This window comes from Aphelocoma coerulescens, chromosome 2 (genome assembly GCF_041296385.1).
Source record: "Aphelocoma coerulescens isolate FSJ_1873_10779 chromosome 2, UR_Acoe_1.0, whole genome shotgun sequence".
NCBI classification, from domain to species: Eukaryota; Metazoa; Chordata; class Aves; order Passeriformes; family Corvidae; genus Aphelocoma; species Aphelocoma coerulescens.
Window position 1 is genome coordinate 8,717,931 of NC_091015.1, and position 1,153,433 is coordinate 9,871,363.

At 39.1% G+C, this 1,153,433-nt stretch overlaps 6 protein-coding genes and 2 long non-coding RNA genes across 21 annotated transcripts; 3 read left to right on the forward strand and 5 right to left on the reverse strand.

The window, feature by feature from the left end:
* The first annotated feature begins 2,628 nt into the window (after nt 1–2,628).
* Nucleotides 2,629–68,575, forward strand: DNAJB6 (DnaJ heat shock protein family (Hsp40) member B6). Of its 3 annotated transcripts, XM_069006414.1 has the most exons (11): nt 2,629–2,749; nt 11,633–11,741; nt 12,467–12,576; nt 15,257–15,316; nt 15,672–15,782; nt 27,658–27,789; nt 28,635–28,779; nt 30,255–30,325; nt 51,790–51,996; nt 63,654–63,679; nt 64,460–68,575. In XM_069006414.1, exons 2-11 carry the CDS (start codon nt 11,677–11,679, stop codon nt 64,502–64,504), a joined length of 972 nt encoding a protein of 323 aa, XP_068862515.1. In that variant the 5' UTR covers nt 2,629–2,749; nt 11,633–11,676; the 3' UTR covers nt 64,505–68,575. The 3 variants fall into 3 exon arrangements, with proteins under 3 accessions (XP_068862515.1, XP_068862514.1, XP_068862513.1); XM_069006413.1 differs by lacking the exons at nt 63,654–63,679; nt 64,460–68,575 and adding an exon at nt 59,828–61,504; XM_069006412.1 differs by lacking the exons at nt 63,654–63,679; nt 64,460–68,575 and having other exon boundaries at nt 51,790–52,153.
* A 9,999-nt stretch (nt 68,576–78,574) lies between these two features.
* LOC138105602 (uncharacterized) lies at nt 78,575–97,048 on the forward strand. The gene is made up of 4 exons (XR_011148555.1): nt 78,575–78,627; nt 87,689–88,024; nt 90,606–90,874; nt 94,422–97,048. It is a non-coding gene; the product is annotated as an uncharacterized lncRNA (long non-coding RNA).
* Nucleotides 97,049–154,548: 57,500 nt separating this feature from the next.
* On the reverse strand, nt 154,549–813,036 carry PTPRN2 (protein tyrosine phosphatase receptor type N2). 3 transcript variants are annotated; one of them, XM_069006415.1, is made up of 24 exons: nt 812,831–813,036; nt 742,741–742,791; nt 647,361–647,474; nt 582,052–582,169; nt 577,053–577,215; nt 563,905–564,379; nt 557,428–557,682; nt 556,045–556,085; nt 554,012–554,385; nt 527,194–527,280; nt 511,501–511,580; nt 503,966–504,007; nt 394,759–394,823; nt 260,798–261,010; nt 240,084–240,278; nt 216,763–216,910; nt 209,216–209,289; nt 201,006–201,083; nt 189,003–189,122; nt 187,669–187,835; nt 181,992–182,045; nt 179,907–179,971; nt 163,855–163,928; nt 154,549–159,238 (listed from the first exon to the last, which is right to left on the reverse strand). In XM_069006415.1, exons 1-24 carry the CDS (start codon nt 812,958–812,960, stop codon nt 159,167–159,169), a joined length of 3,255 nt encoding a protein of 1,084 aa, XP_068862516.1. In that variant the 5' UTR covers nt 812,961–813,036; the 3' UTR covers nt 154,549–159,166. The 3 variants fall into 3 exon arrangements, with proteins under 3 accessions (XP_068862516.1, XP_068862519.1, XP_068862517.1); XM_069006418.1 differs by lacking the exon at nt 812,831–813,036 and adding an exon at nt 747,130–747,268; XM_069006416.1 differs by lacking the exon at nt 503,966–504,007.
* A 15,962-nt stretch (nt 813,037–828,998) lies between these two features.
* NCAPG2 (non-SMC condensin II complex subunit G2) lies at nt 828,999–873,280 on the reverse strand. 3 transcript variants are annotated; one of them, XM_069006420.1, is made up of 28 exons: nt 873,182–873,280; nt 870,072–870,263; nt 868,945–869,059; nt 868,318–868,475; nt 867,451–867,585; nt 862,342–862,436; nt 861,427–861,496; nt 860,658–860,744; nt 858,493–858,588; nt 853,470–853,595; nt 852,407–852,586; nt 851,237–851,389; nt 849,384–849,606; nt 848,002–848,126; nt 847,350–847,523; nt 844,988–845,058; nt 844,564–844,717; nt 844,369–844,392; nt 844,219–844,257; nt 843,617–843,727; nt 843,362–843,505; nt 842,513–842,612; nt 842,048–842,232; nt 841,141–841,284; nt 839,179–839,282; nt 836,104–836,201; nt 835,777–835,879; nt 828,999–831,925 (listed from the first exon to the last, which is right to left on the reverse strand). In XM_069006420.1, the coding sequence occupies exons 1-28, from the start codon at nt 873,254–873,256 to the stop codon at nt 831,874–831,876; spliced, it is 3,333 nt and encodes a 1,110-aa protein (XP_068862521.1). In that variant the 5' UTR covers nt 873,257–873,280; the 3' UTR covers nt 828,999–831,873. The 3 variants fall into 3 exon arrangements, with proteins under 3 accessions (XP_068862521.1, XP_068862520.1, XP_068862522.1); XM_069006419.1 differs by having other exon boundaries at nt 844,219–844,392; XM_069006421.1 differs by lacking the exons at nt 828,999–831,925; nt 835,777–835,879; nt 836,104–836,201 and adding an exon at nt 836,214–836,366 and having other exon boundaries at nt 844,219–844,392.
* An 11,142-nt stretch (nt 873,281–884,422) lies between these two features.
* On the reverse strand, nt 884,423–967,716 carry ESYT2 (extended synaptotagmin 2). Of its 3 annotated transcripts, none has more exons than XM_069006424.1 (23): nt 967,199–967,716; nt 936,503–936,544; nt 935,780–935,914; nt 933,919–933,995; nt 927,776–927,848; nt 926,851–926,940; nt 915,646–915,701; nt 910,717–910,837; nt 909,924–910,100; nt 909,429–909,511; nt 908,137–908,185; nt 907,405–907,494; nt 906,789–906,884; nt 899,308–899,370; nt 897,351–897,425; nt 895,328–895,414; nt 894,432–894,581; nt 893,021–893,409; nt 890,794–890,892; nt 890,130–890,261; nt 888,668–888,773; nt 887,698–887,747; nt 884,423–887,577 (listed from the first exon to the last, which is right to left on the reverse strand). In XM_069006424.1, exons 1-23 carry the CDS (start codon nt 967,550–967,552, stop codon nt 887,532–887,534), a joined length of 2,640 nt encoding a protein of 879 aa, XP_068862525.1. In that variant the 5' UTR covers nt 967,553–967,716; the 3' UTR covers nt 884,423–887,531. The 3 variants fall into 3 exon arrangements, with proteins under 3 accessions (XP_068862525.1, XP_068862524.1, XP_068862526.1); XM_069006423.1 differs by lacking the exon at nt 899,308–899,370 and adding an exon at nt 903,868–903,969; XM_069006425.1 differs by lacking the exon at nt 899,308–899,370.
* A 378-nt stretch (nt 967,717–968,094) lies between these two features.
* On the forward strand, nt 968,095–1,004,702 carry DYNC2I1 (dynein 2 intermediate chain 1). 4 transcript variants are annotated; one of them, XM_069006426.1, is made up of 24 exons: nt 968,098–968,420; nt 978,666–978,719; nt 979,551–979,974; nt 980,489–980,541; nt 981,164–981,490; nt 983,147–983,205; nt 984,454–984,511; nt 986,056–986,133; nt 987,309–987,504; nt 989,139–989,241; nt 992,001–992,130; nt 992,670–992,781; nt 993,158–993,252; nt 993,578–993,704; nt 994,582–994,754; nt 995,315–995,477; nt 996,774–996,887; nt 997,953–998,014; nt 999,984–1,000,035; nt 1,001,250–1,001,310; nt 1,001,563–1,001,659; nt 1,001,911–1,002,042; nt 1,002,341–1,002,564; nt 1,003,116–1,004,702. In XM_069006426.1, the coding sequence occupies exons 1-24, from the start codon at nt 968,367–968,369 to the stop codon at nt 1,003,285–1,003,287; spliced, it is 3,120 nt and encodes a 1,039-aa protein (XP_068862527.1). In that variant the 5' UTR covers nt 968,098–968,366; the 3' UTR covers nt 1,003,288–1,004,702. The 4 variants fall into 4 exon arrangements, with proteins under 4 accessions (XP_068862530.1, XP_068862527.1, XP_068862528.1 ...); XM_069006427.1 differs by lacking the exon at nt 968,098–968,420 and adding an exon at nt 975,976–976,069; XM_069006428.1 differs by lacking the exon at nt 968,098–968,420 and adding an exon at nt 976,990–977,008.
* A 5,281-nt stretch (nt 1,004,703–1,009,983) lies between these two features.
* LOC138106220 (uncharacterized) lies at nt 1,009,984–1,048,248 on the reverse strand. Of its 2 annotated transcripts, none has more exons than XR_011148935.1 (5): nt 1,048,145–1,048,248; nt 1,022,071–1,022,134; nt 1,019,367–1,019,685; nt 1,013,855–1,014,003; nt 1,009,984–1,012,135 (listed from the first exon to the last, which is right to left on the reverse strand). It is a non-coding gene; the product is annotated as an uncharacterized lncRNA (long non-coding RNA). The 2 variants fall into 2 exon arrangements; XR_011148936.1 differs by lacking the exon at nt 1,048,145–1,048,248 and adding an exon at nt 1,048,033–1,048,133.
* A 1,154-nt stretch (nt 1,048,249–1,049,402) lies between these two features.
* On the reverse strand, nt 1,049,403–1,100,893 carry VIPR2 (vasoactive intestinal peptide receptor 2). 2 transcript variants are annotated; one of them, XR_011148937.1, is made up of 14 exons: nt 1,100,641–1,100,893; nt 1,097,645–1,097,747; nt 1,085,865–1,085,972; nt 1,082,074–1,082,171; nt 1,070,761–1,070,858; nt 1,068,879–1,069,020; nt 1,065,955–1,066,105; nt 1,064,982–1,065,042; nt 1,063,182–1,063,251; nt 1,060,068–1,060,159; nt 1,056,771–1,056,900; nt 1,056,643–1,056,684; nt 1,051,153–1,055,024; nt 1,049,403–1,050,719 (listed from the first exon to the last, which is right to left on the reverse strand). XR_011148937.1 is itself a non-coding variant. In XM_069006430.1 (13 exons), the coding sequence occupies exons 1-13, from the start codon at nt 1,100,689–1,100,691 to the stop codon at nt 1,054,851–1,054,853; spliced, it is 1,320 nt and encodes a 439-aa protein (XP_068862531.1). In that variant the 5' UTR covers nt 1,100,692–1,100,893; the 3' UTR covers nt 1,049,403–1,054,850. The 2 variants fall into 2 exon arrangements, 1 of the variants encoding a protein (XP_068862531.1); XM_069006430.1 differs by having other exon boundaries at nt 1,049,403–1,055,024.
* Between the last annotated feature and the right edge of the window lie 52,540 nt (nt 1,100,894–1,153,433).

The following is a 1,153,433-nucleotide window of genomic DNA, read 5'->3' on the forward strand; positions in this document are numbered from 1 at the left end:
TGCCTCAGGTCACATGGGGACCCTGTAACAGAGATCAGAAAATTAAATAACGCGCAATACAAGCAAACTTCTAAAAGTAAATAATTCTTGTTACTGTTCAGTGTTAGAAATAATTGGAGCTATCAAAGGTCGTAAGTTGAAAAAAAAGAGGTGCCCTAATAAATGATATTTGTAATTGGTGGCTCTGCAAACTGCCCATTCTGCAAAGTCTTGGGAAATGTCTTCAAATCTTCTTCAAAGACAAGCATAAACCAATTAAAATATGTTCTGGATTTAAAAAAAATAAAAATCACACAATCTTTTGTTTCCATCTATAACTTTGTTAGGAAACATTTATTTACATTCTCGGTGTTTTGCTGTAGAAAATGCCAAACTGCATCTTGTACAGCTCACCCTGCCCTCAGCTGTGAGCAGGCACTTCACCTTCTCATACCTTCCTTTCTCCAAATGCAGAATTGGTCTCTAAGCCTTCCCAAATACCATTCCTATATCTGAAGGATGCTAAAACAGAGCTATGCTGTCTAGAGTCAGAACAGTGTTAGAAAAGCTACGGGCAAATTAACATGATGATAACAATTGTGTTAAAGAGGCCATGGTCCTGGTTGCATTGATGCAAGCAGTGTTTTGATTCCAACGCTGTAGTTCCACATGCAATCATGCTTCTTTGCTTGCTTGGATAAACAGAAAGTTTTATGGTTGGCATCCATCATACCTTAACTGTAATATAAAATCTGCTCTTTATTAAACTACTAAAGCAAAGAAATTGCCTCATGAAACTTCTGTCTTGTTTACTGCAACTCAGGTTTTGGGACTCTTCATACTTTTTTTCTCCCTGTAATCGGTTATGAAAGGTTGGGGAAAAAACTTTATTTCCACATGAAAAAATGTTTAAAGGATTAAATCAAAATTTTATATGGTCTCCTCCCACACCACACAGTACTGACCTGCCTTTGCACTTGCCAGGCTGTGAATCCTTTGAGGTCTGAACCTCACCCATTAGGAAGAGCCAGTCTAACCTACTAATCCTTTGGGTCTTTTCTTTCAAAGTGGATCAACAACTTGGACTTCACAGCTACTTGCTGATGAGAAACTACTAATGGAGTGAGGTGTCTCTTTGATCTAATTTTGAAGAATTGTTTCTGTGGCCACAACTTAGCATCAATAATCAACAATATTTCTTTTGAACCTTGTGTTTCCCCAAAGCACCAAGCCTATACTTAGGGTTGTCCTACTACTTGTCCTGCTGATTTGTTTTAAGTTTTCCTCTGCGTTATTCCAAGCTGGCTTTTGTCTTTTTGAACTGACCCCACTCCCACACAAACACTTCCTAAATAATGAGTAGCCTTTTAATTGACTTTATTTGGGAAGCACACATTTTAGGTGTGGAAACTCTCTAACTTCACTTTGGTGATCTATAAATTAATGCCTCCACTTTTTAAATAAGGGGCAATAATTTTACAGGAATTTAAAGCATGAATAAAGTCCACATTTTAAAAATAGAATAATAACTTTGCTGGGCTATACTTTGCTCTCAGCCATGACACTCAGAAAACCACATACTCGAATAGAACCCAAAGGATGCTCCAATACATTCACCCAGCGCAGGACTCTGTTCAGGTGCTACATGGAGAGAGAGGAATCTGGCCTCAAAGGAATTGTGTGCCAGAGTTACAATTTTTGAGACTACAATTAAACATGCAAGGGGGGAGAAATTTTGTCATCTCACCTCTAGCAGCCAAACTCATCTATTCAGAGTGTTTTTAAAAATTATTTGTTTTTTCACCTTTTCCTACACCACCACACCCAGGCATCACTTTCTGCATTTCCCCTCACAGAATCCCAGAATGGGTCAGGTTGGAAGGGACCACAGTGGGTCATCTGGTCCAGCCTCCCTGCTCAAGCAGGGTCATCCCAGAGCACACGGCACAGGATTGTGTGCGGATGATTCTGGAATATCTCCAGTGAGGGAGACTCCACAGTGTCTCTGCACAATCTGTTCCAGTGCACGGCCACCTGCACAGTACAGAAGTTCTTCCTCACGTTCAGGTGGAACTTCTGGGCAGCAGTTTCTGCCCATTGCCTCATGTCCCGTTGCTGGGCACGACTGAGCAGAGCCTGGTCCATCCTCTTGGCACCCCCAATTTCCGAGAGTAAAATAAGACACAAAAGGGGAAGAAATTTTGTCATCTCACTTCTAGCAGCCAAACTCACCTATTCAAAGAGTGTTTCTTAATTTTTTTCTTTCCGTTTTTTTTTCTTCTCCTTTCCCCTCAGCTGCACTCCTGGCCATTGCTTCACAGAATCACATCGTCAATCAGGTTGGAAGAAAACCTCTAAGATCACTGAGTCCAACCTCTAGCTGAACACCACCACGTCCACTAGCCATCCTATGATTCTGTGGAGCAGGAAGCGGACGTCACTCAATGGGGATGTGCGGATCCCCGCACACGCGGCGACCCCGCCCCGCCCGGAGCCCCCTCCCCTCACGAGGCCCCGCCCCCTCACGGAGCCCCGCCCCCAGGGAGCCCCGCCCCGCCTCGCCGCAGCGCCACCGGCCGCCGGCAGGGGGCGCTCTCCACTCACACGGGACGCCCGGCGGGGCCGTTCCAGAAACTTCCGGAAGCGGCGGGGCGGAAGTGACGGCGCGCGCTGGCGGCGCTTCCTGTTTGCGGCCGCTGCCGTTTGTCCCGGCGGGAGCCGCGAGAGGGGACGGGCGGGAGCGGCGGCCGCGGAGCGGAGCCACCGGCGGGTGAGTGCGGGGCAGGCGGGCTCGGGGCGGCCGCGGCCGTGCGGGCGGCGGGGGGAGCGGGCGCTTGGCCAGGCCGCCGTGCTCGGCAGCGGCGTCCCTGGTACCGGGGCCTCGCGGCGCGGCCGGCGCAGGCCCCGCAGTGCTGGAACGGCCCCGGGCGCCGTGGGGGCTCTGCCTGGCCTTGGCGGGGCTCGGCAACTCGGGGAGGGAGCGGCTGCCCGGGGCTCTCCCCGGGATTCGGAGCGGGGCAAATCCCGGGATGTTCGATCACAGCTCTCAGTCCCGCCTGTTCGCCGCAAGAGAAAAAAAAAAATCCGGATTTCCATTCCTTGCTCGCAGTGGTTTCAGTTTCCAGAGGGCGAGGGCGAGCCTCGGTTCGTTAAACAGATCTTCTCCTTAAAGCGCTTTTCGTTTCTGGGCACTGCTTTGGTGGCTTGAGAGCCTTATTGTGTCCTCCTTTTTTCCGTTCTCTACAACTCCCTGAAAGAAGGTTGTAATGAGGGGGGGGCGGACTCTTTTGCTGTGCCTACCTTGAAAGGACCGGAGGAAATGGCCTTAAGATGAGACAGGGGAGATTCAGATTAAGTAATATAAAAAATATTTCACATTTAGGACGATCAGGCATTGGAATAGGTCGCCGAGGGAGGCGGTGGAGTCACCATCCTTGGAGGTGTTTAAGAAGCGTCTGGATGTGGCGCTGGGTGTTGTGGTTCAAGGGGCACAGTGGCAGTGTTGAGGGGATGGTTGGGCTGGATGATCTCAGGGGCATTTTTCACCCTTGATGACTCTTAAGCCAAACGCGCTGTTTTTCTCCCCTGATGGAAGCAGTTTTAGTTACGTTCTGCTCGGTGTTTCTTATTCGGGGTAGGGGCAGGCGGGAGGTTTGTTGTGGGCGAGGTCGGCAGAGGTCGGGTGGTTTGAACTCGCTGTTGCCAGGTTCCGAGCTGAGTTGAAAATTGACACTGCCAGGTAAGGAACACTGTTTGTTGTCAGTATTTGCTGCACTTCAGAGGGGGCAGTGGGCTGGGTTTATGACCAGCATTCTTGTTTGCACTAACACTTTACGTTGTGTTGCTCTCAGAGCTCTCCTTGGCTGCTGAAAGCATGTGCTGCAGGCTTAAGCCATGCTAACAAAGGTGTTAGAAATGATTTAAAATAGGAACAAATCTGTTTTAAATTCTGGTAATAATAAACAGCTACTTATTCAGACACAGTAACATGAAAGCTACGTTTATAACAGCGCTAATGTGCACATGGTCCGGCTTGTGACATTGGATAGTCAGTGATCAAATCCAGGAGTTTTTAGGGTATAAAGTGTCAAAAAGTGGTAAGAACAAGGTGTTGACACAAAGGGAACAACTGGAATGAAGCAAGGCTCTGCCTCTCTGGTCCTGCAGCAGAGGTTGCAGTCACTGCTGCCTGCTGACCTTAATTTCTCTTTACTCTTCAGAGATCCTTGTACTCCAGGTAGGGATTTTATGTTCAGCTGGTGATCAAGAGCCTGGTAGTTAAAATACCATTTAGTTTGATGGATTATGTTGTCAAAGAAGATTTGTTTGGACCATTGAGTAAATGTATTTACAGATCTTGTCTCTGTGATTAGTTTTGGGGTGGGTTTTTTTTTTGGTTTGTTTTTTTTTTTTTAAACAACCAACATTTTAACTATAGCACAACACTGATCTAACTTTGTTTACTCTTCTTGGCTCCTGTGCTGACTTCTCAGTGGAAAATAAGAGTGTGTTGGAAATGGAAGTTAAATTAGTGCTAAATTTTCTTAAATAATCTCTACTGGAGGAGAAATTTAAATTGCTGCTTTTACTGGCAGCCCTGTTTAGACTGTAATACTACTAATAATATCTCTATCTGTAAACTGCAGAGTTCCTCTTGTTCTTCATCAGACTTGTCTTTTTAGTAGTTTTGAAAGCTTGTGCTTTCAAACTACAGCGGGTTCTTACCCAGATAGCTTCTCTCTCTGGTGTTTTCTTTGTCCTTCCCAGATTGATGCAGTTTGCTAATTTATTTTGGCTGGGCTTGGGGAGAAGGCATGCAGGGCTTTACTTTAGTGTAACCCCGAAGTTTTAGTTAGAGGGCTAATGTGTTTTGCTTCTGATTTTTTTAAAATAGATAAATACATTTTTTTACCTACTATATTCTTTCTTTCATCCATTAGAAGTTTTGGAATGTATGTGGGGAGAGGGAACAACCTATGTTAAATCATCATCATCATCTTATGTAGGATGTAGGAGTTCCTAACAGTACGTGGACTGTCCTGAGGAAAGAAATACCAGGTTTTTGGTTTGTTTTGCATCTGTGCCGAGCCCATTGGTGCGGTGAGGTCTGTGAGCTGAGCTTGCGTGGGACGAGGGCGGTGATTGCGTTGTACCCCGTCCAGAGGCATCGCAGTTGTGGCCTGGAATCGACTGAAATGTCAGCGCGGGTTGAGCGCCGGGCGCAGCCACCCGTGTGAGCCGGAGCTGCCCTTGTGCCGCCGGCTGTGGAGGAGGTGCAGCTCGGCCGAGCCAGTGCACTGAACTTCCAGACCTCCAGGAGCACATCTACTGCTTGTTAACCGTGGAGTGATGCTTTGAAGGGAATTCATTGCTGTAATTTTCAACTTAGCTGTGTGAGGTTTATGTTAAAGCATTGTGCTCCTTAAGTAGGAAGTGCTCCATTTCTCTAATAGCATTTGTAAAGAACCTCGTCAGCTGTGTCCTGAAAACATTTTCTGTCAACAGCTTTTCCTTTGTCTTATTCAAGCAATGGAAGGATTAGTGAGAAATTACTTAGCTTTGTCAAAACTTGTTGGATCTTGCATATGATGATTGTTTATTTCAAGGTAGATTTGAAATAAAACTGTAGTTGAGGGTATTAGTAGGTTTAAATTGTATTTTCTTTTGAATGTAATACATTTGAATGGATGTTAGATTTTTCTTACTTTAGACTTAATTAAATCATTCTGCTTTATTTATTTAACTGCTAGGGAAGAAGTAATTCATGCATATGTATTTCACTCCTACAGTTACTAGTTGTAGGTTTTATGCTTTCTGTTTGTTCTGAATAAATACAGAAATCCCACTGATATTAGTGAGGACCCAGTCCTTAAGGATCTTAAAGGCCATATAATGAGTCTGAAGCCATTCATAGCTACATTGCAGCCAGTTTTAATAAAAACTTTATATAAAGAAATATTTTTTTCTGTCTTAAAATGTAGTCTGAATCTATGACAGCTTGTCAACACTCTGAAAAAGAACTTGCTCTTTGCTTTAATGAAGCTCTTTTTTTTTTTCCTTTTTTGTTTCCCTTAAATAAAGTTATCATGACTCCAAAAACAGTTCAGGGGAAATGTGTAGAAACTTTAAACTATTTTCTTTTCCCTAAAGCATCATCTGATTGCATGTGATTATTTGCCTGAAAGTTTCTGGCCCTTATCTTTCATTAGAGGCTTTCACTGTTTTTAATTGCTTAATCATACACAGTTCATATATTTTTTAAAATAAGATAGGAATTTTACTTCGTATAAAATAGCCTTTTATGGTTAGTTTTAGGAGAGTGACAGTGTTCCAGATATTTGTGACACAATTCCAAATTTGGACACCTGAGTTGCCATGTTTTGGAAAAATGCTCCTTTGCTTTAAGGAAAGATCATGAATAAGTGTCCCTTTATCAGAGATCAGATGGATAAGCAGGAGAGTCTCAGCCAGGGGAGTCCGGGTGGCCTGTTCACTGATCAGCCTCCTTTCCTGGTTTTTGTTAGCCAGTTTACATTTCTTTCACAGATGAAGATTTTGGATATCTTCTGTTTCCATTTTTGGTTGGTTCCCTCTTTTTTAATGGTTTCTTACTTGTTGCCCTCTACCGGCTTTCCATGTGCCGGGCAGCATTACAGACTAAGTCCTGTAGTTCTTGCCAGAGTTGTGTCTTGCTGCCCTTGGGGAGGAGAGGAGTGGACAGGGTTCTTTGTAGCTTCTTGCCTTAAGGGGTGAGGGTGTCTTTTGCAGGTGTCTCTTGTTTGGCTGTGGTGGAGTTTTGTTGTTTCTGTCTTTTCAACAATGGAACATGAACTGCAAGGTAAAGCAGCCCAGCTGCCTTCTCCCTGTATGGAACTGCATCCCGGTATAATAATAACTGTATCCAAATCCACTCTGCTGTCTGACATACAAGCAGGATGTTTGCTGTAAACATGAGATTAGACTAAGCTTTTTGGAATGCTCATTTTATTAAATTCATCTCCTGGGATGCTGAGGGAGTATTAAAATAATGAGTATAAATTAAGTACATTTTATTAATTTTAATTATATGGTAAATTAACATTTTTTCCATGAAACAATAAATTTCTGGACCCTGTGAAGTTCAACTGGGACAGCTTTTCTAAGCTTAGGTAAGTAGAAGTTAAAAGTATTGGAGTCTTTAATATGTCTTAGTCTGCACTGCACTGTGCATGTTTAAGGAAGAGGAAAAAAATTAATGCTGATGCCTTGTTTGAATGTATTTGTCAGGTTTATTAATCACAAAAAGTTATACAGGTGTTTTTGTACTACTAAGTAACTTTATTTGTTCCGTAGCATTATTACTCTTAGAAAAATTTGCTGGTAAGCTGTGGGAATTTTTGTGTTAGCCCCTGTACAGCTCTAGCACAGTGTATCTTTGTGAGTTCAGTCAAAGTGAACTGGGATTCGGAGCAGGGTGTCTGTTCCTCTGGAGTTGCCAGCAGGATGCAATCCTTTAGATAAGTCCATGGAAGGCAGGCCGGTGCTGGGAGCTGGATGGCTGTGGGACTTGCAGAGGATGTTGATGGCTGCCTGCTTCTGTAAAGTGCATGAATCAGGAGTTTGGAACTCCATCCTGCTCTCCAGGTGACTGCTGTAGTCACTAAGCTCGAGCTATTCTGGCATCTTTCAGGACTCTCCGTGCTGCCCGTTGCTTCATGGCCAGAAATAGATAACTTTTTCTGACTAAGCTGACTGCAAAGGTCGCATGCCCCTTGCTGTCTGAATTCCCTCCTGGCTGCTCTAAGAATTTCTTGTTTGGATACTTTTCTCCCTTCCGCATTTAGTTAGGGGTGCTGTGTTGTCTTCCCTGCTGGTTGTTTGATTACTTGCTTTTGTCTGTCATCTGATCCTGTAAAAGTGTAGAGCTCTCTGCGTATCTGTTTACTGTAATGCTTCTCATGCTCTTTACGTAGCTGAGGACTGTGCTGTAAAGAGAGCTTATGAGCCAGGTTTTGGGATAACTCTGGCCGAGTGCTGGGCTGAGCTGCGCGAGGAGGGCCCAAGCCTGTCACTTGCCTTGAGTCAGTAGTTCAGGGTCACTGCTCTGTAAGCCAGAGCAAAGCTGCCTTCTCCTACGATGATTGAAAAAATCTATAAACTGTGGAAACTTTTGGTTCGCATAAACATCTGCCTGCTTGATTTTCGTGCCCCAAAGGAGTTGGAGTAGCTGATAGCACACTGTAAACATAATGCAGTTCCCAGCACAAGAAACTACAGATTTTCGTGAGCAAACATGAAGGCCATGAAACATCTTCTTTCTGCTGTTTTTTTTTTTTTTTTTTTTTCTGCATATCTCTTCTTCTGAAATTTTGAACATTTTCTGTGGATGAAGACAGGAAAATGTGCTAATTTCCTGGTGGGCTGGCTTCCTCCTGGCTTAAGAAAAAAAACTCTCAAGTGCCTAATTAATGAGCGTGGCTTGTATATTTGGAGACAAACTGACAGATTGGGTGTTTGGAGAAGATTTTTGTCATGTCATTTTGGTTAGGACAGTTAAGTAGTTTCTTGCAGGGAAGTACATGGTTTGCATCTTTGAAACATCTACGCATTTTTACCATGCAGACTCCTACTAGGCTGAAAAGTACTGATTTATTTTTTTAAATTGGCCATCTATTTTCTAAGTCAGTGGTCATACATATTCTGTTTTATTTTAAGCTGATGGTGGCTGTTTCCTTGAGTGCATATTTTAAATAATTCTGTTCTGAAAAGATTGCAGATAGAGGTCTTTTCTAGTTTGTGAGTGTTGGGTTTTTGGGGGGGAGGAGGGTTTTGTGGGCATATGTGGGGTTTTTTTGGTCAGTCTTACTGGCTGTGGAGGGGCTAAATATGAGCTGACGTTTTTTTCTTAAGCTGGACAAAAAAAAAGCTGCAGATGAATTTTCTTCTTGTAAATATTTTTAAAACCTTTTTACATACAAGAAAAAAGTTCCTGTGATAACTAAAATTTCAGCAGTACAGTTTATGCTTTATGATAACTAGCAGATAGACATAACAGTACATCAGAGATGCATTCTTGCTGTCACCTACTTTGACACTTTGATTAGGAGAAGGAGAATATTAACAATTTCATTTTTTTAGAAATCTTCCGGCTTGTTTTAATTCCAGATTCTCTTAGTGGCAGGTAAAAACTGAGCAATAACACTCACACATAAAGAGAGAATATGCAATCCCCAGACATTTCTTTGAAACAAATAATTCTTCTGTCTTAAAGGAGTTGCTTTTTAGGCTCAGAGTCATCTGTTAAAAGGTGGTCTTGTTGCCTCAGCATGGGTTTTTTTGTCCCACCTTCAGGCTTGTGTTATCTAGAATATATTTTGTTTGTATTGAGTCTGAACTTAACAGCTCTACAGCATTGTTTTTAAACAAACAGCAAAGTGTTTAAAGAAATGTGTTGAAATCAATATGACTACCTGTGTGCACAAAGTTCTGTAGGAAAAGATGTGATTTATTTTTTGCATCTAAGTTGCTTTTCCTACATGCTTTTTCTAGTTAGAAGCTCGAGGTTTAAATTTTCCCTCTAAGGTAGGTACCTGAATTGAGAGGAGTGCTGATCTAAGTCTTGTATTTAAGAAAAGGAGAATGTGGAAAGAACACTTAATGATATGTGCTCCTGGCCTGTGGCTTCCTGCCATTTGCTTACTAGTTTTAGGCTGGTATCTGTCAGGAGGGACCCTGAGCTCTAGCCTTTACCTTGATTCATACTAGATTCCCCTCTTCTGATTTCTTTCTGTAAACTTTACATTCCGTATATGCTATTGCTCATAAGGTTGGCTATGGGATCCCATACTGATTTTGCTCCTTACCTCTGTATTCACAGAGCTGTTCTAATTGTTGTGTGGGAAACAGCAAAACTAGACAGGCCAGTTGATAGCAAATATCCTGGGCTATTTTTGGTAACCTGTATGTTTACATGTTGGACCCTGCCATTGGCATATTATTATTGGCATTCTTAATTTTAATGCATGTCCCCCAACTTCCTTTGTCATTGGTCACAGTATTAACTATACCCTCACTGGTTTTTTTGATGTGGAGATTTCTTCAAAGGGCAAAGGGCTATTTACCTGCTACACTTTAATTTTGTGTTTGTGTGACTGTATGGTTAAAGTAGATTGCTAAAACCACCCAAGTTTTAAACACGTGGGATCTCCAATACATTTGCTTCTGTAAGTAGTTTGGAGAGGAGAGGAAGCGTGGCAGGGTATCTCTTAAACTGGTTTTGCCATTTGAGGAAATGTGTATGTAACCACAATCCATAATTAAAGTTAATTAAGCTTTAACCTACAGCAGGAACATATTTTGAAAATGTACCAATTTATTTTAAAAGGAAGGCTTTCTTTAATGTTTATATCTCAGGATGTTGAAAGATACATGTAAAAGTAGTACAATAAATTAATTTCAGACTACTTCACTAGGCTACATTATGCTAAATACTTTCAGCATTTATGTGAAAGAAAAGGAAACTGAGACTGCCTGGGCTAAAACAAAAAACACTGAAAGGCTTAAAGGGGAAAAGGTTATTTCAATGAATTTTTGTTCTTGATGCACGAGATAAGAAAATGTGACTAATACATTGTTGTATTGTTGTGTTCTGAGTGTATTTGGGTAACTTTCCCTGAAACAAGGTGATAACTCTTGGAAAAGGTCACTGTTTCCTTGTTCATAAAACTTGAAACAAGCTAGCAGTGTAAGATGGAAAGGGGATTGGAAGTTTTGCCAGAATAGAGACTTGTTACAGTGGTGGAGAGAAGGCAGCTTTGCATGAAGATTCAAAACATTCTTGAAACTTCTTAGGAAGGTTCTTTCATCATAATGGTCATTTAGTTGGAGTAATGGTCAGTGTAACTGTTCCTTATAATTATTCTCTAATGTTGACAAGAAACTGTCAGTATTTAAATTGCTTTTTTAACTTGTAGGTTTCTCAGGACTCTTGTGGAAACTATAATTTTATACTAAGAAACACTAAGTGCCTGTGCACTGGGTTGGTTACCCTGCAGTTGGAGCATTCTTGCCTGGTTATGTGATTCTCTTCGTAAACATAAAGGAAGCAAATGGTATTCAGTAGCTTTGGCAACATGTGCATTTTTTTGTCAAAGTCTGAATACAAGAAAGGTTGTTGGGCTCAATAGGTGCAGTTCTAGATTTCTAAGACCTGCACATACATTGCTTTTCTGAAGGGAGCATCTCAGTGGAAGTAATGTTCTGAAGAACAGACATGAAAGATGGGTCCCTTTGTTTATGCCCATGTGCTTAAGACATGGCAGGTGTCATAGATAACATTAGGTGAACTTTTTCATTCAGAGTTATTAATATCTACATCAGATGCCCTTCTTAAAATACTGATTAAATTTAGCTTATCAGTCTAATCTGTTTCAGGAACCACTGTTTATCTATGTGTTTGTGTACTGTGTTTCAGTGGGATCAAAGAACATAAAAATCCAAATTAAAGTAATTGTTTGATCTCTTGACCTAAAATAAAGTGGGTTTATTTTTTGTGACTTGAAACATTTGAACTTTCTTCGATCAGGTTTGATACTAGGCAATACCAGGCTTCTACCTGCCTTCTATGAAGTAGCAGTACTGGACAAACGTCATTTACAAGTTGTTGTTGTTGCAGGACTTGAAAGACTCAGCTGTTGTTACTGAGACAACTCCTGAAACATGGTGGATTACTATGAAGTTCTGGGAGTGCAGAAGCATGCCTCAGCAGAGGATATCAAAAAAGCGTGAGTGTCACTCATATATATATATATATATATATAAAATGGATTTTAAGGAATAGATAAAATGACATGGTTTCTGGAGTCACACTCTTGTCCTCCCATGTTCTTTTGCAAATTCCTGCACGTGCTACTTTATCAACCCAAATGTTTGAACTGTGATCTTGGATGACTGCAAAACACATCAACCTAAGTGCAAGCTTAGCTTTGCCTCTCTGAATAAGTAGTTATGAATACTTTGCCTAAAATGTTTCATTTGAGGATAGGAATTGTGTGCAGGTGTAGCTGTCAAAGAAGGCATTGATGTTAGCATGTCACAGTCATTTTATTCTTGGAGCTTTATGAACCTTGAACGTACCAGATCCTTCTTGATGCTTCCCATGATTGGTTGGAGTACCGAATAATTATAGAGCTCTAAGGAAAAGTCCACAGCAGAGATCTTTTGGAATGTTTTGCTTAGGTCTAGCAGATGTTGATCATCAGAAATGCACAGGAATAATTTCAGAGTAAGTAAAGAACACCAAACCTACTTTCTTCTTTAAAGCATATCTGAGTAGGTGGTTCTTTGTGTACCTGCAGAATCTGTTGATACCAGACTAGATGCAAGATACAAAGCACCAGGAATTTCTAAGTATTTCAATCCCTGACAGCTTGTTTGAAACATTGTGTTTATCTGTATAGCATATTCCATTATTTCAGAGTAAAATATCTTTTGTTTTCCTTCCACTCAGGTACCGTAAATTGGCACTAAAATGGCACCCTGATAAAAATCCAGACAATAAAGATGAGGCGGAACAGCAATTTAAGCAAGTAGCCGAAGCCTATGAAGTTTTATCAGATGGTGGGTATTTTAAAAGGGCTCTTGAACTGCCTGTCTCTATTCTGGGTATCAGACTGAAAATGTTGATGTATGATGCTTTGAAGGGATATTGTAATTTTGGTTCACCATCCAACTTGAGTACTTCCTTTTCAAATGAAAGAGAAAGAAGCTTGCGGATCAGACAGAATAAGCAGAAATTTTGAAACAAAAATTTCAGGATCTCCCTAGATGAGTAATCAAACTACTAGAAGTTGAAATTTAGTGTCTGCCAGAAATTTCTGTAGAGACATCTGCAAATACCAAGATTAATTTTATCTTGGCAGGTGAGGCCAGTGTTACTATCAGTATATGGGTATTATTGTGTTTATACTATAAAAGTTAGGCTAGACCAACTCCAAAGTATGCACTGTTGGGCCTACTGCTTCTAGTTTTTGTAACAGTAAGCTAGTCTTGACAAAGCCCAAGCATACTGTAAACCTTGCTGAAAATTTGGATTTCATTTGGGTGAGTTCTGTAAATTCAGTCAACTGTGATACTAAAGATAGTGTTTATTTTGAATTGTTCTGAAAGAGGTTTTTAGCCTGACCCATGTAATGCAGGAATGCAGTTTACAGTTCACCCATGTCTTTTTGCTTGAAGAGTATCATTAACTTCTGCCAGTGTTCTGACAAAAGCAGCCTGAATCATAACAAAGTGATTTAAGCTACTTTGATAGTTTTCCTCTGTAATTGACTGCAGCTGTCTATATGCTATTTCTGAAGTGTCCTTGATTTCACCTGAGACAGTGAGCATGGGAAAGCTATATTTAAAGCACTAGTGGCATCTAGATTACCTCTCAGAGTTCAGCCTGATTTACTGAGCTGCAGTCTTGCAGAGTGTTTCTTTGCTTGGTTTTGATACTTAATTGACAGGGGAGAAACAGAACTTAATTTATCATTAGTTCATTGTATACTTGTCTTTTAGAGTACTTTATCCTTCTTAAGCTAATTTTTTTGAGCAGGATAAAAATAGAATACTGGTCTGGTTTTTATACAGATCTCTAAGTTCTTTGGAAACAGTACACTGCTGGAATTTTAGAACATCTTCTAAAAGTGCTGCCAGTTTTTGGATCTAGACCAAATCCTAAGTTACTGGTGTTTTAACAATCATTTGTGCAGCAGGGATACCAGAATCCTGAGCCCAGAGGTTGAGAGGCAGTCAAATGTTCTGCAAACTTAATGAAATTTTCTGACACCATTACAGGCTTGAATGATGACAGATTTTTGGCAGAAGAATAATTTTGTAAGGGATTACATAAGCAAAGAATACTGAAATTGGGTGATCATTGAACATACTTCCCTGGTGGGAAACCTTGTGGTTTCAAAAATGTAACATTTCTCAAGATGAATTTTCGGCTTACAAAGGTCATCCTTGCTGTTTCCTGCTTGTGACAGTTTATCTGCCTTCCTGCTTTGTTCTTAATTTGATGAGTAGGTTAACCTCCTTTCTTTAAAAACTGCTTTCTAGAAAGGCAGTACAGATAGTGTATCAAGCTTTGGGGATTTGTCTGCTTGTGAACCTATTGCAAGCTCCTATTATTTGAGATGATAACCATTATATAAAATTTTAATTCCTGTTGGTCGGAAGTATTTTAGTTTCCAGCATCTGTTTGAGGTAACTGCGTGTTCTTTCTGTTTAAATTTTAAAAATTTCTTTCACTGAAGAGATTCCAGTGGGAAAATATGATAATATTTAGAGACTAAAATCAAATGCCCTGACTGGATTTTGACTGGTACTTCCACACCAGTGCAAGCAAAGTAAGCTGACTGTCTGCTTCTTTTAGCTCTTCAGGTTTCCTTCCAGTACCAAAGTGCCATCTGATCTTGTGCAGTAATGTAGAGTTCATTTTTCTCCTCTTTCTCATGAATACTGTAAAGCTGGTCTGCAATGCGATTAATAGTCATTCCATGCCTTCTAAAATAATAGAGAGCAAGCAGTTTGAGTCACATCCTTCCATGGCATTTTGTAACATCACTTCAATTCTCCATTATTAAGCTAGAAGAAGTGGTTGTAATTAATTTTAGGGGTTTTGCAGTCACTCATATAAACACTGTTCTTCCGTTCTCACAACTCTCCCACAATGGGCTCGGTCTTATGCAATAAAAGGAAGGAGGCAATGATCAAGGTTTGCAAGTGGGATAGAAGGAAGGGAATGCTTTGAGCACTGAACTGTTCTCCAGAGAGACTGTAGAATCTTCTCTTGGAAATTGATAGCATCAGGGCGTTATTCAGGCAAGATGTGACCAGCTTCATGATTAGACTTGTGTGGAGGAGCAGGTTGAAGTCCAGAGGTCCTTCACAGCCTTAAAGCTTTTCACGGTACCTGTGCAAAGAAGAAAACTGCCATATTCTTCTGCCATTCTCTTCTTAAAGGCAACTTTCCATGTGAAGTTTGTCCTTGCACCAAACTTTTTCTGATACAGCCAGGACCACAGCTTCTATAACTCAATGGTAGTAAGTCTGAAATTTAGTACCTGTTCTTTCTGAATTTAATTTGCTTTGACAATCCTTTTTAAAAATGTTCAACAGTTACATGCCAGAACTTTCTTAAATAAACTAGCTTTGAGAAGATGTTTAACTGAGGATACCAGTTAACTGTTTTTATTTTTCCACAAAACCAACAAACCTGTTTACTGACATGATGTACAACTTCTCCTTGTAGCTAAAAAACGTGACATCTATGACAGATACGGAAAAGAAGGCCTAATAAATGGAGGTGGAGGTATGTTGACAACCAGCAGTTCCCTGCTTTCTCTATTTTCTACAGCTTTCTTTTCAAGACAGCCTTGTCTTGAAATGGAAATGCCTGTACTAAGACCTAAAATTCAGTCTTTTGAAAATTGAGATTACAATTGTTTTACAGTTTTTCTAGTTATTATAAAAGGTATGACTGTTATCTGAAAACAGAGAATTATAAAAAGTAATGAAGTAATGTGTGTACTTAGCTTGAATGATACCTGAAAGAGAAATTTTGGAAATCGTTCATATTTGTAGACTATTGAAGTACCCTATAGGCCTGACTTTCATGTTAGTAAGAATGTGTGAAGGTAACTGAAATGGAACCTTTTTTTTTGTAGGTGGAAATCATCACGATAATCCGTTTGATTTTGGATTTACATTCCGCAACCCAGATGATGTCTTTAGGGAGTTTTTTGGTGGAAGGGATCCGTTTTCATTTGACTTCTTTGGTAAGTGATCCACTGGTTTTAGTTATGTGTATCTAAGGTGTGGCTAAAACTTTATTCTTAAAAAACAAATGTAGCTAATATATTAGAAATAGCTCTGAAAATGAGGCAAACAACTGGTATTTTGTATTATATTTGAAATGTTTGTTTCATATCTGTTTCTTGGTTAATTTTATAGTACAGGACAGATACGGCTTGCCAATTCAGATTTGCTTTGCCAAAGCGTAAAATGATGACTGCAGTGTCACTAAGTTGGAAGGAAGTAATATTCAACAGAAAAAGTGTGTACTGGAATTTCCTCTCGAGAATTTGAGCAGGTTAACTTTGTTGGATTTCTCTCTTTTGATCTGTAAATAAATTCAAAGATAAAACTTTGAGAGCTTCTGAACTAGACAGGTTAACTATAACTGTTAGACCTTAACTCTCAGTTTGAACTTGTGTCATAGCAGGACTGATTTCTGCTGTCGGAATAAGAGCAGTTACGTACATAATCTAGACACTCTCCCAAATTCATGTCATTTGTTTGCTTGGGGTATAGAGCCCCTAAAGACTCAGATGAAATATTTCTTGAGGCCTGGATTCTTCATTTAGGAAGCATTCATTAAAGGAAGCAATATGGGATAAAAGTTGTCAAAGTAATCTTTTTACCCTCATGCTGAAGGTCTTCTGACTTGTGATGTTGCTTGTTCTAGCGAAGGTCTTTTCAGAGGTACTGGAATTCTTACACAATCTCTCTGTGTATGTTCTGCTCAGCAAAATGCTGACCTATAAAGCAGAACAGATCCTGTGTTCAGTATTTACTGTGAGAAAGTTCCATGCTGAAAACTGCAAGAAGTGTACTTGAAAAACAAAGCTTTCTTCCTGTTCAGTATGTAGATATTGATTAATCTCTATAATAATGTATGTAAATGTTTCAATATTTTTAAAAGTAATTTATTATCTTTGGCAGCATTAAGGGATAATTCAAGTCAGATTTTAATTATATCTTTCTCTGGTTTGCTATTTCAGGATCATCAGCTGCTAGATGACTAATGAAGGATTAGAAAAGGGGTTGAAGGGCTAGAGGTTGAATGCAGCAGAATGCTAGTTGATGAATTAGATGAGTATCTAGAAGAAGAATTTGGTAGAAGATAAGCAGGTGAACTTGGACAATTGGATCCAGTGGGAAATAGCTGGAAGTAGGAAAGGGCAGATTGGACAAGGCATCTAGCAAAATCCTGATGAGTGAAATGGGGTCTGAAGTGGGTAGATGCAACTTCTTCATTGCTTGCAGTGGAATAAGGATTTTAAGAAGTACTAGACAAGGGTTTCAGTTTAGATGAGTGATCTCAGAACTGGTTAGGACACATCTGGAGTACTGAGTCCACTTCTGGGCTCCCCAGTAAAAGAAACAGAGCTACTGGATAGAGACCAGTGAAAGGCCACTAAGATAATGACAGGACTGGAGCTTCTCTGACCTGAAGAACAGGTTGAGAGAATTGCTGGAATTGTTCAGAGGAAGCTCAGGGTGAGAGTCTCATCAGGGGATTGGGAAGGGAGTGGCGAGATGAGAGGCAGTGACCACAAATGGAAGCACAGGAGACTCTGGCTGAACCTAAGGTAGCTCAGCTGTACTGTGAGGGTAACAATGTTGGAGCAGGTTGTCCAGAGAGGTTGTGGAATCTCCACGTTTGGAGATAGTCAGAAGGCATCTGGAGTGGTCCTGGAAATCCCACTGTAGCTGATCCTGTTTGAGCAGGGGATTGGACCAGATGAGTTAAACTCAGTTGTTTTGTGATTGAGTGGTAGAAAACCTGGAAAAATCTGAGTAAAATGTTCAGTAGGAAGCTGGTGTGGAGGAGCTGAGAGTGTTAGTTCTTTTGTCTTTTTTCATTTAAAATAAAATCCAAATAGTTGATTCTAAATCAAATATCTCTGTAGTAAATTGCATAGATGAGACATGTTCTAGCTACCAGTGGGACACTGACATAGTCTGTTTGGTTTTGATTGTATTTACTTCATCAGCACTAGCAGAAGCTTTAACTTGCTGTCTCTGAAAATGTCAGTATTCACGATTAACCTTAAAGCCATGAAGTTTAGTTCTGCTGTTAAATAAATGATGAGCTTAAAGAAAGCTGAGGCCTTACCTTTTGGGTTCCTTAGAAAGGAGGCTGTACAGCACAGTGCACAGAGCTATCCAGCTTATCAAGTGGAGGTACCACTGCTGCCAGTGTTGTCATGGCATACTGCAACTGCAGTAGCCCCTCCTGTAGAGGCAGTGATATGTCTTGCCTTGGGGCATCGGTGGACTTAACATTCCTCTGCACTCTCCCCCTGCTTAACACCCAGATTTATTTATTTATTCAAAAGCAGGTTATCTACTTCATGTATTGATCACTCTCCTTGTTGGCTTTAAGGTAAGAGTACTGAGCACTGGCTCTGCTTCTTGCCAAGGTTCTGGCAGTGTCAGCAGTGTTACATGCACTCTGATTAATGAAAACTAATCGTTCCTAAGCTGCCTCTCTACTTTATGTGGATGGTTGCAGTGTCAGTGACCAGAGTCCTAAAACCTTCTATTAAGCTTTGGATTTTGTGCATAAGCTCTTGACATTTTTCTAGTCAGAAGGCTTCAAAGTGAGTACTTTTTTTTTTTTTTTCCCCAAGATGCTTAAGACATTCTCTTACATGGGTAATTGTTACTCCAAACGATTTTTTTGGACAGATTTTTATAAAAAGTATTTGCAGTGGTCTTTGCACATACATGAATGTTTAAGATAGTACAACGTAAAAATGTGTGCTTTGAGCTGAATGTAGTGCATTTTATAATGCCAAAAGCAAGCAGTAGAATTGTGTGTATAGCATGAATATTTGTATTGGTGAACTAGAGCCCTTGTAGATTTTGCTGTGTTGAAACACTAGTGGAACAGTTCTGTCCTGAATAATAAGCTAAATTATCTTCTAAAAATGAGGAGTTTTCAACTTGGTGATGAGTTTTCTGTAGAACTAGTAACTTCTTAAGGAGCTACTCAGGTTATAATTGATATTCTAAGCAACTAAATAAGGACTGAGGTCATGTGCACTGGTGGAATCAAAGATGAAATTGAATAAATACTTTAAAACATTTGTACTTTTTATACAGTTTGAAGTGGCACATAGTGAAGCCCACAGAATGCAGGTGGGACTCTCTATATCCTGATTGTCATTGAGTATGTAAAGAGCAGCATTCATATGCATAATTCCTGTAAATTTATGGATGTGAAGAATTTCTAAAATTGTGCTATGAATCGAGTATGTTCAACGCCACTGAGCTATTGCAGTTACAGAAAGTTTTCTTTATAAACAGAGGCATCTTTATTCATCTGTAGAAAACGACAGAATGTATGAAGACCTCTGTGGTGATTTTTAAATTGCTGAGTCCCCTCAGACTTTTTCAGTGAAAATCTGTAATACTGTTGGAGACAGCTCTGAAAACTTCAAAGTGGAGCAAAGTTAATGTTACGTGCTGCGTGTTGCACTGGAGACAGTCACAGTTTTTTTGCTGGTTTTTTCAGGCAAATCCTTTGTATTAGTAGGGGTACATGAAGGCAAGTGCTTTTAAAAGCTTGATCTGATACTATGACAGATGGTTAATTCTTACTCTTTGAGAGTTGTGGCCTTGCTTTTTGTGACATGGTTACGGCTGAGTGTGTACTCCTGGTGAGCTCTCCTAGGATTAGTTTTTAGCCTCTGACCTACAACTGGGTGGTGATTCTTAACGACAGGAAGAGAAGTTGGTGCTTCCTAGGCAGCACTGCACTTTGCATTGCGAAGCAGTGCCTTGGTATAGCGGTGTCTGGTGATGTGGTGTTCAGTCTGTCCCATACACTTCTGGCTCTCTGACATCTCTCTGTTCTTTGACATTGGAACTCACTGTTTGCTCTTAACGTAGGGATTGGTTTCTCATTTCAGTATACTGAAACTTTTATACTTAAATTATATCCTACTCGATTTATATATAGTGCTTGCCTTGATTTGGTTTATTTGTGTTCCATGTAGTGTTTTTGTTTGTATTTTACTTGTAAACTTTTCAAGGACCTTCTTCTTCTGTACTTTAACAGTTCAACAGGAGGGAAGGATTCCAGTGTTACCACTGGTAGTGGAGGTGTATTGATGAAAGACTGCTGCTTCAGGCTGAGGAACAGCAATTGATGTGTTTTGGTGTAGGCTGGGCTCTGTTTCTGGGCTGTTAAAAGAATTGACTTGTTTTGTTTAGAGGCTTTTCAGATTCTCACTTCAAGAGTGGGTTTTGTGTTGGAAGGTGTTACCAGTGAGGAGTTACTTTGAAAGGTGGAGTTGGTATAACAAGATCCTAGCATTACCCAACAAAAACTCCTTCGGGAGTTGTCCTGGGGCGATGTTACGGAGCCGCTTTATTCCTTACCCGGCCGCTCAGTGCCCGAGGACGCTGTGCCTTTAAGGCGGGCCCGGGGGCGGGGCCGGAGCCAGGGCCCGCGGGGGCCTTGAGCGGCTGGGCCCGGGGGCTCGCGGCTCTGGGCGGGGCTGGGCACGGAGTGCGCCGGCAGCGCTGTGCTGCTTTTTGGTTTCCTTTGTGTTCCAGCTAGCTGCGAAAAGGTTCTGTTGGGTTTGTGGGTTTTTTTCTTGTTCTTTGTTCCCTTTCTTTCCCCTTGCCTCACTGCCTCCCTTCCCTCCTCGCCGGTCCGGGGAGCCGGCGGGGGTGGCCCCGGCTGGCCCAAGCCCACGTGTCTGTTCCCTCTCTGGGAATTTGTTGTATTTTGAGTTGTTTTTTTTTTTATCCTGTTCTACCCTGTTTTGTTCGTGTGTTAATAAACAGTTTGATTTCTTTTTCCCACTTTCATTCCTTGTGACCCATTTGTTTCACTGACTGAGGAAAAGGGGAGGAACACTCATTCCGGAGTGTTTCCTCCTGAAGTTTTGTCTCAAAAACCGAGACTGGAGTTAATTCATTTTTTTGTAGACTTGAAGCTGCATACACACCCTAAACCATCTCAGCTGTCACCCGGTGTATCTATGATGCCTGAGTAGTTTGTGTATGGGCTAGAAAATACAACTCTGCCTAGAGCAGACCAGGATTGTCCAGCAGCAGTGTCTAGAAGCTTGACAGGACATTTCAGGGCATTTCAAACTGTTTTAAGTGCCTGTATGTCTAGTTAAATGAATCCCACAGGGAACCAGGCTTTTCCCTCTGGTAGAATGTGTTACTAATATGACATGAGAAATTGCTCCTGGTGAATGCCCTCTCTAGACTTTGATGTCCAAGAGAAGTCTGTCTGTGGAATAACTTTAAACATTGATTGTAGTCTTGACAGTTTTGCTGTGGTTCCTAAACATTTTAGTTTTCTCAATGTACATTTGGAGATGGTAATATATAAATGACTTAAATGTTTTTCTCAGATTGTCAAGTAGAATTCATGATGTACTTTAATCTAAATTTAATACAAGATAATGCATATTAACCCATGTGCATTCTATGGAGTTTTTCCTTGAGAATTCTGGTTACCTGGTTTATGTGATATTTAAAAAATCTATACTCTTGGAAATAAAAGGTAAAATTAAACTTAACACCTTTATACAGCTAGTTGGATATAAATATTTGGCACAGAGAATGTCAACTAGCTAGTTATGTGGTATGTAGTTTGGTTCCATCAATGGACAGATTTACTTTAGATTGACTACTGTAATATTGATTACATAAAAAGAAGCAGGAGTCTTCTGGAAAAGTACAGTGAGTTGCTTCTAGTATCCAGGCAAAAGAGACTTAACCTGACAAGAAAGAGGAAATTTTATGTGCAGTAATCATTGCAAACTCCACATGATACGTGTTTTAGAATGTTTTTCCTGAATGGGGCAGCTTCATTACTTGTCTCAAGGACAGAAAGTTGTCTTGCTGTGGCAAAAGATTCACATAAGAATCAGATCATGGTTTTAATTCACATGCTATCCCATTTCTGATAATTGATTGTTTAAATGTTTTAATGCAGAATGTATTTGTTAGTAAAATGGGTTATTAAAACTGAAAATGGAGGTGGCTTTCAGTTAAAGCTGTCTTGAGCAGCAGTGTTGTCTTGGTAATTAATCTTTTTGTTGACGTAAATTTGCAGCTTTTGGTGCAATTTATGAAGTGCTCACAGATTTGCATGTGCATTCATTGCTTTGGTATGAAGGTGCAGTTTTATTTCATAATCACCAGTCTTAGATTAGAATTATCCACTGAATGGTCCAAATCTCACTAGGAATTTTTCAGAAATAACTTGATAGGTTCAAAGAGGGATTTTGAAACACAGGAATTGTCTCACCCAGACATCATTATCACATAGGAGTAGGTAGTGCTGTGGCTCCATGGCCAAACTAATACATAGTTTCTTCTGCTGAAAGGGAGGAGGCCTTTCTCCAAATTTTCATGTTTGTCTAATGTCCCATTAGATAGATTGAGAAACTGATAGCACACTAACCAAAGTCTGTCTTGAGAATCCCAAGCCAGTTCAGGTTATTAGCCCCCAAGAAAATGGTTTGATTTGGTTTTCTTGGACAGCTAGCTGATTAAATTGGTCAGAGGACAAATGCTGAACATAACCTAAGGAGAGCAGGTCATACAGAGGTAATGGAAGTTACCTGCATTTTTAAGGTGTGCCTGAACATTTGAGCATTCATTTAATAAATATGAAGTGCTGATTACTGTATTCCAGCATCTCTGTAATTACCATATAGATGGTGTTCAAAGGTGATATTTTAAGTCTTCTTTTCTAGAAAATAATTAATCCCGAGATCTCTGCTATATACCATTAGAAGGACTTCCAAATGCTTCTTCTGCTGGAAATTTATTAAATAAGCGAGGCAAACATCTGTTTGACTCTAATTTATGAAAGTGAGCAATTACAAAGACTGTGCTGAAACATTAGGCAGGTGGAGTAACAGTGCTTGCAACAACATCTTAGTGTCTCTTCTGAGTAAGGGGCATCAACATTGTACTTATTTTGTAAGGAAGAAAGTATTTCCATGCAAAAGTGCTTACAGGTTTCTGTGGCCCATCCAGTTCTGTATGTTTTTTAGTGCCTGAGTGCTCTCCAGCTGTAGCATGAGGTTGTGTTTAGTGCAAATTTGCATCTTTTAAACTTTTTTTTTCAAATAGGAGACAAGATAGAAAACATCTACTCCAAGAATTGTGTTGTATTGTAGGTATCATATCTGTAGCTCTTTGCATGAACGCATTTTTCAGACCTGCATTTGAGACTCTCTTCTGGCAGGATGTATAAAGTCATTACAGGATGCTTTTGATGTAAATAAAGAATGGGGCAGGCAGCCTTTGCAGGCTCGATGCCACTGGGTGTGGCTGTGCCCTTTTGCAGGGGCTGAACAGCATCCTTTATCTGTTCTCCATTACGCTGTGTTGCAGCAAGTGCCACCCTCCAGTGCCACCCTCCAGTGCCACCCTCCAGTGCCACCCTCCAGTGCCACCCTCCTGCATCCATAATACGAGCACTCGGCTCAGGTGTCCTGTTTTGGCAGAGGCAGTAGTGAGGCTCTGGTGGCAGAGAATAAAGGAAAGAAGGGTCACTGGTTGGGGAGGTGGTCCCAGCCAGTGGGGCCTGAGCAGTGATCCTGCTTGGACAGGGTAAATTCCCTTTGCACACTATCCCTAAAAGATTATCGACATCTCTGACTGTGACAGTGCATGGCAGAGCATTTGCTGACAGCTCACCATTTATCTCAACACCTCTGATTTTTGGAGGTGAATGATGGCATTGCTGTGGAACGTGCTCAACATTCAGTCAGCAAAAACATTGTTCTGTGACTGAAAGCATCTTCCTGTGCTGCCTTTGACTCTTGGGCACTTTGGCTGCTGCCTGCCTTGTAACCAGCACAGTTGCTTTTTTGGCCACACGGGAAACTGTAGTAAAGAATTGATGTGGCTGAACTTTCTTTTGTCTGGAGAGATGCTCTTTTCAGCATATCAATTCCTGATCTAGTTCCCCAACCAAAGGCCAGGATACAAGGGTCTTGGTAGAAGTGACTGCCATAGGAAATGTGTCACTTGTAGATTATCATGTATTGTGATTTCAGCTAATGCCTTAGATTGCTATAATGAATTTCATTAATTTAAACTGCGTTACGGTACGCTTCAAATTGTGGGGTTTGCCTCCTTTTCCCCCTTCTCCGTTGTATGGTGCTTTTCTGGCCATTTTTTTTTCAGAAACACCAGTCTTGCCAGTGCTGAATCAGATTGGCTCATGGGTGCAACAGAAAGCAACAACTCGGTGTTCTTTTGGATCAGTGAATTAGTGCAACTTGCTATTTGGTTCCATGATCACAAGGCAGGAAAGGAAAACAATCACATCTTTTAAGTAGTATTCTGCCATGAGCTGAAAGGGAGAAAATCCTGTTTCTGTGTTGCAGCTGGGGACTCCTCAGAGTGAAGAGATCATAGCCTGCCTTATTTTGAACTGCAGGGAGATATTTATTACAGTAGTTGTTGTTATTTGACCTGTTTAGAGGTGAAATTCTTTTCCTGTGACTACAGAAAAGCAAGGTAATATTCCATGGTTTGTAGGGAGCAGGTTTAATGTTTTGCCCAGAGGAAAAAGACAGCTGTTGCTTTTGAATTAGCAAAGATTTTTCTAAAGAAAGTAATTTTTCTTGGAAACATTACCTCTAATGCAATTATTTTCAGACAGGTTTGTTAGTGTACAGTCTTCTGTGTTGCTGGGGGTTTTGTGTTCCAATCTCCACATTGGCTTTTTGGCTTCTTTAACTTCAGTCTTCCTACCTAGTAACAGCAAGAGTCCTGAAGACCTTCATTTTGTCTGGTGTTTTGGTAATGGGCAAAGAACATGAGTTCTTTGCTTAAGCACTTGCCTTTTTCCAAAAAGTTTCATGTCATCTGCTGTTGCTGATAGATAAGTCTGTCTCACTGGCTTTCTTGATGTTTCTCACCTTTTGTTTTTTCTCATCTGCTGTTTTGACAGCACCGCAAATTCTGCATTAGGAGTGTACTGCAACATTTTTCTTGAAACTGAATTTAATACTCTGTCCTCCTATAAGCTTCTGGTAATACCTAGATTATAATATACAGAGTTTTATCTCCAAACAGTATTTACTAATACTCTTAAGTATCACTGGTTTAGCATTTTGGTTATCTGAAGCTTGGAAGTTGTATTCACATTTTTGTATTTTTTTTTCTTTTCTTTTTGCTGCTTAGTTTTCTTAATCTGATATGCTGCTCATATTCAGTAAAAAATGGACTGGAAATACCAAAATGACTATAATAAGAGGAATTATTAAAAAAACCCCCAACACCCTGCATTTTAACAGTTTGGAAAAGGCCTTTGTGAAAAGGTTATTGGGGATAGAAAGGTTCTGCTAAAATAGACTTACAGGGCTGAAATGTTATTATTTTGCTGAGTGGTGCTATTAATCATCCTGATTTAGGGGGTAAGAGCATAAACAGGGTCTGAGTAGCTGTGAGGTTGCTGTATTAATGTGTATTTAGTGGTAGATACAAAAAATTATAGTGCAGCAGCCTACTGCTGCCTTGTCTCAATGTTTTTGGTATTTTTTTTTCTTCTGCCTGCTGTACTTGGCTGTCAAAATATTAAAGGAATAGTTTCTCTGAAAAGTCCTGCCCCTTTTCTGTCTCTGCATAATTCATCTTGCTGAGCATTCTGCAGTGCAGTGTGGAAGAGTGGTTGGTCTGTCTTACTTGAGAGAATTACAGGAAGAGCACTGGAGGGTTGTCCCCAGGGCTGCTGACAGCAATCACCTGACGGTTGAACACGTGCTGATACCAAGTGCTGACCTCTTCCTTTGCTGTGCAGGTTGATAAGGCATGGCAAGTCTTGACTGGATTTTGGTGTGGCAATAATCCACTGAGAAGCTGGGTTGATATCAGGGATCTCTAGGAGAGTCTATGATCTTCCCTTAAATAACTTTGTTTCTGCAGCTGTTGTGCTGGGGAGGAGAGATTGACTTGCAGAACAAGCTGATATGCTGTGGGAGATTAAAAATTCAAAGCTTACATGATAGGTTGTTTTGTTTTTATTCAAACTCCAGGTAACAAGAAAATTTGGATTATAAATAGAAAGCTTAACACTGGGAGTAATATAATATAGATCATTTGTACACGTGAGTGAATGACCTTCATAACTAACCTATGAGTCATTCCTGTGAGAATAAATTGGACTACAAAACAATTAACTGCAGTGGTTGTACTTGCTGGTTGATATGCTAGACTGACAAAACTGGCCTTTTTTTAAATGGACATAGTGCTTGTTTTGGAAATTACAATAATTCCCATATTTCCATGCTCAAGTGTTGGTTAACTTCAATGAAGGTACTAACAGGTCATCTTTATATTGCGCAAAACCTGCTTTACATGGAAAGAAAAGAAGCTGCAAAGCAAAAAGTGTGGGAGATAGAAAAAAATCTTATCACTTGCTTGCCTATTGTATGTAAGATAAAAGTTTGGTCCTGTGTTTACTCACTAACTATGGAGGTTAGGAGAGGGGTAGGGTTATTTTTTAGCAGCTGCCCTCGTTCAGCATAAATACATTGTGACGTTTCACATTTAAGTAATTGCACAAAAACCAGATGGTAGCTTATATCTTTTTATTATCATATTGATTACTTAATGGTGCATAATGCATATTGCATTAACTTGGTGATTTATCATAAATCAGCTTGGATTTTTGTGGAGGTACCAGAGGTGGAACAAATACTGCGTTTCTGACCTCTTTGTCAGCTGTAATTCTGAACAGTCAGGCAGTCACAAGTCTCTCCTTGCTTTATGCCTCTATTGCTGCTATCACCAGGTTCTGCATTTTTCACTAAAAGCTTATTCTGAGCAGTATTTCAGACTGGTACCTTTCAATATTGAGTTTCTGCTTGCAAAACTTGGTAAAATCATTGGTGTACTGTACAACACTCATTCTGGGAGAGTTGTGATTGATGAAGAGAGTAGTTGTAGTTCCTAAACTTTTCTGGTTTTAATGCAGGTATTATGTTTTATGATTACAATTGTTTTCTGTTACTCTTTGTCTCAAGCGAATTAGAAAAAAGCATTTTTCTGGTAATACTGGTAAATAAAGATTGCTTGTGTAGGTGCTGGTGTTGTACTCCATGGCCCATTGTTCCCCCCCCTGCCCCCCCCCCCGCCACCCCTGCTTTCTTTTTGGAAAGAGACTATTGTCTTCCTGGTGGGACTGGAACAACAGCTGTTCTGAATGACACAACAGTGGAACTTGAATTTGAAATAGCATTTTATCCATGACCCCCTTTCTCGGTTTTTGCCCTCTTCCTCCTGCTTGGTACAGACCAAATGCCTCTTTGGGACAGTGTGTAAAGCTCCATACTTCTCTGCTAAATGTGCATCAGAATACATGTTTGGAGTATCTAATGTGGCAAGTGCTAAATTAAACACTTGGAACACTTTAGGATTATGAGTCATCAATCCCTGGCTGCTGTTCTTAGATTTCAATAATTAATACAACCTATCTGGAAGTTACTTTTCAGATCATGGTGATCCACAATAAATCTTGAATAGAAATAAGCTAGAAAGTTCAGGTACCTGTATGCAATATTTTCCATTAGGTTTACTAGTTTATAATGCTAAACAGATAAAATAAGGAAATCAACTACTTTTTATGAATAAAATTAATTTTAATTTTAGGTCCAGCAGCAAGCAGAATTTAGACCAGAAGGAGCATAGGAATTACCTTTGGGGGAGTCTTAGCTCAGTAACCCCAAATATTTCAAAGGAAAAATCTTACCTGTAACAAAAAATGTTTTGTTTTGTTTTTTTTTTTTTTTTACATAAAGAATCCCTAATGATTAAATACAGAATCACTCAATAATATTGACCTCTTAAATGTTGTCTTCTGTTTTGTAGAAGACCCTTTTGAGGACTTCTTCGGGGGCAGGCGGGGTCCAAGGGGAAGCAGAAACAGAGGTGGTGGATCATTTTTCTCTGCCTTTGGTGGATTCCCTGCTTTTGGAAGTGGCTTTTCTCCATTTGACACAGGTAAATACCACAACATTTAAGAATGCTATTTTGGCTCACAAAGGATTGCAGTATAATAAGATGGTTTCTCCATTCAGGAAATTCTGGGACTGTTTGTATTTTTTTTAAAATTGAGCTGCTCTCTGTAAGGTGTAAATGTAAATAAAGCTATAGTTACAGTATTTGGGCTACCTGACAGTTCATATAAAGTGAACAGATCTCTAAGAAGTAGAACTTTGTTTTCTTTATTTTGGTGCTGCAGTTTCTTTGTAGCTTTAGAATTCTTTTGTTCTGTTTGCTTTTAGGAGTGTGATGGCTTTTATTACAGGTCCTGAAAAACATGTGCCTTAACTCCATGGTGCTACCTAATCAGTTTGAGTGCTGATGTGTATCCTGGAGGCTGCTGGGAGTTGCTGGCAGAGTGCTGGGATTCTGGGTATTGGTTGGGATGTTACTGATGGCAGGACTTGTTCTGTCTGCCAGCTCCAGGCATCCCAACATCTGCACTAAAGCTGGTGATCAGATTCATTAGAGTTGCTGGCTTTCCCCTGAGTGCAGAGAATGGATAAAGGTTGAGTTCAGCTGACAGGCTTGAATGCCTTTTCAGGGGAGGAGTTGACAAATGGTTTTTGGGCAGTGTTGTGCATTTGGAACTTGAACTGTGGGTCCATATGTGAGAAATGGATGGGGCTGGAGCCATGGTTTTCTTCTCACGCTGGTGTTCAATGCCATTTAGTCACTGATGCTGTGTGATGCAACCAGCTGAGGGCTTCCTGAAAGTAGGATGTAGTCTGAATGGATGATAAATTTGGATTCCACAGTCATGCAGAATTATATTTTTAGTCAAATGCCTTCTTTTTCAATAGGTTTTGCTTCGTTTGGCTCACTGGGACATGGAGGCCTTACTTCATCGTTCTCCTCTACGTCATTTGGTGGCAGTGGGATGGGAAACTTCAAATCAGTATCAACCTCAACTAAAATAGTTAATGGCAGAAAAATTACTACAAAGAGGTAAGTGATATAAATGTATTTATATGAAACTATATGTAGAGACTTACATACCTATAATTACATGCATATAAATGTACTATATCTTTGTACACATACATATGTGTACATGTATGTACATTTTTTTTACTTTTGTTGTGTTCCTCATACTACTTGGATTTCTTGGAATGCTTAGACACATTTTGAAGTATTTTATTGCGTTCTGTGTCTCTTCTTGGCATTATTGAGTTAATTAGTGCTGTAGCTGAAGTATTTTTAGGCATCAGAACCTCCTGTGTAGTGCTGCACCTCTTATTATGGTCCTTGACTACTGTCTGCCCAGTCAGCTTGAACTTCTGGAAGGAAAGTGCTTGGTGTCTACTGATTGTGAAGCTTTTAACTGGGAATTGGGAAGACTTTTAGTTTTGCAGACATTAGGAAAGAATTTTACCTATCGTCTGCTTAGTGTCCTTTCCTAGGCAGTGTTTGAGTGAAGCCTTTCTAGTAATTTTCTTCTGTCTGTTAAGTGAAATAAGCAACTGAAGCCTGCTTTGGAGAAGAATGTGCCCGTTTGTTGGAAAGTGAATTTTCAAGTCCTGTACACAGTGTACCCTCTCTCCATTTCATACTCATAATCATTGCATTTGGGAAACCCGAGTCTTAGCTATAGAATAACCATGGAATATTATGATCAATATAGGAGTACTGAACAAGTAGTTAAATGTAATTTCAGTACTTAATAAAAAAATATGGAAAAGCAAGGGAGGATGAATTATTTTGTTAACTTGTGTCTCATACCTGTAAATGTAAGGTTCTTCTGTGACCTGTTGTACTGGAGAGCTCCTATCATCTTGACCACTTAAACACAGTCTCTGATGTGGTCAGATTTCAGAAAAACCATGTCACATGCTAGTGTGGTCAGATTTCAGAATAATCTGAAAACTCAAAAGCTCTTTAATCTCTTTTCAGTCAGGGATACTTGAATTTTGTAAACATACATGCTGGTCATAAAGTTGGTGTATAGTAGGTCTACAAATTACTTGCTCTGATCAAATTTAAAGTGGATTAAAGACTGTCTTGTGTGCCTTACATCATGAGAAACTGTGATTGGATCTAAAATATCAAACATTTAACAAACAGGTAGGGACTAAATGCAATGTCAGGATTGTGCAGTTGATCTGTCAAGGCATTTAGGCCTAGATAACAGTGTGTAGTGTGAGCACAACTGTGACAATGTATGAGGTGGCAGCTGTTAACTGTGAACTCTACATCCTGGAGGATTCCAGCTTCCAGAAGGCAATGTTCCTGAGTAAGCAGTGGGGAAATGCAGATGGTTACTGGTGACAGCTCTGGCGCTGGTAAATACCAAAGCTTGCCAAGTACAGTTGCATTAAGCAGGTGGTGCTCCCTTACAGTTCGTTATCTAAGCCGAGGTCTGGTGTGTGTTTAAAACTGCCTGCAAGTGCTCTAAAATGGCTCATGGTGTTTTTATCCTACAGGATTATTGAGAATGGACAAGAGAGAGTAGAAGTTGAAGAAGATGGCCAGTTAAGGTCGCTAACAATAAATGGTAAGGAGCAGCTGCTACGCTTGGATAACAAGTAATTCAACGCACGCATTTAACAGAAATTTTAAGCTATAACAGCCACCATTTGAGGATTGACAGGAACATTTTTTGAAGATTTCAAATGAATTCAACTTTCTGTATATCCGTACTCAATCTTAAGTAGTATAAGTAGCTCACAGAAGCTCATATTTGTCATAGACTTTTGAGTTAATTGTTGGGACCACATCAATTGGACCATTTTTTGTCCTTAAAATTGTTGTAAACTTCTGTATGCACTTTTCTTTTCTTATCTGTGATCAAGGTGAACCATGATCCTTCAGTAGTGCTAGGGCGAGATGTACACTAACACTAGCATGAATCTTGCTTTTTCCAATTTGAAATGTGAGCCAATTAGTAGTTTAAGTCTGCTGTGAAGTTAACAGTTCCAGGATAACCTTTTTAATAATTTCAACTTTTTTTTTTTTTTTTAATGTTTAGTAGTGAACAATGTTAATACATTTCTGGTAATGCATTTCTGGTTTAAATAAATTAAGGATGTTTTCTAGTTGTGCATGAATGCAGACAACTTTAGTAAGTTTTGACAAATGTTTAAATGTGTAATGTAAGCAAAAGATAAACAAAAGTGAAGCCAGTGAGCTGAGTCTTTTGTCATTTGCTAAAAAAAAATTCAAAATGAATAAATGCTGATGTTTGTGGTGCATTCTTTCATGAATGGCATTTGTAACCTTCCTGTGTCTGTGTGTGATTTGGGCAACTTGGGAAAACGGTGCTTTTTTTTTTTTCTCCTTACCATCTTTTTCTTCGATCTTAAGGATGAGGGCCTTTTTTTCTTTGCAGATGTTTTCTTCAAGTGTGACTGAAAACATGATTTTTAATTTCATTTCTAAACTGGTATTTGAAGTACCTATTTTTAAGGAGCATTCAGAGGCTGACTCTCTAACTCCATCTTTTGCCCTAATATGTAATTATTTTAGGTCTAGGCCTGAAGCAACTCTATTTTAAAAAGTTTCCTAAAGTTTTAAATTCTGAGATTGAGATTTGCTTCAAAAAATAATCTGTAATGAATATAAATACACATTTAATAAATTTATTTATTTAAAATTTAATAATTACAAAAAGACTTTCAGAGTTATGAGATTTTTTGGATATTTTGAGAACAAATAATAATTTGCTTTGAAGAGTTGGACAAAATTATTAGGAATTATGATATCTCACTCTTATTTTTAGTCCTCAAGCAAAAATTGAAATATGGATTAATGTCCTTTGCTAAATTAATGGAGTGAAGTAAAGTGTTCATTTTTACTTAAGACCAGATTTTCAAAGTTTAGGGAAAAAGATGAGTTGGTTTTGGTGCGTCACAGAGAAAACATGCAGGTAACTAATGGTGTATGTTAACACCTGCCAGGTTCTGGCTAGTTCCATGCATAAATCATGGATCTGCAGTTTTCATCTGTGCACCAGCTTTGAACATCTGGCCTTCACAAAACTCTTCAGAGTGGCTTAGTGTTTTTAAAAAAAAAAAAAAAAAAAAGCATGGTGTTTTCAACTGATCACCTAATGCCTTCTTGCTGAACACCACCTGCTTTGTACTAACAAATGTGTTGATTATTAAATACATTGAAAAGATATGCTCTTGTTTTTCATGCAGGAAAACCATTTCAACTTAAGCCAAACCAAGCTAACAAACTGCTACAACAGAATTTGTATTTGCAGAAAAGTTAGTATATTGTACTTTTGTCCCTCTACCATTAATGCTAATTTGATAGAACTGAAAAAAATAACATGTAGAAGAAAAAATAAATACATACTTTGGTTTTGGGACTAAAAGAGTTATGTACCTTTTCAAGTTCTTTGCAGAGTTCCTGTCACTTCAGTGTTGTGTTTTTGATGTAGAAGCACAAACTTAGTTTAGAACTAAACAGTGTTTTCTTGTTAATGCTGTTTTTTCCCCTCCCCATGTATGTTACTTCTTGATGCAGATAACTAAACATGAAATTTATTTCAAAATTTGGCTTTGTTGTGATGTCTTGAGTTATTAAAAATGTTAATTTATATTTATAGGATGCACTGTGCTCCTTTAAATTATGTAAATTGTAAAAAGTGCTTTAAAATTGATTAACCAAGTCAAATAAAATTAGGACAATCTGGAGTTGAGTTTGAATGCCTTCCTGTGGATACCCATAGGTTTTATATTAAAATGCCAAACTTCGCCTTCTAGTTTTATTCCAGGTCATCTTCTTCAACATTTCAATTACCTTGCATAGGTTAAGAACACAATTAAGGTGGCAAATCTGTACCCGCATGCTTATCTTCTTACCTAGAAAAGTGTGGTCCTTCTCACAGTGTTACACACAAACAAGTCACTCCAGGGTTCAATAGTGAAATTTTTTAACACTAAATGTGCTCAAGATCCAGTGTTTTGGATAGTCTCTGTTCTGCCTTCAGGTCCCTCAAGCTGCTTGTCAGAGTTGGCCAAAATGCAGCATTAAAATGGCAGTGCTGCACTTCCTTGGTAGAAAGAGAAACTGGCAAAACACAAGGAAGGAGTCAGCAGAAGGCCGAATTTGGCAGTAGATTCCTGCAGGAGTGAGATACCCACACACCAGTGTTTCCGTAGGCTGGTGGTTGAACTGGATATGTGGTCTTGGTCCAGCTGTAAAACACTGTCATCGTTTACTTGACCTAAACCTAATAGTCTCAATCTCTCTCAGTGTGCTCTTTTGAAATAACACCACATCCAACATTTTTTTGGGATGCAACTTCTTGCATCCAGCTTCATTTTTAAAACACAAAATAAATTCACATTCCATGTTACATTCAGAATTTCTTCTGCTGAATTTAGTTATTTTCTCCTGAAAACCTACTTGTTAGGTTGCTTTGAAAAAAAAATTTATGTTGTTCCTTTCTAATATATAATTTCCATAGATGTACATGACCTGTTCACTAGAAGTGATAGATCATCAAGGGCAGCAAGTTTCCTTAAACTTCAATTTTGGCCAAAACAGTACAAAATAGTAACAGAAAAGATTCTTGATAGCAAATGCTAGGCATCAAATGTACACTGGGATGAGGCAGCTTTCAAAACCAGGTGCTGTTGGATTAAAAGTGCTATCTTTTCATACATGAGGGATTAATTCTCAATGTTTAGGGACACCATCCCATTTAAATTAAGCTTCCCCAGTGGTTTGGAAAAACTGAGATGGAGTTTTTGAACCTGCTAAGTCATTTACTCTTTCATGCTCTGCTTCAAAGTTCATTGGTGGATACAAGAACTTTGTAATGCTTTCTCCTGGTGCAACCTCTTTCTGGTCCCTTGTGCATGGCAGTAATTCCAGTGCAGCACACTAACTCTGGTTTCTCTGTAGATTGCATGGCACCCCTTCCACTCAGCTTTACTGAAGGAGTTTGGGATTTTGTGTCAGAATGCTTCACATTGTAAAATGGCTGCACTCCTGCAGTTCTCAGTTCTCACAATACCTTCTCTGCTGAGAATGAGAGGGGTTGGTTTGTGGTGTAGGTGACAAAGCTGCTCTGCAGACATTGTATACGTAGCATTTGTAAAGTGGCTCCTGTATCAGCTTGTGATTAATTGATGAGCTGAGTTAGAATGCTGAAAACAAGATTGTAAAAGATATAAAAACCCATCATCTCTAAGCCCAAGGCTTTTGTGTCTCTTCTCGGTGTTTGTGTTTGGTTATCCTGTTTCCTTGAGTCCTTCAGTGTTTTGGCATTAGGTGTAACTGGAAGTTTGTCTTTTGTATTTAGTTGTGCTGTGTTTCAGACCATCTGTGGGATGGTCCAGTGATAATGGTAGATTTTATTTCTTTAGTTTTGGAAATGTGAGTTCCTGAGTCTGCTTCTGTTCTGTTTGAGAAGTGAGCTTAATATCTCCTTTGCCAGAGTTTAATCTGTGGCTGTAACAGGATAGTGCTTCTGAAGATAGTTGTGTTGCAGAATGAATGCTACAGCTCTTTGAGGCTTGTGGTCAAAGAACCTTCGAAAAGTGCTCAGTACTTAGTATTAGAACACTTGTTAACTTTTTTGTGGAAGTGTTTCTTAGTATTTTTGGAAAATCTGCCTCTTTGGTTGTGATTTTTGGATGTCTTGTATTTAGGCTTATTTTTAAGTCATGGTATTCTCATGGGCTAGTGGCAATATGGACCTCAGTAATCTGCCAGTCAGCAGTAACCAAACTTTGAAACTTTCCTTTTTTTAACTTAAGGAAGCTTGTTTGCACTGTCTGCTCCCTCGGGGCTTGTTTACTTTAGGATTGAATTGTGACCATAGACTTGGTTTGCATAGTACTCAACACAGACAGTTTGGGTTTTCTTGTTATTGTTTGTCTTCAAGAGGTTGTAGGTACAGAACTTATCTTCCACCTGAAATGCTGAAATGGTCCTTATGTTGCCACAGTGCTGGAATGAAGAATGTTTACATTGTTAGTGTTACAAACTGTACCTTTGAATTTATAATTCTAGGGGGTTTCCTACTTCGTTTTGAAAAGAATACCTTGGCTAGAGTTGGTTGTTGAGTGAAATGCACTCCTGAAAGGTTAGAGCTGAAGGTGGTTGGTTTATACTCTGCTATATAGGTCATACATTCACAAAATAATAAACTTCATGATTGAGATGCTGCTGTGAGATTAAAAAAAAAAATGAAAGAATTAAAATCCTGTGATGTTCAGAGCTGTAACCCTGAACCTGTGGAAGTTGACTGCTGATTGAAACTCATTGAAACTTCTCTGAAAACTCTCTTCTGGCAGACTCAGCACTGCATTAGGTGTTATCTCACTTACAACAGCTGGTAGAAAGTTAATCAAAACCCCACATGAGTACTCTATGCTCTTGTCATGCTGCTGTGGCCGAAAGATATGCAGGAGTTTGGAGGAGATAGTACCCAGGCCTGAAAGCTGGGCTGTCCTGGTGTGAGGTAGATTATTGCACTGATAGCCTGGCTGCTAATTACCTTCTGGATACTTTCAGATGATGTCAGCTTCCAATGTCGTGGTGGGGATTAAAGTATGTTTAATTGAGAAGATAAATAAAACATTTTGCCAGGAGGACACTGTTAAATAGAATTGTCTCTTTAGTTCTCTGGCTTCTGCAATAAAGTTAACTTTGCAGCATATTGAGTTAATTTTAAACTCACTAAAAATAGGTAGTTTTTGAACCTGACTTAAAACTGACAGTCAAGAAAATATATTTTTAGAGGCTTCTAGTAATAACTCTTAAAACTTGGCTTTGGCCTATAGCTTATCCTTACCTCTGAATCTCAAATGAGAGCTCTTCTAGCTCTTCTTTTCAATGCAACCAACTTCAAGTGAATTTCATAAAAATAGACAAAATCCTGTAGATGCTAGTTTACCAGCAGTGAAAATAAAGATGAATCCTTTCATACACCTGAATGTTAGAGAGATTAAATAGTAACACCTAGTTTGTAAAAACTCAAGTAGGATGCTGCATGTTGCATTGAGAAGGCTTCAGTTCCTCCTTTTTTTGGCTGTTAAAAGTCAAATTTGAATTTTTCTGTTATTGTTTCTTATTTGTAAATTTATTTGAGTTACGAGAATGGGAGAGGAATCCAGCCTGGGTGACTGATCATAGAATTCATGTTGTGGAACACACATTCCTGATGGCCAGAAAAGAGAATTATTTGGCTGTGTCTGTAATGGAGTTGCTTGGAGGTGTTACTAAACCAGCTGAAAATGCAAAGCAGTAGTTCTGGAATCTTCTGTCTTGGTTGCAGTCACAAGCTTGACTGAATTGTGGTGCAGGAGGGGAGTTTACCTCCCAATAATGAAAAAAGTCATGAGGCTGCAGAGGCTTTGAGACATCTGGTAGAGAAGCTGGGCAGCCTCATCCATCTTTCGGTTTCCCTCCAGAAATACATGTCAAGTCTGTGTTAAATCTTTGTAATGGATATATAGAGTAAGATTAACTTGCTCATTTATCACACATTTGCATAACTGTCACCATAGCCACCTCTGGCAAAGTTTTTTCCTAGACATGAAGTTGGAGGTTGTCTTTTACCCTCTACAGAAATGAAATCTGAATTTGTCATCCTGTTGTGATATTTGTCATACTCTGCAACAGAAGTACCGTGCTTTGCTTTTGTGAAAGAGCATTCTGTAGTATCAGTCTCTGTCATTCTCCTTCCAGCAGGAGCTAGACAGTGGATGTTTAAAAAATTGTTTTGAACTTCTCTGTGAAATTATTTCTGAAGGAAAGTGGAGAAAACTTATATGGCCAAGGCTCAGCCTTTCCTGCAGCTTTTCTTTGCCAGAGTCAGAGGACTAGGCCTTCTGTCTTCAGAGGAGTTTGGCCAGGCTTTCTGCAATAACACTGCCTCTCATCAGAAAGCACTTTGGTGCTTTGACTTAATTGGTCATCTCCTGTTAATCAGTCACTCAGACACCCCTGAGAATTACTCTGCTAATCTCAGTGTATACATTTCTTACTGCTGGGTGCCTATGGAAATACGGTCAGGTCCTTACCACCAAATGTACTGCACTTCAATAATGAAAGGACATTATTCATCTGTTCTACACAAAGTGGGAGCTGGGTGTCCAGGAGAGCAGTAGAGAGCTAGAAATTCACTTAGACCTGTTTTGGGTGTATCTGGTATTGCCTGCAAGCACTAGGAGTAGGGTTCACAAGCATCCTGCCCTCAGATTTTGACTGAGTTCCTGAGTAACTGCAAAAGAGGTGGAAGATTTTCCTCTCGGGGACATTCACCTTGAGAGTTAGGACCACCACTGAAATGTTTCTTTTATTAAACACTTCTAGTGCTACTTCTGTCTTTTCTGGGATTGGATGGTTTAGCCCTGAGAAGAAGAGCAAATCTTAAGGTCCTTGAAGCCAGTAAGGAAGAAGCAGGAAAACAATGCAGCTTGTTTTGTGCTGTTGACATAAATTTCAAGGACTTTTCTCCTCATTTGGCTTTTGCTTTTCTCATCAGGAAAACATGATCACGAGTTATCACAGTGAATGCAGAAGTGGTGGGTGTTTGTCTGTGTCTCCTCCTCACCCTGCCTGTTCCCTGGCTGCCCAGGCTCAGGGCTGCTCTGGAGGCTGTTTCCCTGCCAGCACAAGCAAGGGAGGTGCTTCTACAGCCTGAGGATGGTGTGCCAAATTCCACTTTGATTCTAAAAAATGCGTACACCAGTTTGAAAAAACTGTGCATATCAAAGGTCACCTTGTTTGGAAGAAGAGTATAAATATGTGTATCAGGCTAGACAAATTAAAATGAGAAGATAAACATACATTTTTAACACATGGATGATTAACTGTTGGAAGAAGCTGCCAAGAGCAGTTTCTGTGGCTTTCAGCGTCTTAAAGATTAGCTTTCTGAAAAATACCTCCTAGTGAGAAGGGAGTGTTTGGGCTTTACAGAGAAGTAGTGGAAGCTCTGGGAGCCTGGGGTGTAGAGCGAGATGCACCATAGAGCACAGTGTTCCTTCAGGCCTTCCTCCATGATCTGTATCTTGGCTTCTTCCCTCCTGATGTGTTGACATTAATGCACAGGTCATATTCCCTTACTGTGGTTTTGAGACTGGGGGATACTTTTGTGGTGTGGGGGCTGCTTTGCCTCTCGGGAGGTGCCGAGGAAGCAGGGGAGCTGGGAAGAGAGGAGCCAACACCACATGCATCTGGGGCAGCCTGATGACTATTGCCCTAAAGCATCCAGTTTGGGATGTGTAGGTGCCAAGAGTGGACTTCATGTGGGAGAAGACATTCTGGATCTGTTCAGGTAAGTTGCTTTATTGTAATGAATGAATTGGATGTTAAGTGAGGAGGAACCAGGGCAAGGTTCATGATGACTGTGCCAAGGAATTAGATTTGGAATTTGCATTACAGTGAGCCCTTGTGTATGTCCTGTCTTATCAACTACTGACTGCACACCTTGCGGCAGCCTAATTCCAACTCCTGAGGTGAAGACTAGAAGGTCTCTTGTTAATCAGTGTAATGATACAGCAAAGATTCACATACCAGAGTGAACTGTTCATTTTGTTGAATGTGGACAATGTCTTAATCATCTAAAGTTTTTTATTTTTGGTGTGTGTTAAATCTCATGTGGATAGCAATACACGTATTTTGAATTTTAAGTGACTAAGATGAAAAGAGCTGGCTTTTTGTTAATGGAATCACCCCTTGGTAGTGTACCGAATGCCTAAGACTGCATTATGTCAGATAAATAGTTCTACAGGGAATAGCCAGAGAAGTGTCCTACAGGGCTTAAGTGTGTGGAAAGCTCTCAGGTTTTTTGGGTTTTGTTTATACCCAGAACTGTGTTTGTTAGGTTTATTTTTAAGAGAAACTTGAGGAAAGGCAACTTCCTAGAATTATAACTCAGCAGCATTTGGGTCATACAAGCAACAAACACTGTAACAAAACTGAAATGTAAGCTGTCGTGTGGTAAAATTGTGGTGTCTCTTAGGGTCCTTCCAAATTGTCTGGGAAAGGTATCCTGCTTGAAGAGTGCTGGAACTCCAGAACATTAGTCTTCAATGGTCAAATTAACCATATTTTGAGATCTAAGTATTCAGCCCTGAAAATAGCCTTTGTGCAGTCTCCTTTCTGAGCAAGTAATAAAAACAGTAAGGCCAGTCACCAGTATGGACAGAGCCAGCTGTAGTGACACAAGGAATCTTGTTAATGGAAAAGCAAACAAGTGTACATGCTGTACTGCTCTGCTCTTTTCTGGCCTAAAAGAAGGCTGGGACAGAAATATTTCTGTAGTTTGCAAAGTGTGTAGCCAGTGTACACCTTGTATGTGGCGACTCTTCGTTAGTAAACTGCTTCAAAACTAAGTAGTTTTAAGTGTACCAGAGCTGGAACTTGTCAAAGCAAAACAGTTCTGTCAATTTTATCCATATTTTCTAAGGACCTTCAAAGATTTGAGTTGCATTCTGTGTGGAACCTATTTCAGAGGCGGAAAATGCAGCTTTGTTTGCTGTACAACTCAAGTCCCCTCTTACATCACTGGCAGAGACATTGCCAGGCATCCATAGACAAAACACTGTTTTCTTTTGAGAAGCAGGTGGAAAATGACAAGTAGATGATTGGTTTTACCACTGTTAAGTAAAAAGAAAATGATGTGTACTTTACTATGCATATTCATATTATAGAGATGTTATATATCAATGTCAGTTACTACTATAGAGTATATAAATTGCAGGATCTAATGCAAGGGGGGGTGTGTGTCTAATTTCAAAAGTACTTTTGAAACATTGCTATTGCCCTACTTTTGATCTATATTGAAAGTATTAGCCTGAAAGAATTGGAAGAAGGTCCTTTTGGTTAAAGGCTAAAAGAAAGTAGAGTAATTTGTCCTGAGGCCTTCTCATAGCAGTTTTGTAGCCGTTAATAATTTATTAATAGCTATAACTCTGTCTTGGAAAGTGTCATAGAACAGAAAGTGACTTTTAAGTGGCTTTCTAATGCAGTGACTAATTGAGAAGATGCTTCTTGTAATCACTCCTAAACACAAGAAGTTCAACTCGGGGAAATAAAACATTTTTCTGAGAAGACACAGGTGTTTAAACCTCCCTGCTCTTCTTGATGAACCAAATTGAGAACATAAGATTAATTGATTACTCTTACGTGGTTTCCACTCCTCCCTCTCCTCTAGCACTTGCTCTGAGATCACATGTGTGCTTTGCTCCCGAAATGTTTATAGAAGATGATGACTACATCCCTGGTAACCCTTTTCGTGGAATAAATCACAAAGCCAAGTGCATGCCCCTGCTGCTCTGTTGCAGAGGAGGTGCTTGTTGCCCTGGACAGAATAGTTTCCAATAGTGGAAAGTTCTTTTATGAGAGCTCTTTGCAGGGGGTAGTTTTGCCTTGCGCCTCCCAGCTCCTCCTGACACCAAAATCCAGCCCTTGGTTCAAGCTGGCCTCTAGATTCAGCTTGCTGTTGTGTTTTCTGGGTGTGGTAGCAAAATTACCCAAATTGTCGGTGTCTCTGGTGTTGAGTTTGGGCCTGTAAGTGGCACAGAGCCAAGCTATCAACTTAAGAGTGCAGCTTTCATGTAGGTTAGATGATAGATTGTTAACAGAGGTCAAAGCCTCTTGGGTTTTCAATTTTCATGACAATTCTGGCTAATCTCTCCTTAAAATATAGGTCCTCCAGATTTTCAGTTGAAACGGGGCTACAGGTGGACACTCTGAGGTCCTAGCTGAACTGTCATCAGTGTCTATTTATTGCTGATACAACAGCATGGTTTTATTTATTGATTTATCTTCTCAGTTGAATTCTGTGCTTTGAAGGCTTTTGCAAACAGATTCCATCTCCTGGGAGGTGATTGTTACTGCCCTCTCGGCTCCCATTCTGTTTCCAGTCCACTGTTCAGTCTTGACTAAGCAACTTTCTCCTTAGAAAAGCAGTTCATGGTTCTTTTATTTAGTATTTTTAAATATTACTGTAAAAGGAGATTGTTTCTGTAGAGATACAACAGTTCAAGCAAGGTCAGAATTTTAATTGGAAAGTGATGAAATGTTCTCAAATGTGCAAAGTCTGGGACTATTTCTGTCAGTCACTGACTTGCATGATAACAAATGTAGGTGAACGTCAGCCTTACCTGTTGTGCATCTGTTCCAGGTTTCCTTTCTCTGGCACAGTGCTGGCTGCAGGACAATTCCAACCCTGCAAAGGGAGCAACAATGATTCCCAAGGCTGAGGAGAAATGCTTTTGTGTAAATGAAGTTTGATACCTTCACACTTACTAAAACTCTTGGCAAATGTTTTGGAGAAGATTCTGAGTTTGCTGGTGTTCAAGGAGGAGGTGGAGTAGCTCTGCTGGATGCTGCACTTTGGGCTGCCAGTAGTACAAAACTGTAGTTACAGAGCTCAAACCTCTGCAGTTTTGATGATTTGTTTTTATAGCTTTTTAAAATATTTATACCATAATATGGTGAGTCCACTGACAACTAGTCTCTTAAACATTTGGAAAAGCTTTCACTGCCGTTACAGAATCATAGGAGATGAGGGTACATCCTTATGCTGGCTGATTTTGAGCACAAGCTGATTATGGCAGCTTCAGGTGCTGAGTTGTTCAGTTGTGAAGTTTTGGTGGGTGCAGCCCTCCCCAGGGCACATCCACCTCTCCACAAAGAGCCAGTGGGCATTCCAGTTCTTTCCACCCTTCTGGAATGCAGAGCACTCCAGCTTCTCTGCCTCTTTATGGTAGTTCTTAAATACTGGTCCCCCCTTTTTTGCTTTGGCCCCAGAGATTGTGGTTGGAAATGGTTGTTATTGTCCTTGGTGCTTCATCCCACGGATCTCAAAGGTGAAAGAGGAGAAGGTGGGATGATGCCACTGCAGCAACACAGGATGGGAGCAGCCATCACTCCCAGCGTGGGCAACTCTGGGGTGGCCTTCCTGGGAGATACATGGCCTTCCTGGGTGCACCAAGAGGTACTAATGTCACTATTCAAACTCCTCTCCTCTTTCCAAAACCCACAAAGCTCTCCTGGTAAAATCTTCCCTGCTCCCACTGGATCTCTGCAGAAGGAGTGTATAAACTGACTGATGATACTGTTCCCAGGCACAAAAGAGAATTGTAAGTATTGTTAGTGTTGGATGGTAGTCATGTTCCTGGTTTGGTGTTCAGGGTTTTTTCAATTGAGAAAATGTTCATTTCTGTGCTCTCTTCATTGGCTCTTTGGGTCAGAAGTTCAATTGGAGCAGCATACATGGAACAATTTCTGTCTGTTTAAATACATGCATGTATATGTGTGCAGACATTTGCATTTATGAATACTGTTATTGATAGGATTTGAAAAATTAGTTGTTGCATTTCTAAACTGTGCTGGGTTTTAAGGCACAGATCTTGACTATGGGTGGGAAAGAAAGAACGTTTGGAAACTTGGAGAGTTCTCTGATGGATTGGAGATGCCAAACAACAAAAAGTGGTGCAGCTTGGGAGTTCTGTCTTCTCGAAGGCCAACAGTACAGGTTTCATAATTAAATATAGTATTTAAATTAAATATAGTATTTAGTCAAAATTAGCACTGAATGTCAACTTGAAACACTCTTTTTAAAAGATTCAGGCTTGTCATTTTAGTGTCAAAAACTGAACAGCAGCTAATGGTTTAGTGCTCCTGTCATTTGGAATATGTCAGAAACAGGACTGGGTTTTGTGGTGAAGGTTCACGAAACACTTTGAAACCTACTGAGCCATCAGAAGAGATGTCACTGTGAGCATGTGATGTTTTCAGGGTTATTTAAAAGATGATGGTCTCTGGAGCTCTGTAAATCAGGGATGTGTGCACACACTGGAAGATGGGATTTGCTTGCTATAGTCTTAGTAATAGAGGGATAGATGAATGAGGAATAAATTGCATGTTGGGGGGTATAATTGGAGAGGGCAGGTATCTCTTTTTTCGTAATTAATTTGTGAAACCCTTAATGTCAGAGCCTTAGTGTCATATTTAAGCCTCAGGGTAGAAGGGAGAATATTTTTCAAATAATTAACCTGAAATGATGAGACTGTGCAAACTGAGCATGGACAGTGCAATGTGAAACATGGAGCTTGCACTTACTGTCTCATGTCTGTGAGATTTCAACAGCACTAATAGCCACTTGATGAAAGTATAAACTTAGTGATTTTGTGCTTTTGCCAAATTACTATGGAAGTGTTGACAAAACAGCTGGGGAAGTCATTCATCACATTTTTCTGAAGTCACTCATGAGATTCTTTTCTTTTTAAATTTAACTGCATGGCTTTTTCTTGATGTATCTTTTTTTCTTTTACGGTAATCTGGGTTTGCTGTGCATTAGGGTTTTGAAGACTGGTTTAAAGCTAATAATCAATGGAAAAAATATGTAACACAGCTGTATAATTTGCAAATTAAGGCTTGCTCAGAACTGTTCTGGAGATGCTCTGTGAGGGCCACTAATGGGAATATAAGATGACATCTTGATACTTTAACTCCTCAGTTTTTAAAAGTTATAAAGAGCCATTTGTTGCAAAAGTAGAAGAGCACTTTTCCTCTGCTTTTGCTGTCTGAAGAGCTTTTTAATTAGAAGCCAATTTTGCTTGACCTGGTGGTGGTGACTCCTAGAAGGGCTGAAGGCAAGAGGCAAAGTTTTGTCTTTGAGAGCAGTGACTGGCACTGGGAGGTTCTGGAGAACAACTGTGAGAGGTGTGAAGGTCCATGGGGCTCTGCTCAGGTACAAGAAGAGAGGAAACACTGGTGGGAGGCACCTCATGTCTGGGTATGCCATGGAGGACCTGGCAGGGCTGCATGTAGTTGCACTGTGGAATTTTTATTTCTTTGTTTTCCTCTAGTAGTGAGTATTAAGTTTCATTATAAGGGCTGGTTCCTTTTTTTTTTCTCAGTAGGATTTTGGTTTGCACTTCAAATACAATTTCAAAGTGAAACTTGGGCTGAGAGGCTTCTTCATGGTAGAGATGAAACCCATGGAGATTTCTGTCTGGGGTTGAAATATAGTTGAGATGAAAAACCCCTCTTTGTTTCAGGACAATTTGAGCTGGTAGGGACCTTAAAGTTCAGCCAGTTCCAATGCCCCAGCCACGAGCAGGGACACCTTCAACTAGACTGGGTTGCTTCAAGCCTGGCCTTCAACCTGGCCTTGAACACTTCCAGGGATGGGGCAGCCACAGCTTCTCTGGCCAAACTGTGCCAGGGCCTCACCACCCTCACAGTAAAGATTTCTTCCAAATATTTAATCTAAACCTGCCCCCTTTCAATGTTTTAAAGCCATTCCCCCTTGTCCTATCACAACCTGCCCTTGTAAGTATCAAACCAAATCAAGTAATTTGATGTCGGTGATACATTTTGGGAGGAAGAGGAGCCATTCAAGAGACAGAGATGGGTACAGTGCTCTGAGCTCCATCTCAGCTACATGTTGTGTGAGGTGTGTTGGAGAGAGAAGCCCCAAGAGTAAGAGCCCCTGGTACAGATTGTTGGGGGGGTCTGGTCACTTCAATGTAGAGCTGTGCAATGAGACTTGCAGGAAACTGGGGTAGACCTCTGACATGACCCTGAAAAGTGTAGAAAATATCATCTTTCAAGTAATCTTGATTGCTGTTTAAAAATCAAATCCATTTGGTCAAACTTTGAGCTTGAAATCTTGCTAATTTGTATTTATATATGTCAAGCTGTGAAGCTCATTCCTCATTCTTTGCTTCCTTTTAAAATTCATGCAGAAATGAATAAAAGGCCCCTGCTAGATAAAGTCTTTTAAAAATAAAATTCACTTTGAGCTGCAGCATGCAAATTGGGTCATCTCTCTGCTTGCTGGAAACGTGAGGATTCATGTTACCTCCTGCCATTTGCATTTCCAACATCCCAGATCTTTAAGATGAGAGCAACTGGCATAATCCATATGGATGCCCTGGTGTGCTTTAACAGAAGGAAAATAGCTGCAGAAACCTGGATGTGCTCAGCCTGTGCCTTCTCTCTTGCTTCACATACAATGTAGGACCATTCATTGGACTTTAAGAGGTTCTGATGAGGAAGTTTTGGCAGGGAGGAGGTAACTCCAGGCTCTGCCAGCAGCTCCCTCTCTGTAGGCCAGGCTCCAGAGCTTGATCTGGTCCACCAGGAGTGGCCGTGGCCATTGATCCCTGATAGCTGCCATGGGGAACAGCATGATCACATTTCCCTTCAAAGCAGTGCCATTATGGTTAGTGTGTGTTGAAAACTCACTTTATTTTACCAATTTGTTCCAGACTGGGGGATCTTTGTGGTGAAATGATGCCTTGAGTAGCTTGTAATGTGCTGGGAATGCAGGATTCATGTTGATAAATGCTGGGCTGAATGCAGGATATAATGGGGTTCTTGGGCGTGGATGGGGGTGGTAGGGAAAATCCACCTAAAAAAAATTGAAAATCAAAAATTTGAACTTTCTAAGAGAGCTGCTGCAGGGCAGGGAGGGTGAGCAAACCCAGCATGGGGCTTTCCCTGCTCTGGTCTGCGCTGCAGGGGTACAGCTGGGCAGGAACAGAGTGAGCAGATGAATATGAGGGCAAAAATAAAAGGAGCAAGTCCACTGCCAGCTTTTAGAGCCAGAAGGGCAGAGGGTTGCTCTGTGCATTGAGCATTGAGCCCTGCCCTTTCCTGGACACTGGATGTGCTGCAGCCAGGCCTCTCCAGGGACAGAAATAGCACTGCGAGGAGTGCTCCATCAGTCTGTCCTTTTTCCCAAATCCCACAGCCTTGTTTTTTCCATCGCTTCCCAGGACTTTGCCACCACCTCCCCTGCTGTCTCCTGCCACTTCTGGATCCCCCCCCCCCCCCCCCCCCCGCAGGAAATGCCTGGCTCGCATGGCAGGTGAGATAGCAGTTCTGGCCCTGGCCTGGGAAAGCCCACCCCAAATCCCCTAATTACAAACTTAATACGAGTTTTTGGGTTGAAGCAGGGAGACATAACACACACCGAGTGCAGTGCCATTGCACTGGTGCTGACAGAGCTGAGCTGTCAGAGCCAGTGCAGGATGTGAGATGGGGAGAGGAGGGGGTGGGATATGGGAGCAGGTTTCTCCAGGGCATGGATTGGGAGCTGCTGGCATCTTCAGTTTCTACCCAGCTGGGCACTCCAGGCACCACTTTGGATAAATATTTCCTTGAATTTTGTAGGACAGGAGTCTCAGACAGACACCAGGAAACCCTGAATCACCTTGTGTTCTCCATAACACCAAGTAGATTTGCTCTGGAAAGAATTATTGACAATAATTGGTGAAAGACACTGATCTGTGTGAGCTGACTCAAAACCTCATTGTTTGTCCTGTGCTTTGGCTGATAAACGTCACTGTTGAAATAAACTCCCTTTACAGTTTACAAAAGCCACAGTGCAGATGGGGCAGCTGCTCTGGCATTCCCTGGATAGTTTCTGAGTGATTTCAGGCTCTTTCAGCTTTCAAAACTATGTGCATCTTTTTAATCAGAGGATTTTAAAATGGCTGCTTTTTCTTGTAAGCATCACATCAAATAGAAAGAGAGATTTTTAAGGGCTGTCACTGTCAAACTCAGAGACGTTTTCCAAAGAGGACTTGATGCAAATTTTGGTTTCTATTGAGTCTGACAAACCCAAGAGAACGCAGGCTGAAAGAGGGTTTTGTAACTCCTGCTCTTAAGCGTCACAGTGTTAGTGTTTCCTGGCATTTAGAAACAAGTTTAAGAACAATTAATCAGAAGAACTTGCTCAACATAGCCTCTAGTAATGGTGAGGCACTATTTTCTTGGCTGAGCATGTTGTCTACAGTTTCAGGAGAGGTGAGGGGTGTGTACGTGCACGTGGTTTTGGAAAATACCCTGGGCTGGTTGTTTTATAATGAGCATCCATCATTTCCAACAGGAATTAAAAGAAACTGATGATTTGGCAACTTTCTGGAAACAACTTTTAAGGTGTGGTCCCCCAAATTAGACGACTTCTGTATTTATTAGTAGAGTCACTTGGTCTCCTGATGTTTTCTCTGTGTTATAATACATTAGATATGAAGTTTTCATGACAAGAAACGAAAGATTTAGTTAACCTCTGGGATTTTTTCAGCCCAGGGTAATCTGGGCCTGTAGACAGATCTGTTAGATGAGTTCTCAGATTGAACTGGTTCCTGTAAAGTGTAAGATTTCCCAGCAACTGTTGGACTTTACACTAGGAAGAACTCTGGGAACTTCTGCTAAGGTAAATATTAATACCAGAGGTGCTGTAACAATAGAAAAGTTTATCCATAGAAAAATCTTATCAACAGGTTACAAAGATCATAGTGCAATCAACTCCCGATAAATGTATTTAAATGGGGATTTTTTTTCTTTCACTTTTGATTGCTCCTTGCGCCGCAGTTCAGCTCTCCACAGCAGCAGTGGATGTAGTTGAGTCATCAGAAACTCCAGTGTCCTCCATAGTCACAGGGTAAATTCCAAACCCTTGTAATAAGAGGGGGAAAAAATCAAGAAAAGCTTTTCCCCCCACTTTCTGCACTCTGTGTTGTCAGTGTGCATCAGGGAACACCTTAGGTGAACCTTAGACTGCCAGGTGAAGCAGCAATACGATGCCCTGCTCTGAGTTTACACTGCACCTTAATTTTAGTCTTGAAGCATCAGAAAGACGCTTTGCAGGCCATCCTCCAAGGAAGATTTGAATGGAGGAAGCTTCCTGCAAGCCGTCTTTGAATAACTGGGTGGCAGAAGCTTAGCCCGGAGCTGTGGTGTCATGAGATACAGCCAGATGTCCCTCACCAGGTGCATCTCCCGATGCTGGCTGCGGGACCAGGGGCTCGGTTGTGTTTGTGGCCTCAGGGAAATGTTCCTTTGGACTGAACAAACTGGCGCACCTGCTTTTTATTTCCTAATACAGGGGAAACCCCCGATTCTATGTGTATTTCTATGTGTATTTCTAGGTGTGTAGGAATACAGCAGGCAGCAGTAGGGCTGCCGTGCGGGAAATGAGCTGGTAAATGCAAATCAGCGGCTCCACATCCTCAGGATGTTTACCCTGGTTTGCTCGGCATAGTTCTGTCATTACCGTCTTGCCATTAATTACTGCTGATTCCTGCTAGGATTTCAGTTAAATTCCTGGACATACACGGATATTACTTAAATGTAATACTAAATAATAATGCTAGCCCGTGCAGGACTGCTTTGGTGTGAAGTGCTCCGTGACTTACCTGTCCCAGCTCACCTGGAATGTCTCTGCCGGTGTTTTTATTCCCAGGAGCACGCACAGACTCTTTGGGGTAGCTGGTGGCTCCCCTGAGCCCGCACTTAGTCCAAGTTTGCGAGAGCCGTGTAAAATCGCTGTGTTACCGCCCCAGCCCGGGCTGGCAGCGGCTGCTCCGCCAGCGATACCTCGCGACAGGCAATATTGCCCTCTACTGGTTTGCTACAACTCCAAGGATCCCTATTTCCCACTTCCACGCAGCACCACTTCGCTATGAGAAGTTATTTTCCAGCCCTTCTTGCTTGGAGCAGAAGGCAGCTTTTAGCCCCAATACAGTTTTTTAGGATGCTACAGCTCGTGTTTGATTTTTTTTTTTTTTTCTTCCCTGGAAGCTTCTGTTCATTTCAGAGAACCTGGTGCACCAGAAAACCAAATCTTAATTACTGTTTTTAAATGTTACTAGTAATGCCATAATTTTCAGAACTAACCCTTAGAAACATAACTTCTCCAAACTGGTTCGGCAAGTGAAATAACTGCAAGGTTTTTAATTATTATTTGCATTAGTAGAATAAGATCTTTTGCTTAACACCGTAACCTGGATGCTGATTCCAGCTGCCCTCCGTAATTTCCCCCTTCTCTGCCCCAGCTGGGGTGGCTGCACGATGAGCTGGCTCCAGGCCCCGAGCTGGGTTAAAAATAAGCTGGCAAAAAGAGTTATTTTTAACCCAGGTCAGTCTCTGCTTGGAGTCACAGCACGGCTGCCCAGGCTCTCATGTGGGTGTGCTGGTGTGGAGGCGCAGGGGAGGGCAAGAAGGAGGTGTTGGGGGAACTGAGGTGTGTTTAAAGCCTGAGCACTCCTGGAAGGTGCTTCTTGGGTGGATATTCGTGCTCAAAACTCAGGTATTCCACACCCACCCCCCACCCCCAATACCAGCTGTCCTCCTAAAAGCCATTTCTAGGACAAACATCACAGCTGACAAAGCTCCAGCAGAATTTAAGCACTTTTTAGTGGCGATGTCCTTTGTGGCTGACTCCTCCCAGAGAAAATTCTATTCAAGTTTTCTATTTGCAGTGGTATAGTCTGACTCAAATGTTTCAAATATGTAGAGCAGGAGAGAATGGTTCATGAAAATCACACTTTGGTTTTGCTGTGCCAGGTGTGCTAAAGGTGGATGATCAGAGGAAGATCTGACAGCTCATGCCATGCATAACACTGGAGTCAATTCAGTACTTAAATCACAGCTGACTTGATGTTACACCATTTAACTAATTTGTGGTACCATCCTGCTCTCCCACAACTCCTAAGGGGGAAATGTTTGGACAATTTTTTGGGGTCCATTTGTTGAACTAAAATTTGTCTCTGCTTTGGGGAGATAGAAGAGTGAAAGACTCTGTTGCGTGATCAAGATGGATTTAATCCTTTCAAATACTTAAAGGGAGCTTATAAGAAAGATGGAGACAGACCTTTTAGTAGGTCCTGTAGTGACAGGACAAGGGGTAAGGGTTTTAAACTGAAGGAGGGTTGACTTCAATACAACGATGAAAGGTTGACAGTGAGGGTGGTGAAACACTGGCACAGGTTGCCCAGGGAGTTGGTAGGTGCCTCATCCCTGGAAACATTCAAGGTCAGGTTGGATGGGGCCCTGAGCAACCTGATCTGGTTGAAGATGTCCCTGCTCATTACAGGAGGGTTGGACCAGATGAGCTTTAAAGGTTCCTTCCAGCTGCAGTGTTCTATGATTCCAAAGGCGTGCCCGTTCCCTGAGCCCAGTACTGAGGAGTTGTGTGTGTGTCTGGTTGGGATGTCTCTGTATGCACAAACACACCCAGAGCTTCAAGAATGGCCTCAGCATGTTTTCCATTCCTGCATCTATTTGCAAATATAAATTTCAAACATACATTAAGCAAGACTTCCCACATGAGAAAGAAGTCCATGCACTTTGTGTTTCCATGGGAGAGGAGGGATCTCTTATTTCTGGTGCACTGTAATTTGTTAGGAAGTGAACTCTCTTGACTGGTTATGTGCTTTTTTTTCTTAGTCTTGACACTTTATAGGCTTACCTTCATAGACCTGGTATTATCAGCCTGATACATGCTTCAGTGCTGTTTGTATAGTGTGTAAAATCCTGTAGCCTCTTATGGGTAATGATAGCAATTCTGCATCTGGCATTCCCTGAGCTTTTCCTTGCCCTCCTCTTATAGTTGAAGTGTTGGTGCCCCATGTGAGGGGAAAAAAGCTGTCCTGCCAGCCCTCTCCTACTGCAAGGAGAATCATAAACCCAGGGTTTTACACTGGCATGATGCAGGCAGGCAGAGACTAAATGCAGAAATCCTTGTCTTACCATCACTCGTGTTTTTGTGGCATTTACTTGTGCCTTTGGAAGTGTGGGGGACTCCAGGGTACAAAAGCAGGAGCATTGAGGTGGGGATGGGCATTTAGCCACTTGGGAAGGAGCATCCTCTGCTAACACCCAAGCACAGCCCGTCGGGTGCTCAGGCAAATGATGTGAGGCACATCCTGGAGTCGTCCTCCGCTGCAGGGCCTCGGGTGCTGCACTGCACTGTGAAATTACTTTTTAAACATACCTTGCCTCCTTTTCCTCATGCTCTCAGAAGCATCTCCCCGTGTATGATTACAAGGTAAAGACAACGCAGCCCGTTGTGTTTGGAAGTGGTGGTGTGGGGCACAATCAAAGTGGGGATTCCTGCTCTGTCCTGTGTTGTGTACATGGTGCCTTTTTCATCTTCAAAGCATTTTCCAGCCATGAACTAAGAGCACACGCATTAGCTGAGAGCACACACCCCTCCCTGAGCAGCTGATGCCGGGCACATCCCATGAAAAACTTCCAGAATGTGACACACCACTTTTGATGAAAATAAAATGATGCCATATTTCATCAGCTCTATTAAAAGTACTTAAGTAATTGAACTAATGAAACTTTAAAAAGCCTTTAAGAGATGAATGTGGTACACACCTTTATTCCCACTCTTTTCCCCCTGCCCCCCTATTTTCCCTGTTGAACATCTTTTGCTGACTTTTTGGGATCTGTTTGTTTTTCAGTGTGTGGTTTTGCAGAGTTTTTTGTGTGTTATGGTAGTTGATTTCTCTGCTTTGCAGCACTGGTGCTGTTACAGTTTCTGCAGCAAAGGAAAGGGCCATCTGCAAAACAGCATGAGTGTGACGGGACTACCTCATCTTTCATACCAGTTTTTGCAAACACTGGGTCTTATTTCCATTGTATTCATTGGCCTGTGCTGTGTGTGCCTGCCTTGCCTCTGGACTGTGTTTACCTCTTGCAGTTTCAACACCATTTCTCGTGTTCATGTGATCCATCACACATCTCCACCATCCTTCCAGCTGTGATATCCAACATCCATCCCCTCTGAACTCATGTTGGCTTAATTCTTCTCCCACCAGCCCTGTAGCCAGCTTGGGTATTTATCTCTCCTTTCCCTTTAACTTTCCCTTGAGCAGGACAATCCAGGTGAGGTGGAATGTGATGATATGCTCTGCACAGGACAGAAATCCTGTCCAGGGCCATGTGCTCAGCTCCCTCACCCTGCCTTTTGGGAAAAAGGGTACAGTGGCCCCTGAGTCATCACATCTAGTGGACTTTTTTGGGTGGCTTCAGTGTAGTGACAGGCCACTGCTGGAGCTTTCTGCTCCAGACACTCCCCAATCTGCAGATACACAGGACTGTCCGTGGCCAGCCACAGCCAAGACACTAGTTTTGTGACCCCTAACATCCAGCCCATTTCTGAGGGCTTTTTTTCCTGACTTAATTTATGCATTTTGGGTGCAGCTTACTTTTCTTGCATTTTTTTTTTGCTTTTTGCAGGGCAGGCAGATGAAGAAGCCTTTGCTGAGGAGTGCAGACGGAGAGGACAACACGCGCTGCCTTCCCAGCCGACCAACCTTCGCCTGCTGAAGCCTCACAAGTCTGCCAGCTCCCCCCGCCTTGCCTGCCATTACAGTAGTGATGAGGTGGAAGAACAAGATAGAAGCCGGGTTACGAGCAGCTTCGAGGCCCCTTTTTATTTATCAGGTGTGCACAAGCATGTTGATGAGAAATGTGCAGAGAAGGACCCATCACATAGTCAAAAGCCAAACCCAAAAAGCCAAGCAAAAAGTTGGTGCTGTGTGTTGACTTAATGTTAGTTCCCCAGTAGATAATAAACAGCAGCTTGCTTGACTTCATCCTACTTTAGCTCTGATCTTCCATTTAGCCTAGATTCACTAATGCCCTGGGATATTTAAGGATCCAGGGCAAATACTCTTGTGCTGCTGAAGTGCCTCTGCTCTTTGTTGTTAGAAGTGAAGGCATTTTAGAGGTTAAGTCCTCACAATACTTTGCACATTCATTTACTTAAATTGTGCTTGGTTTCCTTGTCCAAGGAGAAGTTCAGCAAGCTGATGCTATTTCTGGAAGCTGCAATTTTAGGCAACTAAATCCTAATAGGAGGCTGAGACTGTTCAGGCAAATGTGGCAATGTGGCAATTGTTTGGGTTATTTGGGAAGTAATTAGTCCTTTGATATATTTCCAGTCTGTAATTTTTAGCAATGTAGTCCAGAGGCTATCTTGGACAACAAAGTCCTCATAACTACTTGATTTAATTGCAACCTGTGGTCAAAGATCCTCCAGAACTGTGAGGACAAGTTTTTCTGATACATGAAAGATGCCTTTCTACTTGGATGCCCAAACCAGGGACTCTTCTAAGTAGCATGAAATCAGATGAAGTGCTGGCACGTGTGAGCCTATGAGGCTTCTCAGGGTAAACACAGCACATGAAAAATATGCACTGTACCCCAAAACAAGTGCTCATGTATTCCCAGTGCTGTACCAACTTCCACCATGTTTATCAGCCTTTAAACCTAACACTGTCTTTTGTATGGAAGACCTAAAGATATTATGAGGGATGACAGATTGAAAAAATAGAATAATTTAGATTAACGTCTTCCTCATCAGTTGCTGGAAGCTTTGTGTCTTAAAGGTGACCAGTTGATCTTTTCTTTAAAAAAAAAAAGAAAAAAGTTACAGCGATATACAGAATATAACCTCTGAGCTGATGTCCTGAAGCTTCCCATGCAAGAGCTACAGGTTTGGTCTCCTGTGTCTGTGGCTGGCAAAACAAAATCTTGTTCTACCTTTGGAGCATGAGGGTCTCTGCAATCACAATATTTTGCAATGGATTCCAAGGAGCAGCTGAGTTTGACACACACTTTGCAGTTTTTAAGATTACTTAGGACTTTTTGCTGTGAATTTATTTATGCTCCAAGACGCACAAGTTTGTAATTAAAATTAATTTCCAGAAGTATTAGTGCAATCACAAAATGCTCTCTTCTACCAGTAGATTGTGAGTTGCCAAAAAAAGACTCAGGGTGAAAACTTGATTGCAGTAAGACTAAGATTTTACTGTTGCTTTAAATATTTTGCCTACTGTTCCTCTGATGGACAGGGCTGCTGAAGGACTGGTCGAGTCAGTCATAAAAACCTACGTGAGTGTCTTAATCCCTCCCTGGGAAGTTTGTGCACGAGCCCTGGCCAGTAATGCCATTCCCCTTCATGGGTGTTCACCTCTGCTGACTGCCTTGCCCAGCAAGAAGCTTCACCAGCACAGCTCTGTAATTACAGAGACCACTTTACTCGCTTGGCTTCTCATCGATCACTGCCGTGCTTACACGGGCCGGCGTTGGGAGACAATAGCATCATTTCTGCCTTGCTCCAAAGCCCTCTCAATTCACTGGGAAATATTTAAGTTCAATGGCCTCAAACCAGGTGCAGTTCCACCTTGAATCAGACATTTTTGCCACCACCAGTGTGGAGCCCTTGGCAGTGGGACCACACAGCTGTTTTAGATGTTGTCCCAGTTGGACCATCTCAAGCAGACCCTCAGTCATTAATGATTCACCTGCAGTGAGGTGGTTTTCTTTTCCCAGCTCTAAGATTGGGAATGTTTGAATTTTGATTTGTAAGTCCATAGGAAATTTAAATGAAGGAGAAGGGGATAGGTTTCATCTTGACTATGTGCCTCTGGAAGTGGCATCTCTCTAGTGCCAAGAGGAAAGGCTGGCCAACTCCTTTAGACTGGCAATATCCAGAGGTGAGATGAATCCTCTCCTTAGTAGGGATTGCCAATCATCACAGTGGGTATTTAACAAAAAAATGACAGTTCAATTTAATTCTCCATCTTCTGGACACTTTGTGTTGTAGTGGAAATTGCTCTGGAAACTGTTCCTGGTTTCATAATGGACTTTTAGGATAAAAGTTCACCTCTTGTGCTCTGAAATCACTGCATATCTCAAACAGTTCTCTAGCTCCAAAGAAGGAATTTTTGAAATAAGAATTCAGATACTGCAAGTGATGTGCTCCCTGATAGTGTGATACATAACTGACTGGTGGGATCCGAGCTGTGTCAAGGTGGTGTCAATGGCAGCAGAGACCTGGGGATGGCAGTTGTTAATGCCAGAGGTAGTGGTAACTACCCCTTAAAAACTACTGCTTTGGATTTCAGGGGTTTGACCTTTATCCAGCAAGAATGATTGAAATGTTTAATTGTTAAAATAGTTAAAAAATATGATATAAATTTCATTATTTGGAAGATAATATTGCAAGGTTTGCTCTTCCTTTTCAAAGAAATAGCTTGCATTAACCTACAACTTACAACATTAATAATTCCTTTTTTGCTGCATTTTCATCTGCTGCATTTGTGAAGAGGAAACCACTTTAAAAGAACTAGCTTAACTAATCTTGATCCTTTCCTGGCATGGATTCCTCTGCTGGAAAGTTGAGCTGTTTGTACTTCATTTTGTCTTTAATTCAGTCTCTGCTCTTTTTACCAACATGCGGTTTCCTGAATTACACTTTACTAACTAGTAACAGCCATGTGCTTTGTTATTCCAACTAATTACTTTATAACTCCATCACAAACTTTGTTTTGCACATGTAATGGAAAGAGAAAGGAAAGCAAAGCCACTGTTTTTTGTGGAAATTTAATACATGAGGAATGCTGGAGGTGTGAAAATGGAGTTCCCCCTCCCTTTGCTCCACATCCCCTGGCTGTAACTGTGCAAGTGGGATGGGTAAGAGCTGTGCCCTTCTGGGGCAGGGGCTGAGAGGGCTGGCTGGTGGATTTGGAGACTGGCTGGTTGCTCCCAGGCTTAGCCCAGAGCTGCCTTCACGCATGGTGTTTTGGCTGCTGGTATGAAATCATCCCGTTACCCATCAGAGACAGCTGGGTTGTGTGTGGAAGGGCTTCCATGGCTGCACAGCCTTGCAAGCTTTTGCTTGCCATTGGGAGTGAAACCTTGGAAATCTATTCAGTGCTGGTGTGACCCTAATTAACAGCAGGCAAACAGTAGTGTCTGGCTTGGTATATTCTTGTGGCAATTCTAGGCAGAATTGGTAATGAAACCAGCATGGTGAGCAAGCATGAAGGAAGGCCCCTGCAAGTTGCTAAAGCTTTTCAGTCCCCTAAAACATCAAAGTTGGGATTACATCATCGGGTTGGCCAGTGAAACTGGAGAACTCACCCTTTGGATTTAACAGTGTGGATAATTAAATAGTGGAACAGCATACGTAGACGGGGTGGGATGTTTTGTCTAAAGGCTCCCTCTCCATAATGCTCCATGGCACAGGCAGGAGCTGTGGATGAGGAGAGGGAATTAGTAGGTCAGGTTGTGCTATGTGCTGGGCAGTGGCTCAGGCTGAAAGGAGGAGATGTGAAAGTGTAAAGTTGTAATTGCAAATTGAGTCACACATGAAATTATACTGAAGCTGTGATCTGGGGTGAATTTTTACAATGGCATATGTGAGTGTGGTCAGTCTAAAATAACAGAGGGTGGCTGCAACTCAGAAGTGAGCCAGCTGCCTTTGAAATAGCAGTTTCTTGTTTTGACTTGAGAGACTTTCTAAGAGCAGAAAATTAGAAAGAGTACTACAGAACCCAGCTTGAAAGTGCCTCACTGCCCTTTTAAAGCTCTGTGTGGGTGTTGGGGCCATGGCTGCTTCCATGCTTTGAAGGAGGACCACAATCTTAGCAAAAAGTTGGTAGATCTTGGAGAACGTGTTCTCTGAGACTTGAGCAAAAAGTGTGAATCCCTCCCACCAACAACCTCAATGTTTTACTCTGAAAGTAGAAGGAGGCTTCTCCAAGTCTTCACCTTAGCAGATTTTTATAAAAATCATGGCCTTTATTGCTCATTGATGTGGGTCAAGCAGCAGCAATGTCATGTGTTAATTGTCAGCTGTGACTGAACACCTTGTTTCCTTCTGCTAACTCCTACGTTTCTCTGTGCTGGCAGAAGGAAGGTGGAGCAGAGCTGTGGCGGCTCTCTGCATCCTGGTAGAGCAGGCAGATATCAGGCAGGACAGGAAAAAGTAGGATATCAGGAATGTGTTGGAGAGGAGTGTCTTCCCCAGGACACCTGTGCCTTTGGATGGGCCGCCCGATGTGCACACCTCCCTTGCAGTTGCCACCCAAGAATGTGACGAGTTTCACAGTCAGTGACTGAACAAACTCGTGACCTTGGGAGGTGCAGATGGCAGGGAAGTAGAAAGCCAGAAGGAAAGTCAGTCTGGGATATGGCAGAGAAGCTTCCCAGTTTGTTTGGGTCCTTGCTGACTGATGGTTGAAGGAGTTGCACCTAAGTGTTTTTGGAAGTTGTTTTCAGCCTTCAACAACTTTATGAAAGCTGGAGTAGTGTCTGTGCTCCTTATGGCTCTTCTAGAAGTAGAAGAGAAGGGGATGACATGGAAAGAGTGGGTTAGCTGATGCAGTTTGTTTAAGACAAGAATTATCCACGTAGTAAAGCAGGTGTAATTACAAATGGTGTGGATTCTTGCCTCACCCATGTCTGCTCCTGGCAGCTGACAAAAGCAAGAAATACCAAGTTAGGGAGATTTCTATCTGCATTTGAGTGAATCTGTTTTCCAAACGTCACAGCTTGGGGAAGCTCTTGGCACCCTGTTCTCCCTCTGGCCCATGAGGCATTTCTAGAGTTTGGGTGGCTAAAGATTGCTGCTAAGGGTGGAAATTTGAACAGTCCTTCTCCAAGGCCAGTACTGTTTGGCTGAAGCCAGTTCAGCCTGGCACTTACCATGGGAAGTTTCTATGGACACTTTGGGATGCTGGCAACTCACCAGGACACAGGCTCACCGCAGAGTGATCAGTCATGGGGCTGCTGCTTTCTAATTCAGATTTTGTTGTCTCATGACTTTGGGGCTAGTCTTGTAACAAAGGCAGCTAAATATACTTTTAATTAGTGCTGGTTGAAGTATTTGAGTGAAATACCCACTGAAGGGTTAGATCTTTAGTGTGCAATTCTTATTTATGTTAGGAGCTGCTTCACTTGCTTGGATCAGGTTTTTGGCTGTTATCACCCAGCATAGCATCACTGAAGCAACAAACTGGCAAAGTTTGACCTATCCTTTCTTCTTAGGTGGGGGTAGAAAAGGAAATGGCAGACAGTGAAATTATTTATCACAGCAGGCTCAAAACAGAAAAGACCTGGCAGTTTTCTCTTGAGGAATACTCTGTGTTTGTGTGTTATCTCCTACTTTGGGCAATCTCTTTCTGTGTGTCACTGATAACGCTTGAAAGATTTCCACTTTTCAGCCTTATCATTCCAGAGGCTGGTAGGAGACCACGTTGTCAAATGCCTAAATATCTTCATACCACAATATTTTAACATTTGAGTTGTTTCATTTATAAGACAATGAATTATGTGGCATTCACTTGAAGTCATAATTTACATTGACTCACTATTTTTAAGGAACAGTTGCTAGAATTGCTTTCAAGATCTTAAGCATTTGAAGAAAATGGACTATTGCAAAAAAAATTACAATATAAAATAGCACAATCAAATGCTATCATGCCTGGATGTGGAAACCTTTTAGAAATACTGACACTGTTTTGAGAATGAAAAATTAAAAAAATTATGAAGTTAATACCTGGTAGGGTTTAATGATCCTTTCCCACATATCTGTGTTATTGTTTCATAGTTATTACATGAACTAGTTCTGATCAGCTGATATGATCCTGTTTTTCCTTCCATAAGGGAGGAATTCTTTGAATAACACCCTCCAGATGACTGACTCTCAGGACTCAGCACATCCCTTCTGCCTCCATTGACCTCTGTGAGAAAGCAGGGAGATGCTTGAGCCCTTCAGGGATGGGTGCCTTACTCAGTGACTTGAATGCAAAGGGATCCTATTTTTGGTGATGTATAGGTGACCTGGAAGGAAACTTCCTGGATGGAGTTCTCAGTGAGGAGATGTTCATACAGTGACTCCAGGGACAGGTGTATAGCTCAGGGGGTCACAGAGTGCAGGGAAAACCCAGCATCATCTGCAATTCTGCTAAGCACTGCCAGTTTCTCTCTTTCTTAAACAGGAAAATGGTTTCCACTCTAACTTTGTGCAGGCTGATCATTCATGGCAGAGTTTCTAAATAAATATCCTGCCTCTTGACTCAGATGATTGCAAAAGATGATGTCATGCTGTGGATACAGCACAGGAGCTACAGTGATAACCTAGAACAGTTTCCCTTTGCTACAAGGGAGTGTATTTCCTCTAAGCTTTTGATAAAGTCTCAAATGGTTTTAGCTGAAAGACTTGCCTCGTGGTTCTCCCCAAGTAAACTGAAGAACTGCAGCTCTGCTGTGGGCACATCTCTAGCTGTGCTTGGTAGGAGCTCTGGTGAGGAGCAAACTGCAGCCACAGTGTGGCTTTGTACTCCCCCGGCCTCCCATCACTTCCTTTTCCCATCTTAATTTTGCTATTGATACTGAATTGGTGGAGAACCAGGTGCACTGGTGAAACTGCTTCCTTGGGGCTATCCCTGCCTGCCTGCTGACAGAACAGGGGAAAAAAAGAGATTTCCACAGACAGAGCTGTGCCTTTCGAGGGCCATTCCTCTGACTCCCAGCCCTGCCTCTCAGCTGGATTGCAGGGGCTGCTCTGCTCTGTGCTGGCCCTGGTCACTGGACTGTGCTGATTCCCAGTGACAGAGCACCACTGAGCTAAAAGATCCCTCCAGCTGTCTCAAAACATCACAGAATGATTGTCTGAGGGAAATGTTTACTGGCTCTCAGTTTAGATTTATGAGTGCACCTGGGTAGATGTGGTGGTTCACACAGTTCACTGCCCTTGCAAGTCTGCCAGCAAGTTGGATTTTACTGCAAGTTTGGATGGAAAGGAGGGATGCAGAGCAAGAACTGTTTTTCACACATCTCTGTGGGGATAATAAACCATTGGAATGATGATCACATGGCTGGAAGCTTGTGCCTACTGAACCTGTAGCAAATAATTGTTGCTTGAACTCAATGCTTTCATGCACCATTGGGGCTGCAGCCGAATATAACCTGTGGTGCATAGTTAAGCTTGAGCAGGCTGATGACCAGCATATAAAATATATATTGGTAAACACTGAGCACCTTCTTATTTACTCAAGATTCTTGGCATTCCCTAGCCTTAAAATGGAAATGCAAATATCATGGTAACTCTGACTACTGTGAGCAGGAAATGCCAGTACTTAAATTGCTCCTGCTGTATAAGTCTTATTTATTGCTTCAGTTTTGAAAATTATTCCGGTTTTGCATGTGCTCTAATTTTGAAGCTTTTCCTGAATGGCTTTGAAGTATTTTGAAAGTTCTCCAGATCTTTTCAAACTTCAAAGATTGGTAGTATTTTCTTTCTATGTAAGGGATGTAGTAGAATGGGGGATATGTAGAAATGGCAATTAAAAAAAAAAACAACACATTAGAAGCCAGACCTTTTTAATAATAGTCTTTAAACCATTCAGAGAACATGTGCTTTTGCTAGAGAGAAAAGTCCATGAATGTTGTGAAAAGTGTTTTACAAGCCATGTTTCCTCAGGATACAAAGAAGGCAGCAAGAGGAGGAAGCAGAAGCAGAGAGAGGAACTGAAGAAGAAGAAGTCAACCAAAGGGAGTTACTAAAATGGACTTCTCTGCTATGCCAATACCTTTATAATAATGACAACTTCATGTTACCTTTGAGCACAACTCTTTTGTGTATATTTTTTGGTTGTTCACACTGCTACCAAGGAAGTGACTCATGTTTAAAACTGTACTAAAATTGCACTATGTTATTCCTTTTAGTTTCACGGAGTGGCTTTCTTGCCCGTTCAGGTTAGGGAATTCGGACGAGGCTGGTTGTGGTTAGGAGTGTGTTACATTTGAAGATTGGAAAGCGTTACAGAATTTCTTACCTCTTCTTCCCTGGGACTAAAACGACTCCAGTCTAGTGTTTGTTATTTGTCTTGTAGGATATAAAAGGCAAATGCCTGTTTGTTTGATCACTGGCATCAACATCAGGCCTGTTGAAAGAAGAGTCTGTTCACTCATGTCATTGGGAATGGGATGGAGACATGAGCTCTTATAGGGTAATTTATGCAAGATTAATAAGTGACTTTTATGGTTGGGGTTTTTTTTTGTTTTTTTTTTTTTTGTTTTTTTTTTTTTTTTTTTTTTTGTTTTTTTTTTTTTTTTGTTTTTTTTTTTTTTTTCCTTCTTTTTTTCCCAGAGTGGGCAGTTCTGCCCCTGCTATTAAAATGTTCCCTCATATTAAATTGTATCTTGAAGTTACATCCTCTGATTTTAAGAAATGTAGTGTAATGATGGTCTCCTGTTAGCACTCCTACTGATTTCTTTAGGCTTAGTTGACTCCTGATGAATCATTTAGTGAAATCATTCCTTATTTTAAAAGTTTATTTCAGAACCTAGAGACAAATGATCCACATGCTACTTTAAAACTGCTCTTTGTTTCTGCTGAGTAGCTTTTAGATTACAAACATTTTTTCAGCATCGTTTTAGATTTTATCAGCTTGTTTCTGCAAAGAACTTATACCTTTATGTATGAAAGCATTTTGTGTCCATTTTATTGCAGGATTAATTTTTTTTTTTAGCTTGAAAAGATGTCTTAGATTTAAAAGAAATACATATTTTCTGGCAAGATGACTTCCTTGCTTCCCATATTTGTCTCATGTGCATGATACATTGCTTCTCTTAACCTTTTAGTGTGTACAGAGCCCCTCTGTTGCCTTAAGCATCTACCTGCATGTTTCTTGTCAGTGTGTTGTCTCCTTTTTTTAACCTCCAGGTAGGAGTTAGCAGCTTATGGTTTTGTTTTGTTCCTTTTGTCTTCCTCTTCCCAATATGTTGTTGATGTAACAACCTTAAACCTGGCAATATTGAAAGTCCACAGTTCCTGGAGAAACTCACTCATCCTAATGTTTCAAAGATGTAGGAATGCACATAATGGTGTAAGAGAGGAGCTAAACAGAGAAGCCAAGTCTGCATTCTAGCATGGTTTGATATAACAAATTCTGGTGTCTCTGGTATCTGAATGGTTTAGCTTCAACTACCCAATGTAACCCTCTGCAAGCACATAACCATTTATGAACTCTGTTAGGGTCTGTAAATTACGGTTAAGATCAAATAAGGACTGAGTACCGGTTTTCTGTCACTTTAAGTACCACTTTTTTTTTGTGCAGTGTTACTAATATTTAAAAATAAAGAAAATCTGCCTTTATACTTTGTCCTCTTGCACTGTACTGTAGACTGGCATCAGTTGTCTGTGGTTCAGTTCCATTAAAGTTCAGGCTGTACACGCAGCGGGGAGAGTCCTCATTCACACAACACCCACAAGCATTCCAGGTAATTCCTTTTGTTAAATCCATGAGCAAGTCAATACAGTCCCTGTGTCAAATGGCTGATACTGGAAAATGAGGGTTCTTTCTGGCTGGAAACATCACTATGAGGAGAGTATACTTCAAGTAGTGCTTGCACATTTGCCATGCAAGGAATATTCATCTTGGATAACACACGACATTGAACTGCATCCCGGTTAGGTGCTTTCCATACTCTAGGAGGAATGCCCCCCATACATTTGTCAGTTTAAAGCTGTTACTGTTTATTATTTGCTGGGGACTTGGTGCATGCTTTGGAAAAGTAGCAGAGGTGGAGGAGGGGAGAGGTGACATCAGCACAGGGCTGGTCTCCCCAGGGCTGTCCCTGTGCTGTGAGCAGCCTCAAGTAATGGGACAGAGTGGCTCCAGATCAGGAATGTGCCTTGAAGAGTTAGAGCAGACAGGGATTTGGTACATAAATATCTCCTTGACTCAGTCCCTGTGTTAGGCTTGATGGAGGCGGGTAGAGCATTAATTAGGAGAGCTGCAGGCAGGCTCTAAATTAGTGAGGAAAAGCCTGTCTCAACAAAGGCATCCTCATCCCACTGGAAGGGTGCTGCCGTGCTTGCAGGTGGTCTCCTACACCTGGCGCCTTCCACTGGGAGAATCTCCTGGGAAACAGAGTCCCCAGAGGAGGGAACCATGAGCATCATCTCTCCCATAACTACCTAGAATTTGTCTGAGCTTGCCCAGAAATTAAGATATGTGAGCTCATGGCCATTGAGCCTAATTCCTTCTTTCTCAGCCTAATTATTTCTGGATTTTAGCTGAAGGGGAACTGCTTAAGTGTAGCATGGCTGCAGCACTGTGTTTACATGGCTGTGCTGCTTCCAGGACAGCCTGGACCTGGTGCTGTGTGCTGTAGGAGCAAGCACATGGTTCTGTATCCCAGTGCATCCATCTGCCACAGGCGAAGGCTGCCTGATGATGTGGGCACTTAAATATGTGTTGGGGTAGGAAAAAATGCAGGTGGGTGTGAGACACCACAACTGATAACAAATTATGCTGGCCCAAGAGTGGCTGTGAATAAATGTATTGTGAAAGTTGGGAAATGATTCTTGCCCATCCCACAATACTCCTGTGGAAGAGCTGAGAACAGAAACAGAACTAGTTTAAATATGGGGCCTGATGTGATTCATAAAATGTATTGCAAAATGATTCTTTATTGAGCAGATACCTGGGCTCCAAGACCCAAAATGTATCCCATAAGAAAATAAATTTACTAGGGTAGATAACAGTTGAGTAACAGGAAGGATACACTGAAAGGTATCCCTTAAAAAGATACATTGAAAAAACCCCAATTTTAAGATAGAGGGGACGCAATTGCAAACAAACACAATGCTGACAGATGAGTGTTCTGGCTCCTAACCTGGAAGCTGCCACTATGAAAATGGTTTAAATTGGGTTATTTTTCCACACCTTTCAGAGATGTGCATGGTCTGCTCTTCAAACCAAGATTTGGCAAGGCTTTGATCTGAAATAAATGATCTCAGAGTGTGTAGGTGTCACAATGATAAAAAAGTATTTTTCAAGTTTTTGCCCAGTCTCTGCTCCATGCTGGTACCACCTTCATGAGCAGCCTGCAGACCTGTACATCCTGCTCCTAGAGGTAACACAAAGCTCTGTTTTCTTCTGTCAGCTTGGCTGCCTTTACAGAGACTTCCTTTTCCCCAAAATTTCAAATTATCTCATGAGCCTTTGTATATATTTCCTGAAATAACACATGGAATAATGCTTCTTTTGATGAGTCAAATATCTAGAAATTGTGCAGTAATCATTAGGGAAGCACTAAGCTGCCTGTTTTCCCAGCCACATCTGAAATCTGTGACTCATACCCACTTGTTCTTCAGGAATGTTCCCAGCCATGTGCCACCAAACTGGTGCCTATCAAGTGGTGGGATTAGCCTGTTACTATAGCAAATGTCATTGCTTTATTTTACCTGTAAAGAATTCTATTAATTTCCATATTTCCCCTTTTGTTTTGTATGCCAGTTGCACAAGATTCCCTGGATGCACAGGTTAGTCCTTCTTGCATTTCAGATCTTGGCTATCTGTCTTTTGTGCAGTTCTGCTCCTTTATGCCCAAACTGAGTTCACATTTTAGTGCTCTCTCACCTTTCCTTGTCCAGGGAGCACCTTGGTGCCCTGTAACTCACATATTGATTGGCAGGTGGGGGTGGTACATTTGCCCTGATTAGCTATATTTAATTCTTTTCTTTCTAAGTGGGAAGCTGGTCTTAAGAGACTTTTTATCACTCTTTGCAACACTTTTCTCACTGCTACCTGTTGCACCAAAAACTCTAGACAAGGCAATTTTCCTCCCCATTGATGAGAATTAAAGGAGGGCACTTAAAGCCACATACAGATCTCAGTAAATGTTCGTATTTGGAACTATGATTGATTCATCTGCCTTGTGTCAGCACACTTTGTCTCTTCACAAGCTCTTCTAGCCAAAAAGGATTAGGTGGGGTGTTAGGAAGTGTCAGATTTGTTAAGTACCTTGTTGGTGCTCTCTTAGCCACCAGCTGTTAACTCCTGACAGCGGGAGAAGCACTTACAAAGTGGCTGAGCTGATGTGAGATGATATTTCCAAGCATGGGGTAGGTTACCTCACTGCTCTCATCATGACAAGACAAGACTGACCATGTCATTTGGCATATCTTGAACATCAGTCTCAAGTACCCCAGACTTTCCTCCTCCCTCTGTCACTGCAAAACCAGACCAAGAAGTAAGAAGTGAGTGTGAGAGGGAGATGAAAACACTTATGCTGATAATGAGTCTGAATGCTTTGATTTCAGGGAAACGCCTCAATATCTGCCTGGAAGCGATCACGGATTTTCTAGGATGTCTTCAAGGAGGGAATGGGATCTCACTGCACTGGCTGGATGTCTAATTGCATCTCTTCAGTGTCTGTTTCCATTGGCACACACATGCACCTTTCTACTGAAATAGCAGATGTCATTTTTTCCATCCCTTGTTTGGGAAGTGCTCATCCTTTGGTCAATGCAGAGCAGTTTTCTTGTTCTTTAGGCTGCGGGTGGTTGAAATTTAATGAAGTCTTATGTGGCAGGTGTTATTTTTACATTATTTCAAAGTTAGAAATTGCAGCTGGGAAAATTTCTTCTAACTTAAAAAACAAAACTTATTCCCAGACTTTTAAGAAGAAAGCTGAGATGGCAAAATCATGAATCACACCAAAGCTTTTATGCACATACACCCCTTAAATGTCTTAGGGTTAGACCTATAAAATATGTGTTTCTGCTTGATTTTTTGAGTCCAGATGTGTGGCATTTTTGGATGGTTTAATATGTTAAGCTGAGCAGTGCTATTGCATATTGCTATGTCAGACCAGGAGATGCAGGTTTGCAGCCTCTTTAACAGACTGCACACTCAGAGCCAAGGAAGGGAAGGAGCACTAAACAAACACTTCCCACGGTACCTGGAAGGGACATTCACCACAGGTGGTTGACTTGATCTTAGCAGCAGACACAAGCTGCAACCTGCTTTCACAGCTGCGGGATCCGAGGGAGGAGGTACCCGCACTGGAGCCTTCCCTGGGCTGTGAGTCACGCTTTGTACCCATGAAAAGGATTTGTCAGCTGCCTGGCCCACTGTCCTGTCTTTGATAGTGACTAATGGTGGCTGCCTAGGGAAAAGCACACGAACAGGCTAAGCGTGTTATACCTCACCAAAGTGTTTTCCCAGCTGTGGCCCTTTGGGGTCAGAGGCTCCTGGATCCAGAAATGGCCTTTTTGTTACCCAGTATTTTTTTCCCATTGACTTGTTAACCTAGAAACCTGCTCAATACCCATTGTCCTATGACAAGGCATCCCTCATGTGACTGCACTGGGTAATGAGATAGGTGCTGTGTTTTAAAACTCCCTCCTACACCTTTCTTTGGTTTCCTCCCCTCTTCCATCACAGCATTGAAAGAGACACTGCCCACCATGTCCTCACTCACCTTTTCCATGGCATTCATGATTTTACATACCTCACTCATGCCAGAGTTTGATTAACCCTTTTATGGCTCAAGAGGTTCAGCACACTGAGTTGTTCCTCGCAGAAAAACCTTTCCTACCTTTGGTCACCCTCTCAGATTGGGAAAGATGATTAAACAGTGGCTCAGCTCCATAAATTGTGCTGACCACCTGGACAAGCATGAGAAGCATGTTATCAGCTTGCTAACACTCCACTGACAGGAAGAGAAGCGGGCCATGCCTGGGACATGGGAAGGGCAGACCTGGGGCCTGGCTCTGCTGCCCTCAGTCTCACCAGGCTCTCACAGGCTCTGGGGTGCGAACGCATGAGCTCACGGCAGTGATGGTATCTCCAGAGCGTGGTCCCACACACCTTCCCTCCCCCTCAGCCGAAATCACGTCATGGGACATTCCTTTCAGCATTTGGGATGTGCTCCTCCTGACTCAGGCTCAGCTCCTGCCGCCACTCGTTGCTCCTCCAAGCATTCGCTGTCTGTGCCCCTGCTCGGCTGGCAGCACCCAGGCTGGGAGTGTGTGGCCACTGCCCGCTCCCACAGAAAGCTGGCACTGGATGAAAGGTCCCTGCCAGCCAGGGAGATGGGTCCAGTAACCTTGGGAAGGCCCCGTGCTCCTGGTGGGACACATCCCTGCAGGCAACGCCTGGAGATGGGGGCAGTGTCACTCCACGTGTCCCCGATTTCTGCAGCACCGCCCGTGGGAGTGTGACAGCTTTTCCACTGCCGACCCCTTCTCGTTCAATATGCAGAAGGTATTTCCCATCTGTAGCAATCTGGCCTGTGACTTTCCCTATTCCCCTCAGCATCTTTTGTGCAGGGACAGCTGAACGCAAGTGTTCGCTTACTGGGTTTTTGGGTCATCCACGTCATCTGGGAAATCTTAAATGTCTGGGGAAATAGTTATGAGGAAACGTCAGTGATGGGAGGATCCAGAGAGATGGGAGGGTGCAGGACAGCAAACAGTGATTCCTTAAGTGCAAAGGCAAAACCAGCTCATTGATCTGAGCCCCCAAAAGGCTGTGTCAGGACCTGTCAAAGCTCAGAGTGTGTCTGGCTCTGCAGTTCTGGGTCAGATCCAGCTCCACTGTAAATGCGATTTTGCCCAATATGTTCTTGCCCTGAGTGCAGACACAGACTCGGGTGATGGATAACCCCTGCCTCCTGAGCCTCTCCTCCAGCAGACAGCCCTGCTGGGGTGTACAGGGAGGAGGTGTTTGGGTGCATCTGAGCCCCCTTTTTTTCTCAGCAGGATTCAGGTTTGGTGATGGCATTTTCTTTAATCAACAAAATTACTTCCCTTGGAACCACAGATTTTTCTATCATGATTTCTTAGGAAAATATTATTCAGCTCATGTAATGCAAGTCTGAGGTTGCATTATGAGCTGGATGTGATAGAACACGATGGTAATGAGTCACCTCATATCATGTTTTATTGTGATGTGTCAGCTGAGAAAATAGAGAACTATAGGTGTTTCCACCAGCCCAATCATGAAACAACCACTGGTTCATGTGAGATTAGTAAGTTTTTCCTAGGTTAAGTTAGCAGATAGGTTTAGGTCTGTCATTTAACAATGTGTTTTTTTAAGTTCCTAACAATGAGCTGCCTCAGAATGTATTTTCCACCCAGAAAAGTCATTGATCTCTTGCTAGCAAGGGTTAAACTTGCTCAGAAACTCCAGTCATCAGGACGAGACTGTCTCTCTTGGCAGAGGGAAAGGTTCTGAGATGGCCTTTATTTTAGGACTACCTTTTGCTGGCATTGACTAGAAGTGGGTGATGATGCCACCACCTGTTGCTGCTGAGAACTGAGACTATGAAGATATGATTTGGAAAGCCAAGAGGTTACAGAACAGACCAGACAGCACAGGCCTTGTTCTTCTCAGTTTAATCCAGACAGTGACAGCTGCCTGCACACAGGCAGAGGTCTTCAAGGTAGGCTTTGTATTTCTGTCCCTGCTGGCTGTGTTGCTGGTGGTCATTCACAAGGACATTCCTTCAGGACACTGCAGAAGCTTGAGTATGAAATCATGTCTGTGGGATGTGGATGATGGAAGTGGTGGAAACCAATGGGTCTTGGTCCTTCTCCACCACTGGTCCGGTGAGACCTTCAGCCAGGTCCTTTGCTTCCTGCTGAAATGCCCATGGATTTGCCAAGGCTGCACAAGCCTCTCAGCTGGGCAGTCTGGAAGTATCTGGTGGTGGTGGAAAAGTTGTTTTTGTAGAAGTTTAGCCAAATGTTGAGAATAAGGATGTGTATGTTCAGCTCTTCTTCTTGTGCTATTTATTTTGACTACTAGTGGACTCAGGGGAGGGGGTCTGTGTTTCCAGCCCCTCATACAGGGGACAGATTTGCAGTAAGCAGAGGTGCATCCTCTCCCACAGCCCTGTGCCTTCTCCTGACCACAGCTCTTCAGCAGTCCCCATCATTAGCCCTGCATCCTTCTGCAGCAGAGAAAAGTCAATTCAGTGAAATGCTCTGGGTCTTTTGCTGTGTCAATAAACAGAGGCCAGGGCAGGACCTTTCCCTTCATTTTTGTACAATGGTTTGAACTGCCCTTCTCAAAGTGTTGGTCTCACACCATTAACCCCTTGCAGCCCTGGTTTGAGGAGAAGGGGCTGTAAACGCTTCAGAGGAGACATCCAGGGAGGGAAGCTGAATAATGGAAATGTTAACAGACCTTTCATTACACACCCAATAGATCATTACTTAATTTCTTTGCTTTTGTCTCCTGTTTTTATGGTCTTTTTTTTCCTTGATCAATAGCATTCTTCCTACTCAGTGAACAATCTTGATACTGTTTTTATGGCGTGAAAATTACTGTTGCTTTGACTGGCTCCTATTACCAGGTGACACTGCTTGGCAGAAAACAATGAATCTTCCTATTATTTGGAAAATAAATGTGATTTATGGGAGCAGCAATTGATAGTGGTCTGTGTTTTGCCATCAGCATGCTTGCTTTCCTGAAATAAGCCTTTTACCTTTGGAGCATGAAGGCTGTTTGTCTAGAACTGCAGAGCAATTTATTATATATATTTTTTTAACCTCAGCTTTCATTAGGAATTTTTTAAAAGATGTTGATAAGGAAAGCTTCTGTTGTTGTTTTAAGGGTTTGGTGCCTACACAGGAAGCAGTGGTGTAGGTGTGAAGTTAAGCAGGCTGGCAGGGAAGGACGTGTTGTGGGTGCTGGAGATGGTGGAAGGAGGAAGAGAAAGGGTAAAGCTGACCTGAGCACCTGCTCTCGCTTCCCTTCACTCATGGTAAAGTTGATGGTCACCACTGAGGATTTACTATTAAAATCCCACAATATTGGTAACAAAAAAATGGACCAATGTAGCTGCAGGGAAGCAGAACCTCTTCCTCTGAGAGCTGTGCAAGACACTACCCAGAGATGTCTGGGGAGGCCCGTGAGGCTGTTCCTGTTTTTCTTTCATTCTTGCTCTTTTGCAGCAACCTCTGCTGACAACTGCTTGGCCTTGGCTGTCCTGGGCCAGCTCTCCCACAGCCAGAACAGAAGTGGCCCCTCTCCCAGTAATGCCCATGCTGAAAATGTCTTGTGCTTCTTGAAGAACAAACAAATAAAGGTCTCACCTTTTTAGGAACACTTCTTTTTTTGCCTTTCTTAGGGCAAAGGAACTAAGAAATCCCCTGCATTGCTTTGGATTTTTTTAAAAATTAAAAATAGACATGGTGTGGTGGGTTGACCCTGGCTGGATGCCAGGCACCCACAAAAGCCACTCTGTCAATTCCCTCCACAGCTGGACTCGGGAGAGAAAATATAAGGAAGGGTTCATGAGTTGAGATAAGGACAGGGAGAGATCACACACAGATAAGCAGCCAGGCAAAACAGGCTTGACTTGAGGATGTTAATTGATGTTAATTGAATTTACCAATCAGAATCAGAGCAGGATAATGAGAAGTAAACCAAATCTTAAAAACACCTGCCCCCTTCCTCCTTTAACCCACCCCTCTGCCCCTGCTCCTTCTTCCTGGGCTCTCTCTCCCCCTGCCAGCTCTCGGGAGATGGGGAATGGGGGTTACAGTCACTTCATCCACGTTGTTTCTGCTGCTGCTCAGGGAGAGGGGTCCTTCCCCTGCTCCAGCGTGGGGTCCCTCCCATGGGAGGCAGTTTTCCATTAACTGCTCCAATGTGGGTCACTCTTCCATGGGGTCAGTCCTTCAGGCACAGCCTGCACCAGTGGGGGTCCCCCACAGGGTCACAAGTCCTACCAGGAACCTCTCCAGCATGGGCTCCTCTCTGCACAGGTCTGCAGGTCCCTGCCATGAGCCTGCTCCAGCACAGGCTTTCCATGGGTTCCACAGCCTTCTTTTCAGGCATGGGGACCTCCTCCTGGATCTCTACACCCCCATGGAGCTCCATGGGCTGCAGAGGCACAGCTGCCTCACCATGGCTGAAGAGGAACCTCAGCTTCAGCGCCTGGAGCACCTCCTGCCCCTCCTTCTCCACTGACCTTGGTGTCTGCAGAGTTGTTCTTAAATATTCTCACCCTGCTCTCCCCTGACCATTATTGCATCTGCCCAATAACTTCTGTTTCCTCCTAAAATATGTTATCCCAGAGGTATTACTGTCATTCCTGATTGGCCCAGCCCTGGCCAGTGGCATGTCCATCCTGGAACCATCTGGCATTGGCTCTGCTGGACACAGGGGAAGCTTCCAGCAGCTTCTTACAGAAGCCCTCCCTGTAGGGTGGGAATTTTCAGCTCTTAGGAATCAACTGATCAGTCAACAAGTTCTGTCCTACAATGCACTGCATAAGGGGCCACAATTTTTTTGCAAAATTACTGGTAAGAAAGCTCCACATCCAAAGACGTTCATCTGCACATTTGCCCAGGAAAGGCTGAACACTGAACATGTGCCTATTACTGCTGCACAAAGGACCAGTGACACAGGAACCAAATTATTTCCCTGTACAGAACTGAGCTGCTCAGAAAAACAGTTAATCAAGATATTATCATTAAGGTATTTTGACAAAGATGAATGTTCCCTGAGGAAGCAGGTACACCAGACAGGAAGAATTTGACCATTAATTTTAAAAAGTCAGTTTTCTGTCAGGTAAAGTTGTATTTTGAAGCTTTTATTACTCCTTCCTGCCAGGCTGCTTGCTCTGCTTTGGGGCTAATTTCTGGTCAAGCTGAAGTGAATACCTGAAAGTATTTTTCAGAAAGTATTTCACAGAAATAAATATTCAAGCATACACATCAAATGTATATGGACATTAAGCATCTTTTGGGATGTTTTTACATAGTTTTATTAGGCCAAGAGGATGGATACTGTCCTAGCAGCTAAGAAGCAGAAGCAAACTGGAACTGCCTTTATCAGTCTTAAAGCAATGGAATCAGCAGTTTCCTGAATATCTTTGGGCAGAGCCTTTATTTTTCAGGCCTCTGAGTTTATGTTCAGGCAGTGCCAAACACTGGAGTGATCTAAACCTAATTTGGGATTCCTCAGTGGAACTCCTTTGTTTTACGGTCACGAGGAGAATATTATGAAAATGATCTGCTACATTACATGGGACCATATAATTTCACTTGATGCCTGCATTGAAGTTATGATCTCATGGCAAGCCCAGAGTGTACTTCACAGAGAAACACCCATCCACAGCTGGAATACTTACCTCTTTTAAGCATCATCCCATACAGAAGGTTGATGCCATGATGATTTTTTGCCTTTTTTTATAGATACCTTTTATATACCCTTCAATATAGCTTTTATGTATCCCCAGTGCTTTTAGCATGCATACTTGTAATTCCTTAAGTCTGATAATTTAGCTTAGACCCAATGTTCTGCTAAGCCAGGAGACCAAACATCCTGGAGGCCTCGCAGCTGGAGGCCAGAAAGCCCTACACTATCCTGAGAAACCAAGGTCTTCCCTACAACATCCTGTAAACTAAGACAGGCCCATCCAGGGGGGAATTCCTCAGGATGGGGGGCTTAATTTGAGCCTCTAATTGGGGAATCTTTGATAGATATGCTAATTTGCAAGGCCTATGAATGGTATATGTGATCTACTGTGGGTGTGCCTTCCAGGGTGCATTTTGGGGTGCATTTTGGCACATTCCACCTGGATGAAGTGGAGCACCTTGAGGATCCTTACATAAATACCGAGGTAAAACCCCCTTTCCCCTTAACCATGTATGGTTCTTAATTTTAAAACCAGGGAAAGGTACTTCAGTTTACTCAGTTCCTCAAACAGCAGCTTCTTCTACATAGCTGCCTGGCTGGCTGCAGGGTCTTTGCACAGGTAGGAGCATCTCTGGCCAGGACTAAACACAGGGTTTGTCCTGAGTTAGCTAAAATGAATGGGTTTTAGGGGGGAAATGGCATAAATACAGCTGCCAGGGTAGATATAATTACACAGACTTTGATAAATATAATTACACTGTTGTTAAGGGGATTTTGGTGTATTTTATTTCTTCTACTTGCAAGAGCTGGATAAGAGATAGAGAGCTGTCAAAGGGAGTGCACAGTTTTGTTTCCTTATCTGAAATTAGAGCCCCAGGACACAGCTGTATTCTTACACTTTGAAGATTAATTTAAAATAAATACCATGCTTTTTATATCAGACCCTTGCCTTCTGTCTGGGATTTCTGTCACATGGATGCATTTACTGAAGGTGCAGCTTTTCCCATTTTGCTGCCCCTCTTTGGAGGGGGTGCATTTGTGTGTGCTCACCTGCTGCAGGACTCAGCACTGAGTGTTTTAGCACTGCATTTCTAGTGATAAATACCTTTACTGGAATAACAACGTGAACTTAAAGAGGTATTAAACATTAATTATACCAACACAGATTCTGGAATTATTTAAGGCTTCATGTGTGTAACATAAAAGTATTGTTATGTGCAGCATCACTCAGAATCTCACTCTTAAAGGACATTTTATTTTGATCAGAAAACACAGAAGCCAAATAACAGAAGTACCATGTTGCAACCGCAGAATCCAGTCATAATTTGATGACATTATCAGGATGTTTCCTCTATAAAAGATCCCCAAAAGGTCTTCCTATTTAAATTAAACCTTGTGGAGTGCACAATGCTTTTCTGAATGGAGCTAACCATTCCTTAATTTAGTCCTGGCAGCTGCTGTGCTATTTGCACTAATATATGCTCATATTCAGTGAATTAAATCTTGATGCATCCTTCCAAGTGCACTGGGGAAGAAATCCCATCAAGGCACTTTACCCTAAAGCAGCCTTCACCAACTGATTTGTATCGCTCCAAATGTGGAGCACTTTGCTGTGATGAGTGAACTCCAGCACCCACAGTAAACCCCCAAATCCTGGCACCATTTATGAGCCCATAAGGAGCTTTGCTCCACAAAGCTTAACGTACTCCAGTCAGGTTCCTGACTTCATAAATAAAGCAGAGGTCTGCCTTCCCCCTGGGAAGAGGCTGCTGTGTTCCTGACTCTTGTCAAACAGAAACCAATACTGAAACAGCTTTTTGGCATCAGCCAAGTGGTTTCTGCTTTGTAAGCTACTACCTCATCCTCATTTTTGATACAGCTGAATTTCCTAACATATTAGCCTGATTTATCAGCTTTGTAAAAAACCACTTACTATTTCTTTAGAGTCCTTCTGGTTTTCTGCAATACCTGAGCATTTGGAGTTGCTGAACACATAAATCTGGAAGAACCATTTTTTTTTCTGGAGGAATTTGCTCTTACAGACATGAAAATCAAAGTTGGAAATTTGCTTGAGTGAGGGTGGGCTGGAGGCAGAAAGTGGCTTGATGTGTGATGCACGGCCACATTATAGACATAACTTTGTCCTTGAGAAGGTGGGATTAATGGTTAAGAGACTGGAACTCAGATGATTTTCATGCAGTTCCTGACTCTCCTCCTGATTTCTTGAGCCAATCTTAAAATGGTTACCAGTCAGCTTCTCCATTCCCCCTGTATATCTCCTGCACTTCATTCAGTGCATTTATCTCATTAATTTTTCAGACCAGGAAACCAAAAATACTGTTTCACAAGGCAAACAGACAGGGAAACAATGTGGAATAATACAGAATAAACAGCCTTATAGCTTATAAAGATGAAATTAAACCCTACAGAATATTTCTCCTTAGTGCCAACACTGAGACAGCACATTTCTCCCTATCCCTGAAATCTAGACACACCAGAGATGGAGATGGGTGAGGTCTGCTAAGTGCCCTGCTCCACCCTTTCCCTGTGGCTCTCCTTGCATCCCCTCTCATTCTGAGTAATTGTATTTGCACTGCAAGCATTTGTACAATCACATTCATATCCAAGGGATTTCCCAGAGATAAGGGGTTCTATTTCACTTCCATCCACAGCTATCTGCAATATAATGTAATTAGTTTATCCCTTGTTTGTCAGGAGAAAACAAAACTGAGCAGCTGAAATGGTATTTGGAGGAACAGTGCATTCCTGCCCTTTGGCATAATTCAACCTATAACTCTTTGTCCAGCTGTTCCTGGGCCATGATATCCACCACTCTGGGATGTGACACAGAGCAGGGCTATAGGAGGATACCATCTTGATTTATAGGAAAATTTCAGCACATCCATTACAGATAAAGTCATTGAACTCCTTCAGTTATTTATGTTCTGTATTTGTGAGCTGCCCTTTTGTAGGCACACGCATTTTGGGGGCATGGTTAGTGCAAAGGCAAAGTACCCTGTTCTGTTCTGGCTCTCCCTCAGCTCTGCCCCAGCACACTGGATGTGAGTCCCACTGGAGTGGAACCTTGGGACTGTTCTCTCTGAAGGGTCTAAATACATTTTCCTGCTTGTTAGACAAACGTAATGGAACTCTAACTATCCAAGCCAACTAGTGTGGTAAAAAGATGCTGTAAAATCTCAAGGATCCAGAGCAAAAGGAAGAATGTTTAAAAAGACCCTCAAAGCAGCTATCTTTAATGGAATTAGATATCTTAGCTAAATAAATAAGAAGCTATTGCTTGTAAAAAAGAAAACCTCAGTGATTTCTTTTGAGGTAAAATCAGTAGAGCAAAAGAAGGAAAAAAAAAAGGACTGAAAAAAAAATCCCTCACCATAAACCCCAAAGGGACTTGTCAGCTCTACAGCAGAAATTGGAGAGACCACTCAAGCAAGAAGAGGATTAGGCTATCTCCTATCAAAGCACCCAAGGACTGGATTTTTACAGCAACTTGAACAGAAAGTGGTGAAGTTTTGAGTTTGGCTTTTTTAAATTATTTCCAGCTGTGGCAAAGACTGGAAGAAAAAAATAAACACAATATTACCCCTAAAGTGATGTCTTTCCAGCAGGACCAGTGCCTGTGTCTGGAGGGGTTTTCAGCTACTTGTGTCCTTCTAGGTCCATCAACTTTAACCATTTTAGAAGTGCTTTGCTTTCCACAGTGACCAAAGGCAGTGTGAAACATTTATACCTTTGGGTAAATCTCTGAAGACCCATGTCCCACGCTGCTGGGCATGAGAGTGAGCTGGCCTGGCTGTGAGAAGGACAGGACACAGCTTGTGATGAAGGGTTCCGGATGCTGCCTGCTGCAGGAGAGCTGCAGGCAGCCACACCACCACGAATCCTTCCTTCTAATCCTCTCTGACCTGAGCTTCTGATCCCAGACACATCAGCACTCAGCTATTTGAATCTGCTCAGGCTTCCAAAAATACCAGGCATGCCCCGAGCAGACTCCCACTAGCACAGCTCTGCCGGGAGAACGCGTCATGAGCTGGTTTGCTCCGTGCAGGAGCCCCATGCTCGCCCACCATGCACCTCCCTGCCCCACAGACAGTGTCACTGCATTTACAAGTAGCAGAAATGGGGCAAATTATCACTGCAGTGTGAATAAATTATTCCTTATTAAAACTCAACACTTTTTCACTAAGCCCTCAAGTTTTGAGACTGTGCCTTTGCTCACGTGTGTCCTCGAGTCCAAGCACCGAGGGGAGGGCATTGGTTACATTACTGCTGTAGAGTCCTCAGCTCTGGCACAAGTCCCCTCACTGCTCTGGTCCTCTCCTTCTTTACAAGGTGCTTCTGGGTACCATCTCCTTTAGGCTCAGCCCAGCTCCAGCCCTTTCTTCTTCACTTCTGCAGCTTCTCAGGTTGGACTGGTGGCAGCTTCCAGGGACACAGAGAAGTTGGTGCATCCCTTGTCTTACTGTATGGCTTCTGCTGTCATTTGACAGTAACAGTAAACTATGCCAGGGCTGCATAACTGGGCATCTTCACCTGCCCATCTTCAGACCTGTGTGTTCAGTGACTGGTTCTGCACTGTCCCTCTGTGGTTCAGTCCCGCTCCCACCATCTGCTTTGTATCTTTAACCAGTTTTCCCCCAAAGAGACAACCAATAGGGTTTTAATTTGTAGTCTACTTCTGGTCTTTCAACTTGCTCTTCTAAAAGTTATTAATTCCAGGACAAACACAATTTTGTCTCTCTTTTTCAGCCTCAGATTCTGGCGCTGTTGAGGTAATGTGTCTCTGTCTGTCTAGCTTTATACAACTGCCTCCCTTTCTCTTTTTTTTTTTTTTTTAATTTTCTTTGCCACTTTATCAACAACTGGAGAAAAACTCTTATCTCCTTCCTACGGGCAGGGCACAAAGAGATAAAAAAGCAATTCCAAAGCCAAAGCCCAAAGTCTACCCGCCTAGCCTTCAGCCACCAACCTTCCTTGGCTAAATCTGACAGTGTCCTAAGCCTGGGGGCTCACCAGGTTCTTCTTGGAGATTTTCCTAAACACCCCTACATGTTCTGCATTCAGAGACACATAGCCACCAAGTCTGTGCAGCCACCTGTGTTCCTGCTGGGGGCCACCATCGAGGTGCTCTGTGCCCATTCCCACCTTCAGAGCCGGCCCCGAAAAGCCCACGTGCATAAAGGTGGTCTTGATTTATGCTCAGGGGATAAAACCTCCTGCTGGGATGGAGTAGCTGCAAGTTCACCTCCCTCAGCTGCCTGAAGGCTTCACAGCATTATCTGCAGCCCACAAGGCTCTGTAGCTGTAGGGAGGAGAGTAACTTGGCATATCTCAAACATCAATTCCAGGATTTCATAAATGTGGGAAAGCTTGACCTTAGCATCTGCCATCAGTGGAGTCCTCTCCATAGGAGAGCTTCGTATGGAAGTATTTTTTAGCCCCTTCCCCTATTTTGTGACTTTGTGTGGTCAGTTTACCTTACCTTGATGCCATTCCTTAAGGTGTCTGACTTGCAACAGTGCTCTTTTTAGGTACTGGAGTGCTCAAGTTCTGCTTATAAATATAAGTAACTCACATAAGTTAAAATAGGAATTTATTCTGAAGCTATCAATCCAGTTTAAATTCACATCACTTCTTTTTAACCTCAAGACTTCTAAAAACAGTTGCCTCAGTATATGAATGTTATGTTATCGAATAATTTTCAAGGATGCTATTGGTCTTTATAGGGTTGTATCAAGGCACACTGTATCAAAGAATCCATTGCTCATTGCTCAATATGTGATTACAATGGATTCTGTATCTTTACAAGGTTACATGTTTAGCTCCAGGCGTTTTGTTATGACTGGCACTAATGATAACCTTTCAAAATAAGCATATGTGTATTGTTCTATATTGTTAGTAAAGTGACTCTAATCCCTACTCCCCCTAGTTTTCCTGCTTTAAAAATTCTTCTGACTGGGATTTAGAAGTCCAGTACTGCCATCCTTGAATTATTTCAGATTAATAATTTTGATGCCAGGGAAATATTTTGCTGATAACTCCCTCACTCCCTGGAAAACCCATTCATATTTTAAAATCTTAGAAGGAAACCAGGAATTTGCCAGTTCCCAACTGTCATTTGCTCATTATAGCCTACTTTTGGAGCATTGCCAGAAGCTCTCATCAGTCTGCTAGTGATGTATATGTGGCTCTTTCAGCATCACGTATGGCTGGGGACAAGAAATAGGCACACCGAAACAACAGCTGCTGATTTCACTTTGAAAATGCTCTTTGACCTTGACCCCTGCCTGGAAACCACAATATTATTAATTCAAGTCTCATGTTGTGTCTTCTCTTTACTTGTAATCTCTGTAGGTTTTATTACTAAGTACAATTTACAGATTTTACAAACTCGGAATAAAATCGCGCTGTTAGCAGGACACCCCCAATGCCAGTCTGTCTGCCAGGGTTCTCATGGGAGCTAGTTACTCTTTGCACAGCCTCAGAACCTTCCTAGTGACCCAGCACAGGAGCAGAACTAATAGTAGGAAGCCCTAAATTCACTGTTAGTGTAGAATAATCGTATTTAAAACCATTAACCTAAATCCCAACTGAATTCATTTGGCAAAACATGAGTCCTTGGAGTAGCACAGATACCATTTTTTTGTGTGTGATAGCACAGATTCTTGCTTAGGAAGATTTATCTGATATAATGACATAGCTGCATTTAGATTGTGTGAAGCAGTACGTGTCATAAACTGCTTGATCACTCGTTAAACCTGATGAATGAAATAACCCTCCTGGGCTGGAGAGAGATGTTGCTGTTATAGATTATGATACATCATATATCACATCTGGTTGTTATTGTTCTACCCAGGTTATTTTATGTGTAAAAGGGATAGCACCAGCAGGAACAAGTCCTGCTTGTTTTGGAAGAAACAGATGCTCTGCAAACAGGAGACAGAGCAAAAAGCCTGAAAATTGGGAAATCTGCTGGAAATCTTTCTGACAGTCAGAGGAAGTGCTGGAGGACTTGACTATATGGAGAAAGAGCCTGAAAAATATTATTATAGATAAGTTATTATGTTGTGGGTTGTTTCTTTTTCTACAGTAAACCAACTTGTATTCTGATTTTAACTCTTTTCATTCTGAGTGCTTTCCCTTTGGAAATATTGCCACAGGGGCTGCTTATCCCTTACTTGGGTCTCTCAGGTTGGAGTCTGGTACTCAATGATACTGATACGTGTCTTTTCTTCTGTCCCCAGGGTGCACTGGACTGGGGCCCAGATCTGCGTTTCAGTGGCTCTCTAAACTGTCTAAGTCTTGGGGAAAGGTAAATCCTCCTAAAATTGCAGGCCAAGCATTGTTCACTTTGGGTAATCTGTATAAACTCGTATTTTTTTATTTAGTGGTAGTACAATTCCTCCAGTTCTCAGGTTTACAGTTTTGGTTGGCCATGTATCTGTTGGCAGGCAGGGAGCAGCTTCTATCAGCTGGAGCCAATTCCCGACGGAGTCAACAGGTTCTGAGCCAGGCCAGCTGCCCTTGGCTGTGAACTGTAAAATAAATATTTCTCTTAAACATGGAGCATCTTGACTATTCCAAGAATGTCTCAAAAGCCAGTCTAGGCTATGTCAGCTCTCCTTCATATGCAAAGGGGAAAAATCCCTTCAGAACTGAGGCATGGGAAGTATGTAATGCTGAGATGTGTCATTGTCTAAACTCTGGGCAGGGTGGGATATTAGGGAAGGTTTCCAGGGAACCAGAAAAACTTTCACAAACTTACTGGCTGACAACCAAGGCAAATGTCATTCCAGATATGGCAGAGAATTAAGCAGCTCTAGAGCAAAGTAAAAGCACATCCAAAAATAAAGATAATAACACTTATTTTAATGTTAAATGCTAAAAAATCAAATGCTGTAAAAGTCAGTGAGAGCAGGGAAGAGACTTACAATCCCTGGTAGTATTTAAATGAGCAATTTTCTGTGATTATGATTAAAAACAAGTTAAGTCTTTAGATGCATTCAAATGTGTGAATTGTTTCCTGGATTTCAGAGGGACCAGTTTTTAAGTTGCATGCAATGTGCTTTGCTAAGCTGTGGTCAAAATTTCTCTCACCTGGCCAGCGATGGGTCGTGCTCTGATACAAAAACAGTGTCTCTGGCTTAAGGTGTCTGTTCTAAATCTAATAAATACATAAACAAAGCAAGCAAACAAACAAAAGATGCTTTTCAAAGAAGTCCACCTAGGAGTCAAAAATTTCTCACTCAGGGTACATAAAATTTTAGTACTAAACATCATCCCTTACTGATTCTCCTGTTTTACATCCATTTGCTTCTTTCTCATCTCTCTTTCCAAGCCTCTCTGGGGCATCACTGGTTTTGATGCCAGTATTCTCTCAATGCTGACAATGTCTGGATTGCTGGGCTCCTTGGGTGGAAAGCACCCACAAGGAGATGTGTTCATGGAGCTACTGCCTAAGCACCTACAGCAGACAGTGGAGCTCTAGTCAGTGCAATCCAATGACCCTCAGGAATACTGGAGATCATCCTAAAGTACTGACCTGCCTTTGGCCACATGATTCCCCAGAGCTCACGCTGACAGCAACTGTAACAGGGCCCTACACACAGCCACCCTGGCAGATCCTTCAGATTCTGTGTCCTAAGCAGGATCTGGGTCCTACCTTTGCTGTCCAGACTAAAATCCTGGCACATCTTTGTGATTGGTCAGTTGCTTTTTGTTCAGTTTTAAATCTTTCCTCACAATGTTTCTTCCTTTCCACATCCTTTCCGAATCATGGCAGGTGGTAAGGCTGTTCTGCCTGTCACTCAGGCTCCCAGCCTGGCCATTGAGCTGGGATTTGGCTGAGCTGTGATTACTGAAATCTCAGTGATTCTTGATTTCTGACTTCTCTAGCAGCCAACCCTTCCCAGCAATGCCCACAGGTAAAATTCTCCTCCGGGCACCCCATTTTCACACTTGGATCCTTGGAGGTTTCTTTCTGTTACGCTTGAGAAAATCAATCCTACCCTGCTCTTACCTACAGGCTGCAAAAGGTCATTCTCCAGCCTGGATTGCCTCTCACCTTTCTTTTTCCATGCTGACACCTTTCTCTCAGATACTGAACACCAGCCTCTTGCCTTGGCTCTCTGGGCACAGCCTGGCCAGCTCCCAACCTTCTGCCTCAGCTTCCACTGCCTGTCAAGGCGGTTCTCCCTGCCAGGGTGCCATCATTCCTGGTTGACTTTTCCAACAAGAACCTGCACGCTTTCTTCCACAGGCCCTAGGGCTTAGGAGATACATCTTACAAACAGCCACAAAATGACATCACAACCTGCCTTCCAAAATGACATCACAACCTGCTTTCAGAGTTCTTATTTTAGTTCTACTTTGGCATAAGGCTTAAGGAAAAAACCCCAACCTTTGACATAGTACATTATACAAATATTTTATTATACAGAATAATGTAGTTGTTAATGATTTATTTCCTGTATATTTTTTATTTTTGATTATAAGCTCCTTGGGGTAAGAACTGCATTCAGGAGTTTTTTATTAGAGAAAACCTAAGTACAACATTAGGATAAATTAAGGCCACAAAATGACATCACAACCTGCCTTCCAAAATGACATCACAACCTGCCTTCAGAGTTCTTATTTTAGTTCTACTTTGGCATAAGGCTTAAGGAAAAAACCCCAACCTTTGACATAGTACATTATACAAATATTTTATTATACAGAATAATGTAGTTGTTAATGATTTATTTCCCGTATATTTTTTATTTTTGATTATAAGCTCCTTGGGGTAAGAACTGCATTCAGGAGTTTTTTATTAGAGAAAACCTAAGTACAACATTAGGATAAATTAAGGCGGGTAATAGCTTTTTTGTTCAAGAGAAGGACAGGCCTAAATTTCCTGTTAGTTGGATGTTGTGAACTCCCTTAGGAGCTGTGAAAGTTGACATCAGTTTTCCTAATTCATTGGCTTTTTTTCCTAGGGTAACAGGGCATGAGGTTAGCTTTGGGAGATGTGAGAGCACCTTATTTCAGTCTGTCTTATTTCAGTATAAAACCCCAGCTGCTTCTTCAACGCTGCACTTTTTGGAGAAGCCACTGGAGGGAAACCTCCACTACAAAACCAAACCCAGCTGCAACCTGCTCCAGCACTTCCAGCCTCGTCCCTCCTGCTCCCTCTCGGATGGAAGACTCCAAACACGGTTGTTATTTTTCTGGTTGCAGATTGCTTCAGGTTTAAAAATCAAAGAACTAACATGACATAAAGTTATTGGTTTTATAGACACAGGAGGAAAGGAAAGGAAAGGAAAGGAAAGGAAAGGAAAGGAAAGGAAAGGAAAGGAAAGGAAAGGAAAGGAAAGGAAAGGAAAGGAAAGGAAAGGAAAGGAAAGGAAAGGAAAGGAAAGGAAAGGAAAGGAAAGGAAAGGAAAGGAAAGGAAAGGAAAGGAAAGGAAAGGAAAGGAAAGGAAAGGAAAGGAAAGGAAAGGAAAGGAAAGGAAAGGAAAGGAAAGGAAAGGAAAGGAAAGGAAAGGAAAGGAAAGGAAAGGAAAGGAAAGGAAAGGAAAGGAAGAAAAAAAATTGCTCGTGTCACTTTGGATCCGTGTTAAAGCTCACAACTTTAACATTGGGGAAACAATGTTGGAATTCGTGCTCTGGCAAAGCCCGGCTTGCAGGCCACCTGTGCTGACACAAGAAAAGATTCCAAGACTGAGTGGGGAACAGCAGTAGCTCCAGTCTGCAGCCACCAGACATGTTAAGACAACCAAATCCTCTCTGATGGCCAGGCTGTTTGTCCTGCTGCTGAGGGTTTTGTGAGTGATGGCCATAGCAAAGGTGAAATCATCTCATTCTGGATCCCTGCAAGCTGCAGAATTTCCCTTTTCCACACCAGGTCTACTCCTGTTACTGCAATCACAGTTTCTCTAATCTAAATGAAGTAATATTTATGGCTATCCGCTACTTTTCCAGAAAAAAATAATAGTCACCAAGAAAGTGGCAATCTGGGGAAAATATGCCAAATGTGTCTAAAACATATCTCTGTGCTAATATGATTCTATTTTAGTGTGAAACAGAAGGCAGGAAGCATTTATGTTCCTGAGTACCTAAATTTATCTTCAAAAGAATATTTATTAAAGTCACCATAGAAACAGAAATTTAGAAGTATTAGACTTATTCCAGTTGTTGCAATTACTATTTCCTCCACAGCAGGATCTGTTATATAGAAAATAATGAATAGCTCAAGATATGTTATAATCTTATTCTAGAGATTTTTGATCTTTAATGGAAAAAACTCCAACTTTTGTTGCATGAAAAGCTGCCCTTTCACATTCCTACTTTAATTCACTGATCAAAAAGAGAAAAAGCCCTTGAAATATTTACTTGGAAGTAAAGATATAAGGAAGAAGTTTGCATGTGCAGTGCACAATTTTTGGGCAGTATCCAGGAGTGTTTGTCAGATTTAAAAATGCTGTTTTATTTGCTGATTGATAAACAAGGTCCATGACTGACTGTACAAAGTTAACAAAGGATCTGCTCAGCCTGGTGGCCCAGCGGTCACTCTAAATTGTGTCCTCAGTTGTCACAGCTGCTGCTTGCAAAGCCATTTTAAAGATGACCCCATTGCTGGCTTGCAAAGACCATTTTTGTAGCTTGACTTCTTTAACCACAGCATCCCTCGGCTGACCCAGCTGTGAGCTGCAGCCCACGCTCTGGCCATGCCTGGGACGTTCCCTCTGGTTTCCCAAGGGGATTACACACCCCATGTTCCTGCTGGATTGCCTCATGCTGACCACAGCTAAGCCAATGTGCTCCTCTCTGGAACTATTGATAAAGAAGCATACTGCAAATGCCAAACTCTGGAACAGCTGGTTCTGTGTGCTAAAAACCAACTTAAACCATGAAAAATATTAAGTACAAAGCAGTCTCTTCTCCCATCCTTACTTTGTCCAGCCTTTCACACCAGCTCTTCAGTGCAGTGGCTACTCCAGAGTTCCATCATTTCCAGTATGGATGACGCAAATATCCTGTCATAAAAGCTTCACCTTTTCTCACTGGATGTATTTTCTAAAAGCGACAATGTAATCCTGTATGCACAGGTTATATTTATCACAGCTGGCTTAGGCAGCGACAGAATTAATTAGGAAGTGTCTCAAATGTCAGATCATTAAATGAAATTGTAAAAAGGTAAATTGTAGTCTTCAGCAAGCAGAGATCTCAGAAAATGATCCTTGAAACAAATTGCAATTGCTGTAAAATATTCACTTCTTCTTTACAATAGGGACAGTGTATAGGGTTCCACATAAACACTATAACTTTCTAATTTGATGTGAAGGTCAGTATAGAGGTCGTGATGAAGAATTTCTTTTAGTCTCTGAGGAATGACTAAACACCGAACAAATATTTAATTTGCATTTTACATTACTATTGAATAGACTTTTCGTCTTCAAAAAATCCCTATAGAGCTTATTTCAGTTCCTGTCAAAAATTTACAGGATTAAAATGGAAAAAAACCCAAGATATACAACAGCTAACAGTTGATAAATTCTTCCCTTTTTACTATTTGAATAACAAAAAAGGTACTATAATAGTAAAAAATGGGAAAATGCAGCATATTTCTCTCTTTTCATCCTAACATGCAAAATTTTCTAGCCTGAAATCAATATTTAGACTTTGTAGTAGAAATACATTTTAAATGAAAAAACTCTTGTAATACAGTTTTAAAATCATGGATGTGAGGTCTGTTATTTAATGCACTCTTTGATTCCAGGGACTAACAGGAGATTTCTGTACCAGAATGCCAATTCTCACTCACATTGCAAGAGGTAGCAAATTACGACAGAAAACAGCATGGGGGGACAACACATTATTTTCCTCCGTTCTTCCTCTTCTCTCCCCGAGTCAATCTGTTTGGACTGTGTCAGCTGGGGTGTCAGAGCAGCGTGTTATGGAAAGGCATGCTTTGAAGTGGTTTCCATCCATTTGCCAGAGTATTTTGTAGGCCATTTGGGGCACATACAGACCCTGTTCCTTACTGACTTTGCAGGGCTGACACAATGCAGGACATGCCAGGGTCCACATGCAAACACAGGCAGGTGAGCAAGCCCTTCTCCTGCAAGACCTGCATCACAGAGCTGTAGTGAGGGGGAAAATGGCACTGGAATTAAGTACATGCTTTCTTCCCACTGGTTCGAACATTCTGAGGATGTATCAGCTCCAGGGGCAAAGGACATGAGTGGATAGCAGCAGTTGGTTTGTCAGCACTGAGCTGAGATTGTACTATACTAAACACAGCTTCTGTAAACCAGGGGTCTGAAATATGGAAGGATTTATTAAAGGGTCTTGTTTCTTCTTAAGATTACCCCCACATCCCCAGCTTCTGTGTGGGCACCCATCTGCCTGGCCTCATGGTGTTAAAATCTGTGGCTCTTACACCTCCCACACTTATAAGAGGGTCTTGAAATTGGCCACCATCACGGGAACCCTTCACTGGAATTTCAACTCAGTTGTGTGGTTGCAGAGATGGTCTCTACCCCCTCTCCTCTGCAGAACAGTTTGGACAACCTGTTCCTGAACTTAGTGAGCGCTGGGAAAGTGAAGCCACTTAAGTGGAAGGCGTCCAATATTTTTTCCCTATAAAACAGTTATGACAGCAATGTTGCTGAACCCTCCTACAGTTCCAGAAGACTTTGGAAGAAGGGAGTTCTCAGCAGAAAAGTGACCATAGATACCTGTGTTGCTGTCCCAGTCTCCTCTGCACAGTGCTGGAGAGGGGAGCTCTGTCCCATCTGTTTTCCCAGCCCTAAATTCAGTAAGAGAGAGGTGATCGTGGCTTGGAGCACAGATGCGCCTCTCCACATCACTCCCTGGGACTGTGCTGGAGATGGGAAGGGACAAAAGCAGATGGTGACACTTGCAGATAAGAAGCTGGGTAACTCTGAAATTCAGATTTCAACACTGACCTTGTGACTCATCTTTGTTAAACTGTGTCAGCACATGGACCTACTGGAGCAAGTCCAGAAGAGGGTGACGAACGTGATCAGAGGGCTAGAGCACTTTTGCCATGGATACAGGCTGAGAGAGCTGGGGTTGTTCAGTGTGAAGAAAAGAAGGCTCCAGAGAGTCCTTAGAGCACCTTCCAGTACCTTAAGAGGCTACAAGAGAGCTGGAGAGGGACTTCTGACAAGGACATGAAGTGATAGGACAAGGAGGAACAGGTTCAAACCAAGAGAGTAGGTTTAAATTAGCTATTAGGAAGAAATTCTTTACTGTGATGGTGGTGAGGCACTGGCACAGGTTGCCCAGGAAAGTTGTGGATTACCCATCTCTGGAAGTACTCGAGGCTGGGTTGTATGGGGCTCTGAGCAACCTGGTCTGAGTGGAAGATGTCCCTGCCCATGGCAAGGGCTTCAGAACTAGGTGGTGTTTACGGTCCCCTCCAACTCAAACCATTCTATGCTCCTATGATATTGGTACCCACAGACATGTATGGCACTTTCACCTAAGGTGTGGTATGTTCACAACCTGCTGTAACAGAGAAAGTGTTCCCACCTAGAACTTGGCAATTCCCCACTGCACCACCAGACTCACAGTGCCCCAGTGAGACACAGCCAAAATGCTGGTGTCCTTAAAGGAACCCAAAAATGACTGACCATCAGTTTCTAATCCTGTACCAGTCCTGCAGAATTGTTAGCATTCAATCTTCTTTGTGCTCTTACCTGGTATCACATGGACTCCTTCATGTTTGCTCCTCCTATTGAAAGCACAGGCCTTGGTCATCTGTAAGGAGGGCACAGTGAATGTCACACGAGTTAATTGTTGTTTCTTTTTCTTTGTGAATTGTTAAAGCTGCTTCTGAAGGACATAAATGCCTTTTCTCACTGTCTTCACTCCTTTGTCTTCATTTTTGATGCTGAGGGCATTCAAGAAGTACCAGTCATGTTGCATGGGATGTAGGAAGCTTAATGCACAAATCACAGACCTTCTGCTTCATTCATAAAGAAGTAACAGGAGATTTTGTTTTCTCTTAAATTAATCTTTTGATTAACAGGTTGATGCTGGGCATTTTTTTAAAAGGAGACAGCAATAATAATAAAAAGGTCTGTTTGCTTTTTGTTTCATATTATACAAGGATTTGCCTGAAAGAAGTATCAATTATATTTGTATAAGAACATTTCTCCTCACTGGTTTTAGCCCTGTGTGTTGCACTGATTAAGGGGAATTGATCTTTGCTGCCACACAGAAATAGGAAAACAAACATGAGCTCAGTGGTTGTATAAGATGTGCTCGAGGGCCATAATTTGAGCCAAGAGGAACACTTTGTGGCTTAGACCATGCAGACAAGTCTATCAAAGGTACAACGTGTCATATACAGATTTCTGTTTAGTGGACCTTTCTGTCCCAGCCTCCACATTTATCACTGTCTCCCTGACAGGAGCTCTGCCCTGTTATCCTGACTTGTATGTCATTTATCAGTGTTAAGTACAACAAAAGAGTATCTCTTTAAACCCCCTTTACCCTTTCACATGCTTCTACCCTTGAATAATGATATCTGTCTCTGCAGCCACAAATATTCCATTTCATCCTTTCCTTTGTATTACATTAGTTGCTCAAAAAATGATTAAAATGGCATTAGTGCACTTTAAAATGAAAATTATTATATTATTGTTGGAGTCGTGTAGGAGAAGAGATAAAAGCATTTGGGTGCTTTTGCCCCCTTTTTAGGCCTGTCAAGGCAAAAGAATTTGTATATATATGTATACACAAAAAAACCCATCCACAAAATCAAAATTTGCAATGCCACCTCAGCCCAAATGACACAGCCCCCAGCCCAAAGCTGGATTTTCAGCTGTGGGTATAAATAACTGTGTTCAAAGGAAGAAGTGTAAATTATGGCATAAACACAGACATTAAAATAACATTAATGGTCTTTGAACATACTTTCACATATGACTACTGCATTTATTTCATTCAAGAACAAAGAGGAAAGAGGCCTCAGAAATCTTACAAAGGTTACACAAAAAGTATAGTAACACTGAAAACAGTTGCTAGAAGAGATGTTTTGAAGCAACATTTCAGGGCTATGCCTGCTGCCATGTTTTATAACAACAGACTGCCTTTATAGGAAGTTGGTAACATGCTGGGAATCATAAGCTTCACAGAATTTATGTTTAGCTACTGCCTTGCTAGACATTTTATAGAGATGTGTTAGCAACTCTGTATAACAGGGATGGTCCAGGCTTGGGTTATTAATTATAGCTTGGAGATTCAATTTAAAATCAATAAAAACCCAAATGAATTGCCAGTTTGAAACTTTGCTTCTCGTTTTCTCATGTGTACATATGCATAAATCATCCTGTTCTCACACGTCCTTCTCTGTTTTCCAGACCTATTTCCCAGTTCTCTTTCTGAAAGGCAGAAAACACCTCGTCCTTCACATTTTTCCCAGCCTCCACATGCTCCTGAACTGGTTGGATGCATTCCCTGGCACTCCTCATCACTATGCTGATCCTTTCAGACACCACTTACAGGATACTGGGACCTGCAATCTCGGGTACAACAGTGAAGCAGTATCTGCAGAGGGAGAGAGCACTGCATGGCACAGCTACTGCAAAGTGATGGCACGGGAAAGGATGAGAGGATCCCTCTCACTACTCCAGACTTGGATCCTGAGACAGACATAATTTGTGCAACACGTGTCAAAGCTTCTGGGACAAAGACGGGTAAGCTGCTGCATGGTGAAAGTACCTGATGCTGCAGGGATGCCCAGGAAAGGATTATTGGATAAAAACAGGTCACCTGGTCCTGAAGCTGGTACAACACCAGGAATACAAGGATAGATGGAAATGGGGGAGAAATTTGGAAGGTAGGGTGTCTCCAGGAGCTCATGATTTCCAGATCTGGTCGCTGAAAAGGCACTTGGGGCGTTGAGGAGCTGAAGGATAGTTGCTATCCCTGAGCAGATTTGTCTTTTGTATTTGGATCCTTGTTACCATTTGCTTTCAATGTGGTAATTAAGAGCCCGGCCATAAATCCTGCTAATTGCCTTCTCTTGTTTTGCCATTGAGTTTACTTGATCCCCTGCATACCCTGGTCTTAAATACACTTAGCTGAAAATCACTAGATTTCTACTGAGTAGAGAAGGCAGGTTCTGGACAAGGTTTTCAGCTGAGTGCAAAAAAACTCTAATAGGCTTAGAAAAAAGACCATATAATGGTGTTTGCAGCACTTGTGTGATGGCATGGCAGACTCTGTGGAGTCTGCTTCTCATTGACCAGTTGCTATCACAGACTGGAGATCTGGGATCAAGCCTCTCACAGAGGCTGCCAACTGGCACAATACATTTTCCAACTGGCAAGCAAGTCCCAACCCCTGACTGTCCCAGGAGCATCTCTGGAGGGCAGTGAGGCAGTCTGAACCTCCTTCTTCTGGCTGCTCTACAAAGACACCACCAAAAGACCCATCCTGGTGTGACCATCACATGTATGCAATGCTTTGGATGAGCTCCTCTCAGACAAAGCCTTACACAAAGCCACTACAGCAGTAGTTTTCCCAAAATGGGATAAACTGACCTAACAGCCACTTCCCAGTAGAATCAGTGCCTACTCCTTTCCCTTTTCTCCATCTCTGCTCTCTGCTAGACACTCTTGTCATTAACCACGTGGTAGGTATGTGTCTGAATCCCTCTGCAAATGGATGCAGCCCATTCACTCAGAAAAACCCTATTTTTTGTTCCTTGGTTACCAAAAATTGCAGGAGACTGGACAGCAGAAGACCATGAGAAGGGATGAGGAAAATAGAAATGGTGCACAGGAGATAGTGGGAGCCGTGTCTGAGTGTAGGAAAAGGGCAGAAGACTCATGTCTGGTTTTAGGGCAGGAGTGAGCCATTAGACCAGCCCAGTAGATCATGACACTTACCTTGATGCATCCTTAGCTCTCCTAGGAATATCACTCCTGGTACAACTGAAGGCAGACTTCTCACAAGTGCCCTGGGACTGGTGGCTCACAGCTGCCATACAATCAGCTCATGACCTTTCAGTCATTTCCAACGATGAGCTCTCATTTTATGGGAGGTGTTTTTCGGGTGTTCTTTCCAAATGCATCAGTTAATATTTTGCACCTTGAATGAATTTTACCCTGTTTCCATTATTCCAGTCCGAAGCACCATGTAATCCCTCCTGTACCACGTACCAATTCTTCTCTGCTGGGAACATCTCCCAGCTTTGTGCCATCAACACACACCATCACATGCTCCTGACATTTGTGCCAATTTAGACTACATTTTCAACAAACAACAAGCTATTTCACATACCCTGATGGAGCACGGCTTAGCCCCATGTTGTCATTTAGTGCAGAGTTTGATGTTAAAAAACCTCCTGGCAAGATTGTTGTAACTCCCACTGAAATCACAAGGGCTCTTGGCAGGCATGAGACTGTCAGGCCACTGTGCAGAACAGGCTGGAAAGTTTAGGACCTAAGTCTAAGTTGTAAAGAAAATGGTTTGAATCTGCCAGTGTTTTTTTAGCGTAAATTTTCTAGCTTTTTATTGATCAATACAATGGAAAAAAGCCCCCACCCTGTGTTTAAACAAAATTACAGTGAATTGCTCAAAGGCAAAACAAAATTCTCTGCTCAGCTGTTTGGCTCACATTCATCTCCCTTTACTCCTATAGAAGTGACATTTTAATTAACTGTGTCAGGTGGATGTGTAACATCTCTGCTGAAAAGCCTGTATCTGCTCAGCTGTGTGTCATAGTTTCTATACCACTAAGATCTACTAGAGGTCATGCTTTTGTGGCAGGAGTATCCAAATTCTAAACAAATACTTCCTAATACATAATCTGTCTAAGCTTTTCTTCTACTTGCACAAATGTATGGAAACTGGTGATTTACATACACAATTTTTTCTAAAAGCAAGCAAAAAATTTTCTATAGCAGGATCAAAAATCAGTTCTTTGTGGGTAATAAACAGTTTTGCATGGGACTGGCTGGCTAAATGGTAGTGATTTTGTTCCTCGAGTGAGTGCTTTTAGCTATGAATACCTAAGTGTGCAAATGTAAACCGCTGCTTCTGCAAATATATGTGCAGCTCTGAGGTTCACTTTCTGTGAATGTTAATGGACACAGAATTCAATCACATGAATATTCAAAGAAAGTGAACACAAAAGCAGCACAAGGGTGGTTGAAGCAAACAGATGTAAAAATGTAAGCCCAGAATCATGGCTTCCCCCCCCACCCCGTCAGTGTGAGTGCCTTCAACTTTGAGAGCTTTATAGTATTAACCAGATTCTGAATTTTTCAGGTAAATATAATGCAGTACAAGCTGTGACACTTCACAGAGTCTTGTGAGGAACATATCGGTTGTGTCAGGAAGTCTGATTTGGATCTGAAGCTTTCCCAGTCAACTGTCAGCTTAGACCTACATGGGAACGCCGTGGTGCAGGAAATACTTCTGCTGGGATGACAAGGATATGGCCAAAGAAGATGAACACTAGCTTTATGAGAGTCCCTTGTCAACCAGGAATGAGGGAAATGATGTTTGTGAAATTCTGTGAAAGAGAAGGGATGAAGGTGAGCAATATTTTCATTATTTTACAACATAACAGTGTGTGGTGGGGTTTAAATTGCAAGTGTGTGATTTTAACATCAGTGAATGGGAGGAAGAAACAAAGGAGGAATGGAAATCTGTAGGTACACTTATATGTGTACTTGAACATATATTCTCAATCTGTCACCTTTAGATGTGCCCACTTAGCTGCAGCTGTGAGTGGGGACCTCTGAAAGAGTCACAGAAGCAGGAGTGGGCATACAAATAGAGTAAAACTCCAGGTGGCTGGAGTGCTGCATTTTGTAATTCAGGAACTTTCCTGATGCATTTTAATTTTACCCATAAAGAAATCACACATGGACGCAATCTACAGGGAAAGAACACTGGAGGTTATGAACGAAACCAGTTCAAATTAAAAAGAGGCAATTCAGACCTTTGGAAAAGCTAATGGCATTTTCCCAAGCACATCATGAGCGCACAGTCAGCGGGAGCTCACCACACATCAGTAATGTGAGTAAATGGTAACTCCCCTAGGGCAACTAAGGGGAAACTGAGGCATGTAGGGGACTCACTGGAACTCTGATTCTGCAAAGCACTTCAATATAGGTTTCAAACATGGGCCATCCTCACTCATGGCAAATGCTGTTTTCCTGAACTTAGTAACTGTTTGTCTCAAATCCTTCTCCCTAAAAGAGGGATGATGTGATGGCTGTGCACAGAATTATTCTGTGGTTAGAAGTATGCATCAGTTTAGTTCAGTGAGAAAAAAGCTACACATATGGCTGAAGGCCAGAGCAGGACAGGGTCAGAGATGGGCTTGAGACAGAAGTATTGTTGAGAACATCAACTATCACTGGTGTGATGGCAGAAGGAAGTGAAGAAGAGCAAGAATTGAGACTGGAGGTGACAAACAAAATTTAAAAAAAAGTAGGAAGCCTCATGAAGATGCACTATTGAATCTGCATTGCTCTTTCAATGGAAATTAAATGTAGCATGCTTACTGACCATGCAGAGTACACAGGAACCAGCTTGGAGCTTCCTAGATAGCCTTATACTGCATCAGCAGAAGTGAGGGGTACTGTGAAAAAGCTCCTGTCCCCTCATTCACTTGGTAAGATGAGCAAAACATGGCAGGGCAGAAATCAGCACATTTCTTTTCGGTATATTCCCTTTTAATCCTCTTTTTAAAAACTAAGGCAAATCTGTGCAGTGATTCGTGCAAGCTCCATGCTCCGAATCTTCATTTCTTCATGACGCCTTCATTTCTGCCACACAGCAACTTGTTTCTTTAATAGCTATGGAGGAATATGGATTATATTTATTTATTTAGCTAACAGGAAGGGTTTGGGTTATGTAGTCAAGCCAGTAGGTCTTGAAGCCTGTTCTAGCAGCTTAACAGCTAATGACAGACCCTCAATAATCAAATCTAAATGTGTTTTCTGGGAAATTAAATACTACCTTTCATTATACTATCTTATTGGCACTATGTCAGCTGCTATTTTACTGATACTCCTCCAGAAAAATGAGATCTGATAAAAATTTGCATTTCAGTTTACATTATTTATCAGAACTTTAATTTAGATTTCATAAATGTCTCATAATGGTAATAACTGCAACTCTCTGCACAGTTGCATTAAGACCTACCAAAAATTGTAGCACACAGCATCACTTCTTCTCTGTGTGGTTTCAGCATAGAATAACTCCCTCTCTATTCCACCCGGTGTCAGCACCTCCTGCCTCTTCTGGAAATGCCACCAAATGAGTTGGAGATGGTATAAACATGACTGAAATCAATTTACTTAAAAGGACTGTGAACATTGATATATGGGGAGATCCACTGTGGTAACTTATGGAAAATTTTTGGAAAGGCTGGTACTGCCTGAGTGCTTTTCCTTTTTTCTTCAATGAGACGATCTGGTGAAAAAGCAGAATTTGAGTAGGTTTCAACTCCCCTAACTGGAGTAATTTAGGAAGCAGGCACATAGTCTACACCAGCCACGTGGGGTCCCTCTACATTCAGTGAAGAAAAGAGACACCTTCATCCCTCTTATTATGGCCTCTCAGAGCTTATGCTGAGCGCCACTGTGGTTTTGGGCAATCCTTCCTCTGGAAGACCTGATTTTCTTGGCTGGGGTTTGCCAAAAATGCTGCCTTGAAAGAAAAATCTCTTTGAGTGTATTTTTCACAAAATCCTGTGCTCTTTGAAAATTTTCTGATCCTTCACTTTGAACAGTATCCAAACTGAAACAAAACCTAAACAATATCTAGTTGCTAGTTTTCTTTTTCCATATTACAATACTCTCTGCCTTCTCTCCATTTTTATTTTCCTTTGCTTTTCCAATGGAGGGAAAACAGAACAGAAAACACAGAGAGTGTGAGGATGATTAAGCCTATTTAACTACCATGATAAAGGTTTTCTAAACATACAGCCAGGGATCTGCTCAGGACTCTCAGGGTAAGTATGGCTTCACCATAGGATATTCTCTGCAGAGCTGTATGGGATTAAGTGAGCAGGGTTACCTCTTCACTTTCTCTTCAGCCATTAGCCCGCAGCAATCTGCTCTCCACACTCAGGCTACTCAGAGTTGAAGTGACATGAGAGAATTTACAGTAATGGCTCATTTCTGCCAGGTCTGTGCCCTGGTAGCAGATAGTCCCTCCTTCCATCAACCTGGTGGCTCAAAGCAGGCAGGATGCTGCCAGTCAAACAGAGCAGCCTGGTTGATTATTCTGCAAATATTTTGCTTTTTCAAATTTGCTTACACACCAAAATATGGGTTTAGCTGATAAAAGCCAATAGCTCCATCAGAGTCCATTACAATCTATCAGGAAAATACTCAGTAATTTCCAAATTAGTCCATGGACTACAATACATTCAAGTCATCTTCATAATCTGTTTTATAAAAAAGCCTCACCGTAATAAGAATTACCTAAACATGGATTTACTAGACAGATAGCTTGCAATGTAAATGACTTATGTTTGGATAGGTAGAATGCATATCAAAATGCATGCTCAAATGAGAGACCATATTGACTCGCTCTGAGTTGTTATGGTCTATTAGATAAATATTATCTTGGTTCAGGATTGTGGTAGTTTTCTATATGCACAGTTTTCTGATAAGCCATATGGACTCTCAGATAAAATTGTGCCTTCAGATTTCAAAAGTGATATGGCTGAATAGCTGTAATGAATATGAGGAGGCTTCTGTTAACCAATTAATCAGAATGTGTCACTGAATGCCCCCTCCCTGTTTTCTGTTAGGACGTGCTACAATACCCACCCAGCAAACATGCATTGCTCAGTGGTATTTTGGCAAAAAACACATGCCAGGGGCATGGCCACCAGTCCCTGTACAAGAGTGGTGGCTGTATTAGTACCCCTACACTTTTGTGATTCCAGTCATCTTTTGATTATTTTTCACCCTGTTCACACAGCGCACACAGACTTACAATCACTGCTCACCAGTATTAACAGAAAGAACTTTAATGGTGTCAAAGACATGGATTTCCATCATGCATTGCTTTTTCTCACTTAATAATAATGTACTAAACACATTTTTCAATCATCAGTGGCAAAAACTCAGTGGATTTACATTTCATCTGCATGGAATGTGAGCTCCAGGGATGTCTGCAGAACCTGTAAAATGTTCACATGAACTAAACAAGGCTGGGACTCAAAAAACCACTTGCTGAAGCCAAGTCGGAGCTTTGAAGGTGACACATCAAGCAACTTCTCCATCCTTAGTAAACATGGGGGTTTCTCCAGTGCATTTGTACACCACACTGACGCGGAAAATTATGTGGTGAATTCTAGTTTATTTCAAGTGACTGTGTTTCTTAAAGCTAACTTTTTTTCTTTCTGGCTAAACCTTGCAAAAGAGGTCTCTTGCTACCACATAAAAACCTGTGACTTCAAGAGGACAAAAAAGGACATTATTTCTGGATAAATCAAATTTTGTTCACCTTTTCCTCATCATTATGGAGTAAATTTTCTCCTGAAGAGCAACACAAAGATGTTCCTACACAGCATGGTTTAGCATTATGCAGAGATAACTGAGGCACCTTAGGGTACCACAGGCCTTATAAATGACCTCTGAGTGCTTTCCCATAACTGTTCCTCAGAATGGGCAGTGTATCAATGCATAAGTACTTGTAAAAAGTTTCTTTAACAGATGTAAAATGGTCTCCCAGCAGAAAAAGTGCCACATGGCTGTCGTGTAGGATGCTCCCAGATGGCTGCAGAGGGGGTGAGTCTCACTTTGGGAAAGAGATGGTCCAGATACAGGCAAGGCCTCGAGCACCATGATATTATTCCTCACAAATGGGTAAAGCAGCTTTGTTTCAGACCATCGCTTATTTTACCTGCAGACCTTAGAAGCTAAGGCAGCATAGAGCATATTATAAAAGTAATTTTAACAGGTCAGAAATGTAACTTCATTTGGTCGTCTGTACCATGACTTCCTTGTTATCTTAATATTATTTAAAAGCATCTCTGCATTGAATGGTTGACTTCGTTCTCTGAAGCATGCTGCTGAAATGTAAACATCATACAACTTTGATTTCCTGTGAATAGAGAACACATGCTGTTACTGAAAAGAGCATACAAGATTGCCACGCTTTTAGAAATCAAATGTTAATTATGAGTGGGGATTGGAGGACATAATAAGCTTTTGCCCATTCATTGTGGCCAAAGATAATTTCCAAGCCTCTACAAAAATTGTATTTTGCAGGTCTGTTTGGACTCGTATTTTATTAGGAGAGCAGTACTTCCAACCCCTAGTTCTGGCAGAGGAGGCTGTGGCTGCAGGCACTGTCTAATGCTCTTGCTACCTTTGCAAAGAGGACATCAGCATCTTGCCTGTGCTCATGTTCACAGCCATCCTCCATGAAGGAGTGTTAAGATTTTCAGCTTTAAACAGCTCTGCCATGCTGTGATTGTGCTGTTGAAGCTTTTATAGGCCAAGTTACACAACGATGTTTTTCTTTCTGTGTATATTAGTCTGTATGTCAAAATTCCAATGTGAAAACACCATTGTAAGCCTGAAGCATTAAGAGGTGTCAAAAGAAAACCAACTGCAATCAATTGCTTTATCTTCCCAAAAATTTGACCACAGGCAAATGAAGATGTGGCCTGAGTTTCCACTAAAACATACAACTTATTAAACCAAAGTTGCACAGTTTGTAGAAGTTTTGGATTCCCTTTGCTTTTCCAGGCTTTAATAGTTTATGCAGCTTCTTTTAACAATGAAAACAAAAGTGGGAAAGAGCTGAATATTGATAATAATATTTCAAAATTCTCCTAAAAACTACTGTCACTAGAAATGTTCACCTGCAAAACTCTGTGGAACATCCCCCTGTTCCAACATGTAACTCATCTGGGAGGAACTGGAGTGCTGGCAGGAAGTAATGCACAACTGATTCTTGCTGCCACAATGCAGGTTATGACAAGAGCTCTGTTTGCTTTACTTAAATAACTGCTTTGGAAAAAGACTCTGCTTCTGCACCCTGTGTTTCAGTGTACCTTTGGCACTGCCAGACTGTAAAGCCAGCAGACCACTCTGTGGCCAGCCCTTCTGAAGGCAGCCATCCCTTCCATTCTCTAAGGAACGCTGCTCTCAGGAGATTTCCAGCACAGCCCAGGCTCTGTTCAAAAGGCTCAGATAGGCTTGAATAAACATCTGACCTTCTTGAGGAAGAAAACATAAACTTTCCTCCCCCTCCGACCCAAACTGGGATTCTTTTGAGGTTCTTTTCTACTATTTGTCTTTATTTATCAAGCAAAGAAAATATATTTGACCCTACATAAGAGCAGAAGATTTTTACACTTAAAGAAGTTTTCAGCTATAACGGAAACGAGTGAAGAGTTCAAAATTGTGAATAAACAAAAAGTTTGTTGGAAGAAGTTTTAAGGTTTTTTATATTGGGAAGAGTAAAAAGAATAAATAAACCCCCAGGTACGCAGCATATGATGAGCCCCGTCCCCAGCTCAGGGTGAAAACTGTGTTTGTAATTATATTGCAGGTTTTGTGGAAAAAGTGCAAAACTGTGTGGCTCGATCAGCCAGGATTTCATGTTTTTATTTTACTAGAGCATTGCTACTTTCAGTGAATTTTAATGTGTGCCATCAAAACCCAAAAGTAACTTAAGCAGATGTTGTTTTTCTTTTTTATTAAATGCATACCTTTTCACTTGCCTTTTTCACTGAGCACTTCATGTCCTCCTCCAAATTGTTCTAGGTTCAGCCTCCAAGAGAGTAGCGAAGGAAAATCAGGCCATTTAAAAATAAAATAGATTACTTCTGCACAGCTTTCTTTAATCAAAACCATTATAACTGAAGGCTCAGAGCCTTGATTACACCTCTTCAGAGGGCACCCCTTGATTTTTGCACGACATCCCTGATTATTTTATTTACTTATTTATTTATTTATCAGCTTTTACTTTTGGCATTGATTTCTAGGTCACTGAGTTGAGGATTTTTCTTGCTTTAAATGGATTTGCTTGTTTCTCAGTGGCAGGTTATTTTTCTTACAGGGGCTATGAAGTAAACATGCCTCTTTTTCAGAAGACGACAGAAATTCCCGTGATCACATATTCCTGGAGTTCTTTCTCTTTTTCCTTCCCCTAGCCCCTGTGGTGAGCAAGATTGGACCAAGAGTCATTCTTCTCGACCTTTCCCGAGCCCCTGCAGAGCTAAGGGCCAAAAGGTCATTTTCTCAGGTTCTCTCAGGAGGGAGAATCCAAAGGTCATTCCCTCCCTCCCCAGCTTACCCCAAGTGCATCTGAGAGACATTTAAAGCTCCTTTGAAGAGGGAGGGCAGAGACTGAGTCCATGTGCTCATGGACTGCCCCTCAACAGTCACGAGATGTGAACCAGGGCTGCGTGCGAAATGTTTATCATAGAATTCCAGAATTATTTAGGTTGGAAAAGACCTTTACGCCATCAAGTCCAACCATTTGCCCAGCACTGCCAAGTCCACCACTAAACCATGTCCTTAAGTGCCACATCTACATGTCTTGTAAGTACCTACAGGGATGATTCCATCACTTCCCCGGGCAGCCTGTGCCAATGCTTGATAACCCTTTCATTGAAGAAACGTTTTCCTAATATCCGGTCTAAACCTCCCCTGGCACAACTTGATGCCATTTCCTCTTGTCCTACCACTTTTTACTTGGGAGGAGAGACCAAGCCCATCTGGCTACAACCTCTCCTGTTGTAAAGAGTGATAAGGCCCCCCTGAGCCTCCTTTTCTTCAGGCTGAACACTCCCAGGTGCTCCTCATAGGACCTTGATGCTCAAACCTACCCAGGCCTGGCCTTGGGTTCAAACTTTGGCACTGTGAACCTCAGCATGGATGGGCAGAGATTGATCACACGGCTGTGACATGGGCCTGAACATTTCTGCTTCCTTTCCCCCAAATCAGCCTTTTCCTTTTCACAGTCCCCAGAATCCTTCTTGTCTCCCAGATCTGGGTTTCACTAGGAATTAACCAGATGCCACTGGGGAGTTGTGTTAAACAGTTCTGAACATCCTGATGTTCCTGGTTCTTGGGAATGGGGCCACAGGGATCATTTTATGAGTCCCCTTAGAAAACAACCCCCGACAGACTCCCACAGTCTCACCCAGAGCTCCTGCTGCTTCTGCCTGCTGCCCTGTCATCCGTGAACCCTGTGGACCAGTTTTGGATTTCCCAAGGCAGAAGTAAATAGTTAAGGCTAGCTCCTCTACACTTCCTCCTCATCCCTTTCAAGGAAAAAGTCTCTGCATTGCTTCTCTTTGAATGATGAAGTAAAAGCAAGCGATTTCTCATCGTTAAATTCTTTGAGCTGCCTGAGGAAGGAAGGAAGAGAAGAGCAACACTTATTTCACAAGGTCCCCTGCAGAAGGGGGGCACCAAGGGTCACTTCCTCTCAATCTGTCCCCTCCGAAGGAGAGCAGTCAGGCTGTGTCAATGCCACGGTCCCTTTGTGGCGGGTAGGCAGCCGGAGGTCATCCTGTGCCCCAGCCCCGCTCTCGCTGGGATGCACACACGCTGCTGAGCCCCGGCTTTCTCTTGCACACGGGGGGCAGGGGAGATTAGTTCTTTTTTCCTCTCTCTGCTTTGTGTAGAGGGAACTCACAAGTCACTACCTGGGCCCCTCTTGGAAAGAGACAATAGCAAAAGGGCAGTCCCTAGGGGTTTTTCTCTGGGGATTTTCCAGGCTGCTGGGACATAGTAGAATTAGCTGAGCAAAGCTTTAAAATCTAAATAAAAGTGAACTGCTGAAGTACAGATTTCAAGGCACTTGGAGGTTTTGGTGACACTGACAGTGCAGTTGCAAATCCACAGCAAATCCACTGACCTCTCCCTACACATCAACCTGAAATTTCAGGAAAACACTGAGCTTCCATGAAGCACTTTAAGAAAGCAAGGATCATGTGAAATACATGGGAAAATTCCTTTTGAAATATTCTGTGACCAGTTAAAGGAGAACAAATTGCAGTTCCTTCCTTCCTTCCTTCCTTCCTTCCTTCCTTCCTTCCTTCCTTCCTTCCTTCCTTCCTTCCTTCCTTCCTTCCTTCCTTCCTTCCTTCCTTCCTTCCTTCCTTCCTTCCTTCCTTCCTTCCTTCCTTCCTTCCTTCCTTCCTTCCTTCCTTTCCTTCCTCTCCTTCCTCTCCTTCCTCTCCTTCCTCTCCTTCCTCTCCTTCCTCTCCTTCCTCTCCTTCCTCTCCTCCCTTCCCTCCTTTCTCCCTTCCCCTTCCCCTTCCTCAGCAAAGTCAGAATGACATCTCTTAAGGCATTGCAGGCCCTGTGACTGCAGTCTGCACTGAAATAATTCAGGATTTTCCCTCACAGCTCTTGAGATTACACACGGTTTCTATAGGAGAAGTAACACTTAAATGTGAAACAACACAGTTTTTATGGCCTAGGTGAAATATCTCTGTGATGCTCTGAGGCTTGAGCAGTAAATGGTCACAAAATGCTCTGAGATCCCTGTCTAAGTGTGCAATAGTGTTACTCTACAGCATCTCACCACTGTGAAGCTCAGGACTGCTGCTGTCCATCAGTGCATCAGAAAACCTCCCTCGCAAATGAAGATTTTAGCCTTTCCACAGGGAAGTGACAGATTATTCCACACACTGTGTTGCAGTGACACAGGTGGGGGTCCTCTGCCCAGGATTGAGCCCTCCTCCCCACACATGGAGTCATTCAAGGATGTGAGGGGCAACAGGGTCCTCTCTCCTGCACAGACTCACTTGACTCATTCAAGCGTGAGCTCCTATTTCCACCTGTGCCTGTGGATCCATGTCTTTGCCTTGGAGCATTCCACACTTCAAATGGAGCATGTGAGGATTCTTTATTAATTGTGATGGTTTCGTTATTGCCACACAGTGCTGTTTGTTAAGAAGAATACAAAGAATTTCACCCGTTGCAGTATTCTTTCTGCCCGTCCCTCCCCAAATGCAAATGGTCACAGAATATTTCATATTACATATAACTTAAAAAGCAGAGATCTTTTGACTTCTAACAGAAACTTTTATCCACATAAGAGGATAAGAAATTCATTAGCTTAAGTTGTGTGATTGTAACAGCTCATTAGAGAGGACTGTGCCTTTCACAGTGAGTATGCCTCCAGTCCTACATGGGATCTGTCAAAGTTAAGGATAAAGTTATGGGACAACTTCACCATCTTGGAAGGCAATTTCTGATTTTTAAATATGCGGATCACAGAGTTCATTAAATTATTTTAATGAACAGTCACAGGCCTGATGTTAAAATCTTCATTTGTGTTTAATTGCAAGCAAAATATGAAATTGCTAAATTGATCGTTCTTGACAAGAAAAAAAATATGGTCATTAATTATGTTTTCCGACTAATTGTTGTTGGGGTTTTTTTAAGGTAAATTAAATATTTTGATCTCAGGTTTGTCTGCTGCAAAATACTGCTGTGAAAATCCTAACATAGCTTCTCTTCAAACAAGGGGGAAACCGCCACTTCTAAACAGAAAACATAGTAATTAGTCGTACTAATTTGTTGAAAGAAAGGACAGATAAAGAAGAGTTCTCAGCCATTTATCAGATCAAAAAGATAGTGATACAATATTTTTTCATCTGTGGAATCTGAAGGCATGGCCTTGAAAAGGCAGGTAGTTTGCAAAATTTTATAAAATATATGAGGGGAGATTGGAATGTATTTTTCAATCTTCCCCTGGCAGTTTTCATGGCTTTATTCAATTTATGCATCATTTCTTGAAGTTCAATATGGGGCACTGGGTCCCAAAATGTACTTTGAAGCATCCATAGCAAATCTTCTGGTCTTTGCTCTTACTATCTCAGCAACATATGCATCAGAGTGGAATTTGGGATCAGCTTTTAGGTTGAGGGGTGAAATGCTTACTTAGATAACCTACAGTATTCCAGCTTCAAGTGCAATGTTCAGGTTTGGATAAATCATTGCTTTTCATTTTCCCCGAAGATAAAAGATACAGTTTTATACTAGGATTTATAGACTTCTATACTCACATGGACATCAAGTATTTATTTTAAAATGTATGTTAAATACAAATATTTCAAAAGCAAGTATTTCCTTATGCCATTCTGAGAAAAATGATCCTACTTTACAGAACATGATCGCGTGCTTTTAGTGATCAATGAGCTTTTCATTGCTCTTGTTTAAACAAAGCTCAATCCCTTTCCTCCCCCTCAAAGAAGGGAAATTACACATTTTTGTGTGTGTAGCAGTACTACAAAAAGAGTTAACAAAACTCCACAAAAGAAGTGCATGCGATGAGGCTCAACGCTTTCAGCACTTTTTGTTTCCAAGTACAGCTTCTACTACAGCAAATTTTTGGGTTGTTTCTGACACTATTCTGTCACTTGCATTTCTGCTTTGGTCTCCAGCATGTCACCCAAGAGCAACGACTGTGTCCTGTGAGGTAAGACAAGCCATGGGCTTGGAAGGGCAAAGCCACAATGCAATGATTATTGCTGGAGGGTGCAAAGGAGAAAAAAAAAAAAAAATCTGATTTTTAAACTGATTCTTGGAAGTGATATGTCATTTCTAGAGTAGTACCGTGAGCTGTTGAGGAGCATCTGTGGTTCATAAAGACCGAATATAAAATCCCAAATTACACAGCTACTTGCACTTAATAATCTTTGTTAGTTAAAAAAAAAAAAAAAAAAAAAAAAAAAAAAAAAAAAAGGGAGAAATTTACAGAGGTTTTATGCTAGGTGCATACACGGCATTTTTCCGCAGAGAAATCCTCCTCAAGGTGAAGGTGCTTTTAAATTAAAAAAAACCAAAAAACCAAAAAAAAACCAAAAAAAACAATTAAAATAAATAAATAAATAAATAAATAAATAAATAAATAAATAAATAAATAAATAAATAATCCACTTCCTACTGACCAAACCCCTCAAGTTTCTCAGTTTCACACCACACTCACAGCTAAGGGCTGTACGGACACACTTCCCAAACCACTCAACTCCCTCAGAACCCGCCCCGCCGCCCGCCCTCCCTTTGTGTCGCGCCTCCTGATTGGCCGGGCGGCGGCTGGGAGGCGCGCGCGGATTGGCCGGGAGGCGCGCGCTGTTGCCATGGCTCTGTTGCTAGGGGGGCTCTGCCGTCTCCAGGCCCTGCAGGAAACATGTAATGAATTATGGATGCTTGGTTTGCTCAAAGAGGGCCTGATCTGTAATGCAGATGAGCTGCCAGGCCTCTCCCCCCACCCCACCTCCCCCGTCCCCCTTTTCTTCTAGGTTCTTAAAAAAATATAGTAAAAAAAAAAAAAGAAATCGGGGGGGGGGGGGGGGGGGGGGGAGATCAGTTTTAAATCAGAATCTGCCGTTTGCGCGTCCCCCGATGCAGCAGTGGCTCCTCAAGCTGATGGCAATTCTCATGCAAAGGTAGGGCCATAGGTCACTATCTGTTATTTGTTCAGGAAAAGCTTGTAGGATTTTTCACTGAACTCAGTGACCTGCTGGGGTATTACTTTTTTCCCCCCGTCTTTGGTTCGGAGACAAAATAGGATACAAACACCAGAAGTGATATTTTCTAACAGCTGGAGAGGAAATTGTCCCCATGGTGCGTGAGGAATGCAGCAGCCAGGCTGGCTTTTCTTGCCTCCTAAAAGATATCTTTGCCCAGACATGACCCAAGACCTTCCATCAGTGCAGTTGATGTGGCTCAGGCCTCTGGGAACGGTGTCAGAAGCCTTTGGCTGTGGAGATGTTCCTTGCGAGTGCCACAGCTGTAACGTAGCCGCTTCGCTTCTCCGCAAAACTGGATCTTGTTCCCCACCGATCACTCCCCAGCTGGAGCCCCCCCGCTGGAACAATGCTTCTGGTGCTTCATACCTGAATACCCAGGTTGCTACAATTCATTTAATTCCCCTGATCTTCTTCAAATAAGAACTACAGTGGATGTTATGCTACAGAAATTATATTTTCCTATACCTAATGAACAGTGATGTCAGAAGAGACACCTCTCTTTAGCTTATGCGGAGTTTAGTTTTGGTTGGGTTTTTTTTTCATACTAGTGACAAATTATTTCAATCCTTTCTGTGTCGAGCCTCCCTGGACAAAAGTTACTTGAAAAAGTCTCTTAATTCTAGCAAAAATAATGAAGTTGATCCTTGTTTTGAATCAGATGGTGTAATTTTGGCCAGACTCGGCTGAGAGCGGGCATCCTTAGCTGTCCAAATATTGACCTTGGTGGAGGTCTCTTTGTACCTTGAAGGTTCATCACTGATGTGAGGGATGAGATAGACCCACTCCTCCTCAAAGCCCTGTTTTTCAGACCATTACATGCTAAACAATTTACTCAGCAAAGAAATGACTGAGCAATTAGATGAATTTCTACATATTTTGTATTGTGGAATTTATGCCTTTTGCATCTCAAATCCTGACTGGTTCATGGTTTTTCCTCTGGGAGAAGTAAATAGTTGAGTAAGAGCTCTGAGATGAAGACGAAATATATCCGACCCTCCTGTGATTCAGAGTAGAATGATACCTTGTTTCTAGGACTGTTAAACAAAATGTAAATGTAAAAATGTAAAAACCAATGAGCACTTAAAAAAAGAGAAAGTCTGTGAAACACTGCATACAGGAGTAGAAGACACTTGTGGTGAGCTCTGGCCATCAGGCAGTCCCTAAGAGCTTCAGCTGCAATGGTGCTTATGTTTTATTATTTTCTATTATTAAAATGTTTTCTATTGAAGAAAATTGTTAAGGCAGAACTGTATTGTCTATCCCACCCATTTTTGAAAGAGCTTTCATCAAACTCCATAAAAACAAAAAAATCCAGGCTATAGATGTATCATTAGAGACCCCATGATGCTTAAAGCTGAGAAATGTGTGAGATATGTTTAGCTGAAAACTGAGTATTAAAATTTGTACATATGGATGTGTTAAATTTGTTGATTTTTTTTTTTTTTTTGGTGACAGTGGTTCTGTGCAACGTACATTAAAACAAAAGATCTGTTAACAATTTGCACTTGCAGGAAATGTAGGTCGTGTTTTTGTGAAGCAAATACTCGTGGTTTACACTTTTCATTTATTGAACTTCATTTTTGTATACAATACTTTATGTCTAACACACTGGAAGATGGTTATTTCCACATCTATACAAATACATGCTGCATGCACCACGAGATTTGGGATAGCTTAAGTAGTCAGCAGACAGGCAGCAAATGACTTCTTAAGCACTTAAGTGATTTAAACAAATGCATCTTTCTGGTGCTTTAAATGGCCTTAGCATCTCTCCCCTGCTTTCTATTGAGGAATCACAAGAAATTCAAACAGCAGCAGCCAAGCTCTTCCTGTAAGTCTGCTGTCAGGTTGTGAAAAGCTCTTGTAATGATGTCTGCAGCACAGCTTTTGCCTTCAAGCATTGGTCCAAACTTCACCAAAATAGTGCTTGAACCTTCAGGGCAGAGGAACCTCAACTCCAGCAAGCCTTGCATCTCCCCCAGGACATTTTGTAGGCAGCTCCTCACGAGGAACCTTGCTGAGTTCTCCTGATTAAGATTTTATAATTCCCTTTGCTGTGTTTGTGCGCTGAGGGGGCGAAGGAGGGGTTGGAGGCCTTTGGGGTATGGACCTAACAACCTGACTCAAATGCATACAATACATACTGGACAATAGTTCAAGTCTGAGAAGGTCTGGAGTCACCAAAAGGGAGAAAAATGATGCAGGAAGCTTTCACAAAAGAAGCATCTATTAAGGAAAGAGCTGAATGAGGAAAGGGAACATTTCAGTTCATGATGAGCGGGAGGTTGGTGTGTGGCCAGGGCGGAGTAGGAGGGAATCTTCAGAAAGCAGGAGCAGCTAGGAGAAACAAAGGAAAAGTAGTAAATTGTATTTTTTTTCCCCTTCATATCTGTGGCATCTGATTGAAAAAAAAAAATCAATTCTATTTCCACAGAAAATAACAAAGTTACATTCCCCCCCAAATTTTTAATGTTATTGTTTCAGTGGAAGTTTCTTTCTTTTAGAAACAAAGGGCTTCTTTCCATTTACTTAAGAAAAACCTCAAACGTTCTAATGCTCCTTCTTATTAAGGACTGTATAAACAAAAAAGCTTTGCATTTTTAACAATAATAGTTTTAAAATAGTGCTTTAGCACAAACATATTCTTCACAAAGATACTTCTGTAATTTAAAACTTTTTTTGTTGAAGTAATTTCAACGGGTTTATGCTACCAGTAATCTTCATAGAGTTTACATTAATCCACAAACATTGTACAGTGTGATGAAGTTGATGAGAATAAACAAAGGATAAAGTAGAGTATTGCAGCCCAGATAAAGAAACCCTCTGTTTAATGCCAGCTGCTCAGGAAATGTCAAAAGTAAAGTGAGTTTCAGGTCAAGGGCACTGGGAACAGTCTGTTAGCAAACCCTAAGACAGGCAGCTCTTGTTATTAATAAGAACAAGGATATGGTGAGTTCTTTTTAATCTATCCCTGGGCCTCCTTCTGGCTTCCCAGACATGAATTCATCCCATTTGGGCTCACCTCTGTGGGATTGCTGGGAGTTTTTCAAAACATACCCTCTTTGCTCTCTCTAATGTTCCCCATCAGGTTCGCTAAAGGCCAGGATTTCAGTGAAAATCCTGCTCCTAGGAGACATGTGAGCTCACTGCTAGACCTTGAAAGTACACAAAATTGTGGGCAACTGCTCTTTTTTTTCACTTGTCTTGACAGAAAGGATTTTCCTCACCCTTTGTTTTTTTGCCATGTACCTGTGAGTGTACCTTGTTTATCACCACTTAAGGGAGTTTTACCTCTTGATAGAACACTAAGTTGACAGGTGAAACGTCTGAGGAAATAGGACCAAAGTGTGGGCAGGGTAATAACTGGATGAACTTCTCTATTGGTAGCCATTTCATGAAGGATGGGGCACACTTTCATGTGACTAGAAAGCAGATGATCTGGTTTGGGAGAATGAACATGGTATGTGCTGATACTGCTTGACAAAATGTCCCCAGCAAGGTGCTGCAAAACAAGAAGACTGTTGACATCTGGTCTGGAATGAACAGCAAACCACCTTGGCTCTGTAACTTCAGAGCCATAATAGGCACTTTGCTGCAGATGTCCCAAAGATGTGCACCAAAAATACAAGGAATTTTGCAATGATTGTTCAGAATGTTGCATATTTACAGCATGATATGACTCTTTTCTAACTGATGTTGTTTAATCTCTTTGAATTTTCAGGGATCCCTTAAATTCATGTTTAGTTCTTGAATGCTGTGTTTTGAACCAGAGGAAAAATCCTAGTACAAAACTCTGCAATGTATTTTGTAACATGCAAACTGTCAGCATGCTGTGGGATATGACTTGTGCATCTTTATGATGGAGCACTAGGTAAAAACTTCTTCAGTACAAACTCCATAAGCTCAGCCAGGGCATTAGTCAAACTGATGAGGCCTACTCATTTAGAAATTGCCATAATATGCAAATATGTTCTCACATTTTATTGTTTGAATAGTGGATATTGGGAGATATAGATTGGGAAGAAACTGATGAGTGACTCAGATGCTGCTGGTGCCACAAAACTTTACAGTTATTAAAGCCAGACAGTCTTTCAGATTTGGTTCTGTTTGCAGAGTAATTGTCCTGTGAAAAAGAACAGCCAATATGATGCAATGTCATAGGTTAGCAAGCATAGTCCCGGAAGGGATATCCTTGCTAAGGGGTGCTTACAGCTTCCTCTGGGACCTGATAGAACCTATCAGCTGGCCAGTTTGAATATGGACAATTCTTTAAGCCACTTAAAGTTGTGACCGCCTCTGTGATCCACACTTAAGAATAGACAAACTCCCCCCCCAGCTCTCTCTCGTTTCCGGCGCTGGGACAGGTGGCTGCAGGCCCCGTGCGGGGGCCAGTGGGCAAGGCCAGGCCCTGCTTGGGCCAGGCCGGGCCGGGCCACGGCCAGCCTGGAGCCATGGGCCTGTTCCAGCCATGGAACCTCCCCCACTGCCTTGCCATGGGCGGCCAGAGCGGCTCGGAACCACCACCCTCCACTGCGGCTGAGATTCAGCAAAGCGGCACCTCTGTCCGGCAGAGGCCAGTGACCAACTGCGATAAGCCACATTCCAGCTGTAAGGCCGAGGTGAGATTAACTCTTTTATTGCTGTGAAGAGCTGAAAACCTGAGGGAAGAGAGAGAGGAGATGCTTAAAGCTGAAAGTCTGTTGTGAAGCTATGATATATCAGAGTATCCTGTTGTAATTTCATGAAGATATGGGGGGTGGAGTGTTCAACTCATAAGCAATAGGCAGATGCTGCCACAGCTGTAATTTCATGAGAAGTTTGGACAGAGAGAGATGAACCAGATGAACCAGATGAGGACTTTTGCTCCAAAGAGGAAAGGAGAAAAACCTCAATTCCTAGAGATGCTTCCAGAGATAGTCTTAAAGATGAAGATGACCCTTTGCTCCCAGGGAAGGAGAAGGGCCTCTGGTTTTTTTTGTTTCTGAACAGCTCAACCTTAAAATTGTACCCCAGAAAACTTTCAAGAGTGGACCCTCGAAAGCAGTTGCGGGAAAAGCTGCAAGTCGGGGGAAGGGACTCACATCGTAAGCAGAGAGACTCCTCTTCCTAAATGGACTGAACAATATTTGGAAGTGGGTGGCTGTCTCGGTGTGATACTGTTTTCATAGCACAAGCAAAAAGAGACTTCTCTTTCTAAATGGACTGAACAAGGTTATTATGGAAGTGGTAAACAGACTGAACATCTTAAGGGTTGTCTTTACATTGTCAGTGGGAGAAGGGAGGAAGGTGGGGGGAGGAGGAGAGTTCTAAAGGTGGTATAATTTTTTTTTCTTTTCTTCTTTTAGGTCTGTTAATAAACTTCTTTATATTCATTCAAGTTGGTGCCTGCTTTGCATTTCTCCTAATTCTTATCTCACAGAAGATAAACAGTAATGAGTATTTTAGACCAAACCACTACACTAAATTGGTGTTTCCGCCCGGTTACAAACCCAACCCGCGACATGCAATCTACTATGGATCCAAACCTTCCTCTCCACAGTGACAGCATTTATTTCATCATATGTTAGCTATTTAGAGAGGAGATATTTACAGCAGATCTAGTGAGCCCAGGCGTTGGAGATAAACATTATTTGGCACATAATTTGCTTGATCTATTTAGTTCTGTCTTCCTTAGATTGAGACAAGCCCATGTCCTGGAAGTAGGTGTGCTGGGATCACAAGGCCGAAATGAATATTCTGTCACAGTGTGTTTTGGTGACTCAGGCTCTTCAGAAAACTCACTTTCTATCTGCTTCAAAAGATCTCTGTACAGAGCAGCCAGGGGATCAGGCCCAGCCAGTAGGGGTTTATGAAATGCAGGTCTTGATTGAACAAGCTCATCTCCTCCTATGACAAGGTGACCTAAATGGGTGAGGAAAATGCTGTAGATGTTCACCTGGACTGTAGTAAAGCCTTTGACACCATTTCCCACAGCATTCTTCTCCAGAAACTGGCTGCTCGTGGCTGGAACAGGTGCTCTGTTTAGTGGATAAAAACTGGCTGGATGGCTGGGCCCAGAGAGTGGAGGAGAATGGAGTTACATCCAGCTGGTGGCCAGTTACAAGTGTGTTCCCCAGGGCTTAGTAGGAGCCAGTTCTGCTTAATATCTTTATCAGTGATCTGGATGAGGGGATTGAGTGGGCCCTCAGTCAGTTTGCAGATGACATTAACCTGGGTGGGAGTGTTGATCTGCTGGAAGGCAGGAGGGGCTTGCAGAGGGATCTGGTCAGGCTGAACTGATGGGGAAAGGCCAATGGTATGAGGTTCCACAAGGCCGAGTGCTGGGTCCTGCCTTTAGGTCACAACAATCCCAGGCAGTGCTAGAGGCTGGGGACAGAGTGGCTGGAAATTGGCCCTGCGGGAAAGGACCTGGGAATGCTGGTTGACAGCAGCTGCACACTAGCCATGTGTGCCCAGGTGGCCAGGAAGGAAGGCCAATGACATCCTGGCCTGTATCAGCAATAATGTGGCTAGGAGGACCAGGGCAGTGATTGTCCCCCTGTACTGGGCACTGGTGAGGTTGCACTTCTAATCCTGGATTCTGTTTTGCACCCCTTACTACAAGAAAGACACTGATGTGTTGGAGAGTATCCAGAGAAGGGAAACTAAGCTGGTGAAGGGTCAGAAGCACAAATCTTATGAGTAGTGGCTTAGGGAACTGAGGTTTTTTAGCCTGGATAAAAGGAAGGTCAGGGAAGACCTTATCACTCCCTACAACTGCCTGAAAGAAGGGTGTAGCCATGTGGGGGTCAGTCTCTCCTCCCAAGGAATAAGCAACAGGACAAGAGGGCACAGCCTCAACTTGCACCAGGGGAGGATTTGATTGGATGTTAAGAAAAATGTTTTCTCTGCAAGGGTTTTCAAGCACTAGAACAAGCTGCCCAGGGAAGTGGTGGAATCAACATCCCTAGAAGTATTTAGAAGATGTGGAGATGTGGCACTTATGGATTGGTTTAGTGGTGGACTTGGCAGTGCTGGGTTAATGGTTGGGCTCAATGATCTTAAAGGATTTTTCCAGTCTAAAAGATTCTGTGAAACATCTCAGTCCTGCTACTCTTTGCTGTCTGCCACACAATCCTCTTTCACACAAAATGTGTTTGCAAGCCTGGAAAGAGCCTTTTTCTGAATGAGCCAGGAACAGTTACTCCAAAGCAACTGGTTACTGGCCTTCCCTTCCCACTCTTTGTGTAGCAGCTGTTGGTAGGATCACTGCAAGTGCAGCCACAGAATCTGCTTTAACAGCAGCTTGGTAGCTGCTTCAGCTTTCCAAGACAGCTGGCAGCTGAGTTGTGAAGCTGAAGCCAGCCGGCAGTGAGATGTCTAATACATCTCCAGAAATCACTGTGTATTTGCCATGATTACCATAGTGGCACGTCCCACTGTTTTGTCCATGCTCTGTGATCAAATAGAATCAGTCAAGATGTTGCCATTTATCCAAAACTGAGATAAAACAGTGACATAAGAGGAATAACAGTACTTTGGATGAGGATCCCACACGCCATAATTCTACTAGATTACAAATAGCTTGTTATGTATGGCCTGGGAGGAAAAGGTACCATGATGGATAGGCTCCTTCTGGAGGAAGGACTATGATACCAGAATTATGGATGTTTCATAGGGAATAAGTGCCTGTGTTGCAGAGATGTTGATATGGTTGCAGGTTGTGTGAATAAAAGCAGCATAGATAATTGGAGTGTAATAGTTAAAATGTTACTCAGTTTATTTGCAAACAAAAGCTCCAATCTACCTTCAGCAATCCCTGTGTAAGTGGGCTGCTGCACTGTGCATTTGCTTGAGCTTTTCAAGCAGGTCTTGAACTCACAGCTGTTGGCAAAGGTGGCAGGTTTGAATATCCCTGTGCATATATAGGAAATTTGTTGTCATTGGTATCAAAACTCATATTGTGATAAAGGAAAACAGCATTGATCCTTGATTTCTTAAGACTAATTCCTTCTAAGGTAGGAAAGTGCCATAAGATCATCTAGTTTGATCTCAAGTATAATATGGTCTGTTCAATTTTAGTTGATTCACAAATATTTTCAGCATGATGGTTTTAGTTAGGTTAGAGAATTTAAGTCTTCAGGGGTAGCAGTTGCATGCCACAGGCACAACACAGAAAGAACAAGCTATATGCCAAGTATGTGTGAGGCCTCTGTGATGATGGAGAATTTATTAAATGGGACATGCCTAATTGATCACAATTAGTAAAAGTAGTGCTTTCTCCCATCTTTTAACTATTTTTTTTTCCAATTTGATCTGAGAAATTCTTTCCAACCTTTAATCAATATGGTTCTGTGCATTTAAGCCAGACAGATACTACATCCATAGTATCTAGGAACATTTGTCTCTGTCTGGTTAGAAGTCAGATCTAGTTTGTTTGGTGCCTTTTTGTCAGCTATTGCAAGTCTGTAATTTTAAAAAAAAACCCCTAATCCTCAAACAGTCAAATAAATAAAAAATCCCAACTGCAATTGCCCAGTCATCTCCATCTGTCCAGTTGGGCATGAGAGGGAGAGGGGATCCTTCCTGTCCAGCCTTGCTCCGAGGTTGTATTGAAACCACATCTTTTAGGAAGGTAAGTGGTATTGCCTTGCAACCTCCAGCCAGTGGTGAGACCCTCCTTTACTGATAATATTTTAGTGTTTAATTACCCTGTCTGCCAGAAAGTTATATCTTGTTTCAAGGTTGAATTTGTCTAACTTCCAGCTATTCAATCTTGTTCAAGCTTTTGTCAACAAGATTGAAAGCCCTTTATTAGGTATCTTTTCCAGCAGGGAATACCTATATAAACTGATAAGAGTCATTCTATAACTTACCTGACATTCTGCCCCTAAAAATCACTTCCCAGCTCTTGCTTTCCCCACATCTTCCTGCCAGAGATTTCTTTATGTGCTGCATGGTGAGAAACCAATGCTGTATTCTAACAAGAGATGGGGAAAGATGAAATTATCTAAGAAAGAGGAGAGGTTCAAAAGGAATTGCTTGGGAGAGGTGTTTTGATTTCAACTCATTTCTGCAATACTGATAAGCAGTGCCATGTCCTAGACCACACCTTGCATAAACCAGCCAACCTCTGGTGGGGTCGCCTCCTATCAGTGGAGCTGTTGCTCTTTATAGGATGTGAGGATGTAGAAAGTGCTTTACAGAGAAGCATATGGATGTTAAAGAACACTGGCTAAAGCAAGGATAACCTGTAGCATCCTGTGTGGTGCTCTGCAGAGTCATGATGAAATCACAGAAAACCCCAACCACTTAACTTAGCAAGTCATATTAAACACAAAGGAACAGTAACAATTTCACTACCAATTTGCTGTCAAGTAGTCATTTGTCACCCTACCCCTCCAGTTATTAATTTATATAATCAGCACTTACCTTTTACATTATGAAAACATTAAGACAGACCTGCTACTGTAGAACATTTCTATATGAGGACAAATATGTAACGCAGTCCCCGTCCCACCAAACTGTTGATCTGCAATATTAGCTATTTATAGCTGACCAGGTCTAAGCACTTAGTGTAAAAGGAGAGAGGAATCCAAAATAAGAAGGAGAGTACAGCTGTCCCCCAAGGAGGAACCATGATCAGAATTCAACCTTTGCTGGTGGTGTAGTTTTTGTGTGTACCCTACACGGGTAAGGTCTGCAGTGGTGGTTTATTTCAAACACCTTCATTTTTCCTCTCAGGATGAAGCAAATGTTTTAAATTACAGCTATAGCATGGAAGAGAGAATTCTACTGAAGCACAGATATGAGTCATGAAAGTGTTTGTGCCTTATTTTCAGGGTAATCACTAAACACCTGCTAAATTACATTTTAAAAAATTACCCAGTATTTCACAGTGGGTTTTATCCCCTTGTTTATTATTTTCTCTCTTAAGCTCCACTCTCAATCCTTGATCTGTGTGGGAAGATTGTCTCATCCATGCAGAGCTCCCAAAACTCAGCGGAGCTCTGTGTCTACCAATGCTCTGCCTATGTGGGGCTGATTACAGCACAAGGACTGAGGTTTGTGCTGTGGAGACAGACCTCGGGGCCTTTAGGCAGAGTCCTGGCACAGCGTTGGCTGCACCAACACAGCATGAGAGAGGAAATCATTACCCAGAAAAAAAACCATAGTCTTTTTTTGAAAGCTAGTGCAGTAGAAACAAAAAAAATAGAAGTGACTCATCCACGTTGATTCTGTCAAAACTTTACTTTCCCACATGTTGCTGTTTTCTTCTGTTAGCAACTTTAGTGTTGTAAAAGTGTCTCATGGAGGAGAAGAATGTTGTAGATGGGCACTATCCTCCCTGAGACATGGAGCATATACACAGTTAGTGAGCCTCTTGGGAGCGTGGTGGAGGGCACATGCTCAGTTGTCTGTTTTGCTTTTTATGTTTTCTTTAGTTGTTTTTCAGTCTGGCACTGAGTGGGCAGACAAGACTCTTGAACAATCTGTAATTACATAGTGTCACAGTTGATGAGGTTACAAAGGAGTAAATATGTAGTTGGTTTTAGAGAGGATATTTTTAACAATACTCACTCTACATCTAATAGAGTGCATCTGTGTCCTCTGTGGGCACTTTGCCTTAGATAATATAAAAGGAGAGCAATGGGGAAAAGAGCAGCATAATTATATCTGCATAGTCTTCAGCAGAATCAGTTTCTGCAAATACACACTTGACATTTCAACTCTTTCATACCAGTTCTGCTCCTATTGATGCCAGTGGCATCTCTGCCCTTGAATAGGATTGAATTCTGGCAGTTGAATCTCTTATGACAAGAGAGGTGGAAGTTTCCCAGCATGACCTGATTGCCATAGGGAAAGACAAAAGTTTTATTAGGCCATCATGTCAGTAATTCTTGACCTGGGGTTGTGACTGCATCTCGACAACTTTCCCTTCTTTTGGCTCACAAGGAGACCCCAGCAATCCAATAAATTTTTCTGTTGTAACATGGGTCACAGAACAGAATAAAATAGTTCCATCAGCCTGCCTGTGCTGGGTTGTTACCTGCTGTGTTTCCACTTTTGCTAGCCAAATGTTGGCATCTCAGTGATGCAGAGTAGCCTGCTCCGGACAGTATCACATGTCTAAAGTCATGAAATATGAAATCATATTGCATTTATACCACTCTGAGCTGAGGGAAAAAAAGCCTTTTAAAGAGTCAAGGGACCCTTTCACTTTATAATGGCAATGTGGAAAGATTTGTTTAAAAGGCTTTTGGATACTGATGCTTGAGGTTCTTTGGTGAAGCAGTTGCTGGACACACTCCTGGTCATATTTATTAATTATTTATGCTCCAACAGCATCTACTAATGCACATGTCTGGTCCAAACATACAGAGTAATGTTGCTTGAAAGTCCATCATTTCCAGCTTTCAGGGCAGGTGTGGGAACAACAAGATTGACTTCCATGAAAGAGCATTAGCCCACTTCAGCTGTTGCTCTGCTTTTGCAACCTGAGATTGAGACTCAGGCTATTGGGAACATCCTCTGCCTCTCAGGTTCAGCATTCAAGGTTTTGAAAGTATATTGATCTTGAGCAACAACAGACTTCTCTCTGCACGTTATGATGAAATGGCAGAACTCCCCTGTATAGAGGGATATTATTCCCTGGTTTATAGTGCAGGAAAAATAACTGTTAAAAATACCTTTAGGAAAATAAGACAAAATTGAGAAAAGGCAATAGTACACTTAGTTTGCCAAAACCTGGACATAAGTGCAGACCTATTTTCTAGAGTCACTTGCTGGATTTTTGAAGAGATTACTAATAATTTGTTTTTGTTTTCCTAGCCCTACTCTGTCTCTTTCTTCCTTTCAGCATCTGACAATATCACCACCTACGCAATACAGCAGAAATGCTCAAGAAATCAGGGGAGTGGTTGGGTGATCTGCCTCTTGAGCAGCCTGCTGAAAACCATCTTCTGAATGAGAAAATTCAGAAGCAGTGTAGGAAAAATCCATCAGAACTTGCTTGCTTTTTTCTCCTCTTTCCTCTAGCCACAGGAGACCAAAGCAATCTCTATCCCCTGGGCCTGTTGTCCTATGGAGGGATTATCCCTTCCTTCAGCATGAAGGTCTTTTCATCTACCATTTACTCTATTTTCCCTGTCTTGAGGTTTTTCCCTCTCTTATTTAAACAGTGTTGCTCTGTTTTTGGCAGCGAGGAGTGCAGGACACAACAGAGCTAGGCCTGCCTTCACCTGAAAGGCAGAAAAAACCCAGTCCTTTTCCTTCTGGCTTTAGCATACTTTGTGAAATCTCTGCCTAATCCTCACCATTCTCTTTCTCTGCCTCTGCTCCTCCATTGGGCTGCCCACTCAAACACTCCTCTTGCTACTCTTCCCCCTCCTTGTGATGTAAAACCTCAACATCCAAGTAATGAATGCTGTCTCACCTCTTTCTCTTCACTCATATGTCTGCAAGGTGAAAGAACGCCCTCACAATAGAAGGAGGAGATAAGAAATTCCCCATGGAAATATCACAGCTACTTAAAATAATTTGGAGCAAAAATTCCTGCAGGTTTATTGAAAACACCCCCTGCGACACAGAGATTTATTTATCTGCTTTACTGCATTTTGCTTACGTCAAGAGCTGGATTGCTCCTGTACAGCCCCCTCACCAGGCAGATAATTGCTACATATTCTTTTGTACTGCTGCCACCACCTCCACCGTTGGGCGTTTTCCCAAACAATCGCCTGCGCAGCCTCGGAGCAATCCATCTCCCTGCCGACACTGGGATAACAGTGCTTTGGTATTCGGGGTCTCCCAGGAGCAGGTGAGAGTCTTGCCTCTTTTCTTGAAAACCAAATGAAGCAAATGCGGTGCATTTCTCCTTCCTTTTCCAAATAATTAGCAAAGATGTTAAATAAAGCCAGGGTAGCTCTCTGACAGCTCCAGCCTCTCCTCGATGGTATCTCGTTGGCCGTCACTTCCATGCAGACACACTGGCCTGATGTAGTGTCATTTATCATTACCTTTTGTTTACAGCCACTCAGCCAGTTGTCACTCTGTGTGACACTGCCTGTATTCAAGCCAATATGAATTTATTTTTCAAGAAAGACTTTCTGAGAGCAAAGCTTATGCCTCACTAAGGATCCAACCAAACTGCATTGCTGGCAAGACCTTTTCCTTCACCATCATCTATTATATTTCTGATTAAATGATAGTATAACCTGGCCTTTCTCTTTTTGTTATTTCCTGCTCAGGGTTTCTTCCACATGCTGATATTTATCTTTTCAGCAGAATAGTCATTAAATTCTCTTGCTATGCATTTTGGCAATAATGATTTTTATGTGTTTTTTGATTTCCTTCACCTGTCTCCAGCTCCTCAAGATTGGTTTCATTCTCAGCTCCCTGGACTTGGGACTGTCAGACTCCATAGGCTGCAGGCAGCTGGAGACCCCAACAGTGCCAGGACCAACCATGGACCCATGTTTTTCTTAGGAGAAGGATGCCTCTGACAAATGTGACATCAGTGTGTGTGAGGCAGGAGATGAACAGCTTTTTCTGTGTTGCTGTAGCTGCAGCAGTGGGTCTTGATTTTGAGCTTCTTCCTTTTCTTCCCTTCCCCTTTCCCTGGCTGCTCAGTGAAGGTGGGAGGAGAAGAGCTGGATGCAGGGGCAGCATCCCAGGCAGAGCTGGGCCACATCTGTGTATTCTCCCCCTGCCTGCAGTTGTGTGGCAGTGTGCAGGTAGCAGCCTCTTTGCCACGGCCTTGGACAGAGGCAGGAGGATGTACTCACCTGCTGGGTTTCCTGCATTGTTTCCTTCTGGACAAAGGCAAAGCTGGATGGAGACAATGGGGCCTTGTTGGCCATGGTGCCTATTAGAAGCAGGTTCAGCAAAGGAATTTACTACACTGTGGACAAGTAATGACTCTCCCTTTTTACTGTTAATATATTCATTGCCAAAGTAATATTTCATTTCCCAGTACTACTGCAGCTGAAGAACCAAGAACATGTGTATTCCCTTCCCTAATGTCTCTTACCCCAACAGCACATAATATATAGTTGCACAAAAAAAGCTGGAGGACCAAGGACATAGCTTAAACTGCTTCCAGTCTGTCTACAACTTCAAAAACAGGAACCATGTGCTTGGCCCAAATACACAACTGGATGAACTATTTTATGCAAAACTTCTGATGAACCAAGAAGTTTCCGTGATACTAAATATTTACTTGTAAAAAAAAAAATTATCTGTCAACTTTGCTTTCTAATTTCATAGGAAGCATGCTTCTTTGTGATACCGTCAGGGTGGTATATCTGTTTTTTTTTAATTGGAAAGTACATTTTAGCTAGGAATGACATGAAAATTTGTTCAAAAAAAATTGTAAATTCTTAACATCAGATGAAAAATAAATTATTTTGGTACATGAAGCATTTTGTTTTACCTGATACGATGATTTAAAAATATTTTTCTGTTTGCAGATAACTAACAAAGTAGCTTGAAATGAGACAGTCATTTCAACAACATTTTTTCAGAGCCACTAGTGAGATAAAAAATCCATTATCTGTAAAGCTCAGAGTAGAGCGTCTAAGTCATGAAATTTCTATTAAAAGCATCTTGTGATCTTTAGATGGTGGGTGCTGGGCACATATACATAGTATATATTTGTGTATGTGCATTTATACATGCACCTATATGAAAGCATGAGCACATATTTGTAAACAACAAGGACATTGTGCCATAGGGGTTTGCCTTCAGATGCAGTGACTCACTATAGCTCATGGAGAGGCCTGCAGTCAGCATTATTATGGATATTATTTCTTTACAGCTTTGGACCCAGGCCAAGACTTAAGCACACACTTGTATTTCAGTATACCAATACTTGCACTGAGCTTTGCTTGAAAGTTTTCCTTAAGTCTTTCCCAAAAATCTCCCATGAATACACTGGGTGGGATTTTGTTAGTAACCCTTGTAATAGTCCCCTCAAGTCCCTCGTGTTCTGTTTTGAAAACCACCATGATTTAATCCATGTGTGTGCTGGCAGTGTTATATAAGATGCTGAGGGCAGCAGTTACACAGCTCTTGGAGAAGGTATTCTTGCTGCCATCTCTAGCAATGTCAGGATAGGTAAATTCAGTTCCAAGCCTTCTTGTGGTGGGCATGGATCCAGCAAGCTGGCCCTGATCCTTCACCCTGAGGCTGTATCTCAGTTTTGCCTGCCTCCTGAGTCAGTTTGAGCTGCCTTTGCCTTTATCTATACACAGTGTGTTGAGCAAGAGGTGCAGCAGGAGCAGCACAACCTGCTCAGCGATGCTGAACGTGAGCACTCTGTTGGGGCGCAGGTGCCACCTCCTGCTGTAGGTGAAAGGAAAGCCAGGGAAAACAAGCAGCTCAGCCTTTGGCTGCACAAAGCTGCAGATCAGGTCCCCAGTGCCCCGCTCCCTGCTGATGGACAGCAGCGTGTTGTGGAGGCAGTGTAGCATAGCTTGTTTAATGCTGCATTATGGTAATGAATACTGGGAGCCATTAACACGGGAATCTCAGATTTCAAATATAACAAACCACACACTTCAATGTTTTGTAGCAGTGTGTTCTTTGGAGCTGTAAGCAGATGATTTTTTTTAATAAACTTTCAGCCAAAACGAAATTTTCCCAGCTAAGTACCTTTTAAATCAATCTATTCACAAATATATATATTTGTTTTTAATAAAATTTGGTAGTATTTGCCAGAAACATAATGACACTTATTTTTACCCATGGTATGTTCTTTACCTATTAAATGTTATACAACCTTTCTAAAACCAAATTAAGCAAAAACATTAGCATCAATCCATTGAATTCAGCTGCTATTAAAATAAAGTAGATGTTTTCAAACACTAGAATGAATGGAAAAAATATTACCTTGACTGTCAGATTGCATTTCTTTCCCGTTGAAGCTAAGTGGGTTAAATTAAGTGATTAATTAACTATGCATCTGCACAATTAGATGGGCATTTTTATTTTGTTTAACTTATATATTTATTTCCAACTTGGGGAAAAAGGAACTGTAACAAGACAAAGGGAAGGCATTCCCCATAGCACCACTGTAGTGTGGTTTCTACTATCATTTCCATTGTAGTGTTCTTAACTGGGCTTATAGCTCAGGCATAAAAATTTGCTCAACAGTGAAATTTCTTGGAGAAGATTTTGCTAGGTTTTATTATCTGTTGTTTTTAGATTAGAAAAGATGAAACAACATCTATCAACAATAACCACCTTTGCTGCCGGTGTTCTGAGTTTCTCTTTGTCATGAACTGACTTGGTCCAGTCTGGCATTGGGTTGCCATTTCCAAAACCATCTCTGGAGCTGCTGTCTGGACCTTTGCCTATGGTTTGCATGAGGGCAAGGCAGGTGCTGCTTTGCAGCTGAGGAACTACCCAGGTGCCCTAGCCAGTTTGGATCAAAAGCAGCAATATCAATTTCAGTTTCTACAGTTCCACTTCCAAGGTGCATGTGGAGGTTCATCAACGTCCTGCAAACATTCAATGGAAGAAGGGCACCCAAGGCTTCTCCACTCAGAATAAAACTTTCCCTATCCATCCCTTACACTGTTCCCACAAAACTGCATCTGGCTGCAGTGTTGTGCTGGATTTCTCATTGAGTTTCCTCTTGCATAGCAAATCCGGAAGTGCTTTCAGTGTTGCCATTCGCCAAACCTCCTTTCCAAGATGATTTTTATCTTGGTTCTTGCCAGAATCCCAGTCACTGGATGGTGCAAATGCTGTAAATGGACTAATGTAGGCCCAGCCAGCGCTGGGACTGCTGCTTTGAGCTGAGCTTTTGAAAATAATGAGCTGGATTGTCAGAGCTCTTGGTCAGCAAGGCGAGAGAATGAGAACCCTGCTGCTCCCCTGCTCAGTTTGCAACTCCAGCTGCCAGCAGTGGCAACTATTCAAGTGAAATTCCCTCCAGTAAGAAAGGTCTTTGGCAAGATAGAAATGTTGGCATTTTTTTTCCCTCCTCTGTAATTTTTGTGGGTTTTTTGGCATCAGCTGCCTTGTGTCTTCATACAAAAGTTCTTTTCTTTTTCTTTTTTCCTTTATTTTAAGCTGACATTTTGATTCTGCCTTAATTAAACCACTTTGGAAGCAGCATGACTCTGTTTTGAAATGAGTTGCACTGGTATAAGTTTTGTGCAGAGGCATCTCTGTTTAAGACTGACTACATCCCTTCTGACAGTCCTCCCACAGCTAGCCCACCTTGCCTTGCTTCAGGCCTCCATCAGGATGTTTTGGTTTTTTTTACCTGCATGAATCCTACTGCTCCACAAGCATCCTGACCAGATGTCACAGGGCACTTTTCATGCTGAGAGAAAACCGCTTTTGCTCCTTTGCTTTTCTGCTTGCCTGACAGCTCTCTTGCTCCTTTTCCCCCTCCTCCCCTCTTCCATTCAATTACTGACCCAGTGTGGATGTCATGCCCCAGGATTTCTCAAGGCTTTTTTCTCTCCCAGAAAAAGAGCCTGTCCAGTCCTCACTGGACCAGATCTTTGCTGTGACCTCCCAGTGTCTGGGGCAGAGCATGCAGGAGGAAAGCGCTTGTGGGGACAAGGGCCAGCACCCTACTACATCCAAGGAACACTTGTGGCTTTACTGCACTACAAGGTGCTCTCTTGCTGCTCCCTCTACCTAAAGTTTTGCACATGATTTTGCAAAGTTTTAAATAGGTATAAGTAGTGGTCATTAAAAGATCAGTGATTCTTTTTTTGCTGTTGCCCTTCAAACCCACCCTCCTCCTGCCCTGCTCATATGATGCTCCTGCAGCTTTATACTTTTAACTGCTTTGTTTTGTTCAAAGTGTCTAATTTTGCAAGAATTGATTAAATATCACACCTCTTCCTCATGCCCATGTGCTTCATCTTTGTCTGTCTTGCCTCTTCATGGAGCACTGTAGACATTCAAGTATCAATATTTTGCTTACCAAGGTAAAAAAAACCAAACTGGTTCAGAAAAGCCATGAGTGAATGGCCTCTTAGGTTTTTTAACTGTATTTATAGTAGAAGAGATAAATTGCCAAAATTAAATCATGACAACATGACAAAAATCCACGGAGGTAATAAGGCAGAAATTCCCAGACATCATCTCTTGGAACTTCACTTCCAAGACCATGAGCTCATTCCCCACCAGTGCTTCCTGCTTGGAATTCATTTCTCAGTCTGGAAAGTACCTTCATAAGGAATTATTAGTTATTTTTAGTAAAATACTTGGAAATTTTAACAATTCAGATTCAAATCTGTTATTATAAAGTCTAGTTATTTGGAAGTGCACTTTTATGATCAAAAACCATATGGGAGAGGATTTAAAAAAAGAAAATTAGTGCTCAGTTTCAGGGCTGGGCTATGGAATAATAGACAGCCTCTTCATGGGGCTGTGTTGATTTGCTGTTTCCTTCATACCCCAGCAAGGCCTTTCTGACCTCCAGCCTGGTGCTTGAACATTACTGCATTTTCCAGGCTTATACATCCTTTTAAAACAATATCCATTTCTATTTTGCAGCTCAACATTTCAAGAAAGCATCCACTTACAGAAAAGAAATGCGTGGAGGTTAAGAAATAATTACAAATCAACTATTAGAATTACAAATATTTTTACCCTGTGCTGTTGCTTAGTGGATTGAAAATTGAGCCCACTTGGACGAATTAAATGAAATGTGGGAAGAAGACTATTGGGAAGTGATTAGCTGGTCCCTGTGTCCTGGAAGTCTGGTAGGTCACTACTAGGAAATTAATAGCACCCCTAAAGCCAAACAACCAAATACTGGATTCACAGGGTCTCTTCCTAAGACCTGCACAGATACTTTGAAAAAATCCAGCTGTACAATAAATGTGAAAATGCTCTTAAACTGGCATTAAAAATATCACTGTATGTGTTTAATAAAAATCTTCTCTTAGAGGCATTCTCTTAGGGATGGGACAGAACTGCATAAGGAGATGTCAGGCAGAACTAGGTAATTTCTGGAATTCTGGCTCTGTGATCCCTCTCTTGAAAGAGAGACAACAGAAGCAGTTTAATTCTAGGAAAAGAAGCCGAGCAAATGTTTCTCCTTTGAGCAAGCAGAGAAGAGGGAAACTGTGATCATTCCCTGTTCTGCCTGGGCTGCAGGGCAGCTCCAAGCTGTCTCCTGTGCAGGGCAGACAGTTGAATAACAGCCAGCATGGTCCAGTGGGCTGCTCACTGCCCTACCAGCTATGTTGGGTATTTTCAGTAGCAGGATTTTGTCTTGTAATCCACATCACACAGCACCTGACTGGCAGATGTCTGGGTACACAGGGAGGCTGGGAGGAATCAGTAGCTTGGGAGTGCTGGAGTTTTTTTGGACGTGACTATTTTGATCATATTGTCTTTATTCCAAAAGTGAATTTCTAACTACACCCACAGTTCTGGGTGAGTAAAAAGCCAGACCTCGCATAAAAACAATCAATTTTCTAAAGTTGTTGAAATGGCAAGATCTTTAAAAATCTGTCAGTTCATTAACCTATGCCAGCTTGCCCTGAGATAATTTAGTAAATGAGATCTCAGTTTGCTGATAACTGAATGAGTTTTAGAACATTCAAGATTTTATTTTTAAAACTTGTTTTCATTTACAATTGCTTGTAACTGTTTATATCCATTTAATGACTAAAAAAGCACGTCCACAATCTGTCCCTGGCTGAATTCCTCTGAACAGTTCACTCGTTCAGAGCAGTATTGGCTTAGTGCGTTGGTTCAGTGACCAGCGTGATTTTCGAATCAATGTAACACAGGAGAGGGTTTACATTACTGCTGCCACAAAATGTAATCAACTGCCTAGCATACTTGTCTGAAGAATTATTAAAGCATAGAATGCAAAGTGGCAGGAATAGAAGTATAATTCTAGTAAAATCATCAAAGGATGCAATAACCGAGTTAGAAAATGCAGTGACAGATCTAATTAACGAATTTAGTCCAATTCAGTCCAAAAATAATTGTCATTAGAAGTAAAATCACATTTCTGTCTGAAGCGTCTCAGCATGTTTGCCATAGTGATTGCTAAAACTAGAAAGAAACCCACTCTCATTATTTTTTTAATGCAATTATTACACACAAAAATCAGTCATGAAATCGAATATGCCAGTTTAGCAAACGATTCTCAGCTAAGAGCCTTCCCTCTCACACCACAAGGTACAGATTTAGGCTGGGGCTGCTGGCTTACAGCACTTTCTGTTTGTGCTCTTGTTGGAGTCAACATTATTTTTGGACTGAGTCCTTCCTCCCAAAGACCTCTTTGTATTCTGAATTAAAACAACAGACCATTTAATTTTAATATTGACCTAACTGCACATCTGAATCCGTTGGAAGTTGTCTAACAAAACAAAAATACTAATAGGACATGTGCCAACTGCAGTTTAAGTTGGGCTGCTTTTAATACAAGCTGAAGAGCTTTTGTATTAAGCTCTAACAATAGCTAATACAGCTGCTGAGCTGATTACTTAAGCAACTTCTGGATATATTCACACATCAAATTTGAATTCCAAGTATTTTGCATACTGTTTCCACCTATATAATTGTCCGCTGGCCCTTATCATTATTTATTATGCAAAACTGATTTTTTTTTTGAAGCGTGAAGAATGAAGTAATTTAGTATGCAAACAGTTAAAACTCTCATGTGGATTCTGATTTCGTATGTGTTGATAAATTCACTTACGATGACTGACAGTGTGAGATTTTTTGGGGTCATAGCGGTCACTCTTTCCATGACACTGATGAAAATGATAAACTAAATGCCAGAAGTGTCCCTGGCGCATCATAGGATGAAATGTGTAAAATGTCAGTGTCTAGCCTGTGTCTATTAATAACTAAATATGATTGTGTGTAATGAGCAGAGATTTTCATGTTGATTGAAGTATGATTTCTTTTGATCTTCCAGATGTTGCTGCTTAGAAATTCATATTGCTCTTTTGCTGCTAAATGCATAATGACCTTTTAAAACCCTTTAACTGTTAAAACCCCTATTATTTTCAACAACATAGTCAAGTTTCCATCTTTTTTTATGTTGATTGGAAGTTTCTCTCTCTTCCCATCCTCACCTTCCCTTTTTGCTTTCTCTGGTCTCCTCTTCCTCTCTCTTTTTTTACACCCTTCTTTTCCTCTAACACAGTTCTCTAACAAAGTTCCTGACATCACATGGACTCCTGTGCTCAGAGGGGCAGATGGCATAAGAGGGCAGGACCCTGTCGCCACTTGTGTCACATCTACCTCCTAAAAGCTCCAGGCTGTTACCCGGCATTGCTGGAAAATCAGTCCTGAGCAACCATTTCAGGCAAACACCCAGGTCGCCTCACTTCTGAGGTAGAAAAGGAACAAAGGCAGGTGTCAGAAATGAAGAATCATGTAGCTGACGTTGATAGTGGAGTGATCTGCTCTGAAGAAAGGAATTGTGGAGCATTGTAAGCTTTCTGCATGAATAATGCATTTGTGTCGCTCATTTTTGGGCTTAGTCACACCCTGCCTTCCACATTTGGCCCCTTTATGGTTGCACCTGTGCATGAATGGTGACTGCCTGAGAGCCTGCAAGATTAAACAAGTCCCGGAGTAAAGGCAGCAGCAGCAGCAGTGTAAACATCTCTTCATTATTCAGCTTTTGTGCCAATCCCACGTTGGCGGAAGGCTGTCTCTGGCCTGTGTGACTCAGCCATGTAAATGCAGGAGCTGCTTCTGCACCCTGAAGGTGTTTCAAGCTCTTTACTGATTCGGTCAGCAAAGAAAGGAATCTCTACTCCTTGCACTTTTGCCAGTATAAGCTTTAGGATGCTTCAAGAGCTCTGAAGGGGCTTAACAGTGCCCAGGTTTCCTCCTCGTCACTGCACCACTCCAGCACCACTCATACTGAAAGGGCCTTGGGAGACCACCTAGTCCAAACTCCCCTTTCAAGTAGGGCCAGCACTGGCTTGAGACCTATTTCACCCAACCCATTTCAAATGTTTAGAAGGGGTCTGGAAGGAGAGCTGCATCTGGCTTGTTATGTTTGGAATAATATATATTTAATTGGTCAAGGGCCAAATACTCTTTATAGTCATTCCAAGGAAATGCAATGTCTTCAAGCAGGACTCCTGTAAATTAGCATGAGGATGAATCCACTTGAAACAGTTTGACCAATTCACTGTAAAAGGACTGCTCTATCTAGCTACTTCCAAACCCTCTTTTGGGCCCACTGCCATCCAGCTTAGGAGCTGGTTCAGCTCTTATTACCTAGATGCTGGCACAGGGCCATCCATCAGGTGTTTTTGTGCCCTCTGAAATGGGGACATGGCTCATGGATCTATTTAAGCTGTCATGTAACAGCAGGAAAACCACTTCTGCTTGGGCTGTACATAGAGGGAAAGGATAATAAAGACAATAAAGCAAAGTAAAACACCTAGCAAAGGAAATCCCGTTTCACCAAGTTATTTACACCTAGATCTGTACCTGGAAATATTCAACATGGAAAACAAGTTATTCTGGTTTTAATTGCAGATTCTGTGGCAAATATGATGCAAAGAGCCAAACCCAAGAAGAGCCTAGACCCTTGGAGGGCCAGACCGAGTCTTCCATGACAGGTGAAGAGTGTCTGTACTGGATGATTATTTAGTGATTAAAAACGCTGTGTATCGTGTGGCATCTTTGCAATGTCCTTGTGAAAATAGATGCATCTTTTACTGGGGTCCCTGTGGTTTTGTTTGTCCCTAATGCAATAATGACAGTCCTGGGGCCCTATTGCTCTCAGCTACCTCTGGTTCCTGTGCAGTGTACTGTGTCCTTCATTAGATATTCTGGTCCCATCTGGTCTGACAAGCCTTCTTCATCCTCAGAAGAGATTACAAATAATAATGATGACAAAACCCGGAGAATTTTTGCTTTATTTTGAAAATGATTGTTTTGTGTTGCATGGTGCCTCTTCCTGCCTCTCTCCAGGGTCACCTGGTAACAATTTGCTAGACTCCTGCCATCAGATCCATATCGAGCAAGGGCATCTGGCAGCTCATTTGGGATGGGAACTGCTCCGTTTCACCACCTCCGCTGGCCTTCTGTGGGCAGAGGTGAGGTTACTGTGCATGCAGTGGATTCATGACCATTACTCTGATAGAGGCTATTTTAGCATATTGTAGCAGTTTCATTTGTGTGTTGCCAAAATATTAAAAGAAAAGCTGGTGATAATACAGTATCAACCACCAACACTGCATAATTAAGCATGCATTATTTGCAGTTGATGTTTGTCTGTTTAATAGAATTAAGGATAATTAAGAGGGAACAGTGAGAAGATATCTCTGCACAATATAGCAATCTACCAAAGCAAGTGAAACAGGGACAGCAATGTCTCTGAGTAAGATTGTTCACCCATTGTGGTGTTTCCTCCTTTGTTTCTTCAATGGGTCACTTATTATATATTAAAATGATATATTTGTATATGTACATACGTACATACATGGCTTAAGTGAAAAGGTGAGAGATCATGGATAGGGCACATTAAGATTTTATAAGATCTGTTTAAAGGGCACACTCAAATTTTGAGAGAGTAGAAGCATTTGCCATGTAGGGCTAAGATGGACACATCCCAGCTTTCTCTCATCCAGCATCCTTTCCTTTTGTTTACACTGAGATGCCCTGTTACTGTTCCTGTCTGGTCACATTCCCTACTCTCCTCACCCTGAAGCTAACATCTCTGGACTGGCTGGAGTAAGTCCCAAGGTTGTTAAACACTGGTTTGGATACTGGGTTTTGCTACAGGACTGAAAGTGGATGAATGCTTTGTGCCAATCCATACCTTGGTAAGAGCACCTTCTTCTGAGGTCACACCTTTGGGCTAAGCCTCCTCCCTGGCTGTGGTGTTACAGGTATAAATCACCTTTCTGTAGCTGGATAACCCTTTGCTTTAAGGGTCTGTTCCTTTAATCAAAAGCAGTAGGGACAGCAGAGGGAGTGTGGCTAAAGATATATTTACTTGAAACGTCCAGAGCTCTGAATATATCATCAGCATGGGCCAGAATGGCCTGGGGAACATCTGTGCTTCACCTTTGCTCAATGAAGACAAATATGTCTCACTCAGTGCTTTGTTCTTATATAAGTTTCCATATCGCTAGAAATAATTCAATGTATCTTGGTAATTCTGTTAAGGCAGGCTCACCAGTTCCCCCACTTCAGATTCAATAGTAATTGCGTTGATATTACCTGCAGGTATCTTTGTAAGATAATGCCGTTAATGTCACTACTCCAGAAGCTTTATCAACACACTAATTGGTGCAGGAAAGTTGACAGCCTGCCCTTACAAGTGCCTGGCTTTGAGCAACCTGAAATTGAAATGATTATTTGAAATTATTTTCATTTTTGAGGATAGTGCTCTGCAGAGGGACAGCAAGAAGCAGCATTCTTAGATGGCACCCAGGCTTGATAAATGGATAACTAATGCAATCACTATTTTTGTTTGTTCCTGTAGTGAGGGCACACTCAAGGCCTTTGGTGAGGATTAGGGTCTCTGTGCTCAGTACAATGTTACAAACAGCTTGCAATCAAATTTGGATTCATAAATAAGAAAATGAAACTATTCCCTTTCAGAAAAATTGAATTCCTTTCCTAACAGGTTGATAAGCGACCTCAGACAGCGGTGGTTGAAAAGAAGAGACAGCTGCCATGGTGTGCAGCAGAGCTTCCTGGCAAGGATCTTATACCTCTACAAGACTACAGCAAGATGAGTCCCTTCACTAACACAGAGCTTTGGGCAAAAAATGTGCTCCAAGAGAGAAACTTATGCCTCTGTCTTCGTTCTTCCTTGCCTTTGCAGACAGGCAGAGTTGGTGGTTCTCTGTGGCAGCAGTGGCTGGCAGACTGCCTTGCTTGGACAAGGCACGTGGCAAAGCCCTCCCCAGTCCCCAGTCTCTGGTCCCCAGTCCCTGTCTGGCCAGTCTCTATCTGCACAGATGCTGGCAGATACTTTAGGAGACAATGATTACTAATCAGTTTCTTCCTCCTCAGCAACAACTAAGGAAACAAGTCTAGTTCTCCTTCCCAGGCTTGTCCCTTCTCCCTCTCACGTGATCCTGGCCTGTTCCCACTCACAAAATGTTCAGGTAGATAGCCCAGAGACAACTTGGAAAAGCAATCTTCCCCCATACTGGTGTCTCCCAGCTTTTCCGACAGTTTTCCTCTAAATATTTTTTTTGTTTTTGCAGAATTGAATTTTACCTGTAGTAAGGATCAGCCTTGAGCTGACTTGCACTATGAAGCTCTGCTGAGAGCTGATCCTGAATTGCAGATTTTTCCTGGCTTTTGCAGAGTTCTCTGAGGTCTAGACCTCCTGACACTGCACAAAAAGCCCTGATGAGATACCACAAAGGGGTAATGAGCACTACTGCTTGGAGAGGTGGTAGAGGCCCCATCCCTGGAAATGGGGATGTTGATGGGGCTCTGAGCAATCTGATTTAGTGGAAGATATCCCTTCTCATTCCAAGGGGGTTGGACTAGATGAACTTTAAAGGTTCCTTCTAACCCAAACTATTCTATGATTCTATGAATCTGTGAAAGTGGCCTGAATCCAACTGCCCTAGTTTGCATGTATGGTTGAAATTTTAGGAGCCTGGGCAGAAGGAAAAAGATGGATGCAGGTACCTAAATCCTTTTGCCAGTCAATGCAAAGGTATAAGCAATGATAAAGACTTCCAGAGGTTGCTCGTGCCTCCGTTATTTGTGATGTGTGAGAAAAGAAGAGGGGACTCACTGGAAATGTTAGTTGTCTTCATGCCTTTGAAATCTGCTCCATCACCTCCTTCTAAAGGCAGGATTCTAGTACAGGATGGTGCCATTTGTTATGTTATGAACTATGTGGCAGAACTTAGAGCACTGATTTAAGATGGGGAATATCTATCTCTCAGCTTTCCTCTGTTGCAGGAAGAAATTTTCTCCCATTTCCCATGTATCCAGAGTGCCCTGATTTGCTGTATCATGGATGAGAGTAATCACCAACTCTTCTTTTCAAGCCAAGGCATGGTACAGCCAAGCTGTTAAGAGTCACATGGAAGAGACAGCAAGCAGGAGGGAACCATGCATGGTCAGTCATCAGGCACGCACAAGTTTTGCCATGGTTTTCTCCTGGTTTTTATCCAGTCATGCTGAACTCTACCAGCAGATCTGCCCCATCATGGTGCAGCCAAAACAGCAACAGGGAAATGTCTGCACCACCCTGGTGGTATCAGAAGTCCTGGCTCATCTGGAAGAGGGAGGGTGCAGGTGCTTGTTGGTCTATGCTTGGGTTTCTTTAGGATCAGTAGCCCTAACCATGCTGCCTGCAGCAAAGAGTGTGGGCAGAATTCAGGCTAAGCCTGTGTGGATTTAGCTGTCAGCATCCAAATACGAGACTGTTGAAAAGGAGCAGTTTTGACAAACTGGACCAGTGTCTGATATTTGTAAACCAGCGTGTGTCTGTGTTCATATTTATTCACACCATTCTTCAATGTTTCAGTTCCTAGATTGGTGTGAGGATAGTTCCTTGGAAATTAATAACTGTTAGAGCTTTGTGGCTCAGTGAGTTGTTTACTTCCTTACATCATTAATACTATCCTTGTAGGGAGGAGGAGTGTTGAAAATAATAAACACTCTTTCCTTCATTAACATGCTGAAGGCTATGGGAGCAAAGGCAAGACATGACTGCTAGTTACTGTGGGGCCTCAAAATACACAGCTCCCAGAAATAAAAAAGTGCATAATCACACAAGCCCAAGTTTCCACCTTTTTTGGAATATTGACTCTTCTGCTGTCTGTCTATCTGTATCTGTATTGTATATACATCACCTAGAAAACATGCTGGATTTTACATCCTGGGTGTGGGTATTGCTCATTAGAGGAATTCACCCTGAGCACTGGTCCTTGGGAGGGTGCTGGTTCAGTAGGTGGCACTATTTCCTCTGGATTTAGGACCAAATCTGAGTCCCAGCAGGGTTGGTTGCTTCTGTGCAGGACATGAAGCAGCATTTCTGGCCATGGGTGGGGAGGGGGGGGCTGACCTTGGCATCGTAGTCAAAATTAATTTCTGTAATTTCATTCTGATTCTATAAATCTCTTTTGCACATTCAGCTGGGTATTGCATCAGTTTTTTACTTTACAGACTAAAAATTGCTGTCTGGTATTGAATGTGTTGTAGTAACTCTCTTAAACTAGTTATTACTATCTACCCCAGAGATGGCTGCATTCCTACTGTAGAAAAGAAATGTGTCCCTATACATTCCTTCCCTCATAATATTGAATCTTAATTAATTGCTGCTTATAAAGTGCTTTCAGATCCCCAGAGGAAGAAAAAATTGTATGGAAGTGCAAAGTATTGTTAATTGTTATTTTAGCACTTTAAAAGCATGAACCTGGCCCTGAAAACTAGCCACAAAATAATGCACTAATTCCAAATTCTGCATGAGAAAACTTGAGGCCACAAGGGAATTTGAAAGGATCCTAATTAGGCAGAACTCAAAAGGCAGACAAAAACTGGAAGACAAAGGTTAAACAATAGAGGCAAGAATATATTTCATAGGAATCCAAAACACAAGTAGAGAAATGCAGTGATGGACAGATACTCGGTGTGGACCAGAGGCCAGGTCCAGATCCACTCAGGGTGATGCTTGCACATTAGCATACATCACTCTGCTAAATGTGCTGGGCAAACCCCAGCCTGAGGTAGCTCAAGCAACTTCCTTGGAGTGACACCAGGGATTTGCTTGGCCCCTTTTGTTTTGCTGATATCACAAGAGTGGAGACAGGGAATTAGACTGACATTGATAATGGCCTGCCATGCAGTCAGGGCAGAGACTGATCATTTGTGTGCTGTTGGCTCTGCCCTGTAGGGTTTTTGGATTTTGTGGTTCTTCCACCCATTTTATTTTTCTTACTATTTTTAGAAAATTCTGTATAGAAGGAAGAAGTTGTTAAAAATACTAACTTAAAATAAAAAAAGTGAAGAACAGCCTTGGGGCCGGATTTACAAGGACAGCTGAGGATACTAACAGCCATTTTATGCTCTAAGTCCAAATGTAAATTTTTAAACTCTCTCCTCTTCCCTTTAATTAAATTTATTTAAACAGGAAGTGTTTAATTCCCTAAATACAAAAGTTTCCACTGGTCAATTTTGCCAGGTGCCATGGAACTGGGCTTGCACAGAAAGACCTTCACCTGCAATTTGATGACTCTGAGGTACTTGACATCTGTTTCACCGACAAATTTTCTCTCTTTCCCAGAGTAGCAGATCCTGAAGCCATCCTTTCCCTCCATGTCCTTCATCCTCTCACAAAACACAGCCAAACACTCCTTCCTGCTACACACCCAAACCCCAGTTCTTTTGAGAATCCCTGAGACCAAATCCCTGCTTTGTCTGTTTCGGGACAGAAACTCACAGCCAGATCTCCCCTCTATATGGAAACTTCCCGCCAGTGGGGTACTGACTGAGATGGGATGTAGCTGTCTTGGTCAATCCCACAAATTATTCCCAGTGTAATAGAAGCCCTTTCCTTTGCATTTGCAATTCAGTATGCACAGACTAAGGGAGCCAACCCTGCCTCTCCTCTAGTGCATGTAAGGATCCAACCCTCAAGGCTGCAGAATCAACTCTTTATGCCTTCTTGTTCCCTGTGACTTAATGAATATGTATGGCTTTATTGCAGCATGGAATAGCTCAGGTCCCATGAGCACAGCAAGCAGGGAAATGTTTGATTTGTGAGCCTGAGATAGGGAGCAGCAGTAGTTGAAATTCAGGTGCCACAGGGATTTCTGTACAGGAGGAGAGCCACGATATCTATATAATTTAGGTACCAAGGAGGTCTGGAAGATGGCTGGTTTGGAAGTCAGCACATAGAGCAGCAGTTGGACACCTCCAGCACCCCAGAGAATCAAGTTCCAGAGGCTTCAGCACAGTATGCAATACATATTCACATATTTTCATTATTCAAAAAGGTTTTTACCTTGCCTGGAAATTAAGCACGAAGGGCCTAATTCTGGATGCTGCATGGATATAACCCTTGGCAACTATCACTGAAGTTGATCAGCAGAACAGTGTTCCACTTTTGCCTCTTTGAGAATGGGATTTGTTCCATACCTAACCAGAGAGTTGTCATCAGACTGATCCATACACCTGCATAAGAAGGTGTCTCTTGTTTTACCATTGCTGCAGCATTTCTTCTTTAGACATTCACTGCATGTCTAAAGGCTCCACAAATAATAAAGAGCTGCTCTTTCCTTGCTAGTCCTTTACTGATATTACCTGTGCTCAGGATGCAAAAATCAGTGTTCATTTCCCATCCCTGGAAGTGTTTCAGGCCATGTTGGATGAAGATCTGAGCAACCAGGTCTAGTGAAAGATGTCCGAGCCCACAGCAGGGGGTTGGAACTAGATGGTCTTTAAGGTCCCTCCCAAACCAGACCATCCTATGATTCTTGATGACTCTATGATTTTCTTGACATAAGATATGGCATATAAGTGTAGCACCCTTAAGAGAATGCCACAAATATTTTGTGGATAGGTACAACATCTCTCTTTTGGGCTGATCTTTGCTTAGTACATGCACGTTTTTAAGGCTAAATATTCCCAAGAAGAGGTTAAGATCAGAGTCTGTTTTCATTGCTTTCCCCCAGTCAGTCACAGCCCAGGTACTTAGAACAAGGTTTTGTGAGGCAGCTCTGTCTTCATCTCACAGTCTGCAAACATGTTATGCCCTCCCTACAGATCCTGTGGTCTAACTGCTGCCCCTGCAATCACTCTGATCTCTGGACCTTGTAGCAACCAGTCTGTATCACTATAGAGAAAACAACATTAACATACAGGAAGAAAAGCAGAAATGGAAGTTTAGAGTCCTAGCTGAGCCAGTGTGAGGGACATGATGGGCCAGCACTGCCACCAGCAGTGCATGTTTAGGGACAGGGGCTGTACTCCAGAGAAGTGAGCTGTGAGCTTTCCCTCTCTGCCTGTGAAACTTCTGGCTTAGAACAAGTGTCATTCCTCTGTAAGATCCACCCCACAAGCCTTCCAGCACAGCTCCCTAACTAGCAGGCATGCAACAAACTAGACCCAAATGCTTTAATTAGAGCATGCTACCATTACACAAACCACACAACAATCTGGGAGGGGAGTGGGAGAGAGGACCTAAGAAGTGATGCTAACTGTGACAGGAGAAAATGGATTGCTTTCCTTCTGTCTTTCAGCCTAATTATTGTACTGAGAGTCTGTCTTCACTGTGTCTTAGAGCTTTAGGGCTCAGTGCTGAAAGCAGAGTAAGTGCCAGTAGTCAGGGAATGGGGTAGTTGGTACAAAACAACAAAAACATCTTCATGAAGGCAGTGACCTGCAGGACTCTAATTAGCTCTGGTAGCAGCAGGGCCCAGCTGTGATGCTGAACAGAGATCTGAAGCTTGAAGAGACTGGCCAGCCACAAGCAGACTCCATAGCTGTGCCAGAAGAGAAGGGAACAGAGGAAAATTCTGCCACAGCAACATGAAAGAATGCTCAGAAGGTGTCTAGGGCTCCTGTGCCAGCTGGCTGAGTGGCTGCAGAGCCTACGTATAAAGACCACTTTCTGGGAAATGGAAAGACATCTATGTTTAATGTTAGAGCTTGTGACTCATTTTCTCTATTTGCTACCCCAACTGCATAACCAAACAGAGTCTCCAATCTTCCTTCCTATGACCTTCAATCATCTGTTGGAAAGACACGTCACTTGGATGAAATGGAGAGAATTTATTCAGAAATTTCACTAACTGAGACGAAGCAACCTCCGTGCTGCATTTGCCCATCTTTCCTTGAAGCCCAAAGATGATGTGGGTCACAAAAAAGGCAGATTTTTCCATCAGTCTGACCTCACAGTACAGTCTCCATATTTTGTTAAATGCAGGAAGCCAATAACCTTATCCTTGTCATGTTTTCACAGATCTGTGCCTTTTTGCATCATATTCCTCCTGGCAATTCCATGTCTATTTTGTACTTAACCTCATGGTTTTGATTTGCATAGCAGGTTGCCTATTCCTTTGCTTTTGTACATTGCTTTTATTTAAGAAAGAATCCCATCCTAATCCCTTGAATTTACCCATGAGTCTGCCATTAATCCCTCAAAAGAAAAAGGTGCAAAATATACAGAATGTTTCAGAACCCAGAGAAAAGAGTATTCCAAAGAACATCAGTGTTAAATACTGTTGTTTACCCATGCACTCCAAATGCATTAATAGGTTAGAAAATGGAGATGAGTCTAGGTTAAACAGACAGCTTTGTCACTTTGCAGATGACAGGCCTTTAGACTTACATGATAAATAAGACAATTCAAGCATGGCTTTACCACTCAACATACTTCTCTTCATGTTCTTACAAAAGCTTATTCAATTGTGTATTGATGTAAAAGGCACTTTCTGCCTGTGATTATTTATGCAATCAGTAAGAAAAAATTCATGATGAACTAAACTCTGCGGGTCAGCCTCTGATCGTTCTCATTTGAATGTTGGATGAAGAAAAAATGTCACAGGCAGCCAATATCCTGGAAAAGAGAAGATCTGTAGGGTCACTGACAGGAGACTGGCAGTGAGTTGTCACAGTAGACTTTGCTGGTTATTTGCTGTCTTTCTGTGAATCACCTGGTCTTCTGCTCCTCGATCACAGGCTTAGGCTCCCCTGAATGCAAGACAGATGCCTGATTTGTGGGTACCAATAGGAGTCATGTCTAAGATGAATGTTGAACTGCCCAGATCTGTTGAAACTGAGAAACTTCTGGGCACAGCTGAAAATACAACATGAATTGCCTCAGGAACACTGGTGCATGAGGCTGTGATGCCTGCAGATTTTTAGGTGCCCCTTGATTTCATGAAGAAATGGGGAAAAATCAGAGGCTTTATGTCTGGCTGATAGCTAGCAGTGAACAGAGTGCTGGGCTCTCATGAAATCCCATCTGTGCTTTTTGTGTCTGGTTTGGACTCCAGCTGAAAAGGAGAGGAAGAAACTGCAGCAGGTGTAATGGAGGACTACCAAAATGGCATGAGGTTAGGAGCTCATGGCTAACAAGAAGAGGCCAAGGGAGTTGGGTCTGTCCTGCCTTTCTGGAGACAAGGCTAAGGGACAAACTTGTAACTAAAAGGACTTGATGGGCAGCTACAAAGACAAAAGACCCAAACCTTTCTTGGTAGTGCCAGGCACTACAAGAAGGGCTAAGACCACAGCATGAGGTTTGGGGTTTCAGTCTGAGCTTTAAGAAAAGATTTCAGCAGGGGGCACAGCAGTGGAAGAGCTCACCAGAAATGTTCAACTTCCATGTTTTGAAGTTTGCACATCTCAGCTACAAAAAGCCACAGACCTGGTCCCTTGTGGGTGATAGTCCAGGTGAGTAGGATGATGGAGACTAGAGATCTCTAGGTGTCTGTTGCAACCAGCATTTCTGTGATTCTGTGATTCTGTGATTCAGAAGATTTTTAGCGTATTTTGAGTTCCAGGCTTCTCAAATGACACTAAATCAGAGCAGGAGACTAGAACACATAGAAATGAGAGCAAAAGTTTTGCTCTAAAAACCAGTGCACCAGAGAACTGAAAGAACTGTATCCATATGCTATTGTAAGCTGAAGAACTGTGTGTTTGCCATTACATTGAATGGGCTGACTGTGAGTTTCTCATCATAGTGTGAAGAGTTAAGGATAACTTCAGAAGGAGCCTGCTGGAAGGAAACTGTGCTTGCTGGAGTGGTGAAAAGCTGCCTCTCAGCTGACAGCAGAACAAAGTCTTTCTATGCTCTAAAATGATTCTCACAGAGACCGAGGAGCGAGTGTGTGTGTGGGGCCCCATCTATCTCTTGACAGTGGTTGTGCTCTGGATTAAAATGTTGGGGAGAGAGAAGGAAATACCTTGGGGAGAGAAGTCAGCATTAATTTTACTGTTACTGTGTTTAGGAGCAAGTAGTACCGAAGTCTTAGGCTTGCAGACATCCATATGGTGATGGCCCTCAATTTAGTCTGCAACAAAGAACTCTGCTGTCCACACACACACACACACACACACATCTATATCTTTCAAATACCCTCTAGCATCACTCACCACATACCTCCTATGTGATTAACACATTCCTGTTGCGTGGGCAAAAGTAACATTTCCAGTTTTTGCTGTACTCCAAGTCTTTGACCGTCTGGGCTGGCAGCTGCACGGAGAGCACAGAGTGCACTGCCATGTCACCTAATCCCATGTTTCAAACTAAAGAAGGAGATTGCAGCTATGGCAGGCACACAGTGGTGTGCATGGGTATGAAACCTAAAAGAGAAATAAATTTGTAGATCTCTGTGGATCTATTTAAATACAATATTTTATTCCATTCTGTGTAGCTTTTTATACAGTTCTCATCACCATAGCAACAGAGGTCCAGCTCTTCAAATGGTATTTAGGTATCCTTCAGCACCCAAATCTATCAGCTGGGTGCTACTGCAGTCACAAAAAGATTATTAAGCTTCCACATACTCCTGTGTTTATCCAAAGTTCCTGGATACAGATGCTGCCCATAGCTGAGAATATGTTAAGTGTTCCAGCTCAAGCTGAAACAGGACTTAAAGATTCTCAAATGCAGTATTTCCCCACTTCACCATCCAGTACCTTTGAAACCCTGGGAAGGTGGTTAAAGGAGCTGTGGTTCACCCAGTGGACAGCCTAGGGACAAATATGGCCCCATATTCATCTTTACCTCTGCCAGTCTTGCCACCCTGGCAGCCCCCTCCAGCTTGGTGGTTAAAGAACTGATGTGTGACAGGCAGGTTCAAATTTTACTCTGAATCATTTGATGCAGAGAAATGTGACTCCTCTCCCACATCCTACTATAACCCTACTGCCAGCACTCCCTGTTTGAATGAACATGCTCAAGCAAAAAAATTTCCTCTGCAGAACACCTTCCCCTCAGGGGAATGGTTTGAATTTTGCCTCAAATGAAGCAAAACCAGGGAACTGAGCTGGAGTTTCCTGCAGCGCAAGATTAACAATCATCTGTCATGGTTTGGTTCCATTATCTTTTTGTAAGGGGAGATATGTACGCAGGGGAATTTAAAAAATATACATATTTCCGTGCATATAAATTGTGTCCCTCTTTGCATTCTTCTTCTTGGATGAATAGTGTGTGTATACTTAGCAGCATTGTACAGATTTTGCATGCATAAATATTGTTGTGTACATTTTTTATTCCCCCTCTCTAAATAGCTCGGTATATGTTGAATGCAGTGACATTTGTGTTCAGACAGGGTGCAAGGCTGTGCATGGATGTGCCCTGTGTGATGGGGGAAGGGGATCTCCTTGACACAATACTTATTAGTATCATCAATCACTGGAGATGTCATTTCCAAATTCCCTTTCCCTTACCTAATTTGCTAAACCTAATTCTTTATCACACTACAAAACCCAGCATGAGAGATGGAAGTGATAATAAGAGATGGCTTGCTCTACTGTACAGAGGCAACGTCAGCCTGGCATCTTCTAGAGGGATTTCCCATTTTCTCTCTCTTTCCATGTAGGGCGCTCTGTACCTGCTCAACCCAGAGTAACTAGCAGCCCATTGCATCCCTATTTTACTGTGGTTTTATTTACTTCTGGCTCCTCAGTGAGCTCTTTTGTTGCTGGAGTCCCTAAGTCAAGCATTTTGCTTGATTTCTCTGCTGGTGCTTTCTTGGCTTATTTGCTAATGCATCCAGTTCAGGACACCTCCAAAACGCACTTCATTAATCTCAACAACCTAAGGCTATATATTCTTTTTCCAGGTCTAGTACTAAATTAGCAAAAGACCTTTATCAAAAACTTGCCTTATTGAATTTGCCAGTCTTGTCCTATTTGTGCAAATAATTGCATGTCCGTAAAACTTGGAGGGAGGAAAACAGCAAGCCATGTGTGGAATCTAAACTACTGACTCAAAACTCCCATCCCTGACATGGACAGTGCCAGGATCTCATCCTATATGTGCTGTCACTTCGATTCCATATGCAAGTCCTCTTCCTGTCAACGAATTTAACTTACCAGAAATCATTGATTTCCCTGGGTTTGTTCAGAGGATTGTCCTACACACAGAGTCCTAATGGAATTAATGGATCTGCATCCTGCCCACATAGATTATAGCACTGGATTTGGGCTCAATTATTTATGGACGTGACTTTGTTTCACCAGCAGACCTTAAAAATACACAGCATCTTCTCTCAGTTGTTATAAAGAGGATGCCAGAGAAAGAGAACAGAAACATATGAAAACAATAATAATAAGGCAGGTCAGAAGCCTTAGGAAGAGATGACCTTCAAAATTCCATGCACATTAAGGGAAAAAAACCCAAGCAAGCTCTATTCTTCAAAAAACAGTGAAAGTGCCTCCATTGTGTAAAGCTTTTAACATCAGCATAAAGAATCAGTGAAGCCTGACTCTTATATTTGATGAGAAACTAGAAAGACTCAGAATACAAAGTTGTCACCAATTAGCAGCATCTCAGCTAAAACTGTGAATATTTTTAGAAAACTGAAAGGATTCAAGACTTATTTTTAAACAAAGAAGAGGTTTTAATCAGATGAAGAGATGGGTATTATGAGGGATGCTTTACAAAAATCCTTTGGGAATTTGGTTGCTTAGTGCCAGGAGGAATGATACTTAACTAATTTTTTTTCTCTTTTTTTTTTCACTTTGAACATCTGTAATTCCCCCAGTGAGAACACAGTGCCTCGAGCTAAACCATTGGGACTCCCTGTTCAGATGCTGTCATGATGACATCAGTCTTTGTGGGAGCACAGGAAATAACATTGAGGATCAAGGCACACCATACTGAAGATTCACTAAAACCAGAGTGCTTATACAAGTCCAGTAAAACTCACCACATTTGTAAGGACCTACTCAAAAGATGAAAAATCACCAACTCAGGCTGAGAGCAGTCAGGATTTACTAGAAAATTGGGAGAGAATGTTTCTGACACCGAAGTTGAAATAACAGGAGATGTGCAGTGAAGGGTCTACTTTGATACCTGGGTTTGTGGTGCTGCACCTCACTCACCCTGTGTGCCTCCTCAGGCAGTCAGGCACTGAAAGCTTTGTTACTTGAATGCCCCAGGTGCAGCAGCAAGAATTCCAACCATGAACTCTGCTATTTGCCCAGAGGTTCTGAGACCCCCAAAACTGCTTTTCCTTTATAGAGGAGGTACCTGTTTGCTCAGCTTCCTCACTGAAAGCCATGTTCAAACAGCAACAGCTGAAAAAAAAGGCTTAAACAATGGTATTTGAGACTGCAAAGGCTCTACTGAGCAGGGATTGACTACTACACTTACCCAGTGCTCTGTACTCAGTTCTGGGTTAGCTTTTAGGCAGCACTGTAAAATTTATTCTCCAAGGAAAATATAAAATCTTTAAAGGCTAAAAAATGTCAGTATTTCTATGTGAAGTATCTAACATAAGAAGAATCTCTGCTTGCTACAGCCCAGATATTTGTGGTAGATGTGCTCTGATCTGGTGATTTCACACCAAAATGGATCATGCCATTGCCAAATGTCAAGGAAAGGCACCATAAAGCACCTTGTACCCCATTGCATGCCCATAAATGAACCTACCAGATTAAGTCTTCTTTTCTGGAGCTTTAAGTACCTAATGGAAATGCTTCTTCACATAGGGAGGCTACAAGGAATGCAGCAAAACTTTGGCACTGAAACTGCAAGTTGCTTGACAATGGCTGTTTGCCTTCCCAGAGACAGAACTACAACTCCTCCCTAGAGTAAATGCTCCAATATTCTAATTGTCTGAGGAGTATGGGTATTGTTTTAGCCTTTTGTAGAAGATCTAAAGAGAAAAAAATTTAAATAAATTGTAAGTGTGAAATTATATGTGATTAGACACAGATAGTAAACCTCAATCCCTGCATATTCTGTGAAGGCCAAGAGAAATCTTTTTTGTATAAAATCTGCTATGAGAAAACATTTAAAACCATTTCACTAACTAATGTGGCCATATCTGCCAGAGGCAAAGGAGCAAACCCTATACAGATGATGAATTTGAGAGCTAATTATCTTAGCTAGACCATAACAACCAACTGCAAAGATGGACAAACCTCTTACCGCCAGTGGCTGGGTTTCCACTCCTCCAGAGCAGGTGGAATTTAGCAAGGTCTCTGGCTTTTTTTAGTCTGTAGAATATTAAAGAAGATGCCAAATTATTGCAAAGGTACAACTTTCTTGCGTACTTTGAAATTAAAAAATATTATGCTCCATGGCAGAGAAATTTTTGACAGTTAAGTATCTTATTATTCACATTTGGCCTTCATCAATCACTTTAAAAGTCAGGTAAGGCCATTTAACACCGTGTATGGCAAATTTTTCTCAACAAGTCTGAAAGATTTGTTGTATTTGGTTGCCCTGTATTAAGAAAAATACTGCTTTTGTAAATCCATCAAGTAATGTACTGAGGTACCATTCAAACTAGGAAGGTTATGAAGGCAGTTGTCCCAGTCTTCCTGCTCCTGAAAGGGCTGTGTAATAATTTTGGCCCAGGAGCCAGCTGTAGGCTTAGTTAAAATATCAGCACTTTCACCTTGGTGTAAGGTTTAGTGCAACTCATTGTTTTTAATTTGCAGCTTTGAGAAGTGTAACCATCTATGTTTTATAGATTTTTCTTTTCCTATGAGGAAAGTCATCAACTTTGATGTCTGTAACTATTGATTCTCTGCATTAAGGGATTGGTAAAACAGATTAACCACAATAGCATGTTAATTAAGACCATGTTTCAGCTTTCCAAAATTACTCTCTCTTTTGCAAAAGCTGATGAATTGACTGGCATTAGAGACCATCCAGCCCAAAGAGCCAGAAGGTGCAGATCACAGGGGAAATCATGCATATACCCAAGAGAAGGTTTGGAGACAGTGCAATCCCATTTTCACAATGTCCTGTGTGGGTCTGTTGTATCCAAATCTTTAGTGGTGCTAACAGGATACTCTGCATATGCAGAGCCTGTCAGATCTTCAGCCAGGCTGAGACAGGATTTGCCATGCATGAAAATTCCAGGATAAGGAGTCAACAGGACCTTGTCCCACAGAAGGATGTTCTGCCAGACAAACCCAGTCTATCAGCCCAGGAACCTCTTCAGGTTTTCTATATTACCTTCAAGTAATGTAATAATTTGCCTCCTTCCATCATTAACTTTCATGTCTTTTGTGCAGTTAGGCTTTAACCTTTGGAGCAGAGCTTGTGGTGGGTTTATGCCTGGTACAGAGGGTGCAAACCTGAGCTGGGACACCATGGCTGCCCTTGGGTAAATACCAGTTTTCAACTGAAAGGAAAATCCAAATGTCTTTTGTGTTGTGTTCTCCCACCTTGGTGCTCCCAGAGCCCTGCTCTGGAGATTGGACCCTCTGCCTGCCTTTCATCCCAGCTTTGCTCTGCCTTTACCAAGCCCCATTTCTGACTGCATTCTCACCAAATGGTTTTTTCAGAGGCTGCAGACTGCAGGGCCAGCTCAGCTGGCATTAGTGTCAGAGAAGTATCTCTTGGCAGTTTACAAAAGAAAAAAATGGAAAGTTGAGTATCATTTAATGTGAAATGTGCTAGAGTGCCTATGCTGAGCTTCTCTGAGAGGCCTGGGGCTCCAGCTACCTGAAAAAGCTGATAAAAGCTGTTGTCATCCAGTGATTCAGCTTCCCTCTCTACCATGGCTCTGGCACTGCTCTGTGTGGATAACTCAAAACATACAGGAACTTTTTTTCTTGCCTCAGTCTTCATTGGCAACCTCTCTTCCCAAACCTCCCCAGTGGACCATAAGACAGGGACTATGGGAGTAAAGTCCTTGCCACTGTACTAGGACATCAGGCTTGTGACCACCTGTGGAACCTGAATGTACATAAGTCTATGGAATCTGATGAGATGCATCCCAGAGTGCTGAGGGATTTGGGTGATGTAGCAGCCAAGCCACTCTCTGTGATATTTGAAAAGTCATGGCAGTCCGGTGAAGTCCCAGGTGACTGGAAAAAGGGAAATGTTGCACCCATCTTAAAAAAGTGTAGAAAGGAGGACCCTGGGAACTCCCAACATGTCAGCCTCATCTCTGTGCATGGGAAGATCGTGGAACAGATCCTCCTACTTGGGCACATGGGGGACAGGGTGGTGATTTGAGATAACCAGCATGGCTTTGCCAAGGACAAGTCCTGCCTGACCAATCTAGCGGCCTTCTATGATGGGGTGACTCCATCAGTGGACAAGGGAAGGGCTACAGATGTCATTTATCTGGAGTTCCATAAAGCCTTTGATGCAGTTTCCCAAAACATCCTTCTCTCTAACCTGGAGAGATATGCACTTAATGGGTGGATTCTTGGGTGGATGAGGAATTGGTTGGATACTTACAGCCACAGGGTGGTGGTCAACAGCTCAATGTCCAAATAGAGGTCAGTGACAAGTGGTGCCCTCAGGGGTCTGTGCTGGGGCCAGTGTTATTTGATGTCTTCACCAATGACACAGACAGTGAGACTGAGTGCACCCTCAGCATTCTTAAAGGTGACACCAAGCTGAGTGGTGTGCTTGATGTGCCTGAGGGATGGGATCCATCCCAAGGGACCTGAACAACCTTGAGAAGTGGCCCATGGGAACTTGGCGGTATTGAACAAGGGCAAGTGTAAAGTGCTACACCTGTGTCAGGGCACCCCCCAGCATCAATCTGGCCTGGGAGACGACGGGATTGAGATCAGCTCTGCCCAGAAGGGCTTGGGGGTGCTGGTGGATGAAAAACTGGACATGAGACAGCAATGTGCACTTGCAGCCCAGCTGGGCATGGCCAGCAGGTGAAAGAATGTGATTCTGCCCCTATACTCTGTTCTCGTGACACCCCACCTGGAGTGCTGTGTCCAGTTCAGGGGTCCCCAGCACAGGAAAGACATGGACCTGTTGGAGTGAGTCCAGAGGAGGCCACAAAAATGATATGAGGGTTGGAGCACCTCTCCTACAAAGACAGATTGAGAGAGCTGGGGTTGTTTAGCCTGGAGAAGAGAGAGCTTCAGGGAGACCTTGGAGCTCCTTTCAGTACCTAAGAGGGCTTATAAGAAAGATAAGAACTTGAGATGAAGGCCTGCAGTGATAGGACAAAAGGTAATGATTTAAAAAAATGAGGATAGATTTAGACTAGATAAAAAGAAGAATTTTTTGTGGTAAGTGTGGAGAAACACTGGCACAGGTTGCCCAGAGATGTGGTAGATGCCCCATGCCTGGAACCATTAAAGCTCAGGTTGTACAGACTTTCTGATCAACCTGATCTAGTGGAAGTTATCCCTGCTTATTGCACTGGGGATGGGCTTTTGAAGGCTCTTTTCAACCCAGACTGTTCCATGAGTCAATGATTCTGATGCAGGCTGGTACTAAGTGCTGCTATTCATTCAAGTTTCACTTGCATTGAAGTGTTCTGCAAATGCCCAGTGCTCTTCTGAAGTATTTAGTCAGAAAAAATGATGAGAGTTTGCTTTCTATGCAATGATGTGGATTGCTATTTTACCTGATCTGTTCAGGAGCAAGAAAAAATGAATCAATGTCCAAGGGGGTGTCTCTGGTGGTAGATCAGGTTGGTCTGATCCACTGCCAGAAAGAGACAGTACCATGTGGGCTGAGAGTCACCTCCAGCAGCAAAACCCCCTCTCCATTTCTTCACCACCCTTCTTACCTAGTGCAAGGCTATCCAGCAGACTTGTCCCTCTTAACATCATGCAAGCTGGATTGTTTTTTGTCCAAAAAGAAATATTGTAAACACACCTCTTCAAGGTCATGTACCTTGTTGCACTCGGTTAATTTCATTTTCATTTGGTGTGTAAAAAAAAAATGAGGAACATGAACTATACAGCTTTGGAATATTGTTTAAAAATACATCTTTCCTGGGTACATGGGAATATGTTAAATGTGTGTATCTTTTAGAAGAAGCCTCAATTTTATTATTGCTATGATTTCCCACTTTCACCATTTTCTGGAAGGAACAGGGTTATTTCGTTCAGAGATTATTTTACCTGGTTCTATCCATTTTTCTGAACTGAATTCTTCCCCCACCCCCAGAAAGCTTTCTTTTAATAACAGCTGTTATTTCTTTCCAACTAAGAGGAGTCCAATAATCCCCTCCTTGGTTTCCTTCCAGAAATAAAAAAACATTTCAGCTGTCATTCAGGCCTGCCTTTTCATTAATTCTATTTCAATGTATTTTATATGACCGTGTGCCGGCCTTTGCAACAGCAAAGAATCTCAGTGGGACAGAGCAGCTTAATCGATCAGCAATCCTGGTCACCCAGAAAGAGTGTTAATTGGCCTTGGTACTTGAAGCATGTGACACTGCCTGACCTAATCATCAGAACTGGAGAAGTCAATAAATTAGAGGAGAAATGCAGATGGATAAAATAAAGACCCAGCTCTAAACAACACGCTGTGAACATTGTTCCTGAAACCAATAGTACTATATGGAAAAGCCAAGTCAAGCATTTTCTGGATAAGGCCCAGGGCAGCTAAGAGCAAGAATAATTTCATGTTTTCAGAGTTTCACGTTTTAGTCTTCCACCACATACACTCGATATGTTTCAGCAATTTGTCTGAAAGCTCCTAACTGAACCTGTGAAAATTATTCATTCTCCCACTCTAATAATCAGCAGTGTAGCTTGCCTCGCTCCTGTGCTCCCTGGGGATGGACTGAGGCTGGCCAAACCAACATGACCTGGTCAGGGGTTTGGCAGGGACATGCCCAGGCTCACCTCCCTCTGAGAGAGGAGCAGTGTTCCCACAAAATTTGACGTCTGGGTTAAATACTGCAGGTGAGATCTCAGCTTCCTCTGCCGCCATAGGAGCAGGTTTGCTTTGTCACAGGGTCCAGCGTTTAACTACTGATGAGCAAATAATTTCAGGCTGCTAATTTAGACCTGTAATTTAGACCCATGAAGAAGCTGGTGTGAACACCTCCCACAGAGCAGCCAGTGAAGGAGGGTGGGTTGCCCTTGGAGACAGGGCAGTCCACTGTCAGGGCAGCGTCCTGTCAGCTTTATTAAAAGTGCTCCCTTCCCTGTGCTGCAGGCAAAGGACTTCAGTCCCTGGAGCTGGCAGGGGTGATTTTCCAGCTTCCTTTGCAGTGTTGACTGCAAAGGAAGTAGCATCTACAAGCCTAGGCTGTCCCAGTGAGCACTGAAAGGACTGGTCTAGTGACGAGCATGTGGGATGTAGGCAGAAGCTGGTGGGACAGAAGAGTCCAGTGTCCCCAGCCGGACCTCTTATGTGGAATGGCTGTGTAGGGATAAAGCCCTTAACACCCCTTCTGTGGGACTAGGCAGCATCAGGATTGGATGTGGAATAATAAAGGTCTTCATCCTGCCTGCTCCAAAAGCAGTGAGTACTGTAGTGAGACCCAAACCTATCCTTAAATGCTTAGAAAAAAAAGGAAATAAATATAAATGCCCAGTAAATGCATCTGTCAGGCAATGAATTAAGGGGAGGATGGTGTAAAGTGGATCCCTGTGTTGGTTTTGTCTGGGATAGAGTTACTTTTCTTCACAGTTTCTCATATGGGGCCATGTTTTCGATTTGTGCTGAAAACAGCTTTGATAATGTAGAGATGTTTTTGTCATTGCTGAGCAGGGCCGAGCACAGAGCCAAGGCCTTTTCTGCTTCTCATACCACCCTGCCAGCAAAGGGGGCTGGAGGTGCACAAGATATTGGAAGGAAAGACAGTCGGGACAGCTGGCCCCAGCTGGGCCAAGGAGCATCCCACACCATATGGCATCATTCTCAGTATGTAACGTGGGGGGAAGAAGGAGGGAGTGGGGAACATTTGGAGTGATGGTGTTTGTCTTCCCAAGTCACTGCTATGTATGATGGAGCCCTGCTTTCCAGGGAATGGCTGAACACCTGCCTGACCATGGGAAGTGGTAAATTAATTCCTTGATTTGCTTTGCAAATGGTGTGGCTTTTGCTTTACCTGTGAAAATGTCTTCATCTCAACCCATACTTCTCCATCTTTTACCCTTCTATCAGATTTGCATTTTCCTACCAGTTAGAACCACCTTGTGTTGGTAGAGTCCCTGGAGGGGACTGGTGGGAGAGGCACTGCTGCCAGCCAGGTGCAGGGATTCTAGCAGACACAGAATGACTCCAAGGAGAGCCAATATGGTGGTGAAGGGCTTGGACGTCTCCTACATCAAAAATTGTAGATGTCCAACCATGAGTAAGTGAACATGTGCCTGGTAGGAGTACTGTGATGCTATTTTATCCAGCACAAATGTCTGGAGGGACATTTATCCATCTGTTGGCTGTCCACATAGCTGTGCTCTTAGTTGTATTTTTTTTTTTGCTGTTGTTTATTTATGTCTTGATCTGTGAGAGATATCCATGTCTCTAAAACAGCTCCAGAGATAGTTGCACAGGTAAAAACCTGTTGCAAGGTATGGTCCAAAGAGAGAAAACACTGTGTTACTAGAGAAACCAACACAAACTTGCAGTCAAAAGTCACAGGCACAGTCCTATTAGTTGCAACTGGTCAACAGAATGCATTTTCAAAAATGAGCAAAGCTTAGGGAAAAAAAATACCAGAAAGAAGTTAGCAAGGCACTACAAACTCATTTGGTTGCCCTTCAAGTGCCAGAACATGTTCAGAGACAGCAGAGCTTCTGATGTTAAGTCAAATATGAAAGGAAAATAGACTGGATTATAGTAGCCTAGCAGCAGGAAGGAATTTAAGGAATAGGAGCAGTAGAGTCTCCAGACCAGCCAGGTGAAAAGTGCAAACCTGTCTTTTCCCCTCCTGTCCATAGCTCCCATCTTCCCAGAGACATCAAAAATTATCTGTACCACATCCTTTACCTGCTGGCCTTTCAGTGGGGAAGACAGGGTTTTAAAATAACGATAATAAAGCTTTCCATTTGTATTTTAATAAGGAAACATTTATTTTTATCAGATTACCAGGCCTGCCATGATTCACCTCTGAGCCCTTTGCTTGGCTAATGAATTTATGCCCCTCTCTCTAGGGGAAGAAGATCTTGTCATTCACAAAATGATGCCATTATCAGCATATCTCATGCTGAGATGAAGCAGGGAAGGAAATCCCTGCTCAGTTTCCTTGGTGCTGGTCTCTCCTTCCTCCTGTGTTTGGTTCTGTAAGAGGGCAGACCATTGTTTGGCTCCAACACTGTTCTGCTCGAGGGCTGCTCTCTTTTCTCAGAGCCTTTGAGGTCAGGAGAAACCTCAGTGTGCAATGGAAAACCCCACACCTTTGTGCCTTCTCAGACCAGGAGCTGCTTACCCTGTTACAGCACAAAAGCTCCTTCACTGACTCACCTTGGGCACAAAGCGAGTGGAATAGGCTCCCCCACCCTTCACTAAAAGGTTGAATAAGGGTGAATTTTTGGCTGAAACATGGTGAAAAGAAGGCTGGACCGTGGGCCAGGAGGTTATTCTGCATCTCTGGCATGGATAGGGTGCTAACCCATATGGCCACAAAATCCCCCAGATGGCTTTGAACTTTGCTAAAGACAGTTTGCCTTCCACCCCCATCTATTCCTGAGCCACTTCAAACCAGGCCAGGGCAGCTTCTCAGCTCTGGTTCAGGATCCCAGAGCTGCTGCCTACCACCTTCACCCTCATCATCGGTAAGTGTCAAATTTAAGTGTGAAGATGGCTGAAGAGCAAACCTCTGTCACAGCACAAGGGGCAGCCCTAAGAGCTGGAACACCATCTGGTATTGGTTTTAGAGTCTCTAGCTAAAAAAAGAAAAATAAATGTCTTTTTTTTCCCCATGTAACTTCAAAGTGCCAGTTATTCATAATCCTCACACAAATCTGGCCTATGCAGGGGCAATCCTCACTCAGCTCTGTGCTGCTGTCCTCCTGGCAGTGGAGGATTTGTGGGATCTGGGTCTAGCAGCTGCCTGTTGGCAGTGCAGCATTCCCATAGGAGATGCAGTGGCCCTGGTCAGAGCCCTGAACACACTGGGGAATGGCAACTTTCAGGGGAGACCTAAAGCCTGTGGCCGGGGGGAGTCCTTCCACATCTCATGATGCTTTCCTTCTGCAAGGGAGGCTATTTCAATAATGTCCTGCCTGCATCATGCCTAGTCTGTATTTTCCACTGGGAATAGTATTTTTCTGCTCTTAGCCCACAGGTAATTCTGGGCTAAGTAATTTACCACTGTTTCTCTCTCTCTGCTGATTTGGAAGGAGGCTGAAAGGATTATCTGGGACTACCACTTAATTTTAGCTCTTTGGATTAGAGGAAGCAAATCCCACCTTCTACACCTACATTACTTACTGGAGGGTAGGGGAGCAGATGGGATGGGGAGAGGAAAGTGTGTGTGTGTGTGTAAGTGAATACTTATTAGAGGGTTTAGAAAAATATCTGTTAGTGAGCACTGCTGTGCTCTTACCTCTTGTCTCCTGGAAGGTCTAACCTGCCAGTGCATTCCCTGACCCTGGATATAGGCAGGAGAAGTTCATCAAGTTTATCCTGATGCTTCCCTTCCTTCTTGCCCAACCCTCTATATCTCACTGTGCATTAAAGGGAAACTCAGACAAGTAATTAAATTACTTTTCTCTGACTTAAAATACTTAATAATATTAAATGAGCTTTCACAGAAGCTGAAAGTAAAAGCTATAATGGCATTTTCAGCCAGCATTAAATTGTTAATTAATTGACATACATTATAAATAGTGTAACTCATGCAGCGTCAGCCATCTATTCTGAAGAAATATTTAAAATGTGATGGTCTCAGAGACTCACACTGGTCAGATGCAGCTAAACTTGAATATATAGCTACAAGAGTCTGCTTTAGGAGGGTGGACCATCATTTTTTATGTATGGCAGGGCTGCTTGTGTCTGCCATTTACATAAGTCCTGCTTTTACAGGACTGGAAATCACCAAGGAAAATTGAAAAGGTTTTTTTCAAGCCAGAATTCTTCTAAAAAAAGAACTTTTATGGACATTTATGTGGTTCTGTGCATGTTAGATGTGGGGTTAGCAACTTACAGAAAAGCAAGTTAGATGCAGAAAAAGATCTGTGAAGATCTCCCAGGGTAAATACCTACAACTCTGACAAAAAATGTATTATTTTTTTTACTGAGAAGAGATGTTGTGGTGAACCATGGCCAAAGCCAGGGTCAGCCGGATCAAGTGGACCCAAAGGTCCATTGGTTTGATGCTGCCCAAGGCCAAAAGCCCTGAGCATTCAAAAGGCTGTGAAAAATACATAAATCCATGCCTTACCATTGGCCGCAGCCCTCCCCTCCCCTTATTTGTCATATTTGGTTGTATTTTGAAAGAGTTCTCTGTTGTTCAGTTGTTAATTGGTCCCTGTTATTCCTCCCCGCCTATCCCTTCTCCCGTTTGCTGTAATCCCTTCTCCCCGCCTTGGTAACATCCCCTGGCTGATGTTCCATTGGTTACTGTGTGTTTTCCACGCCCAGACCATGGAATTACAAGACTCCCCGCAAGCCACGGGGCTTTGGCTTTCCTCTGTGGATTTTGCTCTCTTATAAGCCCCTTCTGCCCCGAAGAAGTCCCTCCGCCTTTTTCCTGCCCCCTTCTCGCACCTTTGCCACCCGTGGGCAAGGCAAACCCGACCCAAAGCTTTGCCTGCCCTCCTAGGCCGCGATTTGGCTCTGTCCACCCCTGTTCAGAGCAGGCAGAAGATTGCCCGGGGCCCAGGACAGCGTGCTAGCTGGCACGGCATCACGGCAAAGAGCAAGATCATTAGAGACTGGAACTTGCTCAGCAATGAGGTGACAGCTCTGGCAGATCATTACAAAGATGTTCATCCAGTCCATTCCTTGGTGAATGCGACGATATGGGAACCTCTGCTGTAACCTCTCTGCTGCAGAGCAAGCACCCACATCTTTCCTGCAAGGTTTCTATTCTTGTGCCTCAAACCCCCCTGTCAGAGGGGGACCAGCCTACAAAGCACATCCATCTCCATTTGGCCTCTTGGTTGTGGAGGATAAAGGAGGTGTAAGTCGAGCAGGGCAGGAATTTGGCACAATTTAGAATCCAAGCAAGAGACTTGTTCAGCAAACAGACCCATACCAAAATCTTCCAGAACAAAATACCTGGATGTGTATGAGCCAGTAGTGCATTAAGAAGTGTTTTATTCCCAAGTCATCTCATTAGCTCATCATGTTGTTACAGCATCTTTATTCTCCGAACTGCAGAGAAAAGATGAAGAAGGTAATTTAACATAACAAACATAATCTAAGTGTTTCTTCAAAAAGCTCAGCATTTAGTGCTATAACTGTAAGGAAAGCCAAATCCTACCTAACTGCTCAGGAACAAAGTTTGGCTTGGTTGCCTGTTTTGAGGATCTTTCCAATGGAAGTATATGGAATGGGTAGAAGGGTAATTCATTTCAGATTAATCCTAACAGATCCCAGCTTGTAACTCCAGCTTCTATATTACCATATTTAAATAAAATATAATAAAGATGCAGTTTCTTCTTAGAATGAAGAGTAGAACAGGTAAGAAAGTCAATGCTGAAAACTTTCTGTTCTGCAAGGAGAACCTCACTGAGTCAGGTCACTTACCCAGCTCTTTCCACCATGCATGGCTAGACATACCAGATGTTAAATCAATCTCCCTTTTCAAAACGCAATGTATCTTCCTGCTTATGGAAAGCAATTGTTTAAAGAATCAAAAGGTTATTCTGGAAAAAGTGGAAGTTTGCTTTTCCCCTTCAGCCACTTACCAGAGCTCTGGCTTCCTTTCAGCCTTGGCAATGCCTTTATCAGGATCACAAAGCTGTGGGTCCACTTTGGCCTCTGCCCAAGAGCTCAGGTGTAGCATCAGGAACACCTCAAGAACTGCTCGTGCTGATGCTCTCTATTGTAATATCCGCCTTCAGGAACAAACATTTCTAACTTGGACAACACAATGAAACCTGCTGGAAAACAGAGCAGACTTCCTGCATGGAGGAAATGGATGCCACATTTAGAAACAAGTGCTACTGGAACACTGCTGTACACTAGGTTTTATTTTATGTGAACTCATGCTTTTGACCAATTTTCCCCTTTTTGCCCTCTTGTGCTGGAAAGCAGCAGTGCCTCTGGCCCCACACAAAGCTGTCACTGGCTGTGAGGTACACAAAGCCATTTAGTGCTACCCAGCACAAAGGCTGCTCTCCAGCTGTGCTCTGCTGTGGTCATTGCAGCACCTCGTGCCTGGGCTTGGCACACTCTCAGGCAACACTGCTGAAGTCACAGCTCTGCCCCGAATTCAGCTCTGATGGCAAAACGAGGGTTTCCAGAAGCTGCTGCCTCTTTTGGAGTGGTGGGTTATCTGGGAAGCTGCTGTCCTGTGAAATTCCCTCCCATACCTTCAATTTTGGTAGAAGCTACAGAATCCAACTAGTAGACACACAAGGTGGGATTCAGATCACTGAATCTGGGCATTCAATATAATTTGAGGCACTTTAGGAGATTTAAGCCACCAACACAGGGCTGGCAAACAACCACAAGACCTCAGACTCAGCTGTTTGGCAGGAGTGCTGCAGGCTGGGCAGGGGACCCACAGCATCAGCAGTGGCATCAACCCCTCACCAGCAAGCACTGAATCCTGCCCAGAGGGTGGAATTCAGCTCATGGATTAAGAACTTAAATACAAATTCTTCAATGTGTGCTACGTGCCCTGAGTGTGCTCTACAGTAAATGACAACCTTGGTGATGGAACCTAGAGAGGGATTTGCATGCACAAGGCGTCTCCTTTTGAGGAGCTGGTTGACAATCAGCATCAAGGAAATTTTAACGAGGTCTTCAAAAGATATTTTTCACAGAGAGGACCCAGAGGAGTCTGCATCTCTGGAGATATTCAGAACATGCCTGGGAATGACCCTGATCTTTGTGCTCCAAGTGCTGTGTTGAGTGGGGGTTGCACTAGCTGAACTCCACAGCTCCATTTTTAGCCCATCCAGTAGCTCTCCACTGACTCCAAAAGGATATCAAGGCTATTTTATTGTGTCCTACTCTGTAAGCTGCATCCACACTCCTGTGTCTAGATCCTGCATAACTGATGGTGTAAAGAGGAGGGAGAAGCAACAGGGCTTTTGCAGTGGGAAAGTTGTGTCACAAAATCCTGCTGAGAGACTTTGAAGGAATCAGGAAGTTCGATGACGTGCCTGATTTTTTTGTATTTGGCTTTCCTAAAAGCATTTGGCAAAAGCTGTCTCATGAAAGATTCTTACAGAAACTGAGTTGTCATTTCATTAGGGGGAAGCTTTTTGTCGGTTAATGAGTGATTAAAAGTTAAGAAACACTTTTTAAAGAAAGGGACAATTTTTGTAGTGATGGTGATTCCCCAATTAAAAACAATAGGGAAAAGAAGGAGGTGATAGTGAGGTGGCAGAGTGTGAATGACTCATTATTACCTACCATCATAAAAACAAAAGTAGCTGTGAAGTGCCATGGAGAGACCTTGTGATAATGTAGGACTGTGAAGATGGCAGATGAAATCACTGGTAATAAAGTAATGCATATCACAAAATACATATCCTTAACAACAAAGATATAAAGATGACCTGAAGAAAAGGATTCGGTATTGCTGTGAATGAGTGTCTGTGAGCACCACCTCCATGCTCAGGAGAAGGGCAACAAAAGATTAGACATTCCAAAGAAGTGGAAAAAATATAAAATATCTAAAAACATCACTGTGTGACACTGGACCACAGCCTGGGCCCTGTGTACCTCTGAGTAGAAACAGAATTGAACAAGTTAAGGTGAAGGGTAGCAAAGGTGATCAAAGGCACAGTAAGAGGGGAAATGAGTCATCCGTGTGGAAGAGGAGAAACTAAGGAGGAATAGGATAAGGATGTCTGTAAATTCAAGGTCTGTAAAATGAGAAATCACTTCCCTTTTTCTCACAAGTGATCCAAGGCAGTTTTGAGGGAATTGGTTTTCAATATAAAAAGGAAATGCTTTTTTACTTAGCACATAGTTGAATTTTGATGCTCCCTGTTTCAGGGCATGGGGTGAATAGGATGAATCACCTCATGGTGAAGTGGAAGACAAACCAGGTAATTCACACTCTAAAAATGCTCTATTTTCCTCATTGGCTACAAAGGAAGCTTATGACAAGTTGTTAATTTTTAGAAGTCCATTAAAAGCTGCTCAGAGGCTGGTTAGGATGAATCCCACCTGTACTATGTTCTGGAAATGATAGGAGTAACATATTCCTGGATCTTTGAGAAATGTGACCGAAGCTCCTGCAGGAAAAATCTGGTGCAGGGCAGTACATCAGCCATAGAGCCCAAACCTTACTCAAGGCTGACTCTCTTAGACTGGTCATCCACATTGAGTCCTTTGTCTGTATTGTTGATTTACCTGCATGTAGGGGGTTAACTGGTGCACTCTCAAGGGGAGAAATTAATTTTTGACCTAAGAAGAATTTCCCCAAGGACTCAGTTGTTTCAAGCACACAGTTCTTGAAAGGTCCTATGTGTAAGCCAAGACTAAACCCAGCCAACTTGTTCCCCCTCCCTGTGGGTGCACAGTTCTTTGCTCAGCATCCAAAACAGGAATACCAATCCCATCAGCACTTGCTTTTACAGCTGTGTGCACCTGTGCAGTGTGAGGCCAGAGCAGCACTGCCTGCATGAATGAATGATGCACAACTGATGGCTTTGGGTGCACCTAGAAGATTCACAATGCTCCAGTAGTTATACAGTTAAATGCATTTCTCTCTTTGTCCTCCATCTGATGTTTCCAGAGTTTTCAGAAGGCTGTCTTGGAGATGAAAGACCTCCTAAATTACACCAACAGGAAAATAGCTGTAATGGTGCATATATTTTGCTTCCAAGATGAAAGTCACCTTCTTACACTGAGAAAGGCACAGATATTAAAACATGCAACTACATAACCAAGGTTGTTAAAGAATGTAAAGTGTGATTCTTCTGATGGAAAGGAAGGGTGCTGGACCAGGATGGTTTTATATTTCTGTTTACATTTTTCTAGTGATTTCTAGGTAAGTGGCAAACACATTTTAAGTCTTCTTCAAAAACACAAGTGAAATTTTAACACAGGACCATGAAAACTGCCATGCCAGGGCTGTCTAAACCCAAAGACTGCTCTGACAGCTAACAGTAGGTATTTAATGGGAAGATCCAAACCTTCATATAATGGACAGTGCTTATGGGAAAATGACTTCCTATCCCCCAGGAAAAAGACTCTTTTTTGTATTCTGTGCTTGTGTGGTAACCTTATACTTTATTTCTCTTAAACTTATTTAATATAGTGAGAGGTTTCCGTTACCTGTTCAAATATTTCTATGAACTTCTACTATTTTAAAACTATAAATCCTTGGCCCTTTTGTGATGGTCTTATCCACCAGCCTTTCCTTCCCCAAAACATTTTCCTGTCTTTATTTTTCCGGAAAACAGGTACCATTTAATCTGCTTGTTAACTTGTACACTCTGTGACACAGGCTCCAGGTGATTTTTTCCACTTCCTGGCAGTACAAGGAGGGTCCCTGTAACTTAGTAATTCTTTTGCTTGCTTCACTTTTGGCCTGAACACAGGAATCTGTCTCAATCAAAACCCTGTAAGGTGCAATATTTACAGGCCACACTTCTGAGCCTGAGCTGGCTGAAATCTCTTCTCAGAGCAGATTAAATGTGCATATCCAAGCCATCAACAGGGCATTTCTGCCCCTACCTGTGAGCCTCCTGTTCCCACCTTGGGTAAGCAGACCCCACCCCTCCAGCAAGAGACATCGGCACAGCTCCCACCCCCCAAATAAAAGCAAAGCACCAGCTGTTAATGCTGTATTCACAATACCATACTCCACAGACAATGTGACTTTATTCACAAATATGATTTTTACAGAGGTAGAACAAAATACTTTGTATAATTTTTTTTTAAACTATATACATATAAAGAATATAATAGAATGACAAGAAAGAAAAAGTTGTAAACAAAACAATATTATGCCATCAAATACGGTACAAACAGCATGCATGAACAGCTTCAAATGAAATCTTGCTGGTGTAACTTTATTTTTTTTCTCATGTGGTAAATGAAGAGTAGTAAAGAGTCATGCTCGAATTGGATTGAGTATGCCACAGCTCTGCAATTTTGTTTTAATTATTTTTTTTTTCTTTTACAATAAACCAACAGGATCACTTTCTTTTCACTGTGGTGGGGAATGCTTTTGTAATGCCCAATGTAATATTAACAGAAAAATAGAATAATCAAATCTACAAAGTGTACTCTCATTTAAAAAGCAAAACTATAGAAACTGTACAGTTTTAAAAAGCGAATTATCTCAAATGCTTCTTAAGAGAATTTTCTAAAGAAAGAAAAAATATGCAGAATAAAAATGAGGAGAGCTATTGTTCTGTAACAAAGCTAATCAAATACTTGTTTTCTGTTCCAATAAACAGTTTTTTTAATTAATGACTATTCTGGAAATTATGAAGTGGGCCAGGTTTTATTAATGTTCCACTTGACTAATAAAGCATGAACTCCTTACAGGTACTATAGCTGTCATTCCCCTGGGGATGGATGGGGGATTGGTTCTGCATGCATGCTGGAGACAGGGACAAGGTTTAGTCATGGGTGTAGATTCTAAAAATATTTTGAAATGTGTTAAACATTTAGTAGCTTCTATAAAAATAATCTGGCTTGTTTTGCTACTGGATTGAGATTTGGATTTGTGATTTTCTGCTGAAATTCATTCCTGGCCAAGGATTTCCACTGGGCTGGGAGTTACCTGGGCTGCAGCAGGTCCCATGGCAGTGGCTAACAGCAATGGTTATAGCTCACACCTGAAACACCTGAAGCCAACAGCAAACCCCACACTGTTGTTCAGCCGTATGCCTCAGGCTGAACCTCAAGGATCTGGGATTTGGTGAATGGTGCTGTCCTGCCCCTCCATCCCTCTAGTTCCCAGCCCATGTTATGGGAAGGGCAAAGGCTGGAGAGAGCAACTGTGCTTTTACTCCTGTGAACTATCAACTCTGGTGACAACCACCTTTCTGTCCATCCTATCTGGACACACTAACTGCATCAGCAGGGCGTCTGCCCTGGTCCCTGCCCTGCCCAGGGACAGCAGCTGTGTGTGCTGCCTGTGGGAAAACAGGGCTTTCTCTCTCTGATCAGGGAGGAAGGAAACTTTGAGCAGTGGGGTTAAATTTCCCTCCTGCAGGTCACCCCCTAAAATGTCATTTGAAGATTCAACCACACAAACAGAACCTGTACACTCCATTTGTCTTTATCAAGAATGTGAGGATGGTTAATATTAAACACACGCTGTTCGTGGACACGCGTTAGGCACCAGCCCCAGCTTCAATTGCAATGAGTTTACTAAAGATCAGCAGAGAATTGAACAGAGAAGGATGATGGGTCTCATTTGACTTTGAGCTCTCAGGTGATCCTGGTCTTCAGGCAAAAGCTCAACTCAACCTGACAGTGAACATGGGGTGCATCCCGCATCCCGTGCAAATGACCAGGGGTTGGCCTGAATAACATCCTTTGCCAGACCACAAGGATTAAGTTAACTGCAGTGAAAAGAAATACCTGCCCTGCATGGCAAATCCATCTCTGTGGCTTCATCCATGGCTTTGGCATCTTCCTGGGAAATGGATAGTCAGACCCCTCTAGATCGCCCTGGTGCAACGGAAACCTGTGTTTCACTAATTGACCCTGCAGTAAAGTATCACCCCCAGAAACAGGGCTTTATTGAGGGGTGTGAACAGTGTGCTATGCACAGATGAAATATTCTGTGTGGTTGTTTACAGTCAACAGAATAAGCCTTGCACCTCTTTGTGGAAGAACTGTACAAAACATGGCTGAAATAACAGGATTGTCGATGATGGCCAGTGGGGGATACTCTAACTCTCTGAGTAAGACTGCATCTTTCTGTTGTGTAAACTGGTCTACAAGGATGAATAAAACAACACATTCCTGCCCCATTAGCCTTGGGGAAGATTAATGCCCTCTAATCTACGCTAAATAAACTCTGAAGCATGAAGTCCCACACTCAGCTGCTTGTGAATTAATAGGGATCACCCTGAAATTGCTATTATGAAATGCAAATATTTGCAAAAGAACAATTAAAAAATATTCCTGAAGTGCAACGAAAGGCTCGTCAGTCATGTTTGTGGTATGCACAGGGACAGTCAGGAGGCAAACACTAATGAATCCCAGGGCAGAAATCTGTGGTAAAACCCCATTAGCCCATTGGCAGTGGGTGATGGCACAGCATCTCACACTGGGAAATAATTCCACCCATTAATCAGAGGGCTTGGCTTAGGATACCCCAATTTTGATTCTTTGGACAGTTTGTTTGCATACAACTACCTATATTTTCAGAAGGCTGCAGTACGTGGCTCACAGTAAATCTACTTCAAACACTTGCTGATACGGCTCAAACTGATCTCATCTGCCCTGATCTGCAATTTTATGTTAGCTAAAGTAATAAAAGAATCCTGTTAAACCTAAATTATCAAATGAAAAAGGCAATTTTCTCATTTATACTCCATTAGTTTTTTTAGTTATTGCTAGGAAAGCTCTAAAATGCTTAGGCCATAAAATAAACATGTGGCTTAATGTACAGTATGTGTACTTAAGAGGATGATGGCATCTGCAGTAACTGCTCTGCACTGCTATAGTAATGGGATGCACAAATTAAGCAACAGCATATATCAAGTAAAGCATACAAAAATGTATGGCAAAAAGTAACAAGCCTTCTGCTTTTTTTCATTTTGTTTTTTTTTAGTAACTCTTTAATTGCTAAAAAGAAGAAATCACTAATATCCACACCTACAACACAAAATTGCAACATGGTTGATTTTGATTGATGCTCGTCACATCTGTGCCAGCAAAACTCTGTGATACTGTTATTTTTAACATTTCACTGATTAGAAGTTTATAAAAGCTCCCCTTCCCAAATTAAATTCAATTATATATTTTCAAGTGCTGAAATTAAACAATTAGCCTAACATGGTTTCAAGCACACAACACTCATAAGATTTTGGGAAAGAAGCACCCCAGATTTTTAAGTCACAGAGATGTAAGATAGCATATGAAAAAGCATCCAAGTATTCACTTTTGAAAATGAAACTAAGAGCCTAGATCACTTAGGTACCTTCAGTAGTTTTACTCTCAGGCCCTTCATTCAAACATATCAGAGTACTTTCTATCAATAATGTAAATTCCTTTAGAAGAGTACCACAACAAAACCTGTGAATTCACAGAAGCAAGATTGCATATCCAAACCATTTACAGACATATTTTAGCATTACTTTGCAACAGTAGGCATTAGGATTTTGAGAATACATGAATCTCTGAAATTCAACATTTGTGCTGCTATACCCCTTCATGCTCAGTTCAAATAGGTGTCCTTCAGAAAAACGAGTGAGCAGAGCCTCTGCAGAGAGCTGCAACAAATGCCTGGATCAGACAAACTCGATGAGAGTCATAAAATGCAGATTGGAGAGTTCTTCTTCAGCCAGGATTTTACAGAAATACACTTTCCTGGCTAAAAAGGATGGCACAGCAGAGCTTTACAGAGGGAAATGCAAAAATATAAAGAGGAGAATCCCATTTTCTTCCTCAGTAATCCCATAAAACCAACAATCTCTTTCTATAACAGCTCTGGACAGTTACCTGACTGCTGACAGGACCTTTCCCATCACCTGAGGGGAGTCTGTGCTCTCCTCTTCTGTGCTGTCAGTGCCAGGTACATGGTCAGAGTGGTGCTCATTATGCCCTGGCTTCCCATTAATGTGACCAATTTGTTTTCTCCCTAGTTGCAACAACTGTGCAAGCCTGATTTACTTATAGTTCAGATTTTCTTCCTCTCATGGCACAAAGCTGAAAAGTAAACAACAGTTAAGAAAACATTTGCTTGCCAAAGCCTGGCATGAGAAGGTGCAAGCTCTCCTTGCCAGAGCCTGGACCTGTGTTTGCTCACACCCACTGCATTGTTTCATGCTCTAGCTTGGCACTGTATGGGAACAATCACCATCCTCTTCAGGCCCTCAAGCTTATTCAGCCTTTGAGAAGTTACAAAATATAACAGAACACTGTTTTCTGAGACTATATTGACTGCACTAATTACCCACAATATTGTATATTTGCTATTAAGAACATGAATGTGTGCTTTCAAAGTGTGACATTCAGGGCTTCGAGGATGTGGAAGGAATTACATGGATTGTTCTGTCACTTAATCCGAGGCTTTGATGTACTTTTAAAAAATTGTTTAAAACCCCAAAAAACAGAATACACATTTTAACTGTTGAACTTTCACCAGCTAAAGGAGTTTGTAAGAACCCTATCACTATGTGGTTACAACAGAAGATACACAGTTAAGGTCAGGTCACGGTTTCCAAGAACATTCACAGGGACTGAGGATGAGGAAAACGAGGGATGGATTCTGCAGGAACCTTCAGGAGACTGAGCTGCTCACTGGGGAAGGGCCTTGAGTATTGCATTCACTTCCTCTGCAACTGCTGTCAGAGCAAACTCAAACTGCTCCTGCGGAGAGAACAAACACACACCCTGAATAATAAAACAAACCACTTTCCAGAAGCAGCTGAACGTCCTCAAGACATTGTTAAAAATACGAATATGCAGGATGAACTGTACAGTGCCATGGAAAGGAACAAAATGTCCTGGGATTATTGATGTCATATAATGTTTGACAGCGTCTCGAAGCCGGAGTAATTTTAATGGAGAAAAATGTTAGTAGCAGAACCCAAGCTATTGGGACACAATGATGGATTGCTGCTGCATGGTCAGAAGGGCTTGGGAGTAGCTCATCACCAGCCATTTCCTTCTGACACAGAGATGGGAACTCAGTAACATAATTGGAATATGAAGTAAGTGAGATGCTGTAAAGCAGAGACTGGTTTTTCTCAGGACTGTTTCTAGTTGAAAGAATCTAGAATAAATATCTCCTCCCCTGATATCTATTTTATAGAACAATATCTGCTTTTTTGGCTTACCTGTCATTGATCTTTTTAAGCCTCTCCTTTTAATGTCCTTTCCACACCCACAAATTACTCAATTTTGTTAAGACCACTCCTAAATAAGAAATGCTTGGGAAGGCTTTTCTCTTCTATTAATGTACTGTAACCTCAACATCAAAATGCTTAACATGCTTCTGTGCTGGGTTGGCAGAGGTGTGAAGGACACAGCCATGAACAGCTACTTCTTCTAAGTGCAAACCTAACACACTCCTGAACTGTGTAGTCCTACAGAAGGGCAAAGGAGTTTTAAATCCTCAAGGTTAACAGGTGTTATATTTTCCAAGCAAGTAATATTTTTTGTAGTAATTTAGCTTTCTGAAACGTCTGACAGGGTGATTTGGAGTTTGAGACTTTTCAGTGGAAAGTTTTCTCAAAATACAGGTAAATCAAAGACACCAGAACTGTGGAGAAATTTCTGGATTTTCTGGAAGTACTCCAAGAGCCATAAGCCAGCTGGGGTCAAGAGCTGCTGAGGAATCGACTCCTAGGATGCAGGTTTGAGATGCACCCTGCAAAGCATCCCAAGATCACTGCTGGGATACTATCTGTGTCTCCCATTAGAAAATAGGTGGTCTGCACTTCCAGCCCCTCAGTTAGGGCTACCAGGGGCTGTGTGGGATGCTTACAGAATACAGCCACCCCCAAAAGTGATCACTGGGCCAATAGCATTAATTTTCCGCAGTGTTTCACTTTACTGAAGATATCTACAGGAAGGATGAAAGAACAAACTACAGATGTACAACTCATAGTTCAGAAAGGCAGCTGACTCTTAATTCCTGCAATCCAGTGCCAGTCTTCTCTGCCTTGTCTTACACAGTCATCTCCCATGTGGAGATGCTTCAGAGAAGCAGTGATGGGCGCAGTGCCAGAGCAGAAAGAGCAGAACAAAACTCAGAATAATTTCTCAGTGACACTGCCATTCAAGAATTTTGCTGTCTGCTTGGTGCTGTCAAAGTGGCATCCATATACACTTGCTGGACTGCAGCCAACAGCTTTTAATTGATTCACCCTAAAGAGTAGGACTCATCATCAGTAGGCACTGAAAATGGTGTACATGACTGCCTATGGCTCCCTGCATTGTCTAAGGTATCTGCAATTAAAGGAAATCCTGGGAATGCTGGGGGCCATCCAGGAGCATCAGATGTATTTTAACTGGGGCACAATGAGTGTGTGAGAGAAGCTGGAGAGCAGCAGGGTCAGAGAGGGCATATACTGGACATGCTGGGGAGAACCAAACTGGGTGCTTGTACCAGCTCAAAAAGCCTCAGGAAGAGAGTGTCTGCCTCACCCAAGGACTCAGCAACAGGAGGTGTGACCTTAATGACTGAGGCAAAACAATTTACAAAGTGTAATCTGCACAGCCAGAGCTCAAAACTGACTGCAGTAAAGGGGACAGTGGAGCAGACACGAGATGTGTGGGGACATGGCCTGTCAAGGATGGTGCAGCTGAGCTCTTCCCCCTCCATCCTTCTGCATAATACACCCAGGTGAAAGGCAGGGAGTACAGCTTCCATTGATGGGCATCACTACCCTCCCAGGAAAAGCCCTTCCACACCTTCCACACTTCTCCATGAGGACAGCTGCAGTTAGAGACAATTAATGTCAGTAATTTTTAAAGGAGCTCGGTTCGTTGTTTTGTACAGCTACACTGCCATTCACATATTCTATTTGCAGATACAAGACTCTCTGGAGATGAATTTTAACATCCAGCTTTGCCTAGAAAACAGAGCTGGACAGACATTCTGTGGTGTCAGTTCACCTATAATGCAGAGGTGACAAGAATATGCTTAATAAAAAATAGCTATGGCTATGTTTCATTAAGTCTACAGATAAAAATTCCCAGGAAAACAAAGTGAGTCCATGTAGCATATACAACACAGTAAGGAATCTATCTAATGTCATAGATTGTGAGAGGATATAGGAGACAGGAAAAAAAGGAAATATATATTTTTCCCATCACAGAGAATACACTTCCTCCTTCATTACTTTTTCCTCTCACATGTGGCATATCAATTCTATTTTATGATTCCCCTGCAAAAAAAACCAACAAACCCACAAACCCTCAATTATGCTTCTCAGAACTGCAGAATGTCGTTATGATAATTTCATTACAATTTATTATATACAGTGCTTTTGAATTAAAGATCCCTTCCAGAAGACAAAATGCTGCAAACAAATCCTCCCTATGCCTATTGGAAAGGTGGAGCGCTGCCTGCTGGAAACACAATAACATTGCTGAAGGAAGTTGGTGTTTATTTTGCCTAGGGATATCCTGTAATTGGCATTTCTAACCTGACTTTTAATCCATCGTTTTAAATTACTCCAAGAGTCTAATACTCCTCATTTGTATTCAGTTGGGAAAGCACAGGGGTTTGTTTAAATCCATCAGAAAAATTCTCTGGGGATCGTGCATTGCTAGCATGTAACCAGATATTTATAATTTGCAAGACATTAGCTTGAATAAGTGATTTGGGTGGTTTTGAGAAAATGACAATGATGGAAGAAGGAGCAAGAGGAGAGATAAGCAATATCCTGAGAAAATTTTTCATCCTGGATGAAAACACAGGATACATTTGTTTTCTGGAGCTCTTCCAGACAAATGTTTGGAGGGAAAAAACATGTCTTGAGGGAGATTTTCATGGAACTCAGGTAACTATTGCTGAGCTAAGTAGGAGAAATTGTTCACATAACCTCATTCTTTGGTTCTGGAGTGATGTTTTTTCTTCTATTGAAGGCAACAAGCCATAATTCCTCTGCCTTGAGAAGGAAACTGGAACCGGAGCTCTATGTTGCCACAGAGCTGCTACATATTTTGAATGCATTTGCAGAGTAGTCCAGGACTTGCATCTTACCTCAGAGTAAATATATATAACACTGGACACTGTGTGCTATTTGCCTTTTTTCCCAGTCTGAATAATCAAAGCAGAAGAAAGACTTGTGCAATTTTATGTCTTACTTGCAGATAAAGATTAGTTAGTTTTGACTGGCTCATCTTTATTTTTCATGCACTTACTTAATTGGCAAATAATAATTAACGTTCCCCAAGCTGTTCTTCAGCAGTATTTTCCATAGTATTAATGGGAAATAACATGATTGGGAAGAGATTCAGGAAAAGTTATGAACCAATGACTCCTGCAGCACACATTTATTTCACCTTTGCCCCTCAGCAATTTCCACTCCCTAAACACTGCAGAATTTCCTATCAGTTTCAGCCAAGCCAAGATACAGTGCTGTCACATTGCTCTTGTTACTCAGTTTGGGACTATGACTATCATTTGATATTTTATAAGGCCATAAACAGATTTATTTCATCTCCATGGCATGAAAGAGTTTCTTAATTGTCATATTTCCAGCTCTTAATTTGCAGCAAATATCCCAGAATATCATTCCATACATCACTGGAATTGTTAATCATGGAAACTTTAATTTCTAATTTAAGGGACTGCAATTGCACCATCAGCTACTATGTTTAAAAGTTTTGCATTGTGGAAAAATGTCAAAACTATTACAACTTACACAAATTAGAGAGTAAGCATTCATCTCACCAAAGGGTAAAAATATAGTTACCATGTTACATCCATAAAGGACAAGGCATGATGCAAGCTCTTCTGTTCAAAGATACTAAAATTTACTTGATTCCCTGCAAAACTTTATTTCCTTTAACCCCAAACTTTTGAGTTCTTTTTTTTTCCAGAAAAAAATATCAAATGCAGCAGTTATATTCTCTTTAATGAGTGGAAGCTTTAAAAAAAAAAAAAAATTACATGCACTGTTAAGCCCAGATACTCTAAGAAAATAATCCATAGTTCAAGATGAAAGCAAGAACATTCTTTCAAATGCACATTTTCCTTAGCAGGCTATAGATTGTTGTCTTGACTGTCCTTCATATATGGTAATCAAGATAGATGCTGGAGATGTTACAAGAAAGAACAGTAAACACCAAAGAAAGTAACCTAGATAAATCTTCAGCATAAATAAACCTCAGTTGGTAGGGAGCCAAACAGAGTAATCAGCAAGCGACCTGCGTTAAATTAGGTCATACCCTCTCTCTTCTGTCATGAAAATAACTACTGTGAAAGACCTTTAATGTATTTAAAATCCCAGTGGATTTATTGACAGTACCTTTGTCTGGACCATGCCTGGTCTCTGGTCCCTCAAGTGCTCCAGGGTAGCAGCAATATCAATCTCTTTAGCACCTGCAACAAACCACAAATTGGGCTGAGTTCAGAGCACAAGATAATCCATGCTGCATCTGTCAATCTCTTGCTATCAGGTTCCCTTTGGGCTAACAGTCCAATTGAAAATTATTACATCCATCTCTCAGCAGACTTGGCAGGCAGCTGCAATTTTTGTCTTCATATAGAAAAATAAGAGGTTGGGGTGCCTTTTACTAACATTAATTGAAGAGAAGCCAGAGAAAAACAAATTCTTAAAAATGCCTCTGTACCTAAAGCAGAATATGTTTTGTGGAACTTAAGGGTCTGTCATGGCAATGCCACTGAGTGTCCCTTTGTCACTTCTAAGAGTATGCACTGAATTAAGGGCCTGAACCACATAAAGATTAATGCTGTAAAAACAAGATTTAGGTGGCCTTTTGTCATCTGCAGCTGACATCCAGAAAACCTGTCTGTGGCTTCCTAGTTCAGGACCTGTCAGGCCAGCTTCGTGTGTGGTCTCTGTTTCACCTGGCCAGTCTATGGCATTTTCTTTTGGTTCTACTCCAGGTGTCAGGACACGGCTGCCCTGTAGCCATCAGCAGCACCAGGACACGAGAAATAGGCACAGACAGCCTGACTGCTGTGGGACTGGCTCCCTGCCCCATGCACACGGAGGAGCTTTCTTTTAGCACATGAACTATGGACATCAAAGCAAGTCCTTGTCCCTCACCCCTTTCTCATAATCCACAAAGACTAGAGAACTGAAGGGGACAGGGAGATGCTGATTTCCTCCTCAGTTTCCTCCAGTGAAAGATATTTCAAGACCGCCCTCCTCTTTTTCCTTAAGTGCCGAATCTGATGTTTTACGAAGGGATCAAGGGAACATCAGGATTTTGGTCCTTTTGCATGAGCTTCAAGAATTGAAGCCTGGCTGGAAATCCTTTGAGGTGATAAGTTCACCTTCAGAATTTGGCTCTCTTGTATCTGCTCCCTTCTGCATCTTGCAAGAACATCTCATGGTACCAAAGCACCAGGCAGATGGGCAGAGGGTCATCCTAACCCAAGTTTAACTACCCCATCTCTGCTCCACTACACCCTACTGCCCTGGCTGGCTGTTTATTCTCCTAGGGCTGATGTGGGCCCATAGCTTCAGGAGCTTGGAAAGGTGTTGACCTCAGGTCTCTCCTCTTTTGTGCATTCACTTTCATCATTGGATGGTTTATCAAGGGCATGGATTGGCTACAATTCTGGACTCTGCTCTATTTTAAAGGATACTCCATGGTGTGCTCTGAAAAAGATTTGACAACCACTTCCCATTGCCTGGTCCTACGAATTTCCTGTGCCAGTCTGTGCCAATTTGGGACTTCCTTCTGGTGGCATTTAAATATCCCCAAATATTCACAGGGCTCTCAGTGGCCAGCCTGTGGGCCATGCACCTAAAGCATTGCTGCTGCAATGTAACTTGTACACACCTAGAACATATACTAGTTTAGCTCCCAGGACTGAATTTGGAGAATTGGACTCAACACTTACCACTCTTCCTACAACTCTTGTAATTTGAGGGCTTGTCTACCTGTAGTTAGATTCCTATCAATGTAAACATCATGCACCTCATATACCCAACTCAACTTTATAGCTCAGCATCATCTTTTAAAAAATTCAGAAAAGGAATGAACAGTGAATGATTTCATCTGGTTTTCTTGATAAAAGATATGAAATTTTATTTAAAAATAACATCAGCCCTACAAGAATAATTGATTTGGAATATGTTCTTCAAATCAATGAAAATATGTTCTTCAGCTGTATCAGAAATGGAATGAATTAATTCAGTAAATATAACAGTGACAACTTAGAAATGGTGTCTGACAGATAGTTTTGCTAATTACCATGGGTTGGGGCATTGTATGGCTTTTGCTCCCCACCCCTCCCTGGGATTTACAGGGATGAGCTTTGAAAAAAAATAGAAGTTGTTTTTTTTTTTAAATGAAAACCCCCCAAATCTCCTTACAACAGAGCAGAGCAATAAATACTTACGTATGCTGTAAAGTCTGATAACAGTGACAGTAATTATACCTTAGATCTGTTGCAGGTTTTGCAGTGGCAATTCATCAGTATTGGAAAGCATCAGTAAAGGTACCCTCTTCACAAACCCTAACACTGGTATAACACAGTAGCTCTCTTCAGTGTTTAATCTCACACATACATGTGCAATTAGGTGGGATTTTCCTGTTCCACCACAGCTGTGGATGGAAGCAGAGCTACGTGAGTACTGCACATGCTTTACAGGCTCACTCGTAGCCTCATTTGATAACCAGGAAATAAATGTAGCATATTCCAGTAGCATCTTGGTTTAAAGTAAGAGGAATTTTCCTTTCAGAAATTAAGATATGAGAAATATTTAAGACACTGCCATCCATGGACAAAGCTAACCACAGTCCTGAGCTTCCAAGGTGTGTGCTGCAAGGATGAACCCAGAGATCCTCCCACTGCATTGCAGGCTCAAATACCCATGACTGTGAACATGTATGTCCCCCCACCAGTGATGGATGATCTTTATTTGAAAATTCTATTGAAAATTTATTTCTATTGAAATTTATTTGAAAATACTCTAGCCTCAGGACAAAAAGAGAAAAGGTTCACAAAAAGACCTAGTTACACTCTTTAATGGCTAGACAGGCTTCTGAATTTACCTTTGAAAGAGTTAATTCCTCCATTTTTGTGAGGCAGATTGCAGGCATTTACTAGTGAACTGATGTTTGCTTTTTTGACATGACTAATAGTATGAACAACACTTGATTAAAGATCCTAATTTAGCGAAACACCAAAGCATATGCATGCACTGGAACATAAGAACAGTCCTAGTGGGCTAGTATGCTTAATGGGAAGCTTGTTCTGAAGCGTTTTGTCAGTAAAGTCCCTAAAACATCTGTTTTTACTGACTAGTGTCCCCAGCCCATGGGTTGTGATCAGCAGGTCACCCAAAAGCATTTCTGATGTCCTCAGCCATAGGTAATTTGAAGGAAAAGTAGAGCAGATCAAGTCTTGTTGAGATGCCATTGGGTTAGAGACAATCCAAAGCAGAGACGTGGATTGGTTTGCTACACCCTTTTTTCCACCTCTGAATGCTGTGGATACTACAGGGATGGGAAGGACATAAGTGCCTAGAGAGACAGACCAGTGAAACTTAGTGCTGCAAAGACAGGACACTGTTTCAGAAGAAAAACATCTAGGAACAAGAAAATTTACAGGACAAGAGATTAAATCAGTGGCATAGGAAAAAGCCAGCATGACTTGTTCTCTTGCTACATGAGTAAGCCTCTCTTCCTCCTCTGCATCTACATATTCTGCATCTATTCCCTTATTGTAACTAAAATAAATGGGTTTAAATATATATTGGTAGTCCCCTATTAAATCTCATTTTGTGATGAGGGCTTTTTTCTATTCAAGCTTAGGCTACTCTGCTTCTGTATTATGTAAATTCAGCTCACTACCACTGGCATGTGAAATAGGCTGTGGAAAGTTTTCTGGTGACAGACACAGACAAAGAAAGAGTCTTTCAAGGCACAAAGGGAGGTCTGAACCCAATCTGCCTTCACAGGTGAGAGGAGCTCAGTGTTTAAGTGCAGCGTGGACTTTCAACTCTCTTTGGAATTATTTTGTTGAAACCTGACACAAATTCAACACTTTCCTTGCCATGCTGAGCTTTCTCTTTAATCTGGGAGTATGACAGTATGGCATAACATTCTACAGTGCCAAATAACATTCTATTTATGCTTTTGAGCCTTTTCAGGTGGCAAAAAATACAGCATATGCTACATGACGTGGGGAGAGAGGGATATTGCATCTAAGGACATTAAGGTCAAGCCATGCTCTTACTGAGATGGCTGCAAAATATCCACACACAGCTAAGGCATTTTAAATATTGCTTATCTGGAAAGCCCACATACAAGCTAAATTTGATGCAGTGGTTTAGAGCAAAAGCTGGAAGAGCTTGATCCACTGATTCCAAGGATATCCCACTACTGGAAGTGTTTTGCTTAGGCTACTAAACTATTAAGTCCAGTAATAGATGCAGACGTCACTTTATTGTCATACAAAAAATAATCTAGAGGAAGGGTTATAAATACTAGGCTGGAGAGCAAGTGACATTTGGAAAAGAAAACAAAATATGTCAAAAAGGCAATATTTTCTATCTTTTCTTCCCACCAATATATATCTGTCTGCTACTGGTTTCAGAAGCTAAAGAGAGGGATAAAAGAAGAAGCATTTAAACAATAAAGAACTGTCTTTTCACCTTTTGACTGTATTTTACTCTGCAGGGAATAAATTTGGGTTGTGTTTGTGACAGGCTTTTTCACAATGGATTTCATTGCTTGTTTTAAATGAACATAGGAATGTAACTTAGTGTGAGACTGAGCTAATATTGTACCATCAGTATTGTGAGAAATGACTGTGCAATGTGCTATTTTTTTTAAACAGAACATGCATTTGCAGTAATTCACTGTGAGCCAGATACTGCTAGCCTTCCCCTGCCCCTAGCAGCTCAGTGAGTTGGCTGAGTAAATACCTCTGAAAGCACTTCCACACCAGTGCAAGCCAGATTTTAACTTCAGTAATTAACTATCATCTTCCTAAAGGCTTGAAGCATTCACAGTGAGTGCATGGCAACCCACATCAGGAACATTAACTGGATAAACTAAAAGAAAACAAGAGAAGATGCAAGCTGAATGATATTTTGCCCCCAAGGAGAGAAGCGGTTTCTGAAGTTTAGGGTCATATCCTTCGCAACCCTCTCTCTCCCCGCAGGCATGAATGCAGGATGCACGCTGGCACTTAACAGCTGGTGCTCCTGATTAGCAGATCTCAAGGGGTTAAAGTGTTTGCCCTTGGACAGTCGTGTAAGTGGAGTATCCAGCATGTCATAAAAACACGGGTAAATTCCCCCTTTTTCCTGCAATAAATGACGACCCAACCTAATTCTGCTGCAATAGGCTCCAGGAGGTGACCAGCAGCTCACAATATTGAAAATCACCGTGAATTACCTAATGTTAGCTTTATGTCTATAATAATGAAGGCCTCCCTCTCTTCTCATTCTCCTAGACATGGCAGGGGACCTATTTTGCTAAACACAAGACACACGAGAAACACTCCGTGGAGGATGATCCCTTCCACATTGTCGCAGTACTGCTGTCACTGTGATGGCACAGGAATATGACAATGTTTGTCAAGAGGGGTAACTTCTGTAAATGTATCAGCTGGCAAGAAAAAATGAAGGCATATCATTAAGAAGTTTTTTCAGGTTCAGCAAACTACAGAGTTTGTGCATCTGAAAATGTGCTGGGTTGGTTTTTTTTCAGTTATATGAACAATCAGCATTTGTTATATAAATGCACGAGAAGTTTTAGCTTAATTAAGGTAATCTTTGAGATTTTTATGTAATAGGCTTGAACATACACTGAAAGCAAAGTCAAAAGTTCTATTTTATTCAGTACTAATGAAAAGTGCAGTGTAGATTCTGTGAGACTGATAGAATTTTATATTAAAGCTCTGTCTTAAAAGGAATATTTTAGATTCTAGATGCTCTGAATTTTCTGTGTATTTATAAAAATAAAATGATGCTTAAATACTTCATCAAAGCAGTTATTTGTGGGGGGTTTCTTTTTAACCCAAACCGAAGAGTTTTCTTTGTGAATGTTTCACAAATACATTTCGCTCATAAATATTAAATTAAAAAGGAGTTTTCTAGTTGGGAGCAACTTTCAGATCTACTGGCATATATCCTCAAAAAGACATGATTATAACTCTGCAGAATGGCTATAAATTTGTTACATCCTAAAGGATGGCTTAGTCATTAGGGGGCTATGTTTAGATAGATTTCAGTTCTCTTCCAGACTGAGACTTTGACTTCCTGCACTTCAGCTAAATCATTAAATTCACCCTATGTTTCACACCATCATTTATAAAATGAACCATTTTTTTTCCTACCTAATGAGTTGTTATGAAAGCAAGTCCACTAATGATTATAGGGTACTTGGACGCTAGAGAGGTGAAGACCTAGATAGATCCTCTTATTTTTCTTCCAATGCCCTTTGCACCTTTCTCAGCCCTCTTTCTGTTCTCCTTGATCATAAAGTGATCGCAATACTGAATATATGAGGTAGGAGTCATACCGAGCAGTTGTAAAGGGGGGGTTCTTAGCACCTTTACCATTTCTCCTTAAGGAAATGATGATGATCTGTGTGGGAATAAGCATTTATCCCAACAGAAAAAAATGGAGTACTAGGGGAATACAGAAATGACCTGTCAAATGCCTTTCTTTTTGTAGCAGAATGTATTCAGCTTCATTCTAGTCAGATATTACCTGCCTAATGCATCTTTTTTTATTTATTATATTGTATAGATTTGGAATTAGGCCTTGAAGGGCAAAGAGACTTGTTAGCTCAGATTAAAAACTGCCTTGCTAAAATCTTGAAGGAAGAGTCCCTAATACAGTTCTTTATGCTGCTGTTGCTAGAAGCTGAAAAAGATCCAATTAATATTTGCAGGATGCTGCTGATCAGCAGCCTTTAGCCTGGGATCATGCATGGCTCAGTATTCCCAGGCAGCCAGGAGTGCAGTGGAAGATTCATCTGCAATATTGTGAAACAGCAAAAATACACCTGAGAAAGAAAATAAGGGGAAACAACACAGTGCCAGTGAGGACACCGAGCTGTCTCATCACAGTGTGTCTGTGTTTAGGAAGAATACAAGTGTTTGTCATGTTTGGGTGATGGCTGCATGACTCATGTCTAAAACTGATGCGTCATGGTCAAAGCAAACGCGCGTGCAGCGGCTTTTCACTGCCTTTCTTCCCTCCCCATGTGAAGACTGACAAAGAGGCTTTCTTGGCTTTACTACTGGATTTTCTGGCCCTTTTCTGCATTCAGCTTTGCCACAGCAAGGGAATAGACAGTGAACTATAGAGATTAAAGGACAGACAGTAAATAGATCCAGGTCTGTCAGGAGCCTAATACACAAACAAACCCATCTATACTTCTGTCTGTCATAGTGTATAGAGACAGAAGTGGGCTCTCTGGGGAGTTAGGAGGGTAAATCAGTACTCATGGACTATTACACTGTCACAGCCCTGCTGTTTCCAATGTCTAATGTAGCTGGACATAGCACAGATATGCTGTAGATTTGCAAATCTCCTAAAGCCCTACACGCCTCCAGCTTCCCACTGACAGCTTCTAAAGGAAGGCTTGTGTAGCTGCCCCAGCAAGCGTTTGCCCCATTGAGTACTTAATGTCGCAGGAAAACATTTAATCACACCATATGAGGGGCAAACTCAATCTGATTAAAGAGAAAAGGGTCATAACTAGGGGGAGTGTAACACCACTTCTTCACTGACCATTAGTTTTAATGGCAAAATGGTAATATTTACTAACTAGCTTAGTCTCAAAGGCCCAACCTCATCTCATCTACTCCAGCCATCCTTGAAGTTCGAATTGGAGTTAGTCATCTCCTCTCCCAACAGCTAAGAGAGAGAGGGTAAGCTCTGATGGGCAATTCATTTGCCTGAGAATTATCCTCCAGAGGTGTGTATCGTTCTCCTTGATGACTGAGGAAACCCAGACAACTAGGTTAGGTGAGATGCTTAACACTAGATGTTTTATATGTCTAAAGTTAGCTGGAATGAACCTGGGCTGAAAAGAGCTGAGTTTCTGCTCTTCACTTCTGGGCTCACAAATGCTAGAATCTGCTAAATGTTATGGTGTTTGAGGTCTGTGTTTTGTGTCTGTAGCCTTCCCTATTTCTCTCACCTCCACATTTGGTGATTTTGAGGGAAATCACAAAAGAAAGACAACATGGAATCACAGTGAAAAGATAAACCAGCAGTATAGTGTAGTGATGGCCATGGAAGTGAAAAATGTCTCGTATGAGTAACTGGTGTTTGTAAAGAAACAAGAGTATTTTCTTCCTTCAACTTACATTGTCTAAATGTCCACTAAATTACAAACACTTGTTAAGTATCAGAGATAAAAAAGGGAGCTGACCATCAGGTAGAAACTACAAAAATAAAAGCAATTTCCATTTGTAGTTATCCAGATTGCTGCTGCTGGAGTTCTGCTCTTGGGCAGGAGGATCTTTTGATGCTTTTCATGGAAAGAAAAAAGCTTTTAAAAAACCAAAAAAGATTAATGTACTCAGGTTGGCATTTTCATTATAAGCTTATTCAGTCTTTGAGATGAACAAAATCTGTGTGCATGTGTGTGTAGTTAGGGATGGATCCAGCCTACACCTGAGTCAGTGAACTGTCTGTAATTTCAGACAAAATACGTAAGTGCTTCTGTGCACCTAACAACAACCCAAATTAAAATTTCATTACCTTTATTAAAAAGAAAACCAAACAAAACCAACTTCAACAGAAGTACCCAGTGGGCAAAGCAAGCATGTAAGTGGAGAAGGGAGTGCTTCAAGCAATAAAAGTGAAGTAATTAAAATTATTGTGACAGTCATGCACACACAGAGTATACATTACATATATGCATTACATAATGTGTTATTGTTTACACATTTTATATTAATACTTGAAGACTGCATGTAATAAATGTACAAATGTGGTATGGCTTTGTCAGTACACAGTCCAAAGGAAGGTGACACTGAAGATGAAAGACCTAGGCACAGTCTAATATTTTAAAAAATGATACAGGAAAATAATGCTTCTAAGTTTTACACTGATTTTAACAGCCTTGCAGGAATAGAAATTCACTGCCGTGAATGTCAGTTTTTAAGTTAATATCCTTGGTCAATGCAGAAAAAACTGAAGAAACCACTCACTGTAACGGAATGCAAATGGATGCTAATTGGAGGACCAATCCTTCCTCACTTCCACTCTGTGTGAGTATTGTCACATCACATTCTATACACTATAGGAATTGTTTCTCTTTTACAATTAGATTTCCTCCACCCTCCCCAGAAGTTAAAAGTAAAAAGAATATACCTAAATTACTACAGAAGAATTGCTAAAGAAATGGAAGGTAATGAGTTTTATTCCATATGGGGTAAAATATCCCATAATCACCTATTGCCACTCTAGAAAATACCAGTGCATACATCTAAATTCAACTTACACACGCATGTGCAGACACACACGCATACAAAGCACATACAGAGCAAGTATTATGCATGTGCTGTTACTTCCTACTAATAGGTGCTCCTCAGGATCAGCTCCCATAGAGTTTTACACAATTTGCTTCTTTTATTATCTTTTTCAGAAACTCTTGGTAAAATACCTGAAAGGCAGTTATCTCCATGTGATGAATCAAACACGAACAAAGTTAAGATGCTTATTGCAAAAATGACAATTATGAAAACACACCTCAGCTGGCCTTAAAAAAAATCTTGAAGTCCCCTTTGGAAAATACTCATTTTCTTTCCAGGAGACACAGAAGTAGCTTGCCTACATGAATCTATTAAATTGTAAGAACTACATTTTACATTACTTTCATTTTACATTGCATGTAGGTGGTAAAGCTCTCACAAGACAGTACATGGAGTGACCTGAATAAAAGATGCAACTGTTATGGATTCATTCTTTAACAGAGTTTATCCTTAAAAGTGACTAAACTGGCCCAGCTATAGAAACTGTGGAATAACTACACTTCAGCTACCAAACTGTACCCTTTACAGCCAAAAAGACTACCACTGGTCAATTGAACACTTTGCTGCACTTTGCTTAACTACTGAGAAAGAAATGGTTTTACTCTCTGTATATAAACTTCCTTTTGCAAACATGTGCCTAGCTGCTTTCAAACTGGTAGCATAGTACTTCTGTGACCCAGCTTTTTCCCTTTTCCACATCCTAACCTACCCATTGTGTGAAAAAATGCCCCCTGAATTCTTTATCTGCTTGTCTCCTCCTTAGTTTCAGCCAATGACCTCTTGTTTTCAAATTAGTCACTATCTCAAGCTGCTTATTGACATCAATACATTTCTTTCAGGGTCTTCTAGCGCTCTGTGGGGACCCCCCTCGTGCCCCCTCTCCCAAGGAACAGCCCATGTCTGATCAGTCTTTCTTCACAATTCATTTCCCCAAACCCTGGATAATTAGGATTGCTTTCTACCATACTTCCCTACTCCCAATTCACTTCCAATAAAATCCTCAGAATAGCAAACAACTCAAGAAATATGGCTCTTAATCCCTGGCCACTAAATTATATAAAAAAGAAAAAAGATAAAGAAATTATATCAATAACATGTTTGCTTTTTGCTTGAAATCTTTACATGCCATAAAGGAAACCATCTAAAAATGCAGACCAAACAGCATACAGTGGGAAACATCAACCAAGAACAACTTCCCCAAGGTCACTAATCCATTTCAGAACAGAAGCTTGTATAACATGCTATATTTTAATGTTCTTCTTATGAACTATTAATCGATGACTCCATACTGGCAATAACATGTGAAAAGCTTTAAAGTTATCATATGTGTTTTTCAAAGGAAATAAACACTGTTTTAAACAGCTTTTCCTGAATAGTGAGAGTTCTCTGCTCATCTCAGGCTGGACCATGAAAAACTATCCTATACATTCCCTATACACTTCTGCATGTAGCTGGGGGCCCAGCTCTCATTGTGATTAATTATCTGCTGGGAAAGGCTGCAAGAACGAGCACTATTTGCCTAATTGTGTTTCCAGGGTAACTCATTACATAAAAGTTACAATACATAAATGCAGCTCATTTGAAAAACTGGCCTTATAACATACAATATGTTTACATGGGCACGAGGAAATTCCTTTGGAAATTGAAATAGCAGCATTTCAGATTTACATGGTTGGCATTACTGCTATTGAGAACTGAGGCAGTCTTGTGGCTAGCACAGCAGTAAACAAAGCAAACAATATTTTGGCTCTACATTTTTTTTTCTGTGTTCCTAGAGATAATAATATGTCTCACTCAAATCTCAAAGACCAGCCGTGTGATTAATTCAAACTTAGACCCTGAAAAAAACTATACTTTTTAGTCCTGAATTCTTCTGCTGTAAATTTTTCTCCAGAATACTATCTGTTCCTAATCCCACTTTTTGAACCTCTTACCATTAACTACCTCTAAAAAAATAAAGAAAAAAGAAATCTCCCATTTACATTATACATTCTCTCAACCTCTGTATGAAATGTAGTATGTTAAATTTTATTTTCATTGGAGAAGCTGGATCCTAGGCTGAGGAAATATTCCCTCATTCACCAAAAGCATGTCAGAAATAGTCACCTCTAGACTTGTATCAGCACAAACGAACAGTAGAATTTTCTCAGACTTTGCATAAGGACTCAAAAATAAGCAGATTGAATCCATTTTAACACGAATATGGGCAAGCATTTCCTTTCATAAAATCCTTTCAGAGAGGAACTAACCCCACAACTTCATTATGATTGTTAAATCCACACAGCAGATAAGCAAAACCTCAGCAAGGGTTCAGATTAGCCCAAATCATTTGATCACGATGAGTCAGAAGGCGAATTAAGGAATCTTTTGTTTTGCCTTAAAATGTCACGGTATAAACTGCATCTGCTCAGGAGCTGACTCACAAGACCCTCAGACAATAGGGTAGCAGGGGCAAGGAAAGGACTTGGGGAGATAACCTCCGCAGCCAGCCCAGGCCAGAGTGTGTGTGCTCATCAATTATAATCCAAGCTTTTGAATGCAAGAGAATAAACCGTTGGTTCGGCTTTGCTAAATCGAATCTTTTTTTCTGAGTTTTAGAATTTGGAAATCAATACTTTAAAAGGATTTTAAAATTCATATTCACCTTCCCTTTGACTCATCTTGTTTCAGCTAGTTCAAACACAAGAAAATGAATGGTCAGCAAACCCTAAGCAGCTGCTGGCTGGATTAATATCTAAAAATCAAACTATTATCTACACTATCCAAGCCTCTCAGTTCAGAAAAATGAAAGTGGGAAGACTCATAATCTCCCTTTTTTTCTTTCTTTTTTTTTTTTTTTATAAATTTTATTTTTCTTTCTCTTTTTTTTTTTTTTTGTGTGTGTGTGACAGGAACACTCAATAAAAATGTCTTGCAATATATCACACTTTTAGTCACTACAAGAAGCCTGCGGGAAAGACATGAAATGAGAAAATTCTCAACTTTTCTCTACATCGCACAAAAAGAAAAAAACCTGATCAGCTCAGCATTATTGTGAGTTTAGGGTGAGGAAAGAATATCAAGGAAATGAAATCTAAATCATCTTCCCTAGTAGCAAAGGATAAAACTTGTAAATACATCAAGAATGTTGAGATTCTCAGCAGAAGTGAGCCTCAGAAAAACAGCCCCTATCAAAAATCCAGCAAGCATTGCTATCTACAGAAACAATCCATTATAATTTTCTGTATTTATTTAAATAATGAAAATGCACGTGGGCTGAACTAAATCACTTCTCAGCTTCTAACTCAAAACTAAATCTTGTCCTAAACTGGCTGTCATGGAAATGAGAGGTGATTTGGTGACTGTCTTAAAACTGTAACACCCATGTACAAATAGTTATCATAGTTAAATAGGTATGAGAGTTAAAACATGTTAAATTGTATTTAAATAGGTTACTGTAAGGCCAGATTTAACACTGTTTAGTTTTCCTTATTGCTTTGATGGGTATAGGATCAGGGTCTCCACATATCACAGAATCATAGAACACCAGGTTGGAATGGGACCTCAAGGATCAACTGGTCCAAACTTTCTAGGCAACAGCATAGGAAGCTAGGAAGAAAAAAAATTACAGTAATAAACTACACGATAAGTAGCTACATTAATTGTTGGAACAACAAAACAAAAGGATATACTTTGCATTGAAAACTTGCTGCTGACATGACACAGGAATTATAGCACTGGATAGACACTGCTGCCCTCTGACTGTTCCAGTATCTCAGATTATTTAATATGGCTGTTTGGAGTAAGTGCACAGATGCAGTAATTTCATTTACTGCGGGGACACTGAAATTCATTAAGAACCACCCCCAAGAGTAAATCCATCCCAGTGCCCCTGTGAGCTCCTGCACATCTTTCTACCAGCTCAATTCACCCCCCCAAGTACACCATGGGAGCATTTCTGCCCTTGGTACCAACTTTTACTGTCCTGCAAGTGCCCTGAGCCAAGATGCTTTGCTTCTTTAAATTTTCATTCCTTAAAATTCCCTTTATCAAAGGGGTTGGGACCGTCAAACTGATGTGGCAGATGTCAAGCACAAAATCCTCCCCAGCTTGATTTCTTTTCCCCTGCTTTAGGCTTTAGAAACAGGTCCCTTGTTGGTGGTTTTCAGCATCTAAAATAATGTGAAGGTTGGCAACAGCAGGATAGTAGAAGATATGAATTTATAACGTGTTTAATAGACTAAGTGTTACCACTAATTTAATGAGCAGTGGAAGAAATTGTAAATGACAAAGGCATTTACAGTTAACTGTCTAAGAGAATGCAGGGAAGTAAATCGTTACATGAAAAAGGAGCTCCTTTGCCCAACCTACCCTATTAAAGACCCCACTAAAGAGCCAAGGCATTTATTGATTGCTTTCTACTTTCCCACTGCTGAAACTAAGTACTCCTCTATTTACTTTGATTTAAAAATGCATTATTGTCTACTTTCTAATAAACCAGACCATGGAACAAGAAACTCAAATTATTCTAAGTTTATTCTTAAAAGTCCGTGGTGGTTTTTTTTTAGCTGTGGGTTTTTTTCTTTTTTTTTTTTTTTTTTTGAAAGACTGAAGGCCTTAATCCTTAAAGGCCTTTTTGAAAGAAGGGTTCCTCGATGCTGGCCCTGCAGCTGGGCCCAGATTGAAAGTGCACTTACATTTTTATGTTCAGCGCTGAAGGACTCTGAAGTTAGCCCTCGCACTGCACATAAAAGCTTTGGAAAGGGCATTCTTTGCCACTCGTGCAATTCATTCTCTAAGAAAAGGAAATGGAAAGAAAGATTTCATGTCCAGGGCTTCAGGCCTTTGATCATTTGATGAACATTGGATCCTCAACCTGGGCCTCCAGCTTCTCAGGCCAGACAAAGAGGGCCCCGGCCGCACAGGCTGGGCCGCGGCTCCCGCCCGAACAAAACCTTTAGCGGCCGCACAGTGTGACAGCCTGGGAAAGGCCCACCTCAGCAGGGCTGAGATGCCCGCTCTGCCCTTTGATCTTTCATTTAAACTCCAGCCAAAGCACCAGGTCAGGGGATTTCGCGTTGCACACCCCCACGGGCAGAGGGGAGCAGGTCAAGAACAAAATGGGGGTGACCGATCTCCAAAAAGCCCTGTGACGCCTTTCTCTGGCCAGTTTCACATGACTTGTCTGGCATTGTGAAGCTCTAAGCCCACACTTAAAATGGAATTTGACATTACATGGTACAATGGAGTCAATAAATGGCATTCTTCAGTGCTTTTACAACAAAGTCAACCCTCCCTTAAGTGGCTGAAAGCCCCGAGCTAGAAAATACTTCTCATTTACTTCCTTATGCCAATAAATTGCATATACTTTAAATTTAGTTTTCATTATGGCTTCTTACTGCTGATGGCCGAAGTGAGTGAACAAAAACTTAACAAAGGTCTACATTAATTTTATGATGTACCATTGCTTCTATTTTTAAAGTCTAGGTTGTCATGTGGCAAGTAACAAGCATTGGAAATATCTCCATATCCCTTCACAGAGCAAAAACCTATTTTCCAATGAGCATGAAAAACTAATCTCATCCCACTGAAAAATTTATTTTCAGTACAGCGCAAAGGAGAAGGCAAACATACAACTTCTTTTAGCATCAGTGGCAATTTCCACATGATGCTTGCAGGCAGAAAATTCAGTCCATGTTTGATGAGACACATTAACAGAATCTGGAGAGAAAAAAGGAAAAAGCTAAAATCTTCTTTCTAAAGGGACCGGATGCCACCATGTCCCAGAGGACTGGAATATTCAAGATGCAACAGCAGATGACTGCAAAGCATGGAGAGTATTTTTAAACTACACATAAAAATATGTCTATGTTAAAAGAACTTCAACAAAAACTGTAAAGTGATTAGAATTCAATGAACTAAATATTATTTCTCTCTATAAATTAGTATGTCTTTACAACTAATCCTTTTTCATCAAATACATGTGTGTGCATAATGCCAGATGTAGCTTAAGAACTCAGGTTAAGAGTCAATAAAGGCAAATTTCTTTTTGTTTATTTGGTCAGGTTTACATGCCCACTCTCGCCCTCCTTCCTTCTGAAGACAGTATCAGTGTTAAAAATTTGTTTAGTTCTAACAAAGATTATTTTAGGGTATTTCAAGTGCTTCCCACCATGAACAATTTACCAATCAAAAAAAATAAAGGAATGGTCCCACTCTCTAGAGAATCTATAGATTGTTCATTTTAAACAAACAAAAGTTTATGTTTAGTTGACAGGTAATTCCCCACGTCATAAAATTACATATCACAGATGAGACTTCTAAGGAACGGAAAAGTTAAATACATTGTTCAATATCAGATAGTGCCAGAACTGGGAATGGAGACTTATTTTCAGTCCTCTGTTCTGTTCACTACAGTCTTTTTCCTTCTAAGAAACAAATCTGTGCCAGACATGAGGCGCTGTCTGGCACCACCACCTCTACACACTTTGGTGGCAATGGGCAGCTCCAGAAAGGAAAATAATCACATCTGACCATCGTGGTGGGGCAGGTGACAAGGGGAACAGGCAACAGCCATGATGCAGCCCGGGACCCAGGTCCCGTAACCACTACATTACGATTTTGCAGCCCCAAGGCATCTCTTCTGAAAGCTGAAGTAACTATTTTAAATGATAAATTAAAAAATTCAAATACTTCTCAACAGCACAAACACACCTCTCATTCACAAAGCATTTGTGTTAGGTATGAAAATAAACTACAGAACATTCAGGAAAGAGTACCATTTGCCTCTAATTTATTCTCAGATTTTCTGTGAATATTGCTCCCCCACTGTTGTCATGGCAACACAAGCACATCTTTCAGCACCGAGGAAGTAACAAGCCTTTCGATTCTCACCTTTGGCCATTTTATTGAGAACCATGTCAATTAGAATGTAGGTTCCACTTCTTCCTGCACCATCGCTGCCAACAGAAAAGGAAAAAGAAAAAATAAAACCTATCAATGTGCATCTAGACTCAACATGAAGGTACCTGCCCTTACTGTTATAGTGTACACATGGTGGGAGAGGAGAGAATGAGGGGTTAAAGGAGGGTACTGAGAGGAGAGAAAGCTTAAGAGAGAAAGAATAAACACAAGCTGGTCGTGGAAGATTAACTACTACCCTGCATGGATACCAGGGCTTTGTTTTGATTTTTTAAGCCAAGTTTTGTTTATGCAAGAAAAAACAATTTAAACAACAGTGGAAAACCCTAAACCAGGATACCATTTCTGTCCAGAAAGTGTACATACAGTCACCTTACTGTCACTCATATATGAGATTAAGAACTCAAGAGTAACTTTGACTAGAACATTATCCAGAACAGTCAAAAATGCCATAGATTGCATTTGAACACAGTGGTCAGAAGGAATGCAGAGACCTGTTCAAGAATATTTGACTTCTGAGGACTACAACTTTTCTTCACTATACGAGTGGTTTGTTTTTTTTCTGTACCTTTTCCTTTATTTCTTCCCTTGTAGCAATGACCAGAAAAAATATTATCTTGTAAGTCCTAAGAAATAGCTTTAACTTTTGTTTATCAGTAACCGTTCCTCAGAGATGTGAGACCAAGCCTCAGGAGGAGAAAAGCTCCCTAATCTGAATGCAGCTTGTGTCCCTTTCAGAGAGCAACGTGTAATTGCCAGCGTGATGCTCTTTTAGAGCTGCTGTTAGCAAACATAATTAAGACTTTAAGTAAAAGCTTTTTTCTTTCCCTCCCCAAAAGTTTTACAAAGGTGCATGTGTGACCCATTAGACTGGTATGTAGTTTTATTAATTAAACCATTATTTTTATTGATAGCTCAATTTGTGTACAAGAATTAACGAAAGGAAAAATAATATAACAGCACGAAGCACGTTATTGCATTCTGTTTACAGGCAGACTATGAAACAATTTCTGTAGACAGATTTTTTTCTTTCAGTCACTAGATTGCTGTTTAGAGAAAAGGAGCTAGTGGTAATAAGTTTTTTTTTTCTCTGTCTATGAAGGGAACAAAGACACAATCTTATTAGTTAAGCTGAATAATGAGAGACAAGACAGCAATCAGGCTCAATAAAAACAAAAACTGCTGAGCTCATGGTAGATATTTGCATCCATCACAGTAAGGAAAGAGTGAGAAACTTGAAGGCTCTTCATTGTGCATCAAATCAGTTTTTTCTCAGGTTTCCTGAAGGCAATGCAGACAAGCCCCCCCTTGGAGCATTCAGCTCCTTGCATCCTCACTTGGCTGAGCCACACGTGAGAAACATGTCCCCTCCCTCCTCCCTCCCATCCAAAGTGAAGTGCCACATGGCAAACATCCTGCCTCTTAGCAGGGCTGTTTTGCTGTCTTCATTATCTACAAGGATATTTTTGATAAATAAGAACAATATTTTCCTTATAAGTCAGAACCTCCAATGGCAAAACCCAACATTAATGTTATTATGGTAAACTTTTCCATTGAACTGCCTGACTGCTTTTGTGTGCATCTATCACATTGTCAGGCCTAAAAATACTCTTAAAGGATTACTCAATCTCTGGACAGGTTTCCACTCCCTGACATTGCTCTCTTCTTACCATAATCTCTAAAAACAAGCAAAGAAGGAATAAAACATAATTGAGTGCAACTAAAATAAAGCAGACTAAATTGGGAGGGCATGCAAAGAACATCTGTAATTTTGAAGATGTATGAAATTGAAGTGCTACTTATACTAGAAAGTGTGGCCAGACATTGTTAAGTCATGGCTCAACATCTACAAAATCAGTTGAAAGGATAATTTTATTATGAAAACAGATCCTAAGTATTAAATAGCATTAAAACTCAGTTGAATTATACTTAACACTTTTAGTCTACCTCACTGTTCAGTGATTCACGTAAAACTTTAATTTGCCCACTTTGTTTATATCTATGTTAAATTCTTACACATACAGATCTCTCTAAAGCTATTTTAAAAATTGTACTTGCCTGCAATGAACAACTACTGGACAAGAGCGACCCCTGTAGCACTTGTTTACTTTTCTGAAATAAAACAGACACAAAAAATTAATTAAGCATATTATATACACTGTTTCTTTAGCCAACTGTCAAAAATAAGCAATAAGAAAACACAAATATTGCTGTCTTTAAAGAAATACTCAGGTTGATAGTTTCCTAATATAACAAGCTGTTTGGTAGGTAATCTTGCTTAAAGTTTGATTCTGCTTTGCTGCCATAGAAATCCCAGGAAACATTCCATTATTACTGGTGTCTGGGCAAAATAAACGAGCTATTTTCTCAAATGGTTCATGTCTTAGCTCCAAAATGAAGATTATCTTGAGATGCTTTAATTTTGAAACAAACTTTGAGTTCATGAGCTTGCTCAAAGAAATATCAAGGGGAATCAAACTGAATACAAAATTAAAAAGGCTATCCCACTACACTTTGTACAATGTGTGCTGATTTGTAACACCACTTCTTCCCAGAAAGGCAAATGCCAAATCTCCTGAAACGCTTCTTAAAAATTCTAAAATGTAATCTTATCATAGTAAAAATAACTAAACCCATCAGTAAGCTTTGGGTCTACTGCTTTGGTTCAACTGCAAAAGGGTTATATATTTAATATTTACACATTGTTGTCTTCAACAGCTTCCTGGTTAAACATTCTCAGTGGCAAGAGAATATATGTGAAATCAATCAATAAAACTATAGCCACAGAACAGGTCAGCTGATATGTAAACTCAATGAAGGAATTAACTAGTGCTGAAGCAAACCAAAATACTCAGTCTAAGAATAGAGCCCACATAATTGGTTTAAATCTATTTAAATTGCCTCACAAAAACCAAAATCCCAAGCCCTCTCTTTTGCTCTAGGATATATTTTGCATGTCAAGTACGTTACAGGCCAAAAACCCATAAAATATGCACACATATGTTAACAAGGCAAGATGAATAAAGGCTAAAATGGGAAAGCATTGCTTCAAGAAATCAAAACCTTTCATTCAAATTATTTGCTGAGATATTTGAGTTTACTGGAGCTAGAAGGTGTCCTATAAAATCATTTCATAGGGCAGCCTCCAAAGGGTGCCCAGATCCTCTAATAGGCCTCAGCTCAGTGTAAGTGCTACACAGGATCCTGATCACTAAACTGAAGGGAGCTGCTGAAATTTGACAACAGTGGTGTGATGTTATTATGAATTTTAAAGCATAACTAACCTACTGAATCATTTAGTTCTTGGCTGTTCATCTATTCACTAACATCTGTGCTGTGAAAACATGCACATATCTTTAAACACTGCTTACAGTATAGCCTGAAGACGCCTAAACTTCTGACAGGGTGTTGGGATACCTGGAACTCAACCCAAACAGGCTATGGAGGTATTGAAACATGAAACCATGTTTTCACATTCTTCTTTTTGTTACTTATGATTCTAACCAAACTTAAGAACAATATTAAGTTCTTGTAGGAATTCCCTTTAAACATTTGAATTCAGGAACTTTTCACAATTCTTACTCTCTTGCTTACTTATGTAAATCGTACTTGCAGAGACATTCTGTCTCTATTTATATTCCCTAGATGTAAGCAATTAATGCAGTAGAACAATGTTATTATTAAATGAGTGGTAAGCCATTGAGAAGCACATGACTTCAGAAGTTAAATGGACCATTTATATGTCCATAAATACATCTATATGCAGGCAGTACGAAGCAAAACTTCAATGACTTGGGCTGCAGCAGAGTTTTCACATGAATGAACCATTCAATTCTTGATGGTCAGATCTTGAGGATCAGCTCCTTCTATATGATATAAAGCCTGGTATTGTGGTTTTTTTTTTTTTTTGTACTGTATAGTAAATTATATTTGAAATGTCTGTACCAACACCTGATACAGTCAGCCTGCATTCCCCATCTTGCAGCTGGTCACTCTCCCCCCACCCCTATCATGTGCATTAGTAAAGAGTTGTTTTTCCATTTATAGTATTAAATAAAAGCTAATCACAGCAGAGGGGTATTTCCCGTTTCTCTTTCTGCTTGTGTGGTTCCTTTGTTCCTAGTGTGGCACCACTAATATGATATCTGCATGTTGTGACTAGCCATCTACCAAAGACCTAATATAATTTCAATGACAAACTCAATCTAAATCTATCAGACCTCTCAGTAAATCAGACAGTCAGAGACACGTTAGGGAAAGACACCTTATGTTTGTCAGTTTTATTGAAGGCGTTTCAAACATTTTCATTATCACACATTTCAGAAAACACATTAAAACAAAGGATTTCAATCCAGCTGGTTCATAGCTTTGTCTATATATAGCTTATGAAAATATTTAGAAGTGCAGCAACATCTCATTTCATTCTTAGTTCTGGCTAATGAGAGTGAGCTGAAAATTCATCAGTAAGCAAGGTTCTTGAATGTTGAAGAAAATATATATTATATATATATATATACAAATACAGGAAGAATTAACTTAGAAAGAATGATTAGTAATACAAACCAACCCTTGGCTCATTGAGTGAAAAAGAAATCATCATGCAAACCATCAGCAAGCAAAGGTCAGAGGTCGTTAGAGGCTCAGAAAAGGGGTTTCCCACATTGTCCCTGCAGCAGAGTCACAGTTTCCAATGATCACTTTTGTGACTATGCAACTGGGCTCATATTACTAGCTGCAACATCACAAAAATGACACTGGCAACCGCTAATTAGCTGGCAAAATAAGAATTTGTCCATTTTTAAAGTGAGCAGTGTTAGTAAATGCCATTGCACACAGCGAGAAGTGATAGCATAATAGATATATATTTTAAGCAAAGCCCTCACATGTGATACTAATTATCTTTTAGCTTAGCAGTCCCTCTTTAAAGTGTAAATGTGCTCCCTCTGGGCTCAAGAAATATTTAATGACACATATCAGTGCATGACTAACAAGCTAGTCCAGAGCAATAATGATTGGTCTATTGTTCAAAATGAAATTAGGACTCCAGAAGCATTTAAAACTGACCAGTGGTTTCCGTAGTAGCCTCACCTCTCAGGGACTGTCTTTTGCACAGATTTGTAAAGTGTATATAGAATAATCTCTTTTTGGCAATTTATTCCTACATTATGAAAGTATGATAGATTATTCAACAAGGTTTAATGTATCTGCTAGATGCAAAATCATCTAAATCACTGTTTGATACATAGTAAGAGAAATGTAAGCTTTCAGTTTTCGAAGAGACTTGCAAAATTTACTTCAATAAAAATTTTAAGGTCCATATTTCCACAGACTCTGGGCAAGGTAATTTTGGGAATCCAATTTTTCTTGGTGATGAATTATAAAAAATAGAGGGTTGGTTATGTATATGCTTAATTTCATATATGTATGTGAATATATAAATATACACACATATCCATATATATACAAACACACTGAATGCACATAAAAACATAGATAAGATTAAAAGAAATGAGAGCAGCCCCTTCCTAGCACTACCCTACTAAGAGTATGGTAGCACTGTCAGACATTTTTCTGGGGGCTTTATGACTCAGCTGTTGTAATCCAGCAGAGTTTGTACTTTAAATAGAAAGCTTCAGGTGCAAAACATGTATTGTATAAATGAATTCCAAATACATTATTTTAGCAATAGTGCATTAGGTTTTTTGTCATTAAAAGAGAACAAAAAAAAAAAAAAAAAAAGGAAGATCAGATGACCAAGAAAACTGAGATTCATAGACCAGCTATTGTGCATGCCAAAATTCCTTTTCAGGCGGAATTTTACTATGCATTCAGTACTATGAGTTCATTGTACAAAATCTGCACGTAGCAAATGATTACAGTACCCTACACTGGACTGTGAATACATGTGAAATGAACACTCAGAATTCAATTAAATCTTAACAGGTTCATTCCCATACTGGCTTAAAATACAAAGAATGGCAGCTCCACTACTTTTCTCAGCTAGTTATCATTTTTCTTTTTCAAAGTATTGCACAACACTTCTTCAACACGGCTATTTAACCCTTACACAATGTCACTCTAAGAAGCACTTTCTTGGCGATGTGAACTGTGACTTACTGTAGATCTAATCCTGCAGCTCACGCAGGGACCTCAATCCTTACTGAAACTAGTCAGAGGCGAGGTGCTCTGAACTTCAGATGTCCTGGCTGTACAGGCTCATTTATGCTCTAGTTAGAATTGCTAACAGATTTCCCACTAACTTTGAAAAGAGCAAAGCCGGACGCTGCACTGGCTCTGTGCTGCAGCCTCACACAGCTTAATGGAACCGATTCACAATTCTCACTACAGAAATTCACTACAGGCAACTTCCTCAGTACCACAAGCAAAGGGAAATCAACCTACAAAAATCATATTAAAGTTGAACCCAGAGAAGAAAACCTTGAAAATTCAATTACAATTTCAACTCCATCCTATGGCTGCGCTTCCTTGCTCCACTACCACTTTTGTGTTGCGACTCTGTAGTATATCCTTACATCCTCACCTAGCCATAGCTCCAAGTGACTCACAGCAGCTGCACTCCATTACCTGACCTGCACCGTGTGAGATGTCTCTCTGCTTTGAAAAGCCTTGCAATAACGTACAAGAATACTGAGTGGATGAAGGGTGGCATTTAGTCCCAAGTTTTTAAGGGTAAAATTTTGTCAACAGACAACTGTGCAACCAGCTCCTGTTGGCTGTATGCCAGCTTCTCCCCTCGGGTGCAGATGCACAGCTTCGACTGGCATCAGTCAGAGCTCCCAGCACTCCTTGAAAGAAACAAGTTTGGACCTTTTGAGCACTGAGCCCCTTATAATCACTTCGGGGGGTTGTAGATAATATTGTAGAGCAGAGAGAACAACACGCGATCCCACAGGCCGCTGGCGGATTGAGCACCAACTCCCCAAACCTCCTGAAGATTCTTTTCATTAGTCATAAGCGCATCGCTGTGGATTAGCTGGTGCACGCTAACACCTACACGTGATGCACTGGGCACGGTTTGCAATCAAATGAAGATTATTTCGCTCCAGTATTTATCATGCATGGCTTTAATTTTCAAATTAAAATTTAGATAGGCGCAGCAAACATTAGAGAAGGTGGCAAGGACTTTCACAGCTTTTGCCTTTGTATATTTGTATTTTAAAGCCACACTGACTTTCTTTAAAGTTCCAAAGGGTACACTTTGTCAACATTTTCATCTGCTTTCTCAGACTTCCACCTTCCTGCAGCCAAAGGTCTACAGACCTCACTGTTGGATCCTTATGTCCCATGGGAATGATGCTATTGCCATATGACTCCATTGTGATTCTTTTTTTCAAGCATGCTCATTCTTCCTAATTTATTTGTGAGAGTCCTGAAATAAGGATCTTAGGGGAGCCACACAAAAAGCCTGGAAGTTGCAGAATGGATAAATACTTGAAAAACAAAGAAATACAGAAGCACTGAAGATTATACAAAGGGAGGAAAGATGTTGATCTCTAAATGGGAAATGAAGATGTCTTAAACCCAGGCAACATCTCTGTGTGAGGAAACACTAAACATCAACTTGCTGAAGATACTTCTGTTAGTTTAGCATTGTAGCATCACAGGCTGAGGAGCCCCCTTTCAACCCAAAAATCTTCAAAGGAGAAATAAAAGCACTAGTCTAGTTCCTCAGATCCGTATCATTTGAAATGAACTGCCATACTTTGTGCTTTACCTGCGGAAATCCAGAAGTGATCTGGTGGAAGCAGGAACCCTCTGATCGTTCCAGCTGAGGAAGTGGAACTGTGTCACTGTGCGCGTCTCGTTCGTCTGAAGGTTCTTCAGGTAGAAGCTCCTCACGAGGAAATCCTCGCACCAGATGTGCTCAGAGACAAGATTTACCTACACCCACAGGAAGGAACAAATGGAGATCAGCAATTTGGGTTGCAAGTCACGTCTTCAGGATTGCAGGTGTAAGATTTCTGGGATGAAGGAACTGCATGAAAATTTTATTTTTATTAGCAAATTGGCCAGTATGGGGAAAAAAAGAAAAAATTGATTTAGCAATCAGTGTAGCTGTCAGGAAGGGGTTAGCTGCCATTGCTATTGAAAAGATAAGAAAAATCTTGACAACTTTAATGCAAAGTGAAATTTCACTAAATTTAATATTTATAACATTATGTGAATACAAAAGATATTTTGTATTGAAAATGTGTTAGACTGGCAGTTGCTTTCTTTTCATAAATGCCCACAAATGCATCACCCAAGCCACTCTCAGAGGTCTTAAAAATCTGAGTTGAATTCATATGAGAAGTGAAAATTCAGTTTCTTTTGCTATGAAGGAAGATAAGCATTAAAAAATGCAGCTTATTTGCAGAGCTCATCTTTTCAGAAAATGACTTTATTCCCATTTTAGTTTAAATAACAGTATTTCTTCACAATTTCTCCACATTTCTTCATATTTGGCATTGTGGCATTATTTTCTTCCTCTACACAGCTTGACCACTGGAAAAATCTGACAGTCATTGTCAATGTTGAATTGCAACAAAACTCATGATATGATATTTTGGGCTAGAAATGCAAAGCAGAAAATAAAAATATATATTTGTTGTTGTGACTGAGGCAAGAGATAAAAATAGATAGGATTAATTACTACAGCAATATAGAGGCTTTTCTACAAAGATTTACATATGGCTATCCTAAGGCAAAATTCACTAGTACTAAAAATACGATTTTCCTGTAAAATATAAATACAAATACATGCTTTCAGATGTCAACCAGTTGCAAAAACATTCGAAATGCAAAAATTATTGTCCCTTTTAATATTGCAATATTTCACTCATTATTTACCGTATTTTATTCAGTAATAAAATTGCTGCTGTTAAACTGCTGTTAAAGCTGCGCTCCAATTTTTTTGCGAATGTGAAACTACTCGAAGGCACACCAAGTGTATTTCAGAGTCCTCCGCTCGACCTCCAGGTTAGATCACCTCCAACACCATTCTGCCCCACATGGAATCAGCCCCTGCACTTACTGTCACGTTTGCAACCAGATATTTTGTGTAGGTACCTCGTAGATGTGGTAGAGGTTTGACCCTTCGTCTGGCCAATAGTGGTAGCACTGTTTGACTCCGTTTTCCACGAGGGGTGTCAGCATTACAATAACGACACAGCCGTTCTCCCAGACCATCTGCAGACAAAGAAAGACACCGTGGCCACATTGTGACTGCCTAATTACTGCGTGACATGTATAATTACTGCACTCAGACACACAATCAAAATTTATTCCATTCACAGAAAATTTATTTCATTTTCATTAGACACTTTTACTCTGCAGCTGCTTTCAAATCCCTGAATAAACTGGCACCATATTTTGCAGGCGTCCATGAAATATTAAAGAATTTCCTGTGATTTCAGTTCAGGTCATCCACAAAAACTCTCCTTGCTCCTGGTACCGTGTTCAACCGCTTTTCTGTCAAACTTTTAGATCCACTAAAGGAACACTGAATGGTGCTTGCAGAACACCCATCTATTTAAGATTTGATATTTAACACTGAAGCAGCACAGACTTACTAAAGTCACATGTTCTGAAACCTGTTTGTGTTCTCAACCCCACGTCTTTTTTCAGTTTGCCAAGTAGCAAAAGCCATTAAAATGCTGCACTGCTGGAACAATCATAAAAGTTGCATCTGAACAACAATAATGAAGAAAAGGCAGTAAAAATTCAAAGCAAATCTGTTTTTCCAGGAACATTTTGGGTGGAAAAATCATCCCTCCAAATGCACATTTGTAAAAGATTCGTTGCAAATGTGCATTACTTTCTTTTTCCTTCTTTCTTTCCTTCCATTTTTGCTATGTTTTCTTACTTCCTTTCTCCTTTCTTCTTTTTCATTTTCTTTTCCTTTTAATTTTCCTTTCTCTTTCCCTCTTTTCTACTTTATTTTTCTTTCATTATTTATTTTTTTTCTCTCCCCTCCTCCTTTCTTTTTTCTAGTTCTGTTTTCCCCTTTTACTTTCCTTTTTTTTTTTTTCTGGAGGTAGAAGGAAAGTCCAACTTGTGCTGCAGACAGTGCACTCACAGAGCACAGGTACAGCAGGAACAGAGGAAAAGAGAATATCTTCACTGCCAGCATGATCACTTAATAATTTAGACCAGCCACAAAATAGGATACAAGAATCGAGCACATCCTCAACTAAAGGATTTGTGGATGTCTCTCAGAAACAGCAAACAAGCAGAGTTGCTCTGGTCTGGCATATCTCTGTTCCAAACACAGCCCATGGCTGAACAAAAAGGCTCCTATGAATTAATACCAAGCAGCATAATCACTAAAAACTGTTATTATTATGCTGTACATTGATGTTATATTTGCATACAACATTCATTGTCTTTTTGCTAGCATATAAAATTACTAAATGAAGAGCAAACTGCTCTTTTTGTGAAGGGTTATGTTTATTTCACAGAAATATTTATAAGCAACTGTATTGACATGTAAATTTTGTCAACAAAAAAGGCCTTTGTCTAAACTGTGCAAAGATGAGATGATACATTCAATTCAAGGATTATTTTTTTTAATTACATATCAAATAGAAAGGTTTCCCATTCATGGATAATGATGTTGTCTTCTCTTTTAAGAATAGCTTGCATATAGAGAAACAAATAACATTTTTCTTCCCTTTTTTCATTTTGCGACATAATTAAAACAACTTTTAAAACTGGCTTAGAATTATTTAGAGAAATGAATCTAGGGTTTACACAGAATAGGGTTATTTATCATTTTGAAAAGAAGGGGGGTAAAAAAAAATACAGTGGAATTTAAAAAGAATCTTTTTTTTTCTTTTAACCCCTTAAAAAAGGTTTTTAAAATAAAAATGTCTGTAATTTCCTCATCCTCATGTTAAAACCTCACAATGCCACAAAACCATTTAAACATACTTTAAAATTATAGACATTTTACAGACAGATGTATATTTATCGTTTTTATCTTTTTTGTACTGCATTTGTTTCAGGCCACAGCTGGAAACCTTCTTTATATGTAGGGAAGATGATACAGATTTCATTCATTCTAACGTAGTTTCACCTTTTTCAGCCAGCAATCAGACTAAGATAAGAATTCAAAACATGCATCTTACTTTAAAACTAGCCCCACTAAATCAGTACTTTCATCACATAACGATTTAATGTGCCTCTAGAAGGTATAGAAGCTCATTGAAGCCATTACGAAAATGAGGAGAAACACAGTTTTTATGAGTGTAATAAAAATACAATGATCTAGACCATAAACTAATCATCGAGCACTCTGCTTGTGCCACCCAAGTGTAACATTATAAAAGCCCACTCATTTAGAGAGGAATCCTTACAGTTTGGCAACCCTTTTCATTGGTTCAAAGACAGAGCATTTCATTAGAGAGGGGCTGTCTGCATCTCTGAAGATTTCATTAAGCATAAATCCAAATGAAAGTTAATTTAAACAAACAATTTCAAAGTTACTCTAGGGTATAATATTTCTTTTAGGTCATTGCGTGAAAAGTAGAAGTCAAATCTACTAAATCAAGAAGGCAATACAATCTAGTGCCTTCATTCCTGTTACAAGCAAATGTCCCTCAATCTCCTGTGTGTACCATTGAGATGGGATTTTCACTAAGGCTCACAGCCTGTGACTGGAGGACTACAGCATTTTCTTTGTTTCCTTGCTAACTTAAATATTGGAACATCAGGCTGGTATCTGTATTTCATTCTAAATAACACAGAAGCAGGATGAGTCAAAGGCAGTTCGCAGAGTTTTATGCTGTCATCTGTTCACCTCCCCATCTTTAAGCAGTTGATGGGGCTTTCAGAATCTGCATCTCCCAGCACTTCACAGTTGGCTGTGCTCAGTGTCCAGACATGTCCACAAACTAGAAAGTGGCCCCAAGAATGTGTCTTGGTAAAGTAAGAACAGGTAGCCCAGATCTGGTCTGCAAAATTGCAGCACAGCAATTGTGGAGAAGTGCCTGTGGTTACCAAAGAGACTTTTCAGCTGGACTTGGAGGAAAAAGTTCAGTTCCAAATACGAAGTAATTCACATATTTCTGAACTTCGTATGTTTGCACAATGTGATAGAAGAATAAAGAGAACATCAGGTCCTCAGGGCAGAAGCTTTTCTTTTTACGTAGAGCCCAGCAAAATTAAGCCTTAGACTCCAAGTGCCTACATAAACGAAATATATTTTTATATATTCATTATATAATATACACATGTATATATTTGCAATATATAAAACTAAACTTATTTAAATCACTTAGCACAGGCAGGTTCCTGTTTGTAATTTATGGTAATACTGTCAGTAGAAGAAGAAATGTTGAATGGAGTGCTGTGAATGGGAGCGATAAAGCCCGAGTTCTGTACAGGAGCTCACTGCAGAGCCTGCAGAGTATTCTTTGCTGAAAAGGGAGGACACTGCACAATTTTATGTGACATGTCCACCTTCAGCCTGTAGGCCTAGAGAGTAACATGGTAATGATCTTTAATGAGGTTCTGCTATATATATCATTCTAAGAACACTTCTTGGACAAGAAAAACACCATCCTATTCAATTTTCTGCAAATTAAAGGCTGAATCCCACAACCCAAAGATGAGCAGAGCATTCGAGATCCTCAGAATTCCCTGTTGATGAAATCCACCAAGTGTAGAGACCTCATGCTGTGGTTATCCAGCACTGCCAGCCCCATACAAAGGGCTTCCACATTGGGATGAATTATATTTAGTAAGAATTACTTGAAAAGGAGCACAGAATTGGTTTTTCATGTAATGAGAAAAACAAAGTCACAAATAGGAGAATCAGTGTTATAACACTGCCATAAATCTGATAAAACATCACTTTTTGATAGCCTATACTTTAAAATGTCCTTGTTTACTAGCTTGTAAATAAAATGGTTAATATGAACCCCCTTTTTTTTCCCAGACACTTCATCAATTTGAAGCCTCTTTTTATAATAAATGATTCTCCCCAAACTTCTTTCTTCAGTAATTTTTGTCATTTTAATGATGGGGAAATGATAAGATACGAGCTTTGCCCAGACAGTCTTCATTTCATGGAGACTAGTGGAGAAGTTTCTAAAATGCAATGATTTAAAGGTAGAAAATAGATGGGATAATAATTTAAATCCAGTCAGTTTACTAAATATAACATGCTAATCACACCACCTGCTTTCTGGGAGAGACCTCCAGCAAACTACAGAATTTACTTTTTCAGTCTTTTAGGCTTGCCATACAATTGGTATAATTGGTAAATGCAAGGACTTGGAAAAGCAGATGAACCAGCAAACAGAACCCAAATAATTTCTAATGATCAAAACTCAACATGAATAAACACAAGTCCTAAAGAAAAAACAAAGCAAGGTAATAACCCTTGTTGCATCAGATAACATTAATCCCATTACATATTGTGAAAATAATTAACTCAGCTGAGACATCACAAGCTTTTAAAAAAATGGGGATCTTTTAACGGAAGAAAAGAAATTGGGTTAAATTTAGATTTTTGTTATCAACTAGAACTTCACAACGTATGCCAGTCAAAAAGTCATACAAACTGTTTTTGCAAAATATTTGTTTGTAAATGACATAATTTTAATATGAAATGAGTCAAATCTGGCAAGGTCAGAATTGTCATTTGCAAAATCATAACTGTGCCTGACAGTTAAGGAAATCTGTAGGTTGGAAGATGAATGGTCAACAATCTGTACCTAATTTAAAAAGTATCTGACTGCAGATGGAAAAATGTCTTCAGAGAGGACCATATATAAATACACTGTATACATGTATACATGTATAAATACATTGTATTTATATATGGTATTATGTCCCCTGCTGTTGCAGCAACACTTGTTTGGAAGTCAGCGGGAAAGGCAAACTCAAGATGACTGTATGTGTTGCAATAATTTCTGCTTTCCCAGAGAGACATAAAACTGCTCTTATTCTTCTCAGTAGACTCCTAACTCAAGCCTTATTATTAAATAATTTAAATATGAGCTCTGTTTAGAGTTGCACTGCTGACAAAACCACACTAAGGAGCAAAAGTCCACCAAAATCATCAGAAATTAGCTTTTCCTTTAGTATTGAAAATGTGGAAACTAAACAATAAAGGGATACAAATTTTAAGGGACCATTTCTAACTACCTTCTCCAACCAGAACCATAATTAGAAGTGAGCATGGTAAAAGCAGACTCCTTCACTGAACGCTTATGGAATTACTAATGCTATATTTATTTCTCATGGCTTGACAAGTTACTAGAACTCTAGGGGCTACTGTTCTGTGCCTATGTCTCCCTTGCTGTTTTTCCTTTATTAAATTAAAATATGCATATTTTACACATTGAATTGCTTTCTGTTGGTTTTCATCTGCTCTTCTTTCTGAAGGTGAGAACTGATTAGGCATGCAGGAAGTCCCATTCCAGGGAAAGAAAATAAAACTTGGGAATCAAAACTGCTTGAAAGCACTGTGTCTGCACAGAACAAAATGCAGAAGAATAATTTAGTCTGTAAATTAATTTCAGCACTCACAAAACGTGCTGAACTGGGAGCACAGAAACCAGCAATTAGAACTGAGGAGGGTTTGGTACAGTTGTTCCTACTCAGCCCATGGGCTTGGAACACTGATTTTGCTGGAAGACTCATTCAGCTATGGGAACATGGTCTCCTGCTATGTGATTTGCCCTTGGAGACTACTGATGACTAATCCTTTTTACAGAGGAAACAATCAACTGACAGTATTTTGTATTTCTTTTGTTGAATTCCAAAACGGGAAGAGAGAAGCAAGTGTTGCTGATTAGACATGCAAAGATTTATCACGTCCTCAAGACTGCGACTCAGGAATCAGTTCTTAATATGCCGTTGTGATCTGGGAGAAAACCAATAATCAGTTTTTTGGACTGATGCTGATAATTTACTCCTGAACAGGGAGAAAAGTAAAAATAGTTTTAGATCAAGAAAGGCAGGACTGAGGCAGCAATAAAGCAAATGGCGGTTGAACTCCCTGGCTCATATTAGGGCAATGGACTTTACTCTTGGGACACCTTCTGCACTTTACATTTAACAGTCTTGCAATAAAAGTACAAAAATAATCAAGGAAACAGAGATGAGGTTTCCCCAGTCACTATAGTGACAACAATGCAAACCTCCACTCCAGTGTGGTCTCTTTTTGTTTGTCAGCAAGAAATGTGCAGCTCTAACAAGGAGGGTGAAGAGCATTTCCAGTTTCAAGATTATTTCATGCCCTGACAAATAATGGCGGAAAGATGGGGTAAGGAAAAGCAAGGGTTTGATTCAGAACATGTAGGATGATGAAGGTTTTCCTTGCTTCCTAGAGGAGCATCCTAACCACAAAGGGGCAGCACTTGAAGTCTGCCCTCCTGCTCCTGTGTCTGACTCGGTGCTGTTCATGAGTGGTGTCTGCTCAGTTATCCTTGCCAAACTGGAGCCCTTCAGGGACTCAGGCATTGGGGGATCTATTTAGCCTGAGATACAGATCTATCTAGTCAAAATCCATGGAATTTTCTGGTCTAAACTACAAGTATAGACTACATTTAATTTACTCTCATGACTTACTGTTATAGGTGCTCTGTACTTAGCATTTGCAAAATGAGGAAAATCACATTTCTCTACTCTTTCTGTAGAACTTCTATAATGTTCAGATAATGATTAATTATGTTTGTCATGGAGGGAGGACATCACAGGAACACAACAAATGCTTATAAAAATATATATACCACATATGAGTTCATTTTCTAAGGCAACTAAAGCATGGCAGGAAGTGCTTGTTCCCTCCCCCTATTTCACTTAATGTGGTAAAATAAAAAAATGCGAGAATGCACTTCCCTCCAAAAAGAAGGAGGGAAAAGAAGGACAAACGTGGGTAGATTTATGAAAGAAAGACATGATATGGGGTATTTTCCAGAGGGAAAAATTAAGGCTTCCTACAGAAATCTCCATTCGGAGATGACGAACCTTAGCAGACATGCAATTTATAAAACCAGCATAATTAAGAACAATTTTTCAGTGCAAGGACAGTTGGTTCTAAGTATCCTAACTCTTAGAAACAGCTTCTTGCATATTATCATCCCTTGCTTCTTAGAATACTTTGCAAGTTAAGACATGTACTTCATGTCAAATATTTCATGGAATTATAACCCAGCGCATACTGAAAATAATAAAATTTTATGCCTCCAGAATTATTCACAACATGGAACTCCTGCTGCGAAAACTTGTTATAGATCAGAAATGTTCTACATCCTCTTTCTTTTGAATTATGTTCAAAGAGATGTTGAATTTTAATAGCGCTATGTGAAAGAGCTGAGTGAAATCTCACTGAAGCTGCCGGACAAAATCATCACCTTTCATTCAAGATAAATGTAAGAAACAAGCAAACTCTTTCATGAAGCCTGATAACCAAAATTACAGAAGTTATCATCAAAAACAAGAGAAACATGAAGCATATGGACCCATGAGTTTCTCTAGAAACTGATATGCTTAATGCAGAGAGAGAGCATTAATCAAGGCAAGATGATTAATCCCGATAAGCAGCATAAATTTGTAAAAGGAATAAAGGAACCACGAGCACAGCTCAACAAACTAGCATTGTGATCCTGGTAGAAGAAAAGCTGAAAGAGAGGTTGGGGGTAAAACACTGGGTGAATGAGGTCTGGAAAAAAGAAGTTATTGACTGTTATTTGATTCTGTCTTTGTTCCAGGAAATAAAACTCTGTTCTTTCTTTGTAAATAAAATGGAACTCTATCAAAGCAAAACCCTGTCCCAAGGATGAATTTTCTTTCCAGCTGAGAAGAAAACAACACAGAGACCTGACAAATTGTTTAAGCACTCAGGTAAAAAGGGATTAATACCATGTGACGACAGTCATCCAGTTTTTGAGAAAGGGAATCTTGAGGTGGAATTCCCACTGATCAAAAATAGAATCAATGAAGGATGTATTTCTCAGAAATAGTAATTGGTAAAAAGAGATGAAAACAAGACAAGATAAAATTAAAAGGAGACTTAAATCAGCTGGAGGCTTTTCAAAATTAATTAAAGTAGTGGCTGGAAAATTTCCAGAGTGGTCCAAGAGATGACAAGCAGGCAGAGATGAAATCTCTGCTTGAGCCGCCAACACAGAGCATCCAGATAGATTAGGAAGCCCTGTGGAAAAACAGATCAATGAGATGACTGACATCACAACTCCTGCAGGCTAGAAAGTTTTCAAAGAAATAGGTAAGCCAGGAAAGTTGGAACTAACTTGTCACTTGCTGGCTTTGAGAAGCTATGCCAAGAATCTAAGGAGCTGGAGAAGTAAACTGGAGGGACACAGATAACCGTGGAGATCTTTTGCCATTTGAAAAGCCAGTGTGAGACTATTGCCTTTTTTATTATTATTTTTCTTACAACATATACAAATTTGAACACCATTTGCAAATGACCAATATCCAGGCATTTGGACCATCTCCAACCCAAACATTGTGCCTTCAAAAGACAAAAGACAAACTTCCATCAAGCTGGTCTCTCAGGTCAACATGGAAAGCAAATGAACAGAAAGCTGTACAGAAAATTCTGAGGCTAATGGCCAACTCTAGTGGCTCAAGTTAGGTGGTACTGAAGAATGATACCTGCTCGTCTCCATCCTACCCAAAAGACCTAATCTTCCAAGAAGTGGTCTCTAGTGAGATCAATGGAACTGGTGCCTCTTCAGTCCCATAGTGGTACTAGGCTTGGACCTGCTCACCTGAACTAAGAATGCTGAACTATGTGTGCCAGGACCAAGCATCATCAATGTTGTATGAAAAAGCTCTGCCTAGAAAGCAAAGGCACTGAGCTAACTATGATCTTGGTTTGGATCTGGGAAACTTGAATACAGTAAACGGGAATTTGATTGCTGAGTGTCTAACAGTACTTGCACTAAAATACTGGGCACGGGATCAACATAACAGGTTTTAGAGGGGCCTGCCAGTAAAACTAGAAAAAAAAAAAAAGATTACCTAAAACTAAATTATCTGTTTGGTAAAACCTACAAAGTATTGTGACATTCCATAAATCCATTCATAGTGGGCCAGACTGCTTGCTACTGTAGATGTAGTCACTGATTGGTGGGAGAATATAATGAAAGTTAAGAGAAAGCAGGTTTAGAAACTATATCTGGAATGTGAGCATGAAGTGTAGACAGTCAGGACAGATCAGAAGCAGTTTGGATTTCATTGTGGGTATCAGCTGTGCTGTAAATGCCAAGAAAGTTGCCTTACACTTTCAAGTAAAACAAATGCTCTCTAGACAAGAATTTTCTAAAAGTCAGGTTGAAAAGCCTACAGGAGTGGAAGCAATAACAACAGGTTCTTGCTGGGGCAGCTTTTCAGCCAAGACACAACGAAGTGGCTGATGCCCACTGTGCACCTTGGCTCTCGGGAATTTTAGCAGCTAAATCTCTGCAAAAATAAGAAGAAATACATCCAGTAAATATTGCCATGGAAGGTGATGCCAAGCTCCAAGAGTTTCTGTTGGACTTGCTAAAGCATGACATTGTGCATTTAGACAAGGAACAGCAGAATAGTCCCAGATCTTTCTGGAGTCAAGTCACTCTTCTCACTATCAGCTAGAAAACTGCTTCACTGAGCACAAAAGGGGGAAAACAGCAACACAACTCTGCAACAGCTGGCATTAAGTGGAGGAGGGAGAGGGAGGAGAACCACTGAGAAGATGTATCAGGAATGAATAATTGAATCTTTAAACAATCCCTGGTGGCAGCATCACAGAAGCACCATAAACTACAGAAAACCCTATCCAAGTAAATATCAACGGCTTGTGCGCTGACAGGAGTGAAGCTATTTTCCATAGCAAGTTCAGGTTTCCTATTCTTTACATTAAAATAGGCACTATTAGGTGAAAAATTGAAATGAACTTTTCTCCTGCAACTGGACATAAACTGTAATATCTTCAAGCCATGGCTTTTGACTTGTACACTGGATCTCCTTCATGTCAGTGGTTGTGGATGCAGTGTTCAGTGAGGAGCTCATCTCTCTGGGCCTCTTTATTACATCTGGTCGATACCCTGGGCTGTGTAAAAGTCTTGGGGCAGGAACTGGCACATTGAAATGTGATCTGTAGGAAGTCTAAGGTAAGTGGGTATTAGACCAATCTGGCATAGGCAGATTGTTATGTTGAAGTGACAGACATCATCAAAATAAGTGTCAGGAAACACCTTTTCTATGGAACCTAACAGAAGAAATAGTAAAAGAGCATCACATCAGAAATGGACAGAGCCACACCCAAACTGAAGCTGAACCATGGCTACCAAATGGTTTCTGAGGAGATGTTTACAGCAAATCTGGTGGGGAGCTGGAGTGAACTTTCACTGATGGATTACTAGGAAGAGAAACAGCAAAAAGAGCAGAAGGAAAGTGAAGATTCTTCCACACAAAACAGCATGAGGAAAGGAAACAGAGAAAGAGATCTTTTGAGTACGAGGTTGGAATGGAGAAGACTGGATCACAGAACAAAGAAACAACATTTCAGTTGTAGTCTTTGTGACCATGCACGCAGGTTGCCTAACTGGTCAAACTGGTGTGGGGGAAGAACAAAAGATATCCTTCATACTATGCTTGTATGATTAATTCTGATTTCTGCAATGCTTATACAAAGTGGGCTTTTTAAATGCCTCATTTAAAAATGAGAACATACATTTTTCAACATGTAAAGGGGCATTTACAGGTCAAAGTACACAAAATGTAGATATACAAATATGCAAAAATAAACAAAAACCTAGGCCATAGGAATGATAAAATGTCATTAAAGGATAGCTAATAAACTATTTGACTTTCCATGTATAACTTGTGTAACTTAACAAATACATCCTCAGGTGTCATGCCTGTTATAAAGAATCCACGTGCCAAGCAAAAAAGATCAGTCTTCTCAATTCTAGCTAATTACCAAATAGGGAAGACAAAAATCTCAAGTTACTTGCAAATTTAATCCAGACCAAAAGCTCACTTGACTTCAAGCAGAAAGCATTTGCTCTGCCCTTCTAGAAACCAGTCCCAAAATATCTTGGACTGAGCAGTTCAATATCCACACACCCAAAATTCAATGATTTTTTCAAAAATGTCCTGATTTCTCATCAGAAAAAGTAGGAAATCGTGACATAGGGATCAGTTAATACTTTCTAATGATAGGTAAGGTGATGCAGATGAAGAGATTATTTGAACTGATGCAAGCTCTTAAACTACAATGACACTTCTGAAATTGTCACACAGACATTTTCTATCTTCAGAACAAAAACCTCTAAATTCATAATGCAAAACAAAAAATAAAAACATATGTTCATGTTGATAATAAGCCCCAGTTGGCCTCCTCCCCAGGCATCTTCTGTAAACTTTCAGACACACTTCTTTACTTCCAAAGGAGAATCTAACACACATATCCATCACACCATCAGACACATCTACCCTGGCAACATGTGTAGGTCTAAATCTGAGAGCTGCACCAGCACTAAAACACCTGTATGCCATGTAATCTCCAAATTGTGCATCAGTAACTACTCCATTTAGTCCCAATACGGCAAAAAAAAAAAGTCCCCTACTTAAATTCATGAAGCTGGGTCCTGACTGCCTATGGTAGGGAAAAGGTAAGGATTTAAGCATATTGGGGAACTGTGGCATGTGAGGAATAGGTTTCAATGAGAAAATTCATGGCACTCAGTGTTCGGTCCTTTCTGATCTGGAGAGTGACAATGAATTGTGGCTACACTCTTCAGAAGGTCAGGCCCTCTGAAAATCACTGAATCCTTGGCAGTAATTTAATTACAGAGACCTGGCACTAAAATATGAATACTTTGGCCTGAGGTTTTCAGTATAGTTTTCAGATCAGCTATTCCTTAGCAGGGCTTGTCTTATATATAAATCGCTTGAATATCCATGTACTAGATTTTAAAAAGATGTTTGAATTGAAGTTATTCCATCTATAATGAGTCAAGCACAACATATTTTTATACAAATTACATTTCAAGAAGCACAGGAAAACTTGTGACATAAATTCAGTTTTCAAAGAGATGTTTAACTTACCTGCCAGAAGTCAGCAACAGTAGCAGGGAGAGGGCCCTGGGTGGCAATATATGCAGGGTTTCGGGGGTCATGGTCCATCTGGAATAAGGAGGAAGAACAGAGACTGGATTTATTTAAAGGAAATCCCTTGCAATGTTAGAAAGTATGCGAGGGCAGAACAAGGCATTCCTAAAAGACTATCGTGTCCCTCCATCCTCTACTGGCAAGCAAAGTATTTCATTTCTGTTTGTATGCTCAGAGGAGAAGTCTCCCAAAAGACTGATGACATCAGATGAATATCAGCACACATGATGAGCAGAGTCCCATGTCCTCAACATGCAGAGTAAGATCATTTATGGTGGCTGACAAAGGCATTTATTTGAGATCAGTACTCGTGGTTTCATAGCAACCCAGGAGCCATTTGAAACATTTTTCTACACTGAATGTTAAGAATGCTCCACACAGCTAAATATGTTCTCCATTTCCACCATGCCAGTCGAGGGCACATATAACTAAAACACAGCAAAAATGGAGAACAAATTCAGTTTCTGGCTTTTTCTGGTTAGCTGATTTATCTAAATGCATGGATTTGGCCTCAATGGAGGAAGTTCTGCTTAAAGACCTTAATTATTACATTTAATTCAAGGAGCAGAAAATTCACTGAGCAGAAAAAATAAAGAATCTAAGAAACAAAGCCATCAGGAGTAAATAGGATTAGTGTGTTACAATGAATGTTTTCGAACTGATGGGTGGTTTTCTTGGTTCTAAATCTTAGGACCCATTCTGCTGAAAAAGAAGATCTGCTGATAGGATTAAAAAACAAACAAACTCATTCTAACCCTGAACTGGGAAAGACAAAACTTTGAACATAAAGAAAAGAGACCCATTTCAGCTCTGAGATGTGTGGGTGTGACTCAGTGACACTGAAGTCGGTGAGAGTTAACTTATACCCATGTAGCTGAAGGCAGAATTTGTCTCAATACAGAGTTCTGTTCTATAAGTAAAGATCTGAATAAGAATGAATGTGAGTCACATTTGCATTAACAGGCATCTCCTGAATTTATTCATAGCCTATCAAAATTTTCAGTGATGGTACATGTCAGCGTAAAAGAAGGCACCTCATAATTATGTGCAACATAAAAGAGGGAAGAACCATAAAAGAACAGATGTAAGTTATTCTAACAGGACAACAATATGATGAATGTTGCAAAAAGGAAGAGATCACTTTTATATTTCTAATTTTCTGATGTATAATTAAGCTGGACTTAAAATTCTCCATGACAAAACAGCACAGGTAAAAGCCACTTGAATCCATTTAGACTAAAAGCTTGCTTCTGATTCACCACCCATTGCTATAAAAAACCTTGACCAGGATGTCTATAATACCATCATTTTATTCCAAGTTTCATTGGGATGCTTCTCTTATCAGCAAATAAATCTTCCCAACAAGCAATTGCTCACAACGAATTTCAACCTTGCTTTCTTTGTCTTTTGACAAAAGCAATTCTGATAGCAGAACATTTACTGCTGTGGGTATTTTGAGATCAGGGAAAACTAGCTTTATTCAGAAATCAGTATGAACAAAAAAACCCTTAGGAAACATTTCAGAAGGGACAACTTTTTTGTTTGTTTTGGGTTTGTTTTTGTTTTTGTTTTGTTTTGTAAGAATTGAGGCACTGAACTAAGCACAGCTGAAAACAACAGCAAATGTGATCAAGCAAAGTCAAGCTTAAAATGGGGGACTTTTAATTCTCTATTACACTTGAAACGATTTGTTGTTTTTTGTTTTGAATCCCAAAGATCTACAGGATTTAAATTTGCAGTGAAACAGTTTCCTATGCTGGAACTAAAAATTTTAACTTAGATAAACTGATCTACACCAAGGAGGATGTGCTACTCCCTGTGGAAATTGTTGTGGGCTGCATCCACTTGAAAATGAAGTCACTTCTCCAACAGGCATGAGCTTGGCTTGGAGATGTAACCAACAATAAATATATCAAACTTTAGAAAAATAATAATTTACTTCGAACTCTTCTAAAATTAACTTTTTTTTTAATGTAGACATGCCAGAAAACAAAGGCAGAAGAAATCAAGGATGATGCAAATAGTGCTGTCATGGAGGAAATACTTCTCAACATTCAGCTGATAAATCGGGAATAGGCCAATCTTGGCATTTCAGCATTAATCAACCTCTGTCACAAAGGTGCTGTTGGAACGTGGCAAACATTACAATAAGCACAGACTAGTGAAGTATATCAGCAGATTAACAATAATTCAAAAGACAATTACAATTATTACATTCCAAGCACATTGTGTTGAACAAAAAACAATTATGAGCAGAAACTCTTCTTGCTCGGAGCAAATAGAAAATGGCAGAAAATGCTATCACACTATTAAATGATCTTTAACTGAACAAAAATAAGAGCAAAGTTTAAACTAATTAAATGAAATTCCTGGTTTCATCAATTTTGTATTACATGCACTGTTTAAAAGACCATGTATTTCAAGAAAAGTGTGAAAAATCCCTAGTCTGGTCACATTCAATTTAATGTGAGTAGGTGGTGGCAAGGGACAGTTCTTGAATGTTTTTGCTATGTTCTTTTTTATTCTCTCAAGGTCACCAAGAACACCAAGGGCATCTTAATCTATCAAAGTTAACAGAAGTTTGAATAAAGAAATAAAGTCAGTAATGGGCTTTAAACTAACTAATCAAGGATCAAGTAAAAGGCCTTTTTTTTAATGTCAGTAGTCATTATCGTCTTTCAAGGATTTCAGATTTCTCACTTCATGAAAATAAAATAGAAAATGTATTCTCCAGAGAAGAATGGAGAACTCCAGACCCCATACAATCAAGTATTAAAACAAAAATTGATTGTTTGCTAACATTTTACAACAGAACAACCTTTAGAAATCACCCTAATAGTAATTGTTCAAAAAGAACAGGATTTTTCCCTCTATTTCCCCATCAAAGCACCAAGTTCACAAGGCTTACATCAGAATGGGATCGAATAGCCATTGTTGGAAAGAAAAAGCTGCAATTATTACAACTGTTCTGCTGTGGTAGAATTCTCATTTTCTGCTGCAGTACAGCAAAGGCAAGTCTGGTGATAATGTTTCAATCTATTTTTCCATGATTTTATATTAGGGATCAAGGATTACTATAACTGGCCATGCAATTGATTGTGCTGATTTCTGTCACTACCAATATCAAAAGCAAATGAAAAGATAAAGGATGAGCACTGAGATTTCTTGTTGGAAAAGAAAAACGAGAAAAACTTTAATGGCACAACTTGTGTTTTCCTACAGGGCTTTGTAGCATATGTTGACTTACAGTACCTTAGAGTGGGAAAATATATGAAGAACATTATCATAACTGGTTGCATCTTGTTAATATCAGACAAGGATTCCACCTTTGCTTTACTACAGAATAAAAGCTACACTGTTGGTTTTTCCTTCAAAAGTTCTATTATCCAGCTGCCTTATTCTAAGACTTTGCAAGGATTCCCTGAAGAATGCTGAATTTTGTTGAGTTTTTAGATGGAGATTGTGCTGCTGCACGATTTCACTGATAATGCTGACAAAATACAGAAAAATCAATACGTTGTGGGAGCACATCCTTGACAGTGGTACATGTAGATTCTTGTTAAGCAGTCTTGTAAAACTGCAAACTGAAGTAAAAGTGTCAATAGGCATCAATGACCATTTTGAAATGTCATGTAAAGGATAACAGTGATTCATTCTTTCCTTTTACCTTCCCTCTCAGCCTGTCAGATCTTTACTTTCCACTTAGAAAGATGCTGGGTGAGATGTGGTCTCAATCACACCATATTTACCTTCATCTAAATCCTCTGAGTCCATCTGAAATATTCCTGAATCATGAGATCAGAATGAAATCCAGTGTAGAACAAATGTGACAGAAAGGAAGTTGAAATCTGATTAATGCCTTGAAAAATTTGTATGGATGCAAGCTTCTGTGTGGTTTCCAGACTTAATGTGTCTACAACACCAACAAAATCTACTTCCATGTATGTATTTATTACAAAAAGTATAGACAGTCTCTAAAAGAAGAAAAAGTGTATTTGTTTTTGCAAAAGAAAGCATATCCAGAAAATGCAGATGAACTTTGTAATCACATTCATCTAAGCATTAAAATTAAAAAGGTAGACTAGTCCTCATCTTCATGTTTGAATTAAAATTTAAAACAATTTTTTAAATCTTTCCTTTCAAGCCCCTAATGGAATGAAAGAAGCAAATCTGGTTGCCTATGCCATTATGAATTTCAGAGTCTATTCTTGGTGATGAAATTTGTATGCTGTATTTGAACAAACTGTCATGCTAATGACATTCCTCAGTCTGGTGTCTTCAATAATAAGCAAACTGAGTTCTAAAATGTAGTTGATGGGATTTTTTCTCTCTCAGACACCCTATGAGGAAAAACAGAATTTCCCATTTACTTTCATGACCTCTGATTTAAAAGCAAAGATTGCACATTATTTACTACTGGATGATTTTCCTGAAATTTAATGAGGACTAAGTACAAATATGACAGAAGTAATTATCACAGTTTTATTCTGCACAGTCAGAGTCTCCTTGTGCTGTAATTGCAAGCCTTTCATTCAGCTGCCGATACCAGAGTTATTATCATAGTACTTTATGTTATTTCAGAGAGGAGGGAAACAGATTTCTACCTCACTTTTACCGTGCAAATTTATCCTAAGGACTCATTTTGCCTGGCCTCATGCTACAGCAAAATTAAAGACAAATGGGAAGAACTTGGACTAAATCTTTCCTGATTCTCTTCACCCATTCCCAGTTGTAGTGAAGCCATCAATGTAACCCCAGTTTTCACATCATATTGTGAGGTATTGAGGTGTTGAGGGGGGGAAGCATTATTTAAAAGGAAGAAACATGTGGGCAGGTGGCCAGCTCATTGTCTAGCACTGGGATTTTTTTATGGTGTGCTGCTGCACTCATTTAGGCTTCAGTGAAGGTTGAGTGAGCCCCAGCTGGAGACTGGACCACTGACCCAGAAGCTGGAGATACCCAGCGACATGTACCGGACTGGCAGCCTCCCTCTCCAAAGCTCAAATATAATTACTTCATTTTATACCCTTCCTGCACCAGACAGCTCCCACACACAGGGAGGAAAAAGCTTCTTCCAGTCAGTTCATCCCATACTGATCCTGTGCTATCAATGCCCATCTCACAACAGTGCTCACTCCTCACCCAGGCACTGCAAGGAGAAAATGCACCAGGAGCATCACTGTATTGACAGGATAATTACTGAGGTTATTTAAGTTGAAAGAGTCTGAAGGAAAGAAATGGTAGGATTTTTGCAAGAGTGAGTGAAAGCAGTTGTACTGATATTCCACATCTACTGTGTGCTTACAAAGACACTGACTAAATGTGTGCCTGCTACCCGAAAAGATCTCAGGTAAAAAGCAGTAGAAATATCACATATGTCCAACTCTGTATAACCACAGTAAATACTGCAGAATCAAATGCCCAATACAATATTGCAGTAGGCATTTGAAGTGGGGAGAACAGAGACTGGATATCTCTACCACTCCTATATTCTACCTCATTACACAAAAACTACACCAGATAAACAAATATGTTTACACTAATCTGAGGATATTTAATTTGGTTTGAAATTCAACAGTTTGCAGGGAATCTTTCCAGATCATGGGCTTGCAAAGCAGGGATTTCCTCCTATCAACCTCCCACTGCATCACCTTCAGGAAACACTTTGATCTATTGCTTTCAAAATATCAAAATGGAACAAACTCATGTAACTAAATAGAGCATCTCTTTCCTTGGAATAGCAGGTCTACACAAATGTCAGCTGTGGCACTTCTCTCCTCACTGTAGGGTCTCTCTCCTACCATGAAGAAGAGGAACTTGAAGACTTTTCTTGGCAGTTTTTCTTGGCTATGCAAGTTACTGGGCACTTGTCCCAATCTAATGCAACACTTGTGAACCCACTTATTTCTGGGCATAGAAGTATTTCTGTAAGAGATATAAAGACAACCATAAGAATTTTTGCTTCATCAGTGTGACTTGTATTGAACAAAACTCTTGAGTCTGGGAAAACTACAAAAAGAAACACCTTCTAACCCTGCAGAAGGACCCTTATTAAGAGCTGGATGGAAAGGGAAGATTGCAATCCTTTGTAAATAAAAAGAGTTAAAGCTGAGGAAGCAGAGACCCTCTGCTTACATTAGCTGTGGGCATCCTGATAAAGCAAACCTCTTCCCAGTTCTGTCAATGGGATAGCTTAATCCTGTTTCTTCACTTCCAACACTACTTAATCTAATGCTTTTCTCTTCAGTGTAATTAAAGAAACAGTTATATATAATCCAGAACTACAATTGCAACCGATATATACACACATGCAAGATTTTATGCTTTCTCCAGCCAAATTTGTGTACTAAAACTAGTTAAGCTGCATCTACACAGACTTTTGGGCAGGTTGCAGAAGCCCAGTTTTTCAGTAAAAACCCAGCATTTGTACTGCTGTCAACACTGAACCTGGCTTAGCACTGTCTACAGATGCTGTAGTTCCACTTTGATACCATGTCGTTGCCATGTGAATTACAACCGAGCTCTCACAAGAATACAATATCTCACTTCCAGTTATCACCTCCCACTCCTGTCCTTCCCACAAAAACTCTCAGTTTCTACTATCAGATGAAGTCTTGACCAAACATAACTCACCAGCTGGGTCCTGAAGACAAAAACAGAGCACTGAAGCCCTGGAGCTGGACCTCTGGGTATGATTTTACAAGCAGGCTACATATTCCTTGGAACACCAACTTACTGTGATCCCCTGATCCTGGTGCCAGATAGAGCTTGGTCTAGTCAGAGACATACCTAAAAGCAGTCTAAAAACCCTAATCTGTGCCTATCTACCCTTGTCCTCTGAAATGGAAACTGGCAATGCCTCAACATGCAGATGCTTTGGTTTCCCCTCTACCCTAAGCCAAAGACGAAAATATCCCAAAGGTGTTTTTTGGCTTCTGTGTGTTTTTTAACTCCTTGAATAAAGTGCTTTTATGTGTTGAAGGAAATGAAGCTTTTGAACTCTGCTGAAACAAAGATCAGGGAACAGTTTCTATGTAGCTGTGGGGTTTTTTTAAGAAAAAAAAGTATTGTCAACAACATTGGAAGGAAGCAGCCTGTAATTTCATGCTGTTGCAAATTGTCAGCTGCCTTGCCCACACAAAGTCATTTAACTGGGGGAGTGATACTCCCCAGAAAAATGAGCCAGTAATGGCCTATACAGCCCACTGCAGTGAGATCTAATTCTCCATCCTAAGTTCTTTCTCACAGTTGCCCTATAATAACTTTTTAGTGCCTAATTAATGTGAATAAAAACCATGAGTAAAAGTGACTGCAATACCAGCAGTCCCACGGAGGTCAAGGATACAGTGCTTTTTTCCCCCTTCACATGGATATCCTGACACTTCCATTGAGATGCTAGGACAGGGCAATGCTTCAGGCATTACCATACCTATTTGGTGTCTACAGAGACCTTTTCTCCCCATCACCTTTCACGGAGAAGAAAGGATTCACATTCAGCTCACATAGTCATGGGAAATGGCAGCTGGAGTATCTGGACACAAAAAGTGGACTAACCTACTTTGCAGTTGGAATGAATACACAGGGGCTAGGGGATCCTGTTCTTGCTTCCAGAACAACAAGCTCAGAAAAGAAACAGGAGAGCTACAGCACCACCAGACTGTGCATCACTAGGTCAACAGAGGAAGAAAGGTAATGGGAAATGTCACTTCCTAATGCAGAAGAAGCTCAGAAGTCTGTGGAGCTCAGCTCTCCATGCCTACAGAAACCATTCCTCCTACTGTAGCTAGCAGGACAATGCAAAAAAGAACAAACTATTTTTACCTCTTGGAGAAGGAAAAGCTCCACTAAAGTAAAGCACTGAATTTTATAATCTCTAAATTAATATCTAATATAAAGTACAGAAAAACTGACAGTATAACAAGGTAGAATGAGGGTTATCTAGTGACTGTTTCTTAGTACATAAACATCAAGGGTATTACATGCACATATATTTCTCTTCAATTTGAAAGGACAGGCTGAAACACTGGTGTTGTGAGGTGCTCACAACCTGAGATTAGCAGTGAGGTGCCCACAGTGAGCCTATTTTGACAACAAGGAATGACAAGGATCAACTATCTGGAATACTTCTCGTAGGTTACCGTACTTACAATTGGACTGGCATTGATGTAATCTGAATTGTCGTGGCTACTTTCACCTTTCAGGCATATCCTGGAATGGTCATCTGCAAAGGAGAAAATAAGAGAAGAAAGTTTCTATACCAGTATTCTACCCATTTTAAGTTATTATTAAATTAATCTGCTTTTCAAGAGAGGTAAATATCAGAAAGGATATGTCCTTCTGACTCCCAGCCTAGCCATAGGGTTGATTCAGACACAGAATCATAGCCTGACCCAGGAATGAAGCAATGGGACATTCCAGAGGCTCAGTGTCAGAAATTCTGTCTTCATGAGATGCACTGTGATGTGCTGCAACTTCTCAAGGACAAAGGAGAATCTCTTCTGTTTAAGGAGTTTAAGATTTAAACTAGTCAAATCACTAAAACCCCCCAGTAATACAGCAAATATTCATGTGCTTGCAGGGTCATGGAAGAGGGAAGCTGATGGGACTTTTCCACCTGGCTTCTCTATAAAATGAACAACAGGAACATGGAAATGTAGCTGAGAGCTGGACACTAAGTTAATCTGTCCTCGTCAAAGACCAGTGCTGTGTGGTGTTCCACTAGTGACGTGGGGAGACAATATGACTTGGAGATGATCATGGGAGAGAAAAAATGCCAACAATTTCACTTAAAATACAACTGGAGCACACATAGACATCTTACACTGCTGTTACTGTAGCTAGTTCAGACACCAGTAAAGAAAACAGCAGTTCTGGACATAGGAGACATACTCACGTTGTTTGCCCATCATCAAGATTATTTTATCACTTTTTAACTTGTAATTTTACTGGTGCTATCTCAATTATATTTATTGGTACACCACAAAACTCTAGTCTTTTTAAAAATAATTATTTCTACATCAGAACACATACAATGGATGGGTTTTATTTGTCTATACTAAGGCAGTGACAATGCAGATGTCTGCATCTCTTCCAGTCATCCAGACTCAATTTCTATTATGAGAAAAGAAATGTTTTGATGTGATGAATCATTTAATCCTGATTTAGCTGTCGCAAAAAGGCCAAATTGTGCTCAAGAAATGCATTTTCTTTCCACTGACTAAAGAAAGAAAGCCCAGACCACACTCAGATAATTTATGTGAGAGATGTCTTAAGTCCACATACGAATCTCAAACACCTTGTACTTGATATATAACCAGAACAATTTATACTTCTCAGGAAACCTACCCTGCACAGTATATGGTGGAAAGAGGATGGGAGCTGTCCTTTCTGTGACCCTCTACAGCTGAACATGGATACTGATGTTTTGAGGGGATCAAGGATCTTTCCACTCGTTTTTCAAATACAAAATAAGAGTACCTTGTCTACTGGGTTGTGACACCACCCAACACCAGGATTCCAAGTTGGCTGTTAAGTACCAATCATTATTTTAATAATGAGGAATAAAAAATGAATTATCAAACATTGTTAAGTACCACACACAAAGGTAGAAACAGAGAGTTTGGGCTATGCTTTGGTTTATTCAATGGTAATGCCGTGGCAGCTCAATACATGAGCCAGACAAAGGGATGTTTGTAGGAGTGTTGTTTATAGTCACTCAATCTCACCCAACAGTGTTAGCAATCTTCCTCTGGAATAAGATTAATGATGAACAAGTCACATCAAATAACTGAAGAGATATTCTTTACTATTCACATAAAATTACTTTCCCTGCTAATGTTTCAACACAATAGGAGGAGGAAGAAGACAAGAAAGGGAAGATGTTCATGAACATTATTCATTTCCACCTCACTTTGACAACACTGCACTGAAAAATCCAAAACGTAAATATGAACTTTTGACACCTGAGATCTTGGGCTACCCAATATTTTTATAGGAGGCTTTGCAATGAGCATTGTCACAGAGTGCTTGAAGAATTGCAACTCTGAAACCTTCTGGCTTTGCAGAAGGTACACAGGTTACATGCAGTAAATGTGGTCTCTCACATACCTTAAGCTAAGCAAGCACTCAGGATAAGCCCTGTTCATTGAACAGCAGAAGTGTTTGAACTAATCACCAAAGGAAATGTGTGAAATGTTTTCAAATGGATAAAGGAGAAAGAGCAGACAGTGATTCATCAGTATTTAGCAAACAGATGTCAGGGTGACTCTCCAATAAGAATAAAGTGTGAGATCAGTAACTTCAGGATCTTTTATTTTTTAAAAAATAGTGTTTTATCCAGACCCTCTGATTTAGTGTGCCATGTCATTATCTTGCTGTCTTGGAGAGTTTATCAGGGGGTGAGACATGTTAAGGCTTTGGTAGTGAAAAGGTGGTGAGCCTTTGTACTTGCACTTAGAAAAAAGAAGTGTGCAAAAAAGGTTGTACGTGTTTTTCTGCATACATCAGGAGTTTGCACCCATGTGTGCTTCAGTTGCAGCATCAAACATTCATATTGACAATGAACAGATTGAGCTTGTCTATGCCTGTTATCACCTCAAAGCTTCTAGGAACTAGCATAATAGCTCTTCAGAAACAGGCAGGGGAAGAAGAAAAGAAAAAAAAAAACCCAACAGAATACCATGGACACCAGATTGTTATGTTAACAATGAGCAACTATGGGGAAAATGCTGAATGTACAGCATTTTTTTTTTGGCAAACTGCATATTGATTATGTGAGAAGCAGGAAATAAAAGTAAGGAAGGTATGTCAGAAAAGGAAGATACGTAAGATCAATCTAAAAAACAAGAAAGAAAGATGAATGAAGAAATAGGAGAGGAGAGGGGTTGTAATAGGAAAGTGAGAGTAAAGACAAATGCTGTTACTAGCTACTGCAATCTGGCCAAGCTACAGCTCGTCATCATTTTAAGTATCTACAATAGCTGCTGCTGAATGCTGAACTGCTTTGCATTTGCTATTGCTCCAGCCAAGCCAGAGCTGAAAGAAAAGCAAAATGTACAGATGGATACAAGTGGCAGAGCAAGGCTTCCTAAATAGGAAGGTTTATATTAACCTGTAGCTCAGGAGAAACACAGCACAGTGTTGTATTTTATATACACATAAAATATAAATTATAAAATGTAGAGGATAGAGCATAAAGGACATGATATAACCTAACACACAAGAATCTGCAGTATATAAATCTTAATTTACAGACTGAAAAAGCTAAGTTTTGGTGTCTACACATAAATATCTTCATATGAAGTTAATGGAGCTTGATTTAGCCAGCTAAATACGAACATGGACTGTTTGAGAAACTGTAAAGTAGATGAGATGTTGCACAAGGATAACAGAGAGGACACAAGACCCAAAGACTTGTACCCTATTAGACCAGCATCTGAAGCTCACATAGGATACACAGTGGCATCCTAAAGCTATTCATTTCACTGTAAATACGAGTACCAACTTTTGGCCATTGCACAGCTCTCCTCATGTCACTGCACTGACTGGCTTCTCACTGGCTGTATCAGGGGCTTTGACACCCGGCTCACACGGAGGCAGCTACATGGAGACACTTAAACTGAGGCATCCTAATCTACAATTTCACAGATTCATGCCCAGAAAACTTGGTTTCAACACCTCAGTGTAGGTTTCTACTGATATTTGAGTGTCCTGAGAACACTCAGGCTAGCAGGCAGGAGCGTCACAAGCGTCCCACAGAGCTTGTGTTATACCTGCTAGTTCTGCCTAGATACCTTGAGTACTTACAGCATCTCAAACACTGGATTCCTGTGTTTAAATGACTGAGTTGAGCATAAAATATCATTACTATCTGGATTATTTAAACAGTGACCAATACTACAGTAGTATGTCATCTCAATCTTCTACTTCTCTCACAGTGGCACCGCAACTTGATGGAAATATATTATTTTTGTTGTTAGATGGAGATTGAAAGCTTGGCAAAGTAAGACTCACATCTTTCCTCTGTCTTTTGTTTCCTTTTAATCAGATACATCTGAAGGAACAGAACCAACAAACAAGGCTGCAAACAAGGAATATGGGCAAATTTGGGTTGTCCAAATCCAGGCCTCACAGAATAGGGCAAATCTTACAGCAATCAACCTGGCACATTCTGCCTGGATCATAATTCTCTTCCTTCTAGATTTAGACTGATCTGTTTTCTTTTCCCCCCATACAAAGCACTATACAGAACTCCACTGAATTAAGAAAGTGAAGAACTACTGAGGAAAAGTGGAGCAATCTGAAGACAATGAAAAATCATAATCTGCTGATTATTATTATTTTGCCTACAGATGATCTGCAGAAAGTGGAACTTTTCTTTGCTCTGAACTGCTCAAGTTCATTCATTTCAGAGCACAATTTGTACATGCACCCGTAATATGGGTAATGCACACAACCCTCTGCTCAGGTGCTCCCATCTTTGGTGCACAACCCCTGGCTGTGCTCTAAAGGCAAACCAGCCTCAGATCTGGGTGCATGTTTTGCCTGTAAATGCTTTGCTTTCCTTTAGAGGAAAGCCAAAGCACAGAGATAAGCAGGTTGCTTTAATGTATACCATGACCCATGGACATGGCTATGGTGGTCAGTTTTTGATAGATGTTCACTGCAAAAAGTTGTTTGCCAAATGTTTTAAATACCTGTATATATTCATAGTACACATAAATAAAAACATTCAGTATTGCCTCTATTGAGATGGGTTTATTTTTCAGAGATGCAAAAAGAGAAAAAACATTTGGAAAGATTTCTTGAGCTGCTCATGTATTCATACATAAAATAGGCATCACTAAATTATAGCACTAAATATAAACACCATGTGCCCTAAATTATAGCAATCTGCTTGTTGATTGGATGAAAGGATACAGTTTTGTTAGGTCCAGGTAACTTGAATTGTTAGTATTTTTTTTAACTTGTTGAAAGAAGTGTCAAGGTGTTCTGCTATCAAGTATTTTAAAAGCTGTTTGTAAATAGAAAAGTTAGGTGTAAGAGTAGTCTATGATAAAATTGTGATAATAATTAAATCAGTTATATAATCAGTAAAAATAATATTGTATTACTTCAAGACTGGTTCAGAAAGAAAAATGCAATGCAAATACAACATGATATTAAAGCTTCTTTGAAGCCTTTCTAAGATGAAATCTTCTACGTGAATTGGCAACCTTGTTCTACCTTGTCAAGGTGATTATGAATATGAAAGGGGTAAGGAAACACTAATAAGGCATTACTCTGTGAGAATACACTGAAAACAGCATAACAACTTTGTAGAATATCAAAAGCATATCAGGTTTGCTTCTTCATACATTATGAAGCAAATCTATGGCTTTTTTTGCTATAGTTTTAATGCCTAACACAGTTAAAAAAAAAAAAAGTGGGAAAACTGGACTTTCTCCTCTCAGTCTAATCTTAGAGTCTAAAATAACCACTGCCTCATCAAAATTTAATATTGTTTAAACTCTATGCCATATTTTCCACCCATCAACAAAGTAGTAAGTAGTTTAAACATATATAACATGACAGCTGTTTACCAGTGCACAGCAACTTCAGAAAGTGAAGGCAGGTAATTTTGTGCAATTCAGCCAAAAAGGAAAATTCCCAGTGCACTAATATTTGTAATAGAAGTTTCCACATTGAAGAAACAAATCAAATATAGCATTTTATCCTTTTAAATGTACTAGAATACTTTTAGTTAAAACTTCAGATAAATTGCAGTCACTCTATCCATGTCCAAATTCCTTCACAGGCAGCATTGATTCAGTCTAGACCCAGGTATGGGAAAAACAGGCATAAAAACATGGCATGGAAGAAGAAACGGAAGAGAAACAAAGGCTGGCTGATACATCCACATGGTACAGTATGATGAAAAGAGAATCTGTCACCATCCCTGAGGGTATTTAAAAGACATGTACACGAGGTACTCAGGGATGTGGTTTAGTGGTGGCTTGGCAGTGCTGGGTTAATGACTGAACTTGATGATCTTAGAGGTCTTTCCCAACCCAAAGGATTCTGTGACACCCAAGCTAAAAATCTCTGCTCTTTAGCACTGTCAGAGCCATGATACTTCTGGATTCAGAGGTAGAAAAGTCTACTCTGAAGGTTTCTATCTTATAGCTCATTGTATAATGAAGACATTTATAGCTTCATTGTATCATGAAGTTTCTACATAAGTCGAATAACCAGCACCAATTTCTGGCAACATCTGTAGCTCCTATGCTGTCTCTGTGGCAGCAACAAAAACCAGCCTCATTTACGAGCAGGAACTTGAAATATCTTAAGATGGTCTGACTGTAGGTCCATATTGATAGAACACTTTACACAGGAAGATTAACTTGGATCGATGCATATTTGCATGGAAAATTTTCTCTTCCTATCATGTCAGTTAAGTGCTGGCTTTTTCAGGATGCAAAAAGGCACAGAAGGCTTGCACTACTTTAACTTTCATGGTGACTACTTTAGAACTTCTCAACAGGCCTGATCCCAAAACACATAGAAGTCAGCAAACTGCTGTTGTTGCCCCAAAAGGCTTTTGACCAGCACCATATTTACTCAGGAGAATTAATACTGCCAAGTTGCTCTAATCCACTCCTGAGCAGCAAAGTATTGCAGAAACAGCCACTACATAAACAAAAGAGACAAAGCCTGCTGAAGCAAATATGCAAGGACTGATGGGCTCAGTGAAATTATCATGTCCTTCCAAAGAATCTTCACTCTAAATCTGTCTATGACATTTACTTAACATGTTACCTGTCATTTCCCCATTTCTAAAGGAGGAAAAGTACTTGCCCAAGGCTCTCTTAGGGAAAATTAAGGTTTTCAGGGCACTTTAAAAATTAAACCAGCTATATATGTTTGCCAAGCTATCCAGCTGGATTGTGGGCACACTGATTGAGAGAATTTTGGTTGCTGTGGACTGTGCATATATTCTCAGTTTCATTTTTGTTTCATTGGTTGCTTAATGAAATATGTGTCCATACATTACCAATGTAATCTATGAGATATATATATGTCTGCATAGGAAAAGTATGTTACTTTTATTTCAAGCTCAAAAGGTGGCTGCTTACAGGAAAGAGCAGATTCTAGGAATATAAGCATCAGTTCCTTTTTTTAATCATTATTTTTATTTTTCTCTTTTTATCCTAAGCCTTGCAGAGAGAAGCCAGTTTGCAGACTTATCCACTGAAGCCTAAAGGGTCTCCTTCAGTACAGCTGAGTAACTGATAAACAGATCTAGCTCTGTCTAAAGACTGCTGGTATTACTGCTGGATGGACAAGAGACCAACTTGTCTTGGTCAGAAGAAGAGACTTCTATTGAATAGCTACAGATGCTACTCTTGTACAGAAATTATACTCCAGCACTGAATATATGGAATTTTGTGAGACAGCACAGCTGCAGCACCGGTGTTATGGGGCACAGTTACGCATTTTTGTAGCACATAAGCAACTTACAAGGAGATAAACAGGGTCTGATATGACAACAGGACACACACCCACACCCACAGTTGTAGCCACAGCTTTCTAGTACATATGAAAAACACTCCACATTGTTTGCCTGCCGTCTGCAGCTTTCACACCACTGTGCAAAGGATATTGGGGAACGTATCAAGAACTTAAAAGGCCATGATGCAAAGGGAAGTGTACATACAAGGTACTACAGCCAGTGAGCGGTTCTTCTGCACATTCTCCTCCTGCTGTGCAACAGTGCTGTCGTTGGGCTCAGCCTGGTAAGCACACAGAGCTTCCCACTCCTTCTCCAGACGATTCTTGTTTTTCAGGTGATCTTCCATGTAGGACTGGAATTAAAAGGATACTGCATTAAGCATTGACTTAGCTAGGCTGAAAGCTAAGCTAAAAGGATGTTTCTCAAAGCATGGGAATCCTGAGATTTGGGGAGAAAAAAGGCTCAGTTTTAAGGTTAATTTATTTACTTAAGAGAGTTAACTTCAAGCTTATTTGTGCTATAAAAAATGAGAACGATAAAATATACCAGTGCTAACAGAGGAAATGCATGAAACATCCGGTAACTGAGCTTTAGGAGAAAATTATTTCTTCTTCAGTACCTAGAAAACATAAGTCCAAACATCTCTTTCATTAGGCAATGGAAAAGAAACAAAGTTCCATTGACAAAAATTACTACAAACAACTCCTCTCAAAACAAAGGCTTTTACAACTAAAGTTCAAGCACGTATGCACATCACAACAGTGATAAAGATGTTGAAAATAATGTAAAAATTGCCAGACTGAACTGTCACAGCTCAAGGACTGGGTCATCAGAAACTCATCTTGCAGACACACTGGCAAGGAGCGAGCCTTGAACTGAGGAGGTGTTGTTAATTAACATTAGCATACGTTGTTAAAGATTGTACATTACATTCAGTTAACAGTACTAGGAAAAGCATCACCAAAGAAAACTGTCTGTGGCAAGAATGACGGCCCATCAAAGTATACTGGTGCAGGTCTTAAGCTTTTGAAGATCTCCCAAGGCTAGAGATCCAGTCCAGCAGTGGGTCAGGAATTCAGTTCCCTTTTTTTTTTTGAGAAAAGTGAACCAAAACCCTTTTCCTTCACCCCATGGATCAGAAAATAATCCAAGTATGTAAGGAAAAGAAAGCAGAAAAGAGGAAGGGTGGGGAAACCCAGAAATCTTCTCCTCCCTTTAACACAAAATTAGAAAGTGACCACCTGGTACTGTAAGCCTACTTACACAGCCTCATTACCTTGCAGAGCCTGCCATCTTCTCCTACAACAAGCAAGAGAACCATCTCACATTACACCCCTGTCCATATTTGTAAATTAGACTCCATACTGCCTTTACTAGGTAGGTTGAAATTAACATTCTTAAACACATTTAAAAAGGGACAGACTGTCTAGGAGACAGGCTCAGGGCTGGGGTCAATAGCAAAGCTTCTGGCCCAAACATCAATCACAGTGGTTATTGCTGGAACCTTCACTAGTACAGCCCAATCTGTAGCAAACCTCGTCTAGAAAAGGCTCCCAGAAAGGATTCACTGTAAAGTAAAAAAAGCTTAATTGCTTAGAAAACCTTTTCTGTAGACAATCTCTGTGATGTTGAATTGTTCTTCCTGAATGTGCTTTAAAGAAGAAAGGCTCTCATGCCCTCTTAACAGGTTTAACAGAAGGTGTAAAAAGCTTGCAGCTTGTCCTCTGCCAAACAGGAGCTCTGCAAAGCTGTTGTGCCACTGTGCTTCCCACCTGGCTGGCAGGGCAGGATACTGCTCCCTCTTGCAGCTTGAACAGTTTTTTGATGACAAAAGAGCACCTGACACACAGCTTTGTTTGGTGCAGGGCGCCTGTGTCCTTACACAAGGTTTGTAAATCAAACCTGGTACTGAAAAACCAATTCAAGAAGTGACGCTTCCAGAAGGGATGTCTTTAAGGACAAAGAAAGACATTGCATTAGAAGAAAGATTTCTAAAGAAGGTAAAAAATAGTGGAATTGGCCTAGATACAATCAAAACACCTACTGTGTGATTGCTTCTTTTCTACAATGAAGGAAGAAGCACTGCAGTGGACAGAGCTGTGACCTGACGGACACGGAGCTGGGAGAGCGCCGTGGCCCCGCTGTGTGTCAGGGTGTGGGTCAGGTAACATGTTCCCAGCATTAGCTTGCAAGTTAACAGGAGGAAACCATCCTCTAATAGTTTGTTTGTCCTTGTCAAAAGGCTGTTGCTACTAGGGAAAGGAGGGAGGCTAAAGATCCTGTTCTTTTCTCCTAGCAAATCTGTGCCTGGATATGTATACTGAACATCAAAAAAAAAAAAAAAAAAAGATAATCCCTCCAGAGCAGAGACTTGCTGGTACATAAGAATTTTTATGAGGCAAAGCAAAAAAATAGCAAAATCTTCCAATACCACAGAGCCAAGACTGCTGGCTTCAGAGTAGCTGTTTAGCATGCAGCAGAGATCAGGCAGTCAAGGACCAGCCCGTAGCATCTTCCCATTTTAAACCACATTTTTATAATCTGATTCATTTTGACATGCCCATCACCAATGTCCCACAGACTTCAGGGACATTTTATGCAGATATACATATCTGCCAACACTGAATCTCTCCCAAATACTGGTACGTCCACAAAGCTATAGGAAAAGGGCCATGAACATTTGATTCCAAAGGCAGGGCTGAATGTAGTAAGGAGCTTTTTGTTGACTCCAACTTGTCTCTTTGAAGATTTTAAGGATTGTATTTTAAAAATAAATTTAATTTCCTTTCTAAATCATCAAATCTGACACAGTTAAGGTTAAGTTTGGAGTTAAGGTAAATTGACTGCTTTTACTGCACATGAACTTTCGAATAACTCACTGCTTCTCAGAAGCTTTTACTTTCACCTTCATTTTTCAGATAATCTTGAGTGTAAAGATAAATGAATTTTCAAATGAAAACATTGAAATCTTTACTTTAACCAACCATTTTTTGTGTGGTTTCCATTCCTGGATCACATGGATCAGATTCACAGGGCACTTCCTGACAGACCTTGTAGAGGTATTTGACTATTAGAATGCATCCATGGAAGGCTCTCCACAATATGAACGTCTGCTTTACACATATTTTTAAAAGCTACTGAGAAAGAAGCTGCTTTAAAACATTCAGGAGCCAGACAATTCCCTCAGTGTTAAGTAATCTTTCATTTACAGTCCTTCAGAGCCCCTATGCTCATCCCCATTTTGCTAAACAGAAGCTTAGTGATTTTGAAACACTCTCTTGGGAGCTGCTGGATGCATTAAATTGAGTGGAACTTCTGATATTTTAGAGATTGTACGTCTACTCAAATCCACTCCTTAATTAGGATGTTTTGATGAGACATTCTACAGTGTTTGCCTGGTACAAAAGAAATTCATTACCAACATGTCAAACACGCACATGATTGTCCTTGTCCCAGAGCAGCAGGTAAAATAAATAGAGGTTGTCACCACTGTTATTGCAATGCTCCTCAAGCCTGCTGAAAAAAGCAGAGGTCTAGTTTCACCAGTATGTGCATGAGGTAAGTCCTGTAATCCCAAGTATATGCTATTATTTAAACAAACTCCATCTGCTTGCACAGGTCTTCTGATGCACCTTAAATTCCATGAATCCTATTTTCCTTCCACAGGGCCTTGCCTGCAACGACAACTGGTAGCCCAGTTCATGCTTTCTCTTGTTTAGACAGAGGAGATACTCTTGCTACCAAACATGCTGTGGGGATAAGGAGGATGTGCTGACATTATGTGGACAGAGTGGATGTGCTATAAAACCTATTGTTACTGTGAGACACGCAAGTGGTAAGGCAAAAGAGGCGCTTTCAGCCAGAGGATGAAAAGCTGTCCCAGGGACAATGAATGGCCAAAAAAGGTGGTGCCAGTGGCACATATTAAGACAGATTCCATGTGCCTGCACACAGGCACAAAGACAGAGCACAGTAGCCTGGCTTGGCTATGGTAGAACATGGCTTTGTTAGAGCTTCAAATCACTTCGGGTTTGTTGTTGTTGTTTTTTTTTCATTCTTTTTGTTTTTCAGGAGGGGTGTCCAATCCATGCTCTATGACTAAATAAGGTTAAAAATATAACCATTAAATTCTAATTGACTGGTCAATCTCTAAATCATAGAATTATGGAATAATTTATCTTGGAAAAGTCTCTCAGATCATTGAGTCCAACTGGTAACGCAGCACTGCCAAGTCCACCACTAAGCCATGTTCCTCAGTACCAAATGTGTATGTCTTTTAAATAACTCCAGAGATGGTGGTGACTCCATCACTGCCCTGGGCAGCCTGTTGCAGTGCCTGACAGCCCTTTCAGCCAAGAAATTTTCCCTAATATCCAATCTAAACCTCCCCTGGCACAACTTGAGGTCATTCTCTCTTCTTCTATCACTTGTTACTGGAGTGAAGAGACAAAATACTTTCTTCAGAGATAATATGGCTTGCATCTGTCACAATATTTGTTTTAAAAATGCCTATTTTATTAGCTGATGTTCAGTTACCACAATTATTTTTGACAACATACTTCCAATATGGTACTCGAGGAGAAACCCTTTTCGTGACTGAGGATGCGTCTTTCAGTGAAAAGATGTGCAGCTCTCAAATTGACAGACCTTGACAGGTCTAATCAAATTTCAAATGTCAGCTGAAGACACGGATGTGAAATTATCTTAATCCTGGTGAACAGTGACCACTCAAACCCACAGTGTTCACCCAACAGTGTGGGAGCCACTGCTTTCAAACTGCTGCTGCTTTTGCCAGGGAAGCAGAGGGCCAGGCAGTGCTGTCATGCTTCCCTGGGTTCCTCAGAAGGAATGTGCAGAGGAGAGAATTTGTCTTTGCTATCATATAGCAAATTGTGCAGTAAAAGACTACACTTGAAAAAGTTTGCTTTGTATTCTCTCCAATTAATTTAAGCAATGGCTTTTTTCGCTTTTGTTCCTTGCTGACTCATGGGTTGCATCGTTCTGGCCCAGGATGCCCTAGAATTCTTGCTACTCTGTTTGAACTTCTTTGTGTTCTTTAGTACACATTGCATTGACTACATATAAGAGGAACACTTTTCTGCATAAATCCAATTTGCTTTCAACACCACATATGGTTTTGTCCTTCCTTTTTCTGGCTTAATACCTTATCATTAGTGGCTTCACAGTAAATTTCTCTGTTCCCACTCATATTACTCACAGAACTATAGAATTCAGCGACAGAAGAAGCCTATCTGATTACCTGCTTCCAGGCCTTCAAATAATGTCATTTCTTGTACTTCATGAGAATCTTTCTAACATTTGGCTGCTCTGTATCTAAAGCAGAAGCCTAAAGCACAGTTCATTATTACTTCTTGGGACTCTAACTGTTCTGAACTATACACTGTATACCTGGAAATATACAAATATTTTCAATAAGGAATACTAGTTCTCATTTGAGATGGTTTCTTCAGAGATGTCAACAATATTGCTTTTCTATTTCAAACTTAATTTGTTACTCATTTTCACCAAGCCATTTATTTTAACTTTAGTCTGCTTGCTCATAATATTGCTGTTCTATATAATTCCTGCTTGTATATATTCCAGCGTCTTCACAGATCATGAATTAATGGATCTATGCAAATTATAGATATGTCTTCTTGTGACTCTTCAAAGATAATTTATTTGTTGCATATGTTTTCAGGTTTAACATTTTCAGACTTTTGAATTACTCCTCTGTCATCACATCTGTGCAGAACTTTAGACTGTGATAAAAGTCATTGTCACTTGCACTCACTTCCACATCATTATTTAAAAAGTTAAATATAACTGGATCTAAGAGCAATTCCTATACTCTGCCAGACACTCCTAGACATAGCTTTCGATCATTACTTTTTGTATATCACCCTTTTGCTCATTTCAATCCACATAATTATCCTCTAAAAAATTGACATTAATTTTTCAATTAACTATTCATGAGACAGTGTCAAGACTTTATTAAAATCTTTATGTATTACATCTGTTGTTTTCACTTCATCTACTTGGTTTTGTAGTTTTACTTAAATAAAAAGCAATCAGGTTTGTCCAGGCAAGATTTGCTCTTTATAAAATTATGCATGTTCTTACTCATTGTTTAGCTATCCAATGGAAAGGGTGAAAGAGATTAGCAGACACACAAAGGAAAGACTCCAGCCTTCCCCATCCGCTTAAATGATACCCTTACATTTATTTTCCTTTTATGCCCTTGAAAAATCTCTCTCCAGATAATCAGCAGCTCCTTTTTTTAATATGTGCTCCGTTATTTTCTAGGGCTGGAGTCTGGACTTGGGGAATAGCAACAGAAAGGTTCCTTTCTCTTCTATTTTCCTTCTCCCCACTCCTCTTTTATAAAATGATTACTTTATTCTTCTATTTTGGTGCACCCAAACTTGCCCAGACCTGATCAGATAAAGCTCCCTGAGATCAGTGTCACTATTAGAACCTTGAGCCATATTCAGATCCTGCAGAGCATCATAATGTTTTTTCCACATTTTCTAAGCATTTCTCACTTCCCAGCATGGTTTCATAGTAACACGGAAGTTACTTTGGAGTCTTGTTTGCAGAAGATCTGACTTTGTCCCTGAGCTGCCCTGGTGTTCTTGCACAGACAGAAGGCTGGGAGTTCACCACATGTGTTTGCATGAAGAAACTTTCAGTGGTGCTGAAACATGGGAGCAGAGCCAAACTATGCCCATGCTTTCCTGCCTTTCTTCCTAGCAAAGCAAACCTTAAATAAATAGAGGATGCACTATCTCAGCCAATTTCAGTCTTTCCATCGACTAGCATGTTAAGAACACTAGTTTTCTCCAATAGTTAGTTGTTCCATGAAAGCCCCACAGTTGTTTCTGATGTTCTAATCCAACCAACCCACAATAATGCAGAGCCTGTAAATCTTACCAAGAAAGCTCCATCTCTGAAGCATCAATCCATAACTGTCAGAAACACCAGCTTTAGTCTAGAATATCAAGTTTTCAATATTAACTGCAAAGAAATGTGACTTTATTGGGCTAGTTATATTTGTCTTATATAGACATATAAAATGAAAAATTCTGTTGTGGTAGCTCATTGTCAGTATCTCACAGAACTTGTATCTGGAAGAAATCTCAGTGAATTACTATCTGGCTATAAAGTCTCACATGCTTTCAATCCTGGGGAGTGTTCTGCATCCACTGCTTTACTGCAACCAGGATTTCATCACCTGATTAGTCAGTCATTTCAGGCTGAAGGCTCCTTTCTTTTTTCTATCGTGTCCTGTGCCATCTCAGATCTCCTGCTTACAATAACCACAAATGAAAAAAATGTAGGAAATAAAAAAGTGGGAATTTGTATTTTTCTCTTTGTAAAAGACACTGAGAAATTATTTTTCCTCCTCCATGTTTGCAGCCATATTACTACCATGATGTGTTTTGATTTAATATTTCTCATATTCCTCAGAACATGATTACACCAGTGAAAAAAATATTTTTGAGGCTTTTCAGTTATGTACTGAAAAATACCATGGAGCTCTACTTGTAATTTGGCATAAAACACTACTAATATCATACATAATATGGTAGGTGATGAAGGAAAACTAAAAAAAAAAGACAGAGGGAGGCATTTCACTGACAAAGCAACTATTCAGTGTGGTTGAGAATAATATCCCTAGATTGCTTCAAATAGGTTGCATTATTAGGAAATAATTTAACTTCCATGGTGATACCAGCCAAGAATAAAAAATACATTCCATAGTTTCAGTTTCATATTTTTAGATGTAAAGCTCATTGTAAACACCTAAACATGGTCTTAGAGAGCAGTTGTGCTTTCAGCATGCCCTCTAAAATAATGTTAGGTTACTGTTCCTGGTTTGCTAGAGAAGTATCACCTTTGCACAAGGAGTGCAAGGCATTATCTACCAGACTGGACCAGTAAGCAACTTTTGCAAGAAAATTTTTGCTGTAATTCACAAGTATATTAGATGGCCACCTATCTTCTGTTTACCTAAATTAATATAGCCTTGATGCAGTGTATATCACCATCTCTCCCTCTCTTAATGCTCTGATAATAGAGTTTTGTAACCTGTAAAAGGATTACTTCAATCCAATCAGCAGGTGCTGGGATCAGTGTGTGTCACACAAACACTTGCTAATCCCTTGTCTTACAGCTCCCAGCTGCCAAAGGTGTTCAAGGAAATCCCAGTGAAATGGATGGATACAACATGGTGTGGACTGACACAGGTTGTCATCTCTGGAGGAAATCTTGGAAAATACAAGTGATGTTAAGCATTGCTTAAAACGGAATGGTGCAGGCAAGTATACTTTTAAAAAGAAATGCAGCTAAGAAGTTAAACATTAAAAAAATGGAATGCTTAATTATGAAGTATTTACTCTACCTGGCTCTCTAAATATAGCAGAAGATGAAGAAATTCATTCTACAAGGAATCCCTTCTCAAGGAATATCAGCTACTTAATGGTGTCTTCTAGGTCTTAAAATACAACCACCCTCATCTCCTCCTCCTTACCCCCTTTCTTGAAATCTAAATTATGCCTATGAAGTTTCACCCCTGCAATTACTTTGCTTTAAATAAACCTCAACAAAAAAGAGAAGATGATTGCCATAAAAGGAATATAATTTGCTCCCTTACAATCCCTGTATTTCTATAGCACGTTCTTGTCCAACTGTCTGAAAGTGCTCACATTACTTCTGCAGGGGAGGCAAGTATCACTGCTGCTTCACAGATGGGGGATGAAAAGGGCAGAAACACCAAAATGAATTTCCCAGGGTCACAGAATATGCTCCTAAAACACTAATTTTTGCAGGAATATTCTTGACAGATGTTTTTTCCTTATCCCATGATCACGTTTATAGAGATGGGTAAAGGTCAGGCAACATTAATGAATCCATATCTGATAACATTTTTGTAATCACAAGTATACCAAATATTCTGAATGTGATGGAATTAGTACAGGTTTTTGGTTGGGGGTTTTGTTTAGAAGTACATGGTTTAAGTGGCTGGTGAGTAGATGAATTTATGCACATGTTGAATGGTGTTTATATAAATACATGCCAAGGTAAATAATATATATGTAAAAGGTGAATTATCCAGAATCAGTTTCTAAAATTTCTGTACTTCTTATAGTAGATTTCACTACAGAAATCTTAAATAATAAACAGCCTTTAAAAGAAGACTATTCAAAAATTAAGGTCTAAACCTCTTAGCCAAATACTGTTATTTCACAGCACGGGATATGTTGTGACATTTCTTAAAGCCAAAAATAAATCCAAAACAAGGAAAGACTCAGCCCAAACCTCCCCATTAAAGACAGCTCTGCAGTATAGGAACTGGTGCCAAGGAGAGTGTCAGCTGAATTCGTCAGCTGAGACATTTTGGGAAGCATTTCTGGTAGCTTTGCTAAAATGTAAAAGCACAAGCTACACAGTTGAATAAAAACTAGCTGGAAAACTGAACAAAAATATACATATCAAGTCCTTTGACTCTTTTTGATAAATATTGACACCCAACACCATTCTCACAGGAAACTGCTATTTTCTTCTAACACATTAAATCAATTTTTCAGATGATCCTTTCTCACTTCATTTTCTTACTAATGTTTTGAACACCATACCACAATCCAAGACATATCTATGATTCATTTATATGTCTGTTGTATGTCTGAAATGAAAACTTAAAAAATATATTACTGCACACTAATTACCTGGCTGAAAACACAAACCCAAATTTCCTGGCTTCTTCTTCTTGTAGCCCTGCTAACTCAATTAAGCATCTAAATTTGGGTTCTCTGTTGGGTACTGTATTTTCAAATTTAAATTTTAATGAATTAAAGTCTGTTTTTCTTTTCAGAGTGCTTGTATAGTCATCTTCATTTACTGTATATATATATAAATTACCAAGAGATAAATAAAGAATTCTGAAAATGTCATGTTTATAAATAATCTTCTCTTCAAGTGTGGTCAAGTTCTTCAGAGGTAATGAAATCAGTAAAACCCAAGCAACCATGACCAAGTATATCCAAATGATACAGAACATGATGTGATTTATAGATAGTCTGGAAAAATAAGCCTGTGTTAAACACTGGCCATCTTGAGGGCAGAAACGAAAATATTACTTTTACAGACATAATACCCCTACTAGAGCAAAGGGGTAAGTACTTACTTACTGCTACTCTTAAACCTGTGAATAAAAGTGAAAAGGTGCTTCTCCAGGAAAAAAATAATAACTCATAAAGGAAAACCCCTCTGCTTTTCAGTGTGGGTTTGGGGTTTTTTTGGGTAGTGAGACAGGGTAAGATATCAAATTGGTGGAGTTTGTACCTAAACACACAAGAGGTTGTAGAAAATTGAGAACATGCAATATGAAATCCAAGAAGTCTTGCAACTCATGCTATAGCCACAGCAGACTACAGGCAGACTACACATATAAGAACAAGTGATCATATGGTCACCTCTGAGAAAAAGCAGGGAAAGAACAGACTGGATAATCAGCCTTTTCCTTAGCAAACTCCTGTAACAGAGACAGGACACTTCAAACTCCACAAACACCTGCAATGATCAAATCCTTGCTCTCAAGACCATTTTGGAACCATGTCCACTACCTAGGAAGTTCCATGTTTGCACACAGCAAATCACAGAGAAGCAACCCAGTTAGTGAACTGCCAGTTCCATGGATGCAGAGCAAACTCAGTGCAATAGTAAAAACCAAGAGCTTGACTATAAAAGACAGCTCAGAAAGCAGGTTGGATGAAACATTGGTTTTTTGATGGTTAGACTTGATATTGGAGGTCTCTTCCAACCTAAATGATTTTATGATTCTGTGACAGTAAGCCATGAAGAAACTCTTTTTTCATAGAAGCCCTTCCAGGACTTAAAAGAGCCTGTGGGAGAAGACACTTCTGCCCTACCCCTTCCATGTCACACTCACAACCACGTTGAAACAACATGCAGTAGGAGAATAAGCAATGCTGGCTGTGAGAAGGATGCAGCTGGCATCTACCCAGCTCCCAAATCTAGAGGAAGTGTCCCATTTTTCAGGTAACCTTTTATCTATGCACCATGGGATTTTCAACTGAGGCTGGCCTAGCTCAGAGATTCTCAAATATTTTTCTCATGAAAGCATTCAAAAGGGATTGTGAAGTGATGGTAGAAAAGCTTTAGAAGTGCATAAGCTGAAGACATTCTGCCTACTCCTGGGACTCTTGGGTTTCCATGGAAGCCAGCAAAGGATAACACTTTAAAGAAGTTTGAGGAACACTGGTCTAATCCACAGATGAAAATATTTGAAGTGACAGAGGGCAAAATAAGAACAAGGAAAAAACAATGTGAAAGAGGACAGAAGAAGAAGAAGCCAAGAACAGACTGTAGAGGTCAACAAAGAAGTGAAATGATGAAAGAAGACACTATACTGCAAAGGAAGAAAGTCAGAAAAACAAAAACTGGAACACGGCTAAATAAGAAAATGCTATGGGAAGAAGTAAATTTTGGTCATAGATGATAACTCTCAACATTTCCTTGCATGTTGTTTCTTTTCCTTGGAACCCTTTCCTTCAAATGCTGAACAAGGAGGATACATTGAGGGAGTGGCAGTAGTAGCTTTGAGTAGACAGTAGAAGTACAGCTGACTGTTAAACAGAAAGAAAAAGAACCTAAAATTTGGTGCATGTGCATGATTGCTAAGGATTTAGCAGATTGGGCATATATTCTTGAAGAAAACTTTTATCAATTCAGAAGAGACTCAAAAAATGTGTGGAAGGCACCATTTCCATCACAGAGGTTATTTACTATAGACTGCACATCCTCAGTTTGGTTTTCACAAGTTTTTCCAATATGTATTTAATATCTTTCAGTCAGCTCTCCAAATATGGAATATTTTGCTCTTAGATAATGAGGTGAAAACCAAACTCACAGAATGAAATCTCGCAAACCCAAGTCCAGAATTCCTTTATACTTTCATGTCTTAAAAAAGAGTAATGAGTGACAAAAAAGGGCAAAAATATTACCCCTCAATACAATCCTTTTTCTGTTAAAGCCAACATGATGAGTTGTGAGAGCACAGCACTGGGACACCAGTGAATGGGGGTCTACTTCTGGCTCTGTTTCCAACCTTAAGGTTTGTCTTGGTCAAGATGCTTCCCTGTCTGTGCCTGAGTTTCCTGGACTAAAAAGACAGGATGATGATATCAACCTTTAAAAAGAGCTTTGAATCCACTGATCAAAAGTAGTGTATAAGCACTGGCCTATTATTATTTTGGTTACTGAAGTGAGTTGAAAGGATCCTGGTGACTTTAATCAAAATTTCTTTTATCAGGTCCCAGAATCCTACCTGAAGGACAAAGTTTCTCAAAATTCAGTTGTAAGGACACCATATGGTAAGTTGAAGGCTGGTGCATACCTTCAGATACCACAGAGTTTTCCTGACTACAACAGAACTACAAATGACACAAAAGTAATTTCTGGACTGCCAGAAGAAATAGGCACCATTAGTAAATTTACTATAGCAACTAGACACTATCATGATGTTTTTAATCAAACTGGTCTAATGCAAACAAAGACACCAAAAGGTGAAAGGAGGCAATGAGGAATGAAGAAAGCACTTTTCTCAGGCAGGTATTACACACACACAAGCAGCAGAAGGACACCCCTCTGCTGGGAGCCAGCAGTGCCCTGGGCACCTTAGGTTGCTGTGGTTAATAAACCCAATGTTTCCAGGTGCCTTCCCCAGCAGCAGATAAAGCAGTAGATAAATAGCTGCATCAGAAATACTCCTTCATTTAGAAAGCCTTGGGTTTGGGTTCTGCATTAGCTTCATCCTCGAAAAATTCCATCTCTTAAGTCCACCCCAGCCTACCACACTGGCATGGTGACTGTCTCTTATTGTCATGGTCTATATAGTTTGTTATGATTCTTACAGATTAAGAAGAACCCCGATGCCTTTGACCTAACACATAATTATAATACATACAAAACATGATTTATGATGAAAGTGCTTCTCTGGGTATCATTACTGCATGCTATTTACCAACTGCTATGCTTAAGCTGAAGTTCCTTTGGTATTGTCTGATGCAAGAAGTGAATGTACACTCTAGGACACTTCCTGCTACAATAGCACTCCATCTGCATGACTGTTCCAAGGAACATTGTAGGACTACAGATAACAGGTCAGTTCTGTAACCTGCAGTTTTCTGAGTGAGCCCAGTGAAGTTCCATGTGGTCCACACAGGGGTAAAGCTTGGAGTAATCTCATGGTAGAGTAAGTACATGAGGGTTTGTTGTGTTGATGGTACTTCTATACATAGTCCACTCATGCAAATAATGTCTTAAAGCATTTAAATGATCTCTATCTATTCCACTGGTAAAATTTGTCACTGGCAAAGACATTGACATCTTTTCCATTAGCTTTTTTCTGTAATGCGACACAGGCAAATTAAAAAGGTTCTTTAACATACATCTCCTTCAGTACTGATGTGGCTGAGACCACCGCAAATTAAATTTTATAAATTATCACTGCTGTGCTTTTCACCATTTATGTCACTATATATTCACAATTTCCTCATCCCAAGGAGCACAAACAGCCTTGTCAGCTTCATTTGTACACTCCTGTAAGAGATGAAAATTGCAAATATTGCAACGAAAGGTTTTAAAATTTAAAATGCCAAACAGTTTTTCATTAAAGCAGAGAAGTTGTATATATTATATCTCTGCTCCAAAATATTTATCTATACCTATAGAGGACACCATTGCTCTACATGGTATTTGTACACAAGCATGCATGTGGGTATAAAGCACCCACCACTGAACAGTCATGTCAAGGCACATGATCCTAATAAAAATATACAAAACCCGAAAATATACTGATATTTAAAGGAATAAGAAGGCCTAAATAAACATGAAGTAACACTGTGTCATAAAAATATCATCAAGATCTAGGGCCTGATTCTGCGTGGGCTCCCACCTGCTAATCACTTGTCTGCAGACACAGCCGTGGGTGCAATTTCAGCTCTCAGATTTTCCTGCTGTAGCTTTTTTCCCCTTGTTATCTCAATAGACATCTTTACTTTGGTGAGATGGATATTGAACTACCATCCTGCTACACGTTCTAGGAATATGCACACAGCAAGCAGCTCGGCATCAGCTCACACATGAACAGCCTTAGCTCCCATAAAATATTCATTCATTTAAAAAATATTTGCACCCTGCTGTCAAACTTAGACAAATTCATACTGAGCCTCAGAAAATAGCTGTTTTAATGGTAAATGATGTTCCAGAAACCTCTTTCAGGCTAAACACTCTCGTCAAAATTATTTTAATAAGAAAGATTAACAATTTCAACATTAGCTGCTAATCCCCTTTCATTTGAAACTGTGCTGATAAAATTCTTTGCTTGTCATTCAAATAGTAAGTAATAATTATAGATTTGGGGCCTCCATCTCTTGCTTCATTAATAGTAAATTGCATGGAAGTCTGAAGCATAAAGTCAGCTTTGATACATCTCAAAATGCAATTTCCATAGCTTTCCTTAGCTATGTACAATTAATTACAGAGTTAATAAGGGGAATATGTTAATGAAAGGGAAATTATTCACTCAGACCACCTGGTCTTATCAAATTTCTTTAATATGTTTCCTTCTTTCTGTGAATTTGCATGACAGCGAGAACACAAATCATGGTGTGCATTGCTAGTCCTTTAGTGTTTTTATTTGCAACCAGCTAAAGTCCACTTAAATTAAATACAGAAAGAATGAAAGAAGTAGTCAGTAGTACACAACTGACTGCACTTGTTTTCTCGAGTTTAGTACCTTTTTAATTTTAAAATAAAACTGCTTAAACGGCTTTATAATTACTAGACTCTCTTCAATGCTGAAGTACAAATATAATGCAACCAAAGAGGAGACACTGTCATCTTTTATTTTCTTTAAAGAAATGTGCTGCATGTGCACATATTTAATAAAAGATGTACAGAAACGTGCTTCAATTCACTGCACTCTGACAGCTACTAGAACTTAGTTGCTATGTGCAGTAGGGTTTTTGGATGTTCATGGGAATATTCTAGTTGGTACAAACAGCCCAGTCAGGAGGTGGTGAACCTTCACATAAATAATCTTAAAAATAACACAGTTGGGATACATAGTCAGAGAAATATATTTTACAGATGGGTCAAATTCAGAAACCAACCATCTTCAACAAACCTTAATGGATTTACTACTGACCAGACAGAGGACAAAAACATTTTAGGACCTGGACACCAGCCCTCTTAGTCATTCCAGAAAGAAAAAGACCAGAGAATAATTCCTAGAGCAATGGCAGGTCATGCTTGGACGAGGTGATGCTTGTGAGCAGTTTATCACCCCTCCCTTCTATTCTTAGTTCAATGCAAAGGTCCAACACACAGCCAGCAACAAGAGGGAACTCATAATTCTCCCTTGCTATGAATAGGGTTTTCTTGGCCAGCTTGGCAACCTAAAGCAGCATTAGCTCATGAGTTTAGGAAAGAGGATAAGAGAGACATGACAGCATTGAGGGAGAGCTGCCAACTAGAAAAAAGTAAGATATTACTCTGGTCTGAAACAAAAGGACAGTTACATAAAGGAGACAAACTCATAGTAAATTTATGTCTTTTATAAGGACATACTGGGGTAGGGATGTAATATTTCAGGGCAGAATACTTTACCTGGTTTTGACCAAAAAAGTAAAACAGTCCTCTTTCATTGAACAGCAAATACTATGTTATCCACAAGCAAACTTCACAGATTATTTTAATGTTTATCTCCTCATTTAAAAATGTTTCCACAGCTGCATCGTGGGTGCACATGCAAAATTTTATCACCACAGGAGCATTTTGTCTGTGTCCTACACATCAAATTTTCCAAATACCACCCAAATTCTGTTACCTTACTCAGAAGACACTGCCAAATTATGGTCTAATCTCAGAAGGAGTTGCAAAAAGCAAAGTATAAGTTTTTTTAAATCTTGCCCTGAAGATGAGCATAACCAGACTTTTTTGAATCAGCAGTGGGATTGAACTGTCTTCATTACAAATAACCAGACCATGTCCAGTAACTTCTGCTGGCATGGCCCACACAAAGAGAAAGAGCTCTCCAAAATACTGATGGAGATCTCCCAGGCATCCTAAACTGCAACTGGCACAGCAGTGCAAAAACACAGTACCAATATTATGCCTCTTCTTTAGAAGTATCATGAAGCAAGTCCTGGTTTCACCCTGAACTCTTACATGTTTTGAGAATCTCTGGAGCTGTAAGTCCCATTTACCACACGTCATTGGATCTTAGCAGTGCACCATGTCTAGCAACCCATATGAGTCATTTCTTTACCCCACAGTGAGTCAAAACTCACCACCTTCTCATATCTGAACTCTGCCACCAGCTCAGAAATACTCTGTAACACACATAATCATCTTGGGTCTCCTGCCTGAGAAGTCTTCCTGAACCACACTTTCTAGTATCGTTCTCCTTCTAAACAGGCATTTCTATCTGCTAGATCCAAAATATGATTAACTGCTGTATCTCCTACAATGAGTTATCAAGGATTTAATGCATGATATGAGCATGCACAGTGGAACAAGTACAGCAAGAGCACTTCATCATTGAGGATGAATTTGGAGCCAAAAGACAAGATCTCCTGGATGAATGTCCATCTTCACGAGACTCCATGGTTCATCAGACTCTCAGAAGCAGTGGAGTATCCAGTACCATTCCTTGTCTTCAACCTGAAGTATCAAAACTCAGATCTTTTGCATTAAATGACCATCTCTTGCTACTTGCTACAGCTGATACTTGTCTTGCCTTGACATTACCTGGATGTCCTCTAGAAATGCAGGAAAGCTGGGTGAAACTGAAAAAAGTCCAGATAGCCACCAAGATTTGTTTCAGCCAAGAAAATGATCCTTTCTTTTTACTTGGTGCACACAGTTGCATAACCTAGTTTTGTGTCACATATTTCTCCCAATGTAACGCTTTTTAAATTAGTACTCTAGAACACTAAGAGAAATGTTTTCTTCATCTTTCTACTAAAAGCCTTAGGGAATTATGTAAGTTGGCTAAAAGTGTTCAACCAAAGCAGCTTAAACAAAGCTGGAATAAACACAGTCAAATGACAGAGCAAGATGTAGTCACAGAAATTTGGTGAGTTATTTCTAATCATACATACATTAGGGGAAAACAACTGAAAAGGAAGAATTTAGGGAAAAAAAGATTGTGAAATCAATTTCATACCATGTTCAAGAGGAATGTTTTTCTCGATTTAATACTGACTCTGCAAATGTCATTATTTCCTAAGGCCCATTCAACAAAATTAATATAGAAAATGGAGGGCAACTTATTATGAAACAAATAAAAATGGAAGAATTAAAGGGTAACATGTTCATGAATAATTTTTCTGAGTTTTATTGATGAAATCTATGTAGTACATACATCCATTTATTAGATTTGTGACTCTATTAGTAGAGCTGTTTCCATATGCCACAAGATTTTTTTTCACTTGTCTTTGCAGCTTTTCTTTGCTTCTATATGTCAAGTCTCAGCTTTAAACAAACACAGGCAAATGTTTCAAAATAACTTAAACATTTAGGGAGGGAAAAAAAGATGTAAAATGAAAGGATAAACACTATTTCATCAGCAGAAGATCTTTCAGGAGGCAGCCAGCTCTGCTTGTCCCTAAAAGCATGACAACTCAGGGAGAGATGGGTAAAGATTTTCCCATCCACAGTGTTTATGTCTTTTTGGGGTATTGGCTATCCTGTCACTGAGTAACACAATACACGACAGCCCTTTCCCTTGTGACTCCTCCTGTCCAACTGTTCATGATGAAATGGCCTTCAGGGCCAAAGCCTTCTTGGGACTTAATTTGGTGAGACTTCTACAACTATTTATCCTGGCACAGCTGAAAGATAACTTGGGGTTTAGATCCACTTAGCACATGTGTAAGGAGTTTACCCTTTTAGCTAAACTTTGCCACTGACTTGTTTCCCTTCCCATGTGAGGATTTTTTTCTTCATTTTCTCAGTCACAAGCTTTTTTTAAACAGGGTATTTATATTCTTGAGACGCATGAAGAGGTATTAATGCTGGTAGAAGGAGACGGTGGGAAAAGGAAACAATATTAGGAGCCATTTAATAATCAAAAAAATGATTGTGACAAAGACCTTGTTTTCCATACCTGCACTCTTCACCTTTGTCCCTGCCAGCATTAATCACCTCTGCAGCATCTGGGTCCCCAGGCAGTGCACTGCACTCATGCCCTGCGTGCTGCTTCGCTCAGGAAATGTTTAGCATGTACATGGATTAAGGTCAAGGTGGAAAGTACACCTGCTTCTAGCACAGTGCTATCCATCCTTACATGCTGGAGCTTCTCTCTTTATTTAGACAAGTGTGTTTAGATGCCTTTTGCTCCCAATTTTATTGCAGCTTTAATAATAAAATCAAGGAATTTCAGCAAGATGTAGTACAGGATCTAGCAAATACCTTCTCTTGTTGAAATGTGTCTTCAGTCACTCAGTTCTACATTCTTCCATATTCAATTAAAGGAAAATCTATAGCTGCTATCCTATAGAACTAATTTTAAAAGGAGTTCATTTTAAAAAATGAGAGTGAGGGGAAATTGCTTAGAAACCATCAAAAAGTTACTATTCAGAGAGTACAGGATATCAATGTTATCAAAAACCCACAGATTCAATCTTGGAAACTATTCCCTCCTTGTTACCCTTCCCAGTCCTACAGCAATCCTGCCAGTGATTCAGTATCAAAACTAAAGTGGATGCAAAATTCAGCACCTGGGGTTTTCTGGGTTTGGCAGCACCAGGCACCCACCCCATGTCCCCAGCTGAGCTTGTGTCACCTTCTGGGACACAACCTGTCCCAGAACTTTGACAGCAAGTTCTCACATGGGGCCATCCTTTACTCCTCTGTGGTGATCGTCCTTCTGGTTTTACAGGCATATTGCCAGAGACAAGCAGACTTATATCTCCTAGATAAAGATTAAGCAGACTTATATCTCCGAGATAAAAGGCCCTAGATTTCAGGCTCTAGTTCATTTGTTCCCGTCCCCTCATTCAGCCCAGGTGTGAAACTTTCTTCTCCTTCTGAAAAGTACATCATCACAAACAATCACAGATTATTATTATTTCCAATACATAAAGCAGTTTCATACCCTCAGGGAGAAGACTCCTCAGACCACAGCTTATAAAAAATACTGAAAAAGACCTTTGGTAAATTCACACTTTCCGAAATTCTAATTTATGTATAATGCTCCAAATTTTGCACATCTGTCTTTACAAGGAAAATCCTGCAAAACACAGAAAATCACTTCTGCTACTGCAAATTTCCTCTCTTATATGGTATTCAGATAACAACCTCATACTGTTATCATCAGGAGCATACATTCCCTTCTTGAAGTACTGTTCTTGATTTAAAACCTCATAAAAAATTAGAATTATTTTAACCAAAAAAGCATGGTAATACACGAAGCAGATGTAGAATCCAATCCACCTTGGTGCTGAACTTGTGCTACAGTACAAACGAAAGAGACTTCTTCGTGTAAGCTGCAAATATCAACTGGATTGTACAGGCACAAAGGAGGCATCTCAAGAGAAATCCACTCTCTGCCTGATTCTCTGGAGACCTTCATAGCCACCCACTCACTTCATCAACTAGAAGGGGAATTTATGGACTCAAGTCAACACCAATACTTCATTAAGTGCCTAAAATATTGAACCCAAATTAGGGAGCCTAAATCTCTCCTGATCACTTTTAAACCCCTTCTGGTTTTCTTGCTGGACTGCAAACGGAATTGTTGCCCTATATTAGAACTCTTGTAAGCTGAAATATAGATGTACACATGAGAATAAAGTGGGTAGAAATTTAGTTCTAAGTTCCTATCCTTGTTGTGACCTTCTGAAAAATGTTTTCTTGCAAAACCAGTGGTGACTGAAATGAGGGCACACATCCTAAGCTGTTGCTCATGCTGAAGCCAGCCAGTCAGTGCCACAAACATGATGGCATTAAACATGCTCCTCTGATTACACTTTGCAAAGTGCTTGGATTTTTTAGAAAGACAGAAGCAAAATGTGCCATATGCGCCACTCTCCTGTTAGAAATGTGATGAAAACGACAGTGAAAAGGAAAAAAAAAAATCTCTGAATGTTGTTATCGCTGTCCTTCTGGGCCTCCTGAGCCCTCCCTGCTTCCTCCTGCCAACAGCTCAAACCACCTCACAGTGCTGTCAGCAGTGCAGAGGCATCGCCTTTGCTGCACAGGGAAGTGGCAGAAATGCAGGATTTTTCCTTTTGAAGGCTGGTTTCAGTCTAAGTGAGGAGACTGCCCCACAGCCACAGGGCTTGAAAGAGTCCTGGTTTCTCCATACCTCAAGCACTATAAACAATAGGCTAACAAAAAGTGGCAAGCCCTCCAAGAGAACAGTACCTGTAGCCAACCCAAGTTCCAACAAACCCTAAGCTGAGGTGACTTAGATATGACTGCAGGTATGACTGATAGCATTTTCCAGCAAATGAAACAGCTTTACAGAAATATTTCTGGCCAATGGTACCTCTGAATATGATTACATGGAGTCATTCAGCAGTCACACACTTCTAAGCTATTTTCATTAAAGTTTTTTTTCTGTTTATGAATCAAAACTAATTATTTCCTGCTGCCACTTTACACAGTAATCCATTGTTATATTTTCTCTAGGGAGATCCTGGCACCTATGAGCAATAAGGACTGAGGAGCCTTAGCTCAGCTAACTACCCCTTCACTGCAAATGGTAGAACTCAAAAACACATTTACAAACCTGTAAGTGCACTTACCCTGCAAAGCAGGGAGTATTTGCATTCTTACTAGGCCCCTTGCTAATATTTCTCATTGCTTTTTTAGGCACTGAGATATTTTTCAAAGCAAATATGTACAAAATTTAAAAGGCAAAAGGATTGTGGCAGCAGGAAATGAGAAAAACTGAGAAATGTTTTGTGTTGAATGGTATAAAAGTTGTGAAGTGGCCCCTCACTCCCCTCCACTTGTATCTGCAAGGCAAAGGGAGGAAGAGCTCACCTCTGGTGAGCTGCTTCTGTTGCTGAGGTCCAACAAGCCACATCATCCCCAGGAGGAGAGAAATTCAGGTAAATAAGGTATTACAGATATGTGCATTTATTTTTGAGCAGAACATGAACTAGGTCAGCTCTCCAGTTTCATTGTGACCCACAGTGACACAAACCATGAGCATTTGTGATCAAGTCCAATCATCTGCTTCTGTGCTGTAGCTGAGAGATGCTGATCCTTCCATGTAAACCTAAGCCAGCTTCGCCTTCGGCAAATCTTATATTTATGGTTTAACTACTTCCTTAAGTAAACATCCCACTGCCTGCCTGACCCTCCTATTAGGCTTGCCCTGATAGCAAAGCTAAATGCATCCTTTCGATACTAACACATATTTTCTTCCTAATTGTATCATCTGAGTCCATTAAGAACAATTTTTCCCCATCCTGTATGCTGCAGCACATAGGCAGACTCCCCTGAATCACTGATTTTTGTTTGTTCAGGTCAGACTCAACAAATTAACTGTTTTTACTCTCTCTGTGTGGTTTGCACTCTCAAAACACTACAACATTTCTTCACCCTTCTTTGAACCCTTACTATCCAAGATACAACATCTGCTGTTAGATAGTTAACACATGTATGAGTTCATCCAGGGTTAAACAGGACTGACTGAATTATGGACACTGAACACCAAAATAGTGATCTTGACCAACCTGACTATTTTTTAAAGTTTATTTATTGCCATATGAAGACAATTCTTTCCGGCAATTTTGCAGAAATTTGCAGAGCCAGAATAAGTGGTTCCCATATGCAACTTTCTCTCCTTTAAGCATAATTTTGAGACTATTTTTTTATGTTTCCCAATAATGTCACTGAAAACAATTTTGCTCAATTTGAAGTAGTTGAAACTGTTTGCAAATGTTAAATGCATCTTTCCATCTACATGGGAAATTTTGCTCTTATTTCCATATGAATATATTGTCTCAGAACTTTTTGAACCTTGTCTAAGAATTTGTACTTATTTTGAGGTTGGGCAACTGGAGGGAGGTCACCCCCTTCCTCCCCACCTCAAGTATTTTACTTAACTATGAAAGGAAATCAAGTGAATTTTAATTATGGTCAGGCAAAAGTGGAGCAGTCAAAACTGTAACAAATGATTTTGTCATGGGAGCAACCCTTCCAAACTGTACTTGTCTACTAGATATTAACACAATAATCAATTAATTACTTTTGGGAGGGGGATGGCAGAGATGTATTTACTCAGGATGATACACTCTGAGGAAGCATCTGGTTTAAAATCCTGCCCTGCTTTTGCTCAGTTTTATAGCTGACTCCATCAAGGCTGAAGAAGGTCAGTGATCTGGCTGAGGTCAAATTAGGTCTTTGGGTTTTGCCTGCCTTCATTCCTTTCTCCATGATGTGAGGTTGGCTTGTAAGAACTTGAAAAATACCTCAGAAGATAGTACTTTCAAATATAAGTCCAGAAAAAGAAAGAAGTCAAACAATTATGGCCCAAAACTATGACATGATGGAGTCCAATTCCCAAAAGCATGGCAAATGATCAACTGGAAAAGGTGCTTACTTTAGGTAAAAGCAGAAGTCAAATATATAAAGCAAAATAACACAGTTTTTGGTGATATTCTTCACCATCACCTAACTTCTACTCAGCTAATGTCAATGTACTCTAGAAAGACAGTAAATATTTAAAGGATGAAAATAAGGCACAAGAAATGAAGGATTACTCTACAGCTCTCCCAGCAGGACAGAAACAAGCTCCAGCAGTCCCAGCCACTGGACTCTGACTCTTACACCCAAAACCTCTTCATGTGTCCATCTTCTACACTGATACTGGTTTCAAACTGTGCTTGGAAGTAACCCAAGTTTTCCCACATAGACTCCATCAACAGAATATATTTGGATTATTTCAAACAGGAGAAATCCAGCTTGGAAGAAATCCATCCAAGGACCAAAAAAAAAAAATCCAGGCAAGGCTCAAAAGTCAGATTCCTTTCCTTTTCTAAGGCTGACAGAAACAAATTGCTCCATATCACTAGTCTTCTGTTGCCTTCTCTGCTCACATACCTCCACACACTGGAGACACAAGAGAAAAAGCAGTGAGCTGATCAGAAATTTGGCAGCTTTCTTCAGTTGTCCAAGCTGAGGTAAACATAAATTAATAGGACAAGAGGACACCACAGGGCTTATCTTTTTCAAAGCCGGCATGCGTATGTCCAAGATAAAAGAATGTTCCCCAGAGAGGAAAAAAGGTACAATGAAAAACAAATGGAGATAAAAATCCCTTTAGTTTTAATTACACACAGTTAAGATTACCAGTGAAGCTCAGGAATACTTCCTACCTGTGAAAAACATCCTTGTCTTTAAAAGCTCTTTCCAAAAGCTGCACGGGTTCCTAAAATTCTGACGCAATTTCTCATGCCATGAAGACAAAAGTGCCTTACCAGGATCATGTGACCGGTGGAGATGTCCATGTTGGACTGGACTGGCTCCTCACACCAGGACGATGTGCTGCTGCGGGCTGAGGGGCTGGGGATGGGCCCATCGCTGAACTGCGAGGAAACGCTGTTTATTCGGGAAGAGTGCAGGGGCTCCGGGCGATCAGAGGTTTTCACTGCCATGCGCTGGCGGCATAGCTCCTAGAGAGAGAGAGAGAGAGGAGGAACCAACCTACGGTTAAGAGTAATTACAGGAGAGAGTCTACTAAAGACATATGATTTACAGTATGTTTCCAGGCCTGGAAGTGTTTTCCCCCTCACTGCAGTAATTTTTGGGCGGCTGTCTGTTCTGTGAAGCAAAGCTACAAAGAGATGCTCAATGAAATTACTACACGATGACTACCCTAACCTTTCAAAAGTGCAATTATGACTGCATGCACATCTCCATATAGATAACCAAAAATCGTATTTTGAAGCCTGACTCCTCTAACAGATACATTTTTTTTTTCTCCCCCTAATATTGCCCCATGTTCTGCAAAGCCACTTTTGAACCACACAACCTCCTGAAGTTAATGGGGTTGCACGGGAGTAATTGAGAGCACTGCTTGGCCCTGGATATGCAAACTCAGCAAGCTCAAGGCAACTGAATTGATGTGCTCTCCAGTGTAAATCCTAGTTGATAGATGCCTCATTTCTCTTCATTAAAATAGCAAACTCGCAACACTTCCTCCCTGATGTGGGGCAGAGAGGATGAAGAATGACATTAACGAAGAATAAAAGCAGAAATCTGTCATTGTATTGTTTAAGCAGCTTTGGCGAAGAAAGAAAATTCAAGCTATCACACACACTAATGCAAGTCATGTTGAAACACCAAAATAGATAGCACTGGGAATACGTATTTTCAGTTGCTCTCATGCATAGAATTGGTGCAAAAATACAGAATTCTGGTTAGGTAACAGAAAATCCTGCTGGTAAAACCAACTCCTGATAGTATAAAATTCTGATTCTAACAGGATGAGCAGACCCACAGTTACACTGTCGTGTTGCAATGCTTGTAGAATCAGCTGTGGTGGTGAGATCACAGACATTGGGATGAAATTATCGTTTTTTAACATATGACTATTGTCCATGAGAGATACTTGGCTGCCTGTGTCACGCAGCGAGACCAGTGAGTCTATAGGATGTGGCCATATTGCACACGCGGCGCGGGTACACATTTGTCTCAGATTACTCATTCTGCACAGACGAGTACTAAGAGCACAGTCTCTTGCCTCAGGCTAACAAAATAATACAGGCTGAAGAATTCATACCATTGAAATGCCATGGCTTCTGTTTTCTTGTTCATTGATAATTTAGTTGCAGCCCAAGTGCCATCATTAGGATGATCTGAAAACCATTATTTATCAACTGCAATAAAATAATAAAATCTTCTTTTCAGACAGGAGCTAGAAATATAACTTAAGACTATGTTTGGGGCTTTTTTTAACCTTGCAAACTTTAGGACACTGAAGATGGATCCTAATCCATGCAACAGCAAGCATTCAAACAAACTCCCTGAAACCATTATATTGAGTCTCCTCTTGTCACCACATGACAATGATTAAAGGCCCCTCCGAATATTCTTTTCTACCAAAACTTCTGTCTTACTTACCATTAGAGATGCTTATGTGTTTAATACAGAGATGGTGTTTAATACAATGTGTATATATATAGATATAAAATATATATATACGCATGCAAGTACAAATTAAGATACACTGAGATGAAATTCATATCATTTATAAACAGGATCTATTCCACTGTCTATTACAAAAATACAGTCAATAGAAGCTTGGGAAGGAGAGATTACTACTTGTACGTGACGTCAGTTGTTGGAACAACTGTACAGAAGACTGCCCCAAATGAAACTGCTACCTGACTCCATCACTGCATTTTATATTTATTAATTTCTCTATGCCATGAAAGAATTTTTCTAATTTTTACGAAAAACAGGGGTTTTCTACACTTGTAGAAAATGTATTCTGTCACTTGGTACCTTTGTAGCTTCCTACTAACTTTAACATGAAAAACATTAGAAAAAGAAATTAAACTTCAAAAATATGTTGAATTGAGTCACATATATTGGTGTTAGAGAGGTCAGTCAAACTATCAGAATTAAACCCAGGACTTTTTAATAAAGGAAAAAATGTCATTGTATATCTTATTTTTAAATATAGGGACAAAGAAAAAACGTCTTTTTCTCGTTTTCTCTGGAGGATCACACACTTCTTAAGAAAAGATAGCAAAAGTCCACAATGACTATTACTAACCTCAGAATGACCTTGCAGTAGTGTAATTTCAAATCCCTGCTTTTAGCAGATTTTGGGAAAAGTATAGCAGAGCAGAAACATTTTAGACAGAAAAATAAATCTACAGAAAACCAAAAAGCTGCTCAGATGTTTAGATATCAGCCATTCCTAGAGGTAATGGTTTATTGGAATAAGCAAAACTGTAATAAGTAAAGGTATGAAAATAAGAGGTCTATCACATAACTGCTAGAAGGATGTGTCTTCTGGCTAGCATGCCATGTGGCAGTGATATGAATTTATTATATTCTAATAGACATCCTGCCACTTGACTCACCCCAACTCTGTGCTAACAATAGCATTTGTACTCAAACAGGATCTTTGTTTTTAAGTTGATCTGTTCCTGCTGTTCATATCCTGCCTCAAGTCATAATCCCCTGCTTTTACAAGTGGTTGCTGTGGAAAGGATTATAGACCTCTGCTAACAAAAAAGAATTGAGATCAAGTGATCTCTAAGAAATTATTGTACCATTTTTACATGAATTATAATGACAAAAGAAACAATATTATAGACAACCGGTTCTGGAATAGATTAGTCTCTAATCAAAAAAATCTTTTTCGACATGAAGGATTTAATATGTTACTAAGAAATGTTGTTTTAAAATTAATTAACATGTTCATGGTCCTCATGGAAGGTGAAGTTGAGAAACACAACAAATTAAAAAATTTAAATATGTGAAAAAAAAAAATATATACCTGATCTCAAATATTAACATATTTCTTTCCTGACATATATAGAACAAAACAATTATTCCCAGAACTGCTGTAGCTGTCAAATACCTCAAACAAAGCAACCACGTCACTGTATTCTGCTGTAAAAAATGTTTAATGTAAACAGGAAGGTCAAATCATAGCTGAAGCAAAAACACCACTGAATTTCTTGATTGGAGTTTTAAATCTCCATGACAATGGGTTTTCCCCTGCCTGTAAACAGAAGTTTTTTGTTTGAATTTATTTTCAGATTAGTCTGACAGACCTCGACAGCTTCTCCTTCACCCCAGCCAGCCCAGCCTGGGTGAGGAACCTGCCCCACCCCCACACACATCAGCGATCTCAGGACAACTACAGCTTCTGCTTCTCCAAAGCCACCTCTGTGTTAGCCTACCCATTCCAGCTCCCACTTGGGTTTCTAGCCTGGCACTGCAGGGATAACATGGTTAAGACCACCACATATAAAAGCTTTGATGCATGGGGTGTTTTGGGGAGCCATATGGGTTCCTCCAGGACATATGGACAAGGGACATTCAGCTCAAAGCAGGGAAATGCCTAAATGTGATTTGGCCTTGAGATGGTCATCAACATACCCTTCCAACAAGTGCATAGGGAATAGTGGGGTCTCAGGGCGTGGGGTATTTCACACCATCCCTGGGCACTTACTGAGCTTGCATCTCTTCACAAATGCACAAAGCCCTAGATGGCTCAGGCCCTCTTAATACGGTATTTGTTAGCAGTGCACTTCTCTGCATGCTCAGGTATGCTCTGCCTTCCTCTCCAAAATCTTTACTCTCACAAGCACTTTGCAAATCAGCCATTTACTAAACCACAACTAGAATTCAAACTTGACTAAAATGTCAAATCTTCATACTGTGAGAATGACATGAACTGTAACTCTGTATTGTCTCAGCCATTAAAAACATTTTCTAAGAATGAATTCAATTTACTGCTGCATTTCTATATTTAGCAGAGTGGCTGAGGCTATTTCTGCCATGCTGCGACTCAGTAATGTCTAGCCATTGTTTGTGTATACTTCGAGTGCCATTCTTCATTTAAAAACATCATTTACACCTAAAAAAGCAACCATAATGCATACAGTGAAAGATGAAGAAATGATCCTCCTGACCTTCAGGCTATGATCTAATGGATGGGTTGGACATAAACATTTATTTAAAAGGTAATTTGAAGTTTATGACATTATTTCCCATCACATGGGAATTGCTATCATACTGAGGCACTCACTCTGTTTTTTATTTCCCAACATTTATTATCAAACTTATGTGGCGGTCACATGCAGTATATAATGGAGAAGTAATATCACTGTATGACAAAAACTGCCATAACCAAGATAAATATTCTGTAAATAATGTTGAGTTAAATGAGTTCAAAGTACAGGACCATGATCATCTGTAGTGAGCTTCTCATTTGACACACAATTGATAACCTCAAACAAACCATAAACAGTATTCTTGGAAAACCCCCGGACCTCTTCAAAATGAGGTTCTAAAATGTCCCTAATATTTGGTTGTCCACACAGAGACAGAGAGAAGCATGAAGTGCAACTAATTCCTCAGGTACAACAAATAGATTTTCAAATCCATACATTCTACTTGTGAATGAACCACTCTGCAGCATAAATGTAGTTTATCCACATTTAAAGAAGGGCATTAGAGACTTGCTGTACCTCCTAGACAACAACTGGGAGCCAGTCTTAGCACCACGTTTTGTTAGGTGGGTCTCTGAACCTGAAGAGGTGAGAATGTCTCCTCTCAAATAAGGAGGCATCAAGTCTGTTCAGAAATGGAGCCCACAGATACCTGTCCAGGCCTGGTCTGGAGATGTGACTTGCTTACCAGCAGAAATGCTAGTCCACACCACCAGCCAGTGACAGGAGCTGTGTTTTCTGCCACACAGCTCTGTGATGCACAGCAGCCATTGCTGTCACAGGAGGGCAAGATGGCAAAAGATAACTCAGAGAAATTTTTATCTGCCATCTACTGGAAAATCCACCTAAGGAAATTGGAAAATCCATTAAAGCCACACAGTTTACTAAAACTGTTTTGGTTTCAGAGAGATATTGAGGTATATGCCCTGGTAAGGATTAAGAGTATAAGCAACCACAGAACTAAAACTAGATGTAACTGAGGCTTGAATGAGCAATACTGAATCTTTTCCCTTGCTTTATTTGCAAAACCAGAATTTGAGAGCCTCAGGGTGACACAGGACAGGCAGGAGACCCGACTGAAGCACCCCAGTTAAGAGATGGCAAACATTCACCTCAGCTTTGCAGTCACTGAAGGTGAGCCATTCCACCTCAAATCTGCCTCCAGAGGATGCTGCATACTTAATGCAAATTCTCTAAACAATATATTCAGGTATTCCAGGTCCAACCAGTGACCATGGCACATGAATCATGCTCCTCTAGCTGGTACCAGGTGCATGGTAAATGTTCAGTCCAAAGCAAACAAAAATAGCTTCGTATCTACAACGCTGTTCTTCTTCCCCAGCCACTGTCACCTCAGATCTGACTAACAGGAGATCTGGGATCTGAGGGAAATGTCAACTTTTCAGTTTATTTAGAAAAGAAATATAATTTCATTACTGCATATTAATGAAAAAAATATATTTTGTAACTAATCCCAAAATATGCACAAAACCAAAAACTAAGTCCAGGAAATAGGACTAACATTTCCATTATTTAAAAAATTTTTTGTTTAGCAAATGAAAATAGAAATCACTTGAGTTAGTCCAGAAACAAGTGTGGCACAATTATTTTCAGAGTTAGCGAAATACAAGAGAGAATAAACCTTTCCATGGATAATTATTAAGAAAATGCAGAGGCACTAAACAGAGAAATTACTGTTTATTAAAAGTGATAGCTGAGTGTACACCAAGCCCTTCCAACCTGACCTGCCTAATATTCTATCAATCAAGAAACAAATCTGCTTAAGCAGGCATGATCACAAGAACACTGTGTTCATTTTACACGTGAAACAAACATATTTCACAGAAATTTTAAATTAAAAATGCGGACACAATTCTAAGTTATTTAAGACTACACCTTTTTACAAAATGTATAATGAAGATGAAGAATATATGTAATCTCTAAGCTAAGTATAGAGGAATAAGACCTTTAAAATGCCTTTTTTTTTTGCCCCCTCAGCTTTAATACGTTTTATTTAACAGCAGTCTCATTTTCCTTCTCAGGAGGCATTATTCACAGGATGAGTCGAGGTCTGCATGTACAGCCTGGATTTCACTGTTCTGCGATGGATGCAGTCATAAGACAATAAGATTTAAAAAATGAAAAAATAAGGTAATTTTTTTTTTTTAACAAACAAATCTAGGACTATAAACATCATTATTCTCTAACTAAATTTGCTTAGTGTTACTACAGGGTGAAGCTAAAGTCATTTGGCTGCCTTTGTTTTGCTTTTGCATACTTAATATGCTTGCAGGTGTTATAAATTTAACTTATTTACTGTATTTGTAGCTTTGGGGATAATTAAAGCTTTATTAACATTTATTTTTGAGTTATTGAAACATACTTTCAATCTTTAGCTTAATTTTAGCATACTTTTCATCCAGAAATAAAAGAGCTGTTTACATACGTGGAATAATTGTATGTATATTTTCTATCCTTGTCAGAAAAGACAACTACTAATATTGGTGTCCCTTCAGGAAAGGGAAAAATGGATATGTTGGAAAAATGTTTGAGAATAATATTTTGAAAGACACAGCATCAAATGTATCATTGCACATCCATACTCTGGACAATTCATATTTATCTAGACTTGTATGTGATAGATCTTGGGAGGAACAAACAAAAAAAGAAAGAGAAAAAGAAGAAAGTAAAATATAGTTCTTTGATTGTCAATGCAGCCTTCTTCTGTCTAGTTCAGTTCACTATCTGCCCTCTTGTACCACACTCTGTATATCTGAATATAACTCTGAGTCTTGGGCCAGGGGGGGATTGCTTTGGTTGATTTTTAAATGATCTAAAAACCAGGGCTGCTGTTTCTTTTTGAGAGCATCACAGACAAATACAGGCTTGAGAATCATTCCCCTAACAAAACCCCAACGTTGATTGTGGTCTGTGAAATTAAAAATTTCAATTATTTTAGCATTGTGTGTGTTTCCTGGTGATGACTCATGTAATTATGATTCCCCTTTCCTCATGTATACAAAGAAAGTAGAGGCCATGAGGCAAAGAGAACATGCCTAGCTTTATATGGAAAAATTACTTTTACTTCTTTTTTTTTTTTTTTAATTTCTTTGTTTTATTCCCTCTCTAAATTCAAACATTTACCCAGTCTTATTCCACCAAATCAAACAAACAAAAAGCCATCATGGTCTCGTACACACCTCCAGGTGTCCAGCAGACATGAAAATTTCTGGCTTGCACAGAACCAAAGCTGCTGTCTACTCAATACAGCTTGAGAAAATTTTACTTTCATTTTTTCAGTAGCCTCTCATCAATGAGGAAGCAATCTGAATAGTCCACAAGCTCCTGAAGGAGACAGACATCTCTGACATGGCTCACATTGCCAAGGAAGACATGACAGCAGAGGTCTAATGATATTTCTCTGAAATAATGATAATATTGCCCTCCAATCCATGCCGGGAAAGCACAGGTATCTTTAAAGGATAATACTGCTTTCTAGAGGGTCAGTGAAATTTGAAGACCATATTTAGGTTACTCAGCTGGGGAATGTTTTCCTGTACAAAAATACAAAAGACCACTGACTGGAGCTGCATATGACAGTTTAGAGCCTTTCTTTCTAAAAGAGGACTTTTGTGAAAGAAGATGCCTGACTAAACAGGACTGCAGCACCCTGGACTTCACAAATAGGAGGTACACAAAGGAAGGTCGTGATTCTTTAGACTGACTTGAAAGAGTATCTTCCCTGCATGATGACATCATGGTGTCTTCCCTAAGGATTTAAAGAGACTACCTGGATGACTCCAAGGAAATCGGGGTCTGTTTCTAATAGGAAACATCTGCAAACTGTGGACCTGAAGTCACCTGAGATCTACTGGTGTAAAAGCACCCATTTTTTTTTTTCTCAGGGTGTTCCTGACAATGTCTGAGCTTTACTGGCCTTACAGTTCAGACAACTGTAATTCTGGAAGTGGGGGTACATCAGATTGACCTACCTGCCACAAAAAAAAAAGTGGTTTCAACCAATGCTGGTTTCTAAATCGCATTTCCCACATTTCAGCTGTGCCTGCATGTAATGTTTCACAAGTATATGAGTATATGGCAAGTATGAGGCTGGAAGGGAAAGATTTCTTAAAGGAGTAACCAGAGAGATAAAAAATAACATGTAAAACAAACTTCACCTTTTCCATGTTTTGTTCATCTTAACTAACTCAAGTACATGCTCATGAGGGCACAGCTGCTCCTCAATATGAATTTGCACAGAAAATTCACCACTAGCACAGCAAGAGCCACACAGCACAGTATGGGTTACAAATAAACCATAGCAACAATTGAATTAACCTGAAAGGCCATGCAGAACCACGTGTAAATCCATCATGTATTTTGACTTTGTCTAACCTACCCAAAGCCCGACCAGCTTCCAGAACATGCCAGTGCTCTTAAAGATAACTGCCACAAATGTTTCCTTTTTCACTCCCAGCGTTTATAGTTGCTTGGGGCCCAAAGCAGGCAAAAAATGCAGTCCCAAGACAGCTGTAGTTTCTCAGGAAAGCTATACATTAAGGCTGTGTAGTCCACTATTTTATTGCCCTGCAGGACTGAAAATGGGAGATCATTTCTGCTAGAAATAAGAATTCCCAGCAGCCAGCAGGACTCAGCATGCACTTCCAGCCTGAAGAGAAACAAAACAGCCCACTAGTTTATGTCTAAAAATGTTATTTTACCCCATTGCAAAGTTTAGTATTGCTTCTCCCTAAGTCTGTGTAACTGCATTCATGGAAACAGAGTTTCTAAAAGCAGTCAGAGAAATACAAAAAGAAGTCCTAAAAACTTCTAAAATCTCAAATACATTTTTTTTCCATAGAAGGCAGCCATATACCAGAGGTGATGCAAGGATAAAGGAAGTATTTATCGAGGCTGGCCATCGGCAACAAACTTTTTTTATAACATTATCTATCGTGACAGTCAAAATTGCCAGTCATTACCCCATCCTGATTTGAAAACTAAATTCACTGCTTTTCACCCATTATCCACTGGAAAAAAAAAAATTAAATCCCTCTTCAACTCTGCAAGGAAGAACAAATGCAAATGTAGTGAACAAGTGTTAAAAAAGGATCTGTAAAGAACAAAGTTGCTACTAAGTTACAGTATGTTATTATGAGCCAAATCTTTGGTAATACAGAGAAACTCTACTAAACTATGGGAAAAAATAGTATGAGTTTCCTCAAGTCTCTGAGTACGGACATTCTTTGTATCACACACCACAAAAGCCCTCAAGGATTAAAAAATGGTCAATATTTCTACACTTTCACTGTATTGGTGTCATAGGAGATACAGGAAAAAATAACAGGGATTTAATACTTGGTACGGATGGTTAGAGATACAGAGAGACCTCATACTTTGGAGAAGACAGCAACAACAGCAAAAATGCACAATTTCTCTTGGGCTCTCCCGTGTCTTTCTGTACAACCGTGCTCTCAGCTGGATCAGGGCTGTACCCTGACTGTTCCTGGCTAGAAGAGAGCTGCAGCCCTCTCCACTGTCCCTGACCTGCCCCATGGCACCAGTTCCAATAAATCCCCTGCAGCAGCAGCAGCAAGGGGTTAATGCATGTGTTTGCATTCAAAGAAAAGGACTTCCCTGGCCATTACTGAGGTTCCCGCATTTTCTTTTCCCAATTCATACAAGCACAGGGGTCACTACTCTCCCTTGGACCTCTCCACCAGGCACCAGTTTGTCTGCAAGAAGCACGATGGGAACAGCACAAGAGAATACATTCAAGGTAGACACATGCCAAAAATAGGCACACTTTATATTTGGATTATTTTAAGACCTGGGGCATGAAGCTACAGGCATCTTCTAAAACATTATTAGCTGTTTTATCACATAGAATATTTTTTCTCCTGTGCCCCTTTGGTTTTTAAGATTCCTGCTAAAAACTTGTGCCTCAACAACATTCTGCAGAAAGTGTTGCTTGTTGCAGTTGTATTCTGCTGATAGCTTTTCTTCTATTTGGCTTTTATTTTATGTATTTAATATAGCTGAAAATCTTTGCCCTGGTGCTTGGTTGAAGACAGAATAAAAGTTTTACACTTTCTTCAGTTTCTCAATTTATATATATTTTTTTTTCTTTTCTTTACTGCCACTCATTACTGTTTTAGAAGAAATAATCTATCTTTTCAATCTCTCTTCATATGAGTTTTCCATGCCCTTAATCATTCTTGTCACCTTTTCCTTGCTCCCTCTATTTCTGTGCTGTCCCTTTGGCAATGGAGTGACCAGCACTCACAGAAGCCTCCAGCATTGATTTATACCTAATTAACTTCTAAAGCCCCCAAAGAAGCAAACAAAATTCTTAGTTAACAATGCCTGCAGAGCCATTGGGTTGACCCAGACCTCCAAAAAGAAGCTGAAATTTGGAACAGCTTTCTAGGCAATCCTTATGTATGTTTTAACTTCACACCCAAGTGCTTTGCAGCGAGGTTAATTAGGAATTGCAGTTATTTTGTTCTTGGGGGTGACAATACACAGATTTTACATGCTCAAATTCCCATGTTACTACACATATCATTACCACACAGTGTATACAGAGGGAGATGTATGACATAATTCCCCTATATAAGATAAATTTACATGTATATATTGTTTTGCTCCCGAAAATACAGTCAACTCCATCACATTTCTCCTCCTATCTGATGTGAATAGCCAGCCACTGGCACCTTCTGCTGTGAGCCACTGCAGCAAAACCTCTTCCAGCAAATCACACCATTTCACTCCAATTGAGGCATTTTTTTCCCCAGAAAGCCAGAATGAACTCCAGTTGAGAAGCTGAAAAAAGGTAAAATCCAAGTTTCTTTTCCCCGTGCTGTCAGAAAGGCACCAGCATAGTGAATTTTACCTTTTCATCTTTCCCTCATTCTTTTCTCAGTAGTTAGTGGGAAAGATCAGTATGTCTCCAACATGTGAATATTCTCCCCAATACACTTGTGAAGATCAGGGGGATGTTCAGACCAGCAGTAGCAGAAAATGGGTGGTGTTGGTGCTTAGGGCTCTACTGCAGCCCGTTTCAAACCGGGCACCTCTGCTGCTGTCAGTGTGACCAAGGACAAGCCTTCCAACCTGCATGGAGTGCATGGATCCCCAAGACAGGCAACACTTGATGAGGGGAGAAGGAGTGATTTTAATCAGCCAAGGTAAGCATGCAATTCCAATACCAAAAGTGAGTTTGATCAGGATAATGTTGATCTGATCTCACTTTGGAGAGCAAGATCAGCCATTTCTGAGATCTCTTGAGATGCTGCCAGAACATGATTCTGCAAAACAACAACCATCCTATGTAAAAGGATAAAGCTGGAATCATCAAGAAGCCTGCAATTATGTCAGCTAGACAAGAAAACAGAAAAATAAAAACTGCACTGAAATTCAACAGGGTTTTATCAGTATGAAAGATTAAAAATTTAAAAAAACCTATTGCCCTGGTCAAAATCTGTGCTTGTTCAGAAAGCAGTCGTCCCAAACAACCATCAATAAAACATCACTCATTTGTCTTTAGCAAAAAGTACAGAAACTGTCCAACAAAGCTAGAGAAAACCTCATGGATTTTCTACTCTGGATAAACCACTTAAACTAAATTTGATTTTCTGCTATTCAAAAGCTATTCTCTCTCACACTCCAAATTAATTTTGTTTCTTTGAGGGATTTACTTTTAGGAACATTCTTTTACAGTCTCCCTTCTTCAATCTTGCTTTGGTTATTTGCTAAGAATACAAGTGATGAAAACCGTATTTGCATACTGAAAGCTGAGAACCTGAACTGGAATGGGAAGAGCTGCGGGAATGCCCCAGCTGAATTACAGTACAGGGACAGACACTGATGCTATGAGAGCTTAGAACCTGCCACAGCAAAAACCACAGAACCAAGTCAGGTGAGCTCTCTCAGTCCTTTATCATGCCTTGCTGGTGTGCCTTAAATCACTCAGATTGTCTTTTACTGTTCTTTAATTGCTAGAAAGTATTTAGGTCTCCGTTGTGCATGAAACATGAGAAAGAAAATACCTTAGATTGGAGGTCCCCATGCCTGGAGCCAGAGCATTCTCTCTGTTGAGAGAAATGAAATTGGGCCTCTTGTCCAGCCAACACAAATCACATCCTCAATGTCCAACTGGTTGTAGTTCAGCATACAGGCCTTCCATGGCTCTTCCTGGCCTCACGTGTCACACACCCACGAGGCCGTTCAGGACAGCACCTCTCACTTGTGCCTTTAGGAAGATTGGAGCAGCTGAGCAGCATGGCCCCAGGAGAGCTCCAGCCTGCTCTACCCAAACTTGTCTTATAGCTTATACCACAATAAAACAAGCAAAAATATCAGGGTCCCCTCTGAATATTCCACTTGGCAACATCCCTACAAGAGTCACTAGAGGGCTACAGGCAAAGGAAAGTTCAGGATTTAAGACTCACTTCTGTTCACCTGTCCCACAAAGCAGCCAGGTCCGTATGGTCTTGCCAGGGTAAAACCTTGGGTGGCTGTGGTCAGCCTCAAACCCTTCCCAAAGGTGATGCACAAACACACAGTGCAGGAAGGACAAAGACCCTTGGAGGCAAAATCTTGCTGGTTTGGGCAGGACACAGAGCTGTTCCACCTGTACAGCCAAGCACAGCACGGCCTCCCTGCAAGCGCGGAGAAGGAGAAAGGAAGCGACACAGCATTCCCTGTTCCTCTTCCCTTTGACTGCCCACTATGGGAGACTGGTGTGCAGGAGGACAAAAAGCAGTAGAAGAATGCTTTCATATACCTTACAGACTTCAGAGAATAAACTGCAACCTGTTTCTGCTCGCAGGCAACATGGTCCTACAAGAACTGACAAACATCATCTACCACAGTTCTTTATGTACACAAAATTATTTCTACTCCCTGTCAGAGGCCCTGGAATAAGATTCATCCTGGGGGAAAAAAAAAAAAAAAACAAACCAAAAAAACTTTCCAGTTAAAAACTTTAAAAAATGTATTTTTTTTCTTCTAGTGCAGCAGTCTGGAGGAATATGAAAGGATCAGCAAGGCAGATTGCAGTGTTAGCTGCTGAGCACTCAGAGAATATACAATAGAAGAATGTGTCAAATCTGAAACATGATAACAGAGTTGCTGCAAAAGAAAAAGGAAAATCCTAAACAGAAAAAAGGGTAGAAGTGTGTAGGAAAGACAGGCCTGATTATCCTCTACATTACATGGGAAAAAAAAAAGCCACTGAAGACAGTATAGTTATTCCAGAAAGAAATCGGGACACTTGAGATGATGTATGGGCTGGGACTGCAAATCAAATACTCTCCAGCCCATTAGGCAAGGCTGTGGTTATCTTTGGCTTCTTTATAACGTACAGGCACTGGGACATAATCAATTTACCAGGGGGAGAAAATCCATTGTACTTATCCAGAACCAGCCCATGCTCAGCTGGCAAACAGCCTGTGGCACCACAGGGATGGGTGAAAGGAGCTCTGAAGCGGGAGCAGACTGCTCGGGAGCCGGATCCTCGGGAGCAGGAGCCCGGACCTTGGTGGTCCAGGACAGGGAGTTAGGGCAGATAAAGCAACAGGAATTCTCACCCTGTAAAACCAGGTGGCTACAGCCAAATTATTAATAAAACTGCCTGTTGAGTGAATTTATCTCTTTTTCTTTGCCTGTGCTAACTTTGCTAAGAAACTGTGAGAAAGCTGGGTGGCCTGACCTGAAATGGTGCCAGGACCATTTGAACTATTTGATGGTTTAATTTACCAGGCGAGATGCAGCCTCCAAGTCCAGAGTACCTCTAGCACATTTTCTAAGAAATGCCTGTTCGGGTAAGGACTCTGGATTCCCCAGTAATTAAAAATGAGTCACTAACTTAATTTTACCTCCTACTATTTTTACTTAGCATTTTCTTACATCCTAAATACACAGAAATTATACTGCAAGATGCTTGGGGCATGTTTGTCCTTGTTTCACAAGACACCAAGCTCAAACACCGTACTCTTGAAAAACAAACAAAGTTGGCTAAGAGGGGAGGGTCTCTCTTTTCTCTCTGCTGCTTTGCTCTAGTCCTATGCAGAAAAACAGACAACTACTTGAAGAAGATGTTTTTTTAATGAAAATCTAGACCCACATGGCACCTTCTCATCCAAGCACTCCAAGACTTTCAGGTATGCTCATCTTCCTTACACACCTACAAAAAACCTTTTTCTCACCTGCCCACTCTAATATAAAGCGTATTTTACTCCTAAGTGTTGCTGCACTGCCACTGCTGCAGCAACCCAGGATCTTGGCTGTGAAGGTTCAACCTTCTCTGGTAAGGGCTAGTCCATTTCTCCAACACCAAGTAATTCACAGAAGCTGATAGATCATGTAGGTAGGAGAAGGCTGGAGGAGAGCCATCAGTAACAAGCCAAGTAAGTCCCTCTCCCATGCCCTGCATGGTTCCCCCAGGGCTGCCCCTGGGCCAGGCCATGTGTGCTGGAGCAGAGGGCCAGAGGAGGGACAGGAGGTGACAGGAAAGCCCTGCTTCTGGAGACACACACCACAAGCTCAAATAAAGACTTCCAGAAGTGCCCTCTGAAATCTCTGCCATAAAGCTCCAGCACTTAAGATGGGCATTTCTCATTGAACAGTATTTTGAAGTTAATTTAAATGCTGTGTTAGCAAATACACCCCTACTTATTTGCTGACCAAGCAAGTTTGATAAATTTCTGCTGATTTATAAATTCATACAGTATTTTGGAATGCTGTTTTTAACACTGCTACCATTTAACTCAATTTTATGGCTACCACAGGAAGCAAGGTTAGGGAAAAAGAGTCCACTGCCCCACAGGAATTGTGGATAGCTCTAATCAGATAAAAAATTGACTTAAATCCAGATTTGTACACACCCTGTTTTGCCTCATTCTGCTTTGGCCATCCACTGTCTGACTTAAAGGAAGTGTTTAAACATCAGGTAAACTCTTCTTCTAACTCTTCTTGAAACACTCCCCCTTTCTCCTCTCCCAGAATTGCTAGGTGTGACTACTGTGAATTCTGTGTAGTCACACATATTTTGTACACTGTGAAAACTATCTCACCTTAAAGGACAGTGGTTTATATAACAACTGTTTGTAAAAAGTATCTGCAGGTTCCTGAGAATTTATTCTGATACAAAATGCTAATCAAAGAGAGACAAAATTGTTCACATAATACACAGTAAGCAGACTTGAATGGACAACAAAAACTCTTCTAATTCATATACCACTCCGAGTATGCTTTATCACAAACAATTACAGTTTTTTCTGTAGCTTTATATAGTCATGAGATGACCTCTTTTTGCCTCTTTAAGTAAGAACACAGGAAAAGAAAAGATTAAAAATGCGTTATGCCCTTTGTTTTCCCAGAAGAAAACACAAGCAAGCCCTTCACAGCATTCCGCCTTAAGGCAAAATTTTCATCTATCCAAAATCCTTACAAAATGTATTCCTTCTGACATGTTTACTAAATACTCATGTACTGAATAACCTCATCCTCAGTGATATCTTTTGTGCTTAAGTGTAGGAGGGTCCTTGAAAATTAAATTTTATAAAGATAGAAGGTGATACTTTATGGTACGGATTATCCCCAGTTTACCAGCTTTCCTTGGTACTAAGGCTGATGTTAATTGGAATACTACTGAGAACTCGATAAAGAAGAACAGCAAAATTTTCCTTCCCCCACCCCCCCATTTCACCTAGTCCACAAAATTCCATTTCCTAAGGAGTTGATATACAGAATTACTATAAAATTAAAGTCTAATATTATAATAACTAGTTTGCTTTTGAAATTCAGTCTAGAGTGTAAAATATTAAGCCATATTAGAGGTAATGAATTATCTGTATTTAAACACACAAACCATGCCTGATGGTTAAGTAGAGGGTTTGTTTCCATCAGATCCTTTCAGTTGGAGCCTTTTAAAATATTTGCAGCAAAATATTTATTGTAATTGTTGCAAATAGTGTGCTCTTAACATCTCTAATAAAAAATACCAGCAGGATCAAATCTATAAGAGCACAGAGAAGTTCTTAGGGGCTTTGAATCCAGCAGGATCATGTAATTAATACGACTGTATTTGATAAAGGAATATATAATTTATATATAATACAATACATGTAATAATGTAGAATTTAACATATAATTTACAATTATATGCCTGCCAAATCAAGTTATTTGGACAAGTTTTTAAAACAGCTGATGATGTAATCCATCTGCACGTAACCTTGAATACTTCAGGCAGTTTAAGAAGGAACTTCATTGTGAACTATTTGGTCTTTTCCCCCTTGCTTTTTAAAGGGAGTTCTTTTGGCTGAGATGAAGGAAAATTAAAAAGAATGCTATTGACATAAAATATTAAAAGGCAAGCTTGCTGAAGCCAGCTTCAGAGCATTTTAACTTTTGCCTTTTAATTCCATTATGGGCAACGTTTTGCCGACCATTATCAGTGATGCAGAAGACTGTGCTCATAGGAAAGTTCTGCAATGCAAAGTATAAAATATGCTGATGATTTAACATGCCCACCCCAGCGTACCCCACACAGGGGTCAAAAGCCAGAGTTCAGCTGGACTCACAAATATATCACCCTGAATCAAACAGAGCATCCCTAAATAGTAGCAGTCACTAACACACACTCATTACATTAATAAATTGCTCGCTAATGGGAGTGGTGACAAGTAAGATGTGCACTTAGTGGCCCTGTTTGCCACCCGCTCCTGATGCCTGAATGCCCGCTTTTCTCTGGGTTATGTTCTAAAGTCTTCAAAGTGCATGAAGAAAATCTGCTCAGTGTTGTGAAATAAATCAAAGAGTGTCTGCTGAAAATTCCTAAAACGCTTCTGCCCTAATCTCCTGGACCAGAGAGTGGGCTCACAGAATGCTAAACTTGCTTTTCAAAGAAGATCAAAGCAATGCCAGCAACAATTAAAAACAGGGGGTACAGGTGCGCGCATGCGCGGGGGCTCCGCAGAGGCACCAAGAGCCTCCTTTTAGTCATCCCTGAATGCTAACGCTGACTTATCTAATCATTACACGTGTGGTTTGAAAGGACAGAAGATGTGTTTGTGAGGCACACAAAAACTGTCCGCCTTTATGTATAAAATGTAACATTTTATGAGACACATTATTTCCATTAATTTTGAAAAGCTCCTCAGCTACTGTCTAATTAAACGACCCTGTAGTTTTGTTGTTTAGTGCCTCAAAGATAAATGAACTTGCAATTGTGTATCTATCCTTCCTCCTGTTACTTAGTATTTCAGTAGGTTTCCCAGAGCCTACTTCAACACTTCAAGGGCCAGCTGCTTGCCTTACCCAACACCTGAAGAACCAGGTTTGGCAGCTTATCAGGAGCACTGCAGCGATTTAAACTGCCTGCTTCAACTTTTATACAGTACTGGTTGTCCTGCCTAAGACAGGTCCCTTCTTCATGCAGTTACACAAGAAACACTTGTGTTAGTAGCTACGTGTAAGGAGTGCTCGTGCCTGAGGAAGGGTGATGTTGCATGACAAGTGCTACGCCTCCAGTACGGGGGGAGACTTAGCAGCCAACCTGCTATTTCCCTGATAATCTGGCTTGTCTGTTTTCCCCTTCTCAAGCTGGCTTTTCACTGCACAAACCAGAAGGAGAAGAAAAAACCCTTCACCCCCCCCAAAAAACAGCCATGGGAAAAAGCTCTCCAAAGTTCACAGGATGAGTAAGGAAGGAGTAAAACCTTGAATGAACTCTCCTGGCTAAACTGGGTTACGATGAAAAACGCTTCTGCTAAATGCTGAAGATTTAGGTCAGTCTTGTTTATGTGAAGATATAAACCACTGACATTTTGAGAAGCATGTGAATCGAAGTGATATTTCAGTGTTCTCTCTGAATCACATTGGGCCACCAGGCCCTTTTATACTGACCAGTTTCACCCCCTTCAAATAAAAAAAAAAAAAATCTGAATTGTCATGTCTGCTGTAAGCAGCAATACACTGGAGTACTATGCTCTAAAGCCTAGTGGCAGCAGTCCCTGAAATATTTCATATTTTTAAAAAACATCGAGTTAACTGAGTAGCTACTTGGGAAACATATAACAGAAGAGAACCAAGTAGGTACAATTTTGAAAGCTGCCTGCTTCTTTCCTTCCCCCATACTAATACAGGTTACATTATTCTCCTACAAGTATCGGAGAAGATAAGGAAAAAGATAGTGGATGCCTTTCTGAGACCTAATTGATGTTATCCAAAACATGCATCACACCAGATATCCATTACATTTAACACAGCTCTACGTAAAGTGATTCTGACAATGCCAATAGGGCTCAATCCTATTTCTCTTCAAATCCATGTGAATAGTTTATTATATACAGATCCAGAGTCGGTAATTCATTTTGATAAAATGCTACTTAGAAGCATCAAAACTGCCTGAGCATTTTGTCTGCCTATACCAGGGCTTCCTACTGCTGCCATTGAAACAAATGGCAGAATTCCCATGTACTTCCATGGAGGAGAGCCAAGCTCTTAGAAACCTTTGTATTTAAGGAAAAAACATTTTTACTCCCACTCATGACTACAGTTCCCCTGAAAACCCAATGGAAATGTTTGAGAAGTCAGGTGGTTAGGACTGGGCCCAGAGGTCAGGAACAAAGAATATTAATACAGTCTTGCTATTGAAAAACTGAGCAGCAACCTCGAAGCATTGTTGTTTTTAAACAGAAAATGTCATTCTCAGATCTAAATATGAAGATTTAAAAATATATATAAATCTGTGAAGAAAAAAATGAAGCACACATTTCATTTGGTGTCTGGATTACAGATTCTTATTAAACAAACTGAGCTCATTATAAAATCAATATCAACCACGACACTCCCAGGAGAAATGGCAAAAAAGGTCACTCCAAGAAATTCAAACAATTTTCCTGCTGGAAGGGCACGATTTTAATTACAGATACTATTAATTAGAGCTGTCAGTAGGAAGATTGTCCTGTTAATTATCACAAATTCAGTTTCAAGTGTGGTTTTGGAACCTGGAGGGCTTTTTTCTAAAAAAATTAAGAATTCTTATATTCACAATTAATGGGAGAAAAGCCTACCTATTGCTTCTTCACTTTAAATAAGCCAACAGCAAGTTACCTATTAAAATCAAAGAAAAACATTTATGGCCACACTCTCATTGGCCAACAAAACTGATAAACTGCTGTTTTGTTCACACTTTATCCCAGAGAACACTCCATTTTTTTGTCTACTAGAAATGCCCTTGCTCTCACTCTGCCTTGCTTTGGAAGCCATTAAATACAAAGATGTAATTTAATGATTTTTTTAAAAAGTAAACATTACTTTTAAAGTGCAAATCAAAACCATTCCTGAAGATACTGATTGCTACAGAAACATTCTTATTTATTATTCTGTTCTTAATTCTCTCTAGACCCAGCCTGTGGAGATATACTTAATACATTACATCTTTAACATATAAGAGGTTCAGACAGACCCAAACTTTGTCAGGAAATATGAGTTTATTCCCATATGACTCTCAGCTGCCAATTTGAATCTATCTCAGCTCCAGGATACAGAAAGGCCAGAATGCCTGATCCTAAGCAGAACAAGAAAGTAAAATAAAACTTGACAGAAAAGTGCCATTAGCAAGGCCCTATGGGTGCACAACAGACAGGGATACTACAGAGACAATGTTTACACATTCTCAGATTGTTTTTCCTGGTCACACTCCAAATACTTTCAGATAGCAGACCAGGGCTGTGTGGTATATGACCATAACACATGCATTACCACACCAATAGCACACCAAGAAATAAGTGCCATATGATCTAAAACAAACTTCAGGAAGATGTAGTGTCTCTCCACCCAACACTTTTGAAACTGAAAGAGAAAGCTTGAGATTTCTGATTTATTTCAGGGAAGCCGAGTGCAGTCCTCCAGCATTACCGGGTACACATCTGCTATCATTGTTCTCCTAGAACCGGTCCTGGTTTACCTCCCATCTATCAGCATTAGATTTCATTTTATCTGAATAATGGCAGAAGGTGGCAACAGATCGGGTCAAAGGCTCTTTTCATATCAGACCCTGAAGAAGTCGATTACTCAAAAAGAGAGACATCTTCAGATAACCGTGCAATCCATTCCTCATAAATGTTAAAGATTTTTCGTTATTAATAGTGGCAGGGGTGACAGATTATGGATATTAATGTTATTTTTCTGAGAATTTCAATGGCAAGGGCTGCTTTTCTTTTTCTTTCTTTCTTCTTTTTTTTTTTTTTTTTTTTTTAATGTTTCTAATTAGGCACGAATTTACAGCAGCTACCAGAATAGCCAAGATTGATATCCAGTAGTAAAAAGCTGCTACCCGAATCCGCGGGACTATGACTGGAACGGGGGCGGGGGGGGGGGAAGCGTCGGAAACAAATCCACCCCCGCGACTCCCAACGCGAGAAGGGCCCCCCTCGGGGGTCTGCCGGACACCGGGGCGGCCCGGAGGAAGCGAGCTTGGTCCTTACCTGGTAAGCAGCGGGCGCGTCGGAGCCGGCGTCAGCCCCCAGGGCCGAGAGCTTCTCCTTCAGGCGGTGGTGGGCGCGGTGGCGGAGGCAGTAGGCGACCCCCGACGCTGCCAGGACCCCGGCGATGCAGGCGAGGGAGAGGAGGGTGAGGAGAAGGAATTTCGCGGACTCGGCCTCTTCCCCGCGCTGCGCGAGCGGCGGGACGTTGCTTTTCTGCAGGGGAGGAGAGAGAGGCAGCGCCTGAGTTGCGCGGTCGCGGAGCAGCGCGGAGGGGAGATCCCGTCGGGGGGAACACCCGGCGGCGCTAACTTTCGGCCTGGGAAGGGAGGCAAACAGAGGGGCAGGACCGCTGCCATGCCTCGCTCCGTGCCCTCCCCCCCGGCGGCTCGCACTTAACTACCGAGAGGCGGAGGCGGACGCGCTGGATGAGCGCGAGCACCGCGGAGCGCCCCGCGGCTCCGAGCCCCCCTCGCACCGCATCGAGGGCCAAGGGCTGCGAGGGGCGCAGCAAGGGAAAATCCGGTATTGTCTTTTTTTCTTAGTGAAAAATAAAACACAGGGGAAAAAAAAGAAAAAAAAAAAAAAGTAGGTGGCGATCCTTCCTTTTGTCTGTTGTAGAGGGAAGCGGCTTAAAAAACCCCCGATAGTTCCAAACTCCTCCAGATTACTATTATTTTTGCAGCAATAGGACAGAATCCTTCTAGTGCATTTCACTTGTCTCCATGTGCTAAAAAGTTGTACAATAATTTCCCCTCATTAGCTTCATTATAAGCTATATTAGCAACAATTAAAAACGCAACATGAAAATGAAAAGACCAGGCGCGCAAATTGCAGCAAGACTCATTTGGCCTGCATTCCCCCTTTCACAATTACCAGGGAAATGAATTGAAAAGCACGCCCCTGCCTCAGTCCTGGTTGCTACAAGATGAGAACAATTAGCAAACTCCTTTCCACCACCTAATTTCTCGTGGTAACAAAATGGATTTTTCCCCATGAATGCCTAGCCGGCCTATTCATTATCTCTCCTCTATTAGTAATTTTCTGCTCCGTATTCAGCTAGCCAGCTCTTAATTTCCTCCTGTCTTGCAGTGTACACAGTGGCTCTTATGTCAGGCCCGGTCCATTTTTATCTTGTAATCATAAAGGCCACCAAAGCAATTATCGCTGGTCTTGACTGTAAAAGCTTGTCATTAATTAGCCTCCTTGCCTTCAGTGCTGCGGATTAGCCGGGGCTGAGTCTGAGTTAATGGAAATGCAGGTTCAGTCAGACTCCCGGATTTTCTTGCCTGGATGCGCCGCGCGGAGGAGGATCGCCGGTCCGTGCGCCCCGGCGGGGCGGCGGGGGGCGGGCACAGGGCTGGCCGCGGCCACCGGCCATGTGCCGCCCGCCTCCGCGTCCGCGCAGCCACCGCCGCGCCCGCCGCCTCTCCTCCCCTGCACAGCAGCCGGCCACTCCTCCAAATCCCAACAGCCACCAGGAGGAGGGGGCTGCACCCCCACCCCGCCCCGGCCGCGGGGGGCTCCGGGGCCGCCTCCTCGCCACCGCCCCCGCGGCCCCAGCCGGGCACCTGCCCCGGCTGCCCCGGGGGGGGGAGCGCGCCCTCGGCCCGCACCGGGCGGGGGACACCGGGAGGGGCAGCACCGACGGCAGCCGCCGCGGTCTCGCTGCTCCCGCCGCCTCGGTCCCGGGGGGGTAAAGGGCTGCTGCGCTCTGCCATTAGCATCTCCCTGAAAGGCCCCGTCCCCTCGGGGCCAGGGGTCGCAATCTGCATCTCAATAGGCGGCTCCCGCCGAAGTGCCGGCGCCCCCTCCCCGAGCGCTGCGCCCCGGGACGTTAATCCTTCTCGCCGCGGTGTTTGGCCCCCCATCAGCCAGGCAGGGACAAGCCCCCCCGGACTCCCCCGCGGGCCGGCCCCGCTCATGGGGCGGCTCGGGCCGCCTCGGCCCCCGGGTGGGCGCAGGGGCACCGACGGGAGGAAAGAGGTTGGCGGGCACTTTCGGGTACTGGTCCTAAGCCTTACTTCTCTGCTTTCTCTACCACGGTTTTAAACGATTTTCTTTCTCCTGGTGCTGTGTGACAGAGCCGCACCAAGCACCCGGGAAAAGGGCTATGCGAGAGAAACGATGACAATGATGGGAGCAAAGTTCTGTCAAAAGCTCCGAGCAAACATGCAGAAGAAAAAGGGTGGCAGGGCTCTTTCTCCCACTGGAGTTAGAGCGATTTTAGATGTTGTTTCCGACTTTGCCAGGCAGTTTTTCCCGCAAAGCTGGGGCTGCCGTCCCCGGAGTTGGCTGTCCTTGATAAAAGAATTGTTCGACGAGCCCCCCCTACATACTCTCAGCGTACAGCTGCACTCGGGAGCCTGAAACACGGGGAAGAGTTAGAAACCTTCCGTGGGGCGTTCGGCATTGCTTACACCTCGGTAAGCGTCTGCCCTGGGGGAGTCAGCGTAGCCGTGTCCCTTGTGACAGGCTTCGGGTAGGCGAGGGCTTGCACAGCCCCTGCACGTCCGGGGGGAGCGGCGCCCACGCCTGCCCCGACGCCCCGTGCCCTGGGAGGAGATGGAGGCCCCACGGCGGGAGGGCAGAGGCGAAGGGCCAAGGGGCACGGCCTCTCCCCGCTGCCCGGCGGCGCCCACCACGTCGGAACAGCCGAAGGGGAAGGGAGAGGGGCAGAGCCGCAGAGCCGCCGTCCCTTCTCCCACTCCTTTCCTCCCTCCCGCCTCACGGGGAGCAGCTCCAGAGCCACTGCCGTCGGGGCCCGGAAGAGTCCCCTCTCCCCTCCCTGCCTGCGGGGGGCTGGTGCTTCGGGCCACCTCGGCCAGCCCCCAGGCCGCCCCCGGGGAACTCCGCGGGACCAGCGGCTGATGCCCCCTTCGCCGTCCCGCAGGAACCGCCGGGTGCGGCCGATGACAAAGTCCCACGGCCTGGCTCCGGCTCCGGCTCCAGCTCTGGGCCGTGCATCGGCGGCGTCCCCGGGCCCCGGCTGGGGACACCAGGAACCGCAGAGGGTAGCCGGGCCCGGTCCCCCCAGGTCCGTCCCATCAGGACACAGCCCCCACTGTCCCCAAGGCAGTTGGAGAAATCCGCTGCCCTTTCATCCTGCTCGATGCCTGACCAAACATCATATTATGAAACGGGCAAAAATGAATCCGAACTGTTAGTTACCAGCTCCCTCCCTCCTCCCACCTCTCCCCCCAGCCGCCCCCGCTGCCTCTAGCCAGGAGCACAGATTTCCCCACCTCGCCTAACCCCCTGATTCTTCCCTGCAATAAGGCCCCAGCCTGAAACGGAGTCCAGGGTTAATTAGAGGCATCCTGTCAGCCTTGACTTGAAATTGAAAGAAAAGTGTTTAAATATTTATGAATTTGACATTTACAGTCGGATGTCTTTTAAAGCAGAACACCTCTCCCTGTGCTGGTTGGGGCTGCCATGGTGCGTGTGCCACGGTGCGTGTGCCTGGGGTGGAAGGGGAACAATAGCTGTTGCATAACAAGAAAAACAAATTACCTCCCCACCCAAGGCTTAACAAATAAATAGACCACATAAATTACACGCAATTAAATATTAAACTCAGCTACGTGTAACTATGCATTTTTTAAACTTCATATAACAGAATATATTGACATTCCTCTGAGTGATTTTCTCCTTCGAAAAGTGTGGAGTATCACAGGGTCCCAATGAAGGAAAAACAACTAATTTCTAAATGAACGGCTTAGAAAGTGAATCTGAATGAAGAGGCTTTGGAGGTGTTCATCCAGTCTTTACTTGCTTTGAAACAGCCTGACCTAGCTTAAATGCTAGAAGGCAGAGAACAACAGTGCACCTAACACACACACACTGTTTATTTGAAGTACACTGTTTCTATGAGGGTCTATGGATTTTTAAGAGGAAAGAAAAAAATACTTAGGGTCTGATCTCATGTAGGCTTTCCCGGTCCCTCGACAGAACACATTTGATATACACCCAAAAGTGACTCATTAACTAGAGCAGCCATAACACTGGAGTCACAAATCACTGTTCTAATCAAAGAGCAGCGTCCCGTTCCGCGGTGTCATCCCATGATGCAGCAGAACAGTCGACATTTCAAACGAATTCCAGGCAAATGTCAGTAAATATTTAATGTACGCTTTCATGTAAATAAGTTCTCACACCTATGCTGGAAGTGTGGCAGAAAGTCTTTGTAAGAGCACAGGAGCTCCCCATGCAGTGATGTGGAAGCTCACCATCCAGATGCCCCAGCAGAATTACACTTCATTATTTACTTTAGGACACAGGGCATGATTCTGGTCCTTGCAAAACTCTAACTGAAGTTGAGGGTTTGTTTTGCTTCATAAATTTAAAAAGATTTAAAACCCAATTTGCCAGTTACTGCACCTGACCACTCTTCCAGTTAGCAATGGAAAAATCACTACAATTCATTTTTAAACAACTCAACATTATAATTTTTTGCAATTTTTGCATGCTTCGATTTTTACATTTATATAACACAGTTTTGTTTCTCAACAATAATAAAAAAATAAGATTTCTTAGTAAATATGGGCAAAAAGAGGAACTTCAGAACATGATTTGTTTCAAAATATTAGAATGTTAAGAAACTCAAGAGGTGCTATTTTTAATTTGGAATTCACTATAGAATCTAATAAATGAGAGAAGTGAGGCGGAAATAATCATGTATTAATTCTGTGCATTACAAAATCTTTTCAGAAGCTATTATCAGAGCAAGAGGCATTGTGGTTTGGATTCAGGGTGGGAGAAATCCTTTGTGCAACTGAAAGCTATTGTTCCTCTGTGCAGATGAAATTGTACTTGCAAATATGCCATTGAAGAAGGGAAAAAAGTACCTAGGCAGAAAAAAAAGAATTCTACAAGAAAACCATTAGTCTTAAAAATAAACTTCACTAAAATAAGTTTTGGTTCATTGTTTGTTTGTTTTCTAAGGAATATCCTGTGTTAACAGTTGCAGCCACTGACATTAAAAGAAAACATAAAGGATATGCGTATTATTTCCTTATATAGAAAGCATGAAGAAAGGGATGTGTGGGATCTGTGTATGTATCTATACATAGATATATGTATAATGTGTGTGTGTGTATGGGTTCATATATATATACACACATCAGTGTATATCTGCTCATTTATATAAATCTAAACTTACATTCACATCTAGTAATTTCCCTCTCCCAGAGGTTATCTGAGACATAGGTTGATACACTCTGCTGGTTAAGTTTTGATAGGTTACTAGAAAACCAGAGAAATGCTTTACGTCAGGAGGAGCCTGGCTACCGCAATCTGTCCCAGGAAAGCTACAGAGAAGATTTTTTTACCTTTCATAAAGTAAGAAAACAAAGCAGAAGGAAGGGAAAGCAGCATCTCCCTCAGTTTTGCTTGCTGTGTCTCCTCCCCTACTGTGCTCCCAGTCAGGTTAGGCTGGGGCAGCAGGGCCTGGAGATGTTCACCTTTTGTGCATGCAACACTCCTTGTGTTCAGCACTGCACCCCGAAGCTATTTGGTCCAGACTACTTGTTGGTGTTTTAAGGTACAATCTTTAGAGTTACTAAGAGATTTCTGGGGCCACTACCTTCTGACTCCCTGCTCACACCTGCTCCTTCTCTCCCCAGAAAGCTCGCCTGATGCCAGGATCACTTTCAGCAAAATGTCAGTTCATCACCTGAAACGAGGTCAATTTAACGCTTTTACTCGAGAGGATGAAATCGGATGGGAAGGTACTTTTTGCTTCTTTTAGGGGTTGGAAAGATTAGACAAATCGACAAACACAAAAGGCAGATGGATTTCTGGGAACTGCAGCTTATTCAAATCACTGAGAAAGGTCACTGCAAGAGCCACAGATCTATTCATCTGTAGGGGTACAATGATCTTTCCACAACCTTCAACACCACAAAGCACTCTGGATCGTCTCTATACCTTTTAGTAGGATTAATACCATGAACAATGACTGAATACAATCAAGAATTCACTGAGTTCAAAGATCCCTTGATCAATGGCAGATATTTTCTTCTGGCTTCCTAAAGGCAAACAGAAGTGAAGTTTCTGGTTAGAGTTACAAGAAATTAGAGCTATTATTCTGAATCCCACTACAAGGTGATGCTGAAATGCCAGAACATCCAAGCACCCCAAAGAAGTTTGTGGCATGGAAAGAATAAGGCTGTGAAAGAGGAAATTCAATGAGCTTCAAGATTTTCCTGAGGATCTGGGTATGTTTTGAAGTCGGCAATCAGATAAAGAGTAAAGCACAAAAGCCTACAGCATCACTGAGACACTGTAGGGATAACACACAACTCAGGAAACCGGACAGCCACATCCATGCCTGTGGAAGAGGTAGCTGAGTCGGAGACGGAGGAGCGCGGCCCATTCTGTCCGAAGCCGCACAGTGCACCTCTGAGGTGGCAGCAAGAAAAGGAGAGCGCGGAGACGGTGAAGAAACCACGGTGAAGAAACTTCGATTCCCGTCTCTAAGGACTCGGGGGCAGTTAGGGCAAAACAGCAAAGTGGGTGCACCAGGAAGCAGGTTTCCTCCGCAGCCCCAGGCTTTGTTAGCCAGAGTAAAACCGTGAAAGAGAGGGACTCAGCAGGTCTAAGTCACAGAGTGTCAGAGCCCGAGCCAAGGGGACGGTCAGCGATAGCCGAGCTTAATCAAGTATCTTCAGCTAGCAAGAGAAACACGAGCCGCAGCGCCAGCGCTGATCTAATGCTGATGCTGAAGGCACATAATTCAGGGATTAGATAAGGCGCCCTTACAGCCGAGTGCCAGCAAGCGAGCCGGCTCTCGGTAATGCTGGCAAGCGCTGGCGGATCCGTCGGTGGAGCAGCCGCCCCGTCTCGCAGGGAGCCGGGCCGGGCCCCGCGGCCGTCCCCGCCCGGGGATGGGGCTCCGCGGCCGCACGCCCGCACCCGCCGCGGGGTCCCGTCCTCGGCCCCCGAGCCTGGAACACGTCCTCGCCCCGCACCCGCCCGCTGCCCCCTCCGCCCCGCGCCTGTCCGACGGCCCCGCACCAGGGGCATCCCCGGGGCTTTGGCGGCCGCGCGGAGGCGAAGCGATCCCTCCGTCCGCCCGCGCTGCTCCGCGGAGACCCGGCCCGGCCCCGACCGGCGGCGGACGGCGGCAGCGGCTGCCCTCATCCCGGCCGCCCCCGCACCCCACGCCGCGCACAAGGCTCTCCCGAGTCCCGGCCGGGCCGCCTCGAGAGACGCGGAGCTCCCCCCACCCCGTCCACCGCCGCATGTACCTGCTGCCGGCGTACCGGGACGGGCCCCTCTCTGCGAGGGCTCGGCGCACCTCGGCGGGCTCCAGCAATTCTCCTCCGGTGCCAAAACTTCCCCCTCTCCCCCCCCGCCCCTCCTCAGCGCAGACAAAGGCGGCGGCCAGCACAGTCGCCCCTCGCAGTCCGCAGCCGCCTCCCGGCGCGGTGCGGTGGGGGCAGGCGGCGGCCCCGGGCGGCCCGGTGGTCCCCGCGGGGCGCGGGCGGAGGATGCCGGCGCGCCCCGGCGCTGCCCTCCTTATATCGGGCCGCTCGCAGCCCCTGCCGGCTGCCGCACATGGCCCATCCACCGGTTGCTATAGCGATGCCTCCCCTCCACATGTTGCTGGCAGCAATTGGCTAAGGAGGTCTGGGCTGTGCAGAAGCCCTTCGCCGGAGTGCGGCGATGAATGGACACGGGCTGTGTCACTCATTTGGAAAAGCTGTTTGGGGTTTCTGTTGTGGATGTGAGGGTTTCTGTGGTTTTTTTCCTTTTTTTTTTCTTTTGGTTGATTTTTTTACGCGCACCCTCCCCCATCGTTTTTTTATTTTCCTTTTTTTTTTTTTTTTTTTTTTTGGTGTCTCTCTTGCAAGATGGAAGTGGAGGGTAGAACAATGACGGAAAGCCAAAAATAAAATCAAACAAGGACAGCAAGGAAAAGCTATAAATCATTTGCATCACAATATGGCCAAGGAGCTCACAACGCTTCTTCCTGAAAAGACTTTCCTCCTTAAAAAAAAATCCACACATTGCCAAGCAAAGGAGACTCAAACTTTCTCTCCTCTCGTCCTCGTTCTCCAAATGACACACGAAATTAGGAAGGAGGAGTGTGCTCCGACCAGCCCCGGGACAGTAACGAAGTCCAGTTCGATAAATCGCGGCAGGCACTGCTCAGAGCCGGTGCGGGTGAGCGGGGCCGTGCATCCGTAACTCCCAGTCAAAGCCACGCTCCCGCGCAGGTGCCCGGGGCAGCACCGTCCCTTATAATGAAACGGACCCCGCAGCCTTCCCCACCTCCCTCAAATTCCCGCATGCCGCCGACAAACACGCTGCTGGGCACCCCCACAGCATCTGCCCACGAAGTGCCCCGGCTGCGAGAGCGGGACAAGAGCGGGCGGGGAACGGCAGGGGGGCTGCCGGCCGCGGGTGGCAGGACCCTTCGATCCCCCTTCCCCCGCCGATGAAGAGCCCTCCCGCTTCCCTGTCCCCATTGTTTCCCGTTGTCACTGCGTCTGGGGATGGCAGGCAGGGCAGAGCTGGCTCTCCTCTGTCCGTGGAGGCGGGCAGTCCTTTCCCTTTCTCCTTCCTCTCGCCTTTCCCCTTTCCCTTCCCCTTCTCCTCCCAAGCCGTCCCGCCCCCACGCCGCCGCGGCCGCTGTGCCCCGGCCTGCCCCGGCCCGAGCGGCGGCAGCGCCGGCGGGTGCTCCGGGCAGAACTGTCCTGAGCCGGGGCAGCTGCACACACCTCCCCTCGGAATGCGACCCCCAGCCCCGCCCACCCCTTCCCCAGCCGCGGAGCGGCCCCGGCGGTGGGACGGTGCGGAGGAAGCAGTGTGCGGGATGAGATGGGATGGGATGGGATGGGATGGGATGGGATGGGATGGGATGGGATGGGATGGGATGGGATGGACAGGCCAGACCGCCCTCTCCCCACACCCCTGCTATCCCGGCAGCCGTCGGGGGCTCGGCCACTGCCACCTGCCCGGCCCCGGCGGGCTTTGCCTTCCTGGCTGGAACGGGCGGCCCTGGCTCCCCGCGGCTGTCCCGGGGACACCAGAGCAGCGCCGTGTTGCAATTCCTTTTCCCACTTCCCAACCCCCCGACAGCGTTCATCCTTCCAGCGCCCCTCAGCAGCCGGCACCTGGGTAAAGCATTTGCACCTGTGCGGGGAGCCAAGGAAGGGCAAGGGCCGCATGAGCTCCCAGAGCATCCCCGCCCCAGAGCGACACTTCACTTAAACTTGTAGGACAGCACCGAAATGTCATCACCATCCCCTGTACAGGGCCGTTCTGCCGTGTCCAGAAAGTGCAGAGTGGTTGTGCCGTGGGCTCACCCCCACTAACATCTCACCCACACTCGGCTCACCCACCCATTCCAGGGTGAGGAAGATGCTCTTTACATCACCACCGTTTCTGACAAGAAGGTTTCCAGGAAGGAGAGGAACTCCTCACCTGGCTTCTGCTCATGAAAATGCTTAATGTTCCCACAGATTAACACAAATTTGGCTTCTCTAAACATTTCCTCAGCCACGTTTGTAGTGCATGGTCTAAACGTAGTGCTTTGTCAGTCTGTCAGCCTGAGAGGACCCCCTCCGTCTGATATTCTCCTGCCCCCAGAAGAGCCAGAGCATACATAATTTGCTCACTAACCTGCATTGTTTAAGTTGAAAGATAAATGAACCCGCCAGGAGATTTCATTAAAAGGACACGTGTGTTTGCATATTGATCCTTCTAATGAACTGTCTGAAACTGATAAATACTTCCATTAGCTTTGTAGTTTGTATTTCGTATTTAAAAATATATTCATTAACATTTCTTGGGGAAATATTGCATCTTTTCAGAACTGTCAGTTCTGAATGAGTTGAAGATGAATTTGACTGGCCAAGTGTCAAGAGACACCAAAATACTAGTTAAAACACATATTTTTTTTTTAACAGGGAGATTTTGAGAAATTTGTGGTGAAATTTAAAATAATTTTCATGTTTACCTAATTTTCATTACTTTTATCACATTCTAAATAGGACCTTTGAAGCAATGGCAAATACTTGTGAGGGTTATGTCACAGGGAGAAATTATTTAAACATAAATTGTTTAACGTGTTATTCATTAAAAATGTAGAAGGTGTTTAGAGACAGAAGAAATAATTTTCAATTGTTTACTAATTTTGAATTTTAAATCAGTTTTTAAAGTATCTATAGAACTGCTGCTCACATACTTGTGAACTGACTTACTGATAATTTTTCTCATATGATTTAATTAATTTAAAATTGGGAAAACAAAAAAACCGTGACATCAGCAGCACTTCATTAAAAAATTTGTAGAAAGTTTCATGTCTTTTTCTCAGAAAAAAGTTGACATTGAAAGTCTAAATGACTTTGAGACAGTTTCTTTGGGTTTAGCGCATCTAAAAATACCGGTATTTTGAAGATTCACATTAACATTCATCCAAATTCAAGAGCTGTATTTGAACTATGCCTAAACTCAAAATATTCTAAATCTTGCAATTTCAGTGAGAATGATGCTGAAATGTATTTCCATTTTGCACAGAACAAAACTCTTGCCTGAGAACCACCAATGTTCATCAGAACTCCCTAAAAATCTCTTCTTCATAACTGGGCACTGAAAACCACACTGACCATTTCTGACTACAGATCTCTCTGCACTTCTAAGTGTAGCTGCTTCTTTCTGCAAATGCACGTACAATGTACAGAATGAAATAGATTTTCATTCTTTTAAAGCATGTATGATAAAGCTAAAACACCATTTAATCTCATTGGTTGTTTTGTTTATCAGTTACCCTTTGGAGCCTTGCTCATTAAATACAGATCCATATATGTTGTAGAGGATTTTCCACAGATTTTCTGTTCACGTGGATCTTAAAATCAAAGTTGAATTTCCTTCACTCCTATGAACAAAACATCTTTTTCAAATATTAACTTCCTATACCACATGCATTTAAATTACTTTAGGAATACAAGTATTAAGAAAGAGGCAGAACTCCCATGTCTTGAAAGCACCACACCTTTCTTATGAATAAAACCAATGCCTAGGACCATAATTTAAAAGTAGAGTTAGCAGGATTTTAACCACTAGACTCCACTGAGTTTTTATGTCTTATCTTCTCATGCTCATCTGTGAAGATCAACAACAGACACATTCTACTTCCAAGTAAATTCTAGAGCTCTTAGCTTTATTAAGAAAATTATTTCTTTCTGGCTAAGATTTGAATCTAATTAATCTGTCTTGCAGTTTAAAAATGATAACTAAATTCAAGCTGCATACTATTCTTCAGAGACAGCTTAAAATATTAATTAAGTAAAGAGCACATTTTCCATTTATTTTAATTACATTAATACAGTTTCAATAAATAAAATAGTTCTATGCTTCATCAAAACAAACTCAGATGCAAATTTTCCTCTGTTCACATTGGCCCTCTTGACTCTTTATTTTTAAATAAGAAAGAGATGCAGAAATGTTTGGGGGTTCCCATTAGTGAAATGAGGTCCAATAGTCTGAAAAGGTCAGTTCAGTCTTCCAGGAGACTGATGTAGCCCTGTAAAAGTGGCATTCTGATAATGTATTGCTTATAAAGGTAATCAGTGAGATAAAACTGGATGCATTTATAGACATTTTTAAACAAATGAAGATTTTATTTTATTACATTTTCCCAGGTAACTTAGAAAAACCAAAAGCTATTAGATCTCTCTGATCCACTTGCCTGTGATGCTTACTGATCCACAGACAAAATATTACAAGACCAGTGGATGAATTGCATTTTTAATATTCAATTTAATTAAAGCTGACATGTTCTAGATTTGCAGGTGCACCCACTTCTTGAGATAAAGCACAGGACAAGACAGAAGAGTCTTGTTAGTAGCTATGTCAAAAAAGAAAAAGTGTCATTCTACCTAATTCAGTAATAATTCTATCCTTCAAATATTTGAGCAGCAGCATCAGCTGAAGGAAAACTAAATATTGAAGACAAAGTTTCAAAATACCTTAGGAGTCACAGCAGGTGTTTTGAAACATGTCCTTCACACAGAATGTTTTGAGTGTCTTTGTAGGGTCCAATTCTGCCCCCTTCATTCTAGGAAATCAAATATAAATCAACAGAACCAATCTGAATAGCACCTGGAACACAGCAGCAAATGTTTTCAGAGTGAGGCTTTATGTAAACTGGTATTCCACCAAAAAAAAAAAAAATTGCACTACTGAAACTTTAATTCCATTGTGATTAGGTTTATATCCACAGAATAGTAGTAAAATATTAATCTAACTTTTAACATGAGACTAAATACTATTATTATGAAAGCCTGGTTAAGAAGCTTCTATAAAAATGCCAACTTAAAACACGTTTAATGGCAAAACATGATGAGAAATGCATGATTTTACACTGTGATCTTGTTGTAACAAAATGTGGCTATCACTGAAATGCTGGACTCCTTTTATGCATCAGTACTCTATGTGCCAGGAATTCAGAGAACTGTGAGGTACCACAGTGAGGTAACAGTTTTCTCTACTGTAACATCAGCAGATTTGTTTGTTAAAGTGCTATTTTGGAAAGGGTGTTTGTTTCTTCTTTCCTGAGATGAAAACAAACTAGTACAATTTAACTATGAAAAAGTATTTTCAGAATAGTAGCTAGTACTGCAAATCTGAAGGAGATCTGAAATCAAGATGTGTTTTTTCTGCCTTTGACACAGGTATTGTTCTTTCTATCTTATCTCCTAATACTGGTAGCCTCAGGACAAACATAGATTATGTTAGAAAATTGTCCTTCATTATATTGATCGAAATTCACTTCCATCTTACCTCAATCTGTTGTTAGAACATTTTTATTAGCTTTAAATTGTTTGCATTATAAATTTAAATTAATAAAATGCTTTTATAAATAGTTTAAAGTTCTGAAGCAGACGGTTTACAAAGCTCTTGTGTGCTTCATACAGGCCCAGTCAGTTTCTTTTGGCATCAGTCTTCCACTTCTGACTGCAGAGAATGACCATCTCTGTGGAATACTCAGCAATGCCTTTGATGAAGACGGATGGATACAGCATTTAAACTCATACACAAAGTTTTGTGGAAAGTCAGAATTGCAGAGCACTGTCTGGCCAACTGAAGTTCACATACTAGTAGTACTCCACTTTATTTTAGATTTCCAGTTGCTGCTACCATTGCTTTAGTGTCCCTGATAAGAACCTTGCTTTTATGTTGTGACACACAGAAGCAGGGGAAGCCTGAGCAGCGTTAGGAATATCACCAGGAATACTGGTCCTGGAGCTTGGCTTCAATGGATAACTTGGCAAAGATGGAAGACATCCAGTAAAATCCTAAATGTACTTTCACTGTATTTAATAAAGACACCACCTCCACTCACACTCCACTTCCCTATTTTGGAAAGCAATTTACCAGGGTTTTCCTCTTTTTCTCCTCCTGCTGAAGAAATGACAAAATGTCCCTTCTTCATTGGAACCAGGCCCTTAGCCAGTAAAGCAAGTGGGCACTATGTCTGTGGCATTTGTAATATAACTAGAATCCTGAAAATATTAACACTTACCAAAAAGAGAAGGAAGATCCTGACACTTATAGGAAGGAGGATAGAGACTAGGTAACTTTCAGAAAGTCCCTTTCTTCTCTGAGTCATACAAGCATTTGAGAACATTGAAAAATGTTGCCTTTTCTGGCTACAGAGAAAAAGGTGACTGCATCAGTTTAAGCAAACACAAGCTATAAAACCTAGATAAATAATCATGTGTGATATCATGCTAATGATAGTGTGCTAGCATGAATGTATCACAGAGTCATTTTAAAAATATGTGCTTTAAATATGTATCGTCAGATTACATACAAAATCAGAAAGGTTGTTAAAAAAGCACCTATTCTATGTTTTCCACTTAATGTGGCATGCACACACCTTCTCAGCAGATTTTTTCAATTGATTTCAAAACAGAATTCAGATTTAGAATTCCAGTTAAACCAGTAAGACTTTAGAGTCATTGACACAGGTATGTCAATCCTCAGTAGATGTAGGTATGGTCCCTGAGCTTTTACCTGGACTCAGACACTTGGTGCTTGAAGTGATTATCATGAAGTCTCATTCTTTTAAATGGAAGAAGGAGGATGATGCTGATTTATATGAGCAGAAGCTTTCATCCTCAGAAGTGGTCTTACAAGTGACACCAAGAGTTCCATCACTGTATTCCCATAACTTTGCCAGAGTTTCAGAAGGGCAAAGAGTGGAGGGGTCATGTCAGAGCTTGATAAGACATGCACTGACAAGCCTCTCATGAAAAGCTAATTACAGGGGGAAAGCCAGAGTTTCTGAGAAGATGTTCTGTTTATCACTTTTTTTGGTGATCTGCTCAGTCTTTTGAAGGAAAGACCTCGCCTCTTCCCTCCTTTTAATCACTCTGTGTATGATAACTTTGTACAAATTTTTTTTCAATAAATCTTAAATATTTCTCTTAGTTCCATATCAATGTATAAATTGTCAGTAATACATATGATGCAGCCCTTTCAGACATGGAGCTCAGGAAAATTTAGGGGTTTACGTCCAAAACAATGTATAGGATTTAGTTTTCCACAGTGAATTAGACAGTCTCCAACACAGCTGCTTCTAAGTTTTATGTGTTACCTTTCCTTGTGAATTCAAGGAAATTAATGGGGAACAGTACTTATGGAAAATTTTCCTCTGGAAGTCCTTCCAGCCTCCCTCTGGTCCTGGCCTCAGAGGTCCCGGAGGTACCATGGGGATCTCAGGATAGATTTTAAATATACTCAGGGAATACAGGCTTGGTGCCTGGATCAATTGTTTGGTGCATGAAAGTGTAACTCTCCCAGAGGCACCTCAGAGGCCAGGAAATGTGTGCCACAATCAAAGCTTGCATCTTTTCCAACCAGCTAGCCCTGCTTGTAGGAAAAAAGCACACTAGGGTCTGACTTCACAGGTAAAAGGAAACTGTGCCTGAAAGTATTTCACTGGTTTAAAACATACATGTACAGGAAGTTTTAAGAGTTGTAACTGTGATTAATAAAAACATTCTGCTGTTCAGCTCTTCGAGGGAATTGAGAAAATGTTTTTGAGGAAAGGATACATGAAAATATTCTTTAGGGCCTTCATGTTCCTACATCATTAATTCACTGGTCTTAATAGTTTTGTTTCTTTAGCTAGGTAAAGCTATGAGATTGATTATCCTGCCTTCACTAAACCAAACATATGAATGGGCTCTACTGGGGACTACTTGGCTGTAACCCCACTATCTATGTTCCCCAAAATGTGCTTGTGCCTCTCACCCTGCCCCCTTGCCTCCAAAACCCCAAGTCAAGTCCGTGAACCACAGAAAGTTGGGGGCTTAAGTGAGGTGCAACTGCTACCTTGGACTCCTCTTGGTCTGAAAGGGCTCATAATAAATATGATTTCTTTTCTTTTATGTTCAATATTTTAGTTACTCTACTGTTGATCACAATTAAAAATCAAATTAAAAAATATCATCCCCTTAGAAAAGTTACCATAGAAACAACACCAGAGAATTCCCTTTAAAAATGTCAAGATTTCCCCCACATTTAAATAGACTCCCAGGCATTACTCATGCCCCATTAAAAATTGCAACACATCCAGTGAATCATTAGTTTAAAAATAAATCTACAAACATACACTCTTTTAGCATAGAGATGTTTTTGTCTCAGTAAATGTATATCATGACATGACCCAACTTTTGATTTTATCTTGTTCTACCTTACATCCCCAGAGAAAACATGAACACTGTCGCCTCTTGTTCAAACACCTGATTGTGGAAGGAGAGAACAAAAATGAAGAGTGACAAAATACACAGAATGTAAGAAATGCCAGCAAAAGCTACTTGGAAAGAAAGAAGAACTTTGAAAACATATTTACATGGTAGTAGACAAGATGAATGGGAAGAAAATTGTCTGAAATGAGACACAGTGCAGATATTCTCCACACACAGAGGGAATTTTAATGTTGCACCTTAAAGTAAGAAAATTTTAAATTGAGAAATGTCCTAATTTAAAGTAACCCAGGCCATGGTACTGAGCTTTATAATTTAATTTTCATTTCTTTGTACCAATCTGTAGCATAACATTAATCTCACATATGATGCTGCTCCATCCTCCTTCCAAGGCATAGCTGGCAAACTCTGACATATTTTGGCAGAGCAGAAGAAGGTCCTTCTGCATTAGACACTTTGATCATATGGAAGTAGAAGAAAATAAGCTGTAGTCAAAGTGGAAGGTGCTTCACAAGTAATAATAATGTAAATTTAAAGAAAATTCAGAGCTGGTCACAAAGAAAGCTGATAAATAGTTTATTCATAAATTCTTGCATATTTAGAGGAGATAATAATATAAAGGCATTGTGCCTTCCCTTTGCATTACTGGGTCTGCTGTAGATAAACAGCATGGCTGAATGGGACCAGATTAATGATAATAATGACAGCTTTCTCATTTTCTTTGTAGCAGAGCCAACCTGAAAATGAGGAAAAACAACAAAATTGAACTATTTTTTTGTTCTTCAGGCTCTTGTAAAAATGTTTCATTTCTTTCATTTTCTTAATGCAGGGAGTCTTAGAAATTTGCGTCTGAATTTTTAGTAGTAAAAGTCCTCCTATTTTTGCTTAGCCCTATTTCATCCTTTTTTTTCTTACTTCTTTCTCCATTTTCCCCTCCCTTACTAAGAGAGAAAAAAAAAACCATCAGAGAGCAGCTATAAGGAAAACAATAAACCCAGTTAAAAAAAAGCACCAAACAAAATTATTTTTCTTTCTTTCAATATTTAGCTTCTGCTGAGCACTTAGCTTTGTCAAAAATGCTGCAAACGTTTTCCATATTAAAGAGAATTTTCAAATACATTGTTTTACCAGTGTTTTTTGTTGGTTTTTTACACAGAATCACAACATGGGGAAGGTTGGAAGGGACCAATAGAGATCATTTAGTCCAGCCTTCTGCTCAGGCAGGTTATGCTAGAGCATATTACTCAGGATTATGTTCAGACAGCCTTTGAACATCTCCACAGAAGGAGCCTCTACAACCTCTCTGGGCAACCTCTGCCAGTGCTCAGTCACCCTTACAGTAAAGCTGTTCCTCATGCTCAGGTGGAACTTGCCACTACCCACTTGTTAATTTATATAATCATCACTCTCTGATAGTTAAAATATAGTTTTAGGTTTTCTGCTATCAGAATTGGGTTTTGTGTACCCACTTCAACTCTATGATATGGAAAAAGAGAATAAACCCAAGGAATTAACTGAGATTATGTGAAGGTGAGGAGCAGTATTTTATCAGGACAGATGTATGTAGAATACACCATCAGAGAAACATATTCTGGAAGTGATCCCACGCTTTAAATTAACTTAAAGATTTTGATTATAAATTTCCTGCCACTCAGAAAGATAAAAGTAGTATTTTCATCCTAAAACCAGGAAGGGCAGTGCATAGTACAGCTATAACTGACGTATCCTTGGTATCTTGCTTCTGATTTAATTTATCCCTATTTCTAAAATGAAAGAACAGGCTTTAGAAATATTTAGATATCATTTATATATGTAGATAAGATTTTTCACCAGCACCAGTCTCATGAATATTCTGAATACTCAGGTCATATTCTGAATTTTACCCCAAATTGTAGCCTAGCCACACTGATAACAGGCTTTGTTCATTAGGTGTTAGTGAGAGGCAGAAACATGCCAGTACCAGCATGGACTGAAGGGAAAGGTTTAGTTATGAAACACAAGCATATTGTGGCAAGTTTTCAGCTGGAAGTTGATTTGAAATCTTTGGTAATTATGCTTCTATTCAGTGCCACAGAAGGAGTTTCACATAGCAATAGATCTGTTTGTTTCAAAACGCAGTTGTTCAACATTGTCTGGATCAGCAAAACACATTTTTTGGTTTATAGACTCAGTGCCATAACATTCTATGAGAGCTGTACTTTGTATCTGGATATCAAAGGTAGGTGATTAACATGCTGAAGCTGCCCTGGCAGAGAGCTCCCCACTGACCACACACCTGAGCATAGGCTATTTTTATACAAAGTGAGAAATTTGCCAAAGGGAGGTGAGTGTTTCTTCAGTAGCCCTCCTCACCTTGTTTCTTCAGCGGGATGTATTTCATTTCTCTATTGTGAGAATTTCTCTGTGTTTACCTCATCATTCATCTGCCTTTAGAAAGATACGAAATGGGACTAACTCAAAGGCCTAAGCTTCAGCCCTGAAGCCACATATGAGTAACACACCTTGCCCTAAAATCATGACAAAGATCTCTATGCCACCTCTCCTGTCTCCTCTCTGAGAGACAAGTCTCTGGAGCTGTAACAGTTTACACTGGGGAAGGTCTGTCCTCATCTATTTTTATTCACACTTATATGAATCATACTTCCATGCACCACAGCTAGAAATAAAACAGTAGTCCACCTCAATGCTTTAAATTACTTAGGGCTTAATTAAGAAGATGATAGAACAGATATGAAATTTAAGACGCAGTCGAGTGGGTAAATTAATGTAGACACAAATTTATGTGTCCGCTGCCTACCTCACTCTGGTAGTTTCATACAGAACAAATTTCCTCCTCTTTTTTCCCCCTAGACATAACACAGTGTAGCAGCCATGATTGCCATCATACAATTACACAATTTTGAAATTGCAGGGTTTGGAAACATGACTATCATATGGACAACAAAGAAAAATGGTATCTTTCTGCATCAGTTTATCCCATCCATGAATGAGTGTTGGATCTTGGCCCACTCCAGTTGCTTTGTGAAACTGCAGTTTTCAACCAACTGCAGGGCTGGCATAGGCAGATCCTTGAGGATTCTCTTGCACCAGAGAGGCAGAAGAGTGGCTGTGCATTGATTCCTCCCAGCCTCTATGGAAAGGCCACTCTTTTGGGATAGGAATATGACATGAGTACATTAAAACATCAAACTTCTTTACAGATCCCCCTTTTCATGTTAAATGGTCCATCAAAATGGGAAATCTCTCAGGAAAAAGACCTAAGTTCTCCTGTCTTATCCATGAATCCATACCTATGAATCCTGCATACTTTTCATGAGTTTGAGTATTCATTCACATGGAAACAAGAGGTGGGGTAAGGCTGCAAATGACTTCTCATCCCAGCCATTTCATCTGGCACTTTTTTCAATAGGACTCCTTGTTATAATTGGGTTCTTTTGCAAGAGATTTCCCCACTGCACTTGGTTACTTGCAATAAATGCAGATCTGGGCTAAAATACAGCATATTACCCAGTTTCCTTGGTAGGACTTTGGTTCTGCCAAAACATTTACTCCGAAGCCCAGGTTACTTCAGCTGATAGAGCAGTAGAGGGGAGATGATTAGGAACAAACTCTTGACTCTTTGCCCCATCAGACACTTTCTAATAGAATATCAGACCAGTTTCTAATTTCTCTTGGCAGTTCCCATTCTGTTTCACCACTTATATCTTTGAAACAACCTCTTCATACCACTTTAGATTTTAAAAGGCAATTCATCTGGCTAAAGGATAATGAGCAGAAAACCTAACAAATAGATCATCAAGGTCATTATTTATTTTTAACTTGCTATCCTTCTGTGGGTTTCCTACAGAGCCCTGACTTTTGCTTTGTGTTGTGCAAAACAGAATTTAAGGAGAAGACTATGGATCGAAGACTATGAAGGCTCTGTTGCTTTATACCTTATTACAACACTAGATTAAGAGATCCAAAAGTCAGGCTTTAGTCCTGGTTTTGTGTCAGCAACATGTGCTAAGGAAAGGAAGAGAATTTCTCAAGAGTGTATTAACAAAATACAGTTTTGATTGCAATTTGTTAACACATTTATCAAAATGGATGTTAAACAAAATAAACTCCACATTTGGCCAGCGAGCTGGACCTCATTGTAATCAAGAGCTACAAAACAAGAATGTTATAAATTGCTTTCCAGTGGCTAAGAAAGGGAATAAATCCAAAGTGCTTTTTAAGGGAGAAGAAATCAGACAACTGTACCATCTCACAGTTACAGTGTGTGGTTTAGAGCTTCAATTACAAATCACAATTTTCAAGGGTAAACTCCCTGAATGGTGAATACAGGCTGAGCTACTGCACCTCTCAGGTGCATGCTGAGGCAACCTAGACTGCCAGCGCTGGTCCATCAGCTGCTGTGGCTGCACCAGCAGGTTGCTTCTAATTGCAGGGCTGCAGAGCGGTGCTGCAGCTCCTCTCCTGCTGCTCAGAGCTGGGGGGCATTCCTTCCTTCCCACTCCCTCATGGTGTTTCCTTGGGGGAGGGCTCCTTAGGTACTGGAGCTGTGCCCTTTTTCAGGAGAGAGAGAAGGTTGTTAGGAGCAGACATGATGCTGCTTGGAGGGAGGGGAGTCACGACTTCCAGGAACTCGCACACCCGAGATCAACACGGCGCTGAGCAGCAGGGCAGAAGGCAGGGTCTGCATCCTCCAGCCCAATCCTGCTCCCGGCACATCAAGGCACTTAGAGCAGAGAAGCAAAGGATCACCTTGGAGCCATCCTCTGTGCCTCTAAAAACTGCTCTCAGCCCATTCCAGCCCATGCTCAGACCCAGATCTGACTTTTTGTCACATGCTGAGACTCATGCATCGGAAAAGCCTGTAAAGGTGGAGTGGGGAGAGCTCGTGCTGTAGCACACCTCTGAGCTCTCACACAGAGAAGTGGCTGTGCCCAAGTGCTGGAGCCCATCACCACCTCTGAGCACAAACATTGTGTGGCCATCACAGGGCAAACTGGCCGGCCAGGCTCACTTGCAGAGAGACCTGATGTGGATAACACAAACAATTGCAAATGCAGTTAAAAAAGTTGATATTTTCTTATAAATGCACAGATTCAGAGTGCTCTTGGATGCTGAAGACAAGCTCTCCCAAAGGCACTGGGCTGCCCTCACCAGGCACTGTCTGCATGTGACCACTGAAGAAATCAAACACAAATGCTGCAAGACCTTCATAATGTCTTCGTTAGACCTTCTGAGATGTGTATAATGACAGGCAATCATTGAAGGAGAGAGAAGTGAGGGCAGCTGGACTACAGTTTTGGATGTAGGCTCCTAAATCCTGCACTGAATTCAGCCCCAGGTTTCAGGGGCAGCAGCTGCATTATGCATTTTCCCCAGAGTGTCAGCTCTCAAGCTTCTCAGAGCAGGGACATTCATCATCTACTGAACTGCTGGATTATTTATCATTGAGAAAAATCAAGGACTCTTAGTTATACATTAATTTAAAATATTAATAACAATCTATTTGCCAGTAAAACTCTCTAAATGGTTATGAAGTATGTGTGGTGCAAAAGATTTTACTTAGAGGAACACCAAACCATTCCTTAATATCTCTTATGCTGGAGTTCAGCTTTAAACCTTGTGACTAAGATGTGCTATGACTTTAACACCTCTCCAGTGGCTTGCTGCTTCTCTTTATTAAAAAGGATCCCAGCAGAGAATTTTTTTTGCTATAGATCGCTTTCACCCCTCACAGTAGAAAATGTGTGCTCACACTAATTTCTATACAGCAGATTATTATTATTTTTTTGTGATGATCAGATCTGAACAACTTGTCCTGGCAGAATGATTTATGCACCTCATTTCAATAAGAATAGGCCTCCATTTGATTTTAAAGAAAAGGCAGGATATATATTTTTTAAACAACTGAAGTTAAAGAGGATTACAGAGACCCCTGGAAAAATAAAAGATGCAAACATTTTATTTATTTCCTTACATGTGCCTAATAATATCATCAGCACAACAACAACAACAGGTTTATTTTAAAGCCCAGAGGATTTTAACATAGTTGATGTCATAGGCTTTTATTGGTAGGTATAGGCTAAAGCTGCTAGCTGGGGGGATTTAGGGAGACAGGAGGGGAACTGTGCATTTCATGGGCTCATTGGGACACTAGAAGGAGAAACAAGATGCCTGTCTGGGGTCAGGACAAGGCTCCTTCATGGAGAGCCCTGTTCATCCTCTTGCAGCCTGGCTACACAAGGAGAATCACACTGGCATAAAACCATTGCACAGCTGGACCAATAAATCCACTGCTGGGCTGGTATCTGTGCACCTACTCCAGATGAGGGGGACAATCAATACCTTCCTTAACTACAGGGTTTACCAGCCCTTTCTGAGTCCTTCAAGGTGCTCATCCCCTCATTAAAATATTTAATTTCATACATTATCCTCTCCTTTTCAAACTAAAGTATTTTGTTGGCACACAGTGGGTCAGATGGAGATGAAAGGATGAATGGGAAGAGGACAGGCTGATTTCCATCTTCAGATTCAAGCCAGATCTCATCAGTGCAGCATAAAAAGCCCTCCAGAGCTAGCAGCGACAGCAAAGCATTTTGTTCTACAGATTTCCATATGTTTTTGGACCTTGGGAAGGTGAAGTAATAAGTGGGCATTGAGTTTCTAGTTTTCTCCCATGTCTGCCCATGACACTTGGTATAATCTTTCTCAAGTTATTAAATTTATCAGTTCCTCAGTTTTCTTATTTGTAAAATGGACATAGCAAAACTTCAATCCCTCACAAGGCTGTTGTAGAGTTCAATTCATTAAAATTTATAAGATGCATTCAAGTTTTTAGCCAAAAGTTACTGTATAAATGGTGAAGATTGTAACATCTGTTTCCCTATACAGCTGAATACAAACCAGAAGAAGAAAAAAATCACATATACAAGTTTTCTTGTGCTACCATAGCCATTTTCTACATTTTTCTTTGTGGCCCAAGCTGAAAAGTTATAGGTGGGTATTCAAAAGTGGCACATCCTTTTTGAAGAAAGTGTGACTCTCCTTTGGGACCACCAAAAGAGACCTGCCTCTGGACTGTGTGGATTTCTAGCTAACAGAAGTAACATGAACTCACTGAATGTAGGGTCACATCTCCAAGCTTACTGCAAGACTTTGATAGCATACTACTAACAAAAATTTGAAAGTAAGACCAGGCACAGAAAAAATAAAATTAAATTAAGCAAGATGTCCAAGTATTTCCCAAGTATTTTTAACCTGGATGAACAATAAGAAAGAGGGACACAATGCAGCTAATTTAAATATCACAGCTGATAGACAGACGTTGAGATAGATTCCTGTAACAAGTGCCATAAAGCAGGAACAAACAAAGGTGGCTTTGGGAAGTATACCAAAACCGAAACAGCAAGGGACAAAAATGAATTTTTTTTTTGGTGGGGGATGTTTGTTGTGTGTGTGAGGATTCTAACAGATCTTCAGGATGGCTGAATGGTTACTTGTATCATTGCAGTGCCAACACTGCAATTTCATCATCTTCCTCAGATCTTATAATATGTCATGGATATGCAAAGTCAACTCCACCCATAAGATGAAAAATCTAGAGTTTAATGAGATGGCTGCTAAGGGATGGTTAGTTTCATTAAAAAATGACAAAAAAGAACCTTCTGTTTCAATGCAGTCTTGGGGAGAAAGAGAAAACAATAAAGACATAATAATTGCTTGGCAAAGCCCAAACATATGAATATCTGAACAATGAATTTGTTACCTGCAGGCTGGTCAGAGGGATGAACTGCTTGGTCTAGCTAGGAAAGCCTGATATCTAATGACTCTTACATTCCAGTATCCTGACAAAAACCCCAGCCCCAAAACAAAGGAGACATTGGATACAATCAGTAGCAAATTTAAGTTGGGATCAGAACTCTCAGGCTCTATTTCAAGCTCTTGACTTCTCCTGGGAATGAAATTTAACCTCCCAGTGAAAGATTTTTCATAAGCACCCGAGGGATTCAGAAGTGCAACTCTCATTAATTTTTATTAGACTTGTGGAACCCTCACCACTTGAGCACTTTGAAAATCTCCCTCCCTGTGTTTTTTAGTTGACTCCCCTGTTAAATAGGGATAATAATTACAACTGATCAACCTGTTTAAATAATACAGTTTTAATATCACTGTTATTTTCATAGGTTATACTCAGCACTGAAATAAATGCATCATAATAAATAATGCAGAACTTTAACATCTGTTCTGGTTAGTAAATAATTCACAAGTCAATAATTAATTTTCTAGCTGTTCATTTATAATTCATAAATATTTTCCAAATATTCAGAATCTGAAAATTTTTATCTGAACTATTATACCAACTTTTCCTTTTAATTATTACATACTCACAATTTGTGTCATTTAGTTGGGCACTTAATTAGCACAGTATTATGTTCCTCATCCTGACTGAATGAGGGAAATTTGTCAAAGGTTGGAAAGAAAGTCACTGTCAACACCAAATCATGAATATTCACTTAGCATGACTTTTCTGTGCCCACAAAAACTCACAATGCTTTGAGGACTTACCAGCATTTCCATGAACAGAATGATTTATGGAGTCATCTCGGTGCAGTTACCCATGTTAGGTACACTCATGCTATGAGACTTCATCAGCCAACTCTCCTACTTCCCAGTTGTTCCATTAGCCAGTTCTCCAGTTTACTCCCAGTGCTTACCTACTCAACTATTTAATAGCTGCATGATAATTTGGAGCTTGAGAATCAAAATACAGGTGGACTTCTTCTTTTTTTAAACACTAACAGTTTTTACAGAAAAAGTAACCCCCTTTAAAATATTCATTTAATAATTCCCCCAGAGCTTAAATGCCTTTTCTACACTGTCACATTAGGAAATGGGACAAAAGCATCTTTGGCATATCAGACTGTGACTGTTTTAACAAAAAACAAAGGACCCCAAAGCTATTTTTATTCTGCAAAACATGCAGTGCTAAATACTGCAGATAATCATTACCATCAGTGTGCATTTGCAGTGGAGCTCAGCAGCAAAAGACCTGAAAGACTGAGATTATCCAACCTGAGGCACCTTTCCTGGCTGGTTAAACTGGGTAACTAGTTTCTGCAGGCTACTTGGGCTATGGAAAATAATGAGTCTGCCCTGGCTGTGGGCTGAAGTGTTTTGAGGAGACACATCTTGTTCTTTCTCCAGTGGCTCCACACAGGGCCAGAGTAACTCTGCTCTTTAATTGATTCATGGAGGAACTGAGCCCTTAACTGCTGACTGAAGAAGTTCTTGTCATTTCAAAAGCAGGACAAATAAATATTCACTGATTACTTTCCCCTTGAAAGGGATCTCTGCATTCACCAAATGGTCCTGATTAGGCCGCTGAAATATTCTAGAATCAAAATGGATAGTTTTTGTCTGGTTCTCCAGAGGATGGAAACCATGAAACTATTTTACATCTGGATTTAAATGCTTGTTCAGAATAGCTTTCTGCATGCAGCCTGTGCCTGTGTGGGTGCACGGATAAAGGTACGGGGGGTTAAAAATGTGTCTGGAAGACAGGCTCATGGCACAGCCTTCTGCCTGCAGCACCAGTGGCTGCACTTTTTTCACTAATTAGACCTTGATCAGATTAATCATGTATGCAGTCCTACTGAATGCAATGGGACTACTGCTGGGGACAAAAGTAAAAAACAAGTTTAAGTGCTGCAGGTGGTTAGATCATCAATAACCAGAGCCAGAACCTTTCATATAGCAACTCAAGTAGGGAGAAGCTATCTTCTACCCAGCATTTCCATACCTATTACTTCACCAGAACCATTAGGATTGTCATACAGTGAATATCCTTGAAACAGCAAAGTATCATTATAATGGATTTTTTTGTTAAGGGTTCATAGCATCCATAAGCCTATTCACACAGCAATGGGCAGCCACAAAGCTTTGAAGAGTGAGGTTTAGAGAGCAGAAAAGTAGCACAAAGGTAATTCAATAAGATGTTGGTCTCACAAACAGTATCAAAAGACTAACTTTTACATAGATAGTGACATTTACTTTTAAAGCTAAGAAGGTTTTTTCTTATTCATATTATTTTCATTAGGAAGCTACACTTGTTAACGGATTTTTTCCCACTCGAGCACGGATGAATGACACAAAAAGCCATATATTTAAAACATTAATATAATGGCCCAATACCCTGTAAATAAAGCTTTGTTGATTATCCATTTGCTTTAAGTGTCTCCTTTGTTAAACCACCAGTTTTTAGGTCATCTCTGCAGTTTGATCCAAAGTAGCTGTAACAGGTACTAGCCCTTGAACACAAGCATCACTTACAGATGTAGGAAGCAGATGGCAGATGTGTTCATTGTACTCTGCCAGGAGGATCTTTGCAACTTTTAAAAGGGATTTGGTGACACCCAGGATAGGGTTTATGTCACTGTTGCACCAAGAACGGCAAAGAACGACACAAGTCCAGGATTGGGTTCAATGGCCAAAAATGGCTATATTTAATTATATAAATCGGCTTATATAGCTTTGTTTGCAAGAGTGGCAGAACACCATTGGGTGCTTGGCCATCTGCCTCCCAGAGTGATTGGCTGAATGGTGTAACACCCATTTCCAAAATATTTTTCCCAATGTGGGAAACAAAGATGCAAACAGCTTGCACCTGTGGAATAGTTTACAAAACCTCAAACCATTCTCCCAGCTAGTTTGTGTGAGAAAGGAGGCTTTCACAGGCGGCTGCAGAAAGCTAGAAAATCTCTCTGCTAGCTTTTTAGTATCCACAGGTTTACATTGTCATCCATGCTAAAATGAATTTTGAAATAACAAAAATACTCAGGGAGATGCCACTATAAAGGCTGTCAAAGGCACCGCTACAGTTTCCTTCTACCTTATCTTGTTTTAGCCATATGTATACTTGTTTAGCAATGGGCACATATGGATTGGGGGGTGGAGTCTCTCTCCTATGAGCATAGGCTGGGAGAGTTGGGGTTTTTAGCCTGGAGAATAGAAAGCTTTGGGAAGATCTTACTGTGGCCTTTTATTACTTGAAGGGGGCATTTTAAAAAGATGAAAAAAAGGTCTAGTAATAGGAAAGGGGGTAGCAGTTTTAAAATAAAAAGGTTTGGATTTAGACACAATATAAGAAAGAAATTATTTATGATGAGGGTGGTGAGACACTGGAATGGGTTGCCCAGAGAAGCTGTGGATGCCCCATCCCTGGAAGTGCTGCAGGTCAGGTTGGATGGGGCTTTGAGCAACCTGCTCTAGTGGAAGGTGTCCCTCTGTGCCTGCCTATGGCAGGAGGGTTGGAACTAGGTGATTTTAAAGATACCTTCTGACCCAAATCAGCCCGTGAATATATGATTTTATGACGTTGGCCCCTTCTAGCACAACAATAGTTTAATTACGCCATGTACAATGCAACAACTTCAACAGGACAGCTTGAAAGAAAGCATCTGAGAACATGCTGGTGGTTACAACTTCCAGGAAACCAGACATGTCAGTATATTTCTCAAAGCATGGAAAGTGAATCTGGTTGTCCCATGTCCTTGGTGATCTACAGGTCAGAAGATAAGGCATTGTTCATGGACAAGGTCTCCAACTACTATTGTTTTCTTTTTCTTGAAATCTGAACGGTGGATAAAAATCTACAAGTAAAATAAGCTTCAAGGTTTTAATTCCCATCTTGATCTCCTGATTTTCTGTTTTTCCTTAAAGATATGTGACTTAATCCTCTTTGGCTTCCTTAGGCAGTTCCTGGTCAGTTTTAAGGTTCATCTACTGTATCTGCAAACCCTATTCACTGAGTGAGTTACCTGCATGGTGAATTTCTCACATGTAGGCTTGGTTAATAAACTAGTTGTCATTACTGAGAGTTTTTTAACTTATTACACATAGAAGAAAGTTACTTTCAGAAACAGTGCTTATGAATTGTGTCCCCATTATTCTGACCATATTGGTGAGAAATTAAATCTGCATTGTATCTAAAGGAATGCTCTAAGTCACAAAGAGGTAATTTACTCCAGTACCTAAAGTATCAGGAGTTTTGTTGAAAAATTGACAGATCCTGAAAGTAGGCAAACTTTGACAGAGAAGCCTATTTCAGGAAAAAGTATAGGCAGGCTGACTGGGAGTGAAGGAATCCATGACAGTTTGCCCAACCTTTTCCTCTTGTTTCTTAAATAATGTGTGATTTGAAGTGAGAGCAAGTCAACATCTCATTACATGCTGGGCCCTCCTCTCACAAGTCACATCAGCATGCAGATTCCCAAAGTGCTGATTCTCAAAGGTGCAGCAGACTTGTCCAAGCTGTTATGAGCATCAAAATGCAATTTATACAACATGCTATTGGAAATAACTTTTCCCAAAATGTCAAGTTTATCCTAAGCATATTTGAGTACAAGGGTTCCTAATAAATTGTAAGACTAGAGAAGCCTAAGGAAAAGGAAGCTTTGTAAGTCCTTTGTTGCAAAGGGACTAGCTTTTACATTTTTTTTTTTCTGAAGTTACAACATTTTGCCTTTGGATGATTTTCTTGGCAAATACTATGGACCAGTGTCAGAAGGGGAGGAGAAATAGAGCGACTGTACAATATTTTCTATTATATGCATCACACAGTGCCTTTTGGTTCAGTAGACATAAACAGCTTTAAATTTCAAGGCTAATTCAAATTGGATTTTAGAAACACAAAGTCTTAAAATATTTGCACCAAACTAAGGGATTATACTCTTATCTTATCCTTATAAAAGCTTTTGAAAAATATATGGTATCTCAGATTTTAAATTGGGTCTTCAAAACCCTCTTGTCTGTGGCTGTGTCATCTGCTTGGTTGCCTATTGTCAAAAGGTAAAATGTTGTATAGAGAAAAGGATTTGCATAAATTGCTATCACCTGCTGGCCATCCAGGTTAATGAAAGTGGGGGAAAAAAAACAAGGCAGGAAGCCTTTGAGCCTAATCTTTCTTGACTGTTTCTGTGCCAAAACAGATGAGCAAAATATTACCGTGGTGTTCTTCTTAACCCGCATTTACAACCTGGGCCTGGCCTTTCCTATCGCTATCCCTGAAATCTTTATCTCCACCTACTGAAGTCAGTCATCAGAAGGTGGAGGAACCTTTTGATTGCACAGATGCTTTTAGCCTTGTGTTCCCCACAGACACCAGAAAAGATGTAGTACAGAAAACTGCAGGAACAAGCTGTAGAGAAAATTCCCCTTAGTGGCTTGAGCAGAGCATACACAGCAATTGAACAGCCAGAACAGCATGAATGAAAAGCACATTAGAGAAATGCTTGTACTCTTGAATTAATTGAACACTTGGTAAAGATGGGTTAAAAGGGCAACCTATAGCACCCTGCAGCCACCTAAGGGTTAATTAAAGAGGAGGCAAAGTCAAAATTTTGCAGCAGTGGTAGATGACATAGGAGGACAGTGGTTACCAGCTGCAGCCTGGGAGATTAGGATAGCCCAAAAGAGGCTGTGGAACTTCCACCCTTGGTGTTTTCAAGACTTAGGAGGACCAAACACCTGAGAATGTGCTGGCAGTAGCTGCAGTTTGAACTGGAGTTTGGCCTAGACCTTCTCATGTCCCTTCCAATCACCATTTCTGTGACCCCAAATAATGTTAAGTGAAATTTAACATGGTGAATATAACTATTTACAGAAAAGATAATAAAAAGTATAGCAATTGTGAAAGCAGTAGTTTTGTTCTGAGGGAGAAAGAATGGTTCTGACAAATTACCACAGCATAAGGAATTTTACCAGTCATGTCAAATGAATTGGTTTTTATAGAGTCTGTTCTTTCCTGTTTAGACAACTCTCAAGAAACTACCATTTATATTCATGGGGATTTTATATTTACATCAGAAGAGCAGATAACAAAATAATAGACAACACTCACCTACAGGTGAGTTTCATTTCTAAAGAAGTCTCCACACTGCACTCTATTGTCTAACATAGTCTGCCACATATGAATTTTTAAAGGATACTCTTTTTTGGGGGGTGCAGCAGAAGAAAAGGAAAGTTGGCATATTGCTGAGGATTTTTAAACAGCTGGTGAGATTGACCGAAGCATAGCCTGGAAATCTGAGAGAAAAAGTAACTGCACATGTGGCAGGCTATTCTGGTTTATGTGCTATAACAAATACATTACCACATATATTAAAACACATTTAACTAGGAATGATTATAATAGTGAAGGCCTGGATTATGCCCTGTAAGATGATCTATACATGAGAAAGGTGTTTGAGGTACATCCACATTATTGTTCACTGGCAGATCAACTGTGCTGTGCTGGGACTGCTGCTCAGTTTACCTCAGCTCCACCCAGCTCACTGCACAGGCCGTGCAATGCAATACTTGGATTTCTTTCAGGGAAATCTCTGATTGATCTGTAGGGGACTTACACCTGACTATATGAACGAGTACAAAAAGCAGTGCAAGGGATGCCAACAGGAGGTTAATCCTTTCTCAGAAGTTGCTAAGTAACAGTACCTGGAGCTCAGGATCACTCATTACTAGACAGCTCATCCCCAAAGACTTTGACTTGTGTTTTTTTTGGCTGAAAACCACTATTTCTTGGTAGTCTGTTTGGGCAGTATATGTTGAGGGGGGAAAGAGAAAGACCTGAGTTGATTTAGATCAGTGGAGAATCTGACTTATCTCACAATTGTGAAGTCTGAACTAGCATCTCTGTAAAACCTCCCTAGTCATGAGAAAACACAGTGACTTCTGGACTGGTATATGCTAATATACCAAATGTTACTCACTCTGGCTATGACAGCACTATCTTTTTAGAATGCAGAAAAAATCATTAGAAGGCAGGTGAAGTAAATTTGGTTTTGTCAAGCTATCATGTGAGTGCAGTATTCATACAGAATGGAGCACACTTATGTTTTACATATCCTAAGTACATAATTTCTGTTTGCTGGAGGTTCTTTTCTGTCTACCAGGGATTTTTCCTCCACCTTTTTAAAGAAATAATCAATCAAGTCCCCTCCCAGCACACAGGTAAATAAACATGTACCAGCAACTGGATTAAGGTCAAAAACATAACCAATGTTCTGTAAATACTCAAGATTAAAAAAATGTATTTTTATCATTTCTGTTAGAAATCTCTCCAATATTTGAATGCTGTGACATTTGAACAATAATAATCTTTTGGGCTCTCACTGACATGTGCATTTTTGTCAGCAAATACTGTAATACATGGCTTTCAGATTCAAAATAAAGTTTTAGCAAACCTTTACATAAATTAAGAACAAGACCAAAGCCAAAGGATCTACATTTGCTTTACAGCTGCCATTCTAATATTAGTGAGTAATGATGTACGAAATAGAATATTAGCTAAAGCTTATTCAATGTAAACAAAATGGCTATTTCAAAAGCATTTAAAAACAATATAAAAGACATCAATTCACGTCAAACATAATGAACATGCAATTCCTTGTAGTAAAAAACATATTTTACAGGACTTCAGCAGACAGTGTGTGTGTGTAACTGAAATAAAATCAATATAATTTGTTGTATAATTTAGACATAGCTTTATCCTCTTCTATTCAAATTAATATATGGGTTAGCAATTTATATACCAAGTCTCAGTTCTCAGGGATTAAACAGCTGAGATATACTGCAATACTGAGGTTTATGATGTGAAAATGCTGACAGACTTGCATAAAATGGCACTGCTGCTACGTCAGGTTGGAAACCTGATCCACGAACTATTGCTGGTTGGGTGTAAATGCCTGAATCCCCAGCTTCAGTCTAAAGGGTTCACATTTGCCCAGAGGATGTTGCCTAGCCTGTATCACTTTGTTTACAACACTCTTCAAAGTGATATTGTACAGTAAGTGAGCTTCAAATCAGCTACTTGTGGAAATATGCTGTAGTGGATCACCGGCACAAGGCTTGCATGACAGCTGAGCCTGCTTAACACCTTAAAGAAGGGATTAACAGATGTATTTTCTCAAGCACTGTGAGTGAGCCTCTTCCTTCTCCTATCCTTCTGTCTCTGGGTTTGCAGCACTGTGATCCCTGCCCTGCTCTGATACCCCAGTGCCCAGCACACCTGGTTACTGCAACCAGCTTTCCAATTCAAAAGTATCCCAGTGGAAAAGGACATTCTTTCTAAATATATTTTTTTTGCTGTGGCCTTACCCTGAAGCTGAATGCCTAGATTATGCAGAAGCTCACACCTAGACCTCAGGCTAATCCCTCTGGATGAGGGGATGTTGTGGCTTTCACTTGTAAAGCTTTTTGTCAAAGTCATTTTACAGTGCAGCATGTCCCTCTCACTGAGGAGCTCTTCTCATGAGTCCTGGCCATCCTGGGCAGTTATAAAGGAAACCTCAGCCTCACTCACTGCATTTGATCCCCACAGAGATCATTATGTTTTTCTGGTTCCTCAGGACATGGCTAAACAGGGCTCGCGGTGCCTTGTGAGTATAAAGATGCATTTTTCTTTCAAGGCACATCTCTGCTCTGCTTTCTACAATACTTCTCCAAAGTACAAAAAAACTAGCAAAATAAAAATGAAATAGCGGGAAGTAGACCCTGAATGCTGTACTAAGCATGAAATTCCCTGAGGTGCGAGGTAATTGTAGCACCTAGCTGTCATGGTAACAGGCACGACTGCAATTAATACAATTTAAAGTGCACTATATGTGGAAGATGTTAGGTACAACCTCCACGAGCCTGTTTGTTTATAGCTACTGCAACCTTCCTGCTTATCCTTTCTGAAAACTTTCCTGATGCATCTCGGCTGGGCATCAGATTTCCTTCAGGGATTTCAAACCTTTGTGCAAAGCTGTTGCCAGACGCTCATAAACAGAATGATACTTAATAACAGAATGACAGAAAAATTTCTCTGCCCTAAGGAATAACACCAAACACTTGTAATTTGGAGAACTGAGCCTTTGGTTTTCCATAATGTGTGCTCTTGAATACCAGGAACTAATCTAATACTGCGTAAACCTCCTTTCAGCGCTCAGCTCGGCAGCCATCACATCAGCATGGCTCTCTAGCCAATGTCATGCTGCCCTGAACTGCAAAAATCAATGAAGGTTAAAATCACACACATGAAGGCATTGTGTTGATCTGCACTGCCATTAATTTAAACCATTTGGGGAGGCTAAAAAAGCAACCCAATTATTTTCTATTTGCAATTCTAGTGTAGGGCTAATACACAGAGCAATACCTAGTATATAAGGAATGTAAACCTGTCAGTTTGCTGCTAAGTGACCCAGCTTATATAGATGTAATTAGAAAGTTGTTAAACCAGAGTCCCTTTAGCCATGGCTTCAGCTGAACAGCTCTGCTACTAATACTATCCATTAAATTGCATCCATTTATAGCTGGAGCACTCACTTTTAATAGCACTACTCCTAACAATCAACCAGCATATGCTGCTTTAATCATTAATCCTCGCAAGCCATTGACTACTTATAAATACAATATACATTAAAATTAAAAGAACTGTAGTAGCACTACCCTTGCAGGATTTGATTAGGAGGTACTCCTTCTCTTTGAGGTGTGCAGGTGCCAAGGACCAGACCTGATTTCTCCTGGTCAGAGAAGAAGAGGCCAGAGGAGCTACATCGTGTCCCTGGCTGTGGAAGCTCACCTGTGGTGATGGCCCACCTGGGCACAGGACTGTGCTGTGTCACCTGCAAGTGAGCTGCTGAGCACCTTGCCAGCTTGGTGGTACCACTGAGGCCTTTTCATGATGCTTTCACACCTCCTTTAAAGAGTCTGTGACCAAGAGAAGGCAAAGTTTAGCAGAAATCAGACAGGTAAGACATACACCAAGGTCCAGCTGATTTTTTTTCTGGGAGGATTTTTGCCCCATACCCATCCCTTCTGAGAACAGCCCATGAGATCACAGAGGAACCTGATTCCAAGTGTTAGTTAAATATGGGGATTTGTGTCATGTAATCAGATACCAGGTCTCCTCTGGCTAGTCCTTGAGAAAGGTTGAATCATATCAATAGGAAAGATACTCTCATTCCACTGAGCCCTGTGGACATTTCTGAAATCCACACCTCTACACGGGTCTGTACAAGAGTTCATTAGATTCACAGAAAAAAATCTTCAAAATAGGTTCAATGGGAATGCAAATAAAGGCCTGTGGCAAGAAGACAAATTTTCTCTTTTTGAGTTGACCTTTTCTATTTCCATCCATACTGACTGATCTGTATTAGCATGAGAAACAGTATAATTTCAGTTGCAGCACTTTTTGAAATCAGGTATTTTCCGAACTCCCTGCTCTATCAGTGGGAAGGTACATTTACTAGAGATTGAATCTAGAAGCATCCAGGCTTCTGAGGTTGTACTGTGTGAAATAGTTTAATTAGGTAATGGTACATCAGTATTTTTAGGAGAACTTTCATTTATTACATGGAAGTGATCATAAAAGTTGAATGAGTTCTGGAAATAACTTGTTCTTTTCTGAGACTATTCAAAACCTCATCTTTATTTTTAGATTTAAAATCTGTCTTAATTTTAAACTGTATAGATATAGTGTACTTAGAACATATATAATTAGAAAGGAGAAGTCTAGATTGCTCTAGATCAGGAGCAGTAAAATTTTCCTTAAGCCTCATAGTGGCATTGAGTGTGGTTTAGCACTGGAGACAAAATATTTCTTTATCATAAAATGACTTGCTTCTCAAATTCTTCCAGGTATAATCATCTGTCAGCTGGGTCTGCTGGATCTAACCTCAATTCTATAGATATCAAGACTAACAGAAATGGAGGAATTCTCACCCTTTAATAGGCTCTTTGTAGTCTTTTCTCTCCATCTTCTCTCCTGCATAGGGTATGATATTGAACTCTAAGCCCAAAGGTTACATCAATGGACAGTACCCACAGGTCCAAGGCACTGACTGTCCCACACTTCCTGTGCATCTGTGGGACTTCTTTCACTTTGCTGGAGACTGTGGGAATTGTGTTTCTGATCAGGTAGCTTTCTATATGGATTCCATCTGAAAGCTTCCTCATTTTGAACAAGGCATCTTTAAAAGGAGAGCATTCAGCTACTATACCCCAAAAGTATGAAACTCTAAGGGGCAAAAAGAGATCCTGGGCTTCAAGCATTTCTAAGAAAGACCCTGAGTTCCAGCAGGTAAGGCTACCTGGTATTAGACAGTGGAAGATCTTAGAAGTAACAAATCAAAGAAGCTATGCAGTGCTAAAATACTAATAACTGCACCAGAACCATAGGCTTTGCAGCACTAAGAAGTATATGTGCACTTCTCCATCAGAAACATGTGTGTACTGAAAATATTAGTGTGGAAAGGATCAGTACAGACAAACCTCAGCATACTGGAGTAGGCTGTCTTTAACAGTGGAGCGGAACAATCCTTAATCACAGGTGAGCAATCTTAACTCCCCTAATCTTTGAAATAACAGGAAACTACAGCACAGAGCACAATATGGCATGATTTAAGACAAGCTGCATAAAATGCTTGCACTGTTGATTCACCAGTACATGCTCTACATGAGGCACATATCACAAAAGAAAATTTTCCTAGGAGAAAAGTCTCTTTCTCAATTTCTGTTTGTTGAACAGTTATTGTATCAGCACTGAAGATGCTACATTTCCTGCTGAATTAGATGTTTTATGGTTCCTCATTATAGCAGTTGACTAGATATATCTATATGTTTCATAAGTAAAGGCCACAAAGGGCTCTATCCAGAGAGAACTCCTCAGCCTGCATATCACCCCATTATAATCCATATAACAAGGCCTGACCCAGTGTGGCAGCTTGCTGATATACTGCCCTAACAACTATGTATACACATGGTAATACAGTTCTGGCTATTACCAATAAAGTCAGTTATTTGGCCTCTGACATTTATACAAGCCATAAATATCCAGAAATAAGAAAGCTAGATCCTGCTTCCCTACTTCTTGTGATCCTAATGATGCAGGTTTTTTTCAAACTTGTTAACAACCCTGTGTCCAAGAGCTGTTCAGCTCTATGCAGTCATTGTGCACATTTCCATTTGCCTAAATAAATGCAAAACTTTCACTGAAGCTCTTTAACAACGATTTTTCCCTCTGTGCTTTTGACACCTCAGTTATATTCTCTCTAGATTGTAAAATGAAAAATCTTAGATGCTCTGAAAAATAGTCCAGTTGTGATGTTTGCATTGTGATGTGCTTCCCTCTGAGGAATCATTTATAATATAAAGCCAAAGCTGGTAGATCAGACCAAAATTCTTTTTTTATAAACATTGAAGTGAAATAAAAAATAAATGTAAAACAAAAATACATTTTCTTAAATTTTGCAAAGTAGAAACACATGACTTTTTTTAAAAAACCCAAATGTCCTCTGCACCAGGCACACTTGGACATATTCCATTTTACATCAACTTCAGCCACTGCAATTGTCTTCTACCAGGCATCTATGAAAATTTTAAATACTTCCACTCAGCTCCTATATGCACTTAGATGGTTTAATACCTTTACTAAAACATCTTAAGTCACTTGTTTCAGATAAAACCTGTGTAAACAGAGAGAACCCTCATGCTATACTCAAACTGTCCAATCTCAGCAGTCTGATCTCAGCACCAAAACCCACTCAAATGTGCCTGATTTCTGATTTAAGGAGCTGGTGGGACCACACAACTCATCTAACTTTAGACATGGGGTAATGAGTACTTGGAGAACTGTGCCTATTTTAACACTTAAATACAAACCTTGCTGCCCAACCTGATTGCCACAGTTACAAATGTGGGCTTGTAGCTGTAAACCCCACTGACCAGGCCTGAAAAAGACACAGCCCAAAAGTAGAAACTGCACTCCAGATCAATAGGGACTTGACTTAAGCCTGAAGACTGTGTGTAGGGATGGTGACCAACAACCTATAGCCCAGCTGGGGCTGCCCCACCTTTCCAGGTGGCCAGTCACTCTACCAAGTTAGGTAGGGTGCATGTCACCCAAGCACAATCCTAAGACAAACACAAGTATCCATGTGACAATCACCCTAAGAATTGTGTCCTGGTTTGAAACCTGAAAAGGTCTTGACTGCCAGCTTCAGACCTTAATATGTTTTTAGTGCACTGCCAGCATTTTCGTCCAGGCTTTCTCCTATTTTGCTGGTATCTGAACTACTCACCTCACACCACACTCCTGCCTTGCCCTTGTTTGGCTCTTTCATGACTTCTCCATCTCTTCATCTTGTTTGTCAACATTTGTCTTCTTTCACTCTGATTCAGCTGAGTTTAACCAACAGGCAGGACCACCCATGCCCCAGTCAACACAAACTGAATCAGACAACAGCTTGATTTCCACCAAGTTTGAGACTCCTGGCTACTGTAAACATATAATAAAAGAAACTTGTTGAGACTGGGAGACTTCACACTCTGCTCAGTGGCATTTTTTTTTAAATTGAATGTAACATGATGAATTTTGGGAATGGCACATCTGCTCTCCTCCACAATTTCAAGGGGAATGTTGGAGGTGAGTTGAAGGGAGAAAAAAAAATGTATCAAAGGCTATTAAACACAAAGATACCATCTCTGATGCAGGGAGTCCCTGGACCACAAATTACTGGAAGGTGGGGAAATACATCAGCAAAGCGTCACTCGCCCTACTCCATCCTGCTGTTGCTTGCAGTTGGACACACACTTCCATGGTCCAAGAAAGACGTTTTTATGTGCTCAGGTAGCCAGGGGGAAAATTATCATCAATATAATCAACTGCATTTTTTGCTGGAGTGGGGTTGGGGTGTGTGGAGGGGAAGAAATTGGGAGAACGGAAGGTGGGAGTCCTACCATCTGCTTCATAGAACCACTGCTTCAGGTACCCCTGCAATTGCCTAAATGCCAAAGAACTGATCGATGGCACCAGTAGACATCTTCCAGAACAGCACTATCCCTGTTTGGATGTCTCCCCATAAAGTTTAAGGTAGTGCCTTTCCAAATGACCTGCCTCCTAGCCAGACAGAAGATGGTCATGGTGGGAAGAGGGGGTAACCCAAGCACTCTGTCAGAGGGAAGGCAACAGGAGATCTACAGAGCCCACTGAACTAACTGAATGGGGGAGAAAAGGGGACAAATTGGAACACCACTTCCCTCCCGGCCAATAGAATACATGTCTTGGGTCAGAGGCACCACAGACCAAACAGTGTCCCAGGCACAGAGGGAAAGCTGAACTTTTAAGGCCTCTGTTAGCAGAGAAGACCTGAAAGAACTCAGCTGGGCCGTGAGTTTGGATGGCAGATGCCCCAACAGAGAGGAGCCTCCTGACAGAGGTTATATGCAGGGTATATATCCCTACTGTCAGGAGATGTCACTCCTTGAAGGCCCCCTAACCGGGGGTGCAGAGTTAAATAATGTGTGGAAAATTGCTAAAAGGCTAAATAAGATCACTCCATTTCTGAAAAACCTGCTTCTGAACAAAATACAGGGCTGGACTGTGCACTGACAGAGCAGGGGAGCCTGTTTCAGTTTGTCACAAAAAAGGACAGGATCAGCCAGCATTTGAGCTGGGGTAGCACAAACCCTGAGCCCTAATACTGTTGTTTCTGAAAGCAGATGTGTTTCTTTTATGCCCTGAATGTGCTTGCCCCTCATCTCAGACCCCAAGTGCCGAGGAAAGGAGGGTGCCACCAGGCCCAGACATGTGGGCAGGAGGTGCCCGAGGCAGGTGCGGAGACACCACAGCGCAGGCGGCTGACACGTACCATAGCCCAGAGCTGCCTGGGGATAACCTGAGCATCTGGCAAGTCTATCTGCTGCAATGTTCTACACCATTTGTCCAAGATATTCTCTTCTCTCCCTCTGTGTGACTCTGTGCATTGACCTGGTGGACCCCTAGGAAGAGTCCAGCTCCAATGCAATTAGCACAAACATCAGAAAACATCTCCCTGCCACACAACTCCATACAGCCAGGGCACAGCTTGAACATGTTTATTCTGTGCAAAGCTTATGAAGAATTTGCATTAGAAAACAGAGACAAATGGAAATTTTGGCTTTCGCTGCTGTTTTTAAAGGAAGTGCCACCCAAAGAGCTATTTACCTATTATCTAGATTCTGTTGTTGATAGTGCTAGTTTTTCAATATGAATTTTAAAAATTTATTTAAAGCAATATTAGGAAGTGCATTTTACACCATGTAATTATATTAATAAAGAAATTTGTTTGATGTTAAATATTTATTCTTCTCTCCCTGTAATCATACTTCCGATGCTGCATACATTTAAAATGAAAAAATGCAATTTCAAATGTCTTCAACCTAGTTTTATGATTATTTGTCAATCACAATCTATTAAAACCTTTGGGTTCTGAGTGGAGGGTTTGGGTTTTGGTGTTTTTGTTTCTTGGTGTTTTGTTTGGTTTGTTTTTTAATAGTCTGTTTTGCTTTGGTTGGCACATGAAAAAAGTAATTTGGGTTTAGCATGTAGAATTTAACTAAGCTTTATTTATTTTATTGTCAAAAGTAATAATAGGGAGTAATTTAAGTATTTTGAAGATGTGAATTTAGTGGTCATTGAAACATAATCCTATTAAGGTTAATAATGAATTACATCTGAGAAAGACTATGTCCTTTAATGCTAATGTGCTTTGAAAGGTGGATAAACCACTCAATTTAACAGCAAAGACAAATGTGCCGAGGAGCTGTAATTGCACTGGTTTATTTGATGTTGGGAGGGTCTAATTTTGGTTTTTGTTTGTTTGTTTGTTTGTTTGTTTGTTTTTGTGTAGTAGTGACTCCTGGTCATTGAAAACAATGAGGTGCATCAGGCCCAGCATCACCAAGAGAGGGGATTGTCCCGCTCTGCTGTGGGCTGGGGTGGCCTCACCTCCAGTCCTGGGGGCAGCTTTGGCACCTCAATATATGACAGATATAAAGGTGTTCGATACCACCCAAAGGAGAGACATGAAGATGCTGAAGAGTCTAAAGGGGAAGCCATGTGAGGAGTAGCTGAGATGTCTTGGCTTGTTCATCCTGGAGAAGAGGGGACTGAGGGGAGACCTCACTGCAGTCTTCAGCTTCCTCATGAGGAGAAGCAGAAGGGCAGGCACTGATCTATTCTCTGTGATGAACACTAACAGAACCTGAAGGAATGGCCTGAAGTTGTGTCAGGGGAGATTTAGGTCAGATACTGGGTTTTTCACCCAGAGGGTGGTTGGGCTCTGGAACAGGCTCCCCAGGGAAGTGGTCACAGCACCAAGGCTGACAGAGCTCAAGGAGCACACAGTGTGACTCTGGGGTTGTCCTGTGCAGGGCCAGGAGTTGGACTGGATGATCCTTGTTGGTCCTTTCTAACTCAGGAAATTCTGTGACTCTGTGATTTGCATAAAGTCATTCCCAGAGGTTACCAGCTCCCTCAAATAATCACCATCCATGTGCCTTGATTGCAAACCTCACTGGAAGAGTTCCACCACTACCAAAGATTTCCCAGCAGGCCTTGGTCATGGTGTGCACAGAAAGCTTGAAGCAGCCAAGATGGGCTGAAGAGCTAAACAATTCAGAGAATGTAGCAGCCCTAGTTCTAATTTGGCTCAGTAAACTGTGCTCCTAAGCAACCCATGGGGTCTTTCACAGACACCTGCATCCAGGATACCAACTTCAAACTTCACTCAGAGGTGCTGCAGTGCCCCAGAGGAGAGAGATTCCGCTTCTTTGCCAGGAGTGGCAACATTTTTTGTGATGTGCAATAGCTATGAAGTAAAAGGTAGATCACTCTTAAGTGTGATTTGGCTCTTTTAAGAGCAGAAGGAATGCACCCAAGGACTGAAACAGAGTCCACAAAGGAAAGCCCTAAGTTATGGCTCACACTAGCCTGAGGAAGAAGTAATTTCCCTTTGGAGTCTTTCCAGATCCTTGTAGCAGAGACCTGGTGGGACAGCTCTCCATTCCCACTCAGGGAGGACAAACATTACTGGCAGGACACCAGGCAGAAGCTCCTCCTGTGTCCTGCCAATACATTTGTGTCAGTCAGCTAAGTCTTCATCCTGTTTAATTTTTAAGAGCTAAGGAGATCACATTACACAGTGGTACAACCACAAAATCAGTGCTGCTTTGCCCAGCAAATAATGGTACACATTGCTTCTGATTACAATTGGTTCAAGGGGGCAACAAACCTCACAGTATGTGCAGCCTTCAAAGCACCTATTAAAAATACATTTTTATGTTGTAATTGCTTACTAAAAACGATGCATCGATTTCTTTTCCTCACATCTGAGAAGCAATTGCACAGACGTATTCAGAAGAATGCACGTAATATACTTGAAAAACTAAGCATGAAAAATCAGTTTAGATTTCACTGAGTGTGAATTTGGGGAGAAAAATTATCCCTCCACCTTCTCACTACTAATGCAGTAGGGTTTATTTTTGAATGAGGCAATATGAGCTTAAATTAAATGTCAAATATAATTTAACATTAAAGCATGAAGTGGCTGAGCATGTGCGTGTCAAAGCTAGCAGCTCTTCTGAGTGGTTAATTGCTATCTACAAAATAATAACCTATAAAAAGATCTCTCATTTTCAGTAGTGAGGCTTAAATTTACTGTACTGGAATAATTCTAACAAAATAGAGCTTAGAAGCCTTTTTAGTCACCCATGCCACATGAAGACACACAATGACAAATAAAAACATGTGCAATCTGGCTGCCTACTTCTCCAGGAGATGTCTAGACTCCTTTTATAATCAGCAATGAGAAATAGACACTTCTAGGCTGTAGTTCATCTTGTCCTAAACTAGATATCTAAAATAGGCCAGAAGAAACACGTCTGAAAAATGCCCGTTTGTCTCCACTGACTGTAAAGGGAGCCAGAAGTGATTAATTCAGAGGTAGAAAGCTACAAGGCAATGTGTAGTTTTGATTATTTTCTGCCAACATGATCAACTGACCAATTCTGCAATTACATTTTTTTTTTCAGTGACAACTGATAGGTAACTATTATTAGTGTTAGAAAGCGACTATTTTATGCAACGTGGTGCCCACTTTAGAAAGTAGTGAAATCCTTGCCAAAAGAAACTCGCAGTCTAAGACTGTAGCTCTGGGGCAGAACTCCAGAGAGACATTACAACAGCCAAAACAGCTAAAACTGTCCCAAGGGACCTAAGCTTCCATGCAGTTGCTTAATCCTAGCTACACAAATAGGACAGATATAGACGACTTTTTAAATGAATTGCTGGCTACCAGTGGGTAGAGTTCTGTGTGCTGTAGTACAATGGACTGGCTAGAAACCACCACTAAAACCAGCAGAGTTCTACTTGAAGGAAGGGGCAGTTGCAGTAGGGGAGAAAAAACAGAGGGGGGCACATGCGTTTTATATTGGTATACTCCCTTCTCAAGATTAAGTTAGGAACTAAGTTTCCCCTTTTTTTTTTGTTTGTGGTATTCCTAAATATGTAAAACAAATAACACAGAAAATCAGACTCAAATGCACTGGGAACAGCTAGACAAAATTCTGAGGTGTGAAGTTAACAGCAAAGCTGTCACTGACTTCAATTGATTCACAACTTCAATCCTTAAGTGCTTAGAACAACTAAAAATCTAAGATTTTTTCCAGAATATGAAATAACTATATGTCACTGTAATTTCTCTATGCAACTATTTCTGCAAGAAGAAGGAGGAAGAAATTTGAGATAAGGAAAACAAGAAATGATTTTTGTAAAGGCATTATCACTGGGGGCAATGAATATGAAAACAATAAACTATAATTTTCATCATGATTTCTCGTTTGTTTTCAAAGTGTTGTCTCCACCAATACAGAAGTTTTGATATCAAAGTTGACAAGGGTCATGCAAGTTACATGATGGAGAGTGTTGGGAAGTTAAATTAACAGAGGAACCTGAACACTAAATACACCTTAAGTAGCAAGAATTACTATAAAATCATAAAACACTGAGGCTTCTAAATTCTAGACATAATGAGTGAGTAATATGGATGAAAGAAATGGAAGGTAAGCAGGAATCACAGGGGAATGAGTACACAATTCCTGTCCAAGACTTTCTACCAAAACAATGCCTCTAAGTGCTACGGTGCTGCCTTTATATTTTATGATTAATAACTTTGAAACCTAAGCAAGGCCCAAGTCTCACTGAAAATTACTGTGCTGTTTGCTCTCCAGTGTCCAAAGTCAGCACAGACAGCGGGCAGGAGCCCAACACGGGACAAGGCCAAGGCAGCTCGTGCCCTGGTGCCACAGCCACACTCTGCACAGCCACTGCCAAATCTGCAAATCTGCGGGAGGCTTTCACACAGTGGCACGAGCCCTGGGCATGCTGCTGACATCCTCCACCGCTGCCAGCTTGGCCACCGCTCACCCTCCCCATGGGCGGTCGGGTGCCAGCCATGAGCTCCACCTGCCTGCTGGGTCTGGGCTCAGGAGCTGCCACATTGGCAGCGGCGTCTCAGCACGGTCAGGGCAGCCCTGACCCGCCCCACCTGCAGCAGCGGGAGCACAGGCCTTGGTCTGCCAAAGCAACGGGGGCTCTGTGTAGCTGGGGAGGCACAGCAGCCATGGGGGTGAGTCCTCATCCCTGTGATCTCTGGCTGATAAAGACACTGGAGGTCCAGAGCATTATTTCCAGCCCTGGCACACTCTGCTGCCATCCATCCCCTTGACATACCATGAACAAGCACAGAGGGGCTCAGGGTTATTTCATGCTCCCAGCTAAGATCTAAGTTGGTGAAGGGCCTAGAGGGGAAGCCGTATGAAGAGTGGCTGAGAACATCTGGTCTCTTCAGCCTGGAGAAGACTTGTTACAGCGGGGATGCTGTAACACGCCTATATCAAACCAGGAGTCCCGTGGAAAGGAAATATATATGTGGACAGATTCTTGGTAGATGTTTCAGAGATGTTTATTTCTCCAGCTGCATGGCCGGGCTCTGCCGAGGAACTCTCACAGTCTGGACTGAGGGTCCTTGCCCGCGCAAGGGAACACAAACCAACCATGGGGAACGAGGCTGACCAGGGGCAGGGAAACCCCGTGTGTCTGTGCCCTCAGGGCCCCTCTCCCAGGGCTACAGGGCCGGGGGAGGAGACCCCAACATCGACTGAAGGGAGACCTCATTGCAGTTACAACTTCCTTGTAAGGGGAAGAGGAGGGACAAACACTGATCTTTGTGGTGGCCAGTGACAGGGCCTGAGCCTGAAATTGTGTCAGGAGAGGTTTAGGTTGGATATTAGAATAAAGCTCTACACTCAGAGAGTAGCTGGGCTCTGGAACAGGCTCCCCAGGGAAGTGGTCAAAGCACCAAGCCTGACAGAGTACAAGAAGTGTTTGGACAATGCTCTTGGGCATGTGATGTAACTCTTGGGGATGGTCCTGTGGAGGGCCAGGAGTTGGACTCAATGACTCTTGTGGGTCCCTTCTAACTCAGCTTATTCTATACTTTTGCATTCATGATTTCCAGTTTGATGACTGCTAGGAGCTTGCTGATGTGGCTCCTCCTCCACATGTAGCTTGTGTTAAGCTGTTAATAACGTCAGTGCCTTTCCTGCACTGTGACTTCTGCCAACTCTCTTGCTGTATGGGCTCACAAAGGGACATAAGGACTATCTTCCCTGGTAATAGGCACAGGTCCACACCACAGAAAGCATATGTGATAATCATATCTTCCTCATTTCAGAGCTATCCTGTATTTTGATACCTTTTGCCAGCCCAAGACAGGGAGAAAAAAAAGAAAGACTGGCACTTTTCTGGGTAGAAAAAACACCTACTCAGTTTACTGAAAAAGACAGTGTAACATCCAGGGGATGCTTTACTCTGTGGAGTGACTTGCATTGAACTTGCATTTCAAGAACATCCCTGTGCAGTGACTCAATGGTGAGAACAGAAAGTGGGTCAGAAGAAAAGGCCTGTGTGGAAACAATGGTAGTAAAACTCTGGCAGGGCAAATGTTACTTCACCTGGTGTCAGGTCTGCTGTTATTTAACTGTTAGTAATTTGGAACTGGTGCAGTGTGATGTAGAGTAATCACTAATTTATGTCATCTAGTTTCTCCTTTTTAGCTTTGATTCTTAGGCTACTCTACAGACCTGGAGATCTCTACACCTGCTACCTGAAGTCTGGTAAGCTGCTCCCATCAGTGCCATGATGCTTCATCAACATAATTCACCAGCAACTCTGTCTTCTGTATACTTGAGGTCATAATGAATGTTTTAAAATAAGAAGTAATTACTTTGCCCGCAAAAGAAGATCTGAATACTTTACTGGTCATCATATTAAAAACCTACCTGCAGTATTTGTTGCATGGTCTCCTAGTCTTCCGCAAGTTAAACTCCATCATAAATAATTAAGAACTTTGAAACCTCAAGATATGCTGATTTAACAGTAAAGATGTGTTGCAGCAAATGAACTTCAGCAAATTTTGCTGAGGTGGTTTAGATGTTACTGCTCTCAGTTATTTTTTCTGTCTTTCTGCCAAAGTTACTGCCCCTGGACAGAAGGAAAAACTAAAACCTGGGCCCATATCTCAGACAGCCCTTTCAAGCTGCTGAGATATCAGTCTGCAAAGGGACATCCTTGAAGTACAGGTGTCCAGTCTTTTTCTGTTGACCTTGACACAGGGCAGAGTTGAAATAAATATCTCCATCTTAATGACAAAAATATATAACCCCAAAAATATATAAAAAACTACCTCAGTTTTCTCTCCCACTTGTTCTCAATGAATTCAAGTCACAGCCTTGTATCTCTACAACTGTCCTGTCTCTGCCAGCTGCTAATTTTAGCCACGGTACTCCATTATAGGGCAAGATGAAAAGCAAGTTATGAAAGGATGTGAGGCATAGCTTTCCTAAACCCTTTATATTTTTAAGTTCCTCACTCAGCTCCCAAATACCTTTTCTAGTTCTCTCACAATTCTAGCATACAGAATGGAAACACAAAGTGCCAAACAGATGCAGCTATTTGTAAGGAAAAGCCAAAACCTTCTGTCCTCTCTCAGTGATCTCTGACTTTCAGAATCTTGCCTTAACATTCATCAAATATTCCCTTTGTCTGCTGTCATCCCTCTTAAATACATAAAGAGCTCATTCATGAATGTATAAACTTTTGTCAGTCTCTAAAGTAAATGGAGTTTTCTTTTAAAATGCTTTAAATCAAACTCACTCAGTGCATGGTGCTCTGTACTGTTATCCTCCTTTCTTCAGAGACTGTGTCTGCTTTTGATCCTTTATTCCTGACTTCTCCCTAGCACTGATTTCTCTGTCAATTTGGGAGCTGTGCCATGTTAATGTTTAGGCAGAGTATTTTGATGCTTTTCCTGTCTCACTTTTTAAAAAATTCTCTCTTAAAATTGGTGCTGATAAAGGTTAAAGATACTCAAAGATAATGTAATTGAGACTTTTGTTCTCCCCCGCATCAGCACTCCATTATATGAAGAAATAGTCAAGCAAATGTTGAAGGACCAGAGATTCCATCTGAGATGCATCAAGCTCTGCATCTGCACTGGCAACAAACTTTGGTTCATCCCACTATAGTATTAGGGCCCAAACTCACAAAGAACCAAATACCACAGTCCAGGAAAAAGTTCCTTTTCAGGAAGCAGTACTCAATTTCTAAATTTCCTACTTGAACCTATTGCATGCTAAGGGAAATATGATCTTGCCTTGCTAAGCCATTTCTGTCATGCTGTGCAAGGAAACCACCACTTCGGATTCAGGAGGCCATCTCTTCCCAAAAATCATTCAATATTCTTTAGACACTGCTTCATTATTCCTTTCTCTAATGGTTAAATCATCTTTCCTCTTCCAGTGAGAAGACTGGCAACAAAGCAGCAGACACTGAGTCAACTTTAAGACAGAACATAGCTGAAAGAGCAAAGAAATCTTTCTTTGGTGTATGTGTGTATATATATATATACACACACATTAATTTTTGTATAAACTTTAGTATTACGCTCACTTGCAGAGATAGAGATGTCTCTGTTAAGAAGCAATGGAGAACTCTGAGATAGAGTAATTGGAAACATGTCCTTCTGCAGCTCCTATTCACTGCTGGTGTTCAGCAATAAAAAGAGAATTGCAACCATGAATCACAAACACTACTGTGCTGTCTTAATACTGCCTTTCAAGAACTGAAAAGACAAATACCACTTAGTCAAGGAGAAACCCTCATATATCTGATACACCTCCAAACACTCTGTGATTAATCTTTTTTCTTAAAACCAAACAAAACCAAACAAACAGTGATTGAACAAAAAAAATCCCACATCCGACAATCTAGATTTCTAAAGCTTTGATGGAATGAGGCCACTGGTGAGCAACAGGAGAACTTTACATAGGAAAAAAACCCCAAACACTTCAATAAAGCTATCAAAAGAGCTATTCTTTTAGGTAGTTTTGGAGTAAATAAAACAACACTTACTCCTTTAAGTGATTTGTTTGCATTAAATGATTCATTTGCATTTATTTGTCTAATCCCAGAGAGGTTATTGTGTGGCAGCATACTCACACATTCAATTGGGCTATTCTTTAAAGCCAAGTGGTGTGGCTTCTAAAGTGGGAGTGTGGATGCTGGATTGCAGCAGAGTTGGAATCCACTACATGAATTGAAAGAGTTGGCTATTCGGTATTGTCCGTATCACGCTTGCTTGTTGAAAGAACATCAACCTTTCAGCAGTGGGAATTGGGTGGCCTGGGGAGCAGGAGGGATTCCTGAGGCACCGTGTGGCCCTTTGGGAATCCCTGTGAGATGTGCTTGCAAAAGCTCTGGTGGCTGCCTCTATTCTTGCTGTGAATGCATTTTGAACAACTTCCACAAGCCTCTTCAGGATTATGGTCTCATAGTGCTTAACTGGAAGGCAATGAGAGTGTGCACTGCAGATCCTTCCACAATGTCATGAACACCCCTCATGCTTCAAGGTGGGATGGGAAGGTTTTGGTTAGGCTAGCTACCACTGTCATTTTTGCCTTACCACTGTCATGCTCTTGCTGCTTCTCTTGCCTCGTCACCGGCCCACATCTCGATGAGGGAGCTGAACTAAGAGACTATAAAGAATATGAAGTCATCAGATTTTTCTCCATTTAGCATCCTGGACTGGTTCACCATGACTGATCATGGGTTTAATTTAAGAAAGAAAATAGATGCATATAACTGGGATAGGTCAGAAGAAAGTTTTTACAATGGTTTAACTATATTCCTAAACCATACCCTCTGTCTATCTATCTATCTATCTATCTATCTATCTATCTATCTATCTATCTATCTATCTATCTATCCATCCATCTATCTATCTATCCATCCATCCATCCATCCTCCCCAATGTGCCAGGATGTAGGAGCTGTGGTTGAAAAAGACACGTAAGTGCTAATGCAATCTGAATAAATGGTGACATTTAGGCAGGGGCAATGTGGGGGTGAGACAGCCATTACATAATGTAATTGAAGATTTATCCACCAAAGCTTTACACTTGGAGTGGCACAAACTGGATGTCCCAGAAACCAGCAGTTAAACAAACACTGAATTTGTAAACCCATTCAGAATTTGTAAAAAGTATTGTTGTTTTATTACTGTTATTTATCTTGATCGCGTTTGTTCTGCTTAGAAGAAATAAAACACAGGCACTCTTTGCCTTAATTGCTGGGCCTATTCTTTAGTAAACAATGAAAAGTGATTAGAGATGTTTTTTGGCATGCACGGTCCAAAACCACCTAGTGAGAGTTCAAAGAACAAAGCAAATGCTTATTGAAAGAAATTACTCAGCTAACTAAACTTGTATATCTTAGAGTCAGACATTTTTTCGGCATCTTTACCCCATTTATCAATGCACAATTACTGTCACTATTGTGTTGTGTCATTAGGCGTAAGGTTACAAGTGCCAGTCGGAATAAAAAAATTGCAGTAATGTTGGCATAATTTTTCATTATCATCTTCATTAACCACAGCTAGTGGGAGTAAGAGTTTATCCTTGCTGTTGTCATTGTCATGACAACGCTTCCAAAGCTTGTCTGCCGAGAGTTCACCAGATACAAAAAACTGAATGTCCTCATTATTCCACTTCTCACACTCTCACCCATGCCAAGGGTGATCCGAGATGCACAGGGCCCTTGATTTATCCCCTGTGATTTCTCTTGACAGCCTGGTATGGTGTCTCAGCTTAAGGCAATTGGTCCGATTTCACAGTTTAATTACTGCTAATCTGAAGGAGCGTGGCCAATGCTAATGAGCCAGCAGCAATCAAAGCAGTAATGGCTAAACTCATCCTGTTTCATTCTTCTTCTTTTTTTATTAAAACACCCCTGCCCTGAAATAAGCAAGTAATTTCTCCTTCTCTGCACAACTGCAGTGAAAGAACAGATGAGCTTCATGTACAATTTGGTGTTATTTCAGAAGCAGACCATAAGATTCCTTTATATTTTTCACTTAAACCTCTGCTTAATGTTAGTTTCCAAACAGCTTTGAGTCAAGAAAAGAATCAATAATTAGAAAAGACTCATTAGCGGATCACTAGCTCAACTGCAGAACATCCATGCTGGCACACTGGGCCAAATTTTGGATGGAGGTCTCCTTGATTTTTGCAGCTGGGCATCACTGAATTATGCAGAGAATAAAAATACCCACAATGGCACTGCAAAAGAGAACCTAGAATATTCAGAAAGGGCTTTATTGCAACAGGAATTAATTACAAAACTGGGTAACAATCTACCCTGCAAAATGACCCATGCCTTTGGTTAAACCATCCAATAGCAGCAACTTGCACACTCTTCCTTTTCTTGAGCTCCTCTCCTATTGCTGAAATAGATGAAGAAAAGCATGGAAAAAATCTTCAGAACTGATTTTTGTCAATCATGCTAGTCAAATACCTGGAATAACTGTAGGAAAAAAAAAAGAATTGGCTTTATATCTGCTTTTCTGTACATCCATCAGCTGTGTTACAAATTTCTTCAGAAATTTTCTTGTCTTTTTCTCCCTCAGTAGAACCTTGATATAAAATATTTACCAAATTTCACTGTGACAATTTTATTAACATACAAAACCTTTCACTCTTTAATGATTCTCCAAACAGAAAGTAACTAATCAGAAGCAAGAGCCACAACATCAGTGTAAATCCTGGCTACTTCAGCCATCTTCATACAGATATTCCACCTTTACTCTGGTGAGCCACATGTAGACTCTTGCTCTTTGGAATTAGGAAGGAAAGCTGTGTTTTGGTGCTACTGTGTGTGATTTATGATACATTAATAGAAGGTTAGGCAATATTTTGCTTGTTAAATGACATGGGAGGAAGATGTATAGAGAAATCCTCCATAAAGAAAATAGTTTAGAGCAAAATTTGAAGAATATGAACTTCTCGGTTTGTGCTCGTCTCGTGCTTGTCTCAAGCTTATCTGCCATTACTTTAAACTCGGTGTTGCTCAGTTAATCTGAAAGAAAATAGTTTTTTCACAATTTTGTGGCACCTAGGAATACCTGACAAGTGCAAAGAATCACATCTTCCTTGAAGAAAAAGGTGCTTAATAAAACGGTAAATATTAGGACGTATGATTTGCTTTTTACAGCAGCATCATTTAAATGTGTAAAATAGCAGGACAGTGGCCCTTTGTAAGATTAAGTCTATTATAAATAATTTTATCTCATCCCTCCACTAAAAAACTGTTCTATCAGTGATTGTTTCACACTCACAGTGTTTTGTATTCAAAAATACAAAAGTCCAGATTGTAATGCTACAAAGATCTGTTATTTTGCACTATTTTGAAAAGTATTTAACTTATTTTTTCCTTTTTTCTTAAACTCTGTCTCAGTACAAGGAAAATAATGCTATGGGTACTCACAAAATATGGCTATTTCTGTAAGACATATGAAAGAAAGAGAGTGTCACAAGAGGGGAACATCATTCTAATAATATTTTGTACTTCATCATAGCACTGTCAGAAGATGCCAATGGAGACTCTAAGTCATTTTAAAGAACCACTTCATTTACAGGGAAGGAGTTCACTCCTAATTAAGTTGGAAAGCCTCCAGGGCTTTCTCCAGCCTTTGCAATTCTGATTTCCTTGGAGAACTCTTGGTAAATCTAAGAGATCCAGAGATTTCAGTGTGATTAAGACCCTATTGACACAGACATTAAAATGGCACTAGTCAAAGTATGCCATAAACCTCACACACAAAAAAACCAACCTGTCCACAACAGCTCAGGTAAACTGAACTAGAAATCTGTTGGAATGACAATAATACAGCACAACTATGAGGAACAAGTGGTGAAAAAGGAAAGAAGGAAAAAGATCTAGGTTCAAATCACTTGTCCCCCTTAGTACAGCTCCTCGATACTCATCTGCCTTAGATGGCTGAGGAACTGGGAAACCTTGACGTAAAGCAAAAAAAAAATAAAGCAAGGAGTAAGTTTCAAACAGTGTATGAAGGAGTTAAAATTCTTGTATCTTCTCACTTAGAATGGTTCTATATGGCAAGAATTTAATCAGGTGCCACCAAACTGATGTTGTATAGCTACATGAAAGATCTGATGCCCTGTAAATAAAACTGACATTTCCATATAAGAATAAATTCTCTGGTTTGTTTCACTGAGAAACTCCCCAAATCTATCAGTACAACAGGCAGAAGAAATGTGGCGCAATATAATAATAGTAATAATAATAATAATAATAATAATAATAATAATAATAATATACAACTATAAGAGGAGAATCAAATAACCTGATTTCCACTTACACCCCTATTACCTCATTCTGAACTAAACTGATTATTTCTAACATAGCAGTGGACTGTCCATATATATCCACCCTGACACAGAAGGCAAGGAAATATGCATTCTTATTTGTAGTTTGTCCTTTTTTATTGAATATCCTTCAGAAGGTCTAAGTTGATAAGAAGTTGTCAGTCAAGAGTAAGTAGCAAACACAGGGACTTGGGCAAAATTGAGGCCTTGTAAATTTGGGTCAAAGAGAGCAAGCTGCACTGAAAAGAAGTAATTTTATGTCATTCTGAATAATGGAAAGTACCACAGCCATTGAATTATCCTTCTCTTCCCATAAATAGGAATTACTAGCAGAAGTGGAAGGCCTTTTTGTTACAAAAATGATAGAAGCATCAAGTTAGAGATGTCATTAACAAATGTAGGGTATTTTAGTGAAGTGTGGTGTGATGGACCCTCTGACAAAGGAAACACAATGATGAGAAAAGACTTCTAAAAATGATGCAGGGACACATTAGTCACATGGAGGCAATGAAATCCAAAGAACAGACTGTCAAGAAATCTCAGTTGATTTCCTTCCGGATGTCGTGAACTAGGAGGTCAGCCATTTCAGTCAGCCGTGGACTGGCATCCTGGTACTCTCCCTCAAAAGGGAACTGCTCAGACAATAATCTACCATAGAGGCCAGACCCAGAGCTGCTGAGACTACACTTCTTGCACAGTTAGAACTGGCTCAATTTTTAAGTTACAATAAAGCAACTGCCTTCTATTATTCTAAAATAATGTTACTGCTGAGGTTTTTTTTTTTATTGCAAGACAGGAGTGAGACTGCAGTATCAGGTCACTGCTGTGGAAAAGAAGGGATCTGAGGAATCACAAAGAAGAGTCGGGAGAGGCGGCATTTTAAGTGAACACAAAGGAAGAAAACCAAAATGAATAGAGTGATCTTCAAACAGAAACAAACGTCAGAGGCAAAGGAAAATAAAAGAAAGCAAACTTGGTTTGTTTAGCCACCAAGACTAATTCCCCTTCCTGTTAGAAAAGACCTTCATAGATCAAAGTATTAGAGCATTCTGAATTTCACTTTGGCTACCAGTGATATCCTGATTAGATTTGTATTTAAACAGAATTCTCATACATTTCAATTATCAGAATCATTGGAGCCAAATGCTCTTTCAAGTTAGACCTAAATTATCCATTCTCTAACAGAAAGTGAAAAGGCATACAATATTGATACCCAACATTGTTCTGCAGAGCCATATATACTTTTAGCAGTCATGAGCCTAAAGAGAAGCATTCTGTATTCATACAGCTCCCCTGGCAAACTTAACACTTGCCACAGCAAACAAAAGCAAGCTCATTCTTGGTTTTAATTTTTTCAATATCCAAAGGCTAGGCTTTCATCCTAGTCTTTAAAATTTTTCTTCATAATAATTCCTCCTGTGTGCCCAAAATGATAAAAGAAAATAATTAAAAGCTACTACAAAAGGTACCGATTTTCATGTATTTGGGCTAGGCACCTTCTAAAAACAAGTGGCCATGATGGCGTGCCATTTGAGGGGTAAAACCAGATGTACCCCAAACCAGGAGTCTCTTCAAACAGTGATGTGTGATCTAGGGAGTTGCACATTTCCATATTGCTAGCAGTGAACAGGAATCTAAATACCTATTGGTACAGCCCTGAAAGATAAACATATTCACTGCTACCGAGAAACACCTTAATACCACCCAAGCACAACAAAGAGAAATGAAAGGTATCTCTATGACAGGTCTGGGCATCAGTGGGAATTGTACCTGTTAGTTAAATGCACATGGACATATATAAGGTGAGAAAATTCATTATTCACTCAAAACTCATCAAACTATGAATTTTGTAAATACACGCTTTTCTGACTTAACACCTGCATTTTGACTCTAGGATTTTTAAATTACAAAGATTTTTTTGTTTTTTTCACAAGGTAGTTCCATATTGCCTCAACTTTTACTTGCTGCTGTTCAATAGACCCTAGGGGTCATACTGTTACTGTGTCTTGTGCTGTCTGTAAAATCATGAAGAGCATGCAGGATAATAGGGAGAATTCATCAACACAGTTTTTCAGCGCATAATCTTCCAGATTACAGCATCCTCCTACCTTCCAGAATTTTACTGCTCAAAGATGACTCTGAATCATAGTCAGCAAGACAAATTACATCAGTGCTTGATGCCATTGTGGACCTTTGACCGTTCTGTGGCTGCTCCCATCCTCCCTGCTCTGCTGCTGAAAGTAGCCTCTTTGCACTCGTGTTTTCTCACAAATTCCTTCACAGTATCTACACAAGATACTACTTCTATTCCCAGACACTTTCCTTATTATAGCAATTTTCTCTAAAGGATGATGCTGTCTACCTCATCTGCAAGACACAGGAGAAAGCAAAGATGCTTAAAAATGTCACGGTCATCCAGACATATCCTTCACACGTATCTCCTGCTCAATGTCATCTCTAAGTCCCAATTTCTGTGTGGTACTACATGCAGTTACCTGGGACTGAGATCAGCTATTTCCCCATTTCACAAGATGTATCTTTGAAACCCTAATAATAATAATGCACAATAATAAAAATTAAATACCAAAGACTGTTTGCAACTTTTCCCTTATCCTGATGAAATGACAAGTGAAACAAATCTACTATATATATTTCTAACACCACACCACCAACATATCTGAATTATGGTTTTCTCTTGTTTGATAGTTTAAATAATTTTAGAAAAATGTTAGGTGAAATGTTAGGTTCACACCTGCTGTTTCTACTGAATACTTTGTCTGTAAGGTAGGATAACCCTACTCACAATTCACTGTTCTCTTGCACAGAAAAAAATCAGAAATTATAGTGTGAATTTACCGGCCAGGTTCAGGTCTTATTTCAAGTAGGTAAAATGTCTGGGCTGGAAAATTCAGATGTAATTCATATGTACAGTGTCTCCTCTTGGGATTTTATAGGGTGTAAATGTCCATTACCCAGTTCTACCTCACCAGGTGAAATTCTGGAGTCAGAACCTCACTTTGCTTCTCATCAGTGAGAAGGAAAAACATCAAAGGACCTTCCATTGCTAGAGAGAAACAAGGTCATCATCATTATCAGCAGTAACAGCTCTAAATGGATGTACAAAACTTTTGTAGAGTTGGAAATGTGGCACAAACAAGCTCAGATGCAAACTGTTTTGTATTATCCAAAGCCTCTGTGCACAGCATTTTTCCTTTTTAACCCTTCTGTAGCAAACAGCAGCTCTTTAAAAGGATGCCAGCAGTTTCCCTGCCATTTTTGTGGCAATATTTAGTATTCACAGAGGCACATTTCAAGGTGTCAGGAGCTGCAGCTGTCCTTATTTGTGTGGTCCCAAAAATCAGGTTCAAATAGGACTTCTACTTCTTATATGCCCTGGTGAGTCTGTCAGCCTACAGCCCCCAAATTTAGCAGATGGCTGTGTTTAGCCAGTGAGCCACGGGAATGACAAAGAGCAGGAACCCTTTCTCCTTACACCATTCAGAAGGCCCTGAAGCACAATTCTGAGTAGGGGCTCCAGGATATTTATATATATAAAGGGAAAATAATTAAAAAAAAATAATTCTTAATTCTAAACTGTTTAATCACTTCAGTTGAGATGATGAGCTAAGTCAGGCCATTCTACCTGCTCCTACTATTTAGTTGTCTCACATGACAGCCAGTGTCATCCTCTACAATAATCTCTGTAGGACAGAAAGAAAACCAAACACATACCTTCCATTTCAAATTATTTTTAGTAAGCTGTATGAGTCATCTTTGTCAATATAATCCAGAGGATAATGAAAGCCTTCAGAAAAGCTAACTCAGGTTACTCTTTCCATCAGACCATTAAGCATGTCTAGAATTCTTTAAATCATGCTCTGTCATTTGTTTTTTTTTTGCAAATGTTGCTAAGCTTTGTAGCCATGTTCCTCAAATAAGAAGAGATCTGATTTTTCTTACATATGTTACTTGCAATCAGGAAAAATAAAAAATATGCATGAGTTATCTTTAGGCTCCCTGTCTGGTATCTTCATTTGATTCAGTACATAGCAAGAGATGCAACACATATGTTTAGAAATAGCTTAATTGCTACCAAGGACTTATTTTTGTACTATTTTTGCATTATCTTGTATTTGCCTCCTTCCCAGCCATGCTGAAACAACAGCAGTGGATGGTAGCAGGCAGTGTCATAAACATTTTATACTGTACATAGAAAATAATATGTATTAATATCTCTACTTCTCTCCTTTTAAATCTTCTTTAGCAGTAAAAGAGGCAATATCATCCTAGCTGGACATCGAGTAACTCATCAGTGCAATGAAGGCAGTCTGCTTCCCTCTTGTTTAAGATCATCTTCTGACTCAGACATCATCTTATTGGTTTACACTTAACTTACCTCATTATCTTTTCAAGCATAAAAAGATGATACCTTCTTTGCTACTTAAATAGAAACTCTGGACATAACCAAACACTCCCCACAGACAAAAAAAAAAAAATCTCCTGGTTAAGACTTTTTAGTCTGTCTTTGCCTGTGAAGACCACAAAAAAATCCAGACCACACTGTAAGGATATTTCTCATTTCTCCTTTGCCTTAGGCCAAAGGCACCTGGGCTACTGAACAAGTAAATTTTCCCTCACCGATGACCAATTTTAGAGCTGTACCCCTTCGTGGTTGTTACCTGAGCCAGTTTAATTGCTCTTTAGCTGTTGCCTGAGGATATGCCTGTTCCTGCCTCCAGTCCTCTTCCAAGAATCCTCACCTTAACATAAAGAAAGCAAGGGAATGTGATGCACAAAAAAAGACACCAAAACATCTGTCTGGGAAGCCAGAAAGATGGGGAAAGGGAGAACAACTTTGTGTTTCTTCAGGTTTACCAGCAGAGCACACACTGAAGCAGGGTGGGATGGGAATTTCTCCTCTTCAGAATGATATTAAAGCTACTAAAATAATAGTAATACAATTTTCCAGGCTTGAATCTCAGTGGTCCATTCTCATGAAAAAAAAGCATGTAAAATATCCAGAGAACTGAAGAAAGCTGAAAAAAGGATTCTTTTACTAATCTGTCCTCATTTAGCCCAAAGCTGCCAGATGATGTTCCCCAACATAAACTTCTAGCTTCTGTCAGTTAAAAATTTTGTGTTTTCCTGAGCTGGAAATTGTAACCAGACCATTGTATTTAACAACCTTTGCTGCATCTTTCCGTCTTGAATTTGTCCAATCTTTTTTTAAAGCTCTTTAAACATGCAATAGCTAAAATATCCTGCACCAACTAAATCCTCAATTTATTTTGCATTAGGAATTAAAAGTGCTTTCCTGCTGCCTAGCAATTTCATGGTGCCCCTACTTCTTATTCTGTGGTAGCAGGGCATGATCAACTCTTTTCTGCATCCTCTAGATCATTTATAATCTTGTACATCCCTTTACATCTTTGCTCTTCACACCATTATGCACATCATGAGACTCCTTTTTCCACAGGATGAAGAGATTTGGTGCATTCAGTCTCTGCCTGTACAGAAGCTGCTCAATTCCCTTGTTCAGGCTGGCACCTTCTCTGCAGCTCCTCCAGTTCCATCACATCCAGCTGGAGACAGGGTAACAAAAGCTGCACATAGCTTATGAAGCACAGGAACATCACAAGTTAGAGCTGGAAGGTATTTTCTTTTCTGTTCTGTTCCTTTTCTGGTAACTCCTTTTTGTTTGATGAAGTTGCATTTTTACAAGCTTCTGGGCTGAGTGCCAGCATGATGTGAGATGCCTTGATGTTTCTAGTGTTATTCTTCTGAACTCTGACTTCTCAGCAGTCATGTGTCCTGTGGGATAGCTTCCCGGGAAAGAAACGAATTGGCCATGACTGAACTGTCACTGCTACCTGTGTACCAGCCACCTCTGCTATAGATATCATCTCAAAGCAAGTGTTGCTGCTTTGGAAAGGTCCCTGTGGGAGAAGGCAGGTCCACACCATGGCTGAGCAGCTGCATTCGACACCACAGTATTCTAATGTAATTAGAAAACAGCTGGGAAGGAACAGTCAATTGTTTTTTGGCAGTCACGGCCAATTTTGCACCAATGCAAATGATGAATCAAATCCTGCAAGTTTACAATATCTGCTGAGAGCATTATGGCAGAAGCCATGCTAATGATTTTAAATCTTGTTTATGCCATTTTTGGCTGATGGAGTAGTCCCCTGTTCCCTAGAAGCCTCCAGTGGGAAGGAATTCCCATACACTGCACCGTAACACCTATTGGGCAGGGGAGAGGAGAGCCAATCTGTAAGGTATGGAAATCAGGAAGCCACCTTTCAGCCACAGACTAAACATAGTATGTTCTTCCTTTCTGGAGCAAAACCCATGCTGTTGACCCATGCATTACTCAGCCACAGCAAATAAACATAAAATTTTCAAGAGAGAATAACATGAAGTACCCCATTACTACCAGGCTGCTCCTCCCTGACTATCAAGCTCAGTCTACCCACTACATAGTAATGCATCAGAAATATTCATCCAGGAGAACAGTGTTATTCCTTTAAACGTGTTCCTCATGCTAGTTCTTTTAACAAATATCTAGCCCTCTTAAGACTATCAAATATAGCCTGTAAACTATCACCTGCTCCTAAAATGTGTGCAACTTTACTGTCTCAATGATGATGATAATCTCTAGGGCCACATTCTCTTGCTGAGGCCCCCCACATGATCTTTCAAAATTATTGCATGTGTCAGCTGGGATTGAAAATGCTTCATAGGAGGACAACTGCTAAAAAACATATTTTTGTCTTTGTAGCAGTTCCTGTTAACATGAACAAATGGAATCCACTTAGCAATGTTTGCCTAAGTGCAAACTTTGAGATAAAGACGTTAGAAACAATATCTCAAAATGGCCCTTTGCCCTTCTTGTTCTGGCCCAAAAATAGCTGCATATAAGTCTGGAGAAGGCCGTACTTTTGGCCAGATAGTCAATAATTTTTATAGAATTAGCTTGGGACAGAAATTCCATCCAAAAATGGATTCATGTTTAATCTGGTAATCTGATCCCATATGACACTTTAAAGAGTGGGAGGAATTAGTGTTTGCTGCTTAAAGAAATTACCCAGAAAATGACTGCTGAAGACAGACCAAATAGTACCTCATCAGCATTCAGTGTGAAAAAGGCAGACAACACAGGAACAAGAGAAGTTAAAAGGTGAGCCAGCAAAGAAAGCCAAAATTTGTTCCTGCATGGCTGGGAAAGGGATAACAATCAGATGATAAAGGCAATCTCACAAAGTACTGGATATAAATAAAGAGGAATTAGAATATATTGCACAGGAGGGTAGAAGGCAGTTTAAAAGCCAAAGCTAACAATAAGCCAAGCTCCATCCTTAAATGCCCATTCACCTTCTCTGCAGTTCTGAGAAGGTGTTCAGAATGCACAGTTTTGTCTGATAGTTATCCCTAATCATCCTAATAAGTGAAGCAAAGGTCTGGGGCACAAGGATCATAATGACAAACTTGGTTCTGGCACTCCACTGTGCTTCATGTCACAGTTTCAGGACACATTTCTGGGAGGCAAAACAGGCCAATGTGGCTCTTTCTGCCTTCATTTCTCAGTACTGCAGATGTTTGTCTGTGTGACCTTGTGGTGAACTACATTGAGAAACTGAACTTACAACTAATCCTGTTAAAGAAGTACAAGAAAGGACTGAGCATAGTTTTAAAATAGCTGAGGTCAACCAGTTCATCTATAGCCCTGCAAAAAGTGGCAATGGCACAACTGAGGAGCCACCCCTGGAGTGAACAGTTGGAGCTAAATGGAATAAACAGATGGAGTTGAAGAGGAGAAAAGCGGGAACAGCTCACGCTGCCTTTGATGCCAAGAGCGACGTCTGCAGAAACACAGCCTCAGCTCCCAGTTTGTGCTGTCTCTAGAAGTGTGTTAATATCTGCATAAACACAGTAAATATGGCCTTTGTGCTAAAAAAGAATTGTAATGGCCAGAGAGAATAAAAATAGCTGAGGGATGAAATGTGATGAACATCCAAAACACTTCAGATTCAGGCAGGCAGCACAATAATGTCATGATGCCTTTTCTGTTCTTCGTCTATCAGCTAGGGTGACCTGCCCCATGCTGGCAAACCTCCTCTCATGACATCGACCTTTCACTTGGCCCATCCCCAAAAATCCTACGAGATATGAGGAGCCCTTTTTTACTGAAATTATGGAAACTGAAAGGCACCAAAACAACAGCTAGTGAAGTTGCAGCTAAACCAGTGCATGGTTTGTGGCTTGCAAATGTATTTGATGTTTCTATACCTTGACATAGACATGTAGCATAGGTTAAAAACCAAAGAAAAGCTATTTTGACCCTTCATACCACTCTGGAAAAGAAAGCATTTAGCAGAACAAAAAGGCTGTTGTAAAATGAAATAAGATGTGACTGTTCCCACACAGGGATTACACAAAATACACCCCTAAAGAATTATTTTGTTGCTTACTTCTGGGGTAAGAATACAGGATTTATCTGTAAAACCAGCTCAGACCAGGGCAGTGCAGTGGCTAATGAAACCCATGCCAATATATGTCCAAATCCTTTCCTTTGTGTCACCAGTTCAAGCACACCAATTTGTGACAGAGCTACGAAATGAAAAATCACAGCCCAGTGCACAGAGATAATATAGACAATAACTAAGCTTTTGCTGCGTGCTTATGCACACATGCAACACCCAGCATTCAGCCCAGGCAGAGCTTGTCTGGCTCACCAAAGCCAACAGCCCTGAGATAAAGAGTCCAAATTGGGGGCAGAAAAACAAAGTCTCTTAGGTGCAAGCTACAAATACAAAACCCCACAATACTTTTCAACTTTTATCCTGTGGTTCAGAACAGGCACAGGCTCTGGGTTCTGTACCAATGTCCAATGGATATGGTATTACATCCTTACTGGATATAATTCTCTCTTTATATATATTCTCTCTTTCGATAATATTTTATTTATATGTATTTTCTCTCTTTTTATTTTATAAAGTCAATAATTTGCAGAGTAAAACATTTTTTGTTTTGTTTATGTGGCGATTGAGGCAGAGGGAGGACAATACACCTTTTTCTCTAAAAAAATTAAATTCTTGTGAGATTCCCTAACATTAACTATAACTTAAGTGCCCATAGCAACTTAAGTGTGCTCACTTAATCATCTGGGTTTTCACAGTCCACGGCTAGTCTGGGTGCCAGAGCAGCTATCAGCTCTGCACATTTTCAAAACTTCTTTGACGAATGAAAATAACCCCCTGCCACATTTATGAGAACAGTATTTACTCACCAAGGGGGTAAATCAATGCAGGTGTCTGTGCATGTTTGGCCTTGCCTACCCTTTCATACAATTTTCTATCTGTGAGATGAAAAGCTGCAACACACTCTCGGTGTCCCTTTCACTAAGGACTGGACACTTCTGGCAGCTCCCCCAGTCTCATGCCACATCAGACACATTTACATGGTTTTATGGGGATATAGATTGAGACTGGAAAGGTTATGATTTGCTGGACAGAACTGGGCTGGATAGAGCCAGGCTAGAGGCCTTCCCTAATTAAAAGCACCCAGGTTTCACCAGTGACGCCTTCCAGGCTGTACTTGATTTCCCATCTTCCATTTCCCCTTTCCCACCTCTAAAGGTCTTGTTTAACTCTTTGCAGAAAAATAACAAATAGGTGAACTGAGCTGACAAAAAAGCAATTTCCCTACACTCGCCTTCTTTGTGCTCAGTTCAGCCAAGATTTCCTTATTTCACCCATGAGAAAGGCAAAAAACACGTTCCTAAGCCCAGCATTTTATTTGCCTACCAGTCTACCAGAACATGTCACTATCAGAACATCCAGCTCACTAACTGCACAGTGGTCACTTTCCATCAGCTTTTACAATAAAGTGTTGACTGACAGGTCAGAAAGGAAAAATGGCAGATTGAATAAACCAGAGCAACTGTAACCGTAATCCTTTGCTAAACGTATCCCAGAAGTGTCCTTCAGATTCTGGAGTGTGATTAAGATGAGAATGTCAATAAAATATGGTTTTTATTCCAGGATTTGGCTAAAATAAGGATGATAGCCTGCCTTTTTGACTGCAGTATTATTTTTTATGGTCTTTAGATTGTGTCCCTTGTTTGTGTTCTTTCCAGTTCAGGAGTTCAAGTTCCAGTGACTTTCTGCATGTCAGATAGAAATATCACCACTTTGAATCCCTGAAAGGAATCACATTTAGAAATCAAAAGGTTAAACTCTATTATCTGGAAAAACCAAGTTCCCCTTGTATCTCTGCAAGTCGATGGCTTTTATGCAAGTTCAGATTATTACTTAGTATGAAAAGCACAGGCTGGAAATGGGACAGAAGATGTGCAAGATGTGTCATGAAAAAAGTTGGAATTAATGGGTGGGTCTCATCAATCTCATCTTGTATTTGTGATGAAGACAGTGCAAAGTGAATATACACCTTTAATAAGAAAGAGAATGTCAAAAACATGACAGTTATAAAACCAAGGTCAACTGTAGCCTTCAAAGAGTTTTCTTAAGCAGTTGTGATGGATTCCCAAGTTGCTGGAAGTTTTACATAAAACAGCTGAACACTATATTACCACATGTTTCACAGCATAAGAATTCCAAGGCTTTCAGCACATACTTCTGAAGGAGATTATAGAACCCTGGCCTTGTTCTCGGTCCCCATGTTAGTTAAGCCATGAAGGCGTTCCCAAGTCAAACAGGAATACTATATTTTGCCAAGCAATGGCCATAATTTTCTTCTTTTGACTATTTATAAAAAACAGCTTAGTCTAAGCCAAAGCCCACAAAACTCTTGACAACAGTACCACTGACTTTCAGAGAAAACCCATAACGTCCTTTTCATCTTGGAGGCTGTGTAAGCATTCCACACCTTCATACACTGGTGAAGTTTAGCAGCTTTCAGGCTAGTATAGAGCAACTATTTAACAATTTAGAGCAAACCTACACAATTCTTTAAAAGAAAATGCGAAGTCTACTCTAAAACAGCATTTCCAGGGTTATTTTAGGTAGGTACAATGTAATCACTTTCACAGTTTAACAGCATATGTTTTGCCTTCAATCTCTATATAGTCCCTCTGAGAACATAATCTTACATAACTTTTTTTGAAATTATTTTAAAGATAATCCCTGAAAAAGCTTTACCTTGTTCTCCCACAGCTCTCTCAGTGAATCCCAAAGTCCCAAAAATCCATGTAAAGTCTCCAGCCTCCAGGGAATGACACAGCAGTTCGGAATAGGTTTCCCAGAAAAGACAGCACCTTCAGGCTGCTGGCATTAAGCACTGCCTTTTGCTTCAGTTCCTGTAACTTCTTCCCAGTTTCATCTTCCTCCCCAAATCTGCCATCATTATCTCTACACTGCAGCTCATTAGTTGCAGTAGTGGGCAACCTAGCTCTGTATTTTTCTCCTTGCACTGGCTTTCCATTATTCTCTGCCCATCCAAGTATGTCTGTTCATTTCTAGCTCTTCTAAGTAGTTCATTCATGCCAAATCAGAGGACAGATGTTAGACACCAGCGCAGACAGACACACAGGTGCATTTATATGTGGGATTCCTCCCAATCTCCTTTATGAGAAATAATTTTTTCCCAGCATACATTGGGAACAAAGCCAGGAAAGCAAAAATAAAAACAAATATTAATTCTGCAGAATTACCAGAACAGAGTATTTACACTTGTACTGTGGCTCATACTGGCATCAGTTATAAAACAGCACATCCAAGAACTGCAGCATGTGTCATGGTCTTATTTCTAGCCACAAATTCCAAATTTTAGATCTAGTCTGAAAGACAATTTTCGTGGGCAACCCATCTCCTACTTGAAGGAGCACAACTTTTGGTGCAGTCTGTTTTCAGGGGACCTGATCCTTCGCTGCCTTGCCTCGATATCGATATTTTAGCACAAAAGGTATAATGTGCTACACTTCCTGCTGTAGCACTGACTCTGCTCTCCTCTCCTGCTGAGCAGGTGAAAATGAACAAAGAAGCTGCAAGGCTGCAGCAGTATAAATCCTTACACTTGCATTTCCAAATCTTCTCTATCAGAAACATAGCATTTAAAAGTCCTAGCAGAGAAGAGGTTATTTTTAAAGACAGAGAAATTAAAATTTTCTGTCAACACTTCAAAAATTCAAAGGTTCCTGTATATTTTTAATACTATTTTACATTTGATGAAATTCTGAAAATAATAATTACACCTTTGAAAAAACCCAACGCTTTAATAAAGTTTTTTAAATGTTTCCTTTCTTGGAAACATATTTTAGAGTTTTGGCTGAAAGAAGAAAAAAGTATCCCTTCCTAGTTTGACTTCTCACTTGAATGAATTTGATCCTCATTCCAACCACTGTCTCCCCTTTTCTTCTCCCTGAAGCTCCTAAATGAGCTCTGGAGTGATCATGGGAAGGGGTTGCCAGGTAATGGCAGCCAGAGGCAGCAGGGGGGGCTCACACATAGGGTTACTTTGCTGGCCTTGCATATTTTCATCTTCATTTTCACTCTTTACTGATGGTAATGGCAGAAGACAGAATTTCCACAGCAGTATTAAACTTTGGAACCTAAATTTTCTGATAATTTTCCTTGGAATTTCCGTACATGAATGCTTTTGATGATAATTTATATCTATTTCTTGCATCGAGACGTTCATCAGTAAATCTCAAAGCACTTTAGAAAGGAGATCAATGTCATTATCATCATTTTGAAATTAGCTTACCAAGAGATTATTATTTCTGGTACAACGTGATTGCTGTATAAAAGCAGTATGAGTGCAATGGCATTTGCCTTTGTGCCATAATCTTAACACTGCTATCTAAAGATTTCTTCAGCCAAATCAGGATAAGACTGCCTTAGTCTTTTCTGCTATCTCGAAAAAAAACCTCACAAAAACAACAAAGGAAGGATTGAAAGAAGTATGAGTCTTTTGACAAAATGAAGAAATTCAAGTTAACATTACTATATATTTTACTTAAATCCAGACATGTAATTCCAAAAAGACTTGACACACATCAAAAAGAACCACGTTCACTAAAGGAAAGCTTTCCTGCTTGAAGGCTTGCTGAGCCCTGTCCTTCACAGAAAGGACTTCACTGATATGTTGTAGAAACACTGGCCCAATCTTGAATAACTCTGTGCTTTCTCTCTCTAAATAGAGAAAAACCAGAGGCCTTCAGAGAATTTAATGCTGAAATGTCATATAGAAAATTGTTTGCTGTTTGCCATTCTGCTGCAATGCATCCTTGACAAGGCTTAAATGTTACCCTCACAGTGCAATGCAAAACTCAGGCAAGCCCCAAGAACTCCTTGAAGAGAGGGAAGTGCAAAGGAAAACATTACAAATAAGTAACAGAAGCCAAAGGATCTCTGAGCAGTACATTCTTTCATGAACACCCTTAGTACAGCACAGATCTACACTGAATTTTTGCTTTTTTTTTTTTTTTGCAGTAAGTGCATAAGAAAAAACATTACTTAGAGAAAGAGAAACCTATAATGGTTAGTCAGAAATCGTAATTTTTTGCACTGCCAAAAGAAAAAAACGTGGACAAATATGTGTTTTGAAATGAAGATATATGTATTGCAAATAAAAAATGAAAGGTGTGGGGTTTAATAACTTGATTGTTTCTACCATTCAAGCATCAGCCTCAAAACAAAAAGCACACAGAGCAAGAGAAAGTCCTGTAACTTTTTCAATATTCTTCATTAGACTCCACCATTCACAGCCCCCAGAGTGAACTGCATCATCAAATCAATTGCACCAAAGCCTCCTCTGATTTATGAAAGGCCTCACCATGGAGTTTTCATATAGTAGTTATTTAAGTACTGAAAAGTCTTACCTATAGATTCTCAAGTAATTACACACTGAGAAAGCTCATGCAGAGCAGACTTTCAGCAAAGGGAGGCCACTGTAGGAACAAAAGCCATTTTACAGCTGAAATCAGGCATGTATTACAGGTTTGTGTTTTTATAGGGCTGCATTAAGAGCTGAGCCCCAAGACTAGCACAAAATGAGAGCAAAGGGACCTTTCCAGTGATAAATCTGAGGAGATATAAAGGCATTTCCAGGACCATCACTATGATAAAAGCCAGGTACAGGTTTTTCCTTTTCAACTCTCTGTTTCAACAATCATTTGGTGACCTGTGATGGTGCACATACATATGCATATAGTAGGTGCTACAAATATCACCTTTCTACAGTTCAGTTTGGATTTTTATTTTTAATGTTCTCATCACCTTCATTTCTCACCCCCCACCAGCACAGTTAAAAAGAACAGCCATGTTTCTGCCTACAGGAGTAGGATCTGCTTCACTCTTGCTTATGGGATTTGGGCAGTGGACTTCCAGGGGAGGTTCCCAGCCTCCACAGTCATGGACCACTGCGTCCTACTGGTCTGGGTAAAAAGAATGCTCACCCCTTTTCTCTGAAACCTGCTCTTCAAACACAGCAGAAATGGAGCTTTACCCACTCTGAAATATAGTAAAAACAGCAAAAGCAGCATCAGCATCCTCCTCTTCACCAGTGGAAACTATTTTCCCCCTTTCCTTCCCCCTGTCCAAAGTTTCTCTAAAAAATGAATTGGGTAAGTGAATCAGCCCTAACACCTTCAGAGAAAGGAAAAAAGACCATGTTTATATGCTTTATCCCCTTACAAAAAATCTATACACAGTTTATAAGCATTGACATATGTTCATGCTCATTTAGGAGGGTGGGCAAACAGAAATTTGCAGGATCTTTGCACCAAACTCAAACAAACATAACCCCTCTGGTCAGCTTCAATCAGTTCAGATGGCAGCTGTACATTCACTGATATTTTGGAAAAATCACTGCATTTTGTGGCTCCAAATGAAATCTACACCCCCTCAACAGCAACAGCTAAATCGATCTTCTCTGTTTCAGAGTTAGCGGAAAAATAGTTACACATCCTCAAGTTATATAGAAATACATTTTATATCTGTTAAATCTCTACCAAAATGCAAATGCAATTCAATTACAGAAAACTGAGTTATTGCATCTCTGTGATGCACCTCATGGGGGCAACTCATGTGAGCACAGTCACAAGGCATTATGAAGGCACTGGTTTAGTTCTTGCTCTGATGTATTAAGTTACCATTTCACTGATATCCCAGGACCTACAGCTATTTATAAGTGTCCTATTGTTTACAATTTTTTCCAAGTAATTAAATATCACAGACTGTGTCAAAGAGGTATCTTTGGTTAAAATCTGCCAGAACAAAGCCCCTCAGCTGCTGCATCCTAACCATTATCAAACAAAATCTTAACCTAGGCCCCATTTGTTTAGAAAGCACATACTCGTGCATTATGGGGAGATTAGAAAGAAGATGAGATACTCAACAGAAAAAAAAAGCTAAAAGATCTAAAACTGCCTGCACGTGGGCTTAATAAGACATCCTTGAGTTATAGCCTGCTTCAAGGCTAAGAACCAGCATACAGCCAACTTGAGTGCAGTTAGCAGAACACTTTTATTTTAAAATATTTTTTGAACCTAATAAAACAATTTGAATGAGATTTTTTAGTCAAAAGTTAGAGAAAGCCAGAATAAATATTGCTATTCTGAACACAACCCCTTCCTACAAACTGAAAAGGACAGGTATCTTAAAATGGTAAGCCACATGAATTTGTAATGTGCTTATACAGACCACTTTCTTCTCCTGGGTCACCTAGCAGATGCTCTGAAAGCTTATGAACATATTGTCCTTTGGAATCTGAAACCTCATGTAGTCTTAGGATAGAATTTTCAAAAGATTGAATCTAACTCCATTTAGGATCTTTCCCATAAACCCTAATCCTAATTGCTTGATGGGGCTTTTCACTGGATACTGTATCTTTACTATTTTTGAACTATAAAGGCAGCAGAGCCGAGGTTTGGGCTCACCTAATAGAACTCAGAATAAAAATATGGCATCTGGTGACCAAGATTTTGCTCTCAAAAGTGACTGATGTTTCTGATTTGTCATTGATCGATGTGCAATTTTTCTTCCTTTGGGAAATAAGAATGACACAGTATTTCCAACAGGTGTGACTCACTCACTGCTTTCCTTCAGTGAACTTTCAGTGGCAAAATCATCATCTGGTTTGGCACCGGGTATACTGGCTTTCCTACAGCTGCTATTCCTGCAGTGTTAATGACTTGTGCTCATGTTGGATCACACTGAATGGCTGTGCCACGAGGTTCCCTGTGTCTCGAGGGATGCTGTAGCTCTCCAGCAGCACATCTATTACCTGATGTCAGACAGCACTTTCTCCTAGAGCAGCAGCATCCATCAGCTGCCACGAGCTAGGAAAAAAAGCAGCTGTTTCCAAATCTTTTTGATATGATGTGCAATACACTCAAGTGAACATCCCTTCCTCTCCCCTGGGATATATTATAAATATTATGAATTTGTATTATTAATACTGTATGAGTGTTGGAATATTTACTGTAAGTGTGGGGCCTTAACATTTGTACAACTCAAGTGTGTCTAGGGAATCTCTCACTAAGTGCTGATATGCAACTGCTTCTAGATAAGTTTAAATAACACAGGACAAGACTGCACAACAGTTTAAGACAGAAAGTAAAAAAATGTCATATTATCCTACAGGGCTGATGCTGAAAAGTATGCAGCTGTATGACAGGCAGCCGAGGGTGAATTCTGACAGGGTATTAGGCAGCCATTGTAGCAAAAGTGTAGTAAGATCATTAATAAACAAGAGATCAATAGCCTTTTAATTTCTCCACCCGAAATACTGTAAAATGCTCCCAATAACACGAGGTTTTTCAGGAAAGGATGTCAACTACTCACTAATCAAAGCTACTTTCTGCAGCAGTGCTGCGCCTCACAAACCGCCCTTTAAGAAAGTGTTCCTGATTTACTTGCGAATCAAATTGCTCTCACAGTCCAATGTGGGATTGCTGTAATAGGAGAAAGCAACAAGGGAGGACACCTACTGATACATTACTTTTCTATTTTATTAGCAGGAACCGTGTTAAAGCCAATTAAATTTCACAGAACTGAGATCAGTTGTGCTCTTTTGGAGATTCCTGTGAAGGTTTAAAGCTACAATGAAGAGTCTCCCACAGAAACTGTTAATTATAATTGTTCTTAATAAAGAGGGAGCACAAATGCAACCAGAATTTGAAACTAGTGCTGCTGATTTGGCAGGTCTGCTACTGAAGTTTTGTTTGTAAAATCTGTTCTCCAAACTGACTTTAATAGTGCAGTAATATCAATGCTGTTCATCAGAAGCAAGATTATTTTCCAATTTCAGTGCACATAAATGCACAGCATTTTTAGTTAACGAAAAATTTCTGTCAAAATTGGTATTTCATATTTCCAGCTACCAGGATCAGGAAATGGCCATTGAAATGTATTTTTCTCTTTTTGATGCAAAGCACAGACTGTTCTGCTGGACCTTGCATAATCACTTCTTAAACAGATATATTCTCAATTGTTTGTAGTTTAAAGTGTTCAAGAAAACTAACCTAGAAGAGGGAACCTAACTTTCTAAATATATAGTTCATTCTTTTGGAAATGACAACCTTCTTGGTTTTATTTATAATTAAACACCCCCTCTTATGCCAAGTTTCTCCCCTGCCCCCCAAAAAATGAAAAATTGCATTTTTCAATATTTTGAATGACATTGTTGAGAAAATGTGATCAGGTGATGCTCCAGGAAAGAGCAGCCATCCTTGTCAAGCTGCAAGTGTTTCATGGCTGACTCAAAATGATGCTGAGGAGAAGGAAAAGCCAGACTACCCCAATATATTATCACCAAGTTGCCTGCAGTCTCAACAGCTGCAAAATTCTTTCTGACCTCGGCAAGCTCCAGCTTTTCAGCTTTTGGGAGCTGCCACCCACCTTCTCACACATGCCATGTCATCACTTCGAACAAACTCCCCTGTAGTTTCAAAAAATCAGTCTAGAAAACCCTCTCATTAAAAAAATTCTGCAGAAATTTGCATCTACTACCATCAGTGTCTGCCTCTCTTCCCCTGTTTATTTCCCAGTTTGTTCTGATAATTTTTGATCACCAGACATATTTCTGCCCTGTGGCACAAGTTCTATAGCCTTACATTGGAGCCTTTCAACCCAAACCTAACAGCCACATCAGCCTCCTCTTTGGATTTCAGCCACTTAGACCTACCCCACTCTGCTTTGTCTTGGTTTCCCACCTCTTCCCACTGCAGAGGCTTTTTGCTTTCTTCATTTATATTTGTGTGTGTGTGTGTATACATAGAAAATAAATAGAAAATAAATATATAAATCAATATCTTAAATATTCTGATTTTTTTTTCTCATGGAAAAAACATTCATACCATTAGAAGTGTTCAGAACAAGATTCTGATGCAACTCCCTGTTCAAACATGTGAGTGGTGGTGAGTGGGGGTGTAGTTTCCCCTTTCTGCCCTGTCATAATCTTATTTCCCCTACACAAAGGGTTCACACTGTAGTAGTCTGAATGTACCATGTAGTAGTATGAGCTCCCCAGCTGCCACCTTCTGGAAGAACAGGTGCAACAAACTGCTTTAAAATTGGTTTCTATTTATTCATGCATTTGGCACTTTAAAGCTGTGATATATAATTTAATACAAAAATATAAAATCAATACTGATTCAGTTCCAACTATAAAGCAAGTTGAGCACAGATCAATTTTCATAACATGCTTATAATCATTTAAACGCCAACTGATGCCTGATAAAAAAATCAGAGAAGCATTTTGCTGGTTGCTGACTTATGGAAATAGATGAATGCTGTGAGATAAGGTCTCTGCAGTCAGTAAAACAGAGCCTTCACTCTACAGTCGTGTTCCTCCCCAACACTGCTCTGTTATGGTCACTGTACAAGAAGCACTGCATTAGGACTTCGCAAAGAACTATTATATGTCAGCATGTCATGCAGGATCAGCAATTTTCAGTCCCACAAGCTTCCATAGAGCTGTGGACCTGAAGTTACATAATCCCAAAAAGGCTGGACTGGGCGGGCCATACAAGCTTTACTTTTTAGGGCTGCCCAGTGCTATGGCAGTGATAATATGGGTCAGCCTCTGCAAGCACTACCAAGACTTGGTGACTGCAGGCCTTGCACTGCTGAGCATGAATTGGTAAAAAGGAGACAACTGGGCTGCTTTCTGGGCAAAAGGACCCATTTTCATGGGGTTCTCAGTCGGTTCTTGTAAAAAATAATCTGAGCATTAACAGAAATGCATTCCTTTACACTTGAGAAAGCCTTGTGAGATTTAAGTTCAGAGTCAGTTCCAGTGTGGACTAGCTTGTTCTTAAACACATCATCAGCCTCTAACTTGCTGTATCTGCTCCTCCTACAACAGAGTCCTGGGCTTCTGTGACATCCCTGTGCCCTTCTGGGCTGGAGCATCCCTCCAGCTGACCTACGACTTGGAACCAGAATCAAATCCACAAGGCAATATGTGAATGAAGCTGCCAAGAGGTAGCTCATCACCTCTCACTGCAAAAAAAAAAGACTGTTGCACTTCTGAGCTAGGTGGCTTAGACTTAAAATTCACCCTGAAGGTGAATGTGATGGATACTTGGGCAGCCAGAGCCTTGTGAGGAAAGGCTGTTCACCAAGATGAGCAGATACAGAAAAAGGTTCCAATTCTTCAAGACAAAAAAATACTAACCCCAAATGCAGTAACTACTCATCATTATAGTGAAAATTCAGCAATGGTGAGACTAAGATTTTTGGAAAGGGTGACTTTCAGGGCTTTACTGGGTCAACCCAGCCCTGAGACACAGCTCTGGATACATGGGAAAGTCTCTACAGGCTCAGTGTCCCTGCAGCAGGCAGGTCTCCTCTTCCCAAGCATCTCTCCTTCTCCACCCTTGCAGTGTAGACCTCTGTTTGCAGTCCCTGACCTCTGCTTCACCTGCAGCCCCTGACACCTGAGATCTGGTGTCCTGATTTCTGCCAGTGGAAGGGCAAACAGCCTTTTTGGAGAGATCAGAGCCAAGACGAAGACCTCCAGCTTGTCATTCATCACTTTAGTAAAGCATACAACACAACACAGCCTGCAAACAAATAAACCAGCTAATTATACCTTTGTGAGAGTGAGACAAATTTCAGATCCTTTCTTCAGCAGTGTTTCATTTTGAGCTAATATAATACAGGATTAGTTGCCAGAGGAGCTGCTATTCAGTTTTGGGTAAACTTGGATAAGTGACAGCTAACTGAAGTCTACAGCTGCCTCAGACATTATGATATACAATTAATCAGACATCCTGATAAAGAGTCTTCCATTTCAGACCAAACTGACAAGCTCAGATCAGGGAAAGGCAGGCTTTTGCATAAGCAAAGTCTTTGCTGTAAATCAGCATTCCTCTGTGAAGAGGTGTAAGCTGTATGGAATGGAGCAGCCTACGATCCTCTTCTCCCAGTCTTTCCTGAAGCTTTAAGTGCGACTCCCTATACTTTAATTAAAAAATTGGCAAAGCTCCCAATACCGTCAAATCCATGATATTCATCTTTCCCTAGTAAACTGTGTTTTGATTTACTCTGGGGACAGCAACACGATCAACAGTAGCAATCATTTCCCTATTGCATTTTTTTATTTTGATCTTATTTCAGATTAAAAACAGGAACACCTTTTTAAACCAAGAATTTCAATAAAGAGATGTCACTGCTGCAGTGATATCTAAGTGACATGGATGTTTCTTTACATAGAATTGTGTTTACAGACCAAAAATTATTATCTCAGTAACGCATAGCTGTCCTAAAGAGGGAGATCAGCAAATTATTTTGTTAGTGCTGACAATTTACAAGTTCCTCATATTAACACATGAAATTGTGTGGGATTGTGTGAAAGCATTTTTTAGGATCTATTCTGCTTATCTGCAGAATAAAACTCACTTTTATAGATTTCTTGTTATCTAAAAGATGTCAAAGTCCCTCACAACTTAAACTAATATTTGAGCTGGAGAGACAAAGACTAATTCCTCAGTGAAAGTCAGATCAGTTTAACAACACACAACACTAAATAGGAAATCATCTCATACCTGCTTCTGTAAAATGTAATAAACCACTAATGAATGGAAAAAGATGAGTTTGTTAGAGTGCAAGGGAAGGAGTTAAGATAGTCTGTTGAAAATATGAAATAAATTGAGACATCAACGCTAGCAGAATTAAAATATCACCATCATTGATGACTTACCAGAATTTACATCCCCTTCTAAGAGTCATATTTTTCCAGCTTTGATGGAAAATAGATGATACTTCAACCTTTTTTGGGATACATTCTCCCACTGATATTGGGATATCCCAATATGCCTGTAACGAGTCACAGTTGGAAAAAGGGTGGCAGCTCTACAGACCTTTCCAAAGTGAAGATAGCTGGGGGTAGAGAGGGTGAATCAAAGCAAAGCCTGGGCTGGCAGAGGGATATGAGTTATTTTTCTCTTTCAAAGATCAAAATGGGAATTGACCTTTCTTGGGCTTTACAAACAAAGGACAATCGAGGACCTAGATTTGTATCTGAGACCCTGTTCCTCATGGTCTGCAGGATGTGTGTTCCCAGACCCAGAGTTTTCAGTTCAAGTCCTGTTTTTTCCATCCTTTTGGAATAATTTCTGGACTATGTAATTATTTTCTCTGAATTTGAACAGACCTGCAGTCTTTGTTGAGAGTGCATTTAGAATGTGGGGTTTTTTTGAATAGAAGCATCAATTTCCCAGAGGGTGACTATTTGGTACAGCAAGCTAGATAATTCTTGTTAACACCTGCATATTTTAAACATTTTCATCCTGAGATAGTTATTTAGAAATACATTTTGTTCTTTATTGACTTTCCTCTTTTCAATTACATTCAAAAATATTAAAATCGGGGTTTTTTTCAATGTTTCTTGCCCTTTTGCAAAATTAAAGTTTTGGAAAACTAAGAAAAAGCAAGCTCTCAAAACTTTGTTTTAAAAGTATTAAATCCATACCAATGACACCGAGGGCATTTGATTAATGCCATAATCATTCTCAGAATGTCTATGTTTCACTTAAAGTGCACCACACAGAATTTAAACATTTAAATGCAGAGCAAATATTGTCATACAATTTCATTTCCTAAGCATCAGTGTGACATTCTTCACCTCTAAATAATACAAATGAATCCAGGAACAATCTGCTTATAAATAAGCATGAACCTCTGGAAGCCCTGAATGATGAGCTACAACTACAGGCAGTGGATGTGTTTTCACTCACAACACTAGGGGCCTGACCCAGACCTTTGATGAGTATTGTAATTCCCTGTGTACACAAAACAAAACAGAAGAAGAGTTAGTGACTGGAATCAAGTTCTCTGTCATAGATTGTCTTAGGAAATGGCATTTTTCAGTTCCTTCTCTTTTTGGGTGTTCAAGCCATACCTCTCTTTCCTTGTTCCTTTAACTCCCTCTGGAACTGTGTTTCAGAATCAGAAATGTTTTGCTCAGTCTCTTTGAAAAAGAGTTGTCTTCTACAGCTACAAATCCACATTTGACCTTCACACTGCATTTCAGTACAGCGCTGCTTCATTTTTCACACATAATCTGATTTTGTTATACAGCTCAGAATTACTCATAATGAAAAGCTGAACTAATAACAAGGGGCACCATTGATGCCTCTTGTCTCCTCATTAAAGCACAAGACTTTAGTTTGTGATAAATGGAACCATAACTAAATATACATGCATAGGTAACACTAGAGATTTAAGCTTCTTGCTCTTTCTTTTCTTTTTTTTTTTTTTCTTCTTTGTATTCTTATTTTCTGAATAGAAAGTAATCAAGTTGGTTTATTTAGTTTTATTTAGATTGGAAAGAATTCTATTTATCTGTTTGGGTAAGATGTTCCGCTCACAATACAACAGCAGCAGCACATTTTTTAATGCACAGCTCTGCATGAAAATAGAACACAAATCCCCAGCTCTCCACCCACTGTGCAGTGGAATCTGTGGGTGACAAAGTGCAGTCAGAAAAGCACATTTGCAGCCTGTAACAAAACAAATGTTATGATGGACAAGAGAGGAAAAAAGGAAGCGATTTTTAGAGAGGGTTTAAACCATCATTTACCCTAGTGGGAGGATGTGACTGACTTGCCACTTTAGGGCTTTATTGATTAATAAGATTTGAGGATACAGAATAGTAAGAAAAGTTTCCTTCCTTTTTTAAAATAAAAATAACTTCAAAAGATGGTACACAGCTATTCAAAGTTGCTCATATTTACTTTGGGATTGAAATGAAGCCTTTGAGCATCAGGAATCCATTCCACAGGGAATGAATGATGTATTTTGATTTTTAGACTTGCTATTGTACTTTTAACACATCTTTTGGCAACAATTCAAGTTCTTATTAGTTTAAATTGGAATGACTTGCTTATCTGTGGTTGAACAGACCAAAGCCGACGAGCCAGTGTTCCTATATGCTACTGTGGAAAATGGGATGCTTACTGTTTTGAAAACACAAAACAAGGCTCCAGACCTGCAGTTGACTCCAAGTCTGGAGCCAGCGGACATTGCCAAGTCAGTCCCATGATCAGAGGTTACATACTATTTAAAAGCTATGTTTTTTTACTAACCTGAAAAGAAAAAGTAATTGTAAATGTGGTTAAATCGTAAATTATTTTCACATGAAACCCCTGATCTTTTTTGGGTCCAGTCAGTGTACATTTTTGTCTGAGAGAAATCTTGATTGGCAAAACTAAGACCTCAGTCCCTAATAAATAGCTCTAGAAGAAAAAAAAAAAATTAATAGGTATAGAAGAAAAATGTGTAGTTTAATTCTATACCAGTTAAAGAAACAAGTGTTTTCACAAATGGATTTAGGAAAAGCAAATTCTAATGTGACTGCCACTGCCCAGGCTAAGCTAGAGACTTGCCCTGATGGAAAGCTGAAGCCAGAGAAATCTAAGACCAAAAGAGTTTTCATTTCTTCCAGCTATTTTCTGTTTCACTTATTATTTCTTTTATGTCATGTACTAGAAAGGACTCCTTTTTTTCCCACAACACTTTCATTAAAAGAGAAATAAAAAACCCCAACCCAACAACAGTAATTCAAAGCTCAGACAAAAAATAGATGCCAGATATCAAGAATGAAAGAATTTTTTCCTTCTTTCTCTCTTAAAATGTCTTGGTTAAGAGTTTAAAGCCTTTTTTTTTTCCTTATAGGCTAAGACGGAATAAAATGCCATGCCCAAGATTTGAAGCACAATTTTGAAAGTACATGTAGAGTTCTAATTGGCAACAGCAGGAGAAACTACATACCTAAGAAAAATACCACTTTTCTTCAGAGTCGCTAGCCTTTGCAATTTTCATTCTTTAAAGAATGTGGATCAGAATTTAAACTACAATAACTAAGCTGCATTTTCCAGCCATTTAATTTAAAGACACTGACCTAGATCTATTGTTTTCACCAAGGATGCAGCCACATGCAGCTGCATCCTTGTCATGTAGTCACAAGCAGGCCAGCAACAGAGCTGGGAAGTGAATGAAATCCTGTACCCCAAAATAGAGCATGGCACTCATTAGGCAGGACAGCATTCCTGTTTGTAAGCAGACCCTTGTGATGCTTCCAATGTTGCATAAGAAATGGAGGGCAACCAATACATCTAAAAAATTTGAAGACTCTCCCTGCATTGAAATGAAAATGGAAGAAATAACAAAATGCTGTCAAAGAATAACTACTGATGAGCAGAATTTTCTTTGAATTAAACCGAGATGACATAAACCTGTCATGATGGCTGTCTCTCTGCTATAGCATTTCACTTCCAAAACCTGATCACTTTATACAGAAGTTGATATTTTCTCTCTGACATTTACAAGTCCTTCCCCAGCCTCTTATTAAGGGTCTACACTGTTTTTTGAATCATAATACTTACAAGTTCCACAAAAAAAGGGGCATATTCTAAATGTAGGAATCTCTTAAGTGCAGATCTGTGGTACCTATGTTGTTTGCTGCATTATGGACTTTACAAGGGCCATTATTTGTAAAAGCCCCCCTATGGCCAGCATTCAAATTTCAGCTATTGATCAGTATTGAGTCCTTGGGGAAACATAATAAACAGCAGAGTTAAATAGAGGTTTTTAAGAGCCTGGGATTTGGGTTATGCCCTAATTATGAAGTTTGTATTTGTTTCTATGTCTGGCTGTGAAAACAAAGCCCCATGCAGGCTATGCTATTACGATCCCCACCAGCAGCAGAATGGGCAATCTGCACATTTGCTGTGACTTTGTGAGTGTTGCATCACTTCATAAAGATGCCTGTCATTTCTCAAAAGATACAAGAGCATCCTACAAGAAATTTCCACTGCTCTAATTCAGATGTTTTCTCCTCAGGAATGTACTAGAGCCTTATGTATTCCTGTATACAGACAAGCTTTGGGTGACAACATACATTCAAGAATGGTTACTGTTTGCATCCCCAGCTTGGGGGTCAGTGATTCAAAACCATTTATACATTCAAAAAAGAACTGTTTGCATGGTAAATGCTCGTGAGCAGCCCAGTATGAAGGACTGCTCCTAAATATTTTAATAACCTCTCTTATTTGTGGAATTTGTTTTCCTCCTTTGGATATTCTGTCTGTTGTGCTATTAGCTTTCTATTAATACAGTAAGTAAATTGAAGTTGTGCATTAAAGCAACCAAATTTGGATATCTGAATGCTAAAATGACCAGCAGTTTCTGTTTATTTCATAGCTGATTAGAAATCTGCCTTTTGCACCGAAGCAGTATTTACAGGGTATTCATGTAGCAGACATACAGTGTAATCTTCTTTCTCTGCAGCTGACAGCACACAGAGATGTTCAATGTAAAACTCAATGATGTACAAAGAATTTGACTGCTATGAGATAACTGGTCCTTTTCTTAACCCTCTCCTGATGGATTGTGGGAGGCAGACAAAATAGGGATCTGCTACCAGGCTGATAAGTCATTTCTGTTCTCAAATAGGAAAGCAGGGCCATATTAAAGGTGAAACCATTTATAAATATAGTCCTGTGGAGAAGGGGACGGACAAAAGGTTGTGTGTGATGTTTGAGTACCTATTAAAAGAAGCAGGAACACAAAAACTGAGCAGATCAAAATATGCCTGTTTGCACATGCCTATTAATTCTGAGACAAACTTTTGAAGAATACTAGCCAATATATTCCAGCCTTAGTAACAGAATTGGGGTGAGTTCACAGCAAAGCACTTAAATAAATCACTTGATTTTCAGAGGATATTTGAAACTCAAATACGAAATGTAATTGCCTACCTTTAGGCACAGAATAATGAAACTGCTGACAAAATTACTAAGTCACAGCAGCCATGAGTTCAAGGAAGCTCAAAGACTGAAACCAAACATTATTACACAGGTAATAATTTTTTTTTTCTTTTTTCCCCCCCATTTTCTATATGATGTCACATGTGATCCAAACTTTTTATAAATGCATAATATAGCCTTAGGCACAGCAATACCTGACACTCAGTGAATCTGATGGAAAAGTTCACTGTAATTGGCTACTGTCTCTGTCCTTAATCCTTCTTTTGGTGGAGGTTGTCACAATACTATAAATTTTCTTCTTTAGGTAAATTTGCAACACTGGCATGTGTTCATCTCTCCAGGATTTAAGAGCAGTTATGAGATGGTATCTTCCCAGGAGGCTTTATATATGTATTTACACTCATGTGTGTGCACTCAAAAGCACATGTACATCTTCTAATATATTTTACAAGATTTTACCTTGAAATAGTCCTTGCTCTAAAAACATATAATGCTCTGAAAAAGCCCTTGCAATGTTTATTTCAACACTACAAACCAATGACATAACAGGAAATTGATTGTGGGTGCTCTGTTTGGAGACCCACCTCTAGAAATTACTGCCTATTTTTCATTAATCTCTTTTCTACAGTTTTACAGAGGAATGGAGATGCTGAAAGTGCCGTAACAACCACAGAGACTAGGGCAGGCCCTGTTTCTAAGTAAAAACATAATAAAATTGTTTAACAACAAAATATTTTTATAAGAATACTTTTAAAATAGTCATTTGGGTATGTGTTGTGATTCTGCATTTCTCTTATCTTCAGTTAAACAGTTAACCTAGCATGGTTTTTTTTAGTCAAATCTAAGCCAACCTGGCCCCCTGACTCCTTACTGCTCTGTCCAGGATGGTTGCATTAAGAGAGAGACCTTGAAAATATTATTTTTCAATGTAAATCTTATTAAAAAAATGCAGAAACATTGCTCTGTCTTGAATTTTTATAGAAGCCTGTTCTGACAAAACCTTTATATTTTAGATCTAACACTTTTTCTTAGGTGCTCTGATTAAAAAGGACAAACTTCCTCAACACATTTTCTTCTCCACAGGAGCCAGGGTTTGTTTTGGTTTCAAACTTCACTTGAAGCATCAGACATCAAACCTTTGCCCTAGAAATTACAGGCTGCACAGACAGTTTCTGAAGGATGTGCAGGAATTTTATTTGCATGTTTTTTTGTGTTCTAGTACTTTGCCTTTACTACAACCAAAATAAGCACTGTGCAGAGAATGTGCAAGCCTAAATAAAGGGAGCTGGAGTGATTAGGATCTGAGATGATATTTATTGTATATTTAAAGCCATTCAATCTATTAATTAAAATAAATCTGGTGACAGCCACCCCAAATTTTCTTTTTAAATGTTTTAGGTAGTACCTTTCAATTCTGATTTCTGAATTCTTAACATCACCTACATCTGTAAGATAACTTGCATGAGAGTGGGAAGAGACCAAGTTCTTTCTGTGAGTTGGATCACGGGGTAAAAAAATCCATAAAACTCTTCCCTCTGCCTTCTATCAGGAAGGACAGTCCTCATGGACTGACTTCTCTGTCAGAGAGACAAAAAGGCAGATTTGGTTGTTACTTGGTGCCCAAAAGCCAGGTAGGCTCTTAGAAGCAGTAGGTTTGGGAATCAGTCATGTCTTCTGTTGCCCACACTGACTGACACACTACACACGCAGAAGAAATGTTCTAAATATTAAGATTACAGTGACAAGTGCTCAAAAATTAGGCAACACCAAAACCCATCTAGCTCATAAATATGTATTTTGCTCCTTTTGTTAATTACATGATCACAGACCCCTTTTTCACAAAGTCCTCAGCTGGTGCTCTCTGAATGAGCAACTGCTGAATATTTTATCTTTACTATGTAGTTTTTGCACTAAGCCTTGGGGATAAAGTGAGAGAAGGTAACCTACATTACCCATTGTCATGGGTTAGCAAGCATAGTCCTGGAAGCGATGTTCTTGCAAAGAGGTACTTACAGCTTCCTCTATGACCTAACAGAACCTATCAACTGCCTAGTTTGAATATAGACAAGTTTTTAAGCCACTTAGAATTTTGACCGCCTCTGTGGTCCACATTTAAGAATGGACAAACCCCAGGAAGCTCTCTCTCTTGCTTCTGACCGGCGAACAGGTAACTGGGCTGGGTCCGTACAGGGCCCTGCGGGCCCTGCCAGGCCCGGGCCGTGACCTGCTCAGGCCGGGCCCGGGCCGGGACACAGCCACCCTGGAGCCGATGGGCCCTGTTCCACCCTGCTCTGTGCAGACGGCGCGGCCCGGCTCCCCCTCTCCAGTGAGGCCAAAGATTCAGCTGAAGCTGCCCCGCTGCCCAGCAAAGATCATGCGACCAACAGCGATAAGCGACATTCCAGCTGCAAGGCCTGGGTGAGATTAACCCTTTCAGTGCTGTAAGTGCTGCAGACATTAAGTAAAAAAAGAAGAGCTGAAATCCTGAGGGAGGAGAAAGAGGAGATGCTTAAAGCTGAAATTCTGTTGTAAAGCTATGGTGGTGATGGACCATGATATATCAGAGTATCCATTGTAATTTTATGAAGGCATGGGGTGTGGAGCGTTCAAACTGCACTTGTGAGCAAAAGCACCTGTGCTGGAATAAGCAAGTGCTGAAGCAGCTGTAATTTGATGAGAAATTTGAACAGGGAGAGATGGAAGTGATGAAGACTATTGCTCCAAATTGGAAGGAGAAGACCTCAGTTCCAAGAGATGCTCCCAGAGATGGTCCTAGAGATGGTCCTAGAGATGGTCCTAGAGATGATGAGGACTTGTCTCCCAGGAAAAGGGGAGGGCCTCTATTCCTAGAGATGAAGATGCTCCCAGAGATGGGTGAAGAGAACCTTTGTTTCTGAACAGCTCATCCTTAAAATGGTACCCCAGTAGCTCAAGACTGGACTCTCGAAAGCAGTTGTGAGAAAAGCTGTAAGTCAGGGGAAGGGACTCTCACATGCGAGCAGAGAACCAACCCGGGCGGCTGTCTCGTTGTGATACTGAAGCCATGAGAGAATTTCTTGTGGAGATGTCTCCATAGCATGAGCAAGGGAGACTCCTCTCCCTAAGTGAACTGAACAAGGCTATTATGGAAGTGGTAAACAGACTGAAAAATGTCAAGGGTTGTCTTTTTACATTGTCAGTGGAAGAAGGGAGAAAGGTGGGGGGAGGAGGAGTGTTCTGAAGGTGTGGTATGATTTTGGGTTTTTTTCCTTCTTTTAGGTCTGTTAATAAACTTCTTTATATTCTTTCAAGTTTTCTGCCTGCTTTGCTTTCTCCTAATTCTTATCTCACAGAAGGTAAATAGTAATGAGTATTTTGGACTAAACCACTACACTCTAAATGGTGTTTCGCTCGAACTGAACCCACTACACCCATGAAGTCAAAATACTTGAGGAAGTGACTGCTGTGAAGGAACTGAGCATGCTTTTGGTTTGCTCAGCTGTGGTAACTCTTCTGTAACTTACCCAATAAATTGCATTCTTGGACAGTATTAGCCAGTCCCAAAAAGGGTCTCCCAGGATCGATACTAGGCCCCATGCTGTTCAACACCTTCCTAAGGAAACTGGATGACGGGATTGAAAGCACCAGTTTTGCTGGTGACACAAATCCAGGTGGTGAGATGAACACAGCAGAACAGTGACCCACCTTATAGACAGCCCTGGACAGGGCTGGGAGAATGGGTGAGGGAGAACAACATGAATTTAACAAAGACAAGTGCAAAGTCTTGCACTTGGGATGACATAACTGATAAGCCCAGCACAGACAAAGTTCTGGGGCTGGGGAGCAGCCCAAGAAGGGGGCTGGAGATCCTGGTGGATCACACCCCGACCAGGAGTCAGCAGGGCACCTCTGCAGCAACAAAGGCAAAGCAGATCCTGAGCTGCATCCACAGGGCAATACTAACAGAGACAGAACTGTGATCACCCCACTCTGCTCAGTGCTGGATAGGCTGGAGCACAGCCCAGCTGGGGTCTCTACAATTCAAGAAAGACACAGGCAGATTGGAGACAGTCTAAAGGAGGGCCACAAAGGTGATCAAAGGGGTGGAGAACCTGCCCTATGTGGAAAGATTTAAGGAGATAGTTCTTTTGTCCCTGGAGAGGGTGCTCAGGGAGCACCTTGTTACAGTATTCCAGTACTTATGGGGCAGACAGAAAGAGGATGGAGTCTCCCTTCACAAGGGGCCACATGGGGAAGACAAATGGCAATGGGTACAAGTCTCAGGGGAAAGGTTTCATGTCAATATAAGAAAGAATTTTTTTACAATGAGAACAATCATTAACTGAACAACCTCCCCAGGGGCACGGTAGAGTCTCCATCGCTGGAGGTATTTAGCATGTGATTGGTCAGGGGGTCAGATAATCTCATCTAGGTTCCCTTCCCTTTCCCACAGAAGGACAGACCAGATGACCTTTATAGATCTTCCAATCTGGGCTACTCTTATGATTCTGTGATCACCCAAATAGTTTCATTAACCATTAATGAAATTCAGCCTGAAAAATTCTTTGCAGGGAAGAACTTAGGTTAAAGAAGTTAAGGATTGTTTGCTTATAGAAAAACTGTGATGATTATGTTATTTGGCAAGTTTTAAGCATCTGCAATGGTAGACAGTGCTGCCATTTCTCCCTATGCATTAAATTTCTTGAATATTTTGGCTTCATTTATTCCCTAGAATTAAATCCAAGTGGTACAATAAAGAGAGAGACCTATATAGAGGCAGGTAAATTAAATTAATTTGGGGGAAAAGAGTAATTAATGAATCTAGTTTAATCTGAAAACCTTAGACTTTTCAAATGAAAACATATTGCTCTTCAGTGTTCAATGAACACAGAAAGGAATTTTCACTGGGAGAGATAATTGTATAAAAGTAATTCAAAAGCGAAAGATAAAATTGAAACAGCTTCAAACTAGTAAACACAGAATGCCAGTTTTTGAAGACAGACCTGCCTTTATGAATACAAAAGAGTTATCTATATATAATTGAGATTATTACTGCTGAACTAAGCATAAGATATTGATTGTGACAATGCGTCACTGGCCTGGTTAGTTGTGGTGAAATACTACTCCCATTGAAGTTGTTAGAAAGTTACAGGTTTCACTGCAAAGTTACTGAATTTCTAAAGAAAATTTAGGAGTAGGGTAATTCACATGGTGCTCAGGCTTGATTTGCAGAGAAGATGACATTAGTGAGAAAGAAGATAGAGCCCTAAATTGCTTTAACTCTTTTCAGTACTTGATTTGTCACTACATGACACACAAAACAGCACAACTGAGCTGGACACAGTCTTTTTTGCCTGGTGAAAAATTAAGGGGTTTCAAAAATCAAATTGTATTCATTAACTCAAACACAATAATCTGCATTTTGCCCTACAGAAAATTTTAATAAATTATTTGAATCACAGTAAACACTTCATTTAAATAAGGTACAATGTTTCATTGCTGTTTTGGCAATTTTAAAGTTCTCAATTGGACTTATTTTAAAATTTCATATAGAAGTATGCATCTCCAAAGCTTATTTTTTAAAAAAATATTGAATTCAAATAATTCTTTGAAACTGTCTTCCATTAGAATTTTAAAACCATTCTTTAAAACAATTAAAAAGGAAAATGTTTGACTAGTCCCCTAAAGAGTACCACATGTGGTGCATAAACCTAAGTATTAATTCTAGGTTTTTTTACTAAGCTTGTAAAGTGAAATTCTGACTGTTTTATGACTGCATTTATTTTATTTTTTATTAGCATTTGGTTTGGGTAAAACATCCAGAAGTGCCTGGCTGGGACCTCAGCTCACTTCCCAACATGCCAGGCTGCCATGCACTTGTTCTACAGTAAATATCCACATGTGTCCTGCATTCCTGGCAAGCTGGAAGTCACGTCAAGAACACCTGACTGTTCATCACCCCATCAAGAATCTTAGTTACCAGCAGAAGCACTCCTTGCAATAGGATCTGGTGGTTTCCTAATCTGCTATGAGCCTTCCCAGTGCTCAATTCTCAGCTTTCTGGTGATTTTTTCTCAGGGCTTGTCGTAAAATTAAGCTGAACAGATCTTGAAGAATAATTTCTGTTGCTCACATCATTGAAGTGGTACAATCTTCATTCTGCATGTAGCTCTGTTATAGTCCAACTGAAGCACAAGGAAATATATCCAATTTGGGAAAACTATTGAAATGCAGAGAAATTGTTCTCCCAGCATGAATAAACATTAGAAGATTTTAGCTACTCTGAGTTTTCATTAATAAGGGTTAGCAGATTTAGGATGTATTGCACCTCACAATTTTAGACATTGCACTATTTATTGCCACTCTCTTTCTTCTTATTTTTAATTGCAATGCTAGAGTTAAGGTAATGAACAAGAGCATTTTCATCCCAAGGACAATGACAGGGGACTTCCCCTGTGGCTGTGCCCCTGCAGCCTCCAGCTAATCTCCTGCCAGCACCAACCGTCCAGACAATGCCAGCTCCCTCTCACACACAAACATTTCACAACCTGTTGATATTCAACAGAGGAAGTAGAGCAGACCACTTTCATTTGTAGCTGTAAATCAGTGCTGGGGAAGCAATTAGAAGTGCCCTAAAGTCTGATTTAGTTAAGACCACAGGAATACCCAAGAGCCAAAAAAATCAGCTTGATTAGCACAGATCTGTTCCAACAGAGCCCTCCAGCAAGCATGGATTCATCACTGCCTTTAGCAAGAGGACTTGCAAACCCAGTGTGGAGTGTCACATATTGCTTTTGTTTCCAAATAATCCTGTGTGCAAAATCTGAACAGTGCTAGCCCAGCACACACAACCCCCCCCAAAAAACCAACAGAAATAACTTTATACTGTAGCACTGCCACTTTGGATGCAGTCTTAGCTTAATTAATAATCAACCCTTCCACTTTTGAGGGCCACCTCTCAGCGCTGTCACACATTTCCTTCAGCACGCTTGCTTGCTTTTGGAGAAATAGCTGCAAGATTGACAAGTGCATGAAACAAAATTACCCCCCTCAAACCAGAAAGAAGGTGTCCTCTCAAGGTCATGCTCAGACAAATGGCATGAGCTGTGTGCTAAATCTCCAGCAATTTACCTGGGCTCCGGGTAAACAGAATCCTTCAGCATCCTGTGAAGCTCTAATGACAACTCCTCCTCTTTATCCCCCTGCGTCTCCCATATCAAATTCATTGTGAAGTTTCAAGGGGGAAAAGTACTCACAAAGGTTATTCTAAAGCTCAAATCTAAATGCATTTTTAAACACTGCTGAACTCACTGCAGATGCCACACACTAGACAAAGAGCTGCAGAAGGCCCACAATAATGCACTAATTCCATTGCTAGAAGAAAGGCAGAAGACTTCAATCAATCTTGAAATTAACTTCACATTTAAAAATGTAACAGCCTCTGCACTGCGTAGAGTGTCAATTCTTTTATCATGATTACTTGTTATGTGTCAAACCATTTACTCTCACCTCCTATTGTGCTGTGATTGAGTTCATGGCAGCAAACATACTGGCCATAAAAACAATGGAAGCTTGAATGCTGTCTGAAATATTTGTTTCATCGAAGCTGAATAATCAAATGCACATTATGATTTTTTGTCAACAACTTTAATTCAGTTCTGTTTAATTGATTGCCTATGCCTTACCCATTTTTTTCTCCATAAAGGAGGCCTGTAGGACAAACAAGAAGCAAAATTGCTAGCTAAAGCTCATATTTTGTAAATAAAGAAATGGCTGAGAGCATTTTCATGTATTTTTTTCACAAATCCTCCTCTTTTCTTCTAGTATCCCTTTTGTCCATTTAAAGCTTCTTTATCCAACTGGTGGCTTCAAACTTTTTGACCTGGATGCCTAAAACATTTTGGTGAGCTACAAACCTTTTGGAGTTTCAAAGACTTGGATTTCTTATAACATCCACGAACTGACTCCTTTTAGACATATTTGGTGGTCCAAAGTCTGAAAATGTCTGCACTTGCTGGAGCTTACTACTCAGTGAGCATGCAGGATGTGTGGGATTGGCAAATGGCCCCCTCAAAGGGACTTGAGTAAAAATGGAGGCAAAGCTCTGCTGACCTGCTGTGCTAATGAGCACTGATGAGCATGGCAGAGATGATGTCAAAGCCAGAGGGTCACTGTGCTGCCTGGTGACAGAGTTTGTGAACATCTCAGTGCTTCTATCATCCTCTGTAGGACTATCCCAGTCCCACTCTGCACCTCTGTGCATGCAGAAGGTGTAAAACCACATAACAGACAGAGAGGAAAGTTTGTAAGTGCAGTGGCCAAGGAGGCAAAGGCAACATCTTCCAGCACACCCGCCCATGCTGTTGGTCTTCTGATAATTAGTGTTGGCCACAGCAGCAGTAGACATGCAATCCTATGAACTAAAGTTATCTTGGGCTTATTTGTTTGTTCTACTCTTTTAAAACATTTCTTTTTAGGATGTGGAAAGCTCTGAAATTCCTACTGCAACCTTTTCATGAAATCCCTTTACTTGAAGTCTTGTGTGAAAAACATTAAAATTTTGATTTCTCTAACAAATAAAGAAGGGCCATGTCCTGTAGCATACTTTTTATTAAATTCCAGTTTGATAAGAAATGTTTTATTCCTTTGAAGTTAGGTGCAAATCTTACCTTCCCTGTTTGTTGCAAAGACATTTTCACCTAGAAAACGAAAATGATACTTTTGCCTTGTGGTCCCAGTGTGAATATTTGAATACAATCCCACAACTAGATGAAGAAATACACCAAGGTGAATATGTATAGAGGAAAAAACCAAAGAAGAATGGGCTATTTTGGCTGTGGTTAAGAGCAGAAAACAGGGGGCAACACAATGATGGAAGTCCTGCATTGTTATTCACTGTGAATTTTGCAGATCATTTTCTCTGCTTCACAACCTTTAAGTGTTAGTCCACTTTTTAACCTGCTCCATAGATCTGAGAGCACTGCAGATCTGCCCACAACACTACTTTATTAACTGCAGATAATGAGGTATGCAGCACTTCAAATAACAATACATCAGTCAGCAGAACAGGGAGCCAAAATGCCTGGCTTGGTTTGGCTTGCTGTTTACCTTTGCTCCAGCAATTATAATGGCTTGAGGCTGAGGCTGGAAAAATAAGAGAGATGGTATAATTTATCTTCTTTTTTTTCCCCCAAGAAAACCTTTGTAAGAAAGAAAGGTAATGTTATTTTAAAGTTGAATTCACGTTTCTTATTTATCCTTTATGTGAGTACATTTTTGTCCTACAGGCAAAGCCAGCTATGTCAACCACTACCAGACGTAATAGTTTTGGTTCTTCTGCCCACTTTAACCATGGCACAGCACTGGCCATCCAGGCTCAGAAGGGGAAAATTTAGGATGTGACTCCTTCTGAGGTGAAGGCTGGAGTACTATTTCCACTGTGTCCAGATCTACTCCTCATATCTCAGGAGGAAGGGTTTCATCCTCTCTCTCCATCCCTCTGCCATGCCTGTCCCCTGGATCAGCAAAATTAAATTTTTTATTTTTAAAAATCTTTGAAAATTTTTGACTAAATGGTGGCTCCATTTTCTATGTATTAACCTCTGAAAGATAGGTTGGAAGGAACTCGACCATCTAATTTTCCCAGTTAGACAATCAGGCCCCTAACTTGCTCTGAGAGAATAAAAAGTGAGAAATAGTGGGAAGATGAGTTTAAGAATAGAGAACAATTACATCAAACATTTTTCTACTTCAAAAAACTATAATGAAAAAATATTTTTATGTATTTAGTGGTTCATATTTGAAAATAGATATTGAACTAATTTAAAACTGCCCCCACTCGTACTGTCCAAAACTGAAATATTCACACAACAGCCAATCCAAAAATACAGAGCTAATTATATATGGATATTTCTAAGCTCTCAGAAACAATGTAAACGAACAACTGTTCTTCAGATCATGCCATATTCCTGATGAAGACTGAGAATATGCTCAGCAAAAGGAAAACTACAATTACTCCTTTGAGATTTCATTTATTTTTGTGACATTTATGTTTTCTGTCCATCTACATTTATGAATATACTGGACCACACTCAGACATTATGTAAGTGAGAGGATTATTTTAATACATTCACAATTTAGTAACAAGACTCACCTTAAATTGCCTCACTGAAGAAAACAATTTCCCATCTCTAAAAGGGAAAATGAAAAAAAAAACAACACCCCACCCAGCCTATGGGAAATTTTCTCTGGTTTTGTCCACATTTTCTGTCTTACTCACAAACCCCATGATTAGTGAGAAAAGAATCCTCTGTTTTCCTGTGATTTTCCATTCAGAAATCATGGCATAATCTGGATCGTGTTTGTTTTATGAGCACATATTGATGAGTGAAAACGGTTCCAAGACTGGGACCATTTCAGGGGGAAAACTGAGGATAAACTGGAAATGCTCATTACATTATTGGGATTAGTTACAGAACCAGAGAGCTGTTTACCCACAAGTAAGACATGCTGGTATTCCTCCACAGAGGGGCTGGAAAGTGGCAGTGGATCCCTGTAGATCATGTGGGATGCTGGTGTCATCCTCACATGACAGTACCAATGCCTGAGTCACTGCTCCCCTTAATGATTACAGAACAGGTCTTTCAACATCCTGGATGCAAAACCCCACAATTAGAAGGGCAGAACCTCCCTCTTAAGGAAGTTTCAACTCTTGATTCTGCAAATCTATCTCAGAGGTCAGATGTGCACCATGTAGGGCAGGAGTGCTGGGATTCCCTCCTTACTCCTCCTGTTGCAGCCATGTCTTGATATCAGAAACACGTCAGTGAAAGCATTCCCAATGTCAAAACCACACCCGTTACAAAAAAATGTGGTTCAAAAGTAGAAGCCCAGCCTAATGTGCCAACTTGTCAATGCTTCTACAAGTAGCACACTTTATAAGCCAGTCTGAGAGGCCAGAGCATGTCTGAGAGCTGTCTGTTTGGCATAATCTTCATATTAATCTAATACTTACCCAGTGGTCACTAGCTGAGATTGACAGTTTGGTGATAGAGGTGTAGTAGTTTTAGATTCCAAATCAATTTAAATAGCAACCACAGAAAGCCTGTCTGGAAATGACATAAGGAACGGTTTGCAGCATCAAGGTTTGAGGCTAAAAAAAGTTACTTTCTGCCTGTATTGAAATGGAAAAATCCTGTTGTATTGATATGGAAAACTCCTCCTGAGCACCTAAAAGCGGCTAGGGAGTGAACAACTACAGACTGCAAACACCAAAATCAATGGCAAATGAAACATATAAAAGGGTATAAAAAGGTAAAAAGGGACAGTTACATCTGCTTTAGAAGTACACTGAGCTTGGCCTAATTTCCATTGAATTGGCTATTGTGTTTTGAATTCAGACTAGGGAATTGCAACTGTCTTTTTTGGCCTTCCTACCTCTGTTTCAGTTTCACAGCTGGAGCTCAAATCCAGAGAATGACCTCCTGGCTCAAAAGGGTGCTGCAGAGAAGAGAGGAGATAGCCAGACACCTACCTGACACTAGCAATCCTCCCCAGCCATGAACTGGCAAAATAATGTCTCTTTTGAAAAAGAAGGAACGCCATGGAGATTTTGGACTCCAAAGATGTTTTGTGATTAAATATGTGGGAAACTAACTTTGCATGGAGCTTTGTCCCAGTTAACTTCAAGACTATGAGACCTGAAGGCAAGGTATTTCCAAATGTGTGTATAAATTTAAGATTTTAAATAGTTATCTGATTTTTAGTTTCTAGATAGCTGTTATTCTCTTTCACTAATTATTGACATTTACTGAAGTATTTTAAATTAAAACAGGTGAATTTGAAAACTTGCCTAAGCATGTAGCAAAATTTGGACTCACAAACTTATGTCCATAGGAAGGAGTATTCATTGTGAGTTAATAATGATAAAAGGAAGGGCTAAGACCTGCTTTCCTCCTATAAGTGCATTACTGTGCTGTGCTGCATCAAACCAGCTGCTGGTGACATTTCCAATAAGCTGCTGCAAAACTCAAACTAATTATGGAGACAGAGAATACTGACTGAGAAAAATGACAGGTAAGAAAGAAAACACCAAGGTAAACTTCTCACAAAATCTATATTTTGCATCATCAAGACCTTTCTTGAAAAGCTCCATCTCTGCTCTTTATATACATAAAAAATTAGCATATCATTTGTAATGACCTATCAAAACCTATGCTTTGATTACAAGCAGCTGCTTTTGATTACAATCAATGAATCGCTAATTTGTGCTCAACCACAGAACAGTTGGACTCCATCTATTATTCATTCTTGAAGTGGAGATCCTATTTAGAACTGGATTCCGAATTTGACTAGAGCTTTTACCCTCTTGGCTATTAATAATTTTGTTTTCAAGTTAGGTTTCTAAGGTTTCATGACAGCCTCTTTTATTATGATTTAACTCTGGAATAATATGCTCAGCTGTTGCCCAGATCTATACACCTTTCTCCCTGACTGTATGTGTGGAATGGGCTTATTTAAGTCTTCTAACAATCACGGTACTCTTTTGATTTTCAAAATCTCTGGCTTTTATGTCCAGTATAGACTGAGCCATATTCACAAGGGACTGATATGATATTTATAGTCACTGGTTGTACGACATGAGATCTGTAGATCTCTGGATTTTTTTACAACAAACATATATATATGACCATGAAAAGATATACAAATGTAACATGGCTTCTCAATTCAAAATATTTAGCCTGAAGTCTTGGGATATAATCCACCTTTGTAATTATAATTCTGTGCGCATTAGCAACCACATTCTTTAGATAATTCCAAACTTTTCAAGCTCCCAGATGTCATGTTCAATGGCTTTGATTATATTATTGCTAGTTCAAGGGAAGGAACAGTATGTTTTTTTCTTACATTACCAATGAGATTGTTCATAAGAGTGTGTGAATAACTTCTACTGTGGAAAAAAACCCTCTCTGGTGTAAGCTGCTTCCAGAGTAAAACTGTTTTGCTCACAAGTCTGTGTGACTCCATCAACCAACACAAAGTGACACCTCATTTGATAAATGAATGATGATTAGACTCAAAATGAAACTAATGCTCAATGTGTGCTGGTTTTCTATCAACCTCAAAATAAAAATAATACACCATCAAGCAAGTCAATTAATTTATGAGCCCAAAATGTCGAAAAACGCCCTGTCATTCTGTTTGGGTGGTGGGACTGATAGATGGATGCCTGTAATTTAAAAGGATCTATTCTAAAAACTGTTAAACATGTTCAATCTGTACAGAAACACTTCATGAAGCAGCTCATACCTCAGAGCCTGAGTACTGTCCTTAGTCTAAATCTGAAGAAGGCCACTCAGGATTGGGGCTTAGCCTTGAAGAACATCACCAGCACTTGGTGGGGTGATCCCAGTCTTACTTCCCAGTCATGGGTTCTCTTACTCCTCAGACCCTTTATGAAATGTGGCAGAAACTGTGACGTTGAAATGCAACTGAAAAACAGTTCCAAGTACCCCTGGGGTGACTTCCCAAACTGTAAACATGAGGAAAGAAAATATTAATATCTTGCTTGTACTGGGGGAGTACAGAGAACAAAATCAGTTTTTGCAAGAGACTCTGCTTGCAAGACAATATTCTTTCTTAGATTTACTCTTAAATTGCACTCTATTTCTGTGTGTGAGTTACCACCCATGAGAAAAAGCTGAGTGAATGTCATATACCTTTTCAGTTCAAAATGGTGGGCACAATTAGTTGCAAGGGTAAAGTGGCACCCACAAAACCAAAGATGCAATTTAAAAATAACACCTCAAGCTTGACAAACACAGGCTCCCAGGGACCCCAGTGGAGTCCATGTCTCTAATGAGTGCTTCCTGCTCCTCCAGCCTCTGCCCATTGACTTCAGTATGAATCGTGCCTTGTGATTTTTTAAGTAGTCAACAGAATGCTGTAATCTGTTACTCTTACTCATGTTAATAAGCACTTAATCATCTCAACAGGATCTGGATACACATTGGGACTGCTCCTGAGAATAAATTACTTCCCATTGAACATAAGGACTCAGGCCCATTTTTATTTACACATTGTATATGAGATTCACAAAAAGCCAGTGAAAATTCAGCCTGAGGTCTCATTGCAAGAGTTGCTGGGAGCTAAGTGCCTCTGAATAGCTGGCACGTAGCACCAAACAGCTGACAATCAGTCAATCCAGGAGACAAATTTTGCCCTCAGATGTATGTTGCTTCCACTGAAGTCAGCAAGTTACACATACTTCACCAGGGAATTTGATCATAAAATAGCTGCTAAAGCAGACTGGCATTTTAGAGTTCATTTTAAAGTAAGGTGTTCATTAGAAAAGTTGCCATATAACTAAATGTTTAACCACAACCACATAGATTTGAAATGTCAGGGAGGAGTAAGTGTTTGCAAGCCTTTTTACTTCTCAGGGAAAGCTACATAACTCACTAGACCCTTTAAAAACCAACAAACAAACAAAAAAAAAAAGGAAAAGAAATGGCTTCATGCTTAAGAAAAACCTCTGGGAAAGAGAATGACTGAGTGGAGCCACACAGCAATTCAGCTACAATGGCCAGTAGCTTCAAACTACACAAAGCCTGCATAAATGTCATATTTCCATTACTGGCAGACTGAAGTCTTTGCAACAGAGTTGTTTCTATTAAGACTCAACATCACCATATGCTCTAATTACTGTTAAAATGCAGTTTATCATGTCTGAAATCTTTTAATTTACAAACACATCCACAGCCCAGGACACAGGTAGCTACACAGTGGCAGCACACACTGAAAAATGAAGGAGGGAAAAAATCCTCACCGAAGTGACAAACAGAGTTTGGGTGCTCAATGCCCTCTGTGTGGGACAAGACCCTTGGCAAAATCACAGCCTATGCTTTGTAAGATATCCCCTAGAAAGTAAAGCTGAATCTCTGTGGCCCATTGCACAGATCTAGGCTGAGGGAATCAAGTTAATGACATCTTTTTGTTGAAAACAAAATGCTCTTCTAAATGTTTTCTGGTTTAGCTGAATTTTTCTGAATGCAAGTGGAAACCAACCTGAGACCCTGCAAAACTGAACTCAAGGATTATTGAGTGGCTCACTCTGTTTCAAACATATAAAATACAAAAGATTTTATATCTTGGTGTGACTATAAAGCTACCTTCCTATATAGACAAAACCTCAGGTGAGCAAAGTTTTCATTGATGTGAGAGAAGCACTATGAATTATCATTATTTGCTATAGATTATATATATATATACTCAATGCTAGAAAAAATACATATACAACATCTATATACTCAATACTGTGTGTATATATATATATATGTATGTATATATATATATATATATATATATATACATATATACACACACATATACACAATACCAGAAAATTGGTAACCCCATCAGCCAGGATCAAGTGAATAAGTGAATTCACTTGAAACCAGCTTTGTTTCTGCTTTGCAGGGGCACTAAAGACCTCTGGTAGGTTGTGGAGTTCTGCTACCAAAATGTGCTACCAAATGATGTAATACAGAAAACACATTTGCTGGAAGAAATGTATTTCATTATTAGGATTTTGGATTATGGTGAATCATACCCTAAATTTCTAGAAGCCTGGTGTTAGTGAGATGTGGCTGTCTCTTGAAATTTCTTTTTGTTCATTTACAATTCATTTTCTTTAAATGAAAGCCAGACATGGAAATATCTACACACAAGCTCCATATCATCTTTCATTGAAAGTTTATTTTTTTCTCCTAGTTTTCATGAGCATAAGGAAAGAACTTAAAGACAGTGAAGAAATAACAAAATAAAGTAATTAAAAATTCAATAAGTACTAAGTTTTGAGTGCTCCTTTAGAACATGAGTGGGGTGATATTTTAATGCAACTATTAATGAAATAAGTCCTATAAGTAGGATGAATATGATATGCAGCACTGAAAGACAGATATTTTCCAGCAGTAGCAATTATCTTGCATGAGATTTAAAAAACACCAGTGAAACATATGTGACTTGACTTTCACATGAGAGGTAATTGCACCTTCTCTAAAGTTCACTGTGATTCCTGGTGTTCTGGCACTTTCCTCTGAAAATTGACTTCATCAAAGTAACAATATGAAAGACAGAACCTTTTATTTAATAGCTTTCCATTAACTATCATTTTGTCATCTTTGGTAACACGTCTGACCAATCTGCCATGGGAATAAGAAATCGTGAATTGGGAGAGGCTACTGAGAGGAGCAAATAAGTTTTAGAACATACAGGTACCTCCATAAGATATTCCCCAGTCTTCCAAGAAACTTCATCCCTTTGTTTCTCTTATGTTGTTACTTCTATTTAGAGCTTCCTTCTAACACTGCTGAAGATCTAGGGGTAAACCAAGCTGTGTGTATCATCAGATATTTCATAAGAATGAAAAAGAGGACAGGATAAATGCTGTATACAACAAATGGCATAAAAGCACAAAGCAAAATGCCAAAATTTTTAATTCAGAAAACAGAATTATTCCCAGAAAAGCACTTTCCTGAACCTTAATGAACATTAGTCTTTCTGCCATCCTGCAGCCTAGTGCTGGCTGGTTTTCCTGGTGATGTATTTCTGGAGGCTTCTGAAGGAGAGGCAGTGTCATAGAACAACTGTGATACAATTCTGATTTTAAAAAACCTCAAAACTATTGTTCCCTGCTATCCAGCTGGATTAGACTGATTGTGAGTGCGAAGGATATAAATAAAAGGTAAATTTTTAAATACTAAACTTGCAAAGATCTGAAAAGCTGGACAGCAGGTACCATCAAAATGGGCAGACATAACCTCTTCAGGGGTACTGTTCCCAGGAGAGGCATGTTGCTCTTCCTGCTGATTTGCATGTCTGGGAGCACTTTAAAAACCTGATTAAGAGTTCTTGCTAGAACCTGTCAATATTCACTGCCTACTGCCCAGGGAGCAAACTGAGTGTAGCTGCATGGACAAAAAACTGGTTGTAACCTTCAGTCTCCAAAGTTTAAACCTGCAAAGAAACAGTCACAATTTTGTTTCACCTTTGGGGAAGCATAGATCAGAGACTGCCTTTCAAATCCAGCTATGGTAAAAGTTTAATTAAAAGAATGTCAGCGTTTCATATTGCCTTTCCTTTAAAAAATAAGATGCACCAACAAGGAATCTTGAATAAGCTGATAGATTTTTCAAATCAGCTTGTATTCTGATCTTGAACTGGCCTCAGAACCACCTCCCTTTTATGATAATTTTCTTTCACTGAGGGAAAGGAGAAGCATAAGGCATGGATTTTGAGAGAAAAACAAAGAGCAGAGAGTAAAGTTAGGTCTGTGTATTCCACCTGTGATGCCAAAACAAGCTATCAGATTACTGCATAAAGGGAACTAAAGGCATGACCTATAAATTTATTTTTGTTCAACAAAACCACTGTTCTGTTGGTTTTTATTGCAAGAATTAATTAAAATCAATAGCAAGTCAGACTGGCTTCAGATTGTTTGGAAACACTACAGAACAAATGGATTGCATCTCCACCTACTGTTAGTACTCAGCTTGAGAGGGGTGTAACTATGGCATTTTAAAGCACAGGCACAAAAGATGCTCTGGGATACAAGCTGGGCAGGTCATGAGCAAGAAAATAGCAGACTGAAATAATAGAGAAAGTTGAGTTTTGGCTAAACCCCATATTTTATTATTACTGTAAAAGGGTTGCAACTGGGAGCTTTGAGCTTCTTCTGTCTACTGTTTCCTTTCTTGTGTCAAAATCAGGTGCATTCATGCAAAAGAAGCAAACAGCCTTTCCTCTTATTTCCATATATTACTTTGGAGATTTTCTCCTCCTTTGTATCTATGGGAAAGTTTCTTGTGAAGCCAGGGCTCACAGAAGCACCAGGATGCTTTGAAGTGCATAGTTTAAACACACTTCAGAAAAGGTTTTTCAGGAGCAACTTTGTATTTTACATTAATGAAAAACTTTCCTCTGAGATTATGCAGATTTCTCTGCAGATGCTACCTAACAACATGTGGACTACATCTTGCCATCCCTAAATATCCTTTTTATCCCCTTGGGCTAAAGTAGCCCAAGTGAATTTGATAATGTCACTGCAACAACTGCCTCCTAGATACTGGGCTGCCAAGGGCCTTCCCCAACTCTGAATTAGGCATTTTGGGGTAAGAAAAAGGCCAGACCGGAGTGTTCACAGCTACCACCTCAATGGATCTGCCCAGCCTGGCCAGTAGAAGATGGATATGACTTCAGCCTACCTCATTCAGGGCCTTTTAGCTGCACTTAGCTGCATTCAGGGCTCAGACAGCTAAACCCATTCTTCAGATAAGCAAAGGAGGTCTGGTCTTCTCAAAGGACAAGATGATAGTGCCCTTTTTCATCCAGTAGCTCCGTATTTAAAGCATCTGTCCATATGATGTGGGCCGTGCCTTGATCAAACATCTCCCCCACCTCAGGGATCCCTCCTGGCAGAGAGCTGAAGCCACCAGAGCTGGAGAGTCCCACTGAGGCCCCTCGGTCCATTCTGATGGAACTCTTCCCCTTTGCATGGCCCAATTAAACATTCATTGGGCCAGAGAGTAGTGAGCATTCCACTGTAGCTTAGTATCTATTTTAGCCCCCTGGGAGAGAGTCCCATCTCTGCTCACATGGATATTGAAGTATTTTCTATGAAGGACTTACCAAAACAAAGACACCTTCAGGTCAGCACACACCCAATGGGGCCAAGCACATGGGTCATGTGCTGTGATGGGGATGGGAATCTGGGCTTTGCATCCTGGATCTGGGGTGCAGGTGGAATCAGTCTGTATACCCAAGGAATGAGGGTTTTTTTTTTTGATTTACCTGCTGCTCTCACTTGGACCATAGAATCCTGGGGAAGCTTGTCTTTAATTACTGGACCAAGTTTAGAAAATCAATCACTTAGTATCAGGAAAATTCAGGATTATGGTTGTCTAATCAACTCTATCTTGCCCTCTGCATGTATTTTGAAATGGTGTTTTATAAGGACTCCCCTTCACTCAGGGCATAGTGGCCAGTATTTTTTGTGCCTGTATTTGCATTTGGCCATCCGTCTTATTTACCTCACATTACAAAAAGCCCTTTGTGACGACAGATGTCAGCTCTAAGACAGATTAATAATTTTCAACATTTTCATTTCCTCCTTTGGTACTAATTTTCCGAGTATACAAACACTACAAAATTTTAATGAATTTCATATCCTGCCTAGGACAAGAGTGGGTATTATTCCCTCTGTAAAAAGTGGATTTGAAGCACAGAGAGACTTATGTCAAAAGGTATTCATTAATTCTGGGTACAGTTTGAGCCATCTCTGTATGTTTTAGTATTTCATACATTCACATACACTCTTCAGTTCATACATTTGTCGTGTGAGTGCTCACCAAACCCATGGGTCAAGCCCTGCATGGAAGGTCTTGTACATCTAGAAAGTGAGTCAGAATTGGCAAAAGTGGTGTAAGAAAATTGCCTACTGTCATGAAAGACTCTTTGGAAAAATCAAAATAAATTTTGCTTTTTTAACCAAGAGACTATCCTGTCTCATTCACTCTATACTTTCTGACTTATTAACAAATGAGGTGGGGGACTCTTAATCATTTGCTTTACTGCAAAGTCCTGGTTCACTGCCAGACCTGACTCTTTCTGCATATGAATGAAGCATGATTCTGTAATTAAACATGCTAGCTTAATATACATGGAAAAATGAGACAAATTAAGGATGTACAAAAAATTTAAGCCAGGCATTCAATTTTGAGTGCTTAACTTTGCCTCTTTTTTTCAAAGAAAATATTCTTTTCAGAATAAAAAATAATATCCACAAGATTTTGATTCTGAGAAAAAAGTAATCTCCCTTTGTAGTTTGAATGTTTGTGTTCATACCAACACCAATATAGCTTGTCACATGACTTAATATCCATCATCCAGACATATGTCATTTAGGCTACTGGAGTAAACTACAGAATCCAAGAAGCACAGAATCCTTTAGGTTGGAAAATACTTCGAAGATCATTGAGTCCAGCACTGCCAAATCCAATACTAAAACGTGTCCCTGAGTTCCACTTCTACACACCTTTTAAATACCTCCAAGATGGTGACCCCAGCACTTCCCTGAAAGAGAGTCAGTGTATTATCATTGGTTCCACATCTGTCTGCTGATGCAGAGAGTCTCTCAAACAAACACCGGTAACTTCAGAACACACTGTGAAGGAAGGTACTCTATTTAATGTCTTCCAAATTTGAACCCAACTTTCTCCCAGACCCTTGAACCTTCTTGACTGCTGTGTCCTGTGGAACTGCTGGTGCAGCAGGGAGGTTAAGGTCCCCTTTATTAACCAGGTCTATGTTACAGAAACTTCCTTGATTTATTTAGAAAAGATCTCTTCTATTTCTCACCCTGATCATGCAGTGTCTAACAAACTCTCTGGATCATGGTCCACAAGCTCTCAACAAGATTTTTTCCCCACCTGACCAGTGATGGAATACATTCCCTGGTGAATTCAGATGCTAAAATGCCACAAACGTCTTCAGGGCATGTGCAAACCACAGATATACACAGATTTATAACTACTTTGGAGAAGATTTCCTGGATTTCCATAAAAAAGGGCAAAAGATAAGTCCTTGTCACATGGCTTCCCCTTCCCATCAGCATCAAACAAAGGTAAAAGGGATGAATCACTGGGAAAGGTGAAAGAAAACAGCACCATAACTTTTTCACACTGGCTTAGGTTCAGTTTTCAACAGTGTAATTTCAGAAGTGAACGAGTTGTTTTTGTCATATTTTCCTAAGAAAATTCAGCTAGAGGCAGAGACTGTGTTAGATATTTTCAAATTATTAAAGTTTTCAGCTGAAATTTCTAACAAGAAGTGCCAAGAAATGGCACTTAATGGTTGGTAGTGTTGTCCAACCTGCTTCTAGGTATAAGCCATTAGCAAAATAACTAAGAAAGAAATTTCAATATGCTTGTATGTGGCATCTTTTCACCATATCCTGAAAGTTACCATGAATGGAGACAGTCTGTACCTCCATCAAAAGTGCCTTTTATCTTCCAGAGAAAATGCACAGCATACAAATGTATCCTCTGTTCTGCTTCCAAAAGCAGAAGAACTTAAAAAACAGCTTAAAAAAAAAAAAAAAAGGAGAAAAATACTCAATAGAATTGCACAGGCTACAGTTTTGAGTTCATGTGCTGCACTGTTTCAGATTCAAGTGAATTCATTTAGCAAATGCAGTTGTCAATTTTCTGTTAAGCTCTCAGGACTGGTGGGGACAGTCATCTTAAAGGAAGACTAGAGCATGTGTAAACACCAATCTGTACTTCTGTCAGTCCCAAAATTAAAAAGAAAACTTCCTGAATTTTGTGGAGCCTTCATATCGGCCTGGTCTTTAGTATAAATGTGGTAATGGATTTAGGATTTTCATTCAAAATGGGTGCATACCTCGCTTTCTATTTATTGGTTATGCTTTCTGGGTTACGTCTTTTAAATTAAGTCTGTGATTAACTTTGATGTGTCTATCAACACTAGATCATAGGCTTACTTATCCAGTACTGCTGGGAAGCTGAAATATTTTAATGACAATCTAGAAATAAGAAAAAAAATTAGGGAATAAAAATTACTAAGGCTCCAAGAAGGTAACATTACATAAAAGCCTACTTCTGAGATGTCCACGTACAACTCAAACACTCATTCAAAGACAGAGGTCAGCTTTAAACTTTAGTGTTGCTAGGTAGTCTGTCAGCTACTGACTATCATTTATATGATGAAAACAATGTGAATTGAATGACTAATAGTCAAAAAATTTGATCTTTTCTACAATATTACCAGATCACTACAGAATTAGTCAATTATGAAGGTACAACCCAACTGTCACATGACTTACATTTTCAGATCTCATCTGAGCAACAATCTATCACTTTAAATAATTTTTTGTGAGAAATTCAAAGAAGTTGAATGGATCTACTGAAGTGCCCTGAAACATGTATTCCTGATTGACTGGAGCAAAACACAAACTATCTTCACAAAGACTTATTTTAATAATCCCAGGAGTCAGTTTTATCTGGATAGAACTATAAAAGAAAACTAAAAAAGCTAATGATAGTAGGAATACGTATTTTGTACCTCAAAAGTGATGAAAAGATGATTATGTAATTATAATTTAATAGGGGTTTTTTGCTTTGTTTTGAATTTCTACCATATCTTTTAATTTCAGCATTTTTTATCTCCCAATGTGTCAGGGAGGACTTCCTCCTCATGCAGCCTTCTGCTCCAAAGCTGATTCAGAGGTATGTGCTGCAGCCAGGAGACTGCTGGAAATGCAAGTCCTTAAGAAAATTAGCCTTGTTCTTAGGAAAAAAGCTCTGACTTAAAAGAGCCCCTCCCCTGATATTGTAATTGTAATTTCAAATGTGTATGGGATATCTCCTTTTATGTTTTCCACTGATTGTGCTGATAGTGCAAGATAAAGAAGAATGTCGTGTTATTGCAAACAACTATAATTTTGATGTATATAATTCATTTTTAATAAGGACAACTTATTAAAATTTCCCCACATATTTCTCCTTAGAAATGTATTTAAAAGAGCCTGCAATAAACTACATTCTACAAAGCAGGGCTATTTATAGGCAAAAAACCAAAAACCCAAGTATGCTGGTTTCAAAGAAATTGCTTAAGCAGGTGCATACTAAAAAGCTGAGCTTGTTTGTGCACAAAAGCTCAAACAAAGACTTTTACTGGTAATTCAGAAACTTGGTGTGCACGTAGGTGGGCTAAAAAATAGCAAATATATAGTATTTCCATATCAAACAAATTTTGATATCAAAGATTGCTCCTGCAAAATGTAAAAAAGCAACAACTTTCCCTATAAATAGAGATCCTGTCTTCAGGAACAAGTTTTCAGGATTATTTTATTGGAAATGGAGGTAGGGGACAAAGGATCTCAAATTAGATGCCCAGCTGGAGCAGCTTAGTGTGGCATTTTAGTCCTGCCCCTTTGGAAGCTGCCCCTGTGTTCTCCAAATCTGAATCCCTCTGCTTTCCTCTCCAGAGTACACGATGACAACTGTGTTTCTCATGTTCACAGCTTCCACAGAGGATGTAGAATAAGTGCTTTATGCCATGCAATGATGTCATTCCATTCTGACTGATACCATCAATAAACTCTCTTTACTGCTACTTGAACAATTGGGGGTTTAGGTTTGGATGCTGATGCAGACAGAAATCAGGTGTTGCTGTACATCTGCCTTAGGTCCTGCCCATCCACTCCCCTGCTCCTCAGCACTGGTTAGGATTTCATCCTCTGATGAGTGTGAAAAATGGAGGAAATCCATCGAGGAAAAACAGCCTTTTTCAGCAAACCCACACAGCCTGGGCTGGGATGACTTCTTCAGGGGTCTGTTTCTTGCAACAAACAAACATTGCAGCAAAGAGGGTGTATAGTTTGCCCCTTCTCATGATTGAAGAAGTGAGAAATGTCATACTGGCATTCTAATTCTGAGATCCTCATTATAACAACTTTACAATATTCTCCAGGACTGCCTGCTCTCTGTCCCCTAATGCCTGGACTTGGCCCACTGCATGCCATGCCTGTATGCAATTAATGGACAGGAGGTCAGTATGTGATACACAGAGCCAGCCAGAAAAATACATGTTCCTTGGATGCTTCAAAGAAGAGAAATGAGTGAGACATCCATTGTGGCCTTCAGCATCCATTTAAATTGGGATGATATCAAGAACAACAGAATAATAGAAATTTAAGAGTGAATGAAGGATGACTCATATGAGTTAAACTCAACTTTTAAAAAATACATACTTGACATATCTGGCCTGTAGCCTGCTGTGCATTTTTACATTGTGTTTTCAGAAATAAGAGGATTTTTTTAGGTTGATCAGAGGCAGCTGTACTTTTTGAAATGGCTTATACTATATCTGTACTTTACACTACACTAATGGACTTCTCTGATGCAGCAATCCTAATCCATTTGGGTTGCTATGGATGGCTACATTTCTGTAAACTGGAGATAGTTTTGTTCCCAATTTCAACATGGATTTGAATGGACATTACTGATGGGTAAACTGAAATTCTGGAGCTGCAGTTCAGTTTGAAAAGGACCGACGTATTTGTTTATCCAAACTTCCTGGGTTTACACAACATGCAACTGCAAACGACCTCAGGAAGAGAAAAGCCTCTCATGACACTTTCAGCACTTCATGTATTCAGTGAAAACTAAACCCACAGATGCAGGAAGTGCAAGATGATGAAAACACATAGTTCAAATGACTATTTTGTTAAAGTTTTGTTAAAGTTTTTGGCTACACAGGTCTGCCCAAATTGGAATTGTTACTGGTCCATTTATTCATACTTCTATTAAAGTGTGAAGGCTGGAGACTACCAGAAGGTGTACTGACAGTATTTTCATGCTGCTTGGCTGTACTTCTTAGTTTCAAGGGTGTGCTATATCGCTCTGAAACCAACACAACTTCTGAAACTTGCAGCATTCTCTCATTTTTTGCAGCACTAAACACTTTCAGCACAGAACTATTATAACAGAATCATAGAATATTCTGAGTTGGAAGGGAACCACAAGGATCATTGAGTCCAACGCTTAGGCCTGCATAGGACACCCCAAGAGTCCCACCATGTGCCTGAGAGCATTGTCCAAATGCTTCTTGAGCTCTGTCAGCCTTGGTGCTGTGACCACTTCCCTGGGGAGCCTGTTCCAGTGCCCAACCACCCTCTGGGTGAAGAACTTTTTTCTAATATCCAACCTAAACCTCCCCTGACACAACTTCAGGCCATTCCCTCAGTCCTGTCACTGGTCACGACAGAGAAGAGATCAGTGCCTGTCTCTCCTCTTCCCCTCACAAGAATTTGTACCTGCAAATATACATAACACTACAATGACATATAAAATTACAAATAATATAGGACTATATAAATATACAATATTCAATATATGAATACATTATATTTATTGATGGATTTGTTTATTGGGTTTTGGTGTTTTTTCAATTTTTAATTGGAGATGGTCCATGATACCCAGGAACATATCTCCATGCAGTGCTGCAAATTTTTAAGAGGGATCAGCATTTGATTCTATAATACTTGATTTGAACCCTGACATGCTAGAAAAAAAGTAGATCTATTGACTTCTAAACACCTTAATCTACGAATGGAGGCAAGAGCTCTTCTCAGAGAGAAGAGAGAGAAGGCTAGCCTGTAGGCACTGTCTTCATACAGAGAAAGCATGTATATGTCATGGGCTCAGCCTTCAGACAATGACAATTTGGACAGTTGTGGAAAGAAGAAACAGAATTAAAAAAAAAAAAAGGGTTTCTAAACAAGTTTTGAGAAAAAATGTTGAGTGCGTTCTCAAGAGGATCCTTTTTGCCTTGTCACCAATAAAAACTTCATATAAGAGCAAGCCTAAATTATGGCACTTTTTTCCCCTGTGCCTTTCTTCCAAATATTTTTTTTTTCCTTCAAAAACAGCAACCAACTAACTTTTGTCAAAGAGAAAGAACCAGAAATCTCTATGCTGCTAATTCTTGGTTTTCAAGTTAGGTACAACATTTGGTCCTACCTCACTGCCATACACCGTATGCATCACCTTTTATGAATGGCTGAAAGCAGAAGTGTGCAATTCAAAAAAACAAACCAGCCATTAGAAGGAAATATTTATGCTTTGATTATTGAGTTTGACACAGCCTAGAGAGCAGACAGATGTGGCATAAATACACATTCATCTTTTTATGTAATGGAAAATATTTCAAACCATTTATATTGGTTATTAAATATAAAAGATGAGTGTAATAGACAGATTTATGCCTAAAAATACTTCTAAAGAGATCAAAGATAACTACACCCAGTTAGTGAAGTACTGAAGGTACTATCAGTTGTAACTAAGGTTAGATTGCAACCTCTGCACACTTCTACTCTGTTTCTGACCTTGTCAGGCAACAATCAGTACCCTGGAATCTTCTGTTTTCTAACCTGGCAGAGCTGGCTGCTGCCTTCTGTATTATTCAATACAAAGTGGGACCAAATGAAATAAATTTAAAAGATCTCTTAAAAATGAAAACCATGACAGAAAAATAAAGGTTAATCATAGAACTTATTTTTTTTCCTATAATTTATTAAAAAATTGCAGTTTTCACAGAGCTGGAGGTGCCCTTACTTGTTATTACAAAGAACACCTTCAATTTTGCACATTTCTCGGTGCTGACTTGCTGTCCACAGCGTGTTTGTAGAACAGCGTATGGTGCACTCTGGACAATTTTTCCCCCTACTAGAGAACCACAGTACAGCTTTGGCAAGCAAGCCTTTTAAGGATCAACAGGAAAGTTAGCAGTTTATTTTCTGTGTTGGTCCAATTAGAGTTACCCTGCAACTCCCAACGTCTTTCTATTCTCTCATCTGCCATAGCTGTCAGGAATTTGGAAGTGCGTACTCATTTAAATCGATACCAGACTGCCTTAAAACCACTCACACAATATGCTCTAGACTGTATTATTCTCTTCACGAAGGTCTATGAGTCAGTTCCCTGTTTCCTTTACATAAGGGTCTTAATTAAATTCCATTTAGGCATCTTGTCCGATGTTGATTATTAAATGTAATTGGTTTTACACTACAAAGGTGATGCAGAATATGTATATGAATCCCATGCAAATATTTGATAAACCAAGTACACAAATACATACACAGAAAGAAACACATACCAAGATGAACATTTGTCCATGTATGTGCCATATGGAAAGTAAACCCCATTTTTAGCATCTGGTTTTGTATTTCTGTGGTTTGTGCAATATTCTCATCTATAAATCCCCCAAAACACCTACAGGATCTTCACCTAATGTGTATAGGCATTAGCATATTGCCACTGCAGCTGATAGGAGTCTTATTTGCTGAAAGTCAAATGTGTATTGAAAAAGTTGAGACTTCTCAGCATCTGAAGGATGCAAGCTACAAGATAATTGGGATGCAGTCTAACTGGGATTTGGAAATTCAGCTCTATTCAAACTTGTACTCCCACTGATCAATTTTTTTCCCCCGAGTCTTTGAGAACCTTGTGCTTGTGTATCTGATTTATGATGTATGGGAGGCTACTTTTAAAAATGTATTCACAGAGCCAGAGAACTCTGTACAAGAAATTAGACTAATATAATTGAGGACCAGCTGGCAATACATGTTGGGCAAAAAAGGAAGATGTGACAACTTCAGCTAAACCAACAGACAGAATCACTTGATTTGGTCTCTGCACATCTTTAAAATCATGCTCTGTGAACATTGTTATGACAGGGAAAAAACAAGATTTTTTTCCCTGTAAAATTAAATGTCACTCTTGATAGCATAATATCTGAAACATCATCCTTCCAAGTCCATAGCAATACTTTACACAGAAAATTAAACTCTCTCTCTGTTTATTGAGTGGATAATGCTGTCTTCGAATGTGTGAGAACCCCTGCTAGGTGAGAAATTAAAAAAGAAGCACTATAAAGTCTAATGGTATGTATGAAATACAAAAAAGAGAGAAAAAGGTAACTTAATTGGTAATCAGAAGAAATCATAAAACTAATCATGCAATTAATGTCTTTAAAAGCCGGCATATGAGGTGTGTATAATTACCAGAAAACAATGCAGTGATGGTTTCAAGGATTAGTGAATTAATAATTGTTGGGGGGAGGAGGATTTGATCTGCAATTTTAGATGTTAGCTTTAAATCCATGCTTAAACTATTACTTTACTTCATTTACAGGAAATGCCCTCACCTTACACATAGAATTTATCTCTGAAATTAGTATTTTTAAAATATTTCATTGGAAACATTTTCCTTGAGAAAGATGCAGATGTGTTTTCCTTTCCTTGATACAGCTCCCCATCGTCCCCTCTTGTTCATGAAAATTGAGGACTCTTGGCAAGAAGAAGAGTTTGGGCAGCACATACATCAACATGACACAAAGCCTAGGGAAATTCACCAATTGCAGGTGCCAGAATAAATTAAAAAATATCTTGACATATATAAATATTTTAATTTTCTCTTTAAAATGTAAAGTGCTACACCACATATTATCAATTGTCCTTTGTTTTGTACACACATTAAAAATAAATTTGTGTTCTGGTGCTGATTGCTAATTTACTGATGATCTTATATATCAAGATGTTAATTTGTTGATAAAATGAGGTGATAGAAAATTACAAATGATTTAAGACTGCTGTACATCAAAACATAAGCAGTCCTTTGATTTAGTTGCCAACTACAAAGATTTCAAACCATGGTACGTAAACATTGGTCTTTGTTCCTTTTTTTTTTCCTGTCATGTGGTTCGAATGTGTGCATCTGCTGCCAGACGTGATAGCAATGCATGACGGATGGAGGGTGATGAAAGGATTGCTTTTTTTATGAGAACAGAGGCCCAGAATTCAAAAACTTTCAAGGAAGGGCTGAGAGGATGGTCCAGAGAAGAGGATGCTGGCTTAGGACAGAGGATACCAAATGCATTCCTAGGGCCAATAGCCCATCCTTGACTTGACTCCCCACTTGTAACTGAAGGATACATATTACTTCCCTACCTTCACGGACTTTTAGAAAAGTAAATGCCGTCAGGGCTGCCAGGTAGATGGAACTCTGCTATAGCAAGAGCAGAAAGGTGTATAGTGCAGGAAGAAGCTTTAAAAATTGTATGGCTAAAAGGGTAGAAACTTGTAAACTAAAAAAAGGGTGAATCCTTGTAAAATGTGCCAGTGTTAGAAGTGTAAGCCCCTTCTATGAGAAGTTTGGTGGAGGCTGGGTTCCCGCAAGGTCTGTGGTGCGCCAGGACTTGAGCTGCTCATGGGTAGTTCAGGTCTCAGCACAACTCCTCTCTTCCCCTCCAGACAATGCTCTCAGCTGGGGAAAGGAGTAAAGGAAGGAAAAATAACAAGACAGAACAAAGCAAAGAAGATACGGAAATGAGACCGAGAAGATATCGAGTGAATTCTCAAGTCTGTTGCTGCCTTTCCACGTGGGTTATGGACACTCACAGTTAATTTCTACACTTCAGCTGCCAGCTGTAGAAGTGGTTATAATACTTGGCTGCACCTCAGAGGGGTTCCATCACCCCTCCTTTAATGGCTGGGCAGTCATTCTGAGGCAGTGACGGTGCCTTTGAGACAGGCAGAATAAATATCACAGGTGAAAATGGTGTTTGCACATACAGTGTTTGTATGTGAAGGACTGGGGTGAGGCTGGGCAACAAAGGCCACTTCGTATCGAACAGCCACTTACATCTAATGATCTCTGAAGTCCCTAAATCCAGACTGATCCAGCCACTGGTTGATGCAGCCTCATTGTCATGTGTCTACAGGGAGGCATCAGAGGGAATAGGATCATAACTTCTAGGTGTTGAGGCCTCAGGGCTGTCAGCTGCCCCAGAGAGAATCCATATTTTTTTTCAAAATAAGTGTGATTTTTTTTTTTTCAGTGCATTTTCTTCCTTCAGTGAGTTTGGAACAGGCTTTGGTAGAAGCTAGAGGGTCTTATAATGGTTTTGGTATTTCTAGATCACTAATTTTCTATTTTGCTGCTGCTGGAGCTCTGTGACCTGCTGTGTGAGACACTGACTGTCACAGTGAAGTTAGTGGCACAAGGCTGCTGGGATGGCTGGACAGGATCATATTTTGATTTGGCAGAGTAATGACTTCACTAAACCTCACTACTGAGAGCAAACATACGCCTTGTCTGATTTTGCATAGAGCTGGATTTCTGCTGTCCTTTGAAATCACAGTTTGTGTTGTGTAAATAAGATTTATTGTTGCTCTGTCTGCTGGACACAGAGGAGATATTTGGAGACAAAAAAAGACAGTCTAAATCATACAAATCACCATCAGTTTTCTATTTTGCATTCTGCAAGATAAGCCTTGTCTTTTCTATTTTTGCACAAATAATGTAAACACCCATCTATTATAACAGGATCTGATCAGCAACAGAAACTGTTCTTTTCTTAATAGCTGGAGAAAACTTGAGATGTGAATTTCTCAGTCTTTAAAAAAATAGGAGTGGTCCAACCAAGTTAGACCAAAAAGGCACATATTCAACATTCTTCTTGTGGCAGCAGCCACTGGTGGGTGCTCGGAGAAGAGTAAGAACAGCTGGAGAAGCAAGTCAGGACACTTGCACTCAGCACTGGCCATGGGATGATTCTTTCCCAGTCTCCACTCTGTAATATGGTGGCATTTAATTTGGAGGTTTAAGGATCTTGAGCTCTTCTGTGGATACCACCTGATCTGAAACGTGGTTTGACATCCTGTGATGTGAGTGCCTCTATGCCTGCCTCTAAGCAGAGAGGAGAGGAAGGGTATTGCTGAATCTCACACTGTGGAGGCATGCCATTTAAATTGCCCTCCTATACTGAAGTTTTGGAATCTCTTGGCTAGTCAGAACCACCCTAACTCTTTGCAAGCTTAAGATGTTAAGAAGATTTAAAGCAAGTTCTAATGCATTTGTCTTTATTTTGCCTCATAAAATGGCCAGGGAGATCTGAATTTTTTACTGATGGGAATCTGGTTGCTATGCTTTATCAAGGGGAGCTTAAATTCAGTATTTAACCACCAAGCATAATTGTGCATTTCCCTGAGATGAGAAATCAGGGTAAGGAAAGGCTGAACCAACAAAGCAATGGCTCCTGCAGTTCTGCAGTCTGTCTCTTTATCCATATCCTGCAATATGGCACAAAGGTACCCAAGAACTTTGACAGAGTTCTGCTTTGCTCTGACAAACTATAAAGTCAACAAAAATTAACTCCCCCACCTTGATGAATTTCCCTTAACATATATCCATCATCAAGAAAACTCTACTTATAGCACCAGAAGAAAATTTCCCAGTACAAGTCTTTTCTAGGCATCAAAGCCACTGACAACACTAAGAAATTGTCAGATAGATTAATGTTCCTTTTAGTAAAAGTTATTAAAATCTCAAAATTTCTAATTGTATATTTTATAATCAGAAATATTAGCACTTCGTCTTGATGTAACTTAAAAAAAATTCAGACCAGTTTAAGTTAAGTCATTCTTAAAAGCTGAACATGAAAATACATGTTTTGATTAATATGACTAGGTAATGCATGAGTTAGAAAAATAAATTACTGGAATTTCTACCCTAAACCCAAAGTTTACTGTATAAAAAAATTATGCTGTAAAGTTCCAAAAATAAAGCCTCATTTTCAAAACTGCCTGGCATTTTGGATCTCATCTGATGCAAATTCTAGCCTTGAGTATTCACTAGCTTTGAAAATCAAATGACAGTGACACATACTAAACACTGAGCCCTGAAAAGAAATAATTCAAAATTATAAAGTACTTTTGAAACTCTAGTAAGAGGCTGGATAAGAAGTGAAATAAAGTTTTCAGCACAGTGCAAAAGAACTTCTGTGTCTTCTAACTAGAAATATTCAATCATGTCCACAAGACTGCTCTTACCCCCCCCCGTCATGATCTGCTTTAGTATATGCTAATTTCTTTCACCCGAGCTGTTCCTTAAACCCATCTTTCCTGATTATTTTTTTTTTACAAAGCACTTCAGCATTATTTAATCTTACATGACACTCAGACAGTGACTTAATAATTAATATGCCAAGTAAAGCAGGTAAACTAAATCACTTCTTAAATTAAGAAACCAGATCCTTTCTATTAGAGCATAAACATAATTTAAAACATTGGTCTTAATAACTCATGCACTATTAAGGAAAGAGCAGGTGGCTTAGCGTTGCTAATGCTGAATTGATATTACAGAAAAATATGAGAATCTTAGGTTGGTGCATTATGTACTTCAGTTGCTTTCTAGCTGTACCATCAGCATTTAAATCATGAAATTAGATTCCTATTCATGAGAAACACTCTTCTGAATTTTAACATGCGTATTATAATTATTTTTAGAAATTAAGGGATAATGTTTATTCCCGGTGGATACTATTTATTTATTTTATTTTATTATTAAAATAGCATGTTTTTAAACATTAACTACCAAACTGCAGGAAGCAGGGCAGGTATCTCCCTGACAATCAGTAATCAAACATGCTCTTTCCATTAGCAGGATGGGGGAAAACAGAGGCTGAGCTGGAGTCAGTGTACACTGAGTGCCCCAGCATTAGAAGATCAGGAAGGGTCACTGCTGGGACTGCAGGCAGTTTTGTTTAGCTGTTTTGCAATGGCCATTTAAAGTCTTTATTTTGATTTTTTTTTTTTTTTTTTAATGCTCACAGACCTGCACCATAAAGCTCCTGTGCACAGTTTACAGTTGCTCAGCATCCCTTCCAGGCAGAAACAGAGAAGTTTGTCTCCTGCCTGCTCCCCAGACCAGAATTCACCCTTAGTTTCTGCAGAGTAATATCGTACATCCTACACTGAGAGCCAGTAGCTTCTACTCTGATACATTCAAGGAGCTGAAAACAGGGACACACTGTCTCCTGCTGCACTATGTGCCAATTTTGCAGTGGTTTTTTGCACTTTGATGGTGAAGGTGTAGCAATTAAATATATATACTGCAGAGTGAGGCTGAAAGCAGATGCCTAAATGGTGGTACATAGAATCCACTATCACATCTTCATAAATTATGAAGGTAAATTTGTCACAATGGTCACTTACTCATAGAAGTTTCCTGATTACCCCTTGTATATTTTTAACCTTCGGGTATTCATTCATCTTCCCCCTAGTCAAACAAAACCTTTCTTAAAATACTGGTAGTATTTGCATCTAGATCTCTTTTTTCACATTGGGCACATTTAAATGATGGATTTAGTTACACAACAACAGAATGAAAATAGCAGGGAAAATAAATGCCACAGGAGGAAAAATCTTTACACTGTGACCTGCAAAACAAGATTATTCATTTAGGTAAGTGTAGTTTAAAATGCCTTACTGTAAGATCTGCAAAGACCCTGTAAGAAATAAACTCCAGATCTGGATGCAAACTCAGTCATCTTTTATGTCAGCAGAAATGCCAGTTCAGGCCAAAGTTTACTCTTTTAGAATAAAAATAATAAGAAAGAAAAAGTAGAAAGCTCTGCAAGCAGGGCTGTGCCCAATAGGAATCCACTAGTTGATAAGTTAATGGTATAGTCCAGGGCTGTCTTCTGACTCATCATCACCTGTGAGAAGATGAAGCAGTTTTACCACTGTAAGAGTTCCATTAAACACCAATGTTGATACTGAGGGTTGACAGAAATTGTTATGAATTTAACACTAGGATGGAGGCAGAGTTAGTGATCTCACTGATAATTTATCTTGTGACAAGTCCTTTCACAGGGAATACAATTTTCAAAAGGAGACCACAAAGAGTTAATGAGTGCATGTGAAGTGTAGGTGTCAGGGGCAGGTGCTGCCCACACCTGCCAGACAGGCATTTGTGTCAGAGCACACAACACAGACTTAAACCACTTGCTATTTAGCTGGCATTTGTATCTAGGATGGTTCGGGTTTTGGAGGGATTTGGATATATAGGCTCTATTCTTAAAATTATTCACTTAGGTGCTGTAAAACAGGTGTGTAAAAGAAGGGAATGAAACCCGCTGTTACCCAATGCCAATGGATGCAGAAGCTCTCAGTTCAAAGCTTTTGTTGAGTGTGAAATGTGGCAATAAAAGCGGATCAAACATGCAGTAAAATACTCTTCTGGGAGCTAAAAAACCCTTAGTGCAGTCAGTGTTAAATAATACGTTCACATCAAATTGAAAAACAATGTGACCAGTGCCAGAAGAGCCATGCATGTAACATTGTCACTTAACTAACAAGAGAGTGCTCCTCCAGCACACGGCCCAGGGTTGTGTGCACTCTCCTGAGGATGACAGGGAGGCTCCATTCGAAATGTCATTAGCAACTCCAAATCTGCCTGCTAGGATTTGAACACCACTTATTTGAAAAGAATAAACACGGATATCTGAACATAGGAATGAGAGACAGGAGTCTTTGGTGCCAGTTTTGGTCTTATTAGCTTAATTTAACAAATAATTTCTCATATCTTCATGCTGCTGCTTGAAAGCTGCTTTTGATGAAACCAGAAGCAAAACACCTCCCTGTACTTTCAAGCACAGCTCACATCCAACACAGTCAGTTAAAAAGCTAATGAGGCAGGGATGTAGCAACAGCTCTTTTCACTAGACTGATCAACCACTTTACAAATGAACATGGTGCTTCTTTAAGAGAGACCCTAACATGCTGAAATGGTCCTTCAGTCAATCTCCAGCTACATTTGCCCCTCAAAACACAAAGAAAGAGATGAATGATTTAAAGTTGCTGTGGAGATGACTGAGAGAAAGAGCCAGACACATGAAAAATGCTGCTTTTGTGGAGAACGGCAGCTGCCATGGTGTAGCACCACTTTGTGGTCTGGGGTTGCTGTTTAATAAATGATAGCACAAATCCTGCTGCAATCCTTTAGGAAAACTTCTGCAAGACAAAACATCCTGTATACATGCAGCGATAACCACACATTAGAGAATGAAGCATAAATGGATTGTATGGCAAAAGCCATCTGTTGTACCTGCAGTTTATATTTAGTACTGTATGATAAAATATCTCCAAAGCCACATAAATCATTGTGATATTCTAACCCAACCTCTATGATCTCTATTCAGAAATCACAGCAGATGTCTTTAAAATGGCCCTTCCCAACAGTAACAAAATCTGACCCTATTAATGAGATCAAAGCTTAAAATTACTAGATACTAGGCAATTATTGTTCGCTTACAATTAACAAAATTCAACCCTTGCACCCATAAAACACTTAAAATTTTATTAAGCTACAAAAGTATTGGGTTTTAGTTAACACTAAGCTATCAATAGGAATTGGGCTTATGTGATGCAGATACATGCAGTCCATGGAATAGGATTTACAGTAGGAGCATAAAATTTATATAAAACTTGTAATATTTTTTGTCTTTTGTTCCCAGTAGAAATTAATTTATTTTGTACATTTATATCTTTGTGAATTCTCATTGTCCTTATAACCATTAGCAGCAGATTTAAGTCCCACTAAAAGAGACAAACAGAACAAAGCTCTGTCTGCTCTTCCCTGTGCTTGTAAGAATAACTTGCACAGGTCTGTGAGATACCAACTGCAACTTTCTGCAGCTTTAAGAAAGTCCTGAACCTGAATCAAGTTATATGAAACCTGGTCTGTGCTTTTAAGACTGGTGAAGGCTATGTGGTGCATGTTTGAAACTCAGACTAAGGTTGTACTCAAAGAGTCCACACCAACAAAATCCATGGGAGAATCCCTGAAGAGACCATGGCAATGCAATGGGCAGCTACACCACTGCCTTCAAAGGTGACAGCTCTTCTTAGTAGGGCATGGGCAAACAAGGTTGTGCTCTTCCTTTTGGGATATTTGCCAAGTGGTGTTTATGACATGGAATAAGACCAAGAAAGTGAAGCCAAGGGAGTGAGCCACTACAGAAACTTTCTTAGTCTTTCCCTTTTATACAGGAAAAGTTCGGGGTAGTAGAATTTCTACTATCTATGCTTTATCGTCCATCCTAATGATTCCAATATGTTCGTTTGAGACCTAAATCAAAGCAATTCTTCCATTTTTTCCTCAGCATTTTCAGTCAGAACTGTTGTAGGCACATGGTCCTGAGCTCCTTCAGAGCTGGAAGCAGGCACAGAGTGTTGAGCTTTTGATGGGTGTCATGGGTTAGCAAGCATAGTCCCGCAAGTGATGTCCTTGCAAAGGGGTGCTTACAGCTTCCTCTGTGATCTGACAGAACCTATCAGCTGGCCAGTTTGAGTATGGACAATTCTCTAAGCCACTTGAAGTTGTGACCGCCTCTGTGATGCACACTTAAGAACAGAAACTCCGAGGCAGAGCCTCTCTGTCTCGTTTCCGGCGCTGGGACAGGTGGCTGCAGGCCCCGTGCAGGGGCCAGCGGGCCCATCCCAGGCCCTGCTCGGGCCAGACTGGGCCGGGCCACGGCCAGCCTGGAGCCGATGGGCCCTGTTCCACCCGCGGAACCCTCCCCAGCCCTGTTGTGGGCAAACAGAGCAGCCCGGCTCCCCGCCCCCCTCCACTGCAGCCAAGGCCAAGATTCAGCTGAAGCTGCCCCGCTGTCCGGCACAGATCATGTGACCAACAGCGATAAGCGACATTCCAGCTGCAAGGCCGAGGTGAGATTAACCCTTTTAGTGCTGTGAGGAGCTGAAAACATGAGGGAAGAGAAAGAGGAGATGCTTAAAGCTGAAATTCTGTTGTGAAGCTATGATATGTCAGAGTACCCATTGTAATTTCATGAAGGCATGGGGGGGTTGGAGTGTTCAACTTGTACTTGTGAGTAAAAGCAACTGCGCTGAGATAGGCAGATGCTGAAGCAGCTGTAATTTCATGAGAAGTATGAACAGGGAGAGATGGAAGCAATGAGGACTTTTGCTCCAAATGGGAAAGGAGAAAACCTCAGTTCCTAGAGATGCTCCCAGAGATTTCTTAAAGATGAAATACTTCCAGAGATGGGTAAAGAGAACCTTTGTTTCTGAATGGCTCAACCTTAAAATTGTACCCCAAAAAACTTCAAGAGTGGACCCTCGAAAGCAGTTGTGGGAAAAGCTGCAGGTTGGGGGAAGGGACTGACATGCGAGCAGAGAGACTCCTCTTCCTAAATGGACTGAACAAAGTTATTTGGAAGTGGGCAGCTCTCTCGTTGTGACAATGTGTTCATAGCATGGGCGGAGAGACTCCTCTCCCTAAGTGAACTGAACAAGGTTATTATGGAAGTGGTAAACAGACTGAACATCTCAAGGGTTGTCTTTTTACATTGTCACTTGGAGAAGGGAGAAAGGTGGGGGGAGGAGAAGAGTTCTGAAGGTGTGGTATGATTTTTTTTTTCTCTTCTTTTAGGTCTGTTAATAAACGTCTTTATATTCTTTCAAGTTTGGTGCCTGCTTTGCATTTCTCCTAATTCTTATCTCACAGAAGATAAACAGTAATGAGTATTTTGGGCCAAACCACTACACTAAATTGGTGTTTCCGCCCAGTTACAAACCCAACCCGCTACAACGGGGTACCCTTCCTTCTTGGACCAGGGTAAAAGAGCAAAAGTGGCTGCTGTTCTGTTAAGTTCTTTATTTCATAGTCACATAGCTTTCTTGAAGACAGAGTTCCAAGGGGGTTACATGATCAAGCCAAGCAGCAGCAGCAACAGCAGGCAAAACCAGCTTCTTCTATATGTTCTATATGCTCCAATATTTTTTCTTACAGAAGTGTGGATTATATTTGTTAATTGACCAATAAGATTAACAACACACGATTCTATTTTTTCTTTTCTTAACCTATCCTGGTCTAAATCTAACAGTTGTAAGTCTTACACAAGTGTTACATAGGTATTACACAGATTTGCGTATACAGTTTCTATCAGTTCCTATTGTTTATGTGAACACTCTATCTAAAAAATGTGAGCAGTACAGTTCTATCTATATTTTGTCTAAAGTAAAGAATTCTGTGAAAAGGTAACACTGCTGCAGCAATAACTGTGTTTAAGGTCTCTGCTACAGCTTTTTAATAGTTAAGGCACTTAGCATATATTTCTACTAAAAGTTAAAAAATCTATATTTCTATTTCACTTTGGTGTGGCTTCATGTATCTCAGCTTGTCCAAAGGTTTTAATTCAACCCCTGTGATTTGGCTTCCCTCTGGGCCTGAATCCAGAGGAGCTTTCACTCCAACAGCAGAGGAATAAGCTCTGTCACTGACTGTGTCCAGAACATTTCCAGTCAATTCTAAAAGTTTCTCTAAGACCACTGCACAGTCATCCAAAGCCCCTGGTGATACACAGAGGGAAAATAGCTGCAGGGAACTTTAAGTTTGTTTGTCAAGCTAGTTCACACCAGCCAGTCCACAAGGTATAGAGAAAGCCATGAAAATTATGGCATTCCTCACCCTGCACAGGCCTGGTAGGACTGGGAAAGAAGGTTCTATGTGATTATGGGTGATCATCACCCGACAGACATCTGTGGCAGATACATTTATTACATGCAGAGTGTTTGATGCATGGCTTTGAGCATGTGAAGAAAGACAAAGAGAACTCATCATTATATATCATGTGCCAGATGGCAGGAATGCCAGGATCAGGCTGGTTCTCCTAGGGACACACCAAGATCACCACCAGTCAGCAAAAGACTAAGAGCATAGAAAACAAATCCTTGGAAAAGGCATGAGACCAGATTGCACAAACAAGTCAGTAGCATCCAAAGGATGATACTTCTTACAGCTAAGGTAGTAATTCCAGCCTTCTCCTTCTGCCTTCAAAAATTTGTCCTCATTTTCTAATGCTGGCGCTCCAAGTGCCAGTACAGAAAGGAAATCTGTTGGCAACCACCCTGTTTGGAGCAGGAGATGAGACAAATGGATCGAGGGTCCCTTCAGACAATGTTTTCATGACTTTGCTGTTACTTCTCAAGATGCTTCTAGAAGCAAACAGTCTTCGAAATATAACAGCAATATGAGGAAACTTGACCATAAAGCCAGAAACAACCTTACAGTGAGCATGGAAGGGCATTGTAGAGATGGTCATTTGGGCCGCAGGAAGAATAAAGCGCAGCTGACAGCTCACCTCTGTCTCTCTTTGGAGCTACAGACTTCATACAGAACTGAATGCTGCACACCTGAAGGATGGCTGGCTCACCTGGACAGTACAAACATGTGCTTTTCCTGCGAATCTAGAGAGTGCACTCTTCCCAATTTCATAAATACATCATACAGAAGAGAGGGAGGATTTAGAGGATTTTTAGATATTCTATGAAAAACATGCTCAGGGCTAACTGATCTTTGCAAAAAAGAAACCAAAAAAACCTTACTGTAAAAAAAAGGAAAAAAAAAAAAAAAAGAAAATGGCATGGTTTTAGTAGAAAGTTACAAGGTTAAAAAAAAGGGTAAAAAAGTACCCCAAGGAAAAATACCATGTGAAAGGTTGTAACAGAACACTCAAGCACTCTGAAGGCTTGAGCTAAGTGTGTGGCAGTCAACTCACACTTACACCGCGTTGTAAAACTTGAAATAGTGGGTCATGAATGTACCCCGTATGATACTGCTGCATCTGAAAGGTCTTTCCTCTTGCCCAGTCCTAGTATGACATGGGAGATGCAAACAGTCAGCTCATCATGCAATTCGCAGGTAAAATTTAAATAATAAAAAGTCCCAGAAAATTGCACAGATATCTTTTTGACACTTCATAAATTTCCCTTGGTAATGTGCTTAAGTTGTAACAATCATCTGAAAGACATAAAATATGATGGGGAAGGTGGAGGAAAGGAAGCACTTAGTGCTAACTCTATACTGGCGAGATAAGCGCCAGCCATAATCTGACCTGATATTAATTTCTGTATGAGAAGGGGTTTTCAGAAGAAATCAAATGCTAAATACATCTATGTAATTGTAAAGAAAGTAACCTGTGAAGTCATGGGCTATTAACTAATCACTATACTTCAACTAACTGCAGCATACAGTTGCTAGGTAACCCCTGATAAGACAGGTGCATTGGCTGGCTGAGAATTGCTGGAGAAAAGTGATTCCCTCTGCCAGCACCACCACCACCCAAACCATCCCTGAGTCAAACTGATTACAAAGGAGTTTCTGTTTTGACTGATTTTATAGGAGATAAATGGTGACTACATTGTGTTTAGACAGACGAAATCTGCACACTGGTTGATAAAATCTAAAAAAATGCAATCAATGAAGTGCATTTGTTGCTTTTTCAATGGGTTCATTTACCCTTGACATCATAATGCTGCATGCTGCAATCCTGAGTTCTACAGCTGATTTATTTTTATATATTGCACTATATTTCATAAGATGTAAAGAATCAGATGACTGGGAGCTGACTCTGAAAATCAATGAGGAACAGATACCTACTGGCATATATGAGTAGTGCTTCCCTTCTACAATTTTTTAATACTTTTTACTCTCTATTTCACACTATCACATTTATGTGTTTGATATAAACCTGAAATTCAATTCCATCTGAGCATTTTTTTTCCTTTATTTTCGTTCACCAAGTTAATATTAAATAAAAATGAATGCTAAGTCAATTCAGTAAACAGCTTTTGAGGAAATATTATATTGATTCATTCTGAATAGAATAAAAACCAAATCAAGTCTAAACCAGAACAGAGAAGATATCCCCCATATCAGGAACTACATGGAAACTACTGGCAGAAAGGAATAGGTTTAATTTTTTTACCCAACTGCCTAGTATTCAATAATCCATAATCTGTAAACTATTTTAGCAAAAATATTAGCTGATCTCTAACAATGACTTGTAACATTTTCCTTGCCCAGGAAAATCACACACTCTCAATTATTTAAAAGCAATCAAAGGTATTTCACCCTTCTAAATTTCTGAATTTTACAGCATGTGAGAGTTGTCTCCCTCTTCTGGATGATCCAGACAACCTGAGGGAACTACAGCTGCTCAAACACAAGAAGCCCCAGGTTTGGGGTGGGCACAACCAAGAGACAGCTGCTCTCATGTATATGAGCTCATATGGACATTTTCTTCATGGTCAGATCTCCTTATCATTCCCTAGAAGGGGTGAGCAGTAGAATCAAAGAACAAAAATAAAAGATGACAACATTATTATCTTTTTCTTCTGAGTTAGCTTTGAGGTTTGGGAACACACTAGGGGTTTCTACACTACTAGAAGAGAAACACAGTTGTTTGCATACACTTTGAGTGGCATTACTATTTTTGTATCCCCATCACACATCCCCTGTGCTGGCATCAGCCAGGGCTCTTTCCATGGCATACATTGCTCACAGCTTGATACAACAAACTGCCCAACAACTATATTGAGAAACAGCTTGTTTTGTTTTTCTAATTTGAAAACAAAGGCATACTGCAAGCTGCGCTGACTGGGAAGTCATACATCTTTAACTCCAAGTAAAAAGGAATAGAAAAGAAGGAAATATCCTTTAGATACACCAAACGCCTTCCTCGTCCCTTGCAAAGTGCTCTGTCAGCATGGCCGACCCCATACCACTTCTCAACATCAGCCAAAAAAGAATGAACTCTTTATTCTCTTTATGTTCAAAAGTTAATATTAGGGAACTCTCCTGTAAAGAGAGGGTTTAAGGCTACTTGAAAAGACTCTTGATCAGCTATGAAACTAATGGAGACTACAGACTATTCACTGCTTAGGCCAGCAGTTCTCAGAGGGTTGCCCTGGAAGGTAAATCACCCACTGGGCCATCAATGCATGGGCTACATGAAGTGGAGGACAGAATAAAAGAGCTCTTGTATGGACTCCTAGAAGTGCACAAGGGTTGGGAGACCTGCTAGACTTTGACTACCTCACTGCTCAAGCTCAGTGTCTTCACAAGCTCCATGGGCACAGCCTCAGTGCTCTGTCAAAGATGGCCACAAATGGTTGAAGATCAATCAGGAATTCCCAGGACATGCTTTTCAGACTGATATGGAGTTCAGTGAACATTATTTGCACCATTTGCATCTTCAGCCAATACTAAAAACTGTAATATCCTAGTTTACCTAGTTATTTATATGACAGAATCATCTTGACACCTCAGATGTAATGGAGATCCAGCCTATTCAATCTTAGCTCTTAAACTGAATTCCATTTAATTATGCAGCCCCAGATTTTGGCTTTCCCTCTAATCAGTGGTGGGAAATAAAAGGCAATTCCAATCATAGCTGGAGTCTGACTACACTCCTATCACAGATGATTCAGTTAAGTGTCTGTACAACTAAGTTTGGGGTGGATAATGTCAACTACAAATAGACTTTTCTAATCAGTGGGCTCATATCTCACTGGAGGGTAAGGGTGCAGGAAGTCCTGGAAACTGTGAGCCAGTCTTTCAAAGCCCTGGAAAAAGCCAGAGCCAGTCTTATGGACTGAGATCCTGGAAACCACGGATCTGCCACTGCCCACTCCTCCAGTGTCCCATGAAACAAGAGCTCGGGTAAAATTTCTGTAAATGAGCAGGATTTCACCCAAGAAATAACTTGCATGTATCATTTATCTTCTCAGGAAATGATCCAGCAAACCCCTCAGCATCTGCTAATCTGTCAGGTATTTAGCATGAGGGAATGCAGCCCAGTGGTTCCCTGTACCTGCTACATCATGGTAATTAATAATAAGCATATTAGAGACCTGGCATGAAGTGAGGAAGAGAAAGCTGTACATCCTGAATGGGCTGGGTAGGAGTACTGAGTTCAAATCCTGCAAATAAGTCATTTTGCAACAGAGGAATTCTGTGGTTCCCTTTCTCCTGAGCCAGAAAAGCCACAGCTGACACAATTTTTCAGTCTGCTCTCCTGACTTGTGGTCTGATGGCAGATATTTTAGACTATGTTTTAAATTGAAGGCAAGTGCCAATACAATATACTGTTGTGACATACACATATATAATAGAGATAGCTTCCTTCTTCTGTTTCTTTGGGGTTATTTGCATTCTTAATCAGAGACAGAATTTGGCTGAGAATTCGGGAGTCCCCGGGATGAAGCAGAAAATTCAGCAGAAATTTAATTGCTCAAAATGTATCAAGTTGCCATATTTTGTTTATTTCCTGAGATTCAATTACGAAAATTCCCAGTCTGCAACTCCAAATTGCATGACAACTGTTGAACTTACAGGCTCACAAGGATAATCACCCCAGAGCACAACGACACACACATTGCTCCACTGCCATCAATTAATATAAGCTACCAGTAATTAGAAAGAGCAGAATAAACTCCACACCTCCTTTATTCCCTGACTGGTATAATGAGGATGTCATTCTATTGTCTCCTGGGTGGGATCTTTTGGCACCTCTGTTGTTACTGTTTTTTCCTAGACACGTTGGGTACAAATATGGTTTCACTTCACAAAACGTCTCAGTGCCCTCACCAGTCTGTTCATCCTTGTCAAATCAGGATTTCACACATTGTTTTCTGCACATTCCCTAATCTTAGCAAAAGTTTCATTTCCCCAGCCCATTGCCACCGGCTATTAGTCTGGCACAAAACTCAAGCTCAAAATGAAAAAGATAAAACAGAGGAAAGACAGCAGACACAGCCACTATTGCTCTGTTTTGTCTTGTCACACCTTACAATACATGGGTAATAGCACCACTGTGTTATTGGTGAGCCAGAGGGACAACCAGGTGTGTCTTGTCATGCCCTGTTAACATTACTTATTCCTGAAATATTCTGTATCTGCCCATTAGTATTTCCAAAGTTCACCCTGTCAACAGACAGAGGAACATTTTATTGTCTAATGGATAAAAAACATCAATAAAAACATGGTATTAGCCACTGTGGATGTTACTGACCAACAGGGTCACAGACAACACCTGGATCTACTCCAAATTTTGACTGTTGAAACCAAAATAGTAAAGTATTAAAATGGCAATTTAAAATTTCACACTTTTTTTTTTTTTTTTTTTTTTAATATTATGGCATCCTGATATGATCTTATCTATCTGATAGAATTTTAGCATTTTTGCCTACTTGGTAGCAGCAAAGTAAAGAAATTGAACTTGTTTATAAAGAAGACACATTATTTTAATATATTTATTATATGTTTTAAAATGTAATGAAATACAGTCAGTTTGTTAAAAAAAATTATCTGCAGATTCTGGCTTATCTGGGTGAAAAACTCTCTGGTTCAGAAAAGAATGATTTGCCTTTTAGCATTCAAATTTGCATGCCAATATACTTTGCATATAATTTACATAACATACAGTATCACAACCACTTTGCCTCTTATTGTAAAACCCAGGATCAGCTCCTAGCATTTCATAGCTAGGATTATTAAAACATTTTGTTAAGTCAATTCTGAAGATAAGCTTCCATCCTGATGCTTCTGGAATTGCACACTAATGGGCAGGAAAGGTGAGCGTCTGGTTCTGACACTGGACAGGACTTTGGGTCCAGACAAAAATTTTTCACGGACTTGTTTTTAAATCTGGATAATTTCATTTAATATCTTTATAGCTTGTATACTTAATTTTAAAATGAGAAAGGTGATAATTTTTATTCCCTTTCTTTCCTAATCTTGTCTTTTTCAGTGATTATCTTAATCACTCAAAGACACAGCTTTCCTGTCACTTTATGTGTGGGCAGGTACCAGTGAGATCCCAATCCTGTCTAGAAAGCATTACTGTAATGTTCCTGTTAATCAAAACTACTCAGCCTTTTTTCAATTAAATGATTTATGCAAAGAAATATCAATTTGCTGCAGAATGATTTTTTTAATAGAGCCACATAAGTTTTAGGGAAACTTTGAATAGGGGATTTCTTTTCATGTCAAAAGCATGATCTTTTGTTAATGTTCAGTTGACAGAAAGCTTTACCACCATCTATAGTTTAGTGTCAGAACACTCCTATGGGAAACCAAAGTCCAAGCCTTCACCCTTTTGACTCAGAACCAGAATCTTGGTATGAACCAGGAGCAATGTTGAATACCTACCTGTCCCAGGGTCTTATAAGCTATCTGGGATATTAAAATAGCTTTAAAAAGAGAAACAATTACAGGAGACTAATGCTCAGTGTAGCTAATGAGGTTCAGCCCACATAAAAGAGCCTTGCAGAAAATCAGGCTGTCCTTCGTTCTGCATGAGGACCTACGCCTCCCCTCAAGTCTGGGTCTCTGTTGTGCTTCTGTCATGAAAAAATAGGAAGACACTTGATTTCATCCAAATGGGAAAGCAGAAATGCTGCAATGGTTCCTTCCAACCCAAACCATTAAATGATTCTGTGATTCTATGATTGATGCTTCTCTAATCATAATCTCTCTACTTAAGACAAACTCAAATCAGCATTTCAGTAGAAGCTACTAAAACTGATTTGGTCATTTTTCTTACATATCCATCTATTTCAGCCGAAGCTGCTTATTACATATGAAGGATTACCAATTTTCTCCATGAAGAAACAATTATGAATTATGCTAAAATTAACAGTAAAACATATAAGGTGAAGTGAATAAAGAAGAACTTGGTTCAAATGATGCTGCCTAACCTCAGTGCAGGCTGCTGCTTCTCTGCTGCAGAAAATGATGAACTTCAGAGCCAATTTAGTGTCTTGGGAGAAGGCAAAGAGAAAAAAGGCAGCTCTCTAAGAACCACTCTGATCAAATGGGAAAGAGTTAAGAGGGGCCATTAATACTCCTAGGTGTACATCTTGCTGGTGCAGGTAGCACTAGAAGACTGGGCAACTCTTTCTTTTAGGAACAAGTAATGGCATTTCCCAGAAAATATCTAACTACCTTACAATATCTGGCACCTGCACAGCAGACACCTGTACAGCTGAACATCCATCTGCTATATATGCTACATGCATTTCCTTTCTTTTTTTTTAAGCTTGGCAAAGGAGTTGATTAGGAAGATAAAGTCTCTGAAAAACATTTTGGACAAAGATGCCAGCACAGATTGTACCGTTAAAGATACCAGGTCTGCCAATACATGCACACCACACTCTGCAGGCTGCTTATACTCGCCTCACAACAATTTATTGCACAAATTACTGGAATTCTGAAACAAGCCATATTCCTATTTAGTATAGATTTCATAAGGAAAGGATACAATCCCCTCAACAAGCAATATTTGTATTCTAACTATTCTCTTTTCTTGGTCAGTAAGAATATCCTTTCCTTCAGAGTAGGCTCTGCCTATCTTTCTGCTCTCTCCTGCTACAGGCAATTTAGCTGAATGTTGCTGATATATTTTTTGCCCAGTTCCAAATCTAAAAAAAGATGCTTTTTGTATGGCAATTTCTCCAGGAATTAAATAAATTCAGTGAGGCATTTTGAGTTTTAAGAGGACTGAGTCACACATTGCTGGTGTTTGCACAACAATCAGGAGCTGAATGGAACTGTCCAGTGTCCAGTAGCACTCACAGGTCTGTCAGGTAGGTCTCAGGAAACACAAAACCCCTTCCACAAAAGGATGTCCTTCTTTATACACACACACATATATATGTGGGTATGTGTATATATGTATATATATGGGGTTATTTGTAGGATCAGGATCTTATTGATGTGTCTAATTTTTTTAAAAAGGTTATAAAACCCCTGAGAAGTACAATGAAGAGCAAGATACTATGTTCAACTACTGAGTTTAATACTACTACTACTAATAGTAGTAGTATTAGTAGCAATAATAATAGTAATAATAATAATAATAATAGTAAAGTATGTCAAGGCAAACATTTCTTTTAGGACAAACCAGATTTTCATACCAATAAAACTAATAAAAAAAAGTATGAAGAAATGTTTTAAACTGAGTGTTTTAACATGCAAGTATATTAGATGAACAAATTAACTGATACAGAAAACATACTAATCTCACTTTTGGGTAAATTATGATACATTTTATTCACATTGTATGTTTTTTTATATGTTGTCCAGTCAGTAACTGCCTGACTCTCCTGTTCAGTGAACAGCACACAAAATACAAGTTAGCTCTTCAGGTTGTGCATGTGCACGCACAGATACAGAGATACACACACAAAATCCTAAAGCAGCAAACTGCACTGATCTTCTTCCCATTTTTATATCATACATATTTCATTAAGCTTCATGCAGAGTGTCTTCTGATTTATGGTAATTGTCAACAAAAGCAAAAAATGCCGACAATTTTAACCCTGCAGTACAGAGGATTTAACTGGGATAAAATTAAAATGTTTAGGGGGGAGGAAAAACCCTCACAACACCCTAAGCCACTGGGAGCTTGACCCTTGAGATGTTGTCAATTTTTTATTTTATTTTATTGTGTTTGTTGCCTGTAGAAGCAGATGCCAGCAGCAACATCTGATGTACCGGACACCTCCAGTGTTATCCCAGCATGCTCATGGCCTGGAGGACTTGGAGTAAGACTAATTTCCATATCAAACCCAATTTAGATGAAACATCTTGGTTAAAAAAAAAAAAAAAAAAAAAAGCCAGTGCATCAATAGCCCCTTGATTAGATTTTCATCTCCTGAGCAGACAAATATGAATATTTATTACCATGAATGCAGATTTCCCCCTTTCCATTGCTCTGATCTTGAATATTACCCACTGCTAATTTTTATGAAAATTTGGGCAACATAATGTTTTCACATAAACTGACAGTTCTTGAGATAATCCCGTTATTGTTTGGTGGGAAATGACAGTTTCCGCTTATTCATGTGTTAACGAGGGATTAAATATTGTTTTTCATCACCATAATCTAAGATGGAATGGAAATTAAAATTCAAACATTGTGCATTAGCAGAGCTTTGAGGACCAGAATTTGTTTGCATTCACTTAGTAAAGATCTGTAAATTAACAGTTTAACAATCAAGTGAAATCCATATCATAAAACCAGCGCTGACATTTGTAAAATGAAGCCATTACTCTACCTACTAAAGGTAAGGAACCAGAGGGACAAACAGTTTGCAAAATGACATCCCTTTGTGAGAGCAGAGTGCACCGTGAACTGTTGTCAGCCGCGGTGGTCCCTGGGCACTAATGGACTAGGTCACTTTTCTGTGGCACAGAATCACGTCCCTTTTCCTTGTCACAGGTTCTGATACTCACACACTCGATATGCTCAGCCCACATTGAAAAATCCCTCTTTGACAGATCCATAGCACTAAAAGCTGTCACACTGACCCAGGAGCTGTTTCCAGGCACGTGCTGTGCTCACGCCCTCCCCAGGTTTCAGCGTGCAGTACATAGACACATATAACTCTTTACTGGAATGGGTGTTTTGCTGGAGCTGCACTGTATCTACCAGTTCTCTCCTTCTCTACCAGTTATCTCCTCAATCCTTGTGCCTAATGTCCAGCAATGCAAATCAGAGATACCTGTAGGTTCCAAAGTGAACACAGAGACCTACTGGGGACATTCTGCAGCTCAGGAGCCACTTCGTTGTTGTTTCTACAGAAAATTTGAATTAGTAATTCAGCAAAGTATGTTTGCATTCTTATTAAAAAAAACCCCAACTTTTCCCTTTGATACCAGTCAAAGCACACACAGAACTAAAACTATGCTTAAGTCAAAGCAACTCAAACATCTGCCTTCAATAGATCTTAAAAACTACCTCATCAGGATAAATCTGATTAATGCAAAAAAGAAACAAAACTGAGCTCCAACAAACTAATTTATTAGGAGTCCTCATGTTTTAGATTTAGAAACTTGTTAAAATCTTTTAGAAAAAAATATGCTATAATATGTATAAAAGATAAAGCCTTGCATTCTGAAGGATGTTGAAGTGATGGACACTACAGCCATGTCGCCTTTAAGGGTGGAAACTTAGTGATGTACAAGTGCAAAACAGTTCTGAGAAGGATGAATAAGAATGTACTATCAGGCCCTCCCAGAAAGCAAAGATCTTAAGTTTTACTTAAGTACTTTAACCTTAGTACTAAAAAAACTATAATAAATGACACAACAATTCTTTTAACCCACAGCTTAAGTTTTAATTCTATTATTCTTTAATTTAAACATGCCTTTACACCCGTGCTCCAAAGGTGATCACACTGAAACTGTCTGTTATGAATGGTCCCTGGCCTGGATCTTGCTTAGATGGAGAAGCAAACAGCCTGAAGAATCCTAACTGGCACAGGACACAATGTGAGTGACTGACAACAACATAACAGTACAGAAAAATGTGGGACCATGACAGGCTCTGGGCCCTGCTCCTGTTTGTTTTACCACCTCTGATGCAGCTACAGGGTCCCTGGTGCCAAGGATTCCTACAGGAAGATTGGGTGTCTCACAGTTTGAATCTTAGAACCAGACCCTTATTTTCCCACGCTTACAGGCCTGGAGCAGAGGTCCTTACAGGTGTCCTTCCACGTTGACCTGCACAGGAACATTTGCTGCCCAGGGTCTGCTAGAGAGAGGGCTGAGAGACTGGGATCTGTCACTTCTGCCTCCTCTTAAATAGTTAAATGTGTGTTTGAGACTGCTTGAAATCCACGTGTTCCTGCCAGGATCAAGCTCCTATTTGTGGAGATGGAAGAATCTGCCTTCTTTACGATTTCTGACCATATCCATCCCTCAAACTTCAGACAGTTTAAGAGAATTTAATCTTAATCTGCTGCTTTTCCAGCTGACCCATTACACTACTCAAGATTTTGTTTTCCTTTGAGTCATAATAACGTGGCTGCTGCTGGTAGAAGGAGGCTGCTGAATTTCATGAATCAGTAAGATATCTAGTACAAACAATCATGTTCTCCTATTTAAAGATTCTTTATGAATACATTGAGTGCAGGCTGCCAAATCATAGTTAGAGTGGATAATAACACTGATTCTTAAACAGAATTACCCTGCAGTTTGCTCTCTGTAGCCAGTGCTAGTATCTAAATCTCTTTTCTCTGCAGATTTATAACGGTTTGTAAAGGAAACTCTGCTTTAAAAACAATGGCATGACACGGCCTAAACCCAAGATAAATCCTTAAAACAAACACATGCTACTTTATAACCAGCACAGTGTTAAAAAAGACAAAAAGGAACAACACTGGTAAGATGCATAAGTTCCTGAAGCCACAAGGCAAACCGTATCTTGTTTCATTTTACATGATACTGAATAAAAATTGAATTGCTGTAGTTGCCATGGCAACTGCCACATCACTTGGCACTTCTGCTCCTTTAAATCACACTGTGCTACTGTAAAGGAATTCATGAACCAATGTGACACTTGAATACTTGTGCTTTATATACTGTTTCAGGAGGAAAACATAAATCAACATAGACTGATAGTTGTCTCTGAAAATCAGGTTTGCTGTATTTTTCTTTACATTATAATCTCCTCATTTCCTTGTCGTGTTCTTTAAAAATTTGTAAAGAAGATGGAGGGCGTTGTCACAATCAGAGCACAAGAAAAGAAATTACTACTGACACATGATTTCCAAACTGAAGCTGTGACCTGTCATTCAGATGTCAAAATACCTCTGCTATGCAATATTCAAATCAAATACAGGGGATAAACATTGGAACTTTGCCCCTCCACAACCAGAGACGGTGTGATATGTGACAGAAGACAGTCTCAGGAGCATCCAGGCATCTCTTTAACTCTAAACTTAGCTGCAGCTTAAAAGGAATGTCTAACTATATACTTAAAGCTAAGCATATTCTAAATGTTTGTAGATTTGGGGCCGTGACTTATATTGTTTTAGTATGCTGTGTATATAACATGCAGTAACAGAAGATAGTTGACAAAATAATGTGATAAAATGATACACATGTTTCTGCTGCATATTTTTTGTTTTTAAACATTTAACACTTTTATTAACACACTGGATGCAATTTATTTGAAAAGCAGCCCTCTAGTGGGCTATGTACTGTAATGAATAGTTAATAAATAGCATTAACATTATCTCTAAATATTAGCTAAAATGCATTTTTCAAAAGCATACAAGGTCTTAAATAAATGAGCCATAGATCTTCATCGTTGTCTTTGTAGAAATTTAATGTTCTGTTTAGCATTCCTCAAATTTCTTAAAGTGTTACTTCTAAATGCTACTGTGTGGCTAACTTCTGATTAGCATAACTTTACTATTCATGTATACTTACAAACTGTAATAGTGAGATATTATTAACTGTTAGTAAAATTTCACATAAGTAGTATGTTACTGGTAGAATTCTATGTAAAATATAATCTATTAATTTTTAAGAGTTTACAGCTTTAGAATGTGCAATTTGTGTGCGTGGGATAAGGTAAGTCTTTCTTATTAGGCCTTCACCAAGAATATTTCTAGGATTGTACTCCTAATTTTTTTTTTTTTTAATGTTATTGCTCTTATTTCTATATACAGACTTAATGTTTACATGCCTTAAAGCAAAGAACTCCTCTGTGACCTGGTCCATGCCTTGCTCACAACAATGCATGTGGCTCCAAACCCTGCCCCTCCTGGAAATGTTTGACTGCTCATCAACACAGCCACAGTGATCAGCAAAAGCCAACAGCAGGAGCGGTCCGTGGGAACTCCAATCCCAGAGCTCACATAACAGGAAAAAATAAACTTGCTCATCTCTAAGCCATGGGGTTTGTAAGAAAAAGGCTGAAGTCAGGCACTGGGAAAAAGCCCTCCCTGGTGTCCCCTGTCTAAGAACACTTACCCTGTAGTGCAGAGGTGTCTGCCCTCACATGTACCTGTGCCTGGCTTCAGCCTAATTAGTTCTGGTAAAAGAAGGGTGGGTTTCAGTGGAAGTCGAAAAATTTAGCCGTGTCTTGGGCTAAAACTTGAGTATTTGTACATGCACAGCTGCAGTTCCTACACCGTGGTCAATCTCAGATCTATCTTACCTAAATGTTCTTGGGTACAGCATCCCTTCCAATCCTGGTACCCCTGGGCAATACCTGCTCCAGATCAGGAGCATTTGGATTGCCAAGATGTCACTGTAGCAGAGACAGCTGGAGTAGATCCCAGGCTAATTTGGTCTTTACAAGCCAAAAGCCAGCACTTAGCATTTTACCTAATAGTCAAAAATCAGAAAAAAGGTTTACACCTTATTCTTCAACAGCTGAAAATTATTTTTTAAGTTCCGCGCTCCAATTTTTTATGGATTTCCAATCCAATATCATTCTAGGTAAAATCTGGATATATAGACATAAGTGATAAAATTTGGCAACATTAAGGAAGGTAGGAAGATAGAAACTTGATTCCTGCCTCAGAAGCTTGCACTTCACTGGAAAGTCTGTCCTCTAGCTTCACTAGAATTTTTAAATGCAGATTTCTTTATTGTAGTAACATCTCTTTATGCAGCATCAACATAATTCTACACCTATCAAAATATCTATAAATGAGAATATCCTGAAACATGTCAAAATACCACTGCTCTATTTTAGAACATCTAGAGGTATGGTGAAGCATTCATTTTGCATATATTTTGGGTTATTTCCATTTGTTTTAGAAAACTGCTCTAATTTTTGTGTCTGCCATATGAAAGCCATGATTCAAATCTTACAAATGAAGTTACGATTCCAATGATGAGTTTCTTCTCTGCATTCCTACTGGGAAATCGAAAGAGTTAATTTAATACAACTTATTCTGAAGTGAGTGCTGTTTTGTCAGTTCAAGACAGGAACAGTGCCACCCCCTCGGCTTGTTACAGGCCTTATTCATCGATTATTCAAATCACAGACTCATACTCCAAAACCTGATTACACTTTCTTGAGCCACTGGAGAGCCTGACTTGTTATTCTGAAACTGTGGTTGAAAACAAATTTCAGCCAAAAGCTGAATAAACATTTATCCATGTCACAGTAATTCTGGTCACAGTCAAACTCAGTATGGAATTGAACTTAAAAATACTGTGCTCCTATAAGAATTCAAAAGTGCTTATGTGAAGAGATAGAAGTAGTTAACTTCCTAAAGGATGCTGAAGGGATAACTGACATGGTGACCGCTGTGCAGGGCTGTGGCTCATGGTGTCTGCTGAGCTCCCTTGGGCTGGAGAGAAGCTCCTGGGTATGAGTCCAGTTGGAATAATGTTTGTGTGGGACTGGGGCTTTCACCCTTGCTAAATCCTGAACTCAGGAGGAGTCAGGTGGAGCCATGCAGCTGCTAAGGAGGCTTTCCCTCCACCTGAGACAAAATGCTGTCCCCAAGATCTCGCAGGAGTGCTCAGCCATGCAGAGCAACAAGTTCAACTCAAGTAGTGGTTAACATCAAGCTGGGACAGAGGAGAACAGAGTTCTGAGTCCTGTTTAAATGCTTTTTAGCTCTTTAATTTTTTATATGAGTATTGTGGCTTTCATGTTATTATGCAAATAGACATCTAAATAACACAACACATGCATTCATTCCCTCATAGACACTCAGCTATAGGAAGTCCTTGAACACCTGAAGATGACCTCAGGACTTCAGAGAATTATTTCATGTGTAGGAGATCAGAAGAAAATACCTCAAAGCTTCATTGTATCTGAATAAACAAGAAGGTGTGAAACGCTCATGATGGATTTGAGTGGCACAAACATACATGACAATGAGGCCAACAAATCTCGCATGGATACTGTAGAGCAGTTCTACAGCTTTTTTTAGTTTTAGTTTTTTCCAGCTCCTGCTGTAGGTGCTGGAAAACTGCAAATAAAAAAGAAAGATCTTGGCAAATATAATTCCACAGATAGTCAGCACTACAGCAATGCACAGATCCTCAAGATTACAAACTCAGCACTGGTTCTATCTACAGCAGAGTTATTCTGGTTTTCTGGTATAAAAGCCTTCTTGCAAACAAGATAAGTGTCAAAATAATTCTCATTTTAAGAGTGATACACATCATATCAAACTCTTATCTAATTCTCTGGATCATTTTACTGTTGAATAATCTGTTGCAAATGTTAGACACGGAGGTGGATGTACTGTGGAAGTACCAGGAAAGGTCTGTTCTACAATGGCCTGAAAGAAGCTCTGCTTGCCCACAGTCCAGACAGGGCTTTGCACTTTATCATCCAAACCTTCCCATGAAACGTACAGAACTTTTAAGCCAACGCCCTGAAACATGAGCAGCTTCTGAAGTTGCAGCTTAGGAACTCATTTTTAATCCTGCTAAAACAGAGCCTAGGCTATGCTGACACAATGCAGCTAACCTCAGGCCTAGCTGAAAGAATCACAAGCTGTGGAAATCTTTTACGTGACATAAAGATGATGAACTGCATTGCAGCTGTGGTAGACTCCAGACCCATGTTGTTAATGACTACACAGCACATGCTTATGCAGTGACATAAAAGCAATTCATCAGCCCTCCCTGGACTTGACTGAATGGCTCAGTAAGCTTGGTGTGAATTTTATAATCTGTTATTGCTCTTGAAATGTTTTTCTTTAGATAGAGGAAAGAAAGAGAGAGATTGAGGAGCTCTGAGAAGCATTTCTCATCTCCACAGAGGAAGGGACAGATTCCTTCTAGCACACCCAAGGCCTGGAAAGTCACTAATGTCCACACATTCCTTCCTGAGGCACAATTGCTGCTATCATAGATCGACATCTAAAACAGATTCCACTGTCCAGAGCCACATATGAATTATTGCTGAGCTTGGGAAAGTTCCTGCATTTGTTTAAACAGCAGCTCCATTTGCCACTAGCATCTAGGCTATATTTCTCTTGAAGTATTTCAGATATGAAAATTGCCTTGCAAAATCAATCCTTTTTATTTTACAGGCCTGCAAGTGAAGATTATATATCCATTAACTTTGTCATGCATCTCACCTGCTGTCCAAACAAAAAGGCCATTTCTCATTCTCTACTAAAGTTTTTCTAAGTACTTTTGATTTGAGCATCTTGACTTTGATTTACTGTTACCATTACCTAAAATTCCATTCCTAATTCCAGTGTGAAGTAAAAGGAATCCTTATTCAACAAGAAGCTCCTTCATTATCTTTAAATATGCACTTTCTATTATTTCAATAATAATTATTCACCAGGTTGAATAAAACAGCATAGTTAAATTTAACCTGACATAGCCTGAATCTGATACTGTATCAACAGAGAAACAGCTTGGTTACAGCACCCCTCTATTTTATGTGTATGTGAGACCACAGAAATGTATTCATTATGTACACAATCGTATCTGATAAGACTTAGAAAGGGGAATGTACACAGCTGGGAGAATTCACATCCAACAAAATACATAAGCATCTGAATAAATGTTCTTCCATTACCTTACTAGTCCAAACCATGTGGTTCTTTCTCTGCTGATCACCCTCTTTCAGATATAACCTGGAATATATTTAGGCCAAAATGTCTGCTTCCCTTGGGTTAACCAGTTTTTACTTTTTGCCTTTTAATAATACATATTTGGTAGAGTGTAAAGCACAAACTTCTGTCAAAGTCTTCATTAACCCAAGTAGTATCAGTAGTTATTTTATAAAAAGTTATGATAGCCTAAATATATGGAAGGTGACTTTTCCTAAACCAAACACAAGAATCAGACTGGTGAGGTCTCTAGTCTAAGAACTCTTCAATTTTCCCAGCTCTGTTAGCTGGTCTTAGAATCTAGGAAGTCCTTGAGGTTACAGCTCAAGCATATCCTTAGACTACCATGGTTACAGCAACCCTATTGCTACAATGTGGATTAATGATACATTTAGCAGGTGAAAACTTCCTGCATTTCAACTATCCAAAAGGGAATTCTTTCTCCATTGACCACATATAATATAAAACTTAATTTAAGAGTAAGCATCTGAAGTGGGCTTTTATTCTTTAGCTGACTTTGAAGCAGACTGGAATCCATTCAATTACTGGAACTGGACAAAATACATGGAAGCATTTCATCAGCATGGATGAGTCCCACTGGGTAAAATTATACTGAGTCTGGCTGCCATAGCCTGTACCCCAATCCTGGTTCTGTTATTTAACAGAAACCAGGGGCTGCAGAGAGCACAGCCACAAACTTCAGCCTGGCCTGAGGTCACACACATGCCCCAGGATACACTTCCCACTTTCTGAGGTTATGTACCAGTAAGAAACATTCCTAGATAAATCAGTCATGGAGAGATGACGGCTTTCATTTTCTTATGATTTCACCTCTCTTTGTTTCCAAGGCCATGTTTGGCCCTAAGCATCACAGCAGGTCTCAGTGTTACTACCTCTTTGGGACAAAGTCTTTCAACAATATGAATGAAGTTGCACAGTGAACCTCAGAAAATTTGTCAAGTTAATTCTTAGGCATGAACTGATAAAAAAAAAATATAAACCCCAAAAATCAGTAAAGTAAGAAAACAACCTATTCCTTCAGTATATTAGAAGTTAGTAATTCATTATTTTAAATACTGAGAATAATGCAATCATGAGAAAAAGGCATTTTCCTAGCCCTGTGAGCATTCACCACTAGCAAAATTACTTAAATGAAAAGGAAAAAAAGAGATAACTGTGTACACAAAATTAGTACGAGAATTAGCAATCAACTGTAGTTCATACAAGGTTCTTAGCAGATAGCATCATGTTTATTAATAAATGATGAACTGCTTAGTGGAGTTTTTGCTTAGTGATATCACTATAATAACAGACACATGTTTTATTTATGTTTCAAGTTACATCCAAAATAAGCAAGACATTCACTGTCAGATTCTCTCTAATATCTGAAGACTCTTTACCCCAAATTTAAACTTCCACTGATCTAGATGAGAGAGCACTCCATCAAAATCAAGGGGAATAACATGACGACTTCAGTTGCTGTGCTCATCTTTGGAAATTTTTTTCCTGCGATACAACAAAGCAAAAAACTGCATTTCTTAAAGCTGGCTGCACTTTTCTCATAAGGATGGTATTTTTTTTTTTCCTCTGTGGGATACAGTGCTATTTGTGCAGCAGATTGTATTTTGACAGATGCAACTGTATCCTAAAAAGGCCCTTAGCACTATCAGACTGGTAGCTCACAAACCTTCATGAGCTCCAGAATTTCGTAAAAAAATCCCAACAATTAAAATGTTTTTGAGAATGTAAAATGCCTGAAAACCACTTACCTCCCCCACACCAGTCTGCAGAATTTTCAGTCCAGTTGTTTTTTCAAGCTTCTCTTTGTTTATGGCTGTAAGGAAAAATTAAGATTGAGAGAGTTAAAGGAAAGCTGGAAAACATATGATTTTACAGCATTTGCAACCAACCTTCTTTCCTTCATCAATATATTCATGACAGTTCCCACCTATTCCATCTATGGGGTATCTTTCCCTGAGAGCAACTCTGATAGTCATTTTTTCGAATACATATTTATGCTATTAATTGCTCATTATTATGTGAAAAAGAAAGCCAAGCTAATTCTGTTTTACACAGTATTAAACACATTTAACATAGATACACAATTTGTTTGGAAAGTTCTCTTCTGTGGGTACTTCCTTGCATTGAAGAGCAGAGCAGTACTTTACCATTTGAACAGGACTGCCACTGTGTAGGACTTTTCACAACAGAGTCTTATCTCACAGGTAAAATAAATTACACACCAGGGTGTAATGCAATTTTTTTTTTTTAATTTAGTTTTTTCTTATTTATCAGCATCTATATAACTAAAAGCATTAAAACCTGAAATAAAGCAACCCAGCATAAAACAGTTAAATAAAGGTAATAATCACTAAGACTACAATCATACTTGCAACCCAAACATGCCCAGGGCATGAGCTTGAGCACTGTTGTACAATTGCCCATGCTCTTAAACCTATGGTCTGATCTGATTTTGGCCTGTGACTGTTAGAAGCCTCAATGAAACAGTGCTCAACCACGATTATGGGAACAGCACAAGGATGAGATTATTCCTAGCTGGGTGTAAGGGTAATGCCATCCCAAATGGGATGGGAAGACTTTAACCTTCTAGATGCAAACTGTGTCAGTTGGACTCGTGGCCAAAACCCAGACACCTGGCTTGATTTATTTATGAGGAGAAATGAAGCTCTGCATCCTTGTTAACCTCTCCTTCCCTTAGCTGCCTGTTGACTGTGTAATCCAAGTGAATCATCTGGGTTCTCTCTGCTGTCCTTGGAAAGGGATGCACATATAATATGGTGAGTCATCCCACACATCTTACACATATCTGCAGGCAGCTACCTCTTTGATTACGGACAAAATTTGATAGATGCAGCTTCTCAATTTTGGTTGCCTAAAGCAAACATTCCAATCAGAAAGTTCAAGAAGTGCTAGGACATACCACACACTGTAAATTTACATGAAAATACTTAAAGGAATTAACATATTTTTTTCATTTGTGAAAAATACTCTTTAATTGTTGCTATTTGAAACATTCAAAACAGTTGAGACTGCAGCAGACACTTCTCAGAAGTAAGATTATTATGAACTGATATCTTATTTTGTCCAAAGTGCAACACAAATGACTCACATTTATTCCAGAGGTAACATCAGATCATTAGGCTCCATCTCACCTCTTATGGAAAGATTTTTGTGAGAGTTTTTACATGCAAGGACTCAAGAAGTTATACCTCTAGCAATTCTAATACAGAAAAATTTTTCTGACTGCCTTCAGCAAGGGGTGAATATTGCCCTCAATTTAAACGAAGAAGAAAGCTCTGTACAGCTTTTAGACCCAGACACCTTCATTTTTGCATCTCTTTAATATGCCACTGATACAGAGAGGAACATGGAGTCCCAAGCTAAGAATGCTGAAATGCATGTTTTGCTGGATGACAACCTAAAACCTGCATGCCACACTCACATACTTAACACCTGTGCCATGCTTTATACATTCACAAACATATTTATTCCACCCAGAGCCAAAGGGACCATGTGAAGGAGAGTTGATTGAAACGTGAGATTTGAGACCACGCTTTGCAGTGTTGTATATCTTGTGCAGTGAAACTTTTCAAAAGATAGGCCATACTACCACACTGACCACCTCCCACCCAGCAAACACATTAAAAGTAGACTTCTACGAAGTGCAAAAATGTAGATTTATAAAATGAAAAAGTTCCACAGTCTCCTTCAAAGAAACTGAATGGTCCAACAAATGATTCTTTAGCAGCTTAGGATGAAGAAAACTGCACAGCAGCGTAGCTGCAAAATAAATGGCTATAAGTAAACAACAGAGCTCAAATCCCACTGTGTAATTTCTTACCACATGAACAGTTAATAGAAAATATTTGGTCTGCTGAATTGCTGAATTTTATAATTACTATTACTTATTTGACCTCCTTCTCATAGGTTTCCTGCAGACATTAATTATTGAAGCTTTGATATTAAAAAACAACAACAAAAAAGGTTTACTTAATACCCCTGCCTTCCCCCTTGATATTGGCTAAAACAAAAAGGACAGGTCTGACAGCCATGCTAACACAAACCCTGCCAAAATTAGGAGGCATGAAGGCACGAGGTGTTACTGACTAAATCATAACCAGAAAATGGTCAAGCCCAGGCACTGTCAGATTGTGGAGAAAGGCACAGCCGACAGTCTCCAGCGTGCTCACTCCCAGCATGTACAGGAGAGTATTTTAGCTAACCTTGAACTCCACAAGCTGCTCAGGAAGGTCAAGAAATTCTGTCAAAAATGGTGCTGAAGCTGAAGCTGCAACTACATATCAAGCAGCTGCTTCAAGCTGTGGAATGGTGAATACAACCACTTAACCTTTTCTATGCAGAACTATAATGAAGATCTAAAACAATATGACACAGTCAATATAGATAGATGGAAGAAGTGGTGGGAAAATATATTCAGATATTAAGAACATTAAGAACATTAATTCTCTGAAAATTGGCCCCAAATTTTTGAAAGTCTTTTAGTATACTACCTGCTAGCTTTCATTCAAATACAAGTAGACAGAAGCTGATGTTCTGTTGCAAATTTTATGAAAGTGGAAATTGCATGGTATATTGCACATTTCATCAAAGTTGTTTTTTTTTTTTACAGTTTAAAGTCCTCTATTACTAGTGTCTGATGACAAACTCAACAGCAAAGAGGCATAATAAAAACAGCTATTAAAAAAAGAAGGGAAAAATACCCCAACAAAATCCCCCTCAAACCAGTTAGCAACATATAAATCCATTTTTTAATCTTCCATTGAAACAAAAACAGCTTCCAAACACACAAAAAGGGAGGCCTTTAAATTAAATTCACTAGATGAAGGATATGCAAATTACCTGAAGAAGCGGAGCCCTATAATGTTCTCAAAATTCTGCAATAGCCTATTTAATTAGTATTTTAATTTATCAGAATAATTCTTTGCACTTGACAATTTATGCAGTATTCCAGATAATTAAGCACGTAGCTACAGTGGAATAATTTTGCCTACTCTCTGTATACTGGTTATTTTAACCTGAAAGAATATGTGGAAGTCTCTTCTGTCATCTAAATTACAATGGGGACAACTTAATGGCTTTGCTCTATTAGAGAGCATGATGAGAGTGCTACTGACTGTTTAAGGGTAGGGATTGTCACTGCTCAGTCTTCACTAACCTGAGGGAGGTCTGATGTGTTTTCTGAGGGCAAATGTTTATTTCCTTTAGCAAAGTCAACTGTCAGTGGCCCAGGCAGGAACTGGAGTGTGTATGTTTGGCAGGTTTTACCTCAGAGTCCATCAGTTATCAGACGAAGCAAGTTATGGAGGGCTCTGAGCAGACCTTCAGTCTCATTACTGCTCTTCTGGAAGAAGGTTCCCTGCCAAGCACAACTGTACCCTCCAGCTGACTCATGGGAGCACACACTGGCACGAATGAGGCAAAGGGAAAAGGGTTTCAGCAGGAGGCCTCAGTTTGTCTCACAGGCTGCTGCAGGATTCACCTACCCCAAAGAAGAAACCACCCTTAAATATGAAAAGATTTTCTGGGAAGATAGCATCATTCACAAGGAAACCTTGGGTTTTTGCTGTGTATCTGACTTAGAGTGTGTGTTGTATTTAATTAAATGTAGGGAAAAAAGTACTTATAGGCTTATGATTCTCCTGTCCTCTATTACCTGCCCATTTTAGAATGAGCCAATCATGCTCTAGACTTGCTAACTATATTGACTGGACCTCCAGTCAATAAATTGAGGGCAACTAATTCAGATTTACTGTATTCTGTCAGATGAATTCTACAACCACTGTTTTTTTCCCATCAGCTTGTTGCAAAGCTCCTTTCAAAGACCAACATTTAGAATAATTTCATTTATTTTCCTCCCTGAGGAAAGGAAAGAGAAAAGGAGGAAGGGAATTCCAGAAAGATGGTGCTTATTACAGTTTTTACCTTTTTAACAAGTATCTCTAAGACAAGCAGAAGTTACATCTCTACATCAAGTTAAACTTTTCTTTCTCCTCCCCTACAAAGGAACCCCTCAATATTTGGAAAGCTTCTTCATAGCATGGTTTAGAGAGAATACCTTTCTCTTTGGCAGGGCCATGCACTGTGCCATGCATATACACAGCAAGTCAAAGGCACAACATGGAATACTCAAAATACATCAGCTCAGAACAAAAACGACCAACTCAAGTGGCCAGATAAAGTGGGAAGAAGGGTGCCTGCACTAAAGTTTAAAATGCAATTAGTGAGGAACAAGTACAGAAGCTGCAGGCAGAAGGTATTTTGTCCTCCAGTCTTTACAGAGTGATGGCACAAGATAGGTGCTTCATGTGTAATTTCTACATAACTGGCAGCCAGGCTTGGAATGGAAATGGTTGCAGAGAAGTCAAAGCCACATTGCTGTGCTAGCAACAGCCTGCTAAATACTATGTCATATTCAATTTTCAAGTCATTTTTCAAATGATTTTAATTAGATATTGTTTCAATCTCCTGTGCATTAATTTAATTTCAGATATCAACATTTCAGCTTTCAATCTGTTCAGATGCAGTACCTTGCTGCCTGGAGTAATTTAAAATATTGTTTGCATCTCCAGCAATTTTGAGAGCACACATTCTTTACAACTTGCTCTAGCCAATAAAACCAGCAGATGGAAATTCAGACCATGCTCACCACTCCCTGTGCACCTTTGCGTTCTCATAGATTTTGGTATGAGGCAGCTAAACCTCCATGCTCACAATCAAGGAATTTTCCATCTATGTTTGTCTTTAATTCTCTTCAAAAAATATACATGAAATGCCTTTTTCTGGGAAATAGCAACACTGCATGTTCCTGTAAGAGGGAAACTGGGCCATGCTTGAATAACTGTTAAGTGCTGCATATTTTTTAAACTTATTCACTGAAACGATGTCACTTTTTCCACTCTAAACCATCTACCTCTTAGACCCATGCCCAGGTAATATTCAAGGATAGAGCAGCAATGACTTTATAAAGCAGGACCTCAGGTACTTCTGTCTTTGCATATATTAAACAGATTCTGTCTGCATGACTGCTTGCATTGATTTATTTCCACTTATTCAATAAATAACTGCTCAATTTTATGTCTTCCTCTAACTTTCCTTTAAAATGAGCACACTACTATTCTAAAATCTGGCATTTAAATTGTGGTAAAGGAGTTTGGGATATATGAAATGACTTTTTTTTATTTCTCTGGAGCTTTTTTGCTTCATGGTGGGATCTATCTCTACAAACTTTGCTGTCTCAACTAAGAAATCAGTAAAATTCCCTGCCTTGTCAAGAGAAGTAATAGATATCACCAGAGATTTACTTATCCCATCCTGAGGTCAGTATAGTTTATTTATGGCATATATATATATCTATGTAAATAGGCCTGAAAAGACCTGCTGCATCAACCAATCCTATTTTTTTTTCCCACAGGCATTCCCTTGTAAGAAACACACGTACACAAGCTCTAAAATACTTCAGCAGCAAAACATTTCAATAGACAATGCCATGGCTACAGAGAGGGATTTCTGAGGTGTGGTGTGAGGATGATTCTGTTTCTGAAGTATGAACAAACCCAGTTTACATGAATTAGAACTATAGAAATGAAAAACCTTTATTCTAAATAATTATTTTGGCAGAGCTTCAGGAACCCATTATGAAAAATATTCTCTTAAATAATATGAGCACATTGCTGTCCATCAAAAGAAGAGTTTTGAGGAATAGCAAAAATAACCATGCTCTGGATATGTATACTTTGTTGTAAGTTGTATGTATGTATACATGTGTGTATGTACGTGTATATATGTATATATATGTATATATATGTTGTTATATGTTGTTATATGTTGTATATGCTTTAGAAACACAAAATATATTTCAATGAATGCTTAACAGAGCCAATTTTTAACATTATTGACCATTTTAACAGTGACAATTCAATGCTGCACATTACTTGACAGAGTGCAGTGCATGTATGTATAACAACTTGCTTGCATACTTAAAACACTTATCCATTATTTATAGCAAAAGTTGTACCAATTCAGCCAGTGTTAGCAGAAAATGAAAAAAAGAAGTGTCATTCCACTTTTCACATCATAATTTGTTCACATAAATATTCCTTGACAAGTTTCAGCTCTGAACAGAAAATTCAGATGAAACAACCTGCAGGATGTCAAGCTGAAACTGGAGCAGAGCAGTCAGGCAGACCAAGGTGCTGTGACTACCAGTGCAGTGCTTCTCTGCAGAGTTATTTCTGGGATGATTGCTACTGTCTAGATCAACTATTAATTGTCCTTTTTGAAGTTCCCCTTAGCTTAACATTAAAGTTCGCCATCATATGTCCAACCTTAAAGATTTAAAAGTCATGAAGATTCGTGGTCCCAGGGGATGGGTGGGCAAGAAAGACCACCTGGACTTTTCTCAGCTCTTCCCATGCAGGTCACTTTTGGCCTCCTCACCTTCACCACACAGTGAAAAGCAACAGTCCATAAGACAAGCTTAAGGCTACAGCTTCTTTCCTTTTAAACAGACAAGTTTTTGGAATAACAGTATAAAATAGCAGGTTTTCTGCCTTATTTTATTTGTAGTCAAGAATTCAACAGATTGCTTTCATTTTCGTGGGCAGAAAATACTACCAAAAAAAAAAAAATAATAATCAAACAGATAATAGCAGTAACTCAGCTTTTCAAGAGTAGCTAATATTCTAGTTTTGTATCTCCTTTTTCCTTCTATTTCAATAGTCTCTCCCTCCATATAACTCATTTTGATCTCTCAGGATATCCATTGCATTTTCTCATTGTGTTTAATTATTTTTAAATAAGCAGAAAGAACCACCAAAACATGCAGAGGTTGTTACTTATGGTTGTAGCCTTGTAGAAATTCAGAAAACTCTGTTATCTGGAACTTAACTGATCTTCTGTGGTTTCTTTAGAATAGATGATGTGCTACTGGGGCAAGTGAAAGGACTAAACCATCTCCCCAGAAGTCTACAAGATACTTTTTCTAGAGTTTCCATTATTTTTTAACACAAAGAAATGGGAGGACTCAGGAAAAGAAATCCAAGAATAGTTGTTTCACTTTTAAAGAAGCAATCCACTCCTCCCTAGGGTGTCCCTGGAAAGTACACTGACCCTCTTTCATACTATAATACATAATATTCAAAATACCCATATTAGCATCTAATTATTAATCCTTATCTTTGTTAAGCTCTACTTTTTCGGCATTCTCCTCCTTGCCCCATTTTGAGTCTCAGCCTGAAACAGTATGAAACTTGTGAGTTATTCTTCCCCTTATTTAAAATCTGTCAAAATCTTTGGATGGACACTGCAGTGTATTTGCACTGGTTTATGAAAAATTTAACAGACACTACCACTAATTCTCAGCATGCCAAATTTTATTTTTAATAAATACAAATTCAAGAACTGTCATTTTTTTTCCCAGTCATTTCCTCAGTTAATAAAACAGCACCCTGTAGGTTCATTTCTTTAATGATCCAAAACACAACTTCGAGACATGTTATTTGTTATTCATCTACGACTACACTTAATGTCATCCTCGTGGCACAAATGTAACAAGACTGAGTCGCAAAAACATTAGCAATATTTCAACTGACTGGCTCACTAAATCATGAATAGCACAGCTAATGCACAAGGTCACTCACTAACAAAATCTATTTGCTGTGCCTCAGAATAAAATGAAAATATTTATTACCAAGGGTGCAACTAGTAACAAGAGTCACAATAAAGCTTTTAGGTGAGAGTGAATAGGGACAATGTTAACTTGCCCATCATTTCTCACAACAGTTTTTCATAATTCTGCTTTAATGAAAATTCTGAAGGCTACTTGGCTACCTTTAAAAAAATTTCTTGAAAATCAGCAAGAATGGAAGAACCCTTATATTTCAGAAATACAGGTCAAATATTAAGACTATAAACTTTAATCATGTAATAAAAAACCATTATGTTTATCCTTGGATGGGTGAAATGCAAAATAAGGAAGATAAATGCTTGCCTACAGAGATAACTGTGTCCTAAATGCATTTACAGGATCTGAATCTGTGTCTGCAGGTATGCACATTCGATGGGAAGGAGGAGAAGGATGTAACAGGAAAGATCTGAGTGTGTGAAGGATGGCAACTTTGCAGTACTCAAAATATTATGATTATTGCAACCTCACCTACAAACACTTTTCATGGCCAGGATCACTGTGTCAAAGGCACTGTGCAAACCTAAAAGGTGGTTCCTGTGCAAAAGAGCTTATATCTACCAAATGAGTGGAGACAGTAATAGGCTACAGAGGGGTAGAGATAACAAGGAATGGATATAAGGCAAGAGAACAGCAGAATGCCAAAGCTGCATCCATCCACACAACATTCTTTCTCTTATTTTTGGCATGGGAAGTGATGCATTCAACTAAGCCTTATAAATCCTTTAAAAGCTGCAGTACTTTCCCCATTTCACTGTTAGGGACAGAAGAGACTTATTGGCATGGGTTTAAAATAAGGAGAAATGGCAGGAAAGGACACTCTGATCAGCTCTCCCAGAAGTGCTGGAAGCAAAGGCAAAGCTTTCCCTTTCTGTAAATGGTGTGATGGAGAGGTCTCTCCTATGTGGTAGGTTTAACCGAGTGCTCATTGGCACGAGTTTCTGCTGGCACCATCCCTCCTCTAACAATGCTATGGAAACATTTTTTAGGACATCCCTTCAAAGTGTGGAAAAGGCTACCTGGGCTGTGCCACTCAAACGTGGTGACAGTTCCATCTGAGCAGGTTATAAATCTGATTATAAATCTCTCATTGGGCAAAATGCTGTTCTGTGTCCCAGATCTCTGTGTGCTTTGTGTGAGAAACCTACATCCCAAAAGAAAAGTGTTTTGTCATGCTGTGTTTTTAAAAAGAAATCATAAGGAAACTGCAGAAATATTCAAACTAAAGAAGACAGATGAATTGACAAGGAGAGGCTATGGACCAACGCTGTGAATCAGGAGTCTGCCCCACTGGTAAAAGTGTTCACTGTCCATCAAAATGCCAGCTTCACCCTCTTGTGAGTAGCCCCTTATCCTTTGTACTTTCAAAATGTGCATCATTAGCAAAAAATCTGCTATTTAAACTAGATGAGCCTACTTTGTAAACTTTGACTGACATGGTTTAGAGAGTGACCACAGGAGCAGTTCCACCAGCAGCCACACGACAGCAGTAACCTCTCTCAAGGGTATGATAAGGTCTTTCATTGGCACTGATACATTGAAGAGAGGACATTGGCCCACAGCCTTTATAAGGCTGTCACACTTGTATGGATTATGCAATTTAACACATAGGAATCATTACTGCATACAATTTTAGAGAAATGTAAATGAAATGCCTATCTGCTTTATGCATACATGGGCACAGGTCACTATTAGAGTGCCAGCAATTTCAAGTAATTTCTGCGTGCTATTTTCAGAAAAAATTAGCACAACAGTGTCCTTATGGGGTGCAAATCTATAGGAGAGTTAAAGGCTAAGTGAAACATTTTCTGACTTCTGTCTGACTGCTGTGTTTGTCAGGCAGACACTCTCTTACCAAGACAGGCTGTAAAGTACTCCTAAGACTGCAAATAAAGCCATGCTCTCCCCTCCCTGACACTGTGGCCATAGCACAGGTTTGTTTCCACGGTTTCCCCTTCATGAAAATACACGGAATCTAGCCTTAAAAAAAATATTTGCCACTAAAAAAGAAAGGTGGCTATTGCAAGCTCAGTATAGATAATGACTTCCTCAGGAAATAATTTTGTGAGAAAGTGGTTTGCATATTTCCTGACCCTCTTGCTTTTGTAGACTGCTGGATCCGTGACTGATTTCTAAAGGAGAGGATGCAGTTGTGAAGGTCTTTTAAAGTTCCTTTATATATCTATATCACCTATATCTATATTATACACCAGAGCCTTTATAAATACCTACAATAATTTATACATACACACATAACATGCATTTGTCAATATAAGATGCCTGCATATAGTTTATTCCACACTCTACTCTTCAAAAAGGAATACAGAACAGTAGCATAAACATAAATTAAGTATGAGGTATACATCTCCGCCAATCAAGATTAATGTATATTATTATCCCTTGACCCCTTCTTAATGTTCCATTTTACCATGTTTCTAAAATATTTATACCATACAGGGTGTTAAATTATAGCAATTAAGACCATAGTATGGTTTTATTAATATTTCATCAAGAATGTTTCATAATTTGAATTTCCCTGGTGCCCTTCTGTTGCTTTGCTGAACACTGGGGATGAAGGGCATTTCTGTCTTGTTCTTCTTCATCACTGCAGAACTTTACCAGCATTCTGCTTTATTTAGCCAGATGCAGAGTTTTGCAGCTACTGCCTTTTTACCTGGTGACTGACTCATGTAACAGTTTCAGGTTCATCATGGCCAGTTGTGGGTCTCCAACAAAATAAAGACATCAGCAAACCAGAGATGGTCCCAAGAAGAGCCACCAAAGGGACTGGAACATGAATTCAAGGAGTAGCTGAGACTGATGGGTTTGTTCAGCCAGGGGAAGAGAAGTCTAAACGGTAATTTAACTGCTGCTGGCTGCTGCTTGGGCAGGATTATAAAAAAGATGGAGCCAGAATTTGGCAGAGACTCACAGGAAAAGGGCTTGAGGCAAATTGCTAAAAAGGAAATTTTGGTTGGACAGAAGGAAAAAACTATTTTCTTAGTAAGTGATTACTAAGCACTGGGACAGGCTGCTACGAGGGGCTGTAGAATCTATTGACATTTTCACAATTCAAGTGAGCAGGGCCTCAAGAAGACAAATTTCAGATTTGGCACTGCTTTAGACTGTTGGACCCAACGACCTCCAGAGGTCCCTTCTGACTTCAATTTTTCTGTGATTATAAATATAACACCATTAAAGACAATGGTTCTTCACAAGAAACTGTATGGTTTCATCCATCATTTCTGAAGTATTGACAAACCCTTCCTTGAAACAGGTACTACATGTTTTTTATGAGGAAAGGCTGCTGTCCTCAAAAGCACCATCACGTGTCAGATCTGGGATCAGCAAAGCACTTTTATTTCTGGATCAGTTTGTTCTTACACAGCCAAGCACTTTAAGACAGATTCAGCTGATGAATCACAACCCAAAAGCACTGGAGTAAAGAAGAGAAAGTGAAAAATTTGGGAAAACTCAAAACCAACTAACATTTGGGGCATGCAAATCTTCATGGTCATCGCAGCAGACATGAACTAGGTTATGGCAACAAAACTGGAGACATTGCAAGGATTAAAAATTGGAACATTATGTGAATAGTGAAAAAAATAAAAGGAAGGTTGTTTTAGAGAAAAGGAAGGTCTCTTCTTGAAGCAGTGTAATGCCACTGCCTAAACAGCAGGTGGTTAAAGGACACCAATGCGTGTCTGCCAATGTATAAGGCAGACAGAGACCAAAGGAGAGGAGAGAGAGAGATGGACCCATGGAAACAGAGCGGGATCAGGGTAAAGAAAAACCAACTCAGGACTTCAGGTTGTTTGGCTACTTCCTATATTCTACAGTCTGTAACTCATAGGTGGTTTCCTAATGCAGTTTTAGATATCTGAAAATTAGGCATGTAGTTGAAGTTTCTTTTGTTCTTCCCTTACGGCTGATAGAGAGACGCACTTCCAGAGAGCACTTCATCCTCTCTGAGAAAGACATAATTCACATACAAATACAATGTCACCATCCGTTTGATGTGCAACCACAATACCCCAAAAGCAGCTGGGGGTGGAAGCAAAGACTCCAGGAACTGATTTTCATGATATAGAAGTAGGTAGGTAGGAAGGGGGATATCAAATTAATGAGTAGAAAATCAATATGGAAAGAAGGGGAAGTCCCTGCTAACCACAGGCTTAGTCACCCAGACTATAACAAAAATGGTAACATTTTAGAGTGGTGTTTTCCTATGATTCTGAAAGTGCAGTTTCAAATGCAAAAGTAATTTTGGATCTTCACCTAAAAATAAATCAGTATCTTTTCCTCCATTCATATTTTTTTAGAATTTTATACAGTCTAGAATATAACATGGTAGTGAGTAATACTAATATAGAGTGATAAAATTGACCTAGAAAAATTCAAAGTGAGAGAACAGAAGAGAATGAGAGTTAAATATTAGAGTTGTAAAATATTTCATTAATTTTAAAATATCGAGAATGGTTTTTACTAAGTACAGACTACAGCATCTTATTTTTGTTTTCTGAATGATTACTTTTTTGTACTGAAATTATGTTACAAAATACTTTAATATATGAATTGTTTCATTTAGTACTCTCAGCCTGTTTTCAAACTAATTGAATGTTAAAGTTTTTTGTATTTCTACCAGGGATAAAAAAAAAAAGGCAGCATTAAAATAATTTATTAATTATTAAAATAATCAATTTTGATTGATAAGATGTACAAAAAAACTTCCTACCCCATAAAATTTGCTGAACAGACAAAGTTGACAAATTATTGGGAGGAACAAATTCCTCCAGGGCTATCCTGAAAGGATTTGCTTGCTGTGGGAATTCATATAAATGGAGGCCCCAGCAAAAGAGCAGTTCTCTGTATTACATTGTCACATAGAAGGAAGGCTGGATCCTCCTTCGGGTAACATTGTGACAAATATAAAAAATGAGCAATTTCAAGCAATTAGTTGCACCAAAGGTTGAATGAGAAGCTGAATGTCCTGCTACAAGTGGGGCTGGGAAGGAGAAAGGAGGGTTGTTTTTTCAGGTGTAGGATGGGTGAGGAGATGAAGGCAAGATAATTAACAGGTTGCTGAATCTCTTGGTTTTGGTGGCTACCTTAATTAGATGTTCTGTAATTTTATATCTGGATAATTCCTTGGGTCAAGTTAGAAAAGCAAATCCTACAAAAACTCATCTTTAATGGATAAAAACACCAAGGTCCTGTAAATACAGATAAATGCAGGATGGAATTATATGTAAGGTGTATGTGTTTTGTGTGTATGATGTATGGTGCTGCAATAGGACTTGCATATATTTGAATATTCATTAGATCTTCAATATCTTGTGAAACAAAATGCAATAAAGGAAGAAAGAGAAACAGAGATAACAGGGAGAAGATGCATCTCTTTCATTTCCCTAATTTCACAGTGTATAATGATCTACCCATTTATTTGCTTATTTAAAAGTATCAACAAGCTGTTTGGTATTATAAATTACATTAAATAATAAACATTAATAATGCATTATATTCTTGAATCAATTACAATCTTTAAATGAAATCCAAATGTAATAATACTTAAATAATAATTAATATAAAATTAACTTTTAAATATAGCACTGTATTACTTGGTGGGAATTATATTAATAGTTAGACTACTTTAAGGACATAAGCCTATCTAAATCAAATTAAAGGCACTGCTGACAATTCATTAAAAGGAATCAGAATACACCATCTATTTGGTAACTGCAACATATAAATACAATTCCATTATTATATAGATCATACTACAGCATCTACCTCATTCTTTTAAACTGCCACACTATTACATGTGCAATTTTACTCTGTACTTAAAATACACTGTGGTACACTTTAAAATTATTTCAACAGCATTAGTGCTAAAGGAAAACAGCAGTTTTATAAAGCCTTATGCATCGGAAGGGGAAAGCACTCAGAGTATCTAAATATGTTTTCTATGCACAGTTTGAACTCCAGTTGTTCAAAGTGAAGTGTTGCCTTTGGTGTGGAACATGAACTACTTGGGAGAGAAGAGCAGAGTGGCATCAAAGGAGGCCCCACCATCTGATGCCACAGAATGCATGTATTGATTTCATATTTTGAAAAGGCTTCCTTTACCTTGAATACTTAGCAGATCCAATGAAAGTCTGAACTGATCCCAACAAATTTAAATCCTGCTCTAACTCAAATGTAGCTTTTGAGAAGGACATACAAGTTATTCTATTATTAGGCTTGTTATCAGCAAGCGCAGTAGTAATTCAGAGACAAATACATGACACATTGGGCTTTTGGACCAGAGAGATAACAAAACCTCCAAATATTATTGTATTTACAATTGTCACTAGACTGTGAAGAAGAAATTACTTCAAAATATCTTTTATAAGGTAGGCAGAGGTTTCTTCTTTAACATCAAGTTTAAAATACTTAAATAGACTATTTTTCTGACCAGTTAATATTATAAAACATGTTTTCAGCCTCCAACAAGTCACAAAGCAATTAAATTGACTTATGGATTTGACTGGCATTAGCTATTTTTCACACTTGCAGGAATTAATTTTATACACAGTTTAGTTTAAGTATTAATTAATATTGACTTTAAAAAGGACCATGATAATTTTTTCACTTGTAGCAGAATCAAGAGATTCTTGTTATATTCAAGATGCTGATCCCATTTTAAACCTGGGTGCTAGATAAGAGCACATGTGAAGATGCTCCCAGTATGGGAGGGAACATTGCACACATGTGAGACAAATTTTTTTTTGAGAACCAGGGAAAGTGGTTTTATGAAAAGTGAAAACAAAGTAAGTACATAACTATCTTTTACTTCCATTATTAGGTTCTGTTTCAAATTCATTTTAAAATACCTGTTTCTGATGAACACAATTCTTGCCACTGTTCACGTAATCAGCATCTGACCCACAGTCAAGCTCCCTGGCACGGTCTAGAGCACATACTTGAGGGAACCTAAGATGTTGCTAATAAAAGTTGCAGCTGGTACTCTTCTCACAAAAATTACTACTCTAGAGCAAAATCCCTGTTTCTGTCTGGGCTGCCAAGGTGGAACGCTGCATTTGGCATGCTCTGCCCTCCCTGGGCCTGGCAGTGACAAGGGACATCTGGACACATGCCCCAGTCTGTTGAGCTGCCATGGCAATGATAGCCCTTGGCAAAATGAACGAGTAGGAGCCATACATAACATTTCCCATTTTGCAGCTAAAGCTATCAGAGCATGTCTGCCTCAGTCCCATAGCTGAGGCCATCCCTGTGCATCCCTGCATCTAAATACAGCCCAATTAATCTCACTTTATCAAGAATTCCGCTCTGAAAAAAGTGTATTTTCCATACTGAACTTGCATTTTTTCCTGTTTTGCAGTTTTGTTTGAGTACTCATGAACTAGGAACAGTGTTGGTTACTTGGCTGATGATAGCAAAGGTTTCTGAAAAACTTTTTGGTTATAGTCATAGTATAAAACAGTCATAGTATAAAATACATAAATACGAATTCATACAGAATTCTTTTATGTGTTTCCAAGTTGTCTCCAACAGCTTGATCTTATGGCTTTGTCAGACTTAATTTGAAGAACAGTTTTCTGTGCATAACTCTTAGGTCATAATTCAGAAGTTAACCCAGGGCTGAAACTTGGTGTGAGCTTGTAACTGCCTCACTGATTTCACTGCCGTGCTCCATACAGGTGCTGCCAAGAGGGAACCATACCCTGTTGATTTTATAGGGTCACATTTTCATGGGCAGTCGGTTCGACTCCCTCAAAACATAACTGCTATGCCTCAATTTCAGTTAGACATAACAGCCAAATCAAGCTGCTTCTGCTTCGTGATTGGAAAAATATTGCATAATATAGAAACATCCCCTTTGTACACTAATATCTGCATCAGTAAAAGTCTTTGTCTTCCATATAAGACAGGAAAGTTGTGAAAGAGTGAGATAAATGTGATTTGTGTAAGTCACCAAGCAGCCTACTGACAAAACCAGAACCCCTCAGTGTCCTGTCAGCTGGGAAAAAATACAATATTTCTCATAATACTCATAGTTTAATGTGTCCACTCTAGCACAGAACCTGTAATCAAACACTACCAGGGGTGCAGGATAAAAAGAAATAAGTGAAAGTAAAATAAAATTATCGAGCTAAACAAATCAGCTGGGCTAAATACTTTTTCTCTTTTTTACCCTCAGTCTTTTTCCAAAGAAAGGCAAGGAAATTTTGTCTGGGAAAAAGAGAAACCACCTTTGGGAAAACAGCAGCAATCAGTGCACAATAAAATAACAGAAAAACTGAAAGATTCTTTATTATAAATACATCTAACAATTCATTGTACTTGATACTTTGGGCCCATTTAAAAATAAGCTGATAAAGCAACATCATTTCTTAGACTGATAACCAGCTTATTGGATTTCAGGGAGGTCAGAGGCTTCCTTGTTTATTTAGCTGAAGTAGTCTTTTAGCTCTCTGATCTCCTCAGTCTGTCGTTATTATTAGTCTTCCTTGAGTTCTGCTTTTCAAATACCTTGTCTCCAGCTCACTTTGCATTTCCTATTCAGCAATTTAACCCTACAGACAGTTTATAAAACAAGATAAAAATCCATAAATTAGGTGTCCATGGGTGCCTGTGCCCTATATCTTTGTCAAGGATGATCACAATCAAATGCTTGTTTCTCGAGACAGCCTGTCAGCGAGCACAATTACAGGTTTTCAACTTGCCCTGCCATAGCACAAGGCAGGAGACTCATGTAGCAAGGGAAATAGCTTCATATCATTCTTCATCTGTCTCCTTTCTGTCTCATTTCTACTTATTTTATTTACAGATTGTCATTAACCCTTTTTTGAGAAAGTAAGACTTTATTAACTATGTAATATTATTTATTTATATTTCTACATGGGCACAGGTATTTCAGAGACACTGTAAAAACATGGAGGTTTTAACCCAGGGAGTTTGGAAGCTCTGCCATGTCACCACAACAATGTAGGGAGGCCAATGAGAGGCACGGGTCCAAGGTGCCACAGCTAAACTGTGAGCATCACCTGCGGTAGTGTAAACCCTTTGAAACACTGACATCCTCAGGATCCTTTCTTTCTAGAGCTGAAGGGAAAATCCCCACACCATAGTGTAAAGCCAAAATTTTGCCATGGACTTCACTGAAATCGAAACCTACAAAACCTAATTGTGTGGGGGATTTTTTTTTTTTTTTTGTCTTTTTTGTCTTTTTTTCTTTACAGTTGAGGAAGATACGCTAAGGACTGAGAATGTGACTTACAACTATGACTCCTGGCCCTTGGACAGTAGGAATAGTGTCTTCAGAAACATCTTTCCTGTGAGTAGTGGCAATTTCTGGATTAATGCTGTGGACTACTCATTAACTGAAACGAGATGATGAACTTTATTACAAGAAACTCCAAATTGTGCTTTGTTGAGCAAGGAAAGATGACAATGATGTATTAAAAGCCTGTATACTTGCCATGGTTTTGGAACGCCTCAGTTTAGTGCTCCCACTGAAACCGTGCTGCTATTTTCTCGCTCCCCCCTTCCCTTCCCTCTGCCCCCTGCGGAGATACTTACAGCTTTTTACCGGCTAGGCTCGTAGTTCAATGCCTTAGAAAGCCTCGGGCAACCTAGAGAGGTAGCATGGGCAATCTAGCATTTCAGTAGCTCTAAAAGCGGCAAAATGGTAGCTGCAAAGCTGATACCACCAGTAGAAGCAAAGAGGGAGAAATATAGTCTTCAGCTTGCCTAATTCCCACAATTAGAAGCTTTCAAACAGAAACAGAAACACACAGATGTTCGCAGAAGGACTGAAAAGCCAAAGAGGGCGGGCCTCTGTTGGGGTCTCCCCCCCTGCCATGGAGCCCTGGGAGAGGGGCCCTGGGGGGGAGTCACGGGGTTTCCCTGCCCCTGGTCAGCCTCATTCCCCACTGGTTGGTTTGTGTTCCCCGGTGTGGGAAGGACCCTCAGGTCCCGTGACTCGAGGAGTTCCTGAGCAGAGCCCCGGCATGCGGCTGGAGAAATAAAGATCTCTGAAACATCTACCAAGAATCCGTCCACATATATTTCCTTTCCATGGGACTCCTGGTTTGATATATGCTTGTTACAGGCCTCCTCTTGGGCCCTTCTTTTATTCGGAGAAGGGGGAAGGGGAGGACTGGGGGCAGACCTGGGGGGACCGGACAATCACACTGCTAAAGAGTTTGAGTTACATTTGGTTTTGCCCGCGCTTGGAATACAGGAGTTCAGAACACATGGCAGAGGCAAGTGTCTTGGGGACGGGGAAGGGAAGCTTGGAAAAGGCAGCAACAGCCCCCTGCAGTGGGATGGAGAGGAGAATTGGAGGCATAAAAGGTAAAGATCATGGGTTGAGATTAGAACAATTTACTGCAAAGACATAAGGAAAAAAAAAAAACCCCAACCAGTAACAGCAACAATACTAATAACAAAAGTCATGGGGCGGGGGGTGGTGGTGGTGTACATGTGTGTACATACAAAAATTAACCCTGCCCTGGCCAGAACCAGGACAACACCACAGGTCATTATGATGGAGTTGAGTGGCAGGAGAGAAAATTTTTAGATTTCTGAGAGAAAACGGATACATATTCAAAAGGTTCATCCTGAAGTGAGCCTTAGTGAATTGTTATAAGGAAAAACAGGATGATGCTGTACTAGTTTTGTGTCTTTTCCTTTCAAGTTCCTCAAGGAATCATGAAATATTAGGGAATTCTGCCATAGTCTGAGGGCTTCCCTATGCCTCAGAGCCTCCTCCAGGATGTTTCTGTCTATGAGCACTACCAGGAGTACCCATACCACATCATACTTCGCTCCTATCCCTGATGTCTGTCTCATCACCCTCACCCTAATATGGTCCCTGAGGAACACTCACTGGCCAGGCTTGACAGTCTCCCATCAGAGTCACCATGCCAAGAATCTCTAGGTTCATCTGCATATTTAAGACCCCTTAACTTCTCTCTCTGCATGCAGCAAAGAACACAACATTGCAGCATGTCTCCCATCTCCATTTTCTATTTCTTTCCTAAAGGAAGCAGATCTGTTATCTCTAATATGAGCAAGCATCTAGACAGCCAGGCAGTGCACTGACACAGTGGTACATCTCAGCCACAAATTCCAATGCCATCTCCTGGCTGTCACATTTTCTGCTTTTCTAGCAAATATTGCCACTTGCACAAATGTTATTCCACTCTTAACGGGCCTCCAGGCAGATTACAAATATTAATTAGTTCCCTTTGATTCCAACAGTTCAGGCAGTTTTTCACCTTTGTACACCCATTGAGACTGAAACGTCTGAACTTAAATTCACGGATGCTACAGCAGATCACGTCAAAAGTCTTGTTTAGGTCAAAGCAGATAAGAGCCACTCTTTTCTGGCTATCCACAGAGCTTGTCATTTGCTTGCAGAAGGCAATGAGGTTGGTCAGACATGGTTAGCCTGTGATTAATTCATGCTATCTAGTCCCAGTCATCATCCTGTCCATATGCCCAGTAATAGCTTCCAGGAGAACACTCCATAATTTTCTCAGGGATCAAAGTGAAGCTGACCAGCCTCTGTTTTCCTGGAGTGTTCCGTATTGCTTTTTCTGAAGATGTGTGCAACACAGGCTTTTCTGCAGCCTTGAACCCCAGTTTGCACAATTTTCAAAGATAGGGTGGCCTTTCTGTGACATCAGCTACCTTTTCGAGCTTCATTGTATGCATCTGTCTTGACCCATGGACTTTGCTGTGTCAAGATTTCTTAAGAGATCTTTGACTCAACTGCCTTCTATTATTGCAGTTTGCAGTTCCTCTCCTTAAAATCTCTGTCTGCATATAGGCTTGGGAGACCTTTTTTTTTTTTTGCTGCAGGTCACAAAGACAATACTGAGCAGTTCTGCCTATTCTGCATTTGCCTATCTGTACCACCTGCTCCATTCAGAAGTGGGCCCTTGTTTTCCTCCTTTTTTTTTTTCCTGTTAGTTCTAATGCAGCGGTAGAAGCTCTTCTTGTTGGCCTGTCCTATGTGTACACACCCTTTTTGCACTGGAACTCAGTCCTTACTTCCCAAGCCAGTTTCCTGGTACATCTCATTTTCCAGAGTACCAGGACAGACCATTGTTGAGCTTTCTGTCCTTAGATACCTGCCATCTCTCCTGAGCAGTTTTTTCCTTTAGAGTTGCCTCTGACAGGATCTTGCTTACCATTTTCCTGAAAAGCCAAAGCCTGATTGCCTGAATTCTAGGGCCTGGTACATATTTTCCTCATTCCCCTCAAAATCTTGAACTCCCTTATTTCATGGTTACTATTAGCATAAGTTTATTACAATTATATGTGTTGTTGAGTATGAAATGCAGAAACACTATTTTTACTAATTTTATAAGGATTTCCCTTTTTCCTTCTAGATTCAAATTCTGTTTGAACTGGATTCAGGGAATCCTGTCCCTAGGAAGGACCATGAGGCTTAGGCATCACGTTCCCCATGTAACTTATCTACATTGTACAAGGGTACTGGTCTGGGATAGCCTCCTCTTGCCTTAAAAACACCCTGCTCATGAACATATTCCTTAACTCTGACTGCACTCCCTCTTTGATTCAATGTTTTGACTCATTCATTGCAGTAGTCCACACCACATGGTGTCATTTACTGTTTCTGCAGGTTATTTGCCTTTAAATCATACCAGCTGCACAGCTATAAATTAATTAGATGTGAGGCAGGAGAGGATCAAACACAATGCTATCATGACTGGTGGTGTCTACATTTCAGAAAGTCTTTTTTTTTCCTGGTATGGCTTAATCCATCCAGAATTGCTCACTGTTTCACTGCTTCACAGCAATTTCCCTTCTTACCTTTCTAAAGAGCTTTAAGTAAATTTCTGTAGTTCACCAAAGTTGGGGTATCATGGACTTTATTCTCCTTAACTTAAAGTTATCCCTTGTCAGGATTTTAAGATTTTTAAGTTCAGCATCCTCTAAATTAATCCAGGCAAATCACACAAAGAAAGCAAAGGCACCAATATCTGAGGCCTCAGAGCTCTTGTGGTTTTACAGCATTGTATCATCTCACAGCATTTCCAAGTCTTCAAACAAGTATTCAGTCCAACTGAAAAATCACTTGGTTTTCAGGAACCAAAGCTCCAGGGTGTTTCATCTCAACTCTTTAAATCCTTAATCTTAAAGGCTTTAGATTTGGCAACTCCTTCTCTTTTGATGGACCTTATTACTAGAACATGCAGGGTCAGAATCTGAGATGATTTTTTCTCATTTTGAATAACTTTATCTGCTTATTTATTTATTACAACGACTAATTTTTTTTTGGTTCTGAGGACATCAAGGAACTGCAAAAGTGTTACTCCTTTGGTCTTTCATTACTTGAAGCTTGCCAAGAGGTCATTAAAGCATTTCAAATAAATAAATGTATCATTACAGTTATCAGCATGTGACCCTTGATGCTCTAGCAGCTCCTGTAGCCTTTTCATCAGACAGGAATAAATACTGTGAGAACTGTTGTAAAATGAGCTCCTCAAAAAAGACGGGTAAATGACCTTTAAGACAAGCTAAACTTTTTTTTTTTTTTTTTTTTTTTTTAAGAATTAAAACCTGTAAAATAAACAGGTAGGAATTCCAATCTCCAGAATGTAAAGCATTGAGGATGGAAAATATATGGACCTCTCCGTATGGATTAAGCAGGAATTTGTTCCATGTTGATCTTCTGCTTTGCCTTTGCTGTATAGACACCCATCCCCTGCAGAGCTTGCTTCCATCCCACAGTGCTCCTGACTGATGGATCTGTTCCTGACTGGATGAGCCAGAGCGGGAAGAAGCAAAAGGCACAATTTCAAGCTGCAGATGAAGGACCATGATGCTGGTTTGGGAAAGGAGAACCTTTGCTAGTGATCTGAATGATACAAGTAAGTATGAAGAGAAATTATACAAAGAAATCTGTAGAGATTTCTATACAGTCTTGGGGTGGAATTTAGATAAGAAGCATTAAGTTAAAAACCAAAAATTCTAAAAGTGAGATCTATCAGATTGTGAAACAGTCTCCTGCTAAAAGTAGTGAAAGCAGAATGGTTTGAGTTATATCATTCAAATGCTTCACATGGTATCATATTTACACTGTCAACAAGAAAGCATTTCCATTAAAAAAATTGCTGCTATAAATGCATATCAAGCACTCTACATTTGGAAAGGCAAAAGACAATATTCAGTTTTTCACTTGTGCTATGTTTCTTGTTATTATTTTCTTACTGTTGGGAACAGTTTTATTGGTTTTTGGTTGTTTATTTGTTTTGTTTTTGTGCAGGTGGCAAAGAGAATAGGAAAATGCAGAGTGTTTATAATGTGGAGTTTTGGAGGTGGTTTTTTCATCCTTCAGAGAGTAAAGATCAGAAAGAAATTGTCTTCAGCAATTTGAATGTTTTATTTTTCCTGAACAGAAGAACACCTGAAGTGCTGAGGTCTAATTTGGTGCAGAATATGCACTGTTACATTGTCAGGAATATATTTCTCAAGGACCTTTTCTCCTCTTATAGCAGATAGAAGGACACTAATGACAACAGAAATTACACATCTGCCACAGGAAACTGATGGTGGTTCTTACCCTGATGTGGCCATTTTGCTACAATGGTATTTCAGACATTCCGTATCTTTTATTAAGCTCAGGACGTTTCATAAACACAATTTTTACTCACCAAAAATATACACATATGGAAACACAGATATTTAAAATTGTTGCATACCAATGCCTAGACTTTAGTAGCATAACTCCTAAGAGAAAAAATGCATATATGCATATACAAAAACATAATTCATATAAAATTGGACTGAAAATCAACAGGCCCTTCAAAGCACATATCTGTTTGAACAGGGATGTATCATTCCCAGTATGCAGTCCCTGGGCAGCTGAAAGGGCATTGGTGAACCCAAAGTGTCCCAGAGACAAAATCCCAGTGTAGCTCAGTTCCCGTGCCAGCCTGGCTCCCATGGCTGCTCAAGGGCTCCGGCAGAACTTTGGTGGCACCTGGTAGCCCAGATGATTTCTCATAGCAAATTTGGCAGCAGAGATATGTGAGGTGTCTTGTAACAGGCTACATTTGGTAGCTGAACCACTTAACCTGGCACTTTGCCTGGGCTAATTAGTCCTGCAGAGAAGATGGGCAACTCAGTTCATAACACCATAATGTTACAAAGCTGCTTCTTGAACCTGAGCTGGTTCATGAAATGCCACCTTAGGCTTCTGTTCAGGGTGCAGCAACTGTGGGATATTACTTAGTGATGTATCCAAAGTCATCAGCTCACAGATGAGGGGGCAAACGAAATGAGTTAATGGGAACGTACAAAAAGAAGTAAAAAAATAATTTCCTAATGTGTTTAGTCTCTCAAAAATATAATTCTGTTTAAGTAGATATCTCTTGAGAGGACAGCCCTATTTTCAAATCTTAGGGTTATATGAAGGCAAAGTAGTGCAAGAAGTTCTATGAATACATAACATGGTCATGTAAATTATTTATCCCAGAAAATCACTAGAGCTATTTCAAAAATATCCATAGGTTATATATTTTCAGGTACATGACTCTGCCTTAGCACCAGTGCTAGCTTTTCTTGGCTTAAATGCTGCATTTTCCAAATTCACACAGAAAGCTGGCCAGCAAATGTAGAAAAATATTGTAGGAATTGAATAAAAATCAGAAATCTCTTTTAGCTAATTCACTTTCTACCAATGAAATTCAATTGTATTATAAGAAAATAGGCTGAACATAAATGATTTTGAAATCACAGTGAAGTAAATGATGAATACAGAACAGAGAAAATATCACTTTAAAGTTTAAAAACAGCTAATGATGTAAATACTAACTTTAGTTCTAAAATCATAGAAGGGAAGAGGCACTAAAAGTGTACTTCTAGGACATAAATTTAGCTTTATAAAATACAAGCATCCTATGTGATACTGCTGGGAGAGAAACACGGAATTGGAGATAGCTGTAAATGGTAAAGTTGTTCTGCTCTGATCTTATGTAATCTTATCCCAGTAATTCTTTGCTTTCCTTCTGCATTTGCTGTAATAACTATTTTTTCCTTCAAAAAAAGTGCTGGACCTTGTAAGATTCTTTTGTTTAACTTAATGTTTGATTCATAGTCATAGAAAATATCAACTTAGAATGCTGGGTTGCTCAGCAATTTGTAAGAACAAGGTGATTCTCTGCATGACAAAATTATTATTTCTTATTGGTTATTTTAGTATCTGTCCATTATTTTAAAAACCCAAATACTCTGCTAATTTGTCCAGGTTTTTTAGCTGTTGGATGAAACATGTCTTGCACAGATCATCTAACACTTCCTAAATGCTTTCGTGGTTTTACTGCCGCTCCTTCAACTCAAAATGCAACAAATTGCTTGGAACACTATTTAATCTGTTCACAGTCTTTAAATCTTTGCTTCAAAGAATGTTCTTGTATCAAAAGACAAATGCTATGGATCTCTAAAGGCTCCCCCAAAGACAAGGCTTTACACCTCAAACAAGAAGGTCTCATACTTTTCCTTACTAGCACTAGCACGCATGCACTTATGAGTACCAATGTGTTGTGCTTTCCAAACTCAGAAGAAGATGCAAATGCAAAGAAAACTTTGGCATATCAGAGATTAGGGCTTTTTTTGGATCACCTTTGACTCAAACTGACTTTTGCATGAGTTATGTTTGGCACTACTCTGGCTGTGAGCAGAGGAAGTGTGGAGTGGCAGGAGAAACCTCGCAGTGATCAAGGCAAGCACATTTATGTCCTGATTGCCAAGGAGCGGGACATAAAGAGACCCCATGTGAAAACTGGCCCTAACTAATAATTATGGCTGACATCTTAAACTTAGTTGTTTTCTACTGTTTCATTCCTTTCTTAGAGAAAAGATACTGCCACCACTGCCTATTTCTATTGCGTTCAGATCCAATGTCCTGCTGTGCCAAGTTATACAAAGACAAAAAAAAAAAAAAGATCTCTAACTATAAAAGCTGAATCATGGATTCACAATAAATCACAGTTCAAAAGATGGATGTTCAAGCCCACACATTATCATCCATGTAAAGACATATGTAGATCTAGAAGGAAAAGCTCTGAAATATCCTGGATACCTATCAAAAAATGAAACAAACAGAGGTATCTACCTCTCTGTACAGACTACAAGGGTATATAAAGTGACTAACTGTGATTTACATGTCTAACTTTTGATGTGTAGATTAGGGCAGATAAATGCGCTCCATACTGTGAAAGAGAAAAGTGACTTAGAAGAATGGAGCAGAGTACAATCAAATATATGCATCATTATTTTTTATTACTATCTAAGAAGAATTGTAAACACCATCTATATTCATCTGTCCCCAACCTGCCCACTGGTAAGTGATTTATGTTGACACATATTATGAGACAAGATTTGTAAAAGAAGGCAACAACTTTAATTCAATAGATCACATAGTTGGGGTTTTTGCAGTTATAAGAGTGGGCCCAAGAAAAGTATTTTCATCATTAGAACCCTTCCTCCTCTCACCTCCCTAAGGATCAGAAGTATAGGAATATTACCGCACAAAGATGTACGATGGCAGAAAAGTCATTTGAAGAAGAAAATACTGGCTAGCGGGTCAGTTCTAGGAGACCCAAGTCTCAGGTTAGCCAAAGAAAAGAGTTATTATTTTTATAAAAAAATAGAAAATGATAAGATCAGAGCCATTAGAAAATAACAGGTCAGGATAAACACTGATTATACAATGTTGTGAGATGATTTGCATTCTAGCACATGCACGCAGTAAATTAGAGATTGGGGTGCTATCAAACACAAACTCCTAAGAGGAATCATTGCATTTTCTGGTCCTCATCAAGTATTCAATCAGTGCAGAGTTCAAACCAAGCCAAGTCTTAACACAAAAATATATTGTTAGTCCATTACAGAAACGGCTCAAGCGAAGGTTGACCTTCTGGGAGTTGCACCTCCAGTCATCGTGGCAATCTCAGCTGGAATCGGAGTTAACCAGACAAATCATAACATCCACTCTGAATAGTCATGCACCACTTCCCTATCTCTGCAATCCATGGAGCAATCCCTTCTGTATTCCTTCCTGTGGGACATGTGAAAAAAATGCACTTCTGCATGCCCTTGTAACAACCTGCATTTGTTAGAACTGCAGAGTCCAATAAGCTTCAGTGCAGATGAAAAAGCCAATAAAAATACTGATTAAAGTGAAAGAAATGGCTTTGCCAGTAAAGCACACACAAGAACCAGCACTTCAGTCCTTGTGTGCTGATTGCCACATGTCTGAGACTCGTACTTCATCACTGGCTTCTTTACTGTAAAACCATAGGGAAAGGATAAGAGAAAACAGCTGGGACTTTGGTAAGAAATCTAATATGTAAGAAAAATTGGAGCACAAAATCAAAAATAGTGACATCCAGAAAAAACTCTCTGAACCTGCTTTAAAGGGGAAGGTACTGGGTTGTGGGGTTTTTGGCTCCCAGTGTAAACTGAAAAGAAGAAGATGAATTCATTTGTTTTAGAACAGAAAGATGTTCGTGAAAAATGGAGAGACAATAAAAAGGTCCTTCAGCATTTCCTGGAGAAGGAGTGTATTGGGTTTGCATGGCCAGGTGTTGGTAGAGGGGGGCTACCGGGGTGACTTCTTGAGAACCTGCTGGAAGCTTCCTCCATGTCCAACAGAGTCAATCCCAGCTGGCTCCAGGATGGACACACCACAGGCAAATGCTGGGCCAATCAGAAATTGTGGTAATACCACTCTGATAACACATTTAAGAGGGGAAAAAAAATTATTTCTTGCACAGATGTAATTGCAGCCAGAGAAGAGCAGAGTGAGAACATATGAGAGGAACAACTCTGCAGACACCAAGGTCACTGGAGAAGGAGGGGCAGGAGGTGCTCCAGGTACCAGAGCTGGGGTTCCTCTGCAGCCTGTGGTGAAGACCATGGCGAGGCAGCTGTGCCCCTGCAGTCCATGGATGTCCACAGGGATGCAGAGATCCACCTGCAGCCCATGGAGGAGACCATGGAGAGGAGGCCTGTGGAAGGCCTGTGCTGGAGCAGGGTCCTGGCTGGGACCTGCAGACCTGTGGAGAGAGGAGCCCATGCTGGTTTAATGGTAGGACTTGTGACCCTGTGGAGGACCCATGCCAGAGCAGGCAATGCCTGAAGAACTGCACCCCATGGAAGAGTGACCCACGTTGGAGAAGTTCATGGAGAACTGTCTCCTGTGGGAGGGTCCCCACACTGGAGCAGCGGCAGAAACAACGTGTGATGAACTGACTGTAACCCCATTCCCCATCTCCTGAGCGTTCGCAGGGGGAACAGAGAGCCTGGGAACAAGGGAGAGGTGGGGGGAACGTGTTTTTAAGATTTATTTTACTTCTCATTATCCTGCTCTGATTTTGTTAGCAATAAATTCAAGTAATATCCCTAAGCTGAGTCTGTTTTGCCTATGATGGTACATGGTGAGTGACGTCTCCCAGTCCTTATCTCAACCCATGGACCCTTTGTTATACTTTCTCTCCCCTGTCCAGCTGCAGAGGGGAGTGATAGAGTGGCTTTGGTGGGTGCCTGGCAAAGTCAGGAACCTGGAATCGCAGTGACCAGTGACAGTGTGGGAATCACTTACAGGGATCAGAAGCAGCAGTGGTGGCTGTGCTCTGCTGGCTGTTGGTGGCCCATGGGACATCTCCATCACCAACACCTGAATGCCATGTACCCGTTTTTCAGTGACTTGCACTAGTGGTGCTGAGGAACAGCACTTTCTGCACTCTCCAATGAGTTACACAATTTTATGCTTCATCCCCCTACCTCACATCCCAGGGATGACATCCCCTAGAGAACACAAAAGCAGATAAACTTGAAAAAGTTACTCTATGAGGTTTGGAAGAAGAGTTTTTTCCACTAGTGTCAAGTTAAAAGAGGTTCCAGGTGAGAGGAAGCCAGCTGCTGCTGCCAGGATAAAAAGGCAGCTATTTGAACCTAATTTGATATTTTAATTCCAGCAGCCTAAAAAGCTTTCAGTTAACTAAAGGCCAAGTGATTCTCAGCAGAAGAAAATTAAAAAAAAACCTGTACAGAGAGAAGGACACTTTTTAGTCCCTCTAAAGTGAAATGCTGTGAACCATACAATTCCAATTTCAACCTCCCACTTAAGTATTCATGTGGATATCCTTTGCACTGCAGTGGGAGTAAAGGCACTCCCAAAGTCACAGTAATACAGCTCTTTTTCATGGCAATATACTTCAAAGGAATAGGTTTACAGATCTACTTACTGGTGCTTAGGATCGATTTGAAAACGTGTGAAGCATCAAGGCTCATCTGACCTCACAGATTAAACATGATATGTCATTTCTACAATAACTTGCAAAACCTTCCCATGGATACTCTCCTCCCCATAAATCTTGGGGTTAGCTAACCAAAGAGTGAATAGGAACTTCTGTTTCCACGTGTCTCTATAGCCTATTTGATCGTCAGAGGACTCAGTCACTCTGAAAAGTTTTTCACAAAACCATTAAAACAACAGCCAGCAAAGCAAAAGAAGAAGGAAACAAATATGGAAACCTGAACTGTGGAAGCATTGTTTTGTTTTTTCTTTTTTAAATTTTATGCAATCTGATCTATTAAAAATATCTATTTGTGATCCAAGAGAATGAGTTTGGGAAAGATGGATAGAATAGCAAAGAAAGGTTCAGAATTAGATACATTGCAGTGTTATGTTCTACAGTTTATGACATTATTTCTCACAGGTAAGTAGAGGGCAAAAATGTTTACACAATCTTGAATTTAAAATTACTTCAAATATTTACTTTAACAGTATGAAAAGTATTACTCTGTGACTTTAATAGTCCTCTTGAAATATGTTTTTAGGCATATGAAGGAGAAGGAGGACATGGAACAGTCAAGAGGAATTCATCAAAATTAAAGCATGCCTGACCAACCTCACTGCCTCCTACAATAAAATAAATGGATTTATGTATGAGAAAAAATGTGTTTCTCACTTTTAAGTGCAGCATCACCAATAAAGAGAACACACTTAGAAATAATAGGTATCTTCAAATTGTTGGGCATGATTTACCTTCACATTTCAGCATCTGTGAGATACTGTAGCAGGAAGCTCTGCTTCATGGCACCCATGTAGCAATCCAAAACTTTAATATGAGTCACCACTGTGATGCTATTGCACAAAAGTACATTTCATTCTGAAACACAAAATCCTATTTATATTTTTCCTTTCATGAACACTAATATTAAGAAACTCTGATGGTTGGACTGGATGATCTTGAAGGTCTCTTCCAGCGTCGATGATTCCATGATTCTATGATTCTATGAATGTGAGTGGCTCTGCTCTCCACTTAAGTCAGGCCCTCCTTTTCCCTGGGCAGTGCAAAACTTCAGGTGTTACCACATCACTCTCCAAAATGGGATTTTGGATTGTATGAGACATATTAATAAATCATTTATAGCCTTCAAGGATTGTCACTTCATCCTAGACAAGGTATTAGTCATATATACAAGCCATTTGTGTTAGTCACCTCTTGGCTTGGCTATTGTGATTTACCAGCTCTGAAACAGAACATGAACACACGACATTGCTCTTTGAGAATTAGAAAGGTATTCAACCACACATCAGCTTACATGATATTATTTTAAATATAGAGCAATTATGGGATAAAAAGGCAGTAATTGAAGGAATAGAATGGAATCACCAAGAAATGCTGATTGTTTTGCTCTGTAAGAGTGAAGCAAAGCATCCACCATTTAAACACCTTTGTCTTCTGCAGAACAATATGGTGCAGGAGCCTTGACAGAAACACAAGTGTTTAATTTACATAAATGTTAATTTACCCAGTGTAGATAGTATTCTTTTTTAGAGACATACAAGATAAGAAAAATAAAGCAAAACGTTTTTTATTCTACATTTCTCAAAATTCCTCACAATTATTGGGTCACGTGCTGACCTTGTAAAGACTGAAAACTGTGAAGAGTTGCTTTGCTGAAGTACCAAGAGCTACAATATTGTGAAAATTAATTGAATGGAAGGTAAAAAAAAAAGTCTCAAACCATCAGCATGAGAATACATTATTTCTGGTGATACACAAAATAAAATTTAAAGGAACAAATAATTCGGACTTCCTGTCACTATTAATGAAATTTCATTTACCTTTTCTATTTAGCAGCCATCAGTCTTCATATATCAAATTTAATTTTGCACAGTTATACATTATTTTTCAGTTGTATCAAGAAATTAACCTCATGGATTGTAAAGCCAGATGGGACCACTATGAGCATCTAATCTGACCTTATAAACCGAAGAACATTTTTCTTGATTAAGTTCAAGCTGAGTTTGTGTGTGTACGCACACATATACATATATATGCATATTTTTTAAATTGAGTGTCTGCATTTATAACAACTCAAGTTCTAACCTAAACCCAAGTCTGCTTAAACCACTGGATTATGGATTAGACCCTTAAGGCTGACACTACAAAAAAATGAAAATGCGTTTTCCTTTTCTTTTCAGTTATTTGATTGCAAGATTGGAAAGATGGTGCCACTTGCCTTTTAGCATACAGCAAATGTATTTCACTATGAGAAAGAATCAACGTTTCAAAATTAAAATTCATCGTTACCTTTTACTTACAGCACCTGAATAATTGTTAAAAACAACTAATTACCTGCATAGCAGAAAGCACATTTAATTAGCTGCTCATAAACAGAATACATTTCGAAAGCCCTCCAGGGGGATAGGTGCAGAAATTCCATTAACCAAAGTTGTGTGTGAATTTGAGCACTTCGAAAAGATACTCAGGAGACCACTTTTATGCATATTAGTTTTTCTCTTCAAAGTACTTTTCCCTCTTCCATGTATGCATGAATGAGAAGTTCTGTCCACCTACAGGGGTAGGGGGTTTTATGAATGAAGGAACAGTGGAGCTTTTGCCTTTTGTAACTGAGGGAGACAACACCGATGTCAAGGTTTTTTTCTTTTATAGACTCAGGGAAAAGTTACAGAAATTACATCAAGCGAAAATGGGAAATCTATATGCAAGGAATGAGTTTCATTCAGGGAGGGGCAGAGCTGGCAGTCACTGGGTGCCTGGCTTTGCCAGGCAGCTCTGTCATGGAGCATGAGTCATTCAGAATCTTCTCCCCTGTTTTGCTGCAATATTAAGACAATAGGAGGATAGTGGAAAAACACACCACCCCCTCTAGCCCTAACAATATCACGGGCGCTGGGAGACACACACAGACACACACCCCCGCACCGTCTCTCACATGCATTCACTCCATCCAATTTTCTCTTCTCTCCAGCCCAAAACGAAGCTGCAGCCAACTTATTGAAGCAAACAAATGCATGGTCTCTTTCTCTTTTTAAATGGAACAAGTTTTCTGGGTTCCCTCTTGATGAAGTAATGTCAATCCTTGTCTAACTTATTTCTTTACTGCAGAAATTGTCACCTTCAAAATTAATGGTCCTTTTCAGAGAAGAGTGCCTATCGCAAAGCATTTATCTGATAGAGCTGGCAACATTTTTCCCAAGAACCATTCTCCACCAGGAAACATTTTTTCATTGAAATTGAAAGTTTTAAGTGAACATGTTGATTTTTATTGCATTTGACAGAAAAATTTTAATGCTTCAAATAAAAACGGAACACTGAGCTTTCTTACTTGATTTTGTTGTGATGGTACAGTCTTGTTCTATTTCTATTTGCACTTGTTTTAGAACTTAATTTCTAAATAATGTTATATTGTTTCCCATAATTCAGTATTATATCCTAATGTTCTGAGATTGCCAGGCTGAACTGTTTTGACACTGCTGAAATGAAAGTTTTAGTAACAGTTATATAGATATCTCGAAATATGTTTACTTCAAAGTTTCTTCTTGCTTCTTCAGTTGCAGTGGTTTTATTCAGTATTAAAATATTGATATTTCACTGAAGAAGAAATTTATTTTTTGATCAAATGTCTAATAACTATGTAAGTAGGTAAGTGCATGCAGACAGTTTTATACATAGTGGGATTTTCTTCTCCCCGTCGGCTCAGGAAGTTCAGTGTCTTCTGAAATACATACAATACATTGAAAACTTTCTCATTCACGTGTTCAGATATGAATAGCCTGAAGGCTACACATTACAATGAAGGTTACATTACTGGTTTTCTTGCTTAAAGAAGAATTTTGAAGTAAATCTATTTGTACTGGTTGTAGCTAATTGTTTAAATCTATAAATACTATAAATCTATAGTACATTTGTGTGTATATCTCTGTATACGTATTTACACTCACATCAGAGGGGTTTTCATTATACATTTATTTACTTTGGTAAATATTTCCCTCACAGTTTTATACATCATGTAATGACTTGTGAACTGTGATGACTTAGGAAAACTTTAGGCAAATCCCATGTAGAAAGCCTTGCAGTTTGACTTTCCAAATGATATTTCAGAAGCTGATGCCAAATTTCTTCCAGTGTTATTGATCTGCTGGAGCCAAAAGCAGCTGCATCTACAGGATCACGTAGGTCGTTTGTCTCTTGTGATTTCTGCATTAATACACAATTTTATGGTAGTCTTAGACACTGCTTATATTGCAATAACAGTGTCAAATAGCCTAATTATGATGTGATTGATTCCCTGGTCAGAAGAGGTGAAAAGTTGTTGAGTAGGCAAGATGATGAAGGGATGAGACCTCACCATGTGCCTGGAAATACTAAATCCCTCAGCACACTCCTTTTTTATCCTAGGTAGCAAATGGTGATAACATTTGGAGAAAGCAATGCATTTAATGCATGATTTTGCCAAGTTTCAGACACCCGGTGATCATGCTGTGGCCCAGTCTCCCAGCCGGTACAATGTAAACAGAGACAGCTCTCTTGCCTCCTTCATTGCCTTCGAAACATTAAGCTCTGCCCATTTTAAGCCAAACCCTCCCATCCTTCAGAGGAGTGATTTTTTTTTCTGCCTTTATTGTGCCAGTATTCATGCATGTTCCTTATCCTCGGAAATAAAAACTTAGAGAAAAAAAAAAAAAAAAAAGAAAAGAAAAAGAAAAAGAAAAGAAAAGAAAAGAAAAGAAAAGAAAAGAAAAGAAAAGAAAAGAAAAGAAAAGAAAAGAAAAGAAAAGAAAAGAAAAGAAAAGAAAAGAAAAGAAAAGAAAAGAAAAGAAAAGAAAAGAAAAGAAAAGAAAAGAAAAGAAAAGAAAAGAAAAGAAAAGAGAAAAGAAAAGAAAAGAAAAAAGAAAATATGACTCTGGCCATGAATTTAAAAAGTCATCTTTCTAGATAGAGCAGGTGACCAGTCACAGTCTCCAAACTGAGTAGAAATGTAATTTAAAAAGCTTTACTGTTTCTTTTGCACAAAAGACAAAATACTGTAGAACACAGAAAAAAAATTCTTGACATTTTTGAGCATATATAGTAAGGAATAATGAGCTTTGCTTTTGTATTTTTAAAAGTGCTTTGAAATTATGAAAATAATTTCTACTATCTGGTATTTCTTATGACAGCATTAGTCATGATGAAATCATTTAGAGCAAACAAGGAGTTCCTTATGAATACCTTCATGGTATTTCCACCATTTCCACAGTATTTCAGCATTAAGTGACTGTAAAGTATCAGAATTTTTAGCATCAGCTGAGAAACAGTACATCTCACATCTGCATTAAGACACAAGGAAAAAAAAAAAAAAGGTGTTTCATCATTGTAAGAAAGCCTGTGGTAAAACAGCAAGGCTTTTCTTGCCTCAGGCTACAACAGCTACTAGTTTAACTCAATGGTCAAAGCACTCCCTGGAGAAACAAAAAGCCTTAATTCTATTGCTGGCAGTAGCTTTCCCTTTGTTAGTGGCACATGTACAAAATTATTTTTAAAATAACACCACATGTATTAAACACTCCCTCCAAGATGACTTACAAAAACAATGTTCCATATGTGCAAAGGAGATTTTGGCAAGCACAAAATTATATGCAGAAATTACATTTGGGTACGGAAAAGACTCTTTTCACTAACCCAGATAGATATTTAATTTCTATGGGATAAATTGCATGCTACCTATTCACTAACATAATTTTCCCACTGATGATTGACATTTAGATATCAAAGAGGAAAAAAGATAACATAACATCAGATTGCACATCTCGGAGGAGTAAAAGGTATTCATTAGACTAGGTATGCCAGCAAATGGCATGCTAAAATCTTGACAAAAATCATGTCAAAAGTCATGTCAATCTTTTTTTTTTGCTACTTCAAAAGCACATCTGCCTGTGGATGACAATCACTCATTCTGGCACCTGAAATATAACAAATAATATCCACACTCAAAAAGATGAAAGCCGGAATCAATGTGCGATACCTGGCATTGTTGACCAGTATTCAAGGACATGAAAATGCAAATAGAGAGGGCTTGCTATTCCCACAGGAAGGTGTGCAGCTGAGGGGCAGTGTGGAAAGAAGGAAACCATAGCAAAGAAACTCAGGCCTTTACAGGCTGTTTAAATCTCCGGGGGGGGGGGGGGTGATGCACAAACAGGAGCAAAGCCCTGGAGTAGGGGGCAATTGGCACTCCTTCCTCCACAGAGCATCTTTCAACCTGTTCAGAAATTGTGTATCCTGGCTCCAGAAATAACCCCAGCCAGTGCCTGAAGCTGAAAAGAAGATGGTGTCTCTGATGAAACACGATATTTGTGTAAGGGTTAAATCAGAGGGGAAAATGAGGAATAATTTTTTAGACTTTTTACAAGGATGGAAAAAGAAAAATCAGACTTCTCCCAGTGGGAGAAAGCCAGGACCTGCATTGAAAAAATAAAAAGAGAACTGCATTGCAGAGTAACTTTACAAAAATTAGTTTCTCCCACCAGACTGAACTATTCAGAGGAGATGCACTACACATGAGAATGTGTACCCTGCATTTGCATCTAGTTTTGCTTCCCCTGAAAAGAATAATGCTAACAATATAACAATAGCAAAATAAGGGAAGGAGGAAGATTTGCATTATCTGTGTTCATTAACCTATACTATAATGCTTCTCTTAAATATTAAATACCTTTCTGTGATTAGAAATACATGTGGAAGGCTAAAGTAATATATGGCTGATTTTTTAAAGAATATTTCTCTACGAGACAATGAGAAAAGCAACACAGCTCCTTTAATCCTGTAATCTCTCTGGTAGCAATCAGCTTGGGGTACATTTCAGTTTGTTCACTTGTCATCTACATTAAGAGTCCTTCAATGAGCTTTTCTTTTAAAGTAAATACAGAATGACACATTTATAATTAGATCTCCCTGACCATTCCTTTCTAGGTTTGAAGGATATGAGATGTGGACATGTCATGCAGACCCTGCTCCTGATCAGTGTGCTAAGGAGCTTAGACTTTCATTGTTGATTAGTGAATTGTAAAACAACCAACAAAATACACTATGGGTACTGTTGGTTCAGATATTGTAACCTCAGTTATTCCCTGCATTCAGGAACAGTCAGACACTCAAGAAATGTTTTGAACCACACTGAAAAATAAAAGGAGTTCAAACCATTCCTGAATTTCAAGCAAAGATTATTCAGTCATTTAAGAACATAAGCCCCTGTGAACACAGCAGCAAGTAAACCCCCTGTTTCTGTTGAGCCTAAGAGCAATAAATATGTTTTAAGATTATTAGGAATACAGTATAGTGTTAGAGGTAGTGTTTGTAACTCCCCTTGATATTCAAATCATTTCTTAACCTTCATAGCCAATCAAAATGTCCATAACATTATGTCTCACTAAGGGATAAAATGAGATTTTCTTGTTTGTTCCCTCTAGTTCAGATTTGGTTTTAATCATTCATGGCTTTGGTATCTATGAGAAAATTTTTCAACAACTTATTGTATAATTTTCTTTCTAGGAAAGACCTAATGAAGATGAATTTTCATTAGCTTTTCAAAATAAGAACTGTGTTCCAGTATAGGGATCTCTGTTTGCCTGCTTTCTTTCTTAATATATAGGACAAAGAGGTTTTTTTTCACAGCCTTAGAAGAAAAAACAGAGATAATTGCCCCACATATGTCCTGGGTTGTATGTATTCGCTGATTAGAGGAAAATACAAGAATCACTCCTCAGTACTTCAGCTGTACAACCCTAACTTTACTAAAGGAAGACAACTTTGGGGACTTAGTGAATCAGCAATGTTCTTGAGTGTTCTGATTTTTAACATGACTATTCAGCACTACCGTGGACCTCCTGGGGCTCCAACTCTTTCCCTTCAATCATGACTATAATGTTAAAAGAGACAACATTTGCAACTGATCTGATCTCCCTCATTGTACCAGGAAGAAGTTATATAATTTCCCACCTTTTTCTTCACAAAGTAAAGATTTCCATCCCAGTGTTCTACAGTTAGTTAATAAAATCTCCCTTGCCTTTTTTATTTTGTCCTGCTGTGTATAATTAATCATGTTTGTACATTAAGTGAATCACTTTACCAAATCCCCACCCTAGTATCACCTAGCATTTAAACATCAGTGCTGTTTGTAACTCAGACTATTTACTACCTCTTGTTCATCAAACCACTTTTCAAACAATAATACTCTTGCAGATTCTAAGAACCCTAATCCTTCCGTTCTCATAACTATGGCTACTCCAACAGTACTAAATAAAACATGGCCAATGACTGAACTCTAGACTTGAGGCCCTACTTGTATCTCCTCCACACTTGGCCATGGGCCTCCTTCTGGCCACTGCACTACTCTGTGACCATAAGATATAACTGTTTAATATTTTTAGGGTGGGTTTTAAGACATCTGCCAAAAGGACTGTGTTGTAGCTCACCAAAGCTTTAGCTGAAATATCTTAGTTGGCATCAATTCTCTCTCACATTAACTAGACCCTGGAAAGAATGATTACACCATCATAATGTAGTTTATATGTCATCTAATGTTTGGCATTCTGAGAATGCTGCAGTCAAATCACTGGTTACAACACATATTGTCAAACCATTATTAATCTGGCATTATGATGCAAAATTAATTCTCAAGCAATTAAATTTTACCTCAATGAAATATTTTACTTCTAATTCACAAGAAGCAAGAGAAAATTGTACACCTGTCTTGCGTAGTATTGATTTCCTTGGGCATTATAAGTACACAGTTCCTCAGAAGAAAAAGATTTTTTTAGATGTGGATCTAAATATGGATGTGGGAGCTTGATTTCAGGCATTTAGATTTACAGTAAGAAGACTAGAATTCTTACCTGGAAGATTACTAAAGTAAAAAAGTAAGAACCATTGTCAGGAAAGTTGTAAGGGATATAATATGACATGAGAGTGAAAAAAATACAGTCGGGTAAAGGAAAGAGAAGATCAAGAATTATAATTGTGTAATGGAACAAAGAAAGTCTGTAGAGATATTTAAAGAGAAGAGTGAAATGGTCAAATCACAAGCTACAAAAATAAACCTAACAGAAACACTTGGTAAATGGAGTTATGTTGGAGTTATATCTTGAGAGCAGACACAAAGAGAAAATGTTGGAGAGTCAGCAAAACTTATGCACAGCCTATAGATGAAAAAAAGAAGAACAAGGGAAAAGAAAGGAAAATGACTCCCAAGTTGATGGGGAAGATGTTGTTGTCATCAGCAGTATGCCTTAGCTACCTACTTATATCAACTCCCTGGAAGTTACAGGCTATCATCCAAGAGAAGTTCAATACACTTTAACTTTGCTGTTAAGTTTTATCTCCACTCTGGGGTACAATCTGCATAAATTAAATACAATGACTGAGCCAGAAGATTTCCAGCAAATACTGAGGAGTCATTCCATGGGAAAAGTGTATTTAAGAGTTCAAAGGAAATCTAAGACCACACCACTTGTCAGTAGGACACAGTCTGATTACACCAGGCAAGGCTCTGCGTTAGCAAATCTGATAGTTCTTTCCAAAACAAAGCAGCAATCAACATTAAAATACAAGAATCAGAAAACAGAAAATGAAAGAGTTCAGTGAAAATATATGGCATGTAAAAGAAAGCAGCTATTTTCTCTTCACTGTCTTATTACTAGTAAAAACAGTAATAAAGTTCAAAGAACACTGATTTTCTGAATTAATGGAATTACAGATGAGAAAAAAATTGGACTTTATTTTACCTTCATAGTATTTAATATGGGATCAGAACATCTCATACTGTTATAGCTCCATTGGTTTCAATTATTTTAACTTTCTGGCTAACTCTAAATCAGACACCAGAATCAGGACTAATTATCCTCAATGAACACAAGTATTGCAGGGAGCCAGAAAACTCTCAGGATTACTTGTAAGGAAAAAGCTTTCAATCTAGGGAATATTTCATGTGTCTCAGTGAAAGTCACCAAGCAGTCAGTGTAATCTTTGCATGGATTTTTATAACACCATGTACTAGGAAAGAAACCCACCTTAATTGAGCTAATTTAGAAATGTTCTCTCTGATCAATGTATTGATTTAGCTATAATTTGATTCCTAGCCTGGTGATCATCTTTATGTAGCTCTGTAAGTGTATTGTGAATTTGAAATGGACACAAATGTGTAATGAAATCCATTAACTAATAAAACAATGATCAGTCAATTAATGAGAAATGGTGCAGATTTTTAAGATGAATGGCTAGTTTTACACAAACATTGCATAATCTGTTGCTTCAGCATTGTCTTGTTTAATAATGAGAGAATGGTGGCATTGTAAAGGAAATTAATTTTGTATTTACCCCTACTTTTGGAGGAAAATATAGTAGCAGGGGATTCCTGTCAAAGCCAAAAGGAGAGCTGAATTTCCTCTTTTGTACTAAATTCTAAGTACTCACCAAAATGTTCTATTTTTAAATATATATTCTCTCTACAGTGGACCTTTATCAAAAAAGTGTTGTTTTGAAGCACTGATTCTATATTCTGACCCACCCATGATTGCTTACATGCCTGTGAATGTGGTTCAAAATCTTAAAGCATGGTCTTCTTCACGGGACAGTATCTGTATAAGATGTGCCACAGAAATCCTGTTCTTAGAATGAATAAAGTTACTCAACTGATATTTAAAGGATGAAAACTAACGAATACCCTGTGGATGTATTCTGATCTCTTACATCACTGTAATTCAGATCCCTCACAGTCTTTGGAATGAATCCAATTTAAATTAGATTACATTGCTGGCCAAGTGTTCCTGATTTATTTCTGCATGGTGGACAACCAAACAATGTCCTGAGATCACCACGGTGACTGCAGTTCTTTCCTCTCTTGGGAACACCGAACAAAATTTATAAACAACCAGTTTTCTGTGACACACCAGAAGCAGAAGTACTTCCCTTTTTTTTATTTTAATAAACTTCTTAAGTATTGTAACAAACAGTAGAATTTACTATAACTAGACAACTTCAAACTTCCTGCACTGCTTTCCAAAATCTTAGTTCAACTTGAACTGGAGGTAAAGTTAGGTTTTGACCTTAGATTTTAATTCGGCCTCATTTTTGAAACACTTATTATTTCCTTGCTGGCATGTGTTTGCCTATTGTCAGTTAGAATCTCCATGTTTTTCCATTTATAAAGAAAAGTTAAACAATTCAACTAAACCCATAAACTTTTTTTTTTCCTAGGGACCAAAGTGGCAGCTTTCTCATTACATATCAATTTACAGCTCAAAATCAGGAATAGATCAATCCAGACCATCTGCACCTTGCAAGTTTTAGCATATCTCCTTTTCATCACTCTGAGTAAAACAGAGGAAGTTATGCAGAGCATGTGGTCTGCTTTCACAAATAATTTCTATGGAAAACAGCAGTCAGACAGTAATACAGGCCCAAGGTGACCTCATTACTGAAATTTGTTCTAGTTGTCATTAGACATATCACACTGTGTCACTCAAATCGGGAAAGGAATAAGAGATACTGACACGCAGCACCAGTGATTAGAGATGAAAAATACTGTTACACCATAAGAATCCCCTGGTGGAAAAGAAATATGTACAGTGTTTAAGATTCATTCACCCCCCTGATCTGTCACTACTACCTTCATGGCTTTATCCTTTTTCTACTTGTTAGTTCTCCTTCACAAGGGACAACACCTTTTCTTGAAGGACATTTCAGAGGCCAGTGCTCACTGGCTGGAAACCTTGCATAAAATATCGCTGAATTTTCGGTAGTGACGCCCTCATGTTGTGTAAGGGTATTTGCTGCAGTTGCAGGAGGACAACTTAGACAGCTCCTTTTTGTGTTATCCATGCAGACTCTTGTCCCTGCCTAACTGCAGTCATGGCCTCATTCCTCACAGCTGCACGTTAGGGTTAGACCAGGCCAAGTTTGGGCATGATCCTATGTAAGTAGATAAGCTACAGGGAATGACACCAGCGACTCAGAAGATGGTATCTCCCTGGCCAGAAGCCAAGTATGGTTGGCAAAGACCCTACTGCTCCTAAGGAGTTCCTACTTCAAGCTTTCCCACTTGGTAACCAAAGATCTCAGTCAGTGAGGCTTTTGGGCCTTCCTGCCCAAAGGATGCACTTCCACCCTGGATAAATATTCTACTGCTGTGAGTCCCCACAGGGACAACATCCTTTGGGAGTTTCAGGACCTCTTGAAGCACAATAGTTTGGGTAAGATTCGAGCCACATGCTAAAGTTTAGCTGAATTACCTTGACTGAAAAAAGGTCCCAAAAGTCTAGTCCTCACCATCTATGGTTATCAAAGATCTCAAGTGCTTGAAACAGCATCCTAGAATAAGTGAAAAATTATTTGACAGCATTACAAATATTAGGGCCAAATTTCAGTTTGGCTAACTGCATCCTGCTTACCAAAATATTCCCTGTTAAGCAAAAGGAAGGTGATCTGCTTCTCTTTTTGGCCTGGACTTTTGCACAGTTGTTACTGTGCACTTTAATCCTGCAGGTTTCCATATCTTAGAACCATAGCATCAGAGAACAGTTTATTTTACTACAAAAAGATTTGAGGAGTGTGAAGGATGAAAGGTATTACATGAAAACAAGAAATTACTGCTCTTTTTTTTCCTTTACAGTATTGAAGCTGTTTTGCTGCTGAAGATTATTAATTTTTACACTGGCCCAGATGAGGGATGAGGAAGAGGGGATCTTTAAAGAATTTTGTGAACTGATCAAAATGTATGTGTGACCAATCAGAGAAAAAAATCACCTAAATTACTCCAATATAAAGCTCAACTTAAAAAGTTTGATCTTCCATGCCCCAAATATATATATTTTGTATCATGCTTCCCATTTATGTCCTGTTAAATTCTTAATTTCTTTCCCATGCACTTTGCATTTTGTTACAGCTATAGTGAAGAAGAACACTGAGCGTGAGTCATGTATCTCCTTACAGTAATTAAAATACTTATTTCTTCATTCTCTCTTGAAAAAATTTCTTTTTGCCATTCAGACATCTGCCACAGATGCATGTTTTCTTGAAACAAATGGATTTATGGTTAACCCCTTCTCTCTGAATCTAACGTTTTAATCACTGTTTAATCACAACTGTTTAATAACTTAAAACTGAAGTTTTAGTCACTGTCTTCAGAAGGACCACAATTAGATTTTTAGTCAACTATAAAAACAATCTCTCTTAAGTTTGTCATACTGTAGAAGTTTCCCCTTTCACTAAAATTCCTTTCAGTGCTAACAGCACTTACTTCAGAGTGTGAAAATATGTAATTGCATTCAACCACAATGTTGAGAGGTTAATTTTTTTCTCAAGATGTATTCTTTTTACCCATATACTTTTAGATTGTTGCCTACTACATTTATTAGTCTTTTCTGGAATAGTGGGAGTCCGATTCTACTATTAACTTTACCAATGAAAGAAATAGGACATTCTAAAAATGAGAAGTCCAGCCTGTGACAGCTCATCATACATTATAAACCAGCCTCAGCACATCTGTGGGTAAATTGTCTCTTGTGAACTGTTCTACAGCTGTTAGGCTTCATGTTGTTCCCTTATAAACCAGAAATAGGAATTTTTATTACCTCTGGCCATAATTTAAATTACATGAGCCCAACTCCATAATGTAGATTAGTGTACTGCCCTACAGTTCAGCTTCTATTTTGGCACACAACAATGCAGCTCACACATGAACTCTACCATCAGTGGACATGTGATAGGAACGAAAGGATAAACACACACAGTATTAAAAATGCTAGAACAAAACCTTAGGTCTATAAAGAATTATTACTCTACTTGCACTGATTCTCAGAGGTTATATTCTTGGCAGCTTTACATCACCAGAGTGAATGGTTTGAGTACTTCATTCGTACTCGACAAACACTCTAAAGGTCAGGGCTGTCACCCTTTCACTAAACATCACCAAAAATAGCTACATAGCTGTTTCAGGAGCTCTTACTTTATTTATTAAATAAAATTTGCACTATTAGGTTTTTTTCCAGGCCTTACATTGCAAAAAACAAAACCAGGTTTTTTTAATAATTATTAAAAGATAGTATTTTTGAGTAATCTGTCCAAATAAGAAATGTATTCCACCACAATATTTTAAAAAATAAAATTACTTTGCAAATTTAAAATATATCACATCAGGACCAAGAATTTCTTCACTTGTCATAAAAAATATCACACACTCCCCCTCCTCCCTACATATATTTCTTTAACTAGGAAAACAGGTATTTTAACAAATGTAAAGGGGTCACAAAAGAAATAAAAAAATACACACCCCAAAATGCAGAGTTAGAAGAGAAAAAAATTGAAAACCATTTCATTAACTCCAGAAAGAAGCTGAAGCTGTCCCTGACTAGATTTAACCAGAACCCCGTACTTTCCCACTAAGTTGCAAAAAGAAACATTTATTTGGCACATGTATACTTAATGGAAGAAATACATATGTCATAATCTGAATTTTTCCTTAACAAGTCATATTCATTGAATTCTTCTAAGTCTTACACTTTGATATGCCTTAGAGTGAGCTGCAGTTTATAAACTGCCAGGAGCCAAAAGAACGTGAATGTTACTCTAAGCCCGTTCCAGCGACTTGCTTCAGAAAGTCATAAACATTATGGCTAATTAACAACCTAATGGAACACTGAGAATGAAGGTCTTCTCTGTGCACTTCTGGGCTTGCCTTTAATTGGTAAGAAATTTCCCGGGCTATAAACAGAACATGACATCTTAAGCAACACTCAAAATTTACTTCTGGCTTTTCATTTCAAGTAAAAATAATAATTATCATTAACTTTATGATTAATTTTCATAAATCATCATGGCTTGAATAGAGAGTTGCTCAAACCCAAGACTTGGATTAAGGATTTTTGCATGTGACATCTTTAATGTCATTCAGTTTGTCATTGTAGGATACAATGTCTCTAAAAAAGTAATTAATCCTTCATTTTGATTGCAGCACTAAATGCATCAGAGAATCATGATATCATATCAAGGAGCTGTGATGGGTAATATGTGGACTCCTGAGAAGCTCTCAAGAGCTTTCCTGCTTTGCCCCAGACTGAACCCCATAACCTTGAGCTAACAGCTCAGTATCTCTACCTGCAATAGGCATTCCCATCCTTAGTCTCTTGACACCACAAGCTCAAGAAAAGTCGTGGTGGTGGCATCAAGCCTGGATTTGCATAGGGCTCTGGATATTACTGATTTTACTAAACCATTCCTTATGCTCATCCTCACTATGAATAGTGAATTAATTCAAAAACTTAGTCCACGAGAAACATTTCCCACTGTTTTCTAATCTTTCAAGACATGTGGCATACAACAGAAATAAGATGTGATTACTTTTGGGACTGTATAAACAGGAATATTGCTCCAAACAATCAAAGGAATTCTTCCAAGGTTTGAAAATAAAACACTATTTTTCATTTTGGTTTGAGGGTTTTTGTTGGGTTTGTTTGTTTGTTTTTTTCCACACAAAGAGGAACACAACTAGCTATTCCAGATGTGAGCTTCCCCAATAGTTGTTTATTAAGTGTGAGGCCTTGCTCCAGCAATTAAAACCTCTGGGACTGTATGCAAACCAGAACATTTGCATTTGGCCTTGAGCAATATACCTTCTGCATGACAGTGTGCTCCCCACAGTTTTGAATATGCTGACAGACTAAAGTAACCAAACCACCAGAGAGCCAAGGACTAGAACCTGCAATAATCCAACCAGAAGGATTACAGGCTTTATAAATAATAACATGGTAAACTAGCACAAAGTCTTTGGAACAATCAGGCTCTGAGGTGACCATTACTGTAAAGTTGGAAAGGTTTTGCCATGGATACCAGCCAGCCAAAGGTAGAAGATTAAAAACAGTGGAAGACTCACTACTTTGAAGCTGATTTCTGTGATTGACCTTTCAGGGCCAGATTCTGATCTTGAGGGAATAGGCTGGGTGTTATCAACTGCATGGGCTCATGGAGATCTAATGATAACATGCCCCCATGACCTGTCTGGCCAGCTACCATCCCTAGTCTTGTATTTTATAATCTCTTGAAATTAAAAAAACATCTTTAGAAATAATTTAAATACTTTCTAAACAAAGTAGCTTGCATCACCCTGTGCAGAATCATAACAATAGTTTTTGTTTAAATACAAATAAAAATATCCAAAACTTCAAGTCTGTAGTTATTCTAACTTTTATTTATTTACATGTTAGAAAAATTGCTTTATTTTCCTTTCTTTTTTGCAATTTGTGGACCTCAGATGAATAAACTCTATTCCTAGATAAAATTAATTTTATTCCTGCAAAATCAATCAGAACATCATCTTCATCTTTTTACAGCATCTTCAAAATAGGATTTGAGTGGACACAAGTGCTGGGGACTGTGCCAGGGGCTTATTCTCATATCTGTGTAAACTACATCCCTGGTTCTATGCAAACCATTCATTTTCCTCATGATTTACCAAGAATTTTATAGTACATATCCTAAAGTGAAATTAAAAGAAAAACAAATCTTATTAGACCAGAATGAAGCCCTAAAAGAGGTTTGAAGCTATGATCTTTTTTAAAGTTTACAATAAATTTTTGCTAATTTTCTAAGACTTATGTAACTGGATTACAAACAAACAGGTGTCAAAAGCACAGCAGAAATCAAGATCAGTGTGGCTTTAATAAATCAGGATAAACTCTGTTTTAAAAAGCCAGTAAGGTTTTTAAGAGTTACTAGAAAATGTAAAGAAATCCTCTTCGCATGTGAGCTGCAGCTGAAGTAGTCAAATGGAGAAACCTCGGTAAGTTTGAGGGGAAATAAACAATATGGAAACAAGCCATAGCTTCTTTTGCAATCTGACATGCACTAATAGCTAACAAATGAGAAGCTCTTTCAAATGAGCTGGTCCTGCACAGCTGAATTATGATAGGCAAATGGGATAGGAATGAATTAAAGAGCAACGCTCCCTGTCACAATATGCCTTTGCAAAAGCTACTTCCCTTCAGAAGTTATCAGCACCTGCCAAAGCCACAGGGATTACCCTTCCAGGATATAACAGGAGAGGAAATTTTGGCTCCTGACCAAGATGCCTGAAACTGAAAAATGTCCTAACAAGTGAAGTGAGAAAGCTAAGCAAAAATTCTTTAGGAAAGTAATAGATTTATCCCTGCCCAACCCTGACTCCTCATTGACATTTAGCCTCCTCACTAGAGCATTAGAACTGCTCACAGAGGACTAAAGAAAATGGCAAACAAATCTGGGTCTAACAGGCGATGCTTCATTACCCAGCCATGATTCACTGAAAAACAGCAGATGCATAGGGGAAATTTGACCCACCAATACACTCTGTCCCACCAGCAAAAAACTGTTGCTGTATGTGTCCTGTGGCCCAGAAAGCCAAGAGCCAAAGCCTGGAAGGAGACCCTGTTCCACAGGGAGTGCAGGCTTGCAGAGGAATGCTGCTGCAGATTTCACCTGAAACTGCTGCCTTGAGTTGAACAAAATGCACTGACACAGCCTGGGACATGTGTCCAAGGAACATCTCTGATTTGCTGGTCAAGAAATAGAGACCTTGGCTCCCTTTGGCAAGAATAATGGTGGGAATCCCCACCTGGCTGCCCAATTCCATTTACACTCTACATTCCAGCCTCCTGAAGATTGTGAACAACCTTGAAGCTCTTCAGCTCCCTTCAGTGCCCTTCCTAGTGTCCAAATATGGTTATTAACCTAGATAGGGCACTTAGACCCTCTCTCTTTTTACCACCTCTTTTAATTTGCTAACAAATAAATACACACAGCCACAGAAAAATATTCTGAAGTGTGTGATGGCAAAAACCCAGTGAATGAGGGACAGAACGTGCAAGACGAAGGGACAAATGTACACCAAGAGAGAAAGAGAGCCTAAACATACAGGAACTGATGGGTCTGCCCTGTGTATATACACCAAGGTCCTCTCTAGACATGTATATGATGGTAGAGATCTAGTACTTAATGGGGTTTTTTGTGAAAATAAGGCAAACTTCATTTTTACTCTAGTGATTGATTCTCATAAAAGTTAAGTAGCTATCTATGAATAATGTTTATTTTAAGACCTCAGGCACTAGTTGTCTCTACTATAAAGATGAAGATAAAAATTCTGATCATCTAAGCTCAAGGTCAGTATTGTTCATCATAGTAGAAATTCAGTTTTACTATTTCTTTTCAAAGTATTGGAAACAATTACTGAAGCCCCCATTCAAATTCAAGTATTCAAGAGGTGGGAAATGCCAGATTCAAACTGCTGATGGAAGTCAGATTAGACCTCTTGAACATATCTGCTATGAAACCATCTTCTATTATGTGATTACAGACTACTTTTCCATGGCATAGCTGCAGTGCTTTTTGTGTGCACTGTGCATGGTATTCTGAGAAATAGTATTTGGGGAATGAATCAGGTTTATCTAGTGAATGAGGCTTTCATTTCTCTCTGCCTCATTTGTTTCAGGAACTGGAAGGTATATAATGAACCAGCAAGGGACTGCAGAATGAGAAAATAAGATTTAATGGTTAAGGCAGCTGCCACCGAAGGAGTGAATTCCATTTCTGGATCTGCCACAGAGCTCCTATGTGATGTTGGACAAATTACTTCACATTTCCCAGACATGACCATTAATTTGATGTTCCTCATTTTCTGGTGTCTATACAAGGCAACCGAGCTGAGCTATTGAACACTTATAGCTGCAATTGATGTAGATTAAAACTGTATTCACATACACATAAAGATTGATTAAAAATATAGAGACTATGAAAGAAATGTTATTTAGAAATTAGCTGATACATTGTCAACTCTTTGCCACCTGTAGGGATAAAAACCCATGAATGGCCAGGGTATTATGCAGGTAATTTCATTACTGTGTGTGAAGCATTCAGGTATGATAGCTGGGAGAACAATGAAGCAACCAATAATTTTATATTCAGTGCAGGTTTTGAATGATGTGGTGGTAAGTAAAGCCCTGGGGCCACATCCTACATGAAGAGGATGGAAAGAAACACAAACTAACTGCTGATGAAGCAGGGTCATGTGGAAAAAAAAAGGTATTAATTTTTAAAAGTATGTCAGAGTGCCTGCACTCCAAGGGGCCAAGGTCAGTTTCACAAGAGCAACCTTAGGCCTGGTAGCACGTAGTTTCTGCATGGACTTGATTTTGTTCTTTTCATGTATATTTGCAGTTGTGTTGTTGAATATATATTATAGGGTTTATGTGAGAAGAATCCAGGCACCTGCCCCCTCTGCCATTTCTAACCTAGGCTACAGACAAAAGGCAGCTTGCATCTAAATCCACATCTCAAAGAGGTGTGGAAGAAGTGATAAATGTGATAAAGATTAACGTCTTGAATTTGAGAATGAACCTCCAGATTGACATGGCTTGAAATGAATACGCAGGTGGATGTGGTCCCACTGTCTGAAAAGGCTGCACCCAAGCTTGTCCTCAGAAACAGGCCTGACTGCCAAAACAAGATGTTCCTGCAGGGAGAGAACACCCACTTGTTATCTGGACAGGAGCCCATTGTCTCAGCCCTTTCGTTCAGGAAGAGCACTCAGGCTGAGCAGCAATGCCTGAGGCCACCAGTGGACATTCCCTGCTCAGTTCAGGACTCAAGAGGATGCTAAACCTTAGCTGGTCCATGGGAGATGGAGATGGGCTGGGCAGGCTGAGGTGTGCTCTGGAGCTTGGCTTTTACCTCACTGCTTGTCTGAGCTGGGCAACTCTACCACTGTGTCTGCCAGTCTGGGACAGGACATGTGGCCAGGTGAACCTGAGGTGTGACCTGGCTGACTTTTGTACCTGCACTGAGGCTGCCCACCTGTACTTGTACAGATTAAAAACAGGGGGAGAATTGTTCTTTCTAATTAATACAAACAGATTCTGCTGGAGGAAGAAAGGAACTGGAGATACTTTGGCAATTCACTAAAACTTGGAGTTATGATAAGGAAATCACAGTGCAGGGAAGTTCTATCTTGTTACCAACTTCCCTATTATATGAAAGGCATGAAAGAAATGCATATTGTGACGGGGTCATGACTTTGCTTATAAAACCTGCATATTAAGTGGTGGAAGAGATTACTGCCAAATGCCTTGTTTTACTGTTCCCCCTCTCTTGCAGTCTCCTATTTTCTGACACCTGCTATAGCTGACACTCACTTTGCCAAAATATATTACAGGCCACATGGAAGATCATATATCAGCAAATAATGGAATCAAGTTAAAATATAAGTTTCCTATAATGAGCTGAGCTAGCCCATTTCAGCATTACGTTCAGGTGTTACACTGGGAGAGAAGATAGGCTTTAAGGTACATTTTAAATTTGATTGCCTGTGAGAAAGCAAATATGCAACTTCAAAATTTCACAACAACATGCCTGCTTTTTAAAGCTTAAAGCAGTTTCATTCATGAGGTTTATAATTTGTCAAAGTATTTTCACTAGATTTGCATGCAAATTATGAAATACAAAACCAATTCAGTACAGCAAAGAAAATTATTTCAATCACTAAGGGAAATAAAAGTAACTTTTACTTAGAGCATGAGAAGAAAAGAAAGGCAAACAAGAGATTAAAAGTATCATCTCTTGATGAATTCCATTGCTTGGCCTAGAGAAGATTAGCCAGAAGAGTAAAAATATTTAAGAATTTATTCATAAATATTACCAACCCTAAATCCACATTCTGAATAAATTAAATATTTCTAATCTTTCACATCTTCATTCTAAGCTTTCCTGATCAGAGCAGAATAGAAATTATGACCTGGACCTTAGGAAGAAGCAGGGGTGAAATTTCCCCATTCCAGACTCCTGATGGCATAAATTGTCATGGACTCATTGAGGTTATTTCAATTCTGGTAGTTTCCACTGTGGTAAGATTCAGCTACACATTATTTGCCTCTAAAAAGTAGTTTATGAACACTTATTTTGGATCTCACCAAACCAATATATATAAGTTAAAAAAGCAGTGAATAAACATAGCCATGATACTCACAGATTATCAGGAAGACATTACATAAACCAATTCAATATCGAGGTGGGGGGGAAAAGAGTTCAGTGGATCTATATCTGGTCACCTGTATCCAAGCCAATGAAGCCCTTTGGTGTTTATGCCTCGATTAGAACAGCATTTTAATACTGAGGCTGTAGGACAACAAAAGGTGAACAGTGTAACATTCAACTGCAATCCTTCACCCAAGTATGTATCTCAACATACAATGTAAGTATCTCACCAGGTAAGCAATATAAGTATATCACCTCATTGACAGTACGAAGAAAACCCAATTCCCACTTTAGAAGTAGATCTTAGAATCACAGAATATCCTGAGTTGGAGGGGGTCCACAAGGATCATCTAGTCCAACTCCTGGCCCTGCACTCACAGGACACCCCAAAAATGACACGATGTGCCTGAGAGTATTGTCCAAACACTTCTTGAACTCTGTCAGGCTTGGGGCTGTGACCACTTCCCTGGGCAGCCTGTTCAGTGCCCAGCCACCCTCTGGGTGCTTCCAATGCACAAACACCTACATGACAACTCTGAGCACAGCAGAACCTGGTGAGGGAGCTGAACCACAGCTAGGCACCTCCTATCTTAGAGTCCTAGTGAGATATTTTGGAAACAAGTGCTTTCAGATATTCAATAAGATATTTCCTAAAGGAACTACACAGTTAAAATTATTTTGATAAATAAAGACTTACAAGAGCCTTCTCTCTCATTTCTACTTGAGTATCAGGAAATTAGAAGTACATGGGCTATTTTTGCTAATTTGGCTGATCACCTTGCAAGCAATGAATGATCCGTGAACAAGAGGGATAGTTCCTTCAAGGATTCAACTGACAGAATCATATCCAGATAAATAGATTTCTTTGATTTTTGATAATCTTTCATCCAAGAAAGTTTGTCCAAGGATAGAACAAACCAATTCCAAGCTCTTGGACAGAGTATAAATATATTCAGATATAAATTTCTAATACCTGGGGTTTTTTTCTTCCAACAGACCAAAAAGACCCACTTTACTTAATTGAATCCTCTTTCATCTTCGATTACATGTTTGTGACTACAGTCCCCAATAAGCATTATGATTACATTCTGGCATCTGCCATAGGAATACAGAAAACCTCAAGATTTCTTTGCACAATACTGTCAGGATTCTTCCTGATGCACCCAATACAGTAGAAGAAGAATGATGATGATTATGATAATGATGATGATGATGATTTGGCAAACATCTTACAAAACAGAAGAACACAACAAGAAAATTTCAAGAGAATGAGAAAATCAAAAAAAAGTAGAGGGCAATCTGAGAAAACTATACCATTACATATGGCAGTAAATATACAGCAAGAGCAGATTTAATGCAAATGAATAGTTTTGTACGGATCCAACTCAAATACAGTGAAACGAAAAACATTGTCTTCTACCACAAAATGCTTTGGGGACCAAGAGTAGAATTTGATGCAGGAAAGACCCACACCCTGTGCTGAATTTATTCTAAAAAGGAGAGAGCATTTCCATACAACTCCAGAGAGCCACTGGAGTGGTGCACAGGTGTTTATGTGGCACATAAACATGGCATAGCACTGCAGAACCCTGATCCCTGTGCACAACTGCACCATGAGCTGGTTCCAGAGGAACTACTTACTCTTGGGGAGGGAGAAGGGAAAATTATGCTTCCCCCAGAAGTAAGAAGGGCAGAAAAATCTCACATCTACCTCTGACTTTGATTTTACCAACAGTAGGGCAAAGAACATTTGGGAAGCTTCTCTTCCAGTCAACAAGGTAGGAGGTGGTAATTGCAATGAACAAATGTTAACATTCTGGCATATGCACATCAGTCTTAAGAAAGATGTACTGTGCCCCAGTCCTTTAGGCAGCATCGTGTGAAATGATGCAGAGGGACTTGCGGACACAGCAAGCCATCAACCCACCTCAGCAAAGCAGATAATTTTTGTTTTCACCAAAGCAGTTTCTTAAGATATGCTTCCTAGAATAGTGATATCATCTGATAAATGTCTGGAATGACAAATAGAAAGTCCTGATGTGCAAGTGCTCAAGCTCCTTAACACAAACTGTCACATTGTTTTGGATCCACGTGAAGAGAAAACACTGCACTGGAGACATGTGACTTCATTTGATAAAGCCCTGATATTCACCATCTCTCAAAGATACCTCCAAGTCTAGGGTAGGAAAGCCACAAAATTGTTTCAGAAAACAGCTATCATACATTCAGGCTACAACTCATATCTGAAAAACTGGGGATAGGAGCAACCTGCACTACCTACTTTGAAGTCTTGACCAAGCCTCTGGATAACTCTGCTTTCCAGGAGTAGAGTGAGGACATTTTTTGTTGTTTGTTTTTCTGCCCACTTCTTGATTCTCATTTCTAGTTAAGACACAAAAGCTCCTGAATTCAAGGACTATTATCATCCCATATACCTACACCTCTCAGCCCCATCATGCTGCAGCCTTGGACTGCTGGAATACAAAAAGCAGTGTTGTGTATTAAAGTGGAGGGGTAGACAGCATCACGAGGATCTCAATATGCATATAGTCCTACAACACGAGCAAGCACAGTTATTTCATGCATGAATTAAGCCTGCATGGCAATAAGAAAGTTCAGTTCTTCACTGCTTTTAATACTAATGCTGATATTCAGTGAAAAATGACAGCAGTTTTCCTTTTTCATGTGAAGTTTACATAGGAATGTTTAGCAGCAATTCTTAATGTGGTGTATGGTGTGGATCTATTGAAATATTTCTAAATGCTCATTATTGTAAAGTGGAATTGAAGGGAGAATTTTTTATTTACTGTTTTGCAGTAACTTTCATGTACTTTTCCTCATTAGTATTTAACCAAACTGTTTGCAAATAGGGCTATACTTCCCTGAGATGTATTAGGCCAAGCCATTTACCTACAGTTAAAGTGGTAAAATATTAGGAAAAAAATAGCAATTCATACTATGGAACTTTAATATAACTGCAGAATGATTTAATTTGCAATTTATCTTAAATGTGCAGTAACTTCTAGAACTACAAAATTAACACCAAGGTGAGCAGTTTACTTCCCTCTAAGTAGAAACTGAAAATAGATTTCTTCAGGCAAGGAGGTGCTGAAGTGGGCTTGAGTGGTGTAACTTAAAGAAAACCATGAAATGTTGCCCAAAATAACAGATAACTGTCCCTGAAGTCAATGCCTCAGGAAATTCTAATGAAGAGTACATCAATGGAAGTACCATTTTTCATACAAGATATAAAATTATCTGATCATTGTGTAGATATGAATGACCCTGGGTATTTTTTGCTAATACTGGAGACCTTGGCCCCTGAATTTGTGCTGAACCAATTTGATTTAATTGCATTCTGCACACCTAATTCCTCCCGCAAAATTCTAAACTATTCTGGAGGCTAACCTTTTTTTCCTAAATACCTACTACCCTCCACTCTAGGAATTTTTGAAATTCTCTCCCTGTATTTCTGGGTTTGATTTAGTATATTTCCTATATTTTGAGGGGGGAGGGTTCTTTTGAAAAAACAGTTTTACAAAATGTAAGCTTTTAAGAAAAGAACTGTGAGACTATCAAACTAAATACAGAGGAGTCTCGTAACACAATATGTGTGCAAGGATTTTTAATTCAAGAATTTGTTTAAAATTCTTCTTTTGTGTTGGCTGTTACTTAAAAAGCAAACAGTACCATCTGTATAGACCATCTAAACTGAACGGACCCTGAACAGGAACATGAACAGAATGAACCTACAGATAATCCACTGCACCTTTTTATGCCTGAGGATAGCTAAATTATTTCCAGAAAATATGGACAGGCAATTATTACCAGAAAACTTTAATAAACAAAAAATTGAGAAGAATTATTTTAATTTTGCAAGCATTACTTTCCACAGGAGTTTGCTCAGTGGCATAGTTTTCAGCGGTTCCAAATTATAAAGAAACGAGTCATTGGGGCTGGTTCTGAAACCAGCATCTGTTTTCCTACTGCTGTCAAAACCATTTACCTTTATTTAGTGTGAAGTTTGGCTTCTACGTTAGCAGACCCTCCGGTGCAGGGTATCAGTACACGCCTGTGAGAATTGTGTGTGCTGCTCAGCATCTCTGGTGTGCTGCCTGTCCAGTCCCACATATGCTGCTGCTTCCACATATGCTACCAACAGCAGCAAGTAACAACTCAAGAGTGGCAGATGAAGAATAATTGTGTTTAAGGAACGAAGCAAGAGACTGAAGAAAATCAGAACACATCAGGATGTCCTCGAGGAGATACTGGCTTCCCAACCTTACTTTCGTTCCTGCTTGGTCCTCAACAGCTCCATTCCCAGCTACCCTCTTCCAGCATCCTGCCTTTGGGCACTGGCCCCACCAGAACTGGAGACACAATGGGAATCACTGGTATGACTCGACATCCTAATTTGCTCCAAGTGCTCAGCTGCTGCTGCAAGACCAGCCTGTACACTTCTGGAGCTTGTCTCCCCTGCAGGGAAGTCAGGATAACTTGATTTGCTGCTGTCAAGGAAAAGGGTGCCAAGCCAAGAGATCTGCTTCTGCTGAGCCCTTGGCACTGAAATCAAGCCTGTGGTTCTGTCATGCCCTTTTTTTTTGCTTGGATTCATGAGGAACTGCTTCCTCTCCCTGCACAGCTAAACTGTACCATCGTGGGAGGCTTGAACTGTGTTTTTAAACAGGCTCCCTGCTGTTCTGTGTCACGTTCTTTCTTCTTCTCTTTCCACTTCAATTTCATATATATTACATTCTAAAACAGAGGGCAAACTCCAGAAACGAGCATCCTGCACACAATTTTCCAACGTTCATGGCCAATTTGCTGCATTCTGCTGTGAATTTCATGACAAGGAATTCAGAAACTATTAATATTGCATTTGATCCTTCCTCCTTTTTCCCTTGTACCCACTGATGCTTGTGCATTCACAGTATGTGAAACAAAGAGGGGGGATCTTCAAATTCCAAAATCTTCCTACTTACTAATTTTTACATAATTTAAATTGACCCTGACCTCTTGATAATGTGGACTTCAAGAAAAAAAATCACAATCTGAGGATATAACTGATAGCACTAAAATGGAAACACTAAGTAATGTATTTAGTCATGTCCAGGAATTGGTCTAATGAGGAATTCAGGTTTATTTATGTCACATTCCTGTTTTTACTTTTCAATCATTTCGGTAAAGTAAAATGAATGACATGTTAGATTAGCTTCTTGGCTTACCCTAATTATTACCATGTATTTTCTTATAGGGAAGTGTTCTACAAGAAGCACTAATGATAATCATCAAAGGTAGGAAAATGTTACAATTCAAAGGAATCTCTCTGCCATTCTTTGCCAAATGCACACATACCTTTATATATATATGTATATAAAAATCAGAGGCAGTGAAATAAAGAATGTCTTTGATTTTATTTCAAGAAAAATGTCAAATGCAGAGATGCATCCACTATCCTTTCCTAGATATCAAAGCTATTTTCAACAGAAGGGTCTCTGCTCAGCCAAAAATATAGTCTGTTTCCATACTGCAGATGAAGTCTACAAAAGCTGAGAGAAAAGAGGGGGGAAAAAAAATCAGTTTTCATGGCCATGTACCAATTTCTACAGGATGAAAGATGAAAGTATTTTTGGTTGAATCAGTCGGTATCTTTTAATTAGAAGAAGCATTTCCAAAAGTGTCTAGTTGTCACTAGGAGCACAAGTCTTGGTCACTGACTTCAATTTTGCTACAAAAATTATACTATGACTTAGTTACTATCTTTCATAAAAATGGATCGATTTTTCTTTCATAAAAAATGCAAGAAAACCTGACTTTCAAGTCATTTGGCCTTTTATTATAATATATTACAACCCATGCACTGTCTTGATGACATTTACTGTTTCCTATGCAGGATCCCACAGTATGTATGAGTTGTCCGAAGTTCAAAGAGGGCAATCATTAAAATTTGACATTTATGTCAATGTGTGCACAGGGAGTTTACCTTTTCATTAGCTGCATATATATATATTATTTTTTTTCTGGTGGAAAAAGCTGATTATGAAGTCATGAAAGTCTTGGGGTGATTTTGTGTGATCCCAGTTGAGACTAATGGGTAATTCTTTATGATCACAACTGAGATTATTGGGTAAAGGAATTGATTAAAAAGAGGGGGTTTTGTTGCTATTTGCTGAGTTGTCAGGTGGTGTTGAGTCATGCTGTGAGAAGTTCGAGTGCTGAATCTTCTGCTGTCGTATACAGAAATGTCATGTTATATTACACAGCATGCTGAACTAAGTTAAAAAAAATTTCTTTGTACCTTATACAGTAGTTTGGTAAACAAAACCTATCAGCTTCACAAATCTGGTTCCCCATCCAACTGTATCTTATTTTCATGCCTGATAGGCTCAGATTTTTTTAGTGCCGAAGTCCCAACACTTATCTTTCTCCAGATGAACAAACTGATTTGAATACTGTCAGGATATGACTGTTGACAGCTGTGCTGCAATAGGTCTTTCTTTTGGTGCAGAAGTGTTTATTAAACTCCTCCTGATAACAAATTTCATCTGTTGCATCTTTTCCCTGGTTAACCAGGGTACAACAGTCCAGCAAACTTCTGCCTCTCAACTCATCCCAAAATACTTTTTGTAATTGCATTGTGAACTTAGTGATGTGATATCCAGAATCAGCTAACACACTCAGGGGAGTTCTATGCCTGGTCATGGCATGAAGTCAACATGAGGAGGAATGAATGAATTTTGGTGGTGAGTTTTAATTTTAACCAGTTTAGCTGTGTTGCAGAGACCCACCCTGCAGGTGGGTCTTGGCTGGCATACAGCTGTGGTCCCAAACACTTGGGAGAGAAAAGGAGAGACACTCTGAGAAATAAAACTGCCTGTGGTTCATATGTCTGTGGAGGCTGAGGGTAACTCCCCAGGGGCTGTGTGGAGACGTCTTCTGGAAGAAAACATCCTGACCACTTCCCCTCCAAAGCCCAGCTCAAAGGAGACCGAGGACAGATGAGGACAAGGCCATCAACTTTCCACTTATGAAGTCTTCCTGCAGGGTTACAGAAGTAACAGGCAGTGAGACCATCACCCAGCAATAGCAAGACAAAATTTTTGCTTTAGTTCTTATTTGGTCTCACTATGGTCTTGTTGTTCTTTAATCCTGTGATTAAAAGACAGGCTAGACTCTCCAGGCCTTTAGGAGGAGTTTTCCAGAATTATGTCTATACTCAGGGGAGGCAGTGAGCATTAAACTCATGGTACTTTCTCAGCACTGCAAGTGCCACCAGCTATCCCATGTTCCTTTAAAAGCAAGACCACACCATGCAAGAAGTAGCCACACATATGAGGAGTAGGACGTTCAGTGTTCACAATTCCTGTCCAGGAGCCTGCATTTAGTAGCTCTTATTCAGGCTCATTTAAGTCAAATTTGCAATAGAAAAGTGGACCTAAAGATCTTTGCAGACAGCATGAGAATTAAAGCTGTATAAGTGTCTTCTAGATCTCCATTCTGAATTTCTATCTTTATTAATCATTTGGGTGCTTAGTTAAAACAACAACAAAAAAAAAGACTTTTTTTCTCTAGATTTTTATTGACCTAATTCATGTCAGCAATGAGAGGCCCTTGATAAGACTATTTCATTCCACAATAAAATGTCATTAAGGTATCATTAGTGCCAGCACATCACACCCTTATGTGTTTTCCCATCTGTCTCTTTAGAAATATACAATGGAATTTTAGTTATGATATTTACCTAAAGATTTCTATTGCATCAGTAGTTGAAGATATTCTGAATGTTCTTTTATACAGTATTTATACATAATTATTTCAGTAAATATTTTAAAAGCTGCCCAAAACAGGGGAGGAGTTTTTAAAGGTTTGTGATGGCAGGTAAAGGTTTTGCTTTGTTCAGCTTCCCACTGCCCTTTTTACTAACCAAGCCTGCAGCTTCTAATGCGCTGCTGACAGCCACCTTTCAGATTTCTATACATCTTGTAAAGACAATTACTGAATTTACCCAATAAGCCACACTAGGAACATCCTAAGAGGTGTGTGAAAGGCTAACAAGCTGGAAGCCTCTGAGGTGGTGTCAGCGTCTCCCATCCCTTGATGTCAGTGAGCAGATAAAATTGTTACTAGTTCAAGAAGGCACGCACCCATGGTTTCTCCTTTCAGTCATTCCCTTCAACCAAGGCTAGATAGTTAAGGTTTTGTATCTCAGATGTGGTAAGTGGGCTGAAATGCCAGAATTCACTCCTCAGGAACTTCACAAACAAGGGAGTTTGTGTTACAAGGACTGAGCTGTTAACAGTGGGAGAAGCGGTCTCATTTCCAACTCACCTATTTATTATTATAACTATTTTCAATAAAGGGAATGCCATCTTTAGCCCTCTTTGTACCCATAACCTGAGCAAGATGTTGATGAAAAGGTAAGGCTTCTTTAAAGATTATTCCTTCTTGGAACCACCAAGCACGATGCAGCTGTTACTGTCATGTATGGTCTGACAAAGTTCAGCTGTGAGCAGAGATACCCACTCCTTGTTCAGCCCAAAACTGCTCAAGACTGGGGAAAAATTTCACGATTTAACTTCTCAGAGCTCACAGCCTCTTAGCACTGAGTGGAGTCAGCCATTCTCAATCCCCACCAAGCTGAACCATACCTTGGCTGAATGGGATGATTTCAGCTACAGGTAGCACTCGGTGTGAGTCCGAACAGCAGAACTCACCCAGAGCTCCCATTAGTAATCATTACAGCAGTAATAATAAACTCACCCACTTTTATGTTCAGTAAAACCATGTGTGTACCCATTATCACAAAAGAAGTAATGCAGTAATGAAATCACCAGCACTACAAGCCATTAAGAGTTCAGGAGAACACAGCACTACAGTGTAGTAATCTAGGACAGCACGTAGAGATTAAATAGTTGAGTCTAAAAGTATCATTTGCATAGAGGCTGCTACTGAAATTGAGTGTAAACAAAGGTATCGGTCCAGGTATCTGTATAGAAAACAACTTGCACTGTGTAAGTCTGGTTGCAGATGGATGCAGAGCAAAGAGTGCCACCTGCAGAACTGCTGGGAACAGTTACTTCAATGCCTTAGGTCCCCTTTCCATTTGCAGACCATCCATGATGATATTTAGTTAGCACGTCTGGTGAGATTAAATCCAAGCTGCAGTGCTCTCAGAGCCAGTAAATTAACTGAAAAGAGAAGCAATGTAAGAGCAAAGCTGATAAACAAAAGGGATGTTTGAAAAATTTGCTAATACTGCAGCTATAAGAAATTGTCTTGCCAGCTCAGAACAAGCTTCCTTTGAATGTACACTTCCCACGTGTTTGAATCCTAATATGGTTCATTTAAATCTTACACCAAATCCAGAATACACAAGAAAACCTCAGAAATGCTACTGCTGCCATTTTACTTTCACAGGGGTGCCCTCCATGAAAAAAAGCACAGAAGTTAAAATCTGTGCATTTCTTCCTAATTTGCCTCCATTAGTCAAAGTCCAGGAACGTGCTGCTTGCTGGGGTTAACGGGATGGCAGCTTCCTTGGTAACTAGGGGCTAGTTGGCAGTTCAGAAACAGATGGCAGGTTAAACAGTCTCAGCTGGTAGGAGTTCTTGCTTTGGCCTTTTCCACCTCCCTTTAGACTAACACATGACCATATTGTGACAGGAAGATTTTAGGTGGTGGTCAAAAAGTACAACAGACATTCCTTACCCACATGCAAACATTTCCCTATCCAGCCTATAAACTGCTGTGATGCATTTAATGATGATGATACAGTTGACTATAATAATATGGCTGGACTGTGAACTCCAAATTCTATCAAGGAATATGCTCGTTCTGGGAGTGTTAATACTCAGGTATTGAGTAAAAAATGAAAGGAGGCTGCTGTGGTAGTGGAGAGAGAAATTTTTTTTTTTTCCTTTCGCACCTGATATTTGTAAAAAGTTTTTAAACCCTTGGGTTTTGTGTTGTCAGACGGCTCGAATATCCTGACAAATCAGACTATTTGGGGCTGAACCTGGTCAGTCTGCTCAGCTCCTGTGTGTCTGCCAAGGTTTGAGCCAATAACATATTGCAAGAGCCAGTGCAATAATTATACAATCTGATCTCCGCATGCTACCAAAATAAACTCATAGCTAATGATGGCAGTGCTGCCACCATTTAGCAGGCTGAAGAAGTGTGCCATATTTAATGCTTCCTCATGAGATTGCTCTCCTAATCTGACAGAGATTTAAGACACTTAGAAACGTGCAGCTTCTCCTTTCTGCTGTTTTCCAACCGCTCCTGGTCACATTGGGCCTCTCTGCTCTATCCCTCAAATAAACAGAAAAGCTGCTTTCACAGCTCATCTCCAGATATGAAATTACTTTCACGGTGGCTGAGTGCTCTCTGCTATCCAAATTTCTCACAAAAAACATTGCTTTCATTTTCTTGTGCTACTGAGCTGAACAAAGATAAAAGAAGTCAAATAAAGATTATTGATTTATTGTTATCATTTCTCGTCCCTTCTCCTCCTTAGGAGCATCATTGTGTATTTTATACCAACATATGCAGCAGCAGCAGCAATGCCACGAACGAGTCAGCTTTGTGACTCTTTGCAAGCTTGAGTTATCAGCAGCCACCTGTGCCATACGCTGTACTGAGGAATTAGTGATTTGGAAAATTATCCAAGCCATACTATCAAATCAAGGCAAAGATCTCTTGTTTGCAATTACTCCCTCAGAGCTTGCTGCTGCTCCTTCCTGCATTTGATAAAATTCAGATAGTGGAACTACAGCACTGGACCTTTACAGTGACAGTTCATCAGGCTTTATAAGTATATTCTCAAAGCCACAAAAGATGATAGAATTATTACTAGAGGGTAATTATATAGATTTTTTTTCCTCTCAGGTTGAAGGTAGGTTGTATAACTGGGAAGTTACAGTTGAATTCCCATTCCTACCATGCACACAGCCCAAAAGCAAGGAAAGTTTGAAATTCAATGTAGCAGAAGCTAACACCCTCTGCCATGGCGATAACTACATAATAGCAGCTTTCTCACATCTCCTGTAGACATATCATGAGTAAACTTCTCCAGAACCAGAACATGAGCAGACATGAGGCCTTACAGATGCCTTTCCAAAAGAGCTATTAATGTGGATCCATTAAATATTTCCAGGAAGCACAGATAAATTAGACGCAGTTCCCAGGTCAAATTTCTTTTTTTTTTGGTTTTTTTTTCTTTTTAGACACAGAAACTTGAAAAAGTTGAAAGGCATAGCTGATGGGTCAGCATCTAAAATCTGCAATTCAAAACAAATTCCAACCAACCAACCAAAAAAATGCCACAAAATTATCACATAGTACCAAGACTTTCAGAGAGCCCCAACCAGTAAAAGGCACCAGCTGAACTTCATGAATGCAGAATACCTATCAGCATCTTGGAAACAACTGGATGCACTCGTTTTCAGAACAACAAAGTTTACATTACTGTAACTAAGTACACAACTTATCCTGCAGGATGTCTTTTATGACAGATTGGGAATAGAAACAGGCTAACACAGTCCCCCGGTTAGGACAGACACCTCAGGCTGTGGTAAAACATGACCTTTATAGATATCTAGCAGAAAAACATTTAAGAAACAGATATAACATCATGACCTTTTTAGATACATAGCATAAAACATCTAAGTGAAAGTCCTGCCCCTCTTGCCTTCTGCCATCGAAGCCAAGGACACAGCAGGAGTTGCCCAAGGGCCAGTGGTGGCACTGGGAGCTGCAGGTTTTACTGAGTCCTGAGATGACAGTAATGGTGGGACTGATTACACTGAACTTTGCCACCTACGTGCCTGTTATTTTGGCTCTCCCTACAGCTGCTGGAGGGCAGGCAGGCAGCTCCAGAAGTGGGGTTTAAAATAAATATCTCATGCAGAATATAGGAAATCTAAAACATACTTTATGAATTCTTCTTTGGGGGCACTTGCATTGCTTTGACTACAAAGGGGCTACTAATTCCTAATGGGAGTTCACTTGGATGAATGGCACCTCAAGGGATGACACTTATTCACCCTCAGGGGTGACAAGGGATTGCTTATGTGGCTCTAGCACACAAAGATCACATTTTAGTGGAATTAGTGTAGGATACAGGATTTCCTCTATCAAACAGAAGCCAAGGTTTAGCACTATTGCGCTGCACTTTTGCTTCTTAATGGAAAATAATCTTGTAAAACTGGAATTACTTCTCTGACAGACTTTTTTTTTTCCTCACAGGAAAATAAACCAATATAGAAAGCAAAGAGTTTATTTTATTAAGCCTGAGCAATTAAAGAGGTAGCACTGTTAATGACAGTGTTTTGCTGCTCCTACAGTCCTACCACAGGCAATCCTATTCCAGATACAGTCTGTAGGGTATTTTAAGCAAAACAACCATGTTAGTGAACTTTCAAAGAAGAAATTTTGGAAGAATGATAGCCCAAAGGCTAATCAGAACTGGAAAAACAGAAATTAAATAAAATCTCCAGTAAGGAACCAAGTGCATGATGAAGAAATCAGGAAGAAAAGAATAGTTTTGTAATGGCAAGATTTAAGATTTCAGTTAAGTTAGATGCAAGTTAATTAAACTCTGGAACAAAAGTGTAGAGCCCCAATGGAAGTCAAGAACCACAGCCAACACTCTAAAAGAGAAAAATCAGAGAGTCTAAAACTATCTTACAGTGAAAATGAAGTAAGAGATACTCAAAGGACACTGAAATGAGGAGACTGAGAACAATTTGCTGAAGCCTATCACAGGTTAATGAAGCAGTTAAGGAAGAGAAAGGTCCATCTGAGGAGGCAAACGATCCTTTGCCTCAGTGAAACAGGAGACCCTTGCTCTTTTCTACTAATTGAGAATAAATTCTATCAAAAGAGAGGTGCCAGGCACTCTGGAACAAATATAAAGCTTCTGACAAAGCATCTAAAAGTTTTCTGAAGTGTGTATAAAATACACTCTCTTTTCTCTGATGTGTGCAGCACAGTGCAGCTGTATTTAAAATCAGCGCAGCGATACAGAATCACTCTGGGGGATTACTGACCAGTGAATGTAAATGGCAGCTCAAATCAGAAAAACAAAACACTTGGAAGATGATGATAATAAAGGGCCTAATCAGTGTTGGTTTTCTGAAGAAACACTGTATCTTTTCTCAAGACCACAGCTCTATGTGTTATTTTCTAGAAAAGCCATCTTAAATGCCCCCAAACCACCATTTCCATCCCCCTCACATATATTCTAATGTTCTTACCAACAGCTGTTCCACTGTAATTGCTGGAGAACCTCAATTAGAGTACAATAAATGTCTTTAAAAACCATATTATATATTTAATATTAAAAACCCTGTATAGCCCAGCTCCCAATAGTATTTACTATGGAGGAGGCAGCAACAGGGGCACAACAGAAAAAACAAGATCTTCAAGTTTGGTTTAGTGCTGAAGAAAACGTGCCTTAGAGTTACAACCTTAGAAGCCTTGAGATATCTTGAAAAAATGGTGAAGAAAGAAGAAACTTTTGACAACCTGATTTGAATTGCCAAAATAATTTTTTAAGGTCTGTTACAATAGATGAGTATAGGTAAGGAATTAGAAAGTAAAGAGGAAAACGCTGCCCCAGAGAACAAATGACCAGAGGAGAAGAAACCAAGGATATGATTAAATGGTGCATTTTTATCATGGTGAAAGGCTAATGACAGGGCATCCTGTGGTTACTTTCTAGGTCACTGGCTATTTAATAGAATCATTAATAATCCAGGAAGGGATGGTGTGTATGTAGGCAGCAAAACAGGAACACTGTAATTTTTCAGGTTATCAGGACAGAGAGGACTGAGAAGTGAGTTCAGAGTTTTGCCAGAATATAGGTTTGCCTTTTTTTGACTATTTTTTTCTTAAGTTATCACCAGCTAATACAGTATTAAAACTATAGGCCTGCTCCATATAGAACACAGCAGTTTTATCATCCCTTTATTCTTTATAAGCCAGACATTATTTTTATTTTACCAGATAAGCCCACAAGTTACACGTATTTTTGATTTCCTGCTCTTGTTTTTTCTTTTAGAAAATCTCCCAGAGAAGAATGTGGAGTTTAGCAGTAAGACTAGTAAAATATCAAGGAACTCCAGAAATCAAGCTTAATCCAGGAATGTAAATTCATCAATGCTGATCTTAGACTTATTTTTTATATACCAATTCTCCTCATCTGGCCTATCCTTCTCTCAATGGAAGGGAAAGAAAATAGTATATTTTTAAAATTAAGTTTTATTATTTAAAAAAATACAGTAAAAAGCAATAATCTCACCTTTAAATAAACACAAAAATGAAGCTTTTATGCTTAATATCACCTAGAAGTTGATTTTTTAAAGAAATATTCACACAAAATTATTTTTACAATATAAGATTTGAGAGATTCACCATCATTCCATTTCGTGCAAATGCACAGGTACTAAAATACACCTAATTTCTTTGTCCCTCACAGCCCTAAGAAGAGAAAAATTGTCAAGTTCTTGAAATCCACACAGCAGCCGTACCCTGTATACAAGTGTGGAATCATAAGACTGCTTCTTAAGGTCAGTGCAGCTTATGGTAATGAATATGGAAAGGTTACTATTGTTGTCTTTTGTTGATTTCTCCTCAAAAAATGCAAAGAACAAAAAGGTCACTAAGCAATGTTTCTAAGCTACTTTGGAATTTACTAATCTATCACTGAAGAAAATAAAAAAAAAGGGTTAATAAAATATACTCTAGACACAGAAAAGCAGATTAGAAGTGGCATTTAACTGTGAAACCGTCTTTAGACAGAGAAAAAATAACCCCAAAATCAGAAAGGAAAGCTACTTTCAGACTTTGATCACTAAACAAATATTTACAAACTGAATAAAGCTTTCTAAAGTACAAGGCTGGAGCACCATAACACGTCACTGAGGAATACATCTGTGACAGTGGAGCTGACATCTATCGCTGTAATGAGTGCCAGATGCAACAGTTCTACAGAAACTGTACTTGTCCAGACCAGTGACAGAAATTACTGTGATTGAGTTTTGCAGACCAAGCCTATACTGGAAGTGATTGAAAAAGCAAACAGGGTGACAGCACAATGGTGAGAAGAGACCCCAGCATGGTGTACTGAATTACCAATTGTGAGATAGCCAGGGGGGATACAAACCTGCATTTGCAAGCTTGGATAGTGAAGTGTTTGAACTAGGGGAGCTTAGAGATGATAGGAGAAGCCCTGTCAAAGGCAGTCTGGAGTCTGTATTGGCAAAGGGATACAGGAACCAGGACTCTGCAAAGTGTGTCCAAAGGCACTGCTCAGTCTTGGGTCCAGGCTGGGGAAACTTGGATGCAACATAAATTTAAAACTGTGTCTCTTTCCTCTGACATGCTTTGGTCCTAAACAAATTATAAATGGGTTTCAAGTCATTATTTGGTCACCACCAGTGTCTCCCAGAGGAGGGTTTGCAAGTCAAACTCATTGTGGAAACCTCTGGTTGTAACTAGGAGCTGTAGGATCAGGAGATTACCTCTCAATAGACAGAGCTGGGGAGAGAGAACCAGAAATGCACTCTGAGATGTACATCTGAAACAGCATGAATAAAAGGTAAATTTTTTTCTAGGAAAAATTAATAAGAAATTAAAGTTGTTTCTATATGGATATTCCAATACATATGTCAACAGAATACACATCATAGATTCTGAATTATTGCATATATTTGTATTTCTGTGGTTTTCTCATGTTGTGTGGCCCTTTAGCTTGGCAGTAACTTGTCTACAGTGTTTGTGCAGTGTGATGACAGAGTGGAAGAAGCAGCATAATCTTGACATTTTGGCATTACTCTTCATCTATCTTGCCTTTGTGGAGGTTACTATATTATTTAAAATGCCAAATGCTCAGAACAATATAGATAAGCCAAATTCTATGAATTTTAATGGGAATATTTTATACTTTAAATTCAAAATAGGCTTCTTGTTTGAGAGGAGGATCAGCTTTGAAGATAAGTGTGCAAACAGTGACATCGTCACATTGAGCTGTTTGGTAGAGTAAGTTTTGAATGAAGAGGAACATGTAAGAAGTATTTTCATGAAACAGCCCTTTCACTGATAGGGGATAGGTTAATCTATTTTAGAAATTTTAAAGTCACAAAGCAATGGATGTTTCCTATGTAATGGATGGAGCTGCTGGGCTTATGTGATCATTTGTTCATACTTTTATAAAAGTAGAGATTATGGAATTAAGGGACATAATTACACATGTTGCAGAGGAAATAAGCACCACTAATTTATCCATTTTCTATTACAGAGAATGACATCTTTAACAAAAGGAAATTTAAATAGAATTTTAAAACGGTAGGACCATTTTCTCATGCTGAGCATATTCTTTTGTGTGTGTACATATTTAGGCAAAGACTAGAGTCTGAATTTGCTTCTCAAGCAAATTTTATGTTGAAACCACACATGATGTTATGCCCAGATGGAATACAGAGAGAAGAAAAAAATTCAGATTTCATCTGCATTTTCATTTCAGTGTATATGTCAAATGCTTTGCCTTCTTTAAATAAAGGTCAAGAAAACACAAAGATTTTCTTTTTATCTTAAGAGATTCTGTAAAACAAGGAAGATGTGGGTGGAATGATTTGGAAATTAGTTCTTTTTGAAATTCTCTACTGCAGTCAACTGAAGTCCTGAAAAGACAGTTTAATTGCTGTAAAGTTAAGCACACAATTAAGAATGAGATTTTGAAGAATTTTAGCCCTGCATATCATTAAATATTATCCAAAAATATGGGAATTATTTATTTAATACTTCACAAAGCATTGTTTTTGGCAAAATAAAAGGTATTTTAAAAAATTTGGGTAAGTTAATAGAAGACTGACATGTAAGAACACAGCTGAAGGTCAGATACATTCTGAAGACAGATTCTCTTCAGTTTAACTTCTTCATCTCTCTGAAATTACAACAGGGCATCTTATATTTTCCTGAAACAAATATAAGGTTGATACCTGTGGTTGTGGTTACTCCAAGGGTGCTGTAATGATTGGAGCCTTGCACAGAAAGGCACAACACCCGTGCATTAGCTGGACAAAATCAGTACAGCACTCCATAACTGATGATGGTAATGACTCAACAGTGATTCACTACCCCCGTAGTTATCAACGTAGCAAGGAATGAACAAACGATTCCAGTACTCCTGAATGTCACAGTGTCTTTTCACTCAATATGGGTAAAACAAAATTTTTAAAAAATTAAAAAAAAAAATTATTAAAAAAAAAAAAAAAAAAAAAAAGTTATTTTGGGTCTTCTCTGCAAAAAAACCTCCACAGTATATAAAACATAGAAAAAGACCTAATCCTTTTTTACAGATTTTTTTTGTCTCTATAGATAAACTGGATTGAAAGCTTATACAGAAAGGTTAAACAAATGAGATTTCTAGAAATAATTATCACCACCCAAAGTGAATAACAAATCAAACAGATGACTCAGTTTCAATGACAGTGAACATAAACAAAAAAATTGTTCAAATTCTTTCCACACTTTAAAATAGGAGAGGCAATTTCTAGAACAGACAATTCAGGTAGACTAGAAACAGATTTTTTCTTTCCCTTCCCAGGTATTATAGAATTCTATTAAAACCCTCAACTACTGGAAGAGTGAAATCAGTTGTGTCAACAACTACATGCTCAAGAAGAAGAATACATGACAAATTTGACACAAATTCTTCCATTAAAATGTTTCTTTACTTGTACATCAGATATTTAAAAGGCAAGAAAAGGACTTTGAATTTTGAAAAATGGCACTTTTTTTCTTATGAGCCTGAAAACTGAAAATGCTTGGAATGCTTTGTAAAAGTGGTCTTAATAAAATACTTTATATCAAATGAAAGAGTTAATTATGTTTTCATTCTGATTAACTTTATTTATCTTCTATAAGAACACAAGACTGGAACTTTCAGTGCATCTTGATGCAGTTATCCTTATATTTAAAAAATGGTTCAACTGTGGTCTGGTCAATTAACACCAGCAGGAATAGTTACAGTAATAGAGACATGGTACACACATATTCCAGAATCAGATACGAAGGAAAGATTTTTTTACTAAGACATACTATACACTTTTGCAAACTGTAAAAAACACTAGTACTCACATATATCCTTTTTTCATTCAGGGGAAAAAACTCAGCTTTCCATTTCTCCTCCCTTATCTCTTTTAAAGTGCAAATACATTTCCTGTAACCATACTTTTCAAGCAGAAAACAGCCAATGGATTGTTTTTTTAAAAAAGGAGTTTTTCCAGAGCCAACCCTAACTAAAAGAAATGGGATAATTTAGAACTTTGTCCTTCTGCACTGAAGATTTTCAATTGACTTCACTTGCATTGGGATTGGGGCTCTAAAGGAAATGTAGAAATTAGCTTTGAACAGCTTACTAAGTAAGTAGCCCTAACTGCACTCCTTACTGAGATACAAAGCTGATCATTAATAACTTGGTAATTTAGGGGGAAAAATCAGGGTTCTCAAGCACCTTTCAGAAGCAGACTGGAGGACTGCATTCAAGGAATAATGACAGAAATGAAAGAATAAAATTGCTACCGTCTTTCTTCCACTTAAAAAAAATAAAAATCGATTTCTGGATAAGCCCAGGGTCTTGGATATACTTCACACAGCAGAACAGAAAGCACTGTCATTATTTTTTTAAACATATATGAAGATAAATGCCTTAATTGGTGAAAGAGAAGCACATGAAGGTGATTTGAAGATTTTTGGTTCTGTGAACGTAAGTCAGCTCTTGTAAAGAAATTCAGCCAAACTTCAAAGAGATAAAAAACCCCAAACCAGTCTAGCCTTTACTTTATGCATTTTTCTATCTCATCAAGAGAAAAATCAAACTCCTGCACAAAAATACCTGTTTTGTTCCAATAACGTACAGCAGCTCCCTTCCTGAAGCCCTTGCACAAACAAACAGCTCGGAATTGCCTCCACGGCTAAGTTAGCTCACGGCTCTGCTCAACTGGAGCAGCTGCAGCCAACAGCTTAAATCAAATTCATAAAACACAGGGACTGATATTTTCAAAAGAAAATAACAGCTAATATAGATGAAAATAAAAGAAGGCTTGATATTAATCTCCAAGTTATTTAATTTTTAAAGATCAAAGCTTGGAATAGGGAAAGGGTCAAGCCTAGAAATGAAGCATTCTGAGGACAAGGAAATTTGATGCCACACTCAACGACCAAATTTTGGCAAAGAATCGGAGGGGTATGACATGGAGCAATGGAAAGCTCCTTCCTGAAAATGTTTAAAAAGAAATTCTCTGCACTAACTCACTTTGAAGATCTGACGTACACATGACTGCAGCTCAGCTAAAGAAACACCTGATATCCTGTCATGGAGACTGGTTTTATCCCTTTTCCCCATGAAGGCGGTGTTGTAGCCCTGTGGGAGAGGTGCAGCAGGAGACTGGTGTCTGCAGGACCATAGTTTTAGTCTAGTGTTGCTTGGTGAGATTTGCAGATGTCACAACCTCACCACTAGGAAGGTTTGCAGGTCTGTGGTGTTTCCTCTGCGACCTAAGCTCTGGCAGTAATAACAAAAGAACAGAGATCACAATAATGGAGATGTAGCCCCAGTGTGCTAATTATCTTATTTCTTCGTTAGTGAACAGGATCAAAACTTTGAAATCAAAGATTTTAAAGTGAGGAAATCCAACTTCAAACATCCTGGCAGGGAAAATAATTCAGATAGTTCCCTAATTTAACAGCAGTTACCTTTGAGCCTCTTCTATACATTTTCCTCTGCTTCAAGATCTTTCCTTCATTCTTTTTGATGGTTTTCACCATTCAGTCATTGAATGTAGGTGGATGAAGGTAGCTAAATCACTTCTGAATTTTCAATATTTCTTGCCTGTTTTCATCTACTATGTCCCTTAACTTTTCTTTTGATTGTGTCTTAAATCCTCAGGTGTTACTCCGTTGGCTATCTCTACCTTTGGAGCCTCCCTATGCCCCTTGGGAATTCTGGGGTTGTTCTGCAGACCACTCACAGGGAAGGAGGACAAGTATGGCAACAGATTTATCTCTTCTTGTCTTGGCAAATAGCAAAAACCTCGAGGGCTGGCAGTGGCCCGAGGCAGCAGCCAGCCCATCTCCTGCATCTCCAGCTCTCCCACAAGCTCCATGCCAGGCATCCCCCACACCCAGGAGGCAGGAGATTGACAAACCTCACAATGCTCCTCCAGCACCTTCCCGTTTACCTCAAAGCTGAGGATTTTTACTAGGTTAATGCTTAAGTCCTAAAGGTTGAAATTATACCTGGTGGAGGTTGATATGAACAATCTGCACAAGGCTGAGGTGCCATTTGGTCTGTAGGATTTGAAAACAAGCCCACAATCCTTCTCTGTATGACTCTGACAGCTCCTGTATTAATTGGCTATCGTACAGCACCCATGCATGCAGTGCTGGTAATTAAGGCAGAGTCAACACCCCCAGATTTAAAGAAAGATTGCTTGGTTAATTAGGATGCAATTTGTTTTTGTACGCTTCTAGAAATTGCTCCAATAATAAGTTTGTGCATTATTATTAAAAAAATTAAAAACTGTCAGCAAAGCTGCTATAATTAATGTCTCTGACTTAAAGGCATACCTCTTGAATTTTGAGAATTACCTTTTCTAATAGCGGGAGAAAAAATATTGCTTAGGTTTAAAAAACTGAGTTTAAATCTGTTTGTTTATCAAGAAGGTCAATATCACATTTCTCCCTATTCTCCCAGGATAACACATCCTATTAAATTTATCTTTTATAACAGTTTTTTTTAGAATCACTGCTATTTTAAAGTAAACCATTATTAGAGACAGAAAAGTGACAAATTCCCTCAGGCCAGCAATACAATAATTTCCAGCTTAAAGACCTCACCCTAAAAACTTTACATCCTGTATCTGACACACAGTATCTGCTACCAAAGCTATGCATCCAAGCACAGCAAATTGTCATTTTTGGGGCAACACATAGCAGGGAACAACAATAACAAAGGGAAAAAAAAACCCAACCCACCTGACAACAGTATAAGCTACAATAATAAGAGTTTAGGATGTAATCACTTAGCTGCTGTCTCTGACCACAGTGGTAGAATACTACTTTCCAGCTGAGTTTAGGCTCTGAAGGTCATTAGAGATGTGTACCAATAAACATACACTCTGCTATCAGATTAGCAGACAAAACAGTTTCCATGGCAACCCTTGGACCAGAGAGCTCGCCTGCATTCAGCATTCATTTAAAATATTTTTTTTTCCTCCCTCAGTCTCCTTGGAGTCAGTCCTGTGAAACACAAGTGCTTGCAAGCTCTCTAATCTGCGGCTGCCTTTGAAAACCCATCCAATGGGTGTTGAAGCTGAGCCAATTAACAGGACGAGAATTGGGTGAATTGCAGAGAATCTGGCAAGGCTGTGTTTACCAATTAGGGTTTTTTTTATGATGCAAATGTTGCACACCATGCAGCAGGAATAAAAGCCAGCTATGCTGAATATGAAACTGTTAATTGCATTTTTCAGAGACACGGCTACAAGGTGAAACTAATCATACAAATGATAACTGGGTTTTACCACCTACAGTGCTTTGGTATTGCACTTGCACTAATCTGTATTAAAATAGCCCATAAATTTTTACAGCGGAAGAAAAAGCAGGCCTTAGTATACCCTCCTGAATTTTGGGGGACATAAGGAATCAGGGAAATTAGACATAGGAAACAAGGAAAGCAAACAAATTGTTGCTAACTAATATCAAACAGCAACTTTTTAAAAGAAAATATGCATTTGCTACAAAACAAAGAGAAGTATAATCTATTCAGCTCAAATGAAAATCTTCCTGGTAAAAGAGACTGGTAAAGATATCAATAACTAGGAAGGTTTCTGAGGGAGTCAGCCCAAGGGAAAATTAGGGATGAGGATGGAAAATGCTTGAATCAAAAGTCCTAAAGAAAAAATGGATAGAATATATTTATGGAAAGGTTTATTAGATACTTTATAAACAGCAGGAGAGTCCAGTATGTAAGACCCCAGATTGCTGACAGGATTTGCAAATATTCTAGTCTTAATAGGGACTTATGAAGAGGACATCATATCTAACTGGTCCAAGTTTAAATACAATAATTCAGTATAGGAAAGAGCAAATTAATTTTTTCATCTAGGATTCCCCGTAAATTAAGCCTTATTTCTCCAAGGGTAAAACTCACCCCAGTTACGGGAGCCCTCCAAAGTGGAATACTTAGAAAAGTAGTTAAATTAAATCCGTCAATAAAATTTTTGATGGTACAGTAGGATCTGGAAAAAGTGAAATTTGATTTTATCCTCCAGGATTTCTCAGTATGGAAAAATAAACCAAACAGATTTTCTACCATTTTATCCTGCAAATGAGATGCTGAAGTTTTATCATGAGATAAAATTATGAGATGACATTTCTGATATGCACCTGGTGAATATTTAGACAGAAAATCTTGCCATTAATACCACTAAACCACAAACACTGCCACTACCATTATCTTATCCAATTAGAAGTACCTCAAGCATACTTGGCTAATTTTTTCCTGAGACAAATTAAATTAAACAGCAATGAGAAATAAAACAAGGTCCTAATGACATCTGAAATAAGTATGTTCAATTGTTTTCAGGTAAGATAAAAACCACAATAATTTTGGGATTCAGAGTCCCACAATGCTCTAGAAACTTTAATCAGTTTTTCACTGAATCTTTATGAGAAAAATAATTATGATCTTTCCCATTACTTAGATAATTTCTGTGCCAGTCACACAGAGTTAGAAAGAGACACAAAATCTCCTGTCATCAATTAGTTTGTCATAAAACCATCTCTATGATTGTACCTTCATCTCTTAGAAGACAAATCATGCAGCACAGCAAACATTTGGAGTGCACAAATATTTGCTAAACTAATGTATTTTGTGGTCAGTAATCACATGTACATGACACTTAGATAAAGAAGAAAAGCATCAGGCAGAGAGGAGAGGGTTTTCAAATGTTGCATTTGAAGAAGAGGATCAAAGTAAATGCTGCAAAGAATAACCACAACTAGAGTAATACACTAGACAACTTCAATTGAAAGTGGCATGGCTTAAAGTAACAAGATAATAGGGTTGAATAATGCAAATGACCATATCCCATGTGGGTTTGCACTACAAGAGATCCTAAAACCACAGAAAATTAGGAAAAAGGCATTGAAGAGCAGATTCTTGAAGAGATTTTCCTAAAAGAATAGAGAAAATGAGGACAGCTGGGAACCTTGAATGCACAGCAGGATGAGGGGAAAGGGAATGATTTGCTCTGTAATAAGAACTGAGGGAAACAGTGACAATTGTAGAAAGTGCATTAAGAAAACTAGCCAGGAATGAATGGCCCATGTGTTTCTGAACTGCACTGGCAATCAATCATCTGTTTTCCAGCAAAAGACAAAATAGAAATTTGAATCGCAACTGCTGCCAGGGTGTGCTTAGCCCACATCAGTCCAGCATTAAGACAGCAAGAGAAACTCTGTCAGACATGATAAAATGGTTATTAGAAGGGACGAGTTTTCATGAGCTCCAGAAGACAGATGGATCATGTCAGAAATGAACTGCTTCTAAATGACATGCTTCTCTCCATTCTTTTGTGTACTTATTTACCTGAGCTTCCCATATTCATGGGTTGATTCACAGGATGCTAAAGACATCCAATACTACTGGAATATACACATCTGATAGCTGAACATCTGAATCCTCTTCAGAAGTTTCCTCTAACCAGGAATTTACTGCAGGTCTGTTCACTCCCATTGGCCATAACGTTAAATGACACAGATTTGTAAAATCTGTTTTGCAAGAATTTAACAGCTATTTGGATGTGGCCAGAAATCATTTTGATTTCAATCGTTGCAAAGTATAAATTCAAAGACCTTGGATCTTGGGATTAAAGTAAAGGAGAAAAAATTAAGTAATTGAGATAATGATCAAAGGATAACCAAGCACAATTGTTACTGAAGATTATAAAGTGCTGAAAAATCTGACTGATTATGTCTGCAAACAAGCTATCAGATTGCTGGAAATTGTTGGAAGTGTGGAGGCTATTAGGAAAAAAAGACAGCTTTGCAATGAATGAAAAAATTAGGGTCTGCCTTGTATCCCTGAAGTTGTAGATAGATGAGCAACAAATCCTCTGATTCCTGGGAAAGAAACATCACCTTAAAATTACTCCATGAAGAGCAGTTCAGTACCACTGTAGAAGGAAACTCATCATTTTTGAATAAAACTACCTGGCCACAGAAGGCAACTGTGAGGGTTAGAGCACAGAGCAAGTACTGCAAGTGATGGTTTTAGAGTTATAATAAGTGAGATGTAGGACAGTTCCCAAGGCTTAATTGACCAGCTGGGAATACTTTATATGCTCAGGTTAATAAACTCAAGGAAACGATTTAGGACAGAAGATCACAGAGATTAAAACTGGAATCTTTCAAATCGATCTTTTTTTTCAGGCAGGATTTTTGCTAGTTTTCTTTCCTTTCTTTTTTTTTTTTTTAGTTTTGCAAATAGGAAAATTCTGCTTTTGACATTTAAAATCCTGTCTTTTAAAGCTATAATGTAGAAATAAACAGTTGTTACCACATTCAGAACACATGTGCTTAAAAAATATTCTCTTCCCTGAAGACTGTTTGATATTATGAAGACAAGAGAAGACAAGAGATGAGGGAAAGGGTGAGAATGAAACATGAAAATCACTAAAATGGTGACTGGACAATGTTTTTTGACACTCTTGCCTATCCTTGAACATACTTGGCTTATCCACCTGCCTGGGGATGTAATGCTCCTAGTTCTTGCTATGAGCTAGAGGGGCTTTCTACAGAAAGGATCCAAAACCAGTAAATAATTCACTTTAGTGACCTAACTTAGGAAGAGATGTTCATCCTCCTAAAAAAGTCTGAGAAAGGTGTGGCTACAATAACATCTATGACATGGATAAATCAAACAGCAGTAATATTTTCTGTTGCTGGAACTCTGACACTTCTTCATCTTGCTCCAGGTTTGCAATCCCATCATAGTGAAGTAGGTATATACACAACAGGTATGCATTCTGAGTATACTGGAAATCTGATTTTTTATTATTTTCTTCTCAATATTGCTACTTTTAAGATGTGATATCATGGATGACAATCTTTACTGTGTTAACAGGGAACTTCTCCAAGTTGGTATCATACAGAAATGTTTTTTCCCTCCCAGGCACCATGGCGACTGCAGCACTAAAAATAAGCACTGTCTAAAGAGAGATGAATGAAAATCCGAGCGTGGCATCCTGCAAGCCACAGCCAATAAAATCACTGAAATTCGGATTAAAATTATGTGGGAAGAATACTCACTGTCATTTTTCCAACAAGCACTTGATATGCAAGCATCACAGAGCTGGAGCCACAGCAGCATGAGTCAGGAGTATCCTACCTGTCCTTCAACCAACTGGGGCAGTTTCAACAGACTTCTACACACAGTTGACCTAACTGTGCTTGACTTAGTCCGAATGCTTTGGTAGCCCTAGGGGTTGTAGCATCCTAAGGTTACAGGGTTTAGCACAATATAATCACAATAGACCTGATAAGTAAAATACCTAGACACACCACTGACCCAAGGTAAACCCCACTGCCATGCTACATCTGCTTCTCCTGAATTCTGATTGACTTGAAGAAAAATTTGCATTTTCTGAATTACAATATTATGTCCAATATGTGCTAGAGTAATTAATCTGATGAATTACATAACTCCAAACAACTACTGGATATCAAATTGTAAAGAAAAGCTGAAGACTGTATATCTTGAGAGACTTTTTTTTTTAATCAAGAAGTGTTTGGATTTTTAATCTGACCCATGTTATTGTGTGTATGTGTTTACTACTTGTTTCTTTAAAAAGTTTTCACAATCCCAATGTGAAAAGGAACAGTTATTCCTCTGTGGATCACTGGGACTCCAGAGAGAGTAAAATCAAAGTCCAGGATAAGTCTGAATAGTACAATTATCAATAAGAAAGCAGTAAAGTATTTATTAGATTTCCAAAATAATCTTCTATACCAATGTAAAGTAATAGAGGAAAATAAAGCCCTGGTTTATTCTTGCAAGGTTTCCACAAGTAGAGTTTACCACATTCACCCCCAATAGCTAGAATGTCTTTATTTCTCTCAGAAAAAAGAAAAAAAATTCCCTTATGGGTTAAAAGTAAATGAAAAGAAGGGATTCAAGAGCTTCCTTTAGTCTGTGTTCCTAGTCCTGCACTAATATTATGCCTTTCATTCCTCCAAATGATGTGGTTGCCAGGTCAAAATTAAGCTGGTGTGCACATGATACCTGAAGACCATGACATTTATCAAGAGTCTAAGAGGCAAAAAACTTTTCAGAGTGACATTATTTCCCATTCTAGGTATACAAAACTCCATACAAAGTGATGTAGTGCTGACTTGCAGTTTTGGAGTGAGTAGGGGGAGAGGGGCAGCCAGCTCAGACATCCCTGTGAATGTGAAGATTTAGGAGCAAACCAACTCTGAGCAGGAAAGGACAAATCAAGCCCAGCCTGAGGGTCACTACAAGGATCTGCCAGCACATGTGACAAGCCTGGTGATTTGGTTGTGTGAATTCACTGTGAACAAATTAATTCATTGAATTGAGACCATCAGGTGAGATGACAAAGACAAAATAAACCAGGCTTTACAATAGGGAACATAGGTAAACTCAAGTAATTAAGTTGGAAATATATTTTTTCAGGTGTTGGTATTGAAGATTTACATTTGCATTGAAAAGCTTTGAACTAATTTTAGAGTCTATAGATACTTTAATCTATTTTATAATAGATTCAGTTAAAATACATTGTTTAAATATAATTGTAGCTATTGAACCTGCACATAACTTATATAACATCATGTAACACCTTTTAGACTCAGCAAAATGTATGACATACAAATAGGGAATTTTTAGTGTAGATTTCTCTAGTTAGCAATCTGTAATACTAACTATACAAATAAAAAACACAACTTCATTTTAGTCTTCCCAAAGCTACCAATGGAAAGAATGAAAGAATGGAAATGCACAATGTTTAAATAGCAAACTGAAAACAGACATAGAAACTAAGAAGAAAGCCAAAAGGGCTAACAATTCCCTGTGACCATTTTCTTTCCTTTTTTAAATTCTTTTAAAAAATACCTTCTCAAATAACAGCAGAGTGTACAGTCATGATTGCTAGAGTGGTTGCTCAAAAGTTGCAAAAGTATTTTCCAGCAATGGTCATGAGATTTTGAAAGTAAAAACAAGAAAAGATGTACAGTACATTTCATGTATTGATTGACCTTTGTATGTGACAGAAAAGTACCTTCACTTTGTGAGCACAAATTACAAGAAGAAAGTTTAAGGCAACATTTCTACCTTTGTACTCACAGACCTCAATTTTCTTTTCAAGACTATAATAAAGTCCAACCTGCAGTTCTACTACCCTAGTGTAAGCACAAATTGGCTGAAGTTTCATGTTTCCTACAGCTTCCCAGATTTTGGGAAGAAATGCATACTGACAAAAGTGTTATCACCTTCCACATGTTCCACTATATCCCAGCCTGGGTAGAAGTGGGGATCACAGCCCTCCTCAGGGAAATAAGAGCAGAAGAAAATTCTATGTTCCCAGAGCACTGGAGCTGCACATCAGCTGTGGCCAAAGTTGAAAGATGAAACTTGGCCTCTTCAAGACATAGAAGAGGATACTTTCTGAATAGGCAGGGCAGGTTTTTTGAAATCTGGATCACAGAAGACGAGTTGTTCTAATTCACAAATTTGTAGCTGGAACATGAGGTTATATAAAAAACATGTCTTGTAAAAGTAGAGAAATATCACAGGATCAGAGAATCATAGAATGGTTTGTGTTGGAAAGGACCTTAAAGACCATCTAGTTCCATCTCGTGCCATGGGCAGGGAAACCTCCCACTAGTCCCACTAGCCCAAAGCCCCATCCAGCCTGGTCTTGAACACTTCCAAAGGTGGGGCATCCACAATTTCTCTGGCCAGTGTCTCGCCACTTGTAACAGTTGAGTGGTTCTTTAAGGAATCAGGATGTCTTAAAAAGGAGGAAGCAGACCTATTTCACCTTTTACAAAGCTTCTATCCAGGAATATTTTTCCCCCAGTAATATAACTATTGTATTTTGCCAGAGGGAATGTTTTCTGACTCATTCTGTCCCCCATATACATTTTCATCCCTGACTGAAATAAGCATAACCACATATTAGGAAATCCTCATCAATCCCAGAATTTCAGACAGAGCTAATATTTTGATTGCAGCATCTTGTAAGACATGTCACCAGTCATTACATTTTATTTCCCTGTTTTCATTTCTGGTACTGCATACAGTAATTCAAATTTCCTCATATTTCCAGGAATGCAGTCAGGTAAAGGAATGGATCTGTAACTATATCTTTAATGATTGGCTCAAAATCAAATTGTTGATGTAGATATGGATATTTCCTCAATATATTGCAAAAAAAGGGAAGGGGGGAAAAAAAAAGCCAACCAAAACCTGGGATTAAAATAATTCCAGAGATCAAGTCCACTTATTTCTAGAAGGGATGCAGTATGTTGTGAAAAAAACCCCTTCATATAGTGACAGAGGTAAAGACCAGAAAGAAATGCAAATAAATAGAGAAGCATATATTAATTACCAAAGTTAAGCTTTCTGGATTAGTGAAACAGAAACCCCCCTACGGATCCAGAATAAAAATTTCCTTTCAGTTTATTTTCTGTTGTATAGGTTACTTTTCCATTTCAGTGACTTCTGTAACAGAGGCAATTGGTTGTTATTGACCATTTGTATGGGGTTTCATTGGCAGTAGCATTTTGAGGGGAAAAGTGCCTTTCCAAAAGATCCTATGTTGCTTTAAAGCATGTAACAGTTTCAGTATGCCAAATGCACGTCGTGCTGTGAGCCATCACAGCAGTACACAGATATTGATTTAGATAGAGACTAGAGAGCTGGGGAAGATAGAAAGGGCACAGTGTGCTTTCTGATGCGTATGCATTATTTAGCTTTTATAGTTTCATCTGAAGTTAGTGCCTATTTAGATAAAATTATAGAATCGGTATCACTGCATTCAATGCGGGTACATCAGATTACCTCTGAACCAAAGAGATACAGACGATATGGCTTATTTCTCCTTGGAGCTACTACAAAAATGGCTTTTAGTCATGATCCATTTTTTTTTTCAGCTTGAAAAATATACCTGGAAAAAGTACCATGTTGTGACAAACAAAGAAAAATAGCATCTTACCGGCTTGGCTCCCAGAGAGTTACACTAGAGAAATCTATCATGCAAATTCCACTAATACCTATGAATGATTGACTTGAGACAACTAATTGGGAAATTCTCCAATATTGAAACATGCTAATTTTCACAGAGCAAGGAAGACAAAGGCAAAAGAAGAATCAAGGATGATGTATTCCACTAACAAATGTAGAAAAGAATGGAAAGGCCACAAGAGATCACAACACTTACATTAGTAGCTTGGATTAAAGTCCCAGTGTTTTATTTTTACTTCCATACTCTCCTAACATCTCTTAAACTGAAGAGAGAAAAAGATCAGACTCAAATCACCATAAATTTTAATTTTGGGGGGCCAGATCTTGTACTTGAAAATGAAATTACAATAATTTGTGCAACATTTTCCACAGAAATAATCATGAGAAAAAGCTGAGACCCACATGTGCTACTGAGAAATATTTAAAATAGAGTTTGCTGTTCAGAGTTTCATATTTTGCAATTCTTACCAAACTTTTGTACCATAATAGGACCATGTGGAAATGACTGACAAATTCTAAAGTTTCAGAAGACTGCCCTTATCCTTATCTGTTCATTCTGATCCTGACCTACCAGCCATTTCCACAGGAACATCCTTAATTAGCAGTATTAGTATCAAAAGGATTATTGTGTGAATAAGCACTTGCAGACCAAACTGAAACACGCACTGTCTCTGAGAACAAGCTGACAAATAAATATATTCACACGGAAACACTTATTTGACTTAGCAGTGCAGAAACATTGACTTCCAGTCAAACACACACAAGCAGACGATTCTTAAACAGGAACCTCTGAGAGCTGAAACCTTCTAACAACATTGAGCCATTTTCTAATAAACAAATTAAATGTTTCCTATTGTATTTTTCTACCAAAACATTAGATATTTAGTCAATTTAAAAATTAGCTTATGCTTCACTGGACAAGTGAGTTATAATTTTAAGGAAAAATAACCCAACTACACCTGTCACAAGCATCATCAATATATTGCACGTATTTTTAGTACAAGGTTAAAAACCCCAACACACTAATTCAACCAAAAATGTAGGTAATCGCAGGTAGTTTTTTCACTAACAATGATTTATTTGTAAAAATGATAACAATAGGAATTATTACAATTTTCTGAATGCAAAACCCCAATTATATATGGCATAGGGAGCCTAATTTAATCGAAAAATAAAATTTTCCAATTAAAATTAATACTGGCCATTACATTTTGCAATGTAGATGATACCTTAGGAACATGATATGGTTTGAAGTTTTTTCTTTAAAGTTACTATTCTATATTTACTAGAGGTGATTCTGACACAGAAGTGCTCAGACAGAAAGATTACACTTTGCTGTGGAATTACATGCAAAATATGTTGCTATAGTAGCTTATTTTCTATTTTCCATCACTTAATTTAAAAATCCCTTGAAGACTTGGTTAATTCATTAATTGATATCAAGCAAAATTTCAAAATGGCATTTAAAATATGAAATAAGCTGTATTTTTATTATTTAAATGTGGGTTAAATCCAATTTTGTCTAAAAGGATACCACCAAACAAACCTCCTGTGTGCTACACACAAATAACCCCACACCAGATCTTAGCAAAAATTTGTTTGGAAAACATTTCTGATAGCAAGCCAAAGTCCTGAACATAGTGCTCTAAATAAAAACCAAGGAGATGCACAAGTCAGGAGTGGAAGAGCATTTCTTCCCATCTTTAGATCTTGGAGAAACTACTACAAGAGACAGTTCAGCAGCATCATTATTTGGGGCCCAGGTCCTGCTGGTCTTTTCTGCACACTTTTCCTGCTGAAAACATCACAAGGACAGCTGCTTTCACAGGATTTTTCATGGAGTCTCAGGAGATCTTCTTGCTATGTTACCGCAGTACTTTGAATGACAGTCAGACAGCAAAAAACAACAAGAACAAGATCCAAAGAGAGGAAAGAGTGGGGATAGGGATTGTAAAAAGACAGGGAAGTATAAAGAAAGATAAGGAAAAATGGATTATGAAAAGGGAAGAATCAGAAAATATCAGCAAAAAGAGGGAGTTGGGGAACCAGAAAACTAGACAAAAATAGAAATTAAGTGAAAAGTAAAGAAGTTTTTAGGATAATAGAAAGGAAAATAAAGTATCCATCATGAATGCAGCATATAGGAGGGAGGGAGGTAGAGAAGGAAAGGAGGGAGGAAGGGGAGGAAGGGGAGGAAGGGGAGGAAGGGGAGGAAGGGGAGGAAGGGGAGGAAGGGGAGGAAGGAATTCGGAAGGAAGGAAGGAAGGAATTCAGAAGGAATTCGGAAGGAAGGAATTCGGAAGGAAGGGGAGGAAGGGGAGGAAGGGGAGGAAGGAAGGAAGGAAGGAAGGAAGGAAGGAAGGAAGGAAGGAAGGAAGGAAGGAAGGAAGGAAGGAAGGAAGGAAGGAAGGAAGGAAGGAAGGAAGGAAGGAAGGAAGGAAGGAAGGAAGGAAGGAAGGAAGGAAGGAAGGAAGGAAGGAAGGAAGGAAGGAAGGAAGGAAGGAGAGGAAGGAAGGAGAGGAAGGAGAGGAAGGAAGGAAGGAGAGGAAGGAAGGAGAGGAAGGAGAGGAAGGAGAGGAAGGAGAGGAAGGAAGGAAGGAAGGAAGGAAGGAAGGAAGGAAGGAAGGAAGGAAGGAAGGAAGGAAGGAAGGAAGGAAGGAAGGAAGGAAGGAAGGAAGGAAGGAAGGAAGGAAGGAAGGAAGGAAGGAAGGAAGGAAGGAAGGAAGGAAGGAAGGAAGGAAGGAAGGAAGGAAGGAAGGAAGGAAGGAAGGAAGGAAGGAAGGAAGGAGAGGAAGGAAGGAGAGGAAGGAAGGAGAGGAAGGAAGGAAGGAAGGAGAGGAAGGAAGGGCGAGCCTTAACATAGAAGAATTAAAATAGATGGTTTGAGTAAGGCCTGACTGCAACTTGCAGTAAGAGGCAAGAGATGAATACAACCCAGATGCTGTGTAATTAGGAAGACAGAATAGGAAAATTGTGACTAATTGGCATTTACAAAGCAAACCCAACTTAGAATATGTGATATTTTATTTTCCATTAGTAATAGAAACCTGTTGAGTTTGCAGTATCCATTTATAACTTCCCTAAAACCTTGCAGGAGCAGGTAGGACTAAGGAGAGCTTGCCTGACACAAGTCTGACAAACAATGATTGATTTTTCTGTATTCACACATTGTATTTTGGTATGTGTTTCTTCCCTTCTTTGCAATAATGTTGACATCAAGCTAAAAACCACTCTCTACATGCACAAACAAACACAGCTTTTTTGCACAACTGAAAATATTCATATTATATGAATTGTGACTATGGGAGCCTGTTTCTCCAATGAGACTGCATTTGAAATTTGATTCTCTCCTTTCCAGGCATCGGGGATTCTGCTATTTACGTGTGAAGTGACCACAGTGGTGGATATTCAGATAGGAGAGGGAAGAGATGAGTCATGATTTGAAAAGAGGACTTAAAAAGGAATTAAAGGTAGCAGCAATCATTGTGGGCTTTAAGCCTGAACTGAGGGCCAGGGATGTCAAAAGGAATGCTTTCATTAGCTTCAGTGACCTCTGACTCAAGTTCTTTTACATTCTAGAGGGCAGAAAGGATTATGTTTTGGAACGATGCGAGATTGAAATCATACACAGGCATTAAAAATGCCTCTTCTCTGCCTCAAGTGTGGCACAGTAACAATTGTGTGATGGGGGCCTGAAATAAGACTGGCTACTCACACTCATGAGAGCACAGTCGCATTCATATCACTTACCAGAGTCGAAAAACATTATTATGTTTTTTCCTCAAGTTACCTCGCTACCTATTTTCCCTCTTATTTTCATTTTTAGGGATTAAGCACATTAAAAAAACCCCAAAAATGCCTAGTACTGTGATATTTCTATAAAACAATCCCTCCATGTAGACTCTTACAGTTAAGTAATGTTAACTACAAGGCAGTATTTAGACAAATCAGCAAAATGACATTTTCTTCATATTACATTCTTCCTTTTTCTCTCAAAATTGCAGGAGAAGAAATATATGATTTTAATAGATAAAACTTTTAAGTGTCCACAGACAAAAATAGCTTAATAAGATGCAAAATGTTATAGTTCTTCTAGTGCACCTCTCTTCTCTTTCTTCTCATGTCCAAGTCCCCAGAATACATATGAAAAAAATTAGTGACAGCATGAACAAAATAGTATGACTACAAATATGCAGATGTGTAATTTTCACACTTTTTTTTTTCTCATGTAGTTTTCTAGAATTAGCTTTCTAAAGGAAAAAAAGGAGATGCATCATAACTTCTAAATCTCCCTTTTCCATCTTAAAATATTAAAATATTGCTAGTACATGAACTGAGAGGGTTATGTCTATTTTTACTTTAGAGAACATAGATAAAAGGCAGGCAAAGATTTTTTTTTTTCCTGGACTGCTTCACATGCACATACACCCCTTTTCAGTGTTGTTTTAATCTCAACTGGAGGTGACTACTCATTTGTAAAAGAAAAGAGGTTAAGAGGCACTAAATAAAGATGACAGATAGCTTCATAAAATAATTTAAATTACTCTGAAAAGGAACTGGGTAGAAAACAAAGATGACGCTGTTTACAGTAACAATATTTAAAATGTATTAATTAAACCCAAAGCAGAACTACAAAAGGGAGAGGTGCTTTGAAGATGGAAAGCTCTGAATGCCACAGAAAGCTTTGAAGTTTCTCATTTTCCTTTGTTTCTCACTCATAATACATGAGGACACTCTGCAGTAGCTAAGCTTTAACTTTCAAGGGACCTTTTTCTGTTTGTTCCACCATTAATGAGAAAAAAAAAAAGAATCATACCCTGCTCTTGCTATTTGTCTTTAGAATTCATGGCAGAGAGATCCACTGCTGCTGTGAGAGTTTCTGGTTCCTATTGGGGAAGGCTGATTTAATCTGCTGAAGGTTACACTGCCATCAGTTGTGCCAAATCTGTGCCAGGCTTTAGCACAAATTAATCAAAGCAGTCACTTAGCACAACTTCCCTTACACGGTGGAGGCAAAGGCAGCAGAGCCACGCTTTCAAACCTGCTCTTAAAACTGGATCTGAAAGTTTTAGTTTCATATTCTACTGCTTGATTTTCTCTCCGTTCCTCTCCATAATGTTTTCTCTGGGAGCAATTTTAGCAGAAAGTTAGCTCAGTCATAGGAAAAAACTTCTACCGGTACCTTCCTCATGAGTGAGGATATAAAAATCAAGGAAAGAGTTTGAGGAGTTTTTCCACTTCCTGATGGTGTCCCTGGAAGCTTTCCTTAAGTCCGATATTTGAATACATTGAATCAAAAAATTCACACATATCTATAGGTTTCTAGACCTTCCAAGAGGAAAAAATAACTTAATTTCTTGCCCATGATTCCTGCAGCAACAAAGGTGATCTCCCCTCCCCTTCCTTCACCCCACTTTATAGATGTAGGTACAGCAGTTCCACTATGTATATTACATGCATTATCTCCAGAGATAACACGATCACATTGTCATGCAAACATGCAAATCTCCCCTTCTAGTTGCCATGGTTTCAAACTGAAACGCTGGCATCCTTTTATCATGGCCCAGCATAACTTACTGTAAAAAAAAAAGGCAGCAAGGCAGCATCTACAGGCCCAGCCTGCATTACACCAGAGGAATTCAGATAGCTCTAACCCACCTGCTATTTAGAGGACTAAATCCTAGGTATATTTTTTTAAATTCCTCTAGAACTTCTGATGCTGCATCAGTTAATTAAAACATTTTTACATAAACTGGCTCACATTGCCTCTAATTTATAACTAAATGAAAGGAATGAACGTCAGGTTCCCAGCCACAATACAATACCACTGGGAATGTGCAGCCTTCCAGTTTTAGCACTCAGAAAATACAGCATTAATGTGGTCAGAGCAGATTTATGCTAAAAAGGAAATAAAAAAAAAAAGTTTTACAAGTCTATTCATTGATGGCTTTTACAAAGGCTTAGGAATGGAATACCACAGAAGAGGTGAAGTCCAAGGAGGGGCAGCACAAAATTCTGTGTTGCCCTGCTTGAGGTGTTCCTGTAACCCACATGTATGAGCCAGAAACAGCACTCTGAAGTTGACTGCTCTAACTTGTGCCAGCCCTGTAAGAATGGTTGGAGAGATGTGAACACATCTGTCGGAAACAATATGAAGACCTCAAATTTCCTGTATAAAATTAGCCAGCAGCTGCTAAAAGTGTTGTGTCTATTAGCAAAAAAAATGTCCAAAAGAAGAAAGTAACAACTGCCTCATGTCTCACCAACCTGCATTTCACTGCTGAAGAGCTCATTAACTGATTAATTAGATTAATTTATTAATCTAACTTGTGATGCCTTTATGAGAAGGTTAAATTTCCAAAGACGTCTGCAAGAGAATGGAGAGACAGAACCTCCTACACAGGGTGAGTCAGAGCTGCATCTTAACTTAGATGCTCTGAATTGTCCTCTGGGGAATCTTCCCTCAGCTGGAGATCTGTATAAGGTGATTGTGCTTCTAATTTAGCCAGAGGAACTACTTGGCCTGAATTCTGGGGTCATCAACACCTTCCCAAAAGCTCACTAATCCATGTCTTGCCAGGAACCAACATACAAAATCAGCCAACAGAGAACTAAAATATGAAGGCCAGGTCAGACAAGACAAACCTGCTTGTGGTAAACCTCAAGAATGAAACCTGAGAGCCCTGGTTGTCCCCTTCTCAGAATAAGGGAGCCTGGACTTTATCTTCTGAATTAGTGAGCATGGAGGAGCTGTTGTTATTTGCATGGATGTGACTGTGGAGGGATGATGCCTTGTTCCTGCTGTCTGTCCCAGAGCAATGTTTTCTACAGGTATGTGCCTTGAACTCCTAAAGTGTAGGAGTTGCTGTTTGTTTGTATTTCACCCAAGATAAGAAAAAATAATATCAGCCAGGTGGAAGTCAATAAACTCCATGTGTTCTAGATTTAAAAACAGAAAGTAAGCTAAGATTTAAAGTATTTGCTACACAAGAATGCTCACTATCTTCTCTCCCCAAAATTAATATTTATCGTAATTAATTAAACTCTCCTTTACATCCATGTATACTCCACTTCAAGCCTGAATACTAAATATTACTAATAATTATTGCTAGTACACTGATTCATGCAAACACAAGTCATATATCTCTAGAGTTTAGAAAGGTAGTCAGTTTTCATGATGGGAAGTCCCAAGACATGAGCTCTGGCTCTCCAGATTTCATGGAAGTTTCCTGTGTGTTTTGTGACTTCTTTCAGTAAGTTAAAATAGAATGTATCTTCACACCACTTTGAAGCCTCTGTAGCTTATCTGCAGTAGCTTTAAGGTAAACTTTCCACTGCCTGTCGCACCCTCATGTCAGTGCCAAAGAATGTTTGTTGCTGTTGTTTTATTTTGTGATTTTCAGAGAAATGTGGTCTCTTTGTTCACCATTCAGACCACAGAGCATAGTCCAGAAGTGAGTATTCCACCAGTTATTTCATGACAAACAATTTTCTTCCAGTGTAAGAGGGCCTCCAGAGGTCTTTCTACACTTTTAAAATTAGGAAAGATACTAGAAAAAATGCTTTTCCATCCATACTCTCTCATTCATAGCTAGCTGTATGCCTCAAACAAGAATTTTGACACTTTTAAAACAGCCTATAACTAGTGCTAATCTTAACAAAATCTACAACATAACATAATCTGTAGCTCAGAAAGTTATAAATCTATTACAAATATAATTATTATTTTCAAATAAAATTGCATCAATTACTATTCATGGCTGTGAAATCACAGAACCCCGGCTACACCCTGGGGCTTTCTATTACTCCCTTTGACTAGTATCCATTTGGTTTCAGTTGTCATCTCTCTCCTCTGTAAATGCCTTGGTTGACAGTCAGATTAAACCAAACACTTCATGGGGCCCAAAATAAATTCTGATTTATGGAGGCTGGGCATGGTGCATTCAAGAAGCCTCATCATACTTTTAAAGAAGAGTTAATGAAATTTTCACACTCAGGAAACACACATGTAAAACCCATATATCCAAATACTAATTTATTCTACTTTTACTTCAACATATGATACTTTCCCTGGGGAAAGAAAAAAAAAAAAAAAAAAAGGTAGCATATGATTTGTCTTAAGTAGGAAAAGCAGCATAATTTTAATGTCTATTTTTGTATTAAGTCTCCTAAGACAAATGTTCTGCCCCATCTGCCAGCATAAACTGAAAGGCTCCAAAGTCCCTTCCTCTCCATTTCTCACTGATGTTTATCCTCCTATGTGTTCTCTGCACCTACTCTTTCCCTGCAAATTGTGCTGGTCCGATGATTTGGAAATATGTAACTGCCTTGTGGCTACTTTGTTTGAAGTAGCTTTGACATTCTCTGTAACATCTTAGTCTTTGAAATCAATGGACGAAAAAATATCTTAGAGGAGACTTTATTACCATTGTTACTTCATTGATTTCATATAAATTCAAGTAGAAATAAATCTGGACCAAGCATCCAAGACAGCACTATTCTGTTAGGAGCACTTAAGAATGTAGTAATTAGTCTAAATTGTTATTATGATATCAAGCTGCAAATGAAAATGTCCCTTAAATACAGACACCCAAAAGCAGGAAGAATACTGAAAGTCTGCCACCTGGCAAAATAACTGATGTTATAAATAATTTGCTTAAAACCCCATCCCCAGCAATGACTGATCCTAAATACTGAAGGAAGCCTATGCAGAAGCGGGGCCTAGTAGAAATAATTTCCAGAACAGGGCTGCAAAGTAAGTCAGGAAATTTCTGAGCCAGAGGTGATGTTTTGCCTTTTAGCAATTAATGTCTTTTTCTTGCACTAACTTGTGCATCAGGGTTTTTTAATCAACATGAACTTTAGTGCTCATAAAAAACTTTGGCAAGGTCTTTGCTTGATAGTGCACTGTTTGCAAAGCCCCTTCTTTCTGCTTGTAGACAGCTTGGTTGTCAATGAGGACACTGTATATACAATGTTTGAGCTGTTTACTACATAAAACATAACAAAATTGATGGTCCTTAGTTCCTGTTCTGAAGACAGAAGAAATATTGAAACCCTGCACAATGACTCCATGCCAGTCATGATTTCCCAGGCCTCTATCATATCTTTCCATCAGTCATATGACTTTAAGCAGACTCCTATTCTATTAAATCTTCCCTTGCACACCAGATGTTCCATACCTTTGATCTTCCTTGTCATGCCTCCCTATATCTTTTCCCATAATAATATACTTTTTGGAGGGGAGTGGAACAGAACTTCATGCATTTAGGAACTCAGGCACAGCATGGTTTTGTATGATCTTTTCTCTTTTTTCACTCTTTCCTTCCCTAACATTGAATTTGCTTTCATTGCTGCTACTGAGCACTGAACTGCCATTTTCACAGAACTATATATTAAAAGCAGAAATGTCGTTCTCAAGTACTTATAGTTAGCTCACTGTCCATCACCGTATATGCAAAGTTAGGACTGAGTGGTTTTTCACCCCTAAGTATCCTATAAGATTTATAAAAATTGAATTTCATTTGCTAATTTATTGCCCAGTCATTCATATGTCCTTCTTCAATGTTGCACAGTCAGCCCTTTTCCTGAATATCTTGAAAATCTCAACATCCTCTCCAAGTTATTCTGTCCTTTTTACAGATCATTTATGAATCTGTTGAAGAGCACAAACCTCTGTGGAATTCAGCCGGCGACACCTCTGCATTGTGAAAATGGAACATTTATTCTTACCCTCATCTGCCTCTCTTTTTGCTGACTATTTATCCATGTGAAGACCTCCCTATTATCCCAGAGCAACTTAGCAGCTTTGTTGAGAGATATTGCTGGAAGCCTTTGGAATTCTGTAGGAGCCATTATCAATAGTATCTGCCTCCAACACACAATTGTTACTGAATTCAAAGGCCTGAAGCTGGGAGGCAGGACTTTCCTTTTCAAAAGTTGAGCCATTTCTAATGTGCCATACACACCCACATGTACACTGATTTAATATTTGGAATAATTTATACTAATTTATCAAATATTTGGTTTAGTGATTTGTCATTTCTGTCAATCTTCTCTGTGACCTTTTCTACAAGCTATTTTTATATTTACTATGTTCCAGGCTGTAAGGACGAGGCTTTCCCATGACACCTACTGACTCAGCTATTTCATTCTGGAGAGTTTGAATTATTTTGAGCAACTATAATCTGGCAGTGATGATCTATTATTCTTAATTTTGTCTATTTCTTCCATAGATTCAATTTCAGACATTGTCTGATGAGTTTCCCATAAAGAAGAATTCTTTTCTAGAATCCTTGCAGAATATGTAAATAGTGAGTATAGCCTTATCAAAATAGCTTTTTTTTCATTTTTCTTGGAGCTATTTTTCAAAACCTTTGATCCCATGGACTCTGTGAAAGGCTTCCTTTCCCCAATGAGTTTGAAAATGATTTAGTATTGGTTTCTAAGAATTTTCAAGTTGTGTGCTTTATCTTTTTTGCCTACTTTACTACATTTTTTACTTGTCATTACCATCCTTTCTAATTTTTCTCCTGAACATACCTCAGATTTCTTTACATATCTTCAGTTAACTTCCATTTTTATTCTGTTTTACCATGTTGTCTGGATTTTGCCTGCTTGAAGTATTTTTACTACATAGTAAGAATTTTGCTGGAGTTCCTAATATGATGTCTTGAAGTAATCTCCATAGAACTGGAACCGATCTAATATTTTTCACAGCGCCTTTTGTGTATATTTAGCTATATTTTTATATATATATATACTATTTCCACTTAATGGATTTTATTTTTCTGAAATTAAGCACAGGAACAGCAGAATTTTTTTTTTTTTTTTTTGCATTTGCATTTGCATTTGCTGGCATGTTGAATCTGAGTAAACCATGGTTTCTCTTACAGAGCAGTTCATTGAGAGAAACATTATCAATCAAGCCTTTCACCAGTGCTCAGGACCAAGCTGAATTGCTCACAGATTCTCTGCCTACTTCCATCAAACAGTCATTAAAGGGGTCAAAAAACACAGATGTGGCAATTACTCCGGACAGGACAGAGCATTTATAATCTCATTCAGCAAGTCACTGTATTCATTGTAATTCTATCGTATTCCCCCTACTATATTTCTTATTTTATTTCTTGTTTGTATTTTTAATTCTTATTTTTATTCTGTCTCCTAGATTCATTTTCATCCGTAGAACTGGTATTTCAGTCGTAACTCACTGACCAGGCTTTTCATGATCTGCTGCTGATTTGATTATCAGCTTCCTTTAATGTAAAAACTTCAAACTAGAATTCCACAAAACTCAAAAAGGGTTGAACTGTCCTTTGCACATTTGGCATAGTAGAATCTTAGAATAATGGAATTCTTTTAACTAGATTGATGCCTTAGGTTTTAACTTTCATATTTTTCAAATCTGGTACTGCCTGGTGTGTAACTCTGAAGTTTCATGTGGCCTGTTAACTACTGTTCTTTCATGTTGGTTAGACATAACAAAGCTCTCTAGGTTTGCTCTTCAAGGACATCAGGTCCCAAACTAAAGCCAACTAAAGGGGGGGCAAAATTGAGATAATTACATCATTAATTGAGGGTATATTGGAGAATTAACCCTGATATGCAAATGGACCAAACTATAAAGTGTGAAGAACCCGTGACCCAGGGTCCATCTTGGGTGTAGCCTTTTGACTGCCCAGGGTGTACCTTTGAAGGCCCTTCAAATCAACACCTACTTTTATTCTCTTGTTCTTGTCTACCCTCTGTGTTTTAGGTGGCCACCTCAAGGCATTAAGATCACGCTGCTCAGGGCCTCATCCAGCTCGGCCTTGAACACCTCCAGGCAAGGGGCATCCACAACTTCTCTGAGCAACCTGTGCCACTATCTCATCAACCACACAGTAAAGAACTTCTTCCTGATAATCTAATCTAAACCTTCCCTCTCTCAGTTTAAAATCCTTGTCCTATCACTATATGCCTGTATAAAAAGTTCCTGTCCCTCATTTTTATTAGCTCCCTTAAGGTACTGAAAGGCTGCAGTGAAGTGTCCCCAACACCTTCTCTTCTCCAGGCAGAACAACCCCAGCTCTCTCAGCCTGTCTCCCTAGGAGATGTGCTGATCTGATGATGCCAATGATCAGTGCCATTTTATCTAGACACAATCCACCAACAGAAACATTTTAAATACTATTTACAGTTCAGAAAACTATAGCATGACACAGAGATTTTAATAAGATTGCAGTCAGGCAACAAATATGCAGAAGCTGAAGCAGGGGTGTTGAATTTAAAAGAAGCCTGAGCAATTTTGTGCTATTACCATGCTGTGGAAATCTCAGTAAGATCCAAATGGTAAAATATATTTTCCATACATTATACATGCACACACAATGTGCAATTTTCCATAACTTGAGCATCCACACTTTTCAAGGGAAAAAAAATGCACACATGTTCTGGCTTTACCTATGGTGAAGCAGATCCAGACTATTCACCACAATATATTAAATCATGCAGCAAAACCTTCCCCGCACTTTGTGGCATGCAGAGGAAGTGCTTCCTTTCCTGCCACCTAAGAAGGCTGACACACAGCATTCAGGGGCACCACACAGACTCCTGCGAGTAAAGAAATGTAACTATTTACTAGCACTGTTCTCAGATGGTGAGGAATAGGAAATAAAAGCCAATTATTGGGCTATATTAAGCAACTGGGAGAGGTATGTTTTTCATCATCCTATGTTACAGTTTCTGCTTCAGAACTCCTCTCCTCTGTGGACTGCACAGTTCTTTCTAAACTTTATTAAGGCTCAGAAAACTTTCTCTCTATGTTAGGCCTTCTGTTATTTTTCCCACTTAAGATATAGGGAACTTTTCTAAGGTCACACAAATGACACTGGTTAAATTAAAGGTGTTTGTGGCAAACTGATTGAGTTTAATATGTGGAAGACTGTGACGACCACCAAACACTTACTGTCTTCTCACTTTCTCTGTCCTCAGCCAAAAAGCAAAGGGAGCTACTGCAAAGAAAATAATAGTGTCTACAGCAGAATCCACATCAGCTTAACTAGGTAACTTTTGAAATACTTCATCTTAATGATTTCAACCAATTACTTCTTTATTTTATATTTCAAATAGTCTGTTACTTTCCTGACACATGTATTGGTAAAGAGTAAATTAAGGCAACAATCATAAAATTAAAATTATATATGATCAGCACAACATATTAGTGTTATTACCAGCACTGGAGTTCTCCAAACCATTAAAGCATAAATGTACCAACCCTCTTCCTCCTCCTATCTTAGCAGTATACAAGGAAAAGCTCTTCCTAACACCTCTCTAATTATAACTGGGTCATTAATACAAAGGCTGCATATGCATTCACCTGAAATGTATATATATTGAAGTCTGATACAACATGCACATAAACAAATTACTTACAATAATGAATCTAAGACTGAATGTGGGAGAAACTACAAGTACATTCAAATGTTTGGTAGTTAAGACACCCAACAGTAAAGAAAAAGCATTCCATTCTCCAAGAGTGTCTATATATTGTTATGCTACATCATCACTGAGAGGTACAAATCCAGTACACACAATAATCAAATTTCTGAATCCTTTCCTGTTCCACTTTGACAGCCCCAACCACAAGGCCAGTGTCTGACTGTGTCAGGTTGGGCACTTCGGGAGCCGGTGCTGCTCAGCTCCCACATGTGTGGGGCAGGTTTTACAGCAAGGACAGAAAAGATGGTTTCCCTTCCCCTTTTTTCACCTGTAAATGCCCAGTAGTCTGCTCTCCAGAGTCAGCTTCAAGGCTGGGAAACTGTGGTTTCCAATATCCCTGAAGTTTGATATGTGTGGACTCTTGAGGAACTTGCCTCTTGAGGAAGAATCATCACGTTTTCTTCCGTTTATCCTCAGAAAGAGCTCTGTTCCCAGGATTCTCAGTAAACCTAATTTTCAGCTCCATCCAGGTAGCTAAACTCTACGGAGGTAAGAAAAACTGAGATACCCTGTTTATTCATTTTCCCCCACTGGCTAGCACTGGTGGCTTCCAGCTCATTATTTAAAAGTTTTGCATCATTTTCACTGCTTCCCTACTCTTGGACTAAATTCAGATAAAAGGCTTCCTTCTCCTTCCAAGGTAAATTTCTTAATTTGGAGATCCTGTGGCCTTACCTAGGTCTGTAACTGTCTGTTTCTTGTGCAGTCAAATCTAAGTAAAATATTAGAAACTAAGATTATTTTCATCAAAGGCCAGAAATGAGTAGTTGCATCTGTCAAGGAATTGAAGTGTGCTAAACTTATTCATATGTTGTGTTATGCTAGAAATTATGTAAGTATTATGATCCACAAAAGAGAAATTAGAATGAGAAAGAGTCTGATTTGATTACCAAAGAAGAGATCCGGAGGCACATTTTTTAAAAATTTGATAAAGACTATCAGCTTTAAAACTTTAATTACCAGGGAAATTCAGGTACATGAACAGAAGAGGAATGGAAGAGTATTGCAGGCTTATACATGTGGATATGTAGTAGCTGGTTTACACTGGCATAGCTTGCCTTTGCTTGAAAGTGAGCCACTGGCACCCGAAAAAGTCAGAGCTGCTTATAAAAATATATATTAAAAAAAACGGTATTCAAAATGCTTGAGCAAATCCCTAGGGCAGACAGAGCTAAAGTCTAAATGTCAGTGCTCTTTTGGAGACAAGATCAACCTATAACCTTATCAGAACACAAATTATGTCAGTGAACAACATCCAAAACCTGCAGAGGCATTTGAGAGATTTTTGGCATTCTAATTTATGGATTTCAGTTGCTGTTTTCTAACTTTCAGGCTGCTCAGAAATAGACAGTTTTTTTTCTTTAGTTCATTTTTTTTTTAATTGGTTACAAAAGTCCTGGAAATCTATCACTTTTATCCTTGTGCATTTTGATGATGCATAATACTGATTAGGAAGTGTCTCAGCTGGTAATAAGCTCCCTTCATAATTTTTTTTTTTTCAAATGCTGTTTTTATGCAGTTCATACAGGAATCCAATTAGCATATCATTGTGACTGATTAAATATGCCTCATGTAAATTTACATGTCAAAATACATACTGTACTTAAACAAACAGACAAGGATGCCAGTCTTCTGTAAACAGCTTTGCATTCATAAGCTAACTCAGGAACACAAAAGCTTATATTTAAATTCTCAATGACTACCTGAATAGAGTGAAAGGGAGATAGAAAGGTAATGTTACTCATGCATGAAGTGAGAGAATGAATATAGACATTTGTTTCTCTTTGTCTCTGAAGAAAACTATTGACAAGAGATTCCCCATCTGCATATGAGGCTGTCACGTCAGATTAGCTCATCAGGTAATGGAAATTTGGCCTCTGATCCAGAAAAGGTCCCTATGCACTAAGAATCAAGACTGTTTCAAAGAGATTGTATTATCTTAGACAGCAGGATTAAATTAATATGGGAACGACTTCTACTGGAGGAAATTTTTTGTTAAACGTGTTAATGTTTATTATGCAGAGCATCCACTTCTCATAAGTGATCTTTCTTGACATTTATTCATTACTTTTTGACCTTCCCTGCAACTGAAAAACAAACAAGTAAGTGGACCCCCTCCGAAGCATGGAGCCAAGACCTCTAAAGATGCATTCATGCTAGCACAACCTATGAAACAGTGGAAGAAACTACGCTGTTGTCAGATATGATCCCTCAAAAGTGGAAAAATTCTTGGGGTAATTCAATAAGGACTGGACTCACAGGTGGATGTTGTAGCTACTCTCCTTAACCAGCAAAGAGAAGAATTCAGTTTCAATTCTTTTCTCAATGAATAGTTCACTAATTTACATTAAATATATGACAAAAGGAAGAACTTGGAGATGACTCAGATGACTCATCAGACTGCTACAGTGCAGTGTTCCCTTTGCTCTCCTGTGCTTCAGGTCAGTGAATGTTCAATTATTCCATGCAAAGCCTAACAGCTGCTGCAGGAAGGGGTGAAAATCTCCTCCCAGGACTCTACTAGCATTGTGATTAAAGATATAGGCTCAAACCTGCAAAGGCACAGCAAAACAGTCAATTCATATATTCATCCTGACCAAGTGCATTTCTGATAACAGACTGAGGTTTCATCCATAGAAATGACTCAGGAAGAACTGACCATATAGATTTGCACCGTGGTTTGTAGTATAGCCCAGAGGGAATAAACACACCAGGAAGAGTATCAAGTAGTTGTAGAGCAATGGTATGTGTATATGACTAGATATATTCAACAAACAATTCAAGTTGAAGTCCAGTGTTTTTGATGGAAATCAGATGAGGCTACCACTGAGCATGGCAGGAAAAAAGAGGCCACCTTAGCCCTGACTTTAATGATGTCTAACATGTAAATAAAATGTGGTTAATTTGACCCCGCTATCTCCTTCTGATTTCACACAAACCAGAACAGGGAAGAACAAAGCATAGCATGGAGATATTTTCTGCACAGCAATGGTGTGTCTCCTAAGGGCGAGATAATCTATCCAACTGCATGTACTTATTACTTCATCTTATGTGTATTGTAGCACAGAGGGATGAACTACATAAATCACATGAGAGTCTGAAATAAGAAATGTAATTGAGAGGCATTTCAAAATAAATGTAGGAGGTTGAAATAGTGAAATAATAGAAATATCTGGACAATAAAATAATATCTTGATATTGAAATTACAAAAAAGCACAGGTCTCATACAGTACAAAATAATTTATATGTGTCTGTGGTTGTTATTGATTCCATATACTGTTTCTGTTACTTCATTTAATATATATTTTAAAATTAGAACAGATTTCTGCATTTTCCAGTATCTAAAATCAGCAATTTAGAAAGTTTCTTTGACATATTTAATATTGAAATAATTAAATTCTGTTTATTTTTTAACCCAAATGTGCAAAAATGTTTTTAACAATTTTCAATCTACATCACAAGCTTCAGTCTACGCTAATAAGAATCTGAATTGTGAATCTACTAAAACAAGTTGAAAACAGAATTTTTTTATCTCTAACTGCTGTAGAAGGGATAATGTTATAACACTAATAGTAATAAGTGATGTAAAATTTTCAAATACTATGGCAAGAAGAAAACTGTTATTTTAGTAGACTCAAATCAGCTACTTATCCATTTATTTCATCTTTGCTGGAAACCAGGTACAGATGCTTAATAAAAGTACAAACCATTATTACTGGAAAATCACAGGGAAAAAAAATCACCTGAAGAAAACTTTTTGCTTTTTTAACTTCCTAAAATTTAAGGATATTCCTTTATGAAACTTCATCACTATTTAACATCAAGCAACTATCAATGTTTTCATTATTGACAGAAAGCCATAAATGAACTCTTATTGAGATAATTATTTTCATTCTCTCAGCCTTGTTTAAGACTAACTTGCAATCTGAAATGTGTCTCTCACAGTTTGTGCAGAAAAGTCAAGGAACACTAATACACATAATAATCACTTAATAAACATAGCCAGCATTTTTGGTGCTTATAACTGAGAAGCATTAAAGTGCCAGGGCATCAGATTCAGAGGAAGGTATGGGTGGAATTCAGTTCTGAAATTAAGACATCTAAACCTAAATGTCTGCAGAGACATGCTGATATATCAGCTGGTTGCATAAGCTCCCAATGTAGTTAATAAAGGCCAGAAAAATGATGGAATATATCAGTAAATATCCTTAATCAAAACAGATTTTGTTTTTTGTTTATTGAGGGGAAAATTCCACTATTATGTATACATGCTGTGAAAAAGAAGCATAAATAGACCATTTTCTAGAGGGGTTTACTCTTTCACGATAGTGTGCAATTGCACAACATATGGATAAAAGATATGTCATTTCAGTTTATCTAAAATCAAGATTTAGCTTACTGTCTGTAAAAGAGAAATTTAAAAAACCCCACTTCATTGGAGAAAAACATCTTTCACTTGTTAATAAAGCTGTATAAGTTGTGTAAGATTTAACTCAGTGCCATGAGAGTCATACTATGTACTTTTCAGAGAACGTATAAATTTTTCAGCTGGTGACTTTCAGACTCCATTTGCCTGTAATAGGGAGATGATTCACTCACAATTCAACCAACAATGCATGTAATATTGTCTCTATTAAAGCTGAGAAAAAAATCACAAGAAAATACTAAAAAATTGAAAATCACATTGAGTAAAAGCAACAAATATCCCATCTGCTATTTAGTAGCATATGGCTTTTTCCTTATTTTTAAAGGCAATGACATTTAAAGCTGCTAATTAAGATATGTCGAAAATGGGATTCCTTGAAATTTTTATTCACAACACAACTAAAATTTAAATTATTCTTAAAATAATGAAAAAGATTGTTTAATAACAGCAGATATTTTAGGAAGTTGCACAAATAAAAAGGACAAGATGTTGCATACTCGATGAGGCTGATGGCCTAAGTAAGCTGATAGAATTACGTACACTGAAATATTTGTTCTCTTCAAGTAGAACATCACTCTCCCTCACTCTCCAAATTAAATTTTGTTGTGTTTTGGGGTTTTTTTTAAACCAAGCACAAACCAGAAGGTCTCACAGAAGGTCTGCTAACCTCTAAAGGTCTCCCTAATAGAGGCTGATCTAGACACACTCCGCCAACAGGTTTGTAATGATGTAAGAATAGTTTTCCTTGGCAGCCTGCTTTGGACCCAAATTTTCTTCAATATCCAGGAAAGGGGATAGATAAATCAAAGTTTCTCCTAAAACACAATGGGAAGGCCCTGGCATGATGACGAGCAGAGACTTAAGTTACAGTCTAATTAATCCCTGAAGGGATCTCCTTGCCTTTATTGCTATAAAGACTGTCAGGAAATAACAAAGTAAGGATTATTTATCTTTTAAAATCACAAGAGCCTTTTCCAAGAGTCAGGAGCAAGTTGAGAGGAGAATTTTAGAACGTATGCATTTTTGATTTCAAGTTTCACTGTTGTGTTTTGTTCTTGTCAGCAACTTAGACAGAGATTTGCTTATACATATGCACTTTGTGCAGCAAACAGCATTATTTATCCATATCAGATAATATTGTAGAATCAGATGCTCCTAGAAGAACACTCAGAGATGCTCCAGGCCACAATAATGCAAAGCACTTCTGCAGATGTGGAAGGAAAACAGGTTTGGGGAGAAAGGTAAGAATAGTGACAGTTTGTATCAAACCAAGGTAGCTTTAAAAGATATCAATTTAAATATCAGTTGCAACCTACCAGAAAACACCTTTCAAAAAGACCTGCTGTTTCCATACACTGATGTGCAAACTGGTGACATTACGTCCATCACAAACCTCCCTTGCCAAAAAATGGCAGCCTGCTTGGAGAGGAGTCAAAGCCAACAACTGCTGCAGAACTGAAACTGCTACAGTCATTTCTGTAAGAGGGTTATTAAGTGCACTACTTAATTTTTTTAAAGTGAATGGAGTTTGCTCTTAGCAGAAGCTAGATGTGTACTGAAGGAGAATAAACCATTTGAAAATTACTTTTAAAAGCCACCAGCAACAAAATATTGCCCTTTGCCCTTTTCCCCTACCTATTTATTCTGTTGCCTAAACACAGCCGCACATGGCCTTTGAGGTGACCCAAGCATCTACATCAGTATGGGGTGGGAAGAGGTGACTGAGAGCCATGAGAGAACACCACTTCTCTGAAAGAGCTTCTGGCAGCCAAAGACTGAAGCTCAGTGCCCAAACTGCTACCAGACCACGCTGGGTTTAGTGAGGTACAATCTGTCCTTTTTGCATAAAGAGGAGGTGGAAATACCTTGCTCCAAACAATGCTGCCCTTCCTTGGCAGCAGATTTTCATGCCCATATTAATTCTGAAATGTGCTCTAAGGGTGATTGAAAGAGATCTGAGGGATTTACTTTCACTGGAAGATGTTGTTTAGTTTGAAATCTAAGCGAGATTCCTGTTGTAGTTATGGAGAATAACAGGATCCCCAGGGGGATGATATATACTTGACCTGTCTTAGACACCAATCATAAGTGTGATAGACATGTATGAGATAGATGAGATATAGGAGTTCCAGATGAGACAGACACCTCTCATGGGATGAAATGTATTACCCTCTGGAAGCACTTATTACACTGCACTGATTGTAACAGGAGCCAAGGTTGACTGGCTTATACTTAAAGCAGCTAAAACGAAAGACACCTGAGTTAGAGGAGACAAAATCACTCTTACATTTAAATTTGATTACAAAGAATTGAGTTAGCTGACACAATACTGACCATGACTGATTGGGTCCATTCTCAGAAGGACAAGTCCAATTCAACACTGAGCTGCAAGGCAGCCACTGTAATTAGTTGGCACGATGCTAAACACACTTGTTTTTTTCCAAGGCATTCAGTCAACTCATTTTTAACAGGAGCAGAATTTACCAAAGGATGCGGTTGTAGAAATATGGGACAGTTAAGAATGATGCACCTGAGGTATGTATGGAAAAAAAATTACCTTTCTATTCTGAACACTTCAAAATATACAATGGCAATGAAGAGAAAATATTAATTCCCGTTTTAAAATAGGAAATTACGTATGTTCTGATGAACCTATGAATTAGTTTGAAATAAAAATTAGAATTCTGCATTGCTAAACAGAAGTGTATGAATGAAAAAAATCAACACATTCTGCCAAGGTAAACTGACATAATTTGAAAGTGTTTTCTTTAAAATAAAATGTGAAATTAGCCTGTACACTGTCGTAAGTTGTGTGAAGCCATCTTGATTTAAACCACCAAAATTTATGTTGCCATAAGGACAGACAAGGGAGTTTATGCATGTATTGCAACTTTTAAGTTCCAGTACCACTTATACATATGAAGATATTTATGTAAAGTAACAGGCATATAATTATAAAGAGAAACAAGTGACAGCAATAATGCATGAATGGTATTTTATATTTTGCTAAAGATGACTAATGAACTGAATTTCTATGGAAATATAGTGTGCCTGACATTCTCATACCTACCCATTGAGTTCATAATGATTACTGCTATTACAATGAATACAAAATTAATGAATAATAAATTAAATCCTCACACTAAATTGATATTAGGAGGCTCTTTAAGTCATTTTTTGTAACAGTCAAGTCACAATCCATAACCTTCTGAGAATAACAAGTTATGGATTTAATTACAGATAAAAAGAAATATCTTCTATTAAAATGTGGGAAATTATGCCCTAAAAAATTAAAAATGGAGCAGATTTTGGAAAGCAGCAAAGAATGTTCATAAACTAAAAAAATACTAATGAAAAAGGAAATTAGAATGCCATGTTTTTACTTGTAATGTTTTCAAAAGAAACATGCCAGGGTTAGGATAAAAGATGAACTAGCCAAGCAATACTTATGAAAAGTTTGACAGATTTATGACATGTAAATGTAAAGGAACTCTTTCATTTCTGTACACAAAAATCATGTAAGAAGAATTTAGCTAACAATCAAAATAAGTGTCATGTCTAAATTTGGTAATCATCACTCAGAATTCATCAGAAAACTAAAACATTGAAGGGGATTTTTGTGCCTATAATCTTTCCAAAAATCTTCTGGTGAAAAAATAATTGTCATTTCCACAGATATACAGATATACATTTTGAAAGTTTAAAGATCCTTGGAAATAAACCATGGAAGATATTTTAAGGGGGCACGACCTTCCTCTGTGTCCTACCACATTTAGTGTTAGAGGTTCTATATGACAATACTTCATGAATCTGGACATCTTTCAGAATTAAAAATAACTATTTCACCATAAATTTATAAACACTTTGATTTATCAAGATAAATACCAGCCTCTAAAAAGTGATTCTGAAAAAGTCACTGCAGTAGCTTAGGCTCCTTTGCATGCTGCTGGAGACCTGTGACTCTCATCTCCCTTGGCACAAGGGCAGAACCCATCTGTGCATTTTGGAATGTGTTCAAGAACTCTTTTAAGATCTCCACAAATAGAAGATGCACTCAAGTGCATTTCTATCAGGTACAACAGCTCCTGAACAGAATGGTGAAGAACGGAATTTCCTTGTATAACTGAAGTTTCAGACATGAAAGAAAGAATTCAAGAACTATACAGAGAAAGACACAGTACATTTAAAATCTGTAAAAAGTGATTTTGCCCTGGAGTCGGTTTTTATATGAATGGCCATAGCTGGTTCCTTTAGCCACATATCATATCTCCAGCAGTGCTCTGAAGGAGGAGTATGGAAATCAAATACAACTGGTTTCACCTTTTTTTAAAAATACATACACTGACTTCCAGGAATTCTCTCATTAATGCGATAAAGATGTCAAAAGAATGCAGAGTATCTTTAAATATAAAGGGTATAAATGTACTATCTAACCTTAGCACGTATAAGCATCAACACAGACAATCTCTCCCACATAATTGCCTGGGTGAGGGTAGGGCTTGACCAGCAGTAGACTTCATATTCCTGCACAGATCTTCCCCAAACTCAGTTTTACCTCTCATGATACCACTGTTCATGAAACAGTGGTTTCGTGACCATGCGTGAATTGCAAGTGTTTATCCAGAATAGGGACTGGGAGCATGAAGGACGTTCATCAGAGGCACCAATGATAAGCTAATAGCCATTACTAGATGCATACTAAAAGCCACATTGAAGCCTGTTCCTAGGGGTGTCAGAACTTGAAGGTATCCACATGATAGTGAAAACATGCTGTGGACTGTCTGCTGTGTTACTGACGGTTCTGTTGTAATAGTTTCTATTTCTGTTTTTTCTCAGAGAAGAAATCTGAGATGTAAGATTCCATTCTTTTGGAATGAGGAGTCTTAGATGCTTACTGCCTTCTGTCTAAAGCAAAGATTTATTTTACTGTATGGCAATATTCCACTAAGTTTGTTTAAAACTCTTGAGGGCAAGTTATAATTCATTTTTGGTACATACGCCTCTACACATAAATATCTGCCAACTAACATTTATGGTTGTTTGCTGCATAACAGATATCAGTATATAATGGATATCAGTTTAACAGTTTTACAGAAGAAACCAAATTAGAGCTCTTAAACTCTCTGATGCTCCTTACCTACATCTAACACAGCAAGAAACCAATATAATGTGAGAGATGGATGCACTTACTCACACTGGCAAAGAGTATCAGAGAAGTAGAAGCAATATGTACAAAACCACATGATAAATATGCAAACACTACCTCATTACCAGTTTAATAACCAGAGAAGAGAATCAGCTTCCTTGTCCATACTGCCACTCCTGCAAACATCTACCAGTACCTCCTTTTCTAGGCTTACCACATCTCCCAGCTTTCAGCTCTTTTTTGCCCCCACCGCTGATTTCAGATATTCTATGACAGCTTTGCTGCCAGTAGGAAAAGAGCCATGGATAGAATGAGAGGAAAAGGGACCTGACAAAAAAGCAGAGTTGCAGGAGGACTGAGAAAACCATTCCAAATATTTGGATCTATCCATGTTTACAGCAGAAAACTTGAGAGGGGCATCTGACTCTTCACCACGAAGTTAAAAAGATATTAACTTCACATCAAATAAAAATCATTAACATATTTTCTTAAACTGTACAGAAAGTAGAGTATTGGGAGCTGCCAAGTGAAAGACAGCTTACTTCCCTATAATGTCACCTAACTTTGAAAACATTATGTTGCAACATAAAATAACAAGTTCTATGACAGGTGGATTTCTCAGTTTGAAACACATTAAAAAATAATGTTAAAATACTTCTAATTTAATATAAAATAATGTAATAACCTCTCTGACTTCCCAGTTCTCAAGTGGAAATAATTCCTGTTTGAATGCGCAAATCCATTTTACAGCCAAGGGTTGTAACTACACTCAGTGTGGTTGATTTTAGCTGCACATTTCCCATTAATGTTAATGTGAGTTTCCCAGCTATATTGCTGCACATGGATGCAGAATATACCCTCAAGTTGTTAAATGAATTAAGAGAATGAATACATGGTGATTCCCATGAAGACGAAAAATGCCAAGGAGAGAAATGTCAGAAAGAATAATACACGAAATCCATTCAGAGAAGGAAGGGTAAGGAGGGAAAAAAAAAAAGGAAGCATTTTCTGATCTCTTTCCAAAATGAGTTTTGTTCTAGGTTCCCTGCAATGATGTAACAGTTGAAAAAGGCTCAGTCATGAAATTCAGAAGAAAAAAGTAATCTTTCTCTCAATTAAAGTCTATGTTTCAGATTGACATACTGCTCTTTAGTCCTAGATTTAAAGCTTTATCGCTTTTTGCTCTGGATTATATGTAGAGTCAAAAATTATCAGAGGAATGTTTTTGTCAGTGCTGCAGTCCCATGGCTCTTCACTGGTAATAGTTCAACAGTTTTTCTGGCAGAGCTGATCAAGGTTAAAAATTCCTGAGCAAAAAACCAGTATGTTTTGAGTGCTACCAATGAAATCCTAGTCCAGCTCCGACTGCAAGCACTGAAACATTGCAACCTTATCTCGTTAGGTTTAGATCTAAGATTTGGCCATCAAATCCTGACCTCCATTTCCACAGTACACACCAATCAGTCCCAAACCATTACTTTTTGAAGGTCTGCATTCTTTCTCCATGCACAGTAGGAATTTCATGGTCACCAAATACCTATATTAGGTATTTTAGTTCACAAAACAAAATCAGAGGGAATGAACACTGAATTGTGTGTGAAATCACTGCAGACTTGAGGTGCTGTCCGGAGTTTAGGAGCACAGCTGAACACTTTGAGCTCCTCTGAAACATTCTCTGCTTATCTCTTTATATATATATGTATGTGTATATATATATATATGTATGTGTATATATATATATCCACATACACACACTTTCAGTAGCACAAAGAACACCACAACAAGCAAGAAGAATCACTTTTACTTTAGTCTGATAAAAACATGAATATAGCACCATGAAAAGACAACATTATAAAAAGAATGACACATATTATAAAAATCTTCATTCTCTTAATAATTGCATTAATACACTTATTTGTTTTGAGTTTTTTTCTTTCTTATTTTCTCATATCTTGCTAAAGTACTTTAGCAGTTTAAAAACCCTCTGGATTAAACAAATCCATTCACAGAGTAGTGCTGGATGAAGTGATAACTCCCACAAGAAAAACGGGAATATTTTGCATGCATTGAATTTTTATATGTGAATTTCCAGCAATTTTTTAAAATTTCCTGCACCTTTATTAAGTACAATAAGTGCATTCTTTTCTTTTTTCTTTTCTTTTTTTCTTTTCTCTTTTCTTTTACTTTCCTTCTCTTTTCTTCTATTTTTCTTTTCTCTTTTCTTCTCTTTTCTTTTTTTTTTCTCTTTTCTTTTTCTTCTCTTTTATTTTCTTTTTTCTTTTCATTAATATTTTTCAATGTAAATTAAAAGTATTATCATTATTTATCTTTGTGTACATGTGAAGCCAAACAAACACATACATAATGAACATGTATGATGCATTTGTGTGTCTATATATAACACTACATATACAAATATATGCACACAAATATACATTTAGTCTATACCACAGATTTCCCATATTTCTCCAATTTCACATTGGATGCTTACTCCTAAGCACCCATTTAGCTAATTTTGTGAACTATGATAAATGAAATTACTCTGTATTATTAGTTCACTTATGCTCAGTGCAAAACTACAGTGAAAACTGGGTTCCACAACTTCTAATTACAAAACATTAGCTACCTGAGTCTTCTCCAGCTGAGCAGATTAGCATAGATCTTCTCTGCTGACAGCTTTGACCTTCACTCCAGTAAACACTTGTCAAAATGCCAAAAGTAATTACCTGGCTGTTTAGGAAGGAGTAATGGGGTGTAGCTACCTACCTTTTCTTGTTACTGATCTAAAATGTCTATAAAACTTTGCCAAGAGGCACCCTCTGGATTTTGGCATATACATTTTTTTCTCATCTGTCTTTTTTTGTCTTTTTTTTTCAACAGGCTATCAAATATTTGCTATATGATCTCCCGCCAGCCAATCCCATCACAATTCTGGGGGACAGCTTAAATAACCCACTAGATGGATCTTTCAACCAAAACTGTTTTATGACTGCTGTCATCCTGATCTTGTTGCACTGATGCAACCAGGAAAAAATATTAAAAAGCAGCAGAAGCAGCACAGGGGAAAATGAGCATAATTATCCTATGGTGATGGTACTGTCTATCCTCTGAATTAACTTACACATTATGGCTTAATTATTTTTCATAAAAAGCCTTTTCCTGTTCATATTTCAGATTTACAATTAAGAAAACCGAGGTGCAGAGAATTTACAGGCACTACTTGAAAAATCTATGGCTAGATTAAATCATGGGGATATCTTTTGACTTCGGCCAACATAAAGTCATACAATTGCTCTTAATCTGGCAGGTTCAAATTTACGGAAAATATTTTTTAAACATAACAAAGGGATTTAACATTTTCCTGAGGACTAGGTAATACTAGAAAGATTGTAGTATTTGCAGATTATTACAATGGTTATTAATCTCTAAATCCTGCAAACAACTTTTGTCAGACAATGGAAAACACCATCTCCAAATAACAACAAGATCAAACGTGAGCAATCTGACTCAATCTTATCTTGCATGTCAGAATGGATATGTGGAGTTCAGAAAGGTCAGGGGGGAAAAAACCCCTTCTTTGGCTACAGATAGTCCAGAAAACAAACAATTAATGAAAATCAAGTCCCTTACCTTGTAGTCCAAACATTCCCTAACAACTGTGCACAGTATCAGGTAGGAGCAGCAGCTGCTGAAGTAGCCTTCAGTCCACAGGAGAAAGACTGCTTAAAATGAAGGCAATGTTAACACACAGGTCTGAACACTGCTGACAAGTGTGCCCTTGTGAGCACTGCCAGCAAACTTTTCTTATCTTCAAAAACTCTCCCAAAGCTCTCAAATAATTCCTAGTCCCAGTATCAGGAGCTCATTACTTTCCCTCTCAGATACATCCCTGCACGAGCTATCAGCAGCAGAAGGTCATGCAAGTGCCTATTTTCAAGAAGGATGATATGTGAATCCCCTGGACCTCCTAACTAAGCCTTTTCCAGCCAGAAACCCTCCACCTGCCCTTTCATCCAGGGTCACATTTGTGCCTCCTTCCCAAGATCCTGTAAATCGTGTTCCACCAAGAGAACAAATTGCTCCCACGTTCAGGTCAGCTGTCCTTACACACTGTTACCAAAACACCACACTTCTGGAGAAGGGCCTTTTCATGTTATTGCTTTTCTCCAGGTAAAAGGGACAACAGCCTGATTCTAAGATGAGTATATTGATTTTCTGTGTTTTTTTTCTTGTGCTTTAAATAACAACTATGTTTCATAGACCCCTGAAGTAGCACCGCTCTCAGTCACAATTTTTATTCTTTGGCTGATATGAAAGCTATCAGCTAAAATCACAAGACTGCTAATCATCCAATTTCATATATTAAAAATAGATATTTACATCAGATAAAGACTATTTTCCTGTTTGTACTGACTAAAATAGAACACTATCTGTTCTACCTTATCCCTGTTCCACATGGTGCCTAGTGTTTATTTGCATGCACAGTTTAAAATCGTTAGGTTAATCTTGTTGTTCCACATTTTGAGAAGTTATAATCAATCTGTCTAATAGGTGGAAAAAAAAGGTACTGACTGTTCTTTTCCAGGGAAAGATGAGGTTACAATGCTATCTGACCTAAATTAGGGTTTCTTCAATTCCTTTCTTTATGCTTACCTAGAAAGTTACATAATCATCAAAAAATATTACACAGCCAATCTATTCTTGACAAAAAAGCTGCCTGTTATGTACTTGCATTACCAGATTTCTTCTGTTGCATTCCTAAATAATTTGTTTTAATATGCTTAGGATCTGCTGTAAATAGAGATAGTGTCTTAAGTACACTGCACAAAAATGCATAAAACTTTATTAAAGGACTATAACATTTAGAGATGTCTGGAATTGTAATTATGATTGTTGTATATATCATATTGCATATATATTTCAATTTTCCTGGAAAATGTGTTGTTTCTCATAAAAATGCTAAATAGAAGCAATTTTGCTAAATAATATGGCAAAATACAACATTAAGCAATTGTCTTGGGTATGGGGATCTCTGCTTGCTTTGATTTAAGTCAGAAATAAAATTAGTTCTCGAATATTTTAGTATAGGGACTTTTTGATACTATGTCCACAGTGGGAGCCCCAGTACTGCTGCTATACAAAAAATAAAAGTGTTTTGTTTCAGTCACCCATTCTCAGCACCATGGGTTTTAGAGCAGCTATTTGTTGATTTGCACCAGCTGAAAACTGTCCTACACATAAAATGTACGGGTCAGTTTCAAAAATCTGTGCATGGAAATAAGTAGCAAGTTTAAATGGAAAAAGACTTTTCACTTCCATAGCCAAAAAATTTATTGGGAGATATCTTTGGCTTAAAATAAAACCACTTTGCACTCCAACTACCGGGCAGTTTCATCCTGCATTATCAGCTGTGTACGTGTGAAGAAGCTGACTGCAGGAATTTGGTTATTTAATAGTATCACACATGGTAATATTTATCAAAATTTAAATTTTTGTATTTTTACTTTATCTTATATTAATTTTGAATTCTTAAAGAGCTTTGAATATGTTAGGAAAGGACAATGTGAATGAAGGAGACTTATGTAGAAGAAATCAGGATTTGCACCAGAAGATTTTAAGAGATCTATCAATAGAAAAAAAATTTTTTGAGTATGTTACCAAGCAGCAATTACAGGGAGAAGCTTTTCATTGCACTAAATTCTGTACCATCCCAATTTCCACCAATCTCCCTGGATTTACATGCAGGATCTGTGTACGGCAGTCCTATCACCAACAATGTCTCAGTGATTCTGTGGATATTAGCAATGATTTCTCCCCCAAACTTTTAGCCATCTCTGATAAATGTCAGTTTATAATACCGATCTTTTCTCTTTGAACATAGAGGAAATCTAGGCAACTGGTTTTGAATAAATGCCTAACATTTAGACAGCTGCAACTGATTTAGATGAATTCTACCCACACCATTAAAATGCATTTAGGTATATTACCAGAGGGCTCTTTTAAAAATTCAGCTTTAAAATATCTATTAACCTCTAAACCATGATATAAATTACTTAAATAGAAGACTTATTTTTACCAGTCTCCACAGGCCTGCTTACAGATTTCAGAAAAAACACCTAACAGAAATAAATGAGTTTAAGCTTCAATTCTGCCGTTTCTATCGAACCCTTGGTATAACTGTGGTTCAGGTATTAATTGTTGTATTCCAAAATATTCTAATATCTACACTACACCAATGGTGTGTTTCTCTTTATTTTAGTTTAATACCAATCTGATAGTTTTCTATGAATGGGTGTAAATAAGAGACATGAAAATGCAATGACATAAACCATCATTGCTTTAAATTAAAGAATATTAACTACATAATGCTACTTAGCTCTTTTTTGTTTTCCTCCCCAATACTACAAAATTACTAGCTAGCCTTACAATTCCCAATAGTTAAGCAGCTGGATTTAGGGGTTTATGTTGGAATAGATGGCACCACTTTATAAGTTGAACATAAGGAAGTTCTATAATTTTCTGTTAAAACAGAAAGTGGTTTTAAAGATGAGATATATTTTGCTCTAAAATTAGATAATTCACAGTTATTCTTAGAGGAGAGGGGTGTATGTTAAAATGAATTCAATCCTTACTAATTACAGCAATGAATATCTTAATTAGAAGGAAATCCATGGAGAAGAGTCATAACCAAAAGTACTTGTTATTCTTCAGGACTGAGGCGCATTTACTGAATGGTTGCACTCCTCACTTGTTCTATTTTTCAACAGAAGAACAAGGTGGGAAAGAAATGCCATCTTGAAAACTCATTAATCATTGTATCAGACATTTGGTACTGAAAGAGAAAGTTCAGTTTCTGAATAATCTTCAAAACCATAATGACATCCTTTATTCAGCAACAGAAGGATTTGAGGAAAATAATTCAGATAGATTTGATGATACCGTGAAGGAAATCGATCCACTACAGAGGGCTCAGGAGGTGAAAAAGGACAATGTGAACTAAGGAGGCTTGAGTAGGAGAATTCAGCATTTGCACCAAAATACTTAAAGAGAGGTAGGAACAGAAAAAGACCTGTCAAATCTTACTTTTCACAATATAGACCAAAGAATCGTAACCCTACTTAAACCAGTGACATGGCACATGAAATCAGATGAACCTCACAGCCTCCTGGCTACATTGTTCAAAGTTTCTGACAGAGAAGCTGTCAGTTCTCTTCAAAGATGAACTTCAAATTATTCACACACATTCTTTGTTACCCTCTCAGAGAGCAAGATATCTAATCGCATGTTCTGCAAAAATCTAGAGGGAAGGAATTCACCTGAACACTTTCAACTTGTTCTGTTCACTTCATCACAGCTGAATTATGATCTGACAGTGACTGACCAATGAATATGTTCAAAACAACCATCATTGCTCACAGTTGTGGGGTAGGAAAAGGAACGAAGACACTCTGCCAGCATGGACAGGTTGGTACCTGAAGCAAGAGAGTTCATCTTGCTGAGACTTCTCACAAGACCTGCAAAGCATATGCCAAAAGTCAACAAGACAACCAGGGCTGCTTATAATGATTTTGAAAGAACTTTTTAGAGAAAAGGAAGACTTTTTTTGTCCAGAAATAGGAGTTTCTTCCTTTTGAGGACACAGAATGTGTATCTCCTGCACTGACAGTCACCATGAAAAAGAAGGTGGATGTTGTTATTAGCAAAAATTGTCAGATTTCATTACGTCAGCAAGAGAAGCAGTACCAAGAATAATAAACTTCCAGATTACATTTATTTAATTGAAATGTATAATGCAAAGAACTTTTAACAATTAACCAACACTGATTGAAAAAGCATCAAAAGACAGACAATATTTAATCACAAACTGAAATAACCAGAAAGAGAAAATCAGAGTATGGTGAAATCACTTCATTAAATGTTATTTCCCAGATTCTGTTCAAATTCCTCTGTAAAACCAAGGAAATTTAATGTTTTTCAGACATGCGTCAGTAATATCTTTTCTAAATATGCTTTTAACGAAATAAATGTAAAACTAAATAAAACTTCACAGTCTTACTCTTGCAGTTGATGGTTCATTCCTCATTGTACTGTGGCTCCTTCTCCCAGTCTCCCTTCTCTACATTTGCACATTCTTTACATGCAGATATTATATGTAGCTTTATTATATGGAGATCCAAAGTTATATTTTATGAAGATAAATCTGAAGACAGTTCTCTCTCTCTTGTTCTCCTGAGAACCTCCTAGAAAAATTTTCTTGCTAATAATGGATAACAATACTTATTATGTTTCTGTCAGCAATGCTGGTAAGGTCAATACTTAGTGGCAGAGAGAAGAGTGTAGCTCTGCAGCGTTCCTAGAAATGAACAGTGAATTTAAGTTGAGAACCAGATCCTCATCAGTTGACTTTCTGATGATGAGTAAATTATTTTCCCTCTGTCCCTTGTTTTGCCAAATTTCTGATTATGAAATTAAGAGGTGTGCATTTTTACAGAGATATTCCATGAATGTGCTTTTTACTGTACTTCTGTCATGCTGCATACTGGAAAGATAACCCTCTTTGACCAATAAGAGGAGGTCACTGCATGACTAGAATGAATACAAGAAAACAGTCACGTAAATAATTTGCAATATTTTGGACTTACATCTTATTTGCTAAAAGTTGAAGTGTATGCTTCAATTATACCTAAGGGTAATTAAAATAATTGCTGCAAACAGCTCCAAAATGCATTTAAGCATCGCAACTTTAACTGATAAACAACTTTGATATACATTTATAATGCATATTTGTAGCCCTGAATTTAGAAAAAAATCAAAATATGCTGATGTCAGAGCTCCAGCCCCTTTTAGCAGGGCCCAGATTGGATGTGTGTCAAAATCTCGATTTTGCCAAATGCGTTTAAGAAATGGGAGCAATTCACAGATTTCGGCAGTGGTTGCATAAGGCAGGGTCCTCATGAGTATTTTCAAGCTAAAGAAAAACCTGGAACCATTTTTTTAATGTGGGTGTTTTTTTAATGTGGATTGTTTCACTGTCTGACATGGCTAAATTTCATGGTTATCAGAAAATTCTGGATTCCATCATGATAACTATCCAAGGTCACTAAAGGCTTGTAGGGTGTGATGGGAACTAAGAGCCTTTGAAATTAAACCAGTTACCTAGATACCTAATCCCACATATTTAGAAGAGTAAGTTTTGATGCCTGTAAATACAGTTCAGGTCTGCCAAGCAAAAAAAAAGAAACATATTAGAGGAAGAATAAGGCATAAATACTTTCTTCACCAACTGGATGCAGGCTCATGAAGAGTTCAGCCATTTAGTCATCCTAATTAAGAGCAGAACTGTGACATCTAGGACCACTCCAAACCAATAAGACATCAGCTGAAAACACTACAGAGGTAAGTTAACTCTAAGGGGTTTGAAGTATTCTTTTCATCTCAAAAGGACTGTTTAATGCTAAAAGCTAAGGATGATGTTTTGTCTGTTTACAGCTGTCAACTTCAACAAAAATATTCACTTTCAATGTCAAAAAGTTCTATTGCATATTTTTTGCCATGGATATTTCAGCTCAGCTGGGACATGACCAAAATTTGTAATGTTCAATCTCAAAATCTGTAAGATCATAGATTTAATCATTTTCAGTCATTTAAAACTGCTGAGAAATTCTATATGTTTTTAAATCTATTCCAGTAACTCTGAGGCAGTGTCTTTATTCAAACTAGCTTGTTATATTGTATAATAAAGTAAAATTTGACTAAAAATATATTATTTTTGCATTTTTCTGTTTCAGCAGAAGTAATTTTGCAATGGTTTTTTTTTCAGAATTAAATTTCTTGCAGAGAAATGATTTTTAGACAAGTTCATATGACTCAACAACCTACTCTCTAAGTCAGGATAATAGTCCCTTTCATGCACAGAGTGAAAATGTGAGTTTCACCAACAGGGCAACAGAAAAGTAAAAAAAAAGCCCTAACGAACAAAAAGCAAACCCCCAAACCATCGAAACCAATGGATTAGTTAAAAGTTACAGAAAATTAAAAAAAAAAATTGAAAACTTTTCTTGATGTTCTTATATATACATTAAATAAATCAAAATATCTGACTTTCCATACTGGTGGTATCACAAGGCATCTTAGACACAAGAACCTGCACACAAGACCTGTTAATTTCCTAATATCTGCTTAAGCATTACCTTTTGTTGTGCTACCTATCCCCATCACTACCATGCCTACATTATGCATACAGCCCTTTGCTTTTAAGTCTTCCATTTTTGTAACACCTAAAATGTTGCACTTCAGTACAATACAAAAAGAAATGTAAGCATGACTAGCACTAAGAAGTTGCAGCTACATACAAGCAAATATTGTTATTTCAATTCAGCAGTGCTGAGTGTTTGTGCCCAAAACTTCTCTCCCACATCTCTTTTTCATGTGTTCAGTATATATATGACCATTACAGGCACCTGATGTCAAAATTATTTGCTTGGAAACTTCAGAAAAACTTCAGACTTATTATCACTGTCTTTGCATAAATGGTAGGATTCTGGACTACATATAAAGCAACTTCTTTCCTCATTTCTATACCAGATATATTACAATTTTACATAGAGTTATCTTACTGATAATTGTTCTCTGCTAGATTTCTCCTGACCTTTAAACTGAAGAGAAAAGAAATAAACATTTGTTTGCCTAAATGATGTCATGCCAACTGTAATTACTCCTAGAGCAGGTCACCTATGTCTCGAGAAAGTTTATTTCTTCAAAACATTGAGATGAAATTACACTGCAGCATTGAACCTGACTTATTAAACAGAAATAGGCTAGAGGACAGCTACTTGATGAAAGATGTATTCTGTCGTTTGAACGTCAAAGTGTGTGAAGTGGCAAAATGTTGGGTATCCTGCTCTGGTCTCAAAGAACAAATAAAGGTATTGTTAATGTGAGAAAGCAAGCTATTCACAATTTTAAATTACTCTGTTGTCAGCTTCTCCATATAATTATGTATCCCTAGAAACTGAAACAAAAAAAAAAAGCAATCAAAACATTTACACAGAATTGGAACTGTGAATTTCTGGAAAAAAAAAAAAGTTTTATCAGCAAGAAGGTCTCTAAAGGATTTTAGAGAGCTTATTTTGCCTTAAGAAAGGTCATGTGTGCACCAAGAAGAATGAACCTCAAACTCCAAGACAATAGAGGAAACCATTTTTATTATTGTAGTTCCGTATCTCTGGTTTTTAGTGGATATTTTAAGTCATTCACCTCTTTGCATAGTTGCTAAATAATCCCATGTCTTCTCTAACCTGCACATTTTTCGAACCCCACAGAGGAGGATGGAAAACTTTAAATATAGTTCCCTATATTTAAACCTTAAATAGTGCAAGGAAAATATGAAGTGTATCCATTTTGGTTACAGAAATATATGCTACATGAATAATAAGACCAAAGTGCTGCACAGAAACTGTTCCTGTGGCTATCAGTGAGACTTGCACGCACATAACATCTGCACAAATAGATTCCTTTTTGCAAATCTGAATAATTTACATTCCTATAATTATTATGGCATCTGATTACCTCAATTTCCAAATTCTTTTCATTTCTAAGGATGTGACAGACTGTGAAATTCTTCTGTCCATTTGTTCTATTCATTTTCTGTAAACAAGATCTGCTTTCCGAGCTCCTGGAGGGATGTCAAGTTACCTAATAGCAGTACAGCATGGAATTATGCACCTACCTGTGCCTACTTTGGAAGTATGTATTGATTTATTCTCCTGTGGCTTCCCTTGGTAAATAAAGTACCTGGAATGCTTTTCTTCAAGACACTGTTGACTTTAAAAATTTTTAATTACAACTAGAGCCTGAAAAAGCTTCTTATGTAAGTATATATTGCTGTTGATTTTTTAAGGGAATTTATTTTTGGCTTTAGAGATCTGGAAGTAAGAAGTTCGCTTAAAATAAATGAACTGATTAGTGAGTACATTGACAAGCCCTGCAACTTCATGAGTTAGAAAGAAAAAATAAGATACTTTTTACATTTAAAATATTTGACGCACGGGTAGAACTGTGAGCTCTTTTCTTTAGTAAAGGGCAAACACAAGGTTTAATTCTGACAACACTATAGCCACACTGAAATACCACGAGAAGCTTATGTAAAAGTCATAAAAACCTCTTTCTGCAGCCATCAAAACCTGAAACTCTTAACTCACTAAGCAAATGGAAGTTAGAAAATGCCTGGGATATTAATGTACTAATCATTAGATTAAATCACTATATAAAGTATGAATTTAAATTGGTGAATCTGCAGAAATTCATGGAATCATAAAACATTATGGTTGGAAAAGACCTCCATGATCATCAAGTTCAACCTTAATTAAATACCACCATGCCCACTGAACCATATCCCAAAGTGCCACGTCTGCTCGTTTATGAGCACTTCCAGGGATAGTGACTCCCTCACTTCCCTGGGCAGCCTGTTCCAGTACTCAACCACCTTTTCAGTGACATTTTTCCTAATATTCAACCTGAACCTCTTTTAGCACAGCTTGAGGCCATCTCCCCTTGTCCTGTCATTTGTCTTGGAGAAGAGCTCAACCCCCACCTGGCTATAGCCTCCTTTCAGGTGGCTGTAGGGAGTGATAAGATCTCCCCTGAGCTTCCTTTTCTCCAGGATAAACACCCCCAGCTCTCTCAGCCACTCCTCACAGGGTTTCTGTTCCAGATCCTTCACCACTTTGTTGCCCTTTCTCTGGGGTGGCATTATTTTGTCCCCAGAACCTCTTTGTCAGCAGCATTTAAGGAAGTTGAAAACAACTACTTTGATTCCAGTGGTAACAAAAACCATAATGTTATATCTTGAATTTTGCTTAAATAAACGAGTCACAGCATTTTTAGTTTTCAGAGTAGCTTGTCAGGAACAGGCCAAGGTGCATCAGGAACCTCCTGGACTTCTTAACAACGTTTCCACAGTCTTGCTAAATTTCAGTGGATGTCAATTCCATTAATTTCCTCATGTGTAAATTTTTGAACACATGTAAGCCTCATTATCCACAACTGGAAAAACTATAAACTGCATTCTGATTTATTTTAAACCTGCCTTCTGCCAGATTCATCTGTTCTTGCATTGAAAAAGCAATTATACAATCCTGTCCACATTCACTGTGCAACTCTAGAGTTCATACCATACTTGTCTTTTTTATTTTTTTTTCCAAAATAAAGTTTCCTGCCTTTCTGCACCACTTGTTATATAGAAGATATTCCATACTTACAGTCATGCCTTCTGCCTTTCCCTGAATCTTTCCACTTCAACCAGAATTTCCAATCTCTCTGAGGTATGAGAAGCAGTACTATATGTGGTATTTAAACACAGACAATGGATAGATTTATGCAAGAACAAATGATATTGTTCTGTTCTCTACTCCTTTCCAAATAATTCTTAAAACCACTTTCCTTGTTCAACTGATAATGGAGACTGAACTGTCATTTTCATCAAATTACCTATTACTACACTAACAACATTACTACTTAGACCCACAAATTTGTATGCAAAGCTATTTTTTCTCCATATGAAATTTTTTACAGTAATTTACAATGAAATTCATCTGCCATTTTGAGTTCATTCACTCAGCTTTATACATTGCTAAGATCAACTTTCACCTTTAATACTGTGAATAATTCAGTATTAGCAGGATTTCTCACCATCCTGCTCACTCTCTTTTCTAATTCACTTATAAATATGTTGAATGTTACAGTCCCAGCAGAGATCCTTCCACCTTTTTTGCGATCTTACCCTTTTAGAAAACTAGTACTTTATTCCTAATCTCTCTTTCTTGCCTCCTAATCAATTAGTGATTCACTATTTTTCTGTTCCATATTTCACATTCTAAGAAACCATTTGTTTCCTTAGAAACTTCTGGGAAGACCTTGTCAAAAGCCTCTGGCAATCCAGGCAGGCTCTACCAACAGCATCACATTTGTTGATCCTTTCAGAGAGATTCAACAAGTTTACAAGACAGGAGAGGGCACTGTTATAAAAAAGCCATATTAATTTTTCCCAGGAAAAATTAATGAGTCACATAATTCAGTATTTACTGTAATCCCTGAGTTCTGATAGTACATATCTAGGGCTTTTTGACATGATAAACCCTTGCCACTCTTTAACCACCAGTTAACCACACCTTTCTCCAGTGTAAAGGGTCCTGCAAAGGAAAGTTCTGGCATATTAACTACCCCATTTCTTTTTATAGTTAAATTCATCCATGGTAAAGCAAAAAGAGAAGTTAATGGACAGTTTGGAGCTCCCAGTGTTTATTTACATGAACTTTTCTTGTTTCTGTTGTCAAACAATATTGCAATTATTTACTTCTGATTTTTAAAGCCTATCTATTGAGTAATTTGGAAGCAAATCAGTTATCAATCCAGATACCTTGCAGAAATATTTTTTGCAGTCAACAACTCCATAATACAGTTAATAGCCAAGCTCAAAAGGAGCCAATAGAAGTCTTTAGAACAATTGTACTTATTCAGAAGCAGCTTAATTCTAGAAATACAACCTTTACTTCCAAGATTATTAACTTGTCATTGTTGGTGTTTAAACAGTACATCAACAAAGGCATATTTCTACCATTTTTTGTTCCAGAAATTAAGGCTAAGATGTAATAACATTTTTGTTCCCTGAAAAAAAAGTATCAGAACAGTGAAAGTATTACATTCTCTTTTACAAGTGACTAATGTGTTTTTATGAGTTTTTGACAACACTGAAGAGTTTTTCACCATGCTGGAACTTGACTACAAGTCTCTATTTAATTTTCTTGACAAACAAGGAAGTCTCAAACAGTTTTAATGGACTCAAAGATGTTAAACTGCAATTTTACATCCGCCACTCACCTCTCAACTGTCTCTCCCTTTAAATATCAGTCTTCTGGGAGAACAGGATGAGTCTGTGCTGTCTGCATTGGTACTGACTGCTAAACAGACGTGGGTGGGCACAGTTTAGGAAAGGAGGACAAGGACTTACCTGCTTCTTTGGCAACATCTGCAGTTGAAATGTTTTGGAGGTTTGAGTGCACTCGGAAGGTCACAGCTGGTCCCAGCACACTGAAAGAGATTATTAAAAAAATGTAAGATTCATAATCAAGAGACATGGCATAATATTCCTTATCAAAATAGGTTTTTAAAGAGAACCTATTAAGACACCATTTAGCCCTCTTCCTTTTGCTTCATTAGCTACATTTGCATTCATTTTTATACCTCTTGTGGTTTCCTGTGTGTATTTTCTGCCCGTCTGAAAGAATTTCAATGACATTAACTAAACTTCAGAACACTCCTGTAAATACTATTCTTATTATGAAATTGGCAAAATGGAGACACTGAAGTTGTTATTCACTCAAGAACAGCATAGATCATCACTGGAATTCAGCATCCAAAGAAGATTGCATATATTTTCACATTTTATATGCCTAACATCAACACAACGTTAGTTCCTGTTATCACAACTGCAAGTCAGAGGGACAACACTGAAATTCAGAATATTTATCTTGATCATATTCTAAAAGAATATGTGTGGAGAAAAGATTCTGGGCATATCTGATCCAATAGATGGTTTTGACCAGAAAGATACCACAATGTATTTATCACTTAACAACAGAAGTAATCACCTCCTGGAACAATTTTTGAGGGGAAATTATTTGACTCTGTGGGGACCTTTCTGGGTGTAGCCTGATGGTCCTCTATGGCACTAAAATCTGTAAGACATTTACAGAGGAAGGTACTGATTAGCCAGATGTAAAATGGTGATGTACTCAGGGTTTCACAAAAATCATTGTGCAATTTTAAAGAAAAACAAATCTGTATAAGTAATGTTGCATTCATTCTCCATCCATCCCAATAAATATCCTACATGCACATCTGATGAAAGGAAAGAAGAAATTTCCAGTGTGTTGTCCTTAAAACTATACGTCAATACTTATCTACAAAAGACAAAAGAAAAATACACATAACCATATAGTGAATATATTTAAAAAAAAATAAATTCTGGGAAACAAGAGACTATATAAATTATAATGCAAGAATTTACAGAGAAGAGCATAGGGTCTCAAGAAGAACAAAAACTGGCACTATTTTATAAAAGTTTACCTACATATTATGTATTATGCAACTTCCTAAGGTTTTTTTAATTCATATTATCAGTGAAAAGAATTTATACTATGCATATTTATACATATGCTATTTATACATAGCATTTATACTATGAAGAACAACCCTGTTTAAAAGGTGAAGTGCACAGTCTGGAACTGCACATGGAACAGCTTTTGACTTCCTATGGCCATGGCTTAGGAGAGAATCAAATCTGAAAAATTGCTGCATAAAAGAAATAAATTAAAAAATATTTTGTTGCAGGATTTGAAATGAAGTATTAAGTTATTCTTTTAGTAACATGTTCATCTCTTACAATCATAGAATGGAGAGCACTTAATGAAGTGTGCTTAATTGCATCACATATATCCTAGACAAAAAGACCTTTAAATTTTTTCCATTTCAGGCAGAAAAAACCTATTATTAACAGTAAGACTTTGCTTTGAGGTTACAAAGGGAATCAAAGTAAGAATAAGAATAAGAAATATCCTTTCATCTTTTACTAGCAAAGCAGGCACTGCACACATTTTATTCTGGAGTTAACAGCAACTGCCATTAATCAATCATTTTTCTCTAGGTACTCTTAGGGGAAGGGGAGAAAAAGAAAACAGAGATTTTATTGTTAAAGGACACTCTCAAAAGCCTGGTCACTAGCGGTCAAGAAAAACTTTTAATAATGCCAGGCAATTGTAAAACTTTTGTCAACATTGTATTAATATTGAAGATTAAAAAACTCAACAACTGTAAAGCACTTTTTATTTGAGATAACTGCTTTACAAAAACCCAGACTATTCCCCGATTCTGTCACTAACCCTGAGATGACCAACCATAAAATGCACCTGTTTCAGGATACCAAACACTGACTCTAACTAATCTTGCACTGTCCTTCTTTCTGTGTTGCCAGCCTAAGAGAAAGGCTGATTCCTCTCTGGCTGCTCAGATATTTACAGTTCCATTAGCAGTCTGCTTTAAATAAAAGTGGGCATCACCCCAGTATGCAGCTCTTGCACGACCAAGATAGAGGAGAAAGAAAAATCAATTTCAGATATCCCCCAAATCTTCACTGCATAGTCCATTATAGCTGAGAATCTGGAACCAACACAAAATTTCAACCACAAATGTAGCTACGCTTTGGCTCCATCAGCAAAGACAAAAAGTTTCCTCCCCTCCTTTCCTTACCCGAATGTTTTACTTTTATGTCTCAGCCACTCCCCACTTCCTCCCACTTGCCCTGCCCTGCCCCACTCCCTGCAGCCCTGCACTGCCTGGCATCATATAGATTAAAACTGGATCATTTTGGTGACCCAGCCCAGGTAGTGAGAGACAGGGATTTCCAAGGAGTGAAGCCTGTCAGCAACCATCCAACTATTCTCTACTGACTCCACCTGAATAATCCAGGAACATGGGAAGATCTGAGTCATGCCCACACCAGTGTTGCCACAAGTACTGTCATTTCTCCTCACTGCTCAGGGAAAACAAGAACAAAAAACAGGGTGAGGAAAAAAATTCCTTTTGCAAGTGGGATGATACTGGGTTAACACCATCCTTTTGCAGGAAGGAATAAATCTCAGAATCATTTAAAACACCCACTCATTTGTTGCTTTGTGGGATATTGTTTTTCTCTACTGTAGCAATTGAATTCTTGTATGTAAGAAATCACCTGAGCACCACATCAGCATGGTTTCACTAGGAATATTTGCAAAATACAGAAAATAAAGCAGCTTTTGTCACAACTTTTTGCACATTGGCATTCTGTTTATTTAAAAGCAAACAAAAGACCTTGAGATTACTTGGTCAAAATTGCATTTCTGCTTGATGTTTTGGGAACTGACTGCTTCAGGAGCTCATAAAATGAGATTTTTCTCATGGGGGGCGTCTGGCAAAAGCACTCAATAAATAAACATTTCAATAACAAAAGATGCCCTTTAGGGAATTCCTCACTGTTCATTATGTGTTGGATGAGAACATTTAAACAAAGCCAGTAATTATTTGACTGCAAAATATTTTTTAAAGACTTTTTAACAAGAGGTCAACCAGCCTGAGAAAAGGTTCCAAGATGTATAAAATGCACCCCTGATAGTTCCTAACCAGGAACTTCAAGTCGAGTAGATGAGACTGCTTTCTGCTGTCAGACCCTCTGAAGCCTGGCTAACATTAATGGCAATTGTCTTCATATTGCTCTAAACACAGGGGCTCTCTGAAGTGCACACATTTGCTTAGAAGCTGATGAATTGCAAACAAACCATTCCTACAGACAAGGGAGGTGCTGGGGAAGCAGAGGCATCACTCCTGGCTGGCACCTTACCCCAGCCAGCACTTACCCAGCTGGGCAGGGGAAAACACTCAGACATGGGAACCACAATGTCCAGGCTGAAACCTCACCCACATCTGCTGTGACTGAGGTTAAAAATGTTAGTATTTTTTGTCTATCCCTCCCCTGAGCTGCATGCTACTACAATTACCCTCAGGTAAATTTTTAGTCGTTTTTTTCTGACACAAATGAACTTATACTCACTTAAGTAAGAGAAGATTTTGAATTTTAGAAAGCATCCAGACTATACAATGTAATTGCATTTATCACTTTTTTCTTATACTTTTCTACAATGTTTTTTTAATAAAGGTAAGCAGTTCTGGCTTCAAGGCTAATAAATAGTGACTTCTCCCCACACAAAATGTAGTGTCTGTTGCAATGACCTGCTAAATTTATTACTCGAACTTTACCAACTAATTACCCCCCTGTTGGCTGTCACAACTTTTGCCTTTTTTTTTTACTTTCAGTAATACTGCCTTCAGTCATAGTAAGGGGTTTTTTTTAACAAAGACATTCAAAGCATATTGCAAATTGTCACCCTTATGTGCTGTTGTCTTTTATTCTGTTTACTAGAGATGAAATAATTACAGTGTTTATACCAAAATGACTTGAAGGTTGATTGCTGATTTAATAATATCCCCTCCTCTTGGGTTTGTATTTCCCATCTGAAGGTGGGAGGGAACACAACACACACAGAATCAAAGAATATTCTTTGTGTAAAATAGAAGTATTTTCTTTTGTTAATTGTTTTACGACTAAGAGCATTCTTCTTATATTTTCCCTGTCAACAAATGAATGATCTGAATAAACAGAGCTGGAGCATGATCAATATGGCAAGGTCCATATCACTTTCAAGCCGTAGGTTATAATTATATTTATGAATGACAGGATTTAAATCTCCATAAATTATGTACCAAGCTTTGCATGCCTGTTCCTCTCCCTCGTGTGCATGTACTTCAGCATTACAGTATCACACCACATGTTCTCTGTGAGATGCAGTCACAGTCTATCATACCCCCTAGTGGAAAAGGATTTGAGAAACAAGTGCCAACATGGGTCTGTGTACTCTTGAAGATGAGACATAGAGCTGATGCCAGATGGAAATGATTTGAGGTGGCATCTCATTTTTAAGATACAGGCAGAATGCAATTTCTCAAGACTGGAGGAAGATGAAGAGATTAGGATTGGCTATTTCCAACATGAAACATTCTCTTAATGACCCTATTTTATAAAACAGAGCTTGCCTTAATAACACTTAGATTTGAAATTAAAGTCACTACTTGTCTATATGTTCATTTCAAAATCCTTTAATCTCTGGAGGTTAAGAAAAGCAATTAGTAACGCTCCAGAGGACTGTGCAAAGCAAATTTTATAGCAGTGAAGGTAATTGTCTCAGGAAACGTTTGGTGAGCTTGAACTAATGACTTGCAATGTGTACACATTTCTGTGCTTTCTATGTTTAGGAATTTGAAGCTTATGTCCATTGTTTATATTGCACTGAAGCCTCCTTTTCACCTTCTCAATTTTGGAAAAATTGAGATGCTCATGCTGCTGTAAATGTTTTATATATTATATTTAGAGGTATATAAACAGACTTACGTCAAATCTCATTAAATGGGGACAAGCACATACTCTTAGCAGAGGCATTTTTGTACTATGGTATGTTTCTACAACATGATTTACAGAGAAAAGCAAAGGCAGAAAATTGCAGCTGGACACTGACACATAATACACGAATGGATTAAGAAGTGTACCCTGGTTATCCTGTTCTCCTTGCAATACTCAGAGTAGCTGTAAATAAGTTGACCACTTGATTCAAGTTTGACCAACATTTTTGACCAGAACTGTTGACCAGAATTTATTTTGTGAAGCATCATACTGTATTTACATTACACAAGCAGGTACCTGACTGAGCTTCAAAGATTCAGGAGAGCTTGCAAAGGATGTGTTGTGCTGACCTGGTACAAAATAACATCCCTGAACTGTTGAGTAGAGAATTATTGATCATCACTCAGACTTAATACTAAACAGGCACACATCTCTCACTCTTTAATATCTTTACTGTTCAAGGATTTGCTTCACTTTGCACCTGGAGTGCAGAAATATCAATGTGGAGCTGTATGAATTCTCACATTCCTATTGACAGGTATGTACGCACAGCCAGTGATCAATTAAAAACATCTTTTTCTGTTTTAGCAAAATGAGCTTTTCGAGCCCTTCTCAGGAAACTCTCAACATGCTCCTTAAAGTGCAGAATGACGCCCAGTGTTCCAGAACACCCTGCAATACAGCAAATAATATATTATCTATTTATATTTATATCCTTCATATATGCTAAGCATGAACAGTTTGCACCATTCTCTAAAGAAGTGTTCCTGCACTAAATACAGCATGGAGACAGAAAGTTAAAGACTTGCTGCACTGCCATTACACCTGGTGTCTGACAACGACCAGGTAAAGATGGAAAAGCAAAATCCCTGCTAAGGGAAAGACACTTATTGCAGTTCTCACCAGGTAGTGGTTGATTTCCTATCACCACTTGAATTTCATTAGAGAGGTTTTCACCAGGCAGCTGGGAGGTATAGCAGGTAGACCACAAAGATTAGAAAGATTGACAGTTTCAGAGCAATCACATCTTGCAAATGTAACCACATGGAAACAGAACTTTGGTCTGGATTTGATGGTTGCAGCCCAGACTTACTTCTGCAAGTTACATTCTTCATAAATCAGGTAAGGCCTTGGACACCTTGTCGTGCCCTCTTCTCTCCCCCTGACATGATAAGCGCTGAGCAGTGACTGCATGGAGCATCATTCCAGGGGCAGAGAAGAGGCCAGGACAAGGTGTTCAAATAATGAAATGCATTCTGCCTGACACCTACTGCCATTAGAATAATTTCCAGAGTGAAGTCACAGAATAGGGATGACTGCTCCAGAAAGGGATGCTTTCCAATAACAGCGGCCCATGTCTGGTGGGTCTCTGATACCCATACTAGAAGATGGAGTTCTAATTATTTTACATTAATCATTAATTTTGTATTAATCATTTAATCTATATGCATCAAAATTGTGCTAAGTACACTGATCCTAATTTACATTGCAAAAGATGATGAAAGAGTATTTTAAAGATTTTACAACTTGCTTCATCTAAGGTGAAGATTATTTTGCTAAGCCTACAATTTAAATGATTTAAAAAAGAGACAACGCTTAATTTAGAGATTGATGCTACACTCAGTTTGTCCTATTTTTATTCTTCACGAAATGCAACTTTTGATGATTACTCAATATCTATGAATAATTTGCAGAGTTTTAAAATAATTTTTCTATTAATCTGTCACAAGCCATGAAACTTGACATTTTCACCACACTGAGTACATGAAAGTTGCCAGCTTTGCCTGCCATGCAAATAAGGTTCTTAATTACAGTATTTAAAAGAACAAACCATACAAGTGCTGTAATTTCTTATGGTGAAAAATAAGTGTTTGGACTCTGCGAGGGTGGGAAAATGGTCTCAAAAAAGCTTCTTAAATGTACAATGATTTTTCTTTCACTCCCCAAGGATTAAGCGAAAGGATAAAATTTATGTCATAAAAACAGAAACAAAAAAGTATTCTATTTATGTTTCCATTCTCCTTCTTTATACCTTTATATCTACAAACAGCAGACATTTCTAATTTTCACCCAGTAAGCCTTCAATGCATTTTACCAGCTTCAGCCCTACTCACCCTCTGCACACCTGTGCTGTTAATGGAGCTGCTCAAAAGCATGTGTAAAATTTGTCTGCTGGGATCACAGCCACCTTTTGCTCCACTTGCACAAGTGACTTTTAATCCTTAACGAGGAGCATGACTCACATGTTAGGACTGTTACAGAGGTCCAGGTTCAGAATGCTCAGAGCTTTGATAGGATCCATGTAGGACACAAATTTCTTGCATCAGTATTAGGCAGCACAACCAAAGACAAAAAACCCCAAACTTTATTTTAGAAGTTTTTAAGTCTTAGTTCAAAAGGCTACCAAATTCTGAGTGCTACAGCCAGAGGTCTCTGGCTTGTCCTCTTAAGGACCTGTTGGCTTCTCCTTTAGCTCTGAGAACACCAATGAGAAGATTTGTTCTTGAGGCTCCCCTGCCACCTGTGAGGCAGAGATATTTCCTTGGCAAAGGAGGCACTGCACGTGGAACTTACTGGGCTTTTTCAGTTGCACCTACAGATGTGTATTTGCTCTGACTGTCTTTATGGCTCATAAGGAATACAAAGCCTTCCACAGGCAGGTTGTGGCGCAACCTATTGACTTGTTTATGTAATATTTACTGGCTAGGCTGTAAAAAAAAGCAAAATAATTCTTTATCTTTTTCAGCTGGGTCAGCAGGTCTGTAATGCTCATGAAATCCAACCATCCAGGTTACAAAAAGAGAGAAAAAATGTGTGTTTGTACTTCGAGGTGAATCAGGTATCCAAGGGCAGGAGGATCAAGACAGACTTAGACATAAAATAATTTTTATATTTCTTCTAAGGGGTTATTCTTTTAAAGAAATCCCTACATAAAAAACCTTTTTTCATTTCTAATATTAGTAATTCTATTTGTGGATGAAGCTTTAGCTCAAAAGTGAGAATCACAGTTCTCTGTTTCTATTCTCATATCTGTCACCAAGTTCTGTACCATTTTAGGGAAATTAAAGCCAACTGCCTTGGGTTTCAATTTACCCATCTATAGAATGGAAATTATTACCTGTTAATAAGATGTGAAATGTTATATAAATTAAGTGCAATGGCACACACTCAATGACTTACTTGAAAGAAAGGAGTATATCCTGCCTACCCTACAATGTTATAAACTTTGATTTTATTTTAAAAGGAATATGATGGCATTCTCAGTCAGAGAGATGAGAAGGAAAGAAATATGAAGTTAAAAAACACAGATAAACTTCAGAAGTTCACTTATCTGTAAAAACCTTCTCTTCAGCAGGGACCTATGAGTTCATCGAAATGTATCAATAATAGTGGATTCATTCTGCTTTTGATTACAAAGGTGCAAATCTCTGTTTTAATGAGACAAAATGTTGTAATGGAAAGCCAAGCACCATACATATTATTTGTAAGAATCTCCTTAGATTTTTATGGTCTTTCTCTTTTGTCACCTAGAATTCATAAAATGCTTCAGGCCAAAATCCTTCCTGTTACTTTAATGATTTTTATATTTTTCTAGCAGCAAAGTTACAGTGGAGAAGGCAAAATTATCTTGGTTATATGCACATTCATTTAAGAAAGAAACACAAAATGTATTGTACCTCAGGGGGAAAAGCCACAAGACTACTGTAATGCTATGGTTGTGAAATCACTCATTTTTAAGTAAGGAAATGCATAGTTTGAATTTTCACCTTATTTTTTTTTCCTTATCATCATTCCTTTAAAAAGTGATGTATCTTTATATTATAAATTAGTTGTCAAATAAGACAATATGTACCAGAAAACACAATGTAATTTCTTATAAATGCCTGCATGCAATGAGTTATAGCAATACATTTTTCAGATAATTTGTTTCCCAGACTCATTAAACCTGTGGGAGAAGTCAAGTTTGAATAAAAAGGTTCCATTATTTCTGAGTTATGCTTTTGTAACACTTTAAACAAGATTATGTCAAGTAAGCATGGTTATTTGTTTGCTATTTAAAATCAGAGAGCAGATGACAATCACTGCTCAACTTTCTCGAAAGGTGTATCTTTCTATTGAGACTAAGCATGGTACAGTTCAAATTGAAATACAAATCTTGCTTAATTTCTGGACAATAAATGGAATGGAAATAAAAATTGTATCTATTTCTAGTTTATATTACAGCATCTTAAGGAGAGCAGGATGAGCTATAGAACATTCCTGTCAATAAATCTAAATTACACAGAAAACAGAATCCAGAATCTGCCAATCTGGAAAAAAAAACTCTGCAAGAATATTAATCCACAGATGTTCAACATACAACACAAGAAAAGATTAATCACACCAAATCAAGGAGAATGGAATCATGGAGACTCTGCACAATGGAGGGATCTTTTCAAATACAAACCTAACAAGACCCTGTGCTACCTGTCCCACCACTGCTCAGTGGTTAAATAATCCCCCCTCACACTATCCTGCCTCTCAATAATTTCCTGAGTTGTTCACATTTAGAGCATACATACACCACATGTCATAACCCATCAGCATGGTGGTGTGAAAATACCAAGTATTGTTCCAGTGTTTAGGTTCTGGATGACTGAATATGATTAACTGGTTGATTGAATTTTTCAGGTGTTATAAAAATAACATGACAAACAATGAACAAAACCTATAGTGCCTGATTAGGGCACTACAGCCAATGCACATGTTTATAATAGGTGAGGTTGGGAGCTCCACTCACCTGTCTGCCTGCCCAACACTTCCAATTTGAACGTGTTTTAAGCTTCTCCAAACTTTCACTACTTGGCTCAATTTTCAGGTATCTTCCTCAGTTCAAGTTCTTTCCACTGTGATGGTTGGCTGGCTTTTCAAACTGTATTTATTCCAGCCCAACCATTCCAGCTCTTCCTGAGAGCAGGGATAATGATAGGTAATGTTTGGTCGTGTAAGGCTTGTTCTTTGAAAAGGAGGTGCAAAATGTCTCTAACCCCACTACTTGGAAACAAAAGATTTGAAGTATGAAAAGAATGTGCTTGTAACTGTCCTCATGACAAGCCTTCAAAAATTCAAGCTTTTGTTAGAATCACTGTTTACACAAAACTATTAAAAAGGATATACTAAGTATAGGGACATACTACAGTATAATAGGAAAAATCAATATTGAATTACTTCAAATACAGACATGCAGACTTCTTTTTAGAAGCGTTTTTTCAGTAGGATCCTTGAAATCCAAAGATGAATGGTGGTCAAGTAGTAGAGAAGGCCAATATTTTCAGGGGCCTTAATTTCAATTTTATCAGACTTCAGGAAGTATGTTGCAAATGAGAAATGGAATAACAAAGATTTAAAGGTCCTACTGTTACTTTAAATTCTGCTGGAATCAACTTCAGACTCAGTTCATTTGAGGAAAAATAATTTCAGAAATTTATTTATTTATTTATTTTATAGGCCAAACAGCATTGTCTAAATGGAGCTGACTTCAGGGACTGCTGAATGCTCAGGTAATTGAATGCTCAGCAGATTGAAGCCAATGGGATCTCTGCCTCAGTCAGTGAAGTTCTTTTCAGAAAAGGCTGAGTAAGCTATGCAGTGAGACATCACACTGGACACCTTGTAGTGATAAATGCTTTGACACTAATCTTTCCATGCATAACTTTGGATCTGGATAGTCCTAATAAAACCCCATACCTCATATGAGTTAAATATATCAACTCATGTTTGTCAAGCATTTTCATTGTGTAGTGAAGAGCACCATCAGACGAAAAAATCCAAACCAAAACAGAAGGAAATGGGGTTTCTGACCTCAATGCAGAATTTGAATAAAGTGCAGTAAATAAAACCTCAAGTCACACACTGAACAATGAAAAAAAAATTAAACATTGAAGAGCTGCTCATTAACTGAGGATTTCTTTTCTCTTTAAGAAATAAAACAGATGGCTGTAGAAAAAAATATATATGATTCGATATTTCAGAAGTCTATCATAATTAGTGTTATTCAAAAGATTGGTCACCTGAACAGAACAAAACAAAAAAATGGCTTGAGTTCAGTCCAAAGTCAATTTTTTGTTTATTATTATCACCAAAATAAAAGCATTTTCCTTATAAACCAAGCTTAGTTAAATTTAGTCATTACTTTGAATTTATAGTATTGTTTTTTTCAAAATGTCAAATCACATTGCTGTGTTTGCTACAAAATTTGAAAGGTATTTTTCAGCTGAAGCCATCATATAGTTTCCTTGTATACCTTTGGTTAACCTGAATTTTTCATTTTTCATATAATAAACTATTCAAGTAAACACTGAATTCACCTGTAGTCTGGGCAGGGAGCACTGTGAGGTGAAAGCTGAACAAGCAACCTGAATCCTGGGTGTTGGAGCTTTAGACTCCAAAAGATGAGTGATTTGGTCTTTTAACTTAGCTTTGGATGCACAATATAGATGCAATCAACAATTCATGGTAGGGGAATACTGGTTAAATGTCATGGCTTTGCAATCCAGGATGTTATATTAGATAACCAGAATCAGCCTTTTCAACTTAAAAAATCTATTTATATTAGCATTTGAAATTTAGCCTAAGTGTCCTGTTCACTCTCAACATTATATATATAGATTACACAGTTATATAGTGAATTGTTGCACTTCAAAACAACAGCAGCAGATTGAGATTAATGTGATTTTATGGAATGAAAATAGACTGCTCTGCTACAGGTCTTCCACTGAAAAATTATATATGAAAATGGAAATGCTGGTCAAGTTAGCACATCCCCTGAAAGTTCAGTTCTTTGAGTACTGAGTTTAGGTATATTAGAAGGCAAAAATGAGAAAACTGCCATTAAGATAAATGGGTGGAGGAAGCTAAAGCAGAACAAAATGGGGGGAAAAGAGACACCTAGAGTGAAAGATCTTCAATGGCAATTGGGAAAATCGTATCAGTCTAGAGAGAATGTAATATTCAGCTGAAAATCTCACTCTTAACTGGAGGCTGAGAATGGTAGGATATAAGGCCTGAAATACTATGAAATCAGAATAATCTGTTTTCTTTCCATACAAAGGTATTCACTTAGGGTCAAAGCTGAAACTTCCCCCTTACAACGTTGTCAGTAAATACCCCAAATATGAGAACATTAAATAAAAATTCAAAAATTATTTGTATTCTCATCAGAAACCAGGTAAATCATCTATGCTCTCTAATCAATGACTGACTATTAATTCTGAGTCCTTTCCACTATCTTCAAAGTTGAGCTTAGAGATTTTGGTATTTTTGTTATATTTGGATGTTTCTTGATAGTGTGTCATGTTGTGAATAACTCAATTATATGAAGAAGGCCAATATTGCAGATTGAAAAGTCGTATTTTTAAAAAAAATAGATACAAACCCTCCTAAACATTACTACCCATTTGACTTCAGTCCCTGATACCAGTCCAACAATCAATCACCAGGGGCATTGGACACCCATAATTAGATTATAAAATCATAACTATAGTCATTTTACGTCTGCTTGCATAATTACATCAGCATGCTAATATCCTTTTAATGGTCTCTAATGATGTAACAAGAAATAATGGAATTTATTTGACAGCTACATAACCATTAACAAAACATATTAAGCATAACTATTACTTCCATAAAGATTCAGGCTATATCCAAAAGTGACAACTAACATGTTGGATCTTTTTTTCAATGCTGAAATATTTCTAATTATGAATTCCCTAAATCTATTCGCACTCATCTGCTTCACAGGGCGAGCAAAGTTTATGTCAATGCAAACTTGACAACAAATCAGCTGTAGAAATGGACTGAACGCTCTGGAAGCCAAGCCTGGGGATATCCTGTGAACTGAAGCCTATCGGTTAAAGTTGGCAGGATTGTGAACAACAGAAGATAAGATAAGCTGATTACTACCATATCCCAGCTAATCAAGACACAGGGTGTCGGTAGGAATCCATGGCAAAAGCAATTCTTCACTTACCTAACTCCAAAGCACAAGGAGAAAATTAAAATATAGGGAAGAGTGAAAGATATTTGTAGACAAACCTAACTAGAGGCAGTAATTTATTAGTGAAGCAGTCCCTTTAAATATTCCTTTGTTTTTTTTCAGAGAAAAGGACAAAAAACTCATAACTGAGAATTTAAAGAACTTTTCTTAAAAAAACTCACCACTTGTCCTCTCTCCTCAGTTCTTACACTATTCTCCTCAGTTCTTACACTATTCCTATTTGATGTGATGACTTTGTCTATACTCAAATTAACCCCGTGATTCTCATTAACATGTCATTACTCTGAAATCTTTGCCATGATCTAAAAAATCCAAGTCTAAACTGTTACTTTCTAGCCATTTGGAATTCTTGCTGGGGGAAAGGGAGAATTGAGAATTTTAGACCAAGAAAATACTCAGATCAGAGTTAAAGCAGGTTAGTATGAGAAATTCCCACCCCTTTTATAAATCTCTTACTCCAGGCTGACTGATAGTTTTTTTCTACATAACTTCCCCGTTTTTACAAAAAAATGAATCTTTAAGAAAAAGAACACTTTTAGTTGCCAGTGAAATAAAGTAATATAAATCACTCATGATGCCTTAGCCCAAGTAAAAAGCTGATTTCCTGAGAAATATTCTCACACTTTGATATGTCAGTGGTGGCTGTGACATGACATCAGGTTTTTCCTGAAACTCCTCTCCATGAAGCCACTGAGAAGCTAGCCAGAGTACTCCAATTCATACTGTTTTCCACTGATAGTGGAACAATGGCAAGAAAATAACAAATCCAAAAAGTGTTACCTCTTTTCTTGGCAAGGCCATTGTCTAAAGCCTCCACTACTGCTTTATCTACTGGTCAGCTCCACCTTCCTTCAGTACTTCATGGGTTTAACCTGAGTCAAAGCATCTCATTCTCTTGAACAAAGAAAATTTATTACAGATGAATTCTTCACTAATTTGCGATTTAGGATAACCCTTCCCAGATTTATAGATCTATAGGCAAAGACTGATAAAAACATTGTATGGATAGAAATAATGCTCAGTCCTGTTTGGAGTTCCTGTAATTCATAACACACTTTTAAGGTACTGACCATTCAAGTATTTTCATTACAGTCATGTGAATGCATATAATAGATGCAAAATAACCAGCTAATTCTGCACATTAAAAGAAAGGTCCATCATATCTGGCTACACCACTGGAGGGATATTTTTCATTAGAGAATGAATCTACAGCCTATCGACTGCAATGTGTTGTGATTTATCAAATGATAAAAAATAACCAAAAGGCTTTATACTAGCAATTAGAAAGGTAGGTGAAAGTGCTCTTGTACTGTAAATGAATGAAGTTAATGAAGTCAAACCCACTGATTCCAGCAGAGAAATTGTTCCATGGGATTTGTTCTTTAAATGTGCAGTAGACTTTATCTGCTAGTGTTCAAAGTCAAGGATGCAAATTCTCTTTAAAAGAAAGGTAATAGAGTATCATGTATTTTTTTTTCCATTTAAAACTTGGTATTCATAAAAAATGTATTTCATTAAATACAACCAAAAGACATTGATCGAAACAAACAAAATATGGGAATATTTTCCTTCTCAATAACTAAAGCCAATATGCCTGGTACTTTCCAGGTTTCTGAAAGGATTTTCTCACCAGAATTCCATTTCTCCATACATACACAGTAACAGAAGGGGTAGAATTTTTGTTTTACAATCAAGAATAAACACTTCCACTAAAAATGAAACATCATCAGACTATGACTTAAAAGATAGTATTAAACAACGAATTACATTCTGTAAATGAAGATTAAACAGTAGCTGATGGGAGCACAAGTGAGGCTGAGAAAGATGCATTTCAGCAACGCAACTCATGGGCCAAGGCAAGTGGCCCCTAACCTTCTGAAACACAGGAGCTGGATGCTACCCAGATATCAGTTTCTTTCTGTGTGCCCAAGATGTGACTTCTTTCCTCAAAACCCTCCCACATCTAACCCTTCTTTTCAATTACTTTCATATCAAAATACTTCTGTTTCATAAAGAGAGGATGAAGTTTTGTGAAGTAAATGTTTCTTCCAAAATACCTTCAGAAAATCCTTAATCTTTACTGGACAAGGTAGCTCATAACCTCCTAGTTCATGAGATTACATGCAGAGCATTCATCAGTATGAATCATAGGGGGAACACCAGTGCTCAGCATAGCTGAACTCCCTGTGATTTGTTAAATAAGTAACTGACCAAGAAGCATAACCTAGTGTGCCATGTGCCAGACCCAAAGCCAGGCACCCAAATTCTTATCCACTGATGTCATTTTTCCCCCTGTCAATGCTGGGTACAATGACCCTTCAGAAGACTTTACTTACCTATAAACTGTTAAATAAGATTGGTAATATTTGTATAGCACTTGGAACAGATTATTTTTCCCGATGGAAGCAGAAAACAATTTTATTCTTTATAATTTTTTCGAAATAATTTGCTCTTGTGTGTAGGTAATGTTACAAAGATCATCACAATATTCCTTTTTCCCTCTTGCCGACTCTCTTTTTTAATTTTGACATTAAAGAGCAGATATTTCCTTGTAAGACAAACTATTCAAAAATAATGAGACATCCAATAAAATAAAAAAGGGGAAAATCCCATGTACATACTTGACATCATCGAAGACACTCATCTGCAGCTTCAGGAGATCTGCCACTTCCTTTATTAACTCCAAGCCCTTTTCCACACTCAGGGGGCTGTTGAAAGGGAGCAAGAAAACAGAGCTTAAAAAAAATGGAACTCATCAATACTTGAGAGGCTAAAGGTCCCAGAAGAGTTATCACCTTGGCCTCTTTGAGTCTGAAAGCCACCACTAACTGTATTCCTGTCACATAGTGATCGTGATATCAAGGGAATTGGGATCAGGTGCTTCTTCAGGCATGATGAATCACCTGAATTTTCCAGCAATAAGACAAACAATAAGGTGCAAATGGAATTGTTAGGAAGTGTAATGGGCCCATGATGCAGCAACTAGTTCATCTCAGTCCTCAATAAAAAATGTAATAAAGTAAAAGGACAGAAAGAAAGAAAAGGATTGACGAGACAAGGAGGGAAACAAACAATGAAAGTCAAATTGAAGGCTCGGTATCAAATGGACAAGTGAAAAGCATATTTTTAAATTCATTAGATTTTAAAATGAATCTTTGCCCAGTGAAAGGATACAAAATTATTATGGATTTGAAAGTAAACAATGGAGCAAGGCACACAGTCCAGAGGACACTGATTAGATACATAGGATTTAGCTTGGTGTGTGCATACACTGCTGACAGAACCCCCTTTAAATCTTTTTAACCTTTGTCAATGCCACATTTACATTTTTTAATTTAGAAAACAGGTTGCAATCAAGCCTAACACAAGACGACTGCTATCATTTTAAAAAGCACTTATCTAGATGCAAAATTTATATTTGCAAAAATTTCAGGTTATTAGAGTTGGTACAACTCTAAAGATGTATTAAGAACATTCCATCCCTAATATACAGATCATACCTTGCTTAGTTAATAGCATTAAGAAAGTAAAAAGATGCGGAAATTATATAAGTGTCCAGTGAAAACAACAGAGACAACATTCTCAGTCTAAATTGTGATCACAGATTTATTCTCAACATTGTTAAAGCCCCAAAGACCATAAAATTATACCATACAAGTTTATCTAACTTATGCCACAGTAAAGCAGAAACAACTTTGCTGAGATTAACCCAGGGAAAGAAAAGGTTCTGTATTTTTTCCTTCAAGGATTTATAAGTAGGAAAAGAAGGTGTCCAAAAAAAGCATGTAGTATTAGACACAATCTTTTCAACTGAACTAAGGGAAAAAGATTTTTTTCAAAGCTTTTTTTAAAGGTCACTCTGCCTCACAGATAAGTTTTTTAATCTAATTTTACATCTAATTTTACATCATGGTAATCACTGCCACCATTTTATTTATTGTCTGCAATGAACACTGGGGGTTTTGGGTTTTGTTTTAGCTTGGTTCTTTTTTTTTTTTTTTTGCACTGGGTTCTGCATGCGCTGCCCTAAGGGCACCTCTATTTAAATAATGGGATATCTCATGTGGATCTTGGTTAGGATGGAATTGCTCAGCCTCCCTTCATGCTGCTAGCCCAAAATGCTCAAGAGACCTCCTGTCACACAACCAGAGGTAGCCCCTCAAGGCACCAGATAAATATAGAGTTTTTCTAGATGTCTAAGACTGAAATGTTCTTGTGTGAAAGTAACAAAGGAATCTGATTGATTGTGCAAGGAAAAAAACGTACCATAGATTATACATAAAACTGTTATATTTCAAGGACTGACAATGGAGAGCAACGTGATTATTCCCATCACTATGAAAGCAGATTGTCATAGTTACTCTGGGGTTTAGGTGTTAATTAAATCTTTTCTCCCAAAGATGTTGGCTTAAATTTTATAGAAATGATTGGTGTCAGCAAGTGGGCTTTTAATGTAATAGCAAGTTTGATGCAGGCAAAGGCTGCTGTGTACATTGGTGCTGCTTTTTTACCAAGGGAGCCTCACTTGTAAAGCTCAACCTCCTGCTCCTGGCTTACCCCTCTCTACTCCCCTGAAAAAGCGTTCACCAGCTTCAAAAACAAGATATGCTGCAACAAGCCAATGCAGCAGCAGTAAATGGGGGGTGTAATCAGAGCATTTGAATGCTACAAACCAGTAATAAAGCTGGAGGGGAAATGGGAGAGAAAATGGTGCAGGAAGGCCATTGTTTTGCAAGCCTGAGCATCCAAGAGTAGTCTTAGCAACTCTCACACAATATCAAACGCAAACACAGAGGTTCACAAATTCACATACAGTTTGATAGGCTAAGAAATTGTCATTTGTAATAGCACAGGAAAGCTGCAGGATGAGTATCCTTTGGTACCAGTGCTATTACTGATCCCGCAGTCATGTTTGAGGATTCCCATTAGAATTATTACAATCATGGTATTTTCCAATGCAATTTTCCCAACTTCTCAACACTGAGACAATCCAGTACTGTTTATTGCAGTTCTATAACAGCTGTGCTGCAGGAGAGTAGACTATTTAAAACCTTTCTCTAAGAATTCCAGGCCATGATTTTCCACACTCAATTAATGCTTTGCTTTTGTTTAGTGTTTAATTTTGCTCAGTGTTGCATGGTTTGTACAGTGATTGCCTTTAGCTCTGTTTACATGGAGAGAATCACACCATTTCCACCGGCACTGTGCTATGCAAACTGACCTTCCTTGCAACAGCACCCTGCACCCACATCACCTATCTGATTTCAGGCTTTTACAAGGAGAATGCAGAAGACAATCTTTCAAATATCACCTATTCTCCTGCCCGTGGCCCTCCCACTCACCCTCAGTGCAAGCATTCAATACTTGTAGAACAGATGATATTTGTGATCTTTCACATACTATGCTTAGTTTCCAGCCTGCTTGATTCAGTTTCTGTATTAGGGAGTGGGGTTTTTCTCATAAATATGTTTCCTCTGTTGATTGTGAGGGTTCAAGAACTACGGAATTAATTCAATGAGAAGTTTTAGATAAACCAAGAAAGAAAGACAAAAAATAAGTATTCAGATAAGGAACAAATAGTTCAGGAACTTCAGACAGAAGTTGCAACAGTAGAAAGAAGACTCTTTAGACAACCCTGAAAACTGAACTGTTTTATCAAGGCCAAAGACTGGGAGAAAAGTTCTGGACAGGGCTCACACCACTTCATCTGAACTGTCAAGATGGTCATTTCAGTTCCTAGTAGGGGAACTGGGAACTCCTTTGGTGCTGAGCCTTGCTGACACTCTGAGCAGCACAGCACAGAGTGAGTCCCTGGGCTGTGGCCCCTCATATTCCAGTGCCAACACAGGGCCAAGTCATATGCTTTTTTCTTCCAGGAGTCTGTGATAAGGCATTTCAGTACATCAGTAGCAGTGAATCCTTAAAAGAGAAATCACAGTTTACATAGGCCTCAGAGATATAAAACACGATCTGGAAAAAAAAATAACGCAGCAAAAGGCCCTCCCATGGATACTATTTATGTTTTCCAAATTCTCTTGAGGCTGGCTAACCCATTCTATGTCAAAGAAAACTAATGGTTTCTGCAGTGCCTTTAACAGCCCTGCTTGATGGGCACTAGAACAGGTTCCCCAGGGAAGTGGTCACAGCACTCTCGGCAGAGTTCAAGAAGTGTTTGGACAATACATTTGGGCACATGGTGTGATTTTTGGGGTGTTCTGTGCAGGGGCAGGAGATGGACTTCAGTGATCCCTAGTGGTCCCTTCCCACTCAGGATATTCTATGATTCTATGATTTTACCACTACTTTGTTTGATTGCCTTGAAGGTTTCTGATCACCTTTGATCTAGATTTTGGCCTTAGGAAGAGTCAGCTGCTGGACAGCAGAGCACATTTTGCAGATGTTATAGATGTTGCCAGCTGAGATCCTGAGACAGTGCTTACTTTGGGTTTCCTACCTTTGCTCTCATTCCATTTGCTGTAGATTGCTCTTTTGCACCTTCTTTCAAGGTAACTATAATAATAGCAGCTAAAGGAAAATGTGATACATCTCCCTGTTTAAAATAATTCTTTTGAGGTCCTTTTAAGGTTTCCATCTCCAGTTCTCTTGGAAGATGAAAAGAGAATCAGAAAGTACATAAAATTCATGTATAATGAACTTCCTTCCATTGCTTTATCTTCTAATGCCATCTCTATCTGTGAGTGCTACCCTAATTATTATTTTTTTAGTTGACAGATTCAGACCCTACTGAACCAGTAGCAGAACTCTGTCTCACTCAGATGCCAATCTTTATCTCATATTATTGGTAGAATATACTTTGACACATTAATGACAATGAATAAATAAACGGGGAATGAAATATAAGTACTTCCTTTGGGATTTATAAAGATAGATAGATAGATATAGTTTTAAAGTCTGTCAGAGTGTCATCTGCAAAATATTTCACTACTGCTTTCGTTTGATCTCACTTTTCAGGGTATGGCTCTTGCACTGTTATATGTCCTAGAGAATATGGCTTATATCCCTGGTAATAATAGCCAATATTATATGGTAGTACTATATTATCCCTTCTGATGAAATGACTCCCCAGTGCAAGACGCTGATGTCATGATTTAACATCATGGCATAACCATGAAAACTTCTGTATCCAGTTTAATCATGTCAAAAATAAATCATCCAGTTCAGATCTACTTGTTTGACCTAAAATAATCCTGAGCCAATCAGATCCCTATAACTTCATCAGTTTTGTCTAACACACAAAAAATATCCAAAAATCAAAAAAGGCAGGATCTATGCCATAAAGCTGTTTTATTTAGAGGCAAATCTGAAATGAAAGCACAGGAATAAGTATCTCTTAACTTTAATGTGAGCTGTTGAGCACTTCTGAAAATTAGTGCAATCCATTTAAATGCTCAGGAGTGGATTTGGAAGCCCAACTTTACGTAATTCTCAAAGTGTTTCCACAAAGTGTACTGGACATTGAATACAAGAAAATTAGATTGTCTGGTGAAAATAAGATTTTGTATCTTCCAATGTCTAGGTCCCTCCAGTGAGGAAGCTGAAAACAGAAATATTTTAAGGAACAATCCACTTACAGAAGTAATTTAAATAATAGAGCACTGAATGATAATCTTCCTCTGCTACTGGCTATTAAGATTTAACTTTTCAATTTATAAGAAGAATGCAGTGATGAGAAGTCATTTCTAAAATCTGCTCCCAGAAAGTTGGCATAACTTAGAACAATCCCATTAAGTGAATTTCTCCTTAGCTCCTGCTACAAAATACGTAGTAATGCTAGCCATTTTTCTTAATCTGTCTGTACAATCCCACTATCTTCAGTAGTTTTATACACAAGTGAGAGAATATCTGTAGCTGAACAAATTATTAATGAGGAACATAATATGTCTTCATCTGGGAGAGGTCTATGAAGTTACCCTGGTCAAGACATCTTCCTGACCCGTAATTCCACACTCCATCAAATGAAGGCAATAACGCCAACTTTCCTTGTCAGGTGCCTGCTACTGTTATATAAGAGACTGTTATTACTTGACTTGCATCCATTCTGGATCTAAGACAAGAAAGACCAGCACTATTGGCTCTATGTATCACTCCCTACTAAATATAGAGATGTTGTAGTAGCAAATACTATGCAGCCTGAAAATTAACTTCTAGTAAAAACTTTGCTCATTCCCCTATCAAAAATTTTGTTCCGAACTATCTTAGCACAGGGGCTCTGACTGGTTTTAGAGCACATCTTTCTGATTTTAGTGCATATTTGGAGCACCCTGATCCAGGTGAAGTTAACTTCTGTCTCACTGGTGACTTAGGAGTCTTGCTAAAGGCCTGCTGTGGGCAAATAGAGTAGGAGGCCACAGTCATGCACCAGACTTGCTTCATGAATGGCCAGTTAGACCACTTCAACACAAGAGTAGTGCTGAATATTGGATGCTGATCTCCAGACCAGTTCAGCTTCATGCTACAGTCATCTGAACAATATTACAAATGGATTCCACGTTTTCAAGAAATTCCCAGGATAAACTACAAATCTGATGAGTGAGAACAAACATTTTGAATAATGGCCTATTTTTTGACCTGGACCTAATGATTTATGCATTCAAGGCTCAAAGTTTCCCCTTCTGGTTAAAGAACAAAAAGGAAACATGTAAATGAAGGCACAGGGGGAGTTCTGTGGGGAGCGACACTGGCAGCATGGCCAGCTCTGCATGCTGAGCTAAATGGAGCTCAAACTCTAATATGAGCCAGTGGGCAATGTCAAAGGGAACAACAGGAAAAACAGAAGTAAACAATGATGAAAACTATATGTTCTGTATTTCCCAACATGCCTGTCAAAACAATCCCATAAATTGAACCATTTTGGTAGCAAGAAATCTGATGCAGTTATACAGATGGCTTGATTGCTGGTGTTTGCCAAGCCTGCTCTCAGCCCAAGGAGAACAACATGTAGTTCAATGTTATGCTGAGGTTATGTCAGTCTCACAAGCAGTTTCTCTCACTTGCTTTTCCTCCTCCCAATTGCCAAGTGCCTTTGGTAACCCACTTACTGAACTCTGAAATGCTCCCTTAGTGCCATCATTCAAATTATGTATTGTCTTTACCAGACTGTACCTAGTGCCCTTCCAATACTCTGTTTAGCAATTGTAATGCAGCACTATAATGGACATCCAGTCAGCCCTGTCAGATTAGTTCAATTGAATCATTTTCTGCAAAAATGAAGAATAATATACAGTACAGAAATGGGCCTGACATTGGGAATTGCACTCTTTAAACCTAAATGTCAGTCTAATCCCCAGTAAAATCTTAAGTAAGGTAGGGTTCAATCCACCTAAAATTTGCTTAGATCAGAACCCACGCAATGAAGGCCAGTTTGCCCATTTTCAAGAGTGATGAGCACTACAATAAAATTGCAAGGCATTTCTCTGCAGAATGAAAGTTGCCTGAATGCTTAACTACAGTATCCTCCCAGCAGTATCAGTAAGTGTATTTTCTGGGGAGGAAAATACCACTCACACCCAGCCTCTTTTGCTGTCCAAACTCAAGCACAGTGGCATCGCCACTCTGTTTATCTCCCCTGGAGAATGTTCAAAAGTTTAGCTACACTTGAGCTCAGCTTGAATAGTATTTAATACACGTCTAAATCAGAGAATGAAGCAGGGCTTAAACACAGCATCCATAACTTTTGGGGAGGAGACATTATATTCAGACTTATGTTTACTTTAAAACCACTCTAATGCACACACGTTCAAAAAACTAAGTTTGGACCAGCAGTCTTCCTTACTCCTGAGTGCTGCAAGTTAAAAGTCAGGTTCTCTTCTGTGCATTATTTATTTTTCTTTGTTGCTTTTAGGCCTGAAGATGAATCACTGGGCCATCAAGAGGATGATGGGCAGTGTTCTCTCTCATATCTGGTACATAAAGCACTCTTTCAGGATGTGGGAGTTAAAACTGCTCAGACCAACTTCAGTAAGGTCTCTTCCATCTCCTGCTTCACTTTCCAAGCCCCACAGTAATAAGCAGGAGACAGACAGAAGATCCTAGACACAGTGCCTGTCAGAGAGCACTAGACACACTGGATCCCTGAACATCCTACTTGTTTGGCATGTCTCAGTCAAACAGGGAGATGCTTTGCAGCCTGGGCTGTCTTCTGAAGTCTTCAAAGGTCCGTTCTAATCAGTGGAGGAAAGAAGGTGTCTAACCTCCCTGTGGGGGTCACCTGTCTCTCAAGGAGCTCAGTGATGTGAAATGAAGTGGATGATATCCTTGGGAAACCTGTGCAGCATCCAAAATGCCTAAATGAGGCACTCTGGCTTTCACTCTAAATTCTGAAATAACCACATTTCAGCTTTACACCTAAAAATGTGCCTTAAAGGGAAAGGATATTAAACCCATAGGTAACAAGACACATATCCAAAGCTCTTGAAAACAGAACCTGAACAGATGAAACCTGTTGAAGAATTTAATTTCAGTAATCAACTTTTATTAAACAATGGGAGCTACACACAGATTATGCCCTGCAGGCCATAGTGTTGGGTTAGAATTGTAAGATTCTTTTTCATTTGGTTCCCTATCCTACAGATTCACATGTTGGCAAAAAAAAAAGTCTACCACAAGACCTGCCTGGATGGGTTCACCAAAGATCCATGGCTTCTTGTGGTGGTACTTTCAGAGCTAATCTGAGTTTTGATCTGAAAAACATAATTTTGTTGGTCCTGCCTGCCACTATATTTATTCCAAGTGTTTATATTTAAGATTTTTTAACAGTCATTCTCTTTGTGGACACAAATAGAAACTTCTTTTACAGTGAAGATTTTTTTTCAGTATTGATCTGAGAACTGAAATTCATTTTTGTCCTCTAGTCTTTTTAAATACTGAATTTTAAGAAAGATTAATTCCATAGTTTCAAATAATTATTTATGGAAGTTCCACCTGGACATCTCTCAGGAATATCTTTGTTTTGATTGACATCAAATCAGCTTCCTGTCACTAGCAGAGCAACAGTCTATAACAGTATCACTTTCTTAGTATGCAGCACAGTCTCCTTAGTACTGAACATAAAAAGCTAAACCTAAAAAAAGAAAAATCAAAGTTCAGAAATATGAGTCTGGAATACCATATGGAATGCATTAGAGAGTCAAATAAGGAGTCTGTCTTTAGGATGAATAATGTTGAGGATTAGTTTTCTCTGGCTGCTAACACCATTTGGCAGCAGTATGGACATTGACTGGTGCAGGCAAAATCCCTGCTGGCAGGAAGCTGGGAGGAGCAGCCTGGCCAGCTCCAGCCAAGCTGCCATCCTCCCTCCATGCCTGGAAAAGAGCAGGAATGTCTGTCACAGGGTTCAAGCTGAGTGACGAGACTCTGAGGTGTGTGCAGGTGTTTCAGAGCTTCTGTAAAATAACTTAGAGATGTGCTGGGAACTGCCTATTTGCTTATTACTTGCTCTAATGAATACAAAATATTAAATCCAGTAGAGGGGGACTGTTGGAACAGGTGACAGTGGCTACAGCATTTTTAACCATCCACCTTAATGGGGCAGTGTCAGGCTTGGTTTCTTTCCCATCCTATCTCCTCTCTCAGCGCACTGGTTGGCAAGGAGAAGCGGAGGAGCTGGAATGCCAGGACTTGGGCATTGCCTCTCCATGGGCAAGGGGCTGGTGAACACCAGCTATGAGTGCTATGCCTGCTAAAAGCAGTCAAGAGAAAAGGATAAAGAGCAGGAAAGCAATTTCCACTTTCTGCTGCTGGGATCAAGAAGGACTGAGAAGAGCAGTGCTGAAGGAAGCAGATTCCCAGCAGTACATGCTAACCCCAGACCCTGAGTCAGTCCTCAGCAGCAGCCATCAGCACAAGACTGGAAGTTATTTTAGACCTCCTTGGACATTCTACTGTTTGATTTTCTAAAACTAGCACTAAATACAATATAGCCCTTAGATAAGTGCGAAGAAATAAAGTCCAAGATAATTCTGGAAAAATTCTGAGGGAGGGCAAGGGAAGTGGTCAGCTGGGATCTCCCTCTCTAAGGACCACCTAAGGATCCATCTGTCCTGGGAAAAACAATGCTTTGACAAACAAAAAACATTAGTTCTCTTCTTTTTTTTTTTCTTTTTTTTACTTGGACACTGTTGTGTTTATGCTGCTAATAATCAAGAAAGACAGAAGAAATGACATTAAAAGAGTTATTTGGTAACAGTATTCAAAAAATAGTATTTCCTAAATTACCTGAGGGAAAACTTGAAAGATGAAGGGGTGTCTATGAAATTGCCATTATTCAGGCAATTGCCTAAAACCCGGACAAAAAGTACCAAAACACACATATTCTATCCCAGGAGTGCTAGGAACACCTGACCAAATAAATGAGAATATTATACATGAAAAAAACAATCTAACTGATTCATCCTCTGACTCCAGAGGTCATGACTGGCTCTGTGTTTTCCTTACATGAATCTCATGAAACACATGAACCTTGTGTTTAATAATAATAATATCAGCCAAGCGCTTTCCATGTGCCACATGTGCACTATAGCCTAAGCCAAGAACAGACAGACACCAGAAATGAGTTCCTCTTGCCTTATACCCTGCAGCAAGAGTATTCCTTCTGAAATAAAATAAGATTATTGTTATAATTCTACAAACAATTAGTTAATGTGATTATGTATATGCTTAACAATTAGAAAAATCTCTCTTTAAAAAAAAAAAATCTCCTCCTGAACTCTTGAGCTCAGTGATATGCATAAGACTAGTTTGTGTTTTAGGAATGTTGGGAAATTGGCCACTGCCTTCAGGATTTACATGCTTTCTTTTAAATTTTCAGGTCTGAAAATATGTACCACCATATGAAGGGCAGGATTCATGTATACAGATATTGCAAATCTTTTTTTCAAATTTTCCACAGCCTCAGAGCACAGACTACGAGGAGTTCAAAGAATACCATTTCTTTTTTCTTTTCCCCAAAAGTACTATTTTTGTTAATGTCTATTATTCTGTCACACTTATTCTAGCTGAATTTCATCTTCCATTGTACTCCTTAATCCCTCAATGTATTTAAATCCATCTGGAATTTTTCTAAATCCTCCATAGTTCTTCCTAACAGAGACAATTTGCCGATGGGGTACCACTAATCTCTCTACACACTGAGGAGCAGCAGTTCATGATAAATCTTTCTCTCCTATCTCATAACCAGCTCTTAATCCGCAGTGACACCCTGCCCCTTGCTCTGTGACTCACTCTCCTTAAAGTCAGTATGAAGAGCATACCATTTATCTCCTGTTGATTTGAAGGGTAGGAACAACTTGTGGTTTTGCTGTGACAGCAGCTTTTCTCCCAGGAGAGTCTGATGCATCTCAGCAAAAGGTGCTGTGGACCTGGTGCTGCCACAAAGGAGAAGAGAGGGTCCCTGCCACTGCCTCCTGGGAGCCCAGGCTCAGTGGCCCTCATATATAAATAGCCAGGACTTAAAATGCGTAGCTTAAAATAGTAGCTTTATCATCGATACAGTCTCAGAGTCAGTGATCACAGCACTTCTTCATCTCAGAGAAGCTGTAAACAATACTAGGAAAGCTTTTATTTTAAGAATATGGTTTAATTCTTCTGGATTTCTCTATTTTTTTATTTTTAAATTTTTTTTTCTGCTAAGATTAGTAAATATTTTAACAAGAAACATAATGGGAAACTCAGCTACTGATGTATGAAATAGATTGATGTGAAACTCACTGTGCGCAAATTTCAGTAGTAACTGAGGTATGGAAGAGCTGCTGATGGTACTGCAATAAACAGATACAGTTTTACCAAGGTTCCACCAGAGATTTTCACTCCTCTCTTCCCACTGACTCCTGTCTCCTGGGAATTGGCTTTATGGCACTTTTTAGCACAACTACAGCACTGTTCTGTGATGTGAAAAGTCATTTACCAAGCCTGGCTCATGTAGATGCTACTGCCAACATCTGAGACACACACCTCAAAATCCAAAGGAAAGATGCTGCATCTGCCTGAGGAGGGAATAAATGAAGAATTTTTTCATTTACCTCTCCCCCATGCATGGGGTGAGTGCTCCTGCCACCCCAGTAGCACACAGCCTGTCAGAGAAGACACGGCAACACCATTATGTGAATCTGACATTCTCATCAGGTTGGCAACCACCAAAAAAATAGTATAAAACTATTGAATCCAGCCTTCTTCAACTCCTACTCCTCTTTTTCTAGACACAAAGGAAGTCTCAGTCCTCACAAGAACAATACGTATTATCCATACAATGGAGAAGAAACTGAGACATTAGAAGGGTTTGCTGCAGGTCATAGAGGAGGTAAGTGCCATGGCAAGGACTACTGGGAACATTTTTAATACCAAATTTATAGTGTTGCCATTAAATTCTTTCTGAGCCTACCAAGCCTTAAAAAAAAAAAAAAAAAAAAATTTAGACACTGCAATTGTATTTATTTCTCTTGTCTGGAAGTGCCCCTGAGAGTAACTCATCTGATAATCTGTAATGACAGTCCTGGGCACCGATGCTTTAAGTCCATGGTGTTAGAACAGCCTGTCTTGTCTGTCTGAGTCTGAGTCTTTTTTCTATGCTTCAGTGTAGCTTCATGCATCTTGAAGCACACATCTCCAGCAAAGACTTTGCAAAGGACTGTATTTCATGGATTTATTTTGGTTTGAATACAGTCTGTGTCTTACATTAAGTTAAATAATGATTGATTTTGTAAATGGTTCACATTTATCCAGAAATCGTGAGAACAACCAAATAACTTCCAAGCACAGAGCTATTCACTGGATTGTTTGAGAGCTGCCTGACTTCACTGCACTGTTATTGTAATCATTTTAAGGACACTGCAATTTTATTGCATTGGGCTGCACTTTCATTTTTCCATGCTTGTTTCCTCAAAGGCTTTATTAGCCATAAAGCCTTTTTAAGCTTACTTCTGTTTTGACATCTCAGCAAATCCCCACTTTCTGTAATTTTTTCCCTCTTTTCCCACCACCAGTAAGTGTGAATCTAAACCTCTTAATACAGAGATTCAAGTCCAGACCAATTTGTAACACAAATGACACTTGCTAAAAATCAATGGCAGTGGCTGGGCTATGAAGGTCAGAGGAGATAACAGCATCCTGGAAACAGGAGAGTGAGAGAAGTTGAGAAAGATCAACTCTCTGGAGTTATAATCAAAGTGCGACACTGTGCCAGCCTGTGCTTGCATTACTTCAAACATTCAGTACCTCCAGCTGTGTTAATAGTAACAAATTCATACAGATGCTTTGTCGCCTGCAGAAGCACAGAAATAATGGCAATAATCTGTGCCATGATTGTGTTGCCCTCCCTTCTGAGGCTGAAATGGACCCCACCAAAGTACTCCCTAATGCATTTTGAGCTGAATGCTGGAAACAGCTACAGGGTTCACTGTTGCTGCCTGTTCTGAACTTCCCCTCCCCCTCGCAAAGACACGTGCTCCGGCCACGTGCTCCGAGCTCCTTTGTTCGAAGCGCGGGCAAAACCAAATGTAACTCAAACTCTTCAGCAGTGTCTGATTGGCCACTCACCCCAGGTCCTCCCCTTCCCTCTTCTCCGAATAAAGGATAGTCGAGGGGAGGCTCCGCCCTCTCTCAGCTCAGCTATCTTCCTGTGAACATCTGTGGTTGTCTCTCTCTTTCTTAAGGCTTCTAACTGCAGGAAATTGAGCGGGCAGGGAGCTATATTTCTCCCTCTTTGCTTCTGCTGATGGTATTTGCTCTGCAGCTGATACAGGTACCGATTTTAGAGCTATTAAGGTGCTAGATCGCCTGTGCTGCCTCTCTGGGCTGCTCGAGGCTTTCTAAGGCATTGAAATACAAGCGCTAGCCGGTATAAAGCTGAAAAGATACCATCCACATTTGGCGCCCAACGTGCTATCTCTGAACTCCGGTTCTGAGAGACTTTTAGGGTGTCCCGGCAGCTGTGTGTCTGCTGGAGTTAGCTCTGCACGTCGTGCTGTGCCAGCTCTGTGTAGCGAGCTGTTACTTTTGCGTAACAGTGAGCCCAGAGGCTCAGCCTGTACCTCCCCCACACCACGTGGCGAGGGAACGGCTGGAAAGCAGAAGACCCTTCTCGCATGTTTTTTTTCTCCGGACCTGCTTTCCTGTGGTAAAATCCAGATTTCTGGTGAGTATTTCCCTGCTGGTTTAGGGGCTCCTGTCTTAAGCTGGTGCCGGTTCAAACTTTCTCTTTTTTTCTCCTTTTGGGCGAGTTGGGTTGAGGTTTGTGGTGTTGCTTTCATAATGGGATCTGAAGTTTCTGCACACCATAGAGAAATATACCACCAAGTTCAAAGCTACCTTTCCTTAACTGGGCATAAATACCCTAAAAATCTAGTTCAATCTTTTGTAGGATGGCTTTTTCAGTACTTTCCTAATCTTACCTCCGAAGACATAAGGTCTCCTGAATTTTGGGATAAGGTGGGCAGAAAACTTTCCTCTCTTAGGCGTGCAGGAGATGAAACAGTTTCAAAATTCTTTCCTCTCCTGTTACTAAGTTATACTTTGCCTGAGAAAAAGGCAGTACATGAAAAGCCTCTGCAAAATACCCCTGTTAATTCCCTTATACCCTCTTCCAACCCCTTTGTCCCGGACCCCTCTTCCCCTACGCTGGTAAACACAGCTCGAGCAGACTGCTTTTTAGCACAGGAGAGCTATCGTCCTCCTGGCTCACCCGTGTTTCCTCAGCACCCTGCCTCGGACGGGAATCCGGAGCCCGTCCCAGGACCTTCCCAACCCCTTTTCTCCACTCCCTTGTCCCCAGTTTCTAGCCCTCATGTTTCAAGCGCGCGAAAAAACCCCTTCTCCCCTGATCTCTTTGTTCCCAGGGAGAGCCATTGCCATGTGCTCGCAGCCCGGGGAAAAACCCCTCCCCCCAACCCCTTTTCTTCGAGTTTGTTCGTCTCCAATAATGGCGGCCGCGATGTTCCTTCCTCTCCAAACTACACCTCCCACAATCCCTTTCTCCCCCACCCCACAAACCCCTTCTTGTCCCCATCCCCTCCCACTCCCGCGTCACAACCTGACCCCGCCCCTAACCGCGCCCCCACAGTGTCGTGTTTCACCCCTCCCTCTGTTCCCGCCCATGGCTCAAGTACCGCCCCTGCCTCCCACAACCCCGCCCCCAACCCCTCCCCTCCTCCGGCCGTGTCCGCGCCTCCACTCCCCGCCCCTGCGCCTCCACTCCCCGCCCCTGCTTCCTCTTGTCCCGTCCCTGGTTCCCACAATCCTGTAAATACCTCTTTAAATCCGGGAACCCATGGCTACCAGGAAGTAACTCCAACTGCTTCTACTACACTCTCTCCTACTAGCAATGTAGCAAACCCTGACTGGAAACCCTTACCTTGTTCTAATATTAAGGATTTGTGCAAGGCCATTAAGGAGTTTGGAATGCATAGTAATTATTTTAAGAGCCTTTTAAGTGCTACTTTTGCAACTCACTTACTAGTACCTCATGATTTACTAACATTGATGCAAACTCTTCTAACAGCTGGTGATTTTATGATGTGGAAAAAGCAATGGAAAATAATTTTATCTGATTTACTAAAAATTTTGTGGCAAACTCCAGATAATTACCTGGACCTTGAGAATAATTATATCACATTAGACCTTTTATCTGGTGACAATAATATGGCAAATCCTCAAAAACAAGCAATGCTTATCCCTCGTCCAGTTCTTACTGAAATCACACGTGCTGCTGAAAAGGCCTTAACATTATTACCATCTCAAACTCCTAACTCTCTTTATACCGCCATCAAGCAATTGCCAAATGAAAATATTATTCACTTTTATAACCGTTTGTGCGAAGCTGTCTCTTCTCAGGTCCCTAATCCTGACCTCCGACAAGCGCTCCTACTCGAACTTCTCCAAGTGAATACCAATGATGCTTGCAAACAAGTCATCCTCACTCTCCCTCTTCATCCTCCTCCTACTGTTGAATCCATCCTCGAAGTCTGTACAAAGAAGGTGCAGCTGAACACAGCTGCTCCCCTTTTAAAAAAAGTGGGGATGGTTGGGGAAGTTGTGGAGAATGCTATGGGTACAGGAGAAACTCAATCGCGTGGTAACCTTATATGCTATCGTTGTCAGAAAAAGGGACATGTAGCTCGCAATTGCAGAGCCATTATAACTGCTGATAAAAACTCTCCAAAGACTGTTTCCCCAGGTCAACAGCAGGGAAACCAGCAACTCAACGCGTCCTAACAGCTCCGCGTTCAGACAAAAATAGAGCTGCAGACAAAGCAACTTGGACTTCTGGACTAAGGTTTAAGGTAACCTGTGCCGAAACACACCATTTCAACAACAACAAACAGACTGCAATACCTATCTCATTCCAGAATGTGGACCACATGCAAGACTTTACATACCTTTTTGTTATTGGGGACACTCGGGTAACACCTGCTGGGATAGAGGTTACACCCACACTCATGAAAGTGGATCAGAATGGGTGTTCTAACGTAATGGTACAATGTATATATCCGCCGTACTTTATGCAAAAGGGTCAAGTCATTGCACAGGCCATTCCACTGCCCAAATACCTGCCCACAGATGGTCATATCCCAGCCATCTGTTGGACTGAGGTTTTGGGAAATGACAAACCTATAATAGAATGTAAGCTCCGTCACAAATCACAAAAAATCAGTATAATGGGAATGATAGACACAGGTGCTGATGTGACTGTCATTCCATTTGATAAGTGGCCTGAGCAATGGGAATTGCAATCTCAGGGCATCATACAAGGGATTGGAGGTACCCAAATTGCAAAGCAATCCAAATACACCATCCAAATTGAAGGTCCTGAAGGACAAATAGCAACTCTTCGTCCGTATGTCCTGGACACCAAATTCACCCTGTGGGGAAGGGATGCCATGTCTCAGTGGGGAACAAAAATTGATATCAGCCCTAGATATCAAAATTTTCTCTTGCAGGCCACTGAAGCAGAGTGCCATCCACAAAAATTAACTTGGAAAACAGATGAACCCGTGCAAGTTAGACAGTGGTCTTTAAAAAAAGAAAACTTAGAGGCACTCAAAACATTAGTAGCTGAACAATTGGCTAAAGGAAATATAGTTCCAACTAACAGCCCATGGAACACACCCGTGTTTGTAATAAAAAAACCGGGAAAGAACAAATATAGGCTACTCCAAGATCTTAGAGAAGTTAATAAAGTTATTGAAGACATGGGACCCCTTCAACCAGGTATGCCATCACCTTCAATGCTCCCACAACATTGGCATTTAGCTGTTCTTGACATTAAAGATTGCTTTTTTCATATTCCACTCCATCCTGCAGATGCCCCTCGATTTGCATTTTCTGTACCCTCTCTTAATCATGAAACCCCCATGGAACGTTACCATTGGCTTGTGCTTCCCCAAGGTATGAAAAATTCCCCAACTCTCTGCCAAGAGTACATTGCTAAAATTCTATCTCCCATCCGCGCCAAAGCAGAGAAAGCCATCATCCTACATTACATGGATGATGTGCTGGTGTGTGCTCCCAATAATCAGTATCTTGAGCAGACACTTAACATGGTGATTGAGGCCCTAGAGGCCAAGGGCTTTGAATTACAACCTGAAAAAATGCAGAGAACAAGCCCTTGGAAATACCTCGGACTCAAAATCACAGAAACCTCTATCACCCCAACACCCGTCACCATTAATAATAACCCAAAAACATTAGAGGAAGTGCAACAGATCTGTGGGACACTGAAGTATTTAAGGCGCTGGTTAGGACTCACCACAGAGGATGTAGCTCCTATTGCAAACCTAGTAAAAGGGGAAGGCGGTCCAGCATCCCCCAGATCCCTGACAGAAGAGGCAAGGCAGTCTCTCAGAAAGATACAAGAGCTCATTTCCACCAGGCAAGCACACAGGTATCAGCCCTCCCTACCCTTTAAGCTTGTCATTCTAGGGAAGGCACCACGCTTTCACGGCCTCATATTTCAGTGGGACAAAGAGCAGAAGGACCACCTCATCATAATTGAATGGGTTTTCCTTCCACTCCAGCCTCCTAAAACCATCACACAGCCACAAGAATTAATAGCAAAAATTATCATGAAGGGTAGAGCAAGGCTCCACACCCTGGCAGGATGTGACTTTGCATGCATCTACTTACCAGTAACAACAGACACATTAGATCACCTACTCCAAAATAATATAAATTTACAATTTGCATTAGATAGTTACTCAGGCCAAATCTCAAATCATTACCCAAAACATGAAATGTTTAATCTGGCATTCTCTTTCATCCCTCGAGAGATACAAAGCAGAAAACCCCTCGATGCGATTACTGTTTTTACTGATGCATCAGGGAAAAGTAAGAAGTCCGTGGTCACGTGGAGAAATTCAAAGACACAAAAGTGGGAATCTGACATAAAGGTAATCCAAGGATCACCACAAGTAGCTGAATTAGCAGCTGTCATTAGAGCATTTGAGAGGTTCAAAGAACCCTTTAATTTGGTCACAGACTCAGCATATGTAGCTGGAGTAACTGTTAGAGCTGAGCATGCTCTCCTAAAAGAAATCTCAAACAAAAAAATTTATGATTTACTCTCAAAATTAATTTATCTGGTTTCCCACAGAGAGCATCCCTATTTTGTCATGCATGTGAGGTCACATACAAACCTGCCAGGATTTATTGCGGAAGGTAATCGTAGAGCTGATGCTCTGGCTATGCCAGCAGACATAGTTCTATCAGCCGACTTACCAAAGCTCCCCCAAGTTTTCGAACAGGCAAAACTGAGCCATGCTATGTACCATCAAAATATTCCTGCTCTCATCCGCATGTTCCATCTGTCGCGGACGCAGGCAAAAGCAATAGTGGCAACATGTCCCAACTGCCAGAAGCTACAGCTTCCATCACTGGGCATGGGAGTCAATCCCAGAGGCATTAATAGCGGTGAAGTGTGGCAGATGGACGTCACACATTTCCCTGAATTTGGGAGATTAAAATACGTTCATGTTTCTATTGATACCTTCTCTGGTGCTATGTATGCCTCTGCACATGCAGGCGAAAAAGCTAGGGACGTTGAAAAACATCTTGTCCAAGCTTTTGCTGTGCTCGGTATACCTGAGGAGATAAAAACTGATAATGGACCTGCCTACACCTCTCAGGAGTTTAAAAACTTCCGTCAGCAGTGGGGATTTCGACATGTTACAGGTATTCCTCACTCCCCAACCGGACAAGGCATTGTTGAACGTGCCCATCAAACCCTCAAGCGAATGCTGCTACAACAATCAGGGACCACCAAACTCAATTCACCTGTCCTCAGACTCAGCAAAGCACTGTTTACCATAAACTTCCTGAATGGCACCTTTGAGGATTCAAACCCTCCCATCTATCGTCATTTCCAGAACACCGGGAGACAGAAACTGAAGGAGAATCCAGAAGTCCTGATCCGGGACCCAGAGACTCAGAAAATCCAAGGACCATACAAACTTGTAACTTGGGGACGTGGGTATGCCAGTGTATCTACCCCTCAAGGACTGAGATGGATCCCAGGGAAATGGGTAAAGCCTTATGTCACTTCCTCAAAAATTAAGGAGGTTAAAACTGCCTCCTGGAAGAGACGCCGTAAAAGGGATCCTAATTTTGCACCCTCATGTAAACCCTTTGCTGCAGATTTTGATGTTAATCCCTTGAGTTAAGTTGCACTGTTTTGCACTCAGGTTTTGCACTGTACTCTGTAAGTCTTCGTCCTGATACTCCATACCATAGATGTCCTAACTAACCCCCTGAGTTTTGCTGGGGAACTAGTTTAAAGGCATCCTAGGTACTATCGAAGTTGTAGGGACGATAGATTCCAGTTATGTTTTGCACTGTTGTTCTGTTACTGTTCTATGCACTTTAAGTTACTAAGAGTTACAACCCAGCTTTAAAGAAAAAAAAATAGGGAATTGTTGCTGCCTGTTCTGAACTTCCCCTCCCCCTCCCAAAGACACGTGCTCCGGCCACGTGCTCCGAGCTCCTTTGTTCGAAGCGCGGGCAAAACCAAATGTAACTCAAACTCTTCAGCAGTGTCTGATTGGCCACTCACCCCAGGTCCTCCCCTTCCCTCTTCTCCGAATAAAGGATAGTCGAGGGGAGGCTCCGCCCTCTCTCAGCTCAGCTATCTTCCTGTGAACATCTGTGGTTGTCTCTCTCTTTCTTAAGGCTTCTAACTGCAGGAAATTGAGCGGGCAGGGAGCTATATTTCTCCCTCTTTGCTTCTGCTGATGGTATTTGCTCTGCAGCTGATACAGGTACCGATTTTAGAGCTATTAAGGTGCTAGATCGCCTGTGCTGCCTCTCTGGGCTGCTCGAGGCTTTCTAAGGCATTGAAATACAAGCGCTAGCCGGTATAAAGCTGAAAAGATACCATCCACAGTTCACGTCACCTGAATCTCTGATGCAAAAAATGCCTTGAAAATGCAAACCTGTTCTTTCATATCAAAGTACTTCTTCATACAAGTAATTAGAAAATGAGATTGAGGACAAATGATGATGCACATTTTAATGCACTTCTGACTTTTCATTCTTTCCCATCCTTCATATCTTCCATCTTCCTTCAAGGTAGCATAAAGCCCAGACCAATTTATAATGTAAAATGACAAAGAATATCCAACAATACAGTGTTTAAAAAAAGGAGTTGAAGAAACACAAATACTAATTCATAGAGGGACCAGAGCACCTCCCCTGTGAAGACAGACTGAGAAGGTGGGATTGTCCAGCCTGGAGAAGGGAAGGTTGTTTAGGGACCTCAGAGCAGGCTTCTGGAGTCTGAAGGGGGCCTACAGGGAAATCAGAGGGGGGCTCTTCATCAGGAACTGTAGTGACAGGACAAGGGGGAATGGCTTCAAACTGAAAGAGAGTAGGTTTAGGTTAGATGTTAGGAGGAGATTCTTGACTGAGATGCTGGCACGGGTTGCCCAGAGAAGCTCTGTTCAAATTTATTCACTGATTTTCTACTTTTGAAATTACTTAATTCTAATTTTTAGTGGTCAAGTATTTCCATTTTGTACACATAATGTGAGCTAAGAAATTTAAAAAAAAAAAAAAAAGCAGCATGAAAATTAAATGATGGGATTTTTATATCTGAGCTTCCCAGGATTGGGCAGAACAGCACTGATGAAAAAGTACTGTCAGATAATAGACTGCATTATGATTCAGTATGCTGCATTACCAGGAATCCTGATCTTTGGCTTCCTTGCTCTCACTCATTTCAAAAGTTTAAAATTCATTACTGTTTCATAATGACCTGAATGGTAATTACCCGAAAAGCACTGTGATATCCTAGCAGTACTGACCATATGGTATGGTGAGATATTGCAGCATCTCAGGGTTTTAACGACTCCCACTGTTTATAAAAACAAAGCACAGCCCCATGCACATTTTGTGCACATTTGTGTGTTTGGGCACATTTAATGTGCAGTTCTACAGCCTGGAGTCAGCACAGTGACCTGAACCTGCTCAATGAGAGGTTGTGGAGTACCTGCACCAGCTGCTCTTCCAAAGACCTGGCGTGTGAGACCCAAACATAGGATGGCAAAGCAGCACAGAGGCATGGAAAGAGGAATGGGAGTGCCTGGGAATGTCTGGTCTGGGAAACTAGGCCAGTAGCCATTCCTGTTCAGCTATGTGGAGTAAAAGAGATCTGAGGGAGTCCTTGTGGTGCTACTGGGGACTCCAGGCACACTCACAGATTTGCCCATTGCATTAGGACCAGAGTGAATCCTTGCCATTACTGTCATTAGTGCAGCAGATTGGCTGGTCACCAGCTACATCAACTAGAAAATTTTCTCTCTATGTTCCTCTGGAGGAAGAAAATGCAGAGCTGGTCCCAAAAGAAATGAGAGGAAAACATCTGGGAAAGCAAAGCCCTTTGAGGAGGGGAAGATGGACACTGGGAAGGACTCTTCTCTTGTAAAGTGGTATCTACATCAGCAGGTGAGAATCATGTTCTCTCACAATGTATTTCAACAGATTTTGAAAGCACAAAAGCTAAGGGCAGCTGAAGTAGAACAGATTATCATATTATCTCTGCACATATAACAGATAATAAAAATATACAAAGATGAACACTCACATCAAAAATAAAAGGCAGTATTTATTGCTCTCTGTGACAAAGCCACATTAACTACTGCTTTTCTGTTATTTTTTGTGGATGAATAGGAAGCATGAAGTATCATTTTCCTTTGGGAATATATAATATCAAAATTGAGGCAGTGAAGCAGTAATATGGGGGATATGATCTCTGTCATTTTGTAAGTATCACAAGAAAACTGAAGAATTATAGATGGAAAGAAGATTTTATGTATAGAAAACTCTAGGGATCATGAATAATTTTGTGTGAAGAGTTGGCAACAGAAAATTCTAGAATTATGTCTCTCTACAAATTCTGGTGCTGAAACACAAAGACCAAATCGTGCCTACTGGGTAATTTCACAGGAAAGGATTTTCCATGTGTATTATTCAGATAGGGGGTCAAGCTATGTTGTCACAAGCAAAACCTTTGGCTCTAAAATCAATGATGGACATTTACTGAACTTATTTATATAAGGGAAGAGTTATACAAGGGAAGTAAAAAATCAGAGATAAAAATTTTACATTTAACTTCTTTTCTCATGTCAGCAATCCTGTCCTTTGGTCATTTTTACAGACTTCAGTAGCAGCAGATTTTCTGGTTTATGTGTGTTTATAATTTCTCTTAGTTTTTAAAGCTAGTTGTAGAAATTAAGTGAAGAATATGCACAAATCCCTTTCCCTTGATAAAGTGCACTTGTAAGTAGAATAATGATTTCAAAAAGGACAGTGAGATATTCAGAGAAGGTCAAATCAGTGTTTCTTTTTGAATATATGTGTTAAAAGACAAGAACATTCTGTTATTATTTTCTACAAAGAGCTGAAAATCCTCATGGAATATAAATGCTCAGCTTCTAAGAAACACCAAAATCTTCTAGTAACTAAGAATGATAAAACTTTTCAGCCCTGTTCCATTGCTGTAGATATTGTGATTCATTTGTCCTATTTATTTTAAATTTAATTTTTAAATGCAATTAAAATGTTTCCACCTGGTAGGGAAAAAAATAATGAAGATCATAAAAATACAATTCTTTAATGACCTGCCAAGGAAAACAGAAAACTTGAGGAATAAACCAAGACTTCTGCACAACCCAGCTTCAGGGTCCTAACCCAAATGCCATCCCGAGGAAAGTAATCATTATATGCAAAGTAGTATCATTTATCACATTTGTAAAGGTGGAGAAATAATATCAAGCACTTGCAATTAACCCAACCCTTCAGCACATTTAATGGGTCAGACTAATCATATTCCATAGCAATTTTACACTATGAACACAGGATCTGTTTTTTCCCAGCACCTGAGCAGAATAGCAGCTCCCTCCAATGAAAGGCAGAGCCATGCACGGAGCATCCAACTCGGTTAACGTGTTGGGAACAGATTCACAGCCTATACAGTTCTACATAGACAGTCTGGAATTGAGAGCTAACATAGGACAAAACATGAACTATCCAGGAAATGCCTAATACAGCAATGCCAGAAGTTGCCTCACAAGCTAAGAGAGCTGCCATGGGCTGTCTGTTATCTAGTATTTGTAAGAAAAGCTTCAAGCACAAGCCTTCTGAAAAATCACAAAACAGGACAGGTTGCTTTGCATTAGGTGTCCAAGCATGGCTTCAGGCAAGCATGACTTGATTTTGAAGCTTGAAGGACTGTGATAAGCACTGGAAAGAGATGAACTTTCAAACTAGGATTCAAGTAGGATTTTTCTTACTGCATTTAAGTCTATCTACTCAATCTCATATTTGAGAAATTGCATGCCAGCTTGGCTACTTAAACTGCTGAGCAGCAGCTTACATTTAGATTTACTGGAGGTGGTAAGAACTACATATTCTGGAAAGTCAGGCTTTGGGTTTCCTCATGAGACACTCAGGAGACTAAACACTATGTAAATGTTTTGATTGTGGCATCTAGGCCCTCATTTTAGAGAAAATACTGCCAAACAAATGGGAGCATTGGCATGCTTTTAAACACAAAAAAATGTTTCCCAAATGTGAAGAACTAGGATTTCAGAAACTAGAAAGAGTCCGAAGGCAAAACTTCTCCGATTTGAGAGCTCACGATGATGTATCAAAACTGTAACAGAAAGGTATTTTATAACTATGGTAAAAGTAGAATACAAATGAAAATAACATCCTGTAGATTACTTAATAAAAATACGATTACTTTATCATTTCAGAGTTAAAATTAGTGAGAGTTCAAAGCAATTACACTGAGAAAGAAAAAGTCTTATACAAGTACTCCAGTGGTAGAATAGCAATTTTTTGAAAGAGAAGAGAGTAAACAAAGTAAATCACCAATTTGATTGGTTTCTCAGAATAATAAACTGCTGAAGCAGCACAGTGGAGGGTTTGCTGGACAATTTTCTACATTGAAACTGTCAATTCATTCCAAACCTTAGCACTGATGGATAATATGGATTGGTATGGATTGCAATGCTGCAACCATCTGAAAGGTCACTTGACAAACACAGCAGGAGTGACCTACTGTTCTTGCTGTTGACAATCAGACTGCCATTTTGACAAGTCTGTAAAGTATCACAAATCTCTCCTTCAACTATTAGATGGAAATGTTTATCTTTGGTTTGTGGCACAATTAAATGCTGGCATCCTAGATTTCATGGCGTTCACTGCAGCAGTGTTAACACCTCCTTGGATCATACTTGCAAAATCTCAGAAGCTAACAGGGAACTGGTCTCCCCATAAATGTCAGCTATAGCACTGACTAGAATCATAGGATCATAGAATTATTTAGCTTGGAAAAGACTTCTAAGATCATTGAGTCCAACTGTTATCCCAGTACTGCCAAGTCCACCACTAAATCATGTTCCTAAGTGACACACACACACACACACACCTTTTAAATACCTCCAGGGTTGGTGACTTCCCAGGTCATCCTGTTCCAGTGCTTGACAACCCTTTCTGTGAAGTTTGTCCTAATATGCAACTTGAACATGCCCTGGTGCAAGTTGAGACTTTTCCCTCTGCAGAGCCTTCCTGCCCTCCAGAAGACCTACACTCCCTCCTAACTTGGTTTCCACCTGAAAACTGACTTAGGACACACTTGATCCCTCCATCCAGATCATCAATAAAGATATTAAACAGAACTGGCCTCAGTATTGAGCCCTGTGGAATGCACTTGTGACCGCCCAGAGTTACAACCATGGATGTAACTCCATTCCCCACCTCCCTCTGGGCCTGGACATCCAGCCAGTTTTCATCCAGTGAACAGAGCACTAGTCCAAGCCATGAGCAGCCAGACTCTGAGGGAGAATGCTGTAGGAAATGGTGCCAAAGGCTTTACTAAAGTCTGTATAGACACATCCACAGCCTTTCTCTCACCCACTAAGTGGGTCACACTGTCACAGAAGGAGATCAGGTTGGTCAAGCAGGACCTGACCTTCACAAACCCATGCTGGCTGAGCCTGGTCCACTGATTGTCCTGTACATGCAGGATGATGGCACTAAAGATGATCAGCTCCATGACCTTCCCAGGCACCGAGACCAGGCTGACAGGCCTGTAGTTCTCCAGATCCTCCTTTCAATCCTTCTAGTGGATGGGATTACATTTGCTGACCTCCAGCCCCCAGGGACCTCCCTGGTTAGCCAGGACTGCCAGTAAATGATATAAAGTGGTTCTGTGAGCACGTCTGCCAGCTCCCTCAGAACACTTGGATGGATCCCTTCTAGCCACAGAGGATTATGTGTGTCTAAGAGATGTAGCAATTTGCTGACCATTTCCTCTTGGATTATGGGGGCATCATTCTGCTCCCCATTCCCGTCTTCCAGCACAGGGGGCTGGGTACCTGGAGAACAACCAGCCTTACGATTAAAGGCTGAGGCAAAGAAGGCATTTAGTACCTCAGCCTTCTTCTCATCCTTTGCCCTATGTTTTCACCCACATCCAGTAAAAGATGGAACTTCTTTCTCTTTAGCTATCTAAGAGCATCTTGTCCACAGTTATTAAAGTTGTAATAATCCAGTATATAAGAAAAGTACTTGTTGTTTTTCTAGAATTAAAAATGGTAAAGAAGGTAGATTATATTTGTGTATATGGATTCCTCTAGAACCAAGAATCTTTGGAAAAATGATCTTCTTCAGCAAGTTTCATAGAATAATAGACATAATTCAGGGAAAACCCCTCAGTGGGAGACTAGCTAGGAAGAAAACTAGGTAAGATGATACAGTGAAGAATCTCCACGTTGGAGATTCAGAATGTCTTCAATTTCACAGAGCTCTGAGAGTTCTAAGCTTTACAGCATTTATGAGCCAAATAAGTCTGGATAGTCAAAGGAGATGGATGGTGTCATTAAGATACTCTTTGGAATAAATGAGTCCTTCAGACTGATGTGAGTTAAAAGAGCTGGGGGAAGTAGGAAAGTAGTGCTGAGCTGGGGAAAAACTGTCTTCTACTGCTTTACATAGCATTCCTAGGCAGGAACAAAGAGGTGCAGTTAAAGGGTATTCCATCAGTTTCTGGTCTGTTTCTAATATGCAGCCACATGCATCTCAGTGCAACACAGTATAGTAAAAACAAGAATCCTCCACAATCCCATTGCCTTCAATCCCATTAATAAGTTTAAGACAGTCAAAAGAATCAATACATGCTAAATAAATTTCTGTCTCAGTTTCTCTGTGATTCTGGGCAGTGATTTGTAAGCTCATCCTAGAAATTCCCAGTTTCTCACAGAAGAGGAGTCAGGATCGCTAATCAAATATAACATTGTTCTACAGAGGGAAGAAGGATGTAAAAGTGCCTACATGGTTTTAAAATCCCAAATGTTCCTGTAATGAACTTTGTATCATTAAGGGGCTCAAGTTGTCTTTCTGAAGGTATAGTGTTAAATGTCAAATTCATTAGTGGCATGACCAGAAATCATTAGGTCTTTCTTTCTAAACTAGCTGTATATGTGATGTTTGGATTCCTATATGTGTTATTTTCAGATCAAAATGAAACCACAGAGAAAACACTGTGCTTTATTATTGTGTGTCGTTTTTGTGAAAGAATGACTCAGGCATTGATATTTAGACTACTTTCAAGTCAAATATTTAAAGCTCACATCCTAACCATAAGCACACTTACTGACATATCGGAAGGTCACTAGAACATGAGAAGATAGAGAGAGGTCTAAGCAAAAGACCTACAAATTTAATGTCTCTTGCAGGGGAGGAAAGGCAACTGTAAGAAAACTGAACTGTTTGCTTGTATTTTCATCAAAGTACCGAACAGGTTCCAAACAGTTTCAGATGTATTAAAAATCAGGCCTGTGGCATTTTCCTCTTGTACATTCATATTTCATTAGGTGCAATGACTTTATCTTTTCCCCAGTTAAAAATGCCATTCAAATTGGCTGCCGTACTTACTCTTTCACTGTCACAATATAGCCATATTCTTTCTCCTCAGAAGACTTCACTTCAAGTTGTAAGCCTTGTCCTGTGTTTTTCTGAGGCTTTTCATAGGAGTTTCCATCCTGCATTAAAGCATTCTTAATCCAGTAGCTGGTCTGGCTCAGGTCTTTGGAGTCAGATTCACTGTTCTTTGCAGTTGTCAGTTCCCTTGAGAAAGTCTCACTTTTTACATTTTCCACACCAGCATTTGTTTCTTCTGAGGAAGAAGAGTCAGTTTCTTCAGATTTCTTGGTTTCTGTTTTTGTAGATTCTTCAGGAATAAGGTTTTTATGCATATTTTCAGGTAATGCATTCTCATTCAAGAATCTAATTAGTTTTGCAGTGTTCTCCTGTATTAAAAGAATAATATTATTTTTAAAACTAAACACAGGAAGTTATACTCACTAAACCTGGATATAATTTTTCGAACTCTTATTGATATGGAGTCTACTCATACAACTGTTACATAGTCATTTTCTTAATTTCTGTAAGTTGCTAGACTATGTTAAGAACAGGATGTTTATTCAGTAATAATAAAAGAGCATTAAATTATGCCACCATATTTTTCCAATCGTTTCCATGTGTCTGTGTGTTTAAATATTGATGAAAACAAAACTTTGTTATCAGGTAAGTTAATGAAAAGGAGAAAATATATAAATGTCCATCAATACGCCTAAGCTGGGCCTGGAAACTTGCATACCTCTTGGGTCTCAAAGTTATAACACAGGAAAGGAACAGGAAATATGACCAATTCTATTTCCCTTCTTCATCTCTAGAAATGGTGACAAATTGTATGCAAGTGATCCAACAAGCTAAACACATGATCATAGAACACAAAAATCTGTCTAATAAATCAAAACAATAAGCGAATGAGCCAAAGTCCAAACAGGTATCTAGAAAAACTCATTAGCTGGTTTCATTACATAACTTTATTTCAGCCAAGCATTTGGGAGGAAATGATGGCTAATGGGCACTTTGTGCTCCGTGTCACAATAATTTCATTCAAACACCCCCTATTCAAATGGTCACAAAGAAATCTATACATGGGATCCTCTGTAAGTCTATTGTGACTAGAGCACTTCATTCCTTGAAGATTTTTATGTGGGTGTTTAAAGCTCCTGCTGCATTGTCCTTGTGTTTTCCTTGTGTGGTAAAAGGGCTGAAGAGATTTTACTGTGAACACAAGAGGATTTGCCCATCTATGAGTCTCGCAGTATTAGCTTTTGATAGAGTATATAGTAGGAGAAGTTTCACACAGTTTTTAAAAATGTTCCTTTGACATTTTTCTGCTTCATGAAACTGAGAAAAAGAAAGATGAATATACCTCAAAAATGGCTAAATATTGGACAGCAGTCCATAGGATATGATTCAAAGCTCAGGAAGAATATTGTATAAGTAATCTGGATTAAAATGCTAATTTTGATGTTACTAGCTAGGGTACGAAATGTAATGCCTAGAGCTTTTGAAATACCTCTGATGTTCAATGAATTACTGGTAATGAATAAAATTGAATGGCAGATCCCATGCAAGGAGAGAGAATTTTGAAACACAGCTACCCCCCTGACCCACACATGCCTTCAGAGGGAATATGTTTACTCATTCACTTCTGAAAACCAGTGATATTAACTGAGCAAGGGTTCATATGTTCCTCAGAACTAAGAGCCAAAGGACAGGGGAAAAAATAATTTTCAAGAACTCAATCTCAACACTCAGAATTTACTGATTTGAGGAAAATCCTGAATTTGACCGAACTTTGCGAATCTATTACAAATTCTGTCTATTTACAAATTAAAGAAAGGGGGGGAAAGGACTTGGTTTTGCTTTTGAACACCAAAACTCATTTTCGTTAAGTTTTAAATAAGTGCTCATTTAATATTTCAGTATCTATGTGTGGTATTGAATCATAGCCACACAAAACAAGTCTTATATTTCTTAAGTGTGAATTTGACTTTCGCTGCACAGATATTCTGAGACAGAACACTTGTTTTGTTAAAATTCTGGTACTCTACCTCTTTATCAGTTCTCTCACCCGCTTCATGCACCCCATTGTCTGTAGGATAAGAAAAGCACAAATACATAGTTATGAAGGGCAAACATCATATACAAAACAAAGATTTCTCATAGGCTGCTTTTTAGCAGTGGCCTTTTTATGTGATTTAAACATTGAGACATCAAAGTGGAAAGGGCAGAGTAAGGAGCACTGTATAATTTGTTATTGTTATTCTAACCCCACTTTGATAGCAAATTAATGCAAGATCAATAGACAGAGTACTTCAAGAGCCAATCTAATAGTGTTATTTTGCTAATTAAGTGTCAAATCATCATATCAGTTTACCAATATCTGAGAGAAAAACCAGAATAAAATGTCTCTAGCTTGCTGAATGGACATTTACAGTAAAGGAAAAGGAAACATATATTTCCCTCATATGTATTTTGGTGGTAAAAAATCGACATATTTCAATAGATATCATTAACCAAAATCATGTTACAGTTTAACTATAGTGATAATATCCAGTCACATCTTTAACCTCTGTCAAGTAACACTGGCTTTTTGCTTTATGAACTGTTATTCATATTTCTCAGCATGATTCAAGATAAATCCTCAAGCTTGCTCCTTTTAATCTACAACAAAATCTGGCAATCACAATAACCAGAATATCCCTAACTAGTAAGGATTTCAGTATATCATGAAAACAGACAGTTAAAATAATTTTTTATGACTTACAGTATACATTTCTGGTGTACCAGATGTTATAACATTTCTAAAATAGAAAATGGATGAGCAGTAACTTATGTTCCACTGTGGTATCCACTCATCAGTGGCAATTACTGTGGCTCCTGAATCTGCATCATCAGGAAAATGTGTGTGCAGACAGAAACAAATAACCATACCTCTCCTTATTCCCTAATCAGGAAAGGGAACGAGTGGGTTTGTACCTGTACTTGTCACAGATTTTCTTCTGCAAGTAACTGTGGCATGTTAAAGAATGATTTTCTGTAAAACAGAACTTTTTCTCTGCATATTTTGAAATGTATCTTGTAATATAATATTTTCCATTATCATTTTGCTTAAACATCTCATTTTCAAGAATAGTAAATTAGACCACACAGCATAAAGCAATTCTTATTTCAATATAATTGGGTGTGTAGGTTTATCTTGTTTATGAAGCTTGAAGACCAAGTGTTCCCAAACAGAGGTTTTTTTGGTAAATAAAGAACCTGCTGTAAAAAGAAAACAACATTTTTAAAATTCTGCAGCCTTTTAGGAAACACAGAAACTTTCCATCCAATCTTCTTTAAAACTGATTTTTAGACGTCTAGCACTAATGTGAAGCAATAGAGGAAAATCAGGGTAGCTGTCTTTTGCTGTACTTAACTTCTAAAATTAATACCTGGTATATTAACACTGTTTTCCATTAATCCAGTCTGAATATCTGCCCTTCCTTGAGCTTCTCCTTCCTTCATTTGTGCTTCTGTTTTGTCTTCTTTAGTTTTTCCAGCATTTTTTCCTATTTCTTCCTGAATGTCAACGCTTTGAATTGCAGTGGCGATTGTATCAGCAATCTCATCCAATTCTGTTGAGCTGAGATTCTCCACATTCACTTGGTGTTTCTCTAGGTCCTTCAATACATTTTTAATCAGTGTCTCTGGATCACAAAACAACATAAGCACGTGATTTAGCTGCATACGTGAAACACATGTGCTTATACCTTTAATTTTTTCCTAAAAGATAGCTTTCCCTTCATGGAGAACATCTGCTTTTTGAAGGAAGACATACACATTCATGCTGCATTCCTTACAGAAAACACAATATTCTTAATTGATGTTAATGACAAGGTGAATCTGTTCCAGGACAGGGGGATGCATGCCATTATAACTCAGCAAGTTCTCCTAGAGAGAGGGCATGAAATGATCACTTTTTCCTTACAAGAAGAACATTGTTTCTAGTCTAAATTTACTCAAAATACTGAAGACAAGTGTTAAAGTAGCTTAACTTTTTTTTTAGCTGCAAAAGAGTACAAACAGCATTACTGTTTCCTAGAGATCAGTTTGGTGATATGCTTTCACAACATAAGTAGCTATACAGAGTTCTGGAAAAAAATGAGAGTCCGATATTGTGTCTTGCAATCAAAAATCTCCTTGTCACTTAGAAGTGGATATAAATATAGGTCCATTATATACATGGATATGTAAAGGACAAAAGTTCTAAATCGTATTGATTGCTCTTGGAACATATATAATTTGGCAAATATATATTTTTAGATGATACAGATATATATAGCTACATATAAACTAACAGATATAGAACTTGTTTTGGTTTGCCAGCTATGAATGTTTTACCAGTCATATTGAGAAAAAACAACAAAACAAACCAGCAAAATACCTTTGATGTGGCAAAAGTTTTGAACATAAGGAAATTCAAGGGCAATTGATATTAAAGGTGAGTCAGAAGATGAAGCATAACAGCTCCCCATGGAAGGCACTTTTCTGACTGCATATATAGTATCTATACTTCACTATCAGTCTGTAGAACTGTGCAAAACTAAGCCTAATGTCCCTTAGAGTATGAAACACTGAATGTAGTACTTACTGTAGCACACCAAAACCATTTCCAATCATGCCTCTGTTCTGCTTACTCATGTCGATAAGAAATTTAACATACCTATGCATATGCATGCAAGCAAGAAAACTCTTCCACATAGTATTGTGTAGGAAGAGGAAAATAAGGGCTGCTTTTAAATCTCTGTTGAATGTATGAATTTACATATAAGCAGTCTGAAGGCAGGTTCAACCCTTTTTTCTCAATAGCAACACTCTCCATGTAAAGCCCAGTGGTTGGACATGTTCATCATTTGTAAGCCAGACTTTGGGACCATGCTGTCAGCTTTCAGGCTCACATAGAAATCAATCAAAAAGTAGGAAAACAGGGAAAAACAATGTCATAAGAAGGGCTAAAAATAAGGATTTTTTTTTCCTCACAGCAAAGGAGAAAGAAGTGCATAGAGACTAGGAAAGAAATAAAAGTAGTTAACAGATCTGTGATTTTGCAGGGAGACAAGCATCAAGGATTATTTTTCATTGGGAATAAGAGGCCAAGACCTTGGACACATTTGTCATTTTTCAGACCCCTCAGTTTTAACTGAAGAGTTCACCATCAGCACCTCACCATCAGCTTCTCAACACTATCTCAAGGCAAAGACTAACTTCTCCTGACATGACCCATCATTCACCAACTAAACTAATGCCGTTTTCCCTGACCTAATTAGTCCATATAAAGCAAAAGAACTTAAGCAGCTTAAGTAGCAGGTTTACTCCGAGTCAAAGAGGGTGTTGACATATGGGGAAGGTGGTTCTTTGTTGTACTTTCTTTTCCAGGTAAAAAGGAAACATCTTTCCAATAATCCACCATGATGTTACTACAAAATTCTACTAATTTAATTACAAAATTCAGCTAAGCTGGTAAGATGTGAACTTTTGAAATTTACTTTAAAAAAGCATAGTTTTAAGTACACTTAATTGTGACTATCAATACAAAAAAGGTTATATCTGTGATGTTACTTCAAACTGTGACAGCCAACAAAGATTTTGGTACCATACTGGAATAGCAGAGTGCTTTGTGCAGGAAAGCAAGTGTTCAGAAATATGAATCAAAGATGTAAACTCAATCTGTGCCAAACTCTCTGGGCCAAGATACGTGGAGGCAGCAAAATTAATATTGAAGTTTGATGGAAGCTTAGCAACACTTCAGAGAAAACTTTGAAAACTTTCCTTTCATTTTGTTGCACTCATTCCCTGTTACGAATTTAATAATATAGTAAAAACATAGTGACCAAATCCTTTAGTTTAGGAAGGTAATCTACAAGAGCAGATTAATCCAAACTGCAACAAAATTTTTCAATACACTTGATCAACCTGAGTGCAAGCCACTTTTTAAAGAAGCAGAAGAGCTAACTGGGAGATGGCCACTTGGAGAGGATGTTACACATAGCAGCAATGCAGAAAACTAAGCTGTAGGAAAAAAACAGCACTCCTGGATTACCACAGGAGCCTTGTGTCTGCTTAGGCATCATTTCTGTTCTTATCTTCTATAGAACTATCGGACAATATCTTGACAGAAAAGCCTAAATTATTGAAGCAGAGCTAATAAAGTCAGCAATGAAAAGACAGAATATGTGTCAGATCCAAATCAAAACTAAAAACTTTACGAATAAAACATCATTTGAAGACAAATCTTAAAAGAGAATTATATTTCAGGACATATATAATTAAAAGAGTTATATTAATGTAACACTACTAGATTTTTGTTTATTTCATTTCATTCACAGCTAGCTGTCAAGACCAGCTACTGAGCTATTCACAACATGCAGGCAATGTAGCCTTGTCATCTCCCTTCCATTTTTTCCAAAGTCACTTTTCTCTGTACCTATATTTTTAGCCAAGTCTTACCTGTCCAGTCCATCTTCAGACTCATCTTTAATATCCATTGTCAACAAAAAAGCAGTCTTAATCTCAAACAAATGGGAATGGGGGAACAGGGCAAGGAATAACACGAAAAAAGAATGGCCACAGGCCCTATTCCAGATAATACTGACAGGCTCACTGCAGGTTCTTCTGGTTCACTAAAACTTCAGTATTATATAGAGGAGCCTCCTGTTCCTCTAATGGTGGCATTCCTGCCTTGGTCATTGCCACCTGGGCACAGTTCATCAAACAGACTCCTAGATACTGCATTGACATGAGTAAAACTTTGGCATTATATCTACTTTTATTGAACAACTGCAATGTGACTTAAAATGTCAAGGACCAAAGGCAATAACCAAAGCCAGTAAGTATGAGGAACGAAATATTTTTACTACCCTAGGAGGGACAGCCACCAAAGAAACAGTCTGCAATGCAGGTCTACATAAAGAGTCTTGCTAACTTCACGACGCTACTGATACAATATTAATCCTTGTCCATGTAAATATGGATATTTACACTTGTTATGGCACTGGTCCATGTTTGCAATAATTTGTAAATTATTGGATAACGCTGGTAAACAGATAAATACCATTGCATCTGTTTACTGACACCTTTGGGTAATATGATGAATTTATTAAAATCAGAAAATATTGTTGGAGAAGGACCAAAAAGCAGATGGATACTGCAATGGCACAGCACTTAAGCAGCACATGTACTTGAACATGCATTTACCTGTGCACAGCTTTTATAGTCTCCCACTGACTCCCTTCCAAGTAGACTCAGCAATGCTCATTCATGTTTCACAGGGCTTGTACTGCAAACCAGATTCCTCCCTTAGCTCCAGCTATCCAACAGATGAATGCCAACTGCCATTCATAGTTACCCTGGAACCATGATGGCAGTAAAGGCATATATGTCCCAGATGATGTAATTTTTAATATAAGCTCCACCAATAGAATTTCCTAGTAGGTAACAATAGCACCTTATCCAGGGAAAACAGCTTTTTATTGTACAGCATATAAACCATGCCTCATACTCTGCTAGCACAAGAGCCAAAGCCAGCTTGCCTGACAACCACATGGTATGGCAGCAGTAACTTTGCAAGAAGTTCCATAGGGTGGTCTGTCTTCTTCAACCCCATCAGCCTACTGACCACACATTAGCTGTCTCAGCAGCTGAGCACCATATGGAATGGTGAACCCAGCTTTGCAAGAGAGAGGACATATAAAAAATATTTTTGTTCCATAAACATGGAAGTTGGCTATTTTTTAAGACATCTGAATTACTAATTCTGTGACCTTTTCAAAGGAACAGAGAGACATATTCTGTAATATTTAACACACAAAAAAACAGTAGACTAGAACAAACCACATCAAACTGAGCCAAATTCTAAATACAGCTGGTGCAGAGGAGAGATTAACAATTCCAGTATTGCACAGCGACTACAAAGGCAGTACCCACACACATCATGCTACTCCTAGAGGTAACAGCTTCCAAATCTGATAGAAAAATAACTCCACATTTCCCTCTCTTGTATTTCTCCCTCAGGATGCCTTGTTAGAGAATTTAGCTGCCACTGTTTTGCAGCAATTCTCAGCACTAATCTGCTCAGTACCTTCTGGATTGTTCTCCCAGTCCAGTGCTTTTGCCTAATCCTCTGTCAGATGGATCAGAGATCTGAGCACCCCATGCTTTGCAGTTTACAGTTCTGTAGTTTACAGAGTGTGAGACACAAACAACCCACAAGCCTACAATAATCCATAAGCACAAGAGAGACTGGAGAAAGGTTAAAAGCAGAAAGAGGTGGTGTGGTCAGCCTGGGAAATCTGAATCTAAACCACCTTCATTGCAATGGACAGCATTTTAAGCAATAAATATACTGGGGTCTGTCCTCACCACTTTCTTGTGAGATTAGGTGGCTCAAAAATACAATGGAAACCATATTATTTCCCATTCAAACAGTTCATAATGTCTTGTCTATGCAACATTTAAAAGCAAGTGCAATGGCAGAAGTTCCTACAGGGCATATTATGTATGAGAAGTCAAAGTAGTACAACCCAATGAGTTGTGAAACATGTTATTCCCTGTAAGTGTTAAGCATTTTTTTCCCAGTTGGCTCCTACCAGGAAAGGTGAAGTGGAACAGCTGGAGGATAATGAAACCAGCATGTGCCTAGTTTGTTTTGAGTCTAGCAACAAAATTGTCTAACCTGTGCAAGAGACTTACAGTGCCACCTGGATTTGATTTTACATTATAGTTCATTCCTTGAAACCTATTATCTCTGGGCACCATACCAAGAATGCTTTCACTTCTGAGCATCCTTTAGATTGCAAGCATTATCTTTCCTCTGCTGCAACTCTGACATTTCTGTGTGTTTGTGTGTGTTCTGGTTTTGGGGGATTTTTTAAAAAGCCAACAAAACAAATCAAAGAACACTACACTTTATGGATGATAATAACTACAAGAGGGATTCAAAGGAACCCTCTTACATATCACCAAAATCCATTGGGATAGTGGTGACTGCAGTGTAACAGATGTAAGTGCTTGACAATGGTTGAGGATCAACTCTTTAATTTTTCAGGCATTCTGAACCACTGGAATAACATTGATAGTTAGATTAGTTTAAAGAAACAACAAAATGAATCAGAGTTATAAAGTCTACCTGATCCCCAAGACTCATCTTACAAAGCAGTGCTTAAAGTGTATCCCAGCATGGGGATGTTACCCTCCATTTTTATTTAAATATTTGTTGAACTACCATGTACAGAGGAAACTGGGATCCAATCACTGTTAGACAGCATTATCAAAAAAAAAAAAAGAAAATCCAGGAAATGGGTTCTTTGTAACAGAATGTCCAGACAAAATTAGATGCAACCCCACCTTCCTGTCCACCTATCCATGGAACTGAGAGACTCCTCCCTTCTCTGTGTTCCGTGCCAGAATTCATCTCACTTATTAAATTCTGTACTTAACTTTGAATTTTACCCATGGTCCTTGAATTTCTAGTTAAATAAAGAGATGTGGAACAAAACCAAGCATTTCTATATTATCTATATATATAGTGTGGGATGACTGCACAAAACCAGATTTGATAGCAAAGATATACCCATAATTATGCGCTGTTTGTAAAATGCTTTGAAAATATAATAAATTACATAAATGCTATGTCCTACTAAGTGCCATATATTTCTGCACGCATATGGAAGGTGGGCTGAAGAATGTGGGTAGACGTTTGCAGGGAAAGAGTAGCTGGAATGGTGAACATTATTACTGTGTTATGGTAGATATAAATATGCCAATAGTAGGAGATATATAAAATGTCTAATTTTATTTTCTTTTTCTCAAAAATGCTCAGTAAACATGAGGGAAAGTTCAGATAAGAAAAAATAAGTAAATATCAACTTTACCATCCACAATGCTCAGAGGGTCCTTTGGATTATCCTGGGAAGCAGATTTATAACTCAGCATCTCAGGGGTTGCGCTCAGCACTCCAGGCACAGGCCTTGGCTGGAGCAGCTTCTTCACTTTGAAATCTTCTGCTTTTCCTTTGGCAAAAGTTCCATCAAAAGGACTGACTTGTGTAGAATACAATCTCTCAGCATAAGCCTGAGGCCCTTTAGTCCTGCTGTGAGGGCTTTTATCACTGCTCTGTGCCGACAGGTTCTGGGTGATGTAGGAGTGCAGTGCGGCCACCAGGCTCTTTTGGCCGAGCCCCATTCCCGACTCTGGCAAGAGCTGGTCTGGCTGGCGCTGGCTGAGGGTCCTCCCATGGGGATTCTCTGAGAATTCCTGATGGGATTTGGATGCATGGGCCAAAGGAAGCGATCGCTCTTTGGGGTTTTGCCTCATGTAGTACCTCATAGGATCATTGTAGATGTAGCTCTAGAGAGAGCAGAAGGTGGAAAAAAGGAAAGAGATCAGTATTGCTTTGTTATTATTTTTGTGCTGGGATCTGAGGCTTAACCCTTAGTGCTTTACCAACCCAGAAAGCAATAATTGGAACCCATAAAGCAAATGTCGACTGCAAACCTCAAACTGTTAAGCGTGCTTCAAAGAGGCACTACCACTTCTGTGCAAAAACCCAGTTTATTAAATTATTGAAAAGCAAGAGAAAGAGATTAGACAGAGAATAATACAATTCAATGTTAACTATGTATGCACTATTTGTATTTAGTGAGACAAAGAAAATTTGATAAATACACTTTCCCTTTGGTTTTTACTTAACCTTTGAGAATAACTATTCTTCAGATTACTTACCAAAAACTAGCATGTCAAATTAAAAATGTCATCTTTAAAAGAATATCAAGTAAGTAAAACAATTTTTTGCATACATTAAATTCTTTGTTCTATTTTAAATGAAAACATTTTTTTCCACTAAATTAAATCTCTAATCAATATATCATCTGACAGTATGAAAAAAAGTATAAACAACCTTTAAATTTTTTTAAATAAATTATTATTTTATGGAAAAACAACACAGCAAGTTAAACAAGAATGTGGAAAACATGCCAATCAAGCTAAACCCTCATTTTTATTGAAGAAATGCTGGGGAATAAAAAGTGGAAAGGTGGTCTTGCAGTCCAGTTTCCTATTTTCAGTTTCATATCTTCATGGACACACCAGATGGACATTCTTTTTACTATGATTTAATCCTAGAAACATTTTTGCTATGATCACAACCCGAAGGCAGGACTTCTTGGTTTTTTAAGAACCCAGTTCCATCCTCCTTAATAATTTCAAAAATAATTTTCCTTTACTTCTCGCTAAATACAACTTTGAACTGAGAGGTTCACTTATATCCAGAATCATCCCAATTAGACTCTTTGTTTATAATTCTCTCAGGACACTTTGCTGAAGTTGCATCCCATGCTGTATGTGTGGCAGGATGGGTCCTGCTGCTCCAGCTGTGCTTTCTTGGTTAAACTGTCACACAAACTACATACAATGTGGCAAACTTAGGACAGAGACTATTTCAGCTCTCACTGCTATAAATTATAGTGAATCACTGGTGTCCCTGTGCACTGATGACATAATGATTTAGGACAGACAGAGCTGCAAAATACAGAGGGAGTGAAGAGACTCTACACTCCAGAGGAGAGCAATTAGAAGGATTCAGACAGAAAAACCATTATTTATGTATTTGCTAATGTACTTTGTAAAAACAAAATAAGTAAGATTGATAAACTCCTCCAGAGATGAAGAAGTAATTTTAAATTTTATCTAGGCCTTAATTTTTGGAAAATAATTTTGCTGTCCATCTGAATAATTCTATTTCTTCTGATATCAGTCAGTGGATTTTACAATACAAATTGATATACCTTTCTCTCCAAGAGGGTTTTCCTCCCCTTAAGAAACAATTGAAGAGGTTCGTGTCATGGTTCCACATCTTGATTTAAACAGAATTATGCTATAGGCAATTTTATTAGAGACAAAAGGCACTTTGGCCACTTTGGCTTGTGATCTACCAATGCAAGGCTTTGGATTTCTGCAGTTGGTCTTTAACATAGAAATGTGCCTTGTGAAAGCCAAGAAATTGGGCTACAGTAAGGCAGTGTCAAAGAATATAGAGCTAGAGATCAAGCAGCTTTGTGTATGAAATATTTTAGTGTCCCCTGGGAACTGTTTCAAACAGCAGCAATGCAGCTCTGGTTCAGTGCTCCAGCTGCAGGGTAGGCACTGCTCTGATCAGCTCCAAGGGGGAGCCAGTTGTCAAAATGCAAGCTGAACACTGTTTACATGCTTAATAGCAAAGCCTAAATGTGAAAAACTTCCAGCCAAATGCATTTATCTACCTATTTCAACAGGTCTTTGCCTGGGGTAATTAACTCTCTAATGATACTCACACCAGAGTGAGGAGGAACTGCAGAGGATGACACAAAGCAACCCAGGACATCCCAAGCAGCTCACTGAGAATTCACATAAGCTGACATCTGTCTTTCCCACTCCTGTTCTCTCTGCCTTGCTGCCTTCCAGAGGACCTTTTCGGCTCAAGGGAAGGAAGAACAGGGAGCTGTGAAATGGAGAAACATGACAGGGGGAAAAGGACATTCCCCATTCAGCCATGGAAAGACATGAAATTGCTCAATCCAGCTTGGGTAAATGCACCCAAATTTGGATCTATGTCCCATATCCAGCTTTCTCTTTTGCCTCTTAAGCTTTACTAGTAAGTGTTAGAGGGGAAGAAACTGCTGGACACTCTCAAACCATGTGAAAGATTAGGGTCAGGAGATGTGGGCTGGCTTTTGATGAGCTATTTAACAAGTCCAAATAACCTTTAATATTAACAGGCCAGTGACTTTCTGTTCTTGCAGACAATGAGCACATCAACAAAGAAAAGACCACTAACCCACCAAGTGACAGTGCACAAATTGAATATAAGTGTGTGCCAGTCCTGGGCTCAGAGCTGCACCCCTATCAGGAAGGGGCAGCCTCTCAGCAGCTTGACAGGTCACACTTTGGGCAGTTAGGGCTGAAATACTCGAAGTTCTAATTAAAGCAGAGCACTGACAGTTCAGCTGTCTTCACTCAGATAGCAGCCCATCTGATGTAGCTTACTCTGACTTAATTAAAGGGGTCTCACAGCTGTATGGCAATCCTGCACTTGCAGGAGAAAAGAAATCCCCTTCCTTGCTGCCCCCATCTCAAACAAAACACCCAAAGTATATGTGCCACCTGACATATGCAAGGTGAAATCCAAGTAAAATTGCAGCACAGACAAATACATGGTATGGGTGGTATGGGAAAAAAACATCTAATTTTTACAGAAAAATATAGGACAAAAATATCAGTAATATGTAATTTAGAATCCAGTGACAATTTACATCTCAAGTTGTTAATAACAATTGCAGAGCACTTTGATTATCTTATCTGAAGTGGGTTTTGCAAGCTAAATTCCTGAACATGGACATTGCTAGTTTGATTAATGTCAAAGTTAAATGGCATAATCCATGGTTATTGAAAAAAATGTAATTTTCCATGTTGGTGCCTTTGGAGAATTTGAACATTATGAAGAAGCAGAGGGAAACATGGAGCTGGAAATTTTTAAAAGAAAATACATTTCTGGATTGATTACACTGGATTCATATGAAGTACTGCCAGCAGTAGAACAAAAAACTCCAGCCCAAACAAACATTAAGTGAAATGTGAAAAAATAAAGAATGCTCTAGTTACCATATAGATGGTTTACATTGAGTAGGGTTGAAACAAAAGCCTCTGTTACTATCAGGAATATTTCATTTTTTAATCAGTAAAATATTGTTCAATTATCTCATGTCACTGATACAAAGCCTTAGAAAAGCACTCCAAATTGCTAAAACCCTCAGTTTTAAAAAAATCTCATTTCTCCATCTGCACAGGATTTTCCTCTCCTTCACCACCTTTCAAATAAGCTATCGCAGTAATTCGCATATTACAAAAAATCCACACACACTAACCTTTCTGAAGATGGAATTGTTAGGGCAATGTCTTGTATGGTTTAGGTATGTAACTAACTGACATTTTCTGCATGAAAGTTCACAGAAGGGCACATTAAATTACACTCTGCAGACACAGTATGCAAAAGTCTATGGACTAGATGTATTATTAAAAAAAACCCAACAAATTAAAAGAGGGGTGCAGGATTAGATACAACAGAATGCTGTTCAATTTATCCACTAAAGGGTAGAGTGACTTGAATATTTTGCCCAAGTGCAGAAAGAATGGAATCCAATTTATGACAAAATACTTCCTTTCTTGCACATACATTTGCTAAATCTTGAAGGCATATAGAGCTAACAAAAAAAATCCCTTAGAAATGCATAAAGAAATCTTCTACCCTGAATTTCATTTACGTTTTTCTGTTTGATGCATTTGCAGATATTAATCCATGTTTGCTACCACCTAAATTTGGTTGGAGCATGATTCCACCTACAACCCTTAATTTACTGTGCCTATTTGAGATATTGACATTATGGTCTCTGAAATTAAAAAATAAAACCACAACAAACACTGTAAGGCCCATCTTTACACATGGTGGGATAAAATAACATTTTCCAAAGACTCACAGAAATGAAATTACCTCATACCTTAACTCACTGTGCGGAGTGAAAGAAGTTTAGCTTTTGTACCAGACACAGTCTAGATGCTCTGTGACTGACACAGACTTGCCCCATGCAAACTCCCTGCATGGGAGATACATGAACTCATGTGAACCCCCAAAATAAACACCAGCACAAGTGGCACTGCCTGATTGCTAAATCAAAGGGTAGACTGTGAATTTGTATGGCTCAGTTTAAATTGAGAGAAATCCACCCAACAATGAAACCTGTGGGACAAATGGGTGTCATGAAGTGGATGACAGCATGCAATCCCTGGGATGGGACTGAGGAAGCAGCACAGCTCTGTCCTCAGAGCATCACAGGTAAAGTAGCAAGTCCTATAACAAAGAAGCCTTGATTCTTTCAGCTGGTGAGCTGCTGTGCCCACACAGTGCTGTCCTGTCAGGATATCTCAGCAGGCTTCCAGCCAGGTTCAAGCTGAAAGGGGGGAATTCCCTTGACAAGCTCTGTGTGCTGTAGACATGACCTTACACACTCTGCACCAAATTCAGTGTTAGCTTTGTCTGAAAATAACAACTACAGCCAATGAAAGTTTTCAATTTTCTGAGTAATAATGGAGCAAAAGCTTTTTCTATGAGCTGATAATGACCTTTTCACTAACTATAATGATATTACATCATGCACAAACCCTAAGAATTTGGAAGACTAATTCAGAATCCAGAAGATGGTAAAGTGGCCAAACCAGTGCTTCGTGCAATGATGGGATAGCATCAGTCCATGGCCTATCCACAGATTCACAGGCTGAAGGCAACAGGCACCATTTCAGTCATCTCACCTGACCTACTATTTCATTAATAATTTTCTGCAACTATCTTCTATTTTCTTTCTGCAAAATACAGTAGCTTTGAAACCATTTAATAACTAAATCAGAGAAGGTGGCAGAGATTGTTAATCAACATCCTGTAGTTTGCAGTGTCAAAAACTTGATCAAGCAAAAGGAGGCTTCAGAGTCTGCTTTGATCAAAACTTTGATGACTTTGCTCCCTAATCCTTATTGTGAAATCACAGTGCAACAGGACTGTCCAGGCTCTGACTCTACAGCATTCAATAAACTCTACTGCTGTAATTTCAGTTGATTTCAGAGATTTGGCTTCCACTCTTAAGCAAAACAACCCTCAAAAAAGAAAAAAGGAAAAAAAGGAAAAGAGAGGACAAATACACTGGCTTCTTTCATGTATAAGTTACTATTTTAAAAAATCACTTTTATATCTCAAGTGTTCCCAGCCATTCTTGACCTTCTTTGGAATGATCATACCTGCTTGCCTACCCTTCAACTATCTACAACAGACTCTCCCACATGGATAATTTTTATTGTCAGTTGATGTAACTTACTATCTTTAGTTTTCATAACTAACTGCTGTTTTTTCTCTTTGTTTCTGACACATTTCCATTCTATGGGTCAAAACAACATTTCCTTTGGTGCAAAAGGAGTTCTGGGTGGTCCTTCCTCAGCATTCACCGCTCATCATAAACAAAAAAGGTCAGTTTTACACATTGGGATATGTGATAACCTGGCTTTTTTCCACACATAAAGGATAAAACGCATGAAGAAAAATGAAAGGTGGATGACCCCAAATAACCTGATCAATGCCAAGGGGCCCCTGCCCTGGCTCCATCCAGGGCCATCACAGTGAGCCATCAGCCATCATGTCCAGGAGTGCCACCCACCAGATGGTTGATGGGAGAAGCTCTCTGGATCACCCTGCAGACTGAAAAGGGCTCATGTCTGCAGGGGTGTGGGACTCCTTATGGGATGCAGGACTCCTTATGGGTGCCATCTTGTCATTGTCCAAGGCATGCTATGGGATGTTTAGGAAAAAGGAGTAGTAGGGACTGGTAGCATGTGAGCAGACCGACCAATACACTTGTCTGACCATGTCTTGTGTCTGTCCTGTCTACTCAACAAACTCAATTTCTAATGAATCTCCGGGGTGGGAAGCTCTGTTCTGTACCTCGTGTCCTGTGGTGCCTACTGGCAGTACCTGCTCCACTTGGCTGCTGCCTAGACATGGGGACACAAGATTTGGGGCATCTTTACCACTGTCAGAAGCTCCTTGACATTACCAACAGGAACCAAAGAGTGACAGTCAACCTCCAGTGATGGTAGAAATTGTGCAGCAGGGTGATCAGTGCTGATAGATCTACCAGGGTGTATCAGCTTCCCTTGCCTGAGAACATTTTGCTCATATGGCAATAAGTCTGTTACTTGAGGTTTCAGTGAATGATGTTTAAACACATTTTCTGTAGGCATATGCTGGTATATAAAGCTATCTCATTATCTAAAGATGATTTTCATAGAAACATGATGATCTTCATCTGCCAAAAGTTGAGCACATTAGCACCAATCCAATATATTTATAACTCCAACACATGAATCTAGAAAATACTTTTAACCTAAGAAATGCAAGTGAATAGAGATCTGCAGGATTGATGTCCACAACATTGCTTTACAATCCCATTGAAAGCAACCTTCCATTTGCTGGACAACTGCTTGAGGTCAGCTGAGGTCTTTTCCCTCCATTAAAAAAAAAAAAATTGTTATTCCACTGTCCTGAATTGTCTACACCAACACACTCACACAAAGGTAGACAAAGTAAGTTTAAATTTCTATAAGCCCTACTCTCTCATTTGATAAGTATGATGGAAAAATAAAAATGGAATGCACTTTAAAATTTGTATCAGCTCCATCATCTTTTATTTACTGATTGCAGTGAACTGAAGTTCAGGGAGTAAATATTTGGAAGACAAACAGCAAACTTGCAGGAAAAATTACAGAAATTAATTCCAAACACATGGTATTTGGAAAAGAGAGTTGATTTTGAAGGGAAGGATCTGAAAAAGAACCAAATCTTATTATACAGTCAGTATGTGAGATTTTAAAAATATCAATCTATGTTTCATCTGGGAATTACTAGAAATTAATTAACTGCCCTTTTAAATAAGACTCCAGACTTTGACACAGATCATTTATAATAAAATTTCCATGCCACTTGTATCTTCTAATAATTGAAAAAATAATTAATCCTTACAAGACACCTGTGTGATAAGGGAAATGATGGTTTCTATGTTAGATGTTGAAATTCTGTCATTACATCCTGCACAAACTGATGGGTTGTAGGTAAAAGCAGGAGTTAGGTCTAAGACTTGAGCATAATACTAGTATTAAAGGAGTACTAAATGCTCCTTTGCCAAATTATTAGTTCAAAAAATAAATCACAAGTCATGTTAGATCACCAGACTCTGTATTTATGCCACAAACAACATGACTGCAATTTTACCTGGCTTTGTAGCCATGATTCTGTTAGAGCTTTAAATGTGTGGGTACCAGTCCTTCCAGAAAAAATTGCAATCTACAGCAGACTCCTGCAGAATGGCCAAGAGGATGGAAATTACAAGGTCTCATTTTATAGACTTTAATTAGAATAGATGGATCACAACCTGAAAATTCTCCTTTTCCCTCCATTGATCATGGAATCAGTTTAGGCCGACGTGCACCAATACAGACAAATATTTCTGCTCCAGCGCTTATGGGGGTTTGTTTGTTGGGTTTTGGAGCTGTTTTGGTTTGGTTTTGGAGTTTTGGGGTTTTTTGTCTGTTTGTTTGGAGGGGAGGGGTTGTGTTTATGTGTGTTTGTTAGCTTTTTTTAAGGAGGATTTAATGTTTCTATTGTGCTATAAAGAGCTGTGGAGAGGAGAATGATCCAAAAGATGAAATACTTTTCTGGGATTTGAGGCTTAACTTTTAATTTACACTTTACCAAAAAACTATTGCATGAACTCAGAAAATCTGTCTAATCTGTCTATGAAGTAGGGACATTAGTTCTTCCCTACTTTGTAATGGCTTTAGGTAAATGAATACACCAATGCTTGGGAAATGTTCAGATATCACTGCTTAAGTATGCCAATACAGAGTATTGGCAATTCTGTAGCTTCAAGGAGACATTCCTTTATCAATTATTTCAGAAATATTTTTATGAAAGTGTTCAAGCACAGCTGAATTACATTTTTATACATAATGCCTTATATATGAAATATTAAATTTTACATTTATATAAATAGAGTTTAAATGTATACACTGCAGGATGTTTTTTCACTTTTCATCAACATTCTGATGAACTTCATTCAGTCCTGTATTTAAATCAGTGTTAGATAAATAAGGGTGCTGCTTTTTTGAATTAAAGCTCCAGGTTAAAATGTGCAATGACTAAGTAATTTCTTACTAGTTAATCACAGTAATTATTATTTGCAGATAAGCTCAGAGTACATCTTTGAGCACTCATGCACTCAGATTCTCTAAAATAAATAATAATCCTTTTAAGTAACTATCACACACATTAGTTCTTTTGGTGATCAATTACAAAGATTCAAACAATTGATTTTTTAGGCCAGAAAATATATGAATTTTTATTTTATATAATTTACATGAGTTTTTACTTGCAACTTCTCCCCTTTCAGCAGCACTGCACTACTGAGCCACAACTCTCTGGCACTAACCAGTCACTTTATTTGTTTCTTTTCCCCTTCATGATTCTGAAAAGGCCTTTAACTTTATTAGCCAGTTCTTTGATGTAAAGATCCTAGGTTTTTTTCCCCAGAAATCTTTGCTTTGAAATTCATAAGAATACCTAAGACATGGAGATTTCTGTAATTACAATATCTATACAAGTTTCCCATGAAAATGAATGCAACTAAAACACAAAGAAACAGAAACAACAGAAAATTCAGGAAATTCCGTAATGTATCTGACATAATTTTCTCTTTCCCCCAATCTTACCTACAAGGGCCTAAAAGGCACATTAGCCTGGGAAAGACCTCATCAGCAGGTAGGACCCACTCTGTCTGAAGCCCTAAGAGGCCAGGTCAGGAGAAAGGAGAAAAAGTAATTCCATGAATCTTCTGGCCATTAAACCCAAACCACAGAACAGAGACCTCTGCAAGAAGAAATACAGCCACAGCACAAGTGTGATGGCAACTTCCTCATTCCTGCAGCCTGTCCAGCAGGAAGTACACTTGGGTCAGGTTTCAAATAAGCTCTCTTTCTGTGAAGATTAAAAAATTTTCTCAGTCAGATGAAAGCAGCACAATTGAAATCTCTCGTAACTATTCGAATACAGGCATAGAGACCAGCAGCAAAGCCAGCAAGTTCTCCTTTACAGCCTCTGAGCTTAAGCAATACCAGCTACCTGCTATCCATTCAATCCCAACAAAACCCTGAGCCTCAGTTTCTGTAGGAATGTCAACCATGTAGTGGGTTTTTCAGGTGTTTGGGTGTTTTGATATGAGAGGTGTTTGTTCCAGCTGGAGGGGAGAGGGGCAGGGCAATTCACAGATGATTTGAAGCCTCTGCATTTCTTGCCTCTGTAGCTAAGACAGACCAATTCTCATTACAATATGTGCCTGGCTATGTTTTATTTTCCATACTGTCATGGTTTAGCATAGTTTGGGTTTTGTGGTGGCTGATGGAGCCCTTCTTAACGAAAAACCCAAACTATGCTAGACCATGACACATACTACATCCAGGTTTAGTAGAAAGGGATCACAAAGCCTGATAATTCAGCATTTTGTGAATGGTAAAACTTTCATAAAGCCCAAGTGTGTGTGGGGGGGAAGACCAAGAAAACCAAACACAAAATCCCACTAGCTAATGCTTAAGTAACAAATGCCACCAAGTGCCCATTTCCTGAACAACTCTTTTCAGCTGAAGTAAAGTGAAATGTTCTTTACAACTGTAATCCTCGGGAAACAGACCTACCAAACTTCTGATTTGCTGCTATTTATTCCCTGGCAGAGTCATTATCAGCTGGCTAGATTACAGCCTGCAGTAGATACTGCCTAAATACTGAGAAATAATTTTAAGTTTGTGATGAACTTCAAGTGATTCAAAAATCACTCAAAGAAGCTCTTGCAGTAAATGGTAAACATCATAGGAATTTAGGTCAATCACATGATTTAAGTTTACTTAAATTATTTCTGTACTGTTGGATCAAGCCTCAAGCTGACAATTGTTTGAACGGGGGAAATAGGAAAAGAGTTACCTGCTTTAAGTTCTGTGATGTTTTATTTTACAACTTTCTGCATAACTATATGTGTGATGTCTTTACAGTAATTTTGAAGCTCTGTACAGTCTAATTCTGATAATACAAGTGGAAGACTGTAGGGCAACTGAAGACTGAAAGTTTGCAAAATATATTAATGTTAAGATACAAAATAACATTTTCAGAGTATAAGGAATATTTTAAAAACTCTTTGCCTGTTATCTTCCTTTGTTTTACATTTGGCCAGAGACCTCTGATGTTGGGCTTGGAATCTGAATCCACTCAGGAAGTCTGTCAAGAAGCACTAAATTTCTGGAAGATTCACTTGAAGCTACACTTCATGGCACATAAGGTATCAAAGCAACCAGAGTAGTGTTACGTCTCCTATTCCCCAACAGCAGGAATGAAGTGACAGAGGTAAATGTATACTTGAAAGAAAATCATTTTTAAGGAGGACAAAGGCCCAAAAGCTGCAGTTCTAAGTAGGGTAAACTACCTCTGTCTTGTGCTTATTTTTAATCAGAAAAGGACAAAAAAGCTTAAAAGATTAGATCTTGCTACAATTATATAATGTAGGTTTTAAATTTTTCTATATATTAAGTACAAAAATAAGGTACCAATATTTAGTTGAAGCCTGCAATTAAAGTGCATAAGGTAGCCATCTCCAATTTCAAGTGGTACAACCTTATCAAAAGTAGCTCATTAAGTTACTTTATCACCTTCTCTTTTCAAATTGCTAAATTTTATGAGTTTTTTTCTGCTGCTTGGAGCAGCAAAAATCCTGTTTTCTCTCTTGTTTTAATGTTATGTCACTAATAAAACAATGGATCAAGATAAAAGTACCATGTCCCTCTTGCTTTTTCAAGAAGAGCAGTTGCATTTTAGTTTTTAAAATAATTTTCCTTTCCTTTTCTTCATTTTTTAAATTTTAAATTAGAGGTAACACATCTGACTCAATGTCTTTTGTTTTTAAATGCTCCTTAGTAAATAGAAGTGTACAGTTTGCTCCTAAACGTGCTTCATTTCCAGATTTTCTCCTCTTTATCCCACTCCCCCAGGCTTCAGAGTACCCATCTCCATGGCAACACTTGATAAGGTTGGTGGGTGGTGTTATCACAGCAGGCTTCCCCACAGAAGGTCTCAGCCATATGGATTATTTATGAACTTGCATGACAACACCAGACCCACTGAAATACTTCTTGAGCAAGTTTTTCTTGAAAGCCAGTGATTCAAAACAGAGCATCCTCACTGCAGCCAGCACCCATGAGGAGAGAGTAGACGAAAAGCAGCACCAAGGTGGTCCCTGATCCCTCTTCAGAGCTGCCTTGCTGCTGCCTGAAAGCTTCTCTTGGTCCTATGAGGCAAGATGATGAGCACCTAATGACACATGCCATAAATCATAAGTGCTGTATAAATGTCAGTCAGAAGCTGGAAAGTTGTGCTTCTGACAATGACAACCACACTAAATGGTTGCTACAACTGTGCTGTCACCAGGAGTTGCTGCTGCAGATACATGACAGCAGTTTGGTATCTCTGAGTTAGTTCCTGAACTAATCCAGCAGTTTGGTTTTGACACTGTAGTCTCTTCACCTAATTATTTTCCTAAAACTTCAGTCTATTTTTTTGCAAATTTTGCAGTTATACTGTATGCATTGAAATAGCACATACAATGTCTTGTAAAGGACTGCTGTAATAGCAGCCTAGTTCTCTAAAATCAAAGAGTGCACACCTTTTGAGCAAAAGATACAGGAGCATAAGGGCCTGTTGCATGGAACCCTTCCATCCAATAATTTTAATAAATTTATCAAGTTGCATCTTAGAGTGAGACAGATTTTCTCTAGGAAGGGAAAAAAATTATTTAGTTCTCAAATATACATGTTTCTGGTTTTTGACATAGTCAATACTCAAGATTTAATGGTTATGATTTATCTTCCTAGCTATCTGTACATTTATAATGTATAACATATGACCTTTATGATCAATAAGATGTAGGAAATATTGAGGCACCATTTATCAGACCCATTATTAAAATCTGCTTAATTAATTTTACCCTTAGCAGCATAAACACCAGCAAGAGGTCACACGGTAGTTCAGCCAGTGTTTTGGAGAGGAGTGGTTCCGATGCAGTAAGAGGAGTTTCAGATCAGCCAGTGAATATGTTAACACTTTTATCCCACTCTTCCTTCTTCATCACATGCAATCCATCCCTAATTAGGGTAAAATGCTCCAGCTTTGATGAGCTGAAGCATTTACAATGCTGAAGGTGATTAATGTTGAGAAAACTTTGTGCACTTATGATAATCAATTGGAGTAGGCAGTAAAAAACAATGTCTGGTCTTGAGACAGGGGAAATTTCAAAAATTAGAACTCAGAGAAGAAGGAAGGCAAAATCACAAAATGTAGGAACCACATCAAAAATACTACCTTGACAGAAGTTTTGTCATTTGTCTTCCTTGGATACAAATTTTTAGATGCAGACTGGGAGAGAATTCTGAGATATTTAAGGTATTGCTGAAGAGACTTGGCCAAGTTCGCATCATTTTCCACATCATAATTTCTTTCATTATCTGCATTCTGTCCCAAAGTCCTGCATAGCAAAAGCAAGGAAAAGAAAGTTACCAGCCTGTCCAGTGTAAAAGGTGGCCAACTAAAAAGGCACTGAAAGCCACTGTAGTTCAATGCATAAGGGAAAAGTCACTCAAAAGCTTAGAAACCACAAAGGTATAGAAAATTCAATGTTTCAGCAAAAGCAGTCAAAAAAATCTTGCACTATTAACAGTTTATTTCATGAATCAAAGTTAATGATTCTAGAGTAAATCAAATAAAATGCCACATCAAGGCAAAGCCATATTCAGAAGAAAAGAAAATGCTTGTAAAAAGAAAATGCACATGATTAAATTGCACCCCAAAGCAACACGGGACAGTTCTAAGATTTAAAAAACTTTCTGGATGATGATGAGATTCAGTACCAATTTGGCCCTGCACCAATGTAATGAATAGAAGGAAGACTACTGGATATGCAGAAATAATGGAGCAAGTAAACTCCAGCAAAAGGCTTGAAAAGGGAATAATGAGATGGAACAAGGATGTCTTCTGATCTTCTCATGTGCCTGGGATTCACAGAATAGTGGTGTTTCCTGAGTGGTTTAGACAGATTTTGGTGACATTTGCAAAGAAAAGCTGGAAATGTGATTAAACGACGGCAGTGTGGAGGTGTTTATATAGGATTCAGAGTTCTGTGTGCAATGAATCTGAATTATTACCAGCTGTCCTCATGTATCTCAACAACACATAAGTGGTGATGATAATTTAAATGTCAACATTGGTTACTATTTCATTCCTTGTGCAAGAAAAGAGAGAGAAAGTTCCCAGCCCTCTTCCTTCCCTGTGAGTGATGCACTGTTTTGAGGGAAATCACCTTTTGGTGTCACCATTTCCTACTCACATGCCCACACACTTCTCCAGTGAAGAAGAATTCCAGGTGGAAGAGCTTTCCAGCTCAGTGAATGAATTTGACTTTCAACATCTCTGTGGCACTGTACATAAAATTTTATTCTACCAGCCCACGTCTTGGTGCTAATGTAGAGGAATAGCCTGAGAGGGCACCATTATATCATTTTCCAAAGCTAGGGTTTAATTATATTACTTTAATCAAAAAGTAACAGACTTCCTTCCATGCTCACAGTTGTATCAAATGTGTGTCCCTACTAATTTACTACTAATGGCTGTAATTAATAATCTGATTTACTGTAGTGGCATTGCAACCAACAATGCTCACAGGTTTGCTCACTTTGAAATACCAGAAAAATCCTCCACTCCTCCCTAGGGTGAAACAGCAGGGTCACAGCAGGGTCCCATCAGGGACACAAACTCTAGGAAAAAGAAGGGTTACTGCACAGAGCACTGTAGCAAACCTGATATAATTTACCATCAGTCTTCCTTCCTTCTCATGCTGTTTGCATTTTTCTCTTATTCCAGAGCTCTAAATTCTGCCTTCTGATGGAACGTGGACGTGCAGGCAACATTATCCTCCTCCTTTTCGGCTTAAAGCCAGACCAAAACTACTCTGCAGTTTTAGAAAAACCTGGGCACAGTGCTTTCTGCTTCAGTAGAGATGAACTAATCCAAACAGGCTCTCTTCATAGGAAGGATCCCAGTTGCCAACACTCATCTTTCATTCATTGATTAATTCCAACACCTATCTTCTGCTTTCTTAACTAATTTTAAAAGGAAGGGAAAACAAAAAAAACCAGACCGAATTCTGCCCCAAGGATTTCCACTGGAGGTAATGGGAACTGAATGCACAGACAAAAGACAGTATTTAGGTTGGCTTTTCAAACCATTATTTACAATATACAGTCACTGTCACTGGTGGTAGGAGCAAAATCTGGGGTCTAAGAGTTCTCATTTTTCATATGGAGACAGTAATTGCGCTCACATTTACATTCCACTTTAGATGTAATATTTTATGCTATAAACATTTAAACAATTAAAAGGTAAAACTACAAAGCTTTACGTTTCATTTGATGACAACTTTAACAAGATACCATGAATACATGACAAAGATTTTTAAAAAATTTTGTACCTCACCCATATATCACCTTGTTAACTCAGAAATGAAAATGCATTAACTGACCTATTATTGCAACTAAATTAAAATATTTCTTTTAAATTTGACAACGTGATACTGGGAAATGGATGAAAGACAAATATATAAAAGCACTTGGTGAGTAGGAGAAAAGATCATCAGATGAGTTCTTTCTGTACACTTATTTGGAAGTATTTTCAGTTTTAATTTGCTTTGAAAAATGACTTTGCATACAATGAACTCAGGAGGATAATGACAATATCATATATAATTATTTATCTACAGGAATAATTATGTAGTTCCTACAAAATCTAGCATTTCAGAAGCTTTTTTATGGAAATATCTAAATCACTGCACCTCTGCTATTTCTGGAATGTTCACAATTAATAGATACCACACATTTTAAAATAATTTTTTCCCTTTTAAATGCTGAGAGAATCTTATTACTGACTTAATGATAGTCTTATTATAGAAATAATACTATAAGCCATTTCATACATTGAAGTTTGCTGGAAACGTTTGTGGTTTTGCCTAATTGCACCAATGAACACAACTGACATTTATTCCCTCTGTGCAGAACGGACTTTTTTCCTTTATCTTGAATCCTCTTTCAAGAGAGGGTTTTTTGAAATTTAATAAGGACTCAGGAAATACCACGTACACTCCAGTTAGCCAACAAAGAAAGAACTTTCATCTCGAAATCAAACTCCCAATTTCAGCTTTTTTTTTTTTTTTTTGAGATTAAATCCATGTCTTCTGTTTCATCAGATTTCATATGCACTAATTTAGCCTAAGTCAATTTACCTTTCAAGTGTCTGACTCTATTTTCTTGCTCTCACCAGCTCTGTGGGGATTAATGACTCATTAGTATGACTTCATATTGTCTTATTACACACGTTACCCTTAATAAAAGGTCTTCCTGCCATAATGTTTCTTTGATAATTAGATACCTACACTAAGTTGCTTTTTAAATTATTTAATTATTATCTGATAAGATTTTATAAGCACACTGAGCACACTGAGCATATAACACACTTGATCAGAATCTACAAGACACCAGATTTCCTACTGTTCTCTGACCTACAGAACACGTTGCAAATGGACAACCAGAAAAATCAATTAATGCTTTAAACTGTTGGCACATAAGATAATGCTTTCAGAAGCCCAGCTTGGTGACTGCAGAAAATCTATCCACAATAGGAACTGCTTTATGTGAACACATTTGAAATTCTGATGTTCCTGAAGTATCGATATACAAAGTGTTGTGGGTTTTTCCCTAAGAGATAGCTCTAGTTAAAAATGCAAAATATCTCAAACTTGACCACAACAGGAACTCCTAAAAGTGAGCAACTGTTTTCAATCTAAACCTTAAATAATTTCTTATGTCTTCTTTTTTTTTTTTTTTTTTTTTTTTTTTTTTTTTTTTTTTTTTTTTTAATATAAATACAAATCTGGAACACTGCAGAATATGGCCTTGATCTCATGGAAATCTGGCCTATTTTCTCTTACTCTCATGAATAAAAATTTTAGGTACTCTCAAAAAAAAAAAATCCCCAGAAGATCATTTCTGATACCATCTACTGAGAGTAATCCATTCAATAATGACATTTTGTGTATCTAAGCAGTGAAAACATGTTTATGGATTCAACCACATGTTGTTATCACCTTTATGGTAATCTTTAGATCACAATCTTCTTTAGAAGTTAAGTTTCTACCTTACTGCACTTCGGAAATGGTGCTGTGATTTTAGGAAATGCTTTTGAATCAGCAAACGTGAAATACACGGTCAAAGTCTCTGAATTAAATCAAAACAAACTGAGGCAAACACTGCTGAAGATACTGGGCAGTATCAATTACACAGCATTTTATTTCCAGAAAAAAGCAATCTAGGAAAGAAATGGTTCTGCAGTATATGCAAACCACATACTGCAGTACATGAAGATCTGAATTCCAACATTCAATATTTTGCCCATCAAGGCTTGAAGCTCAAATTTATCCCACTATGATTGATGAAAGTTTTTTAACAAAAAGCCCTTTCTTTCAATTTCACTACATTTGAGAATGTACTTAAAATCATGTAAGAGAAATAAAAAATTGCCATTTTTAACTGTTCCTAAAATTTCATTCTGGGGTTTGTGTGGCTGGATTGCACTTAAAAGCCTGTAGGACAGAACAGACCAGGTGAAAGAGTTTCTTTATATGTGTAACTGTATATGAAGATGATATAATTGCAGGTTCTACAACCATATCACTCCACAGAATTACAGATGTGTCTCTTGTAACCAATTACTGCAAAGACACCCCTCAATACCTTTCAAGCCACGTCCCAACATCATTTTCTGTCATGGGAACTTGCACAAATCTCTCCTTCCTGGACAAATTTTGCAAGTACCACTAGGAATCTATGGACTTCAAATCAATTAAAGGTATATTTTGACTTTGAAAATATACTTAGTTGCTCAGAATGTCATGCAATGCTTATTCCAGAATAAAATGTCTCCTGTGGTTGAGCAAGTATAAGATTCCCTTTTTTAGCCAGTCATAGGTAGGGATGGCTGAACTGACACAAGACAGTGCATGAACAGAATCAAAGGCCTGATGTTTTGAATTCTGACACCTTAATTAACAACAGAAAGTGTATTTCTTTAACTTGATGATAAATAGAAGAACAAGGTCCAGGGTTTTAATTCATTCTGTCCCTTGAACACTGGTGGACACCTTCATCATATAGGTGGTGGCTTTTGTGATTTTTAAAATTCTGTTTCTGTGCCAACCTCTTTCTTATCATTTGCAAACCCTTTGAAAAACCAGGCAAAAACACCACAGAAGACTTACCTTCCTGTGTCAGATCCTTCAGATGTGAATACATCAGGATGTCTGCTGTGGATTTTGTGAATGGCTGAGAGCTCCTGACCAATAACATGCTGTGTGTAATCATCTCGCCAGGTAAAACCTGATAAATAATGAAACAAACAAACAAAACCAGAATAAAACAAATTCACTATTTAATAAATTTTAAGTTTGGCAAAAATGTGTCCTATATAAACATTAAAAAAAAAAGAAAAAAGAAAAAAGAAGCCTCATTTGGTTGGAACCCAAGAGTGAACTACAGATCCTTCTCTTCTGTCTGAAATTCTGTTAATGAAATTTTGCTAACAAAACTTCCAATAGAATTAAGACAGTAATTCATGCAAGGACATTTTGAAAGCCTTTGGTCCTAGCAGAATCTTAGCTAGCTGCAAACTACTTTTAATAGATAAAAAAGGGTTATTTTGGACAGCTATGGAAATTATCCCACTAGCTGGTGTCTGTTGAAATGTTGTTTCACTTCTTCCTCATTCACAGCACATTGTCCCCTTTCTGTTTTCCCCATGAAACGCTAAGATTTAGAATACTGAGGAGCTAGTACTGCAGTTTTAGAATAACACACGTGGAGGTCAATGTAAGTTATATTTAAATGTTGTGACAAAGAATTTTTCGACAACAGGGAAGTGGAACTATGTAGGCAAATTACAGTGATTACTTGTTAATATGTGCACTGCCAATCTTATGGTAATTATACTTGAAATAATGATATAATCCCAAACATAATTGTTACCTGATTTGGAGAGTTTTACATGTTATGGTAACACTTCAAATCATTGAACTTGCCCATGCAATTATCTGCAGATATTTAATAACTAAATATCACATAACTCAAGAGATTTTCTGCATTTATGCCATGTGCAGCCAAACACCACAAGTCTCTCCAATTAAATTTGATAAAAGTTACAGATATGGTTATCCTGATAATATCTTCCTGTAAGAAAGCACCTAAATAAAACCTTCTCTAGCACCAGATGAAGCAGTTGGATCTGGTTGTTAGAAGCAGGAAGGGAAGTTGCTAGAACTTGGGAGGGGGATTTTCTGGTTCCGTCCCTATTTCACATACACATTATAAACTTCATCACAATCTGAAGTCAACACAAGGTTTGTTGGTATAGGCAGACTCTTAGGATGCAGATAAAGCACCCTCAGCCTTAGGAGAACTCAGAACTTGGCCACCTCATTACTTGGGTGGGTGCTTTAACCATTGGGCTGTTCAGATTTTTCCACTGTATTGAAGTTATAGGAGAAAGGTTCACAAAGGCTCTCTGGACTTCAGGCGGCTCTCTTGAAAGCTGTTTCTTGCATAGGCAAAGTTACAGCATTTCAGGGAGTGGGTATCCAGAGCCAGCCCTACAGCTGCCAGCTCCAGCTGTAGGCATACCTGAAGCCGCCCTCTGTTCACGTTACAAAGCATTATATACCTTTCTTTGCAGAGTATCTTAATACATAACAACCAATAAGCACCATATACAATGCCTTTACATTTGCCTATAGCCTATCATAACTACTACCATCACCATATTATAGTCATTATTATCCAATCACAAGAGTAAGTAAATTACAAGTTAAGCTTACAATGGAAAATTCTCAGACATCTCTTCTTCTTGCTACATTGACACTTCTTGTTTGCCTGCAATAGCTCTCTTTTTGGTAAAGACATGTTTTCTATTTACTTATGCTTCTCTTGAGACTTATTTACTTGGTGAAAAACATGTCTTTGTTTGTAGTCACATACCTTTGTCCTAATCATAAAAATTTCCTTCCAACTCATCTTCAGCCTTTGCCTTCTCAGTTATTCAGTGATCAGTGTTTCAGCAAAACATCTTTTACTCTATATCAAAACTTGCTTTCATTTCTCTCTCATCCTCAGTTTCTACATTCAGAGATCTTTCTGCCAAGCCTACATATCTGTGAAACTTTCTTACCAAACTTTCATCCTCTCCAACAGAAGTGGAATTATTTATCTGTTTACTAAATTCTAGAATTAGAAAAGAAGTCTAAATAGGACATTTCTCCTTTCTGCCAAAGGAGAAAATTCTGAGCATGCAGAAATAAAAATTACTTTAATATTTATCAAATTTTCATCCTAGGGAGGAGATACTTTTTTAAGTTCAGCGTAAGTTTAGACAGGGCTAGGAAGCATTAAAACTATGCTGTTGTCTGGGATTTAGACAAGATTTAGGGGGGAAAAGAAAAGGCCCCATTTGGGCAAGATTTAGGTAGACTGCATCCCAAACTTTTTTTTTTCATTAGTAAAAATAATAATAATAAAAAATCTGAACAATGTAAGTATGCATGAAGGCTCTAACAAGCAAAAAAAAAGCTTTCTAACATTCCACTTGTGATCCTTCTTTCTCCTCTTCTTAAATAAAAATGTTTATTGAGGAAACACTTCACCTGAAGCCATATTAGATGTTAATGGCTACAGTAAATGACTCCAGACACTTGGGAGGGGGAAAAATACGTGTCTCTATCTAATCTGGTTTTATTCCTGATTCATCCTTTTCAAATGCAAATATCACCTTTTCAAAGATGCCATGTAAGAAGATGTATTCAAATAGTTTCAAAAATCTAAATCTAAGGCTGCTCAGAGAATGTTTTTATGTGAACACATAAAAATGAGTCACCATGCACCTAAGATTACTTTGGTGTAGCTTAATTAAAATGATTTTTAAAACAAAGTTGAGATATATTCCATATTTATTTATTTATATACATGTATGTATGTATATTCAAGTTCTCTGTTGTCTAGCACTACACATTTCTGTTTGTCTTATAATCTCATGAAGGAGAAAAAAAACTAAGATAACTTTCAAGTTCAGGAGAATGTGCAACACAAAAAGTTTGGGTAAAATACATATATATTAAAATCAGCAGCATAGCCTAAAAACTACTAATTTATGAACTATGAGTCCAAAATCACTACAGTTTCACTTTCTACCTCTACGCCAATACCAACCCTACTAAAGGCTGAAGAATACACAATAAATAACAAACTTTGAAGAAAAATACATTGAATTATTCTGAAGAGCTTTTTTTTTCAAATTAAAGCAAGAAGAGTTCATCCATGGTACCTGCATACAGATAAGAAATTAATCTCTATGAATCCTAAGCAATACAGATTTTTGTGCCACTAAAAGCCAGTGTTTTCAGTAAAAGAACATATGAAACCACTGTGATGCCAGTTCTCACTGGTCAAGAGAATGGTATATCTGTTATTATCTTCAATATATCTTTTTTCTCCTGCTGCACTATTTTAACATTTTTTCCTAATGCATTTCATACCAGTAAATGTGCACTATCATCCTTAATGCTGTAAAAAATATAACTATGGCACAAAAAAAGAGTAAGTAGATGAGACAAAACCAGAATACTTGTTATAGAGCTAGAAGGAAACTAGAGTTAAGGGAATATCCCCTCTCAGCTGTACCTCCAGCACTTCTTACTCACATCAGAGTTAGAACAAAACATGGGTGAAAACCACAAATTTTAACTAACTCAAAAACCCCCTTGTCAGTAATTTAATATTGCTGTGTCTTATGCAACCATCTCAGGAACTGCAGAGCGCCTGAAGCTAACCTCACGCCAATCATTTTCCAGCATTGTTTCAGTTTCAAAAAAAATATCTCCCACACACTGAGCTGAATAAAACAGCACATTCAAGAGCCATAATGCCATGCTGACAGCTGCAATCAAAATTAAGGCTGAGAAGGAGCATATGACGCCGTGCGGCGATTTCCTGTTGCCTTTGTCTGTGCCATCCCACCTCGCGCCAGCCCCAGCCTCGCCACCCAATTATTACAATTTGTCTCCAGTGGCTGAGCAGGATCACAGCAGAGCTCTTGTGCACACATTACTTCCATGTCACTAACGGGGAGCGGCGCAGGGGGACTCCCAGCCCCCATTAACCATCCCCCCTGCGGCAGCAAGGCCCAGGCCCTGCGTCTCCCAGCCCCGAATTCCCACAGAGGGACAATGCCAAGGGAAGGGAAGGAGTCTGGCAGACACTGAAATGACGCAGGTACAGTGACAGCAGCAGACACAGAACTGCTCTCAGTTGAAGGTCATTGATAGTAGTGAGACCCCACGAAAAGCAGTCATGGGTAGACGTTTTCCCTACAAAAGTAGCACTTTTCACTGGTGTCAGCCCAATGTTTAATTTTTTTTTTTTTTTTTTTTAAATTTATTTGGACCTCCGTAACCTAAATGCATGTGAAAAGGGAATGCCAGTATAAAGACACTGAAGACAAGACATTAATACCTTTATTAAACTCAACTGGAAGGTCAAATCTAATGGAGGTTTTCCAGATATGACACAGTCTTTCCCTATTATCATCAGATATCTCCCCAGATCTTTTATTTCCACAGCACAGTCCTTTATTATTATTACACACAGCTACAAAAATAATAATAAAATTGTATAGATCCCCATTATATTAAACACTTAGCAATAACTATGCCAACAGAGAGTACTCTTCTAAGAATTATTTTATTAGCTGAAATCAAATCAAAAGCAAGTACTGTAAATCATGAAGAAAGCAGTATCAGAGATTCACAGTGGTAAAGATGTTAGCTTCTGTCTCCAAAATTAAAAATTATTTTCAAATGCAACATAATATTGCACTCAACCTCCTTAATTGGCTTTGCTGCTATAGCAATTACAGAGAATTACTGAAAAATAATCAAAATTCTAATAGGTATTTCCTTCTCTCAGCTGATCAGTTTTTCTAAGCAATGGCATTCTTTTGTGTGGTTTTGAATCTGTTTTCCATCTTAGAGGAACTTGATATCTCTCCAAATATACCTGACCACATCTTTAATGCATGTAAATTATAACAGCAACTTCTGAAAACATTTATCTGCTACTTCTCTGTCTCAACTTAATCTAGTTCTGACTTATTCATACAAATAAATTTCCCTCCCTTTGAAGGCCTAAGCAGGAAAACAACAGCTTTTTAACACTTCAGAAGAGTTCTGGTGTAAATCAGAAGAGCTCAATTTAAGTCCTTTAAAGAAACAACAGTTCTCACTGCCCAAAGATGTGTCTGTACAAATGTTGCTGCTGCTGTTCCCAATCCTTTTCCCAACCAACATGGCTGAGGCTGAACAGGGCTCTGCAGGGAAGTCCAGCAGAACCTTTGTCTGACAGAATGAGCCATGAGACTCTTCCAGCTCTTGTGCCAATCAAAATCTAAAATTATTAGTTCTGCATCAATATATTACCAACAAAATTATTTTTACATACCAAGTTCATTGAAAATGACAGGAGATTATTCTATATTGGCAGAAACCTATATACGAAAACTTGATCCTTCTTTGTCAGGAAAATCCCCTTAATAAAGGCTCAAACCCCTCAAAATTATTCAGAATTAAAGCCAGAACAGGCACTATTTTTGAGTCATGACGTTATTTCTTCTCTTTTTGGTAATGTTATGCATTTTGTCCCTATATGGTGGATTAAAAAATAATTTTTTTCTCTGAGCTACCTTCAACTGCTCTGTCATTTCAGCCAGGAAACTCTCAGCTGCAGAGCTCAGAGACTTTCATCCCCCATGCCATGTGTTGCAAACTGTTAATGCCTACTTTAGCTGTCAGAATGTCTGCAGAATTGGGGATGATTTGCTTTCTTCCCTATTTTCACAACAGACAGGTCAACGTAACGTATAGACATGCTTTTCTGCAGGCTGCCTTTCCACATTCTCCAGAGGAGCTGCACTTGTTCTCATTCCAGACCTCCCTTTTCAGAGCTCAAGGACGTGCCCAACAATGTTCACATATTTCAGCTCCGGCTAAGTCAAAATTGCACCTTTAATGCTGAGGTTGCTGTGTACAGCAAAATTAAGTCTTTCAATTGATATTGCTGTATTTTCTACCTAAGATTGCAGCGAAAAGATAAAATCCTGGTGTTTCTTCTTAAAATAGAACTTCATCCAAAAGCAATTTTGCAATAAAACTTGCAATGAGAAGTCAATGGCAAAAATAGAAATAGAGAAGCTAAACCCACGTCCTAAACCCCAACCTTTTAATTCCCCCCATTTCTTTGTATTGGAATATTTATTTTTAGTGAAAATTTTGACTATGTTTTCTACAAAGTTGGAAGGAAGTCTGCCAAGGCACTTTATATTACACTTTCACAAAAACTTACTTTAATTGAATTTTTTTGTTCTGGTCTAACTTTGTGTTTGCTTTCTAGATGACAAGAAAATCTTGTTCAGAATTTATCTGAAGAAATGACTGGCAGTTATAAGCAGTCATCACCACTCTTGTCCAATCCATTTCAGCCAGAGCTGTGGTCATCCTCTCCTGAAAGTCCTCAGGAGCTTTTTTGTTTCATTCCCCTTTCCAGTGCCGGGTACCAGGTTTGCATTGGTGACTTTGTTGCCTTCTTTTGGCGTTTCTAGTGAGACTTTTCTAATATGAAGAATTTCATTTGCTGCATTCAGCAGCAATTCACTCATACTCACAGGCAAAGAGCTTCTGTTTGAATGAACAGATGAAAGGGCTGCCTAAGGATTACAGCTTCAAATTTTCATATATTGTTTTATTATACATAAAAGTGATAATCACCATAGAATTAAATTACAACCATGATCTGCTTACAGTCCTGATTTTAATTTACTCCAAGTAACTATCCCAGAAGGTAGAGGGAAGGCTTTTCTCTTCAGTTATTTTGAAATTTTTCTATTATTTGAAAAAGCCAAATGAGTGCTTCATTTGCCAAGGAGATTATAAAATGCTCTCACTGAGTCACAGGACTCAGTATGTAATGTTTCCTTACCTTTATTTCAGCTTTTGCAGAGAGCTACAAATAATTGGGTTTCTACAAGAGAAAGTTTCTAAGTGGTACATAATACTGTTCTGCCACTGGAGCTGATAGTAATAAAAGAATAATATGATAATGCAAAATATATCTCCTGACTTTCACACAGAACAGGTTACTTTCCAAAAACTATAGCAGAATGGATACATGATACCCAAATCCTTGAGATGAATCCCATGCTTCACCACGTCACATAAACCTTCCCACAAATTGTTGACCCTCAACCCAAAAGCAGATCACTTCATTCACAGAAATGCTTTTCAGCAAGGGAGGCTGTCTTGCATCATTACAACTTTATATTGATGTTCAGCTTTAATTTAACTCATGGCCAATCCCATCTTCAACTTGATGGAATATCTTTCTACCCTGTCTAGGCTGTGACATATTTATTAAAAAAACAATCAACTCTAATACATGGTGAGTAAAGGTGCACCTCCTATTCCTCCGTTTCCTTCTGACCCTGGACTATGCACAGACATTTGCTCCGTGCTGTCAGCCCAAGGAGTTTTCATGAACATGACGAAATATTCACATGCACTCAAAATAGTGACACTAAAATAAAGATGAGACTACTTTGCTTGTTTCACTGAGCTTTGAACCCAACTGCAGTAGCTGACAATCACGTCAAGATGCATGTAACTATTCCAAATTTAACTCAAAAAGGTCTGATGTTAGTTCCACACTGCAAAACAGCTCTTTAATACATTAATCCTCTGCGATGTCCTTTTAGAATAAGAAGTGATGGTCTCTTGTTTTTTAACAAAATTACTTTCATTCTTCCGTTCCTTTCTCTTTCCTTTTCTATCTTGTTATTCCCTTCCAAGATGTCTTACACCACTCTACACTTTCATTCATTTTTCTCAAACACAGGATCTCTTTAAGTATGCAGAAATTGGTTGTACTGCTAGACTGTACAATGCTAAGAATGGAGATTTTGTCCAAACAGTAGTTAAGAATGCATTTAAAATCAGCAGGTTTTCCTTCTCACTTTATTTTATCCAATTCATTTCATGCTATCAGTAGGATGACAGCTTATTGTCACAAAAAATACAGTTCCTGGGAAAGGACTTTTGAAGTGTCTTCAGTCTGGGAATTAAAACATCACCTGTAACAAGGCAGAATTGGTTGGAAATGTGTGGGAACTTAAATCAGTACAGAAAATTAAGTGGATTTACAGGTTACACTTATTCTGGCAAATTCATCTCAGACCTACATTCTTCATGTATTTTTAAATGCTTATGAGCAGAACTGTTCCTTCAGCTCCACTTAGTGGTTCTCACTCCCATTTTATGTAACTGTCAGACTCTCATTGATGTTTGTGAAAAATTGGCTGTCAGAGCAGAGCTCTCAGCTGCACATGCAAAGCCAATACCCAGGGGTGCCACCCCGGGCTGGACAGTGAGGGCTGCAGCTGCAAGGGCACCTCCACCTTTGGTTCTGAACAAAATTCCCTCTGACCAAAGTACAGACCATGCACCAGCAGCGTGGAGGGAGGGTTACAATAAGCCACAGCAAAGGCTTCTCCAGGACACTCCCAGTCTATTCCATCAGGAAACCCAGTATTCCTGAAACATTTGTCCTAGGAAGGTCTTTAGGTCTGCTACTCACCATTCTCTGTCTTGCATTATGACAAATACAAATTAAAGCAGATTAAAGTGATTTGTTTATCCTAAAGGATTGGAAGAAACTCTATTCACAGTTTGTGCTGAACCCTATCTTCCATTTTCCACTTTTAAGCCACTTCTCTGGGACTGTAAATTCCTCCTGGGAGAGGCCATATATTGCATGTATTTGCAGAGGCTCTTTCTACAGCAATAACAATAACAATAATTGTTATTGTTGCTATTATTATTAATAAAAGCCCAGCAGTTGCAGAAGAGAGGGTTCCCTTAGGAACCTTGTAAGGATCTTGGTGGCGAAAGCTGGGAGTTTTCCAGGGAACTGCATTAGCCAAGTCAGTTTGCCTGAAGCAAAGATGAACAATCTGCAGGTCATGCTGTTTCCCCAAAATCTGATTAGAGCTCCTCAGGTTTCATTTTGAATTCACCCCATGTAGAGAAAATACACACACTGAATTTGTGCAACCCTGAAAGGCATTTTCACACAGAGAAGTATTTGAATTATCTTCTTTTTTATTTTCTTGTGCACATAAATTTTTGGATATTGACCCTCCAACCAACTGCAAGGGAGGATGCAATTACTGTACATTGAATGACAGATAATTTTTTAATTAAAGCCTTTTTAGTCCTTGCATCTCAGGGCTCTGATTTACAGTTCAATTCCAATTAAAAAATCACTGTACCACTTGTAAGCCAAAGTCCAGTGTCTGCCCATGTATTTAGCTGGTGTCTATGGGTAAAAATTATATCATTTGACTTATTTTAGCCAACAATGAAAGGGATTTAGTGAGGGAATCTCTGACTGACATGATTTCCAACATGGTGTTCCTTTTCCCTTCCTTCTTTCATGTAGTTAATACCTCAGTAAGCTTTAATAACATTTCTGGACAATTCAAATAGTGCTGATTCATGGATTCACACCGATGCTTTGACAGCTGCACACACTATTGTTTCTTTACTGCTTTCTGGAGCTGATCTCTCTGAACACTTAAAATATGCCACGACAGACCTGTGACTCAGTTTTAACAAAGTATACCACAGTGGTATGAAAAAGTGGGGTTTTTTTGAACCTCTGAATTAGTTTTTGAAAATTACTATCAATGAATTAAAATATATTCACTAAAAGAGCTGGAACAAGTTCATCAGATATGAACTTAAAGCCTCTAAAATCTGAGTCTTTAGGAGCACAGTTCCTGTTGGCGTCTATTCATAACACATCACTTCATTCAAAAAGCTTCATCATTTTTTTGCTCATAACTCTAAAGGGCAGCTAGGTTTAAATGTAATTTACTGGAAACTCCAACATTAACAAAATGCCTCCAAAAAAGGAAAAATGACATAACACTGAAATAAAACATACAGAGGCAACATAAAATTCCTGTTAGTCCAGGGAGAAATTTTATCTTTGAGTTCTATGCTCAGCTAAAATCCATATATTCTAAAAAAAGCTTCACTAATTTCATGCCACTAAGGTCTAACGCTAATTGCACAGACCTGCTATTCCCAGTGTGGTCACTATGAACTCAGAGAACAAACCATGGCTGGAGGTGTAGCCTGGACCTGCAGGCTGAGCCACAGAGTGGGGAGCACCAGGAGGGGGGACCAGAAGCACCCATGCCTTCTTTTGGATCCGCCCTTTAGCTTGTAATGTGACACCAGCTCCGTGGTTCGTTTCTCTATGTGCATCACAGATACAACAAAACACAATTTCAGGGATTCAAGTTGTACTGCATCTCATGAGGCATTTAAATATTGTAGAACTGGGCTGGCATAAACAAGGAACAGTGGCAAAACGAGAGTTCATCAGGAGCTATTGCAACGTGGCATGAAGTAAGTGGCAGGTACTTGGGTTTTTTCTTAACTTCAGTGTATTTTTAGAATTTAAGGACTAGCAACTAATATCAAGGAATACATTTTCAAAAACACCATTCATTCCAGGAATTTGTCCATCAGCAGCTCTGAATGCCCTACAATGTAGCAAACCTCCTTTAAAGCAAACAGAGGTGAAGCAGCAAGGATGTTAGAGCATTACAAAAACTGGTGGCTTAGCTCTTATGTCTCATTGTTAGTATTGTTACAGAGGATAAGTCTTCTGATCAGTGGCTCCCAGCTTTATGAAATAATGATATATTTCTAGATAATCGACTGCTACCTATTACCATACTTTTGATGTGGTGGAACAGTCACGTGCCTTATTTTCCACATCCTCGGGGTATCCTGGTTAAATGTCACATGCATTTTTCTCCCATGTTAAGAAAACAAAACCTGCATATTAATTCTTTTTAAGGGAGGCATAAAATGCAATAAGAAAGGAACACTGATTATTCTATTCATCTATAAACTACTCCAATAGACTTATAAATAATACTGGTAAATGTAATGTAGCTTTAATTAACAGCAGTGCTCCCTCCATGTTACAACAGTCCTGATAGATGAAACCTTCAACAATCAATCTGATTGCTCTGAGAGAGGTTTAAACTAATTTACAACAAAAGACATAAAGTTAAAAAGCCAGAACATCGCACAATTTTTACAAGTATTTTTTATTTAAATTAAGATCTCTGTGTCACTGACCAGGTTTCTTACTAGAGAAATTTTAAGCAACTCTCTCTGTAAATGTAACAAAGAGCTGAGGTGTCCAAGAGTTCCATACATTCCTCCATGGCTGTTCCAAATATCAGAATAAAATTAGAAAGAACTTCCCTCTTCTAACTCCAAAATGCTTATAGTCCAGTTGTCCAAATCTGTAGCTCAGCAAGGCAATCTACCTACAGAGTGTTTGCTATTCTGGCCCGAAAAGGCACAAATCGAAGAAAGCAAAGAGCAATGAGGGAATTTCACACAGTGTTAGCAGTTTCAAATGGAAAAAAATACTTTATCTAGAGAAACAATCAGTTTATTTTACACTTTAGGATTATTTGTTGAAAGGAGGAAACTAGAATCTAAGATTAATTTGTTTTATTTAGTATGACATAAAAGAGAAACACAGGGTATTGAAAATTCAATGATTTGTTGCTAATTTGCTATTCCTACTTGCCATTTATTTCTATGCCTATATATAAACTGTATTTTTAGATTTTACTTTACATGCATTATATGACACTAAAGAAAATATTTCCTTCTCTCAATTACTTATCAGCCAAATGCCAAAGGTTCAAACATATAAACTGAACATGTCTGTCTTGACAGCCAGATAAGACTGAGCTTTTGTACTTTACATTATATTTAGCACTGAGTCAGGCTTGGTTCATTTTGCTCTATGCAGTACCAATCTATGCCCTTAAATCTATGACATTTTGAGAAGCCAAATATAACCAGTGTTACTCAGAAAGATAATTTTTAATCAACCTGTTTGGTTAAAGTACATTAGAATTGGTCAAGATTTCCAAGATTGCAGAAAATATATTCTTATTCACGTTGATACATCATAAAAAAGACAACTGTCTTTTTCATATCTATTCTGTATTTAGGAAAAAAATCTCTTTAGTTGACTGTGATGTTTATATACTTTGTGGGTGTAATGTTTGGAGGGGGTGGTGTGTGATCCCCATTTTGGCCAAGGCTAAATAAGATCGTCCAACCACACCAGATTTCAACGCTCCAGGCATCACCACTGCGAGGCATGATGTGCTCCTCAGGTGTCCCTGTTCCTAGAGCTCCTCTCCAGGTGTCACACTCAGGTGTCACCCAGGATTCCCCCAGCAGTACCTGGCACAGAAGCAGGGCCATTTATTTCCCATGGCTCTCCTAGAGACTGAGCAGGTTATGCAGGATAAACATGCTCCAAAAAGCCTTTCTCTCCATCACTACTGAAGTTTAGCTGGAAATGTTTCCCAGGACAGGTCTTGTCCTAGTTTCTGTGTAGCCTTGGATGATGTGGGGCTTTGCAGGAAGTGGTTGGATGAAGGGGTGCAAGAAAACACACCTGTATGGGAACTTGTGTAAATATTGCACCAAAAAAGCTAAAATAGACCCTTTCCCACTCTCCCCACATTCTGGCCTTACACTGATAACAGGAATAGGAAGCAGCAAGTGATTTTTTATTATTCCTGTTATCACTCACATTAATGCCATTTCAACAGATCTGGTAGTCCAAACAATGATCATATTGGTTGTAAATCCTGTTTACTTTTACTGTAAGCTCTTCAAACTCCCTTGAAGAATACAAGGCATTTTTCATAAAACAGAAGTCAGGCCCAGGAAAGAATAGCTTCTAGTCAGGTGTTTAGGATTCAGTTATCCCTAGCTAATACCAAACACCAGTTATCCCTCATACCAAACACCCTAATGTATACAGCCTGGATATATCCCTTCTCCTTCTATTCTTTGCATTGTTTTTGTTGGCCAGGGAAAGTTTCCTTGACATAGTTTTGACAATCCCACAATTAATTTGTCTTCATTTCATTGTGTCCTTAATAACACTGTGTAGGCAATAGATTTCAAGTCTTTCCAAGTGGAATGAAGCAGAAGTGCGCTCACATCCCTAATAAATTGTTTATTGAATATTTATTTTTACTTGGATGACATAGTGCTTGTGAATCCGCTGGTGGTAAAGCCCATGCTTACACGCTACAGCACAACATTTATTGAAGCAGCTATTCTTGCCAAATCTATATTGCATTTATAAATCTTCAAAACAAGCCCTGGTAAATGTCACTTCTTAAATGCTTGGCAGAATCAATGACAAGTGACGCTGCCTTTGCCCTTGAAGAATTCGTGTGTTTGGATCAGAGTCCAAATTCTAAAAACCTGTTCAGAAACACGCAACACAAACGCACATGCAGTGCACCAGAGGCACTGAGGAAAGAAAGGAAAAGTTAGTCTAAATGCAAAAGTTCAGTACAAACAGGAAGGCTTATTTATGGCTTTTTAAGACTTTCATTGTAAAGCACATTTACTACTGTAAAGCCCATTACCTTCCTTCAATTTTGCAGTGGTCATTCATACACTACCCAAAAGCAATCAGCTCATTTTGATATGGTTTTACTATCACATTAGGCGCCTTTTGAAATAAGTATAAATATAAAATAAACTAAAAATATGGGCTTATAATAGCTAATTCTCAAAAAAAAGTAGAAATTTTTCTGGCATAACATCAGGCAATACTATGGGCTGCATACTGGTGTTTCCTAAGTATGTATCCTTCATTTTCTGAATGATAATTCTGATTTTTTTTAACTGTATCTCCAACTTCCAAGAGAAACAAAATGCAAAACCTGAGCAATACAAGTAAAAAAATCTTATATGTCCTTTAACTTCTTGCATGCTGCCAGTGAATTGTGGAACAGTCTGCTCAGTGTCAGTGGGATGCCCATCTCCAAAGAGTGGAGCTGCTCTGTTAGCAGCACAGTCCAGATTTGCTGTTGTGCCTGACATGACACAACCCAAATGCTTTTCCAAGGAAAGCACTGCAGCGTTCTCATTTTCCATCTGGTTTTGTAACAGTCAAGATTTAAAAGAGTATGGGTAGTCTAGTCAGGGCTCTGAATTATACAGGAAATAGTATTCTTCAAGAGCATGTCAGCTGGCTTAGGCTAATGACATGTTTCTGTGGCAGAGCTGCAACTATATCATTTTTTTGCCCACGGTGGATTTCTCAGAGTTCGGGAATTTCCCTGAGGAGAAATGCTGTCAGCACAGGGCAAAGAAAGGGACCAGATAAAGAGAATCCATGGAGATCCTGCAGTGAAAAGTCTCTCTCCTTCGGAGGTATAATCCTCACAGCACCTTATACCCTCCAGCCACACAGAGTCTCCCTCCTTTCACAAGAATCTTTTCTTCTGGGGAAAAACTGGATATCTGATTCTCCTGAGTTGACCCACAGCTATCTTCAGGGCACCACCGTCACTAGCCAGAAGGAGCATCTCTTTTCTTTTTAGCAAAACCCACATTTTTTTCACTCCCAAATGGTGCTGAACATGTTAATTAAACAGAAAATAATTGGCAGAGCTTGTCACAGAAATGACACTGCAATGATAGATGAGATCTTGGGGCAATATTAATTGATAAAATACAAAGTGAAATGGAAAAAAAGATTGATTTAAATCAAGACTTTCTGCTTACTGGTAGAAGTCATCATAGTTAAAAAAAAAAAGTCTCCATCTTTTGGTGGCTGTCAGGTTGCTAATTGCCTCAGAATGGAAAACTGGTTTTGAAATGGGAGTAGTTCAATAGGAAACAAAAAACCTACAGCCTAGATGGTGATGATTAGAAAAAATGACTTGTCCAGCACACATCCAGGAAAATGAAGGACAAAATGATTATGAGATACTTTGCTACTTTTTATTTCCAAGTTAAACAAAGCACATTCCCCTCCTTCCCCACTGCCCCCTGTGGGGAAACACAAAAGGTGGAAAGCTCTTAGGAGTGAGAAATAAAAGCAGGTTTCAGAAAATAAGGCAGAAAAAAAGTTAGTATTCAGCTTTGCCTGTGAAAACTAGAAGATACAATTATATAGCAGCAACCATTTAAAACAATGTTTAGAGTTTCTAGGTTTGGCCTAGATAGATTTTGAAGTTGCAAAAAATATGCTTAGCAAGACAGATAAGTTTAAGCCTTTTAATGGAATACTGTGTATCGTTATGTCAAGGCGTAGCAAGCTCGCGTTGTGTTCTACGGTTGTAGCGCGCTGTTGGGGGGTTGTTAAGACAGCTGTCTGTAACTTTTAGAAGCATGCTGATTGGCCAAGAAGCTTTTAAAAATGCTCTGTAAACAGGTTTTTGGATGCCCTTGGAGGTGTGAGCTCTGTACCAACTCTGTCTTGACTCTGTGAGACTGATAATGGAATAAAATAATAAACTGCTCCTGGAACGCCTGTCTAACCTATGACACTCCCCATCCCATTTGTCACCAAAAACGCCGACACCCCCACCAAATAAAAGGATAAATAACTTGTCAGCAATTTTACCCTATTCAGTAACATCCCTGGGGATGGTATGCTGCAGTAGGTATGAAAAGGTTTCTTGGGCTCCATGAGTCTTCAGAAAATGTGATTATTACACTAATGCATTGTTTTATTCTCAATAAAAGATAAAACCACCACTTTTACAATTTAGATTTGTGTTTGATGTCTGAACACAGTGATTTGTAAAGCTTATAAAAAATGCTTAAGCACATACCACGTCTTTGTTTCTAATTCCTGTATGCTTTGTTAAACAGTTGTCTTAATGCAACAACAGCAGGATATTTTGGATCTTAACAGGAGAGATGGATTACATGGCAGCCACTAAACATTGGCAAAAGCATCACACGTTGTACAAAGTTTTCAAATGTGTAATGCTGTTGTGGTGAGCCATGGCTCTTGCCAGGGTGTCCTGGGCCCTGTTGGACAAAAGGTCCAGTGGTTTAATTCTCATGAGGCATAATGCAAAGAGTCTTTCATTTCATTCACTAACCCTGAAGATATCTCAACTGATAAAAAGAAATATTCCAGCTCCCTGTTTGAAAATTACTGAAAGCCAGGTGTCAAGATGCTGGAAAGCTGCCCTTTCATCAACTCTCTTTGGCTATGTGACAGTGAAGTGAGAACCTGTTAGGAGGAGGAAATGATTCTCTGTAAGTTCCTTCCCATTCTGTGGTGTTGACTCCATACAACTGCCTTGACAGCCTTGACTTGGAATAAATTGGGGAAATATTTAATGTTCCCTAAGTGCAATGAATTAAGGGGTTAGAATAAAGCATGAGGGAAGAAACACAACCTGTTCATGGTATGGATTGCAATGAAATCTAAATCTGATACAATTTCCTATTACATAAGAATGTTTATTCATCTCATATTCTTCACTGTGCTCCCTCTATGTCCCTAAAAAATATTTAGGGTTGTGTGACAGCAATGAAGTGTGACAGGTTCCTAATCTGAAAAACGGTATCTTTTACAGAGGCAATCCCACATTTGCCTGCTGCCTGATTTAGAGTTTCCATCTGGGAAGTTGGCAGTCATTCCTTACAGTTCAGGCTACCTCGAAACACAGCACAGAGGCTCTGGGCAAATTGAGTTAGATACTCAGTAAGGGAAGAACAGTTTCTCCCTAAAATCACTTCCATTTTCAGATATTTCAACCAAATGAACAGCAGTTTCATTTCCATTATTCCAAAAACAGAAATGTAGAAAACCACTTGAAAGCTGAAATCAAGCTGAAGTTTGTTGTGTCCTAAATCTCTAGATACAATTTGAAATAGACAGGTTTAGTCCATTCATTTCTCCTCTATCCTTTCTTCATCTAGGAACAGATTTTATTAGGAGAGCTGAAAAAAAGAAAATAAAAAGTCTGTGTAATGAAGAGAAAAAGCCATTATTTCTAGATACATTATTTCATTAGGGGCATTCTCTGAACATCACTATTCTCTGCACTACACAAAAAAAAAAAATGCAACTGCAGTTGCCTTCTCTTCTTCCTCCTTCTGTTACCATGTTGTTAATTCCAACTGCAAAGCCACTGACCCTTGAAATTATTTTCAACTGCCTGGAAAACAGATGTGGCTTTCTCTTACCTTTATGTTTCTAGAATTGGTCCTTCAAAATTTAGTGTGCCCCCTAGAAAATACTAATTCACATAGGTGAATTAATGATTATCAAAACTTGGTTTTAGTTTAAGCCTTAGAGACCTAAAACCCCTAATGATGGAATTCTGAGTTCAGCTTGCATTATTCTTCTCTACAAACATAAAACCAGATTCAGCACATGTAACACTGCTGCAGCTTAAGCACTGCAAGATATACCCTGAACTTTCAAATCCCTTCTTCTTATTTGTACAAGCCAGGCTATGAAAACAGACACCTCTAATGAATTCACTGAGAAATCCTTAGTAGAAGTAGCAACAGCAGACTTAGAGCTATAATATTTAAAGCAACTGCAAAATTGTGCTTTCATCAGGAAAGGAACAAAAGCTTTGTTAGTTTTGAAGCTTACATTTATATTCAGCATAATAATTCAAAGTATCATTGCATGCCACTATTAGGACGCAGAGGTCAAATATGGCAAGTAAAAAAAAAAAATTACATTCACAAGCTATACAAAAGAGAAAATAGGCTCAAATTGTATGAAGTGCAGTGACATTATTTAAATGTCTTTGTTAATCAGGGTCCTGACATAAGAGATGGTGCTGAGAAGAATTTGCTCTTCAGACTCTTCTCAGCATGGGTCAAATCTGCTTAATATTCCAAACGCTGAGTCTAGCTCAACTGCGTTACCCCTTTATGATCTCTCATCTATTTTTTTTTTCTCCTTTGAATTCAAGATGCACTGGTATTTTCAGTTTTCATCACTGCTAAAGGGCAGGCAAGCTATAGTATAAACAGTGAAGTTCCTTTCATGCCTTGTTTATAATGATTTATACATTATATAGCTGTTAGACCTGCAGACATTTTTGTAGAAATTCAGAACACACACAAAAAAAGAAGTTTGGGAATGTTTACATTCAACCTCATGCATATTTTTTTCAGTTTCTCAATGAGGGACAAAGAATAGGACTATCTGCTGATTCACACATAAGAAAATAAGCGTAATCTAGTTTCCATCCTATAGAGCCACAAGAAGGTAAAGCCCATGCACAGCAAAGAACAATGGGGCCCACAGAGCATTTCATGTAGAGATGCTACTGTGTATTTATCTACACCAACATCCCACCTGAAGTACACCCATGAGGGCTATGAAGGACGTTTCAGTTAGTCCATTTCGACTTTTACATGGAAGAACAGAACATAAATAAAAAGACCAAAGTCAAGCAAGTGGTACATCTTAGACAGTAAATTGGTCTCCCCATTCACCAGCACTGTTTATGGAGAGCAAAAAAGGATTCCTTGAAATAAAAGTTATCTCTGGCCCTCCTGTTGGCCCCATACTGGAGAGGATCTGCTCTGCAATCACAGGATCAAGACGTTGTGTTCTTCTATCATTCCTTCTTCCCTCAGCACTCATGTAGCTCCCCCAGCCATCTACAAGCTTTATCCCTGCCAGCTGCTTTCCCATCACCCAGGCTTGCTACCTGAGGGCTCTGGAGGCTTTTTGTGTCCCTGCCAAAATAGTCAATCCATAAAAGACTTTCTCCCATTTCAAACAAGACATACAGGGCACTGAGGGGACATGAAAGAGCAGCTGGCCAGTTTATTTTGATTTATTGGAAACATTATGGGATTGCCCAAAGGCCTTGGTCAGAGTCCAGTTGTGCTCAGAGCTGTTCCAGCCTGTCTGCAGCAGTGCAAAGCAGGAAGATAGATGAGGCTGCTCGAGACAAGATGAGATCCAGCCCACCGAGGACAACTGTTTTCACAGTGGGGATTTAGGAAGGGCATATCACTATAAAGACCAACTGTTGAAGAATTCGACAGCCTGATCTAACTGCAAGATTTGAGAAAGTGCCATGACACAAATCAGACTGTCTGATATGACCCTTTCAGGCGTTCAGATAAATGAACTAAGTTTTCACACTACTGACCAACATTTGTTAAAAGTGAGTTTCCAAAGTTTTCCTGTTCAGAATCGAAACCAATTCACTCCTAACTACTCACTTCCCAAAATGCCATATCCTGTACTTACATTTAATGGTTATTTTTTAAATTGCAGAGAGAGTGGGGAATGCCACTTAATTCAGCTTTGAGACAAGTTTCACCAAACCAGTGGAGGTCACACAGGTCTCCATCCATGATGCAGAATGAGGGTGGCATACTGATCAGGTGGCTAGGGTTCAACAACAGAATATTTTCCATGTTTTCAATAGGTTTAATATATATTTCTTTATTTCTTGTCTGTGGCTCTGATCCCTGCTGTGGACACCAAGCCACAGTGAGAGCTTAGGGGCTATAATCAGAGCTTTGCAAGTTAGGAGACACCAAAGTGTTGGAAAGGCTGAATATGTTTTAATACCTTCTTCCATGACCAACACAGGTGGCAACAGCCAGGTGCTGTGGCTGAGACACTTCTGGGAAGGAGGAGGGTGCCTGACACAGTCTATATACAACATAATATAAATGCACTGGGTTTTCTGAGAGATGAGATAGTTGCACTTCATTTATTTGAAAAGCCCTCAGAAGAACAAAGTAAAATATAAAGAACAGTTCACAAGGAGAAGAGGGAGATAAGAGGAGGAAGGATTTTGAAATAGAAAGAGGGGAAAGAGGTTTAAACATATTTCTTCCTCTCCTTCTTACAATTTTCTTCATGGTGGTTTTACCTTTTTCAGGACCAGCTTCAGATGGGGAGTATTTAAGTCTCAAAAAAGAACTCTTCTCTTCAGAGAACCAGTTTCACTAAATGTAATGTTGACAGGCACTGTACAGCTACGGTGTGTATTTGGGAAGACATAATAAATACGATCTGAAAAGGTCACATCTCACACAGGCACCTTTGACGACTCATGCAGACTCTCAAAATACAGCTCAGAAGTAGATACAGTAACACATTCCTTCCCTCCAGCGTTCACAGTAAGTAGGGTTTCAAAACCACTTAAATTTCCTATTAAAAATCTCAATTCAGGAATATACCCCACTTTGATTTAACACATTCCTAGAAAGGCATTTGTGCTCCTGCATTCCATGCAGCAGTCCAAGTTCAACATGGAATTATTTTTCATAACAAAAAATAAAAACTACAGTTTTCAAAGGAAAAAAACAAATACGCAGCAATACATTCATGACATCTTACTCCTGCTTGCTCACATCCTTCTTCCATTAAATATTTAAGAGATCAATGACACTTCAAATTATAGAAACACAATAGAAGACTGCAATTTTTTAAATAAAAATCATCTGCGACTTGATTTCTCTTCTTTTTTCACAGTTAGCCATTGGGATTGAAGGGGTTAATTTATTCCCTGAGACAGAAAACCTTAGATAAGCTTGCTGGTTATGTAGGCATGTCTGGGTTGCTAGGAGTTTAAACTATCAGCTTGCAAATGGAGCTATTTCAGATCCCAGGTGATCCAAAGAATAGGTCTCCTCCTGCACTAAACGATGCAGGGATTATGTGGAAAAAAAAATAGCATGTGATCCAATAATCAGACACTGCACTGCAATACATAAGCAGAAATATGCTGAATGAATTAAGGCAGTGCAGGACATGCCAGAATTACATTTGTCTACCTTCTGAATGCTTGATTTGGAGTCTTCAGAAGGTTTTTTTGATATTATTTTTCATGTTCACAACTATTTTGTATAACACACACAAAATATGATACCGTACTGGGTAATAATGACACCTCTGGTGTGCAGCTCCTGCTTGTTAATTGTCCTGGTATTTTTCTTATTCAGACATGGATATTCCAGTGGTTAATAATATAATATCTTCTGTATATCAGCTCACTCATGCATATGACCACTTGATTGCCTCACATACACTGTTTAACCTAATTATCATGAACACTGATGTCTCAAGAATTTTCTGTACCTCCAAGATCTGCGCTGTGGCAAACAGGCATGACTCTCTAAGCAATTTCTGAGCTTGGTCACAACACAGTAAACCTGTGCCACTTGGCTAAGCCAGATGCATCCTTGATAAACATTGCTGAACCACTGCCAGCAATGTTCTGTGCCCTGTGATAATTGTTTGGATTAAAGTAGAGGCTAAAACATCTATAGCATAAGAAGAACAGGAGCTTTGAGGAAAAGGGAATTGGTGCTGTGGGTTTTTTCTAATAATTTATACAAGCATGAGAAACACCACAAACTACTTAGTAAGTGAGGGGAAAAAAAAACGTAGGCTTGAGTTTAGCTGACAATGAAAGTAATCAGAACCTGCCACACAGTATATAAAATATGTTCAAACACATGCTTGACTTTAATTTATTGGTGCTAAAGCTCCCCCTGAATTAAACTGGAGTTCAGGGTGCTAAGCACCCCTGTAAATCAGAAGCTTTGTGCACATGTGATTGCAGTCCCGGGCTGCCTGTTCAACAGGAAATCACTTTTATCATCACAGCGACTCGAGGAGAGAAGCCCATGACCAGAATGCTTTTCTTATCTTCTGAATCTGTGACTCTGTGTAAACTATTTCTACAGGAAATAAATCTGTAAAGGTGGCATCAATTATTACAGTTTCAATTAAGGTATTGAATGGCAGGAGATGCCATGCGTAGCAGAAATGACTAATTTGAAAAGGGAATAATGTACATTTTTTAGATAAAGCTGAAGTAATTTTTTTTTTTTTTAAATAATTTACCCAGGATATTTATTCTCTTTTCAACAAAGAAGATGACAGTATCCATGCATGATAAAAATCTTCTCTCTTCCTTTTCTAGACAAAGGTAGAGACACAAGGCTGGTTTTCATATTCAGGCCCATCAGTTATTAGTTTTGCTACATTCCCAGTTCTTGCCAAAAGCCTCAGCTTTCCCTTTTCCTTAAAAGTCAATGTAAAAATCCTTAATGTGGGATTCTGAGCTGAGAAACCACACAGGGGTTGACTGCATATGTGTGCTCGCACGCGTGTTTAGACCACCAGAAATCAATAGCTTGTGCACCATTATGCTAAAACATCTTCATAATGCCCACATGATTGTTGGGTTTTACATGAAGCAAAACAACAAAGTATCTGATTTGGAATGTTCTGGGTTAGTACAAGGGTTTGAGGAAAAAAGCAATGATGGCAAAATTAATTTGCAGAAATTACCCAGGAACTGATCTGGTTTCCACTGAATTCAGCAAAACTACTCCATGTGCTATATGAATTCCATTTAACCCACCTCCCAAAATCATCAGCAAAGTGGTCAAGAATGCAGGGCATTCTCTGCAAATGAGTAGTGGAAGGGGTAGTGCTGCTAATAACACAGTGTCCTACATTTATATAGGGCCTGCCACCCCCAAGGATGCTGGAATATCTAGACCCCCTGCATAAGGAGTAAAAGTCACAAAAACAGGGCTGTCCAATCATCTCCCTAGCACTGACTTTGGTCCAGGACAGCAGACCACTTCTTTCCAAAACCTGCATGAAATTTTCCACTCAGACAAAAAGAGAATCTCTCTGATCTCTCAAGACATGAAAGAGCAGCCTACATTTAACTTCATACAACTCAGATTCCTCTCATGCTGGAATCTTTTCCCTGCCTATATTTCTCTGCTTTAACTTTTCTTTCCCTCCAGTCAACTGTGAACATATATATGAAGATTAGATTTTTGGGAAGCACCTTCAACTCGATTCACTTCAGTTGAATCTTCAAATGCTCAGCCTCTTTGACTATCAGGCCATAAATATGAGAGAAGTAAGTATCTGTACCCTGCAAACTCTCCCCTTCTCTCTTCGTGACAGTGCTGCTCATGGCTCCCCCAGGGACTGATTTATCCACAAGACTGGCATTTTAAATTCAACAATATGCAATTCATTTCACAGTCCTCAAAGATAACAAATACTCAGTTTTAAATTACTGAATCATTCATTTAACTTAGTATGCCTGAAAAATATCATTTTTATGGAAAGTAATAAATTGTAATTGCAAGTAATAAAAATGTAAGTAAAGAGAATGCCTGGACGTGCCACAGAGAAAATACCTCATTCTGTAAGTGAATGTCTTTAATTAATGATGGTTTCTAATTGTAACACATTATTTACAGAATTAACACTTTTTGTATCTCTCTGTTAACCCCAATTTTAAAAGTTATTTCAGCTGTGAATGATGACACTCACTGCTCTGAGTTCAGCCTTCCTAGAAGCAGCAGGAAGCAGTGAGAGGCTCTGGCTGCTCGAGCCCCTCACAGAGCACTTCCAAGTGGGCACATAACCAGCTGTCTGGACTTGTGCAAAGGTTCACGTTCAGACCTTTGACTGTGAGGTGTTGTAGGGACTCCTGAACCCTGCACATTAAGAAATGTGTCTATTAAAGCAGCAGCCAGATTACACCGATGTAATCCAGCTCAGTATCCGGCAAGTGCTGCAGTAACCATTACTGTCCAGTTTGCCTGGATGAGCAGCAGTGTTGGACTCACACTGGAGCACTGGCCTCCTGTGTTGTAAGAACACAGGCACCTTTCCAGGACAATAAGCACCTTTCCAAACTCTCCCAAGTGGTTACATTCAAGGGCCATATCCTGCTCAAGAGACCAGCAAAGCTCCAATAGTAGGGAGTAAGCTGTTCACAGTGGTTGTTGCTGCACTGCTTGTACAAAACAATAAAGTATCAAATTTATCAATGCTGGTGGCTGCTAGTCTGGTATTATGACTTATTACCGTGAGATTCAAAATTAGAGTCTATATCATCTCAAAATTTACTGGTGATGATATTCTGTCAATGTAGAATAATCCTTTGCACTGTTTACTTTCCAAGTTTGGCAATAATGATACTGCCTTATAAAAAAAAAAAAAATAGCATCTTGCCTTTCATTTCTCATGAAATATTATTCCATGATTAAGGCTACTTTTGTTTTTTGTTTATTTTTTGCCTTCTACTTTCCCATTTGAATTTATCTGGATTCAGCTTCCAGCCTACTTCAGCCAAATCTTGTCTTTCTCTACTAGACTATAGAGGTAACCAATATTTTCAACACATTAAGGCCCTTCTGAGCTGCAAACAAATTGGCTCTCTTTCCTTGAGAAGAGCAGAACAGATGGAGCTCTAAATTCCTCACTATAAGCATTCTCTCAAAATTATTTTTCCTGCCTATTTTTTTACCTTCTTTGATTTGTCAACATAATTTAAACAAATGTGAACACAAAACTGAAAAAGATATTCTAGTAGTTGCCTGACTAACACAACATATATAGACAAAAATCACTTCCCTCTCCCTAAATCACTGTTTTAATCTGTGTATCCATGATCCACATTAGCCTTCTCTGCCCCAGCAACCACAAAGCCCCAGTGAGCTGCTTGCCTGGTTTGACACCTTTCTCAACAGAACAGATCCTCCTTGCAACTGCCAGCCTCCATTCTCCTTATTTTATTTTTTTTTTCTTTTTGAATGGCCCAAGTTGGCAATGATTCTAAATTCCCTGGTAGAACTCAATTACTATTCACCATTCCAACAGTCTATTAGTCATCTGGAAGTTTCTTTACTGGCAGCTACAATATGTGTATCTCCGATTTATTGACAAAACTGTGGATGAGAATTGAGCCAGCATCTATCCCTAAAGAATTTCACTAAAACAATCCTACTTAGGTCTCATTATTATTATGGGAGTGGAAAGCATCATTCTATCCAAATAAAGAGAAAAAAAATCTAAAAAATATTTAAAAAATATGCAAGGCCAGTCTTTTCAAGGCATAGCAAATTATATAGAATTGTAAAGGCTGTGTATAAAAATACCATTTATGAATCAAACACTGTCCTTAAAATCAGGCAGTTTTCAGCAAAAATCTTGTGTTTTCCACAATCCAATGTGCATAAGAAGAACGCAAAATAATTCTGTACAACAAAAAAAAAGAAGAATGTATATGTTTATACTCATTTGGACCACAAAGACAAGAATCAACAAAAAATTTCAAATAACTGCAACACAGTATGGTAAGCATAGTAGATGGAAATACAATAATGCTTCCATAATAGTGACATTTTATTCAACATGGGCTCTGTCAAGGATATAAATCCTTTCTGCCTGTCTCCAGAGTCTCCAGGCCCCAAACAGCATAAGATTAACTTTCATAACAGACTTTTTATTTTGAGGAGGGGAAAAAGGCAGAAGAAAAAATGCTGTGTCACTGTGACAGAGGAAGTCTGAAAACAGATATAAGCTCATAACAAGAAAAAAAAAAAATCTGCTATTTTTCAGATTACTAGAACTGCAGAATTCAGGAAAGTACTGAAACATGAAGCCCATTCATTCCTCTGGATGCCGCAAATGCAATTTACAGCAATGCTAAAATATTTCTTGGAGAGAAAAGCTTCTAAGGGGTATTCATGTTACTCTCCTGACTCCTCCTCAGTTCCTCCTCCTTTGCTCTCTGCTAACCTAGAGAGAGGTGGCCTAGGCAGCACATGCCTGGGTGAAATTTGTAATATAATCAGTAAGATGCCACAAAGCTGAATATTTGATGCTGGCTTATTATTCCCTTTGTGCTTCTGCAGGTTGAGTCTCCCTCCCCTCAGCCTGCTCTCTTCCCTCTCTTCCCCCTCCAGAGGCACAAACAATTTTAGCTCAAAAGCTGCATTACCTCTCATTTTATGAAATTTCTGCAAGGAATAACCTTTAACCCATACTTTGCCTCCTCCCCTTCCCTGCCAAAAGCTTTATTCATTCAATCCTTTTTCAACCTCAATTACTTCCCATTTAACAAATGGTTGGTGTAGCAGTGAAGCACTACAGTAAGAACAAAGGTTGGTGCTCCATTGCAATCTCTTCAGGGTAGAATTAAAGGCAAATTCTCTATCAGAGAAAGCCACCTCTCCTCGATTTTTCTGTCACCACATTATTATTATACAGCTTGTCTCTGAAAAGAAGGCTCTCAGGGTGTCATGAACTCTCAGAGAATTTCTAGTCTACAATGCCTTTCAGTAAAAAAGAGAATGCTCCAGAGAGAAAATAACCTTTGTGTAAGGAAAGGTTTGTTCTGCAATATTGTCTGAGCATTGGCTTTACAGGGAAGAAATGAGTCTTTGCATTTGCATTACCAGGATGTAGGAACTGGTCCAAAAGAATATGACTGTGCACAGCCCGAGCTGTGCTGCTCCCTTTCCTCTGTCTGAGGGATGGGGAGGCTTGAACAGGGTTAGGCAGCACATGCAACCCCTCTTCTATTGATAAATGTCCACAGAAGAAGACACACAGCTGAATTGAAAACAGGAATCCTGTTCACTTCAAATAGTATTCTTAAATCACTCAAAAACACCACGTAACTCACATCTCTTTCCTGATCTCATTTGAAGGATAAGGAATGAATATATTCCTAATTCCTTTTCCCTCACTCCTAAATCATTCTCTTACTTTTCCCCTGATTTTAAATACTTTAAATGCAGGCATAAATTCCTGCCTTTTGCAAGCACGTTTGGAGCAGCAGTTTGTCATCAACAGGACAGCAGCATCCTCATGGAGACAAATTAGTGATACTCCAAAAGAGTCCTAAGGTGTCCTGTCTAGAAAAAATAAAGACAGCTTATAGCAAGTATCATTCATACAAATACAAACATACACAGAAACACACACAGGAAAGAACAGAGCACAGACAGAAGTGAGAGATATTCTTAGAAAAGGCAGGAAATCAGGAGACAGATTCCAAGCTGTGTGGATTGTTAAATGCCCTTTGAAATAAAAGGAACTCAGGTAATTAATTTCAGCTAAAGACCTGCCCCTGAGAAATGAAAACCACCTATCAACCTGCTCGGATCCTACTTTCCTGAGTTATTTTAATTATACAAAAATTAAGGGGGGGTTATTATTTTTATTTCTTATAATTTTATATATTCCAGTCGTCATTTAAAATAATTTTGGTTTTCTATTTTGTTTTAAAGTGAAAACTTTTCTTCACCCAAATAAGTACAAGAATGGTGAAAGGTAAAAGGAAAGTGAAATGGTTAATAGAGTAAATGACTTACAGATACAAAGGAAAATGTAAATAACAGGAAAAGAAAATTAAATTTTGTGGTATTCAGATTCAGGTTCAAGCTCAACAAGAAGCATGATCAAAATGTATCCTCCCATGAGAGTTACAGATTACTGAAGACAGTGGCACTTCATATGCTTTTCTTAATACTGTTTACAAATTACATCCTTCTGGGAGTTGTAGGGAAAAAAAAATATACTTTAAAGGCATGCAAGTGGGTTATTAGCAAAAATTAATGGCCACCATTCGCACATATCTGAAAGATTATTTTTTCCCCCTGAAATAAAAATAAACCAAAGAAAAATGGTATCATGCTTGATGTTCTGCAAACATTTTAATAATACATAAGTCTGAGTTAGAAAGAAAAACAACTCAAAACCAAATCAATAAAGTCTGCAAAACTAAAAAATTTCAATTTAGCCTCCAGTTACTCTATGCCAGTGTTTACTGGATGTCGTACAGGCTACTTCACATACCTGCATGCCTAGGATATTCTTAGTGCTGTAAATCCTTTAGATGTATCCCAAATGCTGAGACAACGCTATTTAAATCTCTGGAATAATAAACAATTAAAAAACCCCACTACTGCTGTCATTCAGTGATACTTTAAAAATAGCACAGCTAAGCAGCTGGTGTGTAGTGATTACTGCGCTCACTGTCACCGACTGACTGCAGATTGTGCACACAGCACATCTATGCCAAGATATCCAGTTATTTTTGTTACTCATCTTCTCCCTTCCTACTCATCAACTTTACCTAAATGTGTTTTTCAGCTGTAACATGCTGTGTTTTAAACTGTATTCTCCTTAAGGCAGGGATTATCATGCTAAACTTGGCTGCTACCCCTAGAACGGGTCTTAAGACTGTAAACTAAACTTCCAGTCTATGACACTGGTAATCGCTCCATGGCATCTCTGGAGACAGACTGGCCCTTAAGGGTAAATACAAGCAGTAAAGAGTTAAGCATTTTGGTTTCTGAAGACTTTTTGACAGTCATTAAGTGCTGAAAAAAACAAGGAAACTGGGTTTGGTATGCAGTGAAAGGAGCAACCTGCAGGTCGCAAAATGTTAGGTTAACCATTTGTTAAATCATCATCTATTTGTAAAATTATTTCAAGTTTGAGTGGTATGAAAGATGAAGAGAGACATAAATTAAGTACACTGCAGTTACCTGCAGCATTTCAAATTCATTTCCAGAATATTTTGGGTCTTGTACTCTATGGCTTTTTTTTTATAAATGGTTAGTAGACTTTGCCAGCTCATCATGATAGTACTTCTCCACTATGATGCAGGAGAAATCATAAAAGGCTTTTTAAAAGAAAGAAAAAAGGAAAAAAAAAAAAAAAAGAAAAAGAGAAAAGGTTTTCAAAACCATTGTCAAAATGAGGGTCCAGAAATCAATTTGTAATTATCTGCCAACACAAATCTAAAGGCTTTTCTGTGATAAGGGTGGTAATACATAGGGCTGTAATGTGAATTATTTCAAAGAATAAAAGACTGATTGTCTTCATGACCTATATAGCTTTTAGTGAGCTTTAAAACAAAATTACATTTCATACTTCTCATGAATGGCTTTTTCCCTCCTCTTTCTCCCTTTAAAAATGCAGGGGTTTTGTCCCATCTAGTAGGCTTTCAGCTTTAAATAGGACTTGGTTTCTTCCAATGTTGATATATTTCGTTCCACTGAAAGTGAAGGCTCTGGATTTGCAAAAGAGCGGAAGGTTCCCCTGTACAAAGGCAATCCTTTCAAGTGTTTTTCAAAGCAAATCACAAACCATATGATCATGTTATTTTTACACAGATGCTCAGTGCTAAAAATCTTCTTTCTTTCCTAGAAAACTCTTAGCATAAAAATATGATATAATAAATATCTCACAAGGTGCAAAACCATCAGGAAATAGCTCCTCTTGGGTAAAAAAGGTCAAATGAATACAAGGGAAAAAAATGCACGGTTGAGTATTTGCAACAAATTGAAGAAAAAGACTAAGTGCAACATTTTCAGAGTGTGAGGGCTCTGTTCAGATTGTTGTCCTTAATCACCTCTGCTCCTGCCTGCTGTCAACAGGGTGATTCCAGCTGTAGGACACTCCAAGCCTGGCTTTGGACAAGCAGTACTCAAGGTACAGTGCAGTCCTGTAGATCCTGAGAGATTCTGCATGCAACACCAGTTGCAACCTTCTTATGCAAAGTTGCCTCCACATGGTTTTACTTGTGGCTACTGCCTGCCTGAAAACTGCTTTCCAGGAAGTTTTCATGGTAGTTTCATTGAATCATTATGTTAAGAATATCAAACATCTTATACAATGCATTTCATACAGGGTATATCTCTTTAAATCATTTAATTTTTTGAAAGAGTGTTTGGTTTTGCTCCACTGGCTTATCCAGAGATGCAAAAAAGTCAGTTGTTACTTTAGTGTATTGTTGGCATCACTGAGCCAGCAGTTGTGATGGCTGATGGGCCAGAGAGCCCTGAAATAGCAAAGGCCTGCTGGTGGAAAAACTCAGATGTTTGAAGTATCCTTCTTACCTCTGTAAAGGAAAGGAAAAGCCTCTCCCACAATGCCTTGTGAATGAATTGTAACCTTACACACCCCCAGACCATGGTTTAAAGGAAACTACATCTCCCCTGACCTGGTCCCCTTCTCCGCCCTTTCCCTCTGCTCACTGGTTCCCTTCCCTAGTCCCGCCATTGTACCGCCTCCGTGCCCTCAAATCATTGGCTCTGTAACACTGTAAATCAGATTACGGGCAGCCCATGCCTCTTCATCTCCGGCTGCCCTCTACGGAGGATGGAGTAAACCTCGCCCATGGAATTTGCCCTGCGGAGAGCCCTCTGACTCTTTGTACCTGGTAATATTGAGCTATCTGGCTGAAGTGTGTGTGTAACATCTGCACTTAAACAGCTGTGCAGGGGAGAAGGGAGAAGCTAGCTAGTGGCTGTAAGGCCACACCCCAAGTGAACTCTTGCCCGAGACACTTTAGAGGAAAAGGCAGCGAACTCCCTTCCGCCCTAACACCACCACCTCCTAAGTGGTCGCCCGAACTTGGACTTTCGCAGAAAGTGTCCCTGCAAACGTCCCTTAGGCCTCTGGCCGATAAGGAGTCATGTTTGGTGCTGCTGCTCCCAAAGGAGCAGTTTTAAGTTTTTTTAGATCTGCTTCCAACGGTGGCTGGCACACTTCCAGACCAGGAGGACCAGCCAAACACCAGGGGAGCACTGCAAGTTTTCTTTGACTCTCAAAGCACCAGAGCTGTGTAAGTGCTATTTTGTTTGGGTCCCTTTTTGAACTCTTTTGTTTTACTTTTTCCTCTCAATGTTGGGAAGAGTTTCTGGGGAAGGATGGGTGGGAAACTAGCCCTTCCCCAAAAGGAGGTATATACCCAAGTTATGATTTATCTTAAGGCGGGAAAATTCGCTTTTACTAAGAGAAACCTGAAAAGTTTTGTCCGGTGGCTGTTTGAATTTTTCCCGGGTGTGTCTAAGGCTTCTGTTCATCTCTGGGGTTCTGGGATAAGGTAGGGGAGAAGCTCACCCTTCTCAAAAACTGGAGATACCTCAGTTGCACAGTTTTTCCTTTTCTTAGTTGCTATTTATCAATCAGTTAAAAATTCAGAGACTGAATCAGCAGTGCCCGGGAATCCAGGTCCTTTTGGTGATGGTGCTTCTTTGTTCCTTCCCTCTCCCTGTGTTCCCCCCACCCCTGACCCTCAGGGAACCCCAAAAAGTACAAACCACCACACGGTGCAGGGGAGCCACCAGCCTTCTCATCTTTTTGGGTTCCCCCTAGCCTCTCCTCAGGTCAGAATCGATCACCCCACCTTGGAGAAACCCCTAACCCTCATCCCGACCCCCCAATACCCCACTGTGTCAGCTCTAGGTAGCAGCCAAGATGGTGGTGATACCTTTTCCTGGTCTTAAAATCAAGAGTCAAACACGGTTAGAAGGGAAAAAGGGATTTTACCTTGGTATTTATTTTAAGGATCTTTAGGTGCATTATGTCCAGGTCGAATGCACCCCAATGCACACCACACCCAGCACACCCCCAAAAGATCTGGTATAACATTATAGGTCTTACTAATTAGCATATCTATCAAAAATTCCCCAGTGAGAGGCTCAAATGAGCCCCCCTCCCCAAGGAACCTTGCCCTGGATGGTTCTATCTTAGTCTACAGAATGTGTTCTGGGGAGGACCTTGGGGTTTGGGGCACACTAACCCCTACCTACGAAGTTTCTAAAATGTTTAGTCTCTTAGCTGAACAAACAGGTCCAAGAATGTAGGCAAAAAGCACTAGGAATACAGAAGTTGTAAAAAGGTATAACAGGGGTATAAAAGAAAAGGCATCAGCGGTGGCCGTGTGCTTGCCTCCGCCATGTTGCCTTCCTCTTTGAATTTGCCCGCTCTCCGCTCTCACGGGAACTCCTGGCCCCTCCCTCACCCCGCCCACTGCGTCGCCGCGGGCCTTTGCACTAACAGCTAGGTTCTATTTTGAAAATGTGATTCGTTTCTTTACCAATCTAAATTTCTTAGAACTGCCAAAATTCATCATTACAGATTTTTAGGACAACTGTTCCTAACAAAATAAAAAAAATTCCATTGCCTGTTATTTTTTCTGCTAATCGACCAACTTTTTATAGTAACTACCGGGAAATATTACAGAATCTTCTCTGCTTTGACTTCAGGCAACGACTTCAGACAAGGAATTCTTTCCTTTAACGTAATTTTAATCTTTAGAAAAGGGTTTTCTAATCTGTTATGGTGAGAGCTTGTCATGACTATATCTACTGATTTTTCCTGAGAGGATTTTTTGTAGTATCATTCCTGTTCCATTTTGTAATCTCTTCCTGCTCGTAACACAACACATAACCCCCAACATAACACATTGACCCTGTATGTTCATACACTGCCTTGAATTTTAAGGCCATATTCAGAGGCCCTCCATGAGGCCTTTTAAATAATAAGTAAAAACTACAGTGCCAAGACATCCCTGCCAACTCTTCTGCAATTGGCAGGCACTGCTCATTTAATAACTTTACTTATCACTAGAGAGTAAACCTGTCCCCATAAGCCATATGTCTTTCTCCAACATTTTTTTCACTTGAACTTAAATTCTAAAGGGACAGTAAACAACATAATGTCACACCAACTTGCTGATATATTTTCTAATGCTGCAAGCAAGGTTATCCAGTCTGTTCTCAAGCTCCAAAGACTCCCTATTGGGTCAAAAAGGTGGAAAGAAAGCAAGGAGGAGATTAAAACTGCTTGGTTCCTTATTTCCTACCTTAGTAAATTAATGGTGGGTTAAAAACATAATAAAAGCACAGACTGGACAGTTCATTTCATTGGATGCAAAACTACCTAAGAGACTCTGACAATTTCTCCTTTGTGTTAACAACTCTTCAGGAAATGTTATCTCCTGAACACAAATAGGGACAGCTCCGAGGCTTTTCTAAGCTACACCACAACGAAGAGAAGATGTATATAATCAGCTGGCACAAACATAAGGACAGAGAATTACCTTCAGCACTTTATCCCTCTCCCTGTTGTTCAATCTGACCATGGCATCTGGTCTTTGAACCAGCCAAATGTGGCTGAAGAGACAAGTCCACAAAACTTCTTGAACAAACTTTGGAAAGACAGAAGGAAAACTCACTGCACTGTTAATCAGCTCTTATCTTTTAGGGGAGGGAAATGCAAATGTAACATCATTAAAAAATGAAAACTTTTAATGAAAACAAGAATTACTCATACTGTTCCACAGAGAATAAAAGATCTCTCTTTGGATTCCACTCTAATCTAGTTTCAGGGTAATTGTTAAAATGTTTGAAATACCTTATCTCTCCCTCCTCCCTGTTTATATTCTCGACTTCTTTAACATACAGATTGCTTTTAATTTGGCTGGTTGGGATGTCAGTCCTGTGTTAGGCTCTCATTTAAATTCCAGTTAAATGAGCATTTCTCAAAAAATAACCTTCTGTTCCTTTTTCTTTCCAACACCTTCAGCCCAAAGGCCCATCCCAGTTCTCATGTCAAAGGAAATTTTATTGTCTTCTCCTCATCCCATCTTGCAGGTTCCTTCCCACAGATGTGCAAGGGAGTGAGTGCTGTCCTCAGACCCTGGTTGATCCTCTGCTCATGGTGTGACTCCGTTCAGAAAAGCCATCCGGCTCCAAATCATGGTGTTAGATCCTGGTTTACTTCTCCATTTCCCTGATTCTCAATGACATTTCTGTGCTAAGTAGCTCAGATTTTCTCTTGATAAGGAGTGCTTATCCTGCAGAGTGAATCATATGGCCTTTACGTAATTGCCAAGAACATACACAGTAAACTGCATATACTAAAAGGACTTATCACTATGAAATCTAGTCTGTAGTCTTGCTCACTTCAGTTACTTTCCTGAAGTTGTCACCCCTCTGTTCCTTTGAATAGTCCTGTATTTTTGCATTATTTTTCTGACTGCCTTGAACCAGAGATCAGGGGAAATGAAACTTATGTGTCCCAGCAAGACACCAGTGAAAGTTTCTCAACTTATCAACAATTTCCTCTAAGCAGTCACCCCAGTGCATAGGAGAAACAATAAGGGCAGTGTAAACTATTTGAAAACATTCATTCTTTTCTCTGGCTGTATCTACCTCAGTAGGAAATGATCCCAGTAATAGAGAACAGAAAAATGTGTTAGGTCTGAGAATGTATCTTATAGTTTGGGGTCAAAGCCTTTTTGGCTTTCTTTTCCTTCAACGAGATGCTGGGCAGCATGTGGTAGCTCAGCATGCTTGTCACTAACTTCTCACCTCCAACTCTCCAGCTCACTCAAGATCAGAGCTGAGGAACACTAAAGAAGATTCTGTCACATGGATCATGGAGCAAGACCCAGTATTCATGCCCTCTGCATACAAAAAACTTGGTTACTGGCATTATGTTCAGTTTCTCTTCCCTTTTTGTCAGTCCCTGAAGTATTGATTGGTAAAATGGCTACAAAGAAGTTCATTCAGAAACTAAACGGACAACAGAAGAAAACTGCTGATAATCACAAGAGAAGCTGTAATAATTACCAACATTTGACTGAGACTCAAGTATGTAGCAATACTTGATGAATCTGCTGATTCCAGGGTGATTGTGAAAAGGTAAACTATCCAACCTCTGCTGCACACTGACAGTACAAAGCAATCCACATTAGACACAGGAATTATAAACTCACAGTGATTGAACCCACCATAATCCTAATTTTTTCCACTGAACAATTTAAAAGCAGTGTTTCTCTCCAAGTCCAATTTGAAGGTAAGAAGTTTTATCCTCTTTTTTTTCTTTTTTTTTTTTTTTTTTTAATATTGACCCAAACCCAGTTGTCCCCTCTGTAACTCAGTTTCTTTCAGAAATCCAGCCTGGCTCTCCACTGCACTGAAGTCACTATTAGCACACAGCAACAGCTGAGAGGAGTTACAAGATCAGAGGTCCCTCTGTGCTAAGATGCTTCCCCGAATCCTTAGAAAGGAGCAAATAGAAAACGCCTTTACTCAAAGTGTCCTCTCATTTTCAGCCTTCATCACCTCTCCCTCTGCACTAAAACAGGTGTCTTTACATATGTATCATTGCTGCCATTACCTAATGATTATTTAAAGCTTTACATTCTTTCTCCAGCAATCCTAATAACATGTTTTGACAACTTGAACTCCATGACAATTATCCTTTGGGGAATCAAAAGAACATCCTATTATTAGCTGGGAACATAACCTTGCAAAAAGTACAAAACCAGAATTGTCATCAATGCTGGGGTGTTTTTACAAAGTATCTGACTGAGATCTCAAACAGGGACTAACAGGAGGGACACGGCTGCTCACTGAACAGGTGTTGGTGACCTGCTCAGTGTGTCTGACAGCACCACAGAGTATCTGGGCTTTTGGAACATCACTGTTATGATGCCTACCATGAGTTCTTATATAGTCTTAGATTCAGTCAGTGGGGGAGAAACAATCTCTCATTATGTATTTGTACCATGTTTGACACAAGGGGGTCCCATCTTCATGCTAAAATTAACACTATTTACCTTAGCATCTAAACCACTGACAGAAAAGGGGCTACTGCTTCCTTCATCCTCCACTAAGCATATCTTTTTTTTTTTTTTTGCAAAGTTATGATTCTCTTCTCCATCTCAGTAGAAAAATTGATCAGACCAGTAAGAATCACTGTAAAACAACAGCTTGATTTTTCATTTTTTTTCATTTTAAGTGTCTTAGATTCTGACACAAAACTCTAGAATCACTGTTGCTTCAGTGGGGATTGTGAAGTCTTTTACTGCTGAAAAATATCACCATAAGATCACAGAATCATAGAATGCTTTGGGCTGCAAGGGACTTTAAAGATTATCTAGTTCCAACCCCCTGCTGTAAGCAGGGACACCTTCCACTAGACCAGGTTGCTCAAAGCCCAATCCAACCTGACCTTGGATTCTGCCAGAGATGGGGCTAAAGTGCTAAATTTCAGGGAGATACCTGAAAATTGTCACAGGATAACATTCTTCCTGCTAATCGACAGCTAAGAGGAACCACAGTGGTTCACAGCACCAACATTACTGCTGTCAGATACTGCCACCTAAGAGTAACTCAGATTATGCAAATAAACCCCAGGGACATGACCCACACTCAGGTCACTGAAAATTTAACTGCACTGCATCAAATTTACCAGAAAATCACAAGGGCAATCACCAGATGATCACTGGCCATTACTAGAACATGATCATTCTTTCTAATGACATCCCCAAGCCATACAGGATGTTATCTGTTTTGGTCAATTGCCAGACAAAATAGTTTAACCAATATTAATGCAATTTAGAGTTTAATGCTCCCTCATCCAAATGCTTTCTCTCTCCACTCCAACAATCAACAATCTCTTCTTTCCATCTCATTTGAAGCAGTGATTTTCTGTCACAGAGGTATAACATACCTGGGGTGACTCCTCAGCTCTACTGGAGGATGTTTCAGCTTTAGGTCTGTAGGATGCCTAATGAGACAATTCCATGTACTGAGAAAAAACGTTGGAAAAGCAAAGCACAGAGCTTTATTGTACTGCTCTTGGTTTTGAACAGGTAACAGTGACTACTCAAAAGAAAGCATGATTTGAATGTTGTATTAGCTTGGAAATTTACAGAGACAGAGGTTCTGTTTAGAAAAGATTCTGAAAAATACCTCACAGCAACCTGCTTTCCTACCCTTTCACCTAGGAAGAAAAGCTGTACAAGAAGTCCTGGGAGCTCCAGCCTGGCAGCAGAGAGACAGAAAATCCTGGCAATTCTTCAATCCACAGGAGCTGAAACTCTGAGGACTTCCAAGTAGATGCCGCTTCTCAAGCCTCTGGGAGTTCTAAAATAATGACTTATATACAATTTATTTAGGAATTATCGAAGTTTCGCCCCAAGCATCAATCCATATCCCCCAAGACAATGTCTTTCAGATGTTAGGATTTCTCACAGATTAAAATTTCCAGTATTTGATTAGTTCTACTCTAAATCCATTGTCCTGCAATTTGCTCTGGCTCAATACTGCTACAATGACATTCCTGATTTAATTTATTCCAAGTTAGATAAAAAAATGGCACATTTTTTTCCACATTGCTCAAAATTTAAGGAAACAGACAAACATTAATGGAATTGTAACTTCCTTTCCAATGCATTACACTATAAATGCACAGGTTACTTAAATATGACAGTTGCACAGTCCATTTCAGGGAAAATACTTCCAAAGACAATTTTAAAAAATGACCAATGTAAAGCTTAAATCTCTATCAGACTCTTACATTTCTCTGTATTTCCTCCCTTTCATCCCACAGTCATCAAAAATTTCTCTCATTTTAACAAGTCAGCAGGAAACAGAACCACATACACTCATTTCTCCTAGGTAATAATTTATATTCTGGGTTTTTACCCTATCCCCATCTCACATAATGTCAATTCCCTTTGGAATAATGTTTTCTAGGTTTGGCGTTCTAAGATTACTCCCTTTTTCTTTCTTAAAAAGAATTTCGGTACCCTAATTGGCATTTCAAGAGAAAGCCAAATCCCACCATTCCTTTTATATGCACATTTCGCTCTTTGGAATGGCACTAAAAATGAAAGAACGCAATCTGAAAATAGAAAATAAGCCAAAAAATGATCCATCATGCTATCTTGAAAGCAATTTGGTTTTGGATTTGATCCTGCTAGTAATTCTTTGAAAAAAACTGGCATTGAGCAGTTCTTTCATCTAACAATGCATCATCTTGCAGAAAAGTCTGTGGAATGTTTCAAAGAACTTGTTTAGATATATTTACTTTATTGCCATGCCCATGGGAGAAGAGAGCTTTTTTTCCCTGACACAGATTTCTATAATTCAGTTTAAGGCACAGAGGCTCCCTCCTGCAAAATGACAAGCAGTTTCTGCTGGGAGTTGATGTTTTCTGCTCGGACTGGAGTTATCCTGTGCCTTGCAGAAACAAGGTCTTGCTCAGTCTCAGTCATCTTAATTGCCCATAACTTTTCAGGTGAAGAAATAAATGTCTAGTTCTGAATTATGACTGTAAAATAGTAAAATTATATATGTGTTCATGCAGTTAAAGACATGATTATGACAGCATATGAACATGATATCCATGCTGGCAGTGCCTGATTGAATGAATGTGACGTTTTGCAGTTAATGTGATGTTGTGGTGCTGTGGTCCTTCCCCTCCCCTTCCTTTCCTGCTTAAGTAATAGCCACCAGTGGTGGTCATGCTGGCTGCATCTGGCTTGAGCTGGACTCTGGGAAGACAGAAAAAAACCAAAATAGCTGAAGGCCAAAAATCTTGCCTGACAGCTGAGGGCTAGTTGAGCATGCGCCAGCTGAAATATGTCTGGAATGAGAATATAACTATAAATCAATCACCTTATTCCACAAACAGGGACAGCCCAGGGCCCACTGAGCTCTGCACAGCAGTAGGCTCCATGCCAGGATTTGCCCTTGAGTAGGGACACCTCTGAAGGCTACACATGGAAACTGAGAGAATGCTTATCACATCAGGTACTCAGTAAGTGAATTGGAAATAAGAGTGCTGAGACTTTGAAGTCTTAGCTGGGTGATAAAAGGATTAATGTGCACATAAAATCCTTTAGAATAAACCATTAACCGAGCCTGGGACTAAGTCTTGAACCAGCCACACCTAAACTCCCCTCAGAAAGGAGTTTAGAACACAAGGGGGTTCTTCATAAGCCTCATGACTCAATGGTAGGGTCTTCCTGGCAGTCTTGTCTGACCCTGTCCTCTGTGCAGTAAATAATCAAATGTGCTTTGCCATTGAATGTTGTTAAACCACTACAGCATTTACTATCAAACTTTGTTAAATATCTATCAATAAACATTAAGCTACTTCTCCTACAAGTGAAGTGTGTCACTGCATCCATGACAATGTTCATTTGTTACTCTTTTTGTGAGGCCAATCATTTTTACCACAATATTTTTTTTCCCCTTAAAATGTATTTATAAATAACTGTGGAAAAATAATATATATTGTACAATCATTTATTCGAGACTACTTCCACAAAATTCACTTGTGTCCCTTAAGGCAGATTAGATGAAATACCATTTAGTGGTATTGATGATGGATGCAGTAAACAGCTTTAAGCCTGAGAATATAATCTATGACTCCTAGAGAATGTTAGTGTAGCAAAGAGCTCATTTGCAGCATTTAGACAGAACCAACTATTAGTCTATGTCATGTAAATGGGAGCAAAAAGGTTGTGTTTTGGGATGCAGAACACTCTGAAAAGTAAAAGGGCTGTGGACTCAAATCACAGTATCTCCCTGGTGAGCACTTCCAAACCACCATGGGCAGTGCAAAGGAGTGGATCAATTAGATAGCAATAACACTGTAATCCTTGGAGACCTGGACAGAAGAACACTTACCACTGGCAAAACTTCTTTTGCATCACTCTTAAAAAAACCCAAAACTCATCTTTATCTTTTCCTCTCAGTTTAACTTCTCCTAAGTCTACCAGGCAAAATTCCTGCTTGTGCACAGGGTGATACAAGACTAATTCACCCTTGTTTTCCATTTAAAGGGCATCCATGTGGAAGCACCCAATGATAGCCCAATTATTTATAGCTGGAATGGCAAAAAAAGTTGTTTTAGAGGGCATCTAAACCTTGAATTATCTACTCACTAGAGATGGAAGAGGAGGATTATGTACTTCAACCAAAGCACTGATTCACTAACTTGGAAAACACTGAATTCAACTGTTCATCATTTAGTCCTGGGCTTCGTCATGCACCAGCTTCTCTACCAAACCAGCTGCAAAGATTTAGGGAGGCAGGTTTTTGTAACTTGGACAGTCCATATGGAACTGGATGACAAATTTTAAAGCCTACAAAATTGCTAGTAAATAAAATGCAAATAAAACTCTTGTGTGTAAACTCCCTATCACACTTAACAAAAAAAATTCCTCGGAGAAGTACCAGACAAATTATGCATATGGTGCATTTGAAGACAATGGTCAGGGTTCATTGTATACAGAATAAATTTTATCATAAGAGGTTAGATTCCCATGGTAAATTAGCAATAAACTCAAAATATTTCCTCTGTGAAAAGAGAAGAAAACTTTGGCAGGGCATATCACCCCTCTCCCACCACAGACGGCCAGTGCAGATAGAAGAGAGAACCCAGGCGGGCAAGGCCCAGCGGGTATTGTCTCCTGGTGCCAAAAGGTCTGCTAGCTTAACAGATGTGGGAAGAGATAAACAAATGTAGGTGACCAAAAGGCCTGTTTTTACAGTATAAAAGTACTACAGTTTATCACAGAGGCAGAAGTCTCTTACACACTCCTCTGGAACATGTGAGTAGATTTCTCCCCTTAAGTCCGGACACGGGCTTTTGAGGTCACTTTCCCGGGAACTGAGAATTTTTTGATGTGTAATCCATCAAGACTGGATGGTAAGAAACACTGAATCCTAAGTTATGCTATTTCTTAGGTGTAAATCTAATGGTACCTTTAACTCTGCGTGTATAATATTAGTATTGCCTTTTGTCTTATCCCTGTGTATTAATAGTCTGTTTTAAATCTTACGTCTGTTAGTTTTGTGTCTATTAATAAGTAATTCATTTTATAATAGACCAAATCAGCCATTATTAAAGAACTTGTGATTAAGAGTGGCTCTTGGGGTGCTGGCCACCTCAATACAGCTACTGCCTGCTGCCAGAGGCCTGGGCAAAGGCAAGAGCTGATTTAAACCTACATCATCCATTCATAACAAAAACCAGCAAACTGGATAAGCCTTTCACATTGTAAGGTAGTTTAAAACAGGAAGTCGATACATGTAGGCCTTGTTTAGAAATCTGCTTAAGTGATAATACACAACCCACTCTACTCCTAATGATCGATATGATAAAAATCACTACAAGTAAGCAAAGCTTCAGTAAATAAAATAAACATGGCAAGCACACAGCTGATAACATGAAAAATCTGATAGAAATTTAAGGTAAGGACTTAGCATTTTTAATGCCAAGAGAGTCTAAAATTGACCATAAATAGCATATCTACTCAACAAATGGACTACCACAAAGAGATACTTAAGTTGGCACTGGCAAAGTTATAATGTATACAAAACAAAGCATTGTAGATCTTAGCAGGGCTAATTAACGCAGTGTCTTGGGGTGACTTTATGATATGTATCCCCTATCACCACTCTATGCCCTGACATGACTCCTGTGCCTTTCTGTGTCTTCAGGAGAAGACCACTACACTGACAAGGTTATATTGAATCCCATCCAAGCTATCTTGTTCAGAAGCTAACCAGGATGCAAAGACATAAAAGCACACTCTACTTCTCTAACAAAGACAAAAACATCTTAGAAGTTTTAACTAATTATTTTAACATTACAGTTTCTACCTGGATCCACTCGAAGTGTCTGAGCACGTTGAAAGATGAACCTGGTGACCTGTTAATAAAAGTATTGATATACTCTTCTCTGTGGCAGTAAGGGGAAGGAAAATCAGGGATAAGATGGAGGAGGAGAACAGAGACTTCATTTAGAGTGTTCTCAGCTCATCCCATAAACCTTGCAGCACTACTGCAATCACAGTGAGATTTCATACAGCCCCCTGCTGCTTCTCACCTGGCTCTTCCAAATCTTGTGCAGGTGAGCCTGCCAATTAAACCTAAACAGAGGTTTAATTGAGAAGGGGATCAGGTGCTTTGCAGCTCTCATCATATTTCCCTTTCCTGGTTAAAAGCAGAGTATGGCTCTCTTTTCCCTTTATATACCTCTGTCTCCATTCTGCCAGTACCAGACTTGGGCTTGTTTCTTCTCAAAGAACACAACCTTTGCTAGAAGTGCAAAAGGATTTTGTTATAAAATCAACCAATGAGGCCTTCGGAAGAAGCTTTGTTCATTAACTCCACTAACAATTATAACTTCTTTGTAGAGCTCCATGATTGCCTCTTTGCCTGCAGTAACCATGTTAGTGCCCTCAGTGCCCCATCTAAACCAGCACTTGTATAATGCAGGCATCTCTCCTTAGACAAGTTTTGTTCTCTGTTGGATATATGGTTTCTGTAAGAGAATATGAAAAGACTTTAAAAGCAAAATCCATGTTGGGACTGTTCTGTAATAACCACGGTGATAGTGTTAATTTTATTTCTAAAAATTTTTCTAAAAATTATTCTATGTTTAAAATAAAATTCACAGTTTCATTTAAAAATTTTATAAACATGGCTTCCTCCACAATTTTTCCATACAGGAACTTTTACAGACTTTAGCACAGATAGGTTTCTTTTGGAGCAGCACAATGTTCTTTACCACCTCCCTTTGGCAATGACAGGTCATTCCAAATGCCTGCCCATCCCTGCCTGGATCTGATGCTCTTGACACCAGACACACACATTTTAACAGAATTTCTATAAGGGCTGTGAAAGACAGGGTAACTTGACAGTAAAAAAATGTTACTAAAAATCTTTCACAGTACTTTCTACATGAAAATCTGTTGTGTAGTCACATCAAAGCTATGCATACTGTTATAACTTCAGTAAAAATGAAAAATGAAAGAGCAAAAAAATAGAAAAATCACTTGGGGGGGAAGTTTACAGAAGCCTGGAGGATAATATAACATTTATCTAAGAAAAAAATCACATTCTTTGTTATTGAAGATGTTATTGCACATAATGTAAAATAGTTTTCAGTGAAAATATTTTGAAATAACAAATATGCTATTTGGTTTCACTTTAGATCTATTTTAGTGTTATGAAAATGAAAGGAATAAAGCAATTTCTATGGATAATGTGGGAATGAAAAATAAGCTGTTAGCTGGACCTTCAGAATATTACTAAATCAAACAGTATTAAGCATAAAATAATTTTTATTACTGTTACCAACAACTTTTAGTATGAATACACTGGAAAATCATAGCACGCTTTTTTTTTCAGCTGAGATGAATATGTTGCCCTCTGAGGGCTGGAATACAGTGCCTGTCTGATAGCACAAAACAAACCTGAACAGCTGATAAGGGCAACGATTAAATAAATATAATGGATTTTATACGGGTGTGGGAGGAATTCAGTCAAGAAAATTGTCCAAATTAAGTTTGTGTCAGTCACTGAAATTTATGTGCTGCTTCTTGCAAAAGGTGCCTATCATCTTTAAAATCCAGAGGGGATCAAGGCATTATACTCTGCAGTGGCATCTGTGCCTGAAACAGCACACTCCTCTTTAGAGCTATGCAGGATTATTGGTTTAATGTTAAATAGACTCAGAAAGAAGAAAAAAGATAAAAAGGAACAATAGCAAGACAACTGCTTTGTATATCATCTTCAGTTTATCACTGATGGTTTCCATTCAAGAGTTGACTGAACTCAGATTCAATAATTAACTCTTGCATTTTGACTGGTCTGACCTATTCAGAATTAAATCAAAACTCCAACCCACCAGAACTGTTATATTTCCTTTTCCAAACTGAAAAAAATAATAGCCAGAGCCATTGAATCTCTTCCTATCAGTACAGACAATTCTTAATATTCCATACCATTTGGGGATTTCACCTTTCCCCCCTTCATGAAATCATGACACTTTTTGGTTTTGACATATTGCTCAATACTTAATGAGAATCTCACCAGAAAATAAATCCATAGTTGTTTTCATGACAGCAAATTACATGCCATAGTGTGACATTTAAATGTTGAATTTTAATAGCTTGTCAGCAGAAGTGAAATGCATTTAAAAAAATTAATATGTGAGAGAACAATGTGTCTGTCTATAAAATAATTCTGTTCATAGTAGACATGAATGGTAAATACAGTGTCAAATGTATTCTATTTCTCAAAGAACATCTTCATTTAGTGAGAGAGGAGCTATATGAATAGGCGTTAAATTTGCCTCTCCTGCTGCTGCACTGGATCTCTGATGCAGTGATACAGGTCGGAAAACTCCTACCAATATCCATTTCCAGGAGGTCTCCACGTGCAGAATAATTTTAGCAGAGGCAGTAAATGGTGAACTGGCCAGCTCTGGAGAGAGAGGGGTGTCCCTCTCAGTTGTGACTGCCACACACTTGCTGCCTCTCTTTTTCCTTGGACTGTAAGTGGTGACAACACCGATTTTCAGAGAGTAAATTCAAGAAATGACTGGCCAAAAGTATTCTGATCGCATTTAGTCACACACAAGCATTTCCTCCTTGCTATTTATTTTAAAAATTTCCATCAATAAATTGCTACCAGAAATACTTGTGTTATGGAAAATGTTGATATTTAACTTAAAAATAGCAGTAAGAAGAATTCCATTTTCATCCTGCATTTACAATTATATACATATTGACTCTATTTCTCTGCTCTTGCTTTCATATAAAGTCCTTTAGGATCTCTGGATTATTTAATAATGGTCTATGAAGGAGCTGTGACAGGTGGTATGGCCATCTTCACAGGTTAGTATATACCCTGAAATTAAGGAAAATCTGACAACATTGTGAAAAATCAGGTTCTTGATAGCATGTGAGAATCTGAGAAAACAAAGTTAAATGCTGAAAAATTGAAATTTGTATACATTGGACAAAATAATCTATAGCTATACTTTGCTGGGAACAAATTTAATTATCTTCTTTTAGGGGGAAATAAATGGAAAGCTTCCCTATGCACAACTGTGGACACTGAAAAATGCTGAGGAGCACAGCAAGGCTGTGACTAAAATATTGAAACATCTGAATTCTCCCACCACAATACTCTGAGTAGTGCTGCCCTGCTTATCCAAAACCAAACATGGAACAGGTTTGACACCAGACAATGAGAACGGTTAAAGAAACAGGAAAAAGCTGAAGCCTTAACTCCTTAAGGTTCCTATCCCAGCTCCATGGAAATACCAACTCCCTCCAAGTATTCTGCTACTTTCTCCTGCAGTTCTGTCCCGTTGTCCTTAAGTCACCACAGATCCTACACCAGAATCCACATTTCTTACCTTTATTTACTCTTCTCTTTCTTCTAAAATGTTCTTTCTCTTTCAGGTGCTCCCCTGCATCTTGTGGCTGGTTTCAAAATATCTGTATCACCCAGCCAAATACATCAAGGAAACTCCTCTGTAGAGGGGTATTCACTTGGGAGCTCTCCTTGAGCCAGCCACCAATTTCCACAAAGTTCATAGCTACTGAATGTATTTCAGACCTTGCCTTTCTGTCAAAATTCAAAACTTAATGAATGACTGAGCTGAACAAATTCCATGGGCAGGCAATCGTCATCCTCACAATGCTACGTTGAAAAAACCAAACAGGAAAGTCACATCAGTTAAATAAATAATTGAGAGGAATTCACTGATAGCTGACTCCTGGATGATTCTGGTAGGAGACTAACGTAAGGGATTTGTTCAAGTAAATACAGAGGTATTCAAGGTTCTATCAAACAGGAACAAAAGACTTTTATATACCATAGGAGACACCTGCCCTGCAGCACTGTTTCAGAGCCAGTTACCACAGGAGGGGGAAAATACCCAAATTATAGAATCTACAGAACCCCCAAAGTCTCCTTCACATATCTTGTACTGACTGTCAGAAATGAGATACAGGCTTAGATGAAACAACAAGGAATAGGATTTTCCCCAGCTCCCTGGACAAGCAAAGTACTTGAAAATACAAGCAAAGATTTAGGTGAACCAGTACATTTGTCTGATCAATTTGCAACTTGCATTTTTATTCCATGTACAGAATTCCATGTACAGAAAGTTTTTTTTCCCCTAGCACTTAGAAAGAATCTTTCCCAGAAAGATTCATATGACTTCTAACAGACTGTCAACATTAGAGGCTAAAACCTCACCCACAAAACAATCACTGCAGGGCAAACAGCAAAGCATAGTTCCTTCAATGCCTTGACAGTATATCCCCGCCTAGGGGCCCATCACTTCAACTCCTGTGCCTGTTCCCCTGCCCTTCATACTTTAGAAGAAAGGCTGACGTTTCAGAAACTTGTCTGGCTTTTTATCAAGTATCTCAGCTACTGCAATAATCATATTGTCCCTTTCTCCAAAGCATACCTCACTCGAAGAGATCTTAACTATAACTTCCTTCATACTGCCCAAATTATATGACATTAAGTAAATCCAGATCACCTACAGTAAATCTAAGCCTGTTAATCCAGAAATAAGAGTTGTATTGTTACCAGCATCACCCGAACATGTTTGTTCTTCTGATAGATGTTGACACAGATGCTTTATGATGATAACTTCTTTTTAGTTAGTTTCAAGGTGCATTTTTAAAGGAGACAAGCACAAATCTGTTGCATTCTTTAACTTTTATCTTTGTTATTTGTGGGTAATACACTGAAGTTTTGTACTCAGACTGTATAACTCTGTCTCCCTTCAGGTCTACAGGCATCACTTGCACTGCTGGCATTGATAAGCCAGTTAAAAAAAAAGGTGGCACTAAGATCATATCCATTGCATGGCAGTGAAATTAAATGCCTTTAATCAGTCAAGCTTCTTTAGAACAGATGAAATGAGATTTAAATTAGATTTAGGATTTGCAATTAAAAATATTTTGGTCTGTCAATCAAGCCTCAGCCAATTAGTTAGCAACATATATATTTTATTTCTAGAAAACATATGCAAACGTTTCAAAACTAGGCAAACCAAAACTCTCTGTACTGCCAGTTTTCTAACTGAAAGGGAGACTTTTAAAATCATTCAGAATATTTATACACTGAATTTTCTGAATTTTCAGAAACACTCAGGCTGGAGACCATGTCACACAAGTCACAATGTACACAGATCCCTGGAAAAACCTGGTATTTTAAGAGTACAGCTATTGGGAGGACTATTGAAAGCAACATTGTCTAATTAAGCAGCAGCAATCTGACAGAAATGCCTTCACTATGGCTTCAGCCTCCAACGTTTAGAGAACCTCACGTGGAATGGTAACATAAATACAGGCAGCTCCACAGCAAGGATGAAGGGTTGTCAATACAGTGACATTAGCATGCACTTTTGATCTTCTCCAGCTAAACACTTAGTTTAATAAATTGAAACCATTTTACTGCTCTAAGTGGTAATATCAAGATATCGGATGAAGGGAATCCATAACAGAACGGTAATGAGGCTGCAGTATTGAATTTTCACCATTAAAATCCCCAGATAAGTTCTCAGTTTTCTGGACTTTTGATGGAAGGAAAAATCAGCCAGAAACCCCAGGTATAACCTACTGATTTCCTTTCACCAATCACTTGGAAAGTACAGAAATGATTGAACTGAGAAAAATGCCTTTGTATGTAGCAGACTTGAGGTATCTAATATTTTTGCCTAAAGCTGTATGTTCATGTCTTGACAGAGTGAATTGTTCATGCAAAGACATATCACCCTTTCCTCATCCCTGTAGGGCTTCTGCCACAGCATAATCACTGTCCATGCATGGACCCATGTTGTTCCACAGTTTCCATGTGCTGCACTGATGCTCTTTAGGGTCTGGTTGTTGTCTCTGAAGCTGTAGGTTCTCCAGAATCTGTCTGTACTGAGACTATTCTGTAGTAACCAACACGAAGTGTGCCAGAGGAACTTCTAACACTATGAAAATACTGTAGAGTTTGGTTAAAAGAATTAAAATTCTGTTATTTGTAATGTATTTGTTTGATTTTCCACTCACCTTCTTGAACTCAGAGGTCTTATATTTGATGGCAGGCAGCTTTTTCTATAATTTTCCCACTGTTTTTTCTACATTGTTTTTTAAACAGTCTTTCCTTTACTCTTTCTTTTTGTATTTAACACAGAAAATACTTTTTTTTCATGCAGGAGAAGAAAATACCCTTACTGTAACAATCAATATAATTATCCTGTTATCCTACACTTTGGTATTTACATTCCTCTCCAGAATTAATTCCAGTAACCTTTGTTGCCAAATCAACAGCTCTTACATCAAAGTGAAAGAAAGAGACCTTACTTACTTATTTTAAAATCAGATCTGTGTTGCCTGGTAGTGAAACTGAAGAACAGAGTAGGATCTTCATCACATTTTGGAAGGTGTTTTGACCTGCATGTTATTGCCAATGCTATGAGTGTCAGTGCACAGGTGACAAAAATAGCAGCAATATCTTTTTATTGATACTGTATTCACTTTATCCCCCAATGTTAAATTTACAGCTCTCCCTAGAGAACTGATATCACATTCACATCCCCAGCATTCCAGATGTACAAGGACCCCTCTAGAGCCAATATCAATCACACCATATGTTGGCCTGAAAAGCAGATAGCGCAGACAGGTCACCTTACCCTCTGACCTGGAGAATTAAATTATGAACACAGGCTCCACCTCCTTTGTTTTCAATTGTATGACAGCACAAAAGAGCTTATAAATATTCAGAAATTATCACTTTTACCTACTCTGCTTTCCCCTCACCCACCCCCCCTCCAATTCTTCTGATACTGATTCTTTTAGCAGTACAGAGAGATTTTAGTTCTGTCCCAAAGCTGTATCCTCTAGCTTTTGATCCAACAGCAGTGGCCATCTCCCAGAAAGCACTAGGTCACTTGTAAATGCCTTTTTTAAGTCAATTCTGTTTTATAATGCCCAAGGCAAACAGCTATCAAAGCAGCTTTCTCTACCTCTGTCCCATTATGCTAAAACCAGCTTGGTGAGAATGGAAGGCTTAAACTTCACATAATCTCAGCAAGCATACAGCAAAAAGAGATGAACTCAAAGAACACTAAAGGGTTCAGATCCCCGTGTCACTACTGATTTCCTGTAAAATGTCAGCTAATCACTAAGGTCCGTGACCAAAAACATATTTAAGCATCTTACATAGGTAGGAGACTTGCTACTGAAATCAATGGAAATATAAATATTTACATATCTCTGTGAACCTGACCCTTTAGTCCTTCCATGTCCCATCTGTGAAATGAGGATAACATTAATTCTTTATCTCCCAGAGATAGAGAACACAAATACTGAAAATTAAAAGGTGCTCAGATTTTACTGTAATATAAAAAACTAAACAAACAAACAAACAAAAAAATTAAATGGGGGAAAGCCTTAAAATTGGGGAAGAGGGGGGATGGATATGCTCAATGATCTGTTAGCCTTCAGTGCAAACTTTCTAAATACCAAGGAAAGATTCTAACTTCACTTGTGCTTTTATCTTATTGCTGCTTTTCTGGAATATGCTGCCCTGATTCCCCCGCAGAGGCTGGCAGTATATGATACAGCAGATGCTGAACCTCTTAAGTCTTTGACAGTTAAGGTTTTTTTCATAAATTGTAACATTAAGCCCAAACACTCTGCTTCATGTTTATGCTGCCTCATTTAGATGAACCTGCTTCTTCAACAGGAACACAGAAGAAAAATAGTCAAACTAATTCAGTTCTGCATTATTTGCCTGGCAACATGTTTTTATGAGATCCTGCAACATTTTTGACATCTCTGAGAATAAGGGAGAGAGACCCTTAACACTCCTCCTCAGCACAAACTGTCTCCCATCCACATGTGCCGCTCTGCTGTGGACAGCATCAAATTAATTGATGCCACCTTCTCTATCACTTCTCCCAGCAGAGGGGAGGCAGAGTACACCCCCAGCAAGTTCTGTTCAGATGTGGGCTCTTCAAAATTTCATTGGGAAAAAAATTGATGAAAACACCTTTGAGAAGAGCACCTGTTACCAATTTATGCTTACTACAGGTAGCCAGCTTTATAGAGAGTTAGTGGGCAACCAAAAAAGTGTCTTAAAAAGGCATCTTGTGCAAAACCACACCCCTTAGCAATGACCACAAAGAGAGTACAGGTAAGGATGACACAGTTAGCCCAGATCCTGCTAAACCATTGTGGGATAGCATCTGGAGTACACTGGCCCACTTTTTCTGGCAGGTTCACAACACTGCTTTTCTGCTACTGCAGTGCTTCCAAAAAATTCATCCTAAACATCAGCCTTGTCACTGATTTCATAGGAATGAAAAGAATACAGAAAAAGAAAAACAATCCAATTTCTTTGGTGTGGAAAAAAATACATTTTTTTCCTAGAGTAATGAAAATTCACTACAGAACATTAAAAATGAAGCTCAATACCAGAGACAGCAATGGAAAATGGGGCCAACAGCAGTGTTTCAAGGCAGCCAGAATTTGATACTAATTAACAGCAATGTAAGAAATTAAAGGGTAAATGGACCTATTAGATTATCTACTAAGTATACTGTTCATAAAGAAACAGCTTTTCTAACATTCAAATGATGTATCATATGGCATAGTCAGTCTGAATCCCAAAGCTGTCCATCCTTAGAGGCTGTAGTGTTTCTTAGTGAAAAATAAGCCAAGACACAGATTTCAAGGCAGATGGAATGCAGCTTCCAGGAATTTAGTTTGCAAAAGATTAAGGGGCAAATAATTGGGTCCTTTCCACAGCTGGACCACAGTTAATCTTGGGCTGCCAAAACAGGATTTGGAATGGATCCATGGCAGATTCAGTTTTGCTCTTAACTTTCCTGTACTTTTCCACATCATCATCATTTCAGTGAAATCAGCTCATCTGTTTCCCTGCCCAATCCAGAAGGGGCTGGTGTTTTTCTTTTCCATTAAAAGCACAAACATATGATGTATGAAAAATTCATAATGAGAATCAGTGGTGATACAGCCAAAGGAAGGATCCAGAAGATACAGTGGATATATCCATGTGACATCCCAAGAAGCGATGCTGGGACAGTGGCCCAATGGTCTGTTACTGTGAAAACCTAGAGCAAGTCTCCTATGAAACATGTTCCTACTGTGCAAATCACCCCTTACAAACCTTCAAGAAACCAGTTAGTTTAATTTATTAAGGAAACCAATCTTTACTCCTGATGGGCATAAAAAACCCCCATTAGGATAAAAATACTAGATCCAGGTTTCATTGACGTCATACTGCAGTAATTACAATTAAGGAGAAAGTGTCCTCTGGTGTAGCAGGCGGAGGAGTAGCTCTGCCTGGGCTCTGGCACCAGTGCAATGTTTGTCCTTGGAAATGCAGAACTTTTTCCAGCTGTGACTCTACTTTAGAATAATTCAGGTTCCTTTGAGGGATGCCAAGAGGTTGTTCACAATGAACTTTGGAAGCCCTGGCCAAAAGAGGAAACTATTAATTAGTTTAGTAGTTATTTTAATGAAAAACAGAACAGCCATCCCAAAAATGTGCTGTGTCATTTTCTTGAGAGGACTCAAGAATCACTATGAATAACAAGGATTTTTTGCTTGAGGAAAGACAGTATTCCAAAAAAATGTTACTAATATTCAGAGACTGAATTTCAGAGACTGATTATCATTGCCCTATAAAGCACTTTTAAGGGAACCCTGTGCTGACAAGATATAATTATTGTTCATCTTTCCTCCTATTTCATCACATCATGGCTTCTTTGCTTTAACGGCAGTTTTTAGTTGCTTCTATGCATTACAAGTAGTTTTTCCTTAATAAAATACAAAAAATTGTGAAGTCCTTAAAAAATGTGTTTCAGAAGCGATACAAGGGAAAAGCTTATTCTATACTTGTCTTACACTTCTCCACTCTGTCCCTAAGTATCTGCTACCATTCAGTGTCAGAGGAGGATGTTCAGCTGGATGAATCACCTAAGTGAGCTAACACTGCACTTCATCATTTAACAGCCCAGGACAGTGGGTTTTTACACCTATCCAGACTTGTTAGCTGGCTAAACCAGACAATTGCTTCTGGACCTTTTATTTCAGTCTGCAGAAATACGTTAGCAGACCTAATGGCTTAACGGGGAAGAGCAGAATAAATGTAAACATTTGTTTACATGTTTACATTTGTTTACAAAACCCTAATGGTGTTTTGTTGAAATGGGGTAATGTCAATAAAAGCTTGTGGATATAAATAAGCTGCTAGCAAGACTTTCTCTTGCTTCTTTCCAGTCCCGTGAGATATTTTTCTCTCTCAGAGAAGATATTAGTAGAGTTCTATAAGCTATGAACACCTGCGACATTGCAAACCTTCGTTTATAGTACAGTAGAAAAATATTTTGACAATGGATGTTTTAGGATTTTTAGCCAATCACCCCAAGGGGTGGCTGATCCTTTGACCAATTAGACTATGAAGAAGAAAGTCTATAAAAGAGTTGTAAAATAATTAAATAAATCAATCTTTCTGCACAATTCCTGCCTGCTGGATCTCTCTTCTCCTCCCTACCACTGCGGGATACTGTGATATTAGCTTACTTCAGACAAGGCTCATCTGCAACCAAAAAAAAACCAGCTACGTGATGGGACTGTGCTTTTTGCATCTTCCAGGTATCATCTGACAAAGTCTTTCCCTGACTTGGCCAATACATAAAACCAAGTTGGATTCTGTTCTGAACCCCATAGGGAAGCCAAAGAGAAATGAGTCACTCAAGGAACTCAAAGACTCCCTTTGAAGAACCCTACTGCAGGTCAAGTTCACAATGCTCAACATTAGAAATGCTGGATGTAATGCAGGACAATTGAAGGAAATAGCCAAAGGTTCAAAGACCCTTTGTAACAATGCAAATAGATACAGAGGTTAATGAAAATAATTACTGAGGTTGAGAACGAAATTTTCACAGTTTAAAGCTACAACTTGCAAACTAATTCCTGGCACAAAGAGCCGTGTAACCTCAACTGGTGTTGTGTGAGACCAATCCTGATGGAATGAACACACAAAGCTCACTCACTGTGCTGGCCGAACTACAGTAAAACCCCTGATAAAATGGAGCTTCCCCACGACATACAGCAGCCTGCAAACGTACACGCACCCTGCAGTGATTGACTTTTATTGCCTAACTAACTCAATAAAACAAAGCTGAGCATTCTGCAGCCTGGAAATGAAGGATGTACTGTAATTTGATCTAAAGTTCCTTAAATCTCATATTTATACAAGCTGCAGCAGGCATTTCACGAGTTGTAAAGAATGTAAATATCACTTGTGCAAAAACAGACCATGCTTAATATGAAAACTAAATCTAGAAATACTGAACTTAAATCCATTAATCAGCCCCCTAGCAAAGCAGGTAAGGAGACCGTTGATTATTCTCTATATATCTGTGATTCAACTCCAGATCAGTAATTTTTCTTTCAAAAATAGATGCAGACACCTGATGAATCCTCCACAAATTGAAAGAGCACATGTAAAATGTAAGATTCGTTATTCAGAGTATAGAGTAACACAGCAAGCACCACCAGGAAGGAAATGCTAAGTCCACACTACCATTTATAACAGGGATAATAGCCTCAGGATATTTTTTCTCCATCTCAGAACTGGTGACACTACTCTCAGGGCTCCTGCATTTTGTTTAAATTCTGCTTTGTGGGATTCAAAGTCCTGCAGTGACAAAATCAATACGCATGCTCCACCTGCTGCTTGCTCTTCATTGCACCACTAAAGTTGTAGCATCTATACAGTGAGGGATGTTTTGGAAACTCCTATAAAAGGTTATAAATGCTCTGACCCATATGGAAGGTTTCACTGGGTTTCTGATATCATACCTGATTTTCATATCTGGAATTACCTGTAAAAGCAACTTAACAACTTACCTAAGTACACTGTCACAGGACAGAGTCAGCTAGCCAGACCTTGTAGTAGATACCTTTGGTAAATTATTTATGAAGGAGAAAATTTTGAAAGATAAATTAGTTTTTAAAAAAATCTGTAAAAATTGATAAAATAATACCTGTGCAAAATAAAGAAAAGCCTTGTCCTTAATGCAAACAGTGTCTACACCATTAGTCTTTGGAAGCATAATAGTAAAAATCCATATTGACTTGATAATATTTTGCTTTCCAGGAAAAAACATTGTTACACTTCTTCAAGAAGTTTCATATTAAATGAAGAGCTTGTTGACCTATTGCTCAGCCACCTAGGAAGGAAATGAGAGACTCTTAATTCTGGCCCTTTGATCTCTCAAGCCCTAGGTGGTCATACCATTGCAAAATTTAGGAACAGGCAGTTCACCCAACCCTTCCAATGTCTTAGCACACATCCTCCAGGAGATAAGGACATTTTTTTCAGGCATGTTTTGATTACAGCCTCCTAGACTTGAACTTCTGAGTATTTTTCTTCTATTTTTCTTGACTCCTTGAAAAAGAAAAATTAAAATAAAGAGGAACATCTTAAAATACTCCTACATGACAAAAGTAGAAAATCAATGTCATTTCCTTCTCAGTATCACCCACCCTCAGCTGCATCTTGCTCAGTGAAACAGCAGGGAGGTGAAAGCATCTAAAATGGCAGATTTTATTATAAAAATTGATGCTTTCCATAGCCTTAGCAAAGAATGACTAACATAGAAAAAGAGATACGTGCTGCATTTTTAAATTAATGAAACAGTACAAAATAAAGACATTCCAGACCCACTTTCTTTTTAAGAGGGAAAATACTGCAGTTTGACTATTTCAACACATCTGCTTCTACAGCACTAACATGAAAATTATAAAGATAGAATAGCCTTTTCTCCCCATGAAAAATAATATTGCATACCATGGTCACTAAAATATAAAAGACATGCAAACAGGTATATCTTGTCCCTAGTTCAAAAAAAGTGGTGAAGTACAAAAATAAGTGTTATTACAAGATCACAAGAATGTTCTCAAGGCTAAAAGCAGAAATATCTTCTAGTGGAGATGAGTTCATACCATCAGTTGTCAGGCAAGGACCTGTACCATGATCTGTCCAACTGAAGTGCAAGCCAAAACCAGGATCTATTCTAGCGTAAGTTGAACAAAGAAGTTTATGCCAAAATAACACAGCAGGATTAGAAACTGCCTGAGCCCCTGCTATTCAACAAAGGTCAGAATCTGAGCACTGCTTAGTTTATGCTGCTACATGGATAATTGATGAGTGCCCAGAGGATTTCAGAAAAATAATTAAAATGTTGCAAGATCAAGGGCCAGGGCAAACTGCAGCAAAGTTGATTTTTTTTTTCAGTGATCCTGGCACTGGGAATTTGAAGTTGTTTCTCAGGTTCTGTTCAGTCTGAATAGGACTATTAAAACTGTACCCGGAAGCTACTTATCCTTAGAGTACAGGTGAATTCCTCTAAACACCTCTCCACAGGGCCTGGAACATGGCTGAACTTAAATACTGCATTCAGTGAGACACAAAGGACCAAATTTACGTGACTAAATGAAAGACAGAGGTAATCAGCCAGGGACTCGCCAGTCAATGGACAGAAAAAGAAATATGGTCAGTGAAATCAAGAATATGATTCATTTCATCCTACAGTTGTCTGAATTGACACCTTTTTAGGCACCCTAAAAGCACCTGTTTCTCTACTGTTTATAAAGAGCCCCAGGAGAGAGAGGCTGCAGATGCCTGTCTGTGTGAGCTGAGGCCATCCACACCATGGGAGCTCACAGTTTGGGTTCAGCACCTGCAGAGTCAAGCCAGAGTGGCAAAGTGCTCCAAGAACCATCTTAGAAGTTACTGTCATTAAGAAGGGGATGAGATGTGGCAGGGAAAATGGAATGGGATGTGGTGGGGGAAGTGGGATGGGAAGTGAAGACGTGGAAGATTAACAGTTTTCCAAATTTACAACTCCTTAAGTATTTATATTGAGTCAAGCTGGCCCCCATAGAACAAATGCAAGCCTGCTTTCTACAAAGTTGCTAAGAGCAATTGAAAGAACATCTCCATCCATTTAACATCTGCTGGCATTACCAGAATGTAGATCATCTGCCTACACATTGAGCAAGCTGGCATAAGGGAAAAGATCTACTTCCTTAACTGAAACAGTAGGCTTTGTGCTACAGCTTTCTGCCACGATTAGCTGTTGGCCTAAGAATATGACATGAATGTCATGTCTTCCCAAAGTTTAAACAAAAACAATTAGTCACAGGGAACATGGGATGAGGGGAAAGATTACAGAAGAAAAGTAAAGACCAGGCCAACACAGAGAAGGGCAAAGCTGCACATCTTTTTCAGTCACCATACCTTGGGGAGAAAAATAGAGTGGATTTTACAAACAGTGAACCACGAGCCTTAGAACCAACGTTTGTATGTTGACATATTTTTATATATTAATTTTCACACTGAAGGAATGTCTTTAAGACACCCCAGTATGATGCCAATAATGCTTTACTGTCAATGGTAGGCTGAGTCTTCAAACAGATTTTTTAGCACAATGCAGGAAGGAAATCTGTTGGTTCCTAAAGGAGATGAATGCAGTAGTAAAGATAAAACAATAAAATTATTCAGGAATATTTCAGCAGAACAGGTAAGTGACCAATTTAATCTAAAATCTTATCAAAACATGAAGTGGGATTTCTTATATACTAAGTGCTAAAGTTGAGCACTTAATTAGACTGTCAAATCTGGGAGGACCAGAAGCAGATTAAACTTTGGATACTTACACACAGTGATCAGACACTGCAGTGCAAAGGAAAGATTAGATGATCATAACTAATCTAAATTTTAATTAAAATTTAAAAGCACTTTAAAAACTTTAAAAGGTTTTGCACTGTCCACAAGGGAGGAAAAACTGAGGTATGACAAGATAGGTTCAACTGTATTTTTCTCATTTCTGAATTGAATTTGGTATCCAGTCTTTCTAAGGTTATTCTCAGCTTAAAGAAAATTCTCTCTGTTTAAGTAACTACCACTGAGGGCCACATTCCATTTTTATTTTTTGACTGGTGGAATCACCTCACAGGTTAATAAGATGGGTAGTAAGAAGTTTTCCATGTTGATGAACATTTTAATTTTAAATTTAAATTTAGTGTCTTGATTTCTGAGCATTGACTGCCCTCTGCTCAAGCTTGCAGGCAATGCCAGAACAAAGTTCACTTTGATGGAAGAAAAGGGAAGGATATTGTACCATTGTCTCTCCCACATATATGCAAAAACATGCTAATATTTAGTCTTGCAGTTTTCAATAAAGGGTGGATGATGCCAGAGCCATCATAACCCAAAACACAAGATAATGTATTTTCATTCCTATGTAGGGCTGATTGACTTATTTACTATGATTTCATTAGGTGGAGAGTTTAACCCTCCATCTATTTAGAAATTGTTGGCAATTAATTTCTGACTTCTGTAAAAGTATTTACTATCCATAAAATTTTTTAATGGAGTTTTATGGTGAATGATTTTTAACTTAATGAATTTTTTAATCTCTATTTCTTTTTCTGCTGAGAGCAGCCTGGCCTAAGTCAACACAGAACTGACCTTACCAAATATTTTCAGTGCATGACAATACTCATTACAGTTAGGATATATAGAGAACTTTTTCTGAAATGAGGATAAATATAATCAGTCTATCAGGTTATAAATTTATGGATGATGAGTATCAAATACATTTGAAGACTCTAAATATGACTATTTAAAGAGGAATCATCCAAACTTTTAAAACTTGCCTTTTACACAGCTGATCAAAGGGGAAGCCTGGAATTCTACAGAGAACAGACCTTTTATCACAGAGAGTTGCAAAGAGAAAAGGTATGTGAGTGAACAAAATAACTGACCTTTTGACCATACAGTGTTTTGAATTAGGAGGGGTTTTACACAGTTTTGGAGTATTGGCTGGTATTAAATACTTCCAACATCTTGAATGTGACTATGAGCTGGATGCCTGCTAAAACCTAATAACAATAAAAAAAATGAAAACCTCAATGTTTAACACTATATTAAATGTCACTAACTACAAAACTATCAGAAGTGAACACAGTTCAGTTAGAATTTACCTGGAAAGACTTGAAACTCAGCAGAAATTAGAAAAAGCTGAGCTGGAAGGCTGAAGTCTTTTCATTTCATTACTCTCTGTACTGAAGAAGGGATGAAGGGACAACTAAAGACTCAACACAGCTTTCTAGGAATGTATCAAACAACTAGAGGATGCTCAGGCAGGAATTTTAGCTCTTCAAAAGAGCCACATAAAAATAAAAAGAACAAAAAAGTTAAGTTTCTAAAATATCACAGACTCAGGAGACTTACACTTTTTCTCCAGGTCAGAGGTTTTGCATTGTTGAGTAGCTCACAGGTAAAATAAGCAAAAGAAACTCAATTATCTCACCATGTTAAAGAAATGTGAGAATACAGCACATGAGGACCACCTCACAAAGAGCACCTCAAATTGGAGTAAAAAAAACCCCATAGTTTTAATAGCTATATGCATGATATATGCCAAGTCAAGCAGGAAGAACATTCAATGTCTTCCTAAAAGACTGGAGATACTTTAGCTAAAAAATGCAGTGCAGTTCTGTGCAATTTTTAATTAGAAACCAGACAACTATAGGAATAAAGACTAAACATGGAGGAAAGTCCTTTTTTGCCATTTTAAGACTGGGAGAAGCTGCAAAAGAAAAACTGAGTAGTGGAAAGTGTTGAAGTATACTACAATTTTATTATCATGAACTGCTTCATCCTTCCATGACCATACACATAAGCACAGGCAAAACAACACAGAAGGGGAAGCTTGAAATGTAGTGAGTATGTGCTAATAACCAGCATTAAAAAAGCAAAAGTAGGATTTAAAAAGAGATTTAACATTACTCAGCCTTTTCAGGAACTTGCTGCATTTGTCAGAAGCACTGTGCCACAGCCATGTCATAAAGAATGAAAACACCTTAAGTGGAAAATAAAAAGTCACCAGCATATTTTATATATTGACTTTTTTTTTTTTAAAACTTTTTTTTACAGAGAAGGGAAAAAAGAACTTTTGTGGGAATTCACACTTATTCACAGTTGTTACTAAAACAAAGTAAAGCTACAATCTTATCACGATTTTGTAAGGGACACAATCTACTCACTGAGGTTTTGTATTAATAAATTAAAATCATGAATTTGAGAAATAAGCCTAAAAGTTTCAGAATTTAGAGTACCTATTAAAAAACTGAAAAAATATGTCAAACACTGAGTGTCATTAAGAATTGATGTCTTAAAAGAACATGAGGCCACATAGATAGAGATTAGAACTGTAAAGAAATGCAATGCATATAGAAATAGAAAAGGAAAATATTCCCTAGTAATAAACAAGTCATGAAGAAAGCACTGGTAGTGCAACGATAAAAAAACCAGTCTGATGTTGAATATGTAAATAGACTGTAATTACAGATTAATGGTACAAAATGGCATAATTAGTTTGGATATGCTATATTGTTATTCACACTTTCCAAAAGTGGTGTTACTAGAGAATATAGCAGCTAAGGAAGTAATCTCATGCTTGAATTGAGACTTGCTGACATTCCAAGTGTGGGAACAACTGATAATGAACAGCAATTTGATTGATGCATTTTCAAGTGTGTCTTAAAACCATATTATGCACTTATATCACTTCAAGCCTGGTGTTTGCCCGGCCCAATGGTCCTGTGGAAGGGGTTAATTTTTTAAATTACCTAAGAGGATAAGAATGAAGTTCAGAGCTGCCTGTGACATGATTAACAAGGGAACACATTCATGAACATCCCAAATACAAAGACTTTCAACAGCTAAACTGCTGCTCAATCCAATGCTGAGAACCATCCAGAGGATGCCTGTTGAGCTTGTTCAGGAAAGTCCAGCAGGAAAAAGAAGAGGCATCTGCAGCTTCTTCCACAGAAGGAAGAAACAGAGACAGTCACCAGTTTTCAAAGACCAGAAAGAGAACAAATTGTGAAAGACATGGAAAAGACAAAACATTAATGCAGAAGTTAAAATCCATGAGGTGCCACACATATCGTCAAAATTAAGGAATCAAGGCAGGAATTGATCAGCAGCCTTAGTTATTAGCATTATAGTATAATTAATTTCTAAGTTTCCTTTGGAAGAAGAGCTGTAAAGTTACCTGGACCACAAAGATTTTAATACATCCTGATCCCAGTTGGCAATTGTCACTGCTAGTTGATAGAAACATGACACAAAGGAGACATGCAGATGCTTTCTCCTTTCTATCAAACATATTGATGTGTTATTTTATCAAAAACACAAGTAAAAGCTGTGATTGGACATTCTTTTTAAACAAGAGGAACCTGGTGCTATCAGGATGACATACATGTCTTCCAAGAAAAGAAGGATTCAAATGATGCAAAATCAAAAGGCTTTACACAATGGTGTTGTGGATGCAGATAAAACACTATATATATGAAAAAAATCTGTCCTCTGTACTGTTTAATATCTCTCCCAGGATACATGGAATCTGTTTCACTCCTATAATAATTTTTTTTTTAATTCCAACGCATTCTTCATAAATACTAATTTCCTGAAAAGAACATTTTTCACAAATATATTATATGGCATCTGATGAGTCAATGCCATGTCAGATTATGTCTGGTAAGCGGAGCAGCCATATAAAGAACCAAACAGAAAAAAAATAAAATCTGTGGGTTTTGGTTCTGTGCTGTGTAACACATGGGTGCTCAAAACAGGATCTACTGCTCTATACATAAATCGTTTTGCTTTTTCTGAAACGCGTTATTTTCTGAACTTTCATTTATGTCTTTGAAGACCAAAAAATGTCAGTGGTGTTTCAGCACTTAACAAAGGCAGGAATGTTTTGCAACCTTTTCAGCACGTTTTTGTCCACTGAGCCAAAAAGTTAAGGCAGCATGACATTGATAACAGGAGAAGGTGAGTAGGTCCAGTCCCAGCTGAGTTCCTCTGGTGAAGCTCATCATGGGACTTATGCTTCAATTGTTGGCTTCTGCAGCCATCTAGGAGAAGAATTTGCTCCACAGACAGATGTCTGGAGCAGGCTGATGCCCAGGAAATTAGATGTAAACATACTGCTCTCTGTCAAAAGAGTTTGCCTTCATTTATATCAATATTTCAATTTAAAGAAAAACCTGCATTCTCCTACCTCTTTGGGTTTCAGTTTCCTGTATTCTTCCATAATGATGTGATAATCACCTCACAAATATGTGCAAGAACTGCATTATTCCTTTTAAGTTTATTTCAAAAATGAGCTTATAAAGGCTTACTTTCAATTCTCACCTTTCTTGGAGTAGAAACTTGTACTTTTTCTTGAAAAATAGTCCTGACTGAAAGAGATATTTAGCAACCCTTTCGTAATTTGCAAGCTATATGTGACAAGTCACATTCATTTCAATTTTCAAGTTAACTGATTGTAAATCATTCTAGTTTTTTAAACAAGTTTGCTTTAAGAGTATAAAATTATTTCTAGCAAAGTTATATTAATCACCTTACACTTAGCTGGTTAGAATTAATGTAAGACAGATAATTTTTTCTCCCTGTCAAGAGCTTCTTGGGTTGCAAAGAAAGCAAATAAGAGGGGAAAAGTACTATTTTTTTCAAATAGTCTGTAAATATGTTGCCTATTTCCACAGCCCATTAATCTCTCCAAAATTTCTTGCTGACTTAAGCTACATGAATTTAAAAGCATATCCTACTCTTTTTGGTTCTCTTAATGTTACTGTTGATATCTGAATATCTTAAGCAGGACTTCGTAACTGTGAAATAAACAGCTTTCTTTGAAACTATCTTTTTGAACAAGGTGTTATTGCAAAAATTAAGTACCAGCAAGCATACTGAGGAATTATTTAGAAATTACTCCAGCTCACATAAAAATTATATATAAATATAGCTGATCTGTTTTTCAAACAGTCACACTGCACATTTCCTGCAGTAAAGTGAAAATTTAAGTAATTCAGTTGCATTTTGAGTAAAACAGAAAACAAGCTGAAATACTGATTATTAGTCTAACATACTTTGTTTCTAATACACAGTGTCCTGTCAAGCTGTGCTAGAAACAGTGTCCACAGAGCATACAGCAAACACAAAACCACGACTTCCAGCTCAGGAGAGCCACATGACACCAAGGACACAGCACTGAGAAGGTACAAACACTGCAAAATGCTTCTCTGTGCTTAGACTCTTCTTACTTTTTTTTTCCTAAACATGCAGTGCCCTCTCCCAGAAGCAGAATCCTAAGTCGGATGGGCGTTTGTAGTGACCCTGAGCAAATCCCCTTGTTCTGATGTTGTTAAGGAAGTGTGTCCTTCACCCTCCACCTTTGAGCTCCTCTCAGGGAATGCTCATTGCTGTGGCAGCTGCATGTTCACAGATTTAGTACCACTTTATCATGGTACTATTCTAATCACTGGTGAGAAATCACTCCATGAAACACATGTAAATGCCTCTTGGAGTATGCAAGTAGAAAAATACTACTGTTCTCCTTTATCATTGCTTCTGGTGCTATTTCAAGTACTATTTATGCTTCATGCTTGAGTTATAATGTCCCAGGCTTAGATCTCCTATCTCATTTTCCAGAGCTGTAGTTTACAGGTCAATAATCTATGTGGAACTGTTTCCACAATCTTTTTAAGAGTCTTATTTTAGTGAATACTTTGCCTTTACTTTGCCTGACTATTGTCAGGACAAGAAGAAAACAAAAAATTTTATAATTATTTTAATGCACTTAAGTAAAAAAAAAGTATTTTCTGCATTTTAGCTCAAACCAGGAAATGCACATGTCATTTGTCATTCTTGTATACTCCAAAAAGTATCTTCAAGTAAAAAAAAAGTATTTTCTGCATTTTAGCTCAAACCAGGAAATGCACATGTCATATGTCATTCTTGTGTACTCCAAAAAGTATCTTCTTCTAAGCTGGACAAGAGGATGCAGAAGACCAACCTCAGCGATGAGTATTTCCCTTTCCTTCAGGCACTACTCATTCACCCCTCTATGCTGAATCTTCCTTTACATCCCTTTTCAACTGATTCAGTCCCAGCCATACAGCATCCTTTTGACTGCCCTGTTTATTAGACAATGAGAAATGTTTCAATTCCTCACAAATTATTATAAATTATAATATATAGCACCATCAGCTTCAGAAAGTGATTCGTCATGTTTCAGCAACTGTGAGAAGAGTTTTTCCCATATAGACAGTCCCATTTATAAACACTGGACCTTCAGAAAATCTTCATGAGGGTTTGACTGACTCAAGGACAGAGGGAGTGCAAATGACATGAGCAAGGGTATTTGAATGCTAACAGATTATTTTTTGTAGGGAACTATCTAATATTCCAAGGCATTCATTTCTATCATCCATCTACCAGTAGATAGTGTAGACAAAGATAGACTCAATGTGTAAAGAAGACATAAAAACTGTATCATTATGAAACCTGAATTCAATTTTAGTCAAAGTCCTTTATTAAACAGATTATCATCAGGTGTGTCACTCATCTAAGCCTCTGTTCTATTCTTCCTCATTGTAGTAAACATTTTGAGTTGGCAGAGTCACAAATTCTATTTGCTATTTACTTCACATTGTCCTTTGTTTTATACATCTCACCACACACTCTTCTATTTGGACCATGATTAAAACATAGGCACCACTTACTTACATGCAATCAGCAAATAGGGATGAAAGAGAATGTACCTTTTACAAGGTTTTATACTGGTTTGGTTTTTTTTTAATCCTATGAAAATAAATGTCAACAGACTATTGTCTGGGTTGGGGAGGGAAAGGAGGATCTTATTAATTCTTCAAGAAGATATCAGGAAGGAAACAAAACAGACAAACCAAATCACATTAGGAAAATAAATAAATAAGAACCTAGAAGACCTCTCAAATTAATTGCCCTCAGAATATCTCATCCTTAACTGTATATACATCTAATAAAGCATAGGCATTACTGAAATTTTTACAAATCGTGAGACCTACTATGCAGTCTTTCAAGAGAACATTGTCCTGCTGTTTACAGAAAGAAGATAATAGATGCTGTCCCCTATCCTTTCCAGGGAAGGTGGACACCACCAAGGTGAGCTAGACAGCAGTCTTTTGGAGATGGCAAGAATGGCATATCACATAAATAAAGGAAATAAGACCTCTGAAAAAAATTGAACCCTTTCTGATGGTTGCCTGAAATATTTGTGTGGTCTTGACAATGTTTTTCCTATATTTACTGCAGAAATGGTCATCCCATTTTGCACACCATGTGCAGGAAAACAACATTAACCATGCAAGTGACCACTGCAGCCAGAAAACATGACCCAAGGGCTGGATGTGTTACATCCAATAGCACCAGCAGGCAGCAGTCTTGTCTGAGCAACCTCATGTCAGTAATCCATCAATATCATAGTATTGATTCTACTCCTTCCATATTTCTATCCCCACTAAACAAAATTTGCAGGATACTAAGACTAAAAAGAAAAAAAAAAAGTGATTTTATCACATCAATGATTTGAGCAAGAGCATTCCGGCATTCTGTTTCATAGATATATTTAAGATTCTCTTTACTGGGATACCTACAGGCCACAAAAACAGTTTGCTAAAGTTTTTTATCCGTTCCAATACACACATTTGTGTATGCACCTCTAAATATCACAAGGAAAACAGATAAAAGCAAAAGTCCTTTATTTTCCACCATGGTTTCAATCTGTGTGTTCTTTGTCATTTTCTTGCTAAAAAAAAAGTATGAGACGACCAAATTTCAATGTCCAAGTTTTCTTAAAAGAAGCATACTACAGTTTCCTGCAACAAAAACAGTTAAATCCAAGGAGGTGGGTTGTGGATAAACCCACCTCCTAGGAACATCCTAGGAAGGGTTGGTTTATTGATCAGAGGAGCACTTAGTAGGGGGAGGTCACACCAATTCCATTGAACTAACCAAAATATTGTGGTAAGCAGGGAGATGGAGGCGGGTAAGAATCCTTTGAGATGGCCTGGGGTAACCATCCCCCTCTGCATGTTCCCTTCAGAAGGACATTAGTTTCCTGCAGGTCTCTTGCCTGTGACATCCTCATGGAGAAAGCTTTACATAGGACACCTGACCTATATTCAGGCAATGTAAATGACTGCTGCCTGTCCATGTGTGCATGATCCCTTTAGGTATCAATTTAGGTGACTTAATGTGATGAATGTGTCCCCTCCTGCCTTCCTCACTATATTCAAACAGAGCCCAGATACAAGTTTTTTCACTCATACAATGTTGCCTTGACAACAGAGTATTTTCATAACTTTGCTTGCATTACTTAGCCTCTAGAAAATGACAAGTAAAAGAGCCACAAGTACTATTCACATGTTACTGTTAATCAGCCAGGAGCTACTACAATCAAGTTTTGCTGAGTTTGTCTCACTTGGATGGGCTGCTGGACAGCAAATAAATCCCTGGAAAATTTTTAAATGCTCCAAATGAGTGGTGTCCAAACTAGAAGTCCAGTCTCCAAGTAGAGTCCCAAACTTCTGAGAAACCGATCTTTTCTCATGATTAAACTAGCATCATGCTAATACAATATTACTACTTTGCCATCAAGATTGTGACTGGAAAATATTTAGGTACAAACATCCACACAGATGATGCAAGTGCAAAATTAAACATTCCAGCAATATTCTTGGAACAATTTGGATTACAAATATCTGAGTCCTGTGGCTGTCTACAAGAGATGTTTATTTCATGTATTAGTATCTAAAAGGTTTGTTCACCTTACTGGCTTTCACTTTATCCAAGTTTTGATTTGTTAGTTCAAGTTATGCCATTCAAAAGCTAGAAAATCCTTTCTGGCTTTGGAAAGAGCAGAGAGATTAACATTGGAAAGGTGAACAAAAATTAAAAGAAACAGACCAGCTGCAGCTGGTAATGAAATCAGAGCAGTTTTATTATCTGAATTCATTAGAAAGTTAAGATCTGTTTCCAACTAAATGGAAGTTTTGTGTTTTCTGCCCATGCACCCTAAAACATGCTGTGGTGCAGAAGTACACATGGCAAACTTTTTTCTTTCCTCCTGATTTATTTATGTGACACCAGGATTCATAGATGCTAAAATTTTCTAGTACAGTGTCAGTCACAGGCATATGCTACATAGGGAGGAAGCTCCTCTCCTGGAATTGCTTCCCCAGGTCCTCCTGGCAGATTCAGTGAGTCCAAAGGCTTTTTACTTTTATAAAGTCTGCACCAGCAGGGCTGAAACACAAATATGTTCAAAAATTTCTGGAGGCATCACCTCAGAGAGAGCACAAATAATTGTTACTCCCAGTGCATCTAACCCCACTCTAGAGTTTTGACTGTACCTCTGTGTGAGAGCTGCTCCAGGATGATCCTCAGGTGCTGCAGAACAGGGGCTGAAATGTCATATTTATAGATGTCTATTACTGGCACTCGCTGACATCTCCCAAATATTCCATCTGCAGGAAAGAGAAAAAAGAAAAGGAAAAATACACATTTCGTTTTCTGAGAGGAGGAACAGCATGATGAGATGCGCATTTCCAATGTATCCTAATTACATACTGAAGGAACCTTTTAAAAGACACTTTAAAAAGCTATCAAAGAACCACTGAAGTCATGAGACAGGATATTTTCTATCAAAATAAATAAATGCTGGGAAGAATATTAGTTGGAGGAACATTCTATTGTATGAGCTAGGCATACAGTTTATTTTCTAAAGTATTTTCAACTTCTGCTTCCCAAATCTTTAGATGTAACACTTCTTTACTGACAATTCAGTGAGAGAAAACCTTAATGTTCAATGCCTACTATGCTGCAGATGAAAAGTGAAGCATCCAGAAATATAAATATTAATTTGCAGAAACTATGTGGATTTGCTGAAACATTTTTAATGCAGGAGCTGCGTGTTAGGCATTGGTAAATGAGAACTGAATCCATAATGGCTAGTAAAGGCTCATTTCAAGAAGTACCCTCTAATGAATGCAATAAAAGAAAGCTCCTCACAGAACAATGAGATATTAATGTGGCCTAATTTATTTAGCTCCATTCCATTTGTCTGAAATGACAGACTCTTCTCATCAATGTCTTTTCAAATCACACCTTCTAATTAATTTAGCTTCTTATTAGTCTTTATTTAGAGAATTGTTCATTTTGAGGCAAGCTTCCTGTATATGTGTGGGAGGAACAGGGAGTTCAAACATTCAAATTACCTTTCTCCCTTTCATACAAAAGCCTAATTCAGAGTCTAGGTGCTTCACATGCAATCTGACCATCTGCAATTCTGGGTCTCTGAGAAAGAGAGTGGTTTCATTTATTGTTCAAAATAGTTCTCTTCTATATAGTGATCCAAAGGAAGCAATTTAAATGCAACAAGTTTAATTAGCAAAATATTCTACTGCAATCCTAGTTTTAACACAGTAATTACTTCTGCTCTGATATTACATCTATGCTCCAAAAGGAGAACTACATCAGATGAGCAGAAAATAAGGATAAGCATTAATTTGCAAACGTCCATTACTTTCTGTGCTACTTCACAGAGCTAAAGACTACAAATGGTAACTACTGGCCCAGCTGTTCACTAAACACAAATAATGGCATAAAAGAAAATAAACCAAACCAGGATGCAGAAAAAGGGCATTATTAGTCCTCACTGTTAAACACAAATACCTCATTGAAATTAGCCAACTTTTTCTTTCTTCGCCTTTCCAATCCTCCTGTCACTTAAAACTGCCAAATTAAGTTAATCCAAATTAAAACCCTACATCTGAATCTAATTTTGCTATTGGAAACTAGGTTTAATTTGGAAACTACATAGACAGATATGGTTTGGTTTTTTGACATATAATGTGAAAAGCAGCCTAACAGCAGATTAAAATATTCATCTCTGTTTAAAAACCTGTTGCAGTCGAAAATAAGTATATAAATATCAGTCAACTTGTAAATGGATGGATAACAGGAATAAGGTTTTGATTCAGAAAGGAACAGAAGAACATTTCAGTGTTTAGGAACAAGATTCTTCGAAATGAAACATAACCTGAAACAGTCAGCTCTATTTTGGAATACCACCATTACTGGTTACAAACAATTAGGACAAAATCTATGTTTATATAAACAACTAATATTCCATTACTTTTTTTAGAGATAAAAATCATTCTGATCTTATTTTAGAGTCCAGAAAAGCATACACATTCAGTAAAAATTAACCATTTTTGTATTAAGTATCATTTAAGGATATCTCCATGGATGCAAAAGCTAATTCACTCACAAACTCTAAAAGAGACAAAACCATTTTCCTAAACTCTGAGTTTTCAGAAACCTTTAGCCTACTTCCTTTGAATAGAACAAAACCCATTTAAATTCTAAAATTAACAATTAGCACATGAGCCCGAGCTGCATTATACAATCTATCCAAAAACACTGGGACTGCTTAGGGAGAAACTGCAGGTTACTTTGGCTTTTGTACTTGAAATATGGGCATAATAAGCTTTGGAGAGGCTGTAACCACAAATAGAGCTCGGCTCTGCTAAATGCAGCACGAGGAGAGCGGAGCGAGAGCAGAATGCCCCAAGGAGTGGTTGGCAAATACCAGCTTTAAAATACAGAGGATCTTTGTGTCGGGGATTACTGTTGGACTGGAGTCGTGCAAATAATACATTTCATAGTTCACCTGTTTTTTCTAAAAAGTAGGAATTTTCCCAGATTTTTCTGTTTGATTGGGGCTTTCTTTTTTTTGGTTGGGGTTGATTTGTTTGGTTTTGGATGTATTTTGGCTTTTTAATTTTTTTTTTTTTTTTAAATAAGGTTTCTGTGGCAAGTTATAAGACCTAAAAAATTAAATTGGGGTTGGGCATTCAATTTTCAGGGTGCCTTTTAAAATAAACTTGCTTACAATTACACAGATTTCAGGGGAAGAAAAGGCAAGGGAGAGCCATTTTACCATGAAAAAATTGTCAAAGACACCCCTCTTTTTCTTTCAAGAAACCTAAATGGCAGATGTGGGGTCAGCAATGGCTCAGGTCCAGCACAGAGCTCATTTTTACTTAATTTACAGCTAATATTTAAAATGTCCAGCTTAGTCTGCCATGAACTATCCCAGTTACTGTGGTATTTACAGCAAGTCAGTACATGGTGCATCTTTCTGGACCCTGTCATGCACCCAGTCGGCCTCAAACAGTGAGAGAAATGCCCAAAGCTGGGCATAAAGCAAAAAAGAAAGTGGAAAAACCTCCCCGAATTTTTGGTAAATGTATCAGGGCAGAGGAAGTTCAAAGAATGAGTGATGTTTTAATAACACCATGCTCTGTATGCCTGTATCTGCTGAGAGTGTGTTCATACTGAACTTGCATTAAAGTTGTGTTAGGAGAGGGAACGTAACATGCAAAGGACATCTGCACTTCACACAAGCCCAGAATGAGAGAAGGTTGAGACTGATCAATATGGACAAATGTTTGCTATTAAAGTGTTATCATTTGCTGTCAGCAAAAAGTAGAAATTTCCATAATAATATCTTAAAAGTTATACTTAGAACTGGAAAAATCTGCATTAACAGCAGGCTCATGTTGGCTTTTAGAAAGCTTCTACATTTGTTTTCAGAGAAGAGATTAAAACAGAAGAATTATACACCCATATACCCAAGGAAACAGTGAAGTGCTTCTTTATCCACTTGGCTATTTTGCTGATAGCTTTAATAATTTGAGAATAAACTCAAACATAAACTTCTATAAGCTTTTACTTAAAATCTTAATTTTGACTAATATTTATATATTAAAAAGTTAGATGCTAAGATTAAAAGACACAAATTTACTGTAACTCAGGTGCACAATAAGATCTCAAATAGTGTCAGATGTCTTTTATTAGAGACAATGCCCTGGAGCATGGCATATGTATTTACACTGAATATTTATCAAATTTCTAGTGAAAAAATTACAACTGATAGATTAAACCATGAGCAAGTCAAAACACAAGTCCTGGAAGGCTGACTGTTGAGAGAGGTTTAAAAGAAAATGGAAAACACCCATCATTATTCATTATTATTGCCCATTTGTCATGAATTAGTGCATATTTATGACCTCCATTAACTACTGAGGAAGTACCACATTATATTCATGATTGACATCCAGGTATAGAATTGTGTAAAAGGAGACCACAAAAACCTATAGCTTGAAATAGTTTTGAAGAGTTGATTGTGCCAGTATATTCACTTGGTAAAGGAGACAAGCATCAAGTGCTTAAGAGGTACTAAAAAATCTTTGGAAACTTGTGCTAAGTGACATCCTTCACCTTGAAGGCAACACTATTTGTTGGCAGCTAATTCTAGAAATTCTATTTAGGCAGTGTTTCCTCAAAAAAAAAAAAAAAATCTGTGTATAATAAGCTGTCCTTGGCGAACGAAACATATCCCATCCTGGAATCCCTATGTATGGCTAATCTGGTGACTGAAACTAAGATGTATCCAAGACACGACACAGTTTTAAATAATACCAGCAAAAAAAAAGAATGAGTTCTTGTTGAGTGTCTTTTGCTACTGAGCAAAGGTATGAAGACTGATAAAGATTCTGGAGTTTGTCTGCAGGCAGCTGAAAGCTTGATATATGTAAATTAAAAGATTGTGCTGTGCAGTAATTAATTATTTAGATCTACATGCAGTGAAATTTTCACATGGCGCTGACAAGTGACCTTTGAAAAGGAGCCTTTGAGCAGATGCTTTGAAGCACCTGGGTCTTCTTCTCTTCAAACTTCCTGCAGTAGCCAGAAAGGAAGCAGCTCTCCAGACAGTGTCAGTACTCACATACATGGGCCAACCAGTGCTTCAGCTTCCTTGTACTAATTACCTGACAATTGTTAAAAAATTAAAGTAGAGCTTTGTATAAAACTCTAGTTTTGCCCCATACTGCAGTCATTGTGCTTTGTTCCTCTGTTGTTATGTAAAAAAGAAAGACCACAGACCCAGTGGTGTGTCAAATGGCAAATTCTGCCACCTTGGATTGCATTATTTGTGCTCTTGCACTTAACCAGAGAACCTACTATAATGTTTCTGCAGAGTTTTCAATGGACATCATTCTTCAGCGACTTAACCTTGTGTAAGAAAAGAATCCTTTCTTCTCACTGAATATGGACACCACACTCCTCCCACAGACAGCGGTTTAAGGTGCTATAAAGTCTAGGACAAATAAAAAAGGTCGGTGCTATAACCCACAATTAGAGCCTGAATTGCCTACTGGAGAGATTAAATCCTTTTCCAATGGGAAGCACAATATTTGCATCTCAAAAGTCTCATGATACTGAACTTCAAGGTCACAGATGTTAAATGTTTAGGAAGTATGAAGGAGATTGTTACAGTATTTTACTCTTCTCTCCCTGCTGTTTCCCATAGTATGGAGTGTGTTTTCAAAACCCCTTTTCAAAAATTAAAAAGAAAGATTAAATGTTACTGTTCATTGAAGAGGACGTTAAGTTGTATGCCAGGAGGCTTATTTCAAAAGATACAGTCCACAAATCCACATTCAACATTTACAAGCAAGGTCTTCAGCAAACAAAATGTTTTTAATATTCCATCTATTAAAAAACAATTTGTAATTTATACCTACACTTTTATATTCAATTTGCAAGTAAGGTAGAGATCATACAGATAGAGCAGCAGTGGCTTCTGCAGCATCATTTCTCATATGATGTTTTGAAAATGTGAGTCCAATGCTTCCAACAGCAAATCCTGCAGTGGTTGAGCAGAAAAGCTGCTGTTTGCAATCAGGGGGAGCTGCACTGCAGCCCTGCAGTGCTCTGCAGACAGCAGCCTTCTGAGGAGCAACCTCCCCCTGCTCAACTTTTAAAACCTTTTTGTCATTTTATTTTTCTTATCTCCGTAGTCCTTGGTTGTTTTCCTCAGTGGTCCTCGGTTATGTCCATTTCGGAGCAGTAATAGTGGCATCTAGTGGACAGGGATCAGTCCTGGAGCACAGACTGCTCACCTTCTGAATTTACTGCTTCCAGATCCATTTGGCTTCATCCCAGTACAGAACTATGCAGTTCCAGCCACCCTCAACCCACACTGCCCTTCCCTATCCTAAAGGCTTACAGGCATGGGGAAGATTTTAAGGCAGCTATTTAAAATTAAGAAATACAATTTTAAAATAAAAGGCCACAATATTTGTTTGTAGAAGTAAAGCATTATAAAGACAAGTAAGGAAAGTGCACGTAGACTGTTTAACAAGAGTTTGTGGTGGCATTGTGCTTTTGCTATGCACATTTTGAGGCACAAAACATTATGCAATAGAAGTAAATCCTCAACTTCAAGTAAAACACATAGCATATTTTTGTAGGTTTATTTTGTAAATATAATAGACACTATAAAATGCAGAAAACAATGAAGTAGGACACTCTAAACACGATTGCTTTTATCCAACCAAAAAAAATTGCCATGCAGTGGATGACTAACAGTCCACTAAATTCACTCTTCCTCAGCTACTAACTAAACTGCTTCTTGGAAGGCAAAGGTAACTTTAAAAAATTCTGCTGCAATCCAGATCACCTAACAGTCCTATAAAAGAACTCTAACAAGATTTAATGCCTCTTCTCACCTTTCTGGACACAGATATTTAAGGATAAAGATGGATAGCTGGTCTACTTTAAAAAAAATCCCCAAACCTAAACCCCCTGAATATTTCTGCTGATTGAAAGAATCAATGTAGGGTAGGATGTTAGTGATTATGAAAGTGCTCCTATTAAAAGATAAAAGCTAACATTAAGAGCAGCATTGGTTAGCTGTTGTGCAAATACTGTGATAGGGCTGGGATTTGCAAAGCTCCAAATCATTCTGAGGCATGAATAGTTCCTCTGGGTATTACAGTTCCCTTGTCTCAAGGAGTAATTCTGGGAGCAAGTTCTGGAGGACTCAGTCCTTCCTTTAAAAAAAAAAATATGTATATACAATCTTCAACAGAAGGGAAATATAATTTCAGTAACTATTTCTATGCTAACCTGCTAATTTAAGTGGTGGATTGTACGGTCCTAAAGCATTATGCAAACTTGGAGATTTTTTTTCTACGTTACAACAGAAATATGTAAATTGTAGAGAAAGTAACTAAAAAATCCTCAGTGCAGCAAAAGGAGGGAAGGAAAGGACTGTGAAAAAGTGAGTTACAGGCTAACAAAGCAAGAGGAGAGCAGGCTTGCCGTGAAAGAAGTGCTGCCTGCTTCCAAAAAGCCCCTAAGTTATTCAGCTAAGAGAATGAGAGGTCCAGATTTCAATGCCTACTTTATGTGATTCAGAGCACAGAAATGAAGCTCAGCCTTAACAGGTCATACTTCAGCCTTGCAAACATCGAAATAATGGCCATGCCTTGGGAGGAGAGGGCAGGAGGGACTTAAAGGAAAGGAAAAAGTAGAGATGAAAAGAAAGCAAGTCTTAACATTTTGCTGCTAGAGCTAATGTTCAAATTGAATAATGCTTCAATAACTTGGTACTTCTTAGAGAACCAAACTTGAACTCTCCACAGCTTAGGTAACTACGTGGCATGAAAGTTATGGTTTTGGCTCCATGATGAGGATAATAAAGGATCAGAAAACAGTGACTGAATCAACATCTTCCACATCCGGATAACCACGACAGTCTGTAAGCCACAGGAACCATCTGCCTCTAATTTTGATCAGAGGCAAATCCAGAAAATCTCTGAGAAAAAAGCCCAAGAACTTCTAATTGTAATATGTTGAGAAAGCTTTTCTAAGCAAAACTATGGCTTCAGTATTAGCTGAGGTGCTTCTAAGAAAAAAGAGCTTGCAATCAAAATCCTCTGAGCAGCAACTCCTTTTCTGGTCAATACTGGTAGTAAAGAGAAAAGGGAGGAAAAATTTAAACATATAAATCCTCCTCCAAGAGGATAAATACTTTAAATTCAAATATAAATCAAGTATTAATAGGCTTACAATAAAGCTATCTCTTCCATTAACATGTTTAGCCACTGGACTGCAAGGTTAACATGTAGGTTTATACCATACATTGCTATCTTAGTACTGAGAAATCTAAGCCATCTGCCACCCTCTATTTAGAAAAAGCTTTTTTTTCCTGGAAAAAAGACAGAATATTGTATCAAATTCTGACCACATCATTACCAGAAAGATATGAATAAACTAGAGAAGTTCAGAGAAAAATGAAAGAAAGGAGGCAGTCACACAGAGCCTTAAGCATGGAATTACCTGATTCTTTACAAGAAACACTAAACGTTTAGGCAACCTGGTTGATTAATTATTTATGACATTATTGGGAGAAATGGAGTGAAAAGACAAAAATGAACATTCTGAATCAGAACAAGTTTCAAGCAGGGAGAAACCGTTCTGGAGCTGTTCACTTCCCTCCTGGAAGAGTAATGGATCATGAGTAATGGATCCTATTGCTTGCACTGTTTAAAATTAAGCCAGAACAACAAGGAATGATGAAACATGAACAATTCTTTTTTTTACTCAATATGCATTTATGAACAGAGGTTACTGGAGGGACTAAGAATTTATTTATGGAATCAATGAGATGCAAATATACTAATGCTTATTTATGTACACTAATTTTCCAAGTATCACTGAGATGTACTTCAGTCACTTCAAGGATCCCCATTCATTTTTGGTTGGTGCCAAGAACCACTTTGGTGCTGGCAATGTCTTCACTGTGCGATCAGACTGTAGCTGCTCTTGCATCTGTATTCCCAAGGCAAAGATAACTCTGCAAGGAAACATGTTCAGCAAAATGCATTTCTGCATTAATTTTAATTTTGTATTAAAAACAAAGTAGTGAAAGTTTTAACTTATCCTGTGTAAGTGCCAAGAGCTTATATTTGAGTTAGTTATTATGCGTTTGCAGGAGACAATATTCTCATGAAAACATGACTAATGACCATTCCATTCATATTCACCAGCTACAGTGTCTAATAGAGCAAACTGGGTTTATTTCTGTCCTTTGCAAAACTAGAATATTTCTAGATCTTTGCAGGACAATATTTATTGAGACAGCAGATTGCTTTTGTAATCTGAGTTACTGAATTTATTCCTATATGGAACTGACTTCAGACATGCATGGAATTACAGTAATAAAGATCTCCATCTTGTTCCCTAGCTACTATTAAAAAAAATTACAGAAAATTATGTTATGTGAACCTGAAAATATCAGCAGAAAATTTAAATGCAATTCTTTAGGGAGGGGAGGGGAAAACCTTATAAACATGAATCACTTCAGAGTGCTGCACCCTGTGGCCTGATTAAAACTGTTCAGAGCTATATGAGAAATCTCTACACCTTGCTCAAGTCTGAACTATGCCTACAGAAGTCACAGCACATCAAACTGCTCCTGGCAGTTTGGGCATGGACACTGGAACAGCCAAGAACCTCACTCAAACTTTAATACCAGGATGCCAAGAGTTTCTGCTGAGCAGTTTGAAGAACACGAAAAATCTGAGTTTCAAGCAAACCGTGCTTTGAAATAGCTAAATACGAAGTTACATACCTTGGACCACCTATCAGAAGCTGCAGCCAGAAAAGTTATTTCTGTTACAACTAATTAGAGGTCCTGACACAGCTTTGCCCCCACTGTGTGAGAGGCCTGGAGCACTGCTTGCAGCTTTGCTAATGGCAACAGGTGAAGGGGCAGGAGATGTTACAGTCCTCCTTGCTTGATTCAAACCCCAGTGTTCAGCCTGAGATGATGTGAGGGCAAAAGCACAAAGAAGGTTTGGGGACATATGAACATAACAGCAGTAAGTGGGAACAAGGAGCTGACGTCATTCAGTATGCAGCATTGGTAAGGTCAATATGGGAATACAGAGTTCTGGAGTCCAAATCTAAAGATGAATGATAAATTTTGGAAAGGGTATTGAGAGAAGCAAAGGAGATTATATATGGGCTGGGAAAAGCCCTACAGTGAAGTGCCTTTTCCAGCACAGAAGTCTTCAGCACAGCAGATGATCTTTTGTCTCTCTAAGTAAGCCTGCAGACAGATGGAACGATACAGGAACAGAGATCAGAACAGGGCTGGGAGCAGTTGCAGAAGTATTTATTCTCCTCAATTTTGTGTGCTACTATTCAAAACAACTTTTAAGACCTGCAATATCTGAAATTATTATAAGAATGGATCTGAAAAGCAAGACTTCTTTTGCTTTTGCAATGGGTACAGAGATTCCTCAATATATGTGATATGTACAACCCCAAATTGCTTCCTATTTTACTCCCGGAATACACACAACTCATAAAATTCTTAACATTTGTACATACTTCTAAGTTGTAATGGGCTTTTTAGAATACTGTATACAATTAAAAGCCATTCTTTAACTGGAGTTTGGGGGCTGGATTAAAGCTGCTCACACCCTTAGAATATCCTTCAATTGGAGTGGTTAAGTACAGAAGTTGGATACTCAGCACATATACTTAAAAGAAAATAGAACAAATAAAAATAATTTTGAACAAAATATTCATGCTACAAAAGGATGAAATAACCATTCATCAAAGATGCAAAATAAAAAACTTGAAAGCCAGGACTTCAGAATCAGCAAAATAACCCACTGACATAATATTTTACTAATGAGCATCAAACTGTATCTTTCTAAATGTCTTCCTGATACTACATTGCTTACGAAGTGCCATATTCTTGATTGGAATAACAAAACCACACAGAAAATATTAACTCTGTTAATATTAACAACTTTATTGTTGCTTCCTCCACTCCAGCAGAATGCTCTTCCAGCAGAAGCCATCACTGGTTTTTAGTACGTCTTGACAGATCTAACAGAAAGGCGTTGCAGTCCTATGTGAAGGAAAATGCCTCTACCCAAAATCTACTATTCTGAAGCTTCTGCTGCATTATTGACAATAACCACACAAATTTAAATAATACTGCTGAACTTATGACTCTTATTAGATAGATAACTATTCACCCAGATCTCTGCACACAGATGACTTTGCTTAAGCAGGTCAACTTAGAGTTTCACTCTTTTGCCAGTGCTTTACCATTCCCCACTTATCCAACAACCAGCCCAGCCTACGCTCCTGTTCTGGCCAACAGAGAGGTTTGCAAAGGCACAGCAGATCCAGGGGGGTGGTGTGGGCATCCTCAAGGTCAAAAACATAAACAGAACTGCAGACTCACTAATGAAAGCAAAGGGATAAGCCAATATTTTTTAAATGGGAAAGGAAACAGAAATGCAAATCTTGAGGAGGGAAAAGTCACCAGCTTCTCTCACTGGTCATATTTCAGCACTAATTTTCCAGTCAATAAAAATGCTTCTGTCATGAAATGTAATTTTGATATACTGAAACTAGAAAGATTTCCAAGCCATGTACAGATAGAAGTAAATTTAGATGCATCCAGATGATTTTGTTTAATCTACAATAGCATTTTCTCCCAAAGACATCAACCGAAATAGTACATTTTAATTTTTTAATCTGACTTCTGCATACCTAGTAGCTGCAGTAATTTTACTTATGCTCATGTATCAGCCCATGTATTCCTTCAATGTCACTGAGAACTGGAGCAAGAGACAACTGTTACAAATATTTGCTACTATCTTCAGTATTTATGAATGTGCAGTGTAGCAACAGGACATCCCATTTCTTTCACATCTGGAGCACCTTTCAAATAAAAATGTTCATCCCTAAGTCAAGGAACTACAGTCCATAAAACAACCTGCAAAATTTTAATAAATTCAAGATTTTAACGTCAGCACCCAAGGTGTTTTGCACAAATTTCATTTGCCGCAAAGTTCATATTCTGCCTAAACCACTGACTGCTGTCATACTTGGTGCAACTTGTTATGGGTGGAAAGATAAGCAGCAGGGCAGCAAAAAGAGGAGGTTTATCTCTGGCAGCTAATCTCCTCAATCAACAGCACTCAGCTCTGCTTAACAGCCGTTGCCAAGGAACGGGGACCAGCTTTTCTTATCGGCTTCATAATGTTTCATTGACTATTCAGACTAGAATAGAAAGCTGTGACACTCAGGGTTATAAGCAGCACAAAATGAAAATGGCATATTATGTGGTATGAAGAAGAGAAATCTTTTAGCCCTCACCTTATCTGGACAGTGACTGTTACTCAAAAGAAAAAAAAAATCATCTATCATTTTCTGCTCTGCTTATTTTAATATCACAAAACAAACAGAAAAATATATCTACATAAATAAGATTACTTTTTTAACGCTGTTGGCAGGTCTTCAGCTGAGTGAATTCACTGACATTACTGATACCTCTTATACAGAAAGACAAGGGTTGTGTAGATCCCCTATTACATCACTGAAAAGCAAGTGTTTACTGCTTATTCTAAAGCTACATACAGCTTCAATGCTTTGAGGGACTTCTCACAGGAGCAGGGATGTTCCTCAAACCTTGATAACCATGACCAGAATAAGACAATCCATGCAAAACCAGCAACATTTCTTTAACAGTATCACTGCTCTTCTCTCTTCATCTCTGCACAGATTTTGATTTTCATACTGAATATTGATACTCTTTATGTACTTGAACAGGAATAAAAAGGCCTTTATTGCATCTCTTCTGATTATGAAGTTTTAGTATAATAACCTTTCCTGAGTATCTGGTTACTAAAATTTAAATCTCAGGCCATCCAGAATCATGATGAATTGTAACTGGCATTGTATTTGCATGTTATTATCAGCATATACAGAATTATATCATTATCCACCACAAGAAAAAGTGGTAAATAACTAAAAGAATATGCTTAGACACATTCACTGCATAAGAATGAATCACCTAATAAAATACATCCAAAATTAGAAAATAAATGTGTTTACCTTTTTTCCATCCCAACAAATGACTAACCATCCTCAGGGCTACATATCCAGTGGGCTATGAGCCCTCATATTTATAGATGTCCAGAAACTGAAAGGAATCTCCTGGAACAAATTTTACAGTCATGGAATTCTCTGCTTTTCACACAAAGTTTAGGTATGGACTTAAGACAGATATTCACAAGCATTTGAGGTTGCAAGTATTTCTGAAGGATGTCATGTTACCCAGTCTCTTTCTGTACAAGCTCTAATTCATCCAGTTACTATTAAAGACATGCCTAATTTTCCATTCATTGCAAGCCCCCCAGGGGCTTCTGGGAATATTTTTATGCTTAAAAATAACTATTTACTTAAGCAATTGTCTTTACTGAAGCCTCAGAGTTGCATGGCTCTCTTGCTTTTCCACAGTTTTAGGAAAAAATGCAAAAAATTACAAGCATTTGCAAAATGCTTCTAGGATCATACCACACCCTTCAGGAAATGTTAAAGCTTTGCTGTAACACAGAGTCTGTGGGATGAAGATGTACTGAGGCACAAGCACACTTTTTTTTGGCACTGAAGCTTCCTCTGCAGATGTGATGTCAAAGTACTGACCGTGCTTGGGTTGAAGTGTTTTGTGTGGTTATGGTACAGTGGGATAGGGCTCTTACCTCTTACATTTAGACTGGAATTGATGAATTTATTTCACAAAGGCATAATTGTTGTCCTTTCAGTGACAAATAACTTCTGAAATACCCTCCCAAAGTTCACCACACTCGTACTAGTAAAACCACAGTTTTATCTAGACAATGTCCTTAGATTATCTGGTGCAGGCTTATCAATTTCTCTCCTCCATCTCCTTCCATTTTTTACTATTAATGAGAACAGAAAAATTTCAAGTAAGATACAGTATTCTTTCTATTAACAAATAAAGGCAGTGTTTCTTTTCATACTAAATGGCCTGATTTTTAGAAAAAAATGTTTTTAAATCTGACACATCTTACCAAACCTCATGTATGAAATTGGACAGGTAATTTAGGGGTGTATTTGTGGCACATTTACTCCAAAGATACCACAGAGAAAGAGGCACATGCTGTAGGCGATTTGGCTAAATTAAAATCTAAATCAATAAATTGAACAGATACATACCTTGATATGAATAAAAGCATGAGGCTGAGATGACTGGATTAATCATAACAAAAGAACAAACTCAAAAAATTCCATGGATTCAGCCTTAGCTGAGGTGCTTCTATCAGATTTCATCCAGTTTGGCTTTCCAGCTAATGAACACTAAGAGGAGGTGTTACACCTTTTTCAACTTGCTTCACTACAATAATAAAGAGAAGATTCAAGTACAGAGGTACTGGGTTTTCTTCTATCACTCAAATAAGAAAATTTATAAATTTGAATCTATTGCTTTATCATTAATTTAATATATTTGAAGCTATTATTTTTTTAAATAATTTGATTTTATTTATGTTTAGTTTTGGGTGTGAAAACACCAAAGTATGTTTCCAAATATTTTCCTTTAACTACACTTCCATGAAGATATATAAACTGTAGAAACAAAATGGGCACATCATTAATTTTGGTTCTTCAGACTTTTGCTTCTTGCACTAAGCCAGGGAGTGATTGTCAAGATCTTGGTCATGGAGAGCTTACAAGCTTCACTGGAAGTAAATGATGGTAGAGACTGAAAGGACCAGGATGTGTTTCATCTCTGGCTCAGAAGCAAATGCAGCCTGATAGAAGAGAGGCCTCTTCAGCTATGACCACGCAGTGCCGCACAAAAGCTCTGCAGGTGATTGCAAGATTCAAGTTTCAAGTCCCATCAAGAAGGGGTCCCAATCTTGGGGCCAAGTGCTGTCATGTAAGGATAGATACATCCCAAAGTTGCTTTTTAAAATATTAGTCCCAGAAAAACAACTAATTCTCTAGCTGTTTATAAAGACTATCATACCTCAAAAATCCATTTAAATTTCTTTGAATAATGTGTAATTGTTCCCTTACTCCTGTAGTGACATTCCATTTGAACATTCACATCAGGATCCCTAAGGGCCAGGTCTTAAAAGCTGAGCACAGACACTTAAGGAGAAAAGGAATAAAAAATATCAGATAAGCACAGACATGGAGATCCACAATTTCGTGTGTGCATAAAATCAGTTGTACAGTTTGTGTCACAGGCAAGTAAATACTGCAAATGCAGATACAGGAAGCATTTCCATATACTACCCATGGAATATGGGTGGACCAAAACCAGGGCAGAGGTTACTGCTATTATTTTGACTTCTGTTCAGTAAGGATTCTGTTCCAAAACTGTAATTTTAAAATCCCTGTCATGTTATTTCTGTCCCTTCATGGTTTTGGTATCTGAAGTAGAAAAAAGGGGGAAGGAATTGGCTGACTAGAAACTAATAGTACTAAACAGAGAGCTGAATAAATATTTTGCAAAATAATTTGGAAAAAGTCTTACTTCATCTCGACTGTAAAATATTATACTCAAACCCAACAGTAATTACAGAGATACACAGTTTTCACACAGATTCATCATTAGACATCATTCAAGCAGAAGCATTAGAAGTGCCCTCTTTTTACCCACAGGCAATGCCTTATGCTAAGCTGCTTCCATACATTTAAGGAATTGATTTTAACAGCACTCTGGGTTTGTGTTTCTGTTTTTACTTCTTCTTTTTTTTTTCTTTTTTTTTTTTTTTGTAAGAAGGCTTCAGAATAATTTCTACAAAACCAACATGGATCATCTTTAATTACTGCATTGCAACCATGGCTATTTAAAAACCCAGTCTCAGCAAAGTAGATGACAAACATTAATGAGCAGTAATGCACACATGGTATTGTAAATGAAAGGATAATGAAAGCAATTTATTTGAAAATTAAAATATGATTAAGAATGGCAGTCTGTACTAGGACCCAGATGCCAACGGAAAGCAACCAATGTGCAAGCAGACTGTCATTAATCTGGGAACCATACGAAATTGCTTTCATTTCTTTGACAGTTTTTAATATGAAGTATCTTAACTAATAGGCAGCACATATACACTGGAAGCCACAAGACCTATGGAGATTTTCAGAAGAAATGAAGAACAGTACAGGAAAAGTCTCCAAGAGGACACTCTCCAAGAGAGAAAGAGAGAGGACTACATTTGGAAGCTATTTCCAATTTTAGGAAGGATGAATTACACTTTGCAAAAGTGCCTGTCTACATTGGCTGTGGAGAGCCTGTCAGTTCTTAGCTCACACTCAGCAGAGTGCCTGAAGTGAGGTCAGGTGAACGTGGAGCAGATGTCCAAAGCAGGTGCTCACATCAGCACCTAAATAGGAACAGGACAGGGGTAAGCCCAAAAAGCAGGTGCACTCACTTAGGTAAATGCATGCACAGGAGGTCTAGAAGCAATTTAACCACAATACTTTTCTCCTTCACATGTGTTTAAAAAGCCTTCCTGAGACTATGCATGTATGTTCAGGGTCTAAATTGGTTCCATCTGCACGGTGTGGGATTCTAGTTCAAGTGTCTGTCACTTCAAGGACCTCTGAACTTTTCTCCAAATCAGAGTATAAAATACCTTGAAAACATGAATTATTATTATGTATTAAAGTGAAAATGATCTTTGATTTTTTGAAGTATCTGCTTATCCCAAGTTGACACTGGCACAACAGCAAACCACACTCAGCAGACTGCTATTATGTTGTCACATATACTCACATTTAAGCATTTGAGTTTGAAAATTTAAATTTAAATAACTTCCTCAGAGACAATATGTCAGAGGGGCTTGAGTTCCATGACCAAGTACTGGACTGTATGTCTCCAAGACCTACAAATATATCAGGATGCATGGAAAAAGTCATTCAGAATGGTTTCTTTTTTAAAAAGAAGTCTGATTAAAGACAAGTTGGAGGTGTGCTGAACAAAGCCAAAGGACTGCTCCATCTTGAGGGTACTGAGCCTACTGGTTTCATTCCAGCTGCAGTACGTCAGGTATGAAACATTTATCAGTCCCATTTCAGAAGTTAAACATAGTTGTTTGGAAAGCTGTTCTGGGGAAGATCAAGTTCCTGCTAAGACATATCTTCTGTTACAAAAATCCACTTCATAAATGTATTAACCTGGCCCTAACACAGCACAACCAGCTGCTCAAAACAGATGATTATCCTGCTGTGTTCAGTGTTGCTGCAGCCTCACCTGCAGTGCTGTGTGCAGTTCTGGGCCCCACAATTTAAGAAGGACATGAAGGTCCTTGAATGCATCCAAAGGAGGGCAGCTAAGCTGGTGAAAGGGCTGGGAGGTGTTTCTTATGAGGAGCAGGTAAGGATTTTGGCTTTGTCTGGCTTGGAGTAAAGGAACCTGAGGGATGACCTTGTTGCCCTCTACAGCTTCCTGAGAAATGGAATTGGAAAGGGATGTGCTGCGCTTCTCTCCCTGGGATCTGGTGGTGGGATGCATGGGAATGGTTCAAAACTGTTGCCAGAGAGGTTAGAATGGGCATTAGGAAGCATTTCTTTGCTGAGAGGGTGGCCAAGCACTGGAACAAGCTCCCTAGGGAGGTGGTTGATGCTCCAAGCCTGTCAGTATTCAAGGAGCATTTGGACAATGCCCTTAACAACATGCTTTTACTTGTGATCAGCCCTGAAATGGTCAGAGAGTTGGACTGGATGATCCTTGTAGGTCCCTTCCAACTGAAATATCCTATTCTAAACTCCAAAGCAGAATAGAATACTCTGCTACTATGAACAGGATTTTGTTGTATATCTACTGAAATGCTTGTGCAGAGTTCACAAGATATGTAGACTATGGAAAATCAAGGTAATCAGTCAATAGCTTCTTTTGTCATCCTCTTTCTTGAGTAATATTATATTTTATGTACATAAATCATTTATTCCCCTAAAAAAGACACACCGGAAGAAACCAAATTTCATCAATATGGCTCCCAAGAAATGCTATTTTCCGGTCTGAGGAGAACCTCTTACGCACAGTAAACACAAATCCTCCTATCAGGGAGGAACACTGCAGACATATTCCACCCATTTTTGTCCTGGATATTATGTAATGTATGTATTTATTACAACTGCAGAAGTAAATATTTCATTATCTAAAACAAAACTGGCAAAATTTTAGGGATAAGAGCTGTACCCCAGGTGAGCTGCACTGGTATCTTCTCACCACTAACAGCACAGGAAAGACAAAGAAAACAGTTTTATCTGCAGAACTCCTTGTATAAAAGGCTACTCCCTGACCAGAACAGATTTTCTCCCACACCTCTATTTTTCTTCTTTCTCTACTGTCACATTGCCTTAGATATTACTAAATTTTACAAAGATTCTTAGAATTTTCAGCTTCTAGTTATTTTTTCTGTCAGTCAAGCCAATCACTCATATCTTCTTAAAAACTGCTTCGATCTCTGTTTGAACAATGCCACTTTTGGGTAGGTGACAAGGGCTAATCATCAATGAAAAAATATAAATAGAACCAATGGCTGCTTAAAACTATATTTTAATCCTTAGGAAATCCACTGGGATATTAACAAAAGGTGGTTTTGTCTGCAAAAAGGCATTAACATAGCCATTTATAAAACTAATAGGAAAGCGAGCAGTGCTCCAGTAATAATGAAAGTACACTGCAGAATAACATTATGGAAATAGGATACCAAATTGAAGAATTGACCTTGGGGCCCTGGCTTATCCTGGATGAAGATGACTTGTGAAATGAAAATTTGGCTGTAATTTGCTCTTGCTTTCCCTAGAAGGTTGAAGGCATTTCTATTTCAAATGAATAAAATGACTGTTAATTTCCTAGCATTAAACAGGATATTCTTAAATATAGTTATTTAAGGGTTTTGAAATATATTTTCAAGTCTTATTTGTAGAAAACTTGAATGGGTTTTCTGTGATTTCTACCATAGTCAATTTCTAACAGTTAATTTTTAAATCACTTTAGGGAGAAATGTGTGCTACAGTTGAATCAGTTGGATGCACTGAAGTATCAAGTGTTTATTCCTAACAGAACACATTGGTCTGAGCATTTGATACTATAAGTGAAAATGAAATACAGAACATGAGGATATTCCTTCAAATAATCATATCACTTTCAAATAATGGTAAAAAATTATGATCTGTTATAAAAGAAAACAACATTTAAAAATATAAGCTCGATAGTTTTAACATGAGACTTATTAAATATGGGGCACCCCATTTCAGGGAATGGGCAAATGTCACAATATGGTGGCTGAATTCAGAACTGAAGTAATTCAAGACAAAGCAGAAGTTACAGGAGAATAATAATATATGCAAAGTCAAAAAATTGCATACAGTACTGTTTGTGAAGGTAGCAGGCATATACCAAATACCACCAAGAACCAAAGGAGAAAGACATGCTGCAAGACCCCCAAGTCTTAAAGCGTGCCTTTTACCTCCGTAGTTTTAATTATTGGTACCATTGTAGTCCCTAGCATCCTTAATAATTGTTCAGGGAACATGTTTAAAATAAAAACATACAACAGCAAAAAAAAAAAAAATCTCTATATATTGACACATAACTGTATTTTATATGTGCAAATACATATTTACATATCATATACCCATATGAAATAAAATAACAATCTAAAATACTCTCCCCCAAGGAGTATTTATGGCATTCAGACACAGATACATAAAGTAAGAGCTTGGCAATACCAGGCAGAATGGCAAGCAATACTAAACACAGTGCAGTTCCCAGGGCATACTTTGTATGCTCCATGGAGGACAATTTCAAGAAGGAATCTGAAGGACAGCTTTAAGTCAGCTCATGAATGGTTACAAACAGCATCTGTCAAACATGGTGGGTATGAGGGAGAAAGGGAAAAGGTGCTTTTTTGAAAATGAATACAAAGAAGATAAATCCTGAAGTAACTGGTAAAACAGAAAAAGTAATTAAAACCTGTATTACTTATTTTTAAAAATTAACCTAATACATTCTTAGTCTGTATTCAATATAAGAAAAAATTCTCAAATTACATGTCTAAACACAAAGAAATTTGTAGTATTTTGCCAAATCTCAAATTAAAAAAAAAAAAACCAACATATTTATCAAATTAGCAACCTCTTACAAGATCTTGCTATTCAGTATTATTTGCATTTGTTCACTAAAGTGGAATCAAGCAGAAACAGTGAAAACCTTTCATAAAGCCATGATTTCTAGGACAATATTATTCAGTAGCAGCTTACCAAACTCTCTAAATAAATATATTTTTCCTTGTTTCATTCTGCAGCAGATTAATATTTGATCTACTTCGTTACACCAGAGATAACACAAAATAATGCAATTTATATTTCATGTCCTCATCAAGCCACAGTCCCAGTTTAAGAGAGAGCCCTGCAGCTCCTTTTGCTGGTAAACTAAACCGTGCTACACAACCTTCCTGGGCACTGGCATTTGGCCTGCATCAACAACATACATTAGAAAGGTCTTTGCCATGGTTTTGTCCCAGCTAAAACTCTTCCACAGTAACCATGTGGCTAGTTCATGGGCTACAACATCTCAAGGCACACCTGCAAGAGTCAGTGCACCTCTGGTTGGCTTTGACTGGAGATGGATCACTCTGTGCCGCTCAGATGCAGGGCCAGACAGTGGGTCCCAGTCATTTCTGTAGCCCCTATGGCCACATATTTTTAGGAAGACAGCATAAACAGCAGTGAATATTGATTCTCTCCAGAATGTTTTTATTGAAACATATACGCATCTCACAAGTACCTGATACCATTAACAGAAGTGCAATTTTGTGTAACAGGCAGCATAGCAACTGAGTTTAAAGCCAAGTATAGGACAAGAGAAACAAATTTCCTGTAATATGTGTGCATATAACACATTTCCTCTGATATAAATATACCCAGCTTCACCTTCTCACTGTTTTGTTCAAAGCTCCCTTCTGGAAGTTGGCTCCAGAGCCCAAAGACTTGAAAGAATCCTCTGACTCTGAACCTACTCATGAGTCATTAATACCTCTCTGTTCTCATGCTAACGTTGGCCTTAAATGGACCTTTTATCTCCCTGGTCTTTTATCAGTCACTTACTGACAGATATCAGCTACATCATCCTGTATCACCTGCATTTCAGGTATCATTTCTCAAGGTGTAATGTGCAAGGCTAACTAGGATGGCCTCCTCTAGTTTCCTTATTGATTAGAGACTTCATTTTCTGATCTTATCATCAGCCTTTTTTTCCCATCTTCCAGCTTCAACTGAACTTTCTTCAATACACTTAAAAGAAAATGTCCATATGGGTATTACAGGTGATGTTTTGTTAATGTTACACACATTGCTACTTGTTTCTCTCTTCCTCCATGTCCTGGATAGATGCATTCTAAAATTGTTCACGGTTTTTTATAGTAACACCATGGTAAGGATGAAAATTACATACAAGCCCTTCTCCTCCACCATTTCCAACTGGGAATGCTCTAATTATAGTCAAGTTTTTAGTCCCTGGCTGTATCAACTTTCATTCTGTACTATTCATATGAGTTTATCATTCTACTTCTCACAGCTGCACGTTCTTTTCATTGTAATAGTCTTCTTCTTTTATCAAGAAAGAAGCACTGTTTCCAGCCAGTACTATCTTAATATTTGTCCTGAAGTCAATAGTAAGACTATAAAGAGAAATCTTTCAGAAAATCAATTCTTCAGAAATTCATTTACAAAGCTCAGTCCAAGTACTTCTCTCATTAATACTTCCCATTGACATATTCTATTAAGAAATTGTATTCACTTTACAATTCCCTCAATAGACTTTATACTCTGAAATTTAAATAAAAGTTTCTTATATTTCAACCAATGCTTTACTGACATGCAGTTGATGCCATTGCCTCCACTTCCTGTCTAGAAAGTTAGTTCTCCTTCAAAAATAAAAGAGGACAAAGCAAAGCTTTTCAGGTCATTGGTATGATTCACCTTGGGTAGATTTATACTGTTGCCTTCCCCTTTAGCTCAGATCAGATTCCCCAGCTTGTGTTTGCCTGCCTCAAACGTAAGCACTACTAACTCTCCTCCACCTGTGCTGCTGTGTTTACAACACCTGGTGCCATGGAGATTATACAGCATCAAGTTCCTTAAATTAGTTTTCCTTTAGTTGGAGAGTAAGTTCTGGTTTTGCTAGTGTGTATTCATCTCAGTTAACATCAATCTTACTTTAAAAAAAAAAAAAAAGGCAAAGCATTAATAGAGCCATAATACTGTCTCCTTTGAAAACTTTCATTGGCATGAAAGTAGTTCAGGTGGCAAATCTGTTGCTGTCTTATCACCTGGAATATTAACTGAGATGGGGCAATTTTAGCAACTGCAGCTTTGTGTATCTCCTGTCCACTTACAAGGCCTTGTTTGGAGTAACTACTTCCAGATGAGTATTTTAGTGACATGGGGTCCAAGCAACCTCAGCCATTAGCTACACAAAAGAAAATATATGAAAAAGTATATATATATATTTATTCTGGTAATACATTTCTTGACTAGCATTTAGAGGATTAAACAGGAAAGCACTAAGAAGAATCAGAAGAGGTCTGATATGTTACCAATGGTGTCTTTCAACAGATTTCACACACTAAAAGAAAAGCCTAATGTACAGATGCCCTGAGGAGATTCAGGGCTTCAAACACAGGCTCTTTCTTACTCAATCAGCAAAAACTCTCAGTCTTTTCCAAAATACAGCAACTGAGCTGATGGCAAGAGGAGCTCACAGCTCTGCACACTCACAAGTTGCCATCTCCTTTCCAATACTTGCACACCTACTGGTTTTTTCAAGAGACCACAATAGCAAATGTTACTACAATAGCTAACATGATTTCTGAGCCTCTCCTATATGGCTGCACTTATCAATATGTTAATCATTTCTTTAGAAAACAGATGTAACAATTACAAAACAAGGGTATGCTTGGAGAGAGATACAAATACAGGTATTTCTCATATCAGTTTATATAATTCGCTACCAGATAATGGTATTATGTCGAAAAGTTCTTAAAGAAACACTTCAGTTTTGATTCATGCTACTGCAGAACATGCAAATTCCTAAATAGGATTAAAGTATATGAAGTCGATCTATCATGTTTCACAATAAAGACCAGCAATGTGTTTATGAAGAAATTTTTGCACTGAAATTAGCATGTGGACTTGCAATTGTATTTGTTGAACCTCAAAGTGCTCCCACTTTATTCTAGCAGGAAGAGAACTGTTAAAGATAAAAGAATACATCCATTTTTCACTGGCTTGCAAGTTCAAAGATAACAAACAAATAAAGAAAAAATCCTGCAGTTTGTTAAAAGTCTGAGATATAGAATATTTCATTTCTACTTCAATGTAATAGCATTTTTTTACTAGACTTAAGCTGAAAGTCTAAAACAAAAAAAAAGAAAAACAGAACTGACAAAAATAAATTACAAAAAAAGCTCTCACTCTCTTCAGTGTTCAGAAAAGTGAATTAACATATTTATTGAATTACATTGGCAATGAAGACAGCAATATATTGAAATTCATTGATTTTTTTTTTCTTGACTTAAAAGCAACACAGATGCTTATTACAAAACAGCGGTTCCTCTTCTCATTTTTATCAACCCTTTTTTAACAGCCACTGACATTGACAGTTTCAAGCTTAATTGTACATTCAGCATGTACTGTTAATGACATTAGATAAATGGATCACATCAGAATGCAGTATCGTCAAAAGAGACCACGTGTCAATCTTACAAATTTAAAATCAAACAAGCTACTCTGTAGACCCTGACTCTTCAAGTTGTTTATCAACTGAGTACTAGAGAATATTTTGAATGTCATTATACATCAAAAGATGAAAGATGTGCCTACCACAGCCCATGTTCCATTTATACAATGAAATTTAATTACATGTTATAACTATGCTGCCTTAGAACTATGGTAATTAAAGGGGTACAGTACATTGGTGTTTTATTCATTGTAAGCCCTTATTTTCAGAGGTCTTAACTCAGCCATGCAAATTTACTCCCTTATCAAAGGGAGGAGTCTGTCATAAACACAGCAATGCTTGCTGCAACTATGCTAAATCAGAGATGAAACTTATTCGCAGCATCATTCAGGATGCTGTGAGAATGAGCCTTAAAAATCTTTTTCATTGCAACCTATAAGGCCTCAGAATAATACCTGTTCAAAACACCAGTTTGTGTTGAGATGGAAGTTTTGTTTGTAGACATGTCTAATCAAATCTCTGAGCAAAATATTCTTGGCCTTATGCAAAATGTTTCTGCAAGCCCATTATAAGCACAAGCAGTGAGCTTCCCAACCACTCTGGATGCAAGAAATCTATGTCCTTAAGCAGCAGGATGTTTGGATAAAATTTTCACCTGTATAGGCAGTTGCAAATTACAGTCCTCTGCATCCACATGGGCATCCAAGCAAGACGGGGTGGCTGAGTGGAGGCAGCTTAATTGGCTGGCCGTGCTCCACAGGAGCAGTGGAGACTGCCTTGGAGAGGTGCCGAATTAACACATCTCACAGATTTCCCAGTCCTCATTCACTGCTCTATAAAACCAGCCCTGCCACCACAAGTCTTCCAGACACCCCAGATTATGCTGGCTGCCTTCGTGTATGTGCAGTAGCATGGAATATCTGGACCTATCTTCCGTGGTGTGTGCAGATACACCATGAAATAAGCACTGTATTTCCTTCCCAGACAAACTCCCTGTTTGTGGTCTCATTTCTTGGATTTCCAGTGAAAATGAAAGAAATTCATAATATCAGTTTCCCATAAACTATTCAGGACTCATATTACCTTCATTAGCAAAATCTAATATTTCACCTGTTCCTAATGCAAGGATAATGTGAAACGTGTAGGTGAGAAGTTTTCAGGGAGTCTAATCTCACCAGGTTTATTGCTTCCACTCAAGTTATGTAATGTAAGGTGTGTGGCATTTCTTTGTGTACACTGGTCAAATGCTTCTTTCTCCAAACATACATACAAAATATAGAAGCACAAAGCATCAATAAAAATCCCTTTACCCTCAATCCACTGAAGGAGGCATATGATTTCCAATAAGAAGTCATCCAGTGTAGCAAAATCCTGTGACAACCAACAAAAGGGGCAATTTAAGGATGGAGCATTGCCTTGCTTCTGCAGATCTAAGACTTATTTTAAGCTTTTTTTTGTGTGCGATCAAATCAGCATCAACCCAATTATGCCTAAGGTCTATCTTCTTGCTAGATGGCAGGGTCAGTCACAAATGAGCAGCCTCTTGCAATTTTCCATCAAATCAGCTCTGTAATTTGAGAGCTAATGCAGACATCTCATGAAAACAAATCATCAGAGAGTGTCGGTTCTCCCCCTCCTTCCCAAAATGAAGCGTTCAGAGGGATTTGGGTTTCTCTTTAAAAGCCAATTCTCATCTCTGTGAAAGCCAATGCAATCTATAGTAAACAAAAGTCAGTAGTCATTTTTAGATTTCCATGAATATTTCAAACCTTTGTGCACCTCTTCTCCAAAAGCTTTCTCACTTTGTTCAGTAAAAGACAAATTATCAACTTTAAGCAAAAAATACACCCTAGAAGTAAAGGTATTTTGCAAGAAATAAGACATTTTCATGAAACTGCAAAATGCAAATCTGTTGTCAAAAACTTATTTGCTGAGAGCTCAGCACCATTTAAATAAAAACAGAAAAAAACCTATTTATATTAAGTGCCCTCATAATTCATGAATACCAAAAATCTACAGAAAACCCTGGTTATTTCTAGTGAGGGGAGAAAAAAGCTGGCAATAATGAACTACAGACAAACCCAAACTTGAGCTGTTCCAGTCGCCCAGCCTCTGACTTCTTTCTGACAAACTAAGCCACTGACTCTGTACATCTAAACTGCCAAGGTAAACAGTAGGATGATAAGGAAGAGCCCTAAATTATTCAAAGTGGTTTCTGGGCTTCAAAAGACTCCTTCACTTTGTTCCTTTATATATCTACAGCTATTTAAGTTTGCCTCTGGCTCTGACACAGACTGCATTGTGCCTGTGATGTTGAAAGAGAGGAGTGATTCTGTAAGTTTGGGCAGACACTTCTCTGCTGGAGTGCAGGAAGAACAAGACGGCCGCTTCGGCAGGCTCTGGGATACAAGGACTGTGAGTCTAAAGAAGCCATTCCCTTCTGTCTGCTTTTTTATTTCCAGTTTCTCGCACACTACAGCACTTCTATGTATGCCAGACAGCTCTTGCTATTACCTAAGAATCAAAAAGTAAGGTAGAATCATAGAATTTTTTAGGCTGGAAAAGACCTCTAAGATCATTGAGCCCATCCAGAAACCCAGCACTGCCAAGCCCAAGGCGTGGCCTCACCAGTGCTGAGTACAGGGGGACAATCTCTGTCCTGATCCTGCTGGCCGCACCATTTCTGATGTCATTGGCCTTCCTGGCCACCTGGTCACACCTGGCTCGTGTTCAGCTGCTGTTGACCAGCACCCACAGGTTCCTTTCCACTGGGCCGCTTCCCAGCCGCTCTGTCCCCAGCCTGTAGCACTGCCTGGGGTTGTTGTGATTCAAGTGCAGGACCCGGCATTTCAGTTTGTTGAACTTCATACAATTGTCCTGAGTCCATCAGTCCAGTCTGTCCAGGTCCCTCTGCAGAACCTTCCTGACCTCCAGAAGATAACACATACACTCAACAGAGTATCATTTGCAAACTGACTGAGGGTGTACTCAATCCCCTCATCCAGATCATTGATACTGATAGTAAACAGTCCTGATCCTGGGGAACACACTTGTGACCAGCCACCAGCTGAATGTAACTCCATTCCCCACCACCCTCTGGGCCTGGCCATCCAGACAGTTTTTTACCCAGCAAAGAGTACACCCAGTACAGAGCAGCCAGCTTCTGTAGGTGAATGCTGAGGGAAACAGTCAAAGTCTGGATAGACACATCCACAGCCTTTCCCTCATCCACCAAATGGGTCACACTGTCATAGAAGATCAGGTTGGTCAGGCAGGATCTGCCTTTCACAAACTCATGTGAGCCGCTTGCCCCTTCTCTCAAAGGTCATAAACTCCCTTTTTTTTTTTTTTTTTTTTTTTTTTTTTTTTTTTTTTCCTGAGTTCCAGTAAAAACTCTCTGTTCAGCCAGGCTGGTCTCCCTTACCACCAGATCATCTTATAGCAGGCACGCTGGGATGGCCCACTCCTGCAGCTTTAGGAGTTCCTTCCTGGACCCCTCCACCCTTCAGGACAGTCTTCCAAGGGACACAGTCAACTCCTCTCACAAACAGGACAAAGTGAGCCCTCTGGAAGTCCAAAAGGCAGCCATTCTGCTGACTCCCTCCTTACTTTTCTGAGAATCAAAAACTAATCAATGCTATTAACATGTGCTTTGACTGCTTAATAGCATATAGCCTCAGGGGGCCTGAGGCTTCTAAGGAGGGGAAAAAAAAGCTATCAGAGTCAACATCCTGCCCTAATTCACAGATCTACTGCTGGTAGAGCCCACAAGTGTTATGCTGCTTTTTTGTGCTTCTCTAATGTCAGCAGCCCCATTCTTAACAGCAGAACAATAGGCTGACACTGAGCTTAGGCAGGTTTCTAGCACATTGCCTCTTGGATAAAGATATCTTTTTATTCTTATATCTGCAGAAAAGGAAATATCCTTCTAAGTCCTTGCCAGCTGCCAGCAAAAGGCTCCAGAGCATACAGCCTTTCATACAGACTCCCACTGAAGTCAATGGGATCACTCACATGAATGCAAAGTTGCTAAACCAGGCACTCCAGAGGAATTGAAAAGCCATCTGCTAATTAACTTAAAAATCTATTTTCATGAGATATGTGAATACACTTCATGTGCTTCTCTGTGTGCTCCTCAGATTTAGATCCCAAAATGCAGAAAAGGACCAGGACCTGAAAACTGACAGTCAGGGTGAGGACTGGGACTTCATACCAAGAAAGAAAAATGTTAATGCAGAAGCTCATAAAAACTTTATTTGCCAGCTAACCACTCACAATGCAATGCCACCAGTGTAGTCTAGTTTAATAAGTTTCCAATTTGACCCTAAATTCATTATGTGCACAGTATTGCTGACACAGGGATAGCAAAAATGGAACAGCAGCACTGTGGAGAATTTTGATGCCATTGCCCTTGGAAATATCTTGGAAAATCAGTCATGGCTCAAGGTCAAATCACAAATACAGTCAAGCAGAGGATACGGTGCCTTGCACAGCAACACACACACACTCCCCTCAATTACCACCTACTCCCAATTTCCAGATCTACAAAAAAAAGGCAAGGGGTAAGAAGAAAAAGAAAAAAAACTCCCTCATCCCTCTGGAGGATAAGCATTTTATTTTCTTCCAGTTAGAGCCCTTTAAGTCTGTTTTTCAACAGTGGTCCAGCTCTGTCTCTGCTTCCACTAGCAGTAACATCAGTGAGCTAAGACTTATAAGAAGTGAAGGTTGCTTTCTCAGATAAAAGGGATTTTCTAATGCCTGGCCTTCTGGATGTTTCTTGTGTAGTTGTTTGGCATTCAGAAATACTGTCTGGTTATTTCTGTTCCAGAAATCTTTTATACTTTAGCAAAGCTACTGCCATCCACACACTCACTGGATCCCTGTATGCTCTCCCAATAACACTGCGATATATTCAGAATAAAAATATTTCTCTGCAAGCCTTATAAGCAGGCTTGACCTTTCCAACACATCTGCCACAGTAAAGTTCACATGCAACACCTTAGGTAGGTATTAATGTGATATGATATTGTCTATACAAACATACATTATGTATTGCATAATAGCATAGCTAGAAATACTATGTACCTTTACCACAATGCAGGCTAACACTCAAATGACAGCAGTTTTGGAAATACCAGTTCAGCATCAGCAACTACTGGCTACACATAAAAATCAAAAGCTTTTAAATATCAGTTTCTTGGTGGGTCTGCTAAGCTGGACACTGCAGATATCCACCATCCACAGGAGATTTTGACATAAATAGATGACAGATGTCAGGCCTTCATGTTGTTTATTTTTAAACATAGATTTGAGGTGCTTTTGAAGATTTTAAAGATTCTGAGTCTGTGACTGTAAAAAGTTTAACTAAATATTTATCATTAATTTCTAATAACTTTAAGGCCCACAATGATAGTGAATTCTTTAGTAACATTTTACAACACACATTTTTCTGAGTTTGTGGTGTTACACATAAGTTAGCAACATCCATTTGTGATGGTCCTTCTGTGTGCATCCCAGAATTACTCAGTAGCAGCCAAAAGAGGACAAATCACCCAAGTGAAAATGTAGCTGTGGTGCAATTTCCATCATGACTTTATTCATAGGAAAGAGGGGCAGAAGGACAAAAAAAAGCAGCAGGAGTTGATATAGCATTTACGGCCAGGGCTGTGCCTGTGCCTGCATTAAAAGTCATGTCTCTATTTCTAGTGCCCTGGATTAAAGCAGATACTGTCTGACTTGCCATTTATTTATTCTTACTGGGTTTCAATCTACAGAGTGCAGAAGAAACACAGCACTGGAGGGTTATTTAATGTGGGAGCTGACACAGCTCATAGGGGTAAAAAAAGTTTCCTATTCAGTAACTAAATCAGTAAGAAGTGTGCTGAAAATTACCCCAAACACCCTTCTCTTGGGTATTTCCTTTCCATGTCAGACATCTGACTTTTCTCTTTACACCCTAAATCTTCGAATCAGATTGTGCTGATAAACTCCTGCATTTCTGCAAAGGCCCTTTAAAACCAACAAAGCATCACAGAGATCCCCACTTGCAAGGGCTGACTCAAGGCTTCCAGTGAGGCCCTGACTAATTCCAAATCGGTGAGCAGCAAACCGTAACTAAGGGCTGACAATGAGGAATATTGCTACGTGGGGCAGGAAATGCCAAGGTCCTGCCACAAAATCCATTTATTGTACACCTCTCGCAGCAAGAGCTGCACCTCAGGAAAACACAGACTTTGACCGTATACTGCAAGCCACCAAGTAATTACCATCAAAACAACCTGTGCATTTCATTACACAAATGTGTGAGTTCTCAGCACACAAAGATTTAGAATGAGAAATTATTTGCATTGTCCAAATGACAAAGGTGCAGGACTGAGGCCTTTTGATATTATGTTTGAAATGGGGAGAAATAGTCTCATGAAAATTCAAAGTTCTCACCTAATGAAATGCAGAGTAAATTATTCTTCTCTTGCATGAGAGAAGATGAGGAGAACAAATCTCTAAATATAATAGTCATATATGGGAGCTAGAATACACTCAAGTTATAGGGCAAGGAAATCCAAAATAACAGCAATTACATGCACTACAAAAATATATTTTCAGTTGCTCTGAAAGCACCTTATAGAAAATTTGAGAAGATATGCGCTTTATAGCCTATAATGACAACTGAAAGAAAAATAACATTAATCTAGGAAAAAATCCCAACCCTGCCATTGTCAGAGCCACAATACAACTGTAATTCCAGCAGGTTAGGATGAAGATATAATACAAAGCAAAGTACTAATATTATTTGCTTTTTCTCAGATCCTTTTTTCTTCTCAGTGGCTTATGCCACTATAGTTGCAATATCAGTTATTTTCCAATCTTCTGCAAATGGAGAAGGGGGAAGGGGAAATAAAACATCTCTTATTCGCTCATGTTTGGATTTTCAATATTTTTTCCCCTTGATAGCTTCTCCTTTGAGCAGTAGCAGTGTCAATTCCCCAAGGGCAGAATTCAGGTCTCAGAAATATGTACACAGCATACAAATCTTCCATAATGCTCTTTCTCATAGTTTGTTAAACTCTGAGAAATGTTATCTATGGAAATACATATATGCATTTCATAAGCCCAAAGCCAGGTCCTGATGCCATCTGCATTGAGCTATAACAACCATTTATTCGCTTTATAGAAAATGCTTATAGTTTATACAAATAACTAAGTTTGAATGGCTCCTGCCAAGATGAATACAACATCTGTCAACACACAGACCTCTGTGCAGTCCCCAGAAACTGTCTTCCAAGTCCACACGGCAGTGTGCATAGGCTGCAACTTTGTGAAATGTTTCAGAAATTACTGGGCAGGCCTGAGTTCAAACTTCCAGCTTTCTACCGAGATGAAGAAAGCCCTTTTTGTACAGCTATCCACCAGCCTGCCTTGAGCCTGAATCTATTTCCAGTGTCACTGAAGGGCAGTTCTGCTTCCATAAACTGCGAAGCTCTGCATCATTTTGCCAATTAGGATAAAAGGTTGTGCTGAATTTGTGGTGTGGGGTATGAGAAAAGAGTAGTCACCACAGTGGTCACAAAACACCCAAAACCAGACAGAACTTCGAAATACTCCTGATTACAGATTAATCTGCTGATGCAGAAGCAATAGATTATTGAGGTCACAAAATTTAACACAGCAGACTTTTACTTAGTACCTGCCAATGTTACACTGTCCAGAGTGAAGATGATTTACTGGGCAGACTGCTATTAAATCAAGTCTGAAGGTTTGCTGTACAAAAGCACCCTGCTGACAAGGATTTCACCTGCATGTATTGTTCTCAATTTTCAAAATCACCCACAGATAGCTACCATGAGCTAAAACTCAAACATTAAGAAAAATGACAGCATCTATGTTGGTACAATTCCAGCTTACCTCTGAGTAATATTTTAACTCTAAATGTTTTGTTCTATAAAACTGTATCAACAACGAGCCCAATGCCTGAATATCTTTTTTTTTTTTTCCTCCACATATACTTCTAACAAGCATTGAACTATGCTGCTCCTTCTCAATCTTGCCCCTCTGGTTTATTAGTCTAGTTTGAAGTCACAGCCTGCAAATGAGCAACCTGAGTCTTTTATCAAACAAATATTATTCTGGTATTTTCTGAGAGAGGTTTTACAAAGTTGAAACACTTTATTGAAATTATTTAATGGGTATCATTTATCACTAGGAATGAATTTAAAATTTCCATATTCTCATCCTTTATAAGTCATTAGCCAGAAAGAGCAACACACACGTGTCAATGCCTTTAGCTCTGCTCACCTGCAGAACAGTCCTTATGAACTACATCTCTAAAAGCATTTTCTTACTGTAGGGTGGAATTCATTTTCAAGGCACTCATTTAGAGCCAGAACTGACAAATTTAATGAAGCAGTTCTCTATGCAATGCTGTCTCAGAGGGATCTCTGAATACCACCTCACTGCAGAAAAAAAGTTCACAGCATGAATTAGTGTTACGTAGCTGAAACACAAAGCACAATGCCACTAACAGCAGTAAAAGTTCAAAATAGCCATTAATTCTGTAATTGTAAGCCTGGGTATCTGAAAATACCATACGTATTCAGAAAGTGAACACTTTTTGAATGCCTTCCTCATTCTTGGCCTTTATATATAACCTTGAATGACAAAACACTTCTTAATTTTATTAACATATGGTATGCAAAATTGATACAGAGATAGATACCATGGCTGTGGAGCACAATAATTCATCTGATAAAAGTGCAAATTCTATCACCAGTTACTATAAATATCTATAGGATCATTTTATTTTTTTTAATTGGCCACTTTCAGACAAAGCATAGACAGTGATTGTCAGAGCTACAGCTTAGACTGACATGTGGCAGAAAGTGATCATGGCTATAAGTGCACGGTGAGCAGAACAGCATGTTCCCAGATGTGCTTTCCAATTCAAAGAAGCACTTGGAAGTTTTCATGGAAATTTGGTTGAAGCCTAAGAAAACAAATGCTAAAATACTATAAAAGACAACAACTATATTGTCGGTTAAAGATCAAAATTTGTAAACAAAGAGAAAGTCTACAGTTATTTTATATTGGTTTTATGAAAATAGCCACACTGAAGGAGCTACTGGAGCCAGCCAGACATACCATAACAACAGGATCAGTTGAGGAACAAAGCTCATGTTGCTGTCAAAACATGCTAGCCTGAGCCATCATGCTAAAAACCACATGATCTAAACTGATGTGCTAAACAAAGCAGGTATTCATTACATACTTTCTAGACATGTTATCTTCCTTTACCTCAATTTTACATACAGTGCTGTCACAAGAAAAAATTGGCCAAGTCACATGGTTTAAATGAAATCAGAGTTGAAGCGGTTTATTGATTTATTAATGGGATGTAATTAACTGGCAATCAGTGAGCTATACATTCAGGATCAATATTGACAAAAGAACAGATAAACCACAATACCAGGCACTTACCAAATGATAGCAAGTGCTCACAATTTTCTAAACAGTCTTCTACTGCTAGCACCCCAAAATTTCTGATGCCCACATTCACACAGTTCCCTGCACACACACAACCTACTCACAGGCAGTGTACAAGGATCTCCCTCTCCTTGGGTACAGATTCCCATTTACAAGCAGCTCCTTCAGGAGATGTGGGAGCTCCAGCTTGGCACAAACCTGTCCTGCTTTATTCAGCTGCATAATTTGCAGGCAGGGAACAGAACCTCCCAGAGCCAGGTGGGAATGCCCAAGGTATGTCCCAGCAGGGCCAGATACCCACAGCCTCCAGCAGGGACTAAGCACCATCCAGGACATCACAGGCTGCAATGCTTGTGGAGCAGCCTCTAGCACTGGCAAACACCATTTGGTGCTGCTGTCCCCACTTCTGTCTCCCTGCTGTAGCAGGTTTTCATGCTTCTTTTACACTTCTTTTCAAGCTACACCTCTTTTTTGTTTGTTTGTTTTGAAGCTCCCAAAAGTCTCTACGTAACTCCCTAGTTACCATTTAAACCAGCTAATATTCCTGTTAAGCAAACTTTGGGTTTTTTTAATTTCTGCTTTAGCACTACCAGGTTTTGGGCAAACATCCTCTGAAGCAATTTTGGGTCTTTCCTTCACACACACTGTTTACTCTTGCATTCCTCTTTGCAGTTTTGCAGGCCATATTACTAAGAGAAGTAGCCACGCCGACTGATTCCGTGTTACCAATAGGTGATTATACTTAATGAAGCTACTTTTGCTGGGCATAGGACAGGAGATGTGATAAATGAAACAAGACTTTAATGGTTGAGTTCAGCCAGACTGCAGCAATGTTTATGGCTAGACCTGTTAGCCCTGAAAAACAAATAAGAATTAATATGAGAGAAGCCCTGAGGAGAAGGACGTGGGAGTGTGGGTGGATGAGAAACTCAACATGATCTGGTGAAGTGCAGTTACAGCCCAGAAAGCCAAATGTGTGCTGGGCTTCATCAACAGCAGCATGGGCAGCAGGGGAGGAAAAGGACTCTGCCCCTCTGCTCTGGTTCCAGGAGATCCCACCTCCAGTGCTGGGGGCCTCCAGCATAGGAAAACCATGGAATTGTTGGAGTGAGTCCAGAGACCACAAAGATGATGAGAGGGTTGGAGCACCTCTCCTGTGGAGACTGGGAGAGGGGGCTGGGGTTGTTGTGTCTGGAGAAAAGAAGACTCTCGGGAGACCTCGTAACACTTTCTAACATGTAAAACGGGCTGAGAGGAAAGTGGGAGAGGGACATTTTGCAAGGGCATGTAGTGAAGAACAAGGGGGAATGGCTTCAAAGTGACAGAGGGCAAGTTTAGATTAGCTATTAGGAAGAAATTCTTTACTGTGAGAGTGGTGAGGCTATGGAACAGTTGTCCAGAGAAGCTGTGGAGGCCCCATCCCTGGCAGTGTTCAAGGCCAGGTTGTATGGGGCTTGGAAGACAATCTTTAGGGTCTCTTCCATCCTATTATATAATTTTATTAATTCTCAATTCCAAGACATGTTTTTGTGGAAACCCACTCTCATGTAATGTACCCATAACCCTCAGGGATCAAAAAAATTGTTTGTGCATGCTCAGTATTGACAGTTTCAGCCTTATTTTCCCCAGTCCTCATTTCCCAGTTGGTGAAATATCACTTTTCCCCATTCAGTAAACTAATTAATCATGTTGAAAAATGTAAATAGTACTGTGTTGATTGATATTGCAATATGTAACAGTAAAATAATAGTTCTGTACTTAGCACAGCATTTGGATATGCTGTGCAGCATACACAGGCTGATGAAAATAACAATAAATATAGCTATGAAATACAGAATAGGTTCTACTTATTGAGCACAGAGAGGCGCCCTCAGATGCTTACATTCAAATAGCTTGATGAGGAGTTGAATAAGCACAGGTCTGGTACCATGAATGAGTACTTTTGGGGACCTGGTCCACTGATTCTCAGCCTCTTCTAAGTATGAAGCCACAGAACAGAAAACTGCAATTCTCCCTCCCATTTATGCCCAAAATAAGTCAATTTAGGATGTTAGATAATAAATATCACTTGTGACATCATCCTAAAGGGTAAGAAGCGATTTATATTTATATGAATAGACATGGAGTACAAATATGACCTATGGGAATATGTTAAATGTCTTCATGAGAAAACCAGAACTCTAATATTAACAGAAAAATTGTCTCTCTGAAAGATATCTTCTTGCATCCCAACCAATATCAACATACACATCTGCTAACATTTGTGTTGAATAACTAGATTCACACACCTGATCATCTTTCAAAAGGGCAAATGCCTCGGTTTCATCAACAATATACAAATACTTGAAAGAAAAAAAAATTCCATTTAAGATTATAGATCTGCTAAACTGGTTTGGAAGCCAGCAATATAAAAATTCAATTTCTAAAATGCTCTATGGTTTTGAAACAAAGAAATATCATTGTTGTTACCTATTTAATTTAAATAGACTTTGCAGCTTTATTCATGTTGGCAGGGAAGTGGATTCAGACCATGGCGTATGCCTGGTAAGTAAACATCTCCGAGGAAAAAAACAGGTCACCAGTGCATAAAGTAGATTTGGGAACTGTTTAACTATGTTTCTCCTCTATATTCATTACAGTAAAGCACCCAGGGCATCTATTTGACTTTACATTGTTTATCGCAATTTCCTCTTCTGAGAGTTTTAGACCTTGACAACTGAAGTCACAGCACCAGCCCTCAAACCAAAGTCCCTGACAAAAGAGCAGTGTCCACATTTGATGTGACTGTGGGATCCCAGTGAGTCTCACAATAGTCAGTCCTGAAATGCTTCTGGGTTTTGGTCTTGACACTCAGCAGTCACAGTACCACAGCACACAGAAATCTCTTTGATAGAGACTGACTTTTTCAGTGAGTTTAATAAAGAAATAGTTCTGCTCATGCCAAACTATATCATGTGACGTGATTGACTTTCATGACATTGTTTATGGGTTTGACATAGAATAATTTTGGTAATTCTAAATCTTGTATTTTCATCAATAGAGTATTCAGTTGCATTTTTTATTTCTTTTTTCTATTTTGTTTTATTAATGAGTTTGACCTTAATTATCAGAATAAAGCTCTGGTAATTGGGAGACCTCTCTGATGAATAATAATTCTCCTAAATTTAAACCCCTCTTAAGGAAAGGCACGGTAGCTAGGAAAAAACGTCAGTATTGTATCTCAACAGAAACAAATCAAAACACTACTGAAACTCTTTTTCCTGTATATTCCTCATCTCACTCAGGAAGGATTTACTACATTGTCAGTGAATGAACTGCTTTGCTTTCCACCTGGCAACGTTGGGCAACTGTTCATTTCCAATAATTAAATAATTTCATAACTAGAAAACACAAAACTGCACAGGGTTTTGTAACTGCTCTTTTTCCCCAATGAGCAGAGAGGGCAAGAAAAAGGAAAAGGAAGACTAACAGAACAAAAAATTAAAGAGTAAGAAATGGTATACATAGATACTGTAAGATTAATATGCACAAAAGAAATTAAATATTTCCAACAGGAAGCAGCACTTCTCATCACACCAGTGTAACTAGCTGGAAAAAGGCCAACTCAGGAATCACAAAAAGGGTGGAAAAGATAGGTTTCAATGATCAAAAAGCTTTCTAAGGTAGGAAAGAAAATTAAAGTGGTAAGAGAAAAGCTCTGTGCATAAGTTTTATACTTTGACTTTGGCTTTTCTTGCCCATGAAGTTACATCATGCTTTTGACTTTACTGGTAGTAAACTGGTGTCATACGACAGATTTTATTCCCCCACACTTACCTGAAAATAATCTACAGTCATAGATATGAACAGTCGCCTGATTTAATCCTCCTGATGCCCTCTGACTATTCTTTAAATTGCTTTTTGGAGAGTGTGTTCAGATTGGGGACTTCTAAGCTATTAATGGTTTCATGGAGCATCTGGGATAACTCATCTTGTGTTCCTTCAGCCACTCAGGGCAGACAAAATGGAGAAAACAACCCCATGCAGCCTTTTACCTGCAGAGCATTTCCACAGAGGGAAGATAGAGGAAATGTGAACAGAACTGAGCAGGATATGCTCCTAAAACTCTAAATTTGTATTAAGATTCAGGATGGAAAAGAGGATGCTGTAACTCTTTCCTCTATAGACACAACAAAATATTCAGGAAAAATCCTATTGTTTTGAAAAAAAATACAGCTTTGCATCCATGAAATTCCAGCATTAAGTATTCAGTAAGAATTTAGCATACACCTAAATACTGTTGCTGAATATTTAACAGATTTCCATTCTTTTCCTTCCATTCTCCTCTATCCCAAATAAAATACAACACTCAGTGTAATTTTCTTTATTTCACATGTCATAAAAACACTCTATTCTAAGGATACAAGTACAAAATCTACTTTCTTTCTTGCAGAATTTAAATTTGCCATTCCACAACTTACATTCAAGCAGGGACATATCTTCGGGCAGATATGAACGCATCAGCAGTGGAATAACATAGTTTTTGAATCACAATGGAATTTTTTGACTGTTGGCATTAGGAGGACTTTGGCACAAAAGTACCATATTTTATATTCAAAAAGCAGTAATTAATTCCACACAAAGCCAACAGCTCACTAGTGATACAGTTCTCTTTCTCAATTTTCTTCAAAACCTTTGTGGTAAGAAAATAAGCTGGTTTCATTCAGTAGCTGCGAACATTTTTACACAACTACACAGTGTTAGTCAAACTGACAACAACTGAGTCAAGTATGGCCAGCAATTTGTGACACCTGCTATTCACAGAAGAGAAAAAACTGAAACCAACAAACCACTGATCCTGGCTGCCTGGGATGCTTTATTTCCAAACATGTCTAAGCTTTACAGGTAAAAGAATCTTCTGAGAGAAAAAAAAGAATGAAATAAAACCCCCAAGTTTGCACATTTGTTGTGAATATACATTAAATACCATTAGCAGAAAGAAGGAAATTGATTCTTGTTTAAATTTTACCAGCCAACCATTCTGCTAAAGATTTTCTCTCCCACCTTGCATTTTTTATGTGCTGTACGAGGAGCTAAGTTTGACATGGCAAAGGTACCTGTCTTGGGGTGACTTTATGAGGCCGTGTCCCCTATCACCTGCTCTATGCCAGACATGAATCCTGTGCCTTTCTGTGTCTTTAAGGCAGACCTGAGAGACACCTGGGGGGAGGCAGTGGAATTCCTTTGGCGCTGTGTTCAAAAACATAGATAACTTCTTCACTCGCTTCTCAGCTTCTGCAGCAGGGAAGAGAGTGGCATTCTCTTGCTTTTTAGCTAGCTTCTCGTTCATTAGCTGAGGAAAGAGGTTTTCCTGGGACTTTGGCTTCTTCTTCTTTTCTGGAACTGTTCAGAACACCAGAAGATCACCAGGAGGTCCTACACTGCAGCCTGGAGGGGCCCACACCAAACCCCAGCTCTGGAGAGAGAGAGCAGAGCCACGCCTACAAAGGAATTTGAATTTTACCAGGTTCTCTCCACAGCAAGAGGTTTTATTATTTAGCATTATTCTTTTTTCGTGCCTGTGTGCACTCTGCTTGTGAAATAAATAACTTCTTTTTCACTTTCCTCTGAGGAATTCCTTCCTGAACCTGTGGGGAAGGGGCAGCTGAAACTGGCCTTCTTTGGAGGAGACGTTCCTTCCAGAGTGTTTGCCTTAATTTGTCTCAAATTGGGACAGTACCCTCGTGATCTACACATACAGAAGGAGTGATAGGAAAAATACTGACTTCAAAAGAACTGGCTGCAGCAGAATACTAGTGAATTCACTGCCAAGATAAAGTCAAACCTAACTTGTATTGAAAGTGCCCATAGCTTTTCGTCTAAGTTTCAGACATGTAAGTTCATTAGAAAATGATTTATAATGCTTTCCTCATACCTTGTCAGTTCAATTAATTCCTTGGCTGAAAAATGGAGAACACCAGACTGTGGAACTTTTTAGATTTTTTAAGATATTAAGTAATATGACAGGTCACAAACTTGAGTTGACTTATGAGACATTCCTTCATCGCACCATTAGACCACTATTCTGGCTATATACTTTATTATATTATCTATTTTTATATCTATTTAATACATATATTATTTATGAAATTATTCCTGTAGATCAAATCAATATACAACACTGAAGTGTTCCTGCAAGAATCTGTGCTAGTTTTCTTCCATTTCTTTAGCTGAGGCTTAAGATTAAATACCCAAACTACTGAAGATCTGAAAGGCTGACTTGGATTATCATTTGGAATTTCGTTACTAAAAATATTGCAACTTGCACTGACCGACATGAAGAACAGGCTTTCTCCATATGTTACTCTTTCATGTTTACTACTTATTTACAAACATTTCCTGTGTAAAAAGAAGATTGATCATTAACTCAGCTCAAAAATCAAAGGGTAAGAGTCAAAAGATGTGGCTAGTAGGTTTTTTTCTAGCTTTCTGAAGTTTTGTTACTATGTCCAGAACAGAAGACATTGACAATATTTAGCAAGATCCAAGTTCTGGTAAACTGCTTCCCTTCAGCTGGCTGGGATACCAACATTCCATGAATTTGACACATTTCCTTTGAGTCTGGTCTAAAAGCAAAAAGCACATATGAAATGGGAAAGACAAAGGCTACAGAAAGGGAGATCAAATTATAATGATTAATTCCATCTACCAGATTTGTATGTGATCTTTTAAGTAGAGCTGTCATTCTAGGGCTAACTTCAGAGCTAGATTGAATTTAGTCCTAGCTTGATCCAAGTATCCACAATGCACATCTACACTCAGCTCATATCTACTGCAGTTCTGTCCCAACTGGCCAATATGCAAAGGATTCCATGTATTATCCCAAGACTACTGGCACCAGCTACATAACTCAGTCAGCTACTGGAAATCTTGCTTCAGCTTCTTCACTACAATTCCAATTTTCCCCATCAATTCAGTTAACTACTTCCACCTTAACATGTTCTAGAAACTGTTTCTCTGAGCTGAATTTTAGCTTTTCACCAAGAATTATGATCTTTTGCAGACCTGGATATTAGCACAAGCATCCCTTTGGCAAGAGGCTGCTCTAGGGCTGGACACAAGGAGCACATGGCAGTAACGCACCTTCATTGCCTCTCTGGGTATGGAATAGTGTCTTACTAAGGATAACCCATGGCACTTTGATGGGGTGGACCTGTAGAAGAATAGTCTGGAAATTCTGGAGAATGGCCACAAATGCCCTGTGTCTGCAGTGGACTGAAAACTTCTGTGCAAAGTATGAGTATGACCTATGATTATGACCTATGAGTATTTGTATGAGGAGCCTGTCCCTGCTTCTTGGTGACAGAGCTACAGATAAGCACAGTCATGCCATCCATCATCACTTACAACAATTTCTTTTTATACTTTTATCTGTAACTTGCTTACCTCAGATTTCTACAGCTCAGTAGATCCTTGTTTTATTAAAGACAGTTCTTTGCATGACTCTGCCAGATAAATTTCTTCTCCCAGTTCAGTGATGCATACCCACAGCATTCCCAGTTACTGTCCTCACTGAGTTCTCAAGGAAATCCAGCACCAAACCTTTCATCATCTGTAAGTTACCAAAACTATTTGCAGCATAACATTTCTGATGAGGTGCTGGAAGACACAGTGGGGACACAGTTACGTGCAGACTCACGACATGTTGTGTGCTGCGATCTAATCCATTTACCAGCCCTGAGATCATTGACCTGCATCACCCCAACAACATTAAATGTTAAATTTTAAAAACCTCTCAAACTCAATATAGAGGTTTTCATACCTGGACAATGAACATGTGGGGTACTCAGTGAACATAGGTCCACATTAACCTTGCGATGCTGTTGCAGCAGTACCTTGGATCAGTTAGGTTGCTTTTATTTAAAAAGTAAATGTGTTTGTTCCATAGCAAAGGTGTCAGTAAAGCCACAGTCTTCATTCTGTATTCTGCTTAGAAATAGAAATATTTGCAGGGTTGTTTTGTTTCTGTTAAAAGTCAAGGCATCAACAACACTCAAAACAGCCAAAAACGCTATGACAAAAATGTCTGAAGTCTTTGAAACAGATCAAAAGTACAGTGATTTGTTTGATCTAATTTGCTTTAAAAGTGAATATTGAAATATTTAACATACTTAGCTCTCACATAAGAAGCTTACTGTGCTATTTCACTCTTTCCTCTCTCTTTAGCTTTTTTTACTGTAAAAACATTACTTCAAATATGGTAATCAACAGGAAGAAACAAAATTATACTTGTGCAGCTATATACCATTCCACAGTAGCTGAATTCACTTAACCTCATGATCAAGATGTACAGTACATCTCACTATTTGCTCTCATGTTTTTAGGCAATTAATATTCTAGCTAGGTGCACTCAGTGTGTGACTGAATTCACAAATGATGTTATCGACAATAAAATAAATAAATCATGTTTCATACTAAGATACCATGGCTATTTTTTAGATTAAAATTATCCTTGAAAACAGACATAAAACATAATCAAATAGACCAAGAAAAGAACGAAATAAAATCTCAGAAGGGTTTAAGTATTTAAGATAAAAGGCATATAAAGCAACTTTGGATGTAGAGAAAAAAAAAAACCCACTTGAATAAGAACAGAGAGAAATATTGAACAGGAGCAATACTTTTGTGCTTCAGAGTCTATGTTTCTTCCTTTCAGTGATCCCAGTGAAATCAGTAAGAATTTATACAAATATGTACTGTAAGAGCAACAACAAAATATGCAATAAATTTAATAGGGAAAAACCCAAAGATTGCAAGTATGCTCACTATGTGATAAGGTATTTCATTAAAGAATATACTATTTTATACTGATATTTTATGAAATTCTGTCAACAGAAATTCTGTAAAGCACTAATTACAGTGGAGAACATAGAATCAATTTTTCTTACTAAAAGTTTACCAATAGGTAAATATTTTCATAAACCACCAAAGAAGTCCTACCATTCGTTTTTCATACTATATACTGGAGTATTACTATACTACTATATTCTTTAAAAAACTTTGTCACAGTGTAAGTCCCTTCAGTACTTGTATCTCAGCCATGGAATATGCAGTCACAGAGAGATTCCATTCTACTGCCTAAAAATTTAGTTTATAAAATTCTTCTCAGTCACTGGTGGGGTTCTGCCGGGCTCCATTTTAGAGCCAGTGCTCTTCAACATCTTCATAAACAATTTGGATGCAGAACCTGAAGGTATATATAACAAAAAATCAGCCCCACATCTCAGACACTGCCACACCAAGGCATTGTCACAATCTTAGTGGCCCTAGCTGCCCTCCTTACATAATACCCAAGTTCAACCCAAGACCAACTTCTGCAGGGATGCAACTGCTCAGTGCAGGTGCAAAAGGAGATATATTTTACAAGTGTCCCTCCTAGGGCTGGGATCAGTAGCAATGTCATTTCAACACTGAGGAGAGGAGAACTGGACTGGCCGGTGAAATCAGCACTTCAGTGGAAATGACAAGTCTTATGATATTGTCCATTAATTGAATTCAGAGCCTGGCAAAGGTATGGAAAAGTATTACCTTTCTCCCTACCCTTCTGAAATAATTTTGCTGGCATTACTCTCAGAGTCAATTATCTGAGTGGGAATCACTGGACAGCTTGCTGGGAAGCTGAGAACCCACAGCCTGGACAATGCCCAGCACCTAAGCTGGTGCCCTGCCTCTGCTGTTCCCTGTTCAGGAAGAGTTTGGCCTTAGGGCAGAGCAGCATTCCAACACCGAATGTTTCCCTTTGTCTGAATAAAGCTTTAGAAATTCACAAAGCAAATATGTGGGGATTACTTGGGTCATCACATCTCTCCAGGCACTTCATTTTACATGCTTCAGGACTACTTTTAAATATTTTAGAAAAACATTCTAGCAACAGCAGGGAAAAAATACAAAATCCAAGTTGAAGCTAAATCATCCTTGACAATCAGCCTTTTGAGAAAGAAGCACAAATTAATCCAATAATCAATAGACACTGAAGCAGGTATTTTTCTAAAAGTCTCTGCCAGAAAGTTATGGAGAACAGGAAGACTCTCCAGGACTAAAAACTGTGAACATTGATGAAAGACAGGCTGCATTCAGACTAAGTCATCAGCAACACTTTTCAACTTGGCACAAGAAAAATTAGTGAAGTTTCCTAATTGGCTAAACCACATCTGTCTAACATTTCGACAGAATTAAAAAGAAGTTTGTTGCTGCCACTGTGGCACGTTAATATAGATCTGATAACTTGCATGATTATAAGTCAGTCATTTTTATATATGTTTCTATGAGAAGGAGCATTTTCATAAGTCTAAAACTCTAAGGTCCTGAATGACAGCTTCTTCCTGAGTGAATTATAAGCAATGGCTCCACTGATTTCACCAGGATGCTCATAAGTGAGCTGGGATGACAGAATAGTACCCCACAGATATAAATAAATATTCCTGCATATGATAAATAAACAAAAAACAAACCAAAAAAACCCATAAAAAAGGAAAAAGGAAAATGTTCTTTCTGGACCTGTATTTTCCCCTTCAAATGCATATCTAGTCAGTGCAATGCAACATCACGTCAGAGCCAAGCTCAGCCAAACCAATACATTTATACAGCACCATGCAGGGATATTAGCTGAGGTCTCAGAGAGAATATAACCTCGTTAGAGCAACAGTGTGCATGGGCTAATTAGGCCTGCCTCTCAAGCAAGGCTAATTATTCCCAGTACAGCACCATACTGATACCGCTCTGCTGCTTCTGGGTTCTGGAGCTCGATTATTCAGCAGCAGCTCAGGGATCTACACCCCACACTGTATTCACAATTATAAACAAATCATGAGAAATGGATGTATCCTTCTGAGATAGCAGCATGATGCACTGCACTGTCTCAATTCATCTATCAAAGACATCAAAATGAAGGATTAACATGTTTGTGCACCAAGATCTTCACTGAAGTGGGAAAATCCACCACTAGATCAACAGTTGTAGTACAGAGAAAAGTTGGGAACAAATATCCCAGGACTGGAGTCCAGAGTGGTTCCAGTCATCGCATTAGGCACATGTCACATTCAGTAGGCCCTAAGAAACAAACAAAATTTGGTAAGCAAAGGCTAGAGAGAAGCTCCAAACTTCTGTTTTTCTTGAAGACCAGCTTTGAGTAAAAGCTATTGCAAAACAAAGATTTCTTATTCTGGTGGCCCAGCGGGTCTCAAAACTGTACCAGTGCAAACAGAGCTCCTGTGCCGTGGTGGAGCATTGAACACAGTTAACTTGAGGAACTTCAGGACGTCTCACTACAAGTTTCAAGGCTTAGGAGGGTTCGCTTTTGCTGCTTCAGATGCTAAAGCTGAGAGCTAATCTGCATCAACAAGAGACCTCACAGAGCCCAAACTAAAAATGACAAGAGAGCTGGGACCAGAGCCAGCTGCCCTGGAAACACGCCAGGTCCCAAGTCAGGGTGCAGATGCAGATGGGACTTTGTGCATCAGGTGGATTCAACAGACAGATCTGCATCAAATAGGGAAGAAGGAACTGTAACACAATATAAAAGGAAATTCTAGGCTTTTACATAAAATACACATAGAGGAGTCAGCAAAATTTTTGTGCATAAGATGGAAGTTTTGTTATTTATTCAGCAGAGAAGTTTTCTTTGTACCTTAATTCAGCTATCTTTTTATGAAAAAAAAAATCTTTAAAATAAAAAGGCAAGGTGAGGTGTGTCACATCACCACAAAACTGCACATGTGTTGTTCTCACACATCTCTAAGAAGCAAGCTCAGGAACAAGAATGAAGACTTAATAAACTCCTCCAGGATTTGAGCCCTGCGTTGCTGACACACACTTCTGTGATAAGACTGAATTGCCAAGAGCCTTCTGTTAAAGACAGTTGTTCAGTTCTTGTTGTGATGCCAGGTAGCAGCAAATCTAGTGTTCAAAAGAAATTCTAATAGGAAATGTGAAATAATAGAAATGTGAGGCCAGTATCAAGATTTGAAAGTACAAGTAATACCTTCAAATGAAAATGAAAAAAAGAAAAAAATAGAAGAAACAGAGCTGCGAACCCAGCTTGGTCTCTAGAATTCCAATAGAATTAAACAATCAGTTTTGATGAGGGGAGCACAGGGACAAGACAGAAAGGCACCATCAATTTAAAGTCAATTTACCTTTGTGGTTATTGGGCTGTAAATGAAAACCTCATCTCTAATAGCATAAGCAAAGAGTTCATTTGGGGGTTTACTTAATACCTGCCTTTTATAAAAGATAGTAGGGAGAAATTTGAAATCTTGGCCAATATGTACTAAAATAAGTCACAGAATATCAGGATTAATTTGGTCCCACCCCCTCCTCCTATTCTACTTGTTCATTGTAAATATTTTTTTTTTTTTTTTTTTAACCCATGAATGGAAGACCACACATCACACTGCCCACATCTCTCATGGCACAGTTTAGCTCCCTACCAATGCCCAACACAGCATTTCAACTCCAGCAGAAGAGTGGCAAATGCCATTAAGTCCAGTAGGGATTGGACTATTGCAAATTAACACACACAGAGGCATAAAAAAGCATGAAACCTTAGACATTAGGAAACAATGATTTAAGGAACAGAAAGAGGAGAAAACTTGTTAAAAAATAATTAAGTCATAAAGAACATTTTAAAATCCCAGCCTATAGAAAGGTAAATACTGTTAACAACAGAACATTTCATCTTTAACATGCATATCCATTTTCCCCTCCATTTTCAGCAATGCTGATATCTGTTCTGTACCAGTTGACAAAATGCAAGGGTTTAGTAACTTAGAGCTTATCCCATCCAACCTCTGCACTTCTATCCTGTTTAACATGCTAGTGCCTGATTGTTCCTGATAGAAAGATATCCTATAGCTTGCTAGAGCTGGTGATGTGCCAAGTACTCAGTGACACAGTGACAAATCGCCTTCTCGATTCCTGACAAAATACTCCCTCTGCTGTACAACACACACTGTTACATAAAGCCCAATGCACAGCCATACATATTTAAACTATCAGCAGGTCCTGGGTGTAGATAGAATTCATAAGCCAGAGAAACAATTCACTCTTCCAGAATGGTCTTGTGAAAATAGAAATAACATTTGTATCCATAGAAATGGAACTTTATTTGTGGCTTAGTTCAAATGAAGAGGATGAATAGTACTACAGTATAAACTATATGGGGGCCTAGCTCTTAAAGACTATAGCATTCCTAAATTACTCGGGTTTTTTAGTGAATGTTAGAAAATAAAAAGTCAGATGGCCTGTTAAGACATGCATAGGTCAAAATACAAATATCTAAATATAAGGAATGCAGAATGAAGGATTCAGATGAATTCAGCCAGTTTTGTTTTGCTTTCCTTGTATTTTACTGCTTATATTATATACCCAGAATTTGCCTTGATTCAAAACTGCTCTGTGTCTATAGTTTCATTGTGCTTCTGTATGAAAGAGTAAGGTGGCCAACAAGACTGGAAAGCTTAACAATTCTTATGGGCTGGAAGAAACATTTTGAGATAAATTTTCCATTCAGAAATGATGTGGCATAAAAAGACTTGGAAAACCCAAGGCTTTCAGGGCACCACAGCTGGAATCAGCTGTGTCAAGGGAACCCCAATGAAGTATGTGTCAAGTAAAACCAGACCAGCCTACAGAACTCCTGGAGTGGCATCCTTGTGCCATCCATGTCATGGAGTCTCTGTGCCAAAGAGCATGGAATGACCTCTCCAAGTTTATATCACAGATCTGTTTTAATATTTAACAGGCACCATCTCTCCTCTCCCCCAGGGAGCTGAACATTTCTAGAAGAGCACTACAGTACCTGCATAGCCACAGAATAAAACATCATTACCCATAAACAGAGGTATAATTTTCAGCTTTTAAACAAGTTTAAATTAGTTTTTAAGTTTTAAGGGTAGAGATTAGGGTTTTTTTGCATTCAGGTAATGCACTTATCTCCTTCAATTTATCATAGCAGTCCTGAAAAACACTTTCTCTCTGCTCCAGGCTCTACCACTCATACAATTTCAACTCCTAGAAATTTATTTAAGAACAGTAATTGAGGAACAAAATCATCTACATCTCATGTTTTCATTATGTATGTTTTGGGCTTATTACACAGAGGTGTTAAGAAATTTAAGTTCTGAGGTCTAACTTAAGCCATATTGTCATTAAAAATTCAAATTTTTATCTGTCATGAAGACAACTTAAAGAAATTAACCATTCCAGAGTAAAAGATTAAAACACTTCAATAAAAAGAATGCTGGCTTATCTGGGAATGTAAAACCAAAGCGAATTTCTGGAAAGAACTTCCATTAAAAGGATTCTTTTTAAAGTAAAAGCTAAAGAGAAAATACTTTTAAGTGTATTAAGTAGAACTCAATTGTATGAGGTTTTTTTAAATTTAACATTAATAGTTAATATAATTCCTTTTTACTTCAGAAATGCATCAATTATCCAAAGAGCTGTATTCAGAAGAAATTCATGTCCATTTTCCTTGTAGGAAGCAAAATAAACATCATCATTTTCTCACAAACATGTAATAACTGCAGCTAGCTGCAGTGTGTGCTAAATTGCATATACAAGGGGGAAGAATCTATATGGTTTATACCACAACTTTGAGTACACGTGTCACGTGGATATACAGCAGGAATAACAACTCCATTGGAAAGAAGTTCCAGGGTGTGATTCATCACAGAATCACTCCATGGTCCGTGTTTAAGCAAGGCAGGACAGGCCCTTTGCAGTGTATCAGGATTGCCACGGGATGGCAGAAAGAACACCTGATAATTGACTGCTTTTGTGAATTCCCAAGATGCTGCTGAAAACCGATGACCAGCTGAATCCTCTGCTGCCCGTGTTCGGTTGCACTGCAGAACAAGCGCCCATTTCCTGCAGGGTCTCACCGGCAGAAGCTCACGCAACAGTGTGAAAAGCTTGAAACACTGTAAAAATTATGAGTGGTTTTAGTGCTACTCATTTCCATCTTATAAGCACTTCAGAGCTACAAAAACCTAGTTGCAATTTGTACCTTGTTAGGAAAGAAGAACCAGCTGAATTTTTAAGCATTATCAGTCAGTTGGTGCCAAGCTGGACACCCCCTTGTGCCAGTCTTGCAGCAAAATTACCCTGTGATGCACCTCTGAGCACACACTCCTACAGATGGAGAACTCTGTCAGATAAATCTTCAGGCCTCCTATTCAAGGGATGTGTTGTGTGTACGCAACACAAAGGAAAAGCAGGATGCTATGGAAAACAAACCACCAGCACACTCACATCCAAGTGCTTCTTGCCCTCAGGCAGAAAGTCATCTCAGGAGGTGTATTTTCCCTTTTCTTTTCAAGCTGTTTACTACCACTGAAAGGTATTCAAGAGATGCAGAGTAACTTGGAGAGAGTCACTTTATAAGAGCCTGAACTAAGAGGACATGTGTCCTAAAAGAAGAGTTGGCTGACATGAGACATCTTTGCTCCCACAGTTTGTACGTTCTCCCTGTTGTCACAATATTTGCAACAGCCTAGGGATGAGCAGAAGTGGCTCTTTCCCCTGCTCTTTACTTACAGCACTGGGGTCAGGGGCCTCCAGGATGTTGCAGCATGTGTCTCCATCCACAGCAACCTGATGCTCTACGAGGGAAAGTTTGGGGGAAAAAACCTGTAGGAAACTTCTAAAGTTCAGAAAAAGTAACCACAACTTTGGTTTTTAAGCAGAGATTATTGGATCATACTTTTATCTTTTCAGGGTAGCAAGCCAAGGAGAGAAAATTTTCATCACAGACCCTGTGGGAGATTTTAGACACAGCTTTTTCCCCTTGGAAAGGAATATTACAAGATTTCATCTCAGTGCTTTTGATCCTCACTGAAATTATGAAGGGATTTTTTTTTAGGATGGATAAAGTTTGTTGAAACAAGAGTTGAGACTCACTTCTTTCTTGCTGCACTATGTATTAGCCTGTATTTCATTTAATTTCTATCTTTCCCCTTGTTCTCTATGTACAAAATCGAAGACTTTTCACATTTAAATTGCTATATCTCTTTTCTTCTGAAACAAAAAGACAAGGAAGTAACTGATATTGCAAATATCTCTGCTTTGGCTGAGAAGAATACTGCTGCTTGCTGAAAGAAAGAAAAATTATATTAGTTTCAGAATACTGATAAGAACAAAGAATAGCTTTCTCCTAGGTTTTGGACAAGGATTCAGCAAGTTCAGTCAAATGAACAATTCTTGCATTTTAGTGAATCCAAAGGAATCAAAGTGCTGTTTCTACTACTGAACTTGAAAAAAATGTTAACCATAGCCCCAGTCCAGTCCTTCCTGCAGTATTTGAAGTGTTATGTATTTCCAGTTGTTTTGCAACAGACTTGCTAGATATGTTTGGCTGGTACTAAGAACCTTTTTCCCCAGCAGAAAATCCATTTCTGGATTTAACCAGATGGAATTAATGAAAGCCTCCAGAGCAGCTTTTATTTTTCCAGACTCTACTTGTTTCCTCTTGCTTCTTCCTTGGAAAGTACTGCACTCTTCTCTCCGCTTTAATAAGGCACTGACTTAACCAACGTGAAGCAACCCAACAGCAGTCTGAAATTAATTCCAGTGTCATCCATCCCCTCCCCTGACATATGAAGATGACACCTCATGGCAGGTTCTCCTTTAGCAATGTCTTTTAAGAGTGATACATGATTGCAATTTCCTTCCATTTTCTGGGACTGCCAGCATAACAGCAAGCCTGGGGACTTTTTGGGTTTGCTGATACTTTTGATGATAACAGATTTACACCTTTAACACTTATGGTAATATTGGACAGTGTGGTAGGAAAGTACCCGATTTTGACTTGTTCTGCAATTCTGTCTAGAACTGTGTCTTTGTTTTAGGCAGCACCACTGGGAAAGCTACTGATTTTTTCATCATTGCAAGCCCTAGTTTTGTATTTAACTAGGCTTGAAAGTTGCTACATTTGGTTAAACAAACACATCCTGGATTCCAGCTGGCCCTTTGGGATCTGCAGCTACACAGTAACATGCAGACCTTTGATGGCACAGCCATTTCTACAACCCGAACCATGTGAGATATTCATTTCTCCCTCTTTTTTTTTTTTTTTTTTTTTTTTTTTTGTTAATTCAGTAAAAGACAGTGCATTTCACTTGACTTTTTAAAAAAAAATCTGCTTTGATTTGCTGGATCAGGGGCAGTGCAAACTACTTTTTCCTTCTTTCCTTCAGCGAAACTTTGAAATTGCAGATTGCCCTAAAAACAGCATTAGAGTCAATACACTGGCTCTGGAAACAGTATCTTTGCTAACTGCTTTTTAACCATATTATTCATAATTCAGTGAGGGTTTGGATTTGCATTTGAGCAGTCTCACATGCTTCCTAATGCTTTCACAATCAAAATGTCTTGCTTTTCTGTTACCTGCCATTGATTGCTTCAAGGGGGTTTAATTTAGTAACTATGAAGACAGCCCATAATATTAAATAAGTTTTCATGTTCAGCCCAACACAAATTTGTGCTAAAAAGAAACATGAAAGGAAAAGCATCACAAGAGTACATCATACACTGGAGCAGCTCTGTTAAAATTATAACTGTATTGTGAGCACAGATGAATCAAGAACAATTGTAACACCTCTCCACTGAGCGTGTCACATACACTTTTTTTTTGCCCTCATGCATGAATCAAGAATAATTCAGTCCTTACATCGTGACAGGTGGAGAAAAATATCACTCTGAAGTGAATTTCCAAATATCACTTACAGTTTCATTTCAGAAAGATAGGTGGTAGATATTTCAGCAAGTCAGTGTTTAACTCACTCTGTCAAGAGACTGGGACTGTTGTGAAGAAGCACAAGGCAAATCAATTCTGACATCTGAAAAATACCCAAAACCTTCCTGTTCACATCAACTTTCAAGTCTTGCTCTAGCTTTTCGTCTGTATGAGACACTGAAAACTTTTCTAAGCATTTTCTCTGATGTTAGCACTTTTCAGAATGTAACTCACTTCATTCTATAAATTAAAGATTATTCTCAGCACTTTTACCACCAAAAGGTAGGAGATACAAATCTGCTGGGTTCTAACATTTCAGGCCTCATTATGAGTTCCCCCTGACCCTCAAAGCCCTGAAATATCCTAATTTAACAACCTATGAGTAAACATGAGATAATCTTTGCATTTGCTCATTCAACTTTTCACACAAGAAAACATCACAGAAGAAAAATGGAGCCTAAAACTAGAAGCACGTCTAAAACAATAAAATCAAGTAAAATAGACCCACCTTAGTGAAATTTAAATATGAAATTGAATTTTAGCTTTTCATTTTAAAATTTTTGAAGACAATTTCATGGAGCAAGTTGGAAGAGGTGGTCCAAACCCACGTTCTTTAATATCATATACTGCGTACCTCACACTTTGATTAACTCCAAATAAGAACTTTACAAGAAAAATACTGGTAGTGATCTCACATAAATATACCAAAAAAAAAGAACTTTCAGTATTAAATTCAACAGTCTGCTGCAAAGTTCTTCACATCAGTTGTCTTTTCAATGACCAGCAATGAGTTTCAGAATAAACATCCTTCAAAGATTATTGGGATCACATTGTTTTAAGCAAAGCAATTACTACGTATGAGTTTATCTACTATCTGCTTGTTACAGTAAATACTGCTGCATTTATCCTCACTGTGTTCACAATTTAAAACCCATTTTCATAACTACAGTGGCTGAGAGAGAGAAATCATGGTAATGGAAATTTTGATTTCAGAACACAAGATGGCAGCCTCCAAAAGGGAATAGGAAGTCATCCCAAATCATTTCCAATAACTATGGACCACAGTGACTGCAAGAGCCAAAGCTTTATCATCCCCTTCATATGCATTCAATACTGAAATCATTTAAAAAAGCCAGGAAGTAAATATGGAGCTAACATATACTCATTAAGAGAAAGGTATATTAAAAGTAGCATATGGGAAATATTTTGCACATTTCCATCTTTGACTTCTCAAAAGGCTTTTCTTCCAAAGGCAAAAATTCATATCAGTATTCCACAACCAAAACTGACTGATAAAATTTACTAATACATATATGTAAGATCATCCAAGAATGAATCCCAGATTTGCCATGTAAAAAAATAGTCCAATAAATGCTTCTTCCCATAAACAGTCCAATTTTGTAAGTGTATGACTAAATCAGGATTTACAGGGAAGCAGCTAAAAGCCAGATTTCAGTTATAAAGCTGGATAAAACTAATCCCCAATAAACTTCATTGACATTGCTGATTACCTGAGACTATGCTCAGGTATGCTACAAATTGGCACAGTTTACTTTCCTCCTTAAACCCTATGTAAAATATTTGCATCTAAACTCCATGAATGGGCTTCATCTTCTGTAACTTCTACCTACCAAAGTCAGACAAGTTTTTTCAGACCCTCATGGTCCAGAGAAGCTTAAATTACAAGTGTTATAAGGAAACTTGGGAAAAAGAGAACCTAAAAAGCTAGTTTTTTGCCTTAACCTCCATCCAGCTTATTTACTTAGTGCTGTCTCAGTCATAGTTTGTATATATGATCTCACAACAAAGTACAAGAAACTGTTAATGATATTATTATTACTGTGATATGAATGCAAATTTAATGACATAATTATGTCCTAATAAGTTAAAATATCTTTAAGATACATGTATGACTAAGTCATAGCAAAATTATATTATAGAAGCTTCTCAGCTGTTTTTCATCTTCTTAAGCAATGCATATTCCAACACGAACCAACTATAACCAACAAAATTAGTTACTCCAATGGCTAATTAATAAAGAATAGACACTTTCCACATCAAAGACAAGTAACACTTCCCCATTCTTTTGTAACTAAAGCTTTTACTCTCCTCTCTTTCCAGATGCAAAGTCCTTTCCTTCAAAATTAACTGCTAAATCGTTGTCCAAAAGCACCTATTGCCATCCACTGCCTGAAGGAGAAACTTAGAGTTGTTTAGGCTAAATACCTAAGCCTCAGAGTTGCTAAAACTAGGTAATAAAATCCCATAATCAAAGCTAGAGCATCCAACTGGATAGGTCCTGTGGCGACAAAACAGAACACAAATGTCAGTGACTAGAAAATTAGTTTTACTGTACTCACTTGAGACATCAGTTTAGAATACACAAGGAAGACATTTCAACAGCAACAGGAACCCTACACGAACCACTTTATCTGGAAGGTTTCTATACTTCCCCCACAAGCCATGTGATATCTCAAATGAATTGCAGTGTGAAAGACCAAAGCAACAGAAAACTTTCTCATGAAGTTTAAAGACAATTTAAAGCTCAAGGCTGGGATACAAGAGGAGTGTGTAGGCAGGCAAACCCTTTGCAAGAGCAAGGCCTGCAGGATGCTGCAGTGAGACTTGTCACTAATGTGACAGATGGCAGAGCACAGTGCACACTTGTGTTCTGGCACACTGCAGGCGCTGCCTATCATTTGGTCGCACCTGTGTCTTTCTCTACTCAAAGATTAAAGTCCTGGGAAGCTGAACATATTTTGCTTCCATTTTTTGTCTCTTCCACACAGTTCCTCTGGCTCTTGATTCTCCGAGGTCTCCACCCAGGCCAGCTGGCAGCTCAGGAAAAATAGGATGTGCATTCAGACCTCGTGAGAGCAGACAGCCCATCACCCACCTCCAGGAAGATGCAAAAATCCCTAATCCATTCCTATATGCTGTGTCTCACTAGGAATCTATTTATATACTCATTGTCTCAAGCTATGGACATTTATCCTGGTGCTTCCTCTTGATATCCCATGATGTAGCTTAAACTACAAGATTTTGTTCTCACTATAGGGAGACCTCTTTTCTTCCTTCTCAGGCTTTTCTTTTTCATATCACTGACTCGTTCACTGGTATTTCTTCACATCATTTCTACATTGCTCTAGCAGATCCCTTCCAGCACCAAAACAGCATTGCTCCAGAATAAGCCTCCCTAAAGTGCTGACTGAAGTAGAAGGATTCTCTCCCATACATTCACCATAACATTCCCTGCTAAACATACCTTTGGGATGCTTAACAGGACAACAGGACCGACTCCTGCAATGCACTTTACATCCCAGAGTGTTTCCCCCTTCTTCGTTACTCTCGCCCCTTGCCCTGCTAAATGTCTGAATATTTTCTAAGTCATTTTGGATTTCAAGTGTGTCCTCTTACATGTTGACAGGCCTTCCTGTACCTCACCAGCAAATTCCATAAGCACGCTCTCAGGTGTATCGTGCAAATCATTACAAAAATGTTGAAAAGCAGCAGGTAAACGTCTCCAGCCAAGCAGAAGTTGCTGGTCTGTGACTACCCCCAGGAAGACATTTACTCAAGTCACAGTGTGAAAGGACTCAGTGCAGGAAAAACCAGGTGATCCTGCTGCCCATGGGGTCTCCACCAGTAGCAGGTCCCCTCCTGGAGTGGTTTTGCACCATTAATGATGCACACACCAGGTTAAGGACTTTCACACAGACAGTGTACAACTTCCTTGGAAGAATCGAAGTCTCAAAAACCTCAAACCCGTGATTTAATCATGTTTAAATATGCTTAGCCCAGTCAAAAGGATAAAATTAGGTCGTATGAAAACCTTTTGGGGATTTTTTTTGACAAATCCTTCTTATCCACTTGTTACTCACCTACCTTTTTTCTTTTTTTTTTTTTAACCAGGTAGAGACTTAAGAAGAACCCATACTTCAGCTTTTTCCCAGAAATTTAGATTATTTTTTTCTGGAGCCTTTCTATGACTTCTCCAAAATTGCTGCTCTAAGACTGTATTGAATAAATTTCATTGCAAAGCACCTGGAAAAAAAGTGAGGCACTCTCAAATTATCTCACTCAAATAGTTTCTGGCTTTTGCTGCTACCCAGTTCCAGCAGTGTTGTTACTCCTCTGCTGCTTGCATCAACTATGCAGAGCTAATCTTTTTTTGCAGACATAATATTGAAGGAGGGAGAGCAAACAATTTTTGTCTTCACAATAAACTTCCATTTTTATCTCTCCACTGAGTAGCAAAACAACTTTGCATTAGTCCATGCAACAATGTATGAAGTAAGTAGTAAATATTCTCATTTAATCTCATTTTTTTCAACTATTTACAATTTTATTGCATTGAAAGGTGTTATTTGTTTGTTTAGCTTTGCTTTTATTCCTAATGAGAAAGATTACCCTTAAATAGGTTGGAAAAAAATAGATAGAAAAGCTCTGGATGATCTACCAGAATCTCACGTCCCTGCTACTGCAGAGGCTGCACAGGCTGTTCACAACAGAAGATAAAGGTTAAAGTGAAATCAGGTTGATCTAAAAACCTGCACAAAGAAAACAGGCACAAACAGAAGCTGAAGACAGTGTTGTGGAAAGCATCTCAGTTCTGATTGTGGGAAACAATCAATAACCCTGAGAAGGAGCAATACTGCTGAAAAATATAACAGTAACAACAACAACAACAACAAACCATCTCAGGAACTGAGGAGTGCAGCAGTGACTGCCAATAATAACTTGGTTTTGAGAGCACCTCTGCATTCTCTCTGTTTCAGAGGATATTGTCAGCATTTCTCCCTATGTCAGCATGATTAAAAAAGAAATACCCAAACAAAAACTAAACTTCACCTCTTCTGCCCTCCTTTTCTACAAAATGGTCATACAGTCGTTTATATATTTTAGGGTTTGGTAAAAATTTCAGTAACAGAAGATGGTGTTAGTAGAGCACTTCCATCTTCACTGCTTTTCTCTCCAGGAAAATCCTTTGATTTCATACTAGGAAACATATTTCAGACAAAACCTAAGTCTGAATGGGGTTTCCATAAAAAAATTCACATTTGAAACACAATCTTTGGCATGAAGACTTAGAAATATGGAAGGAGGAAAGTGTATTTACAGTACTGTTTTATTTCATAAGACATGTTTTTGCAGCAAATCATGGCTTCACCCTCATTGAACACTTTGGGTTCCACAGAGGAGTGCACACATTCATCTTTGCCTTGGAAATAAGCACTAGTGGCTTTCAAGTCCCGGCATTGGACCAGAGGACTTCCAAGAGAAAGCACCTCCTGAAATCTGCGCAAGCCAGGATGTCAGGTTTGCAAATCAAGTGTTTTGCTTGGTAGATCTGCTCCAATTGCACCACATTATGTGCAAACATAAACACAGCCAGGATCTAGCTGCTGAACATTTTCTCTTCCTTCAAAATCTATAATCACATTCACACAGTCTCTTTCTCTTTCCTTTGCAAGAAAACATTCTGTCATACCAAATGTTCCCACACTATTGATATTTACTCGTACTGTGAGTTTTGTTCTCTCCAGAATGGTAAAGTTCCTCGCTAATTAGGATCTCCTCATACAAAATACTTTCTTTCTTAGATTCAATCACACTTTCTGTCTCCCTCTTGTGGGAGAAGGACTGAGGTTATACAGGAGAGTGCAGTACAATATTTGAACCTAAAGCCCCTTTTCATACTGTCTGGTTCGAGTAATCCTGTTTGTTCACATTTCAGCACAGGAACTATCAACAGTGTGAGCACTAAGATGTAGCACACACAGCTCGGTCCCACACCAGGCCCCCAGGCTAAGGTCAAGGAACACATAGGATAAATGGAAGAACAACCCAGCACGACTGTTACAAACACACTGCTTCCACAACAGTCACTCCAGCCTGCACAGACATATCCTCGGGGGTTGTGGCACAGACCAGATGGCTTTCCATTCACATTTCCTGCTGTTCTTATCACATGGCTATCCTTACCAAGATTTATTGCAGAATAACAAATGCACCTATTTTCCTGAATAAACTCCCAAACAAAGATGTTTTAATATTCCTGCTAAACACAGCCCTACATTACAAATATAAGGCTTCATTCTTTGCAAAGAAACAGAGTAAGAGGTGAAAGTGAGAATAAAAAGGTATTAGAGAGATGCTAAGAGATTTCCTTCCATCAGTGCAAACTGTGGATGACAACAGGGATGGAACTACTCTTGACCTACTTTTGTCAGAAAATAAGAATGAAATTCTGTCACATACTTTGCTGTACAGAGATGAGGTGCTGGAACAAACACGTAGGATGAGAAGCAATAAGGCATAAGCCTGGTAACATCATCATCAGAACCAGGATTCAAAAAGACAATTATGCTTGAGGTGTCACAGGCAGGCATGATAGGGTGAGAGAGACAGCAGGTGATATTTTGACTTTGCTGAAATCAGTAGGATTTATGCATCAATGTGATTCAAGGTGTTGTGCTTCAGCATTTCCACACAGTAAATCTCATGGACTAAAATGTATTGTTTGCTATTTTTATGACAGATAACCAACACAACTTAGCATAGGAGACTTATATACTTTGTATTATAAAGCTTCTGTGCTACTACTCAAAAGCTTATTTTGCAAATAAATTGAGGTCAAGCCCCTACAAACCACAAGATGTACATGCTAAAACCTGAATATCATAGCATCTCCTACGTGATACATACGCCTTGTAAAGTGAATTACAAATATTTTCAGAAATTACACATCTGCTCTAAAAATGCCAGATCTTGCTGACACTAGGAAAAGCACATGAAGAGTTATGGGAGCAGTATGCCACAGATGAAAATTCTCCAATGGGTACGTTTTGATTAATGCTGCTGCTGCTGCATTCACTAATGAATGACAGGCAAGGTCACAAGTGATTTCACTAGTCCTGCATACAACCTTCGTACAAAGCAAGCCCCATACTTTCAGGAGCTTTTCCCTGAGATTTACTAAAATACTTCAGAAACCAATAATATCCATAAAGCTGTGGAATTTACCTCAGATACCTGGTTACATAAAGTCATAAGGAATCATACCTCATATTTTCATATGAAAGATCAAGATACCCTAAAAGTCCAAAGTTATTAAACTAATTTTTCTTTCTACAGTACACTGTCTTACTTGCAAAATCTTAAGAGCTGAAGTGAAATGTTCAGCTTTAAACCAATGAAGCAAAAGAGTCTGAGGATAGAGACTACCTGGCAAAGCTGGACCATTATGTTACTTTGCCTACTGAGACAAGCCTAATTAAAATGTGTCTGCAAAAACTCTCAACTACTTTTATTTGAAAAGTAAATTATAAAACACCAGAAATCCATAAGTTAATTGTACCTTCCTGCCACTCAGACAATCCCCATTTATACAAGACTTAACCCTGCATATTTAGGTAAGATGAGCAGCGAGTTTTATCTACATTTCACAAGGTTAAATCCCCATAAGGGAATACCAATTTCATACTGTAGCTTTACCAAGTCCACAACAGCACGGTTAACTCTTTGAACTCCCGACATATTCTTCACTCTCATGCTAAAATTCACCTCAATTCATTAACTGCTGAGAATTATTTCTGTCACATTAGCTCTGAACCCCTCCAGTTTGTTTGTAACAGATGTTATTACCAGCTAAAGAAGAGCTCTACCTCCAAACTGCCCTCTCCCAGCAGTCAGCATGAAACACACAAGGAATAAATATTCTCTTTAGCCAACAGTTTCATTTATCACTATTCTAAGCAGCTTAAGAATGCTCAAAGTTGCTTACTTTTCAGACATATTCAGTGCCACCTGATTTTATTGGAGTCTATATCAGCTGCAAGTCCTGCTTTTAATCTCAACCACTCCTATTTGCATAGCTAAACAGAAACAGACTGCTGCAGAAGAGGGAAGGAGGAAATAATGCATTTTATGCATTTAATACCTGGCCATCTGGTACCTCAGAAATGTGTTCAACTTCAAAACAGCAAGAAAAATAAAATGAGGGAGCCAAAACAGGCTTTGCTGAAGCAAAAAATGCATTTATTTATATAAACGGCAATTGACAGCTGATGCAGAGGATACATACATAAATCCAATTGCTCATGCACAGGGATTGTATGAATAGAAATGCCATAGGTAAGCAGTAGCAATGGAAATTAGAAGAAAGTCTCTGTCCATTCCATCCCTATCTAAATGATTTTTTATCCCAATTTTCTCTCCTCTGTGTCACTGGAAGAGGGGGAAGAAAACTGAATCCTTAAGGTGCTTCCCTTCACCTAGAGAAGAAAATACAAGAAATGCAGTCACGTTAAGCAGCTTCAGTGTTCTCAACATTTGGTTGATGTCTCAGGAGAAACACTGAGAGCAGGTGAAACTTCTCATTAGCAGACTACCTGACTGCAGTACTGAAGAGAGAGGGAGTCATTCTACTTTGGCCAAAAGCCGTAAGTCAGGTACAGATAAATGGGTTTATCTGGAGAGAAAGGTGGTGATTATATCATAGAAAGAACTCAGATTGGAGAAGGCCGTTTACAGCTTTCAGCAAACTCCTGAAGTTCTCTGAAGCCCTCTCTTTTTTGTCCCCTGAAGGATGCATGGGAGAAAAAAGCACCAAGCTGTGTTTGATATGAAGCTACAAGTTTCATGATAGCTGCAAGGGAGCTATAATTACCCAATTTCCCAATATTAATGACTTTTAAATAAAAATGGCTTTGAATTTTTTTTATCTCTCGTCTGCACTAGTCAACAAACTCAGGTTCTGTGATTCTTGCCACACAAAAAAACCAGTAACAGATGTCAAAATGGCAAAAACAGAGTGGTGCTACTATATCTGATTGGAGCAGTAATTATGAAGTAGTACAGGGTGATTCTGAAGATAAAGGTAAAATTTGTAGAATGTAATTTAGATTAGTTACTGGTTTTAATAAAAGAATATTATTTGTTACACGAGTTCACCCAGATTAGGAAGCCTTTTGAAACTTACAATTTTTACCAGACATACCAAAATATTTTGCTGCTTTCAAACCCAAGTCCTGTAACATTTTAATATGAGAATCTCAGCTTTTACTGCCAAGTAAGTTCATACCTTACTCAGCTGTTTAGAAATTGTATTGAAAACGAAGACTCTCAGAGGAAGGCAAAGCATCAGCATACCACCTTTTCTACCACAAAACATTTTATTAAAGACATTGCCTTAGTGTTTAATTCTTCAAGATCATTGCAAATAATAAAACTTGATTAGACATAATGAAAATATAGTCTTCAAGTAACACCATTAGTGCTGTGAAGCAGTACTAACCTTTGCCAATCATGAATGCAAAACAAAGCTAAATCAACATTCTCCTTGAAGTTCATTTGCACTTTGTAGAGATCCACATTTCTCTAGGCATATATTTGTATGTATATATACGCTACTGAACAGCATTTTATAGGTTTCTAATGCTTTATAATCAATTATACCAAAAAAGGGGAAAAAGTCAAGAACACTAAATACAAAGTAAAAGAGAACTACCACATGCTCGCTGGAAGCAGAATGCAGCAGGACACTTTGGGCTGTTTATTTATACAAAAGCAGCTTGTTCTGGCAGAAAATAATGGCTTTTCAAGACCTGTCAAAGGAGCTATGGGTGCAAAAGATGGCAAAATGGCAAAGGTCCTGATTTCTTCCTAAGAGAAATCCAGTGAAGACTGGATTCTGGAAAGACGAATTTCATTGTGCCTAGAGATCTGGTGGGTAGATAAATCACAAGGTCTTCAAAATCACTTTATAAGCCAAGTTAGTAAGTAGGAATATAAAAATAGCAAGAATACAATGGGACAAAAGTCAGAAAGATGAAATGTAGCATATAACATAAAGGAACAGATAAAAAGGACATGCTATAAAGACACAGAAATAGTATGAAAACAGTCATGAAAAAGATGGTTCAATCCTTCCCAGTTTCTCTTTCTATGGTTGCTAGATCACCTAGAACTCCCTCGGAAGACAGTCCATATATAACAGTAATGAAAAGTGACAAGGGGTAATGGTTCTAAACTAAAAGAGGGTAGGTTTAGACTAAGTATAAGATAGAAATTTTTTACAATGAGAGTGGTGAAACACTGGCACAGGTTGCCTAGAGAGGTGGTGGATGCTGCATCCCTGAAACATTCACGGTCAGGTTGGACAGGGCTGTGAGCAACCTGATCTGGTTGAAGATGTCTCTGCTCATTGCAGGGGGGTTGGACAAGATGAGCTTTAAAGGTCCCTTCCCACCCAAACCATTATATGATGAAAATTACCCATGCAGACTTTGAAAATATTTGTACGATTTTCTGGGTGGAAAAAATGGAAAAATATAAAAAATAAAATCCTACAGTTGGTTCACAAAGAAGAGCCATCATAGTTACACCACATGAAAAATACCTGGATTGTTTTTAAATGATTAGGCAATGCATGGATTTCTCTGGGACTTTTTTTATAAAAATAGGTACATTGAAAATAAGAATTACATGTTACTCAGGAGAATTACAAATAGATGACCATGAGAAAACACTCAAACTACTTCAGCTTTATTTTTCATTAGAAAGAGAACTGGGATCAGGCAATTAATCACTACACACTACAAAAAAGAAGAAAATGGAAGCTAAAATGAAGTGGGCATTTAACCAAATTCTACATTTTCAAATCACAGGCCTGATGAAATTAATTTTTAGAAAGCACACAAGAGGAAATTTAGGGCACTTAATACTTAAGAGGACTTGTGGGAAAGAAATGTAGCTCAAGGAGGTTGGAAAAAGCAAATCAAAATACTTCTCTTCAGAATGAGAGAAAATTGAAAGTTTTGGGAAATATGAACTAGTAGGTTTAAGCTGAAGTCTCAGAAAAACACTGGAGCAAATAAAAAGCACCCAGAAGACAGGACAAGTTATATAAGTATTGTCAACATAGATTTTTAAATAACAGATGTGCTGAATCAAGCTGATTTTCCCCATGACAAATAAGAGCCCTTGTGAGAAGTCAGTAGATGTCTTATTTTCACCTTATCAGGGCTTTTGGTACCATCTCACATGACACTCTCATCAGCAAGTCTAAATGAACCCTTTAAAATTGGTAAAACTATTTTGAAAAACATATTTAGACCTAGCAATGAATAAATGTCAAAACAGGATGGCAGAAATGGCTGTATCAGGGAGGTTTGTGATGTGGGACTGTCCTGGGTCTAGTAGTACTTATTGAGTGATTTTGTTAATCATTTAGATGATGGAACCTAGTGAATGCTTATCAAATGTGATGTTTCTCTGCACACAACACAGGGCCTGCAGCTTCTTTCAAGGCCCTAGAAAAGAGGATTAAGATCAAAATAATCCTGTCAAATTGGACAAATGGCATAATAGAAAGGACATGATTCAGTAGGGACAAATTTGAGATGCTATGCCTGTACCTGGGTAGAAATGATCAGCAGTACAAGATACAGAATATTGAATCTTGAATCTTCCTGATGAGAAATTTAGGAATTTTAATGGACAACCTACATGACCCATCATTATCAAACCTTTACAAAGCACAAGGTTTAGTAAAATAGTACTTTTCTTAAATACATTAGGACCTTGTACCAAGTACTAATGTATTTAAATTTATAAAATATTTAAAAATCCTTGGATGGAAAATAAACTGCAAGTTTATAATAATTTTATACATTCTTTGTGAAAGACTTTTTTCTTCCACAACACAAAAATATCAGGTTCATGTGAGGCAGAGAATCATATAATTATGTAAAACTATCAGTCAGGGATGAATCATCACCAAAACAAGGTCTGACAATCTCTTTTCACAAGTAGATACAGAAGCAGCTAGTAGCCATCTGGAAGCAGCAATTTCAGATGCTCACTTGATAACGCAAATCAAGTACAAGACTTACTTTCCCACCTTTGGAGCAGCAATGCCATCCTCAGATCCATATTACAAACAGAGCATGAGCATACTTGCTTATCACAAGAAATGCTTCCAGTTGAATAGCTGTAGCTTTAAAAATTTGAGTAAAACTCAAGAGATCAAAGATTTAATAACCTTCTTCATAAGAAACAAAGCAGAAGTGGATCCCTTCTGTTGTTACAACTATCATGCTTATAAATAAATATCTGTGGCTTTCATGAGAGGTCCCTTACCTGAATTATTTTTTCTACAGTGAATTTTTATTCTGTTAAGTAGCCAATGATTACAATTTTACACAGATACCTGTGAATTAACAGTTTGGTTTTTACTTAGGATAGACCAAAGAGAGTGGCAAAAGGGACAAAACTAGTCCTCCTCATATCTTTAGTTTCTACAGCCAGTGTTCCTTCCAGCTGCCTATCTATAAAATTACAACTCCCAGGATTCTTTAAGAGAGAAAGGGTTTTGCAGAGAAAATATTAAGTCCTGGGGATAAAAGATGACAAAATCTTTATAAACGTGCTAAATTTTTTATCACACCAAAATAACAAATGCAAGCTTATATCTAGAATTTTAAAAACTCCTTTTGGTTATTTAATGATCATACATATATAGGACATTTCTAACCCTTTTCTCATTTCCAGCCTTTGCTGACTTTTAATCACATACACAGATATATTAGTACACACACACAGAGCAACCTGAAGCAAAGGCAAATGATGGATGAGCTGTGAGGCTATATTGATTCCCTCTGCTGTAATGCAAGTCAGGAGTGAAGTACAGCATCCTTATTAGAGATGCTGTCCATTAACTTTTCCTTGCTCTACAAGTCCTTAATTATAACATATTAGCAGTGTATGCCTGAGTGAGCACTGCTCTAATTTGAAACTGAAACAATGCTTGCATCCCACTGCGAGCAATATTAATTAACATCTTTCTTCTGTTTTCCCTGAACTCTCCTCCTGACATTTCCAGGTAAAGTTAAAAAAAATGTATGTCAATAAGTAAAAGCCAGCTATCAGCAAATACACCATGTAACTGAAGTACTGGATGTTGAACGTCAATTAAAATAGTTTCCCTTTGGAAACTGTGTGTGTTTATCCCTAATATATCATATTATGGTCTTTGTTAATGACAGTGATCATAGCAGGCAGTCTTTGCACATTTGATAAGTTGATAATATCACAAAAGATATATGCATGCTTCCTGGGATCTTAAGTAAGGTAAGAACTCATTTGTCCACTTATTGATCTACCAGCTAAGGCAAAAAAAGAAATACATAATCAAAAAATTGAAAATTGAAGTGGACTATTACTGTTCTGATGACAACTAGATTAAGCAAAGTCCAACTATGAGATGCAAAATTCAAAGTATGTCAAATTAAATGTTTTCTAGAAGTGCTCCATATTTGAGAGAATACATTGGTCAGCCTTGAAGTTTTTTGTTCTTTTTTAAGAATTTTCATTTTTTTTAGCTACCTGGATAAAAGATCTCAAAAATATGAAAAGGCCATACTGAACCACCTTCTAAAAACATTTTTTCCATCAGAAGTATTCTATTCCTATGCAGCATATAACAAATACAAGCCTATCAATCATCAGCAGAGGCCACTTCTGGCTTCTTTTTTTTCTGCTGTCTGAAAACCAAGTCAGTAGGATTTTTAATGAAGCACCCTTCTATAGAAAACGGGTTGTTTGTAACATAATTATCTAGCTGAAAATATGGAGGGAGTGCCAGAAAATAAGTTCTGATCACCTTTAACAAGAGGAACTCAATTTGTAATTTAACTGCCCCCAGTGTAACTTAATATAACTTGGCAATACATTTTCAATTAACATGTAAGTACATTAAGCTCATGTAAAATTCAAAGAGCAAGAAACTGAATTAATACATAAATATAGTGCAAGATCTTGGAGACATTCACACAGCATGCAGAAACAGAGCCTTGTATGCTACCTGCTACTGAGCACATATTCCTTACTTCAATTCCTTACTATAATTTAGTAAATGAACAGATTTTCCTCAGTTCTGGTGTAAGATATCTGCAAAAGGATGCAAATTTATTACAGCCAGTCACACACACTGGCTCATCACTCCCAGCTGCAGGCTGTCACACAACCAGCTCCCAGTTCCAGTGCTGGCTAAGAAGACAACATCACCAAACTGCAGGTGGCTGAATTTCCATTGATCTTCCATCATCAGGTGAGTATCACCCAAGACTACTTAAACTCACCTTCTTAAGGGGCAAAGGGATATGATCACTTGCAATCCCTGAGATACAAGAGATGGTCCTATCTTATCCAGGCACAGTTCCAGCTTTTGTGGCTTCACCTGTCCACAAAACTCAAGTCCCAAGTGTAAGACTGTGGTTTCGTGTCCAGTGGCTTCAAAGAAGCCACATCCTCAGGCGGTTTACAAGTCAAACCATTATCGACTACAGCAAATGAAAGAAGAAATGCAATGCCGAAATATTGACTGGAGGTGATTTTTTTAAAAACAGGATGTGGCAGAGACTTCTGAGCAGTTCCCGTACAGTGCCAACCAAATTTTAATGGAACAGTTCCAGTGAGACTTCGGGTTTTTCTCATTGAGAGGGCTATTTCTGTTTTACTTTTTATTACAAAGGCAAGACAATTCTTGTGTTTACGTGACAGAGAAGCAGATTCTTGGTAGAAGACAAGTGGCAGAGCTCACTTTTCTTCTGCTTGGACTTAGCCTGAAAGCTTGGGGTACTTGTAGGGGAGGGGCTACAGGGATTTGGACCTTCATGTAACAGTGTCTTAGGTGTTTTCTGACCACTGGTGGAAGAGCACTGCTAAGGTACAAAGTACTGTGAAAAAAACAAACTGAAACTCAAGTCACACCTTATAATACAAAGTAGACCTCGTTCATTTAAATGATAAACCAAGAAATTAACGGAGTCTGATATTCTATTAATTAGTGGTGGTGAGACAAAGGGAAATGTCTTATAAAGTAGCATTCTTTGAACCAGAGCAACAGGATTATAAAAGCAGTTTTATACACTTTGAGAAAGGGTGTGAGAATGTAGCTGAATAAAAAACGAAAGTATTAAAAATATGGTTAATACTGTGCTGAACACCTATGGAGAGTTATGACAGCAGCAAGTTCTACAGATAATTGCTGCAGTATTTAAGGTTAAATCCAGCCACCTTCAAAACATAAAATGATTCAGGCTACCCAGAAATGTCAAACAGCTTTGCACAAAATACTTCAGTATTTGCACAACAAATTTTCAACAAACCCACTTACAAGTAGGTGCAATTCCCACAATACTGATGTCAATGTATTTAGTATAAAACCCAATGATTCATAAACAAATGTGCTACTAGGTGTCTTAATTGCTGCCCTTTAACTAAAAATAAAAAAATACTTTTGAATCAGATATAAACATTCACCAAAACCCAAATCAGTTGGCTGTGCAATCCCAAAATAACGTACTGCTCTATTCAGGAATAAATTTCAACATGGTATGTGGAACAGAGCTCCTTGCACCATCCTCAAATGTCCTCAGACTTACTCACTTTTTAAAAAATCATCTGGGAAAGAGTCAAACATCAAACTTGTTGTGTTTTGCCACTAAAAGGAAAATATATTTCTTTTTCCAACTTTACACGGTTATGTAAAGAATATCACCCACTGCACCGTATACTTGTGTGTGAGGCAGGACAAAAAATAGCAGGAAAAAAATCTAATTGTATTTATGTTAAAACATAAAATGCACTGAAAAAGATATTGACAGCATCAGTATAAAAGCCCAGAACCACACAGTCCAAGCCATTCATTCTTGCACAGACTATTTACTTTTTAAATTGTTCCAACCTGTATTCAGCACAAAAAGCAGTATTACAAATCAGACTATCATTTTATTTACAATATTCTCATTATAGATCTGACATCATGCCCTCCAGTCCAAATCTGTGATATAAAAGCAAACCTTTTGAAAGACTGCAGAACACTTAATATCAGAAAATATAACAGTGACTTGCAGTGTACCAGCAGTGCCCAAACCAGTCACATCCCATGGGCATGCTCAGAAAAAGGCATCAAATTCCTTTTCTGTATCTTGTCAGGGCAGGAATCACAGCATCCCCCAGTGGGAATAACCAGACAATTAAAACCACAACATACATTTTTATAGAGATGCAGCACAAGTATGACCCTCACTGACCTGAAGACTCTGCGAGTGCTGCGTGCCTGTGTAAATCCCAGGTATGAAACCACTGGGAGAGAGAGTGCAACTGAAAGTTCAGCCAATGCCCAAAAAACACCAGAAAAGACATATCTTTTTCTTCATTGCAAAAATATGATCCCCACTGCCATTATTCTTGGTAACAAACTGGAACTGCCTCTGAACAAGCCAGGAGTCCAGTTCATTGAGTGTGCTGAGAGCACCAACTGGACCCAAATGCAGAAAGGGAGGGTATTCTCAGTATCTTTCTTAAAAGCAGCACTTGGCTGGTAGGAACTGTGAGGCAGTTACACTTAGGCATATATATATATACACACACATATATATACTTATATGAATATATGTTTATATCCTACTGACTAGCACTTGTGCTCAGGGAATAAGAAATCTACATTCTTCAGTCTGAAGGGGGTTCACTCCCTCATCTGCCATATCACAGGATAGTCCCCGGCTATTAGACTTCAAGAGGGGTTGGGACAACTCTCCTTTTTGCTGAAGCCACACCAGTGAATAAAAAAGCTTCATGGAGCCAGAAAGACAGCAAAAGGGAAAGTATGACTCTGCACCCTAATAGGATATTCAGCTGGAGAGAATGCAATTATAATTTCCAGCTTCTTCCCCCAGGACTCTTAATGTATTGTACATTGAGTAGCTATTCAGTGAAAATTTGACATAATCTTGGGAACAGGACTCAATCACAGCATAACCACAAGGGTACAATCCTGTTCCCTTGTCTTCTTTTTCCAGCTCTGAAAATCTTGTCTTTTCTATACAATGGCCTTAGCAAAAGGCAAAGTCTGTCTTCGCTCTGTGCAGGCTGTAGCTTAGTAATTATTGTGCTGCCCCTAGGAGTTAATAAGATCTTAGGCTGTATTTGTGGGTGTTCCTGCTGACACTTTTTAAACTGCTGGCACGTCTAATCAACCATGGTTTGAGAGGGGAAGGGTGCAATGCAACAGCTCTCAGTGCCAGCAAAGGTCTGTCCTCTCTGTTTGCGTGTGGTGTCAGATTCCGTGGCCAAGGTTATGCTGTGTTTTGCTGTTCACTTGCCCAACATGACTGGTACATGCTTTACCTAATTAGAGCAAGTTTCCTTCACAGGGGGTAGGTTTTCCATTTCCCTTTCAGACAATCAAAGGAAGGAGACAGGAGTTATCCTGGGGAGTGCGGACTGCATTAGGTACTTTGTACCTGCCAGATCTTTTGTTTTGCCTGCCAGTACCAGGAACTGGCCATTATCCAAGACAGCATGGATGGGATTCACAAGGTTAAAAACAGGCCTCGTGTACAGAGCAGACCCAGTCATCCTATCCACTGTGTTTGCAGAGCTGCAGTCAAGGGAACAATTTATCTTCTCTTACTGAAAAGACGTAAAGCATGTTAGATCAGCTATCACCTAAAAACTGCCTATTTTACTCTCAACTATATGGCAACATCTGGGCAACCAGCTTAGAGACTGACATCCAAACTGCAAATATCTAAGGTTAAGGCTGATGAATCCCCCTCCACATGTATCCTTCTCTGACTTTATCCTTTCTCCTCCTATATGCTGACATGAGCATACTAACCACAATCCTTCTTTGGGCCAAAGCAGAAGACAAACCAGTCCCTGAAATACACTGGATTATTTCACAGCACTTTGGGTAGATTGCAGCTTCAATAAGTATTGGACCAAATCTTACAAACTTAGAGATTCTCTTCCAGTACCTCACTCCCTACTCAGCTCTCACTAATCTAAATAGCAAATTGAAGTAACTCTCATCATCAGAAAGTCCAAGTACTCATCACAAATTTGCAGTGCAACCATAAACTTAAATCTGTATGTTGTACCCAAAGGAAAAAAGAGAGCAGAGTTCACCCATTAGATCTAATGAAAAATTTCAAAAGCCCATCACTAGTTTTGCAAAGGAAATTAAACATACATACCTACTTTGTTAATTGTTGAAGATGTTTTTCAAACTGGAATGTCAGATTGCACCTTGCCTATACCATCGATGTTCTGGAAGAACATCCTCTGCAGTGGCAATTTCCTTTCAGGGAGAAGTATAATTGAATGGACTAGGCTAGGAATGGCTATCATATACAACACAGACTTTTTAACATGGTAAGAATGCTGAACTAAACCCATAAATTTTTCTGAGACAAAATTTATGTGGAAAAGATTAATTAAGAAACCTGACTAGAATGCATCCAAAAGTGAGGCACTAGACTTGGCCAGGAAAAATAAGTTTTCTACAAAGCAAGCAGTGAACAAAGAATTAATTTAGAAAGTGACCCAGGACTGAAATCTCCTAGTCTTTCCCAAACCTTCTCTGCTCAGGGTATTTTAATGAAAATCCTCCCCCACCCTCATTATTATAAAGTGCAGCTCTGCTGTTAATGGCAAGGCTATGATTAATGCAACAGCTCTGCTCTAGGAATTGGGTTATTTAGCTCTGAGGTGGTCAGATATGATTAGGGCCATGTCAAAAAATGACAGTGATGGTTCAAACTCCATCATAACAAGCCGTGTCACCCACAGTAGTATGCAGTTCAGAAACAGGCCAGAAACAGCGCAGAACATGATTTGTCTTGTTCCAAAATTATATTCCAAATGTTCTTCAGTGCAGTTACAGAAACCTTTATTCCTGAATTGCAGTCTGTGTGCTCCTATGCACTGATACAGCAAGTAACCCAAACTACTCCTTCGCTTTGTGAAAACTGAACAGCCAGAGTTCAGGTCAGAAGAGATGATTTGGCCATTTAACCAAACTGCTCTTGCCTCTCAGACCCCAGCTTCATTCCTCTCTTCTTATCAACTGCCCAAAATTGCAGGAAACACACATTCAACTCAAATATATTAAAAAAAAAAAAAAGATAAAAAGATAAAAAGACAAAACAGTAAGGCTCATTTGAAGACAAGTGATAAATAATCTATTTACCTATTCTCAGTCTTTGCCCACCAGTTGCTATTTAGATTCCTCTTGCTTTGAAGAGATACTGATCTGTGGTATCTGCTGAGCTTTAAAATACTATCACACAACAGCCATGCAATCCCACAATATTCTTTGACAAAATGAACAAACTGAATTTTACATACTTTATTGTTTTCTCCAGCTTAAAATCATTTCAGCTACTCTTGTCTGTCTCCATTCCAATTTTTGACAATAATTTAAAATTATGGCATCCCATGACAGTTTTATGCAGCATTTTCATAGCGGCCTTACCATTAGACTTGATGAAAGTTAAATCAAAGCCAATCCCCAAGTCCCCAAGTTACTCTCTGACCTCACATCATGAATTATGTTAAAATTTTTTTGCCACTATACCAGAGTAAAAGCAGGTGTCCTCACCTGCTTTACAGTGTGAACTTCCCCCTTCAAGAAGCACCTCTTCATATTTGGGGACTTGGAAGCACAAAAACAGCCATGGCCTCATCAAAATCCATTCTGACCATTCCTTGGGTCATTCACAATTATTTGTTTTTAGGAAAGTAATTATGTATTTTTTTCCTAATCATTTGCAAAACAGAATAAAGCTTAACCATACCTTAAAATCCAGTTAATGACTAGTTTGACACTGGTCAACTCTAGCTCAGAACAAGGTCAAACCAACCAAGCCATATTCCTACTTTTTTTTTTTTTTTTTGCTAGTGCCTACTTCAAAATATTTTAACTTTGTGACATTATTTAAAAAACAGGTATCTATCTGTTAAATGAGCTATACCATGGTCAGATTTTTTCCACAATAGTTATACTGGATTCATGTCCCTAAATCTCTCAGGGAATTTTTATTCCCTTAATAATAGTAACAGTGACATTACAGGTGAGTTTTCTTTACTTCACAAGAGATCTTGGAAGGCAAGAGAAAGCACAGAACATGAAAAGATAATTACATTCTGCATTTTTCTGTAAAAATGGATTTAAATTCATTAATATATTTTTAATATAATTGATATTTTAATTTAATTAACATATTTTAAAGTATTAAAGGAGCAGAAATTAAGAAAAATCAACAAAAACTTCTGGCTTTAACAGTTGTATTCTCAGAGTATATTAGCTATTACTGCTTAGTTTTGTTCATACTTTCCACATCCTCACATTCCCTGTCTTCTTTTGTTTTCTATGTCCAGTGGAAGGAGGAAAGGAAGCTCCTTTCCCTCCTGCCTGTATTGCATTTATGACATGACTGGAGCTCCCTGCTACTGGAGCTGTACAAATAGTGGAAACATGGAAGCGTGCAAGATGTGTGTATGTTCATTATTCATTTACATAAACACATAGCATACCTGCAAATTCACATGTTTACAATTGCTTACTATTGAATTTAAAAAAAAACAAACAAACCACAAATCTCCAAGTCTGGCTCTGTCTTCACTACAATCTCTGTTGCAATGACAGATCTAGTAAGCTTCCTAATTTGCTTTCTGAGAACTTAAACTATTGCTTAACTTAAATTTAGGTGCCAATTTCATTGCAGATGTTCAGCTTGCTGCTTGCTTAAAGGATTTGCAATTACATTCTGTAGATTTGTTCTTAACTGTCAGCTCTATTATCAATAAAGCAGAACTAAGTTCTGGCTCAGTTTAATCTCTGCCTTCTTGACTTATGCATGAACCTGAGCTTTTTGTCTGGTTGGGGAGAAAAACAGCTGCAATATGGGAGCTTAATTTATTTAAAATGAAAGAACAAATTAAGAAGTTAAGGAGGTTTGGTTTCTTTTAATTTGAGCTTCTATGCCTTAATAACAATTTCTTCATTTTTATATAAACTTTATGTGTTTATATGTGTATTTGTTGGGGGATTTTTAGGTGTTTGGGGTTTTTTTGCTTGCAACACCTGGTCATTCAATATGCAAAGCTTGCTAAATTAAATTATGATACTGCACACCTGCACTTCTTTCTGTTGCCAGAAAGCCTCCCTCCCTGGGAAAAAAAAAAAAAAAAAAAAAAAAAAAGAAGAGAAAAAGCTGATCTTTCACTCCAGACGGTTTGTGCTTTGGCATGGCTGCCCCTTGCATTGCCAGCAAGATTTTTTTAATGTATTAAATTATTAAAGGTTTAATTTCTGAAAAACTCAAGTAATTCCAAAGAAGACTAATGACAACCAGCTTTCAAATACTTGTAAAGACTTAAGATTTAATTTTTGGCACTATTATGAAGCAATCCAGAGCCTACCAAATGCATCAGGAGTTAAAGGCCCTTGCCGCATTGGGACACCTGGACATTGGGGTTTTCATCCTATCATTGTATTGGGGCTTAACAACCTTTAACATTAAGACTACTGGTTGATAGAAAAGTGATCTGATGAGTCCTGTCCAACCTTTAGGGGACAGAAACAATCTCCCCTATATATGACATGTAAAAATCCCAGCTAGAGTTCTGGGTAGCAGTGAGATCAGCAAATGCCTGGACAAAGACCGATTCATCTTTTCATTCCCAGAAGGAGGCCCTCAGCTGAACCCAACCCTAAGTAGCCTGAATCCTTCCTGAAAAGCTGTCCCCAAAACTTTCTTCAAAATTCAAATGAAACCATAATACCCAGTTTAAAAATATATATTTACCTATTCCAACACTACTGATGTTTCTTTGAAGTTTGGCCAAAGTTTCAGGCCCAGGCCCATTTTACTGTCCAAACTCCGGACAAGCTGTGATCCACACGAGTTCCAGCTATGAACTAGACTTACATCTTTACAAGCCTTATGCACTGCAAGATAAAAGTAGTCAGCTAAGTAGCTGCATCCTCCTACACCACACACCTTACAGTGAGTCAAGCACACCCAAATGGTTATGTAATTTAATTACACCCTTGGATACTCCATTTAAAAGCAAGTTGCCCTTTTAGAGTTCGGAAGCCACATAAAGCCTTCAAAGAAGTGCCACAAGTCCAACACTCATTGCACAGAGAGCACACATTGGTTCTGTCTTCTGCTAGGACCAAGCTGACCTGGGAGGTGAAGAATTTCAAAAGAATTTCAGTTATCTCCCATTTTCCATACTTAACCCCAAATTTAAACAACAACAACAAAATCTATTTCTAGCAAATATTAAACCTCCACATATTCTCAGAGCAGAGAAAGTTTAATACAGTACCTTGTTTGTAAACAAAAAAAGCTCAACTCTTGCATAGAAGTTCCAGTTTATTTTTATGCAAGCTGTTTCCATTTTAGAAAAATGCTCCTCTCACTGGGAATCACTAGACTTTTTTAATAGTACAACTATTTATTCCCTAATGATATCATTAAAAGGACACATTTACTCTGTGAAGAATGCAGTCCAGCCAAAATATGTTGTTATTACAGACAATGGTGAGCTTTTCCACATGTTCCCAACTGTGTTTTAGTTTGCTGACTCAAACATGTTTAGTAGAAGATAGTAAAGACTTGATTTATTGCTCAAGGCTCTCTTAATTACCTCCTCTGAAAAAAAACCCAGAATTAATTTGATTTCGACCTTCTATTCATTTATACTATTTAGTTTCTAATGTAGAAAAATTGAGCATTTCAAACCCCACACTTCCCGTGGCAGTGCGTGAACTGCAATGCAGACAACAAGTTCATTAAACTCCATTACTTCAAATGAGGTTCCAGAACAGCAGGAGCAGAGGCCATGGCTCAGACCTCTGCAGTGAGACCCAAACTGAAATGCCCACAAAGCATGGAAAAGTAATTCTAGCTCTGGAGCTGAGCTAATGAGGAAGCTGCTCAGCCTCACAGGTAAGGCAAAATTGCTGGCAGCAAGCACAGTGGTTCCCTGTTCCCCAAAGAGGCTTCTATGGGTCCCTGTCACCCTCCCTCACATAATTCTGCAGGCATGGTCCTGATCCACCAGATAAACTTACCAAATCCCAAAGGGCTCTAAAACCAGAGAAAACAGATCTGGCCCAAGGAGACCACCACGTGCTCATGGCTGGGGAGGAAGACGAGACAGGAATCACCCCAGTGGTGAATTGCACCCTAAAATTCACTCTGAGAGCTACTTATGTCAAGTACAACACAATGACACCATGCAGCTGTGCAGGATCCAGTTTCAAGACCTGTATGATCACCTTCATTTTGCTAGAAAACAAATAATAACAAAACTTTTTGTGTGTTGCCAACATAACTGGTGTGCTTACTTTGCAAAGGTAAATAGTAAATTTAAAGGAAAGTCTGAAATTAGTGAATGTAGCACAGTATTCACACAATTCTGGCAAAGTGCTTAATTTTGTGACATTTGTTTTGCAGAAGACTTTCCCCCTCAGACTGCACTGTGCATTGTTCCCTCAACTCAATTTTTGTGGCATTTACAAAGTAAAATGGACAGGGAATTAATAATTTACATGCTTATGTGGAAATCATTACTCTAAATTTCCTGTTAAAAAAAACACCCCACAAAACAAAAAGAACATCTGAATTTGTCACAAAAGTAACTGCATGTTTGGCACAATTGATTTTCTCATTTTAAATTAAAATTAATGGTTTCAGATGGATTGAGTCAAGATATTTATTTCAAGGTATTTACCAAACTTCATAAAGGTATATTACACATGCTAAAAGCACAACCCACTTCCTCACTTCTGCTCTACAGTATTCTTCTTCCTATGCAATACAATAATCCTATGCCTGAGAACTTGGGAGGTGGAAACAACCCGTGAGTCTTTTACATTTAGTTCAAATATCTTACTTGCTAATAGAGCAAGCATTGCAAATTAACGCATTTACTACATAGATGGTAATATGACTGCTGTTGCTTTTCAAAGTATCTCTCAGAGACACAACATTGCAACTAAAGATTCTACATGGTATGTCAAACACTTTAAAGAGAATAAAACTTATATAGGTTATACTCCTTAAGCCAGTCTTTTGTACCTACATGTTATGACCCAGTATTTTATCCCTCTAGAACTATTTCTCCATTCAGTTTTAGGCATCTCGATGTAGCTGTAAAGAGGGTGTGAGCTGATTTCTTGCTGAATAAAACATTTGTGAATCCAAAAGTAGTATTTCCTTGTGGATTTCCACTACAGCATCTAAGATAAAGTGCAGGATACAGCCATAAATGAGCATGTATAAGTAGGGGGTGTGATTCCAATAGCCTTAGCAGTAAATACTCTCCTGTGTGGTTTGAGTCGGGTCTCTAATGGTTATTACACACTCTCAATTTCTGCTGATTTATATGACACACGCTTTGTATAACTTTGTTGTGACACACACCTGACCAAATTTTTGACAACCACATACTGGCACTGCAGAAACCTGTCCCATTACACACTTGTGCTAGTATGAATTAAACTACTCATTTCTGTATTCTGTTTGTGCTCTCCTAGCACCCGACTGCTAGCTAGCGTGCTGCATTTTGACCTCTAGCATTTTACACTGCCAACAAAAATGCACCAACTTGAATCCTCACCTCAAAACCTGAAAACCCAGTTACCACATCAGGGCATCAAGAACCTTCCCCACTCACACCCCTGGCTTTCCCAAACACAGTTAAATAAAGACAAAAGGAAAGTAGTGGTAAAAAAGGGCAAATCCAAAATGACTCCTTAGCCTTTTGAATCCAGTCCTCCTTTTGCACTTGTGACTGATGGGGTGTTAATTAACAGCTTCCTCACAGCATTACAAGTCAGTCAGAGCTCACTGTCAGTTTTCCAACTCTTTTGGCAAGGCAGACCCTTGCCTGAAAGCCGGTGCCTTCTGCAGGATTTGCTGCTCCTGAGGAAAGGTGCTGCACAGCCACTATGCCTGGGCTGCTCTCCAGTCAGCTCATCCAGAGATGCTCAGAGTGAGCTCATCGTGCCCAAGCCTCTCAGCCTAACGTTTACTTTTCAGTCTCACTGCCTCTCTCTGGCACAGGTACAAAATGTTTTCCATACCATCTGCTCATCTATGATATAAGCAGGGTCAGCAAAATGCTGCATCAAAGTAATTTACACCTATTCGTGCTGACTTACGAATAAGTAACACATCAGTGCTGAGATGAAGCTATCTACAGACTTCCTAAGGTGGACAAGCCTTTCTGAGAGGCTTCCCTTGCTGCACAGGTAACTGCCAACCACACACTATAAAAAGATTTACCAGGTACCATTTGCTACCATTGAATACTTGAGGCCAGTTATGCTGCTGTTATGCTGTAACAATCCTAAGAACTCAGCTCCACAGCCTTCTAATAGGTTGCTTTTCTATGAAAAACAAAACCAAAACCGAAACAAACGAACAAAAAACCACCAAACCCCACCCCATCCCTCCTCCCCCCAAACAACAGAAGTTATGAAGTCTTACTTAAATAACCAAACCAAGATGGGTTGTGGGGAGAGGTGGTTGGTTTGCTATGTTTTAAAAACTTGAGTTTCAAAATTCCCTTTCCTTGTGCAATTTCAGGATTTACCACAATGTCCCAGACTATGAATTCTGCCACTGAATCAGCCCTACCCATGACACCCTTCAACGACATTCACAGGGCATGTGTGGATCCTGAGCTGTGGCTCCTGCATTCTCCAGTCTTGCCCTCACTTCTGAGGGATGCCTGCCTCAGCAGGGTATAAGAGGGAGAGGCTGATCAGGAGCCAAGAGACAGAACTGCATTAATGCAGAAAGCAAAAGGTCAGTACTCAAGGAGGGGCTAATGAAAGGGAACAGGAGGAGAGAACAGTTCATTCTGGGGGAGAACATACTGTTTGCTATTTTAAATTTCATGAAAAGAATTTTCTCTTAAAATAAACAATTGGGGGTTTTTTCAAGACAACAGTACTGCTACACAAATTCCTTTTCAGTAAAAATAGTCCTCTTATAATGAAAAACTATGAAATAAAACCCCACTAAATAATTATAATGCTAAACATCACATTTTGCTGAGACATTCATTTACCAGTACCCAGAAAAATACTAAAACTATAAAATTATTGATGTATTTCAGCAGTTTTCAGTTTTCCCTACTTTTATTTGCAACTATTTCTCATATAAAATAGCAAATAAAACATAAAATTTTGATCATATAAGGTTTTATTCTGCCTATTACTGACCAAGGATGAGCAGCTACTTAAAATACAGTTTGCATATATTCATAACACCTTGAAAAGAAAAACGTAACACCTTTACAGACCCTTAACAACAACAGCCCCCCTAAACACCTCTCATATAAATTCATCTGTTTAATAAGAATGTCCTCGAATAAGCAGGTCAGAGAACTGCAAAGCAAACAGGGCAGCTCTGCTGCTGCTACTGCTCCCCAGACAATACTCTCATCTCCTTCAAGATAAGCATTATACTATATACAAAATTATTAGAAAATAGTCATTTTAGATGTACATTTTCTGGATACTGAACACTGATGTATTTTCTTGTTTAGAAATCAATTAGTTTGTTGAAGCCAGACTCTTGGATGTGAGCACTGCATCTCCCTAGACTCTCTGAAAATGGATTCTTGATTCTGCAACTGTGATTATTATAGCAAAATAAACCTCTGTGTGTATGGGAGAAGGGAGGAAGAGTCAGAACTGTCCCCCAAAAGATACAGAATTATTGACTGACTATCGACAGGTAGAGTTATAGTCCAAAATATACTCCCAAAGTACCTTCAACAAGAGTCTTTTTGATGGTTTTCAGTTTGGTGTTGGAAAACAAATATATATGAAATGTACCATTTCTGCTCTGTTCTTAACATGGTTACAATGGCACATCTCCAGCCACAGAAGGATTTTCCAAAGCCACATCACCAGCCTGGCAGGGATCACCTGCAGCTGGGAGATGCCTCCCACCAGCAGCACAGCAACAGGCACAATCCAGAGGAACTTCACTAGCCATTTCCATGCCGCCACGACCCCCCACACAAATTGTGGCCCACCTGGCAATCATACTCCCATAGCCAGTGATGGGCTGTGAATCTGGGCCTCTGTTGGGTCAGGAGAGGAGACGAACCTTCCCTAGAGCAAAAATGGGATTTGTGCTTCTGTTTGTGGATTTTCTGATCATCTAGATCATCACTGGGTATGGAGTTGTGTGAAGGGCAGGACACACTCTTTAAGCTGGGTTTAAATCCCTGTATCACCTTAGCTCTCTACTCAGGGGTTTCTGAGGTCAGCACATGGGACTTCACAACAGCAGACCTCTGGCTGACCACTTTCAATTGGCACAAAGATCACATGCAAGCTACGTATGGACCTATTAACCTGCCTCTGGTCAAGCAGAAGACACAACCCAGCTTAACAATCAATCCTATTCCACTTTTTTGTATGAAAACCAAAGCCTGAAAGCTTGGGGGAATATTTTGCTCCCTCATACATCTGTTTGGAGTGGTGTGGCAATCTGTTTAGCCACTGCTCTTCCTATCCCACATTGTTACCCCTCTGCTCCTTGCCCTTAAACCTGGCCACTCCCTCGGGTCCTCCCTAGTGGTTCCTGTACCCCAACTCCGCCCATGTACCGCCCCTGAGCCCCTGCTCTGCCTCTGAGGGTAGGCAGGTCAAGATGTAGCTATTAAAAAGTCTTCTTAAACTCTCATGGAGAGACCCTTCTCACCTCCTTTGCCATCACTGTGTTGTAAAGCTGACAGCTGCCAGAGCAGAACCGCGGAGCCGTCCGAAATGGACTACGGGAGGGCGAAAATGGTCGCACTGCCCTGAGCAGCTCTGCTGAGCTCTCAGGAAAGCTGTAGCTTGCTAAACTAAACCTAGTGACTACAACAGAGTGGCAGAGGGGGACTCAGTTTCTGGCATATACGCAGATGATCCTGAATGCACCAAGGAGATTTCTTCAGCTGGAGCCAAGGTATTCCTGAGATGAAAGCAAGAGGCACACACCAGTGGCCAGAAAGATTTTCATGTGGTGTATCAAGCCCTGCAGGCAATCCTCTGCATCCTAATGCCCACTGGACTGCACAGCCCACACAGGACATGATCCTTATAGGACACAAGAAAAAGGTGACCCCAGATTCTGCCTGCCAGCACCAGTCATGCACACTGAGATGGACAATCCAGTCACGACAGTCAGGGAACAGAAAAAAGCAAGTGCTGCTGTCACATTAGCAGTATTTCTGACCAGAGAAGGGGAAAAAACAAAAGGCAGAGAATCATGAGAACAGCCAGGCTGCCTTCTCTTGTTCATGAAGATGCCAGGGACGATGAGGAAGGACCATCTGGAGGTTGGAGAGAGCAGCCAGGAGTCTGAAACAAAGCTCAGGATTTAGAAGGGCATCCTGGCCACAACAGCGCAAATAAGGTGGACTTGAGAGAATTGTACTGCTGAGGCCATGCCCAAAACCACAGTATCTTGCTCAGGTAACAACTTCTTTTAAGCATAAGAGTTTTCAAAACCAGTAGTAATTATATCACAGATGTGGATAACACAAACATAACAGTAACTTCTCTTTTGGGTAGTCAGAGCACACCTCAATACCAACTTTCTTCTAGACTTTTTGCTCATCACATTTGTCCATGTTTATTTTGCTTACAGGTACACATAAACATTATTGTAAGACTGGCAGTGTAACACACACACACACAAAAAATTGCATTTCAACTAGTTATTTCTAAGACATTAGAAAACATATACATTTTTCCTGAGGTACCAGTGACCTTACACCTTACAAAGGGAACCCAAATACTTTTGAACAAACAATAAAGTATCAGTCACTGCTGCCCCTTGCAGCTGATGCTCAATCATTCTAAACAGCAAAGATTTGCAAAGTTGCAAGTGTCCACACAAATACTGTAAAACTTTGCCATCTTGAATTGCCTTTCTAAGTCTTGGTGATTTTGTTCTTTCTTCTCTTTCTTATCTGCCAGCTCTGTCAAATTCTCTGAATATTCTGCAGCTATGAAACTCTGTGCTCCTTCTACTGTCTATTATCAAAACCACATCTGAATCCATCGGATTTCCATATTCCATTATGTTGTTATTCCTTGCTATTGCACACCAATTTCACTGATTCTCTGCCATTCTCTGACAACTAATTTTAACAGGAAAGGTACATGGCTGAATATATGACAAATTAACCAGAATTTCCAGCTCTCTCAGGCTAATCTTAAGCAAGGAAATTTCTTTTGATTTCCTTTCTATCGCACATAATGCCACTACATCTGATAATACTATTATGTCACAGGAACAAAAAGAGAACATATATCAAGTATTAGAAATTCAGTACTAAAAGATACTTTTGAAGCCATATTATTGTTACTCAAGCTCACCTTAGAGAACGCAAGTATTTCAAAGAGTCTAAAACCTGTTAGTGAATTCTCCTCTGCAACTTTCTTTCTTACCAGTTCCACATTGTCTGCCACTGAAATAATGACAGACATGCCAAGAAGGCCATTAGGTAGTTCTGGAGCAGATCTTGGCATCTGGCTGTATCCATTCATCTAGAATTTCCCATAATATCAATGGAGCTGCCTTTATGGCACCCATCCACCACGCCACATTGGCACCAACCCCTGACAGAATACATTGCTCCTTAAGTAATGTTTTTTTTCTGCAGAATCACACCTTATGTCGCTCCAGTTCTGCTTTTCTTTGCAGTAGTTTTTGTCATGACCCTGACATTGTGGGGCTGTCGCTCGAGCTTCTCCTGCTACCAGCTGTACCCTGCTGGCACCCTTCAGCCTAGCATAGCAACCCAACAAGGGCATCAGGCAAAGAGACACTGATGGGATTGAGAGATTACCTAACTCATCCAGTTGCTGTTGAACCACTCCTGGTTAGGGCAAGACAATGAGAACAGACTAAACCTGTCTGAACAGGAGCAGTGATTGACAGAGGCAGACAGAAAATGGACCCGCTGTGCCTGCTGCTGCCTTTACCCATCGCTGGTGAAGGACTCTCAACTGCCCACAAATCAGGTCAAAGTTATTAAAATACAATCACATCAGCCCATCACATAATTTTTCCTTTGTTGACTGACTAGGAAAAACAAACAAGCAAAAAACCAAACTGACCTCCCACAACACCTACAGGACAACAGGGATGTCCATACAAGTGCTGGATGTTACAGCCTTTTCTGACATGTTCTTGCATAAACTCTCACTTTAGACAAAATTTTAATTTGCTGGTTTTTCATATTTCTTATTCTCTCAGAATAAGACTTCAAAAGGATATGAAAGATTCAGGAAAAGAAACTTCCTTCTCATTATGGGTCTATCTTGGATTATCATCCAGTCCTCTGGCACTGAAGCTCATTCACTTCTCCCAAGACTTCCTTACACAAGCACCCTTGATCCAAATGAGCAAACAGTAGCTCATGGAATAAAATTAGGGACCAACTCTATAAATTATTTTTCCCATATGCTTTGTACTTTCCCCCCATAAAATACAAGTTTCCTGTTTTAAAAGTAAACATTATTGTAAAAATATGAAAATAAAATACTTGGCACATTTTAAAACGATAATAAATTATGGATTGATTTAAACATAAATAAGATTTGAAGGCTATTTACAGAAAAGAGTATGTACATCTTATTTCTGAATATATACAACAACCCTCATTAGGTACTATTTTTTTACTGTTTTTTCTTGAAAATTGCTGGTGAGGTAGAGTTGTACCAAACATTATATATCCTTCAGGTCCATATAAGCTTTTAGAAGTGCCTAAGCTACTCATATACCCTGACACTTGACTCAGAAGTCAAGACCTAATACAGCAAGATGTGTGGAGGATTCCTTTGAACTTAAAGAACGAATATCTGAAATTAATCTTCGTTTGGGTAAACCCAAATTAATAATGATTAACCCCCCAGATTTGGGGATGGAAGCAGATGTATAAGGGAGTGTCAGTGAAAACAGTGTCCAAAGTTTACCTGTAGAGATCTGGTAGGTCAAACAATTCCTGTGCTTTTGACCCACCTGGCTGCTGCAGCAAACAGCAGGTAAATTAATCTGAGAGCCCAACAGACTTCTTTATGCTAGTCTAGATGAAGCAAAAATAAAAGTTACTTACACTAGTTTCACCCCCCCCCCCCCCCAATAGGTGTCCTTTTCATGTCTTCTCCTCACCCAACTTTAAAGCTCCTTTCAGTGCTTCAGAGTTCCTCAGCTGTGGAGGCAAAACTAAATTTCACTTTTGGTGACATCCAAGGAAAGGTGAGGATGTGCATGGGAAGGAGGCTTGGAGGAAGCCAAGGTTTCCCCAGCCTTTTATTACCTTTGGGATTCTCTCACCTCTTCCTCCATCCTGTGCATGCCTCCAAGCTCCCTCCACAGTCCTAAAAAAACCTCTTTTCCCCCATTCTGGATCTTTTCAGCATCCCCACACTTGATTTGCAAAATAAATCAGCTTCTCTTCCCTCAAGGAGCAAGTGCTGCTCACAGAGAGGATCCCAGGCTCTGGCAAGGAGAAAAGGTGTCAGGTCACAGTCAGACTCTGCTCTGGTAAGGCAAGGGCAGCATGGTCAAATGGAAAACAATGCTGAGCTGAGGAGCTCTGGAGAACAGAGCTCACTGTGGCCCAGGTGAAAGAAGAGCAAACCACAACTTCTGCTGCCCCTGTCCCCAGTGCCAAATCTGCTGCAAGGACAACTGAAGTCAGAACATCTCATCATCCTCTTCTCAGCCTTGAGAGAAAGACCTGCATTCCTCAGTTGAAGTTGATTCGGATATTATCAACAGCAAAAAATTAAAGTATGAGGTGTTAAAGCCTCACTCAGATTCTCTTTCACCTTCCATAAAAATGGCCACTAATGAACATTTTCAGAGTTACTTCAAGTGCAGCAGTGTAAGATGGGGGAGAGTTGGCTCTGGGCACACAAAGCTTGGACCTGTGCAGAGCACAGACCCAGCCGCGCAGACAGCACGGCTCACAGGCACAGGCAGTAAACAAGTAAAAATAAATCAGTCTGTTCCCCCATAAAATTGCTGCCGCTTGAAATGCAGTATCTCACACACTGATACTGTAGATAATTCGGTTTCATCTTGATTATGACCTGTATTAACACCCAAAGCAATAAAATCTTTCACATTCTCATTTTACTGAAGCCAAAGGACAAACCTTCTGCAGTGACATATGGCTCTGCTCCTCTGCAAGTATGTTAGACTGCTTACAAAATCTCCTTGTCTAGCAAAGGATAATGCTTTTTAAAATAAATTACCTGCATTAATTTGTATTTTCCACCAAGAAAACCTCACATATCATCATAATCGTCTATCTATACAGATATATGAGTTTCTCACATTGTTTGCACTTTTTTTCTCCTTTAATGGGGTGATTTTAGACTATGTCATTGATTATATAGCTGTAACATGCAATTTTTTCCAGCACAAGAGTCAGCTTGGGGCTCACAGACCGCAGAGTGATTCCTGCATAGTGCAGACAACGTAAAGAACAGTCTAGGGCACATGAATTTAGGATGAGACTAAGTTTAACAGAACTTTGAAAACTAGGTATTTCATAGCCAATTACTTGAGTACAATTTTCAACCTATGGGGATTTGGTATTACATACAGAATATTTTTTTTTAATCCAAAAGCTTTCTCTGTAGTGTGTGTATTGATATACTGTTGCATAAACTTTGATTAAAGTTAATTTAAGTTTATTTAAAGATTAATTCACTTTGATTAAACACTCTTTTGCTCTTTTCCTGGCTGCACAATTCCTCCCCATGCCCCTGCAAGATGACCAGATGCCATGGGGAGAGCAGAGATTATTCCAGATCACTGTTCTAGGAGCAAGAACTAACATTTCCACCTCTGTGAGACAGAGACACAAAACCATAGTCCCCAATGTCCTGCAGGAGACCTCTATAAATGGCTCCTTGTAAGCTTTCTTTGTGGCCATGGAAGAGATTTTATTTTAGTGTGATTAGAAAGCATTTCTCTGCTTGAAGAGTCAGGGTTAGATTTAAAAAAAAAAAAAAAAAAGAAAAAAGAGGCAAGAAAAGGTGAGAATAAAACTATTTATCCCTCCACTTGTTTTTCCATCTAAAAACTATACTTCTGAAAACAGCCAATTTCAGATGAAGAAAACTCTGTTTATTCACTGTTTTTAACAAAATATCTTCTACCTGTGCCAACAACTTTTAAATAGCAAACAGGATGTGACCTGCATGACATACAGGAGCAGATTTTGTTTAGCAAATGCTTAATGTCATTGTCATGGTTCCTAAGAAGGCAGCTTGCAGTGGCACTGAAATTTGCAATTACTGCAGCTTAATTAACAAATGCCCATTTCCCGTTTACATCTACTATGGACACATTCCGGTTTAAAAAAGGGAAATATTTATTCCTGTACTACTGCACATGAATGAAATGCATGACAAAACCCTTAGCCCTAGAATTTTGAACTGTCGTTTCCTTCAGTTGTGATGAACTAATGAAGTCATTCACTCCATTACTGGGGAGAAATCATAAGGTATTATTTGAGCCAGCTGACCTGCATCATTTGTGAGAATCGTGTCTAAGCAAAGCAGGTAGGAACCACAACATCAACTTCACAAGCCACTGCAGCCCTGTGAAACCATGTCATGTTTTACCCCAGCCAGCATCTAAGCACCACACAGCTGCTTTTCACTGCCTCCTCCCAGCAAGATGGGGGGGGAAGAGAATCAGAAGGATAAAAGCAAGAATACTCCCGATTTGAGATAAGACATTTTAATAACTAAAAAAAAAATAATAATAAATTGTAATGAAAAGAAAAAGAACAAAACCAAAGGACCTAAACCCAAGAAAGACAAATTATGCAGATGGAAACAGTCTCTCAACTAACCAACTGATGTCCAGCCAGTCCCTGAGCAGCAGCTCCCAGGTTATGACATCGTGGGGTGTGGGACATGCCTCTGGCCAGCTGGGGTCAGCCCTGCCAGACTCCAGAGGTCTCTCAGAGTCTATTGCTCCCCAGACTCCTCGCTGAGGGGTTGTACAAGGAACAGAAGAGGCCTTCATACTGTGCAAGCCCTGCTCACCAGCAGTGAGAACAACCCTAAATGACCAACACTGATTCCACCACAAATCCAAAACAGCCCCATACCAGCTACTATGAAGAAATTTAACTCTAAACCAACATACTATGGCATCTTCAGAATTCAAGAATTAGTTAATGTGTTGGTCAAGAGATGCCTGGGAATAGAAAAAGGATTCGTTCAGGTAGACCAATTCTTTCCACAGATTTTTGAGATGAAATAGCATTTTTGAAGTTCCAGCTTTCTTGCCTTCTAAAATATGCCATTAACCTCTATGCCAGTCATAACTTATTTTCAATTACCATGCCAACAAAATACACTGAAACAAGTAAATCTTTTTTGGCATCATATGTGAAGGGCAATATTTCATGGAATAACAAAGTAATTTTAATCAATGACCTTATTCCTGGGAGGGGAACAACCAACATTTTGGGGCTACTATAAATCTCTTGAGATATTTGAAATAAAGCCCAGCAAGAATGCCTGACTTCTAATTGTGAGTGCAGTGGATCCAGAGACACGAAAGGGGCACTAACTACCTGATTGCCTTTTTAGTGAACATGGATTTATAATTTGTACTGCAACATTAGGCACATCCATCAACCCTTTACCACTGAGAAAAACAGCGCTGAAAGAGGGATCCTTTTCTGCCCAAACTTCTCTCAGAGCTCTCCATTTCTTCAGTTATAATAATTTCTGGCTCAGGTGTTTGGTGGGGGAGCTCTTAACTGAAGGAGCACAAAGACAATGGAGAAGAGAAATCTTAGTATTAGACTGAACTTCAAACATTTGTAACAAAAACACTGCATGGAAGTTTGACATCTGAAGTTAGATTTACCATAACAAAATTGAAATTAATTAAAAATAATTTGAGACATGGAACAGGACCAGTATTTCTTAACTGTATATTGATCCATTTTTGTCCAACTATTTTTCACAGAAAATTTTAAGTAAGAAAAAAATAAGTGAAAGAAAATTCTTTCTTTGACTTAAAAGTCAAATATTTCAAAAGCAATCATTCATCAAAGACATCAATCAAAATTACAGGTAAAAATTGAGAGGAAACTTTTCTAACAGCTACTGTCAGTGAAAGAACAGTTTGTTCCACTAAATTACTCAGCATAAGCCATCACCAAAATTCCACTAATATGAAGGCAGGCTGACAGAAAAGTAGGAAGTCTTAATTATTGTAGAAATCGAGTAAATCTACACATCTCTAACTTGGAAGTGAAACAACATCCTAGAAAGAAAGGTTAAATCAGAAGACTACCAGGAAAGTTATAATTTGGAAAGGTTTGGGGTTTTTTTAAGTCACAGTAAACAAGAAGCAGTCAAGTTTACTACTTAAAGCTAGAAAATTAATTAAAATTTGAAAACAAAACACTACCACCTTGAAAGCTACTCCTCCTCCAAAGAAAACAAACTGATTTAATTTTGGAAATCCACAAGCCATTTAAACTGCTTCCACTGTGACTGGGTATTGCAGATAGCTTTCTATAAGTGTTCAATAAACTATGAAATTATTAGCAGTCTTGCCATCCAAAAGTCCATTCATCAAATTGTCCCCTAATACCTTTTCTATCTAAACCAAACAGAAACAGAGATACAGCAGCATAATGTGGAGTAAAGAGAGAGGACTTCAGGGCAAAGAAAAAAATCTGAACAAAGGTCTCAGTAGTTTTCAACTCCCCTCAAGTTATTTTTCCCCACCAGCACATTATAGCTTCTGGTTGGGCAATGCACCTCTTTCTTATCTACTATAGAGTTTATGATAGAGGAATCAGCAGTTGCACCTCAATAACAGATAGAGAGAGACAAAAATAGATGTTTTTGCCATTGAAAAATCACACAGTATGCAGCTGGTCACAATCATACCTGTCTTTTTACTTCCAGGAAAAAAAACTATGATGATACAATCTAATCTCTGGAAGACTCAAATGAGATAATGCAGTTGAAAGACTAAATACAATCTTAAAAGTGTTAACATTAAATAGAATAAATTAGGTGCACATTTTCAACCTTATCATAATATTGCAAATTCATTACTAACACAAATGCTTACTGCATTACATTACAAACAACAGCATTTTCCATTTGACAGATGCTGCTCCTTGCAGAGTTAAGAGTCCAAACATTAAATGTTGTAATCCCTTACTCGTCTCAACATCCACTGCAGTTATCAGCCTTAAATCACACTGATCCTACCACAGGGCACTAGAGGAACATGCTGACAACAGCAGCAAAAGCTACCAACTTACTCAACTTATGCAGAGCAGCAGCCAAACCTATTTCAGTAAAGACCAAATTACAGTAAATAGTTTGGGACCATAAAATATATTTATTGTTCTGTCTACCTCTAAAGCAACTTTTGTTGCTGTTGCCATGGAGGTTGGAGGGAATGAAAGGAAACTCTTTTTAAATTAAAGGCTTAGAATGGCATATAATGCAGGATGACTTTTCATTAACAGGTCTTACCTGTTAATCAACAGCACTATAATTAGTTCACTTTCAGATTGTTCTTGTTTATTAAATGAGGACATAAAACAATAAAAGCCTCTCACAGTTCTACTACAAAGCATTTGTTCTAAGCACTAGAAGAAAGAGAGGTTTATCTTTTCTAGTTCACTTTGGATGGACGTCAAAATCAATCCAAATCAAGGACTCTGAGTAGCAGGTACACAACTTAGGAAAAAACTTCTACATTCTTTATTTGAAATTTTTTTTTTAAGAAAAGCAAGTGTTGAATCTCTTTAGTACATCTATTCGAAACAACAGTGGTAATTAAAAAGTACTTTTATATATTATATATTTATGTTTTTCATGTTCATATAAGCTTGCATCTCCTTTAGAACATTATAAAGTAATACCCTCCTCCTTGGCTTCTTACTTGACACAATGAATGTCAATAATTACTGTATATATTTTTCACACCCAAGCTATCTTGAGACAAAACAAATCCCTATTTCATCCACTTTTGCTCTGCTGCAGTAGATACACTTTCAGGTGATCCATGTTGTAAGGTTTTCTACTCATTTCTCCTATTATTCTCTGAGAAGCTACTTAGCCAGGACCACAACATCCTCCCCCTGAAAACCATAAATCTTTTTTTTCCTATTATGTTTACTGTCTAAAGGTAGATTGAGAGTAAAATGACTATTAGTGCTTGTCAAACACTATGAAGTCAGAAACAAAATGGTGTTCACTAAATGATTATTGTTATGCAATAGCAGTCAGGGGATGCAGTTTGGGCAGCAAACAGGCAGAAGGATTTTAAAAGAACATTTGAAGAAAAAAAAGACAGAAAAACAGGAAAAAAATACATGGCATCTTCTGCCCAGAAAACTTGTAGCTGTACAGAATCATCCAAAAGAATGTTATTCAGAATATGTTTAAGAAATCTACAGCTTTGCCTCCTACACACTCAAGAAAATGCAGAGAGTGAATAGTCAAGTCATTCATTAAAGTCCTTGCAAAATTGGTACATTTTGAAAATATATTTGATTCATGACCTCATATCTTAAGCTTATGTACTATTAAGACAGGATTACTGAAGTTTCCAAAAAGAAAGACACAAGCAGCATGAATATTTTAAAAAGCACAGTTTTCCCAGGCAGGGTTTAAAGTTTTCTAGTCTGTCTTCTTTTAGACATTCCCATCGATGCCTCAGTTAATTATCACAGGATCTCAGTAATAAATCTGATTGACCAACTAACTACTGCTACACTGAGACAATAGTCACTGATATTCAGGGGGACAAAGGCAAACCCCAGTTTCCTTTCTGACAGAGAATAGATGAAGCCCAAAATAAGCAAGTAGTTGTTAAGCGCTTCATTTTTGGAATTACACATTTTTAAACAATCTAAATGCTAAGCAGAAAAGATACCCTTTAAGCCCAGGAAAAAAGGACAATCTCATTCAAATCTGGAGCCGCTCAATAATCACAATACAGCTGTGTAGCTGTCACTGCCAACTCACCAATTTCACATCTCCTCTCTTCTGACAATTTTTATTACTACTTTTTGTTCATAAAATTTTTTATGCTTTTTTTTTTAATTGGTGTTTTGGTTTTTTTCTTAGTAAAGGTGAACAGTTAAAGAAAAAAAACTGCCTATTATTCTATTTTTTCAAAAGCTGTAACTCAAAAATCTTAATCATGAAGTAAACCATGCTCATGAATGTCCCTTGACACAAGAAGAGGACAAACTATGATGGATTTAGAGCAGAGGCACACTGCTGCAGTGTCACTCCAAACCAGGATTCATTTGCTTTCCACCTCATTGCCAGAACATTATCCCTTGGTGTTCTCTTCTTCTCTCCAGACCACACTGTCCTTTTCAGGCTCTCATGTTTCATCATTCATCAGGCTCAAACCCTACTGAGAATCCCTAATGCCTTTATCAAACAGGCTGTACTTTTCCATGGCTTCTCAAATGTTAAAATTATGGGGTTTTTTTTAAATGTAATACAATAGTGAAATAGGGAACATCTCTGAACATGCCCAATAAAAGTGCTGCTTACCCAAAAACAGTAAACAAAGAAGTCCACCACACACTGATAACATATATGATAAAAACAGTATCTCTAATACACAAATATATTTTCATGAAACATTTAGCATGCTAGCATAACATACATGTTCAGTTACCCTAAACTGTATATATAAAGCCTATTACACGTTCCAAAAAAACAGCAGAAAAGTAAGATTTGGTTTGATTTTTTTAATAAATACATCTCGTAAGGCTGAAGATTTCATATCATCTCAAATATTTCAGGGAGAAATACTGTATCTAAAGAAAAGAAAAGGCAGCTCCAAAAATTTCAGAATTTTAATCCTACTTAATATCAGATCATTACATTGTATTTTAGAGACTCATCCACCTTATCACCACAAATGCATAATTTGAATAGAGATACCAAATAACTATGGTTATTCTCTGGTGATGTCATACCTTCCCACACACACCCCCCACATTCCCCCAGTCTGCTGGTGGAGAGGTGAAATCTTGTAATCAAGCTTCTTGAATTGAACATCAAAATGCCCCCAAAATCACTCAAACCCACACTGGTTAAACAATTTTCTTACAATGGTTCTGTGAAAGCCAATGCTTTCATATTTGGAGCAAGAAAATACACTACCACAAGTTACATTAAGATAGAACTAAAGCTTCCTTGTGACAACACAGCAGAGTTCTTGCCTGAGCTCTGAGCAAAAGGAGGTCTGTCCACATGAAATAACACTGTGCAGCACTCAGCAGCTCCAAGACTTATTTACTAGCACAGGACATGGGACTATAAAGGATTATCTATGGCTAATGGGAGATTTATGGCTGCCTCTCATACCTGGTGCTGAACAGCACACTGCCAGTGAAGTCTGAGTGATGCTTTTCTGCCCTGCAGGAGCTGCACCTTGAGATTCTCCACAAAAAGAACCCCCCACAAAAAAGTTTTTTATTGGCAGCTGGAACAGTGGATAACCACAGTTGCATTATCATGCTAAACATCTTTTAAGAGGAGTGTAACTTCACTGTAACTTTGCTGTTCAATTTCTAATGCCAGTTGTGCTGAGTGTTTCTATCCCACCATCACACAGGCAGCTATTTTAAAGCCACATTGAGACAAAGACAAGACACAAATACATAAGTTTGGAAGATGGATGGGCCTTTTTTCAATGAGGAAAAAAACCCCCACCACACTGTTTCACAGTAAAGGAGATGAAGTCATCACTGCACTGACATTTTAACCTTCTGTTAAGACTTTAAAATGTTAATATTTCACCTGCAATACCTCAAATAGCTCAGGGGAAGTGAGAGCTAACAAAGAAGTAAAGAGACTGATGGGAAATTGGAGTCTTCCTCCCAAACAAACTTCATTTATGTACTTGCTCCTATTACATAACTGCCATATAGCCTAACGAAGAACAAGTGTGGGAAGCAAAAAAAAATGAGCCAATTTCAATCTTGGTGTTTATTTCCACAGACTTGTTTCAAACGGTGTGTGTATTTCCTTAAGAAATGTAAAATATTCCTAATAAGACACCATCCTCATAACCACAGATTCTCAGGAATATTTAGGTGTTAACTCACCCTTGATTTCAGTTGAATGAAGTGTGTAAATACTTCTAAAGACGTGGATTTTCAGAATACCATTATACAATGGCAGATTTTAAGCTTTACTCATTGAATACCACACAAGATTGCGACTTCTTCTGACGTTACTTATTCAAAGCATATTTTAAAAAATTAAGTGTCCGACAGAAAAGTACCATTATTTCTTTGAAGTGGTATGGAAGAATCACTGGAAGTAAATCCCAATATTTAAATAATTGGCCAGGTTTTTAATGCAAACATCCATGCACTCCCATTTACTTCAGAATTCAGGTAGAAATTACATCAGGTGAAGTTCTAATACTTCAGTTATTTCTGAAGAATCCTCACATCTTTGAAAAGCACAGAAATTCTCTACAAACAATAAAGCAAGTGCATGCAGAGGCACCACTTAATGTTACTCCTCAGAAGTCTGAATTTAGTTATAACAAGCACTGATGCTTACTGAAAGGGCTCTGAAAGCTTAGGCCCAGATTTATAGTGTCATTTGACAAAAATTCAATAGCTTTTGGAGAGCAGTGCCTTGCAAATGCAGATGTTGCTGCAGACATCTGTTAGCTAAACAATGCCAAGGTGCATCTCCCTCTGCAACCCCATCCTACCAGGCAATGGTCTGGAAAACCTCAAAGCATAACACATTAAGTTCAAGAAACCATTTCAGGGATCCTGACTTCTCTCCCTTATCATCTGGAGCACATGTTTACCGTTTATGGCTCATCACCAGCACATGCAATCACTTACATTCCAAATGTTCAAGGAGCTCTGTAGCTGAAAAAGAAAATGTGTTAATATTCTGAACTACCTGCAGAGATCCAAACTTGGAAAGGTTCATGACTTTGTACTGCAATGCCTGGGTGCCTCTGACACATTGTGCTAACCTAAGTCCCTCCTAACAAGTGCAGCTTGCATACATAAAGCAATATTGATTCAGCTGTGCAGGGCTGTTTGCCCAGCTTTTTAGAAGCACAGCTTCCTCAAACACTGCTGCAGACATCAGACCGTGTCTTCTGAGGAGAAGGTTGGTGTTTGTCAGTGAGGCTTGACTTAACAATGCACTCTGCGCCAACTCTGCATTTAATTAACTTTTCTTGGTTGGCCTCACAGAGTTGTTTTCTACTATCTGATCTTGTCTGCATGAACCCCATTATGATTTCATGCAGGAAGGAGGCTTGCAGCCACAACATCTTTCATAAATAAAACTGCCCTGATTTATAAAGGATCTGTTGATAGGAGCAAAGATATCATGGTATCCCTGCCCACATAAAACACAGCACAAAGCTGCTTTCTGAAGCAAAATATCTGGAGATTAAAGCTAAAGGAAAGAATGCCACCCTTCTAAATGAGGGGTTCAGACAGTTTAATAGAGGGACGAAAGAGGCCAATAAGGGATGGTTATTTTGAAATGAACACTTTTATCTGTACCACACAGTGTCTTTCCCAGTGGCACTGCTAGAATTCAGTAGCATGATTTCATGAGAAAGAATAAGAACTTGTCTTTGTTTTGCTGCTTTCAGGAGCCAGTTTGTTTAAACCTTCCAACAAGGAAGATATACGAGCTGATGTTTTACATGAACTGCTTTATCTATCACTTAAAATGCAAAACAAAACACGACATATTCCCACTTATCCAGCTGTACTAAATTTAGTATATAAATACAAGGACTGTTCAAGGGTAAGCAAAGGATTTCTGTCTCAGAGATCCTTTAAAAATTCCCTCTTGATGCTTTTTTCTTTCCTTTTCATACAAACACATTCTAGGCAGAACTGTTATGGAAAAAATACACACATGGGCAAATTCTTTTGCTTTAACTTCTAACCCAGACAGCAAAATGTACGTGAACGTGTGGAAGCCATATCCCTCTTTACCCCCTGCTATGTCACTACACATACCCTCACTGCAAATACTATTCCTCATATCATTATTTTCCTTCTATATATCTTGTTTAATTAAGATGTTATTTGCTTCCTGTTGCATCTGTAACAGCTTCTCAGCATTTATTGGGGGACAAGCATTTCCAAGCTTATAGCATGCCAGGTTACTTCCTACTGCAGCTCACAGACTCTAGTTACCTTTCCTATCAAGTCTTTTTAGCTGCAGGCTTTCAAGCTTCAAGCATTTTAAATAGGTAAAAATGTCAGCTCCTCCAACTCTAACAAAGAAGTAATGATGTACCAGAAGATAAATAAATGACATCTAAGTCAGTTTACCTCTCAAAGTTCTGGCTTTGCAAAGGAAGAGTCCAGGAAAACTAACTCAGTCTTTTTGCCTGGCTTAATCTTATGCCATTAAAATAAACATGAAACAATATGTTCCTTTTTAACCACTTGATGAGTCAGTGCAGCTCAGAAAACTGATAAAAGGTTTGTGGAAATAAATTAATATTGCATGAATGCTGCTGGAGCTATTAAACAAACATAAGTGCGAACCCATCACTGAAGCCAAAAGAGACCTTTATATGATGAAGGAAAGTGGCAGAAAAGTCAACAATCATTATTACAGCAGGTCCTTTGCCCTGCAAAAATGGCATGTGACCTAAACAGATGTAAGCAGGGCTTGTCTTAGTTATGGTGCTTATATGAGATCTTACAACTCTGTTACATTGCTTTTAACAATAAAGAAAACATTCTTTCAACACCAATTTTTTCTTCACGCAAAGGAACATTTATCAAAATCTTTCAGTCAAAATTTCTCTTCAGAAGAAATGAGAAGGAAAGAGGAGTAGGGGGGTTTTTTTAAGCTAAGAAATAGCTCCGTTGTTGGTGTTTTGGTTATGCTTTTACGAGTCTGATGCATGAAATGCACTTCAAGTCTACAGCTGACGACATGATGCGAGATAGCAAATACTGTGATTTATGTCTTCAGCAGGCAAAACCTAGTTTTATTTCTGAAGATGTGGTCAGTTCAGTTGCCTCTGCTGGAGGCAGAGAAAAAGATCAAAATTATCAGCCTTCCTGCAGGAGTCAAAAGCAGCTCTGCAGATCATAGGTGCATCAAAGATGCTACGGAAAAGTAGCTGCTGTTTCTCACCCACTTTCACGCTGTCCTTCAGAAATACCTACTCGTGTGACAAGAAAGGAGGCAAAGCTTTTCATTGACCTTGAAATACACAAAGTAAGCTCTGCTTCTGAGCACACTGACCTCCACAAACTTCAGTTCCTGAGCTCTCAACCCAGCAAAGTGCTCACATTTTAATATATCAGGATATATTAAATATTTCAGCAGCAGTTTGGGCAGGAAAAATGTAAAGGATTGCTCAGATGCAAGAGGCCCACTTCCTTTCTGGTACATATAAAAAAAGTAAATTCTGATAGTTTTTTAGTACTTTAATGTATGATCTTCCAAAGATCCTGTTTATTTTCTCAAGAATGGTGTCTCTTCACTTGTATCAAGGACAGCATTTAAAATACACTCTAAATAACATTTGCCCAGTTGGGGCAAAAAAAAAAGAATTAAATACTTTGCAGTTACCCTAAACATGTTGACAGAATGTTTTTTTTTTAAACAAGATCAGCCATTAGGAAATATTATTGAACAACTGGCTTATTCATTACTGACATTTCTTTAAGTGAGTTTTGCCAAAATATGAGTAGATCTACAGAAAAGGTCCATTCAAATTCAAAAATAAAACTTCCATAATTTAATTTTGCATGCTAATGAGCGTCACATGGAGATTTTAGAAACTGCATCTTCATTTAAGAAAATAGGTAGAGCAAGAAGTTAGGAAGTTACATTTATAGGAAGAGCAAAGTCTTCACAAGAGAGAGACCTTAAGGTACAGACATTACTATCATCTGTTGCATTAATTCCCCATTATGCATTGTCTTCCACATGTAACAGTGGCCTATGATTAAACCTGATTAAATCTGCTTGTACTGGGGAAGGCTCCAGCCAAGGCACTGAAAAATATTGATGGTCAGCAAAATGCACCACTGTAGAAATCTGTCACTACCCTTGCTGGTGTCAATCAAGGGAACTGTCAACACAGTATTCTTACAAATTCACATTTGTCTGATGTTAAACAGTACTGGAAATTTAATCTCATTTACTCATAAATGTTCATTAGATAAAGTTTATTAATATCTTAATTTATTAGTAGACCCATATTACTGTTTCTGTGTTTGATGGAAAACAAAACTCCTTCTTTATGATACAAATTCATAAACAAAAATTTCATATACAATACTTAATCAAAAAAAATTAAACCCCCTAATTACAGATCTACATATTTCCATATATTCACGTGTCAAAATACACTATTAAAATGACTCCCTTCCTCCTTTCATCACGTATACACATATTTTACAACAGTTACTGTTTCAAAGATCTCTCTCTAAACATCCTTTGTCCTTCATCAGGAATTAAATTATTTCATATTGCACATTAACAATCTTCAACTATTATTAGAAAACGTCTTTCCTACTATTCCATTAGCCCCATTCATATGTCGTGTTGGCTTTTTTGACTTACTGAAAATAAACTGTGAAGGACAGCAGAAGAAAGCTATTTCTGCATAATTTAAGTAAAATCACAGAAAAAGGAAGCAGTATAATGAATAACTGCAGTGTTCCTTTGAGACCTTCTTTCTTATTATAATATATAACAATCTTTTGAGAAGAGGAAACTGATAATTACTCAACATCATCCTCTAAAAAGAAAAACAACCTGAAGGTAACAAAACAGTTATTTTCACACATATTAAGACAAACTAAATGTTAGCATATTTCAGTGTGTTTAATTAAATTACAATCTATTTCATATAAAAGATGTTTCTGCTCAGGGTTGAAAGAATATTTATTTATTTATAAATCTATTAAATTTCCCCTAACTGCTGACCAGAATAGTCATACCTGGTACTTTTCCTTTTCTCCTTCTTTTCACTCACATATGTATTTTGTTTATTGAATCAAGCATATAGCAATCACAGAGTGGAGGACAGACCAATCAGCAAAGAAAACACTGAAGACTCACCATTTACACAGACTTCAAAAGACTTGCAAAGGTCATCCTCAAACAGGCAGCCTAAAAACCCAAAAGAAAGGTAAAAATTAATACAGATTTCAAACTGTGGATAATTAGTGCATATTGAAGACCTTTAAATGCTCAGCAAGAGTCAGAGATTTGGTTGGCCTTGGGAGTTCAAACTGGGCAGTAGAGAAAGTCCAGAACAGGTCCTGTCAGACAGCACATCTTACTGACTGGCTATGTCCAGAATAACCTTTGATGTTTTTCCTTCCCTCATTCCTCTACTGAGGGTTCAGTTTTTTCCATGCTTGTCTCTCTCATTTAGTAATTTAAGGGACTTTATGTTCTCTAAATTTTGAGTATATTATTATACCACAGCACAGTAATGCTGCAATATACCCTACAAGAATATACACCAAGAAACCAACAGCATCCTAACAATATTGGTACTGCAATGAGAAGCCTATAAATTGCACAAATTAAGTTTGGATTTAGTAAATGCAACCACTGACCATGCCTAAGACTTCAGGAGCACTAACTCCTTGGAGAAAGGCTTACAAATTAAGCCATCCCTACCAACACCCCGATACCTCACAGAGAGCTGACAAATCAATATAGGTCTATGAAAAATATCCTCGGATTTTTTCCATTTAAAATAGGAAATTTGTTCCCAAACTTGCTGCTTGATGAGCCCCTGCTACACCAGCTCCATACTTCACCCTAGAAACTTCATCCAGGTTGGCAATCCCAGCTCTTTCACTTGATACTGTTCCCCTGTCACCAAACTGTTCTGTCCCCTTGGTGTCACCCAACCAGACACTGAGACAACAGTGATTACTGCCTTTGTCCTCAAACGAAATGAGCCCACATTGATATTTGCCAAGGCAGCACGGAAATGGGCAAGATGTGCCTCTGCTCTGGTCATTCCACACTGGGGCACAGGGACAAGGATCAAGTTCAAAAGCACCATGAAAAATCCTCCTACCGTTAAGGGCACTCACTTTGTTAACCCAAACAGTTGTTTCTTTATTTTCTAACAAAGATAAAGAGCTAGGACTGGAGAAAATCTGAAGAATGAAGCTGTATTTTGGACACAAAAACTGCCCTTAAGAACACATTTTCACAATTAAGCCTTTTAATTTTCCTGGGAAATACCCTGTTTATAAATGGATATATGGAGTTATTGAACACTCTTGAACTCTTCCACACCTTGCATCAAGAAATCAGCCAGGAAATACACCAGATCCAAACACATAAGCAAATCCTCTCTCCCCAGCCATGCCTATCTCCATGAAAGCACAGAGTACAGCACGTCTATTTACCAGAGTGTCCAGTGGATTATGTAACCTGTCCTTATAAAAAGAACTGAAAGGCTCAAAACCCTCTGACCACCAATTACCTGGCTCCTAACTCTGCTAAAAGAAAAGTTTTGGTGGGCTAGAGTGACTTGGGAATTTCTGCAAAGCTTTTCATCAGGTAACTGTATTAGCACATCATTAAGCCTAAATATGCTGTGTCTCAGCAGGATTTAGCTAGGTCTGAGCTAGGCAAGCCCAGCTATGTGAATTCAAGACATGTTGGAGAACCAGGAGTCTTTTACATCCATCCCACACCTGCCTGCAAAGACCACATACCAAAACCTTAAGCAAATTTACAATATTCACACACCTTAAGCAAATTTACAATATGCATACCAATAAAAGAGTTCTCTCATCCTTTTATCCATACCCCAGTAAACTGTGGATATGCATTTGGTACCTTTTGAAAGGGAAGTTTCAGAACAGGAAAGCTTCTTTACACAGAGTATGGCAGAATGGCATGTGCCTACACAGTACACAAACTCTGGTTTGTAACATATTCTTGAGATGTGAGTGATTTTGCTCCAGACAAGTCTGCTGTAACAACCACTTGACCTGAAAAAGTGTCTGGAAACTCACTGAAGATACCTGATTGCAGCCCTGGTACTGACCCAGCCAGCAGGAGGATGCCTGAACTGTACACTGACTCATAAAAAATCAGACAACAATGACAGGCACTAACCAAAACACATCTGCACAGAGTTCACAGCACAAGAATAATCTAATTAAAAGAATAACAATGATCACTTTAGAAAGGAATTCTTGCAGAAAAAAAAAAATAATAAAGACTTTAAGCACCAATATAAACTAGATGTGGAAAGGTATACTTCAGTGTTCCTGTTTCCAGAAATCTGAAGTTATCTCTTCTAAAAAAGTGTTTTATGGCTAGGAAAAATCTCTCTTCCTTGTTTTCCTGCAAGATTACAAAATAATTAAACCCAGAATCCTGAAAATCTGTGTCCAAAGTGCTGCAGAACTTGTCCTGTGACAGAGGGAAGACAGGCGGTTTTGTAGTTATTTCCCATCCTGAAGTGCTGTAGATCCAAAAGGTGTCAGATAAGAAGTTTCAGCCAGGAATATTTCTAATGGAATGGCACATCAAAACAGTGACTGGTTCACTTAAGACTCCACTGATTTTGAAGCACCTGGGAGCTGGGATTACAGCCACCTGCTGTCTGTACCCACCTGCCAGAGGTAGGACATCCTATGATAATATAATGAGACTCTCAGAAGCACAAAAACACAGATACAAGATGAACAAAATGAGCCTGCTTAAGTACAAAAAAACCAACAGCCAAGCTACCTCTATACAGAACTCTGATTTTGCTTTATTGACTAATATATTTTCCTGGAAAAGCACAAAAGAAAACTGGCATCATCATGTTTTAGTTTCTTTTAATAACTCTTGTTTATTTGATGCTCACTGCAGCAAGGAATCTGATGCGACTAGACTTGTAAACCTATGTCTTGGAGAGCAAATTAATAAAGTCAATGCATAGTAAACTATATCCATGTATGATTGCTCTAAAATAGACAAGGACCTCCAAACTGCCTTGAAAAATATTTTGTTTCAAGTTATTTATTGCTGGAGTTGATTTTTATGCATATTTCACTGAACCAGTCAATATGCTAATTTAGCTACTAATTTATCTCCTGCTATTTGCTGGAGCATTAGGAAGCATCATATTTCATTTTAAATATCATCTACCTACTATTGGTAATGGTAATAAGTCAACACTGAAGAGTGAAGTGGTATCATCTCCAAAATATATTTAATTCAGTTCATGCCTTATGGGAACAAAATTACATTGCATTTTCCATCCAAAAAAAAAAAAAAATAAAATCTCCCTACCACAAATAATCTCCCAGTACACATAAGCTGTTGGCATAATACTTTCAAACACCAAACTCAAAGTCCCAGTCTCACTTCACACAAAAGCCCTGAAATAACAAATTCTCCATGGAATTGTCCAACATACGTTGCTTAGCTAAATGTAGAATTTAAAACTGGTAACTTGCATTGAAATTCAACTCTTCATTAACACTTGCCCAGTCCCTACCTCTCAGTAGTGACAAATCAGGTGAATATATTGTATATAATGTATACTACGGTGCATTTACATGGTGCAGTATTAAATAGCCACAAAAAGAGATTCCATAGGGCCTTGGAAATTCTCCTGCCTCCCTTTCCTCCCCCTCTGTATCTCCAGTGCTGTTTCTCAGACAGGCATCACAACATAATCACAAACTACTGCTGAAAGTACAGGACCTAAAAGTTTAAACTCTTTTCAAGTTATTCTTCTCATGAGACACTAATAAAACTATTTCTTGCTCTCCATCATACAGCAGCTCTGCTTTCCTAAAGGAAAAAATAGCAAAGTTTAAATTGCACTGGAACGTATTGTTTGTTTTGACTTGTAAGAGGAGCCTCTGAAGGTTAGGACAGTCAAGGCAGCAGATGAAATCACTTGAACTTCATCTGGAAAAAACTGTAAAAATTCACTTATCAGGAAAACATTTTTTAAAAATTGACATTGACTGATGATTCAAATAGTTTATATTATGTTTATTTCTCTGTCCTTTCCCCCTGTTAACCAACTCATGATGATCTTAAACTAAACATCTCTTCGAAGAATACCATAAATCCTGTATTTTTCTAAATTAAAATTTAAAAGTAGGTCATAGACCCTGTTTATCAAAAATTGTCTTATAATCATCAAAACAAAAAGCCAAACAATAGGCAAGAACAGCTACATTTCTTCTGAAACTGGCAAAGTAAAAATATTCTAAATCCTTTGTGTTGTTGAGGGTTCCCTACCTTATACGCTCTTACTACAACTTCCATGTAAGCACTTAACATCTCCTCACATTTGTAGACCTTAACAACCCCTCCCCATGACAAAATTTTAGCCACTAAAATTTTAGCCACTATTTTAGCCACTAAAATTTTACCCACTATTTTGGTTCCCTTAACCAAAATATGCCAACAATCTTTAACATTTTAATAGTTCAAAATGAACATTCACCCCACATTTACCTGTTTCTTTCACATTTGGCTGCAAGGTAAAGTCAGGAGACCTTGAAGGGTGAGTACAACTCATCACTGCTGTGAGGGTAAGAAACAAGGAAACACCTGGGCAGGTCAGTGCCTCCTTGAGTCTTTAGCCCCAGCTTTGGATGACTCTAAATAGAGAGTCACATGTTTAGTTTCCCATAGGAGGATTAATAAATAGGGTCCAATAATTACATTTTACAAGTGCTCAACTCACACAACTGGGATAGCTTTAACTGAAAAAACCAAGATGGTGCCCAACAATAATGAATGACAATCAGGACACGCTGGTAGCAAGAATCAAATAAGGTTTCCTGCAGAAAACTGATGGGAGAAATCATCTGTTTGAGAGAGAGATACGCTTCTCACTAATAGAGGTGAGAGATAAATTTGCTCAGTCTGCTAAAGCTGTGATCTATCCAACACATCCTCATCTGCCTGCCATACATGTGTGCTTAGCAAGTCTAGAATTACATAAAATTGCAAGAATGTCTGGGGAAAATGTACTTTAAGCTGATCACAGGCTTTAAGCAGAGTTCATCTCAGTTTCCCAAACCCTGGTGTTACATAGGTGAGTACGTGCACATGCAATGTAAGTATACACTCATTACTCAAAACTCATCAATTGCCTGTAAAAAACCAACTGCTTTCCTTACTTTAGTTTAATTTTAGCATTCACTTTGATAAAAAAACTGGATATTCCCTGGCCCTATCTTTTAAGTTTTCATTCTTATACCCTTTCTCCCTTGCTCTTTTTCTGTTCCAAACTCCTCCATTCTCTTACTGAGAAGTGGGGGTTTTTAACTCCTACTCTCCAAGAAAACATTATCCCACCACCAGAATGCAGCTGCTCCTTCCTGACCCTCCCAAACATCTGCATGCCATTCCCAGGCACTGCCCCTCCTACACAGTGCCTTCTCCTTTCACTCCTGCAGGTGAACAGCTCTGTCACCTTATCTGTATTGCTTGATGGCAATTTCTGGCAGTCCAGTCCACCCATTTCCAGAGGTGCCCTCCACTTCCCTTCTTCTAGCACAACCAGGATATCCAGAATGTTCTACCCTGAAGAAGGTATTTTATGAAGCCCTCAGAACATGTGGTGGTTTATCAACAACTTGCTTGTTTAATGATGAAAGAACACTAAATCAATGTGGTCAAGAATTGTATTAAAGTGGCACATAATACTACCCTCCCAAGAGAGAAAGTGAGAAAAACGTATGACAGCATAAAAGGCACTGAGCTTTGATCTTCTTCCTTTACTCCACCTTTTATGTTTTTTGGATGTAATAGGTGCCTGATGTTTTTGTAACACTGCAAACTCTTGAGAGAAGGGGATTTTTCCTTTCTTTTTTAATTATGTGCATGTACAAAGCCTCATACAATGGAACAGTCATCCCTGGTGAAGAATCCAGTCTTTAATCCAAATTAACAGTCATAAAGATGACAAAAGAAATCTCTGCAGTGGTTAACTGCAGGACTGTGCAATCTTTTACATGAAAAGTTTCCAAAGTAAAGGAAAGATTTCCTGTAAGTGTTACCATATAGTGCTAACACTTCCTCATCTCAGAATTACCCCTTCTTTCAATCATTTTTCATACACACTGATTTGTATGTTGAAATACGACTCTAGCCAGAATAATTCATCACGGAATAGAGTTTTCATTCATTAGGAAAAATTTCAGTACTAAACTTACAGCCAAGATCTGCCCCTGAAGCCTCAATGATATTATATAGCAGTACTTCAGTTACCTTCTTTATATCACTTGCCCTTCCACATGTATGGATTGGTGCACTAAATAGGCAGCATAGTACAGAAATGCTGTCATGTATATTATTATTTCTCACTATGTAAATCTGTACCTTGTCCTTTCTGCATTTAGAGGAAAAAAATAGATCTTATCCTTTGCACTGTAAGTAGTCTGAGCATGTTCACCACTAAAGAAACGAATTGCTTTGTGGTGAAAATACTATTAGCTTATCTGATTACTAATGCCATGAGCCATGATTGCAATGATGTAGGGCTTTTCTTCTGGGGAGCACTGAGAAAAGGTCACTACTAAGAATAATTGAAGATGTGAGCAGTAATAACAGGTCATGAAAAGAGGAGATACTGAAAGTCCATCACTAAGAAAGCTTTAGAACAGCATTTGCATTTGCCCAGGGCTCAGAAAGTGGCTCATACTTTTGAGCTGCCATTTTGTCACTTTTTCACAGTAAACATTAAAAGAACTTGCATTATCTCCTCTGAAAAATTACAGTAAACTCTCTCACTGCTACATTTTCTAACTCTGTTTCTTTAGCAAGACCACCATTCACTCAAAAGCAAATGGGGAGCACAGATTAACCTGCCAAACAAGTAGCTCCACTAATACTTAATTATGCTGAACATTAACATGCTCTCTATTTGTATTAAAAATTAGGAGATTAATCCATTATTGGAGAATAAGTAGAAGATAATTTTAAAACATTACAATTACTACCTCTTAGGATCAAGACTGAAATCTTTTACCTTTAATTGTGGCAGAAGGGGTCAAATGTGATTTACTCAAGTAACACAGCCCCAAATGAAAGATCTTAGTCATTCTGATGTCCCATATTGGGAAAAAAAAATAACATCCTTACAATATAAAATGTAGGATCTGTTCCTTCAAAATTACAAATTGTTAATTGGAGTACTCACAAACTGTAAACAAAATGTCATAAAGGTCCAGAGCAGGCCTTCAGTAACTGTGATTCAATACCTTCTGGTCACCAGTTCCTAAAATTAAATTCCTTACTGGGCAGGAACTGAAACCACCCAGTGCCCACTGAAATCCCTACTGTAACTAAGCAAAACTTTCTTTAGTGTTTAGCAGAGATTTTGAAGGCTGAATACCATTGAGTCTAAGTCCCACTTCACTCTTTAAATACATCAACAAGCAGCCGGATATTTTTACCTGCCATTGCCTGTACAATATCCTTCCCCACAAAACCTGTTGGCAGCAAAACGTTCTGGTATTATCCATAGCCATAAGATATAACACTGATGCTCACATTACCAGCAATGCCTTCCTCAATATCATTGCACACAGGCCAGCAAGCATTGCACTGCAGAGGCCTCTGTGATACTTATTCTGTGAAAGAACTGCTGTCATCATTATATCTGTCAGCCTCATTTTGCCCATCATTAACTGCCAGTCTATTCCAGCATACTTGTTTTACAAAATTGCAGTACAGGAGTGAATTCTAAATCCTAATTATAACATAATTCTAGATGTCTTCCACAGTGAGGGTTAAGACAAGCTGGGTCAAAGAAGTAATGAACCATTAGCTAGAGGAAACAGGAACTCTGTCTGGGGGTTATAGGCTTTGGAAGATAGATCTTTCAGATAAAATATCCAAAACACAGGGTAAAGAAACTTATGTCCCATCCTCTGAAACTATTCGGTCTTCAAGAGCCAGATTCAGTGACAGAGGGATTTTTTAAAAATGTTTCTTTAAAGTTGTGACTCCTGTTTTGGGAAAACTCCCATTATTTCCATAATCAAAGGAAGGAAAAGAGACATGTTTATAATTTCCCTCTAACAAGTACCAAAATTTTCTTTTCATTATTTGGCAGACATTCTTAATGAGTATCTCCTTGGTGCTTAAGAAAACATAAGTGGAATTTAAAGCAATTCTCATCCACTTACACTGCCTCTAAAACTAAGCAATTACCCAATATTTAGGGGTAATATTCCTCTCCCAAAAATATCTTAAGCAGACTTCAAAGGCAGAAACCATTCTTTGCAGAGGACCACTCTGCTATTATTGCCTTTTCTGTTCTGTTTTACTTAGAAAACGTCACAGCATCTTTTAACCAATGATACCTGTACCAAGAGCTGCAGGAAGACCAAGTGCCTGCCAAATAGGGTCCCCCTTCCTCAGACTTTTTAAAAAATCCCTCTCATTTCTGCTTCATCTCTGTTTCACAGTTAATTTGAGCTGGGTAAATTATCAAGTGGACTTGGCAAAAACAAGTTGCAAGGAAAAAAGAATCCTATAACTCAGAGAAGTCTGAAGTGCAAGGTGCTAGTTCAGAGTCATTTATTGCAGGGAAGTAATTCTAATCTGAAAAACAGCACATATGGGTTTGGGAGCTACACTTACAGAAGAGCTCCAAAGAGGAAGGCAGGACCCAAACACTGGTCTAAATCTGTCTGTGTATCCATACTGAGGTCTGAAGATGTAGAAAAGAGTAAAAATTGCTGTTGGGAAAAACAGCTTCACACCCTTATCATGCATCCTGAATCACATTGTAATGTTAATTTAGAGTGCTGAAATCACCTGTGTTCACCTAATGGAAGAGACAGTATTATATACACTTGGTAATTTCTTTAATAAAGAGTTTAAACAGTCCAGAGTAATCCACATTAATTATTCATGTACTGGAGAAACATAATGAAAGTCAATGAAGAAAGGCATAGTCTCTTGGAGGTCTTGAAGGAAAAAGAATAATATTAGGTAAAATTCAATGGACTGTGACATCAAGATTTATCTAAACAATTTACCCTGGAACTATGAATTGCGAATGAAGCCACAGCATCCTCTAGGATGGGACAGAGTTATGAGAAGCAGGTCAAGGATACTGGTAGCACATCAAAGTCAGCTGTACTTACTGAAGATGCCCAAAACTTTTCCCTTTCCACAGAAAAAAAAATCAAAAAATGGTAAAAGTGTTTATTTACTAGGTTTTTTTTTTAAAGTTATCAAGAACTTAGCTGGCCCCCATCAATACAAATTATCTCTTGACAAACAATTCATGTGCAGCACCTTGTGGCTTTGTTCAAGTCCTGTTGGGTTTGTAGTGTTTGCAACCACCTACGTGGGCATCACGATGACAAGTGACAGAATTAGGACAATACTTTGCTATGCTGATAAAGAATTAAATCTACCCTGTATTGATTCAAAAGTCATTTCAGAAAGATGTTTATATTTATTACAGAGTAAAATGATCTGCTTCTACTTTTGTGAAATTACACGTATTTGAAAGAACTGAGAGTGAATGGTCTTGATTTTGACCAGTAATTGAGTTCTAATTACTCCTGACTCACCCTGATGTTTCTGAGGCTGGCAGTAGAGCCAGCTGTCCTAGAATCCATTCTGCTGTTGTGTCTGTGAAGCAGCTCTGCCTACTCTGTGAGACCAGTGAGATGTTTTTTTCCCTAGGCTAGTTGTTGAGAGGCAGCCACCATAATGACACACATCAGAGACGTAGTTAAGATAAAGCCATTAAAGCAATCTGGGGAGGCAGCCAGGAAAATTAGAGGTAATTCTGAAATATGACAAATACGATGCTGAGTAGCACCAGAATTCATCATCTGGTTCCTTCCTAAAAAGTACACAAAAGACTATTTTTCTCTTTCTAGAAAAAAAGAAAAAGATCATGAGAAAACTAAACCTCTCAGATTCTAGAAGTTCATCTGTTACACTCCTTTAAACAACAAGGAGAAATTGCACTTAAGAAAATCCATTTATGAAGGAAGAAAACCCTGAAGGCTGGATGCTGTCAGGAGTTTATATAGGTGCTTTTCCCCCTTAAGAGTAAACAAAAGCCTTTGCTATACTGTAGCCATAGAGACACCAGCTCTCATTAACTTAGCCTCCAACGTCTGTTGATTTTGATGGAATTGAAATATCTGAGCAGGGAATTTGGGTTCAAATGCCTACATTTTTCTTGTTTTTTTATCTTTGCTGGTTTTCCTTTGTAATCTTTATTTCCATATTACAGATTCCTCTGTGCTCATTCTCTAACATCTCCTGGATATTCTTTGCTACTGAGAGTTTCCAGGTAGGAGGGACATAATGGAAAAGAGAAAGGAATGGGGATTTTCACATCACTAGTCACCCATCAGGCAAATTCCTCCCAGCTTCCTCCACTGCTACACCAAGCTGCTCTGAACTCCAGAGCTGGCTCTGTCTGCTGAATCCAGCCTCTCCCTGGTAACAATAATTAGCCTAGAGCATACACAATGAAAAAAGAACGGAACTTATTAATTCATAAAGGAATTACCAGAATTTACTTCAGAGGTTTCTTCTACATTTTTTTTCTGTTTGGAAATACAGTGAATCAAGGGGGTTGAGGAAACTTAGAAAATTTGAAACAGTAAAAGGTGCAGAAGAAAACACTGGAAGGAGAACCACAGTTTTACAGAGGTAATAGTGAACACTTCACTATGCAACACCTGAAGAAGAAAAATGTACAAGAAATGAGGAAATAGGAAAAAATAAGAGAGTCTGAGAAAGGAAGTGCAGAATAACCTCCATAGAAATGTCTGTAATGCATGATGTGTTAAAAGTGATAAAAAAGTCCAAGGTACAGAGATAAGCCAGTGGCAGAGATAAGAACAGCCCTGCATTTCCCTGTTAGCATGTTACACTGACTTTACAGGATGCTGTCTTGGGATTTCTGAGTTTAGAAGAAGGGGGCTCTCTCATTTCTTGGAGGCATCCTGAGAACACTAGTTGTTTTACAATAATCCCATTGATAGATTTGCAAGTTGATTCCAAAGATTCATTAATTAAAGACTGGGTTTTATTTTTTTTTCTCCAAAAAATGCTTGATGCTAATATTTCATGAAGTTCCACACACGAGTCTTCAGTCTGCAGTTGACCAGCATTTGCATAATTCTGTGAGACATGATATTCAGTGAGGTTTAGAATCAGTCTGGCACCTCATATGGGAGCCCTCCTAAAAATTCTTAAATTATTCTAATGAACCAGTATTATTCAAAAAGTATTTTTTTTCCTTCAGGATTTGAACTTCTGCCAAAACATTAAAACATAATGTTTAAAACTGTACTTGGAGACTTTCTATTTGATGAATATATTACAAATCTAATTTTATGTTGTTTCTGAATGCAATACTCTGCAGAAAGCAATGAACAATGTGTATGCAATGCTTTCTACATCAATGCAGTGTTTACAAAAAATCCTAAGACTTTAAAAAAAACACACAAAAAAAGCAACAAATAAATCACCCTCAAAATCCAAAGTTTTGTGACCTTTATTCTCTATTCTACAAACTGTATATCATGCGTCAGAAGTAAAGGCATGAGAATATTAAAATTATGCTCAGATGAGTAAATGAATTGTTATTTTTTACAATGCAACCTCATTTGAAGTATTCTTTCAAACCAACATGAGACTGTGACAAGAATGCCTGAAAGATATGAAATAGTTTCATTAATGCTACGTCAAAAAAAGCAAAATGTGATGTGTTATTACACACTACTCTGTACAAGGAAATAATACTCAGCTACTTCTTTTAGCTTTGTTAAGAATAAAATTTAACTATCAGATTCACATCAAGCACTGGCCTTTTTTGAGAAGGTGTTAGGTCAAGGACCAGAACAACAATCTCTGTATCTGCAGCTCTCTTCCTTTTGTATCACTTCCTGGAACATTTTTACTGAGGGGTACATGGGAGAAAAATGGTGCTCATGGAATATGAGCTGTATTGTTATTCTGCTGTTGAAAAACGTGCACTGGCAGACTCTTGGCTAAAACTTGGTTTAGAAGAGACTCAGGATTTTTACAGCTAAGAGGTTTTTTCTTATCAATTCAACTTCCCTTTAGCTATTAATATGATGGCAGAACAGCTAAATAAAAAAACACTTTGTGCCACTTCCTGAGTAATTGCCATAACAATTTTTAGCAATTTTACGTAACTAAAAACATTAAGTTAACGTGTTTTTTTTAATGAAAAAACAGTCCTCAAGTGCCCTAAGTCTGCAGGAGTACTACATCTGAGTAACTCAGTTATTCAACTTCTCAATTTAAACAAAATATGAGGACACGGAGCCACTGTGAGGAAGACGGAGAAAGCTGCTCATGGCTGACAGTGTGGGGACAATACCTGTATCCTCCCTACCTCTCAGAAAACCCTCATTTTCCTTATACTCAGCAGCTCTGCCCATTGACATCTGATGATGTAATAACATGCAATTTATGTAATTCTGGGTTAAAGGTAGAACACATATAAAAGATAATTACTGCTCAGTTAGTCTGCTTTTAGTTGTAATAGTTTAATTTCATAATGGATGTGAAAGTGTCCACATGCTCTCAAATGACAACTGGGCACTGGAGCCTTTTATTATTCCAGAACTTCCAAGCCTTTACCTGCATTGTTGGTAAAACCTTCTCTAAGGATGCAATTCCCTTGTCGTCATTCTTTGACAACACTATAACTTTTCTCTAACCCATTCTCTATTTCCATCATGCCTTCCTAAGCCCAGACCCTACAGTTACTAATAAAGTCCTTATGGGCAGGACAGTGACCTTAGGCCATGGATTATCCCCCTAGCCCCTACCTTTCCACATATGTGAGCACCTTTATTGCTACTACTGATAGTCTAGTTTAGAACTACAGAATCCTAACAGCCAACCACAGAAAAGATTACTCAGTCTTTTTTCCTCTTGCAATCCACATAGCTCACTTCACAACATTTGCATTCCCAGATGGATAACTGATTCTTTACCCTGAAGAAGTTAAAAAGATACATTAAAAAAAGCAACTGAAATATGTCACAAGGAAAAACTTACGAGTTCATTACTTCATAGAAGCCTTTTTAATATATTTTTTACTAAAATATCCTAAGAGATTTAGGGTGACTCACAAATGCCTAAAAATATGGAAACTATTTTCCTCCTGTGTTCTTTTTTCCTTTATGATGAAGGGAAGCTAAAAGTACTTTGCTTTTGTTTCTTGTTATTTTTTGCCTGGTTTCTCCCTCCCCTTTCTATGAGAATAACAAAGCACATTATGTTTTCACTTGCAAAGCTCCTGAGTGTGCCGTGCCTGCCCCAGCAGGAGGCACGGCACACAAAAGCACGAACCACACAGCTGCAATTACAGATCAAAGAGGATTGCTAATCTCACTAACTGCTACACCTCGGTTCTCCCACCTTCAGTCAGTGCCAAGCACTCTGCAAAACTCAGTATCAGTGTTTGTCTTTCCAAACTTCAGGTATATGTATCTGTATTATACCCGCATGGATACAAATATATTAAGCATGTCTATGATACATGCATTAAAAACATATTCTTATTCATTATTATTGTTATTATTACTATTACTGTATTAAAATGGGGTTGAAATTTGTTGCCAAAACATTGTCTTCTACTGCCATCTGAGATACCACAGACTAAAATACACAGAACTGAGACATTTGGTGGGAGATTCAGTCCTTTCTGGAGTGTCAGGACACTAGGCAGAATATGCACAGCACCTGAAACAACTCAAGGTGCCCTTTGTCAGGCAACTGAACCCAGACTTCTTTTCTAAAATAATCTAAGTGAGCCTTGCTATAAAATTCCTTTTTTTGTCAACTGGTCTTGCAGGTTTCTCATAATAATCTTAAATGTCAACTGCCCAGGTACTACAGTGACCTGAGATGAGACCTCTCTACTGTGTTCCTTAAGATGTCAGAAAACCGAAAGTCTACCTCTTCAAAACTGGTAATTTTGTCAAGACTCAATCATTTGAATACCTTTGAAAAATCCAGATTCAGACGATACAAGGACTCAAGAAGAAGAAAGAACTAAAAAAGGAGGCCCTGTACATTGTATTTAACTGCTCCATGAGGTTTCAAGGTTTGCTGAATGTCTCTGCTTGATACTAGTCCTGTTGGCATTGTAACCTCGGCTTGCCTGCTCCTCTAAGCCTCGTTTTCCAGTGTTGCAGGTGGTCATATTTCCACAATATAGAGTGAAACAGTCTCCAAGGGAGTATCTTGTTCCTGGTATAGGCACTGACAGGCCTTCACTGATTTTTGAAATAAGAAGTTTTGATCCTAAATGTTCAGGACAGGAACAGGAATTAAAGCAGACTGGGAAAATGCTTCTGCTGCATTATAGAAGAGATGCTGTTCCTCAACTAAATTAGGACTATAAAAGCGAATTAACCTTTCTTTCTACTTGAAAAAGGAGAAATATGCTTCCCCTTCCTTATATTTTGCTCTAGTCACACAGAATGCCTTCTGTTATTAAATGAGCAACTCTTGTGAATCAGAAGTAACTCCAGGCTGGAAAGCACACAGTTTATGCTGGAAGTATTATGGTAGAGATAGGGGCCTAGGACAAGAGAGAGTAGCCCCATATGGACTTTTAAAGGACAAGGTAGAAAACAGCTAAATAACTTTGCATTATATTTTTAGGACTCATTCCTAAAAATACTTGACATTACCTACATATTGTTGGATATTTTTACCAAAAAAAGAAATCTAATATATGAAGATTCTCCATGGAGACCTAAGGCTCAGAGATGCAGTCACCATGCCAGGTCACTGGCACATGGTGAAAGACAAGTTTGTGTGATAAAAACAAATCTAATGGGTTTATTTTTAAATACAAGCATTTCATAATGAATATTCAGCAAGACAGCTGCAGCCTAAAACTCATCCTGGATACAGACAAGAATGGTTTCAAATAATCATTGCGCACATGAAAAAATCCAGAACATTCCTCACAGGTTTACCTCTATTAGCCTAGGCACTTGGGATTATATTTTTTGTTATGTGTGATAGCTATACCTAAATAGTATTTGAAGGCAGTTTAGAAAAATAAAAAAGTAACACATCAGGAAGCAGTAAGACTGTTGATTCCAGTTCCAGAAATAATCATCTGCCACTTAAAATGATCATCTGTGGAAGTAAGGTGATGATTTAGAAACCTTAGTTTGGGGGTTTTTCAACTCAATGGGAAGGTAGAATCTCATTCTGTACTTATGCAGTCAATATTAGAACCAAAATTATTTTGATGGTGTTTACCTACGCTGGCCTCTTAAAGAACAGGAGAACAAAGGAAATTAACATTACAATCCTCCTTGCATTACTACTTAGTCATTGTAAAATCATGGGGTAATAAACCAGTCTGTGGAGAAGGCTGTCATCGAGCACACACACAAACACACATACACAGATACAAAAGGAAAAGTAATTAAACTGCAAAATTCAAGCAGGACAGCACCCACCACCCCCAAATCAGAATGGATGGCTTCATGATTGTGTATGATAAGGCACTGATGTTCGATGTTTCTCCCATCTATAAAGTTGTTTTAACTGTTTGCAGAGCAATGAAATTCAGCCACCTTAAAATTAATGGCAAACTCCTACTTGTTACAACTGGCACCAAGAATGTTATTTTGCAGATTTATACTGCTGATCAGAACATGAAGTTTCTTTGCTGGCTACACTGAATAGGTATGATAGAATGAAAATTAGCATACTTTTAAACCATCATCTATGCTGGTAGCAATCAGGCTTAAAAATGACAAAGATCTCATTCATAGAAAAATTCCAGACCTTTCTCTTTTCAAATTATAAACTTGGGTATCACTTATTGAATTATTCATTCTGCACTTTCTGTGTAACACAAAAAGTAGCTATGGAACTGGGGACTCTAGTCAGCTAAAGCCATCTTAGTTCAGAAGGTTAATTTTCATTTCAACAAGTGAGAGATTCATTCTCTATTTCTGTGCCCCACTGCATCTGAATCCCTGAATGATCCCTACAGAAAAAGTGTAAAGGAGCAAAACTGTAAGGCTATTTCAAGTCTATTTCAAGTACTGTAGGAGTTTGACAGTATTTCATTTTTCAACATATGCTAAAACACCGTGGGATGACTTTTAGCTTCTGCAGCTTCATGCAGATAAATATGGCTAGATGGGATCTGGATGTTTCCTGCAGTCAGAGAGATGTAAGCACAGCACCAGCAGGTTCCTTTCTGCAGTGAGGTCCTAATAGAGAACAGCCACGCAGGAGCCCTCCATAACCAGTCACAGCAGCTGGAATCCAAGCACAAAGAAACAGAGACCACATCCAAGCTCATTTGCCCTGTTCACAAAGAAAGGCTACACAGGAGCTGAATTATACTTTACTACAGCAGGCTGGTTCACTTGGGGCCAATACCTCAAACACTGATGGATGACTAATTTATGATGACTAACTGAAGAGGTCTCATTTTTAAAAGAAATGGTTCAAAGCCAGAAGAAATAATCAGAGAGGGGAAAAAAAAGAATAAATTCCTGTTATGTGACCCAGTTCAAGTTCAATGCTATTCCTGCACAGTGAACTTTTTGGTCCCATTTTATTTCCTGTTCTCCTGCTCTGTTGGAGGCAGCACTGTCAACCATTTCCAGCTGAGACTTTTTCAATTCCGATAATCCAAGGGCTCTTTTATATCTCCTCAGCTCAGCAGAAGGAAACAGAGGCAACAGAAGATAGAATGTTTTTCTTCCCCTTTTATGACTGTTGCCATTTGGTCAACTGAGGTGGCACTGATGGCACAATAAAACCACCAGTGTGAAACTTAATGGGTCCCACAGCAGCATGCAAATTTTAAGAACATCAGGCTGGCCATTTCAACAGGAGAGGTCTGTCTGGACCTGGATTCTGGCTATGAAAGTGGCCGTAGCAGATGTTCAGGGAGAGAGCATCAGAAAACTGTTCCAGTGAGAGGCAAGACACTGTTTAAAAACCTAGAGGCTGCATCTGGACTTTGATGTCTGAAAAGTATCAATTCCCCTCCAGGGCTCACTTATTCCTTTGGTTTCCATGAGACTCTTCAAAGCCCTAGTGACAGGCAGGTAAATAAATATTATCTGCTTTTAACAGGCAGAAGAAAGTGTGTTGTATAATGTGTGCCAGATGTTGTGAAAACTAAGCAATTAACAGACCTAGCAGTGGTCTATGTGCCACTTGTGTATCTCATTTTGCCTTAAAGATCTTACAGTCTAGACAGATGGCACAAAATACTCCAGCAGAACAGAAAAGTGTCTAGCCTGACACTTGGAAAAGTTTTTGGCTTTTTGGGGTTTTTTTTAATACAGGAGTACTGACTTCTTTTTTCTTCTATTTTAATGCATTAGGCCTTCTGGTTCCCAATATCTGATACAACCCTGTTACATAAAAATGCTTCCCTTTTTTTCTCTTACTTTCTCAGTATATTACCTTTCCACCATAAAACAGTCAGACATTTTTTTAAGCCATGAGCAGATTAACTATTTTAAAGACCAGAAACCATTACCATCTTCACTATAGTCCAATTACTTCATCAGTAAAATGAATATATTATTTTCTTATTCTTCAGTCCTAAGTAAGTTCTAAGGTATAAAAGAGCCAAATACTAGAATTTTGGCTAGGCTGGAAATCAGGTTTCAATGTATTTAATCTTTCTAGTTTTGAACTGCAATTTTTGCTTTCAGTTAATTCAAAGGCAGACTTCTGGGATCTACATGCCAAGGACATTTAGGTAGGGTACGGTATTTTGCACTCAAATGAGGAAAGTAATACAAACATGTAGAGGTTATAGCCAACACAGGAGCATTTTTCATGCTAATAAAAATTTCTTACTTTATGCACAAACAGTATTTTCAAGTTGAGTATGTAAAAAAAGGAAAAAAAGAAACCCACGAAGTTTTACTGTTCTTTGAATGGTTGTAAAATTTCTGACTTTTCCTGTCCAGTGGGAAAACATAACATACTTCTAATTTAAGCATTTGAAAGAATTTGCCACAATTTTTCCAAGCAGATGAATCTTCTTGAAAGAACAAAACTTTAAGCTTAGGCTCTAGAGATGAAACTTTTGGAAATGTATTAGCATGTGATAAAAGAGATCAAGAGCACACCTTTCATACTCCCCACATAACCTGTGTCATCTGCTCTCCCATAAAAGTGCTCAGTTTCCTTCTGCATTGCTTCACAAGTTTTAGATGAGTAGAATCCTTTCAATACACCTGAGGGTTAATTAACACTGCCAGTATAGGATAACTTCTAATGTTGATAACATAAAGCATAACTTCTAGTGTTTATAATTGTGCACTACAGGTCTACCACTTTCTGAAAAGACAATTTATCCTATCAAAGAGCACAGTGCACCCAACTGTAGCAGTACTGATGAAAAATGTCAAGGCCTATGAGAGTTGCCTGCAGTTGCTTGTATTCAGCTTTCCATGCGACAACTAATAGCAACCATAACTGTAAACTTCATTGCAAAAATAACTACTACTTACATATGGATTGAGAAAAAAAAAAGTATCTGAATGTGTATTTCCAGCTAAGCAACAAAATACTGACTGGCATCTTCATTACACCTGTATTTTCTATAAAGATTTCAGAATTTCAAATTCAAGCAAAACCTATTATATTCAGTTAAACAAGAGTCTCCCACTTTGGAAAGGGAAAAAAGATATTCATCACATGCTCTTCACAACACTCACAACAGCCTCCCTCAGCAGAAGTCTCTCACCCATGGCAGAACAATAACTGCAGATAACATTTAAACTGTACACTAAATAACTGTATATTCAGTAACTGTAGATTAACATGCTTGTGCCTTCCCTGTTTCAACTCACAAGAAGTTTCCATTCTACAGAGGATGACTTTAAGAAAATGATACATCAGTTCCTTAATTTTGTGACCAGTAGTGGTCATCCTGTCACCTGATTAGAATTACATTTGAGAACCCTGGATAAGAGGCATAACATTTTATTATCAGCAAACGTCACCTGCTTGAACTCCACCTATTTTTAGCCACCTGTGCTATTAATCAGCAGCACAGATCCCCACCAGGGTAACAAGCCCAAGCTCCTGGCACTCACCAAACAAGAAATGGAACAGAAAGCACAGCATGAGCAAACTGAAGGTGACAGCCATAGTACAGGAAACAAAACAGACCGTGAGAGAACCCTGCTTTACAGAACAAGCAGGACTCCAACCCTTCACGTTTGTTTACCTTCCCTGTAATAACTGTGCACAAGTGATCAGAAGCCAAAGCAGAAAAACTTGTACAAAAGTAAAAATTAGCCAATCCAAAAAGAGTAGCCTGAAGGAGTGCTAAATTAAAGCAAGAGTATTATTCAGTTCTTTGGGAGAAAGGATAAGCACCCAGGAACCTGAAACCAAGAATCAAACTGTTAATCTGTAAGAAGCCTAAGTGCTACAACAGATTTTATGATTTTTAAGAAAAGCTTAAAAAGTTACTTTGGCTTTACTTCTTAGTGAATGAAAAATAATATTCAAAACTCATTTTACTATCAGGTAAAAAACTTCATTGAAGATCTTATCTCCATCTTGCAGCTGTATTACTTCCAGACTTTCCTGCACACTGGATGCATTTCATGACACACATCATCTGTGCAAACTGAGATAAACACACAACAGAAAAATGGAAGATTTTTACCTGAACTCTTATTTCTAGTAATTCTTTTCTTCATTAATATATAACCAAAATGCAAGCAATTTTGTATTGGCATTGCTTGCCTTATAATTTTCCTCATGAACTTCTAAAATGAAAATTAAAGAGATTTTCATTGCCTTGTACATTTTTCTCCTAACTAGTCCTCACAGACAGTATACTACTTGAATGAAACAAAGCCACATGCTAAGAATAGCAGAAACAGAACACTGAGGATGATAAATAATACACATAGTATGAGCACAAGTCAGGAAGAGTCTTACCATAGGCTTCCATCTGAATTACACTATACATTTTCCAGTCACCTTGGCATGAAAGGAGACTTCAGAAAGAAAAAATTCCAGGGTAAACTTCTTTTTAAACCGAATGTTTAAAGCTCATCTTGATTTAATTAATCCATATAGTTTTCTAGTGTGCAAGAAGTTAGGTACCATAGACTCAACTACTTTTTCATGCCAAGAGGAAAAATTACTATATAAATAAATAAAGAGGTAAGTTCTCTGCTCTGCCAGAGAAAGAAACACTTAATGAATCCAAGGCTATTTAAAATATTTACACCCTAAGTAAAACTTCACCAGTCACCCTAGTAAGTTCTTAAATTGCCAGGTGGCAATGCCTCTGGCTGCACACATTTTCCTCTAGAAAAAACAGGATGTAGAGGGCATGTTTGCCATCTTAATTTGCTAGAAATATCTTTATGGGTTCTTTGATGCTAGATTGTGTACTGGAATTCTGATAAATTACCCCAACTTGTGCACTTTATTAGCATGTAGGTGTACTGCTCCCAAATCCCAAGCTGGGCAGCAATATCTGCATTTGACTGTAAGTTTTTATCCATAAGAAGGAGAGTCAACATGTCATCTGAAAGAGATAACAGGATATATAAGACTGAGAGGCCTTCTGAGCCTGTGGCTACTGTGAGCACCAGTCTGGGAAAGCCAGAGAGGTAATTTGCACTGAATTATCAGCAGTGCAGGTAACTGCAGTAGCTTCAGTTCTCCTACTGTTCTCACAGCCTGGCTGAAGTCAGCACTGGACTGAAGACCAGATGGCTAATCCCAAAGCCAGAAAAGAGAAAGTAAGTATTGTGAAGAACGTGTCATAATTTCCTTTAATGTGTAGAAATTCCAGTATAAAGAAGGACACAGTAATAGTGAGCCCCTTTCTAGCATATGTCTCAGAGAATATACATATTAATTATACATTAGCATTCCTATAAATTTAATTTCCAGGTATTCATTAAATCAAACTTCTAAAAGCTAGAGCAGTAGATGTGACCATGCAATCTTAAATAAAGTCTTATTCACTGAAGAGATGCTGAGAGAGAGATCGATGGGAAAATGGTCTTAAAGTAAGTAATTAAAAAACTATCCCAGTGTACGTGTCAAAGGGAGCAATTTAAAAATAGGTGTTTTCCATCTAGAAGTGCCAAAGGCTGCCATGAAAGACTTGGTCCATATCACAAAGAAGGATAATATTTTCCTGTTCTACATGTGAGGAGTGTTGCCAGTAGTTTCAAGGGATGATCCTTCCCCTCTACTCAGCACTGGTAAGACCCAGACTCCTGCACATGGACATATGGGAGCCCAATGAAGGATCACAAGGCTGAGCAAGAGACTGGAGAATCTCTCCTGTGAGGAAAACTGAGACAGCTGGGACTTGTAAGCCTGGGGAAGGCTTGGGGGAGATCTTATGCATTAATATCTGAAGGGAGGGTGTAAAGATGGAGCCAGGCTCTTCTCTGTGGTGCCCAGTGACGGGACCAGAGGCAAAGTGGACAAATAAACACAGGAAGTTCCCTCTAAACATCAGGAAACACTTTCACCATGAGGATGGCAGCATTGTCACAGGTGGCCCAGAGAGATTGTAGCATCTCTCTCTGTTAGAGGCACTCCAAAGCCAACTGGACACAGTCCTGGGCTTGAGGAGGCCCTCTTTGAGCTTCTGGGTTGGACATGAGGACCTCCAGAGCTCATTGCCAACCTCAACCATACTGTGAAAAAAAAGCTAAGTCACCAGTTAAGCTGAACTCAAAGAACATCACTTTACTTCTGAGTGCCCACACAGAGTGTGGGTGTGTAACAAATGTGGCACAACAAATCCTCTTTAAATTCACACTTTTAATAATTCAGGTTATCTTGTTTATGTAGGCACATGCAGAAAAAAACCTAAGCAGCAATATTTTCATATTTGGGGGATGTGTTTTCTTTACTCTTTTTTTTTTTAAGGAAAAAAAATCAAATTATCTGCAACTGTAGCAGATCCTGAGCACCAGCAGCTGAAGAGGCCCTTGCCACTTAACCTATAGGACTGTACCCTTTGCTAAGAGCATAAGAAGACTGAGAGCCTGGCACTGCTTCAAGCTGACCTTGAGCTGGGAATTAATTTTCAGGAGTCCATTCTTTCCCCTCATTGTACTTTAACGAGCGTTAAGCTTTCCTTCTGCAAGGACTGTTATTTCTGCAAAGCTGGTGTGCAGTTACACTTGGGTGGTTCATTGTGTTATTCCAGTTTGGAGATAAAAGTGCAAAGAATACTTTCTGAACAAAGCATCTGTGAAAAAAGTTTAACTAGTTTTCTAACTACATCAGAATAATTATTCCACAAATTGGGAGAGCAGAGCAGTCTTGTACTTTATATCAATTAATATAAATTCTCCTAACTCACTTTCAGTAATGAGAAGGCAAATGTACATAACTAAAAGCCTGTCACTATTTAAATTTAAGACTGCTCATGGAGAAGGGACATCACACTTAGGGGGATTCAAAGTTGTCAGCAGTGCCTTCTTTTCACAGCTAGGTCCTTGCCAAGCCATTTAAAGGCAAGCTTGCTATTTTGCACATCACTAACACCCACCCATCCTTTACATTTCCCTCCACTACTGCCCTTTTGTATTATACATCAAAGCACAGACCTCTTAAGTAGCATGATGGAAAAAAAAAAGGGACACTAATGTTACTTACATTCCATCACACTGTTACTCCTTGCTTTTACTTGTCATTCCCTCTGAATCCCCTATTGATGTGACACATTGGGACGTGGATTTACTACAGATGCAGCATGGCTCATATGGCTCCACTTTCAGCACAGAAATGTTTTTAGGAGATACCCAAGTTCATTGACTCAGTGTTTCTCACTAGGAGGCTGTTTTACAATGGTTTTCTTGGCTTTCTCATGTCATTTTCCCTGCATCCCTGCTCTGAAGTCAGGGACTGTGTTCTTAAAGAGCTGTGGGCACTGGGCTGAAGTAATGCATGCTGGATTGTTCCCTTCATTCTGCCTTCAAGTACCCTGAGTTGGAAGGGACCCACAAGGATCACTGAAGTCCAATTCCTGGCCCTGCAGAGGACAGCCCCATTAATCACACTGTGTGCCTGAGAACATTGTCCAAATAACTGAAAACGACCTTCTAGGTGTGAGAATAAAGCAGTAAAAAGAGATAAAAGGACAGAGGGCAAAATAAAAATAATCCTAATAGTTTTAGACAATAATAATATGTAATTAAGGATTTTAAAAACACACTGTTGGCAGAAAATATTTAGAGCTGGTGGAAATTGTGACTAGATCTGACCTCTTGAACTCCTGACACCTGACAAATTAATTGAGTCATTTGTGCCCCATCACCAGCTTCAGCTACTTTCATTTTCTAAGAAAAAATACCTGTCCTGGATCAAATCTTTCTATGACACAAGAATATAGTAGCTCCTTGATGATGAGTAGCCTTGAGGAGCTAATACTCTGGCTCTGTCTCAGGAAGAAAGAGGACATAATTATCTGCAGAGACAGAGAGAAGAAAAGAAACACTGGAAAATAACAACTCCATGAGCATTTAACACTGGCATAGAGTGGCATGATCACAGCGCTGACTGTTCATTACTTTCTCTTTCACCTCTGGCTAGCTTTAGCTGGGTTTAGTTCTCTCAGCCTGCAGAGGACAGGGCTGGACAAGGACAGAACAGCAGCAAAACTGATTGCCAGCTCAGGAGAAGGCAGATCCATCAGGCAGCTTTTTTGGCATCAGGGGAATTTTTTGCTACCTTAAAATGTGCATGAAACTATGCTGTTAGTACTTTTATGTTGCCAGAACTGAAGAGTACTATTTTGTTCTGTAGTCCATTTCCTATAAAACCTTGGAATTCTGCAGGATGAGTATTCAGATGAATTATTCCAAGTACTTGACTGCAGGTTGTGGCCAAACTAAAAGTGAAGCCCAACTGTATTCCTTGCAAATTGCCATCTCTACTGAAAGCCCTGTGCCTTCCTGCTGCTTTGCATTTTCATTGCTCTGTGTAGTTTTGTCAAGTTTGCTACTGCATATAAAGAATATAGGCTTTCATGGTACAGCAAACATACATATACTCTGTAAAGTGATATGAATTTTGCTGTTTCAAATAACTGAGGACAAATCTGGCTCCCAGTTTCTTAAAAAAGTTTGTCTAGAACTTCCTGAAAGCTCCCTGGCTCAAACAGTAACTTGTTGAAAGTTTCACAATTGAAAATTTTTTGAGAGATTAAAAATATTTTAAGCTATAGTACATAGGCAAAACTCAGGTTATCCAAGGAGGCTTTGAGACAAACAAGAAGTTGGAAAGACTTTTAACCAGGACATGTAGTGACAGGACAAGGGGGAAAGGTTTCATACTGAAAGGGCAGGTTTAGATTAGATATTACAAAGAAATTCTGTACTGTGTGGGTGGTGAGACACAGGATCAGGTTGCCCAGAGGAGCTGAGGATGCCCCATCCCTGGAAGCGTTCAAGATCAGGCTGGATGGGGCTTTGAGCAAGCTAGACAAGTTAAAGATGTTCCTCCCCATGGCAGGGGGGCTAGAACTAGATGATCCTTAAGGTCTCCTCCAATCCAAACCATTCCACAATTCTAGGATAATAACTAGTGCAGCCAACCCATCAAACTTCATTGTCAGAAATGAAATATGACGTCACGTAAAACAACACAGTATCAGTTTCCAATAATAAGCTTCCACTGCTCAAGACTATGGAAGAAATCTGTAAAACGTGATTTAGATTAGATTAAAAAATGGATCCTGACTTAGGAAGCATCTCATAATATTTCCAATTTTTTGCAATACTGAGGCAATACTATTTGCAATCCTGTTTAAATATTTTAAGATGATACCTTATTTCTACTTTTGTATTTATTAGAATGAAATTTCTAAATTCCTAACATATCAGGGCATGTCTCTGTCCCATTTCTGTTTGAAAATTATGACTAAAAATTATTTCATGGAAAAGTAGGTTATAATGTAAATAATGTATTTGAATAGCATTCTAAAATGTAAAAACTAAAAGTTGTATGAACAATGGGAAAAGTAGCTGGACATTAAATAACTACAGCAACATAAAAAGAATTCAAGATTAGAGGGACAAGCATTGAATGAAACAGAATGACAGAATGAATTACAGCCTAGGCCTTAATTTTTACTAAAATGCTAAATTAAATTTTAAAATTGTCCCACAGTTTTTGTCAAAATTAAACACTATTCCAATTCTAGAAACCTGAGCCAACAAGTGAGAGTGGCAGTATTAGCACATTTATAAACCTCAAAAATTCCAGGGTGCAGACAGAAGAAATCACTTTTTGTCCCCTCTGATTCACCTCAGTACGAGTCCAGAGCAGTTTGCTTTAAAAGCTGTTCAGTAACAAAATGTGACGGTCCCAAACTGCAAGATGACTGATAACTGCTTCCTGGAGGAGGTCAGTGGTTCAACTCATCCCTGTATTTCCATTAAATTCAACAACTAAATATCACCATCCACAGGAAGAATTTAAAGGAAAGAGAAACACGTCACCTGATTTGAGACACAGCCAAACAGAAGACAGAGATGGCTTAAAGCTCTGATTCTGAGATACTAAATAGCACTGTGTCATAATACCTTTAGTAAGTGATAATACAAGACACGGAAGGTATGTCCAGAGAATGAAGAATACATTTTTCTCCTGGGATGCTTGTAAATATTTCAAGTTAGAGAAAAGACACAGTAATTTATTGGTGATTGTCAGAGGAACAGAGGAGGAAATTTTCTCACCAGTAAATCACTGCTCTTTCTGCCAAGAAGTAATCAGTTATTCCATACTGCTACATCTCAGCTGCTCTTACTTGTCACTGTGATGTATCTCCACTTTGAAAAAAGTTTCTAAATACAAAATTTATAATACTTTGCAATTAGTGCAGTTAAATCCTTAAGCTCTCATGCAGAGTTACTACTGTACCTAGTGGAAACAAATATAATTGGCCAAATTCTATCCCAATATACTTTATGCAGAATGCAAATCAAAGCAGTCACTCAGGCCCTGTGATGATAAAAGGGAACAGTGCAAACCAGAAAACTGAATCCTTTGGGATAGGACAGGTAAGGAGGACTGAGAGCATCTGGTAGATGCTCTCTAGGGTGACAGAACTTCATCCAGAGCTCAAAATGAGATGTGAGAAATCCCAGATGACCTCACTTCAGAAGCAACTGGTATATATCATCTTAGTTAAAACCTCTCTTTTCAAAGCTGGCAGCTCTGCTCCAGGCTATATGCAAAAATGAGCTACTTAGGGGAAAAAAAAAAACAACAACATTAATTAAACCTAATATGCTGTCATGGAAAGAGAAGCAAAATATTCTGGCAAAGCAATCAAAAAGAAAGAATTTACAATCTTGGTCTTAAACTTTTCTAGTTTTTTGTACATTTTAAAGTCAAAAAATAAAATTATAATCGAGTTTCACTTAATATTAATGAAAATTTCTTATTCATATTAATATATCTAATCATAAGCATAACAAAACAAAACAATTATCATCTTCAAAGGAAAATTTCCCTTCAAGATGATAGCATTTCTTTACACTTCAAACCCCAGATTTTTTATGTTCAAACTTTTGCCAGAGCATTATTCCAGCTCACTTCTATTCAAAAGCCTCACAGATTATATAAGCCTTTTTTACCTCAACCATTTTGTCTGTATCAACCTACAGCAATTAATATAATTCTAGTCAAATAGCACACACCTACTGTTTCCTACTTTTTCCAGTTATCACCAAATTTGGAGATTTAGAACCACACTAGTTCAGGGCAGAGCATCATCTCATTAATTTGTAATTTAATCTTTCAAAGTATGTCCCATTCATCACTTTTTAGTCATCATTAGTATCTCATGAAAAACATCTTTTTCTATTACTATAATGCAGTAATCAAACAAAAAAACCCCATAGACCAACATGCTCAATTTGTGTAAATGGTCTTAAAAAGTCTTCCTAGTGTTGAAATTAGTTGAAATTTTCCACTTGTCTTGATGCCTATAAAATTGGATTTGGGTAGAACTGCCCTCCAAACTCAGGGAGTTAATCAATGTCCTCTGCCCCACAGCACTATTTATTTTAGAGCTAATTTACTTAAACATTATAAACTAGATAATAAAGAAGCTTCAATGCAGGACTTTTCACAGGAATCACATCTGTTTCTTGTTGATTTAGAAAACTTTTGTTACCCTTCATTTTCTTCCTGTCAGAAAAGGTAGAATTACAAAATATTTCTCAATATTAGTAAAGTCCAAAAGGTAAAATTACCACTATTGTGAAAAATTGTTCTTATTAGCATGCTTCTTATGAAGTTTATTTGATGTAAAATCAAATAAGATCGCAAGCTAAGATTAGAATTACAAAATTTAGGCTGTAAATGGTATTTGCCAACAGAGAGGTTAGATGAAAAGGAATTCACCTCTTCTACATATTATGACTAGGGAACAAAATCTTAGACTTATGCTGCTAGGTTCCAAAAAACATGTTATGGTCAAATAAATAAATCCAGAAAAAACAGTGAAATGATTCAGCTTGTTCGCCAGCTGGAGGAGGGGAGTGTGTAAGACAGAAGGCTTAAAAATTCTTTAGCATGGAAAACATAAACATGAAGAACTAAGTTCACCATCCTGTCAACACACAAGAACACTTCTTTAAAGAATGACTCATAAAATTCTAGAAATTAGTACCCGAGAATGTGATATAATCTTTGATTTAGCACTCCCTGAGCTGAAAATTTCTTAAGGCTGGAAAAATAAACTAGAGGAATGTGACTGTGTACTTGCCCTATTCTTTTGTACTCTTTTAGGTAAATGCTAAATGCAAGAGAGAATATAGGGGCTGTGTGGGTCCTGAGTGTGGCCTAGAACTGCTCTTATCAGGTTCATTGGCAAGTACTGATGTTCCACACTTAAAAATAGGACCAAGGTTAAACTGAAGAAAATATAAGCCAAAAATAGACAGAGGAGTTCCATGGGATATTCAGTTCCAAGTTCTATTTCTATAGAGCACATGGGTATGGATGATCAGCTGGCTACAGATCTTGTAGTGGAGGGATTTATATTTTAATTAGAAGAAATACTCAGTAGGGTAACCAAAGTATTTCGGAAATAATTCTAAATCCTTTGCTTAAAATGCAAACATTTCTAATTTTCCTGTGATGAGTTTGACTAAAAAAGGCATATTCTCACAAAGAATGGAGCAGCTGTGAGGGTGACCAGCAGACACAGTAGACACAGAAGTCAATAGCTATTCACTTCACTCTAAGTTAACTCCCCACATCAGCTAAAAAGGCCTCTGGCCTAGACAGATCATATTGACTGTAATGGGACCTTAGGTAACTAATTCATTATAGGCACCTACATGGACACATTTAAGCATGGGTGTCATAATCTGAAGCTAAAACCAGCCACACTTAATTCAAATGTGCCTTGACTATTCACATTTAAGTAATGCATATTATAATGCTTTTATGATTTTATTATCTTCCAGCCAGGCTTGAATTGCTGACCCCATTTAGCTTTCCAGTTAATAGCTGTTTGATGATTTGCCAAAACCAAAATCATGTGTACAGATTGTTCTTTGCTGAATTGATTGATTCAGGACTTATTTTCAAGATCATGTCTGCCCCATTTGCAGATGTTCTGTTCTCCTTAATAAGGACAGGAAAACTGACAAGACTTGCTAGAAAATTTATATCATTTCTCTTCTGTTATTCCAGTCTGCAGCTTGTCTGAAAACTTGCTGCTTCTATTCTTTTTTTTTTTTTTTTTTTTTTGTCAGAACCAATAAAGCCTACACTTCATCCAATTTTTGTTTTCAGACAGGATTTTCAAAGAGACCTAGGAGATTCTCAGGTCTCATAAGAAGTCCCTGGGAACTGGGCTTTTAATTCTTTGAAACTTCTTGCTCCTGTAAGCTTTCACATACAGCCCTGAGTCAACACAGACAGCAGGTAATCGTTGACATGAAGCAAGGTTTAAAGGACAGGTTTTAAATCAAGGAGCTACTTACCTGACCACAACCAAAGCTGATGCTTGTACCACTACAATCTTGCTATCAAGTCTTATGATTCCTCAATACATAACTTCAAATGTCAAGATAACTCTGGGATGCTGCTACCTGTCCTTTCAGGCTGCTCCTAAAAATAAATGAAATGGGCCAGCAACAATTCTCTGACTCTGGTATTGATTAGCACAGTATGGCTCACATGCATTTGGCTGACTTCTCCCACTTTATCTCCTTTCTCTCCAAAACAAAACAGCTGGATCCTACCTCCCTGGATCCTTGGCCCCTAATATATCCCCAGCCTCTGCCTGGGTATTGTTTGTAAAAGTGCTTATTTAACACTCCAAAATGCACCTTGGACATGACCATGCTGGCAGTTCAGGAGTTTGGATGATCATATATCTGTGCTCAGGCTCAAATTGTGTCCAGGATTAGTTTATTAACAAAGAGATAACCTAATGCTCCTAGAGGACGATGCAGTTTGGGTGACAGTTGGATTTTTTTGTTGCCTGGAACTGTAAGGAAAAGTAGACTTCTTGATGGGTGCATTTCAATGAAAATTTTTTTGTCATAAAGCAATTATATTCCTCCCTGGGGAAGTAGCTTTCCCTGTCCTTTCTTAGCCTCAAGATGTAATGACATTCTCTGAAAACAGTGAAATCACTCAAAAATTACTGTTGTCTCTTCAGTGTGGACTCTCTCTGCCAAGGATTGGCAGTGTGAGTTCCATAAAACAGTCTTAACAAAGCCCTTAACAAAAATATTTTGAGAAATGTCTATTTCATTCACCATCATAGTGTGTCAAAGTTAAAAGGTGAAGGCTTGCAGTCTCAACATGGAAGTTTAACTACAACTTTGAGACAGGTGCCAGATCCAGATGAGAGAGAGTTTAGAGTGCTGCTTCTTCTCAGCACCCAATTACTGATGTGTATTTCCGTTCTTAAGAACTCCATTTCTTTCAGGTGCTTAACTTCCTCATTTGGAAACTTCTGTTGCCTAAACCAAAATTGCTTAGCCAAACACTTAATTTATATGCATGTCTGCACAGGTTGTCCTAATAGTGACCAAGTTCTTTGGGTCTCTACCTCAACATTTTTGCTGCCTTTTCTTGCCTAATCCAGATACCACTTTACACTTTTCCTGGGCTAATCTAATTCTCAGCCCCTTCATATTTCTCTGGTTTCAGTTCTCTCATTTTGAAACCATCAGTCATTCCTTAAACAACATGCTGTGTTATCCCAAATCCTTCCTTTCACCTCTTCTTTCTTCTGCAACTTTCCTGGGGGAAAGTTGTTCCTTGTCTGTTATCTGTTTTTCCTGCCATACATTAAAAAAAAAATTAATCTGTTGCCATATTATATTCTCATTTTATCCTCCAGTCAATCTTCTCCTAGATATCCAAATCATGCATTTTATATATGAGTTCTTCCCTATGCAAACCACCATTTTACTGTAATATCCTCAGGGCTCTGACTTCTCTCCTCTCCTAGAAGCAGCTTGAGGCCAGTTCACTGCTTTCAGCTGTTATGAAAAAAAAAAGCTGGCATTGGAGACTCCCCACTCCATCTCTTGGGAGCTGCTATTAAGCTGAGACCGTGTTCCCTGGTCTGAACTGTACTGCAGCACTGGTGCCACCATATCAGTGCCTGGGCATGCCCCCTATTGATCCAGACTCTGACCTAGACCTTCAGATTTAATATCCCAGCCTGATCTCAGACCTCCCTCATCACCATGGGCTTGCTGTGGCCTGGCCACTCAGCTAAACCTGGGAGGGGTTACCAATCTGCCCTGCTTGCCTTGCTCAGGTGTGGGGGGACTACCTCCTTGTCCGTGAGGCTCCTGCCCGTGCCAGCCTTGTTCCCATCCTCAGCCACTGGCTCACTTTCCTTCAGGGAGCAGACTGCCTCTGCAATTCCCTGGCAGATTCCTTCTGGGCCATTTTTCATTCAGACTTTTACTTCTGCTGAAATAGCACTTGGCTTCTAGCATGTGAGAGACAAATACATTCAAAAAGCTTTCTTCTTTTATTATTGCTCTTGATTTAAGTACTTTATTTAGATAGTGTGCATCAATGACGGAAGGTTTGGTTTTTCTCTTTTAGTAATCCTTCATGAAATATGGAGATTATAATCTTTCCTTCATTAATAGGCATCTCCTCCAAGTCTTGCAATTTCTTTTTTAGCACTTTCTAGTGCTTTCCTTCTTTCACATGCCTTTCCTAAGGTGGCTTTCCTCTTCAAAGTTACAGTTTCTATTCTTAAATTGAAAACATGCCTTTCTAGTCTTTCTGCCGAATCTTTATTACTACTTACTTGTTTAGTTGTACTGACTCCCTGGAGACAAAGAGTCGAACACAAACATAAACTAGGAAAATCCTAGTCTTCTTCAGTTGTCATATGTATTTACAACTACTTTAAAGTTACTTTGTGTACATATGCACTCTTATAATTCAAATGTGAAGATGTACTATGAGATCTGGACTTGCTAGGAACTGCTCAGTTATTTAATACTGTTAAAAATACTTTTCTGTGTCTTGGTTTTTACATTTTTTTTCCTATGCTTATCGTTTTGATTCTATTTCAACAACTTCTATTCCCTTTAATATCCCTTCAAAAGACTGTATGTTCACCAACTTCCTTTGTTGCAAAAGCCATTTCACTGTCGCATCCTCCTGTTTTTCTTATCTAATTGTTTCATTAAAAAAAAGGAAACATCAGATAATGGAATCACAGAATCACAGAATGGTTTGAGTTGGAAGGGACCTTAAAGATCATCTCGTTCCAATCCCCCTGCCATGGGCCAGGACACCTTGCACTAGACTGGGTTGCTTAAAGCCCCATCAAACCTGGCCTTGAAAGCTTCCAGAGATGGAGCATCCACAGCTTCTCTGGGTAACCTGTGCCAGTCCCTCACCACCCTCACAGTAAAGATTTTCTTCCTAATATTTAATCTAAACCTGGGCTCCTTCATCTTAAGGCCATTACCCCTTGTCCTATCACTCCATACTCTTGAAAAAGTTCCTCTCCAGCTCTCTTGTAGCCCCTTTAAGTACTGGAAGGTGCTATAAAGTCACCTCAGAGCCTTCTCCAGGCTTAACAGCCCCAACTCTCCCCGCCTGTCTCCAGAGCAGAGGTGCTCCAGCCCTCCAAGGATCTTTGTGGCCTCCTCTGGACTCAGTCCAACAGGTCCATGTCTCTCTTATGTTGGGGGCCCCAGAGCTGGATGCAGTATTCCAGGTGGGGTCTCACCAGAGCAGAGGGGCCGGATCCCCTCCTTCACCTGCTGTCCACAGTGCTGGTGATGCAGCCCAGGATGTGGTTGGGAATCAGGTATGAACATCTCATTGTTTACTCCACCTGAAAGCCTCAGTGGTTCTCTAAAGCTTCTCCTGTTTTTTCATGTCCAGGAACACATTATTCTCCCTTCTAAGTTTATTATGAAGATTGCAGAATACTTATGCAAAAAATGAGACTAAATTAGAAAGTACATGTGATTTTAGTTTCTTAAAACAAGTTCTTTGTTTCTCAACACAAAGGTTGCATAAAAAAAGACTGTGTTAATTGGGCCCTTGGAATACATCTTTGTTAAGAACATTTACTGTCAATGATTCAATCTTTTTATGAAAGAATTTATACCGTCATGATCTGCATTTGTGTAGAACCCTTTGCTCTGAGTCATTCAGCTGATGGCTACTTTCCAAAATGCTGAAATTACTCACCACAAATCTACTGCAGTGACAGAAATGTAAGTTTTGAAAAATAGATTTAAAAAGCCTATATTATATTTCGGCTCATAAGCTGTATTACCATAAAAGAGACATTAAATATATGTGTGCAGTACAGCAAGCTCCCAAAACTCATCAATAGGGTGACAAATGGCATGAGAAATTTAAGGTTTTGAGTTTCAGAAGTCGGTTGGGATCCAGTTTAGAAAAAGTTAGTCTTATGATCACAGAAATCTAATCTTTAGTACCAGAATTATTATTACATTCAAAGGGGATGTTATTTGAAAGCCTTCATCTACTTTTCAGAGCAATGAATAAACCCACTGACAAATTTGAAGTTTTCTTGATGAGCAAAAGTAACAGAGGATGCAGTACTTTCTTTTCATTTTCTACCCTTCCTCTGCCTCCTTATTCTGATATTCCAGCCTTCTGTCGTGTTCTTCATATTAAATATAGGCCAAAGGAAGGCAAAGGAGGATAACCCTTAATATCCCCACCCAACAGGTTTCCTCACCTTTCTGAGCTCCAAGCAGGATTTATATATTGTTTTCTGAATACAACAAGGGGAGAAGGAACTGGAAGAAATTTTGACAGACCAGCTGCAAAATGTTGAGGGTCTCCTGTGCAGAAGCAGCCCTGGGGGAGTGGAACAGGTTTACTGTTAATGTTCTTATTGCTTTTGGTGTTCAGAATGCAGCTGGGCATTAGTAGGCAGCACTCCTGAATTTACTTAAGTCTGTCAATAATTCACAGCAAAGCACAGAGAAATGTTCATCATGAGAATTAGGGGCCCCACCACAACAATGAATCAGCCTCTCAAATGTTTTAGTATGGGAGAATTGTACTGATATCGGGGTGGTGGGGGCTGGGGGGAAGCACAGAGAGTGGAAAACAAAGCAATAAGTAATTTTTTTCCAAAGGTTAAAGAAAACTATGAAACCTATTGTCAATATATTCATCTTTTTAGTAAATCTTAAATAAGTAGCCGTGGACCTCACCTGCAAATCATATGGTGACAGTCATGACGAATCATGGCTCTGGCTACCAACTTCGCAGCAGTTTATTTTATTAGCATAATGGTAAATGCATGTTTCTGGCAACATAAGTGGTGAAATATATTCTGAACCAGAACAGTACTGCCAATCTGACCAGTATAATTAGTATTACATCCTATTTTCATTGTGCTTTTTGTCTTTGGGCAGTAAGAAAAGTAGAAACTTCTTATATAGCTAGACTTCCCATTCTAGAATGAGATCTAAATATCCTAGATGTAGTGGGAGGAAGAGGCCCTTCTGCCTGTATTGGGGGTTTGGACACTTTGGTGAAGTTTTCATTGAAACTTTTCAATGAAAAGTCCTTTCCAATCCACATATACCAATAACAGTAAGAAAACATCTGGAATATCACTGGTCTTAAGTCAAAGATTATGACAGAATAAGGGAAAAATCACAAGAATTTTGTAAAAAAAGATAGGGGTTTGGCAGTTTTTTATTTTAAAAAGTAGTTTCTATCATTTCAAGTCATGAATAGTCTCTCACTGTACACTGAAGAGCCTGTCTATGCTGCAGAAATAAGACAAATATGAACTCATTACTCTTTTCTGGCCTTCGGAGGACTTACACATTTGAGAAGTTTTTTAATATAGGCTTACAAGCACTGTCATAAATTATTCAGAGTTTGATTTTATATTGGATTTGTTCCACAGTGCAGTGATCAATCTGGGTTACTTTCAGAAATGAGAATGGCAGTTTCTGTGAAACACAGAAGTTAATAAATCCTGTTTTAATTGTCTATAGTGTCTCACTGTGGGTCAGACAATGGGTCAGACATTTGGTTTATTAGCACAGATTCTGATCACTGTGTTTTGCCGCAGTCGAGAATGAGTTTCTCAGTTCACTTCTAGTTTTTCATTTAATGAGATACAGAAGAGACCTTTCATGTGTACTGATGGTTCTATAACTCCACTGGCTTGCAGGTTTTGTACAGGATTTCATCATTAGCAGATAATTACTATCAACACTTTCTGCCATATTGCTCTTCTGTTCTCGCTGTAGTCATAGAAAGGCACTTCATTTGACACCTACTTCACTTACACAATTATTTTAATATTAAAAACTTTGCTAATTTTCAGTGGATTAGGAATAGTCTATTTTGCTCAGGAGATAGTTTGCCTTCAGAGCAGTATGGTCAAGGAAAATAAATTACTGTGCCTTCCAGCTAAGAATAGATGGCATCTCATGTATCTGAAGGAAACGTGTCAGTAACACTATTACTGCTAAAATAAGAAAAACTTTTTTTCGTGACACAATACTTAGGCAAAAATATTCCTTATCAATTTTGATGAGATGTGACAATATACACCAACATTTCTCTCCTTAAATACTTGTAGGTTTTCCTGTATGTTTTCCAATATTGTCATAATCTTAATATTTTTTACTAGATTATTATCAATCGTTCTATTTTCCCTCTATCCTCACACTCCTCTTCATACTATTGCTGTTCTTGTCTTGCCCTCTCCCATGATTTCCTCATTAATCCTTTCAAAACCTGCTTTACTTAAAGTTGATCATAACATTCTCAAAATATACATTCAGCAGTGTAGTGGTTTGGTCCAAAATACTCATTACTGTTTACCTTCTGTGAGATAAGAATTAGGAGAAAAGCAAAGCAGGCACAAAACTTAAAAGAATATAAAGAAGTTTATTGACAGACCTAAAAGAAGAAAAATATTATACCACACCTTCAGAACACTCCTCCTCCCCCCACCTTTCTCCCTTCTCCCACTGACAATGTAAAAAGACAACCCTTGAGATTTTTCAGTCTGTTTACCACTTCCATAATAGCCTTGTTCAATTCACTTAGGGAGAGGAGTCTCTCTTGCTCATGCTATGGAGACATCTCCACAAGAAATTCTCTCATGGCTTCAGTATCACAACGAGACAGCCGCCTGGGTTGGTTCTCTGCTCGCATGTGAGAGTCCCTTCCCCTGACTTACAGCTTTTCTCACAACTGCTTTTGAGGGTCCACTCTTGAGCTACTGGGGTACCATTTTAAGGTTGAGCTGTTCAGAAACAAAGGTTCTCTTCACCCATCTCTGGGAGCATTTCATCTCTAAGAACAGAGGCCCTCCTCCTTCCCTGGGAGAAAAAGGGTCCTCATCATCCTTCATCTCGACTATCTCTGGGAGCATCTCTAGGAACTGAGGTGTTCTCCTTTCCCATTTGGAGCAAAAGTCCTCATCGCTTCCACCTCTCCCTGTTCATACTTCTCATGAAATTACAGCTGCTTCAGCATCTGCCTATCTCAGCGCAGGTGCTTTTGCTCACAAGTTGAACACTCCACCCCCCCATGCCTTCATGAAATTACAAGGGGTACTCTGATACATCATAGCTTCACAACAGAATTTCAGCTTTAAGCATCTCCTCTTTCTCTTCCCTCATGTTTTCAGCTCTTCACAGCACTAAAAGGGTTAATCTCACCTAGGCCTTGCAGCTGGAATGTCGCTTATCGCTGTTGGTCACACGATCTGTGCCGGACATCGGGGCAGCTTCAGCTGAATCTTGGCAGCACTGGAGAGGCGGAGCCGAGCCGCTCCGGCTGCCCACAGCCCTGCTGTGGCGGGGTTCCGCAGGTGGAACAGGGCTGCACGGATCCAGGATGGCCGTGGCCTGGCCCGGCCTGGCCCGAACAGAGCCTGGGCCGGGCCCGCTGGCCCCCGCACGGGGCCTGCAGCCACCTGTCCCAGTAGTGGAAACAAGACAGAGCTGGGGGGGGGGTTGTGTATTCTTAAGTGTGGATCACAGAGGCAGTCACAACTTCAAGTGGCTTAAAGAATTGTCCATATTCAAACTGGCCAGCTGATAGGTTCTATCAGGTCACAGAGGAAGCTGTAAGCACCCCTTTGCAAGAACATCACTTCCGGGACTATGCTTGCTAACCCATGACAAGCAGTAAATATAGAATAGAATAGAATAGAATAGAATAGAATAGAATAGAATAGAATAGAATAGAATAGAATAGAATAGAATATTTCAGGTAGAATGGACCAACAAAAATAATCTAGTCCAACAGCCCTGATGACATGCAGAAAGTTGCTAGTTAACCTTCTAAAATCTCTAAATATGGAGATTAAATAAATATCCATATTAAAAACTGCAGGTAAACACTTCTTTTTTCCTTCACTATAAATTAAACTTTTAATGGAAAAAGGGCAACATAAGAGAACAATATTCTTTTCAGCCTCAGGAAAAAATGGAGCCCATCTGAATGAGGAAGCTGCACATCTGGATGGGTATCACATGGATCACATGGATTTAGCAGAGGGTATAGACTCCTTCATCCCTTCAAGTAATCTGTACCTGATAGCAATGCCAAAATCCTGAACAGAAAACCAGATGTAATATAAAAGAAAAAACAGAAGAAGAGTATGAGGAAAGCAAGCAAAATCTTAAAAATAATAAAGTAATATGATCAAAGTTCCTCTGGGAATTGTAGTTAAGGTATTTCTGTGCTTGTACCAGCATAATCCTCATGTACCTTTTTTTGAGAAGATCTTGGAATTTACCATGTAGCATTTATTGATTTTGAACCTGTGTAAGGTAAAGGGATTTTTGTAGAGCTTTGTTCACTGAAGTGGATTGCAACTAATTTAAATAGGATATAAATATATCCCAGAGACTTCTATGGCAGCTGAGTAAAACCAAATGAAACTTTAAACCAGTCCAGTTTTACTGTAGGGGATGTGGCTCATTTTACCCACATTGAACCATGTCTAAGTTAGTTCAGCAGTATATGATCTCCCTGAGGTACAGAAGCACTTCAGAGAAATATTCATCAACACAAATAGCAACAAAATTGTGTTTATGAGCTGCCTTCCATCCAGAATTCACACATAATCATTTTGCATAAATCATCTCCATGACTTGTGCAACTTTATGGCACATAAAGCTATGAATCTTATATTTTCCCTCAAAGTCTCTAGGCATTCCGGGCTGCCTGGAAAAGGTGTGGGATTCCCAAGATTTTCATATGAGTTTTGCAGGGTTTTTTGGGTTGTGGTTATTTTTTTTTAAGTGGAAAATTACTGACAAAACCCTCTAGCCACTCACACTTTATTACAGATACAACCTTTACCTGCTTTATCCTCAAATCCTATTTCCTTGAACTATAATAAAAATGTTGACCAAGCTGGTAAATTTCCAGGCTGGTCTGTGGTAAATTTCTCTTTTAGGTATACTTTTAATTTATTTTTATACAGCCATGCAAACATACTTAAAATTTTCTACCTCTTTTTAAAGTATAAAGATACAGATGTGGCCCAATCCTCTGCTGTCTCATTTCAAAAGAAGTCAGACCCTCTCAGAAAAAAAAAAGAACCTCTCAGAAGAAGGTTGCTGTACTTCTATCTGATGCTCTGGCCTTTTGTTCAAGTCCTGGTATGTAAGATAAGCTTTTCATTAATGCTCCAATTTTCCAGAAAGCTTCCTTATACTCATGAGCCAACAGGACTCCTGTCTTCTGCCCTGGATATCATCCAAAGTATTAACGATGATTGCTGAAGTTTGCTTAATACCTCAGTAAATAAACAAGTTTTATGTTCTACCTCCCATGGCTGTCAGCCACTGCCTGTGTTCCCAGACACTGCTGAAGCAATGGGCCAGCAACAGGATTTAGCTGCTACCTTGGAAGAAACGGATCTGTGAATATCTCTTCAGAGAAACAGGTAATCAGGGTGTCCTCACTTGGATGGCACTCTTAACACTGGTTTTACTCTGTGTTTCACTCTGTGAACACTCAGAGCAAAATAGATTATATTAATTCTAATAAATTATTTTATTCTCTTCTGTTCTCTTACTAAGCCATACATTAACTCCATGAGTTAATATAAATTAACTCACAAACAGCATTTTTTCATATTAGCAGTAGTGGGTAAGAAAGACAAACTGTTTTGGATTCTAAAGGAGAACCACAGGATGATTTATTCACACTGATTAAATTAAACCCTGAATCTTGAATATCTTTTATAATTAACTATGTGATTTATCCAGACTGGTCTATTGGGTTCTTTGTTTTTACTGCATTCATTTTTTTCACTTGTATACACTTTAGGTCCAACACAACATGTACATTTTAACACATCAGACAAGCCTAATGGCTCTATGTAGTTTAGTTTTTCATTTTAAATTGTGTGTTTTTTCCTAGTTGCTATGTGATGTTTGAAAACCGATTCATTAAAATGCACATTTTTCTCAGGCAACTGCTGCTTCATATTTGAGTGGACATATTTGAAAGGATTTTTCAGCTGAATGGTGCTGTGCTTCCCCAGCAAAGAAGACAGAAATGGTTTCCAGCTTGGAATCACAGACAAGTCACGTATGTCAATGTTGATCTTTTCAACTCATTGCTAATAAAACCCGAAATGAAAAAAAACATGTAAAGATAAGAGATGGAAAAACCCACATCTGTGGAAAAATAAACCTTTTCTATCTGCCCAGTCAGATCTGCATCTTCATTACTACTGCATCATTGAAAACAGACATTAAAGCATACATTGGCTCTAGTAAGATGCTCAGCACTTGCTGTTCAAAGATGAATGTAACTTCCCAGCAATTTTAGAAAGGGTGGGAATTGTGAGAGTACTATGATCTAGTTGGATGAGGAGAAACAGAGAAGGCTAAAGCAGAGCCAGTAGTCTTGCTATTTTTAATATAATCACTAAGGACATATTTTTCATTGATATCCCCAATAAGGATGGACATTTATCTCTCTTACATTCCTTAGAGAACCAGTCCAATCTTACTGTTCTCCTAATCCATTTTACAGGTAATAAAGGAAGACTGACAAATCCCATATTACAGAGATTATAAACGGTCAGTCTACTACATATTTACTATGGAATAGCAACAAAGGCAGTTGCTGAGATCATTCAACATCTGCCAACTAGTTAAAACTAAATCACAGGAGACTTTCTGGGTATTTTAGCCTTTCAAGTGGGAATCTAAATTCTGTGCAAAGAGGTCTGTCTCACATTGCTTTTGTATTAGGTCTCACACCTCAACAAGCTGTATTTTGCACTTTTTTCTATTCTTAAAAGAAAAAAAAACAACATATAAAGCTGTTTCAAAATCCATCTAAAAATTTCCTTCCTTAAGCAAAAAAGAATGGATAGTCCAAATTGCCAGTTCTGGCTTTCTATATTTTATCAGTGTCCCTCACTCCAAGATGAAAGGAAATATTTGAATCAAGGGTAAGTTTCCTGTAGGAAGAAGGCAGAGGGAACCACATTGTATATGGCAACTTGCAATTTTACACAAATCAGAGTAATTGACAAGTACACACTGTCTGAACAAAGATATGTACCAGAAAGGAAACACAGCCTGTCATTGACATTTATAACAACACTTTCAGATGGTCAGAAACACCATGTTCAGTCCTCAGCCAGTAAGGTGTTTCAGGCTACATCTGTCATCTCTTACAAATCACTGAATCAGACTCTGATCAAATCACTGATTCTGCCACATATTAAATTCTTTCAGTATATGTTCATGAATCAGTCAACCTGATATAACTCCTCCAGCCAGGCTCTGTACATCTATTTGTCTCCTTCATATGTATCTCCTTCTGAGCTGCTTACACTTGGAAAATTGACATCTGTTGGAGCCAGGAAGGGTAAATCACTATTAACATTGCAGCTAAGTATGACTGTAGATTTGCAAGAATAGCAAAATCTTGCTTGGAAGCTAAAATAGCTCTATTTACTGGGGAAAAAATGTATACACTACTTTCATACAATTAAATTTCTGCTTTTTAATATAAACCAAATCTACTTACTAAGTCTTGGACATCACACTCAAATTAGTGTGTCCACACTACCAGCTCATCAAAGAATTGCATGTGCCTGCAGAAATTGGAATTTGTCCTGAAAGGCCACCTAAAATAACCCTTTATTGAGTTACACCCTCTATCATAAAAAGCTTTGGGGGAAAAAAAAAAAAAAAAAAAAAAAAAAAAAAAAAAAACCAACAAAAAAAAAACCAACCCAAAGCAAAGCCTCAGACATTTACTATTCCAGCCTGTAAAATAACTAGATACAGAGTTTTCATCTAAGTATAAAAATCTCATTCAGCTTTTTTCTTACTGTCCTAGAGATCAGCCAGTGGAGCTCAATGTCTCCTTTAATCTTCTCTTTCTTCATCCTGTTCTGCAGGTAGGTTCCTCCTCATTATATAAAATCAAAAATAGTCTGTGAAAAATTGTATTTGACAGCTCATTCCAATCTGTGCCTCTAGGACTGCATAAAGCAGCAATTCTCAAACTTTTTGGCAATGCAGCCCTCCTTGGGTATGATATCTCCTCTCCTTGACAGCTACTTAGGTTTAACCTAATATGCAGCGTGATCCAGGAGTGCCAGATTCCATAATTGTTAACAGAAGACAGGATCCTCCAAGGACTGAAGGGTGAGAAGAGGCTGTAATTACTAGCTATAGGTTTTTCCATTTCCCATGGAGTTGTTAACTATCAGCAATTAAAAACAGGTACTGTTACTACTGTGAAAAATGGAAATCTCTGCCTCTAGTAACGATAGCTGCTTGTAGTTCTCTCTCCTGGAAAAATGAACTGTTCCTGTTTTACCTCAGTAGTGCTCCTATGCCATACTCCTAGAATCTCATCACAGTGCTGCATGGCAGAATTACCGCCCTTATGAAAAGCATGGATCTCTTCCTCAATTTAAAAGTAAAAAAAAAAAAAAAAAAAACAAACCAAACCCAAAACACACAAACAAAAACAAACCAACAAACTCCACCTTGTTTTTAAATACTGGATTTAGTGAATTGTTTCACTGAAGATTAATTCACCAAAGACATGATTTCAAGCCAAACTCAGCTTGAAAACTCATGAGACCAGCTCTAGTTCAGTAATTTCAGAACACTGAATAGTCCCGATGGAGCAATCACAATGTGGTTGGGGTTTTCTGCTATGCTGCACCTTAGAAGTGAGGTCTATCACAGACAATGTGAGAATTTTGAGAAAAATGTCCTTGCAGCTTCATTGAGACAAAAGACCTGCACCCCAGTTTCCACTGACAACCCAAATCACCAGCTGTTGCACTGGTTAACACCTGGTTATTTCATGCAGACCACAGCAACAGATTCAAGAGGACCAGCTGAGCTTTGAGTAACTTTAGACCTCAGAATGAAGTGGAATAGCTGAAGAGTTTGATAAGAGAAGCAGAAAGCATCTCCATCTTTACTACTTTGGAAATTATGCCTAAAGTCTCTTGATAGTCCAGCTCTTTGTTTCTTTTTTTTTCTTACCTGTAAAATATTTTCATTTTTTCCTCAAAATGCATCTAACAATGCACCTTTAAAAATCAAACAATTTAATTTCAGGATGACATAAATTTGTCACAATTCACTCACCAACAATTTATGTTGTTCTGGCCATGCCACCTTTTACTATGCTTCAGCTAAAGCAATTTTATATCTCAAATTTATGGATTCTACTCTAGCGATGTCTCACCCTCACATCTTACTTTTTATCTCCAGTGATCTCATGTTCTAAATAAAGTGATATAACTTTCAATGGTATTAAGTTACTCAAATTTTGACTACCAGAAGCAGAAATGTCTCCTCTAGAAATAAGAGGCACCCGTGTCAAGAATGTAGGCTTTCCATCACAGACAGTTGCACCAAAAAGGTAGTTCCGTTCTGGAAGTAGGTGAGCAAGTCTTGTAAGAATTTGGATTTAATTCACTAGTGTTAACTAAATGTCATGGGTTAGCAAGCATAGTCCCGGAAGTGATGTTCTTGCAAAGGGTTGCTTACAGCTTCCTCTGGGACCTGATAGAACCTAGCAGCTAGCCAGTTGGAATATGGACAATTTGAGCCACTTAAAATTGTGACTGCCTCTGTGATCCACACTTAAGAATAGACAAACCCCCCCCCCCCCAGCTCTGTCTTGTTTCCACTGCTGGGACAGGTGGCTGCAGGCCCCGTGCAGGGGCCAGCGGGCCCAGCCCAGGCTCTGCTCGGGCCAGGCCGGGCCGGGCCACGGCCATCCTGGAGCCATGGGCCTGTTCCAGCCGTGGAACCCCCCCAACAGCAGGGCTGTGGGCAGCCGGAGCGGCTCGGCTCCCCGCCCCCTCCAGTGCGGCCAAGATTCAGCTGAAGCTGCCCCGCTGTCCGGCAGATAAGCGACATTCCAGCTGCAACGCCGAGGTGAGATTAACCCTTTTAGAGCTGTGAAGAGCTGAAAACCTGAGGGAAGAGAAAGAGGAGATGCTTAAAGCTGAAATTCTGTTGTGAAGCTATGATGTATCAGAGTACCCCTTGTAATTTCATGAAGGCATGGGGGGGTGGAGTGTTCAACTCGTACTTGTGAGCAAAAGCACCTGCACTGAGATAGGCAGATGCTGAAGCAGCTGTAATTTCATGAGAAGTATGAACAGGGAGAGGTGGAAGCGATGAGGACTTTTGCTCCAAATGGAAAAGGAGAAAACCTCAGTTCCGAGAGATGCTCCCAGAGATAGTCCTAGAGATGAAGATGAGGAGGACCCATTGCTCCCAGGGAAGGAGAAGGGCCTCTGTTCTTAGAGATGAAATGCTCCCAGAGATGGGTGAAGAGAACTTTTGTTTCTGAATGGCTAAACCTTAAAATGGTACCCCAGTAATTCAAGAGTGGACCCTCAAAAGCAGTTGTGGGAAAAGCTGCAAGTCAGGGGAAGGGACTCTCACATATGAGCAGAGAACCAACCCGGGTGGCTGTATCGCTGTGATACTGTTTTCATAGCATGAGCAAGAGAGACTCCTCTCCCTAAGTGAATTGAACAAGGCTATTATGGAAGTGGTAAACAGACTGAACATCTCAAGGGTTGTCTTTTTACATTGTCAGTGGGAGAAGGGAGAAAGGTGCGGGGAGGAGAAGAGTTCTGAAGGTGTGATATGATTTTGATTTTTTTTCCCTACACTAAATTGGTGTTTCCACCCAGTTACAAACCCAACCCGCTACACTAAACTAGTAGATATGGAAAGTTTTCAGTTGTCCATAATTACATAGACAGAACCAGACATACAATTCAGGTTTTCTGTAATTGATATTTTAAAAAATGTCAATTAAGGAAAACATTCTCCTTTTCTCTCTTTTCCTATACCAAACTGCCCTGCATGTTGTTTTTCTTCATTTGGCGATCTGTGAGAGTGTGCTCTGTCACAGCAAAAATTTCAGTGAAACTATCCCATGATTCTGAGGGGAAATCTCCCAACTCATGAATCATCTCACTCCTAGCAAGGCAATTCCCTCACTCTTTCAGTAACACTCAGATCCAGAATCAACACCTTGCCAGTGAATCTGGCTTCATAAGCCTGTGTTGCACCAAGTACTCTGAGATGTGTGAATAGTTTCTAAAATGTAAGACCTCCTAAAAGTCATGCAATCATTTCTAAATATTGGCATTTCTGATGTTGCTGCTAAAATTTAGTAAAATAAATACTTAAAAATAAACTAAAGAATCAATCTTCCTAGATGAAATAAAAAATCCTTCCCATAAAACAACCAGCAAATTGTCTGACCAAGAATAGCAGAGGTAGGTCAGTACTTGGGTGACATGGGGCCATCACCAAGAGCTGTCCTATAAGTCACCAGCCATACAACAGCATTCTGTGCAGCCCCAGTCATGCACTTACAGAAGGCAACAGCCTTCTTTAGTGATCACTGAATATATTCTTTCTTTGTTGCCTTCCCTGTCCAAACATTTTCTGGCTCTCTTTTGTTTCCTGTCATTTGGCAAAACAGCTGTGACACTTTGGCACCATGAGCTCATCCCAGCTGAAGCTGCCCATACATTAAGACTGGGTCTGTGAGGACACATCTTTCTTTAGGACAGCGTGCTAATACAGCACACTGTTTGGAAGCACCCCCTAACTATGACAGCTATCTCTTCAAAATTTTGAAAGGACAGAAATATTTCAGTAGGTTCATTACTTCAACAGCTATAAAATAAAAATTTCAATAGCTAGAAAAAATATGTGCAAGAATATGGAATAAAAGAAACCTCTGCTGCTTCAAAAACAGCTCAACAGATACCTGGTGTATCTTTTGGGATAAGAAAATCATACTATTATTTTTTTACAAGTGAAAGCCAGCAATTTATCTCCTTATTGACATTTTAAGTTACACAAATTTCTACACCATAAAATGGAAGCAAAATATGGTGAAATTATTTTATATCTCCAGTTTTATTATCCAAGCCACAATTCTCCTCCTCTCAACAAGAAAATTTTAAGTTTAGCGCTACTGAAAAGCATTTAATCTATTCTTGCAAAACACAACATGAGCTGATTGTCAATCAGACCACACCTCCTAATGACTCCCATCCCATTTGACTTTACAGCACCTATATTTTCAAGGAAAATATCTTTAAAAACACACCTTTTTTTTTTTTCTAGGTATGCTTTTGTTGTTACATGGACAATTGTCTTTCAAACAAGCTAAGGGCATGTGGGATCCTTTCATGCTTCTGTGGTCGTGGCTATTTTTTTTACTATTACTGTATTGCCTACCAGTTATTTTTCATGTCATTTGTATGAAACTTAAAGCCAGCAGCAGGGGGTGAGTCATTAGGAGTATTTTTTTTAAAATAAGAAAATTTTATTGTCTAATCATAAAAAAATAGCAGAGGACAAAGTAATGTCTGAGTAAACTTTGTGTTCACTTCTGAAAGATGACTGTGTTTCAGCCTCTTCTCGCTCCCTAAAAACCTCTGCAGCAGTTGCAGAATGAGAGCAGACAGAAGCTCAGATACGTTTCTCCCCATGAAATACGTGGAACACCTGCTGGCTTCCTTTTCTCTGATGTAGAGTTTGGCAGTAAGTAAGAAGACTAAAGCTCTACAGGAGGCAGTGATACTGTGCCCACAGGGGCATGACCCTGTACTGACCTGAAGTCACAGGACTCATTCTCTCACTCTGTTTCTTCAGTGAGAAACACAGCAGAGAAAGCTGAAGAGGGCATAGAAAGCTGCACTGCAGCAAAATACCAGGCCAAAACCAATAATGATCCCTTTTCCATCAAAAGAATAAAAATTCATACAGTGCTTTGGGGTCAAAAGTATCATTGCTATATTTTAAATTCAGATTAGTCAGATTTTTCTCTGTTTAACCTCCCTCCCAGAACCATAAAATCAGCCAGGCTGATTTGGATTGTCTGACCTCAAACACTGCAGAGGAAACCTAAGAAACAAGTGCAGAAGAATCCAGAGGTAGCTTTGATGCTTTGTAATGCTGGTAGTGAATTGCAAGCAGAACTCTGAAGAAGACTTCAGTGCAGAGGTGTCTGTAATGCAGTGAGTATCTAAGGACAGTGAGCAGCAGTGAGCACTGCTGAATCAGAACATGAAAGCATGAGAACTCTGGGTTTTGATTTAACATTAATAATACATACATATATATACACACACATACATGCAAAATTGTCACACATTGAGGATTTCGCTATCCCAAAATACATCAACTTAGACTGAGAACTACAATTGACATGGTAGAGGGCTACAAGGTGATGCTCATTCATTTTGATTTTCAACATAGAACAATCAGATGCTCTCACTTGAATACTATCTTGATAGTAAGTAACTCAGACTAGTTTTGTTGTGTTGAAACTCCACTAGAAATGCTGCTACATTACTAAGACAGAACAACAGTGAAAGACTTTAGCAGCCTTATAAAGTTCTGGTGGAGCTGAAAACCATTGTCCTCAGGGAAAAAGCTGTCCTTGGAAAAATGAACTCTTCTCCAAGACTTGCCCAGATGAGAAGCAAGAACTAGAAAAATGTCTTATGGCAGTTTATTTAAGAAATAATTTCTCTGGTTTGCTACTCAGGCATTTGATTTTGTTCCTTGAGTACTTCAGTGTTTCATGGCCAAGTCCTCAAAACCAATTTTAAAACAGTACAAAGGGTAAAAAAACATTTTCCACTTAGCTTTCATTATTACAGAATAGGGACCTCCATCCTTTCCTTCTGCAGTTTGTACAGAAATAATAAGAAACGTTTAGCTATGTTTTCTTACATGACTACAAGCCATAAATGACAAAAGTATGACTACAAAATTACCATCCACACCAACTTCTACAGTCAACCCACTGCAAAATACATTCAATAAAACAATACTTTGCAATCAAATGAGATTTTAACTACAGCTGATAAGCATTTTTGTCCTTGCATGCTGACAAGATTGGCAAGATTTTCTTAGACCTTATTATTATTTAGAATAATTAAAAATTGCTTTGTTTTAATTATAAAACCACCATAAAATCATTTTACTCCAGAATTATAAGGTACCACCATTCACACTGTAGAGGAACAGTGAAGAAGAAAAAAATCTGTACAGAATACATTTCACAGTAATGCACTCTGTCGTATGGGAGTGACTGATAGATTTCAAGGTCAGAAAAGACCATGGTGAGCACATTCTATATTAAAAACATCAGAGAATGTCATCAAGTATCATCAGGTGGTCACTGCAATTAGTCCACAAATTCTGTTTGAATGAAAGTATTGCATCATATGCCCCATTTGAATCATTTTGATAGCTTACCATCCCAGTGATTAAAAAAAATCTCATCTTTTAGCAATAATTGATTGAGTTTCAGGTTTCATTTTCCACCACTTACTATGACTTTTTCTTGACAAATTTAATGAATTTTTTCCTTTACCAGAACTACAACGCTGTCAAGTAAACTCCCCAAATTCTTCTCAGTCCAAATCTCCATGTTTGAAACCCAACTTTTTGCGTAAGTGGAGAAAGGTTTTATTATACTGGATATTATAAATATATTTTGGGTCATGGAATCACAGAATCATTGAATGGTTTGGGTGGGAAGGGACCTTAAAACTCATCCAGTTTCAAACTCCCTGCTATAGGCAGGGACACCTTTCCCTAAATCAGGTTGCTCAAAGCCCTATCCAGCCTGGCCTTGAACACTTCTGGGGATGGGACATCCACAACTTCTATGGATAACATGATCCTAGTCTCACCATCCTAATAGTAAAGAATTTATTCCTAATATTTAATCTCAACCTACCCTTCTTCATCTTAAAGCCATTCCCTCTTGTGCTGTCACTACATGACCTTGTAAAAAGTCCCTCTCCAGCATCTTTATAGGCCCTGCTTCAGGTACTGGAAGGCTGCTATGAAGTCACCCCAAAGCTGAACACTCCCGACTTTCTCAGCCTTTCCTCATAGGAGAGCTGTTCCAGCCCTCTGATCATCCTTCTGGTTCTCTGGACTCCCTCCAACAGTTCCACGTCCTTATTTTGGGGACCCCAAAGCTGGATGCAGCACTCCAGATGGGGTCTCACCAGAGTGGAGAAGAGGGACAGAATCCCCTCCCTCCCCTGCTGCCCACAGTGCTTTGGATGCAGCCCAGGACATGTCTGGATTTCTGGGCTGTGAGTGCCCATGGCTGGCTCATGTCCAGCCCCTCACCCACCAGCACCCCCAAGTCCTTCTGGGCAGGGCTGCTCTCGATCTGTTCATCCCTCAGCCTGTGTTGATAACTGGGATTGCCCCAAACAAGGTGCAGTACCTTGCACTTGATCTTATTAAACCTCATGAGATTCCCCTGGGCCACTTCTCGAGCTTGTCCAGATCCCTCTGGATGAATCCCATCCCTCAGGCACATCAAGCACACCACTCAGCTTGGTGTCACCTGTAAGAATGCTGAGGGTGCACTCAGTCTCACTGTCTGTGTCATTGGTGAAGACATCAAATAACACTGGCCCCAGTACAGACCCCTGAAGGCACCACTTGTCACTGATGTCCGTCAGGAGCTCAACCACTGACCACTACCCTCTGGATACAACTACCCAACCAACTCCCTATTCACTGACAGTCCACACATCAAATCCTTCTATCTCCAGTTTAAAGGGAAGGGTGTGGTGAGGGACTGTCAAAGGCTTTATGGAACTCCAGATAAATGACATCTGTAGCCCTTCCCTTGTCCACTGATGGAGTCACCCCATCATAGAAGGCCGCTAGATTGGTCAGGCAGGACTTATCCTTGGCAAAGCCATGCTGGTTATCTCAAATCACCTCCCTGTCCCCCATGTGCCCAAGTAGGAGGATCTGTTCCACGATCTTCCCATGCACAGAGATGAGGCTGACATGTTGGGAGTTCCCAGGGTCCTCCTTTCTACACTTTTTTAAGATGGGTGCAACATTTCCCTTTTTCCAGTCACCTGGGACTTCACCGGACTGCCATGACTTTTCAAATATCACAGAGAGTGGCTTGGCTGCTACATCACCCAAATCCCTCAGCACTCTGGGATGCATCTCATCAGGTCCCATAAACTTACGCATATTCATATTCCTTAGGTGGTCACAAACTTAGTCTTGACCTACAGTGGGAAGCACTTTGCCTCCCCAGTCATAATCAATAGTAAGTACAATTTTAATAAAAATACAAGTAATATTAATAGCAAATTGTTTACTTACTGCAGAAGAGAGAAACATCAAAATACCAACAGAAAGAAAAACTATTTTCATTTTAATGTACCTAAGCCACCAACTGACTCAACAACCCACAAACTGACTCATTCAGATATAGGTTTTCTCCAGATGTCTCAATCATTTTGCATAAAATGTTAACTTTAGAAAAGATAAGTTTTCTCAAATGTCAATAAAATTATTACCATCTTCAAAAGTGAGCTTAATGGTATATTTATGAGGAACTTTTTGTCATTGTGTGTTTTTGGATTGCTGTCATATCCAAATGTTTTCCACTGCACGTCAAGTGACATGACTAATAAGTAACTTTTGGAAGTTTTCTCTCTATTTCTCTCTTTCTGTGTGAACTTCTTTCAGTCTTGCCCATTCAGTTTCCAGCAGTGTTCTTACAAACAAGGGTATAGGCTTTGAGCTTGATCTGTAGGAAACCAGTGTTCAAAACAGAATCCAACTCGCCTCTGCCTGTGTTGCGGAATTCACCCAGTGCCTTTTTCTGGATTGGTGACTCTTAATTAAAGAACAGTAACTTTAAACCACAGTGTGTTATCCTACTGAAATCCAGATGAGAGACAGTGGAAGGGTGTAAAATCCAGCTCTCGTCATCATCTACCAGCATGAGCCATGGTACTTTAGCCAGCTGGACATGGTAGACAGGAATTCTTAGAGATAATATTGTGTAAGATCATCATGGATATCACAACAATTCTTGAACTTCAGATTCAAGTCTTACAGGTTTTTCATCTCCAAGAAAAGGAATACCTGTGTAAAACCAAGAATTCCCTCCAGAACAATGCAGTTTCTCTGCTGTGCTGTATTTTGCTTTTACGAACTGTACCACTCTGAGCATATATGATGTGGTATGTTCTTATTTGGAAAATAAAATCAATACATGCAAGGATTGCTTCTGCAGCTGGCAATGGTATTGCACATGTTTCTCTTATGTAATGAATGGGGACACTAAATTTAACAGTTAGTGACATGATATAATTTCCTACATATGTATTTTAAGAAAAATCTTAGGATCATGAAGTACAAAGAGAAGGACACTTCCTTATTAACTATTCAATACGGCTACAGATTAGAAAGAAAATCACCTTGTAGAAACTTGCTTTCCATAAATAAAAAGCTTTGTGTACAGAAATCAAGTTCTGCAGAAATCTTGATTACAGAAAAATATGTTAATGAGTACTACAAAAAATAAGTTCAAGGAAAGTGTGAATCTAATGCTTTTACATCACCATGTTCATTTAAGAATTTTTAAAATTAGTAAATTAAATATCTCATTTACATTGCACCAAGATCAGAGCTGTCACCACAGTTTGCTACTTGGTATGCAAGCATTATCCACATTTTCAACTCATAAAAACCAGAGAAATGTCATGATTTGCCTAATGTCACATAGCAGGAAACAGGAATCAAATCCTGTTGTATGGCCACTTGACATTCAAAGCCCTTCATAATCTGCTTCCAATATTTCTCTCTTCTCCCATCACCCCCACCTCTCCAGTCAAACAACTTGAGTCCTCCAACTTTATTTTACTTGTTTGCTGTTGCCTTCCATGCCGTTAATACATTTGGAGTTCCCTTTCTGAACCAAGTTACAGCTTCTCCTCTATTTATTAATAGTCAGCTCAGTCCCTCAGGACTGTCATGGGCCAGCATAGAAGATGTCCCTCTGTGTGACCAGTTCTCAATCCTTCCTTATCCATATGCATGAACTTTTCAGCCCCTCAGGCCTGGTGCAATTGGGTTGCCAGCACCCAGTGACTACAATATTGTTCCTTCTTCAATTAGCTAAATATTTTTCTTCCTACTACACTAGAGAAAAGAATTCACTGTCAAATAAAGTTATTTATATAGCATATTGTTATCTATCTTTACACTACTCTTAATTTATGCAACCTCTAAATCCTTGCATTAATTATATGCCTTACCAGATTTATCAGCCCCTTCAGGTTCGAAGTGCATCTTTTCAAAGATCTTTAAAATTTCCAACATGTTTGGTGGCAACATAAAATAAATAAGCACTATACAGTTCATTATAGATATTTGAAAAAGATGCAGTATTTTGATAAACAAAGCAGTCTACATCACATTAAAGAGAGGTTTGTTTTCTAATAAGCACGAGGGAAAGAAAAATCCCGAAAAAGTATCTGAACTTTTCACAGTATCAAGGTAAGTTAGTACTCTGGGAAAAAAAAACCATCTATGCTGAACAGAAGCAAAGCATCATAAAGCAAATAATCCTCAAAAATTAAAAAACTTGTTATACTGTACAACAAGAAGGAAGGAATGTATTTTCAGCCAAGTGTGTCTCTGCTAGTGCATTTTCATGATTATATACCATGGCCAAAATTTTTTTGAGATTAGAAACAAACTGGAATTTAACTGCATCTTTTCAGTTTAAAGTTAGTGATTGCTTAGAATTTACTTGGGAAATTCTTATATTTTCATTGCTTATTTCAAACTAAGAATTAATTTACAAGCAAGAAGATTACTTTTAAAAAAAAGTCAAAATAATTGACTTTTCAAAAATATCATTTAATCCCAAATCAGAAGATACTCCATTACTGTAGAGCCAAAATGTGCTTCAAGAGAAGGAAGACAGTGCTATCCTTCTACAGAGATTCTATTACTGTGGTTCTCTCTGTTTTAAATATTTTGCAGGAAAATATATTTATCCTCTATGTGATATGTTTTTTAGGTGTAACAAAGGCACCACTAAAGATTATAAACTTTAGCACTACAAAGTACTCTTAAGACAGAGGATTTGGAAACTATCCCATTTAAAGTTAAGATGCAGACCTCAAGTTTTAAAAACTTCATGGAGATATTTCAGAAAGTTTGGATGGGAGTTCATATTTGTCTACACTCTGCTGTCTCCAACACAGCCTTTGCTCCCATTTAGCTGCTTCTGCTGCTGATGGAAATTTAGTCAGTTTGCCAAATGTTCCTGGAGTACCACGCATATCCTCCCGATGCAGATACATAAAATAGGTCAGATCAAATATGTCCCATGAGTACCTCTTTCCCTTCAGTGACTATAAATGGGACACAGAGTGACTGACTCAACTGCAGAGATCTGAAGTAAGATGAATCCCACACCCCACAACTGAAAATCCAGCATGTTTTCTCAAAAAAAAGTTGAAATGTTTCTATCAAAAGCAAGAAAAAAAACCCCAGATTATTAAATACCTAATCTAACACAGTCTAATTCCTGAGAAAGTACTAAATTGTTAGAGGTGAAAAGGAATCCGGTACATGTTGCTATTTCCCGTGAGGTTTGACAATATGTGTAGCTTCCAGTCTGGGATTAGAAAATAATTGAAAAGTTGTGCAGAACCCATTTTGCTGTAATTCCCACTACAGGACAGATATCTACACATTCTGTGATACTTTGTAAAAGCTGGAGCTTTTGAAAGTACATAAAAACACACATATTTTAGTGAAACCAACATATTCTTTGAAGACAGTTGAGAAACAGGATTTCTTTTCCTGTTATAAAAAAAACCAGACCACGTGGCAGACACCTCAAGAAGTAAAAACAGAAATACCATTTGCATGAAAATTTCACTCACATTTTGCTCTTGCGTAAGAAAAATTAAAAGATTGCTTTATTTTGGGTTGTTTGGGGTTTTTGTTAACAAAACCAACTGAACATCCTGATCCTTATATAAGCTGAAGCTGATGGAGACTGTCAACAGATCTTTGAAATAAAAATGGGATTTTCTTGCAAAGAGGTGCTTACAGCTTCCTCTATGACCTAACAGAACCTATCAGCTGGCTAGTTTGAATATGGACAATTTTTTATGCCACTTAAAATTTTGACCACCTCTGTGGTCCACATTTAAGAATGGACAAACCCTGGGAAAGCTCTCTCTTGCTTCCGGCCTGGGGATGGGTAACTGGGGGCCCAGTGGGCCCTGCTTGGTCTGGGCCGGGCCCAGACCAGGCCCTGCTTGGCCGGGCCAGGGCCGGGACACAGCCACCCTGGAGCCGTGTGGCCCTGTTCCACCCGTGGCCCCCCTCTCCATCCCTGTTACGTGCAGACAGCGCGGCCCAGCTCCACACCTCCCTACAGTGCAGCCAAGATTCAGCTGAAGCTGCCCCTCTGCCCGGCAAAGATCATATGACCAAAAGTGATAAGCGAACTTCAGCTGCAGGGCCCAGGTGAGATTAACCCTTTTTTAGTGCTGTTTTCTCCAGAACAGATGAAGCCTGCAGACATTAAGTAAGGAAAGAAGAGCTGAAATCCTGAGGGAAGAGAAAGAGGAGATGCTTAGAAGCTGTGTTGTAAAGCTATGGTGGTGATAGACTATGATATATCAGAGTACCCGTTGTAATTTCATGAAAGCATGGGGGGTTGGAGTGTTCAAACTGTAATTGTGAGCAAAAGCACCTGTGCTGGAATAAGCAAGTGCTGAAGCAGCTGTAATTTGATAAGAAGTTTGAACAGGGAGAGATGGAAGTGATGAGGACCCTTTTGCTCCAAATCGGAAGGAGATAGACCTCTGTTCCTAGAGATGCTCCCAGAGATGGTCCTAGAGATGAAGATGAGGAGGACCCTTTTTCTCCCAGGGAAGGGGGAGGGCCTCTGTTCTTAGAGATGAAATGCTCCCAGAGATGGGTGAAGAGAACCTTTGTTTCTGAACAGCTCAACCTTAAAATGGTACCCCAGTAGCTCAAGACTGGACCCTCAAAAGCAGTTGTGAGAAAAGCTGTAAGTCAGGGGAAGGGACTCTCACATGCGAGCAGAGAACCAACCCGGGCGGCTGTCTCGTTGTGATACTGAAGCCATGAGAGAATTTCTTGTGGAGATGTCTCCATAGCATGAGCAAGAGAGACTCCTCTCCCTAAGTGAACTGAACAAGGCTATTATGGAAGTGGTAAACAGACTGAAAAATCTCAAGGGTTGTCTTTTTACATTGTCAGTGGGAGAAGGGAGAAAGGTGAGGGGAGGAGAAGTGTTCTGAAGGTGTAGTCTGATTTTTTTTCCTGCCTTTTAGGTCTGTCAATAAACTTCTTTATATTCTTTTAAGTTTTGTGCCTGCTTTGCTTTCTCCTAATTCTTATCTCACAGAAGGTAAATAAGTAATGAGTATTTTTGGACCAAACCACTACACTAAATTGGTGTTTCTGCCCAGTTTCAAACTGAAGCCGCTACAAAGCAAAATATTTAATATGAGGTAAATTTAACACTTCAATGCATCTGAGCCAGATATGAACAGTGGGACTTCAGATAAAATAAAGAAGTTGGATGGGACTCTGAGCAACCTGATCTGGTTGAAGATATCCCTGCTCATTGCAGGGGGATTGGACCAGGGGACCTTTAAAAGATCCTTTCCAACCCAAAGCATTCTGTGATTCTATTCTGATTTTGTGACTTTGACTTCGGATGTTTCAAGTGCCCCTTCCAGAGCGTGGCCTCCTGCATCAGGTGAACAAGGAAGTCTGGCCCAGGGACAAGATTGGGCCCTCCTGCCCGTCATGGACACATGAGATCTGAGGATATAACTTCTAGGATGAGGACTGGAAAATCCTTCACTCTGCCCTCAGGCTGATAAACTTTGCAGTTCAGGCTGAAAAAGTTCAGCGGTAACATAAAAAAATCCAAATTTCTAAATATTTCAGTATTTTACCTTCTGCAAAAATATTTTAAAATGGTTTTGTCAATTAATACATCTTTTTTTTTTTTTTTTCTGTCCTGGAGCAAAAACAAATGTTGAAATATGATAAGCTCCCATAAAGAAAAAATTCCAAATGTTGTACAGCTAAAATTAAAACCTCTTCAAGGAACACTTTCTGCTGCAATTAAGGACTGAAAGCAAAAAAACTATACAGACAAAAACATCCCAAAACATAATGTATTTCCTTGTTCTGTTGGGTCCTGTAAAACATAACTTGAGCATCTGTACTACACTTAAGAGTTTTAATCTAATGATCACAGAAAACCAGTGGCTCAAGAAGTTAAATATAGCAGCTCCATGGTATCTAATAGCCATACTGCACTTGGGAGCAATTTGAGATCTCTTGCTCTTCAAGCAAAAACTCACAATCATTGCTATTACACCATTGCTATATACAACAGCCAGAGATTAGAGGAACAACTGCCATTTTCTGTCACTATAGTAATTTTTGGTGAACAGTTAAACGTTTATTTCATTCTTTTAATTTTAAAGAAAGTGATAATCACATTCCTATAGACTTGTTTTAGGACAAACCTGTTCTGATAGCTTGAAGATTCAAGGAACTGTTCTGTTTTAAACTGCATTATCAAATAACTAGAAGTACTATTAAAAGGAGCAATGCAGTTTAATTTTTTTTTTAAAATCTTTCACCTTCCTCCTTTAAAGAAGTCTTCAAAAGTTATGCTTCTTTAAAGTCTGTCACTTCAGGGTTACAAAATAGTAACAGATCTCCTTGAATCTGAATGGCCTTTCTCATTAACATTATCATCCTTGGTTTGTTTGTCTCCACACTTATTTAAGACTATTCATTTGTGAAAGTAAACCAAGGCAATGAAAAAAATGGGTTCAGCTGTGGTTATAATATCCACCAATTTGATATAAGATCATGATAAATCAGCACACTTACTGTACCTCTTTCTACTTCACTCAATTACCTGTTTTCTGAGTGCACTATTGAGCTATTTTCTCTTAAAATTCAGTGTGCTTGCAGTTTCATCTTCCCTCTAACACAGATGTCATGCACAAAGGTGCACTTGTATTATTTCACACCCAAGAAGTAAAACAAATCCTAGTTCTGTTCTTTCCCATCACCTAGAGCACAGAAATTAACTGAAGGCCACACTGAAATCCCACTTGCACTTGCTTACTCCAAAGCATTTTTTCACCAGCTCTCACACGCTGCCATACAGAACTGCCACACAGTCTGAAAGAAAATGCAGAATGATGCAGGGGTGGCCTGGCTTAGCTAGGTAGAATGATCCAGCTCAGCAGACCATAATACTGTGTGTGTTCTGCCTTGATGTAACATTTCTCCATTCACACTTTTTCATCTGGACTGAAATCCAAAGTACAATGCAAATACATGGATTTTTTTTCTCCCACCAAAGTTAGTTACACACTTTCCATGACTATGGGAACCCAGTGGGAGCACTCTAATATGGAGACTTCTGGCCGGAACACAGTTACAGAAAACTCATTTAACTACCATATTTTCTGCCCACACTTAGCACTGCACTAGCAGTTCACTAGCAAAAATCCATAGAATTTTGTTTCTTATGAAATATTACTTATTCAGGGCCTAACGAGCAAATACTAGCATAATTTTTGATTTGTGATTACTGCGAATATGTATTTTTGTTTTTCTTCTAAGGAAAGTTTCTGAATACATGTACCTAGAATCTTTGTCCACATAAGAATTGTTCTGTCATTCTTCAGAATGCCCTCAGCACTGCAGTCTCCTGGCCCCATCAGTCTGTAGGGGAACCCAAGCATTATTCAGGGCTGCTATTTGTGCTTACTCAGTTTGCTCTTGTCAAAAGGAGCAAACCATACAAAGAGCTATATCAGATTAAACCAAAATCATTCTCTAACAGAAACCAGTAGCATTTGCTGAAGCAAAGAAGGTGAGAATGAGGCAAAAGACCATAACACTCATGTTGGTGTGACCTTCCCATATGCCAGCCATCCCTCACTGTGGAATATCCTCAGATCTACCAGGCCCCACACCAGCCTGGAGAGCTGATCCACCACAGAGTGTCCCAGCAGATCCATGGAAAAATGGAATAATCACTCTATTAATATTTTAAAGCCTCATCTAGTGGAATGGCAAAATATTACTGTAGGTAAGATTATTAAAAAAAATCACTGTCTGAAATCATCCTTTTTGTGTTTGCACCACTTCACCACTTGACTATTTTTCAGTAATTCATCTAACAAATACCATATGTGACTCTGAAAAAAATTCATACTGTGAAATCTGGAAGATTCAGTCAAGAAGGACACTAAAGCTTTTTGTGAAATTTGAAAAATACTACTTTTCTGTTGCTACAGGAGCATCTTCCTAACAAGCCCTTTAAATTTAAACACTGTCTTAAGAGAGTTCTAGGTCAAGTTAAAAAGCACATCCAAGCTCTTCAGAGGAATCCAGTTCATATTCAGCATGGGTAAGGATGGAACAGAAAAGGTGAACTAAAGTTTTTACCTATTTCCATAATGACTTCTCACTTGCTGTGGTCTGTCCTACTTTCTTTGCCCTTAGCCACCCAGTAGTCTCTCTTCTGAGGAGAGAATTCTCAATGGTCTCTAAGGAAAATTCCCTAGTAATTTTTTTATCCTAGAGCAACTTATCATCTTCATTTAAAAAAAAAAAAAAAAAAAGCTTACATTTGCAAAAAGATATATTTGCAGAAATAAGTTTTCACCTCCTGAGATGAAACCAAGAATAAAAAGCTATTTCCAATTTGTCACATATGGAGAATAACTACACATAGATAATATATGAACTGAGAAATTGCACAGTGAATACAAAATTCATTCATGAGGCACCTGGGGATTCTGACAGGAATTTGTATTTATTTTTCCTGTAACTATACAATTATCTCACTGGTCTGTAAGGTAAGGTCCAGAGCTCAAGTCATTCTTCTGGGGAAGTGTTGGCAAAATGCCGACTGAGGATCATCTTTGGAAAAGGAAGAATAACCTCTTTCAGTTTTCACACAGTTGTAAAGCATTGGTTAGTGGATTTTTGGCACCAATCTGGTTTCAGGGAAATATTCAGTTCATCTGCATCTTCCCAAATGTAGGTTTTACGGTCCTTCCCAGATGTCAGCAGACACCTACTCACTGGCGAATGAGAACCAAACCTTCTAGCTCATCTACATTTGTGCCATATCAATTTTTAAAAAGTAAGAGAAATACACAAAGTACTTTTATTGCACAAGGCACTCCTAACAGCAGATTCAAGGCAATTTTAGGAATTTCTATCTAGTCTCATTTTAGAAACCCTGTTCTAGTTATCTTACTTGGAAGTGAAATGAATTCTTTGAGTAACCTTAAACATGACAGCACTATGAAGTCTGAATTACAGGCTTTTCTAGTGTGAAAAAATTTGATGTCATCAAAGTGCTCAATTACCAAAGAAATGAGTGAAATAAAGGCCCAGAATCTACAAAAATTCAAAGAATAATCAAAACTGCTGTGACCCATATTTTTCCATGCTGAAAGCATAAGTGGTGAACACTCACATTTACTAAGTGACAACAGCATTTACTCATAGTTGGGCACATGCTTAACTCTTTGCATTGGCAATCAGAACCAAAATTAAACAGACAGATTTAATCACAGCTTTCAGGTAATAAACTATTACAAAAATAGCTCTCCTTTGATTTATGAAGTGAAAAAAATACCATCATAATACCTGACATACATTATTCACAAATGAAATGTGACTAAAAATAAATTATGAATAAATAGAATGTAAAATACTGTGGAACGAAGAAGCAGTAAGAAACTACTGAAATTAATCTATTTCCAACAGAGCTGCCAGTTCAACTTTTACTTACAAAGACTAGGAAAAAGCTGTTGCATACTGACTCCAACGTAACAGATACTAGAGCACTCTGACTCCCAGCTTAATAACAGGTATTCAGGAAGCATTGTATTGGCAGTCTGTAGATGGTTCAGGGGTTCTTTTTTTTGTTTGTTTTTTTTCTCAAACTGGTATTTAGCTGACATCATTACAATTGGGATGGGCTTTCCAAAGGTTTCATGGCAATGAAGAAGCTGGTCAGAGTTCTGTTAGCACAACTGAGAGGAGTGGAAGAGCTGGAAGGTGGGTAGAAATCCCAGGTATGAATGAGCCCTCTCTCAACAGAAACCTCACAAGAAAGGTAGGTTCTTCATGTAAAGTCAGTATGCATTTTGGAGGATGTGACTTGACCAAAAATAATCGGTCTCTAGGGAATGTAATTAAGCATTCTGATAATTACTTTACTCTGACAGTCTGGTAAAGATTACAGGTTATGGAATGCTATGTGATCTTTCTCTGCACATATTTCTTTGTTTAATAGTTTTTTTACTGAACTCTGCATAGAGTACTTGCTTTTCATTTGGACATGAACATTGTCTAAGCTTGAGGAGTGACTTAGGTGTGGCTGGCAGAACACTCCCCTCTGTTTTCCAGAGTGACATTCCCAAATAAGGTAATACTCACATCCCATTCTATGGGATCAGGGTTGTAAAATGGAACACCATCAAACCACCAAAGCCCCTCCTTTGGCAAGAAGAATTCCCCACATTCAGAAGAATTAAGCAGAGTATCTTTGTCAAATAGAAGGAAAACATGGGAGCTCCTGAGCCAAGTCTATCTTCCAGACTGCAACAGACACAATGGAAAACTGACTAGAAAAAAATGGTCAAATATTTATTTGGTAATGCTTTGTCTTAAATAGAGCTAAACATATTTTATAAAATCAGCAAGTCCTGTTTACATATGTGGTGTCTTAAATCACCTAAAATCCGGGAACCCTGGACTAATACCAGTGACATCAAAAGGAACTGAACCTGCAACCCCTCTAATTTACATGAAACACAGAAAAAAATTCAGGAAAACTGGTGAAGCTGCTCATTAAAGCTTGTTTTTTATATTCCTCTCTTGATAGCAGAGTCTCCTTGTGCAGGGATGAACTTCCATCTGAAAGCAAGCTGGTATTATTCCAGATGGACAAAAAGAAAGATACTGAATGACAAGAGTGTTAGGTGGCCAAACACATACACATAAATTCAGGGCTCTGGCAGTTTCATGCAGAGAATTAGGTGACACTCATCCCCCTTTAATGCACTACTATTTAATTTAGTCTCCGGCATGGGCCTCCCTAACTTCAAGAGAAAGAAGCACAACCACGCTCCTTTTACAACCTGCGTAGCCACCCCATCAGTGGGCAGCTGATCCTTTCAGAGCTCTTCCCTACCAGCTAAACTGTGGAAATAGTTCCATAATCTGAAGAGGATAACGTATTGTTCTAGAATTCTCTCAAGTAATTCTTCAATTAGGAAATTCTGACAACTGGGTGTGATCAGTTCCTTCATTCGAGGTGAATCAGATCCTCCATCAAAGCTGTGTGTTCCACTTTCTGAAACAGCAGCCATTTAACAGCTGTTTATTCTCAAGCCTGTGTGTTGTGTCCATTTCCTCCTCCCTGCTCAGTTATTTACTTTCAGATATCAAACTCATTAGAGCAGGTGTTACTCAGAGAAACAAAAGCAAATGGACAGAAAATAACCCGCCCTCATCTGCAGATCTTTGTTGGGCAGCATAAAACCAAGCACATATAGTACTAAAACAACCTTCCCATTCTGTTTTTCAAATGCCACTTGATTACAGCATTATGAATTTTATATTGTCTGAAAGTGTGAGTGATTGCTCCCAAAGAACGTGATTGTTTTATTTTTCTGCAGTTCTTATGATTGTTTTCTTTTTCTGCAGTTCTTACTATGGAAATTCACCAGATAGCATCAGTTAACTTTGGTTTTTCCTTCAAAATTTCAGTTTTCATTCTTGTTGCGTTTATTCTGAATATGCAATTTTTATAGCTGCTTTTTGTCCTTGGAATTCATCCCCTGCACCTAACATATGTTGGTAAACTTTAATTATGAGCTGACCTAGTTAACTAAAATAAATTTCCAGGTAGGTAGTACTAACAAGAATATTTTAACAACTTTATAGTTGATGTGAGACAAATTTGCAGAATCTGACCCCAGATTTCAACGGTAAAAAAAAAGAGCAAAAAAACCAAACACAGCCAAACACACATTTCTTAAATATAGACAAAGCAAAAACCAAAATTTAAGGAATACTCTGTGCTGAAGAATTTTTGGGGTGGAGTTATGTCTGTCAACTGCGTTGCTACCTCCAAGGTGAATTCACCTACCCAAATGCTTGATGATATTTGCCTTCGTATCTTGTTTTCATTAATATCCATCTATCTCCAAACAGTCATAACAGACGACTAATTCCCAAATTCCCTTTTCCCCTCCTTTTTTTCTTCCGTTAGGACATCAAAGTAAGAAGTGGGATAGTCATCAGTGAGTACAGCCATCTCCAACAAATGGAAGGAGCTGCATAATCCACAGGGTAATGCCATGAAAATATATGAACCAGTGTTTAGCTGAGAAACTGGGCTGAGAGGTGTGACCAGGCCACAGAAAAGGCTTGGTGTAAGATTTTGCTAGTTTGAGTAAGGCACTGACTGATTCCATACTGAGCCTACTGAGCTTTGCTGAAATCTAGAACAGGAAGGAAGATTTCGTGAGTAATAGCCCACTGAAGATACTTGATAGTTAACATCTATCACATCAGATATCCAATAAAGCTGAAACATAAATATTTTATATATAAAGTATTCCAGACTACAAATTAAAATCATAGCAAACCGTTTTGCCAAGAGAAATAAACAATAATGTATACATTCTTTAAAAAAATAGAATAGACATTCACATTCTTTGGTAGTGATTTATCCATATTAGTCAAAGCCTATAATCTTTGATGTTTTTTTAATTCAGCACTAGAGAGCAAATACAATGTAATGTCTGACTTATAAATCTGCTCTGTAAGAGAGGCCAGGCTAATAAGAGACTATCTTTTATACAGACACAAGTCAAGATTTCATGCCTTTGAGACCTTAAGAGAAATGGTGTAATAATCTACTCTTACCCCCCAAACCCAGCTCCCTGTTGCCAAGTCATGGACGCCAGCACTAATACCAGCACTGGTTTCACTGCTTGTGAGCAAGGCTGTGGTTTAGGTCAATTTTTTTTTTATTTTATCCAAACTAATACCCTTTACAAAAGCAGGATCAACAGCCACTGTCAGGAATACAATAAAATTTTGTTATTGCCATTCTGCACTGCAAAGCTGCAGGCCGGTAGTAGTTGAAGAAAACACAGACAAATTGCTTAACACACAAACTCTTCCTCAGGCCTGAGGATGAGGCATGACCTTCCAGGTGAAGTAAAGCTGTTGCCTGAAACAACTGTTCTGAGTTTAATTGAATTTTATTAACCAGCTAAAACAGTTGTAGAGAAAAGACAATGTCTGCTCTTGATACAAAGCAGAATATTAAGAAGAGAAGAGGTTATAATATCTTTACCCCTTTTAGGGCACCAACAGACAGGTAGCACCAGAAATTCAAAACACCTCATTCAGCACCCAAGACTGATTTTCATAAGGTACTTTGTAGAACATGTTGGGGTTCACTTGAGAGATCAAAGATTAATTGGGCAAGAGGGAGGAAAAAAGGAGGGGGTTACTGTTATAACATGTAATAGGGTTATTTCCTGAGTTTTGTTGAACTTTGTAAGTTTATTGCAATATGTAGTCTGTGTTTGGTCCCCTCTGCATTGTTTTCTATGAGGACATCTGGAAGTATGTGACATTTTGGGAGGCACATCTATCTCTGCACATTACCTTGTGCTTGCTGGCTGCGATTTCAAGCTTATGTAACCATCATTGCATGCTGATAAGGTATGACTGAAAGAAGAGACCTTACACCCACTACAACCAGCTGTACTTCCCATAAAACTTCTAGTTACTCATTTTACATGTAAAAACAGCTTGTTTAATCAATGTCTGACTTTGAAGCAAAATAGGAAGGCATTGTAAGCACTAACTCTCTGTCCAGAGAGACTGTGTATCAACAAACTATGTTTAGTGTTTAAGTACCATTTGCTGAAAGAAACTGTAGGGGGAAAAAAACCTCAGTAAGATGAAGTAATTTACTAAAATTACTCAAAAAATTCCTTCTCAAAAGGAATAAAATCTACAAAGTCCTTCTAATCTTTTCAGAAAAAAAGCTCTCCCTAATTGTTGGATGAGTACAGCTGTTCTGAATGGCAAACTCTTACTGGGAAAGCAATAATGTATTGACACTGTGGAATGGTTGAGATATATATAGATATAGAGCTCTTCCACCACTTCACAAATAAAGGCCCTAAAACTCACATAAGAAAGCTCATTAATGTATGTACACATTACACATCCATTCCCTTCATGCTTTCACTTGACTGTCCAAAACTCATGTCTCCATGGTCCCCTTCCTTCAGCTCTCCAACACCACACTCTCCTACCTCTTTCTCTATCTTGCCTGCAGACCTCCTGCACATTGACCTGCTTTTTTCCCTTTGCTTGCTCATTCTGTTACACCCATTTCTCCTCCATCTCATTTGGAGATCACCTTCATTTGTTTGCAATTACCAGAGGCTGATTTTCTCAGAGAAATTTCTTTCAAGTATTACAAATATCCATCAGCTGCCTCACTTCAGTCCCTTATGTGACCAACCTGCTTGACTACTCACAGAACCTCCCTAAACAGCTCACTTGCAAGAGCTATATATCTCAAAAAGGTTTTGAAGCAATGTAGCAGGTAATCCTCAAGTAATGTAACTTTAGTTTAAGCTACTTCATTAGTCTCACCTCAGTGGGGAAAGACAGGTGAATCACTTTCCAAATGTGTTGAGCTCTCCCTAAGTTTAACCTGAGCATCTGATTTCTGAAGAGCTGAAGTGCAGTGCCTACCATGTTTGCCCTAGCCTGGGAAATGTATTAAGATAATACCTAAGTGGAAAGCAATAGCTGCACTCAGGGAGACATTTATCTGACCTGTGTTAGATATGTACAGTTGGGTAAAATTAATTGAAATTTATAAACTAGAAATAGGTTAAAAGGAGCCTAGAGTGATTAGCTCAATTAATTACATTTAGTTAGATGATTCCCAACCCTTACATTAAGATAAATAAATCCTTTCTATTCCCAGGGCAGCTTCTCATAGCGTACATGCATTTCTTGACTCCATTTTTTTACCACAGCTTTGGCCTGAAAGAATGAATTAATAGTTCTATTTTGCAAATCTCTTATCCTTCTAGTCACCTTCCTTCATTTTCTCATGCCTCAGACTGGTCCACTGAACGTCTGTTTTGCTGCTGCAATTGACTGTCCCTTCCAAGAGAAAAAGTAACTCCATTTAATCTTAAATTTACGTTTTTACAGATCATATACAACTCACTAATCTCCATTTCTGACCTCCAATTCTGAAGATTTAATTTCTCATTCTGTATTTTAAACATCCACATTCCAACATGCCTCTGTCTATTCCTTGGCTTCTCTTCTGCTTGCTTCCCTCCAAACGAGCTTCTTAATCTGCACCTTCACCTGCTTACTCTTTATTTGCAAATATAAAACTGTTTGACCAACACCAATATTACTCACTGCCTTCCAAGATTTATTAATAAGGACCACGCTGAGCCCAACCAAATATTAATCCAGCTCAGCACTCCAGTGATGGAAGCTAGCAGTGAACTTTGCCTCTTGGAGACCTTCCATCCTCTGCCAAATTTATGACCAAAACCACACCAATCTTTCCTCCATTTACTGAATGTCCTCCCAAATCTGCCTGTAAACACCAACACAGGTTTTAGCAAGACATTAGATACACTGATTTTGTATGAATAACTGCAGAGATTTTAGCTAAATTTTAGGCTACACTGTCAGTGGCCAAAATTTGTATCATTCTCAGGCAGCTGGATTATACACTGCCTTTTGTCTTGCATGGGTCTTCTTATGGATTGGATACATACGAATGATGGTAACCACCTACATCTGCATTCATGTTCTTATGCCCTCTTTCCAGGCAGTGGAAATCTGACAGACACGGGGACCTCAGCTCTTGCTTCTCAATGAGCTCAGCACCCCAGGGACTGCAGCTGCACTTTCCTCTCCATGGCAGTCTCACCACACTGCTGCCTATAACCCACACGGTTGTTCACGGTGACAAAGTACACAGGCCCCTGCCTGTCTATCAGCAGTGTGTCAACATGACCCGCCTTGGGCTGGTTTAGCAGAACTGCCCAAATGTTCCAGGATCTAACCACTAGGAGGAACGCAATTCCCTCTCAGCAGGCTGACTGACATCACAGCACAATGATGGTGTGGTGTGGTGTCGTGTGGTGTGGTGTGGTGTGGTGTGGTGTGGTAAACTTTCTGGAACTGGTATTATTTGTTGGTAACAAAAAACAACAACAACAACAAAGAAGGAAGACAATAGAGATTTCACCAAATACAGAGAAGTATTGGGGCACGCTCAGGTAGGAAGCAGAGACAAGCTTATCTTACCAAAAACTTCTCTGTTTTTGCTTAGTCAGTAAGACAAACAAGAACACAAAGAAATCCCATCCTATGAACAACCTCCAGAGCACCCTGTGATTGCTTCCTTTGACTGACAGAAATAAGTCACTTCCTGTCCACTTGAAACTTTCAACAAAAACAAGTTAGAGTAAAAAAGATGCTGTAGAACATTTTTGGCATGATGCCAAAAATATGAATGCATGTTCTTACCTGTAATTCAGTGCAACTGACAGACAGACCTGCCTTGATATCAATCTACCTTAGAGCTGCTTTTTAATGTAACCGATAACTTAAGAAACATTTCTAGGATATGCAAAAATATTTTTGATGAAGGGAACAATCCAGTTTCCTACACTGAATCCTTCATGTTCTGAGCACACAGCCTTGTCTTAATTAAATAATTTTGCTGTTATTTTTATTTTCTAGTATTATATCATAAATTACACTCCTCCACCATCAATAATTACATCAAATAAATACAGTATTAAAATACCTGAGTGCCTATGAGAAGTTCCAAATTAATGTAACTGGAAAGTCAGGCTTTTTTTTTTTTACTGAACGGATGGTAACACTAATTCTCCTACTTTCTCAGCCAGTCTGCTACAAGCCTCAACCAGAATGTTGATCCAAATGCTACAGAAGTCAGTGGGAAGGTTGACATTGACTTCAGCAAGCTTCAGCTCAACTGCTGGAAGAAGCAAAACTTCTGTCCTCATGGATCTTCAAAGCAGTTAATGATGGCTGAGAACAGCTATGTTAGTTTTGTTATGGTAACATCCATCCAACAAGAACTAAACCAAGACATACTTCTTTGCTATTCCCCATGAAACACCCACAGACAAAAGCCCTCCGTCACTGCCTCCTTTGGATTGTGTTCAAAACACTGAATGAAATGCAAAGAAAACTAAATAAATAATATTTTCACCTGTCCTTCTCTTTATTTCACTCTGTTGCAATTTAAGAATCAACATTGGAGAAATGCTTTTCACCAATAGTAACTGAAGTCCCTGCTCTTGCAGTTTCTTAATTCTGATCAACTTTAACCCCTTGAAACTCCTAACCCACCTCTAAAATATTTTTTCAGTGGTTAAATATGCACACAGTACTTTGTGAAAGTACTAAAATTAACATGCAACATTTTAAAAGTTTTTTGAGTAAAGTTTCTATCCTCCATTACATTTAAATCCTAGAGGAATGTAAGATACTGTCTTTGCTCACTGTATGTGTCAGGAACTCACAGCTAAAAGTTTAGGAGTATGCTTCATATTTATAAGATGAAATGAGACTTTTCTTTTTGTTAACAAGTTAAAAACTGAATTCACACTCATTTGTCAGACAAAAATTCTGCCTGTGATTACTTCAATCCAACTCTGAAGGAACTTTTACACACTGAATGGAACAAATTTACGTTGAGTGCGTAACAAATGTTTCCGGAAATTTCCACAGCATTTCAATGTACTCATTTAAGAGGAAAATGCATACTGAAAAATGGGATTGCACACAGCACAAAAGATCAAATTATATTGCAAAATTGTATATGCTGAAGGTTATAAGCATCATTTTACACATTAGAGGTCAATGTGAAGGCACTGCAGCAAGCATTACTCTTTTCTGATACATATGAGGACAACTTCTGCTATCAAATACCAGTGTTTTAGTACTAATGAAAGAACGTGATTAAGAATGGTCACAGCTTACTTTGTTACTGAGTTCTCTATCTCACCGAGGCTACCTAAAATGAAAATAAAGTACCACTGCAACTTTCTGAATCAATTAGTCTACTTAAAAAGCTGCACAATGAACATATTTCAGTAGTTGGAGCTGCAGTTTTTACTGAAGGTACTGCTTAGTGTTATGACCATCAAGAATGGAATAACCCAAATCTTTGGAATTGAGAAAACAGGATCAGGACGTATTTTTCCACAGATGATTACTTCATAAAACACTTTAAAAGAAGTTCCATAATCTTAAATGAACTATGTTTTATAAATGAATAAAGATTTCTTTAGGATATTAAACTCCCAGCCCCAGTGTTTCATTAAAGACTAATGAATACTGCTATGTACTCAGTTGGGTTTTTTTCTGTGGAAAAGATAAGAATCTCTCTCCTGGCCTAGACCTAAGCAAGAAAAAGAGAGAGGGAGAAGACCGTATTTTCCTTATTTGTTCACATTTTAAATGTTACTATAAATCATCACAGAATGATGAATGATGAATGATGAAAGGTAAACATCAAGAAATGGAAGAATATGTGCTTCTGTTGGTAATAGCACGTTATCAAAACACCTTCCCATAGGAACAATCTACAAAGCTTCATTAATTATCGGGGCAGAAGAAGCAGAAGTACAAATCTTGTATCTTAGTTAACTCCAACTTTAAATCTTCTAATTTCTAAGATGCTCACTATACTGGAAAGTGCAGACAAGAGTTGACCATAAAAAAGAAGAGAAGAATGAAATTGGATTAATCCATCCTATGAAATGGTAAAGGTCATGAACTTCTAGTTCTGAAACAACTTTTAGGAAGCATTTCTGAAATAACAGGGAGAAAATGCCCAATAAAAATCTGTTTCTATAATTACTTTGCTTTTAAGGCAGTTTTCAGCACACATTCCAGAGGTCTTACAATGGATCTGTCTTCAATTTTCAATTAAAGATGTGACTGTGCACAAGAAGAAACCAAATGAGTATCTTCCATATATAACCACAAATAATCCCTAAACTTCGTACAATTACAGTGATGTCTCCTAATTGTGTCTAAAAATTATACTCTAAAATTGAACAGAATCTACAATAATAAATAGTTTGAACTCAAGATTAATGAGATCTGAGACACTGGTCAATAAAAGAAATAAAGGAACTCTAATGGAAGAGACAGCTAAAACTGTTTCACTTCCAGCAAGGCAAACATTTTCCTGCATCTTGTCAAACACAATCAATCCTTTCCCAACTTTCACAGAGATCCCTGAGATATCAGTGAGGTCCCTATCCCAGCAAGAATTAGGGAGGCTCAGCTTGTTTTGCTGGCATTGAAATGCCTCCAAATTATACCTCCCAGACCAGTGGATTCACCGTGTAAAATCAAGGCTGCTCTTCCCCCACTCCCTTCTATACAAGGACAGCCTTAACTGGCAGGCAGAGATCCTTGCCGAGGCAGCAGCACAGGGAAGCTGCAGGGAAGTAACAAACACACACATTGTTTTTGTGTTTCAGCTACAACAACCTGAAAAAATATTCTGTGACCCAAACTGATTTGCCGTTTGTGTTTAGGGAGAAAGAATCAAAATCTGACTACTTTGAAAGCACGGTGCAGCCTAATGCATTATTAAGAGTAGAAATTACAGCTATTACTTTCAGTATTTTTATGCAAGCTTTCTCTTCAGCAGATTAGGAGAAACAGTCTATATCTATAGCAACCAGGAGAGAGGAGGGATGGATAAATCCAGTCCAAACCATTTCTCCTTAAAACCTTGCATCACTACCTTCACTATAGCAAGCATAATAGCTCATTTTTATTGCCACTTGACTGAAGCCTCATTAAAAACATGGTCAGCTGATTTTAATTCCTTTTTAATAAACAGAATGTACAAACTGCAGCAATACTGCTCTGGAAAGCTTCCTTTGTTTCTTAAAGGAATTTAATTGTTTTGTTTTAGAAAAAGATTTCTTAGGGATAGTTTGTTTAGTTTTCCCTCTGTGATCTCCATAACCACCCTACGTAGGTATTAAAACGGGAAAAAATACAAAATTCTCCTAGTCATGACCTTCTTGACTTAAAGTGAGCTTTGGGAAGATACTGTAAGTGAAATGAGACTGACTCTATTAATAGATATTAATATTAATAGACAATTCAGGTGAGCATACAGTGTTGAGTGCCTCAGTGCAAGGAAAGGACTGCCAGGGAGAGTGTCACAGGAGAATTGCATCGATTTGAAACACACAGAGTTTGTTTTCAGGATCCCTTCATGCCAGTGTGGGTCATTTCACTGGTGGGGATGTTTAGTATAGATGGTACCTTCTAAATGAAGAAGGGGTCTGTCGAGGATGTCTCAACAGAAAGTGGCTATTTAATGGTCCGCACTGGGCAGCACTGGGCATTTTCTGACAGCTCTGAAAGAGCCTTAACCCGGAGCCAGTGCTGACTTCCACCTCGAGGAGAACGAGTTGGAGGGGGAACTCCACCAAAGGCTGCATCTGGGGGTTTGTGGCCCGGCGATTTCCTGTCTCTTTCAAATATAAGGGCAGTTCAGTGGCTGAGTCCAACAAACCGGGAGAAGGGTTAAATATGTGCAAGCTGGAAGCATTTTCAGGGACTCGCCACTGGCGCACCCCGATTTTAGGGGCCTCGTGAGCCCCGGCGGAAGTTTTCAGCAGGTAGGGACAGCGGGTGAGAGCGGCCCCGCAGAGGTGTCCCCCGAGACGGGACAGCCGCCGGGGCAGCGGCTGCGGGCGGAGCGGCGGGGGCAGGAGGTGTGAGGGGCCGGGAGCGGGTCGTGAAGGACCGGGGGACGGGGACAGGCAGCGGGAGGCGGTGCTCAGGCACCGGCGGACGGGGCCGCTTATCCGGAGCCAGTGGTGAGGGACCAGAGGACGGGGCTCCGGAGCCGCCGGTGAGGAACGGGCGGACGGGGCCGCTTCTCCGGAGCCGGGGGAAAGGGACGGGCGGACGGGCCCCTCAGCGACCGCCGTGCGGGCGCGGCCGCCGGGGCCCTGCCAAGCTGCCTGCGGGGAAGCTCCAGGGCAGCAGCGCGGGTAGCGCTCCCCGCCGGCCCCGCGCCCCCCGCCCCTCGCCCCACTCACCGATCCGCGCCTCGGCGGCGGCCCCCGGCGGCTGGATGCGCGGGGCGGCGGCGAGCACCTGCGGCAGCAGCGGCGGCGGCGGCAGCAGCAGCAGCAGCAGCGGGAGGACGGAGCCGAGCGCGCCCATCATGCCTGGCCCATCGCATGCCCCGCTCCCCTGCCCGCCGCCGCCAGCCCTCACTCCATGCCGCCCGCCCGCCCTGTGCCTCCCGCGGCCGCTCCCCGGCTCCGGCAGCCGCAGCAGATTCAACACCCAGGACAGCGACCAGCGCCGCCCGCCCCCGGCCCCGCCCCGGCCCGCCCGGCAGCCGTGAGGGGGGAGCGCTCCCCGCCGCCCGCTCCGCCCTGCCCGCCCCGCCGGGACCGCGAGGAAGCGGCTGTCCCCTGGCCAGGGCAGCGCTGGGGCTCCTCCGGCCCCTGAACCGGCCGTGGCGGAGGCCGGGATCCTGCCCGCTTCCGCTGGCATCCCCCGTAAAGATGGCTGGGCTTGGGAAGGGAGTAAACGTTCTTGTTCCACACACCTGTACGGGGAAACAATGGAACCGTACGGGGGCAATGGTCATGAACTAAAACACAGGAAGTTTCACCTCAACAAGAGGGAGAACTTCTTTACGTTGAGGGTGGCTGAGCACTGGAACAGCTGCCCACGGAGGTCATGGAGTCTCCCTCTCTGGAGACATTCCAAACCCACCGGGACATGTTTCTGTGTCATCTGCTCCAGGTGATCCTGCCTTGGCAGGGAGGTTGATCTCTAGATGTCCCTTTCAGCCCTAAAAATTCTGAGATTCTGTGAAACCAGTTCACCCTATCAAAGTTCTGTCCTGAAATGTGCCAGCTGAGTGGATCCTCCCTGTGGCCTCCTCAGCAATGGTTTGTGTACCAATGCTTTCTCCACAGAAAATTACTGGCTATCCCAAAGGATTTAATGAGACCTCAGGTAAACACCTCTGTGAGTTTACCTGGGAGATATCCACATGGGTGACGTGTTCATCCTCCACCTCCTGTCCCCAAATCACTCCATGCAAGTGGGACCATCAGTCCAGGCTGCCAGGGAGGGATCAGGAGTCCCAAGCCCATGGAGTCCCTGCTGGTTCACAGACTCTTCTTTTTCTCATGAACTCACTGTAGCAATACTCAGCCTTTAATGCAGCAGTCACAAACACCAAGGTAACACAGCACAGGTGCCATGTCTCCATGCAGGGGGTGTGTTTTTGGCCAGGACAGCCAGCTCCATGCTACACCAAGTGATGTTGGTCCCAGGCCCCTCTGTTGCCCAAACATCTACTTTATTCCTCCCTGAAGTTTCAGATTCCCCCCCACCTTCTTCATACTTCAGGTAAACAGCTCTAACTATACCTGACATGCTTCATCTCTGGCTTTAACCAGACTGAGACACACTCAAGGTATTTAAAGAGAGTAAAAATGGTAGTAAAAAGAATAAAAAATGAAGTGGCTTTGCCATGGAACAGAAAAGTAAATAACAAAAGTCCACAGAGAACAGACTAAGCCTGGGAGAGCAGAGACCTTCCTCCTTGCTCACTTCCAAGACCTGGGGCAGGGGCGCTGGGTGGGAGCTCTCAGGGGGAACAAGAGGCATTTACAGACAGCTGCAGACAACTCTTATCCTCTCAGTTTTGCTCTGTGGGACAAGCATGAACCTCTGTGCTGGAAAAATCATTGCTTCTAGAACTGGTGCAAAGTCACCTCCTTTCCTTTGTGGTTAAGGTTGGTGACTCAGATGCAAAAAAGGGCAATACTTGATTCAGAAAACAGAAATTTTAAAAAAAATGTTTTGATACTGGATGGTCTTTTCAAGCATTTCTGCTCTTGAGGTCTGTTACATGACTGTTTATGTCTTGCAGGAGAGTGGTTTCAGTAAGCCAAAAGGTCCCTTTACCTCAGAAAAATCAATTTTGATGACACTGAGAGAAATCTGAGCACTAAAAGGGGAGAAACAAAAAAGGAGGGAAAAGCATTCTGTGGAAAGGACAAGATGAGAAATGAAAGTGCTGAAACATAAATTAGTATATTCTCATGGGTTATGCAAACCATCTGGCTTTAAAAGCTAGTAGTGGGAACAAGGAAAAAGGTCATCAGAATTAGCAGAGAAGTGCAAAACAACTGAAGGTAAGAAAGGAGCAAATGGCAGGCACAGCAAGAGAACAAGTTGTACGTCAAAATACAAAATAGCAGTGATATTACTGGAAGTAGTGCAGTTCTGCAAGGAATGATTTGCATAGTTCCTGTGAATTTATGATCAAATACTATGCAGATTTTAAAAGGAAATTAAAATTCTCATAGCCACTCCATGCATAGGATTAGCAAAATAACGACATTTGTTCAAAAGCATTTGAAGCAATGTGAAAAATCAGGACAGAAAGGGCATTCATGGAAGACAGGAAGAAATCCTTGAATATACAAATTCAGTAAAGACAGGAGTCAGGTGTCAAGCAAAGAGTAAAGAGTCAATCAGTAGGTGAATTAGGCATTTGGAGATAACTCAAGTAGCAATTCTCAGGACTGGGAAGTGCAAGGCATTCCCTACCTGGCTGTATTTTACAGTTTTATAGTAGGCTTCACCTAACAAAGATACACAGATCTGTCTTAAAGCCCCAGGCGCAGACAGATTGAAGGCATGTGTATAAGGTATAATGAATTTTGTTAATGAGGTGTAAAAACTGCAAGACTTGAGTCTGTGTGCAAATTAGATGAAAAATAATATCATGGTGTAAATAACATGTCACATGCAGCTTCCTTGCTGGTTCACAGTCATTTTATCAAGACGATTATCAGTGCCAAGGTTTTCAATAGTTTGTATAATAAATTAAGCATCCATGTTTAGGTCTACCAACCTTGTGAGGTTGTTTTCATTGTGTTTTTTCTTATCATGTTTTCAATAAGTTTCTGAACTGTGGAAAAAAAAAAACCCAACGTGTGCAAGTCATTTGTGAAAATTTCTAGAAAGACTAGAGAAATTACTCCATTCCTGAAGTCAGGGATGTTGTGGGGCTCAAACAGAACTGTAGGACTTGATGGTTTTGAAAAAGGGGTGTCAGCACATTATTTCTGTAAGGGCATATTTAAATCTTTTTGGTAAGGGATTCTAAAAATATTGAATGGTGGCTGAGAGGGTAGAATATCAGCTCTCCCTTGCTAATGTGTCTGGAGGTGAGTGTGAGGCTTCATGAAAGAATGACTTTGGAAATAATAGAACTGAAAATTTCAGCACAGTGAGGTTTAGCATGTCCTTAATTGCTGGAGTTAAGTCTTTTTATGATACCCACTTAGATGTGAAAAACATGCTAGGCAAAGTAAAAAGAGAGCTGGATAATCTATATGACTTTATGCATATGAAAGATTTACATCCTTATCCATGGCAACCACAGCTGAACAGGAGTTTTTCAAGGGAACACTTTTCTGTTTGAAAATGCTGTGTTGTCTGACTAAGGTTTTTAATGAGAAATATACATGTTTTAATCAAAAATCCACTAGTAAAGGCTAGAAAAAAGATCCAGAAGGGGCCAGAAATGATCCCAGGATGGCTAATTAGCCCAGTAGCCAGGACACTTGTGTGGCCTGGTATTTTAAATGTTCAAGTGTTTGCTCTGGTTGATTCAAAGACATGAACTAACCACTGGATATTTAGGTCAGCCTCTCTCAATTTCACTGGCCTGTTCAAGATCTTATTAAAAGCAAAAGGCCCTGCTAGAAAAGGCCTTGTAGGTAGGTAGTCGTTTAGCATGGAAGAGGCAAGAAGATCATTATAGGATTTATTTTGTTGATTTAATACTGTTTAGAATGAAATATTAGGAGTAGTGAATTAATCAGCTGGGAATGGAATTAATGGTAGAATTTTTTAGAGATGTAAGAACAAAAAGTGCCAAAATTACACGAACCAAACATTGATTGGGTGTAAAAAACAAGCACAGGATTCAGTTAAACATTGCCAGAGATTAAGTTAGGCATAAAGATACACAAAGGGAAAATACCCTTAATACTTACCATTTTATAAATAATTGTGATATTAATAACATGTAAACAGGATTTAATGAATACAGGATAGTTAGAGGCTAAGTATTAGAACTTACAACCCAAAGGTAACGTCTGAGTTTTACTGTGTACTTAGTTACTGAGGTCGTGTTAGAAAGTTTTTGCAGGGTTGTTTTTTAATTACAAATGGGAATTATATTTATAAGCATAGGTACACCTGTGCCAAGCGTTAGGGACCGAGTCCGGAGAGCTGGCCGGATAAACGACACGTACACCAATACGATTAAGCATCGTTCTCCCTTTATTGTTCAACTATGCCAACTTATATCTACTTTTGCAAAGATTCACGCCCAGTCCCTCTAGATGGCCTCTAATCAGCAGGGGAGCCGACCAGTGTATACCTTGCCAAGGACTCTCAGACCTGCCTGCAGCCAGGGGCCTGTTCAGGGGCTTTTCCTCAGCAACCCTGGGTCGTCCAATCTTTCCAGGGGTATCATATGCCCTTGTTCCATTAGGAATCCCTCTACACATCCCCCGTTTTCTTTTTGGGCACCCCAGGCCTGGTCAATAATCTTTCGCAGCCCTGCTTTGACGCAGGAAAAAGTGCACCCAAATACTGTTAAGCCTAATATAACTACAAAAAGCAATCGGCAGCCTGCTACTACCAAGGTACGCAGCCATCTGGTGATACCCAGACCCTTCAGCCAATCTCTAATAGTGTTGTCTGTCTCCCGAAGGTTGTGCAGGCCCTTCTGGAGGTCGGATAGGTGCTTCTGAATTGAGACAGAGTGGTTGAAAAGATTCATACAGCACATACCTTGGAAAATCTTCACAGCCGTGGCCGTGGGCTGATAGTAGAAAATCAACGGCTGCCCTATTTTGTAATACCGCATGCCTAACACTGGTAACATCTGCGCTTAGCTCGCCAAGCATCTGTGAAGTTATGTTTAGTTCGTCTCTCGCCCAACAAGCAAGTTTGTGTAATGTTGCGTGCGCCCTAGCTGCTGAAGCACCAGGTAAAAACATGGATGCTAGCCAAATTGTACCACAACTCCAAAAGATGGGCTCTTCAGTCCCTTCACATTTGAGCTCATGGATTGAACGCCACACCCTGGTTTTAGTGCAGTGGGTGATATTTAAGAGTTGATGCAGGTTTGGGTGGAACAGGGTGAGTTTCCCTGAGTAGCACGGTCCCCCATGTGGGCTGGCGGGAACCCCATTCCACGTGCGGTCCCCGCATATTAAGAACGTACTGACAACAAGGCTTTGTGGGCAAGAGTCTGTGAATACTGATGAACGACTGTGGGCATGGTCAGCTGTGTCACCGTCGCTCCAAAAGCCCCGCTCCCAGTTAGCGTGTCAGCTTGGATCGCATACAGTGGGTCTTGCGTATCACCTTGGTGTTTGCTAGCTTCTTCATTACTTCCTGCATCATCTCTCAGTGCTTCTCCTCCTCTTGGGTCTGACACCTGGCAGCCATGGCTGGCTCTGCCTCTGCAGGCGACAAAGCCATAGAGGCTGCTTCGCAGTCGGATGATGATCCGCTGTCTGGCAGAGGAGGGTAGCGCGCTGCCGTTTTCAGCCGGCAGCTAGGACCACTTGCTTCTCCTCTGCTCGTCTGTGCCCCGCCCCCAGAGTCAGGAGGCTCTGCTTCCACCTTTGCTTGCAGTTCTCCCTCAGGCTTCTGCAGGGTAACTTCCTTCCCCGCCAGGTCCAGCAGCTCCTGCAGCGAGCGTACGGGTGCTGCTGTTCCTTTCATCAGTCGACCTGTGGTCAGCCCAAAGAATTGTGCAACCCTGGACTCCGCCCTGGCCGCCGGCTGCCTCTTTGTGAGAACCCCCTCTCTTTCTTTTCCGGGGCCGCCAACCCCAGCACCTCTATGGCTGCTGCAGCCACTTTCCTCTCTGCTTTCATTTCTGTGAGGGTATTAGTCACAGATCTCCATGTTAATCCAAGAGCTTTTGCTTCTTTACCTTCCTTTCCACCCTCAATTGTGAACTCCCATTGTCTGTTTCCAACTTCCCACCACTCTTCGGTCGAAAACAAAAGCGAAGTGCATTTCAAAAACCCTTGTTCCCAGGCCCACGTTATTAGGGCATAGAGATCTCGATCTTTTACAGTCTCGCCTCTCTTAGAGAGGATACTGGCTAGGAGACAAGTTGCAGCCTCATATTCCATAGCTGTCTTACATGCAGGAGCTCGCTCGGCCGCGTGAACTCCGGTCTCTGGCACCACTCAGCTTTTTCCCGGGACACTCTCACTCCAGCTCTCCAGGCTCCTCACCATTGGTGCGATGATTTGGAGTCTTGCCGCATTTAGGCAAACCGCATTTAAGCGAAACAAGCCACGTTTAGGCAAGTACGGTCACTCGTGTCCCTGCTTGGGCGCCAAGCGTTAGGGACCGAGTCCGGAGAGCTGGCCGGATAAACGACACGTCCACCAATACGATTAAGCATCGTTCTCCCTTTATTGTTCAACTATGCCAACTTATATCTACTTTTGCAAAGATTCACACCCAGTCCCTCTAGACGGCCTCTAATCAGCGGGGGAGCCGACCAGTGTATACCTTGCCAAGGACTCTCAGACCTGCCTGCAGCCAGGTGCTTTCCAGGCCTGCCTGCAGCCAGGGGCCTGTTCAGGGGCTTTTCCTCAGCAACCCTGGGTCGTCCAATCTTTCCAGGGGTATCATATGCCCTTGCTCCATAAGGAATCCCTCTACACTGTGTGATTGTAGAAATTGTGTATTTGTACCAGATAGAAGTGCATGTTTCATCTGAGGATCACAGAGCTATTTGTCAGTTTATCCAAGTATAAAGGAGAGCCTGAACAAAAGGTCAGTTCCAGCTATGCTAAATACACTCTATCTGCACAAACAAGCCGTTAGAGAAAAAAGAAGCATTAAAATTATGTTCTTCATTTTCTTTCTTCCTCTCATCTCCCTGTCCCCTGCACACCCCCCCCCCCCTTTCAAAATCAAGACTTCTGAGCACGTTAATTGCAGATCGTTTGTCCTGCTAATGGGCCCAAAGTCCACAGGGAACAATGCCTATCAGGCAGTTTATCTCAGATTCAGTAACCTAGATATCTTGGCAGAGCTTTAAGATGTACTGGGAGGTTAAGGGTGAAAGAAGAGAGAAGGGGATAAAGAGGCTTGTGCTATGTCCATGCCCCCAAAAGACAGAATTTATAGTTTTGTCATTACATGTTCTGGCTTGAGAGGATGTAGGTAAAACATTCAAAGCCTGTATTTACAGACACAGAGGGAGATTTTGAAGGCTCTGATGCACATGTAACCTTCACCATGCTTTTCTGAGGGCAGAAAGAGCTGCTTGAGCAGCAGTAAGGCTCCTGCACCTTGTGTGTGATTTGAGGACTTCTTTCACAAGACTGAAAAATGAGGCCAGAAAAACCATCTCTAGAGCCACCTCTTGGAGTGCCATGGTTACAAGAGGAGCAGCTCCAATTGCCACTTTGCAGGTTGTTGGTGTGAGCAGTCATAAACTCTGCTCTGGCAGCTGCCATGCACTGGACACTCTCCAGGGTGATCTTGCAGAGACACTCAAACTGTGACTGCAGAACTGTTCACACATTCATCTCCTGGCATATTTTAGTTACATTTATTCACTATTGTTGATGGAAAGTCTAAAGTCACAAGATTTATATTCAAATTATGTGAGGGGGGTATTGCAACTGTATTTCAGAGGCTGTAACAGCCCTATAGCCCTTGGTATTAAAAACTATCAGAAAAGTTTAATAGAAATTTTGTACGATACACTTAGCAAGTAGCTTCTTTTGCTCATGTATGTTGAAAAAGTACAGGTGTGGTAATATAGCTCTGTGTATTTGATCCCTTTAATAAGAAGAAATGTATAACTTATTCCATGTACACATTTTTAAAAAATATAGAACTAAAATAGTTAAATCTTTTAAACCAATTGAGAAGGAAGGGCTTTACTTTGCAATAATGATAAGCAATACATCTAAAAAGCCCTCCAGTGCCTGAGACACTAAGAGTGTTTAAAGCGCGAGAAGCTCTTCAGAAGCCTGGATTACTGAGAGCTAAAGTCATACCACTCTCTCCATAGCAGTACAAATACTCACTTAGATTTCAATTTGGTGGTTGTATTCTGAATTCAGGGACAAAGTTTTAGGACAAAGGAATAGAAATTTCCTAAAGGGAAAAGTCTTTAACTGGTGTTAAAATGTATAGTCCAAGGTGACATCAGCAGTGGTTGTGGTCTTTCTTTTTCAACTGTTGAATATTTCATAGTGTAACTAAAAGTACTTGAAAGGATTTTAGCATTTGATACAGAAATTACCAATTTTCAGAATTTTTCATTTAATGTGTATAAAACTAACAGAGCCTTAGAAACTTTTAAATGAATTCATACTGAATTCAGCTTAGCATGAAAATAGATATTTGCAGGATCTAGAAGATATCAGGCTGCTTGATGGAAAATAGAGGTGTGATTATTTTATGAATATCACAGCAGTTGTGTTGTATCTAAGAATGATGTTGTCTGGCTGTTTTCAGCTATTTTAAAGCTTTTTTTCTTGTTTCCAAAATTGTATTAGAAAATGTTTTTGCTCTGGTGCCCACTAAAAGTTTTGCTCTGGATATTTCAGCATCACTGAGGCACAGGAGTTCAATACAGAGCCAGAAGGAAAAATCCTAGAGAACTGTGCAAGTGCACAATGGATAGAGTTTAAAAAAGGAAAAAAAAAAAAAAAAAAAAAAAAAAAAAAAAAAAAAAAAAAGTAGGTTGATTTAGTTATGTCTGCTAAGCTGTGAGCCAGTCTTTTATTCCCTGTGCTGTAACTGAATGATAATGTTTTTTATGTGTTTCTGGAAAGGAGCCTAAAGTGGAATGCTCAAGGCCTAAGAGATGAAATGCAGCTAGAGAAAATTACCAGTGAGAATAGCAGGAGATGTGACTTAAATTAACTGAAGACCTAAACATCTCTGTGTATGAGTGCTCAGGGCTGACTTCCAAGGCTGTAGGAAGCCTTGGTACCAGACCAACCACTTCGGTGTGCATGTGTGAGGAAAATTTCCATAATCTCTCCTGCTGGTTTGCTAGGGATGCTGGAGAAAGCAGCTTCTGTCAGTGTAGGCATTTGCAGGTCTGGATTCAACCCAAATTCGTTTAAGACTCGTCTAAAATTCTAGCTGACTTTTTCAAATACCACTTATGGTGATGCCTACAGGAAACAGGTTGCTGAAGCTGTGTTTGGTGTGAAGTTGTTGGAAGAGAAGGCAAAGGTGGAATGAAGTGAGTAACAATGTGTGGATATCCAGAACCTGTGAAGAACAGACCCCTGATGTCTCGAGGCAGGGATACAGTAACTGATGAATCCAGCTCTGAGGCCATCCTGACATCTTTATATCTGGTGTCAAGCTACAAAAGAGAATTTGGGCTTCCCTGGGAGAGGGATGGCCTCTGTGAGAACAAGCACAGGTGACTGATGTGCTCTAGAGCACCCTTTTGAGTGAGAAAGGCTGTATTTCCTACTAATACCCACCGTCACCTCAGTGCAACGCAGGCTTGCCTGTTTTGTAGTCACTGGAGACAGATTTCAAAATAAAACCAGCTGAATTACTGATTTTCATATGCATTTAGAGTCTTCAGGACAAATCAAAAACTTGCTGTCAGAGCACACCACGATGGGATATCCAGATGAAAGGATTAGACAATTGTAAATGTTTTTTGATAATAGGTTCTTGTTCTTCAAAACCATCTTGAAACCCTTAGGTGTGCAATGAATAATTAGATTTCGTTACCATTGACCAAAATTGATTTGAAATGTCAATAGGGAGACAATTTTTAAAATTAATTAGGTTCTTTTAATGGAAGGGAGTTCAAAAACAGTTTAAAAATTCTATTTTCATCCAGCTTTGCTAATCTGTAAGACTTGATACTTGGTGAATGGGTTTCAGGAGTAACTAATCCCCTGGGATACCCACTCCTCTTGTGCTCAATTAAAGGATGAATGAGATTACTGCACTTTGTCATTCTGAAAGAATTGGCCTGTAGTTGATTGAAGTCACTGGGGAGGCTCTGGTTACATCTCCCTCGCTTGCTGTGCCTGACTTGGGAGCCTGCACCCTGGTTCAAGTGCTGAGCACCCACAGCTGGAGATGGGTGCCTTGAGGCACAATCTGACAAACAGAGTTCCCAAAATTCATGGAAATTTTTTACCTTAGTGTCACTGTGCCTTAGTGACACTTAGTGTCATTGTAAGAGGATGATAAGTAAACCTACAGGGAGCTGGAAGGAGACATGAATCATTGTGAAATTCTGGGACTGCAGTGAGTAATGCCATAGTAACGCCATTGCAGAAGGAGCTGGGTATGAAGAGCAGGCAGCAGGCTCAATGTGGAGCTGTGTGGTGAACCACAAGGGGAAAAAAGCACTGACCATTTGCAGTGTCATCAACAGCAAGGGGTTTGCATGATCCATAGAGCAGGTACAGTTTGCGTGGAATATGTAACTTCTCTTAATGTGATTAAAAATATTGTGTCATTTGACAGATAATCACAGGAGAGATTAAAGCTTGCACATCTTCTTTTGGTATCACTTGACTTTTGAGTGCCTGACTTTTCAGCTCTAGTAATGTTCTTAAACCATGTTTTTATGTGTTTCAAAGAATCATTGAATCTTTAAGGTTGGAAAAGACCTCCAAGATCATTGAATCCAACTGTTAACCCAGCACCACTGTGCTTGCCAGTAAACCATGTCCCCAAGTGACAGATCCACACAACTTTTGAACACTGTCACAGGGATGGTGATTTCATCCCTTCCCTGGGCAACCTATTCTAATGCTTGACCACCCTTTCAGTCAAGAAATTGATCCTAATATCCAATCTAAACCTCACCTGGCCATTCCTCTCATCCTGCAAACATATGAGGGAGGATCTGGTTTCACAAAGCACAAAGAATCTTGCATTTTCCAGCCCCTTGCTGTGCTGGTGAGAGGAAGTGTGGAACAACACTGTCAAGAAGCCACCTGTGCTCTTTTCCATTATTTTCTCCAGCATCTCTCTCTCACTTTGGCTGCCTGTTGCTGAGGGCAATCTGCTTTGGGAGTAAGCTGATCCTCTATGTTCTATCCAGGAAGTGTTGTCCTGCTTACTGTAAAACACAGAAGCAAACCTGGTCATTGCCCAGAGGTTAGAATATTTGCTATAGCTGCAGTGTGTCTATAAACTTGGAGCATCCTTGAGGATATTTTCCTCCTGGTACACTGTGAGGAAATGTAGAATTGAACAATATGTTTGATAGCAACTCAGAATGGAGCAAGAGCAACTGAGCTCAGATCCATTTCACTGCAGTTTTATAAATTAATGCTTACTGACCTGGGTTATTTTGAATAGCTAAAAAAAAAATAAAGTAAGCACATAATTTCCAGTAAAAAAATTAGAAAGTCTTGCTCAAGGCATTGATATCTCAGTACAAGATTGCTTGGGCCATTGCCTATGATGTGTTTCTTTTAAAGGAAGGTCGCTTTTTGACGGTATGCTGTGATCAGAAAAAAAGAGATAGGGAAAGTTCATGGTAATGACAGCTGGGGAGAGGAACATTGTTTGGACTACACTGAAATTACATCATGTATCTCTGCAAGTACAAGATTATGTTGAGAACAGTCATAGGTTTTGAAGAAACTTTTAGAAGTTGAATAATAGAAGAGACAATGCTTTTTTTCTGTTCTGAATCACTACTTTAAAAGCCTTCCTGTTGCTCTCTGTTGTAGTTCAGAGTGTTCCAACGGAACACCAAAAAACAACCAAAACCACCTACTTTATTTCTCAAGGGAATCTCCCTCCTGGGCTGGGCATTTCGCATGAACTCTTCTGCTCTGTATAACAGAGCTTCTGCTGTGTGTGATGAAGAGGCACAGAGACAGATGAACAAGGTTCTTGCTCTGAGCTGTGTGATGGATACTTAATACTCTATCATTTCATCTCTGAGATTGCCAATGAAAAAAGGAATGAAAAAATAGTACAGGCACAAGATTCTACTGGCAAGAATTACATTAAACACAAGAAAAAACACCAAGACAAAAATAAACTTGTAACTGACATTTTCTTTCGTTAGCAGATGAATAACATTAGAGACAGAAAAACTGTCCCAAACTAAAACTGCAACAGGAAGGTTGAGACCCAAAAGGACAAAAATGGTCTTCACAATAGGTTTGTGAAAAAAGAATTCTTTGCTTCCCTTTCACTATAATTAAAACAAACAAAAAACCAAACAAACCAACAAAAAACCCCAACCAAATAAAATGGTTCCATATTTTTTTCCACTAAGTCTATTTACTTCCAGAGACAAAAGCATTGCACCTGTTCAGATGTGCTAATTGCCCAGGAGAGTCTCTCATCAGATAGCACAGAGTGCTTTCTAATATTAGATCACACTGAAACAGGCCTGCTTTTAAGCATTCAATCAATGCATCATGATCCACTGATAAATTAAAAACTGCAGGCTAGGTTCCCTGATCTCTATGTGCTACTCAGGCAGTTTAAGGCTCTGTGATCTCAACTGGGAAGATAAGAATCCCCCAGAGGCTGGCTGACCTGTGATGGATGGCTTAGGAGTTAAAGTTTGCTGTCAATTCCAGTGTAGATCAAATCAGGGAACCAGGAGGCTGTAATCAGATCATTTGATCTCTTTCTTGCATCAAACAGTTCTCAGTTTCATTGCAGATGGACTGGTTTTATATCCTTTTTGAGCCCTAGCATAACATTAACTTTTAAAATTCTGACAATAGGAGACACCTACAAAAGGAAAGAAAATCTGCTCTGGAAGATGGTAAATCCGCCTTTAACTTCTTTCATTTACAAATCAGATTCTTGGGACATAGCGCACCATGCAGTGGCCATCTCAGACATTTTTGCTACTGTCCTTGAGTTTGATTATAGGTTATTGTGGTCATTGCCATTCACCAGCAGCTCTTGTACACAAGGCAAACTCATCTGCTGTGCCCAGCAACCAACTCAGGCACTGGCAAACAAGTGTTTTACACATTGTGAGGGGACAGCCCCATGAAAACAACTGTCCTGCAGACCAAGAGACCAGCCCATGAGAGGGAATCTGGGGGTCAGAAGATGAGAGAAAGGAAACTATTTTTGTCAGGAAGGACCATTTTTAAATACAGGACAAGCCTTAGAACTTCTCTTTGTGCAGAACTGAGGAAATACTGAGAGTAAAAACCTTTATCCTGTGTATTGGTAGTGTCCAATAGAGGCTGGTGTAAGAAAGGATACAGCTTTTGGCAGTATGATCAATAAAATGAGCCTATCCAAAGGAGCTTTCCCTTCAGTGCAGGACAGTCACACTGTCCTTAAATAGCCAGAACTAGAACAGGAAGCAGAGACACTTTGAGTTTTGTTTTGCTTTGTTTTGTTTCTAAGTGCTGTCCTAGACTGCTCTAATTGAATTTGTAGGCTCTTACAGATGCTGTATTTTTCCTTTAGATGCTGTCCTGAGAAAATAAAGTTGCAAATACCTATTTTTAATAACCATGGCAATATTTCAGAAAGGTCTGTGCACGAAGCCTGAATTTCTCGCTAAGAAGCTGGTGCTCAGGTACCATTTTAGGCAGTGGGTAAGTAAGGATGGCAACAGTAGGAGTCAAAGGAAAAAAAAAGCCAAATCAATATTCTTTATTCAGCTGCAAGTTGAGCTAACACAAAGAGGTTATCTAAATTTTTATAATTAGCCCAAAAGGCAAGAAGCACACCCCATTGCACACTGCAAAGAACTCTAAAGGAGGCTGGGCTGGCTCTGTCCTCTACGTGGCCACATAGGATTCATGTACCTTTCCAGCAAGAACTGCCAAATTGTACCTGCTTAAAATGTAAGGCTTTACAGCACAGCATCTGCTACTGCAGCATAATAAAAATGTATTAACCCAAGACAAGGATTTATTGTAGGTGCAGTAAGATGGGTAAGGAACCAACTGAACGGAAGAAGGAACTAGATTAGGCTGAAAAGTAATTACTAATGATGTTTTGGAACAGCATCTTATTTAATATTTTCATTAATGACAGCACAAAAAATAAGCTCAAACTAATGAAGTTTGAACATATATTTGAAACTGGAACAAGTTGACAGTATAAAATAAAATACTAGAATTTTACATAGGAGGAATCTCGTAAAGTGAAGTCTTAGGTAATGTAAGCATCATGAAATAAATAACTGTCAAGTCATGTGTTTGACAACAAAGTTATTTTGCTAAGAACAAGGTGGTCCTCTGGTTAAAAAGAATGACACAAGAGAAGAAGGTTGGTAACAGCTACTACTTACTAGAGTCATGAGCAGTAAGAAAATAAACGTAACAGAACTCCTACTGTCACACTGTTTTCAAAAAATGCTGACAGATACAATAGAGAATGAAGTTTCCTCAGTGCTACAGCATATCATTTCTGCAACTTTGCTAGAACGATGATGAGGAACTGGAGGGAGAGAAAAGACTCTGATTAGAGAAGACCAAGAACACATCTATGCTGAACACCCTAACCCAATGAAAAACTCCCAATGATTGCTGAGTAAATGAAAGCTAAAGATACACCACTGTTGGAAGCCTGGGGCTGTGCATCAGGTCATGCTCAGACAAGCAGCTACACAGAGCCCAGGACCAAGAATTCTTATCCGAAGCAGATTAGGCAAGACCTGTGCCTATCAGAACCTGAAGAACTGCTGGCCACCCATGAAAAGTTCTGTAGCTGTTCCTGAAAGCTTCCCTTGGCCATCTGCTTGTCAAGGTGCCAGTACTAAGCCACGCCCTTCTCTCCGAAATGGGCAGCTGCCATGACAGGAGCTCCTGGCACAGGCACAGCTGGACATTGTGCAGTGGTCTTGGTTTGCAAGACACTGGTGCAGATCAGCAAAGAATATGGGAAGTTCACTGCTGTGTGTCATGGTTTCACATCAGTTATTATCAGAAGTGTCCTTCACTAGGCATCTTGCAAATGAGGTGAAAAATTTTGTCAAAATTAGTCTCTGATTTCCTTTTGAAAGTCAGAAGACCTCAAAGCACTTGAGAGAAGCAGCACATGGGAGTTTAAATGTAAAGTGAGTTGCAGCTCTCATGGAGTAAACACAGGTGCAAGGTGAATTTTTTTAACTTCCTTGGCTAATCTGAAGGTTTGTGTGCTTGGATCCATATCTGAAGACATTTATTTGCTAAGGAATAAGCCTGTGAATTTCTCCTAGTTTTTCCTTAGCTCAGAAGTTGAAGCTGTGATAGGTGGCAGATGCTGGGCTTTGTTTCCCATCCAGACAACACAGCAAATGACCACTGTCATCACCAAAAGGGCCCAAGTCCTTACAAACAACACTGATTACTGAAAATAATTTAGAATTACTGCTTTCTTCAGTCTCATTGATCCTGAATGCATATGCACAAAGGGAAGAGCTCCAGACATGCCACTCAGGTACAACTGTGACCAGAACATTTATTCTGCAGGTGGCTCTTCATCACCAGCACCTGCCTGTGCCAGTTGCCCAAAGGAGTATCACAGACTGGTGTTCTTACTCACTTTCCAAGCACTTTTATTAATCAAAGTTAGGTCCAACTTCTTCAAAAAGCTGAACAGATCTCAAAGGGTCTGTTTTAAGATTATGGGAAGTTTTCAAACATACTCAGAGAACAACACCGCTTTCCCAACAGCACTTTTGATGAATAAGATGAAACAAATCTGCTTCACAGGTTTACAAAAGATAACAGCTTAGGAAACATCCTATTTATTTTTATCTTCCAAACAGAAGGAATATGTAGATTTAAAATTTTGCAAGATTAAAGTTTGCAATGAGAACAGCAAGTGAAACATAAAACTCCTCTGATACTGTGAAATTTTCCACAAAGGCCTAAGGAGAAAGTGCTAACAAACCCTGGCTCAAGGAATCCCAACTACATCATTATTTTTGTTGCAGAAAGCCAATGTTTTTCATGGCAGAGTAGTTTAGTAAAGCTGGACTAGAAACTGAGCTGAAATATGTTCACCAGTTGCAGGACTAACAGAAAATGATTTCAAACACTCTTGAGAACCACTTGAGTACCAGCCACCAGGAGAACAAAGGTTTATCTTTAAATTTTTTACCCCTCCTACCAGTATCACCTCTGAGTTCTTCAAAGGAAATCCACATATTTCTGATGTTGATGAAATGACCTTTATTTCTTTAAGGTGCAGGGATATTTCATCTGTACATGAATTCCATGAAAACTGAAAAAAGCAAAATTACACACTGAGGAAAAAACGAGGCAGTAAATTTGGATTCTTTTCTAGTTTAATGATATGAGCAAATACTGAGACTGAGAAGCAGAAAAGAAGGAACTTATTTACATATTCATTGAGTAATTTGTATAATCAGAAGATTTAAAAGGTCATTACCGGAACACCTGCCTGTTAACAGATGTAGAAGAACGAAGGCCAAAGAACACAGTTTTTATAAAGATGTTGATAGATAAACAGTTGGCAGATCTACAGCTACCTGCTGGGGCAGCATTAGTTCTTTTGGTGAGGCCACTGTTGTGGATGAGGTAAATCTGGAACTCATGAATCCATGCACACACTGACTATCCTGTTGCAAAGCTTGCCAATTGTTCATTAAGAACTGCATTGTTCTTAAATATCAACATTCCAGTTAAGCAGCTTTAATCCAGTTGGGAAGTTTTACATACCAATGTCAAGTATGGGTCTGATGTTTGCACTGACAGAGCAGGCAACTTGAAAAAAAACGTACAGTCTCTTACCACAGAAAGAAAACCAGCAGAGTAGATGCTTGTTTAGACAGATGGGAGGTACAGCTTTGCACAAATCTTAATGAAGAATGAAGAGTCTTGTCTTAATTTGGCCAAATTGGTTCACTTCAGTGCCAGTGCCACTCAGTGATACTGGAGACTCAATAGCCATTTTCATAGGCCCACCCTGAGAATCACTTCACTTAATTGTAGATAACCAAGTGCTACATATCCAGGTCCAGGTCTAAGCTGGAGGATGTGACTTTGGTCTGTGGCTGAATTGTTTTCTGGAGATTCCTATTACATCTCCTAAACCAGAACAAAAACTAAAGCATCAGAAGCTGTGGTTCTGGCTGAGATAAATTCCTTCACAGCAGCTGGTATGGGGCTGTATTTTGGATTTGTGCTGGAGACAGTGCTGATAACACAGGGATGTTTTAGCTATTGCTGAGGAGGGCTTACACAGCATCAAGGCCTCTCTGCTTCTCACCCCACCCCTAAGGCAGCAGGGAGTGCATCAGCAGTGGGGAGGGGACAGAACTGAGACAGGAGACCCCAAGTGACCAAAGGGATGTCTCACACCATATGGCACCATGCTCAGCACTAAACTGGGAGGGAGGTTGTGGGGAGGGCACTACTCAGGGACTGGCTGGGTGGTTTTATTTCCCTCTTTTTATCTTTATCTCTTCCTTACAATTTGAAAAAGTACTATTATTTTTTCTTAATTATTAAACTGATTCTTTTTGACTTTTACTCTTCCAGTCCTTCCCCCATGTCAGAGGGGTGAAGGCAGGGAGGGAGCAGCCTGGCTGCTGGCTGGGCTTGAACCACACCATGAGCTCAGATAGGTAAGTCACAGGTATCTCCATTAAGGCAAAATAACATTGTGCAATCAGCATTCTCTTACTCCTAGGACAGCATCTGGTTGCATGAAGAAAATTACATAAGTGGTTTAGATGCCTGCATTATCTGCATCATTAGTATTAACTTACCAAAATAGCTATAAATTTTTAAAATAGCTAAATATAAACCAATTTATATATTTCTCAAGTCTATGTTTAATAGACTTGAGTAATATATAAATATATTCATATAAATATATAAATATGTTTAAGGCATTTCCCCCCAGTGTACTGGGTACTGAATCACCTGGATATTCAAATTATGAGGAAGGTCAGGGGAGAATCTGGTCCAGTCCTCAGCAGGGCTAACTCCCAAGCTGTGACATGACGGATGGTCAGAGCCCTCTTTGTCAGCCAAGTTCTGCTCATCTCCAAGGATGGGTATTCCACAGCCTTTCTGAGCAACCTGTTCCAGTTCCATTTCCACTTCCAATTCACTCATAATGATTGTTTCTCATGTCCAACAAGAAATTCTCTTGCTCAAGTTGTTTCTGTAGCATCATATTCTCCTCCAAGTGCATCTCTGGGGAAAGTCTTTCCTTTATCCTCCTGCAGGCAGCAAGAAGCCGCCCTCGTGCAGGTGCCTGTGTGGGTGCAGGATTTCTCCATTGGGAGCAGCTCTTTGCTGAACATCAGGAGATGCCCCTCGGTGTCAGCTGTGGCTCCCAGGTGGTGTCATCTGCCATCAGTCTGAGGCTGCTGCTCACCCTGTCACCAACCAGCCCCGGCAGCAGGGCCTGCCCTCAGCAGTGACACAGCCACAGCTGGCAACCTCACCCTATAGCAGATTATTCTTCCAGTCTGATGGTCCAGCCAGTTTCCCTCTCACCTTCCAAGTCTACCCATCCATCCCATCCCTCTCCAGTCTGGCTGTAAGGATACTGTGTAAGACTGTGTAAAAGTCTTTGCCAAGGACAGGAAACAGGACACTCTGCTCTCTCTTCTTCTACAAAAGGGAGGGAAATCAGGCTGGTTAGGCAGTTTGCCCCTGGTAAAGCCACGATGGCTATTCCCAATCACCATTTTGTTCCTCATATGTCTCAAAACAAAATTCATTTCCATAACCCCTGGGAAGATGCTCTAGGTCCTCCCAAAGACTGAAGTTACACGAGACCTCAGATTATCTATGATAAAATTATTTGTTTTACAAAAACAAAGATACAAAAATACTGCTTTTACACTCCCCCCAAGAAGACATTTTTATACAGAATAACCCCTTGGCACCTGTTACAAAATCTTTACGATTGCATAATTTCTATACACACTTTTATACATTTCCCTTGCTTTAAATGTACAGAGTAACAGAAAGCAATCTTAAACAATTCCCAAGTTTAAAAGATAAGTTGATAAGTTATTTAAAAAGCAAAACATCTTCCTTCAATTTTCACAACAAAAGCTTCTGTGTGGTCAAGGATTCAAAAACTCATCCAAAATCTTCAGAGATGATTCATACAGGAATCTGAAATGACATAAAACAATGCGTAACAGAATTAGAAATGCTAAATGCCAAATCAATCCTCAACTAAATGATTCTCAGAGTACAGCTACCACATGATTTCTTTGACCAGTTAGTCCATATTAGTTTATTAAGAATGCCTTTACAAATTACTTTTGAAATAGCTGGATCCTTTTTCTTTCAACTTTTCCATTTTTCTGCTGATCACCTCTGTCTTTAGAATAACCAACAGCAAAAACTAGTTTAAATTACTATGTCAATTGAAGCACATTTTCTAATATTTCATCATCTAGTTTAAGAACCCACTCGTTTTCTGCACAGCATAGTTACTCTTTTGTTCAAACACTGTGAAATCCTCTATGGATAATTCATTCTAAGACCACTTTTCATTCTTTTACTTTCTTCATTTCTCCCTCACTCTTCAGTCTTTATAATTTTTCTTCTTACCTGTGGCAACTTTTTTCCAAGCCTGAGCTTTCTATCTTATTGTTATTAGCAGCTGCCTCCTCCAGCTGCCCTCACACTCCTCTTAGTCCCGTTCTGACTCTAATCTCTACTGGCATGCTCCTCTCTACAGTGCTACAGCCTTTTAGCCAGGAGGAAACTCCAGTGTCAAAGTAAGGTGGTGTTATAAGGTACTACAGAATTAGGATAATTAGTTAAGTTCTGTGGGTTTAGGCACAATGCTGCTTTGTATAAATTTTATTTTAGTTTTATTCATTTTATTAGTTTAAGGCTAATAAAATGATAGATTTGTAATGTGGGACCACTGGCACATTGGCCAACAAGCCATCAATTGAAACAACTGTGCTCCTCCAAAGAGATATGCTAAGTCAGTTTTACCAAGTACCTTTCTAGGGAACTTAAAGATGGCTGGCAGAGAAATCATACCCACAGTTATATACCAAAACAATTCAAGAGCCATTATTTACAGATGCAATGAGAGTGCAATTAAGAATTTGGGACCTAGGTAAATGATTATACTAAAGAAATATCTTTCAGCACAGCCATTAGCTAAATTTGAATTCTAATATTCATATATCAGAATGCTAATTAAAGTAAATACACAGTATTAAGTAAAAGTTATTATCCTATAGCACATTAGATTTTACAAAACATGAGACATTTTTCTGTAGCCTCCAAATGACTGCAGTGACAGCTTTATCTGCATTTTTTTGTTAGGCATAAATATTTGCATTTTATAAACTGAACTAATGTGTGTGCCATTACTCTTGAGGAAATTATCTCAATATACAGGATGTTGTCCAGAATTTTTAAATGCACTGAACAGCATTTTTAAAATACAGACCCATAGGACCATCTGACACCACTAACTCAGCTGAAGAGGGAAGAGTAAACTGCAGTGAAAAGTTTTGCTTCTGAATTAGTGCAACAATTCCTTGCATAAGGGCAGCACTTTAATTACCACATCAGACAGCTTTTATACTTTTGCTTTTTCTTTCACTGCTAATGTGTAATAGATTACACCTAAGTTTGAAGTTAAGATGCTGGCACAGAATGCCAAGTCTCTTGGGAAATTAAAGAATGTCACCATTTCCTGGTATACCTGGGTATTAAATAAAATAATCCCTCAAGGAGTTATTAGGAGATAATGCATTCAGAAGCAAAAAATAATATTATTAAGCATGAGTTAAAACCCAGTAATGTATTTTAGCAAGCAGCAGCACAGCACTGTGTGTTAGAGGACCGTCTTCAAATTAATGACCAGAGATCTAGCTTGCAGCATACCATAACTAAAATTTGGTGTTTGGTAAGTGGAGTAGGATGATAAAATAGTTTACAAACAACAGGGCACATTTCAGACCATGTATAATCACATTTTAGCTGTACATTAGCACACAAGCATCAGAGCACTACAAATGGCACGTCACAAGCCAGCAGAGGCCCAGCCTAGTCTGACATTCTCTCTTAGCTGTGAAACTGCAAACACTTTTAATTCATCACGCAAAATGTAATCACTGCAGAACTTCCTCCAAACCTCTTTCCACTATCAATTATTTTACCCTTCTGGAGAGAAAAAATCCCCAACATAACTGTACAAATACAAATCCCCCCCAAATTCTGCAAAGCTGTGTGATAGCTTCTGAACTTTGTTATCATACTACAATTCTGATTCGTATAAAAGATCTTCCCATTGTCATATTTGTATTACTAACCCTTGAATTTTGTCTGCAGCTGTCTCCTGGGTTGGTATTATACAAAGGCAGCCACTCATATATCACGAAATTAAAACACTGTGTAGCAACTTATACTCTTCATCTGCCCCAACATGTCGGTTGATTTGTCCCAGTTCACTGGGCAGAGACGATCATATAGATTCATAAAGCAATTATCTGTGTTCTCACTGAAATTTATAGTCAGTAGTGCTCTCAAGTGGCAGCAATTATTCACTTTAATGTGCCTATTTATTTAATCATGTTAAGATTCACTTTAATTTCACAGCATTTGCTACTGTCTTGATTAAAAGAAGTGCAAACTGAAACACAATACCCTGCCGCTCTTTCTTTTCCAGATAATTATTATTGTTGTTAAAAATATTCTAGTAGGACACTTGGCAACCCCGTGTTAAATGATTTCATGGGAAAAAGAATGGGCTTTTGTTTATTTGTGTTTGATTTTGTTTCTAAGCGAGGTCCTGACTAAAGGAGAATTTATTGATAGCCAAGCAACTCTCCCACTTCCCTGTAGACCTCTTTCAGGTAGTGGAAGGGATCCCAGGGCACCATCCTCTGGATGGAATCACAGCTCAGCCACCAAACATCTCTGTCAAGTCACTAAAATGCCAGAGAACAATGGGCCTCAGGCCAGGGATCCACCAGAAGAGCACATTGGGGAAGTGTTCTCAGGCTGGGAGAGCCATGCAAGAAACTGTTAAGTAAATGAAGCTGGGCTTTTTGGCTTGTTTGGGACATCTTCGGTTTTGGGGTTTTTTTATTTTTAAGTCTGTCTATCTACATTCATTGTTTGACTGAATAGTAAGGATCATCAGTTTCAAGAATGAAAGACTGCAAGGGCCTCTGCATGTTCAGGCCACTAGGGTGCATTACAAATTTTCTCAGTAATTTTGGATTAATGTCCATAACCATAGTCTGCTTTCTTCACATTCTGCATTTGTGCTTACAATGTCTCCTTTGCACACTTTCTGATTCCATGGGCAGTTCAGTAACTAGGCAGAAATCAGATGTTCACAAATTTTAAGACTTAAGCAAGCTTGACACACTTAAGGCTAAAGCATTCATCATGATTCTCTATCTTAGGCAGGCCTGAGATAAATGATTGCAAATACAATACAGCCAATCACTTGTAAAGAACTTATCACAAAAGACACACTAGATACAACACTTGAAATCCCCCCCAACGAAAACAGCAAAATAAAATCACCTGTGGAAAGGTCTCAAAGTCATTGCTATATTCAGTTAATTTTTTACTGTCTGCATAGTTTTGGATTAGTATGCCCAATGCCAAAGTGTGGGAGAAAAATCTTCTACTAATAATAGTAACTGGACCATTTGCTTTTGTTCTACCCCTGCTGCAAATAGACCTGGATTTCAGAAGTGAATCCTGCAATATGCAGGATCAAGTGATAACACATTCAAATTAAATGAAAAAACCCCCAAGCTAAATATGTAAAAATTGCAATCACAGCAGATATAAGGGCAGGAAATTTAATACTGTGCTGGGCTCAATACCTCCCCCTTTTCTTCCCCAGTATTTTAAACCTTGCAATCAATCACTCAGAACGCTCTAAAAGTATTATGTAAGTAGAAAACAGAGCCAATTATTGCAGAGAGGGGATAGGAGAGCTTAGTGTTCATTTCCCACAGCACACTCACCTTTCTGTGCTGCAGGATTCTCCTGTGCCAGCATCCTTGCATGTTATCAGTTTCCTTTGAATGGCAGGTGCAATATCCTTCAGAATTAAAGTTTTGTGCTTACCTATTTGAAATAAGGTGAGTTGAAATGTTGGACAAAACCAATAATTTATCAAAAAACCAACCCCACCCTTCCATATTTTAATAGAATAACTTTAAACATAAAAGATTGCTTAATGGAAGATTAGATATTAAATTGGATTTTCACTGTCCTGGATTAACTACAGTGTATTTCAATGTAGTACATGAAAAGAAGGAAGGAAAAAGGACAAAAATGTTTTGACTGACCTTTAATTATAATCACAATGCAGACAGTAGCTGTTAGACTAAAAATCCCTTCAATTTCTTCAGAGAGAATGCACTCCATTAATTCATTTAAAATTGACCTAAGGAAAAATAAAGCAAAAAAACACTACAAACCATATTTCCTTCAAAATAGAACCAAACAGAACATGTCTGTAATTATGTTACCCTGCCATCACAGCTTCAAAGACCACGCAGGACAAAGCAGTGGTGATTGGGTAACCGAAGACTGTGTGCTGCCTCTGGAACTGAGAATATCAGAGTTAGCAGAATGGTAAATTGCTTGGGAAGTAAATAAAAAAGTCTGCAAACAGAAAAAGTTGCTGTTAAGTAAATGAAGAGCTTGTGGTATATTTTAGAAAGTCAATCCATGAAAAAACTACTGGTTCTACTGGAATTTAACTCACAGAATTTGTACTGAAATTTCTAACTTGAATTTCTACCGAAGTTTGAAAAAATATGTTCTATGACTCCATTGGTTTGCTAGTACCTACTCATGCTTAATTAACATTTTGACCTTAAATGTGTTCCTCATAAATATTAAAATAGATGGTTTTACAATTACAACCCAGTGAAGATCATTTTTAACTAAACATGCCCTGGAACACTTCCAAACAACATTTTAGTTATTGAAACTATGGACAGAATAACGGAACCATGACAGCAGCTCCTTGTAAAATACTAACTCAATAAGTATCTTAAGAGATTTTGTCACTTCTAGCAAGAAAGTACTACCAGCAAACTCTAGTGGTGTTTTGGGATATATATCAAGTTAAGAAAAATGAAACAAGAGAGTCACAGATGGGGCCTAGCAACCAAACTGAACTGTAGCAGGGAATAAGCAAATACTTATGGAATGGAAAAAGTAACTGGTCATTAGTGTTTGTGGTAAAAAAAAAAACAATTTAACTCAGGAGAAATTCTCAAAATCAGAGACAAATAAAAAAGCAAGAGGGATAAAACAGGAGATGAAAGAGATCCATAATCCTCATACTCCTCAGAGCACAGAGCCAAATGCTCTGTGAAGAACTAAAGGGGAAACTGAGAGCAGCAATGTTACAGTAACTTTCCCTAATATATATCAAAATACCTTTAGCAATATTATTATCTGTTATGAAAACTGAACATCATGCATAGCCAATTCTGACCTCAATTGTTCTTCAGGCTTTTATTGTGCTAAGGTATCAAAATGGAACATGCAGTTAAGAACCAATTCAGTAAAAACGCTTTGCAGAAATTCAAATATTGCTTCTAAGAGCTGAGAAAGATGAAAAATCTGTAGCTCTAGAAATAATCATTATGAAGTTGCTCATGTATTGCATCAGTTTCATTGTATCACTGCAGACTAATGTGACCAAACACTGATTCCATTTCACATTGCTCTTAAATTGCTAACAGACAGTACTGGGATCAGAGTCCTGACTTCATTGTTATCATTGTTTGGGTCACTAAGCACACTCTTAACCTCCATGAGGGAACACTGGAATTTCATTAACCTGTAACAAGACTCACTGCAGCTGCCTTTCCCCACCTCCCTCTGAAAAAGGGTCACATGAGCCTGCAGGCACAGATAAAATAGAACAGAACAATAAGCTATTTAAAAATACATATAAGGTTCAGAGGTAAGTAATTGGTTCCTATACAGATAGTTCCCTACTAAAGTAAAGGATACTCACACAATTGGACAGATAGTGCCAAGCCTCCCAGTATTATCACTGCTATGGGGATTGAAATTCAGTGCTAGAGACTGACTGGTTAGTACTGAAAATAAAACAGATGCTGCAGAACTCAGATCCAGACAACTGTGAGCTCACAGAGCAGAAGTTCACATCAGATTTCATAATGTCAAAGGCTTTCATAAAGATTTTTGAAATACTGAATGATTTACTACTGGACTCTGATTATGGCCTATCAATACAGATTTATAAAAGAGCCTTAAAAGTAGTCTCAATTCTGAGGCACCAGTAGAACCAGATGGAAATTATCTCCTGGATCTTTGTCCCAAAAAGATCAGTAATAGAAGATAGATACTTTTTTTTCCCCAAGTACCCAGAAACAATTTGGCCCAAACTTGCAGTTTTCTCCACCAAGAATGGACAAGAAAAAGTTTCAGAAAAATTAATGGATTTTTTTGCATCTCTTTTGAAAAGAGATTTCTGAAATAATTGTTTCACTAAAAGAGAACACCTTAACAGAGAGCTGCTGCCTCATGGAAGAACAAGATTTGGATTAGCTGGACTGTTGCTGGACTCCCTGGAGTCTTTTGTTTTTCAAGTTCAACTAAAATTAGAGGATTGAGAAGAAAAAAACACCTCATGACAGCAGAGACAGGGCTATTCAGTGCCTGTCAGACGAGGAAGTTAAGAAGAGGAATTAGTTGTGGTAAGTCAGGGAGAATGATAGGACTCCTAAGCCCCTTTATCATTTAAAACAAGTCTAGTGTGTACAGTCATGTAAAGAAAAATTGAATATAAACAAACTAAGCAAAATGAAATTCAGCTGTGAGAATTTTAAAAGATATTTAGGGCCCCCAATGAATATAGCAAATAACCCTCTCCCTCCCCAGTTTAAGTCTTAAAAAATAAATAACATAAGCTCACTTTTGGAGGCTTTTAGCACTCAGATACTTCCCATTTTGAATGTTGTGACTTTAATACAGCCATAGGTAGATGTCACCTCGTTGCAAATGTTCAACTAAAGGATTAATTCTATTTCTGGCAGATATTTTATCTCATCTTAATATCTCTGTATTGAGGGGACTCAGCTTTATAAGTATCTTATGAAAGAAGCAAGACAAGAAGTATGATTAAAAAACTCATCATGATTAATAGTCTTGTAAATAAGAAGCACTCTTGCTTAAACAAATGGACTCAATGCCAGCAATCAATACCTACAAGGCAATATGTCAAGAAGAAGGGATTATGAAATAGTCCAGATAAATTTAGAAAGCAACTAGTTCTTCAAAATATATTTGAATTTAGAAATTAAAATTTTATTGACAACATATAAGCTGTTCTATATTAGCAACAACCTTGGACAAATTAATATACAAACATTTACCTGACAACATTAACTGACTTCATAATTACAGCCATTAAACTGCTTGAAAGAGGGGGAAGGTCTGAAATAGTCTTTGGTATAGTCAAGTCTTTTTCACTGGAAGCCTAAAAAAGAATAAGTCAACAACTGTTATAGCTCAAGAAAGACACATATGCAGAATATTGTATTTCAATAATTACACTAACCAGAACCTATCCTTAAATAATTAGAACATTCACAAGTATTCTTTGAATAGCTTTAACCCAACTGTGTTGTGTCCAAATAAACAAAACAAATTTAAATCAGAAAGACTGAAATTAAACCAAATAAACAGTATTTGTACCAAGGCAAATATTCTCTGCAGTTGTTCTCACCAGAAGTTTCATTTAACTACACCGATGGTCCCTCTTTATAAAGGCACAGCCTATCAAACACAAACGAGTCCCCTCTGTGGCTTCAAGCTGAAGCGTTCATCTGTGATTTCTAAATACAATTCAGTGACAGTGATTTTCTGAATACCTGCTTTTTTTGGTATGAAGTACTAAATCGCATGAAAAATATTTAGTTTGAACTGAATTTTGATTTACAATAAACTGGAGGGAGGGAAAACCCCCGCTCAGATGAATGACTGGAATGAACACTCAATCTGTGAGTATGAATCTCCAGTATATTCAAGCCCATAAATGTTTCCTCTGCATCATCTGTAAAGAGCACCTGTCACCCCACAGCCTCTCAGCTGACACATTAATGTCTGCAGGTAAACATCTGGTACTGTTCCAGTGCCTCCTGTAACAGAACCTTGGAAGTCGCTCTGTGGTACTTTCTGGCAACTGTTTCTTGCTCTGTTTCTGACACATCCAGAGCCCACAGCAAAAGTACAGCCTCTGCTGAAGAGCCTCTGCTCTTCCTTGTTAGTTCCCAAAGCTTCCAATCTTACCAATCGTATTCGATCCTAACATTACCTGCATTAGAAAAATGGGGTGGGGAATGTTGCCCTTCTCCTTCAAGGAGAGTCGTGGTTCCTTGGACTTTCAGAACATGAAATAACCTCTGTCTACACATTCTTTTCAGTATTAGAGATTCTTTCTTTACTTTCCAAAGCAACTCAGATATTTGGAAATCCTCTGCACAAAAAGCAAGGGAACTAAACAAAAGATGCAGCACGTGAAATGTCTCTGTACCGAACCAGAGAATGCACAAGTGATCGGTGCCAAGCAGGGCATTAGCCTGCTTTGAAACAGAACCTTATGGGACCATTCCAAGAATAGGGAATGGGAATCTGTCACACATCAGTGGTTCACTTCCTAAGCTCCCTAATGCTCGGTGAGATGAAGTGAGGTAGGTTCAGAAGAAGCCCCTGCACTCCTCCTTTCCCTGAGCTCTAATTGCTGAACAGGACATTGTATGGAGTAAGCCTTTGACCAGTTTGTGTCCACGGCCTCGGCTGTGTCCCCTTCTCAGCCTCTTGCCTACCCACAGCCTTATTTTTTTTGAGTGAGGGTGAAGGGAAGAGGGAAACCTTGACACTCTGCAAGCTCTGCTCAGCAGCAGCCAAAACAAACTGGTGTGTCCTCAACAGTGCTTTGGTCACAAATGCCAACCACAGCAGCACAGGGACTGCAGGGAGGGAACTTGACTCCTTCCCAGCCAGACCCAGTATAGAAACCCATAGAGGGAATATCCCGGAATCACGCTGTTAATCTCCAACACTGCCTAACTGCTAAGTTCTCCTGTCAGAGGCAGATACTGAAACAGGTATCAGAATAAGTTTGTTCCTACACAGCTCTAGTCAGAAATCTGAGAGATGAACTCTAATATGAAATTATAGCTAATAAAATTTCCTGCTTGTTCCATGTCAACACACACAAAATCCTCATCTGCAGTACAAAGATCAATTTTCTGAATAAAGCTCTGTCGTTCCAACATAACATTTAAAATGCAGAAAGTGTTAAATAGAAACAAGAAAATCAGGATTAACTTTACCTTCTGTAGCATACAATTTATCTCTGCTACTATTGCAGCCAAGAGAGTGGAGAATACACCCTGGTGAACTGTTGGGAACGAGGAATGCCAGCACTGCAGTGCATGGATGAATTCTCCAAGAGACATCTGAATAGAGTGAATCAACTAAAACCAAAAAGAAAAGCACATCTTTTTTTTCAGACTGCTTGAGTATAATAACTGAAATACATCAGCAAACCTCTCTGTGAAGAAATGCAGACCACACCTTGAAAGCCTTTGAGGTATTCTAGTCACTTGGGATCAGAGGGGGAATCAGCAACGTTTGGGAAGTCTACTCACAAATTTGAGAGAAACAAACAAAGCAATGGTTGTTACAAAAAAGAACTGAATGTTTTTCAGAAGTCCTGAAAAGTAGATCATCAAATTTCCCATAGTGATCTACCCATTTCACTACTATCTAGGATCTGCTTTAAAAAAAAACAAGAACTTTTCTGTGAAGATGTGAGATTTTCAAGAATTTTAGAACATCATACATATTTTGAAGTTCATGTCATTCAGGATAAAAGAAATAAATAATAAAGAAAACTTTTCCGCCTCCAAGATCATTATGTATATAAACAAATCCTTTGCTCTGGATTGAGAAAGTTCATCTAATTGCAGATAAGATTAACAACCTAGAAGTACTAGCACAGTCCAGGATCATTGGCAACAGAATGTTCTGCAATTCACTGGTTCTTCTGTCATGATGAGACCAAAATGGACAAAAAAAATTGGTAACAAGAAAACTTAGAAAATTTAACTGAAAATTTAATCACGTGTCTCTTTAAACAGTCGGTAACAGTGAGGTAACAACCTCAAAAAACACATTTGCATAAAAATTATGGATTCATCTACACATTAGGTAGCAATTTAAACTGTAATATGATACCTGAATCCCTTCTTCCTGTTGTTTCTTGAGTCTATGTGCCACACATTCTAAAATTTTCTGAAAGACGTTCTGTAGACTGTGGAAAAGATTTGTCACTTCATCTGTCTCAGTATTCTGAGTTAAAGAAGCTTCAATAATTTCTTTTAGAACACACAGTAACACTGGAGCACAAAAGCCACCTCTCTCTAGAGAAAGAGATAAATACCATAATATAAAAGCTGTAATATTCATCAGGTACAAGCTTAGAATGAAACTTAGATACAACAAATAGTGATAGTTTACAAGTAGACAATACATTTAGTTTCTGAGCACCCTTAGCTGCAATTTTCACACAGTTCAATTAATATTTTAAGTATGAATCCAGTGTTCCTTCCAATCCCTGAAAGTCAGGGATTAAGACTGCTAATACAAGAAAAGTCAGTTAAGTATAAATGCAGATGTTGCTATTAGTACAAAATATGGTACCTGTTTGCATAATCAGAAGAGCCATTTCTAAAAGGTGTGCTTGAAATGTGAGATTTCCCAAGCCCACCATTATGACATCTTTACATACTGTCAGGTAGGCCTAGAAGAGAGGTGCAAAATTATATGAAACCCGAACTTTACGTAAAGTAACCATTCAATAAAACTTAATAAACCCATGAACTCTTAGCCAAGGTGCCCTGAGAGCTGGTGTATCTAACTGGAGTTACTCAGTTCACACCTGTGGAAAAGCACAAATTCCAACCAGTCCTCCAAATGCTTCCATTGCCCCTTCTGACAGTAAATGGTTTCTCAAAAGGCACTAAATCCTCTCTTTTTTACTCAGGCTCAGATCAAAGGCATTGATACTTAACATCTATTGAGGCAATATATGACATCTCTGCCTGCCCTGAATAGCAAAATTAAAACCAGCAAACAGAAAGAGCTTTTCCCTACAGAGACACACAGATGCTACATACTAAACAGAAGTCTAGACTTGCAGAGAACTTTGAATCAAGTCTGTGTATATGTCAGCTGAGTTGTTCAAGGACACTGACTATGACTACAGTTAGCCAAATCTTCCCTTTCACCAAAATCTGGTGAAAGCTCAGTGCTAAAATCCACCTTGGGTTAAATGGTATGTCAGAGGAATGCAACAGAAAACAATTCAAAACTAGCTAAAACTCCATCCACGTTATATTGTCAAAAGATTTCTTTGAAGGGCAAATCAAGATCAGGGGTAAGAGACACTGTTAAGTGATGACAAATGCCATTGCAGTTTGTCTGCATACACATTGCTACACACACAGCTTTACACACTGAAAGCAGCTTGATTTATAAGAATCCTCTAACCTGGATAATTAATTCAGAAACATTACTGTGTATTGAAATACCATCCTCTTGATCACTTGCTAGTATAAAAGGTACAACTTGACTTTCTATCCAAGCACCTGTCTCGTTCAGAAGTGAAAGGTAATCTTCTCCTTCTTCAGAAAACTGAAAAAAAAAAACCAAAGGGAAGTTTACCAAATGCCTTTCCAGTTGTTTTGGAATTTCCTTATACTGTCAACTGGAACTCCAGCTTATTTTGGAAAGCTGTAACCATACCTTGTGCTGAAGATGAATACTCAACCTGCAAAAGAGGCTGAAAGCTCTTAGGCTAGTTGCTTGATTCCAGCCACCAGAATCTGCTCCTTTCAGAACTGAGCCAAGAACCCTCTGAAATATCAAGGTGTACATTTATATTTTTCAGAAAATCCTTTCAAATGTTTCTTTCCTCAACAGCTTTGAGCAAAAGGTTAAAAAAAAAAACCAACCCAAACCCATAAAAACAGCAAAGCACCAACCCCAAAAAAGCAACAAGTGTACTTCAATTACTTCCATTTTGCAATGCCATAACTGATTTTCAGACTATTCCTCATTTGTATATTCTGAAAGTCAGGTCCCTTAAAAACACTCACCACTAGATCACAACAATTTTGAGACACCTAAAACTGAGAAGTTGGTTAAAATCTGCCATCTATAAACACTTCTGAACTACTATACTTCTAGTTTAGAGTATTTGTTTGAAGTACAAATCAAAAGGAAAACCTTTCTACAAAGGATCATGAACTTCATTTATTTGTTCTTGCAGGCCTTTAGTTTGACTCAGGCAATATATGGTTATGCACTTATTTCATAAGCACTGTTTATGGTACAGAGAAAACTACCTTTGCAGCACCGAGGATTTTCAAAAGCTTCTTCAGTTTCTTTTTAGGAACAGAAAGGAGGCAACCACGATTGGCAGGATGAGTCAATAAATACTCAATGTAATCAACAGCTAAGTCTGGTTTTGATTCATGTGTTACGTGGATACGTACTCGACGTTCAGATGTTTTAGTATTCTAAATAAGAAGGAAGCACAAAACCAGTACAACTCTGTTAGTATCTGACTTTAGAACCAATTTCAAAGCAGAATAATATAGCATTAAAAAGTCTTATTCTATTAAAAAGAAGCATGATGCCTTAATGCAATCTAGCAATTCCTTAATTCCCTGCCATATGCATATGCACACCTTTGCTGGGGTGAGTGTGTCAGACAGCCAGTCACAGGCTAATTCCATAACGTGCCCCACTTGACCCCAGCGACACAGGCAGTCGATCAGGGTAGAATATTTGCTTTTGTCAGCTCCACTGTCAATATTTCTGAGTCTGGAAATCACACCACAGCTTAAAAGAAAACAAACAGACAACAAGATGTATTAACTTTACATCCATAAGTGCAGAAAAATCCAAAGAAAAACAATTAGTATAATACAAATAAAGGATTTACCAATGGCTTAGACAGAAGTGAACATCACAAATTTTACTAACTTATCACAGTATTTTAGTGGCTAAATTTACCCAAATGGGCATTTAATACATCAAGTTGTCAAAAATTAACAAATATAGCCAACTAGAAATTTCTTGTCATTCACAGTTTGGATTTCAAAACAGTACCTGAATGTAGGAATAGCAGCAGGGGGCATAAAGGATGCCAGAATAACCAATGGAGTCATGCACCGCTCATCCTAGGATAAAAGAATTACATTCTATGACATAAATGTACAGGTACACACATGCAAGCAAAACCAAAGAGTAGAACTGAAGAAGTATGATTAAATTTTCTCAGATTAAGGATTTGCCTTTTTCACTACAAATGGAACTGAAAGGAGCTCAAAACAATATGTGGCTTGCAATCTGAAATGTCTGATTCCAATTCATGGAGGTCAATTATTGATTATTGTATCCTTCAGCTTTCTGACAAACTGCCAGAATAACTACCATGAATAGTTATGACTCCATTAGGTTAATAATCATTGCAAAAGAAATAACAGCTCTACCTTACTTTTTTTCCCAGTAGTGACTAATGTTTAATTGCACAACCATGACACCATTGAATTCCTCTCAAGTAACCAGTGCCTTAAATGAATATTCATTCACATCACAAACTTATTAAAGGACTCTAAAGAAAAGGGTTCTTATGTAACAATGGTAAATCTTTAATGGACTATTATTCATTACAATGTCATAATACATGGTCTAGGCCACAACATAATCTCACTCAGGTTATATAGAAACCAACCTATGTTAAGAACTCTTCAAAAATGGTTTATTTCTATGTCCAAGCTTCATGAAAATAGCCAAATGAAATTATCACCTACTTAGCAATTCCAAGATCTAAAACCTTTTTGAAAGCTCGTATTTTTAAAGGAACATTTAAAATATATTTGTAGCTTTTTTAGTAAAGAGACAGGCTGCTTCTGTATGTTTGTAGCCTTTTAGGAACTAAGCCTCTGATGACAGTTCCTTTTAAATCCAAGCTGCTTACTCGCTATAAGAATATCAAAGTCAAAGAGGTTGCTTGCTAAAGCTGGATCTTGTCTGTTCACCAGACCCTTTCAGAAGGGATGCTACATCCTCTACCAAAATAGATTTGGAATGTCTTTGACAACTTCCAAATGCTTTCAGGGTAGAGACCATTTGGTGTATCTGTGCTGCAGAGTATTACAGAGCAATGAACTGCTTTTCACTCCCTGATTATCTAAAGCAAAGTTGCAGTGGAACAGCCACCATAATTCATGGTACTTCAGCATAAAAGCCATCAACTAAGAAAAAGACATCCAGTAGATAATCCTTCCAAATGCACTCTGGGTGCAGCAGCCACTATTGGCCACTCTCATGATGGCATCCTCCTCGAGAATAACACTAAAACAATTACAGCAAAGAGACTGACAATTTGAAAATGACTGATTTTAATTAATTTAAGTAATTGCCTGTATCAAACCAAAGGAATAAGTAAGTGCATCATCAGATCATTGGAGAGTAGATTCAAATTAGCAGAAACCTCAGAATCACAGAATGGTTTGGGTTGGAAGGGACCTTAGAGACCATCTTATTCCAACCACCCTGCCAAGGACAGGGACACCTTGCACTAGACCAGGTTGTTCCAAGCCCCATCTAACCTGGCGTTGAACACTGCCAGGGATGGGGGCATCCACAGCTTCTCTGGACAACCTGTGCCAGTGTCTCACCACCCTCACAATAAAGAATTTCTTCCTAATATTTAATCTAAATATACTTTATTTTAGTTTGAATCCATTCCCCCTTGTCCTGTCACCACATGCTCTTGTAAAAAGTCCCTCTCTGTCTTTCTTGCAGGCTCCCTTCAGGCACTGGAAGGCTGCAATTAGGTAACCCCAAAGCCTTCTCCTTCCAGGCTGAACAATCCCAATTCTTTTAGCCTTCCCCTTTAGGAGAGGTGCTCTATCCCTCTAATCATCTTGGTGGCCATCCTTTGGACTCACTCCAGCAGGTCAGCAGGACACATTTGGCTTTCTGGGCTGCAAGTGCACTCTGCCACCTCATATTCAGTGAAAAAGGAGCCTCAGCTGCTTCGGTTGTAGCTGAATCATAAGAAGTGATGCTGGTGGAACAGTCTGGGCGACAGTGGGTAGAAAAACATATGGACTCTAATGGACACTGAGTATTTATTCTGCAACTGCACATTTGCATTTACTGTTTTCCAAAAGTTCCAAAACATTCAAAAGAATAAAACCCTAGAAAAACCTTACAAGGAGAGCAATTTATTGCATAAGTATTTCTGAGCTGACTATTTAGATAATGGTTCATTTGTCAGACACTGCAGCTGGAGAATAGTTTCTATCCATTTGTGGGATTCCAAGAAACTTGCTGTTGTTTATGGTTTATTGCAACAATGAAAAAGAATACTTAATGCCATAAAAATAGATGAAAGACATAAAACATGAAAGCATCTGAAGAAAATACTAAGAAAATACAGGAAAATCTAGGCTTTCTTTACCTGAAATACTTTAAAATATTCAGGAAGTACAGAAGCAAACTTCCTGATAGCATAATCTTTGGCATCTTCATTGTGATCTAGTGCTCTGTAGATACTTCTCCAGAGTATTACAGTTATCTCCAACAAACTTGCCATGCTGGCCACATCATTTACTGACAGCACATTATCCAACACCTGAAATACAAACTCTTAGATGATATTACCCATTATATTTTCAAATAGAAATTTAAGTTAAAATAAGGTTTAAAAAATCACTGAAAATCCTTCTAGTCACTTTACAAGGGCATTGTGGTTGCTGTAGACCATGAACTCCACAATTCAGTCTTGCTCTCTCTCTAATTTCACATATCTTGCAATGGTAATTTTAAAAACAATTTAACTGCAAAACCAAACCACACTTTATAATCAATACTGGAATTAGGCAAGTATTAATTTAAAGTATGCTTCATATTCCTTCTATCTTATTCTAGCTACTTGACCAAATTTCTGCTATCGCAAGACATGAAAACCCAATAATGGCAGTTCCCTGCCTTGCAGTACCACAGATGCCCAAGGGCTTTCCTTTAGACTTCTGTCATATCATTCACTGTCTATGTCTCAAGCACCACTGAAAAGAAGTTACCAGAATTTAGCATAAAGTGGACTTTCTTACACTTTTGTTCTCCTTTTCACTTCCATCTTCATCATCATCATCATTCCCACTATCATGAAGACTCTCCTTCCTTGCTTTCTGGATGCAGGCATTCAAGCAGCGCCGAATAGTGAGCATCAATTTAGCTATGTTTAAATAGAAGAGGAATAAATTAGACATTTACTATTTGCTAAGAATTATGCTAATAAATGCTTCTAATTATAATGCTGCAAAGACAGTATGAAAAAGTAGGCAACAGAACCAGAAAGAGCTAGGAAAAAAAGGAGAAAAATTCCATGTAAAGGAAATGGAAAAAACGTGAACATATTTTATATCCTCAAGTCTGAAGAAGAAATGGCAACATTATCATCAGGGTCTGTAATTTTATTGTTAAAACAGTATACTAAAAAAAACCCCCAAAAAATAACCACCACCTTATCAAATCAGAATCAGAGTAAGCTCCCAGAACTCCTACATTTAATCTGGCTTAACTGTTAACTTAATGACCCACATTCGAGAACACATTCCCTCCTATGTCAACTCCCATCCCTATGTCAATTCCCATTCCCTTCTATGTCAATTTCCACTCTTTGGAAAAGATGTCATAGCCCAACCATTGCACTCCTGAACAAGGAGCTCAGCTCTAGAAAAGGTGAAAGGGTTATGCCCACTCTGGTGGAAGTACAACAAGGTGATTCCATAACTGTGATTTCATAACTACCTTATCAAGGTGATCAGCTGGGAGGCAACAGTTTGGGCATTTCAACCAAGTCACTCCATGCTGACTACTTGGGTTTTATCAGAACTCCTCTGAAAAAAAATTTTCCTGATTTTACTTGGTTCAATAGCACTTTGCCAAAAAGCAGTGACATTCTGGGCAGTACATGCCCTCTTCACTGAAACTTTCTGAAGGAGGACTTTTCAGATTTTCTCTGAGCAACTCGAAAATATTGATCCATAAATCCCACATAACCAGATTATCAGACGTAAACATTTTTTCAGTTTCTGTAGAATCTTTCACATGAAGCTCTCAAATCACTTAAGCCACCAGGGTATTTTGTTACCCTATTTCTACATAAGAAATACGTATCAACTGAGATAGTTTTAAGGTATGTGTGGGGAGAAAGGGGAACAGAGGGACCAGGTACCACCACTGGCTGGAGTGTACAGTACAGCACCTAAGAGCAGAAATGAAAAGCTTTGATCTCATTGCTGAAGAAGATGATGACTTTGCCAGCAGTGCTTATTGCTGGTGTCCTGAATTTCAGAAACTACAAACTAGTATTATACTAAGACCAAAAAATCTAGCAAAAATGTACCACTGTTACAGGAAGAAAAAAAGAAAATCATTTACATGGTGTGGTATCAGTAATTCCACAAACTCAGAAGGTTTTGCACTTTACCTATATTGGTGGGGGCAGTAAATTCATAAGCATATTGATAGAACTTCCTGGCTGCTGCTGGATTCATCTGGATCAGAGTGACACAGCGCTCACACCACACATCCTCGGGCTGGTTAATGGGGAAGAAGGAGTTCATCAGGAGGTTCACGATGCGCCGCGACACAGGCCGAGAATCGGCTTCAAGGCGAGACAGAAGATGCTCCATGGGACAGATAGTCCAGAACTTTTTAAAGTGAGAAAAAGATATTAAAAGGAGTTTTAAAAAAATAGAGGAAAAAACCATCACCTTCATCAAGTGATTTCCATGTCAATGGTCTAAACAAGCATATGGAGCATTTACCAGAAAAAATGAGCATTTTTTATATTTACTGAACACCGACATGTACTGGAGGTCACATTCTGCTGCAATAATGTTATTTTGCTGTTCTGATGCTTCTGGTGTTCTAAATTTCCTCATATGTCTGACTCACTGGGAAAATTATGGTTCAAGCAATTTCAGTTCAATACGTCTGCAATACTAATGCAATTCCATAGGTACAGGGAAGAACTCTACAAGGAAATCACCATAAAATACAATTATTTTTCATTATGTGCCATGTTTCATATTCTCCTTCCAGGACAAAGTAGGACCAAACTACTTTCAAGTATTGTATACACCTTAAAAACCTGTATAGATCAACACCCTTTCCAAAACCATCCCAAACCCTACATTACTAAATACTGAATGCATCCCATTCTTAGCCGAGCTCTAGTTTATTTGTAAAACAGAAGTCAAAGGCTATGAAATTCAGAAAGACTACACAGATGTTATGCCAGCAGTAACACTACATTTGTAATTTCTCTGAGAAGATTCTGAATTAATTATGCTGGACAATTTCAAATGAAAACAAAAAACCAAAAAGAAAGTATTTTTCAATGCCAAGAAACCTATTTTACTCTTGAGTAGCAATATTTGCAGCAGTTCATTACCCTGCAAATTCAAACTATGGACGCCCCTATTAGAACTGTCATAAAGAGTAAGTTTGAAATGATCCCAGGACTTGGCAGATACATATTACAGTTTTTAAATCAATAGGAAGTTACTGAAAAACATCTAATACTAGGATTTTTTTTCTTTACGTAAACCTGATCCTTCCTTCCCACCAAAAATCCCTGACATTAAGAATTATCTTTTTTCTCTGTCTTTAATGGCAGCAAATTCAGAATTACTCACAAACCAAGTGACCTCAGCCACTCCTTGTATGGCTTCCCCCCCTAGACCCTTCACCGTCTTCACAGCTTTCCTTTGGATGCTCTCTAATAGCTTTATGTCTTTATTGGGCTTAGCAAGGACAAAAACACGATTAAATTAAAATATAAAATTGAAATTAAGAAACTATTAACACTAGAGAGTGGAATAAGAGCTCAAAGGTGCTATAATGTAATGCTTGTGGCTGGAGAGTATCACCCTAAATAAGACTCCACAGCAGAACATAAAATGCATTCAAAATTACTATAAAAAGACACCAAAATCCCGAGGGATGTGCCCACAAAATACAGACATTACAAAAACAGGAGAATCAAAGCAAAAAAGTTACTAGGGAAAGGTGTTAAGCATTTAGAAGAGTCCTGCCCTGAGCTGGGCAGCCAAGGGAAGTGTGGCTGTACCACTGCTCTGCCCCACACATCCACAAAGAGAACAAGGGCCCACAGAGTACTCAAGATACCACAAATCTAAGAGTATCACTACAGCAAAGCAGGTATTTCTTTCCTTTTAGGAACACCACAGCAGTCTCAAAATGTACTTCTTTTTTTTTTTAAATAAATGCCTTGATTTTGTCTCCTTGCTACTTATCAAGCATCACTTGTCCTACCTTAGCAGCCTTGGTAGCCTTCACTTTCAGTAGCATATCCACAAAAGCCACTCGCACCTTCTCGGAATTGTCATGAAGACTGTGTTTGGTTGCAGGCAGGAGATGTTCCAGCAGTGGGTGACTTAGCTTGTTGTCCAAAATTATTGGTAGGCACTAAAAAAACCAAAACCAAATACAGAAAGAGCCGAGAAATAGTTAGCTAAAAATTGTTGAAGAGGACCACAACATTTCTCAGGTTAAATAAAGCAGGGACAGATACTGTGAATGCTTATTTTTCTTGTAATACTTTGGTAAAAATTCCTTTGATTATTTCAAATTTACAGTGAATTGTGCTCAGTGAACTCACTTCAGCTCTACACTTCAGCTCACTTCAGATCTACACTGAGACCATGGTCTTGCCCTCTACCTGAGGGCAAACTGTATAATATCAGCTCTCTAAAATACACTGATTGCAAATTAAAAACACATCTATTTGATACCAATTTGTTTTTAAATCAGCACTTTCTGCTTATCCAGTATAGCTCCCCCATGAAGCAGTAGTGGAGCAAGTAAAGATTAACAGGACAACAGCTTCAATTTAAGGTTGAACTGACACAGACACAAAATCTTCAAGTGAAAATGCTGCTGAGGGAGTTCATTTTTCTGTCCGAGCTATCAGTTATTTCTCACATGCCAGAAAGATGTAGATGAACTAATTCTAACATACTGAGCAATGCAGAGGAGGAGGCATCCCCAGACAAACTGTGGAATTACATCCATCCAAACCTCAGACACACAAAGTGGAGCACAAAATCCTAATTGTGCATGTCTTGGGATGCGTTAAAGCCAGTGACATAGGAACATCCTGGGACCTTACTATTTATATTTTCAAGCCTAACCATCATTTCTAATAGCTAAAGAAACTAAATTATCAGGTCCAAACTGTGTGTGTACAACTGGAAATTCAAAATGGTTGAGTCAGAAAGCAAATCAGTTACTATTTTGAAAGGCATTTGTGTATTTCAAACATGGCTTTTATGAAATGTGCAAGACCTTCATGTATTAGGAATTCTACTGCCTAAGACATTAAGTAGAACAAGTAATCTCCTTGATTTACAGTGGCCTATACTAGAAACCTGTACATCAGATAAAATATGACAATCATGATTTTAAATTTAGAAAAACATTTACTTTAAAAACACAGCATCGAACATCAGCAGATGTTATATCACATGCCAGCTCTCCAGTTATCTTTTTTAAAAGATCAGCAAGAATTGTTGGAGGAATCATCTCCCAGTATTTGGATGTTATCTGAGTAACTCCAAGTATCCCTGTAGAGCGGACAACTGGATGAGGATCTTCTAAGAGACTCTAAAACAAACAGAAGAACAATACTGTGAGCATATGGATTATTGTAGCTCTACTGCTGTTTGACATGAGCCTATCATAAACAAAATGCACTCTATTACCTTTTAATAATTATGAAAATTGTCATACAATAAAAGAACTGTAGTATTAATAGTCCCTCAAGGCATTTTACAATAAAGAAACCAAGGAAATTTAAATCAGAAGCAAAATTAAGATAACTGTTGACCACCTTTTTAATTGGGCTTTTGAATTTTTTTTTAAATAAATCAAGTCTTGCATTTGTGACTTAATTAAGAATATTTAGACTTTTACTTATATGAGTCTACACTGATCACTGTTCCTAGGAAATGACATAAAAACTCTGAAATTCATTCAATTATCTGATGTTTACTCAGGAATCCCCAAACATTTTCTTAATGAAAACACTATGTCCATTCTCACCCATCTAGACTGGTAAGGAGATTTTTAGGTTATCTCCATTATACTTAATTTCAGAAGCATTTAGTAACACAGTACTGAACTTTCATTGAATGCTTCCATAGTAACTATGAAGCTCTCTCCCCCAGTCCAAGGTTAAATAAGGATCAAGATCCATTATTCATGTGTTCAATCTTTCAAAGGCATCTCTCATTCACAGATTAATGAATTACAAACCAAAATATTTTCTTTTGAGAGTTTAAAGTGGTATATAGCATCTGCAGAAAACATACTACAGAAATTTAAAATATTAGTTTATTTTTGTATTTTCTGCACCACAGACCTCTATCTCCCTACAAATGCTACCCAGAAGTTCCATAAATTTTAATTGCATCAACATTTAATCTTATTTTTTGAGTTAGCTTTGATAAAAGTTTCATTTTTAACATTTTAGTTTCATAAAACTTACAAAAAGTTCTTCAAACTGTTTCTGAATTTCATTGTCCATCTCTTCAACCTTAAAACTGGGATCACGAACAGGAAAAGCATCAACAAACAAAAATGCTGCATTTGCTCGAACTTCTGAGTTTCGGGCCTGTTACAATGGAGGAAAAAATATTTTTTCCATAAGGACAGAGTGTTAATATCCAAAGGTGTGTATCCTGTCAAACACTGTTCTCCAAACATTTTAACAAGTTAAGTGTTTTTAATTAAGTAGATGGAAAAGATGAATTTATAAATGGATAGAAGAACCTAAAGTCACATACGAGTTTTAATGTTTTACCTTATATTTCTGCCCATTCAGTAAAACCTGAGTTATTGTTACAATCAGCTTTCAAAGCATATCAGCTTCAATGGCCCTGAGGAATCACAGTCAGAATTCTCCTGCTTTCTGTAATGCTGAATACATTAAAGGCAGCTGGGGATTTCTGTTGGTGCCCTTAAAGCTCCTCTTCAGGACAGAAGACTCTTGAATTCAATCAGATTGAATTAATTAACTTGCTTGTCAAGAGACAGGTGATTTAATTGAAAAGCTCAAGCCTATTGCTTCAAGAAAATAGTATTTAGGAACTAAGTACCAGAAAGCCTGGAGAGTAACTTATCCAGCAAAAACATATTCATTTCTGCATCTCTGCACATAAGTAATAGCACCATGTTCTAAGGTCCAGGCAACTCATCAAAAATCTATGGGAAGCCTCTCAACCCTCAGAGATTTTACCACATTCAAGTTTTCTATGTACTCCACTACATATTTTACTGGTTGTAGAACCCCAAATGTAAAAAAAAAAAAAAAAAAAACAACAAAAAAAAAACTAATTAGACATTCATTCAGTGAAAGATAATTGACCCAGTGAACTCTTGAAGGACAGAAAAAAAAGAGCAGGCAATAAAAAGATGAAGAAATTCAAGGCATCTGTCTTGGGGTGACTTTCTGATGTGTATCCCATATCACTGCCCTATGCCCAGAAATTAATTTTTGTGCCTTTCTATGCCTTTAAACTGAGCCTGAGAAGGGGGAGGAAAAACTGAGCAAACTTTTTCAAAGCAGTTTGCAGCTTGTTCAAGGTCACACAGAGACAGAGACTTTTTTTCAGCTGTGGCAGGAGAGCGAGAGGGAAGGGAAGCACCCAGCTTGCTTTTCTTTCCAGCCAGAGCTTTCACCAGTTTTTTTTCCTCAGCTCCTTTTCCTCCAGAGAGTTGAACTTTTGTTTTCCTGGGACTTCGTTTTTTTCCTTTTCTCTCTGCTGGACTGTTCCAACATCAGAATACTTTGGGAGGACTTTCCACTGAGGCCTTGGCCCTGGAGGTGGGCCCACCACCCTGTCCCAGCTCCAAGGAGGGAGATCTACAGAAGGACTCTGAATTTTCCCCCAGGTTTCTCTCAGCAGAGCAGGAGGTTTTATCATTTAGCATTATTATCCTTTTCCTGTGTGTTTGTTAAATAAATAGTTTTTATCTCTTTCACTTTCCTTCAAGGAAAATTTATTTTTTCCCGAAGCTGGTGGGAGAGGGGTGGTTGTAGCCTGCCATCTATCAGAGGATTTCTAAATTTGGCCAAACTGGAACAGCATCACAAGGAGAAAGCTGAAATCTAACCACCAAACTGCATTTATCAAAGCAGTGCAGTGATTCAGAGCCTCTGCTAACTTCTCCTGGAAAGAAGGAAGAATTTTGTCCAGATTTTGAGTCCAATGAAAAAAAACCTCTCTCATACAACGAGCAAAGTAGGCCTAATCTTAAAGATGAGACAGGTCGGGGAATCTCTTGATTATTCTAATAATCTCATTTTCTTCTTTCCTTGTCATAAAGCACATTGAAATCAAAGGCAGGGAAAAGAAACACGGCAATAACCATGTAATATTTAGACTTAAATAAACTAATGACAAATAAAACCAGAAAAACACAAAAGAAATGAGCAACAATTACTTCATTTACAATCTGTTTTGGGTTTCTCTTCTGGACCAATCCTGATATGGTGGAGTAAAACCAAAACATTCCATATTCTTCAAGTCAACAAAATTAATAGGAATTCTAAACTGAATACTACAAAAGCAAATAAAGCCCATACATACTCGTTAGTTAGGGATTTGTGTTTTCCTTTGTTTATCACGGATAATGCAGACGTTCAAAGGTGAGAAGATCATAATTCTTAATTCTAAGCTACGAAGTTGAGAAAATCCTTCAACTTTGAGCTTGTCTATATCAAGAACTAACACATAACAAGATGATATGTGAATTCAGGGTGAAATAGCTCTTCTGCACTAACATTGCATGTGAGAATTAATTCAAATGTAGTTTTGTGCAATAACCTAGACCTTGTCTACCATAGCCATTCCAGAAAGTTAATTTCCATAACTTTTTAAGTACATTACACTGAATTCCATTAAACTCACTTTTAATTTTGAACTGAGTACCCACAGTTCAAATTCCTGCCTTTAATTAATTGGAATTTATCCCAAATATATTTGCATATTCAGGCTCATACAACGTCTTCACAGAGGTAGAACCTAAGACTTTAAATTCATGGCCTGTTTTAATCCACACTGATTTTTCCAGGCCAGAGCCTGCAGTTATTTAAATGACTAATATTTCTTTACCATTACGCTTGTACTATTCTGAGGAACTTTCAGAACCTTTTTAAACAATATTTTAATTTTTTCTTCAGTTAATTTTCATGGCTTTCTTTTAAATTTTATCTGGTCTTACAGGTTCTGAAATTCACTTCAAATTATTTAAAACACTGCTTCCCCAGAATATGTTAGTTTAAATGTGTGGGATGTTAAAAAAAAATTTAAAAGACAACCAAACACACCACTTTAAAGGAGTCACTTTCTTCAACAGCTTGAATTCCTGGAGGAGTGGTTCTTGACTTTTTCAGCTTGATAAGAAATAGCTTAATCACTACTTACCTCACACTAAATACCCATATTTTTATACCCATGTATCTTCTTATACTAACAGCCAATCACTGCACATCTCTTATGTTTGCATGACACTTGCTTTTCATAATAGGAACATGAAAAAAGATGGAGTTACATATGGGCTTATAATTATAAAAACTTAAAAGTTGCATCAAGGCTTATAAAATACGTGCTGGTAAAGGCCCCAAAAGAAGTTGTGCAATCTAAGTATTTGCAAAACAAGCAATTTAAGAAGAAACAGAGAACTGTGCATTACAAATGTGCATTCTCAGTTTAAAGATTGCAGAGATGAAATCAAGTGGTTTCAGGACGAACAGTTCTGGAATTTGGTGTATTCTTACAACTGAAGTATTTTTGCTTTCTGCAAGGAGGAGTAAATAGGCCTTGTATGTCCTTTCTGTTTCATAACCAGTGTTCTAGAACAGGATTTGTTCTTCACTATAATAAATTAGGGATATGGCTAAAATAGGAGCATCAAACTTGTAATCTAAAATTAAAGTGACATTTCAAGCTTTGGAGTAGAATCCATACAGTAAGGACAGTTATAAGCTTCCCTTCTTAGTTCAGTATCTTAAACTACTGGTTCAAAATGCCAAATAATTCATGCAGTACTGTATGATTTGTTCTATCAATGGAACCATCAGTGATGTGAAAATCATGAACAGCAGTTGTTAAAAACTTCAACCACTTCTGGAATCAGGAATTCTCCCACTGTCTTGCTGCAGATCAATCATTAACCATTTTTTTCCCCACAAGACACACCTTCTGTTGTATTTCTCCAAATAAATGTATGCAGATTTAATAGGGTTTGACAGAATCTTCCTCCAAAGTACTCTAGTCTTACATTTGTGTCCTGGGCCTTGGAAAGTGACTACGACCCTCCACCAACAGACAGCAACTCCCTTAAGAATGGAATACTGTCTTTTGTTAACTAACCAAAAATCAATTAAAACACCTATTCTTTTTAGAGACAGAAGTGTAGAAATTAAAGGAAGACATGCTTTGTAGCTATTTTTCTCTTGCACTAGGACATACATGTTTCATCCAGAAGGTTCCTTCTTATATTAGTTCTAAAGGGATGGGATCCAACCCTTACTTAAGGCCAAACAAGATACTGGGCTAGCAATGACTATGTTCATCTTCCCACCTCTACCAGAGGGTTCTGTTGAAACCAAATAGCTCTCAACTCCTTCCTGTAGCTCATAAAATCCATTGTAAACAACTTTTTAAGTTAATAGTAAATACTTTCAACTTTGAGAATTTCAAATACTTTTCTCATGGCTAGAGAAGATGCTGTATGACTGACCAATAAATGAAATGAAAAATGTTTACCAGAATTTAATTTGGCTGTATGTATACACTCTTACAAACAGGGATTTCACAATCTCAGACAAAATAAAAGCTGTTACCAAAGAAGGAAGCTTAGCTCATCTTAATCACGGAGTGTAACTGAGTAGACAAACTGCAATAGGTTGCCATTAGTCTGTGCATTCAATCCATAGGAGGACATACACACACTTACCAGAAAAGAACTAGAAGTAAGAAATTTTATTCTGAGTGCACATCCATACCATGAATGTCTGTACATACAATCAAACTAGAATAAAAGTTTTTCTAAATTAAAACTCTAATAAATTAATTGAGCTGTATTCTAAGGCTGGTAATTAATCAAAAGGTGAAACTAAAATATCTTCTGAACATTTCTGGCTTTGATCAATAAAACACTGGTAATTCCCTAAAGATCCTGGAAAACAGAATACAAGATTACACAGAATTTTCAAATTGAGAAGGTAAGAATACCAAGTGCAATCCTGGAAAGCACTCTAGGTACCTGTAAACAAAACTGGATTTTACAAGTAAATTATATTAAAAATTTAGAATATTATTGTGCATGCTATGCCTAATTACAACTTGCAAAGTTACTCAGCTACATCTGTGGTGTCAAACACTCATTTTGGTTTTTGTAGCTATTTCATTTTAAAAGCAAATAATAAAAACAGAAGATGTGGAAGGGACACAAAATTTAATAGTTGGAGGGAGACAGTCCTATTTTCTGAAAAGGATAATTACCTTCAGTGCTCTCCAGAGGATGGGTTGATACAATCTATAGAGCATTTCTTCAACTCCTTGACGAACTTTACTTTGTTTATGAAAATAACTCAGCATCTAAGAAAAAAAAAAAACAGGCCCAAAACATTCAAGAAGTAGTAAGGGGTTGTCTCATTTAATAATTATGTAACATCAGTGTTTTCATACTATGGAAATGATAAAACTAAACATATTAATTGACCCTATATTTTACTGAAAAGTCTCAAAAATAGTAAAATTGAATTGATCTAATAAATATAATACTTTATAACTTTATAGAGTCAGTAAGTTTGTATAAAGATCTACAGCTAAGAAAAAAACACGGCTAGAGAATTTCACAGCAGCAACTCATTTTTCCTTACTGTAAAACCTATTTTTAAAGTAACTGGCCGAAAGAGTTTGAAACCATGAAATTATGAACATCAGATAAATAAGCCTTTTCTCTGTTAAGAACAAAGGAACTTATTTGGTAAGTAGAATTATACAAATAAAAATGTACAAACCTAATACATTTTTTATGCATTGATGAAAAGCAAGTATCAGCACTCCTTGGGACTCAAAACTGTGCTTAATTAGCTAAAAATCCTGTTATTTTTGTATCTGAATTATGCAGAAAAGAAAGTGGAAGACCAGAGCAGAATATGAGAAAGGACATCATGTAACTTGATATGAAGAATTCCTCCACTTGAAACACTGGTCAGTTTGAGCTATGCTCTAAGGTTGGTAATTAATCAGAAAGTGAGACAAGATCATCCTCTGAACATTTCTGGCCTTGATCAATACAGCACTGATAATTCCCTGAAGATCTTGGAAAACAGAATACAAGATTACAAAAAATTTGAAAAGAAGCTGACCCTCTAGTGGTCAGTTCAAATTTATTCCAAGACCTACTCCACTTGCAGCTCACAGTCATATTTATTCACTGTCCTCTTTCAAGATCATAAGCCTCTGAGTCTGAAAACATGAAATGCTCTGTCAAAAGCCAGGAATCACAGAACAAGGGAATCCTACAGCTATGAGAAAACAAAACGGAACAAACCTGCTAAAAAACCAACACCAAAAATAAACAAAAAACCCCAATATAACATTGTACACTCGTTATGTATGTCAAGCTATATAGTACACACATTTTACACTCTAGAGTCTGTGTATTTGGAAGGAAGCATTGGGGGGGAAGGGGTATGGATCAAATACAAATGTCTTAAAAAGCTCTGTGCACTTCTCACTCTGCTTCAAATGTTCTGCCCATGACTAAAAGCCAGAGGTGGACAACTAGAATCAAGGCTTGTCCCTATAAACATATATAAACCCCCTATATATAATAAAAATTTAAAAAGCCAAGTTTAATTTCAGACCCATCTACTAAGTTCGCCTCCAGAAGGTTGTGACTTTTCATCCCTATGATCATCTATGGAAATGTCAGTTCTGTAGGTAAAGAAAGCATAGACAACAGACAACAAAAACTATTTCTGGCACTCTGGAAAATCCCCTTCTATTTCTACTTTTGAGCAGCAAAGAGAAGTCTGGTGCAAAACTATAAGCAGGTTCTTCCTACTGTTTCTCACAATATGCTATTTTTAAAGTATTTGTGGTGGGTTGGCCCTAGTCACCAGCTAAGCACCCACAGCCATTCACACACTCCCTACTCAGTGGGGAAGAAAGAGAATTGGAAGACAAAAGGAAGTGCAGGGGTCAAGACAAAGACAGTTTAATAAATGAAGTAAAGATGACCAAAAAAAGTCCCCAAACAAGTGATGCAAATGCAATCACTCGCTACCTGCCACAAGCAGACCAATATTCAGCCAGTCTCCAAGCAATGGCTGCCTCCCAAGAACCCACTTTCCCTCAGTTTGCTGAGGGAATGATGGTTGTATGGCATGCAATATCCTTCTGGTCAATTTGGGTCAGCTGTCTCAGCTGTGACCTCCCAGCTTCTTGCTCACAGGCACTGCTCAGCAGCAACCAGAACACTGGTGTGCCACCAGGACACCAAACACAGCCCCATACAGGCTGCTATGAAGGAAAGCATTTCCATTCCAGCCACACCTGGTATATAGTATTTTAGTATGAAATGGAAATTTTCCACTGTATAGCAATTGATCTCATTTTGATGCTACTAGCTCATGTCATGCTTTCCAGGAACTTACCTCTCTAACTTTAGAATGAACAGAAGAACTTCTGGGAAGATGAATTCCATGATGCATGAAATCCTGAATGCAGTTATATTCAAGTACCTACAGTAAAAACACACACATGCTCCTGTTAACACAATAAAACAATAGTAACTACTGCAGCTGTGCAACAACCGTATTTTTCCCTAAAACAAGCAACTGAAAATAGTATCTGGTATTATTTCTTACTTGGCTTCTGCTTGGCTCAAACTTTTCTGTGCTCAGAGCCTCAGTCTGCCTCAACTGATTTTCAAAATTTCAGAATATACAGTTAATCCAATAGTCAGAAGCTAAAGCAGGGTAAATAAGAATATTTGTTATCTGAAATTTTGCTCTAGCATTGTTGTGATGCTGTAATTATGCCTTTAATCACTTCCATGGAAATCCACAAAAACTAGATAAATACTTGAGCTATCAACTATACAGACTTGCACATACTGAATAAAAGCTTCAATAATTCATCTAACTGGTGTGTTTATGAAAAACACTGTGTATATGCATAGTTGTGTGAACCAATATTTCAGCAGCAGAATTAAAGGTGTTTAACTGCAGCTAAGCTGATCTCAGTGGGAAAACATTCAAAGCATGACATATTGGTACTCCTTGACAATGCTGAAGAGGCCCTTTCCTTAGGGAAATAATTCATTAAGGCTTGTTTAAGGCACCTCTCTGAGGTGGAAAGTCATGAGTCTTTCCCACCTTGAAACTCAAAACTATCCAAATGAAATTTCAAGCATAGTGTTACCTCTATGAATTCTCCGGACACCTTCTTCCAGGCCCTGAAGTAAACTTCTGAAATGTATTCCATCAAGGATCTGTATTAACATATAGAAAACACTGTCAAGAAAGCATATTAACCATATCTATGTACAGTTCATAAAGGTGAAATGTGAAGGTTTTTACGCATACCAATTTTGTTCTTAATCCTGTGCATCACCCTGATTTTTAGAAGAAGAAATTCTCTTTTTCAAGTCCACACCCATAACTACCACCTTAAACTCTTAATTAATGAACGCAAGCGCTATTACATGGTACTTGAAATATCTCTTATGGTGGGAAAGTCAAAACATTCACAGAGATACTTTATCATTTACGTCATGATGAATGCCTTAAATTCTTTATAGAGAAGTACAGGTATACATTATTTTACCTGAAAGCATTAGAAAGCCTCTGATTTTAATGCAAAGAATCACTTCTGCAATATTTCACTGAATAATCAAAGAAAGAAAGTCTCCATGTTTTCATCCATCAGCCAAGTTCTCAGGCTACGATTGATCCTGCAAGTCACCTCTTATTAGAATGTCTGCATATAGAATCCTATCAAATTAATTTAGAGGTTGCTCATAGGAAAAAACAGAAACACCCTACAAAAGAAGAAATGGACCTGCAACCCTCACACAAGCACTGCAAATTTCTATCAAAGTCATTTGCTTTAGCTAATGGCAAATAAACATTTACTACTCCTATAATTGTATGCCCAGGCACATCAGAGCAACTATTAAATGAAGTTGCTGAAACAATATAGCAGTTATATTCAGAAGATTCGAGGGTTTCTGGATCCTGGTATATTATTTCAATACACGAGGTATTTTTAGAGAGCGAGACAAACAAGATTTTGGACAAGCTCTTCCTAATTAAGTACTCTAACTAGGATGCATACCTTGGAAAGAACTGTAATTGGTTTTTAACAGTTCCATGTATCATTTTAATGAAGTTTACATTCCAGCTGAACAAAAAACTCAGGAATCTTCTTCCCTGTGGGGAGGGGAAAAGAGGAAAAAACAAAGGGAAATCAAACCTCAGAAGAATACTCAATTTAAGAGGTACCTCAAAAATCACAAAGGAAACTACATCTTTAATTTTAAAATGCATAGGTGAAACAGAAAAAAAATTTAAGATTCTTAATTATTAAACAGAATTCAAGCATTACTTTTATTCATACTGTAGAAAAAACACAGAACAAATGAACATGTGATCACCTATCTGCCTCCATTCCTTCAATGTCCATTCTGTTTTGGTGTGACTTCAAGCAGCATTCCAGAATGGTAACAGACTGTGCAACTCAGCACCCTCATCAAAGCCAGATCACTGAGCTCTGCCAAGTGCAATATCATTCCAAGACAACGCTGGAACGACGGTGAAGGGATAAATAAAACACTACCAGCACTGGACACAGGAACATTTTTAACAAAGCCACAGAGAACAGCTGGGCCACTGAGGAAATTAAATGTTCTGATCAGCAAGGACAATTCCTTTCCTCTTGCCACATGAAAGGTAATATTACAAACCTCCTGGAGCTGCTTTCATTCATGAAAGCAGAAACATTATTTTTCCCAAATTAGTTTTCTTCCATCTTATCAAGTCAGGAACAATGATGACAAATCTGATGAGCAATAGAATTTTGCAATAAAAGGCAGTGGAAGGCTGTGGATGAAGGAAATAAGCCAATGCTCTTCCAGAATCAGCAAGATCTGCCCAAAGAATTGGAGCCTTACACAGTATCTGTACAGGCAGCCTCACTCTGACTTAGCTTACAGATGAAGTAGTGGCATCCAGCTTCTAAGACTTAAAAATGTTTGATCATACTTAAGGGTGAGTCAGCCAGTTGTAAGAGTCCTTTGTATCTGTCAGCTTTCTAGCCAAAAATAAATTAGGAAAATTAATAAAGGAAGTGCCATAGTAAAGAACACATTGGCAGAAGTGCAAAAGGGTCACTGAACAATTAGCAGAGGTTCAGAGGCAATTCCATTGAGAGTTGGACCAAGAGTTGTGTTCACACCTAAGACAAAGACAAAAGAGAGAAAATAGAATGCCAGTCACACTAGGAGTTGGAATCTCACAGAGCAGGGGAGGGAGAAGGAAACACATAGTTGGAAACTGCCCTGTAGTGCAATTGATAGCTGAAATGCCTTTAAGTGAAGAAGTAATTCAGAAGCTCATAAAAATCAAGACCTAAAGGCTAAATACAGCGTCAAGATTCTCGCCTACAATGGAATCCTTCCTGTTGTCAACGAGAGTTGCCTCTATCTCCAACTTTGGTGGCCTAATATCAATATCCAGGAGTCCCACTTGGCACGTCACACATCAACATCCCTGACAAAACAAAAGGTCAAGGGAGTCTTGACCTACAGCTCTTCCCTCAATAAGGCAAGGATGAGGAAAAATTTGAACTCACCTCATCTGCTACAACCCCAGAAGCAAGACAGATGATAAAAAGCCAAAAAACAGATTTCAACCAATTCCTTTTAGCCTTAGGTTTCAAAAGATTGAGCCTGCTCCTGAAAATTATGGTAAGTGCCTCTAACTTAATCTGCTGCTTGTGAGTAATGGATCTGAAATAATTACTGGTATCAACATTCTCATTATCATGACATGTAAACTGGTGATAGGTGAATAAGACTGTGAACTTGTCACCTTTGGGATTAATGCAGTATCAGAATGTTGGGACACAGAGCACGTGGCTTTGTTCTATACACACACAGAAGGTTAGCAAGGAAAGAGAATACAAAAGACCTACCACAGTAACGTGCTCTGCAGGCTCTGCAGCTGTTGGACTGGAAACCCCATCTGAACAAGAATGTTTTCATAAATCACATAAAGTCAGAGGATCACTCCACTAATGCAGCCTGATAATAAGCCTCTGAGAAATACTACTCTGTGTTGAATAGCACAGCCTGGGAAGGCAGAAACACTGAACTCCCTGATCTAGCAATGAGGTATAAATGTGCAATTCTCTATCAGTTTAATCTGATTTAGAACTGATACACTGCATTCCTGACCCTTCCCTTCCTTCAGCCTTGTGTATGATGAACCATTGCAGACAGTTAATCTGTCTGAAAAACAACCTTACTAGGAAAAAACAGCCACCTCCTTCAATCAACCCATGGTATTACTGCTTGAACATTATACTTTGGAAAGGAAAAGAGGAATGCTAGCCCATGGCAACACAGGATCATTTCAACCTGAAGTTACAGCAGCTGAAGCTGCTATGGTGCTGTGCTCTGGGATATGTACTCTAAAAAACTAGGAACTGTAGGACAAGTCTGCAGGCACTAAAGGGAGTATTAGGCCTGATATACAGAAGCTCAGTTTCGCATCATAGCAATTCATATAACATGGTGATATTTGGTATTACTACGAGCATTTTAGCAGCAACACAGGATGCAAGAAGAAGGTCCAGTAGAGATACTGGGGGAGTGTTGGTTGGTTTCTTGTTGCTACAATCTACCAATTAGTGAAATGAGCCAGGAAGGGAAATTAGAGAACACACATGAGGTGTGTTATCACTGCAACTGAACTCCCACAGCACGCAAATCCCAAACAAAAGGACTTGCAACAGAAGTGCAGTGCTTTGCAAAAGAAAATGCTTTGAACACTTTGAATCTCCTGTCTGCAGAGCTAGGAACATCCAAGCTGGTTACCATTCCATTCCTGGAAAGTCATATATTGAAGCTGGATTTCTGTTCACAAACTGAGACAAGTGAATTTGGATGTTTAAGTCCCTAAAATGCTAATTGTCTGAAGAGTGATCCATGTCATCAGCTGTTTAGTTACTGCTTTATGGAACTGAATTGTTCTATTGACTCTGCTGACTAGGGTTAATACAGCACACACCCTAAGCACAGCACAATTTTCCATGCCCAGATGGTTTTCCAGAAGGCAGAGATCTATGACAGTGTTTTACGTGCCAGCCCCACATGGATGTCTGAGGCAACTTAGGTCATTTAGTGTAGCATGGGTCATTCATTTAAGCAATCAAGTCCTTCCCAGGACCTGTAGTGATTATGCTCCTGCACAGATGTCTAAACTTATTTCAGACACTTAATTTAACTGAACCCTGTCCTGGGATCTTTCCAGAATGGGTTATGGTTCTCCTTTTATTTTGAACTCTTATCCTCCAGGATGTAACATCACTTGTGTATTGGGCTGGCATGGCAAGGTTTTGGTAGTGGAGGCCAGCAGAGGTTGTTTCTGTGAGAAGCTGCCAGAAACTCTCCCCGTGTCCAATAGAGCCAATGCCAGAGGGCTCCAAGGCAGACCCACCACTGGCCAAGGCTGAGCCATTAGGCAACAGCTGGGAGCTGCTACTTTCAGTCAGTCCTTCCAGCCAGAAAGTGAAGAATCCAGAATCAAGGATTTAAACCACTAATGATCAGATGACAGAGCAGAGAGTGCAGTAAGGTGCTCTCTATATCTACCTAGAAAGAGACAGTCCTATGAAAATGCAAACATGACAAAATGTCAAGAATCAGAAATCACTGGGAGAGCAAAGAGAAAAATCCTGGGCAGAGAAGTGAATGTGCGAAGTGTGGCCAAATTTGCACATTCTTGTAGAGCAAAGGGGATGAGTTTTAATATGGCAGGAAAAATATTCATTACCAAGTCTGATTGCCACTGCTTTTTTCCCCTCATATTTAAAAAAAATCAAAACCAAAAACAAACAAGCAAACAAAAACCCACATAACAAAACCACAACTTATATACTGAAGGCTGTGTTTCACTCAAAGATTCAAGGTGCAATCTTCCTTTAGAAAAGCTGTGTAGTAATTAACATGTAATACTAAAAGTCTCACACAACTTGGAAGAAAAAAATAACTACAAGAATTTGCTTCTGAAACCTAGATAGCAGTTGTATTTTACATATATAATTACCAAGTATTTACTGTGCCTATATGAAGACAAAATATTAAAATTATACAGTGGATTTGAATATAACAGAAGAAAAAACCATATAGAATCAAATATAGCTAATGCATTTTAAGTACTGGGACAAAGAACACACACAAGTACACACTTTTTCCAGAGGGCAAAAAATCACCTAAAATGAAATACACCAAGGACACAAAACTAATTGCAAACTCTGTCAATATAGTCTTACCTGTCTTTTCTCTTTCCACCCATATTTTCTCTGTTTCCATTCCCAACTCTCATATTGTCTTAGTACATCCCAATTTTAGTCAAAACTAAAATAGCTTAAAATATGATATGTAAGTAACAAAAAACCCACCAACTTTGTAGCAAGTATCCAAATCCTGCTCTTTCAAACATTTCACCTAAGTCCTTTGCTACCTCCTTTTTCAAGATGCCATATCCTCATACTGCCATATTAATGCAGCAATCTCAGAGCTCATTTTATGACAGAAGTTCATATATTCCATAGGAAAAGGAATATATCTATTTTAGATGCAGGGAGGAGTCAGAACTTCAGAGACAAAGTCAGGTGGTCTGGTCACCTAACCAGAAAACAGGCTTGGACACCACTGTCCTGGTGCACAGACACAATCTAAAAACAACAAAACAGCAACTGTTCACTAAGAGAAATACACGTAGTTAAATAAAATAATTCTCATTTTTCTGTGAAGTTGGTTTCTTTTTATGCTTTTAAAACAAAATATGGCAATGCAATCTTCTAAATGGAATCATTTAGAACGAAAATTATTTTGCTACAGTTACTTGTCTTCAATAAAAGAAAAACTGCTATAAAAGAAGAGAATTACACCACAGAATGATTTTAAGTATCAAGGGAAACGCAATGGAAGCAAAGCACTTGATTTTTATTGCCTCGAGATACAAGAACTGGACAGAAGATTTAGACATACACTTTCACACTTCAGGCTGGAATAGAAACAAGTTTTTCCAGAGAATCAACCATTTATAGCTTGGAGCCAGAGCTGATGTGTCTCATGTTGCTACCTACTGTACTGTAAAACTATTAAAAGCGACCAAAGCTAACTGGCACAAAACCACAGTAAGATAAAAGTTGACTTACCTCTTCTTTGTTAATGTATTTTACACTCATAAAACACTGAAGTAACAAGTCTTTGACTTCATTACTCTCCTCTGAATCATAATCAAAACAAAGTAATGTCTGATGTAGATTCCATACACGAACTATATCTGCACCCTGACAGGAAAGAGGAAGCCCACATTAGAGAGGAGTAGGCATAGTTTTAATGCAAAGAGGCATTGAAAGGATTTTAAATAATGAATTTGAAATGAATTGTTACAGACAGATTTTTAGGTTGTGAAATTATGAACATTAATTTCATCACATTACTGGGAAAAAAAATACACATAACTGCAGAAATTCTGACTTCCAACAAATGAGGACATGCTCAAGTACAGAAACAAAGTTGCCATTTCATGCAAAATACATTAAAACCACACCATTCCACTTTAAAATCCATACAATACATACAGTTAACAGGGAAAAACAGAAGAAAGAAATAAGGATACATCTATTTTGTTAGTGCAAAAGATGTGTATCACAATACTACAAGTAACTCACACATCTTGAAAAAAGAATTTCAGACAAATAGAAAATAAAAATTATTTGTAGACAAATAAAGAGCAAAGGAAGATGAAGCTTCCCTCAAAAGTCTCTATGCATAGCTGAACATAGTACTTCCAATCTGAACTGACAAAAAGAGTTAATTTCTATAAAAACCTTGGCCATTGGACTGGACAAAAGAGTGAAAAGATTAAAAGGAATGCAAAAGAAAAAAATCCAGTTCACTTGTGAAACTGATGCCAAAAATCTTTAAAATTTGTTCTAGAGAAGGCAGTGTTTTATTGGAAGGATTATCTTTGTGGAAATATTCAGTATAACCTGAAAGTCAGTATAGCCTCAGCATACCGTAGCAGCTTTATTCAGGCTTTTTCTCAGCAGAATGAAAAACAGAGGCTTCCCCAGCTGCTCCTTCCTTTCCAGTCCCTTCTCCCACCACATTTCACAAACACGTTGGATAGCGTCCTGTAGGATTTTTTCAGATGCAGGTAATGCAGGAAGAATACCTACAAGAGTAATTAAATAATTATTTACTGCAATGAACCAAGTCATTCCTGTGAAACAGTAGTCTGTTAGCACACTAACTATCCCTCACAGTGTCAGCTAGCTCCTGCCACATTTACACACCTTCATGGCTTATGCAGTATTTAGGCAACTCTAAGGTTTTGCCCAAGTTTTTGGATCAGTAACAATGAAGTACTGAGTTTCCCTTAAAAGTAATGTAAGTCACAGGATAATCAAAGTTATATTCCATTGGGTGAACAGCTGGGAGAAAGAAAACCATTTACATTCCAACTTCTAAATTGTGCAGCTGATTTTTAAGCAAACGCTCCCTTAATTTTGTCTCATAAATACGAGCTTAAACCAGTACCAACTTTTCTCCTGTGAATTCTGTTTGATAGGCCAGCTGGATTTCAGTCAGATCAAAGAAACAGTCTCTGTAAAATGCTGCGTTCTGTACAGAGAAGTACTCACGATTTAGTATAAAAACGCATTCTACAAGAGCTTTGTAGTTTACATTTTCATCCACTGCAGGTATGGAAGCAGTAACAACAGCTGCCACTCCTTGGATCACTGCTACAGTTTGTTTCTGAAAGAAAGCAACGTTGAGGAAACACTCCTGCAGTTTATTTTGGACTCAGAAAATAATTCCAACAAGAAATAAACCTTAGCAACAGAGAGCAAAGCTGAATTGTTATTATGCTTCCACTTTGAAAAAGGAGCATACTGGCACCCAAAACCTACCAAATAAGAGGCAAAAGCATAGATTTTTAAAGTACATCTTTTCAAAAAGTTTGGAAAGAGTTTTCAGCTCCAGCTAGTAGATAAACTCTGTGACTGTACATGTGCATCCATTCCTGCACTAAAATCCTCATCTGCAGCAAAGCACCCACTCAAACACACATCCATTTCAGAGCTGAAAAGTCCCTAACTAGCAGGGTCTTGTGCAACTCAGAAATGTTTACACCTGGTAACCTCTCCAAGTGTGTGATTCTACAGGCCTCTGAATGGATGACTGTTTTTTCTACAAGCCTGTAGGTTTCTCCAATGATTTCCCCACTGTATTTCTTTTTTGCCTCCAAAATTAAATGACCTTTTCCCCCAGTATTCTCAAGGCCACATAGACTACAGCACAGAAGGCAGTATATGTGGGTCTGAGTCAGAAAAACTCGATATATTCTACATTTGTGGAAAGGGCAGTCAAATCTAGATTTCATGATCTTCGTTCAATAAAATGACATCACAAATCAGGTAGTGAATTTCTTATACTGTATGCCAGATACTTAACATCTGCAATATTAACATTCACTTATTGAAATAAAGACGTACAAGCAGCCCCTCCAACACTACTGAGAAAACTAACTCACATCTTTCATAACTAAAATTATCAGCAGATCTAGTCTTTTATAGTATAGACCAATCATAAGTTCAGATTAACCCATGCATAAATTAAGTCCTTTAAAAAATGGGCAGGAAGGTGATATTTGGAACTGATCTTATTTGATAACTCTTGCATGTTTTCAGCTGTTATCAAAATATTCCATTTTATTTCCCAAAAATCATGAAACATTCATCACCTTTTCATTTTACAAGATTCTTACCATTCCTGGAGCTATCTCAATTTCCATGTCACCATCACATTTATCATCTCCAGTCCTGTGCCATGTTTCCACAGGGCTCTCCATCAAGCTCTCTCGCAATAGCTGTGTCAGTCTCTGCCATAGCACTTCTTTTTGCTTCCTTGGCAATTCTTGAAGCAGCTCATTCAAGTCAAAATGATCAAATGTATTTTTCTATAAATGGTCAGAAGATACCACATAATTCCACATCAGTGAAGTGGCTTATATTTCATTATATTTTCTACAATTAGTGGGGGTTTTTACATTAATTATTAACTGACATTCCTCTGCAGTTATAGAGGTAAAATACCTTCTAGAAGTTATACTTTTTTAAAAATAGCATAAGGAATGTCTGCTACTTAACTCTTTATCATGAAGCAAGACTGCTGCTTTTAAGACAAAAGTCTTTAGCCCTTGACAGCAATGAAGACAATTCCATACCCTTAGCTATGAAGCTCAAAACTGCACAGAATTTAAGTCCCTGATCATATCTTTGCTGTCTTAAACATCGATTGATGATGGCTGTTGAAAGAAAATCCTTAGGCAAGGACTGGAAATGTAACAGTCAGTACAGCCATAGGGACAGCACTAATCTGGGATATGATCTGCACACACCAGACCTCAGCACACTGCACTGTTTTAAAGCCCCCCATCAAACCCAGCTCCTGAGCGTGTTAACCCCACACCTCCTGCTGAAGCCCTGCTAACAGGGAAGCCACCATCAGTCTCCAGTAAAGACTGCACTCCAAGACTGATCTGAACTATTTCCTCAGAAGGACTTGGCTAGAAGAATTTACCTCAGAGACACAGGGAGTCTGTTAGCATCAAAGAAAGGTAGGCAGCCTGCTAGGAAAGGGAATATGCAGAGAGAAGATGAGATAATTTCTGAGATGCAATTTGCAATACTGAAGTGAAGTTTTACTGGATCAAAAACACTTCAGAGGAAAGAGGGAGAATCTCCATGATCTTGAAATAAATATATTTTTAGTTTGCAGCTACACTGCAAGGCATCAAAAAGTCGAAGAAAAAAACAGAAAAGAATGAAAGAAGCAGCAATAAGTATTAGGAAGTTCCCAGAAGGGTATGAGAAGAAAGATCCTGTTACATATTTATAAGAGAATTTCTATTCTATTCTACAGCTGGAAATAAATACAATAAACCAAAGGCCTCACAGGGAACTCTGCAGCCCTCTGCTTCAAACAAACCCAAAAGACAGGATATTAAGATTGTACTGTTTTGAACAGAAAGAATGAATTCATAATAGGACCAGAGCTTTTGGATCTTTCTTTGGGATGAGATAGAATTATTCCAAAACCTATAAAGGCAAAGGATGACAGTGAATGATAATCATATCTGTGATTCCTATTTTTCTGTCTAAGAAATTACGTCTTTTCTTGAATTAGAATGGGATTTAGTGGAAAAAATTAACAGCACCTGTTGAAGATCTCAATGAACAGCACCACAATATGACATTTTTAAAAGATTATGAAGAAAAAAAATGAAAAGCCCACAAGAAATCTTGAAGGAAAATTAGCAAACCCCTGGAATTTTAGAAGACACAGATGAACCTAAACACTGAGAGGAAGGAAAAGAAAAAGTTCAAGGGGGAAGTAAGGGGGGTGAGAGTGTGTGTGGAAAACAGACACTGAAAGAAACAGGAGTGCTAAAACCAGAACTTTCAAAAAAGTTTAAAAGGCAAATTCTAAGGCTAGAGCACCAAATAAGTGGCAAATATAATACAAAATCTAAGGAAAGCAGTGAGCTTTAATGACAATTTATTTGACCACAGGATCCTCCAGAAAACCAGTCTAGAATTTGTCAAGGGAGATCCTAAAAGGAGGACCCTCATACTAAGACAAGACAAGGTCACACATCCTCCATCACTGAAGGTTTCAAAAGGAAATTAATAAAATAACTCTAGTCTCTTGGATAGTCTAAAATTCATCTGGATATTCATGTTCCCTTATGCTACAAAGGCATGAAGACAATTTTAATCAATATACTCATTGTGGCTGGTGACATAGTTTCCAGAGATACTGGTAATAGCTGAAAACTGTTGCGCAAGAACTCCTGTGAATTGGTGATGAAAAATAAAAGGATGAAAAAACTTTTAATCCAAATAGCTCAAGGCAGTTAAAATAAATTATTGAATGCAGATGGCAGAATCAACACAACCAAATCAACTGAAAAGGAAACACTGCAAGTGAAAACTAAAATTAATTAATTTTTGTTAAAATGTTTAGATTTAGGTAAAAACGGGAAGGATGTCTTTAAGCAGAGGCAATCTGGTAATAAAGTTGCTATGTATAACTACATACAAGAACACAAACGAAAGAAATAGCAAATTGCTTGGGGAAAGATTCGGTGATGTTTGGGAGACAAACTTTTGTAAGCTTATTATACAAAACATGATTGTGGGTTTAATACAGTTGCTACATTAAATCAGTTCATGCCTTTGTGCACCTAGAGGTCAACTGAGGTCAACTTCTTTACCCTGATCCAGGTAATATTAGGAAAATACCCATTAAAAGCTTAAGAAACTAACTTGACAATACCATTTACAGAGAGCAGTCTACCCCTTCTCTAAAGCAGTGACAGAAATAACAATTCAAGTAGAATTAAATGTAGACCAAAGAACAAGTAGACGGGCCAAACTATCAAATGAATGAACACTAGTGAAACACAACTCTGCTATGTTTGTACATCAACTCACATTCATTATATACCAATAAACTTCCTTAAGTTGAAATTAAAAAATACAATACTTCATCAAGTTAGTGGTTTTTTTTAGTACTACCACAGTACTAATAATTTATTTTTTTTAAAGTAAGCTATATGCAGAACAACCAAATGACAAAAAAAAAGCTGGTTTATAAATATTCATATTTCAGATTCCACAACATTTTCAGCCTATATTCCTTCAAGTGCCATTTGAACTTATTTTCTACAGCAATTATTCCCACACATCTGCAAGTACCAGACAAATAGTTTCTGTCCCTTTGTCACACTACTGCACCCGTAAGAGACTTATGACTCCATAAGTGATATATATATATATATATATAGATATAGATATACATTGGCTCACTTACAGGATTCTGAGTGTAATGCAGGAAGTCTTCAATGGACTCTTTAGACACAACTTGCAAAAATGCTTCGTGTTTCATTGTGGAATTGTTTCCCCTAATTTATAGAGAAACCATAACGTTAGAGAAGGCACTGTATATCAAAACAAGATCATTTTGGTCTCAGTTGTAGCCATATATCAGCTACATACATAGCATTTATATATATATATGTTATATATTACATTAGTTATACATGCATTCCACAACTAAAGAAGTTTTTCCCTCCAACATATTTTAGTTATCTGAATCAGCATTTGGATTCACAACACCAGTAGGCTGCAGAGATTGCTTTCTTTCTAGTTTCTTTTGCAGAATAAATTTTTAATGGATACTTTGATTTTTAAAAAGCACAGTGCATTCTCCAGCACACACCCACTATTTAAGCCGGCCATCATTCCCGACAACAGTATTTATTTGCATAAGAAGCACTGAGGGATAGTAAAATGGTGTCTCCTTTTCTCTACTCTCAAGTGAAAACTATGGGAAATGGGCAAGGCCACCAAGGCCATTAGCTCACGTAAACATTCCTCTACCCTAGGTGTCTCCTGACATGCTTTTCCAGTTGGGAAAGGGACTTACACAGCCCTTCGTGTGTGTGAAGCCACAACACGGAACGGGGCGGGGGCCGCTCTTGGGCCCGTCCCGAGTCACCCGAGGGCTCCCTCAGAGCCGCACGGGACGCTTACCTTCGGGCTCCCTCAGAGCCGCACGGGACGCTTACCTTCGGGCTCCCTCAGAGCGGCACGGGACGCTTACCTTCGGGCTCCCTCAGAGCCGCACGGGACGCTTACCTTCGGGCTCCCTCAGAGCCGCACGGGACGCTTACCTTCGGCTCCCTCAGAGCGGCACGGGACGCTTACCTTCGGGCTCCCTCAGAGCCGCACGGGACGCTTACCTTCAGCTCCCTCAGAGCAGCCGAGCCCTCCTGGATCCGCAGGATGCACTGACAGCACCGCGGCGCCGCCTCAGCGGAGCGGAACGAAGCCGGCGGACTCGCGCGTAGGAGAAGAGCCCGCGGCGCACAGCGGCACCGCCGGAGGAGACACCGACCTCGGGAGCCGCTCGAAAGGGACACCCGTGGACAGCCCGGGACACCCCAGCCCCGCTCGCCCGCCGGGTCCGTCCCTCACCCGCCACTTTTCGAATCGTCCCGCGGCCGATGTTGAGCGCGCGCCGCGGAACTCCCGTCTCGTCTCGCGAGACCTCGACCACCGCCCCACCCTTTCCCGCGCCCGGCACCGCTGAGGGCGGGGTGGGGAAAGCCGGCCCCGGAACTCCGCGGGAACACGGGACGGTGTTCAAAACTCACAGAATCACAGAGTCAGCAAAGATGGAAAAGGCCGCTAAGGTCATCGAGGCCAATCTATGGCCGAACATTACCAGGTCAACTAGACCATGGCACTGAGTGCCACTTCCGGTCTTTCCTGAACACCTTCAGGGACGGTGTGCCTCCGTCCCCTCCCTGGGCAGCCCATTCCAATTCCTCCTAATGTTCGACCTGAACCGCTTCTGGCGCGTGCTGTTGTCTGCGGGAGAAGAGCCCGACTCCCCCCTGGCTAAACCCTCCTTTCAGGGACCTGTAGAGAGCGATGAAGCCCCTCCTGAGCCTCGTCTTCTCCAGGCTGAGCCCCGCCGCTTCCTCAGCCGCTTGTAGGATTTGTGCCCCAGCCCCCAGCGCTGAGCAGCGCCTGTGCCCGCAGCGCCCGGCCCGACCCCGGCAGCGCCCCGCGGGCGGCGGGGCCGCGCTGAAAGGCTCCTTCCTCCGCTGCTTGCACCAACACAGGCTGGCTGGAGACACGGCTGGTCCCGGAGGAGCATCCCATCACTTACCCAGAGACAGCTGCCAGGGTTCAAACCCCCCCACCACTGTTCCCTTTCTGTACCTACCTCAAAAGTGTCAGTGCTTCCAAACGGGGGGTAAGCCACGCTCAGTTAAATTCATGTTCACGCTTAAGAACACAGTATTCCTTCTTCCATGGATCTCTGGTAATGTCGACATTTACAAAAACATCACCCATTTGATTACACTGGTGGCTTTTTTCTCCAATAATGTTATTGTTGCTATTGCTGACCTCTCCGCCTTTACTCACAGTCCTGGTGAACAACATAAGTATTTTGCACTCTTCGTCCAAAGCAATCAAGAGTTAAACAGCCTACGTGCCAGAATGTATAGGAGACTGTGTAAGCCAGATGATATTCAGACTTTGATAACTAAGGATTTTTTTAATATATCAGGAAGTTATGTCTTCTGTTTCTTCTTTGCAGTGTTTGGAATTAGTTAGATCTTGAATTCTGTGATATTCCCCATTCCATTTGTTTGAGCTCTTCTGCAAATCAAAACCAGTCAAAGTGTCTTGTTAAGGGCTTAATTTGTATTTTTCCATTTGGCATTTTCAGTAGCATAATATTTCTCTGTGTTGTTGGCTGTTCAGAAGAGAGAGGTGCATGACTGAAATAATTTGCTTTCGGTCTGTAGAAGCAGTACAGCATGTGCTGCTTTACTGTGCAAACAAACAGAAAACCAACTGCGATGTCTATAAAAGTTCTCACATCTGGACTTTTCAGGATTGTAGTTTTAAAAAAATATTACATAATTCAGATTTTATTTAGTATTAAATGTAAAAATTCACTCCTTTTAAAAGTAGCACTTACCTCTTCTGCTGTTTTAATTTTTAACATAGTCTTTGTTAATCACCCTGCCTTTCACCGATTTAGATTATATTAAAAATTAAGGTTTTTCACATTCTCTGCCACATTTATTTGAGATAAGAATCTGGCTTGTTTCAGATCCTGTGGACCTGACTTAATTTCCCAATTAGGTATTCAGCTAAGTGCGAGGAGCCTGTGAAACAGTTTGCTTGGAATAAGTCGCATCAGCATACCTGTAGAATTGTAAAAGCAAATAAAAATGTGCAACACTTGACATTTATACATTGTGCTAATGTCTGCCTATATTGAAAAATTTCTGCATATATTAAAAATCTTTGTCATTTTAGATCCAAACTGATGACTTATCATGACTCTCATAGACTGAATATTTCATTAATACCTTGATTAGTCTTCTAATTAGATGCTACAGTAGTCACCTGGTTACTGTTTATTTCATCAGGCACGCATCCATTTAGCAAACAAACTAAAACGTATTTTAGCTTTTAATTTCTGTTGCATAGCAACCACAGAATTATTTTTTTCATAGTATTGAAACTAGAAGTTGACACAGATAACAACAGGCTGAATAACACCAAGTGATTCATTTTAAAGGACCACATAGAGAAACCAGAGGCAGAATAATGTTTTCTAGGTTTTTTCAAGAGCTGTGCATGAACTGCAAGCTAGTAATAAACCTGCAATTCTATTTTCAGTTTCTCTAATCTTCTCTCTTTCAAGAGTACCAAATTACATGCCTCTCTTTGACATATCTGTTCATCTGTTCAAAAATAATCTATACCCTGTGATAATAATCTCATATTTATTATCATTTTCCTGTCAAGTTAAGTTAAGGCAAAAATGAAAAATGGGCCTTTCGCACATGGTTGCTGAGCAACAGCAAATAAAGATTTGCTTTTGTGCTACTGCTCCATGAACCAGTCTTTATTCTTGTTGGTGGCCTGCACTAGAGATCTCAGTTACAAATGGCTCACACCAGAATATCGTTGTTTGGGCTAGCACAAGCATTCCATTTTAACCTATAAGAGTCAACAATATAAATAAAAAATAAACAAGTAGTTCCCTGAATGCTAGACACCTTCTTAACAATATTTTCTTATATTTACAATGTTATTTTCTAGATAATAGTTTCTTATGAGATTATTGTACACATTATCTACTACCATGTTAGAGTGGTAACTCCCATTTCTTTTTCTTCAAATATGTAATAAAATTTGTTATAGTTAATACAGTATGAACAAAATCTGATCATCCTCTGAGGCAGGCTGTTAATAATTTACATGCATTCATTTCCCTTGATTTTTTTTTTTTTTTGATCTTCACATACTTTGATAAATAATCCGAACAGCATGGGAGAGAGATGAAGTTTCACACTATTCCACTTCTCCAGATCTCCCCTTGCCTGAAGGTAATCCTGCCAATCATGCCATCCTTTATTCAGAGGCAACTGTCACTTCTCAATGCTGGTGTGATTAGACCGTGAAAAGGCTTATTTCCCTTAAATTATTAATATTAACATGAATCAATTTTAGAGTTTAAGAGATTAAGTAGGAAAAAAAAATCACTACAGAAGAAAAAAAAATTATCCTTGTTAACTCGCGCAAAAAATAAGGAAATAAAATGCGCAGAGGGAATGCAAAAGCTGTTGGGGAGAGCCACTCCCTGGAGCCGCTGCCGACGGTTCCCAAGTCCTGAACTGCCGCCCCGCGGGAGCTCCCCGCTACTGCCGGCGGCTGCAGGGATCCACACCCAGCTCGCTTTAAGCTGTGAAAACACAGTAACTTTATTTGCTTTGCTTTGTTATGATGCTTTATGACACAATACTTAGTTATTACAGCATGAAGTCGATCACAGGGCTGGAGCACCTCTCCTATGGAGGCAGCCTGAGAGAGCTGGGTGCGTTCAGCCTGGAGAACAGAAGGCTCTGGAGAAACTTTTAGAGCACCTTTCAGTGCCTAATGGGCTACAAGTGAGGAGAGGGAATTTTTGTAAGAGCATGGAGAAACAGGACAAGGAGGAATGGCTTTAAACTGACAGAGGGCAGGTTTAGATTAAATATTGGGAAGAAATTCTTTATTGCAAGGGTGGTGAGGCCCTGACACAGGTTGTCCAGAGGAGCTGTGGCTGCCCCATCCCTGGAAGTATTCAAGGCCAGGTTGGCTGGGGCGTTGAGCAACCTGGTCTAGTGCAAGGTGTCCCTACCCATGGCAGGGGGATTGGAAATAGATGATATTTAGGGTCTCTTCCAACCCAAACCATTCTATGGTCCTATAATTATTATTTGCTGCATTATTTTGCTCTTACTGTTACCACTCGTTCCTTATAAGCAGTGTTACAAATCACTGTAATTTTTCTCTGTTCACTATAAGTACCATGAATATGGAAAGATTTCTGAAATGTTACAAGATGCTCACAAAAAGAAATTACAATAACGGTATTTGCATAGCCGAATCCATCCCACTGTAAAAATAAGAGAGTGTAATTTTTCATTATAACTGCAGCAAACATCTTCTAGTATAAAGTCATTGTCATCTTTCAGAATATTATGTATCGAGTAAATTTATAATACTAGTTTGTCAGTTAATTTGTTTCAGATATAAAACACTCCAATTACAAATGCCATGTCTATATTACTTTAACCCTATTAAATTACAGTCTGATCTTTACTGCTCTTGTAAGTGTCCTGTTGATGCCTTAGGTTTTAACTTTTATATTTTTCAAATCCTGTACTGCTCAGTGTGTAACTCTGAAGTTTCTTGTAGCCTGTTAATTTCTGCTCTCTCATGCTACGTAGACATAACAAAGCTTCTCCGGGCCTGCTCCTCAAGGACACCCAGACTGTCCTAGGCCCAAAAAGTATAAACCAAAGAGCCTCTAAGGTGGGCAAGTGGAGGGGAATTACATCATTAAACTGAAGCTTTAATTGGAGAATTAACCCTGACATGCAAATGAACCAAACCTATAAAAGTGTGAAGAACTCGTGACCTGTCATCCATCTCAGGGTCCATCTTGGCAATGGCCTCTGGCCCCCAGCAGTACCTTTGAAGGCCTTTCCAATAAATACCTGCCTTATTCCCTTACTCCTGTCTAGTCTCTGTTTCTAGGAGGCCTGATGAGGCATCAGTTCTTTGGCACCACCAGAAAGGGACAACAAGGCTTCTGAAAATCCTCTGGGACTCAGAAAGATCCAGCTCAGCTTCCCCCGCCTCAGCTGGCACCCGGGGGGGGGGCAGTTGCTACAGTCCAGGAGGCAGAGGAGCTCCAAGAGGCCAGAAAATTCTCCAGATCCAGCACAGAGGCACGTGAGTAACTGAATAAAGGTGGTATTCTGCTGGCACATGGGTTGGGTGTTAAGAGATCTCTTACAGCTTGTTTAGGGACTCGGAAGAGTCCAGGGGGGAGGAGGGGGGGTTTCATTTGGTGTTTCCTCTTTTTGTTAGCTTGGCAGCTTGTGAGAGCTTGTCAGGGAACTCGTGTGAAAGTCACAGGGAATTTAATTTTCCCTCTGTTGCTTTGTTGCTAGCCTGTGTCCAGCCACCATCCCTTGACAGCTACCCACGTGGTGCAGTGGCTTGGAGGCTTGGAATGTAATTCTAGCCACAGTTTAAATCCTTGGGTTGTGGGTTTGAATTCTATGTTCCCTACTTTCTGTTTTTGCTTTAGAGAGTGTTTTAGATCTCGTTGCTTTATTTTTTGTGAATTCTCTGTTTATAAGCATAAAACCTAAGGCATCACTGTCTCCTTGTAGCTCTCATTTTATTTTAGTTTTTAAGAGAAATATTGCTTCTAAGGTACAAAACCGCTGTTATTATTAATTTTACAGGTGCTCTTAAAGGTTTCATTGTGATAGACATGCATCATTTAGATATGACACCATCTCTGTTCCATCTGTCTAGTCTAAACATGAAAATACTGTATAAATATCAGAATGAACATGATTTGCTCATCTAAATTAGTTTCTACATATATAAACACAACAAACTGCTTTACGTTGCTTGGACATTATATCAGCATTTACTTGTCTCACACCAGTGTTGGCTTTGTCAGCAAGGGTGTTCCCCATGTCCTTGATCCAGACCAGGAGTCCAACCAAAGCCCATTGGGGTTTTTCACAGGCTGCTTGTCCTGCTTCCTCCATGCAAAACTGACAGTCGTGTAGTATCAGCCTGAGGGTATATGTGGAGTCAGGCACCTGTGAGGGCTTATATATCCACTAAGTTTAGACATACTTGTCCTTTATTCCTGTTTTGGGCATCAGTTTTATTATCACAAGGCCTATGTTTTGGCAAACTTTCTGATCATGGCCTTAAACAAAGGAAAATTGATCCTTAAGTTATTTTTTCTAGGAGAATTTGATCTGTCCCCCCTTTACCTTTGTGTTTATTGTGCATAATGGGTTTCATTGTTAGGTATCCCAAGTTTCTAGCCACATGCTTGAATCAACAGTAAATACTTAAAGCATAGTGATGTTTCATATGTGCTGATCAAGGCCCTTTTCCATGTCCTAAACTGTAATTTCACTTCTGCCTGCTTCTGATTAATTTCAACTTTTTGCACTTAATCTCATAAAAGTTGTGTCAGCAGCTCAAGGGAGTTCTAGAATCAGAGCTAATTTGGTATCTAAGGCATGAAACACCTATGGTGAATTGCTGATAGAGGCATGCTAAATTTCTGGTGAACTGAGAACCTTAATCTTCCAGAAGTTTCATGTTTTCTCACTTCATGGACTATTTTTTAAATTTCCCTTTGCCTCGTGACTAAATACCTCTACAAAACCATTTTGGCAAATTGAATCCCCCATTATGAAACTAAATTCTTTTAGGCTGTCCAGTGCCTCAGAGGAAAGGGGGACAGCAGAGCGCAGTGAGGACCACACCTGTTGTTCACTGCTTTTAAGCCAGGGTGATTTTGACTCCCAAACATGCCTCTCATCCAGACAAGTTCCTTATTATAGCACAAGAAACGAAGCACACAGGCAGCAAAAAGGGATTCTGATAATAGGGTCTGCACTACCATCTAGTGGAATGCAACAGTACCTTCAGAAATAAACACTGGGCACTACTGACTGTACATGGAAAAACTTTAACGTCTCATTGTGAGAGACAAGATAAGCAAAACAAAAATGTTTTTATTAAATAAGAAATTAAGCATTTTTTACAACTCAAATAATCTGAGCTTGAAAAAACATATTAAATAAAAAAATATGGCCTAGAACAAGGTTGCCTAAAACTCTTAAAGATTGATACCTCTTTTCAGAAGGTTCACCTTAGTATTTTAAACTTCTGATTCCAACTTACTTTACATGCAAATTAACAATTTACCAAATAAAACAAAGAACCAGTATTGCTACCAATACCATTCATGAGTCATGAATATCCATTTCCATCTTTCATTTTCCATTTCCAACCCACTTTTACCCTTTATTTCACTGTCATCCCCTGGATAAATGACAGGTCTAAAGACAATCCAAGTCCTTTATTTGGATGCTGCTGTCAATTCATCAAATGTATCCAGTGGGACTCTGAGCTGAAAGTTACAACAGAGCACCCATTCCCTGGTTATCACAGTTACTTGAGCTCAGAGAATTTCATGATTCATGCAAAACCAGATAAACTTTCCTCTAAGTTGTAGGTGGAAAACATTGCAATGCAGTAACTTCAGATTAACTCAAGAGACAGTAACAACAATCATGCAAAATATGGCAGGGATTTCAGTCTATCAGTTGAAGTATTTCTCCCATGGGAAGTCTGTGTGAAACTGTCTTGCAAAATATTCTGTATTAAATTATTAATCATTGTGACATGCTTAGTAAGCTCCAGTTGTCAGGCTCCCAGAGTTTGTAGAATAACACACTAGCTTTCAAATTCAACTAGAATAAAAAAATAAAAAACTTATTTGAAATTTCATGCTGGAAACAACCTCTGTTAAATGTATGCACCATTTTTGATTTTAGGGATCTTGTCCCAGTTATCAAGTAGAATTACTAATCTTCATTCAGGACCTACAGACAATTACCATTTTACATTGGCATTATCTACATTACAACTCAAGTTCTATGCACAGATTAATGTATTTTTAATTCCTATCAAATCTTTGTATACTGACTTGCAAAGCTTGCAGCTCCCAGCAGACGCCTTTTTTCTGCCCAGCTGGAGTTGCTACATGCCCGTCCCTGAGAGAGTTTGGGCTCAGGAAGCAAAATGCCCAGGAAAACCTACAGCACAGGCCAGGAGTGCACATAGCTCCAGCATATTTACTGAGCTTACCTTAATGTTTAAAAAAAATATATTTGAGAGCCACAGAATTGAGGCTGGAAGGGACCTCACCAGGTCTAGTACAACATCCTGCAGAAAGGAGCTACTTCACTTAATTAATAAATAAAATTGATCATCAGTTAGATCCTTACCACACAGCTGATGAGTGAATTCACAGGACACAGCTGGGTGCAGGGATATCACAGCTTTCCTACTTGCACAGAGGCTGAGGTGCTTCGTGCCCAGCTCTGACGTTTGGGTTACCAAGTCCTGGCAGGAATGGCCCACGTATCCTCCAGGCCACAAATGCCCCAGGCTGGAACCAGCCCCACCACTGCCTGGGTGTGAAAGGTTGGAATCTTGCCTAGCTTTGGGCTGTCCTTGAACATGTGTCTATATGGATCTTAAAGGGAAGAATGATCACTATTAGGACTTAATTCCCTTGCTATAAAGTTTACAGCTACTGAGGACTCAAAGATTAACATTAAAGACAGGTTGGCTTCACTTTGGTGGTGCCAGAGGAAACAGAGATGCAGGAGCCTGCTCAAATTGGATTATTCCACTGCAGATGACTGGCAAGCAATATTCCCTGCAGACAGTGAGAACAGAGAGTATCACCTCTATCACATGAATACAGATTAGAGAACTTTCCTCCCAGAGCTGCCATCTACTCTGGCTGCTAAATTTACTGCATAACACTGAATGAAATACAAGTGGATTTTTGCATTTCTCATAAAACATACTTCAGAAGATGCCTGAGAATTTTGTTGAAAGCCTGACTGGCTTAGAAATCAGTAGGAAAACATACAACAGTTGGACACTTTACAATACACAAAACCACCATTTGGGATTAAATACCCTGACTGCTTCTGCAACCAGCTACAAGCACAAATGGGTCTGGCACCATCTGCAGTTTTGGTTCTTTCTACCAAAGGAACCATCCAACATTCAGAGTTTGGAGGAGAATATAAACAATTAAATTGATTAAAAGAGGTACTTAATAGGAAACAAGTTCTGTATTCAGATCTTAGCTGAGAAAATACTGAAAATAGCAACATTGGTAACTTTATTGGAAAACACTGCTCCTAGATGGAAACTGGATGAACTAAAAGCCCAAAACCAGTTTAAACAGTAGAGCAAGTACTAAGAAGAATCCTAGGCTGGGGTGAGTCCATCAAATTAATACCAAAGCCATCTGCAGGAGTGTCTTGCACAGTTATTTCTGCTCTCTAGTAAGATCTGTGAATACACAGGCAGTGCAGATCCCGGTACCACCTGTCTTGCAGGGCTGAATGGAGGGTTTGACTTTGATCCAGGTCAGGAATATGCTGACACCTGATCAGTCCTGGTACTGCCAGGTAGTGTGCAATCCAGAATCACCTTGCCATGAGGGAGCTGTGGAGATGGCCATGCTTTTCCTTGGCTTTAGCTGCCTTCCCGTTGATTAGAAGAAGCCTTTTATTCTGCTAAAAAAGGGATGTATCTCCTCTAAGAAAAACAAAACCAAACCAAAACAGAACCTTATTTTTGTAGTTAGTAACATTAAAAATTATCCAGTGGGGCCCATGCTAAATGGGATAGTGACTGGGTGATGAATTTTTGCAGCTTTTATTAAGGCTGATGAAAACTGACTGAATATTATGAATTCAGTCAAGTTGTAGCTATTTATGGGAAGAGGTATCATAATTAATTATAGAATTATAACTAATTATAAACTAATGTTTAATGCAAAGAGCATACTTTCTATGCCAATTTTTCTGGAATGGATAGAGGATACAACACCCCTTTTCTTATTTATGCAGTACATAATTATATTTTCCATCAATATCTGCCTTACCAAGCACATGAAAGAACAGAAAAGAATGCCACAGGCAGAAATCTGCTGATTCTAAATCTAAGGCAGTCAAATACATTTCTAAGTCCTTTTGAAAGCATAATTAATGACAATTGGTTAGTAAGTACTAGAATGATGACAATTTGTTCAATTGATCAATTTAAGAGAAAAAAAAATTAAGACACTGAACAAAGGACCCCCTAATTCTTATGTGTGAATCTATTCCAGAAGAAGCACAGAAATCTCCATGAAGTATCCTCCACTTCTCAGTCCACTTTCTCTCACTTAAGACCCAAAAATCTGCCTACAGACCTTACATCAAGGCTCCCCAGGTTACAGGAGTCTGTAGAGAGGACTGTTTTAAAAATTCACTTCATTGTATTACCAGTTAGAACAGGGATATGGCAAAAGAGAGAAGGGGGGCTGTGTAGAGGGAAGCAACACACAGACTTCCATATGAACCATTTATTGAATAAATACATGCATCATAATGTAGAATTACATGAGCAAAAAAGGCAATCTGTAAATTGTAAATCAAAACTGATTACCCTTTGTTCTCATTTCAACTCTCACCATTTGCTGCAGCTCTGATAAAGGATTCAAGACAGAAAATTAAAACTCTTTTAGTCCACCTCCAAGTGATATGCATGCTGATTTGAGTTTGAGTTACACCACTGCTATAGTTAAGAAAGCTGGTTTTCTTGTCAGTGAAGCAGAGTAATTTTAAAAACAGTTTCAATAGTACAGAACATGTGTTGGTACATACAGGTAACAAAGCTTATTTTTAACCATTTCATATGTTCATATTTTAAGGCACAAGGATAAACAAGAACTACATGAAAAGCTATCAGCTGATATTGAATAAATGACTTGATAATGAGGTGCAATTTTTGCCCAGAGGCAAAATTGTCCTTCCTACTTCCAAATAAATGGAACAATTGGAATTTGGTAATACAAAAGTTGCATCCACTATCCAAAGAATCAATCTCATCTAGGCACTCACAGTCTGATCCAGATTCACTCAGGAGGATGTTTCTGAAGATCTGGCATCCAGAACTGATACAGTCTATGGGAATTATAGTTGCTGAATTGCAATGACAGTTAAATCTCTTCATTTCAGATTCCTAAATGGAAAACAGGATCTCTAAGAACCAATCCCCACTTTTAGGTAGTGAGTTATTTTGGAAACCTGCCCTATATTCTTTATTCAATTACTCACTTTGTGCTATGCTTTCACATTTGCCTGAACACGGCATTATTTTCCACTTTGAAACTTTAAAAGACAGAATGGGGTTTTTTTGTTTAAGTGCAGTATTCTGTCCCCAGACTTCACTTAAGTCTTGAAACACCGAGTCAGTTTAACACCCTATTTGTTGGCTTCAGATCAAAGTCTGTGCAGTCACTGGCCAAGGTGTAGAGCAAAAATCCTTCCACCTCAGACTGAACCAAGGCAAAAGACAATTATGTTGAACTGCTACTCTCAGACCTCATTTATTCAGATTAGCATTTGGTTTCTGCATTTTCATTGCATTAAGAACAATTCTCTGTCTTTCCATTCTTAACATCTTAATGGAGAACTAGCAAAGGAAATAATTTCATCATATTTTAGATGAATAGATGAGTGAATATATAGCTACTCATATGTTCCAATATACAGTGAAGCCTTCAAATGGAAATGTTTTCTTACAAAGAATCTCTATTGCCCAGCCCAGTAACAGCAGTTACAGTACAGTTTACAATGTAAGACTGTTTGATAAAATTGTCTTGTATAAAACGTGGCAATGAGAAGGCCATCACTGTATAGAGGTGTATGGTGCAGGTCACACACATCCATGACAAATGTTCACGTTAAATTGAATTTAGACAAACTGAAATTTTTAGACTTGGAAAAGACAAAAAGCTACATGTATGGTAGGCACTTTGGTACATCTAGTAATGTAGGCAAATTCTACATCTAGAGTTAAGGTTCTGTCAGTAGTCTTACAATAAAGCTAATTTCAGGAGTTTATCATTCTGCTTTAAAATTCTTTCTTGGCTGAGACATCATTCTAGAATCTTAGCTAAATAATATACTTAGTCTAATTGCATACTTATCCAAGGATGAGGACATAGGCTCTGCAAGAGCCAAGCTGTTCTCTTGGATTCTTAATGCACATTTTTCTAACAGTCTAAAAAAACTTACCAGAAAAAGAAAAATCAGTTCTGAATACAAAAAAAAAAAAAATTCCCATAATTCAGAAAATTAATGAGCTCAGCTGTTGGGGCTGATACTCTCCCTTCAGATCCTGCCTGCCTGGATCAGTTTGTGCTAATGGTGTCCCTGCTGCCTCTTGCCCAGCCCATGGCAATGATTCAGGAGAAGGACAGCATTTCTCAAAAACCTTTGTGGACCACTGAAGTGCATTTTGTTCATGCACCAAACATACCAAGTAGCAATGAAGCAACTGTCAAAGACAGTGAGTTTCATCTCAGTTTTCCACTTACCTACTGGTGTTCATCTGAGGATTACAGAAGGTATCTCATAACATACTATTTTAGCACAGTATTGTGTAATAAAAATAACATATGTCTTGTACATATGCCTACTATATGAACTTAACTTGCAAGCTGATTTGTCTACTTATAAATAAGTGAAACATGGTGGTAAGGACAGTTTAAAGTGGTTAGAGATCTTCTTTATAATACAGAAAAATCCATGTCCTCATACCTTCAAAAGATCATATGTCTAGTACTCCAGAGTACAGGAATAAATAACAAAATCCAACTGAACCTGTATAATAAAACTGTACTGTTTGTTATGTTTACTCCATTAAATGAAAACTCAGATTTAGAAACTGTGATTTGTGGACCTCATCCTCTATTTATACAGTATTTATAGAATTCTCATTTTTATTTATAATATTCTATAGCATGATTTCCCAATAATACATTTATATATAAATATTAAAATGTTAATGTTTTGTACATTTTAAGCTAGCCCCACTAGGCCAGGAACACAATAAAGTAAAAATGTTTTTCTGCATTTTCTTTTTGCAGAGTATCACAAAATGATTAAGACCATTGTGCTGCAAAGACAAAAGAGATTCATCTGAAGAAATTAACATGCATTTAGAAGAAAATATCTATATCCTTTATCTAATTTTCTTCTGAATTCAAACCAGCATGAAAGAATTATAAAAAAATAGTATATATTTACATGGTACAGTATACCTTGGTGAGATATAAAACAAGGCAGGAAAACAGCAGAACATGTTCTTTTCACTTTCTAATAGGTAGAGCTGTCATAAAGATCAATTTAAACACAAAAGGTTACTTTACTGTACTATTGCACATTACAGTAACACATAGAACTGTTTAGCAAAATAAAATACAAAGTTTAACAATGAGGAAAGCTATGTCTACATAAAATGACCAAGTGTTATAAAATTATTGGGGATGTGTCTAAGAACTAAATCAGTAAAGCTATAAAAATAATATTGGTACATCTGTGAAAACAATGCATTAAAAATATATAAAGGTTGGCAAAATTATGCATGAGGAATTCCTGGTGTCCATGGGCCTAACTTGCACCATGTGGCCTTGTACCATCTTCTGTCAAATCATACCTGGAAAAGAAAAAACCGAAGGATTGGTTTTTTATGTTTAGCATGTATTATTAAACTATTATTAACACAGTAGTTGTTAGTATGTAGTATTATTATTAATAAAGGAAATGTTATACTTACCACTGGGTCCAGCCTTTAGCAAGTTCTTCAGATGCCAGAGGTATTAATACCTGTGGAAAGTTAAATTACCAATCAATGCACTGTGTGTGCCTTTCATTCTATACCTATTAAAGATCAAAGCTGACAATCCTGTAAACTACAGTGTAAGCAATGCCATTAGTAAATGATGTATTTTACATCCTTGTCATAGCTCTCTGCTATCTGCCTGACTTGTAGTGGTTTCAAGTTGCTGTTTTTGACCTTAAAATCCACACCCTTCAGTGGTACAGTCCCAGAGCACCTCACAGCATGGCAATGGCAATCAGCAGATGTGTTCCTATTAACAGCCTTCTGGATAAACAGGAAAATCAAGGACACTGTTCACCGTGAACTGACCATGATTCTCTATCTCTCATCCTCTTCACAGAGCTCAAATATGGCAATTTGAAAGGGTGTAGGAATTTCTTATTCCTTTTTCATACTCCAAATCACATGTGTAGGAAATTGGGTGATTTAATGTGTGCCTATAGAACACTGAAGTTACAAACACAACAGCTGGTGTTGGCACTGGGAATGTCTCCAGTAGCAGCTCTTTCTCATGGATTTTACAAACTGGGAATTTAATTACTTGTGTGTTTCCCTAAGTACTCATTTGTCTTTCCAGTTTTGTCTGAACATTTTCTGAAATATTGCCTGGTTTCTACTGGTTCTTTCCTTTCTCTGACAGCATGATAGTAAGTCTGACAAGCACATTTCTTTTGTTGCTGTGAACTTACCACTCTCTAGAAGAGATTACTGTCTCATCTTTCTAAGTCTGGCTCTGCAGTTTGTTCCTGCCCTTACTGAAGCCTGACATCTAAGGCACCTGTAATTTTTGAAAGCTTCATACCCGAATCAGCTGCGTCAATCAACACTAACTCATATGTCAAGAGGCTTTTTATTTTATATAATAACAAGCTGTATTAACAGAATTTGCTTATTGTCAACTTACTTTGCCAAGCAGCCCTTTATCTTTGGACAAGAATCCACCACTGTTCTTCACTGCTACATCTAGTGTTCTTCTCTGTACTTCAGGCAGGGAAACACTGAAATCAAACCTGACAGGCAAAGAGATGCTTTAGAGGGAATTCTGTACCTGAGGTACAAGTTCAGTTCCTACAGCTAAACAGCCACTCAAATCAAAACCAAACCATCTCCCTCCCCAAATTAAAAAATGAGGTCTGAGACAAATGAACAAAAAAAATCCCAATGTTTTGCCTAAAATTTTTCTTTAATACTATGATCAATATCAACATCAAATGTTTGAGACTTCTGTTACCTTTGGCCTCTAGAGGCCACTGGTAAAACAAAACAAACACATGAACAAGACAAAACAAGGGAAAGGTCAAGCACTGACTGCAGAGAAAAGAGAATGTGGAATGCTCCTGTACTGACAGCTCAGTATTGGTATTCTCCAAAAGGGAAAGATTCGTCAGTCTTACTGATCCTTGGTACTTGATAACCAGAGCTCCTTTTCTTTCCTGGCATGCTAGGGAAAAGTATCAACTTTTAAGGAAGAATACATTTTCTTCTCTAGAGCTGAGAGAAAGTCAGGACAAGGTTATACCACAATCTACATCTATTTGTCACTACAGTTCTTAAACAGCTTTATTGCTTTGCAAAACATTTTACTTGGAACAGCATGGCAAAATGAATCTATTACCTGGAATAAACAGGAGAGAGCTGCACTACCAAGAAAATCTCCTGGAGCCTCTAACTTATGATTTACAGATCTGGCTTGGACAGAAGGGACTGAAGCGTTGTTTTCCCTGAGTTCATTTGCTGTCTGCAGAGAAAGGTCTTTATTGAAAAGTGATGGGTAGGAGAGTAAGGGGCAGACATGTGAGGGAAACTACTATCAAAAGATGAGTGCAAGGATAAGGATTTTTATGCAATGTAATGTTGCACAAGCTGGTACAACTTCCAACATATGGGCCAGGATATAATCTACAAGGAAATTTCCTGACTCCCCTGGATGCTGAAAAGTGCCACTGAGTGACTGAGCAATGTGACCATGCACAGCCACTGGCTGGCAGCATCAGCCAGGCAATCAGCCAGCCAAGCTTGCTGGCAGGAAGGGAGACCAGCAGTACTGGCCAGCTAAAGGCACTCACGTTCTCACCATCTGCCAGGAGAGCAAATCCTGCAGCTGAGCTACCAGCACAAGGGGCATGGAACTGGTGCAGGATAAGGCAAGAAAGACAGAAGTGGCTGCTAACAGCAAAAAAGGCTGTAGTGATAACAGGGAATAGAAGCATAGGAAGAAGACTATAGCAGAAAAGAAAGGTACGATCACGTCTAATGGTGACAACCAGGAACTTCAACAGCTCATCCATTCAGTAAGCACATAAACCTTGATTTGACAGTTTTGTAATTACATGATACAAAACTACTACCCATAGTTTAGAACCTACATTTGATCAAACACTGGGTTTAGTGTCTTCTTTGATACATGTGTTTTTCTTCGTCCTGATCGTCTCTTATCAGGCAGTAAATACATTCGCACGTAGGGATCGGATCCTTCTTCGGAAAACGCTATTAGATTTCTGTGAAAGTGAAAAACAAGAAAAAACATTTAGAAAATCAACGAGACATTGCTGAATGTGTCTACGCTACTATCACCTAATTTAGTACATAAAGCAGTTCCCCTGCACACAATATGATGTGCAGTGACTTGTACAAGACCAGATGACCGGTACACAGAGAGCAGAGGTGAGAATACAATGTTTCCTACATTCCAATTTGAAGTTTAGATATGGCTTTTCAAAAATCACGTGTTTTGGTCATTCCATGAAAAATTCAGTCTCTTAGAGACAGCTTTCCGACACTGCTGATAAAAATTTACATGTCATTTTCATTTAAAATCTGACAGAGGCATAATAGACAAATATAAAATCACAGCAAAATCTTCCACAAAGTTTTTACTGATTCTGAGTACAGCTCTGTATATTTTTGTATTTCCGCATATGTTGTTTTAAAAATAACAAAGATTAACCAATCAACTTAAGAGTAAGTCAGAATATGACAAACTTTATAAAGAAATATGCACAAATAAGAAATTGTGTAGTGTATGCTCACCTGCAGGAATGCACTACCACAATCAGTTTGTTTCTTTGTGAACTGTGACGAATTGTTAGCTGAATCTGTCCTAATGGAGACTGCCCCAGAGTTGTTCCACTGCAGGAAAAAGCAAAACATTAGCTTAGATTTTAAAATGCATACTAAAAGTAAGACTCAACTGAGCAGTCTTCCAGAAATCATGTATTATCCATTTAACTTCTCTGAAAGAAGAGAGCACGTGTAAGCATATCCTCATCAGATTCTCATACTTCAGTTCCTTGTCTAACAACTCTGCTCTCCAAAATAGGCCAGGTATTCTTGTCAGTTTGAAGGTCAGCTGCTCCTTAGTACTTTGAAAACCATCATGAGTAAAAAACTTGCTTACCCTAAAATAAACATCAAAGTAGTATCTAGGAAATTGGAAAGAATAATAGTGCAAACTGGAATGAAAACCTCAGCCATGGGCCACTCTTACCTAAGGCCAGGAGCTAATTAGAAAATCAGCTCATTCTTTTCTAAATTCTCTTATCATAAAAATATAGATATTCTTGGGATTAAAATAGTGATAACTTAAATCCACTTGCTGTCATAAAAGCTCAAATCACACTATAAACACAACTACTTTACTTTTCTATAGCTTATATCACAATGAAAATAAGATTAGAATCAATTTACACTTACAGATATAGGTCATGTTTAAATCAAAAGCAAGCACCATGCTTAAGAATTTGTGTTTTACAGAATGGCCAACATTTGCAGAGTTCCCTCATCTCCATGAAATGCTCATTTTAGTTTGTGTGAACTGACTACGAGTATTTCCCATATAACACAGGACAGTATGTGCCATATTTGCCATTTCTCAGCCACCTAAAGAGAATCTTATCTTCAAGGGAGAAGAGTGCCTCTTTTGTGACTACCTACTACAAAGTGATTGCTCCATTAAAATTCTCAAGTTATTCACTTTAAAAAAATAGAATGAAGATTTAACTTCAGTATTTTCTTAGTTAAAATTTAAAAAAATAATAATCAAAGCACCTAAAAACATGGGATTTGCAATAGAAGACCTCCTTACCTGTAGCTTTACCACTCTTACCAAATGAGAAAGTATGACATTTGTGCATTATATGAGGAATAGTATTTCAATATTTATCACAATTAACAAAGTCTAACTCAGTTTTGGGCCAGGAGAGAGACTGACAAAGTGAAGACAAGTTAGCACAGGACTATGAAGATAAATGGGGATCTGGAGCACATAAGCAGGTGATGTATTTGTACAAATTGAAGAGACAGCCAACAGCAGACTGAATTGCAGCCCTTCCACTACTTAAAACAGGTATTTTAAAGAAGACCAAGTCAGACTCCTCATGGCTGTACACAGTAAAATAACAAGAGACCATAGTCAAGTTGCAGCAAGATAAATTTCAATAGAAATAAGGAAGAACATTTTAACAGTGGAGTGGTTAAGCACTGGAGTTGCTGAAAAGGTTTATGGCATCTCTATCCTTGGAGATAATCAAAAGTTGTTTTGACAAGGCCCAAGAAACCTGATCTAACTTTGAAGAGGAATTTGCTTTGAGCAGAGCAATGATCAACCAGAGATTCTGTCCAACCTCTACTACTCAACTGATTCTATGAACTCTGACAGAGAAAAAGACGAACTGGTTCAATCCTTTACAAATAAAAAAGTAAAATCTTTCTACTTAGATTCACAGAGAAGCTCCATGAATAGAGAATGAATAGTTTCCAGTCTCCTATTCAGAGCAGGATGTCTGCTCAGCTATCTGTACTTGGTAATTATAGCTGCCCAATGAAGCAAGTAAAAAAAAAAATTCAAGAATTTAAGAAAGCATGGATGCAGCAATTCTCACTAACTGCATAGTAACTGACCACCCATTTAGCATTCTTTATCGTCAGCTATCCCTCTGAGTTATTTAGAAAGACCAGCTATTTCCAGCTTAATTGGCTTAATTAATGCTAATAAGATTCAGTGGTGAAACAGGCAACTACTGCCATGAAACTACGAAGTGCAGCTACAAGAAAAAGTGGGACTTTATCTTGCAGATGCTCACAACAGTAAAGGTAACTTCTAATTGCAGCATCTGTCTGAGATACCCGGAGGAAGCAGAAATCCCAGTGACTGAACAGTAAAAAATATACTGGAATGTGAACTAGGAACTCCTGCTTTGGTGACATTCTTTGTAAATCAGCTTAGATGTGCTGCAAAGGCAAGAAGTGTAGGCCATACTTCTCGAGCTGTCGGAGCCTCTGGCGCAGCTCCTGCGTGGCGATGGGCAGGGAGATGTCTGAGGCGATGCTGGGCGTGGGCTCCTTCACTGAGAGGTGGCTCGGAGAGCAGGAGAAGTTGGAGGCATGAAGACTGGAGGAGCTTCGGCTGAGATCTGTTTGCCACTGTGGGCTGGCATTGGGAGGCTGACTCTTATCAGCTGTATCAGTCTTTTTATCACTATCAGTCACTGGGGATGCTGGAACTGGCTTGTTTGGATCAGGTGTTGGTGAGACAGGAACCTGAGGCTTAAAAGATGATTTTCTTGCATCTTTGGAAAGAGATGGCCTTTTTACTTGGGCTGAGTGTTGATGATCTGGAGATCTTGCCTGCTTTTCAAGAGAAAGGACCTAGATACAGGAAAATACACATAATATTACTATTTTGCAGTATAAGAAACAGTAACAAATTTGCTTCTACAAGAGTACTGGTTGGTGACAAGTTGTAAAGTTAAGACACTAAAACAGGGCCAAAAACATTCACACTTACTAACTCTACCGTATGAAATGCTTTGCATGACAAAACACATCACTTTCTTCATGGCAACTGCAGTAACTATCAAAAAATGTGAAATTCTCCATTTATTAAGAATTATTCTCCTCATTATTCCCTTCCCATATTCTGTGCACTTCTGGTGCAAGTGCTATTTACTTTGCAGCTCTAGCCATCTGGAAAGCTATTGTGTAATTTTTTTCTTCTACTCTTTCAAAATTTAATGTTACATCACATTTTTTTCTCATTAATTGTACTTACTTTCTCTTTTGTTGATTACTTTAATTTATTAATGACATGTAAGCAACAAAGTGTTTTAGGAAAAAAAAAAACAAGTTTGACGGTGTTTGCGAAGAGATGTTGTGCCTTATTAAACCAAATAATTTAGATGGGGAAAAAAGATAAACCAACTTTCAGGTATGCAAGTTTTGTTTTCAAAACTCCAATATGCTTGAAAGCTGGTTTGAATTTTTCCGGTACTATGCAGATACTTCCTTTCCTTATACACTTTATTTTTTAAAACCATCAAAACCTCAGTTCCATTTCTATGTAAAGGTGATTTCTGATCTGTAGCCCACTGGGTTCAAAAGAGATTTGAAAGAATTCAGACTCCAAATGTGATTTCCAGATGTAAAACCACAGGGAACCTTGTTTTTAATTAATGCAGGTGACCACTGTTTCATTTTGAGCACTGTACAGTTTTCAAATGGAGCGTATTTAAATTAGAAGCTATCTCTGCATACTGATAGCACTGCACAACCAAGGGCACTTAGCAGGTGACATCAAAGGAAATGTACTGTCTTCTTCGAAAAACTGGCAGGAGTCACAACAGCCCTAAGTATGCTTACAGATATATACAATAGGAAAAGTTTTAGAATACCCTGAGTGCAATCTTCATGTTTATAGTGCTGTTGGGACCGGAGTTGCTCAGGTGGAACCGCTGATGCATAGTTAAATCTTCACTCTCTAGCAACTGGCTTAGAGGCAGCTTGAAGTTCCCCAAAGAACACTGGTGTTGTTCATCCCTCACCTGCAGGAACACACAATATAGTCACTTTGTATCATCTGCTTTGTAACAAATTCAAAGAAGGAAATTACATTTTTATTTAAAAACAAAAAATACAAACAATATTGAATGTAGTTTGTTCTTAAACCAGATTTCCCTGATTTTAATATTACTTTACGTTGAAGGAGCTAAAAACAAATATACTCAATGCCTAGTTTCTTCAACCCTACCTTCCACAGAAAAAGTAAGACAGAAAACTAACCATCACATCTACATCTACCTGACCCATTATCAACATAACTCCATGTTTTCCAAACTGTGAAAATGAATTCCCACAGCTATTAGAGGAAGAGTGACTAAGACAGTCCTCATTTACACTTCAGTCTCTTTGAACTATGTAAATGGCATGTCGACAGTGTAAAGAGATACAGTATTTGGATAAAGCAAATACTTCCTTGGTATGAGAGAGGAAAGATTCCTAGTTCCAAACTAGTGTACCAAATTTACTTTTGTTTGGTTTTGTTTTTACATTAGAGAAGACAACCATTAACTATGTTATTCATGTGAGAGCCTGGTTATAGTCTTTTTTCTTTTTAGTAGTGAATGGAAATAAACATTTCATTGCCTGGTCTAAAACAAAATACTTTAAGTATAACTTTAATGGTGTTCACAACATATTCAGTCTCATTTCATAACTCCCTTTAATGTCTGAATGTCACTACTGCAACATCTTAGAAAAAAAAGGTATCTAAAGAGAGTGAGACACATACCTCAACTTCAAGATCTTGTCTTTTGGGATTGTGTACAAAGAAAGTAAAATTTTCCTCCCATACCGGTTCATTGGTCTTGTATCTAATCTGAAGTTAAGAAAAAAGGAAGCACATGAATTATAAAACAGTTTGTTTAATACAGCTGGTGTCAAGAGATGAGAGAATTTTTCATTTTGGCGTTTTATTTGGTGTGTGCAGAGAAGGGCAGCAAGGCTTGGGAAGGGTCTAGAAAACAAGTCTGATGAGGAACAGCTGAGGGAGCTGGGGTTGTTTAGTCTTGAGAAGAGGAAGCTCAGGAGAACCTCATTGCTCTCTACAACTCCCTGACAGGAAGCTGGAGTGAGGTGTGGGATGCTGTCTTCTGCCATAATTACAGTGAGAGGACCAGGAGAAATGGCCTTAAACTGAGACAGGGGAGATCCAGATTAGGTATTAGAAACATTTTTTCACTTTTAGCATGGTCAGGCATTGGAATAGGTCACCCAGGGAGGTGGTGGAGTCACCATGTTCACGACGTGAACTGGTGCTGGGTTATGTGGTCTAGGGGTTACAGTGGCAGTGCTGGGTTGATGGTTGGATCTTGAAGGTCTCTTCCAAGCTTAATGATTCTATGAAAATTTGTGTCTGAAACTTGAAGTATTTAAACAATGGCCAAGTACAATCTACCCACAGCATACATAATATCGCATATAAAATTACACAGACAACATTAACTGATAGCACATTCTCTCCTCTCACACTACTCTTAAAAGAGCTTTCATAACTCAGTGAAACTCCCTAGAAACTAACAGTTTTCTCTCTTATCTCCAGTTAGCCAAGTGGATGATTTCACTGCCAAATCTCACAATTTTCAGCAATCCATTAGCGGGGGGACTGGAAAGCAGAGGGGAAGAGAGAAACAAGTCTTCATTAAAAGGACTTGGATTTTTATCTCCATTCTTTATGTCTTAGGTTACGATGTAGGATGTAACCAAATGTATGTATTCTATCACCATCTTCATAAGCTGTTAAAACCAGGTGGGGCAGTGTTCTTTCTCTCTTCCATGACACATCCCTGATAATTCCCTCTGGGGGATATCTTCTGTTAATGGGCCATCAAGTCTCACTGCATGACTTACAGAATTACATCATTCCACTGTGAGATGCCCCGCCCATGGGGGGGGGGGTGTGGAACAAAGCATTCCTACCTGGATATAATCTGAGGTTTGGAACAGCCACCATTTAATCAGACTGCTACCTCCACCCTGACCAAGAGGGTGTCAGGCTGCATCCTGACTGACAGTTTAAGCCAGTGTTTTCTGCCTTTATTTTTAATTTACCTACTAAATTGTAGTTCTGACTTGGAATCTCCCACTGGTTTCTTTTCAAACTAGTACACTCTATTAAAACTAAGACTGTATATAATTTTTCTTTAGGCTTAGTGAAAATTTTTGACAGGTTATGAAGAAGCCAAATTAGATGTTCTCTCCTTTTGGCTCACTGACACTTCTACTTCTTAAATTCATACCTATATTGCATATATCTACCTATCTAGGAATCATTTCACTGTTATTATTTTATTTTAAAGAGCTATTTGATTGCACAGAGGTTAGTTATGGATGACAGGTATGCTGAATACTTTGGGTCAGAAGCAGAGGGATCATCATCAAGATCAATCTCATGACTGGCATCTGTTACAGACCACCAGATTAGAAGAGAGACATGGATGATGCCTCTTTGACAACTCAAAGCTGTCTCAGGTCTGCTGTACAGGGTTCTAATTGAGACCTTCAACTACTCCAATGTTTTCTAGGAAAGCAGCACTGTGGAAGGCCTCCTACAAATGACTAAAAATCCCATCTCTACTCACAGGCAGTTTGAGTTGCATAAGCCCCCATTCAAGTCTAGGCTGCTCGTTGCCAATTTCAGTTCTGGTGGCAACTTAGCGTTGTGTATATGCTCCACAGTTTGGTAGCCAAATACCAAGCTCACAGACCTACCAAATATGTGAAGACAGAGGCAAGTCTAAAGAGTAGAAACTTACCTTACTTTCCTGTGCCTTGTGTCCAACTGACAGCAAAACAAGTGGGTTGGGATTGCTGTTTATTTTCTTTCCTGACTGGTAAAGAAAAAGCAAAAACTTTGCCTTCAGAATAAAGCAAAACCTCTCCCCTCTGAAACTTAATGTTTGCATCTTAAAAATACAAATCATATGCATTCTACTACATGCCTCTCTATTATTCTCAGTATTTTATTCAGCTGGCTGGAATGGCAGACTGGCGAGTAGCTGGTGAGTACATGAAGGCATCCAAACCTGAATATGCTGAAGCAAAATGCTACTAATAAGCAGGAGTTTTAGACTCCTTTCCATTTTCTTTAAATGAAACTGGTAAGATGCAAATTCTTATCTTTTAATGAGCATTACAATCCCCAAAGCTAATGAAGCATAGTTAAAACTGCAAAATGAATACTGCATGCAGATGGGAGATATGAAGAAAGCACAGACTCAGGAACTTTATATACATTGCTGTAGAACTATTAAATTGGATGTGGTATCAGAACACTGATGTTCCCTACTTTTCAGTTTGGGGAGATAGAATACGCAGTATAATGTATGTGAGGGATATTTCTACAGTTTACCAAATACTCTTTATTAGAGAATCAACCATCTGCCATATCTGAGCCTTGCTCACCAGTTGTATAGCATTACATCAAACTGTGAAAACAAACATCAGTTTAGAAACAAATTACATATGCAAAGGAACATTCCAACTATATGTTTCTTTCATGAATTTCAATTTAACCTAACAATTTAAGTCAGAAAGAAAATTTAGGCATGAAAGTTAATCATCTCAAGCAGGTGTTAATGCAGTTTTAAAAGCCTAGAAAATGTAGGATACATGGTTACTTTTGAGTTCTACCCTGTGGGAAAACCAGGTATATCAACAGAAAGTTAGTTAAAATCATCTTAATGCATGTAAGGTCACAATTAAAACCAAGTGATTAAAATATTTTATATTTTTAACTTAAGAAAGTGCATCATTTAGATATATTTTTTTATCTGAACTTACATTTTGGACATCATACTTCCACTAATAATGCTCAATTTTAATGTGATATACTGCTTAGAACCATACTTTCCTTTAGAAATAAAGCTGTTAAGAAAGCACTCCTTTCTTGGATGAACGCCGCATTTCTTTTTTCTGATAAAAATTATCTAGCTCTCAAATAAAAATGAATACAAATGTTTACAGAACAGAAAGCCATATTACACTGCAACTGATAGTGTTTTAAAATGGTAGGTGACGTATCTTCATTTTTTCTTTGTCCATAAAATGCTGCCTGAGACTTTCTTCATAAAATGATGAAACAACAGGAGCTGGCAAAAGGCCCTGTCACTTACGCTGATGTGTAAATATGAGTAATTTTAATTCACATTAAGTAGGTAGCAATGTGTATACACGTAAAATGCACCTCTAACACCAGCTACTGACAGACTGTCCCTTCTCCAGGTTCCTCCAGCTGAGTGTGTGGCTTAGCCCTTTGAAGTCTGCCTACCAAAAAGCTGGCCTAAATTTCTTTAGCAGTTATATAAAAGATGTAAAACCTTCTAAAAACACCTAGCAGGAAGAAGATTATTCCAAAGCAATCATTCAGAGTTGAGTGATAAGGTATCACTCAGTATGTAAAAGATGTCTCAGCTTTCATGTCAGCTTTATTCTTTAGTTACTACTAAAAATTAGTTCTCAGCACTTTTCCTCCAGTCTTCTCAAGCAGCCTGTACTCCCCTAATCTGATCTTGAGTTCAGATTACCACAGACCACAGCATTTTAACAACGTCTTGACATTGGCTCCTCGGTATTAAATTCAAGTAAAACAAGATTACACTAAATATGTATCTGGCAATAGAAATTCCACTCAGTGTTGGAAGCAGTGTTGCAGGCATTCGTGCATTTCCAATTACTTTTGTGACCTTAAATGGACAACTACATTAATGTTACCTTTAGGGCTTTCTGAACAGCAGCCTTCTTCAAGCCATCAGGGTTAAATTCTAATGGATTATTCTTTTAAGTCAGGAGAGAATGAACATAGGAAGGGTTAATAAGACATGCAATGAAGCAATTTCACTAGGTTAATTAATTATGACACGACAACATAGGACAAAGCAGGGGGAAAAAAAATCAACCTAAAAAAAACCCCAACATCTTTTAAACAAAACAATGAAGGACCACCACACCAACAAAAAAGTCTGACAAAACTTTTTTTTCCCTATTCTCCTCTGCATATTTTTATTCTGCTTTAAAACTAATATACCCAATTTCAATCTGCTTGTATTTCTCTGATCATTGTTTTTTATCCTAATAAAGATAATTCACAAAATATTTTATTTTTTAGCACAACTACAGTATTTTCAATATGCCTTATGAGCTGCCCTCTGAATGAACCTTTTTAAAATTTGGTTGAGCGTATTTTCACAACTTAGAAGCTTCTCTGATGATAAGTCAAGTAATTATGCAAAGGAGTCCTTTTATGGGAGAAATTACAACATCTAATTGATAGGGACTTAGATCATTATAAAAGTCAAAGTTCTTAAGCCTCTTCAGAAAAATGATGGAAACACTGCATGCTAACTAGAATGAAGGTCTACTACTTTCTTCAGGAGAATGAAGACATGCAAATACACTAACAGTAGGAATCAGAACTGACTTAGCAGGACAAAACCTTGGCTGTTTTTCATTAAATAAGCAGATTTCTTATTTTAAGACTAATATACTGTTCTTAAGTGACACATGTATAACAATGTCACAGAAAATTTGCATTAAACTCGTAAGAAATAATTTCAGGAAGATTTACAAATAAAACAGACTTCAAGTTAGTGTACTTATGGCTGGCTTTTTCTTTAGGGACATTTTGGTTTCAAGGGAGAATTCTGTTTTAGGAGCTGTAAATTGTGGCAATAAAAAATTGCATAATGGGCTTTTAAAACATTCTGGTTTATGAACAGGAACTGATATTATTAATGCTCTGCCAAAAGAAATGGCTTTCTGAAATGAAAATTAAGTGAAAATTTGAAGAGAGATTTAACCTTTATGCAGAAATATTTTTTTGCGGTTTCTTTTGGGATGTCATATCCTCAAGTTGGCCAATACATTCCAATGATTCTTGGCACCCTGCTTGAAAATTTCTATTTCAGAATGAACATACAATATCCAGCAAAAAATCACAGAATATTTTGAGCTGGAAGTTATCCACAAGGAAAATCAAGTCCAACTCTTAAACTTGAGAGAATCAGAAATAAGGTTTGGCTACTTTTGTGGGGTATTTTTCTTGAACATTATTTTTCTTAAATAAAATTAAGGAATTGTCTGCAGTTATTTATCTGATACATTAGGAACTTAATATTGTACTTAAAGACTCAAATATGGAGACTGCACACTATCTCTAGACTCATTAAAACTAATGCTTAACTACTGTTCTTTAGGAAATTTTTAAATGCCTGACAGGTACGTTCCTTGCTGGAGGTTAAGCACTGCTCCCTGTTTTCTGACAAAGATAAAAGTGTCACTTTGTTTGCAGCAGTTGTGTATTCCCCATCTCTGGAAGTGTCGAAGGTCATGTTGGACAAGGCCTTGAGCAACCTGATCTAGTGCAAGGTGTCCCTGCTCATGGCAGAGGGGTTAAAACAAGATGATCTTCAAGGTCCCTTCCAACCCAAACCTCTCTGTGGTTCCATGATCTAATTCCTAAGGCTAAACTCCCTTCTTCTGCTAGCCATGGTTACTGTCTCTCTCTCATCATCAGTGCTGTGCTGTGCTCCAGACCTTAAACTGCCACAGCCAAGATCAGGGCCTTGGTAAAGGCTAAGTAAAACAGAAGGATTAGGCCATACATCTCACAGGCTGCATTCCTCTGTTCTACATAGAGTACAGTATTTTCTTTCATAACAATACGACACAGCATGACTACAAATCTCTTTCTGTAGAAAGATCTCTTTTCAAATCTCTTTATTTCTATTTCCACCCCACATTTATAAGGATGCAATGACTGTCCTCTACAGAGAAGTACATCATTTTTTCAGGTGGCATCTGCAACTTACCAAGATAATTTTGAATCTTAAACGGCCACTCAACTTACTGGACTTTTTTGCTTCCCATTTGTACCTGCATATTCAATACATATCTTTTCCCTCCTGTATTATTATTTCAAAGAATTTTGAAAGTCAAAACCAAACCTATGTGATCATACATAAGGGCAGGCAACCACAGAGTCCTGGATATTGAACACATCTCAATTCCTCTGGAATCATAGCAAGGATAGGCCAATAGGGACATCAGCTGGAGCAAATATGTTTAAGCCAGACTTCAGGTTTCAAGGGAAGAAGCTGCAGGTCCACGAGAATGGTGGCTGACAGGCTGGGAGGAAGGAGACTCAGAGAAGAAAGGAAGTATTCCATATTAAAAGGGGAAGGTCTTGCTTTGGATGACAAAGTAGTCTTGGTATGAGTGTCTCTGCAGTTATAGGCAAAGAGGATGGGTTAGCCAAGAAATATACTGATAATGACACAGTGGAATTCTCTAACAGCCAGTGTCATTTGCAGTAAATACTAATAACAAACCCATAAATTATACAACTAACAAACTGGTTTGTTATTCAGCCAGCTCCTGATTCAATATGTTTTGGAGTATGACTCATTACTTCCTTTGACTCACTAAGTGTTGCTTGGGATATCTATGAGTGCATCCTCACCTGATAACCAGAAGACAGTCACCATCTGTAAGAGCTCATTAAAAATATGGATAATTTATATATTATACAGACACCAAAACTGTTATGAACTATTGATTAGCATAAAACTAGAGTTATGTTTGGAAATTAAACTAACACTATTCCTACTCCTTAACTTCAGCTTAATAAGATTTAGGTGGGTACATGTCTGAATTTGGTGTCACAAACTTAGATTTGCAGCAGTCAATAAACTATCTAGCAAGGAACAGGGAGCACTCAGGATTTTCCTCTCCTCATAGAAGTGAGCGCCCTTTTTAACACTTCCCTCCCCCAGTAACTCATGTAACATATTAGAGACTGAGCCTGCAGGTGTGAATGTCTGTGTAATAGCCCATGTTTAAGGATGCCCTGGGAACAAGAGCAGTTCTAGGATTGCTGAAGCTGTTATTATCCCTGGGCTACTCTACAGACCTCTCCTCTCTCCTGGACTCCAGCCACAACCCTCCTCCTCTTGCTTGCAGCAAAATCAGCACCCAGGAAACTGCAGACCCAGGCAGTTCACAGTGCTGCAGAAGGCAATTCAGACGTGGCTTTCTTACAACAGTTGCTGTTCCACTCTGACTCACAAATTGATTCAGAGATTTGGATAGTTTTGTCCAATTTCTAAATAAATGCTATTCTCTATAGACAACCTCTCCTAATGCAAAGATCCTAAGATCCACAAAAAACATCAGTGCTACACCCTTAATCCTGCATTTTGATTTAAAAAAAAATTACTTTAAAGTTGTATCTGTAATTGTGTAACTAAGAGAAACAGCAACTACTTAACAGTTTTAACACCAAGATGATGGAACTATAGATTATTAATTGCCTTTCTCATTCATTAATTTTTAACAAGATTTTAGAATGATTATAACTGTTTGGATACTTTAAAATTAACCTCTACAGAGAAACTAACAAAAAGAACCACAGAAAAGGGTTTTGCTGGGCTTTGGAAAGGTGTTTTAAAATCAAGGATTATGATGTAGCCAGCCAGTAACAAATTTATCTGCACAATCACCAAAGACAAACCCATCTCTCTCTGGCAAAAAGATTCCTATTCTGAACAGATTATCGGTCTTTTTGAAAATACCAAGGTTGTACTTCCAGATTTAAGTGTAAGATACTCAGAGGCTCATCAGTTTTTAATAATTTTGTAACATTAAATGCAAGCAAATAATATTACTTGGTAGTTCACCCTTGCCTGGATTTTCCCAACTACAGACTAATTTGAAAAAAAGAAAAAGAGCTTGGGAATTTGCAAAACAAGGAGCATCATGGAGTGAAATAGAATTTACAAGGGAATTTATAGTTTGGGAAGCACAAAGAACTACACCCATTTTTAAAGCAACTTGAACCAGTGTGGAGAGGTTGCAAGTTCTTACAAATATTAAGTGTGTCACCTTTTAAAGAAACTACAGGGATGTTGGTTGCAATATTTATTATTTTAATTTCTTTGCAATAAAAGCCAACAATTAACCAGCACACAGTGTGCTAGGACAGTATGAATTTTATTTCTCAATGAATCAGCAATTTAAGTTAAGAGCTTTTACAACAAACTTATCTTGGGTTTTTATCATGAAAGGTTAATTACTTACCCAATGATATGTTGATCAATGAAATTTAAGTAGCCTTTAAAATGCAATAAAAATAGCACAAAAACAAAGCACATTTGTTGAAACCATGCAGGAAAACAAATTGCATGCTCTCATTCCACTAGAGTGAGTGGCTTTAGTAGCACTAATCCACACTCTGGCAGAGAAAAGGTACAATACAAACAATACCAGAGAACTCACAAATAGTGCTCTATAGAGTGAGGTAGTGTTTTCACAAAAGACTAGTCCCGATGCTCTCCTCTCTTTTAAGTATCCACACCCAAAGTTTCCCTCGTAGATACTCTTAGGAAGATGGAAATGGAAGGAGAAAGCAGAGTGATGGGATTGTGGCAGAATGAATGCATAAGCAGCTTTACTACACAAAAAAGTTAAGGAAAACAGTCAAAGGATTCCAGAGAAAACAGCAGGTAACAAAAAGTAAATATTTGTCATTACAAATATTTTCGTCCATTAAATTACTTTCTGTAGAACAGCAAGGTGGAATGCTTTTTTAATATTTTTTTTTTTAATAATTATTCAAATATATTAACCCACTTTCCAAGTTCACTCTTGGTAGTTCAGATTTATATGGCAGATCCAACTAATGTTTACTAGCTTAGAGACCAGCTTTCTACACCATTTCTGTTTCTTTTTCAGATACATCATCCCAGTGTGCCAGAAACTCACAACTATGATGCACCTGTGAAAAACAAAGGCCTGTGTTGGGGTAACTCAAAACCGTGACTCAAAACAAGGCTGAAGGCAGGATCTAAAGTGTACCAGTGATAAGCATTAACTTAAGGCAATTTTCAAGGCAATAAAAAGTAATTAGTCATGTAAAAAAATTTTACTCTAACATTAAAGTTGTGCACAAAAACCTTCAAACTATTAATGAGGGTCAGTGTAATTTTAACCCTTCATTCTCTTTGAATTCTCTTCTCCATAAATACAAGCAATCCAAGAGATTAATTTTCTATCACTCTACACAACCCCTACCACTGAACTTGAGCAAAACATGATAAGCCAGCAAATTCCATGTTTAGTCTTGTGAATGTTGCTCATATTAGAACCCTATGGCCTCAAAAAGATCTATTTACTACAATTAACTACTGTTCATGTAGAAGCTCCATGACATTGTCTTTCTAGAATGTACAGAAACCTTTTCAGTCCTCCTACATAAAAAAGTCTTCCCATGGTACTTCCCCCTGTTTGACCTAACTGTGAAGTCTTTTTGTATCTGGTATTGGGAAAATTTAATTTAACGCAGTATCACATTATTTCATTGTTGTAAACTTGCACATGGAATTTTCAACTGTTCCATGTTATTTTCTCTTATATTCTTTACAATACTGGGAAGAAAATGACTTGAAGTTAAATACTGAGTCATTTGCAGCAACTGCATCTCTGAGCTGGTGGAGGAAGAAAAAGTAAGAGGATTAAACAGGTCTCACACTATGACCATCATTCTCAACCCACCCAAGCAATTCTTGTCCTGTAGACAGAATATCAGATGCAGCAATAGGAAATTTGGGATGCTGCTCCCAAATTTCCTAACTGGTCAGCTTTGTGCAAAGAACTCCCCGTTTCTGTGCCCTAGAGTTTAGAGATCTACTGATTAAATGTACTGAAATTAAAATACTGTCTGCAAAAATAGGTAGAACTCAAGGTTTGCAACCTAATCTTTTTGAAGGAGGGAGACAATGTTAGAGAATGTTTGTTTAAAACAAAAGATTTAATTTATGACAAAGCCTCAGAGTATTTGCTGGAGAATGTAATATAGAGAATCAGAGTTGTACAGAAAAGATTGGAACTGGTGTACGAGAGAACTTTACCCTGTTTATTTTAAATAAGAGGCTGTAGTGTATTTTACCAAACATATTAAATTTGTAACTGTTTCAGTAGAACTCAGTAGTTGAACAAGAAGATCCATAAATTGGTTCAGTTGAATCTAATACACAAAACAGATGGCAGACAGACTTTTTGTGTGTTGCAGTATTCTGAAACTGATGCTAAGCACACCATAATTCCCTTCTATTCTGTTACTGCTTACTCTGTACTGTAGTAATTCTATTTTTTTTCTGCTAAGTTACAGAGTTTGCCTGAACTCAATATATGTTGAGGTTAAAAAGATAATGTGAGGATCTATTCCAAATGAGTCTTTTTAGCTTTTAAAATAGCCTAGAAATACTACTTCCAAACTCTGCTCTCTACACCCTGGAACACACATGAAATCACTAGTCAGTCATGTAAATTGTTTGGGCTACTAAGGATTCATTTGTTACCACTCTGATGCAACATTTTAACTTAAATTTCAGCAGACAAATCTGCAAAATACTTGCAAAAAATTCCAAAGCTTGAAAACTGTATTCTCTGATAAGTATTTTAGTCATCACTTCCAGAACCTCTCATCTAACAGAAATGCTGAAAACCAGCAAAACTCAGTTAAGCTTCATATATCTATTTATGGTAGGGTTGACTTTACTCCTGCTATCAGTTTCAAGCCGGAACAGTACTTCACTAACCTGAAATAGACTCCAAAACAAGTTATTTCACAGTCCCATTAGATAAATCCATAGAGTGAGAGAACATGATTTGTTTTTATGTTTTCCACAAGCAAATAAACCATCCTGCAAACAGCAATCTGATAGAAATCTCATACAAGTATGCTGGCACTGTGACATCAACTGCAAAGGATTCATTCCATGATGAGGACTTCAGTACCTTCAAATCTCCAGCAATACCCTAAGCCAAAGCAAGCAAGTTTACCTGAACTCATGGAAGTGGGTTTCTCCCAGTTAGTTCCTTAAAATTCCTCATGCTAATCCCATACGATTTATGGAAAATATTGTGTAATAAAAACATGCAGCCTTTCAAGTCCAGGAAAGGAGCATTCTTTAAAGAAAAATCACACTGATTAAAGAGTAATGTTTTATTAAATATATAGCTATAATACTATGCTACTAAAAAAGTGGACCTTACATTACACGTCTTGAAAGGAGAGAAATTATAGAGAAGATGGCACAATGTGTGTTAGTAAAGCAGTGTCATACTACCAAGCAAGACATGCTGGGAGTACTCAAGAGCCTCTGTGACAAAAGGGTATCCATGAGAATGTAACTTACAGGCAGATTTCTTGCTGAGTCCAAATACAGTATAAGCAATGCAGATGAAAGCCCATCATTAGCTTGGTCTTTATCAGCTCTAATGCTTGTTAGCACCTAAACCAAAAACACACTGTAAGCCTTTCTGGAAATCAAGTATTATTATTTCCTGTCCCATTTCTGGGGGAAAAAAAAAAATCTCCCAGAAAGAAAACATTCACAAATTCACAGCATGAAGCATAAAGAGTAAGTTTTCAAGACTCATACAGACATTTCAAAACTATTTGCATGGAAATTTGCACCCCATTTCCTACTATTTTTTTTTAGATTGGACAGATTGTAATATATCCAGTTTTATCTCCCAGACTAAGGAAATGTTAACAGATATTCTCAAACAGTAAGATTAAGAGAAAAGAAGTGAACTACAAAAGCATTTTAAAATCTCATTTAAACCATTGACACTTATGACTGGTTTGAGATTTCTAAAGACAAACAGCTTGGAATAAAGTTACAGGTTTCTCCAAATTCATAGCAGCTAGAGAACCGGTTACATACTTAACAAATAAACAAAAAAATCACAGCAAAATCACCCCAGAACAATTAAGATCAGAATGAAAGTAATGTGTTCCTTCAATACCTTGTCTAGATTGTCAGCAGTTGGCATCAATGTGAGCCATTCCAGTTTTAAATGCAACTTTCCTTTGGACACTTCATCCAAAGTAAACCACTGAAAATTAATCAAAGTAATGTGAAATAATCGGGCACCAAACAAAGATATAATTGCAACTGTTTCTTCAGGACATTTAGGAAACTCTCTACTAGGAATCTCTCAGAGCTGAAGCCCACATAATCTGAAAAGATATGATTCATTAAAATATCCTATTTCACGTAAAATATTATAACACAGAATGACAAAAACAGCCAGACAAACCTCTACATTATATGATAAAAGCATATTTAAAATACCATAAAAATTCTTTAAGTTCTGTAAAGATGTTCTGGGAATACAAACCCTACACAATGTTCCTATAAAATTCTCTCACAGGACAAAAATTGGTCTGCTGCACCTAATAATAGTTAAACCCAGCAATTAGCTATTCTCTTGCAAAAAAACCTCTCACCAAATATATAAGTTACTATTTTTTACATTTACATTTGCATAGGACTGACAAAGAATGTCATTATTTTTCAGATTTAATTGGTTCAGATATCCCTTATACCCCTGTACTGATCATCAGGGAATCTATTTCTACAGCATTAAGGTTATTCTTGCACATACAGGAACTATGCCCAGGAAAAAATAATGCAAGAACAACTACATATAAAACATATGGGCCTTTGTAAACCAAAACTTACTGAACTTGCTTACCTCGTCTAGGAGACGCTCCTTTTCAACTTCAATTAAATCAATCATCAAACTAGAAAAATGGAGAGAAAGAAGTAGTATTTTAGCCAAGAAACAAAAGATCTAGCACAGAATTTAAACACCACCCTGTGCTCTCTGAGTATCCAGGCTTCCACTGAGATCAAGAGAGCAGCATACTATTATTTTAGCCCCTAAGAAAAGAAGAAGGAGGGAATGAAATGGCACAACGAAGATGAGTGCAGGAGAACAGAAAATAAGCCTACACTAGAGCCCATTTTGTAGCCACAAGGGCAGCTGGCACAGTATGACTCATATATGTGACCCAACTCTCAAAACAGAGACCACATCCAAACTACCCACTGGAAATAGCACCTGGATATATGCTATGACCAAATTCATGCCTTGGCAGTGTCTGGGAGAGTTCTAGTTCTCACAAGCTAAAAATGTAGCAGGGAATGAATCTGCTAAAAATTTAACAGAGAAGACAACTGCATGCCAGCACATGAACATTTGTCTGGCTTTTTATTTTATTAGTACTGGCGTACACATTATGTCACTTCCCCCACCATCACTTCAGTGTAAGATTAGGGAAGTGCAAAGAAAAAGAAGCCTTTGTACTACCTACTTCTTTATTTTAATGAGAAGTAGGTACTGTTGCTCCTGTTAAGAGAAAAGGAGCTGGAAAGGTAAGGGAGTTCTACTCTGAATGGAAAGCAACAATGGGAGGTTCCAAAACTCTGCAAGAAATAAAGGTGACAAATTACTGGAGAAAGCAGCTGACTAAAACCCTGAAATGTTTATGGGTAAACACCTCTGGCCTATGGAGTCAAAGAGTGAGTCATGTTTGCAAAAGCATTACAGCAAACTTTTTTTCTTTAATCAAATAGTTAAGATCAGCTCTTAAGAGAAAAACAAACTTGAGACACTCACTTAGAAGCTATGAAGATGAAGAAGATAAACAGTTATAAAACTATATTAACTTTGCCTGAAGAAAGAATTAAGACTTAGCGCTAGCTTACAAACATTAAAGCAGCTGGGGCACAATTCTGGGTACCCACAATACTTACCTTGTTTTTTAATAAAAGATGTAAACATAATAGATGTGTATATAAACACCCAAGCACATTTTCATATAACGAAAATGAAGTAGTTAGGGAATTACTATCAAGATAATTGATTTAAAAATACAATTAGATAGCAGAGCAACTGCAATAAAATAAAAATACTAATTAAAGAAAAATTACAAGATTTTGTCTCTTTCCAATACCTAAAAACATATTCTCCATAACATTTACCTTCCCAGGAAGTCATCTTTATCTGGATCTTCATCAAAGAGCTCAATCTCTAGCTCCTGTCCTGGATGTTCATACACCAAGGCCTGGAAGTTCAGTGAGAGGGCACTGTCAGTACAGCTGACCAGCTTGGTTAAATGGCATAGTAACATAATAACCTGCAGTACCTCTGTGTAACAAAATACATCAGTAAGCAAATGCTTTAAAAAATTGCAGTTTAATGAGTAGAGCAATTTTAAGAGCTTTTCAGATTAAATTTGTTAATGTTGGCTCTAAGAGACCAAATTACTTTTTCAAAATTACTGATGCTCAGTCTAGACAAAAAAAAAAAAGTATATAAAACCAATGGAGAATTTCTGTATTGTTACAGAACTTTGGGCTTCTAGAGGGAGACATCAAGAAACTCCTTGAGGACAACCCCAAAATACCCTCTTTAACAAAAGAATCTCTAGAAGATAACTCTTTACAGAACATACAAGGTATTTTTATTGTTTATACCTCATAAACTTCATTCCATTTTGGATTGAGATTTTCTTTGATGACCTTGCTTTGGAAAATTTGGTTGCCCACACGGATGATTCCATAAGGATCTGACTTTCCTTTGACAATCCCTTTTAAGTAAGTATCTTTCCCCTCCAGGTCCTGAGCTTCAATAAAGTGTATTCTTAGAACACCCTGAAAAAGGAAAAGATGAGTTTGTGTAGTAATCTGAAAGCTTCCATGTCATCACAACTTACACAATGGATGTTTTATCATTTCCATTGCCATTTCCTTAATATGAAACTTATTTTGGACATACTGTAAGCAGAAAATATCAGTGATGATCCACACACACAACAGACCTAGCACTCAAGAGATTCCTAAAAAGAAAAACTGTCATCAACCATCAGAAACATGCCAGTTACATCAAGAAATACCAGGTTTCTGAGAGTAGCAAAAAATAGCAACAACTTTTTAGTGAAGCAAACTAATAGCAATTTTCCATGATAATATAAAACATATGGTACTTAATTTTTAATCTATACAGTTGAACTATATTGCAGCAAGTAATATGTTTAAGATTCCAGCAAAACAGAATAAATAAATAACTAAATAAATACATCTTTCTTGGTGTTCTTTTGAAATACTGACTTCACAGAAATCATTAATTAAATCAATTATTATCAGTGACTGGATTCATAGTAACTTGTACCACTGCAGTACTACTTAGAAATTCACACATATTGTCTTGAACAGTTACTACAGAAAAAACAAAATGACCAGTTATTAGTGTTAACAGAAACATGCTTACCTTTGGTATAGGAAACCGCAGCTGAGCAATCTGCACTTCACTGACAAGGGGAACTGTAATTCTATTTGGAAGGACCAAGTAGTTGGATATAATATCCAGTATTATTGTATCTGATAAGCCACTGTTGGAGAAAAGAATCCTCAGTTACTTAAAAAAAAAAAAATAGTCCTTTTGCTGCTTAACAACCTAAATGGAAAAAATATTTGCCTTTCGGGGGGAGTAGAAGACACATCTGGTTTGTAAACTTAAAATAAAGGATTCTTGCCCAAGCGGCCACCAGGTGGAAGCAGCTGACACTGAATAGCAAAAACCACAGGGATTAATTTAAAGTTCCCATTTCCCTGCCACAGCCAAATTTCCCCCTCACCCTCGCCTTTTAAACCAGCCCGGGTAAAAGGCTATTGCGTAAGTTCTCTTGTCTGCATTGCATACAACCAAGCAGATGGTAACTGTTTATTTACTGTCATATTTCAATAATGATTTATTTAACTCTCCTTGGAAGTTTGGCTACCCATTCCTGCATTGTTATGAAACCAGTTGTCCTCTTGAGCTGGGAGGACCATCATTTAAACCACAGACACACAGAACACAAGCTCACGGCTGAGTAAAATGTAGCCTAGGGAAGCAAAACAGGTTTTGTTCAGTGAAAAGGGAGTGGCAGTGCAACCACACTGGCAATGAATCACAGAAAACTCAACCCCACACCCCTCCACAAACACAGAAATGAGAACAATTTCCTAAGCTACAAGTTCACCCAGCTCAGGTCTGAACTGACAACAGATCAGTTCATTGTCAGACCAACAGCACTGGTTACACACATTGCCTACACGGGTAAAAGGGAGAACACAAGTACCCAGGAAGGTCTCAGGAGTATGTCCAAAGGTTCAGAGAGGTAATTACAAAAATACTCTGAACTGCAGAAGTGCATTCTCACTAAAGCTGGTGGAGCTGCGATTTCTCCTCCTAAATACACTCCATGATTCCCTTTTTACAGTCTTTGTGAAATCAAGATGCAGATAATAATTTGCTGGATGAAGCACTTGTATGTGCTTCACCTTGTGAAGTTTTTCTAAGACTGAATCTGAATCTGGGAGTAGCTCTAACTCAGAAGCTAGCATATAAAAACACAAAAGCTGCAGTGAAATGTGATACATATTACAGTTTCATTTGGAAAGAAAATGTTGTGATGAGCAATTACCATTATGCTAGAGATGGGCAACAGAATGAACCCATTAAATACAATCTGGCCCATTAGAAATGCACACTGATTTTCATGCCAGAGGTTTACAACCTGTACAGCCTGCATCCCCTTGGCTGCCCACTTCCACTGCAAACCCAGATAACTACAATACGTGATGGAACATGGCTGACTTTTTAATGGTACTCAGAACAACAGGAACAGAAGGAGCTCAAGGCTGCATCAAAATCAATGGACAGGTCTGTGCAGGCCTCTGGTTAGAAAGAAGAAACAGTGGATAATGTTACGATACTGCTCAGAGGAAAAAAGTTTCCTCTCCACTTCTGTGAGATAATTCACATCTGCCCTAAAGAGTCTTCATTCCCCTTCCCTGCATGTAGAGCTTATCCAATCACATTTACAGAGATTTTTATTCTATGTGAACCCTAGGAATTCAGTTTCAGTAATTCTTAAGACAAATACTGCAAGATAATCCTGTTATCTGAAGAGAAGCTTCATTTAGCCATCATTTAACACCGTGCTTTTCAAACTTTTAAGTTTCATTTTGCCAAACACCTAGTTTTCAATTTATGTATGCTAAACTCTCTGAAATGAGCCAAGAAAATAGAATTCATGATTTTCTTAACAGCTGACAAAAAATTGAAGATAAGCATCTCAACCAGTCTTAACATTAAAAGGAAAAAAATAAACAAACCCAAGCCGAGGTGATGGTAACTACACAAGCAACAATTACACTTTTCAAAATACAAGTCTAATGACAAAACTCTAGTATAGAGATCAGGTAAACTTTTTTGTTTCTGCTTTTGTTAGTGTCCCTACTTGGCAAGAAGAGAAAGCTCTGCCTTTAGGCTCAGTCATGAAGAACAGATGACTAATGGAGAAAACCAACTGACCTAGGCTGCAGAAAGCAAAGGACCAGTGCAAGGAAAGCAAAGGTACCAAAGCTGCCTTGAAAGAAAGGCTGCTGTGTTCTCCTCTAGTATTTCCTTAAGATCATAAACTTTATGAAATAAGCCACAGGCATAAATAAACCTACTCTAGACCAGCATAAGGTTCAGAGACTGACTAACGTTCAAACAGAACTACAGCAATAAGAGCTTCCCTTAAATAAGAGAAAGAAACAGACAGTAACACAACACAGCCCAAGCACTGGAAGGACTCACAATCCTGTATGCCAGCACCAAACCCCAACTCTGATTCCAGAGTTTATTCTCATAATTTTTTCCCAACATTAACACTTGAATTTCACTAAAACACCTGAGAAAAATAAGCCAGCATTAATGAAGTTTCACCAAGTTATACGCAGAGAAACTGGGCTCCTAGAAGGTAGCAGATATCTTAACTTTAAATATAGGGAGCTGAAAAAGAACACTGAAGATTGTATGTAACCAACTAATGAATTAAATGAATTCTAAAACAACATGATGCTTTCAAGCTCTTTAAATCTCATCTAGTATTGTCCAGCTGGGGTGCTCTCAGATGCAAAGTATTCTTCATGAATACAAAGCAAAAAAGACAATCTTTTGCATTTTTTGTTACTTAAAGTAAGTGGTCTGACCTATGGAAAACATAGACAAACACTGACCAAACAACAGAGAAAGATGCATCAATATAAACCCTTATGCTGATGCATCATTAAAAACCAGATTCCTAAGATCATAAAACTTTAGTCAATAGTTCTTTTTACAAGTATTTTTTCAGTTCATAAAAAGGAAAGAGGTATGCAATGTTTCATATAGTTTATTAGATATAGTTTATTAGACTATCTTCAAAAGCTCAATTTCCTTGCAGAAAAGTAATTGTTAGCTGCCCACTCTTTTGTATTGCTCTCTACTTAACTCTACTTAATTTTTATCAGCTGTGTATTTTTCCTGTGCTGTCTTTATTCATACTGCAGAAACAGCACATCTCTGACCGCATAGTGTGTTTTCACTGTATCTCAAGCAACCCCAACATCTTCCCATCATCATCTACATCTCCTCCTGACAGCACTTGAGTATTCTCACAGCCTGGCTCCTCCTCACACAGAGATTTTAATTCCACTTCTCCACAAGCTGTACTAATGATGGAATATGAATTACTTGTATGTCCTTCTCATTGTGGAGTCATATAGGAAGAGCAATGAAAGTTGCTAACAGCTGACAGCGAAGCATCCAGCAGCTAACACAGAAATTCAATTAGTAGAAGACATTTGCAGAGTACAAATAAGCAGTTTAGTGTGCAGCCAACAGCCATAAGACTAAAAAGGTACCTGTGGTGCCAGCAATCTCTTGTTCATCATTTTTTATAACGACAGTATGTCAAGTCATCATATCAAAATATACAACTTACCTATACAGGTAAGAAAAACAAATACAGAACTAAAGAAACCTCTTGGCAAGGCAGAGCATGAGTCACCTCAGTTACAGTTACTATAGAAACTATACCACGTCTAGATGGCACCAGTTTGTGCATGTGTAGCCAAGTATGGTTGCTCTGGAAACCATAAACTTGAGATATTTAGCAAGACTTTGTTTACATCTGAGGTTTTGTGTTTGCAATTGGGCAAATACATAGCAGGATGTGAATCTCAGGAGCCTAGTAAACTTAAGTACTAAATGTAAATTTAGTCATATCAAAAGAGCGAATTATTACTCAGGAGCTGTATTTTGGAAGCCATTTTCTCTCACTGATCAAGAAAACCTCTTTCCTCAGAGGCAGTCATAAGCAGGCTTGAAACGTGAGCAATTCTTGCAGCCATTAACCTACTTACTGCAAGTTCTAATTTCGAACTGTTCAGCTGGGATTGCATTCAATGGCTTCACGTGTCTCAGGAAAGCAAAATCCACTTCAGTCGTGCAATTGACTACTCTGGGATTAATTTAATACCTAAATTCAAACTCCTGTTTTGAAACAATAAAAAATTAATTCTGGAGTCAGCCAACTCTTGAGAGTATGGGATCTAATAAAAGCAGTAGTCACAAAATCCAAGCGTGTATCAGATCCACCACTATCTCCTTTGCCATTGTCTCCATATTAAAAAAGCCCCATGGTAACTATTAAAAGCTGGTAATTATGAATATATTCATGGCTTTAACTTTATCAGGATTGCAATGATTCAAAGCAGCTTGATTTGCACCTCTATTGATGCTTTTTAATCTGGGATTTTATCCTGTGGTTTTAGGAAAAGCTCTGAATAAGCTAAGCATTTTTATAGCTATATACAGTCAATATTTTTGCTACTCCATTTGACCTTCACATAATAAACTGAAAGCTTTAAAAGTAAGCACTTGAAGATATTATAAACTTTATTTAATTTGAATGGTCTTAAGGTATTTCTAACTACCTTTACACAAGCAAACAGAGATGGATTGGCATACAAGGCCAAGAGCCAAGATGTCATGAACCCACTGGCATGAAAGGAAGGCTCTGTGCCTTTCTGCTGTCCTAAGAGTTGGCAGATAGGAAATTCACGAGATTCTGGAAATCTGGAAAGGCTGAGAACACTAAAAGAAGTATATTAAAAATTAGATTTCAAAGTATTTTTCACAAGACCTCCTATATATACTTTTGGCGTACTTTGACTTGTAGTGAAATCACTATCTTCTGCAAATTGAGCAATTTCATATAATTCCACTTTAAGAGAAAACTGCTCAGTCATCTAACCTGAAAATGATTCCGTTGATGGTCTTCGGATTTTCTGGGCTTTACTGGGGTGCAGATATAGCAAACACTACTTTAGGTATACTCACTTCAGACCTGGGACATCCAGAAGATTGGTCAGTCCAGTCCAGTTAATTTCCAAAAGCTGTGAATTACAGAGAAAAAAAGGAGGGGGGGAAAAAAGGAAGGAAAAAAAAGAAAAGCAACTTAGAATTCGTAACACTGAAGAAATAAACCCAACTGTTATAAAATCTGATCAGTGGAGAATTAAGCAGTTTCCAGGATTTTCTTAAACGAACAAACAAAACAACCCTCTTCCATTCTTAAGAATTTTTAGACACATTTTTTAAAAGTTATAAAAAGTTTCACCATTCTCTTATCCACTCTTCCACCATGCATATAAATACACACACCCCACAATATACACAAGTACACAGGATCTACTCCATACAACCAATACAGAATAATGAAATGTGGTCCTATTTTCTGGAGAAGTATTTTTAGAGTCACCATAGACCTGTTATCGATGAACAGTCATTAACATGAATTTGCAAATTATAATAAAATGACAAAGAATCCCACGTGAGACCAGGAAAAGAAGAGATCTAGAAGACATAACCAACAGAAAGAATGAAAAATTCGGATTAAGAAGGTGGAAAGAAGATGGGGTAACAGCTTGCAAATATAAGAGGAGGCTGTTTTCAAGGCACAAGTTCATTCTATCACTGATAAAGAAGAAAGGTATCAAGAGGATTAAATATCAAAGTGAGAAAAATACTCAAAAATAATTAAAAGGGATAACTAATTGCTAGATCACACATACTTAACTGAAAACGTTTGCAGAGTATTATGCTGTATAAAGGTACCTATTCTGTTTCAGGATTGCTGGCACTAACAACTAATTCAAAACATCCTTTTTGATCCTATAATATTCTCATTCTAGACTGCAAAACCAACAGACCCGAGTTCCCCCAGTTCTCTCTTCATTGAATGATTTCTATTAACTTCACAGAAGTTAACAGAATATTTAAACAACAAACAAAACCAAACTCACCCAGTTACCACTTTTCCAAATCCAACTCACCCAATCTAAGCATAACTGTATGATTAGAGAAAAGGATATTGATATTCCTCAGTTAAGAAACTAAAGGTAGTGGTTCAGCTAAAAGCTAAAACAAAACAACAAATCTCTACAAGAACAAATGTTGCATATTTTCACAAACAGACAAGAATCATCACCCTGCCTTCATTTTCTTTTCTAAAAACAGCATATAACATTTTTTACAAAGGATCTATTAATAGCTTAATTAGTGATTTCGTTTGCAAATACTTCCAGTAAAGATAACACATAATGCATTTACTCACATAAGGAACACTGTTGCTTAATATACTTTTGTAGCAAAATATTTAAATGAACAATATTAGCAAGCCTATCTGCAACAAACACGCAGGGAAAAAAAGACAATCGTTATCCTTTCAATGAAAAAAGTAAGATGTAATAACCAGATATTCCAGAACAAAAGGCAAGACATATCATGGGACATACTGCAAGAATCTACACAAGCCAGCTCCATGCCCTTGCCAGAAACAGGGCTAAGGCTATCCTGGGCTTCATGAAGATGATTAAAGGACTGGAACACGATGTCATGAGAGATGCCCAGTACCTTAATTACTTTTGTGGCCCTTCACTGGACTTGTTCCAGCATGTCCCTGTCTCTCTTGTACTGGGGAGTACACCAGTGCTGTGGCGAAAGGAAAAATCTCTCTCAACCAGCTGACGGTGCTTCTCCCTAATGCAGCCCAGGATGCTGTTGGCCTTCTTTGCCATAACTGCACATTTCTGACTCCTGTCCCCCTTTCTGTCCAACTGAACAGCCCATATCTTTTCCAGCAAAGCTGCTTTCTAGCCATTCAGCCCTCAGCCTGCCCTGGGGGACAGGGTTATTCCTTTCTAGGCACAAGACTTCACATTTCCATTTGTTGAACTCCATGAGATTCCTGCTGGCACATTTCTCCAGCTTGTCAAGGTCCCTCTAAACAGGAGTACAACTACCAGGTGTATCAAGCACTCCTTCCAGTTTTAAGTAAGCAAACTTGCTGAGAGCACACTCTGTCCCACCATCCAGGACAGCCATGAATTTGTGCTGGCTCCAGTATTTTCTCCTGGGTAAAGCACTACTGACTGTCCTCCAGCTAAACTTCATGTTGCTGACCACAACTCACTGAGCCTGAAGGGTTTAGCCACTTATAAACCAAGCTCACTGTCCATTTATCTAGCCTGTACTCAGTAGTTTACCTATGAGGATGTGGCAGAAGACAATGTCAAAAGCTTTACTGAAGTCAAGACACTCTATATCCATAGTTCTTCCCTCATCCACCAAGCCAGCCTTCTGATCACAGAGGGTTACTGGCTTGGTTAACCATGAGTTCCCGTTCATGACTCCCTCCTGCCTACTCCCAATCACTTTCTTGTCTCTTCTCCCTTACCAGCAGGACCAAGATCACCACTTGAGCCCCTGTGCCCTTGAATCACCCCCACAGCCGTGCAGTCACGTTTCGTGCTTTCCAGATCTTCCCGTGCTGTTGATCCCCACAAGGAGGAGCAGCAGTGGGTAATAATCTGAGGGCCAGACAAGCTTTAACAGTTGACAACATCTTGAATCTGAGATCCAGGCAAACAAAAACCTCATGAGGAAACAGGTCAGGCTGGCACATGGGGCCAGGAGTCTCTCAGTAGTGACCACTTTCCCCTTTCTCCTGATGCTTCAGTGCATTCAGGCTCTGCTGGCTCAGATGCTCCCAGGCCCTCTCTGCTACACTGGCCCCAAATCTGTTCCACACTGCAAATCTGCAGCTGGGGTGGAAGTCATCTTCCTTGTGGCAGAAAATTTCCATCTTTCCCTATCATGGAATAATTCCACTCAGTAGTTTCTCCAGAAAGTCAGAGATCCTGTTTCACATGTCCCCTCTTTACAGAGAATCACACTAGATGCCCATGTAAGGGAAACTAATTTCAGACTAAGCCATCTACCTGATATACATTTGTTATATATGAAACCAGACTGTCAGAATCTTGAGTAAAAATTCTTCAGCAGTTCTACAGAGATTGCTGACTTTCATCCTTCTTCAGGTGAAAGCACAAAGCTACCACCAGCTGCAGTACCACTTTGTATTCAATGTCTTTTTTAAAGCACCTCATTTACAAGCAGTTTTGCCCACTTTCTATTAGAATACTAGCAGGATTATTTTTGTGAGAAAAGGCTAATGCACATCTGTTTATAGAATACTAGCAAGTCTAAATGGCAGTAATACCTTTCAGAGGAGAGTAAGTTCTTAGCTAAAACTCATACAGTATACTGAACAGTCTTTTCCTTTTTTTTTTTTGAGGTGCTATATTTTTATCTACATTATTATCAATTTAAAGGTATGAGGTTTTTAATTTCCAAATTTAAAAAAACCCTTCTTGAAAATAATTTGTTATAAAATGGGTTCTTTTACGTTGGTATGTAAGCTTTAGTTGTACAGTTCTCAAATAACAAACTATGTGCTAGAACACAGAACATTTACATTTAGGAAAACTAAGATGATTTCACTACATTCTTCTTTGAAAATTAATTGTGCAAATTATTAGTATATATTCTCAAATCTCCTCTTCATCTTAAATATGGAAAAAAAAAGTTAAGAATTAAATAGTGTGAATAATTTCAGTTTTGTAGTACTTCCTCAATCCTGCAAACCCACAGATGTTTAAGTAATATAGCAAACAAGTAGCTCAGTAGTAGCTGATAAGACTAACCACAACTTGGGTATTCAGACTGATTCTCTTGTTCTAATCACGAGTTTTGACAGTACTTTATGAGACACTTTAAAAATCTATGCAGTCTACCAAGGTTCTAGAAGAAGTAACTTTACACTGTTTCAAGACAAGGAACCCAATTTATGATTTATTTTTTCTTTACTCATAGGCAAAATAGAAGGCAAATGCACACCATAAATACCCTCAAAAAGTGGTTCCTATCCTAAGGTGTTCATACCTGCATCCTGTATTTAGCAATTTTACATAATGATGTTTTCAGACCAAATAGCAAATGAGAAAATATTTGCATTTCCTTTTGTTTTCATGTTTGCATACAGTAATTAACACAGCAAAGTCCTGTACTGTCTCCTAAACAGACTTCACTGAATAAATGCATTAAGCAACACAATGCATGTTGAAATTCAGCATTAAGAAACATCTCTTGCACTGGACTGAAACGCTAATTCCAGCAGTTTCTGTATTAACTACCACAGCCGAAAAGAAAACCAAGAACAACCTAAGAGATGTCACTGAGAACTGCTACTTTTCATAGATGTGATTAAAAGCATTTCAAAAGGTTGCAACACAGCATATGAAACACAAACAGTGCCTATGGTACAACCTCAGTGTCAATATTTTGATTATTACACACCTCTGCTCACAAACAAGGCTACCCATTCATTCCATCATCAGTCCTCAGAGCAGGAAGCATGGAAAAACAATTACACAAATAACCTGAAAACAGTGCTATTAAGAGTGGTCACTTAGACAAGAAATACAATATAAGAATTTCTCTTCACTTATTGTACAGGACTAAAGACAAAGACCAATTTCAGAAATGTTGAAGACGAATCTTCTTCCATTTGAAGCTGAAGCTCAGAAGTTAAAAAACATTACTATGGCTAAGCACTTTACAGGATTATTAGAAAAGCTTTGCAAATAAATCTTATGCCATTAAATGTTTTGGAAGGAATATGAGCCTTCAAACTCCTGGCATAATCAAGCTTTCACTGTTTGGGCTTTGAAGGTAAGTTCTCCTTGCAGATAAAATTTGTTGCATTTGCCCATCACAGAGCTTCCTTTCCAGTTCTACCAGAAGCACCCAGCAGTAACACACACTCTAATTTTAGTCCACAGGTATCAGGGAGAAATGCTTTTTTTGTTTTCTTTACTTATATTTTTTTTAGTGTTCTATCTCCCCCTGCCATCGCCCCAACATTTCCTTCAATAAAAATGTTTCAGGTCTGCTCTTGGCTTCCAAAGGAAATCAGACCAGCAATAGATACACTGTTTGCAACATAAGAAGAGTTTTCCAAAAGGCAACACCAGTTCAGACAAAAAACATCCTTACACCTGCAGAGGTATAGAAATAACACTGACAGCAGACAAACACACAGCAGACTGAGAAGAAATGAGGCAAAGAATTTCTTCATAGGCAGGAGGGAGCCCCCCAGTCACAGTCCAGTCAAATACCAAGGGATTTTATTCTACAGTCTGGGGACTGCCATGCCATGACTTGCTGGAAAAGAAGATGACCCCCTAACTTGTGGTTCTGACAGAAGTTACAGGAACGTTGCCATCCTAACTAACTGAAGAGCACTATGGAGAAAAAGGGAGCAAGCAAAGGACTGCCAGCTGATGAATCTTTTATGAAGCACCAAATATAAAAAATTTCCATATTTAAAAAATTGCTTAACAATATAATTTCCTTCTCTGTCACTGCTTTAAGCAATGCATAATTCCCTTAGTTTAGCTAAATTCAGAGAATGCCAGCTGGTTCTCTGCGGCAGAACTAACAGGGCACTGGAAAAACTGTGTGCAGGATTTGTCACTAAGTGAAATTCTGCCAGAAGCCAGAAACGATGGTGTTTTTCCACAACACATTGAAACTGAGAGGTGATGTGCCTTACAGAGCTCACTGATGTGCCTCTACCAGCCAGCTCACTGGACAAAGGCAGGATTCCAGACACCAGTTACACTTTCCAATGAAGTAGTCTGTGTGTTTTGTTACTCAAACCTCTTACAATTCTTCCTCTGCTCAGAGATGTGAAAACAAATTTTGTTATCTCCCTGAAAACCAAGAAATTAATGTCTTACCAAAGCTCTGTACTGAGAACTAATGCAACACATACATTAGAAGAGGTTAAAAAATAAAATTTAAAAATAAACCCCTGCAGCCTATAAGAAAGACAGTCGAAAACCTCATGATTATCTCTATACACATTGAGTGTTCTCAAGACCCTAGAAACCTTTACAAAGGGAAAAATATGTAGTGGAATATAGAATACACAGGGTCATAAACAAAGTTCACAGAAGCACAAAAGGCAGCCTCTAAACACTGCCAACCCTCTGGCTTGATTTGGCTGCCATAAGCACCACTAATTCTCAGAAGGGAAGCCACAGAATATTTTAAAATGCTGATTAAAAACTTCCTGCTAAACAAGTTATGGAAGCAAAAGACTTCTGCAGGAAAAACTTAAGCTCTGCTACAGGCCACGAGGACACAATTCCATGTGATAAGCTATGTTTCTTCTCAGAAATGCATTACAAGGAGGGGACTAAGATGCCCTCTTCTGTTGCTTGTGAATGATCATACAGAGACATGGTACAATTTGTCTGTTGGCAGAGCAAAGCCCATCACCACCTACAGTGCTGAAGTGCTGGCATTGTTGTAATAATTTAATATGTAACATTATCCAGTGTATCTCTCAGGAAACTCAGCCTCTCAAACAATACTACAGAGAGAATTGCTATAGTAGTCCCACTGGTTGCTATAGGAAACATGGAGTATCTCTGCACAGAAATGGTGTTTAAAAGTTTTGTAACTCTCTGAAGATTTAAGTGAGACAACTGCTTGAGAGGTAAGATGTATAGTCGAGGGGGCAGAAGACAGAGCAGGCAAGTGAGCTGAAGTGACCAGAAGGAGGATCACAGTTGACTTTACACAAATCCAGTGCACCTGCTCTTCTCCATAGTGCCAGCTACTCACAGCTTCATTCAAGCCAATTCTCTCCACTCTCTCTACTCCTTCCTATCCTTCTACCAGTCTGCATTTTGGTTCACAGCCTCACACCAGTCATAACACTTTCCTGACTTTAGTGAGCCAGCTCAGGCTGCTAAAATACATCCGAAGGACAGGAAACTGGGCACTTCTTGTGACGTTCAATATCCTGCCAGCTCACCTCCCTTAGCCAGCTTCCTCCAGCAGCATAAGTTTCAATACTGGTGTAGAAGAGACAACAACATTGAATGGGAGGGCACAGGGAGAAAAGAATATGGTGCTGTGGAAACACCAACTGTGATGGCCCTTGAAACATTCCATAAACTACCAAAATCTAAAATCACTGAGAAAAAGATAAATTATAGCAAATTATAAGTATGCTGAGTAGCAGGGCAAATCATTCACTTCATAAGCAACAAGACTAATTCTTAACAAATATTATTCTAACAGTAGCTGTGCATCAGCATTTATACAGGTGTTCAACAAACCTGACAGTCTCATATGTTCTAGAGGCAATCTATGCATTCTACATAACCACTTTATGTTTATTTCCAGCCATTTCACTGGGACTCATTCTTGCTGCAAGCACTCCTTTTGAGTCTAATTTTCATCATACTTATAATTTTCAAAGTCCATCCAGCCAGTTTTCCAAAGGCAGACAATATTAAATGAAACTAAATCTATATAAAAATAAATCAAAACTACAGGACAGAACCAATCTGTAAAGTGAGTAGAGGGAGAATAATACTCAAGTCAGAAAGCAGAAGGCAAAACTGTGAATCTGAAAATGAGAGTTTTGGAAGAGCTGCCCAATTTTCCTGGAAGACATCCTGTTTTCCAGCCATTGTTCTTTTTAGAACAATAGTATTTTTATGTACTTGTCTTATTGGGAGGGTTTTGGCTTTTACTAAGAGAAAACAGTTGGGTTAGGACACACCCTCAATTCTGAGTGCGCCACTGAATAAGCTTTTGAAAATTGCCCATTTATAGTACAACTATAAGCCACATAAACTTCTATAACTGAACCACAAATCAAAATAACTATGCAGTGACTTGTGCTAAAAGTAAAATCATAACTAAAACTTTGGGAACTGAATATCTGGTAAATATATATAATGTTAACATAATGAGAAGTATGCAAAGAACCTCACAAATCCTGACTGTTAATCCAGTGCTACCTTCTCTCTAGCACTGACACTCAGATTTAAAAGATTGCTTCAAACATTAGCATGCACATATTTCCCTCCCTTAAAATCTCCTACATATTTGGAAATTTTATAAGCTGATGAAACTTTTAGCACCTTCTTCACAATAACAACAAAATACAGTATATAAAAAGGTTTCATAAGATGTAAGAACTCTTGAAAGATCAAAAACTTCATGTATTACTCAGAAATATGAGACTGGTAAACTCATAGGCCATGTTGCCTTATATAGTCATTAAGTCCAGCAAACAGATGATACAGAGCAAGAGGAATTGTTGCCAGTTACTTTAGACTGGAAAATATGAGAACAAAATCTAATGCTAGCTGCCAACTAATTCCTCTTCTCTTCTAACAAAAATATTTAAGAAAAGCTTTCTTTGGCTGCAGCCACTTGCTCTCTAGTAAGAGAACAGAATTTGGTTCTTGCTATAATAAGCATTATTTTACATTTTTCTACAGAAGTCAGAAAAATAAACACTGAGAAAACACAATGTGGTGGGGAGAAGTCTGCCTGGAAAAAGCTGAACAGCCATGGATAATTGTCAAAATTATGGGCTACCTTAGATTATTTGTTGAACCATTCACCCTTAGGTTTGCTCAGACCTTGACCACTACCTTAGTTTTTAAATGAAAGGAGCATGAAAAATACTTTTAACATTTTTGTAACTGAATATTTTTGGGGAGAACTTAACTTTTTAATAGTCCAAGTTGATACTCCACTCTACTTCCCATCCTTTTTTTTTGTCCCAAGAAGTCAACCAAATCCCTAATAAAGTGTCATGGGGATAGGAGCAAGACAAAATTACTGTGGGCAAAGTATTTCCCGAAGTTCAGAAACTGACCCCAAATGACAGGCGTTCGTTTCACTTTGTATGTTTTCAGTTTCTTCTCTCACATGCAATCTGTCCTAGTTATGCACTTTGCAGAGACATCACCCTTAGAGTGGATCAGGGACAGAAAGGACTGGGCACAGGTACCAGACTGAAAATCTACTGGAGAGGGCTCTGGGAGTACCAGAAGTGGAAAGTTTGGATACATCCTACCAGAGCAGGATGCTGGGAAGCAGAGCAGTGCCAGGAACTGCTTATAGGGATGCCTGCTGCTGATCTCTCCCTCTCTACCACGGCCAGCTTTCCTACCTCTCCCCCAGAAGGCACCAAACAGAAGCATCTGCAGGAGGTACCCCAGGGAAGCAATCCAGACATACTGGCTCAGGTCATGGCTCCAGCACAGAGTGTCAGAATGGCTTCTGCAGAAGGACTGTACAAAACAGAACTGAGAGCAACAACACAAACAACAGCTAGAACACGGAGAAAGGTTATTCCTGTAGGGAAAAAAAAAAAAAAGGCAAAGCATTCATTCACACAGCTACACTTTTCTCCCTGTTCCTCTAAACCAGAATGTTTGCATTTAACTTGTTTATTGGATGGTCCCTGGAATGAGCTGGGGACTGTACTGAGTATGGAAATTGTTTAAGAGAGGACTAAATAGCAAAATAATATCAGAGAGTATGCTAACAATAATATAGTGCAAACCAGCATAAGACAGCATTCAATCCTTGTCAGGGCCATGCTTACTTTGTTACTATAAACATGAAGATTAACAGATGTCCTACACTCACTTCTCAGCCAGAGGGTAAAAATGAGATGAAACTTAAGCAGACATCTCCTCGTGTATAGGCTCACTTCAAAGAAATCTGTGGAAATCCAAATTTGGTTCATCCCAATGTACTTCCTCAACTATTTCCAAATAAGAGCAATGATGTTTTATCAGTTTTGCATGAACTACTTCACTTTTACAAAAACACTGACTTAATCAGTCTCAAAATATTTCCAAATTCTTGCATATTTTCCTAAGATTTAAGTCTCCATTCATTCTACCCAAGCACACATGGTTTCTCTAGATAGATGAAACAATCCAAATAAATAACACAAATGATGCAAGTTGCTTCTAGGCCATACATAAACACCCAAAACCAAACCTATCTTTTTAACAAGGTAGCAAAAAATTTATCCTAGAACATTTGTTCGAAAGAACTTATTGCAAGAATGTGATTTCTTTGAAGAAAATAACATGCCTTCTAAAGTTGAAGAATTCACTCTCACCCCCCAAGCCTTTTAAACCAGACCAACTTCTCAGAGCTCCAGACTGCTGATGAAACCAAGATGATCAATTTGAGATGCTTCAAAGTGTCTAAACCCATAGACTTGTAATTTGTGACCTGCCAGTCAGAAACTGTTAAACCTTGACACCGTAAGTTTTAATGTTTAATTACAACATATTGAAGAAAAGCTTCCAACTGCAAATATACTTCCAAGAAAGAGATGGAAACAATTAATTTCTTTAAAGAAGTCTGTGTAGCATAAGAATTTCCACACTGTTCACATTTTCTATTAAGCTCTCTTCCTGATACAGTATCGAACTTCAAATTGCTGAAACTGCCTCACACACACATACACAACATCAAAGAACTGTCCACCAGCCAGTGTGCAATGTGTATTATGTCACCCTTTATATTTTAATAAAACAAGATTTGCTGAAGTGCTGTGCCTAAAACTGAAAGCATTTGAGGGCTGTCCTCTTGTTTACACATGCCAGTCTGGCTGTATCATTTTCCTACCAGCAAGACCTTGTGGGCTCAACTGTGTTTTACTATTATTCCTGCCCAAACGTGCACTTTGGCCTAGCACACTTTCCAGCTAAATTCTGTTACCTTCTCTCTCCTTTCCACTTCTGCTACTGTCACGATCATTTTGAATTCCAGTTCCATCTCACTATGTGCTTCATCCACCCTCATACTTGGGTCACTGGTAAACGTAATAGAAATTGCCCACTTGCTATCTAGGACAAAAAAACTTCACAGTAGGTGGGTCATTCCCATTCTAATTTTAATTTGTGCTAACACTGGCATTGGTTTTCTTAACGATCTTGCACAGATTTTGTGAAATTTTAAGTTAGATCATGTACCTACAGAATGTCATTAAAACACCAACAGAAGCTTTCTTACAAGTAATCTAGATGGTATCTATTGATCTTGCCTTATTCAGAAGGCTTGTTACAAAAGTTTGACAGCTTTGACCAAACACACTTCTAAATTCCAAGGTAATTATTATCCATCTCGGTTCCTGATAGCATTCATAAAATTTGTCCACTGCTCATCTGTGAAAGCTCAACCAAACAGTAGTGATTTTCCAAATTCTTTCCTTTTGCTGCTTAATTCTTGCTCCATCATTTTCTAACTACCATCATCAGCACTGTCCAAAAATGTAGAAAGGGAGAGAAAAGTGCTTACAGGTTTCCTAAGGAAAAAAAGGGATAGTGCTCCAATTAGGGGCATGTCTCCAATTAGTGGCTCCAGGATAACCCTCATGGTGCCATGGATCTGTGGAAAGGTAAGAAAAAAAGACAATGAAATTGACCTCAGTTCAAGTTTTAAATAAAATTTATTTGCTGGCAATGCTCACACTTCTAATTCATTAAATTCTTGCTTATGGAAGAATTTTATATATATATATATATATTCTTTCTTACTTTACATGTCACCCAAACCCAAAAAAATTCACACAAGCACTCAACAGCTGGGCTTAAAAATTCATTACATTCATCTGTATCATGCAGTGTCACGTTGATGGTGATTTCCTAAAAGTGTGAAGTAGATTATTTCTACAGCTCAACGTAAACAAATTTGACACAAGAAGCACAGCAGCATCCATAGGTACTAGAGCAAAAGCAGGTAAATGCTTATAGGTGTGTCAAGACACACATGCAAAAGAGCTAATTCTCTTCCTCAGGGAGAGATCTGTTATCAGAAAGTTAAGGAAACCGCAGAAACAACATCAAATGGAAAGACTACTAATAGTAATTGCATCTAAACCAGTAATTCTGTCTGACAGTGAGATATTAAATGAAACAAAATTTTAAGGTCTGTGGTGCCTTCATAAACTGAGCAACACTTGAACACAACACATCACATTGTCTTGATGTGAAATTATCTCCAGCTTTTCCTATATAAATGTTATATATTTGAAACAGTTCTACATCTTAAAGGAATTTAATCTTTTAAGTCATGTTACTGAAATTACCATGCAATATCAATACTATTCAAATGAGGAAAAAAAATAGTAAGCTCGAAAACTACAGTTTCTTTCTTATAGATTATTTCATCAGAAAATAATCACTAAGTGATATGAAAATCAAAGAAAAAAATTTAATTTCACCTGTATACTTTTCACACCAGCTCTGCAGAAGTATCTCTTGATCTCCAAATCAATTTCACAGTTTCCAACGAAACTAAACCAAAAAAGGAAGTATACATTTCACTTTTATGAACTAAATTGCAATAAACTGTTGGTTCTGTTTTGCACTGTCATGACAATGTATTTTGTATCTCAGTGTATGCACAAAAAATGCACATTGAAATATCAGAACATAAAACAGTGTCAGTCTGCTAAAACATCCCCTTCAAAATATCACCACTGTCATCAAAATCACTCAAATTAATACCTAGGTTTGCTATCATCTCCAGAAGGATGCATAACAGAAAACAAGCAGGAGGCCCAACTTTGGGAAATAATGGACACAGAACTCATACTCCATTTCAGGAAAGCTCTCCACAGATCTCATTGATAGTAAATCTACCCAAATTCATTCTCATCTAACATAATCATGAGAAGCACTAGACAGAAATGCGTGTTATGCTAAAAATGAAACTTGTCTGCATAGACTTGCAAAGCCAGTCGTATTTTGAATTTCAATAAGCAGGGCATGCTGAGCTGAGTGATCCTCTAAGCAGGTTTTATGCCAAAAACAGTTGGGCCCATTCTGAAAGGAGAGAAGGCAGGAAGCAAATTAGAGAATATATTAAAAACTATGCAAATTTTTCCCTGAACAGTTCTTGCATCCCGTTTTGGGGATGCAAGGTCAAGTGATTGGAATTTTCCAGATGCTGCCCTGTATTTTAGATTTGTCAAAGATTGTAAAAAGAAGTCCCATCTATTTTGCCCATGCTACAAGGCTACAAGATTATTCACATACTACTGAGGCTTGGATTTTTAGCTACCCTCCTTGAAGTTTCATGCAGTTCAAGCAGAGCTGAGCAACTTTTTTCCAAGAGCTGGTACTGCTGTGAGACACACTGGTTCTGAAAACCAACAAATTTTGAGACTCAACAAGGAGTTCAGGAAGAAAGCTTGAGACTCTGGTTTAGTAAGGAATTGGTCAATGATTCTACAGAATGAGAGCTAAAAGCAAAACCCAACAGGTTGAATACCATGCTCCAGGTAGGGAGAGGGGGGCTGGGTGAGGACACTGGCTAAGTAGATAGAGGCTGTAACAGAAGGACAAATGAAATCTGAAGAGCTTTCTGAACAGACTGCCTAGGTAAAGAAAATGGAAGAAGGAACCAAGTGCGATGGAGATGAGGCAGATTAAAGCCAGACACTGCTGGAAGGAGAGGGAAAATGTTTCCTCTGCAGGGCATCCTGTTCCAGACTCTGCAGCAGAGCCCAGTTTTCTGCACATTAGTTCCTCAGACCTGGCCTGTACAGTGAAACACTGTTAGCTGTGTTTGGGAGTATGAAGGGATGTTATTACAAAAATGTTTGGGGAATTGTGAACAAAATGGAATTCCTCTCTTTATCGGCCATTCTAGGCTGAAGTCAATATAAAATAAATTACTCTCACAGTAAGAGCAGAACAGCAGGATTGCTGTTCCTCCCCCTGAATCTGATGGCCACAAGGTACTAACAAAAGGAAACAAAGATGAGAACTGCTGCATTCCACATATCCATTATCCAAATCATCTGCAACCTCCTCTACTCTGTGTGTGGCAGTGCTGTCTTTCGGAATTCAACAAATGCAAATCTTATCAATCCCTTAAACAGAAATAAACAATAGTACCAAGACTTTCCTGTAAACATCCATCACTGGTATTTATTTTTGACTATTGAAAGATAACACTATGCAGAATCCTTTTTGTTCAATGGCCAGTTTGGGGAACTGGAAGACAACAACATGATGGGGTCTATGTCAAAGGAAGGTGACAGTTGCTTTCCTTGGAAAGAATGTAGTGTGACTGTACAGTTTAAAAATAGGTGCATAACTTCTAATACACAATTTAAAACGATGTAATTTCTATTTTTAGCCCATCTAACTATATATAGACATAGTAGGGATATATATAAATACACTCCCACATATATATATAATTGCATAACAACATGACACAGAGAAGCAAGGTCAATTAAAACCTGCAACTGAAACCTCAATCTCAGCACTCTGCAGCATCAGAACTATTTGAGTTATGAAGACTGGGAAGCAATATGCTTGTTTGAAAATCCATAACAACATGATGACAAACTGCAGTAAAAATAGTAACAAACTGCATTTGAGGGGACTAAGTCAACAAAATTTAACTTCATAATAAAGCTAAATATGGTGTTATCCCCTAAGATATTTGGCTGAGTCCAATGCCTACACAATTCCACTGTAATATACCATACAACTTGAAAGTTCATTTAGTAAGCAAATTCTGTACATTCAAATCATAATATCCCAGAAATATTTATGATCCCTTTAAGGTACGGAACACTGAGATAGATTACAGTTTAATGAGGACACTCTTGTAAGAGTATTAACAGCAGCTGTACTGAATCAAAAGAGAAGTGCAATGTACTGCATGTGGTCATTGTAGCCCATGGAAGATATCCAGAAGAAAAAGAAGAGAAAATAAAAGGTTAGGACAAAAATATTTCCTATATAACAGAGATATGTGGTTCTGTACACTGGACTATCTTAATTGTTTGTAGAAGGTCTTTAGACCCTATTTTTCAACTGTCTTCTGGCAGTACAATGTAGTGAGTTTCCCCATTCAAGTACTCCACATGTGAAAAAATCTGCCATGTGTTTCAATCTGCAGCCTAAAATTCTTTCAGTGCATCAAACTAACAATTACTTCTTCAATCTCTCAATCTTTTTTACTTTCCTTGCTACAGTTCCCATTTAAATTGACTGAGTTTATCTTGTTTTCTGTTGATCCATAACCTTTAACTTCCACCAAGTATCAACTACATTCATGCACTTTAGCAACTGTAAGACTACTTTTTATTAACAATTTATTTAGATTTTTATCTTCATTTGCTCAAATAGTTGAAATTTTTCCCTTGCCTGTATTTGTCATCAAGAACTAGACTTTTAAACTGTAACATGACTTTTGATAATTTTTTTAACATCAACTCCACAGTAAGAGAAAGGTAAAGCACTCCCTTCACAAATACGGTCCTCAAACGGAACCTTTAAATACAGTCTCCAGTGAGCACTTTGTGGATTAGCTATTCAAGTTACTTAGAGTGAAGTTCTTAATTGGATCCTGAGAGATGCACAAAACCTGCTCCAAAGGGTTCTGAAAAATAGTCTGAAGCAATGATCACAATGTACTCAATATCCTTGCAGAAACAACAGAAACTAAACCAAAACACGCTCCTTTTGCAATTAAAATTAAAAGCAGACCAAAAAAAACTCTAAAGGATGATGCAAAAAAATACTCTAGAGTTTCAAAGACACATTGAAACTACTTAAATGTACTGTGGAAGGTCCAAAGCAAATGCACACACCCCACCACAAACAACTGACAGTAGAAAGGCTAAAAGAAGCCACAATAGTGAAACTGCAGGATAAAAGGGGATTCTTAAAAGAATTAATGTACTTTAAACAGAAAAAAAATATAAATAAAATCAAATCTTTCCTTCCTTCCCTCACCACACACCCCACAGGGCTTGGCTTCCTACAACTATTCTTATGAATGTTGAAAGAGGTTGTTTTCCTTCTCAACTGTATTTAGGGAATGAAGGGTTTGTAGAAAGCTCCTAACTTTAAACTTAGAAATAAATTAAAATTATAACAAACTAATTTAACTGGAGATTAAAATAAAAGGGGTAAATATTCCAAAGGGGTAAATATTCCAAAGGATGGACTTTTCTGCAGCAGCGAGACTGTTCTTTATAATCTTGCAAAACTGCAATGTAAGACAATTTAGGGTTGGTATCTGTATTTGACTCCATATTTAAATGCACCAAGAGACACTTATTCTTCCTGTTACTACTGAGACAATCCCAGCGATAAGACCCTCAGAGGACCTATAAATCAAACTGTTAAAAAGCAAAGAACAACATCAAACAGTAACAACTGATATTGGAGGCCGGGGGGGCTCTGTCTTAAACTTGCATACTAAAAGCTTGTGAAAAAGATCCCTCTCCGAATGAGGTGCCAAGGACAAGTCTTAAATATGAAACAGGACTTCCTTTGATGATGGTTTTGTCTAAGCCTTAATTCCTAGAAGCTGTGATAGTCACTCCATAGCTCTTGTTTCCATTTTCTTCCTGGAAGCCTATGCCACTGGCAGTAGGGACAGGTTGTCGGGTTCAACAAGCACCCAGCTGACCCAGCACTATTATTGTTATTTAAACCACTTCGAGGAATTTCTTTCAGCCTTTTAGATTGGATTCTATTGCAGCTGTCTACTATTACCACAGGCCTGGGCCCTAGGGTATATCACTGTGTCCTGCAGCCATAGGGAGGAGGAGGAGAGAAGATCCAGCAGGCAGGAATTATGCAGCAAGATTGATTTATTTAATTATTTTACAAACTCTTCTATAGACTTTTTTCTTCATAGTTTAATTGGACAAAGGATCAGCCACCCCTTGGGGTGATTGGCTAAAATCCTAAAACATCCATTGTCAAAATATTTTTCTACTATACCATAAAAAAGACTTTTCAAGGCTGCAGGTGTTTGGTTGTTTACATAACTGCTACCTCTTCTGTGAGAGAGAAAAGTCTCTCACGGACTTAGAAAATAGCAAGAAACTCCTCGCTAGCAGCATTTTTGTACCTACAGTCTACCACTTCTCTAAGTAGGCTGCAAGTGAGACATATGGGTAGAGATTTCCTTCAGGTCTACATAACAGGACATTACTCCTGAAATTTTTGTACAAACCTACTGGCCTTTTTTACTTTTAGCTACTTCATGAGGATGAGCAGAAATAAAAAAAATAAAAATACTAGATTTACTCTTGTCTTCCTGTGAATAGTTCTGCTTTAAAGGGAAGAAGTGGTCTTGGAACAGAAACAGCTTCTCAAAAACAATTTCTATGGTCTGTTTGTGGTCAGACAAAATTGTTTTCCTGAGGGCTTGTATCTGCAGAGGTGAGGCTGCTCTCACAGCTGCTGTCAAAAGTGCCAACAAAGAAAACTGATTTCTCCATTAGGGCTAGCACATTCATCCAGTGAAATAAGCTCTCAAGAGTTAATCCTGTTGTATTTTGTCCAGGAACACCAATCCCTGGTTTGGATAGCTGTCTTTTTCCTAGAGAAATAAAGTGATTCAGTTAATTAAAGACTGGGCTCTGCTCACAGATGTAGCCCCCACCTGCTCTGGAACCCAGGGAAGGAGACAGCAGCATTTTCTCTTGTCATTTTGGGGCCTGCCCAGCTCTGCCAAAGCAGCAGAGGCTTCAGCATAGCAGAGCTTTAAAAAAATAATTCAAAATTAAGAATAACCACATTCAAATTTTGGGAGTAACTCTGAAGCTGAGATGCCCAGTGACCCTTTTGGCTACTGCCAGGGAAGCAGTGAGGAACACAGAAGGCTGCTCTTTGCTGAACTGCCAATGACTGACAAATTTGGCCTCTCCATAACCCATGAACAGGCAAAAATACTCACTGTAACACAGACCTATGATAGTCAATTATAAAAACACTTCTGGGTTCACTGACTGAACTTCCAAAAAACTCTGCAACTGCAGATTGTGTTGAGAATGACTTGGTTAAATGTAGGGTAGACCTACTGAAAAACCTATATAAAAGGGGCTAGGATGAAATGGCAAAGAAACATGAAGCAATGAAGCACAATCATTCTGACATTTTACAGTAGTCTGGGTAAAGTAAGGACAAATACTTCTGTTGCTATCATTAAATTTTTTTAATACTATGTTTATAAAAAGAATCTAAGTAACTGAGAAAAGTAAAAAACCAAAAAAATCTTACATCTTAGATTTCAGACTAAATTTAATGGCAAAGTATTAATACATTAAGGAAAAAAAAATCGAAGATAGTGCTTTATCTTTGGAAAGTATTTCTTTATTAACAAACATTACTTTAATAATGAAACTAAACAGAGTTGATATTCCATTTCCCTCGGATAAATGCTATTTACAGCATGCAGTTTCTTCCTGCATTCATACACAATTAGAACTAACTACATTTGCATAATGAAGCAATTCTCCTTTCAGGCCAACATAACTGGCAAATCAAACAATGTGCATATTATAAAGCACAGACCCCACTGAAATATGGCAATAAAGTTTACCTGATTTGAAGATCCAAAATGATCTGCCTCTTGTCCACATTTTCAGTGTACACTTTTACACCATTTATCCTCAGAGGCTGGAACAATGAAGCAAGTAAAAGTTGGATTCTTCTACAGAAGTATATTAAACTCTTAAGTTTGAAATAAAGGCAAAGACAGGCACATTCAGGCCTGAAGTTAAGAATCTACTATAAACATTAAAAGGTGTGAAGTAAGGCTATCAATTTAGTTTGAATTCTTATTTCAAGAGTAAAAATTACCTTGCTGGGATCCACTTAACCACAATCCTTCTGGCAATTACCCTGGGTATAGACCACTAAACTCCAAGATTTATAAAATATTTAAAAATCAAGCTTTCCCTCTCCCCTGCATAAATATCTGATTTTTCTGTACATGTGTATGTCTAACACTCCTAAAGCATTTTTTTCTGTGCAACTACAACAACAAGCTAAATTTAATTCACAAAAAGGTAGTTGCCTCAAGTAGAATTTAGTGACAATAGACGGAAAAGAATCCGTAATTCCCATAAAAAGTTGCGTCAACCACTCTGTGCTCTCTCTCTCTAAATCATTGTGTTGACGCTCTCGCCTCTCTCCCTTCCTCATACAGAACTAACACGTATCAACCACACACTCTCAAGCCTCAAACATTCAGCAAACACTAGGCAGGAGAGGATGACCAACAACCTCACTTTTGAGTTTTTCCTTTCTGGAAAAATTGTCATATTTCTTTTTACACCTTTTTGATAATTTATGTAAAACCAAAATCTCATTGCTGTCTTGGGGCTGTGCAGCTCAATCCACTCAATCAAGGCTGCAGTATAAAGTAGGAATAGCAGTTTGTCATGTCCAAGATTACTCAATCCAACTGCAGAACCATACAGAGGTCTGGGTGCTAATCTAAAACCTACTTAAAATTAGTATGGCTTAAAGGAATGCTACAGTCTGTAATACAACTACATCTAGGGCAGGACAGAGGCCTTGTGTAAAAGGATTTACAATTTAAAAAAATAATAAACCCAACACACAAAAGGTGCAGTAAAGCATAATGAATTGTAACCTACATGAAACAGAGTCACAAAGAGAGAAAAACAATTCCCCTCTATCACACCTGAAATTAATTTCAGGTTTCCTAACATTTGGGGGTGTGTGGAGGTGTTGATTTTTAAATCCTTACTTGAAATTCTATTTATGACACACACAATAGGAACACAAAAGGCAACTTCAAACAAAAGCTGTTAAACTGCATCTCAAAGCAGTAAAGTTCTGGTTGATGCAGAGAAGATTAAGTAGCGCTGAACTCATCACAGGCAGAGGGAACTCAGCTTGCATTAGTCAAACACGCTCTTCTGCAAGCATGTGCAGCCCCTTCTTTCATGGGATGGAACAGAAGACAAACATCTGTATGCTCCTTAATGCTGTGCTATATGCAGTCCTTTGGAAAGCCAAGCCAGCAGCCTTGTCATTGACTCCACGCATAACATGATTAAAAGTGCATCTGTTACAAGAAAACTGCACTTGGATCATCTGGCAAAAGGATAATGGTCCCTGCTCACTTAACGTAAAGCATTACATGAACAATATTAAAATCACATTGCTGTGAACTCTTCATGTGACAAGGCATTACTACACTTTGAGTCCTCTCCAAATTCTCAGTCAAGTTTCTGAAGCACAGATCCCACAAAACATAGTAAAGCCTCTGCTAAAAAACCCACAAATTTTTAGTTTATTGTTACAACAGAAACCAGAATCAGGCTTATGAGCAAGTGTCACTGAGAAATATTTCTGTGTAGATTTGAACAGACTACATGAAAATGGTATGTAAAACAGGATCTCTTAAAAAAACTTCATCGGACACTGACCTGATGACCAATATCAATCTTTGTAAAACTGAAGGTACTGAGGTGGTTGTTTGCGCCTCTTACTGCTGGTTCTATGGTCTCTCTGAAGAGTTTCTCAATGAATTGACAAATAAAAGGCCACATCTGTTTTACAGTCTAAGGAGGAAAAAAAAAATCTACATGGAAGTACAGTTCTTGAATACATGCATAAGTTATAAATGTAAAACAGTCAGAACTTCACTGCATCTGAATTGTCTAGCTGAAGATTCTATATCGCTTTTTTTCTTACTGTTTTCTAATTAACTCATGTTTTTCTATGCACTTTGATGAAAGATATTTTTTAAAAAGCAAGCTACGTAGATTTATATCTTAAATTATCACACACACAAATCAAAACCATAAATTTCATTTATTTTTAGATTATAGGTCAGGAACCTACAGTAACTGGAAAGTATCCCAGACAAGTAGAAAATTAAAGATTGTGTTTACAGCTGCTATGACTTCCACACAATTACAGCTGTCATTACTGTAGTGCCACTTAAAATCATTTACAAAACTCACAACTTCAGGACCATGAAACTAAATTTAATCTTTCTTGTGACTAACTGGATCAACAACCAGAGACTTCAAGTGTATAAAGCATAAAGTTAAAATTACTCTGTTCTCAGGCGCTTGCCTCACCTTTTATTTTAATCTCAGCTTTCCCTCCTGCTCCTTCCCATTTGGGATCAATGTTTTCCTTACCTTGTTGAGCCATTCTGCTCTCTCTGTGTCTGGAAAATGTACCTAAAAAATCAAAACAAAACAAAAAACAAAAAATTAATTCAAATACGAAATATTTTTAGTCAATTGTGTCCAGTCATTTATAATACCGGAAAGCTTAGGGATCTCCCTAGACAGTGGACAACATACTGAACAGTTAACATTCTTGACAAGAGAATCAGCATACAAGCAGATAAAATATTAACTCATTTCTGAACTATATAAATATATGCTTGGACTGGTTTCTAATAGTAGCATCTGGAGTAAAGTGTTGCTGTAACACCATAAACAAACTAAAAAACAAGCAGAGCCAACACATCTTGTGTCAATCAATATTAACACAACACACGTGACAGAGTCCTAACTGCACTTCTACTTCCTTTCATTCATCTTTTTCAATATCAATAAACCATGGCTATAAATATTTAGTCAGTGAAGCTGAAGTTCAGGAATATGGATTTAAGTTTGGCCAAAAGCCCTTCGAAAGACATTTCTAGTGACTTCTTTTCTTAAACAACTACAGAAACTAGTCAGAGACAGTATGACAGTTTATACACGGGGCAGAAAGCACCCAAGGCAATACGAAAACATCAATTAAATGCTGGAAGAACAGACACAGTTTTCCAGACATAGAAGGAGAGCACAGTTAGTAGCTGTACATTTTACACACACACACATACACAAAAAACCCAACCAAAAATCACCACTGAACAAAAATAAAGCCCTGAAGAAGCAGAGCTAACAAGCACTTCTTTAGAGGCTCAGGCTGTAGGACAAGATGCAGATCACACCTCCCAAGCACAAAGAGCCTTCGAACAGACTAAAAAACCATGACCTACATATAGTGACTTTCGTGAAGCACTGTCTCTACTTAACTGAATTGCGAAGTCTTAATCTCTTCATAGCATAACAGATTGTACCACTGGCTCCAAAAGCAGTTATTTTTATTATGCATATCCCAGATGAGAACAGTCAGTGACAGACATACTCTTTAAACTGTATTTTCAACAAGATGAATTTCATAGCAAGCCCCACTAACAATTTTTTTCAGTTTTTATTCAGTTCTTGCATTAACAATCAGCACTAACATATTCTTCATAAGCTCAATCTACCCTCAGAGCAGTCTTTACTTTCATCTAAACCTCCATGTTTTTGCTATGCTGGAGGATTGACCCCTGCAGCATAATCAATAATGTCACGGTTATCTCTCCAGTCTGTTTCTTTTTCAACATTCCCAGGTCAGTAACGAAGGTAAGTCCTATGCTTCTACAGATTCTTGAAGAATTACAAATGCTGCTATCTTCCACTGTCAAGAGAAGTTCTCAGCATCTTTTTCAAATTATGTTTTTCAAGTATATCACGTATCTCTCAAAACTATTACAAGTGGTGCAAAATCATTTTTGCACCAGTTTGGCTGTAAGAAAAAACATTCAACGTGGTTTATTTTACTAAATAAGTTTCAAAAAATAGAATTGTTAATAACAGATGGAATGATTTGGGAACCATGTTATTTTATTTATTTATAATTAATTTCCTAGAAAATTATGGTGGGTAGAATGTCAGAGCTCTGTACTTAGAGGGTTGGGGGTGGTGTCCGCTTTTTGAAAACAAAAAATACTGATTTTTTTTTTTTTTTTTTAACATTTGCAACACAAGCAGTTACAGGTATGTACACAAAATTACAGCTGAACAGAGCTTACACTCAGTTTTCGTCTTGCAGGGTTCTCAAGTTGCTCCCAATGGTCAAAACGTTAAAGGAACAGAAAGCATGAATACTGTTAACCCCTATGCTAATAAATAACATTTTGATCTTTGTCTAAAATATTTGTCTTCTGAATCTGCAAACAGAAAAGGTGCCAATTCTCAGTAATGACTTGTGCATGATGTTGGATCAACAGAGTTCATTCTGATTTGCTTAGGAGAGCTATCAGTGATGTTCAGTTTCACAGGGTGAGAACTGCAGAGCTGTTCCACATAGTGGAGACCACCGTAATCCAAGAGGAAATAGTCAGCAACCTGCTACACCACTTAGACAAGCACAGGGTCTCTGTGGCTGGAAGGGATCCACCAGAGGGTACTGGGGCAGCTGGCAGAAGTGCTCACAGAGCCACTTCCCCAACAATTACCAGCAGTCCTGGCTAACTGGGGAGGTCCCAAGTGACTGGAGGTCAGCAAATGTAACCCCATCCACACTGGCCTGGGGAATTACAGGCCTGTCACTCTGACCTTGGTGCCAGGAAAGATCATGCAGCTGATCTACTGGTATGACAGTGTAAACCAGCTGTGGATGTGTCAACCCTGACTTTCATGAAGCCTTTGACATGTTTTCCCACAGCATCCTCCTGCAGAAACTGGCTACTCATGGTTTGGACTGGTGTACAATTAGCTGGGTAAAAAACTGGCTGGATGGCCAGGCCCAGAGAGTGGTGGAGAACAGAGTTACATTCATGGTTGTACTCTGACTGGTCACAAGTGTGTTCCACAGGGCTCAGTACTGGGGACACTACTGTTGGTATCAATGATCTGAATGAAGAGATTGAGTGCGCCCTCAGTCAGTTTGCAGATAACATTAAGCTGGGTGGGAGTGTTGATCTGCTGGAGGGCAGGAGGGGCTTGCAGAGGGATCTGGTCAGGCTGAACACATTGCCAAGGCCAGTGGTATGAGGTTCCACAAGGCCAAATGCTGGGTCCTGCATTTAGGTCACAACAATCCCAGGTAGTGCTAGAGGCTGGGGACAGAGTGGCTGGAAATTGGCGCTGCTGGAATGGACCTGGAGGTGCTGGTAAACAGCAGCTGAACACGAGCCAGGTGTGCCCAGGTGGCAAAGAAGGAAAACGGCATCCTGGCCTTTATCAGCAATAGTGTGGCCAGCAGGACCAGGGCAGTGATTGTCCCCCTGTACTGGGCACTGGTGAGGCTGCACCTGGAATCCTGTGGCCAGTTTTGGGCCCCTCAATACAAGAAGGACATTGAGGTGCTGGAGGGTGTCCAGAGAAGGGCAGTGGAACTGGGAAAGGGTCTGGAGCACAAGTCTTAGCGAAGCACTTGAGGGAGCTGGGGTTGTTTATCCTGGAGAAAAGGAAACTCAGAGGAGACCTTATTGCTCCCTACAACTTCCTGAAAGGAGGCTGTAGCCAGGTGAGAGTCGCTCTCTTCTCCCATGTAAAAAAGACAGAGGATAAGAGGAAATAGCCTCAAGTTGCACCAGGGAGGTTTAGAACGGATATAAAAAAATATTTTCATGGAAAGGGTTGTCAAGCATTGGAACAGGCTGCCATGGGAAGTGGCAGAGTCACCATTACTGGATGTATTAAAAAAGTCTTGCAGTTATGGCATTTAGGGACATAGTTTAGTGGTGGATCTAGCAGCGTCAGATTAGTAGTTGGAGTCGATGATCTTAGAGGTCTTTTCCTAAATTCTATGGTTCTACAGCCATTGCAATGAACAGCAACCAACTAAAATAAATAGAAACAACCAACTAAAGACACAGATGAGGAAAGGGAAAGAAAATTCATGGAAATACCAAAAGCAAACCTGTCTGCTGTGAGTAATGCAAGATATAACAGCTGTCATGTTCACCACTCATTTTTAGTCTTCTGTACAAGTATCCAGTTGACATTCAACAGAAGAGACACACTAGACTGAGAGAGGCTTCCCGCTCTAAATATAACCTCAGCCCAGATAAAATTCACCTTCCTCCACAGGGTGATCCAACTTCCCAGATTCAGAGTACAAACTTCCTAAGGCACAGGCCACATTTCCTGCACCACACACACAGCCGACATGCAGTACACCTCTGTGGAATGAGGAAGAGGTAGCATCTCTCTTGCACCTATCAAGCACTCTTCACATTGAGTCCCAAATTATGCAGAAACACTTGAGATAGGTTGGGAAACAACCAAGAGGCCACAGATACTAATATCTAGCCATGTATGCTAATTTATTCATTTTTGATTTTATCTACTCTACAGTCTTTATTAAGACCTTGCTTAACAGGACATGGTTCTTAATTTTTCCACAGATTTAATAATTACTTGTCCTTTAGTGTGCCACACCTATCATGCTCCTACAGTTACGTGAGTTGGTGTGGTGTTGTATTTCCCACTGATTCATTTATTAAATGCCTTTCACATTGTTCCCCCCCGCCATGTTCCTCTGGTCCTAGTCCTGGCCACTCCCTCAGGTCCTCCCTATTGCTTCCCATACCCCAACTGGGCCCATGTACCGCCCCTGAGAAAACCCTCCAGCGCTGGGATCAGGAGGTCTCTCTGCCTCTGGGGATCGCTGGGACAAGATGTAACTATTCAAAGATCCTCTTAAAACCTTACAGAGAGACCCTTCTCACCTCCTTCGCCATCACTGTGTTGTAAAGCTGACAGCTGCCAGAGCAAAACTGCAGAGCCGTCCGAAATGGACTACAGGATAGAGACAGGGTCACACTGCCCTAAGCAGCTCCACTGAGCTCTCAGGAAAGCTGTAGCTTGCTAAACTAAACCTAGTGACTACAACAAGTTGGCACTAAGCCAATTATATAAGCCTAGTTTACTCCTGCAGTTGCATGTGATAATAGGCAACAAATAATACAGTATCTTCCACTCCCGATTCTCATCCCTTTTCCATTCTTGCTTTTCTGCTAGCTCGTTCCACTTTTAATACAATTCAGTTTGGTGTCTATTCTGACACTCAAAAAAGAGCAGAGAACCTTACATTTTCAAGACTGTGACATTTTCAGTTAAGTCAATCTTGAATCAAAAGCTGCGTTTTACTTAATCTTTAGATGCTACAAATCCAGGTTGTCTGAAAACGAAGAACAAAATATTTATCAATCTACTAATCCCATATATTTTTAGCCTGCTATATGAGACCACAATATTAGTGGCAAAGTTATATTTTGCTTTAAGAGTTTTTGACTTCAAACACAATCTTATGCATAGACAAAGAAGAAAGCCTGAAGGATGGAAGTTGGTATGCTGGATCAGTCAGGACTGACACAACAGCATTGAAGCAACTGCACAAACATTTTTTGGCCAGAAGCAAGAATCAGACTAACTGATGTGCAAAATCTGTTAATTCTTGTATAAAAATCTATTGACAAGCACGACAGAAAGAGACAGAAGTCAAGATTTCAGCTAAGACAGTTAAAGACTAAAAGCGTTTTCCTCTTGGCTTCTGTTAGTAAATTGCTCATGCAGGTTTGGCAAGTACTGTCATTTCAACCATCAGTGTAGTAATTTATTATTTAAAGCCAAGTATAACAAGAGAGAACTGTTTCAAGAAATGCTCTAACAACCATGTTCAACACCAAAAACATCATAATATTACATGTTCCAGGAATGTTCTATTATTAAACATTACCTTGCAAAATACTTGGAAGTGCTCAAAAGATGTGTTTCTGCACATTAAAAAGACATGATTTGGCTTTCTCACACAACTGCTTGTGCTTAGCTCTAAACAACTTTCAGGTTTACTTCCTATTTGTGATATGCTCAGATCCTGCACTTTCAAAAACTCAATTCAGAACACAGTGGTTTTTGTAATGATCAATAAAATACCAGAAAGAGCCCAAGGAATGCAGTTTTTTGTTCTGTCCTAGAAGACAATAGAAAAAAGGGACAAAGAAAATCACTAACAATAAAACAACAGTAATAACAGTAGAAATGCTTCTTACCCACAATTATTTTATTTTTCAAACTCTCTACGTACACTCTTCATACTGGCTAAATTAGTGACTCAGTTTTCTAGCTAGACTATCACCTGCAAATTTCTAAGGAAACAAGGCTAGACACAGAATAATGACTATTACACTCAAATGCCATGGACTAAGGATTGGTGGGAAATTTTGAAAAGTCAAATAGCAATCAGCAAATAATATGAAACAAGCTTAAAAGTGCAAATAATAACTAATGCCTTAAATACAATTCTTCATTCACATAAAGGAAGTTTCACTTATTTACATAAATGTCACTAAAACCAAGCATTGACAAGAAATTCAGAAAGAAAGACAACACCCTTCTGTAAGTAATGGTGAATTGCTCTCACCACAAATTACAGGTACTAATAATCTACTTTTAAATATAAATTGCATAATAGCTGTTACTATTCACTGATCCGCTCACTGTAAAACATTTTTCTTTTAAAAATTATCTTTGAAAGCTTTCTCCATCCTTAAAGGTATTTATCAGACAACCTTTGTCAAATTTAACATCTATTTCATGATTATGATTAACACATAGGTCCTAAGTATTATTTACATGAACTCAGACAAAAAACCCCCCAGCAACTATATGGAAAGCACAAAACTACAGGTACCAGAGCATTCCAAAAACTGAAAACTGTATTTGCTACAAACCAACCACTTTCTCCTGAATTGTGTATTACAGCAATGTAAGAAAAGGAAGCAATAAAAGCAGATTAGACTCAAAGAAAAAGAAAAAACAAAGAACAACAACACATAAAAAAGCCCCAAACAAAACCCCCCAAAATGTTGGGTTTCTTCAGCATTCAAGGATTAAAAGGTAAGAATCCCAACGCTCTCAGGCACATGGTGTGATTCTTGGGGTGTCCTGCATAGGGCCAGGAGTTGGGACTCAACAATCCTGATGAGTCACTTCCAACTCAGCATACTCTACATTAAAAATAATGTATTATCATAGGTATGTTTAACAGATACTTAACTGACTCAGCATTACTTAATTTATGCTTAATTCCTTCCATTTGCACTGATTATTTGTTGCTCCGGATGCAAATCTTAAAGAAAATACACCAATCACTTTAAGGTCACACAATATAATCAAGTTTCTCGATACAGTTACAATGCAGCAAAGTATTCTTGAGCAATTTTCCAGCTATTTCACAAATATCTTTTCTATTAGATGCCAATCCCTTCTGCTTATTTTGGAAAGCTAAAATTACATACAAAAATCCTCCTCTCTATCCAAAGTACATTTGTCTAGTTTAAATGTAAAAATGTGTAAGGCTATCACAATAAGTTTGCATAAGTCTCCTCATGCATCATCAGTGGATAGGGAGACCATACCACAGAAGGAAATTCAGGACAGAAGCCCAAATTAGTGCTCTAAAACTTTCTGGATGTAAAACATAGGCAGCTATTTAACCATTAAGCCTAAAGCCGGGAGGTGTGGCAAAAAACCAAAACACACTAAAATTAAATTATCTTTTGAATTATAGCTGACAGTTTGTCTAAACTCACTGCACTTGTAACTCAAAAAGGCCAGAGAAAGTTACTAAAAGAAGAAGCCCAGCATGACAGAATAAATCGTGTCATATAGTGATATTCAAGCTCAATTTAACAGCATTCACTCCAGTGTTTTCCAGTTGGTAAAGCAGGCTGGCCTAAGGACATTTTAGGTAAAACAGCTGAGCAGGGCTAATAGCTTAATCCCATGGTATTCCAGCCAGCAATCACCCCCCTCACTCTCAGAAGAAACAAGGAGCAGCAATAGGTGAACTGTTTGTTCATCCCACAGAGGAAACGACCCTTCTGCTACTTGACACAACCTGAAGAGGCTTCTCAAACAGCACTGGGGAGACAACCACTCCTTTCTGATGGCAGGTAAAGAAGGGGGCTGTGAGGGAAAGCAGAGCAGCCAGGCTGTCTCCTGCCATTTCAGTATTTCACCTCCAGGGTTAGCCGAGAAATTTTCCTAATCTCTATCAATACCAGAAATACCCTGGCTCTCTCCTCTTCTGAATAAAAGAAAATCCCACAAAATATTTACTGTTGCAGAACCGCAGGATTCAGCATTTCTGAAAGAGAAGGGTAATGCTAATAATGAGAGTTCCTCAAAAATCCTGCAGGCCCTTGTTACTGAACTAACAAACAGCTATTTCCATTACTTCTGGTAATCTGATTCAGTTTCTGTTTATCATTCCTTGGGATGGATTTTCTGTTTTCCATCTTAAATATATTAAAATGATTAGCCTTTGCACAGCAAAATTCATGCTCAGGACTACAAATGCTGTGTGTTTGCAGTAGGAGGATTCAGCCAGGACTCTTGAAACAGTTTCCCTGAGAATCATTACAGATGATCAGCTGCATGTGCCACATCTTTCAACAGAAAAATCTGGAAGGTCCAGAAGCAGACTGAATTTAGAAAATCAGTTTTGTGAAACACAGTATTTATGTCCATAGGGTACTTCACAAAATAACATTCAGAAAGACCCATATAAATCAGTATCAACTAATCTAAAAGGGTTACAAAATAAACAGTAGAGGGTTTGACAGTAATTGTCCATGAACAAACAAACAAACAAAAAATTTTTCAAAAATCAAACATCAGAGAAATAAGGGTAGGGGAAAATATAAAACTATCCCCCTCGACACAGAGAGTACACACACACAAAGATACAGAGCTAAAGGAGGTGGGGAAGGGGCCTAGAGTTTTTGCCATGGCTCTATGATCATGATAAACCCTCAAAGAAAAATGGAAATATTGGAAAAAGTGGAAACATACTTGAAAGAAACAGCTGTAATACCAAGCAAGGTGAAGGACTGTATTTATTTATAAACTGGAACATAAGCCATTTAAGTGCTTGGACAAGACATTGGAAAGCAACGTAAACCCTTATGAAAGAAACAGTTACATGCCTTTTGAGTCAGATTTGCACCTATAAGACAAGAGTGGCTCTAGAAACACGTATTTGGTATCCCACCAAACAGTGTTCCCGAAACACTCTACCACCACAAACACTGTCATCCCACATGAGCTGCCTCTGTAGCTCAAGTCCTGTGTGGTGCCACAACAAATTACAGACAGCTGTTCAGCATGTGTTTTCCAAGGTGATCTCTGTACTCCCCACTATCCTGAGCTATCTGCTTCAGTCACTGTGAGCATCAGGGTGAAAAGTAATTTCTCCAACACAGCAATTAAACACAAAACAAGCTGGTGGTTGGAGAAATTGAAACAAACAGGTTTTCAACACCTGCAGGGTTCAGTGCTAACACAGGAAAGCTGCTACAACAGAATTCAAACACCTCAAGTAATAAAACTGAGGTTCTTTGTAAGGTATAGAAAGTTTAAGTTCCTTGCAACCTTCTGTTACCTCTGTTGCTCTTCCCTTTCTTAAAGGTCTAAAGAAAAGCCTAACATACTGAGTAGTTCAAACCTGGAATAAACAGCAATTCACATACACAGGACATTTCAGCATCCTGGTATGGCCTGAAGGACATTATTTCCTAAGATATATATTCATAGGTACCATATCTGGGAGACCAGGAAAACAACTAGCAGCACATAGGCTGTGTCTTGTAAAGTCAGGCTAAACTAGCATAAACCAGGCCTTCCTAAAATGCTGCCAAGAGCCACCACTGCCCATACACACACCCTTTGAACCTCACTAGAACCCAAATTCCACGGAGGGATCCCATATCTACCCTTTCTGCTGTGCTAAAATTAAAGCATACAGTTTATTCAAAATACAAAATGCTTTTTTTATATTTTACCAATAACTGTGTCTATATTTATCATTTAAATACAAACATGCTACTTTACTAAGATTATTTTTAAAAATGTATTATATATTAAATGCATATACAGGACTGTAATTGAGGGAGGTGTCCCTCTGTTTTCCTTCTCATTGCAGAATTCATTGGAATAGTATTTAGAAATTAACAATCTGCCAATTTTTGCTAGCAGCCCAGCAAAAGCCTGATCAGCTTATAGTTCTGGCAGCTGAGGGTTCAGAATCCATCCTTATGCAGCCCTGCAACACCACCAGAATATTTTCACCTGAATATTCTCCCCAGTTTCTATGGCAAACAATGTCTTTGGCAATGCAAAATAATGATGTATTTGCAAAAGATAAACCCGGCCTAAAAGAGGCTCCAGAGCTCTGATATGACTGAAAAAGCAACCCAAAGTAAGTGGTGCAATTCAAAAGTGAAGGATGCTGAGCCATTTCAAAGCACAGCAGTTTCATTTTTCTCATGCATAGCTTTCACTTCAACAGCTATTAAATATGCTTCACTCACAGTGGCAGTGAGACGTGTCAAGAGCTGCATTACTTTTCAGCAATTTGACTCACCAATACCAAAACTAGATAGAATTTGCTTAAGTGCTGCTATTTTTGCAGAGATGGAGCCAGCATGCCACAAAAGAAAGTTACCCAGAGACCTCCTACTTAGCAGCAGCTTGCCATAACAAAATCCTCCGGGATAGGCATTATAAGCAGCTGCTCTGGAAGAATGACAGAACAGTAGTCTGCTAGTAAGGGAACTGGGAAATCCTACTTCTAGCCTGACACTCAGCCTCTGCAGCCCCAACTGGAAGATGGAGGTTCAGCCTAGAAATTAAAAACCAACCACCATTAACTTCCAGAAGCATCCAAGCTTAATTACCTGATGAACAACATGAAAAAAAAAATCCCTTTCTCTACCAGTAAAGGTTACAGAGGTTCCTTCCAAATATCTGGAAGTATATTGGCATGGTTTTCTCTGTTATCTGGGTGCAGAATCTACCCTAAACACAGCACAGGATGTCTGCCAGAGGAAACCACATGGGTTTGCTTTGCTCAGTTCTTACCTCTTTCTGAACAGAAAACTTGAAGCCTTTAGTCCACTACTGCAGATCCATCTTCTAGCACAGCCTAATTTCAGAATTAACTTCAAGTACTCATATATTAGTAATATATATCATAACTCAGGCTTCAATACAGAGATGAAGTCAACTCTGTAGCCAAACTGCTTTATTTTCACTGCAGTTTAATATCTTGTAATTTTTCCTGGATCACCATGTTCACATTTCTTTTTCACTTTCCATCTCAAAAATGACAGCAAGTTTTCAGTGCTCCGTTTGGAGTGAGACAGGATAATAAAAATCATAATAAAAAAGTAGAAGGCATATGGGGGTATTAGGTTGCAGGAACCTTTTAATGGCTTCCACTTCTGAGGGCTCAACATCCAGAACCTCTGACAGAAGACTGATATCCTGACACAGGAAGAGATATTTTTCACATGTAACATGCCTGTTGAATACTTCTTAAAGTGAGGAAACATAAGAATTTAGGTTTAACATTTTGACTGTTTACTATCCACATTTACAATACTGTTTTTATCTATACCACTTCCTCATTCAGAAGACCAGAACTCATTATGAACTCTTAGGACAGCAGGATGCCCTTTTCCAATCTCACCTTCAACAGGCATTCACAGCAGTAACAATTATATTTTAAATGCTGATGTCCGACAGAGGGCCAGGACAAGGAAAAAAAAATAAAAAAATTAATAGCATAAGACTCTATACAAGCAAAATACCAAGAACTGGATTTATACTGACTGTGTCGTGCTCTCACACCATGTTACAGAGAAGTAGTGGAACTAAGGTTTACAAATGAAACATTTAATGACAGACTGCATTAGCACATCTCCAAATTCCCACAAGCACTGCAATTACTGGAAGCAAAGACCCAGATTTTAAATGTTTAAACTGCTAAAAAGCATAGGATGAACCATAGCTCTCAGGACTCACCAAATTTTACCACTTAAAAAGCTTGCACAGTACTCCTTTTTGACATTATTGACTTTACTCTTTTATTCCCAGGAGTACTTTCATTTCTTGTTCTCCTTCTACAAGTAAAGTCTTAATACCTTGAAATTCTAGCTTTTGGTTTTTAACATAAAATTATAAAGGCATTAGCACAATATTTTGAATTTGTCACATTTCAAAAACATGACCACTTTTGTCCTTTCAAGTCTCTAACAAATTCCTTCTCAGTTCCCTTGAGAATCCAGGCATGTTCCCACCCCAGTGCATGCCAGAGTGTTTTATTTTCTCAACAGTCAACAGAAGACAAATTTTCCTCTCTGGATTGCTAAACATTAGCTTTCAAAACAGCTTATACAACCAGTGTCACAGCACAACTTACTGTCCTTTGAACTGTCTACAGCTATGAAAAGAATTGCTGGGATCTGCCCCAGATTGTCAGCCACCCTTGTTGCTGGTATTTACAATAAAACATTGACGGTTTCTTCGCCTTTTACTCCACTGACCCACTGCCCGCTTCCCTAACCCTGCAGTCAGGAGCTCTGATCCACTGAGACTGAGGTGCTCCTGCAGCAGGGAGAGCTCATTCCTGCTGGCACTCACTCGACTACACCACTCATCTAAGGGAACCATGCAGGTGTTCTGGGAGACCTGAAATAGGCATCAGCTTTCAGGAAAGGTAAGTGTTAAGAAGCAACAACCACCTTCTGCAAGCCTCCTCTTTCTCAGGCAGATTAAATCTTCTTCCCTGTCTTTAGTCTGAAACATCTCCATGTACTGAAGCCCAACCTTTCATTCTTTTTAATGTAACCTGTAATTCACAATACATTTGAAACAAATCTATGTGAACTATGACAAGTATCATTCACTTCTAATTGGTTTGGGAATGAGCAAACTGCAAATTTGTATTTGAAAATACAAAAGAGCAAAATGGAGAACTTGGGTTGGTTTTTTTTTGGTGGTGGTATCTAAACTAAAATGCAGTATCAGGACATAAAAATTCGAGCTGGGTTAACCTGCATCCTCAGAAGTTAAATGACTGTGTAGAATACACTCAGTAGTTAGAACTTACGTCCTTATTATTTAGTACTTACACTACCAAAAAAAAAAAAAAAAAAAGAGATAGATACATATGCTGTGTATATATATATATGCACACACTTCTTTTAACTGACTCTGACCCAACACCAGCGAAAGTGTTTAACTTCTACATACTGCACTGCATCCAGTACTATCCAGTACTATCCAGCCAGAGCTTATTTCTAATATTAAAACATTTTTAAATATAATCAGAAGTCATGCAAGGTGTAACAGATATTTTTAAATCCCCATATAATTTCTAACCAAAATGCTAGAAACTCACAATGCAAGATCCAGAGAGTATAAAGAGTACAGACCAACAGTATGGCAGTTTTGTGGAACCTGTAAATAATCAGTGATTAGCTCTCTCTGAAACTATAAAACTTCGCTGACAAAGTAACAGAAAGCAGAGAATCCTAATAAAGTGAAACCAAAAAGAGCTGCAATGTTTAAATTGGGTCTCAGTTAATGTAGTGACAAATGGTAGAGAGGAAAGCCCAGGTTAACCTGACAGCATCAGGTATCGGATGCAAGCTTACATGTGTAACTCCTTCTGGTTCTTCCATTCAAGCATTTAACCAAATACTTATACCAGGTTCATATATTCAGTGTTTCTAATAATTGGGTAGACACTAAAATTTTTAAGGTTTATGAGATTTGCTCTCTCCACTCTAGAACAATTCTGTCCCCCTCAAAGGATTGTGTATCAGTACCAAATACAGAACAGTTTTATTTGTTAGAAAAAGATATGCAAAGTATGTCATACATTTCACTGGCAACACATAACACAGAAACTTCTGCACCAGGCAAGATAAAAGGTCCAGCTAACACAGCAATCAGAAGTGATAGCTAAGGAAAAATCAAAAGTAAAACAGTACTGTGGAGTTATCCTTCCCTGAATGCCCTCTCAGCTTCTGCAAAGGCTGGCTGTAACCCTTAGTAGCTGCTGGCATCCTCCAGCACCCCTTCTATCTTGAGGAATGCTTAGCCTCTACCAAAAAAAAAAAAAAAGCCAAACAAAAAAACCCCACAAGCAATTGAATTTTATGAATACTCTTCAGATAAGTTTACATAAAACAAAAATGATGCTCTAGTGTTTTAGGGCAGCCCTTAACCTCATATAGGATCATACTGAAAATGCAAGACCAATGAAATATGTAACTGGAAAATACTCTGACCACTCAATTCCAATCCCCTACAATTGCAAGACTCATTGTCCTATTTTTGTTTATAAACTCCACCTTAAAACCATGGAGTTTCCTACCACTCCTCAGTACAGAGCTGGAAGGGCAGCTCTGGTGTGTTTTGGCAGGCTGGGTTGCTAAGGAAAGACACTGAAAGCACTCTCTGCTAAATTAACTTTCTAAACTTAGGAATGCTACATCATATGTTTGAGCTACAAGGTGGAATCAAAACCCAGACTGCCTCCCCAACTAAATTAACTATTATCCTCATCCTTAAACATCAGTCTTACTGTTTTGACTCTATATGTTAACAAAAGGTACTATACAGGAAAAAAAGTCCTCAACAAATGACAAGGTAATGTTCAACATCAACAAAAATCCGCACCAAATAATATCACTTTGTTTTAAAGCAGAAAAGGTATTTCCATAATTTATTGAAAAGATTTTACAAGGATGTAAAAAGATTTTAAAATTTGCACCCACAGCTTTTAATTCTTGTATTCATAGAAATAGTGTTTGGACAGCCTATCTTCCAGCTGGAATATCTATCCCATGACTGAGCTTAGCACCTCTTATCCAAGAAGCTATTTTAGAAAAAGCAGGGTAAGTGTACTTAAATCAAACCTGCAGAAGGACAGGACACTACTGAAACTGCATCCTCTGAGGAAAAATCATGTGCTTATGCTACTGGGTTGGCACATACTGCATCTGCACAGTGGAACATCCAGCAAGTTGCAAATGTCCTGGGTTTGCGGTTTCTCTCTAGAACTGTACTGCAATTTTCATCAGAAAGTGAATTTAATACCAAAGTACACCATCCACAGCCTAGCAGATTTATGTTCATCCACAAACAGATGAACACTGCCTAGCAGACACATCAGTCTGCAACAAATTGAAGTCCACACACAGCAAAAGAAAGATGAAACCCCTCAAGTGGAATTGCAGCAAACGAGTGAGTACCCAAGGGTACACAGTACCTTTTCTCCAACACGCTACTACATTTTGTAATATTTTAGTTAAAACACAGATATTTGACAGTCCTTGATCCTCTGACTTGTGTACACAGCAACATTTGTTCAGTCACTTGTCCTGCCACACAAGTTTTTACAATTCAACAAAGCCAAGGGAAAAGAAATACTGCTAATATGTAGGAAATCTGGAGTTTAAAACAAACACTTGATCTTTAGAAAAAAAAAGAAAAACCAAAACAAACAAAACCCAAAAAATAAACAGTGATCAGGTTTCAAGAAGTTGATGTCCTCTAAGAGATCAGTAGTAAATACAAAAATACAAAATACTAAACAAAGATTAAAAGTCCAGTCAGTTTGCAATGCTCCCCTTCATCCCACCAAAATTCCTCCAGGCCCTGTTTCCAGGAAACATCTCCTGAGATTCCAGCTTCCTGCAGACACAGACACTTTCTCTCATGTTATGACTGCAAACCATCACTGATACAGTCTTCTGAAATAGCTGTCTTGAAATGCTCTGCATCAAAACATTCTCTGTTAAAGAGCTTTTCCATCTTAAAAAAAGCCAGGCAAAGTAAGGGATCATAAATTCTAAAAAACATAAATCCTCTTTCTAAATTAAGCTATTTTTAAAACAATACTGGAAACTAAACAATCCACTTTTATCCCGTGTTTTGGGAAGTTTACTATTTGGCCATATATGCATTAAATGACATTCTATTTCAATTTCTCTGCTTCTAATGTAAAGTCACTTATTTGCATATGTTTGGAGAGGAGTTCCTGTATTTTTTGAGAGAATATACTCTAGTTTTCACAGAAGCAGTTACAAAACCAACCCTTCAGTGGAAGCACAGACTGTGGACAAACTACTGTATTGGGTTCATGCCAAAGATTTTCAGTAATACCATCAGTTCACTTCCAGAATGCCCAATCAAGTGTTCAGTCAGACCTGAATGACATAACCTTGCTTCTATACACAGCCACTGCTTATGTTCAGCACCACTTGCATGAAGATGTTTTCCCCACACCTGCAACCAGCCCTTACATAAAGGCAGCTTCTGCCCTTCAAACGAATGATGGGTAGCAAGTAGCTGAGTGATTAAGATTCAGTAACTTCTTGGTCTTGGAGGAGGAATGTTCCAGCGTTAGAACTGTTGGGTGTTTGATAGACAGCATGGAGAGGTAGCAAGAGTGAAAAAAGAGCAGTTGGATACATCATCCCTTTTATAAATACAGCACAGAACTGTCACCTCTCCTATTATCATCAATGCTGAAGATAACCCTTGCATTTGGGGATCTCTTGAATATTCTTTACCCCTAGCTTAACTATTACAAACACATTATGTTCTTTCACTTCCCCGTTTAGCAGCAAAAATAACCATCATAAATCAATACCATTTTAATTAATGACAGCAGTAGGCAGTGTCACGTTTTAAAGATACAGCCTACAATTTAACCATAACATTAAGCACGTAAGAGTCTTTTAAGACTGAGCAGTTCATAACTGATACTTAAGCTCTCCATTTCTGCATTTTAATCTGCATCTACTATCCCACTTTGTGTATTTGTAAAGTCCATAGCTGGAACTGTGATAATCAGATCATACCCACTAGATCTTGGTTTAGTTCACGACAAAGGAAAGATTCTTTTTATGTCTCAGCAACCCTTTTTGCCTATACAATTTTGTTTCACAGCAATTTCAAAGATTTTCAGTTTTTAAGATTCAAATATTATTAATCAGTAGGTAATTGCAACTGATGAATTACTTTTCTCTAATTTTGCAAAATTCTTTCTTTTACATGTCCAAGAATAAACAAGTTACTCTACACCTGCTTTATCATAAATGAAGAAAAATAAGGGCTTCTGGAGAGATATATCTGACATCTTGAAAATTTTCTTATAATGAAAGTCCTCTGGAGATGTGTGTACTGACCTTAAAGATAATCTCCAACTAATTTGCAACGGTATGTTTAAATTTAAGTTCAGCAAATTCTAGCTCTAAGGGGAACCCAAACGCCTAGTGCCTAAAACACAACTTAGTAATAATTCTATACATGAAAAGAAATTTCTGTCAATTCTAGGACAACTGTCTGAACTGCCAACAACCACCTAGTCAGTCAGCTGCCTAAAATCTAGCTTTAAGAAATCTTGCCCATGGCAATGCCAATTTATTTGACTGCTCCTAAGCAGAACCTTCCTTAGGCTGAATTTCTCTTGGAAAGGTTAATGTCTGTGCCCATGCAGTGAATAATACATGCTGCCAAGTCACTGTCAGCTCTAAAACTCTCAGCAGATTTTATAACAGATGCTAGTAATTTTTTTAGAAGTTCTACCACAGAGTATTTACTACATGTATTAATTAAAATCTAACAGCTGTGGCCCAAATCATTCCTTGATAAATTTAAGCATGTAAAAAGCAGCAGTGGAGTTATGACCTCGTTACTGTACGTTCTTATTATACAGAGAAAAGGGACCTCCTGCAAAGAGCGATGTTCACCCCTTCCCATTCATCAAAGGCAGGCGGCAGGGAGAGACCTTGATCTCTGGAATGAGGTGCCTAAGTCTCATATATTAATTTCAGTTTGCTACAGGAAACATGACTGTGTGTGCTAACTGGCAATAGATTCTCTTACAGCTTTTACTGGTGATTGTGCTGAATCCCAGCCCTGTATAGCTACCAGATATTTTCAGCAGTCTAAGATCTGTACGCAGCTTTTAATCACATGTAATAACTTTCTTGCAAAAGACATCACTTGAGTTAGAAGAATGCAGTGATGACAGTTAAAATGAAACCAACCCCCTTGAGTAAAATGCCACAGTTATTTTCAGAGATCTGCATAAACAGCAGTTAATTTGCAACTATATCTTTCCAGCTCAAAAAAGTATTTTCAAGAACTTGATAAAGTCTTTTCCATGTACAACTAGCCTCTGAGAAGAAAAAAAATCCAAATATTGTATTTTTTTTCACCATCAAGGGATGTTGAAGTCAAGTCCACTGCTCTTGTTGCCATATATGATTTGCTGCATCTGATACAGTCCTGAAATACTCAATGTATTTGAGAAATCATTAGGACATGAATGCTAAGCTTGGTGACCATTTTTTAAAAATATATTGAGGACTTCTGCTTTAACTGAACAGTTTAGGATTGTATCGGATTTGTGTGGCAAGGTTTTGGGAGCAGGAAGAGGGTTAGGACCACAGGGGCAGCTTCTGTGAGAAGCTGCCAGAAGCTTTCGCTATAGAGCTATTTCCATATTTCCCTCCCAACAGAGCCAATGCCAGCCAGCTCCAGGATGGACATGCTGTTGGCCAAGGCTGAGCCCATCAGCAACATTGGCAGCACCTCTGAGATAACTTCCTTCAGAAGAAAAAATAAAATTATTGCACAGAAGTAATTCTGTCCAGGGAAGAGGGAAAACGTGAGAGAAACAATGCTGTAGACACCAAGGTCAGTGAAGGAGGGGAGGAGGTGCTCCAGATGCCAGAGCTGAGATTCCCCTGCAGTCTGTGGAGGAGGAGGAGGTAGTGAATCAGGAAGAAACTGAAGCTCAGGAAGGAGGGAGAGGTAGGGGGAAGGTGTTTCTAAGATATGTTTTACTTTTCATTATACCACTCTGATTTGATTGGTAAAAATCTCAGTTAATTTCCCCAATTCGAGTCTGTTTTGCCCATATTGGTAACTGGTGAGTTATCTCTCCCCCTGTGCTTATCTCAACCCTCAAACTTTCCATTGCATTTTTCTCCCCATTCACCTGAGGAGGGGAGTGATAGAACAACTTTGGTGGGCATTTAGCATCCAGCCAGGGTCAAACCACAACAACTGAAATTAACTTGTAAACTATGTTGGGGAAAAAAAGGGATTTCAATGTCTCATTCTCCAATGTTCTCTCCCTTGTCATTGACTAATCTGAACTGCTTCAAGTCAAGAGTTTTTTTCATTTTACTTACTCAGTGGGAGATCACAATGTAAGAGCTTTTCTTACACATTGCCTTCTCCACTGGAATATGACAGACAGGAATGTTATTTCCATGTGGCTGACAATGCAAACAACCACAGTAGCAGAAAGCAGACCTGGAGTTTGTAACTTTGCTGGAAAAAGAAACTAGAACAAATGAAAACACTCAAGACAACTGGGGTTGACAAAAAGGAAAACCATTTCCCCAAGCACTGCAAGTCTCCAGCAAGAAAGCAAATGACCTTGTAAGTTCTTAAGGCTAAAACTAAACTAGAATCTTGTGTGTTACATGGGAATCAAGAATCAGAACTTTACAGCAAAGGAAATTCCAAAGTGATTTGTCAGGGCTTAAAACCCATTAATTTTAGGACCACTGATGAACTAATCTTCTCTCTCTGGCATGTGGATACATTCTACTGCTTCCCAATAAATTGAACCTACAGTTGATCAGCTTGCTCCCTGAGGAGAGAGATGTGAATCGATGTTATTTTAGTCAAGGATAAAGGCTTTAAAGCTGCAATCACTTCCATCCCTTTAGCAGTGTCTACTTGTCACTTCAAGCACAAATAGCTCCACTTCTTACACTAAAATGTTTTACAAAATATCTGCTAAATATTCTACATCCCAAATACCAAACTCACTCGAAGTGAATGAAAATGAAAGTTTAGGTGTCTCCCACCAGAGCCAATACAGACTATCTCCCAGTATCCCATCAAGTTTTCCTATTGCCCATTTCCCAGGTAATTGTTTAAACATCATCTAAAACTGTCCATTAGTCCTCAATGGTCCTGTCTACACTTATTACCAAATAAGAACTGCCACCTACAATTGTCTGCCACTCCTGCATCATATCCAGAACACCACTGTCCAAACCCTCTCCCCAAACCCAACAGAGGTTTAAGAACTTTGTCAGATTTACTGTCACAGTGTTGTTAGTGACTAGTACAAGAGACTTCCCCACTGGCTGTGCCAGAAAACCAAAGAGATCAGCATAAAGGCAGCAGGTAGACCAGCAACAACATGTGTGCACTGGAAGCAAACCACTGAACACTGTAATATTGTTTAAAAGGACACTTTGGTGTTCATCTCTCAAATAGCAAAATTAAAGTACACATTCTTGTATGAAAACTTTATTTGTAAACTAAGCAACCTCTAAATTAAATCTACTTTCAGGCTGTCACTGGCTCTGTGTGTAATGGATTAACTTAATGAACTAAAAGGACCAAACTTCATTAGGGCTTTTCTTTTGGTAAATCAAAAGTAACAAAATGAACAGATTGGTAACATTTTGGTTATTCACTTGAATACACGAAGGATAGGACACATGGGAAAGAAATGTCAACTATAACTGCAAAACTTTCAAATCACAAAGGAACTGAAAAACAATTGTTGGCAAATATGTTTTCTGTTATTAGACATCTATGTTAAGACCTGAAAACAACACAGGCACATAATACATGCAGCATTTTAAAAAGTTTATACATAGCCAAATGTAGAAGAAAATTAATTCCCATTATAAAGACTTACATGAACATGACAGAAATAAGTGATTTTACCAAATGAATATGGACAGTTTAGACACATTCACATCAACACTGTACTCATACCTAGCACACCCTTAAGAGAAAAAAGAAACCCAAACACTTTCAAAAGCCCAAATATCTTCCCCAAAATATAAACCAAAAGATTAGCATGAACAGAGAACAAAACATTACTACAATTTAAACTAATATATTAATCTCTTTTAACACATACAAGTCAGATGACTGAAAACTGGTTTTCTGTTCCCCCCATGAAACACTCTCTTATCATTTCCTGGCTGCCATTTGATATTTAACTGGCAGAGGGTGGGTGGGTGGAAAAGCGTTCTTTTTCTAGTTCAAGTATTTTAGGAGAAAGTCATTGAGAGAGGAATACTGCTTTTAAGATATAAATTTAGTCTGCATCATAAAATTTATTACTAGACTAAGACAACATCCTAGCCACACACAAGAGAGAATTTAGCATTCTAGTTCAACAATTAGCAAGATGAATCAACAGCCTGAAGGAGGAGGGAAAACTTGCCTCAAAACAAACTACAATTTTTCAAAATTCTGGACCAGCAAGCTTGCTGCATTAGGAAATATCAACAAATGAAGAGAAAACATTTCCTAGAAGTATCATTACATTCATTATATTAACAGTCAGCTTGAAACATGCAGACAGCTCAAACAAGCTAAATACCAACTGCTCCTGAGAGTTTGCCCTGTAAGCCTGCACAAAATCTCACAGCTCAGAGCGTGTCTTCTAATATTCTCCCTGCAGAAAAAAGCCACAAGAGTTCTTGTCGAGCTTTTGGATATGAAGCTGTAAACTTATTCACTAGTCTACAGAATATGCTGTGTCAAGAAGAGCATCTGACAAAGCACAGACACAGGATTTTTTCTATCAAGCTATGCAGATCTGAAATAAGGCCTAAGAATGACATAGTACAAAGAAGCAGCAGTAATGCTTAAAATACAAAGCAAACTATGAGCTTTCTGAGCTGTGAAGTTCCATTTCAGTTCTTCCTGCAAAGTTTTTCTCCACACAATTTTTTCCAGTACGCTATTTTAAAGATCACCTACAAACTTTAAGAGCAGAAGTGTGGGTCATAACACTGCATAATTAATTCAAAACAGAGCAATCAAGGTTTTACAGCTACCGTCATGCTTCAGCATATCCTGTGTTTACTTTTAAAAATGAAACAGGAAGACACTAAATTCTTAGACATTCACTCGCTTTCTTCCCACCTTCCCACTAAGGATTGACAGTGACAAGACAATGGATTGTCAATATGTTTATTTTTACATTTGGCGTTACATCTTTCAAAATTTTCTCAGAGGAAACTATTTCAGTCTGCTTGGATAATTCACTGTCGTATCTAACTAAAGGAATGCCAACAAAGGTTATGAAAACAATAGTGTAGTCTGTACCAGACTCTCTCAACTGAAGTTTTCACATAAACAGATGCCAACAGTTATGCAATTTACATTGCAAATATAAATCTCTCAGGTAAAAGTGCTGCAACTGAACTAATGTAAACTCAATGCACGCTGCCATACGATAAGGACAGCCAAATGACAATGCAATTCTTGTCTGTCATATGACAGTTATTTTCAGCCAAGTAAAACTAGTTTCGTATTTCTAGTATAGTAACAACTTCATGGTACACAAATCCAGACTGCTTCAGCTGAAAACCGTTAGTACTGTTTCAGATTTTCAGCTCTTAAGGAGAATTTTGTAGTCACATCAGGGTGTAGCAGACAAAACTTTGTGCAATGACTCATCATATGGGAACGCTGGTCTTACAAAGCTTATTTATATAACAGGAGTTCCATTTAAAAAATAGTGTGTTTTAACGTTTGCTGCACAGAACTTTTAATACTATCTATTTAGTTGACAGGCATCCAAATGATTTAAAAGGTGTCACTGCCTCCCACAAAACACTTCTCTATAGACAACCTTTTAAATTTTTTTTTCTTGCTAGTACACTTAATATTTAAGCAAATACTTATATTTTATGCAGAAAAGATTTCTTAAAATTTGTAAGCCGTAACTGGAGACTGAGCTATTTTAAATGACAGCTTAAAACAAAAACAAAAATAAAAATTATAGAATAATTCAGGTAAGAAGTGACTTGTGGAGTTCATCCAATCCAACCACGCACTAAAAACAGGGTCAACTTTAAAGCTGAATCAAAATACTGAGAGTTTATATGCTCAGTGATTAGATATGTTGACACATCTGTTAAAATGTTATAAAAGAAGTTAGATATGCAAATTGACATTATAAACAGCTCAAATTCAAACTTTGCTTCCCCACAAATATACCTCAGCAGCATTATTTGCCACCCTTTTTCTAAGAAAAGCTTCTTTGTGCAGGCCATTTCTCCATCTCACTTTAAACCTGAGCACAGGCTTCCGCCACCCTCCTTTTGGAGGCACTGGCACTCATGTGGTCCCACAGTAAACTCATGAAACTCATCCAGCTGAACACCCAGCTTGGCAGAAAACTCACAATTAGTTGGCCAAGTAAATTCTAATGTTGGCACAAGGTGGCACTGGGAAAGTGCAGTTGGATGCAGAACATCCTTTTTGTGAGAAGTGCACATTTACTTCATTTTGAAACTGCAGAATCAGTCCCTTTACTAACCCCCCTGATCCTCTCTGCAACAAGCATACAGGAATGCAGAGCAGAGCCTACGAACAAAATTTAAATTCTCCTAAATAAGGACCAAGTGGAAAGAAGCTTTAAAATTCTCGCTGCTGCTCCAACTTTTAACTTTATCACAGGAAGCACATAGAGAGAACAAAACCAAACCAACCAACCAACAAAAACCTGTGCCATTTAAAATGAAAGGAAATAAAAACTCCACCAATGTAAAGAAGACTAAAAGACTGGTACATGAAGCTTGTTAAAGCTGTTGGGAATAAAACATTAGAAGCAGGCTGGGGATGGGGATCAAATGATGCGAAAGAAAGCTGAGGAGCACCTCTTTTCCTCCGTGTCCCAGGCGCTCTATTAATGGGATTCAAGAGGAGATGGGACACAGCTTCTCACCTGAACCCTGACATCAGGATGGAAATTATACAGGCCTTTATAAAGGAACAAGGGATCAAAAGGTATCTTGAAAAGCTGAGGTAAATGGAACAGATTTAGGAAGGCAAGGATTCCTAATTCTTGAACCTTGCTTTTGTAATGAGAGGACCCTACAAAGCAAGTTAAATCTGAACTAATGCTAGTCAATGGAGAAGCCTACTATCAGATACTTCCCTAGTTGATGGGGCAAGTTTGTACAACCTGTCTTTCCACTCCTGGCGATCCATTATTGCCAGCTAAGAAACAGAAAGAACATGGCATATGCCAGAAAAAACAAAAAAAACCAAAACAAAACAAAATAAAAAAAAAAACAAACAAACAAACAAAAAAAAACCAACAAACCAACAAATTTAAGTTAGCTATTTTCAAAAAATACACATCTTTAATTACACGATCATCTTTTCCCACCCACCCCAAGAGAACTTTATTCTTACCCAGTGAGAGGTCAAGGCCTCCTCAAAAAAAGTTAAGGCTGTCTAAGAAATGAAAGTGCAGATCCTCTTTCTTGTGATTTTACAAAAAAAAAGAAAAGCATTTAGTGCACAGCAGATGGAACCAAAGGGTCCTGGATCAGTTCATGATATCTTGGAAACTACCAAGTCTGTTAAACATAAATGTTGTTTTACCATTTCACACACTTTTAGCAAATTCTTGGTTTAATTCCTCCCTCTTGTTTCTTATCAAACATTTGCTTTCTAAACTTCACAGAACTCTCTCCTTATTCAACTGAAAAAAGTCTTACCCAGAATCAAAATGCCATATGATCTAAAAGTTATACAAATGATAAAGTGTCAGACTTCTCTAAACAATTCAGTTTCAGAATTTACTGAATTCAAAGAGTTGTTTTAAAAAAAACATTCTCCCTCTCTTCTTAGCAAAATACTGTTTCTCCACTTCTATTTACATTTGATTCTATGCGGAACACACCAGCTCGGTATATCCTTTATTTTCATTAAATGTTCACAAACAGCAGCCAAAGATAAGGATTTAATTTTCTTCTTTGAAGTGGCACAGTATTTACCCTGAATGTGCAGAAATGGCTCTACACATACTGCCTTTGAAATTCGGCTGCCCTTTCAAGCTTGGTACATAACCCTTAGAAGCTGGCCCCTGCTAGGCCACAGGAAAGCTCTGAAGCTGCTGGTGGGGTGTCCATTCTCCACTTCCTTACGAAAGGGTAGTATCAGACTTAATTTATATTGTCCAAGAGTAGAGAAAAGCAAAAAGAAAGATATCACACGTCAAACAACTCTGTATCTGAACTAGCAATGTCTCATACCAAATGTATTATTTCTCTAGTACATCCAGAAGAATCATATCCTTTTATTGATTTCCTTTTATGTACATATCAAAACATACTAAATCAGTGGTACAGATTAACTCATAATCATAACCATTAACTTCTGCTATCAGAATCTTATATACTGCTGCAAGACTGACAAACTGGTTTCAGACACTACAGAGGATATTTAGAAATTAGCGTTCTTTTAAAACTCGGTATTATTTTAAAGTTTAAAAAAAAAACAGATTCAGTACAGGCCTGTGGTCAGCATAAAATTGTTGCAAGTTCAGAAGAAGTTACGACCATTTCAGCAATTAGAAAACTAGTGATAAATTGATAAATGGGAGATAAATAATTCAGTTTATATCAAAGTTTAAGTCAAAGAACTTTATGTGAGCAGAAACAAAATGCCACCTCTTCTTTCATTTTGAAGAAAAAGAACAGGACACCAAAGAATTTAGTTACTTAGAATTTATAAAACGGGTTTTCATTACAAAAGTGCCATGAAAATGTTTTGACAATAACCCTGATTCAACTTTATTTCCCAGAGGGCTCCTCATGTTAAAAAAAAAATCTTAGAATGCATAGCCCACCAACTGTGATGTGCCAACAATCTCAAAAAGCAGTAGTAATTTAAAGTGAGAAGAATCTTGCTGAAGAGGCAAAAAAGGTTGACTGTTATCCCAGATTTATTTTTCCTTCCATAAAACCTCAGTCTGTACAGACAAGATCTTTCTGACTCCTGCATTTTCAAATACGGTTAAAGCTGGGCTAGTCCTTATATGCAAAGGCACTTAGGCATGGAAACAATACTAGCAGACCACAATGCAAAATTTAAAAATACCAAACAAGCAAACAAAAGAAACCTAAAGAGACTAGTATGCATCTTCCCTAGTTCAGACAAACTGCGTATATAAAGAACGTATCTGCAGTAGTCCCAAAACTCAGTAATCATTTTTATGTAATCATGATTTGTTAGATGAAAAAAGAATGTATTATCCACACATACTTAGAAGGCCTGTGTCATCTACATAGAGCTCAAGAGGCATACTAATACTTTTAGGCTGATGTTTTTCTTTAGTAGTTTGATACCATGTTCATAAACATCAGCTCAACATGTGGGTTTCTACCATAAATATTTTGGAAAGGCATCTTTATATATGAATCACATAGTGAAGCTCACCACATTACTACATGAGAGAAGGTGTTTTGGGACAGACATCATCTCAGCACAGCTTTAACACTCTCACCTTGACAACTCTGGGAAACAGGGAGATAGGATCAATTGTCCAATATCTTTTTTTTTTCCTTTGGTTCTCCATTTCCAAACCCATCATTTACATTTCTTCTAACTACGGGGTACTCTTAGGATGTCACTCAGGTTACCTAAATTTCAAGAAGTAATACTGAACAAATTAAACTGCTTCCTTTAAGAAGAATGCCTAACCACAAAAACACACACAACCCACAGTACACATATGTACATATTCATACACTGTGAATCAGCTAGAACAGAAGGCAGTTTAAAATGAAAAATAATCAGACAGAAGAAGGACACAGAGTTCAGCTGTTAAGTACTCACAAGTTATTACTCTATTCTTACTCACAACTCTTCACCCTTTCCAGATGCAGCCTGGCAGCCCAGAGCAATGGCCACCTATCCAGAGCAGCAACCACAACCCAAACTGATTACATCCTGCTTAACATTAAGTTACTATATATGGGAGTAATTCTTCTTACAAATCACCCCTTGGTAAGTTCCATCTAACATGCTCAACTAAGTTGGAGAAAGGATCAGAAGAATGTGTCACAGCATCTCAGTGTCTTCAAATTTCCTAAGATGTATAAAAATCCTCCTACAGTTCCTAAGCTGCAGCAATAACAGCACTAACCAAAAGTATAATGAGAAGTTAAGAGGAACATCTTTTTCTTCTATAGCAAATAAAAACATGCATTGTATAGCAGAAGTCCACCTGTTTATCAGGTTTACTGAGTACATAACAGCCATCAGCAGGGATTCTTTGAAGATTCCTGTCCTGAACTTTCTATCTAAGATCCAGTTAGCAAGTTTGAGTCTGTATCATTAAGAAATCTTCATATGAAATACACATAAGAGCATAATCACCTTAACCTTCTCTGCAAATGTCACTCCGTGCAGGTGTGATCCTGCAGTTAGAGCAACCAAACCACTTTTCTATTACAAATGCTGGCTCTGCCTTTCCAATACCAGTAAAAACCAAAGTCTTTGTTGCTCTAACCATATAATTGGACATTATCTCCTTCCACTAGGTGTAGCAGTGGTACAGCAGTTCAGTGGTGACCCACAATATTCACAATCTGCAAGAACTTCATACAGCTTCCCAAGAAAAAGGAGACCTACCAGATTTCTTTACAATAGTACTGCGAATCAGTTTAATTAAAAAGATGATGACACCTACTTAGGCAGGCTTTTTTCCTTTTTCTTGCGTACATGAGAAAATAAAACAAGAGGGAAAAAAAACCCAACAACAAACAAAACCGTAAAAATCACTCCAAACTAGAGCAGAAACTTAAGCAAGTATGTAGGACCCAAAATGCCACAGCAGACTTATAATTAATGTTTTAGCATGTCACTACTTTTACTACAATTGCATACAGTATTTCAGTTTCTGTATAATACATGCCTAAGTTTACAAAAAATTGTCTAAATCTGTTTTCAGAATCAATTCTTTAAAAATGCTAAGATTTGTTGATATTGTGGTCACCTGCTGATTGTTGACAGACTGCACACAGATACAGCTTCTGGTACCAGGCCAAACTTACATTTAATCTGGGGAAAACAAATTCAGCATGGCTTTTTATCTGTATATTCAAGAAAACAGGAGTCAAAGTTTCACTAATCAAAAAACATGTTGAACATGCTATGTTGTCAAGTTATGAAAGTGGCACTAAGCTACAAGAATCACCCGTAAAATGGAAAAATTAGATCAACTTTTTCAGCTTATCTGAGAAAGAACAAAGTAAATTTGTTATACGCCTTTGATTATTAAATTCCATTACCATTTTTAAAGTAAAAGGTAACATGACACCTGGCCTTTAAAAACTTAAGTCCTGGTTTCCTACCTTTGCTCCTCTATGTAGGGATACTTAAACTGCCACTTTCCTTATATATTTTTGTTTCTAAATTACATTCATTCCAGTATAAAATACAACTAGTGCATAAATATGCTGCAAATAAAGGGGAAATGTCTTTATCTAAAGACCTTTTCATGTCTTAAAATGTCTTTAAATAAAGACCATTTTGATCTCCAGTTCTTTCACATTTTAAGTTCTGCTGCCTAGTTTTAAATTATTTGGAAAATAATTTAAACCTCTGCTCCATCCCACCCCATATAATCCATGACATCTTTCAAATATGTAGCAGAGCTATAACTACATGTCAACAAGTCTATGAAGACAGATCTTATTTTTTTAAGGCAGTAAACACAGTATTTTTCAGCGCATACTTTTTTGCAGTTAATTCTGTGTTTACATTTTAAGTAACATAACTTCTATTCATGTTGAATTAATTCACTTTACATGCACAGCACAGAATATTCTTGCTCTATAACCACCTGCTTATGGAAGAAGAAAATCTAATACTGCCAGCAGAAAAACATTCTCCTGAAATAATCGCTTTCTTAAAAATAAATAACTCATTGCAGTATTACTGAGTACATAATATGAACCACTAAAGCAACAGATGATATCAAGGTGTGTGGGGGAAAGGGAGTCATACCTAACACACAAAGCTAAAGCCCTTCTCCAATCAAGGGCACAGAAAGATACCACATGTCATATAAATCTTTGAGATACCACGTAATTTAGTTGAAAAATGGTTTATTACACCTCAGTTTCAGTCCCAGAAGAGAACAAAGTTTCCTATATTTAAAACACAGCACTGTCCTACTCAAGCAAATTAAAGTTTATTTCCATGATCAGAAACCAAGGGAAAATACTTCAGTTTGGAGTTCACACTGAGATGGATAAAGCTGATCCCTATTAGAGAAGTCAGGTTCCATCCAGTAGCTCTTATTTCAAACAGACACATTACAGAAGCAGTACTAAGACTCATATAAACGTTAAGGACTATGACAGCAGACAATGAAGACCACTTTTGATTTAAGTGGGCCTTCAGTTTTCAGAAGTCTTCTGTTTTCCAGATTACATTTATTCTGGACGCTACTTTTATTTGAAAGAATGATGCTTCCAGAACATAGCAAATACATCAGCCGAAAGAACCAACACTGCTAAAATTTAAGAATATGGATAAAGAGGGAGAAAAAAAAACCCAAAAAAATCTACATCCATCTGCCAACTGGTGTGTGAGAAGAACACACACTTTTGGAAAACCTTGCATATTGATCAGTTGCTTTCTCACAATGCCGTAGGATATATGCAGGTACTTGCAGCCAGCACTTGATTTTTTTGATTCTGACTTCAGTCAGAAGGCCCCTTTCTAAATCTTTAGTTATTTGGACAACTCCACACAGAAATTAATGGCCATTTTATCAAAGGTAACAAATTGCAACTTCAAACACACAGCACTAAGCCTGAATATCTACGGCTTAGTTACCAGCAGATTGTTACTATATACAACTCTCCACTACAAATCTCGCTTCAATTAATTCATTTTAAATGCATCAAGTCAGAATACCTCCATTATATTGGTGTGTGATTACAGGACAAACCAAACACAACACACAGGTAATGTAAGAGCTATTTACTGCATCATCTCTGCTTCAAGAGGTGAAACCATTTAATCTTTCCTGTACACTGTACTCATTTTTATCATAATCTTCCACCAGAACTTTGGCAAAAGATAGAATAAAAGAGGAGTAAAAGACTCCTGTCTCACACCTACCCACTCTATTCTCTCCTATAACTTCCTTAGTAGAGCTAGAACAGGTCACATCACTTATTGCAATCTGATTACATGAAAACGGCTTCTTGGACTCTTTATCATCTCCGTACTGCTGGATGCAGTCACTGCAAAGAGTCTCTCGGAGAGATGTGAGTGACTTATAGGTCAGGAGCAGAGAGTAGTCAATAAAGGAATCGCACGGAAAGAATCAGCAGAAACCCTCAAGACTTCAGGTACGGGTACTAAGAGAGCAGCAAGCTCTCTGCACAGCCCATCACAGGGGAAGAGCAGGGCACAGGGAGGCCTGGATGCACACTGGTACTGGCACTAGCAGCTGGCAGCTGCATCAAAAACATCATTAATCCTCCAAAGGAGAAATTACAAAGAAAAAGTATTCTACTTTAAAGCTGGGTTTCAGCTAAAAATAGTAAGTAACGTTAGTTATGAAGACTTATTAGAAAGCCTGAAACTTTCAAAGGAAGATTTGGAGAAAGCATTTTAAAAACTCCACATCAATCCACAAATAAAGCCACCACAGCCCCTGTACCTTAGCCCTCATGTCACAGCCCTGGAACCACTCAGAAACACCACCTCACTTCTGTTTCACCCCCATTTGGTAACACTTCACTGAAAGCCCCAACAGCGTTAAGAGCCCGATTGTTTTTCCCTCTCATCTCAACTTTTTAAGGAACGGCCCAAGCCACGACATCCGCGTTCTGTAGAGAGACCGTGCTAGAGCAAAGCCGTGCGCGTCACTGGCACCTGAGGGGAAAGAAACCCAAACGCTGCAGTAAAGTTTATTTCTGCGAGGGAAACCCCGGCCACGGCAGGCTCAGGCTGTCACCGCCGCCAGCGCCGCGGGCGTAGCAGAGCGGGCGGCGGGGACAGGGACAGGCCACCCCGGCGGAGGGAGAGAGGGAGGCAAGGGACACGCTGCCCGCCCGCTCCCGCCGCTGAACACCGTCTCAGAAGAGGCTGGCGAACCGGGACAGGCAGCCATGGGGCGCGGGAGATGCAATGCCCTCACCCCTCCCGCCAGGCCGGCTCTGGGGCTCCGGCCTCCGGCCTGTGGCGCAGCCCCGCGTGCCGGGGCGGGGGGCACCGCCGCGGGGGAGGGTGTCACGCAGGTCCCGGGAAGGTAACAGGCCCCGGCCCGCCGGGCGCGGGTGCTCCCGGCAGCGCCGAAGGGTGTTGGCCACTCACCCACGCAGGCAGATCCGCGGAGGAGACGCTGAGCCGCACCGCCTCCTCCTCGTCCTCCAGGAAGGCGAGCGCCCGGCCCAGGCGGGAGCTCTTGCCGCCGCGGTGCCTGCGGATCCAGAAGAGCCCGCACAGGGCGATGAGCACCCAGCTGAAGCTCAGCCCCAGGTAGCCCAGCACATACACGGGGAAGATCAGCACGAAGCTCCTCGCAAACTGCGACACCAAGCCCGTCACGTCCACGCTCAGCAGCGGTGGAGGCGACTCCGGCACGGGGTCCGCAGCCGCCGCGTTCTCCGCGGCGGGATCCGCGGCGGACCCCGCGCCGGGGGGCTGCTTAGCGCCTGCCCCGCTCATGCTACCGCAGCGGCGGCTCCTACTGCTGCTGCCGCTCCTCCCGCTGCTCCTCCTCCTGGGGCGCTGGCGGCGAGCGGGCAGGGGGCAGGGCGGCGGCAGCGCCTCCTCGCATCCCGCGCCCGGCCCCGCTCACCGCGCTCCGGCACCACCCGCTGCCGCTTCCGGGCTTGGCCGGCCCAGCTCCGACCGCCGCTGCCGCCGGGAGGAGGCGGCTCGGCCCCGGCCGCCGCTATTGGCGCCCGGCCGCCGCACGAACGCCTCTGCCCGCCACCTCCCCCGCCCCGGGCAGCCTCTTCCCCTCCCCTCCGCTGCTCGCTCATCCCTCCCTCGCAGGCCTGCCTGGCAAGCGCGGGTTCGCACCGCCGCCGGGACCCGCGGCCGCTCGGGTCCCCCGCCCGGCTGCGCTCGGGGCCACGGCCATCACTGAGCGGCCTCCGGCACTGCGGGAAGAGGAGCGCGGCTCTGGGGGCCACCGCGAGGAAAGGGCTCTTGGTGGGTGGCAGGAGCAGGACGAGCGTGCCAAGGCGTGTGTGCACTTCCTCATGGGCAAACCGCACCGTCTCCCATTCTCTTGGGTCACGTATGCGGTTGTATGGTTTCTACCTGTTACGCCCTTCGATAACAGCCTTCGTGTCTCTCTTTGTTCCTTGTTGATGGGTATTATTAAAGGAGAGACTGATCAATGCCTCAGAGGAACCAGACGCTGGTCACTCCGCGTCTTAGTTACAACAGGTGTTTCCTGACGCTTTGCTCACACATCATCACATAAAGCTGCCTCCTCTGTCATCTTGTTAACGCACACGGAGTACCGAGGATGGCACCCACTGTTTCAGGATTTGTTAAACTGAAAAAACTGATTTTACAACAGGTTTGTATCCTATATCCCTTTAACACCTGGTTCCTACATCATTCCTCCTATAATTCCTTTATCTTTTCAAATAACTTTAATGTAGCCACCAGTTTCGTAAGAGGCAGTTGTTGCTTGTCCTTAGCTCTGTCCTTATCAGCTTGCTGGTACACACTCACTGATAAAACTCAGCATTTACCAAGAGTTTGGGTTTTTTTTTTCTTTTGGCTTTAAATAGCTGACTTTTCACTTAGTGGGACTGAGGGTCCTTTCTCCTCTCTTCAAATGCCAATGTTCACACAATGTGTAGGACTTTGAGACTTAATATTTGCAGGCAGGGATGAGGGGAGAATGACTTTAGCCAATAGTCTGAAAAGTTATGAAAACACACACAAATGGACAAATAGGAAAGCTGTGTAAGCTTCATTTTATTAAGAAGTGAAAGTAACCTCATCTCAATTATCCAGAGAAAGGGAAAGTCGAAAAGGCAATGGCATCAAAGAAAAAGTTGTTTGCTTCGTGCTGCAGAGCAGAATTGGAAAAAGAATCTGTATTTTGACAACTTAATGTGGTGTTCTGTTTTCTCTTCTTTCCAAAATCCCTCCATGCCTGCCATCAGACTCAATGGACCACTCTAAGCTAAACCAATTTCTGGCCATAGACTCATGCTGCTCTTCTGTACTTCCTCTTTACCATTGGCAGTGTATGTTCCCCATCTGTGTACTAGATTACTAAGGATGAAAATTCAGAAGAACCAAATAATAAAAAAAGAAGTAACAAAATCAGTGATTTACTACTAGGTGGCAATCCAAGCTTTCAAATAACAATTTACTTTAGTCCTTCTAGAGAACTCAAAACACCTACAGGCTCTAACCATGAGGGAACTGAAGAGCAGCATGAAACCCTAGAAAATTCTGTGACCTTAAACTGAGGATATCAAGTATGATGCTGTGACCCCTTTGGACACCAGTGAAATTAACTACAGTAAATCTGGGTGATTTTTTGCATTTATTGAATTCCTTTTCTTATTACTTACTCTGCTTATAATGTGACTTTAATGTGGACTCATCACTCCTGAGTTTCAGTAACACCTACTACAAATGGACATATTGTATGCTGGCTTCCTCCATTACAACCAACACTATTAATATTCTCTCGTTTTTTCAAGTCTTTTGTTCTCAGCCTTGGACTCCATTGTCCATTTTATTTCCCCATCTGGCCTCACAGTATCTGCATCAGAATACAACTGTACCACAAACTAAAATGAAAATTAAAAATGAAAGAAAAAAAAGGGATTGAATTAATGTGATATTTGGCAAGTAACACTTTACCATATGGTACATATTATTCTGCTCTCATATATGTCCAGCATGTATTTTGAAAATTATCTGAATAGACTTTAGAGGAGTACCCCATACAGTCAAATTTAATACAATGGAAAAACACATCAGGAAATAAAAATTAATCTTGTAGGAGCATTTAGGATGACAAACAATATAATTGTAGACCAGACAGCCTAGCACTGATTCTGAGAAGAGTAATTCATTAATCTATGTGGAAGTTTGATTAATCAGAACTAAAAGTGGGTGATAATGTGCCAGTCAAATAGGAAAACAGAAGCAAGATCTTGTAGCATGAATTTGATAATGTTTATCTGTAACATCAAGAGGCAGTTCTGATAAAGAGGTTACCGCTGACTTCTAAGAACCTCTGTAGATAACTGACTTGGACCCACACAATATTTTGATGAAGAAACTGGGTGGTATGAAATTAGCATACCCACTGTTGTAATAGAGACAAAAGAGTCTTGTTAAAATCAAGATACAAAGTCTGCTGCTAGGGCATAAATTAGTGCTAGTTACTCCATTATAAATTTTTTTAATAAAATGTTCTGGATAAACACTAGTTATTTGTTCATTCTAATATCTTGGTGTTGATAAAGAGTTTAATAATTTGCTCAAGAATCTTGGACATTAATGCACACATTTCTGATCATATACTTTAATATTTACAAATTCAGTCTCCTGTGCATCAGGAACTCTTGAAGATAATCACATATGGCCCAGAGACTGCTATGACTTCTTAAGTATCCTATAATCAATTGTATCAGCTACACAGCTGATTATATTTATTTTATTTAGATAACATTTATTCTTTTCACATCCTGCCTTTTTAGGCCTGTTGTGTTATTAGAATTTTAATTAATACTTTTTGTTTGCAGTATTTCTTTATACCCATTCTTAGCCATAAGTGTTTGCTTCTCCTTTTTGGTCTTTTGAATGCAATAGCTTTCATAGCAGTGTCATTCTATGTTTACCTTGCATCACCATCAGTTTGCCATGATGATTTTTTTTCCAGTAAACACTGGCACTACTCTTCAGAATAACTTCCCAAAAGGTCTTGTTTGTACACCATTTTTGATGATGAGAAAAATTAGGAAAATTCAGTTTATGTAGAAAAAAATAAAACCTCTGTTTCCCTGACTTCTTTGTATTTCACATAAGAAAACATGTTTTGGAAGCAATTTTAATTGTTACTTCGTGACCATTTTCAGTAACAGTTTATTTCCCTGAAGGACAATGTGTGGTATTACACCTTAGTTTACCCCACAACATTATTTCAGTCTAATGGTTCTCTGTAGAGGTTTTTAGCTATTGAAAAGAAATCTTTATTGAATAGAAATTGGAGAATTTTTGCTGAGGAACTTTATCCTTAAAAATTTGAATTATTAATGCAAATATAATTTACATGAAATTTTATCCTAGTAGATTCTCATGATGGAATACTCTCTTCTAGTTCTGTGTTTAATGTTGTCCAGCTGTCTCAACCTGCTCCAGATTATCTAGTGTAGACCACAAGTATTTTCTGCCTGCTTCACATTATCTAATATATAGCACAAAGAAGAGTCAAAAGACTCTAACATACCTGAGCTTCTGTTGTTTGGAGAAAAACTATATATGTCTGATCCCTGGTATCATGCAGGCTGGCTTCAGTTTCACTGAATGCATAAATTGTACTCTCATGACAAGATCCTCAAATATTTATTGTTCCTGAAGACAGAAATACTTTCCACTAAAATATGTTTCTTAAGTTTTCACAGTAATTATAGTCTCATTTTTTAACCCCCATGGGATTCTTACAAGTTCAAAACTAAAGGCACAAACTTTACTACAAAGACACACATTTTTGCTATTTCTATTTATGAACCTGGAGGACTAACAGGAGCATTTTGACACTTTGCAGGAGGTCATTTATGTATGTCTGCTGATAAAAAAAAAGGAGGGGGGGGGACCCCCTACAAAGTCTAGATCCTAACAAATTCCTTTCTTCATTAAAAAAAAGAAAAAAGAAAAAAAAAGTGTGTTTTTTTTTAAATAATAGAAGAGTCATGACTTCTAAGCCTGGTGGAAAGTTGCCATGTTGTCCCTCTAAGGGGTAATATTTCCAGTAACTTTTTGGTATAATACTGTGAAGTGTCATTCCACAGAGGTGAAGAAAAATGCAATATTGCTTCACAGGCTTAGAGGAACATCCAAAGATAAAAACAAACAAACAAACAAAAATTTATTACTACAGAATATAAAAAGCTGTGCTATTTTATATTCCTGTTTTTCAGATAACAGTGCAAGTGGAGAAGGAGATATATGTACCAAGCCAGACAAGAGAAAAACCTGTAGAAGCTAAAATTGTAAAAAAGTTCCCAGGGCTACCAAACCCCTTGTTTACAACACTTTTCTTGTAAAGAAAATCTAGGACATCCTTTTGTGCTGACTTTACAGAACAGATATGTGTCATTTTATTGCCTGTATTCACTTGAATCTAACACACATTTTATAGAAGCAGTCAAACCACTGATGTATTAATTTTCTCCACTACATTGGTGAGACATTGTAGTTTATTTTAATACATGGTGGTGATGCCATGATGATTTTTTGCCTTTTCTTTTATATACCTTTTATAGACCCCTTTATATAAATTTTATGTATCCTCAGTGCTTTTAACATGCATACTTGTAATTCCTTACGTCAAATAACTTAGCATAGTCGTAATATTCTGTCAAGCCAAGAAACCAAACATCCTGGAGGCCTTGCAGTTGGAAACCAAAAAGCCCTACTCTATCCTGAGCAACCAAGGTCCTCTCTAAAACACATCCTGTAAACTAAGTTAAACCCATCCAGGGGAAAATTCCTCAGGATGGAGAAATATCACACTAATCATTCAAGCCTCTCATTAGAAAATCTTTGATAAATACACTAATTTCCAAAATCTATAAATTGTGTATGCGATCTATCGTGTGTGTGCGTTTTGGCACATTCCACCTTGGCAAAGTGGTGCACGTTAAAGATCCTTAATTAAATACCAAAGTAAAAACCCCTTTTTCCCTTAACCATGTCTGGCTCTTCATTTTAAGACCACAGAAAGGCAACAGTGGAAATATTTAAGAATGCACAAATTTTAGTATTGTTATTCCAAAGGTGCTATTCTACCTTGTGTTCTCATGCAGCAGTTAAACTTCAGTTTGAACCCCCAGTTTAAGATTTGAATAGTTCTTTCCAAACCCTCTAGTGGCACTTTCCTGCATCTGGAATTTTCCTCCTATCTTAGAGATGCCTGACTAGTATCATACTGCTAAGAAGAAAAAAGCTATTATCAGCCAAAACTGATATTTAAAAAAAATTTTTGCAGTAAATACATATGCTTGTTCTAAACAGTAGACAAGAGAAAGAGAACTTGAAAAAAAAGCTGCTTCTTCTATCCAGTTTTTTGTATCATTGTCACATTTACTTATTTAGTTATATATCTTTGCTATATTGTTGTTAGAAATAAAATTCAGTTAAAAAGTTGTTTTATCCTTCATTTTCTATACATAGGAAAGCATTTCTGTAGAGACCTTTCCTAAGCAGATGCCTAGTTCCATGTGTTTATAACACTGTCACCACTATGGCTAAAGAGCTCTTTGAGTTAATCCAAGATGACTTTTATGCCCACTTTTATTTATTCAGGGAAGAAAATATAAAATCATAGAGTCATAGCAAAGTTTGGGTGGGGAGGGACCTTTAAGATCATCTAGTTCCACCTCTCTTGCCATGGGCAGGGACATCTTCCACTAGTCCAGGTTGACCAAAGCTCCATCCAACCTGGCCTTGAACACTTCCAGGGAATGGGGCTTCTCTGGGCAACCTGTTCCAGTTCTTCACCACCTTCACAGTAAAGAATTTTTTCCCAATAATCAATCTAAATCTACTCTCTTTTAATCCATTCTCCAGTGTCCTGTAACCTCATGCTCTTGTAAAAAGTCCCTCTCTTTCTTGCAGGCTCCCTTCAGGTACTGGAAGGCTGCAGTGATGTCACCCCAAAGCCTTCTCTTCTCCAGGCTGAACAATCCCAATTCTCTCAGCCTTTCCTCATAGGAGAGGTGCTCCATCCCTCTGAGCGCCTTGGTGGCCTCCTGTGGACTCGCTCCTACAGTTTAATGTCCTTCCTGTGCTGGGACCCCAGAGCTGGAGGCAGATCTGCAGGTGGGATCTCACCAGAGCGGGGCAGAGGAGAAGAATCCCCTCCCTCCCCTGCTGCCCACAGTGCTTTGGATGCAGCCCAGGACATGTCTGGATTTCTGGGCTGTGAGTGCCCATGGCTGGCTCATGTCCAGCCCCTCACCCACCAGCACCCCCAAGTCCTTCTGGGCAGGGCTGCTCTCGATCTGTTCATCCCTCAGCCTGTGTTGATAAGAGATGCTTATAGATTATTATTGTTCTGCCAAAACCAGATAAATAATTCACAAGGTTTATGAATATTTTAGTATCCATAGATGTTTATATTTAGTGGATGCAATTTAGCCCTTAAGAGTCGTACTTACATTAATGGTGTGTTTGGGCTTTTTCTTTTTTCCTTGGGTTTTTGTGTGTGTGTTTTGTTTGTTCATGTGTGTGGTTTGGGTTTTTTAAATAAAATATTAAGATGGGGGGGTTTTGTTCATAACTGTATGCATGATTTACTTTTTTGCTACATGATAGAGGAAAATATTTCACAGTTTGGACAGTGGAAACTTTTACAGCATTTTTAATTTATTCTGGAAATATGAACACAAGGCAAGGTATCATGGGTTTGTACATACTTGTCAACTGACTATTTAAGGCCAAGTATAAGGAGTTAAATTTTATTTCTTTGAAGTCAGCCACAATCTCCCATTGAACTATGCCAAGAATGTTTCTCAAATGCAAAATGCCTCTTCCTTTGCTTTCTTTCCCCCTCAGTAGTCAGTTTTCTACAACCATCAATATTAGCGGTAGCAGTTACATATTAACTTTTTTTTACACTCTGAAAATAGGGAACAAAGTTAAAAGGACCCAGAGGAATTTTCACTTGGTCTTTTAAATTGTACGTGTTAATGGGTTGTAAATATTTGCTGTGAAATGGCACACACCTTTCCTTCAGGCAACCATCGAGCTCATTCCAGGTGTGTTTGGTGAGCTGCCACTTGTACTTTGTTGCAGAAATCAGCTCTGGTACTTGTCACTGGGGGAATATTATTACCATTTTAATTTATTTGTACAAGTGTTTTTCATACCTGCCTCTACCCAGCATCTGGGTAAGTGGCAGATTAAGCATAGCACCCTTTCACAGTATTTTTGCCCTGCAGTAATTGTGCACAACTTTATTACAAGTGAGTCAGCCACGATGAAGGATGGTTTCATTATACACTTAACCTAGAGTAGGTCGGTGCTGAAGAGGAGAACAACAGTACTTGAGGGCTGTGGGGATGTGTGCCCCATCCCCAACTCACAGGGTCTGAGCTCTCACCTGTGGAAACCCAGCTGGGGATCAGCTCCGAAGCACAGAATGGGTCAGGCTGGAAGGGAGCACAGTGGGTCATCTGGTCTTTCCATCACAATTCACCATCTCACCTCGTTTCAGTAAAGAGGTGATTGATGTACTACAGTTATTGAAATTAGAATATGATCAGTGGGTCATCTAGTCCAACCTCCCTGCTCAAGCAGGGTCATCCCAGAGCACATGGCACAGGACTGTGTCCAGATGATTCTGGAATATCTCCAGTGAGGGAGACTCCACAGTGTCTCTGCACAATCTGTTCCAGTGCACAGCCACCTGCACAGTACAGAAGTTCTTCCTCACGTTCAGGTGGAACTTCTGGGCAGCAGTTTCTGCACGGTGTCTCTTGTCCTATTGCTCAGGATCACCAAGCAGAACCTGGTCCATCCTCTTGGCATCCTCCCATAGATATTTATACACATTAACGAGGTCGCCTGTCACTTGTCTCTTCTTAAGGCTAAACTGGCCCCCCTCCCTCAGCTGTTCCTTGTAAAATATGCTCCTGTCGCTTCATTAACTTCGTTGCCCTCCGCTGGACCCGCGCCAGGAGCTCCTTGTCCCTCCTGTACTGAGGAGTCCAGAAATAAACACCAGGGCTGAGGAGAGGGGCAGGATCACCTCCCTGACCTGTTGGCACCCCAGGATCCCCTTGTCCTTGTCCACACGGGCCCGCTGGACGGCGACCGTCCCGCGGCCATGCCGCCACCCGGGCGGCGTCGGCCCATCCATCGCTCGGCGAGCGGCTGCTCCCCCTGGTTGCCGGGGCGGGCCCGCGCGCAGCGCCCGATCCCGGCCCGCGGCAGCGGACGCGGCCTCCCGGCCCCATGGAGGGGGACAAGGTGAGGGGCCGCGGCCGGGCGAGCGGGGCAGGGGCGGGGGACAGCGCCGGTGTCTCCTCTGCTGCCCCGAGAACCCCCGCGGCTCTGCTGGGGCCGGTCGGGTCGCCTTGTTTTGTCGGCACGGCGGCGAATCCCCCCTACCGCAACAGCCGTAGCAAGGCAATCCTTATCCGTCTCGCAGAGGGATGAGGTTGTACCAGCCGCACATCCTCCTGCTGAGGGGAATAGGTGGTTAAGGAAATACCCGTTGTTTCACGTTCTAGATAAAAGTGTGTTTAGTAATTGATGCTCCCGTAACCGCTAATTGTCGGGCTTTAGTTCTTCGGGAACACACGTAACTTTCGCATTAAGGTGTTAAATTATTGAGCGTTTGTAGAGCTCCAGGATAAAGGAAGCAAAACCACATGCGCATGCTAACATCAATTACTGTGTGATATTTTCACTTGAAAAAGTAGAAGTGCCAAATCAGTGAGCTAGTGAGTTGTGATGGGAAAGTTAAACTTTGATCTAAAAGTTTTCAGGTGTGTCGCTGTGAGAGTGCCAAAGAGCCGGAGGCAGTGGCAGGAACAGCCACACTGAGGAACCCTCCTTTTGCTGCTTCTGTTCTATCAGTCGTGCTCCTACCTATTTGTGGGCTCTCAAATTGGCAACTCGTATTGGAAATAAGAAAGATAAATGTTTTCATGTAAAAAATCAAGTACTTTGCTCTGGCTTAAAAATTAAAGACAGAATTTTGGCTTACTGTTCTTTTGTTTCTTTTTCTTTAGAATCATATTTAACTGAGTTCTTACGTTACTTAAAAACAGTATGTTCTGGAAACCTCTTATCTTTCTAGTTGTGAGGGAAGAAGGCCCTGCTTCTTTTCGAAGTTTATCTATAGGAACAAGATTTGTTCCACTGACTGCTTTTTCTTTAGATTAAAGGACAGATTCTTAAATGGTAAAATTTTTCATAGCACTTTTTGAGTTCAGTAAATCTGTGGCATTTCATGTGAGCTGAATGCTCTCAGGTGGATGAATTAAGTTAAACTCCAGTGTCATTTAAGTAACTAATCTTAATCTGGATTTAAATGAGTATATAAGTACTTCTAGATTAGCAGACAGGTGAGAGAGTTCAATAAATCCTTTCAAAGTTTGTTTTAAATATTTTTATGTGAACATTTAGTTGCAGAGGGACAGTGGTCTCAATGTTATTAAGACCTTTATAAAATATCTCCTGTTTTTCCTGTTTATTATACTCCTGGAAAAGCAGAGGTTTAAGTGGAAAATCATCATACACAAAATCAACAGGTTCTGGTTGTGGTGGGGAGGTGAAAACTGCAGAAAACTGGCAGATTCATATTATGGGGTGCCAGAGAATCACATATAAATGTTTACTGCATGCTTTTTGCCTCAGCTTTGAAATAAACCTGAAGCTGCCTTATCTGGTGTTCTGTTGATTATGCTGATTTTGTGCTATTAGCATCATTAGCATTCTTTCTTTGTTTGCTGATGCATACATAAATATTGTCTAAAACCAAAACATGATCATATATTAGGGATTTTAAATATGTTATTGTTTGAGACTATAATACAGCATTCTGCTCTCTTCCTATCCGTATCCTTTCTTCCAGGTTACATTCATACAAGTTCTGTTGAATTTCTTAGGCTTTGTTAAAGCTTGACTTAAGAAAATTATCAGCTTTGTTTTTACTTTCTCATCTGACTTTCTGCAGTAGCAAATATTCGCATTCTTTGGTTTTTTGCCTTTTATAAGTATCAGAAGAAAATAAAACTTAAAGGGCACTTTCTTTTTGTTACAAATGCTGCCTTCTTGGGTCTTCTCCTTGACTTTAGATGGAATTTACCAGTCCACTATAATCTTCTATAAAACTGAAGTTTGAAAACACAAGATTTTTTTCATGTAGAGTAATTTAAAATATATATAGTGTTAAAATACTGCTTCCATATATAATTAACAAAAAAATGGGCACCATATGTTTATTTTCTTCCACCAGTGCAGCTCATCATTACAATATTTATAAGTGATTATTTGTTAATCTTCAGTAGCTTTTGCCAAGTCTAAATAAGGGTAGCCTGATCACATCACTTTGGATATAGTCATCATCCTCCAATGAACTAGTTAAAATACTTAATAGATGAAAATTTCTCCTTCCCCTTAATGATCTCAAACAATAGGATTTTTTTTATTTAGTCTTTTTAACAGCAGTCAAGCAGCCAAGTGCAGGAGCTCTGCAAATGAAGATAGAAGAAATATAACCTATTTTACTAGGGAGCACTTTAGTGAAACAATCATCATGTGTACTTTGATTAGTTTCATTATCTTTTTGGTTTTTACCTTCAGCATTACATACAAATATTTAAGATGCAGTCAACTTACCCATATAGTCTGAGCTTCAGGCTTCTTCCAGGTCCAGTCAGATGAAGTTTACTGTAAATAGATGTTAGAGCTAAATCAAGTTGCTGTTTGCATTATTCTTTCAGAGATACTTGCCATGTGTACCTTGATCCTTTCCTTAGAAATATGGTTGATTGTTAAATGAGTTACTTCTCTCTGCAAATTGGTTACTCAGTCTCTTCTGCATTTTGTGTTCTAGAGAAGAACCAAAGAAGATACTTGGAAAGCAGAGGAACTTAGGAAACATCTTAAGGTAGTTTTATTTTATTTCTGCTAGTCTTGATGTCAAGTTACCTTACAGCACTAGAATTTATTGGTGGTTTAAACATAAAGAATTGACTGTTTGTTCTACAAGCCACTCTGCTTTGTGGGATCTGTAGTAGCTCTTTAACACTTTCTGGTGCACCAGACACTAAATCTGCATCACTGAATACAAATGGTACGGAGCTTTAATGTGTAGCTGCTGAGTTCCTTGTTGCAACTGACTGTTCTGGAATCTCACCAGTCCAAGGTTATCCAGAGGCTGGTCCACTCAGCTGTTTCTAGCTACATGAGTCATATAAGATTACTCTACTAATTTCTAAATTCGGTAAATGGAAATAATACATTGTTACAGTAATCGCACAGCAGTGAATGGGGTCTGATTTTCTGGCCACCCAAATACAAGTGACAGCTCTGCTTTATGTGTACTTATTCACTTTCCTACAATGTATATTACCTATTTTATTTATTTTCATCATCTATCATGTTTGTCACGTGTTTTTAAACTGGTTAATTACATTATCCCCTGGTCAAATAGGCATTCAGGCTCCAGTGAGTTATAATTGATATTCATATTAGGTTTGTGTTGTATTTTTTAAAACCTGTTTTCTGTTGTGTATCTTATTATTCCATTTATTAATTCTTTTTACAATAAGCATAGACATAATGTTACTATTTACAAATTAAGCCTATCAGCATTTTAATAGGGTTTGGGAAATGAAATACACATTTAGTAATCCAGCAATATTTTTTTTCACCTGAATATACTCTTATCAAAATAGATTGCTGAATTACAATGATAGATTTTTTTATTTTGTTTCAGGCATCACTAGCAGATAGTCAAAATGAAGACCAAAAACACAGAGAAAAGAAACTGCAGAGAGATAGGACTGTTCATGATATAGACCCTAAAAGACATAAACACAGAGAGAAGAGCAAGGAAAGAACAAGAGAGAGAGAGATATTTAAATCCAGTGAAAGGGACGGGGATAAAAGGAGAGAGAGAGAAAAGGAAAAAGAATACCAAAGAGGAGACCAAGAGGGACACAAAGATAGGGTTCAAGAGTCACATTTGGAGGAGGAGAGACACAGTGTACTAAAACATAATGACAAGGAGAGTGGTAGAGAACGAGACAAAAAATACAAGACATATGAGATAAAGCAAATGGATCCACAAAATAATCTGAAATCATTTGAACGAAGAGATACAGAGCATCACAGAAGAAGAGAAATCAGGTATCGCTTGGGTAAGTAACTTTGGGTTGTTGCTGTACTTGGAAATATTTGATATTTAGATAGGAATACTCTGAAACCACACCCATCTGTGCAGAGAGGATAAAACAGGCAGGTGTGAGTACCTGCTGGCATGTGTGTCATTATGGAATGTTGTGGTAACCTACTTTTATTTTGATTCTTTAAAAAAAATTGTTGCTTGTTTCCCTTTCTCTGAAGAGAGGATGGATGTCACTGGTTTTGTTGATCAGTGCCTTGACATTCTCTACTGAGTGGTCCATTCACTTGCAGGATGATAACTGAATTCAGTAGCATGTGTCATTACTCTTACCATTAAACAAGACTGGATGGATTCATTAGGAGAGGAGTAACCAGCTTTGGAGAGAGAATTTCAAGAGAATTCCTTTTTAGAAAGCTCTTATGTTAGAGAAAATACGCTGCTAAAATACTGTTTTCTAGATGCTAGAATTAATTATACAGTTTGAGTATTATAAAATTTGTTCCCTAATTTATACATCTGTTTTCTAGAGGAGGAGAAAGCAAGAACTGAAGAGCGAGAAAGAAGACATAAAGCACAGAAGGTAAAGGAAAGGAAATTAGTGAAGTGTTTCCATAACTGAGTAAGATAAAACTGTAGAATAATGAAGAAACTGGATCAGACTGCAACTCCCAAGAAATCCGAGAGATGCATAGATAGTAAGGTGCTGACAAGTGTTCAAAACACAAAAAAAAATGTATCTCAGCTACCCCACTTTAAGGACATATTTCATTCTTTTTTTTTTTTTTAAGTAAACATGAAATAAAATTTTCGTAGCAAACAGTGCTTCATTTTTGTACAGCTACATCAAATGTTTCCATCTGCTATTTATGCCTTTATTACAAGGGCAATTCATAGTGTACATCCTGCTTTAGACCACCTACTAAACAAGAATTAAATTTTTGTGCGAAGAACATCTAATCCAAAGAAATTTTCTGTAGCAAAGTGTGCAGTGTCACAGAAGAAATACCAGAATCTCAAGTGCAGTTATAATTTGAAACTTGTTATCATAGGAAATAAAGAAAAAATGGCTGGAAGATCCATGTGACAGAAAGATTAAGTGCTTACAATTCAATCATTTTAAAGGTAAAAAATTGATAGATTTGTGAAGATAAAACAGTCTTGGAGAGCTTTTTAATCCTTTAATATTATTTTCCTCTTTGCAGGATAGTGATGTAAGAAAGAAAGTTGAGAAAGTTTTAGCCTACAAAGTTGAAGAAGGTGAACGTGTACACAAGTTACAGAAACATCAAGAGTTGGATAAAGAGAGAGAAAGAAGACACAGAGAAAAAAAAGAACTTTCTGTTGGGACAGAAAAAGAGAGGCTTTCTAAAGAGAAAAGTCATAAACATTATGGAAAAGAGGAGGAAGAAAAACATAAATCAAGGAGGTCTAAAGAAAAATCTTCCCGTGGAGACAGAGAAGGGCCAGCAGCAGAAGCTAATAACATTCTAAAAAGTAGCGAAAATGAAAGAAAGAAGCATGATCTAAGGGTAAGTTTTGTTAAAACATTGCCTTATCGCTTACTTCAATCATTGATACATTGTTGCTGGGTGTAGAGGGATTCCTTGTGGAACCGGGGCATATGCTCCCCCAGGAGACTCTGGGCAACCCAGGGCTGCTGCTGCGGAAGAAGCCCTGAAGGGGCCTCAGGCTGCAGACAGGCTTGCAAGACACCTGGCAGCAGGCGGCCTTGAACAGCCTTGGGCAAAGTTACACACTGGTCGGCTCCCCCGCTGCTTAGAGGCTGTCCCGTGGGAATAGGGCATGAGTCTTTGTAAAGTAGATATAAGTTGATATAAGTTGGTGTAAGTGAACAAGAAAGGCAGCACGATGCTCAAATCGTATCGGTGTTCATGTCGTGACTCTGGCCGGTCTCCCCAGCACTCGGAACCTCCCCCCTGCTAAAGCTAGGAATGATAAAAATACTAGAATTTAGAGGCAACATTTTCTGAAATTTGAGGCTGAAGTGGTGGAAGAAAACACTACATCTGCATTTCAGTATGCTAATTCAGAATTGATTCCTTCCGTAAAATTTAAACGAAAAAATTGCCTAAATGTTAGAAATCTCTTATTCATAAAATTCTTTCTTGCTATGACTTCTGAAATTTTTGCAAACACTTCGAAGTGAAGATGTCATAAGGCTTGAGGTCCATTAAATTTTTTTGGCTGCCTTTATAGGAAAAAGTATGATTTTACTAGAAGGTACTTTTATGTTGTCTATGAAGGGAGCACAGCTGTCCAGCTCATAAGTAGGTATGTGAATATAGACCCTTTATATTTGTGGGGTTTGCCTCTACTTCTGAACCCACAAAATATCTCTTATGTTTCTAATATGGAGCATGATGTTATATTCTAGAGACTTAATCAAAACTTTGTCATTTTTTACTGATTTTTATAAGTGTTCATTCTACAAGAATGGGAGAGGGAATATCTAGTAATATGTAGCTCTTGAAATCCAATGTTGTATGGAACACACAACAGTTGAGATGGTCTAGGGTAGTTTCTTCTGCTGCCTAAAGAGTGAAGATGTACAATATAAATAAAATTTCAGAGATATATTTTCTAGTGAAAATACCAGTCATCTTCAGTGTAGGGGCCTTCCATGAGTGATTCCTGTAACTGACTTTCTGCAGCAGACAACAGAAGTCTATCAGGGGCTTGCTCAAGGTTTGACTTCCTTGGAAATTTACTCAGGTAGAGACCACACATTCTGATGCTTCTGTCCCTGTTTTCTGAAGTTCATGGATAGAGACAAATACCTTTACCTTAACCTATTGAATACATTTCCAAACTTAGGCAAATGATCATAACACAGAATTTAAGAGTCAAGTCCCTCTACTGGGAATTAAAAATGCCCGAGACTGTTGTCTGTCCCTGGGTCCAGTTTGTGTGAGTTGTTGCAGTACATACTGTTAAAATCTCTTTCTTTGGAACAGGCTGGCCACAGCCTTCCAAGGTCAGACTGTAGCCTCTGCCAGTTTTTCAGAACATCTTACAAGCAATGACTGAAATAAAAAATAGTCTGTAATTGAAACAACTCATTAATAATCTTTCTTACTGTTTGATAACAGTACTACTAATACAGGTTCATACTCATATTTCCTCCCTGCATTTCTGACTCATGAATATTGTGACTTCTTTTACAGAACAGTGAATACAAAAAGAAGGAGAGAATTCAAGAAGAAATGAGCCATCAGCTTGTAAGGTAAATTCAAAGATTTAAAATTATTATGTACTAGATGGTGTCTACTAAGACTCAGTCACCACCAAACCAATAAGCATAAATTCTTAATCTCACATATCTGGGGTTAATATAATTTTTTTTTCATAGGCCCAATACAATAGCAATTAAAAAAAAAGGTCTGTGTGTTACCTCTAAAGTGATTCAGATAAAAATATATTTGTATTCCACTAATTATTTTTCTACACCTAATAGCAAGAAATATTTTGCAGTCCTTGTAAACTTACATATATATTAATCTGGGCACTTAGTTTGGGAGACAAAAATGCCGTATTTTGCTACCTGGAAATTCACTATGCAGTCATGTGGACACATGTAAGTTGCATGATGAACTACACAGGACTCTCTTATGCTGTGTCTGCAGTGCTGAATATGCAGGCAATGTTTTGAAGCTGTTGCTGCTGGGGTTATGGCTGAGTCACTGTTTGTGCATAGCTGGGGAAGAAGAGTTTAGCCATTCCGGAATGGCAGGGAAGGCAGTATGGTTCAGTGGGATGTCCTGAAACCCTGGTTCAGCTTCAAGCACTGTTAATGTTGAATCATTCTTGATTTGTTATAGCAGGATCCAGCCAAATTTTAATTTTTATTGTTGCCTTGTCGTATGTTTATCAGTCCCAATGGCAGTATATACAAATACTCAAGAAGTAAAAATATTTTCTTCTTGAGGTCTGATACTTTGTATTTATAAAACAATCAAATAGATTATTGAGGAGCACAGCTTGTTGTTCATTTGCTCCTGCTCTCTGACTCTGATTGTATTGTCCTCATGAATAAGACCTCTGAATGAAAAAATCGGTTTGAAATCAGTCTTTGATTTATAGCTTTTGAGCATATTGCACCAACCTGATCTTGATCTCTGGTTTGCTGTAGATAGTAATACAAGTAATAAATGTGTGGGTTTAATAATTTTTTTTCATCACTACTTTTTCTTGATTTTTGATGCAATTATCGGTGTTAAATTTGGACAAAGTTTCTGAATTTTTTGCTGGTTAATCACTTGGTTGTTTCGTTACCCTTTTGTATCATAGAGATCTATAAAAATACTTGTAGAAATATTTCAGTTAATTGGAAATTTCCAACTGTTTTTTCCTTTTCAGGAAAAAAGACTTTTTTTTTTTTTCTAAAACAAACAAAATCCCCAGAAAACAAAACTGAAACGGAACTGCTTTTTTACAAGTTAACCAATAAAACCGTTGTTCTCTTTTTGTATAGGACTGTAAAAGATAAAGGAAAACTCGTTGAAAAAGAGGAGACAGACACAAGACAAGAGGTAAAACTAAGGAAGAGAAAATTATTTTTAAATTTTGAAATTATTTAAGTTATTTTTCTGTTTATAAATGGACAGGTGCAGATAGAACCAAATTTTCAGCCTGATGCTGAAGTTGTATAGACTTGGGTTTATTTGGAACAGTCTGTGCAGATACAGCCAAACTCTACCATAAAAATTTTCAGAAGTTTTGTGATATTTTCAACTGTTTGATTCAGCTCATCTTTAAGTGTGAATTGTCTGTGGTGAGGACCTAAATTTCGGTTTTAGTTTGTGGAGAGAAATAGTCAGTTCAGTCCTTTTATATTTGGTTTCTGTTTCCATTATCTTCTCTGTCTTCATTGGCAGTAGGAGACAACCTAGGAGGGTGAAATCCCTGCTTAAGACCTGACTCAACAGGGAGAATTAAATCAAATTCCAGGGCTTTGCATTTTATGCTGTTGATTTTTTTGGTGTATTTGTTGCTCCAAATGCCTTCCAGGTATTCCAGCATGACTTCGTAATCCTGCTTTGCATTGACAATATCTATATTTTCTCTATAAATTCTTTAAAGTAGGAACCCACACAACTACTGACAGGTGGAGGTTTTTAGTGTGTAAAAACTGCATGTGTAACAGATGCAAGGTTGTAAACATTTGTGTTATTAATAAAGCTGACAGCTCTGTAGGCATTTTCTGAGGTGATCATAGTAAGGTAATAAAGGCGACAAAGTAGCCTGATAGCTAATAACGACTCATCGTTGTGAATGTGTTACTAAAGGTGTCTGACTAATTGTAATACGGATTTCTTTTTAAATTCTATGAATTATACTACATGAATTAGTCACTGCTGAATACCTGCAACCTTGCAGGCAGAACAAATTAGAGAAATTTCTCACAACCTAAGTTATACTGGGGGGCTCAATCTGTTAATAAAATAGTACCAATGTTGAAACCAGGAAAGCAGAGACATGGATACAACAGGATAATAAGGTAATTTTTATACGTAAATAATTTTGCTAACATTGAATCCTCTATTTACATGGAATAAGACTTATGATATCCCAGCAATAACTTCAAATAAATTTCCTTTCCCTAAGTTTTTAATTTGATTAAAATAATGCCATTTATTTATGACAACTTCCCTGGTTTCAACCTTTGCAATATTTTATTAGCAGATTGAGTCCCCCGGTGTAACGTAGGTTAGGAATAATTTTGTCTAGTCCTCAAAAGGGTAGAGCAGTCTTATTTTGTTGTTGCACCATCATTGAAATGATAAGCAACACAGCTGTTTTTATGTCTTTTCCAGTAAAAATACTGGTAGAAAAAAAAGTTGGTCTTCCCAAGATAAGGTTGAGTTCTGGTTTTCTTCCTGTACTATTGGTTTCAGTAATTATCACTTGATAATACACTTTTTTTTACCTGTATAAACGATGTGCTGTATATTTGCTTGAAAATGTAGAAATAGCTGAGAACAACAACTCTTAATCTATTTTATTCTGAGATTTGGCAGGTAAGAGATTTTTTTGGTAAGATTATTTAACAGCTTCATTTATTTTTCTCATTTAGGAAATGAAAGATGTACACATATCTAATCCAGACACAGGACTTGATGATTTTTCACCAGATTATGAAGATGACTTTGAAGTAAGTGAAAATATACAGTTGTCTGTCTGAAGTAATTCTTAAGCATCACAATAGAGAATAACTTTGTTCACAGAAATAAACAGGATGTTACATGGTTTTTATTTTTTTTTTTTTGGTGACTGTGACCTTAACTTGTCTAACAGTAGACAGTGAATAATTAAAATGTTATGTAGAAACTCTCTGCTATGTATTTAGTTAGTTTTCATCAGAGGTTGGGAACCAACTTTTGGTTTTGAGTTGAAGTGTTCACAAAATGCTTTCTCTACCTTTCCGGATTTCAATTACTTAAATGACTTTCTGTGAAAAATGATTAAATAATCAGAGCTAATAATTTCAGATAAAAAAATTTTAAAAAGCCTGTTTGTTTATCATTGCAAAAATATCATAGGAAAAAGGTATTGACACACAGCATTCACTTCACTACTTTGTTTAACTGAAATCCCTGTTTTATAGCTCTCTTTTGTCTACTTTAAAGTTATTAGGATACAAGAGTGTATTGGATGTGCTTTCATTGTGAGCTGAACTAGAATCATCTTTGTTCAGGGAGGGTAGAATTCATCTCCACTCACCTCAGGAGTGATGATTTCCACTGTTGACCTGGTCACTGTAGCAGCCCTTTGCCACTCAGTGAAGAGAAATAAGCACATTTAAGACTTGTTCATATCATGTGTGTTAGGTGATTATTTTAGCATGACATGGATTGTCTTAGTTTAGTGAATTTATTAAAGTTTGACCCTTAGGCATGGACGGGGAGTGTGGTAGTTCAGTAAATGTGAGCCTGCCATTAAAGGACAGCTTGAATTAAAACTGTCAAATAAGCAACTTTATACATCCCTGAAGCATTTATGCCACTGAACACTGTTATTTTATCTTTTTAAAGAGCACATAATTCACCGAAACATATAGTATCTACTTTAGGACATTAAATTTAAAAACTATTTTGGGCACTGTAGAACAACACTGAGATTATCTTCTCTTGATTAAAATTACTGCACAATCAAGAGATGCCATTTTCTCTCCATCAGTTATTTTAGAATGCTTTTTATTCAGAGGATTTATAGCCATCTGTATGAGGTTTTTATTTTGACACTGTTTTATAATTTCTGTAAAAGATCTTGAGAAAGGTATCTATAGTCCCTGTTTACTAAGTATCGAAAGTTCTGTTACTTTCAAAGGACTATGAAGATGATTTTGAAGATGATGAAGACAAAAGCGGTGAAGAAGGAGATGCAGGAGAAGAGCAGAGAGAGGTTCCATTTTCCAGAACATCAGAAATTGAAGAAATTCAAAGAGCAATTACTGCAGAAAATGATAGAATTTTTACTCCATTGCCGAAGAAACTGGAAAATGAAAGAAAGGAACTAGTCATGGGTATGTGACTAGATACCCGTGTTTTTTTATTAAATGTGTGAAAACACATACAACTAAGTCAGCAGGCCACCTTTTCTAGAAGTCTGCCTAAAGGCCAAAATCTGGTCCTCTGGATGAGTCATGTAGGTTTGTGGGTAAGCACTGTAACGTCCACATTACTAAATGATTCATAGACATTACTAATCATTTAAAATGTGAAATACAAAAATGTACAGACTGACATTTAATACATCTTATTTTGGGTAAGAGGAGCATATGAGAGTCTGGATTTTGAAAACTTGAGGAGTGCTGGAACAGTTTGGGACTTCTGCTGGCATTAAATTCACCTTTTTCTTTTAAGCAAATTTGAAGCAACTGTTCTGGGAGGGAAGGCAAGAGAAATATCAATACTACTCAAATATATAGCACTTAGTCACTTTTAAATGCAGGCTCTTTCTGAAATGTTGTCTGGCATTCAGTTGATCTGATACCTGTGAGTGCCAGAGCTACTTATGTAGCTGCAGTTGTGGTTCTTCTTTGCAGCCTGCACTGAAGTGAGCAGCCATCTGGAATCGTTGTGCAAAGGAATATTTAATATATTTTTAGTCTGGTTTATACAAAGTTAGTACAGTCATGGAAGAATAGCATGGAATTTCAGTAAGTCTTTACAGCATCTCTTAAAGATCTTTTCTAGCGTAGAAGAGTCTCTGATTCAGTCAACAGATTTTCAGTTAATGGTCATTGCAGTCAGAACCAGTATACTGTAATGTAAATTTCTTTTTGCAGAAGATTTATGCAATTATTATTTTTCTAGTGAACAATACAGAATCAATAAAGATTTTTAAATTTCAAAATTGTAGCACTTGTTGCTTCATTCTTAATTACACAATGTGTTCTTTTTTTGATGAACTTTTGATCTCGTGTGCCTAAAATGGTGGTTGATCAGTCTGGTAATTATTTTTATAAGTTTAAAAGCATTTTACAAGTATTGCCTAAAAAGGCAGTCATCCTTTGAGGAAGTGAAACACCATTAGTCCTGTCCTGACTGGAACTTGGATCTTAAGGTCAATTAGCTACAGCCTAGCCAGAAAGGGGATAAGATAGATGTGACATCAGTTGTTGTAATTGGTCTCTTAACTGTGGCTTTTTAAGGAACAGTTTTCAATGCTTTCCTTCTTCATCCAAGGACATTAGTTAAGCCTGTGTTGATGAGGTTCTCCACTACCTGTAGAGATGAGTTCTTACTCAGAGTTCTTACTCACATGGTGAAGTCTGTGTGACTTTAATACAATTTTTAGAATTGATCATAGAGTGTTTTATTATACACAGGGGGACAAGTGACCTGCTGATGGCAAGAGAAAGAAAGAGGCACTTAGTGCATCATAGTCTTCTAAAGTAAAAATTACAATCATCAGTCATTTTGAGTTGATTGATTGATAAAGAACCATTGTAAGGGCCATTACTGGCCCTTTACTGAAGGCCCATTACTGAAGTTAAACTTATTGTAATTAAAATGGTGATAGGGTGTTTTGTGTAACGTGAGCCAGTAACTTTTAGTAGCTGTGTTGTAACAAATCTGCTTTTTAGACTTACTGCTTAACATTTTCATGTGCTTTTAAGTGTGAACTGTAACTCTATGTTTTACAATATCACAGAAAGGCAAGATTCTTCTGTCAGAAGCTCTTTTTGTGGAATATTCATGGATTTCCAAATGGCAAGCCAACGACAAAGCAGCCGAAGTATGGCCAGTAAGCAGAAGTAAGTGTAATTTAAATAATCCACACAAAATGGCAGTTCACTATGTGAGATATAGTTTTCATTATATTTGAAATATGTGAAGTTTAGAAACTTGAGCCTTATGGAATCAAATGTTTTGTTAACTAGCAGTAATTGATTCTTAAGTAAATATAATTTACAGGTATTGCTACATGTCATTTTATAAGAGAAATGTATCTATAGATCAGTTTATGTGCATTATTTTATTACAGAATGAGTTGCCAGGATTGTAATTTCTTTGTATAATGCTTCAGTCACTTAATTAGATATTGACTTAAAGTACTAAAGAGCAAGCCTTTTAGTTACCATCAGGTCTCTGCAGGACTTTTTTGAAATAATCAAGAATATATGGTGCATGTAGTTGCCAAAATAGCACGTTCCCTTTCAGGGATAACACCAATTACTGTAAAAATATGTTACTACTGATCTAAAATTGATCTAGATTTGAGATACCTAAGACATCTCCATATTTTAAAGAAACAAATTGATGCCTGCTTTTTGTGGAACCTCCAGATTTGTCTGAAGCACTGTATGTATCTCCAATTCTTTGTTACAATGCTGGATGCGTAAAGCAAGATTATTAAATGTTGTTGTTAATACTAGATTCCACTGTTTCATGGCTGCACATCAGTGGCTAATCTTTACATAAGGGAGATTTTATTGTCTAAGGTATTTAACTCACATTGCCTAAAATTTTATGCTCAAATTTTTACACAAGTTCATTGTCTAGGTTTCCCCTCTAGACAGTGGAGACAGATTAAGAAACTCAGGAAGGCATCTCTGAAGAATTGCCTTCTGAAATGTTTGTCAGCCTCTGCTGATTATGTACCATGACTGATTATGACTATGTTTATAACTCTGTGTGCTTGCTAACAACATACACAGCCTGTGAAGATAACAAGTATTTTCATGGAAAGAGAAAGGGGTTGTGGAATTTAATGCTGTGATAATGCATTACTACCAGTAAATAGACTGAAAGCATCCCATAAATGAGTTGTGGGAGTTGGGAGTTGTAAATTATAAATATAAACTTATTAGTTTATTTTAAGGATTTGTCTGCATGCACCTTTAAGGTTTGTAGCTAGTAAGCAACTTTCATATGTTTGAGTTAGATCTCAGCAATCTATGCCGGTGTTTGTGAAGAGGTGATATATTAGGAAGCACAAGTTAAAATAAAATGTGGGTAAGAATATGCAATAGATATCATCAAGTAGCAAAAAGGAGATGCAAAAATTGTCCTTATGCATAAAGAAAAATTCACCTTAAAATACTGATGAAATTTGAGCTCTTGTTGCTCTAGTCTTTTCCGTTTTCAAATACCATCTTTCTGAGAAGAAGCCATAACTAGAGTATGCATCTGCAAGACTGTTTATTGTGGAATTGCTACAGATCCATAACTGTATCTGGTTTGTATTTATATATCACTTTTAAGTACATTAAAAAAGCCTGCAAGCGCAAGAGAGAGAAAGGGAGACTGCAAAAATTGTCTCATTGTCAAAGACTGCACTAGAGCAAGAGCCTGGAATTGACTTGTAAGCAGACATCTCTATGTAATTCAAGCAGTTCACTCTTAAAGTGAAATATCTTAACAGCTTTATGGCATTAAAGCAGATAGATAGTTGTGTGAATTGTGACAAAAACTGTCAGTCTTTTCATTATCCACACATCCATACAAGTGGAATGATAAGAATCTCTTTGTAGCTGATGATAATAAGTAATATCACAGTTTCTTAGTTGACAAAGTAAGATGCAGTATATGCAGGTAGACTAGTTTTCCAATTAAGAATCAAAATATAGATTTATTTGTGAACAAAAATGAAAAAGATTAAGGTAGGCAGAAAATAAAAGAATTGAGGGAAGATGGATAAGACAGTTGAGTCACGTTTTGTCATTCCAACAGGGGAATTTAGAAAGATTTGGACAAAGAGACTCCTGTAGAGAGGACAAAGAGACTCAACTATCTCAAATCCTGTACAATACGCTAATCTTACTCCAGACAAAAAACCCAAGTGGAAAAATGGACATCTTTCTCTATCTAGAGTACTAATTTCCATACAGTTTAGACCAAGTCCAATTGTCCAGTAAATGATGATTTTTTTTGAGGCCTCGTGTTAGGCCAAGAGGTCAGCATCCGTGTCCACAGGTTATGAATCTGCAGTAAATTAATTAAATGTATATATTTAAAATATATTTTAGGATTGCTGCTAATGTTGTTTGTTTCCTTAGTGATGTAAAGAGGTACAAGTTCAGTCTATTGCATATGTCTAACAAAGCTAGGACGTTACAGAAGGTCTTTATAAAGCGTGTACACATAGGAGTGATGTGAGTTAATAAAATGAATTTAGGAGAATTATCCACTGTCCTAACTACAGAAGAAAAAGACATTCATCTGCCACCTCACAGAACAGCTTTGGAATACTTAGGCAAGATGATCTGCTGAGATTTTGATAGTTTGGCTTTTGTAAAAAACCATGTTAAGTTTGCCATTTGCAATTAGTGTTGCATTTTCAAATATGATCATTATCTCAGCATAACATTAAATGAGACCTCATAACAGTATTGTATGTACTTCTATTGATATATTTTTATTTGCTAATTAATGTTGGCACAACTTCAATTCACATATTTTAAAGGATTGTTAGATCTCTGGTACTATACAACATCAGGTTGTCATTCCTTAGGAATACCAAATGCTTGGTCTTAACCATTTTTGTGTTTCTCTCTTGTAATTCATCCTAAAGAAAACGGAGTTCAGAACTTCTGCCACTAATTGACCTGGATTTCTCAGTTAGTTTTTCATTACTGGATTTGCCCCCTGTCAATGAGTACGACATGTATATCAGGAATTTTGGTAAAATGAACACTAAGCAGGTGCGTAACAAATACACAGTAACATTTAAATCCTCAAAGTGCTGATCCTCCTTCTGGAAAATAATCTTCCTTAAAAAATAAAGTTGCTAAAGCTACCAGGACATAAAGTAATAAATTAATAATATTAATCTCTAAACCTCAATTACTATAAGGCAATGATCTCGAAACTTTTGTCCAGACAGGCCATTTCCTCTCTGTATTAGAAGAGGACTCTCATTTTCCTTCCCCATTTTCAAAAGGCTTTCTGTCTGTCTGTGGCTCACTGTCCTCAGATATGCTGGGTTTGGTGTTTACACATCATGGAAGACATTCTGTATTTTTGCAATATTATTTATTTAGCACTGTGGTGTGAAATGTGGTAAAATGTACATGCACAAAATAGTGACAGTGTGTCAGTTTGCTCAGGTCTGAATTTACAAACAGAAAAGTTTGAGCTTCAAATTTCAGTTTTAAAATTACTAGGTTCTATTGAGTTATGTGTTGTCATTCTTAGTTGTGTAACCCATATACTGATGATCACTTTTATCTTTCTACTTTAGGCATATGTTCAGTGTAACGAGGACAATCTTGATAGAGACATTCAGACTGAGGAAGTTGAGACATTGGAGAAATGGACACAGCATCCAGGAGAAAGTGCTCTTGTATCTGGAGGTGAAGAAGATTTTAGTCTTATTCACTTGTGGATGAGTGCATGTCATGTAAACTTTCTCTTTGGTATCCGTTACTTGTGAGAATCTATAAAGTGGCAGGCTGCATTGATAGCAAGCTGACATAGGCACTCTGAATCCTCATGTGGAGGCTATGAAAAACAAATGGCAGAAATAGTTTTTCCTTCTGGCTTGATGTTTCCATTGGCAGCAAAAATGAGTCTCCAACAGATCTTGTTCTTCAGTGCTGTTATTTCTGCTGAAGATAAGTTGATTCCTGCCACTCTCTCTTGTTTAAAAATTAAATTGTCCTTATACTTTTCTTAACTGATTCCCTTTTGAAGCCTCAAGTTTAGTTTCTGTTTTTCTGTTTTTCACAGGTCCCATAAGCAACCAGAATACATCAGTGAATGGAGCTCCAACACCTAAAATTGATTCTCAAAGATTAGCAAATTTTCTCCGGTCTGCTTGCCAGGTACACTTATGTCCTTAATATCCCTTATGAGCTATGTGCATAAGTATACAATGTGAGAGATCACTTACAGTTCTTGTTCTGACTAATTTAAATAAATTACTTAAATAATACTCATTATCAAAGGGAATAATCTCTCTGCAAAGGAATGGAATCAGAGCTGTGCAACTTTTATGTCTGTAAAGCTGTATTTGCAAAGTTACAAAATTAGGAAGACATTTGATAAAGGTTTATGAAATTAATCCGCATTACTTTAGAAAGCTACAAATAGCAAAGCTGAAAGATAAGATGACCCTTTTATTTCTATAAATGTAATTATGTTTGAAAGGTGATTGCTGTTTTGCTAGAGGAAGATCAAGTTGCAACACAACCCAGGAAACTAAGATCTCGACAAACCAGTCTGTCTATTAGTGATAGCTGTTTCCAGTTAAATACTAACCAGCCATTCCTCCATGGTAAGGGAACTTTATTCTATACTTTTTAGTGTACAGAGTGAACTCTTCTTTCTTATGCAAATTACCATGTTCTTTGTCATTACTGTGCAAACAGCACATATCAGGATATACAGATGATGTAAATGTCACTTTTCTTTTAATTGCACTAATCTTGCTGGAACTCTGTGCAGATTGATTTCACATAGGGAACGTCAGAGCATCTTACAAGAAATATGTTCCATCTATTCCAACTAGAAAAGCCAGTAATTAAGATGATGTGTGTAATTTCTTGTCCCTATTGTTGAAGGGCCATCCCAATGGGTGTAATTTTGTTTGGGCTCTTTATGCAGTAGGGCCAAAGTTACAAATAAAGGCAGGTTATTGAACAGGAACACTGTAGCCTGATATATTTGAAAAGCAATTGTATCTTCTCCATATAAACAGTAGCTGTTCAGATGAAAAGTGAAAAATAGAGCATCTGTAATTATGTAAGGAAGGCCCATTATAACAGAACCCTATGTCATCTAACATGAACGCATGAGATGAAACAAAAAAGGCCTGGCCTGTGCTGTTTCCTGTTTGAGACTCAGTTTAATTTTCAGTATATATACTGACATCAGATCAGATTGGCTTGCTTATGCCCGGAATAATTATTCTATTAATTTCCTGGCTCTCTTCCTTTTTGCTTTCTACTTCTAATATTTTGGATGCATTCTTTAGTCCCTCCTTTTTTATTGTACAGCTTCAAAAGCAACACAGTGTTAATAGAAATATTCTTCATAATTACATCTTAGTTTCTTTGTTTGTTGCTATAGCAGCTAAATATGCTTTTCCATCTGCAGTGAGTTTGCTTTTTCACTTATTGCTTTTCTTTCTTGACTTTTTTTTAATGGTTTAGACCGAAAAATACCCTGCTTATATGTCTCTCAAGTTCAGAGGCAGGCACTACTTTCTGTTCATGGATTACCTGAAAAGGCAGGTGTTGGTTTGCTGAGCAGAAAGAGCCTCATATGTGTTTGGAACATCTGGCAGCCCTCCAGTCCTCAGAAAGTTTTAATATGTGATTCAGAGGTATGTTTTAATAACATTGTATATTTGCCCATCAATTAAAAGACTTTATTTGAAGATTTTATTTTTACTTGGGGTCTTTTTTTTGTCTTGCAAAATATGCCATCTTATATCTTTTGAGAAACACATTTGAGCCTGGTGAACAAAGCACTATTCTCATTCTATTTTGTGCTCCAGCACTAGATTGTAGTGAGGATCATGGTGTTTCTTTGGTTGTTTTGATTGTTTAATTTTGACTCTATTTCATGGTTGAAGAGTAAATGGAAGTAAAACATCTGGTTCAGATGTTGTTAGGACTTCTCTCTACACATCATTCTCGTACAGTTGAGTGACCCCCTTCAGCTTTGTGGCAGTAGATATAGATTACACAACAATTGTTTTGAAAAGGGAAGGCCTACTGAAAGTCTTGTATCCTCCTTCCCTTTTAAAATAGATTGCCCTTCTGCCATAAACACATGTAATCTTTGCTTTCTGGGTTTACAGGCTCACAAACTAATTTCAGTCTCATCAAATCATTGACCTTTATCATAATACCAACCCTGCATGTTTTTGCTGTTTAACAGGTGATATGTTGCTGCTTTAGTCCCAGTAAAGCAACATTGGTTTTTGCTGGAACAGTTGACGGTTCGTTGTTGGTGTGGGATCTTCGAGAGGACTCAAGAATGCACCCTTGTATGATGATCAGTGAAACTGAGTGGGCATTTAGAGTTCCCACATTTTCCACGGGTGAGTATCTGTGCATCCTGGTTAGTCATTTTGTGCACAGTGAAATTGTCACCTAAGTGTTGATGTTTCTGTAATGTTCATGAAAGATATCCTAGAGTGAAGAATAACATAGCAATAATTTTGTAAATAATTTTATTATTTCAAAACAACTCCTTCTTTATGTGTTTTTCCCTTTTTGTGTGTGTGTGCAGGTGCTATGATTTCATAAGTCCATGTAGTGATAGGACAAGGGGAAATGACCATAATCTGAAGGAGGGTAGGCTTAGGTTAGTTATTAGGAAGGCATTTTTTCCTGTGAGGGTGGTGAGGCTCTGGCACAGGTTGTCCAGAGAAGCTGTGGGTGCCCCATCCCTGCAAGTGTTCAAGGCCAGGCTGGACGGGGCTCTGAGAAACCCGGTATAGTGGAAGGGGGTAGGATCAGGATGATCTTTAAGATCCCTTCCAATCCAAACCATTCTGTGATTATCTGATTTAACTTTGGCTGTGGTACTATTATTTTTCTAAAACGCGCCACTACACGCATTCACAAAATCCTCTTTTCTTCACAAGTGTTTCTAATTGTAGCAGCCATGTAAAAGTAAACAGTAATTGGTGGTTGATAGACTTTTTATTTTCTTAATAGATGAAAGATGTTTGGTCTTGTGTTGTACACTGGGAGTCAAATGTATGTGTACAGTTTCATTTAGTTTCTTATGTAAGCAGGCAGGTTTAATGCTGGACACTTAGGAAGCTTTAATGCCTTCAGTCTTAAGTGAGATTAAGTTCTGTGCACAGGGCAAGTCCAGAAAACATGAGTATCTGACAAAGAACACACATTGAAATTACACTAAACACACATTTGCAAGGGTCAATATATATTTTCTTGTGGTGAATACTTTGTTTCAGGATTTTTCAGGATACTTTCTACTAAGAGTAATTTTTCTTCAATTTTGTCTTGTTTTATAGTAAACAGTGATTACCCCTGTTGTTTATGGAGCTTGAAACAATCATAATTCTTTCCATGGTAACTCTGAAGTGGCAGATTTTAATGAAATGTCTGATACAGTGGCATAAATGGTGCATCAGTCATTTGGAAAATGAGAATTGAATAGAAATACTGAAATACTGATTTATCTAGTAGTATTTTGTTAATTTAGGAAACAGTTTGCAGTATTGTATTTGAGACTTGTGCAAAGTTCATTATTTACCATTCTTTCTTTAAAACCATCATTCTCCCATAAACTGAAAAGTGATTAAGGTTTTGTTGTTTTTTTGGTGGAAAGTACTATGTTTAACTTTCATTATCCTTCTTTACAGATGGCATTCTGAGCTCAGTAAACCACACCTCTCCTATACTGGCAGTGGAACCTGTCTCAACTTCTGTCAGCAGTGACCACAGTTATGGGCTCTCAAGCCTCTCTTATCAGGAAGGTATGTAAGCTGCTCTTCTAAGAATCAATACATCTGAGTATTTCTTTAGGTATCTAGTGAAACAAATACATCATAGCCAAACTCCAGTGTATAATCTCAGTCTGCATCTTTAGTTGTTCATAGTATCAATTGCATGCAACATTCATGTTTGTTTTCTGCTCTCATTTTCATGTAATGTGCATTCAGTGCAGCATCACGTCAGATGTGGGTGCATGCTTGTTACAATGCCTGTTTTCCAGACAATATTTCCATGATAAAAAAAGTCATCACCCAAGAACTGCCTTTGAAAGAATCTTAGTGCTTCTCTAATATCAAAAAAAATCCCTGTCTGAGTCAGTGGAGCAACTTGCTTATATGTGAAAGCACTTGAAATGTATGACTGTGATTTGAAACTGGTGGTTTTCCTGTGCCTTTTGCCTGGTTTTTCTTATGACCAACCTTTGCAAAGAACCTCTAATCCTCACATCCTCAAATTCTCAGACAGTGTGCTAGGGAAGACATTATCACTTCCATTGCAGATTTGTACTTTGAAATCCATAGTGGTTTGAAGAAATGTGCTGCATATTGCAGGTTTACAAGATTTCATCTGTTTCACTTTATGTTCCCTTCCAAAGTCCATGCAGAACTGAGACGTTTAAAAAAGATGCAGACAGAGATCATCTGCTTTTCTGGTAGGACAAACTGCACATACTGGAATAGAGATATAGAAGAGACTGTTTGAGTTGGAAGGGACATACAAGGATCATCCAGTCCAACTGCCTGATCAATTCAGGGCTGACCAAGTTAAAACAGGTTGTTAAGGGCATTGTCCAAACACCTCCTAAACACTGACAGGCTTGGAGCATTGACCGCCTCTCTAGGAAGCCTTGACCACGCTGTCAGTAAAGAAAGTTTCATGCCTTTTTTCCCCTTCAGCAGAATTAGGGCACTTTGCCTTTTTATGCAGCTGAGAGGACTGTTGAAGTTTCAGAGGGTGTATTAATGTAGGAAATGTTTCAAATCCTTTGATATTGTTCAGGAGCAAGGTCAGTGTATGAATATAAATTGTTGCCATTCCTTCCTTAGAAATGTCAGGCCCTCCATTTCAGATAGCTTCAATGGATGAAAATGGAATCCTCAATATGTGGGTGAGTAATACATGTATGAAAAGAGAGAGTATAATGTGTAATAAAATACTTCAAATATAACAATTTAACAATATAACAAATTCAGAATTTCTTATGAGAACTGCCTCCCGGAAAAGTACAGCAACACTAACCATTCTGTTGGAATTCTACTTAAAAGTTTTGATCTGACTCCCTAATGTTATCTTTAGGCAAAGTATTAACAGGTACCTGAATTCATGAAAAAAGGCAATCAGTAGTTTTGCTTCATAAAAATATGTTCACATATTTCTATTAGTTGATTAATCGTTCTCAGTCCTCTTTCACCCACCTACTTTATTTCAGAATCACAGTGGCGTCAGAGACTGTACTGAATGTAGGGGAGGAATTAAATTCTTAATTTATATAAAACAAATATTCAAGAGATAAAAAGTGAAAATCAGAGGATAAAATTTCATTGCCTAAAATATGATGGTCAGGAAAGCACCAGGCCTGCTGCTCTTAATTACTGTCCTGACAATTTTTCTGTCACATGTTTTCAGTGGCATTTTTCTGATGCAGCTTGGCCCAGCTGCTGAACCTATGAATAATAAGGCATAAAAGTATTTCACCTCTGTGCCAGTAATCAAGTTCCTTAAAGCCTTAACTTTAATTACATTAGTAACTTTATGTCTTGGTCTGAAAGACAGGTGTCTGCTAAGGAAGGCAGGAGCCCCCCTTGGAATGGCAGATGCAAGCCCCCTTCCCTCCGAGTTATTATAATTTTGAAATCAAGGGGGCTTTTAGGCAAAGATGTGGGAAATAGGAATAACAGTTCTTTACTATTATATATCTCTATGTGTATAACCAGTCAAACAAACACCAATAACTCTGGCAGTAACAGCAAACAATCCCAAACCCAGTCCCAGCCTTCTCGGCTGCCGGGCCCTTTCCCCTCGGGTGCAGTTCCGCTCGCAGCCGGCAGGGGCGCTGGCGGCTCCCGGTGAGCAGGGCAGGTGCGATGGTTCCCCCGCGGCTGCAGGGGGCGCTCCGGAGCGAGCTCGGGGAGCAGCGGCACCGGTGCCCTGGGATCCCGGGAAGGGATGGGACAAAGGCTTCACAAACCCCTGGGCAGCCGATCCCGGTGTCCGGCCGGACCCTTGGGAACAGCAGGCTGGAACGGCAGGGACGAGCACAAATCCCGGGTGGCAGACGAGGTGTATCCAAACCGGGAAGCCCCCGGAGGTCTGGGCAGGCAGGGCGAGCACGGCTACAGCGCAGCGAAGGCTCGAAGCAGCGACGGGAGCAGGGCAGCCATAGCCCAGCTCCCAGCGGGGCAGGGAAGGCGGGGTGGGGATCCTGGGGTTTCTCTGGCAGAAGGAAAAGGCAGCCCAAGAAAGCAGCCTCTCTCTGTCCAAATGCTGGAGACGGACTGCCCACTGCCCACACACCCAGGTGAAACAAAAGAGTAGCCAGATGCACCCCACCCCTCATAGCCACTGCTTTTGTTTTTCTTAAGTACCCAGCAATTTGTCCCCCTAGCAACACGTATGGGGAAAATTCCTTTAACAGAAAAAAACCCAAGAGAGCTCCTAAAACCCCAACACTTTAGTAGCAACAGATTCAAGCCAACTGATCTACCCTTTTTATTTCATGTGTAGTGGAAAGCACAGGGAATGTGTTACAATTCCTTGTTTAGTGAGAGGTTTTTTGTGACTGACCAAAGCAACAAGATGCCAACTAGTAATTAAGTGTAGAATGTAGCTTTCCATCTTCTGCTTTCCATCAGGGAACATCCAGCAGGCATGTGAAGCTATTTTTAGAATTGCAGACATTGACAGGGAAGAGAGAACCTACCTGTAATCGTTGTAATGTTAGACCTGTCTCTCCAAACAGTCCTTTAGAGTTATTGCTGTTTCTATTATATTAGAGTTATTACTATTACAACTGCTTAAAAAACTTTGAAGTCTGGTACATATTGATTGCTTATTAATGTTAAATATTGACCTTTCAGGTAGTTGTTGAATTACAAAAAGTGGATCTAGCTGGGTCACAAACTGACTTAGGTGAGTACTGTACATTAGAGGTAGAATAAAATGCTCCAGTTTTGAGCCTATGAAGTGAAAAGAGAAAGGAAGAGTCACTGATGCCAAGAAGTAGTTTAGAGGAAGGCAAAATTATTGAGAAAAAGATTAATTCTGAATAGTTCATAGCTGATGTTTGAGGTTGTTGTTAAGGTATAATGAGAATCATTTTCACTGCTATCTAAATCTCATCTGCTAATTTTGTATTGGTAATTGCCACTAGACAGCCACATTTCTTATAATGTCAAAGCAGTTTTCTGTGTTGTCAACAGCTTTTTTTTCCAAAGAATATGGAATTCTATGTCTTTGGTCCTCCTTTTTGTACTCTAGTTTTAAGCAGACCTGTTATAATGCTTTTGTTGTTGCCTGTGTCTCCATTCTGAGAATTGTCCTGAAAGGTCTTTTGTAGGTGAGATACTTAATTTAGTGTGAGAAAAATTTTCTGTGAACAAATGGAAGAACTAAGTCCATTCCACCCTTTTTGAGTTATGCAAATGAAGAAAATTACATTCTTTGTTCTTTAAACAAGTTTACACTTACATGCTTACCTAACTGGGAAAGGCTGTGACTAAAATCCTTGTACGTTTGAAAATACATAAATAAACAATGAAGTAATGCTAGCAAACTAGAATTTTTGATCAGTTTCTATAAGCTCATGTGCAATGTCAGGCTATATTAAGCTGCTAAAGCTGGGTATTATGTCTGTGGAGAGGTACATTTTAAAGTTATGGTCATGTGTTGACACAGTTCTACTGCAACCAGCAGTAAAATCTTTTTTCCTCTTCAAAAAATTCTTGTCCTTGAAGGATTTGAATTTTTTATGTTGTTCTCTACTAGCAAGTAACACAGACCAACTTTATGGTGCATTAGTGCAGTATCTCATTACTATAATACATTGTCAAGGATCCAAGTAACATAAATGTGCATTTTAACCATTGCTAGAATTGGGTCTTACAAAGTGCTGAAAAAGAAACATGTTTAAGAAAAGAAACTATGTTTCTAATTCTGTCAAACATTGTGACTCTTCAGATTTGAATTCTAAAGCAAATAGTTCTATATGATGTAAGATTCTTATCTGCAGTAAACAATTTAATTATGAAATATCCTTTTGCGTATTACCTTACAATTTATTTATTGCACTTTTCTTAATGCAAAGTGCTTAAATCAGTTCAAATAATAATTTTGTATAATTTTAGGTTTAGTTCCTGGAGGGAAAGTGAAGTTAGTACATAGCTCTACTGTGGAATTGAATAACAGGTAAGAAAACTGGGGCATTTCAGTTTTACATATGTATCTCACAAAACTAATTTTTTCTATACTTTACTAATTTGCTGTTGCATAAGATAAACTTAACATGTTATTTTCTGTTTGTGAGGTTTTTTTAATACACATTTCTTCATAGATCTAGTCATAGACATATTAGATCAAGAGTTTCTGTGTGAACTTGCACAGCTTTAGGAGACAATTTCCTGTGTTAGTGTCATCTTTTGCCTTTGCCATTTTCCTCAGCCTTTTCCCAAAGAATATTAGCCAGAGAATGCTGCAGACACTGACTATTAAATTTCTGTCTTCTAACCCCAACCACTTCATCGTTGGAACAAACATTGTGAGTAGCATGCTGGAATTCATCTTGTTGTTGAATTTTTGTTTTGGAAGCTGTCTTGTTTAGTTGGAATTTCACCTGTAGACTGTATATAAAATTCATAATTTGAGCCTATTATTAATATCTGTTAGCTATTAAAATTTGTTAGCTTACAAGCATCTTTTGAAGTAGCAGCTCTGTGAATTATTTCGCTTTTTCCTGTAATACCAATAATGCAACTTTTGTTTAATTAATTTTCTTTATATTGTTCATAGGGTCTGGTAGGCCATGGTACAAGACATGATTTAAAAGTTGTTCCAAGGCTATTCAGGCCTCAGGAGAGCAGACTGAGATCAATAAGCATCACTGCAATTGATTTCTTCCCTTTTGGAAAGCCACTTTTTTTGGTATGAAAACATTTTAATAGAAGTTTCATTTTTTAAGTACTTGCTTGATGTATTTAAACTAGATGTGGTAGTTGATTTACCTCACTGATTCCAATCTGCCAATGAAGGATGACAAAAAAAAAAAATCATAGAATCATAGAATCATTTAGGTTGGGAAAAGACCCCCAGGATCATCAAGTCCCACCCTTAAACCATTACTGCCAAATCCACCAGTAAGCCATGTACCTAAATACCACTTTTTATATCTTGCTTAGTTTGTTTTGTTCCAGAAGGTATTTTTTTTTTTACTGTGGCGTAGGTTGGCTGTTCAGATGGAAGTATTAGATTACACCAGATGACATCAGAGTACCCCCTCATGCAGTGGAATGACAGCACAAAGGGCCAGCCAATTATTGCCCTGCAGTGGGCTTTGACAAGACCTGCTGTGTTCTTTGCCCTGGATGCATCATCCAATATTTACATTTGGGATCTTCTGGAAAATGATTTGTTGCCTGTGGCAAAGCAGACTATCCCATCAGAGAAGTAAGTGCTCTCTTTTTAACAAAATATTAATATTGTTGTATGGGGTTTTTTTACTTGACTTTAAATGGTCATTAGAATTTGCTTTTCTATTTTGTGAACTACCAAAGGTGTGGAAACAAACTACAGTGAGCTAAATTTTGACTGTCTTCCCTAGGCAAAGGTTAGCCTTGCTGAATATCCCTCAAACTAAAAGTTTTCCTTGTATCCTTGTATAGCAACACACTGCTAGCTTTTGGAGAATGTATTACAATTTTAAAATTTGTTACACTGTATGGGAAAATGCCATCAAACATTGTTCATTTTTACAAGCTTGAAATAATTTTCAACCATGATTAGAAATTGATGATGAAATGAATGGGGGAAGAATTGCATGTTGTATTTTCATTAAATGTTTGCAACTTGTGAAAAGCTAAAAAACATGCTGGCACTTGAGCAGAAAAGAAGAATAATTTAGTTGTCTATAAGTAACCTGATACAAACATGTTCAAAAGCACCAATTTCTATTTATTTTGCCTCAATTAAAGAACACTCCCCTGTTCTTCTGATTTCAGGGTTGTTACTATGGCTCTGCTGGGAGAGCCAGAAAAAGCAAATGGATTGTTAGGCATCGTGCTGGCCAAGGAATCTGGACAGATAGATATTCAGTATGTAAAGAAGAAGTGGGCATTACCTCAGCCTGAGGAATCTGACAAACTGCATTCTATTTTATTGCAGTCTTTTTAGAAACAGGGTTGTACAATTTATTGCAAAATATGTAGTTTATTTTTGACTTAAATTAAAAGGTTTGTAATGTAATTTTGTATTTGTATATTACTTGTATATATTTTAAAGACTATCAATACAATATTTCAATTGAAACAATATATTTTATCATAAAAATAACAGAATCAAATTTACCCTTATTGTTCTCAAAAATATGGTGGCTGTGTTTCATTATTGAAAGTACTCTAGATGTACATGTATTTTTAAAAAATAGCGAGAATACATTCCTATAAATTGCACTGCTGATTCTCATTAATCCACTCTGAAGGAAATCACAGCAATTCTTTGGCAAACATGAAGTTGTATTTTTGTACAACCTGGATGTGGGGAGGTTTCTACCTTTGGGGCTCTTAAACATTAATTCTTGGTAAAACTTTCATGTGTCTACCTAAAGACCTTATGCAAACATATCAAAATAAAAATTAACATCACACATCTCTTATCTTCTGATTTTGACCCTGAAACTATGCAAAGGGAATACCTGACTAACTCAGGTTCTGACATGTACATTCCCTGTTTGGATTGAACTATGTGAACAATATGCCTGGGAGATTTACTGAAATTCTAAATCCTTTGGGATTTCTGATGTAAACCAGAACATACTTACCTGTTTAATTCTGCAAATAATTTCCAAAGCTCTTGTAGTGAGGAAGAGGACTGCTGTCTATAATATGGAACTGATTTTTGTACACTCTTGGTAAGGTTTGGACCCAGATGATGCACTGAAAATGTCTTTTGTAACATAACAAAACCTGGCTTAAAGAACATGAATAAAACCTCATTGATTAAACAAGCTCTGATTCGGTGAAGACAAGGACAATTGGAAGACAATGTATTCAGTATTTAGTGAACAGATGTATATATATGTACTATCTCCTTCTAAAATAGATCAAAATATTTTGTAAATTCAAATTAATTAATTGCAAACGTTTTTCTATTTAAATTGTTACTTAAATTGAGAAAACTCAGAGTGGCCACATGATGGTGCCAAGTCACAGCAGTAAAAAAATGAGTGCTTTACAAGAACAACATCCATCGCTTCAGCAGTGAGTCTGTTGTTGTCCATTGCACAAATAAGGAGAGCCCAAAGAACTGTTGGAGAAAATAATATTTCATATAACATTTTTGCAATCCTAATTCCTTCGTTAGCTGTGGACTTTTTTTTAATGTCCGTAAACACAAGTGACCTTCCTTATTTTCATTGCTGACAATAGTATACCCTACAGGTTAAATTAGAATAGCTTTAGTAATGCAGATAAAGAAGAAAGGGCAAGGCATTTTTTCCAGTAAGGTAGCAGAGCATCTCTATTGACACCCGTAGTAAACAAACCACCCCAACTCCCTCACTCTTTCCATCCCAAAGTGAGAGATACACACTCCACCACTCCATCCCCACACTTTAAGATCGATTATAGTAGTATTCTGAAAGAAATCTATTATAGTTTCATCACTTTCAGGACTTCCCATTCTTAATTTTCTCTGCTGTACCCAGTTCTGTACATGGCAACTGTAAGGAGAGGTTTGGGGGTTTCCTGCCTTGTGCTGTGTGCAGTTGTGGTGGGCTTTTTCAATATGCAAAACGCAAAAAATAGTGTCAGGCTTTGCACAGAAGTACCTGTCACTACTTTTGAGCAGCTGTTGTTAGGTATGCTTGAATTCAAATGTCCAAATATTCTATTATTTTATGCTTGTACTGCCTGGAGAGTCAGTTCCTGCACTGGGCCAATGCTTCTTGCCTAAAGGATTTTTCTCTCTTGAACTGGAAATTAATGTAAGAATATAAGTTATAATGAAAGCATCCTGGGCTGACAGTTGTTGTTACAAGAATGTGAGAAAAAAGTGTGTGGAAGTTGCTCTTTTTTGTGCATGTTCTCTCAATGGGTAAATGCAGGTCATTAGAGTGCAGGCCATGCAGTCTTAGCAGTTGGACATTTTGATATGACCATTTTTGGAGCACATATCAGAAAAGGGGTAAGTATTTGCAGGCAATTCCATGCATAAGGATTTAAGAAATTGTTTCAAACAAAACGTTTAATTTTCCGTCAGCTACTTCTAATGATTGTCAAGTTCTATAAGGGTATTGGATTTTATTCATAACATGATTATTTAGGAATGAGACTCTTATGAAAAAAAAGTTTGCTGTATTTTCATATCCATATAATTTTTACTGGTACCTCTGTTATGTGTTCATATGCACACACGTTCTGTTGCTTGATCTTTATGTAGGATATAAGCATTGCCATCACAAAACATTTCAACCAGACCCAATAAACATATCTTTTCCCACCTGTGGGCAATTTTGAAATACATATTCATGATAGTATGAACTGTAGTTGAAATTAACTATCCACATAATAGAGGCCATTCAAATGATATAAAAGTTAACCTATATTAATAACCGTTACAAAATATGATCACTTGCTCTTAAATCAACAAATCCTGCCAGCAAGGCTGATAAATTTGAAATTTGCAAGGGGCCAGAAAATTTTGGATAAAAGGTTTTATTTTCCACTTTATGAATGTGCTTTGAAAGCCTTTTCTATTTAGAACATAAATATTAATACTGTTTTCATTCAATTTTGTCATCTCACAGATGGGAAAATCAAGTTTTCAGTAGCTCAATAGTAAGCTAACCGAGGAACAGAATTCTTGAATCAGATGGCTGATTTCGTACAACTGTTTAGAAATGCTTTTATTAAGCTGTCAGGCTGCATTTGCAGCAGATCTTGGGAGAACTGGAATAGAATGACTCTTTCTTTGTCCCAGGACATTTCTTTTTAGTTGTACTGAAGGTGACCGTCTTACCCAATGCAATTTTGCCTTAATTAATCATAGCTGTCATTTAATTAAGTCATATTGAAGGATACAGGCACTTTGTAGCCTCCATAAGAAGGGAATATTCTGAAAGCTGGAATATTTTTACCAGAACACATTTAAATCATAAAAATAGAAGCTTTTTCCTGAGGAGTTGGAAAGTCCATCTAGGTCTATTCTAGGTGTAGAAACTGGCAGGACTAAAGCAAATACTGAAGTGTCATTAAATTGTGGAGACTGTTGGAATAGGCCTATGTAGAATTCATTTAGGATGTAACCAGAGTGTGGCCATCAGTCATGAAATGCAAACCAGGAAAAGTTGTGAAGATGCCATGACAGGGAAATGTCTAATGAGCCATATTTTCATTATTAGCTTATATTATCTTCTATTTACAGACAGTTGCTTGTTTGTCTGTGTTTCTGAGCCTCCTTAGCTGTGAGGAGGGATGCAGACAAGTCAGATTGCTTGATAGCATTGATGGGCTTGACTCTGAGCATGAGGAAATCTGTCTTTTTTTCTTCATATTGGTTACTGACAAAGTGTCAAATACAGACTCAAATAAAAGCACTAACATTTGCACATAGTTAGAAAAATCTGTATTTTTTGTGGATGTAGCTTAAACTTTTTGACACTGTGCCATTAAACTGATGGAATTTCAGCTCCAAATAATTTATATCCTATTATAAATTAAAACAGCCTAAGGGGTCTATTTCCCATTTTTTTTTTGGTGCAACCCAATTGAAAATTGCAATGATACCCTATTAAAAGCAGGAGTAAAGCAGTAGAGTAATAGCCTATACTACCCATTGACACTTAAAACATGATTATTTTTCATCTTTAGTTGAACCCTTACTTCCATTGGATTCATTAAATTTTGTGATATATTTGCTGCCCTTTTCTCCCAGATGTCAAGTAGGTTTTGCTTTTAGGAGTCTGAAGTATAACAGCTCCACTGGAAACTAATCCCATGCACACGTCAGACAATCTGTTGCTGCTGAATAGGTTCAATACAATAAATAAAAAACAGGTAGACTATATTATTAGTCCTTTTAGTCAGGCCTTGAAGTGCTGCAGTATTCTTAAGAGGTCTTTCTTAGCCAAAAGCTCTGTTTCACCAGCTGATAACTTCACTGCTGTCCCTCTTTTACGTTGTCTGTCTTGTGACCAGGCAAAACCACTCAACTCATGTACACCATAGTTGTAGCACATCAGGGATTTCATAACTTGCCTCTAACTCCAACTGCAATGTTTTCTCTCTCCGTTATAGAAAAACAAAGAGGCATAACACAGCAATTTGTTAGGCATATATTTTAAAGGCCACATTTTTAATCCACTCAGTACCTCTTGGGAGAGAGAAGATGAGAGACTTGGTAAAAAAGTATTATTTAGGGTGATACAGGAATTCTTCCAGAGGCTTAGGGAACAATCTGAAAGTCCACAATCAGACTTTGCTATAATTTTTAAATAGCAGAATCAAACGGTGAACCCTTACAGTGAGTTACATAAAGTTGTGAATTACCATGACTGCACTCAGAACTCCAGATTTCCAATGCCATATCATAAGGGCAAAGAATTAAGAGAAAAATTTAATAAACTTTCCTCATCTAGAATAATTTTTGTCAATCATTTGGGAGTCAAGTTCTATTGCACTGTTGAAATAAGTGACCAAGAAAAGTCTTTGTCTCAGAGCTTATATGAGGTAGGTGGAAAAGATTTTTTTTTTTATTGCTCCATTTATTTGCAATGGTAATAGGATACTCTTAATGCCCATGCAGTTGAGCCAAAGGACAGACTGATTAATAGCAGAAAAATAGGATAAAGGAAAAAATGAATGTGAAACTGCCCTTCTAACCTTCACTTAGAAAATTAATGATTACGTAGGTTACTTTAGATATCCAGCTATTTTTCACATTATGGGACGATGTCAAAGGGCCTCATTTAAAGATTAATTCACCCAAAATGATAAAATTCACATTAAGTAAAAGGAAATTCCTTCATTGGTGCTGTGGAACGCAGGACATAGGTTAGACACTACATTACTGCTTACCCTGAGGCTTCTGGTTTACTTGCTCAATACTTAGCATTTTGGCAGTCCTGTAAGGCTGATTCCCTAAGCAAATATGTTACTAATTATGTGGGTGTTGCATGGGGTCCAGTTGAAAACTCCCTACCCACAATCTTCAAAAACATTCAGTGTAGTTTGCATTTGTTTAAGCTCTGATTTGCATTCTTTTCGTATTTTACAAAAGTAAGGATTTCACAATATACTGCATTTCTTCATATCATTGCATCCATGTCTTTAAAACCAAAAAAACTTCATTTCTTTAGTGTGATTACTGATCTCTGAATTTTAAGGTCTTTCTGAAAAATCTATCCATACATGAAAATAGCCACGTTCTGCCAACAGGTTGATCTTACACACACACATGGGCCAACAGCAAATGCTGAAGAAAAAAGACAGAGTAACAGGGGAAGCAAGAGGAACATGCAATGGCACTTTTCTTCCAAGTATGGTATGTCTTCCAAGCTTCTGGCAATCTGGAAGGCAATTCCTTGGTGGCAGAGGAATTTTCTGACTCAGATGGTAAGAGATCACAGCGCTTAAAAGAAAGGGAGGATTTTTTTCCCCAGTGATTCATCCAATAGCTTTTAGAAACTATTTTTATTTTGTCCCCAAAATATTTTGTGGCAATATATCCCACCAAATAATTAGGCTATATAAATAAACACTTCTGTTTCAAGCCTGCTGGCTGATCAGTTCACTGACTACGTCCGACATGTTGTATTGTCTGAACAGGAAAACTTTAACCAGGAAATAAACAGAAAAATCAGTATTTCCCATAGTATCTTGTCTATTTATCACTCCTTATAGAGAAAATTTTCCAAATGTTCACCTCTATGTTGAGGTGAGTTGCATTTAGAGTATGATTTAGGCTCAAATGTCTCACTTTCAGCTATGAAGGTGTTTTCTGTAGCAGTTGTGCCTGGGAATACCAGTAAATTGCATCAAACCCTGCTCCAAAGACACTAGTTCAGATGAGGAAAGTAGATATGTGTTGAAATTAGCCTCGAGCAGAGCCTGGGAGCCTCAGCCTTTTCACAGTGTAGCTGGAGCCTATTAGACTCCAGTAAAGGTCAGTAATGGAATACGTTGGCATTCCTTTTAAAATCAGAATACATATTTTGGCATAGAATTAGGCTAGTGATGTGGTGGATCAACCAGTTTGATCTCCCCAGAGAAATGAGAAAGGTGCCTTTCATTGAGAGACTGTGAATTTCCAAAGGAAAGGAAGGAACACTGCTCTGGGGCAGGGCAAGTGACTGCTGAAGTGAGTGGAGGGGTTACAATCCTTAGACAAAGAACCTGGCAAAGAGCAGCTGCCCTGTGATCCAGGGGAAGCTTTGGGGTTGTGAATTATAAATTACAGGACAATATTACCCTTTTGAATCCTTTCAGGTGAAACTTGGACTCTCAGAATGAGTCAGGGTGTAACACATCAGCAGCTGGCAGCTCTTGGGTTAAATTGACCCTTAACCAGTTTGTAGGAAATTGTAGGGAAAACCCCACAGTTTATGGATTGGTATTTGTCAGTATTGATCCTTGGAATCAAATGCTCATGGAGAACAGTGACATCATTCAACTCCTAAGAAAGAACCAAAGACCATGGACAGTTATCTTGTCTTTAAAACACACTTTCAAATACAGCTGTGAAATATTGACATGAGAAATGAATATGGGAATTATCAATCAATGGAAGTTTTAAATATAAATACTAATTGAATAATATTAACATATATTTATATATATCTCTATATCTAGAACTTAGATACTTCTGCCCAACCAGACCCATCAGAGGAGAAATCAGAATATAATTAAAAAACCAAATCCTGCCATTGAATGATTTTGTAATATCAGGTTGAGAGATCAAACAAACAAGTCCCATTTACTTGAAACACTTTGAATCCTTCATCACCCTGTGATGCATGATCACACCATCTCTTGGCATTTGCATTTATAGAGTAAAGGGGAAAAAAAACAACCCACACTGGAAGTACCTAGAAACTGGCTTTCAGAGCAACAAATGTATAAGTTGAGATCTAGTGGAAGAACTCAGAAGAAAGAGGTGAACCCCACGCCCCAGTTACAATAGCTGGGACATTTAGAAATACTGGATTATTTTTTTAAAAATGCACCCAGACAACTAGAAGTACCCACCAGGCTTAAAGTTGAATTAGTTTTATATTTCATTTATCAGTGTCTTTTTGTTGTCACTTTGTAATGAGAAATGTGATTGCTCATCCAGCCCAGATGAACCATTGCTGGTGTGCCCTTGCCTTGTAAAGGGGAAGTCCACAAATTACAAACTGCACTATCACACTGTGTAACAATCCCTGAGGCATCTACCTGCCCCAGCAAGTGTCTAGGGTGTCCTTAGGCCAAGAAGGTTTGTGAAGGAGTCTCCTAATGGATATACAGCAGTGCTACCACTGCCCTGAGCTCCAAATAAGCCTTGAGCAGTTACATGTGCCTTAACAGTCGCAGGTTTTACTCTGTGGTTCTAGGGCAGGTGCACTACTTCACTTGGGATATACAGAAAAGGCTCTCTTCTCCTTGAACACAAGCTCTCCAGAACTCTCCCACAACTTCATCCCTTTCCACTTAGGTACATGCAAACTATCAAAGCAGCTTTTGGGTACATGTTTGTAAGTTATTCTATCTATTGAAAGTCATCCAGAATCTAATCTACTATACCAGCAATGTAAGAAGTGCTGGGAGAAGAGCTTAAGCTTTGCATATCTACTCAGTTTTTATTTCAGAGCCTCATATTAAATTCTGCTGAAGGTTTTGGAGGTTTTATAATACCATTATTTATTTGTGCCTATTAAAAAATTCCAAAGTACCTGTAACTCCTTTGGAGGCTCTCTCTCATGCCTTTTGAAATTAAGGCCCTTCTATGATCTTTGCTCTTGTTGACACCCAACCCAAGGTTATTCATGTTCTATCAGAAAAGAGTTCATGTATTTGATTTAAAGCACTTTCATATTTTGGTTAAAATTGTTGTCACTCACTATTTTGTCAGTGTGTCACATCCATTGCATTCAGGGCACAGCAAAACCCAACCACCCATGTAAGTGGGCAAAATCCATCAGAAAGTTTGATGTCTGACGTGAAGAAGACTATGGCTCATAAAACTCTGCTACTCTAAAAGAATTACCAGCTGCTGAAATTACTTGGAAGTAATTTTCTGTTCCAAATTAGAGTGCATCTTTGCAGCTTAATCAAGTAATTTAATTTACAGCAGCAGTTATTATTTATGGCTTATCATTCATATATTATAAGCAGTTTGCTGCAAATGACATTTGTAATGTTGATAGGTACATTAACATATATAATTTAAATCAATACATTTTAAAAACTAGAACATCCCTAATGGACTACTTAACAATCACTGTGACGCCTTCAAAACGTTGTCAAAAGCACAGGGATTGTCTCACAGGCTGTTTGCATTAGAGCACATCTGTCAATTTGCAATAGCAGCAATAGCATTGCTTAACATTTTGTTAAAAAATTCCTCTAACATAGAATGAGATCAACAACAGGAAGGAAAGCAAGGGGAAATATTTTATCCAGGTTGCTTCAAGGATCAGCAGATATATGCAAATACAAAAAGTTGCCCGTAGAGTGTTCTAGAGTTCAGTGAAATGTGTGCTGACAGATACATACATACATAAAACACTGCAGTTTTGGATCATGCATAAGGACATAATGGAATTGCTAGTCTGTCTTCCATCTGCCTTATAAACTTCTGACCATCATCTGAATAAAAGTCCTTATGTTTTCAACTCCAGCTGCCTTGCAAGGAGCTTCAGGAATGTCACTTACTGTATTTAATGCTTAAACACCATGGAAACAGCTGCCTTAAAAGACTCATCCAGAACAGCACAGTCATCCCTGCTGATTGAATCTGTTTTTCCAACCACCCAGTTGTGAGCCTGTAAAAATAATTAAGCACAGGTGTTTGAGCAATATGAATATGCTGCTGTAACAGTGTACACACCCATGAAAAATAAGTACAAAATACCTAAAAATAAGTAGAAAATAAACATAGAATTCTACCAGTCTCCCTTCCTCTAGTTCTGCATAAATGCAAGGCCCAAGACAAGGTGGGAGGCGCTGACTGATCAGGACCTATGGCTATTGGTGGCCTTGAAAGGCACAGGCTCTGAGAGGGGCTGGTGCTGGGCTTGGCAGAATTCAGCTCTGTCTATTTCCTCAACATATTCAGTGTGTGCTGGTATCTATTATTCTCTCATCTGGACAGCAGTTTTCTTTGTTCACACTCAATAGTTTGGCCTCCTTGTTTTGGCTTCATTCCACCTTTCACTTCCTTGCCCACCTTCTCATTCCAGCACATTCTGTACCACCATCCCACCTGTCAGGCTAGTCCCAAACCTGTCAGTTTTCTTTCCACAGCATCCTCCAACCATCCTCACAAACAGCCTGTCTAAATGATGCCAACAACCCTCTAAGATGTGGTCTGCCCTCTCCTTCCACACAGCTACAGTGACAAAAATCTATCCTCTTACGGTTTTGGATCTTGCTTATTTCAGTTCCCATTACTTTGACATCAGTGAAAATAAGTAGGTGAATAAATTAAGTTGTCCGAAAAGATAAAAAGTGTGCCTGAGAATTTGGATGATGCAACTTTTGTGAGGTTAATCAGGATTTGCCATTCTGATTTGCAAATGGCACATGGAAAAATTCTGGTTTTTTCACCTCAATGAAAAGCTTATGCTTTCAGCCTGCTGCTGAATTCCATAACAGATGTTCAGTGTTTTTCCATACCCAACTGGAAAGATAAAACCTCTGTGTTTCACTACAAATCATCAGCAAATCCAGAATTTTCCAAATATTACTGTGTTAAGGCCCTAAATACCTTTTGTCTTTTCCCCTGAGGTTACAGATATTTAATTTTCAGGCATCTACCCAAGCTCACAAGCCTCTGTCTCTGGGGTGAGAGAGAGGTCCCTCCTCAGATCTGCTCATTTAACTGTGCCTCATGCCTGAAACTTTATCCCTGGGCTAGCAGTGGTGGCAGCCTTTTGCATCTGGGCCATTGAGCGAAGCTTGAACATGACTTTTGTTGGATGTTCACAATATATCCTGTTCATTCTCTCCTAAATTATGCCCAGCAGCACCGAGTGGAGGCTGGCATGGGCTGCTGCTCTGCCACAGGAAAGCTCCTGCCTGCGATACTTCAGCCTCAGTTGGAAACAGTAAGTGATAGGTACCCCATGCAAAACACTGGCTGTTGCCAGCTCAGTGTTGCAGCCTCAGGAGGTACATACATTATGGATACCACATGGATATCTTCAGCATTAAATGGGTTACATAAAAGAGCACAGATAAAAAAGCCCTGCCTATCACCTCTGAGTTTCTGTGTTTGCATTATTTCCATTTATTAAAATGATAATAAAGTGTGAGAAGCATTGGAATAGCTGTAAAGAAGTGGCACAATCTAATGGCTTCAGTAGTGCAGCTCTACTGGAACTTCTTCCACTCAACCTGCATGGAAGAACCCACTGGTACTCCATTACCCATCCAGACATCCTTGGGTGGTGAACCATGTCAGCTTTGGCTGCACATCTGTGCTGCTGTAAAGAATATGAGGTTTTGGGGGCAGTGTCCTTTCTAGGAAGGGATAGAAATACCTGTTGTATTAACTTGACCCCAATTCCATTGCCATCCTTTCTTGTGTATCCCTGCATGATTTTCAGGGACAAGAGACAGTCACAGGGATTTAATTTCACATTCCTTGGTCAGTTTTTCTTGGGCTGAGGTGATCAGTTTAGCTTTCTATCTGTAAGAAACAGGAAAATCCGTAATCAAAGAGCAAATGCACAGTCTTGACCAGGAGATGGACACTTACTGGTTATAGAAGCTATCAAAGAATACTGACCGTGAACTGGTGGAGATAAATATTCCAGTAATAAACATAAGGAGTAAATTCAGTTGGGAACAACATAAAACTTCTTAGGAAAACCTTAGTCCTGACAGGCACTAAATAATCTAAAATCAAAATTGGCACATGGCTATGTGCTTGGATCCAATTCATTACTTGACATATCAAGAGTCAAGAAATCCTAATCATCAATACTTCATTAAAATAGTTTGTGCTTTTATGTCGTGGCTAATAAGGTTCCTGGAAAGATGAATTGTTAGTTTGCAGTATGGGGAAACCTGGAGTTGAGGGAAAGGTACACACTGGATGGAGGGCAGCGTCTCAGGCTCAGCTACTGCTGGGTGAGAGACAGTCTGTGCCCTGTGAGGGCCAGGAGAGAAGGCAAGAAGGGACCATGGAGGCAGCTCAGAGGGAGCTGGGGAGCAGTTCCCAGGGTCAGGATGAAGAGTTCTGCAAAGAAATGGACACCATCTATTTAATACACTGGGCCTGGCTTACCCGGGTACCCACAACCTGCTTTTAACTTCAGCTCCCCTTGGATTGGTGTTTTCCTCCTTCCAGCCTCTGCAGCACGTGCAGGTGGAGAGGGGCTACTTCATGGTCTGGTTTCACACGTGTGGCTTCCTTCATCTGCAATCCCAGACAGGCAGGATTTGTGCTGCTTTTTTCTCTGATGACAGCTGCTCTTTCTTTGCACTTGCCTACCAAGTAAACTGTGATTAAGAACCTTTTATTGCCAAAAACTGTGTCACTGTCACGAGTAAGTGGAATAACAATTAATTGTGCTGAAACCCACACTCCGAAATGTCTGAAGTAATTAAACGTGTTGTTACGATGAAATTACCTCAAAATATTTTCAATACTATGCAAGCTGATCTTGAGGAGGAAGGAAGCTGGTTGACAGTACTCATTAATGTTTATTATGTGATTTTCAAATGCTCGAGAATAGAGGTGTTTCGAGGGGGTGGAGGGGCCAGCACGATGCCTGCTGGCAGAGGAGCCATTCCCTGGGAATGGTGGCTGCCAGCTCCCTGTGGTGCCTCCTGCAGTGACTTTGCTTGGATTATTGCCATCTCTTTCTGTTTCAGCAAGAGCACTGAGTGCAACTCTGGAGCAGCCACTGACAACAGAGCCAGCGGAACATGTTCGCAATTCAATATTTAAGACAACTATCTTTCATTTAATGACCTTGAGACTGAAAAAAAAAGTGATAAATTGGAGAGAGACAGAAAAAACTATTTTCCTTGAGTATGGGTAAAGCAGAAGAGGTGGGCAGGTAAAAACAGGTAAGAATCTCAAAAGCATTTCAGTGAATTTCGTGCCATTTTAAAGGTGCCACCAATACATACAAGATCATGAGAGGTGTGCAGACCTGTCAAGTTGCCAACAGTCACCTAACAGTATTTTCTACTGGACTTGCACAGCTCACTCTTTCTGGTTTCTCTTCAAGTTTCACTTTCAAAGCTTTTAGTTAAACTTACTTGTGCACATAAAATGCTGCTGTGTGATGTCTTGGCTGCACCTGTCTTGTGACATGAAGGGAGAAACTACAGGAAGGACTTTTTTTCCCAGTTTTCGTACAAATGCAGCAAAACAGGTGGTGGTGAGTAGTTTTGGAAAGGTCTCTGAAATGCATGGGTACAACTTGAAGTAAATTCCAGGTATTTCCATTAGCATCATGTGAGATTTCCATCAGTGAGATTGTGATTTGGTTTGTTTCTCTGAAACTTCTGCCCGAGGAACAGAGGACAGGGAGAGGCAGGACCTGACCTGGTGGCTGCTCAGTGGGGAGCAGCTCTGGAGCTGAGCACAGGAAAGGAGGTCACTTTTAGAGTGTGGTGGCTAAACTCAGCTAATCTGACTTCTCACACCCAAATCCTTGTCAACTAGGCTAATCATGGCTTCTAATTCAGGTCCATTGAAACTCTGGAATGTTCTTCCTTTAGGGAAGTGGGGTCAAGAGGAGTGAATAACCTCTGCTTGCACCTACACGATTTGCTGCCAGCGAGTGTGGCCTTTGCTCGTCTCTGGGAATAGCACTTGTTGATAGCCTGAAGACATAAATGCAATTATTTTGCATGTCATCACCACCCCTCTTGGCCATGATAGTGCTGCACCCACCTATCACACAGAACTGCTGCATGATGCACTGCTGAGTGCTGAAATTCTTCCCTCTGCAAAAAATAATACAGGTCAGCCCACTTGTTTTCAGCTCATGGCTTTTCACCACTCTGCAGTACAAGCTGTAATGAAGTATCATTTAAATGCCTTTTGACACTTGCTATTAGAGCACAGCACGGTGCCCCTGCTTCTTTCTGGTGTTTGAACTTCTGTAAATTGTCTTCCTCTGGCCCACGGACTCCCAGGAACCAGGTGCTGTGTGCCCCTGTGGCAGAACAGAATAGCCCAAACACACCAGCAAAGTTCAAAATCCCATCAGCTGCCTTTGGAGACTGGTGATATTGTATGAGAAAGAAAAACTGGAAAAGCTGCACACAAATTATTAAGGATGAACTCAGGAGTCAGGGAGTGAAGCTGCCTTTGCTTTGGCTGGCTGCCCTCTGTACAGTTTGCACACAGATCATTTCCTGTAGGTTATTTTTGAGCTTGGTAACATCACTGATCATTGTTGCAAGTTGAAAGGTAAACTGAATCCTGAATGTCTGTACATTAGTGTTTGTTTTCACAATCAGTGCCTGGCTGGGATTGCTCTGTGCAACCCTTCAATTGCTTTGAAAGTGCAGTGCATTAGTGTACACAAAAATTGGTTTGGGTAAAAGCAAGGCAGAACACATTTTTCTCCAGCTCCTTCTGAGACCTCAGAGCCATGTTGGCTCCCTTTGACATTAATTTAGGTGAGGATCACCAAATCCTTGGTGAACTCAGGCTTTGTTGATTAAAGGTGAATTTCTGAATTCCCTTGAAATCAAGTATGTGCTGCAGTGCCTGACTGAATCATTGATTTTTCTCTGTTTAAGTACCAAATCTCTGCCAGATCTCTGAGTCTCTTCTAGGTGGCTTTAGGCCTTTTCTCTGCTCAAGAGAGAATATCTGCTCTTGTATATTGGTCACCACTCACACCCATCCTACCTGTAGAGTAGGAATCTCTGAATGATCCAACCTCCAGTTCCAGCTGCATTTCCCTGCCTCAAGCCATCTGACTTCTGTCAGAGAGGAGCCTGAATGCGAACCAGCTCAGACTTTGCATGAACAGTAACGAGGGCAGAGTCTTGGTACAAAACTGGCTGTGCTTCAGCATGACAGAACAGACTGGTTTTCTCTGTATGATTTTGCAGATGCTAAAGTCTGCTGATAAGCTTCTTTATCTTACTAAAGCCATGGGGGCAGTTTGTGTGGACTGTTCCCAGGAGAAACAATACTGTCAAACTCTCACAAATGGGTTCACAGCAAAGGAGCTCAGATAAAAAAAATAGTCTAAGCATCTGCTTCTCATCAAAGGAGTATGAGAAGATGTAAATGCTGAGCATGTGGACAGTCCTCGCCTCAGAACAATTCACATTACATGCTGCAGGCAGTAAGGCAAATTTCAGCTTCCAGAGTTGATTGCTTACTAACTTTGGGACTGTCCCAAAGGTGCTGGGACAAGTCAGGTGCTATGAGCTAACTCATTTCACTTTGCAGCTAAGGTAATTGGCTCAGCAGCTCTGTGGAGATGGGTGGAAAACCAAGCAGCAGTAGCTCAGTTTCTGATAATGAAGGAAGGTAATGCAGAGAAATACAAAACAGTCAGATGTGCAAATTCAACAAATTACCTCTGTAGGAACCCAGAGTGCCGAGAATATTTCTCTGCCTGTTTTTAAGGGTTCTTACCCCCCTGAACAACACTGATTTAGCTTTAAACCTTGGACAAAATTACCAACAGTCAGACAAGAACTAGAAAATACAGTGGTGTGAATTAGGTGATAGACTACTATGTCAGATTGTCACAGGGTGAAAATTTTAGAGGTTTTAGGCTTCTCTTTATAGTATATAGATAAGAGTAAAAAATACCAAAATGGAGGATTGTTGTTGTTCTCTAAACCTTCTTCTCCTTCTTCTACCACTCCATATTTTGCAGTAAAAGTAGTTTGGATTGATTGGATAGAAAATTCCTCAGTTCCTAGTCATGTTACTGAATAATTGGTAAGAAGGTAAAAATAATGTACGTTTTTAGTAACTATTGGTTAAAATGTCTTTCAAAGGCTGTGTAAATCTTGATAATTGCTCTCACTCCTACTTTTCCTCCTTCCATGCTGTACCTGGGTCACGCTAGTGGCTCAGGTCCTCTGATAAGACTTAATAAACAACTATCTAGAAGCATTGAAACTACAGAAGACGTCTCATTTTATCTTTTAAGCACCTTGCAAGGACTTTCAGCAAATTTTCTCCCATCAGGAGAGACTCGATTTATGGCACGCTAAAGTGTCATTCCTCCTACTGATTCAATTCTTGCTACAGCAAAGAGATGGAAAGGCTAGCTCAAATTTTGTTGTATGAGTTTCCATATTTTCTGGAATTCTCAGGTTTTGATTAAGAACCAGGTGACATCATTAACTCATATGTGTCCTGCAATATCTTTCTCTAGGATTTTTTTCAGTGTTTTATAATTCAAAAGTGCAGTAGCCACTTTAAAATTGAAAAATCCTTTCTACACTATTCTTTTGTGTTTGGCTATTTTAAAAATACCAGCATCAGCAGCAACACTTTCCTATCAAGTTGGCTCAGTTTCTGCTCATCTTATTTTGTTCTACCATATCTTCTACAGGCCTGGATAGCTATTTTTATCTGCCAAACTGCTGTTTACAGTTTTATCTTAACTTGCTATGTTTGATTTAATGAATTTCTATTTAGTAATTTCCATCGTCAAGACACTATTTAGCCAAGCTGACCTTTGCATATTTATTATAGCTAATTATAAAAATAGCATCTCGTACCTTGTAAACAGTCTGTACCTCAAATTATTAGAAGAGAAATTCAAAAATAACATATGGCAAACCCTTCTATATGACTCTAGTTAAATTGTCTGTAATAATAATAGTAGAGGTAGACTTTAAAAAGAGTTATTCAAGAAAATATTGCAGTGGCTATGAATGTATTAATACACAACAGTAAGTACTGGAAAGTTAGAATGGTTGAGGTTTACATCACTGCATGCAGATACACCAGTTTAGGCAGAAGTCAAGAGCTCAAAGAGAGCATAACAGAGCATAAAAGAAAGACAATAGAAAGTTTAAATGTAGAAAGGAGTCAGTAAAACATACCCAAGAATGTTGAAAGAGAACTTTAATCTGTCTTCTGAGCACCTCACAGCATCTTGCGGAGCCTTAGAGCAGGGAATAGGCTTTTCAAATATTCCTTTTTATCCCATGCTGGGGAGGATGAGGAAAAGTTTGTAGGTACTTCCTGACTTGCTGAGTGCAACTGAAGGGAATGCATATCTTGTGGTGCCAGATCCTTATGAGAGTTTAAGAGAGTTGGAAAGTCAGTGAGGTGAATACCACAGTATTTCTCTAGTCTCAAAACCAGTTTGATCAAGCTGCACATTTTTGAAATTCCACTTGTTTTCGAACTCTGGGACATCTGGAATTGGTAAGAAAGGAAAATGGCAAGTGAGATCCTGAAAAGACTGCCAGGTAGAGAATTAAAGGCCAGTGGCATAATTAGCTCCAGGCAGCACATTTTGTATTGAAGACTGATCAAACAAATTTATATCCAGTGATGGAAACTGCCTTTGTCTTGGGGTGTGTCACTAGTTTAAACATGTAAGTAAGGCAGGTGTGTGGTGGTGGCAGGTGTGGTACCTTGTATCACCCTTTCAGTGTTTGCTGTGTGTGGCGTGGATGAGATCCAGGCTGGGCCATTTGACGGGGGTGCCTCTGCAGTGGAGAGCTGCAGGAACTAGGAAATGAGAGAGGATGAGAGAAGTGTATAAACCTGCACAGGGCTGTTGTGCCATTTTAATGAGCATAATAAAGGCCAGTAAGGGAGCTAAGGAGGATCTCCAGGGATTTTTAGCTCCCACTGACTTTCTGAAGTTATTCCAAATGCAGCCACCGCCCACAAAAATTGGCAGTTTGGTTATATTCCAAACAAGGATCTGAAGGTATGCTGCACAAGCCCAGTATTCCTTATCTCAAGCAGTGAAAATAGTTCACAGCTGTCATGTCTGGTCAGATGAGCTTTTACAGACTACAGAGAGTCAGATTATTCATTTAGTTTAAAGCAAGTTTGTGTTCCCACAGCTGAAAGTGATGGAATTGTTGCAGACAGTTTGCAGCTAAATGTCCTCCATTCTGGAAATTATTCAACCTTGATGTGAGAGGAAAACTTTAATTTTGCTGAAGCTAGTGGAAAAAGTTCCCATCAAATTCAGTGGTGGTAGGGTTTCAATTTGAACTTTCTGAGATAATCTGGCACAATTTAGGGAGTAGGTGTCACTCTAGGGGTCATTTTCTACCCTATAACATGCCCATTGTTGTCCCAGTTGCAAGCTGGAAAACCACGAGAAGAGTTAGCCTTTTCAGCTTAGGAAAACCAACTTGTCCTTCGTGACCTTTCTGTCAGCCCTAATTAGAGTAGTTAGATTAGAGTAAATGCTATGAGAGGTTTTCAGCATAGACAATATTTGCATGCCTTTATGTTGCTTAAAAAACCAGCAAACTGGTTTCTCGGTCACTCAGCTGCTGTGTAGACATTGATGCTGTTAGAGAGTGAAAGCTGGAAATCTCCTCTAGAAGGTTTATTATGATTTATGCACCTTTCCAACTGCTGAGTGGCCAGATTCTGTTTTGAGACTCTGCTATAAATTCAAATAAATTGTGGAAGGGACCTTGGGAAAGGCCTGCTGTTTCATTGTCTCATTCAGCATCTCTGAAGACCAAACACCTCTAGCAGGTGTATGTCTAAGACATGCACACACAATGTATCATCCCAGACATAAATATTAATTTATGGGTATATTTACCTGTTGGAGATTCTTTTGTCTCCCTTGGTGATCTGCTGTAGGATTTACCAGTTCCTATAGCACACGTGCTTTCCTAAACCAGATTCCTCTGACTGCAAATGAAGTTGATTACATCTTGGTTTACATTAGTGTAAATGGAAATATCTGGGTTATCCTATTCTGTAATAATGCCTGCATGTATATGAAAAATATTATCATGTTTCTGCAACACTTCTTTATTCTAGAATGAATAAAGATAGTTCTTAGAAATTTTGTTGAGAGGCTGAGGATTCTTAAAGTTTTTGGGTTTTATTTATTTCCTCTAGTGCTTCTCATTTTTCTAGAATATTAAGTGAAATGTCCAGAGCAAATTGCTGCACAACTGCAACAACACTCTGTAAAATAAATTGAGCTGTTTAAAGGGAATGTAAATGTAGAATTACTTGCACAAAAAAATAAAACTATTTCAAAATGCCATTAACTATTTCTATCACAAATCTCACTGCACAAAGCAAGTCTGTCATTGATTTACTCACTGCCAGTAATATGGCACCACTTAATACATTACTATTTAAATGACAATTCAAACAGGATTTATCCTTTTTCTCTGTTTTCTTACTGTTCCCATCCAGCAAGACACTTTCATGGCATCAGTTTGGGTGGTGCTATTTGGCTTCTGCAGAGGAAAAAAGGACTAGTTTTTCTGTTATGCTGGCTACCATTTAATTCTGATTTATTTTCTGCCCTAAGTCCTCCCAGCATCTTTCAGGTTTTGTGGCCTTGCAAAGACAGATTGAAATACAGCATGTCTGCATTTTAATATCTGCATGTCTTCCACTGGGTGATCAGGCTCGTGTCCTGGCTAACTTCACTGGGTGGCAAGGAAGGGTTATACATACCACAGCTGGGACTGGAGTGACACCTGGACAGAGCAACAAGGAAAATCAAGTGCTTATGTCCTCTCAAAGATTAACTGCTGTTGAAGATGAGAACAGACTCTCTCCAATTATTAGAACTTGTACCTGGAACAAGAGGTATATCCTTCATCCTTCCCTTTCTGTGCTAGCACTTATTCTCTGCAGCTGCCTGAAAGAAAAAAAACATTTAGCTTGAGATGGCTGATATGTGAAGGAAATTTTTATTTCCACTTAAGTATGGAAATTCTCCTCTAGTGCTGAGACTTTGAAATATGCACGGGAGGCTTATGTGCAATAGGACAGAAGCCATCTCCAGCTGTGGAATTGGCCAAAGTAATGAAATAGGAAATGCTTGTTTTAAAGTGTGTGAGACACTGTCCTGGCTCACAGCATAAATTATGCATCTTCCCCTTCCTGCAGGCCTGCACTGTGTGTCCATGGCTGAACACACAGTCCTTGGCCACAGTGTCTGGATAACAAAGGAAATGGAAGATTTGCTACTAGGCAGAGCAGTAATTTCTCACGGAGCCTTGTCCTTAATGACATGGAGTGTGCCGTTGGGATGGATGCAGCTACTTTGCTGAGAAAGGAGCACTGTCTAAAAGCAATCACTGCTGCACTTCTGACAGCCATCCCAAGTAATTATCACATTGGGAGATGAAAGGGAAACAAAAGTCAAAACATCTGAGGACAACTCGGTGTCTGAAAAAAATTCTTTCATGCTTTCTCCTTCCAAACTGCACCAATCTTGTTGACATCAAGGTCAAACTTACTCAGACCAGACCCTCAGCTCCTCTTCCTCTCCCATAGAAATATACCATTGGTTAAATGTATATCCAGACTTGTCTAAAGCCCAGTCCCCTTTAACACTCACAGTGTAGGAATTAGTACTTTATATTTCTTGAAATGATAGTAAGTGCTGCCTGATGGAGCAATTTTTCATGGCATAACCTGCTGACTTGCCAATCACTGTGAAATGCAATTGGAATGAGCAAGGGACAGCAAAGACATGGAGTGACTTCAGGGCACAGGAGAAGCCAGTGGGTGAGCTGGTTGTGCTGTCTGGCTGAGCTCTATCTCTGTAGGGAAAAACCCTCAAAACTAAGAGAAGCAAACAAAAAGACAAAATGTGTCTGTCCTTGGCTCCTGGCTATGGAGCTGTGTCCTCTGGAAAACTGCATGGGAAGTGTAGCACACCTCCAGGTGTCATGGGAGAAATATGATATGTTTGTTACAGCCAAGAGCAAGCTGTAAAATATAACAAATAGAGAGCAGTCAGTAACAAGGCATTGACTAGTTTAGTTTAAATTGGAGAATAGTCAAGCTATGGCAGTGATACAGATCATATTCCTATAAAACACAAACCTATCTCTGACTGTTACAGAGCTGCCCATTTATATTTTATTGTCAGAAAAGTTACTAACTGCAAATGGCTGCTTGGCCCTCATAAAACTGTACTCAGTTTTTGAGTGCTTTATTTATGGGATAAGTGGTGTGATGACATTTTAAATGCTTTCTCTCTGAATGGGGATAATGATCTAATGATTATTTAAGTGATTTTCTCAAATGGTCCTGAACTGAGGAAACTGAAATATATGAAAAGTATTGCCATGTAAATGTCAGTGATAGTAATTAGGCAGTGAGAAATTTAAGAAGGTATAATTTGTTTCATTTTCTTCTCTTCTATGGAGATTTTAAAATCAGCAGAACTAAAATGTCCTGGGAAATATTATGGGATAAAAATATGGCATGATTTAAGGAAGGCTTTCCATCTCTGTTTCAGTTGCCACATGATATTTCTGTAAAAAATTCAGAATGAAGTATAAACAAACTGTATGCTGGATCCCTAAATGTAGTTTCATGGCATACATTCACTTTGAGTGTAAACTGCTATGTCCACTAGAGCAGAGAATAGTTTATGAGGGGACTACTCATTGGAAAGTTATTGAATATTTCAAAATAAACAAAAAAAAAATAATAGGCTGCTAAAAATGTTGTCCAGTGATTCTATGAATTTCTCTTAATGGAAGATTTTTAATACAGATGAGGCTATATGTTTCAGAAATTGTTTAGCCAGGTGTATGAGGAGAGGTCCTTCAGTCCTCACTCCACAAAAATGATGAACTAATGGTTTAAACTGAGCTGATCCTTCAGGACAGAAGTTACAAGTCAGTTATTTTCATGAGGTCTTTTACAGAGGATTGGGGGTTCCTTGATTCTCTGATCTTTTTTTAAAAAAACAGTCAAAAAAAGATTAAAAAATGGCAAATCAGAATTCCGTAGAACTAAACCAGATGTTCTAAAAATATTTCTGTGGGGTTTTTTGTTTGTTTGTTTGTTTGTTTTTTGGTTTGTTTTTTGTTTTTTGTTTTTTAGGTTTAGTGTGTATGTCACTGAGAAATTCTCTTTCTTTCTTCATATATAAATGCTAATAGAAATATCAGAGTGCTGATCTATTTGTATCTGATTCATTTTTATGTGTGCTATGTTCTCTACTCAATGAATTCACTCATTAATTTTCTGTACAGCAGCTTGTATTTTATTAGATGTTTTTTCCCTCCTGCAGGGAGCGATAGCTCTGAAGAAACACTTATCACTGATTCCTGCAGAAAATATTCTTGAATTGTGAGCTGTGTTGTGTTTCTCTTTCTTCTGATTTCTTGACTTACTCTGTTTTTCATGTAAAAGTTATTTCCAAGACAGAATCTCCTATGCAGCCTTTCATTCAATTACAACTGATTATTACATCCAATTCTTTTTCTGCCATTAATGAGGCTGCATTATTTTATTAATATTTCCATTACTTTATAGAGACTATCATGCAATATTTTTTATCTTGAAGAAGTTATGGCTTTACTATTTGCTTAAATAGATATTTTACTAACAAAAAGCCCCAGAATTAAGAAACCATCTGTTGCATGTGGGTAGTGTTTTTCTGTTGTTAAGGGTAGTGTATATGTGTGTGTCATGAATATACAACATCCATATATATAAATGAAAGTAGAACAGCATTCTGTATCAGCAGCTTAAAGGCTGAGATTTCTGTAGCTGATTATGGAAATTATATTTGATATATCAATACTTTGCTTCAATGCACAGAAATCTGCATGGCCTTAATTGAAAACAGACTTTATCCCATCACTAACAGGAATGCACTGCAACATCCTTGCTAAGTGTGGGATGTCCTGATTCAGGTAGGGCACATGAGTTACCAGCTCAGTGTTCTGGGAAAAAGAGGTGGCAGGGATTGGAGTGGTGCAGTTTAGAGTTGCTGAGAAGACGTAGCTTCTCACCAGGAGGCGTGACTTGCCTGGTAGGGACAAAACTCAATTTTTATTTTCAGGTCAATAACAAGCATAAAGTTTTTACAGTTAAAAACCAACCAACCAACCAACCAAATATACAACAGTGATTTCAAAAGCTGACCACTTCCTAACATCCCCAGAGTCAACAACAAAGATCTTCAGGAAGAAGGTCCCCACAAGAGGTTGAAATGAAAAGCATACTCCTGGCCAGTGTCTTATAGTTATGTCCCCAGTCCCCTATGTCCCGCACATCCAATATAGGACTATTTTGACAAAATTGAGAAAAAACTGTTTTGGCACTCCTCTCATCTGTAGCAAGCCTTGTTTCATTGGGCAGCACCTTTTGGACCTGCCACATCTCAGTCTGCAACTGCACATGGGCAGAGAGTGATGTCTCAGCTCTCAGCTAGACCCAATGTGCAAAATTTTGCTCTGAACTTTGATTAACAGAAACCCTTAGGAATATCTACATCTTCAGAAAGGATCTGGTGCATAATGAGTTACTCAGGACCAGTGAGAAATGCTATGGCCCTCAGCAAAAAAACAAATAATTCACTCCCTCATCTTCTTGCTTCACAGCCTACCCATTCCTATACTAATGACTTGTTTACCTCCTGCCCTTGGTACAGTGGGAGTGTCCCCAACCCCACACTTCATTTGGACTGCCAAACAATCCTAAGGCCAAGAACAAAAGGTCTTCTTTGTGCTTGATTTTCTGTGAGCATATTTTATTCAGTAGTTTCAAAATGCATATTTTAAAAACATTAGTTGGATTTATCGACTGTGACTTCATGATCTTCTTCCAGGAATTCCCTCTTTGAAGTGCTTTTCCAGAGAATATGATAACTATGTCTGTTCCTTTGTAAACTTACTGACACTACTCTGTCTTTTCAGATAGATAACATGACCAGTTCCCAGGCTGCTATAATTTAAACTCATCTCTTAAGCATTCACCAGAGCAGTATAATAAATAGATACCCCTGATGTCTTCCCATGCTTTGCAGACTCCAGAGACAATGGTTTCTAGGAAAGGAAGAATCCCTGCCAAGCTAGTAACTGCTCTAAACCCTGTAACTTGTCCTATACATTTTCAGATGTCAGCTCTCCAGGACATGGTGCTCCTGAGTGTAAAAGTAAAATTGGAGGATGGAGATTCGTCCAGGGGATATAATAAACTCAGAATTTCTTTGAAGGCCTATAATGCTCCATGAAGAAAAAAGATGGGTCCAGGGATTCCTGTACTCATGAGGACAACAGAAAGACCATAGTCCCAGAGTCACAGTATTCCTGTCATTCCTGGGCCTGGCCAACTACAGAGGAGTTGGAACCATGCAACACTGGAACAACCTAACAATCTAATTTCTTCAGCAGTGACCTGATTTTAATGAGAAATTATGTAGACAATTCTATCATATATATAAGTGTTATCATTCTTTTTCTTAAAGACTAACACCAGATTAAAAAATGTGGCAGACCTTCATCCCTCCTGGTGAAAGCAAGCCAGTAGACTGAAATGCAAAGGGAGAGTAACAAAATAGGAACCAAGGTGCTACTTGTGGATCAGTAGTCTTTCTGGGAAAAGGGACTTGGGGTATGACAACACCTGTGTATTTTAGTTAATGGTCTTTAGTACACTACAAATGAGCAGCGGTGGAAGTCAGGACCGGAGCCCTGATAGCTTGTAAAACATCAGTGTCCATCTTATTATCTCAATTTCTATATGCAAAAGGCTTGTGAAAGGAAATGAGAAAATTCTCTTGCAGAGAATGAGAAAAGAAGCATCTCCTTCTCTCTACACGTTCTTTTGAAAGCAGCTTTTCAGGAGGTGAATCACATCCCAGTCTCCAGTTCAGTTTAAAGAATAAGGGACATTGGCCTATCATCATGATTCCACCTTGAAGTACTGAGCTAACAACCCAGGTTCTTGCTCTAAAAGTTACACTCTTGGCATATCATCTGCTTCTTCTCTGAGTTGGCTTTGTGTGTTTGGTCTGCCATTGCAACAATAATCACAGAATGCTCAATCTGATGGAAACAACTCATGAAAGGAAACAGTAGGGTATTGAAATACTCTTCTAGGACTGAACAGCTTGAGTGAATCATAGAATGGGTTGGGATGGAAGGGACCTTAGAGACAATCTCACTTCAACCCCACTGCCAGGAACACCTTCCACTACACCAGGTTGCTCAAAAACCCATCCAACCTGGCCTTGAACATTTCCAGGGATGGGGCAGCCACAGCTTCTCTGGCCAGCCTGGGCCAGGGCCTCACCACCCTCACAGGGAAGAATTTCTTACTAATATTTAATCTGAATCTACTCCCTTTAAATTTAAAACTATTACCCTTGCCCTATCCCTCCATGCCCTTGTAAAAAGTCCCTCTCCACCTCTCTCAAGTAGCCCCTTCAGGTAATGTAAGGTGTTTTAAGGTCTCTCTAGAGGCTTCTTTTCCCCAGGCTGAATAACCCCAACTTTCTCAGCCTGTCTCCATGGGAGAGGTGCTTCATCCCTCATGCCCCAGAAAGTCAGATTTCTTTTGATGGAGCCTGGGATGTTTGAACACTGAGACTTTGCAGGGTAAAACCACTCTTTTAATGAAGGAATAAATATTGCTAAAAATATTTAAGTGTTGGATTGCAGAAGTTGTAGAAGATGTTTTTGGTACCTTGAGACACTTAAATAGAAATTTAAAATACACTAATGGTTTTGAAAACTGCTAGGAATTCAATCTTGACTTTTATCTCAAATGCCATAATCCCCAACACTCTTTAACATGGATTTGCTGCTCATGTAGGTGCCCTTTGTGTTGTTCTTACTGATAGTATTGCTGTTCCAACAAAATATATTACATTTTGTTCTTTAATGATTAACCACTCCACTTTCCTATTAACAAAGCAGCAAATGGGATGCTCGTTTCCCTCCTCCCTGCTGAGAAGTTCATTTAATGCAGTTTCCTCACAATAGACAGTAAGAAGAAATAGAAACTGGTTACTGTGAATTGCTGCTATGGATACAAGTATCTTCCCTCTCTCTCTGTTCTGAGACTTCATGGAGTGCTTGTTAGCATATTAGCCAAAAGGCATTCAATGCTGAGTATAAATGCATTATATTAAAGTCTACTGCCCTTCTTATTTGGTTATAGTCTATTCTGTAGAAACAAATGTTAAAGGTTTCTTTTCCCTGTAAATTGTTAAACTTCAAAACTAAGACATAAAAAGCTTTAGTGTTGATGTTAATAAGAGCTGACAGCCTCATAGGGTGCATAAAAAGATCAGAACTGACTAAAGAAGAATTTACCATACATATAAGCCTTTACCAACCATAAATCCAACATTTTCAAATAACTCTTTAAAAAAAATTTGGAGGAAATGAACTTCTGCTATTGTTTGTACAGTGATCCTTATGCTAGTGCTGACATACACATAGGTCAATGCTATTTCATTGCAGAACACTGAATGGTGGATCTTGCCTTAAGACATCCATCTCTTTGATGTCAGAAAGCTCAAACATAAAAGCAGCAAGATAAACAGGCAAAGGAGATCAATTTAATTCAACACTGGAAGGACATGGGTTGTACTTTTTAATAAGATTAAATGAATGAACACTTAAATGACTGCTCTGTGTGAAATGACTTGATTTGTTTCACGTATCCACTCCGTGTTGTGTTCACAGGATATCTCACATGAAGGATAACAACAGAAACAGTTCTTGTATCTGCTATTTGGCAGTGGTAGAAATACAGTACACAGTTACTGTGAGTGAAAAGCCATTGGTGTCATTCTGTAAGTCTCTCTGATACTTCTTTCTTTTTAGGCTCTATGTAGGTGACATTTTCAACAGCCTTCACCACTCAATCATGTAAATGATGCAAATGCCTATTTCAATATGTAAACTGTGCTCTAGCACACACAAAAGTGTGAATTATAATGATAAGATTTTTTTCAATTTGCTTGAAAAACTCCCAACTTGAGAGACGTACACTGAACATTTGCACCCATTGAACACCTCAGCCTGTTCTTGAGTATTACTTTTAGTGCCAAACCACAAGGACAAATAATTGGAAGACAAAACCAACAGAAGGTAACATTTTAACAGTACATAATATTATTTTCAGGACCTCTAATAACTAACCATATGGAGTGTTGTATGGCCTTTCTTTACTCTGTTAAGTTATGTAGCTTTTATAAAATAAAATGTCAGGACTTTTTCAAGTTCTTGCTAGTTAATGCAGTGTTTGTTGTAAGGAAGTAGACCACTGCAGTCTGGGACTTGATCCAAAGTCTATTTAAATCTCTTGAAAAATCAGGTGATAACTGGTCATACTGTATCTTGGGCACATGCTTCATGTTCATAAGATTCTGATTCTTAATCAAATGTAAGTGTTTTGCCAGCAAAGCAAGCACATGAGTGACTTGCTCAGTCAAGGTCTATGAAAAAAAGAGATTATCCTGTCAGCACATAATGATAATCATTTTGTGCTGCTTGGCCTCTGAGGCACTTCCTTATAAGTTGAACTAATTCAATACTGATTCACTGAATACACTAAACCAGGGATATTGTGCCATGAAATTAACTTAAATATCTTTATGATAACCCAGCAGCAATTCAGCCATTATTGCAAATATCTTTATTGTCCTTCCTTGATTTTCCCTGGTGTCCCTACAAATGGATGTCTTTTACTGGACTTTCATTGCTGGGATGCATTAGTTTACATATGAGCTACTGAATGAGAGATTAACAGTCCAAATATTCCACTTGTTTTCTTTGGGCAGCAAATAAAATTATTTCAAAAAATTAATTATGATTTTTCTTCCCTTGATGTTTGATCTCACAATAATCTAATTAATGCTGAGATATGAAATTATTATAAAACCAAGCTTTGGTTTAAACTCGTTGAGCAAATTTTGAGACTGTCCAAGAAGAAATTTAATTACTTGCTCTACAAATTGCACACAGCAAACACAACTGCAGACCACAAGACATTGCACAATTACAGGTTTGGTTTAAAAACTGTAAGAGCAGGCAGACTTGGATTTATCTGAACAGATTTATTTACTTTGAAAATTTATACCTTGTCTTAGTTCACTGATGTACTCAGCAGATGAGATATTTCATAGATCACTTTTGGAGTAACCACGTGCTAATATTTATAGGTAAATGTCTGCTGAAAACATGTTCAGGTTGCATTTTGATGGAAACCTTCAAGCAAACCCACTCATAGGAGCCCTTGCTATGCCATAACACATGATTAATGGGCAACTGAGGATGGGCCTTGATCGCTGTGAGGGGGTCTTAATGAAAAAGGCTGCAAAAAATTTATATTAAGAAGGAAATTTATTATCTGGCATTGTTCAAGAATAATCCTTAATAAATCCAGAAAAAACAGGCTGCAAAAAACTGCAAGGCACTGACCCTCTGCCTGCAAATGGAGCCTGCATGGGCAGATAGGAACAATCAGTGTTGTCTGCTGATGTATTTCAAGATTTAAAGACGTTATTTAAGAATTAGACACAAATTGGCCAAAAAGATCAAATGTACCCTGGGGTCCATCAGGCACAGAATCCCTGCCTGGTCCAAGGAGGGGATTGTCCTGCTTTACTCTGCCCTGATGTGGCCCAACCTTGAACATTCTGTGCAATTTTGGGCAGCACAATATAAGAAGGAAAAACTATTGGAAATTGTCCAGAGGAGGGACATGAAGATGGTGAGGGCCTTGAGGGGAAATGAGAACTGGCTGAAGTCACCTGGTCTGTTCAGCCTGGAGAAGAAGAGGCTGAGGGGAGACCTCGGTGCAGCTACAACTTCCTCATGAGGGGAAGAGCAGAGGCCAATACTGATCTCTTCTCTGTGGTGACAGGACCTGAGGGAATGGCCTGAAGTTGTGTCAAGGGAAGTTTAGCTTGGATATTAGAAAAAGGTTCTTCACCCAGAGGGCTGGGAACAGGGACAAGCTGCCCAGGGAAGTGGTCACAGCTCTAGCCTGACAGAGTTCAGGAAGCGTTTAGACAATACTCTCACATGGTGTGACTCCTGAGGTGCTGTGTAGGGCCAATAATCAATTGGACTCAATAATCCTTGTGGCTCCCTTCCTGCAGAAAATGACCTTTCCATGATTGCAAAGTTTGTTTTTTGCAAGTTCTGAAATTATGAAGTCTCATAACTGTATCTGAACTGCAATTATGAGAAAGCCAAAATCAGAATAGCTATAGGAAGTGCGTGTCGGAAAGATTATCAAATCAGTCTTAGATAAAGGGAAAAAAACCTAGAGCAAGGAAAGAACCCGTAATATGGAAGTAAAAGTGAAGACAGAAACAGAATGGAAAAACCCAATGTTTTCATTATTAAGGCAGAATTTGGGAGGACTTGGCAAGATGGATACTGGTTAGTCAAAATAGCAGTGATTAAAGGGGTATCTCCTCACCACATCAGTGGTGACCTCTTGCAGGTCAGTGGCTTCAAAGGCAGCTGTGGCTCAAGAGACATCAGGACTGGGTAGAGAGGGGAAGCAACCACAGGCACTCATTTGCCACAGTATTTTTCAAACTGATAATGGCACTCAGTTAAACTGAGTTTGGGAAGCCTTGCTTTGGGCTCTCTGATGTTCGTGAAGATAAGACATTGCCTTATCTATTTACTTATTACTAATAATTATGTATTTGCAAAGAGAAAAATAGAGGGATTTCTGTTAGGTTTAAAACACTTAGCAACCATTTACCACGTGTCTCTCTAGAAAAGTCCTTCATTAGATATTTTTATTGATGTGATTTAACTAAAATAAATTATATGAGATTATTCACCTGATCATATTTTTCCATTTCCAAGCTGTTCTGATAATCCACGATAAACTAATAAGCATGAATTGCTTTTAACTGAAATTCCTCTCATGGTCTCTTAAACATTTCTGATCATGACGAAAAGTGAAAAGACTAGTAAAAAGGAGTTACGCCTGTATTTGAGAATTAGAATTTCTGATTTTATTTATTTAGATAAAACCACTTCTATTAAAGGAAGAGGCTTCCTGTTACAAGCTCTGCAAATACAACCACACCAAAACTCTGTACCTGAAGTAAATGTTTTCAGTAACTGGGTTTGGTTTGGGGTTTTTTTGTTTGGTTGGCTGGGTTTTTTTGGTTTTGTTGGTCTTGGGTTTGCTTTGCCTTGGTTGGTTGTGGGGTTTTTTTTATTTCCTTAGGAATTTAATTACTCTAATTAAGGGCTGCATTGATTTTACTTAACTGTAATTGCAGTATTTCCTAAGATAGGGGCAAAACCACATGAGAAAAAAAGTGAAAGGCTCATAGGGAGATGGATGTGAAAATAAATGCATGTTGTATACAGCTTTTTACATGCTGTTTTCCACTGATTATAAATTACTTTTCAATCAATTCAAAATACTTCTGCTATGTCATGTAATGAAATGAGAAACTAAATGTTACAGAAAAGAATATTCTGCTGACAGAAAGATTCAGATTCACATTCAGTAATTCTTTTTCACTCAAATATTTCATGTAAATTCATAGGACTTCTGTGCTGTAAAGTTTCTAAGGTAGCGTGTTCTGACAAGAAGAAATTGAACACATTTTGAATGAGATTCAAAGAGTCCTGATGCATTCCTTTCTGAAGGTCCATTTTGCTTTAAGTCAGTTTTGTTCTGGAAGTTATGCCTGTCAAAAGATGGGCAGTAAAGATGGCAGCTGTAGGTCTATATGGCATGAGCCACAAATATAGGAGAGGTGTTCACTCAGAAAGGTGCCTTTAAATAATTTTGTGAAAATGCTGTCTTGCTGATCAGTGATGGACAAAAGTAAAAAAAAAAAAATATTAAATAAGGATCGTTAATTATGATCCCTTAGTATGTATTTCTTAATGAACAGAAATCATCAGTTCGTCATAGAAATCAATGTGGAGCCATTTCTTTATCACTGTGTGCAGCTCTGGTTTCCTCTGGAAAGGAGATGCAGAAAAACTAGAGATGATACAAAGAGGGAAGAAGAGTAGGATCAGAGGGACAGAGCATCTGCTGCACTGCAATGTATTAAAGAGCTGTTGTGGGCTGACCCTGACAGGGAGCTCAGCCCCACTCAGCCCCACACAACCAGGCACTGACCCTCCCTCAGTGGGAAGGTGACAGAAACAGAAGAATGAAAGTGAGAGAAGTCATGGGTTCAGATAAAGGCAGTTTAACAGGTAGAATAAAAGGCACACACACGCGCAAAGTAAAACAAGGAATTCATTCCCCTCTTCCCATGGGCAGCAGGTGTTCAGCCTGATGCTTTGAGAGGCCTCCTAGAAACAGAGGCTAGACAGGAGTAAGGGAATAAGGCAGGTATTTATTGGAAAGGCCTTCAAAGGTACCGCTGGGGGCCAGAGGCCATTGCCAAGATGGACCCCAAGATGGACGACAGGTCACGAGTTCTTCACACTTTTATAGGTTTGGTTCATTTGCATGTCAGGGTTAATTCTCCAATTAAAGCTTCAGTTTAATGATGTAATTCCCCTCAGCTTGCCCCCCTCTCAAAGGCTTTTGGTTCATGCTTTTTGGGCCTAGGATGGTCTGGGTGTCCTTGAAGAGCAGGCCCGGAGAGGCTTTGTTATGTCTACCTAGCACAAGAGAGCAGAAATTAACAGGCTGTCTAAGGCATCAAGCCATCCCCAGAAAAGCAGAGTTTTGTCACACATAACAGGGACTTGGCAAGAAAAGCATTCCAAATGTACCCCCTTCCTCCTCCCCTCAGCTTTTATTACTGAGATATCATGTGGTGTGGGACATCTCTTTGGTCAGTTGGGGTCAGCTGTCCTGGCTGTGTCCCATTCCAACTTGTTGTGCTCTCCCAGGCCCCGCTGGTGAGGCAGCATGAGAAGTGGAGAAGGCCTTGATGCTGTGTAAAGGCTGCTCAGCAACAGCTAAAACATCCCTGTGTTATCAACATTGTTTTGGTCACAAGTCCAAAACAGCTCCCTACAGACTGCTATGAAGAGAATTAATTCAGTCTCAGACAAACCCAGGACCGTTTCCAGGCACTACCTGGTTTAGAAGAGTGATGACTGCAGAGAGGATCTTTAGAGCCAATTTGTGAGTGGGGCAACAAGGGAAGTATTATTCATGACTTCCCATAACAGAAAACTTCAGGGAAACACAATTTATTAAGTTACAGTGCCAAAACAATTACTTTTTCTGACAATGCATAGCAAAATTGTAGTACTTAGGTTTTTGAGGATGATGTGGCAGTCAAAAAATATAATTGTGTTCAGTTCAGATAATGGAGGACAAGACTAACACTGAGTTACTTACACTGGATGCAACTTTGACTCAAGATGCTTCCAGGCTTAAAATAAGTTGGAAACTGGGAGAGCAGACACAGGAAAGAATACATTTTTCCATAGATTTTTTTCCCATTCCTTTTCCTCTTGCATCCACCACAAGTTCCTGCCAGAGGCAGACTAATCACCTGGGCTGGTCTCTGCATCAATACAATATAGCATTTACATTCTTATTCTCCACAAAGTTATTAACAGGTGAGCACAAACTAAGACTGAGGGAGCGAAAGTCATTGTGTCTCATGTGCTGGTGTGGCTGCAACCACCTTGAAACATCACGCTCTAGGACATTAGGAAGTTCAGTTCACATTGCACATAAATAACATCTCTAGGAAAAGACTGAAAATGCTAAAAATAAAGCTCTTTGGAGATGGGAATTATACTGTGAATATTTGGCAAGCAAATATTTAGAAGAACGGAAAAATCCTCAATGTTATCCACACATTTATATAAGCAGAAAATGCAGGTTATGGGCGGATGTTGCCATAACCCATGCTCACAAACACCTTCCTATTCTCTGCAATTGCCATGGAAAAACATTTCTGCAAGAATATAAAGATAACAGCTCAGTTAAATTTGGTACACTATTTTAATCTTAAAATCCAGCCTCTTAAACACACGTAATTGATAATATATGAGTCAGTCATGGAAACTTGCTTTTTATGAAGAACATTAGTAATGTTCACTTCTGGCTCTTTTCATTACTTTATATATCACTAGCTTTCTTCCAGTATGCAATTTAGTGATCCTTGACCCACAACATTTACAGCAATTTAAATGTATTTCAGATGGTGGTAACATGGCTCCTGCCATTTCAAATGTTCATGAGTTTCTGAGCTAGTCTGCTTCCATTTTTGTTCTTTATGAGCAAATAATTATTTATGAAGTCTTTAATGATAAATTTCTGCTTTCCTTAGGCTGGAATGCATCCCTTTCACAGACAGCTTGCCAAGTCCTCTGCACTGCACTTCCAGTCCAGCACAACTGGGAAGGTCAGTTGTGATCAGCAGAGAAAAGGCACCATGACCCCAAAGGCAAAGGAGGTTCCAGGAGATGCATGACAGGTACCTTGAGGAGCTCAGACAGCAGCTGATCACAGAATCATAGAATCAGCTGAGCTGGAAGGACCCACAAGGATCATCGAGTCCAGCTCCTGGCCCTGCACAGCACCATCCCCAAGAGTCAGACCACATGCCTGAGAGCATTGTCCAAATGCTCCTTGAGCTCTGTCAGGCTTGGTGCTGTGACCGCTTCCCTGGGCAGCCTGTTCCAGTACCCAACCACCCTCTGGGGGAAGAACCTTTTTCTCATATTCAACCTAAACTTCTGGCACAACTTCAGGCCATTTCCTCAGGTCCTGTCACCACAGAGAAGAGATCAGTGCCTGCCCCCCCTCTTCCCCTCACAAAGAATTTTATCTGCAATGAGGTCTCCCCTCAGCCTCCTCTTCTCCAGGCTGAACAGACCAAGTGCCCTCAGCCACTCCTCACACAGCTTCTCCTCAAGGCCCTTCACCTATTTGTTGCCCTCCTTTGGACATTCTCTAATATTTTAGTATCTTTCTTAAATTGTGGGCAATTTCTCCCACTCTGACTTGCAAGGCTGCACTGTCACGGAGAACTGTGCCAGGTGCATACTTCCAGGTATACTTCCAGTTACACATGCCTTTGATTTTACTCTTTTCAGAGACAGGTTAAGATCTGTATATTCCCCAGTTAAATCAAACAGAGAAGAAGCTGATGGTCAAGGATTATTTTATTTTAAAATAACCTGAACTTTCAAAAGTGATGTTGATTGCTTTCAAGCTGCACTAAGTCAGCAAATCATTAGAGTATGTTTGCATGTCAGGACAGCTCCATGGCACTGCCAGGAGGGCTGGTAAATAAATTGAGTGGGTTTTGGGTGGAAATGAACCAGGCACAGCCAGTGGGACTAGTCATGATGTTGTCATAAAACTCTCAAAGTCCTCAAAATGGATGGAAATAGGGGAAGCCATGAAAGCTGTTATCTCACCAGTTCACATGATTTTTGATCTCTCTTTCTTTTTAGTTACCTAGCATATATGGAATGTTACTCATGATTTTTGACCACAATATATGTGACGTGCTGCTCACCTGAAGCTCACACTTTAAGTATTCCAGCAAAATGCTCCCATTGCCAGAGCCACATGGGAACTGGTAAACCAGGTTTGTCGTCATTTGCAATAGAACACATTTCAGGGACATCTCTGCTGCTTTCTAGAAAAAATTTGGAGCTAGAGACACAAAGAATGCTCCCTTTATGGCCAGAAGAGAATGAAAAATGCATTTCTAGTAATTTAAATAGTTAACATCATGTAGCCATATGTGTTTCTGAGAAAAAAGATTTGAATAACTGAGAAAAAGATTTGAACAACAATTAATTCAATTGGTGAATTAATCCATCAGCACAGGAGTCAGCCCACGATCAGAGAGTCCCATTTCACTAAGGCTGACAACTGAAAATGTGAGTTAGGAAGCAGAAGACGGGGATTAATGTAAGCATTGTAGGAAAAAAGCTGAAATGGCAGGCAACCCCGTTTAGGGTGGTGGGAGATATCCGAGGAATTCCTCAGGAATCAGTCTTGAGACAGATCTTATTTAAAAACAATCATGAATAAAATTCATAGGGTCTTGGCCCAGAAATGCAGGAATTTACTCATGAAACTTGCTGGTAACATGAAGACAAAAAAAACCATCCATATAGAGGGATTTATTTTGTAAACAAAATAGAGCTACATGTCACTGGAGGATCAAAATGTGAGAAGAGTGATTAAACATAAACATGTGCCCGGGCATTAAACATGTGAGACAGAAGCCCACTGAACAAAAGGGCTGTTACTGTAAACTTTGGCTGTGAAGTGCCACCCTTGGCGGTTCCAAGGCTTGGCCAGACAAAACCAAAGCCATCATCATCCAAGCTGGCAACAGTTTCTCTCTGAGAGGAGAACTGGACCAGGGATCCAGACATCTTTTCCAACCACATTTCTGTGTTTCTGTGAGAATGAATGAGAGAATGACTGACAGATGTATTGGTCACATTCATTGACATGAACTGCCATTGCTACTCTGAGGAAGATTTTGCAGTCCAAGAAGGTGTTTGGTAAGGTATTCCCTATAGAAATAAGCATTGATTTCAGAAAATGTGGGTTTCCAAGTGAGATGTTTTATGCTGCTGTAGTGATGTGCTCAGGAAAGATTAACTTCAGCTTAAAAATGTGCTGAAAAGGCGGGATAGGACTAGGAATCAGCCAGGATTTGGGATGTACCTGCTTATATCTTTGAATTGTAGAAAGTGTCACAAAACACAAACTATTTTTGGGGTTTTTAATCACAAATTCAAAATTTAGTGGAAAATAATTTTAACCAATTAATATATTTTTTAAAAAAGTAAGATAGAAGTGAAATATCAAGAAACCCAATTTAGAAGGGATTCTGTGGTGTCTGCAGTCTGGACTGTAGGATATGTTGCAATGTTATGTTTTTACTTTTCTTTCAAAGCTCTGAATAATGTAGGATTTGAGACTCCAGCATGCTGATAATCTGATAGCAGGCAAGGAAGGAATAGAGAGTAAAAATTTTCATCATTCAAGAAAGTTATATTACACAGACTCTCTCGCTTCTCCAGAATTATTTCATGCGAATAGTCCAGGTCAGTCTACAAGAGTTTTAGTAAACTAGCACATATTTCACGAACAGGTGAAAACCAGCAGACAAATGGCTGATTTGACCCTGTCATCCAGAAAGGGAATAGATGAGGTTAATGACAGCATGTCTCATCTTGTACAGTTTACATGCAACCCTGCAACATATCCATTTAAAACTTTCAAAAATGTCTGTATAGCTCTTGAAGTTTTTCTGTTCTCTCTTTTCAGTGTCAAGCCAGCCAGTCTGCTGATATATTTGGGGCACAACTCCATGCAAATTTTCACCAGTCCAAAAATTCATATCCTTAATCTTATTTTGAATTAACTTTTTTTGGGGGGGTGGTGTGAGGGAGGGGGGAGAAGTAGGCTATTTTAGAGTACAAGGTATGACTCAAAACAACTAAAAGATTTATAGCTAAATAGCAAGGCTGGGATTCAGAAGATCTGGATTATATCCTGGACTGCCACAGACTTCCTGTATGATCCAAGCATATGAGAAATATCCAGTTTTCTCCTAGGAAAAATGTGATTAGCTCTATCAAGGTAATAAACTGGAAGAATTTATTAACTGGTATTTTTCAAGTACTCTGACAGATTTTCTTGGGACAGTATAGAGCCACAAAAAATGGATATAAATTATACTACAGCACTCTGCATAGCAGGGTATCTACACCTGGAACTTACTCTGTTTCTTGGTAGAAGTCTAAATTATTAATGCACTTCAGATTTTTACCATGAAATTTAGTATAATCTTATCTTTCACTTGGTGAAATTAATTTTCCTTGACTTTTCTCTTCATCAGTCATTTTCCAGCCCTTTGTCTTGAAGCCACTAAATTTTCTCTATATTCATACTTTACCAATTGCTTCTATTCTATGGAGATTCAATTTGCAGCACCTCTGAAAGGCCACATGTAGGACTTTATATTGTCCCTACTCATGGGCACAGAGTGATAAGTCTTTCTTTTTGGCTTAGGCAGCTTCTGGCCCCCTTTTCCCATCCTGTTTCCCTTGTCTACAGCTCTCAGTGTGCCAAATTAACCATTTGCAGGGCAACATGGTGAAACAGAGCCTGGAACTCCTCTAAGATAAAGATAACCATATTTTGCAGGGTGATTTTCTTTTGGGATAGGCATCCACAGACAGAATGGTGCCTTTGCTAAGGTACCAGAGAGAAGGTGAGATCGATCAGCAGCACCTCTTGTGTCTGTGCTAAAACACTGCCATTCCCTTCCCTTGCCTGCTGGCCTAGGAGCTTGTGAAGAAGATTGCTCTGCACCACCTACCTACTCCTGCTTTTGAGGAGAGAGGCAGAAACCAACCCTCAGCTTTCAGCTCCACCCCAGTGAAACTAATCTAACATGTAATGTGAATTGACAGCCCCTGCAGGATCATTAACAAAACAGTTTGATTGCTTAACTAACTGCCTGATCAAAGTCTTGCTCCTTTCCAACAAAACCAGTTCAATTGCCCCTTCCAGCTCTGCTCAGAAGTAAGCTGTCTTTTCACAAAATCACTCAGAGCTCACAATATCTGAGGTATGCCACATTATTTGAATTCTGGATGTCACTCTCAGAAATAAATACTGTGAGGTGAAACCTACAAACACAGCTGACACACTCATGATTTATTCATGACTGGAAAAGGGTATGAATGCAATGGGTCCTAAAGAACATAGATTAGGGAAAGAAATATTATTCAAATTAAGTAGCTGTGTTTCAATTTCACCACCTGTGATATGTTTAGATCTTTGCACAACCTCAGAGGGAGAAAACAGTTTTGAATCTGGCAAAATATGTTCTTTGAAAATTATTCATATGATGTTACAAAAGGTCTTACTAACCATTTTCAAAAGGTCATGATATATGAAAGCAAAAAAAGGTGAATAGAAGTATAAAATGGGAACTATTGCACATTTCCAAAGAGAAAATTTTCCTTATCTGGAAAATAAATATCCTAAGACAACAGCAAGAAACAAAAAAGCAAGGTTTTGTAACAGACAAATGGGTACAACAAGGCTTTCTAGCTTGCATGAACACATAAAAATTCTAGCTTTTGGTCCTGTTTATAGAGAGGGCAAAAAGAAAGAGAAGGCAGGAAGAAGCTGCTGCTCTGGACAATCTTAAAACTTCATCTTAACATCATGAAGTTAATTCCGCCTTCATTGAAATAGGGATGAAGGAGACAAAGTAAACTTTTATAATTAAATACATTCAATTGATATTTTGCAATTTTATTTGTTCTTGCAAATCTGTAAAGTTTCTGAAACAGTAGAGTCTGAGACATTTGATGTATGATGAAGCATTTTATTCTTCTGGGAGTGGAAATCCTGAACAAAAGCATCAGTACATCGGATTGATTTCAACCATGTAAGCAGCCAGGGAACTGCTAATCTAAGGGCTAGGGAAGGGCAAGGAACATCTTCCAGCCATCAGCAATAGCAAGAAAATGTCTTGGTATGCAGGAAAGCAGCATGGAGCTGCACAGGGAAATACTTCAGCCCAGAAGTCAAAATGAACTGCAATACCATAGTTTGGAGACTTCAGACTTATGCAACTACTGTGTTATACAGCAAGGTAATTATTTCACTTAGAAGATGCACTGGTCAGCTCAACAGAGCTGAAAAGAAAATTACCCTTTAGAAAGGACAGTCTACAGTGGGGTAGGAATGGCAAACAGAAAATCAGTCTCAGGAGAGTCTTAGGGAAGAGTTAAAATGCAGCACAGGGAGCTGGGTGTTGCATGTGTCTGGGTGTAAGTCAGGAACTCTGGGTTAGAAGGAGACCAAACAGATGTTGTAGACTAAAAATGTTTAGGTGTGTTTTTGCTGAAGCTTTTGCTATATGTGGTCATTGTTTTGATCTAGTAGGGCATGCTGTATTATCTATGATATAGCAATGTATTCAGAAATTATTCCAAATAGATAAATAAACAAAAAAACCCTCTTGAAAACTAGCAGACATATACACAGTTTATACTCAGTTTATAACAGGCAGTTGCAGACTTTGTTTTACACCAATTATTTCCCTTTGTAGGGACACCTCACAGAACCCAGCTGAATGATTCTTGGAGCAAAATCGTATCTGAAGTAAATTTATGAGAATCTGAAGGGTGTACAGATAAACAGAAGGCCCTCAGTTCTAAGCCCATATAGTTGTCTATTTCTGGAACACTAATCTTACCTGTAAGCAAATCTGTGTCTTTCCATCATTGCTGACTTGAGAAAGTCAAGTCCAAGCTTTCTTACTTTTTCCCATCCAAGACATGGCTTTAGTAACAATTATTGCATTTGGACTGTGTGACTTAGTGGAAATTCTGAAGTACTTTAAATGCACTGAAACATTCTCAAGTGCACTCATTAATTGCACAGAAATTCTCCACTAATTCATGTGTCCTGTGTCAGTGATTTACACCTATTTTTCAGGTGTCCAGGCATCATCCCTGGTGTTTGTTAATTTGGTACTAAAACATCATGTGATAAATCACAAACAATATTGCTGGGGTAGTAGAGGGACACAGGAAAAGATGAAAGAAAAATTATATATAGGAAACAAAGCTTAAAAAAAAGCAGGAATTAATGTGAATGTCATTCAGGATTACTATTCTGTACAAATAGTGCTACAGACTACTATTCTTATTTTCCATCCATAACATACAACCATTTTAAAAATAGGTTTGCATTGGAGGTTGCAAGGAAAATCTAGCGGGCTTCTCTCTCCACTTGTTTGAATTCCTCATCTACATTACAATGGCTGATTTTTAAAGAATGCTAAGTGATACTGGGACCTATGTGGGCTTGTCTAAGTGTTTACTTGTTTATTGTCAATTGAAATTCATCTATAAGCTTGCTTCAAGTTATTATTCACCAAGAAAAGAAGAAACAAAATTGGGCCTAATGGCCATCTGCATCTTGGCTGGTCCTGTACCCTCAAAATCTGAGACTGCTTTTAATTTACTCAATATCTGTTCTTCCACAGTAAAAAAGTCATAGGCCTGGTAGGCATATTCAAAGTATCTCTCAAGTTTGAGTTCTTAGCAATTAACTTTGATAAAAACCATCTTGATTTAAGTAACTGCCATGAAATTAAAACAAACATTTGTGAGGAGATATCTGAAAGAATAAACAGAAAATTTGAGCAATGATAGTGAGACTTTCTGATGTATGAGCCAGAGATCCTGCTGGAACCCACAGCTGGGAGGTCATACTGCAAGTCTGGAGCTGTCTGCACTGCTGTCCAATGGCCCCAGAAAAGATTAGGGCGACTGAATCACTCACTGAAAAAAGTCAGCCAGAGCCTTCAAAAGAGCTCCCTTAGCACTGGTGCAGCTGATCCAAGCCCTCCCCTTATGCTCTTCTAGCAGGCTGTCAATTCATGTCAACACCAAGGTCACTTAGGAAAGGGTTTCAGACCCCCCTGTGGGAGGCTCTGTGGTATCTCCTTGGCTCTGCCCGTGGCAGGATGGGTGCTCAAGGTTCATTCCAGCTGCATGTTGACAAGCTTTGGTCTTCCAGCTCCCTGCCCTGGCACTTGCCCTCTTGGCTTGTTGTTCCAATCTGTTTTCTTCCCTGAAGGGTGTCATGACTGTCTTGTCACAGCTGTAGTTGTGACCCTGTTTTCCTCCTGCCATAACAATTCTGAAAATATATCCAGAGACAATAAATATTGTACCCAGAGACCAGTGTCAGCAAACATGTCCATATAAATTAAAGGGAAATATGTAAAACATCATAAAATATTCATAATATTGCACAAGAAGAAACTGCTTCCATGATGGAGTGCAAAAGATGAGTAACAAACATGCTGTAAGATGGGTAAGTATTGATAAGGGATTCTCACGATCATATGTAATTTACACAATGGAAGCCATGAAGCATAAGCAGGGAAGAGCAAACATTATTGCTCTAAATTGTGCCTGTAGTCAGTAAAACACCAGATTAGCATCCTAAGTTCTGCTGATGTTTTAGGACTTAAATATAGGCTTAAAGCTTGAGATGTGCACAGCTGGATACCTGAAGGGGCCTGAGAGAATGTTGTTCTTTTGTAGGAAATGGGCACATATTCCTAGCTGGTACCAACCTGTCACTTGTACCCCCAACAGATAAAATAATACAGTAGCTGAAAATGTGAATATTTAAAAGCAATAAAAATTTAGGGTAAGCAGCTATCCAGATGCTTTTAGGTTTTGATCATTGCAGAAGATGAACTAAAACATATTGCAGAAGACTTATTTTAGAGCAGCAATTAATTTCCTTCAAACAACTACTATGATACCATGACATCTGTGGATCTCATTGGAGGAGGAATTGTACACAAAGCATAGGTGTTTCACCAGCCAGAACTTGTGACAAACATCTTCCCTGAGAGGATTTCTGCCCTCTTAAGATTGTTCAGTGGCTGTTGCTGAGGGACATGAAGTACAGTTTGAATAAATATGTCAGGAACAGCAGACACATAGTTAAGGCTGGATAGGCCATAGGTTACCTTGCAGGTATTAGACTCAGCATGTCCAAAATCCATGGTTTTACAAAGGCAGATGGCAAACTTTAAGCTGTATTAATAACGAAACCAAAGGCTAACTATTTTCAAGTGGAAAACTGAAGGGCAAATTAATGAGTTGTGTTCAAAAATCGACTTCCTACTTAGCTGGTGTTGAGCTAGACTTTGATAGTTGGCAGCCTGCTGGCTACTGGGATTGTACCTTTAGTGAAGCATTTGCAATTCAGTAGGTACAAACTGGACACTAGTGGAAGAGTGAAAGGCAAAATTATTGTGTTTTGGTTTGGGAGAATCATAAAATAAATATCCGAGACATACGAAAGTATAGGGAACATTTTTTTTTTTCATTAGTGATTTTGGCTGTGGAAATCACGCAATCCATCAGCTGACATAGTTAATGCCACAGTGTTTAAATACGGCAATGAGATCAATATTCATGATTTATATTTAATGCCCTCAAAATGTATTACCTTTTTGGTTTATTGGTGTAAAAATGCTTTCTTGGTCTGGTGGGGTGAAAGGCTTTTGTCTTTTCTGTCTTAGAAGATGAATCAGTGCTTTGCAATTCTATTATTTACTCAGAAAATTTTTCATTTTTTCATAGGTAGAGAGCCAAAAAATGGCCATCATGTCATCTAAAATGTGTAAAATTTCTATATAAGAGGACAGGAATGTACACCATCAGTTGATAGGTGGATTGTATCTGGACATCTAAATTTTTCAGACTGTATATCCTTGCTGCAAACTGGAGCAAAACTGGTCAGGTTTTGCTTGCAGTGCACTTTGCTGAAAATTTAGGTTGTAGTTTAGCTTCACACATACACAGTAGAAAATATTTAGGAAGATCATTCACAGTTCCTCACAAAAATTGTCCTCAAGTAGTAATTGACTCAAATGAATCTTCAGCAGAGCTCCTCACTTCCTATCACAACCCTTTCCCCAACCACTTGGTTCTACATGTGGCCTCCCCAAACCAACCCTCCCATTGCACTTCCTTTGTCCTAGAGCATAATTGTATTTCCTCAAAATTAGATCCTAGCTTTTACCCCAATTTATTTCCCAACTTCATATCCTTTTCCTTGATGTTTTTCTTCTAATTTACTATTTTGCATTAATCTGAATTTTTAAATGTGCTAAAGCAGTTGACCACAAGTTAGTTGTGAAGCTCAGAGGCCATTTTCCACCCTATGAAACAACCTAATACTTCAGTATCCAGATTGTCCAAAGAAACTACTATTTTTGAAACCTGATGACACATTGCATGAGGAAAGTTAAAACCACTTGAAAACATTGCCAAATGCTGAGATGAATAATTACAACTCAGAGGAAATAAACTATTCAGCCCAGACATTTGGAGAACATATATAGCAGTACAGTTGTACTATTCATGGATCAGTATATGAATAGGAAATTGGAAGAACTTTTCTAGGCTTGTGATGAATACGGAGCACAATAGAGGAAGAAGATGAACTGAGACTAAAAGTCTCTTTATAGTGCTCACATTTCTTCCAAAGTATCTACGTCAAAGCAGTTTCCATTCATCCAGGCACAAAGGAGCAGCACCAGACTGAATCTACAGCTGAAATAAGTGACGGGAATAGCGTTAATAGCGAGTTTTGTAATAGCAGTTGACAACAGATCAAAACCTAATGATTTTTGTGACTAATTCATCTGTCTTAACGCTCAGATTTGTAAAAGTTTATAAATTTTTTATAACGTTTTCCTGTTTCTTTCCAAACTTTGGACATATTAATGCAGTTAAGATCCCATAGGCTGATGGGAGTGTAGGAAGTATAAGTGCATGGGTCATGAGGTCTAATCCCCAGCTGCGTTGGACTCATAATGTGTTACTCCTCCTAAGTCATATAAACAGGAATCTAAAAGTGGAATTTTCCTGAGATGAAGCCTTTTCAACACCTCACTCCTCTGGTGATTGCAAGTAACTTTCTAACTTCCAGCTTCAGTTTATGTGATGCCAGTCAATATTTGACTCATTCGTAGAAGTCAATTTATGTGGCTACCAGAACCATAAAAAAATCCTCCTGCTGATTTTTGTGCATCCAAGAACAGTTGTTACTCAACTTTAATCCTTTAAATCCATTAGTATGTTTGATAGCATTGCTGTAAATTCAGTATTTCCCTGCAGTGAAGCCAGAAAGGGTTGTAAAGTATCTTCCTACTGGATGTCCTGAGAGTGGGACAATAAAATCAGGGATCTCACAGTTTAAACCAAGATTCAGATTTCGTAAGCAGCTGAAAGAGTGGGAAAACTTCAACATATCTATAGCACAGCCCTGTCAGACTGCCAGTGAGAGGGGAATAGTGTGTGAGGGGCAGCAGCAGACTCACTGAACCCTCTGTGGGGACGTGGGGCTCCCCACAGCAGCACCTTGCAGGCACCAGGCCAGGCCTCCTCTGGGGCAGGGTATGAAATACCCAAGAGCAGGGAGCAGTGCTTGGGCTGGATTTTTAGTGCTGCATTCAGTCAAAAAGAAGAATTATAAATAGAACACTTAATTGCGATGTTTCAAGTTAGATAGAAATGGACTAGGCCTAAATGATAAAAAACCCCCAGTATTGCCTGTGTCTTTCAAGCTGCTCTCAGCTTACGTTTGAGGCACCAGGACAAGCAACCAGAGCTATACCCTGATCAAGGTATATGCTGGGCTTTTCAAAGATTTAAAAAAACCCCTACTTATTAACAACATTAATTCCATATGTTTCAAAACAAAACGGTACTTTCAAGTGTCTAAATTGATAAATTACTGTCCTTGTAGGAAGCCAGAGTGCAGAGAATAATTCTCTGCCTGTTTTGAAAGGCTCTACCCCCCTGGACAACAGTGTTTTTGACCTTCGTCCTTGGAGAAAATTGCTTACCCTCTGGGAAGAATTAGAATCTACACTGGTGTGAACTAGGTGATAGAATATTATGTAAGATTTTCACTTCAAAATGCAGGATTGTTGTTCTCCAGACCTTCTTCTTCTTCTTCTTCTTCTACTACCCCATATTCTGCAATAGAAGTAGTTTGGGATGACTGGATAAAGAATTCCGCAGTTCCTGTCTATGTGCATAGATGATTTATTATTGGTGGAAAAGTAAAAATAATATACACTTTTAGTGACCATTGGTTAATTTACCTTTAAAAGACTCTGTAAATCTTGATAATTGGGCATTCTCCTGTGTTCTCTGCTCTGTGCTATGTCTGGGTCACGTTAAGTGGCTCTGTGATAAGACTTAATAAACAACTATCTGAAAGCACAGAAGGCTGATAGCCCCGTTCGTCTCTCGGACTCCTGGCAAAGACTCTAAAACTCTCCCCCAGCAGGGGAGGCATAATTATGGCACGGTCAGTGTCAGTCCTAGTCCAAGAAACAGGATGTTATGGCCTTCAAAGGCAAAATGAAATTGATTTTTTAAAGATGTTGTGTATTTGAGGGAAACAATGTTTTTCTTCATGTTTTTGTTTTTGAGTAATAAGGTCAAGTTAAGTGTTTTTTGAAACAGGCCATATGATTTTGGTACTTATCTGAATAACAGAACCTATAATCTGCAGGAATGATTAAATCGTCCAATTCATCACCTGGCTAAGGCACAATCATCCTCTATAGCACAATTTTGTGTATTACTCAGATTACATTTTAATTTTCAAATTGCTTCTCGTGAATGCAGTTCTGTAAAACAAAATGTCCCCTTGTAGTCAGGATCCATTATTAATTATACTGTTATAAACTTGCTTACTGATTCCCTCATTATTTCCCTCACTATTTTTTCATATCCTACAGGGACAGGCAGGCAAAGCCCAAGGCACTAATTAAGAGCAGGTGAAGAGTATAAGCAGGAAACCAGGGATAAGCAATGGCCAAGGGCTATTACTAAATAAAGCCTTTCTGAACAGAGAATTTCACAGTTTAAGAGGATTGTGTTGAGAAGCAGTCTCAATTACAAAGGCACCAACTGAGAAATCCAGAAGGATTTCAACATAAAGCACCGCTCTTCATTTCGATTTCTGTTGTCTTCCAAATCCAATATCCATATTTAATGGAATATCCTAGAGTACTTCATAGGATATTACATGAAAAATATTTATTTGTCCTGTGTGAAAAGTCTATATTTTGATGTAACATATGCTTACTTATTAAATTGTTTGATACAGTAAGTCAACCTAAATTGCATGTCAGCTAGCTCATAATATATCCCAATCTATATTAAGGTGTTCTTTAAAAGTAACCTCATTCTACAATCCATACCAAACTTAAACACACACACACAGAATTTGCAATACCTTTTCTCTTACTATCTGCTGTAGTTCTTTGGTTCAGCTCTCTTACAGAAATGAAGGGAAGACAGATGGTCCTTCTGACTCTTCCACCCTCCCATCTACTGATCTCCTTTACCTTTTCAAATGTCCCAGCTAGAAGCTCCTTGGTGCAATCAGAGGAAAGGGAGCTTTGTGCTGTATTGGCAGCTGCCTCTGGACCAGGGGACATGAGCACAGAGAGACTCCTGCAGCTGACACTGCCCAGTGTGACCATGCAGGAGCTGCCAGAGAAGTGTTTGCTTCTTTTAGCTGCTTCTGGAGTGCAGGCTCCCTTACTCTTCCCCTCCACAGTACACTGCTTGTATTCTGGGGATAACCATTTCTCTAATTATCCAGAACTTTTGTAAGGGACCCACTTCTCCATTTGACTTGCCATGGAAACCTGCAGGTGCTGTTACCAGAACTGATGGGAACTGATCCAGTGTCCATGTTCATCTTTACCCTGGCTGTCCTGCTTAGCAGCTCCAGAGCAGCTCACCTGCAGACCTCAAAGTAATCTGGTTGTGGGGCTGCCCCTTTAGCTCTGAGGGAGAGAGGACATGCATGTGGGCGAGGACACTGAAGTTCTTTGCAGACATGCTGTGAGTTGCCAAAGGGTCCAGACTGATGCAGCCCCTACAAGCACTCACATAAGGGGGGAGAGGATGAGAGCTCAGGTGTCCCAAAGGCTCAGAAGAGCCCTCTGGGTGGTGTGGCTTCTGTGATTCATAGAGACACACACAGAAGGAGATGGACTCTCTGGTCCATGAGAGACACTAAAACAGGGCTCCACCCTCTGTCCCTGCTCAGTGTTGCTGCCAGGGCAAGTACTGCCCCATGAGGTGCCACCTCCTCCCCCACATGTACTCCCCTCTCTCTCTGGCCCCACCAGCAACACACCACTGCCACTCTTCCCTGTGCCCATTCCCATTACAGGTATAGGAATAGATACATAAATTTTGGGGGAAAAACCATGATATATGGTGTTGTCTCTACAGCTCTCCTTTGTTCTCACTGCATTATACTGTACTTCTGACAGATAACTGCGCAGTCGAGTTTTGAGCAAGCTGTGATAAATCAAAAATAGCTGCTGGCCATGGAGATGGTGCCATACACAACATATGGGATCACCTGGATCTGCTCTAGGTGGGTGCCATTCTCATGCCCCTGTAAGCACACCTAGGTTGCAGAAAGCTCAGTGAAGCTAGGGGCTGTTTTTCTTTTACATGTGTGTCTAACAGCTGCTGAATTAAAAAGTAAAGTATTAACTTAGCCACATCCTTCAGCATGACCCACTGAATCAGTAAGAAAAATCCATGATTTTACACAATTTTTAAAAATCGTAAGTAACAGAATTTTGTGCAAAACTTTTAAAATTTTTATTCTCTGATTCCTCTTCAGTCCATTATGGTGTTATTGACTACTATTATCTGTATAGCATAAAGATGTAAACACTTATTTGTTCACAGCTTTATATATAACATCTCAGAGAAGGCTGTTAGGTATGTGACATTAAAAACTGAAACCAGAAAAAAACAAAAGAGCAAAACCAGAAGAAAACCATAGAGAATTACAGTATGAAACCTATTTACACACATTAATCTATACAACATCATAATCTGTACATTTTGTAAAAAATAATCACATTCATTTACATCATCTTTAATTTTTACCATACTTGACAGATATAAAGTTATAACAAAGATGACAAAAGAGAATTTTGAAGTAATACTCATACTAATGTGCCAGGACAAAAAAAGCTGCAGGTCATAAACTTATGACAGTGCTTTGGGAAACAGAGGGATTTGGGACATTTCTGTCACTTTTTTAGCTGACAATGGACATGTTCCTGGCTTAGATTTAAATACAACCTGCTATCATTGGGCAGAACCAGATTCAACACAGAGTGGTTAAACCATATCACAGAATGCTCCTTTTAAATGTTACCCTCTTGTAACATACATGTTAGAACTCCTTTGTTTTTTTAAAGAAATTTTTTTTTTAATAGACAGAATAGCACTGCATCCTAACTTCTGTATTTGATCATGTCAGGGTAGTACTGACAGCCCAGAGCTTATATAGGCACTCATGGTAACACGAAGGTACTTCTGTTGGTAAAGGTATTTCCTGTATCACTATGCACAGACAGTAATTGTTCAAGCAGTGACCCTTATACACATAGCAGCTTTCTCTGCAGGTTACTTGCCAGGTCTTTCTTTTTATCAGACATATTTAGTACTTGATTTTTCATTAGGGATGTCTGAAAAAAATCTGTATAGACTGAATTTGGACTTTATTCCAAATTGCTTTGCTGGACTGGGCAAATTCACAGATAACAGAAGATGATTTTTAGAAAAATAGGAGACAAATGATGCAGATGATTCATCTTAGTCTTTGCACGTGGAGTGTGTCAATGCCTTATTTCATCAATCTGCCCCAGACAGTCTCTGGTTTGCTGAGGGTCTATGCCTGTTGCTTTTCCCTTCATTGTGTTAAAGACAAAAGGAAGCCTGGGGTGAATCAGGACGTGGAGCAGATGCTACAGAGTGGGGTAGGCTGGCTCCAACTTCACTGTAAGAAGTTCTTTGAAATGCTCTTTGCCGCCAATTATCTATTGCTGCTACAGTACAGTTCCATGACAAGCTTTAAGTGGGTATTCCTCAGCTGGCTACCTGCAGCATTAAGAGAATTTCAGGTACTCTAAAGCACTGTCTTTTAGCATATGGTTCCTCTACAAAAGTCAAAAAGCCAAACACCTAAGCCAAAACAACAAACATTGGTTGGAAGCTGAGGCCAGGCAAATCAAAATGGGACATAAAACTATGGGCTTTATCATGGAAGGAACGGACAGCTGACCAAACGAATTGTGGGATACTCCAGTACCTGACCTTTTGAACTACACTGCACATTTCTTGGAGGATGAGTTAGGCCAACCCTAGTTAACTGGCTTAAAAAGAAGTATCTATGTAACGTTGCCCAGGTAACTTCATGATCTGGAGGGATACATCTTACTTAATTCAGAATATGGAGTGAGAAATTTAAGTACTAGCCAGCTACCCCAGGCTCATTTTATAGTAAGTACAGAGAAAACTAGGTCCAGCTTACCTACCTCAGATGCCCCGTTGAACATGGAAGGAATCATCTTCAACTAGTGCCTATTTCTCTATGATGACTATGGAAGGCACTTCAAAAGAGTCTTTAGCTCAGACACAAGCATGCAGCTTTTAGACACCAAAACCAGGTCAGATGAATTTCACCTGAGTTTATCAAGCACCCAGCTGAAATTGACTCTGCAGAGGAAAATTTAAGTCAGTGTCCATATATATTTTTAAGTTGTGGTTAGTAAGTGGAGAGCAAGCTGTCACTGTGTTCCTCAGGCATCAGCAGCAGGTAATGCTGACAGAAATCACTCAGAATTAATGGTGCCTCCAGGGGAGGTAAAGCACAACAATTAACCACAGTACTGGGAGTGAACTGAACCATTCTTGCTCAGTAAATACAAGTTCTGCTACTGTCTTTTCAGTGGGAATAGACAAAAACACCCAGTTTCCTGCTCTGAAAACTTTACAACTCAGTTTGGACCCTGATGGAACCAAAGGGAAAAATGAAGTAAAGGAATAAAGAAGGGGAGGTGTAGGGAAAGGTTACACTTGCCTTGAAGCCTCTACTTCCTCCCCTGACGTTGGTAGGACTGAGTGAGAACTAGGATTAGGGATGACAGAAGGCTATGATGTTTCATTGCATTGTTCTTTTGACTCTTTAGAGTCACCACAACACAGAGAAAAAACATCTAATCCCATACTCCTTGGTAAAATGCAATGGAAGACAATACCATGAGAAGCTGTCTCGTTCTGGGTGTTGTAAAGATGCAAAACACTGATCAAGTCCTACATTTGTCAAACTGTTCTGCACCTTTTACAGAAATTTTTATATAATGTGTATCTGTGCATGAAAAGGCAGCTGTAAGTCAAACTGGTGATGATAGGGTTGATGCTGTAACTTTGCATAAAGTTATTTGGAAATCAGAAATTTTATGGGAGTAAAAGCAAGTGAGCACAGTGCCCTCTACACAAAGCGTTATGAGGTTAAACTGTCTCACAAAACAATATTCAAATTATCTGTATTTAGATTATTAATAGAGACATGAGGTTCTCCAAAGTACCGTACTTTTCATTGGTTTGAAAGAAAAATACATACAGCACCTCTGTCCCCTGTGTGCCATTCCTTGCATGTCCACACAGTCCTTTACAAACTTAGTGATACCTCTGTGTTCCCCCACTGGGAAAACTTCATTGTCTCATGTGGCATTTCACCTTACATGAAAAGTAGAATCAAGCCCAAACGCATCTGCACCCTGTTAGAGGAAACAATGCTAGTTTGTTGCAATATAAAATGTATTTCCTTATTAAGGCTTTTCTTTTTTATAACCCAGAAATAATTAAAAATGCAGATTGTCTCCATGCTCACTTAATTAGGACAAAGTTTTCTCTAGGATACAATGTGTTATAAACATGTATAATTGGTGATGCATCCTGCAGAACAGACTGATGGAAATGACGGCTTGAAACCTCTGTTTCTGTGCTATGATTCTGTCTGTGTGTCAACTCGCTCACATAACCTCATTTGAGCAAAAAGATGAGCACACTTGAAAGCTTGTCACATGTGCCTTTGTACCCTAGAAATTTAGGGAAAAAAGAACATCCTGCACATCACATCTCAGGGAGCTGAGCAGTCCCAATGACGCTTCAGACAAAGAAGCCTAAAGTGCACTGATGTGTTTAATTTAGGTATAAAAGCAACTCCCAAAGCTCCAATGGGTCTTCATAAATTTGCAGTTAAGAGTTTGTGATAAGTTTTTCCAGAAATCCAGGAAAAATACTAAAGTTTAGCAGTGTTTCCTCAGTCTAGAGTCTTTGGGAATATATTTAAATACATGTGTAGGGGGACATCTTTAAGACCCCATGGGAACGTCATTGAGCAGCCTACTTCCAGAATCCAGAATCTCATAGGTACTTTGCCAAGCAGAAAACACTCTGAATGACCTGGAATTGATCAATAGCTTCTCTAAATTCGAGTTTTGTGAGTAACAATTCACTGAGTGATTGTTGTTTAACTCAAATGATGCCTACTGGTGTCATGTAATACCACATTCTGCAGTAGTCATGTGAACTACATGGGGGCCTCTCTATCTTTGGTCTGATAAAACTTTCTATCACTCCAGGGCAATCCCATTAAAAAAAATTGTGTTTGACTGATAAACTGCTGGATTAAATCAGACCAAGAGTTGTAGGGACACTTTGACACCTGCTGACAATATTCCCAGTACTGGTAATATTTTCACGGATGTACAAATATGCCTGCCAAGAGACGCCCTTGCTGCTGTTCTTAACTTTATCTGACAAGAGTAGGGACCTTGGATTCTGCTGGCTCCATACAATCTGTTATCTGAAATAAGAGGGCAATGGCTTGTATGGAGGTACTCATGCAAATACACTGTATTCCCACTTGCAATGTAGGGTGGATATGGTTAAACGTGACATGGGAAGAAAACATAATTTGGTTTATTTCTTTTAAAGAGTGGAAATGTTTTGTGTATTTTTATAAGACTCTGTCAGTTCTCTGCCTTTTTTTTTTTTTTTTAAGTAGGCTTGGCATTGTTGAAGATTCCTTCTTTATGCCTTTTATGGTAATTTTTAGGGATTCTGTCTAATTTTGTTTTTCTGGAGTCATGGTCAGGACTAAATTTTGAGTCATTTCAGATAGATATAGAACCGAATAAACCTAAAAGAATTTACATTTTTTGTTAAATGTGAGCTGTAACTTCACTGCAATAGTCCTTGTGTTTTGCAGTCAAATATGTATTCCTAGAGACATATTTCAGTGATAATAACTGTAAAAAAACAGTGTTTTTACTGTGTAATGAGCTATCCAAGGCCGTTTATCCTATGCCAGGCTGCTTTAGCAATAAAACATACCTCCTTCAGAAAATTGCTTCATGCACATGCTTCATGTGTTGAAAGATCAACACAATTTCTGACTTAAAACAGAAAAACAACTGATGATTGCATTAGCACTATTGGGAAATGGTGCAGTTTTATTCAAAACTGATATAGTAGTCTTTTCTGTATGGACTGCAAAGGTAGCCCTACATTCTGCACTCAAACATTAAACTAGGCACTTTTGAAAGTAACAACAGGATTGGAATTGAACTCTGTAGAAAGTAATCTCTGAAATTTATACCATTAGCCTAGAATTACTACCTTTTTCCCCCTGTGTAAATCATGTTCATGATTTCCTGGATTAGCACGCTAAACTCCCACTGTGGTTAATTATGGTCTTAGATTTTTTTTTTCTAATTTTATTTTCCATAATTAGAAAAGAATTTCCTAATCCTTAAGGCAATGTTTCCTTAAGTATAAATCAAGTGTAAGAAATTTTCTTGCTTCCCATCTTAACCCTTACATGTGGCAAAGCAGTCTGCATTGAGCAGGACACCCTGCATTGATTTTGCAGCTGTGTTGGAAGGCAAAGGGACTTTTATGAACAATGAATTTTTGAATTGTTACGGCTAGTAAACCGCAAGAGAATATCAGAATTAATTTGAAAACCATTTAAACAAAACAGAAAGTATCCATGGGGCAGGCTTCTCTGTTATTAACAGGTTGGCTGCACAAACCAATTCCCCAAATACCAACATGTATAAAAGCAAAGCACGAAACTGTACATTTTATAAAATATCACATCAAGCTGCATAATGAATGATATATCCCACAGTTTTTCATGTTTTGGGGGACCTAGCTCATTTATATCATGGTGGTCTCTGTCTGCATAAATGAGTGAGCTCTTGAATTCCGGTGGAGTTGGGAAACACTTTCTGATCCATTTCGAGAAATGGACGAGCTGTGGAGTCTGTAATCTCTGCCTGCTGTCTGCTTCCAGCACAAACTTCGCCACTTTCTTTTCAGCTCCCCCTGCACCTGTGTTAAAAAGAAAATGCACAATACGAGCTGAAAATCTTCTTTTATGTGAGGAACTTTTCCACGTCTGTTGGCTGTCACATGGGGATCTCTAGGAACAGAATCATAGGATGGTTTGGATTGGTACAAACTGTTAAAGATTATGTAGTTCTACCCCCTTCCATGGGCAGGGACACGTTCCACCAGACCAGGTTGCTCAGAGCACCATCCAGCCTGGCCTTGAACACTTCCAGGGATGGGGCACCCACAGCTTCTCTGGGCAACCTGTTACAGTGTCTCCAAAGAAAAGATTTTTTCCTTCCTAAATCTACCACATATCAGTTTAAAAGTGTCATCCCTTGTCCTGCCACTACAGGCCCTGCTAAGAAGTTTTTCGCCATCTTCTTGATAATCCCCCCTTTATGTACTGTAAGGTGCTATAAAGCTTCCCAGATCCTTCTCCTCTCCAAGCTGAACAATCCCTACTCCCTCAGCTTGTCTTCATGGGAGAGGTGTTCCAGCCTTCTGAGAATTTTTGTGGCCTCCTCTGGACTTGCTCTAACAGGTCCATATCTGTCTCTTACTGGTGACAATTCACCTCTCTTGACCTGCTGGCCATGCTTCTTTTGAGGCTGAATACAGTTGGCTTTTTGGATGGCAAGTGCACATTGACAGCTCACGGTCCATTCTTCATCCCCAAGTTCTTCTCTGCTGGACAGCTCTCAACCCCGTCATCCCTCAGTTAGCACTGCATAGACCCAGAGGCAGGACCTTGAACTTGGCCCCATTGAACCTCTTTGAGGTTCTTCTCCCCCTCTCCACAAGCCTGTCATGATCCCTCTAGATGGCATCCCTTCCCTCTAGAGTATCCAATCAGTTTTTACCGAGTTCACATAACTGAGGCAAAGACTGCCTACGCTGTCTGTGAAGAGGTGCCCCAAGGCCACTTTAAAAATCAGTTTTGTATCACTTGTGCTGCAACAATAGCTTTTGGTATCGAGCTATTTATCACATGTACTCAAGGCACAGAATCAAACGATTAGCCCAAAATCAAGCATCTCATGGAATATCAAAGACCAGAATAGCACTCAGGAGAGCTGAATGTTAATTCTCTGTGCAGGCAGGTGTCTTCTTCAGACAGATTCCTTCTGTCAGACACTGCATGGTGGCTGAAATCAAAAGGAATTCCTTGCATCTTTCTCAGTTGAGACTATGAAAACTATGACATGCTGAGCACTTCTGAAAATCTGTTGCTGTTCTGAGGTTTAGATACTGACAGAATATCACCCCTAAATACTTACTAAATGGTGTTTCCAGTTCCGGATAAATTTCCAGGCTTGTTCCTCCTCACTTGTGCAACCCACATTGCTTCTAACAGAGCTAGATTCGATCATGTTAAATAACAGAAGACACTAACATCTCAGTTTGCAAGGAATTAGATTTTAAACAGCTCTTGAAACTCTTCACCCAACTACACTGATTTCTCCTGTTGCATAAAAACTTGTCACAAATATATTCCATTAATGGGAACGCAAACACCTTCTAAAACAGTTTCATGTATCAGAGCAGAATTATAGGGACACTTATACATTTACTAAAACCAATATTTAACATTCTCAGTAGGAAAGGTGAGACTTACTTCACTGTTCAAAAAGCAATACAGGACTGCAACAATCAACCCCTGGAAAGAGACAATATTCCTTAGTTAGTAGGCACCACTCATCTAGGTCAATAAAACTTTTTTTAAATAAAAACCTTAAAATTTACCTGAAAAGATCCCAAACACAACTCAAAGATTATTTTATAATTGTTGGAACTGCGGTCAGGAAATAGAGCAAACACTGTGTAGTGAACTCCAAACAATGGAATAAGCAACAATGTGGATTTTGCAAGTCTCCTGGGTAAAGAAAAGAGAAAAAGCTGAAATTTAATGATGAGCTCGTTTTACTGAGATAAGAACTTGATGCAATGCCATTTACATAAACCTCGTATGATTTAGGATTCATAAACAGTAACAATAATTTATTACCAATTGTTTTCCTTTCAGGCTTGCAATGAGATTGCCCACATAGTAACTCTGGCATGTGCAATTCCATGTTGTACTTGACCTTGCACTCTGCCAAAAGCTGGAGGAAGGTGGCAGGGCCTCTGTAAAAGCCCCTTTTCCGCTGCCCTCTGTACAGCAGTGGGGTGTAGGACCTGTCCTCCACTGTGTCTGACACACAGCCCCTTCCCAGCCTGGTTACATGGCATGGTTCTTGGGCATGGGGTTTTCCTGCATTATTCCACAGGACCACATCTGACAAAATGTCATGAGCTGCTCCTATCTCTCAAAATATTTTTTACCTGGCATTAAAACTTCAGAGTGTCCAAAGTGCAAAGGAATGATGCCTTCCTGCAAAGTCATACTGACAGGTCCTCAAGCATGGAAGGTAAAATCTCTCTTTTGAGGTTAATTGCTGTTAATTTCCTTTCCTTAACTGTATGGTTAGTCTGTGCTTTGCACACATGCAATATGCAAACAGTACCTAGGAAATGTAATCCAGAATAATCTCAACGGTGAGATTTTCATGAGCCCCAAATACTGAAACTTCATAGCTTTACTGATGGTATTAAGCATACACCATTAAATATTTTTCAGTGTTGTCAATTACATAACGAATTTTAGCAGAAAACACTACTGAAGTTAAGGAAAGAGATCTTTAAATTTCTAAGCAGAACTGCTCTGACAAACAGCTCATGAAACTACTGAAATGATAAATTGCTACTTTTACCTTATCTGTCATTTATTTCACTCTAATAACATCAGTTTTATATATTATACAGGGCCAGTCATGCACAATTTTGGATGTCTGGTATCATATAAAATTTGAGAAGTTATAATGTTGAGTTCCATAATTCATCACTGTCTTGATGAATATAACTTGATTCAACAATGAAAGGATGCTGTTGTGAATTCACCTATTTTAACAGAAAAGTTTAGGTATTTCAAGTAGTTTTATTTTTTCTCTGTCTGTCTTCATGGCCTTGCCTTGTTCATAATGTCCCAGGGGCTGCATCTGTTTATGTGGAAATAATAATTTCTGACAGTACATTTCTCAATAATAGTAAACCCCCCACATCTAAAGATGATACCAGAAGCAGGACAAATAGGTTTTCCTTAGCAGAAGACATTAATTTACTGCTGGAGGAGATGACATTGGCAGCAAATTTCCTGGTTTCCCAAGTGAAATGGAAAACTGATTTTATTTGAACTTAGCCTTATCCATTGCAAAAGTAAAATGAACAACAAAAAGGATGGAACCAGGTACAAGCAGGTTCAGAGGAAGGGAAGAAAAATGGCGACTTGCATGAGTAGTATTCATTTTAGATTCGTATTTCACTTTCACTCCATGATTCGTTTAATAATTTTTGTCTAGTTGATGCTACTTTCGCTATACTGGACTTATATTTTAGTGAAAGAAAGGGACAAACAAAATAGCCTTATTCTTCTCTGCATTTTAGAAAATACATTTGCAATTCTAAAAATGAGCCTCCCAGATCTTTAATTTGCTCTGTAGATGCAGTTTCTTGAGGAGGTTAATCTACTTTCCCACGGGTATCAGCTAAAGACCAGAAATACAAACTTAATCAGGCAATCAAATGCTAAAAGCAAAGAATTTGCAGGGCTGAATAATGCAGGACAAGGTTGCTATTAATGTGAATATTTCATATTATGAAGTGCTACAGTAAATTGTGGAAAATGGTGGGACTGAAGGGAAGAGAATGCCCCATTTTCAAAAGATAAATAAATACCACATGGAAGGAAAGAAAAGTTTATGTCACAAGAAGTAAACTTGAAGGAATTTCCTGCCTATAGGTTGGCCATTTTGCCAAATAATAATGTGGCAACCACACAATTTCACCTAGAGTCATTAAGTTTTCCCACATGTTTAGATAATTGAATCAGCAAACACAAAACAAGACCCTTGTAGCTCTGCAAAACAAAGGTGCCTGTCAGTCCTGTTGTGTTGACTTTTCTGTGTCACATCAGAATTCTTCACTTTTTGCATCAAACACATCACATTGTCTACAAAACACATAAGGTCCTGCTTCTCTTGGCTTTAAGGATATTCTTTACTTCTGCATACCATGTTTTATCAGCTTTTAGAACAGGAATTCAGTATTTTTTAAATGAAGGAAAAGTGTTATCCAGGAGCACATTTTCAAAGGCCACTCGCACGGCTTTGGATTTTCAGTGTTCATGTTGGCTTTTGCCACTGAAGTACCATATTGACACCCCGAACTGGCAGTGTCTGCGTCTGAGCTTTAAAATAAGACCTGCTGAAACAGACTCTTGATTGCAGATTATGACATATCCAGCAGCTCTTAAAATAGACAACAATAACAGACAGGGCAATAAAGAACAAAATCAATTTTAGCAATGTATTTGAATTGTGCCCAAACATCCCTTGATTTTAAAGATGTGGAAACAAAGAGATGTTTTATGATTTGATGTTCAAACCAAAACATAAAAGAAGTCTGAACAGAAATGAAGTTGATCTAAGCCAGAAACAATCATTTTCCTCTAGAAAAGTAAAGATGGCATTTTAAATCAATATAAAACACTATACTTAATATAAAAGTGTTTGGTAACAATGTAAGTTCTTTTCAGCTCTTAAAATATATTTAAGTATTTTAGAAATTAAAAAAAAAGGTTTTAAGGAGGTTGAAGGAAAATGTTTTGATTTTGAAACTTTTCTTATGTCAAAATGAAATATTTATGTATCAAAAGAAAGATAATACTCTTGGTGTATTTTGTATCAGCATATTGATTCATGGATTAAACTCAAATTCAAGAATAGCTTATTGGTCTTTATGAAATTAAATATTTTTTACTGAATTTAGTGTTTGAAAAAAATATATTTATCTCCATTTCAGCACAGTTATATTTACTAAACCATATCTAAAAGTAGTTCTAAATTAAATGCAATTGTATTAACACAGCAGATGTTGGTTTTCAGCAGATGAAATCCTAAAGAGATTATTTTGGTTCTGTCTATAATATCTAAAAGTATGACTTACTTGTACTGTGACTGGTCATTTCCTCCAACATCTGGAGATCTTAACTTCTGAAGTAAGATTCTTATAATGCTAATGAAAAGTATAAAATTCACCTGCAAAGAAAACAAATAGAATGGTGATCTTTGAATTCTCCACTCAATATGCAGCACAAAGAAATGCTTACCAAGTCAGAAAAGAGTCAGGTCAGCAGTGGGAGTCGTGCACCTCCCTCCAGAAGCCCTCAACTCTGCAGCACCAGACCTATTGTGCTCTGCAGCACCAGGTTTGCCATGTTCAGCAATAACTGTATGCCCACCAGTGCTTCTCTGGCTGGCAAAAGTCTTGGAAAGCCCCAGTTTTCAGAAATATCCTCCTTCCACTACTTCAGCTGAGGACAGACTTCCCAGCAGGATGGGACACTGGATGTGATTTGCTGCAATCAAACTGTCCTAAATTGTCACATGGATTCACAACTGGAAGCCCAGACACAGTTTTGACCCTCCCTTGTCCCTCACCTCAGCTTTCAGTATTTTCTGTCTGAATTGTGGTTAGAGAAGATTGTTGCACAGCTGATCTGTCTACTCCAATCAAGCACAAAAAGGGCCTCTCACAAGCATCTGACTGCATTGGATATTAATGCTGACATTAGGAATGAAGGAATCACAGAATAGCTGGGGTTGGAAGATACTTCTGGAGATCAGCTAGTCCAGCTGAATCCCTGCGGTCTAATTCTCATTACAGCCCTCTAGGACGGAACAGTGGCATTATTTTATTTTGTATTTTATTTCATGTTTTACTTTATAGAAAGGCACTTGCATAAAAAATTATTATGATCAGAAGCTAACCAGTCCAGAAAACTGAAGTATAAAACTCAGTATATCGTAATTATTTCTTCAACCTTGACTTTTGGCTTCTCCTGGTCACCATTCCTTCTGGTGTTGGATTCTTTGGTGTGGTCTAAAAACTGCACATTACACATAACACGTCCATACTGAAGTAAGGGAACAGTTGGAATCTATACCTTCAGAGCAACAATGTGTGCTAAAAACTGTAACTCCAGCTACATAAACAGCTGCATCAAATGCACACATCTTAGAATAAATTAATCTAGAGAAAAATTTGTATCACTGTGTGAATGAGAATTTTGGTGTTTTAAACTAACTCCATCCCAAAGCACAAAATCTGGAGGTGGGGTACCTAACTAGGCAGTGTCTGTCTCACTGCTATAAATCTCTGTTGTCATGTATTGGTGGAAGTCTTCTTCTTTTGCCTAAAAATTTGGTTCTAAGATTTTCAAGTTCAATTAATTTCTGTGTCTTCTCTAACACAGGCTGTAGAATTTGGGATACTAATAAATAAACCATGATCATAGCAATTACATGTCCCTCTGTATTTAACATTTTGTTTGAAATGACAGGTGAAGGGAGTGAAAGGAACTGACAGTGGTGAAATAAAAATGTAGGAAAATTTTATCTAATATCTTTTTAAAAAGGAATAAAAAAGAAATGTTAGAAAACATAGGCTTTTGCTGAACTTAACATACATTTTTTCAGGCAGATGATTACTTAGAGGCTTACCTATAAAGGTAACAGACAGAAGCCTGTTATTGCAGATTTATTTGCAGACTTAATGCAGCAGAGTGCACACACCACACACACAAGGGATATTAACTTGCCACATGCACTGGAGCCAGTATTGGTGGATAAGGAAAGAATAGGGGTAACAGCACATTCATTTGGAACAGTCACATCCTACTGAGTAACTCTGAAGTGTGTACAGCATGAAGTGTGAAAGTCTGCCAAGTGACTTCTCTCAAGCCAAAATTTGCAGGAGAAAATGCCAGGGAGGGTTCTGACACACTGAATTAATTGAAGTCATTCCCACTGGGCAAAATGGTATCAGAACCCGTTCTCACAATACTGTTGGATATATCAGACTTTTGCTGCCTGACCAGTAGTCCATTTGCTTAAATCACAACTCATTTCCCAGTCTTCACTAAGAACAAGCTGCAGTTCAGGTCCGGCAATGTGCCCTGGGATAACTTCCACTTCCAGGTCTAGGACTGCTTTGGAGGAGCACTGCCTTCTGGCACACGAAGTCTCAGCTGGTTACCAGATAGCTGCTCAAACTGAGCATTCAGAGAACAGGCTTTCCTTTAAACACCAGGTGGTTTGTTTTATCTTCCAGCATATTTTCTTCATTCCAGATCGTCCCCCATTCTCCAGCTCCTTTGAGGTGTGAGTATTCCCATCACGCTGTAGTTCTGTTTCATGCTCATTTCTTCATAACATAAAACATCTTTGAGGCCTTACCTTATGTCATTTCAGAGATATGGCCTACTCTTCTTTCTCTTCAAATTGCAGAATTCACTCTGATGGTGATGACAGGAATTCCTCCCAAAATGATTTTCAGCAGGCACAGATTGAATGGCAAGCCCAAGCATAATGCAAACTCCTGAAATCTTGTGTAATCTAATAATGCCCTAGATTTTCTGCCTACAATTTTAAAAATGAAGCAAGTGTATCTAAAATACATTAATTTGCTCTCTGACTGTTTTCAGAAATGGACATATAACTGTAGTATATTATGCCCAAAGTTAATTACACAATCGTTACAGTGAACAGGAATATTATTACACTACTCCAGTAATTCTAATGAGTTCCAAACGGGAAAAGCCCTGTGAAACATTCTCAAATGGTATTATTTTGCAAACACTTCATGTTCCATAAATATTTCAGTAGGCTACCAATTAAAGAAAGACATACACAGCCATACTTTTTTATGACTAATATCAGATTCTCAGTTGCAGGACTACTATTTACACACAAAATCAAATCTGCAATTCATTGAAAAGTATAATTAGATTTTTGCTTCCTCCAGGCTCATAAACAGGAGAGATGTTAAAGAAAGAACAACACACAAATAAAAGCAACTGCTCACTTAATACGAGGCAGATAAATTTTGAAGGCAACAAATTTCATGGCCTTGGCATCTGTTTAACATTTCTCCTGCAGCACAATTTCTTTTCATTAAAACAGAATTCTTTCGTATCTGTAACTAGCAGTAAAGAATAATGGCTACATGCACTGCACAATGCTGAAAGTATCTATAATTCATGCTTCAAAATTTACTTACTATAATAGAAATTAAAATTGGTATTCGTATAACCCACCAGGGACCACCATGCTCATTTGTATCCCAGCAACTATAAAAAAAGAGGGAAAATCATGTTGACATTAATATCATCTGGCAAGCAAGACCTATGAGGAGAAGTATTTCTTATAAACATGTCAAAGCACACTGAAATAATGCCTGTTCTAGCCTAGAATTTGGCATTCAGTCATTTCCTGCAATTAATTTTATTTCCTTTGTTTTAATATGCATACTCAATTTCCCCACCAGGAGCACTGCATCCAGGTGTGAAGTCGTGAGCATAAAAAGATGTAGACCTATTAGAACAGGTCCGGAGGGGGCCATGAAGGTGATCAGAGGGCTGAAGTATCTCTCCGAGAAAGTCAGGTTTGTTTAGCCTGGAGAAGACAAGGATCCAGGGAGAATCCACTGTGACCTTTCAGCACTCAAATGGAGCTTATAAAAAACAGAGAAAGTGACATTTTTCCAGGACATGTAGTGATAGGACAAGGGAGAATGGTTTAAAAATGAAAGAGGAGAGAATAAGACATCAGGAAGAAATTCTTTCCTCATAAAGTTGCAGAATCATTTAGGTTGGAAAAGACCTCTGAGATCATTGAGTCCAACCTTTGACCAAGCACCACCATGTAAACCAGACCATGGCACTGAGGGCCACATCCAGTCATTTCCTGAACACCTCCAGGAAAGGTGACTTCACCACTTCTGTGGACAGCCCATTCCAATGCTTTACAACCCCTTCCATGAAGAAATTCTTCCTGATGTCCTAACTGAACCTCCCATGGCACAGCTTGAGGCCATTTCCTCTTGTCCTGTCACTGGTTGCCTGGGAGAAGAGACCAACCCCCACGTGGCTAACAGCCTCCTTTCAGAGAGTTGTGGGGAGTGATAAGGTCCCCCCGAGCCTCCTTTTCTTCAGACTAAACATCCCCAGTTCCCTCAGCTGCTCCTTACCAGACCTGTGCTCCAGACCCCTCACCAGCTCCACTGCCCTTCTCTGGATACATTCCAGCCCCTCAATGTCTTTCCTGTGGTGAGTGGCCCAGAACTGGACACAGGTCTCGAGGTGTGGCCTCACCAGTGCATTACTGCGAGGGTAAGGAGGCCCTGGCACAGGCTGCCCAGAGAAGCTGTGGATGCCCCATCCCTTGAAGCGTTTTAAGGCCAGACCAGATGGGGCTCTGAGTAACCTGGTCTACAGTGTGGCATCACTGCCCATGGCAAGGAGGGTTGGAACTAACCAATCTTCAAGGTCACTCCCAACCCAATTCATCCCATGATTTTATGAAATCAGCTAAAACATCAAGCACACTGGGCTGTACCATTAGACATCATTGAGGATGTTGACCTTTTTGGGAATAAAGCTTCGTTTCACTTAGTGTAAGGGCACTTTTCCAGAGTGCACTTATCACTGACCCTCTGGGTAGCCGAAAGATCTAAAGCAACTGACAGGTGCAATTGAAATTACATAATTTCTTGTGGGATATTCAGGTTATAGATGCCTGGAACTTGTTTGTGAAAATGTGAGACTGAACCTGAAGCTCTGTCTGAAAAACTGAATATTTAATTTTCACCCTGGGCTCAGCACTTTTGATCCAAATACTCTAAGTCCTCTGAAAGGTTAGTCAGATAAAATATTAATTACACTTCAGAGTTCCTCTGTAATCATAATGACAAAGGAAAAAGGAGTTTGCCTTTGGTTTAGAGGTCTTGCAAAGAAAGCCTTGAAATTATGTAAGGCATGATTTTTCAGTTTAGTTACAGCTTTCTCTCTCACACACTCACCCAGTGTCCTCTAAAATGATCCGTGTCACTGTCCACGTAATAATAAATATCGTAGGAATTCCTGAAAAATGCCAAAGAGGTTTAGAGAATGATCACAAAAATGCAAGTCCACAAAAAAAATGTTCATCCTGCTAGTAGTAACCAGTTATTGCCCAAATACACAGCACACAGTAAACAGCTCAGTGAATGGAGGGAGAGGCCCATCTGATGAGCTACATGATGTCAGAAATGTATTAGAAACAAAGACTGCAGGGAAGTGGGTTTATTTCTTATAAAAATGCAGCCATAATTACTAATACGCAAAAAAAAAAACCTTTCTTAGGCTTCTTGCAAGGTGTCAGAGTGTCTTACAGGAAAATAGATACAAGTTATGCATTCCCAATGCACCTCCAAGGACTGCAGTATAAAATTGAAGTATAAATCATTTCATAAGGAACCTTGTCCACACACTGGTTTATTCCCATTTCCCAGCAACGCCCAAATGTTTAATGACCACCTATTACTGGAAGTATTAAAGTGTTCTATATAAATATCAACACACTTTCTGTAAATGAAGGGAATACATGCATTTAAAACCAGATGGACAGTATTATTGGGCTTTTCAAAAACAAAAATTGCATAGTACAGCTCATGGCTGTGCAGCTGAACTTTAATTTTCCTCGTAAATTAGGACACCTGAATCATGTGTTTTGCAGTGGCAGTCTTTGCACAAGAGGAATCCCTGGGTGTGGTGCAGATGGCACAGGAGGAAGTTGTGCCAGCCATCAAGCCAGCAGTGGTGCTCCAACAGTTTTGTGCCTGCTCTTTCCTGTGCTACAGCAGCTGTAACCTGTGCTGGAGCTGAACTGAGGAACTTGTGAGTCTGAAAAGTCACCAACAGAGGCAGCTCAACTACCTTGGTATGAAATACTGAACCTGACTAATACTCACATACAGAAAAAAGAACATTACTGGAAGATGTGTGAGTTCTTACCCCATCCTATCAGCAGGTAGATTGTGAAGTGTCTGTTGGGGGAGAATATTAGCACAAGGAGGATGTGGAGGTAAAGTCCTTCTACTAAGAGCCAGTAAAAGTTTGCCATGACACCATACTGAAAAAACACCAGAATTGCCTTGCAGCCCACCTGAAATATGAGAAGAGGGATCAAATTTGTTGCAGGAAAGATGCTGTATTATTTTTACTACTACAGCCTATAAATCTTAGCAGTCTTTGTCATATCGGTAAACCAGGTCCAGTAGAATTTTCTATCTTCAGTCAAGCAAATTGTAACATTGTAAATGTTACTGTATATATTAAAAGAAAATGAATTATTAAAAATTATTTAGATGGCTCTCATTGCAAATTCAGCCAGAAATTTTGAAAACGTCATAGGATAAACATTGAAGAACACGGTGGTTATCAATAAACGCACACTTTTGCAACAGTTTGTTAATGAATGGCTATAAAATTAAATGATCATCTACTAGGAGTCTAATAAATGTATTAAAACCTCATCTGACTTCCTAACACAGTAAAAGTTAACAAAGAAACTGCTTTATGAATTTTCAAGGCTAAATGTGAAACTGAGTGAAAAATATAACTTTATATGATGACTAAGTAGACTTAGAAGAAAAAGTTGACTGGACTTTTAAAAATTATATTTTCCTTTTAGAAAATGTTTTAGTGCTTCTTAGTTAACAAAACACATAGACATGTATCAAAAAATGATAGTTATAGTCTGTGTGCTGCTCTTCAGAATTAATTTTCAGATGTCTGTGCTGCTGATGTTCCACAGTGCTGGCTGCTGCTACTTTGGTACCTCCCAGCAGGAATCTGAGATGTGAGAATTGAATATGAAAATGTTCATATGGACTGAGAATGTGCCGAGAAATGTGATGATATTGTGAATGTAACAGACGAAACAAACTGGACCAAATAAAATCTCTAGTTTCTGCCAGCTTTACTCACTTCTCCAGTTTAAATACCCTTCATACCTCAATTTTTCTGTTAAAATTCCAAATACACCAGATACCTAAGCAGGTGACTTACTCACTTTCAGCAATTGATTCCTGTCTCTAAACACAGATGTCTATTAAGAAGTGAGACGCAGTCACCAGCTGCTAAGCCAGAAGGGCAGACCTCCTTACGGATACTTCTTTGTATTCATCAGCCCCCTCTGATGTCTCAGACACCTCAGTGCACCCCAAGTAACGTACATGTCTGTATTCATGCCTAGGTACATGCATATACAGAAAACTAAGGAAGAGTCCAAAGGCCTGAATTAATTTCACCTGATTTTAGCTGCCTACAACCAAGGTTAGAAAGCTAGCTAGCTTTGGTAAGACTGATCTTACCTCTGGACCTTGTATCCACTGAAGGGATACCCATTGCAGATCAGCAGTGGGCCAGAAGACGTAAAATGGATAAAAATTAGCATTTCAAAATGTGTGAAAAGGTGAAATTGTCAAGCAAGTTGAAATTTGCTTTTATGTTTAGGATTCCATACAATCAGACTAGCAGTGAAAATTTTGTAATCCCTTATAAATTCCAATACTCGCTTGTATTACATTCTCAATTTATATACCTTGCATCAAGGTATTTTCCCTTCCTCCTGCAAGTAATTCTGTTTCAGCTGTGTTTGCAGATGCTGAACAGTGAAGGTATCTATCAGTAAAATTAGCCCAAATTAGTGCTCCATGTAATCCAGACCCAGGACCTACTTACAGTGCCTTATGTGTGTTTTAGTGTTTTAGACCTCTGTGAGTGCAGCAGAACTGTGGAACATCACACACATGTGACAAAAGGGGCAAACCCCGTGTGCTCGAAAGGCAGCACCAAGCCAGGGTAAGACAGAACAACCTTGCCAGGCTGGTGCCCAATCATCCCACATACAATGCAACAGAAATTACTCAGCAGTTCACAAAATTGGGCATATTTAGATAGGAAATTATAAGGCTTTGTAGCCAAGATAACTGGAGAATAAATGAAATTGCAGAAATCAAGTAGCATTTTGAGAGTCCACTGAATAGTCTTTCAAGGACCTAGGAACTTCTGATTACCCCTGGCAGTCTGTCTACTATCTATTTTGCCTAATTGGGGTCTACCAACTCAGTTCCTGTTTTTTCCTGTTAGAAATATCCCAGATTATGAGTTCCTATGTACAGCTTGGTAGTCACTGCTAAGAACTTCATGGTTTGGGACAATATGGCTTCATCAAGAGAAAAGTATCTTCTTCCATTTTTTTTCTCACAAGCTTAAACTGTACTTAATTAAAATTAGAAGGGATTTTTTACTGAATCAACAGGGACAGAGAATTAGGAATATCATATATAGGTCAGTCTTTTAACAGCAACACTTGAAATTTTTTTTAAACCCTGTGCATGAAAACACAGTAAACATATTAGCTTGCCAAGAATGCAAGAGATGATAACACCTCTGTCACAGCCCAGAAGTACAGAGGAGTTAATGAAGAAAACTCCTGCAAATATTTAATTTCCTGAGTTATTTCCCTCCCTCCGCTGATACCTGTCCAATTCCTGGACCCCTGATAAAGCTGCTGGAACACTTCCAGAGCATCTGCCTTTAATCACTCCCAGCTGATGGCACTCCTGTTTGTCTTCAACTCTCCCAGCTGATTAATGCAGTGGCCATACTTACTCTGAGCTATATCTGGTTATGATTTGTCTCAGCTGATGACAAGTTGTCCTTCATGGACATGCAAACAATGTTAATGTCTCCTACTTGTGCTGCAACCTTCTTTCTCTGGCTACTTCTAACACACCATTCTCCTAGTCATTATACTCTCTACAGAACTGTCTACACTGAAATCTTGGTACTCTTAAATATTTAAAAGGATCAGGGAGGAAAATTCAGTGACAAAATAGGGGTAACACTAGGTAGAAAATGAGGTTTATTACCCATGAGGTTTGATCCTCTGGACAGTGAGCTGTGTTGGAGCTGGAATAGAGAATATCATCCTTGACTAAAACAGAGATGGCTCTTAGAATGAAAGAGAGGAACAGGTTCAGATGGATGTAGTTCCGAGTACAATGAAGTTTTCTATGATGAGATTTAAAAACAGGCATTTTAGGTTACGATGCAGAAAATGTTGAACAGACTTCTATTACTCTTTGGACATTTCTTAGCAATATGAACCTTGAGTAAGAGCATACCCTTTCCTTTTCTGTCATTTTGTCAGTGCTGCCTTGCTGTTTCCTTTTATCTCTCACTTCTGTTCAGTATCATAGACTAAAAGATCCCAGTGGTATCTCTCTCACATTTTAACATAAACTGACAATAAACATAGATTATTATATCCTTCTGTGTGCGCTCATTCCAGTGTTTTTCTTGCAAACACAACTTTGATTATCCTGGATATACTTCAGATGTGCTCTCACTTATTATTTTCTGGTTTCATTCTTTCATTTAACTCCTGTATTTTGCACATAGTGACTTTTGATCCTATGATGTAGGTGTATGCAGGAGCAATTAAAAATGCATTCAAAACATTTGATCACCTATCCTTTCCATCCAATGAATGCGAAACTTCTCTTCTTTAGTCTGGCGGCCATGTGAAAGTCTTACAAACAAATGGCACTTTAAATATTCCAAGTAAGTCAATGAGTACTCAGGGGAAGCAAGCTATAAATTGAGGGCTTTCCCCTTAAAATACAATCCCTTCAAGATTTTCCTATTTTAAATTTTTTTTTATATCAAATCCCCAGAAACCAAACTGCTAAGAGGTTTTTGTGGTCACAACCAGCACCTTGAGCTGCACCTGGAAATGGGCTAGAAGATGAGGCATTTTGACAAGTATGAGCAGCAAAAGAATGAAGATGCAATAGGTGTAATGGCAGTGTGCAGTGGCAACTTCCAAGTATTCTTCCAGTTGAGATTTTCAACAAACACTGTATAATCCATTCTGAAACTACTAAAACAAGGATATTTACAATGAGTGTAGGAAAATTAAGAACAGATCTGCCTTGGTAGACCTGAATTTGGCAAAGGACATAGTACCAGGCTGAATTTTAAACAGTTGTCAAAAATGCAGTGATTGCTGCTGCCACGCACATCCTTTGCTGAGATACCACTATTATGTTGGACTGCATCACATGTTCCTGTGCAATTCAAAGATATATGCAAGCTGTAAATAGGAGGAAACTATTTTTCTTGAATAACTCATGCAGATGATTAGTTATTCATCTCATTCAGTAGCTGAAATAATGAATGTTAGATGTATACAAGTGGAAGTGTTCAAGAGGTGTTTGGATGTAGCACTCGAGGATAAGGTTTAGGGGTGATTATGGCAGTGCTGGGTTGATGGCTGGACTAGATGATCTTGAAGGTCTCTCTCAACCTTGGTGATTGGGTGATTCTGTGATTTACAGCCCCACTTGGACAAAGTAATGATTGCCTTTGCCTTTGATTACAGTACTCCTGGAAACCACCCAGAATCTTCCACAAAATATGGCTGCCCACTTGTCCAGTGGTGAGACCAGCATCCCACTAATTCTCAAGAGCAATTCAAGGTGTCGATTTTAATAACCAAATAGAAAATGCTTTATATAATCATTCCTAAATCACTATTCTTTCTTATATGGGCTGTAGTGCCTATAAATTTGTAAAATACTTTGAAAATTGTTAATATGATCAGTGCTAGCAAAAATCAAGTCAGCATTACATTACTGTCAGCTGTTTAACTGCAAAAGTGTAAACTCAGTGCATTTTTTAAGCATCTGAGCAATCAGACAACAGTTAAAGCTGTCTTATCATTAATATTTATTCAGGAAAAACACATACCTGAAAAGGCAAAGAATTATACTTCCTGTTGTAAGAGCAATCAGAGATACGCTGTATCCAAGAGTATAAATTGCTTTCACCCTCACATAGAAGTTGACCTGCACAGAAAAATACATATGCAGAAACTACTTAGTGATATGGAAAATTGTCTGTGAAATGATGTAATTGTCCACTGAATAGCTCTGAAAGCTAAAGCATGATTTTCACTCTTTGCACTGCAGTACATGATGAAAATGTTCTATCTCTATTCCAACACATTTTGCAAGGCAACATCTCAAGACAATTGACTTCAGTAGAAAATTCAGCCTCAGGAACTCAAAACTTAGACACACAATCTGGTACCATTCCAGTTGATTATACCATGTCAGTGAGGTCAAATAAAGTATCAGATTCCTCAATTTCCATTAACACAATCAAACTGGTAAGAGCAAGTCAGTTTGAAAGAACAGATTATCTCTAAAGGAAATAATTTGTTGCAGAGGCTAAGTCCACTTTACAGCCCCAAGTTGCCTTAAAAGTGATCTCTCCTTACAACACTGTGCTAGAAAGTTCTCCCTTTGTCTAGATTCTGCTAGTCACTGGCTCTCTCCCCCCTCTCATCCCTCTTCCCATTGGCCCCTGTTATGTCACTCAACCTTGCCTCTGCCCCCGAGCCCTCAGATTATTGGTTTTGGATGCTCTGCCCGCCTTTGGGAGCTCTTGGGATAAAACTGGTGCTGGCTGTCAATTCTGGGTTCTTCTTGCCTCTGTTCCCTTCAGGTGTGTTGCCATTAAACACCTCGGAATTGCATGCAGAGAACCCCTCTCCCCTCTCTGTCTCCGGTTTGTGCACAGACTGTGGGTGTGAGGGGCTGTTCGCGACTGCCTGCAAAGGTGAGATCGTGTGCGCGCGTGGGGGCTGGCAGAGCGCTGCCTAAGCAGTCCCCCTAAGAGGGACCCTGTGGAATAAACGCGGCATCAATCCACCGAAGCCCTCCTTCCATAATAATTCCTTCAGTCCTTCTGCTCTAGAGTACTTTGTAGTGCAGCTGTACAAGAATTTAATTTTGAAGACAAGTTTAAGTCTCATTAATTTCCTACTCTAAATGTTCAAATACTTTATTATATGGTGACCCAAACAACCCTTCCTTTAGTGAAGTTACATGCTAAAACTTGGAAAATAAATTTTTCAACAGAGGGAAAGCAGGCTGAAATGCACACTCTGCTGATGAACTGCAGTTATTTGTAAATTTACTAGCTACATACTACATTAAGTCCTGTTCTGAGTAACAACATCAAGAAAAATAGGGCTAAATATTTTCAGAATTAAACTGCTTCTCCATTTATGCCTACAACAGTCATTGGACTGACATTAATTTCCACTCAAGCTAGATAAAATATTTAAACATTGAAGTTTTTTTTATTACATTAAGAAAGTAAAGGTTTTAAAAGCAAGGTGGAACATGCTACATGTAACAGAATTTCAGTATTTAGTGCACATGGTTATCATTTACCTTCCCAAATGATGTTTGTAAAAAGTAGCAAGGAAGCAACACTCTTAACTAACATAGCCAAAGGAATCTTAAATCACTTAGTGTATTTATTTTTACAGCATTCAAAAGGCCAAGTAAGGAGCTTTTTTCAGTAATCCAAATTCATGATGAAATTAGCTGAACATTCACTTTGCAAATATTATCTAGATATGGAAAAGACTAAATTAAATGTGAAATGAAATGAAGACTCTTGCAACTGCACTGTTGTAGATATGGTTAAAGTGGAAAAATACAGGAAACAACTGCCATGGATCTTAAGTGCATTCATAGCAATTCTTATGCTTGTTATATATTCAGCCATTAGATTATAGAATATGAGAGTGTTTTGTACTTTGGCATTAAGAAAGTAGCTGTTCAAACTGCATGGGGATGACTGAGACATGCCCAACAAGAAAGCTAGACTGGCTTAATTTTTCATCATTCCACACCACTTTGAAAATTCTGTCCAGATTTGATTTCAGGAAAACTCCACTGACTGAGACTTTTAAAACTGGACCTATCTGATTTCAGAAATCCTAAATGAAGGAAAAAAAGGTGGAAACCCTGCATGAACTTACTAACAAAGCATCAGCTGTCCAGCCACACTGCTGTAACAGTGCCTTGAATTTAGCCTCTGGCCAAGTACTCTGAGCTTGACAGAAACTGTCAGGCTGCTGCACATGAAGTGACTCCGTCACTTTGCCCTACTAGGGAGAACAGAAGAGCTTGTCTTCTGCCAGGAAAAAACCACACTATTTAATGTAATATTTCTGGCATTCTGTACACACACATGACCCCTACAAAAAATAGTCAGACTAAAATCAAAAGAGGAACCCCATGTACTTGTAGCCCAGCAAACAGCTGTTGGTATCAGCAGGACTGAGTCTCTCTGCTGGCCATTGCTTTGCCAAACAGATGAATGTGGAATAGCTGCATGTGGGTATGTCAGGACTGAAGTTAATCAGCCAGGAGTGCTTGGATATTACCTTAACACTGACCATGGTCGTTTTGTTCAAGCTAAGCATGAGAAAATAAAAAATAATTACACAATTGAAATTGTTTTATCATATGATATAGATTTTTCAATTATCCTGTATTCTGCACTGGAAATGGTAGAAAACAACACCTTTCCTTTTTTCTCAGACATTTTATTCGTTTAGTTTCGTAACAATCAGAAATCTTAGAAGCTATAGAATTTTCTACTGATCAAAAATTAACCCTGCTTCTCAAACTGCTGCAAAGGTAAGTAAACACTAACCCATTTTTAATCCATTGCATCAAAAATTACAATTATTCAAATTCATGTGTTTTGATTTTAAAAAAATGTTGGGGTTTTAGGACCTCTCCTGGATTTTTTTTCTGTTAAAGGAATTTTCCCCATACGTGTTGCTAGGGGGACAAATTGCTGGGTACTTAAGAAAAACAAAAGCAGTGGCTATGAGGGGTGGGGTGCATCTGGCTACTCTTTTGTTTCACCTGGGTGTGTGGGCAGTGGGCAGTCCGTCTCCAGCATTTGGACAGAGAGGGAGGCTGCTTTCTTGGGCTGCCTTTTCCTTCTGCCAGAGAAACCCCAGGATCCCCAGCCCGCCTTCCCTGCCCCGCTGGGAGCCGGGCCGTGGCTGCCCTGCCCCACCACTGCTTCGAGCCTTCGCTGCGTTGTAGCCGTGCTCGCCCTGCCTGCCCAGGCCTCTGGGGGCTTCCCGGTTTGGATACACCTCGTCTGCCACCAGGGATTTGTGCTCGTCCCTGCCATTCCAGCCTGCTGTTCCCAAGGGTCCGGCCGGACACCGGGATCGGCTGCCCAGGGGTTTGTGAAGCCTTTGTCCCATCCCTTCCCGGGATCCCAGGGCACCGGTGCCGCTGCTCCCCGAGCTCGCTCCAGAGCGCCCCCTGCAGGCGCGGGGGAACCATCGCACCTGCCCTGCTCACCGGGAGCCGCCAGCGCCCCTGCCGGCTGCGAGCGGAACTGCACCCGAGGGGAAAGGGCCCGACAGCCGAGAAGGCCGGGACTGGGTTTGGGATTGTTTGCTGTTACTGCCAGAGTTATTGTTGTTTGTTTGACTGGTTATACACATACAGATATATAATAGTAAAGAACTGTTATTCCTATTTCCCACATCTTTGCCTAAAAGCCCCTTGATTTCAAAATTATAATAACTCGGAGGGAAGGGGGGTCGCATCTGCCATTCCAAGGGAAGCTCCTGCCTTCCTTAGCAGACACCTGTCTTTCAAACTAAGACAAAAAAAAATTTAGATTATTAGAATGTTATAGACGAATAGCATGAAGCACTTTATTAGACTCAGCACAAAAGATGATGCAATCATACTGGTCCTTAAATTTCTTGTATGAACCTATAACAGATGTGTCTTAATTTCCCAGTAAGACCTCTATAACTCCTAGTGACTCAACAAAAAAAAATTTAGTAAATGGTGTTCTCAAATTGTTCGTCAATTAAATATACACACAAACTCCAAAAAGACAAAGAATTAAATTCCACATTGTGCTGTGGCAACTGAAAACCAGGAAGTTCATTAGACTAATACTGACTTAGTCACAGCTATGATATATTTGTCACTCATCTGTATTTTAGCTAGTACCCTTTAGAAACAAACTCTTTGTATCATATTGCTGCAAAAGAAACAGGCAAAGCAATGCCAAATCTGATAGAACAAAAAACCAATGTCTTTTCACAAGATGGGGTATCTTATTTCTTTCTTACTACTCTGTGCGAACCATAATTACCCACGTCTCAACTAACATTTAGCTTTAACCTCTAAACTTAAAATATAAATGTGCAAGATTGGAAGGAATAAAATGACTGCAACAAAGGCATGGATTAACCAAAAGAGAATTTAAAAATAAATTATATTTTAAAAATATTTTAACACAGAAGAAATATCATAACCCCTTCAGATTTTATAGCTGTTTTCAAAGGATAAACTGATTCAAGTCATACACATGAAATTGAAATGACATTATGAAATTGAAATGACATGAACTTTTCTGCAAGTCTAACAAAATCAGTACTTTTGCAACATATTAAGAACAGCTGGCTTGTGGAAATTATTGGCAGGATTATTTAAGCAATACTGGTTCCAAAACCGAAATCCAACAATTTATTTTTAAAGTTCTGAGGAAAATATTAAAATTACAACCAGTAAACTAAAGTCAGTAGGTGGTTAGGCACAGAAAAAAAAAATCAGTGGCTTAAGATTTTCAGAAAAAAATAATGGAAATGGTTACAGAAAGTGTAAATATTTTCTAAAGAGCTAATCCTAAAATGCTTCCTCTTTTTTTGCAGCTACTTAATAGGTTTTAAAAGGGTAAAAACCCCCACACTTATAAAATGAAATTGGATTAGTACAAGTTTGTCTAATTTGTGTTAACTTCAATAAATTTTTTGTAAAATCTATTTCTAGGCACACTTTTGTTTTCTCACAAAAGACACCTGTTTCTGCTAATGCTTCCTTTAAATTTAGTTTCACGTTATTCTTACTAAGTTCAGGAGACAGAAGTCTTCTGTTTATTCACAAAATAGCACAGAAGAGAAGAGACACTTCCTAAGCAAAGCTGACAGACACCCGGTGGATCTCTGAACCTCAGCCTTAGTTTGGAAGGACCTCTAGGGGTGAGAAGGTACCTTGGTGATGAAGGAGAAAACACTGGAGAAAGATGAGGGTATGGATCCTTTGTCCAAAGGAATTTTGCTATTGACCAGAAATCATCCTTAATGTAAAAGAAAAATCCTCACCTCTTTATTCATTTAACCTTAAATATAATTTATCGTTGCTAAGGAATATATGACCATGATCATCCCAACTGACTCTTCATTTTGTTTATTCTGTGGGCTAATACTGTATGTAAGAGAGTTTACTCTTTACAGATATAAGTATTTACAACTATATTAAAATTTGTGATCTTAAATTTTCATGATCCCAGTGTCAATATTTGAATATTTCATAATATTTGAATATTCATACTCCGAGAACATACCAGGAAATCTTAAACTGTACAATGTAAAATAAGAGCTGGGCCTAGCAAATGAGTTCAGTGCCTTAAAAGCACTGAAATGTGCAAATGCAAATAGAAATGGAATAAGGAACCCTAGTTCTTTCCTTCTGCAAAATTAAATTCAACAAGGCAGTAGCCTTTTCTAAAATCTTGTACTACTTATGAGAGAACAAATATAAACTGAGATAAGGAGATGGATTATGTGTTGTGGACAATTTAATTTTCTCTTATAGGAGGACACTTCCTACACATTTGTGAATTATGTATGTAGAGAAGAATAGAATTTACTAAAAAGATGTAATAAAATTGGTATTCCTCATGGCATTTAATAATCTTTAAACTAGTAATTAATGATACCCTTTTTCAGATGTTTTTCCTTCAACTCACCCTGAGTCTAAACACCAGCCAATAAACCAGATGAGACCAGCATTGCCATAAGTATCTCTTAGCAATAGTGGCATAATTAATTTTAGTTATGTCAGTCAGAATGTCTTGTTATTCAAAGTTCCCTAAACATACTGGGAGAGATGACAACTTTGTAGATGCACAAACTCCCACATTTTCCTGTGTAAATGTGTATCAGCAGATGTATCTGTGAATGTGAACACTCGTGTACTGGAAATTAGCAGTTTATTGAATATTCTGCAATTAAAGTGAATTTCCTCTATGGTCTACAAGAGGAAATATCAGCTAATATTCAGTCCTAGTCCTCACTTGAAGTCAGTGGAAGATTTTGCATTTAATTTAAGGAATATTGGTCTCTTAATGACACTTCATGGAAAAATACTAATGAAAAATGCAGCATAACATAAATAAATTTAGCATGACTTAGAGGCACATGAAAATACATTGGTAGATGGCTGCCTTGTGTCAGATTTTGTTGAGAGGCAAGGATTCAATTTAGACTCACTCCAAACAATCCATTATTCCAGAGCAATGATCCACTCCACAGACAGCAGTAATGCATCTGTTTTCTAAAGGCAGCTACAGTCAAGACACTCTGTCAACTCCTGCCCTCACTGCCTCGACTCCACTTGTCTGGGCTGGTGTGTCTGCAGCACACCCAGGGTGATGTGAACGCTCCAGGAACCTGGGCAAATGGGGGAATGCTTCTTCCATGGATGATGCTCCTACTAAAGGTGCAAGCTGCAACAGTATCACCATATTCCACCACCGTGAGGATCTTCCTCTCCATGAAAGACACTACACCTTCAAATCACACAGCCTGTAACCTGTATATATTGGGGCTTTTGTGTGATCTAAAAAATCCTGGGCCAATTCACACTTAAGATTTAGACAAAGCTGTACTAACTGATTCAGTCATTATTTTAAATGAAGTGGACACTTTTCAGTGCTTTACATTCACCAGATATCTTGCTGTATATTAATAATGCTGACACAGGGTTTAATACCTTCTGACAACAGCCAGGACGTGTCTCCAGCTTGTTCAGTCTATATAGAAGATGTCAAAATATGTCAAGGAAAGGTTGCAGAGAGGCTTGAGTTTGGTTAAGACACCTTGATGTGTGTCTAGCATGGTCAAATCAAGCTTGCTATTTTGCTGTTGTGCTGCTGTGAGCTCCACAGAAATATAAAAGGGAAAAAAAAAAGAGATTCTTATTTGAATACCTAAGATGAACCTAAAACTTGATCTTGAAGGTTAGCAGTAACAAGTTTACTTGTAGAAAAAGGTCTGGAACGATATGATAAACGTTTAGAGCTATGCTTCAATGTGATAACAACATAAAGTATTTTGTTCACACATTATCATTGTTGTGCTTTAACCCCAATGGCAACAAAACATCACACAACCACTCACTCCCTCCCTCCTCTCCCTGCCTCCCCAACCCCCTCCATAGGGTGTGGAGAACTGGGAAGAAGGTAAAACCTGGGTTGGGATAAGAAGACAAGTGATGCCCAACGCCATTGCTCAGCAGCCGCTGACCGATGCCCAGCCCATCGCCGAGCAGCAGCCGAGAGCTCCCAGCCAACTCCTCCCAGTTTATATACTGGACATGACGTTCTGTGGTGTGTGTTGTGGTTTGACACTGGCCCCACGAGAGTCTCTCCCTTACCCTTCCCTGACACAGCCGGGCAGAGGAGAGAGAGAAAAAAAAATTAACGAAGGCTTCATTAGTTGAGACAAGAACTGGGAGAAAATACTTCAAGAGCAAAACAGGATTAACTTAAAGTTACAAAGTGAATTTATTGCTAACAGAATCAGAGGAGGATAATGAGAAGTAAAATAAGCCCTTAAAACACCTTTTTCCCCAGCCCCTCCCTCCTTCCCACCGACAGCGCAGGGGGACAGGGCACGGGGGTTTGCTCAGTCCATCACCGAGATTTCCTTCCGCTGCTCCGGGACAGGAGTCTTCCCCTGCGAGGCCGTGGGGTCCCTCCCATGGGAGACATTTCTCCTGAACTTCCCTGGCGTGGGTCCCCCCTCAGGAGCAGCAGCCACCCCGCCCCTGCTGCAGCCTGAGCCCCTCCCACGGGCACACAGCCCCCCAAAACTGCAGCGCCGGGGCTCTCTCTTCCCACGGGCTGCAGTGCTCCAAGGCCAGGCTGCTCCAGCCTGGGAGCAGGGCCCTCTCTCTCCAGCGGGTCTCCCACTGGAGCACAGCCTCCTCCAGGCATCCACCCGCTCCGGCACGGGCACCTCCCCGCGGGCTGAGGGTGGATCTGTGCATCCCCCAGACCCACGGGCTGCAGGGCACAGCTGCTGCACCATGGTCCTCACCACGGCCTGCAGAGGAACCTCGGCTCTGGTGCCTGGAGCACCTCCTCCAGCTCCTTCTTCACTGAACTTGGTGTCGCTTTGTGGTTTTCCCTACATGTTCTCACCTCCTCCTCTTCTCTGAACAGAAGCAAAACCCCATGACTTAGTTTTGATTTTCTTCTTAAATAAGTCATCACAGAGGCGTTACCAACCTCTCTCATTGGCCCAGTCAGCATGTCCTTCTTTCAGAGCCATCAGAGGTTAGCTCTGCTGGACATGGTGGAACTTTCCAGGAGTTTCTCACAGGAGCCATCTTTGTGGTCCCCCTGCTACCTAAAACCAGGCCATGCCAAACCAAGACAGTGGGGAATATCCCTCAGGCCAGTTGGGGTCAGCTGTCCTGGCCATGGTCTCTCCCAGCTCCTTGTGCACCTGCTCGCTGGCAGAGCATGGGAAGCTGAAAAGTCCTTGACTTAGGGTAAGCACTACTCGGCAACAACTAAAACATCAGTGTGTTATCAACATTGTTCTCACACTAAAATCAAAACACAGCCCTGTATCAGCTACTAGGAAGAAAATTAATTGTCCCAGCCGAAACCAGGACAGTCATATTTATCAAACTGATCCCCCATAAATTGTGGCAAGAGCAGTAGAGAACACTAAGATCTAACACAGAATAAACCAAGGGTTTTGTATCAGGCACTTACAGTTAATTTTTAATGTTAAGCAAGCTGTTTCTTTTTATAGAATCTGCTAATACACCACTGATATGGAATAAAATTGAACTTTTAAATTTGAACATAAAATCAGTGCAAACTGGAAGGATGCAAGTTCTTTCAGCAAAGAAATAAGGGTGACACATTTATGGTATTTCTTAATAAGCTCCCTCATTTCAGTGCATTTTTAAGCATAGAAATTTGGTACCTGTTAATAAATTATTCAGTATTTGCTCATCGATCTTTATCATTTAAACCTTCTCTAGAATATTCAAAACTGCCCAAAATAAATATATATCTGGAGAGTGATATATGCCTGTGTGTATGCATATATGTACAATATGTAGAATATGTATAGAAATAAGGGCCCTTTCCATTAAAGATAAAAGTCTGTATCTTAAAAGATAGAAAAAAACCCCACAGGAACAAATACTTGATTGGATCTATAAGGGCAATTCATTCAGCAGTGAAAATGCAGGCACCAAATTTACACCAAAGACAGTTTCTACCTACTAATCTAACATCCTCAAAGGAAAACATAAAAAAGGAAACTTAGGACTTACCCCAGGAAAGGTATTTTGCCACCTTCCCTAAAATATTACCTCCTTAGTTAATGTAACTTTGAGGACAACTTCATATATTTCACATCCCATACTGCAAAGCATATTGTTGCATGACATTTTTATGCCCAGAATACTCAGTATCCAAATATTAGGACTTCATTTTTAGCTCTTAATGTTGAAATATTATATTAAAAAAAAAAAAGAACTATACTGATTTATGCTGAGCAAAGATCTTGGTTTGAGGGGCTACCACTGAGCACTAAGATTTGAACTCAAGAAAACATCTTCTGTGTAAACAAGTAGCTGGTGCAGAACCTCAAATGCCTTCTAAAATCTCACACCTGCATGTTGCATTCTTTCTGTTGTCTCTATGAGTTATATTTATGATATTATATCTGTTATATGTTTGCTAATAATTTTTTCAGTACCTGCTTTTCACATCTCTCTTCTGATTTTTATCTTCACACTTTTATTATTTGCTTTTTTCGAGGCTTTTGTAAAAGTTGCTGCTACTTCCTATTTCCAGTTCTCTAGGTTAATTCCTGCAAGTATAGTCAATTTGCATTTCATTCACCTCCTTCAAATTACTAATGACTATGTCAAACAAGAACTGCTTTTCTATTATACTAGTTCATCTTCTAGTTGTTTCTCACTACTTGAAATACTATCTTTTGTTAATTTTAATTTTTCTGCTTTGACCCATTTTCACTCCACATGGCAATGCCTGGGTTGAATGACAGTTTAAAGTGGCTGTTTCAGCAGTAATAAGTGTGCTCCCAAGCTGTCAGATGACACAGATGTTTTAGAATTTATCTTCAGAAAATTTGGGAAAACAACATATTCTCTCAATTTTCTCTATTACCTATTTTCAACTACAGTAATGGTTGGGCTTTTAAATACAGAAAGAAATGCCAAAACCTGCCTGCCTTAGCTGGAATGCCAGTGCATCTCTGCAAGCAAGACAGAACAGATCTGCTACAGCTATTCCACACATACTAAAATCCAGGGAAAAAACCCAACTGGCCAAGTATCTTTGTTCATGAGAGGACTTAATCTGTTTTGGGTAACAAGAGTTTTACTGACACTATGAGGTCCTGCTTGTAAACAAAGTCTTGCTCTGTTAGCCTCAGCAGGAAAATAGACAGAAAATATGAAAAATGTGATGGTAAAAACCCTTCCCTCAACTACAAGAGAGTATCTGCAAAGTGAAAAAATTCAATTTCCCATGCATAGTGCATTTAGGATACCTTGATAGCTTTCTGAACCATTTACAACTGCAAACACAACTTCAAGTCAATATAAATTTGCAATAACTTCAATGACCTAAATCAATTCTATTTTACTTGTAACTTTACTTATATCATCAATCAAGTGGTGCATGTACTATTAACATATTAAAACAGATTATATTATTATTCGGTTTTGAGATAACTTCTTTTGAAATATTATTTTGAAATAACTGAAATGTCTAGAAATAACACAATGCAAAACATACAATGCCCCATCTGAGTAGCATGGCAATATTAGATATACAGATGCATTACCACAATTACCAACTGTTTATAGCCTTGAGTTTCAAACAGTTACTGAGTTCTATATTTCTGATTTTATCTCATTAGACAACTGCAATCTGAGCATATTGCAACCAGTGCTAGGAAGAATTACTACAGATTTTCATTAAGTCTGATTTTCATTTAATCTGAGTAAATGGGATTTATTTAGAAGCACAGTATGTCTAGATAGCTATACTGAATGCCATCATCTAAATGTATAGAAAAAGTATTTATCCTACCTTATATTCATCTTCATAGTCATTGTATCCACAAGTACTTAAGATGTCAGGAAAGATATCCGACCATCCATTACTTGTACAATTTTTGCTAATATTTCCTGTGAAACAAAATTAGAGATTTTAAATCAGAACGATTCAAAACTCTTCTCATCAATGACTCCTTAGACAACCTAAATTTGTCAGTAGCTAGTCACAACCTAGCTCTTTTTCCTTTATTTCCTAGGACTCAACCCAGCCATTTCCTTTCATGCGCTCTTCATTCATGTTACTTTGGCTTTTACTCTTGCTTGGAGTCATCTTTGCACTACAGAAAAACAAAAGTAAACCCGAACTGTGATGGCAGACTTCTCCCTTGGTATAACAGCCATTTCTGTCACATCTGCAGAAACCTAAACTGTTCTGCTGTTTTATTTAAAATACTCAGAAGGGAGTCTTTCCGTTCACTCTGTAAAGGGGCTATTTGTAGGTAAAGCAATTTGAAAGAAAAGTCATTTCAGTGAGAATTGTTCTAACCTCCTATTTAATCTTTCTGAGATGCCAATACCAAGTGATCTATTGAACAGTTATAAAAGCTCTTAGGCATTGAGGTGATGACTTACTGCTACAGCAAATGTTGGTACTTTTCGTAATGAATTTTAAAGGCCAAATTATGTGATAGGTTGAAGAACAAGGAATAAAAATGGATGCTGAATTTCACTCTTTGAACCAATACTGAAACAAGGTAGTCCAAGGAGTGCACAGGACATGTGGAAGTATGGCTGGAAAGGAATTTCGAACATCTATTAACTTCAGAAAGTTTCTGTTTGGAACTGAGAGAAGAAGTTGACTCTTTTCAGAGACAAAGTCACACAGATGAGATGCGGGCAACCCATGATTCTACTTCTTAATGTCATTAAAATGAATTAATTTTCATGCAATATGGAACAGCTTTAATAGGGGAGAACAGAAAAGCTGGGTTTCAGACTAAAATATAGTAATCACATTTAGTTATAACTAACTCTTACAATGTTAATACATAGCCAACTTCCCTCACATTTCTAAAAGCAGCTTGTATATCCATGATACTTGAAATCTATAACAATGCACTGCTTTGGTCTGGAGTTCACCACTGGTCTTTAATTGACTTAAAGATGCCTGTTTTCCACCACAGAAAAATAAATCTATGTGTCATAGATCAGTGTTGGTCAAGAAAACCAAACTTGTTTATGTACACTCCAAACTAAAGCTTTTGTGATTTTTACTTTGTTGATTGGTTACTGGAATTTCTTCTTTGTATAAAGTCTTCAGTGGAAAGTTGTAAATATCCTACAAATGGTTCACCAGCCAACAACCAAAGGCCCTGACCTAAACCCACAGTCTCCTCCAACAACAGGACCACTTTTGCCATTTGGCATAGAAATTACATTTTTAAAAGAAAATGTAACCTATTTATACACTGTGAAGAGTCTTCACTTTAAAAGTACATCAAGATTCTGAGACTAGGAAGAGCAGAGGAATGTGTTAACAGAACTACAAACTGCGTCAAAGCCAATTTTGCAAGAAAAAGACTCCATGTACCCAAGATGCTGAAGTATTTTCTACTCCAAATATTGCAATACTGTCTAACCTGAAGAGAGTAGGGCAATGTTCTTTGGAAGGCAACATTTATTTCTACACCATCTTTTCATGCAGTTAAATATTTCAGATGGCAACCTGATTTAAAACCTGTAACTTGACACAGACCCATACATTTGAATAAAAACTTTACAGAACAGCTTTCTGAGACTCATAAACTTGTACAATACAGGAAAAACATGATATGATAATATGACTGCTTTCACAGTAAAAATTCTTTCAATCAAAAGTTACCAATATTCAATATAGAATTAATAGTGTGGTATGCTTAAACTATAACATAGATCACCACTGACAAAATTTAGAGCCAGCTCTCCAAAAGTTCTAAAGATGAGAAGACAACTACTTTTTTAAATTCTCAATTTAAATTGGGAAATCCTTTAAGTAATTGATGGCATTTAAGAGCCTACTAGTGGTTTGGAATTTTTGTATAAAAATAAGGTATTCTAGATCATCTTGTAGTAGAATTTTAACTCCTCTTAAACACTAAAAACTAAAACATACATCTCACAAATCTGGCTAAATAAAAAGAGTTAAATTTATTGTTTAAAGATATTTTCATAATTTCCCACTATAAGAATGAAGTTAATTTGTAATGTGCTGTGTATGAATTAAATAAATTACATATTCCTGAGCATAACCAACTTATAAAGGTGCTAAGATGTTTAGTTAGATCTTAATTCAATCAACCATGCAAAATGTTTTTTGTCTTCCTTCTCTGAAATTATAGAAAGACAAGATTTAAAAAACACTCCTAATTGAACAGGAACCTCTAAAAATCAACCCTGTTAGTTCCACAAGCAGGAAGTAAACAGGTAGCTAGGAAAAAGACCTAGATCTGGGAAAATTATAGCAAACTATAAAAAGGAAGTAATCTTTCAGTCTTGCTGACACCATGGTGAAGTGAGATAGTGTTGCAATGCACTGTGAAGGTTTCAGAGTTAAATTTTTATTGCAGTTGTTTTATAGTAAAATTAAAATGCTGTAATATAATCAACAGTTGTGAAATAAACTCCAGAGTGTGCATGCTCTAGCTTTTGGCAAATAGACAGAAGAATCATGATTTAATTCAGATTTTGAATTTTTGATATTTATTAGTTTTCTGTGTCTCATGACAACACTTTATTATCTTCATTTGAGTAATTTGAAAACTTTCATAGATTTCACAAGATTTAGTGATGATTACACATACTTTCCCCTTTAAAAATTGTTTAGTTTATCCATGATAAACTAATCAAGATCACCAGTTCCAGGAATGAAAACCTTTGCTCATCTGTAGATTGTTTTAGTTATCTATTTTTTACTGGAACAAGACTTACTCAACAGTTTTGAGTCTAAAGGTATTTTAGTCATACCCCAAATTAGACTCTAAGTCAAAAGTAATATCTTTAAAGCTGTCCACAGAGACACCAAACCCTTCCCTCAAAAAAAAAAAAAAAAAAAAAAAATTACATAACTGTGATAAGTTTTTCATCTTTCACCAGCTCTTCATGACAATGGTTTCCCACCTGAGCAATGAGGATAATTTTTTTTCCTGCAGCATTTTGAGATACATGTGAAATACTCTGTGTGCATCATCTATTTTCAAAACCCCACTTACATGCCACAGGGAAAAATATGATGTATTGACAAGATGATGCAGAATATAGTAGACTTAAACCAGTTAATTGTTTCAGCAGTCTGAGACACTGATGAGCTCTTTTCAAGTTCTATTAAAAAGCAGCATAAAAGGTTTCATAACAACTACCTTCAATTGCAATTGCAGTAATTTTTAGGTATTATCTGTTAATGTGGGCTCTTTATTCTCACAACGGCGAGGCAAAGCTCCCCTCCTGAGGCACAGAAGGAACACCCTACATGTGACCTGCTGGCAGCTGTTAGAGATGTCAGTCAGGCACAGCTGCCTTAACAATTAACAAAACAGGTCAAAAAAGAGCAAGCAGTGTCTGCAGCTTTGGTGAGTGTCACCTGTATCAGAAAATGTATTTAGTATCTAACTCAACACCAAACAAAACACAAACATGATAATTTTGTCTTTTCATGGTGTATCCTGAACAGCTCTGACAAGAATTTTAACTCTATAAAGAAAATAAAACCCCCAAATAAACCATTTTTAGCATATTATGTTACAGAACACCAGAGAGAAGCCAGTAAAAATACAGCTTAAAATAAAATACCTGGTTTGCCAGAAAAAAGGCTAAATACTTTTGGACAAGGGACAGTGACAGTCTCTCCAATCTTCGCAGGACGCCAACAGGTGATGTTATCCCAAACTCCAGCACATCCTGAAACAAATCAGTGTTAACATACTTGAAAGCTGGGTTTACCTTATAAAGACCTGGTAAAAGCTTTGGACGAGGGGTTAAAAAAACATTAGACTCCTTCAAGAAAGCTGCAAAGATGATATTTTCTATGAAAACTTTAAAGGAATCATAAGAGTCTGCTGATTAACCAGCCAATTTTTAGGTCAGCTAATACATTGTTTGCAAAATGTCTCATGAAAACAATGTCATTGTAATGTGAGGATACTAAGAAAAAGTAAAAAATAATAAAAAATAACTCCTGAGCATTGATATGGATTATTAAGAATTGCAAAATTTTGAGAATTTCTTAATCATAATTAAAATGGAGTTTTCTATCAAGCAGATTGAACATCACAAATAAATATCTAACTAGTTCATTGGACTCAGCACCACATACGATAGGAATGCATCATGACTGGAGAATGTTTGGAACAATAGGCGTGGACTTACAGAATAATCTCTCAAACTAAGTAACAGACATTTGAACACGGAATGCTTCTATGTATTGGTTTCAGGAAGGGAAGGGGGCCTTCGAATTTCATAGACATGGTTTATAGCGTCAGTAACTGCTTGTTACAAGTAGAGAGTAGCTTGCTACAGCTTTGCCCATGTTGATATCTCTATTAATGTGGCTCAAAGGCTGTATCTTGTGAATGAGTGTAAATCTTGCAGTATCTGCTATAGGCACTTGGCTCAACCATGCCCGGTTTAAAGGTGTCTATTTATAATGCATATCTTCTATGCTAAGCAAAGAGTTCTGAAAGTTTCTCAATATAAGCCTTGTGAGGACAAAGAAGTAAGGAAATGTTACTCGTACTATCTCAGTTCAAGTTATTAAAAAAAAAATCGTGCAAAATTCTGGGCATTTATGTCTTCAGATAAGGCAATTAACAATTTAAATTTGTAATTAATGCTAAAGAGAAAAACCAAACCATTATCCCACTGGTATTATCTCCACAAGATTATTAGCAGTATAAGGGACAGTTTGTTCCTTTCAGCAGAGAACATAAAACTTGGATTAGGAACTGCTCACAGCCATATTATTCTTCAGAATATTTATAGCATTAGCAATTCATTATTAATTTATTCTGTGCTAGTGAGGTCATGCCCAAAATCAAGCCACATGAGTTAAATGAAACTTGAAAAGGAATATTTAGAAGTTCTATATTTGTATAAAAACTTTTTAGTGCAATTAAACTTGGACAGCTTGTGTTGACTTAAAATGTGCAGCATCCTGCTCTCAAAGTTTAAGTTACTTTCAAAGCACACGTAAACTAGGAAACCAAAGAATGTGTTACAGGACCAGCAGCTGGATTTGTCCCAAGGCTATGTCCTAGCTGCAGCATGAAGAAAAGCCAGTGGCACAGTGTTCCCATGGGCCTTGCTTTCCTTTGGAAACATCCATCTAAGTGTGATAGCTGGGAGGGAGCCTCGGTGTGGTACCAAGAACAAGGTTAGGAGATGATGAGAGGAGGATTATGGGGGAAATTCTGCATTTGATCACCAATTCCACAGAGTCCTCTTTATACAGTTTCCCAAGGAAGTGCAATTCTCCAGAGGACTTGCATATGGGGATTGGGTCTTTCTTCACTCCTCTTAGGACTGTACAGTTCTAAATGCAGCATCTGTTCTATATTCAGAAAGACGATTCCAAAAATAAGGGATTACTAAAGGGAACACTTCACAAAGTTTATCTCTGTGCATAGATAACATAATGCCTTATCCTCCACTGCCCTGTATGCTGCATCAGCCTCTTGGCATTACTGATAGTATCCCTGAGAGATCTCTGATGGTGGCTTGCCCATCTGTATACGGTTTCTGAGGTTTAAATCTCAGCAGGTCACCTTCATAGCCTTTGAAGTCAATGGAATTTCAACATGCCTAGGTGCTTCCTGAGATGCAGTTCTGGGTCAAAATCAAGTCCAAATCTCTATGATGCAACACCAGGGCTTACACAAAGTAAAAGAATGTTTACCTGAACCAGTTCAGGTCATGCTTCCTTCCCAATTGATTTTAAGCCAAAAACAACATCAACAACACGACACACAAGTAATCAGAAAGACAAAGAAACTATTTTCTTCATCTGCCGGCACTCAGAACTACAGTGACAAAATGAAACTCTTTTGGCTTTGATTGATGGTCTGCCTGAGCCAGCATAAACAAGCCCTGGAGTACACAAGAATAATTATCATCTTGTGAGACTTCAGATGTTTTTATTTCAACCCCATTTCCACTAACAGTGAGAGCTGAGATGAGTCATGAAAGTGTTCATGCACACCCATGGAAGCTGATGACTTTCTCAAATTTTCCCTTTTGTATAATCCACTCTCTGTAAAATGGTGGGTTTGTTACAGTAATCTGCAAACAGCCCAGAGGCCTTTATAAATTTTTCCTATGCTGCTGTATGTGGATTGAGCTAAGGTTTTGCCAAACAGGCAGCTGAACTATGTGGACTTTAGGGCTCCATTGCTACATTTTCCACAAAAAAAAGACTAAATAATCTTATCCAAGCCTCAATTAAATGGAATATTATGTAGAAAAATTGAGGTTCAAGTCCTATTCCTACCAAAGTTAATCAATATGATTTGTATCAAATCTCAAAGCCAGCTTGCTGGAAGGAACTCAGTATACAAGTTTTTGATGCTCAAAACACTCACAAGTCACTAATGGTTTCTGGGGAATATGTATTTTTCCCTATTTTTCCTCAGTATTTTAGGACTTTGTGGGCATCTATGGCCCAGGAGAGAATGATTCTGTTTCAGATGCCTTAAATCAAATGGATGAAATAACACCAAAGGACGTATTTCCTACATCTAGACTACATTCAAATGCGTCAAAAATCACATGAGTGAAACTCAAGTGACTGTTGTCAGAATTCCAAGAATATTAAGCCTCAATTTATGTATATCTACAGGCTTATTGATTATGATACATGACATCTGAGAACACTGCTGAAATGTCCTGGAGTCACTGAATGCCCACAGTGGGCATCTGAAAACTGGTCAGGTCTGAATGCTGAAATGGTGTTACTTGTGTAATTACTGATAGAATTACAACTATTAAACAACAATGCACCTTCTGGGCTTTCAAATCACACTCATTGCCCCCTTCCTCCAGTTACTACAGATTTTTAACAATATTGCAGTATTATATCTTCTTCTTCTCTTAAAAAAACTTACCCTTAGCAGACGTGGGATGAAATTAATGAGTCCACTCTTACTATACTTGCATCAATTTGTCTCTTCCACCCCAAAAATGTATGTCTTTTATACAGTACAAGTTCAATTCAGCAAAATTAAAACTAGCAACTAATTCCCTACTGATTTTGGAAATTAAAGATGTGGCACAACTGGGGATCTTGGTGAGTTTCTCAAGTCTCCAGATACTGCTCTTCACCCACCATAGTATCCTTTTACAATGACATGTGCAATGACATACGTCAGAATGTGATGGAGAATGATGCACTTCATCCTAAAACACATGAAATTCGGCCAGATTCATTGCCCCAAACAATTGCCTGTTTCTTTCCAATGACCACAAAGCTTTAAATACCACACTGTTGGGAAGTGAAGGTGTGGTAAATACTATGCTAAATGTTTCTCTTTCTCTACATAGAATATCTAGCTTGATCAAACTTAATATATTTTCTCCTCTCTACTCACTCTCTCCAGCTCTTTGTCCATCTATTAATTAATCCAGTGTTAAGATTTCTGGACTATCATTCATAAAATCATTATCTAAAGTGTCATTTTCTGGAAATTTTACCCATCTCTCACATACATAGGCCTGTTTCCTACTATCTCTGAAGGATATTAATCAAGTAAAATACAAAATACTTATATTTTTTAGCTTTAAATAAGGTTTTAAGTTTTAGTTCTGGTAACAATTTTACCAGTAAAAAGATACTTTCTATAGAAAGTAGCTCACTTCTTAAGCAAAACTGATATTGCTCCAATGTTTATTTCATATAATGTCTGTAATTTTCTTTATTTATAGTATTTTTTAAATATTCTACGTACCCAGATGTACTTTAATGTACATCTTTTTTCTTTTATGTTCATTATTGGATTTAGTCTCTATGTTTGCACTGTGCTTCAATAAATTCTCAAGTACTGAGTGTTTTTGTCCGTTCACTTTGATATGGATACATAAAGTCAGTCCAGCTTAGATCTGTGTTAGCTCCTCAACTTTTTCTGCATGTCTACTATTATATTCTTTACCTTTTTCTTTACCGATTGGGCTGGTTCTGTTTGGGATAGAGTTAATTTTCTTCACAGTTGCTAATATGGGGCTGTGTTTTGGATTTGTGCTGAATAGTGGGTTTTTGCTTTCTCTATTAAACTGTCCTTATCTTGACCCAAGAGTTTCCCAGCTTTTACCTTCCCAATTCTCTCTGTGATCCTGCTGGTGTGGGAGTGAGGGAGTGTCTGTGCGGGGCTGGGTTGATCTCTGGGGTTAAGCCATTAACAACTGTTAATAAAGCTAGCAAAGGCAAAAAGGAAAAAGGTTCTCCATCCCTTTTTCTGTGGTGTCTAGAAGAACACTCCTGCACCCTGCATTGAACGTTTTCAATCTCTTCATTTGCACCATTTACTTCTCTGGTGTCATTCACAGCATATCCAAGGAAACAACCAAACTTCCCAGAAAACCCTTGCTCAGTGACTCGCTCAAAAGTCTCTCTTCTACTGATCCCCTCTCTTCTTCCTCCAGATGATACTGCAGATACTATTGTTACCTAGTTTCAATGAGATCACTTACTTTATTTGACTGTTTGGTCTTTAATGCTTGTCATGCATTTGCAGATAGTTAGTTCATAGTGAAAGGAAACATAACAGACTATAAACCACATTTTGTTTCTCATTTTCTTCAGCTTACGTAAGTACTGCCACCACATTCATCATCCTGCTTTTTGGGGTCCAGTCTTTGAGCAACAAGTTCACTTACCTATGTGTGTTTCTTCTACATCAGATTTAACTAGTTTAAACAGAATGATGAAACCAATAGAGTTTATCTCAGTGAAACACTGGGGCTTGTGCTGGAAAATTTTGTTTATAGACACATTTTATAAATATATAACCACTAGGTGGCACTTTGTATTTGGATTTAAAAATTGTCACTTCTAAGAGACGTTTAGCATTTTTTAAAACTGTCTAGGCATGCATAAAACATGAAAAAACAACTGAGTGCTTTGAAAATGAGTAAGAAAGTCGACAGCTAGATTAGGGTGAGAAACGTTTTGATTTTTGTACTTGGCAGAGCAGGAGCCATCTCACCTCTTATGGGCAATGATTTCTTGACTGCAGGTCTGTGTGCCACAGAACGGAACTTAGGTCGCATGGGAATTATGAACATGTATATGGACTGACATTCCTTCTGCATTTTCACACAAGTGATAAAAAAGAAATGAAAAGGAGGTGCTACACAAGTAGCAAGCTAGCAAATTGGGAGCAAAGCAGAACTACTTAGAGTGGGAATAGGAATGAGACAGTTCCAAAAAAAGCTGTTGCTCCACACTGCCTCACTGAAGTTATTTGCCACGTGCTTTTGTCAGGGCCCTGAGAGCTCAAACAGGCTGGACCTTCAGCCCAGGGCTGGACCTTCAGCCATGCTGGGGCTGCACCTGCCTTCATCCTCCTCAGAGCCGTGCCTGCCTCTTCCCAGCCCTCCGCTGTGGCCCTGCCCAGCCATGCCAGGGCTCTGCCCGACCCTGGTGCCCTGTGCCAGGCTGGGTCCTGACCCACCTTTGCAGGCTGATGTCCTTGTCGCAGGGAGGTGACAGCTGCCCGGGGCTGGGGCTGCCCTGACTTGGGGGGAAGCCCTGCCAGACCCTGCCTGCCCAAAGCCCCTCTGCGTGAAGCTGCCCACCTGCAGCTGTGTGAAGATGAAAGCACTGGCTACAGTGTGGTCGAGAAGCAGCTCCAATTACTCACAAATACTGAGGAAGTGCTGATATAAAAATCGTCATTTCTGGTCAACAAACACTACTTGTAGACAGCAAACAGAAATTTGAAATTCTACAGTATACATCAGATTTAACTAGTTTAAACAGAATGATGAAACCAATAAAGTTTATCTCATACTTACCTAAAATGTTTGCAGTTCATAGGTTCTTCAAAAGCCAGTTCTATTACCAGGAATGACAGAAATGCTGTTTCTGAGATTTCTAAGGGATTTCTGCATTTTCACTAAATGAAACACTTCTGAAGAAATGTCTTATTTCCCTTTTGAAGAACAGTTTCCCTTTAGAGAATCAAAAATCTATTGGCCAGTATTACATTTAATGTCATTTATATATTTTTAGGGTTCTGTAGGGAAATACAGAAGTTGCCAGCTAAAACTTTGGAAAAAAAACTCCTAAAAAGAAAAAAAATTTCATCCAAATTTTCTAAGAAAATCCTACTTTCCAATTACTCAAAATGTCCTTCAGAGACAAGAGCATTTACTTTTGTATGACTGGACGGCATGCTCATCTTACCATAAGAACATTATTTTCTATTCTTATGCAAATATATTAATGTATGTATAGTCAAAGCTGTAAGAGGTACCTTCATCTTTATGTTGCCCCAATTCTGGCATGCTGTACATTGTTCAAAAATACCATTAAATATCCATCTCCTGTTCATATAAACCCCACCACAAAATATTAAAAGTCTCTATTAAGAAGTAGGACTATATATTTCTGCTAGTAGGATTATGTCTAACCTATGTGCTATGTGTTGTATTAGCTGAAGCTCTTTCAGTGTTTTGGTATTCAAAATTTCTTCCTTGTGGTATTTGAACTTTGGATGTCATGGAGAATAAACTGCCATGGCCACTGCTGTCCTTATCAGGACTCAAGTGCAAAACTAGGCTGGGCAGTATTTCCTTCAGAATCTTCTGGAAAACACAATAAATTTACTTGTGGCTGTGCATTTTCCTTCTTCACAGCTACAAATGCCATATATTAATGTCTACTGCTGAATTGCTATTCACATTTTGGGTAGAGCAGAAATTTCATGTCTTCAGAATCACTGTGAACACCTGCTGCTTCTGTTCTTCCCAAAAGGGCTTGTTACTGTCACTCTTAATAAACTTTATTATATGAGATTTTTGAATGATCAGGAAATTTTCTTGATCTTTGCTATTTTATTTACTAATAGTATTTTTCAATAGGCAACTCCTTTCATTCAAGGCTCTTTCTCACCTTTCTCACCCAGCCTCCTCAAAAGACAAAGCTCTGACTCCCTTCTGCCCTCAAATATTTAAGTACAGCTTCCACAAAGGACAGACATTGTCAATACCGTAAGGATGATCAGTTTTATGTGGTGTCATTAATGATGACACTTCAATCTGTGAAAGCCAAAACAGACAAATATCCAAAGCAGCCCCTTTGGCTTCCGTCATAAAAAGTGTGTGAACTAAAAAGTAGCAACATGTCTGCACTACAGCTGGAAAAGCAGCAGCAGAGAGATTCAAGAAAGCTAAAGTTGTTCTTCCAAGAGTTACTAGTGCTGCACAAAAGAAGTTCCATGACCCCCCATCTCATTTAATTCTACTTTCAGCACCACTGCAGTCTGAACTACTGACTCATTTTACAGAAAACAGTAGCTTCAAAACTAAACAAAACAGGACACAAGACCTTGATGAGATAGGGAGCATTAAGAAAGGGGGAAACTTGAGGAGATTCCGTTTCATGCAGCAAAGGAAAGCCTCATCTGGCTTTGTGTCAGTCTTCTATTGACTAATGTGGATGATAGAGTGATCACCGGGTTTGCCTAGTTATACACAGAGGTTTGTGGGGGGGTGTAAATGCAAAATAGGCACGTTTCTTACCAGATGAACAACCTTAACAGGTACGTTAGTCAGATAAATTAACTACTGGACAACCTGCCACAGGTCCAACATTTGAATATTCATCCCACTGTTCTGAACATCTCTGTTTCATCCACAAGATCATGAGCTCAGTGCTGGAATCACTGAAGGAAATTCTATTGACAGTGCAATTCAGGAGAATGGATTATACAGCAATATTGGTCCCTCTTGCTTTAAACTTATGAATAACTAAGAGCATCATTTTGGTAGTCTTGTCTCTTTCAATTTCCTATTGCTAGCTGCATTATGAAGCTTCTCTTTGAGAGGTTTATGAAATTCTTTCCAAAGCCATTTTTCTTTTCATCTACATCCTTTCCTCAAAGTTAAGATGCCATATCTAAAATTAAAAATGTTGTCTGACATATGGGTCTCGCAAAAAAACATTTTGGAAAGCAAGATCTGAAAAGACACATTTAACTGTGTAGCCACTGAGTCCAAGATGAATCAAAACCCCTAAAGCTCATTTTTTTATAATGAAATCTTTTTAGAACTTCTTGTTGTAGAACCCTGTTAAAAACTCTGCTGAGTGAGTTTTAACATTTTTGACCATAAGATTCCATTTTTCACTTAAAGTTGAAGAGAAATGAGCCAGTTTCTTTATAAAGAGAAATTCTAAATATGGAATAAAGGAAGAAATTTGCAGCAGGAAAATTTTTATGTATTTTCAATCACTTTTCTTGGGAGCTTTCTTTTTTTTTTTTTTTTTTGGTAAGAAGACAAGCCATGGGTAGCAGATCAAAAAAAATTAGTTTTTTCCATATAAACTTCAAAATCTGTAGCTACTATCAGCTAGCTAGAATGCAATTCATCTGCCCTTCGAAAATAAAATGTGCACCAAGAAAAACCAACCTCTCCTAGGCTGCCAGCTAAGGTGCAACCATACCTCAGGGGCCAAATTATAGGAGGAAAGATGAAAACAAATGTGGATAGAAGCTAATGCAGTCTTCATAAAATAAACAACCAGATGTTCTAAAGAGCACTACAGAGAGGAATGCACTGCCACAGGTCTTTGGAGAGTGACTTCTTCCCTAAATGGAGTGCAATGCTGTCCACTAATGGAAAAGTATGTGCTAATGCCTGAAAATCCCCCAAAAGGTGCAAAGCAAGAGGTTTGGGTGTCTCACAGTTTGACACTGGCAAATGAACAGATTTAGATCAACTGTGTCCTTTGGTTTTAGCATACCCTTAGCATTGTTCAAAGGGTACTTACATAGTCTTTATAAAGTGTTTCTTTGCAAAACACACTACTGCTTTATTAAGCCATGAAGTAAGCAAGTGCTTCATAGACTTCACAGTCAGTGATTTTAGGTGCAATGCAAAAATTACTCAGTGTAATTCTTCAGCCTATGTCTTGAGGCAGCTCAGGTATAATACCATTTTATCATGTCAAATAAACCTCAATTGCCTTTAAATGTTTCCTTTTTATATCCCTAACTGGGAGCTGAGAAGATTAGACAAGATTTCCAATACATAATTGCCATCTAGTTCAAAGAAGAGACTACTTGTCCCATACAATTTGGATCCTCCAAAATTCAGTAGCTGTGCATGCCAGCCAAATTCTGGAGCATAGAGGTGAAATAGAGGTGTGGTTTCCCAGGTGCCCAACAAATTAATGAAAATGTTCCCACTGATTTTGATAATCGAGGTCCAAGCCTTCTGTGGAAAATCTCAGGGAACCTTTATTTCCAAATTTAAGACAGTACCTTCACGAGATTTCATTAACAGATTTTTTAAGTCAGGTAGCACATACTAAAGCTAGAAAAGCATGACGAGGGCTGTATAACCATCTTTCCCATTCAGGAAAAAGTGGAATAGCATTTTGGAATTTATTGTAAAGAATCATGTTTCAAATATTCTACAAGTTACATGTGGAGCTACGACTTGGACTAGTTCCAGCTTGCCAATTTTCATTAGTAATTCTTCTTCATCAGCAGTCAGAGTGTTACTGTTCAAAATAGTCCTTACTTCTTTGTATGATTACAGAGAGGTTATTAGGAAAATGAGGACACACAGAGAATGTCTATTTTTGTAAATGCAAATGCATACATTTAACATAGGCTACTCTCTGATGGTTCTTGGTAAAGGTATCTGTAACAGGAAGCATAGAACAAATTCTCCTGTGATATTAAACATGCAGTTTTAAAGGTTCATCACCACAGGGGCTTTATTCCAGTCTCCAACAAAATGGAATATTCCTTTAATTTCAGACATTCAATAAAATGTATAAATCATTGCACTGCTGTTTTGCCACTGCCTGCAGGGTTGGATCAACACCATTAGACATCCTGTGTCCTTCTAAGACATGAGTTTTCTTTCACAGAAGTTTGCCTTTAAGAGGCACCCCTCTTCCAGTGAAAAGGGGCTGGGAAGAAAACACCAACAGCAAACTTCTTTCTTCCCCCAGGGAACCCAAAATAAAACTGGTGTGCATCACAAAGATACCCTCGGAGCAGTCCAGCATCTGGATCACAAAAGTGTATCTTGAGGAAGTCTTGACTTTCAAAGCCATGAAACAGCTAACAGTGAATTTATTGGTTCATGATTTAATTCATTTAGTTGGGCTACTAATTATTTCTCCATCTGGCTTCGCACTTGTATTATTTATGTAGCAGCCATTTCTCTTCACCACTCCTATATAAATAAAAGCCATAAATCTAGATGAATTTTTCCAATAAGAGTTTGCATTTTTTTTTTAAATTACTGATCTGGATGAATAAAAAGGAGAAATTATAATAAAATACAAAATGTTGAATTATTTTATTTTATACATATTTATATTAGAATATGCATGGAGAGAGTCACACATTTAAATTGAGGAGAGGTGGAAAAGGCATCATGAGTTGAGACTCATGTTTATGCTCAAAGAGCACTGCAGATGGCAGGTCTCTGAGGTCCCATAGTCATCTTCAGAGTGCATTCAAAACAGAATGAACACAAAAAGCCCAAATAAACCACATATTGCCAAGCTGAATTTATCCATTGCCTTTGTATTCTGCTTGCTGAAAAAATGGCTTTACCAGCAGCTTCAACTTACAAGAAAAATGTAATTTCTCCATAAAATTATGTTCTGCTAACACAAAAATGTAGCAAGGAAATTTAATGAAATCGAAACAGCCAAAACACCCCACAAAAAACCCAAACCAAACAAACCCCAAACCCAAAAACCTAACAAAGCCCTTCACATCTACTATTCCTCTTCCTTCCATAAATTACAGTTCACTATATCACTACCTATATATTTATCTTTCTATGCAGAAAGAAAATGAAAACAATAAAGTAACAGAGGGTTGGGGTTTGGGGTGTAACACGACTGTCTGGGTTTCCCTTCACACGACTCCATGAACCTCTGGGTGTGAATCTGGTCTTCTGTCTGAAACACTGTCCACTTGGGAGACCCAGAGATCCTTCCTGCCTCTAGTACTTTACTCTCAACTGCAGCTAGAGACAGATGCTTGGATCCAAGGCTTTCAGCTTTCCCTCAGATTTGTTCTTTCTGCTGGTCCTGTCATCATCACCCTGCAGCTCCTCTGCTATCCAGAAAATACTACAACACCTTAACACATGAAAATGTGTTCACTCCCAGCTGCTGTCCCAGCCACTGCATTCTTAGTACCTGCAAACCTCTCACCACATGCTTGCTGCAGCAGTACATTTAATGTAAAATTGCATAAATTCTAAAAACCATAAAATCCCAAGCACAGTTCAGACAACTATGGAAACTGCAATCACAACAGGAAAGAAGGTAAAGGGAGAAAATCTTCAACACTCCAGTTATCTCTACATTACATCTTTTCTTTTCTTACCTTTGTAGTCCACTGGCTTTGCATTCTTTAGAAGTTCCATGCACCTTGTTTCCTCCTTGTGAATCTCCAGCTGAAATCTGCATTCTGGATGGACACCATTCACCTGTGTCAAATTAACAAACACATTATGTCTTGAAACTAGAATTAAAATGCTTCATGAAGAATGCAACTACCAATAATGAAAGCCACAACTTTAACTGGCACAGGTTTCACCCAAGCACATGCTAGGCACTTTTCAGACTCGATGCCCATTTTAGCTTCTCACACATTGACTTTTCAGAACAAAATGTTGAAATAATCTACTGGCTTGTTCCTGTAGCATTCATTTAGCTTTCTAGTGCATTCCTCAATATTGTGCCTTCAGATCTTTTTCTCCAGAAAAACTCTGAGTTGAAATTGAACCAGGAAAGTAGACACATTTGCTTTTTTTCCCTTTCGTAGTAAGTTACGGAGCTGAAAGTTTAATACAAATCACAGAACATGAAAACTGATCAAACTTCATTCTCTTTGACACAGTAAATTCTACTTTTCTTCCCTTTTCCACCATGTATATTTTACCTCCTGAAGGCTCCAGAGCATGATTATTTGATTCAAGCAAATACTACACAGGAAGAAAATCCCACTGCTTAAAAATTAAAGCACTAATGCCTTTACGGGTTCAAAGCCTTGCCCCCAGTTCTTTGGTTTTCAGAAAAGTTTATGTCTGTGGGAAGAGACAGGATCGCAGCAGTATTGGGGAGAGAAACGAGACCCTGGGAAGCTTTACTGGGATCAGATGAATTCAGAGAGGCATTCAGAGCCTCACAGAGAAACACATGGAGTCCGTAAGAGACTGCATAGGAGAAATTATTGCAGGAAGTGACAAACAGAAAAGTTGGAAACATCAGTGGAGCTGATGGGATAGTTTGATTAGCTCAAATGAAATCACATCTTAAAAAAATAAAATGGGAATATGGAGCACTTCACTCATCCTCACACTTGTAATTACCAAGAAAAAGATGGTCTCTCTCCAAGTTTCTGTCTTTTCTTTCACATTTTTAGGAGACATTTAATAACAGAATCTGGTAATGATCTCTGATGCATGACACAGTAATGTTTTTAAAATGATAATAATTAATTAAGCTGTGATTCTGGGCCCAGAACCTCAGATCCAGAGTTAGGACTGAAACCTGGTTATTCTGCAGTCTCCTTGTGGCCAAACCACTTGCACAGCTTTTAAAAATACAGTGCAAGTTTATGAGCATAAAAGCAGGGGCTGTTATGAAAACTCACAAAAATCTGTCTCTTCTCCAAATGTCTCATTTCACCATCTACAACATCAGAACCTTACTTCCTTTTCCATGTCTTTTCTCTGTGTTGAGTATTGAAATTATATGTTTTGAGTGCAGAATTCTTTTCCTTTCAAAGACACATATTTAACATGAATTAGGATTTCTAGAACTTACAATTGAAAGTATAGCATTATACTGAAAATACCTATGTTTTACTATGTATTATCTTTTTTGCAGATAGCTCCCACGTAGAATAAAATTCCCATATATACATAACGTTTTTAATATCACTTTCCTTTCATATAACATATTTTGGCTATTTTTAATTTCCAAGTGTAAACATTCAGTAACTGACAGTAGATTTCCTACTCATCAAGAAGGATTACAATTACTGGATCTTGGAAAGGAAGGTGCAGTAAATAAAAATGTTAGCTAAATGAAGGGTAAGTCAAAGTAGCTACCGCAATTCAGCAAGCTGCCGAATAAATAACTTCTTTTTCTGGTACTTCCAAAATATCAGTCATTAATAGCAAAGGTTAATTTGAAAACAAACATTTGTTAGTACCCAAAGGTAGCGTATTACTTTTCACAGCTGGGCTGCCTGCTAACTGTACTATACTTTGTTCTAATACATCCATTTCACTCAGATGGACTTCACAAAGCTAAAGAAAGAGATTTAGAGCTCCAGACTACGGGGCTCTGGCCACCTCCCAAAACACATCAAGATTTTGAGGGCATTCACCACTCTTTAGGACTTGTGCTCATCCATCTTTCCCTCTGCTTAACCAGCAGCAGGTTACCCTTTGTCACCAATGAATACAGAACCGCGTGTAAAGGTGCACACTGAGCTGGAAATACAGCTCAGGAGGCTCTCTGCGTTTTAAGCAGCTTAGCAATTTCTAAGGCATCTAAACCGGCAGTTTGACAGATAAACATTTTCTCTGACAAGCAGCTCACACTCACCTTCAGCATGTTTTCCCATTATACAGTAATAAAAAAATGAAAAAATTCTAAAGGGCTTTTTAATTTTTTTTGTGTGCGTGTATATCATACTTCCATCAATGTAACTGACTTTTACAAACTACTTAAGAAATGCTTGAAAATATAAAGATGATAAAAGCAGACGCCTTAAAGAAGACTTCAGTATTCTGAATACTTTGTACATCCCAATCCCATTGCACGTATTACAGAGCAGTTGTTGATGCGGGGCTTTTCCCCCTACGATGACGGCCAGTGGCCTCTGGACCGCTCCCGGGCAGCGCTCCGTGAAAACTCTTCGCAAACCAGTGGTGTCCACCGGCTACGGGGAAAACTGCGGGGAGCAAGTGCCGGCTCGGCGGGGATGGGACCGTGCCCGGCGGAGCGAAGCCGGGACGGAGCCGTCCTGGCGCTGCGGAGCGCCCGGGGCGCAGGCAGGGAGCGCAGGCGGGCAGCGCCCGGGGGTCCCGGCGGGGGCTGCCCGCCCGCTCCCCTCGCGTTCCCCGCCCGGGGACAGCCGGAGAGCGAGCGACAGGAGGCACCGATGTCCCTGCCGGAGTGTGTGCGGCGAGGCCGGAGCCTCCGCACCTGCCGCGGCTGCCGCCGAGCCCCCGGCCCGCGGAGCCGCGGGGAACAGCCCGGAGGGCTCCGCACAGGCTCCTCAGGAAGGAGCCGTAGGGTCACCCCCGCTCGCGGTCCGGCGCGGGGCGAGGGCTCCCTTGGCCGGGCTGTGCGCAGGAGACTTACCCGCCCCAGGCTGCAGCAGAGCAAGAGCAGCAAGATCGGCAGGGTCCTCATGCCCACCGAGTGCCGGGCCCGGCGGGCTGCGCTCCGCGGCGCTCCGCGGGCCCCGTTCGAAGGCGGGGAGCGGGGTCCGGGTCCCGCCCGGCACCATAGGGCCCGGGGCCGCTGCCGGCTCTCCCGCCCCGTGGGCAGCGGCGGTGGCGGCTCCCGCACCTGCCCCGCTCCGGCGCCTCAGCTCCCGGCCCGACCGCGGCCGTGCCCGCCGCCGCTCTGCGCGGAGCTCCTCCTCTAGCCCCCGGCTCCTGCCCGCCCGCGTCTCCCCAGCCCCTCTCCTCGCCTTCCTTTTCTCCTCCTCCCTCTCTCTGCAGCCGGCGCTTCCCCCATAAGAGGTGCGAGTCGGTGCCCTGAGCCGGGACACTCGCCGCCCATCGCTGCGTCCCGCAGGTGCCCACCGCCACCCCCGGGCTGCTGCCGGGCACTGGATGGCTCTTACCCCTCGCTGCCCGCTCTCAGGTGCCGGAGAACCCCCTCTTCCCATGATACACGCGCAGGGAACCTGGGTGCCCGTCCCGACAGCACATCGGTGCCCGCACGGCGAATTTTGCCGGCGAAACAAGTAAGATCATCGAACACAGTCCCCTCAAGCCAGGCACATACGGAAAATGTTGAGGGGTGAGTGAAGTGATCCCTGGCAAGGCCAGTCTTACCACTGTGCAGAGCAACAGCTGTATTACTAAATCTTTTTCCCCCACAAGTGGTTTTTTTCCGAGGTCTGAATAGAGAACCAAGAGTTTAAGGCAACTCCGTGTTACTGCCTGGCAGTTTACACCAGGCATGGATCTGGGTTTTGCCTCACGAGGCATGGAAAGTATGTAGTTAAGTGACATGTTAGCCCATGCCTTCTTTTACAGAAGAAGAAGCCTTTATATGTTGGCTTTTAGCTGAGAATGAAAATATATTAGAGTTGCCTTTCCATTGACTTAATATGTGCTGTGTAAGTACTATGTATTAAAAAGGACTGAGGAGGCAGCATAAAACTCTCCTAAATAGCCTTATATCACCCAAAGTAACCACCTACAAGCAAAGCAAGGACACTCCTATGAGAAAAGTTAAAGAGAATTTAATTTTTTAATGCATATGCAAAAATTATTTTCGTATATTAAAAAGAAATAGCTGACTATAGTATCTTTGATATCATAAAACAGAAATACTACAAACTAATGGGCAGTATTATAACCCGCATGCTGAGAGCAGAGGGAAATACTAATGTACGAAGAAAAACTTGTAGGATGGTATATGGTCAGGTAACAAAAGTATTTTCATTGTAACAGAAAAGAATACCTCTTTGGATTGGCTTTGATCTGTATGTGACAGGCGGACTGAAAGGCCAGATTGCACCTACTCCTGACACAGCTGGGTTGCAGAAGAGACTGGTTATGCCATTAGCTCTGAGATTCCCAGGCAGGCTCTCAGCTCAAGACTCTTGGACACAGAGAATTGCACAGTGCAACCCCTCTGATTCCTGAGACTGGTGTCCGAGATTCCTTTTCGGGCTCTTGGTTGACACAGGCAGTCTGGATGTGCTCCTCACAATTTCTTAAGAGCTATCAGTCTTTCAAAAAAACCCAATCTCAAAACCATTTCTTTTATCATTCACAAGAATCCGATGGTTTATCGTTACTGCAAGGCTTTGGAAAATCCTTCCCGTCTTCTCTCTTCAGAAGTTCTTTCTTGTGCTTTGTGATGTCTGGCATCCTGCTAAGAGAGCAGTCGTTGTCATGAGTGGAATTAATACATGCCAAGGCTCATCAGGTTCTTCAGCAATAAACCCCAGAGCAGTCCCCATGCAGAGGAGCCACCAGCCAGGCTGTCCCCAGCTGGGCTGCCCCAGCAGCTGAGGACACAAGAGTTGCCAGACACCAAACCCCAGTGTTTGATTCTTCAAGCAAATGATTCATTAGGATGTTGAAGCTGAGTAGCCTGGGAAACCAATTAACAAATTACTGTTAACATTCTGTGTAGAAACACTCTTGGGAACTGCCATCATTATTCCTTCTGTGGAATGACAGAAACTAGTATCTCAAGTATTAGTAGTCCTCATATCCTAGAACTAGCAAAGAAGTTTTGAAGCTTGCATCTGTTCCATCAGAAAATTGTACACAGCCAGACTTTTGTGATGTTTTGTTTTCAATGAATCAGCATTTTAGGTGAAAAGAAATATCTTCAGTTATTTCTCAGCCCTTTCCTCCGTTGCTAGTCCCAGTGACTCTTTGACATGAAAGAGACACCAGTTAAAGGAGATTCATCAAATACTAATATTTTTGTTTATATATAGCTAAGTGTTTTTTTTCCTAAGAAGAAAACAAATTCTTGATGGATGAAATCCAGAAATCATGGTTCAAATTCTTTTCACTTAAACATATCACAGTTCAGTGCCCTATTATAGAGGATGTAGAAAGGAAAAAAGAACAAGAATGAAACTAGAACAGCTGTATAGAGATAAATACAAATGAGACTGATACTCTTAATCAGCAAAGAACATATAGGTTTATGAAGGAACAAAGGAGTCATATTAATTTAGACAGAGTTGATTTGATGACATTTCAAAGAGGGGCCTGTCAAATTCCAAAGAAAGATTTTATGGAGGTATCCATGAGGCACAGAAGGACTGCAGACACACGGAGGAAAAGGAGGGAGTCCAAACAGGGATAGAAATTCATCACAATAGAGGTGGTAGAGAAGTAAATGCATTTTGGCTGAAATAAATATTATTTTGGATCAGCAGAGCCTGGGTATTCCTCAGAGGGCAGTAAAAGTGGAAATAGAAAGTTCAATGACAGCTAATGGACACAGTGGCAGGCAGTGCCAAGGTACAGCAAGTTCTCTGCTCTCACCACACATTCAGGACCCAAAAGCTTTTCTTCAGTTCCAGTTGTTGGAAGAGTCTGCCTGCCAAGGAAAGGTACATGCCAGTAGAGCTTTAAGTAACAAGTACTTGCTGCCTGGCTATAGGTCTCTTCAGAATCCTCTAATACACAGTGCTGGCAATAAATGGCTGATTTAGACTTTCCATACTGAAGCAATGACACCAATCCTCTTTGAGCTCAATTCTTATTTAAATTGTTTATGGAGTTCAAGATGCTTTGACAACTTGTATTTTACCCACAAATCCTGTTCATGTCCCATGTACAAAGACTCCAAAACCATTGCTTTCATTGTTTAAAAGGAGTTTTCTTTTGTTCAGTCATCTAACAATTACTGTTTGCATAATGCATAACATACAGTTGCCAGAAATACCTAAACTGCATGAAAAACTTTGAAGGGTTTCCCTCAAAGTATGTGTACAAGGCATCCTGGACAATGTGCCTCCTGCAAGAGTGGCTGCCTCTTGAGCTGCTCAAGCTGTTTCATGTGTTTTGAGCCCTGCTTTCCAGACCACAGAGAGTTTATGTGGAATGCTGTACTAAGTCTCATTGCCAAAGGAGTGCTCTTCCTAGGTCTTCACACTTTTCAAAGACACTAGGTCTTCATCAGATATTCCTAAATCTCCCAAAGGCATTCTCTACTGTCATCCTGCATTTTGTTAGGTTGTTTGTTTAGATTTTTTTTTCCCTGCAGCCCAACTACTTAAGGAAAGATTTCATCAGCCTTGGAAAATGATTTTAGAAAGGGCTTCCAGGAGAAAAGGATTGTGACTAATGTATGTGCAGTTTGGATCTTTTATACTGGAGAAAATTAGAGTTCTGTAAAATTTTAGCATCAGTAGCTATTAACATGATTGTTCCTACTGAGCCTCCCTCAATGATCAGATGGAATACAACAAAGAAGGTTCCAGGCCTGAGTGAGGCAAACAGTATGTGTCCTGTTAATGACAAAGGGATTTCAGACCTTGGCAGCCTCCAGGGGATGTGTGGCTACACCACCATCCTTTGAGAAGCAGCACAGTGTGCTACTGTCCATCCCCCCACATCAAATGTTGTAGCTGCACTGAGAAGATGAAATTCAGGTTCTCTGAATAAACAAACACATCAGTGTATTTTATCTGCAGATCCAGATGGTGTCCAGAAGTTCTTCTAGGTATTTCAAACTTTTGCCATCATTACCGATTGTCTTATGTCCCCATAATCTCTTGAACCCTGCGTTATTTCCTAGGCAGAGAAGCAACACCACGCAGACAGAGTTTTCTAAGGAAAGGCTGTCCTCAAGTGTTTTCATTCACCTCAGCTGTTTCATTCTCCTCCCTCTGAGCATCCACGACAGTACCCTGCTGTGTCTGGGCATGAAGAGTAGCTTTATGATGTAGCTGAGGGTGCATCTTCTAGTTGTGAGGCTCAAACTGTAATGAAGGAGGAAGTGTATTCTCTGTGATGGGAAAAATATATATTTCCTTTTTTTTTCCTGTCTCCTATATCCTCTCACAATCTATGACATTAGATAGATTCCTTACTGTGTTATATATGCTACGTGGACTCAGTTTGTTGGGAATTTTTATCTGTAGACTTAATGAAACATAGCCATAGCTATTTTTTATTAAGCATATTCTTGTCACCTCTGCATTATAGGTGAACTGACACCACAGAATGTCTGTCCAGCTCTGTTTTCTAGGCAAAGCTGGATGTTAAAATTCATCTCCAGAGAGTCTTGTATCTGCAAATAGAATATGTGAATGGCAGTGTAGCTGTACAAAACAACGAACCGAGCTCCTTTAAAAATTACTGACATTAATTGTCTCTAACTGCAGCTGTCCTCATGGAGAAGTGTGGAAGGTGTGGAAGGGCTTTTCCTGGGAGGGTAGTGATGCCCATCAATGGAAGCTGTACTCCCTGCCTTTCACCTGGGTGTGTTATGCAGAAGGATGGAGGGGGAAGAGCTCAGCTGCACCATCCTTGACAGGCCATGTCCCCACACATCTCGTGTCTGCTCCACTGTCCCCTTTACTGCAGTCAGTTTTGAGCTCTGGCTGTGCAGATTACACTTTGTAAATTGTTTTGCCTCAGTCATTAAGGTCACACCTCCTGTTGCTGAGTCCTTGGGTGAGGCAGACACTCTCTTCCTGAGGCTTTTTGAGCTGGTACAAGCACCCAGTTTGGTTCTCCCCAGCATGTCCAGTATATGCCCTCTCTGACCCTGCTGCTCTCCAGCTTCTCTCACAAACACAAAATGCTTTTGGCAGTGGCCTGTGAAATGGCAGTTTGCCAATATCAGCACACCAACTCCACCCCAAAGCAGAGATTCCCAACCAGCAACAGTGACATGGAGAACCCTCTGGAATGGTCTTTCTGTAATATGCAAGTAGCTTGGCTATGCAAAAAGATGTTTCTGCAGATCACAAATATGAAGAAATTCAGTGAAAACAAAGACACTTTTCTGGTTTTTAAAGTTCAGGCCTGTTAAATAGCTTGTTTAAAGTGATGTCTGTAACTGTGAAATCCTCAGTCAGAAGATGGCACCAAGGACATTTTTCACCAATGACACAGAGTGTAGTCTACAGTACTTGGTGTAAAGTATGCAATTTTGTTCTTTCTCTCTCAAATTTAGAAGACTTCCCTGTAATTTTGAAAGAGTGAGAGAGATCTCTTTAGTATAATGATCTTTTTCAATTTCTTGGCCAGGGTATTCAGTTTTTCTGATTTCTATTATACTCAGACCCTTTAATACTTATTATACTCATTAAACTAATAGGCATTCATTACATTCACATGTGTAGCTGAAGTAGAATCTGATCTTTTAAATTTATAGATTAAATTTAAAATAAATAAGTTGGGTATTTGGCATAGTGGAAAGTACTTGGCTAATGTCATTTTAACTCTAATTTGTTTCAAAGCTCCAGATTTGGTCAGTGCTTTTTTTTTGACAGTTTACTGGACACGAGAAAATAAAATCTTTTTCTTCTGATATAATGAGAAGAAAATTCTCCCATTTAGTTTTAGGGGTTTTGTAATGGTTAGTTATGATGATTGGTTTCTTTTATATTTTTTTACAGTTTAAAGGGTAAATCTTCCCAAAAAACAGAAGACAAAACACAAAAACTACAGAAAAGAATTAACTGGTCAAGTGGCATAAAAGGCTTAAGAATAGAGAAGAGTAAGTGCAGAAGGGAAGACAAATGAAAAATGAAATAAAATACAAGTAGTGTTTATCAAAGGGAGTTTGCACTAGCATGAGATGATACTTTACTGAGAAAAAGTAGGAAAATGCCTTTCTATACAAAGAAAAGCCATTAGATTTGTTCTAGATAGCTGTCAGTAATGTGTTTCATATGCTACCATAGAAAGTGCTAGTTGAATTGATAAAGCTTAATGAAAAATCTATTTGGTTAAAATGTGATTAAATAAGCCTGACTAATAATGCTGATGTATAAACAGGAGGAAAAGAGGAAATAGCAGTAAAGTTCCTCAGAGATCAGGCTGGGGTCCTGTTTTACTCCTTTTAGTAATTTTAGTAATTATTTCCATTTTTAACAAAACAAAATTTGCTACTGATTCAAGGTGCTGTCAATCAAAAGCAGTATCCAGGTAATCCTACAGAACTGGATCACTTGAAAATGAAGTCCTTAAAAGTAGTTGGGAATTTAATAAAGCAGGATGGAAAGTCATGTGCTAAAGAACAACAAAAAAATGTTACCACCATAAGCTAAAGGGCAATAGCAGGAAGTCCTGTGTGTGCAAGTCAGTGTGTGGCAAATATGAGTATTAATGTGACATGGCCGTGAAAAATAAATGTGATTTCGGGACACATGGGACAGAGATTTGCTGTAGAGTTAGAAAAGCAAAGAATGAGGCCAGGTAACACACAGAGGACTGGTCAGGTCTTACCTGGAGCACTGCATATAAATTTAGCAATCTGCAGTCAAGAAAGATGAATTCAGCAGATAAAGAACATATTAATGAGGACCTAAGGATTTTAGAGAATGTTTGGTTCAATTGCCTGTGAAAATGTAAACTGAGATGAAATATGTCATCAGGAAGGGAACTGTGTAGACTAAAGGAAATTTGGCAGAAAAATGGGTGGATTAAGCTAGGTGAGAGTAAATGTGTAGATTCATATCCAGGTGGCTGTTCTGGACAAATATTTTAACAGTAAAGGCAAAGATTTTTTTTTTTTTTTTGGGGGGGCGGGGATAGAACATGATCAGTCAGTTGAAAGGATTTTGTACTGTGGCTCTGTGCACAAACAATAGACTGTGATTTTTCCATAGGTCTTTTCCAAGCCCCTATCCTACTTTGTCATAAATAGTCCTTCTCCAAATTTTCTGTCAAAATCACTGTCCTCAAATTGCTGGAATTTTTGTCCTTTTACACAGAAAAAGTAGTTTTCTACACAGAGTGCACACCTTTGTGGAAAATTCTATTTTTCATCAAAAATCTGACTATTTTTGCCAGAAATACAAATATTTAGCTTTTGGACAAATATTTCCATTTGGGGCTTTTCAAAACAACCGTAAATTTTGCTAGAGGGCAAACAGAAGTCACTACTAGGCTCTGCTTCCTGAACATTTTTTGTTCAGTGGAACCTTCTCTTGGGGCAGAACAGATTTTAGGCAAATTTGCAAGAACTGCATCTGGATCCTCATTTTTTGGTATTCTGGGAGTATTTGTATCAGGAAACCTGTACTGGCCCCTTCTCCAGAAATAGGGGAAAATATAACATTTAGATTTTTACTGGAGGATGATCGAAAAAAGAGATTAAAAATCCCAGCCATCACTAGTCTTGGTAAAGGGAGGGGGGGAGAATTGCTTTTATATTGTGAAAAGATTAGGGGCTAATTTTGCATTACTTTAAATCTTGGAGTAGAGCCAAGTGAACATATAGTGAATTTTAGTCAGAGTAAGTTGCAGTTCAAGGTTGTTTCAATTGTCAAGCTTTTGTTATCTCTCACTGTGGTGGGTTTTTGACACTTCAAGAAGAAGACTGAAATGCCTTTGAAATTAAGAATATGATTCTGTCAGAAACTTTGACTAACCATGAGCCTAATGGATATAAATAAAGCTCCTCTTTCAGAAAGAGGAGAGATGAGATTTCAGTGTAGTTATCAATATGAGGTTTGGTTTCTGTTGCTTAGCTCAAGGCTACCCAGGAGATACGAAAGGAAAAACGTCATCATTGATGTAATCGAACTTCTAAACACTCTAAAATTACTGTCTCCATTAAGAGAAAAAATCATCAGGTAGCAAAGTAGCAAGGGTGTAAGTGAAGCCTAATTGTCCAGTGAACCGTGATCTGAATGACACTCTAATCAGGAAGGGATTACTGAGGCTTGTATGAAGAATTTTCCCACGTAACAGGAGGGTAAAAAGAAATACATATTGACAAAACAAGCCCTTGTAATCCATAGGAATGTTCCACAGACAAAATCAGTACCACCCACTCCAGGTCCCAAGTTAAGCAGAAAACACCTGAGAGGCAGGAAAAGGCAGGGCAGTTGTGCTGCCAGTGTTAGTGGGTGAAGACAGACGAGCACTCAGACGAGCAGGCACATAAATGGAAAATGTCGTATTAGGAGCAGACGTGTGCTCTGTCCTTCTCTAGAGATTACAACTCTGGTACTTTGTCTTGGATTGAGGTGATCTACCTGGTTTGAAAGTTGCTAGAAATGGTTGGATAGAAGATGAGAGCCAGACCCATGGCTGCAGAGTGGCCCAGCTTCAGGGGGACACAGTGGGGATGTCATTGAGCAGAGGGTCTGGTGGACTGGACAGCCAGGAGTTGTGTGCTCAGACCTCTCAGGTTTACATAACCCTGGATGCCTACATTTCCCTCTTTATGGAAAGTGCATTTATTGCTGTGGTATTACAGAAAATATAGGTATTAACAACTTTTTCTTTGAACAGATGTAATAAAGTGCTTGTAGGCCCTAGATGCTTGCTTGCATTTTTCTGGAAAATGGGTGTCTATGGACCAGATCTTGCCCCATATTCCCTCAATCATTCTTTAACAAGTCCTAACTAAACCCTGAGAGTGTAACTCTGAAATCTCTTTTGCTGTGGCCCTAGAGAGGTGTTGAGAGTCCTTGGGTTTGTGTAGTGGATATGGAGGAAGCTCAGACTGGAATCATAGAACCCTCAAGAGAAACTTGAGTATTGCCTTAATCCTTCATTTGTGTCTCAGCCCTGTTCACCTTGAGATCAATGGCAATAGTCCCATTGGCTTCAGCAGGGAACAAAACCAAGCACTTGGCTGTGAAACCATGTAAATTCTACTCAAATCTAAAATTTCTATAAATCACACTGCTCTTTTTGAGGTGAGCACAAAGCTGGCTGGTCTTATGATCCCCAGAGGAATGATGGCACAGACCCTTCCTTTTTAAAGTATCTTACAGCAGCTATAGTGTGGGGCACCTCATGTACCGAGGAATGATATGCACTAACTAAATACTCCAGCAAGTAGCTAACCCAGTCTCCACAACTGAAATGCCAGTAGAACATTTCCTCAGTTGCAGTGCTGTTTTGGACTGAGAACCTAGAAACTGATTCTAGAAGCAATTTCCCTGCTTTAATATATACTGTTTTTAATGGAATTGTGCAGAATGATTAGTGAGAGTCAAATGTCAAAAGACCAGACAGAAACTGACTCACCAGTCATAGGATTTAATATTAAGGTCAGGCTATGGAAATAACAATGGCGCTCAGTCTTTATCATCTTGTGCCTTATGCAGTGATTTACATAGGAGCAAAATGACTGGAGTGGATATAATGTGCTAATTTTCCAAATTTGGTGGTATTTTACATATTCTTTCCAAACTTGTTAGCGATGACACAGGGCACAAAGCAGTTAAAACAAGACAAGAGCACAAAACAAAGGAACAAGCTCATAATGTCCTAGACGATGATTATGAGCGATTGTCTGCAGGGATTTTAAGGTTTACTTTTTTTCTTTTTAGGCAGGATTGAAATGTTGACATTCTGTCCTAATAGAGCATAGCAAGAGCACACACAGTGCATGCTTTCCTTTGCTAGTTATTCCACTTTCCCCTGCTTTTTCTTAACGTATTTGCATGTGCCAATTGGTAACAAACCTTTAATGTTGATGCTTTCTATTTGAAAGACAGCTTTCATCACAGAGCTTTGATTGCATGGACTGCTCTGTGGTAAATGAGCTTCAAATTACATTTTGCTTGAACTAACTGCATATGCTCACTACAAGTATCTCAGTCCACAGCAGCACAGGAAGACATGAAAGGTTGTCAGATCAAATGCTGATACCAGCTTTCACACAGTACTAAACTTACATGTTAATGGTACTTGATACTCCTTCTCTATTGCTGAAACAGCCCCTAACTAACACTCTGTAAGTCTGTAAATTCTGTCCCTTCACTGCTAGTCATCACCTTGTGGTACTGGTTTGTGTTTTGGTTGTAGAATGGTGATGAATTAGAGGCTTCAGACCCAAAGTGTCATCTACTCATGTTCTTAATGTTTATTGTGTTTGTTTATCTCAATGTTTATTGTCATGTGGCCTTTCTGCACTGCTCGCTATCCCCCTTGTACTGGCTGGACACTAGATAGCATTTGGTAGCAATTTCACTCTTTTATTCCTCAACACCTTCTTAAGGTCGTTTTCCAACTCTCCCTCATCAAGCCATGATGGTAACTTGCCTTGGGAGTGGAATGTTTGGTCAATATCTGGATTTTAGAATAGCCAGTGGCTATGATTTTGACTGCAGTAGCCACAGCAACTTCAGTACCTCTTCATTGTGAATATATTGTTTGTAGAGGTCACTTACCTAGCTGAATCCAAAACTAAGTGCCTTTCAGTTATTTCTGAATTATGTGTTTTTGAAAATTAATGGTATGTTTTTCTCTTCTCTTCTAGGTACTCTGAAATATGAAGGGCTTGCCATTCTGCCAAGGGCTGAGTGCATTGATTATGTTAATGTGAAAGGGAAGAAAGATGCAGAAAATGGTGACACTACAGAAATTATGCATAAGGGAAGAATCAAATTCATGGAGGTAATACAAAGTTAAAGAAATTGTCAGTTGATCATGGAAGGATCCAATCCAATAAATGTTCATGGAATGATAAAGTATGGACAGGTCTATAGGATGATACTCAACAGTCTGTCACTTTCTATGGAGTGTGATGTCCCTGAGTCTCTGGGTTAAAGAATAAGTGATGTCTCTGCATAAGACCTAAATATTGGTGTAGCTTTCAGTTGTGGTAGAAGATGCATAAATGAGAATGCCACACCTCTTATTTTCAGAAAAAAAAGGAGTGGAAACTCAGGAGAAGGAAACTCAGGAGAGGAAACTCAGTTAAAGGGATAGTCAAAGGGTGAAGCTCTGGCAAGCAGCAAAGAGGCTATTCAAAGATGTCATATGGGAATTCAGGCCAACTGCATCCCATTTTGGAAAGAGAAAAAGAAAGGCAGCGTGGATGAACAGGAGGGTAGGAAAGGTTATTAGAAGCAAGAACCTTCAAAATCTGAAAATATGCCCAAAATAGAATAACCAGAAAAATCATAAAACTCCATATAATACACATGAAAAAGCAGAACAGGACAGGAGATGAACTTCCAAATGGCATCAGTACGATGAAAGTCTTTCTCAAACTCCTCAGAAGCAGCAAGCCTGCTAGAGCATCAATATAGCAAATAGAGGATCAAGATGCATCAATATTTTTAAAAAGGTAAACCATAGAAAAAACCTCAAATGGATTAATTCGACCTGTGAACACAGTGAAGGAGTGAGTACAGAGAGCTCACCTTGGAAGAACCTTGCTTGTAAGTGATGTATCAGGAAAATCTGTCTCTAGTCAAGATTTTGGTAGAAGTTTATGGAATAAAGAGACAAAAAGAACAGTAACTACCAGGTCTGGCAATATTCCCAAAAGATCTTAGATGAACTTCCAAGTGAAAGAACTGAGCTGCTAACTGAGCTGCTAATACTGTGTGATGTTTCACTTAAATCTTTGGTGCAGAAGGCTGGCAGTGAGATAATATGATACAAACTTTTAAATGGTATTCCAGGGGATGAGTATGGATGTCATGAATATGAATAAGGAAAGTTTACTGGTACTCTCAATACAAAGACTAGCTAGTACATGAAATTAAACTACCAAGCTACTTTTTTCACACCAGGCACAGAAGTTAGATGTTTAGACCTTTCAAGAGGATGCTTCTTGCCAAAAATTTATTCAGGGTAGAAATTGAACAAATTAGTGGAAGAAAAGCCCACAGAGGTTTAAGTACAAAGATATTACCACTGGCTTAGGAAACACTTTAAATGCAAATCACTGGATTCTGGGAGAACACTCATCAAAGACCAACTGTCTTTGTCCCATTTTACACTCTTCTGTACATTTTTGCTGTTTGCTGCTGTCAGAGACAATGTGTTGGATTAGTATGGGGCCCTGGTGGTGTTAGATTTTATGTTCCAGAGGTTTTAAGAAGCAAATTAATTTCTGCTAGTTGTTCTGCAAGTAGTTGACAGGAAGAGGGCAGATTCCTTCTCCAGAATCATCTTCAATAACCTGCATTATTGAATGAATTAATGAACTACCTGCACAGGATTTGGGATTAGAAGTTATTCCCTGGGAGGTGAACAAATGAGGCCAGTAATCCCTATTTATTTAACTCTTCTTCAGCTCTACCCAAAATATGTAAGAAGAAACTGAAAGATAAAGAAATAAAGAACAGGAAAAGGGCAGGCAGCATCAAAACTCTGCCTTTTAGGGTTTTTTTTTCCCATACTAGTTTTCGTTTTAATTTGCTCTTTTGATTTTCATACACTTTGAGTAAGTGTATACACATTAGTAAATACATTGTTTACAAGTTTATTTCTTGTTGATAGGCAAGATTATTAATATTTTTGTGATAATATATTTGTCATCCTACTTTTGCTTAAGGACTTTTTGTGTCCACTTAATTGTAAGAAAATGGAAAACTGAAATCATACCAACCTCAAAAGAGTTTATTAAAGGGCAGAAACAGCAACTAGAAATATGTATTACACAAGTCTATTGTACGCTGTGTTCCCAAACTAGCAAGCACAGAAAGATCTATTTCAATTGATATTTTATTTGGCATATAAATTTACTCTTACACCACTTATTCCATAAATTAATCAGGTACAACATACCTCATATAGTTTATGAGTCCCCTCATCCTTGAAGTTTAAAATAATATTCACGACAGGAGCTCCAAGGAATCGCAGCATATCTGGAATGACCCACAGTACTTCACTACTCTCCCCCAAAAATTTGCATTAGCAACCAATTACTGCAGCATGGCTGGCCTGTCTCAGAGGCTGAACTGAAAGATCTTCCAAGATAGTCTTTATTAGAGCTTGGCAGCACAAATGTGATATTCCTATGGTATATCATGTTTTCCTAAGCCAAACAAATGCATGGAATTTCCATTTAATACAACCCCTTACACGGGCTCAACACCACAATGTGATGGAACAAAAAGCAGCTGGAATGTACAGAAAGAGACAATACACCTCTCTGAAGGAAAATCAATATATGTTTTTTCAAAGGGACGTGAGGAAGCAAAGGATGATACTCTCAGGTATAATGCTACAGGTTAAAACAAACGGGAGAAAAAGGCTCAAGTATAAAGCACACAGGGTAGAATGACTTTTGCAGATACTCTTAGGACTGAAAACCCTCCTCAAGTGAGCTGTCCTCATATGAATGTCATTAGTGATTTTGGACAGTCAGTGAACATCATCCTCAAAGAGCTTCTTGTTGATGCTTTTATCAGTAAAAGGGAAGCAACTGATTTAAGCAACACCAGTTAGTAATTTGGGAACATGTAGTTTTCTACAGTGCTGGGTAAGTAACTGGATAGAAAGAATCAATTGCTTCCACGTTGGCGTGGGAACATGGGATACTTCTTCACTCACTTTAACATTGCTTACAAGTTTGAGCTGGTAGGGCTGCTGCAGCAAAGTAGATGGGGGGTGTCTTGGTAAAAACTCTGTGCACAAAGAAAGGACCATTTACTTCCTTGAATCTCATTAGGCTTGTCTAGATATAGTGACATTATGGATGGTTTTGATTGTCTTACTTCTAAAGACTATCCAGATCTCTCTCACAGTTGATTTTTATTTTTTTGAAATCAAGAAAAATATGGCAGAGCCTAAGTTTAAAAAATCTTAGCCAAAGAATGGCCAAAAGGAAAGTTTTAAATGAAAACAATCCCCAAAGCCCCAAAATCGATTGCTAATGGACAAAAGAAAAATGTTTTTCAGAAAATTCTGGGCTCAGTCTTGGTACTTGCGGACTACCCCAGTGAGAAGAGTTGCTAGTCCCTGCTCATTTTTCTGGAAGATTCTAATTTCCAAAAGCATGTGTCAATGTGTTGCTAGACTTCGGCTATGATTTTAGGATCCCATCCTAAAAACCTGCTGCTGGGTGAAGACTAAGCAGCCGTAACACCACAAGGCTGGATTGGGTCACAATACAAATGCTCAAACTGTTTAATTACCTCCAAATATTTATACTTAAAAAATGTATTTTAGTAAAAAAAATGTGTATTGTCTAACATTTAGTAACATTTAGTAACATTTTCTCTGGAATTGCCCAGAAAGAGAAATATAAAGTAATTTCCTGCAAGGTCAATATTACTGAGATGAATACATATCCTTGTTTATTATTTCTGTTTCAAATGTCTTCATTCCTCTGTAATAACTTTCTCTGAGAGATAAATCTAATCTGCAAATCCTTCCTACTGAATTGTAAACAAATCAGATAAAACAGCTATAAACTAGTTCCATTCACAAACAGAAAATGGAGATTTTAGAACATATAATTGGGTATCAGGTCAAAGAAAATTAAATACATTCCTGAGTGCTAACACAGGTCTTTGTTTCCAATTCCTCATTCCACATGAGGTGAATCAGCCCAGATATTCTGTTCGAAGGGTTTGGTACTGATGCTTGATTATGTGACCAAATATTGGGCATTGCATGGCTTTCATGTCTTTCTACCTGATCTGCACTCACCAGCTTTAAATAAAGTTCTGACAGAATGAGTATTGCAATTTCAAATATTCCTCAGAGAGGACATGGCTTTCCTGAGCTCAGTCTGTGGGATGGGGGCTGACTTTTCTGAGCCTGAGGGCAACATTTGGTCTTCCCTTGGAAAATGAAGAGACACTCTTCTTAAAATTTCCTTGAGATTAAATTGCAGCATCTGCTCAAAATACTGAGGGAAGTTGAACCAATAAACTGCATTTCCAAAATGCATTTCCAAAAATACCATGATGACAGAAAATACACAGTTCTTCTGGGGTTTGTTATATTTTAATTGCTAATTAAACAAAAACTAAAATTTCTTTCAGCAGTTTCCAAAATGAGATTTTAGTATCTGTCATGAACTTTCTGAAATCTCTCATTTCTTTATTCCACTGTATATGCACAAGCACACATGTGAATAAACTTGGTATATAAGATATCCTTCACTTTCCTTCCCAGCTAGTAAAATATCTTCCACCAATTCCTGCCCCCAAATGCATAAAAGTATGAAAACAAGCTGTATTAAAATAACTGGATTAAAAAGATGGCAGAAACTTTTTGAAATACTGTCAACATAATTTTTATTAAGGTTATTTCATTTTCACAGCAGCTGACCTCAAAATAATTATAAAAAATTATTTTAATGGTTCCAATTTCTATAGTATTATGCTGAAATTTTCATTTTACACTCATATTTTTATACACATTTCTTTACAATATTTTTCATTCACTGGACATGGAGAGAAATGTCTGTTTATTTATAGACTGTAATGCATATGTCAGCTGAGGTCTCAGCCTTTTAAATGAGAAAACTTCTCATGTCTCATGAACTCACATACTAAGATTTAAGATAAAGGGGTCTATTGGACATATTTTGCAAATCTGAAGCACTGTTCTAAAGGTGGTCTACAAAAATTGTATCTGGTTTTCTAAGGCTGTGAGCCCTTTGCAATGACACAGCCAGCATGTATGTGCTGTCTACCATTTGTAAAAAAATGGCATTTGAGGAGAAGACTGTTGGGGGAGTTACTTGTCTTTTTTTTTTTTCTCTCCTTTTAACTTAAAAACCCACAATAAATATCAACTCTTACTTTGTTTTGTTGAATCACTATTTTGAGAAAATAAAATGTAATCTGTTAATACCTTTTTTCAGATGTGATGCCAAATATTTTTCAAAAGGCCTCCTGAAGTTAAGCAACCAAAAATAAAGAGCCATGAAAACCCAGAACCCTTTTTGTTAGTATGAGAGAAAATCCCTTCTGTTCTGAATAGCTTCTGTTTCACTGCCTTTGATCTTGGGATGTCACTTCTGATGTACAATATGCTACTATTTTCCTGATCTTTTCAGACAGATTTTACAGTCTGCTCATGTTAGAATAAAAGGGATATACTTCTTAGCTGTAACCTCGTTAAACCCCACGTAATATATAGAGAGTAAATTTTATTCTAGCTTGTGTTACCTAGCAAAAAAAAATCTTACTGGAAGAGCTGAGGTTTTCCAGAAGTATCTAACAGATTTGATTCAATTACTTAAAAACTTGCTACCAAAACTGGCCACAAAATTTTCCAGAGTACAAAACTTTTATTCTAGACATCTATAAGCTCCTAGAACCTTAAAATCCAAATAGGATCAACCAGGAAAAAAATGATTGCTGGACCAATGGAAGAGAAGAGCATTTTAAAGGATTTGTGTTTAGCTTTAAATGAGAACATTAGTGAAGGGAACTCACATGGAAGAAAAATCTTGAAGGAGGAATGCATTCATCAGTGCCTAATAGGGTAAAGTTCCCACTGACATTTTTCCCATGGTTAGAATATTTCTAACATTTCTGTATTCCATGAATTCTCTTCTTCATAGCAAGGCCTGAACTACTACTACGTTCTTCTCTGGGGGTGGATAAACTGAGGGAATTCTTCCCGTTTTGATTCAACCATTTTCATAAAATTTCTGGCAGCTTAGTTACTATCTTTCCATAGTAATAGGATGGTCTGGCTTTTTGGGGGTTGTACTTGAATGCAAAAAACTGTCCTTGTTATACAATACTACATATAAAAATCCACTGTAAACAAAGAAAAAATGGAATTTAACAAAAATATTGCTCTAGACAAATTTTTTAAGTGAGAAAATTTATTTATACTGTTCTAAGAATACATCTTCAGATCTAGCTTTATTTTAAGGATTAGTCTTACTTATATGATCCTACATACTGGCAGTGGTAATGACTCAAAATCTGTATAGCCTTTGCTTTCAGAGCTCAGCTGATATTTCTGGTTTCCTAGAGAGGGTGAGACACACACAAAAAAGAATAAACTAGTAAAATAAAAAAATAAAGAAAAAATAGCAAAATATTAGCTATTATATCCAGTTTTCTGTATTTGCCTATCTATTTGTTTTTCATATGATTTTGAATATAAATACTCACATGGAAAATATTTTGGGTTTGGTAGAATCATTATATTGACAACCAGACATAAATTACATTGAGTTTGATTACTTCCCTTTTTTCTCCAATGACCTGCTATGCCTCTTTTGAGAAGAATAAAGACCACATTGCACCTTGGAAGTTGCAATTCAACCAGGTAACCTGGCTCATGGAAAAGAATGAAAACAAAATGTATTTGAAATACATTTCCCAAGCACCAAAGCTGCAAAGCAAGGATTCAAAAGTTTCAGAAGGGAAGACTAAAATTTGCCTGTAACTTTCTGTTGAACTCCTGGGAGTGTGCATTACAGTTCAGACCTTCATTACATTATGGCATTTTCCCCCCAGTTATCTATCCCTCTTCAGTTCACGTACACAGAATAATTTCTTTTCTTTTATTCAGTATGTGACCTTAGACATCTTACTTAATTTATGCTATCCAAACCCTCCTCAGAACAGAGATTTGTCAATTTTCTCAATGGCTGTTCTGATGTGCTCAGTGTCAGAGTACTTGGATACTTCACAAATGGAATGGATTCATTTTCACAGCACCCAGATGAGGTGGTACATTATTAGCCCTTTGTAGGGATCTAGAGATGAAGATCAAAAGGTAACTACCTAATTTTGTGTTCCAAGCCAAAGTGCCTGCAGCCTAATTGTTCAGGACTTCCTATGGTACCTTCTAGCAACCTACAAACTGCAATTTTAAGATACTTTGGTGAGAGTGCTTCAGCCTGTCCCAATGAAATCAACATTGAATGTCAGGCAGAAGCTCCCAGAAGGCATCCATCTCACTACCACCCTGCAAGGACTTTCCAGTGTTTACCCCCTCATGCCCACACTGCTTAGCCTGTGACTTCCTCTCCTGCCTGGCACAGCAGTGCAGCTTCCTGCCTTTGATGTGATCAGCCAGACTTGTGGGAGAGAGGGAAGCCAGACTAATCTCCAGGCTCTGTGGTGCCACTTAATGCCACTGTACCTCCAAGGGCCTGTCTGCCCCTAAAGACTACTGCAAGAGGGGAACTTCCTTTGTGGTCTCAGCTTTTTTGAGGGACAGCATGGAGGGAACTTCTTTGACATCCTAGGCTTCAGGCCAGGCCTGCCAACATGCCCCAGGTATGTCATCTGGGGAGTGAATGCCACCTCCTGCAGGAAGCCTCCATGCCTGACTAAAGCGACAAACCACGTCAGAACCTTGCAGGGTCCCTCAGTGACAGCAACTGGGCAACCTTCCATGGCTTTTTGTGAATGTGGGAGGTCTCTGGGAGATAAACCATTATTACACTAGCCAGGACAGAGCACTTCTGATCTCCCCAGTAAGTGTAGAAAAAGAAACCCTGATAACCATCTTTAAATATTAATTGATGCCTTTGCTGCTACCAGAAAAGCACTTTCCTCTGTTACCTAAGAAAATAAAACAAACAAACCACCAAATCCTATCTCAAACCTCCCTGTCCTTGTAGTTCAGCCTTCAGCTCAAACCAGGGGCTTATTATGTCCCATAAAACTGAACAGGTAGAAAAAGACCAGGCAGGCAACCTGCTCTTGATTAGGAAAATACTAAATGAACTCCAGCACATCCCCACCTCCAGCGTGCAGCAGCCTTGCACCCCAAGTTGTCACACACCTATAAACTCTTGATTGTTGTCATCATTCAGCTTACATGGCTCTGGTTTCAGAGGTGGCATGAGGAAGGTCTTTGGCCTAAATGTTCCTGTGATAAATATAACAAAGGGTCCCAAGGTGATTTGTAGACCTTGTTATCAGAATGTAAGCAGTGAAATAGAGAAGAAAGCAGTTTAAACTTCATATATAGAAATGGTCTTTTCCCTTTCTGGTGTGGTGAGCTTGAGAAGTCCCAGGACAGAGATAACTGTGATAATAATTTTAAGAGGAGCAATGGAAGATAAGTTTTTGGGTGGAGAGGTAGAAAAGGCCAGGTCTTTTGACCAAAGACAAAGAAAAGGAGAAATCCTCACCCTGTCATCTGTGTCTGTAGTGCTCTGGAGCCACCCCAGGTGTGTGTGGGAGTGCTCCCACCAGCCTAGGAATAGGCTCTGGCTGGGCAGGAGAGGCAATGAGATTTAGGTCTCGTGGACCTCAGTATAACACTCGTGCACATGACACCTTTTCACATTTTGTTGTACTTCTTATCTTTTGAATGGCTGAATTTTCGTCTATTACACTACTTAAGTTAACTTTGGATGTCATGTCAATTTCTGAAAACGGTAAAATAACATCAGCTCCTATTACTCCTCTTAATATGATTGAAGTGTTTGTCATGGATTTCACCATGTTCTTCTGGCAAATGTGTCCAGGATTCCTGGTTTTGCTAGTTAGGCATCATTTTTGTGTTATGTCCTGAATATTTTTTCCCTGTTTCTTCTGTTTCTTTCTCTCCCCCTTGCTCCCATGCCTTTACTTTTTCTTCCTTACAATAGGTATATGGAGAGAACAGCAAAACCTTCTTAATACTTTCAGTACCACCATGAAAAAAGAGCAATTTCAAGGAAAGAACAGCTCAAGCTGTGCAGGCATTGACTGCAGCATACTGAGTGTTAATAAAATCTCAGGATACCCAGTTATTAAATACTGACAAGTTTCCATCATTGACTGATTTTTCAGAACTTCACAACATATGCAAATTTTGGAAGATTTACTTAGGAGTGAAGCCAGGATAACCCTCCAAACCACGGAGGTCTCCTGATTTCATTCGGTGGAATGGTTGTTTTAATGTGCAGTTGTGACATACACATCTCCTACTCCCACTCACAACCCTCCCAATCCTGTCAACGTTTAAGAGGCATTTGGATAATGCCTTCAACAACATACTTTTAACTTGTGATCAGCCCTGAAGTGCTCAAAACATGTTTTGTAATGCTACTTTAGCCTTATTGTCTCAACATTGGTGGGCTTTTAGCAAGCAAAACTATTACTTTGCAGTATTTCTGCACTTTTTATTTAACGGTTAATAATTGCAGTTGTGTATGACACAGAAAGTGCTGGAACCATTTCTTATACTATCAAGTGAGTTTTTAATATTTTCTATGTACTCCTGTTTCATCTGAAATTGGCAAGTTACAGAGACTTGGAAACAGTAAATACCTTTTAGAGGAATAATTAAATGAAACAAAGAAATTGCAGTCTAGATGTTAAGAGCTTCACAGTTATGCATAAATTTGTTCCATAAATGCTTGAATATGCTCAGTGCCTTTTGAAAACTGCAGTGGAGAACCCAGATTAGATAGCAGCTCAAAACAGGAGCAAAATAAGGCTTTTTGTACTGAGTCTGGAAAACCAACATCCCTAAATACTTCAAGGAAGCAGTCATCTTCCCATTTCAAGGGTACTGCACAAAGCACTCTCTTTGGATTTGCTCTGCTTTGGTTTCATCTCTAGCTGATATTTCTGAGTATCAAACCATTGTCATCAAACCTGTCCTGTGTAAATGAACTTAGTGAAATTGCTGAGCACACAATATTTTTAATCAGTAAAAAAATCCATGCTGAATATTTCTATGCTTTATGAACAAAGAATAATAAGCTTTATAAATTTTTTTAAAACTTCACAGAGAACACTACTTTAGGGATATGATTTTGCATAATTAATTTTGCATAATTATTTAGTGCTTTATGAATTATATATTTAAAATTTTTTTAATAAACTTTATTAGTTCACGTAATCTTCCCTAACATTTTTTAAATTGCAATTAAATTGCATGGAAATTTTACATAGACATTGGTATGCTAATTCCTGTAAATTTCATATTAATTTGAGGGAGTAAAAATGTTTTTTAACCTATAGTTAAGTCTACAAAATCATGGCCTTAAATGTCTGGTTACAGGCACGTTCTTATGGAGGAATCATACACTTCTAACTTATCACAGTCAGTCTGAGCAATGTTACTGTAATAGTGCAATCCCTTTGACCTTTCCACCTCTACCCTAACCCTGAATACACATATATGCCTGATGGAAGGGCTTGTTTATTTGTTTTAAGCCAATGGAATATTTATAAATATATATTTTTTTAAAAAGTGTCTGCAGTGTCACGGCAGAACACAAGTGTGACAAATTGGAAATGGTGCTGTATTTGTAGGTACAATGGGGCAGCTCCCAATCCAGGCACCAGCCAGCAGGACTTCAAGCACTTTCCCTCACTACCTGTTCCAGTCTTGAGCCCTGGAGTGCAACTGCAGTTAGGGATGGAAGAAGAGGAGGATGCAGATGAGCAGGAGTGTGTGTTCACAGTGTCAGTGAGAAGTGGGTTTTTCCCATGAAAGCCAGCATTGTGGCTGCTTTTTATGGCCACGTGGCAAGCCAAGACTTCAGTCTTTGCCATGGGTCCTGTAATACCAAAAAGCAGAGCTTGAGTGGTGGACTGAAGTTTTGAGTGAATTAATGATTTTTATGAACTACTACAAATCATTTTAAAGCACTTGCTGGAGTTCAAGAATGTGCCAAGCTATTTCTCCATACACAACCAAAGTGTTTTGTTTTGTTCCCTTGGTGAAGGTTTATATGAAGACATATGCTATCTGGCCCTAAAATTTTTCTCTCAAAGCCTGCCTGAAGTCAAAAAAAGGGGTGTAGGAGGAAGGCAAGATGGCAAAATGGGAAATAAATAGATACCCTGAAGTAATATGAGACAGTTTTGATGCAAAACTTATTTGCACAACTTAAAGCTATAGTAATACTCCTCAAAAGAAAAAAACATAACAAAATAGATTTTCTGGATTGCTGACTGCTAGTGGTCATTGGTTGCTGTTTCATTAGTTGCATACTATGTCTCTTCTGACACTTAGAGTAGAGTAGAAAACATTTTCAGATGCCTTGAAATATTAATATGGAATATATCAATAATCGTATGCAAAATCCCAGGGTTGCATTGTGATACTGAAAAAGAAGTCAGTGCAGATGAGCACTACTGAACTGTGTAAATTCACAGCTACAAGGTGTTTCCATGGAATGAAAGAGGTCAATTTAGATTAGATATTAGGAAGAAATTTTTTACTTTGAGGATGGTGAGACACAGGATCCGGCTGCCCAGAGGAGTTGTGGATGCCCCATCCCTGGCAGTGTTCAAGGCCAGGTTGGATGAGGCTTTGAACTACCTGCTCTAGTGGAAGGTGTCCCTGCCCAGGGCAGGGGGACTGAAACTAGCTGATCTCTAAGGTCACTTTCAACCCAAACTCTTCTACAATTCTATTATTTAAATACTTTTCTAGATCCATTGTGTTACAACGGCAACATGGAGTCAGGAAGCATCCAACAATGGTCTGAAAACATCTTAGCTAAGGAAAAATTATGTTCATCTCTAGCTAATGTAACATCGGATGACTTTTTCCACATGAGCTATTTATTAACTAAAAAATATGTTTTTGAATAACCCCAAACCACTTATAATTGCATATTGAATTCAGAGAGAAGTTTTTAATGAAAAATATTACTTATTATTCACTTAATGCATACTATAAAAAGTTATTAGTAACTTATTTTCTATTTATATTAGAGATAATCTGATCAAAACAGTGAAAGAAAAATTCTGTTAGAATCACAAAATACTAGAAGAGGTTGGATCCTTTGATAGAGCAGTTAGCCTTTTACCAAAAAATGGAGAACATATATCATATTTCCTTTTCTCCTTTAGAGATCTACATCCACCTCTCCCATTTTCCAAGCATCTCCCTCCCCTATTCATAGCCTGCCACTAACTGGACTATACTAATCACAGAAATGAAGTCACTGAAACATGACCACACACAGGAAGGGACAACAGCCACCCTAGGAAGTCAGTCTTTCTCTCAGTGACAATATTAATGTTTTATACTTCTTGCAGAGTAGGGCAGCAACATGGTGGGAAATGTGGGAACCTTCTAAAAATAGCAGAGGAGTCAACCTTAGAGCTCTAACCAAGATGATGACCTAATTTCAGTTTACAGAGCTCAGTGTCACACTCATCTTTTCATTACATTACAGTTGAGGCTGAGGCCTGAAATTCAAATGAAATATTTTGTTGATATTTGAAAACATATAATTTAATTTTTTTATGTTAAAGAAGGAAATATCATAAGTTTGTCTTTTTTTTTCCCCACTGATTGCTTGATTTTATGAGATCTACCAAGAAATAATTATGTTCACTGTAAACATTTATATCATTGATGTCTTCCTCAACACACAAGAGCAGGAGAGGCAATCACAGAGTGATCTGCTTTCAAGCAGTTGCCTTCAAGAACTGAAAAACAGTCACAAGGAACACTGAGACTGCAGCTTATATCGTCTAAGGATGTTGGGAGGAAAAAATGAGGTATGCTGTAACTTCTGGCCTGAGTTTCCAGTGCTCTAATCCATATACTACTCACCAGAGTGCTTATTCCTTTGTTAGCGAAATAGCTGCAAAAGGATTTTGTCAACCAGATCAACAACATTACAAATTAGCAGCATTTGTATCACACTTGGGTTTCCCATCAGAGGAAGATCATCTTATCATGCTAACTGTTCAAACAAACATTTCTGATCTCTAGAGCTAACAGGCTGAATTCAGACTCAGTAAACAAATAAAATAAATTGAGAGGCTGAAGAAGAGGACAGAAGGGAAAAACTGATAAGAACACTTAGTTGAATAGACCATGTACATGCATAATTGCGGCTCTATTTATAAACTGGAACTAAGCATGAGATATTAATGAGGTTAGTAATCCCTGCTGGCCAGCTGCAGAGCTGTTAAAGGAAGGACAATTTGTCTTTAAGGAGAATATTCCTGCACCCCACTGTGTTGCTGAGTGGTATTTTACAAATGCCATAGGGTTTATGCAGTTTCTTAAATCTGCTGGCCTTACCTTCTTGAGTCAGCTATGCAAGGATAAAAGGCACACCTCTTATGGCTATATATACTGTTTCATCTTCTTTAACACTTACAGCAAATCGGGAAACCCTTTCCCACTCCACACTCTACATGGAGACCATTTGACAAATTGGGATAGAAAGTAAACTTGCAGGGCAAATAAGTTAAAGGTTTTTTTTTTTACTGACAGGACTTTTCATAATTTCTGTTTTAGTAGTAATAAAAGCTGTTATAACATGCAGATACATTACTTAGAACCATAAAATTGTTTGGGCTGGAAGGAACCTTAAGGATCATCTAGTTCCAACATCTCTGCCATGGGCAGGGACACCTTCCTCTAGACGAGGTTGCTCAGAGCTCCATCCAACCTGGCCTTGAACACCTCCAGGAATGGGGCATCCCCAACTGTTGCGGTGGCTAAGTCCACTTTACACCCCCCAAGTTGCCTTAAAAGTGATCTCTCCTTACAACACTGTGCTAGAAAGTTCTCCCTTTGTCTAGATTCTGCTGGGCACTGGCCCTCTCCCCCCTCCCATCCCTTTTCCCATTGGCCCCTGTTAAGTCACTCAACCTTGCCTCTGCCCCCGAGCCCTCAGATTATTGGTTTTGGATGCTCTGCCCGCCTTTGGGAGCTCTTGGGATAAAACTGGTGCTGGCTGTCAGTTCTGGGTTCTTCTTGCCTCTGTTCCCTTCAGGTGTGTTGCCATTAAACACCTCGGAATTGCATGCAGAGAACCCCTCTCGCCTCTCTGTCTCCGGTTCGTGCACGGACTGTGGGTGTGAGGGGCTGTTCGCGACTGCCTGCAAAGGTGAGAGTGCGCGCGTGGGGGCTGGCAGAGCGCTGCCTAAGCAGTCCCCCTAAGAGGGACCCAGTAGGAACAAATGCAGCATTGATCCACCGAGGCCCTCTCCCATGCCCAACCTTACCACCCTCACATTAAAAAATTTTTCCCAAATATCTAATCTAAACCTATTCTCTTTTAGTTTGCATGTGTGGTGGCTGGTGAACATATATTACAAGGGACAGAGAGTTTTCAGTCAGACAAGTCCCTAGTACCACAAGAACCACTTTATGTTAGGGTGACCAGAAAGGCTTCTCCCAGGATCCTTGTTCTGTTATGTTAATCTATCCCAGTTTGGATTCCCTGGTTGGCTGTTGGTCTCTACCCCTCATCACTCCCCCAGAGTTCCGCATTGGTCCCCGTTCCCCAGTCCTGCCTTTTCCCCGCCCCCAGATAAAACTATGAGTTTTGGGATCACGTTGGTATTTGCCTCTGCAACCTTCAACAGTGTAGAAGCAATAAATGCTCCTGCCAGAACGCACACAAATGCCCTTCTCGACTCTTTGCTACCGACTGTAACACTGAACCCACCCGTGCGTCTGTGGGTGCACGCGGGACCCCACAGAGCTGAGCAGGGACAGTATTATGCATGCACTCCCCCTTGTCCTGGCACCACATACTTTTGTAAAAAGTCCTTCTCCAGGTTTCTTGCAGGCTCCCCTCAGGTACTGGAAGGCCACAATTAGGTCACCCCAAAGCCTTCTCTTCTCCAGGCTGAACAATCCCAATTCTCTCAGCCTTTCCTTGTACGAGGGGTGCTCCATCCCTCTTATCATCTTGGTGGCCTCCTCTGGACTTGCTCCAAGAGGTCCACGTCTTTCTTCTTCTGGGTACCCCAGAGTTGGATGCAATATTCCATTTAGGTCTCACTAGAGTGGAGTTGAGAGATGGAGTCCCCTCCCTCCCCTGCCGGCCACGGTGCTTTGGATGCAGCCCAGGACACGGGTGTTTTCTGAGCTGTGAGTGCCCATGGCTGGATAATGTCCAGCCTCTCACCCACCAGCACCCCCGAGTCCTTCTGGGCAGGGCTGCTCTCGATCTGTTCATCCCGCAGCCTGGATTGAAACCAGGGGTTGTCCCAACCCGGGTGTAGCACCTTGATCTTATTAAACCTCATGAGATTCCCATGGGCCACTGCTTGAGCTTGTCCAGGTCCCTCTGGATGGATCCTGTCCTTCAGGTGTGGCAACTGCTTCACTCAGATTGGTGTCATGTGCAAATCTGATGAGGGTGCAGATGATCCCTTCATCCGTGTCACTGATGAAGACATCAAGTAACACTGGTCCCAACAGAGACCCCTGAGGAACATCACTTGTGACTTACGTCTATCTGGACCTGAGCCATTGACCACTACCCTCTGGTAGTTTATGACTACAGTAATAAATGCATTTCAGTAATAAAACCTTTGGATGAAGATCAACCAGTCTCCTCCCTTCTTCTCTGCCTCATGAAACTTAAATGCTCCTTGTGGCGTTGGGAGTTGCTGTTAAAATATTGCTCCATGCAATTTTCCGTGTTCTCTGTGGTCCTCTGCCCAAGGCACAGATGCACAGCCATCCTTAGGCTGACACTTCCACTTGCAGGGAAGAGTGAGAGGTGACTGTGGGACTGAGGTGGGCTGTGCTGGCAGGTGTTGTGGGGCTAGTGTGTTCACAGGAAACACACCCATGACCGGATACTTTCCTGACAGATAATTCTGCCTTGGATTGCCATAGGTGCCTCTCTGCTGATCCTGGAAGACAGATCTCTCCTCTGTTTTAGTTCACACAAGCCAGGACCTGAATACAGCGAGAAAGTAGATGTTACCAGCAGCAGTGATTGGCAGGGAGGTTCATCTCATCTTCTCCTCCACCCTTCCCTCATTTCCCACTGTGGTTTTAAATTGTTTTCTAGGCTGGTATAAACAAGACAAACCTCTCCCCAATGTTCTTTGCCGATAAGATGTTCACACTCTGTGAACTGTCTGCTGTACAGGGAAAAATCAGCTCAGAGCAAGAGGGAATATTTGTACCTTATGAAGAAAGCTGCTGGTTGGTGGGCAGTGAATTCACAGCTAGAAAGGAGATGTGCAGGAGCTGCAACTCTCTCCATCCCATGGGAAGGGGCTGCATAGCCCATCTCCTGAGTAAATAGTGCTTGGCACTGGGATGCCCTCAGGAAAGCCATAAAAGACCTAAAAGGAGCAGCCCCAAGTAGAGATGAATATGGGCTTGCCCTGTTTTATGTTGTCCAGTTTTAACTTGGCTTCTGCAGCTGGTCAGATACCTGGCCAGACAAATCTCTGGTCTGAATAGGGCTGTCCTTGCATTTCCATGGTCCTGTCAGCTGTCATCCTATATTCTTATACTAGGGGAGCCATCTAAAGTAAAAAACTTCTATCTTCTAAACACTATCTATCTTACTCCTCTCTCCTCCACTTTCTTAAAAGGACTCTTTCAACTTCAAGCTTTTGCGCAATCTTAAAATTTTTTTCCATCTTTGTTTTCACACTGGCCCAGGTCCCTTGGGACTAGAATGGGAATAGCCAAAATTCTATGACAAAGCCTTTTCTCAGGCTATTTAGAGCTTATCCAGAAGCAGAAAGAACTTTGAAAAAAGTCATAAAAACCCAGTTCTCACAAGACCGTCTAACCTAATTTAGCAGATAAAACGGATTCGAATTGCTCCATAAACTATCCAGACTTCTGGCTGGTTCTCAGACCTGAACCTTTTCAACAGTTTATGGTTTACTGACCACCATCTGTATTTAATATCAATGTTATGACATCAAGATTTGTGGTTTTTTTGGGTTGCCTGCATGGAAGTAGATTTTACCTTTCCTTTTGAACACAGTGAATTTTACAGTCAATGAAGAGAGGCAGGTTCTTAACTTACATGCTTTGCATCTTCTTCTAGAGCCATCAGAGATAACACATTGGACTTGGCCTTCTGATTTAGGTGCCTACTACATGCTCAAGGTTTAGAATGTTGAATATTCCCTTCAGCTTCAAAGGAGAAAAAAAAAAATCTTGCCCCGAAACAGATTTCACTGCATAAAGTCTTAATATTGTGGTTGCACTCAACAGTAAAACTTGCTTTTCAGGCCATAAGCAAAGTTAATTGAGAAAAAAAGAGAGTTTTCAAGCTTCCGTGTAGTGGCTTTTCAGACAGATGGCTCAGAGGCTGTCCAGAAGGTGAGAAGAATGCTCATTTTCGTATTTCATGCCTTGCTTGGAAGCTAAAAGGGAATCGGTTCTGGAGATGATCCAGTGCTTTAGTTTCTAGGTTTTCCCTAACAAGAAATGTATCAGATGTAACAAGAACAGATCCATCAGGATTATATCTACAGCTCCTGAGATGCAATGTTGGTCTCAGTAAATTCAGTGGCAGATCTCCCATTGGCTTTAGCTAGAGTCAGGTTTTTCTCAGAAAAGTTTGTCAAGAGAGGGCTTTTTCCCTTAGGTTCTTTAAAGATCAAATTATTTTACAGAAATTTGAAGCAGTGATGCAATTCTAAGGAGTATCTAAACCTGTCCACTGACCAGACAATCAACCCTAATTCTCTGAATCCTATATAAAAATGAACTTTTGCTCCTAAGTTTTGAGCAGAGGCATTGTTGCCTACTCAGAAGTGTTGTCATACTCTTAACTGGAGTTACTCTGGTATGAAAGACCTTAAATATGGCTGATTTACCATATTGAGATGTCTGCATTGTAGTCATACCCATCACATTTAATTACAAATCTTCAAAGGATTAGGAAGGAGAGCTGAATGGACTATTAACCTTACAGAGCAGTCTGTAGTTCTACAACAAAATTATAAATGACAAACAGCAGTAAAGCTGATGAATTTGGGGGTTTTCAGGATAAATGTCAAGATCCTTGGTGGAGTATAGTGCATTATTTCCTACATACAAAACTCAGACCGAAACGTCATCTTCTTTTAGGCTACAACTCAAAACTTAGGTATTTGCAGCAACACTACAGCTACCAACTTCTCAGCAAGACAAACACAAGGTTGTTATCACCGGGTTTTTTAACAGCATGTTTGGGGACCAGTTTTCTTCACACATCACTTGTGTGGATAATGTTTATTTTCTGTCTATGCCATAATAAAATTGTTTGCTAAGTTAATTCAAGGTCCTCAAACCATCTCTTTGCATAGAGGAGTATCTTGAGCAAAAAATAATTAGAGTCTATGGTGATCAAGGGAGCCTGGCAGTGAAAGAAGGAGTAAATAGGCTGGACAAGGTTAAGTCTGAATTTGCAAACATCTTGCATTGCGAATACAGCTAAAAGAGACTAAACTGGAGACTAGAAGAGGGAAAGATGGGCAGATTCAATGGAAATCCATTGAGAATTTATGGCAAATTCCAACTGTTTTTTTCTTCCCCTCCTTCTGAGTAATTAGAATTATCCTAAAGAAACAGAAAGCTATTTCAGGACACAGGCAGGAATTTCCAAAGGGTGGGTGAGATTTGGGTGCAGTGGTGGGGAGGGGAGCAATGGCAAGGAGCCACTGGCCATTTGGTGGTGAGGAAGGAAGTAAGGCCAGTATGGGTGATGTCAACGTGAAAAGTTGGCACAAAAACAAGGGGGTCATGGAAAGCTTTGGTTGCTTGTGCATATCCAATGCTTCATTCAGGAGGTGACTTAATTGTGTTTGCTCTAATGCTGACCCAAGAGAAATCCTTGTCTGAATGATACAAATATCTGCTCTGCTCTGTTTATAGTACTTTCAGTCAAAAATAGCCAGGCCAGGAGAGAGTCATTTAAGGAAAGCATTTTGCTTATGAAAATGCATTTCCCTGTTTGTATATAATTTGTATACACACCCACATGTTCACACGTGCAAAGCCATGTCTCACAGACAAGTTTTTTCCTGAAGATGCTCAGTAGAGAAACTACTCATAATACTTTCTCCCAGCTTTGCTTACTAGCAGTGTTTGGAACAATGATCCCAGTTAAAAGTCCATTGGAGTCTTTGGAAAGATGCCCACTGACTTCACTGAGATTTGGATCAGGTCCCAAGTCTTTCCCTATTTAGAAGTTGGAAAATAGGATGCAATTTCTCAGCTGTAAATGCTGGACTAACTGGGCCTGAAACTTAATGCATAGAAAAGCTTCATATACCCAAGGCTGTACCTTGCAAATGAGTCTTTTGTTTCTGTCTGTTCACGGATCACTGAGTTCTTCAAAGTCAGACAAACAAATAATGCTCCTAGTCATTGGGTTTTTTGTCATTACAGGGTTTGGCAGCTCTGAGTTGTCATCTGCAAGATGGAACCATCCCTATGGACATGCCAGAAGATACAAATTTGGTCTTCTGCAACAATGAAAAGTAGTGGGTTTTTTAAATTTTAGGAAGAAGAAATAAGTTTTGAAGAAAAATTTTTCTGATCCTCTTCTGCAAAATAGATATTCTTTATGTATCCAATAGGCTTGAATAAAAAGAAGCATCTATGGCATAGTCTTGGCATTAGCAGATAAATTTCTTCCTAATGTACGGTCTTATCAAAGAGGCTTTTCAAAAGATTTTAAATTAATGACCAGTGGAAGCTTTTGCACAATGAGGGATGCAGTGACTGTGCTGTTTCTGATCCACTTCTTGAAAATTAACTGACTACCCTCAACCTTTCTTTTTTTTTTCCTAGGGTTAATTTCATTTTTTTTACTGTAATAGTAATCCAGAACATTAATTTTTGTTTTGTTTTTAATTGAGGCATTGCAATTATTACCCCTGTCCCTGACAGGGGGGATGGAACAAGGGGACCTTTAAGGCCCCTTCCAACCAAACCCATTGTATGAACAGAAAAAGAATAATAGGCTATCAATCCTGTCTTTCATATATAAGGACATCTGCATTATTTTAAGGCTTTTTAGCATCACTGAGAGTTTTTCTGTTGATTCCATTGTGAATTTCATTGATCTGAGGCACGGGAGAAGGGCTGATGGGGGACAAGGGTAGCTTTAAGCTGGATGTCAGCACTCTCTTCTGCACCAGAGAAATCCATTCCAAGTCTACTGTTTTATGCAGTGATACATTACTAAAGTGACATAATTATGGGGGTGGCATAAGAGTTATGATATCCTTAATTATTCATTTATTTAAGCGTTTAGGGATTGCTCTTAATGTGACAGATGTACACACTTGTCAAGGCACCAGCTGAAGTGTCTTTTTCTTGTTTAAATAAGGTTATTTACTTCTGGAAAAGAACCCGCAGATGTAGACTGCTGTCTATTTTTTTCAGTTTAAATTTCATTCAGACTCATAAGAGAGTTTGTTTAATTTTCTTATCTTCATTATATTTTGATGACAACTTAATTATTTTAGAAAAATTAATGATTCCTCCACTTCCCTGTCTTAAACATGAGAAGAGCATTATGCACTAATTATAAGGAATGAACTACAACTGACGTCAACAGAATTTGTGTGACTGCACATATTATAACTTAAATCAGAATATTATACAACAGCTGGAAGACAGTCTAAGAAATAACTTTCTGAATGCCGTGTTAAAGGACATGCTGACTCACACATCCATTTAATTCAAGAATCTCTACACAAATAATGTTCTCGTCTACTGACTTTTGTGTAGCCTGGAAAATGTAAATGAACTGATTTCCATGCTTGTTCTGGCCAAACATAGTGATTCCCATTCAAATACATCAGTTGTACTCTGATTAGGAATTGGCTTAAACTGCAGTGAAGTCTGGCTTAGGCAGAGTCTGAAGAGCTCAGGGTAGCAGTCACACCTATGGTCACTGTGTGTGTACAGCCAGTGAAACGCTGGGAAGGGAACTCATCACCAGCTCCAGGATTTGGAGAAACAGGTGAAGTTCAACATCCTTCTTGTTGTGCTCAAGAGCTCATTTTAATGATCTGTGATTAAAAAGGAACATCCCAGCTTTTTATCTTTGGCCACATTTACCCTGCTCCTTTCTGGGTGTAATGGATTTTCTATTTTTCCAACACTACAACATGAGGAGGGCTGACCTGTGCCATACTAGAGATCCTGCAGACAAGAATGGCATGCCTGGAAACAATGTTTTGTGAAGTTAACAGTGGACCCATTTCTAGGATAAGGAATTTCTCAAAGGGAGTGAGAGTGAAACAAAATTTCTCCATTCATACATCTGATCTGATAATCTCATAACCACAAACTAGCAGTGGCATAGATGGTAACTATCTAGAAACCATATACTATCTAGAAACTATATAGAAACCAGTCTTCCTTATGCAAAGCCTTTATTGTCACTAGCACACTGACATTCAGGATTCTGTGGAGTAGTTTGTTGGTAAGAGAATGGCAGAACCAAGTGAATGTCCACTGAGGATCAGCTCCTGCGGGACTCATTCCAGAAAAAGGAACATAAATTGTCCATTAGCCAAACACCATTTGTACACATCACTGGTGTCATTGACAAGATCATATTGGAAGCTTATTTTTACAGGGACTTATTCAGTATATTTAAGGTAACATCAAGGACCTTAATTTTCTCAGGCTTTTTAGGGGGAAAGTTTTCTTTTTTTGCTGTTGTCTATTCTTTTTTTTTTTTTTTTCGTGTTTTGTCTATTTTTCATTTGTGCTTGAAGAGGATTTACTTTGGTAGACTTCAAAGTTGCTTATGAATTTGGTATGGCAATTCACTCTATAAAAACTGATACTTTATTTGAAAATAAAGTTGGGGTTTACATGTGGTATATATTTTTTCTTTTATTAAATGGTCAGTGAAGACTACATTAATACTCTGTAAAACTGTTAAATATTGGATACCAGAAATTGCTGGTTCATTTCTGCTGCTGATATGATGATTTTTGGCTGCAGCTGGGGTGACTGAGATGTGTAACTGAGAATCTAGAGCTGTATGCTTGATATTGCATCTTCACGTTATAGGTCAGTGAGGGGAAAGAGAAACAATCTGACTGAACACAGAGCCTGCCTTCAGGGGCTGAGAGCTCTCACTACAGCCCCCTAACATGGGTGACTCCTAGGAAACAGAAAACACGAATGGAAAAAAGTGTAACCCTTCTTGGAGAGTGGCAATCCTCTTGAATACGTCTTGAGAGAGTAGAGTGTCAAAGTACTGTTTTTTACCTAAGTTTATAGGTTATTGCTGTTCTCTCCATTTACCTGCCAATAATACACAGCAAATGCTGGGACAATAGCCTTCCTTTACTATTTTCTCTGATCCTTTGATAAGCCTCAAGCCCACAATGGAAAGGGAGGGGAAATGGTATTTATCTTTTCGCTGTGAAAATAAAGAAGTTTCCTGGTAAGGAAAGAGATAAAATCACTTGGCACAAGGACTCCTAATTCACACTGGACAAATTCAGGACAGTGTTATATATATTAACAAGTAATGATTGAGGAATTTCCTTATCATCTGATGATATTTTCCCAGACTTCTAGAAACAAAATACTGATTAAAGATTCATTTAATGGGATTCAAAGTTTGCCAGGACTCCAGAATGTTGACATAACATAAAGTTTATGTGCTAATATAAATATATTTTACCTATATCATTTGACGTAAAATACCTTATATATCTATATCTTATCAACATATGTCTTTTGATACATACACACTCCTGACAGGAAGGGCAAGATCACACATATCACCCCTGTGGTTATAGAGCTGTTTCTGTACAATTTGTACCTCAAATTACTTTGCCTCAAAACACTTTTATCTGAGTGTATTCAAGATATCAAGGACAAGGTTTGGGAGCAGGACTAGGTGTCTTTCATGAGAAAGGTTAATCTGGGTGGAAAACCAGACAAATTTGGGGAAAATGTTTCTTGTTAACAAAAAAAGGCAAGACAATACAAAATTATTAAACTGTAGCAAAACAAATGAAATGTAAGCGTGCTTAATTTAATTTTACTACAACTACTCTTTTTTCCCTCTCGGTAACTTTGATGAAGCCACCTGGAGCACAAGAGTTTGTCATTTTCCCCAGGTATATAATGTGAGAAAATGGAATTATATAATAGTTCCTAATCACCTACTTTCTCTGTCTTGGAGCAGATTCAGCTGGAGGAGTTTGCACCACTCCTCCGGGCAGCTCACACCTTTGCAGGGAGGACATTTCCCTAAAAGATGGGTGCAGAACTGCTGAGATGAACACATGCTTGAAATTCTTTCCCTCTTTTAGGGCTGTATGTCCTATAGAACAAAGGTGTAAAAATAGGGAAGTTCCTATGTTTTGAGAAGAAAAAAGTTTTACTCAGGAAGAAAAAGAAAGGAAGAGTGACCTACACACACATCATCAAAGAATAGTTATAGACTACAGAACTTGAGTATATAGAGTGCCTCTGTACAGCCCTGTGAAAAGTGCTGCAAGGTGGGTTGTGTCTAACCAGTAAATTCAGACTTTAGTTTTGGTTTTCTCAAGGGCTCTCCGTGGTGAGTGTGACAAGAGCTGGGTATCCATCCTCTGGTGCAGTGGACTCTGTTCTGGGATCAGGCTTTAGCAGCTCAAAATCAAAACATCTAACTATTGAGTTCCTAAATCTTTAGGTGTATCCCTAAAGCTTCATATTCTGAATATTTTCTTATCTCAGAAAGTGTGAAGAAATAAGGCTAGTCAACGGGGTAGGTAAGGGGAAAGGGTCATTTAAGGCTGAGGCAAGAATTAAATTGCCTTTTAAGGTTGTAATAATTTGCTGTGTGGTGAAAATGAACTTTATCAAAGAACATTCAGGAATTCCCAGGGTCTGCTGTGCTCTAGTTTCTGGTCACTACTGAAACCTACCCAGTGTGATAACCATATCACTTCAATCCAGTTTTTACTATATTTCACTCTTAAATATTTTCCTCTACGATGTTTCATGTGTGAATAGCAGCTTACAACTATTTTGCTGTGAGAAAGATTACCATCTCGTCAGCACTGACAGTCAGTCCCTATTTATCTTTCCAGCAACATCCAATCTTTAAAAATTCCCATAGCTACCTGATATTTATAGGCACATTTATTATCCAAACCATAATTTTACTTGTGGGAAGGCACAAAAATGCCCTGCATTGCAGAATGCCTGGTTTGGCTTGCTTTCTGCTTCAGTACTTCTTTGAATTTATTAATCTCAAATGGGATCCACTTCACCTGAGAGGAAAATATTTGAGTGAAACCTTTTGAGTCACCTTTTTCTAGTAATTTATAGAAACAGACAGAAAGGAAAAAGCAGATTATCCCAACAGTCTGGGATGTCTGTTTCTCTTCACGAGGTGCCTTTGACCCACCACTGAGATGGAGGCTTCTTAGATGCCCTGCCTACCTTTTAAATGGTGGTTATTAAGTGAGGTGAACTCTAACTGCTACTTTACAAAAATACTCCATACATTCCAGGTAGTATTCTGACCAATATCAAAATTATATTTAGGTTCTCATTACAAGGGTTTAACCTACTTTTTTTTTTATATATGTATAAAATCTTGGCTCTCAATTTTTGTAAACAAAAATATTTTAATATAAGGAAAAAGAGTTAATGGAGTGACTTTAATTTAGTTGCACAAACTTACAAAAAGAATACCATATCTATTCAGTTGTTATCTGTGTTTTGGTTCTGGCTTTAATTGTGCTCAATTTCCATTCACAGTCCTGTCGGAGTAGTGTGCTCTATCCCTCTATTTTTAAATGTGAAAATGCCTATGCCTATATCAAAGTATTTTGGATAGCAAAGGAATTTTTGTCAATATGGGAGTATTACACCAAATATGGCACACAGCAAGGACCAGACATGCAAGTAGATGAAGCAGAATTTCATTTCAGACAACAGAAAAAAAAAAAAATTAAAATTTCTGTCTTAAGCATATATGGCCCTCTATTTGATCAAAACTTGTTAAGAAAGAAGTAAGAGATTTCCTAGCCACCCAAAATCTTCTCCAATGACAATGTTAATATAAGTCTGAGCAGTCCTACAATGGCAAGAGGACTGGACTCTATCCAGACACAGACCTCAGCACTGACATTCTGGGACCTCACTTAGTGTTGCAGGAGAGAGGATGCTTTAATTTTCCCATTCTAAAGCATATAGGGGAGCAAACTTCCTATCTGCAAAAGACAAAGAAGTAGATGAATTCCAATCACAATGTACAACAATGACATTAATATCAATTGCTCTGTTGTCCAGACACCAAACCGTAGCTGTACTGCTACTTATTCCTCTGTAAGGAAGGAAGGAAGAGCCTGAATCCTCCTGGGAAGTTCCTGGATGTTCTGATTAAATGGGAAAATTGGCTGAATCAAAACCCTGAATAATTCTGGCCTTTTTTAAAAAATAAATTTTAAATTTTAATTTAATTAAAAATTTTGCCTTTATTTTGTGAGCACAAAGACTGTGGACATCTTGTGTGGCTACATTTTCCTTGGGCTATGTTTTTCAGTACACAGGGCTGTGTGCCCTGGAACTCACAAAATCTTTCATGAGACAAGCAATGGTATAACTCAGATCTTTGGTTTAGGTAAGGACTACTACAGAAGAATTTTATTACTTTTCAAAGTGTTGTTGGCAATCACTACTGGAGAAGCAGGGTATCCAGTTCTCATTTTACTTTTACAAATTCACCAGTGCTGTAAATCTGTCTATGTTTAAATCCCTGAACGCCACCAACCTTCTACAGAAAACAGAAGAAGCAACATCTTCTGTTACCAAGACTGTGTTAACTAAACAGGCTATGGTCGACCTTGCTAAAAAGCAGGAAAAATAAGCAAAAGAAATACTCAAAACATGGGCTGAATTTGGCTCTGAATTACCCTGATGTAAACCAAAGAGCTTTCTTGCACTTCAAGTGGATAAACTTCATTTGGGTGCTATGTTTTGAGATACATAGCCAAAATTTTTTTGAAGGAGGTTTATAAGATGATCACAGATTTTGGAATACTGATGCAAAGGCAGAAGGTCAGAGTTGTGGGACACAGAGCAGAAAGGAAAAGCTCCTAAGGCTTTTGACTTCTGCCAGCTGTCCACACTGTCAAGAGAATTGTGGACAATCTAGGATGTATGAATATATTCCTTTCTCTTAACACTCTTCATAGCTCTTCTGGAGGGAAACACAAACATACAGAACATGAATAAAGTTTCTGCTGCCTTTCATCTTTGCACTCCTCAGAAACGGGGCAAGCTTTTGGCCTGCAGCTGCCTATTACTAACTTTAACTTGTTTAGTTGCTTTCTTGTACCCATTTAACCAATTCATCATGTCAAATGCTCCATGCTGAAAATATTTACTTCCCCTATATTTTTAGTTATTGCTTAGTCTCATCTGTTATTTTCAAAATCATAATACACAGGAGATGGGCCAGTCTCCCATCAAAATATAAGATTGATATGAGAATATTCTTAAAACATAGCTAGTAATTTAGGAAGCAGATAACTGTTGCACTGATTTTTTCTTGAATGTTTGTTCTTTTCTTGGATATGAGAACTAACCTGAAATGCATCATCTACCTATTAAGGTTGAGTTCCTTCAGAGAGCAGAACAAGGAGACCAACTCATGAGACCCAACCAACACAGTTTGCTTTGTTACCTAGGACCTTACTGATTTTCTAGGCTAAGTGGCTCAGAATGTCATGATTCTCTTGTCCTATGCATTAAAGTCTATCTATAAAAGATATATAGTTCATATATAAAAAATATTGTACAAATAATCTATTATATATGCATACTTTCTTTTTTTTTTGTTTGAAATCATTTAGATTTATTTATTTATTTAAGATGAAGAAGGATTTTGCTTTCAGAAGGCCTAGAATGTTAGTTGCATGACAAAAATCCTTCTGCAGTTTTTTGCTAAAAAGGAAGCTCTATATGATGTACATTAGAAATGGCCCAAAGCTGTGTGACAATATTGCAAAGCAACAAAAATTGTTTTATCTTGTCTCCGAACCTTCAGTTTTTGAGCTCATGGCAAAATTTTGGATGTGGATCCTAATATAGATTGATCCTTTTTTATTTTAATTCCCTCATGCAGATCTAAAATACCTGCTCTAACATATGAAAAAAAAAGTACTTTTTTTCCTGGAACTGTAACTTTGATCAGCCCTTAGAAGTTACTTATCTGAATCAAGTTCTCTCCTTCCTCCATCTTCTAATCTATAATATCTGAATTTATACATGAAAAAGCAGAAGGAACAGGTTGCAGCTGAGGGAAAAAGATTGACTTGCTCATCTCTAAGAACCATACCTGAGGCAAGCCATAGCTGTCAAGGTCTCAATCTTCAGGCAAGCTGATCAGGAGCTATGAACAGATAAGGATAGAAATAGGGTAGATACAGTCATGGTAGCTCAACAACATTTTGGAAAAATTTTTTGCTGTCTAAACTGACATTTCTTCCTTTCAATTCCTTCTCCCTCACTTAACTTCAAAAAAAGGAAAAGGACAGTAGAAATTACAGAACTCACTCAACTAAAAAGTAATTTTTTTCATAGAGAAAAAAGTCAAAAAAGCTATCAGGAAGAAAGAAAAACTTTTCAAAAAATCCCATTTTGGTAACCTCAGTCATAAAATAAACCATATATCAAGAATGAGAGAATGAATTTTCATTCACTCAAATAAATAAATAAATGAATGTATATCCAGAAATGTCTTTCCAGATTGGAAAAAGGCAGATTGAAAAAGTAATGCTTTCATATTCAACTCATATAGCAGAAGGTGAGAAAAAGGATGCATCCTGACATATTTATGGTCTAAAAGCATTGAAAACTTTCACATTTTTCAAGGGTGATCACATTCAGAAGGGACTTAGCCTTGGAGGGGGTATATATATTTATAGTTATTCCATAATTCTTCCAGCCCTAAGAAGTGAAACACTAGATTACTTTTTTTTTTTTTTTTTTTTTTTTAAGCAAAGAAAGAACTGATGTACTTAGGGCTGGCAGCAGCAATGTAGAGACACAAAGCCCCATATAAAATGAAACAAGATCTCTGGTTTTCTAGGCAGCACACTCAAGTGATTCCACCCCAGCTCTGGGCACAGGGCTACACAGGTGTGGCGCTGGAGTGGCTCCAGGAGAGGCTGTGGTATCACCTCAGACTGACTCCAACACAGTTAAAAAAAGGATTGCGCTCTTCTACTTTGCTCTGTGAGAAATGTGTACAATGATACATTGGTTTCATGGATTCACAGAAAACATAGAAACACCTGAATTGGAAGGGACCTTCAAGATGACCCAGGTCCAACCCCCCTTCCCCAGAAAAAGGTGGCACTCACTACACCAGGTTGCTCAGGGCTCCATCCAGCCTGGCCTCGAACTCTTGCAGAGATGGGGCATCAACAGCTTCTTTGGGCAAAGGGAGAAGTTGTAACTCACCTCATAGCAGTGTGTTGGTATAGATGGAGGTGATTTTCGAAAGTGCTTCTATTGCTCCTCTGACCCAGCTGGGCATAAAGCTTAGTCCAGCCTGGGAATCATTCTGGGAGGGTGTACTCCAGCAGGTCGTGTACGTGGCTGGCCCATTCTGGCCCAAGCCTGGCCAGGCCTTGTCTACAGTGCATTCACAGACACAATTTCCACTCACAGTTCCAGCTCAGGGCCTCTCAGCAGTGCAGACACCATTGCATTTTAATTTTCCTGCCCCAAGTCTGGGAAACAAGGACTAAGACCTGTTGGTTCCTGCTGAAAAGAGAGGGAAGGAAGAATGATAAAATCAAAGCCAGAGATCAGGGGCAAACTAAAGGACAGCCACAAAGAGTTGCCTGGCAGGAGGAGAAGGTGGGAGCATTGGCCCTTCTGCTGGTGGAAGACGGGCTTACCAGCACCCCTGCTCCGGACTTGTACCCAGCAGTGTCCTGCCAATGCAGCAGTGGCTCCAGCTTCTCAGGGCTCAAAGGCAAAGCAAACAGGTTGTGGTCCCACAGTGGCCTTAGAAGACTGTGGCTCCACTTGTGCCATTCTGAAATGAACTGCTCTGAGTCTTCTGATGGATCCCGTCCATCAGCTGAGTGTCTCTGCAAGCTCAGGCTCTCCCGTGCTCAGCCTCTATCCTTGCGCCAGCAAAAACAACTCTTCTGGGCTGCACGTGGGGAGAGGGGAGGGAGGGTGTGTTTGTCATGTTCAGAAATAATTCTCCAGAAAGATAAGCTAACCCTAATGACTTTAAAAATTAGTGCTGCATATCGCCAATAGAAAAAACTAAGAACTTTCTATAGGCATTCCAAAGTGCCACTTATGACTATAATTCAACTAGCAATTCAATTTTCCAAGGTCTAAATTCAGGATATGATGTGTGAAAAAGGCCCAATTCAAAAGACATATGAATTAAATGGAAATGCAAGCCTGTGCGATTCATTCTGTCAGCATCATCAGCTTCACAAATGCAGGTTCAAAATACCCAAGGTCAATATTTCTCAGTTATTAAAGTGAAAGGAAACGGCATTCATGAAAATCAGCAATAACTTTGGAGCTGTAATGAGGGATCTTGTGAGAAGTAACAGCTCCTTTCTTTCTTTCTTTCTTTCCTCAAGCCGTGAAAGGTAACTATAACTGCAAAGGCCTGACTGTGAAAATAGTCAATGGCTTGGCTTTTGTCTGAATCTGGATTCTCCCATACAATCAGAAAAGAGCTAGGAAAAAGAAAGAAAAAAGTTTTTCTATTCCCCTTCCTTCATCCCATTTATGTTCTCTAAGTTTCCCCAAATCTTCCTGCATGGGAAGTTACTTTCTCTGACCCTTTTCCACATTTTCCTGTCAGGCAGTGATACACCCTGTAGCTTCAATGCAGCACGTGCTGGAATTATGGAATTTTAGGATAAACATATACATTTGTTATAAATTAATCTCTCCTCAATATTTACTATTTTTCCATAGCACTTGCTTTTAAAATTATGGAGACATCCAGATGTGAATTTGGAAATTATATTCAAAACAAAAATTATTTTGGTCTTGAGTTACTAAATTTGGAGTGACCACATTTCTTTTGATTCAATGAATGATGCAACTCCAGTTCACAACAGCTTTTCCATCTGATCATTTCTCATATCTACATGGAAGCAAATTGTCTTAATACTCATTGCCCTTTAAATACAGTGCCAAAATTAGAAAATATTTGGTGTTCTGCAAAGTTTTTATGACTGCTTATTAACTCACCTTTTCTTACAGTGCTGTTTCACTTTCCTGTTAGCTGACTGACGTTAGTAAAACACAGGTAGTGTTCTGTTGTTGCATCACTCTGTTCTCACTTTGTCTGTCCGACTTCATCTTAAAAACTTGTATTTCCAGTGCCAAATGCCACACTGAGAGAACATCTCTGACATCAGTGCTACTGTTGTTGGCATTGAGTACACTTCATCTCTGCCAGATATGCCCTGATATAAAACCATTTTATCATATTCTTCCTGCTTATATAGTATTCCAAGAAGGAGGCTATCAAATATTTTCTTAAAGTATTTGTTGCTGTTTGATATATTTCTGACATAGTCTTTTATGGCTGAAAATGTGCTTGAAGACTGGTGAAGATCAGCCGTGCTCTTGCTAAGCTTTTTTTTCATTCTTTGTAAGATGCTTTTGTAGCCTATTTGTCTTATTAATTCTGTTTTTGAACTTTTCCTAGCTTGAGCTTCATAATTTACTTAGCCCTTATAACTTAGTACTATAGATGTATGTGGGCCTTGTGATTTACTACCACATCTTTCAACATTTATATCAATTTTCTTACTATTCATGTAAATCCTCTTGGATTTTTCTCGACTGCTTTTATTGATGTGATTTTTATTCATTCTGCTTCACAGTGAAGAGTTGTGAGTTTATAGAAGTTTTTAAATTTTTTTTTAAATTGTATTTTGGCTGATTTCCTTTGGTTAATAGAGCTCTACATTTACCCGTGCTGAAGGATTGCCTCTGTGGAAACTATTTTTTTTCCCTGAATTTATGATATTGTCATAGAGAAAGGGCTTCAAGATGTCAGTGTTGATGGTCTGTGATGAGTCTTTCTGCATTTGAAATCTTCAGTTCAGTTTGAAAATGATGCAGTAAATAGCAATACTCTTAGTCTTCTCTGGTCAAATTACTCTTTTATTTTCTAGCATTGGCTTTTTTCTTATGTTTCATCTGCTTTCTTATCACATATAGTTTGTTATATTTGGTTCTGAGGATTCGGATTGTGGCATAGCCAGATATTCATGTAAGTTTTTTCCAATACATATATGGTACCTGGTAGCTCTGTTGGGAGAATTCCAAATTACTTCATGCATTTCTTCATGTGGAAATATAATTCATGAGCTTCTGTGCCAGAAACAACTCAGATGTCCACGCATCATTCTAGTTTGGAAACTCATGCTATATTCGTACATTTATTCTGAGTTGTTTTCCCAGCCACTGGGTCTGAAGTTCCTCATTTACCTTGCTGGAGATTTATTTAAGTAAGCTGGGGTTGGATTTTATGTGAAAACAGGAAAAGTTCTTGCCTAAATTCTTTGCTTAGTTCAGATTTGTTTTTCCTTTCTTTTAATCTTTTTGTAAATTCTTTTTTTCCTAATCTAAAACCAAAAGCTCCCTACAGTTAGATTTAGATACTATTACAGGAATGGAATGAGACACAGTCAGTCAGTAAATATTTGTTTAAATTAATTATTTTCCCACAATGTCTTTGACAGCACATTTTTTTTTAATATAACTTGAAAAACATACAATGGTTGTAATCAGGAGGTTCTCAAATCACCAGACTCTGTGCTAGTAAGAGGTGGCATGTCCAGGTAGGTGGACCAGATATGTGGGGCTTTTCCAATAGAGCCTCACTGCATATTCTCACTCTACTGAGTTATGCTTAAACCTGGAAAATAAACTTTAATCTCTACTTAGAGCAACCAATGCTGCTAATTCTTTGTAAAATGTAATTTTGATTAGAATTTAGAGGTAGATCTCACTTTCCTTCCAGCCAGTGACCTCTGGGGGACGCAGCCAGTTATAATCAGCAGTAGACAGCAGGGGTGCCATTACCATAACCATGTTAGTTTCAAATATTTCACATCTTTTTTTTAGTACAGTATTTTTGATATGAACTAGGAGTTAGTAGCACATGTTTTTATTTCTCTTATCTCCAGTGACCAATTTGTATTTCACCTCCTGCTGTACATGACAAGAATATACTGCCATGTATTCAAAAGAGAGTTAAAGCAGAGCAAGTCAAATTGGAAAGAGGCCTTTGGAATACAGTTACATTCACCATATGGTAAGAGTCATTATTATGCAATTTTCATAGGTATTGGTATAAGTTAAAATGTTTAGAAGGATCTTTTTAAAACTCTAGATGTTTTTAAACAATTCATCCAAATCCCTAATCCCCCAAAGGCCTTTTGGACCATTAATCAAGCCATGCTGGCTTTTGCCCTGCACATTTTTCTTCAGACTAATCCACAGAAACAAGCAAATAAATTACACATTAAAATTTATGAGTACAAATTTTTCCTTCCCTCTAACTAACATGTGCAATTTTCCCTGGAGAAATTCCCTCCTGCATAAGAAATTAAAGCTTTTAAGCAAGGAATAGTTCCATTGTCACGAAGAAAAACAGAACCCTTGCCATAGCCATGATATTTTCAAATATTTCATAATATTGAATACTATATTGTTGATATGAATGAGGGCTTAGTAGCATATATAACCATAGTTATATATATAACCATAGTTAGCTCCTGAATGTTGCAGCACTGTAATAGAGTAGGGGAAAAAAATTCATTCATTAATATTTTTTTTTTCTGCCAGGAAGGAGACATTGTAACAGTTTACTCTTTAAAGAAGCCTCAAGAGGAAAAAAACCCAAAAAACTCAAAGCAGCAAACCTTTCAGTTCTTTTGATGTCCTGGCAGCTGAAATCAACAACTGCAGAGCCTAGGGACACTTTGGTTTCTAGCCTAGATGACGAACTGCATTTGCAGGAGATTATTATCTGTTTGTAGGGAACAGACAGACAAACCAGATGCCTGACTTGAGAAGGCTGTTTCAGTTCAGATTAAAATTTTCCTTAGTTTCTGAAGACTCAGCAAAATTCCAGCACAGGTTGTTATTTTAGTCAAGAGTAACGCTTTGAGGTCAAAATGGACCTTTTGAAAATCATAAAAATGTGGGTGAAGGCATTTTAAACTCCTACTTGATAAATTACCATGGTATTGCAACTGGAGGTTACTTCAACACACTTATTAACATCATTTTTACTTCTGAATGCTTTTGAAAACCAGATTATTTGTGCAGAAACGTAAGAGCTTTATCTTGGCTTCCAAGAATATACCCAGTGCAGTTATCTTCTACACTATAAATACACATTGTACAAGAGAGAAAGCATAATTATCTAATGCCATTGGAGCTGATGGTTAGAAGACAGTTATTTTCTTGGATCATGTCAAGATGGTGCCTTGATTAGTTCTATATTAAGCAAAATTATTGCGTCAAACACTTGAGTCAAGCAGGCCTTGTTTTAAGCATAATGTATGTAAGAATTTTATCAATATATTGCTAATGTGACTTTCCAGTTGTAGAATGGAAGGACCTGCAAAGGAATAACCAGTCCATGGTTGCTGAATTTTCAGCTGATACTTGCCCAGCATTTGAAACAAGTAAATTTGGTTGTGGGCTCTCAGCAGTAAAAGGCCTCACACAGCAGAGAGCTGTGGCCTGACAGTCTCTTTGCAATCAATCTATTCAATGTAATTATACCTTCCTGTTGCTCTGATAGGTTCATTCCTCTAAAAGGCAGAACAAGGGGGACTTTATTTTATTTGAATTACCTGGAAAATGGCTTTACTGAGCTAAGCTTTTATTGTAAGTAAAAACAATAAAAGAAAATAATTTTAGAATCCTAATTTCAGAGTCAGACCTGCAATAAACTGGCAAGTGGTTTTATTTTATACAGCTCAAAAGCAGAAAAAGTCACTTTTTCTGCATTATACAAAGATAGCATAAAAATAAAATGCTAGAAGTTACTAGAAACTTTGCAATTTCTCATTTCATCTTCAAGACAGTTTACTTAGGGGACTTGACTTTTTCAAACTAGGGTGAATTCTAAAGTTGCGTTATCAGACAAATCACATAGATGTTTACTTAGTAGCCAGACACCAACGTAGAATTTGGAAGGGAAACACAATCCATTTGTAAGGTAACACTCCAGCAAGTCTTAAGACTACAGCATTCCTCAAGCAACTCCCTGTTTGATCCTGACTGCTCCGCTCCAGCTTTTCAATTTCCATGTAAAATTGACTCTTCTGTGCAAGGCAGAGGTTCCCCATGTTCGACAGTGCTCAGAAGAGACCCTGCTGTGCTCCAGAAATGAATGCTGCCACTTTCACTGGGACCATCAAGCTGTATTTGTTCTCTAGACATGTTGAAAGAATGAGGACATGAAAGTCTGTCCTGACTTATTCCTGAGCTTTCATCCAGAAAGAGATTTAGTGGACCCAAGAGATAACACAGCTTCATACTTTTTGGGAGAAAATAGTTCTCAGGAAAAAGGAACATCTGCTTTTGAAATAACTCAGTGGCATTTTGGGGCAGTTTGGGAATGAGAAGGTCTTTCACATTAAAAAAAAAAAAAAAAGATAATGAATAGCCAGAGTTAGATAAATGTTTTTGACATGGCCATATTCTCAATTTGATTAGAAAGAGACAGAATTACAGAAAAAAAGAAAAACATGAGTACAATAATTTTGTTTTAGCCTTTCCAGATCTGCTTTAAAGATTAAAGAAGCTCAGTGAAGCCACTGAGACTTTACAAGCTTAGTCTAAGACAAAACCAACAGCCAAAATTTGATACCTAACTTACTACAAGTATTGGGAACAGACATTATCTTTGACCTAAACTGGTACTACTTGTTCTCCTAATTTAGAGGAGGAATTGACAGGGTTGCTATTTGTTTTGTTTGTTTGTTTGAAAACATATATGAAAATTGCCAATGGCTGTGGGAATGGGCACTCATAATAGCAGCTTTACATGTTTCTCTTGATAAGCTTAATCAAAGTATCTGATTATAACACTTCCCCTAGCACTTCATGTATTGTTTCACTGGGAGCACAATAGATGTAATTTCACTCTTTCAGACTAAATAATTTTCATGGTAATTTCATTGCCATTATCCATCCCACACGTGGTGGTTTTGTATAGAAATGTGTCTGACCCATGGCTTCTCACTAGCAGTCTGAAAAAAGTAGCTTTCAAACATAAAAAAGGTAGAAGTCACAGCAGAGCTCATAGCAGCAAGTACAGATAAAAAGACATAACTTGGACACAACAAATTTGCTAAATAGAAGCTGAGCAAGAGGAGCATTATGAGACCATACCTGATTACTCTTCAGTGGAAATAATTCTTGTAAACATGTAAGTTAGCTCTTGCTAGATTATTCTACACGTCAAACATTTCATTTTGATAAAAGTCTGATGCATCTAAGGGATCTCTGTGGAAGATAAGAAATTTAATGTGATTCACCTTTGCTTCCACTATTCAAGTATTACAGCTTAATCTTACAGCTTAATCTTGTGACGACCCTGATTACAGGGAAATTCAAAATTCAGGATTCCCTTTACAATGCACAGACAAAGGCTGGGCTGTTCCCCAATAGTGTGAAGCATCACAGCTACTTTGGGGTTCGCAGCCAGCACCTTCTCCCGCAGTTAACCAAGTTAACCACACCTTTATCGGTTCAGTCCTTTCTCATAATACAGACCCACCTGAGGATGAGGCTGGCACAGCAGGATGGATAAATGGGAGACCTGAGTTAGCTGTCTCCCTTCATGTGGCTGGACTGGAAACGTGAAACAATGGCTTCCATCTTGCAGGTGTGTACCCTACAAACTGATATATTTGGTTTTGTCACACTGAAACAAATGCAAAACACATAAATTAGGGACAAAGAGGATTTGAGAACATGCTGAATTTCAAGAGAGCACCTGAAAACCCCACAGGGTGAGGACACATGGGCTAGAAAACACAGAACTTTTGCTTCACTTAAAAAGCTACATTAAAAAAAGAGTGACCTCATTACTTTTGCCCTCCTGGAGCTTTTCCCCCCTCCAGTTTACAATGCATTGCTGCTTAATTTTTAAGACACTGTACTGGGCTAAAACCTTTTTCCTGTTATAATTTGTCCTTTCACCAGTCAGGGAAGCCATCTTGTCTACTACCCTGGTAGAGTTGGCTTTCCTGTGTACAAGGTGGCATATGGCTATGAAATACTCAAATTAGGTCAACATTGCACCTAAAATTCCTCTGAAGGCTTCAACAGTTTGAAATAACTCACTAAAATATAATGGTCCATGCTCATATGACTAGAGCTAGGCATTAAGGACCTGTGCACAAGAGAAAAGCTTATTTCTTTTATCCAAGGTAAGAAATATCCCTTCGTTCTTCCTTGGGTGAGGTAGCAGTAGCTCTTCAAGCTGTTTTAAAAGCATCTTATATTTTATTTATTTCTTGTTGTTATTTTTATTACGAATTGCATTTCAGTACGTGTGTTTGACACAGAATGGTGTTGAGAGGGCAGGAAAAGGGAAAGTCTGGCGTCATTTCATTGAAGATAAAAAGAAGTTGTTGCAGAACAGATAGTTCATTATATTTAATTGGTTAACAGAAAGTTTTAACATGCTTCAATACACTCACATACTCTTTGAATGTGATTCATGCAAAGTTTGGTTCCTTTTTAAAAGACTGTCGGAAAGAGAGATATTTGAAACTCAGAAAATATACTAGAATGCAGTGTTAAATTACTTTGCACTAGTCTGATAAACACACCCTCCCTTACTATGGAGTGACAACCTACTATATTTGAGCAATCGTGACAGAAAATATACCATGAAAGTATTAATTATTTTTCCCAAATGCCTAATATGTAATGAAGGAACCTTTGCTTTACCTCAGCCAAACCTGAATTCCTTGAAATACCAGGTTGAAATCATCCAGCCTCATCATGCATGCTGGCTCTGAGGTAAGGTTTCATTTCATCTTGAAGCATACACCACATGGGGAGAACACCTTGGATGGCAGCGGGTCTAACACAACCTCCTTGACAAGGGATGTGTTCTGTTCCCAGGGGATCCCTTATCTCCTGACTGCAGCAATGTGCCTCTGCTATTCCCAGTCCTAACTCTCTCACTGCTTTCCCCATGTTTGGAGAGAATGTCTTTTTGTGCCTGTTCCAGTGGAACCATTTACCATTCAGTCAGGCTCCGTAGCTGGAGCTTGGGCTGTAGCCAATGATGCTTTTTGTTTATTCTTGATGCTCGTCTTCCAGAGGATTTTGAGAGCAGTCCTTGGGCCCACTCTCATGGCCTGGGTGAACATCCAAGTGAGGCTGGGCAATGTCAATGTCATGAGATGTCCCAGACCCCCTGTAGTCCCTGTGTGACAGATGATGGGCTGTCACTAGTCCATAGATGGGACAGTTGTCATGGAAACAAAACTGCATAGAAGTACTAAAAATAAAGCTGTCCAGACAAACTTGATAGTTTTTAGACAGAAAACTGAAGTCAGAGAGTGTCATGGATATACTTGGATTTTAGACAGGCATTTGCTAAGGAAGCATATGATAACCTAGGGAGAAAATTAAATCAGTTTGTCTTAGACAATAAGACAATTATTCCAATCAAAAGCAGGCTTATGAGCTACTGACAATGAAAAATTATAAATAATTTAAGAAGAGAGAAATTGACTGGTGATGTCCCTCAAGAATCAGTATTGAGCTGCCTGTTAAAAATTTGGATAAATAGATCTAAAAAATTCTATCAGGAATAGTGAGTTATTCAAGATACATGTAGAAGAGAGAACAATTTGGAATGATTCAGCAAAGTAGGGAATAACTAACTTGTATCCCAGCACTAACTGCTGTGAGGTGTGCATGGGTCCTTATTAAAATACATGACCAAATTCTCCAGCCTTGCCAACCAAAACACTTTGGGCTTTTATCTGTCAGTGGAAGCTTTCTGTAGAAAAGCCTGATTTTACATATCTCCTGCATGCAGAATAAGAGTAAAGGTCTGAGAACTGGGCCTTAGTTTCATTGGAGGAAGAATCCAAAAATCCTCCAGTCCCAATTTTCTTGCATTCAGACTTACATTTTCCAGTATTTCATATAATATCAACCACACCAAGTAGCAGCTTAACAGATAGCCCAGGGTCCTTGGGCTCCTATCCAGCAACACACTGAAGAGCACACAAGATCCTTCTCCATGATCAGGTAGCTCAAGGTATAGTGGCAGCTTTATTTAGTTGTGTTGGCATGTGTGATTAAATTAGACTCCTGCTAGTAATGTCTATGATAGAAAAAGCTGACTATTCTCTTTTACCTTCTTTATAACAAGAGTATTTTTACTATTTGGTCTCAGATAGTGCTGACACCTCAGCTGTGGAAAGCGCAGTGCTAATAAGGTAAATGGACTATGTAGAAACATTTGGGATGGCTGTAGCTATCTCATTCCTGACTTTACTATTAATCATTTAAGTCATCCAGCTGTTGCAAAACATCAACTTTAAATAACACCAGCAGCTAAACTCATAAACACATCAGTAGTCAAGGCTTGTTCACATTTGAAAAAGTGGTGAAACAGCCAGAATAAGTGCTCCATTATAAATCCTCAAATGGTCACTATTTACTGAGACAGCCATTTCACTTAATTTCTGAAGATAGAGAACCTCTGAGTCGTCAAAACTATCTCCCTTGTCACTGAACAAGGATTTTCAGATAACTGGTTTTATTTTATATCTCTTCCTCAGTCTTCTGATTCATCTATTATTCAAGTAACAGCATTTTCCTCTGCCCTTGAATTATTTAAACTGTTGTGCATGCAGACAAACACACTTTCCCAGCTCTACAGCAAGATTCTATTATAAGCAAATGTTTGTGTCTAATCACATGCATTAGTGAACTTAAAGACTGAACATATCCAACATTGTGATATTTCTTGGATGCAAACTCCCATCAATACTATTTAAAAAACAGAGCTTTCAATTTAGATTTTCTATACTAATATTTTTTTGTTGTTGTAAAGGAGCCAGTCTGGCTGTGCTAAGTGCATATTCTCCCAAAAGTTAACACATGGAATCTCAGGCTGAAGGCAATTTATATTCATGATTTAGAACTACCATCTTAATCAGAGCATTAGTGTTATTATCATAATACTCATTAATGTGTTTCTCATAGATAATTTAAGTGTGAATCAATGCCCAAGAATAACCAATTCCTCTGAGATCAAATAAATTAAGGAACTAAGAGATGTAAATAAAGTCTATTTATTTCAAATTAAAGCAGCAGCAGCATATTTAAAGAGAGTTTAATCTGAGACTATTATGCAATTATAATGCAGGGAGAAGTAGCTTAGAAAAACTCACCAAGAAGTTAAGGTATGCAGAGCATACTTGAGAGATTCAGTTTTGTCATGTAGAAGAGAAAGCATTCTGACTGCAAAATGTATGAGGGTGCTTGGGACTATGTTGTAAAACCTCTGTGGTGTGAGAGAGAGAGAGAGGGAGACACCTGGGAGAGTCAAGGTGATTACATTCAAGATTATAATGCAGAATGCCCATTACAGCCACTAAAAAAACCACAGTGGGGTTGAACTCCAAAACACAGGTTTCAGACACTGTGAAAGTCTTTAAAAGACTGGAGAACCTCTGCTGACTTTCGGCAGGGGAAGACATGCAGACAGTCAATGTGACTGATAAAGCAAGCTTAGTTTATTGGAAATACAGAGGCACTTATACAGTGTGAAAGTACAAGCTTATCAGTTCTTTAATTGGTTTAAACTTACAAAAGCGCATTCTTACTTCTACATAATTGGGTTAGATAAAAGACTACATTTGGCAAGCTTCTATTATTTATGTTTTGACTTGAGAGATCAAAGGTCTTCCTCCCTTCTCATGGTCAGTACATTTTATAAGCACAGGACTGTACCTCCTTGAAACTCCCTTTTGGTTCTCAGGCCTGTTTCTCACACAGGCATTTTCTCATGCAGGTCTTTGCTTGCAGGCTTTTGCTTGTACAGTTCTTTTATTGATCTGGTTTTATCAATGATCCATGTCCCTGATCCTCTAACCATTCTCCAACAAACCTCCATCTCTGCCACCAGGAGAGGAGCATGCTCAGGATAATATCATTCAAATAATAAAGATTTTTTTGGTACATTATTTGCCATACAATTTCTCATAGAATAGGTGTATTCACTAATACAGTCTTCATCCTTTCCGTTGAAATCATTGAAGAGACACAATTCACAGGCCCTTTCAAACCTCCAAAATTCCCGTTTCTGCTGTTGTTAAATTAATTTGCTGAGGTTTCCATGGGGTTTCAATGGACCATGGCATTAAGTATACTGTTCATATGGAGACCCCAAATATCGCTGGTCCGGTTTGCTGGCGGTGCCTGCTTGGTGGGATACAGTGATCTTCCTAAAGCATCTCCAAAGCGAAAGCGCTCAGCAGGTCACCACATACCCACACACGCGTACACACACATCCACACACGGATAGCTTCTTACAATGAACCGACCACAAAGAGAGGGGAAGGGTCCCCACAAGGAGTTCCACAGGAGCTCTGCAGTGCAGCTACACCATGAAGGAGTCCAGAGGTTGTTGGAAGCTGTGTGGGACGAGGAGCCTGGATCCCAGCGGGGGAGAGAGAGAGACACAGTCCAAAACCAATATGGTTGATAAATGAACTCCGTTTATTAGCAGTCCAAAGGCACTTATATAGTATACGAGCTTGTTAGCTCCTAAGTGGCTTAACTTATCAAGACACATTTCTATTTCTACATAATTGGACTTACATTGGCAAGTCTCCACAGTCTTGTTATGATCAAAAGAATTTTGTGCTCATCTCCCTCGTTTCACTCCCGGATAGCACAGCTGCAAGTTTTCCACTCCCTCTTTTTTCTCAGGCTGTTTGTTTTTCTTCACACAGGGACTTTCCCATGGAAAGTATCTCTCACACACAAGCCTAAAAACTTCCAGCCCTATTGCTTGCACAGTTCTTTTATTGATCCCAATAATTCTATTTCCCAACAAGAGGTGAAGACAAGAAACAATGAAGGGTCCAGGTTTAAGTATGGGAGTAGGGCGAGCATCAGAGACCAATGATCTGAGGGCATAGGGGCGGTACAAAGGCAGGACTAGGCTATGGGAGCCAAAAGGGAAACTCTGGGGGCGTGGCGAGGGGCAAAGGCCAATGGAGGGAGCCTGGAGTGGAGAACTTTCTCGGACATGAAACATATAAGGTAGCAAGGGGGCAGGGCAGCCAACAGCCAACCAGGAATGCAAAACTGGGGTACATTATCATACGTGAACAAAGCATGCTGGCAGAGGCTTCTTTTCTCACCGTGACCCAGGCAGAAGTCTCAGGTACTAGGGACTGTCCTACCAGACACCTTTCTTTGTCCCTTACACCACAGACCAACTGCCTACTGCACCCAACTTCAACCTGTTTTGTACATTGTATGCATCTTCATGTGAGAGATATTTTAGCATGTTAGTAAAATTTTAAGAAAGTATCAACAGTGATACACATTTGGATAGTGAGAGTAAAAAGAAGTTTTAGAGGAAAGGATTTATGGGTTGCACTTAGAAGCTAGTGTTCCATGAAAAGAAAAATCTTAGAGACTTCTAGTAGAGACTTCTAATAACACAGAATATTTCAGAAGTATTTTTTGGCAAAGGTTTTCAAATTATAAACATTATAAATATAGGTAGAAATGAGCAATAGCAACAGTGGTTGAACAAATTAATAAAATGTTTATGAATCCTGTGATACTATAAATATGTAGCCATAGGATTGTACCAAACCTTC

Bases quoted from the DNA above. Each gene is read 5' to 3' on its own strand.
- ESYT2 (XM_069006423.1), bottom strand. From the start codon at position 967,552: ATGAGCGGGGCAGGCGCTAAGCAGCCCCCCGGCGCGGGGTCCGCCGCG. The intron at 906,885-907,404 runs GTATTGAAGGAA...TTTTTGGTTTAG, and splicing joins CTGCTGACAATCTAGACAAG to GTGCTAACAAGCATTAGAGC. The intron at 903,970-906,788 runs GTAAGTTACATT...CATCTTCCTAAG, and splicing joins ACTCAGCAAGAAATCTGCCT to AGTATCTACGAGGGAAACTT.
- PTPRN2 (XM_069006415.1), bottom strand. From the start codon at position 812,960: ATGATGGGCGCGCTCGGCTCCGTCCTCCCGCTGCTGCTGCTGCTGCTG. The intron at 564,380-577,052 runs GTAGTATTTTTG...TGCTCTCTCTAG, and splicing joins ATGACAAAACTTCTGTCAAG to AGCTACATCTACAATGATCC. The intron at 554,386-556,044 runs GTAGAGTACCAG...CTTTTAATACAG, and splicing joins GTGAGAGAACTGATAAAGAG to GAGAACACTGCAAAACTAAT.
- NCAPG2 (XM_069006419.1), bottom strand. From the start codon at position 873,256: ATGAAACACGAAGCATTTTTGCAAGTTGTGTCTAAAGAGTCCATTGAA. The intron at 870,264-873,181 runs GTAAGTGAGCCA...GACCATTTATAG, and splicing joins TGCATTACACTCAGAATCCT to AAAAATACATTTGATCATTT. The intron at 853,596-858,492 runs GTAATTATCCTT...CCATTGTAACAG, and splicing joins TCCTCTGGAGAGCACTGAAG to GCCCGAAACTCAGAAGTTCG.
- VIPR2 (XM_069006430.1), bottom strand. From the start codon at position 1,100,691: ATGAGGACCCTGCCGATCTTGCTGCTCTTGCTCTGCTGCAGCCTGGGG. The intron at 1,070,859-1,082,073 runs GTAGGATAAATA...TTTTCTGTGCAG, and splicing joins ACTATGAAGATGAATATAAG to GTCAACTTCTATGTGAGGGT. The intron at 1,063,252-1,064,981 runs GTGAGTGTGTGA...CTTTTTTTATAG, and splicing joins ATCATTTTAGAGGACACTGG to TTGCTGGGATACAAATGAGC.
- DYNC2I1 (XM_069006426.1), top strand. From the start codon at position 968,367: ATGGCACCCACTGTTTCAGGATTTGTTAAACTGAAAAAACTGATTTTA. The intron at 980,542-981,163 runs GTAAAGGAAAGG...TCCTCTTTGCAG, and splicing joins GAAGACATAAAGCACAGAAG to GATAGTGATGTAAGAAAGAA. The intron at 1,002,043-1,002,340 runs GTATGAAAACAT...ACTGTGGCGTAG, and splicing joins TTGGAAAGCCACTTTTTTTG to GTTGGCTGTTCAGATGGAAG.
- DNAJB6 (XM_069006412.1), top strand. From the start codon at position 11,677: ATGGTGGATTACTATGAAGTTCTGGGAGTGCAGAAGCATGCCTCAGCA. The intron at 15,317-15,671 runs GTATGTTGACAA...TTTTTTTTGTAG, and splicing joins CCTAATAAATGGAGGTGGAG to GTGGAAATCATCACGATAAT. The intron at 27,790-28,634 runs GTAAATACCACA...CTTTTTCAATAG, and splicing joins CTTTTCTCCATTTGACACAG to GTTTTGCTTCGTTTGGCTCA.